The sequence below is a fragment of the Akanthomyces muscarius genome, chromosome 6 (assembly GCF_028009165.1).
Source record: "Akanthomyces muscarius strain Ve6 chromosome 6, whole genome shotgun sequence".
Taxonomy (NCBI): Eukaryota; Fungi; Ascomycota; class Sordariomycetes; order Hypocreales; family Cordycipitaceae; genus Akanthomyces; species Akanthomyces muscarius.
In genome coordinates, this window is record NC_079246.1 from 2,558,211 (window position 1) to 3,576,848 (window position 1,018,638).

Sequence of the window (1,018,638 nt, forward strand, 5' to 3'; positions counted from 1 at the left end):
ACGGTGATGCCGACAGGCAAATCGTGCTCTCCGACAACGTCAGAGACTGTCTCCGCCGGTCCATCTTTCGGTCCCGTCGCTTGCGCATCCGCGGCACGTTGCGCACCACCTGCGAGCACTGCATCGCCGCTTCCGACGACCGCTTGAACGACAGGCTCGACCGCTCGTGCCGCCCGTGAGAAGACGCCAGGGCCAGCATCTGTTCCAGCTCCCGGTCGCTTGTGAGCCACGACAGGTCCTCCTTGCCGCCGTCGTCGCCGCACTGCTCGTCCACTTCCAGGATCGGGCATTCGTATATCGTCACCGTTTGCGAGCTGTTGCTCGCGCTGCGCTTCAGTCCCCCGCCGCCATTTGCGCTGCTGCTCGATGCAGCCAATTCCTCTCGCGTCTCGAGCGGCAGGCTGCTGGACATTGCGGTGCTGCTCGCTGCATTGTTACTCCGGGCAGTGGTCGGCGCCGGCGGAGGCGGCATGCTGGCTTCGAGCATTTCCACATCCACATTTTGCCGTCGTCGCGGTATTGCTATTGGTCGTGTTGTCGTCAGAGGGGTGTCTTGTGTGTCTTGTAGAGGGGTTCGAGTTGGCGACGTTGGGGATGGAACCAAGCTTTCCGCACTGGCTGCCGCTTCCAGCATTTGGTACATTCTCTCTCGAGTCGCCGCGGCTGCGGCTCCAGGCCGGTACACTTCCGACGAGCTGCCGTGGGTTCGCCGCGCTGCCGCCAGCTGGGGTCGCGCCGTTGGTCTCTGTACGCCCGTCCCACGTGAGGGTGATTCGCTGCCGCTTCCCGAGTAAAAGGTCTGGCTACGCCGACGATGCAGCTCGCCGAGTCTGAGCCGTGGCGCCTGTGCGTGGCCGCTGGATGTTCGTGCCATCGTGCTGGGTATCGGCCGCGGCTCTGCGGCCACGGATCGACTAGATGCTCGAACTGTGCCCATCTCATCCCGGTCGTCATGTGTGCGTGCGGCGCCGTGCTGCAGGCCAGCAGACTGAGTAGCGACGTCGCCGCCGTCGCCGCCCGGCTCGGATTCCATGCTAATCCTCGCCCAAAGCTGGGGGCGCGGTCTGGTATTATCGGCAGCGGACAGGACGATACATCAAGTCTGAGGCTGTGTAACCCATGGGTGAGGAAAACCAAGCGGGCCCAGGATGTAGTACGGAGGTGAGGTGCCGGGCAGGAGGTCCAAGACTGATGCGATATGTTCAAGTGTGGGCGCGTGCTGTGACGAAGAGTTGCAAGTGCGATGGTGACGATGCAGGTCGCGTTTCCTCTGCTACAGAAAAAAAAGGAACAAGATGAAAAAACGTGGGAGGCGAGATTTCTGGCCTTGCAACCCGGGAGAGCGGTTCAGTGGTCGCTGGGCGGCGGCGCAGACAGGGAACAGGTCAGGGAGGCGTGGGAGGGCACCCACACCAGTCCACCACCACCACCAACGAGGGCTGCAACTGGTAGGGGTGCGCGGTCCGTCCTGGAGCCAGGATCAGGATCAACAGCCGGAGAAATACCCAGTAAAGAGGACCACAAGACCCAGTGTTGCCGGTAGTGTGGTTTGGGTTTTCTTTTTGTCCTTTCAGGCTGTGGGCGGTCTTTGTCTCGATGAATCGCGCGTCGAGAATGGGGATCGTCGCGTGGCGTGGCGCAAAGCCATGTGTTGGCCAAGGCTGCAGATGACAATGAAGGGGAAGGAGGTAGAGAGGGAGAGAGAGGACAAGACCAACGGGTTCTACCGCTCTTCCTTTCCTTTTCTACTTGCTCAGCGCGGCGGCAGATAATGATGATGCCCGTTGGAATTTCTCTATGAATTTCTTGTGGCAGGTGACAGACAAGGGGAAAAAAAGAGGAGAAAACAAAGTCAGGCTACGGAGTACGGGAGTCGAATGGGGAGTACCAGTAGTGACCTACCGTGCCTAGGTACGTAGTAGTTACTCAGTACTGCTATTAGTATCCTACTGGTAGACGCGAGGCGGGAGAGACATGGCGGACAAGGACATGGGAGGACGGGAGCGGCTGAAGCAGCCCATGACAGAAGGAGGGGGCCAAGGTGTTCCTTGCAAAAGAGACCCGTATCGTCTATTGCATTGTAGCATTCGATGACCGCAATGGCGCAGCTGATGCGAGATGGGCTAATAGTTAGCCGGTGACTAGCCAAAGAGGGGAGGTCGAGCTTGGTCAGCTAGGCGGAACAAGTTGGCGAGACGGGCAAGTGACAAGTTGCCAGGAGTTTGGGAGAGGGCATTCTGAGATGGAGGTGTGGGCGGACGGGGCCATTTTCACTCCCAGGCAAAGCAAGCCGCGGCGCCAGCATTGAGCAGCAACCAAATTAGCGGTACCAGGTGTGCCAGGTGCCGTGCCCAGCGGCGGGTTCTCTTCCCTCATCACTTTCCCTCCGCCAAAACGCCTGCTTGGCTTGACTTGGTTGGCCTGCAATATCGGCAGTTTCAGTGGTTTGCCTGCGCTGCGGGGGCAAGCCGCCACCCAAGCACGGCTCCAGCATGTTTCAGTGGCTTGCAGGGGTTCGGTCCCCAAGGACCCCCCTCCCATGGCCGCCGCCTGTACCAGTAGTTACCCAATACTTGGTTGTGGGTGGCCCAGGCGTTCAAGTGCGTGCAGTAGTTGGCTGGTGGATTGGGAACTGAATCCCAGGTACCCGGGAGAGAGATTCAGTAGGCGAGGCCCCCTGATGAATTATAATGAGGCCATGCTCCATCGCTTCTGTTTCGTTTGTTTGCCACCGGAAGGCTGCATTTTGCATATGCGATTTCTAATTTTTTTTTTCTTCTTCATTTTTTTTTCTTCATTTTTTTTTCTTCTCGCCATCTCTCTCGTGCAGCCGGCTGTCACCTTGGTCACACTCTGTTTGGTCGCCGCCGAACGGGTACTCGCAGCCAGAAGATCGAAGCACCTGGTTGTTTGCTCCCCAGTCAACCCAGTCCAGCCAGGCAGGCCCTTGCTACCAGTACCTGTCGAACTAGTAGAGTGTCCAGGGGCTCGTCCACAGGAAAAGCCCCCAATTTCTCGGCAGGGCCATGCCTGGCACCTGGTCTTCATTTATTATGCACTAACTACTTATCCGTATCAATTGCACAACGGGCTCATCTATTATAATGAACATGTGCATGGTTATCAAAATGCAATCCGACCGATCAACATGGCCCAGTAGCCTCGCCTCGATGGTCAGCCAACCAACCAACTCAACTGCCGTGCAACACCACCGCTACCACCACCACCACCACCACCATCCATCGATATGCACCCGTCTCCGGATACATCTCGCCTCTTTCTTCCAGACGTGTCGAGGCTCAAATCATCACCGCTGTGATGGGGCACCACCCCAGACCCTCAAGGCCACCCACTCCACTGCCAGACTCTGTCACAGGCGCCTATGCACAAAGCTACCGAGGTGTCGGCCAACCACGGCCGTGTCGCAGGCAAGATAGCAGCTCATCAGCTGTCCCGATACCATGATGCAAAGAGAGGGGGCGGCCTCCAGGAATATAATTCTTGGTCTTCATCCACATTGGTGGGTGTGTGGCTGTAACGTCTATTGCTCAGCCTCTGAATGGGTGGCGTCTTTAGCCCAGCCGGACAATGGTCGCCGACCACTGCAAACCCTCTTTGCCTCTCCTCTCTGCATGGATGCGTCAGGCTGCAGATGAACCGGCCCCAATCTTGTTTCCCTTGGCTTCGATCGACACCTCTCAAACTTTGTAACAAGGTTTCATTTTTGACGGGTATCCAGCGTGGGCCGATCTTGGCGATGGCCTCTGAACGGGCACGGACGGGGTAACTACACTGTCCCTGGTTACAGCTTGTGCATGCGTATCGTTCTGGACCCTTCAACTACCCGCCTGCTCTACCAACACGCGAGACAGCAGACTACGCGACAAGTTGTATGCTGTCGTCCATGTTCGTATTTCACTCGTTGTACAATGGCTCCGTACATGTCCTTCAGCGACGGCTTGTACACCACTATAGAACACCACTTTCACGGTTGACTGCCATTCTGCATCCTACGTCATGATGGTTATGAATCATGCTCCTCAATCTTCACCCCAGGCCTCCCATTCAACCGTTAACGCTGCACAAACCACTTGACCACTCCCATCTCTCCTGTAAGCGCCCGACCTTGACCCTTCTCCACGCCGGCGCCAACTTGCCTCCCAGACCATTGGCCAACCTGACCCCTGCAAGCCAAGTCCGCGATGCTCATTGGCTGAAGCTCCAGCGGTGCACTCTTGGCGGGGAGCTTCTCCAAATTGCTGCGAGGCTGGCCCTGTATGCTCGTAGCTGTTCCCCAACTTCTGCCTTTTTTTTTTCTTATACTGCGTTTTCTCGTTTCTATCCTTTTTCTTCTCAACATTCTGACCTCCAAGCTTTAACCACCTACTCATTTGTTTGCATTGCTGCCCGAAAGTTCTGTGATATTCTATCCCTGGCATATTCAGCCCTGTACGACGCAGCACGGAAGCGGGGAATATCCGGCGACAAGACGCTCGACAGCTGATATTCTCACTCTACATTCTGTTCTGTACATTATCCTTGAAACATTGATTTTTGCGGCCTGCGCATATTCTCAACATGTCTGCACAACCTCAAAACTTCTACCCTCGTGAGCCCCTTCCACTGCCCTCATCTGCTACCCTCTGCTAACCGTGTCGCAGCCCCTCCAGGTGCCGCTCGTGCGTTTGCCCTGCCCCCAGCCTCGACTCTCTTCCGTCATCATCCCTCTCTAACATTATATGTCGTGTAGCCTCGCAGCAGACACCTGAGAGCCAGCGTATTTACTCGCCGCCGCCCACCACATCACCCCCAGCGACGCAGTACGCGCCGCCGCCCACCTCATCACCATCCACCCAGCGCCAGTACGCACCGCCCCCGACCTCTTCGCCGCCCATCCAGCAATACGCGCCTCCTCCAACGTCTTCACCACCCATCAAGCAGTATCCCGCTCCCCCGTCTGGTGGCCAAGCGCAATCTTATCCCCCGCCGCCCTCATCGACCGGCCCAAGCAAGCAGTATGCCCCTCCGCCGCAGCAGACGCCCTCCCCTCACTACGCGGCGCCGCCATCCAGTCCTCCCCAGCAACAGCAGCAGCAGCAACAGCAGCAGCAGCAGCAGCCGCCTCAGTATGCCAACCTCACCATGAGAGCTGGCACCGGTCAGGCTCACCAATCGCCTCACAACTCGCAGCAGTACGCCGAGCCCCCGCCTGCGTTTTCCAGCTTTAACCCCGCCTATCCGCCTGAAAAGGCCGATGCCCATCAGCTGCGCCAGCCTCAGCCGCAGCAGCCACAGTTTGCTGCTCCTCCCACGTACCCAAATCAGGACGCCGGATATCCTGCTGAAAAGACAACGGCAGCAGCGCAGCATTCTCAACAGCACCAGCGGCAGCATTCTCAGCAGCAGCAGCATTCCCAGCAGCACCAGCAGCAGGTCGTCAACCGGCCGCTGAGCCAGCTCTCGGCCCAGACCGGCGCCTCGGCCCCAGGGTCCGCTGCCGGTGCTGCCGGGTTTGTCGGCGCCGTGGCCACCAACGACGATGTTGGCACCTTCAATGGCGGCAGCTACCGCATCAGCCACCGCGACTGCAATACCATCCTGACCATCCAGCTCGCCATGGGCTGCCCGCTCGGCGCCAAGCCCGGCGCCATGATTGCAATGTCCCCCACCATGACCCTGCGCGGTGAGCTCAAGTTTAGCGTCAAGAAGATGATTGCCGGCGCCGAGCTCGGCCAATCCCACTACGTCGGTCCCGGCGAGCTGCTGCTTGCGCCGCCCATGCTCGGCGACATCACCACCATCCGCCTCGACGGCACCGCCCAATGGACCTGCGGCCACGACGCCTACCTGGCCTCCACCCAAGGCGTCCACAAGGACCACAAGCGCCAGGGTCTCGGCAAGGCCATGTTCAGCGGCGAGGGTCTCTTTGTCTACAAGATGAGCGGTACCGGTATCGTTTGGGTGTCCAGCTTTGGTGCCATTATCCGAAAGGATGTAAGTGCTTGCGATCGCTCACCTTCTCGTTCCACAGTACTGACAATTCCAATCAGCTCGCGGACGGAGAAAAGTACATCATCGACAATGGTCATCTGGTCGCCTGGAACACAAAGTATATCTTGGAGCGTGTTGCTTCTGGTGGCATCATTTCCAATCTCGCCTCTGCAGAAGGTCTTGTGTGTAAATTTACCGGCCCAGGTACCGTCTACATGCAGACGCGAAATGGAGTAAGTCTTCTTGATATTTCGGTCATCTACATAGTGCTAACTCTGTCAGCGCGCCTTTGCTGCTTTCATGGGCGGTCAGGCTTATTCAGGCATCTAGCCGACAAGCGGTTCGCAGGTTGGCTTTTGTACAGGCATCTATCTTATTTCTCAGGGTTAGCATATCAACCGATTTCGAGCGTTTCATTGAATACAAGCTGTTTATTTTTTCTCGCTTTAGAGTGCCTCGCCACTACGTCTTGCGGGCAGATCTCGTGCCTTCCCTCACTCACTTCAGCGGCGTCGCGCCTTCAAACTCTGTTGCTGAGCTGCAACGTCCCATAAACGAGCCAAAACAATATTTTACTGGGAAATATCCCCTGTGCGCAGCTCTCTTTCCCTTTATCATCATACAACCTCTTCTCACAGCCTGTCTCAATTTCTGCCGCTCAGCGATTTCTAGAACCAAGCTCGATATCATTTCCTGGATTCTTTTGGGCGCCGTTGGCAGTCTTCCACCTGACTCTACCTCTTCAAGCAAAGGCAAAACCAGTGTCGTCCATCAGCGAAAACAAAAACCGAGGGCTTTATACTCTCAAAGCACTCACGTCTAAACCAAGAGCGTCAGCAGTCCTGCCAAGATCCAAAGCATACCATCACCTGACGATTCGACGTAGAGAATAACATGTTCCATGCCAATACTGCAAAGCCAAACACAATGCGCGCTGCAAAGACAAAGACCAGCTGCACAAAGCCAGCCGGCGGGATAAAGCGCAGCTGTCAGGAACGCGCAGGACCCGATGTCGCTACGCCCAAGGCAATGAAAGACCCCAACTGGAGAACTCGCCACGACGCGAGCTCTTCGACAGACATTGAGAATTTGATGCCCTCAATGGATCAGCTCAACAGCAAAGTCCACCCACAGGCCACTTCATCCTACAGCAATCACAGCTCCCACCAGGACCGAGGCAGCTCCGACTTTTCGATTGTTGACAGATGTTCTTCTGAGGCCTCGTCGGCTTCCGAGAGCTTTGTCAAGATTCTCAAAAAGATCGATTTGGAGCAAGTCGATGGCCGGCAAATGAGTATTTTCGAGCTCGACCTACGCCCAGAGACTCCTACCCCCGCCATTGCAAGCAATGACCGACGATTTGCCAAAGTCTCTCGAAATGCGGCAAGTCATCAACAAGACTCTAGCTCAGCCACTCGAGTGACTGCGTCCTTGCAGGGCACGGATAACACACAAACTCCTGACGTGTTCCAACTTTTGACTGTTGACAGACTCTGTCGTCAGTCGTCCTCAGTCACTTCGTCTCACTCTCCGTTGAACGAATCGCGTGGGATCTACGACAGAGATAAAGACACCGGCGTTCTGTTTGGCCAGTCTGTTCCAGGCGCTCGCGATCGGACACCAGTGGATGGGTCACGCCAGTCCCCTCAAACAGCCATTCGCAACAGTCGTGATCAAGCCTTTCGAAGATTGATTCGGAGACTCAACGGCGATAGTCACTCCAGCACAAGTCAGGCATCGCAGCCACCAATGACAAACCAGGCCACACATAAGCCACCCGCGCCCGAGCTTGCAAACAGGCCACTTGTCAATCTCCGAAGGCCCTTGGGAGGTGGAGGCCGACGCAATCAAACCATATCCGACTTCAAGGTGGACTATTGGGAACATAGTCAATCAAGTAAGACAAGTCATGAAGGCTCTGAAGCTACCGTGCAGAAATCCAGCAGCCGAAATACTTGGAATCCGAAGGCGAGAGAATTTCTCTCCATAGGTCATCAACAAAACTCTCGACGTCCACCTTTGTCCAACACTGGCGTCTCGGGTTCGCAAGAGGCAGCATCGAGCAACTTCAGCGCATTGCCAGCACACTTTATGGCGGCATGGACGAAACCTAATGCGCAACCCTTTGCTCCATATCAGTCTACCAGTGATCAAGACTCTGTTCCTAACGGTACCTTCAATCCACCAGTGCCAACAGCTGCCCCAGCCTGTAACATGGGACTTGGTCCGGAAACTTTTAGCCTTACTCACTTCCTACCTGGAGGCTCAGCTCTACAGCCACACTTCTTTACTGCACAGCATGTGCCTAGTATCCAAGCCCCGATCATGCCTTTTGGGAGCTTCTCAGCGCAGCAAGCTGCGGCACAGCAACTCGCTGCGCAGCAGATTGCGGCTCTCCCATACCTTGCCTCCCTTGCATCTCTCGGCCCGCCTCCGTCGCTCTTGACCGGACTGGAAAAGCCCAACTTGACAGCCAATATCCGCCGGCCAGCGGTCCCGAAGCCCACGCTGCCTAATGCTGGTGCCCAGCTGGCATATGAGGAGTGGATTGAGTGGCGAAAGGCCAACGAACCAGGATATGCCGTTGAATGCAAGGCCCGACAGCAGCGGAGATCTCAAAGAGTCAAGGGCCCCAAAGAAGGCGGCGGAGATAAGCCCGCGGAATCCTGCCTGGCACCAGTCACAGCCGTAGCTGCTTCATGATTGCTCTGGTACCTGAAGGCGCCCGCTTGCGTGTGCCTCTTGACCACTGCGTCATTACCCTCTCACAGGTGCATTCGAGCGAATGCGTTCCGTTTAGTCTAGAGGGAATAGTTGTTATTTTACGGCTTGATTCTCTTGTCAATCATTTTCATAGGTCTCCTGGTTGATTTTGTTGGGACAAGGAGGACGAGGGGTGAGTGTATCTGGTATTGCAGGACTACCAATTGGATTATCAATGTTGTGCCGAATATTATATAGTGTTCTAACAGTCTCTGCCTCTTCTCTATGCAGACAATTAAAAATGATTTACTAATATCGCATCTCCATGTCTTAAGTCAGCCTACAGGTGGCGAGATGTCCCTGTTTTTCATTAGCCCGAGTGCGAAAGGATGCCGTTGATGTGTAAGTAAGAGCCCATTGATGGAATCCTTGATCCGTCCGGCCCCCTTCAGCCCCAGCCTCCATCCCCCCCAAGACGAGGCTCTGAATCCTCGGAGTCGCTCGGTATACCGGAAACCGCCTCACCCGGTCCTGATACGTCACAAGAAACGCCTTGGCTGATTGATGGTGGGCTGCTGGTGGTGCTGCTGGTGGTGGTGGTCGGGGTGGTCGGTCGCGTCCCCAAACTGGCCAGGCGTCCCTCTTCTCCTTTCCTGATGGTGAAGCGTTCCATTTCATACAGCTCTACATGTAGTCCCGTCACAATCTAGAGAGTAAAACATAAAAAGGAAGAGTACTGTTTAATTAAAAAAAAAACAGGTTTCAATTCGTACGCTGTCGTACCATTCATCCAAATGTGTTGTGAAACGTCCAACTAGTATAAAAGTAAAGATAATGAGCAAAACAACAAAAGCCGACCCTGAGTAAATCTCTGTATATATATAAGAAGACCGATGATATAATAAAAAAGGTGTATCCCAAGTGTTTGAAGGAAATTGAAGAGGAAAAAGGTATAAATGACGAAGTATTCTCGGAACAAGACATACAAAAACGTCACCATTCTTTGCCCAAAGAGTAAAAATGCAACCTGAAAAAAAAGGACAAAAACCCGCTTCGCTAAAAGAAAAGATGTCATGACAGTGTAGACCCAAGTTTATATAGCCTCCATTCCTTTTTCTTGTTCTTTTTCTTTTTCATCATGACCGACTCCAAGCGTTGCATTCCTCGCCCTCGGCATCCTCGTCGTCGGCACCGTGACGAGCCATCGAGGCTCGCCGGGCAGCGCCCGAGGTAACGCTGGTGCGCGAGCCGCCGGAACGACCACCGCGGGAGCTGCCGCCCTCACCGCGCAACGGGTTGCACAGCTTCCAGTCGCCGTGCGAGGTCTGACGCGTCACGTTGACGCCATCGCTAGCCGCCCAGTCGGTGAGTGTCCAGTCGCCAGGACCGCCAAAGGCCACGGGGGGTTCCTCGCCGCTGGCGGCTCGCTCGAGATGCAGGGCAACGTGCTCCATACGGTCGTCCCAGGCGTTGGGACCGTGGAACTCAGAGGGACAGCCCGATGCAGGGCACAGCATGTATGTGGGCAGCTGGCAGCGCGTGCGGGCGGCGCTGGCTTGGAGCTCGCGCATGCGGTCCTCAATCTCACTAGGGACGGGCTTCCTTGAGCCAGACCCCATGACGGGGCTGCCTTCGGGAGCCAAGTGCATGCGGCGGATGTGCTGGGTGTAGAGATCTTTGCGGTTAAAGATGGAGCCAAAAGCAGGGAGCGAGGCGGCGCGAGCGCGCGTCGAAGGCCCACGAGTCTGGCCGCAGGTTCCCTCGGTGCAGATCCAGTAGCGGAGAGCTAGGTGCTGCGAGGCAACATGGCGCTTCCACTCGTTCTTGGACGCGAATCGCGAGGTGCATCCAGCGTAGTGGAAGACGCAGAGGAGCGGTCTTGTGTGCTCAGACTTGATATGCTTCTGGAGAGTAGGGATGTCGCGGAAGGTCAGGTTGCAGGCTGTGCACTCGGGAATGGTGCTTTCTGTCAGGGTTCTCATGGAAGGCAGAGTGGTAGTGGTAGTAGCAGAAGAGGGAGTCGGGTATGGTAGAAGAGTTTGGGAAGCGCGGCCGACGCTGACGGGTGACGGGCGACGCTGCTGCTTCTTCATGTCACGGCTGTGTTTCTTGCGGGGAATTGAGACGGAAGAAGCGCGTGTGTTGGTAGTGGCATCATCGCCGGTGCTAAAGGAAGATGGGCTCGAGTGTCTAGCATCGCTATCGATCGAGGGAACAAGCAGGCCGGAAAAGGCGTCGCTGTGTTGGCTGAAGCCGCGAGGCACCGCAGAGCTGGCAGCGCCGTGGCTCAGGTGGTCGCGGCCGTATGGCAGAGGGGCCATGGAAACAAAGGCTGGGTATGCGCTGCTGCTGGAAGTGGTGAGCAAATCCTCAGAAGAGTGCATGTCCGGCTGATTCTCGAAACCAGCACCGAGGTGAGCTATCTGTGAGGCCTGGATGCTGGAGCAAGACATGTCCTGCGCGGCGTAGCTGTCGTAGTAAGGCGCGACGCCACTGTTCCACGACTGTTGGTAGGTCTTGTCGGCGTTGGTCAGCATCGTGGACCACTCCTCGGGAGTGCTGGGACCGTGTGAGCCGTCCATGGGAAAATCGCTTTCAATGGAATGGCTGAGGAGGCTCTGAGTTGGTGAAGACAATGGCAGAGTGTAGGCGGCACTGCGTTGCAGCGTCGCGCTCTTGCTGTCGTAGGAGACGGGGCCAAACGGCGAGGCAGTCTCTGTGGCGCTATAGGCAAAGGAGTGCTGCATACCAGAATGGCAGCTGGAAGCGTCGCCGGCAAAATGGGCAGACTCTTCGAGAGCAGCAGGGGAGATGGATCTCAGGTCGTCAAATGTCAGCGGCTGGTTGACAGCAGGCAGAGTGACTTGGAAGTTGTTGGGGGAGCTTGAGGCCTGCATTCTGTCCCGGGCAGAGGAGAAGGAGGAAACGGGCAGAATATATGCGGGCCAACGACAGGTAGAAGGGTGGTGGGTGGGAGGGGACGAGGGGGCCAAAAAAAGTGAATGCAGGATTCGTTGGTGGCAGAATGAGTCGACCGGCGGCAGCGTTTCTATTTGGGCAACAGATGGCGGCTAGCGCAGAACAATGCTTGCAGCGGCACGTATTGCTATCCTGGGACGGGCTGCTGCGCTGTGGTGGGTGAGGAGCAGGGTGGTTGGTTGGCACCAGGTTTCATGTGTGCGCGTGTTGTGTTGGTAGATGGCTATCTTGGAGAGTTGAGAGTTGCGAGGCTTGGGAAGGTCTGCGAGCTGATTGATGGTCGAAGGGGATGCGAGACGAGATCAGAGGGAAGCGGACCAGAGATAGATATATATTCTGCACAAGAAGCAGATGCAACGATGCCAAGGGTCCACCACCTTCGTCAAGAAGCTCTGAGCTGCGGTCGGGGGGGACGGGGCGTGTGAAGTCTTCCTCGTTGGCTGAGGCGTGCAACGACGCCGTTCTTTTTTAGATCGATGGCGGTATTATTTATTTTTATTCCTGTATATCCTGCGAGTCAAGGTACTTGGCCAGTAACTTAGTTGCAAGCACCATTACGAGATCGGCCGCCAACTAGCAGCCCAGCGCCTTCGCCTCGCCTGACCTGCTGCCGACGACCGAGAGGGGGGGTGGGAGGCTCACCCTCGTTCATGATGCTTCGTTTATCCTGCGACACGCCCCTCCCTCACGCCCAGGTACAGGGTGTCTGGGCTGGTGGCAGGGACCTTTGGCCTTTCATGTCGCCTCCGCTGAACCTCCGCAGCCCTAGCCAATAGCCACTAGCCTCCCCGTGCCTCCGTAGGCTCAATTAGGAAACCGCCGTGGTCCACTGTCCTAGGGCCAACCTTGATGCAGTGTTCGAAAAGGTCCAGTGCTAACTCCGGTGAGTGTGAGTCTGGCTAGCACTGAGCAGTCAAACGGAAGAGGCGTTGTGCTGGTACGAGGAGGCGTTTCGAGGCATGTTCGCAGTAACCAATTTTAGACCGCCCTGGTGACGACATTTGCCATGGCTGTCAAAAGGACCTTGAGCTATCACCGGCATGTCGGTCGCGGCTGTCATGCAACGAGATACCCTTCTCGGCAGCATCATCAGCAGTGCGTTTGTGTCTTGCCGGATTGGCGAGTTACTCGATATTACTGGGCCCCGCAATAGACGATGGTTGCTGTCGTACTCAGTACGTACTCCAGCACGTTATCCAGAAGGCAGGGCGCAAGGCGGAGGCGCCCAACGGTTAGGATGGTGGGCACACTCAAGTCTGTCGATGCCGCCAGTATTCCGTGCTGTACCAGGCAAAGGCTCCCCCACTGAGTCAAAATGACGCTAATTGCGGCGGTTTGGCTGGCCATGTCACCTGCACGTCGTTTACTGTACGTGTGAGTGTTGCGCGGCGGTTGATTGCTGCGCTGGAGCAGGCATCGTGCCCTGGAAATAGCAGCCGCAGGCGTACATTTGGCCCCCAGAACCAAGCCGCTTCAGGCATGAGTTATGGTTGCGAGGACATCTAGTCTGTCGCCCGCTGTCGTATCGTGTCCAGGGCTAGCGAGAGTTTAGTGGCTCAGCGACTCGAGATCTCGGCCTGACAATTGGCCGGGAAACATGACGGCGACGACTCTTGCGCCTTCTGTACTCTGAAGCAACAGCTGAATCCGATTTTGACCCAAAACAGGCCAACTATTGTGAGATTGTACGAAGCTGCCATCGCTGAATCGGCCGGCCATGTCCCGTCTGGGGACTAAAATAGCGCCTGTCCACTGTAACGAGTGTCAACAAGTAGTGGATTGGGCCGGTCTGTTCTGTAGCGTCGGGCTCGTCTAACTGCTTCCCACTGGTACCCGCAGTACTGGTAGTGCGGTGCCGTGGCTTGCTAGCAGGGCTTGTCGGTGAGTATTCCGCCTTCCGGCCGCCCCCTCTGCGCCGCGTAGACAGGTGAACACCGGTGCTAATATCCACTAGGTTCATCAGTGACGCGACGCATGTTGCGTAATGCTGGGCGGCACATGGTGGCACACAACAGTGCTGGTGTCTGCTGGCAGTACTGTGACGTGATGTGCATAGGACTCGGAGCCCTGTGCAGAAGCTCACAGTGGGAGCGAGCAGAGCGACGGTCAGTCCGGGTGGTGCAAGCCCTCACGGAGTCTCCAATGTGCAGCTGGTTACTTTTGGGCGATCTGTGACCACAGGAAGAGGCCACGGCCAAGGCACACAGCAACGAGCAATCAAACTTCTAAACTGGCCGGCCACTGGGAGCTTGAGAGTCACCGATTGGGTCGTAGCTGAAAAAGGACGCCAAAAGTCAGGCAGCGCCTTAGCTGGAAAGGCGACAGGGACGCAGGTCAAAGTGCCCTTTGGTGCCCTTTTACAGGGCTGAGAGCCACATGGGGGCGTGCGTGCGATAAACTGTGCGGCACAGTAAAAGCAGGCTGGCACACTCGTTCAAGATCGCCCCAACTCGGGCATAGCTGGGTTAGGATTCGAGGCGAATCATGCCGAGGAGCCAAAGCTAACCATATTTACACAACGAATTGGAAGGCTCTTTTCTGTTTCTGAGAAGCCGATATTGGTGATGAAGACTGTTGCCGAGCCGACTTTGATTTGAGATGTTTTTCTAGCAACTTGGCAGGGGCCGGCGAGGCAGGGCCATGTCGAGATGCTGGCATCGAGAAGCTCCGGGCCGATTCCGCCCAATGTGGAATCTGGTGTGGCGACGATGGCTGAGCCGAAATTGGCGGTGGTTTCCACTTGAATCAAGGTGAGGCTTGGAATCTTGCTCAGCGTGACGCTCCTGGCTGCCTTCACAAAAGAAATGGCAATTTGTCTCTATCATTGGATTTGGGTACTTGAGATCTGCGCGTGGCCTGGCCGGTGCGGGCCAATGTCTAAGTTGATGCCTACCTCCTGCATCGCGGGATCCTTCTAAATCTTCTTTTTTTAGTGCGGCCTTCATGTATGTCGCAGCAGGCTGAGCCAGTCAGTCAGCGCACTGAATGCCTAACAGAAGCATCAACATGGATTCCAGAAGCGAGCTAAACGAGGCGATTGTAAAGCTCAACTGGGGACTTCGTGGCTCATCTTGTTTCCACTCTGCGTTGCATTGTGCAATTAGCCGTTTGCATTGGTTGCGTCACGTTGATTGACGAGCAGTCTCTGTTTTCCTCATATGACCCCCGTCCGCTGAAGTTTGTTTGCGTTCCCTATCCCGTGCTATTGACCATCGTTTAATGCAACTGGCGGGTATTTGTTCGGCCGCAATAGCATAAACGACCTTGTGAAGGCGCCACTGGGGAACAGCTCGGTGGTGGGTGGGACAATGGTGAATGGGAATTTTGCGTAGTTTCCCATGGGTAGCCCACCACGCTAAACCAGCGGCGGGGAGAGAGAGGGGGCGCTCGTTGGTGATGATGAAGCTGGGCAAAGGCTAAGGTAGAAGAGTCATTCTTGATAGCAAATCGTGGATACTTGGGGTGATGTAAGGGAGGAGGGGGGGTGTGGCTGTTTGTTGGCTGCTGGTCAAGACTGAGAGAGCCAGTAAAACGCGCAGGAAACGCGCCCACTCAACGGGCTGGTGCTCGCAGAGGACAGGGGTAGAGCTGCAGACGAGGTGCCCCGCCGTTAGCGTGCTTTGTCAACGATGAGATGGGGGACGGGTGGCTGTATGGCCAATGAGGAGAAGGTTGTAACGAGAATTTATGGGGGTCCGCCAACGGCTGGCAGGGCAGGGCAACAGCGAAATCAGCCTGCGCTGGTCTGATGTGCTAGCGTGCTGGTGCTAGGTAGGAGGTAGCCTCTGATACAGTGGCAAAGTGGGCAGCGACCCGACAGCGACTGGAGCACCCGCAGGCGGCCAATGCCCTGTATTTTGATGGTGTTCCAGGGCACCAGCCTGCTACCAGTAGTGACAGACCACCCCAAAGGTCCTGCGTCGTCCGCCACTGCCCCTCCATCGTCAGTGGGCTGAACCCGTGGAACTTCTGCCCGGAATACAGTGGATGGACTTCGTCAATACTCACCATGCAAGCTTGCAAGGCAGAGCGATGTATCCGTACTGGATTAAGGTTCTTCTCTCTATTTAGCGTACCGGTAGCTCAGGGAGACGGGCCGGGTCTTACAGGATGCCCCTGCAGAGTGCCCCAACTGCTCATGCCGCCAAGTCAAACTGGCAGGATGAAGCGCTCTGCACCACACAAGAGGCGCGAGCTTATCATCTACTAGTAGAACCGGTCCTTTGTCGCGGCTCGAGAATATACTGGTGCTTACTCTCCAACTGGAGCTGAATGGCATTTATACGAGATGCAACCCTTTCTTCGTCTATAATGGAACCCGTCACATCACACATCACCCATCACACATCACCCATCACACCCATCACCCATCACACACATCATACATCCCGGTGATCCTGTCTGTGTAAAGATTGATTTGCAGATTCTCAAGACAAAAGTAAATCGCACTGCCCCAAAACTCATCGCCCAGGAAATAGATGACGTCCGACGGCCCCGCGTGGAGAGGGGGCCAAGGGACGATGTTTCCTGGGGCGGTAGTCTGGGGGCGCATGGGCTCTCAGTAACACGATGAGCTTGGCCTTTTTTTTTCATGCCCCTGTTTGGCAATACCCGCGCGGTATGACCTCCATGGTTCGCCTTGGGACCACGTTTTGGCTTCTGCCCATCCTGACTGCAGGTTGGAGTCGTTCAATGACCCGTCGGCTCGAACCCGCTCGAATCCTTCCGGGTATCGCTCGGTAAAGTCGCGGGCATGCTCTGTCTCTCTCTCTTTCTCCGCAGCTCATACGGACATCGTCTAAAATCTCCCACTTTGGCTTACGGCCAAACGGGGTGCATGCAGGCAAAGGGCGCTCTCTGCCTTGGGAATGTGATGTAGCTTCATCTCGTACTGTTTTGGACAGGTGCAAGCAAGTCGCCCAGCCTCGCTGTTGATGACGTGCTGACTCGACAGCGTCGAGTGATGGTACGCCCTCGGAGAAAAGTAACCAGGAAATGGTTTACAGATCAATGATTCCAGTGCTGACTTCCCACTTTCCGTGGGGACTAGGAACGCAGTCAAGCTACTGGTATTGTTGGCCGACCGGCAACCATCCTGTTAGAGGAAATTCTATGGAGTCATTTACGGATGCCGTTTCCAAGTAGACCCAAGCTGCTTCGAATCAAGTCCATTTTCCTATGCTGAGCCCCGATATGTGTGTGATCTTGCTAGTCCACGCTAGATACGTAACTAAGAATTGGGGGCGGAATTGCCTGCCGCCACTGTACGAAGCTCCAGTCGGAGCTACGGACGCCCGGCGTTGCGGCGTACCATAAACGAGAGATACACCGTGAAGGCGAAGAGAGCAAGTTTGTCTGGTCGTGTAGGGTATTGCGTGTTGATACACAGTCTGTACCAACTTGAGCCTCATCTTCCCTGTTCTCACTCATGCGCGAGAATAAAAGGGAAGAGAATGAACTGCCACAGCATGTCTCCCTCGGCGCTGTTGACCCTGACTTTGACATTTGATCCAGGCACCAGTCTAAGGGGGCTACAGGCTGTTATGATGTTCTGGAGCGACGCCGAAGGAGGCAGGGGCAGGGGGGCTATCTCGTCATCACATTCTCCGTAATAGCCGCGGAGTTTGGCCCGGCGCTCGCAATTCGGAGTTTTCTTATTTGAACAGCCAAGCCAAGCCACACGGATTGCAGAAAAAAATAAAACAAAAGTTTGAACGAGTGCGATTATGGATACCCTGGCTCTCCTCGCTACTGACATTAGCTCCGTACTTCCGTACCGGAGACAATTGATGAAGGACTCGCCCGAGGCGCCAAAAGCTCCCCAAAGGAAGGTCTACAGCCCAGCTTTTACGGCCCCCATGCAGCTACCGTGTATATTCATCTCTGGTTGGTCGCCTCGATGGCAATCTCAGCTTCGCAGCCTGATATTTGGTAAAATCGTTCCTCCGGATCGTTCTCCTCGAGGAAAACAGGGCGCGCAAGGCGCAATCCTAGGGATACATAGTTGCTGGTACTGGTAAGCACGAATCTACCACAAACTATCGGTCGGCCGAGCACGAATGAAAGAATACATCTACACACCCCTTTCTCCAGCAGGGCAACCACGCGGGCACATTCTGGACCCGCTATGAACGACGAGTGTCACATTCCCGAGTCTACGCACCCCCTCCCTCTCACTCCCTGGGCGCTGTCAATGAGATGTCGAAATGGTGGTGGCACCCACGAACGCCATCTAGCGCGATGCCAACCCACACCTGCTGCTACTTTCTGTTGGTGGCTTCGCGTTACAAGGCGAGAGAGATGGCCCCCATGCCGTCGTTTCTCATGAGTCACCATATTGACTTGGGCAATGTATGTAATTAGGAAAGAGGAGTAAGATGTCACCAGACTACTGCCAAAATAAAGTGCCCAAGGCACCTCTTCTCTGTGTCTCATTTCGGCATCATGGGGCGACAAGGGGCTAGTGACAAAAAGACCCTGGAGAGAGAGGGGGGGGGGGGAAGGCGTAAAAGGCGTGCACCGAGTCCCAGACCCAGGCAAAACGGCCCGTGGAGGCGGGTTCCCCCGATTCGTCCAGCACCGAGACAAGACAGCCAACGCCATCGACACGATCGGCAAGGCAGACCAGAGCTTTTCCACTCGACGCAGAAAGATCATATGGGCTCACAGGGGAATCTACTGGGATGACTTTGTGCAGGATGCTTTGCTCCTCGTGGGAAATGGGACGTGATGTGCAAGGTGCGCCCTGTAACCGCCCAGACCGGCTGTGCATGTGCCTCATGCAACACCCCGGGCGCCGGCGGGCGTTGGCGGACACGTTGGCCGATGCTCTTGCGTCACATATGACTGGGTATTTTCATACTGAAACTCTGATATAAGGACAGGGAGCATAAACTAAGACGAGAAAGAGAATCCACATTAGAAAGCCACCAACAAGATTTTAAAAAAACCTGGTTTCTAATCTACACCAAATCGACAGCCTTCTATGCCTTGTGGGGGGAGTGTGCAACGCAATTTCGTTTTGCCGTAGGCCAGACTGGGCAATCCGTCGGGGGCAACACACACGCGTCGCGCACGTTTTCTTCTTTCGCTACGGCGGGGGGGGGGGGGCTTTTATCAGATTTGACGCTGAGCCGATGGTCGGGTATTTATTACCTAGGTAGGCCGAAGGGGGAAGGGGGGACTAGGAACTTTGGCGTAGCGATACATTCGGGCACAACCCGAGTGCCAAAAAGAAAAGAAAGAAAAAAAATACAGGGGGCTCCTTGTTGGTGTTTGCAGTGATTGGCATCTTTGCTTACTTTATTCCACTTGCCGGTTGTCAAAAATGCTGATCGAGGCGAGAGAGCTGACTGAGTGACCCCCCCCTTTGCTCATAGAACCAGATGCAACACTGTGGGCAAGTTTGAGTGGGTGGTCAGCGAACCCAGCAAAAGCAAAATAATAATAACAATTGGGCTATAAACTCTCATTTCTTTCCATTTTTCTTCTTTCTCGGCCGGTGCGGGTGGAATGGCAGGGAACCCGGGGGCCGAGATGAGCTTTTTCTCAGTCTTTGTCCGTACCACTTTCATCATCAATGCCCCTCCACCTCTCTCTCCTCCCTGCACCGAGATTGGACAACGTGTGAGGTGCTCCGCAATAGACGAGGACCCGATGTCCGGTTCCGCCATGGACCATCTGGGCCATGATCCAACAGCTTTTTGGGGGTTGGGAGACCTTGCCCATCTCACACTGCATCGTACGCGCGTGGGCTCTCTGTCCGCACTGAATACCCAATTCGGCCGTTTTGTGTGGATACGTCCGCCTCAAGTCTCCGATTTCATCATCATAAAAAATTACACGGCTCGGGTCAGAGATGGGGGGGCATTGGGGGCACCCAGATCAAAGATCTAGGCCACAGATAACCACGCAGCCGAATCACGAGAAGAAGGGAAAAATAAATAAAATAAAAGACGTGGCTAAAACACGGCGCCGAATCTTGGGGGCGTTGAGCTTCTGCCCTATGGTATTGCCCTACCAGTACAGGTGCCATTAGATGCCATCACACTTACTGCCTACCATGCCTTTTTGTGTGTCTGTTACTTCTTCAGCCTCCCCAAGTGTTTCAATTCTGCCAGCCCATGGCACCCCTCCATCTTGCGACCAGTATGCATGTCTCTTGTATTTCTGGCTTGCACATGGGTCTACGTACGCAAGCTCTTTTTCTGCCCTACCAGCACAAAAAGCTGCCAACTGCCAACAAGCCCCCGCCCCAGTCTCTCCATCTTTTCTACATTGTGGCCAATGGGAAATAGTTTTTGACGAGGTGGGGAACCAATGCTCTGTCTCCACTCACATCTTTCCCCCCAGCTCTCGCCCTGCACTAAAAAAGCCAGCGTCACCACGACACACACGCCCCCCCCCCTCCCTCTTCACCACCCGCCTGTCTAGAACCGCAGCTATCTCCGGACCGCGGGCGGCGCACTTTTTCCTCAGAGACATTCTATTTTGAGCCACGCCGAAGCAAGTTGTATCTTTATACTCTCACCTCCTTCGACCTCGTCCACGGAATAGTTTACAGCAATATCAATCCCGCACGGTCGCCATCTTGGCATAATCAAAGAAATACAAGCAGAACCAACACGGACAATTTAAAAAAAAACCGCCATTCGGTTCGCTGTGGAGTAAGAACATGTCACCGATGCAGCAAAGTCCCTGCACCTTCTCTGTCGGCCGCTGGGCTGGCCTTACGCCCGGTCAATAGTCTGCGTCCGTGTCCGACGTCCAGCCCTGCGCCCACCATGGCTCCCCTTCCCCTCTCTCATCTTCATTCCGCAATCTGCTTGGTCCTTCTCCAGAGGCTTGTACCCTTTTTTCTTAACCGCTTTGAGGAACATGAGCCGCTGCGACGAATGGCGTCTGTCCAAAGCCCACCAAAAAAAAAAAAACCGTTCAGAGAGCCAATACGCTACTACCACACCCCTGGCCCCCCCCGCTTCCCTCCGTTCAACGCGCCAAATTCAGTTTAGCGTCTCGCTCGCCCGCCTTTTCAACTTTTTCTGGTCCGCGAATCCGCGAATCCGCGAAGAGAGGAGCGTTTAGATGCCGCCATTCTCGCGCTTCCCATTGGCCGCGACCCTCGTCTGCTCTCTGTCCCATTACGCAGACTAAAAAAAGAACCTACTGAAACCTCGTCTGCGTTTTTTTCTTCCTTTTTTTTCTTTGCCCCCATGCAAACGCGTGGCCTAGCCCTGGCCGCCTTGCGCCAGAGAGAGTCACCTCGGTTGCCCAGGCCCCCCCCTTCTTCTCTCCCCCCAAATATCTCGTCGGAGCAACGAACCGACTACGGAAAGGCTCTACTCCGGAACGCCTTGCGGTGGTATTTTGTACGACAAACCCCCAAATTCTAAGTTGTGTGTCTGCGCGCCACATCGACACCCCCCCCTCCCCATTCTCCAGCCTCCGCCATGCTGTATCTGTAGGGCCGCGGCGCACCGGGGGCGGTTGGTACGCCCCAAGAACCATCCGCCTCCTGCATATGGCGCTCGAGGAACTTTTGCCAAATGTGTACCGTACGTAACTGGGAGAGCTTTTGCCCTTCTTTGTCATCTGCTTCGTCATGGCACACGCCCTACACCCTCCCTCCCCCATCGCTCTCCTCGCTTCCCCCCTCGTCGTGGCAGCGATTGCCAGATTCGTCTCGCCGGCGGTGCTATGAAAGAAAAAAACCTCCTCATTCACTTTCCGAGAGGGCACTTTTCGTAGACAAGTCGGATAGATAAGCCCTCTCCGACTAGACAAGCCATCAAATCAAGACCATACTTACCGTGTGTCTCATAACTCGGCTAGTAAACCATCAAATCAGGACCGTATTTACGGTACGTCTCAAGCTGTACACTGCAAGTCGTACCGCCACAACATGTTCTTTACACACGCCACCGCCCATCTCATCACCATCGCCCTTCTTGGCGGCGGGGAGTGAGGGCGTGTCACCATCGCCCCTTTCTGTCCGCCCCAATCGCTTCAGCTCCGAGAGTGTACTGGCAGTAGACAGGGCTGTACAAGAACGTAAACACGCCCATGACCGCGCAATCTGCGTGCACCGTTACATCTCCGGTCCGTTTTAGTATAGAAACACCGCCCGTATAGATGAACCACTCGCTTCATCCTTGGGCTTGGAATGCTCCGCTCGTTTATATGCATCTCCGCGAGCTTCTCACCTCTAGCGTTCAATGCCTCGTGTTTTCTTCTTTGTAAATGGGCCACGTGAAGATTTACTAATGCCTGTGGCTGTGCCCAGTTCAGACGTCGCCGACCCCGTGGCCCCGGGGATGCCCCGAAACTGTCGTCGTGATACTCGTTTTGCTCATCCTTTTGCGAAAGGGCCCCTCGCCGTTGCACAGAATCGGCTGCTGGATCGTTGGATCATCGAATTTTCCGTCCCTCTATTGACGATTAAGCTGGAATCCGTCCGCCCCATCGTCCTCTTGATGTTGACATCTTGATGTTCCCGTTGGCGATCTGGCAGAGCCGGCGCCAACGGACTCCATCTGGATGGCATCATCGAGGCAAACTCAGGGCACCGGCCCCTTCTCTGTAGGCTACCAAACGAGTGTCATTAGCGCCAACAAGCCGAGCAACTACCGCACGCTTGTCAAAAAGTCCCTTCAAGCCATGGCACTGTCGCCTCGGCGCAAGTTGCAGCTAGGGCTATGACTACACCGGTCCTCGTTGGCAAGCCCTTCGCTTCTAGTACTTCCAGGCTCGCATGGCGTGTGCTCCTTCTTTTCCTAGTCAAAGGATAGTATTCTGATTTGTTTCACTTCTCCTCTCGCTTCTCCATATCCGGCAGCCTGTCAGAATTTAACGCCAAGGGGCCCATACCCCTGCGGCCTCATCTGGGGCCCGTCAGGCTCTGCCGTGCATGCCCATTCTGCATTCGCCAGATCCTCTGCCATCCTTCTGGCCTCTTGCGATGCCCGTCGCCAGCCTGATGCTGTTTCCATGTAATAACAGCCCCCAACTGTATAGTGCATCCTTCCGCCCACATCTCTCAGCTAGGCTCCAGCGGAAGCCCTGTTTAAAATGCCATGATTTGTAAAGTGTTATAGTATTCTGCTTAATGCGATCCGCTAGTGTACTTGTCCGTTGTAGCGACCAGAGTGTATACCAAGAAAAGCCAAACAAGCCAACGCCTCCCAATGTAAACTCCAGGTTCAGCCGTGATTCATAATACATTACCCATCATTCAGCATTGTCCAGCTGGCTCCGACTTCATGCGTATTTGTAGCTTACTAATCTTGCCATGTTATACATGTGGCCTTTGCGAAATTCTGACGGCCAAAAATCACTTCAATGGTCCGCCGCATGTGTGGACTCAACGACTTCCTGCGGCCCATTGTCCGTCAGCCCGTTTTCGAGGGCGAGAATCGACATGCTCTGAGCCTTTGCGTTTGGGCGGCGCACCATTGCTCGTAGCTGTGCTTCGTACGCTGGCAGTGGCGCTCATCCGGCTCATTCGTCGCTCAGTATTACCCTTTGCCTCGTCTTCCAGACATCGCCACTGGCTCTTGCTCATCTCCTCCAAGCCGCACTTGCCAAACAAGTGGTTGTCAATGTGATCGAAACGGCGATTCCAGTGACTGCTGCTGCTGCTGCTGCTGTCCCCCCGATTCATCACATCATCAACTTCGATAACCCGCCGGCAGAAACCGCACCAGAATCTGGCATCGCTTTTCGTTCCGATCCGACAGTTCTGTGCCCGCGACTCCAGGTCTTCACTGTGGACCATGTCGTGTGCTTCCTTGAGATGGTGCATAAATGTGAAGCGATCCTCACATATGGCAATGCAGCCGTCTTCATCACACGCCCAGGCCTCCACGCCTGGATGCTGCGTCACTTCGTGTCGCTTCCAGTCGTTTTTGCTCCCGAAGCTCTTATCGCAATCCTTTGCCGTGCAGCCGTAAGGACGGTCATGCCTCTTCATGTGCTTCCTGATTGTCTGATTAGCAATTGTCGCAGCATAGCGCGAGATGCGCCAACATGTGGTCTGGCTCACTTAAGCTCACAAGCTCGATTGCAGACCTTTTCGCACTGGCTGCACGGATAGCGGGATTTGAAACCGGCAATTTCTTCTGGCTCGTTGGAATTGCAAGAACTGTGTTTTTTTGATTCGAGGGCCTGCTCTAGAAGCTCTGCCGGAAACGTCCCGAGATGAGCTACAAGCTGGAAATGGGTCCAGCCATCTTTGACCAGATTGTCATGACAAACTGAATCACCAGGGGCCTGGGAACTTGCGACGGTGAAGCTCCCTCGAGGGACGCTAAACACGCTGCTGTTGTCCACGGCACTCGCGGCCTGGCTTGGTGGCCTCTGTTGTGTCGCAGTCTGGAAGCCAGGATTGTTGACCATTGATGGACCAAAAATGTCCTCATCAGTAGCCGGCACCGGCTGTGTCGTGAACGACTGGCAGGCAAAACCTGGTGTATGGTGTCCTTGCAGCGAGGGTGCGCTCTCCGCGCTAAAGCTCATGTCAGCTTGCCTGCCGAGGTTTTGAAACGAGGGGTATTGCGAATCTGTATGAGAATTTGCGTCGAACGGGTCGAAATATGGCGGGTGCGATATGATTGTACTCGGCTCTTGCTGACTTTGGTACTGCGACGTATCTACGTCCATCAGCGTTGTCGACTCAGCGACGTGGTTGGATGCGCCAGCCGGTGGTACATCCATGCTTGGAGAGGTGAGGTCCTCGGGAGGTGCTGCATCCTCCGAGGGGTCGATACTTTCGGCACGGGGATCTAGTCTACGCGGAGTATTAGAAAGCACGCCGAACGACGGTACTGATGACTGCACTTACTCGACACGATACTCGAGGTCTGCAACCTCAGGCGTGATATGCAGTTTGTGTACCTTGAGCATATGGGTTCGAAAATTGTCTTTTCGGGGCCATGGCTTTGGCGCTGAGACACCGGCGCAATCCGGATGTGTGCACCTGTAGAAAACCTTTGCAGCTCCGTGGACACAAGCTACGTGTCTTTGCAAATCATTGGGTGTGCTGAATCCATCCTTTTTTTTACAGCCAATTATGTTGCAGAGATGTGGGCGTGAATGTGTCATCTTGTGCTTTCTGGAGTCAATGTCAGAAACTTTGAACGGGCTTTCGACCTCGTCTACCGGCACCTACTTGAGACTGGATTGGCTTTTGCATATTCTGTCGCACTGGTTGCATTTAAACGGGCCGCGAAAACCGGTCCCGGCCGTGTTCGTTGAAAAGGTACTGGCAGCATCTGTTGCATTATCGCGCATAGACGGCATATGTGGTCCTGGGTTGCCAATCTGAATACCGCCGAGCATCTGCTGTACCTGGGTGGCACCCACAGCTTCGTGCGCGGCGCCGGTGAGGGAAACCATGTCGTGGTCATAGTGGAAGTGAGGGTCTCCCGGTGTTGACTCGGGAATCGTACCATCCTCTGAGAGAATGTTGTTGGGCTCCCGGTAGTTCATGAGAAGATTCCATGGGGTCTGGGCGCTGGTGCGCGGCTGTCGCTGCCCAGCAAACGTACTCCATGGCTCTTGATGCGGTCCTTGGATTATTTCGTTGATGGTAGGATCGTTCCACCAGGTAGAGTTTTGCATTGACTGCATATCCATGGCGTCGGCCGCGGGAGACCACGCCGGGTTATTCGCTCCATTTTGCTGACTGTTCATACTCGCATGCACCTGCTCAAGTGTGAACGGCGCGGCTGTGCGGCTATGCGAGGCACGCGCAAGGCTCAGGATCGGGGTCTAGTAGATGCTGGGTGGCGCTAGAGCAAGCGAGCATGGGATCGCGCTGCAAAAGTGTCTCTGCGGTGACGTGGGCAGGTGGCGAGGCCCAATATCAGCGTCGTTTGAGGGGCGCAGATGGGACGCCAGGCAGCAACGGGATTGGGCGGTGATGTGATGGCGGGTCTTGGTGTTGCGTCCAGCACAACAGGATTGGACACAGACGCAGGTTGCTCAAACAGAAGTCGTTGATGGAATCGTCAAATGGCGTCCAGGATGAGGATGATATATGATGAGGTCGTCTAACAAAGGCACGATGCCGATGGGGGAGCAAAAAAGGGCCTGAGATGATGTGCAGCAGCCCAACTATTAAAGGAAACCAGGCGGCGGACCAGCAGCGACACGTTTTGGCGCTGGCAGCTGGCAAAGTTGCTCGCCGCTTTTGTGACGACTGGCCTGTGGAGCAGCACATCATATCCTGCCTGCATGGCTCTGTAGCTAGCGGCGGCTTGGGATGAGCCTGACCAGGCTAACTAGAGGTCGGACCAGAACTTCAGACACATGCATCGTGAGCCGGGCGCAGCCGGCGAGAGCGGCAGCACTGCCACCATGCAGACCATAATGCGGGCGTTGATGTCGAGATGCAGTTGGCGAGAGTTGTGGTTCTGCTGCATTCCGAAGCGATCTGTTTGAAACTACCCAAGGTAGGTAGACAGTGCTGCTGGTACCAGGCCCCGCTGGGTGCTTACAGCAGGGAAGGAAACCTGTGACCATGTGAGCGAGTTGCGCGTCGCGAAGAAATTTAATTTAGAACTATCCAAAATTGACGCAAAACAGTGAGCTCCGATTTGAATGGGATCCAGACAAAATAGGGATATACGGCAGCAGAGCGGTTTGCTGGCTCTGGAGACGCAACAGTGAGCCATGGCTACCTATCAGCACATGCAATCAAGGCCAAAGCCACATTTTCGATGCGTTGAGTTCCGCACACAACTTTGTTCCGTCGCCCTTCCTCTGCAACTGGTCGACCTGGAGTTTGTCCTGCTGACGGGGCCCGTGTAAATTAGTCTGTTGTCCGCGACCCGGCACTGTGGACTAGGAGTTGACTTCGTTACCCCCACGATAGCTTCCGCGGCCGTGTCTCCGGGGGGGGGCAGTGTGTGTTCCTAAAAGCGGCGCCACTTTTGCTTCTGTGCGACAACCAAAAAGCCTCTTTCTGCATACATGGCGATAGCATTTTGCGATGATGGCTTTTGCTAGTGTGACCATGGCTGAGTACTTTGGCAACCCTCGCTGTCAATCCCAATAGTGTCAGATTGTTCTCGCGAGTGTTAATGCGCTGGCCAATTTACGCTGTCGCGCAACCTGGCCCGCCTTTACTCATGACATGTGCAGAAGAGCCAGCATAGGTGGCTTGCCGATATTGTGACCGAATCAAACAATCCTTCTGGAACAAAAGTAGCAAACATTCAAATCTTTTCCTGGGTTCTTTCAAGCCCCCAAACCTGTCTCGAGTTCGCTGGTCGCGTCTCTCTATGCTGCTGGGCAGAAATGCGAACCGCAAGGCAAACCCACAAGGCAACCGACTAGCGGGCCTGGCCGCAGAACGGGCCGCCTGCAACCACAAGGCCGGGCTCAGCCTGCCTGTGCCCGACGCTGTGACGAGAGCATCACAGGAATTCGACTGGTCTTGACTTGAAACGACGCAAGGGAATACTCACTTGCGCAACTATAACGTATTCAGAGTGCATGTAGACTTGTTGATAGAGGGCATGTCCGTGATCGTTGATGGCGCAGTCTGCACAGCCCGCGAGGAATTCGACCAGGCAATGACATACTTGTCTTTTGCACTGATGACGTGAATATAGTTTTCCCCCTTGCGCCTTGTGACGACATCGACGTACAAGCAGATACCGAGTCTGATAGGACAATCAGGAGAAGCGCTGCTGGTCCTACTTCCTGTCGTGGTATCCAAAGCTTTGTTTACTAGCTTCGCGTCAATCAAGAAACTGCTCCGCCGCGGCTATGTTAGTATCGGAATGGAGGCACCTCATCAGAAACAGTTAACACGGTCAAATTTTGTTCCAATACAGTGCACCGGGCTAATGAATTCGATTCAGAAGTCATCGCGAGGTTTTCCCTTCTAGGCATACTCCGAAAGCTTTCTCAGCCTAAGCCGAGCGAGAAGAGCAGCAATACAGATTATGCTCTTCAATGCTCAACATCGGGCCACCAAAACTCACTGGTAATGAGGTGTGCAAGACTCAGGCCTGCATCCACCAGGGTTTCATGCCCGCTTGCCGAATGTAGACTCGACACGCTCGCGCGGGTGGCTGAGCTAGCGGCCCAGTTCCGATGGGAGGTGCAGAAAAGCAAATGCCCGTCAGGCCTCACGAGCAGCTGTATCGGCATGGTGTGTGCGAAATCTCGGCGCTGCATACCACAGAAGCAACCAGTGACCTATTTGTATCTCTTTCCCTCTACACGACGTCTCCCCTTTCCTCTTTTCTCTTCTGTCGTTGCACTGAGCGCACCCCCTCGGGACAAAACAAATTCGTAATTGTATCCGTGCTAGTGAGCTTGCCGACAAGCCTTCTGTACTTTCTTGATTTTTCGGTACTCGATAGCTGCATATGAATGTGAAGGAGGGAACGAGGGGACTAACAAAAGACTGCTACTCTGTCTCGCCAACGTCTGGCAGGGGTGCAACACGACTGCTACCACCACTCCATCACAGTTTATCGTGGTCACACTACCGCAGCCGATGGCTGAGCCAGAGGGCCAGCCACAAGCATCATTGTGCACATGTCTGTAATTTTCGTACCAGAAACGGCACCCTTGCCCGCTTGCAGATCATCTATGACCCGAGGGAAGCAAGCGCCGTACCCCGGAAATTGAAATCTTTACTCGTGGGGGAGAATGTTACATGTCGTTTCCCGTCCCCGGACAGATCAGTCTCTGCATTTCATGAGCCTTGACGCTATTCATTTATTTCCGATTTTTCGTTGCTCCGCTAGAGCCAACGCCTCGCCAACTCCCTGCATAGGGATTATGTCTGAAGCTTTGCGCGCATTCCACAACCCTTCCTGAACATCGTCGCAGACGTTGCATGCAGTCACGAAACCATGCATAGATTTACTATAACATTCGGTAGTTTTTGCTGACATTGCAGGAAACAGAACGCAAGCGAGCTGAGGGTGCCGCTGAAAGTATCCCACCACTTATGCGGCGACGAATCAGAGCGAGTACTTTCTCCGGCACTGCTCTTTGATATAACCAGATCTGCCCGCAATGAGTCTGGTCTACTCTGCCGGGCTCGATCGAGACTGTGAGCCCCCTGCAATTTGTCTAACGGAGACCGATGAGGTCTGCATCCGGGGCAGGTTGGCACCACAGCTATGCGTCGTAGATCATGGGCCGGGCCACCGTGGCGCACTCCATATCCTATTGTTCCTCCTATTTTAGCCTATTGATGCACGTTGTCGTCGCAGTCACAGACATATCGACATGAATCGCGTACTCGGCGCCCCGTTCTACAGTGCCCAAGTGACCAACAAGGTGTGTGTTGCGGCGGCTGAGAATTGCGACAGCACGTTGAAGCAGAGTCAGTATCTGTCAACGCTGCATGGAAAAAAAAATTATGTGTTGCGCCCAACGTTTGAAATTCTCCGAAGGGTATCACAGCATGATGGTACTGGATCTGACGATTCAATGCCCTGCATAGTGGATGCTTGCTGCGAAAAAACATTCGAACATGGCTTGGAGAGGAGTCGTGGAGGAGCACGGATACTTTGACTAGTGCCTGCAGCTCCAGGGTCTCGCTCCTGATCCTTAGCTTTCCTTAACATTATTTTTGGGTCGATGATTTGTTTCCTGAATTTCTAAGATCTTGTCCTCTCCACAACGGCGATTCCCCTCCACAAACCCACTCTGTTTGGTCCGACGCAGCGTTGTCGAGGGCTGCATCAAACGCACTCAGTTCGGTCATTGATATTGTCTTTGGCGCCGATGGATGATCGCGTACCAATAGGAGGCGAGTGCCAAGTTATCCGGGCCGCACTAGAAAGGAAGCCTGGCGCCTTGCTCTGCCTTCTGCTCTCTGATGATGGTGGCTACATTATGCGGGGATGCTTCGATTACTGCACGGATTGAAACAATTTACTGATTAAATTCAATCTAAATTCTGTTGAGGGGTGTCCTCAACCGGCGATTCATACCTGTATGGTGTCAGTGCTGGCTCATCCCTTCTCAAGACACGTTGGGGAAAATGCCGTTCGCCACAAGATTGAGTCCATAGAGGCCACAATTTCAGGTATAAAAGGTTTGAGGCCACCCTCTCTTGCACTGTGAGATTCTCATCCTCTTTTCTCAGTTCTGATTTCCAACTCATATTCAGAAGTGCCTACTTCCTTGCCTTCACAGTCTACTCCTGCCACTGCTCGCGCATTTCGGCACCCAGCCCTACATTGTCCAAACATACTCAACATACCACATACTTCGTATATTGCAACAAGAGTCTTTTCTCTGTTAAATCTCTATTATAATGTGTGATTTTGAAGAATATATCTTCACCTGTGGGCACAACGCCCTCAATCTGCAAGCATACTGCCATCAGTCGCGCAACCATCCCCAACACGAGTGCAACAATGTCAAGCGCCTGCGCAACAGCTGGTACCAAGAGCGCCTATGCAACGCATGCGCCGATGCCATGAGCGGTACCGGCCCTGCAAAAGGCAACTCGGGCCCCAGCAGCCACCGCAAGGACGCTCGTGGCCCGTTTGTGCGCAACGCTGGAGAGCACCACTGGCAATGAAGAAATTCGGAGCCTTGGATCCATTTCAGGAGCGGAATGAAACCCCTAGTCTGTGGCATGTAAGAGTGGTACCGCGAGACACAGACCATAACAGCCTTCGCTTGGTATCGAGGTGGGGGAGCCTTTACTTTTGGCAGATGGAATTAACATGGGCACTGTAATTAGGAGATAGATCAAGTTCATACTAATAACGATATTCTATCTTGAGCCCGCTAAGTCCCAGTAACTATTTTAAGCGTGTTAACTTAGACATTATATAGTCTGTACCTACGGAGGTGCCTAAGTACCTTAACCCCGAACTAAGCTATAGTGAATGTACTTGCAGCTATTTTTCGATAACATCATCATTAAATTAACTACAGGATGAATTTTATAGCTCAAGCTGCTTGCTAATGGGGACCTCCTTTTATAGTTTATTCGCTTTGTGCATTATCATCTATACCATAATGATTCGCAGTCGCTGCTATTGCTTTATATGCTGGCTCGACTAGACTACAGTTACCGTTCATTATACTACCTAGCGAGCGCTACGAAAAACTGAAGAATTAGCACGGAAATCTACTAGAAACAGATAACACATGATTCGCTTCTGTGGAAATTGGAGCATTTCATTGATCTTCGGTCATAGCATCTTTATAAAGCTCTATAGGCTGGTTCACGCTCGCTCACCTCGGCAGCCTAGCTTGCTTTTTCCTTGACACTCGTGACCCTGCCGTAGTGTAGAGCCTATTTGTCGCCTATCGGATGCTTCACAATAGCCGAGCTAATCTGCCAACACATTAGTATTTAATAGTGATGATTGGGATGAAAATTTAGGAGCCATGCTAACCACGAAACTCATCTCGGCCGCGGTAATACCGGTGATCTCGGCTTGGTCCAGGGCCGGGAGAACCTCGACGACATCTGCGGCTACAACATTGAGGCCGGGGAGAGCCTCGATGATAAGCTGGATGATTTCACGAGGCGTCCAGCCGCCAGAGGCAGGACCGGCAGTGCCCGGCGCAAAGGCCGGGTCGAGAACCTCCACGTCGAGGGCAGATACACTGGCTTGTCGTGCGGCACAGCCTTTTTAATGCCGTCAATGAAGCCCTGGATGCCATTTTACTTCAGCATTTACGCGCCGGGAACGATGGTGAAGCCCATCTTTGCATCGAGCTCGATGTCGGCTTCTGAGTCGAGTGTGCTGCGGATACAGGCGTGGACGGACGAGTCCGCAAGGAGATCCTCCATACTGGGCAGTGCATTGGGAAAGACCTGGCCATGGGCTAGCTGCTGTCCGGGAAAATATCGCTTGCGATTATGGCGTGGCGGATTGTGGTTCAGCGAGGTCAACTACATTGACGATCTTCTTGGGTTTTCCACTGTCATCATCCCAATCTTTGACCAAATTCACCAGATCAGTGCTGAAGCGGCGAACAGCGTCGACAATGTCCCATGTACCATGAAAATTCCTCAGGACTTGACTAGATAACTCAGAGAGAGCCTTGTTAGCCAACCGCCAACCGCGCTTTCGAACCGAGCCGGCCGCCTCGCTATCACCAAAAGCCACGGCAGACTTTTGGCTACTATACGAGGCATACCACCACATGGCGCTGCTGCGGCTAAGTCGTTTATACATTCCCTTTTGGCACAAGCGTCAAAAACAGCCTCATCGAATGATGTTGGCCTTGGGTGACAGTCCTTACGGAGGTAAAAGCACTTTCTAATTACTGATATCATCTCCCATACGGTATTCATTTTACAGCAATAGCTTTGATAAGAGGAATATATAGAGTAACTATGGAACGACTATAAACTCTCTGAGCGTGGTAGCTTTTCTAGCGAATCTCGCTGAACATTGAATTGCCAATTTCGAAAGTGTCGCTTGCCACTGCTTACTCAAACATGGAGTCCAGACGCTATAATAACCGGAGGACAACCCTTCTTGTCGAAACGAGTGTCCCAAACCCGGTGTCTTCGCCCCCTGAGCCAATGCCGATTCCTGCCGAAGTTCTGCGTCTCGGCAAGGCTACTATACCTATCTCCGGCTCTTTTCTTTTGCAAAACATGGTCCGAGCCTTCCTAATCTCTGCGGCCGCTTTGACTCTCAAAGCCTCGATACTGTGTCCTACAGCTACATGTTCGCGAGGTGTATGGGTGGTATGGTTGCCATGGGCGGCGCCACGGCTCTCGACACGCTTTGTGGCCAGGCCACCACCTCTTCAAGGTACGCAGCCAGCCGTCAATCCTGGGCCAACACCTGCAACAGACGCTGTTTGCCCTCAGCACCTCTACGCACTCGTCATTACGCCTATATGGATCTTCTTGGAGCGCATCTTCGTGGCCATGGGTCAGGAGCGTGACCTTGCCGCCGAGGCGAGCTGATTTTTGGTGTTTATGCCACCGGCAAGATACATACAGCTGGTCGCCGAGTGCCTCAAAAATACGCGCAAATTCCAGGGACTCACAATTCTGCTGCTGTGTGTAATCGTTGCCGAGAGGGCGGGGGAGAGGAAGACGCCCCGACTAGCGACCGTGGGGGAGCTCCGCAGCGGATTGATGACGAACGTGTGTTTCACGGGTCTTTTGACTACAGCTACAAAAAGGTAGAGGTAAAGAAAATTGCAAACTAGAGAATTAGTGGTAACTGACGATGATCTTTGTAACTTTGAGATTATTGCGATGATGGCAGCCAACGTAACGCCCAAGAAATCAGCGCTTAGAGTGTGAGTCCCTGTTCCGTGCTCAACACTGAATAATATGAAGCTTCTGACTGACGAATCAGGTAATCCTGACGGCTGATCTTGTCTTCACAACCATATTCCTAGGTATAGGCGTAGGGTCAAGCCAACATATCGGCTACATCCTAGGCGTCAACGACTTCGCCAACGCCAGTCGCGCTGTACAGTCGCCGTACTTGCTGTCGATTTCATTTGGCGCATTCGAGTGCAAGTAATCATGGCTTTGCGATCTTGGATTGGCTCTCTGGTTACCTCGGACCCGGACGTTGTCGCGGCCACGGCTACGGTCCTCCCTGTCATCGCCGTCTTCCAGGTGCTCGTCCCGTCAAATGCCAGGGCACTGGGCATCCTCAGAGGTGCGGGAAGGAGCCATATCTCTGGGACTTGTAATACACTTGCATGCTGTGGGGTGGGGATATCGCTTGGCTGGGTGCTGGAATCCCAGCTTGGCTGGGGCCTGGTCGGGTTGTGGATTGGAATCATATGTGGCAGTGGCGTGCTGCTCATTCTACTAACTGCGTTTAAACTAACACTGCCGTGGAAAATCATTGCTCTAGCAGCTTCTGGCAAATGGAATGAAATGTCAGATATCCGACTCGCGGGATTCCTGCGCAGCAGCATCTTTTGCCGAACGGGAGGCTAGGATGGAGGCTGCAATAGTATGTGTAGCGGACAGACCCTAAGCAAAGATGAACACATTGTACCAATGGCGCCATCTATATGTAGGGCTACTACTTTGGCATATGTCAAAAATAATCGTGTTCTAAATCCAAGAGATATATTGTTTATCTATTTATTCAATCTACATGTTGCGTTCACACTGGTAATGGGATTCTAGTTTCCCGATACCTGGGTCGTTCTTATGTGACCTCCACATGTTGCTGTCTCCCGAAGTGCCTAACTCCACGGACAGGGGCACGTACCGACCCGAGACAGGGAGCGGAAGTTGCAACTATTGCTGCCATGCATGACAGCAGAGTGATACCTTCAGCCACGGGCCAGGCTACATGGCGTGCTGTCTCAGACTTCAACCTTTGCGCCTGTCCTCTCTTCTCTTCACGTTTGAAAATTTGTCAAGTCCAGTTAAATACACTATGTGGCACGGATAGAAGAGATGTGAAGGAATGTTGCATCATCGTAGATGTTTCACTATGTACGCCTCATCCTGCCGACTAATGCGGGCGTGTCCAAGAGTGGGAGCCAGCTGGCAACAGGGTCATGTTTCCCTTCACCACCCGGTCTTACACTCCATTTGTGCATCATGAAAAGTGTATTATTCCTCACAGCCTGCTCCCGAGTTCCTAGTCCATATTCGTAGCACCGGCGACAACGCCGACGATATTGTAGCGCTTGGAGAAGAAGGTAACCCAGTCGTCGAGAACGCCCTTTTCCTTTTCGCTCAGAGTCGACCAGTCGGCAACAACGTCCTCGGGCTTGGTAGAGGTCATGCCGAGGGCGCGGGACGCATCCTTGCCAGTGAACACTGCAAGGGTGAGAGGTTGCGTCAGCGAAAGGTACGAATCACGCAAGGCCAGTCCTTTACCGATTTTGCACTCAAGAGGGGCTTTGCACCTCATAATCGCCTATGAGGATAGCAGAAAGGCTTTTGCTGAAGGAGAGCGACTTTCAAGGATCTGCAGCTGGCAGAAGTGGCAAGCGAGGGTTACGTACCGTGGTAGGCCTTGCCAGGCATGTACGATTGGTTGCCAGTCACATCATAGACCTTGCCCTGTATGCAACGTGTCAGAATACGATACCAACATTTCGGAAATAAAATTAACTAAGAATTAACACACCTTGATGGCGACATAGACCTTGTCGCTGTCAACGCCTACAAGGACACCATCTGTTAGCAATTGCCGCTCCATTGCAGCCGCCTGGGAAGTGGTCCAGCCTCGTCCAGCTCAGGATAGCTTGGGAAAAATCAAAGAAATTTTTGAGAGACTCGGCTACCCTGACACTGCAATCTACAATCCAGAAACAAATCGTTTTTGGCGTTCTCACGTGTAAATTCGGCTGTCCTCGCGGGGCTTTTCTCATGACGTACCATTGCACTTGGATAGCTCCTCCACCGTGATAGGGTCGTCCTTGGGAGGGTTGAGCTGGACAGGCGCCTTGGGTTCGAATTTTCCAGCCATTTTTTGAGATCTGAGCGGTCAAGGGTGTCGCGAAAGGTGTTTTGTATAATTTGAGCTCGTGATGATGGCCGAGGGAGCTTCCCCCACCATCCAAGGTAGTCCTCGGCCCGCAATTCTTGTACGTCTGCGCACGGACCAGTCGGAACCTGGAGCGTCATTCTTTTTCTTGGTGCAAAAAGGACTATGCATTGCGATCAAGCTCATTGGACGGAGAGGCGTGCACGCAACTACGACACAACAGCAGGTGCGCCAACTCAGCATGTCTGTATTTGCAGTCGCGTCGCTACGGGCAATCCCGGGGCGATGTCTGCAGCAACCAACGACTGGGCTGCTGTCTGTCCACATCGGATCACGAAGCTCTGGTGCTCATATTCGCGCCATTGTTTCGCTGCCACCCTCATGGCAGAGGTACCAATCGACAGGCGCAGGGGATGCGGCGCAGAAACCCACCAGTCAGAGTAAGCCGCAGAAGGTGACGTTTCGTCAGTTCGCTGGTCGCGCTCTGGGTGCTGGACTGAGAAACCTTGCGTTTGCTCTGAGCCCCAGGGGTATCAAGCAGGCATACAAAGACTCACCTGGGTCGACGTCTTTTGCTGTCGTCTTGTGAGTTGCCATTTAGGAATTCCGAAATAAATCGAAACAATGGATTAGGCTAATGCCTCGTCACAGGCTTCTCATCACTCTTGGTATCAGCGCTGTAGCGCTGAGAAGCTTCTACGCCCGCTTCTACAACAATAACTTTAGCAAATATCCCGAGCCCGTTGCCAACACCCTTCGACGAGCTATATATTACAGCAATTACGCGCCCGATCCCGAGCTCGCGCTCAAATACTACAAGAAGGCAATGCAACAGTGCGCTGAGATAGGGCTGGACCCATTCTCGACCGAAGTGCTCGGCATTCGTATCCAGGTTTCTGCCTGGCTCCAACAGCTCGAAAACTACACATCTAGCGGCGAGGTCCTGGAATCAATATTGGCCGACTGCCAGAAATGGGTCCGCGTGATGGAAAAGTCTGTGGAAGAAGGCCAGGTGGACAAGCACGGCCATTACATCGACTCTTCCAATTTGACCGATGCGAAGGAGCTGAGTGGCAAGATCGCTCAACCAACTACCAGCAATGAGCCTATTGTCAAGCACGAAGAGGCAGAGGCTCCACGCGAGACGCTTTGGCGCAAACGCGAGCGGTTGCTAGCCACAGCGGTGAGAACTGCGGTTGCTCTGGGAGAGCTGTACGCAGATGAGCACGTCCTGAAGCCAGATAAGGCAACCGAGCACTTTGTGTGGGCTGTCGAAACGACACTCCAGGAGTTCAAGCGCCGCCGAACTGAAGGAAGACGGCCTGGTGAGGAGACATGGCTTACGCCAACCGAAGTTGGTGGCGCGATGGAGTCTCTCGGACGAGACTACGAGCGCAAGTCGCAATTCCACCTCGCTATCCCGCTATTCTTTCAAGCGCTCCGCTTGTGTGATGTTCCGTGCCACCGCGCGGTGGTCATGAACAACCTGGCAGCGTCGTTTGCTCAAATTCCTGTCTCATTTCTGTCAGGTGCCTTATCCGAGGGTCTTAAAGATCTTGAAAGCGCCGAAATACCCAAGACTCGACCAGAGTGCCTCGAGGCCGCGGAAAACTGGGCAAAGAACGCCTACATGCACGGCAATGACGTAAAGGGTGACGACCGTACGCCAGAGTGTGACGAGGCGTGCGCCGCCGCCCTATGCAACTGGGGCGACGTGGCCGCTATGCTGGGCAAAAGTGCCATAGCCAGGAAAAAGTACGAACAGTGCATCGAAATGAGCAACAAGCTCGGGTTCACAGATGGGGCGAAGCAGGCGACAGAAGGCCTGAAAAAGCTCAACAAGTCCAACTAGAAAAGCGCTTGCACCAAACGAGATACCACGCATCCTGCAGTGCTTTGGCACCAAGTTGGATGGAACGTGTGTTTATCGGACATTTCAAGGCTACGGCCACTTGCATACGGAAAATTTATGGTGGTGCGAGGCATTATCAGCAACTCGCCACCTGGAGGATATAAAGTATTCATTTGGCTCATTTGCGAATTTACAAGCATGGGCATAATATTTGCGATACTCTACTCTCTTGATGTATTATAACTTAGTATTATGTATACTAGAAGCCTCATTGGAGGGCTGCCAATCTAGAGGATGCGACTAGCAAAGCAACGCTAAAACAAGGGCCAGCCAGCGTGGTAATAAGAGTCCGTCCGTCTCCTTGTCACCTTCCTCTTCCGATCAATGCCGAGCTGGAGACAGCAAGGCGAAGGATGAGGGCTTCAGCAAGTCGTGTACTGGCCGCATTTCGCGCTGGGGGGTGGATAGAGAAGGGGGTGAGATAGTTGGCCCGAAACTGGGGTGCCATGTGTTGTGGCCACGCCGAACAATCCCGACAGCATACAAGGCTCGCCAAGTTAGAAAAGACAGGGAATAGAATGCTATTACCATCCGACACACCAAGAAAACCAAGAACATTGCGTCAAGTGCGTCTATGTCCCACAAGACATTCTACATAGGGATGCAGATGATAGCTGTGCTGTCGTGCGATTTGCAAGATACCTTGCTGCCTGCTGCGCCTTGCTTGGCTCTCCTCCCACCAGAGAAATAACATGGGGGGGGCAAGTACAAGGCGCAGCGCAACTTGCCGATCGGGCGAGTCCCTCTAGCTCGTGGGCCTACTACATAAACCACTGCGAAAAGGAGATGACTTGCTGATTAAAAGGAGCGGGCTTGTCGGTTGGGTGCGTCTACCCATCTCATAGAATCGCCTTTTCGGGGTCGGCGTTTTCTTGCCTAGCTGTCTTGGGGGCAATCTCCTCCGTTCAGACGACGTCGGCGAAACGGCAGAAGGGTTTGTTGTTCTTCTATGCCAGTTAGTTGAGTGGACTCCTGCAGACACAAGCGAACAGGGTTTTCCGACCAAGGTTGACGAAGAGGCGATCAAAAGTGCCACCGAGAGCTGGTATCGGAGACTTCTGTAGGGCTGAATGAACGAACGAAAATGCAGTCGGGATGTTTCTATCAGCGTTTGGTTGGTGTGGTGTGGTGTCCGACCGAGAGCGGGTGTGGCATAGAATCAGGTGAAATGAAGGCCTCAAAAGCAACTCAGACAGCTGTCTTACATGAGTGTCGACCAGTTTCGAAGTTGATTGGCTAGAGGGACAGCTCTCCATCTCGGTCTGGCAAGTGCCATTGCAAGATGCTGCCGAATTCGTGCAAAGCCACGCGCCTCGCTGCTTGTCAGCCCCTGTACATGCAGCGCAGGGCACTTGGTGGCAGACACATTCATTTCTACACAATGTATACAAGACGCTAGATTGAGACGCCGAGTGGAGGACTGTAGACTGAGCAACTGCGCAGTTGGGCGGCGCGCAACTAGTGCAAGGCAGACGTGCGGAGGCATGAAAACCGTACGAGTGGCAGTCAATCAAGCCTGGCTGCCGAACGGCTTTCGGAGAGCTGCGAGCGCGGGCTTGTCCACGCTTCCTGTGCGTGGCGTCTGAGCGTGTATCGAAGTCCCGACAGACTTCTATTGTATGGGCAGAAGCTACCGCCTTGTAAATGCAAGTGCATGACACCTTTTCTTTAAAAGGGGGTGATGTATGTAGGGTGGGGTGAGAGTCACCCACACTGGTAAAAAGCGCGAGCGTTAAAGAATCGGACGGCCGACACCATGTTGCTCAAACGACCAGGATCGCCCTCAACTAGGCTTGCTTGGCCCCAAAGGAAGGCGCGGAGCCTCGTTGCTAAAAGAATGTCCCAGGAGGGGGCGTGAGCTTCGAAAAGAGATGTGGCAAGCAGGTAGACAAGTGGCATGGCACGCATGGCTAGCCAACCAGTCCCTTCCGAATTTTGTGGCTTATTAACTAGTCTTGGATCTGTAGTCGGTGTTCACGGGTCTGGCGTTGTTGTTGCCGGTACCATCAATTCACTAGGCTCGACAAGGCTCCGTGTAAGTGTAAGCCCAAGTATAGCAAACAGAGACAGTTGGCGCCTCACACCGCCTTCATTTTCAAGATGGAATTGGCAAATCTCGTGACTTGGAGCCTACTGTGTTAGTTTTGTTTTTGTCTATTTGGAACTTAGCATACTGTCCCATCTTGCTTCTCCTTCGCTTCGCTCTTCAGCCATAGAATGGAGCGGACAGGGCCCGTGGCCAGGGTGCGGTGTGAGGCGAAAGGTCTAGGGGGCTAGCTAATGTAAATGGGGCTAGAATTAAACTTTTCTAGTGACGATATTGGGACGCAGAAATGAATGTGGCCTAGCCTGCTGGGTGAGCTGCTGACCTCGAGTCCCTGCCCGACCAGGCTGCGAGTGTGATCCCTGGCGCGAGTACCAGTAGAGCCTTGTGTAAACGCCGCCGTCGCACGTGAGCAAGCGAAACATTTGCTTGATATTCAGGAAGGAACCTGATTACCGGCTTTGCCCAAAGTGAAGTTATATATATGATGACAGGAGAGCTGCTCAACCACCATGTGTACGCCCGGGATGTAAGCAACAATCCCAACAAGTTGAAGAGATTTAAAATGCATCGCACTCGCTTGGAAAGCACGAGATCGAGCCCATGAGCTGTTTGGGCGTGCAGAAAGAAGCGGTGCTTTCGCTCTATCCTGCGCAGATACATCAAATGCCGTCTTGATTCAAGCTTCCATCTCTGCGGCGGGGTTTTGCGGGAGCGGCTTTCGCCCTTGCTCGACGAGTGTCGCGAAGCCCTTGCGTAAATCCATGCACTAAAAGATGTCAGCCAAAAGAAAGTGAAGGAAAAACACAAAACAGATATATTGATATATGTTTGACGGCAAATTCCATAAGCCGACCCAGCGACAAGTTATGTTATTTAGACAACCCGCGGAAATGCCGACTCAACGAGCGTCGCGCCCTGGTCGGCTGGCGGTTTATTAGCCCTACGATGAGCACTTAGGCTAGGAACTAATAAGATACCAAAAGTACATCGCAACATGGAGCTCTTGTGAGCTTCACCTAATTAGCTAGGTAACTTAGGCTACTTGATCGCCTACGGGCTAAAAGTCGCCCGCCGGGCTAATGAGTTCTGCCGGGTGAGCAAGGACAGCGGCCTCGCCTTGCCGATGAGCGGCGGCATCGGGTGCCGCCCAATCCCTCCGCTGTGCAATGTAAACGAGCTCTTTCGGGCCAAAGGTGTCCAGCCCACCATCCCGGCTCTTTCAATCACGCCGAAAGATGCAGGCCAACCTTTTCGACCGCCTTGCTGCCGCCGCCATGTGGCTTTCTGCTTATGAGGTCTCAGTCTCTTGCTTGATCATATCACCGTTATTTCGTGGCTGTATTTCGCAAAAGGTAAGGCGGGCGAGAATGATTGCCCTTTTCTTTCTTTTGTTTAATGTGTTGCGCCCTGCTGTAGTAGATCTCGGGCGGTCTAACAGCATCTTGAATCAAGACCACAACTGAACCGCGATAAAAATAGAGAAAAGTTCCTGCAACAGCGAAGAACACAAAAGAACCCCAAAGGACCAAGGATGCTTTGCCACGGCGATGATCTCGCCATCTCAGTCATCATCATCACACCCCAAGATACCTCGCAAGCCCTCAAACTAGCACCCATCTAGTCCGCCTTGCATCTCCCTCAGCTTGCTACCGCCCGACACGACCAGTAGCACCCAGAAGCCGCCAATCAAATTCCTCTGCTTCCAACGTCGCCCACAGTCTCTCGTCTGTAGGATGGCCCCTGTCTGCTGGCGTGTGGAGTCTAGTGACATTCTACCCCGGGCGAGGCAATCTGGCGAGGAGCTGGGACTGGGCCCGAGCTAATGCAAGTAGACGACGGCACCATCCCCGACTTGGCTGTGGCCGATGGCTGCGGAGGCGAGGGAATTCACCAGACAAAGTTCATCGACAAGTGAGTGAACTGGGCGGGCGCTCTCGTGGGTCGAGTGAGTGCCTAGGCGACCAAGCAAGCACAATCTAAGCGCTTTAGGGGCGATAAGAGCACTTTTCAGGAAGCTCGGCTGCAGTCTACCCAGTCACGGAATCGTGACTGCCTATCAATTGTATTGGCGAGTCACTGTGCCCATTGCCCGGTGCCCACACATGCCAGCCCTCTCTGCCCCCCCCTTCTCATGCATGTTGAGCTGGACGTCATTTCATTGGCTTTCCCACTCACGTAGTTGCACAGTACCTTTGCCCCGGTTAGTAAAAAAGCAAGCCCCGGAAACATATCAATAGGGACATCTAGGCACTTATATCCCGAGGCAAGGCTGTCGCATCCGAAACGACGGGAGGGGCGTGTACGTTTACCACACCCGTTCCCACTGCCCAGTTGATTTTCTTTCTCGCTACTTATTTACTACATCTCAGAATCCCGCGGAAGTCCTCGTAGCCTACTTATTTGTCATTTTGCGCTTTCTTCTTCTTCGTCTCTGAACTCTCCCATCTCCCGCCATTTTTCAACTAGCAACAGAGTCGTCTATCGAAACGATGCATGTACACACTATTCCGGTAGGCTCATTTTCCATCGCGTCCACATATACACGCCCCTGTCAACGGGTCGCCACTTGGGCACTTACACATACAATCTACATAAACACACACGCGCGCGCACTCAACTTCCCAAGCACCATTTAAAAACACACCTTAGAAGCACAGATTGCCAGTCCGCTGGCCCCCCTACCACCCCAAATCAAGCGCAGATGTCTGGATCCTTTCGCCCTTCCGCCCCAGCTGTGTGGCTGCCTCTGGTCTGCGAGGCGATGTTTGGGGTCCCAATTGGCTGCAGAGCCCCCGGGTCCGTTGGTCTAGCAGTGCGGACGACGACGACAGTAGGGCTAGCTTTCTACATCTTATGAGAAGCAACGCCCTTATCGGACGGGTTCCAAAGCCATGCAAGGTAACATCCAAGCTCCCGCAGCCAGGCGCACTCCACTGGCGTCCAAACACTTGGTCATCCGACCGCATCTCCAAATTTCTTCTATTTCTGTCAGACGGCCTTCCGTCGTTCTGTGACCTTTCATCTCAATATCGCTGCCTCAAGTTCTTCACTGGGAAGCTTGCTCTTCCCTTCAATTCCTACCAAACCCAGATGCCATCTACCATTACAGAACACCCTCACAATACCCGCTCCACAACAATTATGTCGATACTCGCAGCGTCTCGCAGGAATAGCCCCGCGTCCGCAACGCAACAAGACCCATCGCCGCTGCCCATTGACTATTTACTCCAGCTCTCTTCCGCTGGCTGGGTGGCTGGCCTGAGCCTCACTTCTCCCTACACAAGCTTGGCATCGCTGTCTCTCGCCCCATCATCGCAGTCGGCATTGCAGCTCACATCGCTTACACCTCATTCACAGTCTTCACAACATCACATGCTTCCCGACATGTCTGTTCCCACATTTGAACACGGTCACTACATGACCATGGTGAGTGTGCAGCTATTCCAGAACCGCAGGAGAACTCATGCTAACACACGTGGCAGAATTCACAACTCCCTTGGTCATCTGAGTCTCTCGTAGTACCGTCCCTGCACCAAGACGTGTCGAGTCAGGGCAGCAGCGCGGAAGAAAGGTTTCTGTCCGAGTCACCCTCGTTCAATGATGCAGAAGGCGAAGCCGACACCCCATCGGCAGCAGCCGCAGAAGAGCCCAAGAAGCCAAAACGCAGCCGTCCCAATCGCTACAAAAACGCGCCGCCCGCTGTCATTCAAGTACGTTGATCTACACCGATTTGCCAATTCGTTTCCCAATTCTGTCTTTTAAGGATTTCTCATCGCTGACACATTGATACTGCAGCGCCGCAGAGCTGCCAACAGAAAGTCCCAGCGCGCCTACCGCAAACGCAAAGACGACCGCATCGCTGAGCTCGAGGAGCTCCTCGACGAGGCCACCAAGCGCGAGCAGCAAGTCAGCCACGCGTACATGACGCTCCGAGCCGAGTTCGAGCAGCTGCTCATGATTGGCAGCCCCGAGTCCACCAGCCACCACGGCCGCTCCCCCAGCGTCGCCAGCACATGCGCCGCCGCCTCAGCACCACCACCAACAACGACGGGCACAACGACGGGCACAACGACAGGACTGGAGGTGGAGGAAGTAGCGGCGTCTACATTTTTGGCCCTGGCCGTCTTTTCGCAACAAAACAGCGGCGCAATCTCGCCGCAACTGGCGCACATGCAGCAACAGCAAACGGCGTCATCACCACACCTCCTCTCTGTCTACCCACCACCGCCAATGTGACTTTGCCTGCCTCTTGCGCTTGCTGTTCTTTACTTGGTCAAATGGTCCTTGTCGCATGTGAATGGTGGCGTTGTACTGATGCTTATACTGCTTGCGCTCTTGCTTTCTCTGTAATGAAGCCATCTTGATGAAAGAGGGAACCGGCAATCCTCTGCTACAAACATTCTGTTACGCATGCACTACGTTTGGCTTTTTTCTTTTGATCTTTTCTCGTCTTTTCTGCTCTTTGTTGTTTTTGTTCATAGATATCATGTCATGGCAAGCACATGCTTCGACACGACAAAACAGAGCTCTGCCAGAGCCGGGGACAGTTCTCGCTTTCACCGCGCTCAGTAGGTTAGGTAGTTGGACATGCGCACATCAGATGTCCGTACTTTTTTTTCGGACAGGCTCAGCCCATTGCAGACTCGAATTTACCCAGCACAGGTCGAATACTGTTGGATGTTCACGCGAGAAAGCATAATATTCGCTATATAGTGCACGTAATTGCACAGCAAAGTAATCTGCAATATGAAAAGATATAAAGCCCAACGCCGCCGCCACAAACTCCAAGCCGTCCATCATGAAACAACCAGAGGATACTTTTCTCAAATAGCTTCCTTGTACAGAAAAATATTGATGAAAACAGAATTATGCCATTTTCTGCCGTTTCGTGTCGATACCATCGGCAGAAGCCCCCACCGGTCCATTGGGAGGAATTTCACTCAACGGCACCCGCGGCGCGTTGCCCTCGCCTTGTCCCAGCGGCCGTTTCATCGTCGGTGGCTTGTACGAGTTCCTATTCGCCAGTGGACTTGCAGGGCCACCTGGCGCTCCAATCCTGCGCGCGTGGTCCAGGCCCGGGTTGACGGCCTGTCCCTTCGAGGCCCGTCCGCCAGCGCCAGCGGCGGCGGAAGTTCCCAAAGCACCGCCCTGTGGTCCTCCCGCTGCCGACGGCCGACTAGGAGTGGCAGCGGACGGTTCTGCTGTTTGGCTCGGTGGTGGGACATGCTGACCGGAGCGTGTCAGGGGTTTCGATGACGAATGATCAATGCCTGGCGTCTTTCGAATCGAGGGGCTTTCTGCCTTTGGGTTGAAGAGCGCCTGCTTATTTTGCGGAATGGTCGGGCCCTGGTTCGTGTCCGTCGCAACGGCACGTGCCGAAAAGAATGCAGCTACCGGTTCCCCGCCCTCTGGTGGCCCAGCTGCAGGAGCTGAAGGAGCTGCAGGAGCACCGCTACCTGTCATCTGTATTTGATGTTGGGGTTTGGGGGTTTGGGGTGGTTGTGGGCGTTGATTGGATGGATGCGCTGCCTTGTTGGCGGACTGCTGATGTTGCTGCTGTCTTGTCTGCGGGCCTGCAGGAGCAGCTGGAACTGGCACTACAACTTCATCGGGATGGCCCTCTTCCGACACGTTGAAATCTGCCTCGTCAAAATCTAGCAGTTGTGCTCAGTCAGCGCCGTTGTCCTCGTATTTGTCATGCATCAACTCCTTGCTTCTACCACTTCAGATCCCTGTTGCATGGAATTTTGGTTGAAAGAACTTACCGCCGAGAAAGTCCTCAAATGACTCTGAGGCTTCTGCTTTAGCTGCCGCGGCCGCTGACGCAAATGACGGGCCAGAGTTGTTACTTGACCCGGACGCGGCCGTCGCAGCTTCCGGCACAGCATATGTGACCGGCGCATCTTTCTTGACAAAGTCCGGATGCCGATGTAGATTAACCTGGTCAAACTTTCTGGCCGGCTGTGCTTTGAGCTTAGTCACCTGCTTGACGTAGTCCTGGTCGTAAATGCAGTTGCCCAGGACGTTGCCAAAGCTGCGCAGCGTGCGCTTCAGCGCATCCGTGGTGCCTTCCTTCTTGGCCTTTTCAAAGGCCATGGCCTTGCCGCGCGCATTCTCGATGGAACCGTAGCCGATATCTTCATGGTACGTGCCGTCCCGCAGCGTGATGCGCACAATGACGCTCAGTCCGATGCTGACACGCTGCGTTTGGGGATTTTCGTCGGCAAAGTCGACCTGTATGTTTTGAATGGACGAAGACCATCCGTTGAAGCCAAAGACCTCGTTGGCCAGGCCGATGCATTTCTCGGCGGTTAAGTAGTGCACGCGGGAGCCGCCAGGGCCGGCACGCGAGGAGATGTATTCGGGGCCGAGCTGCTTATCGAGGCGCACCGATATCGTGGCAATGTCTTTGGCAGTCCATTCTGAGATTCGGGGCTTCGTCTCTTCGTATGGGTTGGCATACGCCTTGTGCTGATCGCCTGGCCTGCAGAAGGTAAATAAGGTCAGCTTGCGGACAGACAGTGGACAGCTGTAATGCTAAGCGTTTGCTGCGGACTGTAATCGCGACGTACGCAGGCATTTTATAAGATAGATGAATGTTCCACCATCAAGTATTGCTATTATAGCGTATTCCAGAATTTCATTGAGCAACCAGGCTGTGCAAAAGGTATTTAGGCCGACGTCGTGTCGCTGGTCGCTAATCGCGGTCGTTGTAAGGTGGTCGCGTTCACGCTGTCGCGCCTCAACAGGTAAACACGTGAGTGGTGGCGGGCGGTACGTACCGCTGGCCGCCACCACAAGTGACAAGCCAGTCAACGTCAACGATAGAGCAAAATTGACAATTGCAAAATACAAATCTGTTACATATATGGTATTGCGATTTAAATTCACTCTTTGGACAGGAATGTAGTAAATTTATGCCGCCTGCTGAAAACGCTGCTATATTGGTGCATCTCGTAAAAGAGAGGTCTACTGTGTTTCTTCGTGTTATTTACACCATCTCGACTGAGAAAGGAAGAAAAACGCCAACTTCGCAAACCGAAAACAAATAGCGGGCGGTTTCTCAAAAGATCTAGGCATTTTGCCAGGAGTATATGAGAGTCAAACCATCTGAAAAACAAACGCCGGTACCATTCCGTATTGTGCAGAAAAGGAAGTCCAAAAGTCTATGCTAGTGTCCATGATGCAAGATGAAAATCTCATAAAAAACGTGTCGTGTCATGCATGCCGCGGGTACCGTATCAACTATGCCCTGGTCCCATTGGTATCTTTATGTGTCGGCCATTATGTGCTATAAATTCGTCGCTTCCAAATTGTTATTTACCAGGGTCCGACCCGAACAGGTGAGCCATAAGAGCCAGACATGAGCTGGTTGAGGATGGAATTTTGATCGTTGGAGTTTTGGTCGGGGCTGGCACCCATCCACCCGACGCTACTGGTCATGGCAGAGATGGCTCCGGCCAAACGGCCACCAGACTGCTCATTGTGTCTGCTGAGGGCCTGATCCCAGCCGTCAGAGTGGAGGTTGAACCCGCCGGCTCGCTTGCCAGCTTCGTTGATGACAAGAGCCCACGCTTTGGAGATGTCGTCGTAGGCGCACTCTTTGTGGTGGCGGTATGCTTGAGGCTCCCAGTCGGGCAGTTCATGAATCAGCTTGGTGGCTCGGTCAAGGAAATCCAAGGATTTGGTAGGCTGCGTTTCGGTCGGAGGCAAGAACTGTGGCGTGAAGTCGGCAATAGCATCGATGAGGGCTACCAAGGGTTCCTTGACACGATAATAGGTATATTCGGCGCTGCTGTTTCCGTAAGGGATGGAGCCGTTGAGCTTGTCTTGGTATCGACGCAAGACTTCAAGAGCAGCATCAACGGAGGGCCGAGGGGCCTGTGTGACGACTTCGTGGCCGATCTGAGGGTGCGACTCGCAAATTCTCTCGAGGACAGTGCGAAGCTGGGCGGTGTCGAGAGTTTCGAGGAGTCGAGGCAAGTGGAGAGGTCGACCGGTTATATCGTTTGATCGGACTTTCTTCGAGGGTCTGGCAATGCTGCGTGGCTGCACCGCCGGAGAGTTCAGGGGCGACATGTTCTCATCCCCATCGCCGTCCTCATCGGCTTTTCGTTTGCGGTTGGCCATGTTGTAGAATGGTGATTCTGTTTGTTTGTTTGTTTGCTATTAGCTTTAGACTTGGGGCCCCATTGCAGCCAGGTGCACGGGCGGGGGCAAAGACATGGCTGGCAAAACGAGAAGAGAGAGTACTCACGAGATCGCTGAGGAGACTGGCGCGGGCTTTCGTGATGGTGAGGAAAGACGGACGGCTGCGATGATAGGAGAAGGTTCATGGTGTGGTGATGACGACGACGAATGGGTAGACGCTTAGGCTCTAGGCTGAGGTTGCGTTGGCGATGTTTTCGGGGTGTGAGGAGCGGCGAGGCAGTGGCAGGGCGTGAGCGTCTCGCCTCAGCTCCTCGGTGTCGTAAATGAGTGAAAATTGGTACTGTGGTGATGAAATGGCAGTGGCCGCTCGTGAGTTTGTCGAAAGAGCCAGACGAAAGGGCGGAGAGGGAGAGAAAAAGGGCTGAAAGTGTCGGCGACGGCAGGGCGATAGGATGGGATTATGAGAGGCTTTTGTTGTGGAGCACCAAGGTTTGCCGCGGCGACGAGTGGCCTGCGAGGAGCCAGTTTGGGTGAGCCTCTGGGCCTCTGGGCAGCCCAAGCGCTAAACCCAAGCCACACGTGACGGCCTAAAGCAGGGTGGGTGGTGCACTGGCAGCCGTCGAGGGACCAGCCAGGTGCTCCGAGGGCACACAGCCGGCGCCCGCCAAAGTTTGGGTGCTTTCCTCGACTGTTTCGGGGTTAGCGGGCGGTGATTGGCACTAACAGGGCCTAGAAATGCAAGCCATTCAGCCCAGACATTGTGGCAGAAGTGGTGTGGCGGCCGTGCTTTTGCTTGCCCACGGCGTCGGCAGTTGCTGTGTGTCAGACTGCCAGCCAGTTCAACGTCGCAGCCACTGTGGCTCGCTGTGGCATTCACTGTGGCTCCCCGACTTCCCCCTCCGGCTCGTCCTCCCCGCCGTCGTCTCACCCGGGCTTGTCACTGGCAATCACATTCGAGTCACTTTGGCTGCGCGGCCTTCAGTAACTTATCTTGTGCCGCTTGCTCCTCGGGCCTCCTATTACCGGCAGCTACTCCGTATCAAAGCAGCCACCGCGGACATCTCCGCCCCGCTCATCGTAGCCAGTGCTCATTCCGTGCTCACGGCCAGTCGGCAACATTGTTCGCAGCCTCGCATCCGACAAAATGAAGCAAGAGTCGCCGTCGCTGATCAAATGCCTCTGCTCTAGTCTGCATTGCGAAGTCATAGAGTGATACTCACATTCATGCTAATGCAGCTGCCAACTTGACCCGCTCACCATGTAACCTTTGGCTCCAATGTCAGCAATGCCGTGGCTTATTTATTGCGTTGCTATTCCTCCATAACTGTAGTGTCTGGAAAATTATTCGCAGCAAAGGTATCAACTGCCTTCATTTCTGTCGTGCTCGGTCTGGTACGTCGGACATTGGTACGCTCTACGGCGATACAGAAACTTACCGTCTGTAGCACCTGGCTCCAGCCATGGCTGAGCTTCCTCCCGACCCAATGCTGCAGCTGAGCGCTGACCCCAGCTTTCACTTTGAAATTCTCCGGACCATGGCCATGACCGCGTACGAGGGCGCCGATCTGGGGGAGGTTCTCGTCGCCGCTCCCCAGATAGTGCCGAGCGACTTTGAGAGCTTCTATGCTGCATTCAACGCCCTTGCGTCGCGAGTCGACAAAGTTGCGCAGTCAATCGACTCTAAGAGACACCCGTCATCCGCTCGTAGCATGTACTTCAAGGCTGCGACTTACTATGCCTCAGCCGATTTCTACCTCCACGGCAACTGGTCCGACGATCGTATCTACTCTCTCTGGGACAAGCATCTGTCAGCCTTTGATGCCGCCATGGCGCTGATGTCACTGCCAGGGACGAGGATTACCTTGCCGTCGAAAGATTCGGAATTTTCCATCCCAGCGATATTTTTCTCCGCTGGTCTACCTGGACGTCGCCCTACGCTTATCATCGGCAATGGTTTTGATGGCTCTCAAGAGGAAATGTACCATGTCATTGGCAAGGCCATCCTGGAGAGGGGAATGAATGTTATTACATACGAAGGTCCTGGTCAGCCAACAGTTCGTCGTAAACAGAATTGCGGCTTCATCGCTGATTGGGAAAGAGTCGTGTCCCCCGTCGTTGATTGGGCGCTCAAACAACCAGAGATTGACCCCAAAGCAATCGGCTTGCTAGGATACTCGCTCGGCGGCTACTTGGCACCGCGTGCCGCGGCATTCGACAAGCGCATCATGGCTGTTCTCGCCATCGACGGTGTGACCGATTACGGTCGCAGAGCTCTAACCAGCTACCCTTCCGATGTTCAAGCGCTCTACCATGAAGGTCAACAACGGGAATTTGACGTGGCTGCTGCTAAGTTCTTCCAGCAAGATAACATTCCCACGGCCAAAAGATGGGCATATGAGCATGGCAAATTTTCATTCAACACCGAGTCGCCCTTTGAGCTGGTGACGAAGAGAATGGCCATGAACTTGGAAGGTCACTACGACCAGATCCAAGTGCCAGTCTTTGTGGCTGACGCTGACAGAGAAACATCTTTTCCGGGCCAAGCAAGGGAGCTTGCTGATGCACTTGGTGACCGAGCAACATATAGACTCTTCACGTCGGAGGAGGGTGCCGGCGCTCACTGCTCTCTGGGTGGCGCTGTGCTGTTGAACCAGGTAGCATTAGACTGGTTTGAGGATGTGCTGGAAGAGAAGAACAGTCGGCATCCTTGCGAAGATCTTTAACTAACAAGTCGCCGCATGGGGCTGCTTGAAGATAAGCTTATAAATAGCAGTCAGCTTTGACAGCGGCGGAATTTCCCGGAGTCGACGGTCGCATCTTGAAGCCCTGTAAAATTATTACTCAGGGTACTCTAAAAATAACGGCCGAGAGCCGCAGGTTTATCTTGCATCAACTATCTGATGGTAATTGGCCGCTTTGCAGCGCGACGATCTCACCGCTAAGCGGATTATTTCCAGTTTCCGTGTCGGTGCGTGCCTGTCTATGCTACCTTCCACACTTTCCCTATTAGCCCTTGCAAAAAGGCGGCCAGACACAAATCAAAGACGAGAAGGTTGCAATCGGATTGCTTGCTACACTTGCGTAGGACGCGTATTGAATTCGTCAGCTCCAACTACTGGCACAAATGTACAGCTCTCACCGGTGTAACAGGGCTTGGCGCGCCGGCGCTGATCGCCAAGCTTACACGTCGTGGACTGCGGTTGGGTCAGACTGCTAAATTTGGAGCAGTCCACGCAGGTGTCTAAATACAGAATGCTACTCTACCTATTTACCAGTCGTCACCCCAAGCACTGATGCCTCCCTGATACTGAACCCAGTTGGCTGCCTCCCACTACCAGTCCTGCCCAACTGCTCGTGTGCTGCCTTTCTCTGTAGTGTAGCGCAGAGACACGCAGTGCTGACGGTCAATATTTCTCATTCTCCGGCAAATATGGTGTGGAACAACAACAACAAGGCTAAAAGGTCCCGCAAAACGGCTGCTGCTGCCCAAGCCCAGCAAACATGTTTGGCTATGTCTTGGAAGCCGTCAAAACTGCCTCGCGCGGGATCGGCTTTCGCGGTTTGGTCGATTTCATCGCCAACCAGAAGCCTTGCGAGGCAAGCCAGGGATATTCCCACATTGTGGCTGCGCACCCCGTCGAGCGGGGTTCCCCCAGTGTCACCGACCACTGGTCAATAGTCTCAAGAACAAACTTGGTCGGAACTCAGCCTTCACACCATCTTTGGTGTGAGCCGGCCCCACTGCCCTTGTCGCAGTTAGGTAATGATGCACGCGTTATTTCCATTCGTCTTCATTCGGGTGCTTTGATCAACAGGCGATGGTCCGGAACCCAACCGCAAGTCGCAAAGCTAATCCGACGACACACGTAATGTTTTCTATTCTCGGGCTTCCGCGCATCAGATCGTGGCTAAGCAGCGTCAATGCTACCATTCGGCTGCGGTAAAGGCAGAGAAACACTGAGATTAGCTGTTGACTCTAAATTCTCCGGTGAAACAGGGATTAGGCCGCGGGAAGGTGCAATTACCTTGTAACTAGTTACCCCAGGCACCCACCTTCACAGCATCCTTCCCCAGCTGCATTTCGTCCATGACGTGTTGGCGGATAGACTAGTAGGTACGTACTGTTTCTGAAGTTGTGAATAACACTTATTTAATGCTTCCACTTCCCCCTTGAGTCTCATCAGCTTTCCATCTCGAACCAGCTTCATCTCTTCCATTTCATCCGCAACACAAGTTCAGATAACCCCTTGCCTCCCATTCAACATCGCCAATATGCGTCACACTACCTCCATCGCTCTGGCCATTGCCCAGTTTGTCCTCGCTGCCAATGCGCAGGTCGAATTGGACATGGACGATGTGCCCACGCCCTGCAAGACCATCTGCAAGCCCATCGGCACGCTCTCAGACCGTTGCGATGTCGACCTGCGCAGCGACAATGATCGCGACGAACACCACCTCCAGAACCAGTGCATCTGCACCAACAAGAGCTTCGACGTCGGCAAGATTGCCGCGCTCTGTGCCGACTGCATGCACCAGTCCAAGAAGAACAAGCGTGACGACGACGATGATCACGCTGACAACGATGACCTTAAGCGTATGTGGCGGAGCGCATTTCTTTAATGGCAATCAATCGCTAATGTGACCTCTGCCTCTAGACATTGACGAGATTCTCTCCGTGTGTGGCTTCTCTAGCACCACGTACAACTCGGCAGCCACCAGCGAGGCTGCCAGCGTCAACGTTGATGTCACTCGTCCTACCGACGTCAGCCAGCTCACCACCACCATTGACCGCACCCACCCTGCCGGAGGTGCTGGAGGTGGCAGCAGTGCCACGGCCACTTCGTCGGGCCAGTCTACTTCAGGCGCCTCGACCGCGACCAGCCCGACCACGTCGTCTACTACAACCGCGTCGCAGACCTCTGGCAGCACTGGCTCCAGCTCGTCGAGCTCCGCTGCCTCGAGCTCCAGCGCGGCTGCTTCATCGACCCCCAACGCCGCTCCGGCTGCGACGGCTCAGGCAGTCTACGCAGTCGGTGGCATGGTAGCCGCAGCTTACCTGATGGTTTAATGGCTGACCAGTCGTGCAACGATTTCATAAGTTAATTCGACTGGCGCAATTCTCACAAAAGATTGTTATTGCTCTGCATAATTCTATTGATTTCTTTTACGTCAATTTTCATGGGTCCATGAAATAATTTCGCTAGTTCTCTGCTCTAAATTAGTCTAGTTTACTTGACGAATGCTAATAAACTGTTCGAAAGAGAAGTAGTACGCGTAAATGTGGTTCCAGTTCAAAACTGCCATGTCTTGCTAACCACTTTTGTGGTCCAAAACTCCAACTCGAGGAAGCTTGAAAGTTCGCTCGGGACGTTCGGCAGCTGCCATGACTGTGTGGCTTGCAATTCAAGAACTTGCAACCCTAGCTGGTCCACCCTTTTTTTCGCGAACTATTTGCGTGTATCTTCTACGGGGCAATCTCACCTCTTTACCAAATACAGTTTTCGTGCCAGCGGGCACGGTGATGAGCGGACGCTCCCGTGTAGAGCCGCCGCCCATGTGCCACTTACCACCACCACTCCAGCCACGAAAATCACATCACCCAACTCGCTCGAAAGCCAGCTCTTCGACACTTTATAAGTCAAAACTAATCACAAGCCGTCACCCTCGAGTTGGTGTAATGGTAGCATAGCTATAGAGGACGAGCGGCGAGGAGGCTTGCCGCTGGCCGGCACACATAGCCCAGCCGTGTCTGTCTTCACGTGCAGCAGATCTTTGGTTCGATTCCGAGGCTCGAGGCCTTTCTTTTTCTTTTTGGCTTGTGAAAAATCTCTCGAGAAAGCTCTTTTTGTGTGATTAAACCCGTCCGGTTCAGCAGAACGGAAGCCAGGGAGATGTAATGGTAGCGTGTCTGGGTCATGAACGAGGCCGCCTCCAGCTTGTAGCGTCGACGGACACCTTGGCGAGGTCGACTCGGATAGGGATCCAGAAGGGCTGTGTTCGAATCCTAGACTTGACGAACATTCCTTCTTTTCTTTTATAGCTTTCTTTTACTCGATGTGGGTGATACTTTTTGTGTGGTTGCGTGCTCGGTCGAAGCAAGTCTGCAGCTGGCGGCCGCCGTGGCGCATTCCGACGACATCATTGAAGAGGCGCTCCTAGGTTTGCACAGCAGCCACAAGTCTTTCGCATGCTTAGGGCTAGACAGAAGTGCGCTTGAGTCACCAAGGTGATTTGTCGAAAAGCCGCCGCTCCATCGCATCAGCCCTGGAAATCAGTGGAAGATTCTCCTGGGAGGGGTGAAACACGGGCAATTTGGGCACATCAAATTCAAGATAACTAGGTACTGTCGCAAGTGCAAGATACTTCTCCATCATTCCAGCCCCGGAGCAGCACTAGCTAGATTCTGTTACATGACCGCCGGCTAGTCTCAAACTTCGGCACGCGCCATGTTCCAGTGTACTCGTCCTTACACTTGAATTCTTTGGAGTTGAAGAAGAATCTACATGGCCAGCTTGACCTGGACTCGTCGCCGAAATCTTCATTGCTCGGATCCAGGCAGGTTAGGCAAGTCTTGACAATGTTTGTACACATAGATCCCATGCGCTGCGGTAGAAACTTCTCTGCAATCTCTATCAGATCGGCCTTCAGTATCAGAGGATCGCGACCACATACTCCCTTAGCATGCTGCTGGAACCAAGATGACGGCTGTGTCTTTGCAGGGCTTGATCCAGCCTCTTCGGTATGTACAAACGACTTCCACACTCCAATCTCGAGCAAACACACTCCGAGGCTATAGACGGCGCCGAATGCTACTTAACCTCATCAGAATTAAGTCATGGTAGACCTGAGCCCAGAGACCATACCTTTTGATTGGGCGAGAGAGCCGCTCTATACCCAACCGCTTTGATAGTAAGGCGTCAGCAAATTCATTCATCTTTACTCGAAAGCTTCTCTCCTGCATGTTCGTTTTTGCTAGCGTATTGTTTCATCTATCCTATCCTTCTTTGATGTGCGACTTGACTTTGATCAATCCTATGGTCTCAGCCACAATACAGAGTCGGCGTTGATCTCATAGAATTGCGCGTACACTTACTCAAGACTCATTTGCTATAGAGCTGCGTCTTGGAAGCCATGCCATAGAGACTCAACGTCCTGCAACCTAAAAGTAACATGTGCCTCCAAAATGACTTCAGCTACAGCCAAACTTTAACTGCAGGGTATATTGCGGAGTGTTGGTTCGATTCTGAATGCATTTCTTGAGAGTCTACCGACTTATCCCTCTTCTGCCAGGGAGAATGAGTCAGGAGCTCGCCACCGAGCCTCAATCCAACTCGCTCCTCTTCCGCAATGAGCAGTGGGTGACTACCCACAAAGTCGGGCTGCACCCGCGCCGTTGGACAGGCCTTCAATGATCCTCGCCTCACCACGGAACAGGCTCATCAAAGCAATCCTCCCATCCCCTATTGCCCGATCGCCAAAAGCGACGCATCTTTTCCAGGCCCAGCAAAGGAGCAATATCTACCAAGGGGTCTCGCCACAGCTCATCCAGGCAGCGCGCGACAAATTCCTGATCCACCGCCGGACCGTCCGCCAAGGCAACGCCCGCCACCAGCAGCGGCCACGACATGTTGGTTTTGTCGCGTATAGACGGCCAGGTGTCCCTGAGTCGTTCCAGAAGCTTGGTGCGCTGCGAGATGCGCACGCTGTCGCATACATTGCCCAGGCCGCTGGCGATGGCCACGCTGGGGAGCAGGGACACGAGCGGCGGTGGAATGATCGATACAGGCAGCGCCACGATGGCATGGAGCCGGGTTGAAATCTGAAATATCTGACCGATCGCGGATGTGACGTCTCCGCTGAAAAACTCGACTTCTTCTGCCCAAGAAACGGGGTCAAAGGCGTTGATCTCTTGGAATAGATGCTGCGTGCGATGCTGCAGTGCAGAGATGCTTTTTGTCTGGGAAGTAGCTTGTACCCGCACTTCTGTAATGTGTCTGACAATCACGACCAGATCTACGGGGAAGGGACGCGTACTATCCTCATCGTCAAGCACAACTCTGATGTCATCGTCACTGTAGCCGAGGTGACCAGTAATCAGTTGGTCTGTGGGAGTGAGGGTATTGCTCAGAATCGCGTGGCTACAGGAATTGGTCAGCGTCACTCCATGGGATCGGCCATGCAAATTTGCATGGCAAATAAAAAGCGCACTTACAGAACCAGCTGCCTGAAGAATATCGTCGGCCCTGGTAGACTCAGAGCCACCTTCGGACCACCAAGGAGCTGCGCATAGGCGAGGGCACCCCTGACATGTGCCTGCCACAGCGACTCGTTTAGTGCAAGGTCAAAGGAGAGCAGGTTCCAGAGGTAGTGAAACGCCTTTGACGTACCCCTCGACTTTCCGCCCTCGATGCACTGGTTAACAATGGCGAGAAAGTCGACAAAGTAGCGAGAGTAGTTTTTCCGCATTGAGTCGAACTGCGGTTCCGCCCAGAAAGAGACTAGCTTGCCGCGCTTCTTCGACACAGCCACTGCCTGATGACCGATAATTTGGCAGATGAATCGTGCAGACATGGCGTCTCCTGTGTGGAATGGAGGATCCTGTATGTCGTGAGTGCCTGCCCCGGCCACCCGTATCGGCCTGACGAATGAGCAGTCTTGGCATGATGAGCTGCCGATTAGCTTGAGCTCCTGCACCAAATGTGTAGGGAGTTTGCTGAGCAGCTGACGTACAATACCGTATTGCCTCCATGAAGAGCCAGCTCGGGGGATCAGCCTGCACGAGCGGCGCTTGCGCTTGTTTGGACTGCAGCGGCCTCTCCTCGGCGACCGGCCGCCAGCGCAGCGTGTATTGGCAAGAGAGGCCTCTTCGGATGCATTTCTTGCAGCGAGGCTGCGTCTCGTCGCATTTGATACGGCGAGCCCTGTTGCGAGCGGTACGGACAGGCGGCAATGTCAGCGGACCGAGAAGCGCGGCGAAAGGTGCGGGGTTGCTGGCACCTACCGGCAGGTTTGGCACCCTGTGCGAACCTTGGGTGCCCATCGCTTTTGCCGCGACTCATCGGCTTCTTGATGGCGGGTCGTCATGATGCTTGATGGCCAGGGGAATTGGACAGTACATCTGATGCGGGGCGACGTCGTTGTCTAGGTCAAGAAGGCGTCCTCGTCAGCTGAAGATCACCACAGCCCTACAGTTGCATGTTAGCTCCATCGGCTTTGGATGTGGCTTTCAGTAGCGCGGTCAACCGTTGCGATTGGATATTTGAGTTGGGATCTTGGCTCTGCTCAATTTAGTATGGCCACGCAATAACTAAGAATAACGGTCGTGAACTAAGTCTCTGATTCTGGTCTAGTTGAGTCCCTTCTCTAACAAGAGTCTGACAACCTTTCTGCCGGCTTTCTACAGCAGCCCGGAGAATTCTGGTCTCGCGCTGGATGTGGCCCCAGCATAGTAATACGAATCAAGGTCGTCTATTTTAAAAGCTTAGAGGCCTCAAACTGTCAATGCGCACAGTATTGAATAGCAGAATCTGTCGTCGCCATCATTTGTCACTTGAGATATTGTCTCTATAAGTCAAATCAGCTCTGAGACTGATACATACGACCACAGGCAGTAGAATACACCGCGTCCCGTTTGCTCCGCTGAAGTTAAGCTATTGACCGGCAGATTAGTAGTTGGGTCGGTGACGACCAGCGAACACCGGCTGTTGTATGTTGTTTTTTCTTTTATTTTTGCCAATTTATTTGAACTTCGACTACCTTTTTTCATAGCCGTTTGTTGAGTTTGCGAAGAGCCTGTGTGGTGGTACTGCAGCCGCACAAAGTGGCGTTTCTTAGATCCAAATGGTGGTGTGGCCGACTAATACGGCCGCCGTCCACGTCTCTACCCCCCATCCTTCATACTGGGCCGCTGCTTTGCAGCCGACCTGGCGGGCCTGCAGCTGTTCATCATTCACTGGACGAAACGCCGCATCTGCCACACTCAGCGGCGTAACGACCTGGCGCCGCATGCTCCCTGGAAGCGACTTTCCAATGGCGCGCTCGATGGCCATGTAGCAATGTGAAACTGGTCTGTCGAAAGCCGTCTTTGCTGACAGCCTCGCAACTTTTATGCACGGATTTCTCAGAAGACATCGCCGGGATGCAATGTCCATCTTGGACAACGATGCTTCTTCGGACGACGAGACTGCATTCGCCCGACAGGGCTGTCACCTGGTATTCCAACGCACAGCTGCCCTCGCGGTAAACACATGTGCAGGTGCGAAGAGAGCAGAGACGGCAGCGACGGTGGGAAACCAGCAGCCTGTTAGGCCTGCTATCCCGGCTATTAGGTACTCTTAGAGCTGCGCAGCCATCTACTTTGTCCCACTCTACGCAATTGTGAAATCACAGACTCACTTGCTTTAAAGATGCAATTAACACTGTATTTGCCCGTGGACATCTAACCTAAAAAGACACAGTGCTTCTACCGTCCCATAATGAAAAATCCTGCGTATATACAAGGCAAGGGTAGAGGCGACTGTTTGCGCCGCGAAACAAATCCCAACGCCGGTTTTGGAACCCAAAAAAAGGACAAATTGGCGGCTCGCCTCAGGATGAATCAAGTATGGCTAAGCTTGAGGCCAATGCAGCCAAGTTCCAAAGGCAACTGATGCAATCGAACACATGACAAGGAAACTCGTGTCAAAGGAGTCGCTCAGTGGTCGTATCCAGCTCCACGCTGCCAGGGACTGTGATTTGTTAGCATACAAAGTCGGTACAAGAAATGTGTAATAATTACCTGGACGAGTTTTGCTGTCTATAGTTGCCCTGGCCAGGGGGCGGAGGAAGCTGCTGTGGAGGAGGCCCCCGGCTCTGCATCTGGGGAGAAGGTCCGCGGTTCTGCATTTGCGGAGACGGCCCGCGGTTCATCTGTGGCGACGGTGCGCGGCCCTGTTGAGGAGATGGCCCACGGTTGGGAATGGGTCCTCTTTGTGGCACAGGTCCCAGGGACGCCTGGCTACCGTAGGGATTGGGTTGGGACGGGTTTGGCGACTGGGAACGGAATGGGCTCTCAGATCGGGAACCAGGGAACAGGGGCATCGAGGGGTTGACGGGCGATCTGGGACCCTGGCCAGCCTGGTGGAACGAGGTCGTTGACGCGTTGTGAGACGCGAAAGGATCCCTTCGGCCGGCGTCGAGAAGAGAATCGTGGTCGTCGTCCAGGTCCAGCGGAGCCTTGTAGCCTCCCATCTTATCACCACGCGCGGTGGCACCGAGAGCATCGAGCTCGGTGTTGCCGTTGAGTTGGGTTTGCGACTTCATGAATGAAGCACGGTCATCGGCCATGTACTGGTAGCGGGCGTCGGGGTTCTTGCGGATAAAGCTGATGGTAGTGGATATAATGACCATGAGAAGCAGGATGAGAGAGAAGGCGGCGTTGAGAACAAAGAGAACGACGCCAATGACACCAATCATGAGCGGGGGAGCGCCGAAGATGTCCGAAAAGATGAGGAGGAAAACGGCGTTGAGGAAGTTGATGACGCAGATGGCAATGTTGAATGAGTTAGTGGGCTTATCCATCCAGGGTCTCATTACAGAGGCGGCGATGAGGGCGCCAACTTCGACAACAAGCAGGCAGATAGCCTGGGCGACGGCGTTGCGCTGGCCAAAAGCAACGACCATGGACTTGGCGAGAGCGTACACGAGAACAGGTACGATAAAGTAGTAAGCGGACGCGCGGAATTGCATGTAAAGGAAACCCCAGCGATTAAGAGCCTGGGGGTCCGAGAAGAGGATGTAGGCCGGGTTCTTGTGCATGGCGATGGAGCGGCGGGCAATGCGAATCACTTTGCTGGCACCCCAGCCGAGGGTGACGATGAGACCGATGAGGAAAACGACGGCCAAAACAACCTCGGCGGGCGAATCAATCTGGGTAAATTCCCACAGGCAGAGAAGAGTGACACCGGGAAATCCAAGCAGCGCGACACGGTAGAGGATGCCCTTGAGAACAGTGAGCCAGCCGTTGCGGAAGTCGAGGAAACGATCGTTCTTCATGACCTGATTCTTGGCGAGAAGCTCACAAATACCCTTGAAAGCAGCGACGCCGAGAACGGTGAAGATGGCAAAAAAGACAAAGAAGATGAGGCCAGTCATGAAGAGATTAGTTGTCTCAATCTTGGCGCGGAAAGCAACACGCTGAATTCCATAGACAATGTAGGTGCCTTGGCTAGTCTCGATATTGGCTCGCTTCGCAAAGGTTTGAACAACCTTGGGAGCCATGGCGACGGCGCGATTAAACATGTCGACGCCGGTGTTGACGGTATCCTCAGCGATTGCGAGACCTCTCTTTTGGACTTGAACGGAGCGGGTGAGCAAGGTGTCGAAAATGGTGGAGGGGGTGCCGCCAGTAGCGCGCTGATACCAAGTGGTGAGGTCCTGGAGAAAGCCGACACGAATAATACCAAGAGACCACACAAAATCCTGCGTCCAGGCCATGACGATAGGGGGCATCTTGACGCTGGTGAGACCGACAATGGCCTGAGACTGAAAGTAACCAAAGAGCGAAAGCGAATTGGCGGCAACGTGGGCAGCAGTGTTGTATTGACCGAGACCGTTGACAATGGCAGAGGAGATGAGGGCGAGGCCAGCAATAACGGCCGTGGCCCATTTGACTCCAGCCAAGTCGACCGTCTTTCCGTTGGAAATGTTGGCCTCGACACAGGCGATAGCACCGGAGCCGTCGGTGGAGTTGATAACTACGCGGACCTTGGCGTCGAGATCGGGGATGGCGTAGGCGATTCCGGGAATCTGAGTGGCGACGCCGTCGCCGAGGGCGAGGTTAAGGTCGAGGGGAATCTTGCCAGCAACCATGGGGCAGAGGCCGGAGAGGGATGTCTTGCAGGGATCGACGGTCTGTTTGATAATCTGATAGCCGTAGGCGGTGACAGTCACGTCAAAGTTGACATAGCCATGGATGGACGAGGTCGCGACGATGGAGACAAAGGCGGTGTTGTTGTTGGGAGTGAAGACGACTTTGAAGCGGGAGGCAGAGAAGCCCGAGTTGTCCTGGCAGGTGCTCAGAGCGAGCGACTCGAGCCTCTTCTGGGCATGGGCGGGTGCCAAGAGGGTGGTAACGGCTGCGAGCAGCAGCAGCGGCGCCTTGAAAAAGGACCGCATGGTGTCGGTCGGGGCGGAGAGACGAGGATCGGATTCGCGGGCGACTAGAGCGAGCAGAGTGTAGATGGGGACGGCGACTGGGTGTCTACTTGTCAGAACTCCGGGCTCTTTCGACGAGGAGTTCGAAGCGAGTATTCCAAGCGGTGCTGACGAGAATCGTTGCGCGACGGTGCTAAAAGAGAGAAATGTTTTTCTACCAGAGAAAGACAAATGCAGGCTGTGTATCAAATTGTCGACTCAAGAATGAAGAAACAAATAAAAACGAAAGGAGAAGATTGTGGATAGCGAGTGTCGACAAAGGGTCGAAGCAGGAGGGCTGCAAAGAATGTGCCGCTCGCTGCCGGGTCCCTTGATTGTGAAGGAAATAGTCAAAGGGTTGCAAAAGAGAAGAAAAAAATTGAGGTTCGATCACGAAATGACCGTTGATGAGGGAAGACGGAAGAGGCGGCTCCGACGATGGCCAGGGAAGTTAGGGGGGTGGTGGTCCTGGGGGTTTGGCTCTGGCTGCGCCGCCTGGCAGAGGAACGACGCGGCCCCCTTCTGGAACCTGGCGCTGGCACTGGCACTGGCGGCGGACAATGAAAGCTGCGCCAACCTTGGCAGATGGGCTCAGATGGATGCGCCCAGAGTGGGACAGGATTGGCCAGGAGGGGGAGACCAGACTGGAGCAGGGGTTCGGCACTGGGCCAGGCACTGGCTCAGGCACAGCGACCCCACGGCCACTGAGATGTGCTGTACAGAGGGCCATTAGTGGGCAAGTGGGCTTTGCTGCAGCGTGCGAGACCGCTAAAATCAAGCTTTGGCTGCGGGCGCCAAAGCAGGGCGCGGCGGCGAATCACAGCACGCAGCGGCGGGGTTGGGGGCGATAGTGCATCGACCCGGCGTGCCAGACGAGTGGAACCCAGATGGGCTGTGCAGTACGCGAGATTAGAGTGGCATGTGGTGAAGGATGGCTGTACCTGTGCCACGGGCTGTCTGGCAGCTGAGATGGCGGCACTAACAGAGCGATGATCTGGCAGTCTCTGCTGTTTTTGGTCGTGGCACTGAAGTTTCTGGAGCCTACTCCGTATTGACCTTGATGCAGCTTGTAGATTGCAATGATGGAAACGAAAGAAGCAAGAAAGACGAAGGAGTATCAGCTTTAATTGGCGGCAAACAGTGCAGCTACATCTGACTTTGTCCTCTGTAGCACAGCGCCAACAACCCATCACGAACGTGGCCGAGACAAAATTGGCGATGATGTCTACGAATTTACACATCTCAATTATTCGACTCTCTGCCAAATCTGCAAGTCTGGCGCTCTCAACAGGAGCCACTCAACTGTGGTGCTGCAAAGAGGAAAATGCCACTGGTATTTGCCCAGCGCGTCCTCCCACCAACCGCTCCACTGATGTACAGCACTTGCGCCAGCGAACAGTGGCACAGTGACGGCCCCCCGCAAGCTTGCAGCAGAAAAATATACGGAGCCCGTTGAATCGCGTCAAAAGCAAGATTCACGGAAGGCGGGGGAATGTGAATGACGCCGCACATTCACACGGACAATAGAGATGCCGGGGCTTTTCGATAAAAGTGTGATGAACAATCGTCAGCAGGGCGCACACAAGCCATTCAGAAGCCCCCCCCGTCCGCTGACTTCGCCCATTGTCTGCCACCCGCCGCCATTGGGCTCGGGCCACCCCGAGGCCAGGTGCACACCATTGATTCCCGTCTCCGCCACGGGCAGCAGTCTTGCCGCAGCGCCCGACATTCTTGATTCCCACTGTTTTAACGTGAGGGAATACTGGGTAGCATCCAGCATCCCACGCTACTGCCAGGGGTAATTAACTGGGGGCCCAGGGGGGATAATCAAAAACTCGACCAGATTACGCTTATGCAAACGTGTGCTGACACTCGGGGAAGGAGAATTAACAGGAGACCAGAAAAGGTACAGAATGATTCTGCAGCAGGGTAAACAACAACCAACATGGCACCCTCGTGCTTCACGCCTCATTTGCCTCCTGCGCTGCACCGCCTCCCTGCCAAGCCAAGCCAACGTAAAAAAGCGACAGCACCACCGCAAATGCCCAGCCTGCACTATTTAACTAGTCAGTCCAGCCCTTGCCGTCAGCGCCTCTCGATGAAATTTCCTCGGCCCTTTCGGGACGAATATTTACTATTCTCACTAATTTTATTTTATTTTTTTCTTCTTCCTTTTTAGTGCTTGTCGTCTTCTTGGCCTGGCGTCCTTGGCAATACACCACAGGCTGTTGTGGTGATTCTCCCTCCGCAATCACGAGCCTTCAGCCGCCCAGCCCGCCATCCAAGCCCTTGGGTGCTCATTGGCAAAAACTCAAAAAAAAAAAAAAAAAAAAAGTATTGGCCGCCATAAATAGTCACTAGGCCTGTAGATGCAGTCACGCCGCCGACAGAGGCTATGCTGTCCGCGCTTCAAACGTCCCCCAGTACCTGACTGTGAGCAGCTCGGCTCTCATGATACCACCACTACGCACTCTTCCACTCGGTATTGTCAAGTAATCCTGCTGCGATGTATCGCCTCATTTCCACATTTCGCATTTCCGTTCTCGCCTCCCCGCAAAAACCAGTCTCAGTCTACCGGCTCCGCGCCGGATCCTCTTGTTCCCGGTGCCCCGTCTACTACAGGGTACCAACACAGCCAGGCAATGGAAACGAGGATAATGCGCGTAAATGCGTTTCAACCAGAAAAAAAGGAATTCAGCAGGCTGTGCAGTATGATTTGCATTGGCATCGTGTACTCCATCTGTACTATTTATTTTCGTCCTCATTAATCGTACCTGCTGCTGACCTGAAACGCCGGTGCCTGTCGCAGTCCCATCTTAAGATTTGATGCAAGATCGGACAAGCACACTACAGCATGTGGCCGCCGCTGCCCCCGTTTCATCCTAGCTTCACATGTCCTAGACTGTGAAATTGGATCACTGGCTACGAAACTTGTCACAAAATATCGTCCTGAGAGAGAAAACCAAACTTAAAGAGAGTGATTGACTCGCGTGTCCGTTATATCCAGGCTTTAGTATGGCATCTTCTAGTGCATGTATGCATCGCAACCTGTATCTCTCGTAGAGTCATTATTTCAAGTCTATAAATATGAGTTTGCATGTACAAATCACAGCTCGTCCCACCGCGTAATCCAAGGCTTGTTTCCCATGGAAAAGTCCACGCCGTGCTTGTACGTGCTCATGAGCTCCTCCTGGTCCACGCCGCAGTGCGTCTGCCCATCGCGGCCCTCGAACCAGCCCAGCCCGTACGTCGCGCTCGCGCCCGCGCCCGCGCGCAGCCTCCTCGCCATCTCAGCACTATTCAGCTTGGCCGTGCCCACGAAGCTGTACAGCATCTTGCTCTGGTGGATAAAAGCCAGCACCGAGGCAATGGTGTTTGGCTGCCGCGGCAGGAACGGGTGCCGGCGGCGCGCAAAGACGACCGTCGCCACGACCGTCATGTACAGCAGCACAAACATGGCGAAGCCGAAGCTGACGGAAAAGGACACGAGCGTGTCCTGCCCCGCGTAGATGCTCTTGACGTCGTCCGAGTTCCACCCGTAGGCCTTGACGAACCCCTGCCCGTCCGACGTGGTGAGCCCCGTCACGAAGACGGTCAGGAACTCGGCGAGGATGCTGCCGAAGCCCACAAAGAACATGATGAGGTGCCCGTTGGCCAGCGCCTGCAGCGGGAGGTAGCCAAACGGCAGCGCCGTGTAGTCGAGCGTGAGGATCTTGGACGGCGCGTGCCGCTTGGAGAGGATGTAGTAGGGCTCCATCATGCGCACCGCCGTCTCCATGCCGTGCCACGAGAGCTTCAGGCACACGGCCCACGCCGTCGCGAACCACGGCGCCTTGTCCGTCACGACGCCCGCGTCGGTAAACACAAAGGCGGGCACGAACCCCATAAACGCCACCATCGCAATGATGAACGAGATGCATCCGGCCGGGCGCAGCATCAGCGGGTGTGGATTGTCCGACATGTGATCGAGGGCGTCGTCGTCATACTTTTCGCGGTCCTTGCTCGACGCGGGGTTCTCGTCGTCGGGCGCCAGCGACGAGTTCTTGAGCATGTAGCGGTGGTACTTGAGCTTGTGGTGGATGTCGTGGTGTTTCGCCGTGTCCATGTCTTTAAAGTCCATGAGGATGTGGCTCACAACCGCCATGGACGCGAGGCCCGCGATGCCACGCACGTCCGAGTTGAGCCCGGAGCGACGCTTCTGTAACAGTATGAATAAAACGCTGGAAAGCACGGCGCAAATGGCCAGCGTCGAAGTGAGGAGCCGCGACCAAGTCGGCGAAAAGGTGAGCGTCTTTTCGGCGTCGGGGTGCGCCTTGCGCTCATGTAGACTCGGCGTCAGAATAACCGTCGCCGCGGCAAATGTAGGCCCCAAGGACCCCGCAAGCAGCGTGCCGAGCGACGAGACGGCGACCGTGTAGTGGCCCAGCTTGAGCGCGCGAAAGGGGCGGAAGAGGTTGAAGCTCGTTACGTAGTCGACGTTGATGGACTCGGCGGCCAGCGCGCCGCCGTCCTTGGACAGCTGGTAAAAGGCCTCGAGGCGGCGCACCTCAAAGTCGGTAAACTGCCACAGCACGCCGTAGACGACGGCCGCGAGCGTCGGCAGGAACTTGACGGCAAAGTAGATGAGCGGCTTGATCTCGCGCGGCGAGTGAAACGTCAGGATGGGCGTGTTGTGGAAACGCCGAAAGAGCACCTCCTGCATGACAGCGAGCCCGACCGAGACGAGCACCAGCAGTGTGAGATGCGGCCAGCGCATCGACCACGGCTTCCAGTTGGGCTTGGGGAAGAAGATTTGCCGTGTCGGCGTCGGCCCGGCGATGCTGGGAAACGTCGAGCGCCGCAGCTCGTCGGGCTCGTTGTTGTTGTGGATGGACATGTGGCTGCCCTCGATACTGCTGAGGTCCGCGCTGGGCTCTTGAATAATGACCTCGATGACGCGGCCCAGACGGTCCGCCTCGTCCTGGCCGCGGGTCTTGATGGTCTCGGCGCGCGTCGGCGGCTGCCGCGCCACCGTCCGGCGAAATGTAAAGGAACGGGATATGCTCCGGCCGCGGTGCGGCGAGGCGAGCAGCTCGGCGTCGCGCAGCGTGGAATCTGCGCGGAAGCCCTGGCCCAAGCCGCCGGACAGCATGCCCTGCGCCTCCTGCTGCTGCCACTGGGAAATGTACTCGTTTTCGTGCGCCGAGAGGGGACCGAGTGCGGACCCAACGTCAAAGCCCACGGGCGACATGGGCGTCGTCATATCGTCCGAAACATGGCGCGTAGACTGCGGGAGAGGCGCCATGCCCATGGCCGCCGGGTGAGCGAGTAGCGTCATGGCGTACGACTCGTCCTCGCCGTTCTCTGGGATGGTGCTGGCGAGGGTCGACGCGTAGCTGCTCCGCGAGCGAATGCTCGTCGCCGAGGTTCGTCGGCCGGGTGCTGGTCGCGCGGCATCGCCGCCGCCCGCGAGCGGCGCATAACGTCGAGAGCCAGTGTACGAGAGCGTCCCGCGCCACGAAGACCGTCGAGCCTGCTGCGACGGCTGCTGCTGTTGCGCCTCGTCTCCGAATGGCGAGCTAATACTGCCGCCACTGCTGTACAGGGACGTGGGCGAGGGGACGGCGTGGACCGGGCTCGTCAGGACCGATTCGCTGACGGCGGACGCTTCGTAGGGGCTGATGCCAATGTCTGTGACGTCGGAGATGCTCGAGCTCCTGTGGGAGAGCTCGTGCTCGGGAAAGGGCCGGGGAGGAGGAGAAGCGGCGGCGGCGGCGTGGCTCTGGCGCAGAGGCTCCTTGCCTCGTTCGCTACGATAATCCATGCTCCAAGAGCCGAACCATGGTCGGGCGTGTTAGGATGCGAGTAATTGCGATGCAAATTTGTGGTAGGCGAGGCTTGTCGAAGTACGGAGTAGTCGCCCGGGTTCCTGGCGCTAACGCTTATTTATACTGGAACGTTGATGAGCCGGTTATACGGCGGGCCTGAGTTGTTGATGTGCGGAGAATTGGCGATCAAATTGCGGCCAAAATTGAGCAAGAGAAAGACGTTATGTGTAGAAGACTGATAAAAGGTGAAGAAAGGGAGTAGATTGGGACGACAATATGTGGACAAGAGGACGTTCGGTCGGCTGGCCATCAGCTGGCGCCGGCCGCTGGAGCTGAAGTCGGGCAAGTGGGCAGGCGACCAGCCACCATTGGCTGCGCGGGGGCGAGTTCTATTCTCGGGGCCTAGGCAGCGGTCCCAAGTACATAATTATCCCACTTTATCATCTACCCATTCATTAATAACTACCAAGTACTTACCAGTCCTCTGCCAAAGTAAAATAAAAATAGGGCTGGCTAGCGTTGGTGTCTTGCAACCAAACAGGGGTTTCGTTTATTCTGAGCGGGGAGGAATGCTTTGTCCAGACTGTTACGGATAGCCACCTCAGCGCGCGGCCAGCCTGCAGCGACCAAACAAAGGAATTCTCGTGGCAGTTTGGTCCTTACAAATCGAGACCTTAGCCGCTGGCAGATGGATGGCCAGGTGTCTGGACCTGCAGGCTGTCAGCCACCAAGTCTGCTAGTGGCAGGCCAATGCTAGCGGCCTCCCACCGCTATTGATGAGGCTGACAAGCCGCATTGCCATTCTCGTATTCCTAACTCGGGTGTGCTGGTGTTTCATTGGGCGAAGTCCCCGATTAGCAACTGGTGGTTGACCTGCAGTCATGGCGATCATCATGCATCGAGCAAACGCAAATGCTAAATGTAGACGTTCTAATTGCGACAAGTGAGCATAGAGTAGAGCGTTCATGAGAAATAGTGATTATGTCTATATTCGAGAGAAAAATAAGTTTTGATGATAATCTATCCCAGTATACCAAAAAGCCCATAAAACGCCATGCTGATGCAGGCACATAGATGCCAGAAACAAAGCGCAGCTGTATAAACAAACTGCCTGAAGAGAAAACAAAAGCCTCCATCCGATAATAAGAACGAAGGAGTCTAAAAGTTCAAAAATACAGTCATCGCCAACACCGCAACACCGACCCAGTAGACAGGGCTGGTTAGGGCCGGCCCGGCAGAGACCTTGCCGCAGCAAGTGCGGTTGTAGGTGACGTTGTTGAGACGCGCCGCCGCGAGGAACACAGAGCCATTGACCGTGTCGGAGCCGTAGTTGTAGTAGTCGACGTTTAAAAAGTTGGGCGCGCGGCCCCAGTCGGAGCGGCAGTTGTTGGCAGCCATGCCCAGGCTGCCGTTGCCCTCGGCGGCGTTGGTCTGGTTGAGGACCGAGACGGCAGGTACCAGGAGCTGAATGTCAAAGACGTTGAACTCGGCATTGAGGTTGTGGTTCATGAGATACATGCGGTCCTTGGCATCTTCGGGCTTCAGGTCGGGCGGGCGCTGGACGGTGCAGGGAAAGCTCGGGTCCGTCGGGTCAAAGGGCGTCTCCCAGACCTGGGAGAACTCGTCGAGCAGCCAGGGAACGGCGGTGTGGTTGGCGTTGTAGTCGAGGAACATGATGACGCGCTTGCCGAGGAGGATGAGTTCCTCGAGCGTGGGCCAGTCGTTGAGCTTCATGGGCAGCAGGGGCGGGGTGTAGGCGTACTTTTGGATACCGCTCTTCTCAATATAAGGCTTGTAGAGCGAGGCGTCCGAGTAGTTGCCGTTGCCGAGCAGGATGGTGACGACGTCGTAAGGATGGTCGTCGACCCATTCGCGCACATCTGTGAGCCAGTCGTAGATGGGCCCGGCGTCGAGGAGATCGCAGGAGGTATGGCAGAAATGCGGCTCAGTGCCATTGGTCGGCCACTGCATCTGCCCCTGCACGAGGCGGATGCCGTCGCTGAGCTGGACCTTGACGGGCAAGGCTTGGTTGGAGCCCGAGTTGCCGGGACGGACAAAGGGCGAGTTGTGGGCGGCGACAAAGCTGATGTTGCTGTACTTGCGCGTGCAGAACTCGACGTAGTTGTTGCATGGTTGCGTGTTGGTGGGCGTGGCGGACGTTGTGCCGTTGGTGGTGGTGGTGGCCGTCGTCGTCGTGCTGGTCGAGGTGGCAGTGGTGGTGTCGTTGCTGCCCGTCAGGGTGATTTGGGTGCCGTAGGTCGAGTAGACGAGGGTCGGCGAGCCAGAGGAGCTGGGCGCGTTGGTACGGGTACCGGTGAAGAATGTCAGGCCGGAAGAGTCGCTGTAGGAGACGACCTGTGCGAGGCCGGCCGGCGCGAGGACTGCGCCGACAGCCGCAAGCGACAGTCTCATGGCGATGGAGGGCAGTGATGGAGGTGTGTTTGCGCCGACGAAGATGGAGTTGCAGAGCTATACAACGACCAGCTTGTTGGGACTGTAGCCCGAGGAATATGCTCGATATGCGGATACAGAAACAAACAAGTGCCACTCTGGTGTGGTTGTTGAAAGAGGGTATCAAATCCAGTCCTGAAATATCGAAGTGCGACGAGCAGGCACGACTCGGAGCGCTGTCTGCAAGGCGCTAGTGACGTCGACTGTTGGCACAGTGGGTGGTGCGGATAGGGTGGGCAGTGGGCAGCTCCTTTGTGGCACGCACCAATGGCGAGCGTCAATGCCCAGTGCCGGGATGAAACTATTTGCTTGTGTGCCCGCAAAGGTCTGGACTCTATCTTGTCTCAGGAAATGCAATTGGCCGGACGCCTGGGAAAGATGCGCCAATGCTGGGCAACTGCGAATAGAGAAATATGGCAGATGTCAGCGGTGGGACACCGGGGCCCGGAAGCAGCGGCAGTTTACTGGTATTGGAGATGCCCCTTGATGTGCCGATTCCCTTGTGGTTGCGAAGGCAGCAGCAGTCTTTCGATGATTCGAAGCGAAGCAATAGAGTTATTGCTGACGAGTATTTGCAAAGCCAAGGCGGCAGAGATTGCCAGAGATTTGTAGAGGCTTGCGCAGACATTGGCGGAAGCGCTGGGAATAACCAGTGAATGAGGGCTGCAGACTCCTCCTCCAGTGGCTGAGCCTCACCGTAGCGGACCCTTGTTAGCGGATGGCTCCGCAGCCTTCAGCGCCCAACGCCCTGGCCAAGTTGGCCGCTAAGCTGTTTCAGTGCAGTCATGACCTCATGTTTTTATTTTATACTCTGCTGGTGATAACCGACCAGTACTCTCGGCGTTTGGAACCCGAATAAGGCGGCACCGGAGCCAGAGAAGGAAAAAAGAGAGAAGAAATGCTGTTGTACATCGTCATTTTGTGGTCGTGCACATCAATGGGGATTTTTCTCTTTTGCAACGATCGCCGTGGCGCAAAAGCTGCCAATCTTACTATCCCTGGTAGACCCAGGCCCGGGTCAATCCATCGGGCGCCCGATCGCAACGATACCACGACGAGCCCTGCCATCCGGGACGCGTAATCACCTCTAGGCTTTAGCGCGGGCTTGGTTGTTGAATTTCTGCGCCGGAGGGCTTACATGCCGATGCATGACCCCGAAACGGTTCAGCGATGCGGTTGGCCGGCACAGCAATTGATCAATTATAGCATCTCGTTTCTGCCGCCAAGGCCGACGCTGTTTGCATTGTACGAAGAAATGGCAGGTGGCTGCCGGCTATTGGCCATGATACTGGTAGGAAGCTGCTCTCTTACAAGATGCTGCCCCTTTTGCTAGCGCACCACTGACACTGACCACTGACCACTGACCACTGACCAGTACCAGCTTGCCAAGCGTCCCCTGTCATGCAACGGGATATCAACATGAGCCTATTGAAGAGCTTCCTTGATTTGTGCCCTGTAAAAAGTCAACAGTCTCCATTGTGTAGAGGATCCCCGGCAGCCAATGTCTCATTGTCTAATCAGTTGGTTGATGCAAGCCTGGGGTTTCTTACCTAGGTACGCTCAAAGGTAAAGATTTCACTAGCGCCCGTCGCCAGCGCGGACCCTCCTGTATTCCAATTAATTTTTCAGCGTCGAGCGCTAAGCTTTTTGCTCCTTCTCCACTGGAACCACTGGAACCACTGGAACCACTGGAAACCCACTGGCAAATGGCTGCTGCTCATCCCACCCACCCACCGCGCGTTGTCGAGCTCCTTCAAGCCCAAAGCTGCCGCCGAAGCTTCGCCTCGCCTTCCTCGCGATGACGGCACGGCCACTTTTTTTTCTCTCGACTTCTTCCACGCCATCCCATCATCTACACTCGTTTTTTCTCGCCTTCTTTGTCAAGCTGTATCTGCTAATTGTGCATTGCCATTTAATCTAACTCGGAGACGGATCGACATGCATCGATACTGAGCACGCAGCACCTCCCGACGACGCCTCAACCATAGGCCGCCCACGTCCGCACATACCGGCGCACACCAACTTCATCAACAACGCCAACAACCATGGCTCCCCCCAAGGCGCGCCGCAATACCACCTTTGTGGCCGCCCTGTGCTACCTCATCACCATTCCTTTTCTAGTCCTCGTCCTCATCGGCAACATCCACATCAACGGCGTTCTCAACGACATTTTCTTCTTCAAGCTCGACGTGTCCCACATCATCCCCATTGCCGTCGACAACTCGCAGCTGCTCAACTCGGTCGCGCGCAGTCTAGGTCTGCACGACTTTTACTCTGTTGGTCTGTGGAACTTTTGTGAAGGCTATCTCGATGAGTATGTTCCCCGATGAAACGCCCGTCTGGCGCAACATGCCCAATACTAACCTATTTCCAGAGGCGTCACGTATTGCTCGCGGCCAAAGCAGTTCTACTGGTTCAATCCGGTCGAGGTCCTCGTCAGTGAACTGCTCGCCGGTGCCAAAATTGCCCTCCCCGCGCAGGTCATTACCATCCTCAAGCTCTTGCGCATCGGCTCCCAGGTCATGTACGGCTGCTTCATGGCTGGCACCGTTCTCAACGCCATCCTCCTTCTCCTCACCCCCCTCGCCACCCGTCGTCGCTTGTTTTCCCTCTTCATCTCCATCATTGGACTACTGTCCGTGATTGTGCTCGTCGTTGCCTCCGTAATCGCCACCGTCATTAGCGTCGCTGCCAGGATTGCCCTCACGGCCCAAGATCAGCTCAACATTAACGCCGAAATTGGCATCAAGATGTTTGTCTTTATGTGGATCGGTAGCCTTGTCACGCTGCTCGCATTTCTGCTGCACTCGGCCATGGGCTGCTTCTGCCGGCCACAGCGGCTCAAGCGAGGCCGATCCTCGTCGTCGAAGCGCTCCAATACCAGCATGGCGGAGACAAGTAGCAGCAACAACAACCATTTCGGTGCGCTTCCTCGCTTTGTGCGACGAAACAAGGCGAGCGGCTCGACGGTGTAATTGACGGAGTATCGAGACCAGACTCTGGTATATATGGGACTGGGTTTTTGCATTCACAGCTCGGCGTTTGGAGGTTAGATGGATCACTACATTGGACACAGCGAATTTATTTCCGTATTTTAGCACTAAGACTAGACAGTCTTGTAAATGAAACACTCATACACGCAATGTTCAAAGTGTGATATCTAAGATGGAGTGGTGTGATGGTGAGCTTGACCATATACTATTCTGACAATGACAACGCATACAGAAGGAGCGTGAGCGATGCTGGTACTTTGAGCATGGCAAGATGAAGAACAGATTCACCAACGTGTTTATGGAACCAGTCCTTTTTTTTGTGAAGTTTTTATTTATTTACATTTTTATTAGTCTTTTTGTTGGGTTTTGTTTTGTTTGTATGGTAATCACTCGCGCAAAATCCGAGTTTTATTCTTTGATATGCCTCGAAACCAAACTGTCCTTCAACTCACAAACACGATGGTGGACCCCCAAACTCCAAATTCCGAAGATTCCATTGTAAAGCGCGAGAAGAGAAACGAAATATACAGGAAAGAAAAGAGATAATGCCCGGCCGCCGGAGGAGACCACTAAAAAGTGCCCATCTCTTCACCGTGTAGGCGGCCATCATCTTTCGTCCTTTCGGTTAGTTGTTGACCACGGTAGCCGAAGCGGTGCCATTGCCAACCTTTTGCAGCGTCGGCAGCATCTTGTTGCCGGAGACCTGCTCGGCGGCGGCGCCGGGGACGCGGCCGCCAAAGGTACCGCAGCGCTTGGCGACGAAGCACTGGTTGACGGCCATGGCGACGCCCCTGAGGCTGCTACCGCGGATGGCGTCCATGGCGACCCAGTTGGGGTAGCGGACGCCCTTGAAGGCTGTCCAGAAGCGCTGCACGAGCATGACCCACGCAGGCGCGTTGAGCGCGGTGATGGCCGTGCCGCCGAACAGGTCCTTGTCCTTCAGCGTGAGCAGCAGGTCGGCCTCGTACAGCTCCTGGGCGCGGCCGTCCTTGCGGTGCTGCTGTAGGGCCGCGACCTGGTCGTACAGCATGTGGTACTCGTCGTCCTTGTTGGACCACTGCCGGAAGACGGGCAGCTCCGCAGGCGTGACGAAGCCCTTCCTGGCGCCGGGCCAGTCGTACCCGTCCGGCAGGCCGGGGATGCGGTCCTCGGGCATGCGGATGACGACCGCGGACTTGCCGCTGCCGATAATGTCGGCGATCGGCATCTGAGTCACGTCCTTGCCAGGGACGAGCACGGCGCGGTGCTTGAGGCGCTTGAAGCTGTCAATGACCTTGCTGACACCCTCACCCTGGAGCGGCTTGAAGTCTTTGCCGTTGCGCAGCTCCTTGCCGTTGACGTCGAGGATGATGAGCTCGCCGGGGAAGTCGTCGTTGAACTTGTTGATCTGCGCAACCAGCGAGTCGTGCGAGACGCCGGTGGTACCCCTGAACCCGCTCGCAATCATGGGGCTGCGACTCTTCGGGGTGCTGCCGTAGCTCTCCCAGATGCTGCCGTCCTTGTCGAGCAGCGGGCTGAGGTCGAGGACACGCACGCCGCCAACCTTGAGCTGGTAGTAGACGCTAAAGTCCTGTGTAAAGGTGTTGATGCGGTTGCCGACGCCGTAGCGCTTGTGGGTCGTGTACATGCCGGCGCGGTGCGATCGGGGCAGCATGACGTCGCGCAGCGTGTACTCGCCAATGTCGTCCATCATCGAGTGCATCCAATTGGGCGGCGCGTCGTTGGCGTAGAAGCGGCCCTCGACGCCGGTGAGGTAAAAGGTGGCGCACTCGACGCCGCGGTCGACTCCGAGATCGACGACGCTGCCGCACTGGCCACTGTCGCTGAGGCCGACCGTCTCGAGCGCGCCGCCGTACTGGACCGTCACTTTGTGAGGGAACCCAGGGTGGATCGTGAGGGTGAGCCACATCTCTTCCTTGGTGCCGATGAGGTTGTAGCGGACCTCGGCGTGGGCATCGTCGTCGCTCATTTCGGCCTTCCAGGTAATCGATCGACCGGGCTGGAGGACAGATGGAAGCTGAATGCTGAAGCTGGCACTGACATCCTCGCCTTCCACGGTCATGAGTTCCCAACGGTAGGGTGTGCCGTTGAGGAGGCCGAGCCAGAATCCGGTCTGACTCTGGGAGTAGGCCAGCTGTTTGATGGTCTCCCGCTCATCTTTGGTAATCTCGAGGGCGCGGGAGCGGACGCTCTTCTCTTCGCCTTCGACTTCTGTGGGAATTTTCACGTGCAGAGTGCTATTGAGGAATGCAATGCCGGTTTGACTGAAGGCGGTGTCTTTGGCTGGACCGGCAAGCTCCTGGTCTGGGGCGTCGGGCTGGAACGTTTTCATCTGCTCGGCTGCAATACCAAAGCGGCTGAGATCATCCTCGGACACGGCCTCATGGTTGTCCTCGGAGGTAAGCCATTTGGCAGTGCTAAGAGGCGTGAAGGAAGCAGTCTTCGCCTTGTCTGCGTTGGCGAGGCTAGGGGTAGAGGTCAAAGTAAAACTGGCGCTTTCAGTGGCGGACGCAGTGGTGCCGACGCTGTCAGCCGCCGGAAATGGAGCGCATCGGGCAAGAGACAAGAGCCCGGCTGTGGCAACCGCGAGCGTCTTGATACGGCGAGATTTGGTGTAAACCATTGTTGCTTGCACCTGGCCTGTTGTGGTTGAGTGCACGTGGTCGAGCAAATCAAAGTTGGCCGCTGGGCCAGGAGAAAGATACTAGATGTAAGGGGCAGCAAGCAGAGTGAGTGACTGGGTACGAGAAACGAGGGAAATAGTGAATGATGATGAGGGAAATAGTAGGATAGTCTGGGACGTTGGCGACTTTTATGTTAAACCTAGATACTTGGCAAACCAACAGCTGGCGCAGAACTGCGCCATTTCCATTACAAGGTTTTGCGGCGGACAGTCGTAGTCTCTGGGGCGAAATTGGTCTTCAAAGGCGTAGTGTGGCGTTGAAGCAAGGCTGTCCATCAAATTGCATTGGCCGTCGAGAAAGTTGTGCTGACGCCTCAAAATATACTTCACAAGAGGAAACGCCAAGCCACGGAATTTGTAGGAAGGTGTACCAATGTTCACAGAGTCATTGACAGATGCAAACTAGAATATCATCATCGTTCATCATTATGCAACTAGAATGTACCCACCAACTGTGCAGAGCATATGCAAATCTAACCATGCGCCATAATACCAGTCATGAGGTCTTCGTCCTCAATCTGGCTGTCGAATCCAACACCGGCATCAGGGCCTTCCTTATCAGCTCTTCTTTGTTCAACGACCATGTACTTAACATACTCTTTCTTTTCGCTCAAGCGGTCATTCACATCCTTGTATTGTGTGTTGAGAGCTGTTATGCGAGCGTGGCTGGTAGCAATTTCGCGTGCAAAGTTTTCTTCCGTTAGCACCGACGCAGCGCCTCCAAACTTTAGAAAGCTTCCCGCGGTACCATCAATCTCCAGGGTTCCATTCAGCATACCAGAAGCCAGCATGCTTTGAATCAGAGAAATCACGTCTTCGTCCGTCTCTAATTGCTCTCCTGTCTGGGCGCTGCAAGTCAGTCGTCTGACTTGGCCGATGGAGACCTCGGTAAAGATCTTTCGCAGATTGATGATCTGCCATTTTTGGTATGCAGACAAGACTTCAGCAATTAGACTCGCAGTGACGTCTTCTTGCCAGATTTCTTCATTCTGCTCCGCCAACTCCTTCAGCTGTTTGGCCTGTGGAGAGACGAACAAGGTTGCAAGTGTTTTGTATTCGGCGCTGAGTGAGTTGTAGGTTGCTATAGGTTGTGCCGAAGTGTAGGAAGGAAGAACCGGATTTTTGCCAGATTTCAGAAGTCCAACCAAAACCCATCTCTTGTGGCAATCTGCCATCACTTTGCTTACACCACGGTCCTTGATAGGGTGTGTAACGACCTGCTCCAGGGCGGCAAAGGCCTTGCCCCATTCTCGTCGGCTTAAATACGCGAGGGATCTGAAATAATTGTACTCCAACACATGACCGCTCTTGAAACTGGATGTAAGGCCTGTAGCTGTGGAAACGTAGCCGGCGGGTGTGAGGCTAGGGTCACACAGCGGTCGTGAATCTCGTGCGTCACGCGCTTCCCGAGTGGACGCCATGATCGGATAGCAGGTAATTTCTTTGTCCAGAACTTCTAGCGCTGGCTCCAAAACATTCGACTCAACGGCCAGTCTCGCTAGGTTAAGATGTGTAGATGTAAATATGGTTCCGGTCGGGTCGATGCGTAGAATCGCGATCGATAGCAGCTCGATGGCAACTGCCGGCTACATTCATGTCAGAATAGACCCTGGGTGACTCAGAACCCTACTTACCGAAAACCATGTCCCGGAAGAAATGGTGTCTAATAACTGCCGGAACGGACCGCCAGCGTAGCGGATCTGGACCGGGTCGAAGTGCGTCAAGAAGACCACAATTTTATCCATAACAGCTCGCTTGCCGAAATTGCTCGGCAATGACCCAGTGGTCATCATCATGTCGATGACGTACAAATATCCGATTGAGTTCGTGGAGGGATCGATAACCTGGAGTGCAAGGGTCACGGTTAGCTAGGCGAGCTGTTGGGCAAACATAGCGGCGACGCAGCCTACCTCGAACGCTCGTCGCGGATCATCTCGCAGTGCCGCCTTGGACGCCTGCGGCATATCGCCGGTGCCTGATATATAGCCTCTGATCTCAGCATCACGCCTCTTGACGGTCTCGCTGGCGCCTGGGTCAGCGAGGCTGTTGAGAATCGCAAGAGCGTGATCCATCTTGGCGGTGGTCTGGTGTTTGAAAGAGGGCGGGCTGCCCGCCGATCAATGTGGCCTCGCGGCAGTAGTTATTGCTGATTCGAAGCTGACAAAAAAAACAATATTTAATCAAGCAAACTATTTCTCCAATGAATCGCCCCGCAGGATGATGAGCAGTCGACGTCGATGTGTTTCGTGGGGTTGCGAGATCTGGAAGCTGGCCAAAGTTAGACCGGAGCTTCAGGCAACAGCTACCCCGCCAGCCCTGTTCACAGTGTCAACGCGCAGTATTCACACCTCCTACGTGCACTGGTGGAGGATGCCTTAGCGCTAACAAGTGCTACACCAGAGCACATCACAAATCATTTACCAAAATATAAAAATATGTATTCAAAGCGCCATATTCCACCATTACTATACATTCCGTCTAATATGCACCGTTATGCCCGAAGAGCCCTTGATAATTATGCCACCAACCACCAACCTCCAACAACAGCCAACAAAGTACCATGTCCCAGCAAATGCTCTTTAATAGTCAAATCCCATCCAAATGCGCAAATGAAAAACCCAGTCGCTGTCTTTTCCTAATAAGCACGTCTAGGCCCTCGAACGAACGGCACGATGCCGTTTTGCATCCACTGTGAGCCCGAAGGCTTCCAGCTGCTAGGCCCCGAGGCGAAGCTGGTTTGTCCGTACGAATGGTCTCTTGGTGGCAGGCCGTGTTGCTGTTCAAAAGCAACCGCGTGATGGCTGCGGCCTCGAGATGCCTCACTGCTGCCTAGCTGTGGCGTTGCACACCCCATACGCGATGGCGAGGTCGACTGCGAGCCAGTGCCCAGGCCTCGACGTGACGAGTTTTGCTCCTCGGTACGCTTCTTCCACCACGCCGGAAATCCATGGAAGAGGCCGAGCGATCGTTGCGTAGCCTCGTCCTGGGGCATCTCGTGCTTGAACTTGCAGCCCTGCTGTGTGAAGGCGCAAACGCCCTCGTGAATCCACTTGTCGCAGTATATCTTGATCTTTCTGCTCGATTTGGGGCTTGTGGCAACAATGCAGTCGATTTGATTCTGGTACTCATAAAATTAGTACATAATTCTATGGTCAAGATACAAGGCATGGTTACCTGGAGATTGTCTGGCAGAGGCGTGGGCTGCTACCAACATCAATCACTGATACTCAGTCGTTGCAGGGTTGGCCGCTTACCTTTGGGGTAGAGACTCGATGATGTTCCTTTGCATTCTGGAGACGCAGCTTTTCGAGCGGTTGAAGTATCACCATGCCGTCGTGCTCCTCCTCTCGTCCCGGAACTCCTTTCATCGGAGGTAGCATGTCCGCGGGTATCAACCGTGTGAATTGCCCGTTACCACGATCAAGATAGTAGCAGTAAGAAGTCGATGTATTTCCGTCAAACGCGTAACTCAAAAGCCCGGCGCCTGCTGGCAGCGACTCAAAGTTTGAGCCCACGCTTGCTCGCGACGAGGACGACGTGTGCTGGCTGGCAGTGGTCGAGCTACCAACACCGTCCTGCTGGGTGCTCCCTCGCGAACTCAGGGAGGCACTGTCACACGGCGAGCTCTGAGAAGAGTGCTGGACGTTCCAAATTCTATTCATGTTGTAGCCAAAGTGCTGTTCTCTCGGCTGTGGTGGTGTCGTGAATGGCGCTGGATCGGGCAGCGAAGCAGTCGTGGTGCTGGAGAATGCCATGTCGTAAACGTTTTCGTGGCGGGGATGATGCAGGAACAATAAAAGTGCGTTTGATGCAGTTTTAAGTACAATGCAAACCACTGGCTGTTTCGTCGAAGGCCTTTGAGCTGGTCTTTGCGCTGGCACTTCCGTTCGCTGGTCCGAGAGCTGGCAAGCGTGACACAAGCCACAGAGCGCCCGCTGTATGATGTTATATGATAATGCAGAAAAACGTTTGTGTAGCAGTACAGGAAATGAGTCCCAAACATAAAACAGAGGAAATTATCAAATACAAGTCACATTAAAGGAGTCACCGCACGACAGGACATGCATGTCACTGGGCACTTGACACGGCTCGCCACACGCATGGCTGCCTGGGCTGGCTGGCTGCAGGCGGACCACTAGTTATGAGGCAAACGTCAGGCCGGACAATGTTAATGCTCAAACCGCAAAGGGAAAGTGGTAATATCTTTTCATGGGTAATAATAAAGTAAAGTCGATGAAACAATAGCCAGCCAGATAAGCAAATTCCATCTCATCATTCATCCTGAGCTCGTCACCGATTCGCGCCACATCCAGCTGTTTATATAGCAAGACATTGTTTTTTCGCAAGCAATCATCTATAAGCAAGGTTTCTGTCTGCAGACACCTGGCGCAGCTTTTCATGCAAGGCATAAAGCCGTATTTGCTTTACTGCTCGTTGCTCCTTGTTACGGGCCACTTCGTCAATGGCCATCCGGATTTCCACTTCAGATGCTAGTCGAGACACGTAGTGCCAAAACTCATTTGGAACGAGTGAAGTCTGTGCAGGCGCAGGCAGAGCTACAGTAACGTGCTTCTTCACGCTGTGGGGGTGGCCAGCCCGCTCGTGTTGCTGGCCTGCCTGGCTGCCGGCGGCGTTTGTGCCTTGTTGTAATTTTCCGCCTGGTTGGGCCCCGACGGCGCCGTGCGGGACTCGGGCGAATTTTTCTTTGATGGGACCCTTGTTTCTGGAGGGGATCGATGTGATTTGGATGCGCTCGACTTGGGCGGGGCGCTGGGTCGTTTTTGTTTGCTCTGCGAGCTCGCGGTGGCCGGCTTCTTGCTCTTCTGTATGGGCGTACGATTAACTTCTCTTCCCTTGGTCGTCTTTTTCTTGGTAGGGGTCGGTGAGGGGGTGGGTAGCTGTGCTGTTGGATTTCTGCGGCGGCTTTTACCTTTTGTAAGCGCGGGCTCTTCGCCGGATTCGCTGGAGCTGTCGCCTCCGGAGAATTCGTCACTATCACTAGATACTCCCCTTTCCGCGTCTTCCTTTTGGACGTTTGCCTTTGATGTGTAGTCGATTTTCTAGCTTTGAGTTAGTTGCTGCTCTCCCTGAGGGCCTAAGAGTAACATACCGTGCGGCGTCGGCCACCTCTACCAAGAACTTCGCGGTTGGCTTCTGCCTTGCGGCGAGCCTCCTCTTCTCTCTGTGCGATGATTTTGTCCCATACACCAGCATTGAGGGGCACGGGAGCCTCGGCTTCGGCCGTGGGTAGGCTCTCAAATCCAACCTTGTCAGAGTTCCAAACGCGGGCGTAGGCAAAGGGGGCCTCTCCGGTGGGGTTTTCTTCTTCCACCTTGGCCTGCTCCATTTGTGATCTGTCGAGCAAACGGTCCACCATCGCAGATGTGTACTCGATCTTTGTTTTTTGGTAATTGTCATTAAACAATGCAGAGGCACCGTGCTTGAGGATAGACTCGAGGTCTGCACCTTCTAGCTCGTCGTCATCCATGCTTTCGATGAGAGCATGATCCAAGGCCATTTTGCTCCTACCGACTTGCACGATTCTTTCTTCGACTGAATCTTTCGTCATGAACTGGAAACAAAGAACCTTGTTCTTTTGTCCAATTCGATGCGCTCGAGAAAGAGCCTGCAAGTCTTGGTGCGGGTTGAAGTCAGGATCCATTATGATGACGGTATCGGCAGTAGCTAGGTTGATACCGACACCACCAGCGCGCGTGGAGAGTAGGAAAGCAAATAGAGGCGAGTCTGGCTCGTTGAAGGCGTCGATTCGCTTTTGTTTTTCGAGACTCGACATGCCACCGTCAAGCCTTTTATATTCACAGCTAATGCCGATCAGGAAATCTTCTATGATATCGAGCTGCTGCAGAAATTGGCTGAAGATGAGCACTCGGTGGCCGCGCTCTTTGAGCTTCGGGAGCATGATCTCAAGAAGCAGCAACTTAGCAGAAGCCTCGACGAGATTGCGAAACATGACAACATGATCATGGTGTCTCTCTTCGATATTTTCCGAGTACATGAAAGGGTGGCAGAGACACTTGCGTAGCTGCATAAGAATGTTGTTGAGGCTGCCTCGATCGGTCCGTTTAAGCTTGCTGTCTGCAAAGATCGCCTTGATGAGTTCGGGATTCTTGGACATGATGCTCTTTGCCAACTTTTCCTGGACAACTGTCATGGTAACCGGCACGATAATTTGGGCCATTGGCGGAAGAAATTTCAGCACGCCAGCCTTTGTGCGCCGAAGGAAGTACGGCCTGATTTTGTCGTGCAGTCGCGGCAAAGTCTCCTTGTCTAAAATCTCAAACTCCTCATCAAGCTTCGCAGCATCCTGCGAGGTATCAATAAACTGGATTAGATTGAACAGCTCACGTTTGTTGTTTTGCAGCGGCGTGCCCGTGAGCAAAAGACGGAAAGGTATCCTCATGCCACGCAAGGCTTGATAAAGAAGATTCTGGTCATTCTTGAGGCGCTGCCCCTCGTCTACAACCAGTCCAGCCCACTTGACTGGCTTGAAAAGTCCTGCAGTTCTAGGATCTTGGGCCGAATCATACGACATGATGACAGCGTGAGCTCGCATGGCGCCTCTGTGCTCAGGGAAGAGCTCATAGCGGTATGTGAGTTCTTGGGACTCCTTGCCTCCGTGATATGCAACGACTCTAAGATCTGGTGCCCATTGTCTAAACTCGCGTCGCCAGTTGGGACATGTCGCGTTCGGAACGACAATGAGGAATGGCCAGCACTCGGAAATGTTAGCATGTAACGTCCTCGGCGCAAGGAAGAGCTTACCTTGGGATTGTCCTGCACCAGACTCGTCACCAGGCTCACAACCTGTACCGTCTTTCCGAGGCCCATTTCGTCGGCTAGAACGACACTGCGACTATGATGGTAGTTTCCAAGAAGCCAGTTTAGGCCTTCCAGTTGGTATCCCATCAATTTGCCGCGGCGGATTCCTTTGGGTTGGGCGTTCAGCTCTGTAAACGCTTCATGCTTGAACTCTTCGACACGGTGTCGGATAGTTGTTGGCGTCTCCTGCTCAAAATACTTTCCATTGACGTATTCGCCATAAGCCTCGACGTATGCGGGGTAAAGAGCAGTCATTTCTGGCGTCGGAGGTGTGTCCCAGACAACGTCTTCATAGCCAAGACCCTGAAATTTGACAAAAATACGGCGGACATATGAGATGTTGCCTAGCATCTCTTCTTTGGAGCGATGAGCGGGTGCTGCAGAGTCCATCTTGGCAACAAGAATAATGTCCGGCGCTAAAAATTCCTCCGGAATCGCGTCTTTCTCGGTCATGTGCAGTAGACTTTGTTCTACATCACGTTTCCCAAAGGCTTTTCGAGAAAGTGCCGCGACAATGCCGAAGACCCAAGCACCGGGAAGCCAAGTACAATGGGCGTATGATTTGGTCTCCCATTTGACGAGATATTCCTTTTCGTCATCTGGAGTATCTTGCCAGTAAGGGGCTCGCTGTCCCTTGACAGGCACATAGGGTTTAGTTGGACGCCAGGCGACAAGGCGATGAATCTTGTGTGTCATGCCAAGACACTCTGAGCAGCGCCATTTCTTAGAATAGCTGGCGACATCTGACTGGACACCCTCTTGTGGTGGCAGATGATTCTGATGCCAGCCTCTATGACATGCTTGACAGCGGAAAAGAACATTTTCAGTGTTGTTGATCAGCTCACGCGCCACGGGCGCCACGGGGTCAATTCCATTGTTCTCCTCGCGCATCTTTTCTTCTTGGCGGGCCGTGCGTTTCGGCGAGAATGCTGAGCAAGAGAGACCTGGGGATCTGCATTGCTGGCACATGTCGTATTTTGGCGCCGTCTCATCTCTAGAAGTGTAGACACCAATGCAGAATTTGCACTGCAAAACAAAGGAATCCTCGTCAACTTTGGTGACCATGTGCTCTCGAGAGCTGCGAAGGCCAATGCAAGATTTGTGGAAAGTAAGACTGCACCCTTGGCAGTAAATGAGTTGTCCTCGTTGTCTGGAGCCAGCACAGACATGACATTTCTGCATATGAGCGACAGCAAACGGAGATTCAGGCTCGATAGGCTGAAATGTTTCCCTGACCGAGACAACCTTGGGCGCGCCACGCTCTTTCATCACGGCCATCGACTCGAAATCGTCGTCTGAATCAAACTCGTCATTCATTCCTTGTACATTCTTGTTTGCCCGCGAGGATCTCCTGAGCGGCTCAAATTCAATGTCAGAGCCTGCCCCTGATTGTCTTTTCCTGATAGGTATAGACTTCCCACGTCCTCGAGTAGGACGCCTGCCCCTCTTTGGCGGTGCCAAGTCAGATATAACAGGCATGAAATCGTCGTCGTCGCTGCCCTTATCTCGAGTTCCGGGAGCTTCGCGCTCAGGTTCTGGGCCGTAGTAGGATGGCTTACTAGCACGGGGCCGCAACGATCTAGACGGACGAGACGGTTGATCAGCTTCGTCATCGGAGTGCCCAGGCTCTTCACGTCGTGTGATGACAATTCTTGGTTTCTGCGATGCTCGCCGCGTAGAACGCCGAGTGATCTGTTTCACGGATTCGTCGCTCTCGTCTTCATCCAACTCCATGGCATCAGATTGGAGTTCCACCGGTTCTGACTCGAAGTCGGAGTCCCACTCGTTGGCCCCATGTTTGCGCTTTCTGGGGTTCTTCGACATGTTGAAAGGATCCAAAAATTCGTCCAGAGCAGATTGGCCGTTTCTTAACTGGAGAAGATGGTCGTGCGTTATCTTGGTTCTGTTAGATGACTGTTGTGAGGACAAAAAGGGGGGATTTAAAACAAATTCAGCTCTTGCAGCGAAGGATTGGTTGCATAGAACGGCAGGGGATGTGCGAGAAGATGAAGTCTGTGATGTGCGGGTGTGCATGATGAAGAAGGAGAGCGAAATCGTTATTCTGGTGGAGAAACAGAAAGGTGAAGGGGTATTGAAGTAAACGCACGGTGGTTATGAGTGGCATTGTGATATCGGTGTGCTGCTAGTGTGCATCGAAGATGATTGAACTAAACTCACAGTTTCAACTCGTCCATCAGTAAACTCCACGTGGTAAGAGTCCGCAAACGCAACTTCACCGCAGATGTGATCCACTACTTCGGATAGAACGACAGAGTAGTCCTCGACCAAAGACTCGGGCAGAGCTGGTAGTTCAACTTCCAATCGAAGTGCATATGCAGGAAACTGGGCACTGATGTCAGCGTTGTCTTGCGACCCAGCTCGCTGACCATTAGCTAGTATTGTCTCGCCTTCCGCGCGCCGGTTTTCTCCTTGCGACAAATCTCTTTTGACTGTGAAATCCTCAATGACTTCATTTGCGGCATTCGCGGCGGAATTATCGTCAGAACCATTGCCATGTCCCTCTTGTTCGACATATTCCATGGCAGCGCCTTCCGTGGCGTCGGAATCGGCTGCAACATCCTCAGTTCGAGCATTCCACGGCTCGAGTTCAGGTTGCTCTTCGACAATAGGCTCCTGATCACTATTGTCTGGGACAGCGCCTTCTTCGGCGTCATCGGCATCTGCTTGGACGCCCTGGCTTTGAGCATTTGAGGGCTCGACTTGGCATATTTCATGGCCAACAGGCTCTTGCGCAACATCATCTGCAACAATTGCATTCTGATAGTCGCCGTGAAGATTATCATCCATGCCGATATCCTCCGAGGCCACTTCGGCCGTGGCCTCGTGGAAGGCGGCATCACGCGTCACCCAGTCAAACGCATCGAAGGCACCATCCAGACCTTCTAGGCCGTCGAGATCGTTCATTGCTGCATGGTAAAATTACAAGATTGTATATAAGATATCGTTGAGCCAGAGCCGTCAGCAAAAAGGTGAAGCAAGTGAGTTGCAATGGTGAATACCTAGATCTGAGGCCAGGTTGAATGGCTTCACGTCGCGGTTCCACTTAAAGCTACAGCAGCAAGGCACTACCAGGAATCTGTACAGTATTGCTCTACTCCAGCTGTTAGTTATGCAGCACTCGCGAAACCCGCCCCACGCCCGGCCTCAAACTGCCAGGCAGAGGCTCCACTCCATCCAGTGTGCAGCGCCAAAGGGAGTATTTTATCGCTGACCGCCTGGCGATGCCCCTGTAATGGATGCGGCAGAAATAGGCCTGTCGCAAAAGTTTCAGGAAGCTGTTTTGCGAGGCTAGAAATTACGCTTTGTGATAGTTACTACTCATATCATACACGAAAACACCAAAAAAAAAAGCAGGTCGCGCTATGCAATGAATCGCCTTCTCTGCAGCGGTTATGCCGTGCCCATCCAATTGGCCTTGCGGCGCACTCCTCAGTTTCCGACAACTACTCCCTTGGTAGCTGTCCGATATGCCAGTCTGTCGGCCATCCACCGCGGATTGCGCCGGTCTGACAGGATACAGTACGGCTCCGTCCGGCCGCGGGACGACTCATCTCTCGAGCAGAGCATGAAATCAAGCAGGCGAGATGACAGCAGTCGAAGCGAAAGGACGGCGCGCGCGATGGCTGGTGCCGCCTCACCTCGCCAGCAGGCCAAACTGCGCAAGAAGCTGACTCACAAGGAGCACAAGCGGCTGAAAGAAAGAGAAGGGGAGGAGGAAGGGCCACAGTCGCGCCGAAAAAGATTTATCAATCCCGACAAGGAATTTGGAAAGACAAGCCTCGTCTACCAACTCAAGCACGGCGTTCTCAAGGACGAAGTGCCCGTTGATAGCCTTCAGCAGCCTGTACGACCACGACCGCGAGACGGCTTTCGCGCCGAGCGACCAGCCCGCCGGAATGACTCCCGTGATACAGATAAGCAAGCATCAAGGCCATGGGAAAGCTCTCGCACCGAGCGACCCGCCCGTCGAAACGATTCCCGAGACACCGACAGGCAACCGCCACGACAGGCAAGGGATAGACAACCGTCCGGTGGAGATCGGGGGCGAGGGAGTGATGCTCCAGCGCCACAACAAGGACGGGATAGACAATCGTTTGGTCGAGATCGACCCGGAGACAGTCGGCCGCAGCAACGACCAGACAGACAATCACGCGACAGGCGCCCTGATGACGACAGAGATTCTCCAGAATACTCCAGCGCCGCTCGCAAGATGATGCCCATGGCCATCAAATACACAACAGCGGCCTCGCAGTTCCTCTACGGCCGATCCGTGGTCAAGGCCGCTCTCGAGCAGTCCCGGCGAAGACTATACAACCTCTACGTCTACGGTGGCGAGAACCGCGTGGACTCGTACTACAACCAATCTATGATTCGCCTGGCCGAGAGCCAGAGCATCCCTGTCACCATTGTGCCCAACGACCAGCAGCGGCTCATGGACAAGATGAGCGTGGGCCGGCCGCACAATGGCTTCGTGCTGGAGACGTCGCCGCTGCCGCAGATTCCTGTGACGGCGCTCGGCCAGCTGGAGGTAACCTCGGACCGCTCCGGCTTCCACATTACACGCGGCCACCAGACGCGCGAGGAAGAGGCCGTCAACGGCACCAGCAGCTTCATCTCGCGCCCGAGCGGCCGCACCCCGCAGCCGCTGGTGCTGCTCCTCCACGAGATCCTCGACCCGGGCAACCTCGGCGCGCTCCTCCGGACGGCCAGCTACCTCGGCGTCGACGCCGTCGGCATCACGCAGCGCAGCTCGTCGACGCTGACGCCCGTGGTGCTCAAGTCGGCCGCGGGCGCCGTGGAGGAAATAACGCTCTTCTCCGTCGACGCGCCCGCCGACTTTCTAGAAAAGTCCAAGAGCGCGGGGTGGACCGCGTACGCGGCCGTCGCGCCGCCCGAGGGCAAGCTCGCGCGCATGCACGGGGACAAGTTTGTCTCGACGGACGACATTGAGGAGCGCAGCCCGCTGCTCGACAAGCCCTGCATCCTCGTCCTCGGCAACGAGGGCCACGGCCTGCCCCGCCACATCAAGGTCGCGGCCGACTATGAGCTGTCGATCCCGCGCGTCGTGCCGGACAGCTGCATCGACAGCTTGAACGTGAGCGTCGCCGGCGCGCTGCTGGCGCATGCCTTTATCAAAGGCGCCAAGGTGAAGAAAGCGGAGAGCCCGTTTGACGGCATGGCCGCGTCGCGGAGAGAGGGCAAGGAGGATAAATCAGAGGCGCTGTTTTGAGCGCCTTGTATATCAATGTACTATTAAGCATGTAACGGCATTATTGTATGATTACACCCTGTACTATCAAAAAGTAGCATCACACAATTACACATCTCGAATACATGGACGATTTTCGGCGCTTCCAAGTCCTCTACGCCATGTCGCAGATCTGGATCTCCACCGTCGACACAGCTGCAGCTGTCTAAAAATGGCAACATTCCAGCGGGAGCTCCAGAACAGCGACTGCACGGCACACCATTTAAACCCTCCAATCTCTTGGTAAAATCTCCAGTCACATTCAATTACTCACCGATTCGAAGTTACTCGTGATTCTCCGCAATATGAAAGTAACTGCTACCGTCATTAGCCATCTATTCCAGGCTTCGTGGTGGGGGACGCTAAATCACCCCAGCCACCAGCATTGTGGACTTGATGCCCAAAAGTTATACGAACCTCTCTCTCTTTGTCGCAGCCGCTTTTTTTTTTCTATACCCTAAGCAACCGTTTTTCCTTTAATTGTATAGCCTTGATTTGTTCCTAACGACTTATCCTTACCGACTTATTTCTAACGGTACCACGAATTCATTGGACTTGCAGTACGTGCTGGGGGAACTAAGCTCGAGCTTCAGCAACCAACGTCCGCTTTCTCACCGGCTACCCAGTCGCAAACGATCCAAGACGAAGTGTCCAGTATGACACGGCTGAACGCAATGCTTCTTCTACCGGCCTCCTTGCTAGCCGCCGTTCTCCAAGCGTCTTCCTCCGCCGCCGTCGCGGAACGCTCCCCGACCGCCCTCCGCAAGCTCGCCCCCGACGCCAACGAGAAGATCTTCCCACAGCACCTCGCCTTTGCCTCGCTCAGCTTTGGCGACGCCGCCCTCGCCGCGCACCAGTTCCTCGACGCCCAAGATGCCGGCCTCTTCCGCACACAACCACAACAGCAGCCACGGCCATACCGTCCAGCCTTTGCGCGCCACCATACCGAGACCGAGGGCAACGCTCTGCGCCGCGCCGCCGAGGTCCTCGCGCTGCTACAGCGCCGCAGCGCCCCCTGCCCGAGCGGCATGAGCGGGTGTTCTGCCATTGGCCAGCCCAACAAGTGCTGCCAGGACGGCACCGTGTGCACCAAGGTCGACGACGCCTCAGTCGGCGGCATCGCGTGCTGCCCGCAGGGCTCGTCGTGCGGCGGCCGCGTGGGCGCCTGTCCATCCGACGCCACGAGCTGCGCGGCGGACTTGGGTGGCGGGTGCTGCATCCCGGGATACGTGTGCCAGGGCATGGGCTGCGTGCCGAGCGCGTCGGCCACCGCCACGACGACTGTCGTGGCAACGAGCACCCACGCCCCGTCGGCCACGACAATTACCAGCACGCAGACGACGTGGGTCGATGGTGCGCCCTCGACTGTCATTGTCACGCAGACCATTACGCTGACGTCGTCACGCACGGCCACGACCAAGACGACGACCAAGACCGTCACCGAAAGCGAGAGCGGAAGCAGCAGCACCACCGTCACGGGTGGTGCGCCGTGGCGACCGACAGGCACAGCAACGTCCGAGTCAAGCACGGCAATAACAACGACAGGGGAGGAGACGTCGACGCAAGAGGGCTGCCCAACGGGCTTTTACGGGTGTCTGGCCACCCACGGCGGCGGATGCTGCCAGACGGACCGGGACTGCCAGACGCACTCGTGTCCGCCGCAGGCCTCGACGACGGTCGTGTCTAACGGCAAGACGGTTGTGGTTCCCGCTTCGGATGTGCCCTCAATGGCAACGTCGACGTGCGCCGCGGGCTGGTTCCTGTGCGGCACTGACGCGGGCGCTCGTGCGGGTTGCTGCCCCAGCGGCTACGACTGCGGCACCGCGAGCTGCTTTAGCGTGTCGGCCTCGCAGACAGGGTCGGTGCAAAAAGAGCAGCCCAAGAAAGATGCGGCCCTGGTCAATGCTGCCAGCATGCTCATGATGCTGTGTGTTGCCGCGGTGGCGGCTGCCAGTAATGTTATGGTGCAATGATGGGAGAAAGCGTCATGTGCAACGATGGGCGCGCCTGTAATGATATAACACGACAATCTACGACTGTGAATAGACTTAATCTAAAATGGAAATCCAGGTGATCTTGTCCCACCTGTCGATACTACATTGGGTAAGCAGTTACAGATCATCACAGTCAAGTAGATGCACGTGAGGCGGAGATGAAACGCAATTGTATTTTAACCCAGTACTTGACTAACAATAGTCCGTTGCTCATTACTCATTGACCATGATCCCGTAATCCGTCCTTGCCGTCAATGTCCAATTATTCCTCCATACCTTTCTTGATTGCATGGGTCATCTGCATCTAAATGAAGAAGCAGAGACCAGCGACAACAGTTGCAATGAGAAGACCTTGGCCATCGATGTGGTTGGCAAGACTCTGGACGGGACCGTAGGTAGACATCGGGATGCCAGTGGTGCCGGTATTGAAGGTCTTGAACGTGCTGCTCGCGATCTTGTAGGCGTTCGTGGAGCCAGTCGTGGAGGTTGTCTTGATGGTCATGACAGTGGGCTGATGGGGGTGGCTCGAGGTAGTGTAGCTAGGGCCCTCGGCAATTTTGACAGTTTCGTGGACTGAGGTGGTGGTGTACTCATGGGGCCAGTGACCTCCCAAGCTGGGCGAACGGGTGCTGGTCGAGGCCGTATAGTCAGGGGGGCCATAGGCAGGGCTTGTGAAAGCAACAGAAGGAGTGCAGTCCAAGGGGGTGCTGTACGACTTGGCGGCGGCGGCGGCGAAGCCGGAAGTGAGGAGGCTGACGAGAAGTGCGTTGGTCTGCATGGCGGAGGTTTGGATGTTGAATGATGGAATGGAACAGTGGTGGAATGGAGATAAAGGCTGTGAAAAAGCTAAGACGATGGCAAAAAGATGCGAATAATGAAGCACGAGAATGGATGTTGTAGAATGGAAGAAGAGAAAATGAGATCAGGACGAGGGCGAGCTGTTTATAAACCCGTTTCCCGCTGTGCTGAGTTCCTTCTTCCAGACCGTGAGGACTTGCCCGTTGTTGGCTCGAAGAGGCGCCTTCCTTTGGTGGTCTCCACGGCAAACGGAGGTCGTCGGCTAAGTTACCGAGGCAGCAAACGGCCAAATCACACCGCTGCCAACTGCTGCCTTCTCTGTTCATGGGTTTCCAGCATGTTCTCTCATTTCGCGTACGGAATTTAGTCATCATTGCTTCATACTAGTCGTTAATCAGAGCTCGTAGCGCGTAACATGAAAGGCTTTGCTTGCCATGGTCCGTCTATAAACGTGTGCTGTGAATTCCACCCAAGAGGAAAATGCACGCAGGGGGAAAATCAAGATGCCTCGCCAAATGATGGCTTGTAGAACCACAAAAGAAAGAAATGCAACACGTAAACAAATATTGTAAAGAAAAAAAGCCGCCCCTTATAAATCACCGCTCGCCTCTTTTTAGAATCGTTTGCAGCCGTCACCGTCCTCGAGCTTCCTCAGCACACTGACCGCATCAGAAATTAGAATACTGCGGCCACCAAAGTGCTCGCGCTCTAGAGCCTCGCGTGCGAGTCCCACCACGGCTTGCGCGTTGCGTCGACCGGCAAGACGCTGAACCTGCGCCGGATGCATTTTGGCGGCGCTCTGCAGCCATTGGAGAGCGGCCGGCCGAGAGCTTCCATCATTCCACGCGCCGCTTCCATCCCGACCAACATGTCCGAAAGCCCAGCAGATGAGGGCACAAACATAAATTCCCCAGAAATCAGAAATATCGTTGCAAGGAGAAGTGGACGCCGTCCCATTCCCGTTATCATTAGGTCCGAGACCAAGGAACGCAACAAGAGCTCGAGCAGCAAACGCGGCAGCGACAGCCGAGCTTCCAGAGTCGCGCCATCGGGAAAGTTGGCTCTGGTGCTGTGTGAAGGCCGCCAGACGAAGAACCTTCTTGTTGAACACCCAGCTGTCGCCCGATACAGAAAGGGCGACATGCAAGGGGGTAAAATGGAGAGCCAAGTAAGTGTTGGCGACAGCCGAGTGCGCAAACAAGTTTAAGACATTCATCTGGCTAATGTCGACTCCGGAGAGGTCTTGAATCAAGTCGAGGCGGGTTGGGTTTTGTCGTGCGGGAAACTGCAAAGAATACGCCGCAAGAAGGACCGACGCATCAAATGGTGAAGACTCTTGGATGTCCAGCGGTTTGTATCCTTGCGCAATTGCCATTCCAACGCTGACTCGTGGACACTGAGGATTCAGCTTGGACCATGACTCCAGACTGGAGGCTTCCCAAAGCTTGGTGGTGTTAGCACTAAGAGGGATAGCCAAAGTACTAGGCGATGAATAGTCCAGTCCTAAAACAGCCACGGGTGCACGTTCAAAGTAGCGCATGCAGTGGATGTCGAGTAAGAAGCAAGAAGCGAGGAGCCGTCGGTGGGCTTCGTCTTCGACCCATGCTTCCCACGTATCTGGTCGGCCAAAGACTGCATTTTCCGAGAGTAGCGAAACTTGATGATTAGCCTGTTTTATTGATTAGTCTAGCCATAAGGAATATACGGGCCTATAGCGTACCTTTTGGTAGAGAAGTGTGAATAGGTCGGAGGTTTGGAAAGCATCTTTGTCGCGTCCCCGGAAGCGCAGATAATACTCTGAGAGAAGCACAGCTTGCATTGTTTGGATTGGCCAATGATCGGTACCGGATTCCTAGTGCACGTAAGCATTGCCAAACTATAACTCAAGGACTTTAATGCTTACTGTTTTAAGTTTGCATGCCGCATGGAAGTGAAGCTGGCTGCCGTTGATTCGATGGTCTTCATGTCCAAGGAACTGTGTTGCTACAGCCGCCATAGCGCATTGTAGAATATATGTTGCATCGGACATGTTTTCGAGCGCCTTCTCGAAAGATAATCGATGGATGATCGGATACATGGGATGCACCTTGTTCCAGTACACCTCGAGGTAGACCGGCACAGCCTCACGAACAGTTTGACTCAACGGCAAAATCGGCATGCCCTGCGGCGCGAAATGGTCAATGAATCTTACACCAGGGGGGGTGACTGAAAGTTGTGGTGATACCGTCCGTTCCTGGAAGATTGCTGGCGGTGCGGCCATGAGAACACCAGCAGATCTGCCGGCAGCAAATGGCACAGGCAGTGCTCGAATGGTCGTGTTTGCGAGGAGAGGTTTTCCGGGTATAATGGACTCCTCCTCATAGCCAGAAATAGGAAATGAGTCTCGCATGCTTTGCCTCGTCATAGAAAAGCCAATAGAAGATGCATTGAGGCCGAAATCATAGCTGGTCGGGCCACCTATTCCCGCGTGGAATTGTACATTTGGCGATGCCGCAGACTGGGCCGTCGAAGAATTTCGATCGGTACTGGAGGATCTCGCGCGCTTGGATCGGTCGTTTGAACTGTCAGATGGCGTGGAGTATGAGCTCCCCGTCGCAGATGAATGTTTGCCCGGGCTATTGGATTGGTCGCCATCGGACATGTAGAAGTCGTGGCCGGGTTCTGGTGTCTTCTGATTGGCACTATTCACGACACTGACCGCATGCTGTGTAATATTACTCGGGAGGGGAGCTTCTAGCGATTGGGGCGTCGAGTCAGCAGAATAGCGGCTTTGAGGGCTCTGCGCATAGTATTGCTGCGGGCTGGCGGAAATCCTCGGCGGGGGCAATGTGTGGCCAAAAGGTCGGCTGGCAGAGCTCCAGGGGCTGTGCCCAGATGCATCGTGTCTTGGTGTGCTCGAGATGGGGCTGTGGGAGGAATTTGGCGCGCCGTAGGAGCCCAGTTGCATTGACCTGGATGGCGAAGAGCCATCAAAGCTCTGGCCTTGTCTTCGGTGGGAAGAACCGTGAAGTCGTGGGTCCTCTGATGCCAGCCGTTCGTCCTGCTCATGTCGCTGCTGATGCCTCTCTAACAAGTCTTTACGATGGAAGACTTTATTGCACCCGGGGACACTGCAAGCCAAGTCGGGCGGTTGGTGGCTGAGCTGATGTCGTCGCAAATGCTCGGCGCGCGTGAATGTTTTTGGCGGACGGCACATTTCGCATGTATGCACCGGGACGCCCTTCTTCGCTCGACTCACCCTTCCAGTAATTGGGGTCAGCTTGACGCCAGGCTCACCCATGCTGCTGCCTGGCATCATCGGGCGCATGTCGTGGCCGGCGCCATACGGCTGTCCGTGCGAATACGAATACCCCATGGACTCGTTGCTACCGCTTTCCCGGTGAACACCAGGGGCAGGGAGGTGTTGCTGAAGATGGCGAGGCGCAGAGGACTCGGAGGTAGGTGAGTAGGTGCTGTGTGGAGAAGCACCTCGAGAGTAGTCGGATGGTGATGGGTTGTTCTGCATGGACAATTCAGACGAGGTGGGATAGCTAGAACCCGGCAGCGGCGAGGAATGCGGAACTGTTCTTGATGACGAGCTGCGAGGCTGAGAGTCGTCATCGACGCTATTCATGATGTTCCTGAGGCTGGCCATGCTGAGCGAGTCAACAGAGTCCAGTATCGAGGCGATGAGATGCCAACGGCGAGAGCGCCCCGAGGACAGCTACCAACGGGAACTTTTTTGCCAGCCAAAGCGAAAGACGGTAGCAGATGTTCGTCTGGATATTTGATAGCAGTGATCGCAAGCCAACCTGCTTTTACTGGTAAGAAGAAAATGTTGCGTTGGTTGGTCCTGTTGGGTTGGCGGCCAAAATAAGGCGGCTCGCAGGTTGGCTCGTGCCAAAACAGCGTTGGTTACACAGAAGTTGGGTCAGCCGCGTGTTAGTAGCAGGAGTAGTGACAGAGCAGAACCGCTGTCGTACACAAATGCCATCTGAGGGGAGGGGCTGGGTGAGATACAAAGCAGAGGAGCGCGACGAGTTTAAAGATTACAAGAAATGGGTGAAGTAGAAGTTATTCCAGGCTGAGTACGCAGGGAGGGAGGAAGAGTTGCGGTGTTAGCTAGAATTCCCAGCGAAGGCGTATGGAACCGCCGTGACCCACGTCCATTTGGACATGTTAGCGAGAGCTGAGGCATGGTCTCCATGTACAGGATACATTGGCGGCGGCGCCAGGCAAACCCCAGAATCCTTGGGTGTGGCAGTGACTTGACGTATGAAGAGCGTCAGCGCGGGCAGCCACAATGGGCGCCAGCGGGCAGCGGGGTGCGCGCAGACCGCGGCGCGATGGGAGCGACTGGAGCGAGCCAGCCAGCCAACGAACATGGCTGTGTACCAGTGACAAAGGCCGAGGAAACGGACAGGGATAGCTTTGGCAAAGTTGAGTGGGGAGAAGCACCGTGGACACGAAACACCCCCAAAAGCCAGGGTGAGAGGGTGAGAGGAAGTTGGTGTGGTGTGGCAGGTGTGGACATGGCACGCCAAAGCTGGAAGCCTCGTCTGAGAAGAGCCCACCACGTGTTGACTAGCCCTACCAACAAGGTCATCTAGGCGAACCGTTGCGAGCACGGGAGACGTTGGGATGGAGCGTGGTCTTGCCGGCGACGGAGAGGAGCTGGAGCGAGCCGCTTGGAGAAGCGAACGGTGTAATAGATGGCACTTGGTCGGGCGGTGTTGAGGGGTGTGATGCCTCCCGTGTCGAGAGCATCCGTAGCCCGGCAAGATTAGTTGATAATTGACTAGTTGGGAAGGGGAGCTTGACGCGCGCGCTGGGCGCACACCCACGCTGGGCTTGGTTGGTGGGCACAACCCGCAATCGCGCTGCGAGTTTGTCGTGGTGTGGCAGCTTGGCTGACGACTGGTTTGCTGGTTGGCTGAGTCGGCCAGCCTTGACGGCCAGCAACACCAGCCGGACTGTGTCCGGGCAAGCTGATTACTTCATGCCAGTAGTTCTGACAGCGGGAAGACTGATTGTCGTAGCAGCCTGAAAGAGATTGCGCTGGTGGCTCAGACTGATCATGGGTGACGAGCGGCGCTGGCCACGGATAGAGTACCAGGCGTTCGTTCGCCAGGTCGAAGTCTGGCTGACAGGGGCGTAGCAGGGTGGGATGTGCTGGTGGGATGGCGTCCGCAGCACCTCGTACATATGACCTGGAGGATGTGAGTGTGACGGATTTCTGCTGCACGCTATTCCGGGTCCTGGACGAGTCAGGCTGGTGCAGAACAAGCGTTATGGAGCTACTGAGCAGCGCCATGCAAGCCGCACAGGCAATCTGCATGGGCTGGCTGGAAGATGTTGGTCGGTCGTCGGCAAATCTGCGAACCGGATGGACAGTGTGGACTCTCTGCATATTAAATGCATCATCCCTGCAGCGAGGACTGCGAGATGAGATAACAAGTGGCGGGGGGTTGCAGCTCCCCCCAAGAAGAAATGCAGCGTGCGAGTATTGTTAAAATGTAGTATTCTCATCGCCTCGCTGGCTCTCGGTCTGATGTATCCGTAGCGCCCTGGCCAATGTTGGCGGATCTTGCTATGCACGCACGGTTGCGATGATCTAAGGACGCGGATCATATAGGGATTGTCGCTGATGATCCCCGTGATAACGGGAGGCTGCGTTAGAGACGTGGCACTAGGGCTGGAGTTGCAGGGCAGTTTCGACATGGCGCGGTGAGGATGAGAAGCTTTCATCTGCCAGGTGTAAACGTTCGATAGGCACAAACGCACGCAAACGAGGGTATTTGGAGCAGCCAGTCTTCAGGTGCCAACAGCTGTTAGGTACAGATGACCCCAGGCACTGAACGCCCGGTCACGTCACAGAGCAAGCTTGTTACGAGGTAGCTACCTCAGATAAGTTAGGCAGCTGGCGGCGCGGCAGGCAATTCAGTCTTTGGCCAGCCGAATCCAGTTATTTCGCCCGCTGTGTCCAGCGCCGAGTCTAGAAGCCAGCCAGCCAGCCAGCCTGGTTCGGGGTGGCTCCCGCTCCCGGCGCCGCATGGTCTTTCAGCATCATAGGCAAACCCGCGCACCTGATGGCGGAGCTGGACGTGGAAAATAAAACCCACCAACCAGCACGGCAAGCTGGGTAATAAGCGAGGGGCCTGAGGTGATTTCGAGGCAGTTAATAGGTAGTCATATCGCATCGACTGTGCAGCGCTACGAGTATCAGAGAACAAAGTGATGAGTGACATGGCTGGCCACTTCTCTCTCACCCGGTGCAAAGATGATGGCCTTTTATGAAGCAATCCCACGGCAAATCTCAGCATTTAAATACACACTGTGCCTCTGAAGGACATAATAAAAATCACAGGACGTAGTTCTTTGTGGTAACACCGTAACAGTATCATCAGCCTAGGTAGGTACCTATTCAGCCAGGTGCCTACCTACCTACCTTAGGTGCCTACCTAGGCAAACTGTCAAGAACCACTGGGGCAGGCAATGAGGCGGCACACCTGGGGCTTGGCGCTCAGCACCTCGAGCTCAAACCCTGCACTTGGCAAGAACAAAGCCAAACCCCCCCCCCTCGGCGACAATGGCTCCCTGTGGAGGCGGGCAGACGAGGCTGCTGGAGTCGTGTCCATCGCGCCCACTCCAGACGACAGCCTGGCACCCCTTGGTTGCATTCTCAACACCACGCCGGCGAGTTGGTTTGCGTAGCGTTGCGTCGCCGCTTTTTAGCGTCGAAACGGCCTGCAGTGTGCTGCAGTCTTTTGCTCAGGTCTCACTGCTGTGGCTGGCCCGGGCTGACCCTGGAGCATGCCGGATTGGGCAAAAAAAAGCGTCGCAGCGCTGCTAGCTCGGCGCCGCTCTCCACTGGGGGCCCTATGGCTAACGGCCTGCCTAACCCGACCAGGTGCGCGCCGCTGAGCGGCCATCCCTGTTGCCTGCCTGTACCAGATGTTTTAGTTGAGGTATCTTCCTACTGCTCGTTGCCGCTTGCCAAGCAGCGACGGGCTGCATCCATTCTCTCAAAGGCAGTAACGTACTGAGTACATCCATCACACCGCTAACTAACCCCAGACCCAACCAACCTGCTCGCGCACCACAGTTAGCCGAACTGTCATGTCCAGGAAGAGCATCACTGCTACAAGTACATGACTTGTTCAATGGCGTGCTGACCTAGCTGCTTGTTAGTTAGTCCTAGTCGCCTCCACGGAGCAGCAAACATTGTACCGGGCCCTATCAAGCCTGTGCCAACTTGACGCCTCGTCCAGCCTTTTTTGCCCTCGGACAAATGCAAGTCAGAGATCGGCAGCCGAATCAAGATGAAGCACGCACGCAGCGACCAGCACGCATAAGCCCGTCGCCCCCAAAGCTCTGCTCTGTCCGCCCCCGTTCGCGCCTCGTGACGCAGCCATGTCCTGCTAGTCGAGGCAGCCCTCCTCCGACTTGCCCATGTAGACGAGTCACATATCCCGCCAGCTCCAGAGCCCGGTCTGTTGCTCTTTTTGGTGTGGGGATGAGCATCACTCTGAGCCACGAGGCTCTGCAGCATGCGCCCTTGACCCCCGGGAGGAGCCACAGCATCTGCCAAACCGACTCACTCGCTCCCTTTCAACCTCGTTAATACCTGACGCCCGCACCGCTCGCTCCATCTGAGTCGCCAAACTGCCCGGATGGGTTGCCTGTCACACACTGCGGTGCGACGGCGCTGACCGCCACTCTTTTTGCTCCAAGGGCCAGGTCCGCCCTCATGGAGCTCATTTGCCTGTCTCCTCGCTGCAGCATACTGGCGTCAAATTTTGCTGGTTACACAAGAATACGTCAGTTACTCATGTAGAGCTCGAGCACGAAGGAACTCGCACCTGCAATGCAAGACGCAGGCCTCGGCCGGGGGTCATCATCGGACATTAGGGAACCTGCTTGGAGACCCTCTTATTTGGGCCATCATCTAGCCGGGCTGCATCGAGGAAAGTGTCCGTCGATGTGAACAAGAATGGCCTCGCTTCTACATGCTAGTATTTGTCCTTGCACCAGCAAATTGGCAGCCACACCCTCATTCACGAAGGATTTCTCAGCCAGACAAGCTGATGTGTCGTGGTCGGCTAGCTGGTTCGGGCTCCAGCACCGGACTGTCGGGATCCGCACAACAGCAAACCAAGCCGCAGCTTGGTCTCCGCCTGTAAGTAAACGAGTTTTCTGAGCTGTAACAAAAGCTGCGCTGACGCCACGCCTGGAGTGGACAAACGCAATCGCATCGCTAACGGCGTATGGTGACTGCAAAGGGCAGGAAATTACTATCCGTCGCGAGCGCCCATCTCAGCCTATGCAGCCAGCTTGCAGCAGCTAGTAACAGCTAGCAGCAAACTTGCAGAAAACTTGGAGAAAACTTGCAGAAGACAACGACCACCGCGTCGCAGCACGCCATGACACTGCGCATACAGCCCCGCATTGCCTGCGCTGCCTCACTCCAGTTGGCCATTAACTTGCCTGCATATTCGTCACTTATTACGGGCAAATAACTCCCTGCAGCCTCTTGACGGCTAGGAGCAATCAATATTTGCGAAGTATTAGGCAGCTGCAGTCTCCAAAATGTCTTGCCGACACAATATGCCATCAACGCTGTATCCGCCAACCACTCCGGCCACGAGCCGATGACATACTTGTCATCGGCCAAGCAGCCTAGGCCATGCGGCTGGATGGCCATAACTTGGCTGCATGAGTAACAACATCCCATGCCGCCTAGCGGTCTTGTCCATGGCAGACGGACTTCCTGGTTTGCCAACTCTGCCACGCAATGGCACTATGATGGTTTCATGCCCAAAAACTTATGCGTCCCCATCAAAGATGTCATCAAGGCTCTCCAGACAGTTTTTTCCTTGCTCGTTTATTTCAGCCATGATAACTCTGCCCCGCTTCTGCTTGCTAAAGGCGGGCGCGTATGTCGGTCTCGGCGGGTATTGGCATGTTTGTGGAGATGAAGACCCGCGTGCCAATGTTGCTCCTCATTGCTGCATGGCCTGCGGCGGGCGGCGGTCAGGATTCAAGTGACCTCGAGTCCGGCCGTGATAAACGCCCGCAATTGTCAATGGCGCTACATGTGCTCATTTCTGGTGACTGGAACTCGGCGTCGCTTAAGGACCCGACCAGTCTGCATGGTGGCGGAGGCGTTGGCAGCACTTTATACGTCAGTGGGCGTCAGTGCGATGCATGACTGGAAAAATTTTACTTAACTGCGGCTCATATCGTACAAAATGCAATCAAACGGCGCAGATTGATTCACATCGGTAATACGGGCCGCCGTGTCTACCCCGGGTACACCAGAAACGTTAACAACAGCTCCCATTGAAGTACTTCTTGGCTTTCAGCTGGGCGTATTAAGCCACCACCTCGGCGTATTCGGCTGCGCTCAACTTTTTTTCGGTGGCCATGTCATATCAGGCTCGGAGAACCTACCAAGCGCCTCTTTTCTGCTTTCCCACACCCTGCAGGATGTGCCATGTTGCTCCCCGATTACCCTGTCAGTTTGGAGACTCAACTAAGCAGCGGGATGTAACCCCCCAATCTGGCGATGCGAGAAAGTAGAAGGCCCCCAATCCATGACCAACGGTCGCAAAGGAAGCGCTTTTGTTGCTTACACGGTTCGATGAGCAATGGGCTGATATATGGCGGCCGTGCCCGTGTAAATGGGCTGCGATGGCTTGCCAACCCCCCCGCTTTCCAGGGCTTTCCACAAGCCGCTGCCCCTCCTTGGGAACGGTGTATCATTTGCACAAAGTACGACCGAGGGAGGGTTCACTAGTCGGCTCCGTATATTTCTTCTTTTTGCCCTACCAGAAGCTCTTGATTTATCCCTCTGGCTGGCGTCCGAGAGGCTGAACGAACCAAAAGCAGAAAGTCTCCGAACAGCCGCAAACGGGACCCAGAGGCGCCCACCTGGGACGGAGTCTGGTTGGCGAGGCTCATCCCAAGTACACTGTACAAGACTGTCACAGAACGGTTCGAGGGCCACCAAATAAAGGCCTCAAGTGGAGAGAATGGGCCGTTTGTCGCGCTCTGTTGCTTGCTTCAGCCATTGTTCCATGCTACAAGTGAAATGGCGCTTATTCACAGCTGAAGTCACCAAGCACTCACACCCCCCCTCCACCACCTGTGATGGAGGGCTGGGTCTAACCACTGGCTCAGTGTGTCTACCATCGTGTGTCACACCATCTACCCGAGCCGGTTTTTTTTGTCTTGTGTGCCGTTTTACTGCGAGATTTGACGAATGATGCCCTTTTCAGAAGAAAGGTGTAAATTACATTAGCAAAAAAGAACGAGTGTGACGCGGGGAAGGGGAGGGACGGGCAGTCACATGAGTGATGGTGCAAGCAAGGCTGAACTGTCCGCCAGCCCAGCAGCGGAGGCGCGCCAGCCTTGTGCACTATGAGCTTCGGACTATATATGTTTATTTAATCTACATTTCTCGAAAGAAGGCAATGATAACCGGCTCGTTTATCCCAGGTTGTTTCATGACACACGCCCAGGTGGACTAACTGATGCGGCTGAAGGAAAATCAAAGGGCTATTTCTTGGCTTCGTTTTAGACCAAGCCTCTTGGACAAGGTGGGGAGGAAGGGGGGCCGACGCCATGCGGAGAAGAATTGCGTAGGGTATTTCGGCTGCTTAATATTGGGAACGAAGCTTATATTACTTTATTGCCAGCTACTTGTTCTAAGCCCCGAATCGCGGGGCTGAGCCTGGGAAAGGTGAATTTGTTGATGTCGGGTGAGACGGAAGCCATTTGCCGATGCGCCGCCGACGACAGTGTCGGCTATAGTCCTTGGCCCGTAGCCATTTTGTTCTGGCTATCTCTTGCTTCATGCTTCTGTTGAGAGTCCTACTTAGCGGTGCCATTGAGAGAAAAAAAGGCAATTAGTGGCGTGGGGGACAACGGCATCTGGCAAGGTTCGGTGATGTCGCCAATTGCACCATCTGCCGGTTCTTCCGGCGAGTCCAAAGTGCCAGACCGGCATTGCCTCTTTCACCTTGGGGTTTCTTAAAGATATAGAAAAAGACGTTGTGAGAATGACTCCTGGTCCAAGACCCTGGCATTCATTATGGTTTTCGGGGAGCAAACGTCGTTGCGAGTCGCTAGACTTGGCGACCTGATCTGGTTGTCCGTTGGTATACTAGTCAAGCACTCTCCAACGACGACTCCGTCGTGATTAGAAATCGAGCAAAGACGAGTATATACGTGAGTCGAGTACCTCTATTGAACATGGCAGTGCCGTTCAAGACATCTTGGTGCCTGTTTATATGTTGACGAGTCACAATGGAGACGGTAGAGTAGAGCAGATCCTGAACCGTGTATTTTTGCATGTGAAACGAAGCGTACAATGATCAAAACAAGACTTCAAATTCATTCGGTAAACCAAAACTAAAACCTGTTAAACCAATTTCCTCCAAAAACACAAAAAAAACTTAAATAAGTTTTGGCGCCTCAAACTCCGCAGACAATAAAAAAAATCCCCTTCATAGGTTAAAAGAGCGTCTTTTTGAGTGAGCTTTCCCATATGAGATTAAAAAGGAATAAAAGCGGCACATGTGCCTCATCCCATCCCTCTGCGTTACAAGAAACCCGGCAAGCCTGCACAAGGTTCCATGTATGAATGGCAGGCCCGCAGTACCTTAAACCCAATACACTAATGGCATTAGAGCTACCGGGTAGGCAATGGCAATGTGAGAATTCCAGTTCTGGCGATTCCATGCCAGTACATAGGAGGTATGCAATAATCATTGCTTAAGTGATAAAAAACAAGGAGCTGAACGAGCAAAAACAAGAAGCTGAACGAGCTGTCGACAAATCCGTGGTCGCCTCATCCAGACGGTGTTGTATCGGGCATATGCCCTTTGTGTCGTTCAATGAGTTAAGCCTTGGTGGCAGCAGGCTTGGTTGGCGTGGGAGAGATAATATGGCTCTGAGAAGCCTTGCGGCTGCCATTAGCAGCCTGCTCGTCGCTCTCCTCCGAGTCGTCGTCGCTAGGTGGACGGGCATCACGCACGGTGCGGCGGTTCTTGGTCATCCAGGAGCGGACACCGCCAACGAGGCCGAGAGCGTATCCGGTGACAAACTCTTTCGAGTTGGAGCCGCCGGGGGTCGTGGGGGATCGGGCCAGGTCGCTGGTACTCTGGGAGAAGCGGGCAGGGCTCTGAGGACGGCTGGTGGGCCAGAACTGGCGCAGTTCGCGGCTGAGCTCCTGTCCAGTGCTGGACCAGTTGTTCGTGATGTTATCGCGAAGCTCCTGGACGTGGCGCTTGATATCAAGCTCGTTCTTCTTGAGCCAGCTGACGTTGAGCTCCTGGCGAGAGGTGCCACGCTTGAACTGACGGCTGATGTACTTCTCGTAGTCGCGAACGATTCTGGTGATGAGGCCAGTGGTGCTGACGCCCTCGGTGCGCTGAGTGACGAGGAACTTGCCAGCCTCCTTTATAGGCTGGTAGATGTCATCGCCCTCGTCGGCGCCGTAGGGGAGGTCGTCGTGGGCAACGTAGTCGAGACGGTGCTCCTCGAGGAACTCACGGGTGACGATCCACGGGCAGTCCTCAATCACCTCGTCAACCCACTTGCAATGGCGGAGCGACTCGGCACGCTCCTTGGCAGACATGACGGTGAGGCCCTTGCGGTTGTGTGTCTCGACGTCGCCGGTGACACCGCAAACGAGGGTCGTGTTGGGGAAAGCATTCTTGGCCTGCTCGAGCTGGCGCATATGACTGTGCTGGGAATTAGCATGCTGCTATTGGGGTTGCACAGAGTGAGCAAAAATCGTACCCAAGATGGAAGAGATCAAAGACACCGTCGGCGTAGACACGGACGGGCCGGCCAACGGGAGGAGAGTTGGTTCGGTAACCACCGGCGGGGTGGATGATTTCGCCGATTGGGGGAGATGTAAGCTCAATCTCTTCGTTATCTGCGATGCCAAGCTTGTTAGACACTCGTTCTCGAATCTTCCCATCCTTATTCACTCGATCGGGTCATTTGTTACTAACCAGAGTCGGCAATGTCCTCGTCGGACTGGGATTCGACAGCTCGTCCCGAGTTGGCCCGCTGCCGCTTAGGTTGAGGGCCACCGTTCTGAATCTTGGGGGTTTCTTCGGCAGCAGCAGCCTGTGCAGCGCTCTCGGGAGAGGCGACACCAGCTCTCTTGCGCTTGCTGGCGGCGGAGGCAGCAGAAGCCATTGTGACGGATTGTCGTGTGATGTGTAGAAGTGACGAGAAAAATCCGATTGCCGAGGGGCAGTATCTCTGTTACGGAACAAGACGGTTTGCAGATGCGATAGAGTTCGATTCGGGGGGGGAGCAAATCGACACTTTCTGAGCCACACAGCAGGAAGGAGAAGAAGATAAAAAGATGATGTAGGAGTGTCGCGTGACCGGGACAGGGCAGGTATTAAGAAATCGATAATCAGGAGAGGGAACAAGACCAATCTTGGTAGGCGGAAGACGGTGCTGAGCCTGTGGAACTAGCAAGGGCCGCGAGCCAGAAAAAAAAGTGGTGCTATTTGAGGTTAAAGGGGGCGCGTCATTTGCAGTGGGGGAGGCGCGCGAAGGACAGCAGGTACCTGGAAGCGAACCGTATTCTGGTGGATATGCAGGTACTGCCCGGCCAGAGCTAGTGGCAAGCTTCTCGTCGTGGATGGATTCTTGCGCTGCTGCTCGTTGTCTCGCTAGTGGAGTCCACTGTGTCAAACGCGAATGCTGTAGACTGCAAAAAGGGCAATTCCAATGCCAATATCGGCTGATGCAGGGGCCTTGAATCGCTAGCAACCTGGAATACAAGACACGAATGAAGAGAAGAAAAAGGATGATGCGTCCTCTGATTCCCATTGATGAGGTGTGACTTGATTTCATGGCTTGTCCTTATCCGCCACAGCTACAGATTAGGTAGAAACCTGATTTTCCCTTCTCCCTATCATTGGCCAACCTGGAACCACGCTTTGGCAAGAAGCTCCTTTCGAGGTCTTTGCTTCTGCTCTACCAGGACCTGGCCAAGCTTTGTTTGTCTAAAACAAGTACCTAGCTGCTAGATTCGTCCTCGATATTCGTCTGACATACCTGGCAGAGCTTGACGGCGGCACAATGAGCCAGGCTAGCTATTGGCTAGTTCGTCGAGAAAAGTCTGAATTGCTTTTGCCGATCGGTGCCCATCTGCAATAAGCCAGTGCTCGTATTGCCAGTGGGCATTCCCCCTCCGCTCTCAGTAACAATCTTCGACAAGAGGCGCTACTCGGGAGCCAACATGCAGGAAAAGGAAGCCATAACTCCTTTTTCCAGGTCCATCTTTTGCCCATCATCCCCCATCACTCGGTTCACACCACTGCGAGTCAATCCGCTAAAAGTGTCTCGCTCCGGCTAGCATACCTGCAAGCTGTTCCCGGTACCGCGCTAGTGGGATGCCGCGAAGATTGAGCACGCGAGCAACTTGCAAGTATAACAAGTCCATCAGCGGGATTGCTGCCACCCCAAATACTCTCCTTTGAACATGCCAGAGATGCCGATCGTCCTGCAGCCCATCTTCGGCGCCAGCGCATAGACGGAATGATAGTGCCATACATCGCCCTATCGGTACCCTCGGACGACGGTTGGACGGGTACGGGCATGAGTGGTGGGACCGGGGTGGGAAAGGATGTTCAAGCCTTCCCGTGTCCGTTTACTGGTACGTGTTATGATCTCCAACACGAAGATGGATCGTTAGTGACAGACGTCGTCGTTGTATCCTTGTACATGTTTTGCTCTCGCCTCTACAGAGCAGGCTGGCAACTGGTGCCGTCAATGTGCGTTTGTGGTGCTAGTAATTACAGCTGAAGCTCGATGAATGCACATACACACCAAACACAAAACTGGAAACTAAAGACCTCACAACGCCCAAGAAGGCCATGACATTATCACAGTTATCCAACTATCACCTCTTCCATTTGTAATTGTAGGTCACCAAGTGATATGTGTAACTTCTGTTAAGCCATTGAAGGTATTACCCCCCCAAACAAGAATCTGATGCTCGTCATTTGACCGCGCAATTGGCTTTTCCGAAGTACCCTATACCGATCATTAGGTGTACAACAGTGCATTCACCAAAGCCAGCAATCTGGGGTACAAGCCCCAACCCCTGGATTCAATGGAGTTCAGACACATTCAATGCCGATTTCACGACCTGTCTGTTCCAACCACTGTCACCTTGCAGCTGGCCCCGGGAATTGCTACAATCAACCAACCCATGTTCGAGGTCAGCTAGCCCCAGGTCTCGAATGGGTTCATTTCCCGGGGTACTTGACTGCAACGCCACATGCTATTTAGATGGTCTGGACCTGCGGCTAGGGACGCACCGCTTGCCTGCTCCCAGCCTGATTGAGCCTAGTTGCTGTCGTGCATGGACTACTGTGCAAGATGAAGATGGATCAAGCTGGAGCTGTCATCGTCTTCAGGTTTCGCTGTCGCGTGCTGATTTGCCTATTTGACAGAAGGGTTAGGAGGGGGAACGCGGGCTCGCAGCGTGGAGAAGAGGAGGCACAAGGCCATGCAATTTGAAGACGGCTCAATATGCAGCTGCCCACATAAAAAAAAAGCCAGCCACAATAAAAAATCAATAAGTCATTAATTCAGCCGCTCACCTGCAGGCGACTCAACAATTTCGGTCTGGCACATTGAAGCTGGTCAATCACAAGCAAAGGGGAAGACTGTTGTGGTGCACTGTCGACGTTACTTACCAGTACGTAACTTGCCCGCTCTGTTTACCTAGGTACCTTACCTATTCACTGACGCGTCGGGACGCGCAGTCTGCCCGAACCTGCCAGTCCCCTGTCTAAACAATTTTGCAGGTATGGAGCCACTACGGCGACCATGCTGTGCAGCTGGCCGCTTCAGCCCTGCGTCGTCGATAAGAAACAGAAAAAAGCAACAGAAAACGCCATCGCCAGCTGTTAGCCTCGAGCTACTGCTGATCGCGTCACTTATTGCGTTCGCATCGAGTTACCTGCCTAAGTAGAGGCTAGAGCCTCGCCGAGCAACCCCTCACTCAATCTGCGTTCGTTGGGCAGATTGGCAGACTCGGCAGCCACGCGGCCAGCGGCCGCCAAAGCTGTTTCTCTCTCTCGCACTGTGATGCCGAACAACCCGGCGATGAATGTGTTGCAATCTTGGCGTGCATCCAATCCAACGCAAGAGGTGCCTGGAGGTGCGCGATAAAATCTGATTGCTGCATCGCGCTGCGGGCGAAGGAATGGACATGCCTCTTTGGCGAGACAATGAGGCTTGTGCGCCAGCTGTCACTGTGGGCATCTGCAGTGGTACGGCGTTGTATCAGTAATGCGCTGCGCTGCAACGCAGATCCAACGTGCAACTGAGCATTTTGCCACAGCCCATTTGCCCTGCCTCGCAGCGCCTTGGCAGTGCCTCTTGGCTGTGCCTCGTTGCCAACGGTCTTTACAGCTGCCTTGTTGATCCCACTCTGACGGGTCTTGCGCCTATTTATTTATTCACTGCCTCCAAAGATCCAGTGACTGCGCCTTGAAGCTGTAGAACGTCATCTCGTACTCTCCGTAAATCTCCGCCATCTCCGTTTTCAACTTGCAATGCCGCTCTGTCCGACGTCCTGTGCAGACTGGGCTTCGATGGTGAGGGGTCCTTTCGGTATTCGTACTGTGCAGCCATCTGAACCAGTGGAGACAGGGCACTACATCACCTCTGCCCAGCGCCGCATTACCACTGGAGAAACCCCGCCACGCCCGTTGTTGCCTGTGATAGGGTGGTAGATCCTGCTATGCACAGTGCGAGTTGTCTTCTCGACACTGTACGGCATAGTGGCATGTGTCGTCACCGACTCCCGTCCGTAGCTGAACGAGCTCTAATATCGCACTTGATCCTCGCAAATCACTCAACGCCTCTTTGCTGTCATTTTCTACGTACTCCGGCCATGCGCCTCCAGGCATCCTGATCACATCTTCAAGTTCCCTTATATTACCGCCGTGCATGACATAGCTGCTCCTACAAAGCCACTATCCCACCGTTCACCAGCAAGCTCTGCTTGAGCTCCCCGCAGCCATGGGCCGTTTCAAGAGCGACAATGGCAGCTCGGCCAGCGAGGCTACCACCGGACTGGCCCTCAACATCGTCATCATGAAGGTTAGATCGTAGCGGGCATACTGGCGCCTGACGCACCTTTCCTGCCTATCCAATTCCGCGCTACGCTGACCCGTTTCTTCCAGGCTAGAAATCTGGCCGCCAAGGATCGCAATGGCACATCAGACCCGGTGAGTTTGAGGCTGCCAGTGACTAAACAAATATCTCTAGAAGCTTTTGGTAAAACTCCCCTTTCCATGATGCGTCGCTAATACCTGGGCTATTGTTACAGTATCTCGTCCTCAGACTAGGCGATGCCCGCGCCGTCACGCACGCGGTCCCCAAAACGTTGAACCCAGAGTGGAACATTATCGAGCAGCTGCCAATCAACGGCATAAACAGTCTCGTCCTCGATGTCATTTGCTGGGATAAAGATCGATTCGGAAAAGATTACCTCGGCGAATTTGACCTTGCTCTCGAAGAAATATTCCAAAACGAAAAGAATGCCCAGGAGCCTAAATGGTACCCTCTCCGCAGCAAGCGACCCGGCAAGAAGACCAGCATTGTGTCTGGTGAGGTCATGCTGCAGTTCAATCTTTTGGACATCGCCAACCCCGCTTCGCCGCACCAGCAGACCATGGATAGACTCCAGGCCCTCCTGCGCTCTGTTCCAGATGCTTCCGGCAGTGCGGGTGTGACGCCTGCCGCATCGACTACCCCGCAGGCCGATCCTCTGGCTGAATTTGTAGAGGATGATGATGAGGAAGTTTCTGATTTTGAAGAAGACAGCAACGACGAGGGTGAGGGCGAGGGCGAGGGTGGAGGTGAGGGTGAGGATGCTTCCAAGCCCGAAACTGCCGAGAAACGCCGCCGCCGACTCCGAATTCGAGGACTCAAGCGCAAGAATCGACGCGGCGCATACGCCTTCACCAACGGCGACAGCGATGTTGTCGGCATCATTTACCTAGAAATTTGCAAAATCACGGATCTGCCCCCCGAGCACAACCTCACTCGTACCAGCTTCGACATGGATCCCTTCGTGGTCGCCTCACTGGGCCGAAAGACGTACAGAACCCGCCGCGTTCGCCATAATCTCAACCCAGTATTCAACGAGAAAATGCTTTTCCAGCTACTTGGCCACGAAAAGTCGTACAGCTTCTCGTTTACGGTCATTGACCACGACAAGTACTCTGGCAACGACTTTATTGCGTCTTGCACGCTTCCAGTACAAGAACTGTTCAAGAAAGCACCACAAGCTGACCCTGCGACTGGATTGTACGAGGTCCGCGAGCCTCATGAACACCGAGGGGCTGCTCCTCTGCCACACAAGTCCCGTCTCCAGAGAATGGGACTCTCCCGCACGTCTTCGTCTCAAAGCCTCAACAAAAAGTCAAACAAGACAGCCTCCGTCACCAGCGCCACATCTCAGGCACCGTCGCTGGAGGCCAGCCAGGCCACGAGCAACCCGAGTCTACTAGCCACCCCGGATCTGCAATCTACATCGCTCACGGAGTCCGAGGGGAATGTAGACGACGACGACCCTGAGTTCCACGAATTTTCCGTGCCGCTGAACTTGAAGAATATCGAAAAATGGGAGTCCAAGCACAACCCAGTCATATACCTCAGGGCGAAGTATGTACCATATCCTGCTCTTCGCCAGCAGTTCTGGCGTGCTATGCTTCGACAGTACGACACAGACGAGAGCGGCCGTATTAGCCGCATCGAACTTACCACGATGCTTGATACACTGGGTTCGACACTGAAAGACTCCACCATCGACAGCTTCTTCCAGCGCTTCCCTCACAAAGCTGCCGATGATGAAGACAGCTGGGATCTTACCTTCGACGAAGCTGTCATTTGCCTTGAGGATCAATTGGAGGCCAAGTCCAAACACAGCGGCGTGGCTGACAAAATCAAGAGCGTCACCTCTGACGTGAAGAACCTCGCTGTCGGCAGCAACGCCGAACAGAGTAGCCCTGCCTCGGGCTCCTCAACACCCAGCGAGGAGGGTGGTCCTGAGTTCATCGAAAGGGAGGACTCTGGCGACGAGCACGTTGTAGAGATCCGGGAATGTCCCATCTGTCACCAGCCCCGCCTCAACAAGCGCAAGGACACCGACATTATCACTCATATTGCAACCTGCGCAAGCCAGGACTGGCGACAGGTGAAGACTGTTCTCATGGGTGGGTTTGTGACAGCCAGCCAAGCACAGCGCAAGTGGTACTCCAAGGTCATTACCAAGCTCTCCTATGGAGGGTACAAACTTGGCGCCAACTCGGCCAACATTCTTGTCCAGGACCGTATGACTGGTCAGATCAATGAGGAGAAGATGAGCGTCTACGTTCGACTGGGAATTCGAATGCTTTACAAAGGACTGAAGTCGCGCGAGATGGAGCACAAGCAGAGTAAGTGGCTCGGCTACGATAAAGCGACTCTAACTGACAGCAAGCAGTTCGAAAAATGTTGAAGAACTTGAGCAACAAGCAGGGCAAGAAGTTTGATGACCCGGCGTCCAAGGATGAAATTGAAAAATTCATTCATTTCCATCGTCTGAACATAGACGAGGTTCTCTTGCCACTTGACCAGTTCCAAAACTTTAACGAATTCTTCTACCGTGCCCTCAAGCCTGGTGCGCGTCCCTGCTCGGCACCCAACAATCCAGCCATTATTGTTTCGCCAGCAGATTGCCGCAGCGTGGTATTCAACCAGATTACGCAAGCTACTAAGGTCTGGGTCAAGGGTCGCGAGTTCAGCATGAAGAGGCTACTGGGGGATGCATACCCAGATGACGTCGCCCGATTCGAAAATGGTGCATTGGGTATCTTCCGTCTCGCTCCACAGGACTACCACCGTTTCCATATTCCTGTTGACGGTATCATGGGTGAACCCAAGACGATCGCTGGTGAATACTACACGGTCAATCCTATGGCCATTCGTTCAGCGCTCGATGTCTATGGTGAGAACGTCCGTGTGGTGGTTCCCATTGACAGTGAGGTGCATGGTCGCGTCATGGTCATCTGTGTTGGTGCCATGATGGTCGGCAGCACGATCATTACACGCAAAGCTGGTGAAAAGGTTCATCGTGCCGAGGAGCTGGGCTACTTCAAGTTTGGCGGCAGTACTATCCTACTACTGTTTGAGCCTGGCAAGATGCGTTTCGACTCCGATTTGACGGAGAATTCCAGCGGTGCATTGGAGACTTTGGTAAGACTGTTGATACATGTGGTGGAACGAAGTTAACAAGTGACAGATTCGCGTGGGTATGTCCGTTGGCCATTCGCCCGAGGAACCTCAGTGGGCGCCCGACATGCCTCTTAGCGACGAGAACATCACCGAAGAGCAGAAGAAGGACGCCAAGCGACGCATCCAGGGAAGCTTGGCCCAAGATTCGCCCAGCGACAGCAACGACGACGACCGAATGCACTCTCTGCCACCATCCATGGGCACGATTGCAGCCTCTTCGCTTTAAGAGACTGGTTTTGATTTTATTTTATTTAACATGGCATCTGCATTTGACATAAAGCAATTCGAATTTCAACATGAGAAATACATACAGAAAAGGGAAGCATAAAGATGACGAAATTTTCAACGAATTGAAGCGGCATGTGGAGCGAGAGAGCGAGTCCGGGAACATGATGGCAATATACGCATAGAGTTCAGGACGACAAGGAGCTGCTTGTGCACAGCTAGTTTATTTTTCCTTGGCAAAGATGAATTAAGCAAAGGTGAATCTTATAAGCATTGAACAATGATTCCTGCAGCCAAAACTGCAGACGTGCAAGGAATTGCAAGAGAAGAAGTCAACAAAAAAAGAAAGCGAACGCTATTGGTGTATTCCTCCCCGCATAAGAATCTCAAGTAGAAACAGTCGTGGACAAGGCTGAGTAGCCAGTGCGGCAACGGCGCCCGCTGACTTGGGCCAGCTACCGATCGCTGGATGATGACGATGACGAGGGCCGATTCCAGCCTGATGACTCGCTGCTGATGGAGCTGAAGCTTGAGCGCGGCGACGTGAGCGACGGGGCGGCCGAATTACTCTTGACGGTCGTGAGGGCCACCAGCTCAGGTGCGGTGCCGGTGGTACTGCTGCCAGTGCCGCGATGAGTTTCGCGCCAGGACGAGTATACTTGTCTGCAGAAGTGCGCAGACATTGTGTATGTCGGCGACATTTTGTGTGTGCGTGTATATTGTGGTATGTATATTCGTGGTTTGATTCACAAGAGAAGAAGTGTAATCGGCGAGTCGCGGTTTTCTGCGCTGTCGCGTGTATTCAGGAGGGAAACAAGTCAGAGGCTGTAAGTAAGACTCGGCTCGTGTGGCGTGATGCTGGCTGGCTGGCTTATATTGGCAGGGATACTCGGAGAGTCGATGTTTGTCTTGTCGATCTAGTAAGATCTGGTAGATGCATGTAAGACAGAAAAGTAAGAAGGAACGTGACAAAACTAAAGGCAACAAAAGGAAAATCAGGGAAACCGTCGTTTTTCATAGATGATTCGAGCACCTGCCGATCTTGCTGCCGTCATCCCAACGAATCCTACGAATGGTACCTTGTGCAGCCCAGGACGGAGAGGGTCTGACGCAGATACATATGACCCTCCGCCCATGGTCGAGCGAGGTGGCGTGAGATGCGGGGGGGAGGCGGCACAAAGTGGTGCGCTCGCGAGGCGGACGCAAGCCACGCGTGGAGGGAGGGCCTGAATGGATGGCCTGACTTTTGCGGTTGTTCACCTGGGCTCGGCACGGGTCGGGAGCTCCTTTTTTTTTTCCCTTTCAGATCAGGTCGAAGACGCGTGTTTTTGCTCTCGCTCCGTCAGGATTTGGGCTTTTTTTGTACGCCTTTTCCAATCTATTCTGCTGGCGTGTTGTTTCTACTTGGCGGAACGAGCTGGAAAAGCCCATGCGAGGATGCGAATACGAACTGGAATAGTGGAAGAAAGCTGCAAATTATGTTGTATTTGTTTAGTTTGATACCTAGAAAAAACAAAACAGGCTTGGGTAGAGTTGTTCTCATTTGTGTGCCATCGGGACTTGAGACAGAGAATGCGCAGCATAAACGTGTAGCCTCCCGCGTCCCAAAACCCTGTGAGTATCTTCTCCCGTTCATGGCGCCGGGCAGAAACTGTGTAAAGGAATGGTCGTAAGAATGATATAGATAGTACGTTTGTGCTTGCTGGCTCGAAAAAGAAAAAGAAAAAGAGAAACGGTGGAAATAACGGTGCAATACAATAGTGTTTCAGTACAATGGACCACCCACCGCGAGAGAGCAGAAACCAGTCCGCCATACTCAGTCGGCGATCGCGTTCTCATCACCAACCCGCGCCGCTTCGCGAAGTGTCTTCTCCTGCTCAGTGGGCACGGTGCGGTTGGCGAGGGCCTTCTTCTGCGACTCGACGAAGCGCTCCCACTGCGCACCGTCCGGGTCGCTCGCCTTCATCGTCGTCAGGAGCGTCTCGCGGTTGTCCTTGTAGGCCTGAATCACGCCCTTGGCCTGGACTTCTTGCCAAAAGTCACCGCCCACGTCCTCGGCCAGCTCCGTCAGCATGCGCACGTGGCGCGGGTCGGCGCCAATGTCGTCAATAGAGGCTACCAGGCCCCGCATCTGCATCTGCGACACCATGCCCACGCGGAAGCGGTGACCGGCGCGGTGCACGCGTCCTTCCTCCTCGGCCAAGACCTTGGATAGCGTCGAGTTGCTGCGAGACAGGCGTGGCGCGTGGAGTTCGCCTTCGTCTTCGCCGTCAGAGACTGCTGGCTCTTCTGCTGTGGCGACGCCGTTGGCAGACTCGGCGGAGGCGCTTCTGCCGCGCTTCAGGTCAGTTTGGCTGAGCTCTGCCGATTCTCTTGTATCGGGGTATTCATCCTCAAATCGGTTGATGATGCCTTGCAGTGTTTCGTCGAGGAAAGTGAGCTTCCTCAGCGTCATCTCGTCGCCTGGGTTGCTCCTGGCCTTGATAAGGGCAGGCTGTAAGCGCAGTCGAATTTTGCGCGCGCCGGCAAGTAGATGCTTCGACATGTCCTTTGCCTTGCCACCTGTCGGTAGCTTGCGGCTGGTAAGAGACGCGTCGGGCTCTGCTTCACGGGTAAATTCGCCAGACTGCCGTTGCGACTCGTCCCCGCGATTTTCAAGGCAGCACTTGAGCGCTTTGACGACACCAGTGCCTCCAATAACGTAGTCTTCATCAGGGGCCGAGCTATTGTCTTCCTCGTCGCTTTCTTGCATCACGTCGTGGCCTACGAGATGCATGATGACGTCAGAGTAAGCAGCGGGCTTCGACTCATCGGTTCCATTAGTCTCCGACAAACTGGCCGCCATGGCAGCGCCAATGCCCGTATCAGGCATCTGCTCCATGTTGCGCAGACAGTACGCAACAACCTGTCTCGCCATAGCCTTGACGATTTCGCCCGCTTCGTCATGGGGAACATCGATGTCAATGGCGATGATACTCTTGGAAACTCGGGCCGCCGCCATGAGTGAGGCATAAAGAGCGCAGGCTTCCTCTTGCGCTTCTTCACTCTTTGCATGGGCCAGTTTGACAAGCTCTTCGTTTTCCAGTAGGTTGATGTGTGCCAACTGTTGAATCTCCGGAAGCACCTCTACCAAAGCGATAGCTTGCTCCGAATTCATGCTTACATCAGACAAGTGAATGCGTTTCAAACCGGTGCATTTAGGCAGGTATCTATAAAAAATCAGTATGGTGTAGCGGGTGATGACTTGAAAATCTTACCTTCTCAAAGGACCAACGGCACTCGGCCGCGATTGAAATAATTCCTTATTGTGTGAAAGATCGACAAATCGGATGTCTGGCATGTTTGCGAGAACTGGTAGAATCTTGGAGAGAGACGAGGGTCCAAGTTCGCAGCCCGCTAGACTGAGCGCCCAGAGACTGCCATTCGCTTCCAACGCCGATGCAATCTTTTCTTCATGGCCGCGGAGGTCGTTGCCGGCCAGATCAAGGCCTTCACAAATACCCGAAGAAATGTATTTAGTGACATGGTTGACGCCCTGCTCGTCCAGATAGTTATGCGCCAACCCAAGACGCTTCACTTTGCATTTCAGCATGCCGTCAAGAATTACACCGAGTTGTTCCATGCTCGGTTCCGTTTCGCCAATGTTGATCATCTCCAAAGTCGGACCGCTAAGTCTATCACCGAGCGATGTGGCGAATATATCGGCGATGCTGCGGGGGATTTGCTGGCCATTAGGCAGTGTGGCGCTGACTTGGGAAATGGCTTGGCGAGGGAAGGGTATGTGGGCGAGGTCAAGACTCTTGATCGATTTACACAGAAAGATGAATAACGACAAGTGCTTCCATCCATCTGGGCCGAGTTTGTTGTTCTTCAACACTAGACGCTCGACTACGCCGCCTTGGGGCTCTTGTTCGTGCTTTGGCTTTTTGCGACTCAAAAGAGGCGGCTTGGCGGCCAAAAGCCCGGCCAACACAACACGGAGACCTTCATCTGTCAGGCCAATGTTCTCGAGTAAAACTTCCCGCACAGGCACAACCGCAAGGTAGTCGCCGAGCGTAACCAAGTCAGCCAGCTGCAGCCAGTAGCCTGTTAAATCTAGCTTACTGACCACTCCGAAGGAAAAGTTGGTCGAGTCAGTCAGCTGCTCTGTGATCTTTTTCAAGATGGGCGTCTCTCGAAGCTGGCAACATCTTCTGTAGATTCTGGCTGGATTGGTTGTAGGCAGAGAGCTCGTCTGGAGTGTACCAGAACATGTAGAATCGGACGAATCGCCACTATCGTAGTGAATCTCGACTGGAATTGTGCCATTGTCTTCGGCCAGCTTTCTGCGCTTTTCTTTCCGCGCTTTGCGCTCTTCTTCACTGCGCTTCTTCTTTTCCTTCTTCTTCGACATTTCCTTCTCTGCCACTGGAGCATCCGCTTCTGCACTGTCGTTTTCATCAGTCGTATTGCTCGGTAGTTTGTCAAGCGTCTCGACAGCGCCATTCGCATGACCGTTGGTCTGGACTCCGGTCGCAGGCACTGCCTTGTCATTATCAAGGTTTTCCTCTTTCATGACGGCACTATCGCTCTTCAAAGCCTCGCCTTCGCCCTTTTCGGTGAGCTTCTTCTTTGCTGTCTTGTCGATTGGTTGTGTGGCAATTTCACCATCTGCGTACTTAGGCATCGGCGCGATTTCCACATCAACACAGAATGCGACGCGGCGTAGCTTGGCTGCCTTGAGCTCACCAATAGGACACCGTTCTCGGTTCTTGTCCTTGTTGAGAACCGTGCGCTCGACGAGACCGTGCGCTAAACGATTGTGGTTTGCGCCATTGACAGACGAGGATGATGACAGGCGACGGAACACACTTAGTATTCCAGCTTGGCCTGACTTGGGTGGTGCAGGTGTGTAAGGGCCGCTACCTTCTGGTTTGGCGCCATGTTGCAGAACAGCGTTTCTTGAGGGTGAGATCTTTGGGATAGGAGGCTCCGACGCTTGTGGCGATGGAGGTTCTTGGTCCTCGTGCGACGTACTGCGTTGTAGAGGACTCAAGTGATGGTGAGGAGGAATCGTTTCCGTTGGTGACTGTGGTCCGTTCGCGGCAGGCGAGGAACCCGAGAATTTGGCCGAGATGTTGGAAAACCAGGTGCTGCGACGTCCAGGTGGTGTGCCGTTAGGACCGGGCTGTTTGTCGACAGAGCCAGATCGCGATAGTCGTTTTGTAAGGCTGGCACCGCCATTGTTGGATGCGCTGAGCTGGCCATTAGCCTCAGTCCCAGACTTGGAATCCTTTCTTTGATGCGACGGTGCGCCGTTCGACGAGGTTGGTATTTGGCGCGGCTGGGCGGCATTCGCCTTCGGCGGAGAGGAGGATTTATTGAGTTTGTCTAGAGGTAAGATGTCAGCAGTCAACGTTATTGGGCTAAGTCGCGGTCACGAATTCTCGCAAATGTCGCACGGGTAGCGAGTCTAAGCGGAGGGCAGAGGAAGTTGTTGACTTGCCTTTGGAGGACCCTGGAGTCATCCAGCTGACGTCAACGCCATGAACCTGCTCCATGGTGCCCGGGCGGCGCAAAGCAGGGCTCGTCCGTGAGTTGCACAACGACGACAACCAGCGCTTTCAAGCTGTCGTAATGTCGCCTCGAGTTGTTATTGTCCCATGAACAAGCAGGATAAAAAGCGACTGGGCGGGCGATGACGATGACGAAAGAGGGGGTTTGGCTCAAGAATGCGAGTCGAGCGATCGTAGACGTCTTGAGACCGCGGGCGATCCAATAGTACCAAAGGAGCAAGACGCAGGTTTGTAAGGTAGCACAACGCGCTCGATTTCAGCACCAAGGCATTGACAGTGAGTTGTTTTCTGCCTCGTACGAGCAGGCAGTTTGCAAGATTGGCACAGGTGGCCGAGCCAGTAGGTGGTGTGGTGCGCCGCGGCGAAAAGCCAATCGTGGGGAGCAAGGTTTACCAGTGGCAAAGCTGGGGGATGTGCGCTGTAGAGCCTGCCTGTGCAGCCAACTTTTGGCGGGCTTGGGGGGGCATGGGTGGTAATGAGCGCCTGGCTATTGGGTCTGCTAGGCCACTTCAGGAAGCCCACGTCCGGCGTTCCCAGCGTTTGCCACTGGCCAGGTTACAGTGGGTTAAAGGTAATTCCGAGCGAACTGCCACCAAACCGCCATACATTAGCGCTCGGAATTACCTGGAGGCACTGTAATAAAATGGTAATACCTAATAGGTAAATGAACCAAACTGGTAGTTACATGTGAGGCCGGCGACTTGCCCGCTGCAGCGCGAGTACTTCTGCAGATGCTCAGCAAGTGCCCACTGACCCCGAGTGAGTCCATTTGCGTCGCTACTACCAGTACATATGCAATACTTTGTCTTCGCCCATTTTTGGTATCGAATACACATTTTTACTCGTCGTTTTCAATGCGGCTGCCCTCCTGCAAGGTGCTGTTCCCGTCAGCGGCGCGTGAGACTTATTCTAGGCATGCCTCGACTCGGAATTTCTAATCAAATCACCACTGCGCTCTTCCCTTCGTTAGTTTAATAATACAATTTGATGGCCCAGGTGATGCTATCCTTGTGTAGGCTAATAAAAACCACGCAACGCAGCCACCAAGTTCTAGACCTGCCGTAGCCTTCAACCCCAGCAACTCAGGCAGACTGCGAGGCGGCCAGTGGCCACACACCCAACGAGTCGGCCCGCTGAAGAAGGCCAATCTAGGGGATCCCAGCAAGCCTCATCAATGTTGGACCCCTCATTCCTACACTCGCCCGCGGGTTGATTGACACACTCCAGCATTAAATGTTGCCTTTTGATTCCCCGCTCGCCTTGGATTTCGGGGGTCAAGATGCGGAGGCGGCAAAATACCTTTTACAGTGGGTTGCAGGCATTCTGCTACAGTCAAGCGACCACCAGCAACTACTTGGCCGTTTCACCGCAATAGGTAAGCTCGACGACTTCCGTGGCATCCGCGCCAACGGTTGAAGCGATCTGACTCCGTGTCTGAAGGCGCCAGTGCGAAACCAGTCATACAAAACGATTGCATCACATCAGACCGATACGTCAGAACATTGAAAGGTAATTCTTTTTGAAAATCATGGAAAAGCCTCGTGGTATTTTTTATTCATCACTGCCCTCCTGAAAACTCCAAAACCAACCATTACCAGAAAGTCATATCTATGGCAACTTTTTACTCCTGTTCCTGAAGGAGCTGAGCAATCTTCTTTTGCACGTTGGCCTCCTTCTCGGCCTTGGTCAGGCGCTTGTTCTTGTACTTGAGAGAAATGGCCTTCCACTCCTCCTTGGACTTCTTGGGACCAGCACCCTCAACCTTCTTGAAGGGGTCCTCACGGATAGCCTTATGGGCATCCTGGTACATCTCCTCAAGGGACTCAGCCTCAACATCGTCCTCAATGTACTTGACGAACTGGCCGCGGTAGCGCTCCTCATCGTCATCGGCGAGGGTCTCCATGTACTCGGCGACGTGGCCACCGTAGATGTAGTTGCGGAGGGTGTCGGCGTCGAGCTCCTTGGTCTCCATGTCGTAACCGGGGAAACGCTTCTCGGAGTGGGGGACGAGGATACCACCGTCGGAGGCACCCTTGAGGGCACCGAAGACACGGGCACCAGTGGAGGTGCGGGCAAGACCAACATCGAGGAAGGCCTTGAAGGGGCGGCGCTCACCATCGTCGGTCTCGGCGGCCTCGGTGAGGGTGAACTCACCGTCAGCCTCCTCGACACCGACGAAGTCCTCGTCGAGGCCGAGCTTCTTGAGGGCACGGCGGGCAATCAGGAGACCGGTGGCGTAAGCAGCGGCCCAGTTGGTAAGGCCGTGCTCGATGCCGTAGGCCTTGAGCTCGTGGGCGTAGGCGGCGCAGAAGACCTTGTCGCCAGAGATCTCAGAGGTCACCAGCTGCATGATGATGTCCTTGTTGGTGAAGCGGACGACCAGACGGTACTTGGGAGCATTGTACTTGTTCTTGGCCTGGGTGATGAGGCGCTTACGGGCGTAGTAGTCGGTCTTGCCTTGACGACGGCGCTTGAACTTGGTTTGGTAGCGGCTGTGAAAACGTTAGCAACATCATCACACAATCTGCGCTGCGATTGAAGAACTAACCTGTAGTAAGCGTTGCTCTTGATCATTTTGTAGACCTAATATCCATGACCCCCGAGTCAGCAATTTGCGCTTCAGATATGCTCGTCCTCCTTCCGAAGCAACTTGCGGTGACTCTTCATCTCGAGCAAACACATGGCCAATGGCGTTTCTGCCGGGCGGCCATGATAGATACAATAGATTGAAACCGTAGGTTCACAACACAAGGTTGAGAACCCAGGAGATAGGCCTTAACTTACCATCTTGACGGTATTGGTGGCCAACAATGGACTGAAACTGGTACTTGTTGATGGGAGTTCGTGATAGGAAATGCGACCAGCAAAATTTTGGTGGGGGATAAATTCAAGCCCTAAGCGAATGCTCAATTGTGCGGCCCACCACCCGAAACCATGGTGGGTGACGAGCAGCACCTCCCTGCCCAAAGTTTCCAGCGCGGATCACGTGGGCTGTGATTATGTAAATTTCGATGTGGATCTCCGGAGTTCCGTGTGGCCGCAAGGCCGGACCGATGAACTCGGCAGGTATGGGGCTGCCGAGGCAAGAAGCGTTCTGGGGCAGGTCTGACATAGTCTTGTCAGTTCAAGTCGGTTCAATACAACTACACCTTGAGAAAAGGACTTGGTTCAAGTACAGCGCGCTTCGACGAAAATTCTCGTCACAATGGATGGATTTGGCGACGAACCACCTGCAGACCTTATTATTGAGGCAATCGACGGCGAGCTGTATGGTCCAAAGCAGCCGAAGGTCATTCTGTTTGACATTGGCGGCGTTTGTGTGAGCCACTTTCCAACTCAATTATTCAACACTCGCAGTGCGGCCTCTAATGGTTTGCTCTAGGTTGTTTCGCCTTTTCAAGCAATCTTGGACCATGAATTGAGCCTCAACATTCCTCCGGGATGGATCAATTACTCAATCTCCAAATCAGCCCCCAATGGGTTCTGGCACCGTCTCGAACGGGGTGACATTGCCATGGATGCGGACTTTTTCCAAGGGTTTAATCGCGATTTGCACATACAGTCATTGTGGGAAGACTTCTACAAGCGGGAAAAGGCAAAGAACCCTAAACTTGAGGATGTCATTCCCCCGCTGCCTAAGCTCGATGGCGAATGGCTCTTTAACGAAATGATGTCTTCGTCAACGAAACATGATCCCTGGATGTTTCCCGCCCTGCAAGCACTCAAGGCGAAAAACAAGTACATAATCGCTGCTCTCAGCAACACCGTCATCTTTCCGCCAGGCCACAAGCTCCACCAGGCCGACTACTTCTCCGGTCCTCTGAAAGGGCTCTTTGATGTTTTCGTCTCGTCTGCGCACGTTGGGTATCGCAAGCCGGAGCCCAAGATGTACCAACTCGCTACGCGGAAGCTCGACGAATTCGCCAAAGCTAAAGCTAATTCGCCACGAAATCGCAACTTAGGATGGGAATCTGGCGTTCAGGCGACGGAGATCCTCTTTCTGGATGACATCGGCGAGAATCTGAAGGCTGCCAAGAAAGAAGGTTTTCAAACCCTCAAGGTGAATCTTGGTAGGGCCTTTGAAGCCGTAGATGAATTGGAAAAGATAACAGGTTTGGATCTAGAGGGAGACCATCCCAAGATTCCAGTCAAACCCAGATTTGCGCGCGCAAAGACGTCAAAGATTTAGGTATCTGAATGGTGCCGCTTGAATAGTTATAAACATGTCTCTATCCATCATAGCATTTATTTCTTGCATCATGCCCTTTTCTCAGCAATGTACACGTATAGACTTTCGCACACTTTGACTCTGCCGTCCACCGCTAACCTGTTCCATTCTTCAATGAAGAGCGGTTTAGCATTCTCATAAAAATCAGCTCCAACTATATTGCTCATGGCTGCTGCCTGCACGACTTTTTCGAACTGGTTCTCGAGCTGCGTTTTCTCAAGGTATTTGATGTCTTGGCCGGGGCGCTTTTCGATTATGGTTGCAAATTCGACGTCTAAGCCCTGCGATCTCAGAACCGCACGGAAAGAAGTTATCGAGCATATCCATGAGCGATCGGATGCATATTGAACGCCTAATTGCTTGCAGACTTTTTCCATAATGGTCCCCTCTGGGATACTTTGTTCGCTTGGTATGTCGATCACCATCCTTCCATTGGGCTTGAGGTAATCTGCCATTTGGCAACTATCTCTTCCCCTTTATCCAGCAGAACGAAAGCATTGGAGCATAAAATCAGATCAAAGGACTGTTTTCCCAGTGCTGAGCAAGTCTCCAAATCCGACATGTCGTGCTGTAAGAGTTGAACGTGCGGCTTCAAAGCTGGGTCCTCATCCAACTTGCGCCGCGCAACATCGAGCATAGCTTTGCTGGCATCAATGCCAATGATTGTACCATTGCGTGCCAGTTTAGGGGCCGCGTAGAAAACCTCAAGCCCGGTGCCGCATCCCAGCGATAAAATTCTGTCGTCTGGACACACGCCGACAAGGTCCATCAGTCTCTGAGTGTAATCTGGGTGCCAAGAGTCATCGTGATCGATAGCACGGGGTTCATACAAAGCGCTTGCCATTTCATACTGACTTTTGTTCTTGCGATCGCCAGTCTTTGCAAAGTACGCATAGGTGCACATCCTGCTTGCGGAGTCGCGAATGGGCCTACCCTAGATTTTCCCAACGGTGCGACGGTTGTCTGTCACAGGAGGGCAGACAACGAATAAAGAGCGATGAAAAATGCTAATTGCCCGGCGGAACTTTCAAGTCTTGTGCACCTGGGGGGACCGCACCAAAGTGAGTTAGTGATCATGTGTTGTCAGCTTCATAACATGCGGGGTAACATCCGCTCGATCGGACCACGGTGCGATATCACCGGCTTCACTGACTATGCGTATCCAACACGGGCGTCAACTCATGAGAAAAATAAACGTTTCGTCTCACCACAGAAACAGCAAAATATGCTCAATAACATCTCTACCACCCGTCTGCTGCTGAGATCAGTCAGGACGAACGAAGAGGGCTCTATTGACCTGGAGAGATTTCACACACTCTGGAGCAGTGAGCAAGCTACAAGATGGAGGTTTGTCTGCTGGACTTTTGTCTTATGTGACTCGACATTTCCTAACTAATTCTCAGCCAACGTGGACCATGCAGGACTCTGGAGGAGAGCAAGGCCTGGATGGCGGGCATCGTTCCCATACCGGTGCGGACTAACAAAACCCGAGTTTCATACTGTGTGCTGTACGCCAGGGGTAACGAAGGATTAGTCAATCCTACAGAGATCGCCGAGAAACACTGGAAAATGGCAGGAGTCGTTACGCTATTGCCTACCAATTTCAAGCTCGAAGACGAGGTCGATGACTGCGTGCGCGGACCCAATGACCCATACAAGGCCGTCGAGCTTGGCTATCTGTTTTTGCCGGAGGTTTGGGGGAAGGGTTTCGCAACTGAAAGCGTTCGGGCCGTGCTCGATGCATACCGGCACAATGTGACTACTGACTCGCTATACCCTACAGAAATCCAGGCCAACGCACATGCCCAAAATGTAGCAAGTCGGCGTGTGCTCGAAAAGAGTGGCTTCAAGGAAGTTGGCCGGTTTGACGGTGAAGCCTGCCTGCCGCTAGTGGATGGCGCGAAGAAATACACCGTGGTACACTTCCGCGCGTAGGATTAATGCGCGTTGTAGGGTAGCGTTGCTCACTGCCTGTACTGAAAAATAAATAAATAAAAATAAAATTAGAAATGCGAGGTTCGTGTCGCGTCCGCAGTGTAGATCCAGTTAGCACATCTTTCCGCGTACATGTGATTCGTAGTAGGTACGTTGATATACTTACACGATGACCTGTCCCTCCACCCGGCTGGATATAGACTGGTTAGTAGTAGAAAAACTAGGAAGCTTGATTCATGGAATGTGCTATAAAAAATTCTTCAAGTATTATTGCTAGAATTTGCTGTGCCAGATTTCAACGGCAAGTGAGTGCCGTCGAGACCTCCGTCAAGTGGTAGGACCCAATCCCCTGCACTCCAAGCCGCAAGTAAGGGATGTTGCATGATCACAACAAGTACTTGAGTTATTTCAGGCTGAAACCCTTCGATTACATGATGCTCACTACCGGCCGCACAAATGCGTCCACCTCGCCAATGGCCGCGATACTATCCATTAGATCTGGAGCCAGTGGCTCCGTGAATAGTGCGTCTCTCGCAGCGACGATACCAGCCCACGTAGTCGCCGACTTGGCATCCCAGAGCCCCGCGCGCATGGTGAACGCGATCCTGCCTGAGCACTGGACGGAGTCACCCCGAAGGGCGCGATAAACGGACAGTGTGTACACGGCGACAATCCACGTACGGCGTACGCTCTCCGCGAGGATCCAGTCGTGCCACTGCCGAGCGACCGCAGAGTGGGAGACAGCCGTCGCGGAAGGAGTATACGACGGCCCGTCAGAGGCAAACGTCAATCGCGGCAAGAAGAGGTTAGCCTGTATCGTGAGCCTCTTGAGCCAAGAGAGCAGCGTCTCCATGTGAGTCTCCGCGAGCGAGCGCTGGCGAATGTCGCCGTCGAAAAGACGAATGTACAGTACCAAGAAACCAGCTTGGATCCTGGGCAGCCACTCGCACAGCGGTTGCGCTACGTCAGCGCACGTCGGCGGGAGGAATATACTGTTTGCGGTGCGCTCGAAAAGCTGCCACGTAATCTCCTCGGTGGCATCCTTCTTGACCGCATACGCAGCCAAGCACGCGAAGGCGTCCTGGAGGCAAGAAGGGAAGCCCGTGTCAGCGTACAATTCCTTGTGTATGAAGGGGCACTGCCCGTCGCGCGCCCAGCCGTGCACCCAGCGGCCGATGGTCTTGACGAAATCTCTGTGCGCAGAGGCGCGAACGGGGCGGTCTTGGCTAGGGTCAGGCAAGCGACTGGGTGCTGGAGGACTGTATGCAGCGTATGCATCGAAGTCATCTGTGGACACTTGCGCGAGCCAGAACTGCGGCGGGAGTGGCAGAGCTTCACAGGAGGCGGGCCCGGTCGCATCTACGATGGAGGAGCTTGCATCTCTATCGCTACTTCCAAGAAAACCATTGAAAGTACTGTCATCATATATGGGTGGTATACTTTGGATCTGCGCCCGAGCCTTGCTTGCGCAAGCATCAACGGCCATGCTCTCGCCCAAGGCGCAGGCCGCTACTTCATCGGGTTGCACCACGGCGACAGGACCACCAGGTTCAATACTCCTGCCACTCTGCGCAGATGTGTCGACGGAAGCGGTATGCTCAGAAGCTTTGGGGCGGCGGGTGTAGGGGCGGACGGATGGGTAACAGCAGTCGACGGCGCGGTCTACGCACCGGCGACAGGCGGGTAAGCTCTTGTCGCAGCGGCGTTTTGCGCGGGTGCAGGGGAAGCAAGCCTTTCCGTTGAACTTTTGGAGATTTCGAGGCTCCCTTTGGTGCATGCTGTTCTTTTTTCTTTCGTCCCCCAAAAAGGATCTTCCGTCTCTTATCGCCGCACCTTGCAGAAGCCGAGTTTCAGAGACTTCGATGGTCTACGACTGCCTGGTGGCGCAGAGACCTGACGAAGGACTGCAAATTGGATGAGTGCTCGTGGGAGATCAAGTCGATTGATCAGCAGACTCCGTGTTCTCTCTGCGGCAATTTTGCTGGGGAGTGCTTGATATGGCCGCGAGCAGCGGAAGAATGATTCAGGCTCCGGCTTGCCCGTATCTGCTCGGCGATTTCTGTTCTTGGGGGTGCTATGGTCTGCTGGGGCGCGGGACTTCAGGTTGCTCCAGCTAGCTGGCAATGGACAGTGGTGATGCCGAGATTGCATTAGCATAAAGGATTAAGAAGACTGAGCACTGTGTTTGATCACGCTGACCACATTCACGGTGAGCAATGTCGTGGGTGCTATTTGCTTACAAACAAGGCTGGTCAGCGACGGAAACTTGGGTGACTGGGTGGTGGAACATTGCGCAACTTTTGCCCCACCAGGCGGAAGCTGGCCAACACTGACTAATTCAGCCATCACTGCAATTACGAAGTAGGAAAATAATTCTGCGTCAACTTAGAAAATATAGTACTTCGATGCGGAACTTTGGTGACTGGCTGTGCTGATATTGCCTACCTTCGGCCTTCGCAGAGCGGAAACTGGCTGACAACTCCCGCTGTAGTTAAGGAGTGCGTGAATCAATCAGCACAGATGGTGAAAAATTGTTAATTGAAGGCAGAACATTGGGAATCACTATAATTGATCTATGATTGATCATGGCGATGAGCGTGTCAAGACTGGTATATAAAGGACATGCATACCAGATAGCTTAGATCCCAAACCACCAACACGATCCCGGCCAATTTCACATCAAACACTTTTTGCCACACATTTACTTGCATACAAACTGTTTTCGTCACAAATTAAATCTTCAGAAATGGCAGTCGATACTACTTTCCCGGTCAAGACCACCCACAAAGCCTCTTACGAGTCCATCTCGCCCTCGCTCAAAGAGCTCTCTCAAGCAGGCCGCACTATTCTCGTTACTGGCAGCTCAGGCGGCATCGGTCTTGCCATCGTGCGCGGCTTCGCAGAAGCCCATGCGTCTACCGTCATTCTGACAGGCCGCACCGTCGAGACCCTGTCCGCTGTGGCGTCGAAGCTCGCAGCCGACTTTCCCAAGACCAAGTTTGTGTCTAAAGCGCTTGACGTTGCCAACATCGATGCCATCGACGCCTTTTGGGACGAGCTGGAGGCGCAGAACACGACGGTCGATGTGCTTGTGCTGAGCGCTGCGCGAGTCTCCACGCCGATGCCCATCGTCAAGCTCGGCCACCGCGAGACTCGTGCCGACTTCCAAGTCAATGTCGGCTCCAACGCCGCTTTCGCTGATCGCTTCTACAGCCAGTCCAAGCGCGATGCGGGGAAAAAGCTGGTGAGTGTGAATTCGATGCGCCAATGTCATTTCGTCAGGTTTTGTGCGTGTGACTAATTGGTGGCATATCAACAGTTCCTTGTCAACATCTCAACCCTCATTGTCCACGACATGAACTACGCAGCGCACTTTCCAAACTATAGCGCGTCCAAGGCCGCGGGCACCATGTTGCTGCAGAATATGAGCTATGGGGTGCCGGCGTCGGATATGCAAATCGTCTCGTTCCATCCAGGCTCCATCTTTACACCTGGCGCGCGGAAAGCGGGCTTCACTGAGGATTCTCTTCCTTATGATGATGGTGAGTTAAGCTGATTGTCAGGCGCAACCAAAACAGAATTGACTAATCGCATGGATATAGAATCGCTACCTGGGCACTTCGCCGTTTGGGCGGCTTCTGATCAGGCATCTTTCCTCCATGGACGATTTGTCTGGGCATCGTGGGACGTGAATGAGCTGCAGTCAGGTGAGGCGCGCAAGCGTATCGACGATGACGCCGCCTATCTACGTCTCGGTGTTCATGGCCTGTAATATCTGAGAGGCGCAGAGAACAGGGAATGCTGAGAGCCTCAACAGATATTTACTGAGCTGCCGGGGAGAGAGTCTGAGATACTGCTTGGGTAATAGCAACGGCAGAAGTTTCTGAAGGAGCAGCCTAGTTGGGTGCTATAGTTTTAGCTGTGTCTACACTCAAATAGTAAATGTCTGTGTGATGAATTTCGACAGACTTTTGTCTATTTCTGGACCGAATTCAATAGCTAAAAGTGCTACTGTTGCTGGGTATGAACGGAATTATGTCTACGTTTGAAATGAGCAATCAGACCACCTCAGCCAATTTACAAAATGACGAGAACGAATGCAAAATGCTGACCCAGGGACATGATCAGGTCATGCATACCCAAGAGCAAACTCGTCTATTACTTAAGGGAAGCAAGGTTAGCAGGAATATTTAGGATGCTGCCACAGAAAGGCGTGTTGGTAATTGGTTACATTTAATACACCCCATAATCTATCATAGCTCTTGCCTCATTTGACTCCATCATTGGCTTGTGTTGTTCATCTGCACATCGTCAAAATTCCACGCTGAGCCCTCCAAAAGTCCCACGAACCAGCGTGGCCCGGCACTGCCCGCAAGGCGGTGCCATGGACGACCCAGAAGCGCTTCGTCCATGTACATCGGCTCCGAGTATGACGGCGCCGCCCGGGTCCCTGCCGCCAGCGCCTCGTCAATCTGTCGCAGGCGGTTCTCGTACCACGCCTTGATAAAGGATGTCTTTTGCGACGTGCCCGCGTAGCGGCCCGGCTCGTCCATCTCCTCCTGCGTGACGCCGACCACGCGCGTCTCGCGCACAAAGTGCTCCACGTTGACCCTCCGGCGCTGCTCGGCCACCTGCAGGCGACCGACGATCTTGGTCAGGAAGCCCGAGAAGTCGAGCATGCGCCGCGCCGCCGCGGTGTCCCAGTCGGGCGCGTCCACTACCAACAGCCGCGAGCAAATCACCATGACGAAGCCCGTCTGGCCGGGCGCGGCGAGGGCCTGGAAGCGGGCGCTGGTGGCCGGCACGTTGGTCACTGTCTCGAAGAAGGCGTTGGCGGCCATGAGGCAGTTGCGCAGGGCGGTGGCCCGGTAGTGGCGCTGCCCCGCGGGGTCTGCGGCGCCCGTCTCGGGCAGGTCGCCGAGGTAGGTCGCGGGCTCGTACAGCCGGACGAGGAGGTACTGCCGCGTGAGGTCAAAGTAGCGCGCAAAGTGGTCGATCTGGTCGGGGGAGCAGTGCGGGAGGCGCTTGGTCAGCTCTGCGTAGGTGAGGGACTCGAGGATGGTGTCGAGGTCGGCACGCAGCGTCGTGACGTTCTCGTCGACGAGGAAGAGATAGGGGCGCCCTCGCGCGGTGTCGTTGGCTGAGCCGAAGAACTCGGAGATGCGATCTTCGATCTGCATCAGGCGCACGACTTGCTGGAGGAGAAAGTCGGAAGGGTACTCGCCGGCCTGGGCGAGGGCGTCAGCGCAAAAGTCGACGTATTGGCAGCGCATAGTCGTGTTGCGGCCGAATTGACCCGAATTTCTGGTTTGTTAGCTTGAAGAATGAAGTGTTGCGATTGTACGTACATGGATAGTAGGTAATAGACACCAAGAAACGCTCGCATTTCATCCGACGATGGCGCCTTTGGAACGTTGATGTCTTTTGTCGCTCTCACATCGTCTGGGGCATTATCCATCCCGATCTGCTTGAGAAGTTCGCGTGGAATTTTGGTGATCCCAAGATTATGTGCGTAGCCTGTTGCCAGATATGTGAGGTTCGTAATCTGCTGGTCGTATAAACTCTGCAAATCCGCCCTTCTTCTTGTTAGTTTTGACGGAATTACTCGAAGGGGCGCGCGTACCAAGCAATGACAATTAGCAATCCTTGCAGGACATCAAGACTTCGCTCCTCTTCGACAAGCATATGCTGGCTAATGTATGCAATCACGTTGCGCTTCATCTTTTTTAATCTCGCCACTGGTAATGGGGCCGAGGAGAGCATGACTGCCCGAAATAGACACGGCTTGGACTCGCACAACTCCTGGGCCGTCAAGTCCCCCGGAATCCACACAAAGGGAAAATTATAGAGACAAGTGTCGCGGTAAATAGCCAAGATCCTCTCTGCCTGCGGCCAGGTGAGGCCCAGCGGCGGTGGGGGCTGCGTGGATGGCCAGCTAGTCGAGCTCTGACGCGGAGGTGCCGGCGATGCTTTTGATGTTGTTGTAGAGCTCGCAGGTGATGATATTGAAGGAAGCACAGGGCTCTGTATATGCGCTTGGCTGCTGGGCGTTTGCGCGGGACTGGACGAGCCGCTCATAGCCAAGCTGCGCGAGGTAAGGGAATTCTGCGCCTCAATGGCTGTTGTCAAAGCATCCAGGCGGTCTTCTAGAGATGCGACCCGGCTGCAGATGAGTTAGCCTCATCCCGACAACGGTGGCAGGGGAAGCTTACTTGTTGAGCGGTTTTACGAGTCGCGGCTTTCGCAAGCTTTTAGTGGTTTTTGCTGTACACCTTATTCCGATTCTCTCACATCTGCGAACCGCTCGTCAGCTTCGTAGCCCGACCGAGATGTGAGCCTGGATGACGACGCACCTTTCACAGTTGACATCGTCAGCGCCGCCGTTGATGTCGGTGAAATTACAGCGCGCCTTGGCATTGGTGCATGGGATGCAAGCCCTGCGCCTACGCGGCGGACTCGTCGACCGTTCGGGCGGCGTGAGACCCTGCATGACCGGTTGTCTTTCTCCAGGCTATGTATAATGGGAAGTTCCCGATGAATTGCGATAGATCGAGGCTTCAGCGGGTTAGATTGCCTCGCGCTCCTAAGCCGGTTTTGCGGGGAGGAAATGATGTGAGGGGAGAGGGCGCTCGCGCGGATAGACATGGATTTCATGGATACAATAAGCAGAGAAGGCCGCGCAACACGGATTTGGACACTCTTTACCTGGGCGTCAGCGACTGTAGTCGGCGAGCGGACTGTTAGATGCGGCGACCCCAGCGGGTTAGCACTAGTACGGATGATTATATTGCGGGATAAAGAGTACTTATATATTGGCGGAGCTACAGCTAGCAACCCAGTTGACACTAACAATTGGCCTGACCTGAAGCAACCCTGTTACTGCGCAAAAATATTAAACTTTGGCGGGCCTGGCGTAACATTGTATTACATGGTGGCCCCAGTGGTATGTTTCTTGCATGATATTTTTCAAAGGGTAAAATAGTGCCATGACATTCTCTTTATAAGTTTCAATCGTCTAAAATCTCAATGACCTCTACGTCTCTTGATAGTTGATGCGGCTGGTTTGGCAGCCCTCTTGGCTGTGATGAGTTTTCCCGTTTCTGGTGAGAAGATGCTTCGACTTGCGATTCCCACTCCCCATTGTCACTCAGCGCAATGGTCCTCGTCTCTAAGTGGCCGGATTCGCGCAGTTGCTTCACAATGTTGGAAAAATAATCGCAGATACGCAATTGGTTCGGTCTCGCATCGCCACCACAAATAGGGCAGGCCCAGCAGTCGACCAGGCATGGCTCGGTTGGTGGTGACCCGAGCTTTTTTGTGCGGGACTGCAGCCAGTTTTCGAGATCAAAACACTGCAAATGTTTACAGTTGACGCCACGGACAGGGGTGTCACACATTCTTGAGCTGATAGGGTCGCAGACTGAGACGTTCGAGGTACTACCAAGCAGAGCAATCTCGTTGGTGCCACTCAGCCCATAATAGTGTTTGATCGTATCCTTTGTTGTCTCTGCCGAAGCATGGGGGCTGCTATTGATGCCTGCCCACACTGATGCATGATTCTGAGTAGTAATTTGCTCGACTGCGATGAAATAGTCGTGGCCACGCTCGTTTGCAGACAGTGACGGCAGGCTAACATGAAGCTCGTTATAGCCGGCTTTCAAATCAGCGGACATCTCGGCCGGTAAATCTGTATGAAAGTGTTGCTTGCGGCTCAAGAAACACGGCATCGAATTTATCGTGATATGCATATGCGCTGGCCAGAACGTGCTGGCTCCTGCCCACCTCGACTCGCTTATCTCGGTTTCGTCCGATGCAAATCGACAGACGCGCACCCTGAAACGAAGAGTGTTGTTCTCAAACCTCACAACGGGTAGTGTGCAAATGTCAAATACGGCTTGCCGCACAGGGAGTTTCTGAAGTTGGTCATCGGATAGCGAGAATTTGATCTGTGTTAGGTGCGTGCTCACGTTCAGCTTTGTCGGCTGAACAATGAAGCTCTCGACATACTGGTAGTATTTTGTGGCCTCAATGTTTTTGGGTATGCGGTAAGGACTACGCTGCCGTGCCAAATGTAACCCGACTTTGAGTGATGACAAGCTGTAGGCGCTCTTCGGATACTCTGACTCGGGTATTGATCTGAAAACCTTGCCAGGTGCCGGATTCAAGAGCGCAGCCGGATTCTGAATCGGCGGAATCGCATTTTGAGCCAAAGCCGGCTGCGTGGGCTGAGCCATGGATGCCAATACGTTCTGAGGGTGGACTGGAGGTGGACCGGCAGCGGGCGAATGGTTTCTCGATGTGCCAGCATATTGAGCTATCTTTCGGATAGCATCTGCTGAGCCATAATTGGACGGAACCGGCTGAATTATTGATGGGATTGTCGAAGGCATGTTTCTGTTGTTCGCTTTCGGTGTCCAAGAATGCTGACTCTGGATGGGCTGCTCCGTGCCAGGCAAGAGTGAAGCGGGCTCGTTGATCATTGGGTCTTGACTGGTCGAGCCCGGGCCTTGATTGCTGACCTGCGCAGCTGGTGTTCTAGCCGGGAGAACCTGGAGAGATGGCGAAGCAACGGCTATCGGGGCTACGTGAGGTTAGCGAAAGTCAAAACAATACGAATAAGTAGTGACACATACTATGAGCTTGAGAACGAAATTGCGCAATGAGGCTAAGATATCTGCCCACCAATGCGTTCCTAGTTTGCTGAATATGGCCTGGTTGAAAATGACTCGATCGAATGGACGACTCGAAGTGACGGTCACTGGAAAAGAGTTCGGAGAAGGCATTCGAAAAGGGACCCTCCGGGCACCCTAGAAGTCGGCGACTGAGGGTAAATATAAGATCCTGTATGATGGAAGACGAGCATCGGAGCGTCTGTGTAATTTCCCAGATGAGAACGGGAAAGTCGCGGGCTATGATACGTGCTTGGAAGTCGTGCCACTGCCCCGCAAAGTTCGAAAGAAATTCAAAGATCTCTTCGGTGATGGACGTTAAAATTGGCCCAGGAATATAGGAATCAAAAGTCGGGGCGGGAAAATTGGAAAACCACTCAACCTGCGTGGTGGGAAGAACGTCATTGCTTTTGAGAAGGACCGAGAGGGCGGCGAATGCTCTGTCGATGGCATCAGGCGCATACGGCCGCATAAGCTGGTAGGCAGCTTCTCTGTTGCGTGACCAAGTGCAGTATCTGTGGTGCACGACAATGTAGACAATGTCGTGTCGCTTGCAGGCTGTCGACAATAAGAAGCAACGGGGATTATGGACACCATTAATATCTGCGGCAGTGGAGCTGGCACTGATATACTGGTCTATTCTGGTTGTCCATGCTGAGAACACCCAGCTGGCGTCATTGGAGTAGACTCCATCTCCACGGAATATAAAGCTTGGACGCGGCAATGGGGATGGAATTTCCATGACAGTTCGCCGCGGTTGGGAGACTGGTGATGTAGCAGGCACAGCGCCGGGGAAGGGTTGCTCAGAGGAGTACGCTGAAGATCCTACCGTGGCCGAAAAAGTCTGCAGCGCGTCGGGATTCATTTCGGATATATGTTCACAGGGAAGTGAAAAGAAAGTGACGGCAGATTTGTTTTTTGTTGGCCGCGAGCGAAGGCTTGGGGTGACAGCCTAACCAGGTCACGGCCAGCAGACAAACGGCTTCGCCGGCCGGTCGCTTCAGGGTTTGAGAGCAGACAAACAAACAAACAGCAGCACTACTTGGTGGTTGATGCCGTTTGCGAGCTCATCATCAAGAGTCGTGAAGGGGCTGGCTGGCCGTTGACAGGCGCATGTTGCATCGATTTGATTAACGGTGTTTGCTTTGGCGCCGAGGCTGGCCGGGGTGGTGCGCCTAGTGTCCGCTGTCAGCCAGCCAGCCTCGATGGGCGTGTTATGTGCATTGGTGTGCTGTGAGTTTTGCTGCTATGCATCAAGCCAGCGAAATTTGAGCTGCACTATTCAATAGAGGTATAGTTGTTCCCTGGTCGTGTGAGTCTAGATGAACCAAATGCTCATGTCTATGCCTTACGGGATTAGTCGACGTTTATAACGTTTGGGCGAGGTTTCGACGGCGCAATGCCGTGCAGCACTACTGGAGAACATGTGACTTGAAGATAGCGAATAAAATAAATATTTGGTGATTTTGACTGGGTATTTGGCATCCGAAATGTACAAAGTACCGAGGTAGGCCTCCAGCAAAAGACAGCGTAGCACAGCAGGGTACGGCACGACACGACACCACACTGCAGCCAGATGAGGGGACGCGTGGATCGAAGCCGTTGGCACAGACGATCGCGGCCGCGTCCACATAAGCTACCTAGCCATCAGTGGTAACAGAGTGTACCTACATAGTACCTGGGTAGGCTGATAGGTGGACAGATGCCGCATAGTCTGAATTCAAAATCAAAGCTCCGACCCGCCTTTTAGGAGGGCATAATCCACGGTAATCCAGCGGGAAAGCATAGGTACCTAGGTACTGGTACTGGCAATGGTGAGGGCAGCCCCCCGCCATCCAGCTGTTGCAGAGAGGTAGGTAGGTACCTTACCTCTTGTCCATCCTGTCCAGCTGCACGCCTGCTATGGTAAAATATTTGGGGAGGATGCCGTACCTCGCGGTGCCGCTCCCACCCACCAGGACCCCTGTACTCGGCCCCCAGGAGCCCCCGACCACACTCGTGCTGCACGACTAGAGGTACTTAGTACCACCCGCCTATTCACCTAACTAGAATTATTGCCTCGCTGCATGGCATCTAGTTAGAGCACTACATCCAGGACAGCAAAACATGGTAAACTACCACCTCCGCCCAGCACTCGTCCTGTCTCGGTCCACCAAAAGCCGCCTCTCCTCAACACGGTACACTTGCTGGTAGCTCGCCCTTCTTTCATCCCGTAACGTATCCCAAGACAGAATCTCTTGACACATTCCATCGCCCACTCCTTTCTCGCCAACCGTCACTGTGCTTCCGCTATCCGACCCTCGTGCTATTTTCGAATCTCCTGCGAGCGCCTCCGCACCCTGCTCCCGACTGGCGCATGGCGCCCGCTTGCTGTGCCGCCCTCTAGCCCTACCCGCCACCTCGACCCTGCATGCCACCATTGTCACCCCGATATCAACATAATCAATCGCTGCCTGGCCGCGGCACACAGGCAGTGCTGAATCTGATTAGGACTCCAGCTTGCCAACGTCGACCATGTCCGTCGCATTGCCGCCCAGAGGCCCCAGCGACGGCCCTCGCCCAGAAATTGGCGACACCCTGGTTGTTATCCGTACGTCCACGCCGCGACGGCCCAAGAAGGCCCAGATTACTCGCAGACGCTCACAAACTGCATAGATGACTTTCATGCTCGTAGCTCGGATGAGCTCAGTCTCGGTAAAGGCGACAGAGTTGAGCTGATTGAGCGCGATGACGAATTCGGCGACGGGTGGTTCCTCGGACGTCACCTGCTCAATGGCAACACAGGACTGTTCCCCGAAGGTTTGTCGCCAGTCACAGCATTTTTGGGCCATATTGACCATATTCAGTGTACACTCGACCGGCTCCAAGGAATGTCCCCGGATCTTTGCCTGCTGCGCCCAGCGAAACACCAACCCTGCCCACTGTCGCTGCCAGTGTCCCGACGACGACTCCGCCAACGACGAGTAGTGCCAACGATACCCCTGCGCCCTCAAGCACCAGAGAAACCGACGCCGCGTCCATCTCACTCTCGATTCCTACCTTGTCCGAAGCTTCTCTCGTCGAAAGTGCACCAAGTCAGAGAGGCGATGCTTCACCTGCCGTGCCTCCACCCACTTTACCTCTTCCTCAGCAAGCATCTGCCCACGACAGCCGCGTACTCAGCGAGACTCTCAATGTCATTGACGAACATATCACACGTCTGAGGTCCCCTCTCAGTACTGGCAGCAACCTGCGAAACCACGGGAATGACTCCGGCTCCGAGTACAGTGTCCCGCTAGATCATCGCATGTCCTACATTCGTGGTGAGGAAACTGATGAGGAAGAGGATTTTTCCCACACGAGACAAGAAGTACAAGGTTGGTCTGCCGACCAGGTAGCTGAGTACCTCTTTGAATCCGGGGTCGAGAAACAGCACTGCGAGGTGTTTCGCGACCAAGAGATTAGTGGCGAAGTTTTATTGGGCATGGACCAGAGCTCCCTTTTTATCAAGGCCTTTGATCTCGGCTCTGTTGGTCGTAGACTTAAGACCTGGCACAAAATCAAGGCTCTTCAAGACGAAGTGGCCAACAACGACACTGCCGTCAAGCGCGGCACCCACTATGGCAGCGAGGCCGGCTCCGAAGGCACTGGAAGGCGCAGAAGCCGCACCAACACAGTCACGACAAGCGGTTCCAATAGACCGTCGTCCCTCTCGACTCGTCACCTCTCCCAGGCTCCCAAGGCCTCTCCCACCACCCAGTTGACGCCTGCATCACCGCAAAAGATGGCTGATAGCCGACCAGGCCATGCAAAGCGTCCGTCAGCCGCTTCAATCCGAGAAATGCACCACTCTAGACGGCACTCCTCCACTGACTTTCGCATTGGATCCCCCGGCCTACCCTCGCCGTCTCTGCAGCCTCTGTCTCCTGTGGAGGGCCACAGAAAACAGCCCTCATTCGATCGGAACTGGACACTTGGCAATGCTTTCGGCCAGCCTGGAACTCGCCCTCTCTCATCTGCCGGTCTGCAAGATCTAATACCATCTGAGAAAGCTCAAGACTCTGCTGTAGACCTCGACAGAGGGTACTTTTCCGGCACTGACGCTGAGGGCAGACGGCGAAACGTGCTTAAGAAGCGCGAGAGCATCGCCCACTCGCGTCAGTCCAGCTACGCAGAAGAGCAGAGAGTTCGCAGCGCTACTGCGCTTTCTAGACACTCGCGCTTTGGTAGCGTCGACTCGTATCGCGATGGACCATCTACTGCTGCTCAAAAGTACTACGGCATTCAACCTGCTGCCCACGGCAGAAGTGCGTCGACAAACACCACCGAATCGATACGTCCTCTGCCCCCTCTGAAAGATAATGTTCCTCCGCCTGTTACCAAACTGGACTCGAATCGCGCGCAGCCCTCGCCGAAGCAGCATGGATTCAATTCGGATTGGTTGTCGAACGTTGTGAACCGTCCAAGCCAGAAGTCAAGTCGCAGTGGCATGCGCGCCATTTCCGAGAAGCTCACCTCGGAGCGCCGTGCATCGCCGTCCGATTCCTCTCCCAAGGACAGCGCATCATTTTCGCCTGCGACTGGACAGAGCACGCCTTCTGCAGCGCAGAGCATGGAGCTGGACTCACCCGAAGTTACAAGTCCGAACAGCGCAGCTACTGCCCCGATCAAGGGGAAAAAGAAGGGCAAGAAGGGAACCAGTGCATATACGCGCGGATTATTAAAGATTGGTCCAGCAGAGGCCAAAGTCGGCGCAGAGTATTTCGGGTGGATGAAGAAGAAGAGCTCGCATCTGATGACCACCTGGAAACCACGATTTTTCGTCCTTAAGGGTCGTCGCCTGTCATACTACTACTCCGAAGACGATACGGAAGAAAAGGGCCTCATCGACATTTCATTCCATCGCGTGCTACCGGCCGACAATGACCGACTCACGGGCCTTCACGCCACCATTACCAACGCCGTCGGCGGACCGTCTATGCCGAACACCTCCATGTCTCCCGACGTGGAAAAGTCAAACGAGCCGGTCTTCATCTTCAAGCTGATGCCACCCCGTGCCGGCCTGTCGCGCGCCGTCAACTTTACCAAGCCCATGGTGCACTACTTTGCCGTGCCCAACGTGGAGCAGGGCCGGCTCTGGATGGCGGCCATGATGAAGGCGACGATTGACCGCGACGACACGGCGCCCATCACCACGACGTACCAGCAAAAGACGATTTCGCTCAACAAGGCCAAGCAGATGCGCCACCGCCCGCCCGCGCTCATGAACCTCGACGAGATGGCCGACGAGGAGAAAAAGGCCGAGGGCCATACTGGGCAGAACGGGCACAATAGCCTCGGCATCTTTGCAGAGACGGACAGCGGCGTGTCGGGCTTGGATAAGGTCAAGTCCAACGGCGTGCCGGCCGAGAAGGACACTGCTGGTGCTAGTGCCGGCGCAGGCGCTGTTGTTCCGCAGAGCGCCTAGGCTGCGCTGTGCTGTCGCGGCCAAACCTTGCGACGTGGCAAGAAAGCTATGATGATGGTATGAATGTATACAAACACACACACGCATACAAAAGGGCGTAAAAAAAGATGATTATGTTTTTGACTGCTGGGATGAACAAGATAAGAAATGAATGATGGGTTGCTTGTTGCAGTTTCTGGGACTTTCTTTATATTACATGGTGTCTTGATTTTTTCTGCTCTTTTTCCCCAATCTTGTCTCTATATCCTTTGCCAATTCTTCTTCACTAGCTTTACAACTTTCTTTTAAACTACATGTTTCTTTTTTTGGTATATATATATATCTTAGCAAAAGAGATGATGCAGGAGAGTGGAAGCATGCTCAAAGAAGACATTCTTATCCTGATTTATTTTTATTACAACTTCTCCGATACTTTCCTACGCTTATTGTATCAATGCTGTCAGACATGGAAATGTGTCTTCTACAAACACTAGACACCACAAGAAAAGAGACGGATAGAGTAATTAATTTATGGGAGGTATATTCGTAGCTACGTTTAAAAGAGCCCGCAACTCCCCTGTACCGTGTAAATCGACCAGGTGTGCCTGGCAGACATCCCAATAAACTTGTTCACCACCTTGTCATTAACGCCCGTCTTGTCTCGTGAACAACATTTCAAGGCTGAATGGGGATAAAACGCAAAGCACGCTAACTGAGAAAATTCAAAATCCATAAACGCCGAGGAACGGTGCCCATTTCGAGCAGCTACAGTACATCAAGTAGCCTGGCCCAGCTTCTGATTCATACCGTGCAGCAGCTGTCTGATGGACTTCATCAGATGCTGCTCGACTCCCTCAAAGTTGCCACTCGTCTCGCCTTCGCCACTCGGGGGAATGATGCTGGCCTCGACAAAGCCGAGCACTCGATCAATAGCGGACAGCGTCACGGCTTCGGCCTTTGCTTCTCCCAGGCGACCCTTCAGCGCTTTGATGGAAACTTCCTTGAAGCCATTGAGTGATCCGAGAACCTTGGCGTCGAAAATTGGAGGGGGATCATTTGGTGACGTGCCGCCTGGCGTAGGGCTCTTGTTCTTCGTGAAACCGTCAATGACCTGACGGATGCCCTTGATACAGATAGCTTCCATCTTGTCATTTTCGGTGGCGTCCTTCTTTAGGCCAACGCATCGGTTCAATGCCGACATGACAATGGCCTCGGCCTTGGGGTTGCGAGCCTTTTTGAGGTTGTCAACGAGGCCGTTCTTGAGACCGACCACCGCTTGTAGTAGTCGCGGCTCGATGACGGGCCGGAAAGCAGTAGGGCTTGTAGACGAAGCCGGCGCCTTGTCTGCTGCAGCTGGTTGCGACTGGGGTGTGCCGGCGGGGACCGGCGAAGGCTTCGCGGGAGCTGGAGGGCCAGGAGCAATCGGCTGTCCTGGTGCCTCGGTCTTGATAGGGCTGGCGGGCGGAGGAGGCCGGGCAGCATATGGTGAGCTGTAGGAGCCAGGCTGAGATACTCCCATCTGCGGTCTTGCCAGCGCCGGGGGAGGCGCGTATGTTCCAATCTGCGTGGGTGCTGGTGGCTGTGCCGCAATCGGGGCAGGGGTTTGCTGCGGCTGCTGCGGCTGCGGCGGTGGCTGCTGCTGGATCTGCTGCTGAATCTGCTGCGGGACCTGCTGCTGGGCTTGCTGTGGCTGTTGTTGGGGCTGTGCCTGTTGTTGTACGGGAGGTGCGTATTGGAGTGGGCGCTGCTGAGCTGGTTGACCAGCATATGCTTGCACTTGATAACCAGGGACTTGCCCTTGTCCATAGCCAGGTGGTCCTGCCATATGCTGCTGGTGCGCGTTGTATGGATAGGAATAGGGGCCATATCCTTGCGCAGCCATTGCTCTGTCTGGTGACGAAGCTTTGCGCTTCTTTCCGGCGTCCAGTTCTACCCCAGGAACGCGCGACCACAGGTTGGTCGTCTCGTCTTTTTTGAACGCCTCGTTCCCAATAAGATTATGACGGACACTACTTTCCCAGCCCTTCGTTTCGGTATGGAAATAAAACCATGGGTATCTTTGGCAGATTCTCTTGTAAATCTGCTTCAACGTAAGGCCGTCGGGGCCGGCGGCTGTCAGCGTCTCGTCAATTAATACGCCGTAATTCTTGTTGGGCTTTTGAAGTTGCTCCTCGGTGTAGTCTTCAATCTTGAGCTCCAAAGGCGGCGATTTTGGACGAGCCTTCTTTTCCTTCTTTTCTCGAGCCCGTCTCTCGGCATCGGAACCCTCGGCACCGTCTTCCCGCGGTTTGCGAGGCTTGTACTTGCGCTTCTCGGGCTGGTCTCCAGCATTGTCGGGTAGGGGATGCTTGCGTGGTCGGCCAACCTTGCGCTTGATAGGTGGTTCTAGGGGAGGCGGTTGTGGCAACGTCTTCTTCGCCATCTCTTGCTGCTGCTTTTTGAGAAGGCGCTGCTCCCGTTTCGACATGATGCCATTCTTCGGGGGTCTCCCAGGGCCTCGCTTCCTGGGTATCTCTGGCATAAGGAGATTCGGCTGGCCTGGGAACGCTTCACTCTTGATTGCTTCGTCACCTTCCATCATTTCCTCATCACCCATCTCTTCGTCGCCGTCAGCATCATCACCAAGATCTGACAATTCAGGTAATGAGCCCTCAACATCTGATAACTCATCGCTGGTTTCTTGAATCTCGCCGTTGCCGTGGGTCTGTTCAAACTCGAAGCTCATCTCCTTGCCACCGTGCGTTTGTCGCTTCTTGGCGGGCTTCTTCTCATCCTCGAGGTATTCTTCGGCTCCGGTCCTACCCTTTTCGACGCCATTGATAACGAAGCGGAAATCAATGTCCTTGATCTGCAGACGATCGCCACACTTGAGTACCACTTTGTCGCTCTTGTAGTGAACATCCTCGCAAAAAAAGCCGTTCTTGTGCAACGGAATTGCTTCGAAAACACCCTCTTCTTGGTTGTACGAAATCTTGAGATGCTCGCGGGAAATAGCCTTGGTCTTGCTGGCAATGTTAGGCCCCGGAGAGTGAATGCCAATAAAGGGGACGTGCCAAGGCGACGGCCGCAATGATGTAAGGTCAACGGCGGCGGCGCCAGGAGTATGTGACACGTATTGACGATTAGAGATGATGTTGTCGGGGTTCTCTTCGTTTTCCTGCTGAGATGATCCGGCAGTGCTCGTTTTGCGACGCTTCGTTGGTCGACCGCTCTCTTCGCTATCAGATTCGGGACCAAGCATACCACCTTCTTCGGACACATATGACTTGCTAAACTTGCTACGGTCGTGCATCATAGGCGAAGGTGGGGGGAGACCCCTGCTGGCATTCTCCTCCACGCGGCGTTTGTGAACGTCTGCGCGCTTTTCATCGCGACGGGCCTGTTCCATGGCACGCTGGTCACGGCCGACGATGACAGCATAGGTTGTCATCTGGAAGACGGAATCGGCGAATTCTATGCGCGCAAAGGATTCAAGGCCCTTCTCAGCGCCAGGCTGACGGATGGTATTACCAGGAGCCAGGCTATTCATGCCAACACCCATGGAGTTGGGCAGCGTCACCTGCGACGGAGTGACGGTGGGCGGGGGCGACATTGCCGAGGGCGCGTTAGACATGGAAGCGAGGGCCATCATCATGTAGGCATGATGATCAATGTTTGACGTGGCGACGGGCGTAAATGGGGTCGAAGGGGCATAGTGCTCCGTGTTGGCCATGGCGGCGTCTTGCGTGTGCTGGCTCGCGTCGAGTTGGCCGCCGTTAGCCGTCGGGGTCGCGGCGTGGTTTGCGCTGGGCTGCGCGGTGACCGGGGTCTGAACTGCTGCTAATCCATCATGCGCACCTGGCTGTGCGTTGCCTATGCCGCCATCTTTCGTATTTGGGGTGCTTGGTCGATTTGTTGTCGTCGAAAGCCCGTTGGCAGAATCGTTCAGAGGTGCCGCAGGAGCGGTCGGCGCGGTTGTAGCCTCGGCCGCATCAACCACCGCATCGGAGACAATGGGCCCTATCGAATCCGCAGTGGTAGGTGCCGTCGCAAGGGGAGGCGGCTGCTGGGAAGGAGCAGTGGCAGCGGCATCGTCGTCGGGAAGGCCCTGATGGCCTGCGCTCGACGAAGTCATCGCTGCTACCTGCGAACAGCTCCTTCGCCCTCCGTGCCGGGGAGTCGGTAGGTTATCTTCACTCGCGCGTGGCGACGACTGAAAAGAAGGAGAAAAAAGATATGGATGCAGAATATTCGTCGAGAGGCGATGCAACCCGCGCGCTGGGTGATTGTCCGTCGACGGAAGTCGTCGGTTTGTTGACTGAACGGCCCTGGGCAAAAGAATTTGGCGGCGCGGGCGATGCGTCGGGATCTGTTCCAGGTACTCAGTACCGGCGCAGGCTCCAGCTACAGCGGGAGCGTGGCATCAGTAGAGGCAACGACGCGTTGTGATTGGCCGGATGGAGAGACTCCTCACGGTTGGGGGGCAGTCTAGCACGCTGTGCCCACTGCGCCGAACCATGGCAGCACAGCAGCGTGGCCTACAGGCGGCAATACTGGTACAGCCTGCCGCATCCCCTCACTAAACCCGCAACGACAGGCCCAAATATTTCTCAGTGGGCCGGGCGGGCGCGGGCTCGGGCGCAGCGGGGGAAACACGATCGGCTGCGGCCGCATGGCATTCTGAGAGCGACGGGCACTTTGCCATGCTGTTGATTTAACACAGGTCGCTTTCCACGAATATGTTGATAAGTTAAATCTCACGAGAATGCATTATTTGCCTAGTCACTACATGTATGCGCCCACGATCTCGGAGAATAACATACACTGAGTCGATGTCGGTTCGGTTGAAGCATCTCTCAAGGTCACTCTGCTTGGCCAGCGACGGATAGCAGAAATGCAAACAGTTATGAAATGATACCCAACTCCTCCAATCGATGAAAAACGGGAATCTTAACGACATGGGTAATGAAGTGGCTTGGCGCTGCATCGGAAATAGCACAGCTGAATGACAGCAGCCATGCCAGCGCTGAGCTAACGCCGCCGCGACGCAGACGAATAAACAACAGTAATTCGACTTGTCCATTATTTCAAACTTGAAGGATCCTCTTTCGTAAGCTCAATCCCACTGCCCCTGTGCCGGGTGCAGTTTGCCGGCCAGACTCGCTCCACGATTCCGGGCGCTTAATGCGACACGACATCGTGCCTCCTCATCCACTCGTTTTTACCAGCGCTTCGAGATAAAACAATACCATGTTTTTATCCCCGCTCTATGGAAAAGTGCAATTAGCCAAATTTAGAACACAATCATGGCTTGACTAGCTAACGATGAATAGAGTAGATCCCCGTTTCTGTATCATAAAGCCCTGTAGCCCGCTCACTCCCCGCTCCCTTTTCCTCTTCATTGTCCTACCCAACACAACCGCTTGTTTTCCTTTGTCGTTTCATTTCCTTCTAGTTTTGCTTACACATCTTACTTTCTTTATTCATCTGTTGTGATTTGTACATTGCCTTTCTGTCTACCTCTTGGTGTTTGAGCCAATCGCTGTTTCCCTACGCATCTCATCTTTACACAACCGCTTCATCATGAGTCGTCTTCTCGACCGCTTCCGGCCTTCGCGTCCTTCGAACCAGAAATGGAATTTTGCCCCGGATCACCACGGCTTTCCAGACTCGTTTCGCCCCAAGCCGCTCGGCCGCGTCGACACCTTCCACTCGCGCTATGTGCAGATGCTGCTCGACCAGGATAACGTTGCTAAGACGCACAACATCCTCGCCGCCTTCTTCGTGTGGCTGCTGCTGGCCAGTTTCATTGTGTTTCCGGGCACGTTTACCACCATACAAAAGTCCATCGAGGACAATGAAAATGGGAAATTTCCCAGCAAAGCCGCTGAATCCATCTTCAAGAGCGTCAAAAACGTCGGGCTCCTGGCGCTGGCCGCCATCATGTGCTCAATTTCTGTCATTGGCATGACTAGCCTTGCCTTCCGCCACATGAACAACTACGTCTGGATCTTGAACAAGCTCTTCCTGCCTGGCGTTGCCAATTGCACGGCTGGCCTCATTTCTACTTTGATTGGTGTCTATACACAGCAAAAAGGTGTCTGGAGCATTACGGCCAAGGTCACTGCGATTGTCGAGGGCTGCGGCCTGGCAATCTGCGGCACTGTTTGGTACGTGGTCGACCACTACTTTCTCTGCAAGGTCAAGGAGACACATGGTACGCATTATGACGAATGGCCCAAGCATCGCAGCGACGAGTATGAGCTGCCACCGAAATATCACGGTCAAATGATTTAAAATAGACATGGGACAATAATTACGGCTTGGGTATACTGGCAACAGCGCAGGTAGCTTTCGTTTCATAGACTCGTACTTCAATACACTATCGCAGCAGCGGCTCGCGTTCACTAGCTCCAGCAGCTTGGTTCACCTTACGAATGAACCTGTCAGATAAGCGGAATGCGCAGTGACACAGTAGCCCCGCGACAAACCCAACAGCATCGTTTTTGAATGCCAGGATACCAGCGGTGGTCATGAGCATCACAGTCCAACGCTCCATCCGTTCCTCTTCGGACGGATTGCGTAGCCTACGCGTGATGACATTTGAACCTTCACGCTGGTCGGAAGACTCTTGCCAGAGATCGCGGGCTCCTTGGTTGAGCGAATGGCCAACCTTGGCAAGCTCCAGGCCGGCAGCAAGAACCATGATGCCTAGCAGGCTCTTGGGATACTGACCCAAAAGACCGATGAGAGTGCTGCCGAAAAATAGACCAAGAAGAATCTTTACAATTCCTAGGATTATAACACTGGCTCCGCTGCGAGCACCAAATCGATATTGCGCTGCCAGACCGCCCGATCCATGGCATACAGGCATAGCACCGAACCAGGTACAAGTCAAGTTCATCATGGCCACACTGAGACCAATGGATGTTACGGACGGGGTGGGGACGTCAGGCAGTAGGTCGGCGGCTAAAGCCGTCACCGCAATAATCGAGTTGAGAGTTGTGAGCGGCAGCTGGCCGATGGCCATGTAGATGGGAGACGCAGAACCGTCACCAATCATGGTCGGTCGAATAATCTCGGGCTGCCAGAAGCTGAACCAAGGAAGCTTCTGGTGTGTTTGGATTACCTGGATGAGAGCAAATAACAGGCCCAGGAGGAAGAATGCCAGGGCGTACGGGAAGCGTTGCAGCCGCTGGGTGGAGATGAGAACGAGAAAGGCAAAGATGGCCCAGAGTCGGTTATCGAGGATCGGCTGTAGCCATCCTAAGGGCTGAAGCTGCGATGAGCCAGCACCGATGATGAGCGAGAGGCCGGCGCCGAGCTGAATGCCCTTGACAACGGGAATGGGAACGACCTTGACTGCCCAGCGTAGCAGGCCGGTGATGCACATGACAAAGATGGCCGCGCCGACCCAGAGGCCAGCGCCTGCCACGCCCTGTATGGAAGAGTCGCCTCGATGTGCGATGGCTGCCGATGCAATCGCCTATAATCGTTAGCGGGCTAGAGATACTTGGTGCGGACCGAGTCGCCAATGTACCTTCATGGGCTGCACGGGCAACGGGATGCCAAAGACGACGCCCGAGAGGATGTTGAAAGCACCGGAGAAAACCAAAGTCGCATCTAGATGAATGGAGCCTTGAATCGCGAGCGCGATCATGAGCGGCAGCAGTGTGCCCAAGTCGCCGAGCGAGCCCGATATCTCCGCCAGAGGGGCATTTCGAAAGGTCTTGATGTTGTGGCGGTTACGCTTCTTGAGATGGGTCAGGATGGAATTCATTCTCAAAAAGAGCCGCGCTGTCACTCTGAGCATGGGAGGAAATAAACAAGAAGCTGTGACCCCCTCGTTATTGGGCGAGTGAAGAGATGCGTCTTTGGGATGCACGAGCATAGATAAAGTTAAAGATGCAGCTCGACGTAGGTAGTCGACAAGCCTTGGGAGCTGCAGCCTGCCCCACGTGAGCTGCGGTCAAGCGACGTCACCTTGGAGGGCGGCGATGACCGCCTCGGCCGACGATGCAACGCGGGGCGACGACAGATGCATTCTTTACAATTTATGGAAATCGGCAAGCCGATGAAGGCCTAAAGAGTGAAAAGGAGGTATCGTGAAGAAAACCACAAGACTAGGGAGTAGATGACTTCCGTGACCGCTTGGCGATAACTAACTGGCCCGCTAACAACCCCGTCTGCTCCGTGCAATCAGGCACAAGACACCGAGTGTGGAACTTGGCAATTGTTTTCGTGTTTGAGACAGCATTTAACGGAGTAGCGCCGCATTCTGAACCGTTGCGCCGCGCCGGAATGGACAGCGCCCGTGCCGAGTGCACTAGTTGTGGCCGGGAGGTCTGTGTCGGGGATGCAAGGAAAGCACCGAATAAAAAGATTGAGGCAGCAACGCCTGAGCCAGCTAGGTCACATCGGCCACGACGAAGCGACAGTTGACTGCCAGTGAGTAGTGGTGTGATGGACCACCGCGAACTAGGAAACGGCTTGTCCGAGCATACTCCAGATGACGGGCTACCAGTACGAGTTAGGCCGTGGGTATGGAAACATCGGAAGAGGGAATGAGCCGCCGCCGGAGCCGATAACATGGCGATCAGCGCAGAGTGTCCAGGAACAGCAGCTGTGTCTGCCACTGTGTAAGAGGAGACGGCTCGGTCGCCCATTGTTCGCTAGTAGTGGGCGGCCAGCATTATATAAAACTGGATCAAGCCATGTCGTGCGATTTTTCTTCGCGGCGCGAGCTCTGTGATTGTTTTGCAGGCCATTTTACAGGCTGCAGGGGTCTTGTCCGGCCTTCTCCACCCGATTTCTTTTTTCATAATACCAAAAGTCGGCGAGTTTGCTGGACGCGAGCCGCTTTGGATGTTCTTGTGGAGAATGCTATGGAAAGCCAGAAGACGCCAATTCTGTTTTCGCCGGGGCGTTCGGGCCATTGTCCATGGAATATTGACAAAGACCAAGCAGCAATCTATCGGCGGTCGCAAGGCTGTCGCTTGACCGGGCTGGTTGAGAGACACCACCACTCGCAACCAATATATGATTTGGAACTACTGCCCGCCAGTGACAACTAGTTACCCAGCCATCTCGCTGACTTAGCGCCTGCCTGCCTGCCCGAGAGGCCAAGCCGCGATGTTGAACCTAGGTCGTAAATGCATGTGCAATGCCAATGCGGCCCATTTGCTTTGTCGCGAGGATAACTGCTGCAGTCAGTCCTTTGGGGGCCGCCTAGACCCTGATTCATTCAGTTCTCTACTAAGAAGCTGGGCGCGACCTCGTAAGCTATAATGGGGGTCATGGGTCGGCGACGAAAATGTTTCCACTGGAGAGAACAACCCCAAGTCCGCGGGGAAGAAACACTGGGATAGCAGGGGGCCTGTTTCCGGAGGCGCTCTGTTAATCACGCATTGCTACGATTCATGTCGGAGCCTCCGTGTATGATGGTGGGACGGGTTTTACGCCCAAATCGCAAAGGATTCGGCTTCTTGTCGTGCTCATGGACAAGAAGGCTGCTAGTTATATTACGCAGCGCCCGATAGCTGTGACAGCTCCATGCTGCAATAACACGAAAAAGCTTGTTTCGTGGTTATCGCTTGCAGTGTGGCTGCAGTTTGGCACCCTGTCTCGGTGTGTGTGCTGAAATTCGCGCAGCCTATCGTAGTCCCCAGTGGCTGCAAAGTCCCCTGTCGCAGCGTCGATTCATCAGCACGCTATCCGCGAATGCAATGACACTTGGGCGTGCCCCAATGTACCAGTAGTCGGCTCCTCGAGTGCTGCTTGTCTCAATTGACCGTGTGACTTGTATTGTCTCTGCCAAGCTTATTCCCTTGGATGGCATTTAGCTCTCGCTGGCAAGACTATCATACATACGTCTACGATTTGAGTGGTAATTTTTTGAAGCCAAGCCTTGTATAGAAAAGAGAGCAAAGAGCAAAGAAAGAAAGAAAAAGCAGCTAGCCTGCAGCCATCGCATGCTGCATGCCGTAGTAACATCGATGCCGCAGTTCCGAACGGGTGTCCCACCGGCAGAAGAAGGAAAAAATGCTACAGGGCAGGCATGGCGGGAATTTAGTGGGCGGTGCGCCCCAGAAGAGTGCTGGAGAGAAAAAAAAGCCTCTTACGCCACTGTAATGACGGACCGCTAATTACTCTTTTGGTTCCGCAAGACCTCGCCGGCTTTGGTCGAGACGCCTCTTTTGGTCCCTCGCTGCCGCTCTGTCCGATACTGCCGTACTAATGGGCCGGGAAAAAAAAATCTGTTCTTGCTTCTCACTCGCCTCCATCATGGGGCGTAGGCGAACCCTGCCAGGTCAATCGGGCGACGCAAAGGACTTGGCCTTTTGACTGAGGCACTTTCAGTGTCATGTTGTGTTTAGCTGGGTACCCTGCTCCCTTATCGAGGCGCAAACAGGGGGACAGAGGTCATAACTCATATCGTAAGCCATCGTCACAGGTACCAGTTCGGGAAGATGATTACTGGGACGAGCGGTACAGACCGCTACCTGTAGTTAGGTAGTTGGCTCTCGGTAAGGTACGGCTGCCTGGCTCCCGGCACAGCCAGTAGGTAGACCATGACAATCCTTTGTTAGTCCCGGCCATGGCATCATGGCGTCCGGCAGGCGATGGAGAATAGTCAGGGCAAAGACGGAGAATTCAGTACGATTGCTGGGATACTGGTAGGAAGGACCTGCTAGCTTCAATCAAAACATGAAATACCTCGCGCCCACAGCGACCCCATGCTACGGTCAAAGTACCCAGAACGAACAAGCCCAGGTCCGGAGACGCCAAACCACGATCGGTGGTCCGTGACGTGAGGCCCCGCTTTTCACTTATGTTGGAGTGCGCTTTGCGCTGGATCAACAAAATCATCCTCCAGTCCGCTTACGCGCTTCCGCCCAATTTGTTGCTTCTCCATCCTCCTTCTTACCCAGCCAGAAATCTTGTCCCCCAGGTAAGAAAAGAAAAAGAACAAAAAAGAACCCTCAATTGCTGCTTCGTACCCGGCTTTTCCAAAACTTTAATCGCAAAATTTCAATTCGCATCCGTCTGCCGCAATCGCTGTCCCCCTGGTCTCCCCGTCGCTGCCGGCCTCGCGCAGTGGGTGGTGGAGCGAAAACGAGAGCAAATTTCGTCCACTGCGAAAACACATCCACCACCGCTGGGAAGCCGACCGCAGAAGCCAACATTCCTTGGGCTCAGCAATCACCATCACGGCGACGCGCGCGATACAATTGGACCAACTTTGCGGTCAGTTTTGAAGTCGATTGCCGGTGCAGCTCAATCTGCTGCATTTTTTATTCGCATCTTGCCCGTGCAAGCTCAATTGAGGTCTTTTTTTTTCTTCGTGCCCAACGACGAATGCTGACAGCTTGTGCTTCTAGAGCGATTCATTTCCTCCCTTCTCCCCTCTCGCATACACATCCCTCACAATGGCCGCCATCGCCCACAACTCTCACCCCGGCCTCGTCATGCACGAGATTGCCAAGCGCGCAAAGAGCTGGCCTGCCAAGAACGCCGGTGTCATGGTCGTCTTCTGCATTGTATTTGTTGGTACGTCAACTCTGCTCCAATCTCGGCAGCCCCGTCACCACGGGCGCGGGGGATATGGCGTCCTTTTGTTCGCTAACCACCTGTTGCAGTCGCTGTCGCTCTTCTCGGCCTCTTCATTAGCAAGTGGCTGAAGCGCCGCAAGGAGTCCAAGCCCGAGCTGTAAATCAATCACCATGATACAAGACGGAAGGCTGCTGGGAGGAACCTGGGGAGGTACAATTTTTTGTTTGGGGATGAGGACGGAATGAGACAGTTCTGGGAACACATGGCAAACGTCCTCTCCGCAAATCACGGAGAGGGTGGGCACGAACACTAAGACGGTCTGTTTAAATATCCCTTTGTTACCCCCGTCGCCGTCGGCATCGCCTACTTCGGACTTTTCTGCATCAAACGAATCCAAAAAAAAAAGGACAAGACAACCCGCCTGCATTTTCGCGCATCGAATTCCGACCTCTTGTGTTCGTCGCCGTCCCCCGTTCTTTCACGGTACAGTGAGCCTGCCATGGCTGCGCAGTGGATGTGGGAGTACCGAGCTGGTGCATATTTACACACAGGGAGCCTTGTTTGATTTGGAGTACTATGTTGGGTTGGTCTTGTTTAATTTGCTTGTGCGCTGGGAGGCTGTTGGACAGCGGTGCGGTGTTGTGCCCGTGCGACGCTTTGTTAAATTTATCAGGCTGCTGTATTCTATATTTCTAATACTACTGATACCTCTTTTGCAATACCTTTTCTATATCCATTTGCCGCGTGGCATCATGCCCTCCATCTGTATTCCCAATGCTACTGATGAGTCTTTTGTTTGTAATCCACTCGTCGCCGAGTGTCACGCCTTCAATCTATATAGACATAACCCCAACCTATAGCAATCAACACCAGGACGCCTATATCCCTGCATCGCCCAATACGCGTTCTACAATTCCTCCTTCGCGAGCATGTCGGCAATGTCCATATAAAACGCCACCGCGTTAAACGTCCTCTTCATACCCATCATGGCCCGCAGCGCCCAGCGCATGCGGTTCGACCAGTTGATCAGGTCCAGGTGGCTCACGCCGACCAACGTGCCCCGGTAATCGCCCCAGCGACTGCTCGCCACGCTCACCAGCCCGTCGTTCGCACCCTCCTTGTCCTGTATCACGCGCCAGGGCGGGCGAAAGACGCCCAGCAGCGGCGGCGGCGCGCCCATGTCGGCGCCGTACGAAAAGTACCGTACGCCGTCCACGTCCGGCGTCGCGGGGTTGAACGTCTCCGCCATGTACCGCGTCGTGAGCTGCTCAAACGCCTCGGTGCCGAAGCCGGCGCGGGAGAGCACGTTGTAGAGGCTGGGGAGGTGGATGGGCGACTGCGAGTCGGCGTTGACGAGGTAGTCGGCCACTGGGCTGCCGCGGTGCGGCGTCGCAATCGTCGTGAGCGACGCAACGCGCACGTTGGCGTGCGGGAGGAGCTGCGAGATCATGTAGCGCGCGTCGAGCCCGCCCATGCTGTGCGCGATGATGTTGACGGGCGGTGGCGGTGAGGACGGGGACGCGGCGCCGGCAGCGGCCTGCTGCGCGGCGGTGATGCCCTCGGCGAGCGTGGCGGCGCGCACGGCAATGGAGCTCGACGGCGGCACCGACGTCGCAAAGACGGTCGCGCCGCTGGCGCGCAGGGCGTCTTGGATGCCATGCCAGTACTGCACGGCCGGGAGGCGCGGGACGAGACGCAGCTCCGAGAAGCCAAAGAGGCCGTGGGCGAGGACGATGGGGTACCGGGGCGTAGCTGCGAACGGGTAAGTTGTTGTCTGTTGCGAAGAGAGGCTGGGGTGAAGGGGCTGCCATTTCAGTAAAACGTACCATAGTGCTCGCGCAGCTGCGCATAGTCGTCGATGATCTCTTTTCCTAGGTCGGGTATGCGCGGGTCTTTGCCGACGTGCGCAGAGGCGCAGAATGCTCGGCCATGGATGCGGTGCAGCTGCGGCGGCGGCGACGGCAGTGAGAGTGGGCGCTGGAGAATGACACGCCGACTCATTGCCTACTGCCCGCGGGCAATTCGCTGGTTTTGATTGTTGCAAGCAATCTTGGCTGCGACTGTGCGAGTTTGCTGGTTTGACAGAGGGTGAAGAATGGCACACCGAGCTTCGGCGTCGAAGTGGTTTGCATGTGCCTGACGTCACCCCGCGAGTAAAGGAGCGCCAAGCTACAGCGAGGACCCTCCCACTGTCGCGGCCTCACAAGCCAGAGTTCTTTTAGACTGCAAGGCATATAGTCTACGTATATAATTGCTTTGGATGGGTATCGTTTAATATTGATCAAAATCTATGCAAGTATCTATAATATTTTTCCCTGCCCAACTCCGTTAATCCCACATCCAGCGACTTCGCACTTCAGAACCACCTCAGTTCTTCGCTGGCGGCAGTTGGCTCGGCGCATTCTCCGCCGTCACTCCACTAAACGCCGGACGAGGATTATTTTGATCAAATGGCATTGACGCACTGTCTGCCATTGCTTCACTGTAGCTAGGCGGCGCATCTTCGTATTCCTCCGACTGTGCAGCCTGTGGTGGCTGTACCGGACCACTGGGCCGTCGCAAAGGCAGTGGCGGTGCCTGCTGCGCTGCCGCGCTGCTTGGACCAGAGACAGAGTGTCGGGGCGGTAGGTGAGGCCGCAACTCGCTTTGTGTGAATCCTCCACTTGTGGCTGCTTCCACAAGTTCTTTGGGTGGCTTGATACCAGAATATACTTCCACGTTTGCAAAATGAAGTGGAAGTGTTATTGTTTCAGCAACAGTCTTGCTGTTCTTTCCCAACCGTAGTGTCGCAAGAATTTGAACTTCGTAGCGCCGACTTATATTGCACGCAGTAAATGATGGTGCCACCGTGTTAGGGAGGGGCTTCTGGCTCCAGTATTCGTCTGGCACGACGATTTCACTGCCGACCTCACCAGTAGGTGCAATAAGCGGGATTTCAAGCTGAGGATTCGATGCTATGATCCAGCGGTTACTCTTCTGCAATATCTGCCCGTGTGCGGACAAAGTTGTTGTCCCAATAAGATCCATCTGGAGAGACGTAAGGTAGACTTGCTGCTGATTATTGACGAGCTTCTTTGCGATTAATCGCAGTGGCACAGGGCGGTTGCACGTCAAGACCAAGGGGTGAGGTAGACGAGCAGACAGCTCTACTGACTGAGGCGGGGCTGACGGGCCTCCCGGTGAATCGATTTCACTCTTCTCTTTCGAGCTCTTTTTCATGCCGAATAAGGAACCTTTTTGCTTGCCCTGTGGCGATGGCGGGCGCGAGGTGAAGCTAAACGGTCTGCGGGCAAACGATTCCTGGCCACGAGCAGCTAACCTCGGGGGTTCTATAGGCATGAACTTGAATCCTAGCTGAAAGCGCCAGTTCTCCTTCAGAATACTCGGTCGCTGCACCGTGACCTTGATGTAGTAACGGACTTCGGCATCGTTGTATACACCTGATAACGACGGCGGTAACGTTTTCGTGACATGCCTCAGATAGAGCTGTTTCGTGCCGTCCATGAGCCGAATGCCTCGTGTGCCAAACATTCCGGCACCAGAGAGACTCTGGTTCGCCAGAGACGCCATGGCGTGGGAGTCGCTGCAGGCATTGTTTATCGGCATCTTGAATTTGAAAGGGAACTGATGCTGCCCGGGCGGCAACGGGAAAGACCCAAAAGGATTGTTTGCGCTACTGTGGTAGTCATCAGGGAACACCTGCTGCACCTTGTATAGGATCTTGTGGCTTTCGGAATTCATCGCGGCGTTCGACGTCGAGTAGCCTTCGCGGGGATCCCGGCCATTGTCAAATGGCGACGGCGGCTGTAAGCTCGTATTGGACTCGCCCTCGAGTTTGACGACGATGCCGCCTACTTGCTCGGGGCGATTGAGGTGCAGAACCACCTGCCCGCTGATAATGTCCAGATTCGTGAAGAATTCGGGCTGGTTGTCGAGGGTGATGCGCATCGACATGGTGGCGGTTCGGGCGCCGAACGGTGGCGCACGTAGTTATCGGGAGTTTGCGCCAGATCGAAGCGGACGTTTCGGTAGTTGGATAGCGCTAATGATGTCAGGTAAGAATTCCTTGTTTGGCTTTGTAGCGGCAAAGCGCATGCTGCAGGATGGCGAAGACGATGAATGCGGTGGAAAGCAACTCAATGGAGAATCGCGGGGAATGCGATTTATTGTCATGTCGGTTATGCCCTCTTGGCACGTAATTGGGTGGGCGGTATGCCCTGCCAGTGCCACTTGCGGCGGCGCATCATCGCCAGGAGAGCCACTGGCCACGCACTTCGGTGGCTAATTAGTGGGCTGGTGGACTTTACCAACACCAACGAGACGAGGCGCAGTTTTCAGAGATATTAATAAACGGCTGCCTAGTGTGAGCCCCGAGCTACAGAGATTTTTTTTTTTTTTAAATTAGGCGTATTGCGTATTGATTGCACTGTTTTGCACCCCGTAACGTTAGAGACGAACAGTGAGTAGATCGCGGGGCCAGCCTCGCGGCGCTGATCGCGGCGATATTCCCGTGGATATACAAGGGGTATAAAAAATGCACGAGACATGAAGCTTGGCCCGATGCCGTCTTTGGGGTATTTCTTCCCCTTCGCGAAAATAACCTCTGTGAAGCGAATGAGACTGGCCTCGGCCAGTAACAGGGCAACGGCTGGTCAAGCAACGAGGGCAAATGACCATGATGCTCGGGTGGCACAGCCTGCTTGCAAACATGCATCTGATTGACATTTCCGATCAGCATGTTACTAGGTTTTTGCACTTTTGTGTAGCCACTCCGCATTCAACGGTGGCTCAGGTTCATGAGGTCTGGCGAAAGACACAACACACGCAAGAGACGTCGAAGCTTTATTGCATTTATCATGCGAGAGCGTGTCAATTATGGGCTGGTTGCACTGTCACAACGCGTTGATGTCTGTGATGGTTTGGTCGCACCAGCAGGGCTGGCTTTGACAGGAGTGGCAACGGTGGCTCTATGCAGCCTGGGCTTTCAACGACATCCGCTCCTGTACATGGCATGATAGGATGATGGGCAAGTCACAAGTCACATGCATGTCTCGTCCATGCAGCCTCCCGCACACTTGGCACGACCCCTCCGCCTTGGGCCTGCAAGACAAGGCGTCCGCTGAGCGGTTACCTCGAAGCTTTGATTTGCTGCTCTTAAAGACTGCACAAAATCGTAGCATTCTTTACCACAGGGGTTGCTAAATTGGCCACAGAAGCTACGCTACTTTCAGCTACAAGAAAGAACTGTCGTGGGCACATCGGCTTGCTTCACAGGCAAGTCCAGGCTGTCAACGACAGCTGTGTTCATCTTTGCGGGGAATCCCCCGCAATTTCATTAAATCACGTTTGGCCGGAAAGACTAGACAGTAGCCGGCCGCCACCGTATCGATGTACGCATCCAACAGCTTTGCCACCTCAGCGGAGTCGCGGAACACAAGCTGCATGTCGCACTCCAGACGCGGTCAAGGTGCTGCAATTTCACTCATCTGCTATATTCATGTCTCTACCAAGAAACGCAGCCCTCCTACGTAGTCTTTTGAAAATTCAAGGTCCAAAAGCCCAACGTCAGGTTGGGTCAGTTCGCTCTATGTTTACACCACTTGTCTGGTAGCTTGTAGCTTTACATCAAAGTTGCCACTCGTGCTCGTAAATCGTCACTTGGCCGCCCCGCCGAGAATGTATCGCTAAATAAAAGACTCGAGTTATATGTCTTAATATTCCAGTCCGAATTGCACGGCAAGGATTGCATGCACGCCGCTGTGTTGACCCGCCACTTCCCCGTGAACGCTTGTATCCCCTCGGGAAGTCCCGCCGCTATTTCCTTTTAGGCACATTTCTCAGGCGTAAGTCGCACAATCACACATCTCTCATGCTCCTGGTAAAGTTTTGATTCATAGATTGCACGATTCTGGCTGGGTTCTGCGAGTTGCCCGAGTGCATGTGTCGGATGCCGCCCCTCCTTCCCTGCCTACTTCCCCTCCGCTCCAGCAATATATATATCCCCCTCCAAGCAATGCCACTGTCTGTATACCCCATGCTTACACTCCCGCAACACGACGAACTTATTCGTTGTTGTTATTGTTTTTTTCTCGAAATGGCTGGCAACTGTGGTTCGACATGTCCTGTCCCTGGAGGATTCTACTGGTATCGACCTAGCATTGGCGGAAATACCACTTTCATCGCTATTTTCGCGTTGTTAATTCTGGCAACCATTTTCTTGGGGTGGCGATTCGAAAAACCAGGCTACTCTGTCTTATTGGGCATATCGCATCTGCTTCAGCTGCTCACATTCGTTGGCAGAGTATTGCTGCATCGCGCCAGAGACTCACGGCCGTACTTTTTGATATTCCTGCTGGGTACTCTTTTGGCGCCGCTGTCCGCCGCAAGCACCATACTCTCGGCTTTGCCTTCAATACTCTCTGTCAGCGCAAGACAATCGTCCCGTCCCTGCATGCTGGCAATGATTTCGCGGTTAGGGATGCTAGGCTTGGTCGTCTTGGCACTCGGTCTCGAGGTGACGGGCGCTGTCCTTTTATGCTATGGCCAGAGGATACTACAGGTAAGTTTCGCGTCACAACATCTTGTGTATGGCTGCTAATCTAAAAGCAAACCAAATCTACTGTCACGATCATCGCTGGACTTGGCGTACAGACGTTTAGTCTCGTACTAATGTTTGGCATGTGTGTCGTGACATCCTTCGGTGACAGCAGATGTTCCCACGGTCATCGTGCTCTGGCTCATGATGATGATTCGCTGTTAGGAAAGAATCGCCGAGGTGAGCCAGCTGATTATTTATGCGCCACGTGAAGCTTACTATCAATAGGATTGCAAGCTGCTAGTGTCGTCCTGTTGATCCATTTAGTGTATCGAATCGTTGAGATGTCCTCGGGTGTGTCCGGGACCGTATTCCAGAGCGAGACAGCCTTCATGATCGCAAATGGAGCATTGCCACTCGTCTATTGCATGATTTTGAGCATATTTCATCCAAGGAACGGCGGGCAACCTAGGTCGGCCGTGACTTCACCACCCGGGTATGAAGGGCGCAAGGGACGGCCGCCGCCACTTGCTCACGGAGACGACCACCCAGCGCATCACGGTTACTCACCGAACCTCGCGCTACAAATCTCGCCCACTTCACAAAAAAGCCACTCGTCAAATCACCCAGAGATGCCTTTAGGGTCTCCAGGGCTGCCAGCCAATCCGCGACCGACACAGAAATCCATTCCTTCACCCACACCAGCACAAGTACACAATAGTAACCCGACACCGTCACCCAATATCGGCAAGCAAGATAGGGCAGGGAAAGGAGGGAGAGCACCACAAGGCCTGGTGAAGACTGATAGCTTGTGGTAGCAGTGCCGGAAAACTTGGCGACGATAATGAGCTCGGCTCGGCAAGGGGCCATTGCCAATCCTCTGTATATAACTACTCTACACTATTAATAATTGGCACACTTATGAATTGGAAAGAAATTATCTGAGCTAGGCTGAGTGGCATGATGGTCATGCGTCCGTCCTCTGTTGACAGCAGTGCCTCTCCGAGGATGCCATAGCAGTCATGCACAAAGCCATCGAAGCATGCCCGAGAAGACTACCCGAGAAAAGATCTGGCTCTTGCTCCGACTCGCCATAAGTCTTGGCTTGTTTAATACGTCACAGAGGCGTGTGCATTAGCCATATCACTAAGAGAATAACAACAATGCACAAGCGGCTTTCCCTTGCGATACGCTGTGGAACAATTCGCATTTTCAAGCATGCAGCAATACCGGACGCTTTCACTTTGGCGACGGAATGGGGTGGAGGATGAAAGTAGCCGATCAAATCTCTTATCCGTTGGCCAGCTTCCCCTTCCCACTCCCTTTCGTCGCTGTCTATCAGTTGGGAGCAAAACTACAAGATCAGCCTTTCCAGAGAATGAGCTCGGAGCTCTCATTCTCGGCTTCCATCCACAAGAAGGAAATAATCAGCCGCAACGCTGGCTCCTAGCTGGCACCATCGGGACCATCGTATTAATATGCCCAGGCATTGTTCAATCTTTCGACAACAGTTATTCCTTCGAGGCACAGGATGCGGCCGAGAGCATTAGAATGTAACGTGATTGTGAGGCGGGTCGTGTTCATCAATATTAATTGAGCACTCTTACTGGTGGCGGCTCCCGCTAGGCCAGCGTTGACGCTAGGGATCAGCCGTCAGTTTCAACGTAGCATGGGGATGGCCGCTGTGTTCTTATCTATTCAGACTCACTATGGCTGGTTGTCTCGAACGCTTACTAGAAGAATAGGTCAAATAGCAGGCAACAGAAGGTGGCCGAGACCGGAAGCTACCAGTAGATCGAACGTCTATGATCCCTTGATAATGTTGAATAAGACACCAGTGACGCGTGTAGTGTGACGAAGCTTCAGACTAAAAAACAAGCATTATTAAGGTTTTGCCAATGCTTGTTAATGCTTCAACGTGCTAAGAAATGAATAGCGACACTGCCACGGCCGAGGCCCCATACAAGCACTCGCTGTCGCAACCAGATGATGACAGGGCGGGCCGCGAGATCGAATTCTGCGCGGCCCTATTCGTCACACCATGCAGCGCAACACTACCGGGGGCGAATTCGGAACGCCATCTCATTGGTTTTGGGCGAGACTGGGCGAAAAGGCTAGGCACGGGCGGTGCAGCATGGCACAATAACCCACCCGAATGCCAGGCCTGTGCTATTGCATCGCGCGCGCGATAGCAAGGTCATGGTCTCACGCACGCAACTACCCCATCAAGGATGCGTCGAGAAGGCAATGAGAACCTTAATAACACGTTGCGTGGCGAGGCGGCACCTGTGCGTGGCACATCCCCCACGTTATTAATCAATTTAAGCGGCATCAGGCGTGACTCGTTCAGGCCTGATGCAACGCGGAGAAGCAGCTTTTCGTCAGACTGCATGCTCACTTCATTAATCTATTCAACTATACTTCCTTCCAAATTAGGACCAAGCGCCCCTGGCCTTGGGTGCCTTGTCATGTTAGCCTGCATATTGGATCATATGACGCGGTCGACATCAACAGCGTGGTTACGGGCAGAGAAACTTTTGGAAAAACACAGGCTAGAAAAATTGAATTTTCTTTTTTAGTATGGCTGTCATTTATCTTGTGTCGAAGGTGGGTGATGTTATGAAGACTGCCCCGACGGGACCCCAACAGCGTTGCATTGGCGTGGGATGGCCATGATGTTCGGGCTGGTCGGTCCACTTTCGCGTGTCGACTTGAGCCTCTTGCTTGGTCATGGTGCCGTGCCTTCGAGTTGTTTCAATGCAGCACTTGAAAATCATGTTTGATGACGATCCTTGCATGCCGGTTGCGTCTGCTGGTAGAGAGGCCGCCATGTATAGTATGCCCCTGCCATTTTCTATTATTGTAACGTCGCCCAGGGTGTGATGTCTACCGCCTGCACCTGCCGACAGGATGAAACCCGTGGTGCAGAATCGCAATTAATCAGAGGCCAGATTTTATTAAGCACCAGAGTTTATGCAGCAAAGGTGCGTGCTTGGTCCAATGCTTGTTAGCAGGCCGAGCGCCACCGGAGAACATAGCTCAGCTTGAGATGGGACATCGAACTGCTACAACACAGACGCTCCACCACACTAACACCAAACAAAGTTTTTACCCAGCCTTCTAGATTGGGAATATCATCCGCTCGGCCATTTACGCGAGGTGGCATGAGCAAGTATCGGGTACTCAGGGGCCCTTATCTGATGGGTTGGCACAATGGCACAAGCAACCCAGGCCACCTAAGCTATGTGGCTAGGTGCAACATCATGCTACGCAATGCGGCTCTGCTCTTGGCTCCGGGCAGGCACATATTTAGTAACGCTGCAGCCGCAGTTTTTCGACACGGTTCTAATTGCCTTTTGGATTCAATCAAACTAGTCTCGATGTACCTTTACTATCTGGTTCTGAATCTGGTAAACATCGTGGCGCCCGATACCTCACCCATCTGATCTGACCGCGAGCTGCTTATTACTCTTCATCCAACGAGAGTGCTGATTCCCACCCATTGAAGGATTTCATTGCAATACTTCGGCACCAATTCAACTTTTCTGGCTCTGTGGCAGCCACTGGGTTCGTTCCTGCCTTCCACGTCCTGCAACCGAGGAGTTGCCGCGCCATCCACGACATCACAATTCGGTCACTGCCGGTCTTTGGCTGAGTCTGCAACTCAAAGCACAATCCATTCGTATCCCCGGCTCTATTCACCTATCGAGTCTTTCATTTCACCAAGCACGATTCTTTTCCTCCAAAGCAAACCACCACAATGTCAGGAATTTCCCCGGCGCTCGCCAAGAAGTTTGCGATACGGCACAAGGACAATGTCAAGGCTATTGAGGGATTTGCGTTTGCCACGCTTGCTATTGCAGGCATTTTCATTCTTCTTCATCTTTCAAGAAACGCGTATCATAGCATCCGGCGTCGGCAAAAGAGCAGCGCTGCCATGACCGTGCTGTCGGCACCCATGAGGTACGTGGCCAGATCAACTGCAATAACATGAAGCTGACAAGCCAGAATCTTTCGAAAACTATCGAACTATTCGTTTCCCTTCTTTCCGTCGACAGGCCATGCTTTCGCCATTGCCACTTACGTTACACTCAACGTTGTCTTTCTCTTCACCTTTATGAACAATAAGAATTTCGGCATCCAAACCAACCTTGCATCCAGAACAGGATGGTAAGTACAAGTTAGATTCCGTTCAAGAAACATTCCAATGACTAATTTTTACAGGCTCTCCATGACCAACATGCTCTTTTCTGTCTTTCTTGCCCTGAAAAATACCCCCTTGGCATGGCTCACAGCGTGGTCCTACGAACGTCTCAACATATTGCACCGATACTCTGGCTTGTTTGCAGTCTTGCACATGATTATCCATGCTTGCTGCTATTCCGCCTACTTTGTTGGCGAAGGGGAGCCTAGTATGTTGACTATGCAGACCAGCATTTACGGCATTCTCGCTGGCTCGTCATTCTTTATCCTTGGCCTGAGTGGCATTGTTCTTCGCCCCTGGTGGTATGAGCTGTTTTACTACACCCATATCATTTTTTTCACCCTCGCTATTGTGATGGTTGGCCTCCATCAACCCTCCATCGTTGACGGCTTCCTCGTCATCACTATTCTCACCGGAGTTATGTGGGCTCTTGACAGACTCATTCGCGTCTTCAGACTTGTCTTTTACAGCGCCAACAACAAGGTCATCCTTACACCTCTTCCTAGTGGCGGTACCCGTGTCACGCTGGCCAAGGCACCTCTTGGTGCACTCTCGGGAAAGCATTGCTTCTTGTGGATCCCTGCCATTCGCTCCTTCGAGACGCATCCATTCACTATAACCGCCATGGACCCTCTCGAATTTGTTGTGACAGCGCATGACGGATTCACGAAGGAATTGCATGACCGTGCTGTTGCGCAGCCTGGCGTCGAGCTTAAAGTATCTGTTGAGGGCAGCTACGGTACATTCCCGAAGCCCTCAGATTTTGACAATGTTGTCCTGATTGCCGGTGGCACTGGTGCCAGTTTTACTTTCGGAGCTGCCTTCAATGCTCTGAAGCAGCTGCAGGAAAAGAACACTTCCAAAATCATGTTTATCTGGACTGTTCGTCATCGATGTAAGTATTGATTCTGCTGTCCGCGCCGCTTCAGTGCTAACAGCAGCAGCTATCCTAAGCTGGTACGCAAGCCACCTCCAGACTCTGAGCAGAGATAGCCGAGTCTCTGTCCACATTTTTGTCACCAAGGGCAGGGACCCTCTGGCAAGCAGCGGAAACTCGATGACAGAGTCCGAGGACGGGCGCTTGGACACTATTCAGACACCGAGTGATGAGATCTCGCCTACCAACGCTTCCTCTGCCTCGAGCATGTCCGGGGATGCCGAAAAGGGTGTTGTCACTATTTTGGAATCGGACATGGACAGCTATGCTGGGATTCCTATTACGTGGAAGCGTCCTGACGTGCCGGCTATGATCCGCGGCGTCGTCGCAGAGGCCGCCAGACACCAGAGCGTTTTGGTCATGGGCTGCGGACCAAGCGCTCTGATGACACAAATTCGCAACACCACGGCCGAGTGCATTCGGGTAGACGGTCCCACTGTAGAGCTGCACTGCGAGCAATTTGGGTGGTAAAACCATGTTTTTGAGTTTGTCTAGTCAACGAATATGCCGCGCGATGCACTGTCCGGACTTTATGAAATATCTTTTTTAGAATTCTTTGGATAAATAATATACCTAGTTCAATCAGATAAAATACGGCAGATAATCTGCAGGCTCTTAGACACGCTGCGTTCTGGAACGGCGTGCCAGCGACCAATCATGTCTGTCCGGCAAAAGCATGACAGACGGTTGCTGTTTCATCTCAGCCCCATCCACCGCTACCTGCCCCTGGTCCCAAGTCATGGTAATCAATCGCTGATCTGTCCAGCCTTGGCAGGCGAGAGTACCTGAGAAAACGTGCGCACGCGCGCTGCAGAGCCTATGCACGGGCTGCGCTGCGGTCCAGATGCCCCGAAGGGTCCGTGGACAGGGCTTGGGCCTCCGGCCGGCACCGCGCCGCAGGATCTGCGATGGGAAGAAAAATATAATCATCTCGCTTTCGGTGCGGAGTACAATTATCGAACCTGAAAATAAATTGAACTCGATTGCTCGGTCGCAGCTGTAAGAAAAAAAAAAGCGACATATTGATGTATTTATGTCCAAGCACCGCAAAACGCCGAAACCCTTGCAAAGATGGGCCAAAATTCAAAGGGTATATGGTATAGCAATGCTCCTCCAGCCAGTGCGCCTATTTTATCAATCAAAGAACCTGAAACTAATATTTCGAGGCCGAAACGGTGGGAATCGCCGTGAATTTCGGAGTCGCATAGAAACGCATGAGCCCCGTATATACATCTTTCTGGCATGCAGGCTGCGTTATTAAAATTCGTTTTGTTTTATCTGTCTGTTGGCAAGGGGTCGGAGTTGTTTTCGTGTGCCCCATCCGTTGGTTTTTCTTCATCGGCTCTTGCATTCTGCAAGGGACCCTGCGGATCGATGAGCAGCTTGGCATCCTTGGAGATGTCCAGGTAGCCAGAGTACACAATCATCGCGACTTGCAGAGCAACAATGACAATGAATGCTCTGTGAATCGTGCCGCCCTCATGGATGATGCCATACATGATGAACGGGAAGAATGCTGGACCGGAGCCTCCCATGGTGATGAAGGCAGCCGCGCGCTTCGTCCTCCGTCCCTGGCCGCGCAGACCCATGGCAAAAATGAGCGGCCAGATGGGCCCTTCGCCAAAGAAGAAGCACATGGCCGGGATAATGATCAGGTTTGGATTTGACGGCCGCAAAGTGACCAGCAAGATTGACGATATGAAGCAGATGATGACGCAAATTGTCAAGAGAGTGCGTGGCTTGGGGACGAAGCGTACTCTGACGGAAAAGTAGCAGATTACAGACGCAAGAATGCGAGAAAATGCAAAAACTGCTTGCCCACAGAGAAGATAGTCGGCAGGGGACAGGCGAAGGCCCTGCACTTGCTGTGGATGGGCTGTTGATCCCGAGGCAGCAGTAGACCTTTCCGTGCGGGAATGAGTAGCAGCCGCAGCATCCGCGGCTACAAGGTTGCCGAACCAGATAATGTTGCTTTCTTGCGTGGCGACGTATAGATATTGCGCCAGCACGGCGAGACTCAGAGTAACTGTCCGCAGTTGCAGGCCAAACCACGACTTTTTCTGGGGGTTGATGGGTATGCGCTTCGTCGATTCTTCGAGCTCCTGATCGCTGACCTCGGGAAGGGGCATGTAGAAAAAGAAAAGACCCAAGGCTGCGCACAGCAACGTAATGCCGAGATATGTCCACTGAACATTGACCAAGGTAACATCGTCGTGGTGTATATGCTGTAACCCCGAGAAGAATACGCGCTGGGCGAGGAGTGCGCTCACGACGCTTCCGATGGCTTGCACAGCTTGCGCCAACATCAGGCGCATCTCGCCATAGGCGTGCGGGCCGCAGAGAACCATGAAGGAATTGGCCGCAACTTCGAGAACTGACAACCCGAATCCTACGACAAAGCTACTGAGCATGTAGCCGCCGTACGAGTTTGTCACTGCAGATGGCCAGAAAATGATGGTTCCGATGCCGTAGATCGACAGACCGAGGATGAACGTCACTTTGTAGCCACCAATGTTCTCGGCATCATTCTTAGAGTGTCTCTTGGATCGATTGTGCTCATCGCGTCGAAGAATCCATTCTCCGACCAGAATAGGTCCAAAAAAGTATCCACCTCCGAAATAAGCGCTGGTCAGCCCGAGTGTTTCGGCTGTAGACATGCCATTGACCTCTGCGATGGCACTGTTGAGCGTGTTCAGCAGCCCATACGAGAAGCCCCAAAGCAGGAACAGTATGGCGACCAATGTGCCGTATTTGAACGACTCTCTGAGGTTTGTCTTGAGCATACTTTTTGGTCTTCTCATGTTGACAAACCCAAAATAGACACCGTTTTCGGAAGCGCTGCCAGCAGAACTTGTGACGTTTGTTGGTACCCTAGCGGGATTCAGAAAATCACGGTTTATCTGGTCAATGCCCATCCCTGGCGTCGTAATGAAGTCGAGAGCGGTAACGGGAGTGTCCTCGATGTCCGGTGCATCACTGGTTGAAGGCATTGCGGCTGGCTGTGGGATAGCAGGGCTATTCTGCGCAGTCGCCGCGCCTTGACTGTCGGATTCGCGGTCACTGGGGCCGCTCTTGGAACCTGGCGTGGTTCTCGTGCGGTTCGGGTCGTAGAGCATAGCAGGGAGCAGTCGTATGACGAGTGGCTTGAGAGTTGGAATACATGCGCAGGCGATTCCAACATTGACTTCGACAACGCTCCACATAAGCGACAAGGAGGCATTGTACGCGAAATCGGCATGCGCACCAAAGCGAGAATCCTCGCTGCTGGCACTGTAGTTAGAGCTGAAGCCGATGGCTTGTTGCAAGTAATAGATGCGAATGACATCGACAATAGTAACGAAGATACCAATGGTAAATGTCATAATAAGGATCGTTTTCTGTCGCGGAGGCAGTCGCATGCCCGTCAGAACTGGAATAGGTAGGGCGAGGATGGCGAGATCGGTAACAATATTGACGGGTGAGGCGCAAATAAATTCTGTCAGAAGCGGGATGCATTTAGCAGGGCCGCTGTAAAAAGCCATCCATGCGGCATGAACAGGAGAGCATTGAAAGATGTTCATGAAGGTGAGAACAATCCCAGCAAGGTTAACGACGATGAGGGTAAACCAGGAGGCATATCGCAACACGACTTGCGTGTTCTTTGCGAGTCGCAAGTAGAAGATTAATATGCTGGTTTTGGCGGCCATCAGTGCCGGGTTCTACTATTGTTAGCAGCGCTCACATTGTCATGTCGCGTGTTGGATGTGCATACGTATAAGATGGAAAAGACGTATTCACAGCGGCGAAGTCTTGGCAAGTAGCGAGGGTCGATGTCGGCGTCATATTTGCCGAGTCCATTGAATGTGCCGAGAGCAACAGTGAATGATAGAAAAAAGGCAATGAGCCAGGCGAGCATCATGATTCTGTCGCCCCAGGTCACTTTCTTGACAATGAACCATCGGCAGGCCATGCGCGCAAAGACAAAGACGGAGGCGATGACTAGGGTGATGACGGTGACGGCAAATACAGCCGGGCCACGGTTGGGCACATGCCTGGCGGCAGCGCTGGTGTCGTCCATGGCGATGCGTGCCACATGCGGGCGGCGCGCGCAAGGATCTTCAATGTCGGTGTTTACCCGGCTTGAGGGTCGGCGCCGGGGCGGCGGAAGCTGGTCGCGGTGATGTTTTTTTGGTGGGCGGCGAGTTCGCTAACAGACAAGAGTGCGGAGGAGGGCCATGGCCACGAATTGCGTCTCGATTGACGGTTTTTTCTTTTCTTTTCAATACGGGATCAACACTTGCACAGGGTACGGAGAGGCGGTTGCGAGATGAAGAAGGTGCAAAATTCGGCTTCGCGAGGACAGGACTGGTTATGTGTGCGCGCGACGGCCGGGGCGGTCGGTGATGGAGGTGGCGTTGAGTCGTGGGGACGCCAACGGCAGCCTGAAGGCTCAGCTTTTGGAGTTAGCGCGCGCTGCTCGCTTTGGAAACGATGCGCCAGGGCGAGTCGTGAACGGCCGCACAGATGCAACCTTCGGGAATCTTGCACCGGTAGTAGGTAAGGGGCACAGATGAAGAAAGTGTCATGTAACTGTTTGCTGGTAACAGCTCTGTTTGACAGGAGAGCAAGCGAGGCGGCGCGGGGGGGAGGTGACTGGCGGAGCCTTCGGGGCAAACGGCTCAAGTGGTAACTACCTTGCCTACCTACCTAGCTAATAAGAGGTCGTCTTTGACCAACAGGCGCTGCTGCAAGAGTGCATGACAAGTCATTCGGCCGCGGCACATAATTTGCTGCACACGACCTCGTGTAGATCGCTCCACCGACGCAAAGGCCTGTGCCCATTGGCCTGCAGTGCTAATTGAGAGTCACAGAGACCGCTACCAGGCCGAACCATTGCTGGCTTGGAAAGGATGCACACAGAGGCTGGCCTTACAACCTAACAGACCGCTACATGTCGTCACTGCAGAGAACTAGCCCGTTGGGCAGAAGGCGCTAATTCTCGACGCATTCAAAGGAAGGTTTTAGGCATTGTCTGAGCCAACCGATTGGAACACAAGGCACGCAGGCAGCATGTTTTGCCATTCCTGCGTCGGGAATAATTGAGAACGGCAGCATAGGGGTCTCAAAAGTCTGTAGTCGCACAGCACTTGATTGCTCTTCCTCTTTGTATCTTATTACCGCATTGCACGCCTTGACTCAGCCACGCGCGCCTTGCTGCCATTGTATTGAGCCTACCACTCCTACGTACGTACGGGGGTAGGCAGCACCGCAAAGCGCCCACCAGCGCCATAGTGTCCGCTAAAATTCAGCGACGCCCCGTCTACAACTTTTGTCACTCCACTGTACCTAAGCATGGCTCCAGTGGACCGAGGAGGGAAATTGCAACGACAATTAAATATCTGCTCGTCTCTACCTATCCGTCCAATCCACTGGAAAACGCACTGGAAAGACTTTTTTTTGTCAGCAAATGCAATCCTGTTTCATGCACAGGGAAAACCGTAGGCACGCTTTCGTTTTGCATCAGCTGTCCTGCCCATGATTTCGTACATGACTAGTTACACACAGTCGCGTCGATGAGACCCCGGTGATGCACCGTCGCCCGACTTTGCCCTGTCAACTGTGCATGAGACGTTGTCAAACTGTCTAGACCCAAGTCAACTCCTGTTATTGCCCAGCCTTGCCGGGGAGGGGCTGGTTGGAAATAAGAAAAATCTTCACCGGCACATACGGCAGTTCGAGTAGCCTTTACCAGAACTTTTGCGGATGGCTTGCGCGAGGGGTTATGATTGGTGACGGCAAGCATTTCGGTACTCCAGAGCGCGCCGAGGAGACCGCGCCATTTCTCAAGGCTCCATAATGGATAACGTTGCCCGTCTTCTGAAAGAAGCCGCACTAAAGTGCCGGACAGAGCTCCATCCATACTGTCAGTCTGCCAACCGTCTGTTCTCGACCGGTACTATTTACCGCTCAACTATGCGAACAAGTAGCTTGGCCAGTTAGTTTGTGTGCCTTCAACACTCGCACCCGCCCGCCCGCCCTGCATAATCTCCGATAACTGCCTAACTTGGGTCAGTGTGCGACCCTGCCGAGAGTCGCAAAGAGCACGAGCCTTTGCACGATGCGAGACAGAGCGTGTAACCCGTTTAAGTCCAGTCCAGGATTTACCCTTCTTAGCCCAGAGCAGGCACAGATCTGAGTTTAAGCCTGGTCCCTAAAAGAGCGTAATTGCATCCGGCTGTCATGGCAGCCCGGTGGCACACATCTCTCCCAACAAAGGCTGCCCTTCCGAGCAGCTTAGCAAAAAGTACTGGTTGCAGCCCTTTTGTTTCGCGAGAATAGAAACGTAGACAACACTCCATAGATACTCTGCTTTCGAAACAGTTTCTGCACCTTTTGAAGCGGCAGGCCACGCCTATGACTTGGATCGCATCCGCGGCACATGAGCGTCACGGCCTACGTTCACTGCCAATGGACAGGAGCTGGGTTTGTGTTAAGATGCGTGCAGTATCATTACAGATTTGTATTCCACCAAGCATTTGGCAGGCTGGAGCCTCGTTGGTTGCGCGTTGTCTGCTGTTGTCAGAGTGTGTTCATAGTATCTATCCTGTCAAGCTACCAACGCCGATGAAAGCCACAGATCAAGAACAGATGCGAAGTATGCTTTTACCGGGTGAAAAAATTATCTGTTACCGGAACGCGGCAAAAGTCTGCTTTGCAGGAAAAGCAAAAGCAGCAAAAAGGAAGGTGGCCGAGGCCAACTGGTAATGCCCAGTATGCGAATCGAACGCATGATCTTCTCATTTCACTGTATAAATACTAGTGAGACGCTATACCACTTAGCCAACCGGGCATTTGGTGCTTATTAATTCCGACTGCGCTATTTATCTATATCAACTTTTTGTCTCACAGACCCACTATCATCCAGTTCTCTGCTCTTCCTTCTGTTCCCAGCTCTTGTATAGCAACTGCGTCGCACTGTATCATAGTTGAGGATCACATTCAGCCGAACAGGGGTAAATATACAGGGCTCACATCGGTCGATGAATAGCCGATTAATTGGAGAGGCTGCTACTTGTCATCATGTACTCGGTGTAAATACAATGCAAGCTCTGCGTCGGAGTTACCTGTTGTCTCAGATTTTGCCCCATCAACTTGAGCACTCTCCGGCTAATTACAGCTTTTTTTGTAGAGAATATTCGAAATTCTTCTTACTCTCTTTTCCCCTTCCCTTCCTTCAATTTGTGTTCTTGTATATCCCCTACAGCTCCAGGGCAACAGCTCCGGTTGGAGACCCCACTTTCGACATCCGATTTCCAGCCTCCAATCTGACAGCTTACTGTTCACAGGTTCAATTATCTGCGTTCATACAGCGCAATCGTAGCCGAATATGCGCAGATCTGGGGATACAGAAGATAGTCAGGCAGTGGAGCGCTCTGCGCTCTTGGGAGATGTGCAGCGGAGTTCGGGCGACGGCGCTGCCAGACCCGATGACGATGTGCCGAATGTCCCCGTCACGGTCTGGCGAGGAATTGCCATTGGCCTCAGTCTTGGCATCTTGATATTCCTCCAAGGTGAGATGACATTTATGTTTCCATTTCCCTTCCTTCCCAAAGCTAACTGGGCCTCCAGCGACAAACATGTCCGGCATGACCATGATCCAGGGCCAGGTCGCTGACGACATTGACGCGCACGCGGCTGCGTCGTGGTTCACCGCCGCCTACCTCATCCCGCTGTCGTCATTTGCGTCCGTTGCCGGGCGGCTGGCCACCATTTTCTCGCCACGTAGCCTGGTACTGCCCCTGGGTGTACTGTTCGCGCTAGGATCGCTCGTCACAGCGCGCGCGACATCCTTCACGGGCCTCGTGCTGGGGCGCGCCGTCGCAGGCACCGGCGGCGCGGGCGTGCTGGGCTTGTGTGTCATTTTCGTGCTGGAGTTGACGACGAAGCGCCGCCGGGGACTGTTTATCGCAATGGTAAACGCTGGCTTCACCGCGGGCGTGGCATTTGGTGCGGTCGTGTACGGTGCTCTCTTGCCAACGATCGGATGGGTAAGTCTCCTTCCTATCTGAAAAGTCGGAGTTTTCTAACGTATATTTCTCGTTAAAGCGTCCTATATTTATTTGGCAGGTTCCTGTATCTCTCATAGGAGGCGTTGCGTCCTATATAAGTCTCCCCAGCAGTATGAAGCCTGGTGGCGGCGATATCCTTTATACACCTGGAACCACAAAGCAAAAGCTGGCACGGATCGACTACCTTGGAGCATTCTTACTAGCATGCACCCCTTTCTCTCACCACTTATAGCTCTTTTATCTAATCAGCGAACAGTGCTCCACAATCGTCGTATTTCTCTACAGCCTCGCCGCCGACATCCACCCTCTTGCGCTCGGCCTGTCTCTTCTCTCCCTCGCCGCCTTTCTCTTCGTCGAGTACCGCGTCGCTGCTGACCCCATCATCCCACTCCAGGTGCTCTCATCGCGTGGTGTGCTTCTTTCGTGCCTCGCACAGCTCGGGCTTATGACGGCGCGCTGGACTCTGCTCTTCTACACGCCCATCCTCATGCTCGCCGTGCGCGGCGCCGCGCCCACCAGTGCTGGCTCCGTCCTCGTTCCCACCAACGCGGGCTTTGGCATCGGCGGCCTGCTCGTCGGCATCTTGCACATTCGCCGTGCGGGCTCCTTCTGGCTCCCAACGGTTCTTGTCACGGCCGTCTTTGGCCTCAGCCTGTTTCTCATGGGCCTAGTCGCGGCGCCGACCGCGTCGCTGGCGCTGCTCGTGGCCGTCGTATTCCTAAACGGCCTCGCGACTGGCGCGGCGCTGAATTACAGTCTGGCGCACGTGCTGCACCTGTCGCACAGGGACACAGAGTATGTTAGCACGAGCTTGCTTGGCACGTTTCGCGGATTCGGCGGCAGCTTCGGCACTTCCATTGGCGGCGGTATCTTCTTTCGCTTCCTGAAGCAGACGCTCACGGCAGGTTTTGCGGATCTGGAGGGCCACCACCGGCGCGAGGAGGGCTTGACGCAGGAGCACGCGCGCCTCGTCACCCGCCTGCTCGGTGCACCGGGGCTCGTCTTCTCGGGCGAGCTGAGCGCGGAGGAGCAGCAGATTGCTATCAGAGGATACAGTGGTGCCATCGGGGGAGTATGGCACGCTGCGGCGTTACTTGCCGTCGTCGTCATTGCTGTGCAGGCGGCTGCAGGCTGGACAGCGCCCGAAGAGCGCAGCAGCAAGTACAACGCAGAAGACGAGGACCAGGCCTACGCCGCACTCTTAGAAAATGAAGGCGTGGGAGAAGCTTGATGAGCAGCAGAATACATAACAATTGCTCACGTCAGCATTTCGATCCTGTTAATTATTGATTGATTTATTGACGTCTTGAGTACACGACACTATCATAGCATCAAATTCGTTATACAAGAACCTTACTCGGTTTCCGAAGATCGCTGCCTCAAAAGGTCCAGCTCCATTCCTAATAAAGCAATACACGGTATTACTTGGTATACATGTCAACACCCAAAGCGTCGCTTATCTCGTCTCGACGCCGGCTCCTGCGAGAAAGAAATCAAGCTCTCCTGTTCCATTGTTGAAACGCTGCTCGTTCTCGGCTAGCTGCTCCAGGAGCGTCATGAACGGGTCTTTCTCGTCTCCTTGGGTTCCGGTGCTGCCTGTGTTGCTCTTTGTGCTCGGACTTGGAACAGTGGCGCCAGCCTGGTTTCTATGTTGGCCGTTTACATCGACCCCATGCCACGCAGCTGGGCTGCCATATGCGTTTGTCGGTATGGTACCAAACATAGGATCGTACGAGGGTGTCCCTGGTCCAATTATTGCTTGGCTGCCAGATATTCCCATTGGGGCATTGTAGCTGTATGCCGGGCTGTATGATAGCGCAGCCATGCCCGACGACGCTGTCATTGTCGCCGGCGAGAAGGAATATGCGCTCATTCCTGCTGTGCTGGTCCCAGCAGGGTTCATTGAATACCCTTCCATTGTGCTACGTATTGTATTGGTGTGATGTCCTTGACCATCATGTCCATGCATTTGCGCAACGCCCTGCGCACTTGCATCAGATGTGTGTCCAGAGTGGCCAGACAGATCTCGATTGTGGTAGAATGTAGCACCGTCAGAAGTAGGCGATTGATGTATCATTTCTGTTCGGCCTTGGCTCGATGTGCCAGTATTCTTGCGCTTTAGGGCTGACTGCTGCAGGATGCCCGACACAACTTGGGAGGCATATGGATCGGCCATGAATGATGTAGAGATATTTTTCAAATGGAAGCTCGTGCCGTCTATCCGGCGGCCGTTTCCGTCAGATCCTCCAACGTTCGAATACCTGTCGAAATGATCTTCAAGCTGGAATCCAGGAGTATATCTAATAGAATTGGAGGCCAGCGCATTAACGAGTCTCCCGTGCATGACACAGATCTCTTCTAGGTTTTCCCGATGTTGTTCAACGGCAGCCCAGATATATCGCAAACCGGAAAGCATTTCTCTTGCTTTCGCCAAGAGCTCCGAAGAAGGCAAAAAAACGGCCATGTCACCATTACTGGGCGACTTGTTGTAGTGAATCCCGTGTACATGGACGGTTGCGGCGGTAAAGATGCAGTAGCCAGTCATGCCTGGCATCTGAATGCGTCCAGTTTGCCTTGCAAGATCTGCAAGTTCCGTGATGGCATTTGCATGCAAAAAGCACATGGTAGTGGCCTCGATTTGCCAAGACTGGTGCTGGCCATTTCCAGATAGCTCGGCAAGGTCGATAGGCAGGAATGGGCGGTAAATCAAGCAGTGGATAAGGTGATATAGCATCTTGCTCATGAACAGAGCAGTGGCATCAGACTGGCCAAATAAAGACTCGATGGTAGCAAAGGCGTTGTTGGTTCCAGAGGCCCATGTGTCGAGGTCTTGTCGAATCTTGGACAGATTTGAAAGCGAATGCCACGGAAAATGGGAATCGCCCTTGACACCACCAGCCGCGAGATATTTGCTTGTAATGCCGAGGATGCGGCAAATGTCAATAAGCATGCCGCTGCTGCCCTGGGATTTCTTTCCACTGCCCTGCAAATACTGCAAATTTGAGCCGCAGTGGAAGAATTCTCCCTCGGTGGGTGCTGAAGAGGGCTTAGACGACCATGAGGGAAGTCGAAGGACAATGGCATCGTCGCTTATGAGACCAGGCCGTTTTGAGCCACATACTAGTAGTCTATCAAGCTGATAGCAAGTCCAAAATAGCCTGCGTCGCGTTTCGCGCTCTGCCTGCGTAACTTGGGCTTGGGTATCCATTTCTCTGTGCAGCTCGAGACCAAGTGCCATGGAAATAGCATTATTTAATGCCATGTAAGCTTTGGCTCCCTTGCCTACCATGATGAAAGTCAGACAGATCAAAAGGAGTGCCTGTATTGCTTCCATTGATATTTCGTCCAGGTCGATGGCTTGCCGTGCGCGAAGGGCCAAGTCCAGGCTTGCTTGTACAGCTGCCAAGTGTCCCTTTGGATGAGCAGAGAGTCTGTTCATGTTAGTGAAAGATTCAAACAGAGGGATTGGGTCTAACAGACTTGGATACCGAGGCACACATGGCATCGACTAGATATTGCGGTAGCTGCTTGAGCTGCATACGCTGATGTATCGTAGACTCGTCAACAATAAAATAAGGTTTCCCATGGATTGTCGTGAAATATGCGTTGATAAGAGCTTCCGTTGGTACAGTGGCATCGAGAGTGGCGGGCCAGTCGCTACATGTTCAGTTAGCCGATTACAGTTTGAAGAACGAGAGTTCGCTTACGCAGAAGCTGTCTCCGAACTGGCAAATCTAGGCTCAGCAACTCCGGAGGGAGACTTCTCTAATGCGATCGCAAAGCGCTTCGGAGGTGGCTCATTAGCTTCGGATCGGCCTGTTTCTTCGGGTTCCGCGCTTGGAGCCTCTGACGACTCTGCGCCTGTATCTGTGCCGTCTTCCGCATTCTTTTCTTTGAGCTTGGCCTCGAGGCCGTCAACCCGCTTAAGAAGTGCCTCTAAAACATCGGTCTTTGGTCCTCGCTTCTTCGGTACGGCATCTGCGCAGCGAACAGGTTAGGGCATTGCAACGGATTGCTCAAGTATATGACGTAGTTACATACCGTATACACAAGGGCACTGGAAGAGCTGGCATGCCTCACAGGATGGTCGCAGTCTGTTGCATTTGATCTAGAGGTGTAAGGTTAGTGATTGTTGCGCATGGTGGCGCATCTCATGGACATCGGCACGCGCTCACCTTTCTCTTGCGACACGACTTGCAGTTCATAGACTCTCGCGGCTCATTCGTCTGGCGGCGAGGAGCTAGTCTCTCGATCCCGACCTGTGGTCGTGGAATGGCGACCCTATTGGGCCCAGTGAACTGCGAGTCGGCCATGGGATCGACGACGTTGAGCATCCGAATCCACTGGTGTCAGAGTCCAGCGGATAGGCACAGCCGGACAATGGGCGAGTTGAAACGCCAGCTAAGTTGCTGAATGGTGCCAAATACGGTATCAAAAGCCGATTCGGCAAACGTAGATGAGTATCGAATGGCAGAAGACGACGTCGGCCTACCACAATTGGAAGCCGCGGGTCTTTTCTCGTGGATGGTGGGTGATGTCCGCCCCTTGTCCCTCTATAGCATGGCCGCGAAAGCAGGGTCCTGAGTGGCACGGTCTCCGGAAGGTGAATGCCGCGATCAGCTCGCGTTGGGATCGAGTCGGACGTCGCGCGACGATGTTTGCGAAGTATGTTGGAGAGATGAGCAGAGGACAGAATTGGACAAAACTCGGGTTGCTGGCGGTAAAGAGGCGGCAGTGTGGTAAATGTGCAAGAAGGCAGAAGCAGGACAAGGTCAAATTGAGAAAGCATTCGAGCCGCCATAGCAGCCAGGGAGCCCACGGCAGCCACGCCCACGGGCCATGGCGCTGCCTCAGCCAGGGCTTTGGGGGAGGGGTGGGCGTGGAGTCGCAGCAGCGAGCACTGACATTGTGACAGCAGTGCAACCTCTCAAGCTCTCTTGCCTCTGTACTTAGTTACACTGTACCTACCTACCCAGGCTTTCTAGGGAGCTGAGCGGGGGCACAGAGACAGATGCCGCTGGGCTTGCGGTTCACAGATGTCCCTATGACTAGCTCGTTACTAGCGGCCCCCGTTTCCTGTGGAAGAACTACCAGTAGTTAGACGAATAACTAGGTTGGTCTACCAGTACCAGTAGTTACTTATTAATCGACGGGGCTGGGAGTTACGGGGCTGCAGAAAAGGTTCGGTTTGGCCGTGTGTTGTCAACTGGTCACTGACGGCTGTCACTCGTTGTGCTGTGAATCAGAACTTGAGCTTCATGTTAGGTACTTACCTAGATGTAGCACTTGTCGACCGTCACAGCCATCCGCCACACGGAACTGCAATGTACTGTGATCAGTCATTCTCGATCTCACGCACTCCAAAGCCCGCGGTCATGACTGTTCTACTGGTACAGCCCACTCCTGCACGGCACAGGGCAACCCCTGTTTGGAAGGCCTGGCATCCGCCACTCTGGTTCGTATAAGTTACAAACCATCTTCAGACTTCCAGGGCATCGGGCGACATCCGCACAGAGGTCTCTGCCTGTCGTCGTGGGATTAGTCCATCTACCCAAGTACTTTACTGTCCAGGCTTGATCAAGCTCTCAGAGCACACTAACAAGAAGTTTCAATAAAGAATATCCATGGGAAATAGATAGATTGCGCCTTCTGGCCCGCACAGTGGAGAGAAAGAGGGGCGCGGAGGTGGCTAAAAGGGAGCTACTTGGTAGTGGGCGCTGAAGCAGCATGCTGGGACGATGTACATACTTACCACTACTACCTGGGCATCTGTGCCTCTCCTGTATTTGCTCCTTTCAGCAGGTCGCTGTTTCTCAAAGTGGCGCGTCCCGGGGACAGTCGCTCGCTCTCCAAATCGAGCGTACGATCTAGCGTATGAGGTGCCGCTGATTTAATTAAGTATACTGGTACGTATCAGTACGCTGTGGCTGCTAAACTACCTAAAAGACTGCCCAGGCCCATCTCTACAGAGACATTGGGCAGCAAGAGGCTACAGTGCCTCCAGGTAATTCCGAGCGCTAATTTATGGCGATTTGGTGGCAGTTCGCTCGGAATTACCATCAACCTAGTAGAATCCTAGTCTTGGCCTCGTATTTAGTTGGCTTTTGCGTCGGAGACGTGCGTGTCTTGGATCTATTTCTATTTGCGAAAAGAAATAATATGGTCCCTACTGGCGGAATTTGCCAGAATTCACACTTAGGTTAGCTGTTGGCGATGTAGCAATCGGCAGCTGCATGCCGCTGGAGAGAGGCGTGTCTCAGTGGTAGGTTCTTGTTGTGTACTGTCTTGCCGTCTTATTCGCTTGCGCGCGTGCTCTGTCTGTTTCTGCGTCATTCTCGCTGTCTCCGCTGTGCATATTAGTATTAGCAAATGCTACTCGGGCTACACGTCTTTCCTCAGAAACACTGGTCAAGACAACGTCATGCACCAAGGCCAAGCCGTACCTATTGGTAGCCTCGCGAGGAGGGTAGACGGAACGGAAACACCATAAGCAGAAATAAGGTGTGCGGAATCGAACTAGTTGAAAAAGTGATGACAGATCCGGAACGCAAAAAGGAACAATGAGCAAAGACTGGCCAGCCTCGTGAACCGATTCTTGAATCTGACCACTTGCATCAGCCTTGGGCAGAGCCCACACCGTCAGCAGCCATCCACGACACACGACTCCACGGGGCTGCTTAGGAGCACACCGCCGTGGCGTCCCGGCAAAAGCATTGGCTTCGGTCTGAACCCCAGCAATCTTCTTCTGGCTTCAATTCTCGGCGGCCATCCACAGGAGCATTCGCGACGCAGCCACTTGTTGCTTGCACTATCCGAGGAGGCCTTCAAGAGACATGCATGCGCTTGGTAATGGGATTGTAAGCACCGTGCCGTAGCAACGTGGGTAAGTTGCGGACGCTCATAGAAATCGCAGAGCTAGTAAGGGCCCCAGATCTATAATCTAATGATGGATGCGGATGCCAGTAGACGAAAACCTACCATGCGACAAGCAATATTGCCCATCGGAGCGGATCAATGGGCCCGACAAGTCCACTCCCCCGGCCAAAGCTTCTAGATTTTCCTTCTCGAGGCTGTCTTTAGGATGAGCTTTATGAGACACGAACAGATGAGTTCAGCCAGACAACAGTGTACTGGTAACTATGACTAGAGTAATCGCGGGACTCGCGGCAGAGCCGGCAAAATCATTCGGGTGAGCCGGGGGGAATGATACTCTCTTTTGGAATCACGAAAAGAACCTGGCACACACCCCCAGCACGAGCCTTCACGAGGAGCAGGTCCGCCTATTCGGTGAGTCGAGTTGCGCCGTGCCGGGCAGCTAGGGATTTCTTCCTTGTAAGAGGCCAGCCCTGCCTGCACCTCGGGATTTATTTCAAGTTCCAGAATAATAAGATGCTTGTCTTCGGCTGTCGTCGGTGTGGAGGGTCATTTTTTCCTTATATTGTCGTTCCATAGTGTCTAGAATAACACATTAATATCTCTTGGTAATCTATCATCCCCATTACACTACCAGTACGACGCTTCCAGCATCTTCGTAATCATTCCCTATAAAAACCCTATAATACCACACCTCTATTTGGCAGTGTCACACTTGCTAGAGATGGGTGTCCCCGACACTGTACTGCTCATCAACTCGCCAATTGCCAACCATGTCAACCTACCTAGTTGACTGGCTCCCAGGTTGCCCAAGCTACCTCATGGTACCAGTGGTAATGGGCCAGCTAGTTCGCTTGTCGCTGAGGGTCACCACTGGAGCTAGCACCACCACTCGTGATGCGACACTACCGTTTTTTTTTTTATTGTTTCCTTTGTCGTTTTCGCCTTTCATGCCCTGTTGTCCCTCTTTCTTCATTATGTAGCCTTGTCGTGTCAGGTGTTTTATTTCTCCCTCCCAACGCCTATGCAGGGCCTCGCTGCAAGCCGTAATAATCTGCGGTATGTCACGTATGCATTGTGCGTGCATCGCCACCGCTCCGTGAGCGAGGCAGTTGTCCGTCAGCTAAACAAGACGCCAAGAACGAAGAGCGCTCCTCGGCCTCGCCGCGGGAGATATCTCCCACGTCCAGCGGCCTCACCCTGTAAATGGGGAATGCGTCGGCCACGTTTCGGCCAGTTACGCAGGCAAATGTGAGCGTGCATCGACAATCGCCGCACATGGCTGCCCATTAACGCTAGCGGGCACGCTAGCACTGGAATATGTGGGAGGTTCCGTACACGGTTGACGGCATGATGGTGCACTCGACACCCTGCTTTCTCAACTCTGCCCCGTCTTCTGCTTCTGCGTGCCTTGCCAACTGCCTTTACATGTATTACCCAGCGGCTGTCTTTATCTCGTTTATCCGTTCTGGTAATTTGAGGAGTCTACTGATTGTTTCAATCCTGCCCATAGCACCTTGGCCATAAGCATCCGCGGCGGGTCGTTCGTCGAAATGACGCCTGTGGTCGACAGTAGTGGTGAGGCCCCGAATCACACAGAAGGGGGATAGGTAAACAGAAAGGGCAGCGTGGTTGGCTCATACGTGGGTTTATCCGCAGACGTAGCAGTGGTCTTGCTCGCCACCTTGATAGAAATTTGTAATCTAGCAAGTAGTGAGCGATACCGAGGTTCGAAGTATCGCAGACATTCCTTGTCGTCCTCGTATTGGCCGCCCATCTGCATCTCCCCAGACCACGACAAATTCCGGGCGAGTGCGCCCGTCATGCAGTGCCCTGAATAGAGTCGGTACGCAGGGCTTAGCTCTAAGACCGAGGAAATTGGTGCCGATACCCCTGCGGAATGTGCCCCGTACTGTCCCAAACTTCAACCACCTTCTTGTCTTGGTCTCACTGCCGCCTGCTAACTAGACACCCAAACACCTGTCCAATCTGTAGCGTGCCTCATCGGTCAACGCCGTCAGCACTACTTTGGGCGGCGGGACGAACTGCCGCCACAGCTTGCCGCCATTGCCCTGCCAGATCGACAACACTGTACAGAGATAGGTCCCTTCTATTTCGACTTTGAAGCTTAAAACATATGTTATTATCGTAGATTACTAGGTCTGCACTTTCCTGATTTGCTTGAGTGAAGGAGCATGCAGTCAACTGGCAACAGCCTGTCAGAATGCTCGTGCAACTATCCAGGTCAAAGGTGAGAACATCCTCTCCGGCCATTCATTCCGCACATGGCCGTGCTCCGCTCTGTCATGTGTCCCTTTTAACAACAGCTCCTTGTAAATCCACCCCTCGTAAAATCGATTCATATTTACACATGTGCGCGCCGCAAAGGGCTACCAGTGATCAAAAGCACCATGTTGGAAAAATGTAGCCTGAACGCCGAATGAGACACAAAAATGTTCATGATCCTAGTAATGTATGTCGTTGCCAAGTGCTCATACGTCCAACGCCACCACCACATCTTCTTCCTTCTTCGATTGGTCAGTTCCGAGGTGATTTGCAAAAATCTCCCGAAATCGCAATAATATGGTCAGCTAGTTGCCACTAGCCAGCCTCACGAAGCTGTAGGGTACATTCTGTCCCACGAGCAAGCGCATACTCTCAACCGTCGTGAAGGCCGCACTGTCGGCAGCCCCGTACGGCGCGAATCCGCTCTTATCAGCTATCTCAGCCGTTTCAATTGCTTGTCGATCTGCAGCATGTGCCAAGTCTAAAAAGACTCTCTTGTTGCTCGTCGATCCATCATTCTGGCCGTTTCTCGCAAAGGCACGTAGAAGCAATCTCACGATGCTACTTTTGGCTGGCCCCAAAGTCGATACCATGACAAAGGGTGCGGCGCTTTCATTTGCGCCAGATCGCGCGCGTTGCAAGCTTTCCAGACTGTTGAACTGTTCGATCGGCGGCGCGTTACGTGCGAGTGTCGACGACGTCTTGAACCCCAGAGTATAAATCTTGGAAATTTTCAGTGCTTTCATTGCGAAAATGACGGGTGCCGCATCTTCTGAGGAAGATGCTAATACCATTGACGTGCGACCTGTGTATGCTGAGGGAGTGAGGTCTCTTGTCAGCGCGCTGAGGATTCCTTTCCAACTCGCATTGTCGAATATCAAGGTGGCGGTCTGGTTCTGTTTTGCCTGGTTGGGGTCCGGTGCACCATCCTTTTGTTGTCTGGGGCTGGCAGGTATCGAGGATGGCGTGGAATTTGAGTGCGACGATGAGCCTACTCTCACCATGATTGTGTCGACGGTTCCAATAACCCGTGCAGCCTCGCTCACTATTGGCCCTTCTCCATTGTTGGCTGTCGTGAGCATCGGATTATGTTTCATGAGGCTGTTATATGAAAGGCCCGGGTCGAGGTACGCGCCGCCAAAAGATGTCTGACGACATAGCATTTCCAGGCCAGCTGGACTGTTAGGCTGACGCTCGATAACAGCAAATTGATGTGGCAGACCAAGCTCGTTAAAACACTTCTCGTAAAATGGCGCCCGATGTCCTTTAACACGAGATTCGACGCTGGTAATGCCATAAAATGCCTTTTTCGGCAGGTTGCCCATATGGGCAAGCGCGCAGTTGATCTCTGCCGCGCTCAGCTGACCCGGTGCAGCAATTATCGGCAACAGTGGGTGTGTAATAGGTGTGAAAACTTTGTTGAGCGACCGAGAAATCTGCCCAACTTGGCCCATGTTGACAGCAGAAAATGGCGGCGCGTGCGGATACTCGGTTTTCACCTTTGAGCGGAAGTACTCCAGCTCAAAGTTCTCCGTGTGCTCATTGATGATGGCAATCATCTTTATAATATCGGCATAGTGAACAGAGCGTTCGAATACCTCTTGGGCATGGGCTGATGGCCATTTAAAGGTTCCCGAAAAGTCGTGGAAAGCCGACATTATGCGTGAGTTGCCCTTCCTGTGCCAGAGATCTCGTCGGATTTCTTCCGGCAGCCAAAGTTCGACATCGATATATTCTACTCCCCACTGAATGGCTCTGAACAGGTATTCGTGGTACAGTTCTGGTTTGTCCATGGGAAATTTGCCATTTTCGTTTGTACAGCGCGTTGTAAATATTATAGGTAGTTCTGTCCGCTGGCGTAGCAGCATGACTTGTTCTCCAACATACTTCAAGCTCGGGACATCTGCAAATTTGCCGCCGCCTAGCGGTTCTCGTAGCAGATCAACACGAAGTTCAACGGCGTCGGATCCCACTGTCAGAATGTCGAGGTTGGGCAGAGCCGCTCTAACATCCGGAAAGGTCGTGGAGATAAACAACGTTCTCGGCTTGGCCATAAGTTCGCTGTGGTGGTTGATTTGGCCGAGAATAAAAGCGGTAAATCGGCAAAGATCTCGACGCAGGTCGAAGCTGTCAGAGTAGAGAAACTCATAATCGCAATGTTTTGAGAGATGCAGATTCGGGGGCATGCCGAGTTCAACATGATGTGCATTGATTGTAACCACCAGCGATTGGTCTCTTGTTCCAATTTGAGTGTGCGCAGCATCCGCAGCAATACCAACGACGGAGTCGTGGTCTGCTGTTGTAACGTCGCTGAAGCTGGATTTTAGCCTGGATGGTTTGCCGAGAACCTCAGCAAACACAGACACGATAGATTCCTGCCCTTGTCCATAAATAATAAGGACGATTCGAGCGTCTCCCACTCGTAGAGAATCCCCAAAGAAGCCGCTGTCGATTAGCAGAGGGCTTTGGCTTGCGCGCTCTGCATTGCTTCCGTTGTCAACGTCCATTCTGGAGGTCGCAGAGTCATCTGCGAAGGCAGTGGTCGGACCAGGACTTGGCGAGGGGCTCGCTAAGAGTTGGTGCACAGCAGCCATAATGATGTGTAGGGTGGCTCGGCAGAGACCGACTTCGGCAGGTCTCGTCAGTGTGTATCTTTAGACTGCGCGCGCAAAGCTATCTTCCAAAGGGTTTCGTTTTCCAGTCCTCTTCACTCATAAGCGTATCATCCGAGGACTCGAGCGGCCGCGGTTCGAGGACAGATGAATTCCGAGAAGAGGGAACAACACAAATGAAGCTCGCTGGGGGAAGTGAGTGAGATTGCGACGAGAGCCCGTCTCACCACAAAATCCGAGTCAATAGAGACGAGTCCAAGGCAAACTTGGCAACTTGCCGTAGTTCGACTTCCGTTATATGTGGTTCCCGAGAATCAGATCTGGTGAAGGTCTGCACCGACCAAGGGCAGAGAAGAGGTCGATGAGCCCGTGCGACGGTCGATTGCCCCTCGCTGACGGCTATCGCACTTTGGCACGAGGAAAGACAATAGGCACGAGAGGGGGGTGCGGCAAGGAAGTCACCCGGGTAATATACTCTACAGACAAGAAGGCACGAGAAATTATTCCGGACAACAAAAGCGATGGCGAGGGGAAGGTAGAGGAAGTCGGATCAGGTAGGCAGGCGGCGTGAGAAGGAAGTCATTGGCATTGGTGGATTGCGTCGCTTCTGGGGCAAGTATCCGTAGTGGGGTTGGGGTTGGCCGGCCTTCGCAAGGTTGAAGGAGGACAGGACAGGTACGTAGGTAGGTAGGTCGGTAGGTAGGTAGGGTAGGTACTGTGTAGGAATTACCTAGGTACGCAGAGGGGAAGCGCTGGAAACAGCGGCCGACGACTGTTCCAGCGCCTGTGCCGGCGCTCTGGAATAGAGGTACTTAGAGAGCCTAGCGAGCTTCAGGGCCTCAATTGCCCTGTTGCCAGCCACTTGCCAGCCTGCCTGTCGTTGACCAGTCGGGTCCCCTAAAGGAGGCCCCATTACTAGCCCGCCCCAGCGACCATCACCACCAAGCCTCGTGGCTGGACTGCCGCATTTTGATTATCCGCCAATGACGGGCCGTGTTAAGCCGGCTTCTGAACCTTCCAGTTGGCTGGCTGGTTTCTACCTCTTTTAGCACCCGAGATGTCTTCTCAAGCTGCCCATCATGGGCTTTGTCTCTTTTTCGTTTGTCAGTACTTCTAACAGGTACCTGAGATAGGTCAAGGCGGCGGCTTCTGCACGTAGGTACTGGTAGTCCGTCGTGCCACATGTTCATCGTGCTAGTACACCTCGTCTTTTCTGTCAGACCACGAAACCACGACATCATAGCCAAGATTGCGTACGAGACTTGTATTCTCGCCTTGCCTCGTCCATTTCTGTTCACTGCAGCGCTCTGTCTTTTATCCACCGCACTGCGTCCCAACCTTTCCCATGTCCGTGTCCCCTAAATGCATGCCGTGGGACGGCAGCATGCGTAACTATCCAGCAACCTGTCTCCCTTTCGTCATAGTAGCGTTTCTTGTCCCCGCCAAAGGAGATACTTCTTTTCGTTCTGAATCACATTGTCTGCTTGTGATCAGAATCGTCGACATCGGCATATCAGCACGCTCTCCGGCAACAACCATCCCGGAATACCGAGCTAGATAGAGCCCCACGAGCACTAGCAACGTAGCCTTGACCATCTTACCCTCTTCAAATTGGATTTTCCGAACGCTTCTCCCAATCGGTATAATAAATGCGCAGCTACGCAGCTGGCCAGTGGCTCTATGTGGTGGTTTTTGGACTGTTATGGCCTCGACTGTCTTGTCTTCACCTCCTCGACGGGAGAACTATATCGAATCCCGCGGCGTAAGTCGCTTCATTTATTTACTACAAGCTCGATTTTTAGAGGTGCTTTAGCGCACGCGGGTAGGCAAGTGAATACAAATTGGTGGAGAAATAGCAGTCTGCTTGCCATGCCTCAGTGCTGCAACGTGGCAACCTGACGCATTGGTGCTTCTCTGCTGTCAATCCTAGAGCGCCGATAGTTACCACTGACGTGGCAGAGATGGTGACTTTGGCATGTTTCCACCTCCTAGACAAGCCATGTATCATTATTCAATTCATCAACCATCGCACCCCACATCCCATTGTTCGTTCAGCGATCTGGTACAACAGCGCTTCGTTTTCCACGAATCACCTCGTGCTCTCTGCAAGACTAGAGATAGCTGCCGCCGTCCTATCATCAACCGACGCAGATTTATATTTTGTTGGTTCCAAGCGACACCTGGTTATTGCCATTGTTTTTGACGAGTCATGATTGTTGAGTGTAATTTTGCCGGCGATGTAATCGATCGACTTTCCAGCCATTGCTCATAGAAATGCTTCGTAACTCTACCACGTCAATGCACTACACATTTGGTGGTGGAATCTTTTAGACATCTAAAATACAATTAGGAGTCAGCAATACATACATAATTGAAGCTAGAGTAACTTGATGAATATATTGCACGATCGCAGCCGCGTGTCAGCCTGTGGAGCGGCCCGTGAGCTAGTCGGTCGAACTGGTCTGACGTCCGAGTAATAGTGACTCGGATCTCTGTGATCCCGAAGTTTTGATGACAAGTTCATGATATCGGCCGTTACTTGGTTGAGCGCTAATTTCGGACCCGCGCCGACGCTTTTCAGTCACTGATGTAAGCCAACTCGTAGGCAAAGCCATCCCAAACTAATTGCATCTGCCTGTCCCATGTTTGCCTGATTGCAGGCCCGAACGTCAACGCAGCAAACGAAAACATACCTTTCTCGTTTTTTTTTTTTTTAATGAATGCGTCAGTCGCTTCAATATACTATCTCTGGGACAGCGCCGCTTTGGCTCTGCCTGTCTTGAAACCCATCTCAGTAAGCTTAGATTGCATCATGATTTCTGCCCCGTGGTTCCGATTGCGTCCGATTACACTACTGAGCGAGATCCACATATGAATTACATAGAAGCCTCAAGCCTATGATTGTCGCATTACGGTAGCGTTGTTCTCGATATGGGCATAAATTGTTGGGAATCTAGAGAAGTTTTGTCTTTGTATGTATGAATGGTGTTCCTCCATAGCTTTGTCAAGAATTGACGAGTCGGCGGCTTCCAGACACCGGCTTCCAGACACGTGCAGCTCTACATTGCTAGCACTAAACGTTGCACTTGACCACTGCGCGCAGTTGTAGCGAAATCGAATGAAAACAAAAACAGAGCATCAATGCCAGTTTTCTCAAGTTGCTTCTTATTCTTCCACCGTAGTTGACCATCTACATGGTTATCTCATGCGCAATATTGCCGGACATGGCTTCAGCCCTTACCCTGTACATGTCAATTCAAGGCAGCTATTGCTGAGGTATCGTGTGCATGGCGGCCTCGTTGATACTTGTCAGTTGCCTTGATATCGCTTCATGTTTCTATATGCATCCATTTCCATGAAAATGTCTGGCCGGATCTGTGGAGTTCTTTTGCCTGGCTACCTAATCTGTATTGTGTACCGAACCACGACAATATTACCACTTACCAAAGACGGTTGAGGTTAGCGGCTCCCATTATAAAAAACTGGCCCACTTATACCAAAGTAACCAATAAGACGCGCGGATCTTGACCCTGCACCGCGAACGCCAAAAGTCGTGTTCGCCCATCTAAACCGGCCCACGCAGCTCTCTCGCGACTGACGCCACTTGAAGCTAGGACCTGTCTCGTGCAGAACAAGGGCAGGGCGTTTTAAATCCAATTGCGCATACACTGTGCTGCATTATTGCGACTGCATACTCATCACCAATCCAACCATATACATCGAAAACACCATGTCCGACATCCCAGAACAGACACGGCCGGCCGAGGAGCCTTCTGCGCCTGCTGAAGGAGTAGTTGTGACTGAATCTGCTGTGCTCGAAGTTCCCGCTGCCGATGCGCCTGCGGCAGACGCGCCCACGAATGAACAGGCTGAGGCCGTCGAGGAGGATGACAAGTCCAAAAAAGTCACCCTGGCCGATCTATCTGCGAAAGGCAGCGCGCTGTACGCACACAAGAACTACGAAGAGGCCGCCGAGGTTTTCTCGCGCGCAAGCAACCTGCAGGCCGAGCTGAATGGTGAGCTTGCTCCCGAGAATGCCGAAATTCTCTTCCACTACGGACGCAGCCTGTTTAGGGTTGGCCAAAGCAAGAGCGATGTCCTAGGTGGACAAGCGGCTGGGGAGTCCAAAAAGACGAAGGCGAACGGCGGCGCGGCGCCCAAGGCCTCTTCGTCGAAGCTTCCCACTCTCGACGAGTCCGCAACGGATACGCCCGCATCAGCCTCGGAGAAAAAGGATGGTGACGCCAAGAAGCCGCTGTTTCAATTTACCGGCGACGAGAACCTTGTCGACTCCGATGACTCTGACGAAGAGGTAAGCTTATCATGAGTTCTACAAAATAGAAACATCTGGCTAATCTGTATGTTTATAGGGCGGCGAAGAAGCCGAGGAGGAGGAAGATGACCTCGCCACAGCATTCGAAATTCTTGACCTCGCGCGTGTGTGCTACATGAAACAGCTCTCGCAGCTCAACTCAGCTGCCGAGGGCGAAAAGGGCAAGGATACCTCTGGAGAAATGTCTTCCGCCGAGCGGCACGTTAAGGAACGCCTTGCCGATACCCATGATACGCTCGCCGAGATCTCACTGGAGAATGAACGGTATGTAACAACCCACACAGTACTGCGACAACATGCTAACTGCTACAGCTACCCCAATGCTATCGAGGACGGCCGTGTGTCTCTCACTTACAAGCTCGAACTCTACCCTGAGGAGTCCGAAGTCATTGCGGAAGCTCACTACAAGCTCTCTCTTGCACTCGAATTCGCGTCCATCACCAGCTCTGGTGACGAAGGTGGCAACGCCAAGCGCGAGGAGATTGATCAGGATCTTCGCGACGAAGCCGTCAAAGAGATGGATTTGGCCATCAAGAGCTTCAGACTCAAGCTACAAGCCAAGGAGGTTGAGATTGCTACATCAGCTTCCCCCTCCGACAATGAGCTCCTCCGCAAAGACGTCGTCGAGATGAAGGAGGTTATTGCTGACATGGAGCAAAGAGTAAGATCGCCCGATTTATTGATCTAGAAATTCTTGCAGATGCTAACTCTGGAACAGCTGGTCGACCTCCGCAAGAATCCTATCGACCCCCAGGAACTATTGGGGGCCCCCGAGGCCAATGTTCTCGGCGGTCTCTTTGGCGCTGTGCTCGGCGAGACACCTGAGCAGACGCAAGCTCGCGTCGCCGAAGCCACCAAGGGCGCCGTCGATCTGACGAGCATGGTGCGCAAGAAGACCAAGCCCGAAACTGACTCCGCTGGTGCCGCCGCCGCCGCCGCTCCCGGCGAGTCCTCTACCAATGGCAAGCGCAAAGCTGAGGATGAGCTCGTCGAGACTGGCGGCGAGTCCCCTAAGAAGGCCCGCGTCGAAGAGTAGACGCAAGGTCGCGGAGACATTGTATGAATACCCGATCGCGTCGGCAAGGAAAAGGTGGATGGTGTACCGGCGAGGCGGGAATCGCCTCTAGGGTTTTATTTGATATGTGGTTCAATGGACCACACTAGCCCGGCAATCAATTTCGGAGTTTGCGGCGTCTGGACGGCGGAATGAGATTGCTTGATGGGTATCCGACTGATGTCCTCTTCCTTCTCTGATTTACAACCACCAGCTTAGTTGTACGTTATCGTACGTGTGTGCTTCATAGGATCCGGTTTTGCTGTATTTTACGCTCAGGTTGACAGTTCATAACCTTTTCTGAAACTACTGCATGTGTGTATCGTGATGATATTCATACGTAAAAAGCTGACGTGTACGCCTAAAACACCAGTTGAGATATAAAAGACTCCAACTTCAAAGAAAGATCTCCCGCGTAGAACAGAAGCGAATAACCCACGCCTTTCCCCTTTTTTGCATGTGTATGAAATGGCAGCCACTGCCCAGCACATGGCGTGATCAAAGAGTGACTTCCACGCGTCGCTTGGTGTTGTGCTAGAACAAGCACCTCTCGCCCACCTCTCGTCATAAGACCCCTCATCCTTACAGCTTGAAGCTGCCGCTGGAAATGGCCTTGGTCGCCTTGATCTTGTTGCCGTCGACGTCGGTGATCTCGCCCTTGCGGTTGATGACTTTGACGCCGCCCTTTTTGAGGTCGGCAATGGTCTGGGCTTTTTTGCTCGTGGCTGCGCGCGAGCTGCCGGCGCCGCCGTTGCCGGCCTTGCGCACGCGCTCCTTGTGCTGGCGACGGCGGCGCGCCTTGTCCTCGCGCGACATTTCCTGCCGAGCCACTGGTAGGCCGCTCTTGGACACCACCTCGCCCTTGGCCGCCGTGTTGGCGCCGGCTTTGTAGACCTCCTGCGGCGCCATACGGCTGCTCTCGCCGGCCACGGCCTGCGCCGTCGCTGGTTGCGCATCCTCCATGGCGATGGTGGCCACGTCGGCCACAACGGAGAGTGAGGCCGCCGTCGGTTTTGGCTTGTAGTGCCAGCTGCTGAGGGCGTCGAGCTTGGCGGAGACCTCCTTCCACAGGTTTTCCACCTCCTTTTCTTCGCGCTGCAGCTTCTCGTCGGATTGGCTTACGTAGCTGTCGGGGTCCGCATTTTTGACGTGCTCTTCTTCGTAGATTTGAGCGAGGCTCTTGTCCGACTTGCTGTCCTTGACGTCGAAAAGACCGCGGCGCGTCCCTGCGGGCAGAGCCTCGGTTTCAGGGCGGCGCTTGAGGACTTCATCGAATTCTTGTGAGAGGATGCGGCGCTTAATGAGCTCGTCTATGCTCTCGCTGACCTCGGGTGTGATGACGGGCACCGGCTTGCCGATGTATTCAAAATCGAGGTCTTGCTCCAGGAGAGAGTTGGTTGGGCGCTCCACAGCGTTAGCTTCGCCAGACAAAGTCCATTCGCGCTTGGCCACGGAGGCGGCTTCGAGCTTACGAATCTCTTCGGCTAGCTTGGCTTGTCGGCGTTCGTGCGCTGACCGTCGAGACTTGGGGTCGCCGGCGGAGGCATCCGAGAGGGCATCCTCAGAATCCTCCATTTCGGATTCGTCGTCAAACAGGTCTCGGCGAACATCGGCCATGGCTCGTTCCATGTCTTGTTTCGTGGGCTCTTGAGCCCTGGGAGCCGACTTTCTCGGTTTATTCGTATCTCTTTTGCGCGGTGGCGGCGCGAAGAAGTCCTTGTAGAAAACGTCGTTGGCATTGTTCTCGACGTCTTCGAAGCCATCTTCAAACGCCGCGGCTTCGTCGTCGCTCTCGCCCTCTGGGGCATCTAAAGCCATGTCACCAAATGTAGGGCCATCGTCATCGTCCTCGTCGTCATCTTCGTCACCTTCGTCAGCCATGTCGTCGTCGTTTACACCCTTCTTCGACCGTTTGCTTTGTGAGGCCTTGGACTTTTGGGCCGGTGCATTGGGGTCCGCGGTCCAGTCTATCTCTTCATCGTCGCTGGCCATGTCTGTGTTCGGATCGCCGCGGGTATCTTGCTCTTCGAACCATTGCGTCTGCTTGTTGAAGTCGTCGAGCGTGAAGAAGCCGTCGTTGAGACCGTCAGGGTCTTCTTCGAAGGACTTGTAACCCTCCTCCTCATCTGCTTCACCTTCTCCAGCATCCTCCAACTCTTCCTCCGCCAAATCTTCGCCGAGCTCCTCCTCGTTCATATCAGAGACCTGGCCGATAATTTCGGCATCCTCTGGGTCTTCAATCTCTTCATCCTCTTCATCAGAGCCGAAATCCTCAGCCTCTTCGTTCTCTTCGGCTGGCTCGATGTCCAGATTGCTCACATCCTCCTCGTCTTCATCTGATGCCGAGGCTTCTCCAGTGATATCACCATCGATAAGAGCGATCTCGTTTTTCTCCTCCATTTCGTCCAAAAGCGTCTCGGAAAATTGCAAGACGCCGCCAATCAACTTCTTGGCCTGCTGCCAGACCTGGTTCGTCTGGAAGCCGTCGACATAAATTTTTCGTAACTTCAAAACATCTTCCTTCTCACCGCCACGCTTTCGTTTTCTCGATTCTTTTAGCCGGCGCTGCTGCTCATCGCCGACCTGCGCGGCGAAGGCTTCTAATGTCTCTCGCACTAGGTTGAGCGATTCGGTGGGCAGTTCCGTCGTTGGCTGCAAGAAGACATGGCGGTTTTCTGGCTGCAAACTTTGCAACAGAGCCATGGCGGCTCCATTGACAGAGGTCGCATCCGCTGACATATTTGATCCGGCCGTTAATGTGTGCGACGTCGAGGTCAGTGAAGACAAACTGTCGGCTGCCATACTCTGTAAAAATTGCGGATTGCAGATTGGACTTCCCAAGACAAAAAAATTTGGAGGTCGAGGGACCTCCCCACTATTAGTCGGCGCTACAAACACCGATGGCCCACCGAGTAACAAAGACCGGCGCAGCGCCAATGATCTCATGGATAAAAATAATTCAAAGTTTCAACATCCGCGTTTTTTGAAATTATGGCGATAGCACTAAAATGGCAAATGTGAAGTCAGTCGGGGCATGGTTATGCACTGCATGAGAGTTTACATGTTGACTTTGCGCTATGCGCCGCTGTATAATTTTTCTAGAGATGGTCCCAGAAGCAACGCCACCCATGCCAAATCCCGACTCCTTAAATCCCAAAAAAAAAAAACAATGTTACACGTCTCTAGAAGCCTCTACGGCCACCGGTGCTCATTAGAGTGATCTTCTGTTTCTTCTTCTTCTTACCACCTCCGGTAGATCCTGTGGAGTTGCCGATTTCAGGCTTACTCCTGTCCTCTTGTTCCGCAATATGGATAGCATCCAGCTGCATAGAAAGATCAGCGTTGGACAAAAGCTCGGCTTCATTGAGCCATCCATCGTCTCTACTTTCAATTTGTGTAGCGCCAATCTCTGGAGATGCGGGAATTGCCACCGTGCCCCAAATCGTTCTTTCGCCACTCGGACTTGTGGACATGGATGCTAGTGTGTTGAAGCCAATGCGATCCTCAGGCGGCGTAGTGCTTGATGCGCCATTCAGCGGCTGGAATTCCGACATATCCATGGGCGGTGGCCTGTCTTCTTCTAGACCTACATGTGGTATGGGAATGCCGGCAGAACTATGCAAAGCAGCCGCCTCCATACGTTCTGCGTCAATCCGCTCGCGTTCTTCTTGCGCAGCCTTATCCTTATTGCGTTTGCGACGCTTGGCAATATCTGACGCAAATGTTGAAAGAGTTTCCTCTGGAACAATATCTGTCCAATCGCACTCCAGGAAACTGATGACGCATCCGTGAGGGAGATGACCCAAGTACTTGGCTCGCTTTCGCAGATTATCGTCGACCAAATGGCCAGTCGAAATATGCTCCACGGTTGGAAGTAGCGTGGATGGAAACGAGGAAAAGGATCCGTACTTGGTCTTGAGGATGCGGATATCCAATGGAGAAAGATAGAGATGCGGTGGAGTGCTGTAAAAGTAAAAATCCGAGTCCGACATTGGCTTTCCTGAAGCCCTCTTCATTGCCGAGGTGGCAGCAGCAACGTCAGCAAGGTCGGCATTGCGTTCCTGCATGGATTTGACGGCTTTGACAGCACGCTGTGTCCACTCTCCATCCTGACCGAACATGTTTTTGTCTTCCTTTTCCTGCTGCAAGAGTGCAGCAATTTCCTCCTCATATTGTTCGGTCATATATTCCTTTGTTCCTTTCATGATCCGAGCATAGTCAAGAACATTGGCAGCGAAATGCCAAGGCACCTCGTCGCTTGAATTTATGACTTCAGCACCCCCTTCCCTGGGAAGTGCCAGGGTGGAGTTTGCTTTACGTGCCATGAGCCGAAGCACAACGTCGTCTCCAGGTCGGGGAAGGGAGCTCTCTTGCCCGGAATAGAATCGCACAGCCCGCACCTCCTGCATATAGACGCTGTCTTCGCAAATAGGACATTTCTTCCACTTCGCGGCCTTGCCAGACTTGGCTTCCTCCACATTGGCAGTCGTATTCATAAACCGAATTAGGCAAGATAGGCAAAAGATATGGCCGCAACGAGCCATTCGGGGAGCCACTGGCTCCGAAAGACAGATAGGGCATGAAGCATTTTGTGATTCCGATGAGGCGATCACTTGCAAAACATTTGCCCAGTCAATGTACAAATCAGCATCCGCCGCCTGGCCGTTATACGATACCTCTGGCCGGACGACGAAGCGGTAGTTGGCGTGAACATATCGCGACTTATCCAAGGCATGATGACCTGAGCCAAGACCCCAGATAGGGGGACGACGATGGGGGCGCGGATGGAAGCTATGATCTTGGACAGGGCGCGGGGCCGTATAGGTAAGCAGATGCGTAATCGAAGTCTGCCCTCGGCGACTTGAAGGATTGCGAACAGCACTCATTTCGGCGAGCGCGTCCTCTCTGTCCAACTGGGAGTGCGACATGCGATCTCCCATACCCGGGCGCCGCTGGTTTCTATGCTGTTTGCGGGATCCTTGGCCTTTTCGTGGCGTGGTCTGCGCGGTGGCGGTAGCAGAAGCAGACGGGCCTGGACGACGCGAGAAGTCGGGAGCCGGAGCGGGGCGATCGGAAGCAGCTTGAGCAGGATAGTTCGAGGCCGATGCGAGGGACTTGCCCGAGTTGGAGTTCGAATTGTTCATGGTAGTACAGGTCGAGGGCTCAAGACGAAATGGCGCACTCGAGCTGGAGGGGTAACCAGCATCCGATCTCTCGTAGCTGGTCGTTAAGTCGCGGGGATTCGCTGGGATTCGCTAGGCTATCAAACGTTTCGCTGGGGGACGCGATTGCTACTCCCTTGGAATGCAGCGGCAAATGGTAGCGGCAATTTTCGGAATGAGGACGATATTTCAAGGATGAGAAGTTTCATAACCATGATTATGATCAAAAGCGATGGAGATCCGATGGGATCACGCTGGGACGACGCCCGTATCGTTGTAGCTACCGGCCAGGTTCTTAGTTGCTGCTTGACTCACTTGGCGGGGCAGGCCAGAGTTCGTCACGTGCATTACATCACCTTTCGCGTTAACACAATTATGCCGGAATTGCAAGATTGAGATTTCTTCGGGTTCAATACACTTGTAATGTCAATTACTTGACTCTCATTGTCCGCAAATACATTCCCGGTTTCTTCTTCCCGTCGAACGGTCGGGGGCCTGGTATGGGTGGCAAACTAAAATCGCTGCCTTTGTGAACGATTTGGCAGCAGTTCATTTTATGGGGCGAGTAAGGATTCATTTGGTGTGAGAAAACATTGTACTAAGCATTGCCAACATATCATGTATTACTTAGATATACCATACAGATTGTATACTGCCGCAGCTATGGGGAATCACTTGACGTAGAAATAATAAAGTAATCAACAATCCCGAAACACAAATAAGACGACCTCGCGCACGATCCCAGCATGACGTAGGCTATTGTATGCCGACACGCCTCTAGTTCTTGTCCGACAGCTTGCCCTTGATCTTGCTGATGAAGGTGCTCAGACGACCCTTCTTTTTCTCGGCGGCTGTCTGAGCCTTATCCGCGGTAGCAGCAGGAGCATGCTTGGAGCCAGAGCCATTGGCGGCAGACTGAGTAGCGGCCGCAGGCTTCTCAGAGGGCTTAGTCTCGACAGGCTTGGAAACGGCGGGTGTCGTCTCGGTAGGCTTGGGGACCTCTGCAACCTTGGGGGCAGAGACATCTGCCGCCTTGGTCTCGACAGGCTTGGAAACGGCAGGTGTCGTCTCCACAGGTTTAGGGACCTCTGCTACCGTGGGAGCAGAAGCATCTGACGTCTTGCTCTCGGTAGCCTGGGAGACAGGGGCATCGGCAGGCTTGGTCTCAACAGCCTGGGGGGCAGGCGTAAGAGTCACAGGCTTAGAAACAGTGACCTTGGTCTCGGTAGGCTTGGCGGCGGAAGTTTCGCTTGCAGCCTTTGCAGCGCCATTTTCAGCAGGCTTTACTTGGTGGACTGTGCCAGGAGCCACGACGGGTACAGCAGCGAGAGCAGGAGCCTTGATGGTCTCGGCAGGCTTCTCTGCGGGCTTCTTGGTACCGTTGTCGACAGCCGTCACGACTGGCGTCTCCTTAGCCTTGGAAACATCGGCCGCGGGAGCGGGCTTGACCTCTTTGAGAAGCTCAGACTCGACAGCCTTCTTCTCCTCAACAGCAGTAGCGTTGGCAGCAGCTTCGGGGCCCCTCCCAGCCTCCTGGATGGACTCCTTGACCTCGGCAGGTACGTCCTTGGCAGGCTCCTGCTGGCTAAGCACCTCCTTGGCTTGGGGCGCAGCGGCGGCGGGAGCGGGCTTGACCTCTCTGAGAAGCTCAGACTCGACAGTTTTCTTTTCCTCGACGGCAGTCGCGTTTGCAGCAGCCTCGGGGCTCTTACCTGCCGCCTGAATGGACTCCTTAACCTCGACGGGGACATCTTCGGCGGTGTGGCCAAGCAACTGCTTGGCCTGATCAGGGAGCTTCTCCTTGGCGGCATCAGGCAGATTGTTGTTGATGGCCTCGGCGGCAGCAGATTTGGCGGCGTCAAAAGTGGGAGCAGCCTGCTCGCCGACCTTACCAGCGGCGACGGTAGCACCGGCGGCGACGGCGGCGGCGACGGCGGCAACACTTCCACCGACAGTAGCAGCAGTGGCAGCAGCGCTGTGATCGCCCTTTTGCGCAGCCGCATCGCTTTGATCGTCTTCATTGTCGTCGTCGTCGGCGTTAGCATTGCCGTTGCCGTTGGCGGCGGCAGCAGCCTTCTTCTGCTTCTTCTTCTCGTTTTTCTTCTTGTTCTTCTTCTTCTTCTTGTCGTCGGACCCAGAGGTGGGCTCAGCAGCCTTGGACTCTAGAGGAACCTGGCCAGCTAGAGCAGCAGTGGTAGCGCCAGGGGCAACAGTGTTGATAGTTGCGTTCTGGGACATTGGCAAGCCTGATTCGGGAATAGCGTTGGGGCCTGCTGCAGCGACATCGACAGGGTTGGGAATTCCGACGAGAGAATCACTTTTCTCGTATGACTCTTTGTCCAGTTTGACATGCTTGTGGATGTCGCCAGCAGTAAGCTCCTGCGGGACCTTTTCGCCGGGTTTCAGGCTGATGGGGTTTACTCCGGTCTCCGAGGCAGGTAGAGGGTTGATTCCTACAAGCTTGTCCTTCTCGAGGGGTTGTTGACTGGCCATTGCAGCGGTGGTGGATCCTGGGCCGACGGTGTTGATGGCGGCGGTTGAAAGCGTCGAAGCAGCAATGAGCTCGGAAGTAAGGAAGTTGTTGACGTTGCCCTCCTTGTCCGCCTCTTTCGGAGACGACTCGTTGGTGGTCCAGTTGTTGTCGACGACAAACTGTGCAAGGCAGAAGCGTCAGCAAAGGGTATTCAAAGCGATGCGCAATGATCCAATGCGCAATTGGCTACGCTCGAGGCCTGTGACCGCATTGGCCTCGGGTGTCCCGTCTCGTCTATGTGCGCGTACGAGCTATTTGGTCACGCCCTTGGCGCTAGACCTCAAGAAATGTAACACATTTATTCAAGGCAGTGCAAGCTTGGTTCATGCACAGCCTTTTTTGCAACATTGCAACGCAAATGACGCAAGGCTAGAGCTGCATGACGGCTGGACGCGCGGGGTGCTGGCCGCTTCGAGGGTACCGCGTAGAAATGAATCGAGTCGCAGGAGGCTCGCACCGCAGCATTGGATCGTCGATGTTGTCGGTAAGTCGACTTACCTTATAGTAGATCTTGTCGGATGGGATTTCGAGGCTGACAGTCTTTTCGAAGATGCCGCCTTGCTTCTCGAGCTTAACACTCTTGGTCCAGTTGTCGAAAGTACCGGTAACGTAAACTTCTTCCGCGGGGTGTTCCCTGGTGAGAAGTTGCGATGATTAGAGAAAAGAAGCGATAAATGGAATGATGAAATGATCGAGGATAAGATTGAGCTACTCCAGAGCGCAGGGAAGGATATTTCTGGTGTTGAATGCTGCAAACGGAATGCCAAAAGAGCGGTTGCCTGGGAGGAATTTGGGTGTCGCGGGTTGACCGGGAGTGGGCGGGAAGGGCACGCGCACGAGCACAGGGCGTGGCACAAGTGTACAATAAAGGCGACGCGAAAGGAACTTACCACTTGAACGTATAGCTGCCCATGGTGGATTACAGAAATTAATGGGGACTCGATTTTTCTTCCAAGGACTGGCTTTGTGGAGGGATATGGAAGGGGAAGGAAAAGGGCAGAGGTGTGAAGAGGGTTTGGAAAAGGGCTTTGCGCCTAGAATTGAGTGGTGCAGGTGGTGGTGCTAGTTCGAAGTGCTAGCAGCTCTGGGGCCAGCTCAAGACATAGTGGCACTGGGAGAGGAGACACTTTTGGGGTTAGCTGCGTGACTGGTCAGCGGGTTAGGTAGGCTCCTACGAGGGCTGGCGGGGATGCGCTTCGGTGTGCAAGCGGGAGTGAAATTACGTGGCTGACGTCTTCGGATGTGATGGAGCCATGAGTACATACTGGTAGCCATGGTGCTGCCAGCTCGTGTTACTTGCTGTTCACCTGAGTTATGGAGGAGCTGGGATGGAGCTGGAGTGCGGCTGTGTCATCGATTGAATGCCTGTTACGATGCAGGGGGGCACTCAATACCTGAGATGAATGCTGCTGCAGCACCATGCACCATGTACGTCACTTCTCTTTTCGCTGCGTCGGCAGCAAAGCATGCATGCTGGCATTGGACCTGGAGGGACGCAGCGGCAATGGGTGTGTCGAGCATAGCGAGGTACGTCGGAGCTATTTATTAACGTAGTGCTCCTTACAGCGGCCGGCATTTTTGGGAGCGATTGAGGCGGACACAGAGTAATTAAGCCCTTCAAGACAGCCAGGGGTGGTGATTCGGAGCAAGTTGTAGAATGGACCTTTGTGCAATGAATCTTCTCCCTGGCCGCCTATGCGCTTCAGGGCGAAGCTTTTACCGTTTTCTAATAAGCGCGACCAATTTGCTATCAGTGCCAGCGCTGGAAGCTTGCCGAGCCGTGGTGCAAGACTCACAGATGACGCAAAAAAGTTCTGGTCAAGTGGTGAATGGGGCTAGCTACCTAGTTAGCACCTCCATCCAAGAGGGGCCCAAGGGCCAAACGCAGCAGCAAAGGTGTAACTAGCAGGATGCACCCAAGCACCTTGCCACAAAGTAGGTACGCAAAGTACGGAGTCCAGATACACAGTGCACAATACCTTACATATACGCGGCATGTCGGAGTTGAGATGCGGGCTGCGTTTGACAGTGATATGTAGACGCTGCGAGAGCAATTAGCCACGTCAAATTCAAAGTGGTGAAACATGCGAGCTGATCATGAGCCTTGCGCCTGGCCGCAAACAGCACAGAGGGGCGAAGGCGTCCAGGCTTTCCGCTTTCGGGTAGCCAATCTCCACTAGGTAGGTACTGGTACAACGAGCCAGTCAGAGGCGCTGTAGGAGGAGATTTTGGCCTGTGGCCAGCTCCAGTTGGCCTGGCGCGGGTTGCCTTTGGAACCCCCCCCCATATGCCTTTGTCCAACAATTTTAACAACTCTGGCAACTGGCTGGGCTGTGGCTCCATAGAGCCCGTACCCGCGCCCGCCACAGCCATAAAGCCACTAGTTAGTAAAGGCGCACGAGGCAGTTAGTACATACCAAGTACCTAAGTACCTTTGAGAAACGGTGGAGCAGCCACACGAGGCAAACACAACGTAGCCGGAAACCTTCGCCAACCGTTTACAACAGTACACTGTAAGCCTTGATAATCCTCCGAGTCAATTCTAGCAGCCGCCTTCGCCTCGAGTCTGCAAACATACCCCATGGCTATCAGACTAAACTAACAACATGGAAAGATAAACAGCACCAGTGCGCAACACTAGACGATCTAGCTCATTCCGCAAAGCAAGTATCACAGAGAACCACATACATTTATTCAAATACAATGTGACCTCGATGCTTCTTCTTTCTTACTTTTCTTTTGACTTTTTATCTTGTTTCGCAAAAAATGTCTACATCTGCAGTCCTCCTCGCTATCACGTCCTTCATAACATAGTTCTGCTCCTGGCATACACGGGCTTCGCCTCTGGCGGATGCAACATCTGCGTCCAGTATTCCGAACACGGCCTTGCAGAAAGGAGCAATTGAATAATTTAGAGAAATACAGTTGGCCAACGCTTGGTGAGCTTCTTGATGACAGTTTGAATATCTCCCCTCGTCTCGCAAGTCTCCTGGCGATATCCGCGATACTGCCAAGACACCTCGAAGTCGCGAATCCTGTTTTGCACAGCTGCCTCATCTAGGTCAGCCTTTTGCTTCTTGGCATCGACCAAAGCGTCGACAAATATCTGCCATCGCTTGCCGTAGTACGACTTGACGAGACCTGACCACGCCTTCGCAGCGTAGTCGTCCAGTTCGGACTGAATGCCCCAGACTGTCACTTGGCTGCGCGCGTTGAAGGCCATCGCATCGAGAGCCCCAGTGGTCTCGCCCCAAGCTTTTGCGTCGTTGAGCCACTTTTCAAACGTGAAATTTTCATCCGTATTGAGTACTGCGTCCAGACCTTTCAGAAACGAGAGCATATTGCTTCCCCGCTCTTGAACCAATGTGGCGTTCTCACTCGTTTTGAATGTGTGGATAAGATCGTGGTACAAATCTATATAGGCATTCCCCATGAGCTGGCGAGTAACATCCACGAAGTCGAGATGGAAAGACGGCATGGCCAATAGTCGTGATGCTTTCAGCGTGGCGTTGTAGAAGAGCCGCCAAACTTCCTTCATTATCATGGGATCGTATGGAAGTGCTGTAGGCGAAGGGTAGTGGCCCGTACGGTTTGTGAGACCGTTAAGAGAAGGCATGATCTGATAGATGGAGACTCCAACTGCGGGGATGGCGGCATCCTTGACATCGTAGGCATTATCACGTAGGAGCTCCCAAGCTCTGAATACTTCTTCCGGGATGGACTCTTCAGCGCCGTACCGCAGGCTCGTCCACTTGTGAAAGTACTTTTTTGTGTCTATGGGGAGTTCCTCCCATGCCTGATCAAGCATCAAGTCGTATACGACCTCGTTGCCTTCATAGCCCTCGGGTGTGAGCCCATAGCCGACAAGAGTGTCAGATTCCGCTAACGCAGCAACCGAATTTTCAGTAACATTCGAAATGGCACCGTAAAAAGCCTGATTTCCGCCGAAATCGTGCAACTCGCACCAGATCCATGGTCGTCCGGCGTAGCTATTCGTCCGCTGCCACTGAGGCTGGCTCTCGGAGTAGAGGTCGAGAAGAAGCATGTCGTCTTTGTGCGGGGGGCCACCCAAGTACGCCTCAACTCGCTCCCGAGTCCAGAAAGAATTGCCACTATAAAACAGCCAACCTTGCATGAGCCAAATCGCTGCTGGGTTGGCGGCGGTGATTCCATTGTAGGTCTGGGATGAGATGTTTGCTAGTGCCTTTATGCTATCAGACCCAGGGTCAATTTCATTGAATTGGTCAACAGTGTAGATGTTGGTGACGTTCCCGAATTCTTTGATTTGGACTTCGATGAATGACTTTTGCAGCTCCGCGTAGAGAACATCAGTCGGGTTTAGGAATGCTGTGCGTGTGTTGTTGTCCGGAAAGCCTGACCAGGCCGGCGCCTGGACAATGTCGGCTTTCGGCCGCAGGTGCCGTAGCGCATCTGGTACAAAACCAGGAAACCCGGGAAGTACAGGCGTGATGCCGAGCTCAACCATGCGAGCTACGATCTTTTTTTGGAGCGCAAACTGCTGGTCTATCCACTCGCGTGAGAGCAGACCCTCGCCGCCCCATGTGCCGTGGACATTACCGAACCGGTTCCACGGTTGGAAAGCGGCGCCACTGAAGAATTTTAGTATGTCATCCTCCTTCAGCCCTAGTTTTAAGAAGCTATCCAGATATATCTTCTCATAGCCAACCCATGCGAGCTGAATGTTGACGCCACGCAAGGCAGCCCAATCCAGGAGTTTCTCCCAGTCCGACCAGGAGTACCAGACAAAGGTATATCCAAATGTTACTTAAAATTGTAAGAAGCATGCTCAGTTCTGTAGGACGAAGATATCTTTTACCTGTGTTGAGGTTGTATCGCCATGGGACAGTACTGGCACCTGAAAGGGCAGCTTTCGGCTTCGGCAGCCTCTCGGGTACCTTTACCGTACTGTTGATAAACCAGTATTCGTCAAGTCTGAGGGCCTCGTTGGCGTAATGTCGTAAGCTATGTTGTGTCAGTGTTCCACGTTGGTGTGTAAGTTCCCAGCGGCGAGCATGCGGAAACGAACCCTCTGGCCAGCGCACTGAGTGTGGTCCCCTCAACACGAATCTTGCCACCACTCGACGTCACGGTGTAGTTGTCATTGGCTGGGACGTTGTACCTGGACCATTTTTCATGTTTCTCGGCCAGATGGAACTCGAATTGGTCATCACGGTTGCCCAGTAGGCGGCTGGCCAGAGCGTGGATGCCAGCGACTGTAGCGGCCGGCGCTGTCGAATTTACCGCCACACCCAAGGCTGCGGCGGATATGAAAACTTGTAGCAGTCTCATGATATTACGGTACTTGTTGTTTACTTAATTTCTTGACCCAAGGAATGTCTTTCCTTTTATTTTGAATGCATAATGGTATTCAAGGATACCTCTCTCTCTTAGCGATGTTACGTTACTGCCCCAGTTGCATGATCTGCGTGGCGGCCCTCCGCGCGCCACAGACCCTGCATCAACTGGGGAAACTACCCGTCAACGTTATTGGTGGGGTTGGAAATACGAGGAAACTACGGATATGATACAGGCAAACTTAGTCGATGGTATGAACGTAGCATTATGGTGAGTGATAACAAAAGCCGATAGGAGAAGATACGCCGAGAAACAATAAACGGTGGATTAAGTAGCAGGTTTCAATATTACTGCTCGATTCTTAGCCTGGACGGATTCAACGCGTCATTCATGACTGTCCATTTGGCAATTAGACCGGCCGTTACCCAGCTCCGTGAATTATGATAGAAAGTGTCCGTCCCAGCTTGCATTTAGGCTTAAGCGTTGCTAGGCTGAGCACTGTGCAACGCAGTGGGGAGAATTTGCAGAATCTCTAATCTACATTGGCAAATCACCTCACGTTACGAGAGACCTGAGAAGTCGGGACTAACTTAGTGCTTCACGAAAACACCGCACAAGACGCGAATGTTGCAAACAGTGGTACTATTGGCAGAGGTAAAAAGCAAAAGCTCTAGTTCATTTCTGTATTCGCGCTAGACAGTAAGACAATAACAGGTATGTCTTTCTAGTCAAGCTAGAGCTAGTTGTCGCACAAGCTAGAACTGCTCTTGCATGTCTGCCTTGCACAGTGGGCTGAAGGTAATTCCGAGCGAACTGCCACCAAATCGCCATACATTAGCGCTCGGATTTACCTGAAGACACTGTAGCTCAAAAGTAGTTATATATGGGTGCTGCGGCGTTGGCTGCCACTGCTGAATCCGCTTATAAGCTGGGCCAGCTGACTGGCAGGTTGACAAGGTACTGACTGGGAATAGAACTGGCTGGGAATGGGACTGGCTACTTGGTCAGGCATCTTTAAAACTGTAATAGAAAATATACAGTCATATGTTACACTGTTCAACATACATGATGGAGGCCAGCCTAAGCCACGAGCCTGGCATGATTCACATCATTTCGAGCCACTGTCCACAGAGATGTGTGTGGTGAAACCCATACGTGACCTATATCCACGGGAGGCTGCTGCCCCCACCCCACGCAGACAGGTAGGTACCTTTGCAGGTATTGGGCCGAAGCGGGATGAACATGTTCATACAGAAACTTGGTCAATTATTCCTTATTCGCTTTGCTTGACAGCAGATCAGTAGGTAATTCAGTCTCCCGGTAGCGGCACTGTACAGTGCTTTAGTCCCAAGTGTTGCACTGTAGATAATCGGCAGACTTTAGGAGCCTCGTTGTAATACACTAGGTGTTCATATTAAGATCCTACTCGGCTCGCGTGTCCTTGCTCCCTGCCACGTTTTCGCTGGGGACATTGCAAAATCTAGGCGGGCTGTTACCATTCGGACAGTCCGGTGTTCCACTTTGGACCAGGTAAACACCCAGCTTGATGGGCAGTCGTTTCCATGCGTGCGCCGGGTTTCTTTAAAGGCCTTTTCTCCTTGCGTCTAATATACATAGTTTCCTGGTAAAAAGCATATTTTACGCAGACTGTTAATATGCAAGCTTGTGCCACGGCGACGGCTTGTCAGCACTATGTAGTGCGATAAGAGGCAGGCAAGAGTTGAGAGCGGGAAACTAGTCGGCGGTTTTCGAGTCCAATAAGCCAGGGCTGCGCCCACCCAAGCGTTTCAGTACAGCCCCGAATCTTACACTGCCGGCACTAAAATATCACAGCCTGCCAGCTTGGGGGGAAGCCCGCGCTAGCAATGTCTTCTTATTCTGGACTCTATCAACAATCCAGTTTCACAATTCAATGCGCTCGCCATGTGCCTTTCTCTATCGTGCTACGTTCAACAGTCTTCGCTCATCGGCTTTCTGCGTCGCTACCAGGCGGGCTGGCTGCCATACTGTTCGTTTAGCCAGCCTCGTCATTCTCACACTTGCTCCAGATAGCAGTTCAGGTGGATGGAAGTTCGCTTTAAAAGCGACATCCACGAGCCTCATCGGGCTGCGGCCGAAAACTAGCATAGTTCCTTCGCAACCCGCCTCAATGCAACCTATCAGTGCGACACGCGGGCTCCATCCAAGTAAGCAATAAATACCAAGCACCCCACCACCTTGGTTTCCGAAGTCTGCCCAAAGATTTGTCTAATTCAATCGCAACTTCTGGCAAGATGAGTGCCCGAAACAGCCACGCTGAAGACAGCGACGTTGCCAAGGAGAAGCAGCCTCTAGCTCCTAGCAAACAGCCCGTGGCAGTATGGAAGAAAATTGCCATTGCAGGTATCTCTCTGGCTGTCATTATCGGACTGTCTGTTGGCCTTGGCGTCGGTCTGACAAGATCCAAGCGCGGCAGTAATGACAGCCGTAGCAACAGCAACAAGACGAATATAGAGCTGCGCAATGTGTCTGGCAGAGCATCGAAGTGGACGCCCAAGGTTGGCGATTCATGGCAAATTGTTCTCAAGAACACTATCCGGAATGATGTCGATTTTACACCGGATGTTTCCATCTGGGACTTCGACGTCTTTGAAAATGACAAGGAAACCATTAACGAGCTGCATAACCGCGGCAAAAGGGTCATTTGCTATTTTAGCGCGGGGACGTGGGAAAAGGGCCGTCCGGACGCAGATGAGTTCCCCGAAGAGGATCTCGGAGGGACCCTGCCAGAATGGCAGGACGAGCGCTGGGCTCGCATCAGTAGCCCCAAGGTTCGAGACATCATGAAGCAGCGTATTGCGCTGGCAGCTAGCAAGGGTTGTGATGCAATTGACCCAGACAACGTCGATGGCTTTGTAAGTTGTCCCTCTTCGGCAATGCATCTGTTCGGCGCTAATTCAGAATGCTAGCAAAACGATGAGAACAACTTGGGCCTTACGACTCAGGACTCGGTGGACTACCTGAACTTTCTACATGACGAGGCCAACAAATACAACATGTCCGTCGGTCTCAAGAATGCCGCCGATATTATTGACGACGTCATGCATGTGGTCGACTTCTCCGTCAATGAGCAATGTGCCGCCGACCATGAGAATCCCGAATGCGAAACCTTTCATAAATTCATCGATGCGGGCAAACCCGTGTTTCACATCGAGTACCCTCCCAACGATGATGCTCAGACGTACCCCGATGATCTTCGCAAAGAAATTTGTGCTCGCAAAGGTGCTGGCATAGGTTCTGATAGGTTCAGCACCGTGTTCAAGAGAATGAACCTTGATGGATGGGTGCAGTTCTGTAATGGCGATGTTCATGAGACTGCGCTGGTCCTTTAAGGACAGGAAATGGCGAATTTTGCATAGATATAGTCTTTCCTGTTATTTATAGAGTAGCTGCGGATATCGCTCTAGATCTGGCTATGTCGTGTCTATTACTGAACAGTCAAGATTTTGAGCTTCCATCAAATCAAGCTAATCATTGTGTCAAGAACTTTCCACCCTCCTGCTTGAACCAGTCGCTGTTCACATCCATCATAAAGTTTGTAATGTTAAAATCAGTCGGGATGCCAGATTGCGCGTTGGCATTGCCAGTGGCGTGCAGCTCCGCCTGCGTCATAGCCTCGGTTGGTATGGACAAGCAGTCTCCAGAAAGAGGCAGACGCGGAACGTTGAAAAAGTCGAATACGTCGAGGTACTCCAGCTCATTGGGCGCTGGAGTTCTAGCCGGTGTGACGCTTGGTAGGCGGTTAGTCGTGTGAGTTCCATGTCGTGGCTGGCGAGAGATGAGAAAATCCAAGTCGAATGCGGTGCGCCTCATGTCTGCCAAAATCTTCACGGAGCTTGGCGTTATTCCGTTCCCGTTTTGTTCGCTGTCTCTGTGCTCGTCTAGGACCCTTTGTAATAAGTCGCAGTATCTTTGAGCTACCGGCCAAAAAGCTCCTAGGGCTCTCAGTGTGTCAACAAAGAAGGCAATTCGCGGCGAGAGTTTGTGTTCGACTGTTGATCCATGCACTAGCAGCAGGCGCGCAGACACCCAGACTGTAAATGCAAATGGCGGCCCCAATCTAGATATGTATCCATTCGTTGAGGCGAACTCAGCCAAAGCAGCAATATTTTCGACTGCACCGAGGCATCGTTGCGATGCGCTGTATGACGGGGTAAAGATGGGCGATCTCGTTGTTGGATACGCCGCCGACGAGTGAAGTCTGATAACCGCCGTATGGTAAGTCGCGTGGAGCATTACCCAGGTGCAGCTCAAGTTGCGGCTACCCGGTTGAAATATTTTGGCCATGTTGCTAAACTCTCCTGGAAGTCCATATTTCCAGGATGTCAGCATGTTATCCAACTCTTTATATCGAAGCTGCCATCTTTCAACATGGTCAGCCACTCCAATATCCACGGGTTGCTTCAAAAACTTGTGGATCTTTGACAGAATTCCAAGAACCTCAATGTAATATGAAAAAGCGCCCAAGTGCTCCGTGGCAGTGGCACTATTTTGAGGCGTTGATTCCGGGAAGTTGAACGTCCTGAACCACTTAGTTTCGACCTTGCGATTTGCCATCCAAAGATCGTCTCGACAAGGCAGGCTCCTATCGATTTCCCTGTCATCCAGTGCGAACTCGAAAGCGGTGGCAATAGTGGCATATCTATCCAAAAGGTATATCATCCAAAAAAGACGCCGCCGAGATTCTTCTTCAATGAAATCATTTGGCTCAGGGAGAACCATGGCTCGCAATGTGTATATAGATATAAAGCTTGGCGAGACCATGGAGGATGTGCTCTCAACAGCAAGTCCAAGCTGAACCACGGAGCGCGTGATGAGTGCCATGATGTTCCAACCAGGAGGACCATTGCTGCTTCCACACAGGTCCAAAGCCAGAATGACAAGAGCCTGTAGTGATTTGACAGATGAATTTTCCATGCCGTAGAGGAGAACTTTATCTTTGGATATCTTGTGGTAGTTTCTTCGCCTCTCATCAGTAAGTCGGACGTCGGTAGAATATCGCATGGTGGTTGCGACGATGGCGTGAAGCAGTATACGGTCGGCTTCCTGCAGCGTAGATGGTCCAAAAAGAACATCCAGGGTAGTTTTTCGGTGTAAAATTGGACACCAAGTGTTGACATTTTTGAAGTACAAGTCCACTAGTGAGTATACGAGGTCGTATGGAGGTAGATCTTGTTCTGCCCCTTGGGGCCCTGTATGGTGAGGAATATTGGTCTGGGAATGCTGGTAGTATTCTTCTGCGGCGACGCCTGGGTGGGATGCAGTCGACATGACGGACACTGGCCCATGGTGAGAGCCGTCGTGCACCATAGAAGCCTGGCTGACTGCGAACTCGGCATTCTGAGAGCTGGGAGTAAATGACGATTGTTTCGCCATGAACAAGTTTCCTTCGCCTTTTGGTGTCCATGTCTGATCCTGTGACCGGGACAGATGCACAGATTCGCCAGGAGTATCTTGCTCACTAGTCAGGCTTTGATTGATGTTTTGAGCCCCAACGACTCCCTCGTCAGGCGTCACGTGGCCAAAATTCTGTAGGATTTTGGAATGAGAGACCAAGATTTCCTCCAGTTTGTCAAGTCTCTGTTCCAGCTCTTTTCCGTATCCCGCTCTTAGACCAGGCTTTTTGCGCTCCTTGTATTCGCAGGTCGCTCCATTGCGACTGCACCAGCCACATGAAGGCTGACCGCGGTCACATTTTACCTGAGGTTAGATTAGCAGCTGCGAATTTGGGTTCATATCAAGACATACTTTTCTTTGCTTGCAAAGCTCGCATCTAGGTTTGAGAAAATCAGTGCTTGGGTCGATGGCCAGCTTTTTGGGGGTCCCCGCTGAGGGACTCGGCGATGAGGATGATGCCGACATGTGCTGCCGCTATCCCAGCAAAGTCTGCGTGCTGTGGGGATGGAAAGGCGGAATTTACTTACGAAACAGATAACGGTCGCTTTCTCTTTGTGCCACGCCCGGCATCTTCATCGCCATCGCTCTGGGAGTCGCTGTCCTGATCCAGACCCATGTGGTCAGCGGCCGAAGGCGAAGGCTCCGTAAGCTCCGTGCTGTTGCGCATCGCGGCTCGGGTCACCCAATACCGGGCAGTCTAAGACAATGAAAACGCAATGGCTGCTTGTATGCGGTCCTCCAATGGCAAACTGCCAATACAGGCAGGCAGCAGATTGGGTGGATGCCAGTATGGGGATGGCCAAGGGGAATTCGGGACAATAAAGAGCGGCAGGCGGAGGTTTCTCATAGCTAGCCGTTTCCACAGAAAGTTGCCTGTTTTTAGCTGTCGAACAGGCTAGTCGCAAACGGCATAGGCCCTTGCTAGCCGTGCCAGCCAATGTCCAACCCTTGCCACGGACACAGCGCCGATGCAAGTTACGCCAGGTGTGCTGACGCCTGAAAGCCAGAATGATAGTCGAATTATTTACTGCGCCGATGCTATAGCGGGCCTCGGTATCTATTGAGCGAAGCCGTCGTGACGACTAGCAGTTGAGTATCTGCAGAAAACAACTCCCTGATTGGTAGAGCAATGATGCGGGGAAGTTTTGCTCTGGCTCGACTCCTCGACGTTGATGGGACAAAAAGCCGATGCCTATATTCGATCCGATTTTTATCAAGGTGAAATTGTTCGGCCGCTATGCTCTACAGCGGCGCTGCTTACTTGCTGTCCGTTCAAGCCGAGTTAGACACTAGCCATGGCCACATGCGCTCTCACGCTCCTAGCACAATGGCGTGTCTCGTTCGCTCTGCGAAATTAAGTAATGCCTTGATGAAGAGTATCATCGATATGTCTCGAGTCTGGTATCCTTAATACAGCGCTCACTATGCAATTCCATCAAACAAAGCAGGGGCATACCGACTGCTCTTTCGTACCCTTTCCGTTCCAAGGCTCTCAGTGAAGCCAACCATGCTCAACCAACTACATGCTGGTACAAACTCGGACACAGTTGCACCAATCGTGCGCAGTGAATATCCCGAAATAGAAACGAACAGCGACAGGGGGACAGCCATCTTGCATCAGCGTCAACTCACGGTTCGTCGGGGCATCTACTGCCGATTCAGTACGGCGACGTGGTGCAATCCCCACTACGGATAGCAAGGCGACGGCGCGGGCGTCGACCCATTCCGTATGGGGACTACTCTGACGGTTTTCAACGCGAACCTGCATCATAAATATCTTCTATGCTCTTCCGAATTACCACCCAGCACAGTTTGTATACCGACCAGTGCATTGTCACCACCAGACCGACAACATGAATTCTACTGTTCGACAGTTTCCGACCATCAAAGCAGTCAGGTCGTTTATCATTGGCGGCGTCGGATCCGGTAGGTTTCGCATGGGAATAAAACTGCACCATTTCTGATTAAAGCCATAGGCGGTGACTATCATAATGTCAAAGGCGGTCATTGGTATGTACATAGTCGGGGCAGATTGTGAATTGTTTGACTTACACACCGGAGGTAGGCTCATCGATTCCGATATCTCAACACCATGTTCGATATGGCCACAATACCGCAAATCGCGAACCAGCTGGGGCATAAATGTTTTAGGCTCATTTATCGTCGAAATTGAGGTTACTGATGGTACAGTCGGCTTCGCCACAGGATTCGGAGGTATGTGATGCCCCAGGGCCCTCACAGCCTGCACAGCCTTGCTAAAACTGGTGCAACATAGGTCCGCCTGCTTGTTGGCTGGTTCACCAGCATTTCGAGCGCTTTCTCATTGGCGCCGATCCTCGAAACACAAATTTATTGTTTGAGCAAATGTATCGCGCCTCGATGTTTTACGGCAGAAAGGGTCTGCCAACGGCCATCATTTCAGTCATTGACCTGGCCTTGTGGGATCTTCTCGGAAAATTACGAAACGAGCCTGTTTACAAACTCATCGGCGGCGCCATGAAGGAGCGCATAAACTTTTACTGCACTGGCCCAGAACCAACAGCAGCCCAAAGAATGGGCTTTTGGGGTGCCAAGGTTCCTCTGCCGTATTGCCCGGAGGAAGGACACGCCGGGTTGCGGAAAAATGTCGAGTTCCTGCGAAAGCATAGAGAGGCAGTCGGTCCCGATTTTCCCATCATGGTCGACTGCTACATGAGTCTCAACGTCTCATACACAATCGATTTGGTCAAGGCTTGCCAGGATCTCAACATCAATTGGTGGGAAGAGTGCCTGTCTCCAGACGACACGGATGGCTTCAAACAGATCAAGCGAGCGCATCCGACAGTCAAGTTCACAACCGGTGAGCATGAATTTTCAAGATACGGCTTTCGCAAGCTTATTGAGAGCCGCAACCTCGATATCATTCAGCCCGACGTCATGTGGTTAGGCGGCATGACTGAGTTACTCAAGGTTGCCGCCATGGCTGCCGCATATGACATACCTGTCGTACCACATGCTAGTGGACCATACAGCTATCACTTTGTCATCTCACAACCCAACACACCTTTCCAAGAATATCTAGCCAACTCGCCGGATGGCAAGAGCGTTCTACCTGTCTTTGGTGATTTGTTCATTGATGAGCCTATCCCCAACAAGGGCTACTTGACCAGCACAGATTTGGATAAACCGGGATTCGGCCTGACTCTCAATCCTACAGCTCGCGCAAAATTGATTTCTTCAGACTATTTGTTGAATCCGCCTCCAGCTCCTGCGCTGAAGCTAGCCGATGATGGACTAAAAGAGTCAGAAATCCACACCAACGGGCATCTAAATGGACAGCCCTAGCGAAGGGTTCGGTTACGAATGACGTTGTTTTCATTTCAGAATAAACTATAAGCCAGTGCAGCTGGTACTATCTGTCGGGCAGTGCCAAGCAGCTTATTTTTGTGGAGAGTCATTATCATGCCCTTGTCAACGGAAAACGGCTCGGACATTCAGCAATCTGACTTGATCCGATTCAGCGCTCGGCTTCCTATGTAGCAAGTCACAAACAACCAGCAATGCCACATTCTTAAATCACCATATTTTGCTTGAATGACAAGCTGCGGGTCGTCCGCCGTGCTAACACTGACTTGCCTGGTCGTTGACACACTCAAAAAAAAACGTGTGAGATAAAAATACAGCGCCTGCAGCAACCAATCAAGCTTGTGGGGTACAGTTGCACCTTTGACTTCTTCTACGCGAAAAAAAAAAAATTTGCTTCATCTTTCTCATTATTCTACCTATTATGTCTGCTCTGCGATGCCATGTGTTTCAAAATAACTAATCGCAGCCAATCTCGTTCTCTGCCATTCGCCTAGCATCTTGAGAGAAGTGTGGGTTGAACGGTGGGCTTCGCCACCCACAAGTGTGCTACCGTTTTACCATTGGAAAACGGTAGGCTTGAATGGTTGCCCAATACGCCATTCGGGCGGTGTATGTGAACTGTATGAGTATTTTTATCCGCCTGGTCAAATTACGATACTCGCGGCATACTCTGGCATGACGTTTGCCGTTGTAAGCTTGTAACGTTGTGGTAATCCACCTGAGTTTCTCGCTACAATTGCGCCCGAGCTGGTGCTGCGACACCTTCAGAGCCACAGTGCGCTAAATTAGGAACATGGACCCTGCTGCATCAGAGGAATTGGGCAAGGTTGATCCACAGACTTCATTCGATCTGATTCATCCTGAAACTTCTATTCTTCTTTATCGATCCCCTCCTCAGACTCTTCTCCAACGCTGAAGAGCCATCATGCCTATCAAAGGACTACTGAAGGGCAAAACCGCACTGATTACAGGGGGCACAACTGGCATTGGTCGAGCGATTTGCTTGCAATATCTGAAGCAAGGGGCGGATGTGCTCGTCAACCACCTCGGTTTAGAAAAGGATCAGGTCTTTTTGGACTCGCTGATAGCGGAGGCCAATAGATTACGACAAGGGGACTCTGAATCGGGTCTACTTGCGCACGAGATCGGTGACGTGCGGCATCAAGAGACGGCGACCAAATTAGTTGCCGCTACTGTACAGCACTCTCGCGACGGCCGTCTGGATATTTGCGTTAGCAATGCAGGGGTCTGCACATTTGCTGATTTCCTAACACTCTCGCCGGATCTTTTTGAAATGACAGCCAGGACGAATCTGGATGGGGCATTCTACATTACTCAAGCGGCAGCTCGACAGATGGCTCTTCATCAGGAACCATCGGGTGGCAGCATCATTGGAATGTCCTCCATCTCCGCTTTGGTTGGAGGAAGCCTTCAAACTCACTACACTCCCACAAAAGCCGGTGTCACTAGCCTCATGCAGAGCACGGCGGTGGCTTTGGGTAAATATGGTATCCGGTGCAATGCGCTTCTGCCAGGAACTATCCGCACCCAGCTAAATGAAGATGATCTTGCCGATGATGGCAAGAGAACATACATGGAAGGGCGCATTCCCCTTGGTCGCACTGGAATCCCAGATGACATGGCAGGCCCTGCCGTCTTCCTCGCTTGCGACGAGTTGAGTGCCTACGTGACGGGCGCTCAATTGCTTGTCGACGGTGGTCTCTACGTGAATCTACAATGAACCAGCTGCGCTTGAAGAGACAGAGCAGAGTAGGCCCGGTCGCCACTTGAAGCACAAATCCTCTCTGTTCAGAATAAGAAGGGCTGTGTTATTGAATTTGTCCTGTTAAAAACATCATGAGTACGACATGGTTCACAAGTATAGTAGCAATCGATCAATGATATGAGGGCTACTTGGTGGCTTCGGTTCCGGGCCGGGCAAAAAGTGAATAACGACAAGTCGACAAACGTGTGGAGCGGGTCACAGTGGACCACAGTTAGAGTATACATTAATTATGTTACAACACAGTGAAATTTCAGTATGTTCTGATGTTTTCCTGCGAATGTTGCGAAGCCCATGAATAGATCCGATTCGCGGTACAATGTGAGACATTGCATAATGTCTCAGCATCTCAGACATGCTAGATCCTCATACTACGAGCACATTGGAATAGGCTTTAATTGCTTTAGTAAATGGCAGATAGTCATGAAAGGCACGCCGCTGCTCGCAGTCTGCTGGCTCTCAAGCTCTCTGCCGCCAACTGGGTTTGATGGGGTAGTTGGACCTCCGGAGCCGACCTCCGGGATGACATACAGACGACCACGAAGGCCACGCGAATTTTACTCCCAAACGATACGCATTCACTAGCGTTTCCCCTGGCATTCCGGCAGCATTGGCCTTGAGAATGAAGGGCCGGATAAGCCATTGGGCGGTGGACCTCTTCAATTGTTGTGGAGAGGATCTGACGTCATGGTGCATCGGTTGTCTCAACGTGACGGCCTGTTCTCTTGTAAACTACTACTTCGGCATACTCGAGGCCAAGCCACGGTTGCAATGATGGCGGTGGGCTGTATGCACACAATGGACATTCAGAAGTGGTTTGAATTGAGATGATCGAGAAGCCGTAGCATCGAAGCGGTCGTTAGAGTCGACCAAAACCAGCGTCGCTGGAGTGCATGTGGAACTACTCAGCGACGAGTCCTAGAATCTGGTGATTGAAATAGCCAAATACTTTAAAGAGGGGCGAAAGAGGGGATTAAATTGTAAAAGCCGATCAACAGCGTGGCGACAAGAGACGACCGCAAAATAACGGCTGTCGTATCTGGTTTGTCTAGGTCCAAGAGCTGAGACTCCTTCATCGTTGAGGTACCGGAGACTCAGGGGGCGCCATCGGGTGTGACACACCGCTTGAGAGAGATGTGTCGTTCATTTTCCTAGACAAGGAAGCCGAAGCTTGAGCGAGCATGCAAGGCTTGAGACGTGGCAAACTATTGGCTGTGATTGTCAGGCATATCCTACCACTTTGTGCTCACCTCTAGGAGCTTGAGGATAAGTCGCCGCTTGGCAGTGGCAGAACTAACAGAACGTGGCGTTGCTTGAAGGGGACTGAGAACTTTTCTTTTACTGGTAGCGCCGCCAGGGCCGAAGTCATGGCTGTGACTGCGTCATCGCTGATGATGGAAGCCGTTAGTACGGAGCACCAGGCTGCGCTTGAAGGAAGTACCGTTTGGCTGGCTTGCTTGCCAAAAGCTACGTAGCTATCGTTTTTCGCCCCATGCCATACCCACCTAATCCTATATTGGACAATCACATCGCAGAGTTTTCCGAGTATGTGGAACTGTGGTGGATCAAAACCTTTTTATCATGGGTATCTCGCTCCGGTTGCCGTAAAACGAACCAGTGAAAATGAAGGGGTCGCCCTACGGCCATGCTGCACACCTGTTGCACACGAATAAGCCGCGGGGTGATGAAGTCACCACCAAAGCGCAGCCCGGTATATAAATACACTACATACTCCCACCGTTCAAGACGGTAGAGCTTTAGATCTATATCATTCTCAATTCTCCACACAATCAGGCCCGCACAAATCCTGCTCCAGAGATATTAGCACAGATCCTAAAGTGGTTCCCATTTCAACTGTATCGACATTCGAAACTCGATCAAACGTATCACACAATGGCTACACCGAAGCAGGAGGCCGCTTTCTTCGAGCAAGTAGCCCACGTTAAGCGCAAGATGAGTGTCTCTACAGGAACACCAGTCGACTCTGCGCCAGGTTCACCCGACTTAATCTCGGGTAGCTCTAGAGGTAGCATGACAAGCATTGCAACCCCTGGCTCTGTCAATTCTCCTAGCAATGTCGCCGACTCATTCGTCTTTGCCTTTGACATTGATGGTGTTCTTGTTCGTGGCGGCAAACCTATTCCAGAAGCCATCAAGGCGATGCAAGTTCTCAACGGCGACAACGAATACGGTCTACGCATGTAAGCTGTTCCAATGCGTCGGCAGTTACACTTTATCTAACATATTCCAGCCCTCACATCTTCCTCACCAATGGAGGTGGCAAGACGGAAGAGCAGCGCTGCAAAGACCTGTCCGGTCAGCTCAAGCAAGACGTCAAACCCGGTCAATTTATCTGTGGACACACTCCTATGAGGGAGATGGCCGAGAAGTACAAGACAGTCCTGGTCATTGGCGGTGAAGGTGAGACCTGCCGCAATGTTGCTGAGGGCTACGGCTTCAAGGATGTCGTGACCCCTGGCGACATTATCAAGCACGACGCCGCAACGACACCTTTCCGCAAGCTCACGGACGAGGAGCACGCAAATTCGCGCACTCGCGACTTTTCCGACGTCGTCATTGACGCTGTCTTTGTCTTTGCCGACTCTCGTGACTGGGCAGGCGATATTCAGATTATGCTTGATGTGGCCATGTCAAAGGGTGGTGTTCTTAGCGAGCGCAGCGAGACCTTCGACGAAGGCCCACCATTTTATTTCTCCCACAACGACGTCGTCTGGTCAGCCGCACACGAGCACGTCCGTCTTGGTATGGGCGCCTTGCGCCGCATGTTCGAAATTACATTCAAAGATATAACTGGCGGCAAGGGCGAGCTGCACACGCATGCCTTTGGCAAGCCCCAAGTTCCCACGTTCGAGTTTGCCTATCGTCTCATGGGCCAGTGGCGTCAGACAGAGCATGGCCTCGTCAAGCCTCCTCAGACTGTCTACTTTGTCGGGGACACCCCCGAGAGTGATATTCGTGGCACCAACGCCGTCAATGAGAAGGCCGAGAACGAGTGGTACAGCATCCTCGTCAAGACGGGCGTCTATGAAGAGGGTACTGAACCCGCCTACAAGCCACGCGTGACTGTCGGCACGGTTCTCGATGCTGTCAATCATGGCATACAGCGAGAGATGCGCAAGCGTGTCGCAAAGACACTCCAAAAGGACGTGATCACGCCTAGCGACACACTGGCCGTTGTGGAACCTGATGAGCTGCAAGTCTAGTGTCTCATTTGGTCATCGCACTTTCATTACTGATCTACAATTATCTCCTCTTTCACGATTCATGGTTCTTGCTCTCATTATAGCAATGTTTTATTCATATTTGGCATGGAGTCACTTTTTTTTTTTGTATTTTATAAAGACTATATTGCCGCTAGGTCACCTAGCAGATTCAGTGTCACCCAAGAGCTGGAACGGCGCAACTTGAAATTAATCAATCATTTTCCTACCTAGCTAAATAAAATGTTGCAATTGCCAACCACATCTCATTTCTGGCGACTTGGGCGGATTTGTAGAGAGAGTGTGACAGGCGCACGACTAAGGAAGATTGATAGCACGCAAGGTCGTCGTTTCGTATCAGATTCGACTGTCATGGAAGACGAATCCTCCCCATGCGGATGATACTTGCCACCCGGCAGCATCGACCGTTCTTTGGCGCTCCTCTCGCCGCCGCAGCGCCACCTCAATACTGGTGTTTGGTGGGAAGGGCCGGACTTCCTCTCGGTCGACACGGAGCCAGCCTTTCCATCCGGCTGTGATATCACCGCCTCCCACTCCACCAAGCACCATCGTTCCCCAGAGCTCTCGGACGGCGCTGTGCCTTGCTAGGTGATTAAATAGTATGTAGTTTTCGGTGTTGATGATGATGTCTCTTGCCTGATCGCGCGTGTTTTCAGCCGGTCGCATCACGTATATGTGCTCGAGATCGGATTTATTACACGTCAACCTAGAAGCTTGAAACCGGCCTTCATAGTCGACGATGATGATGGCTTTGTTGTTGGGGGCTGAGGCAAGAGTAGATGCGACTTTGTATATGAGTGGAAGATAACGGCCCGTGACGGACAGTCCTCCGATTTTAGTGCTTCGAAAGTGTTGGGCAACAATTTCGTCTAATTCATCCATCCCTGTGGTCTTGATTTTATAATTTGTTGCTGAACCCCCCTCGTGTGCCGTGCCTTGGTTGTAAGCGTTCCGGATGCTGTCGAGGATCTACATCAGTCAGCGACGCAACCGTTGTGCGAGCTTGAATAAGAAAAGAAGCCAGATATCGGGGACTCTGTTTTTAAAACCGAGAATCCATGCATACTTGCTCTGTTTCTATATTTTGGGGGGTTGGGGGGTTTGGGGGGGGGTCGTTTTGTGATTGCTTTGGTGCTGGTGGTGTCATTGTCTGAGGCAATTTTGTACGCACCTCTTCTAGACTTTCACCACGCACCTCATTAAGGATACGGCTACCCAGGGCCGCGTCCATCACCGCATTTGAAGATGTCGCCGCCGTGTCCCAGTTTTGATGCCTCGGAGCTGCCCACCCGTATCCAGCAAGTCGCTGATGGCCGCCGGCGCAAGCTGGAGGGGGGGGGCCGCCGGATAGAGCTTTCAGCTTGCGAGCTGTTCAAGATGAATCAATGGGAATGTGAGCTGAAGGATGAGTCGATGCAGCACAGTCCAATCAGTTGCTGGCCTGTCACACGTTTCTTTCGAGTGTGAGTATATTATCTCACTCACCCTTATATATTCCGTCAGGTAATAGTAGGGCTGACACTGGTTGGGCAGGTGCAAAGACAAAAAGGTCACTTTTTCGGTAGAGACCACGGCTTGGGAAGGGAAGACTAGCGGCACGTTGCCGCCTCCCAGCAGTACTCACAATCAGAGCACGACATTCCAATGGACGAATAATTGGTCAGAGTCGTGATGCGAATAAAAGCCCGAAAACTTTTTTCGTGCCGTTGGAAATTTCATCAGCGAGTCGGGTGGCTTGCAATTCTGCTTGCATAATCAGCAGTAACAATGATCGTTTATTCGACCACAGTATCCAGCCGTCTCTTTTGTCCCCAAAGAAAATGTCATCAGCGGAATTGGCATCTCTTTCAGCGTTTGATGCAAAGTCAATGGCACAGTGTGGCAACCCAACCGGCTGCTCACCTTGGCCCATGACTGGCAGGATCGGGATTAACTGGTCAACAGACCAAGCTTAAACTAGCCGTTAAATCACCTCGCTATTATTGTACAATATCAAAATCGGTGGCATCGCCCGCCATTTATCGATTGATTATTAATGAACCAACTCCAGAACCGGGCAAGTTTGTTTTCAATCTACGTGCATGAGACAGTTGTACAGTATAGGGAAAGCGCCATGGTCACAAAAGAAATTGATTGATAAATCCAGCTCAGGTCTATTCGGATTGCCTTTGCCTAATGTACACATTATCCGGTGACCAACCAGTCCATTACAGACCTGGCAGCGCTCATATTCCACCGTCTATTTGCCAATTCCAACTGCATCGGGGTTGCGGTCGGCTAAAAAATTTGGCCCTGCTCTTTTGACAACACGTCGGATTTAATCGTAATTTACTGCTTGTCGGCAGCGCGCTTCTCTTCCAGCTTGGAGTAGTAGTTGTCGCGGGCAGTCGTTCGAGGAATGTGGTAGCCGTACCTGTTCTCATATTTAGTAATTGACACGGTCAAAACGTATTTGTAGAGTGTAGTAGCAGTAAAGCTCACCAGAAAGCATTGGCCATGACGAAACCAGCACCTAAAGCACCGCATGTTAGCAAGCACGTATTTAGAGACGGATCTTCATTCTCTGCACAAATCAGTCGAGTGGCCGCCGTGACAACGAGCACAGTCGAACGATTAATTTCAGTGGATATGGAGAGACGTACCAAGACCAATTCCAAGGTCAAGGATGAGGCGGCGGCGGAGCATCTGGGCAAAGGTTAGCCATGTTGAAAAGGACAAGCTCGGGTCAATGGAGCTGTGCCACCACGGCCCAAAGCCATTGAGGTCGCGCAAACGTACGCCAGTAATCGGAGCGACGGCCATTTTGATTTAGACGTAAGATTCCGGCTATTTGAGGGAGTTGGACGTGTCGATTTGTCTTTTACGGCGCTGGGTTGGGATGAGGTGATCTTCTTCAGAAGCCAGCCGAGGACTGGGCCGTCAAACGATAATCGCGCTAGCAGTGTCACGTGATGCTAGCTGCAGTCCGGTAAAACCGCGGCCCCTAGGTAAAAAGACGACTGCGGCGACAATGACCTGGGGAGCTTTTGACCGCAAATAATTCGCACCGCAAAGGGGTAGACGAAGCAATTCCACCACTGCGATGAGTCTTCGCCTCGCCTCCCGGCGGCTGATGCCGTCAGGTAAGCTCAATTTCGATATTGTTGCTTCAATTGGCTGATTTTCCAATCAGGGTCGCAATTTTCTGCGTCTACCGCGACGCTCACGAGCTCGTTGCCTGTAACTTTAGGAACGGTCGCGCAGAAGCGAAACAAATGGAACTTGTTCAAAGGCTGGGGTAAAAAGACTGAAAAAGAGGATGCACTCTCTGGGCTCGACCTCGACGACCCCAAAAAACGACAGCAGTTCCTCGACCGCAACATGAATGGCAAGATCGAAAACAACATCTTCCAAGACGAAATCGAGACCGCAGCCAACAAGGACGCCGAGGATAGCGTGCGCAAGGGACCCGAGAATGTTGAACAGAAGACACGGGAGAACATGGCCATGGTCATCAATCCAGATCCCCGTGGCCGCATGCGATGGCAACGGAGAAAGGTTATTCAGATGGTGCGCAAGAACGGCAGGATTACCAAGGAGCAAAAGATCAAGATGACAGAGCGTCAGCTCACTCACAAGAGCCCGTTTATGGCGACCAGCGTCAAGAAGCTGATGATGCTGTCGCGCCAAATTTCGGGCAAGTCAGTGGATGATGCCATTACACAGATGACATGGTCCAAGAAGAAGATGGCTGCCGAAATTCGATACTACTTGGAAGAGGCTCGCGATCTCGCCATTGCGCAGCGGGGAATGGGCTTGGGCAAAGTCAACGGCGAGTTCTACGACAGCCCCAGAAAGATTCAGACAGGTGAGGGCAAATGGGTCGAGGTTGTTGATCCATCCCGCATGTACATTGCACAGGCCTGGGTTGGCCGAGGAAAGTGGCGCGGAAAGAGCATAGACGCTAAAGGCCGTGGAAGAATGGGCCTCATTCAGCATCCCGCTACATGTACGTGACCCGACGACACTGACTTTCAGGCGTTCTCTGAGCTAATTGCATACTCATCTAGCCCTGACTATCATGCTTAAGGAAGAGAGAACAAGGGTGCGTGAGCACGAGGAGCGCGAAGCAAAGAAGGCTGCAAAGGGCCCTTGGATCCATCTACCTAACCGTACCGTTCACGGCCAACGACCATACTACAGCTGGTAACACCAGCCTTGGAAATGTGCCAACACGAAGCATTCATCGATACAGTTTCAAATCGAGCTACTTCGAGAATTGTAACAACATATGTACATAGAAAGAGAGCTGTAAGAATCGAATAAAAAAGAAATAGAATTTCCTCCCTGCCTGCAGTGGCTTGGCACAACCTACGATCGACATTGCCTTGACATAACGTGGCTATATCCGTAAGACAAAGCAAGATAAAATGAAGAAAAGAGACAGAAAGGAAGTCGAATATGCACATGAATCTCCCCTTGCTTCAAGATTTTAACACCCACTGCTTTCATTGCGAACACAAATCGATACAAGTCAAGTCAAGATCCCGTTTTATGACCGCCAGCACACTGTTTTGTGCTAATTTCCATTACACCATCGTTCGTGGCTGCTGGCTTGGGATCATATCCTCGTAGCGATTCGACGTCATTTCAATATCATTGCCGTACTTGTCGTACGAATCGCTGTCTCGTCCACGATCATCGCGCGCGGGGTATGTGCGTCCTGAGCCCGGGAGCGGCTTAGAAATATCCATTGAGTGTCGAGGCGCAGCCTGCTTCTTTCTGCTCCTGAGCAAGCAGAAAGCTATGACAGCAACTGCCGCGACAACAATCGCAACACCGATACCGATTCCGGCAGCTGCCCCAGAGGAAATACCAGAGGCAGGGACAGGCGAAGATGCCGGAGAAGTCTCACCAGACGCGGCTGTCGAAGTACTTGAGTGGCTGGATGTAGCAACACCAGACTATTGTCATTCAGTAAGTAATAACTTCTCTTGTATACAACATCATACTAACAGATAATGTGTTGCTTGTGATTGTGGTGCTCGGGGTGGTTGGAGTGGCCAATGTGCTGGAAGTGGACGCAGGTGTCGATGTCGATGTCGGGGTGGGCGATGTTGAAGCTGGCGATGGCGATGAAGTCGAAGGCGGTGCAGTCGATGATGAAGTCGATGATGTTGAAGGAGCTGGCGAGCTTGCTGCGGGTGAGCTCGTTGATGCCGGCGGAGACGATGTGCCGGCAGAGGCACGAGCAGCGGGCACTTCAGCAGCTTGGGCTACGTCTTGTTAGTATTTGCGAAGTGTTTATACCTATGGGCGCAACATACGAAGACAGAATCGAGGCGGGTTGTCTCCAACCAGCCCTTGTCGGATTTCATCTACAGTGGCGCCGCATTTCTGTGAGCACTCGGCGACGAGATCGACGAAGGCTTGCTTTACGCATAGACAGCCGTTTTGATTGGCAGCTGCGCAACCGATCTCTTGAAAGTTTTTGTTTTGAACATCGTTGACACATGTTGGCTAGAAGCACTTTGTGTCAGATAGTAGGTTCAGTTCACGAAAAGCGCGATGATGCTAACCACACAACTTCCGTCAGCCATGACAGTGACGATATTCAAGCCTAGTAGGGCCACGGCGGCCCAAACCTGGAATCGAGTCATCATTTTCGATCGGTTGTTGTCGGGGAAGGCGATAACACGGAAGCGGAGTCCAACGTATTCGAGCGCTTGTTGGAAGCCCGTTGAGGCTCAAACCAACTGGCAGTACAAGATAGTAAAGAACGTGTTGAGAACGAGCCACGTCGCGGCGAGGTGGCTGTCGAGTTGTTGAAGAATTCTTTGCGAATTGGCACCGAGAAGTAAGACAGTTGTCGTGTTTGCGCGTCACTCGAGGAGGGGAAAAGGCTGCCAGGGGCGGGAACCGGTCGCGCGCACAGTGGAAGTCAGGTACAATAAAAGAATAAAGAATGAGCGAGGGAACGCAGCTAGACGCGAATAGGGAAGGACAGAGGGCGACAGAGGAATGGGACGGAAGGTCGTAACGATTGGAATGCGGCGCGGAACCAGGCAGCCTCCGATGTTAGAGCAAAGTAAGCGGGAGGGCACCTGGTCGTGGTTGAATCGTTCTTGATACAGTGTACCTCAAGGTGGGCAGGACGGGCTGGTTACCTATCTGCCATTTTGAGCGTCAGAAATAAAAGGAGCCAGTGCGCGCCAAGGTAATCTGCACCTTAGTTGCATATAGACCCCAGCAACCCAGCTGGCCTGCGGGGGGCTGTGAAGCCAGTACCTACGTACGGAGCAGCACAACACGAGATGCCCAAATAAGTATGAGGTACTCTGTACGCGGTCCAATTTTGGAATTCATTACCTACTGGGTAGGTAGGTAGTGCAAGTATTTGCTCCGTCGAAACACCACAGGCATGAGGCGTTTGGGCTGCTTCTTTTTTTTTTTCGCAATACGAGTCGGCTTGTCCTAAGTGGCTTCGGGAGGTTATGTAGCGATATGCGACTGTTGCAAAGCCTGCGTGCACGAACTTAACTCATAAATGCCAGTGCACGTGCACTGGCATTTATGAGTTATGAACCATCTGCGTACGTTGATTTCCGTCGTTCGGCATGGTGGACGCTGCGTAGGTAGCCCTGTACCTACCCGTTCAACGCCTTGGCTGGCGGGGGTGCGAGTAACTACCTACGCGCCATGCACCCGTGTCGATTGTGGCCAGTTTACAGCTACGGCTCAATACATGCTCGCTGGTTCAGTTTAATGAGCGAGCTGTGTCTTGCTAGACCAGTATGGTTTGAGCAGCGCAATCCGGAGTACGAAGTACCATTTGCCATTCTACCACTCATGTAGGGACGGACGGTAAGCCACATCAGTGGCGCCCCAGTCCATCTCATGTCAGGGGGCACACACCTCTCAGGCTCTCACTGACCCGGTACCACACTTACAATGTATAGGTACTCTGCTTAATAGGTAGCCACATAGTTGGCTCTGCACCGATTTTCTAATTATCACCCGCTATTGTTTGAATCTTCAAACATATATCTCTCGCTGTTGATTGCGGCTTCGGCATGGGGTCAATTGTGTGTCTAGCACCCAAACACATACAATCCATTCTCATGCGCTGCGTGGAAATAGCGTAGTGAGGAGCGATATGATCAAAGATCCGGCGCCGCCATTTCTCAGGCACAAGTGGCCCCGAGTTCCTGGAAAATAACTGGATGCCTCGGCGCACTAATCAGCCAATGTTGAGTTACAGGAAGACGCTAGCAAGTTAGCCAGCGGTCAGTGTGGCACCGGCCCCGAAGTTGGTCAGGACTCAGGGGTCAGCCACTTGGGCTCTAAGGCCTGTACTAGCCATGTACTGGCATGGTGTAAAGAGCAGCTTGCTGGAAATGAGGCCCGGGGCGCGTTGGCGACTCGCAGTGTTACCAGTTAATAGTTCACCATTTTTGCCTAGCACGACTAATGACGGCCCGCTGTACTGTTACAGAGCTGGTTCATAGACACAGTCGTCACCTTCTTCTCGCGCCGCGCATCCGTATGCTTCACAATTGTACTCCAAATAGTGAAAACCAGACAAGCAATATTGTTCCTTACAGACATCCTTTTAGGCCTACAGTATCGACTGCATCACACCGATTTACCCAGTAATAACCGTGTAGGAGCTCAGCCAATTTGTTGCCTTTTTTTTTTTTTTTTTTTTTACATAAATAGCCCATTTTGCGGTCAACACACATTCTGCGACTTCTCTCCACCACTCTGCACACACATACCCTGTAGTACACGCCCTGTTGAGCAATCGGGCCTCGTATATGCCACCACCCTGTACAGCCGACATTCGGCCTCTTCTCCTGGCCTTGCGTTCTAGCGTGAACAGTGCCTGTTCAACTTTCCTGTTGTTCAGGTGCTAGTGTTGACAGATGTTGAAATCTGTCGTCCTCATGTCTACCATGGCCGACAGTGCGTGCATGCGCGTCACGCATAGCAGCGAATATGACATTTTCACAATAACGCCCGGATTTGTCACGGGGGGAAGCACTTCCACCGTGCTCTACCAGTACGCACAGCGGGGATAGTATAGACAGATAAATATAATTATAGAAGGGCAGGAGAGTGTCACGGTAATGAATATTCGCGTACGGCAACCTCTGCCAGGGCCCCACAGTAACTGGCAGATAAGGCTTATCGGCGAAATTCAGAGCTCAGCCTGCCAGGCAGCTGTCGCATCAGTACCTTATTAACAACACCAGTGCAAAACAAAACAGAGTTGCGACTGCACAAACCGAGTACTAACGTTACCAAAAAATCACCACGCAGTATCTCGTGCAGCTCATTCGATAGATTCGAACAAACATCATTGGACAGCAATCAGCAACATCGGCATATCCGGATGACCGACAATAAACGTCAGCTCGACCGCGATAATGGCCAATCCAGTAGGAGAGGACAACTGGCTCTCCTACATAGAGGAGGCTGCACGCCACGCCACAGACCTGGAACAAAGCGTCAATCTCGTCGAAATATACAAAAAGGCAGTGGGCGCAGAGCCTGGTAGCCTGAAAATATGGTTGGCGTACTGCCAGTACTTCTCGTCCCTCCGCGACGCCAGCGCCAGCGCCGAGACTAGCTGGTCTGACGAGGAAAAAGACATAGGACAAGAAATCTTCTCCCTCGAAGCGGAGCTCCAGCTGTGGCAGCTGGGATACGACGCCGTCAAACTCCGCCTCGGCGATAGTCATTTGCTCTGGGACAAAAGAATTGCTGTCGAGAAAGACGTACTTGCTACCACCAAACAGTCTCAAATCGTTCAAAAAATCGCGAACGAATACAAACTCCGGCTCACAACTCCGCACCTCACATGGGATAAAACATCACAGGCATTCTCTAGCTTTCTCTCCGAGCACGACCAGAGCGCATGGGAGAGCTCGATGAAAGAAGTCACTTCAAGTGCTCAAAAGGCCAAGGCCATCATCACGGCCCGAGATCCATTTGAAACGCGACTGAATCAATCAATCAGGCAAGGCGAGCTGGATTCGCAACAAACGATCATGCTGGAATACCTCGAATGGGAGACGGCGCAAAGCTGGAAAGACCAGGACGACCCGCAGCTCGCAGCGGACATTTGCTCTGCTCTCCACGATAGAGCTCTCACAGGGACGTTCGCATTCGACGAAGGAGTATGGTATGGCTATATATCGTTCCTGTCAGCACGGCCCCAGCTTCATCCCCCTGGAAAGCTGTTCGATGCTGCACGCCGCGCTGTCCAGCATTGTCCGTCCTCAGGCCGTCTCTGGGCCAGGTTTATTCTTTGTGCCGAAGAGTCCAACTTCCCATTTGAAGACATTGAATCGATAAAAAAATCAGCTACGGAGCAAAAAGAACTACGCTCCAATGGCATGGATAACATGATTGAGATGTATCAGTCGTGGTGTGGATATGTCAAACGAACCGCCATGAGTGCGACTGAAGGTGATAAAATCGTGGAAATGGCCGATGCTGCCATTAAAACATGCATCGAAGATATCAGAGCAACAGGAAAAAAGTTGTACGGCAAAGACTTCCAAGGCGACCCCAAATTGAGGTTGGAGAGGATATATGTGCAGTTTCTGACCGAAGTCAAGGATGCCGTTCCTCAAGCCCGAGCCCTGTGGAAGAAGCTGGCCAACGTGAAGCTATATGCAGACACGTATGATTTTTGGACGCGATATCACACATGGGAGATGTCCGTATTCTGGTATGAACTCCAACAAAACCAAGGCCCCTCGTCAATACCGTCGGACCGCATTCCATCGCTTGCCACTGAAGTGTTGCACAAGGCATCGCTACGTCGTACCATCGACTGGCCTGAAAAGGTTCTTGAGCTGTATATGGAACACTGTAATGACTACGAGTCACCCGAAGCGCTACGCAAATGCCTGGACAGTGTGTACAGGGGCGAAAAGGGAGTCAAGAAGCGTCGAGAGCGTGAGGAGAAAGAGTACGCCGCATACTATTCTTCGGCAGCACCAGAGGCCCAGGCGGCGGCCGCCGCCGATGACACGCAAAGCTTGAACAAGAGAAAACATGACTCACTGGTGAACGACGAGGAGTCTTCGCAAGTGTCCACGAAGCGCCAGAAGAGTAAGCAGGACGATGTTGATACACAGTCAACCAGCTCTCAGCCTGCAAAGCGCGACCGCGAGAACACTACCATAATCATTGTCAATTTGCCTCCCGACACGACGCAAAGTAAAGTCCGACAATACTTCAAGGACTATGGTCACGTCAAAAATTTCACTGCGTTTGTAAAAGAGGAAGACGGCAAGTCCATTACCGCCTTGGTCGAATTCACATCATCATCTGAAGCTGAGTCTGCACTGCTTCGCGATAAAAAGTACTTCGGAGAGCATCAGCTACAAATTGGACCTGGACATGATTTGACGGTTTATGTCGCCAATTACCCCCCGGCCGCGGATGAGAAGTACATACGTGCGCTCTTCCAGGACTGTGGAAAGATCCTGAGCATTAGGTGGCCTAGCTTGAAAGTGAACGCACACCGACGGTTTTGCTATGTCTCTTTCCGTGACCAAGTTGCGGCAGCCAAGGCGGTCGAGAAAGAAGGAAAGCTTCTCGAAGACAAATACAGGCTATTGTCTAAATTTTCAGATCCTGGACATAAGAAGGACCGCGAAGGTGCTGTCGCAGAAGGCCGTGAGGTGCACGTGGCAAACTTGGACAGCGATGTCGTGGAAACAGACATACGGGATGTCTTTTCCAAGTACGGAACCGTTACCAGAGTCAACATACCTCGAGGATTCTCAGGCAAATCACGGGGGTTCTGCTTCCTTGACTTCCAGACAAAAGAACAAGCCGAGAAAGCTGTGGCTGAGCTGAACAATACCAAATTCCGCCACCAGATACTGCAAGTTTCCCTGTCCAAAGTGTCCAAAGTCAAGACAACTGCAAAGACTACCACCGCCTCAACCGTGGACAGCGAGGGCGATTCTTCCATGGAGACTAGCGCCGCAAGCAAAAATAACAATGCTGCTACTGTTGGAGATATAGGTGCTCGCACTATTGCTTTACTCGGCCTGCCTGATACGGTCAATGATGCTAGAGTTCAGAAGCTCGTCGAGCCCTTCGGCTCTCTCGTCCGATTAGTAATGCAGCCGATGCACGGCGGTGCCATTATCGAATTCACAGATGCAGCTAGTGCCGGCAGGGCAGCTCTTCAGCTCAATAGTATGGATTATGAGGGCTACAAGCTACGCACAGGTTCTCCAGACGAGCTTCGACACGCCAAGGCGGAGCGCGGCGACGGCCAATCTACAGCAAAGCCAAAAAATAAGCAAGCAGCACGAGGTGGCAATGAGAACGGAAACTCCGCGAGTAGTAGTGGTCTTATGCTGGCGCCCAGTGGAATATGCCGCCCCACGACGTCTCGACCAGGTCCCAAGCGTGGCTTGGGGTTCACACCGCGGAAGGCAGCTGCGGGCAGCACTGAGGTAGCTTCAAAGGGCCTATTGACAGCTGGATCAAAGAAGAGCAATGCGGATTTTAAGGCCATGTTCCTTGCCAGCAGCAGCGAGAAGAGCGAAGAGAGTAGGAAATAAATCACAGCGCACGAGTAGAACTTGGCGAACATTTATGCAGATCTGAAGTGTGCAGGGACAGAGATGTTGTAATACACCAGTAATATCAATGACAAAGATGTATTTCGATGCATCAGTTGATGCCGTGGACGTCTTAATATTTAACATGACCAAGATGAAGGTTTGTGAGGCTATCAGAATATCGGCATGGCAAAGCTGCTACAACATGTATATCGCCGATACGCTCTGATAAGCGTTCCATTTAGATCTCTATGCTTTTGACAGTACTCCAATAGACTTTTCCTGGTTAAAGTCTTGTGTAAACAACCGTTGCCAAACGTCAAGCCATTTCTCGTGTTGAGCAGTGGGGAGTTTGCCCGGCTGCTTGAAGGACCGCGTGAGAAGCTCTCGCAATCTCGTGCGGATGACTTTGATAGCGAGCATTGTCTTCCAATCTGGGACTGCAAAGCGTCCTCTGTTCCCGTCCAGTACAATGACGCCAGCGAACATCTTCAAACATACTATTAGCTTCTGACCACACAAACGATACCCGGTTTTGAGGCGTAGCTTACATCGATTCGAACATCTCCGCAGAGGAGAGCAATAGCAAAGGGATCTGCTGCCGTGGTCTCGTGAGCTCGATAGACTCTAGGGCAAAGGTTAGCTCGAGTAAGAAGAACAGCGGATGTAACAAGAAGTACGATTTGGATTGCATGATGTGGTAGTATGAGAGCCACTTGATGTCAAAATGCCCGCGGTTTACCGACGAGGGATGTATGCTGATTGACTGATTATTGCCAATGTTTCGCATACCCTTCATACCAGGTGTGTCTCGCACCAAGAGCTTGGGGTAAAAGCTCCAAGCGACTACTGAAGCGGAAACCACGTCATTGTCGCTGTGCATATTCACTCGACCAGGGATCTCGAAAAAATGCTGCTGCCGGCGGCCACGCCCCCCAGGGAAGCGCTGCCGTGAAAGGGCTTTGCGCTCCTCTTCGGTGAGGGGAAGAAATCCAGAGTCTGCGAGGGACACCAAGAGTTGGCCTTTCAAATCTTCAATATTTGAAAGAGTCTGCTGGCTCAGGAAATTCTTGCGGCAGAACTGCATCTCCTTTCCAATACCGCTATTTGACTGGCATGTCTTTTTCCATCCCAAGTAAGCATTGTAGACCGTGAGAAGGTCCGAGTCAGCTCTTCGGAATGCTGCACGTGCATTGTCTGCTTGCGCGCGCTGTCCGAATGGTGCAGAAAATGGGGATTTGGATGAGAGGATGGCAGCCACCGTGAGGGCCACGTCTAGGCATTTGAAAACTGTACCGAAAAGGATCAATTTTCCGAGGAAGACATCCAGCGGGAGACGTGCGAGTTGATGCCCCAGCGGTGTCAAATCTTCGCCCGGAGTTAGCGCTCGCACGTCTATCAAAGCGTCGATTGCACGGCGGATGTTTTTCGCGGAAGGAGGATCCAGTGCATCTCCTAGTGTATCCTCAATTCCACCGATCTTGCAAATTTTGACTCGAATTGCCAGGTCCTGAAGCGACAGACGAAGCATTTCTGGAGTTTGCTGATCGCTCATGAGACTATTATGCCTGAATTGAGTATACATGTGAAAGCATATGCCTTTTTGAACACGGCCGGCTCGACCGCGCCGTTGCTTTGCATTGGCTTTTGAGATGAATGTGTCAATCAACCTCGAAAGCTGCCTCCGCTCATCGAATCTCATCTCCCGGTGCTTACCGGTATCAATCACACATGTGACATCTGGAATTGTGATACCGGTTTCAGCGATATTCGTTGCCAGCACGATCTTTCGCATGCCAGGAGGAGGTATCAAGAATGCAGACTCTTGGTCATCTGTTGCAATGGTAGAGTGCAAAGGATACACAAGCCATTCTTTGGCAAATCTTGGATCGCCGAGAAGCATATCATTCAAAGTTCGAATTTCAGCGATGCCAGGGAGGAAAACAAGAATGGCGTTGCTGTAGACTTGCAAGTTTTCGTCCGTAGCGACACGAGCGATCAGCCGCACAATGAGATCAAACTCAATTTGGTACTCGTCCAGCTGGGAAAGGGTGCTGCGCGTCTTGGGGGAATATGCTGTGAGGGATTGAGATATCTCACTCTTCGGGGCATCTGAATCGGCCTCGCCAACATCGTCATCCAAATCTACCATCTTGTCGCCAGCCGAGTTCGGAGGTGTGTAGCCAGTAAGCTCAATGGCATCCTCGAGATAGCGGACTTCGACAGGAAACGTTCGGCCAGGGACATTAAGGATGGGAGCGCCGCCTAAGTATGCAGAAAAGCGATCTGCATCTACAGTGGCAGACATAAGAACCACCTTGAGGTCCTTTCTTTTGACCATCAGGCGCTTTAGAACAATCAAAAGAAAGTCGCTGTCAATCGAGCGTTCATGGACTTCGTCCAGAACCAGGTGTGTCACCTCTTTCAAGTCATTTGAGCCTTCCAGCATGCGCATGACAATACCAATAGTTGCGTATACCAGTCTGGTTTCTTTTGAAACATTGGCCTCGAGTCGTATCGAATAGCCAATCAACGAGCGATTCGTCCCTATGTCGTTGCGATTCTCACCCAGCTCTTCACTAACACGTCGTGCAAGTGAGATAGCGGAAATACGACGTGGTTCCGTGCAATAAATTTTGCAATGCCTTCCGTTGGATAGTTCACTCTCGAGGACGAATGACGGGACTTGTGTACTCTTGCCGCTGCGAGATTGTTAGTCAAGTCCCATTTCTGCAGCGAAAAGACTTACCATCCAGTTTCGCCGCATACAATGACAACTTGGTTAGTTGCGACAGCCTGTAGAACCTGGGATTTGAAATTCCACATAGGGAGTTGCATACGAGACGCCTTGGGGTGAATCATTAGTAGATGGCCAGTAACTAAGAAATCAAGAAACTTACCAACATGGATTGGTATTTGGACGTGCCAGATTTATCAGCCCAGATCTTTCGCAACAGCTCAGCATTGCCATTGGCATGTTTGGTACGATGGCCGTTTCCTTCGGTCGCTTCAGACTGCTGCTTGGCATTTCCACGTCCTCGGAAAGCACCTTGTATGATGACGCCGTCTTCCAACTCCTGGTCTAGTCTTTCTCGTACCAAGCTTCGTAATTCTTTCACCACGGTTCGATCTGCAGCATCTGCATGATCTTTCTTGGCTTCCGCGAGCTCCGACCAGAGATCTTTCCAAGTTGGCGGTAGTCGTAGATTGACCTTTTCTTCTCTCGCATTGGCGCTGAATATGTGAAATAAAGCCACAGTAGCAATGTATGCCTCGGATTGCTTGGCATCAGGAGTAGCGACTCCTGTCATTGTAAAAGAGAACTGGGTTGATGACAGGTCTATCGATACATCTGTTGTGAGCACATGTTGGGGCAGTTCTTGCGCTTTATTCCACCAGATGTCTAATGCTTGCTGGCTTGCGAATGAAGCTTCAGATACGAACTTGTACTGTATCTTGACGGTAGCGTCTCTGTCGCGAATTAGCATGATGCAGTGCTAGGGAGTTGCCGGTGGTCAATATACCTGGATCTACAGGCTTCCTCCAAGATGCGACGAGGTCCTATTCCTGTCCACTTGCCAAAATCCTTGAGTATTAATCTTGAACCATTGGCGGCGTTAATGACGGTCTGCGACTTTCCTGTGGTGGGGTCTACCTCATTCTGTGGCAGAGAGTCGAACAAACCTCCAAGGTCGTCTAGTTCCTCATTTTGCGCAAGGATTTCGGCAGCAATACGATCAGCCTCATCGTATACGTCATCTTTTCTGGGAACATCTAAGTTCAAGGATTCCATAGGCACTATAGCTTCATTGTCCGCTTCCATTTGTTTTCTTGTAGCCGCCAACTGCTGTTCCATAACAATTTTCTTTGCCCGCCATTGTATTTCAGCGGTGGGCCTATCAAACAGTACGTCGTTTTCGATCATGTGAATTTTGCCCTCATGTTTCGCAACCATAATCGCGTTGTCGTCGGAGTCAGCTGTTGGATTTCTGGAGAGAGCTAACAGTTTTGCTTTGGTGGCAACGTATTCGGGTATCAACTCATCAGGTTCGATATCACTATCGCACGTGGCAACAGTTTTTTTAATGGGCGATTGCATCTTCCGGTCTCGTCCATCAGTGCCCTTACCAGCGGTTCGACGATTCGGTTTTGGCGTTGCGGATCTTGAAGGGACTGGGCTGTCGCTGGGTGTCTCCCCTACTCGAACAATAAGCCATAATGCCCTTTTAGAGTATGGCGGGTTTCATTTACCTTTGGAAGTCGGCTTCGGCTTGTTTTCATAAGCCGGCAATTCACCCACGTCGCATTCGCGCGCTAGCCAGTCAAGGGACTCTTCCAGTCCCCAGATTAAATCTTTGCCAGGGGCAGATATACTTGGTGTTATATCGAGAATATGTTTTATAGCCGAACGGACTCGGTTTTCTTGGAAACCGGCAGATTGCAACGTGAGCTGCAGCGTCCACAGGCGGGTAACCATGTCCTCTTCCGAGGGCATCTTGCCAGCACCATGGCTTTCTGTTGACAAGCTAGAAACAGAGAATCGAGTTTCGCCGGAAATGAGATCCTGAACATGGTCCATGATCTCGGTATTAAACCATTTTATGCTGTTGACAGACTCTGCTTGACCTCGAAGCAGCCTCCGATCCGTTTCCAGTCGGTTGCGCTGCCGAGCTGCATCGCGTTTGCATTTTTGGGCTAGTCTTTCCACCAAGAGCTGTAGCTCGGATTCCTCAAGCTGCTTCTCGAACTCTTCGGCACTCAGTGGATTTTCCGTTGTGTCGTCGCCGTCCGCATTGACTGCTTCAACGGTCGATGGAGGGGCATCTTTTTTATCGGGCGGGGCGCCAGCTGGCGCTGCTGGTTCCGGCTCGGTCGCTTCAGGTCGTGGTTTCGCTGCAATTGAAGTGGTCGCGAAGCCTCGTGCGGGGTTAGCAGCTGGCTTCTTCTTTTTCTTATTGCCAGCCATGATCGCTAATGATCAAAGAAATGCAATGATGCTGGGTGGAATAATGTACGACGTGGGGCAACAGATTGCCTTTGCGTACGGAGTAATGAATGGGGAAAAGCAGTGGCCCGCAGTGCACCAAACAACCGCTCAACTACGTCAGGCGCTGAAGTTATTACAAGGAAATCGTCGCTATATGAATGGCTAGAATTTCATATTGTATAGTAGGAGAGTCCATAGGCTACAGTAGGGAAGCCTTTCCCTAATCCGAAGCCATAATGAGAATGTATTGTCACTTTTTAATTTTGGTTCTCGAAACTGCTAGTTACAACCAACTCGAACGTTGGGCAAGAGTGGCCCCGCAGAAAAAAAAAATGTGTATGTCAAAGTTGCGCACGGCGCTTCATGGACAGATGATATAAGTGGTCGCTAGTAATATCGTAATACAAACTGTGATCAGTGATCAGTGCTGAGTGGAAGTATTGAATGTAGTTCGTTTTCCTATACACGGGGTTGTTTGGAAAGTTGAGTCATACCGAGACCGAGCTGGCCTCGCCAAATAGCCAATGAGTAATCCTAGCCAGAAGCCCTAATTAGGAAAACTCGAGCATGTGGAGAGAGACTTAAAGAATCAAGGACTGAGAAATTGATAGTTAGATTTTGACCTCTGCTCGAATTGCATGCACTAGCTATGCTTTTCAATGATCTTTCTCATTTCGTAAAAACAAACCCGCACAAAAAGACGCCTGTCGACTTGAGCGACAGTGGGCGGTGAAAATCATCAACGTGGGGTCCTGGATCCTCGCTTTCTGCCCAAAACACCACACCACCACCAAGTATCCAAGCTATTGCCACAGGAGCGAACCGGCTGTACGACGCGAAAACCTGGATTTCGGCTCTGCCGGTAGCTTTAATTGCCCCAGATGGTCTCTTAAAACCATCCAATACACGATTGCGCCGACATGTCTGAACCACTTTCCAACAACGGAGGCGCTCCATCTGGGTTCGATCTTGCCGACACGGTCAGAACTCTGGCCTCGTCTTCAACTTCGGCCCGTGTGGCGCGGCTCCTGTCTCTTGACGAGACGATTGCACATTACAGTATGCTAAAGAAGCATCTGGACTGGTCAAGAATGCTAACCAATTCCAGAGCTCGATCAAGACGACACACAAACTGTCCTTCAGTCCCTCCTCGCTACCGTTCCGATTTACCAAGACCGCGAATCGAGATTAGCCGTGCAGCGATGCCTGATATCCCTCGCTACTGCGAAGGCAGAAGCCAATAGTCTTGGCTCCATTGTCCAAGCTGTCCATGAAGAGAGCCAGAAGCAAGCAATTGCTACATCGACCGCGTTTGTCTGGGTTGAATGGTGCAGCGTTCTCATGCAGCATCTCGCCGGGACTCACGAATGGGAGACTTTCGGAGAAGGCATTCTCCTTTCAGACGCCGGAGTATTGGAGAAATGCCTTCAACATCCGTTAAAGCATGGTATTGCTCGATCGGCTCTAGTTGTAACCCGACGTGCATTTCGAAAGCTCTTTGGCATGCCTAACACTGGCAAAAAAGCTCTGGAAGCTGCCATCAAAGTCTTGACTTCAAAGCAAACACAGCCTACAGCCAAGCATTCCTTGATACTGGGCGTCATTGCTGGAGTGTGCGCTCGCTCTCCTCTGCTGAAAACAATGTTTGCTCCATTGAAGTCGAGTTACTACGAGTTTTATACTAGAGAGGTGATCGGTTCGCGCGTAACCATACCCATCCACATTGCTGATGGCCTAGGCGACTTCTTCGCCGCGTTTGCGACTCGAGAAGAGCTCAACGCAGAAATTATGCCAAACATTGAGAAGGGACTGCTGCGGTCCCCAGAAATCATACTGACGGGCGTCTTGAAACCGCTCATCAGCTCACTTCCGAAAGAGCTCGATATGACGGAAACTCTAGAAAAGAGTCTTCTCAAGCCAATTACCTCAAACCTCAAATCGACGAATGCATCAATTCGAGACGCTTCCGTCAGCGTCTTTTGCGTTGCAATTACGCATTGTCAAGACCAGAAAGGCATCGACCGCATAATACAAGAAATTTCCAGCCCCTTGAAAGCGGGCAAGGTTGCTTCTGCCGACCACCGCATCCTCTACGCCTCTATGCTTGAGAGTATTCCGCTGTCCGCCACTGCCTCGGAAGCTGTTTCTACGGCCCTTGCAGCTGTCGCGTCAAAAGAGGGCAACGAGGCAGCGCTCTCTGCTGAGCTTCGAGCTCTAGGCAGAGCAGTTGCTTTCATATTGAAAAGTGATAGCACTGTTCCTACAGCTATCCAGGAGGCATTAGCAAAGGGTCTTGCAGACAAAAAGGCGCCCGTCAGAAAGCTGTGGATCTTGACTGCAGGGCAGGTCTTGTGGAGCAACATTGATGCTCCATCAGTAAACAACTCCATTTCATGCGTTGAAGCCATTATACCGAAGCTAGTAACTACTCTTGAAGAGGTTGCGTTGAATCCTGCAACGGCTGCGCAGAGTGGATTGATAGTCGGTGCTTACGTTCTCATGGCTCTGCATGATAGGCTCAAACGTCAATATCAGGATTCCAATGTGGCACAACTCTTGGCCAAAGCAGACATAACCGACAGAGCTCTCAATGTCACAGACAAGCATCCGATTTTATTAAGCGCGAGAGTTTATAACAAGTCCACTACCGAGGAAGATCTAACATGGCTCCTCCGCGCTCTCTCTGCATCATCGGAACACCTCACGGCCGAAACAAGTGAAGCTACCCCACTTGCATGGGCCGAAGCCATTGCATACCTCATTTCTGGTCCTTCTGTTGGACCCGTCGTGCAGAGGAGCGCTGCGCAGGCTCTGTCAAAACTGTACGCAGAAAGACCCGGCGTTATTTCTGACTTTATTGTCGATGGGTTGTGGAATGTCCTTGGCCAGCTACATAATAGCGAGAAAGAGGTGAAGCAGGAAAGCCCAAATTTTGGCAAAGTGCTTCGATCGATATCCTTGGATCCCATAGATATGCCAAAGAAGGATGATCCGGAAATCAAAGACCAATTGGAAGAGCAAGCATGCTCAATGATTGTTTTGGCGCGACCAGAACTTGTTCCAAACTCCAATTGGATCGATACCGTTATTCGAATGGGAATTGATCCTGGCGAATTGGCGCGCAGACATCGTGATACTCTGATAGGAGAGATCGGAGCCAGAACTGCACCGGAGCAGGTAAGTCCTACTAATTTGGTATCCTCAATTAGATGAAGCTAATAATTCGGCATCAGCCTGCAACTGTTAAGCAAGCGGCATACAATGCCGCGGCCGAGCTCGCATTTGTCGCCCCGCATGTAGTTGTTCCTCGACTGCTGGAGCTGATTGGGCGAGATTTGAACTCTGACAGCCTTCGCTCTATTGGCCCGCTCGAGATGGCCATTTCGCGAACACCCGAAGGGACATACTTTGTGGATATCCTAGGGAAGAAGGCGAAGAGCGCTGCACCAAGCAAGAAAAGCGCAGCGGGTGATATAGCTGACTGGGAGCAAGACGCGCGAAGGCAAATTGAGCAAAGAAAGACCCAGAGCAAGAAACTCTCGGCAGAAGAGGCGTCGAAAGTAAATGCTCAGTTGAAGAAAGAAACTGGCGTCCGGGAATCGGTTCGAGAGCTGCAAGCCAGGATCAACCGCGGCATTGGTATTATCGAAGCACTGGCTACTGGGCCCCCAACAGATGCTACTTTGTGGCTTGGCCAGTCTGTCAAGCTTTTGCTTGGTGCTATTGAGGAAGGCGCTTCTTTCGTCGTTGGAGAGGTCGTCGCAACAGCCTTCTTGAAGTGCTCTGAGAAAATCTCCGTAAGACTCGGAGCCATGCGGCCTTTCATTGGTGCTGCTACGCTGCGACTCCACGAGGTGGCCTTGCCAGAAAGCTATTGTGAAGAGTCCCTCGAGGATCTCGTAACAAGAACCCTTTACCGACTCAGATTTGCCGGTGAGCAACGGCCCTTCGACGTTGCTACACTCACCTACGTGTTGCCTCTTCTCTTGAATATTTTACGCACTGGTGGCGTTGGCGTAACAGATGATGATCGCGACGCTCAAGTTGTCCTGGCTGTGGAAGTCATTTCTTTCCACACTGATGTTTGCGTGGATGAATCTCTGCCGCGTGCCGAGGTTATTACGACTTTGGTGAATGCAATGCAACGGTACACGCAACACTACAAGATCATCAAAGACTGTTTTGCAGATATCTGCCGCTGCATTGCTCCCAACATCAGCCAGGATGAGATGCGTGTGCTGGCCAAGGGATCGACTGTTCCCTCCGGTACAGTCCGTACAACTATCTTGCAGTCAATCAGTGCAGATGTTGACATGACTGAATTGCAATATTCCGCTGAGATATGGCTAGCATGCCACGATGACCTGGAAGAAAACAGAGAGCTTGGCCGCGAGATTTGGGAAGAAAGCGATTTCGCGATTAAGGAATTTGCTATTGCTACTTTGGTGCCCTACTTGGAGAGCAAAGATGCACAGTTGCGCAGAGCAGCCGCCCGATCGCTTGCTGAAGCAGCCGCCTTACAGAAGAGCTCTATTGAACCTCTACTGTCGCAGCTGAAGACATCGTACATCGATCTTGCCAGGCCACGAGCGCAGAAGCTTGATGAATATGGCATTCCTATCAAGATGGATCTGTCTGATCCCTGGGAAGCCAGACAGGGCATTGCCACTACATTTAAAGAGCTATCTTCTGTGCTCAGCAATACGCAGCTGGAAGCGCTCTTTGTTTATCTCATAGAGTCTGGCCCCTTTGCCGATGTTAACAGCAATGTGCGTGGCGAAATGTTGGACGCTGCTCTACGGGCTATTGATACCCACGGCAAGGCCATGGTTGAGAATCTGATGAAGCGATTCGAGGCGACTCTCGAGAATGGAGACAAGAGCAGTGACGCCGCGGATCGATTGAGCGAAGCCGTCATTATTTGTTACGGTGCGCTTGCAAGCCATCTTCGACCCGGAGATGCCAAGATTCCGATTGTCATCCAGCGCCTCTTGGCCACACTTAGCACACCGTCCGAGACCGTGCAATTTGCAATTGCGGAATGCCTCCCTCCACTCATCAAAGCATGCCCTGAGAGGACATCCAAATACATCGAGCAAATTATGGACGAGCTTCTCAACTCAAAGCAATACGCGGTGCAGAGAGGAGCAGCGTATGGCTTGGCCGGTGCTGTTCAAGGCCGAGGAATCGGATCGCTCCGTGAGTATCGCATCATATCTAATCTCAACGCAGCGATGGACAACAAAAAGGACGCACAGCAAAGAGAAGCGGCACTTATTGCATTCGAGCTTCTTTCAACCATTCTTGGAAAATTATTCGAGCCATATGTCATCCAAATTGTCCCCCAGCTTCTAGGCGGATTTGGTGACAGCAATGGAGATGTTCGCGATGCCTGCTTGGCGGCTGCGAAAGCTTGCTTTGGCAAACTTAGCTCTTATGGTGTCAAGAAGATCATGCCGACGCTTCTCAACGGCCTTGACGATCAGCAATGGAGAAGTAAGCGCGGCGCTTGCGATTTGCTTGGCGCAATGGCCTATCTTGATCCGAACCAGCTCGCTACTAGCTTGCCGGACATTATCCCCCCTCTTACTGGTGTGTTAAACGACAGCCACAAGGAAGTACGTGCAGCGGCAAACCGGAGTTTGAAGCGATTTGGTGAGGTGATCAACAACCCCGAAATCAAGAGCTTGGTTGATATTCTCCTGAAAGCTTTGAGCGACCCTACCAAATACACTGACGAAGCTCTTGATTCCCTCATCAAAGTACAGTTCGTGCATTATCTAGATGCACCTTCTCTCGCTCTGGTAACAAGGATACTCCAGAGAGGCCTTGGCGACCGCTCCAACACCAAGCGCAAAGCTGCCCAGGTTATCGGCAGTCTGGCTCATTTGACCGAGAAGAAAGATATCATTGTACACCTTCCCATTCTGGTTGCCGGCCTGAAAGTTGCTGCAGTTGACCCCGTCCCCACAACAAGAGCGACGGCTTCCAGAGCATTGGGCTCACTCGTTGAGAAGCTCGGAGAGGATGCTCTTCCTGATCTTATTCCTGGCTTGATGCAGACACTGAAGTCTGATACTGGTGCTGGCGACCGCCTTGGCTCTGCTCAAGCTCTAAGTGAAGTTCTGGCTGGGCTTGGAACAACAAGACTGGAGGAGACACTGCCTACAATCTTGCAAAATGTCGACTCTTCTAAGGCGGCTGTCAGAGAAGGGTTCATGTCTCTCTTCATATTCCTTCCTGTTTGCTTTGGCAATAGTTTTGCCAACTACCTGGGCCGTATCGTTCCACCCATTCTTGCTGGCCTCGCTGACGATGTCGAGTCAATTCGAGATACCGCTCTGCGCGCTGGCCGCCTTTTGGTCAAAAATTTTGCGGTCCGCGCTGTCGACCTTCTCTTGCCAGAGCTGGAACGTGGCTTGGCGGATGATAGCTACAGAATTCGATTGAGCTCGGTCGAGCTTGTTGGAGATCTACTATTCAACCTCACTGGTATCAAGGCCAATACTGAATTCGATGAAGCTGATGACGAAGCTATCAAGGAAGCGGGAGCATCGCTCAAGGAGGCTTTAGGAGAAGAAAAGCGCAACAAGATTCTCTCCGCGCTTTATGTTTGCCGCTGCGATACTTCTGGTGCTGTGCGGTCTGCTGCCATCTCTGTCTGGAAGGCGTTGGTACACAGCCCTAAAACTCTGAAAGAACTGGTGCCGACTTTGATCCACCTAATTATTCGACGCCTGGGCAGTTCCAACATGGAACACAAAGTTATTGCCAGCAATGCCCTGGGCGAGTTGATTCGAAAGGCTGGAGATGGCGTTCTTGCAAGCTTGCTGCCAACGTTGGACGAGAGCCTCCAGACGTCTACTGACTCGGATGCCAAGCAAGGCATTTGTCTGGCACTCAGGGAACTCATCTCTTCCGCTACACCTGAGGCACTAGAAGAGCATGACAAGACGCTTATTGCCGTTGTGCGAACCGCGCTCATCGATTCTGATGACGAAGTGCGAGAAGCCGCCGCCGAGGCATTTGACTCTCTACAGAATATTTTCGGCAAGCGTGCTGTTGACCAAGTTCTGCCATACCTGCTCAACCTGCTTCGCTCAGAGAGCGAAGCAGACAACGCTCTCTCTGCGTTGTTGACACTCTTGACGGACACGACCAGATCAAATATCATCCTGCCAAACCTCATCCCAACGCTGACAAGTCCACCAATTTCAGCATTCGACGCAAAGGCCTTGGCATCGCTCTCGCGTGTCGCTGGTACAGCTATGAACCGCAGACTGCCCAATATCATAACATCTTTGCTTGAAAATGAGATCAACTGCAGAGACGACGATTTGCGTTGTGACTTAGAGAAGTCGTTCGATACTGTCGTGCAGTCTATTGACGAATATGATGGACTGAACACTGTTATGAACGTTCTTCTGGGTCTTCTCAAGCACGATGATCACCAGTGGCGTGCTGCAACAGCCCGCCACATGACAAGCTTCTTCGCTGCATCTACGGTTGAGTACTCGAGATATAACCAAGACATCATTCGTTCGTTGCTCAATTCCTTCGACGATAGCGATGCTACAGTCGTAAAGGCCTCGTGGGCCGCCCTGAGCGAATTTACCAAGAAGCTGAAGAAGGAAGAAATGGAATCTCTTGTTCCCTCGACTCGGCAGACCCTGCAGCGTGTCGGAGTTGCTGGAGCAAACCTGCGAGGATTCGAACTCCCCAAGGGCATCAACGCTATCCTGCCGATTTTCCTACAAGGCTTAATGAACGGTACCGCGGATCAGCGAGTGCATGCTGCTCTGGGTATTTCGGATATCGTTGACCGTACCAGCGAAGCTAGCTTGAAGCCATTTGTCACACAAATCACTGGTCCGCTTATTCGTGTCGTTTCTGAACGGTCGACCGACGTTAAGTCTGCTATTTTGTTGACGCTCAACAATCTGCTGGAGAAGATGCCCACTGCTTTGAAACCATTCTTACCTCAACTGCAAAGAACATTTGCCAAGTCCTTGGCTGACGGGTCAAGCGAGGTTCTGCGCACAAGAGCCGCCAAGGCACTCGGAACTTTGATCAAGTATACTCCGCGAATCGACCCTCTCATCGCGGAACTAGTTACTGGGTCCAAGACTACAGATTCCGGCGTCAAGAAGGCAATGCTCAAAGCATTGTACGAGGTTATCAGCAGAGCAGGCGCGAACATGGGTCAAGCTTCGCGCACCGCTATCCTGTCATTGATTGATGGTGATGTTGACGAAGCCGATGCTTCCATGACAATTACCAACGCACAACTTCTTGGCGCTTTAATCAAGAATGTACCCGAGGAAGCTGCAACAGGCTTACTACGCAACCGTGTGGTCACGTCAAACTTCAATCTGTCCTCGGCACTTGCGTTGAATGCCGTCTTGGTCGAGTCTCCGAAAGTATTAGCTCAGAGTGCCATGGCGGAGGAACTCCCTGACCTCCTATGCAAAGGCATGACTGCCAAGCCAGTAAGTTATGTACTTTCTACTTGGTTACTATTTTTCTAACAAATGTGACCAGACCTTTGTTGGAGACAATTACATCTTGGCGGCTGGTAAATTGCTACTCTCCTCGCCTCCCAAGAACTTTGACGCGACAAAGAGTATCTTTGAGAGACTTTCAGATATTATCCAGCCGGGCTCCCCTGCAGATTCTCGGAGACTGGCCTTGGTCATCATTCGCACGGTGAGCCGAACAAACATGGAGCTCGTTCGTCCTCATGTGCCACTGCTGGCTCCACCGGTATTTTCCAGCGTGCGAGACCTTGTAATTCCCGTCAAGCTGGCTGCTGAGGCGGCCTTTGTGGAGCTCTTCAGCGTTGTCGAGGAGGAGAGCAGGATTTTTGACAAGTATATGGCTGGACCCGGAGCAGACCTGCCAGCAAATGCGAAGAGAAGCATGTCTGACTACTTCAAGCGAGTTGCAACGCGCCTGGGCAGTCAAGCTCGTGAAAGAAGAGAGGCTGAAGGCGGACAAGGCGGTCTAGGCCTTTCCAATGACGAGCAAGACGACGAGCGTGAAATCTGGAGTGTTGGACAGGTAGAAATTCAAGGGGAGAGTTTTACATAGTAGCAGGATTTGAGCCTGGCAAAATACAAATAGAATCGATTTATGATGATACAATTTTGGGGGAGACTGAGAATGCATTTTTTGTCATTGTAGCATACGAGGCACGGTATGCATTTGCGTTACAGCGGCGATGATGGTGAAGTAACCACTGGATCGTTTGGGCTTCTTAATACAGGCTGGTTGGCAGCTCCTTCCGAAAGACACTAGCAGGTGCGTGGCAAGAAACAAGGGCCGGTCAAATAAGATGAGGATCTTGCTTAGTAGAAGATCTTGGTCGATTCCTACACTCCGTTGTATATCATCATTTGTCTATTTTCTCATTCTCCCCTAAATGTCTTGCTCTTCAAAGGATCTTATGACTACTTACCTACCAACGTCCTTTTTTGCTACACCCAGTGCACCCAGTTAGGTCCCTGAAGTCGCAGTTGAGTCACGTGACTCATATAGTCGATACTCGGTCTTACCTCATCACAGCCCTCGCTTAGTGTGGAATTTTGGGCTTAGTGCACGTGAACCCACAAACTCTGCAGTGAATGTGCGTGCCCCAAGAAATTTTGGCTTCCCGAAACCCCTCCCAAATCTTTAACCTCCCTCACAAATATCGAGGACCGACCATCGCCGCCCACCGATATTCAAGATGTAAGTAGATGATCAATGGAGGACAATGCGACATGGAACCCAAATTTGGAGGATTATCAGCATCGCATTTGATGGAGCCGAGCCGAGCGAGGAATTATAGATGGAATAAAGCCGTTCGAAATGCTAACGAACGATTCCGTACAGGGTCAACCTGCGAACTCAGAAGCGCCTCGCCGCGTCGGTCGTCGGCTGCGGCAAGCGCAAGATCTGGCTCGACCCCAATGAGCAGAGCGAAATCTCGAACGCCAACTCCCGTCAGACTATCCGCAAGCTGGTCGCTGATGGCCTCATCATCCGAAAGCCCGTGACGATGCACTCGCGCTCCCGCGCCCGTGAGCTCAACCTTGCCCGCAGAGTTGGCCGCCACCGTGGTTACGGTAAGCGCAAGGGTACTGCCGACGCCCGTATGCCTTCTCAGGTTCTGTGGATGCGCCGCCTCCGAGTCCTCCGCCGCCTTCTCGTCAAGTACCGCGCCAGCGGTAAGATCGACAAGCACCTGTACCACGAGCTCTACCACCTGAGCAAGGGTAACACCTTCAAGCACAAGCGCGCCCTTGTTGAGCACGTACGTATTCGACTTGGAACTGTTGAGATCTCACCTAGGATTGGCATGACGACTGACTTGATATTGGACAGATTCACCGTGCCAAGGCCGAGAAGCAGCGTGAGAAGGCTCTCAAGGACGAAATGGATGCCAAGCGTGCGAAGACCAAGGCTGCCAGAGAGCGCAAGCAGGAGAGAGCCGCCGCCAAGCGTACCGCTATGCTCGCCGACGACGAGTAGACAACATAAAAGTCACCGATGTCTGGAGGAGGGGCTGCATTCGGAGTCTACGGGTTGGGTCTTGTTTTACGCCCTTCTGGTTATTCAGTCGTACCAGCGGGGATTATGGCATGTAGCATTGAAAAATGGATTCCATATACTCAAAGTTAGAACGCTACTGGGTGGTGCGCTGCATGTAATATGGCTACATCCTGGACCAGTGCAGTATGTAACGCGCATGATGAAAAAAAGAACAAAAGTGCACCATTTCCCAAAGAAAATCTTATTTTGATGTTCGATTTCGCGTTCAAGTCGATGTGACAACTGGCAGGGGCCATTAAACTCAGATGGGTGGAGTAATGGTTTTTGACTGGGGCATCCATCCTTCACTCCTACCTAGGGCTACAGCCACTTCATTTGGTGCAGGTAGTGGTACTAAGGTAAGCTGGCTTGTAGCGCATGTGCTGCAAGTTTGTACGCGTCACAAACAGGTCTTGAACCCGTCCGCACCGGGTCAATGCGTGAGGCATCAATTTGCGGTCGAGTCCGCGGGCTAACTACCTGTCTAAGGAGATGCCTCCTTCAAGTACCAGAGACAACGAATGATGAGCCTGACAAGGTTACGGGGCCCTACAAATTGTGCAACAGTATCAAGAAATCGAGAAAGGTGGAGTTGGGTACGATTTGGCAAGTCGACGATGTAAAGATTGTACCAGAATAATCAACCAGATTGGATCAGATTCCTTCAAATTGTCCCAAAAGGTGGTGAGGTGTGCCGGGGCATATCAGCATGCTCCCACATGATGCGGAAGTACGATATGATGCACTTGGCAGTCTCTTCACGCCCAATGTAGTTGATATGGAAGAAAGGAGAGCAAGTTAGTGTGGGGGAGCTTGGAGCGTTTTAAAACTTTCTGGCTAGGTAGGTTACTAAGCACGAAATGGTGCGAGCGAGAACACAGGAAAAATTAAGTGCGGCTTGCGCTCGTGTGACGGCCAGTAGGTGTCGCGTTGTTCGAATCGAAGAGACCATGAGAATCGATTTTTTATTGCTTAAAACAGAATCCACTAGAACTAATAATGGCATGGCGCTCTCGAGGCGCAAATTGCTGCAGTCATTATGAGCCACACTGGCTGGCTATACATAGGTTGAGCCAGGCCTACCAGCCAAATTCAGCCAGGCCGTCCCCCGCTTCGTTTTCTTTCAGCTACGCAATTCACACCTTGAGCATTTCTTTTAGCCGCGCCAGGGGTCGAGTGAGAGTCGCCGTGTCCTAGATCGGAGTGGTGCGATGGGCCAGCTTAGTTTCTATTGTCGAGCCTGTTATGTACTTGTTACCTAAAGATATGGGCGAAGACCTGGTCAGAGGACTGGGAGTAATATGGAGCCGATGGGCCTGGGCGCCGCTGTGGTGCAAATTGTAGGGTAATCGGAGGCATGGCGGCAGCACTGTGGCTCTGGCCGTGACCAACCAACAGTTTGGATGCGGGGGTCTGCGCAGCTTGCGGGTACCGCCGGTCGGAGGCCATCGGCTCTACCATTTCTACCTTGTTTCTTAAAACGGTACCACTGCCAAACACGCCGCCTGAGACGCAAGACTTTTCAGCAGCCTGTCTCTGCCCTCATCTTCACCCCTTCACCTACCTGCCGACTCTGCCGCCTCTGAATTGTGCGCCTGTCGCGTTCAATTGCTGCTGTGCGCTGCTCCATTGCTGCCGACGACAGCCAGCACAGTCTCCCCACCCAGTCTCGCGTCCGACGACTTCTCTTGCCACTGTCGAAACTACTCCAATCGCACTCGTCAAAATGTCGATTCCTAGCATTCGTGGCACTTCCTTCGCCCTTCGCGGCGCCTCGCGTCCCATGGCAGCCTCCGCTGCTATGCGCAGCATTGCTCGTCGCGGCAACTCTTCCATTGCGCTCGAAGGCCAGCAGCAGGTACAGAGCTATTGCCCATCTCGTTTCTGCGCCAACTGATGTGCATGATACTAATGAACCGTGCCACAGCTCCTCTCCGCCCACCTCTCCAAGGCTGATCCTGCAGTCTTCGACATCATCGAAAAGGTTGGTCTGTCTATACAGTTGTGTCTCATGCTGTCAGCCGATGTGTTCTCATCCAAGCTCACACGTTTACAGGAGAAAAACCGCCAGAAGCACTTCATCAACCTCATCCCTTCTGAGAACTTCACCTCTCAGGCTGTTCTCGATGCTCTCGGCAGTGTTATGCAAAGTAGGCATTCACAATGGCCAATTTCCATTTGCATGCTAATCAACGACGACTAGACAAGTACTCTGAGGGCTACCCTGGTGCCCGCTACTACGGAGGCAACGAATTCATTGACCAGTCTGAGCGACTTTGCCAGCAGCGCGCCATTGAGGCCTTCAGCCTGGATGCTAACAATTGGGGCGTGAACGTTCAGCGTAAGTTGCCGTCAGTCGACCCTGTAATTTGCACGTGCTAATCTACTATGTAGCTCTTTCCGGTGCCCCTGCCAACCTCTACGTTTATTCGGCTCTCATGGACACTCACGACCGTCTCATGGGTCTTGACCTGCCCCATGGTGGACACTTGTCCCACGGCTACCAGACACCTACCAAGAAGATCTCATCCGTCTCCAAGTACTTCGAGACTGTCCCTTACCGTTTGGACGAGAAGACTGGCTTCATTGACTACGAGAAACTTGAGGAGCTTGCTCTCCTTTATCGCCCCAAGATTATCGTTGCAGGCGCCAGTGCCTACAGCCGTCTAATTGACTATAAGCGCATTCGTGAGATTTGTGACAAGATCAACGCCTACATGCTCGCAGATATGGCTCATATTTCGGGTCTTGTCGCGGCCAAGGTACTTCCTGGCCCCTTCCAGCACGCCGACATTGTCACGACGACGAGCCACAAGAGTCTGCGGGGTCCTCGTGGTGCTCTCATCTTCTTCCGCAAGGGCGTCAGACGCCAGAACCCAAAGACAAAGGTCGATGAGATGTATAACCTTGAGGGCCCAATCAACAACTCCGTCTTCCCTGGCCACCAGGGTGGTCCCCACAACCATACCATCACTGCTCTTTCCGTCGCCCTGAAGCAAGCCCAAACTCCCGACTTCCACGCCTACCAAACACAAGTCCTCGCCAACGCAAAAGCGTTTGCTCAGCGTCTTGGTGATGACAAGAGCAAGGGTGGCCTTGGTTACAGCATTGTCAGCGGTGGTACCGACAACCACTTGGTACTTGCTGACCTTAAGCCTAACGGCGTTGACGGCGGTCGTGTTGAGCGTATCCTCGAACTTGTCGGTATTGCTGCCAACAAGAACACTGTCCCTGGCGACCGTTCTGCTCTTGTTCCTGGCGGTCTCCGCATGGGCACGCCTGCTATGACCAGCCGTGGCTTCACCGAGAACGACTTCGTCCGCGTCGCCGACATTGTTGATCGTGCCGTCGCCATTGCCGTGCGACTAGACAAGGTCGTTAGGGCTTCTGCCAAGGAGAGGGCTGAGAAGAGCCCAGGAAAGCTCAAGTTCTTCCTTGACCACGTTGGCAATGGCGACAGCGACACTGAGATTGTTCAGCTCCGCAGCGAAGTCTCCGATTGGGTCGGCACATACCCCCTCCCTTGGGACTCTGCCCAGTAAACTATCGCCGTACTATGTTTGAATATATCTTTTTTTTGTCTTGTCCATTAATACGAAGCAGCACTTCAGCCATGAAAATAGATGCCCACGAGGACAGGCTTGCGTGGAAAAGCATGCAATCAACTTGCGCATGGTTAGCCATGTCTAACTTTTATGGCGAATCTTTTCTGGATGAATTCTGGCAGCTACATTGAAAATATATGGGCGGTCGTTGCCTTTTCTAAATGCGACATTTGTGGCTTTCAATGCCACGGTATTCCTGGCGGGAATTTGTATACTAAGGAGTTACGGTGTTGACATCATATCTAGCGCAAACTTCAGCAATTGCATGGTCTTTTTTTCTTTCTAATTCACACTCAAGAGGGCATAGAACATAAAAGTCGAAAACAATGGCGTAGGTAAACAATCGAGCTATCCCCTTATTGCAGCATCCAAGCTCACCGAGTTTGCTGCAGCCTATTCAAAATCTTGACGATGCTACGCCTCGACTTCATTAAGTCGTAATAGTTGCGAAGAACTTTCAATTCGCTCAGCGCGTCAGTCTCAGGTCTCTCAACCATTGAATGCAAGACAGGCCATAGCGCAAAATCTGCGATGCCTGGTCGATCGCCGCCAATATAGTCTGTACCTGATGTACAAGATTCCCATGACAGCAATTCGACTTTCAGAGCGGCAGTCAACGATTCGCCGCTGTCATAAAGTCTGAGCATCTCGTGCCATCTCCCGTGCAAAGAGAGAGCTTTTTGAAATAGAGTGAACTGTTTGGCCAGCTGTCCTGGCGTCAAAACGCTCTTCTTCTTCTGATGCCTGGCGTGCAGGTACAGCATAATGGCGAGATCACCGCTCACTTCCGTCTTGTCGTCGTCATTGTCGACATATTTGATAAGAATATCATCTGATAATGTTTGCATGTCGCCGAGAGATTGCATGGTACATTTCTTGGACTGGGTAATGCTACCGCTAGCATACCCGATTTCGTACTCCGCGAGCATGATACTGATCCGCATATTTATAACGGGATCTGTGGATGAGAAGAGTCTCGGGGCACTGCGCAAATGCAAAACATCGAAGCCTTCGCCGTAGTAAGCGTCCCAGTCGAAATTCGAGTTATGATTCTCCGTGCCAAAGGCGCGAAGCATCTTAATGCTTTCCTCCGTTTGGCCATTGATGATAATTTTGGCATCATCGAACGTTTTTGCTGTGGCTCCTTGACCCCAGATTTTTGTTTCGTCTTTGTCTAGGAACGTCCCGATCTGTCTGAACGTCAATGAAATGCGGCTCCCTTCGTAAGCCAGCTCCACTGGAGACTTCTCTCGGTCGGCCCTCTTATCTTGACGAATGGAGTGAAGCCATTTCATGTTCGTCTTCAACCCCATGCGACAAAGAGAATTATGTGGCAGTGGTGCTCTCTGCACCCTTCGACCGGCGCTAGACGAAGGCTGCTCGTCACTAGAGGGGTCCTTATCCGCTCTCTTCGTTCGAAGCACCATTGTCCTTTGGGCGCCAAGGCTCACGTTTGCGATATACGAACCACGCACGATATCCAGAGTTTTGTCGCTATGCTCAGATATGTAGTCCTTTCCATCTCGATAAAATTGTATGAGAACGTGGTTCAATGGATGGCCTAGTTGCTTCTCTGTGACCGCTTTAATCGCCAAAACTGCTGGAGAAAATGGGAGTAGCGGTGGCGACTCATCAGATGGGTGACGGTAAATTGGAATATTCCCATCTCTGCCAACCTCACCCTGCACAGCGACCAGGCGAGGCACCTCACCACCTTGGTGGGACATCCGCTGCCATTGTATCTCTTTGCTCAGCCTCTGGAAAATGCCATTTTCCAGTTCTGGCGGCAGAAGATCTTCAATCACATCGGTATCTCCTTCACAAAGACCGCGGGACTTTTGATCCTCCTTTTGGGTGCTAGCCTCGCCGGACTCTGATTGCTTGGTGGTGTCCATGGCTGCTGGTTGACTGAGAGTCTTATTGCTTGAGATGACTTCAGGCGGAAAACCTGCAGGTGTGCTGTCTACCTCGTATTTATCATTATCCACTGCTTCTCCCAGTTCATCTGGATCTGTCAGGTCAGTTCGGCTTATTCCAGCAGCTTCCATTTCCTTCTCTCGGGCATTTCCGTCACGTACCTTGCATGGCGCGAGCTTCAGCCGCGCGTGGCGTAGTGGCATTTAGCGTCAGGGTGCTCATGGGCTGCACAATACCGTCGTCATTGCTTGCATGAACTTGCGTTGTAGCGGGGATGTCAACACCTAGTTCGATCAAGCTTTGATTGCCATCCTGCATGACCTCAGTCGATGTCAAGAGGCCGCAGCCGGTTAAGATTTGTAGTGTCTTCATGGCCTTGATCTGTTTTGCCTCGCTGGAGTAACCACAACAATCATTGACAAGCGTGATATTCAACCCGTGCCCGGCTGCATCCACAGTGGTAGCGTACACGCCTGCATTGATCAGAGATCCGCAAATGTAAACCTCCATAGTCATTCTTGCCCGGAGAAGGCGGAGCAAGCCCGTGCCCTCAAAGGCAGAATAGTGAGACTTCAATAAGAAAACATCGTTCTTCTCGGCATCATCTTTGACATATTGCGGTACTTCAGCTCCAATTTTTGAAGAAAGTATGCATTTTGCCTTCTCGGAGCTTAAAAAGGCGTCGAGATTGGTTGACGGGCCTTCCGGGTCTGAGTGCCCCAGAGTCGGGTCCTGCATGTGGTCATCATATGGAGTCCTTACCTCCTCAAATCTGGAATTTACCCAGACGACATCGCCAGTTCGACGAAATGCCTTTGCCAGACGTGCTGTCTTGTCGGCATACCCTGCAGGTAGGGTTATGGGTATTGCTGCGTTTGCACCGACGAAATCTTGTTGGAAATCAACAATGATCAGAGCCTTTCGCAACAGTAGCTGCGGCAGGGCTACCTGATCAAACTTGAACATCTCTACTGACAGACGGCGAGCCTTCCTGTTACATTCTAAGAGAGTGGTATGTTTTCGCCAGGTTCATGGCCGTTTATCTGGGCGGGGCTAGCGGTGGTAAAGGTATTTATTTCCCCGTGCGACCGACCGTTAATGAGACTCCAGCCTCCCAAGCCCCTCCAAGCCCAACTCCCTACTGGTACCTACGCGCGACGGGGCTGTTTTCTAGAAGGGGTCAAATATAGTGTTAGAATTAATATATATTCCTCCCATCCTGTTAGGGTATTAGAACACTTAACACGTTTTAGAAAAAATATATAAAATTTCTGATATAACTGGGTGCCCTAATATCCTAACACGATAGGAGGAAGACGTAGCAAACAGAGGACCCCCGGGTAGGTACCTACTAACGTTACCTTGAGTAGGTAATAAAGTTGGATTCCTCACCTCTGCACCTGCCTCTGACAGCTACCAGAGTTTGGGTAAGTAGCGGCCGCCCTGACTTCGCTTTTCGAGTTGATCCCGGACAAGCGAGGATGACACAGAAGTAGATACTTGCCACGACGACCAATTCTGTGCATGTTACTCGGAAATGGTTATGTATATATTCACCCGTCTTTACCAAAAATGAACGATCGCACGATCAACATACGTTTCACAGTGCTGTCTAGCTTTTCGAATTCAAGGCGTTCAATCGACGCCATCGATATTCTGGCCGTGCATTGTGCAGCCCCACTATTTAGCGTGGGCGCCGCTCATCACATCCTGCGCATATCATCCTCTTGCCCAGCGCATACACAGCCCGCCAACCAGTTTGTATCGCGCTTTCGGCTGCGCATATGCCGGGCTCTTCCATCGCATCTTGCACGAATGTCCATGTTTCTTTACACGAAGTTGCGTATCAACGAAGATGCCTGAAAAACGCGACTCGCCCCCAGCGGCCGAGGAAACTGTCGCGAAGAGGCAGCGCGTTGACTGTGACGACTCTGTGATGGAAGATGTTCTCTCGCCAGCTACGATGGATGATGCGACGGGCTCCTGTCCCTGCGAGGTTAAATACCCATCCACGCAGCATTTCAATGCGCGATGCGGCATCCAGCGTTCTATAGCCCTCGCCGCGGCGCACATTGGTTTCGAGTCCACATCCCCTCAAGTGATGGAGAGCTTCACGGGGCTGATAGAAGCATGTACGTCTTTGGGTTTGTATCTGATCGAAATTATGGAACAGTGTTGACCTTTTATTTTGGCAGATTTGGAGTCGATTATCGAGGAGACAAAGAGGCTCGCAATCGCATCTCGGCGCGAGCACCCGATACCTTCCGATTTTGAGAACATGCTCAAGCGCTATAATTTACCGATATCATCTTTATTGCCACATTTGAGGAATCCCATGTCAATCGACCCTACGCCAAACTTTGTGCAGACCCATGATGGCCATAAATCGTCCGAGTTCAAACCGCTTCCGTTGCTTGGCTCTGAACTAAGTGGCCAGGCGGATAAAGACGCGAAACCATACATTCCGTCGTCATTTCCTGATTTCCCAAGCAAACATACATACAAATTTACGCCACAGGAAGATACCAGGTCTCGTGATTCCAAAAAAATCCGCGAGGAAGCCGCACTAAATGCTCAGCAAGGTGAGGATGCCCTCAGGCGGCTGGTCCGCGCATCAAAGATGCGCAAGCAGAAAGAAGCCAAGACCCTCGTGGAGAGGGATAATCAAGGTAAGGAGCGGTTCAGATTATGGGAGTCAACCATGAAACGGTTCATGGGTGGAAACTCAAAAGACGTCGCGACGGGGCAGGTCGAGATTGCAGATCACAGCATGATTGTGAATGGAGATGTAGCATTCTCCCGCAAAGATGTTTCGCGCACAGTTCAACGGTCAGCCACTGTTCCTGGAAAGGGACCTTGACGCTTGGAGTCAACCTGCACAGTGTCGCCTATTCCGCACGAGCGCGGGCTTGCGAAATGCTCCACCTACGATACCCCTGTATACTAGAGACATCCTAGCATGGCGTTTTTATATCATTTCAAGTCAATTGAGCGATTTGAATGGCTCATTTCAATGAACACAATGGAGATGTGGGAATCCGAGAACGATTGGACCTGCCCTTGCGTGGTGTTATCACTGATGCCACCGTGAGCGGGAGCTGTTTTTTTGATAGTGCAACAACCTTTAGCTGTCCAAGATATCTCTGCCAGTCGTGACATTTTTAATGTAGACGAATTCGAGCTTATCACTGGCTGACTTGCAACAACGGCAGCGATATTGGAACAAAGATAATAACATCGGTTGTAGTATGCACTGCAATCCATTAAAGTCAAGATATAAGTACCACGTATTACAAAACGCGATATCATGTCACCACGTCAAGCTCCACAAGGGCTGAAGTGGTATCAATAAATAAGTATTCCAGTTTACTCAACAGCGATGCTGAGGATAATCTTTAAAGCAGCGAGGCGCTATACCAGCTTAAGAAGCGGCTCGCTGGCTCGCGGGTCACCACCGAGCCACCAACAAACTCGCCAAAGTGGGGTGCAGTCTTGCGGCCCTAATTTCGAACCCGCACAAAAAAAATCCCAATTTTAGCCGGGGTGCATTCAGGCAGACTTGACCGGCCCATAGGTTTTCACTGAACAGAGCCGTCTTCGACCTGATTTCTTTCCAACCTCACACGTCGAACCTTCTCCATCGACCCTAGGACCGCTCCAATGGCTGAACAACTGATCCTCAAGGGAACCCTCAAGGGCCACGTATGTTTGTTCTTGTTCTCATATCCGCGCATGCCCTCCGAACCCGCCAGGGTGCTGCGGATTCAATGCTTTCTCGTCACGAGTTTTGCTAACGTTTCTACAGAATGGCTGGGTCACCAGCTTGGCCACTTCCATGGAGAAGTACGAACCTTCGACCTCATGCGATCACGAATAAACACATCGCTTTGAATGCCATATACTGACAAACCTCTAGCCCCAACATGCTCCTGTCCGGATCTCGAGACAAGACTCTGATCATCTGGAACCTCACTCGTGACGAGACCGAGTACGGCTACCCCAAGCGATCGCTCCACGGTCACTCTCACATCGTCTCAGACTGCGTATGTTGTTGCCATGACTTGTTGAGCTGCGTGCTGAACACGGTTGGCTAATGCTTGGATCAGGTTATCTCCTCTGATGGCGCCTACGCTCTGTCTGCCTCTTGGGACAAAACCCTGCGTCTGTGGGAGCTCGCCACCGGCACCACCACTCGCCGCTTCGTTGGTCACACCAACGACGTCCTCTCTGTCTCCTTCTCTGCCGACAACCGCCAGATCGTCTCCGGCTCTCGCGACCGCACCATCAAGCTCTGGAACACCCTCGGCGACTGCAAGTACACCATCTCTGAGAAGGGCCACACTGAGTGGGTTTCTTGTGTCCGCTTCAGCCCCAACCCCCAGAACCCCGTCATTGTTTCCAGCGGCTGGGACAAGCTCGTCAAGGTCAGTTGTGCAACGCTTTGCCCTTATCCCGGTATCCCCTCTACATGATGCTTTGCAATCCAAGTATTTGCTACTTCAGAGCCCGAGCGGCCATGAGACTATTTTTAACACCTTTGCCCTGATTTTGAACGTATCTGCGTTCTTGACTGTCATGACTCGTTTTGCATTTCCTATGAGGCAATGAAACTAACCTGAATTCAGGTTTGGGAGCTCTCTTCCTGCAAGCTGCAGACTGACCACATCGGCCACACCGGATACATCAACACCGTCACCATCTCCCCCGATGGTTCCCTCTGCGCTTCTGGTGGCAAGGACGGCACCACCATGCTGTGGGACCTCAACGAGTCCAAGCACCTGTACTCCCTTAGCGCCAACAACGAGATCCACGCTCTCGTCTTCTCCCCCAACCGCTACTGGCTCTGCGCTGCCACCTCTACTAGCATCATCATCTTCGACCTCGAGAAGAAGAGCAAGGTTGACGAGCTCAAGCCCGACTTCACCGAGACCGAGACCGGCAAGAAGAGCAACGACCCCGAGTGTGTCAGCCTCGCCTGGTCCGCTGACGGCCAGACTCTGTTCGCTGGTTACACCGACAACGTCATCCGTGCCTGGGGCGTCATGTCCCGGGCATAAATGGTTTCCGGTGATGTTTTAACGACGAGTATGTGAGGTGAAGTGGCAAATCGGTAGATCATGGTGGGCGTCAAATGGTTGTGTTCCTCGTTTTTGTCTTTATTTAAGCACCTAAAATGGTGGGCGAGGAAAACAATGTGGCGAGGCACAACACCTTGTCCGCTGTTAGCAGTCTGTAAAGAGGGCATTGCACATTACGCTTCCTTCTTGAAATAAAAAAAATCGACATTCAAAATTGTTCATTTTCCTTTTTCTCGTACACACTATTGCTGAATCACATACTAAGCTATTGAGTGATATGGGGGGGGGGGGGGGGGGCGCATCGACAGTGAAGCAGTTACTTTTGATCTAGTGAACTTGGTCTATAAAATACAAGTTGTTCTCATCTATGTTGCGTGCTGGTTGTTCCAGCGTCCAGCTAATTCGCGACGGGTGTTCACTTTTGGCAGGGTCCACAGGCCAGACAAACAGATGCAAAAAGCAGACCCGGACTGCGGTGCCTACCCTGATAAAAAAGAACACTTGATGTTAGACATCCCGCTGACTGGTCGCCCATTACACCTTCAAGCATGTGCTGTTACAGGTATTTACATGAAGGGGGGAAGAGAGAACGGGTAGCCCGCGTTCTTGAAGCGGAAGACGCTCAGTAGAAAGCTATACATGAGGAACAATACTGCGCCCCAGATAAAGACTGTAACTTGCTGAGTCTTGGCATCAGTCATGCGCGGCACTTTGACAGCCAGAGTGATGGTGCAAAAGGAGAGCAAACCGTCTGTGCCATGTATTAGCGCACGTTTAAAACAGCATTATATCTGTACTCACAAATGGCGGCAATAATTTGTGTTTCAAGGCCGAATTGATTCTGGAAACCTCCGGCGAAGTAAGAAATTCCACCGTGACCATCGCCAGCGATGTAGGGAACCTTGCGAATGTGGTTGAACATGTGGCCGCTTGTGAAGAGTAGAACAGACACCAGGCTGATGGACGCCCATATGTTGCGGTTCTGGATGATCGGTAGAATGTAAGGCGAAGCAGTAGCCAATGCAGTTCCGACTCCGAGCAGAATCGTAATTCCGGTTGCCCAGCGCATGTAGTTGATGGGTCGCTTTACGGGAGGAGTCGGTCGGCCGGCCATGTGTCGCGAAAGCCAGGCATGAATGTTCTCAGCTCCAGCAGCGCTATGACTTGTTAGAACGTAACTGCGCAACGCTAGAGATGACTTACCCCGTTGTGAAGTCGTATCGAATGGGCTCGGCGGAGGAAGCCGCGTGAGGGCCTTCGGTAGGAGGGAACAGCATTACGACGGGGGCGGTCTGAAGACCGAGCTTCAACATTGTTAGGAACTTAGAAAACCGAGCATTGAATTTCACAACTCACCGATGCAAAAACATCTTTGCCTTTCTCGAAATCCAAGGTACCAAACAAAAGTCTTGACTCTCCGACCTTGTCACCCTTGAGCCAGCTTTTGGCCAACAAGTCCCATTCCGGTTGAAATTCGCGGCAAAGCTGGCATCCAAATCGCGCGTCGAGGGCTGTGAGGAGCACAGCCACGCTGTAGTCGCGAGGCGACGAAGTCAATGACTTGTACGAGGTCTCCTTCAGCTGGAGAGAAGGGGAGCTTTTCAACAGCTGGTGGAATTCATTGAATCGTTGCTCAGAGGACTTCTTCTCGGCAGTGGACAGTCCTAGGAAAAGGCATGCGCCTAGCAAGGACGATAGGAGACGCATGATTGCTGGTGTTGGGCGAACAAATTGATTCTTCCGCAACTCTGAGTTGTCGAAGCTCTCGGGAGTGGTGAGGTGGCCTTGCTTGACTGCTTACCTAACGAAGCTGCAAACATGGCTTTCTGGGACACGGTGCATGTTTACACTAGTCCGAATGGAGCACCATGTTTATCTCGATACGGGATATGCAGGCAGAACGCGCAATATGCTTCATCCCAACTCTCTTGATTTGATAAAAACATCCATCCTCAAAGGTTTTTTTCTAAATTCAATCATCTTACGATTACATCCCCAAACAGAAGTGGTGAGTTACCCGACTTGTTGCCAAAGCATCCACAACCCAGACGCGTAAGTCTCTGTGGAAAAAAAAGGAGCGAACATGGCCACGGCCACAAGTGAGGTAAAGCAGCCGCAGATTGACTGAAATGCATAACTCTGACATACCTTTTTAAGCGCGCGATGCGCAATCATCAGCTGGATCGTTACTATCAAGAAGGACTGCATCGGATTGAGTTGGTCAACCGCGACGAAACAGAGCGGAGACTCTCACTGAAAACACTCGCTTTGCGTGATGCCAACGCTGCCCTGCAAGACTTGGCGTCTGAAAAGGAGCTTCATATATCGTCTCTTGGAGAAAGTATAGAAACTCTGAAAATTGAGTTGTTGGAGGCCCAGCAGCGATCGTCTGAACAACATTCTGGTTTAGAAAAGCAGCGGAATGAAATTCGCTCTCTCAAGGTGTGTCTGCTCCGCAAATTGTCGGGATTGCTGAAAGGAGTCCTAACGTGCTATAGGCGGACATTGAAAGTCTGGTCAGCTCCGCCGAAGCATCGAATGATGCGGTTCAAGAGAAGGCAACTCTTACACGTCAGCTCAATAACCTTCGCCCGGAGCTGGAGCAGCTCAAATCACAGCTTCTCTCACATCAGGCTGTTGTTGCCTCAAATGGAGACCTACGGCACCAGGTTAACACGCTGGAGGTTGAACTAGAAAATGAAAGACGCTCTAAGCTCCGCGCTCAGCAAGCGGACGAGAACGGTGTCATTTCAGATCTGCGTTCTAGGCTGGAGCAACATGAAAACAGGCTCCAGACAGAAAAGACAGAAAAAGAAGGGCTGGAAAGAGAGCTTGCAGAATCCCGCGGCGAGACAAAAGAGCAAAAAGAGCTCTGCAACGCTCTGAAATTCAAACTCAAGGAAACACAAGACGCCTTGAAAGCTGCGCAAGTGAGCCTGCAGAAGAGTCAGCGCGAACTCTCCAAGCGCAGGGAAATCTCTACCAGCATCATCGACAAGCATCAGGAAAATGCACCCAAGGCTAGGCAAGCACGGGCAGCCAACCTGCAGAAAAGTCAACGCGAACTCCCCAAGCCAAGCCAAACCTCTACCAACACTGTCGACGAGCATCAGGAAACTTTACCCGAGTCGAAGCAAGCCCGGGTACTCGTTGAAGCTTGTGTAACTGAAACATCCATGGATGACGTGAATATACAGACGCCTGTGGATGAGAATATATTGGAGATTCGGCGGCTCCGGCGACGCGGAACAGAGCATGCCCTGCTGGGTGAAAAGTCGAACTTTTCCATAACACCTTTCTTAAACAAGTCCAAAGATGCCACAGATTATCCCGACCTTAATTCGGAAAAATCCACTTCTGGGGTAGATTTGCAAGTCAGCCCAGAGCAACCGCGCCCAACAAAAAAGAAGAGATCTCGAGCAACGTCTCCAATTAAAGCTCGGCGACTCGCAGCAAGCCGTGAGAAACGTTCAGCATCTTTAGTAAAAGACGCCGCTGAAACTGAAGCCATCTTGAGTAACACATTGCTGAACGAGTTCGATACACCGGTGAAACCCGGTACAAGGGGACGACCGCGCTCAGGGAAGGCTACAGATGCGAGACGAGTCAACGACAGTAAGGAGGATTCAGATTCAGACACTGCATCGCGGAAGCCGGAATCGAAATCCAAGGTATCTACTACTGAGAGCAATGCACCAAAAGACCATGAGGCAGAGGGTCGGAGAAGAAAGCGCAAGCTACTAGGTGGGAGAGGCAAAACCATGTTCGACGATGATGAAATGGAGGTCCATGACAAGCCAGGCAATCCATTGCGGCTTGTGCCAGCTAAGAGGGCCCGGTCGCAAGGTGGAGGCGTTACAAATGCTTTCGCTGGCCCTGGCAGCACGTTTTCTCCCCTCAAGAAAGAAAGGAGGGGTGTCAATGCGAGTTTCATCGGGTGATACCCTCAGGCGCAGACGGGCTTGTTTGCACATTCATGGTGGCGTAGGCAACGGCGTACATGTACATTTAGCGCGGTGTTTTGTGTGTGATTTCCTGCAATAGATTGTCCGAGGTTCTTGTTCGTTATGTTCCATCTATGGGTCTATTGCTACAAGACATATTGAACTGCCTTTTGAAAATTTAGTCGCCGGGTCCCGTTGCGGCTGTATAATGTCCTAGGTCAGGATCAAGGACTTTTTACGGGTGCTCCATCGTGGGTTGCTAGTGGGACCTAAGGGGGTGTAGCCTACCTACCTAAGCGTAGGTAGGCCCAGGTTGTTCGCTTCGAACCTCGCAGTCACAACATGAGCCGGCCTTCCGAGCTAATGTTACTTACGCCGCGATGAATCCTCCACATTGCTTGACTTTATATACTACCGGGCTGAGACGGCCCTCATTATGGAAGCGATGCACAGTCACTTCTCTTCGCTTCTCGTCATCCAACTCGAGGTGGAAGCAACGGCAAGGAAAGGATGCCTACGCGCGCGAGGCGAAGGTTCAGGGTCTCAAAAGCCGCGCCGCATTCAAGCTTCTTGAGGTTGGTTCCTGCCATAGTCATATCAAAAGGATAGCTCTAACGCCAGTTGATCAGATGGACGCAAAATATCACTTATTCAAACCCGGCGGTGTCGTGGTAGACTTGGTAGGTTATCCCCGGAGATTCTGGAGCAATTGACTCTAATATTTTAACAGGGTTACGCTCCAGGGAGCTGGTCACAGGTAGGTTGTGCAAACAAGATGATATGGTCAGCTACCAACCGCAAAGGTTGCTTTGGATCGAACTCGCCCTCGTGGCAAAATTATCGGTATCGACCTCATCCCAGCTGAACCTCCAAAGGGTGTTGCGACCTTTCAAGGAGATTTCCTTTCGCCAGATGTTCAGAAAATGGTAAAAGATTTCATATCCCAAAGTAGTCAAACTCCCCCCAAACGACAAGGGGTCAAAACAACGACAGAAAGCAGCTCCACCATGGAGTTGGGCCAATCCAGCTACATTGATGTCGGACCGCCTGTAGCTGGGGCACAGTACAACGAAGCGCAAGTGGTGGATGTAAGTCTAACGACCAAAATTAACTCATAACATAGTAAACTAACGGCGCTGCAGATTGTATTAAGTGACATGTCAGCACCCTGGGAGCAAACATCCGGTTTCAATGTGAACAGCTTGAGTAATCCGTACCACAGGCTGATGAACACGAGCGGCGTGGTATTTCGTGACCATGCCGGGAGTATGGTGAGTGCAGTCTTCATGCCGCTCCCACGCTACGTTTCATGTTAACAAAGCGGCTGCTTAGGATCTCTGCGACGCAGCATTACATTTCGCGGAAGAAACGCTCAAGACTGGCGGGCATTTCGTATGCAAGTTTTATCAGGGCTCGGAAGACAAGCTGCTGGAGCAAAGGCTCAAGAGAATGTTCTCCAAAGTCCACCGTGAAAAACCTGAATCGTCACGCAATGCAGGTGCTCAACCCCAACGTGAAACAACACGAAGAAACTAACCTCGTGACCAGGAAAGCAAGGAGGCATTCTTTGTCGCATTGCGACGGAGAGCTATAGCCAGAGATTGACGAGCTTGTCACCGCGACAGCACCCTACGTGTATAATATTAGCCATGGCAGCGCGTGTACAATCACAATGAAACGAAACAGCATCTGTCGTGTAATGTGTTCATAATTTTTTTTTCTGATACCGAGGCACGCCAATTCCATGCAAAATACATCGGCAGGGCGAGATTTTCAGCATTAATCGCCCATCTAGCGCCACACACCAAATTCCGGCATTCTTCTCGTTCCCTCCCTGGTCTGAGCTTAGACCTTGAAACCGCGAGAGCGTCTGCGACCACGGGCGCGCTCGAACTTGCGACCCTTGGAGACAACATGGGGCTTCTATAGAAGTTGTTAGCGTCTATCAAAGTGGTGGACTGTGCATGGTAGTGTAAACGCACCTTGCCCTTGTGGGGGCCGAAGCCGAAGTGCTTGACAGCCTCGCGGCTGTTCTTGGGGCCACGAAGGATCAGGGTGTTGCTACCAGTAGGGGCACGGAGAGCAAGCTGGTCCAGAGTGATGGCCTCGCCACCGGCCGCGACAATGCGGGCACGGGCGGTCGCGGTGAAGCGGAGAGCAGCAACGGTCACCTTGGGGAAGGTGAGTAGGCGGTTGTCATCAGTGATGGTGCCGACAACAACAACCGTGCGCTTCTCGCCCTCCTTGCTGATGTTGGCAACGATGCGGGACAGAGAGACGGGAGGGCGGTTGATCTTGGACATAAAGAGACGGCGCAGAACAACCTTGTTGAAGGAAGAGTCGGTACGACCTAGGTTTTGTCAGTATTCGAGATTGGATCGTCATGGTTCGCAGGGCTTGCGTACGGGCAAGGAAGCGGTAAAGCTTTACCAAGAGTTTGAGGTAGACATTGTCGCTCTTGGGCGCCTTGCGGTGCGTCGACTTGACGTGGTGGCGGTCGAGATCGATACCTATAGGATGAAGCAATCGTCAGCCTAAAATCTTGTGTATGCTCATGCGGGTTCTCAATCTTCCGAGGAAGAGGAACTCCTTGACCGCAGAAAGAACTCCCTAGGGAAGTCTTTCCACTCGCACACGGAGGCTGTTGTTTGATGCTTCACGTACCCATTTTGTCGGTTGGTTTGCTGAGAGTTAATAAAGAATTCCCCCAGGTGTGATGGTTGGCGACAGCGAATTTCGAGAAGCCCAGTCTCTGACTTTTCTGGGTGGGCCCTGGATCTTCCGCGTGGGAGAGTTTGTGGGCGGTGGGCTTCGGCAGTTAGGGCATTTTGCTGAAGCCCATCCAGTTTTAGCCAGTGGCATCGCGCTGCTTTTCTTCCTGTTTTATTGGGTCAAGCTTCGTGACCTACCCCACTAAGGAGCCTAAACGGCCAGAAAGAGCCAGGGCGTGAGCCTTGACCAGGATAGTGCAGAGGTAAGGTAATGAGTGGAAGAAGGCTCAATGCGTGTATGGATTCAAAATACGTCTGTGATTTTAGTCCCCTACCTAGGTATGTGCTTTGAATCGAAATTTTCGTATTTGTGCCAAACGATCACCATCTGTACATGGTGGCACAAACATCTGTTATTGGTGATGGCTGTTAACTCACTAGGCAGTTAAAGAGATTCGTTGATTCGGAAACTGAAGCATTTCAACGCAGCATTACCAGTGGCTCAGCGTTACGCTAATCCACAGCAGTACCTATGTAAGTACCTATGCATTCCCGTTTCCCACCAGTGACCATACAGCATGCGCGGGAGATATCTAAACTACACTATTAATGTGTAGCTATTATGCTCATTCATGGTGATGTCTATATATTATTGCACAACTGGTGTTTTGCCTATTCAAGTGCCCATGCGACCCATCATCACTACTACTATCTATATATATATGCGCAATCTCCGACATCTTTTCTAGTACATTACAAAAGAACGCTGTGGCTCAAGCAGATGATGGACAAAGGGAATAATGCCTCTAGGAACTCTCACCGCCTTGTTTTTTATACACGCGCTATTGGGACATCTCGTCAGCTTCTGGCTTGAGGCTTGCGATGAAATCGCGGGTGACTTCGAAGCTAAGCCAACTGGACGCCATGCTCGGCGCAACCTTCAACAAGTTCGGCACAATACCCTTGTAGAGGCCCTTGACTCCTTCTTGGGCCACAATCACTCTCACTGCGTCAGCGAGCGATTTGTACCTGTAGCCCATTCCGGACATAGTATTGATCTGGAATCGCCGACGCAAAACGTCGCTGATGGACGACGTTAGCATTATCACAACAAAAGGAAATCCAAGCATGGCTTACAATGGGTACGTGCAGGTCTGAGCCACGGCTCCGGAGACGGCACCAGCAAGCAGCTTGCGGGGTGCGCTGGGGTTCTTATCGCCTTCTGGTGTTAAATACTTCCTGACAGATTCGTAAACCATGAAGTTGAGTCCGACCTAAACTACGTTAATTTCATCGTCGAACTGCATTGTCAAGGTTTACGCACATATGGTGCCACGCCAGCCACTGTTGGTATAATTCCACGATACAGTGCCGCTGTACCGCCTTCGTTTCTATACATTGTAGCCATTGTTGACCACATGCCAGGCAGCTGCTGTGGACGGTTGCCCAGCTCGGTAAAGCTCGCTGATTGAATCGACAAACGAGTTCTGACAATGTCAAGGGGATATGTAAGAAACACGGACGTAATGCCAGCGATTCCACCACAAATTAAGCGTGTAAGGGCACTTAAGTCAGCCCCGGGCGTCGTCTCGAATAGGTGCTAGGGCGCCAAGTTAGTGAGAATGCTCAAAATAGAATGTCCTTGCCCGGCATACCCGCTTGTAAAAGTTGTAGCTGCTGAATTGTACTGCAGAGTAGGGCACGATACGGATGCAGTTTGTTCCGTTTCCTCTCATGAACCCTCTCCATCCCTCTTCCCTCCACATCTTAGCCAGTGCTTGGCCAACCGACATTTTATAGGCATCTCGCCCAACGCTCTGCACCTGCATAAGAATCTTTAGGCGCTCGAGAGGGGAGACAACGGTTCTTGAGACTGCACCAGCAACGCCACCTCCGCAAAACGCAGCAACAACCGGTTGGGAGAGCCACTCGCGAATACCTCGAAATTGGACATCGGCCGGCCCTTGAGGCTTCGTCGCATCAGAGATGGGCTGATTGATGTCAGCGAATGGTGCCTGCTTGAAAGGAGGAACCCCCTTGTCAATTGGGTACATACCGTCGACATTCTGACAGAGTATTGCTTCAGCGCAAATTTTGTGTCTCCTTGATGAATGCTATGCGCATCTAGGCGCTATTCTTTAAAATGCGCCGGCGTTTCCAGTCTACCAATGTGCTGCCTTTCACCTCGTCTATCCGGCACGCCTTCGCTTTCGACCAGTATTCGCCTTTCAAAGCCTTATCCCAGGCCGTAGTTGACCTCCTTTAGTCGTCCGTACTGGTGAACTGTCGCGCAGGGCCACCGGTTGTCGTTTTGGCCAGGACCCTGGGTCAGCGCGAACGTGGCGCTAGGTCGATTTCCCCTGGCCAGTCAGACGAGCAGTCGTGCACGAGGCAGTAACAGGACGTCGGTAAATGTCGTCAGCGAGCGGACGGATGCAGATGCAGTCGAACTTTGGTCGGTTCTCAAAAAAGATAGGCTTAAGGAATTGTTCGGGTCAGGCCGGTAGGAAACGCGCCTATTTTTCTGGTTGGCGAGTCCCTCGGGTTATTATCGGCCATGGCACTGCAAAATAACTGGGCGCTGAAAAGCTGGGGCCGCCCTCCACACTGTAAGTCAGAGCAGCCATACAAATACAGCCATTTTCTATCCCCGATTTTCGCGGCACTGCGCAAGTTTGGGGGCCATATAGATGGTTTAAAGCACCCGGCTACAAATGGAACAAATTCTTACATTCAACCTATATAACAAGGTTCCACGGAGCCAATTAAAAGCATGGAAAGCAAGGTGGCTATGGCAATTGGCAGGACTGAAGTCCCTCAACAGCCAGGTTTCTACGTAATACATGGTTTATCCCCTCGAACAGAAACGCGCCGTTGCGTACGTCACCGGGCAGCTTGCCAGTAGAATACACAACAGATGGGAAATACTTGACCAGGCGTCTCCAGGGGTTTTTCGCTGGCGACCGAGCCGATAGCAATTACTCGGCGACATCAAGATCCTCAGGAGCTGGGGGAGGACTCTCAACAGCTGCATCACGTCAGCTTCGACTCTTAACTATCGATCGATTTGGCACTCACGCTTTCTTTCATCGCCATTGGCGCCATTTTCTCTTCTGTCGCGGTCATCGCGATCGTCACGGTCGTCACGATCATCGCGGTCGTCCTTAGCATCACGGTCACGGTCCCTGCATCTGATGTTAAGTCATTTTCAAGCGCTCTTTAAATTCTTGCAGCACTGACCGATTATCGGGGCTGCGCGATCTGTCGCGGTCTCTGCGGCTGTCGCGGTCGTAGTCACGATCCCGGTCACGGCGGTCTTCCTTGCGAGGGGAGTAGTCTCGCGTGCTCCGTCTAGGAGAAGGAGATCTGCCACGTCGAGGGGAACGGGCCGGGCGGCGATCGCGATCGCGACCAGACTCGAAGCGCCAGGACGCCGAAGGGGGAGTTCTTGCCCACTAAAAAGGTTAGCCAAGTGAAACAAGCAGCCATGTCTAAGTTCGGCGGTACCTCAATCTTCAGAGTGTCATCGCGGCCGATGCGCTTGTTGTGCATCTCATGATAGGCGTCATCAGCATCACGACGATCCTCGTACTCGACGAAAGCAAAGCTTTGAATAATTAGAATGTAGACGGCAAAATATGTAACTTTTATATCAAACTCACAGTCTGCTTGAAGTAGATCGCGGCGCAGGGATATCGCAGCGTACCAGGCGACCGTAGCTGTTCAGAGATGCAGTTAGTAAATGCTTCTTGAGCTTCGGAGAGGATTTCCCGAGAAGCCCGTTCAACTCAATGAGCTCAAGTACTAGCGTACTCCATTACACATGGATTACGAATGGAGACCTTCCAGCATATTGGAGGCCGATGAACCGACGGCGCACAGTGACGCATGGCAAATGGGTAATCGGGATCTGGACGATCGCGAGGGCACGAGATGCGCGAGGGCGGCGGCGACGCGGGCAGAGGAGTTCCTCATGCAGAGCGATCGGTGACTCGAGGATAGATGTCGTATCCGACGGGGAGAGGAGCGCGTGTATGGGTGCGGACGAGGGCGGCGAGGGCGAGGGCGAGGGCGAGGGCGAGGGCGTGGGCGAGGGCGAGGACGTGAGCGTGGTTGACATACCGTTCGAACTCGTAGGCGAGGTCGCGAGCGCGGGTGCCGTGGCTAAAACCGGTCACGTATAGGGTTTGGCTGCCGCGAGACATGGTTCAGAAGTTTAATGCAGCTTCTCTCGAAAGAGTTGACAGCAGGTGATGTAGGCGGATGAACGAGAAGAATTCAGAAAGTTGTTTGTCTTGAACATGCGACAATGTCGACTGGAAGGATTTAGAATGCGTCCAAAATGCACATGTGGGGCGATTAGATAATCATATTTTTTTTTCAATCGCAACGTCATAGCTACATCCAATTGCGGAGCACCCAGACTGAGCTGCAGACCAGCCATCGACCTGGGACAAGCATCGATGCCCAGTCACTTAGAGTCCGTATTCATTGCTGACGTTTCAACCCGTATTTTTCATACTTTTTATAGTCCTTGACCAGATTCTCGCTCAGACGAACTCCATTAAGCCGAAGACGCTGCGGTACTGCTGAGCGCGCGCACTTAGATCAGGCACTTTACGCCCCCAACAGCACCGTCATTATTCGTTACAACCAAGCTACTCGCTTTATATATCTGTGACAGTTTTAGCTTCACAGGTTTTAACAAGGTTCGGTAGGGTGTGTCTCGCGACGGGGTTGCTAAAGCAATCTGCATTCTTCAAGGGAGTCAATCTTGAATTATCGGTCTGCCTTGACACTGGGTAGCTGTAAAAAACGACAGTGTGGAAAAAACAATGTTGAATTACACGACGAAAAAGCATCCGGAAAATCCTCAGACAGGAAATCCGGATGTGCATTTCAGTGAGGGGGAGGGAAGTCATGTGGAAGTGACGTCTCCGACACAATCATCTTATCCAACACTAAATCGCATCAATGATCCAAGTATGCCATCAGAGATGCAGAGCGTGGAAGACTATGATGATAATCTTCGCCCCAAAATGCTTTCTGCGCTTGATTCTCAAGTACAAAGCAAGCACGAACAAAAAGAAGGTCTGAGTGGTCGACGAAGTACTTCAGCGTCACAGTCCAACAGTCAGGGTGGCAATGGCATCAAGCATGATTCCGGACTTCAATTGGGGGGTTCTGCCAGCACTTCAGACCACGTCCGGCCGGAACGGGCTAGAAAATTCAAAGATTTGGTCTTTTTGCGCCAAGTGTCAACATTTGACGCCCAAAGTGAAGCTGCCGCCAACAGCCCATTCCACGGTTTCTATAATCTTTTCTGGCTTTCAGTGGCACTGATGATTTGCAAAATATCTGCAAGCAATTGGCGAACCTACGGGAATCTTCTGGGGCCTAGCGACATTTTAAAGTCTATGTTTCATAGAGACGGTGCGTGCATACCTGACGAGACTGACAATTACGTACTAATCTGCTCCAGTTGTTGTCTTACTACTTTCTGACGGCATTATGTGTGGCTTGACAGCAGTCACCTGGTTTCTGCAGAAGCTTGTGTTGGTTAACATCGTGAACTGGGACCGACAGGGCTGGGTATTGCAACATGTAAGACAGACAAACCACCACCAGAAGTTGACTAACTGGCTACAAGATATGGCAAGCATTATTTATTGCTGGAGCTGTAAAATGGACTATACATCGAGATTGGTCGTGGACACATACGGTATTCTTTGTCTTGCACGCTCTCGTTATGCTCATGAAGCAGCATTCATACGCATTTTACAACGGTCATTTATCAACCATGTATCACAGACGACAAATGCTTCTCGACAAGCTCAAGAAGCTCGGGTTTCTCGACTGCACAAAAGATCCCTCGACTGATTCGCTAATCTTCGAATTGTCGATTTCGCCCTTGAGCACTTCTTTATCCAGTGGACACCACTCTGATTGCAGTTCGCCAGGCGGTAAATCCGCTCGCTTCGACGCAGATAATATTTTAAAGACCATTGATACTGCCAAAACTCTTGGTCATGAGCAATTGTCTTTGATTAAAAGGGCTATCAAGGACGAAGTTGATTGTCTTGGCGACGAGCTCAAGGGCACAGCGAGCAACTCATCGAATGTATACCCGCACAATCTTACTTTCTTGGGTCACTACGAATGGATTCCGCTACCTACTGTGGTTTATGAACTCGAATACCCTCGACTCGAGAAGATTAACTGGGGTTATCTTGCTGAAAAGGTCGCCGCAATGATTGGTATTATTTTTGTGATGATCCAGGTTTCTCAGTACTACATATGTATGATTACCCCAAATACAATCAGCACTCCAGTCGCTGACTCATAGGTTGGAGATCCGGTTGTTCTGGTAACCATCGAGATGAGAGAAAGCAATATGCCTCTAGCCGCAAGGTTTAAAGAATTTCCATGGTTACTGGGTGACTTGATATTTCCTTTCATGATGGAGTATTTGGTATGAGTACCACTCTTCTTTGCAGATTCCAATCTAACAGACAATCTAGCTTACGTGGTACCTGATATGGGAAACAGTCCTCAACATTTTAGCAGAGTTGACCTGCTTTGCGGATCGACACTTTTATGACGCTTGGTGGAACAGCGGTAATCAAAGCTCTCTCTCATGTCTGGCCGTTTTCAAGCTATGGCTAATTTCATGTCACAGTGTCTTGGGACCAGTTTGCGCGAGACTGGAATCGCCCAGTCCATATCTTCCTTCTTCGCCATGTTTACCACAGCTCTATATCGTCATTGAAAGTCAACAAGCATACAGCGACCATCATCACATTTTTTCTTTCCGCTTGCGTTCATGAATTCATCATGTGGTGCATCTTCAAAAAGCTTCGTGGGTATTTGCTTGTCTTGCAAATGTGTCAATTGCCGGTACGTCAAGAGTTTGAGTGTCGTTTCACGAGCGTAGGGAAAACTACTAATCATAAACAGCTTGTTCGTTTGAGTCAGACAAGCTGGTTGAGGGACCGGAAAACATTAGGTAATCTGATTTTTTGGCTCGGTATATATACAGGACCGAGCGTTTTGTGCAGTTTATATCTTATTCTGTGAAGCGAAGGTTGCTCCAGCTCCTCGATCATAATCTACAATACCTGAGATTGGCATGTGGACTCTTCCCGGCGCATTTTTATTGATGATTTCAAATTCAATTCGAGTTCACGGCATAATGACAATGTCGCTCTTCTTGGGCTAAACTATTTTTTAAGCACAAGGCACTTTGGCCTACTCTCGCTTTTACATTCTTTCGTGCGTAGCCATGAGAGATCCTGAGTTTATTGTTAGTTATTGAATCTCAAGTGTGCGGTAAGCTTGAACATACCAATAAAAGTTGTCACGAGACGGCTTCTGACTTGGCAGATATCTTCTGGCACCAGCCAGATAGTAGCGCCCAACTTTCTAGCGATGCTGATGCTGAGTTTCGCGTTCATGTATGCGTCCTCATCCGTCTGTCCAGCGGTCACCAGGTCGTAGTCAACGTAGCTGCTCTTGATTCCGTTCAGCACATCGAGCAAGAAAACGCCAGTGGCGATAGCGGGGTCCTTGAAAGATCTGATGGCAGAGTTACGACCACCCTTCTTGGAAATGTCATTTGCCCAGCGGACCATCTCGGCATCGGTAATTTCTCGCTTGCCGAGCTTCTGCGCAAGAGAGGAAAGAGTCACCGTAATGTTTCTTCTCATAAGCTGCCAGACCAGGCCGAGAGTCAGAGTCCTTTGCCCGTCAGTGATATCAGCGCCTTGGATGCCGACCAAGGAAAATCCGATTTGTTTGCCGAGCTCAATGGCATAGTTGGTATTCTCTACGGCCTTAAATCGGATGATTTCACCGCCATGGGCCGGGGGTTTGTTGACATGACGCCAGTTGACGGAGCCTTGAATAACCTTGTCATACGCTTGCAGGAGAATGTTGCCGTCGCGTAGATCATCGAAGAATGACACAACTGCCGGCTGAACATCCAAGCTGTTGAGCCAGAGTGTGAATACTCTGGCTTCTCTCTCGCCTTCGGCGTCAAAATCCTCTACTTCAAGCTTCTCTTCCTCCGTGATGGGGTCCAGAGCAGGGTGGTTGTTGAACAAATTGGCAACGAACGCAAGGTTCAGCTTCGGGTTACCAGCAACCAGCGAGGTAGGGGTCAGGAACTTTCGGCATTGGAGCTTTTCGGCCTCCTGGAGAACTTCTTCCGCTCTTTTCAGAAGATCTCTTGTCTGGATGGGCGCTCTGGTGCAGCCGTACTCGCCTCCAATTTGGGCAAGCAGAACGGCGTAGTTCTCGCCATCCTTGACGTCGGTGGAGAAGTTGGAGACTCTGTAGAATCATGTTAGCTTTTGAGAACTTCGCGGTTTTAGTGCTACGAACCTTCGCGACCAATTGGCTGCCTTGAGATGGTAGTTGAACCATCGCAGAAGAATCTGCTCAGGAGGGAGGCGGAGGAACTGTTCCAGGGTCTCATCCTCTTCCAGCAAGCGATACAGCTCAGGGTGCAACTTTATATCGATCTTTCCGAGAAGACCACGACGAATAATTTGCCAGATAAGACCCAGGATGAGATGCTCACGCACTTCGATAATATCACCCGCGCCAATATTGACGACGGAACAGCCAATACCCTTGCAAGACTCAATCACGATGTTGTTGTTCTCGCTCATTTGAAACGCGTTAAGGTTCTTGGTCTTCTTTCCAGGCATATTCAAGACACGCTCATCAATGGTGTCCGGAACACTGTCATTGATGAGCTTGGCGAGGACCAGTCCATCCTTACAATCGTCAAACATTTCGAAGGTATCGGTGGGGAAAGGCAGGCGGCTGCCAATGTCTGCATCGCCTGCCAGGACTGCATTGATGTGTCGAGTGAACTCTGTACGTTCGTCTTCGTTAATCGTGTGCGTGATATTTGCGCTGGAGCCTTGCACTTGAATCTTGCCGCTGACGCTGCCCTTCGAGGCATGGCCGCCGGTTCGTTGGGTTACGACACCGCCAGAAGGAGCGGCTGGCCCGACAGACATGCGTTTTTGGGCGGGGGAAGAGTCGCGAAGCTTTGCGACGAGCTAGCCATGCAGTGTTAGATATTTGCCGTATCCCAATAAACTGGACGCACTCACCCCAACGTAATCTTCAAGCTCAACGCGTCTCGAGGAATCAAGCTCAACTTCCTTCAGCGCCTGACGTACGACGTCGTATGGCAGATTTTCGCTTTGCTGGGTAGCCTTGATTGCTGTTGCTTCGTCCAGGTATCCTCGGTCGTCTACATCGAGTCGCTGAAAGGCATCTGACAGCGAGAAGATCTCGTTCTGCGGGAACTGGGGAAATTTCCTGCCGGGGCACACGTAAGTTTTAATGTTAAGCCTTATGTTGGCGTAATATACTTTTGAAGCTTGAGAACATTCATTGTGACTTATTGTTCGATGTTCGGTGCTGAATATTGGTTTCGTGGTCTTGTGCTCTTGGGCGCAATTGCTCCGTCGGAAACCCTGGTCTGCGGAGCTTACGGAACGTACGTGCTAGCAAGGATAGTTCGGTTAGAGATTCTCCCGGGAGCTATTGCTTTACTGACATACTTTTTAAATCTGTTTTAGAGGGCGATACTCACACTGCAGCTGCTGCTTGTAGATCAACGTCGTGCAATGAGAGAGTTTGCGACAGGAGGGGGGTGCTGTGGCGGGGCAGAAAGTGATGTAATGGCTGGTGGGGCAGCAGCTGGCCACGCCGACGCCGCGCAATGCATTTCGATGTTGCCTGGAAAGCCACCAAGTTCTGAGAAGACCATTGATAACTGGCCTATGTGAATGCGGTTGTCGTCAGCGCCGTCGGGTTGAATACGGTCATTGACAAGTTCATAGAACGAATGTAATTTCTCACATGCCGGACGGCCCCGTTGTTCATCAAACGCTTGCTACTAAGTTCGATTCGCCATTTTTATGTTGTGCTCTACGACTTCTGTCACGCTGTACATCAAGTATATTGGGCAACTTTTGTGCAACCCGATATGCATTGCTTGAGAGCCAGGGTGTAGGTAGGTGGTTACCACAGCGCAGCGCTGGCGGGTCTGATAGTTTCTGACTGGGAAATTTTTCTGGCCTCCACAGCAACCTTCAGCACAGCCAAACCCAAGAAAAAAAACCATGGCATCTTGCAGGACATGCAATGAGCCTCTTGTGCTCCATGTGGCTGACAGTGACGACGAAGGAGAAGATGTCGGTACCGTCGATGTTCCAGATGATATCGAGCTCTCCTGCCGTTGCCATTATCACTGGTAGGGAACGCCAATGTACTGGGGAGAGTTGATGGTGGCAGTAATGTACTTGGTGGCTAATTTTTTTATAGGCAATGCTTGATGGACAACGCTTCTTCAATCATCTCGAATCCTCGTTGTCCTTTTTGTGGCCAGGACATATCCAGCGCAGCCGCGTCTGCAGCTAGCTCTCATTCGTCCGAAACTCCTGCTATCCTCGTTCGATATACGAATGAGGGTGGTACGCAGGATGGACTAGACATTTTATCATCTATGACTGAGGAAGCATATCTCGAATCGCATCCCGAGGCTGCTCCTGCGCGAGCTTTTCATGTGATGTGCGCAGAAGGCGATATTGATGGTCTTGTTGAGCTGGTGTACCACTCTGGCGATCAGGTCCCTGATGTTGGTGGGATGATTCGGTACCAAGATCCCCTCTCTGGAATGAAAAGTGGTCTCCATTTGGCAGTCGAGAACCGACAGGAGCGTGTTGCTTGGCTGCTGTTGTGGCTTTCTTCCTCGCTGCCGTCTGACGTTTTCCCTCTCGAGGCAAGGCAAAGTGTCGAGTCTATGGGTCTGGGGCGATTTGATGTCGATACTACGACGGATGTTAGGAGCTTGTTGGACAGCGAGGGGCGCACCCCCTCTGCACTGGCAGCGCAGCTGGGGAGCCCGCAACTGCGGCTTGTTGATTCTGGACTATTAGCATTGTAAAGTAATAAAGGGCGAATGGCGACAGCGCACGTTGAGGCTGGCATATCAATAGACAATCAAAGGCCCGACACACAAAAAAGAATCAAGAAAACCAGCAGACACACGATGACTGAAAATCGCACTCAATGAGCATCCCGCATACTACAGTAACTCGGTCATGGCAAATAACAGGTGCAGGGTAGGCCCGCTTGGGAGCAAGCTGCCAGTCATAGGCCGCACCTTGCAACCGCTCTCATTGACCCGTGCCGTATCCTCCCGTCACCAAACACATGACAACGCCGCCGAGCGTCAATGACCGAGTAAATTCAGCCCAGTGGTCGTCGTTCTGCTACAAGCGTGTATTCGGATTAATAACGCGAGGCTTTCCTGTCGACCCCGCAACCGATGAAATTGCCTCACCCGAGCAAGTTACATCTCCCTTTAGCAGGCCAACCGTTGCGTCTGTAGCTACAAAAAAAGCGGCATAGATACATGAACCAGACGTCCGACTATCGAGCCGAGGCTCGGATAAAAGACAACAGTGGCACTGTATTGCGGCAAGTCAGGGCTTCGCCCGGGACTTCTCAGCAGACAGCTCATATCACATGGTGCACCCAGCTCACCACAGCGGCGAATCATGAGTACAAAGAACGAAGGTGCGGCCGATGGCAAGCCAAGAAGCGAGGAAGTCCACGAAACACCATACTGGACTTCAGCTCTGAGTTCATTCGGAATATGGAACGGCGGCAAACCATCTGGGACGCAGTCTGGGAAAGAGGCTGTGGAAGAGGCGAATGCGCTGAAATCCAATTCCTCAGCGGACCACCTCACCACACCATTCCACGGGCAAAGCTTCCGACGTTACCCACAAGGCTGCCCACGCCCTAAAGTCCAATGGTTTCATGCTGTTGATGTACGAATTTTATATGAGCCCAGTCTGTTCAATGCTGACACTGCCATAGGTGCCAAAGAGGACCACGTTGCCACTCTTCGAAGCAAAAGGCCCCAGCGAACCCAAACCACTAGTGAAGCCAAAGAAATTTTCTGCATTTTCTGCAGAGGACTCTCGGAGGATCGAAGCTCAGTACCAAAGCCTCATGGAAGCCGACGAGGAGCGACGCAGTAAGAACAAGGGTGCGGAAGCTAAATCGCAGCGCAGTGCCTCTGAACCCACGAACGAGGACACGCGGGTGCCGGTAAATGAAGACTTCCTGTTTGATGTCGGTATCGAGCGGCGGGAGCTCTGCCCAGTGTACTGGCTCGGTCCCGTCTACGAAGGTGAGTACCACTTACCTGCTACAAGACCCGACGTTGCTGATCTTGCCAATGCTAGTTCGTCGTGGAACTTGGTTTTTCCAAGATGGCTCAAACTTGAGACCGTGCGAAGAAAATCTTGCTGCACAAGTAGAAGAAGTAAGTAAATGACGAAGGCCGGCGTAATGTTCTACTGACACGGCGAAGGGATATCTAAAAATGAAAGCATGGACCGAACCAGGTGAGCCCCAACGGCAACGAGTTGTCAAGCTAAAGCTAATAATCCACATGCAGAGAAGCAGAATCACCCAAAGCAAGATATTGCCAGCGCAACAGCTACAGCAAAGGAGAAGCCTTCTGCGGCTGCGGACAATAGCCCAGCGGACACAGAATCGAAACCAGCCAAGCTGAAATCGCATCGCCTATTCGGAATCTACATGAACAACACTGTCACGTATGAGGATGCCAGCATTGCTTGGCTGGTATCAGATGGCGTCCTGTCGTGGGTAGCGACGTCCGTATACGAGCGCTTTGGAGGAGGAGGGCACATGAGTGGCGTCAAGTTGATCAGAGGCTATTCTAACCAAAACAAGGCCAAGGAAAAGGGAACCAACGACAAGAAACCCGCAGCCGACAACGAGGACGAAACAGCATCTAAAAACACGCCATCCAACGCAGATGCGGCCTCGAGCGGCAAAACGTCCAGTGTGGCAGAGGCGGCGCTGACCGGGAAGGCGATACTGCAAAGGCGACTCTCAACTATCATAGAGAGTGAAGATCGGCGCACAGCAACGAGCGACAATGACGTACAAAAGCTGAACGAGGAGGAGATGCGCCACGATTATCTCACCCAAAGCGGCGAATCGCAGAATCGAGATATCGAGCACCTAGTGCTAGTCACGCATGGAATTGGGCAGCGACTTGGCCTACGGTATGCGGACGAGGTTGTGCAAGTATAAAACCAAGCTGACGAATGGTGTAGAACGCAAAGTGTCAACTTTATCCATGATGTCAATGTTTTACGCAAAACTCTCAAGGGCGTGTACGCAAACTCACCAGAGCTTCGATCAATGAATATCGATGAAGGCGATGGCCCAGGCAATTGTCGCATGCAGGTTTTGCCAGTATGCTGGCGCCACAAAGTTGACTTTCCAAGAGGAAGAAAGAGGAAAATGCAAGCCGACGAGACAGATGTTGCCGAAGCCTACGAAGAGGAAGAAACGTGTAAGACCCTTCCACACAGCCGTCACGACCACTACCTAAATCATACATACACAGATCCGACATTAGAGGATATTACAATAGACGGCGTTGCGTTTGCCCGATCGCTCATCTCTGACCTGGCCCTGGACGTTCTTCTTTACCAAAGCTCGTACAGAGCTGAGATTGCGCAGACAGTGATTGAGGAGTCCAACCTCATAGTTGACTTATTCCGGCAACGAAACCCGAATTTCAAGGGCAAGATTCACCTGGTTGGCCACTCGCTAGGTTCTGCCATCTTGTTTGACATCCTCTGCCACGAGAATAGGCGGCGTCGCCATGATTCGAAGCCGAACCCACTGCGTTTCTTGCCCCATCGTGGCCCAGCGCGAACTGAGACCAATGATACCTTGGACTTTGACGTGGAAGACTTTTACTGTTTAGGATCACCCATTGGCTTGTTTCAAATGCTCACGGGCAGGTATGTACGAACATGCTATGCACAGAGCACGTCTAATATCATGCGCAGAACCATCGCCGCGCGTCAGGTTGAGCGCAACATTTCCAAGGTAGGCTTAGCGAGGGCCATAGACTCGGAAAGTCAGGATGATAGCTTTATGGCCGATTCAAGTTCCGAAAATGGAGTTTCGCGACCAGATACGCAGCAGCTGTTCAACATATTCTACCCGTCTGACCCAATCAGCTACCGTCTAGAGCCTCTGATTGCGCCTTCCATGGCTTCGATGAAGCCACATAATCTTCCTTATACCAAAAAGGGCATATTCGGAGTGGTTGGGTCACAAGGACTGACCGGTATCGGAACGAAAGTCGGCCAAAGTGTCAGTGGTCTCCTTGCTAGCTTAAGCACTGGAATATCGACCAATTTACTACCCGCTTCGCTTCGTATCACCAATGAAGAGGCTCAAATGATGATGAATGAGAAAGAACTCCCAGATATTTCTGCTGAAGCGACACCGAAGGAGACGAACGAGAAACGAAGCGGAATGGGCAGCGAGAGCCAAGGCACAGAAGACGAGGAAGCACTCCTAGCCAACCACAGCAGCCAAATTGCCACGCTATACTCTCGCTTCCAGATGGGCGACGAGCGCAGCGAAGAAGCCCGAAAAGATCCCGATTCCGAAAACAAAGATCGCAAGACGCAAAAGCAACGGACAGCCCAGAGGAAGGTCTGGGCACTCAATCGCAACGGACGCGTTGATTTTAGCATTCAGGAGTACGTGATGCCCAAGAATTCTTTATCGGCACAACTGACCATTGTAGGGGAGCCCTGGATTTTAATCCCATCAGTACCATTGCTTCGCACATTGGTTACTGGGGAGAGGAGGACGTGAGCCACTTCATGCTTTCTCAGGCTCTTTCGCGAGCGAAAGAGAAGCCTAGTGAAAATTCTGAATGAAACGACAAGTGTAAATAGTATATAGATAAAAGAATTCGCTTGCGAATTGCCCATTTGGCATATTGTTGGTTCACAATCGTACCATCTCACACTGCCCTCGTGGCCTCGTGGCCCATGTAGTTGCAACGCCGTTTTTAGTGGTAAATATTTGAGCATCCATATGTGGCACTCAAAAGACTCTCATATTATAATAGACTGCCAATGCCTCGTTGGCTTTGTTTCTCGTCAACTGACACTGACCGCGGACTGAGTCACGTGTGGCGAATCGCTCATTCACAGCTGGGTTGCTCACCAAAATTGACCTTACACATCAGCTGTTTAAAGTTCGCAGACCTCGACTGGCATTGTGGCGAGGATTGTCTTCTGAAATGTGCGGAAGATATGCGTTGGCGCTGGTGAGTACGAGACAGCTGTGAGCGTTGTGCATCTCTACAACATGCCGCGCCGCACTGAGCGTTACTAATGACAGCAGCGGCCCTCTGATGTCCGCCAAATAATAGAAGATGCAGGCATGCCGGTGGCCGAAGCACCGGAGGATGACGGAAACGATGCGCCAAGGCAGTCATACAACTTTGCGCCTGGTTACTACGGAGCCGTGTACCGGGCCGATACGCCTGATCACGGTGCCGGCCCAGCTCCGAACGCAGCGGCCGGTGAATCCCAGCATAACGAGAATGACCAAGAGACGACGAGCTACAAGTTGCAATCCATGAAATGGGGCCTGATTCCTTTCTGGACGAAACGTAACCCAGACTATGCTTCCATGCTCAAGACCATCAATTGCCGCTCTGATTCTCTCAGCACCCCGGGTGGCATGTGGGCAACCATGAAGGCACGGAAGCGATGCATCGTCATTGCACAAGGATTCTATGAGTGGCTCAAGACCGGACCCAGAGACAAGCTCCCTCACTATGTCAAAAGAGCAGACGGCCAGCTGATGTGTTTCGCCGGGCTGTGGGATTGCGTGCAGTACGAAGGTGCGTGGATAGTAAGGCTGGATCGAGTGACCTGCCGGTACTAACATGACCAGACTCGGATGAAAAACAATACACCTTTACAATCATCACCACGGATTCAAACAAGCAGCTGAAATTTCTACACGACCGGATGCCTGTTGTTCTGGAACCCGGGTCTGATGCCATGCGGCAGTGGCTGGACCCTAAGGCGCACGAGTGGTCAAAAGACCTGCAGTCATTGTTGCAGCCTTTTGCTGGTGAAGTTGAAGTGTACCCCGTGAGCAAGGACGTGGGCAAAGTAGGAAACAACTCGCCGACATTTATCAGACCGCTGTACAGCAAGGGAAACAAGTCAAATATTGCCAACTTTTTCTCCAGCCCTAGAATTGAGAACGCTGTAGGGTCGCCTACGAAGTTGCAGGATGCAGAGGGTGGTGTGACTACAGAGAAGACAGAGAAACGGAAACAGTCGGAGGAGGTCGAGTCACCTCGCAAGAAGCAGACGACCCTGAAAGCCATCAGCGCAACAAATAACATGCGCAAAAAAACGTCAATTGCGGCTAAAGGTACGCAAAAGATTACCACTTTTTTCAGTAAATAGCTATATAGGTGACTCGTGATATAACCATGGCTTTTTTTTTGCGTCCCTGTGAAGTCACTGAATAAATTGTCACGCTGATGCATTTTCCCTCTTGCTGATGGTGATAAAGGCGCAGCTGCGATGTAAAAAAACAAAAGCTCTCGAAATCGCGCAGAGATAAAATATTGGTGCAGAATGAAACGAGAAAAACGTTTTGCGACACACAATTTCTCAACTAATTCTACTAAAAGCAGTATTGACGGTGTAGGCCATGCACATCGCTTTTTTCTTTCTTTCTGCTCTACGTTAATTGGCAAGCGCGTTGGTGAAAGAAAAAAAAAAAAACCAACGCCCCGCCGGAGAAGATGCTAGCAATCATGTCGACAGATGTAGTAGGAAAGCAGAAACAAGCGAATTTAATCAATAGCGTTTCGAATAAAACACGAACAGGAAAATATATTGTAGATTGTTCAAGAGCATCCAACACTCAAGACAAAAAGCATCTAAATTTAAACATCGGTACTTCATTTATGCCGGCAATCAGCGCATAAACGGCCACGCGCGAAAGATTCCAACAGGCGGACCGTCACCATGTCATACGAACATCAAACACGCACTTGACAATATCCATCATGTGATGACATATCCATACTACTACTCTTATGCGTCCCATCTGCAGCCCACCTAACAACCATTGTTGCTGCTGCGCAATGCGCTCAGTCCGGTAGCACAACGGCAGACTTCAAGCTGATTGTAGTTCATGCAGGTGGTACAGTCTGCCAAGGCTATCCAACCTTGCTGAGACAGACGACTACGTGTGTGCTGTTACGCTGAAACGAACACGTCCTCACAAGGACTTGTACATAATTTCAATATCTTATCTGCTTGACATGTGCAGCGCAGAATTGCAGGCTGAAAATATCAACCTGTCGGTAGATACAACACTAGATCTCGACGATCTCACAGCATGTTGATCTCGATGGGCCCGGAGCTTTTCGCCCTAGAAATAACATTGGGCGGGCGGAGCGCGCGTTGTCACCGTTGTCTGTGGCGTGAACTGTGGCGGCAGCTTCAATACGCAATGCCAGCGATGGAGCACCAGCCAAAGCGCACTCGTCTTCAATCGTCTTTGTTGGGCATTGTCTTGCGCTCGCCTTTGGAAGGTCCCGATCTATCAATATGTAGCGGTGAGCCTGTTCAACAGTAGTTGTAGGAAAATCGCTTGAGAACGTGTTGCTTGCAGGTTTGTTGCTGCCTGCTGAAATGAGCATGGGTGCGCTTGCTGGGTGGTGCAAATCTGACGTCATTGATTTCGACGTTGGCGCTTGCGCAACGGCTCACCTTGTGTGGTTGGTTCTTGCCAAGTACCCTTTGCGTGGAATGCACAGTAAAATAAGCTCTGGAAGCTGATGGATACCTTGCCGATACCCCTTCTGAGACGCTTTCCCTGGCACCGCTTTCCCTGGCACGCCACCCCCCGGGATGGTTGGCTGGCCAGGTCTAGAATGTGAATCAGGCGAGAGCAAGTGAAAAGTATGACGTGATGGGCCGGTAATGCAGCTGCCTTGCAAGAGGGGAGCTATATGTACTTCTCATCAGCCCCTTAGCTTTTGATGAACAGCCCTCTTACACCTACAACACCATCCAACTCCCATTTACATCAAACGCAATGCGCAATCTTAGCCTTTTCCTAACCGCGGGCGTTCTGGCGGTGCAAGTCGCCGGCAGCAGCTGGCTCCCGGGTCAGCGCGCAGGTATGCAGTGTTTGCACAGGAGACTGACCATAGCTAATGCCATCAGTGTATAACAAGTGGCACGAGACCGAGCTTGAGAGGTGGCTTTCTGACCACGGCATTCCGCACCCCAAGCCGGCGGACCGAAAAGACATTGAGGATCTCGTCGAGAAGAACTGGAACGACTACGTTGTCGAGCCCTACCGCAAATGGAGCCCTTCGGAGCTCAGCGCTTTCCTTGTCGCTCGAGGCAAGGATGCCAAGGCAGGTGCTGATGAGACTGTCGATAGTCTGATCGAGAGCGTCAAGGCCAACTGGTACGCATCGGGAGAAGCTACTGGCAAGGCCGCCACTGAGACTAAGGACTGGATCCTCGATACTTGGTCCGACAGCCAGCTCAAGGCGCTTTGTGATAAGCAGGGCATTCCTGGTAAGCACGTTTCCGACATTATCGTCAGCGCGGTACTAACAGCGACAGTTCCTGCCACCAGCAACCGCGATGCCCTCCTCGCCAAGGCCCGCCGCGGCTTTGAGGTCGGCTCCAAGGCGGCAGGCGAGACTCTCTCCTACCCCGGCGACTGGCTCTACGAATCTTGGTCGGACTCTGATTTCAAAAAGTGGCTTGACACCAATGGCATTCCCGCTCCCCAGCGCTCCAACCGTAATGCCCTGGTTGCTGCCGTTCGCCGCAACTCTCACCTTGCCTACCTCAAGGCCCAGGAACAAGAGTCCAAAGCTCGCGCCCAGGCCAAGTCTGCCTATGCCAAGGTCACCGATCAAGTGATTGATGCTTGGAGCGAGTCCGACTTGAAGAAATTTGCGGATGAGAACGGCATCTCGGTTCCCCAGGGCACCAGACTCAACGAGTTCCGCGCCGCCGTTCGCCAGCACCGTGCCGAGATTATGGGCACTGACGTGCACGGCAAGGCCTCCAAGGCTTTCGGCGCTGCCACCACCCGCGCCAGCAACGAGTATGCCAAGGCTAGCGAGGACGCCACCCTGATCGCCCAGAAGGCCTTTGAAGATGCTTCCAACACTTGGTCCGAAAGTCGCCTCAAGTCCTACTTGGATGCTCGCGGCATTCCTGTACCCCAAAACTCGAACCTTGACAGCCTCCGCGCCCTGGCGCGCAAGCACTCGCACAAGGCTGCCTCCGGCTGGACGGCCTGGACCTTTGATGACTTTGACAAGGCGACCCTACAGAAGTACCTGCAGAAGCACGGCGACAAGGCTGCCAAGGCTGCCGCGAAGAAGACCGATGCCACTCGCGACGAGCTTGTCAAGACTGCCCAGTCTGCCTACGCTAAGGCCGAGAAGAAGGGTGGTGAGGAGTACGAGGCGGCCAAGAAGTACGGTACAGAGCTCAGTAACGAGGCCAAGGACAAGATCTTCGAGGCATGGTCCGAGTCGGATATGAAGGCGTACCTCGATAGCTACGGTGTCCCTGTTCCTCAGGGCTCCAAGCTGGATGAGCTGAAGGCGCTCGCCCGCAAGCAGTGGACCTACTTCAAGTACGGCACGACGACACCCCAGGGCACCCTTCTCGCCCAGGTTGAGGACGTCCTCGCCAACGGCCTGAGCTGGCTCCAGAAGCAGATCCGTGTCGGCTCCGAGGCTGCTAAGGAGAAGGCTGGCGAAGCTGATGCTGCTGCTCGCAAGAAGGCCGCGAAGGTGCAGGAGGAACTGTAGACAGCCTGGCGATGGAAGTGTGAATTATGAAAGAGTGGAAGTCAGAAAAAAGTGGACGCGAAAAGAGTCGCGATTGTTATGCTGCTGGAGATGGCGAGGTTTACGAGATTACGTAGCAGCAAGTCTGTTTGCTAACACGGGTGCAAGTTGCGCTTTGTACTTTAATCAATTTAGTTGCTTTTCGTTCAATTCTAATGCTTATGTACAATCCACGTGCGCCAACAAAAACTATCCCTCTGCCAGTCCATGCTCGCCTGAGCATTGCCACAAGTAGCCATCCATCCTTACGCCCATAGTCTACAGGTACCGTCGGCGCCGGCGCTGATGCACCAAGGGTGCTTGGGATGCCAGTCGACGTCCATGACACCGAGCTTGCTGACGACGCGGTGGCCCTTGAGCATCTTGACTGGAACAATCGTGGCGTTCTCCATGAGGTCGCTCACCACTTTGCCGTGGAAGATTTGCAGAGAGCCGTCGTCGCTGGCATCAGCAAAGAGAGGCAGCGAGCGGTGATACTTGACGGCACGGATGGCCTCGGCGTGGAATCGCATCGTCTTGTACGGCCTACTAGAGAGGTCCATATCATGCCACAGCAGACGGCGGTCGTAAGAACCAACAATCAAGTTGTCGCCGCCCGGGTGGATATCGAAAGACGAGATCCAGCGCGCCCCAGGTTGCACCACCTTGACGAGCTCCTGTCTCTGCAGGTCGTAGCAGCGAATCATGCGCTGCGTGGCCACGAAAAACAGAGGGCGCGAAGGATGGAAATGGGCCGTCTGCGCCAGGCCGGGCAGGCGACGGAAAGGGATTTGGCTGAGGTGCTTGGATAGGGTGTGGATGGCGACGGAGCTGCGCTGCCCGGTCGGGGAGACGGTGCACAGGAAATCGCCGCGTCTGTGCCAGTCGATGGTCTTGATCACGGAGCGCACTGTGGCCTTGAGCAGAACACCGACACTCTCCAGCTTCGATCCGGGTCGCGCCCACTTGGCCGGTCCCTCCTTCTTGACGGCGGCAGAGTTTTGGTGGGAGCCGCCAGCGGCGTAGCCAAAACCAGCGTCCAGCACATCTCGGCTGGCCTTTTCGACAGCATCGCTGGCCAGCGGCGGGCAGGCAAGGAACAGGTCCTCGCCCGCAGCTGCGGCGAGGATAAAGGTGTCCTTGACCGGGCGCCATCGGACGACCTGGACGGGCTCTTCGGAGCTCAGCTTGGCAGACCATTCCTGGTGGCCGTTTAGGGCCCAGACGCGGACTGTACCGTCATCGCCACCAGAGGCAATCCAATCGCCGTCGGGGCTGAAAGCCACAGTACGCACGCGGCCGTCGTGGCCTCGGAAGATGGTCTGGCACAGCGAAGGGAAAGGCTTGAGCTCCTCGGGGCGAGGCAGCTTGGGCAGCAGGGAGCTGGGGTCGATGTTGAGTCTGTTCTTGCGGACGCGGGGCGCCAGGTAGAGATCCAGGCAGCGTTCGAATCGCTCCTTGACAAACTCGCCGTATCCAGGTACACGTCGGAGGGCGTCGTACTTTTGGGGCAGGTATTCCTTTTCTCTCTCCTCCGGGTCCTGATCCTCCCAGGCGCGCTTCTCGTCGCTGTTCGGCAGGTACTCGGGCGGCGGGTTGTAGCTGAGGTCGTATCCGGGCGGTGCCAGCTTGGGCGCCGGAATGTGCATGACGCCTCTGTCCTGGGGCTCCTCGTTGGCCCAGATGTCGTAGTAGGTCTCCGCCTCCTCCTCGGCGCTGTCCTTTTCCTCCGGGGGCCTGTAGGGCAGAATCTTGCCCTCCTTGATGGCACGCACCAGCTGGGCGACACGCTTGGCCTCGTGCTTGGATGGGACGAATCGTCTCTTAGGTTCTGGTGCCGCGCTCAACGGCATCTTTTCCTCGATGCTGGTAAAGTAAGGCACCATGTCCTGCAGACGTTAGCGAGGTTCTCAAGTACAGCCGCGCGTTCATGCTTACCGGATAAGGATCGTATCCTTCCTCTGGCACCTCGTTCATCTGCAGCTTCCGGAGGAGCTCGAGCTCGTCCTGGCTCAGGTTCAGAGGCTTGCCAGTTTCCGGGTCCGTCAGGCCAGTCCAGCCCTTGGGCAGCTCGATGCTGTCGAGAAGGGCATCCAGTGCCTCGCCGGTCGCAGGGCGCTGGATTTTCTTGCCATTGATGTCATATCCGATATGAGGGTAGGAGTCGTAAAAAGACAGCGGAATATTGCCAATCGTGTTGACAGGGCCTTGTGCATCACTGTCGTCGCTATCATAGACGGGGTCAATCTCTTCGTACTCGTAGCGCACGCCGCCGTTTGCATCTGTCACAACTCTGCACGGCCGCTCATTGTTATCCTCGCCATTCTCCTTGGGGTCTTCGTCGTCATCATCCTCCTCGTCGGGGTCCTCGGGCAGATCGTCGCTCGATCCATCGTCGAGTTCTGGTTCACCATCCGACTCGAAGTCGCCGTCTTCGTCTTCGCTCTGGGACAAGACGCCCTCGAGATGGCCGTCAAATTCGTCATCAGACACCTCAACATCTGATGGATTCTTTCTTTTCGGCGCCGAGCGAGCCATTGTATTCAAATGAGTACTGCACGAAGCGCTGCCGAGGGTTGTGTTGGTGGTCGACGCCGCCCAAGAACTTTTTTTTTTATAAGGCTTATCGGGGAAGGCCAGGCCGATAAGAAATGTGGCGCAGGTCGTTTTTCTCAGATGCTCCAAGTACCTGGAGTGGATGGCAAGTACCTACCTGGTGGGGTCAGCCACTCCCAAGCAATGTACCACAGTTGCCTCGAATGCCTAGGAGGGACCATATACAGAGTGTCGGACGAGCAGTGCAGTTAGTGCAAAACACGCACGCTGGTCACTGGGCGAGATGCCAATGCGCCGACGGACATTTTCGCTCTTGGAGAGCACAACCTCCCACCAACACCACGAGGTTATGCGCTTTCAACGCAAAATCCGCACTTTTTGTATCAGCTTTTTTGAATTACACAACACGTCTTTCTAAGCGACGGAGTTAAGCGAGGATGGCTTGGAGTTGGTCGCTTCGGCGAATTTTATTCAGATTACCACACTTACACCCACTCCCCCCAGATAATACAAATTTGGCTTTTCAACCGTAGTGTCAAGGGCACATTATTTTACTATGCCCCGATACACATGGGGGATGTGCAAACAAGGCAATCAAAGGATATCAACACAAACATTCCACGCAATTCCGTTTCATATTATCTCGTATGCATTAAGACAGCTAGAAACTCATCGGCGAGATATTCGAGTTAGCAAGGGGCCGCCACTTCCCAGTTGGGTCCGCTGCTTGTACTTTCTACCTCTTCTACTACGTCTTCTCCGATGGCTTTTGCTAGATCTATCTAGTCTTGATTGGGATTTTGAGATACGATTCTCGGGTAATTAATTCCCTCTATCTACAGGCGCGAAGTTGTTAGTAATGACCAGCTTGTCTTCCATCTTGTCTTCTGCACATCCTTGCTGGCAGAGCACAAGAACTTTGCGGTCTCAAGATAACGAGGCTACTCGGAAGCAGCTATGAGGAAGCGCACCTGTCTTTATTCCTGGGGCCGCGATGTCTGCCGTGCAGCCATGCGAATATCGACGTGTTAGGGCCCACGGCTAGAGCAGGAGCCGACACCAAAGAGCCCATAGCCGTGCCCAAATTAGCTCAGCAACCTTCGAAAGCGACTGTATGCTGTGTATTGCGCAAAGGCGTAGCCGATCTCGCCAGAGTACCCAACAGCCAATTCAGCCTATACCACTTCCAGCGCTCTACATTGCATTCCCTCACACGCATGGGTAGTTAAGTATTGCACTGTATCAGTGGTATATTCTCTAGTAATAGTCTTACACGGAGCGCACTCCGCACGCGCACCACCAACCACGCCCAGCAGCACCAAAGAACACATGTCGTGAAACGCCTTTGTTCCGGAGCAAGGCATCTATGCATAGAAATTGACCGTCTAGGCTCGGGTGTTAGCAAGCAGCTCTCTACAGCAGCCAGAACACAAAAACTTACATCCTTCTTCTTCGCCTGCACTTCAGATATGGCGTCCACGTAGTGCTCGTGGCCAATCTTGTTCTTGCCAGAGCGCAGCGCAATCATGCCTGCCTCTACGCAAACAGCCTTAAGCATAGCACCACCAAACTCGTCTGTGCTTCTCGCCAACTCGCCCCAGTTCACCCCCGGGTCGACAGTCATCTTGCGGGAATGAATCTTGAGGATCTGGGCACGCGCCTCCTCGTTGGGCAGCGGAAATTCAATCTTTCTGTCCAGACGTCCGGATCGCAGCAGGGCGGGATCCAGGACATCAATTCGGTTCGTGGCGGCCAAGACTTTGATTCTGTCGTCCGAGGCGAAACCGTCCAGTTGGTTGAGAAGCTCCAACATGGTACGCTGCACTTCACGATCACCGCTCTTCTCGCTATCAAACCGCTTTGTGCCAACCGCGTCGAGTTCGTCGATGAAGATAATAGCAGGAGCCTTTTCCTTGGCCAGGGCGAAGCAGTCTCGTACCAGCTTAGCGCCGTCGCCAATGAACATTTGCACCAGCTGCGGGCCAGCAAGCTTGAGGAACGTGGCCTCCGTCTGCGCCGCGCAGGCTCGGGCCAGCAGCGTCTTGCCAGTTCCGGGAGGACCGTACATGAGAGCGCCTGGAGAGGAATATCAGTAACAATAGAAGCGGAAGTATAGGCGGCTGGAAATGTGGTCGCACCTTTGGGAGCCTTGATGCCAATTTTCTTGAATCGTTCTGCCTCCTTCATGGGCCACACGATGGCCTCGACAAGTTCCTCAATCTGTTTGTCTAGACCACCAACATCGGTGTACTGCTCGGTAGGCTTCTCGTCGACCTCCATCGCCTTGACGCGGCTGTCGTATTCTGCAGGCAGTGTGTCAAGAATCAGGTACGAATCTTTGTTGACACCGATGAGGTCGGCGGGCTTGAGCGCCTCCGAGTCAACGAGGCCGATGAGCGGCAGGAATATCGTTTGTCTCGTGGACGTCTTGATGACAGCAGATTTGCCTACTCGTGTAGCGTCGAGGTCGATGTTGGCACCCTCCTCGGAGGACTCGGCGGTAGGGTCCAGATCTAGGAGCTCGACAACATTTCCGACCAGGTAAGGTAGTTGTCTGTTGGCAAGGTCAGCGCGAGGCATCAGCAGTGTCACCAGCTGGCCACATACCGGTTGTTAGCAATCTTGTCCACGTTTTCCTTGATTTTTTCGCCCATGGCCGCCTTTTCGTGAGAGAGTCGCGACAGTTCGCTCTTCATGATGCGAGAGTCGTTCTCTAGAAGCCGTTTTCGTGTCAGGATGTCCTGCGTGCTGAGTCCAAGAATCTCCTCGTCCAGGATATCGTCTTCTTCGTCAGCCTCCTTCATATCCTCATCTCCCTCTGCATTCTTGTCGCCCTTGCCATCGCGGTCCTCTCTCTTCTTGTCATCCTTTTCCCGGCGATCGAGATCCTCGAGCTCCTCAAGTGTCGACATGGTGGCGGATGAGGGTGGCGGCTATGTAGTAGTCGAAGGCGGCACTATTCCTACTAGGGCAGCAACTGCACCTGCAAACAATTTGCAAAAGAGGCTGAAGATATAGTGTCAAGCCGATTGTTCTCAGCGAAATGCGATCTCTTGCCCAGGGAGCTGTTTTGGTTTGATGAATTGCTTGCGCGAAGGGAAGTGAAGCAGTGAGACGCCAAGCTGGGTGGGCTAAGCTTTGCTAAGCACCGCACGCGCCATCACTCTGGCAGCCTAGCAGTGGCCAGCTTGGCCCACACCAGCCAGTTGTCAGGTCTCACAGCACTTAGTCCCAGCGGGCTTCGGAGCGGCAGATGGTTCTCCCGGCAATCGCCAAAAATGTACGGCTTAGCATCAGGGCATGTTGAAACTCGATTTTTGCGAAAGTTGTCACTATTCCGGTGTACTTTGTCACCGCCAGCACCAGGAAACCCGTCAGTCTATTCATAATGGTGCAGCGGGTTTCGAGGTCCTCCGGGCGTATTCTCCTTGGCCTTTGCAGCAGGCCAATTGCAACCCGCGCCCCCTTACTCGGCCGCGAACCTGTCGGCCGACAATATGCTGTTGCCAGCACCACGCATGCTGGTGCAACGGCAGCACCAACTCAGTACTCGCCTGCGACAAAACCCCCGAGCGCGCGACCGGCCGAGACCAGAAAAAGCCAAATGATCCGAACCTACACATCTCTACTACGCACGACGCCCTTGATCCTCTTCTTTCAGCACAGCAACCTGACAGCTGTCGAATGGGCTGCTGTGCGAAGAGAGCTTAAAAAGGCCGTATCAGCGGTTCCCTCTACGATCGCCGGGCCAGATGGACAACCGATGGATATCAGCGGCCGCGTGCAGCTGCAGGTGTTGAGGACAAATATGTTTGACGTCGCCCTCAAGATTGTCGAATTCTACAACCCGGAGGCTGCCGCGGCTATGGGCACCACTGCGCGCACTGCGAGAGGTCCGATTGTTCACGATCTATCCGAGGCGGCATACCAGGCCATCCACAGGGCCGAGGCGGCTCCCGAATCAGCCTACAGCCAAATAGAGCCGCTAATGGTAGGCCCCGTTGCGGCACTCGTCATGCCAGCAGTGTCGCCCGCGCACCTTGCTGCTGCACTCAGCATCCTATCACCAGTCCCTGGCAGTTTCCCAGCACCGACGAGAAAGAAGAACCCCGGCTACCATGACCCTATTTGCCAGAACGGCCTCGCCAAGTTGAACCTGGTTGGCGGCCGCATCGAGGGCAAGGTCTTTGATCAGGCCGGCGTCAACTGGGTTGGCGGTATTCCAGGCGGCCTGGACGGCCTGCGTGCTCAGTTGGTTCATGTCTTGCAGAGCGCTGGTCTTGGTATCACTGCCACGCTGGAGGGAGGTAGCAAAAACTTATGGCTGGCTTTGGAAGGCAGAAAGGAGCAGCTCAAAGAGGAATAGGTGGTGTGTACGAGGCAACATGCAGACGCATTGTATGATACAAAATTAGTTGATATACTGTACAATATACAATCCGTCGCTCTGGCGGTGTTAATTACCATCCGCCCATTTGGTCAGAAACGTCTTATTCAAAAGCATTGATCAATAAACAAAGTGCAGAACGGATCTCGACTACCGAATTCTGTTGGTTGGTAATTACGAAGTTGCGCATGCCCACGGCTGCTAATTGGATGGTGAGCACGAATATAGGTACCAAGAGGCGAGTGTGTGCGTACGTGGATTTAGGCTGGCGCAAGATGGATGCGGCCTGACATGCAACCCCACAGGAGCTTCAAGCTGCCACGGCTCATGTGACGTTCTACGCAATCATCTTCGACTTGTCATCGCAAGACTACAAAATCTGCAATTGTTCATTTGAGCCCCTCGAGCTTCTGCTCTCGACCGAAACCCGGCCAGCACATAACATTTCGGTTTCGAGACCGCCGACTCCTATTTGTTGCGACGCAGCACCGCTCCGACGCGCTTCTTATAGCTGACCGACATGGATTTCGCGCCGTACCAGTCCTCGCCGCCCGAGCATGGCCGAGTAGCCTCTCCCGAGTATGGCGCATCCCCGCGCGCCTCTACAGATGCAAGCAAGAGACCGTTCTCGCCCATCAATGCCGCGCGCAGTCCGCCTCCGCTACAACACCCTCAGCCCCAGAGAGCTTGGGGTGGATTCGATGGCCAGACGAGCGGTTGGGCTGGGGGGAGCGCTGCACCCGCAGGGAACTCTCTACCTGGTGCATACCCTGCGGCGGAAGTGAGCGAGTTCGATACCAGCCTCGGGCTCAGGCTCGACTGCGAAGCCTGTCTGGCGTATTTGGCGTTTCCGCCAATTGGCGCCATTGTGCTTCTTATACTGGAGAGAAATAGCGACTATGTGAGGTATGGTTAATTTCGGATGCTCATACCTTCTCGGATAAACTAACGACTTAGATTCCACGCCTGGCAATCTGCGTTACTGTTCACAACTGTCATGATATTCCACCTCCTCTTTTCATGGTCGAAATTCTTCAGTTGGCTGTTCTTTCTAGGAGATCTCGCCCTGATTGCCTTTCTCTCCCTCAAGGCATACCGTGATGCTGAATCGTTAGATAGGTATGTGGGATGCCGCATAATCGGCGCACCGGGAGGCTAACGTATTCCCAGATTCGAATTTCCGTTTTTCGGAAAGATAGCAACGAGGATACTAGACGATGAGTAACTCAGATGTCGACATGTGGTTTTATACCTCTTAGCGAACCCTTGCTTTTAATTGGCAGCTCAATGATCTGGAATCGATGAGCGCGTTCGCGCATAGACACCCTTCCGGATACGGATACAAATATACTAATGCTTCATTTGATTTCATCTGCGTAACAAGTGATGATATCTGCTGAAGATGGTATCAGGCCCTTTCATTCCTGGCATCACATTTTATCCCTATCCTAGCGCGACAGAACCGAATGGACCTCGCACGGCACAGTGACTTTGTCCGCAAACACCACCTCCCGAATGACACCGTCCGGACCTTGGTCAAGCCACTTTGCCAACAAGTCATTGCTCTCCTTGGGCTTGACGGTGCTGTCTCTGGTGCCAACGGTAATATGCGCTACGTGGTTCGCACATTCCCATGTGTCGGACTTGTCGTCAATTCGGACTACAATCGCCATGATTCGCTGATCGAAAACGACCTAACATGATTAGCTTCTATTTTGCGGCTTCCAGTGGGAAATGCTTACTCTCTCCATGACCACATCGCACTCGCCGAGCTTTCCCGTTCCTCCACCTGCAGTGTCGTGCAGAGTAAGGTAGCGCTGCCAGAGCCCAGGAAAGTGCTTCGCATTGGCTCTATGTAGAAGCGTTACATGAAAAGCCGTCTGTATCCTGCGAGTTTGCTTGAGCTGCATGTAGCAACGCGAGATTTCTTTGTCGCACGAAGCAAAGGCCTTCTCAAGCGTGTTATTGACAATATTTCCGGGGACAGCAATGGACATATATTCCAGCTCTTTAGGCTTCCCTTTCTCCTTCTTTTGTTGCTGTTTGGCTGGTTGCTTGCTGCTCCGATCCGGAATATCATGCCTAAAGTCTGGTTTGAAGCCGAGCGCCGACTCGATTGCCCTGTCCAGCTGCTCAGATGTTGGCACTTCCTTGACCACATTGGGGAGGATTTCATGAAGCTTTGTCACCAAAGTTTCTAGGTTTTTTCGGCTTCCTGCAACAGGATTCAGGTCAATAAAAGCATCAAATCCGTCATCTGGCCTGACAAAGGCGGAGCAAGGCTCAAAGCGACCAATGAACCCATCCATGATACCAAGGAATTTTTCCTGGTCGCTCGCAGCATGAATTGTCTGGTGGTTGTCGCCACGCTGAATGACTCTATCGCGCGTCACCTGTCGAATCTCTTCGAGAGATTCTTGGTCGTGGCGAAAGTTGAGGCACACCATCGTGACCGACTCAAGCTGCGTCTTGGTGTCGAAGATGATCTGTTTTCTCTCGTGCTTTTGTGCATTGTTGCGATCGGCAAACACAACCGGATGGTCTTCCAGTTGCGCAAGCACTGCCTTTGTGAATCGAGGCGGTCGGCCCTTGCCAGAAATGTTATCATTCTGAATGTGTCCCCAGTCGAAAAGCTCTGTCAATGCCAGGCCAAGCGTCGTCTTGCCACACCCAATGGTTGCAATGGGTACCAGCACAACATCCTTAGTAACCTCCGACATGACAACCGCATCAGCTTGATCCATGTTGGCTGCATCGCTCCCCTTGATATTCTTGTAGTCGAGGAACTCGTTGCGCAGCGCGATGATTCCATGGTTTTGATTATAGAGCTTGGCCAGGCCAGGGTTTGCGGCCAGGCGTTTCTTGGCGTACAGGAGGTATTCTTCGGTAATGGCAACGTGCTTCTTGAATCTTGGCGGCTTGTTCATGATCAATGCCTTTGTGCATTCTCTCCATTGTCGGTACATTAGATATGGCTCCTCAAATTTGAACTTGAAGAACCAATCTCGGAATGGGAGATTTTCGGGACTACCTGACATCCTGCAGCGAATGACGAAGCCTTCGACATCACGGCCGTCGTATGCACCGGTAGCTGCAGCCTCCTCGAGAAACTCTTTGACCTTGTTGACATCCTCGTACACGATATACTTCGTCTTGCGGAACCCCCAGTCCTCGGCAAACTGCTGGACAGCTGTGCTGGGGTATGTAGTAAATTCGGGTACGTTGAGATTGACTCCATGCAAGTAGAGTCCAGCCTCTTCCGGTCCATACGCTAAAATGTGCTCCTCGAAGGCGTCATCGCAGAGTTCAGCCACAGCCGTCACATTTCGCTGTCTGAGTTCTCGGGCGAGATCATACTTCGTCTTGCCAATGGCTTGAAGCTGTTTCTCTATCCAATCTTCTCCGGCCTTTGAATGCGTCAGTTCCCCGCCACGATCCCCTGTGGAATGCTTGCTGCAAACGATGAGAGTTTCGTCCTCGAGACCAGCAATGAAGATGATGCATCCGTTTTCCTTGAGAGTAAGCTCGTATGGCCCTTGGGTCTTTGTCAGGATATTCTCCCACTTGGTTTCGTTGACTTCGTTGACATTGAAGAACTTGTCGTAGCCTCGCACAGCAATTTCGTGGCCATTTTTTCGTGTCTTGGTGGTGAACAACCCACGGGCGTATACTGGCAGATCTCGACGCTTGTAGTCCCATTCCTGGAATCGCCACGAGTCGACTGTGATGTTGTTTGGTGATTCTTTGACTTGGAACGGAGTTTTCTTCACTGACGCCTTGCCGCGGCGTTGTTCCTTTCTGTATTGCTCCAGGGACTGCATAAGCTTCGACATCTGGTCCCGGTCCTGCTCAATGTGCGGAACCACAGCCATTTTGGAAAATTTGAACGAGTTTGCGATAATATCTTTGCTGTTTGTCGTAAGAGAATTTAGGCGGGCAGATTTCAAACAGTTTCTCGCGCCAGTAATCATTAGCTCTTTGTATCCTCTTTGTATCCTCTTTGTCGTTTGAAGCGATTCTCCTCGTCAAGGCCACTCAGTCGCAAGGTATGAACTTCTGTCCTCCAGGTCACGCAGTGCGAATCTCCGAATAAAGACTTTAATGATCGAGATCTTGGAAGGGAGAACTCGCGCTTTTATAAATTTCCCCGCCGTGTGCGCAGCGCTCATGTGAACGGGACTTCAGCAAACGGCAAAAGTTGGCTCCAGGAACGAGGCATTCTTTGCCCCACCCTACCCTAGGTAGCTGCGTGTTGTGACTCAGTCAGGCAAGCTGCGAGGCGCAAACTGCCTAACGGTCATACGGCCTCATTTTCGTCTCACAAACAAGCTCTGGCCTAGAAGTATGAGTCCTCGCCGAGTATCAATAGCACACTCGCTTGTGTTTCTTCTGTCAGTGACAGATCCTGCTACACTTTCGTGGGTATTGGTGGCATAGCAGTAGGGAATCGGAGTGCGAGCGGCACATTATGCAAGCATTAAAAAATGTAAAATGAAATTTTGTACCGCGAGTGTGCTTTCCTAGTTGCCATCCAAACACGACAAATTTCATCTGCAGCCCTCCCTCTACTTGTTGTGCATGCATCGCCACTGCAAGCATATTTGACAGCTCTGCATAGATAGGTCTCCGTACGGTGGCATACTAAACCTAGCTTACCCACTTCGCGGGCGTCAATTTTTTCCCCTACACTGCAAACAGCGCCAACATAAGCAAAATGTCGTCGAATCCATTTTTGCTGGCTGCAGACAACAATCCATCTCTTATTCCTCTTCTGACAGGGAATCCAGAGATTGCAAAGTCACAAGACGAGCACGGATACTCTTTGGTCCACGCCGCTGCGAGCTACAATCATCTCGATCTTCTTCGGGTACTAGTCAATGAGCTAAATGTCGACGTCAACATCAAGGACGAGGACAACGAAACTGCTCTCTTCGTGGTAGAGACCGTTGAAGCGGCTAAGGCCTTGGTTGAACTGGGGATTGATGTGCAGCACAAGGGCCTCGAAGGGCTCACAGCCGCAGAGAAGATTGAGGGCGAGGCTGACTTCCCAGAAGTGGCGACTTACCTGAACTCTCTCAGCCCTGGACAGGCTGCCCAGCAAAGCAGCTCAGGCGCCTCTGCACTCCCGCCCGGAATCGTGCCGCCTCCGGAAGGCATGCAAGTTACGTTTGGAACAATGAACGAGGCCGAGGTCCCAACCGAGGTGGACGAGGAGTTTCAGCGCCGTATCGAGGAGCTCGCCCAGCGGGATGATTTCAACACACCAGAAGGTCAAGCAGATCTAAGAAAACTCGTCGAGGATGCTATTACGGATCAGGGTCTCGGCGAAGAGAGAAGTACTAGGCCGAAGCGAGTATAAAATTTAGCTATGTTTGATATCCCACATCAGATATCTCGAGCTCTGGCCCGGAGGTTTCAACACAGTAATTTCGCTTCTGCCTCCCAGTCCACTCGCCGCCATATCAGTTGCGCTTATTGCGAACCAAGACTCTTCCGGGCATGCCGTCATTAATGCAGAGGTCAGATTCGACACCCATGAAGAACTCAAGAGCCCATTCCAACTGATCTGGCCAACGCTCATTTCTCCGACCGGGTAGCTTGGTACGGTGTACCGCGATAGATACGGATCGATGTCGTCATTGAAAAGCACTCTGGGGCTTCTAAGTCTCACTAATGAAATCCATTCATACAGCTCTACTGCTGTGTCTGAACCTTCTGGTCCGTTGTCTCGGAAGCTTGGCATCGAGGGCGTTATGACTTGATGTGTTTTGACATGGTGGGCAATATCTAGTCTCGACAGCACCTTTTCGTAGGATAAGTTGCCGATTGTTATTGGCGTATCGGCTAAAATCATTGTCAGTACAGGCAGAGGATGCGGGTAACAAGGCTTACATGGATTCTCCAGGGTGCATATCCAGTTCACCGGTGTGTCTGATATGTTCTTGCAGCCGTAGACCAGTCGGTCAAAGCCTCGCTTGCCATGTTGCATAGATGGACTTTGCAAGTCGTATGTGACAACTATTCAGTGTCAGACTATGAGCCCTCGGCCAAGCTTTAATACTTACACCACTTTGACCGCAACTCTCTAGTGCCAGTCCGTTCGTCGAGCTTGCCGGTTAGACCCGAACTCTCATATGCTTCTCTATCGAGATGCAGCTTAAGCTTTCCTTTGTTGTATGTTAGATTCGGGTGAAGTGTGTTCATCGCAGCTTCTTGTACCTCTGTGGAGTGAGAAGGTATTGCCTGTGGTGGGATTCCCTTCCGACAGCATGGAGATGTTTCCTGCGGAATGTTAGCACCTTCCTCTTGCGATTTATGCCTCCTCTTGCCTGTTTTGACATGTTCTAGAAAAAATGCCTTTTCGAATATTTGACCTAGTGTGGCATTGACCCTGTAAAACTGTGCAGGTGTGCGCTGCGCCAGTTGCTCCAAAGCAGCACTCCAGCTGTCGGGCGATATTATATCAACCTGTCTGTTGTTATTAACTGCTCGATTGAATATAACTATGGCTGGAGTTACCCTGTGTATGAATTCTTTACTGCGAAAGCTGGCCACCGGACGTCGTTTCGCCTGTGATAGCCCTGTTTCGATGATTCCCACTGTGAATATGCATCGCGTTTTCTGGTACACCGATGGCACTGCGTGTATATTCATTTTTCTGCAGGGTTTCCTTCTTTTCCTCTGATTTACTGTCCGGCGTAGTTTGGGTGCTTTGAGATGCTGGCTTATGGAAGCCAAGTTGACCAGCCGCGTTTTCGAGCCAGTGCCACAAAATTTCTCGACAGTCCCACTTACCCTGCACTTGGACGACAACCTGCGATTCACCAGCTTTTGAGCTCTACTACGCATTGCTGTTGCTCGAAAAGTTACTTTTGCTACGCTGTGGTTGCGGCGTCTGTGGTTCTAAGGACCTGCCTGTCTGTGGTAGCAACCGCAGCCATGATGGACTTCATCATCAAGTTTGCGCAGGCTCACGAAACCTTTCGCATTCCCGAAATCGAAGCACTCGCCACGATCGAAAATATACCACTGAAAATCATCCAATCAGATGAAGCGGTAAGATGCCCGGCATATAATAACCACAATATACTGACAGCTGGCAGTCCCCCATATGCATTGTGCAACTGCCCTCTGCAGACGCAGCAAAGAAACTCATTCGTCGATCCATCATGGCACAGTCAATTCATGAACTATGGGGCTCTGGCAAAAACATGGAAGAGCTCAACGAATCCGTCAGAGCGACAAGTAGCACAGAGTGGCCAAGATACAAGAACTCATCCTTCAAGTTTGTGTTTGATTCGTATCAAGGGTCGCGTTCCAAGTCCAGCCAGCTGTCTGTGATCAACAACTTCCAGTATCTGCCGTTTGAAGGACCTATTATCATGAAGAACCCAGATGAGATCTTCACCATATTAGAGCTCTGGCCGTGGAATAGCGTTCCGATGGGAGTCGAGCACCCAGACTACTATCACCTGGGACGCTTTATTGCCAATTCAGCTCGCGACGTTGTGCTCAAATTTGACCTGAAGAAACGACAGTACATATCGACAACGAGCATGGACTCCGAGCTTGCCCTGATAACTGCGAACATCGCACTGGCTGCCCCTGGAAAAATATTCTACGACCCCTTCGTTGGAACAGGGTCATTTCCTATTGCATGTGCTCACTTTGGTGCAGTCAGCTGGGGCAGTGATATAGATGGACGAAGCATCCGAGGCGAGGGCAACGAAAAAAGCCTCAAGGGGAACTTCGGACAATACGATATCCAGTCATTCCTGGGCGATGTCTTCGCAGCCGATGTCACAAATAGCCCAATCTGCAGACGGAGAGTCTGGGACGGCATAGTCTGTGATCCGCCATACGGGGTAAGAGAAGGACTGCGAGTACTAGGAATAAAAGATCCAGAGAAAACGCCGTGGCTGGTCGAACGTGGCCTTAAGCATGGGATGTGAGTTACCGCTACCGTAAAGAAGCTGAACAGCTGCTGACGTGCACAGGGAATTTGATTACGTGCCACCAAAGAAACCGTATAGTTTCCTGGCAATCCTCGACGACATCCTCGTACTTGCAGTGGAAACACTGGTTGACAACGGAAGACTTTCGTTCTGGATGCCCACAGCCAACGAAGAAGACCAACAAATTTCTGCCCCAGCACACCCTAGTCTCGAGATCGTGGCAAACTGCGTCCAGGTATTCAACAAATGTAAGCTTGTCGCGCCGAGATGCTGACCCGCACTAACATCAACAGGGTCCCGAAGACTGATTACGTACCGGCGCAGACCGGATTCAGAGGTGTCCAAGGAAGCACTCGAGCTGTATGCCGACAGGGAGATCATCAGTGAAGTTGGAACCACGGCCAACGAACTGAACCCGTTTCGTCGCGGGTATTTTAGAAAATTCCAAAGTGATAGCTAAAAGCTAGATGCAGGACTTGTCAACCAAACTGGCTCCCATAATATCCGAAATCAACAGCTCCAGTTCCAGCTCAAAAGCAAAACCCCATCGATCAGTTTCAATATAGTTCAAGTCGATTAACAAACCCAATACCATGCATGTTGCAAACCCCATGAGATAAAACAAGTCGTAATGATATCTGCGCACTGCTAGATGTGCTAGTCGGCCTCGGTAGCAAACCAGCAGCTCACCGATGCGTCGTCCCCGGGCATAAAAGTCATCGAAACTCCATGGCCATAAAGCACCCTCGATCAGGGACGTGCTTCAGCTCCAGCTGTTGAAATCTGCGAAACGTAAGCGTTGTATCACAATAGACGCGGAACCAACATACTTTTCGCTCTTTGAGTGGAAGTAGATGCCGTTGACTTCTCCCCTGACCTGGTTGAAGCATATATAGTAGAAACCCTCGAAGCTGGCTCCATGAATCGTGCGAACGCGATGATCTGGAACCAGAAAGTGCTCCTTCCATCGCATAAATATATGCTCTTTTTGGGCAACATCGGGTATAACGACAGACCCCTTTTTTGCCTGCTTCTGGTACGGTCGAAATGCGTCAAACTTGGACCAATGGCTCAAGTCCACCTTGGAATTGGCACCCCAGTCGTCGTGCTGTGTGAAGAAGCTGTACCTTGCTCCGATGATTTCGCCTTCAAAGTATGTGGTGAGAGTTGGATGATCTTCGGTGAGACCTAGTACAGATATCAGTTTGACCATTTACTAACAGCGCAGGAAAGCCTGGCGACGGAAGTAGACGCACCTTGAATGCGCAGATAGCCGCATAAGAATGACTCGCGCATGTCGACATACTTGATTTCGACTTGAACCTCGTATACCTGCCGTTCAGACTGTTGTGTGCCGTGGAATTTGGTGCCCGGTCGCAGATACGAACATGGACTAAACGGAATGGACTGGGATTCGTTAGTTTTTGTCTCATGCCAGCGCGAAGATGGAGCGTACTCTTTTATTGGAATAGTCAAGGCCAGTATAGCATGAACTCTGTGTGTCGTCACAACATGTGTCGAACTCGCTGTCGGCAGCTTCTTCTAGGCCGACCTTATTGGCCGGGGAAGGGCTGCCCGCAGTAGCCCTTTGATCAATGCTAGGCCGGCGCTCAAGCTCTCGCTGCTTGCCGTTGCCGAGGTCGGGAGGGGGCGAAGTTGCGCCGGTCGCGCTGGATTGAGGGCGTGGGGACACTGTAGTCGCCCTCGATGACGGTTCGGCGGAGATGCGATCGTCTGTTACCAAAGAGTCCTCTCTTATCATGGCTCGTGTTTGCTCTGAGCCGATAGACGGAGCCTCGCCAGGCGACTGGCTCCGCCTGTCCGAAGCCGACTCCAGCCCAGGAGTCATTTCTTCACGGGCTGTCTGGCTGCTGTGAGATGAATGCTGTAGTTCGTCGGGACAAGTCGAAAAGTTGTAAGAGGGCGGCGACGAGGGATCGAGCGGCGGTTCCGAGGATGGTGTCGGCATTATTGCGACCTAGCGGACGGTGACAATCAACGATGACGGCGGAAAATCGTCAGCGCAGAAGACGTCGTTAACCAAACTGGCTGCAAAGACACCCAATTCAACTGCAGTACTGAACCGGCGATTGCGCTTTCCAAGTTGCGCTGTTAAGTTGCCCAAAGGGTGCGGCGACGATATCACCAGGCGTGACAGATTGACTGAGAGCGGATCATTGAACTGGACCTGAGCCGTCGTCTGGGGATCGCATGCCCAGATCGCCTTGACCGCAGAATCGGATCGCGCTCCGACACAAGCAGAGGAGCGATGGTGGATAGTAGCTTGGTCGATTAGATAAAGGCTGTAGGGTCCAAGGCAGAGAGCGAAAAATGAAGAATGACTGGGAGGCGAATTCGGGTTGACATGTGTGTGGAGAAACTGGACACTGATAAAGTGACGGGTGCCCTGCGGCGCAGCTCCAGCCAGGAGCAGTTGGGCGGGATTGAGGCGACGAGCGTCAAGTTGTCACTTTTAGGTACTGCTTGGCGCCAGTGCCCGCAGGATGTACCCGCCTCTACATGGTGTGTGGGTGATCTTGAAGCCCAGCGGTGCCCCCGACTGAACCAGTTTCCCAACTGGGTCTAGAACTAGTCGAATCCCACGTCGCATCTTTGCGCCGTAGAGAGGGTTCTACACATTGACAGATAAATAGACGATGCAAAGATCGGCGAAGTTGGCACGGGTTCATGTCGAGTGTAGTGTACTATGTAGCTGTCTTGGGCCTGTCTTCACGGCGAACGCTACGGGAAGCTGCAGCGGCAACCGGCGTGCATCTCTGTGCAACGGCACTGGCTTTTCGCTTTGTGTGACTGGTACCTATAATTTTGTCCGCTCTGAGACAGTCATGGAACAAACACACTGAGAGCCAAGCCTGCAGTGCCGATGCAATGATGGGGTAGCGAAGAGCGCCAATATTCCGCATCGCATTCGCACAATTGTCCAATGGCCAAAGCAGACATTCGGACAGTACAAAATACCAAATATAAGAGCATCTTCCCCGTTCACCTATAGTATATTTATGCGCATCATGCAATTGTGCACCAGCGATGCCATTCCTGGCCCAAACACCGTAACTCCATTTTGGGTATCAATCAAATAGGCTTAATCTTGAAATGCAATGCGATGAGGCTGAAAACAAGGGCCTTTAAATCTTGGACAAGGTAATAAAAAACTCGGAGGCCTTCGGGGTCGGCGGACTCGGTGACGTCAACTAAAGATCCTATTTTGGCGGTCTTTGGCTGTTAGCAATTTGCCGATTTTCCAACATTTATGTACGAACCTCGAATGAGATGTGGTCATTGCCGAGTCGAATTTCGAGCTGCTGACGACCGTCCTTATTTTTCTGCGGCCATTTGGAATCGTCTTCCCTATGAATGGTTAGAACGAGCAGAGGTCACCGTGCGCGAGGGTTTCCTTACTTGACAATTTCGCTGGATTTGATGATGCGCTTAATTTCGTCGATAATGGTAGCGCTCACGCACACTATGCAATCTTGTTAGCAGTTGTATGAGCACATCGTCGAGTTGGTGAGCGCGAACTCTCTTTGCGAATCAAGCTATCATTTCGGTAATTCGAGTTATTGGCGTATCGTGCAACCGCGCTGCGACCATCTCCTAGAACCCTAATATCGAATTCTGTCAAACATTAGCCATTGTCCATTCAAGCATGTGAAGCACAACCAACCAAGGAACTCGTGTCCGAAGCGACCCGAGTGGCCAGAACTAAGACAATGATAAGCACATCAATCCAGAAGATAGGTAAGTCGACTCACTAGTATCGCAGGTAGAACGGCTCATTGGAGGAACTCATGGCTGCGACTTGCTCGTCACAGAAATTTGGCCAAGCTGTAATTGCACCTCTCTCTGGAGCTTCCAGTCGCCATGGTGGGGCAAGGTGGGCGATGGAATCACGTGCATCCACACTCCACGTTCCCCCTCGCTTATTAGTGCCACCTGTCCAGCGGTGCTGGTAAGGAGCAGCCAGATCACCACGAAGCTGAAGGTGCCAATTTCAGAGCTTGCCCATACTACTGCTGGCGACTCTGGCGGCTTCAGCATTGGCATTGTTATTGAGATCTGCCTGCTCATGGCCAAGACTTGCAATTGAAAATCAAGCGCCTGTTCATCACTACGACTGCGGACGAACTACGAACCCCTGATCTATTACGCCTACCATCTTCAGAAGCCTGGCAAGAAGCAATCATGTCCGGATTTCTGGAAAACGCGTATAGTCTCGTCCACCAGGACAATGCGGCAGACGTGCCCTCTGTCTCTGATCTGCGCATGCAGCTGGAAAAGGGCACAGACGAGAGCAAGGTCGACACAATGAAGCGCATCCTGACAATCATGCTCAACGGCGACTCCATGCCGACACTCCTTATGCACATTATTCGATTCGTCATGCCGTCCAAGTACAAGCCCCTCAAGAAGCTTCTGTACTTTTACTACGAAATTTGTCCCAAGCTAGACTCTTCCGGCAAGCTCAAGCAAGAAATGATTCTTGTCTGGTACTACTCGACGCGCACCCCTCATCGCATGATCTTCACTGACTGAACTGTGTAGCAACGGTATTCGCAATGACTTGCAGCATGCCAACGAGTACATTCGAGGCAACACTTTGCGATTCCTCTGCAAGCTGCGCGAGCCCGAACTTATCGAGCCCCTGCTCTCGTCTGCACGATCCTGCCTCGAGCACCGCCATGCATATGTTCGCAAAAACGCCGTCTTTGCCGTCTCGTCGATATACCTGCACTCGCCCTCCCTCATTCCCGATGCCGCAGACCTGATCTCTGCTTTCCTCAGCGGCGAGACGGACGCTACCTGCAAGCGCAACGCATTTGCTGCACTATCCAGCATTGATCACGACGCTGCGCTTGTGTACCTCAGCTCCGTCTTTGACGGTATTCCGAACGCTGACGATCTGCTGCAGCTTGTTGAGCTGGAGTTCATTCGCAAGGATGCTGTTCAGAACTCACAGAACAAGGTAGGTCGAACTAAAGTTATCCTTGGGTTCTACTGACTTGAGATAGGCGCGCTACCTCCGACTCATTTTCGACCTTCTCGAAGCAAACGCGTCTACTGTCGTCTACGAAGCGGCATCGTCACTGACCGCACTTACAAACAACCCCGTCGCTGTCAAGGCTGCTGCCGGCAAATTTATCGAACTCAGTATCAAGGAGTCCGACAACAATGTCAAGCTCATCGTACTCGACCGCGTTGACCAGCTGCGCAAGAAGAATGAAGGGATTCTGGACGACCTTGTCATGGAGATTCTCCGAGTTCTCTCCAGTACCGATATTGATGTGCGCAAAAAGGCCCTAGAGATTGCCCTCGAGATGGTCTCCAGCAAGAACGTCGAGGAGGTCGTCCTGCTTCTCAAGAAGGAACTTTCCAAGACGGTCGACCAAGAGTACGAAAAGAACGCCGAGTACCGGTCGCTCCTCATCCACTCGATTCACCAGTGCGCCATCAAATTCTCCGAAGTGGCCGCCAGCGTTGTCGAGCTGCTCATGGACTTCATTAGCGACTTTAACAACGCGTCCGCTGTCGATGTCATCAACTTTGTGAAGGAGGTAGTCGAGAAGTTTCCCGCTTTGCGCACCATTATTGTCGAGAGACTTGTCTCGACATTGAGCGAGGTCCGTGCCGGCAAGGTCTACAGAGGTATCCTGTGGATAATTGGCGAATATTCGCTGGAAGAAAAGGATATTCGCGATGCCTGGCGCCGTATCCGTGCTAGTCTTGGCGAGATCCCCATCCTAGCCTCTGAGCAGCGCCTGCTGGAGGAGCAGGATGGCGACGAAAAGGAATCGCAGCAGCCAAATGGAGAATCGAAGGCTGCGGCACCCACCGGATCCCGCAAGGTCCTCGCCGACGGAACCTATGCTACCGAAACTGCTCTCACCAGCCAGTCCTCCGCCGCGGCGAAGCTAGAAGCAGTCAAGGCCGCCCAGAAGCCGCCTCTGCGCCAACTCATTCTGGATGGCGACTATTACTTGGCTACAGTGCTCTCTTCCACCCTGGTCAAGCTTGTCATGCGCCACTCGGAGACGTCCTCTGAGAAGTCCCGCACGAACGCCCTGCGTGCCGAGGCCATGCTCATTATGATTTCCATCCTTCGTGTGGGCCAGTCACAATTTGTCAAAGCACCCATTGACGAAGACTCTGTTGATCGTATCATGTCCTGCGTGAGATCGCTGGCCGAATTCTCCGAAAAGAAAGACCTGGAAGCCGTCTGGCTTGACGACACCAAGAAGGCGTTCAAGGCCATGGTCCAAGTTGAGGAGAAGAAGCGCGCCGCCAAGGAAGCGCATGAAAAGGCAAAGTCTGCCGTCCAAGTCGACGACGTTATTCAGATTCGCCAGCTGGCCAAGAAGAATGCCACTGATGGCCTTGATGAGATCGAGGTTGATCTGGAGCGTGCCACAGGTGGCGATGCCACAGCAGAGGATCTGTCGTCGAAACTCAGCCGTGTCGTCCAGCTCACTGGCTTTTCGGATCCTGTCTACGCCGAAGCGTACGTCAAGGTGCACCAATTTGACATTGTCCTCGATGTTCTCCTGGTGAACCAGACCACCGAGACTCTGCAGAACCTCTCTGTTGAGTTTGCCACTCTGGGTGACCTCAAGGTTGTTGAGCGACCAACCACGCAGAATCTGGGACCCCATGATTTCCACAACGTCCAATGTACCATCAAGGTATCGTCTACGGACACTGGTGTCATCTTCGGCAACGTCGTCTACGACGGCGCCCACTCCACAGATACCAATGTGGTCATCTTGAATGACCTGCACGTCGACATCATGGACTACATTCAACCCGCCACCTGCACAGAGACGCAGTTCCGCACAATGTGGACAGAGTTTGAGTGGGAGAACAAGGTCAACATCAACTCCAAGGCAAAAACGCTGCGCGAATTCCTGGATCAGCTGATGGCTTGCACCAACATGAACTGCCTCACACCCGAGGCAAGCTTGAAGGGTGACTGCCAGTTTTTGAGTGCGAATTTATATGCTCGCAGTGTATTTGGTAAGATTATGACCCGTTATTATCGCTACAATACCCGTACTAACCTACCCGCAGGAGAGGATGCGTTGGCCAACTTGAGCATCGAAAAGGAGGGAGATGATGGCCCCATCACTGGATTCGTGCGTATAAGAAGCAGGTCGCAGGGCCTGGCGCTCAGCCTGGGCTCCCTGAAGGGTCTAAACAAAATTGGCTCGTCTTAGATGTTGAAATTAAATAAAATAAGCGCTGATTTAGACTTGGGAATTCTGGGATGGGTAACTCCGGCATCGCATACGGATTACGAGGCAGAGAGGCGAATGAATGATAATAAAAACCTGTTTTTGTTCATGAAAAGCTATAGTCCAGAATGACTCGGAGTCATTTTGCAGACTATGGTAGAGGTAAATAAACATGCTAACGAGATAATTCATCATACATCATATATCCAAAATGTAACCCGTCCCAATGATTCCGAACCTCGTTGCGGTGAACCTGGTGATGAGTAACGATAACAAACTGAATATGTGCTAGGGTATATGCAAAAACAAAAGTCAGACATCAGACAGCAAGCGTCAAGCTCTGTCGCGTTGTAAGCGGGCAGGTAAGTCGAGAAAAGAGATAAGAGCAATATCAACGATCAAAGACAAGGGCATTCACAATATGGCCATCTTGCCAACCTTGCGACTCGAGGGTTGCATTCTCTTTGAGCATCTTGCCCATGTAGGCGAGTCGTATCTTTTTCGATGACGAAAGCTGAATGGCTTTAGCGTTATTCTGTTATGGAAAGGCGAATCAGACGTACCTCGGCTTCGGTGGTCATCTTTTTGATGACGCTTCTCACTATGTCCGTCTTCGGTATAGAGATGGTGATGTCGTTGCCAGTTTCGCTGAGACGGGCGCGGACTTGAATCTGCTTGCTCTCATCGACGACGTCCTTGCCCTTTTCCTCTTTGCTCATCTCTCCATCCTCGCCACCACCCTGCGTCTCGTCGTCACCGCTGCCCGAGCCATCTTTACTGTGTACATGCTCGACAATGTTCTGCGGATCCGAGACGACCCATTCGGGCAGCGCGTAATAGTTGCCAAAAGAGTCGTACGCTCCGTTCACCATGTTTCCCGTCGGCAGCGAAATCTCCGCTGCCGTGAGCATGGTTTGCGCTGTCTGCAGCGCCGTTTGACCATCATCATTTGTTTCCTGCGTCGGGGGCTCCCATAGGACCTGTAGCGCGTTGTGCAGCGTTTGCCAGATCTCGGGCAGCGCAGTGACTCGCGTATCAAAGTATTCTGCTCTTTCTGTATCTAACTCGTTCCTCGCCCATTGACGGTCGACGGAGGCCCATACATGGCGCCGTAAGGGCTTATTGATATGCTCGTCGAGGGGTCCTCGATCGTGGCGGCGTCGGCGGCGAGGAGAAGCTTGGTTTGCAGCGCTGGGTGCTGTGGCGCTCTCGCCGAGACTCAGCGGCGGAGGATTTATGTGTCGCGCGGATGCATTTGGGATCCCGCCAGGATAAGGGGAGTTCGGGCCAGCCGATCGGGAGAGGCAGCAACCCTGACGTCGGGTTAGTTGGTGTCAAATGCAGTGATGCGACCGGTCCGCCGCGTACCATGTTGCGAGGCTTTGTCGCTAGCTTGTGCGACGCACGCTGTGAGTATGAAGGTAGATTAATGATAAAAAAATGTGACTATGGTCAGAGCCATGTCAACCTGGTTATTGAGTGCCCTTGTCCTGGCTAGTTGCTGGTAGCCAAGGGGGCGAAGGAGATGAAAGTAAAAATAGAAAGACGTAGAGTTCTGACTGAAACGAAAAGTAGCTATTGCACAAGGCCGGGGTGGTTAGCTGGCAAGCTGGGCGGCCTTGGAAGTTTGAACCACGACAGCGGGGCAGTTTAATACCGTATGGATAGATTTCAAGCGGGTCGCGAATTATACGGTCGGCGACAGTGGTGAGAGCGCTCACCAACAGATTTATTAGAGTCTAGAAAATGGGTGGGTTGCTGAGGAAGAGGTTCTAGATCCGGAAACGTAATGAGGACCGCCCAGACAAATGACAGCCACTGTGGCCTGTAGTATTGGCAAAAAGAAAGGAAAAGACTGCACAAAGGCGGCACGAAAATAGATGGCACAGCTAGTTACCTAGCTCAAGACACAACTAGGTAGGGGTGCTGACTATTTTAGGTGGGCGAACCACAGACAAAGGTGGCCGCCACATGTGCATGCCGTGGTGGGATTCTGAAGCCAGAGGTTAGCGATCGAAGGGTTTTGTATTCTTGCGTCAGCATTGGAGAGCGCACGAAATCCACGTTGAAAAGCAGTAGAAAAGCAGAATAAAAGAAGCTGGATTGAAGAAGTGCACAAGCAGAAGGCGTATTTAGTCAGCCGCCCATGCAGTCTCAGATCATCTCGTTGTGCCTGAGAGTCGCCTTTTCCTCTTGTATAAAAGTTGCTGGAGGCTCCAGACTGCGACCACTGGTGGGTACTCAGCTTCACACACCACACACAGCAGGATCTTCACACAGCGCAAGCTGCCAACCCATCAGCCCCCCGACTGCAGCGTAGACTCAAGCCGTGGATATTCTGCCCCTGGTGTAAAGACATATCTTCTTCTAGACATACTCAAAATGGAGCAGGCTACCAGAGAGCACTTTTACAACCACGGCAAAGTGAGTATCACCAGACTAAACAAACGCGGTCAAGAATGCCAATTCCAGACCAGGTTAATGCTATAATCATTACAAGCAGCTGACAAATATCTACAGAAACCAGCTAGCCCAAGCGAAAACTGTCATTGGTGTCAGCTGCGCTCGCTGCCAATTCAAGAAACCATCCCCATCACCATTGTCAACGATGTAGACAGCCAAGTCCTCCCCAAAGACTTCCGGTTCATCAGCAGCATGGTTCTGGGTAAAGGAGTCGAGGCCGCAGAGGATAGTTTCCGCAGTGGCTGCTCCTGCGCCGAAGATGGCAGTTGCCAATACACAGGCTGTCTCTGCCTCGCCGACCTGGAGGACGAAGACATGGACATGAATGGCGGCGCCCAAAAAGCATACGCATATCATACACACGGTGCAAAGTCGGGACTATTGCGATCTCGGTTGCAAAACTCGACTGTACCCTTGTACGAATGCCACAAAGGCTGCGCTTGCTCCAGCAACTGTCCAAACAGGGTCGTCGAGCGTGGCCGCACCGTGCCTCTACAAATCTTCAAAACAGAAAATCGCGGATGGGGTACGTACCACTACCTAGAATTGAATTAAATGCCAACCAGATTTCTAGGAGTTCGCTCGCAAGCACCGATAAAAAAAGGCCAGTTCGTGGATCGCTATCTTGGCGAAATCATCACTGCACGGGAGGCCGACCGTCGCCGCGCAAACTCGGCGGTCTCCCAGCAGAAAGACGTCTATCTTTTTGCTCTCGACAAATTTACCGACCCAGAATCTCTGGATCCACGATTGAATGGCCCTCCGCTAGAAGTTGACGGCGAGTTCATGTCGGGGCCGACCCGTTTCATCAACCACTCTTGTGATCCCAACCTTCGTATTTTTGCCCGCGTCGGCGACCACGCAGACAAACACATTCATGACCTTGCATTGTTTGCCATCAGGGATATTCAACGTGGAGAGGAGCTCACCTTTGACTATGTTGATGGCGTCATCGAAGAGCAAGATGAGTTGGACGGCAACGTGGAGGGCATGACACAATGCCTCTGTGGAACTGCAAACTGCAGGAAGTTTCTTTGGTAAAGTATTTACCAAAGAAATGGTTTTGAAACAGATCGGTCATCAAAGAAATGTGACACGCAAAGAGACCATTGTCATGCCGCTATGGGCACCTTGGTTTCATAAAGCTCTTTGTGCAGGAAATTATGGCCTTTACCTATAAACGGCGATAAATCCCTGGACGGCCAAAAAGATTTATACCTGAACCCTACAGACAACAGAAGGAGCAATGAGCGGCTTTCGATGGCCCCGACAGAAGCGACAAGCAGACGCACAAGCTGAACAGCTCAAAACATGGTTCATCAGCAACAGCCGCTGGGCAACTGTCCTCGAAGACGACGAATTCACTGGGAATAGGATTTTGATTTCTGATATCTACAGAGACTATATCACCGCTGCAACAGAGTCGATCATAGCCTGTGGCGCACCTCCTGCTCCTGGAATGCACCACGCTGTTCAGACATTTTTCGAGTCGCCCGTGGTACGGGCGGCATTTGGCGAGTTTAAAGCACAATGCAATTGTCAAGAAAATACTCCAGTCGTCGAGAGTGAACTGATTCAGGCATTGGCATCTTTAGCAGCAAGTTTTGGCCGTCTTCGCCTGGATCCCATGAATACTCGTGTGTCATGGCAAGAAGCAAGGTTGGACATTGGTGACGACAAACTGACGCAAATGGTGATGGAGTATCTTGTACGCATCGAGATTTGGAGACTGAGAGGAATTGCAAATGGAAGACCCTGGACCTTTGGAACGCAGCGCGCCCGATACCAGTTCCTAGCGTCCACTCTTGTGCAGTTTTGGTACATGGACAAAGAAACTTGCTTTCGTTTCCGCGAAGCACGAACCTCCAGCCGGGATTGGAGCATCCTCTGGGAGAGCTGGGCTGATAGATGTGTCAAGTCGGATGCTGCCCTGTCCATAGCTAAAGTAGAGGCGGCACGAGCTGGCAGTCCGCGATTGCCATCCACTGATGGCGAAGCAGATGAAGACGTCTGTTTTGGAGTTGGATGGCGGCCAAAGGGTTGGCTGGAAAAGGCCTGAACCCGCATGTGAATTTTTTTAATAGCAAGACAAGAATACATAATGACCTTACGTGCAAAGCGTATAGAGACGAAACTCGTGACACTCACATACCGATTACTTGACGACATTCCCTGTTGTACGCTTGCTCGTAATATGTGCCTAGTCCCGTGTTGCTGGATAAATCTCATTCCACTCTAGACATGGAGAAGAAACGCCCAATAATTCACCTGCAACTGCCGGAAGCTAACCTGTTTATCCCCTGCCACGGCGCCCGTGAGGTTCCGACGCGCCCTGCCTTTTTACGCCGGGTCCAACCGAGGTGCGCAGAAAGTCACCCCACAATGCCGCACAATGCTGCCGACTTGCTTTCACATGGACATGGGGACTCCGCACGCTAGCTGGGCAAGCGCTGGGGGTAGCCCGACTTATATGCTCATCATTACATAGTCGTATGAGACACCGCAAGCCGGGCCACCCATGAAGAGGGGGGCGGGCTGGGAGGTGGGAGCGTAACTTAACGTTAGCAGTTCGTTTTAGACAGCTGCCATTGAGCGGGCCGTAGACGGCGCGCGCAGGGATTTAATTAACCATTGCTCCCATGCATCGTTCTTCCCTTCCTTACCTCGATGCATCCCAGAGTACCTTGAACTAGAATTTGCTGCCGTCTCCTTACTACACGCAGCACTCTGACAGCCCCGTCTCGTGCAATACCCCGGATTTGATGAGCCGAGGTGCAGATCTACCTGCTGTTCTGCCACATCCGCCTGGCGCAGCGGCCATTCGAATAAAGGTGCCGACCGTACCGAGCAAGACTTCTCGTCTCATCTCCTGGGCAAGAAGCCATACACCAACACACAAGTGCTGAACCACCCTGCGCGACTTGCTCCACGCTGCCAATGTCTGCTGTTCCTCGTCGATTTTCCACATCCGCGAGGGTTCACCCCAACGTTCTGCCGCACCTGCGCACCACGTCTCGGCGCTCTCCGATGAGATGGTAAGTATATACTCGGGAAAGAGTGACCGCCCCGTTGGCAAACGCCATCTGCACGCCAGCCGATTGGATGCAGGCATGCGCGTGACCAGACGCCAGCCAAAACGTCGGAGAAATAGCAACTGACTGTTCACGCCGCGCAGGGCTCCGACCATCGTCGGCCTCTCTATTGTAGGCTACGGCGCGAAAGTATACCTTGATAGTGTTCGCGAGAAGCGTGAGCGCATGCTCGAAGCCCGATACCAGGAAGATCGCGAGAGACAACGACGCAACGACATGCTCCTAGATGTATACGGTGATCGCGAGAGCCTCGAGGGCCTAGAAAAGGCCATTGAATTCTACGAAAACGGAAAGAAGTAGTTTTGCACTATGAACGGATATATTGGATTTGATCCTGTGATATGTTTTTTTTGGCGTCGTGGCGTTTTGACGATTCAATTTGAGTCGAGAGGACTGGAGGGATACAATGCATAAATGGGCGTTACACTTGCTTTTCTTTGGTAGCTGCTTGGGTGGGAAGGGGATGGCAAAGAAGGTGGCCAGTATCTATTAGCTCTATGGACATGAAGAAAATAGCATGTCAAGAACAAGAGGAACGAAAGCAGACGCAAACAAGAGAACAATAAGGGTAGAAAAGCAAAAGAATATCAAACATCAGAAGACGAAGCAAAACGTCATTCACTAACTAGCTTTGATTATGATCAGGTAGCGAATACCTAAGTCTCTCGACCTGTAACTCGTTTACTGGATGCGGCGTTTGGCATCGGCATTCCGCCGCTGTATGTCAAACGGCAGAACTTCAGGCACCTAATTCAATTGTATTGTCGCCAAACGTCAGTGCATCCACAGAAGTCGCTCAATAATTAACAACGGCAGGCAGCTTCGTGCCTTGACCCAGCCAGGGGCAGCTGCCGGCTGCCAGCTGCCAGCCGCAACTTCACCCGTTGCCATTATCGCCGCGCAGGTCTTTGCTTCTGCACCGAACCAAACGCAATGCCTCCACCGAAGAAAAAGACGAAAACCTCGCATCAGAACGATAAGGCACCATCTGTGCTTCTATCCGACTTTCGCACAGCGTGGCCCCTTCAGTACGTTCGCCGGCGCTGCTCTCGGGCCCCCAGGTTGTTTACACTCTGACCCACGAGCACAGGACTGGTGAAGAGACAATTTTAGTCAAGGTCAAGGACGAGGAATTTAACGTCCACAAGGCAGTACTTATTCAACACTCGCACTACTTTAAGGCATCGACAAAACCGTGTTATGACGAATCTGGAGGCGAAATCGCGTTTGATAACATCGACCCTAAGTATTTTGCCCTGTTCCTCGGAGTGGCATATAGTTATTCATCCATTGTCCCTCATGGGACGCCGATTCCTGCAGCGAATCCAGAAGCGCAGTCACAAAGAACGCCGATGCGTGATTACGTCGAAGTCTACAAGTTGTGCGATCGCTTCGTCTGCCCAATTATTGCCCCTTACATCCTACAATGCATTCTTGCATTGATTGGCGACCGTCATAGGGCATTATATCGCTCAGCACTCGATAAGGTGCAGCAGTTGTGGTGCACAGACGACTTTGCCGATGCTTTCGAGGCTCTCGAGCAAAATCATGGGGAACAAAAGAAGCTTGGCGAGTTGATGATTGAGTATTTCTGCGAAGGCGTGAATTTCAGATCATGGGAAGTGTCAGAGGCAGAAATGGAAAGCAGACCTGCCTTTGTGTTGCGAGTTTCGCAGTATTTTGCCTCGAAGCTTGCACTCCTATTAGAGCAGCGGACCAAGCTGAAGCGGAAGGAGCTCAAGATACCTACGGTCGAAGATTGAAAGGAACCGGCAGCTTGCGCGAACTTGCTTTGGGTGCGTTTTGGGTTTGGGGATGTCATTGGTGACTACGAGTCCTACACTAGCTTTGAAATTTTTGCGTGGGCATGGATATTACGCTGATGCCGCGACCTATCAGACAGAGAAATATTCCGGGATAGCTTTATGGTATTATGAATGAGACAATGCTACGCAGAGTTTCGAGCATATGAGCAACACGGATAGAAACGCTGTTCTCCGAGGCTTCATAGCCCCAGTGTTGTTAAAATGATGCAACAGAAACAGTATATACAGAATTCCACAACAGTGTTTCCAATACCGATTACACTTGATAATATCGCGTGCTCCTTGCAAAAGTGCTACCGCGCCTTGATTTTTCGAATAACCACTTTTGCACCGTCCAGCTCCCAGCCAACGCCGTCTTTTTGCTTCAAATCGTTCCAGTCTGAGCTAGTTGCCGTCTCTAGATACTTCAAGTCGACGCCCAAGTACGCGCGTCCGAAGCATTTGAGTGTGTGAAGGCGTAAATCCGGTTCCGCCCACTCCATGACCCTGGCCCGATGTCCGTCAACTGCTTTGCGCACTCGGTGAAATAAGATGAAGTTGTCGTGAGCCAGGGCAGCAAGCGCATCATTGACCTTTTTGTCACTAAGGGCGTATCTTTGTCGCAACGAATAGGCTTCCGAAAGCTCTCTCCGGCGGCATGCCGTGTCCAGTATCAAATAAGCGACAACCTCTTGGAACTCTATCAGCGTAAGGTTGTGCTCGGGGTGAATGTTTCGGAGCAAATGCAGAATGGCAGCATGATACGACTCTGGCTGCTTTACAAGGACGGCGAGGCGAATGCAGAATAAGTAGGCTTGAATGGCAAAGTCGTCGGTACGTTTGGAAGCCACAATGCCTTCGCGTAGTTTTCGAAGAGCCGACATGATGGTCGACAGGGTTTTTGTGTTGGACGGCTGTTGTAGCGACTCGATACTCGCGGTATCGGGAATTACGATGCTATATGTGTTGTCTTCTTTTGTCTTGGGCTCCAGGCCGAGGGACGAGAATCGCCGGAGAAGCTCATCGCGCTCTCCTGCGTCAGAGCAAAAGCTCAAATAGCGCTCGGCGATAAGTTTATAGTAGTCTTCTTGCGCTTTGGCACTTTTCAACCTACCAAGGGGCATGTTAGAGCGACATCGTGGTTGCACGGCTTTTGTAGCTACCTCGTTTCGCCCTTGGATGGCAGCCCCATCTCCTCCAAAGGGTCCATTTGCACGGGTTTTAAACGGCCCCATTGCTTCGTCGGTCCTCTGAGCTCTTTACTTCTCCAAGATGCCATGCTAAAAAGCTTCAAGGATGCCTGTGGCCCGTCTGTCGCGTGTGGCTTTTAGTCGCAATGTATGCAGTCGGAGGTAGGGTGGGGTCGAGTGGCAACCATGTTTGCTGGGAACGTACCTAGGTAGGCATTCCCAGCATGCCTGTCTAGGCTGGTAACGTTGGCTTGTAACTAGCCACGCAGATCTCAGACCGTCACCAGGCTGCATCAGCACCCAGTTATAAAACACAGAATAACATTTGCCTCAAGTATGAGATGTAAGCACCCCCGGCACAGTCTTTTACTTTTACGTTGCCTCGCAGCGCTCAATTGTCATCCTGGCGCGTCGCTGTCAATGGCCGCCGGGCCTGCAACAAAGCATGAGCCATCCTTATTACACGACTTATCTACGTGCAATTGTCCTTGTTTGACCGCCTACGATGGAAATCTGTGCTTTTTCCAGATATCACAGTTATATCAATACCACTTTTTTTTTCCCCAAGTTCTCGGCCCGGCCAAGGCCAGGGTGGAGTGCAAGCCAGCCTTGATGGGGCGTCTCTTATCAGCTCGACTTTGGAGGGATAACAAAGTCAGCTATTAGTAGGAAGGCGCGGAAGGCACCTATTTTCACGGCACTCCGTAAAGCGAGCTACCTAACCTCATGTACCAACAAGAGCTTGGCTGTTCTCAACAATTTGCATAACCCGTGTCAGCTTTTCATCCCTTATGCGGGCGCACGAGATGGTGTCCGATCTTGTCGGGCCGTTTCTTGACGCTACACAAATATAGGATCCATCCCCAAAGATTGGCTTCTTGCTAACTACGGGGTGTTATTGGCCGTACGATTCAGATTGTGTTTGGCCACCATTGTCGATGCTGCGCATTCAGATAGCTGGCTGCCAGGCTTACTCGCATTGCCTTCGCTCCTAGAAAATATTCTGTTTGTCACGATGGTTTCATACACCCGTAAGGTAGTCAGCCATTGGTGGCACTAGCATTGGCATGATCGGGCATTAGCTAAAGTTTTCGTGCCTTGTTCCGCATGTTTCCGTTGAGCGCCCCGATGTGTCGGCTACCCCAGGGCCACAACAAGCCTCTGCGGCGCCCGTGATCCCGTCAAGTCAGTTAATTTTGCCTTTTCCCGCAGCAACGAACCCCGCAACGTCTTTTTCATCTTCTTCCTTCCATCTACACCAAGCTGTTTTCCTCTATACACCTTTTTATTTATTGACATTACCGTAAGTTTTCGCCCGTTTCGCATTTTGCATCACCCCACTTGCATTGGACAACACCAAAGGAGCTACCTATGCCGTTATGCCACCGAGCCCCCGCTGTCAACGCACCTACGCAACGAGCAGCCGTCTACCTCGACGGCAAGCCTCTGCGCCCAGCACGTCTTCCTCCAGACCGACTCGAACATTACGAAATATGCAGTCATGGAGAAATTGTGGACAGCATAGATGGCCATAGCTCCCAGGCAGACGGTGAAAAAGCCTCACGTCTCCTGGCTGTTGCGTCAGGATACCCCGCCAACCCCCCTACCAGAACATGGTGGTGGCATGTTGGTATCGATAAGCCCGCTACAAAAAACCCCGCGTCATGGTGCTGCGAGCCAATTTAACTGGCTACTCTACTTTTCTTATCGCAATTGAATTCTTGACAAAGCACCTTGTTGTCTGACTTCATTTCTACTCTAGTTGTTTAAAACCAGCTCGTCGGCCTCGAAATCAAGTCTACCACGACCGCTACAACCGCAATCATGGGTGCCACTGAAGTTCTGTCCCGCAAGTCCGGTGTCATTGTCGGCGATGACGTTCTCCGTCTCTTCGAGTACGCTCGTGAGAAGCAGTTTGCCATTCCTGCCATTGTGAGTTTTGGAAGTCCGAGCTCCAAACTTTGCACAACTAACCTCTCAGAACGTCACCTCTTCCTCCACCGTGGTCGCTTCTCTCGAGGCTGCCCGCGATGCAAAGTCTCCAATCATCCTTCAGATGTCTCAGGGTGGCGCTGCCTACTTTGCTGGCAAGGTACTGTCAATCCCCAAGCTGCCGATTCTCCTACTGGCTATTCTGACCGTTTCTAGGGCGTTGCCAACGGTGACCAGTCTGCTTCCATTGCCGGCTCCGTTGCTGGTGCTCACTACATCCGATCCATTGCCCCCGCCTACGGTGTCCCTGTCGTCCTCCACACTGACCACTGTGCCAAGAAGCTTCTTCCCTGGCTCGATGGCATGCTTGATGCCGACGAGGCTCACTTCAAGGCCACGGGTGAGCCTCTCTTCAGCTCTCACATGATTGATCTTTCCGAGGAGCCTGTCGACTGGAACATTCAGACCACCGCCGCTTACCTCAAGCGCGCTGCGCCCATGAAGCAGTGGCTCGAGATGGAGATTGGCATCACTGGTGGTGAGGAGGACGGCGTCAACAACGAGGACGTTGACAATGCCTCTCTCTACACTCAGCCCGAGGACATTCTCAACATTTACAACACTCTCTCCCCCATTTCTCCCTACTTCTCCATCGCTGCCGGTTTCGGCAACGTCCACGGTGTCTACAAGCCCGGCAACGTCAAGCTGCACCCCGAGCTCCTTGGCAAGCACCAGGCTCACGTCAAGGCCGCCATTGGCTCCAGCAACGACAAGCCTGTCTTCTTTGTCTTCCACGGCGGCTCCGGCTCTGGAAAGCAGGAGTACCTCGATGCCATCAGCCACGGTGTCGTCAAGGTCAACATGGACACCGACATGCAGTTTGCCTACATGGCTGGCATCCGTGACTATATGCTGAACAAGAAGGACTACCTACTCACTGCTGTCGGCAATCCCGACGGGGACGACAAGCCCAACAAGAAGTACTTTGACGTAAGTATTGGTCATTTTCCTCCAGTGTGTGCCAGCTAACTCGTATAGCCCCGTGTCTGGGTCCGTGAGGGTGAAAAGACCATGGCCAAGCGCGTTACCGTCGCGCTCGAGGATTTCAACAACGCCAACCAGCTGTAATTGCTCTTCGTTCACAAAGCGATACGTTATAAAATCAAAAGCCTAAAGTTGGCATAGTTGGGGAGTCTTGGAGATTGCATTTCGGGGTTGACGCCTAGTATCCAATAGTAATAAAAGGAATTACGCCAACAAACGCTGTGCGGGATATCAATGTGAACATCAGACCAGAAAATCACCAGCGTTCAATAACTTATGGATAATAATACAATCTAGCTGGGATCGGACCACCTTGGCACCTATTCATGATTGGTTATTAGGGTCCGCATAATTTAGGCCGGCTATTGGCCCAACACTTCCTTTTCCAGCGTCGCAATCTGCTCTTCAGTCAGCTTTTCGGCATCAGCAGCCTCGGCCTTCTTAACATCAAATCTCCAGAGACCGCCAGTCTTGTCGCGCTCGCCGTCGAGGGCCACGCCTCCAACAGCACCGATCTGTTCCAGAACAGGGTCGGTTGTGCCAACAGGTACAGCGGTGAAGTAGCGGCGCTTCCACGCGGTTTCTTCAGAGATCTCCTTGTGTCGCATAAGACGCTGCGCATTCTCGATCTTGCCCTTTTCGGCCGAAACAGCGTCCATGTCGCCACTCTGGATACCAGCCGCAACCTTGGCCCAGGCGCGGCGCGACTCGAGCGGATGCTGCTTTTCCACAGGCGCCAGCTTGAGCTCCGTCTGCGCAGCCTTGGAAGCGTCATACTGGTCGACAAGAGTAGACTTGGAGTTTTTCTTGGCAGGTCCAGAGTAAAACTCGAGCTTCTCATTCCATTGCCCCGTCGAGTTATACAACACATCCTTTTCCTTGCCGGTTGGGGTGACGGTTCCAATGACGGTATTCTTCTTTCCAGAAAGCCACCCCTTGCCGCTATACTCGATCTTGGTGCTAAAGCCGCTAGAGCTGGTGATGTGGCTGGTACCATCGAGCTCGACAAACGGGGCACCGAAGATAAGGCCCTCGATATGAAGAGAGGGCAGCGTAATCAGGTGGTGCTCAGGCTGCTTCTTGTCACCAACGGGAATAGTCAACACGGCATGGCCAATCTGCTTGACGATGATTGTGCTGTGGAAAGTGGCCTTCTGCGCATTGTAGCCCTCGAGCTGGACGCCAGTTTTATCGTTGCGAATGCAGTAGGCGGTAGCAGGCGGGTGGTGGCTGACTTGTTCGGACACGAGGGTCGTCTTGCCAGCCTCATCATTCCAGGATCCCAGGAAGAGCTCGCCCAAAAACGGGTTCAGCGGCTTTTTTTCGTTGCCGAATTGCTCGCTACGGCTGGCGTACTGGTGCTTGAGCGTGGAAAGGAACCACTTGAGCACCAGCATGGAGCGCTTCGCGGCATCGGTCTCCGAGGCCGCGGCGACGAGGAGATTCGGGTGTGTAGACCAGTACGAGGAGAATTCGGTCAACGATTGCGACGACAGGATAAAGGGCGGGGCAGTTAAGGACGAGAGATCGCCGTTGAAGGAGGCAATAGACTGGTAGGATAAGTCAGTGAGTGCACACGGCGCATATATCTTACACCATACCTTTAGGAAAGCAGACCAGCTGCCGCTGCCGGCCTGGGCCTGAGCTGTGGCGGAGGACATGTTAATGCGGGGTGTTGCGATGGCGGGGTGAAGCTAGAGAGTATGGTAAAGCGACAACGGATATTAGGTATGTAGGAGGTGAGTTTTCCAGAGCGCTGTGATGGGTGGCGAGGCGGAGCTGTATATTCCCTAATGATGCACGGGGCGGTGCAAATAGTTGAAGTTGGACGGTCAAACAGTTTGATGGGCTAGACCGCATGTTGCCCACGCGACTCTCCCCACTTTCATTCTTGCCATGCGCAACGCACCTACGGATGGCGATCATCATCGGTGACGCAAATGAAGATGCGCCACCGGAATTCCTGCATTTTTGCTACCGCAATTCATGATGGGTTACCGGCGACTAACACATAGATAATACTTACACCAGCTCGTTTTTCTCTGTTTTCAGCGGATGAGCTTGTGCGCTGGCGTGTTGTGCTATTAAAGGCAGCTCAAATTCTTTGTCTCAAGTAGTTTCTAACGCTTTGATAACTTTATTAACATTTTTATCGGTGACTGTGTCGTTCTTTTGGTGATATCATAGATGCAGCGGTTCATACCCATGTATGCGCAACCAGACATGATGTCAGTGGGGCCGCCATCTCGCAGCTCATCAGCTAAGTTAGCACTGATCTGCCTCCTCCACATCACATCACTATCAAATTGCCAGGCCTTCCAGCTACTCTCCGCGCCGACAAAAGGACCTCCGCCACAGGCATCACTCTGGCTGGTATTTTCTGGAATCGGGCGGCTTCGGAGCCACCCAGGGTTGCCGCGCAGCGCCAGCCTGTAACCATGGTTCCATCCCCTACGACGCCGCAGCTGTCGCCACAGTTCTGCTTCTCGACAAGTACATTGCGAGGTTTGTCGCGAGCCTACCGTTCCAAGCCCAAACTAACAAGTACAGGATTCTTACGATTCTCGCGCTCAACCGTCGACGACACAATTAGCCAAAATCTGAACGCTCTGGTGACACCCGCTCGCGCCGGCTTTGTTCCTCAATCGACCTGGCAAAGGACATCAAGATCACCGGGGAGAGATGTAAAGACCGAACGATGCACAGAGTTTCTCGACAAGGTTCTGTTTCCCGCATGGAGCTCTCGCACCCAGGTTTTCGAATACTGCGCCGCCGTCGCTTCGAGTCCTGACCCTGACGACCCAGAAGCAGCCTTGCGAGAGCTTCAAAAGGCAAAAGATAGCGAGCGAGTGATAGACGAGCGTCTAGATCCATACTCAGGACGGTTTTATCCTCGAGAGAGCCGAGCAGAGGCTTTGGCGTCGACACTTCGCCAGGAGCGCATCATTGAGGATATAGTTCGCCACCGGACTTGGGAGGTAATTCGAGACCGTTGCGAGGCGCCGCCGAAAGACTGGCAAGCTGCCCTTGAGGCGCGGAAAAAGGAATAGGCCAATTGTTCCTAGCAGCCAAGTGAATCTCAACTAGTATTTATGTACATTATTTATTTGTTTCTACTAGATTAGAATTATAACGCATGACATATCGCGGACCTCACGCTCGCCAGGAAGGCTCACACTAGCCTGCGCGATTTCGAAGGAGCATTGGATCGGTAGGCTTTCAATTTGAAACTCCAATCTAAGATCCCAACTTCTGAAATATTTCAATGTACCAAATCATTGTGCACTTGCACTCAACGCCAGTGAGCCGCCGCCGCCCCACCACGGACCACACACCTTCTCCGAGGATCCTCCGGGCACCAAAGCTATCGCACACCAGTCCACGGTTGCGCTCTACGTCTGTCCCTACCTCGACACTCAATTCTTAACAGTCCGCAATCACCTGGGTGGTGAGATTCTTCTCTGAGCGTTTACACGGGGGTTTTTTTCTCCTCCTTTTCTCTGTGTTGTACGTGCTACAAAATTGATTGTGCACGTCGGCTTTTGCAACTCGATTCACAAACCCCAATCGCCCGCTCCGATAGCCGCGGACACTCGAGCACCGCGTTCCTTCGATTCGCGATACTCCCGACACAATGCCGCAGCAGCTCGCGGCCAAGGAGGCTGCCCAATTTCGGCAAGTCCTCCGCAGCTATGAGGAAAAGCAGTACAAGCGCGGCATCAAAACGGCGGATCTCATCTTGAAAAAAGTGCCCAAGCATGGAGAGACCATGGCCATGAAAGCCCTGATCCTCAATGGCCAAGGGAAGACGGAGGAAGCGTTTGCCCTAGGTAAAGAAGCCCTCCACGCCGACATGAAGTCTCACATTTGCTGGCACGTGTACGGTATCCTCTACCGGGCAAAGAAGAACTTTGAGGAGGCGGCCAAGGCCTACAAGTTTGCGCTCAGGCTGGAACCGACTTCGGCACAAATACAGCGTGATCTAGCTGCCCTCCAGATCCAAATGAGAGACTACCAGGGCTTCGTCCAGACCCGAAATGCCATGCTGCAGGCCCGCCCGCAGATGCGACAGAGCTGGACGGCCCTCGCCCTTGCCCACCACCTGGCCGGCAATCTGACCGAGGCAGAAAATGTCATCACGACCTTCGAGGACACACTCAAGACGAAACCCTCCCGCTACGATATGGAGCACTCCGAGGCCGTCATGTACAAAAACTCCATCATTGCGGAGCAAGGCGACTACAAGCGTGCGCTCGAGCATCTCGAGGCTGATGCCAACCAAAATCTCGACCGACTCGCCTTTCTCGAGAACCGCGCCGAATACCTGCTGAAGCTTGATCGCAAAGAGGAAGCCGTCAAGGCCTACCGAGCTCTTATTGATCGCAACTGCGAGCACGCGACATACTATACGAAGCTCGCCGAAGCGTTGAACATCGCAGAAAATGATTGGAAAGCCAGAAAGGCGGTTTATGACGAATATGCCGCCAAGTATCCGCGCTCTGATGCTGGTCGCCGAATTCCCCTAGACTTTCTCAGCGGTGATGAGTTCCGCCAGGCCGCCAGCGACTATGTTACTCTGATGCTGAACAAGGGTGTGCCCTCGACCTTTGCCAACCTGAAGCACCTCTACTCGGACAAGTCGAAAAAGGATACCCTCTTGAAGCTTGTCGAACAGTACCTTGTCTCCCAGGAATCCGACTCGGCTAGCAAGGACAAGGGCGAGGCTGCCGCTCTATTTTACCTGGCCCAGCACCACAACTATCACATGAGCCGCGATCTGGCCAAGGCCATGGAGTACATTGAAAAGGCCATCGAAAAGGACAGCAAGAGCGTAGACTACCATATGACCAAGGCCAGAATTCTGAAACACAGCGGCAACCTACAGAAGGCCTCGGAGATGATGGACTATGCCAGAAGTCTAGACTTGAAGGATCGCTACATCAACAGCAAAGCCGCCAAGTACCAGCTTCGCAACAATCAGAACGAAAAGGCTCTCAAGACTGTCGGTCTGTTTACGCGCGCTGACACTGTCGGTGGGCCTCTCGCCGACTTGCTAGACATGCAATGCATGTGGTTCCTGACGGAGGACGGCCGCGCCTATGCAAGACAGGGCAACACTGGACTCGCACTCAAGCGTTTCCATCAGATTGCCAACATTTTTGACGTTTGGCAAGAGGACCAGTTTGACTTTCACGGCTTCTCTCTGCGCAAGGGTCTGATTCGTGCGTATATTGACATGGTGCGCTGGGAGGATCATGTCTTTGACCATCCCTTTTACACCCGTGCCGCCCTCGATGCCATTGGCATCTACCTAAACATGGCTGACAGGGCTGCCGCTGTTGCTGCCAATGGGAACGGCGAGGCTGACTCTGAGGAGCTGCTAGCCCAGAAAAAGGCGCTCAAGAAAGCCAAAAAGGAACAGCAGCGCATGGAGCGCGAGGCGGCCGAGAAGCAGGCCAAGCAAGACCCAAACAAGGCTGTTGGCCCCGAAGGTGAAGCTAAGAAGACGGATGAGGACCCTCTGGGCCTGACGCTGGCAGCCACCGCTGACCCTCTTGGTGCGGCCATGAAGCTTCTCTCCCCGATGCTGGAGGCGAGCCCCAAGAGCATCGAAGTGCAGCTGGCTGGTTTTGAAGTGTTTATTCGCAGAGGTATGTTTATTAGGGACATTCACAGAGTGTTGCTTGCTAACAAGTCTAGAAAAATACGCACTGGCCCTTCGCTGCCTGAATGCTGCCATTGCCCTTGACGGTAGTAACCCCAAGCTGCACGCCCAGATTGTCACCTTTGCCAAGACGCTCAAGACGGCTTCGGGTCTGCCACCCAAGGTTGTTGAGGTCCTCAAGGCCGAATTCAAGGCCGTGGATCTCGCCACGGACCTGGCCAAGTACACTGCCGACTATGAGGCGAAGCATAAGGACAGCATCCGCCACATCCTGTCATCCGTGGCCGCGCAACGCGCCTTAGACGGCAACAAGGGCACCAGCGATAAGCAGCTCACGGCTGCCCTGAACCTGCCCAGTACCACCTTCACCGACGCGATCGAGGTGCTGGGCTCTTTGAGGAGCTGGAAGAGTGCCGAGGCGGAGGCCTTTCAGAAGGCGGCCCACGCCAAGTTTCCAGAGGCTACCAGGCTCGCCTGAAGCAAGCTGCGCGCGGCGCACAAGTGTAAGCGCTATCGGTGTCTAATAATGTAGGATGATCGAGGGCGAATGTCTCAAAACGGCGGCTGCTGTGCGCTTGAAGCTCGATGGCGTACGCGCGATCCTGCAGTTTTGGCTATAGCTCGAATAATTGTATACGCGAGACGACTCGAGTTTCGGTTACGATATATGTCGGCGCGATACTTGTCGAAAAAGGTAGTATAGGGGGTTCTGGAGTACATAGCATACTGGGTATTGGAAGAAAAAATAAATCGCGTTTGTTTCATCGAGATTGGTATTTGCGGCGTGGGATGCAAGGATGATGGGTGCAAAGGGCAGTTGAGTTATAGTAGGGCCTTTGAATCCAAGTCCTATCGGGATTGCCTTCTCGAAAGGATTCGTATTCTTGTTGCACAGAATCCGCCGCCACAGTGGACAAGGAAGGACGCCATCCGCACCAGGTGGAAATAACAACCTCGGCTGTGGAGGGTGCAGGCGCTGTGCTGACAGTTGTTTATCACGCCGCACACCTGAGTAAAGATATGACTACCGGAGAAAGCAATGAAATGCCACTGTGGTCGGCCTTGTGTCCGTCGACGGTTGTGGCACGACCATACGAGCATCGCGGACCGCTGGCAGCCTTTTACGTTGCCTACCTACAGCAGTCTGGAGGTTCGTTTGCGCAGCATAGGTAGGTAACTGGCGTGGGCTGTCAGCTCTAGCGCTGCCGGTGTCCCAGCTGCCAGCCCGCCGTCCCACCCGGACCCCGGCAGGCCGAAGGCCCAGAAGCTTGGAAACGGAGCTTTGAACAAGTCCGCCGCTTCTTGATTCTACAATGCGTTATCAACCTCTCCGGCCTTGTCGCCAACCTACACTCGCTATTTCCACAGCTTGTTGCTGCTTTTTGTTCTTTCTGCTTTCTGTATCACTCCAAGCCGCGTTGCTTCCATCCTTTGCGCGCCACGCTAGTTAGCCCATTGCCCGTGTGACCCGATCGCCCAGCTTCAACCTGGAGCTCACCTCGGCCATTGCTTTTGACGCATTCTTTCTTGCGGGCCTGCAGGGACATTTCCCGACTTCTATCACTCAGCGGACACCTCTACACATCTCTGCACCATTCGAATCTCCACCCAGCTTGTCGCCGCCATGAGCACCAACGGCGCTGTCGAAGCTCCTCAGCTAACACTGCAGCTAGCAAGCGGCAGGACGCTGACGGTTGAGGACTCTGACCTCGTACTTCGAGGTAGTGCGCTTTTACCTGCAACTGGATATTTGTGTACTGACAACTTTCTCAGATGCCAATAATATCAACGAGAAAGGCTCGAAAAGGGGTGAGTACAAAACGCAAGCTGGTGGTGTAAAGCTAATGTGCTGTACAGATCGCAACGGACGTCAGACAATACCACTCTACAACGTCTTGTGGGCCGAAGTCGTCGAAGCCAACTTAACGATAGAATATGCCCTGCTATCCGACAAGTCCAAGTTCCAGGTTGAAAAATGGACGCTGCCGATCAACTCGGCCGACGAGCAGGCCCAAACCTCGTCCGAAACATTTGCAACCGCGCTACGATCTCGTGCCTATGGCAAGGCACAACAAAAGAGGCGCGCCTACGTTCTTGTTAATCCCAACGCCGGCCCAGGCAACGGCGTCAAGAGGTGGGAAAACGAAGTTAAGCCCCTGTTTGACGCAGCCAGGATGGAAATGGACGTTGTCTTTCTAAAAAGAGGCGGCGAGGCGCTGGAGTTGGTGGAGAAAATGGCCATTGACAAGTACGACACCGTCATTCCGTGCTCGGGAGACGGCACGCCGCACGAGGTCTTCAACGGACTGGCCAAGCGACCCGACGCCAAGCTAGCCCTGTCCAAAATTGCTGTCGGACACATTCCCTGCGGCTCGGGCAACGCCATGTCCTGCAACTTGTACGGCTCCCACAAGCCAAGCTATGCAGCTCTTGCTATCGTCAAAGGCGTCGTGACACCACTCGATCTGGTGTCTATTACGCAGGGCGACACGCGTATCATCTCATTCCTCTCACAGTCGCTTGGCATCGTTGCGGAGGGCGATCTCGGCACTGAGCACCTGAGGTGGATGGGCAGCGCACGCTTCGACTATGGTGTCATTTCGCGCGTGTTTCGCAAAAAGGTCTACCCATGCGACATTGCCGTGCAGCTCGAGGTGGAGAAGCCCAATGTCAAGGAGCATTACAAGCAACATGCGAGTATACCGAGCCTCAGGCAGGCAGCCACCGAGCAATCAGATGCAGACGAGGCCAGCGGCTTGCCGAAACTCAAGTACGGAACGGTAAAGGACGACCTGCCCGCGGGGTGGAAACTAGTGCCATACGACAAGGTCGGCACTGTGTATTGTGGAAATGTAAGTCACCCTGGGTACTACCTGCAGTAATTCACAGCTTACAATCGTAGATGGCTTACATGGCGCCGGACGTGCACTTTTTCCCCGCCGCCGTGGCTGCAGATGGGTGCATGGACCTGATTACCATGAATGGCGACATTCCCGCGCTCAAAGCCCTCCAGGCATTCCTTTCCGTCGGCTCGAACAAGTTTTTCGACAGCCCATACGTTCACTACCAAAAGATCTCGGCGTATCGCATCATCCCACGAAACCAAAAGGACGGCTACATTAGCATCGATGGCGAGAAGGTGCCATTCGAGCCATTCCAGGCGGAGGTGCACCAGGGCCTCGGAAGGGTCATTTCCAAGAGGGGCATGTTTGAGGCCGAAGGCCCCGCCAACTGGGACAAGGTTACGCTTTCGGAGAGGCTACACGCGTGAGTGGCGTCGGCCTGATTTTCTTTGGGGTACAGCATTGGATAGCCGGTAGCATGTGAGTACAGGTGGATAGATACCCAGGTTTGTAAATACAGGCGATGATGATGTCACCGTGTTCATGTCTATTCGATACTACATTTGAGGAGTGTTGTGATGTGGACGCGCAGGTGACGGACCAACTACAGAGTAGTGGCCGCGGATTGGGTCGCGATATGTTGTCCAGCGAATCTCGTCTGTTATCTTGGCCAACGGCTGTGTGCAGCGAAAGTATGCTTCGCCTTTATGTACGCATGACTCCCTTTGTTAGGTTCATTCAGACATGAAAAAAGTGTCGACACTAGACTGAGTGGCTAGATTGCGCCGGCGCTACGCGGCGCAAGCCTCCCAACAAGCTTTATTCATGGCGTTTAGGCCCGTAGAATATCCTGCTTAGTTCCAGCCAGCCTATTCCCATGAATGGTTTCCTTATATAATCGTATGCTGCTCTCTTTTGTGCGCTGCTTCTGGTTTAACCCCCGCTCATTCATGCTCTACTCGTTTTGCACCACAGACCACTCATCCGTCAACATGAAGGTCCTCACTCTCACCATTATGGCCATCGCTGCCACTGCCCAAGCCAGCGCAGTCTTTGATGATTCCGCTCGTGGTTCCGACTCTGAATTATCTCTTCGTCGTCTGCCTGCCCTTGTCCGCCTCCCTCCCCGCCGTGTCGATCTTGTCCAGAGGAAGAAGAAGAAGGAGCACAAGAAGCCCGAGGAGGTTATCCCAAAATGCGCTCTTCCCTGCATCGAAGCCTATATTCTGAAGCACACCATGTGTGAGTTGGACAACTGGAAGTGCATCTGCAAACACCATGAGGTCAAGGACGCCGATGCCAGCGCCTGCTTGGTCAACAATTGCGGCATGACCAACACCAAGAGTATGTTTCCGCCACGCATTCATGATCTCGAATCTCAGATTCGCTAACTTGGCAACGCCATGCAGACAAGATCAAACCTACCATAAAGGAGTATTGCAAAGAGTGGTAGTATCATTGAGACAGATGAAAGCTGCTGCCCTTGGCACGGCGTGAATTGTTGCATGGCACAGGAATAATTGGTCTGGCTGGTGAACAATTATCGACTCTGGGATCAACATTCACTATATTTCGTTGCTTGATTTGGTGACTCGTTCGTGGAATTTTGCAAGCTGGTGCATTTTCGCTTGCGTAGAAAACAAAGTTTGCACCGCGCCGCCACAGCCGTGGGCTATGTATACCTGTTTTATTAGCAGGACCTCCTGGATAAGCCAGAACTGGTGGGCGTTCTTACTTGCGAATTCGCTCTCGACTACTCCGTATAACCAATTTGAACAAGTAATAAATAGTTAAAAATTAAAAATAAAAATAGAGACTGACCAAGCTTGATAGGTAGGTAAAACGGACAAATTCAAACAAAAAAAACCCCCAAAAAAAAACAACGCGCTCGGGCAGTGGAGTCAGATGCTCCCAGCAGGGATTGAACCTGCGACCTTCGCATCACCAAAGACGGAATGTTGTCCATATTAGTACGACGCTCTAACCAACTGAGCTATGGAAGCCGCGGCGTATTGCTTGTTGAGGAGGATTGAGTTGTTTTGGGATATATTGGCTTTGAAATGTCGGTGACAGTGATGATGGCTGAGAACCGATTGAGTTACTCCATGGGGGTAGTGCGGGGAAGCGTGGTGAGTACCATGTGGAAGGTACGTAGACCCATGATTTGGGGAAGGAGCATCGTTCTTGCCTTGCCTTGCGGATGAAGTTATGTTAGTGTGTGTGTCGTGAATGGGTGTCTAGGCTCAGGTGCGTGACGTGGAGAGGCAGCCAGATAGGCACACAAGGAAGGTGACGGGCTCGCGGATGCGAATCAGCGCAGGGTATGGCCGTGGCAGCCAACCTAAAGGGTTAATCGTACAACAACTAAAACGACTAAACGAGATAAAAAAACCAACACACGCTATACTGGGATCGTGAGAGCGGGTTAAAGATTCATGTATCGGTACCGGGTAGCGACTAGCAACGGCGGGTTACTGAGCTTCTCCCGCCGTTGCCCGCAGCATGCTCTTTTGCGCCTTTGCCATGTGAGATTATACAACTAGACGAGATATCATAAACAAATCGCCCAACAGAAAAAGTATGAACCACATTGTGTATTGTAGATACTGTAGCGCTGTTCATTCATCGGTTGCAGAGCAGTATTATGTCAGCATCCTCATATCCACCGACAGCAGACTTCTCGCAAGCATCAAACAGTGGCATAGTAGTCGACATGTCTGGTGACGTATCACCAGTGTCGATATTCAGCCTGAATGCGCTGTTCGACAATCCGCTCTTTGCGGGTGGCATCGGCCTGGCGTCGCTCGGCGCCGCGGCTGCGTTTGCCAGAAAAGGCGTCCTAGTCGCGGGCGGAGCGGCACGTCGACGGCTGCTCGTCAATGTCGAAATCAGCAAGCAGGATCCCGCCTATCCCTGGATCCTCGCATGGCTCTCCACGCCTCGCCCGACCCCAGGCTTCATCGCGTCCCGCCTGACGCGAATCCACAACCTCTCCGTCACGACGGCGACGGCGTCCAAGGGGTCGGCCATCGGCGGGCCGCCCAGCGCGCACTTTTTTCTGCAACCGGGCTACGGCAGGCACATTGTCAAGTTTCGCAATGCGTTCATTGCGGTCAACCGAGAAAAGCACAACACGGCCAACATGAACACGGGCGAACCACACGAGATTGTGCAGCTGACGACGCTGTGGGCGCATCGACACATATTCGAACAAGTGTTTAGCGAGGCGCATGCGCTTGCGGCAAAGGCCAACGAGGGAAAGACTGTCGTCTACTCGGCACGAGGTATGGAATGGGCGCCTCTCGGAGAACCGCGAAAGAAGCGGCCGCTCGAATCGGTGATACTAGACAAGGGCGTCAAGGACAACATCGTCAGCGATGTAAAGGACTTTTTGTCGCGGCAGCAGTGGTATGTTGACCGAGGCATCCCATACAGACGAGGGTACCTGTTGTTTGGACCGCCGGGCAGTGGCAAGAGTTCATTCATCCAGTCGCTCGCTGGCGAGCTGGACTTTGGCGTGGCCATGATTAACCTGAGCGAAATGGGCATGACGGACGACAAGCTGGCGTACCTGTTGACCAAGCTGCCCAAGCGCACCCTACTCCTACTAGAAGATGCCGATGCTGCATTTACCAACCGACGCCAACGCGATGCCGATGGCTACAGCGGGGCCAGCGTGACGTTTTCCGGCCTGCTGAATGCGCTGGACGGCATCGCTGCTGGTGAAGAGCGGCTTGCATTCCTGACGACCAACCACATTGACAGGCTTGATCCCGCCCTGATCCGCCCCGGCCGCGTCGATATGATGACCAGGATCGGCGAGGCGACTCGATACCAGGCAAGCCAGATGTGGGACCGATTCTACGGCGATGTGGACAAGGACCATGCGAGCAGGGAACGTTTCTTGGAGCGGCTGGACGAGCTGGGGCTATTTGGAAAGAACGCAAATGGCGAGCCGTCACACAGACATACGAGCACGGCTGCGATCCAGGGTCTTTTCCTTTTCAACAAGAACGACATGCACGGAGCGATCAACATGGCCGAGGGTCTCGTGCCGCGCAAGTTTGAGGCGTCGGACGATGTGCCAGAGGGGGCCATCAAGACGTCTGCATGAGCAGACATGTATTATATGTATATTACCTTGCGAGGATACCCACTGTATATCATGACATGTGCATTGTTCAACTATGTGCCAGCAGCGGTGTGTCCGTGTCTCCCGTGTCTAGCGCGTCTATTTTACATGTGGCGCGTGTGTACTGCCGTATGCACCGCTCGAACCCATTCACCGCGACTATCAATAGGGCTCAGCACATGGCAGGATTGGCATCCGGCCTGCCGTCTGAAGGGTTACAGTGACTGAATCATGCACCTCGGCAGGCCGCGAGGCGCTAGGCAGTGGGCCGATGGCACCATAATGAGGCTTGCGTGAGAATGCGGCTGAAGAGATGCGATTGAAACTGTTTTGGACAGGGCCATAAATCGGGGCTCTAACGTTACTGGTAGAGTCACATTGATCTTGGATCAAAGCCATGACCTGCAGCCTGCGTTGAAGTGGCAGGTACCGCTAAATGCAGGGCTTGCATCCGTTGGCGTCCTGACAACTGGATTGGTATGTAGAGTGCTAGGCTAGTTGGTTGGTTAGATAGCCACTTTTAGCGTGGCGGTATCGTCCCACACGGCTGTCTGCAACCAGCCCCAAATCTGGAAAAGTTCTGTTCTGGGTTGCGACTGAACACATGCCAGCCAGCGCAGCCAGGCCAGCAGACGAGCCGTTTTCGATACTCCTTCTACCGCGCATTGTGGCAACTTTTTTCGTCGTGTCTCTCACCGTAAGTCCCATTGTTTTGGGGTCCTCGAGTAAGGGACCTCTGCAGAAATGGAGCATCATCTCCTACCAACTGGGTTTTCTCGATACATGGCCAAATAGCCTGCAGTCTCTATGTGGATCTCATCCGTGACGTGATTGAAGACGGTTCCTTTTGCTCGTCTCCGCCAATCCGCCAAGCCTAAACTCCTAAATCCAGACTGCCAGATCCACGCCGAATTGCCATCCGCAGTTTAGCGTCTTGCCTCTCAAGTGCCATGATAACTGGCGTGCTGCGACCGTGTGCGCTGCATTTTGCGCAGCCGCAGTCGCTGGAGTGTCGCTCGCGCAAACCCTGTGTCCTGGTCCCTGCATCCTCTTATTCTTCCCCTCCCCTCCCCTCTCCTGCCTCTTCTCTTTTCCTTCCCCTCACGCGGTAGTTCACCTTCGTCTTAGCCCGTACTACATCTCTGCCTACGCTGTCGCATACCCGTCGCGGCACTAGGCCACGGAGTCGCACACCATGCACAACCAACCGTCGTCCTCGCCCGAGGGTGTGAAAAATGACGACCCCGTAGCCCGTCAAGGCTACAGCTCCAACGAGATCGATTACGAGTCTGTTCCCGCATGGAATGGCACCGACGCCAGCAGCACCGAGGGCGCAATCGACCCCGACTCGGGCGTAAAGCGCGGACTCAAGAATCGCCATCTCTCCATGATGGCCCTCGCCGGTATCATCGGCCCTGGTCTCCTGGTCGGCGCTGGTGGAGCGCTCAATAGTGGTGGTCCTGCATCGCTCATTATTGGATTTGGCGTAATCGGTGAGTCCTGTTTGGCTGGCCAAGACGATTCATGAGCTAACAGCTGCACCCCAGGTTTCATTGCATTCGCCATTATGCAGTCCCTCGGCGAGCTTACTACCCTCTACCCTGGCGGTGGCTCCTTTGTCTCGCTCGCCGAGCGCCTTGTTGACAAGTCATTTTCCACTGCCGTGGGCTGGAACTACTTCATCATCTGGGCCGCGGTCCTCGCAAACGAATACAACGTCATCTGCAGCATCCTGGTGTACTGGGCGCCCAAGGTCCCGCTCTGGGGCTTTTTCCTGATTTTCTGGACTGTTTTCCTCGGTTTCCAGCTCTTGGGCATTGAAGCTTTTGGTGAGGCTGAGTTTTGGCTGGCGCTCTTCAAGCTACTTGGCCTAACTGCCTACTTCATCTTTTCCATCGTCTATGCTTCTGGCGGGCTCATCGGCCAAGATTCCGCATTGGGGTTCCACTACTGGCACGATCCAGGCGCATTCAATGGTAATGGCTTCCGCGGTGTCGCCAAGGTCTTCATCTTTTGCTCTACCTTTTACGCGGGTGTGGAGTCTGTGGCTGTCGCTGCTACCGAAACGAGAAACCCTGGCACTGCGGTGCCCCAGGCCATCAGACAGGTATTTTGGCGCATCATTTTCGTATACATGGGATCTGCCTTCTTCTTTGGCATTACCTGCCCTGCCAATGCACCTGGACTGGTTGGTGGTGGCGCCAAGGCGCTGCAAAGTCCGATGACCATTGCCATTCAAACCGCTGGATGGCAAGGCGGCGTGCATCTAATCAATGCCTTCATCCTTATCACCTGCATCTCTGCAATCAACTCGTCCATCTACATCGGCTCCCGAACCATTCTCTACATGGCACAGTCCGGCAAGGCCCCGCGATTCCTCGGCAAAGTCAACAAGATGGGCGTTCCCGTTTACGCAATTGTTCTCACAAACGCAGTCGGCGCCATTTCCATGATGAATGTATCCACTGGCGCCGCCAAGGCCTATTCTTATATTGTCAATCTCTCCGGCGTCAGCACATTTCTGGTGTGGGGCAGCATAAGTTTTATGCACATTCGTTTCCGCCGTGCCTGGACCGCGCAAAACAGAGACTTGGGGGAGCTTACATTTAAGAGCATGGGCTACCCATTTGTCGCCTACTTTGGTCTTGCGGCCAACATCTTCCTCGCCCTAGTCCAGGGCTGGACGACATTTTCGCCATTCTCCGCCGGCGACTTTGTCGATGCATACATTCTTCTGCCGTTATTTGGCGTCATTTACGTTGTAGGCAGGCTTGTCTGGAGAGACGACAAGTTTAAGAGAAGCTGGGAAATTGACCTCGACAGCGGCCGCAGAGTCGACATGGACACGAAGGATGCGACCAAGCACCACGAGGGCCCGAAGCCGTCTTTTTGGCGGAGAGTCTGGAATTGGTTCTAGCCCTATTTCCGACGAGTCTTTGGTTATCAAGGTATTGAATTTGGGAACGACTTGTTTAAACCGTTAAGTTTTTTTTGTATGGAAATCGTGCGTGGACATATCACGGGGATGCTGTAAAGTGGTGCATAGAAAGCCTTGCGAAGTGGTCGGAGGTTATGATATTTTACATAGCATTTATCATTGACACGGGCACGTCCCAACTGCTCAAATTAGATTGTTCCGCATATCTAATTCAGTCTGTATCATCGTGATTCAACTGCGCGACAGTGATCCACGTGTGCGAATACGAATACGCACACACACAGATTTCCAAGACAGGCTTCATAAACACTCAGGCATTATAAATAGGATATCCGAATACGTACTTGACAATCTTTATATAAAGGGAGAGATTCAGTATGGAGACCGCTCTTTGATCTATCTAATGACAAGTGTTCCAATAGCACACTCAAAGACGCAATGGAGATAATGCATAGCCTGGGCTGGCTACTCGCCATCTCTACTTTGGCTGTGCTGGGAAATATTATTCTTCAGTTGCTTCCCCGAAGAAAGTCTGAACCACCTCGCGTCATTCATTGGATCCCATTAGTCGGAAATGCAATCCAGTACGGCACCAATCCAATCAAGTTCTTCGCAGAGTGTCGAGCCAAGGTTTGTTCTTTTTGCTAGTACGTCTTCTTGGCTAACCTGACTAGTATGGCGACATATTTACTTTTACCCTGTTTGGAAAGAAAATCACCTGCTTCCTCTCCGTCGACGGCAACGACTTTGTCCTCAATGGCAAACACGCCGACCTCAACGCCGAAGACATTTACAAACCCCTAACGAAGCCAGTTTTTGGCTCCGATGTTGTATACGATTGCTCCAATGCCAAGTTTATGCAGCAGAAAAAGTTTATCAAGTTCGGCTTGACTCGCCAGGCTTTTGAGTCCTACGTGCCCATGATTGAGGAAGAAGTCTTGGGCTACCTTGAGACGGAGCCCAGCTTGCAGGGTGTCGCCGGAACCATGGACGTCCCAAAATCCATGGGTGGTATCACTATCCTTACAGCGGCGCGAACTCTCCAAGGCGAGGAAGTGCGCAGCAAGCTCTCTGCTGGATTCGCTGAGCTGTACCACGACTTGGATCTTGGTTTTCGGCCCGTCAACCTTCTGATGCCCTGGGCACCTCTCCCAGAGAACCGCAAGCGCGACGCCGCCCATGCCAAGATGAGGGAAGTGTACAGCACCATTGTTGATGAGCGGCGTCACTCAGAGAAGGAGTGTGATTCCGACATGATATGGAACCTCATGAACTGCGTATACAAGGACGGCTCCACCATCCCAAACCACGAAATCGCACACTTGATGATTACCTTGCTCATGGCAGGGCAGCACACTTCCTCGTCTGCAAGCTCATGGGTTATTTTACACCTTGCATCCCGTCCCGAAGTCACAGAGGAGCTGTTCCAAGAACAGGTCCAAATGCTCGGCCATGGGAAACCCAACCTCCCTCCCCTGCAGTATACCGACCTTGAGAAGCTTCCGTTGCTTCAGCAGGTCATCAAGGAGACCCTGCGTGTGCATTCGTCTATCCACTCCGTCATGCGTAAAGCCACGCGACCTATCCAAGTGCCTGGCACCGACTACGTTGTGCCGCCCGGCAGGATTCTCCTTGCATCGCCCCAGGCAACGGCTCGCGACGAGCAATACTTTACCAACGCGGACGAGTGGCAGCCTTCTCGCTGGTCTAGCGACCTCGCAGGTAGCATCTTCGATGCTGAAGAAACGTCTAGCATTTCCCGCGGGGCCAAAAGCGCCTATCTGCCGTTTGGGGCGGGCAGACATCGGTGTATCGGAGAACAGTTTGCCTATCTCAATCTTGGCGCCATCATTGCCACGCTTGTCCGAGAATTTCGGTTCTACAGTCTGAAGGAGAGCGGCGATGTGCCAAAGACAGACTATGCATCCATGTTTTCGCGACCCGTGCAGCCTGCCTTGATCCGGTGGCAGCGTAGGACCAAACGCAGCTAGGCAGGTGTGGACTCTGACACTGTAGCAGTTTAGTATAGATTAGATGGAAAAAGTAAATATAATATACAGCGGTTAGCGGATTGTATTTTTGACGGCCTTTAGGATGCAGTAAGAAGCCGTCAATGGTAAATAAAATCCAGGTAATCCAGGCTCTAGGACCCCATGTCGTAAGGTAGGCACCATTCCTAGATACCTACCTAGGTACCTGGCTACCTACCTAGATAATCTGGGCCCCTGCGCCGCCCAAGTTCCCGCAACGCTAAACTGGTGGCTGCATCGTTGCTGCCAGCGGCCCATAAGTCAGATCCCCAGCTTCGTCACCCTCAAACATAGCTCCATCTTTCACAAGCCTGCGACCAAAACGACACAGCCATCGAGATACACACAATCGAGCACCGAAAAATACCTCGAATCGCTCGCATCAAACGAATGCCGCTAGAACAGCCACCGAATGCACCGAGACATATAACCGCCGTCCTCATCCAACGGACTGCGCCCCCTGCGCAACGCAGCGAGCTAGGCAGCGTCGAATGAATGCAACCTCTAAACCCCTTTCTTGCCGCCTTCTTCAAGAGCTCCGTCGCCTCGCAGTGCACCCCAGTTCATCACTACATACTCCTGGTCCCGCAGACGGATGTGCTACTCACCCATCGCGAGACGGAGAGTGGCGCCTCCACGAGCGACATCGTAGCCTCGGAGGAGTTTTTAGCTAGCCATGTCCTGCGCATACCTCCGCCTGGCGGTAAGGAGACCAGCCCGAATTTGCGAGAGGTCCGAGGCAAGGCAAAACAGTTTTCAACGTTAAACGGGAGGAGCGTCATTGTCAAGGATGCATCTATTTACAGTAACAAAGGTAGGCTAGAAGCCGGAACTATCATTCATTTCCGCTAACAGCGCATAGGATTTAAGACGGTCACACAAGCGCAAACGCAGAGCGACGCAGCCTGGTACCCCGACGTGTTCGAAGCCAGACAATGGCTACTATACTACATATCGAAACCCTTGGTTGGGAACTGGCGAGAGATCAACATTCCTCCTGCAATATTGCCCACTCCAAGCCGGACCATGGAGACGAAGCAGCCCTCGAATAGTGATTCTGCGGAATACTCTACACCTAAGAAGAAGGACATCAAAACATTCCACGAGCTGCTCAACAATTTCCCTATGATTGCTCGACAAATGCAGTCGGGACTGGAAGAGATATTTACAGAGTTTACAATAGTGTTTCAAAAACCACTGCCGGCGCCCCCATCAGCAAACGAGATTCCAGACCCTGCACCCGACGGCCCGATTGCCACGGCCATGAGACGAGCAAGATCAAGTAGCTTCAATGTCCGCTCGCAGCCTGCGTCTAGCGCAAGCAGCTTACCCGTCACCGAGGACTTTTACGCCGAAGACGAGGAGGATGTTATGCGTGCTTCACTAGAGACTGCAGTCACCACGGCAATTGATTTGTTCCAAGGCGTGGATAAGCAGCAGTTGTCTCTGCTCGGCGCAACCACAGACCTTACTGGGCCGCTTGTAGAGAAGCTCATCGAGCGATACATTACCGAAAATGTGCATCACCTTCTCTTCTCTAGACTGACTTCCCTCAAGAGGCCGGAAGATCTGGAGCTGGAAGCAAAGATACGGCAGATGGAGTACATTGACATTTCGCAACTGGGAATCGCCATTGACGGCGGGCCTAAAGCAAAGCACGACTTGATTATCCACCTCGGGCCGGCAATTGAAGAGTTTCGCAAAATATCTAACGCTATGAGCCCACAAGAAATGCTGGAACTCTTGCTGTCTACCATGAAGACCGTGTCTCAACTCACAGGCGAGGCGCACGAGGAGGGGGAAAATTCATCGGCAGAAAAAGCAATCATGACGGTAAATGCCGACACGTTGGTTTCCCTGCTGCTTTACGTCGTGATACGGGCGAGCGTGCGCAACTTGCAAGCTCGTCTTGGCTATATCCGGAACTTCATCTTTGTTGACGACGTGGATAGCGGCGAGCTGGGGTACGCGCTCAGCACATTCGAAGCCGTTTTGGCCTATCTTTCCACGGACTCAGCTGGATTGCGCCGTGCAAGTAGGAAGAACAAGGCGCTGTGGGAAGCTACTAAAAAGGGATCAATGCCAGAGCTGAAAAAAATCATGGAGCCTAACACGTCTGCTATTGAAGACGACGACGAAGATGAGTCACCGTCGCAAAAGCCCAGCCGGCGACAGTCGCTTAGTTGGAGCTTGACGAATGGCTCTTCGCGACGCTCATCAGACCTCGCCACACCAGAGCGATTGTCTAAAGGCTCTGGCTTAAGTCACGTCTTTCCCTTCCAAACTGACGGCGAATGCGACGACGATGATGATCGCCACTCCGGCACTTTTAGAGTCGCCAGAGTAAAGAAGGTATCAATGGATACGCGAAGCTTCTCCAGCGATTCCGAATTTTCGTTTCACTCGCGGTCCACGGGCGCTGGCACCATTGGCAGCGCTTTGGAAGGTGATATTTCTGTTGAACGACTGGCGCAAACAAGCGATTCGTTTGGCGAGTCTGTCTTGATGATGGCTGTTCAAAATGGCCAGCTCAACATTCTCAAATACCTCCTGTCACTGCGCGGCTACTATCCCTTGGAATCTGTCTTGGAGGACATGAACAACGAAGACACGTCGCTTTTGAGCGCCGCGGTGCAGCACGGCAACGCAGAAATCATTGATACTCTTTTGGACTGCATCAGCTCTGGTGTCTCGCACGAGCAGCTTGTTCAATATGTTCAAGAGCAGGACATCTGGGGACGAAGCCTAGGTCATTATCTGTTCAACTCGCCAGCCCTCATCACAAGAATCGGCTATCTCATTCCCTGGAAGCAGCGCGACAAGAATGGACAGACGCCCTTGTTTGCCCTTTGCCGATCATATGACCATGCTGACTACTGCAACATGGTGGAGGCTGGTCTCAAAGCCGCCAAGGTGGCTCAAGGAGATGGACAACCCCTGCATGTCGACGAACACGTCGACGGAAAAGGAAACACGCTGCTACATATCATCAATAACCCTAGACTGGCCTTGAGAATTTTGCATTACTGTGACGTCGATGTAAATGCAATCAACGAGAAGCGTTTTACACCGCTTATGGTTGCTAGCAAGTACGGACGTTATGACATGGTCAGGTCGCTGTTTGCCGATCCCCGGGTAGACCTAGGGGCCAGGGAAGCCAGAGGTCTGACAGCCGTGGAGCTGGCCAAGGACGAAGACGTCAGAAACAAGATTGATGATTTGGGGCTTTTCAGCATGCCGCCTGGCCAGGATGGGCGCATTACTGGTGTGGTGCGGGCCTTTTTCGTTGAGGACGGAACAGTTCGGCTGGTGCTCAAGTCAGCAGCGCCGACAGATCACGACAGTTATACCGTAACGACGAGCCGGCGTTCGCTGTCCGATTTTGAGCAGCTGGGCCGCCTCTTGGCAGAGGAGAACCCGGCGTCCTGGGTTCCGACAGTCACCGACACCCGGTCGCCGTTCCAACTACCCTCGAAACCGTCTCGCGCATTGCTGCGCGACATTCAGGCAAAAATGGACTGGTTTCTGAGAACCATGCTGAATCACCCTACTCTCTCAAAACACGAGATGCTTTGGGAGTTCTTCTTGGTACCTGAGCTGCAGCTGGGCACAATGGAAGACAGGACCAGACTCAAAATCGAAGCCCGAATTGAACGAATCAGAGAGGAATACGAACCGGTGCAAGATCTTAGAGAAGTCGAGCAGTTTGTCAACCATGCACGCGAAATCGTACGCAGCGTCAACTATGCGACAAAGAGTGCTACGAGGCGTGTCAACAGCGTTGGTGTAGTTGGCGCCGATATGTACGATTCGCTGGTACTGCTGCACCGCAGTGCGTCCGGGCTGGTCTTTTTACCACAAGGCCACCACATTGTTGCGCTGGAAATGTATGCCAGGGCGATGCAGCCCACACAGTCAAGTCCACACATGACGCTGCACACGACTTTGATTGCTGTTCAGTCTACGGTCCAAGCCTTGCTCTCTGCGCTTGGACGACCGACGACCATCGTTGCGCAGATCACCAATGCCAAAAGAGAAGCAGACCGAAGCCAAGGCTCCATAGGTAGATCCTCGCGATGGCCTCTGGGCTTGCTGGATGACACTCGCCAGCGTCTGCAGGAGGAAAAGGAGAAAAAGGCCCAGAAATGGCGCGAGGAAGCTTCGTACATGGCGCGCGAACTGCGCTACACCCAGCAGACGGTGGCAGCAGAGATGGCCGGCTGGCAGAACATGCACGACACAATGGTGAGACGGGCGCTGCGAGAATATGGACGCGGCATGGTGCTACAGGAAAGGATGAGATTGGAGGGGATGAAGAGAGCACTCAGAGCGATACGAGCAAACGCACCGGCCCCAGCTTCTAATGGAACATGGGGGACAGATACAGGATAAATGGTGCATGTCCGGTGTATCAACTTTGTGTAGAACACAGTGAGCGACATCACAACGCAATATCGGAGCAAAGGTATTGTATAGCGAGTCATAGCGATACCATTTCAGAGCATTTCATCTGGCGCACGGATCAAGAGCAGGCGCTTTGATTGGATTACTTTTTATAGATACAATACTCGTCTGCTGAGCAGTGGGATTATTTGACAAATGCGTGCAAATGAAGCAATGGTGACTCGACCTTTTGTATCTTGCTGGCCTTTTTGCAACGGAGCTAGTGCCTGCCTACTGGAATACCGGCGATATAGGCACAGACACAATATTTTGTCTACTGCAGGTATTGGTATTGCTGCTTTGGTGATTGTATTTGCTGTTGCTCTCCGAGAAGCGCGTTTAAACGACGAGCAGTTTCGTGCCGAAAGCAGTGGTCCATAATCCGAGCTATGAGGATGGATTCAAGCTGGTAATGGAGATGTATGATGGAGGGAAATATTCTGGGAGTTTTTGGGTGACGTCCAATTTGTTGCAAAGCCGGCGATATTTGGTGCTGCGGTGTTGTCCACAACATCAGAGGGAACTCTCTTTCTGTATGCAAACGGTTAGTGCTCATGCGAATTCTGAAATCATCCCTACCATCGGGTGCTCGTCTCGGTGATGTTTCGAAACAAAGACGCCATCGGCTTTCAACGGTCACGGCTGACTGGTGTGGAGGAGTAGAAACAACTGGGCACTGTGGGCCAATAGCTTTTGGAAACGGCAGCTGGACGAAACATTCGGCAGGCCAAGGCCAGTCCAATCCGACGCAGGCATCCGGGCGAGCACCCGAACAAAGCAGACCGACTAAGAGTCATCCAAATCATCGTCAACGTTGCACTCATGATGCGATGCAGACTCTCCATGTGGCGCGGCGCGTGGCGAGTGCACGTCGCGCTGCGCCGCGGTGGCAGTGGCTGTCTGTAGCAACGCGACGGCGTGGCTGGAGACGTGGGCGCGTGGTGACGAGCGAATCAGCGTGCAGAGAAGCTACGCGCCCGCGTTTTCAACAATGCTGAGCTGAGAGGAGGCGGAGCAAAGGAATACGCAGGGAAGGAGGAAGCAAAGGAGAAATGAAGGAAGAAAAGACCAATTGCCAAACAGGAGCATTGACGATGATTTAGAGTTTGGCAGCGCCCAGTTCGTCCCTGAAATTTGGACCCCTTGACTTGACGACTTCTAAGCGCCTGCGAGGGCATTACTGGTACACACGAATCTGCGACAGGCCAGTTGCAGCGCACAGCAGATTGGTCCCCGAACCACTCGCACAGTCCCCAACCCTCGGATTTATTATTAGGTTGCCCTAGTAGACAAACAGTATAGTTTTTCTACATCCGTCCATGTCATGCTCAGCAGAACCACTACGGCGCCTAAATAGGGCGGGGGCCAGGCACAGTCAGGCACAAGCAGACAGGTACCGGCAGACAGCGGAGAAGCCATCGTCTGAATGCAGGAATAGAACTGTAATTACCGGATAAACGGGCGGTTACTAAGATTTGAGGCTCTGCACAGCCTCCGCCCATCTGCTTTGCATGAGGCGAGGTGGTGTGGCCGGTCGAGATGGCCTCTTCGCAGAGCGTTGGGTTCGATTCGTAGTCGCACAACAGGGCGGATGTAGTCCGAGGCGAACTGATGTAGGCAATCGGAGACGACAACGTGAAAGAGACAATACCTGTCAAATCGGAGAAGCCGATGATTAATCCGGTGTTTTGCTGTCATTGCATTGCTTGCTGTCGCGTGCACGCAATTGATGCGTCGCGAGGAAAGGGACGCCACCGCGCTGACTACTCGCGCACCGCGAAGCACCACGTAATAAACCCGCCATTGTCACGACTCACGACTCAACCACGCTCCCCAGCATCGTCCGCCCGCCTGCATCGCCCACCACGCTACCATGACGCTAAAGATTTTCTCCATCGGCATTTACGCACCAAAGGCCAGCCTTCACTGTCCCGACCGCCCATGGCCTCCTAGGGCGTTACATCCGGCCACACACCAGACCGTCTTGCTGGCCGCTGACTGGCTGCACGTCACCGCGACCCCCTGTCGATGCATCTAAAAATTGAGTCTTTGTTGCCGCTGGGCCAGTCATTTTCTTTGGGCGAATCAGCGGTCAGCATGGCCCTCGCCGGAACCCCGTTCAGCCCAATGTTGCACTCGATGAGGGCCGTTGCCTGGTGCAAGGCGGTACAACACCACAACCTAAAATAACCCGGCAGCGTTTACTTGCCACTGCTGGTATCTTTTGCCTGGGTCTACGCCAAAGCGATACTTGGGCGCTGAGATTCGGCGCCGCTCCACCGTTCCCTGCTTGCTTGCCTCTTTCAGCGCGCCCCAGCCGTGCTATTCCGCAACTACACGATACACGGCCCACGCTTACACGCTCTCGCCTCGCGGCCTTGTCTGTCCACCCAAGATGGCAAAAGTTCGCGTTTCAGGTTCCAGGCCTCGCTGGCTGGCTTCTCGCAGCCAGCACTGCATATGCCAGAGGAACCCTTGATCCACACGCCCGAGGATCACTCCCGACCTACCGATGCCATTGAGGATAAGAAGACGGCTTCATCCTCGTTTCGTTTCCCATCTTCCAACCATCTTTACGGCCTCGTCTCCCCCTTTCACGCTCCCCCTTCTGTCCTTCTCCTGCATTAATATCTGCCTCTCATCTTTCGCCTCTGTTGATATCCTTTCCCTCTGCATTATTCCAACATATAGACTGTCCGCTGGCGGCTCGACTCGACCTCATACACCCGTTGTTTGTTTGCACGACTCTTGCATCGTCTTTACATCACCAAGAGCTGGTCTCACCACAAAATATTACATTAATTCATCATGTCGGGGTACGTTTCTATTTCGTCTTGGAGTGGCCTATTTTCTGGCCGCAACGTCATTGTCGGGTGCTGACCGGCGCTTAGTCTGGTATCTGACGTCGCTTTCGACTTTACCTTGGCCGACTCTCCTGCGTCGCTGGGCCGACCTCTTACTCCTCCCCAAGACTTTCCTATCCACCAAAATTACTATTTTGATTCTTCTCTTCTCGAGATTCCCCACCACTCTCGCCATGCTCGCTCTTCGTCCAAGGCCTCTTCCATCTACTCGGCCGTCTCTGCTGCCGAGTCTGCTGCCGACTCTGTTTGCACCAGAATGACCACACCTCCTCGAGCCAGCCCACCAATTCGTCAACATGGCCCTCTCCTACTTCCCAAGATCCGTCCCCAGGACCAGCAAATCAGCAACCCTGTTACCCCTGCTCATCGCATGCAAACTATGACGCCTCCCCAGCGCAAGATCTCCAAGAAGAAGCGTGCCTCACACACTCGCAGCCAGACCAATCCCGAGGCCATCTCCAGTATGGCCATGTCACATCTGGCCTTTTCGCATCCCGTACAACAACAAGCCGTCATGTGCTCGCCCATGTCTCTCCCGCGAGACTTGGATTCACGCCGCTCTTCTACCTGCTCTGCTGTGGATGCAACCGTCATCGACGACTACAGCTTCTCTTCCTACCACATGGGGTTCATGCCCGGAGAGTATTCCATGCCTCACGACTATGGCTACCAGTTTGCGCCGCGAGCCACCTCCCCCCTGAGTATGGCTTCCACTCCCGAGCCGACTGCTTCGCTGTCGCTTCTGAGCTTTCTCACGTCGCCTAGCCCGGCTGCCTCCCTTGTTCGCACTGTCTCGTACCCTCTCCGCGACCCCAACACGAAGCACTTTTGGTGGGATGCTCGCAACGTCCGCCAATGGTCCTCCTTCAACATGGCTGCCATCATGACCCTGCCTGGTGCATCGGGTCTTTTAAGCACGCCTGTTCCTGCTCCTCTTCTGCCCGAGCCTTCCTTTTCCGCTCGTCATCCTGAGACGGAGGCTTCTCTCCACGCCATCTATGCCTCATACTATCTGCCCAAGCTCAACTCTGCACTGGCCATCTCTTCGAACCGGCCACTGCAGCTATCCGTTCCCAACCGCATTCCCGCCAACATGAATGAGCAGCTGTTTGTCGGCAACGTGGCTGGCGACTCTTCCACGGCCGCTGCCATGTTTGGTGGCAAGCCCACCGCCCGCGTTGTCGGCATTGTGCGCAGCTTTGACCGTTTCAACACTGCCATGCGTGTCGAGGGCAACATCAAGCGAGTCGAGTACCTCCGCGGCCTCGCTGCCATCCACCACGCCATGCGCGAGCACAGCTGCCGCTACGGTTTCATTCTGACTGAGATTGAGCTCGTCATTGTTCGCAATGGCAAGGAGACGGTTCCAAACTTTGGCGAGCTTGACGTCACCTCCATCCCCCTCAACGCCGCAGCCCCCGACTGCGATCTGTCCCAGGTTCAGCCCGAGTCACTTCCTCTGACCGCCTGTCTCGCCCTCTGGGGCCTGTGCCAGATCGCTAGCGACAGTAGCTGTGGTTGGGCCCCCTACAAGACGGAAATTGGTGCTCCGGTAGAGGGTACCCGCCGCAAGGCTCTCAAGCGCGACGACTGGATTCCTCAGCCCCAGCTGGCTGAAAAGCGCGAAGCCAAGAGAGCCCGTGGTTGGACCTGGCCAGAGGATGCCATTGGACGCCGAGAGCTTGGCAAGCGTGGTGTCAAATACGCTGCCATGTGATGAGCATGCAGCGCTCAAAGCATAAACGAGACATGAAGCATCTAGTGCACGGAAACATGAATGACGAGACACGAAGCATGCCTTCATCGGAGTATGGTGTTGATAGTAATTTAATTGGATTTATATAATTGAATACACGACTGATTCACATCAATGACGCACATTATCACATTGAAAAGCTATATTGGCATCGCAAAAGACTTTTCTAACTTTTAATGGCCAACTAGCCCTTGGCGGCACCGGCCTTGATGAGGAGGATATCGCCGTCCTCGACAACGTAATCCTTGCCCTTGGTCATCATCTTGCCCTTGGCCTTGACCTCGGACTCGTCACCGAGTTCCTTGAGGACGCTAAAGTTATATACGATGGCCTGGATGAAGGTCTTTTCAAAGTCGGTGTGAATGACACCCGCCGCTTGGGGGGCTTTGGTGCCGTTACGAATGGTCCATTGACGGACCTCGTCGGCGCCAGAGGTGAAGAAGCTGCCGAGCTGCAACGTCTTACGCATCTGGATGACGAGCTTGGGCAGCACCGAAGGGACGCCGACATTCTTTTGCTCCTCGAGCGACTCGGCCTCGGTCTCGTAGCGTGTCAGACGCTCCTCGTATGACACGGAGATCGGGATGATAGGGTCGCCCGCGGCATGCTCCTTGATCCACTCGGCAATCTTGGGCAAATGCTTGTTCTTCTTGCGGACAAAGTCCTTTTCAGACAGGTTGACGAGGTAGACGACGGGCTTGGCTGTGAGAAGGAACAGAGGATTGATGACCTCGATCTGTTTTTGTCAGCATTGTTTAAACTGATGTACAGACAAAATAGGGGTGAAAAATGCTCCAAGGCTGCAAATGCTTTCAGAACAAAGTTTATCTCAGTACACCTCTTGCGTTGTATGTGAGGGTTCGAAGAGCTGGGTTAAGTTCGGGCCAAAGGCCCTTTGTCATCATGTAGCAGGCAGCGGGAGAGGAAAGGGGAAAAAAAGAGAAAAAAAAAAGTGCAGCTTCTTACCTCCTTGGGGCTCCAGTTACCCTTGCGGACATCCTTGCCCTCTTGCAGCCAAGCTAGAATCTTTTCGATAATATCCTGCTCAATCTTGGCCTTCTTTTGCTCCAGACTCTGGCCACCCATACGGGTCTTCTTCTTCTGGTTCTCGAGCGCCTTTTCGGTAAACTCGATATCCTTTAGCCGCAGCTCCTCACTGATAATGTCGAGATCTCTTGTGGGGTTGACATCGCCCTCAATGTGAATAATCTCGGCATCGTCAAAGCTGCGCACGACCTGGAAGATGGCATCGACGGCACGGATATGCGACAGGAACGCGTTTCCAAGACCGGCACCGGTCGAGGAGCCTCGCGTCAGACCAGCGATATCATAGACAGTCAAATTGGCCGGGACGACAGACTTGGGCTTGTACTTTTCGCAAAGCCAGTCGAAGCGCTCATCGGGAACAATGACGCGGGCTTCCTCAGGGTCAATAGTAGCATATGGAAAGTTCTGTTTTGGAAGAAAATTTTTGTCAGCCCGCTGTGGATTAAATAGGGTGGCCCGTTGCCGGGGTGCGGGCCTGGCGTTAGCATACAGCAGGGTTACCCAGGTTGCACTTGGTAATGGCCTGGAACAGAGTGGATTTGCCGACGTTGGCGAGGCCGACCTATTATTGTTAGCCACAGTAAACAAGCAGACGCAAGCACTTTCGGGCTTGCAGCCAGGAGCACCTACAATACCACTCTTCAGACTGTTGCCCGGCCTGCCGAGGGGGATCTTTTCTTCCTGAACGGGCTTCTTGGGAGGCATCTTTCTTGATTTCGCGTAGAATCGGACCGAAGCGTAAAAGGTGTGCTTTCGTGTGTGCGGACAGAGTCCAATTGCTGCAGACCGAGCTGCGCGGGGGGCAAACGTGGGAAGAGAAGAGAAGAAAGGAGAGGTCGTGAGGAGAGACGTGGTGGGCTATTGAGGTGGCGCGACGCCAGACAACTGCAATAGACCCGGTGATGACAGGAAGTGAATCCGTCTACGTATTAAGCAATCTGTGATGGCCAAGAGGGGTTGAGGAGCTAGAATGGCTGCGAATTTTGTTCACCCCACCATGGTGCGCGATGGCGGGCTTTGGTTTTTCCGGGCGATGATGAGTGACTACGCCAAAGATGACCGCGGAAATCTGCGGATTTGGTCATCATTCTCATAAACGTGTCAATGGTTATCTGTATTGGATTGTGTGCTAACTATCATGTGGTACTGATGATTGTGCATATATGGTGCCTGCATCGACTCTGCGCATTCCAATTACGCGGCAGACGGGAAGAAACAGGAACAGAAGATGAATCGAAATATGAAAGACCAAGAAACCAGAACCCGAGTCGCCTGTATGCGTCTCGCTTGCAGACTCCCCAACCCGAAATCTGGTCGCTTGAACGGTCGCAAAAACACTCTAGAAGCTGCCAAAAAGCTAAATCCTAGCACATAAATTCCTGGCACCCGCAAGACTCTGCCCAATTACGAATGGCGATACGCAAGCTCAAGTCTACGGGCAAATGCACATTGCAATATATTCTCAGGCCATCTTCTGGCCTCAGTCTAAACAAGTCTTTTTTTTTTTTTTTTTTTTTTTTTTTTTCTTCATAAGAGGTAATGTATATAAACATCGTTGCCTCTATCACTACATCCAGACTAAGCACGACCCTCAGGCCAGTAGCTTCCAAATCTGGCATTGTTGGATGAGATGACGGGACCACCGTGGTCATCATCAACATAGACGTACTGCGCGCCAACCCTTTCCATGACCCAATCGCGGGGAATCGTGTTGACAACGGCATTCACACCCTCGGTCGCCTTAATCACCCACTGGCCGTCATTCTTCTTGTCGTAGGCACCAGTCGGGGCGCCATCCAGAATCCACTGCGTGAAACCCTTCCACTTGTCGATGCCGTCCAGCGACCACGTCAGAGCAGCGCCATCGCAGCCGCGGATCAGCGAGACATCGGCCCATCCTACATTGTACTTGTCCCAGCTGATCTCGAGCCACGAGCCGAGAGGCTGAGCCTGACCGTTGAGCATGTACTGATCAACACCGCGCTGAATGCGACCCTCGAAGCGCTCAGGAAACGACACGAACTGCGTCTTGCCCTTCTCGATCCAGATGTACTTCCAAGGGACCTGGTCGCAGCTGTTGTGGTAGATGTAGAAGCCACGCCAGTCGTCGCCGGCGTTGGTAATGGTGACACCACGGCCACCGTCGTCATGGTCTCCCCATGTCAGGATGGGACTCTTGCTGCACTCCCACTTGGGTGCATCGTCGCGGGCAACGTTGGAGTGCAAGGTAGCATTTTCTCTTTTCAGGCCACCGACCTTGAAGCTCTCGAAGCTATCTTGAGGGACAGACATGATGCGCGCGATGTCAGGCATGGGCTTTGACTCAGGAACCGACGGCACAGAGCCGGGGAGGGCCATGGCCGAGCCGATAAAAAGAGCAGAGTAGAATCTCATGATGTAGTGATTGACTGAAGTGTAGTTGAACTGATTGAGATTTAAAGTCTGCTTGTTGCAGGCACCGTATTTATACTTCTTTGGCTCTACAGCTCGTTCAACTCCTTATAAAGCAGTCTTCAATTTCATTTGTAATGCCACAATCCTATGAACCCATATTCAAGCTCGTGGGAATAGTTCGGTGGCACTCTCGGCCGCTAGTCCATCAGCTTACTGGCAGATTAGGGCTGTGTGCCTGAGCTATCGTGGTCCTGCAGCTATCGCGTGGCTATCGCGTAGCTTCCGCCTTGCAGCTGTGGCGCTGAAGTTACATTGTAGACTACTCATCCCCTTGCCTGTGGAGGGTCTACACCCAGGTCACTATACCCGCTATCTAGGAATGCTAGAAGAGACAGATTCCCACTGAAAATAATCCCCGAAGCGCGGTAGTGCACTGTACTCGCGGTACTTTAGTTTTGGGTGTCGATCGCTACGTAAGCTAGGTACCATACGTTTTTAGATCCTCTCGTTTGCTTCCATTCTTGCAAAGTACCCAAGTGTAAACCTTCCAGACAAAGGGATGTTTCGCGCAAATTCCTGCTCGATCGGGTAATATTCCTTCGGCGAATTTTGTTGTGCCTGGCTAACTCGGCGGCTGCCGTATTAAGCTGGCGCGATGAGAGCTGAGTAAGATGGACTAGCAACCCGCTTGTGAGAATTCAGCGTCTTGGTATAGAATTTCTTCGTTCAATAAAGTCATGACGTACCGAAGCCAAGAACATTGATAAAATAAGAAAGTCTAGAACTGAGGTGGCGGCGGGTGCATCCAGTTGCTTAATTCCTGCCGAGCCTATCAGGGAGCTAGGTTCACATGTCGGATACTGTCGGCGCGACTCTGTTTTGCAATGGGTTTCATCTGTAAACCAACTATTCGAAATTTCAGAGCGTGAGTATCTAGAATAGTTAAATCAGCCCATGCCTAATCTAACATGGTTATGTACTGATGCGGTGCGGTACGACTTACAGCCACGAGTGGCGCCAGCCGCATTCGGCAGTGTCACCTGTGGCGCGGCTCGCTGCGTCACTGCCGGCCTCGCCTTCAGCCCAACCCCGGATGCCATCTCGTCTATGATTTTATCCATCAACACTGCATCAACCATCAGAATTCAAGCGTTCAGCTGTATTCCACATCCGAATCCGCCTGCGTAACCCACCCCACGGCTCACTGCCAACCGTTGCTATTCTTGCGCCCTGCATTCCGACTCAGACACAATGTCTGGCACGCCTAGGCAGTCGGTCGGTCGCCACAGGTCGACATTGTCTCTGCAAAAAACCGAAATAGTCATAAACGTATACGACTTGCTGCCTGTAAGTCTAGTCTGCATCTTTTGATGCCCGCGCTAACAGCATAGGCCGGTCGAGTCTCGTCGATACTGTGGGCGTTTGGCACGTCGTTTCTGCACACGGGCGTCGTCATCAACGGCCGCGAGTACGCATATGGAGGTCACAATAAACGCGGTGTATCCGGCGTCTTTTGGTCGAAGCCTAGGACGCCGCCGCCGGGCGGCTCCTTTCGGTGCGAGTTGCTTCACGGCTTCACGCTCGCCACCGAGGAAGAAATCAACGCGACGGTGCACGCGGCATGCGAACAATTTCTCGGCACCGACCACAACCTATTAAACAAAAACTGCAACCATTTTACCGCCTATATCTGCAAAGCGCTGACCGGCGATCCCGGACCAGGCTGGCTCAATAGAGCGTCCACTATCGGCAAAGCCCTGCCATGTCTCGTGCCTAGGGACTGGCTTGAAGCACCGGACCACATGGCGGTTGACGGTGAACTCCTCGACTCAGACGACGAAGCAGACGAAGCGACCGAGCGATCTACAATGTTGCAGAAAAGAGGGAGGTTAAATAACCCGGGTAGCCGTTCGTAGCAAGTTGCTGATATGTCGCGGAGGATTGGCTACGATGTATTCGTACTCACGGTAAGCCTGCTGGATATGCGATTCAAACGCATGGCAGCTCGTGCTGGTCATGTATTTATGATCTATTCATATAAAATTACGTAAAGTACAAATGTATAGTACATATATGCTGCACAGCCTTGGACCCTGTCTTTCCGTCGTCCTTTGCCGTCTTTCCGTCTTTCCGTCTCTCTGTCTCTCTGTCTCTCTGGCCTCTCCTCCCTCACTTCCGCACTCTGCTGCCACCTATAGACGCCTCTTGGTAGGGCTACGGGTACCGGCATACTTGACGCGCGTTGCGTCCGTTACACGCACAATTTTGTCGCGCAAAAAGGCACCCTCCGGACTCATCAGCGCCTTGATTGTGGCATCACGGCCCTGGCCAAACCCGCGGAGAGACAGCTCGACTCGGTTGATCTTGGTCGTGTACCCCATGTAAACCAATCGCTCCAGGGCGTACTTGGCCAGCGAGTAGGCCGCGTCAAAGGTGCCACGGCGGCACTTCTTGAAGCCCACATTGCCGCATGATAGCGACAGAACTGCATTCTTGTTGGGTAGCGTAAAGGTGACGTGTGTGTTGTGCTTGTGTGCAAAAATATGCAGGTGATAAGGCTCGAAGCTGTCCTCCTTGACGGGTTGCGGTTTGCCCATCAATACACCCGTGTCGACCGATCGCTTGTTGAATGAATCAAACACCATGCTTTTGGACAGGTTGCCAAGAGCGTCTTGTGTTTGTGCAGCGGGAGCGCCGCCGCCGTAGATGCTCTGTAACATCGATTCCGTGCTGGATCGTCCTTCTCGTCTCGCGGTCGTCTGCGAAAGCCATCGCGCGTTGAAGGACGATGTGCCTGAGCTGGCAAGCGGCCGCAAGGCGACAAGCCGCGTCAATGGCCGCATTTTGTTAGTGGAATGTGTCTGAAGTCGGATGAGAGTTTGTCGCAAGTGATTTTGGTCCCAGTTGGCACTGCCGCAGGGGCTGCCGTGGTTTACCCGATTTTTCCCTACCGGCTTTCCAGCAAATTTGGCCCGGCATCGCTAGCGTCTTCCATGACTTTCTCCTGTCAAATATTTCATCCTCACCAACTCAGGATGAATGCCCTGATTCGAAGCGCCGGCAAGGCTGAGAGGGCCTTGCCCAGACGCCTGGCAGCTCCTGCATACCGGGGACTTGCACAGAGCCGCATCGCGCAGACGCTTCCTGCGCAGACTCTTGCCGGGGCGCAGACGCTTCTCGGCGCAATTCAGACGCCCCTACGGTCGCAATTTCTACCCAGCGAGATTTCGGTCCTCGGGAGCAGGCTACTTCACACCAGCCAAAGACTACAAGAAAAGTCAACCAACGAAGCCGAGGCAAAGACCAAAGAGGCCAAGGCCACGGAGGCAAAGGCACCCAATGAGGAGGTAAAGGAGGAAGCGAAGGAGGAGGCGAAAGAGGAGGCCAAGGAGGATGGCCAAGGAAAAGAAGAGGGCAAGGATGGCGAGAAAGATAAGAGCAAAGAAGGCGACGCCAATGCCCCTCCTCCACCCCATGGCGACAAGACTCCCTGGCAAGTATTCATGGAAACCATGAACACTGAATTTCAGGCTTCGAAAGAATGGAACGAGTCGACCAAGCAAATTGGCGCCGCCGCTCACCAGTTCAACGAGAGCGAAGCCGTCCGCCGAGCCCGCGAAGCCTACGAAAAGTCAACCGGCGCCGTATCGTCGACCGCCGCCAGCGCAATCAAATCGACCGCTGGTGCAATTGGTAAGGGCGCCTCGTGGACCTGGGAAACCCCCGTCATGAAGGGTGTCCGCAAAGCTGCCAACGTCACCGGTGACGCCATGGACAAGGCGACCAAGCCTATCCGCGACACCGAAGCCTACAAGAATGTCAAGGATGTCATTGACGATGGCAGCTCCTCCCGCTACGGCGGATGGGTCGAAAAGGAAGAGCGTCGCCGCCGCAGGGAACTCCGCGCCAAGTCGCAACCCCAACAAGTCCTCCAAGAAGACCCCGAGGCCGGCACCAACGTCACCCTGCACAAGGACGCCGCTTGGAAAGAGGCATGGAGAGATTTCCGCGACCAAAACAAGGTCGTCCAGGGCATCTTTAGCATGAAGGGCAAATACGAGGAGTCCGAGAATCCTCTGGTTTCGACCGCCCGCAGCATCACTGACCGCATCGGTGGGTGGTTTGCTGAAAACGAGACGGCCATGGTAGTCAAGAAATTCCGCGAAATGGACCCCAGCTTCCAAAACGAGGCTTTCCTCCAGGAGCTGCGCGAATATATTCTGCCCGAGGTCCTCGACGCTTACGTCAAGGGCGATACCGAGACATTGAAGCTGTGGCTGTCGGCGGCGCAGTACTCGGTCTACGAGGCGCTGACGAAGCAGTATCTGCAGGCTGGCATGAAGTCGGACGGTCGCATTCTCGACATTCGCAATGTCGATATTCTGCGCGCTCGCATGCTCGACCCTGGCGAGGTGCCCGTCTTTATTATCACCTGCCGAACCCAAGAGGTTCATGTATACCGCAACGCCAAGACCAACGAGCTGGCTGCGGGCATGGAGGACAAGGTGCAACTGGTCACCTATGCCATTGGTGTCACGCGTGTGCCCGAAGATGTCAACAACCCCGAAACGAGAGGCTGGCGTCTGATTGAGATGCAAAAGAGCGGACGAGACTGGTACTAGCCGAAGCGGAAAACGGGGACTCTTGAAACGGGTGAGAATTTGAGACTGTCGAAGAAAAAGTTGGAGAAGCCGGCCATGTTATAATACTGTACAATATAAGCGAGCTCTGCATTGAGCATGGGTCATGTAATACCAGAACACCGCTCTGCGCTGCATCATGAGGTTGGGATAGAATATATAATCACTGCCTGTTGGCATTGTCTTGTACGGTTTCCATCCGCTTTAAGCAATTGCGTTGTGGCCTTGACACTAGTTTCGTTTGTACAGTTTTATTGTCTTGCTGCCCCGGCTTCCAAGCAGCATTGATACCGCCCGAGAACCGCCCAGCATCACGGCTGCGCTTGCAGTACCTCCCTCACCTCCATCAACACCTTGCCCAGCAGATTCAGGCCCCATTCCTCTCGCTTGGCTGGTGCATCCTCGGGGCTATAGCCGACTCCCCAGACGCGATCGCGCGGGCTCGCCTCGACCAGCTCCTTGGTCCCGGTCGCCAGCAGCATCTGCTTGAGCGAGCCCTCTATCGGAGCGCAATCCTTTGTAGTGCCCTTGCGGAAACCTTCCTCCGTCACGGCGTTTGTAAACTTTAGGATGGTCCCCTTGTGCACAATCTTTTCTCTGTTGTACAGCCATTTCTTCTCGGTGAAGCCTTTGACCTTGCGGCCGAGTGCCTTGACCCTTCGGGGATGGCCCGCAGCGAGAATTTCATCGCCGACCTCGGTGTCGCCAAACAGAATCGCTTTTTGATACATCATGTAACTATTTGGTCAGCTGGGTTTAGCGGGAAGAAGTACGACGCACTGTTCTGCAGTCGGGTAGATTCTGTCGGGCTCCTCGTCGTCACGAAACGGACAGTAGTACCACTGCGATAGCCAACCCAGCTCGGGGTCCGACTCGCGCCAAAAATACACTCCTTCCATGATGTGTGATGATTGATGTCTTTCTTTCCCATATACAGTGGGAAAGGCGTCCTTTATAACATGGCGGAGTGCCTGTGGCTGAATGCCGTGTGGAGCGATGATTCACACCGTAAACGATCGTGGCGCGAGGCACTCTCGACGTGACTCGCCTTGCAGTCATCAAGGGCTGCGAAAACTAGTGACGGCCTGCCAGTCCAGGAAGTGCCAATCGAGATGCGGGGTCGTTTTATTACAGAGCTTTCAGCTTGGATGGAGTGCTACGTATCATGCGCTGAAACCACAATAATTCCATTTCGACGCTGGCTCTTACTGGCTTACCAGTACTAAAGGAACCCGTACCTACCTATGTATAGAATTGAACATCAGCTTCTGGCCGGCCCTGGCGGGTTTAAGTCTTACTTCTAGCGATGGCAGTGTTGGGTGTTGTGGGCTTTCGAAAGTGAGCGACAAGCAAACGGGCGAGTGCCAGACCAAGTCACACTTCTCGTTGGCAAACTCTTTTTTCCCCAAAATCACACAACGCATGACTGCCATACAGTAATCCAAAGGTATTTCACGCACGGACAGAAGAGATGCCTAACCAATCAGAAGCTGCCCAAAGCGAAGGCGCCCGAATCCTGACGATAACATCGAATCGGTGGCCCAAGCAGGATCGTCCTGTCTAGGTGCGAGCCCACCAGTAGATTCAGGGTATTCGCAGTGGCATGCTATGAAGTGTGCTTGTGAAGAGGCTGGAGTTTTCAGATTCCAGTATCTGTGTGCCTGCGAGCCACCCCGGATTGACGACCCGGTCGATGTGTCGCCCACACGACATACTTCTTGGAGCTTAGGGCTCCAATTGAAGCGCCTCGAAGGGCCAGAAATTGGCAGCTCTGGCCGACAACTGCCACTCACATCCAGCCGGGAAGATCTGCAGCCCGCCATGCTATTCGTGTCAGGATTCCCGCCGCCAACGCAACCCCCGCCACCAGTACTGGTTCCTCGGCGAGCAGGAAATCTACTGCTGGCCCTACCAGCCGCCGCTGCCGCCGTTACTGCTTCCTTGAAGAGCATTCAATGTGTTGCTGGTACCACTGCTACCACTGGGACCATGTGTGCCGCCGAGGCTTCCTCAGAGAGCAATTGGCCACACAATGGCCTTGCTGTTCTCTTAAGCTCTTTCTGGCCCGCAGAAAGAGCCTTGAACACCAAAGAAAGCAAGGCTTCCGACCGCGCGCGCCCAAAGCTGCCGCCAAAAAAGAACAGGAGATTGATGTAGAGGAATGGACAGCACAAATTGCTGCATCAGGACTGGCATTGTAGCTGGCCTAATAAATTATGTTTATTCACACTCAGCGTCCGATGCCCGATGCCTAAAACATGATCCCAAAAAAGGAAGCCAGTAATTTTGCTTACTGAGTGCGAACTGATGGCGCCGCTTCTAGATACGCCAATGCTGACTGTTGCTCTCGCTTGAAGAGTTTGTAGCGCTGCGCGCCGACGACTGTTCAGAGACTATTTGCTGTTGAATGCGTTTGGCCCTTTAGCCGTGAGATCTGCGCCCAAACTTGTGATTCACAACACATTGCCAAACTCGCAAAGGTCTATGCCAAGGCTGAATATCCATCGAAGCCTGACGAAGTAGCATTAATCCCCACCACACATCACGCCTCATGTGGCATGATTAACACGGCGATCGGCACTTGCCCGATGAGAGGAGTAGTACGCTGATCTTAGTAGGCACCGATTTTTGTCTTAGGCACTAGCCGAACAAATTGATTCACTGAGCATTTATGAATAGTCGAATATATGGCTTGGCGTGAGATCTTGTAATACCATGGGCGGATAGTGACTAGCCAGCTTGACGCAAGCTCTCCGCATTATCACAACTCTGGTCATGTCAAAATACATAAATACCACTAAATAGCGACTGAGAAATGATTCAGTCATGTGTAAGCCAAGCACCATGGATTAAAAGTCAGTCAGAACCACAGTTGGTGTGTCGCCAAGTTCTCTCCCCGCCAGGCTACAGCCTTATTTTTCCCGGCGAAATCGGCCAGATACTAGTCTGGGGCACGACCTTCGCGTCATTGCTGCCCATCATACTTTAAAAAGGGTTTATCGGCATCGTACAAATCACTGGCAAGCAAAAGTTCCAAGCAAATGGGCCTCATTTGGATAATGCCGTCTGGTGGACAGTTTCCAGCTCCAATTAGGACGCAATGCCAAGCAGATGATCAGGGAAGTGGGCTTTATTTGGACTATGCTGCTTGCCGAAAAGGTCTCAGCTCTAATATTAAGGCTACGGCTGAGCTTGTGAATGCAGTTGTTGAGCGACTCAGGATTGATCTGTCTTGGAAAATGGTCCCACGCAGACAAGCCTACAACCATGAAGAGAAGTCTCAACGCCCCTGGTCTAGTACCAACTTCTTAGCATTGCAAGAAAAGAAAGGCTCTTCTACCTACAAAAGCCAAAGCGTTCCTCTCCACTATGAAGTTCTTAGCACAATTCCTTCTCTCTCTGCCCGCCTACGTTCAAGCTGCCGTTGCGGCTCCCCGGGCAGGCGGCGTCTACTGCACCTTCTTCTCGGAGAAAGACTGCAAAGGCGACAACAGTGTCGCATTTTACGTAAACAATGACGGCTGCTTCAGCGCCAGGCAAGTCAGTTGACTGTCAGAGTTTCAAAATCAGCGCCCTGAACCCGCGGCTCATTCAGTCGCCCGTCTCCAACGATCAAAACTGCTACCGCCAGAGCCACTGCTCGCACCTCAACTTGCGGCTCAAGACATGCTGGAACTTGGAAGATGAAGGATTCAACATGGACTACAATACGTACAGCTTCATCAACGATGGTGGTGGCTGTGACAGTGATAACTGCTAAGCCCCTCCAGCTGGTCCTATCAACAATGAGTGTATGCCCCGATTATCTGCTTGTTGAAATTGACTTGTTCTCAACCGGCGGGAAACACTTGCACGGCTTTACGCTTGTGATGAGTTTCAAGGTATGCTGAATAGCGTATTTTCATGCTGTCAATAAGATATATATACATACTATGCCAGAAATCAATTCACATGCTAACTAGTTTAAACGCCACCTTCCCTTGCCGTTGTCCTGCTAGCGCCTTTTCCAAAGCAACCTGGCGTAGACCTCGGCCCTACAACAAAGCCATGCAGGATTCAACACATGTTGCTAGCGTTGGTGGCTTACTGCATACGGTAGTGTCCGGACGCTACTGTGCAATTTAGGGCTTACATGTATGTCGCTGACTGCCGTTGCCCAGCGAAAAGTGTCGGACTCAAGAATGTATTTATAAATGCGGTTTCCGCACTTTTGATTTTTTTATTAGTAGTAAATTGTATAATTCTTTCAACATGGCTCTCTCCGCTGTAAAGTTGGCTCTCTTTGCCTCACTGCCGCTCGCTTCGGCTTGGATCCCGACTGTCAAGTCCGTTTACGAATTTGGCAATGTCGCCGATCCGGCTCTGAACCGCGATTCTTGCGGCTCTGTGCGGGTCGACGACCGCATGCTCTGGACATGCCGCGATACCCAAGGCTTCGGAAGTGACGGCAAGCCCTCGCTGCCCATCTGGTCCAGCAGCGCGTCTTGGTCCAACTTCAACGGACTGGCACTGCCGGATACGCGCATGTACTCGACGAGCAGCCGCAACCCTTACTTTGCGCAGCTCTCGAGCGAATGCCCCGGCAACACTGCAGGAGGTTGCAGCGATGGCACGCGCTATGCCATCTGGCCCGACCAACCGCCTGTAATCACGTCCAAGAACGGCAACCTCTGGACTGGGTACACGTGGATCGCTCGGCAGCACATTCGCAACGACTTTAGCAGCGTGGTCAAGGACCCCAAAGTCTCGCTGTACAAGTTTGTCTACGACGTCAAGAGCCAGGACCGCAACGCCGTGCCTCGCATGACGATTGTCAAGGAAGCCATTTTCCCGCAAGGCAGCTTCCCCTTCGGCACGCACGGCAGCGCTGTCAAGGATGGCCTCGTCTTCCTTTGGGGCAAGGCGTCCAACGGGCGCATCGCAATGGCGCGCGTGCCGACTGGAGCGGTCGAGGACGCGAGCAGGTACGAGTACTATGTCAATGGCAAATGGACCTCGCAGCGGCCCAGCATCGACAACAAGGGTGTCGAGGTGGCCAACTCGAGCGCCGGCGGCCAAGGCACGTACTTTTACTCGCCGTTCTGGAAGAAGTGGGTGTGGATTGGCCAAGGGTTCTTCAGCGTCGCGGCGGACTTCTACATTACGACTGCTGATATTCCCGAAGGACCTTGGGACACGCCGCAGAACTTTTACAAGGGAAAGAACGGCAACCAGCCGTTGTCGGCCTACACGCTGCAGGCACACCCCGGCATGGACTTGGCTGGATATCACAACAGAAATGACATTTTCATCTCATACACCAAGACTGACGAGGTATACAGCACGCCGCTTATCCGTGTGTTTTTCAACTAGGCGCAAATCCGCACTGAGAAAGTACTCACATAATGTCATTCACGGGATTGTCTGGTGCAGTATTAACTGATAGTTTGCAAAATTAGTGAGGCTTAGATGATAGTATATTTAAAATTCTTTTGAATACTCAACATGGTTTCACCGTGCAAGTTTAAAATTCGCGGGGGTTTTGAGACTGATTGCTATCGCTGGAGGCTCTTGGGGTTCAAAGCAGACCGCATTGGAGGAACCAACACAGTAGTAGCTTTACAAGCTGTAGCTCACGGGACTCATTTAAGTGTTGCGATATGTTATACTTTCTAGCTATATACAGTATGCACTGTGGCTAAACTCGATGAAAATAATTGGGCTGGCTCAACAAGTAATGGCGGATACCGTGCACCCTTGCTTACTTGCGGGGATAGTTCTCCCACTCGCTGCAAAAGTTGCCAATGCAGCAAGTAGCGCCCTGAAAGCCTCTGCAGCGGCCGCCGTTGAGGGTGTTGGCATCGTTGTCGTCGGGGTATGTGTAGGCACCTCCGTAACGATGGCAAAGAGCAAAGAACTTGGTCGGAGTGCGTTGTTTTCGTCGTGGCGTCTGGGGTCTCTGCACGAACCCTGGCCATTGTTGTCCTACAAGCTCATATTTGTCAGTAGCAGACCAAATATTGCTGAAAGCCGTGTTGAGCTGAGCAGTCATCCTCACCTACCGGGCACGAGTGGTGAGACCAGAGATCTTTAGAGCATCCGGAAGAGTGAGCCGCACTGCCTTCGCCAATGCAAGAGCAGGAAATGGAAACAGAGAAACCATTCCTAGCAAACTAGCTGCTGCTTCGCTGACTAGTATTGCATCTAAAGCTAAAAGTGCACGTGCACGTAGCTGACGTCGATGTCGGGGGTGTAGATGCCATTCTGGTTTATGAAGCTGAGCTCCATAGGAGAATTGTTACTAGTATTAGCGTAGCTACGTGAAAGTTGGTTAACTGGCAAAAATATGACGCTTCTTTATATACACACACGCCAGCCTTATTAAAGGCAATATTGCTATGGTAGTCACAAGGCGCTATAAACGTTATCAGGTGTGAGGTGCTGTCGGCGAAGAGCTTCAGTCACTAGATGATCCTTAGGTTTTAGAATGATGATGGAATTATCGCTGCCTCCTCGCTACTCTCTCGTCGGCAGCCCACCGCTATGTAGTAGCTTCTTCGCACGTGATCCCTCTAGCTGCCTATAACCTCCTACCAACCAGCGTGCCCTGCGAGTCCTCTGACATCAGGGTAAGGTTGCCCATAGTGCCAGGGTCAATACAGCCTCCGACAGGTACAGGCGAACTACTTCCCTCGACGTGAATCGAAGTGACGGCGGCCGTGTGGCCGACAATTAGGCTCACAGTGAACTGGTCAGGGCTGAGCACATCAGCAAGCTTAGCCGGCGCAGTAGGCACCGGAAGGTCAAGGGCACCGCCGCGGGCTGATCCCAGGTCGGCGTTGAGACGGTTGACAGCCTCGGCAGGCAGAGGCTTGGAGTCGATGACGACGCTGGCAAGAGCGGCACAGAGATTGAGGAGTGCAATGGGGCAATCGTGTTGAGCGGTGACTTTCTTGGAGTAATGCTGTAGAGGTAGTGGATGGTGGATAGTGGATGTAAAATGTCTCGCAAGTCGGCATCAACGCTGCTTTATATAGTTTCTGTATTAGTAGACTTGAGATCTTCTAAGTAGTGCTATAGCTCAGCTTGAGTCTGGATCGAGCATGTCCTCGAAGTCAGTATCGTCGGCATCACCAGTTCGGTCCGATCCTGATGTATCGCTTGTGTCAAGCGCAGTCCGATATAACTGACAATCCTACTGATCCGTCTGAATCCCGTTGTAAATGCGAAAACATCCTATAGCCTCAAATTCAGTCTCAACCTCAACCTCACAAGTACATGACTTTACGAGCCGTCAAGTCGCAAGGCGATGGAACCGGAGCTTGTATAAGCGCTGGCGCACTAGATTTTGAGCCGACTCTGCGTTTGTTCAGGCTTTGGTCCGAATCGTTGTTGTATTTATTGCAGGGTAAGCTGCAGTAGCTGGCTGGCAATTATTGGATGAAGGATCTAGCTTGCGCCATGCGGAACATACATAGCGCAGATGGGCTGTCGCTGCGGTCAATCGCGGAAATGTGCAGAACATGGCTGGTGCGCGGACAATGGAGCACAGAAGCGTCAATTGGTGATCGCTCCGATACTTTGGCTCTCAACTAGTTTGTTAAATGTGCATTTTAAAATCTCTACACCATGAGGAGACAATAAAGAGGCAATGCAGATAATGTGAAAATATGCTCTAACCCCCTCAGCAGCCAGGTTCCACGAGGTTAATTATACGTTCCCATCCACGTCACGTCCAGTGACCGTATAATGCCCCACAAATTGCAGCCGTCGATATAATTTTTCCTTCAGCGCATCTACGGCATCATGCAGGTGCTTATGTCCACATTCAGAAATTAAATTGAGGCGTCCAACTTGCACTCCAACAGACTCGGCGGCACACACACTTCCCCGGCCGTCCTGCCCTCGCATGCGCAGAACCCGCTATGCTTCCAGTCGGCAGGCTCTTGGCGAGCTCACCGTGCTGGCCATTTCACAAGCACTTTCGTCGCACCATCTTCATCGTCGTCGTCGCACTCTTCTTCGTCGCCATACTTCAGATCCGCTACCACGACATCCCGCTGCGCACGAAACCGCCCGAGCCGAAGCCCTACCATGTCAACATAATCGAGGACAATAATGCGACGCGGACCATGGTCACGTCTAGCGCCTTTCACCCTATGGCGTTTCCGCCGGGCCACAACAAGACGCTCGAGGAGCTGTGCGCCAGTTTCCCCCGCCACCTGCTGGCGCGCATCCAGCCGGTCCTCAAGACGGGCTTCACAGACGAACCCGGTCGCATGCTGTCGCAGATGGAGAGCTGCAGCGCCTGCTTCGAGCCCGGCGACCTGCTCATCTTTTCCGACCTTGACGATACATACCAAGGCCACGAGATTATCGACATACTCGCGACGCTGTCCAAGTCATACCACGACTACGAGCAGTTCAAGCCGTACTTTGAGCAAAAGCGCCTGCGCGACAGCGGAGACGCTGCCAGCAACTTGGAAGCGCTGAAGGCCATTGACGGCTGGAAGCTGGACAAGTTCAAGTTTCTGCCCCAGGTGGAAAAGGCGTGGGAGATGAAGCCCAACCGAGACTTCTATGTGTTTTACGAGACAGACACGTGAGTACACATGCCAGGCAAGGTATGAACCGCAGCTAATTTTTCTCCAGTTACATCTTTTGGGATCCTTTATTACGCTTTCTCGACACTCTCGACCCCGATACACCGCTATATCTGGGCTCTGCTTCCCCAGGCCGAGGGGACGAATTCGGACGAGGCACACGATTTGCCAACGGCGGTCCGGGCTACGTGCTCAGCCGCGCGGCTATCAAACAGCTGCTATATAGGAGAACCAGCCCGACAGGCTTCTACCTTGACCCTCCATTCGCTGAGAAACATCGAGGCCTCATGCATGACGCGGAGTGCTGCGGCGACAGCGCCCTGGGATATGCAATTTGGCAGAGTGGGATCCAGATGCAGGCGCTGTATCCCATGTTTGCTCAGCACCCGATGCAGCATTTGCCATTCGATGCCATGCGCTGGTGCACACCACTCTTTACGCTGCACAAGGCAAGCTTTGATGATATGCGAGCCATGTTTCAGTGGGAGTTTACAACCCGATCAAACGATGTAAGCAATTTTTTTTCATGTGGGTGCGCAAATCAGATTTGGAGCTTTCCTAATATCTATCCAGTATGCCATGCGGCACCGCGACCTGTGGGATTTTAACAAGCCCGGTAGTGAATCGCGGCGCGACAACTGGCGCAACGACGATCGGTTCGGCCGTAAGGTGGAAGAGGACGTCGAGATTGCCACCCAAGAAGACTGCGAAGCGCATTGCAGGTCGCTTACCGAGTGTTTTATGTGGACGTGGCGCGGAGACGACCTGAAAGAGTGTCTCGTGAGCGAGAGCGCCATACTCCAAGGACAGGAGGCCATGCCGGAGGAAGTGGACGGCATGCAGGTCAAGTACACGTCCGGCTGGATCGTGGACAAGGTGGAGGCATGGAAAGCCGACCACGAGTGCAACGACACGCTCTGGATGTCGCACAGCTTCGAACGGATGTTTCAACCGCCTCGGAGCAAGTCGACGAATGACACAACGCCGGAACCAGACCACATATAAGTACATGTACCCTGCATTATACAACAGAAAGCCATTTAGTTTAATAGATTTCAGGCATTTGATAGCGCTGAACAAACTCTCAAGATTGCGATGGTCCTGCCACTGATCTTTTTTTTTTTTGCCTTCTCCTGAGGCTCCTTTTCCGTGCTCGTCATAGGATACATCAAACATAGAAAACGACAGACGCTTCGGGGGATGCAGGGACCAGTCCTGGTCATGGAGCGCCGACGTTGGCGGCCACTGCATCCTTTGCAGCTGCGCGTTAGGCAGTCTCTGACCGCCCTCGGGACCGACAGTCTCGCTAGTCACCTCGAGACAAATTCTGCTTGTCGCTAAACGCAGGAATCGCTACAAGGACGAAGCCCTGTTTACAGTGAAAGGCGGCTCCGTGGTCTAGCTTCACGGCGCCTCGGCCGCTTGGCGTTTGTGCCTCGTCCTTTACAGGCGAATCTTTCAGCACGGCCAAGTATTCTTGCCGTGTAAGCTCTTGCCAGCACCCTTGCATCTTCTTCATCACAACGGGGAGCTGGTGCTGGTACACCAGCCTTAGCCTCTGCAATTTCCAGTTTCTAGTTGTGGTGTGAGACGGCCTGGGCTTGTTCGTGGGTTTGTCGTAGTTCCGTAATCTTCGAATTGGCGAGATGAGCAGCTCGACCGCGGCCGCATGGAGCAGCGCGGCTACGCCATCAATCTCGAAGAAGCCTTGAGTGCGGTGGGAAGAGCGGCCATACCGGGTATCCTACTCCCGCTGCTGTCGATGGTGAAGAGCTGGCCAGACAAAGTCAATCGTCAATACCGTGCGATCTGGTTGGTCGACGAGACTGCTTGTGTGGCAGGTTCGGGGACTAGTAAGATGGAACGCGTAGGTGGGAATCGTGCAACAGGAGCGCGTTGGTTGCTGTTCCCGGCACCCTGGCTGGCTGTAGGGTCCTCTCGCCTCATGTTCAGCTGGTGGCTGCGTCTCCGCTCCCCTCGACTGCGGGCTTCTGGCCGGCAATGCCCCAGTGGCGGTCGCAGCCGCGCGATTGTGGCTGCTGGCGAGTGACTTGCGGGCCATCAGCTCATTGTCATCTTATCTTTGGATGACGGTCCTCCATAGTCATCTCCATCTCCCATAGCCTTGACTTGATATCAATAACAATTGTAAGCTATGAGCAAGCTTACAACGGCCGAATTGAGGGTCGCTTCGGTCATTGCAGATTTGGTCGTTCGTACGGTCCTACCTAGGGCCGGCTCGTTACAGGGGCACAGGGGCAAGGGCCGTCGCTGGGCATCAGCACAGGCTGCAGAGCACCAATGCAAGGGGCGGGGCAGGATTGCCACGAGAGCTGCCAAATTTGTAGTTACTCGCCAGTGCAGAGCAGCTCTTCTAGCACCGGCGTTATTCGCCGCCAGCACCGAAGCACCGTTACATGATGACTACCAGTACAAGTGAGCTAAACCCCTGGTTCAGGGCCGGCGTACTTTTAGCTCTGATGGAATACCGAGCCAGACTGGTTCGGCCTGGCCATATCCGACCAGTGGCAGCCCAACAGCCTGTGCATCGCGAGCGCACCAACTCGTCCCTGCAGACAAGGACTTGTCCCTCTAAACAAGGTCGTCTCCGCCCAGGCTAGCTAGCAAGTACCGGCAGAAGATTTTATTAACAAGGCTGCAGCGCGCGCTATAGGTCGCTTGGCACCCAGTCAGCCAGTTGCCAGCCTGCGAAGTACAACTGGCTTTCCCCTAAACTTTGATTGCATGACTAGGCGGACGGGGTGGGGGCCGTGTGAAATAGACTAAAATACGGCTCCACGGATGGACATGGTCAGTGGCTTTGAAGATTTCTTCGATGCTACGGAGTCAGAGTCTGGGAGTACTTGGAAAAGAGTCCCAAGTGGTCCGGTGGAGCAGCAATGCCGACACTCAGCGATCCTTTCGTGTTTTGTCAACGCTCCCACTGGCCCTAACGGTACCTAGGCCAAACCGGACGAATCAAGCAGGGCCTATCCTGGTCCTGAGTAGTAAGGGTGCGGCGGTCGACTCAATAGCCGTGGCATGCTCCGCACGCTCCGTATTCTTCACACCTTCTCCAGCTCCAAGGCGAGAAGCTTATCTTCTCCACCCGCCCAGGGCAAATGGATTTCGACCTTTTCCACTCATCTGTCGATTGTGTTTTGGATCTCGCGGCGGAGCAACATAATCGGTCGAACGCCGTCGACCACCAACTTGCGATAGTTCATCGTCCTCCTCACGATCACGGTCCTACCAGAAAATCGCCATCATGATACAGCCACGCGAGTTGGAGACGCCGTTTAACAAGTCGCCGCTGGTGCGGGCTGTGACGGCGTTCCTCATGGTCTTTAGCATCCTCGCCGTCATAACCCGCATCGCCACGCGACTGCTCACGGCGGGCAGCCTCAAGGCCGACGACCACACAGTGATTGCTGCGACAGTAGGTTGCGCCACAGCGAGGACCTGTGAATTGGAGGCTAAAACTCAATGATTTAGGCGCTGGCCGTTGTGCAGTCGATAGTCGTCATCCTGCAAGCCGCCAACGGCTTTGGGCAGCATGACGACACCCACCCTGGCCAGATTTCATTCATTCTCAAGGTAAATTGCCAGACTAACGTACTCGCTCCGTCTACGCATGCTGACTTGCCAACTACAGTGCATGTATGCGGCCAATGTTTTGTACATTGCTACGCTTGCAGTCACAAAAATTTCCGCTTCCATGACGGTGATGAACGTGGCGCCGCTCGATCGCAGGCGTGGCATATTTTCGGTCATGGCTGTCATTGTCCTGTGGGCAGTCTCGGCAGCCATCGCTGTCCTTTTCCAATGCCAAGTCTCGGCGCCATGGAACTTTACGACTGGACAATGCATTAATTTGGTACGTCAGCGGGCATTTTTTTTCTGGGCGTAACTGACGTGCGATAGCCTGCGTTCTGGTCGTATTTTGAGGTGCTCAACATTGCCACTGATCTGGCCACCATCGTTGCCATTGGCGAGCTGGTTTGGAACATCCAAGCCCAAAAATCGATGAAAAGCTTGGTTATTTTTATATTCGGCAGTCGATTAATGTGCGTCGCTCACTGGCGTCTTTTGCCGCGTCTGAACCAGCTAACAAGCTTACCAGTATCATTCCGGCTGCTGTGTGCCACATCGTATACGTCAACAAGGCCGCACAGGCATACAAGTCGACGAGTGACACGTTCGAATTTTGGCCACCGGTTATCATCAGACAGGTTGTGCAGTGCCTCAGCATTGCCACCGCCTGCATACCATACCTCAAGCCATTCCTGGACAATTTGGAGTCTGGACAGATGAGGGCCGGCGATGCCCTCTTGTACATCAAGTCAGGGTCTGGCAACAGCGGGAATAAGAGCTCCCGCACTCGAGAGCGGAAGAAGACGGGGGCTGATTCGCACACCGCCCAGAGTGCGCAAAAGTCGAATCCTGGGTCCTCGGCGACGAGGCCGTTTGAGCTGTCTGACATTGCCAATAACCACAAAGGCGCAAAAATGACGACGACGATTATGCACGATGATGCGCAGCCGTCGTGGGACGGACAGAGCCAATCCAGCCAAACAGTGCTGGTACAGCAGTCGTGGCGCGTCGACGTCGAGGCCAGGCCCAACTCGCAGGTGTAGTTCCAGAAGAAGCCAAAAGTAGAGCAAAGCTTAATCGCAAACTTGGGGCTCAAACAACCATATAATTTAGATGATTTAGATGATCCAATTACCGTTCCACAACCGAGACGCATAAACGTCTTTGCTTGGCAGCTCGTCTATGCAGAGCTCGAGCAAGAATACAGAGACGATGTAAATGATGCCATTTTCGTTGCACAGCCGTGACGCATGAGCGTTTCTGCTTGACATTTTGTTTCGTGCAGTAAGCGGGCGCGGGAATCGCAGTTTCGGCGAGTCAGTCTAGTGCGGCCTTGTGCGAATAAGGATTGTGGTGGCGCCGAGCGCCACGATTCGCTGCAGCGTCGGCAGTTGCCAGACGAGTTGTCTCGGGATTTGGAAGCCACGAAGCCTGCAGGGAAGCCTGCCTGCTCCCTTCTAGAATTACGCCACGCGCCATCCGTGTACCCTGTTGCCCGCCAAACTGCGTGAACTGCCACGGTCCACCCAGCACCCAGTCACTGACCACCCATACCATGTACGCAATCCAAGCTTCCACACGCAGGGAGAAGGAAGATGGGACGAGAATTCTGCCATTAGCCGACCGATGATTTTCCCTCGGTGTCCACACGAAAAAGGGGAGGAAGGACTGGCTTCGAAAATCTGGTGAACACTGGAAAAAGCAGAGGGGCCGGACGCTAAGATGCTCTGCAACGGAGCGGGGCCTCCTAGAGGATTCTATGGGGGCGAAACTGGGCTTTGAGAAATTATGAGGCCGTTGAACAGCCCAGCAGTACGGATCGGTACCTACTACCTAGGTAGGTTTGTCTCAATCCTGGTGCCTGCGACTGGTTAACGTTACCAGTTTCCCCCACCTGTTTTTTATTCATTTCGTTCGGCGGCCTCGTTCCCTCGCGTCGGGTTATTTCTAGCTGATTGACTCTCTAGCGCCTGTTTGAAGTGACTCGGAGAGCGCTGGCGTCGGGTCTAAATGTCGATCGACCGCTGGAAGCCAAGCCCATATTTATTGCTAGTGGTTCGCAAAGGACTTGGCTTTCTGCCCCCCCCCCCCCCCCCCCCCCCCCCCGGTCTTGCCTGGAGTACCCAATAGATGAGTTGACGAGCGTCGCCTGCTAGTTATGCCGTTGCGGCGGAGCGCGCTGTGTAGGTGGACTTCCCAATTGCCATCCCGACGTAGCACTGAAGGGCCCCGCATTGGGGTCCGTCAACGAGAACACCAAACACATACTAAGTAGAAGCGCCTCGCAAGCCTCGCAGTTCTTACCATGCAACACCAACCGCACGCCTAGTCTGCGCTGCCATCTCAGCCCAATTGCCTTCTTCCGCCGTCTTCTTTCTGTAGAGCTGGCGTCAGACTGCCCACGATGAGTCGCCCGACAGAGAACCACGAGCTCACCCATGTGTCGCCGACCACAAAGGACACCAAGGGTCCGCGAGCGCAGCTCGACGACCTGTCCCAGCGCGAATATGACGACCGCGTGCAGCTGATGCGTCTCGGCAAAAAGTCTGTTCTCAAGGTGCGTTGTCAATTGAGCAAATGATGTAAAAAAACCTTACCAACACTTATGCACAGCGCAACTTTAGTTTCCTGACCATTCTCGGCTTCAGCTGCGCCGTCCTCGTCACCTGGGAGGGCACGCTGATGAGCTTCGCGCCAGGCCTCGCCAACGGCGGCCCGGCCGGCCTCGTCTACGGCTTCCTCTTCGTCTGGGTCGGCAACCTGACCGTCTTCTCGACCCTCTGCGAGCTGGTCTCGATGGCGCCCACCTCCGGCGGGCAGTACCACTGGGTGTCGATGATGGCGCCGCGCTCGTGCGCCAAGTTTCTCAGCTACATCACCGGCTGGCTGACCGTCGCCGGCTGGCAGGGCACCGCGGCGTCGGGCGCCTACCTGGCCGGGAGCATGCTGCAGGGGCTCATCAGCTTCACGATGCCCCAGTACCACGGCCAGACCTGGCAGGGCACCCTGATTGTCTGGGCCGTCGTGCTGGTCGCTGTCCTGATCAACACCGTAGTCAGCTCCCTGCTGCCCAAGATTGAGGGCATGATTCTGGTGCTGCACATCGTTGGATTCTTTGGTGTTTTGATTACCCTGGTGACTTTTGGCGCCCACGGGGATGCATCGGAAGTATTTGCCACCTTTCGCAACGAAGGCGCCTGGCCTACGCAAGGCCTTTCATTTTTCGTTGGTCTATTGGGACTCATCTTTTCTTTTGCCGGTATGTCTATTAGTCACTGCGTCGTCTATACAATCACTAATAAATCTGTCCAGGTGTCGACTGCTCTTTTCACGTAAGGCTCCCGCCACGACCGTTCAGCCACATCTGGTTGATAACGTTTTGTCGGCGCTGACATCAACTAACATTTGTATAGATGTGCGAAGAGGTTCAAAATCCCTCCGTCGCGGTGCCTCGGTCTATCATGGGAAGCTTGGTGATCAACGGTCTTATGGGCTTGGCCATGGTCATTGCCATGCTCTTTGCTGCCACCGACATTGACAAAGCGCTCAAGTCCAGCAGTGGCTATCCGTTCATCGAAATCTTCTTCCAAGCAACAGGCTCCAAGGGCGGTACCGCTGTCATGGCCTCGCTCATTATTTTCATGACCATCTCGGCTGTCGTTGGCGTGATTGCCACGACTTCCAGAATGTTCTGGGCCTTTGCCCGTGATCGTGCGATGCCCGCTTGGCGCACACTGTCCAAGGTGCGTTGAATGCTGCCGATGTCGGATTTAACAGTCGAAACCAACATGAATACTGATCAAACTAGGTCGACCCTACTACCCACGTCCCCATCTGGGCTATCGGTGTCACGAGTCTGATCTCGTGCCTTTTGGCCCTCATCAATATTGGGTCCACGGTCGTATACAATGCACTCGTCTCTCTGTCCATTTCTGGACTCTACTCATCCTACCTAATCGCCGCCTCTCTTCTTCTGTACCGACGTTGCACCAATGGCTTCACGCTACCCGATGCGAGCGCCGAGCCTGCTCTCGCCGATGCCGACAACGCAGAGGGACTCATCTGGGGACCGTGGCATGTACCGGGCATCTTTGGCATCGTCAACAACAGTGTTGCTTGTGCCTATCTGCTCACAATGTGGTTCTTCAGCTTCTGGCCGCCGGCCCCCGTGTCGGATGCGAAGGACATGAACTTTAGTGTCCTGATGACGGGAGCGGTCGTCATTTTCAGCGTTGTATATTATCTTGTGTGGGCGAGAAAGGACTACAAGGGACCGATCCGCGAGATCTGATTGCGCACTGCTCTGTCCTTCTCGTGGTGCGGATTGAAGGTGAAAAGTACCGGCTCACGAGCAGTTGCCGTGAAACAATTGTCGTGACTACTTTTGTGTAAAACAATGTTCATTTTGCATAGTCATAGCTCTGATATTCCATCTTTTTGATACCTTCACGTCGATGCGGCAACTGTCTCAGGAACCACGTCTCCGTCAGGATAGTGTCGATAAATACCATTACCATACTTTTGACGCTTGTCGCTTGCCAAGTACTTGGCAATTCTGGGCCATGCTTTGACTTGCTCCCAGTGGCCAAAGACGCGACGATACTTGCAGGATTCATCCAGGTGGGCCATGGCTTTGGGGAACGCATACTTGACCCCATCAACACACTACAAGGCTGCTATAAGAGTTTGGGCTACAGTTGCCAAGTACTTAGGCAGAATAGAGGACTATGAAACTCACCTGTGATAAGAACAATGTCGGCATAGGTAAATGTGCTTCCCATCAACCAGGGACCACCTTTGCTTGCAAGCACACTTTCCCAGCATGCAAGAAACTTTGCGGACCCTGATCCATTGTTTAGAAGCCCGGGTGCTTTCGTCTTCTTAATCTTCGTAGTAGAGAGTCCCGCTTATCGGGTGATGCTTGGCGTGGGCTTCATCACTGAGACTATCAAGAGCCGTACATGCAAGTGCATTAACCCGAAACGCATCCTCAGCAGTAGACCCCGCGAGGTCAAACTTACCCCCCAAGAACATGAGGATATTACTGGCCTGGGAGATGATCAGATCCCCGTGCCTGAAGAGTGGTGGCGCAAAATACGGCGGATTTCCGTCTTGGCCTTTGAGCACCTCTTGGATCACTGCAAAGGCCGCGTCCCAGACAAGCGACGTGATGTCCGTATACGTGTGACTCCAGCTTCCTCAAGAAGCAGGCGAATGTGCTCCCCTCGACCAGGCGCAAAAGGGGCATAGATTAGCTCATACGGAGGGGTCGGCATGATGCTGCTGTTGGGTCGTGGCAGCAGGAATCTATTTTGCGCGGAACAAGTCGGTCGAGGTTACGGCTGGCTTCGGGGGAAAATATTGCCACGAATTTATAAGGACATCAGGAGCGAAGAGAGCAGGCTGAGATGGAACTGGCGGTTGGCACAACATGGATTGGTGTATTCGCACAGTGACGTCAGCACTGGTGGCAGACCGTCTATATAGTGACGGAATTGGCTGCAGCGGATGAAATAACTAAACAAGGCTGTATGGGTAGGTCGACGATAGATGCTGCGGGGAGGGCGCCGGCGTTGTATAATGAGACCTACAGGCTGCGCAGGCTTAGGTTCGTAGCTCGTTTTCCACCAATGGGTAACGGTTTTTTCTAGCAGTATTTTTTTTATTTTAAAAATAGCGGGCAGTCATGGCGGATCTCATAAAGGCAACGAAACAAACACCATCCTGGGAATGCTCCCAATATAGAAAAACCAGATGACGGGAAAAGTACTCGAGACCAGGTATCTCGCTTGTATCAAAGCAAACATGCCACATGACGGAATATTTGGCTTGTAGCAAGGTGCTCTGGTGCCGTCACAGTGAAGCTTAAGTCACGAGTTGGCAAGGTTTTGTTTTTTGCTTTGAAAACCTTGGCCAATCACATATTCTACTTACGCATTCGACTTTGCTCAAGTAGCACAGCTGCCTTATCTAAGTCAACGCAGAAGATACTGCAGCTGCGGGAATACATCCGACCACGGTGTACCAATGTCCCAGTTCCGCAAATCCGACGCAAAAGACTCGAATTCAGGATTGAGCTCCACACCACCGCGCTCGGCCTTGAGCATCAAGCTTGTGCCGGGGGGTAGAGTAAGCTTCAGCGAACGCATATACAAGTCCGCCGTGTGCCCGGTATTGTCCTGGTTGTGACAAAGGTAGTTGCGTAGCGCGGGAAAAGGCAAAAGATCAAGGTATTGAGGGTGTTTGATCGTAATTTGCGCATTCGTCGGGCGTATTATGGCCGGCACGTCGACAGCGGATCCAGCTGAGTGATAGAAGCGTGACTATTTACTCAGTCAGCCTTGGAGCCTCGTCGTTTTTCATGCAAGTGTGCAACACATGTAGAACTATAAGGGTTTGTGCGGAAGACAGACTCACCCTCAGCAATCTATAAGCCAAAAAGAATATGCCGCATAGTGTATCTATATGCGCCACATCATACTGCCGCATAATAGACGACAAAATACATGCAATAGGGCTCGAAATTGCTGTATTGTGCAGCAGTATGTCTGACAGACTAGGGTCGCGTGGAGCCAGTGTGTCTGGTGGGTTGGAACGACAGAACACATCCGTGAGCAGTGACACCATGGCGGCCGTAACGTGCTCGATGCACTCTGCCTCTGAGTGGTGCAACCTTCCACAATGGCAATGAACAGTCTCCCGTTCGACAGTCTCGGCTGACGGCGCATTCATGTCCATCTGCGTTCCCGAGAGCTCCTGCGGGAAGGCTCGATGTGCATGATCGTGGTGCAACCTGTGCTTGGTTGGGCTGAGCGAGGAAGCCGCGAGCGACGGCACGCTTGGCGCCGCTGTCAACCGTGTGAGTGACTCGAGTGGACGCCGCGCTCCCGCAACCAGCAACGGCCGGGGTGGAAGATACGGCTGTGCCGCTGAGTGTGAAGGGGGTTTATATTGCGATGTTGCGAGAGTTTCCGTCAGCTGCTGTGATAAGTTGAAGATGGCCGAAGTGCTGTTGTGGTTGAGCTGCCGCAGCTGGGGAAGCAACTCTCTCATGGTGTTGCACAAGGAGGACAAGTCATGTTCAATTTTCAGCAGACGCGTCCTATGTTCTACTCGATTCTCGTGGTGCTTGGACTTGTCAATAGCTCGTTTCTTCGAGTGCTGCTCTCCGGTAAGCGTCCCTGCCTTGATGAGTGGTGTCTCATCCATGACGACGTGGGTTGTGGCGGATGACACTCCCATGGACATGAGCATGAAATAAGAACAAAGTAATGATTCCTCGCTATTTTCGGCACCTTCCCTGCTTGGGGTTCGAGGTTCGCTCTCCCAGGGGACAATGCTCTTGCACAACCAATCTCAAACTGCGGTGGTGCGTTGACTGCCACATATTGCCAGCGGGGCAGACAGTCTGGTTTTACGGGATGCGACTCTCGGCTCGAGGGCTCAAGAACAACATGGGGTGCAACTGCGAACGAGGGGATGTCCTCGGTTTCCTGCACGCTACTTTGCGGACACAGCGGCAACCCGAATAGGTATCGGCAGACAGCGTAACTGGATACGGCACGCCGAGGATAACCCCTGTGGCTTATGTACAAGCCATCTCCAAACACCCCAATTTTCATTAGCGGAGCAGCGATCAGCGGCAGTCACGGCGCGAGGGTTGCGCAAGGGGCCGCGTAGAATCCGTAATTCAGTGTTTGTAATGCTCAACTATTCGCCGTATTTGGTTATCGCGTAGCGGGGACGCACCGGCATAATTGCGGAGTTTGCGGATTCACAACTACTTTCCAGTTCAGTGAAGCGGCGCGGGGCTCACGGGATCCACGGAGCATACCCGGTGCGGACCGCACTCCGTTTGGTAATGGCTCTTTGCAACAAATTGTCCAAGTCAACCAGTAGTAAGAGCTTGCTCAGCGTTGTATACCGAGAGGATGTTTTTTGTATGTACCTCGCGAACAATGCCGCGTATTTGACAGCTGAACGATGACAGGATGTTTCCCTTCGACAGCTATAATCACGGATAAAGCGGTTAGCCCTTACCACAGTCATCATCGCTTCAAATGTCTTGTTTATAACGGCCCATGCCATCTTGAATTCTGTGCCTAGATGCGTCGAGACTCTAGCATAGCGAGCATGAGGGGGTCTTATCCGCCAGGACAATGCTGCACGCGCGGCCAGCTTCAATCGTAAGTGCGCCACTAGATATGAGAACATCGATGCCCGGCCCAGAGAAATGCCCAAAGACTTTCCTGAATTGTACTTGACTGCTAACTTGATAGCAGTGGCCCATTGACTGGTAGCATGACGAAAATCGAAAACGATTTTGATGCCTATATTAGCTTGCCTGGGAACATGATCGCTAGCAACGGACACGGGTTGCTTCTACTGTCTGATGCAATGGGCTTGTACCAGAACACCAAACTTCTAGCAGACAGTTTCGCACATCAAGGTTATATATGCCTTGCGCCTGACATCTTCCGTGGCGATCCAGTGCCCTTGAATATACCTGAAATCTTTGATTTCCAAGCCTGGCTATCAGGAGGATCTACTGGCGATAATGGCCACACAGCGGAACATATAGATCCGATTATCCTTATGGCATGCAAAGCGTTGCGGGATTTAGGGTGCAACAGAATTGGAGCAGCAGGTTACTGCTTTGGTGCCAAGGTAAGTGCTTTTGCCTAGGTTTTCATATGACAACACTCCAGAAAATTTGGTTCATTGTTGCTAATGCGTGACCAACTACCAGTATGTCGTGCGCCATTGCTCTACCACTATCGACTGCGGTTTTATTGCACACCCATCCTTTGTTGAAGAAGAAGAGCTTAATGCTTTAAGCGGGCCATTGTCGGTGGCAGCAGCAGAGGTTGATGATATCTTCCCTGTCAGCATGCGCAATATATCAGAGGCTACATTGCAAGGTCTTCAATTGCCCTATCAAATTGTGCTTTATGGAGGAACCAGCCACGGCTTCGCTACTCGTGCGGATATGGACGTTCAGCTTGAAAGATTTGGTAAAGAACAAGCATTCAAGCAAGCAATCGCGTGGTTTGAAGAATTTTTGTAGTGAAGGAGCAAAAGCTGGCAGGCCGACAGCGGGCCGTGGTTTGCCTATGTTCCTTACTTTTGATTCTTGGCTTAAGCAGTCGGTTCAAATCACATTTCATCACTCCAAAGCCTGACATTAGTCAAAAGCCGCAGCCGCACTAGCTTATAATCGAACACCCTTTGCACAAGATTCGCGCCATGAACAGCGGCCTTGGGAGAACAATTTGGGATGCTTCGCTGACGCCGAGGGAATGTCGCTACGGAAGGCTAAGACGAACATGTTTATCTGGCGGGAGCTATTATTCGTAAACCAAGCTGAACAATGCACAGTAGTCGAATCGACCAGGGGCGGAGTTAATGTGGCCGTCGCAGCCGAGTATCATGTCGAATTAAGTCGCTGAACAAGTCAATCGCGCCACTTGTATGCTTGCACTGTGAGCATTCATTCCGACGGTTCCGTTGCGTTGCGAAGCTCGGCTGCGCAGTTGTTTATGTGAAGGCCGTGCCACGCACGGGAAGCCCGCGGTCGAGTCACCCTAAGCTTTCACCCGGACGAGACGAGCTTATTGGTTTATCGGCTTGGTCCGGCTCACGTCTCATAATTGGGGTTCTTGTCCCGTTTTGGACAATGTAGTCAAGTCTGACGTTCATCGGGCGCCATGCATACGCCATTGGTCTGGTCAAGCCCACAACAGCGTCTTGACTCGCCGCGTATCCAGACAATCCAAGGAAAGAACTAGATTCCAGTCATAAAAAAACCTTGACAGCGCCTGCAGATTGCGGGAAATGGTGGAAATCGGATCTTGCGGACCCCCCAGCATTTTGCGGAGTGGGCATTATAACTAACGTTATGCGGAGCGGTTCGGTTGCCGCGCAAACTGACTCAACTGACTTTACTGCGAAAACTCCGGGGTCTAACAGAGCCAGATCCATAGCTATGCCCACACAACCACTCCATACAACATCGAATGCAACGGGCTTGTAGGGTTACTCTCTCGTTGCGGAGGTCACCAGATTTTGTGGACTGTGCGTTTGCCTTTACAAAGCCCATTAGTTTTAGATTCTGCGGCGTGGGCCCCGTTTCGCTCTGATTCTCGTTCCGACTAATACAAGTTTGACGTTAGTACACGAAATGCCACTGACGTTTTCGGCGACAGGCGTTATAACCAGAGTATATATTGCAGCGTGTTTCTTGTTCTTCCAACGTCCTATCTGACATACAGCGAGACAACTATCATACATCTTTAGTGCAGCTACGAGCCAACATGCCATTCTCTCAATATATCCAGCTTAACGACGGTAACAAGATCCCACTGGTATGTGATTGGAATCGAACAACAAACACCTCTGCTGCTCTTCTACTAAGAAAATATAAAAACAAGATTGCATTTGGCGTGGGCTCAGCCGTCTCGAAAAGATGGGGAAACGCCAAGGCTCTTCCCGAGCTTGTTAAAACTGCTCTCCAAGCTGGCTATCGACACCTTGACACAGCTGAAGGTAAGTCAAAGCACAGCAGAGCTAGCACGACTGGACCCTGATAACATGTTACTCTTCATAGAGTATGAGAACGAGGAAGAAGTAGCAGAGGGTATCAGGATGTCTGGCGTCCCTCGCGAAGACATCTTCATTACTGCTAAAGATTTGAGCACAGAGAGTGTGACGACTGAACAAGCCCTGAGAAAAACGTTGAACAATCTGGGCGTCGAATACGTCGACCTCTATCTCATTCACAACGCCATGTTTGCTAAGAATGACCAAGATTGGCAGCGAAAATGGACTGAAATGGAAGCCGTCCGAGAAAAGGGCCTGGCAAGGTCCATCGGTGTTAGCAACGTTGAGCGGCAGAAGATTGAAGCCATTCTAAAGATAGCCAAGGTCCCCCCCGCCATCAACCAGATTGAGCTGCACCCCTATTTTCAGCGCACAGAGCTCGCCTCGTGGCTCAAGCAGCAGAATATTGCCCTTGCCTGTTACAGTCCTCTCGCTCCCTTGCGGAGCACTAGGCCCGGCCCAGTCGACGACATTTTCCAAAGCTTGGCGGAGAAGTACAACGTCGACGAATCGGAAATTGGATTGAGGTGGGCGATCGATCAAGATCGCGTCGTCATAACTACAAGCTCCAAAGTGGAGCGGGTGCGAGGATATGCAAAGAGCCTGCCCAGCTTTAAGCTGACTAGCGACGAAATTTCTGATATTGCGGAGCTGGGAAAAAAGAAGGAATTCTCGGGTTTCTGGCAGTTTTTTGCCCCGTCGGGAGGGGACAAATAAGTTCCTCCCAAGTGTCTTTGTTGGCGGCACATGTGTGGGAGGACACCTGGCGTGTTGATTAAGGAAACCAGCTTCTGTGTTCTAACTATCCAGAGGCAAAGGAATCTATATAGTGACAGCGCCTTGTGTCTTCCCAATACGCCGGCGCCTGCGAATAGCCACAACAGCTCCTACCAGACCGTAACAATCCACCATTTATCAAACGATTTCAACTCTATAGAATGTCGGTGAGATGCTTTCAGCCTAGTGGCCCAACGATGATTGATCATATCTCGAAAAGACGCAGATCAGAGACAACGTGATAACGGTCGTGCCTAACCTCCAGCAGTACCTGCGGTTTGCGTTACTCTTACCAACCAGTCAGTTGCCAATGCTTTACTACACATATAACTTGAGGAATGTTGACCAGTAATGAAGAGTGATGGGGAATAGTGAAGATGAGGAGTAATGAGGAATATCTAGAGCATAGTAACACATCAGCGGGATCAACATGTGCTTAGAGAAATTTAGGCAAATCACGCCACATTCATATAGTATTCTGAAATCTATAAAAAAAAAAGGAGGAAACGCAAAAATAGCTGTATAAATGTGGATACGTTGACTTCTATATATATGTATATATATATTACGTTGGGAGGTGCTGAAGGTAGGGAAACTTGGCTGCACTGTGGACTCGCCTGGCGTGAGAGGGCTTCGCTGCTGGTGGTGAAGCCCTCAGAGTTGTTAAACGTGTTCCGCCCCCAGCGACCACAATTTGATGAGAATTGTAGTTCGTTATCCGCTTCTTTTGGCTATTGTTTTCTCATTGTCTATAGGTTATAGATTACTTTCCCCTTTGATGCCTTGCCCGTTTTTCGGTATTACAATGTCTTGTGGGTCAATCAACCTCTACGCAGCACCCAACGCAAGACGGAACTCTGCTCGTTGCTTTCTTACTGTTTTAAATCTCACCAGGCATGCTACTTCCACTACAAACTTGCTACTAACATCAGTCATACGTGCCTCGCTGCTGCAATGTTAGGCTACGCCGGTACAGGCTCTCCTACGATGCAGGCACACACAGTACCCGTGCCAAGCCCTATCAGATGGCACTGCTAGTCTTTGCAGATCTACAGGCGAAGGGCGATGTCTGTGCCTGGAGGTGCATGCATAGGAAGTCGGGTGCACCAGTGGTCTGCATCACGGTGCGACACGTCACCGATCTGGCATTGCCCGTCAAATTAGTGCATAGTGAGACCTATAGGCTGCGCAGGCCTAGGTTCGTAGCCTCGAATGACGTGGCTCGTTTCCCACCAATGGGCAACGGTTCTGTTTGAATGAGTCAACCAGCGAAACCGTTTTCCGGTACTGGAAGATGGAATTTGCCGTGACGCATGATGGGCTAACCAGACCACAGTTTCCGGCGCGACTTCACGAGCGCACCATGGATGCAGGTCCTCGGGCGTTCTCCCACTAATATGCAGACTAGTATAGAGCAAACATTAGTTGGTCACGCAACTCCTGCACGCCGCAACCCCCCGCGTCGCTTCGCCTTTTCATCAGTCCCGTCTCAAAAACAGAGCAAGTACTGTGGATGTCATCAACGGCCAATATACAGCACGTCTCTTCATCTCATCATTCCTTGAACCCGGCCTCGTCACGCTCGCTGCTTGCCGCTTGGAGGAGCTAGGTGCACGCCGTCGAGCGCTCATCCGCCAGCCGAGCATGCCCGTTCAGGCTCCCATCGACGACCTTGACATTGCATCGCAGCGACAGAAACGCTGGACGCCGAGGGTCCGTACAGGTTGCTACACATGCCGGTTCGTGGAATCCAGCGCACCCAATTCACTGCGACTCATGCCACCCATCGTTTTCTGACCCTTCGCCGCAGCACTCGCCGCATCAAATGCGACGAGGCCCAGCCAACCTGCAAACGATGCCGTATTCGAGGACTGAAGTGTGACTACCCGCTGCGGCCGCAGCACCGGCCGCAGGAAAAGCTGTCTCTCAGCGTCCCCCAACCTCCCGAATGGGCCTTTGCCGAGGCCCTGCGGTATTGTTCGTCCACCCAGGCCAGGTTCGATGCGCAATGACGACTGATCCGACCGCGCGTAGATTTGACAGTCATTCTGCAGCCCAGGACGGGCGAGACCCCCAAAGTGCCCACACCCGAGGAGCACATGAAGAACTACCGACCAGACATGCATATATCTCGACAGGAATCGATACCGTCGTTTGTGATGCTCGTCATTAACACCCACATCACCCACATAAGCCAAGCTAATAGCGTTCGGAAAGTACCAGGCTCTTGGCCCGCCATCAATCACCTCTGGCGCTTGTTTTTTAACTACATGGCGAAAGCTATTCAACATCTCAACCGATGCATTGCTACGGATTTTCCACCGCGCTATAATCTCTTCAGAATCGTTGATCTCCTTAGTATTGAAGTAAGTTGGAGGTCGTTTCCAAAAATCAACATGAAAGCTAAATAGTGGCAGTTGGACATGATCGACTCAACATTCTGGCAGGCGCACTGTAGGGGATTTCTCGCCCTCGTTGAGGTATATGGGGGCGTCGATGCTGTCATCAAATCTGCCAATAATCCTTCCCCCGTGTTGGCCCTGCAATTTGTGTTCATGTAAGTCAAAATTGCGTTGCCATTATAGAACATATTGCTGACAGCCGATCTACCGCTAGGCATGGGTTGATAAACAACACGGCTAGTCCAGTTAACGATCAAATAAGCGAATTCGACAATTTCAAAGAAGCAGACATACTACGCATATATTGCGACATGTACTTTCGAGTCTTTCCATGTCCCAGCTTCCTCTTTCTGGCTATTGTACGAATCACTCGTCTGCGCGTCTTGGCGGCAACACTAGGGTCAGAATCGCTCGAGCTGCTGTCGGTCGCGAAACATATATCGGACGAAGTGTACGAATTTATGCCTGATCGCTGGACAGAGACTTACAAGCTGCCATTTGACCCCAAAATCTACACCTTTGCACGGGTATTCAAAGCCACGACGATTTTGTACGCGCTGCTCTCTCTTCCACAAAACCAAGCGCAGCCGTTTTGCCGTGCAGAATTTGCCAACGGCCGTGACCCGCGGCTGCACTACCGTGATGTTCTTGCGACGGCCATTACGAAGGCAAGCACCGTTCAGTTTGGCATGGCTGGCATGTGTTGGCCGCTGGCTGTGCTAGGTGTGTCTTTGTACGATGGTCCTCCGGAGGAGCAGGCTGGTGTTATAGGCTGGCTGAAGGATATGGAAAAGCTTCCGACAGTCGCCTCTGGGCCGGTCACGCTGCAGCAGATGCTGCCGGAATTCTGGGCTTCTGGGAAACGTGGCTGGGAAGATTGTTTCTATAAGCTTTCTCAAGTCGCAGCGTAGCGAGTGCAAGTTGAGAACAGTCGAATATATAGATACCTACAAGCCCCAAAATGGCTGGCGCAATACTAATTATAACCAGCAACACCGAGATCATCGTTCTTTGAGGGAATTGGAAACCCGATTTCGGACAAGACGCTGGAAAACAACTCTGCCGAGGCCAGCTCTGGCAGTTCTTTTCTCTGCCGCGATTTGTCGCCTCTTTCCGCCAATGCTTGAAACAAAGGCAAAGGTTCTAATATAACCGTCGCGACTGCCAGGGAAATGTTCAGCAGAATGAACTGCGTGGCATTGCCACGCACGCTATGCGCTATACCGCTACCGCGTGGTTCATCCCCAACCATGCTTGCAGTGATCTCATGCGACTGTCGCTGTGAGGCGGACGCCAACTGCCTCCCGAGACAGGTACGCAGGAGATTAGTTAGAAGATTAGTTAGGAGTATGTAGCACTCGGAGGTACATCAGTTGTGTATCTGCCGGCCGGGCATGTCTTCCTCACCCGGGTCAGTTTTCTTCAGGGCTTTCCCGTCCGGCCGCATAGGGAAAAGCGTATATTGCCCTGACTGGCGTCTCCAATGTACCAGCTCGCTTCTGTGCCTGTCCACGCGCCTGAGCAGTCTACTTCTGCGGCTTGGACTGTTTTTATCGTTGACGATGAACGCAGCGCAGTCCGCGAACAGTCCAGACGACGAGGCAATGATTCTGGTCAAGGATGTAAAGGACTCGTGAAGGGTTTTCTGCAGCGGGTCGTCGGTTATGCAGGATTCAAGAACATCCTGCCACTCGCCGCCCTCCAGAAACATGTGAGAGCCCGTCCTGAATGCCTGGACGAGCTACATATCCAGGGAGGATGGCGGTATTTTGCTGCAATACGGAAAAGATTTAAAGCGAGCCGAGCATGCGCCACTAAAAGCGACTCTTCAAATGCTGTGGTGAAGTTGCGCTATCCACGATGCTGAATGATGCGCGGCATCCCAAGGGTATGCGAAGCGGTTCCGTCTGGCCGATGGCGCGCGACGGCCTATCTCGATAGTTAGCACATCACTATCCATCGCCGTAGTCGCTGCAAGGGATCGTGCACAGCCACCTGCAATCTTGTAAAGCATCGCCGTACGGAGACAACATTCGCGTCTCAGACGCAGATCCTCGAAGGACGGCTGATTCCGTGTCCTTCCAGCAGAACGAAGCGGCGACGCATTCCACCACGCTGTCGAGGGCTGCATGGTGACCAGCCCGACGCGGGAGCTCGTGAAGGAATAGGCCATGCGCTGCTTGCACCCGAGCGTCAAGTCTAGCCAATCCCTTCGCCGGGGGTCCGCTCCGCCGAGGGAACCATGTTGGGGCTCGACAACACTGATAAGATGCAGTAAATCAAGAATATCGGCGCTGCCACACAGCTTCGGCGTCGGAGTAGGGGCTCTAGCGATGCGATGCACCGGCGCCGCATTGACCCAGAGTCCCAGGCTGGCGCGCAATTCAGGGCATACTCGCAGTACCTGTAGTTTGCAGCGTAACGTTGGCAACGTGTCTTGGATTCGTCGCATTTGACTCATCGCCGTCTGCGTTTGCGGGTGAGTCGAAGCCGCTTGGGGGAGGGGACTGGGCGGATGCCTGTAAGTCACGCATTCTGTGTGCGTTCTATGCACGAATTGCCTTTTGCGGGAACCTGGCGGCCGTCGATTGGTGCAATCATATCTGCAGCGAACATGTATCCAAGACACACTCGACCAGGGTGGCACGGTGAGTGCCAAGTTGAAATGTCACAGCCTGATTGCGCATCTGCCACGCGATCATGACGCAGTGGATTTCGAGGCCGCGATGTTTTACTTCTGGGGAAACTGCTTCAAAACCTGTTATTACGCTGTTGCTTTATCGCTAGATGGGCACTGTAGGCGAGTGCGCGAATGGTTGCAACGTCGACTGTCGACCAATGCATGCGTGTCTTGGCGGCGAGCCCACCCAACAGGCTTCCGATCAATGGAGGGGGCATGGCTGCGTCTCTCGGAGGCGAGCGAGAGAGAGAAATACGCAAATATTATATAAAAAGTGAAATACATACATAGACCGGCATGCGGCAACTTCATTTTGAGATTTGTCCTTGTGATTGTAAGTGCGTCGCACCGCCCAGCGCAGATTGGGTATATTGCTGGGTCGGCACCCGCTGTATTGTCCTGAAACCCAACATCATAACCAGCAGCACTCAACTCTTGAAAAGATTGTCGAATGCTGCTGACCTCCGCACCTCGTCCTGGCCCCTCTTCAACGCATCTACTATCCCTTCTCGCAAAATGGCGTCAATCTCAGCCATGCGCGCCCTCGCCTTGACACCCGCCTGGGGGTCCAGAATCTCCCGCAACACCTCTGTCGCTTCCATCAGATCCCGCTTCTCCTGCCAGAGCCTGTTGTAGCGGGCCGCCGCCTCGGCCCTCTCGAAGCAGATGCCGTACATGCTGCAGTACGCCTCGGCCTCACTAGGACAGTCGACTGCCTTGCCGCGGAAGAGCCAAGGAAACATGTGCTCCCACGTGCGGCCGGCAATGTAATCCGACCATCCCGTCTCGACGAGCCAGTCGCGGCTGCGCTGGTACTGGCTGCGCGGGTGCCGCCGTACGGCCTCCTTGGTGACGACAAACTGCGAGCAGCACGGCCCGGCCAGGATGCGAGGCACCTCGAGGGGCGGCCCAAAGTTGGCCTCAAACGCCTCGCGCATGTACGGCTCCTCCTGTTTCTCAGAGTCCTCGGGCGTCTTTGTCGTGTCGAGCCAGGCCGGGCACGCATTCTCCCAGCTGACGCGCAGGTTCGCGTAGCCGCGCTGGCGAGCCCGCTCGAGGTCCAGCTGCGACAGGGCGAACGCCATGGACTGCTGCAGCACGCCCTCCGTGTGCCAGGGTCTCTCTTCGGCGTGGATCATGATGGACAAGTCGGGCAGGTCGTCGTAAAAGTCGTAAAAGTAGGTGTGGTAGATGAGGGCCTCGCGGCCCTTGCGCGGCACCGGCGGGCGGTACTGCGCGGCCGGGTCGTCGCTGACATAGCGGATGACTCTGAGGTTGGGGATGTCGAGCTTGGACGTCCACGAAATGTCATCGGCCTTGAGCGTCGCGAGGACGAGGTGGACGCTGAGGTTGGTGTTCGCCAAGCCGGCGGTGGTGTGGCGCCAGCTAGGCAGTTGTTGCGCCGCTGCGGCGCGCCAGTGGACGAGCGCCGCAAAGTAAAAAAACGTGGCCGCGAATAGCGTGAGGAAGAGGAGCGAATCTCTTCGGGGCATTTTGCACCGCAAAACTGTGTACTTATGCCACCATGACTTTTTCTCACGACGAAAATTGCAGCGTTTGTCGATTGGGAAAACGCGCAGAGGGGCTGCAACATCTGGCTGGCTACGGACGTCTACGTCAGCCGTTACGAGACAGGGGGTGTCAGTCACGGGGAAGCGAGTTTTCTCGATAGACAGGGCTGGCTATCGGTCGTATCTATTGCTTGGATTCGCGGGCCAATTTCCCGTTGTAGCACGCTACAGGTCAGGCTGGAGCTGCAAAGCGAGCGTTGTGGTGCGTGGCTTGGTGTCGTTGATTTCCTGGTGGGCCAGGCACGCCATTTCAAGACCAGACGGGCCTTGTAGGGCTCGTTTTAGTGCTTTCAACCCGCCAAGCCCAGCAAAACTCACCCGCAGTCGGCTCACGGCCCCCGCTAGACCTTCCCGGCTTGGCGCTGCGCATTGTCCTGAGTAGCGGGGCTTCCACTGAAACACCTGCCGATCCTGTGGAACGGGATGGCCGTCAATTCCTGGTTGTCGGTCTTTTCTTCTGGCGGTTCACTTGTATTCTGTTTGTGTCGCTTTTTAACTCGGAAGAAATTTGTAAAAGAGCGTACAGCCGGGCATGATCCGTTTGGTTTTATTTAGGGTAATCGCTCAAAACAAATTCGCTGCCGTCTCGCTCTGTTGCCTGGCCCGTGCTGTGCTTACATGCTTGCGTGGCCCTCGCTAGGAGCCGCTAGCCACCTACATCATCAGTTCCACCACAACAATCATGACGGCGCTGCAGCGATTCAACTGGTTAAAGTCGAGCCGTACTCCGTATGTTTCTCAGCAGAGGACCGATAGCTATCGCTAACGCCGCAACGCCGCAACGCCGCAATCTCCGTGCCATCCTGTCACTGTCACTGGAAAAGGATCCGCTCAGGGAGTCGACAGCGTCTCAGCCGGCTTATGTGGAGATGTAACTTTACAGCTAGCAGCTTCAACAGAGTCTCCAGACAGTCAACTGTATATAACGCATCATCTCGCCAACGACAAGTCTATCGGCACCGCCCTCATCCTACTCCCACTTCGTCAACATGCGACCTCTCATCACCCTCGAAGAGCACTTTGCCTCCCAGACCGTCATCACTTCCAGTGACGAGGCCAAAGCCCACTATGCCCACTTTCCGTCTCACATCCTCGACAAGCTCACCGACCTGGACCAAACGCGCGTCGCCGACTTGGACAAAGGCCATGTGTCGCTGCAAATCGTCTCGCACGGCCCCGGCAATGTCGGCACCGGCGTCTGCACCAAGGTGAACGATGACCTCGCCGCCGCCATCCAGCGCAATCCCACCCGTCTCGCGGGCTTTGCGATGTTGCCCATGCGTGAGCCCGATGCCGCGGCGGCCGAACTGGAGCGCTGCGTCAAGACGCACGGCTTCGTCGGCGCCCTAATTGAGAACCACCTCGACGGCGTCTTTTACGACGCAGAATCCTTTTGGCCCGTCTTCGCCCGCGCACAGGACCTGGACGTGCCGCTCTACATACACCCGACTTTTGCTTCCGACTCCATGGTCGAGCACTACAAGGGCAACTACCCGGACAGCGTCGCCTTGGCGCTCAGTGCCTTTGGCTGGGGCTGGCACGCTGAGACGGGCCACCACATCCTGCGGCTCTTTGCGGCGGGCGTCTTTGACCGCTTTCCAAAACTGAAAATCATCATTGGCCACATGGGCGAGATGCTGCCGTTTCAGCTCGATCGCTGCATCGGAGTTTCGGAGCGATGGGGCGCCAAGCAGCGCGGACTGCGCGAGGTCTGGCGCGAGAACATCTGGGTGACGACGAGCGGCATGTTCAGCCTCACGCCGCTCAAGTGCCTGCTTCAAACGATGCCCATTGACCACGTTTTGTACAGCGTCGACTACCCATTTTCTCCCAACGAAAAAGGGCTTGATTTCCTGAACGAGATTGAGAAGAGCGGTCTCATCGCGGGTGATGACCTAGACTTGTTCGCTTACAAGAATGCCGAGAATCTACTGCGAGTTACAGCGACACCCAATTGAGACATGACCAAATGAAGAACGATGTAATATAAAACGAAGCTCTCAACTTGATTACACTGCCCGATCTCTACACACCCATGTACATATACAAATATAACGCGTTGCGATACGCTTACTTCTGAAACTCACCGCCTACCCATCTGCTCACAAGGTCGAGGATCGGCTTCGGTTGGTCCATCGGCACCAAGTGGCCCGCCTTGAATATGCGCGCAAAAGCCAACCCCTTGGCATGCTTCAGCGTTCCGTATGCCTGAGTCGAATTCGACGAGTCGATCGTCAAGTTCCTCGTTTGCGCCCAGTTGAAAGCCTCGTGCACAGACCACTGAAGCGCATTGGTCCAGGCCCGCTGACCGAGCCAGTTGAGAATGTAGTCAACATCGCCCGCGTAAATCAGCACCGGTACGCCTTTTTCCAAGACCGTCTCGACATGGCGATATACGGGCTGGATGTCGTCGCCCGCCGCGTGAAAGGCCTTGTCCATGCTGTCGCTGCACGACGTCCAGCTCTTGACCTCGACACCGAGCGCCGCCATCACCTCTGGCTTGTTCAAGAACTGCGTCACGTACTCGACACCCTGGTAGCACATGTTGGTGAGGTCCCCAACGCACTGCTTGCGCATATCATAAGGGTTGCGCTCACATGGCCCACCAACAGCGGTACAGTCCTGCGACGTCTTGATGCACCGAGAGGTGTTGTGGTGATTGTAACACTGTTGAATCATTTGCTGACACTTGGGCACAGCGTGTCTCATGGTTTCACATGTAGTCTCCTTGAAAATGGCTGGCAGTCCTCCCCTGCCGCACGCCATGTTGGGATACTGCGGCACCTGATGATATGGGTCCACGTATCCGTTGCCGATCATGATGCTCTTCAGATTGATGCTGCTGTCTGCGTGCGATAAAATTTCGGCGGCATCAGTGGGGATGTAGTGGCCGGCGTACGACTCTCCCGTAATGTGAAAGTCGAGCTTCGCGTATTGTGGGAACTGCTGGAAGAACAGGGAGAGCAGGGCGTAGATGTCCTTGCTGGCGGCTAGGGTGGTGTTGACGGCGTCGCCATGGGAGAAGCCGGTATTGACAGGCGGGTCGATGTATAAAACGTTGGCCTTGTTATTCCATGAGTCGGGGTTGCGAACAATTGTTAAATTCTCGCCGATTTTGGCAGGACCATTCTCGAAGAAGAGACCAGACATGCCGGAGCAGCCAGGACCGCCCTGGAGCCACAGGATCAACGGATCCTTCGAGGGATCGTTCCGCGACTCGAAGAACCCTGGAAGAGGCTTGTCAGTAGATTGCTTCCAGAAGTAGTCGTCGAAATGCTAGACGTACAGTAAAACAGATGCTTGTTCCTTTCGTTGTCATCTAAATAGCCTGCACACTGCTTGACAGTGTCGACGCCTAGTGCGGACGAATCAAGAGTCCTACCACGCAGCGCATAATTCGAAACGGCCGATTTGGTTGGTTCAGCGGCGCGCTCGATTTTGTTGTGTGTGGCGATAAAGTCCCATGCAGCGTTCGAGTGGTATGGGCTTGTCGGCTTGGCCAGACCGGGAGAGAGCAAGCTCAATACAACAAAATATGTCCACCGCATGATTACAAGGGCACTAGATAGAAGTCAAACAATTGCAGATCATCAGTCGAGTGGGGTCTGCGGGGGGGACAGAAATAGCGTAGGCATTTTATACTCGTATGCGTGTGTCCATGTCAGTGAGTGTCGTCTGCGAAGTTGTGCAGCATCCGTAATAGGAAAAGTATTTGGCTTATCCGCTGTCTGATTCGCCACGCATGCTCTCGTAGATGATTACTGACTGGAGACTCTGGGTATAAATCCTACACTCGCCCACTTTCGTTTAGGATCATCTAAAAACTAAAGCTCATTACCTGTAATCTTTTTATACGAGACTAATATTTGTTCTGTCTACACGCAATCACGCTCACGTCATGCCCAGATCTCAAAAGTCTATGGGTGGGTTCCGGTTCGCTGCATTTCCACGACCGCTCTCCACTCCATGATGCGGAATAATTGTGCCCAAAAAAACACCTACCAACTCGATGTCTACCGGAGCATCATTGTTTAAAATATTACAGATTTAGCAAGATGCTATTTTCTTGTTATATCATATATTTGCCCTGTAGGGTACCTGCTGACCGCCTGCCGGTGCGGAGGCCCGTTCTTCCGGGCCGGCTTGGCCTCGTCAACGAGGCTCGCTAGCTTCGCCTGACCCCTAAATCATTTCCAGGTGCGCAAGTCTGATTCTTTACTTTCTTCATACTTGTCGAATCGCAGTAATGAAGACTACAACGATGTTCTGGACCGTTGCCGGGCTCATCGGCGCCGCAGCCGCCGTCCCGGCACAAGCTAGCTCCGAGACACCCTCGCCCACCACCAGCGGCCCGGCCCCAACCTGCACGGCGGCCCTCGTCACCAAGCTCTGCGACTACCCTCAACCAGGACCGGATTTTGCCATCGCCTACGACAAAGAATCGTGCTGGCAGTACTGCAACGCCCACGGCCCCTGCAACTTTGTCATCTTCGCTGCCGGCAACCCAAACACGGGCAGCGGCACCTGCTGGCTGTACCCCGGCGAGACGTTTGACGCGAGCAAGGGCAGGGGATCGGGCTGCGCCAATCCCTACCTGTCCGTATACGACAAGCCTACATGCACCGGCGGTGCATCCACAGGGCCCGGCGATGGTGTGCCGAGCCAGTGCTCCGCGGCCGTGGCCACGCCGTCCTCGCTGGCCGAGATCTGCGGGTACCCCACGCCGCCCGACGGCTGCTTCGCCGGCTGCGCAGCGAGCCGCAGCGCGTCCGAGTGCCTGGCCCAGTGCGCAAAGGCGGACGCGTGCAGCTACGTCGTCTTCAACCCGGGCAACCCCTCCAAGTCGCCGTACTCGTCGGGCAACTGCTGGATGTACCCCGAGGGCACGTACGACAGCAGCAAGGGCGAGACGTGCAGCGGCAAGCCGGATCAATACGTGTACAACAACACCTGCCCGCGACCGTCGCCTACGACATCCAAGGCGTCCTCTTCGACAGGAGGCATGGGACACGCTGACGGGGCAATGGCCAACAAGGCCGGTGGTGCATCGACGACGACGAGTGATAATGCAGCACCCACTGGGGTTGTGCTGAGCCACGGCTTGGTAGTGGGCGCAGCAGCGTTGGCATGGAATGCGCTGTAGCTGGGCTTTCAAGTACTTGTATGCGGGCCTGGATGCGGCATTGTATATATATGTCTGCGGACGTGCATCTGTCTCACGCATCCTCGACTGGTGTGGTCTGTCCCTGTGGCTGCCACACACCCTGCATCTACATCATCAGTTCCCCGACAATGCTGTTGTCGCTGCCGAGCGAGATGGGGCGATCTGTCAGTTGGTATATACAATGTGGGATTGTTTATAATCTGGACTGGCACGCAATCATAATATTTAATAAAGCATTATCCAAAGGAGGTAAAGTTTGATCGCACAACATGCTCATGGATGCTGCACACGTCTACGTCGCATCATTGGCGTACATGACGAGGCTTTGTGGCTTCGTGGCTGGCAATACTATTGCCATTGCTGCGGGCAGCCCTGCAAGCTGACGAAACGGAGTGTACGCGGGTCGGCCAGTTTTCGGCAGAAGAGTAGTGACAGATATACCGGTCCGTCCGAGCTTCTCTCTTCGAAATATTACCCAGAACCATATTGCCCCAAATATAGCCCCTATTAAGGATGGGACAGTCGCAGCCGACGCTAAACAGCCATCTAGATCGGTGATTTCGTCTCGGACGCCGCCATGGAGCTGGGCGATCATGGCTTGTATACGTTTCCACCCTGACAATGGCGAGGAACCTATGGCACCGGGCAGCGGAAAGGGCGCTTCTTGGGTTTATTGCTGAGCCCATAGGGTGTGAATGCACTGAGCTTAGTGCTCGTGAAGTCATGCGGCATGCAGGCGCAATTCCTGCAGGATCTTGCCATCAGTTATTCGCATACATGTCCAGAATGAGTGAACTTGGCATAAGCCAATTTCTGGATCGAGACCGTCATAAATACTGTACAATCTTTGTAATACGAGCCACCGGCTGTGGCGTCCAATACGCCATGCTATGCCCCTGACGCCACGGATGGAACGACGGTTTTTAGTACCCCATGCCTCTGTCATGAGGGGTCATTGGCTACATTTGGTGTTACGTTGCTGATCTTTCGGTACCCAACCTCACAAAGTTGTCGCAGCTCGACAATCACGGCGGCCCAGTGCTGCATCTCAGTACTTTCGCAATCGATTGGATGTCGCAATCGATGAAAGGATGCAAGTGAATACCCAACAATGAGTTAGTTGGCAACCGTCGTCACAAGACTGAATTGCAGCTACAGCTGTGCATGTGGCAGCATCTCGGAGATACCTTGGGCTCCAGACGCCAGCCTTGGCCTCACAAGACCGGTCACACATCAGCTTAAAGTTGTAAATAACTGACTAGTTGACCGGTGAGCTTCACGCCGTTATGCTAAAGTATTCGTACCCCACTACCCGCTGCGGGTGGCACTTCATCGTCGGCCACTAGCTACGGCCCAGCGAGGCATTGGACCCAGTCTGGGGCGAGCCAAAAGGCTTTCCTGCGCGTCTCGGATCCCAGCACGTCCCGGATCCTAGCATGCAGCCCCCAGCTGCTGGCGTTGCGCCGTGGTGCGTCCAGCTCTGCTACGCGCATTTTTGCTCTCGGCATCCTCGGGGTTCCCTCCCACGATGATTCAGGACAAGTAGGATGCCTCCTGACTCCAGCGGTGGCGGCGTGGATCGTCGTCGACAGCAGAATAGAGATGCGCAGAGAAGAAGACGTGAGTAAAACCAACTTTCGTGACTCGTCTTTAGTACCAACTGAAGGACTTGGCCAGCTTACGACTTTGCGGCGCATGCGTATCACAGGAACCGCACTGAGGATGCAGATTGAAGAGCTCCAGGCTAAAAACGAGGAGCTCCAGACGAAGAACTTTGAGCTGCAGACATTCAAAACTACGACGCTCTGCACCAAAGAGTCTGGTTTTCCGCTGTCCACTGCCAAAAGCCCAATTCCATCAAGCTTCTTTGAAGTCAACTCTGCTCGAGAAGCATTGCCAAGCCGTCCGATGCCACACCAATTCTCGTGGAATGTCGCGGGCATAGCTTCTGAGAGCTCCCCAGCTTCAGTGTCATCTGCAGCGAACTCAACGTATCACAGTCGGCGCCAATCGCTCCATGAAAGAATCACGGGTCGCCCGGTTCCAGAGCCGGCGGGACAATTCCGCAACACAGTGCCATCGTCTCTTAGACAGTCCGAGTCCTCTGACAGAATGCGTCCTCCGGCACTGTCACTCGCAGGGTCCTCTAGCGACGAGTCTACAAGTCCTCTTGACCCAGGAAGCTACCTTGAAGCTGCTTCCGAAACCCTCCGCTCCATGGACATTGCTCGGCCGCATTCGCAATCCCCATTGTCCACTTATTTCAAAACCAATGTACTCATGGATGCTTCAATGGCAGAATCATGGACACCCACAAGAATCCGGCCAGACTCTTTGTCGACCCGCGAGTGCTTGCCCTGGCCCGACTCCTACGGAATGCCGAAGCCTACCGGCCAGGGCCAGCACGCCAAGCAGAAGGCCCTGAGGATTGCCGTCGTCAATCGGCAGATTTCGAGTGTAGAGCTGTTGATCAAATATGGCGCGGATCTGAACTTTATTGACGATAACGGACGGACGGTGCTGCACGATGCTGCCGAGTCCAATGACGGGGAAATGGTGCAGATGCTGCTTGGACGCGGTGCTAACGCTGATTTAATGGACAGAGCAGGAATGACAGCTTTGGAAGTTGCCTCATCACTTGGGAATCTAGAAGTGGCAGAGGTCTTGCTAAAATCAAGCTCGGGGTGAAGCGCATTATCTCCAACACGATAGTAGTCATCAGTGATAATTCACAGCATAGCATTCAGCGGCGCAGGCTTGAATTCCTCGGTTCAGTGGTTTGGCAACCTTCAGAGTTTCATAGCTCCTGCAGAGCACTGCGTCTGCACGACGCGTGAATGACTGTCAATACAGGAACGCTGCAGGGGAGAGGAGTTCATCACGGGCTGCAGCTGCATGGCCATGTCGTCCACGTAGTCAAGCCGAAATTCCATTTGCTGACTTGTGTAGTCAGCGCAGTAAGCTCCAACGTATCCATTCGGAAAATAGTGTCTTGAAAAGGCTAGTTCTGGCAGATCTGCCGTTGTTCAGCTTGTCACCACGCATGTGGCTTGCAGCTGGTGTATACAGGGGAAGAACCTCCGCCCCAGCAAAACGCAACAACAATGCATGTTCGTCAATAAAATGCCAACGTCATCACGGGCTTTATAAACGTGATGAGCAAAAAGACGCCATTAATGCGTAGGATCGCCGGAAAAGAAGCCAAACCTACGGCGCACCACACCATGTGCCGAATCGAAGGGGTTGTGCCGAGAAATGCCCCAAACCCTTCCCTGTCATGGCGCCAAGATGCAGTATAACTTCACAGAAAACAGGCAAACTCCAGTCGGAGCCGGTCTGGTAACTTCACTGCATTTTGCGACTCTGCGATGTAGTGGCCCACATTCTATCCTGCAGCAATAATATGCAACTGTGAAAATCTATTGGTGCGCCGGCAGTTTATAACAAACGAATTTATTTTATTACTATCCACAGTTTTCTACAATGAGGCTTTACCCAACACAATACTGCTGAGCTGCTTCAAGCGCCCAAGCAGCACCCAGTTTACAGTCGAGGCTGGGGACCCTGACGTCGGGCACTGCGATCTTCGTAGCGTTCCCCGCTGGACAGGGAGCTTGCCGCTGCCAAAAAAGACTTTACATATTTGGCCACAATGGCGCTGTCGGTATCGGTAGACCAGACCGGCAGCTTGATGGCCTGATCATAGAAGAGCTTGGCCTTGGGAAACTCGGACGTTGGCTGCGCTTCGTACCAGGGCGAGTCGCCGTATCGCGGAATCGCTTCGTGCGGGCTCGTAAAAAGCGGCAAGTCGTGCAGAAGACCGGTAGACATGGGAATGTCCACTTCCTTCAGGCCGTGCTCGTCTTTCAGAACGCGGACAAACTTGTCACGGCTCAAGCCGTGGGGCGCCTTGGAAGGCTCAAACTGCATCACAAACGCGTACCAGGCGTGCTTGTCCTGGGACGAATTCTTGACGGTGGGCATCTTGAGAAACGGGATGGCGCTCAGCTCGTTGGCCATGTAGGATGCGTATGCTTGCCGCGTGGAATCGTGGCGCTCAAATAGGTTCAGCTGCTGGTTGGCTAGTGTGATGGCAAGAGGATGCGCCCGCAGGTTGAGACCGATTCCCGTCACTGTATTATTTCGTAGTCAGAATTTGTTGCTGTTCTCCGAAGAGTGATGGCCACTTACACCAGAATTTGCGTAGGGGGTGATCGGCAGGGACTTCTTGCTTTGCTCGCCTGTTAAAGTGGCCATGGAGGATGGCGCGAGAGTAATAGTCAGTAGAATTGGTGCCCATAACACCCGCCTGTCCGCCCATGACATTCTTCTTTGCCTGCATAGACCAGGCCGCCATATCACCCCATGACCCGACAATCTTGCCGTCCACCATGGCACCATGGGCATGCGAGCAGTCTTCAAGAACTTTGATTCCGACCTTGTGCGCATTTTCCACGATTTCCTTCATCCTACAAGGCAGACCCCACATGTGCGTGACGATGATGGCTTTCGTTTTGGGTGTCGCTCGGGTGAGGATCTCGGCTGGGTCCAGATTTCCATCCTCCAGTGCATCACAGAACACTGGGACTGCTCCGTACTGCAGCAGTGGCGATGCCGTCGCGAAAAAAGTGTACACCGGGCAGAGAATCTCTTCGCCTGGGCACAGGCCAAGGGCGTCAAACATGTGTAAAATGGCAATAGTGCCCGAGCTGCAGACAAGTGCGTGCTTGAGATTGTGCATCTGCCGCCACCTGTCTTCAAATACCTGGTAGATATCCGAGCGGTCGTAGATAGACAGTGTCCTGTGCATCTGGTCCACAACTGCCGTCTCAGACTCTGCGGAGAGCAAGGGCCACACATGATGCGCGCCGTCTAGGGATGCTTCGGACGCCTGATGACGAGACTTCTGAGACGACGCAACACTTTCGTTGGCGTTGGCGTGGCTGTACGAATTCCTGATGGCTTCCATGACGCTGACTGTATCTCCGAGTCTTGCCAGCGAGGCGGGAAAGTCCGGCGCGCTGTCAGACACCCAGGCCGAAAACTTTTGGAGCATCGACTTGACTCGCGACGTCTTGCTTGATGAGTCAGTGAAGTTGAATATTTCGTTTCCAACGCCATCCTTGAGCTTAACGGCCTTGCCTTCTAGAGTAAAGGTACCGTTGGTGCCGGTGATGACCAAAGATTCTTCGTCTCTGTGGGCGACACGCGAAAGATGGACATGTCCGATCGTGCGTTGGGCCGCCTCGCCAAAATTCATGATGATATTGGCAACGTCGTCTCCACTGTAGGACTGTTCGATGCGTACTCCTGCTGCACTGCGCGCGATGACAGACGTTGGGCGACCGAAGAGCGACACCATCATGTCTAACATGTGACAGCCGAGGTCCTCCTGTCGCGGGCGGAGAATCAGCATCTGGTGATTCGCAGGAATTTCATCATTCTTAAGGGTGTGTGTCGCTACTTACAGTTACGCCGACGCCACTACCTGCTCTCCAGGTAGCGTCCAGGTCCGCGATGCTAGCTGTCAGTGTACCCGTGACAGAGGCAACTTGGCCAACATGATGTAAGAGATCGGCTACAGCAAGGTATCGTGGCTCGAATCGTTTCTGGAAAGTGACTCCAATTTTGACAGGAAGCTTGCGGAGATGATCATACTCTTCCAGCGACTCTGCCACGGGCTTTTCCTTAAGAATCGCTATGCCAGCCGCTGCGAGAGCTGTGCAGCAAGGAAGATGGAAGCGATGCGGAACACACACCACAGCAAAGTGTAAATGATGCTTATGCTTCTTGATCAACTCCCCTAGGTCACTGTAGGCGCTAATGTCGGGGTGCTTGCTTGCGAATCGCTTTCGCGCTGCATCGTCGGCGTCACAGACGGCAACCACATTCCAAGACCGAGGGTGTGCGAAGAGGGTGGTGAAATGCGTCTTGTACCCACGGTGGCCGACACCGATAATGGCGACGTTGAGCGGTGTTTTTTCCATTGTTATCTCCGTTCTGTGATGCGAAAGTTATGGAATGCACTGATAAGGATGCGATTGGTCTCACGTCTTGTTAAACATAAGATGGGAGAGCGGAGGTACCTTTCATAACAGAGTTATGGGTCTTCTGGGAACTGCTTCTCAGCATATAATTGCTGTAGGCTGAATGAACAAGCCGAGATATGTCATCTGCAATGTTTCTTCTTAGCTTAATCACGATCAATGTCTTTCCTCAGCTTGAGCGCGATCTCCGTGGATCACATCCGACTCCTCATTCGACAGAAGACCCTGTAATTACGAAATACTGGTACGTCCACCTCCGGAGCTACTCGGATGTAACAGTATGCATAGCTGTACTCAGCAATGAGCAGCCCCGTCTGCTGACACGCGCAATATTGACTGCAGCTGCTAAATGTATTATGCTATCCATTTTTGGAGTGATCCTTCGCTGGTGACTATACACAGATCTCGATCAAAACTCATGCGGGTGTGACAGTGACTACACCCGCTGCACTCAGAACATGTGGCGCGAATAGAAAATGCTGACTCACTCTGTTGATTGTGCCAGGGGTACGAATTGGTATGGGTATTTGATCATTTATGCGTAAAGCATAAATCAAGGGCGAACAACTCGAACTTCATGCAACTCCATGGCTGGTGCCACAAATTTCGAGTGGAATACACGCACTGCCGAGTAGCTACAAGTTGCGAAGCTACCATGTTTTCGCAGGACACACGTAAATGTGTAGAGACAAATGTGAATTATTGATGCATATGCCGCATTCTGAGGGATACGCCACGCAGCAATTCTACTCTTGGGGCCGCTTCTTCAAACGCAGCAGGAGATGGACTTGCGACTTCATATCTGCATGCTGTAGGACGTCTTCCATGCTTACTGGGAGCCCATGACGCTGAAAGTGCTTTACAAGCGCGTACGAGGCAATGAGATTGCCCCAAACGTCGTAAAATGGAACATTCTTTGCCCATGCATTCTCAAGAGCTGAGTGAGCACAGCCCAGTTCAGCGACCCACGCTGTCTGCACCAGGCTGCGTATCTCGTCGTGTTGCAGCTCTAAGTCTCCAGTCTCGTTGTTGCTTGCTGCATCTTCTTTATGTGACGACTCGAGTGGCACGTCTATAGGTATCTTTGGAAGTCCCAGTTCGCCTGCTTCTGCCAGCGACACCTTTGCGTTGACATCTTCGTGGAAGAGTGTGGCATGTCCGACCATTCGGTCAAGTATTCTCTGTGCTGTCGCTTTCGAGAGCATAGATTTTGAAAAGTCCAGAGCAATGAAAGTTTCCTTTTCACCCAACGGCATACTGAATATTGTAGTATCGTGTCGATCGGCGGGAGGTCGAATCTCGTTAGCTGCGTAGGTATTGCCACCACCGATATGGAAGAATTCCTCGTCTTCTCCCAGATTCTCGTACTCAACGAGCGTGCCCAGTCGTTCCCAAGGCCGCCATTCGGTGCATTCCTCAACAATACGTTTTAGTCGAAAATTCTCGAAACGAATTGCCTGAAAGTACTGTGTCTGAACTGCTTTCAGGAGCTCCAGCCGAGTCATATCAGTTTCAAGGCGAACGCGCACTGGGATATTATCGATGCATGCTCCGGCGACATGCTCTACATCCGGGAACGGGGCATTGCGGCCGCCTATCACAGACCCAAAAACCACATCGCGGCTGCCTGCCATCTCTGCTAATACAAGCGACCAGGCGGTTTTGATTGCGGTACCGATTGTGATTTCTGCGTGTGGTTGAAGAAACTTTGTCTCGATGGTTCTCGTAACCTCTCCATCCAACACATGCTCATATGGAATGCCGTGGTGTTGAAAAACATTTGTCATGGAAGAACCAGAGAGCAGTTTGCGCCAGAAAGCTTTCGCCGCAGGAGCGTCATGATTGGCAGCGAAACTAATGTAATTGAAATAGGACGGCGTGGGTGCAAGTGACGAATCGTTAAAAAGCAGCCCAAACTCTTTCCACCAACGGCCAATTGTGACTCCATCGTACTGCAGGTGTGAAGCTCGGAATATAAGACGCTTCACTCTGTTTTCCGAACCATAGAGCAGCCAAAACTTTATCAGGGCTTTAGTAATATCCAGAGACTGCTTAGACTCTGTTTGCATTAGACTTGTAGTTGCAATGGCAGGATTATCGACGCCGAAGCAGTGAACAATTTCAAAGGGCAATTGCTTCAATGAGGCTTGGTAAACACGTCGGCGATAGACAAAATAAACTGTCCGTAGTATGGCATGATATGAAACAAGAGCCCTGATAGCCTTTTGGAGCTGCTCGCTGTCCACAGCAGAGGCAAAGTCGAAAGTGTGGTAGTTTGTTCCGCCGCGAGTCTGAAGAGATGACCATGCCAGGTTTTCGATTTGGTAGTCCGTCGCCAAAGCTAAGTCTTCAATCTGCGATGCAGGTACACCTAGCATCGGAGCTGCGACTCTTTCTAGAAAGTCAGTGGCAAAAACACTAGACAACGACGATAGTGGCTTGTAGTCTGGTTTTTTTGCTGCCTGTGGCTGGGTTTGATGTTTTTGTGAAATCACCGAGACGAGCTGGTCGAGACCGGGGTTATTGAGTATCTGCGCAACCGTCACCTCCAGTCCACGTCTGCGGGCGGCAATAGCCAGCTTCATAGCAAGAATCGAGTTTCCACCCAGCCAAAAGAAGTTGGACTCCGGAGTAACATCGTGCGCAGTCAACCCCAAAATTTCGGCCCATAGATCAACCATGGCATTTCTGTCTCGACTCTTCACGTTCGAGGATTCTTCGCTTTTGGGTGCCGCAGTCAGCAGATAACTTTGGAGTTGCGATTCCGAGAGAGCTTCGGCCATTGCCCTGAGGAGCTTCCGGTCTGCCTTGCCTGACGCAACAGCTGGGATGCAGCTGACAGGCAGAAAGGCAGACGGGATAAAATGTTCCGGTAGATATTTTGATAGCGCCTTCACAATTTCGACATGCCTAGCCTTGGTTATCTCATCAATTGGCTTCAATGGCGATGTGGCAGAGATGTTTCTTGATGTGTCGCTTATAAATGCCACAAGATGCTCATGCGTCGGGCGATAGCGTGGGCAAATTACCTCCACGACCGAAACGGTTTCCCCTGAAGCATCACTGCGATTGATGCGGTACTCAATTTCCCCCAATTCAACCCGGTTTCCCCTGATTTTGACCTGGGTGTCGCGCCGTCCACAGAATTGCAGCTCTCCATTGTCTCTGTAGCGCACGAGATCGCCGGTATAGTAGGCGCGCTGTTTTTGAGTGCTAGCAGGTAACCAAGGAAGCGTGTTCACAAATGACGCCGCTGTGCGAGCCTCATCATTCAGATACCCTCGGGCGACTGTTGGTCCCTGAAGAACTAATTCGCCAATGGCACCGATGGGCGCAAGAAGTGCGCGGTTGTCAGTCCGAACGATCCAAGCTATTGTCTCTGGTATAGCCCTGCCCAGATTGGTCGGATCCCTGATACCATTTGACCACGAATACACTGTCGTCGACCCAGAAGTCTCCGACGGGCCGTAGATGTTGCGTAAATCCACCGCATCAGCCCATTCCGTAATGATATCGGTTGTCGCCGTTTCGCCCCAGGTACAGAGTGTCTTGACGCTAGGCACATCTTCTGGTTTGATGATTCGTGCAAGTGTTGGAGTGATACCCACCCATGTCACCTTCATATCCGTAATACAACTGGCGAGATCGTTGAAGCGGTTCTCTTCGGATGGTATACAGATGCATGCGCCGGCTACTAGCGATGAGTATACTTCGTCGAGGATGGCGTCAAAGGTGTAGCTGGCAAATTGTAGAACGCGAGACTCCTTGGTAATGCCAAAAACTTCATGGCAACGAACTGCGAGATATGACGCATGCTCAATGACGATGCCCTTCGGCTGGCCGGTACTCCCAGAAGTAAATTGGATATGTGCCGCATCAGTAGATCGTACTGAAGTCGAAGTAAAGAGAGTCGAATGTTCTGTGTCTGGGCCTTTTGGCACGCTGGGGAAGTTCTTTTCGTCCACAACCAACTTGACGAAATTTCTGTCCTCCACGTCCAGTTTGCGCTCCAAATCAAATCCAACAAGGAGGACTGCGGCTCCGGTAAACTCGAGAATGGCTTGCATTCTTGCGTGCGGATAGTCTTTGCTCAGAGCCACCGCTGCCGCGCCAGATTTCAGAATTGCCAGCATTGACACCACTGCCCACTTGGACTTGCTGAAGAAGAATGCCACATTTGCACCTGTTTCAACACCTTGCTCGTGTAGCTTGGACGCGACCCGGGAGGAAATTGAGTCGAGCTCGCGGTATGTAAAGTCGCCATCCCAACTGCATACAGCGGGTCTGTCGGGATGCTTCAGCGCTGTTTGATGAATCACTTGATGAATACAGGTGTCGTAGTTCGCGAATACCTTGTCGTTCCATAGTTGTATTTGCTCGAAATCGGCGGTTGGCAGTATATCTAGGTCGCAGAGGCGATCGTCGGTGCGAGCCGCCAGTTTCTCAATGCATCTAGCGAATAGCAATCCGACCCGTCGTGCCCATTGTTCGCTGACAATGTCTGCCGGATAGAAAATCGAAATAGTTCTTTCGGTCGCATCGACTTGCGCCTCGAGTAATTCTCTCTTTCGACGTGCAATGGTGCCACAGGTTGCAGATGGCTCCGTTCGTATGATAGACAACGCACTATCGAATAATTCAGTCGGTTGTTGCACGTCGCCTTTGACGGTATCCGGGTCGCTGTTTGACAAGGAAGCTTCTTCCAAAGACGAGAGTATGTTCGCAGCGCTCCTTTTCGGATCCAATCGGCATCGCAACAGCTTTTCAGAGTTCTTCATGTAGACGGCAGTGCAAACATCCTCTGTGCCGGCGTATGCTCCCACAACCATGCACCAGGCGAGCTTGAGTAAGGCAGCTGGAGAGGTGTCCTCTTCTTCAAAGGCGGCTTGCAGGGCCCTTTCATCCACTGCATTTTCAAGGACAATGATTTTCAGAGAACCATTGTTCGGAAGGTTTTCTTTATGCGTTTCGGCCCTAAGAAGGCGGCATGCGTCCCAACCCTGCCACTGCGCCGTTTGATCTGCGTGATGGGAGTCCATTTCGCGCGTTTGCGTGTTGGGAACGAGAGCAGGTGCTTAAAGCCGAGAGTATCTGCCCGGGAGCTAGTATATCTTGCGAAAAGGTAAGCAGCACAAAACAGGCTCACAAAATGAATGCATTTCCGTACTGTAGAATGCCGCTGCATCCATGATGACGAGAATGCACTTCGGTGTATGGTGCCAACTCAGCAGTGACGGTTTCTGGGGACAACGTTGTCACCGATCCCCCTCGCTACACCAGCTGCAACACCTGCACACTCAGCACATATGCGTGTTACAATGCATGTATACTCATCCTGGCACAAAACCATGGTGCGCCGTAGATATGATTTAATTTTCCTTCTAGTCTAACTCCAACCTGTATTCTATAGATTCGCCTCATGCATAATTTTAATCCGGCTTTCTACCACGGGACTAACGATGGGGAGGGCGTCCTCGGTGTGGTACCCAGAAACAATAGCTGCCCTTGCCCTCTGTATCCCTTCTGCATGGTGATCTGCCACACCAGACTCATTCGCATCATTTTTGCTCAATTTGAATATTTCGAGCAGCATATTTGTATCTGTGATGGCGCCTTCCGTATCAACCAACGTCTCGCAATCTCGGAAGCAAGTGTATCCATCAAACCCGGAACCGATAAAATCTACCATAGTCACCGTGTACATGCGATCCATTTCCAAAGGCTGAGATTTACCATTTGATGGATGGAACAAAATCTCGCTGACTCGAGAAGTTTCTGGTCGCCTCCAATCTAGCCTCATGCTGAGTCCGCAGAGCTGCAGAAATCTCCCATCAGTGTGCGCATCTGAGACGGAATTCTCGAGCGCCTGCGCAAGAACTCTACCACCGACTCGCTTTACAACAAAGGCGTTGTCAAAAGGGCTAATCTCAATTACGTCGCGGATGCAAAGAGGCGCGCCATTGCCGCACTCTATAATTCGATCGCAACGTACAGCGCCACTATTGACGAAGCCAATGTCTGTGTCGTAGAATGCTCTGACGGCATCAGCCAACATGTTCCCTAGGTTTGTTTCTTGGCTCCGGATAATATGTGATCGTCCGTCGAGTGGCGATGCAGTGCGGAACAAAGGCTGTGTGACGACCTCTTCAATCTTGCCGTGAGCTGCTTGCAAAATGTCCAATGTTGCCTGCGAGACAGGAATTTGGCTATAGTTGGAAATTTTCTTTAAGTCTGCAATTTGTCGCACTATATCAAGATCAGTAAAACGCCCAGAGATCACGAAGTGACCAGACTTGAACGTACAGGACATGCCGAGTATCGTTGACTCGCCTTTCTCCTTACTTCCAAGTCGCAAACGTATAATGGAAAGCCCTCTCCAGTCGGTACCGCTCTTGATGATTCGGAAGTCACCCTCGCACTCGGTAACTGCAGCTCCGTCGAGATCGAATCCTGATTGCAGAACCTCGGGATTTGGATCGGTGTCAGACACATCTCGGCGAACAACGTAGTGATCATGACCGCCCAGTATCAAATCTATTTTCTCTGCGCCAGACATCGTATTGTTGAGAGTTTCGAGATCTTCCACCAAGCGCATATGAGTTACCGCTACTACCAGGTCGCACTTTTCAACCAGCCGTAGATGTGTGACTACTCGTTTCGCAACCGTCGCGGGGTCCAGTATTGTGCATTCCGGCAAATGCTGGCAATTGGAAGGCCAGTCGCTTTATTGTATGTTAGCAAAGATCATAGAAGCCAATAATATTCCTGATCAGTGAATCTTCTTACCTGCCAGCTAGACCGAAGAATCCCAGCTTGTATTCGGCTACTTCTTTGATCACATATTCCTGGGCACCAGCAAGAAGGCGGCCGTGTCCCTCGGCGTCGTGTCCTGGTGCAACTGCGTTGGCAAGGGTCCAAGGGAAGCGGATCTGGCTGGTAAGCTCGACAAGTCGATCCTGGCCAAAATCAAAATCGTGATTTCCATAACAGCCCACGTCGATATCAAGACTGTCTAACAGCGGCGCCATGTGGTCGCCGCGCAAAACGGCGGCTTCTAACGAGGGCGAGAAAGCATCTCCGCTGAAGACGCGCAAAATGGGGCCGCTCGGTTTATCATCGCCAGTAGCACAACTCGGGTCTGCGAGGACGGAAGCAAATTTGGCGACTAGCTCGGAGTCCGATATGTGATACTGCAAACAGTTGTGGCCCTTCTGTCAGCGCAGGTTCTCCGTCGGTCGCGTTCGTGAAGAGCGCCACTCACCACATCGTTGAAGTGCAGTATGGTGAGGTCCATCGCTGGGTGAGCGGCCCGGTCGAGCGAGACTCTTCAAGGGTGCTTTAAACCCCAAGCCTAGTTACGACCTCGGTTCTTGTCGGTCGCAGGTTTTTCTACCTGCCGTGATGATGCTGCACAGCCAGGCACCCACAGCGGGCGCCACAGAGCCGTTATGGCGCCGCCACCCCGCTGCGGAAAGTCGACGAGCAGCAGCCACGGATTGCAATTCAGCATAAGACAATCACAGCGGCCAGTAGCGGGAAATCAGGCTACGGCACAGTCTTGCACATCAAATTTCCACGACGATGCTAACTAATTGCCGTTCAGATCAAGCTCGCTGCGATGAGCAAAATACAAGATACGCTGCAGCTACTGTACGCTGCCCGTGAGAATCCGAGACCCAGGCATCGAGGATCAGACTGTCTTGAACATCATCGATTTGCACATTTATTGTGCAAAAACTAGCATGTGGGACTACCGTGTCTCACTTCTCATCTCCGAATTTCTGCCCATGACACCATTTGCGTCCAGATCCTGCAGCGATGCCCGTTTGCGTGCATTCGTGCCCGTGTCTGCGATGACTGTGCAGTGTCAGCAACATGCATCTATCACAAAACAGCACAAGCAATGTACTGCAGGTCTAAAGCCTCAAGGACTTTGTGTAGCTAGTACCCTGGCATGCTGACTACACAGCCAACTCATCCGATGCAGCTCGTCTCTGGAGCTGCGACCTACACACCATTTCAGCCGCAATTCCTGTTCAGCATTGCTTCGGGCGGCGCAAAGGGCCAACTGGTCAACTATTCATGTAACACAAGCCCAATCCTTCGTGCGGGGTAAACTAATCCCTGCCATGTTCCTTTTATTGAATTTTGAGGTGGCGCAATAACCCGCACTTTGTCTGCCTCCGTCACAGTCCCGCCACCGATTCCAGTCCCGCGCATCCTCCGTATGAGGCTGTCCTATCAACCCAGTCGCAACTCAATCCCAATTGTTCACAGAGTTGTCTTCAGGTTGATTTCAATGCGACTAGAGAAATATGAGCAATAACAAGAATCAGGATCCGTCCGCGTCACCTCAGGACGGGCGAAATGTTGCTGGTGGCCCTGCTCAGCAGGGCCTCTCGATAGCGGCCGCGGCCACGCCAGCGTTTGAAGCCCATGTTGCCGTCGAGCACGCTACCTTGGAGCGGCAACTCCATTTCGACGAAAACAATGTTTCATTCCTTGGAATATACCGCTTCGCCGACACCATTGACATGATAATTGCCGCCATTAGCACTCTGTGCGCAGTGATTGCAGGCTCGTTGATCCCAGTGACCCCGGTACATTCTCCCTATGCAAGGCTTGCCTGGTGCTAGAACGATCAATTGCTGACAAAAACGTCGACGCATTCTAGATCATCAGTTCACGAATCATAGAAGCATTTTCGAAAGCCGAGGGGCATGATCAGGATGCTGAAAGTCTCTTGAATCGCTACACGGTGTACTACGCCTACATTGTCCTGGTCGCATTGGTGACCTGGTTCATCGCAACAGCCGGCTTCAACTATACCGGTGCGCGGATCGCACGCCGGATCAAGATTCGCTTCTTTGCCGCCACTTTGAAACAAAACATGGCAGTTTTCGATGACAATGGCATCGGCGGCATTCTCTCGCAGCTGACAGACGATGCCAACGCCGTCCAGAATGCCATTTCGTCGAAGCTGTCTCAGACAATTGCTGCACTGGGAACGCTAATCGCCACTGTGGTCGTTTGCTTTGCTGTCGATGCCATTTTGATGCTGGAGCTGATTTGGTCGCTGTTTGTCGGCTACATAGTGCTATATCTGGGTGGTGTCCTCACTGTCCGTTATAGCACCCGCAGCATAGAGGCTTCTTCCTCTGGGTCGGAAGTGGTCGAGGAAGCCTTTAGTTCCATCAAAACCACCACCTCTCTTGGAATTCAGAAATACGTGCACAACACATACATGGGCTTCTTGAAGCAATCGGCCAAATACGGGTTTTTGATCACCTCCCTTAACGGAATCTTGATTGCAATTTGCGTCGCCACTGGCTATCTCAATGTGGCATTGGCCTTTTGGCAAGGCGCGCGTCGCATTACAGAAGGGAGCTCCAGTTTCACTGCTGTAGTGACCATTGCCATGGTTTCCAAGGCCGCCGCTTTTTGTGTTCTTGGAGTTGGTGCAAATGTGGAAGCATTTTCTTTGGCGGTGGCCGGTGCACGTCGTCTCAACCGCATGATTCTGCGTATATCGCCCATTGATTCTTCCTCTAGTGAAGGTCTCGCTCCAGGTCGATTCAATCCCACTATAGAGCTACGTAACATACGACACATCTACCCTTGTCGGCCAGCCACTACGGTGCTAGACGACGTGAGCATCCAGTTTCCGGCAGGAAAGACAACAGCCTTGGTGGGGCACTCTGGCTCCGGCAAGAGTTCTATTGCGCATCTTCTTCTACGGTTTTACGACCCAATTGCCGGCGAGATTTTGCTAGATGGTAGGAAGTTGGCTGACTACCAGATTAGTTGGTTGAGGCAGCAAATGGCCGTGGTTAAGCAAGAACCTTTCATGTTCAACAAGTCAGTATTTGAAAATATCGAGCTGGGGTTTACCGGTGACCGTGGAACTCGAATGTCACCCCCTGAAAGGCGCAAAGCCGTCGAGCAAGCCGCAAAAGTTGCGCAGGCCAGTGACTTCATCAGCAAGCTGCCCCAAGGCTTCAATACCATTGTTGGGACTCGTGGGTCCAGGCTGTCGGGCGGCCAGCTCCAACGCATTGCCATTGCCCGAGCTCTAGTAAATAATCCGAAAATTCTAATATTGGATGAAGCAACGTCAGCCCTCGATAGTGAGACGGAAGCGCGACTGCTCGCTACCATGGCGGAGAGTGAAAGGCAGCAAACCAATATTGTCATTGCTCATCGTCTTTCCACGATTCGAAGTGCCGACAACATTGTCGTTATTGACGCCGGAAAAGTCGTGGAAAGCGGCAAGCACGATGACCTCATGGCGGCAGAGTCTCACTACTACCACCTTGTCAAAGCACAAGACCAGGATCATGATAAACAAGATCCCTTTGACGATGCTTATGAGTATCGACCTTCAACGGATAGCATAGCTGCGCACGACAGCGAACCAGCCTTGGAAGACCTCGCCGCTCAAACAGAACGTTCTATACAGTCTACTTCAATCTGGTCAATGATTTTGTTCATGATTAAGCTCAGCAAACGCGAGAGCCATTGGATGATCATCGGTCTTATTGGCAGCATCATCGCAGGAGGAGAAGAGGCCGTCTCCGCTGTGCTCTTTGGAAAAGTCATTACTGCTATTGCCCGTCCTCTTGATGAGTCACACAGCATTCGCTCTGACGCTGGCTTTTATGCGCGGATGTTTCTCCTACTAGCCGTCGTCATGCTTCTCAGCAGTGTGGCCGAAGGAGTCGCCTTTGCGATTGTAGCAGAACACCTCTCCAATCGCGTTCGTGACTTGACACTGGACCATTACCTCAAGATGGATGTGTCATTCTTTGACAGGGACGAAAACTCTTTTGGCGCCATTTCTGGGTTCTTGTCTGGATCGGCGAGCGACATTACCGGCCTCAGCGGAAGCGCCCTAGGCATCATTTTGATCTGCTTCTCTACTGTGGTTTCTGGTATCGTGATTTCATTCGCTCTGGGATGGAAGTTGGCTCTCGTCTGCTTTGCAGTTATGCCGCTAATGGTTGGCGGCGGATACTTTGGCGTTTTGCTTGTGGCCGACTTTGAGGAGATGAACGAGGAGTTTGCCCACCAAGCCGCCGAGTTTGCTGGGGAGACTCTGGCAGGCATCCAGACCATTGCCGCCCTCACCCGCGAGGATCAAAGCCTGCAGACATTCCAACAAAAGATCAGACAAAATGAGTCAAAAGCTCTCGTCTCCAATGTTAAGGTGTCTTTTCTCTACGCACTCACGCAGACTGCATACTATGCTAGTATGGCAATTAGCTTCTGGTACGGCGGGAGGCTTATCTTGCGCGGCGAGTATACCCTATTTCAGGCCATCACAATTCAGTCGGCCATGCTTCTGAGCGCGTTCTCAGCGGGTCTTGTTTTCGCGTGGACGCCAAACATTGGCAAGGCCAAACAAGCAGCCGCATCACTGCAGCGTTTGTTGGCGCAAAAGTCGGAGATTGATCCTTCGTCAGCCGAGGGTGCAGACCCCGGTGCCGTTGAGGGCCAGCTTCAATTTAACTCCGTCAGTTTTGCTTATCCCTCGCGGCCTGACAATCTGGCGCTCGATAATGTGAGCTTCACCATTCCGGCCGGCGCGAACATTGCTTTTGTTGGCACGACCGGGTCTGGTAAAAGCACTATTGTCTCTCTGATTGAGCGTTTCTATGATCCGCTAAAAGGCGCTATTTTTCTAGATTCAAAGCCCATCACTTCACTTCAACTGTCGAAATACCGCAGCTGTATCGGGCTTGTTAGCCAAGTGCCGAATCTGTATCGCGGAACTATCCGAGACAACCTAACACTCGGCATGGATAAAGAGGCCACGGTAACGGAAGACGAGGTCAAGCAGGCCTGCGAGGAAGCTTTCATCTACGATTTTATTAGCAGTCTACCGTAAGTACCGATATACAGGTTATTCCAGCCCGTCGCATGCCAATCACTCACCGGTCACAGGGACGGCTTCAATACAGAGGTGGGCAGCAAGGGCGTTCAGCTCAGCATCGGGCAAAAGCAGCGAGTTGTACTGGCCCGAACATTGCTGCGTAAGCCCAAGATTCTTCTCTTGGACGAAGCGACATCTGCGCTGGACTCACAGTCCGAGGCCATCATTCAGGAAGCCCTCGAGAAGATGAAGAGAGCCAGGACCACCGTCACCATTGCACATCGGCTCAGCACGATTGTAAAGGCGGACAAAATTTATGTATTGAGCGACGGCCGCATTGTCGAGTCTGGCACCCATGCGCAGCTCATGGCTCGCAAGGCCGATTATTACAGACTCTACACCGCGAGCAAGAGTGGACAGACTCTGTAGCCCACGTTACAGCCAGGCGATAGTTGCATGCGGAACAGAAGCTCAAAAATGATATGTAAGGTTATTTATCAGTTCAGAATATAGACATATGAAAGTATAGAATATATATACACAAAGATTCGTCTCAGACGATACAAAGCGCTCAGAATTCGGCAGCGCTTAGAATCCAGCAGCACTGCAGACCTGCTTGGCGAGGGGAATACGCTTCGCGTAAAGGTTACCTGCCTGGGCCCTCTGGACGGCCTGGTCCAGGGCAGAGATCTCCATCGTCTGCCAGCCCTTGATGCCCTTCATGACGGACAGGAACTGGCGAGTGCTGCCGGCAGCAGACATGTCGGTGGCAATGTTGGGGTAGAATTGAGCGCGCTGCTGGAACATGCCTTTAACTTTGTTAGTACTTCCACTGTCTTGGACGGCGTGGGGCAGATATCACATACCGACACTGTCCTGGTCGCCGCCGACCTTGTCGTGGGGGTAGTTCATCGAAGCAGGGACTCTGGGGTTGGCGTAGATCTGCAGCTCAGACTCCTGGAGAGCAGTGCTAATGACAGCCAGGCAAGCCTGTCTGTTCAGGCCCTCGGCGCGGACCTCGCCAATGGCAGCCTTGGCGTTGCGGCTCTGGACATTATTCAGGCCCGGGTAGCCGCGAGCCTCGACGGGCACAGTCGCGGCGAAAGCGCCGGTGGACATGAGGCCCGCGACGAAAGCAAGTGTGAGCTGCATGTTGAAGTAGATTTGGGAATGTAAGAGTGCTTGGAGAGGATATCAGTGTAGAGAAAGCTTGTTTGCTACGGAATGGTTTCTTGGATATAGATGCGAGACGACATCAGTTTATATACTTTATGAGATCGCTCCGGACACAGCATCGGCCAGCCAGCATGGAAAGTCCCCGACGCTCTCGACGGCGATACTGTCTCCATCAAGCTTGGCATGAGCTCATGATCATGATGATATACGTCTCACCACACTTCGGAACGTCCACCGCGACGTATCCGTTAGGGTTTCTTTCCTGAACGAGCATACATGCACTGCATGTGAGAACATACTGCAGTAGTCGGGAGCGCATGTGGATCAAGGTCGCGTCGCCCATGCCGGATCAGCAACGCGTAAAGTGTCCGTTCGATGTGCATTTAGTGATCGGAAAAATAGCGTCCTTCCTGTCACGAAACCTATTCCAGCGTTGACGTAGAGGGAAGAGTCCGGAAGAGGAAACTGCCCGACGAGAAGAGGTGAAAGATCGGCGGCGAACCGCACGGTGTGGAGAGAATGAGACGTTACTCGTTCCTTCTAGGCTACCACCATGCCGGTTCTGCTGACAAGTCTGGGGCAGATTGTGCCTGTCTATCACTCGCAGACGTTCGTCGGCGGCATCCGGGATGGTTTCAGGCACAGTACGGCTAGAAGTTACTGAGGCTTGCTCCTACATAGCCTGACAGCCTTGAGGCTCTGTCTCTATGACGAGGCCACGCCAGTCACGGTTGGGACAGTCAAAGATTCTCCGAGTTGACTTCGAGTCGGTGGTTGAAGTTGAATGAAAACAGCCTGGAGAAAATACATGTACAAAGAAGCTGCTGACGCTTGTAAGTGGTGGGTAATAAGTAGGCTTGGCAGACCATGGAAGGCGGGCCTCGTTCACTTACAGAACTTGTGCGCAAACGTGCGCGGAGGCCTGGGCATGCGTTTCAAAGGCTTGTAAAAGGGAAGGGGGGCAGTGTTTAGACTTACAATGTAACAACAAATTACGCGCAATTAATAATGCCACCAAGGTAAGTAATTGCCCGCCTGTCTCATGCCATGCCGAACTGGACATCATAACTGTCCCAGCCTTGAACTGAAGTCAACTATTCCCGTCTTTCCAGACAAGTCGGGAATACTCCCATTACCCTGTAGCTCAGAAAGTCGTCGGTCTGTCTACTACTTGCACCGGATCTTTCGGAGTAAAACAATAGCGTTATACCTTGATTAGTATGGAAAAGGTCGAAGTAAAGAACTAATTCTCCAGCAATCAGCCCCGGTTTGCACACACAGGTGACCGACAGTGGAGCGATGCTCGTCTGCTCGATGTCAGCGTCAGCGGAGTCGGGAGACTTGCTCGGCGAGGCTCGTGGATCCTAACTACAATTGCCGAAGGATCCATCAATGTGTGCACTAATAAATAGCAAGGACGGAAAGTATTAGGGCTGTCGTCTCGTCCAAGCTGGCTAGTTAGTTGGGGCAGGAGGTTCGGACTGGCCAGAGAGCCTACCAATAAGCTGTAAGCTCGCTTGTACCAGTAAGTACCGGCAGTATTCGGTCCGTCAAGTCGACGGATCTGGGCCCGCGCAGGGCCTCGACCGCTCCCAGCGCGCAACCTTGAAAGCGTTACTCCGTAGCTATTTCCCAGATCGCATCAGACCGCCAGCTGTTCCTACTGTGCCCTCCAACAGCTCACTAGCCATCGTCGCCCGTGTATCCTTTCCCCTCTTGCGTCGCATGGTCCTCTCGGTCTTGGCGACACGCGGCGGCCATGTGGACTTGCGGAAGAACCAAGGCTGCGCCAATGTCTCGTTTCTATTGGGACTTGATGTCCAGATTCTGCCGTTACGAAAATCGGAGACATCATGCCCCATTTACGTGTACCGCCATGCCTTGTGCTCCTGCAGGAATCTATGCTCCATCGTGGTGGCGTAGGCCATCTTACCCCTTTAGGCAAACCGCCGTTGCTCTGCCTGTGACCCGGCCAGCCACCTTTCTTAGTCGGCGGGCAAAGGATTTTCTTTCGGCTGCACCTTGGCTGTTTCAAGTAACAAAATACAATGAGCAGGACAGAGTGGTTGCTGTCGCAAAACTCCAGCCTTGTTCAATTCCTTCATTCCTTTGCAGGATCGTGACTTTTCGTTTGTCCGGTGGTTTTGCATGTAGGAGGGTCTATATTCTTACGGGCTCGTGCAGCCGCCTCGAACTGGTCCATGTTTTCTCTAATTAGTTACAGCTGACTTTATCAGGCTGACAAAGGCTGCAGCGGGGGCGCGGGAGATGGTCGCAACCAGACGAACTGAGTGCGACATAGTGTTGCATTTGGAGAATGATCTTCACCGATTCAGGCACAGGTTTAAACAAAGGCCTCCCAAATTACAAGTAAAAAGAAAATTAGCTAGCACTTTGAAGTCAGTAATGCGTTGTCAATTAAATTGACGGCTCCAATCAAATTCTACTGCCTCGTTGTACTTGCGGACCTGATCTTTCCAGACAGGCGTGAACCATGTGTATAATTCAAGAAGCGTTCGTAGGTAGGGCAAGGCGCTGACTTAACGACTGGTCCCACTACATTCTCAAACCCTTTGAGTTAGGTTATTCTGCAGCCTGATACTGCTGCTTAAACGACCCCTTCTTGCTCAAGTCGAGGCTGTACTAGCCTGTAAGCCGTAGTTGGTAGCTCAGGATTGAATGGGGATCTAGACATCAAGGCACAAACAAAATGTCTATATAAACCGAGAATTCCTGTTTCAGATTGTACATTTGCTCATCATCAATAAAGCAACCAGTTTCAAGCACAAAGGTCACCAACTCCTCGACCTTCAAGTCAAGCACCTTTAAGCCGCAACAATGCAGTTCCAGGTCCTCGCCGCCCTCGCCGCCACCCTGGTCTCCTCGGTCATCGCCGCTCCTGCCGAGAACCCCAACGGTCCCAGAATCGTCACTATTGACGAGAACTTCCCGCACGGTATCGGCGGTGCTCTCGACAAATACGACCACCCTGACAGCAACTCCAAGCAAACCAACTCGGACCGTGTCCGCATCACCTTCCAGAACCGCGACAACACGTCCATCATCATCGGTCACTCTGTGGACCCCAGATCGCCCAACGCCGGCTCCTACGGCGACTTCCACCTCGGTGTTGGCAGAGACCACACCATGGAGTACTTTAACGGTTTCCGTGGTATGGCCCACATCAACCTGGACAGCCCCGGCTAGTGAGTTCTCAATCTTTCGCGCCTGATAGCTTCAGCTAGAAAATAGAAAACGAGTTCCAAGTACTGACATGGCAACAGCCGCCTGACCAAGGCTGACGAGTCCGGTGTCGAGGTCTCCTACGTCAGCTCTCCTGGTATTGGTCTGGCTGGTGATGTCGATGTCAGCTACGTGTAAGTCTTGCAATGCAACTTCAATCAATTTTTCTAAAGTACTAACATATACTTCTTAGCGACGGCTTCTCTCGTTCTATTAGCTGCAAGTGCGTTGACAACAACCGCACTGTTGGTTGCTCCAAAGAGCTCTGGGCTCTCCACCACTGCCCTGTACGTTCAAAGCTGCCGTCTTATCAGTGCCAAAGCCGTTGAGCGGCCATTTGCTAACCCCTAACAGAACGACAACGGTGTTGGGTCCTGCAGAAACCCTAAGCGCACCGACGACCTCGCCACTTCGCCCACCGAATTCTTCGCTCCCTGCACCTACCACGGTGGTGCTTTCACCTACCCCCGCGCTGACGCCAACACTCTCTACAACGGCTGCCCCTCTGAGCGCTACATCTGCTGCATTGGTCATGGCGACGAGTGCATGCGCTACAACGGCAACCCTCGCAAGTAAATTCGATCGGTTATGCCCAGGGCGCGATCCTTTGAAACGACTTGAAAACGCGCTATGGTGCTGGAAATAGTGTTTTGTCCATAGTCTCTTAGATTATCTTCTCGTCTATACTTTTTGGCTCTGGTTTACTTTGATGAGCTCCGTAAATACACGAAGTTTATGTCTATAAATACATCATGCTCCGGTGGCAAATATGAATTTGTAGAGCCTCTCCAAATACTTGATTCCTCTAAAGAAATGAGGGGGGAAATGTACCACTTGGTCTTCTTCCTCGTCACCACTGCGAGTCAAAGCTTGACACAGTCTGTATAGTCTGTAATGCGCAAGCCCATCAGCTGTAACTCAGTTCGTTTCTAACCAACCCTCGCTGTATGTCCTTCAGTTATCAAGCAATTGTGGCCTCCACCCGGGCCCCCGGCTCATTTTGATGCCTCGATCGAACGCTAGCAGAATCAAAGTACAAGTTGTTTAGCCAAGTTTTATTTTACGACGATCCCACATCCCAAAAGGGATATTTGTCCCGGGAAAGTGGTAACAGCCTTGGCCCTGGCGCGCAACATTCACGCGCGACATTCACACGCGCCATTTGTACTAGACTGGCGCACTTATCTTCGCTACCTCGTTTCAATACAAACTGTTCATTTAAGTTTTAGATTCTTTTATCAAATAGCTGTATTGGCGACCACAACTCCCAAAATTTTGACTCATTTCATGGGCAAATGCCCCATCTATAAAGAACCCCAAAAGCTGGTACTCAAATGTCCATCCAGAATAAAGAAAATTCGTCTTTGCAAAGAGGGGTGTCTATTTAGTGGTAATGGCGCCCACAGATACGTGGTGGACACATGCCTTGTCCTGGCCAGGAACGTGAAGAGTAGTGGTTGAGCCGCCCAGTCGGCCGTACTTCTGCATCGCGCGAAGCTGGTTCTGCATCTTCCACCAGTTGGGATCAACAGCCTGGATTCCACCAGGCACGTTCTCGTCAAACACCGACACGACCGTAACCTGGGCAAGGTTCTCAATCATGTTGCTCTTGGCATAGTTGTCTGGCACACCCTGGTCCTGCTGGTAGCCGTCCCAGAGACTTTGGAAGTTGTCACCGGGGAAGCCGCCCATGTTGGTGGAGTGGGCGGTCTCATGGACCAGAACACTAATCATGCGACCGTTTGCATTGTTGATGTAGATAGTACCCCCAGCGTTGTAAGCCGACGTGCTGCCCGCCGGGACGTCAATCAGGAGTCGTACCCACTGACGCATGCCAATAGGCACTTTGCTGAATTGGCGAGCGATGGTGTCGGGGCTCACAGGAGCGTTTCGGTTGTGGCACAGAAGCCAAGGCTCAGCGCACTGTTTTAAACCGTATAAGCATTAAATTCGCGAGACAGGATGCGTTGTCTGAACCTACATCGTCGTAATGCATCTCGTAGATGTCAAAGTCATTTGCATTACCCACGCGAGTTTTGCATCTTAACGCGGGATGGTGTTAGCACATCGTCAATAAAATTATTCATCGCTTGCTGTCCAACGTACTCTTGAGGAATGCGGTTGTCGTTCCACTTGTTCAGAGTAAAGGAGATTTCTGGCAGATAGCGCTGGAGACCATCTTCAATGAAGTCGAGGTTGGGGTGGATCGCAGGTTTGCTGAGAGGAGCACTCCAGTCACCTTGGGCAAGTGCTACAGAGAAGAAAAGCGAAGCAGCAGTAGCAAATTGCATTTTAACGGATGATACTTTCTTATGCGGCAGAACTCAATTGACAACGTTGCACAGGCGAATAGAGAACAGGGGAGATGTAGACAGAGGACAGCAGCAACTTTGAACGTTTATATCTTTGTCTGCGAGCTTCTGCCGCTTAACTAGTTCCTGCAGCTAAAAATGAGGCTCTGGCTGTTAAAGAGCTCAATCAATTCGGAGGACCGAGTGCGGTTTCTCAACGGCCAATTCCCGTCACATGTGCAAGCCTCCATGTCTGTTTTCGGGTCTGGCCGAACCGGACACCAGGATCCTGGTAGTATTTTTAAGCCTATGACTGGAGAATTCAATTCTACGATTCCACTTGACCGCATTTCAAGCTAGTCAATATTTTCCCAGGCATCTCCGTGGCATCGTGTACTTCGCTGCCCTGTGCAAGTCTTACACTAGCCGACTGCTCAACAATATCCGTTCGTTACTATTTTTTTTTTTCGCAACGGGGGAAACAAATATTACAGTATGCTATCGATAGAATCTTGCTATACTATCGCGACTGACGGTCAGCACGTGAAGTGGCGCCTCCGCAAGATGTACGCCACCAAAGGACGTTTCCAGACCGTTCCGGACACATTTTCCACGTAGCCGGCTTCGCTTGACTGCAATACCTCAGCTGGGCACGTCTTTATTCTCGTCTATTCCTCGCCAAGAACCGGGACAGCTTTGCGGCTTTTCTTGAGCATCTAGAACCCGAATACTCCTCGCATAAACTAGACGAAAAGTCTCGGAGGATGGTTGCAGGCTATTGAGAGCCTCTAATCTACTCCGGCTGATCCTTCGACATCAATCATGTAGTTTTCTTAATTCCTTCGAAATTTACCCAGCGCTCGGAGAGAAAGGCATCATGCAGCCAGCGCAGCATCACGCAATCAGTGCAACCGACTACAGCGTTGTTCTTTCGGGATCCGACTGGACACGATCTTGCCAAGCACTAGACTGCACTCGCTTTTGACCATCCTGCAGCAAGGCAATGGCATGCCACGGACTGCAATCTGATTCGTGGGCTGACTAGCTGAGCACTACTGCCACTCCGGCGCTTTTCGACCATTTTGGAGTTCCCTGCATCCAGAGCCCGCCAACTCATTGCAATCTCCATCTTTTTACAGCGAAAGCACCGCACTGCGGTCAGTTTTAAAGTGAAAACTAGAAACCAGGACAGCGTCTCCTTTCTCTTCTATTAATACATGTCTTAATTTCCGTATATTTTTGCCAGGGCTGAATGTTCGATTGGTCTGCGGAAAGAACGCCTAATTGTGGAACTCTGGGGTAAATAGGACTCGAGCTAACGAATGCCGGGCCTTCAATCTCCCTGCTTTACCTGGTCGCTGACGGAGCACTAGTTAACAAGTTACCAGGACAGTGTCAGCACGAGTGGCGCAAGGATCCAATCCTTCGAGTGTTTGGGCCACTTTGGAGTCGCAGTAGGCGAAACAACTGCTCATAGGCACCTACCTGTTTTGTAAAGTTCCGAAGGGCAGGGGTGGTTAGGCGTTCAGCTGATTGTCAGGTACACCGCGAGTGCGATATAAAGGATCGGCACGTATGCTGAATTTTCTTATTGTTTATTCGCTCGAAAACTCTCCAAGTTAGGCAATCACATTCACAATGCGCTGGACAACAAACACCTTTGCTACCGCTCTGGCTTTTGCTACCCTCGGTAGCTGCGTCCACTACACGGACAGCTGCTCCGACACCAGCCTGTCTGGCACCACGCTGTCTGGCCACTGCGGCGACAACAAGGGCAACAGCCCCTACAGCAGCGTTGACCTGGCCCAGAAAGTTGGCAACAACGGCGGTATTTTGACTTGGGGCGGGTAAGTTTCTCTCGCCAGGCGCGGTAATGCTTGCAGTCGAGATTGTGACGATGCTAATTGATGACGCGCGTGAACAGTGTCAACTTCCAGCAAAGTTGCTCCGAGATTGTGTACAACTCCTGGAACGGTGTCTTGTCTGCCAAGTGCGGCAATGGCGGCGGCCGTGATATCCGCACTGTCCTGAACCTGAGTATGTGCTATTTTCCCGCTGGTTGACGAACTCAACTTTTTAACATTCGACTACAGATGACTACATTTCCAACAACTTTGGCAAACTGGCATTTGACTCCTAAATCTATACAGGGTTTCCAAACTCATTTGATGCGCAAGGTGACTATTACCGGGGAAACATGTCATCATAGGTCATACAGTCAAGCAGTAGCCGAGCAGGCCATGAACGGCGTGACACACGGGCGCGGATTCAGCCCGGCGCGGGCTTAAAATATACTCGCGATTGTTTTGTCAAAATTCACATAGGCTACTCCAGCAATCAGCCACTCTGCCCACACTAGGACCGGCTTGGCATCCCCTAAACTAGCTAACTTGCCAAATATACGTAATTCGAATATATCAAGCCGTATGGAGTATCTAGCTACAGTGGGTGTAATATCTTCCCTAGTGACAGCCTAAATGGGTCTGGGAGCAACTTTAGCAGCTAACGCGGCCTCCCAGCGGCAGCGCTACTTCTACTAACGTTAGTCCTGCACGCCACTATATACATACAGCACCGGTGCTCTTATTTCCGCTTCCGCCGTCGTTCAGGACGTCAAACTTCCAGAAAACTATTTAAGAGAAACATGAACTGTATTGTCAGAGTACTCATTAAATTTTTTTGAATATTTACATGGTGTTCATAGGATAGACATTGTTGATGCAGCAGCCGGCGGGCCTGCCTTGGCTTTGCAGGCTTCCACGGCGCCGACCACAGTTTTGATCCGTGATGCCTAGCTGTGGCCGACCAGGTTGTCCTTGCTGATCCTTAACTACCTCTTTTGCCAGTGCCTGGAGTTCTCCAGCTCGTGGTATTCTCTGGAGAGCCAGGATGACAGCGTTGTCGTAGCGTCTACGGGCGTCTGCAGCACTGACGCATGGGGGGAAAAGTTCGTCGAGAATTATTTCTTGTCACTCTCGCTCGAGTTCAAGAAGCTCTTCGGGACGAGCTTGCACTTGTTCCATCTATCAAGAGAGTCTAAGAGATCGCTAAGGCGAATATGTCTTTCAGTTTCGGCGTGAACTCCGATTCTATAAGAAACGCCATTGAGCTCGAACACTTTCCAAGTCGTGCTGCATGATGTTGAGATGCTCCATCGATGCGAAATTGAAAAAGAAGGCTGTTGAAGAGGAGGTAATGAGCAGCTCATGATTTTCTTCTGCATTATGCTGCTGCCCAACGACGTACCACTGTCTAATACATGTGGTCGTTCAGTGTAACGTACATGTGCGTTAGGCTCCAATGCCGATGAGTAACTTCGCCACCCAGCCGACAGCTTCGCAGCCGTGATTCGGTGTGCCAGTGTGCCGCCTCGACGCCAACACATGACGTACACAGTATTTAAACACGCGGCAAACACAGTCGGTACCCCGCAGCGACTTTGCAAAGACAACTTCGCCACGATCTTGTCCGAGCGACTCTCGAGAAATACAATATCTAGTACTTGATTTAAGCCAAACGAGTTAGTGAATCCCGGTATTTCGGCCACTCGCAGCTACTACTTATAATCACACTTTGCCTGTTTTTCCCTTCTGTTGCACTGCTTAATGACGGTCATTGTGACGTCCTAACACAATGGCGAAGGACTCAGAAAGCTCAGGTAAGCTGAAGTATTCTTTGGCTTAGCTTGGCCCTGCAGGCTGCTAACTCGTTTCTCGAAAATGATCCAGCGGCACCAGCTGCAGTTGAAGAGAATTCGCCTACTGCGCAGTTAAATGAAACCGATATTATCACCCCTGACTGGGAAATTGTGGAAAGTGTGCCTGGCCAAGAGAAAGTGTCCAACAGCGAAGCCACAACGCAAGGAGCACAACAAGGGGGCACTTCTGCGGCCAACCACTACCACTCGTGGTCAAGGAGAAGTCAGTTCAAATGGGATGTCACTTGGCGAGGTCAGAAATATACCGTCTTCAGTTGGGATGTCACGGTTAAGTTTTAGTACGCTTTTGTAGATTATGCAGCCTAGTGAGCAAGCGGTTGACCGCCCCTGCTAACAGGCACTATACCGGCTTTCTAGCGACAATGTGAGTAACAAAGTTATATGCCGCTTTCAGTGTCGCATTTCAAAATAAAATTCGAGAAAACAAAGCCGCTATAAATACGGGTCTTGAGGACCTGACAGGTAGAAGATGCAATGAAGTGCCAGCTCAACAAGCCTCCGCGGTCAAATTTGGCTGCGAGAAAATAGGCCATGCTAGCGCTATGGGTTGAGCACTGCTCATACATCAATTATAGTTGCAGAAGAAGCCAAATCCTGCGCATTATACACCCTGATTAGCTTCTTGATGGCTTACTTCCTGTATCTTCCAAGTGATTACGTGTAGCTCCCTGAAGAGCAGTAGCTTTGCGCTGGCTCTTATTGCCTAGTTGATACCAAACCATCAAGCCTAACATAGTGTGGAGTACCAGCAAATAGCCTCCGAGTAGAAGCAGCGATGCTGTCAGATCTGCGGCATATCATGTAACCAAAATCGTCGACCTCATAGAAAGCGCGTTTCGAAACAAAGAATGAGCACCCATCTCGCAGCCGTGTCCGTAGCCCAGGGCCAGCCTCTCGAGGTTCAAAGCCGGGCCACGCCGAAGCCTGGCCCCGGCGAACTGCTGCTCGCCGTAAAGTCCGTCGCGCTCAACCCCGCAGACACGCTCATGCGCGGCGCCGGCGTCTTCATCCAAAACTACCCTACCGTCATTGGCTTCGATGTCGCCGGCGTCGTCCTCGCGGTCGGCGAGGGCGTTCCCCTGCAGTCCTCGGACAATGAGCACGGCGTCTTCTTCAAGCCGGGCGTCACCAAAGTGGCCGCCTACAGCGCCGCCGTGTGGCAGGGCTGCGATCCTAACTATGGCATCTTCCAGGAGTGCTGTCTCGTTCCCTGGCAGCACGCTGCGCCTCTCCCGGAGAGCTTCCCGTCGTGGCACCTGGCCGCGACGCTGCCTGTTTCCGTGCAAGTGCCGCTGTGTGCGTGGGACGCACTGGGGATCACCTCTTCAGAGTCTGGCGCCGGGGAATCACAGCAGGAAGCTCTTTTGATATGGGGAGCTTCTTCAAGCGTGGGGACAATGGGCGTGCAGCTCGCGCGGTTGCTTAGAAGCAACGGCGCTGCCATCGGCGCCGTCTACGCCACGGCCGGCACGGCGAACCACGCATACGTCAAGTCGCTCGGCGCAGACCGCGTCTTTGACTATAAAAGCCCAGACGTGGTAAACTCCATCGTATCTGCGGCAGGAGAGGACGGTTTGGCGATTCGTCTTTGCTTTCTCGGGACGGGAGATGTTGCGCTCTGTCAGGCCGTGCTGTCGGCCTTTGCCAAGACAGGCGGTAGTGCCGTCCGACGAGGTGCGAAGATTGCTTCGGCTCCGATTGTTCCTCCGGATATCAAGGAAGTAGAAGGCGTCGAAGTCATCTTTCTCGTGCCCTCTTCTGACAAGACAGAGAGACTTGCTCAGTTCCAGAAGTGGATGGCGCAGCTGAGCAAAAATGTTGCCGCGGGCACCATCAAGCCTAGTCCCGAGCCAAAGGTTGTAGGCACGGGTTTGGATACGATCAATGCAGGCCTGGATAGATTGTCTGAGGGAGTCAGCTGTTCCAAGCTGGTTATCCAGGTTTCAGAGTAAATAATCATTACACCGCGCAATGGCCAACGTAGTAGTGTGAAACCAACTAGAAGCACACTTGCACTCAGTCTACGCCATAGATATATAAAGTCTTTCATCAAAACTTTCATATTGCCAGTAATTTACTTCTAGGCGTCTTGATCCTGGTTCATATCACGCTTCCACTGGTCCTTCATTTTCTGCAACAGCCCCGGCACCGTATAAATGTCCATCGCCGTACCAGCCATGGCTTTCGCCACCCTCATCGCGCGATCGAATGCCCCTCGTGTCTTTGAAGCCTGTTCAAAATCCGGACTATGCGGCTGTCCACGCTCAGGCCCCGGCGGAATAGCAAAGCTGACATTCATGCTGGGCAGGGCATAGCTCAGATTTCCCTGATCCGTGCTCGACTTGACATATGTGTACTGCCCGGGTGGTGGCAGCGGCGGATCTGGGGCATTGGGCATTTCATGCCAGTACTTTGCAAAAGACGATGCCAGGACGCGATTGGGCATGTGATCGAGGTATCCCGGCCGGACTTGAATCTCGGCGGTCGCTCCTGTGGCTTCGGCCCCGGCGCGGAAACAGCCTTCCACCTTGCGCTGCAGCTCATGCAGATGAGGCGCGGTGGACGCGCGGAGAACCGCAGCTCCAGCCGCATATTCATGAATATAATTCGGTCTATCGCCACCATGTATAATTTGCACACCGATGAAATCATCTGACCTGGTTTGCTGACGCATCGCGGAGATACCATTGTAGGCAATGACCATGGCATCGAGCGCATTGACGCCTTGCCACGGGTTTTTGGCCGAATGTGCTGCTTTGCCGTGGTATTCCACATCGAGTCTGGTAAAGGCGGTAGTTCTGACCATTGGGCTGTTGTTGAGGATCCCAGGGTGCGAAATCAGGGACACATCCGTGTTTTTATATGCACCCGCTTCCAGCAGCTTGACCTTGCCGCCGCCGCCTTCTTCTGCTGGCGTGCCGACTATGATGACCTTGCCGGGAAGACCTTCTTGGTCAACTATTTCTGCAGTTGCGAGGCCAGCAGCCACAGACACCATTGCAATGAGGTTGTGTCCACATGCGTGGCCTAGATTCGGCAGTGCATCTAGATTAATGTGTCAGTGCTCAGCATTGCGACGAGATGGGCTCAGTCTTACCCATTTCTGCGTTGAATGAAACCACAGGCCCCGCCCGGCCAGTATCGAAGATGGCTTCCCACGCCGTTGCCATTCCGTACGCTGAGCGCGTTACGGTCCATCCTGAGTGACTTTTCATAAAATTGGTCAATGCATCGTGCGTCTTGAACTCTTTGTAGCCGAGCTCTGGGTTGTCGTGTATAAAGCAGTTCAACGGCCACAGGGCAGGCTCGAGCTTATCAATAAAGCAGTCGATTTCAGCAAGGTGTCGCGTCTTGAGTTGAGAGTCTGATGGCGCCTCATCCGGCCTCGACACAAATACATAGTCCTCATCCATACCAAGGACAAAGCTGCTTCGCCTCTACTACGACAGAGGAGGACAGGATGATAGATCTGAATTACAAGCCTGTCGGGGCACGCGCTAATAATCCCACAGCCCCAGCCTCTAAAGCTTTTGAGCAAACTAACGTCAGCCACCCACTTTCGGGTCACCCCTAGAAACGGGTCGCGTCACGCCTGCCAAAACACTAGCAGACTAAGAAGTCTTCTTTAATGATATATATAATACTAACCTGTATAAAATCTTTAATTTATTACCTATAAGCCTTTTTATATAAACTAAAATAGTTAATATCTAAAGGCTAAAATATATAAGAAAAATATATAACTGTCAGGGACCTCGAAGCTATATAGTGGATGCTAGGGATACTCGGCTACGGTCTGGTATTGCTTGATCTTTTTGATCTCTGTGGCTGTCAGGGCACTCGCAGGGCACGCTGGTTGGTAGGAGGTTATAGGCAACCAGAGGGATCACGTGCGAAGAAGCTACTATATAGTTGCGGGCTGCCGACGAGAGAGTAGCGAGGAGACAGCGATAATTCCACCATCATCCTAAAACCTAAGGATCATCTAGTGACTGAAGCTCTTCGCCGACAGCACCTCACAGTGGCCGAGTGGTTACCTAGCGCCCCGGTTCCTCACAATAACTAAGTATAGTTATAGAAAGAAATTATCTTTATATTTTATTAAAAAGCTTAAATAAATTTAAATAATTAAAAGTTAAAGAATAAAGAAGGTATATTACTTATTTATTAACTACATTATATAACTAACGTGGTTAATAAACAAGTAGCGCAGATAAGCGAGTAGCGCACCTCTACTAACCCCTTAACCTTTAATTATAAATAATTTAACTATAATATTAATAAACATCTAAAACTAATTAGAATCCTCTTCCTTACTAATTTCTATATTTATAGTATAAGTGTATATATTATATCTAGTCTAACTATATACACTATATTACTAACTATATATTTTAACCCTTACTTTATAATAACTATAAGCCTATATTTTATCCTTTACTTAACTATTTATATCTATTTACTCTTTTAAATCTCTTATATCTTATATAGAAAGAGATCTTTTAATTTATAGCCTTATTTTTTTAGTCTATTAGTACTTACTAATTAGCTTATTTATAGCTTTAAGGCCTTATACCTAAGTATATAAAAATATAACCTTATATATAATAGCTATTATATCTTTCTTAAAACTATTAAGTATATTAAGACTTTTAGTTAGAGAGCTATTTAAGTAATTAGTAATTTATTTTTTTAAAATTAAAGACTATAAAACTACTTTATTTACTATACTTAGTGTCTAAGAGACTTAAAACCTAGCTAATCTTAAATATAAGTTTAAAAGACTTAGTATTATAAACTTAAGTTTTAAGGTAAAAATAACCTTTTTAAGATTAAAAGGGGTAATTCTAGCGCCTTAAAAACTACCTTAGATATTTTTTTTTATAATAAACTTATTAAAAGTATAAAAAAATATAAAAAAGAAGTCTTTTTTAGTAATATATTATTAGGGACTTCGAAGCTATATAGTGGATATTGTGAAGGATTCGGGCTTTGCCCGCTCCCTAGGGACTTAATACGAGAGCTTAGTAAGCTCTTATATTAGGCGTAGATCGTACTTACTTTATAGTGTAGATTATAAGCTAGATTAGGGGAGAGGGAGAGGGAGAGAGCCTCCCCCTTCCTTCTTCTTTCTTCTCTCCTTAAAAGAATTAATAACTATTATAACACTTACTTATAGTAGCTATAAGGCTAGTTTATAATAATTAATTCTCTTTATAAAATAGAGAATTACGACCCTTATAGTACTATACTAAAGACATTCTTAGGTATATAAGAATAGTATAACGCCCTTATAGAATAGAATAGGAGATAAGCTGAAAAGATACGGCTCCTCTATAAGTAAATACTACTCCTATAGAATTAGGCTATACCGCCCTTAGGAGTAACTACTACGCCTTCTTCTACTAAATTGACTAATACTAGTAATAATCTAATAACTTATAAAAGGAAACCGCTCTTATAAGGGGATAAATTTAATAGTAACTAAAAAGCCTTTATAGGCTAGAAATAGGCGATTACCTATAAGCTTAAGATTAACACGGAATTTATTAGGCCCTTAAAAGTATAATTTATATATATTTAGTTAAATCTAAGCTTAATAGCTTAACTTAAAGTTACTATATACTTTAAGGTAGGTAGGTATAATAGGGAGTCTAACTTTTACGCTTTCCTAAGCTACCTAGAGATAGTATTTAGCGACCCTTACTAATAGGAACTTATAATAATAAAGCTAAACTACCTTAAGTAAGGAGAGAGAGAACCCTTCTTATAGTTTTATATATAATTTAAATAAGAGCTAGCCCTAGCTAGTAGCTTACTTTAAAATAATAAGGTTAAACTTACTAAACTCTACCTAGTACTCTTAGATATAATATAGGGGCTTATAGTTAGCTAATAAGTATTATAGATAAGCTATAAGTCTATAATATAGGAGCTATAAAAGCTCTCTATTAACTTAGAATTATATTAGATTAAAGAAAACTACTAATATAATATTTAATAAAGGAACCTACCTCTAAGAAAGGACTTAGAAGGGGACACTTTAATAATAGGTATATAAGGCCTATACGTCCTACCCTCCTCTAACCTAAGGCCCTAGGGATAAAACTTTTTATATTAATAAGCAACCTAGGTAACTAAAAAGGTTCTCTAAGAATAAAAGGATATAGGCGCCTGCCTTTATTACAGAAAAGACAGGCACTATATTAGTAAATACCACCTCTTACTAGCACGCTAGCTAATAACTAGGATAAATAAGATTAACACCTATATAAAGGAGGACACTATATTAAACGACTTAGAAAATAAGGACGCCTAGGGAAAAGACTCCCCCTAGGCTAATAAAATATAAATATATTACTAAAAGACTAACTAAAAAACACATACTAGACAGAAAAAGTATAGAAGGATATAGTAGGTAGAATAAATATAAAACTATTTCTTATACTAGCTATCTTTAAGACTTATATCCTAGTAGATATCCTTATAGATTTAAGGTATAAGTATTATAGAGCTATATAGGAGGACACTATAGACTCCCTATAATTAGAGTGTATACTACTCTCTTTATAGTAGTAAATTAAACTTACTATTAGGAACTCCTTAAGATTCCTAGTATCCTATATAGTTAGGGTATAAGTGGATATTAATAGTTAGGTATTCTTAGTACTTCTTTATATTATACCTTCTCTCTTTTAGTTATTAATCCTAGGATTACCTTAACTAACTTATTATAGATTATTAATAGATATAAAGTAGTGTTATATCTACCTATAGGTGGTAGTAGGATAGAAGATATACTTCCTAGACTAATACTAAATTATATAAGGCTCTAACTTACTAAGTAGTAACTAGTTTTACTAATAATTAAAATAAGATTAAACTATATATAGTATAAAGATAAAAGTCTTAGTTATAAGTATCTATAAAATTAATAGTATTATATAATATACCCTAAAAAGCTTAAAGAGCCTACTAAAATAGTACTAGGTCTTTTAAAGCCTATTTATAGAGAAGGACATAGCTACCCTCCTACTATACCGCCCTAGTTTTAATTATAAAATTAAAATCTATATAAAACTAGATAAAAGCCCTAAATAACTTCTATATAGTAAGCTATATTATATACTATAAGACTAACTACTTAAACTACACTACTAACTAACCGCCTTCCTTAATAAAGGCTAGATCTAAGCTAGCTCCTCTCTAGCTATAATACCTATACTCCTAATTAAAAAGGCAAATAGGAGTTAGCGTTTTTATATTAATTACTAAGGTCTTAACGCTATATTAGAAGATAACTACTACCTATTACTACTTATTAAGGAGACTATCTATTCCTTATTAACTATAAAGTGGCTTACTAAGTTAGACATCTACTTTACCTTCTATAAGCTATAAATAAAGCTTAGTTCTAAGAAGTATACTATATTCTATATAAGATTTAGATTATTTAAGTAGCTTATCTACCCCTTTAGCCTCTTAGGTATACCTACTATATTCTAATAATATATAAATTAGGTTCTAAACGATACTCTAGACGACTATACTATAGCCTATCTTAATAATATTCTTATCTATAATAATAGTAACCTTACTAACTATAAGTAGAAGGTTACTATAATACTATTATAGCTTAATAAGGCTAGACTCTATTTTAATCTTAATAAGTGTAAATTCTCTATTAAGATAGTAAAATACCTTAGGTTTATTATAAAGGTAGGCATATCACTTATACCTAACCTAAAGAAGGTCTAGGCTATCTATAAATAGGAGCCCTTATAGACTATAAAAGGGGTTAGGAGCTTTTTTAGTTTCTTTAACTTCTATTAGGAGTTTATCCTAAAATTCGCTACCTTATTAAAGCTACTTACTTAACTTACTTAAAAGTATATCTAGTTCTATTAAGGGGGTAAGGAGGATACTGCCTTTAAAAAACTAAAGTTACTATTTCTCTCTAAGCTTTACCTTACACTTTAGGATCCCACTAAGGAGACTATAGTTAAAACTAACTACTTTAGTGTAGGGCTAAGAGGTTACTTATTATAACTTAATAATAAGAATATTTTACGCCTAATTATATACTACTCCTAGAAGCTAATAATAGTAGAGTGGAACTATACTATCTATAATAAGGAACTCCTTATTATAATTAAGTATATCTAAGTATAAAAAGTAGAACTTTAAGGGTAAGAGTACCCTTTTACTATACTTACTAACTATAAAAACTTAGAGTACTTTATAAAACTATATGTTATTTTAGAATAATAGGCCTACTAGGCTAAATTCCTCTCTATATTTTAATACCGCCTTTACTACTAGCCTAGCCCTCTTATATAATAGCTAGACACACTTAGCTATTAGGAGGTATATAAAGATAGACTAGACCGCCTACTAACAGGGATCCTAAGGCTAATTAATATCGCTATAATAGAGGATAGTCCTTATATTAGGGTACTAACACCCCTATTTATAGATAATAACCTTAATATACTATAAGAATTAGCGGTTTAAATAGACCTAAGCTATATAATAAAGATTATAATAGTCTAAGATAGCGCTTATATATTTCCACCTAAAGCTAACTTAAAAGATTAAGTAGCAGACTATACTATCTCTACCTATTACTACCTATAGTTCTAAGGCCGTCTCTAGGTACCTAATTAGGAGCCCCTTATTACTACTCTAATTAAGAAAGTACATACTAACCCCTCCTTAGCGTATCTAGGGAAGAATAACACCTTCCTCCTCTTTATACGGTTATACTACTAGTCTAGTATATTATAGGATGTTATATAGTATGTCTAAAACTATACTTATTTTAGAGCCTATAAGTCTAGGAAACTATAATAGGGCCTCCTCTAACTAATACTAGTAGCTAACCGCTATTAGTAATAAATATCTATTAACTTTATAACTAATTTACTAGTACAGGATAGTAACACGTTATAGTTCTTTATAGTAATTATAGACTAGCTATCTAAATTTATTTAACTAGAAGTGATAACTATAATAATAGCTAAGGCTTATACTAAATGTTTTCTCTTATATTAGTGGCGTTTTTATAGCTTTTTTAGGTAAATTATTAGTAATTAAGGCTCTAACTAGGTTAGGGAATTTTAGCGTATATTATACCGCCTAATAGACACTAAGTAACTCCTCTTTACTATATATTACCCCTAGACAGATAGTAGTATAAAGAGGGCGAACTAAAAAGTGTAAGTAGTACTATATATACTTATCTTATACTTATAGTATAACTAGATATAGTAACTATTAACTATATAATAGGCGTTAAATAATAGAGACTCTTTTATTACTAGCTATAGCCTAAACTTCTTACTTTATAGCTATAATAAGGAATTAATTTAGACACTATAAGAGGTAATAATAGTACTAAAATCTCTAATAGGACATATTTAGATATTTTTTAAATAAATTTAGGATAGAGTTAAGCTTATATAGTCTACTATTATATATATATAATAGTAATAGAAGGACTTTATAGATTAGATATGTTAATTAGCTAAATAATTCTATATTAGTAATAAAGTATAGCTTTCTTTTTAGAATATTACTATATTATAGTTAAATAAGAAACTTAACTAGGTCTATATGAAATATATAGTAACTAATATACTATTACTATTAATAGTTATATTAGACGTCCCTAGTAATATCTATAAAACCTTCTATATTAACCTTATTAAAAAAGCCGTAACTAATCCCTTACCGTCCTAAGCTCGCGATAACTAGGCCCTAGCACCTATACTAGTAGAAGATAAACTAGGTTCTAACCTAGCTAAAGAATATTTTATTAAGAAAATCCTATATATTTAGAATACTTATAGGCGTATAAAGAAAAGAGAAGTACTAGTAAAATAGACTAGCTATCTTACTCTAATATAGGAGCCCTTAGTAGTACTAATAAATAGTGTAGCCTTATAGGAATTTAAAGTAGAATAGGGAGACGCCTAGACTAATAACAGCCTATATATAGCTTATTACTATATAGCGGGAGCTACCTAATATTACAGAAAAGATATAGGCCTAAATTATAACTCTTAGAAAATTTTAATTAATAAATAGTATATTACTATAAGAGCCCCCTTAAGAGCTTATAGCTTCTTTAGCACTACGCCTAGCCTCTTAGCATATATAACCTAGACCTATATAGGTATTAAGAAAATAAAGAAATAGTAAAGCTATAAGTGTATACTAATATAATATAAAAGACTAGGTATAAAAGGCTAAGAGTAAAAGGAAAAATAGGTGGGAGTATAGTAGCGCTATATTAGGTATATAATAGAGATATCTTACTCTTTATTAGTAGACTATTTATAATTAGGGCAGGGGGAATATAAGTAATAATAAGCGTATAGTAAAGATAACTTAGGGGAGTAAGAGCGATAATAGTGCCTAGAGTGATAATAACTAGAACTATAATAATATAAAGAGTATAAAGAGTAACACTTATCCTACTTATTATTAAGATAGGTAAGAGTATAGTATTAGGGAGTAGTAAGTATAGTAATTAATATAAAGGCGGCGATTATTTACTACTATACTATAATGTTATAGTTATTACGTTTTATAGTAGTAGTAGTAGTAGTATAGTTCTCTATCTATATAGATAATTAATAGTGTACTAATAGAGGAGGAGTGGAGGGTATACCTAGATAGCTTAAAGGCTAGTAGTTAGTCCTTAGAAGGCTTATATAGCTTATACTATCTCTTATAAGAAGTTATAGCCCTAACTAAAGGTAGGGGTGAAGACTATCTATAATAATATAGGAGAGGGCGGTATAGATAAGGCCTTAGTTAGGGGGGGAGTAACGGCGAATATATCCTAAGTGATATAAGGCTATAAGTATATAGACTTTAAAGCGCTATTATACTAATAAAGAGCCTTTCTAAAGGTAGGTGTAGTGATAAGAAACTTATACCCCTTCTAGTAAGACATACTAGTAGCCGCCTTTATAACAGCTCTCTTCTTATTAATAAGAGACTATAGACATTTAGTAGTATAGTAAAGGCGTGTGTTACTAGTAAAAAGTGCCTAGTTATAAACGTAAAGCTTCTTTTTATACTAGTAAACTAAATAGGAGCTAGTACTTATCTAAATATAGATAAGTATTAGATTTTTAGTGGCAGTATAGAGGTATATAAGGTAAAGGTATTCCTCCTTATTCTCTAATATAAAAGCCTTATTATCTAAATTACTAATAATAAGAATACTATTAATAGAGTAGTGGGGGGCTTTATGCCCTAAAGGACTAGTATTACTACTACCTTATAGTAGAAAAGGGGGAGGAGGAGCTACTATAATAGATATAGTATGGAGGTGTTAGGGAATAGTGAGGGAGTTATTAAGATTTGATAATTAGGAAGTTAATAGTGTGTAGGTAGAGATAGAAGGCAGAATATAGTTATAGAAGTTTATAGAAGGTTTAGTAGGATAGAGAAGGGAGATAAGATAGGGGCGAAAAGAAATTTAAGAGAAATAATAATAATAGTTATAGCTATAAGACTCTTTTTATAGGATATTTACTTTAAAGAGGAGTGGCGTTATAAAAGGGCCTTAAAGGCCACACCTAGCCTTAATTATAGCGTAAAAGTAAAGTGTATTATAAAAGTATTATATATAACTAGTTAGGGTAAGTAAATAAAGTAGGGCGTAGCCTTTATAGCCTACACTTAGCCCCCTATTTATATATAAAGTATTAGTGTATAAGTTTCTCTGTGTTATAGTATATATAGCGGAGGTATAGCGTATAGTGTGCCCGTACAGTATAAGCATATAAGAATAGTTAATCCGCGCTAGGACGTACCTATGCTAGCATAGTAATAAAAAACTTTTTTCTGGCGGCTAATATACACATAGTGTTAACACTACTATCCTATATCTATTTCAGCCCGGCCTAGGAGGAGAGGGGTATATAAAGGATTTAGGCTTTGCCCACTCCCTAGGGACTTAATGTGAGAGCTTAGTAAGCTCTCGTATTAGGCGTAGATTATACTTACTTTATAGTGTAGATTATAAGCTAGATTAGGGGAGAGGGAGAGGGAGAGAGCCTCCCCCTTCCTTCTTCTTTCTTCTCTCCTTAAGAGAATTAATAACTATTATAACGCTTACCTGTAGTAGCCGTGAGGCCAGTCTATAACAGATGCTAGGGATACTCGGCTACGGTCTGGTATTGCTTGATCTTTTTGATCTCTGTGGCCGAGTGGTTTACCTAGCGCCCCGGTTCCTCACATTAGGTGACTTTTTAATAGCAGATAAGGTAAGAATTATATTACCTTTTATAGAAGTATTATCTATAAGTTATTATTAAGTAATTATAATATAAAGATAAAAGTTAGTATTTTATAGTAAAGGTACGCTGCTTACTTATTTACGCCGCTTATTTATTAACTATATTATAGTTAGTTAAGAGTTTTAATATATAAAAATATTTTAATATAACTAATATATTTAATTATATTTTTTTTATAAGTTAATTTTTTTATATAGTTTTTAATTATATCTAATATATATAGTTACTATGTAAGTAATAGAGGTCTTTTATAGGAATTACCTATTACTAAAAAGCTAAGCCTGTTAGATCATTTCTAGGGGTGAAGCTGGCTAAGTGGCGGGCGGTTCCGTTTTCAGCTCCAGCCCGCAATCCCGACGAGAAATCAGCGCTATGCAAATATGGGGAGAAGTGGCTTTCGATGATTTACTAAGCATCCCCTCTCCAGGCATGCTTCTACTTTTCTCAAACAGGTACACCCACACATGCATTACTGAGTATGTGCATCAATAGGTTTTTCCAGGGATTGAGGATCTGACCAAGGAATTATCCATGCTACAGAATGCCTCGACGACGCGCTTCACGCGCAGGTTGTGGGGCGCGATGCCGCCCACGGTGATGCGCGTGTTCCAGCACAGACGAGTGACGAGGCTCCTGCTCTTTGTGGCATGCGCCGTATTCGCCCTGATGCTGCTTCTGCCCTCGATGGAAAGCCGCAAGCCCCGCGCCGCCGAGCTGCCGCTGCAAAAATATGTCGAAGAGGCGGACAGGCGCCAGCCGGCCACGCAGGCCAGCGAGTTCAGCCCTGTGCGTACGACTGTTGCCGAGGACACGACAATCGCGGAGCTGTGTCAATCGTTCCCCAAACATTTGCTCAGGCGGATCCAACCAGTTCTCAAGGTGGGACACGGCGACGCGGACGACAAGCTCAAGGCTCAGATGGGCAGCGTCAGTGCCTGCTTCGAACCGGGGGAACTGCTCGTGGTCTCCGACTTTGACGAGAACATCGTCGGTGGACACCACGCCATTGACGTGCTGGCGCGGCTGCCCAAGTCGCATTACAACTCAACCGCATTTAAAAAGTGGGCGAGCTATGAGAACATGCAGGCCCTCGGGGGGGACAAGACAAAGTTCGACGGCAAAGTGGACGGCTGGGCCATCGACAAGTACAAATTCATGCCTGCCGTCGATGTCGCGTGGGAGAAGATGCCGGAGAAGGAGTTTTACGTCTTTTACGAAACCGATACGTGTGTGCTCCCTCTCAGCAGCTACATCATACTAGCAACTGACCTTGTCTCCTTCAGATATATATTCTGGGACAGCATGTTCCGCCTCCTGGCCACGCTCGACCCGGACGATAAAATCTACATGGGCTCCCCGACGCCTGGTCACCCCGATGCCAAGCGCCTTGACCAGACAACGTTCTTCGCTAACGGCGGCCCCGGATACGTTATCAGCCGAGGTGCGATGCGCGCCATGATGAACGAGGAGGCGACGGTGAAGGCTGGCAGCTTTGCCGTGCGCTGGAGCGATGGTATCCACGACGGCGAGTGCTGCGGCGACCAAGTTCTCGGCTCGGCGCTCTGGAGCCTAGGCGTGCAGGTCCACGGGCGCTGGCCAATGTTCCAGCCCTTTCACACCGACGAACTTATCTACGACGACGAGTCTTGGTGCATGCCCATCGTCTCGATGCACAAGGTCCCGCCCAACGAGATGTTGGACATGTTTAGGCTCGAGTTTGCCAAGCGTGAAGTCGACGTAAGTGTACACTCTACATACGCAAATACAATCACACTAGCCGCGGTCCTAAATCTAACAAACGTCTCTAGAGGCCCTTGGTGTATGGTGACGTGTGGAGCTTCTTTAAGCCTGGTTCCATCGCCATCCGTCACGATTGGAACAGCGCCACGCACAACACGCGCGACGAATATGACCCCCCCAAGCCACCCCGGCGCGGCTCGCCGCTCATTACCAACTTTGAGGAGTGCGGCAACGCCTGCGCGCGCGACTCCAGGTGTTTGCAGTGGAAATGGCTAGGCGGTGATGCAGAGGGCGCCAACCGCTGCATCCTCGCCAGCAGCTTGCAGGCTGGCAAGGCCGCTCAGCCCATCCGCGAGATTAAGGAGGGCAATGAGACGGGCAAGATCACGACGTATACCTCGGGCTGGCTGGTGGAGCGTAGTAGAGAGTGGCGTGAAAAGAGAACGTGTAAGGACGTACGTTGGCTAGGGTCAAGTGTTAGTAGGAGATTATAAACACTTCCGCTGATATTGCCCTCAAGTAGCAACCGCGGGCCGAATCGTTTTTCTAGTCCTGGGGCACTTGTAGCTTTTTCGTATTTCGCACAGGCAATGTATAATCGATCGCTAATACGTATAACTAGATGATACTAGAAAACGCGCTCGTTATAGCGTCGGCCACCCCTAAGCCGTTACCCCCTAACTGTCAGCCTTAACGCGCCCACTTTATCACTATAATCACCTTTTTACAACCACGTTCTCTCGCAGAATAATAACTATACTATATTAATTTTTGATATTATATAATTACCAACTATACGTATCTATATCTAGTTGTGTGGGCTGGATTATTGACGAAGTCGGTGGATTCGCTTGACCCCTCCCTGCCTGTAAGCAGGAGGTGGCGCGTGGTTGCTGTTAATTACACTCGCTAGCCCGGTGCCTTAAATAGCCTTTGATGCCCTGCCTGAAAATTCAGGAGGCATGCTTTTTATTCTCTCTTTATTTGATTAATCAATTAATTCCTTTTGTGCGCATATTGAGTTCTACGTAACTTCCGTTCTAATTGGCTGCCAGCCCGCAGTGGCAGGCGACGAAGTTGCGTAGAAATTAAAAGGCGGGGTAAGTCATGTTAATACCAGTAGCACTACTCGTAACTAATAGCTACTCTCCGTAATAGAACATGAGGCGGCCCGCAGCAAGCTAGAAACTGTTCTGGAATTACAGGCCTGCTGACTCATTTGCAGGCTGTAACTGGTGGCGTTCAAGAGGCGCAAATGGAAACTTGATGGAAACAATAGCTGGCAACGAGGCTTTCAGCTCGATCTAAGCCATCGATTTTTACCAATTTAAGCTATCCCTCTGGAACTTACACTTCTAGGGCCATTTCAGCCTCCTACTCAACTTGGGAGTTTCTCGGAAGAAACACACCATGGCCGGCCAAGTCGCTGTCAAGCACAATGTAGTAACTACATTAAACTACTGGGACGACCCGGGCGACGGATCAAAGCCCACGCCCATCTTCATCGGCAAGGGCAGAATCAGCAACAAGCGCCCGCACAAGGCGTGGGATTTCGTCGTCGCCGACGTCCACGGCGACGAGGCGCAGTACACGCTCGACAGCCACGGCTTCCAGTACATCCAGAGCCCCAGCAGCGAGTCGCAATTCACCGACGAGCAACAGATCAGGCGAGGCTACTACGCCGAGTGCGAGACGCTCGTCAAGCAGGCGACGGGCGCGCGCGCCGTCCACATCTTCAACCACAAGGTGCGCCGGGGCCCGACGCAGTGGCACCATCTCGGCCTGCACAACCTCGCCAACCGGGGGCCCGTCACCCGCACGCACGTGGACCAGTCCTACGAGGGCGCCGAGCGGCGCCTGCGCTGGGAGCTGTCGCCGGCCGAGGCCGACGACGCCGTGCGGCGGCGGTACCAAATCATCAACGTGTGGCGGCCGATCCAGCCGATCCTCAAGGACCCCATTGCCGTCGCCGACTCGCGCTCCGTGCCGGACGACGACCTTGTCGGCGCCGAGATGACAGAGGACGACTTTGTGGGCGAGTCGTGGGTCGTCAGGCACAACCCGGCCCATCAGTGGTTCTACAAGCACGGCATGACGCCACGCGACGTGCTCCTCATCAAGTGCTTCGACTCGGACGAGACGGTGGCGCGGCGCGCGCTGCACTCGGCCTTTGAGGATGCCCGGTACCGCGACTGCGAGTCTCGCCAGAGCATCGAGGTTCGCTGCCTCGTATTGCACTAGCCAACTAGGTGAGTTTACTGTCGGGCAAGGAGGGGTAAACGATGCCAGAGAACAACCCCGCTCTGCCAACTCGACTAGCTTCAGAGTCTAAGAGTGTGTGTGTCCGGTATGCATGCCGCATGGTGCTTGGGAGCGGGGTTTTCTGGCCTCTCTTGCGGGCCTGGCCTATCTCACGCTTCTCATTAGTTGGCTAGCATGACATGCAATACATCAATACGACACGCAGACACTGCCGGGTGCTTTGATTAGTTTTGCGTTTCACTGTAGCAACCGACTGGGGACCGTCTATATAAACCCAGTTCTCCTCTTTTTGCCCATTACCACTGTTGAATCCCACACTTTTCACATCCCGAGTTCCTTTCTTCTTCAGTAAATATATACAACAATGGCTCCCACGCTTGATGCCCCGCAGACCGTCGACTGGATGGGCAAAAAGGTGCCCGTCTGGTCCATGCCCACCATCAACTACGGGCTCCTGCTCTCCCAGGATCCCAGCGAGGTCGACAAGGTCGTCAATGCCTGCAAGGAAGAGGGCTACTTCTACCTCGACCTCCAGGGCATCGACGGCCGTCGCATGCTGTCTGACCAGCAGGAGACGCTGAAGCTGATGAAGCGCTTCTTTGATGCTCCCATCGAGGCCAAGAACGAGTTTGGTCTCATCTCTTCTCATCTCGGGTACCAGACTCGCACTTCATCTCTATCCCTCGCCTTCACCCGCTAATTTATTTTTTTCCCCTCCAACGCAGATACGAACCTGTTGGCAGCCGCACCGGTGTTGCTGCCGGCTCCAAGGACGGCTACGAGATGCTCAAGGTCTCCCGCGACGAGATCCAGCGCGACAGCCCCAAGATCCCCGCGCCCGTCAAGAACAGCGGCGATCTCCAGATCCTCGAAAACTCCATCGGCAGCTGCAACACCATCACCAAGGTCCTCCTGTCGGCGCTCTCTACCGGCATGGGCCTCACGGGCGCCAACCGCTTCGAGCACTCGCACCGCAACGAGAAGCCCTCGACCACGACTGTTCGTCCCCCCTCCCCTCTCCCCTTCAATCACACCCGACTTACACCCTCACCTCCCACACACACAGCTTTCCATGATGCACTACCTCCCGACCGAGCTCGCCGGCGAGAACCGCATCGGCCACCAGAAGCACACCGACATCAGCACGCTCACGCTGCTCTTCAGCGAGCAGTGGGGTCTGCAGGTGCGCCCGCCCGGCACCTGCGGCGCGCGCGAGATGGGCTTCGTCGCGCCCAAGCCCGGCTGCGCGTTCGTGCACGTCGGCGACTCGCTGCGCTTCGCCAGCGGCATGCAGTTCCAGAGCTGCATCCACCGCGTCGTGCCCTTTGACCCGGCCGAGCACCGCTACTCGATTGCCTACTTCCTCCGCGCCGAGGACGACACCATGTTCATCGACTCCGAGGGCCGCGCCATCACCGCCGGCCAGTGGCACGACGAAAAGTTCAAGGCCTTTACCGACCCCGAGGTCTGGCAGGCCATGGCCCCCAAGTCCATGATCCTCGGCGGCATGAAGGAGGATGGCGAGGACGCGCCCCTCACCGGCCTGGCCAAGGCCGACCCTGCGCAGACCGCCGTGCCCGTCAAGGCTTAAATATATAAGCACGCATGTGTAAACTAGCTCTGTTCAACTTCATCAATGGGCGTATTCGGCCCCGGATAATTCAAGTTCTCAAGTATTATGTCTTGGTCTGCACAGATTAGTGACATTCGTACTGGTACAACAGAGGCCCCTCTTGGCCAAGCCTGCCAAGGTCTCACTGCCACACTGCCCACGCAGGCCCCAGAACAATTTCAAGCAAATAATGTCAGATCCAGAGTCTGCTTCTCGCCGAGCCAAATGGCACGCTCCGTATGATCGCGCCGCTCAGAAGACACCAGAGTCTCTCCCTCCTCCGGCACCGTGTTCGGGTGCACCAGCACCGAGAGCGGTCCGCGCCAGACGGCAAGCCAAGGAATGAATGCGCCAAACTGCGCTGGTGTAAAGACGCTCACCTCAAACATGGCAGTGGGATGGGGGCCGATTGGTCGATCCCAGAGCTTGTAAATCCGCAGTTCAGAGACTTTGCATCGTCAGCATCTAACCTCGACATTTTCGCTGGTATTTCGCCCCATCCACGTCAAGCTGCACTTACACTCGCGGCGAATACGCTCATAAAGCTCCGTAGCGTACTGTGTCTGATCCTGGCTCGTCTGGTCGTAGTACACGTGGACGTCACTTGCGCGCGCTGTTAGCTCCCCCTAACAAGTCGTCACCCTTGCCAATCACTAGACTACGGGACTACGTACAATGCTCCACGCTTCTCCGTGTCATAGGCCTTGATAAACTGCTGGTAGGATTCGCTGGGCGTGCCCGCGGGCGGGTTGACCAGGCTCTTGCCGTCGGCGGCTTTGGCTGTCGGCAGCGGAGTGTCTCGGCTAACCCCGGCGAGAGGGGACGGGAATTTTTGTCCCGTCATGCCTTCATTTATTTTTCTTTCGCAGCTGCTGGATCCGGAGCGAAATGGCAAGGGGGGCTGGGTTGATCAAGAGTTAATCTCTATATTTAGTCTGGCGCTGGTCGCAGTTTTGGGGGCGCCGATCGTGGCATGAGATTACCAACCAAGTGCGGGGGACGATTGCGAATTGGCGGGGCGCTGTGAGCCTTGCAGAGTTGTCATCGGCCATCCCAGTGTATCCCACGAGCAAAATGGTGTGTGTAGACTGATGTGTGTGCTTTACAAGTGCACATAATGGCCTTTTCGGAAGTAGCTATAGAATCCAGCTTTCCTCTTATAAAGCCCTCTTTTCGAGGCATTACTCGGACGTATAAGTGAGGCCAAGCTAGGTCTATTTTCTGGCATTGCGTCCCGCGTTACATTGCAGGGGGTTGTTTAATTGCCAACGACTCAAAGCTTCGATGCTGACCCCGCGCAACGCTCATCCTCAATCACAAACCGCCAAGCTATGCCCCAAGACACGCAGAAACAGGCTTTTCCTTGCCCTCTTCGCTTCCGATCAGCGCGTGACAAGCAGTATTCGGCAGGCCGCTCACCCGTCTTCTTTCCGGGAAGGTGGTACCATCCCCAACGCCACCCGGCATTTCACGCGCACCGTCCATCATCTAGGCTTTCGATAGAGCTTTTGCTTGGCACCTTGTCTCTCCTCTCTTCCCGTGCTCGAGCTAACCGGTATTCGCAGGTCCCTAAAGATAAAGCCCCCCGCGCGCGCGCTAAGCTTTGTTGCTTGCTGTACATGCGACGCAAACCTCCCCTCCCATCGGGTGTTGAATAGGGGATTGTGTGCTCGCCACAGCCAATCAACCACCAGAATCTAGCGACCATGCTCCCCGCGTTTTTTATTAAGCCAAGACCTTTTATAACCTAGATTAAAGCAACACCTCGAGGTGCTACTTCATGTTGCCTCTGACTGGCCTGGGCTAGTTATCTGTTGATTTAGCGTGCTTTATTTTTAGCGTCACTGCGACGCTGAGTGTTCATTTCTTTTACCCGAATAAGAAGGTATCAAGATGGATGCGCTGACAGCTGGAACAAACCAGAAGTTTAGAGCTCTTCGCTTGCCCGTCCAGAAGCGAAATCTTGTGACAGCCGTGCATCGTAGCCCAACGCAGTTGCTAACCGCAAATCCAAGTATAAAACCAAGCTGGCCACTCTTGCTGTGTTAAAATCTGACCTGGCCGGACCGTCCTCTTTTCTCACCAGAATTCTTTCACTCATTGTGTAGTGCCTGTATACAACAGCAATCATGAAGTTCCTGGCCCTTCTCCCCCTCGCCGCCGCCGTGGCCACGGTGCCGCAGTCCGTCTCCTATGACGGCCACAAGGTGTTTCGTGTGCCCGTCACCGACGACGGCAGCTTCCTGCGCTCCCTCATCGCCAAGCTCGACGTGTCGACCTGGCAGCCTCCCTCCAAAAAGGGCGCCTTTGCCGACATCCACGTGCCGCCGCACGCCCTGAAGCCGTTTGAGCAGGCGCTCCAGGGCCACGAGGTCGTCACTATGCACGAGGACCTCGGCGAGTCGATCCGCAACGAGGGTGCGTACCAAGTATACGCCGGTACGTTTGACTGTCCAAGTTTCCACTTCCATGTTTCAGTTCTGACAATGTTCGCAGCCGGTGCTCCCAACAGCACCTGGTTCAACTCGTACCACGCCTACGCCGACCACCTACAGTACCTCAACGACCTGGCGTCGCAGTACTCCAAGAACGCCAAGGTCGTCACGTCCGGCAACTCGCTGCAGGGCAACCCCATCACCGGCCTCCACATCTTTGGCAGCTCCGGCGGCGGCAAGAAGCCCGCCGTCGTACTCCATGGCACCGTTCACGCCCGCGAATGGATCGCTAGCATGGTAAGGCGTCTCTTTCCTCACTCCAACTTCATCCGCTTACACAGGCGCGCCTCTAGGTCATCGAGTATTTTATCAACGAGCTCGTCAGCAAGTATGGCTCTGACCAGAAGATTACTTCCTTTGTTGACAAGTACGACTTTTACCTGTTCCCCATTGTCAACGTAGATGGTAAGTCCCTCCCCCCCCCCCCCTTGCACACACAGCATCACAGCATCACCATCTGACACCACCACCACAGGCTTCAAGTACACGCAGACGTCCAACCGCATGTGGCGCAAGAACCGTCAGACCACTTCGGGCAGCAACTGCCTCGGCCACGACATCAACCGCAACTGGCCGTACAAGTGGGACGTTCCCGGCGGTGCCTCGACCAACCCCTGCGCCGAGGACTTCCGCGGCGTCAGCGCCGGCGACGCCCCTGAGACCAAGGCCCTCTCGGCCTTTTTGCAAAAGACCAAGAACGCGCAAGGTCTGAAGCTGTACATTGACTACCACTCCTACTCGCAGCTCTTCATGACGCGTAAGTCATTCCCTTTTCTCTCCCTCACCGTCTGTTTTCTCTCAAGTACTGAAACCACAATGCTGCAGCGTACGGATACTCGTGCAACGCTCATCCCGCCAACAACAACGAGCTGCAGTCCCTCGCCAAGGGCGCCGTCGACGCCATCTACGCCGTGCACGGCACCCAGTTCGACTACGGCCCCATCTGCACAACCATCTACCCCGCCACCGGCAGCAGCGTCGACTACGTCGCCGACGTGGTCAAGGGCGACTACACTTTTACCTCGGAGCTCCGCGACACGGGCCGCTACGGCTTCGTGCTGCCCCCAGACCAGATCCGCCCCAGCGGCGAGGAAGCCTTTGCTGGACTTGCCTCCCTGCTCACCAACATGAGATAAACTGGCCTACTTGTAAATAAAGTCCTTGTATATAAAAAAAAATGCAGTCTTATTTATCAAAATGCGCTTATTCGCAGTAAATTCATAGCAGCGTGAAATATAAATACAATAAAAATTAAAACGAATCATCGCCCTGCTTTTATGGGGAGCAGTCCATGGCGTCTTGCTCACCAGTCGCGCTCTGGACCACGTCAAAAGTGCCGTCGGGGTTGGTGAGTACCTGAGTCAGGGCCTTGTTAAAGGTGACGAGCAGACCCTGGACCCATTCCGGCGTCATAAACTCGTAGCCGGGCCACACCTGGCTGTACGAGCATCGGATGCTCAGCTTGTCCTCGGTCTTGTTCACGCCCGGCCACATCTCAATCAGAATGGGCGTGTCCGATGAGGTCTCCTTCCAGGGCGTGACCTTGTCGTTGGCACGGTTAAAGGCGGGGAAGCCATCCATGTCGACGTTGATGTCGGGGGCAGGGAAGGTCTGGAGGATAACGGAGCTGTCGAAGCGGCGCGTGGTGCGGGCGAACTGGATGCTGGGGCAGGGCATCTCGGTGAAGCCAAGAGTGTCGGTGTATTGCTTGAACATCTGAGAGCAAATTTCGCGATGGGTCAGGTTCTTGTTGTTCTCAAAGGAGATGCGCGTAGGAAGACCATCGAGCATCAGAGCAAATGCATCCAGGGAGTCGGCCGTGTGGCGGCCGTGGAAGACACTGCCAAACTGCACGTCGTACTTGGGAGCAGACTCGTCTCCGACAAGCGTTTGGGCCAGGGTCATGGACCAGGCCGCTTGAATCACGGCCATGGGCGTGAACAGTCCCTCCGACTTGGCCTTGGCGAAGAGCTCGCCAGTGCTAAAGTTGCACACGAGGCTCTCGCTAGCAATGCCGACATTGGTGTTGACGGTGGTAAACTCGGCTCCCTCCGTCTTGAACGCTCTGCTACCGGCCTTGAACGCGGCAACGCCGGCCATGCGCTGAGCCCAGAACATGCTGGTGCCGAGCCAGTCGGACTTGAGATGCTCCTCGACAGGCACGCGCACGCCCGGCTTTCCGGCGCTGGAGATGGGAAGACCGTGGTAAGCCTCGGCAATGTCGCGACGCAGCGCCTGGAGACTCATGCCGTCGTAGATGGCGTGGAACACTGAAAACACCACGACGCAGTGCTTCTTGTCTGCCGAGCGGACAAAGGACGTCACGGAGCCGAGGCTGCGGAGACCAAAAATCTCTTCTGCAGACCTCTGGACATTGTCGACGGTCCTGTGCCACAGGCTGCCCGGCTTCTCGTCGTAGGTGGAGCACTCTATGCGAAGAACGGGGAGTTTGGCGTGAGGCGAGCTAGGAGACAGCACACACTGGGCATAGGGGGCGAGGGGGTGCTCGACCTGGACCCAAACGGTTCGGAAAGCGTCGCGGCCCTCGAGCGCCTTGATGACGGCAGCTTCGAGGCGATCAGAGTCGATGTGGTCAGGGACGAGGTAAGGGTAGTGCTCAACCCAGGGCTTGCTGACTTTGAGGATATCTCTCGACTCCTCGATGCTGGAGAGCACGCGGGTCTGAAGACCAGTGGCGGGCAGGACCTCGGCAATGTCCTCGCTGGGGATGTTGAGCGCCTCAGCACACTTTGATCGACAAGTGTGGTCAAAGTGCTTCAGCTTGGCACCAAGTGGAAGGAACAGAATCTCTTCTTCGTCCTCAATCTCAATCAGTTCATCGTTGTTGGCAGCGGCAGCCTCTTCAGCCTCCTTGAGCTGGGCCAGGTGCACCTCGAGGATCGACTTGACGACGTCGGCAAAGTGCTGGCCGACTAGGACGTCCTTGATTGCGAGACCCTCCACACCCTGGCGTCTGAGCTCCTGCAGAAGCTTCATCGATCGCAGGCTGTCAAGGCCGTAAGTCGTAAGAGCGAGTGAGGATTCGGCGATATCAACGGCGCCCTCGCCGAGAATAGCAATGAGAACGTGCTTCAGCATGGCCGAGACACTCTCCTTGTCCTTGAGATCGACGGTACCCTCGTATGTCAGGTCGTCATTGATGGCTTGCTTCTGTGTGATAGAGCTACCAAAATCTTCGATGGCCACCTTTTGAAGCGTCTTCCGGTCAATCTTGCCGCTCGAAGTGCGAGGCACCTTGGGTACGACGATATACTCAACGGGTCGCATCCATCCAGGAAGACCCTCATCTGCAACCTCTCGGCACTGCGAAACAAGGGCCTCGCTTGTGACGTCGCTAAAGTTGTCGCGCACAGCAACGTAGGCAGCCAGGAAGCTGCCGTTGAGCACAACAGTAGCAACCTCGCGGACAGCCTCGACCTTGGCAATGGTGGATTCAATTTCTCCGAGTTCGACACGGCGGGTGTTGAGCTTGACCTGCTCCATGTTCAAGCGACCGAGAATCTCAAGCTTGGGCTCGCCCGTGGGGCTAAAGACAATGCGGCCCTTGTCACCAGTGCGGTATACAGGACCCAGGCCCAGACCAGAAGTAAAGGCCTCGGCAGTCTCTTTAGGACGGTTCATGTAGCCATAGCCGACCATGGGGCCACCAAAAACAATTTCACCAGTGAGACCCATGGGGACTTGGATAAGATCATCGGAGGAGTTGGCATCAACCAGAACCACAGAGGCGCAGGAGAAGAGAGTACCGGCGATGGAGCCACGGGTACCAAGGGCAGCGTTCTCAAAGGTAGCGCACATGGTAGCCTCGGTAGGGCCGTAAATGTTAATGACCCGCTTGGGCTCGGTATTGGGTTCGCGAGGAGCATCGTAAGCAAAGTTGTCGATAGCGTACTTGGTAAGAGCCTCGCCACCAGAGATGATTGTGGTCAGGGTCGGCAGCGCCTTGGGTCTGAGCAGAGTGGCCATGCTGGCGACGGTAAAGAGCGACGTGGCCTTGAAGAAGTTGACGGTCTTTTCAATATCGGAGAGCATGAGGGAGCGCTCGGCCGAGCAGACAGTTCCGCCGTATCCAAGCGTGACATAGAGCTCCATCAAGGAGAGATCAAAGGTAGGCATGGCAAACTGCAGCCAGCGCAGTTCGGGTCCAGCAGGCAGAGGCTCAAAGGCCTCGGCGTGGCCATGTACACCACAGGTGGCCATGGAGTGTGAGATGAGAACACCCTTGGGCTTTCCTGTCGAGCCGCTAGTGTAGAGAATGTATGCCAGGTCCTCCTCTGTAGGTGGGTGCTGGGACAGGGGCATCTGAAGATCAACAGTGAAGCCAGAGCGCCAGTTGGTAAAGTCGGTTACGTCAACCCAAGTCAGCTTCTTGAGGGCTTCGGCAGCTTCAGAGCCATCGTCCAGGTTGACGCCGGGGAATGGTACACTCCCGATGCCAATGACGACAGACGACTTGGTGTCTTGTACGATATCCAGGAGACGCTGGGGAGGCGCATCCGTAGGCAGCGAGCAGACTGCTAGACCAGTCTTGAGCATGGCCGTGACGGTAATGTAAAACTCGGGGCCAGCTGGCAGAAACAAAGGAATGGCACGCTGGTTCTTGTAGGCGGGTGTCCAGTTAATGGTGCGCTCCATGAGGAGAAGCTCTTCCGCGAGGCCCTCGGCGTCAGCGTTGAGCTGGACATACGTCCACTTTCGGACTGTGAAGGAATCATCGGCGACGGCTTCGATGGCGATGCGATTGGGATATTCGAGGACACGTCGTTCGAAAGCACCGTGCATCAAAGCGGGATAGTTTTGCTCAAGGTGTAGATCGGTCTTGAGAACGGGTGCCTTCCACAGCTTGGGAGGGTAGTTTAAGTTGGACATTTTCGTCTCAGGGCCTAGGGTCGCTGAATCGGCCAGATACTTGGCGACAAGCTCCAGCATGTGCGTGACCAGCACAGAGTGTCCATGCTTGGCGTTTATCGAGAGCGTCAAGTCTGCGACACTTCCGTCCTCAGAGGGCTGTACTGTCAAGTGGAAAGCCTGGTGCGTCGTTGTTAGTGGCGTAGTCGGACTTGGCGCAGTATCCACTCGACTTACACGAGAAGCCGCTGGAGTTACTGGTGTGATGTTAGGAATGATTTCGATTTCAAAGTCGAGATCGGTTTCATTCAAATCTTCTGCGGGGAACGTGGCGAATTCGATGTGGTCTGATGTAAAGATGCGTGGTTTTGAGGTCGCAGGGATGGAGGCTGTGGCGAGCAGGCGCTCGGGAACGGCGCCGTGGGTATCGGCATAAGTGGCGATGAATGCAACGTCCTCGAGATCAGTGACGCCGGCAACAAATGCCGTGAATGCCTTTATAATAGAAGTATGAGATTTAACAACGGGTGACGCCTTGAGAGTCGAGACGTGGTACTGCTGAGTGGCCTGCTTGGCGTCGGCTTCGTTGTGAGTAGCCAGGTCATAGTATGGCAGCTTGGTGCGAGGAACCTCGGCCGGTCGGACTTGAGTGATGGCCATTTTGGAGGCTATCGAAAAGACACAATCTGGGTATATCGAAGAGAAGAGTGCCCTAAGCCTGGAGTCTCGGGCAGGGTGCGGACAGCCTCGTGTCTAATAAAGGGTCGTTGGACGGATTGACGCTGACATGTTGTAATCCCGCCGTGGTATGAATGCCGCTAGGGCCGTCAGACATCTTGAAGGCTCCCAGGAACGGTGGTCAGATCCGTGCCGCATGGCTTCCAGAATAGGGAGATTGCTGACGGCGCCGGGGTTAGAATGCCGTGCCATGCGACAGAAGCGTGATGGAAGATCGGTTCAGGCACAGGACGGACCGAGACCCACTGATGCCACGACTGGATGTAGGGCTGCTTCCGCGCCGGTTCGTCGATTTATCAATGCTCAATTAAATTGCAGAGTGAATCACAGGCTGTTGCGTCGACTGTTTAAAGTCTGCGCGCGGCATTGGTGATTCTGTACGAATCCCTCCCTACGCCATGCCGCTATTCAGCCTCTGGAAACATTGGGCGTATCCGCTCAGCGAGCGCTGGAGATGGCGGCACTGGTTACCTAGAGAGGCAAGTCAGCGGCGACGGTGTTTGCGACCGGATTAGGTCATCTTTACGACGACTCAGCGAGTAATCTGGGGGCCGTCGTTTCGCAGAGCAGAGCTGTTTTGGCGGCAATCTGACATCAGCAATGGGATGCTTGCTCTGTCTGGCTAGGCTCCACGTTTGTGCCGTCCAGCTGGAAGATGCAAGGCGTGGCTGGCCCTGATTATCGATCGGAAAACGTGGTCCTGTTGGGAAGTGTTACAAGTAGCTAGGCGTCTGCAGCGGACAATCATGAATGGCCCCTGGATTGCACTTTGGGACAGAAGTGCAAGAGGGCGAAATCCAAGAAGCGCCAAGGAGTTGCTCAGCCAAGTGCTGCAATGAGGAAACGGCGTGGCGTTTGCTACTCGGTGCAGTGACATTGTCACGGTCGCGTTTGTGGTTGGTGAGGTGAAAGTTTATTAGAATAGGCTAATCGTGACTCTTGTCGTATATGTAGTCCAGTTCTCCCGCGAGTATCTTGTCAGCCTGTTGTGACGATGGCATGTTGGCTGAGCGCATTCGTGTTAATCATGTTGATGCGGATGCTTTGGCTGCGTCTATCGAGTTGGCGTTCTGGTGCTGCCAGATTAGTGGGTCTCGCCTAACGTTAGTTTTGTAGTTATAGTGGCTGTCGCGGAGACGGAGCATTGTTTGGCCTGTTTTGCCCGTTTGCACCAACACCCAAGCTGAGCAGCCTACCCTATGACACGTTGGTGATGACAAAGTCGCTGGATCAATCTCATGTAGGTCGAAAAATTATCATTTGGCAATTTGAATGTCACGAGATGCAAGACTTTGGGGTTTGTGTTTTTCCTAGCGATTATATTCGCAGCGTTCACGTTCTGGATGCAACAGCTGCTTATGTATCTGCTTGAAGAGTGCACTGATCCGACTAGGCCAGCTGCCAAAGGCGACCCACGGTCGCGGGCATACAGTCGTCGACCAAAGTATGCTGGGACGAACACCATCACAAAATGAAAGAGAGACGAAAAAGACAAATCGTGCCAATCACACAGTCTGACTGCATATTCATTGCCTTGCGGCTCTTTCATGCAGCCTGTTACCCCAGAATCCCAGCTCGTCTTCCCCGCGCTTTCCACTCGGCTCCCCACACGAATGACAGCCAAGAAAGCAAGAGCAGAAAAAACTGATAAAAAGCAGCCACTTGTATCCATTCTTTTCAGGTGGCAGCTGAGAAAAAGATTTGCACGAGCCTGAACACTCGAGTCCAGCCAACCAGCCTAGGCCCAAAGAGATGAGGGAGCGGGGAAAGACGAACAGCCCATGACAGCCTGTGGAGCCTGTGAGCCTCAATACTACGCACGACACGACAGACCGAGCCAGCCGCAAAACAAAACACTAGGTTCGATTGTGTGCACGATGGCTCGCTACTGTAACGGGCGCATTCAACGATTCATTGGCTGGGATATGAGCATTGTTTCGAAACGAAGCGATCGTTGTCTTGCCCAGCACCAGCAGCGCAACGCAACGCAACCTAACCTTTGGTGCATCCTTGGCTTTACGAAAAACCGTGGCGCGACTGTTGCTCGAAATAACGTCCGTTCGCCGCCCCGGTTCGCCATGGAACTAGTAGCTATTTAAACGGAGCCATGACAGAGCCAGCCATTGCCAGGCCAGGCAGGCTTGTAGATCTCCTCTCGCTCTCTCGCAACTCGGCAGCAGGCCGTCGCCCCCTCCCCCAGCCTGGGGCCCAGTCAGAGTTCACTAGCCGAGGCATGGTGTGGGCGACGTCTTGTTGCTTCTGAGCGCCCCAGCTAGCCCAGCCAGTCATTTTAGAGTTTTTCATTCACTCCGCATCAAGAGCCTCCATCTATCGGTCGATTGCCCCAGACCACCACATATATTCTCTTTTCCTTTTCCACCTCTTCTCCTCTCTCGCCCTCCTTCGCCCACCCCCGCGACGACAAACCGTCATCCCAGACCGCACCACCAAACGTTTTCCCCGGAGAAAGCAAGCGCATCTTGCTCGCAACTCATCCATCATGGGCAACCGTCGCGGCATTTCGCGCATGACGCTCGTGGGCGAGGCTCTGAGCCGAACCATTGTCGCGGCCATGGTCATTGTCTCCATCGTCGTCGCAGCCACCAGCGTCTACCCCAAGGGATTCACCGTCATGTTTGCCACGGTATGCCAAACTGCTGACAATTTTGTTCTTTCTGCGATTGTGTTTTTTTTCTGACTGGTTCACAGGCTGGCATTGCCGTCGTGGTCGAGGGTGCTCTTCTCCTGCGTGCCCTGTTCTACCTCATGAAGCCGTCCGCCTACAACCTCACCAACCTCCGCGGTGGAATCCTCATTGCCGTGCAGTGCGTCCTGCTCGCCCTCTTCATCATCGCCGCCGTCTTTGCCTTTAGAGACTACTCCAAGGAGGCCGGATACGCGAGCCGAGCCCAGGCCGCCGTCTACGACCGACGCATTGCCTGCGGAGTTCTCATCATGGCGTCCATGTAAGAGTTTTTTTTTTTGGTTCTGCTCCCTTGTTGAAAACACACTGACATGACCAATCTTAGCCTGTTCCAAATTGTGCCCACCATCATCACCATTGCTAGACTGTCTCAGGGCAGCGATGAGAGCCTGAGGGCCAAGAGCAAGGAGAGCGAGGAAAAGGCCGCTGCCGCTGAGCACTAAGCTCGCCCCGCGCGGCAGTGTTTGGAGAAACGGTACATAGAACGCCTCAACATTTGACGGTAATGAATCGTGACGATTTCTCGTGATGAAACTATGAATTTAATTGATATAATATTGCTTGACCGATGCCGCCTCGCCTGTGACGTGACGTGCTTGATTGGGCGCGGGAGCTCTCGGGAGCAATGCCTGTCGACCCACCAACGGCGATGCCGTCACGCTGCAGCAGCCACCGCCATCAGCCCAGGGCCTCAACTCGCATGTGCAAATGCGGCTCCAGAGAATCGGCTCGAATAAAATTGTGCTCGTTGCTGCTGTAATTCTTCGCTCGAGTGTCACACATGGATAAGCTGCGGCGATTGTCTGCGCCTCTGCGACAGCATAAATCGAGACCTGACGCGGGGGAGCCGTGATTGGGGGCGGCTTCCCACTGAAACGTTCGCTATAGCTGCCAGACAGCTGTGATGCACTACGTTTTAGTGGACGCACTGCTAAAGCGCCACTTGTTCAGCGTTTGCAGGCGCTAAGAATGAGGCTCTGCTCTGTGCGATGCCATCTGCCTTGTGCGACGACAGAGGACAATGTACCGCAGATTCGCCATTGATCATCTCAAATTTGTAGAGCAGGAAAACAAATCAAAAGCAGAAGCGAATACCTTGACAGATGACCATCTACATCGCATAGTCTTGGAACAACAGAGAGTTTGGCTCGTGCAAGACCCATCGACGCTGTATCGTACAATCCGCCACTGACTCTGTCTAATTATATCATAGAAACAAGTAGTAATAATAATAGAACTGAGGCCCTTGGTATATTATCGTCTCAATCGCATAGGCTTGGGGGCGCTGGTGGTTTGGCCCGTACAAAGCCGAATGACAACAAGACAATCGCCAATTCGCCATTAATTCTCTTCGAGTTCTTGGAAATAAAACAAATGGACGCGAGATACTCTACAGATCATCGTCTATATTGCCACAGGTCTAGCACGAAATCACATCTACCTGCCAAATTCTTACAAACTGCACGACTTTGCTCTCCTCCCAGAAATGCAGATGCAACTACATCGTTAGACCAGCGGCTTAATCCCCTGGCGCGATGAACCTGGGGTCAGGTTAGTCGCGGACCTCAAATCGCTATCTGGCGACTTGGAGGATTTGTATTCATCACAAATATACCCCGTAGTCAAAACCACCAACATCTACCAGTGCTATAGTTTCCACATTTTTGTAGAATAAGCTATTCACGATGAAGCTTGTAGTGTTTGCGACCGTGTGCCTAGATGCATTTAGCCTATCGGCGGCTGAAAGACTGCTGTTGCCTTCGCCTTTTCAGTCGTCAAATAGCGATTCGTTATCATGCACCCAGACCTGGAGCATTAACACACCTGGCAAAAGATCTGAGGCTCGGTATGCTGAAAGAGCACCTGTCCCCAAGACGACCATTGCTCGGCATGGGCACCCGCACCTTTGTAGCCATGCTCATTATTAGCACGAATCGTTGGCGCATGCCCATCGTCGCCAAATTTGCCCATGGCCCAAATGTGGCTTAACCTTGGGGCCATCAGCCTCAACAGCTAACGCGCGGATCTCTTCGTACGGCCACTTCTTGTTCTGGCACCTGGCTCGAAAATCTCTCCGAGACTCGTGTTGAGACGGCCGCGTTGGTGCTTTCTACGCACCAGAGAGCTGCGACGCACTTTGCTGATTGTCCTCTATATCCGGTCAAACCCTTGATGCATTGCCAGTTCGAGCAATTTAGAAACACTCGTATACCATTTTCGCTGATTGGATCGTCATTCGGACCAATCATGAAAACGAGGCTGCCGAAGCGGCGCCGGGGCAAGCCACTTTGTTGTACAGACCCAGGATCATCATCTTCAGAGACTTCTTCGTGGGTCAAAAGTGACATTTGCCACAATTGTCTTCATCAGAAAGCGAAGTAAAGGAAATTGCAGTCTACTTTGACTAATCTACTTTCATTCCATATCTTCAACTCCCATGCACGCAACTTATTTACTAGTCTCTTGGCTTGCTGCGTATAGCGCACATAGCATGGACGCCACGTCGTCTGCTAGCCAAGAACTCTTCAGTCCAGGCAGAAGTGCTTGAAACGGCAGCTAGCAGCCTTATGTGACGTCGATCACAAATGCCAAGCAGGGAACCTGTCCAATGTTTGCGACTGTGCCTCTCAAACAGGACAAATGGAGCGCTGGACAGTAAACCACTTGGCTAGATCACAACGTCGGATACGATTCGACGTGACTAATATTGTCGACATACGCACACAAGCTTAAACAAGTGCATACTCCATAACTAGTACTTTTTGGCTACGCTAAGAAGCAGGCTGCTCGCCCGGGGAAATTACCAGTAGCTGCCCCACGACACGATATGCATGTTACGACTGAACGGGAAGAACAGAACCGTCTTTTATAGAACATCAATACTATGACCAAAGACCTGAGCGCAGTCGAAGCCTGAAGCGAAGACTGTTAAAAAAAACTCTTTGCACGGAGCGAGCTTCAACTTGAATTCAGACAGCAGCGCTAGCTAGGTCCATTCTGTCGTCGCGTGACGCATCACTCAAACCAGCCGTGGCGCAAAAATGGCAGCCCGCAGCGCCAAGCAGCCGGTGCAGCCCAATGCAACAGACACGAACAGCCCGAACCAGTAGCATTCATTGCAAAACAGCCTTGCGGCGTCAAAAGCTGCAAAAAGGTGGTACATATGGGGGTAGTGAGACGGAAATAGTGGACGGCGGCCTTGGCATTCATCCAGCTGGGCGGGCCGGAAATAATCCTACACGTTTTCTTTTTTCCAATGACGCACAGAGTCCGGCCTCGTTTACTGGTACGCACCCCTTGGCAAGTATTCTGAAGCTGGTCCAAGATTTGAAGAGAGGTCTTCGAGGCGTCTGGCTTCTCTGCGGTGCGTCGTGTTTCCTATTATAGAAACAGAGCTACGCTGACGTTGGCCAGCTGCTCGACGCCATCTCGTCCCAAAAGGAGACTCCCCCGACGCTCCCGATTGTCAAAATCAGGTACGGAGTACCTGTTGAACAAGCTAGTAGTTAGTGGCACTTATAATTAGCGTGTGTGCCACTGTGTACAACAAATTGCGTCGACTATTTCCTAGCGCCGCCAGCTTGTACGCCACTTCCCGCCCAATCATGGGCGTAACTAATTCGTTTTGCAAAGAGGCGGCGGCCACGTCGGCCCGCCACGTACTCTTGGCACGTACTGGCAGCCCAAGACGAGGGCTCTCAAAGGAAAAGATCGGTGGGACAAAAGTCTCCGGCCTCGAACTGATAAGTATGCCGTTCCCCCTGCGGAGCGCACCCGCAGATGCTGGATGCCTTTGTGCGTTGTCCCGTTTCATACTGTCTCTACCAAGTCTTTTTGTAAACTATGCTGGGCCAGCTTCGAGGCCCATGCCTCCGGATACTGACAATCATCGGCATTGTGGCGTCGCGGTTCTTCAACACTCGCTTCGTCTACTCCATTGCCGCCGTGTCCACGCTCGCCGCAAAGGCAATCCACATCCGCGCCCACCAGTCCGCGTTCAGGACAGCCGATCTCTTCCTCTGGGGACCGACTTTCTTTTTCCAGGATGCCATACTGCTGCTTGGACTTCGCTGGATCTGCGACTTGAAGCTCGCTAGGTGGCGTCTGTACGAGGTCTGCCAGCTGCTCGCCGCCGGCGTCAGTCTGGGCCTGCTCGTGCTGGCCACGGTCAACATTTCGTTCTACTCCATTGCGGGCACCGAGCTGCACTGGCGCAATGTTGGCTTTGTCGGCGGCGAGTCCTCTCGCAAGGTTGTGCTCTCGGGCGCCTTTCGGGCTCTCGTCGTCGGCGCAGTCTTGGTTGCGACAAGTTTCTTTCTCCAAGACTTTTGCTCTGCTCTCGCACGCATCGTACTTCGAATCATCGGAACCGCTGCAACTTTTGCCCTGCAAAAATCAGGACTTTCCAAAATTCTTCGAATGTACAATAAAGATATCTACACAAAGCTCGAACAGGACGACTTGAACGACTCGGACGGATTCGGCCACCAGACAAGCTACGGTCAAAGTAGTTTCGAGGATAGACTGTACAGGTCGCCCGGGTGGAAGTATGTCTTTGCTTTCTTTGCCAGTCTCATTGTCTACCAAATTATACTTGTTCTTCTGCGGCCGCCGGAGCCGTCCTTCATCTTCATGTCCTGGGCCGTGCCGGCATTGCCCATCATCGACGTCACCCACGCCTCTTCCGCGCTTGGCGTTTTACTCCCCGTCTTTGGCACCGGTATGCACTTTGAATGGGACGATGGTACCACAGCTTTGACAGCAGCAACTCCATTCTCATGGCTACCCAACGGCACATCACAACAGGGATTCGAGGATTGGTATGAGGGCGAGGAGCACTATAGCCCCGACAACGATCCTCTTCATATTTCTAACATGGATGACGACCTATTACCCGAGCTCCAGGGCGCTCTAGATGACGTCAACATCAGGCATATCCTGTTGGTCAAACTCGAAAGTACTCGGAAAGACGTATTCCCGTTCAAAAAAGACGGCTTCATCTGGGAACAGCTGGCGAAAACGTTTCCTGAAGGAAAGCTCCCTGAGCACATCCTCGAACGACTGGGCACATTGACCCCAACAGCGAATCGCATGACGGGCGACTATGACGATGGATTTCAACATTCGCAGAACTCACCCAGAGGTGGACTCAGCTTCGATAATGCGTTTACGACTGCCTCGTACACACGAAAGAGCTTTACCGGTACATTATGCGGCGTCACGCCTCTTGTCGCAGACTTCAACGTCGAATTCGAAAACCACATTTACCAGCCTTGCCTGCCCCAGATCCTGAATGTCTTCAATAAAATCACGGAAAAGAACGACACCGACTACACTACGTACCCCTGGAAAACGTACATGATGCAGTCCATTACCGACAGCTTCGACAAGGCACACGAGCAGCTTCCCGAAATGGGCTACGCCGAAGAAAACATTATAACCAAGGAGTACCTGAAAGGGGACTCGCCCAAGTTCGGCTACGTGGATCTTCCAGACATCAACTACTACGGCATGGCAGAGGTCGCAATCGAGGATTATATCCGCGACGCATTCTCCAACGCAAAGCGCGACAATGAGCGAGTGTTGCTTACACACATCACAAGCACGACTCACCACCCATTCGAGATACCGGAAGAGGAAAAATACGTCGCCCTGTCCGAAGACTCAAACTTGAACGATTTATCGCACTATTTGAATGCCGTCGGTTATGTTGATCGGTGGATGGGCAAGATCCTGGGCATCCTCGACGAGCAAGGGGTTGCTAACGAGACTCTGGTCGTGGCAGTCGGCGACCACGGACTTTCCATTGCCGAGAACCACGGAGTGACGGCCTACCTGAACCCCAACGTAGCAAACTTCCATGTTCCTCTGGTGCTGTCTCATCCTCAACTGCCAGCGCTGCGCAGCGACGCGGCTGTGCAGTCTCTTCAGATTCTGCCCACGATTCTGGATCTTTTGCGCGAGACCAACTCGCTATCGGACGAGACGTCCCAGGCAGCGGAGGACCTCTTGGGCATCTACGAGGGCCAGTCCCTGATCCGACCTGTCCATGCCGAGTCCGAGGAAAGTGGCTACGCGGACTGGCAATTCACCGTCATGAACCCCGGCAAGGCGACGCTCAGTGTGCGAAGTGCTCGCGACCCTGCGTGGCGTATAGTCGTGCCTATTGTCGAGGATGTGGAGTGGCGCTTCACCAACCTCGAGGAGTCTCCCAACGAAACGGAGGAAATTGTGATTTTCGGTTTTGTTTCGTTCCTCAATGCCGTCAAAGATAGACATGGAAAGGACGCGGCCGAGTGGGCGGAAGAAGCCGCCTTCATGGCGCGTTGGTGGGTGGACGAGAACAGAAGACGATACCGCTACAGCGAGTAGCTCATTACACGGAGTTTATCTTTTCTGCATTTGACCACAGTAAATTAAATCATGTATATACGAACTTATTTGTATTATTAACAAAATACCTTGATGACATTACAACTCTCCACCAGCCTTCCATTCACCGTGCGAAGGCTCCTCCAATAACTTATTCACACTGACCGCCTTTGGGTGCGGCGTAATGACCGTGTAGTTACAAGTCGGGCAATACGTCATGTCGTCCTTTGTCGGCGGGTACCTGTCCTGGTTGAATGTCGAGTTGAGCACGACTGAGCCCACAGTTGCGCCATTCTCCAGACGAATCCACGTCTCCGCCGTCAAGTTCTTCTTCCTCAGCTCGGCGCGGTTGACACGGATCTGCCGCGCACCCCGGATCCAGTTGCCGTATCCGCCGTAGCCCGAGTGCTGGCCGAAGCACAGATTGACGCCGTTTCCAGCCACCGTCGTGTCGGGCACCAGGCGATCCCACTTGTAGCACCACGTGTCGCCGTGGTCGTGGCCCGAGAAGAGGCCAATCATGCCAGACGTGGACGCAATCGCCTGCATAAAGGGCACGTCCTGCCCGCCGTACGCGCACGAGCCGTCGTTTGTGCCGTCCGGGCACCACCCTTGCGCCTGCGGCGCCAGGAGGTAGTCGTCGTTGATGCCCGGGTTGGTGTTTGGGTCGATGCTGCCCCTGCCGTGCTCCTTCTGGATGGCCTGGGAGACGTATGGGGGAATGTGCACAAAGCCGAGCGACGGGATCACGCGGCCGTGCTGCGCCGTCAGCTCGGCATTCGTCTTTTGGAACCAGTCGACGACGCTCTGGTCGACCCAGCCGGGCTGCCCGACGCGGCTGCCGTCGGGGTGCGTCTCCTGGAAGTAGAAGCCGCCGCGGCTGTCAAAGAACCACAGCAGCAGCTCCGGCGCGCACTCGGGCTTGCAGCACTTGCGCGGGTACACGGGCAGGTAGTAGTTGCTCACGCCGGCGTTGCGTCCCGGGACCATGCGCCCGGTGCGGCAGTTGGGGTACGTCTTCTCGCGCGCCCAGGTCGAGGCCGACGAGAGGTTAAAGTCGCTGTCGTGGTTTCCGTAGGTGGACGCCCAGAGCAAGCCGCGGTCCACGATCGGCTTCACAATCTGGTCGACGTACGCGGAGCCGTTGTGGACAAAGGCGTTTTCGCCGGTGATGAGATCGCCATTCAGAACGACAAGCTGCGGCGTTTCCTTGTCAAGCACATTGTTCAAGACCTTGACAGAGTTGATGTCCTGCTGAGGACCCCAGGAATCCCATGCATCTGGTGTCAATATTAGCGATCTGTTTCTATATACATATATTCATGGAGAGGGGAGCATACTCTCGCCAAAGTGAAGGTCTTCAAATACACTAATCTGAAAGTTTCCGTCCTTGCCAAAAGTTAGAGGGCGCGACGCCACGGACGGCGCCTCCAGGGGTGCACCGGTCGCTAGTGCCAGCAGCACAGACAGAGGCGCGAAATGCATCGCTGCCATGTCTCACTCGCGATAAAGTTTTTAATGCTTCATCCGCAGCATTTTCTTGACGGGAACGACGGCAAGCGATTCTTATATTTATAAACACGCGTTTTGCCCACGTTGGTACCCCTGATCGCATCAGACGACGCACACTGGACTTTGCAGCCAGTAGCACGCCATCTGATAGAACGTGGTCCACGGAATGGATAGTCGCCGACATATTGTTGTGTGGTATGGGCAGATATTCGGCCCTTTGCCAGACTGAGCCCTCCACCACTTGAGTGCGCGTCATTTTAAAAATTCCAACATTCATTTGCACATTGGCATTCGCATTTGACTCGCAAGAATCCAAGGCCAAAGCGCGGAAAGCCCTTCCGCAGATCCGGGTCATAGCGATAGTTACGAGTCTGCCAAAGTCAAAATCTGGCAGCATTAGCATGTTTGAGACTTCTGAATCTTTGTCAGCACACGGAGCCTAATATCAGAAAGAATCAATGTATAAGTGCTTCAAAGTCCCTTGACAGGGTGAAATAGTGAACGAAACCCGAACGATTGGATTGCAGTTTTGCGACGAGGTCATGAGTTCTGCTTGTATGTTGAACATGGTGCTAGGCCGAACGGCCACGGGCTACAACGTGCATGCTCATGCGCTCAATCATCGGTGCAACCACATGGCTCCCGGCCTCTTCCCCGTCACGCAGCACGGCCGGGATCGAGCATTTTTGTCTCCAGAGACTACCCACTAATCGGTAACAGTGCATGCTTTGCATTTGGACAAAACTGTGTTCTTTAAATCGGCAACATGCTATGCTGCACGGTCGCCTCCATGTACAGCAGCTTGTAATCACCACAGCAGCAGCAGGCATAGTCCCATATGTACACTCGGTGCTTTAGTGCTTAGTCCTGCGTTCGCCTGCCTATCTCGGTCGCGTGAGCGTCATTCGGGCCCCGATATCTTGGCACTCCCGGAGCCGTGCCTTGATGCCGCCGCTAGAGTCCAGAGGACAATGGATGCGGCCTTCGCAAGGCTCTCTCTTTGGCGCATTTGCTCCATCTTGAGCTAAAACTCCCCCGCATTGCATCACAAAGACCGAGCGGCAGATGCTGGTGCTGACATGGCGCCGACTTGGCACAGGCTAGCGAGTTGTAGGATTTCGTGGCGAGCGATGTTACATCACTGCAGGATGTTAGGAGTATATAATGCCAAGAGGCCGAACAGTTTGGATATGGATTATAGATGTTGGGCCTTGTCTATTTTGATATAAATACATATGTACATAAGCGCGATAATGAACAGCCTTATCCATCTTCTCCTTGCCGCTGGGGCCGTTGCGGCGCCTCGGCCGTCCACGGCCCGACCTGCGCTGTCGCTCGGAAACCTCACCCGAATACCGATGGAGATTCAGAGCAGAGACCTGTCCGGACCACAGATGGGCGGCGTCAACTTTCCCGACCCGACGTTGATTTTTGGCGACGGATCGTAAGCAGTATTGCAAGGACTACAGCTTCACGGCGTGTAAGCTAACAGAACTGAACAGTTGGAAGGCAATGAGCACCTCCTCGGATGGAAAAGGAGTACCGATTGCTACTTCAGACGATGCTTTTACCTGGAACCTGACCCCCAACGATGCGCTGCCTGACAAAGGTTCCTGGGTCGACCCAAACGACCAGTCTGTGTGGGCACCGGATCTGAACAAGAATGCAAGTTGACTCTTACACTATTTCTTGAGACATACTGACCAGCTGAAAGGATGCCGGAGTTTACATTATGTACTACACTGCGCGCAAGAATGGCGGAAACCACTGCATCGGCGTCGCGACTTCAAACACCGCCATGGGGCCTTACAAGCCCCACGACCAGCCGTTGGTATGCGACGACGGCAACGGCGGAGTTATTGACCCTTCTGGATATGACGATGGCAAGGACCGATGGCTGGTTTGGAAGGTGGACGGTAACAGCAAGGGCGGCGCGACAACCTGTCAATCCGGTCGTCCAAGCGGCGACTACATCCCGACGCCCATCAAGATCCAGAGGATGGCGCGTGACGGGCTCACCCTGCTCGATGCGCCCAAGGTCATCCTGGACAACGAGGGCCGCAGCAACGATGGCGTTGTCGAAGCAGCCAATTTGTACAAGGTCCCCAACGGCGACTTTGTCGTCTTTTACAGCGCGCACTGCTTCTCGAGCGACGACTACGACATTGAGTATGCTTGGTCCAGCACGATTGATGGAAAATACGAGGACCGCGGAATCTTATTCCGCAGCGCGGATCACATCGGAATCTATGGACCCGGCCACTGTGATATCGACCCCAATGGAGTCAACATGGTCTTCCATGGCCGAGAGAACCCAAATGATGGGAAAGCGGCTCGTGTTCTGTACAGCGCAACTCTGCATATAGATGGACGCAACATCCAGCACTAGTACGACAGAGGCTCGCACATTATTGCCCACGTATGCTGAACACTAGGTATATTTTGTGGGAGCATACAAATCTGACTTTCTCAGTGTACCGGAAATGGCAGGGGAATATGGCATCAATCTTGTATTTAACTGTATTGCGCTCGGTAGATATAAACACACAGTAAACCAACACTAAGCAGTCGTGTACTTCTCATCTGCTTCAGCAACCAGGTCATAGCTCTTAAACTTGCGTGCAGGTATGCGTCTGTGGAACAAAATGTCCAGCTCTTCGTACGTCCTGCCCTGCGACTCGGGCAAGCGGAAAAAGCACCACACGAAGCAGAGGAAGCTGATGCCGCCAAAGAGGAAGCCAGTCTTGCCACCCCAATTGGCTTTCTCGCTGTTGAGAAGGATAGGCATGACGACCATGGTGACAACATTGGCCGCAGACTGAACCGCTGTCGAAATGGCAATTGTCTTTTCGCGCAGTCGGGTTGCCGATATCTCCGAGATGATGACGAAGCAGATCGGGCCAACGCTGCTCTGGTATACAAAAGTCCAGATATCCATGAGCGTTGAAAGCGCCCAGACAGCACCGGTGTTGCCCTTGGGGATTGCCAGGAACCCGATGATGAAGAGCAAGAGGGTCATGATTCCCAAGCCGCCGGTATAGATTGTCCTTCTTCCGAGAAGGAAATAGTTCATCAACGGCCAGGAGAGTATGGTGCCCACAAAGCCAAGGGCAGTGTTGCCAACTCCCATGTCAAAAGCCTTGGCACTCGGCAGTCCGGCTTGCTCAAAAAAGTAATTGGCGTAGCCAATAAGAGGGTTGCCGCCAATGACTTGGATCAGGTAGACCATGACAGAAATCTCAGTTCGGAGAAGGTTGGAGCCCTTGAAGCAGTCCCGGTACGAGGTAGAGTCTTCGTATTCCCGCTCCAGCCGATCGGTTTGTTCGATTCCGAGCAAAATCTTGTCAACGTCCGGGCTGTGCTTGGCGGAAGTCAGCTTCAGCAGCGACTTGCGAGCATCTTCCTTGCGTCCGCAGCGGACCAACCAGTACGGGCTCTCGGGCGCAAAGCCAAGACCAGCGAGCAGCACCACGGGCCAGACCCATTGGACAGCCTGTTCAGGGATATCAGCACACATTCCACCAAACTAGACAACAAGATACTTACAAAGGGCGCCTTGTATGCCCACTGGTCCAGACGGCTCTCGACGCCCGCGGCGCATCCCTGGGCGATAAACTGGCCAATGACAAAGGCCAAGTTGACCGACGCAGTCAGGAAACCTCTCAGCACAACCGGGCACACCTCCGAGGCGTACGTCGGCGCAATCACGACATAGAAGCCGTACGCAAGACCGCCGACCACCTCGCCCGCGCACAGCATCGCCGTGGACGTGGCAAAAAACTGCATAAAGATGAAGCCAATGGACCAGACGCAGCACATGGCCAGCGTCAGGCGGCGGCCGAACCACTGCAGCGGGTAGCTGCACGCCAGGGCGCCAATGACCTGGCCGATCGGGTTGCCCATGCCGAGGCCCGTCTGCCAGGCGGCGGCGACCTCGTACTTGACGGTGCCGTCGGCCTTTTCGATGCGGTCGCCGTACTTGAGCTGGAAGGCGGGCAGCGCGTAGAAGGAGGTGATGATCTGGCCGTCGAAGCCGGCCATGACGACGGCGATGCAGAAGAACATGGCCCAAAAGGTGGCCTTGGGGTACATGCGCACCGCGGCCCAGAAGCCGAGCTCGTGCTCGGCGACGGTCAGGTCGCGCGTGGCATCAATCTCGGGCGCGACGACGTCGGCGTGGGCATCGCTGCCGCGGCGTGCGACCTCGATTTTTTCATTGTCTGATTTCTCCATGGCGGCTAGACGGCAGCTAGACGGCAGCTAGATGGTGGCAGCGTCGAGATGAATGCTCGCTCCAAGGCGCGCCCGCCGTCGATTTATTAAAGCACCGTTATCGACTTCTTGTCCGTTGGCCTCCTTCCCCAGGTCCGTTCTTTGCCGGGCCGGAGCTCAAGGGGAAGTTGGGGAACCCCGCCGGCTGATGCTACGTAGTACGATTGTTAGTGCCGTGTAGCCCGAACTTCACCGGGGGCTGCACCTGTGACGGAACTAAAGACAAGGCTCAACCCGAAAGAGGGTATGATCGGCTTTGTCCGCTGATGATTATCGTTGAAGTATGTAAAGACTTTATCGTCTCTAATCGAGAGTTCTTTCATTATCCGTTTCTTAACTGATGAATTACATCCAGCTGTGGCCACAGTTGACTGACGCTAAAATCTCACTCGACTACGGATACGTACTGATAGAATCATCTTGGAAACAGCCGCCACACCAAGGTTGCTGTGTGGGGGTTATGTATTAATCAATCCCATGGGGGTCATATCTGTACTAGCCATCCCTAGTTAATCATGTGGCACGTGAACCTCGTGGCTCTTTCACTAGAAGCAATGCTCGTTGTTTCAGATTGTGACCCTGATTATCAGACCTCAAGCGCCGCCGACTGTATCCTGATGGAGGTGGAAATAGCTTACAGCTGGTCTTAATCAGCGAGCCTCTGTTCGGACAGGGTCGCTGCCAACATGAAGTCTACGTACAAGTACCTCATTGAGGTTGTATGAACATGGAGTATCGAACAGATTGTAGATTATTGCGAGAGAGCAGGAATTATCAGAGCTATCCGTAGGCGTCAAGTTGCGCGGGCGCATCGCTAGAATTGGTGGCGGAGGCTTGATATCTGACCAACAGAGTAGCCTGCACTTCTACCCACGTTGATTCGCTCTAATCACACACAAAAGTCAAAACAAAATACTTTAAAATAACTATGACGTTTTTTACATAGGAAGAGAACTTTGAAGTGTTTTTTCTTACTATTCTGTCCTGTTTGTAGCTCATGCTTTGGAAGAAAGGCAAGTTGAGCGACGCTCTTGGGGTTATCCACTTGCGAGCCAAGTAAATCAATATCCAGAAAGACGCTAGTTTAGGTGTAATAATGTTGATAAATCAGTGCTCAGGTGTCTCGTATTAATTATTTCCATGGATTTTATGGCAAGTATACATGGTCCCTGGGACGGCTGGCAAGACGACTGGGCGGTGCGGATCATGTGTTCATGGTGACACCCATCTTGGTGCCAAACGAGCAATTCACATTGAACTTTCTATCGAGACTGGACCACTGACGGATCAATAGCTGCGCTTAATCTTAATATATTACTTCATCGATGAGCAGGTTGCCGTGCACGTGATCAACGCACTGCCCATGTTACGTGATTCGGCCGCATGCTGTTTTAGTGCCCGCACAATTAGAGTTGTCACAAATGGCCGCTGTAGGAAGGCAATCAGCAGAAAGCAACGAATCACCTGAAGAAAGCGTCAAAGAATACTATGCATCGATTTAAAATACATTGGAAATCGAAATCCTCGAAATCTAGCGTCTAGCGACGGAAGCTGCGTACCTGGATGGCCTGGTACGACCAAACCCCCTCCGCTCAGAAAGTTGATTGGCCGATTTGCTTTTCGCGGCATGTATGCACAGTCATGCCAATATATTCATGCCGTCATGACCACCTGAAGCTGGACCTGTGTCTATTTTGCGGTGGCTAGCTGAAGGTAGACCCTGCATATTTCCTGACAAATCGGGCATCTCCCCCAGCGCCATCGGCTGCTCGGAGAGCCTGGAGCAACCGTGCCACCCCGCAAACTCTATCGGCCGCTCGGAATTCGGTACTAAATGCAGGATCTGAGACAGCCGGCGTGGGTAGTAGGCAGGCGGCAGGTTCCCCGTCATCTGACCTTTGCGGTCGGAAGGGGGCTGAGCACATGTTGACGGTTGCGATAGTTTTTGGGACGCGGCAGCCTGCTGTCTTCGTGACAGACCACGAATATAGACATCTTTCTATAAATCCTTGATATTTGTGGAGGTTTCGGGGTGCTTCAAGGTTCTAGCAAGAGACGCTCGCAAGCTTTTGAAGATCTCACAGGGCCAAGTCACACAATGCTACCGCACAGATACGCCCCTCGCACACAATGTGGAGGGGCGCTGGCCGTTGTGGAATTCTTTCTTCTGAGAGACTATGGCAATGGGCTCATATAAAAAGGTCTAGAGGCAATATAATGCGCAAGTAAGCCCCATTACAGCCCGACAGTGACACTACCTGAGACGGGCACCCTAATATGTCTCGTTTGGTCTTGGCTCTTCCACAGCAGCTCGATGTAATGCATAGAGCTGTCTGATTCGACATTGCCTCGGATGACGGGCGCTAGAGCTTCTCGGCTTCGATGAAGCTGCCGACGATATTTTCTCCGCTGGCGGACCAGCTGGCTGGGTAAGAGAACATGCCAAGATAATACTGAGGTTCTTGACTTTAAAACCTGACGCCCGTTTTTATGCGCGCAATCCCCCCTATATCACAACGCATATGCAGCGCATCTGCAGAGAACACTCATTGGAGCGTTTTCCCGACCGCAGCTGAGCTTCTACGGACATTGTCTCGTTCTTGGCAGTACGTTTTGCATCCTTCGCGATGCAATTCTCTCAGCGCACATGCGGCCGGTGTGGGATTTGATGGTAGTATGTTGTGTTGTGTATCATGACTTAGGCCTAGACCATTATACACTTTCATGCTGCGTGAGCTGGAGGTGCTGGAGAAGGAGAAGGTCCAAGTATAAATACGTCACGTCATCGCTACCTGGATACTCAGTAACAAGCACAGACAAGTCGTCTTCTACTGAACAAAAAAACCAGAACGCTCCTCAAGCTCTCCGTGGTTTCTACCAAAATGCAATACCTTACTCTCATCCCCCTTCTTCTCGCTCCCCTGGCGTCAGCGGCCCCTGCCGCGGCTGGCGACGTTCGCATCTACGATTCCCGAGACTATCGCGGGCAGCAACGCCAGATCCCTGTCAGCGGCGTCTGCGTCAACTTGTCCCCTCCATTGTAAGTACCATTACTATGGCTCTGCCGTCTACCTTCTACCATGCTAATGGTATGCAGCTCCACCTCGGGCCGAGGCATTCAATCTATTCGATTCGCGACGCTGGAAGGCGAAAATTGCGAGATTCACCAGTACGTGTCTTGAATGTGCCATTGTTGCTACAGCATGGCTAACAATGAAATAGCGCATACAACTGCAAAAACGAGCCCTCTGTCGTGGTTTTCGAGAGCCAGCCGCGCACTCGCATCATCGCCGGCTCCATCCGATGCTCGAAGAACACCGTCGATGGTTAGCCAGTCGACTTGAGCCGCATCAGAATGGACGATTGTATTCTTCGTAATCCAGCGAGACCGTGACTCGGAGAGAAGTTACAGGTTCTGGTAAAAGCCATAGCTTGATCATGTCTATTTTGAGGAAGCCTTGGTGCAGGTTTTTGCCCCATGTGGGTTTTCCCTACACTATAATGTCAATACAGAGGCTTCAATAAAGTCATCTACCAGTTTCAGTGTTAAGCTCCCCCGAAGTACTTGAGTAGTCCTACTCTTACGCGAGAAGTAGTTTGATTGCATACTATCGTGAAGTGTCCAACAGTCGAGTAAAAATATAGATTACAGGCTCGATCGGGCTGTCAATGAATAAACAAATAAATATTATAGCTATATACAGTCTATTTACTCTAATATAAAATAACAGCCAACTATCTAATGAAATTAGCAGTTGTCTTCCGCAGGCTGAACCGTCTTGTCCATGGTGCTCTCGCGAAAATGGCCCTCGCCGCGATGGCGCAGCTCCTTGTCCAGGGGCCCGCTGCGAACGAGACCAAGAAGGTACGAGCCCTTGAGGATCTCGTGGTCGCCATTCTTCAAAATCCAGACATTGCCCAGGCACAGCGCCAGAATCACGCACACCCACATAAAGGGAATCATGGAGATGAAAGCCCAAGTGATGCCCTCCTTGGCGTCGAGGTGGTTGACACCGCTCTTGTTGTTGAAGACGGTCGTCATGATGGTCAAGCCGACGAGGCCACCAAAAGGCGTGGCAAAGGCAGACAGGCAAGTAATCTGCGAGGTGCGCTCGGGAAAGTAGCCGAGACAGTGCAGCGAGCCAGGGTTCAGGCGGAGCATGACGCCGTGACCGATGAGGGCGAGCATGCCGTAGATGAGGCTGGTGTTCTTCTCGTGGACGGCGTAGGCGAGGACGGTAATGCCGACGGCGGTAGTGAGCGCGCCAAAGGCCAGCGGCGGGAGGGTCTGGCGCGGCCAGAACTTGGACGCAAAGATGGCCATGTAGACACCCACGGCGAGACCGGGCATGTAAAAGAGCAGGCCGATGCCGGCGTCGCTGGGGCTCTTGCCCTCGACAAAGGTAAAGTAGAGATCCATAAAGTACATGGCGGCAAACATGGCCATGCCGCCGATAAAGGTGATGAGGAAGACGATGAGGGTGTCGCGCTGCGAGAGAAGATCCCAGGGCATCATGGCGCGCTGGCGCGAAAAGACGCGGGCCATGGCGCGGCCGCCGGCCATGGAGCGCTCAAACAGCAGCCACGCCACGGTGAGCACAGCGCCAACGACAAGCGGCGCAATGACGGCCGGCGAGCTCCAGGCGTACGTGCTGCCGCCCCAGGTAAAGGCCAGCAGAAGCAGCCCCATGCCGAGGATGAAGAGCAGCTGGCCGGTGAGGTCCACCGTCGAGATCCTGGCCACGAACCGCCCGCGCAAGGAGCTCTCCGTGTCCGAGCCCGCCAGCTCGGGCAGCGGCTGCGGGCCGATGAGCTCCTTGCGCAGCAGCAGCGCCACGAGCACGACCGACACGGCGCCGACGGGCAGGTTGATGGCGAAGCACCAGCGCCACGAGGCCTGGGTGAGGTAGCCGCCGATGAGCGGGCCGAGGCCGAAGCTGACGCCGTTGATGAGGACGAAGATGGTCCAGTTGGTGGCAAACTCGGAGAGCGAGACGCGGTCGGCGAGGATGGTGCGCACCGACATGTTGACGCCCGCGCAGCCGACGCCCTGGACGGCGCGGCCGACGAGCAGCGCGGCAAAGGACGAGGTCGGCGCGGCGGTGCAGATGGCGGAGCCGACGAGCATGATGACGAGCGCGGCCTGGACGGTGGCGTGGCGGCCGAAAATGTCGGTCATTTGCGCCCAGAAGAAGAGAAAGGCGGCCGAGGTGAGGTTGAAGGAGGAGATGATCCAGTTGAGCTGCTTGACCTGGTCTGGAGGGTGTTAGTGAGTTGTTCGGGGTGGCATGGGGAGAAGGGGGGGACATGTACGGAATTCTGTCGCAATGTCGGAGAGAGCAGAGGCAATGATGGTGGTGTCGAGGGCTTGCAGCGCAAAGGGACCGCAGAGGCCGGCGATGAGCTTCCAGCGGTAGGCGGCGCGACGCTTCTTGTCGGCGATTTCCTCTGGAGAGCGTTCTTTCTTGACCTTGACGTTTTTCGGGGCATCATCGGCCACGGGCTTTTGCAGCGCATCGGAACCAGTCTGCCCCAGGGTCGAGTCGCCTTGCGGTGGTGGTGTCGGCTGAGCGAGGGCCTTTTGCTGGCGATGCTCCTTGATTTTCTTGTAAGCGTAAAGCATGTCGACGGCGGCGCTCCCAAGACTGTGCGCGTTCAAAGGATGCTTGGAGATGGGGATGACAAAAATTCAAGGCCAGAGAGGTGAAGAGGTGGAAGCTATATAGAATCGCAACCTCGAATCAGACACCCAAAGCGGTTACGGCGACGACGACCGCGGTGGATCGGGCGACCGATGTACGCGGCCGATGGACGCAAGGTCAGGCTGTGAGGCCCTGGAAAAAATAAGAACCCTCGGGGAAAGACGCCCAAAGCGGAAAAGCGAATTTGAGAATTTTCTGCTTTTTCGCAGTAGGGCTGAGTGGAGGATTGCGTCGCTGTAATGTCTCGACTAATGACGGCGATGCAGTGCGCAGTCTAGTTGCGCGTCACAACGGGCTGCGCCTCTCTTTTTGTCAGAACCGACTGACAGAGTGGCTTCTCTAGCTCCGATTCAAGTTCCTTTTTCTCTGATATATACACATTTCTGCCCGCCCAACCCATGAACTTTCCACCTCACCTCGCATTCTGCGTATTCCAGCTCCGTATACTCGGCCGGAAGTAAAATGCCGGATCCACTTTTCAGCCTGACGACGCTAAGCCGAAAAGAGACAGTTTGTGCGAGATTCTCGCGGCCTTCAGAGGGGCTCTACCCGTTACAGTGGGTTGAAGGTGATTCCAAGCGAACTGCCACCAAAATCGCGCGCTCGGAATTACCTGGAGGCACTGTAGTAGTGGGTCTTGCAGGGCGCCCCTCTGCCCATTTTAGTGGATTCGGCCGCTGGGCTGAGCGAGTGGGCTGTGGCTGCCTGAGGCCACTCAGTACGAGCAGCTACCCTGAAAAGGGAAGCAGAACTGGTGATGGCCTCAGCATCGACTCACGTAAACTGACAAGAAAAAAATTGCATAGACGGCCCGAGTGGCTGTGACATACAGAGCTCGTTGGTTCATTCTACAATGCAGCCTTTCTGCCATTATGGCAATTGACTGAACCCAAGACCAATCTCGCAGCCACGGCAAGGGCCGAGTGAAACATGTACAAGCACAGTGGCTTTGGCGTATCTCTGCATCGTTCCATAATACCCCCATAAACGTGTGTACATTACTCAAACTCACAATACCGTAGATCTGGTCTCTGTATCTTCCCTGATCCAATTCCAAGGTACCACTGGGCTCTAAAACACTTGCAGCCGTGATCCACTAGACCTTTACATCGACGCTACAAAATGGCAATATATTCTCCTGCAGGCTTCAGACTTCAAGACTGACTAAAAAGATAGAATAAAACCAGACATTATTCCCGTAAAGATCTATTGTTGACGGTGTCCTGTCAGACAGACGACGGTCAACGCTTGGACTGTAGCCTACCCTGCAGATCTAACATTTCAGTGCCGCTTGAAGATTCCATCGTCTTCTGCGCTTCCGCAATTTGAAACCCCATCGTACGCGTATCAAGTCACGTTAAGTTGTTTTTATGTCTTCTCCAAGTTAGAGTGTTTCTACCCCCTCCACCTGCCGGCGTAATGGCAAACCCGTGTCCCTCAATCTCGACGCCCTCGGCCCTACAGTCCAACCGGGTTGCTGGTAGGAACCTTGCACTAAATATTTCCTAATGCGGCTTGCCGACGCGCCAACGCCCTACCTAGTGGAGCGTGTCACTAAGCTCTCCGATCGGTCTCTTCATGCAAGTCATGGGTAAGAATTATTCACACTCGTCAAGACTTGTCCTTGTACAATGTAAAAGTCATGACAAGCACGGCCGCTCAATCAAGTTGAATCAAAAGCTTTCTATCAGTGCTCTGTCAAATAACTATAATGTGTGCCGTATGTTTGTATAGCATGTGCCACCCCATCGGCCGCACCTCTGTTGACACGTCAAATCACCAGCCATTTCTCACGGTACACTGGCCCACTCCAGTATCCGGGCCCAGACGTGTTCTCCATCGTGTGCATGGTCGATGCCTCTCATGGTGATTGCGGGGTTTGGGGAAGCAGTTTCCGTGTAAAACCCCGTGTCAGCATCCAACAGGTGCTGTGAAATTTCCGCCGACATCTCAGGATGTGACTGGAAAGTCAGAATCTGTCTCGACTTGGACATTAAAATCTCATAGTCGGCCGCAAGGGGAACAAATCCATCAGACAAGGAAGCAATTTTGCGCTTGTGAAATTTGTGGAGTAGCTAGATGTCGAAGACGTTAGCACGTACTGCACCAACTTTTGAGGCAATGGTTGGTACAGCGAATGCTGCCATCATTTTTCGCCAGCCTTGGTGTGGTACATACCAGAACGTCTCGACCAAAAAAGTCTGTTCCCTGCGGCTTAAGCAGCGGTATATCCTGAACACCGACCTAAGAAACAATGCTACTTAGCGAAACTTGCTTTAGTCAACACAAATCGCCGTAGTCTCTGATGCTCACCCGCGGGCCCTCCGAGAGCGCACCCAGCCGACCCCCGAGTGCGAGCTGCACAACTTGCTGACCCCAGCATATTCCCAGTAGCTTTGTGCCTCCCGGTCGACCATTCTCCAGCGTGCGGACCAGTTCGAGTATGCTCTGTACCCAAGGCGTCGGCTCTGTCGTGAGAAGGTCAAACGCCCCTCCCGTCACGATCAACAGGTCGTACTGGGCAGGGTCGGGCAACTCTTCGCCGCTGGTTGGTCTGCACACTTGCACGCTGGCTTCAGGCCTTGAGGCATGTATATGCTTCACGTATGAGCCGAGAATCTCGGTTTCGAGAGACCCTTGAGCAGCAAATGCTTTGATGATGAGAATCTTCATGTTGTTGGTGCACGAGGAGATGGAGAAGCAAGAGTGAGAGGCGAGTGGTACAGGGAGCGGAAAAGAAAGACAGGGAAGAGCCGAGTGCACAGTATTTGGTCGGCAAATTTTAATGAACCAGCTGGGGCGCATTCTCGCCTTTGAATTCCCGCGCCCTCTTATACATATTTGCGACACGCTTGGCCGTCTGCCGTAGTGCGGCTGGTGGATTTACGTAGCGTATAAGTACTACGTTAGTTACCCCACAAACTCGTAATGATCGCTCAACCCACAATGGTTAATCCATTCTGGGGTAACTATGAGCCGGGCGCGGTCCGCAGGGGGGAGGAAGCCTGCTTTGCGTGAGCTCGGGACCGGCGACAAGAGTACCTGGCGCGCGGACCTGGGCCAGGACTAACATTTGCGGCAATGAAGTCGCCATGTGGGCTGCAAGTTGTGCCGCCAGTCCAGTGTTGCAAGAGTGTTCGCCAGTGTCCGTGTTGAACAGCTTACAAGATTAGAAAAGAAAAGTGAGGAAGTAATGGTTCTGCTTGGTTTACAATGAGCAATATCAGTTTCGAATGTTTCAGTAAGCCCCATTGTGATTGGCTGCAGCTTGAAAGAACATCGCTTAGTACGAGCAGTGTCTATCAAGTTACAACCTCTGTCGTGGTGCAAGCAAGGAGAGTCACCACAGCATAGCGCGGTGGCGCTCACGTCCCCGTACTTTGTCTTTAAATAAAGCCCAATTGCACGCCATGCCAGAGGACACTACGCTATTGCTATTTGGTTAAATGCAGCGACTTCAGCAGTCTTTGCCACTTTTAAAAATACACTACCATCTCCTTGTCAACACCAACTTGCTCCTTTCTTACGAGACTCTTCTCATAACTTGTCATATCTTTCAATAAATTGCCAGACCCATGACACAAGACATGAATAAAGCCAAGAGTGGTAACTCGGAACGCGTGGGCACTCATGAGCCTGTCGTCCTGGGCAAACCTGATGATGCTGCTGCTGCCGCCGCGGAGCACACAGACATAGCTCATGGCTTATATTTGCAGTCTTTGCTAATGGACCCCGACGAGAGAGACATGCTGGCAACGCGAGTTCGACGAAAAATTGACTTGACCTTGCTTCCTTTTGTTAGTTTCCCCCTTGCCGTCCGGCATTTGTGCTGGTCACTACCTGCGTCTTACTAACCATTCACCGTGCGACCAGATGGCCCTCGTTTCTCTGCTGTCGTACATGGACAAGGGCACGCTCAACCAGGGCAGTGCCTACGGTCTACGCGCCGATCTCCACATGAGCCTCCCCCAGTACTCGCTCGTCGCCTCCGCGGCGAGCATCGGCTACCTCCTCGGCTGCTACCCGTGCAACCTGCTCCTGCAGAAGCTCCCCATCGGCAAGACCGTGGCCGTCTTCATCCTCATCTGGGGCATCCTACTCGTGGCCGCCACCGGCGTCCGTGGCTTTGGCGGCCTCATGGCCCTGCGCCTCCTCCTCGGCTTCTTCGAGTCCTGCGTGGGGCCGGCCTGGATGCTCACCACGAGCATGTTCTGGACGCGAGACGAGCAGGCGCTGCGCATGTGCATCTGGCTCGGCTGCAACGGCCTGGGCTCCATCATCGGCGCCGGTCTATCCTGGGGCCTGGGCCATACGCACAATCCCCACCTGAGCCCCTGGCAGTTGATCTTCCTGGTGAGAAAGCTGCCCCCGGAAAGAGACAGAGGAAAAGAATGCTAATTACTAAGAAAAGACAATGGGAGTAATTTCCATCTTCAACGGCCTAGTGGCTTTCTGGTTCCTGCCGTCGAGCCCTCTCGACTTTGTTCTCTTTTCCGAAAAGGAAAAGATAGCCTCTGTATGGCGAGTGAGGCACAATAAAACGGGCGTCAAGCATGCCAAGATCATCCCTCGTCAGATCAAAGAGGCGATTATGGAGCCCCGCGTCTGGTTGATTGCAGGCCAGCAAATGTGTGTCGGCCTCATCAACGGCGGGTTTGGCAACTTCCTGAGTGCTCTACTTTCTGGCTTCGGCTACGCGCCTCTATCAGTGACACTATATCAGATTCCTAACGGCGCATTTCAGTTTGTGAGCACCGTGGCAGCCGGAATCTTCGTCTCCAGGGTGCCCAACACCAAGATCATCACGTCCCTCGTCGTATACATTCCTCCCGTGGCCGGTGTCATTGGCATCGCCACAATATCACTCCAGCACCGCATGGCGCTGACAGCCTGCTGTTGGCTCCTCGACGTTGGCGGCGCTGCCCTCATACTGAACTGGTCGATTGTGGCTGCCAACTTTGCGGGCCACACCAAGCGCACCACGGTCAATACCATCAATTTTGTTTTTTACGCCACAGGCAGCATCGTCGGACCCTTCATGTATCGTCCCTCCGAGGCGCCTCGATACATGACGGCCATCAGGTCTCTGATTGGCGTGTACGCAGCTCTTGTCTCCTTTACCGCCTGCATTGGGCTCATCATGTGGCGATCAAACAAAAAAAGAGACGCCGAAGCACCATCTGACAATGATTTTGAGGACACAGGTGATGAGTCGGGCTTCTTGGATCTCACAGACCACGAAAACCGTGCATTTAGATATACGCTGTAGCTCAATTGATTAGACCTGGCGCCATGGTATTTCATAGCATATTTTATTTAGGTAGAAAGACTACTCAATTGCGCAAGCGCATTTCCCCTGGCCGGCTAATGACAGGCACTTTGCTGGGTGCGTGCGAGCGTTGCGTGGATGCTCCGTCTGAGGGGACAGAAACGATCAGTCAGTATCTCGGTACAGGTAAAAGAATGTCAATGGATTTTTCGAATCAGAACCTCTTCATGGTGGCTTTCTCTTCCTTCCGCCATCGTCTGTTACTGGAATCGATGCCATGCTGTGCTGGCGGTAGTTACTGGAATTCATTCACATTGCTAACGTTTTACGGGTAGATCAGAGACCCACGAGAAAGCCACAGTTCCGCATCGGGCTTGCCGACAAGCTAAAATCGATGCCAAGGTGGGAGGCTGTGTGAACTCAGTCGCAGAGCGCGTTCAGCCTTTGGCGGGGAAGAAACGCAGGCACCAGGTTTGCGCATCGTGCGCATGCCTTCTTTCAATGGATGTACCACTTCTACTTCTACCTTCAGTGAGACACTGTCAGGAATGGTGGAGTCAAGTGGCGAAGCCTGCGGTAGCCAGTTCTTTAAATTGAATTTGCCAGTCTCTGATTATTATCCGTTACCACGTTCTACAGCGTGCTCTACCAGAAGCCACTGCTAGACTCCACTGGAATGCTGCTAGTTAAGACGTTGAAACGGTCGGATAAGCGGCCATTTTTGGGGGCTATATTCTATTTTGTTTTTTCAACGGTTGCGGCTCTCCTCTTTCTAGGCGTTGCTTTTGAGTGATCAATACTCCGAAGCTAGCCCTCCAAATCTGGCACCAGGAAACCGTAGATTATGCTGCATCGCAGCAAGAATGCGAAGCAGGGAAAAAATCAAAGAGGTGCACACTGGTCAGCTCAGTCCCATATTGAAACTGTGCTGTGGACTCGATCAGTCTTTTCTTTTTCCGCTTAGCCTCCTCAGTCAGGCGGTGGATCGGCAGATGTTCGATGAGGGAGTCTTAGACCTGCATGGCAGCCAAGAGCACCTATCGCTGTGCTGCATTCCTACCGTGGTCCTAAGCACAAGCGACAGCTTGTCGCCTGTATTAGGTATTGACTTCGACTGTCAAAGTTGCATGGCAAATTTTTTTCAGAATTTGCTTCTCCATGTAACATCACCACGCCATGGTTGAAGTGAGTGTCATCATTGCCGCGCTGCAGTGCTACGCGCACTCACCCCCGGCTTATTGTTGAAGGACGTGCAAAACCGTACGGTCCGCGCACCCCTGACGATGGCAAATGGCCCCAAAACAAATCTCCATATATGATCTACATACCGTCTTCGCATCAATTGACACGCCCAGCTCGCGAACCTTTGTCTGCCTACCCAGGCCGGCTGTAGTAATAATGGCAACCGGTTGCCGCCATCAATCTGTCATCTCCGCCATCTCCGCTACCTGCGTACAATCCTCGTCTATCGCCTACACCTCGTGCGCATGACCGTTGCGATACTAGCTGCTGCTAGTCTAGCACCCGCCGAGTCCCGACTGCGTCTCCCATCGGACGTCCATCAGTCTTGCGAGGCCGCTCAGCCGTAGCCCCTCCCACACGGCTTGGTCCCTTTCCTTCGCCGTCAATGTTTGCCGGGTTCGAGCTTTGGTCCGGTGGCTTGATACAGCACGTACCGAAGCCGCGCCGCTTTCGATCGAGTCGAGGCTGTCTTGCTTGTAGGTGCCTGCTCTTCCGTCAAGTGTGTGTGCAGCTTTGCTAAGAGAAGCTTTTCCCAAATCTCTCAGGCCGCCGCATCAAGAAGAAATGCGACGAGCAGAAACCCGTATGCGGGAGCTGCCAGCGCCGGGGGCGGCAGACGTGCGAATGGCCAGAGTCGTTTGCAGAACCGCCATCGTCACAAACCACACCACCATCAGGAGCCGCAGCGCAGTGCCATGCCCGCATCTCGACGGGCGTCGTGGCTGCGTCCTGCGATGTCAATCATGATGTTCAACCAGAGAGCGCAGTAGTAGGAGAATACGGCGCACCAAGCGCCTCCCTCGGTCCCTCTCTTCTCACATCGATGCGGCCTAGCGTTTGTGCTGTATTGCCGCAGTCCGACTCGATGAAATGGCTGTCCGAGAGCCACAGATGGGAGATGCTGCAGCGCGCGAACCGGGCTATACACGGCGCATACATTGACGACCATTACTCCATTTTGGTCCCTGCGTTCCCCACGCTGGTCGAGTCTTCGTCGTACACCAACGCCTGGCTCGCCCTCGGAGCGGTGCTCCTGGCGAAGCATCTTCCACCAGACAGCCAGCTAGCTCAGGTGGCGATACATTGCCACACGAAAGCGATACATGGGCTGCTTGAGCACCTGCGCGTATGCAAAGTGCCTGCTCAATGGGCCGTGTCAACTTTGGTGCTGCTGCACATATTCGAGCGATACGGAGACACATGCCAGGCGCCGTCGGATGCCCACGCCAAGTCGATTCGCACAGTCTTCCTTCAACGCTACAACGAACATCCTCCATCGACTACTGCTCAGCTGCTGCAACTCTCGAGTTTGATTTATCGTGTTGCCGTCATCAACATGTTTCGCCCACTCTCCAACGACGACCCAGCCGATTACCACTGCTTGGACGAGCATGTCGCCATCTGGTCTTCATCACGAGCATCCACGGGATTATGGCAGCACAGTTTATGGATCGGTCTAACACCCGAGGTGTTCAACTTGATGTTTAAATTATCGACACTAGTTCGCCTGGCGCCCTTGACCGAGTCGTGGCTTTCGAAGCTTGATCAGCTTGAAGGCGAGATATCCGACCGTGACGTTGATCCAGCATTGTCGTCCCTGGCAGAGAGGAAAGACGACGGCAGTAAAGAAAGCAGCATATTGTCGTTGGCAGAGCAATCTGACATTGCACATGGATTATATTACTGCGCGTTTCGTATTCTTGTTATAAGAATACGTGCTTTTACCTCGGGCCGTCCAGACGAAGGTGCTCAGCAGCTCACATACCATGGCATCCAGGCGCTGCATAAGCTCATCCAAGCCAACTTTGCATCCATGACTCTCCTATGGCCAGCAATAATTATTAGCCTCGACGCGAGAAAGGCCGAGGAACAATCTATATCGACATCGTTTCTCTCGCGCCTCGAAAGTCCCGGCGGAGCACGATCCATCGCATCTGTGCGGCGACTGCTTGGAGTCGCCTGGGAGCTCCACGACGGCAACATGCTTGGGAGTGATGTGCTGTTTCAACACGAGTTGACGGCTAATGTCTTTTTATGAGCGATACCATGCGAGCTTTTCCATTATCAATGCACCGATCGTATACTATGATATTGACAATGATGAAACACTTTTACACCACAGGTCTGTCACGCTTGAGAAGACTATTTTAGTACGACGACTCGAAGACCGTTTTCACAATGTATCAACCGCCTTTCACTATTTCTGTTGCCTCTATGAGCCAGTAATCTCAAGACTCAATCTTTGAAATTATCGTGAAAGGCTAGCCACTTTTCAAAAAGAGGTGCTTTATGTGAACTTCTTCCCGGGCTGCCGCCCTACTGGCAGGTAATGGGGCTTAGCGACTGTTACAGGACGGCCCTCTATATATTGGTGGATTTGGCTACTGGGCTGAGCGAGTGAAAAAGGTACTGATAAAAGGAAGCTTTGATGGCTTTGGGTTTTTCCTAAGCGATTAAAAAAAAAATCACGTAAAATGTGAACCGACCAACATCATGCACAGAACGCTGTAGAATTTCCTCCCGTAATTTTGTTGCATTGAATTCCGGCGCCGTAGGTTGTGCCAGCGCAGCCCATCGGACGTCTACGCTCCAGCGCAAAGATGCACACATCGCCATTCGCAAAGACTGCGCCATGGATTACGCAACTTTGAGTTAAACCAAACCGATCGCAAAGCTCGGACGAATCAATCACACCAAATCATCAACCAAACCGTCAGCCCTGCGATACGCCTAAACCCCAGTGGAGTCGGTGATGCCGCCCGCTGACGTCGCCACTCAGCCTCGTCATCGAACCGCCCGCCCTACCGCCTCGCGCAATCTTTCCTGTTTCGACTATGCATCCAGCTAAAAGCACAACGATGCCCACCGTGCCACGGCAGCCCATCCCACATGCCCCTCTAATACCAGTGCTTGGCAGCAGTCAGCCCCTACCTCGCACACTCCCATCATGGTCGGCGTCCCTGGTCGCTCCAAGGCCTGCAACACCTGTCTCAAGCGCAAGATCAAGGTACAACATCAACCCTAACCCTCCCTGCCCAAGACGCCCCCAAACTGACTTCCCATCGCAGTGCGACCTCGCCAAGCCATTCTGCGGCAACTGCGCCAAGTCCAAACGCATCTGCGGAGGATACGCCCGCAAGACCGTCTACGTATTCTCCGACAATGTCGTCCTGCCCGACAGCAGCGGCGCCGCCAAGGACGACGGCACGCTGACATACCAGGGCCGATGGAAAGGCACTTCTCTCAACAAGCCATCATCACCGGCATCATCTCCCTACGGATCAGACTCGTCCCGCGTCGACACGCGCCCAACCCGGGCCAACAATGATTCCTCCTCCGCCTCCCCCGCCTCCTCCGCCTCCGACATGAGCCTCCTCCCGGCCGACCTCGACGCCCTCGACGTCCAGCGCATCCCCCTGATGCCGTCGCTCTGGCAGCAGCTGCACCACGTCTTCCTGCACGCCTACATGCCGCAGCAGGCCATGAACCCCGCCGACAACGGCAGCCACCTCACCGGCAACTGGCTGCTGCAGCTGCAGGGCCGGCCCTCGACGCTGCCGGCCCTCCAAACCTCCATCGCCGCCTTCGCCTCGGCCCAGATCGGCCGCGACCACAACGACGCGCGCCTCGTCGCGCAGAGCATGCAGCTCTACCTCAAGAGCCTCGAGCACCTGCGCAACGCCCTCGCCAGCCCCGCGACCCGCCTCAGCGACGACACCCTCGCCGCGTGCCTTGCCCTCGGCATCTACGAGCTCACCGAGAAGCCAATGGCGCCGTCGTACCACCCGCGCTCCGAGACGCAGCGCCAGGAGCAGCCCAACGGCGGCACCGCCTACAGCAAGCACATGGCGGGCGCCATGATGCTGCTCAAGCTGCGCGGGCCCGACGCCAACAACACGCCGCTGGCGCACAGTCTGTTCCTGGGCCTGCGGCGCCAAATCATCATCACCACGTTGATCAAGCACTCCGACACGTTCCTCTCCGACGACGTCTGGCGCGAGCGCCCATGGAGCGTGTACCCGAAAAACCTGCTCGACAAGTGCCTCGACTGCGTGCTCGGCCTGCCGCGGCTGCAGCGTCTCGCCGACGACATGCTCCGCGACACGGCCGACACGACGCACGTCGCCGCGCAGTGCGACATGCTGATTGAAAACTGCACCGCCGTGCTCGCCAGCCTCGACGCCTGGTACGCGTCCTTTGAGGCGTACGTCGTCGGCCCGCCGTACTGGTCCACGTTCTGCACGCTCTCCAGCGCGCAGGACGACGCCGCCGGCCTCGGCAAGCCCTTCCCCATCTCGTACATGTTCCCGACGTTCAGCACCGCGTACCTGCTCATGACGTACTGGACGGGCGTCATGCTCAGCCACTGGCTGCTGTTTGTCGCCTACCGCACCCTCGCCGAGCAGTCGCCGTCGTCGCCCGAGCCGCTGCGCGCGCGGAGACGGACGCACAAGGACGTATGGGTCGCCATGACGCGCAACATGTGCCAGATGACAGAGTACTTTCTCGGCGGCGGCATGGGCAAGGTGGGCATCACGGTCGCGCTGGCGGTGCTCGAGGGCGCCATGGCCATGTTCCGCGACGGGACGGAGGACTGGGCGCGCGAAAAGGCCTGGGTGGCCGAGATGATTGCGCTGACGGCGACGAAGCTAAATGAGGCGAGCATGGTTGTGGTGTAGGTACCGCGGGCGGTGCACGTATCCAAGGTGGCATAATTCATGCATAGCAAGTCATCATTGTAATTCATAGCAAGTGTACTGGTACGCTTGGTGCTGGTCTATTATAATTCAAAGCAAGTGTACGTTGAGCGCTGATCTGTTCTGGGTATCTGTCCTTTTGCATGCAATGGCGGCTTTCTATGCTTCCGTCTGCGTCTGCTCCTATCCCTGCTGCTACTTTTCCGCCTTTTCCAGTTTCGCCTTGCTCTTCTTCTCCAGACTCTCCATAAACGCCGCATGCTGCCTCACCATGGCCGCTTCCCGCACCTCATCCTTGTGCCGCTCAATAAACCGCCTCACCTCATCCAGCTTATAAAACCCATCCTCACCTACCATGTCCTCGTCAAACTCAACCCCATAGCTCGCATCCCGCTCCAGGATAATCCGCTTGAGGCCCTTGACCAGACACGCCCGGGCCGTAATGGCCTGCTGGTCCGTCTCGCCAGGTTCCAGACCTGGAACCTCCGTCTTGATGATGCCGTTCCAGATATAATCGCGCTGCTTTTCCAGCAGAAACTCGCGTCGCCGGCGCTCAAACTCTTCTCCCACGCCAAACTGCTCCAGCGCCTCGTCGGTGATCCTGCCTCTGCTGGTGCCCTGGACTGTAAAGCGCCCCTCGCGGCGGCACCTGGGCACAAACTCCTCGATCCAGCGCCTGAAGCCAGGCCGCTGGCGCATGCGCTGCCGGTCGTTGTGCTTTAGGTTCTGCACGTCTTTCAGCAGGTTGTGGCCCTCGTCGTGGTTGGCCTGGTCGGGCGGCCCCGTGGCGGACGGCGTTATGTACATCATGCGGCAGTGGGTGACGTACTCGAACATGGCGTCGAGGTCGACAAAGGGCTCGTCGACCCAGATCCGCGCGTAGTCGCCCGTGCGAGGCAGCCCGAGAAAGTCGAGCACGCGGTCCGGGTCCGAGGTGAGATGGACCTTGGCGCGCGCCTTGTAGACGGCCTCGACCTCGGGGATGCGGATGAACATGCCCGTGTCGTCAATGGTGAGCCCGTACGGCCGCACCAGCGAGCCGACGAGGTTCCAGATGTCGCCGTGGGCGTGCTTGAAGAGCATCCATCTGTGCGACTCCAGGCTGGGCGATATGCGGACGTCGACCTGAATGTACCTTGGCTGTTCAGTGTCCGTCTCGGATACTTGGTCGGCGGGCCACGGGATGGCAAGGTTCGAGGCTGCGCCGGTGGTGACAATGGTGCGCTCTGAGCCGAGCAGCGTCGCCACCTCGTGGATCAGCTCCGACGCGGGCTTGGTGTTTTCGAGGTGCGGCGGCGCGACTGGGGCATCTTCTCGCCGCTGAAACACGAGAAAGTCAACATCGCCAAAGTCGGTCTTGCCGGGCCCGTCAATGGGAGAGTCGACGTGCACGTAGAGCTGTCGCAGCAGTGCCTCGCAACGTTGCTTCTGCGCGTGGTAGATGCGAGGCGGCATACGCGGTGTGCATAGCGGAGAAGCGCCAACGGAAAAGGCAGAGCCGCCCATTGTGAGATTTGCGTGATGATGGCTGAAATGAGGAGGGGAGAGATGAGCGGTGATTTGGTGATATAAGTTTGTTTGCGGCAGTGGTGAGTCGAGTCGCACGGTGTGTGAGTCAGGCGATGTGGCTGGTTACACCCGGGCTCCGAACGGAGATGACGGAAGATGAAAGTGGTGCTGCAGAAGTTATCTCGTTGTAGGCAGAATTTAGAAGGAATTTTTTTTCAATCGAGTTGTCTGGTGAATCGATGAAGCAGCTCCGTTTGTGCGGCTCACAGCTCAGTGTGTGAAATGCAGTGCTTCCATTTTAGCGCCTATTCACTGCTAGGTGAAGCTGCACGGCACCAGTCGCATCGCACAGCCGTGATTCTGTTGCTTTGCGTGTTTGCCTTTGTATATTCGCTGCTTGCTTTGATTATCTTCCATCTTTTTATCCAATTTTTTTTCGATCATCATTCAGCATGGCAAACGCTGGCTGTTCATACATCGCTGCCATGTGGCACCTCTATCGCAGTCGTAAACAGCTCACCAATCATTACAGTCCATGCTCTTTACAATTAATTTAATGAAGAGTAAATATGGTGAATTTGATGCACAAGATTGGAGTCGACAAGACCAAGCCCACCAATCGACACCCCAGCGCCGCCCTGCGAAACCCGTGCTCGAGTAAATTACGCCGCCGATTCCCGCTACTGGCGCGCCATTTCTCGCCCTCCTCGGCCTGCGTCCGTTTCTGTCCTGCACCAACTGGCTCAGCGCTGGCTCGCTTAATCAACGATTGCCAGGGCCAACGTCTGGACAACTTGCGCCATCGTTCGAAATCCATCCACCTCTAGATCTCGCACCCGATAGCTGTTCTTGGCATCGTGCAGGCGCCATGGCCCTGCCGCCGCCACCCCCCGCCTGGTCTGGCGACGACACGTTTGGCCCCCGCTTGCCCGGCCATCGCGACCTCACGCTCCTCTTTGAGAATGTCGTCTTTGCCATTGTTCCCGCGGCCGTCGTCCTGCTCTTCACGCCACTTTATTTGCGACGGGCGCTCCGTGAACGTGGGCCCGCCAGGATTGCCTGGACGCTCTACCTAGAGATTGCCCTCGCCGGTGGCGTCTTTCTCACCGATCTCATCGGCGCGAATCTATGGAGCAAATCGCCGTACGCGCCGCCGTACGCCATGGCAGCGGCAACAATCATGTTCCTGGCCGCCATCGCCATGGGCTTTGTGCTTTTCATTGGTCGCGTCCGTGGCCGCTGGCCTGTCCTGCCGACCGTGTATGCGGCAACCACGGCGCTGTTTGACGTCGTCAGGATGCGCTCCTACGTTTTGCGAGACATGCGTGACATGGCGGCCGTGTGCATCATGACTGCGCTGATCAAAATTCTTTTCCTTATTTCGGGGCAGATATCCTTGCGCCTGCGGGACCGCCGAGCGCTGCTCCGAGGCCAGTCCATCGTCGACTGGGCCATCTCGACTCTTTCGCTAGGGTTCAGAAATAACATTCATCTGGAGCATCTACCAGAGTTGGACCCCGCTTCAGAGTCGGTGGCACTCTTCCATCGATTCCAGCCGCACTGGGCAAACGGTGAGCACGAACACTGCATACCATCTCGGCGTCACTAACACGGCCAGTCAACAAAAAGTCTCGCTGGCCGTTGCTCAAAGCTTGTGTCAAGACTCTTCAATGGGAATTGACCAGCGCACTGCCACCTCGTCTGGCGTTCTTTGCCTTCATATTCTCTCAGCCTTTTCTAATCCAGCACGTAACTTTACTAGTCAAACATGGGCGCCCTCCACCCGATGTCATTGCTAGGGTTACGGCGTTCACGGCATTTGTGTTTCTCGGCATTGGCGTAAGCACTGCGAAATCCCTGAAAGCGCACGCTGACCATTTTAGATATGCAAAGGCTACCATCGGCAGGTCTGCCATCGCGTGTCGACTTGCTTGCGAGGAATGCTACTTTCGGCCATCTTTGAAAAGATCATGCATCTAGAATGCGAGGTGCTTCAAAAGAAAGAAGCGTTCGAGCTGATGGAAACTGATCTGGCCATTGTCGAAGAAATGCCGACACGATTTTGTGACCTCGTCGTCAGCTTTCTCGAGGTTGGATTCGGCACATATCTGCTCCACAACTATGTTGGCCTGTGGTGCTGCCTAGTGTTCATCCCATGTTCTCGTAAGTGGTGCCCTGGCGATACGAAGACTCACACTAATCAGTTAGTTGTCGCTTTTATGACGGCTGGCATGAAATATTCCAAAACTGCGGCCAAAGACGCATGGAATGACAAAATGAAGCATCGCGAAGCTGTCACTACAAATGCAATGGCTCAGCTCCAAAGTATTAAAGCAATAGGCCTTGCACCGATCGTATCGACAAACATACAAGAGCTATATGCTGCAGAATTGCAGTCATCCTCATACGACAGAAAGATGCGCCTTGCCACGCACATCATGGGTGAGTGCCCTACTTTGAAGAGTGACATCCACTCGGATTGCTGAGATGTGTAGACATTTTTGCCGAGAGCATAACCCCGATGCTGGTTCTCATTGGCTCCGTGTCTTGGATCGCGTTTCCAAACTCGCACTCAGCCTGCGAAGTGTTTACAATCATGTCGCTTGTGTCCCTAGTCTCGGCTGGCATGGCCACAGTTCTCCTACAAGTACCTCGCTTGGCTGCTATCACTGCTTCTCTCAGCCGGGTCGAACGATTTCTACTGCGTGAGCCCGTTAAGGGCTTGTCTACGGAATTACACGAAAAAGGTAATGCAGTGACAGAAATCGGCCGGATGTACTCCACATGGCGCTCGTGTACCCCGGAACTAAGAAACGCCACTCTTTCCTATCAAACAAGCTCAGCCCCGATCCTGCGCAATGTTTCTATTCGATTTTCCCCTGGAGGTGTTAGCGTGATTCATGGCCCAGCGGGTTCTGGCAAGTCGTCTCTGGTGAGGGTTCTCCTGGGCGAGAAGCTTTTGGATGAAGGCATTGTTACCATGCCACCGGGACCAGCAGGCTACTGCGATGCCACACCGTGGCTTGTCGAAAAAGACCCCCGAAGCAATGTTATCGGAAACCACGAGTATGTCGAGGAATGGTACAAGAAGATAGCTTGGGCATGCCTCATAAGTGGGGCAGAAGATGTATCTGATGACAAGGGAATGACAGGGGGAAATGACAGCAACTTGGCTCTCGAGCAAAAGCAGCGAATTCAACTGGCACGCGCAGCCTATGGCAGGCCAAATCTACTTGTACTGGACGAACCCTGTCGTGGCCTTGACGACGAGACCTCCATGGCCATCCTGGACCGCCTCTTTGGTCCTGGTGGTGTCATGCGTCTGCTAGGAATCACTACCATCATTACTACTGCCAACGCTTCGCAGCTTGCAGTGGCTGACGTCGCATATTCACTAGACGGCGAGGGACACGTGGAAGCGCTCGAGAAGCCCAGCCAAAGCTTTTCGGCAACTGTATCTGAACAAGTTCACCGTTCGCCTACCCGTGAGATCTACAAAACTGCAGCTGGGCATCTGGATAAAACGAAAACGGACAATACCACAAAAGACGAAAATGACGACTGGCTGGTTTGGTTCCTTGCAGATTCGGCAGGGTGGGAGCCAATTTTGTTCGGTGTCATGTTACTCACCTGCGCCGCCGTTTCGGAACGTTTTCCGCCCGTTTATATCCGCATCTGGCTGTCAACCGAGCCTGAGAATAAATACTGCTTTGTTGGCTACGCAATAGTCACAATGTTTCCGGCCATTCTGACAGCCATATCAGTTGGTCTGTTTTACCTGCAGTGCGCTCCTGCCATGGCTCGCAGCTTCCATCAAAACATGGTCACGAGTGTATTCAACCCAAGCGTTGCGCGGCTGTCCAAGCTGGACTCTACTCAACTGACCGGCTTCTTCTTTAAAGACCTGTCGGTACTGACACAAGAGCTGCCAAGGTCAATTGTCGAGGTGATGTACTTGGCAACTCTGGTAACATGTGACGTTTTGATCGTCTTGACATGCAATAGATACGTTATCAACGTTCTACCTGTGATTCCGGCTACTGTATTTGCCCTGCAGAATCATTATCTGAGCATCCATAGCCAGGTACAGTCTCTTGCACGAGAGGCTACCGCACCCCTGCTTGCCCACTTTCGATTCGCGACTCAGGGCATCATCCATATCCGAGCTATGAGATGGGAGTCTGTCTTTCTAAAAGACTGTCAGAAGCTCATTGACCATTCGCTGCGGCCACACTATGGCGTGTCCTGCATGCAGCGCTGGCTTCATCTCGTCATCGACGCGATCGTTGCCACTCTAGCCATCGTCTGCGTCGGTACGTCTCTGTGTCTGGCTGATACAATTTCAGAAACGGCCATTGGCCTTGCGATGCTGAACCTGGTCTCGTTTGGCTCCGTCGTGTGTCGTCTTTTTGATGGATGGGTCAACTTACAAGGGCCCTGGGCTGCGCTGAACCGACTCAAGCTCCTGACCGAGGCGGCAAAGCCAAAGCAGAAGATCCAGTACAAGCGAGAATTCGACAACTGGAAGACAACAACCGGGAGATTCGACATGTATGCTGTCACGGCAGGCTTTGACGGGTGCTACACGGACAATGACGCTCTGCGAAATGTTTCTGTCCAGATGCCCAGCGCATCCAAGCTTGCCATCATTGGCCCTCCAGGAAGCGGAAAGTCTTCACTGCTACTATCTATCTTGACCCTATTGGACTTTGCCGGCACCATTTACATTGATGGCTCGAACGTGCAGAATATTCCACCCGATGTGCTGCGCGAAAGCGTCGTCACGCTTCCGCAAGGTGGCGTCCAGCTGCCTGGGACGATTCGTCGAAACTTGGATCCATGGGCGACACCGGAACACTCTTTCAGTGACGCCGAGATTTTCGCCGTTCTGGACCGTGTCGGCCTTGCCGCGCTCGTTCAAGCGCGCGGTGGCTTAAGCACCAACTTTGACTCGGCGCGTTTGTCCTCCTGCGAGAAGCAGCTGCTCTTCCTTGCCAGGGCTATTCTCCGCAAGGGACACCTGGAAGCACGTCTTGTTTTGGTCGACGACATTACAAGCGACGTTGACGAAGAGACAGCCGACCGCATACAAGATATCATCGAGACTACCTTTGCAGACTGCACTGTGGTTACGGTGACGAGTCGGATGGAGATGCTCAGGAACATGGAGAAAATCATCGAGATGCACGAGGGAAGAGTTGTCAACATGATTGACCGCCCGAGACATGCGCCGAAAGATAATGACGATTATGAATCGGACGAAATGGACTTTGGGATATATTAAATAGTGATGTAAATATACAACAACACCACTTTGTGCATCTACTTTTGTCGCACATAGAGGAGAATAAAAAGCGTACACAGCTGCAGCAGCCCAGCCGCCAAGAAGGGCAGCCCGTACCACGACTGGCCCCAACGCAAGCCGACCCGAAACGCGCTCGCCATAACCGGACCCGCCAGCATGGACCCCATGGCGCTCATTGTCGAGATGCACGCGTACACGGTCGAGTGCTGCGCGATGCCCGCGCGCTCCGCGACCGACACGATGACGCTGACGACGGCGGGCGTGTAGCCCCTGTTGCACTCGTACAGCGCAATTGCGGCGACGAACGCGGGCCCAGTCGGCGCCAGCGCCGTCAGGAAGCTGCCGAGGACCTGGACGCACCCGCTGGCGCGCGCGAGCCAGAGGTCCTTGCGCAGTGCCGTGAAGCGGTACCGCAGCAGCAGCAGGTGGCTGGCGCCCGGCAGGACGAGTACGAGCACGGCGAGGTTGGCGGCCGCGGCGACGGACGACAGCAGGCCGGCCTCGGCCCACGTCCACCCGAAGCGCTTCGTCGCGTACTGCAGACGGAACGTAATCTCGTACGCGCCGAGCTGCGTGAAGACGACGCCGCCGAGGAGCAGCGTCAGCGGCAGGTTGTGCCCGAAGACGAGGCGCAGCGTCGCGGCGGCGCTGCGGAAGACGTCGGCCACGCGGGCCATGACGGAGGATTGCTGGGCAGAGGAAGGTGCGTCGGCGACGAGAGGGGTGTTGCGGAGCTTGCGCGGCATGGCGAAGCCCGGGATGGTCATGAGCCCGATGAGCACCACGCCGGTGACCTGTGCCCCGACGGGGCCGGCGCGGCTCATGATGAAATACACGGCAGGGCCGGTGAAGAAGGCAATGGAGACGCTGAAGGCTTGGAGGTAAAAGAACAGTGTGGTTCTGCCTTGTTAGTACGAAGAACATGGTTCGCGGCTGAGGTTTCGTGTATGTACCTGTTTTTCTCGCTGACGAGACTGGCCGTGACGAGGAACCGCATGGCCGCCCACGTCGCGCCACCGCCGCCGATCAGCGTCATGCACGAAGATGCATAGATCCAGCGCACGTTGAATATCTGCGGATTCAAACCTGCACAGTCAGCAAAGCTCCTCTACCAAGACAATCCGAGGAATACGCACAAACGAGGAGATGGCCGCCTTCGGACAGAAACTGGCCGACCCAGATGAGACCCAGCACAATGTTCGGCCCGTACTTGTCCGCGACGATGCCGTACGGAATCGACATGAGCAGCCCCGGAATGACGGAGATTGTATTCTCCATGCCAATGATCCACACCAGGTCCGCCTGCACGTCCTCGTGCTTGCAGCGCGGATCGCCGTACGGCTCCGTCACCTCTGGGAACGCGGTCCGGCAGAGCGAGCCCTCGACCAGGGCGGCCACGCCGGCTGCGCACAGCGCGGCGGCGAACTCGACGGCGATGAGGATGATGGAGAAGGGAATGGCGGTGCGCAGCCGCGGGGCGAGACGTTCGACCTCTGTGTTGGTGCTGCCATTTTCAGTGGTGGTGTTGTCGTCGCGGAGCAGCGGCGTCGCTTCGCTGGTGGGCGATGCACGCTCAGAGTCTGCCATTGTGTGTGAGCTTGATGTAGCACAGCATGGAACGCCGCAGTTTGGCCTGTGTGCTTGACGAGAATGATTGGCGCGTGGTGGATGGTGAGAAATGGAAATGAAAGTCCGGCCAGGTCTCGGACCACGGAGTGGGTGGAGCAGACGGATAGCGCAGCCGAAACGCAGTGGTATCGGGGCGGCGACTTGCGGCCTAGTTCAAAAGTTCCATGGCATTATGATTACTCGTCAAACAATCAACACATTGATTCGTTTTGTGATAAAGCTGAGCACAAGTATCCTTCTGAGTTGGAAATTGGCGCCCCACGCGACACGGCTGCAGCGTCTTACTAGCGCGATGATGATCGCCAATACATTATCTACTTCGAAAAGAAAACGTAATTATAAACGCCATACTACATCCATATGCATCAACGCAGCCAGTCAAAGGTATCCATCAGCTCAAAGCTAAAATCCGGCTGATCAAAGACACCCCAATCCACCATATCCGGCCCTACCCCGTTTGACGCGCCGCCGTTGAGCGTGTAGTCGAGCACGCGCTGGATAATGACGCTGCAGTTGCAGCACAGCTGCGCGTTGGGCGCCGTGTCGCGCACCCAGTCAAAGAAGCCGACGAGCATGCTCAGCTGCTGGATGATGCTCGACCGGCTGACCTTGGGGTCCAGCGGGTGGCTGCCGCGAAAGGTCGGGTAGAGGAGTTCCTGGCAGAGCACGCCGGCGCCGGGTGCACCGTACGAGAGGACCTGGACATTATTAGCAAAGTGCGTTGGTGAGGGTGAATTGGATGCCCTACAATCCACTCGAAATTACGTCGCATCGTAGGTGTCGAGAATCGGTCCTGGTTCATCCAAAAGTGCAGAGTGAGCGAGACCATGGTCACGCTGCCAATGAGCAGCTCTCCATTGCCTGCGTGGTTGTATCTCTGTAGAAGCCGCTCGGCAAAAAATAGATTCTGCAAGTGCTCCAGATGCGTAAACGTCTTCATGTACGCCACATTGGGCGGTACATCCGGAGACGCAAGGTCGCTAGCGCAGAATCGCAGCCCTTCTGGGAATTGCTCCGGCAAGGAGCATTGTCTGCTTCGCAGGTCCCTTGCACCAGAGTTAGCTTCACTCACTCATGCGTGTTGGACGTAACTTACAGGAGATAATCAATATTGACATGGCTAGCTTTGCTCAGGGTCGCTTCGACAAGTTCATCACGAATCATGGAAATCATGAATCGCGCGCGAATCGCCGTGCTCGAATGCAGCTTGCCGTCCGTGTTCCAGCCCTTGTCATCGACGGACCGCGCCGCGCGCTCAAGACTCGCAGCGTCGAGGAGCTCCTGGTCAGCAATATCCAGCGGCATGGGCGTGGAAAAGTAGCGATGGCTGATGAGCGGCGGCCGGCCCGTAAACGCTACGCCCAGCTTGTCTCTGGTGAAGATGTGAATCGCTGTCCGACGCTTATACTCTGAGTAAGACGTTGGCACGTAGGACGAGGTTTGCTCTTCTGCCTGCGTGCCGAGAAAAGTCATGCACGCGATGCTGGCTGCACCACTCTCCCACGTCGATATTGCTTTACCAGGGTCAGTACGGAATTACAGAGAACTAGGCAAAAACATACCCAATTCACCGTCAGCAAGCGAGTCGAGTGTTGAGAGGCGACGGGTCAGGTCAAATAAAAGTACGCTGGCGCCATTAAAGCGCCGCGCAAGCTTGATACAGTATCCTAGATTGACGCGGCCTGCTTCGACAGAAGTGTTGTTCTTGGACCGGACCAGGAGCGTCTGGTTGAGGGCGTCAAACATATCGGAAGCACGTTCCATGTGCGCCCACAGCAGGCCGATCGATTCCCATCGCAGGTTACTGCCGCAGAACGAGTCCAGCCAGGATTTGCAATCTGGGTAGTCGCTTTGGAAGGACTTTGACGTGTTGTTGCAGAGCGTCTGAGCAATGGCCTCTAGCGCCTTGTCCTCGCCCAGGTGCTGCGACGCCGCAAACATTCTTCGAAGATTGCGAATTATGCGGTCCACTGCAATATACGTCCACCCCTTCGGGTCCACCTTGCCGTCGAGGTAAGTCATCTGCTCGTCCTTTTGTCCAGGAAGCGCGCGCAACACGGTGAGGCACGTCTCGCGGATCATGTACGGCAGCTCCTGAAACAGCACGGCTGGTTGGCATGGCGCGGCGCAACTACACTCGTCGTCAGGCGTGCTCGCGCCGCCTAGTAGCAAAAGACTGCTCTGAGTCTCTTCCAGGACCGAAGTGTGGCCGAGTCGCGCACTGGGCCAAGGCGTTGGCAGCACTGGTGAGCCTGCCGAGTGACTGGTTGGCTCTAGCGCCAGCGGTAACGGTGGTGGTGGCGGCGGCGGCGGCGGATCCGTAAACGATGAAATCGGGTCTGAGAGCTGTGAAGAAGTCTCTCGGCCTTTTCTAGGACACGGTCCTGAGTAGAAGCACTGGGCGCCCTGGTCCTTCTTGAGGCAGCGGGTGCATGCCGGTCGGCGGTGGTCGCAAGACACTTTGCGCGCCCGGCAGGGGTTGCACGCTGCCAAGCGACCGTTGGGGCGACGATGCGACGTTTCCATGGCGAATTTAACGGAGATCAATCAATAGATGGCGCATATTTTGTGGCGGCTATGCCCTCTGCAGGCTATTATGTTTGCACATGATATTGCCAGATCGAAGACGAAATCCTGTCCGGCCTCGGCCGCCACACAACCGTTAGCGGCCGCTTAACGCGGGGCCTCCATCTGATGCGAAACTGTTTAAAGAAACGAGCGTTGTCCTAAGCCCTGCGCTGTGGAGTTTATATTCGTTTGCCGAAATGCGGAAATGAGATATCAGCTCATATCAAGTTTTCAATTTTTTCCTTATTCTAAAACTCTATGTCAATGTCTAAGCCTGTAGGAGGTCGATCTAGCTGACTGAAACTCCGATATAGTTCACGTGCGACAGCCTTCAATACTAAGAAGATGATCGCATAAGTGACGCGCATGGCCAATACATGTAGATCAGTAGGCCGACTGATGAGACAGCATTTCTTGTGAGTTTTAATGTATTTCAATGGCGGCTCTCTGGTTGCGTTATAAATATACTTTCCTAGCAGCAGGTCTCACTACTAGTGTGCGAGAAACTGCATCAATGCTTCGCAGCCCTTACACGACGGTGAGCCGCCGTTTTACAGCAATGCAAAGTTGATGTGCACAGGCAAGAGCCTTCATTCAGAGCTGAAGCACCTAATGTCTCTCTACATTGCATATTGTTGAAATCGGACAGAAAATATAAACTTCAAAAGGTATGACCGGACTAGCTAATATTTTTAACCACCAACGAATACCTAATTAGTGTCCAGCAGCCAGCCCAACGCCTGGAATATCGACTACAAAATGACAAAATAGAGACCAGCTTCTATGCAAATATTAACACAGCAGTCCAAGCAAGCTTCACCCCGAAAAACAGCAGCCTGCCCGCCTAAGTGAGCACAAAAGTAGAACCGGAGAGCATCATTTCCATCGACTGCAACAATCTGGGTTTTCGCGACGTCCTCCTCACGGATCTGATACCCCGGAACCAGATAGCTGCAGCGCTCGGCCAGTGCTCCACCGATGCAATTGTCTTTGTCATGGGGACATGTCTCCACGACCACAGACTCGGAAAGTGAAGACAAAATTCCTCCCACTCCTACGTCCACCGGATAAGTGTCCGTCGTGTCCTTAGTGAGGGTTAACCAAAGTCCGTTCCGTCTTCCGCCGTGCTTTACCATCCACCTCAAAGATACGCCTTTTAAAGGGTTTGAAGGTCTATCGACTGGCACTATCTTCCCGTCGGGGAGAATAGGCCTGCTATTGGGGTATCCGAAGTCTCCGCCGCTCTGCACAATGTTGTGTTTGTCTGCACCATACCATATCATACCCGGCAACCAGGACAGAGACATGTAACCCCTCTTGACCACTGTATTAGTCTCCAGAATGTTAAAGTAGACAGCTTGGCCACTAAAAGAAGACATGACAACGGGGCTGTCGGCTATGTCGCGGCCCTTGTTATGGCCAAGAAGTACCATTGCGCTGCCGAGAAGTGATTCCACATCGCAGAAAGCTTCCGTTCCATTCTGCAGAACTGTCTCAATTTCATGCACGAGACGTCGTGAGATTCGAGAAGCCGAGGGCGTAGTGGTAAATACCCTCAGCGACTCAGGTTGTTGAAATAAAGATAACGCAAGAACGCTCACGACGATGTTGGCCAGAGCCCTCAAGAACGCACGCTCCTTGACGGTGACGTTGAAATCCGGACCCAAGTCCGCTGCTCCTGGTTGCACTTGAGGGGATCTGCAATGTTCCCGAACTGCTGGGATCTGTAGTATCGACAAATATTCGCTTGTGCTATCCGAGCTGTCGTATTCTTCAAACATGAGACTTAGCACGTGGCCAGTCTCCCGAAAAGGACGCAACATCAAATTCGATTTGTGGCGTGTTTTTAGTCCCAGCTCACGGTCCCATCCCAATGGGTTCCATTTCACGGAGCTTTCACTTCCAGAAACAAACGTAATATTGCTGACAGCCCGTTTCACAGCTTCAGCGATGGCGCTTCGCACCGCTGCCAAAGCGCCCCCCCTGCCGACGTTGAAGTCTTGCAGAACCCACTGGCAATATCTCCGCAAGCCGACCATTCCAAACAGAACGCACCCATTCTCTCGGAGAGTAAGCTCTCTCGGGCTGTCGATAGAATAGTCGAGAGTGATTTCAAGTCCCTTCAAAGGATGGATGTAAACGCGGACTTTGCTGTTAGCTGTCTCTATGAGCGGTGTTCCGTCTTCCATATAAGTGGACGGTGGACAACCGAGGCACCATTTTGTAAATGCGATCAACCATGTCGTGAGATATGAAGCTTTGAACGTCACCCTAACGGCGCCACTATCCCCAATCCGAGATAGTTCCCTGAAGGCGTCGACAATTTCCTTCAGTACCTCAGCAGTAGGCGCAAGCGAAAGATTAAATCCTTCTCCAGTGCCCAGGTGATCTATGAGGAGGTTTAACAGCAACCTGTGCCACCCAACTACCTCGTCGGTAAAGCCCGAAAGTCGGCATCTGGGTTCCAAGCTTTCCATGAGGTCTTCCACCTGCAACAATGTAGGCACCAAGGCTTTATCGGATGCAGAGTCCATCAGCAAATGATGAATGCGTTTTGCGCTCTCTAGCGTATCCATCGTATTTATGAGAGCTGTAGCAAAGCTGAGAAACTGGAGGCCTGCCTGGGATGTGCCGAAGTAGGTGGCACAGTCATTTGGCGAGTACCCAACGGTGACTCGGAGGAATTTGAGAACGGCCTGTGGAGGCGTTGGCAAGATCGTTTTCTCAACTTTGCGACATGTCTCGGGGCACATCGCGAGTGTGTTGCCAAAGCGTTCGCAGGCCAAGATGGCCAGAGGCTGGACATTGTCGCTTGTCGCGGCTTGCAATAGGCCGCGGGAGATGGAAATTGCAGAGTCGGCAGTCTTCTCTAGACCCCACTGCGCCTGGAGAGTCATTTTCGATGATTAACTCTGGTGTCCCGGAATCTTGAAAGAGAAAGGTCATACAGCGTGAAGTGGGAGGGCGCAGGGTACCAAGATGAGGCGGGGTATCATGCAGCTCAGCCGCGCTACCATCATGTGAGCGCAGCTGTCACTATGAGAGATTTCATCTGGCAGATTTCCAGTGGCATTTGGGCTGTGAGTTGTGGCAGTTGGAAGGCTGCACATGTCTGCCTAAATCCGCTGCATATCCTCCGATACAGAGCGCGATCGGCAAGAGATTCTGAAGATGCATGACAGCTAGGAAATATAGAATAATGGAACCGCGCCAGGATCTTGGTGCACAATTGTGGTGTTGCAGTCTGTATTTATCTTTGCAAAAGTTGAATATAATATCCCAAATCATGCATCGTTATTCTGAAGCTGTTCGATATATCGGGCTACCGATGCGACGGGGCACGCTGCTAGTTGCCAGCAATCTCCGCCGGAACCTCACACTGAATAGACTTGAAATGCAGTTCCTCTATGTCGAACGAGCCTGCCGGGAACTCCAGAATTTTGTCGGCGCAGTTGAGCTCACTTGTTTCATTAGCAGTGTGCGAATATACTTCGGAAGCCTAAACTCACCTATAAAGCTCGCAGACGTAGGAGTATCCGACTTCAATCTCGGAGAATATAGGCCTGCATCACATCAGTCCTCGCATGTAAAGTGGGAGACTACGTATGGAAACGTACTGGGTTTTCTTCAAGTTGACACAGCGGTCCCGAAGAACATCAAATTCGTAGTCATCGGGTCCGTACAGGATGGCCTACAGCGACAGTCAGTGAGGCGTCGAAGTGTTCTGGCTGTCAAGCCTACAGCAATGAAGTCATCGTCGACCTGAGCCAGCGCCAGGCTACAAAAGGCGAGCGGGATGAGGTTGAGGCAGCGCATTGTGGGTAGTTGCTTGATGAGCGAGGAGAAATTGGAAGAAAGGTTCACAGGCCTCTTATTTATACTCTTCGCACGATGGGCCCCTCACCGATTGCATGTTCGCAGCTGCATGTCCGAGACAATATGCTTCATCATGTACGACGTGGCATTGGCGATGATACGCCCAAAGCAATGCAATGACAAGCTGAAGACACCTGAATGATAATTAAACAGGCCCTCGGGTTCTGCCATATGCGAGTCCGCACAACACTACCCGATGTCTCGGAACACAAGAGCTGAACACAGACATACAGCAGAATCTGCATACATATACTCCGCTCTGTGAGGCAGCCCCTTGTACACAACACCGTTTCCCTCATTTCTCCCATTGCTAAGCCGCTCTTAATGGTCGGCCGCCCACGAAAATGAAAACCTGATGCTACCTTGCGAGCAGCGCTGCATGGCATTGACCATACGGCCGAAGATTATGAGTCGGTCTTTGCTAGCAGAAAAATCTACCGCGCCAATGTAACAGCCTTCCCACTCGGTTGAGCATGTCTAGGAAAATGTCTCAATATCTCGGGAGATAGGGCATAAAGGTCGTACGGTCTGACTCTATCCAACCTGAGGTATCCCAAGTCGCTACCAGCACGTAACTGGCGCCAATGGAGCCAAAGAAGCCAGGATCCTGCAGAATGGATGATGTGCAGCCTAGACGAGCCTCAAGGTAGCGGTTGGTAATCTCTATAAAATTTGTATCCTGACCAGTTATGCAATAGTGCTTTCGTTCGTCCACAATGGCCTTACGAGGCGCTGCTATGACTGGGGCACCGTCGTGTCATTTCCCCTGATCCACTGGTTTGGTTTTACGGTGCGGCAACATCCGCATCATAAACGGTGCTCCAATTATTTAGACAACCGCTGAAAGGAAACACGGTACATGTGAATCTCGTGCCGCATTTCTGGACCTCCAATGTAAGGCTGATACTGGTACATTCCGAAGCTGTGCGGGAGCAAGAAACTATAGCGCGGGTACAGGCCTTTATAGCGGGCGCTCGCGGGGTGCAGTGGCTCCAGCTGCAATGATTAGTGGATCAAGGCCTCTGCCAGCTGCTGCTCTCTTCCGTTTGCTCTGCTTCCAACTCTCCAAGTCACCTCGCAGAATCTTCATTCCATCATCAACGCCATCTTCGAAATCAGCAGTTTCTCGTCAAGCGTCTTTCCGTCCTATGCACAGCACTAAATCGCCAGGATGCATATTGCCAAACACTGACCGCGTCGGTCATGCCGAGCACCACCAACACCGTACCCAGGAACCACTTCCCCAGACACGGGGCTAGAAAGACCTCCATGCCACTACTATTGGGCTGCGTTTTACAGTTTAATTCGGCCTGCAGTCCACCGCAAAGCTAGTGCAATAGTACCTACCGCCAAGCACGCGTGGCAAACCAACGACATTACGACGCCTGCAGCTCGGGACACACGGCTCCGCGTGGCTTGCACCTCGGCCGTTCATGCGCATAGCCTGGATTACTGATGGGGCTGCGTCGCGCTGTTTGTCGCATGGCTCGAACGACGCATTAGCCACGGAAAGACATATCATAACTGCATGAGTTTGTCCCATCACTCTTATATCACCACATCCTCGACACAAAGCAACCAAAGCTCAAAGACATATCCTGCGCGCCGGTTGGCGCCGTCGTAGCCGGCTGCGACTCGCGCACCGCCCGGCCTACTGCATTGGGAGCCTGGACCGCGCTAACAATGCGTTGGCTCGTCGCCCGTCGAGGAAAGCTGCGCCGTCCGCCCCACCAATAGCAGCCTCATGCCAGTCTAGGTGGCTTGGGGATGTTTTTGATGGACCAGGGGGGGCAGCTGCTGACGGGGCCCCGGACGCCAGACAATCCATTTTCTCATAAGAAGGCCGTGGTGGAACCTGGGGTGCGATTCACATTTTGTCTCGTCTCGCGTCTGCTCAATCTGGTCCCCGTCTTCCCGTCGTCGTCTGTCCTCCAATCGTCGAAATGCGCACCGCTACTCTGTCTGCTGCCGCCGTTCTGGCGGGCTCCGCCATGGCCGCCGAGTGCGCCAAGGGCCTGCACATCATCGTCGGTCGCGGCACCTTTGAGCCCACGGGTCTCGGCGAGACGGGCGCCCTGGCGAAAAACATTAGCAATGTCATTCCTGATTCCAGCATTGTCGCCGTCAACTACCCTGCCACCTTGTCGAACCCCAACTACGACGTGTCGGAAAAGAATGGCACCCAGGATGTTTACGACAAGGTCACCAAGTACCACCAGGATTGCCCCGGCCACAAGATGGCGTACCTCGGCTGGTCTCAAGGCGCCCAGATTGCCGTCAACGCGTTTTGCGGCGGCCAAGGCGGCATCTTTGGCGACAATGCGCCCATTCCTGCTGACGCCGTCAAGGACGGTGAGTGCCAGCTGCGCAACCCTACGAACCGAAGCTAACGCAATTAGTTGTCGCCATTGCCATTTTTGGCGACCCCAGCTTCAACCACACTGCTCCCTATACCAAGGGCACCAGCACTGCCGATGGCGTACGTTTTGATTATTCTATGCGAGAAATTGCGCACCTGCTAATTGTTGCCTCAGCTCTTTGTCCGCAATGGCATCGGTGCCTGCGCCAACTTTACCGACAAGATTGTCTCGTACTGCGACACTGGCGACGTGTACTGCAACAGCGGAAACAACTCCAAGGTTCACGGCCTGTACCTGGTCAAATACCCCGAGCAGATGGAGAAGTTTGTCCTCGACGGATATGACAAGGCCACCGGCAACAGCACCGGCGGTAGCAACACGACGACGACGACGACGACGACTGCTGGTCCCACGACGACTGCCGGTGCAACAAGCAGCGGCAGCGGTAGCGCTACTTCGGGCGCCTCGGCCACGCCCACAACAGCTGGTAACAAGAACGCCGCTGCTGGCATGTCGACTGGCCTGAAGTATGCTGTGCCTGCTGCCCTAGTTGCTGCTGCGCAGATGCTTCTGTAAGAGGTGCACTGGCTGCTGTCCAGACGCGCCCATAGGGCAAGACGCAAGAGCAGGGAAGGGATATAGAAGATGTATAGCAGAGGCTATGGCATGTATATATGCGAAATGTTAATGTCAGTTTGATGGAATTGGAAAACGCAACTAATATTACCAATGCGCTGTCAGAATCTTGTGAACTGCGCATTTTGTTGGTGAAAATGAACAGACCAATGCCGCGATTTGAGTGCCGGGCGTGATGTGAAAATGAGGCTATGCGTGCCGGGGGCGCCGCAAGATTATACTCAGCCGAGGCAGCGTGTTTGGTCAAGGCTCGCGCATCTCGCTGGGTGGCCCGATCTGGAAGGGCATGTCGATCGCCACTTGGCAGGGGAGCACTGCCGACGATTGCGGCGTGTCAAGCATGTATCCGATCCGATCCGTTTTGGCTGGTTTTACAACTACGCAAGCTCATTCTATGCGGTTCTCGCTCTTCTCGCTCTTCTCGCAAGCTCTTCCTCCGACTCGGCCGGTTCACCATGCTCGCTGTCCGCGGCCTCATGGCGCCATCTCGTCCTCGTCAGTCACCGTTCACTCTCGGCTGGCCGGCACATCGAGAGGCACGAGCAAGTTTTGCATCAGAAACTTGGATGAGGTGCCGAGATCCGTAAACGCTTTTATACTCTGCCCTCGGCCGTCAAACCTGCTGCCAGTGTTGCGTGGAACCCCACGTGCGACAGCGCTCGGACAGGGACGACGTGCCGGTAGCCGATGTAGAGATGCATCTGCGTAACCTCAGATCCAGTCCGGGGGCTCATTGACAGCCAATGACCAGTGTCATAGAAGAGTTGCAGTGTCGCAGAGAACAACTCCGTGACGCATTTTGGCAGCGCAGAGACTATGGTCCGGCATTGCAAGCCTACGGGGCGCGCGGACGCCGGGTCCGGTGAAGCGGTCGAGACACCACGAGGCCGATATTCACAACATGACGACTTGCTTACGGAGAAACATTTCGAAAGAATAAAGAATGACGACCCTGGATTTCCAATATCCGCTTATAATACCCTGATTATAAAGACATGTTCGAAATAGGGCAATGGTTTGCATTTCCAGAAGTCGTGGTCATCATTGTTCGCATTCGTTCTCTCACCGCTAAACCAAATCAGGCAGCCAAGGCGCAACTTTCGGCCCCACAAAAACCATCCGGCCGGTTTCGTGAAATTCTGTTTGTGATTTCCATCATGGATCTTGACTCGATTCGGCAACTTTTCGAGATCTTGGCAGCGAGAATATGAGAATTTTTTTCAAATCGGTTTCTGTGGGAATACTGTGGCGGCTGTTCGGCAAACACTCAGATGCCACCCCAATGGGGCAGCTGGCGCTCATGCCTCGCAGATGAGACCCCCGTAAACCGGAGATGCTGCGCTGGACACGGGAAAAAAAGCTTTTTTTCTGGATCGCGTCAACGGTTGGTTACACAGGGAACAATGAGTCCGTCGTTTTTTGAGTGGGGGCACGTCTGCCCGAGAACCTTTATAAAGCTTTGATGCCGCATGCCTCCTCCATGTTGGTTGCTTGCACACCAGACCGCTCCATCTCGAAACTCTCTTGTCAACACTTAAGAGACACTCGTCAAACACAACAACAACAACAACAACAACAACAACAACAACTCTGATGCCTTGATTTGGGATCATCACTTCCCCGTCAACATCGACATCATGGCCTGCCAACAGCCCGCCATGGCGCCGGACAGCACCAACGCCGACGGCAGCCACAACCTCGTCAAGTTCCTCTCCAACCGCCACCACAACGACGACAATGCCGAAAAGGCCCTCTCCGCCTCCAAAAACACCAGCACCAACAAGGACGTTCTCACCGAGGCTGAGATTGAACGTCTTGGCCGCGTCCGCCCCGCCTACTTCAAGACATGGTGGTCCGAGCTTGCATTCGTCGTCACAGTCGTCTCCTCGATGATGATGAGCGAGTACTGGATCTCCGGCTTCAACATCATCCTCCCTCCTGTATCCAAGGACCTCGGCATGGCCGACTCGGAGCGCACCTGGCCAGCCTCGGCCATCAACCTGACCACCGCCGCACTTCTCCTCATCTTTGCCCGCCTCGCCGACATGTACGGCGGGCGCAGCGTCTTCCTCGCCGGCCACGCCTGGATGTGCGTGTGGTGCCTCGTCGGCGGCTTCTCACGCAACGGAACCATGCTCATCGTGTGCCGCGCCATGCAGGGCATCGGCGCCGCGGCCTTTGTCCCCGCGGGGCTCGCCATCCTCGGGCAGACGTACCGCCCGGGCCCGCGCAAGAACCTCGTCTTTGCCGTCTGGGGTGCGCTCGCCTGCGTCGGCTTCTACATTGGCATCTTCATGGGCGCCGTCACCGCCCAGTTCCTCACCTGGCGCTGGTTCTTCTGGATCGGCGCCATCTTCGTCGCCTGCATCGTCGGCGCCGGCTTCCTGACCATCCCGCGCGACCTGCACGCCCTCGACCCCACCATTAAGATGGACTGGCTCGGCGCCGTCACCATCGTCCCCGGCCTGACGCTCGTCGTCTTTGCGCTGACCGACGGCGGCCAGGCCCCGCAGGGGTGGAAGACGCCGTACATTTACGTGTTGCTCGTCATCGGCCTGCTCTTCCTCGGCGCGGCCGTCTACGTCCAGGGCTGGGTGGCCACGCAGCCGCTGCTGCCGCCGGACCTGTTCCGGCCAAAGTACATGAAGCGCCTGTGCGCGGTGCTGTTTTGCGCGTACGGCACGTTTGGCCTGTTTCTGTTTTACATTTCCTTCTACATCGAGACGGTGCTGCACACGACGCCCATCCTGACGGCCGCGTGGTTCACGCCGCTGGCCGTCGGCGGCATGGTCCTGGCCGTCACCGGCGGCTTCATCATGCACCTGCTGCCGAACCGCATCCTGCTCATCATCTCGACGGTCGGCTTCCTCATCTGCGTGCTGCTGCCGCCGCTGATCCCCGACCAGACGACCCCCGGCGGGCAAATGTCCACGTCCAAGCTCTACTGGGCGTACATCTTCCCCGCCATGCTGTGCGGCACCATTGGCGTCGACATCATGTTCAACGTCACCAACGTCTTCATCACCACCGCCATGCCGCACCGCCACCAAAACGCCGCCTCGGGCCTGATCAACAGCCTGCTGTACCTCGGCCAGGCGTTTTGGCTCGGCATCGCCGAGCTCGCCGTCTCGGCGTCGATCCAGACGCAGGGCGCGGACAAGCTCGGTCTGCGCGCCCAGTACCAGATTGGTTTCTGGCTGGGCGTTGGTCTGTCGGCGCTGGCGCTGGTCCTGACGGTCACGGTCAAGATTGGGTCGGCGTCGTCGGCGCTGACGGCGGATGAAAAGGCGGCGCTCAGCGAGGCGGAGACGCAGGAGAGGCAGTAAAGATGCAGTGGAAAGCAGGACGACGGTATAAATTTATGACTACCATTTGCATGGCGTTGCATTTTGGCGTTGGTTCGCATTTCGCATAGATATATAGATATCATAACGATGCATTTAATTCAACAGAATATTTCAAAAGCCATCTGCGTCCGTCATTTGTCATCATGATTGGTTGTAAACTCCACGTCGATTCTGTGTCTCCCACTCAGCACAATGACTAATTATAGCCTCCACATCAATACTGCATCTCTAAACTCATCTTCCTGTCCGCATTTCTTCGCCCATCCCATCGGCCTCAGCCGCTCGTTGTAGTCTCTGAGTCTGCGGGACGGTTTCGCGCCAGCCGCCATCAGCCGTCTCACCGTTTCCCGCATGACCTCTTGATCCGTATTGCACGCCGCGTACGAAAGCGCCGTCCGCCCCCTTGCGTCCTGCGCATTGACATTCTGCACATGCAGAAGCAGTCTGCGCAGAACCGCCGGCTCGGATCCCGCCGCCGCCACGGCAAGCAACGACCGCCCGTCGCCTGCAGGCGTGCTGGCATCCGCGCCCGCCCGCAGAAACCGTTTGCACAGGTACTTGTCGCCAGACGACACGGCCCAGTACAGGGCCGTGTTTCCTGCGTCGTCCTTTCGCGCCATGGCCTCTCGACGACATCTTTCCCATGGGTAGGCAAAGCCATAGCTGCATACCGCCCGGCCAGCACGGTTCTGGGCAGCAATCATGAGAAGTCTCAAAAATAGCCAGAGTGCCCGAACGTGCTGCCTCGAACATCAGCGGTCTACCGTAGCCCCTCGGGTGATTGATCACGTCTATGCCACTCGGCAAATACCTGAGGAAAAGATCCAACAGCTTGGCGCACGATCTGAATGCTATCGCAGGTCGAAGGAGCGTCTGAACAAACTCATTCCGCACAGCTCGAAACTGCAGTGCTTTCCTCGCCAGCTCGCAGTCGCCGCGTGACAGCACCCACAGCAGAGCTCCCGCATGGCTGCATTCAAGCGGCGAGATGTGAGTTTTGTACTATACAGCTATACTCTACGCGAAGCCATTGCTCAGCGTGGCTGCTTCCGGGTGCCGGACGCCAGAGGATCTGCTCCAGGAATTGGTGAAGCCCACGACAGGTGCGCATCAGTGCCCAGCGATCCTGCACACCGAGGTGTTTGCTGATGTCGAGGATAAACTCCACTGGCAAGGCCTCGTTCAGGAAATCGGGACGCATTTTGCGCTTCTATTGGAAGTTTTCGGTATTATCCATCATGTAATATTTGGTCAGTGATGCTGCAAGTTGTTGCAAGCGGGCTACCTTGCATAACCTGTCACAACAAGACGGCCATTTTTACTGTGTGACTCAACCAACCACGGCCGCCTCCACCCAGGCTTGTACCCTGTGACAAGAGTCAAAATATACATTATTTTGCATGCCACCCAAGTACTTGATTGTAACTTAGATCGATATCGAGATACGATCTCGTCACTTCCGTGCCCGCAATACCCTCTTCTACCCGGGGCCCCACACGCCTCTCTTGTTGGCATACGAGCGACACCAGATACAACATGTCACTCGACCTACATCTATCCATCAAACACGCATATACTTGACTTTCCTTTCCTTTTTTTTCCTCAACAGCGTAATGACCAGTCCCGATCGCTCCGAACTCACCACCAGCGGCGTGGCAGAGGACATATGGACCTTCGTCGGCCTCCCCTCGTCCGCGCTCACGTCGCTGCATCTTCCGTCAGCCGACACCATCGTCCTCCCATCATCCTATAAAATCGGCGTCCTCGCGCAAGCCACCATCGGTGCCTCTGCCCTCGCCGCAGCACAGTACTACGCCCTCCGCAACAACTTACACAAGGTCCCCGACGTCACCGTGCCGCTGGACCACGCCCGGCTCGAGTTCCATTCGCAGCAGTACCAGTCGCTGGACACCTGGGCCCAGAATCCGCCCGACGTCGGCATCAACAAGGTCGGCGGGCTGCACAGGACGTCCGATGGATACGTGCGCATCCACGATTTGTTCCCAAACCACGTCGCGGGCACAATGGAGATTCTCGGCTTGCCGCGGGACGCCACCAAACAGCAGGTCGCGGACAAGACTATCCACTGGGACGCTGTTGATCTAGAGACAAAGGGCACCGAGGAGGGAAAAGTCGCCATTTACGCGCAGCGGACATGTGCTGAGTGGGATGCGCTCCCGCAGTCGACCGCCGTTGCCACCGCGCCGATCCTCCTCCGGCAGCTGCACCCAGGACCTACAAAGGTGCTTCCCCCCACCGGCACGCAAAACAAAGCTCTCTCCGGCCTCAAGGTCGTCGAGCTCACCCGCGTCATCGCCGGCCCCGTCGCGGGCCGCACGCTGGCCGCCCACGGCGCCGACGTCCTGTGGGTGACGTCGCCCAGCCTCCCCGCCGTGCCCTTTCTCGACAGCGACATGAGCCGCGGCAAGCGGACCATCCAGCTGGACATTCGCAGCGCCGCCGACAAGGCGACCCTGCTGGACCTGCTCCGCACCGCCGACGTCTTTCTCCAGGGCTACCGTCCCGAGAGCCTCGCGGCACACGGCCTGTCCCCCGCGGATCTCACCGACATCAACCCCAGCCTCGTCGTCGCCAATCTCTCCGCCTTTGGCCCCGGCAGTCCGTGGTCGCGGCGCCGCGGCTTCGACTCCCTCGTGCAGACGGCCAGCGGCATGACCGTGTCCGAGGCCGAACACGCAGACGAGGGCGAATCCGCGCGCGTGACGCCCGTGCAGGCGCTCGACCACGGCAGCGGGTATCTCCTCGCGACGGGCATCATGGCCGCGCTGCACAGGCGCGCGACAGAGGGCGGCTCCTGGCGGGTCGACGTCTCCCTCGCCGGGACGATGAAGTACCTGCGCAGTCTCGGTCAGTATCCCGGCCGACAAGGGTTCGATGGCGTGGAGCCGCTGCCGGCGAGCATTAAGGAGGTGCCAGGGGGATTTGTCGACGTCAAGCAGAGCGCTGTCTTTGGAAAGGCCATGGCGCTCAAGCACAGCGCTAGAATTAACGGTGTCGAGGTCGGCTACGACGATGCCCCCAAGCCGCTCGGCAGCGACGAGCCAAAGTGGAAAGACGCTTAACTTCAAGAGTAGCTGGATTACAGCATGATGCCATCTCAGCTGGTGTACAATTCACCACGTTCATTAAACGACAGGAACTTGTAATTTGATCACATCAAAGTGTGGCCGACGAATGCATTCGCCAGCAGCATGTTCATTGAATATATTACAACTAAAAAGGTAGACTTGTGTCCCCAAAAAAACGCCTTACAAGCCCACAGCTTGATTTTGATAAAAAAAAAAGACAAAGAAAAAAAGCAGAATCACTTTTTATGCATCTCCTCGGCGGCCTTACTGGTGCAGACCACATGTCCGTTGCTTCATCAGCTCACGGCGGGCCTTGTCCTTGTCTGCAAGTTTGTTAGCGCATGTCTCGATATAATGGGTTTCAAAAAATGCTCACCTCCGTCAAAGACGAGGAATTCGTGCAGGGCCGAGCCAGCGGGAACCATGGGCAGGACAGGAACCTTTTTATCCGTCATGACTTCGAGAAGAGCAGGGCCATCCGACTCGATGAGCCACTTGAGACTGTTGACGACGTCGGCGGGGTCCGAGACGCGACGGCACTGAACGTGCATGGCCTCGGCGAGCTTGATAAAGTCGGGGTTGGCCTGGTGAGTGTGGGCGTAGCGGTCCTCGTAGAAGAGGTTCTGCCACTGCGTGACCATGCCCTGCTCCTCGTTGTTGAGGACGATGACCTTGACGCCAATGTTGAACTGGGCCGCGGTGGAGAGCTCCGTCAGGGTCATGTTGAAGGAGGCGTCGCCGTCAATGTCGACGACGAGGGCGTCGGGCTGGGCGACCTTGGCGCCGATGGCGGCCGGCAGACCGTAGCCCATGGTGCCGAGACCGCCAGAGGTGATCATGGAGCGGGGGTGGCGCCAGCGGAAGTGCTGCGCCGTCCACATCTGATGCTGGCCGACACCGGTGGAGATGTACGTCTCGCTCTTGCGGTCGGCGGTCAGGTTGCTGAGCTCCTCGATGACGGTCTGGGGCTTGATGAGACCGCCGCGCTCGGTGCGCGCGTAGTGCGACAGCGGCCACTTGGCCTTCCACTCGTTGATCTTGCCGAACCACTCCTTGCGGTCCTCCATCGACTTGGGCTTGACGGAGTCGAGCATGTAGCGCAGGTTGGCGCCGACGTCGCCCTCGATGGCCTCGGTGGCCTGGACGACCTTGTTGATGTTCTTGGGCATGATTTCAAAGTGGACGATGCCGCCGCGCTTCTCGGCGGCGGCGGCCTTGGCGCCGGGGGCAAACTTGCTGATGTTGCCGGTGACGCGGTCGTCGAAGCGCGCGCCGAGGGCGATGATGAGGTCGGCCTCCTGCATGGCCATGTTGGCGTAGGCGGAGCCGTGCATGCCGAGCATGTGCAGGGACTTTTCGTCGAGCTCGTCAAAGGCGCCGAGGCCCTGGAGGGTGGTGGTGACGGGGATGGAGGCCTTGTCGGCTAGCTGCTTGAGGATCTCGGGCCCGCCGGCGGACTGGATGATGCCCTGGCCGGCGTAGATGACGGGCTTCTTGGCCGTGTTGACCAGCTCGGCAACGCGCTGGATGGAGGCCTGCAGGAGGCGGTCGCCGACCTCGATGGCGGCCAGGGAGGCGGCCGAAGGCAGAGAGGGCAGAGCCGTGTTGGTGGGGATGGCTCTTCTCAGGATGCCCGCCGTGACATCCTTGGGCAGATCGACTAGGACGGGACCGGGGCGGCCGCTGGTGGCAATCTCGAACGCCTCGTTGATGCGGCGCGGCAGCTCGGCAACGCTCTTGACCATGACGTTCCACTTGGTGCAGGCGCGCGAGATGCCAATGACATCGGCTTCTTGGAAGGCATCGCTGCCAATGGCCGTGGTGGGGACCTGGCCGCAGAAGACGACCATGGGGGTGCCGTCAGACAGAGCATCCTGCATCGGGGTGATGACATTGGTGGCACCGGGCCCCGAGGTGACGAGGACGACGCCGCACTTGCCAGAGGCGCGGGCGTAGCCCTCGGCCATGTGGCCGGCGCCCTGCTCGTGGCGGGGGAGGATAAAGTCAAAGTGGCTCGAGTTGTAGATGGCGTCAAAGACGGGGAGGATGGCGCCGCCGGGGTAGCCAAAGATGTGCTTGACGCCCTGCCGCAGCATCATCTCGTGGAAGATTTCGCCGCCCGACTTGCCGATGAAGGACTCGTCCATTTCGCTTTTCCGGGCGTTGACGAGGGGCTGGACATGGCCTTGGGCGGTGGCATTGAAGGCGGGACTGGGGACGGCACGGACGGTTCTGGATCTATTAGCACGACTGGATTGAGGACGTTTTGGCAGCGCGTTGAGGGCTTGCTGGCGGCCATCCCATGAAGCACGAGACGTCGACCGTCGTCGCCACCGATGCCGGCTGCGGCTGGGCGGAGACCCCATATGTACAGGAGCCAAGCAAAAACACAACAACTGGCGGCAAGAAGAGCAATTCCAAACTTACGAGGCATTCGATGTGGCGGTCGCAGCCGTTGCTTTATTTCTTTGCGACAGAGGCAGCTTTTTTTGCGCTCTCGAGGTGACGGGGGCGGTTGTGGAGGTGAATGAGCGAGTCTGGCCCAAAGCCTTGACGGCCTTTGTGGCCTGGCGACTTCGGAGCATGGTGGTGGTGACGGGCTCTCAGCAATCGTCGACAGGATTCGAAGTATGGGTTGGTTCGATGGGAGTCGACGTTTTGCAAGACAAAAAATATTGTCGTGGGGTAAAAGAGAATGGTTGTGTGAAGGTAAAAAAGGGAAGAAGGGGAAAAAAAGGTTGAGAAAAAACGGGTGGCGAGAGGTTAGTACAAGTAGGCGCCTACTGTAGTTACCCAGCGTGCGCTGCGATACTGGAGATTCGGGGCGCTCCAGTGGGCTGATGGCGCTAAATACTTTACAGTGCACCGGCACCACCGTGCAGTGCAGCTGCCGATTTATTAGTGGGGAGATGCGCTGCGAGTTTGTTCGAGTCGGCCAATCAGCCCGCGCGAGTTCCTCTAGGAGTCATTCCTGGCCGCGCGACCGGAGGAGCCCCTTCAGGACCCTCCAGCCGCGAGGGCCAATCTGAGTTGATTCGGCTGCCAGATTTGAAGTGCAGATGGCCGCCAGACGTGTGGAAGCGGCATCTATAATGCAAAAAGAGAGATGATTATTTGTTTGCCTGCCAATGCCCTATGCAAAATCGATGACCAGCTATATTCACGACCTGACACTTCTACTGCTTCCTTTCCCCCCGTCGTCTTCACATGCTGCCGTGTCCCTGCGGCGTCGGAGCTAACCCAGCATCCCGCAGCCCTGGGGCCAGGCTACGCACTAACGCAGCTGCGGGGGCATCTAGACCACCACCAGCCATGCCTAGGCAGTGGCCACGCAGTAGAGGATCAACACAGTCAATGGATGGCCAAGCGACAGGTCAGAGTCCATTCGGGCCCCCATTCTCTCCAACTGCCCACACGCTGCCAACAATGCGGGCATTTCGACGTCGCCAGCCCATGTCTGCAACGACGAGGTGTGGCGGGTGACTGCGCAGGGCTTCTCCAGGCCAGGTCCTTGCATCACCACGATGGCTTCTTTTGTCCAACGTCGGCTGACTCACCGCACGCTGCCCCCCGCAGACGACGACCAATTTCCCCCAACGCACAAAATAAATATTTACTTTTACAATGACTGACGTCTCGTCTTATTCCCCAATCATTTTCCCTCCCAGTATGACCAACTCCAAAACCACCCCCAATTTCCATTCCCCGCAAACACACCCACCCACCCCGCTATCGGACGCCGGCGCCGGTGGCGCGCTCTGAGCTGCGCGTCCGACACCGGCACCGGGCACATTGCTCCAGTTGACGCGCTAACAAGTAGAACTAGGGTCGTGATCTTTATACTCTATAACTCTATAAATTAAAGTCCTTTATAATAGATGAATATAATATCACTACAACTATATATATTAGAGATGAAAAAGAGAGCGAACATGAGTATTGCGAGCATCGACGCGAGGCCAAGGTATGGAATTGCCGCGACAACTATCCGAGCCATACTTGCAGCATAGATGTAGAATTGGGCGACAAAGAGCAGCACCAGGCCTCTTGTCTCGGCAGCAGTGTCAGCACCAGACACGGAGAAAAAGAGGCACACCCATGCGCCCGCACACCTAGGAGAAGCTACCAGGGCAGCTCGACAAGTATCTGCGTAAAAGCGAAAGCCTCTCAAGAGTACACCCGCGCAGGACGCTCGCCGACCTCGTACGGCGATCGCTGTATGGCAAACTTGGACATGACCTGGTTGACCAGCACCGGGAATATGGAGAACAGTAGGAGAATGCTTAAAGCCCTGCTGAGAATTGTTGACCCCCAAAAGAAGAATCCGATAGGCAGGCTTGACGCGATACCAAGGGCAAATTTGGCGATTGGGTACTCTGGTTGGCGGTAATACTGCTGAAGAGCACAAATCGCCACATGTTAAGCCTTGCTGAGGCTGTGTGGCGAGATCACAGACACATACACAGACACTTCAACCGCAATGATAGTGGTCTCGCTGACAGCCATCCTCTACGGCGACGGCAAAGCTAGAATACATATACATGGGCTATGACCTGTGGCTTGCGGTGAACCCACGCCGCTTTAATAAGTCGGGTCAAACGAAAGCTCAATTGCAACCGCACCTTCAGTGTAGCGCAGACAATCGAGCAGGTGAACGGGGCGCGTTCCAAGAGGCATAGTTACGGGTCGATGGCGTCGATGGCATTTTGAAACGGGCCTCGTTACAAGCATGCTGGACAGGTCAGGTAAGACGGGGCGTAATCGGTGCCAAAGTAGAAAAGGTTCTACGCGCAACTAGGTAGGTAGGAGAGAGAGGGGCTATTCACAGGCAGCCTTCCCAGAGGAGCGAGAAGATAAAATGCTTGCAGTCTTAGGTCTTATCCGAAGTAAAGATTAGCTTAGCTTGTTCTTAGTCTGTGTATGACGAACAACTGGCGCAGCTACTACAATGGGCCAAGTATGCTAGAAGCTGCTAGTCATATGTAACATAAAGTGTGAACGAGTTCAATCCGTTACGAAGATACCTTGCTAGCGCGCACTCAGTTGTTAGCCGACCCCAACCATGCTTTCGGCCCCAACGGCGCCCCGAGGATGCCTGCCACAATATTATACACCTTGAAACCTAGTATCGGAATATTAGCCGGCTCCAGACCCGAGCTGACAACAACCTAGCTGTGGCACCCGACCGGCGCAGCCTTGCCATCCACTCTGTCGATCAAGTAGCCCAGCGCACCGGCCGCGCCAGTTAAAGCAACTATGATGTGCTCCCCAAAGACCTCTTCGGAAAATTGAATATTGGCGCCGGCAGAACAGTATTTTTCGTATAGGTCTTGAATATTCTGAAAAGGAAGAAGCTCGTCGTTGATAGCGTGGTACATGTAGGTCGGTACCTTTGATGTCCCAAGGTTGCCCATTTTATTTTGGGCAAAGATCTTCTGCAAGTATGGATCGTCTAGAAGCTCATCTCCTGAGTCGATGTAATCCCAAAAGTTCTTGTAGCCAAACTCGACGATAGTTGGTATGGTGCATTGCCTTGTAACATCGTAGATGGCCGAAGCGTTGGGCCGGAAATGATCCTTGAGTTCACCACCGATCGCCGCCGCGGTAATTTTCAGCTCCGGCGCATATTGCTGCTTTATCTCAAGCGCCCATTCCGCGGCCAATGCGCCGCCAGAGTAGCCCCAGAGTGCAATTTTGGCGTCTGAAAGAAGCCTGGTAATAGTTTTAGATTGTAAGGCTACACGGATGCTGTCGAGGGTTCCCTGGCCAGCAAGTATTCCGGCACCAAAAGCAGCGTTTGGGCCCTCATGGTCTGGGACCGACACAACCCAACCTTTCTCCAAGGCGCTCATAACCCAGAGCAAGCCATATTGAGAGGTGACTGAGGCGATATTTGCCAAGTCTCGCTGTAGCGTAATGCTAGGAAATAGCCGTTCCATGGGGAGTCAATTTGGACTTGGTAGGAGAGGAGCTTGCCTTAGTCTGCACCATGGGGGACGATGATCGTCGTGACAGAGGCCAATGGCTCACCGTCCATACCATTGGTTCGATACAACACTTGCCAAGCTCCTTGAACATCGATCTTTGGGGCCAGGCGGAGGCCGGGATCTGATAATGGTTCCTAGAGCATATTTGGAGATGTTGGGAGGAGCAGCGTAGAAGGTGTCAGCATCCGGGAGCAGACCTTTGCCACGAATACTCAGCTCGTCGTGTTCCAATGGATGGGCGGCCGTGAGCCAAGCGGCGCATAAGACCGAAACGAGTCCCTTGAGTGGCAACATGGGAAAAAGTATGTTCAGAGTGAGGTGAACTGGCCACGAAGAATGATGGGGTAGGTGCTTCGTTTGGTCTTATATACTTTTGTCCAGCTGCCTATTGAATCGGCATTTGGTGAGCAGCGCGAGGCGCACACGGTGGCTGCGTAGTAGTGCTACATCCGCTCACTTTCACAAGCGGACTACTAGCTGGAAGCCGAAGACAGATGTTTTGCAAAGTGATGTAGTATTGCCGAGGTCTCTCCCCAAATCGGGCAGCGGACAAGTGCTCAGACCATCCAAATGAAGCTTGATGTCACTTGCTGTTGATTTACCATTTTACCATGTAAAGCGTGATAGCTCAAGCCTTCCAGCCCAGGTGCTGCCAAGAATCTCAGGGTGCTAAAAAAGCCAATCGCTATGACCACATGCAAAGTACAGAACTTGTGCAAACGAGGAACCGGAGCAATCGGAGGCTAAACCTAGAAACATTAGTATTGACTAATTTCATAGCGAGTATCCACTCAGTGTTAAGGAACCCCTACCTCCGCACTTTCCCCGCATACCAGTAGAAGCTAAAATGCAACCTAGTCATAATGACAGGACGCATACCCCGGTCTCGTAAGGCTATTATAATGAATTATGAGCGCCTATTGGTAGAGACTTGTGTATAATGTAGCACTCATGTGAGCATGTGAACGGATGAACCGGAGGCTAAACCTTACATAGGCATTAAAAGTAAATCATTTCTGCATTGCGAGTGTCCACTCGTGCCTATTGAGGAACGTGCGGCTACGGTGTGAGCGACGTCAGGGAGACGCAGATCGCCATAAGCACATGTTTGCTCAATTTTCAGTGGTTGTTCTGAATGGACAAGAGTACGAAGTGCAAGTGATGGCTCCCAGACCAAACGTCCTGCTTTGGTCTATCAGTTGCTGTATAAATCTAGCTCTGGTATAGCCACGTCTTTGACAGGTCATCACCCTACTCAACTCATTTCCCTTGCCTTTCGTCTTATCACTACTATCTTCAAACCGAAAAGCGATATTTTTGGCGATCACTTCCCTTTCATCAGCTTTCCAATTGAAAATTGAGTGTGAGGGCTCGCTCACTGTTCGTTTTTGCCTTTGCATTTGTACGTAGCCATGACCCTCTTGCTTGTTTTTCTCTCTAGTCTTCTGCATAATTAGAATGCTTAAACTGTCTGTTGGCCAGACTCGGCTATTGCAAAGCCTTTTGGTCAGAGCTTAAAGACTTCTTACACGGCTGTGCTAGGAGTCTGTCAATCCCTGCAGCAACAAGTCCATGCAGACGTTTTACAAATTGGTTCGTCGGCTCGTCATTTAGAAACTCGCACCAGTCACTAGATATGTTCAAAAACTGACGGCCGAGTCAAGACGCAATCCTCTCCCAAGCAAAGGCTTCGGTGGTAAACGTCAATGACACGGCGTCTTTTGACGCAGTCACGCTCGTCTTCCAGCACATGAGTGCCAGCATCGCCAATGCAACTGATTTTGGCAAGCTTCAAGTTACACGAGCAAGGCCTACCGTTGTCGAGAGTCGGGATGCTATCTCTGATATTGTGTTTGGGATCGTTGGCGCGCTGCAGGCTATTGTTGCAGACCTGAGCACTGCCATTGAAGAATCTTTAGATTTTTTCAACACTTGTGAGTCACCCTGCGTTCAACAGCGAATTTGTTTTTTTTTTTTGACTAGTAAGCGTTGTCTTTTCTAACCGTAAGAGATAGCTGAAATTGTAAAGGGTCTTGCCGCGCTTTTGGTTGAAGGTCTCTTAGCACTGATCGACGGCGTTCTAAAGCCGCTGCTGGGGCTGCCGTTTGGTGAACAGCTACGCTCGCTTATTAACAGCATCATCAAACTGATTTCGCTCTGAGTTCATGTATGTGCAGGTCTGCGCGATCAATACTAGCTACCAGCACTCTGCGTAAGAGTGCGACGGGTTGAAGTAGTAATAATGGGACTAGTAGTAACGTCGGCCACCCGTGAGCCGTCACCCCCCCTGACCGTCAGCCTCAACGCACCCACTCTATCACCACAACCACCTTTTAGTAACCGCGTTTTCTTGTGTAATAATATTTATTCTCTATTAATTTTGGTGTTATTTAATTACTATAAGTAATTATACCCAGGAAAGCCTAAATAATGCCCTATAAGACGTTTATAATAGTATTAGTATCTCTATAAGCGTAAAGCGATAAGGAATTCCTTAGATAACACTATCTAGTCGTATTAACAGCTATACCGACTAAAAGGAGGCCTTTAAGCCTTATTAACGCCTTTCGAAGGCTTAGGAAAGGCATCTCTACTACTAGGTCCTTATATAAGACGCCCTAAGCAACCCTCTAATATATATATAAGTTAGAGAGATAGTAGGTAAGATTACTTAATCTAAAGGCAATAAAGAACTAATTAGTAGGAACTAGTTATAAGGCTTTTTATACTATAACTTAGAGGTTAAGACTTTAAAAGGTAAGAGAATAAATCTAAAAAGAGTTAATAGAGCTTTAACTAATACTATTAAGAAATTCTTTTACCTTCTTACTATTCCTACTATTAAAGATATCTAACTAGTATAATAATATAATATAGATAAGATAGGCCTTATAATAAGCTAAGGAGATAATAGCTTTATACTAGGATTAGCTATAAAGAAGATAGCTAAGCTATATTATTAGAGTATAATCTTTAAGTGTATCTTAGTGTTACGAACTAGAATACACGTAAGGCAGACTGGGGAAGCGGCCTAAGGAGCGACTAGGCGGGCGCCTATAGGTCGCCTAATTAGGATACTAGATTATATAACTAGATCACCGTAGATTACAGTAAGCTAGCAGTAATCTAAGGTAGTATCTCTATAGGATAGATCACTTAGGATTACTAGTAATCTAAGTAATCTAAGGAATATAATAGAGAGATAGATAAGTACTTAAAGAGGAGGTTTTCTAGTAGCTAGGTACTTTAGATCTCTATTAATTAATCTAAGTAATAGTTTTACTATTAAGAGTTCTACTCTTAATAAACGCCTATAATACTACTTAATATACTACCTTATAGCTTTAAGCCTAACTTACTCTTTAAGAAATAGACCTATTATAATTTAGTAAATAAGCTATTATTATATTTTAATTAATCCTATTTAGTAAGTTACCTTTAAAACTTTAAGTAGTTAACCTTTATAATATCTACTATAAGTGGAAATACTACTAACCCTACCTAATATATAGTGTAGATAAGGTAGTAGATTAAAGCCCTTACTGCCTAGATCTAGTCTATATAGGCGAATAACTTAGTAACCTTTATACTCTCTAAGTTCCCTAAGCTTAAACTATTTAATAGTACTAGAGGAGATATATATACATTCCTAACTTAAGCTAAGGCCTACCTTTAAGTTAATACTACTATCTTTAACCCTACTACTTAGATACTTTATATTAGAAACCTTCTTACTAGTAAAGTAATAGAATAGTAGGAGCTAACTTTTAGGGACTACCTTAATAATAAAACCCTTAAAGATAAAACCGCTTAAATTTTTACTTACTATATAAACTTTAAAGAAGCCCTAACTATTATATTTAGAGACCCTAATAAAATCTAAACTACTATATATAAACTTAAGACCCTAAGGTAGACTAGTTCTACTTAGTACTTTATATATAAGTTCTAATAAATTACTACTAAACTTAAATAAGATAATAAAAGTTAGATAGAACTCTTCTATAATAGACTCTAAGAAGATATAAAAGACGACCTATATAGAATAGATTAACTAGATTCTTTTAATATATTTATAAAAATAGTAATTAAAATTAATAACTAAAACTATACTAGACGTCTTAAGAAAGAAGGATAGGTGTAGGGAAACTCTAAATTATAAACCTAATAATACTAACTAAATATAGGATAATAATAAGGCGGATCTATAGCTTATAGTGTTCACTTAAGCCTAATAGAACTAGATACTATAAATAAAGAAAAGGGTAAAACTTATTATAATTATAGTAAGACTAGACACTTTTCTAATAAGTGCCGCGCCCTAAAGAAATAATAGAAGCCTATAGGAGAAGGATAAAAGCTTTATATAACTAACTGTTAAGACTTACCTACTTAAAACCTTAGTATAGTAAATAGTGAAGAATATATCTCTAAACCTAAACGCTACTACTATTTAGTAGATAACACTAACTTAGACAAAGACTAGGAATTTAGGACCTAGCTAGTATCTAATAAGGATAATAACCTTATACTTACTACTCTAGATGTAAAGGAAGTATTTAATTATATCCCTATAACTGTAAAGGTACTGGGCTTTGGCCCACCATTGTGACTAAGATGGCACGGGTTAAGCGTCAGCCGGCCGAGCTCAGGGTCGACTTCGCTAAGACCCCGGCTAAACTCCGCACTAACTCCGCACAGAACCTAGACCACTACGAAACGGAAAGGGCTCACTGTCTTCCCGTTTCTTCTCCTTCTTCTCCTTAAGAGAGTTAATAACAATTATAACGCCTATTCGTAGACGCCCTAGGGCCAGTCCATAACAATAACACCTCTAAAGCTAATTAAATAAAACACTATTAAAGGACGATCCTACTACTAAAATAGACAACTTAAACTAGTTCTTATTTAAGGAACTAACGTCTTAGACCCTACTATACTTATAGTTATCCTAATAGATACTAAGATAGGAGAATCACTTATCCTAAGAGTTAACCCTAAGACACCTAAGGTAAGTATAATATACCGCGACTATATAATAATCTTATAGGCTTCTTACCTATTTAATAACTATAAACGCTACCTCTAGAAGAAAATCGAATATTAATAGTTCCCTAATAGTAATATATATAACGGACCTTTTACTAAAGAAGAACTTTAATATTAGATAATTAAGGAATAAAGAGAGTTATTAATCTCTCTTAAAATTAACACTTAAATATACTATATTAAGGATAAAAACGCTTATACTATTTGTGTTATAACCTTACACTATAAAGATAGAGGAAATAGTATAAGGACGAGAAGTGTGTTTAACCTATACTTAATTAATATAGAAGGCAGATAACCTAACTATTACTAAAGCTCTAATAAAAGAAGATTAACTATCTTTAAAACATTCTAAAAGATAGACTAATAAGAGGAAGATACTAAACAGAAATTAGGAAAAGATAGCTATTACTAAACTTCTAACTAATTTCTTAATAGAGATCTAATAGGTCTCTATATACTATAAATATTAGTAGTACTATATACCTTATAATTACTATAACTATTATAGGAAGAAAGATCTAGGTAATAATTAATAATAGAGTATAAGGAAACTTTATTTTACTAAATCTTATTAATAAATTATAATTACCTTAGACTATAAAAGATAAGCTTTACTAACTTATAACTATAAAAGGACGTATAGTAAAGTTTAGCTAAGGAATAGTTAATATAAAAGTAGTATAACTTTTAATTAATATATAAGGTATAAAATACTATATTACCTTAGATATTATAGTGATCTTAAAATATAATATTATACTAGGGATACCTTAATTATAAGTAAGTAATCCCTAAGTTAACTAGAGAATAAGCTAACTCTAATAGGATCTATTAAGATATAATTATAATAATAAGAGTGGCTTATAAGGAGTACCTTAATTAAATTAAGATAGGCTTTTAGGAATATATATAATTATTAGAGAGCCTAAAGCTAGTATAATAGAGATTCCTAAGAAATACTTAAAGTATAATAAGCTATTTAGCAGAGAGCTAGAAATAGGACTACTAGAGTATTCACACTAGGACTATAAGATTAAGCTCTAGCCTAGTACTAAACTAATATTTAATAAAATATATCCTTAGAACCCTATATAAGATAAAGCTCTTAAGGAGTATCTAGATAAGATGTTATAGAAGGGATATATATAACTATTAGAGTCCCTAGTAGGATACCTAATCTTATAGGTACTAAAGAAAAATAGGAAACTATAACTATATATTAACTATTAGTAACTTAATAAGATTATAATTAAGAACTAATACCTATTACTACTTATTATAGAGATATAAGATAAACTTAAATAAGCTAAGTAGTTTACTACCCTTAACTTAAAAGGAGCTTATAATCTAATTTATATAGCTAAAAGTTATAAGTGGAAAACCGCCTTTTAAACTATAAGAGGACACTTTAAGTATTTTATAATACTATTTAGCCTTACTAATATACTTATAATATTCTAAACTATAATTAATAATATTTTATAGAAATAACTTAATAAATTTATTATTATCTATCTTAATAATATCCTTATATTCTCTAACACACTTAAGGAATATAAGAAATATATATATAAAGTATTATAAACACTTTAAGATAATAAGCTTCTTATTAAAAAAGAAAAGAGTAAATTCTATTAATATAAAGTTAAATTTTTAAGATATAAAATTATATTAGGATAAATTAGGATAAGTCTATCTAAGATTAAAGATGTTTAGAACTAGCCTATACTAACTAATATTAGAGAAGTGAGAGGATTTCTTAGATTTATAAACTTCTATTAACGCTTTATTTGTAGATTTAGAGAAATTATAATTTCTCTTACTAACCTTATAAAAAAGGATAATAAATTCTAATAGATAAATAAGGAAGCTAACGCCTTTTAGAAACTGAAAGAGAAAATCCTAGATAAGCTAGTTCTACTTATAACTAACCCTAATAAACTATTTAAAGTTAAAACTAACGCTTCTAACTATACGCTTAGTGGATAACTTAGATAATAAGATAATAAAAATTAACTCTACCTAGTTATATTCTTCTTAAAGAAACTCTATAGACTAGAATTAAACTATAATATATATAATAAAGAACTTATAGCTATTATTAAAGCCTTTAAGGAATAAAAGTATTATCTAAAAGGAGTAAACTATAAGGTTAAGGTCTATACTAACTATAAGAACCTAACCTCCTTTATAACTATAAAAGATCTAAATAAATAATAGATTAGATAGTATAAGACCCTAATAGATTAGAATTTTAAAATTATATATTATAAAGGATCTAAAAACAGAAAGGTAGACACACTTAGCTAAAAAGAGGATTTAAAAATAGAATAGTAAGTAGATAATATACCTTTATTATACTAAACTAAAGATAGGAACCTTATACTAGGCACCTAGGAAATTAATATAACTTAGTAAGTATAACTAGATAATATCTAGCTATAAAGAATTAAGTTAAGAATCTAAGGAGATTATCTAACTAACACTTAGAGATTAACCCTATTTCTTATATAGAAAGAAAACGACTATTTTTATAATAATTAACTATATATCTTAACTATATTATAAAAACAGCTTATAGAAGAGATATATATATACCCTTTATATAGATATTAAGGTGTTATAAAGACAATTAGTTAATTATAAAGATTATATAACTTCCCTAAGAGTAAGAAGATCGTATAAGAAATTATTAAGAAATATAACATTTATAATAAAGTAAAGTTAGTATAATATACACCTTATAGCGAATTATAACTAATATTACTACCTAAAAGAGTATAGTAAACTATTATTATAGACTTTATTATTAAACTACTAAAGTCTAAAGAACTAATAATAGGAGTATACTATAATAGTATCCTAGTTATTATTAATAAACTTATAAAATATACCTACTATATTCCTTATATAGAATCTAATAATACTAAAGATCTCATATATATATTCTTTAAAATAGTTATTATAATATAGTTTATAAGCGAGTAGGCCACCTAAGCGAGTAGGCCACCTTCTAGGACCTTATAATAAAAAATATACTTTAATAAACTAAAATAAAATCTAGTTAATAAAAATTAATTATAATTATCTAAAAAAGTAATTTCTATCACCTTTTTATATATCCTAGAATTATAGCTAATTTCACTATAATTACTATAACACTAATAGTATAGCTTAGGCTATATTAATAGACCTAGACTTTTAGACTTATCGTGTCTTCTTTTACCCTTCCCTTATAACTAAGTAGCTAAATTTTTACTAGCCTCTAAAATAAGAGATCCTCTAGTCTATAAGCGTTTTTATTTTATATATTAGTACTAAGAAAGTTATATATTTACTATCTCTAGCTTATTAATTTATTCTTATATTAGTACTATTTATTATATTACTTTTATTATACACTTTAATAACTAAGAGATATTTATAATAATTTCACTTAAAGAGCTACTCTAATAGATCCTTATCCTTTTTTTAATATATTCTTTTTAAGATAGAGTCTCTATTAGGTTATTAGGGGTTTTTAGAAGTTAGGGAAGTTCTTAACTATTAGTAGTACTAGGAGGTAATAAAGTCTATAACTTTATATTAAGCTATAAAATAATATATTCTAGATTAAAAGGATAAATCCTAATACCTTAAAAACCACTAAGGATATTTAATTTAGTTATAAAAGCTTTATATATTAAGTAAATTATAAGGAAAAATTCTTTCTTAGTAATATAGGTAATTTTAGTATATATTAGATTATTAATTATATTACTATATATATGTTTTAATAGCTAAAAATAGGTAATATCTAATAGTTAGAGTATATATAATAAATAAGTAGGTATATATAATATAATTATATTATTTACCTTATAATATAGCTTAAAATCTATAAAGTAATAGCTTTTATACTTATTAAGGATTAATAGCCTATATTTACTAATTCTTTTAGTCTTTATATATAAACTAAAATGTTTAAGCTAGTCTAAACACTTCTTATTTATAGTCTATTTATTTTTAGTAATAGAAATAGTCTAGTTATAAGGTAAGGGGCTATTTTTATACTAAAAGGAGAGGTAAGTTTTACTTATAATAATAATAAATAGAGGAATAATAATACTAGCTATACTAATATATTTTATTATTATCACCTAAATATAATTTCCTTATTATATTTTCTAACCTTTTTAATATCTTTTTATACCTATAATAACTATTTTAAATAATATTTAGCTTATTATAAAGCCTATCTTATTAAAGTTATAAATCTCCCCCTTTTATATACTATATTTTATAATAGTGTTTTCTATAAGCTAAAACTAGTCTTAATATTACTTTAAATCTTTATATAGACTCTTTAATAGTTAATTTAATATAATAAATATATAATAAATTTTAAGTATTACCTAATAAAGTTTATAGACTAGTACCTCCTAACTAGAATATTATATTTAAACTTTAGTAGGTAGTTAGTTATAATTTCTATATTATATAGGTAAGGCGGCTAAGATTATATATCTAGATTAAGAATATACTAAATAAAGAGATCTTCTTTTTTATTTATTAATTTTTAAAAGTGTATTATTATATTAGCTTAGCTTAGTTATTCTTATTAATAATATATTAGTATTATTTATAGTATATTATAAATATAAGCTATATTTTAAAATAATAGTATAAGGTCTTTTTTTAAAGCCTTAAAGGTATTAATAATATCTTTTTTATTTAGAGTTAAAACTATTTTATCTTATTAAGTTAATAGAGTTTAAATATAGTTAATTAAAAAATAATATAAAGTGGCCTACTTACTTAAGTAGCCTACTTACTTATAAACTATATTATATAAAATAGTTTAACCTAAATTAACTTAATTCTTAAAGATTATAATTAATTACTTAAAGGCGCCTTTTATTATACTAATATTTAATATATAACCCTTATAAAAGTAATACCTTAATATTAGAGTATGTAGAATATTTCTATAAGTTAGCGTATAGTTTTACTTAGTGTTTGTGTTCTTAGAATTATAGTATAAGAGTTTTAATATTTCTAGCTTATATATTCTAAATTTAAGTAGTAAGAGCTTTAATCTACTATCTTATCTATACTATATATTAGGTAAGATTAGTAGTATTTTTACTTATAGTAAATATTATAAAAGGTTAATTACTTAAAGTTTTAAAGGTAAATTACTAAATAATATTAATTAGAATATAATAATAGCTTATTTACTAAGTTATAATAAGTCTATTTTTTAAAGAGTAAATTAGGCTTAAAACTATAAGATAGTATATTTAAGTAGTATTATAGGTGTTTATTAAGAGTAGAACTCTTAATAGTGAAATTATTACTTAAATTAATTAATAAAGATCTAAACTATTTAAACTAATTATAGTCTTTTTTTCTCTTTTATAATAGTTTACCTTTTTATTATATTCCTTAAATTAGTTCTTTTATAACTAATCTTATAATTAGTATTCCCCACTAATTATCCACTTTACTTAGTCTATTAAGTGCTAGCTTAGTAGGATCCACTAATCTAGGTAGTTATATAACTATATATCCTAATTAGGCAGAGTGTAGACGCCTTTTATCTAGGCTATTAGCCTAGCCGCCCTAGGCCGCCTTTATATTACTTTTTATCGTTTATAAAAGGGAATTAATATATATAGTAATATTAATATTACTTTTAAGAGGTAAATTAGTTATCTTTAATAATAGATAGATAACTTAAAGCCTTATAGGAAAAAAAGAGTTTAACTAAATCCTAATAAATCCTTTATTATAGTTATAAAGGTAGATTTAGTATATTATTAGCTTAATATATAATTATTAGGTATAAAAGAGGCGGAAATAATTATTTTATTAGATATAGAGATCTATAATAGTAAGGCTATCACCTTATAATTATTTAATACTTAATTAATATTATTTATAGTTATAATAAGGCATTTTATTAGTAGGTGTAAAATTAATAATAGTGGTTCCTAGTGGGTTGGCTCCTAAGTGGGTGGCTGACGTTACCTTAAAGAAACGAATAATTAAACCCTGTTTTCTGTCCTTAATTTACTTCGCACAAACAGTCACAAGTATCTATCTTCAACATAGAGCAGCAAGTTGAAATTAATAATATAGACGCGTTTAAAAAGTTCAACTAGTTTATAAATATGGGACACTAAAGTTTGGTATTAAGGGGAAGACTATAGTTAAGCGTAAAGGTCTAAGCGAAAATTATAATGTTGTCTTCTCTAAGGTCTTTGATATTAAGGGTTATAATCAATTTAAGGCCACAAAGGTCACTAACCCCCCATCTGCGCTTTCTAGCGATAGTGGCACTAATCCTGACTCTCACAACTTTCATGCCAGAACTGAGCTTCTAACCTTTCATAGCTCTCTATTAATATTAGCAATGCCAGTTTGATAACCAATTTCTTGGAGAGAACCTTGACAAGGTGTACATTAATGACCTCTTCCTAGTGCCTAGCACCAACACCTTAGATGTGACTGGGAATCTTGACCCAGACCGCATCATTGATTTTGTCTCCGGCGCTAAACCATACGGCGAAACTGGCGTCGCTCCCTTCAACCTCATTGGCAATAACGCTATTCGCAACGGCGTCGGATTCCCTTCTTCGTATGCACTGGTCCACGCTAACTAGACTGTCGAGTTCAACATTACGAACACTCTCTACCGCTCTGGTATACCCCGCGTCTGTTAAGCGCGTCTACAACGCCGTCAAATGATTGTCCAATATCCGAAAATGATGCTATTCATTGCTGGAGGTGGCATGGTACCCCTTTGAATCATTAGATCACCAGGTTTACCACTGACTCCCGAGATTCTTAGGGCAGGTCTTTTTGAAGCATTTAGTCTGAATGATAAGAAATAGAAAAGAGTACATGTTGAGATTAGAACTTAGAACTTAATCTTGTTCTACAGTTCTAATATCAAGAAGAAAGACTCATAGTAGATTTTACTGTCTCATAACTCTTGTATTTTACAAAACCAGTATAACAGTATAACACTAAATATATAAAAAGTTAAAACATTATACATATCAAGAGATACATTTTATTTCAAGATAGCTTTTTTTGTCCGATGAGTCCGTTCTTTGACTCGAGCATGAGACGATATGACCAGTGAGGCCCCAAATCACCATCGCTTCTGATTATGCAGCTGACTGACAGCCTCAATTATAGCCGAAGCCGATTTGAAACAAGTTAGATACAAGCCTATGGCCGAGCATTCTCACTCTACTGTTTGGTATGTAGTGAGGCGACCTGCGACGCCGTTCGGAAACATGGCCTCGAGCCTCTGTATGCACTCCATGAGCTGCTGGCACTCACTCACCATGGTGCGGTTGGCCTGCTCCAACTGTAAAATGTACTCAGTGGCCGTGCTAAGCACTGCGCTTTTACCAACCTTATGCACAGTACGGGTCGTCGTACCGCCGTACTCGTTGTCTTGTTCTGCCCCCAGCGTCGGCAATACTGCTCTCAGTCTGCCAATACAGTCTTTGAGGTTTTCTCGATACTTGCGTTCCACGTTCCTCCGGGTTGTGAGGGTGTCCTTAATGACCCGATCCGGTTCTGTGGCAGCTGTAATGGCGCTTTGCTGCGTCAGGCCTCTTTTGGCTCGATGAGACACGGAAAAGGCCCTCATTTTGTGCTTGACCTTCTTGTCCGGGGCAGTATTGGCAGCTCCTTCAATGCCGCTTCTGCGCATGCTCATTGTGTTTATATTATTACTTGGGTCGTGCGAAGCTGATTGTTGCCAACCAGAGGCCGTAATGAAGTCATGGTGTGGTGCCATTGGTACTGAGCTGCCGCCAGGCGGCACGTCTGTATGGGAATACCAGATGTGTTGCGCCGGGCTGTTCAATCCAGGGTAGCCGCTATGCATATCCGGGCCGCTGTTCGCGGTCGAGGACGTCTCGCTTGACGATGTTATGCTGACATCCGCGCGTACCTGTGGGCGGAATTGCCGCGACTGCTGGTAGCACGAGATATCATGGTACCAGAAGCCGTCAGCCCCCAAATATGGTAGCATCGGGTGCTCTGATATGCTCCGAACCTTCCAATTCACATCGCTTTCACATATTCGGCAGTCGGGGCCACTTGATGTTTGCTTTCGAGCTCCATAACTGTTGTTATCGCCACCATTTCCTGAGGTAGACTCCTCCATGATCTTTGCATTGATAGAGGGCTCGCTCCAATAAGTCCTTCCCCTAGCAGGGTATGTGTCGGTTGGTGTTGAGGAGAGACTGGTGATATTTGTTAGCTGCGCGAGCCATCATGATTCACTGAGTATCGACTTCAGAACCGCGCATACAAGATCACATGTGAGGGTAGTATCGCGTACCTTGATTGAAGAGCCGTTCCAGAAATCTCCTGCAGCCCATCTGCACCTGGATATTCCACCGAGCCGCTTGAATCAGTCGAAGATGCGACAGCCGTCAGTGAGTGGCGACCAGGATTTTGTTGTCGCTCGGTTGGCGCGCTATATGAGATCTCCTGCATTGAGAAGATTGCTGAGATTAGAAATGGGTCGAAGATGGGGTCGTGATGATCGAGAATGCTAGAACTCTGGTTGAAAGCCTGGCAGTAGGTTTGTTGTCTGCAGTACTGTGAAGCGCCACACCCAGCTCAAAACGCAATGACACAGTTCTAATAGCACCCTTCCCAAGAATGTATGTAGCATGAGATCATTGTGTCTACATTAGTGAGGAGACAAGGTACATATATCTTCAAGTGCTACAGCGGCTAAGGGTTTTACTCAAACGGAACAGAAGGATGCGCTTCGCTCTCACTACCACTAATCTAGCCGGTAAGCAACCAAAGAACATCTCAGGGGTGGCGGCTCTAATGTGAACCACGCCCAGTTTTATTGCAATCTCATTTCACAGAACGATGGATGAGCCTCTGCTCCAATGAACGAGGTGTGCCGACTGGCAAGCTAATAGTAGGCAAACGCCGTTTTTCCTCGGGTCCGGCAAGACCGACCGTGCGGAGTCCAATCGGCTTCTTAATGGAGTCCGAGAAAAAAGTTCGGCGCCACACAAATGTCCGTGGTAAAGACTACCTAGTTAAAACACACTAGGTAATGTGCTATGTGTCTTCGCGAATGGTAGTTTTCTTACTATTTATGCTGAATGGAGAACCCTCATACTAGTCTGTGGTATTAACAACTAGATTTCGGCTAGAAGATGCTTCTACTAACATAACTAGGCTATAAAATATTCGGAGTTAGGGCTGACAATATTCCCCGCTCCATAATCACATGCAGCAAGTGAGAGGGTTGGCTAAATCGAGCTCGGTGCACTGCCCTAGAATTACACACTGAAGGACGTTGCAGTTACCGGTCGGCGAAGAGGCAATTGATAGACGCTTTTTTGCTCTAAGACACAATCAAATTGCCTCGAGTAGATTCTCATTCAATATTGGAGCTTAATCATAGCCGCTTTTGTGCCGAAAATCCAGTGGGAAACGTTGAAGCAAATCAAGTCAGTTTGTCGACAATTCAACTCCAATCTAGCTGATAGGTAATGACTATTTCAAGGGCTTTACTTAACATGAACGATCTTGACAAGCATATGCATGCTACTCTCAGGCTTGGTAGCTATACTTGAACTTACCGTAATATTCCTCTCAGCTAGCCAGGCTTCGTCTCAACCCTGAGAACTCAAAATCAAGCTACACATATTGCGAATAGACAACTTTTTTTTTTTGATTTTAGAGAATTACTCCCGCTAAAACTGTGTGGGTCGAACGAATGCCATAAAGGCGTCCTTACTGGGTTGAAGCACGATCTATGGAATATTTGTGCAAGACAGAACGTCTTCTACCTCACCATTTTCGCCAGGAGTGGCCCCCTGCTTTGTTCAAAACAAGCCATGACGAGACGCAATTTTCCAAGGTCGACATATTTACCTGTACATAGACTTGTTTCATATATTATCCGTTGACTTTGAACATGAGTTTCGTTTGTAATGTAGCCCTTGGAGACGAGTATATATCAGGGAAAGATAGTAGCAGCACCCAGGAGGGTTTAATTTTAAAGCCAGATCATTCAATGTCTATGCTTTGTTCTTATCTTACGTCCAAGCTTGACAAGCGCCCTCATTTGGAATAACCCAAGAGCTGGGCCGATCCATTCTGCAACACATGGCACAAAAAGGACCTGAATGAGAAACTACCCGGAGTCCAGGCGGTAGCATTCCAAGCGAAAAGCGATATAATGAGAGAGTTCAAGGAACCAGAATGCCCAGCATCAGCATTACGGCCTGCGATACTGGCAGCTCTCTTCGTCTGGCCACGCTAGTGGCTGGTTTGGAGTCGGCTACAAAGTCGCACTTCGAGAAGACCTCAGGATTTACAAGTTTTCGAACGTCCTAGGATCCAAAATACACAATAATGAAGGTATAGCGTGGCCGCAAACCCTTTTCTGGAGGGAGCACATCGCAGCCGTGCTGGCCCGTCGTCTGCGCCTTCAGGGGCAGAGACATCGTACCCCAGTACTTGGCATAAGAATAAAGCTTGTGGTTCGTCAACAGTACTATCATCATGGCTGAGCCGAAATCAACGGCTCAATAGAACATGGGTTTCACTGGCAAAGATTTTACGTGGTTCTGTTCCTTCCGTGATTGTTTCATCCAGGGCGTGTATAAAACTAAGTACATATGAGAACTGTAAATATCTGATGATAGCGACACGGCCAAATCTTTTTGGTGGGCACTCCACTTGATGCAAAGCTGCCGTTTGCAAGCGTAGCCCAAACCGGCTGTGTCTGCTCGATTGGCCTGATGCACTTTCCGCGTGTCATCACCATCCAAACTCGGTACATTCGTTTGCCACGAGGGTGCCAAACATCTCCTGAGAGACGCCACCAGTGATGGCTCGCACTATAGCCTTCGCGCCTTCCGCAACCGTTTTGCTGCCTTGTCCTCCGCTAAGAGCTGTTTGTGTGTAGCCTGGAGCAGCAGAAACTACAAGTATGTTTTCGTCTGCCAATTCCATTGCCTTCACGGCCGTGAGCATGTTGAGAGCTGCTTTGCTGATGCGATAACCGAGAACCGGCATATTTCGAGCGTTCCATTCGTGCTCAACTTTGAAAGCGAGACCAATTTGACCGAGCGCAGACGAAACATTCACAATACGCCTGTCTTGGAAAGTTGATTTTCTCACCAATGGCAGAAACGCCTCAGTAACCACGCTGGGTCCAACGCAGTTGACATCGAGGACCTCGTGGAGACTGTCCCGTAATTGTGACAACTCAGGGCGCTGTATACCACCAGGTGTTCCAGCGTTATTCACAAGTATATCAAGATATCCAAATCGTTGGTTGACAAAATTTGCCGCCGCAATTATGGAATCATCGCTAGAAACATCAATCGCCACTGGTGTAATATCTTCAGAAGAGACGGTGTTACCCAGGTCCGACATTAGCTGACGTATGGCGCGATCGGCGTTCTCGCGAGACCGACTGCCTAAAAGAATCTGGAAGTTCCCTGTGCTTAGCAGCTGCCGAGCTATAGCAAGTCCCAGGCCCTGATTGGCTCCTGTGATTAAGGCAAGAATTTTGGTCATTGTGCTGTGAGTTGAAACAAACTGGCCACAAAATGATGTGTTGAGAGGTTATAATAAAGTAGAAGTCAATGTTGAGTGAGTCTGAGTATTTCTAAGTCAAAGTGTGAATAAAGGAAAGGAGTCTACTTATAAAGGCAATAATTAGCGCTACATTGATATGAACATGGTTATGGAATTTCTGTTCAAAATCATGCGGACTCTACAGAGCCACTACGTTTACTGATTTTGGCTTAAGTCCGATGAAGACGACATATTTCTTCCTGCATTAGTACTTTTACTCGTTCATCTTTGCAACATCCAGTGGTATTAGAAGTCTCGGGTCACATAGTCCGATTTGGTCGGATGCGCGGGAGTGTGATTAACTTATGAGGGAGGGTCTGTGTAGCAAATACTTGAACCCGTATTGACAATTCCATTACTTTTTCTCAGCATCACCCTGCGCGAATAAGTTTATTCTCAGCCATAACGCCCATGCACCGCCCAGGGCTCATCGAGGTGACCGAGTCAAACATTTTGAGCCTCTAATCGCCGCGCCGTCCTCGCTCGGGGTAAACGCCGTAGAACTTGCGTGATCTTTACTGAACACGGTCAAGCCGACGAAAAAGTTAACTTCCATGCACACTTAAAGCCGCAAAATCCGAGTAACCTTTTCTTTTTTTTTTTTTGCGCAATACGAAATTCATTCATTCCCCGCTGTTAGGGGCCGGGCAAATCTAGTAGTCGCCACCATTCATCGTGGGGGCATCCGCATGCGTCCGTCCCCGTTTTTCAGGGAGCTGCCGCTCTTTCATGATGGCGGTTCAAATTCCTCTCGAAGCGATCATTTCCACCAAAATAGGATGTGAATTGGGCGCGCCTCGCCCGCGACATACATGAAGAGAAGCAGCATTCTGCAAGAATACCCCTGGATCCCTGCCCTTACAGCATGGCATCAAATACTCTTCAGAAAAACAGTTTTGCTTTCATGATGCTTGCCTACAGTCAGGCGAGTGAGTACATGGCGAAGCATGCGTGGGTCGTCCTCTCGCGGTAATGCCTCAACTACGATGACGCGCTATCGACAATCGCTTAAGATTTGATAAGATTAATACTGATAATTATTGACAGGTCACTGCAGCGTTACTTTAATTGTCAACAATCTTGGCGGCCACGCGATCAGTGTTGCGAAAGTAGACCCCAGTACTGTTGACGTGCTCCGTTCACAATACTGGCTATTTCCTTTCGCACATGGCGTAGAAAAATTGACGCAATGCTGCCTATTATTCGCACTGAGTGATGAATTCTTCAGGCTCGCTGGTATAGATAGAATCGCAATGGCTTTTTTCTTTCTTGACATTTCGCTTGTTGGGTTCATGCCTCACAGGTGCTGTACTCGCAAGCGGCTTACACTATGCGACGCATAACTTTTTCTAACATAACTGTAAATGTATGCAAAGCTTTCAATTGCACGACTTAAAGGGACAAAGCTTAAACTGAAATTATCTAGTTCTTTACATTATCAACGAGCATATTACGATACCAGCTTCGGGCTGACTAGTCTCGTAAGCAGCGTTCATATTCCTATCGCCTAAGACATCGTCCTTTATCACGTCCACTGTGCTAGTCAAACTTAGGAACTCTTTACGGAGATTTTCAACCGTCTTAATATTATTTTAGAGAGATGCCTCCAATAAACTAATTTCCTAGAAGAATGTGATAGACACGCAAGATCTAGTCGACGATGGTACCTAGCTCCATGAAAACAAAATCCTACTTAGCACCCATAATGAATATAACAGTTTTTCTAGCCATGTTTCCTAGGCTACTAGTCATTTCACAATTTCAAAGCAGCAAGTCTGCCACGGAGCAACTTTCGAACGTCAGACATGACGGTTTGACGCGGCCTGTTCGGAAAGTGGTTGCTCGTGACGCAAACCTGGCCAAATTTGCCCCAAACCAATGACGTTCGCTATTGCAGCCGCAGCGTGCTACATTTTTCTCTCACATTGAGCTCGATACGAAACGATCAGCAATGTCCGAAGAGCTCGGCCTTTGTTCATTATCGCCGCGCTGTTCATCGCTAGCCGGCGAGCTCAGCATTTTTAAGCTTTACCAACTTTACCAACTTTTACTTAGGGCGGCGTTAAGTCATTATTTCCGGATGACGCATTTTGCTACACCGGTCGCCTCTATCTGCAAGATATATAAATCATGGTTGCTACTGCAGCAATCTGGCATAGAACAAAAATCAGTCAATGTGCAGATCCAGGAGCCTACTTTTGAATCATAGGCAACTTGGCATTTACGCGAATTCATTACTTTGTTGCTAAAAAAACGCCGAAAATGACTAAATCAGGCTGGATCGATGTTCATGGTCATTTTCTCCCCCCTGAGAGCGACGATGCGTCTCAGAAAGCATGGCAAGACATGAGAGACAATTGCTTCATGGCCACGCATCCCTACACGTGGAACGAAAACGATATTCTCGACTACCTCGACCGAGCGGGCATCTCTATGCAGATGCTGAGTCGCGTTCCTAAAAGCGTCGATGCTCTAAAACAATCTAACAATTTTGGCGCTTCTGTGGTACGCCGTCACCCATCTCGATTTGGGCTTCTCGCAGCGCTGCCAACAAATAACCTGGATGCCTGCTTGGAAGAAATTCGGCGTGCACAAACGGAACTTCATGCTGATGGCTTCGCCGTCACCTGCTGCTACGAAGGTGTGTATCTCAGCGATGTTTCCCTAAAGCCTGCTTGGGACGAACTTGACCGGATTGGAGCGGTCGTGTTCCTACACCCTGATGCCTACGCCCCTGCTGTGCAGGGACGACCTGTGCCTGTCAGCGAGGTATTCTTCGAAACGACTCGAACTGTGGTGGACATGCTTTACGCTGGTATCTTCAGAGAATACAAAAACATCAAGTTCATTGTGGCCCATTGCGGAGCAGCTGTCCCGGTCCTAGCTGACCGGCTAGAGTTGCTGGGTACTGCATCGTGGGTCCCTAACCCTCACAACATCAAAAAAGAAGAAGTCAAGCAACATCTCTCTACGCTATATCTAGACACTGCAGCTTCTGGTTGTGCCCCGTTAGCCACTGCTGTTAGATTGGTTGGCGCTGATCATATTGTCTATGGAGCTGATTGCGGTGTGCCATGTTCGTCGGAGCACTCAATGGAACAGAATCGGAAAGCTATACTAGCCTACGATGGGATGACCTCGGAAGAAAAAGAAAGTATTGGACACAATGCGGAGGTTTTGTTTCCCCAGGCCGCTCGGAGAATGAGGAATATGAGTGAGGCTTAACTAGTGTTGGCTTTCTTTACTGCGAACTTTAGTTTTTAGGTCGTTGAGTTCTTTACGTCTGCATTTTTCTCTCGATGCAGCTGAGAGCAAAAAAGGCTATAGCTAGAAACAGTAGACAAACCTTTGAAGAATATACATTCTGGCCCGATGCTAGAGCGGCTTCAAGCTCCCGGACTGCCGCGGCGTCTACCTTATGTGCAGTTGTGATTAAACCAATCTTTTCAGTCTGAATCGAAACAAAATTCTGACTTGTTCGTTTCAATTTTCAATACGATCTTAAGTCGCCTATATTGCGGCCTGGCACAACTACTTTAGGACCATTTATTCAACTCTCGATCACAACAAGCGGGGTTTTGAACCTCCCCAATTCGGAAACTGTACTCCTCGATATAGATATTGTGTTGTCCCCATGAAAGATGCATATGTTGATTTAGGTTTCACATCCAATGGTTTCGGATGTCTAACAGTGTGGGATGTCTGGAAGCACCCTTTCAAGTCCGGCCCAAGTTCTAGACTAATTCCGAGAAACATTAAGACCCTGTTCAAAAACCTTCGTTCTCAAGCCAATTGTGTACACGATTGAAAGCAGCTGGAGCAGAATAGTGGAAGTTGACGCAGTGGCCGGTGTCTGGGATTGCATAATAGTCGTACGTGCTGGCGGCTGGAAAAAGCTGACGAGTCTCGTCAAGGATACTATGGTCGCCAGATCCACAGTTTCCATCTTGAGAAATGTCCGAGTTATTTCCACAGAATATCTTATCCTCGTTGCCGGTGAGGACATAGATTTTGCCACGAAATTTAGGCGCCTGCACAACGTTCGCCCCCGCAAGCTCACCAATTCCAACGGTGTCCATAGTAGCGAAATCGATGCTGGCAAGATTGGGTTCGGAATGGTGACCAGGTGCGTGATAAAAGAAATCACTCCGATTGCGCTCCGTGGCTGTGACAACATAGCCTGGAGGTAGCGTGCCAAACCGCTGATGATCGAAACTGGTGGCAGGCGAAAGGCTCGAGGCAAGAGCTGCAGCAGAAGATCCCGAGAGCTCGTGACTGGAAAATCCTGTAAGTATGGCAGCTTCGACGTCATCAGGGTACATCTTGAGCAGATTGCTTGCCAACGAAGAGCCATACGAGTGACCGACATACACGATCTGGTCGAAGGAACGTGGAAGCGCGTTCGTTGCGCCGGCGCGGATCTTTTCAATTAGAGAGTGAATTGATTGGACCTCGTACGGCATTTGCAGTGCCGTGATGGGATCCGGGTGAGTTGACAAGCCGTTGCCAATTCGGTCGATCGCCAGAACTGGGAAACCCCTCTTTAGCGCGTGCTCGACCCATGAATACTTCTCCGGCTTGTATTTCTCGGGCGATGCCATCCAATAATCACGAGTATAAGTAATGCCGTGAACCAGCAACTCCATGGTTCGATTTCGACTCAAATGTGACAATACTGGCTCGCAGTAGGTTCCACTGATCGTGCCAGCCCCGCTGATAGCGATGTTTGGGAACGGTTTGGTCGACGTAAAAAGTTGTCCCGGTTCGCAGAATATGTTTGGTATCACAGAGAGGTCAAGATTATTCGCTCCGAACTCAACAGGAATGGCGACATCTTGGCAAAAGCTCGCATGGATTGATGCTGAGCCGACGGGTAGGCCAAGCAAAAAGGTCTGCAAACTGCGTATAAAAGATATTCCCATTGTGAGGAAAGACACGGCTAATAAGACCAGTACACGACAGAAAGGGTAGCTGATAGATAATTCTAAGCTGGTTCGAAGCCTCGTCGAGATGATAGTCGTTCCGTTATACAGAACCTTAAATGCTCAATAAGTTGCCCATATCTTATAATGCTACTGAGGCGCAATGCTAAAATGTCGTGATCCCGTCTAGCGTTTGCACTTAGTTCAAATCCTTGAAACCTTAATGGTCTCCGAGTCCTTAATACGCACGGAAACCTGCAAGTTCCACTGATCAGACAATTGTTCGGACACACCGGGCATAAGTACAGCTAACACCGACGATGCTCAATGCTTAAGTGCGTATGACTCGTTTTACTCGTAACGTGAATCCCCGGCGATAAGCGTTGATTAGCACCTGAGCAAGAATCTGTAGCTTAAAACGGTGATTAACGACTATTGGTTCGTATGACGCCATGGTCTCGATTTCGCTAAGAGAGTTCTGGCTTGTCATGCGAAGTATCGTGACATACTTTGCTAATATTTTTCGGCGTTTACAATCGGCGTTGACATGCGCGCGTGAGGTTGCCCAAAGTGCGTCTGTGAGAGCCCTTAACGCCACCCAACCTCGGCACGCCGACGCCCGCTGGTTACTCCGCGCACCTTCTGGATGATCAGCACGACCACGTCGCCGTGCATCAAGGTCAGACTAGTCCGCGTTGGGTGCATCGTTCTTTAAGATGTCATTAATTGTGAGAGTCATTCCGTGACAAATGACTATCCATCACATTACAAAGGAAACCGTCTTGTTCTATCAAGGACATAGCGGACTTTACGGTCCAGAGACCTTGCATCAAGTCGCTACCACTGGAATGCTATATAATGTAACGAGCCATGCGTAAGAAACACATCTTGACTTTTACTGTGTGAACACAAGCGTCTCTTTCAACCGCTATCATGTTATTAAACTTTCGCAAACTTTTGAACAAGCATGTTCTCGTGATCGGTGGAACATCTGGCATCGGTCGTGGAGTAGCAGAGGGCATACTCTCGGCCGGCGGCCGCGTCAGCATCGCCTCGCTTTCGCAAGCCAAAATAAACGCAACTTTACAAGAGCTCAGAAATCTATTCCCAGAAGCACATATATCTGGTTACCGTGTCGACTTGGCCTCTGATGGCACGGAGAAGCGGCTCTCTGAGCTGTTGAGTGCGGTCGCCAAGGATCACGGCCGGCTTCAACACGTGGTTTTCACTGCCGGCGACGCACTTTCCGGACCCACTGCACCAGAGGCATTCACGCCTGAGCTTCTCGCACGACTGACTCATCTGCGCGCCATTGTCCCTTTCACCCTTGTGAAAGTAATCGTCGCGGAGGGACATCTTGATCGCGATCGCAGCTCCAGTATTCTACTCACAAGTGGAAACGTTGCAGTGCGTCCTGTACCTGGCTGGTCTGTTGGAAATTTTGTTGCTTCTGGACTTGAAGGTGCTGTACGCGGCTTGGCTCTTGATCTCGCTCCCCTGCGTGTAAACGTTGTTGCTCCTGGTAGCGTTGATACGGGTCTCTGGGGAGATGATGCAGCGCGACAGCAAGTTATCTCGAGAATGGATGCAAGGCTACCAACTGGCTCCATCGGACATATTGAAGATGTGGCGGAAGCGTATCTCTGGCTTTTACGAGACAGAAACGTGACTGGCATGGTGGCAAGGACTGAGGGAGGCCTCAATCTTGTTTGAACGTCGGATCTGGCACCCAAGGTTATGGAGAATTGCAGAAGGCCACACGGGGCAGCTAAGATTTGGAAATGTTTGTTATTGTCATTGTTGTAGAAAGCTTAGTTGAATAAGTGCCTCATCACTCGGACTACTAATCTTTTACACTTATAATGGCGTTAAGGACATTGATTTTCCGTGCAATTACTACGTACACTTTTTATTAAATGAACAAGGAAAATAGAGTTTTCTATAAATTTATGGAACGACCGTAGATCGCTTCCTAATAGAGTACAGCTGAACCTAGATTTTATCCCTACCAGTACACATTAGAGCGCTCTAACTAGTGCGCCTTTGACTGGCTTATTTTTTGCTTTCTTTGGCTGGGCTAAGCCCGTGCCCCCTCGAGCCCAGCCCACCAAAAATGTCGGGGAAGGAGTTGCGAGGTTGGGGTCGAGTTACGGGGGACGTTACTGTCGGACTCGACCGAAGAACCCGATCGGACAGTCCTGCAAAGCTCTCGGACTTGACCGGGTCCGGAGGCGTGTGTGTAGCAACAACCACCACGTAAGATTACATCACCAGTCGAGCGCCGAGGGAGATTGGATGGAAAGCAGCATGCTAGCCACCTGGAGGCCCGAAATCACATTAGGCCGTGCGCCGAGGCACAGCGCACAGAGCGTTGCTGTCACCCTTTCTAACACAGCAACGTGCGCTTGCTCGCTCGTCTCATCTACGCATCACCCACCCACAAGAGCCCGCAGTCTTGCTACTTGCAATTGCATGATATCTTCATTCGCAGTCTTGGCCGGCTGCCACTCTCAACACGCCCGCAGACCATCCAAATTTTGACGCAATTTCGCGAAGCCATCATCCCACAAAGCATTGTTGCCAACCTCGCATGAAACTAGGGCTGCTGCCCACTCCCACCTCCATGTCGTCAACGTCCTCGTCAAGCTCGTCCCCCGCAGCATGGCCGGTGCAGCCCACGCCGCATGCACTGCCCCCATCGGTGCGCAATCAAGCTCGTACTCTTGCATGCGAGATGTGCTGGCGACGCAAGCTCAAGTGCGATCGCGATCCGCCCTGCTCAAACTGCATAAAGGTATGCTTCTTCGAAATGTATATTGCTGCGGTCAACAATTAAGTATTTGTACTCCCGACGGATTGCCTATTGCTGATTATCACCTTTTTTCAGACTGGCTTGTCTTGCACCCCTAGGACTACCATCTCTGAACCAAAGTGTCGACGTCGAAATGAGGTTGAAAGTGAAGACCTCCGAAAACGTCTCGCACGATGCGAGGAGCTCCTGCAGGAGTACACAAACAGACACTGCGTCGACGGCCTTGGTTCATCTGACCTCTCATCTACAAATGCTGCTGAACATGGGGATCAAGAATATAGTGCCGACCATAGTAATCTTAAGACCAACTTCATGGTCTCTCCCGCCGTCAAGTTTGTCCAGGACAATGGTGTGTCTCGCTTCATGGACAGCCGTCTCTTTGGGACTTTAATAGAAGAGGTGCCTAGTGTGCCCCTGTGCCAGCCAACGTCCCTCACGCTAACCAGTTGTCGTGTATTAGTTACAAGCGGTGCGAGCTCTCATTGAAACGACGCATCTGAAGAACGTCAACGTCTTCGCCCAGGGCGAGTTCATTTCAAACGACTTGATCGACCCTCTGCAGATGTCATCTTTCTTTCACTCAAGTGTTGACAAGCTTCTTCCGGAGCCAATCCAAATCTTTACTCTCTGGCAAACCTATCTCGATAGGGTTAATCCATTGACCAAGATCATCCATGTCCCTACTGTTCAGCCTTTGATTATGCAGGCCATGGCTGATTGGGCTGCCCTTTCTTTGCCTCATCAGGCGTTATTATTTAGTATTCTTGCCATGGCTGTGGTCAGTCTCGATGAGACTGAGACCGTCCAGTTGTTGGGCGTCGCGCGGGAAAAAGCCATACAAGACTTTAACGCTGGCACGAAGGTTGCCCTAAATCGGTCGAACTTCATTCAGAACTACGACATGGTAACCATACAAGCGCTTCTTATCCATCTGGTGTGTGCAACCTCTCACATGAACGCTGCCGATTTCCATCATTGCCCAGAAACCTACAACTAACATCATACAATTGCTATAGATGTCTTTGGACGGTCGTGCAGATCGCCATTATATTTGGATATCAAACGGCGTTCTTGTGCGCATAGCTCAAAAGCTAGGATATCATCGGGATGGCGAACAACTGAACCTGACCTCGTTTGAGACTGAGATGCGCCGCCGGATATTCTGGCAAATGCTCATGCATGACAGCAAATCGGCCGCTCTTTCCGGTGTCAGCTCTCAGTTTAGTGCCATTAAATGGGACACTGAAAAGCCCAGTAATTTGAACGACGCTGACCTCTTTCCGGACTCAAAGGCGCCAGTCAAGGCAAGGCCAGGACCGACCGAAATGATCTTTGTCACGGTCACATGCCACATATACTGGCTGCACAAGTTTGCTCACGAAGATAACGCTGTAGATTTCGAGGCGGCGATTATGGGCGAAGATATTGAGGGCGAGAACGATTCTTCCATACGTCATCGAGCCGTATTGGCAAAGATGCGCTCTCGCGTTATCGATCTAATTGGCAAACTGGGTGAGATTAAGGAAAAATGCTACAATCCCTTGGCCGGTAAAGTTCATGCAGCAGCCATGGCCGTGCAGTCCATGATTACCACAGATCTTTGTGAGGCACTTGTGCCCATGAGAGAGCAACCCGAGTGGAACACCGAAATAACGAAGCCTGAAGACAATTTCTTCAAGTTCATCACGATAACAAGCGAGCATCGCTCAACTGTCGACGAGAAATTATCGAAATCCGGCTTTCTATGGTATATGAAGGCCAACTTTCAATTCGAGCTTTTAGCGTACCTGATAAGACATTTGATAGTTCGAACGCGAGGCACACTTGCAGATCGTGGGTGGAATTGTGTCCGCAGGACCTATGAACTTCATCCAGAATTATTTGATGTATCACAAGACATGTACTTGACTCAGGGACAGCTCACCCTGGTCGCTTGGAGAGCACGAGAAGCTTCACATGCTCGTGACGGTTGGTCATTGGACACACCTGCATATATTGTGCAGTTGCGTGGCATTATACCTTTCGAAGACGGCAATCCTGACACCAACAGCTACCCTGATACCAACACCTCTATCGCCGCTGGCTACCAAATATCTCGGTCGGATGCTTTGCTGCAGCAGCTTCAACTCCCACTGCAGACGGACATGCAGGTCGGGCCTCATGTGACTTCGAACACGAGTGTCTCGTCATTTGACTCAGACGTTTTTGGGTCTGTATTGCCAAGCTATTACGCATAGCTCATAGCAGATAACGAAAATATAGATTTAATGTAATAGAAACTGTCCATCTTCAACACCTTTTGCCAAGTGCCTCATCCGTTTTCGCTCCCAGTGCTACGTCACCTAACAGCCAGCTGAACGCCTCCGCAAAGTGCGATACGCGAGCTGCGGTTGCGTAATGCAGGCAGTACCTTTTGCGACTTTCTCCATTCAAAAGTACATTGGCAGGCAGCAGACCATCTTGTCAGAGAGGAGTTAGCTTGTGCTGTCCAAGACTCGGGAGCGTCCTCCGCAGTATAACTCCACTGAATTGAGCATGTCTCGGTGCTGAATTTAAAATGCCATAGCATCTTCAGATAAGACGTGATAAAACGGGTCGTGTGGCACACCCGACGAGCAGCCACAATAGCTTTTTTGGCGTTTCGAGAGGCCGGGTCACAACAAGACTTTACTCACATTACTACGTTGAATGATCCTGTCCAACTCAATTCAAAGCAATCCGATAATCACCTAGAGTGGCCAAGCGTTCAGTGAGAAGGTCGCTCATGTTGGCGTTGATTCTGCTGTAGTAAGACCTAGCCTGTCAATAGCGCGGCCGTCAATCGTCTGAACACAGATTCATAGGGTGCTTTCGTGTTGTCCGTGAGCTGATGTGCGTAATCTTCGAGTTGTTTTGCGATAGAATCGCTGTTGCGTGCTCGCAAGTGCCCCAAAATAGCCGTTCGAAAAACGATAAAAGTACTAAAGCATGTTAATATAGAATCAAAACCCGATACATACGCACTACTGCCTTAAATCACGAAGACCTACAGAGTGGTTCCTTACCACCGGGTAGTAACACGTCGCGAGCCTGTCGAGTTTTGGTCTGCTAGGGACTTGAAATGCGACCACGGCACAACGCACGCATTGCGATCAAACCGTTACACATCTCACTTCCAAGCGAGCACTCATATGCAGAAGCAACGTATCATCATCACAGCTGTCTATTATCATGTTCTCTATTCAAACGGGCCAGCCAGCAAGCCAACAAGCTAGCTATATACAGCACACATCCCTTTCACCAAACACCCAACTCTTGCGCAAGCCGTCTTCCGACAGAAAAAATAAACACTACTTGTAAAATGGTATCTCGGAGGATGTGTTTATAAAATCAAAACAAAACTCAAGTATAAAAAGGGTGGTATAAAAACAAAACAACAATGCGGATATCCAAAGCAACAACAAAACAACCGCCCTTTTGTCCCAGTATTAAATGTACATTATCGTCCCAGTTGGTGGGCACATGGATGGAACCCCTGCTGAAAAAAAAAGCACAGAGCAAAACAAGTATAGGAAATAAAGGAGTGTGTTCCGCTGAGGAGGCCAGTGTAGGGGAATAATGCGAGTCCGAAACCAAAGAGGTGTAAAATAGTATATGAGAATGGTGTCGAAGGAGAGAGGTGTACGTGGCGTCAAGTTAAAGACAAATATGGTAATGAATGCGGAAAAGAAAGGTCAAGGCGTTCTTCGGCGTTGGTATCGGACATGTCAATGAAACGCTCAAATGCCCATCGACGTCGGCATCATGCTCATGTCCTGCTGCGACATCTTCTTGCTCGGCCGCAGGCTCTCCATGCTCATCACCCGACTCCAGGAGCCGGGCCGCTTGTGAGGCGTCGGTGTGCCGGGGCGCATTATCGTTGATGCCTGGCTGGCGTTCATGGCATAGTTGTACAGCCCGGCGTTGCTGCCCAGCTGCGGATGCGGGTTGGGATGTTGCGCGTGCGGGTGCTGTGCGTGCGTGTGGTAGTTCATTTGCATGCCATCCATCTGGTGGTGGTGCATGGCGTCCATGCTGTGTGTCATTGTCGTGTCCATGCCGTTCCAGGCGGCGTACGCCTGGTCCTGGCCTTGCAGAGGATAAATCATGGGGCTCTCCACCGGGTGCTCCATTGGTTTGTGCATCGTCGGCGGCTCAGGCGCAAACCTGGGCGCGTCCACGGGCCAGACAGTCTCGTTGGGAATGCTGAATGGTGTACCAGGGTGCGGGCCAGCCGCACCACCATCCTCTGCCATGACCGTATCCGTGACCATCTCCGTCACAGGCGTAGGCGTCGGGGGTCGAGACGCTCTCTTCGAGTTGCGGCCAGACAGTCGAAAGACGGTCTGGGTGCTGGATCGGTACTTGGAAAAGCTAAACGTGGACGAGCTGTCCGCCTCATCCTTGACGGCAGACGGAGAAGCAGCTTGCGCGGGGGTATCGATGGGGCATTGGTTTCGGTAGGGGAGCTGGAAGTACGACTCAAGCTCGCCGGGAGGAGCCGCGCCAGAGGCAGAAAATGGTGCATTGCCCAGGATGAATGCGAGGCGGACAATTTGCGACACGTCGGCGCCGAGGTGACGGGCCTCCAGCATACGCTTGAGCTCTCCGGACGATCGGGCGCGCCATTGCAGCTGCTGGCGCTTCTCCTTGGGCCAGATGCAAGTCTTCCAAACCTGCTTTACTTGCTCTTGTCGCAGCAGATTCTGAACCTGCACCTTGTACTCCCAGGTGCTCACGTCGAAATCGTCCTCAAAGTGCTTGGCAATGTGCTCAAAGTGCTTGTCGCGCATGGCCGAGGCATCTTCGGGCGTGGAAGCTTCAAACACACGATCGCGGCAGGACCCAAAGCCACACGAAAACACAACCTGGGGGCACAAATCGGTTCGCGCGGTGCTGTTAGGCAGAGCCTTCATGCGATGAGCCTCCTTGGCGTGGGTGCTGTAGGCGCGCTCGGTGGAAAAGGACAGATGGCAGCCCTTGGTGTGGCAGATCCAGACGACATCCGATCCGTGAAAGTTGTGCAGATGCTTCTTGAAGTCGCTCTTGCGCCCAAAGCCAACAGGGCTGCTGTCGAGATAGCACATGGGACACTGGTACTTTTTGCCAGTCGGGGCAATCAGTCGGGGAGAAGGGTGCGCGGGTCCCTCGGCAGTCATGGGCGACGGCACGGGGGCAGGCGAATCGAGCCACGAGCGCTCGGCGAGTTTGCCGGTGTCTGCGTCGTGCATGGGGGGCATGTCGGCGACGACCTCGGGCCATGTGTATTGCGTGTGAACGGAGGCTCCGTCGGATCTGCATTGAGATGCCTCAGAACTTGTCCACGCCAGAGAGGGCGCGCTCATGCTGGCAGCGGCACTGCTCAATAATGTGTTGGCAGAGAAGATGGAGGCGCGCGCTGATAGGTTAGCTTGGCTCCCGACGACACTGAGGGTTTACTTACATGACTCTCCGTAGCCTGTCAAGGCATACACGATGCTGGAGTGTCCATACTTTTGCACAAGCGAGTTCAAAAGCTGGTGATCTTCGTCGGTCAGAGGCTGAGGACCACTTTCCTCATGGCCGTTGAATGGAAACATGGCGACTGCAAATGTGGAAAAGTGCGGCGCCGCCGTGAGAAGAGGAATTAAATTATCGATTCGTGATGTGACGGAGCTGTGTGTCACTTTAGAGTCGTCGCAGGTGAAGATTTGAGCGAAAATGGGTATCACGGACGAGCGAGAGACGCGGCACCGCCGACGCAGAACGCGCAAAAAAAGACTGTTGTCGTGAGAATCACACCGTCGGGTCGAGCCGAAGCGAGTCGACGACGGGTGATTCAAGAGAGACGCTGTCCTGGCCGTTGAAGATGGTGCTGACGGATCTAGAGTAGAATCGGGAATCTGGGCAAGAGTCGCTTATACTAAGGCGCTGCCTTGAGCTGGAAAATGTCGAGGAATGTTGAAAGAGCGACGTCGAGAAGGCTGCCGACGGCGTGGTATAGTACACGGGCCAGGGGGATGAGGAGTAATAAGAGGGACCGGGTCGGGGAGTCATGAGAGAGTAGAAACCGGGGCGAAGCGAAGAGCTTCTAGAATATCTAAAAGAAGGGCTCACTCAGAGCAGACGAAACCCGGTGCAGAACTGGCAGGGTATGATCGGTAGGGAGAAGCAAATGCGCTCAGCCGGGCAGCCAAGGCAGAGGCAGAGAGGCGAGAGAGAGGCAGGCCAGCAAGACAAGCAGACAAGGTTTCGTCGTAAGAGGTGGGCATCCGGCCCCTCTCGCCTGGGGCTGGACAATTGCTGGTGTCGAGATGGTGTCGAATTGGTGTCACCCATCCGCGCCATCCCCTGCCTCCCAAGGCTCAAATGCCCCGTTTCAGGAACCAAGTCATTTCTCACCGCAGCCCAAGGCCATCCTGAAACATAGCGTCCGCAGGCCACCCATGCTGATGGGCCCGCTGACGGAGTCTGTGCGTCCAGAGTGGGTGTGCTGTGTGCAGCGACGGACGAATTGGCGTTGCATGGCCTTTTTTTAGTTTGGATTGTCGTGAGCCAACCAGAATTCGTCCCGCGAGGCCTGACGAGAGGTAGTCAGTCCTATGGTGTCGTCTTTTGTGTGTTGGCAATTTCGTCCGCGGGTCCTGGCAGCGCCGGTGGGCCCGAGTCTGTACTGGTAAATAGTTATCTCCAGAATCCCGTAGCGAAGATCCTTGTCGCGTCAAGGAAAACAGCACCAGGATGTTTACAGCCTGAACGAGTACGGGTACCGAACGGGCGGTCACAGTTGTCTGGCCATGCTTTTTAAACCGTTGGACTGTACTCAGAGCGGCCCGTCCGTTGTCTGGTTTGCACAGACACAGAAGCGATGTTTGGCCGGCCTCGAGTCGGCAGTGGCATCAACCGTGGGGACGGAACCCGATAGCCCGGATATTTGAAATTGGCTTTGTTAACTACAGAGTCTTTGTAAACCATGTGGCCGTCAGACATGTACCAGTACTGACGTTTTCCCGGGCAGAGTTGCACCGCAAATGAGCGCTGCTTGGTCGCTCGCCTCTGGTACGGAAGGCATACCGAGGGGGACAAAACCGACGCAACGACGCACTAACAATACGCGGTGGTGTGGATCATGAACGCTTCGAGTTCCGCGGGGCCGGCAGATCGAAATGCTCTCTGGGCGTGGTCAATTCTTTTTCAAGCTGTGCGTCGTGTACTCGCGCAGATTGCTCGGTCATAGCTTCATAAGTTGCTGCCCGCTCTCCATCGGCATTCCAGCTGCTGCAACGTCTTTGACGATTCGGTTGCAGAAGTACGCACGCTACTGCACCATAGAGTTGCGACGTACTAAAAGAAATGATGGGAGGCTGTAGAGTCGCAGCATGCAATGGCAAGACGCCTAAATTTTAGCTGCATTCGCCCCTGCAACCTGAAGACAAGCAGCAGCTTGGACCACAAGGGCACAAGTCTGTTGAAAATAGCACAGTGGCGTTGGTAGTGCCGACCTGGTCTGGGGCCATCTCTTTTCTCTCTCGTTGGCGCACCATTACACTGGGTGCTTGGTGCCTACGGACACTGGTATTAGCATTCGCCAGGCTCTGGCTCGTGAGGGGGCTTGTCGATCACTGATCAGTAGCCTGGCCGTCCCCCCAAGCGGCTACGACCCGAAGCCACCGCGGGCATTGTCCGTGGTCCTATCCGTGGATTCAGCAGTATCAGTATCCGTACCCAAAGGCGAAAGGGCGCATGCAAGCTGACGGCTAACTGCCACGCTTCTATGCGGTGCGATACGGAAAAAGACGACGCCAGTTAGCGTGGTGGTCGTGGTGCATGTAATCTAACTTACATGGCCAGAGCGGCAGAGCCTAACGAATCCATCCCCAGCTGTGCTACTCAGTGTGTGGTGGAGAGACCCTTGCCTGGTGCCTCGTCCTCGATCGCGTTCGCTCCACCGCTCACCGCTCGATCCTGCGTCGACGATGAATTGTGATGGCAAGATTTCCTCTGAAACGGTAGCTCGGGTAACTCCAAAAGTCAATCGTGCTGTCGAGTATTACCGAGGGATGCAGCATCCGGTGATGCAACACGAACTTTGGCGTTTGGCATCATGCATTGTGCGTGGCACGTTTCGGACATTTCGCAAGCCTTGCAGTTTTAGGCCCTCGGGCAGATTCCTACAGCCACCACGGTCGGACAAGCTGTGGCATGGATATGACACGGCATGACGGTCGTACTGGTAATTGACAGCATCGAGTCCTGTGGTCGACATTGGCTGGCAGGGGGCATCGATAGATCCTCGAGCCTACTGGTGGTACACCGACGACGCTACCGTGTTGCTAATAATGGTAGAGTCGCAGCGCCATGCCAAGCTGGGCACGCCACCTTTTGCTGCGCAAGTCGAATGGGGAACTGATGTCCGTGGTGTGCAAGGCTGAGAGGTTGGGATGGGACCCGGCTGGCTGGCGTTGTCCGAGTCTGACGGGCAGAGTCTGTTCTCAGCGGGCACGGCAGATGCGGCAACGAGACTATTTTACTGACCAGAGCCAACGTCAATATCGAGGCGGACAAAGGAAGCACCGAAGCCATTAAATTTTGCAATGCACGAGCGTTGAAGACTATCTCGCTTGCTGACGGACATGACAGTCGATGAGCCCAGCATGCAGCGGCGTTTGTTTGTGCAAAATTAAATCCCCGACGTGGTACCGGCACCGACAACAGCCAGAGGTGAGAACGGCCCGTTGCACTCTGCCGGCAGTCACTTGACGTGCGCTGTACTGCGTGTCACGGCGGGCCGGTATCTGATGTCGACCTGTGTCCCTGTCCCTGCCGCCTGTTAATTGTGTACCACAACGTGGACAGCTGGTACATGGAACTCACTCAACGTCAGGTTGCAGGCCTCAGGCTTCACGACGACAACAGCGGGCACATTGGCCGGGTCGTCCTTGTTCCGCTCTCCACCGATCCCACATCCCCTCTCCTCCCTCTCCTCTCGCCTCTCATTGTCAACACCACATCATGGATTCATGGGCCAGCCACCATCGCAACCCCTGCGCCGTCGTCAACTGGCCACTCACGCTGCTATCCACGCCAGTGGCTTTTACTAGCCCTGGTGCCTTTTGGGCGAATGAGAGCGGCCGTGCGTCCACTGAGAGGAGCCCGCTAGCCCAGCGTCTCATCACCATCACCCCAGACTGCCACGGGAAAAGGAACTTCGGGCCTTTGCATACTCCGCCCTATGCGCCGCTGTTTTTTTTTTTTCCCCTAGTTGTTGATATCTTTTTTAGTGGCCCAGGATGACGGTACCATCGGATCACCGCCAACGGCCTCCAGTCTATGGATACAGAGGAGCATTGCCATCTGCAGCGGCGTCGCCTCGCGGAGCTATGACGAACTGTTTGCTTCTCGACCAGCGGCTCTCGCCCTTGGCTAATATCCTGCACAAACCAAAATTGCTACCGAATGGACGGCGTCCGTAGAGTATCGGGTGCCTGTGAATGCCGCCCCTTGCACGTTCGTTGCTGGCCAAGCCAAGCCCGTCATATGATGCAGCACAGCCTTGTCGTATGATTTATGATTTCGCTGCCACAGAGGCTCAAACACGGCGTATGTAAGCCCGGCGCCAGTCATCTCAGCCTCGCTGCATATGTACACATTGCAATACACCAGTCAACCGTTACCCGCAGAGCTCTCGCATCCCCCGATCCCTGATGCTGATAGCGTGCGTCGGTCGCCAGTCCACCACTGTCTGACGCACACCACGCGCGGAAGACCATCCTGCGCGTGCCCATTCGCTAGCCACTTTATGCGACGGCCTCGCCGATGCAGCAGCGTGTCTCAAGCAAACAGGGCCCCAATTGAACGGCTATGGCACATCCTTCTTTTTTCTCTGTCTTCTGGAAGGGCTGGCTGGCTTTCGGGCATGGCAGCAGAACCCCCTGCATGACAACAACGTGTGGGCTCCAGAATAAATTGGTTCCAGCAAGCTTCTTTTCGGTCTTCCGGGAATCAATCCAATGTCTACGACACGGTGCAACGTGGGCCAGGGCGGACGGGAAAAGAGACATGCAGCCTGTCTTACCCAGCACAGCACGCACCACGACTCGTGCTCTCGCGGGGAGCAGCCCCTCCAGAGAGAGACAAACCCAGCCTCTCGACGGTTTTCTGTCGCTGCTGCTTGATCGCCCAGACCTTTTGTGATCTTGTTCCCCGGCATCTGATGGCGCAAACAAATCCCTTGCTCAATTCTCCCTGCAAAAACGCGCATTACCCACCAGGATCTGCAGCGGAGCCATTGCGCACAACTGATACATACTTTGTCGACTTGCGCAAACCAGCCTCTCCGGTGAGGCTCGCTGCAGCAGGCGAGCAGACCTCTGATGTTTGTGCAAGCTTTGTGCAAGCGGCATGATTGCCTCGAGAGAGAAAAATGGGCTGCGGGGGGATTCTGTGAAGTAAAGTTTTAAAGGGCATCCTTGCAATATGTCCGACACATTCTCTTTGTTCGGCGTGCCGAAAATAGATGGGCTGCATTACCCCCCGTGTTTCGCCTCAACGGTGGGTGGGCACGACCCAGCTTCGATTTCGTGATACACGTACACGCGGGATGAGCAATTTTTTTTTTTTTCATCTTTCAATGCGTGCTAAGCTTCGTCGCAGATTTTCGACGGCTTCCGGGTCTGATGCATCCGCATTGAACCATCTGGTCGGAAGCCATGCATAATGATGATCGCGTTCGTGCCCAATGTAAATCTTCAGCGTGCAAGCCATGCCTGTGCTTAATGCACATGCATCACTGCGCAGATTTACTTTGCATGTAGAAATGATGGCATTCGTGTTCCAGTCTAATACTGATTATAACCATTCCAGGTCAAAGGAAATTTTGTAGCCGTTCAAACCAAACAAAGTTGTAGCTACTTGGTCCACACATAATTGTAGACGCTTGCTCAAACCGCGCAGAATCTCAAGTACTCGTCCAAACCAAGCGAATACCGTCTCCGCCACTCCAACAAACAAGGACGCAAAAATCATTTTAAGCCCGCCGTGCAGCATTGCTGCCATTTTGCTTCTTCTATATAGTTGTCGTTATTCGAGCCGATTCGTCATTCAAACCACACCATTCGAGCCCGTTGTCGTTTCCCATCTATAGGTGTAACAAAGGAAAAGCGCGAGGGGGGGGACCAGAGGACCGACCAAGGGGCAATCAGGAAGAGAGCCAAGAGCAAACAGAACAGAACAAATCGGGACAATTCAAAAGGATCCAGCAAACGGGACAACAGAGGCCACCCAAAGAAAACAAAACGAAATGGGGAATCGAGCAAAAAAGGAAATTGACCACCCAAACATAGGAAATTACCCCAACAAAGAAACTCCGACAGCAGAGGGGTTGTGCAGCTGGATTGCTCCAGCGACTACTCCGTCTGCTCCGACAGGTATCGCAATGATACTTGAGACTGGCTCAAAGATTGTGCAAAGCTGAGGGGAGCATCCAGTTTTGGCCGGGAGGGTTTGAGCCGACCGAGATCATGTACTCTGACAGGTTGTTGAATCTGACACAGATTGTCAAGGCCAACTGGCAAGCACGTAAAAATATTAGAACCTAGAATTGTTGAGTCCTGACTGCGCAAACATGGTCTCAGCATCCAGACCAACAAATGCGCCCAGGCCATAGGACGGCAACTCGCGCTGAGCAACAAATCCGGTCTGCGAAGTTACGCCGGGATACAGCCGCGGGTCGACCTGAGTGGCTTCAGCTCCCATGAAGACTTCCGGTGAGCCTCTTGCATAGACTTGAGGCATCGTGTCCATCAACGGAGTCGTTGGAGTCGTGTGCGTGCTGCCTTGGTACGCCCCGGGTGACGGCGATGGATCTGCGCTCCCAGTCATGGTCACGCCGGGAGATGCGAGAGGCTCCTGGACATTGGAGGAGGAGCCGTAGCCGTATCTCTGAGATACACTCGTCTTTCGCATGGGCTGTCGTCTTCTGCCTATGTTCTTGCGCCGTTGTGGCAAGGATCCAGACATGGCCATCATTGGGCTTCCCTGGCCTGATCCGGCGGCAATGGCATGGCTAAAGTGTCGTCGCTCCATGCCGTAGTTTCGCTGCTGACCTAGTCCCATTGATATGGCCTCCTTCAAGGTTCGTTCCGGATCCAGAAACTGGCCGGTCAACAAGTCCAGGCGCAGCGTTGTCGTCCATTCCCAGCCGAACTCCAGGGTATCGAGGCACACGCTACCAAACTGCTGCCATACTCCTTGAAAGCGGCTTTGACGCAGAAGATTTTGAACTCGTGTGGAATACGACCAACGAGGAAGTTCTTCTTCGTCATAGTGTTTCATCACATGTTCAACGTATTCACCAAATGTAGTGGTGCTGTGGCTCCCAGGCGGAGTCTCGAACAGTGACGAGCAGCCAGCAAATCCACAAGCAAACATGACTGGCCGGCAGACAATATGCCTATGGTCGCCAATTTCGTGGTTTGTCACCACCTGCCTGTGCAGTCCGTCAATCTTGATGTGCTTGGAGAATTGCTTCTTGAGTTCACACGTGAACAGGCAGTCCTGCACCGGGCAGCGATATTCCGTGACGATTTGATGGAAATCACCAAAGTGACGCTTCAAATCATTCTTCCTGACGCAGGACAGTTCATGATTCATCTCTTTGCATAAGCCGCACGGGTGGCTTTCCTTGTCTGGCGCCAGCTCTGCGTCTGACGTAGAGAGAGGCGAGCCAGCATCGCCCGCGGCGTCGCTCGCAGCGCACTTGGAGTTGGAAGAACGACGTTTGGCAGTCCTGGCACGTGCCTTTTTTCCGGCAACACTCCCGCGTTCAGAGCTTGGTTCTTTGCTTTGTTAGCCTGGTCGCGACTATTAGTGTGATTGATTGACTGACCTCTGACCCCGCAACGCGCGAGCTGACTCTGCAGTAGTGACACACGTTCGCCCTCTGGCATCCTCTGCAGCAGTTGGTCTATCACCACCTTGACATCCTCTACGCACATTGGGTCTTGGTTGACCACCATGGCCGGATTTTGGAATGCGCAGACAGATCTGGGTGTCGTGACTGCTGCTGAAAAACCGCCAACTTCCGAATAAAAGCTAGAAGGCAGGTAATTTGGTGTAGGGAGTCTCATGGCTGTAGTTGTGTAGCGGAGGTTAGACTGTGCAGCGAGGTCTCGCAAGCATTGGTGTTGGCAGCCAGTTGGTGATGATGCTTTGTGTACAAACTATAGCAAGGAAGAGACGGCGAGGCTCCGTGTCCTGGTAGCTATATATCGACTGGCCCCTCCTTATTGATGTGGCGGTAGGGCTGTCAAGGCGTGCCTGGTTACCCTCGGGGGATGGCGATGGGCGTGCTAGTGGATATCTCTGATGTTTCGAGGTGGCCCACCAACAGACTGGAGATTGTCGTGCTGGTCTGTTTGTTGGGTTGGTGAGGCGTAACAGAACGCCAGCTGTGCAACGCAACAGGCGCGGGATGTGAATATTATATTAACTTGGCCGTTCAGAGCCTGATCAAACTGCCGGCTTGCGCTTGCTCTCTCCTGCAGATACGTCGCGAAGCCCGCCTGTCCAACGATGTACCTGGGAGTACCTGGACGTGACGGATGGCTGAAGCTAGTGTGCGAGACTACCAACACGCCACGAAAAGTACAAAGACTTTCCTGCTGTGGAGCCAGGAAAACGCCCACGGCGTAAGACAGAAAGCTTGCTTGAGCTATTCTGAAAGTAGACGTAGTCAAGTCGCACAAGTCGTCGCCAGGGCTTGTTTGGCAAATTGCTGGTGGGTGGTTGGCCCTGCGGGAGGATACTTGAGAAATGGCAGCCAGGGTGCCCCTCGATTTGCATGGGAAAAAAAGACAACCAGGCTTTGGAAATGGTGCTATGACCCTGGCAGGGCAAAGTGGCGGGGTCGGTCAGAGATCTGGCCAACACGACCAGAGTGATTAGAGTGTCTGGGCTGGGCAGGTCGAGACGGATGCGTGGCGGCACGGTGGGGCGAGGCACACCTTGTGACCGGATGAATACGGCCAGTTGTGCTCAGTAGCTATATCGGTAGTTGGATATGCGTCAGTTTGACGTTTGCGAGCGAATGCTGGCGTCGGGGCTTGCGTCGGAACTGCGTCGCGTTGGGCTGGCTGCCTTTGGGAAACATTCTAGAAAGGCGTTCGTGCGCAAGGGTTGATGCGTCCGCGAAACGCACACTAATGCAAGTAAAGAAGCTGAATAGCAGTGGAGATGATGACAGAAAAGGGCATTAGGTCACAACCATGCTAGCGAAGAATGGATTGTGAATGTCGATGCAACGATGGAGGTGGGTGTGATGGGTGATGGGGAGAGATGTGGCCGATGTGGGAGATGGGATGTGATGGTGGTGGATGTTGGACCAACCAAGGTGGATGACGATGGAGGGGCAGAGTAAATTTGGTGAGTTGTTTCTGCCAGCTGGCAAACCAAATTGGGACACTCCGCGTTATTCCGATTTTCCAATTTATTGCAAACGCGCGTTTTCAAACCATTGTCATTGTCCTTGTCATCACGGCAGTGGCAAGCAGCATCAGCAAGCAAGCAGCAGCTTCAATCATCGTCATCAGCAACGCCCAGCCCATCTATTTTTGCACATCTATCGCAAACAACTGCACGACGCACTGTCCAGCTTGTTCCTGCAGAGCCCAGTTCAGACCCAGTCTGGGGTCGACCACTTCCTCCAAGCTGGATCTCCAGCCTGCGGCGGCGGCTGTGCCGATTGATTGTGTTGTATTCAAAAAGCACAAACCCCCACAAATGCCTGGGAATAAAACTTGCGCTAACGTTGACTTATTTAGTGTTGGATGGTTGGTTTGGCCAGCTGCCAGCCTGCGCTAAGCTTGGTTCCCTGGCCCTTTTTGAGTTCGGCGAGCTGAACGGCGAAGTGGCGCACTTTGTCTCGCCGCTGTTGCGACGCCTCCATTCCGGGGTATTTTCATTTCGCATCGTTGGGCGATGCGCGGGCTCGATCAAGAGGATACGATCCATCGAGCAACGCGCTGCTGTCAACTGTCAACTGTCAACTGCTGTAACACCTACCTGTCAGCATCTGTCCAACTCTGTCCTGCGCAGGACAAGGCTTAACGTTGGGTAGCGGATCAGCACCCGGGCTCCACTGCTCGTGCGCAGAACAATAGCAAGCGAGTCCTATTCAATACCCTTTTGGGATCCACACGCTGCCATTGACGGTGTCCCCGACAGCCCACGACAGCCCTCGACAGCCCTCGACGACCCCTCGACACCCCTCTGCACCCTTCGAGGCCTATCACCCGTCGTCCGTCAATGGCACACAGAGACCCAAAGGTTCCAAAAGTACTAAACGATGCCCATCTCGACTGCGACATGGCGCCCGGGAGCCCTGTGTAGGCGTCCACAGCCGTCGGTGGCGTCTTGTCCAGGGCCCTTCGGGATCTCGGCGTCGTCACGCTTAAACGTTGACCGCCGTTGGCCGCCATGTCCTTGCCTCATTACAGCTAGTGCTTGGATTTCGGGCAACGGGTTTCTCATCACGCCCGAAGATCTCAGAAAGCTAAGCGACGGAGCATTGATTGTTTCCGTTCATCTCGCATGTCGCTGAGACGAGAACCGGCCGCCTTGACTGCCGACCGACAACGCCTCGCCAGTCTGGGACACCGCGCGGCGCACACTGTTGGCTCTAGCCTACTCCGTACTGACAATGACAACGTACCGGAAATGAAAAGGTAGATTTCAATTTGGTAATTTAAAAGACTCGTCCAACAGACGCATCATTTCCGCAGCCGTTGGGCTGGACTCTGGCGCTAGCAGAGGCGCTGCGGAATTTCAGCCGCTGTCCTGCATCGGCGCCAGTCCCTCAATGGCAAGGAATGGCACGATGTTGGATGATTCATCGTAGTTTTCAGGCTTAGCGGGGAAAATAGCGCATCTGGCTTCGCATGCGCTGCTCGCAGACCCTGCGCGGACAAGCAGCTCCGCGGGTCAGTCGTCCAGCGCGCGTCATGATTGGCAGCAACCCGTCACATTAAATTGCCGCTAGCCTGCTGTCGTGTCAATAACGTTGAGGGCACACGAAAACTCGCAACGGTGGACCGTTGTGCCACGCAACTTGGGCGGTAGCCGACTTGCCGACCCTGGACCAACCACGGTACAGCATGATTCCGTTCGTCTAGCAACAAGTACACACATGTACTACAAGCACCCCTGCGCGTGGAACCGAGCTCGTTAATTAACTATCTACAATGTAAACGGCCCCGCGTGTCCCACCAGGGTACCGCTGCCTCTGGCCGGGCGACTAACGACAACTGCTTGGGACTTTTGTTCGTCGGTGAGGGCCCTTGTCGCATAGTATTCCCTTTCCAGCGCTGCCTTGACGCCGTCCATCTTGTCCACCGGCACGAGGTGCACCGTGCAGCCTCCCCAACCGGCTCCCGTCAAACGGCTTCCGTAAGCTCCCGCACCGCGCGCAATGCGGCAGATATCGTCAATCTCCGGGCTGCTGCACTCGTAAAGGTCCCGGCACGAATCTTGCGTCGCGTTCATCAGGTCGCCGAGTTTTTGGTTGACGTCGGCGCTGGCCGGGTCGGCGCTCTCGAGCAGCTTGAGGAACCTTATAACGCGGAGCGCCTCGCTGAAGACGTGCAAGGCACGCTGGCGGATCTTGAAGCGATCAGCGTGAACGGTAAACTTGGACATGTATCGGCTCTCGAGATTCGCCACGGTGTCAGCCTCGTTGATGCCAGCCGCAGCAGACGTGTCTCCCTCGGCCGCCATCTTTGTCAGGTCCGCCACCACAGATTCTTTGAGGACCTCAGCGAGCTCCTCGCGGGTGTAGCCCTCCTCCTGGGTTAGCGTCTTTTCTGTGAGGCTTATGAGGCGCTGGAGCTGCTCCTCCGGGTCGAGGCCGGCCAGATTGTTGGCGGCGTAGACGTCGTGGAACCCTCTGAGGCTGGTCCGCAGCGGGCCAGCGTCGAGGGGGAGAGTGGTGCCCGGTGGGTTCAGCACGGCGTTGAGGTAGCCAGCGGCGAGACTGCACTCGACGACGCGCAGGTTGTAGCGGGTCGGGGCGGTGTCGTGCTTTGTCGAAGTGACAAAGGACTGGGCGATCACGAAACCGAGTTCCGGACTGGTGTGAGGGAATTTGATCGGCTTCGCATCAAGCTGCGGGCTAAACGAGACGAAAAGGGCAGAGCCAAGCTCTGATAGGACCGAAGCGGCCTGATCCATGCTGAGTATGTTAGCGAATTTGTCTGAAACGCTCAAGGCTTGTCTGACGCCGATGGTGGCATGCAAACAGCTTGTACAGGATACAAGAGAGTGGGAAAACACTTACCCACCAGAGTAGACACCGACGGATCTCTCGCTGACGATGGCGAGCTCGGTCAGCTCCTTTTTGTCGACGGGTGCCTGGCCGTTGGCCGTCATGACAGCCAACGCGCTCGCGCTGACAAAGGCAGCGCTTGAGCTGAGGCCGCCACCCACAGGGACAGTGCCGTCCATGGTGACGTCCATGTCGCACGGGCGAAACTCGACACCAGCCGCCTTTGCCTTTTGGCGCAGCAGCGCGAGGGCGCCCTTGAGGCCGCTCTTGAAGTAGTTTGTCCACTCGGAGGCCTTGGCGTCAATGTCAATGTCGGCGTCGAGGTCGAGGTCGAACTCGCGCGACGCAAACTTGGCCTCGTCGACGTTGCCGATGCGGATCTTGTACGTGCTGCCGCTGCTGGGCCGCGCCGAGACGGCAATGATGGCGTCGGCGGTGATGGCCATGGGCAGCACCGAGTAAAGCGAGTAGTCAATGTGCTCGCCGATGATGTTGACTCGGCCGGGGGAGCGGGCGACAAAGGCCGGGGCGGCGCCGCCGTAGGCCGCCCGGAAGCGGGCGTAGAGGGCGTCCCATCGCGACGACTGCTGGGCGAGGGCGTCTTGCGGGTAGATGTCGGCCAGGGACTTGACGAGCGGGACCGAAGCCATCGCGGCGGCGGCGGCGGCGGGCGGGCGTATGGTGATTGCGCAAGTGGTGTTGAGAGATCAGTTGTCAGCCCGGGTAAGCCAATCCGCAGCAGGCTGTGTCACAAGATATTCGGACTCGAAAATGGAGGCAACAAGCAATGAAAGAGGCCAGGTTGCACGGCGAGTCGCACAGCAGTGATGGGTTCGTCCGGTCACGATGGCCTGGAAGCTGTAAGCTGTCTGGAGCTACAGCGTAGTTACCCCGCTGTTTTGCAGCTCGTGGGTGGTGCGCTTGCGGGCAATTACTCGGGGCGTCACTGTGAAATTTGCAGATGGCGCCGGAGAGTCAAGTGGGTAAGAAAACAGATGGCAGGGCGGGATACAACCAATGAAACGGCACCTCACACATTGTATAATAATTGCAAAATATTCGCCAGCGTTGATCTGGACATTACGGTATCTACCAATATTTCAATGTATTTATCCCCATTTTTGTAGAGCGAATAGAGCGAATAGCGCGAATGACGGCGGAATTAATCTGCTGCCCATCGAAACAACTGAAAAGACGCCTCGCCTCTGTGGGGTCTTCGTTACCCCTCCACGGGTGGCGGGGTCCTTTGCGTCATGGCCCGCGCGAGTAGCGAAATGATCTGCCCTTGTCTCGATGATGCTGCAAAGATGGTGATTTTGCGCTCAACATGAGATGTCAGGTGCGTGTATCAAGTAGTTGTCTGCGTAAAATCCGATGCTTCACATAGCTGGCTGACAGGTTCACAGGTGAGCTGTGCGACTGTCACACTCCTTGCCGTTGGAACAAGACATGAGACGGTGCTCACGTGGGGACATGGCGGACAGCGCCACCAGCATAACCCGGTAATGCACGAATAATCAGGATTGAGTTCTCGGCATAGGCAGACATACTCTTTATCAATACTTAATACCCGGTTTTGTTTCTTCAAAGAGACCGAGGCGCACTGGTTGAAGATTCAATCCTCACAAACCTTCTCCAGGGTATGATCCTTTACAGGCTTACCCCGCTGTAAACGCTTGTAGGAGCTCCATCCGAGAGTGAGGTATGCAGCCTAGAGGAAAGACTACATCAAGGCCATCTAGGCTGCTTGGAGCGCACACTCTCGCGCTTTTTCTGCTGCCTCTGACGAACCTACTTTCTCCCAGACGACTAGCCAAAGGCGTAAAAGCTAAACAGTGCCCGAGAGTATGCGGGGTCCAGACACAAAACACTGCCGACGACAGGGCGCACCTTGACACGTAGCAAATGAGGAGGAAATGGACGAAAATTATGACATTAACCTGCTCAAAACACGACAAACAAATGTTGCCATCTCGCCCCGAGACAACAGGCAATGTGGAGTGCCGCAGCAGCCCATCAGGCGCTGACCTGGGACGGCGTGGCAAAGCCCAACGTACCTTGCCGTAGTTGACCACGCCGCGGCGGCCAACCGTCGAGAGCAGCAGCGTGTCCGTCTAGTGCGTCACCGTGTCTCTAGCATCATATCTGCAGGGACTATCCCAGAAGCATCACCCCGAATCTGGGTCGGCGCCGGCTGCTCTCAGCCTCTTCTTCGCAGTCCTGGCAGAAGAGATGCACGCCGCTGCCCGCCCGCAGCTCGCCCCTCCCCCTCTTCTCGTCCACGCCTACAAATAGTTAGCCCACCTTTCTAGAGCCTGTGCCCTTTTCCTCCTCGTCAACACTTCCTTCACATCAACAGCAACAGCAAAACTACAATAATCAACCTCCATCAACCACATATACTTCATCATGGGTGACTGCGGCTGTGCTACCTCTGGCTCCTGCAACTGCGGCTCTAGCTGCACCTGCGCCAACTGCCCCGTACGTCTTCGTGACGACGTCCCGCCGGTAGATGTGGTCCTGGCTAACATACTCGATAGCACAAATAAATTGTCGGTCAGCTGAGCTAGCTTTATAATACAAACTTGTTAAAATAACACATTCATAACTCAAGCCAAGTGCATGTATAAAGAACATCCTGTAAAATCATGCCAAACAAAAACAGTCATGTAAATTGGGGGGCTACAGGGTCGCCTCGCTCGCTCTGCAATGGATCCCCTCTTCTGGCGCCCGAATCGGTCACGCCCAAAGATGGCTGCAGATTGAGCGCATTTTCCCAGCCAGCCTCGCATCATGCAGCAATGTCATGTAACCAGCCTTCCAGCCTCCCCCCTCCTGTCCATTGAGCTGGCGGGCGCCTTCAGTAGCCGTCGTCGGGAAAGAATGCCAGCACAGGACTGTAGGCCTGCGGCGCATGCACGACCGCGACCCCGCGGCCCTTTTCCCGGTCCTCTTCCTCCCACTCATCCTGTTGTATCGATCGGTACTCGGTCGTCGTTGGCGCCCCGCTGTGCGCAAAGATGGCAAACAGCTCCCACAGCATACGGCCGCCGTAAAACAAGGCGGCGGCCGTGGACACAGCGACCCCGCGCAGGCGCCAGCAGTCGACCACGACGCTGTCGCCGTCCGTGTCGACGAGGCCGCCGCCGTTGCTGAGGTTGCGCGCCGTCCCCGCCGCGCCGCTCGCGAGCACCAGGTGCGCCAGCCCGAGGATCCAGAGCACCGCCATGAGCAAGTCGTAGAGCAGGCCGACGAACCGGGGAAAGTACCGCAGCTGCAGCAGGGCGAGGCGTGCGAGCAGGACAACGTCGGAAAGGATGGCCAGTGCCAGGCCGGAGCTTAGCAAACTATCGTTTCTGTCAGTAGGGAGGGCTATGATACCAAGTCGTGAAAACGCAGACGAGCTGCTGGCATTGCATACCTCACAACCTCTTCGCCTTGCGGCGGCTCCGTGGCGCAGTCGCCGTGCACGGCACACTGCAGCGACTGCAGACGACCGGCGGTAATCGTCGCATGGGCCGAATGAATCGTTGCCAAGAGGACAATGCACACCTCAACCCCGAGCAGGACGCGGCGGACCAGCTCGGCGTGCGGCGGCAGCGACGGCGGCATCATGGCAGACGGCGCGTAGCAGAGGAGATGCGGGGCTTTGAGTCAGAAAATCGCCAGCGCAGTCAGGGGGCATGCAAGCCATCTGTCGTCGCGCATGGCGCTTCGACGCTTTGGGCCTCTCTCAGACGATGCATGGCTCGGGGTATTTATACAGATGACAGCCTGGCAAGGGGGTGTTTGTGACTGAGGAGGTTTGCGGTGCTTTATAACGAGAGTGTGTGGTCGTCACTCGGGGGGCCGGCGTGTGGGCTGTGCCATCCGGGTGGTAACTTGCTCATACTAACGCAGGGCCGCGACACGGGACGGAAGCAACCGCTGTCCAACCTTGTCTCTGGCGAGGAGCTACATTCCATTGGCGTCTTTAGGCTGTGGTATCGCGACATTCCGTGATTGATACGCGGTGCTTGGTTCTGAGGGTGTATTGGCTGTGGCTGGTTGAGCAAGTTTATGCCTCGTGATGCCTCGCGCCCTGGCAACCATGCCGACGCCACAGGGCGACTGTATGCCCAAGTTAATCTTAAAATCGAGTCGGCCAGGCTGAAGGATGACTCTCATTTCCGACGGATTCGATTCGCCTCATGGCTGCGATGAACACTGGGCCAGGGTGTGTGGTGTGACGGCCGTGAGGTGGTGTGCTGCCATGTCTGCCATGTTGTCGGCAAGCCTTTATACTCCATGACAGTTTCCTAACCAAATGACGATAGTAATGATATCACTTGCCAGTGCTTGAATTTTCCATCCTAGTCCTTTCATCAATAAATCCCATTTCGACTCACCATCAAATGCGATCGATCAGTGGGCTGCTCTCATTGGCCGGCTCCGCCAACCGGCAGCCGCAGGTGGTGACATCAACGCTCTACCGATACGCTCAACGCCGTTTGCCTCGGCCACTAAACTACGCGCATTCAACAACTTCATCGCCGTCGGCCTGATTCACGCCGGCCCGGCACACTTGCTTTGTTCACCTCATCTTTTCATAGCTGCACACACGCATTTTCCCGCCGTCGTTTCTTTCCCGCCTTTTAGCTGCCCGAACGCCGCGTGCATCTGCCACCGTTATCGCCCGACCGAACATGCAATAGCTGCCTCGCAAGCCCCCCCCCAACAAAACCATCAACCAAGCATCGATGGACCAAGGCAACGTAGATGCGCCGCCCGCCCAGGCGAGCCCGACTCTCCCACCCGCCGCCATGGACGCCATCACCGGCCCGCGCGCCCCAGACGCGCCGCGACGCTGCTTCATCTGCCTGACCGACGAGGATCCCTCGGATCCGCCCAGCAGCTGGGTCGACCCCTGCCCGTGCACGCTCGAGGCGCACCAAGACTGCATGCTATCGTGGGTCACGGATTGTGAGCGCTCTAATCGCCCACTTAAATGCCCTGTGTGCAAGTCGACGATCGAGATGGAAGGGCCCTGGGACCCTATCGTCAAGCTGTCTGATGTGGTCGCCAAGCGCTTCACCAAGACGAGCCCCCTTATGCTCTTTACGGCCTTGTCTATGGGCGCCCAGTTTAGCTTGCAAATGTACGGTGCTATGGCCCTATGGACGTTTTCTGGCAAGGACGCCATGATGCGCTTCGTTATGGGCCCGGAGATGATGATTGACGGCCGGCGCACGGCGTTGGGCACGGCGCCGCTGGCTTTTGCCCGCGAACGCATCACTAACGCACTCGTTTTGATGAATGTTGCCCCGGCCCTACTTGTGGGACACATCTTTCCTGGCTGGAGTAACAAGATTTTCCTACCTACAGCGTCTTTTGTAAGTACTCGTCACGACCTTTTGCTACTTGCTCTAACGACTGCAGTATGGTATTTACCACGTCATGCACGATGAGCAGTTCTTTACCTGGCCGCCGTCGCCGCAGCTCGCCATGGCAGTTTTCCCCTACATCCGCTCCGTCTACTATAACCTCTATAAGGAGCTTGTTTTGCCCTACGAGACCAGGTTAAACCGTCAGCTACTCGGACTGCCGCCCGTGCAGCCCCGGCCAGAGCCCGCCAACGACGGCAATGGCAACCAGAACCAAGGCGCTGGTAGAAATGGAGCGCGCAATGCGGCCCAGGCTCAGGGTGGCATCGTCGGCATCCTGCAGACGCTGATTGACGCGCTCGAGCAGGAAGACGGAGACGACCATGCGCAAATCGAGGAGTTTCAGATCGACCTGCGCGCGGAGGAGCGAGAAGGCGAGGGCGAGGGCGAAGACGGTGTTATGCTTGAAGTCATTGTGGAAGAGGTGGAGATGGACGAGGCTGCGCTTGACGCTCTTGACGCGGGAGATGCTCCAGATGCAGAAGCAGCTGCCGAAGCTCCCGCTGTTGAGGCTGGCGATGGTGAGGCTGATGGAGCCGGGGAAGTCGCTGTCGTCGCTGAAGCTGGTGACATTCCGGCCGATAACATGCCTGCCCTGGTGGATGAGAATCGTGCCGTGGCTGATGATGCAGCCCCGGCTCCGGTTGTGCCTCCAGCCGCACCCGCCAACCACGAAGCGCCCCCCGCGCCGGCTCGACGCATGGGTCTCGGCGCCATCCTCTCCGGCGTGTCCAACGCCATCGTGACCGCCCTCATCCTGCCCGGCGTCTCATTTGCCGCCGGCGAGGCCCTTCGTCTCGTCCTGCCCAAGGAATGGACCGCCGCGCCGCTCCGCAACCCATGGACACGCTTCAACTCTGGCGGCGGCGCTGGTGGCCGTCCTGGTCTCTTCCAGCAGCAATGGGGCCGCAGCTTGGTCGGCGGCTGCCTCTTCATCGTGCTGCGAGATATTCTTCGCGTCTACACCAAGACGCGCAAAGTGGCGGCGCTGTCGAACCGCCGGGTCAAGAACGTGGATCGACCCAGACGCCTGAGGAAGTAAGGGAATCAACCTAGAAGACTACAGAAGGAAGGGGGTTTATCATTTTTACTGTACAAAAATGCATAGTTTTGGAGTCTTTCGGTGTTTTTAGCTGCCAGAAATCACCTAATTTTCCAATTAATTCTTGTTCAATCGTGTGAACATGTGTCCTTGACTTAATTACAAGGACGGTGACGGCCGTATCGCCACCCAGGCACACCACGTACCTTACGTAGCGCACAGCTAGCTAGACCCTTTTCACCGCGGGGTGTCGGCAGAAAACCAGCCCAGCCCGCGCCCACCTTTTTCCCTCGGGCGACCTGTTCCCGCACCCCATCACCGCCGCTCAACGGCATCTCGCTCTCGTCTTTTTCCTCTTCTTCGTCCTTTTACCCTTTCCTCCTCCTCGTCTCCCCGTAGTTCCAACTACAAGCCTCCAAAATGGTAATACCCCCCCTTTCTACGAATTCACCCGACAGTCCCTGCTCCGTCGAAAGCTACCCCGCCATTCGAAAAATTACGACACCGCCTCGACCCCCGAAGCCGGGGGGGTTCACCTCGCGAGAATGATCATCTGCGCATGCTGACACACCGTTTCCCAGGCCACTCCCACGTCCAAGCAAAAGCTCGCGCTCGCCATCTGCGAGTTCCTCTCCACCTCGGCCGCCGACGGCACCCTGACCGCCGACGACAAGGACTCCATCGACGTGGCCGTCAACTGCATCGCCGAGTCCTTCAAGGTCGACCCCACGGACAAGGCGGCCGTCGCCTCGGCCATTGGCGCGCAGAACCTGCTGCAGATCTACTCCGTCTACGAGGTCGCCAAGTCGCGCAACAACCCTGCCGGCGCCGCTGCCGCTGCCACGGCCACCGCGGGTGCTGCCGCCGCCACCACGGCCGCCGCCGCCGCCGAGCCCGTGTCTGAGGACAAGAAGCGCGAGGCCGACGGCCTCAAGAGCCAGGGCAACGCCGCCATGGCCCAAAAGGACTACGCCACCGCCATCGACCTCTACACGCAGGCCCTCGCCCTGCACCCCGGCAACGCCGTCTTCCTCAGCAACCGCGCCGCCGCGCACTCGGCCGCCAAGGACCACGCGAGCGCCAAGGTCGACGCCGAGGCCGCCGTCGCCATCGACCCCGCATACACAAAGGCCTGGTCGCGCCTCGGCCTCGCGCGCTTCGCCCTCGGCGACGCCAAGGGCGCCATGGAGGCCTACGGCAAGGGCATCGAGTACGAGGGCAACGGCGGCTCCGACGCCATGAAAAAGGGCTACGAGACGGCCAAGCGCCGCGTCGAGGAGTCTGGTGGCGACGCCAACGAGGATGACGTCGCGGCTCGCGGTGCGCCCGGTGCCGGCGCCGGTGGCATGCCCGACTTTGCCAGCCTGGCCAGCATGTTTGGCGGCGGCGGCGGCGCGGGCGGTGCTGGTGGTGCCGGTGGTGCGGGCGGCGGCATGCCCGATCTCAGCTCCATCATGAGCAACCCCATGTTTGCCAGCATGGCCCAGAACATCATGAGCAACCCCGACATGATGAGCAACCTCATGAGCAACCCGCGCATCCGCGACATGGCCAACCAGTTTGGCGCCGGTGGTGGCGGCGGCATGCCCGACCTCAACAGCCTCATGAGCGATCCCAACATTGCCGAAATGTAAGCACTCTACTCCCATCATCATATCTTACAATACTAACATGAGCAGGGCCCGCAACATGATGGGCGGCGGTGGTGCTCCTCCTCCTGGTGGCGCTGGCGGTGCTGGCTCTGGACCTTGATAGAACTAGAATGATTCAATGATAAACTTAGTTGCATTCGTACATCTCTAAATTCTGAAGCGAATGATGCATTATTACTATACATGTCTTCCAGTGATGCATCCACTCGCATCGGCAACTCATCTACCATGCTTTACAAGTAAATAATACAATATTATACCACCATTACCGCCGTGATACAAATGCATATTGAAATCTCAATGAATGCTCAAACTAACATTCCCGATGCATATCATGCTGTAAATGCTAAAAGTGCCACTCCATGCCAATGAATGCGTTTAAATAATACAATGGAGCAGCTCGATGCTATATGTGTACGCGAGCAAATGTTCAATTTGTTCCGTTGGTAGACGATGGTGTTCGTAGACTGCCAGATGGCCATCGACCGCGACGTCCACGGAGCCATCCGCGTCCGCGACGAGTGCCACGGCTCCTGGAGAGCGTTCCCGTGGCCTTGCCGTCTCCGATATGTGCTGGCGGCTCGTTTTCGTCATTTTTATGTTCTGCTTGCTCGTCCTCTGTCTTTGACTCTGTGTCTTCCTTTACTTTGGGCAAAGCACTAGACGGGGCTCGGCTGGGAGTTTCCACATTGGGGGCTGTCTTTGGCTTGGGAATGGATGTGCGGTTTGCATGAGGGGCAGACACCCTGCGCCGCTAGTCAAGTTAGTTTTGCGATTTTGAAAAGTTGGACCGTAATTAACATACATTGGATACTGTGGGTTCGAACGGGATAGACTTGGACAGCTCAAGATCCCCGTACGGTGGATCACTCTTTGACTGGATGCGTCGCGAATAGCGAGGGTGCTTGTACTGCACGTCGGGCATCTTCCCAACCGAGTCTGTTGGTTGCTCTGGCAGCTTCTAAGCGCTAGAGTTCTTTGACTCGTCTCCAGCCTCGGCGCTGGGCGTAGGCATTACAAGCTCTGACTGCCCGTCATCCACTCTGGCGGCGGCGGCAACTTCGTCAGCCCAGAGTCGTGCCCTCTCGGCCGACGAGCTCAGCTTGTCGTGGTCGCTCGTCTTGGCAATAACCCTGGGGGTGACAGTGCGCGGCGTGAACTCAGGAGCGACAGGATTAAGCTTCGAAGCCTTGCTCACAGCATCGCTGTCGATAGAGGCTCTCGTGAGACGGTCACGCGCAACTCTTGGGGTGGCTTGGACGGCGTCGCTGGAGTCTTGCTCAGACAAGGGCGTCTCGTCGCCAGTGTCACTACCAGTGCGAGAGACTTGGGTGCTTTCGTGCTCGGAGAACGTCCCCCTCAAGCCTTTTTGCTCATCCAGTGCCTTGGTAATGTTGACAGGCGCACCCTTGGGCTGTACAAACACCTGCTTCGACCACAGGTCGGCATATCGTCCGCCGGTGCCAATCAGCTCGTCATGGCTACCACTCTCAATCACTTCACCGTGCTCAATGACAACAATGCGGTCGGCGTTCATGATGGTCGAAAGACGGTGGGCAACAATAAAGGTGGTGCGGCCTTGACAGAGACGCTTAAAGGAAAGCTGAATTTGCTGCTCCGTGTCGGTATCAACCGCACTGGTTGCCTCGTCTAGCAGCACAATATCAGGCTTACGTAGAATGGCACGAGCAATGGCCACGCGCTGAAGCTCTCCTCCAGACAACTTGACACCACGCTCTCCAACACGGGTCTGGTATCCATTGGTAAAACCCACAATCTTATCGTGAATGCAAGCAGCTCTGCAAGCGTCGTAAACCTCTTCATCAGTGGCAGTGATTCTGCCATATCGAACATTGTTAATGATGGTGTCGTCAAACAGAATTGGGTTCTGGGGAACAATGCCGATGCGGTCGCGGAGACTATACAAGTCAACATCGCGAATGTCTTGTCCGTCGATGCGAATCGCGCCGCCAGTTACGTCGTAGAAACGGTCAAGTAAGCGGAGCAAAGTCGATTTGCCAGCTCCAGTGGCACCAACAAACGCCACAGTCTGGCCACCGGGAATGTCCAAGCTGACATCCTTGATGACGCCTTTCTGCTCGTCATAGCTGAAGCAAACCTTGTCAAACTCGACTCTACCGGATACAAACTTGAGGGGGCGGGCATTTCTCTTGTTCTCAACGCTGGGGTTAGTCTTCATAATGTCGAGAAGACGCTCAGCATCAATAAAGTCGTCGCTCATGCTCTTGCCCAGCTTGGCAAAGAACTGCAGTGGTGAGGTCAACTGAGCCCAGTACATGAGTAACATGGCAAATTGACCAGAGGTGGCTTGACCATTCTGGATGCGGTAGACGGCGAGAAAGGCAGAGGCCAAGAGTCCAGAGGAGAGCACAATGGTCTGAAAGGCGGTTGAGATGTGCCAGCTCAACACGTACTGCTGCTCCCTAAGCCAGCGGTTTGCCACGGCATTAGCGTGCCGATTATCCTCGTAGCCGATTTGATTGAATGCAGAAACGGTTTGCCAGCCCAAGAGTCCAGAGTGGCGGACGTAGTGCTCCTGGTACAGGGCATTGACTCTGTTTCGGTTGACAGTCTTGGACCTGGCGACAAGACGGCTGGCGCAATGGAGGAAAATGGTGGCTGTGGCCATGGTGATGAGCCCTTCATAGGGTCCAAACGTGACGGAGAGGTAGACGACAGCCACCATCATATCGACCAACATGGGGGTAGCCTGGAGAAAGATGCTCTCGACAGCATTGGACACGGCGCTGCCACCATGGATGGCCATGAGCATGTCTGAAGAGCTCTTGGAATCATGAAAGTCGGCAGACAGATGCATCATATGCGAATAGGCGGCACGAGTAAGCGCGTCGTGAGAAAAGTACTTGACGGGAATCCAAAGCCACTGCCGAAGGAGCTCAATACCGCATTCGGATGAGGCCAAACGCAGCACAGCATATGTCAAGACGGCGATCCAAGGGCTAACAGTGTTGGTGCCGCTGAGACTGTCCATGATAATGCCGGTTTGACGGGGGATGAGCAGATGAAGTGCGTTGGACGCAAAGAGGCAGAGGACAACGGCAAAAGCTCGCATCTGTAGTGCCTTGTGTCCGACCGGCCACACGTACGGGAATAAAATCTAACAAGTTAGCATGTGCAAAATGTAATAAACAGCAGAGCATCTCACCATGAATCCTTTTACGTATTGAAACCAGTTGCCGTTCTGCTTAAGGCGCTTCTCCATGACCTCGCGAGCCTCACGGCGTCTTCTTTCCCAGTTGTACTCGGCCTCATTTTCGTTTTGCGTTCCGTAGCCATTAGGCTGATTGTCTTTGGGCAAAAGAGACTCGGTCTCGGGGCTTGGGTCTGGAGCAGTCCACCAGCCCAGAAGAGCGGCGGAACCCAACCCAGCGAGCACCGTGCAACGCAAGACGCTCAAGATAAAGTCAGACAGCAGAAAGGCTCCAGAAAGCTTGGTAGTACCCGAAACCGTTGACCAAACGGTAATGACGACTTCAAAGACAAACGACAAGGCAACGGAGCCCCAAAGCGGGATAGGCGAGGGATGCTCAGAGTCAACAATGCGACTCAGCTGGATGCCAAACACGAGAAAGCACGACATACGACCAATGATGACATGTTCGTCAACTGTCCAAGCATGGATCAGGATGGCATGGGTGCAGAGCAGGGCCAGCTGAGCGGCATAGGTAGCTAGAAACAGAGCGTATGAGACGACGATGAAGGCTTTGCTGGGTCTTAGAGGCCTGCTATCCTCATTCAAGTCCTGCAGGGTGCAGGTGACGACGACGGAGGCAACGGCGGAAAAGACGAAGACGGTGGTCGGATAGAGGTAGCAGAGGGTGGCAAGAGAGGAGACGGCCGCAATGGAAACGTCCATGACGGCTGTTGGTTGAGGTTAGAGATGCGTTGAGTTTTGCGAATCAGATTATGACGACGGAAGCAGTTCAACTTGAGCTATCGACAGAACAGACCAGTGTCGAAGACGTCAAGCATCGATGAAGATGGGCGGTTAGACCCTGCCGTCGATTGAGCGGTTGGTGTCGAGCAGAGAGTGAGTCAAGCGAGCGACGGATTTGCTGGCGGGTAGCGACAGGCATCCAAGCAGGCAAGAGCAATCAAAGCGTGCCGTGAGAGACGGCCCCTGCCAGCTGCAGCACCGGGCCAATGTTGGTCGCGGCCGAGCGGTGATGGGCAGGCAATGTGTCTCGTAGCGGGCGTGCTTGTGTAGTGGAATGCGACGTGTGACAATGCAGAGATCTGATGCTTGCCACGGCACGGCGGGCGTCTGTTTGTGGTGTGATGAGGTGAGGCAGTCCAGTCGTTTGTCGGGAGACTTTGCCACTGGTCGTTAGTGCCCCGGGATATCAAGGTGCATGAGGTACGCTGCAGCAGCATGTACGCTGAGAAGCCGCGGTGAGGAACGTGCAAGGACGGAGGGGATGTCAGACGGCCAGAGTGAGGGACCCGAGGGTGTACAAGCGTCAATGCAGAGACATGGTGACGAGGATGCGAGATTGCAGATGGAATTGGAGGGATGGAGGCGATGGGAGAGGTTGCGAGTCGTGACCATGCGGCCTGGGATCTGGCGCACTAGCAGGCTCTGACCGCCTGTTATTAGTTGGCAGTGGAAAGTTGCAGCTCCCGGCTACCTGGCTGTTGGACCGTGAGAAATGGCACAGAAGTGTGGTTTTTTTTCTTCTTTTCCTTCTTCTTTTCCTTGGGGTTTTTTCTTTTTCCTGTATTGCAGTTATTCTTTCATCGTCATTGAAGTGGTTGATCTTACTGCCTGTATTCTCCGTCAGCAGTAGCTGTTTGTTCTGCCCAATACGCCCCATGCTACTCTGCGCGCCCAACAACTCCAGACAGGCACCGCCATTGGCTTCATCTCTATTTGTAAATACTACCTATTGGCGGTGACTCCATACCCGGCTCCCCGGACCGCGGTGGGCTGCACTCCAGGAGCATCTAGATGCCGAGGACCCTCCCGACAGTCACCCGACCTGCAGGCCTGCTACATGTTAAGTGGCGAGTGGGTGCAATTAGCTCGTGGCTGCATCGCGGGCAATAATTGACTGTAGGCTGCGTAGCTGTAGAAACCCATCATGTTCATGTTTGCTCTCTCGAGACCTGGCCAGCTGCGTAGTTGCTGTGCAGTGCTCTTCTGCGACAGATCGGCGGAAGCGATTACGGAGGAACCCAGTGGCATTGCTAAAAGTGTACTGGTCTTGAAGTCGAATAATTTCCTGGTAAAGATACCCTCGTCATTGAATTGATTTTGCTTGATTTTATCTATTCGTTTCAGTATTCCACAGTCTTGCTGCGTGAATTGTCGCTCTGCAGTCAATACAGCCGTCTCAGCCAGCTTGCATAAGCGATCTGACATCACCGGCCGGCCCGGCTTCAAATTCCAGCATCTTCCACCTCGACGCAACACCTCTGCGACAACGCAGCACGCGCTCTATCCTTCCGCTCCATCAAAGGCAAAACAAAGCCGCAACACCGCATCGACAATAGCATATACGCAATGGACTACGTCGAGCAACGCATGACCGAGGAGGCGGCCAAGGCGCCAGCCAGGTACGCACCGTCCAGCGCCCCCTCGCTTCTACCCGCATCTAACTTCTCTAGCGACTCCCTCTTCACCCCCCTCAACGTCATCCTCGTCTCCGCCGTCGTCTACGTCGTCTACACGCTCTTCCGCGCACCCGCCAAGCACGAAATCCCCAAGCCCCCGTCGCCCGTTGTCTTCCGCACCTACACCCCGCGCACCCTGTTGCCATTTAACGGCGAGAACGGCAGCCCCGTCTTCATGGCCGTCCGCGGCCGTGTCTTTGACGTCTCGACCGGCCGCAACTTCTACGGCCCCGGCGGCCCCTATGCTAACTTTGCCGGTCGCGACGCCAGCCGTGGCCTTGCCAGCCACAGCTTCGACGAGGACATGCTGACCAAGGACCTCGACGGCCCGCTCGACCCGCTCGAGGACCTCGACGCCGAGCAGATTGAGGCTGTCGAGGGCTGGGAGGCGCGCTTTACCGAAAAGTACGAGGTCGTCGGCCGTCTTGTGTCTGTGGCAGACTTTGAGACGCAGAAGTGAGACATAAATACAACATGATAGCATAATAAAGAGTTCTATGAATACACAACACCCGCCCAGTGGGCCCGATGGGAGCATTACTGTTCACCATCGAGCTGCATGCGCATCAGTATCCCAGCCCAGATGCTGCCGTCTTTCTTCTTGAATTCCAGCGACGCAATCGACTTGAAGCCCACATTGTGATAGTACCTGTAAAGTTAGCGTCTGTAGGCCAGGATGTACCCAGAGTTACACTTACTGTACCAGCTTTCCGTCGCCGCCGGACCAGCAGTCGACATACACGTCTCGCGCCCCAATCTCCCTCGTATGCTGCTTGACGTGCTCGATGAGGGCCGCACCGGCTCCTCTGCGTTGATCCTGCGGCACACGCTGGTCTGCTATCAGCACGTCAATGTAGGAAAAACCGCCCGGCAAGCTTTCTGCCTCGTCCACAGATGCCTTTAGCGCGCCGAGAGATGAGATATGCTGTGAAAAATGCCCCTCCCGGATGGTGATGAATGCGACGCGAGCCCGAGACCCATGGGCCTCTGCAACAAAGGTACGCATGCGCTCGCCTTGGCCCGTCGTGCGAAAGTGCTCCGACTGCGCCAGGTCATCGCGGGTCGAGTCCGGGAAGCCGTCCTTGTCGGAGAAGAGCTCGGTGCCCCATTGTCCGGCGTTGCCAGCTTCGATGAGCACCGGGATCACGGAGTCAAAGGCGCCAATGATGAAATCGGCGTCTTTCACCGTCGCCGGACGAATACGAAAAGCCATGATGTTGTGGAAGCGATCTACGTGGCCGTTGAGGCTGCGCCACCGTTCGCGGCTTACCTAGCGGTGACCACGCAACAACCGCTTGTTGGGCGTGCGTCTTTAGTAATTTATAATGCATTTATTTAGATACGGCTGCTTCCTGTCTGAGAATTGTGACCCGCTCAATGTCGGTAGATGGGATGGCTTGGCCCGTGTTTTTTTGCTCTACCACGATCCTTGGATTGTAGTCGACAGCACTTGAGGCCCGTCTTCGTTGCCCTTTTGCATCAAATGAGCGATAAGCCCCAATTGATACGTCTAAAACTGGATCTGCGCAATCATTGTTGTTTGAGACGGAGAAGCGACGTAATGGCACCAGCAAACGTGAGTATGCAAGGGCGCATCGAAATAGTGCAGAGGAGACAAACGGCCGCAAATAAACCAGGCAATAATGAGGTCTCACAAACATCTCTAAAATCACTGGGAATAAAATCGTTGAAATAAATACCTTGCGTCGCAATTAAGCTGTTGTAGATAATACCTGGTACACGTGATTGCCTGCGCGTCACCGTCCCACCTACTGCGGTGGAGGCTCCAAACGGGCCAGCCAGCTTCGCAACATCGTCATCCCGCATCTTGACCTCTGCATTGTCTCAACACGGCAACACTTTCCACTGGCTACTGCAATCCGGTGATTACAACGGGACCGCCATGACGACACCCGCGCCGCCCGAGGACCAGGCCCGCCTCCTGGAGGACGCCCTGGTCGCCGTTCGACAGCAGACGTCGCTCATGCGGAAATGTCTCGACACGCCTGGCAAGCTGATGGATGCGCTGAAGTGCTGGTAAGTCTCACTGTTTCGCCATCGGCAGTTTCCCGCTAATCCGCCAGCTCGACTCTCGTATCGGAATTGCGAACCAGCAGCCTCGGCCCTAAGCAGTACTACGAGCTCTACATGGCCGTCTTTGACGCCTTGCGCTACCTGTCCGTCCACCTCCGCGAAAACCACCCCGTCAACCACCTCGCCGATCTCTACGAGCTCGTCCAGTACGCTGGAAACATAATCCCCCGCCTCTACCTCATGGTCACCGTCGGCACTGCCTACATGGGTATCGCGGATGCGCCGGTCAAGGAGCTCATGAAGGACATGATGGACATGAGCCGCGGCGTCCAGCACCCCATCCGCGGCCTCTTCCTTCGTTACTATCTGTCAGGGCAGGCTAGGGACTACCTTCCCACCACCGATAGCGATGGCCCAGAAGGCAACCTCGGCGACTCTATAAACTTTATCCTCACCAACTTTGTCGAGATGAACAAGCTTTGGGTCCGTCTGCAGCATCAGGGACATTCGAGAGAAAGGGACCAGCGCATTCGCGAGCGAAAAGAGCTGCAGCTTCTCGTGGGCAGCAACATTGTGCGCCTGAGTCAACTGGTAGATCTCGAGGCCTACAAGTCTACCATTCTCGGGCCGCTCCTGGAGCAGGTTGTTCAATGTCGTGATGTGCTGGCGCAGGAATACCTCTTGGAGGTCATCACCCAAGTGTTTCCCGACGAATACCACCTGCACACGCTCGACAAGTTTCTCGGTGCCGTCTCGCGCCTAAACCCACATGTCAATGTCAAGTCGATTGTCATTGGCCTCATGGACCGGCTGTCCGAGTTTGCCGAGCGCGAGACCTCGGCCGAAAAGTCGCCGGAGCAGGAAGGCCGCGAGACTGAGGCTCTCGCCAAGCTGCTGGAGAAAGCCAAGCTCAAGGACGCCACGGACACCACGGCCACCACGGACACCAAGGACACCGAGGACACCGGCGAGGCGGAAGATGGCGAGACTGAAGGCGAAAGCGAGGAACCAGAGGACAAAGATGCAAACGGCGCAACCGACTCCGACGCGCCCAAGTCCGACGCGGCCGAAGCAACCACCACCGAGACGGAAACGAAGGTCGGCGATGGCAACGTACAGCTCTACGAGGTATTCTTCTCCCAAGTCAAGAACCTAGTCGAGGCGCAACACCTGCCCATCCAAGATACCATTGCCCTGCTTGTTTCGCTGCAAAACCTGGCACTCAACAACTATCCCGATCGCCTCGACTTTGTCGACCAGATTCTCGCCTACGCCGCCACCAAGACCAAGGAAAATATGAACAATGCCGACCTCCACTCCACACCTGCGCAGCAAAGCCTGTTGGCCCTCTTGCAGGCGCCGTTGGACCGCTACGTCTCGATATTCACTGCCCTGTCGCTGCCCACATACGTTCCCCTGTTCCAGGCCCAATCCTACCCTACTCGCCGGGCCGTCGCCGGAAACATTATTCGCTCCCTCCTCAAGACTCAGACCAAGGTTGTCAAGGCGGAACAGCTGGAAAATGTCTTGGAAATCATGTCGGTCCTCATCAAGGAAGGGAACCAAGCTGCGCAAGGCTACTCTGCCACTCAGCGCCGCCCCGTGGAGACTGACGAGACGATGCAGGAGCAGGGCTGGTTGGCGAGAATGATTCACCTGCTGCAGGCCGAAGATAACGATACACAATTCAAGCTACTCCAGATGACGAGAAAAGCCTTGGCCGATGGCGGTGACCGCATTCGCACAACGACACCGCCGCTCATCACTGCCAGCCTGCGACTCACGCGCAAGCTAAAGGCAAGGGAGGGTCTGGATGACAACTGGGAGACGCAAAGCAACGCTCTGTTCAAATTCATGCATTCTGCACTCAGCACTCTGTACACACGGGTCAATGGATCTGGGGCATCCGAGATGGCGCTGCGGCTATTTTGCGCTGCGGGCCAGGCGGCCGACATGACGGGCTTTGAGGAGGCTGCGTATGAATTTTTTGCGCAGGCGTTTACAGTGTACGAGGAAGCTGTGTCCGACTCTAAGGCGCAGTTCCAGGCTGTGTGCGTTATTGCGTCGTCGCTACACCAGACGCGCAACTTTGGCAAGGAGAACTACGACACCCTCATTACCAAGTGTGCCCAGCACGGAAGCAAGCTGCTGCGCAAGCCGGACCAATGCCGGGCCGTGTATCTGGCCAGCCACTTGTGGTGGGCCAATGTCATTCCCGGCAACAGAGAAACGGAAGATTCTGATGTAAGTTTGCCTCCGCGACTTTACGTAGACTGTGCTGACCAAGTAGCTTTACCGGGACGGCAAGCGAGTACTCGAGTGCCTGCAGCGGGCTCTCCGCGTGGCAGACTCGTGCATGGAAACGGCGACGTCGATTGAGCTGTTTGTCGAGATTCTGGACCGCTACGTCTACTACTTTGACCAGCAAAACGAGTCGGTAAGTCGGGCTCATCTATATACTGATTTACCTCGGATGTACTGACAAGCTAGGTCACGACGAAATATCTCAACGGACTTATTGAGCTCATCCACTCAAATCTGGCCGGAAACCAGCAAGAGTCTGCGTCCATTGAGACGAGTAAAAAGCATTTCCACCAGACGCTGGAGAATATCCGAAGCAGGCAATACGAGGGAGTGGTGTTGTATCCGAGTTAGATGTACGATTGATTATGTGCAGATGTAGATTCGTCTCGGATGCTGCATTGTAATTATCTCAGATATCCCGCCCTGTAAATTCATCAAGCACTGTCACTGTCAAGTCACTGTCAAGTCATTGTCCATAAATGCCGAGTGTCCAATGAGCGCACGAGGGAGCATCTTGGCGACAGCGCCATCCACGCGGCTCAGGGGCCACTAAATTTGGGGCGGAGCAGCGTCACCATCAAACCATCGAGCGTAGTGGTAATCAACGGCCATCCTGCAACGTCGGCCCATCCTTTCCCTTTCGGCCATCAATTTCTATCTATCCCTTTAATTTTTGTATCTTGTCTTGACCTTTCTTTGCACACGTTTCCTTGCTTATTCTGCTTCCGACTGCTCCTCGCTCGTTCCCTTGCACGCCTGTTTCAAAGCGCTCGGCACTGTCACACATTCGCCCCCCAGACACGATAGATGGCCTTGCGCACCGAACATGCCTTCTGAAAAGGTCCCCTTCTACGACCCGACGCCGCCGACCTACGATGAGGCCCTCGCCGGTGGCAGCCGCTGGGTGCCGCCCGCGCGCGACGCCGCCGACCAACGCGGCGCTACACAGACGGAGCAGCAGTCGCTGCTGAGGCAGCCCGGCAATGGCGAGTCCTCCCGCCGCACCGGCTATCACCCGCCCACGGTCGAGACCGACGACGAATCCGACGACGATGGCCTGCTCAGCGATGGCGACTCCGAGGAGGAGCAGGTCCGCCGCGAGATTGAGGAGATGGACATGGAGGAGCCCGATCGCTCCCTGAGCTCGACGTGGCGCAAGCGACTGCGGATTCCCTCGTGGAAGTGGTCCTGGCGACCGAGATTACCACGTCTGCGCATCCAGCTTCCCTCCCGGCCGGCCGAGACTGAGACCCAAACCGAAGAGCCCTCAGCAGGCTCCAGTAATAGATTCATCTTTGAAAACTTTCAAATACCACAGGTCAACACCATGTTCCTGGTCCTCACATTTGCGCGCATCCTCGCGCTTTTCATTATCCTTGGCTTCTTTTGGTTCCTGTTTACCAGCGGCCTCTTTTCCGGCCTCAACTCGCCCCTCACCAGCGGCATGCGCTTCAACGCCGAGGATCTGCGCAACTTTTTGCAGCAGCGCGTCGAGCCCATGCGCATGCGGGCGTCTGTCCAGCACTACTCCAACTACGCCCACCTCGCCGGCACCGAGGGCGACTACGCCGCCGCCCGCGACATCCACGCCATGTTCAGCAAGGCCGGCCTCGACCGCGTGGTCATGGACGAATATTTTGTATATATAAACTACCCCCGCCAAGACGGTCGAAACGTGCAGCTCTTGGACGACAGCGGCAAGGCCACCTGGACGGCCAAGCTCGACGAGGACGAGCGCCACCACGAGACGGCCGGCCGCCAGACGTTTGCGTTTCACGCGCATTCGAAATCGGGCGACGTAAAGGGGCCGCTCATCTACGTCAACTACGGCTCAAAGGCGGATCACGAGAAACTGAAGGCGAATGAAGTAAAGACGGAGGGTGCGATTGCGCTGGTGCGGAATGGTGGCACCGAAAAGAGTACCGCTCTGAAAGTGAAGCTGGCAGAGATGCATGGCTTTGTCGGTGTTCTCGTATACAACGACCCCAAAGAGGACGGCTTTTCCCTGGGAGACGTCGCTCCTCAGGGCAGATTCATGCCTGCCGATGGTGTGCATGGCGGTTCCGTCAGCCTAATGAACTGGATCATAGGAGACGTTCTCACTCCTCAGTGGGAGAGCGAAGAACAGTCCCCCCGCGTCAAAGTTAGCGACGCTGTTGGGCTGGTTCAGATTCCCAGCCTGCCTCTGGCCTGGCGAGATGCGCAGCCGCTACTGCAGAGCCTCAAAGGCCACGGCCATGCGCTGCCTCCCGAGTGGACCGGCGCGGTGCCCGACGTGGAGTGGTGGTCGGGTGACTCGAACTCTCCCACTGTGCGCTTGCAAAATGAGCAGGACGAGGTGGAGAAGCAAAAGATTTGGAACGTGTACGGGCGAATCGAAGGCATGGAGACGGCGTCCAAGTCGATCATCATCGGTAACCACCGCGACTCGATGGGCTTTGGCGCCACCAACCCGCACACGGGCACCGCCGTCATGATTGAGCTGGCGCGCATCTTTGGCGATCTCGTCGACCGGGGGTGGAAGCCGCTGCGGTCGATTGAGTTCATGTCGTGGGATGCGGCCGAGTACAACCTGATTGGATCGACGGAATTCGTGGAAAAGAACCTCGACCGGCTGAAAAAGGACGCCTACGCCTACATTGACCTCAACGATGCCGTGACGGGCACGTCGTTTTCGGCCGCCGGGTCGCCGCTCCTCGAAAAGGCGCTGATGCGCGCGCTGAGCCGCGTCGCCGACCCCGCGGCCAACGAGACGCTCAAGACGCTCTGGGACCGCGAGAACACGCAGCTCCTGGACTTGAGCACCGGGGCGGACCCGAGCGACTACATTCCGTTCCAGGACATTGCGGGCACCAGCTCCATCCACGTCGGCTTCGCGGGGGAGTCGTACCCGCGGCGCTCGAGCTACGACACGTTTGACCTGGTGGACCAGGTCATCGACCCGGGCTTCGTGTACCACGGGCTGATGGGCCAGGTCGTGGGCCTGCTGCTGCTGGACCTGTCGGACCGCGCCGTGCTGCCGTTTGACATGAAGCGCTACGGCGACAAGCTGCAGACGTGGCTGGGCAACCTCGAGACGTGGACCAACAACCGGCCGGCGCGCGGCGAGCTCTCGTTTGAGGAGCTCAAGGACGCGGCGGGCATGATTCAGCACAACGCGGAGCGTTTTGGTCAGTGGGAGATGGAGTGGGACTCGGCGGTGCTGGCGAGCAACGGGTGGGAGTCGAACGAGTACGGCGCGGCGCGGACCGTGTACAATGACAAGATGGCGCAGTTTGAGACGGCGCTTCTAGATCCCGAGTTTGGCGGTGGCGTGAGTTTTTTCCAGACTATTTCCACACTTTTTCATGGTTGCCGTTGTTCATTATGCTAACTGGCGTAGATTCCCAACCGCACACAATTCAAACACGTCGTCTTTGGCCCGCCACTGCTATCGACCAACGACGAGGCGCTGTTCCCCGCGATCCGTGACCTGATCGAGGCTGAGGACTGGACGGGCGCCAAGGCCGTCATGGCCAAGACGGCGGTTCTGCTGCGGCAGGCAGGCGCGCTGCTGTCCATGTCGGAGCCTTGAGGAACTGGGCGGAGGGTCAAAATGTATTCTACGCTGGCATTCACGGAGTTTTCTGGGCAACTTTGTTTTACATTAATTGATTGAACTTGTCATGCTATCCCAACGCCCTAAATGCCGTATCGGCCAAATGCAGTCTAACTCGTAAATGTCAATTCGTAAAGGCATGTAGCCACGAGAACCCCCACGCATCGAGCAGTTTCGCCCTCTAAACTCGCGGAACCCGCTTCATCCATCCGTGCAGCTACCACCTGAGCACCTTTTGCGGGAAAAACTCGTCAATCAGCTCCGTGTAGTACGGCCTGAGCTCCTCGACGCTCGGCACGTCATCGCTCTTGCTGTACAGGTCGTACGGGTTGAACGCCTGCACGGCCTTCATCATGTCCCAGTCCTTGTCGCACATGAGCGCGCGGTACGCGCCCTCGCGGTGCCACGGGTAGAAGGAGTGGTATCTGATCATGGCGAGCGCCTCGTCGGGCAGCGTCGACTGGTCGCGCACCACGTGGTACAGGTACTCGTCGTGGCCCCAGCTCAGCATGACGTTGTCCAGGCCGCAGCCCGCGGCGTAGATGCCCAGCGGCGTCGAGTAGACGGGGTCGCGGCTGTCGGGGTTGGCGGGGAAGGTGGACTCGGCGAGGACGATGCGCTCGTCAAAGGCGCAGCCGACGGGAAAGGTGTCGCCGACGACGTCCCACTGGCCCTGGGTGCCGAGCTCGTCAAAGAAGAGCATCAGCTTGCCGAGGTCGTGGATCAGGCCGGTGACCTGCATCCAGCGGGGCTTGCCGTCGCGGCGGATGGCCTCGGCGGACTGCAGCAGGTGCTCGATCTGGGAGAGGGACGTGTCCGGATCCGACTCGTCGATGAGCGTGTTGAGCTTCTCCATGGCCTCCCAGATGGTGAGCTCCGGGCGGACGCGCGAGGCCGAGTGGAAGCGGTTGCGCGCGGCGAGGTTGTAGGCCACGGTCTGCTTGGCGTGCTGCTCGCGGTAAAAGTTCTTGACGCGGTCGCAGGCCGACTCGTACTGGCGGAACGTGGTCTTGTCCTTGGTGGTGTCGAACTGCGAGGCCGAGTCGTACTTGATGGTGTTGACGTCGTCGATGGCGTCGGACATGTCCTCGAGGGCCTGGCCGGCGGCCTTGGTGACGGCCGGCGGAGGAGATTCTCGCAGCGCAGAAGGTGCCATTTTTGTGAAGTTGAGGATTTAACTTTGGAAAGGTAAAGGTTGTGATGTTGAAAGATGGATGCGTTGGGCTGGTGAAGCAGGTCAAGTGAAGAAACTTATATATTGCAAACGCATCAGCCTCTGCAAACGCAAACCACCCAAAACGGGAATTCTACGTCACTTGGTGCATCAAGGATGATTAACTTACACACGGGGCGGCGGGGATCGTCTCCATCGTGTTGTGAGCCTAGATGCCGGGTGTCATGTAAATTCTCGGCGAGCATTTCCGAAACAGGAGATTCTCACGAAGAGCTAGCGCCGACAGTTTCCTGGAGCTAACGATGGCGCCGCTCAACGCCGGCGCCTGCTGCCGAAATGGGGAACTTCTGTTTTTCTGGAGAAAGATGGGTGGAATTTTTCTAGATCGTTGCTCGCTTGGCGAAATATTAATAAACCCCCACGTCTGCCGTCCGCCCACGTCTGCCGCCTAGGGTCATCATCATCAGCTGTTTTGGAACGGTCGCGGTCGGCGCCGCGCCCGTCACGGCTTTACTTGTGCGCGGTTTCGTCAATCTGAGATGGAGACGCGGGGAGTCCTGCCGCGAAGGGAAGCGGGAGTGTCGCGGGGAGATATCATGCGCGGAAATGAGCGTATCTGCGTGTACCTGACTTGCTTGCCATCTGTGTCGTGGTCGCCGAACGTTGCCAGGCCCGTGGACTCATTGTCTCTAGATGCGGAACGGCAGTCTTTCCGTCCGGAATGTGCTCGTCCAATCACCCTGCATCAATCTCGGAATGGCAATCGTCGTGCGGGCGCATGCAACACCGCACACAAGCGGCACTGCGGTACTTGTACGAATACACGACGTGGCAATCTTGTGTAACTCCGGAAGCAAAGCCGTCATACTATTGGTTTCGATAATGCGCACTACTTCGATTCAAACTGCCCCGTGTATCTTTATGTGAAGAATCTTAGCTGTCACAAAGACAACATTTTCAATATCGCGTCCGTATCATTCCACTCTCGGACTTGGACGGCAGTGGTTTCAATTTTTATTCATTTACTTCAACTAAATACCTGATCATGGCGCAAACTACCCCAGCGTCAGGTGCCTGTGCTCCTCACGGTGGCTAGCTGTGCAGTTGACAGCACAGCCAGTCTCGCAGCAGGCTGCTTCCCATGTATAGACTGTTCGGAATGTGCAGGCTGTTTCTGCGACCCTCCTCGCGTGGCAGCCTTTTGAGCTCCAGACGGTAGAACGCGTTTCACTAAGTAAAGGATAGCAAAATGCGAGGCCAGCCTGCTGTTGGACTTGTGTATGGCCCGCTGGCTAGTGTCTTACCATCAAGTCCTAGTCCACTCTCATGACCAGTTCGAGTGGAACTGACGGCAAGACGACGTGGTATATCTGTTTTGGGGTCGTCAAAACGGAGGTTGCAAGATTCGTGACAAGGTTTCGCAAACATGCAGTCGAATCTCTTGACGAGACTCCGCGCCAGCCTCGTCCTGAGAAGCATACGGGCCGAGAAGCTTCCAGGGCACAATGCAGTGGTACCCATTATCATTTGTATTCTGCGCCATTTCGATAAAGATAGACTTGATGCCTGCAAACGATTGTAATTTGTCGATTCTGCGAATGTTGCCGCAGATGTCTGGTTGCTGCGCAAAGTCCAAAATGCGCGCCGCCACGGCGCCCGCAATCACCGCCGAGAACGATGTTCCGGAGAGAGCTTCCTGCCCGGGAATCATTATGTTCTCTCCTAGAATGGCAAAGCTGTATTTGGCCCTCTCCGACGGGCTCGGATTGAACCTGTGGCTAATGCGAATGGCGGGGTTTGTCGCAAACATACACATGACTTTTTCATGTATGTACAGACGGGCGGGAAAGGCAATGCCGCTCAGATTGCCGTAGTTGGAGGCTGCTGCAAAAACTACAATGTTTTTCGAATTAGCCTGCTCAATTGCCCGCTCCATCTCCTCGTGGGTCTGCTGAAATCCGGACGGGAGGATAATGAGGTCGACTTCCCATTCGCTTACGGCGTGGTTAATGGCCTATAATGTCAGTAAACGTCAATCGTCGAAGAAGAAACAAGCGCGTGTCATACTTTGGCCATGTAATCAGCGGTGCGCTCGCCAGCGGTCGGTCTCTCAAAGACGCGGCCAACGTAGATGGCCGCGCAGTCGCAAACTTGCTGGAACAAGCGCAAAGCTGCCGTCAAGTGTGCAGTATAGCCAGGTGACGCACCCAGATCACTCCCGGTAAAGTCTTCATAGGCAGCTAGAGAGGACCGAAGGTCTTGGTCCACGCCGGTGTCGAGAATGGCCACTCGCACCCGGGAGCCGCTATCAAGTCTCACGCCGCCTTTGTGTCTGAGCACGAAGTTGAGCTTATCAAATTGGGCAAACCAAATAACAGAAGTCAAGCTTGCAGTATTTTCCCGTGCAACAGAAAGTCGAGTCGATGTTTCTGAAAGGCGAAGAGACGAAATCTCTGGCAAACCTGGGTTGGCGTAATTTACTATGTGGACAGAGTTACTGTGGGTAGCCGACCGGCTTTCAGTGTTTGGAAAGTTAATATCGACAGGGCGCATCGAATCTTCGTCCCAAGACTCATACTGCACTTGCAAGGGGGTGACAATGTTTCTGTATATTGCGGTACGCAGAGCATTGATGTCATTTGTCTGCGGCATGAAGCTGTCCGCTTCCAGGCAGGCCTTTATGGCCTGCTTGACTCGTTTGTAGCTATCGAAGCGATGCGATTTCCAAGACACCTCGTTGTTGAAAATGTACCGAGCGGCAAGATGGTCCGTGTTCGCATGCGGTTGTCCATCAATGCTAAAGTGATCACGCTGTCGGAAGACCTCTATGGGCGTGCGAAGCTCAATTTCTATCAACATGATGCCGAGGGCAAGAAGCTCAGGGTAGGGGTGAGTCTGAAACGAGCGTCGGGGTTCGGCAGTCGAGAGAGTTAGATCTGTGGACAGAAAAGGCTCGTCCACGTAAATCCCCCGGGGCATATCTGACCGCCTCTCGAGCATGAAGTGGACAGTATTCTTTGTCCAGCTTCTTCGCATCCACTCCGTCCGAAAAAATTGACAAGAGGCTTTGGCGAGCATGTACGAAAGAACAGCCCTCATCCTCCTTCGGAGCTTCGCCTCAGTCAACACTTGAGCTAGTGATAGACTCGCCTCAGTGATGCAAAAATCCTCAGATAAAGAGCAAAATCCAGTGGAGTATATGGTATTGTTCGCTATTATGAGTCCTAACTGCGAGCATTGACGATTGCTCACTAGCTCGCAAAAGCTTTGGGGCGAGATTGGAGTTCCATTTGGAACTCCAGTGTCAGCGTCGTTGTCCTCGAATGACACGTTACTAGCCATGAATTAGCCCAAAAAAATAGTCTTGCATGTATTGTGGTCGTCTCTCACTTTTTCCGCAAAATGCATATATGCGCATCTTGCCATTGACTCAGTCGGGAGCTGCAACCCTGGTGAGGATGATCTAGGATGAATGCTCTAAATGACACGCTCGATGAGACTGAGTCCGGCTCGCAGCTTTTCTTGAAACGTAAGTTGATAGTCATGGGCGTGGGATCATCCCCTTTTCGGCATAAGCAGTAAGCTGACAGTGTGCGATAGAGGTCTTGAAATTGGCTTTGCCCTCCGCAATGCGCATCGCTAATCCACTCCTGCGATGGCCGCTCCGTGACCATCTCGCTTGGCGTAGTAGCTTTAAGGCTCTTGTCAAATGATTTTAGAATTCTGAGCAGGCGCTCACGTTGGGACTTCCTGAGACTGCTCGTTCCAAAGGTTCTCAATCTCCTCTGCACAGCATCATTTCCCTCCAACAATTGATTCAGGCCTGGATATAGAACAGGGGAGAAGTTCCGTGGCATCCGCGTGTGCGTTTCCGGATAGTTAGCGCTCTATTTTTCTCTCGAATATTAGCTACGGGCGGATTTGCTTGGTGCATTCTCTTCTTCCTGAAACTGCAGTTGCTGGCTCACGGACTTGTTGGCACAACCGCTCTAAGGCGGCTAAAACTTTGAATAGCTGGGAGTTGGTAGTAAGACTTTCTGTCTGGCGTTGGCCAAGATCCCCCAATCTATTAGAAATTGCAGTCAGCTCGGACCCGAGCTGGCCGCAGAATATCTTGATAGCACCCGGCTCTGAGCTGAGCTTGTGGGCGACATGGCGGAGCCGCTGGCAGACCTGGTTGGCGAAGGTCACCACAGCAAGAGCGTTCTGGTCAGATTCATCTGCAGACATCGTACAGAACAGTCACTTCATACGGAAGAAGGGACCAGAGTCAAACCCGGAATTGTGCCATTATTTCACATCTCCGCACCAGAACGCAGTCTATCACGTGCTTGGAGTTGCATTAGTGCGAGGCGTTTCAGGGATTATAGGCTTCCTTAGCAGTTATGGCCGCCGTGAGCCTCTATAAATGTGAAACTCACTGTGGAAAGAAGAGTCATGAACAGTGCCGTTACAGTGTACAGCGATGCAGAATGACTTATCCAGTGTCGGGTTGCACAAGTGGTATGACCCGGATGTTGTGGCACGGCGAGCAGCGTTGTGCGACGCTCCATTCTCAGTGCTCCTGAAAACACTTCTGAGTATTTAGCTGATTAGGGTGGTGAAAAGAGAAGAAACGTGTGGGTTATTTTAATCGTTCTAAACCCCTTTGCTACATCAGAGCGTTTTCTTTGGCGCCCACATAATTACTGAAGCGGCTGGTGACGATCGTCTAGTGGTAGCCATTGCGCTGTGGCTGTGGTGCTTTTCAGTGCTTCATCCTTCATTAAGCTCACCAGAAGCTAGATCAATAACGACATATAGCTAATTAGGGATCCTGACCAATCACAAATAGGGCACCCCCGCCATGATAAATCTGAGGCGTACCACTATTCGCTGGGCGCCAATTTCATCCACTGATCAAGAAACATCTGTACGTGGCTTGGGTCATGACCGTAGCAGGGTACGTTAGTTATTCCGTTGCTAGTTATGCGCGCCGTGGCTTGCCGAGCAAGCCCCTCATGCCGCAGAAAACCCCGCAACTCTCACCTTGAAAGTAAAACGGGAGTTTTCTTCGTTATACACACTCCCCGATGGCGTCAAAATGCTGGTTCGTCCTGCGGCAAACACATTACCCGCCCCCAGAATTTGAGCCGCGGGGATTCGGCGTTGTTAGCGGGCCAATATGCCCTGGACATCTTATTCCTGACTTGCGACATATCGACAACGTTATCAATAGAGGAAAACCTTTACATATCCCACCCAGCATGCCGCTGCATCGGACTGAGGGATGGAATTTGAAGTGGGATCTTGGAACAAAGGCTGGCTCTGGGATCTCGAGCAAATTTACCGTCCCTGTCACTGCAGCTTCTGCTGGACTGACTGTTGGCACAGAGGCCCAGTTGGCATTTCAACAATCAATTCAAAACTACTGGGACTTCGATTCGCTCGAGTGCCGCATCATTCAGCCTACCAGAGGCTACATCGACGACGTTATGGAGAGTGACGATCTTGCTATATATTTCAAGAGGAAAGGGCTCTTAAAATCGTCGTCTCTATTTATGATAACAGGTGTCATCATTGCCCGCGGCGCCAATAATGTGACAGCAATTGAGTCACGAGACAGAAGCATGAATGCATCTCTCGGCGTGTAAGTGAAAAAAAGATTAGAATCGCAATTATTAGCGCAACGCTGATGCCACTTCTAGAGAACTCCCCACCATTGTCAGTTCCACATTGCGCACTGACATCAACCACTCCCAGCATCGCGAATCGTCCGCGCAAAAGTTTACAGACTTTGTTTGGGCGGTTCGGCTGGCCAAGATATCGCGAGGAATGTTTGATCGACAATGGTCACACGAGACTGTTGCGTCTGGTGCCACGTTTAATGTTGATAATGGAATGACGACAGACAGCGAAATTGTAAAGGTGTTGAGGGACAACGGGTTGGAGATACCAATCACAAGTCAATTCAGAACTGGCGGCGACATGTTTGTCATTAGTCAAATCCGAGAGCACTGAACTAACGTTAGTTACTCTATTGAGAGGCTCACTGTTCAAGAAAGCGTAGGCTCCATTTTTATTATTGAAATGGTCGCAAGCCTGATAAGAGGTGGCAAGGGCTGGCACAAAGAGACACTAACGTAGTTATAACGTTAGTGGCTATTGTTGCTATAAAGAAAAAAGAAATGACAATAAGAATGCACCGTCACTGAAGCAACTGTTCGCCGCTTCCACCTAGAATCAGACATTTATATTTACATCTTGTATAGGTAATTTCTTAAGATTCTCACAGACTTCTGAAAGAACCTTCATTAAACCATTTAATAGCTAAATATCTATATTTTCTCCTTAAAGTCACTGAAAGACTTATTTTGTGCCGCTGTGAAAGAAAACTATATCTTTTAGTTACAGTGGTGAGTAGGCCTGTACGCACGAAAAAAGAAGCGGCGAACAGTTGTTTCAGTGACATGTGCACGTGAACGATGCACTATGCTATGCTTAAAAAAAAGACGAAAGGAAACAAATTGTTATTCAGTTATATTTTAGTCTTGATAAAAGTACACACGTTACCTGCGTAAGTGGAAACCATTCAGCAAGTTCAGCCGTCACGTGGTGGCAGGATGTGTTGTGGTAGAGAGGGGGGCAGGGGTTATAGTAGTGAAGTGCTAATAACACACGGTGGTCACACCTCAAACTCATTTGAATATTGCAAACAACGCAAGTGTTGGTCAGCTCCCTACTTCTGACGCTACTGTGCCTGGCGTTTGAAGACATTGAGTGCCATGTCGAGTTCGACAATATACGAGTGCTCCCAAAAATGTCGACATCTATTACGACAGTGCATTGTATTAGCAGCTGCGACCGAGAGCAGAGACTGGTTCGAATGTAGGCAGGCCGACTTTAATGTGTGGGCTTCGAGCGTTCAAGCCTTCACGACTGGCAGATCGTCGTTCGATTATAGACTTCGGGAAAGACAAGATGTGCGCGGCACTGTATGCGATCTCCTCGGAGGCCTCGCTCAGACTCTCGAGCTTCATTTAGCAGCGAAAGGTGACACGCAACGTCAACCTGAAATCCAAGACAATCGTCAAAACCTGTTAGAGACCTATGAGGATGATATTGACATTAGTTTCTCGGACTTTTCCGAGGAGAGTTCCACATCCTATGCGTCTTCTGACGCGTCAAATGAGGCAATTTCTCAGTATGCCTCTAGTATTATCGCGATGCTTGAGCAGCTTGTACGACTATCCAATTCCATACGTCGGTCTGCCATCAAACTTCGACAAGAACGGGCCGACTCACTACTCAAAATTGACGAGTACAGAGAGTTTCAAAGTGTTCTGAAGCTTATTATCTTGAAAGACAGATTGATGCATGGCACTTCAATGACGTCAGCGGAACGGATGGAGCAGTTCAATCAGCAAGATCTCACTCCTGTACAACACAGGCTAATTCACGCAAATGTTCTGAGGGAAAATCGAATTCGGATTACGATGAAGTCGAAACCTTCATTCACGTGGTCGCCGCAGGAAACTTTGGCTCGTGAATTGCCGGGGATTGTCCCAATCCCGGAGATCAAACCTCAACCTACAGCATCAGAAGTGCTACTCGGAACTAATGTCAAAACTGAAAAGATGATACGAGAGGCCACAAGCACCCGATCTCTCTCTATGGTACGAACAGCAACCGAAATCGGAAGCCAGTTCAATCTGGAGGTCGCCATGGCAAAGCAGAGGACCCCCTCAATTGTGACGCGGGCAACGCGCATCGCGACCAGTCAATACTATCCCAGTTGTCCCATTGGTCGCAACGGCGAATCAATTCGATGCCCATATTGTGCGGAACCTCTGCCTAAAGAACTCACCACAGATGTAACAAGGTGGAGGTATATTTTGGTTTGGTCGGAGTCTTTGTGACGTTGAAAGCTGACCAACCTGCAGGGGCCACGTGGCGAGCGACTTGATACCATATACCTGTGTATATGACGATTGCACTGTTCCTTACAGAATGTATGCAACGTCCGACGAACTTTTAGCCCATATGAATGACCAGCACCCTTGCGATTATTGGGTCTGCAGTATATGCTACATGGAGCATCTACCATCGTATAGTTTCAAAACCGCAGAGGGATGGGGTCATCACATGGAGGCACTTCACAAACAAGAACTGCCATCGAATCAACTTCCGTTGCTGAGTGAAACCAGCAAAAGGACGGGGCTGCAAGATGTGCTTTGCCCTCTATGTTTCGAGACAGACGATAACCACGAGCCCAACTTTGAGCACATTGCAGCACATGTGCACTCATTCTCCATTTTCGCTCTTACATGGAACGTAGATGAAGAGGCCACGGATATCTCATCTGCTTACAAGGCGCAACAAGATACCCAGGACTGGGATTCAGGCAGCTCTAGAAGTTCTGACGATGACATGGCCCAACAGCAAGGGTCGACTGAACTGCACCCTAAGCAATCTGCCGGTCTGGCACCTTTGGATAAGCACTCACCAATACGGCTCATTGTTGGCATTGATTTTGGAACTACTCATTCTGGGGTAGCGTATTACTTTCCTGACTCGCGAGATAAAAAGCTCAAAGTGATCAACGAGTGGCCCGGTACGTCGCATAATTCCTCTCTTGGACGTGAACTGACTGTCTGCCAGGCACCCTGCTTGAAGTGCCCAAGATCCCGACAACTGTCAGGTACGACAAAGATGACGCAGAGAAGTTCGAATGGGGAGCTTCAATAAAAGCCTCCGATGGAACTTTCAGTGGAGTAAAGCTGCTCCTAAACCCGAGTCAAAAGCTTCCCTGGCATGTTGCGCGCACTGATGTCAAGGCAGCCTTGAGGTTGCTGCCGCTTTCCAAGACTCCCAAGGACGTTGCGGCGGACTTTTTGCGCGCAATGGTATTGCACGCCGTGTCGCAAATTGAAAGAAGGGTAACTCAAGCTGTTTTCGATTTGTTGCGGCCTGAATACATTCTTTCAGGTACTAATAACACTCTTCCTACTATGAAACATACGCTAATGAACAGATCAGTACCTGCGGTGTGGTCCGATGCCGCGAAAGATTCGACCCTGGAGGTGCAGTGCAACTCCTGCCCTTGGCAACATGATACTGCTAGTCAAAAATACGGCTTGAAAGTACCCTGCTGATCATAAATTCAGGTCGCAAAAGCAGCCGGCATCACTCCGCTCACCTTGATCAAAGAGCCCGAAGCAGCGGCTTTGTACTTAATCAGACGCCTGGACGTCTTTCTCGATCCACGCGATGCCATTGTAATCTGTGATACCGGCGGAGGCACGGTGAATTTGACTTCCTATGAGATCGAACAGATCGAGCCTAGGCTTGAATTGAAAGAGGTCGTTCCTGGCTTAGGTACTTCCCAATGCGTCCGCACCAAAGAGTCTACTGACGCAGTCTCGTAGGAGTCATGATCGGATCTATGGATTTGAATCGACGATTTAAAGTGGCCGTGGAAGAATTACTCCCCGATGATAAGTGGCAAGCACTAAAGAATAGCAGGGGCATGATTAAGGCCAGCCAGCAGTTCGAGAACCATATCAAACGCGTATTTACAGGAGATATGGACGAGGAACATTACGTATGCTTCCCCGGTGCTACCTTTGAAGATAATGAAGACAAAGGCTTGGTGGGAAATGAATGGAAAATGACAGGGTAAGAACTGAGCTCTTTTCCGCTGCATACATCCGCCTAATCGCAACGCAGGGAGGACGTCAAAGCTATCTTTGACCCTTTCATAGGTAGCATACTGGATCTGATCAAGGCTCAAGTGCATGGCGTTCAACTCAAGGGAAAAATCGTGAAAGTGCGTACGAAGACTCCGTGCTCAGAATCGTTTTACAGCTAATAATTAAGGCCATCTTTTTGGTCGGCGGCTTCGGAGAAAACGAATATTTCCGAAGGGAAGTTGTGAGGGCTCATGCAGATATCAGAATCGTGCAGCCGGACGACGCTTGGATGGCTGTGGCCAAGTATGTACTCCTTTAGGCCTTTGGCCTGGCATGAGGATATTGGGTCGCGTGAATATGCTAACACTGTGGTGCAGAGGCGCAGTATTATCAAGAATGCCAGATGATGCAGTCATCACCAGTTTCTTAGCGAGGCGCCATTATGGAGTGGAATTCGGCTCAACCTTTGGCTCGGGGGTCGACCTGGAGGAAGCTACTTCTCACGACGATTCCACAGACGAGATGATGGCTAGTCGAGTAAGTCAAGCCCGTAGCTACGAATCTTCGTGCTTCAGCGTTTAATTCTTGTAGATGTCATGGCATATCAACATCGGCGACAGCATCAAAAGTGGCCAAAAAGTACGAATTCCACTATCCAGAGCCCTTCCTCAGGACTATGGACCTTCCGATACAATATTTCAAGAGATTCTTTATGAATGCCAGGACGAGTAAGTGGCAATCTTTCTCTCAGTACTTGTTGACTTGCTAAAGCAGCAGCAGGGTTGCGCCGACACACAGATCAAAGAGCTCGACGATCCAGCCGTGCTGCATGCTAGTCTTCGACATTGGCAACGTACCCACCTCAGAATTTATCAGAAAACCTGCAATGCCAAGCCAGACTCACTTCTCGAGCCAAGCTGGCCTACCCATCGAAACAGTCTCTCACGCGGGCAGTGGCAAGCCATAGTAAGTGCAGAGGGGACCACACAGACTTGACTGCAGCTAATAAAGGAACACTTAGCTGGCTGGTGTTATATGACTTGGTAATATCATTTGAAACTGGATTCATGGCCTTTTCAATGGAGATGGAAGGCCAGATGTTCGGGTCCGTCGAGGCGCATTTTAATGACCAGTTATAGCGACCTAAGATTCGATTCAGTTCGACATTGCATGTCCAGTCGACTTTGTGTTTTTTAAATCATGAGTTCAAAATTAATCCTCAAACTCTGACAATTCCACCTTCTCCTTAAGTATGCTATGGAAAAACTAAAATAACAATAGTAGTAATAATTTAATAATTAAAACTCAATAATATACCTGATCAGTATAGCTTAGAGTTTGAGTTACCATCATATCCCTCCCTAGAAACTAACCTACTATACGCACAAGATAGACTAGCTAAGCTGTACACCTGAAGCTTTCTATGTTAGTAGTTGTTCCACTTATTTCACTTCAGTTGGGCAACAAGATGTTGAGCGCCTTCTTTTTGAACACTAGAGGTGCGTCCATATTGCGTATGAGCCCTACCCAGTCCCGGTCCCGCATTAGTACAGACATGATCACCCTCGGCACAAATGTTCAGCGCCTTTCCACTGCTGACCCAATGCTGAGATAGCCCGATGGACGGATTGAGATAAAGCAAATCCCCGTGGTCCCCTCGAGTTGAGTCACCTCCCGTTGCATTCACAGTCGTCGACTGGTTCGCTACCTGGTACGGGTTGCCAGTAAGAAGCAAAGCCTCTATAGCATTCTCAGCAGGAGTACCTGTCAAATCTTTGACCGCTGTCAGGATAACACCAGCGCCTTGAGAATATCCCAAGACGGCGTATTTCTGATCAGGGCATGCTTCAAGGCCATTGTGAATGTAGTTCTTGACGTCTTGAACACCGATCGAAGTGGAGTTGTCCGCGGTTGAGGCCGGATAAACAACATCATACTCAATACCGCCTTTGACATTCTTCAGTGTGGTAGCGATCATGCCTTTGAAGGCAATGGATGGCCCCTGCGTCTCGGTAGTGCCTCTTGCCGAGACAATGACATATTTGTGACAGTCGTCCCTAGCTGCAATCACCGCTGCTGTAGAGGTACTGACAATGAGAGCAGCGAAAAGAAGCGTTTCGAAGAACATTGTGGACTCGTGTTGAGGTAAGAACTGAGGAAATTATTGGTCAGGCAAAGAAAAATGGTTGATTTAGGTTATAGAGATTATAGAGCGGACATCGGCCAATATTTATATTCAAACGGACATTCGTTCCGCCTGTAACGATACTACTGTGTGCTTGGGCTAAACTGATCATTCTTGACATAACACTCGATTTCTAAGGGCAGTTGCCATTCGACATGGTAGAAGACTACTGCAGAAGCGACACGTTTTCCGACGGCTGGTCTAGGCCATACACCGTGATGAGCTTTGCATTACCACTCCAGCCGTTTATTGTATTGTACTACCGAGCTCAACTGCCGCTATGCCACGCGTAGGCTAAAGTGGGTTGATTCAACCGAGTACTCCGACTACACTAGGTACAAAACAATGCCCATTCTCTTTCTTACTCTTAGTAGACTCATTCGGCTTCGGAAAACAAAGGATGGGAGGGGCAGGGAAGGGTGGCCGTGTACGTTGTATGTCACGGGACACTTTGACTTGACGGTGAATCGATATCAAAGTTGCAATACAGACATCGTCATGCTCCTTTTGAGAGGTAAAGAAAAGTATATTGCCTACTATACAGTCAGTTCAATATGTGCTGTGGGCAAAGTGTCGTATTACTTTGTTTACTTGGCATTGCCCTTTCTAAGCGAGGTCATGTGTAAGGAACTATCGTATGATTGAGCACAAAGAATAACAAGACAAAGGACTTACTACTTCAGTGGCCATCTAAGTGCCGTGCCGTGGTTAAAAATTGGAGTTTGGTCAGTAATATGGTGGCAAAGCAAAGGGTCTCAGTGGAGTCTTCTTTTAGTTCCGACTAGTAATCAGTTGCCACATGGTTTCTATTTCATATAGTAGCGTCTGCCTGCTCGGTCTATTCCTACCTTCCGCAATAGGTATCTGCGATGGCTTCTAAGCACCATCTGCTGACTATTTCCATCTCTTGCGTTGATCCGCCGGATATTGCGTATAGCGCTAAAACACATGCAAGCACGATGGTACAGGCCAATCTGTGCGTAAAGTCTAAAGTATATGGACGAGCTAGCAAATGCGTGCGCTTCTCGACTTGTTAGTATTGACGCCTTGCCTAATGGAGAGAAAGTTATCGCCAGGCCTATTTTCGGCGAATTAAAAGGCCTATTTTCGGCAAATTAAATAAAGAATCGAGAGTAATAGTAAGGACGTTAGAGCTACTAAAACTCTCGAGATTCTTTCTCCGACCGATCCCAGCGAAAGTAGGCACATGCTAGCTCGACCCATGCGCCCTCGAGGTTGCCGGACTACCGTGCCGTATTTTGGCTGCGGACTTCGCAAAGACGCGACGCGGGGTTCCCCGCGGAAAATTGATACTTTGCCAAGAAACTATTACCCCGGCCGGATAATCGCCCGTCTTTGAAAGGGGCCCGTAAATTGACCCGAGTTTTCGGTGCTTTGTGGCCAGTCTGGACTTAACGCAAGTTAACGAGCATCACCCTGTCACAGTGCCAAAGGCAAAGCGAGTTGAATCGGTAATTTGCAGCCATGTTTCACAGACATTTGAGATGCCACGACGGAATTTGCCGCCCTTTGAATGCAAGATTAGTATCACGTTCTGCTGCAATAAAAAATGTCTCAGCTGAACGGATCGGCAATAGGGGGTTCGACAACTTACAAGGAGGCTTGCGGTAGCATACCACTACTAGCCTTTTTTCGGAGGTCTCGGTCATGAACTCAAAGAAGAAAGCTACCCCGAATATAAATAAGACACTGTGCAACCCTGCCCCCCTCCATTCTCCGTCCCTGTCACCTCAATTCAGTGTTCACTAGTTCAAGTCCATCTTCCTCACTTTTCACCGCGATGTTGAACCCGATTATTCTCTGCTGTCTTGCTACTCTAGCAGCTGCGGCACCACTGACTGGCAGTTGCAACGACTACGCCCTTCTCGACGCTCGTGGTACTTTTGAACCTCAGGGCCCCTCTGCTGGATTCAATATCATGGTCGCCAGCACTCTTTCTGCTCTTCCCGGTGGAGTTGAGTATGATGTGGTGTACCCGGCTTCCCCCGATATTTCGCAGAACAGTACCTTCATCGGCTCCGAGGATATCCAAAACTACATCAACAACGGCTACGCGGCCTGTCCTGACCAGAAGTACGCGCTCTTGGGATACTCACAAGGCGCCACTGTTGTTCTCGAGGCATTGCAGGCCTTGTCTGGTTCGAAGCCCGGCCAGCAGATAAAGGCAGTTCTGTTGATCGGAAATCCCTACCAGGTCAGTGGCCAAGCCACGACAGTGGATGAAAACAATGGCAACATTACCCGTGGTTTTGATGGTGCCCTGCTGCCACTGGCTGGCAGTCTCAGCTTAGACCCTAAGCTACCCCAAGATGGCACGGCTTTGAACATCTGCTATATTGGAGATCCTGTCTGCACAGGTCTTGCGTTTGCCGTTACAAGTGGTTTGCATCTTGCTTATCCTCTCGACGCGGCCGTGCAGCAGCTAGGAGCGAAACACCTCCTTGCAAGGCTTAGTTAGTTTGAGTATTTTACAGTTTCTATAATAATGAGCTTTCAAGATCTAAACAGCTTTTGCGTAATGGCCGGGCTCCATTCTATGCTCTTCAGTACAAGTGTTTGCATTATATTGCATGTTGACGCTTTGATCAGACGCGGCGAAAGAAAAACAAAACACAAGTGATACACATCTATAGGGTAGGGTGCATCAATTTATTGAAGGTATAAGCGAGCATTTAATGACGAGAAAGCTATCGGCGGTCTAATAACGGCGACGGATATGGTGCTGCCAGGGGTCTACAGCAACCGTAGTAATGAAGAAAAAATGGGAGCAGGAGGCGACGATAGAAACGTGGACAAGCCGAGGGTTGAAGGCCGGCGTTGTTTCGTAGCCATTGAGGGAAACTGGGTAACCGCAAAGAAAAAGCCAAGAACTCCAAGGGATATGTCCAGCGGCTTGCGATTGCTTCATAGTCAGGATATGCTAAACCGGCGAGAGCTGTTTAAGCCATATCGAGGACACGCTTCCCATGCAGACGGATCGCAGGATGGTCTCCTTGGAAGCGAGAGTGGCCCCAGATCCGCGGGTCTGTACATCACGCAGAGCTACTTACTGGATTTGGAGAGGTCGGCAAGATATCCGGGATACTTGAATTTGTATCGTGGCATGGGTGGCTGGGTAATGTCACTTTGATGGCCAAATATCCACCGAACAGCTCTCGGCAAGTACATGCTACTTGTAACACGGTAAAGTTTATTATTACGGGCTCGGCAATTCCTGAGCAGGTTCCAAAGTCCAGTAATCTGCTTGCAAAGCAGCACTACTCGCGAAATCGATCGATAGCATGTAGTTGACTCCGTTGAGGTTTCTTGCCGTGTCGACCGTTATGCAGCACCTGGTATGCGCACATTATGCTCCGGCAAGACTCTATGAGACGACCCAGATGACCCAAGAATCAGTTCGTTAATCAATCACTACGATACTGGGGAGCATATCACGCCATATTGACTACTCGCTCTTGTGGAATCTCGCCTAAAATTTTCTAGTGCTTTCCGAAACCAAGGCCGGAGGATGAAGACATAGAACCCGACCAAAAGTTTGTCATTAAATCGACTTCGAACTCAAGCATTCTAGCCATGTTCGGCATTCGCCGCGGTCTAATATTTCTGGGTTTTTTCGTACAGTATCGATCTGCGTCTCTTATGAGCTGATATTGGTTCAAGTGTTGCGGATGTCGTGATTCCAACAACTTGCGTATTCCGACTCATCTTTACAACAAGGAGGGTTCAATTAGCCGAATCTTCTTTCCAAAGTTACGCCGCACCGACCCCTTGAATATAAACGACTGTCCTGCAACAAGTCTTCCGGGCTTCTGCTATCGGAGTTAAGCACAGCGGTTTGTCGGGACTCGGTCCGCCAGTACTCCATGACTTTGCTTAACAAATCACCCAATAGCGCCGATACTTTTTACTAGAAGAGGCAAAGATTATCGCCACTCACGACAGCCCCCGCCATAATGGTAAGGCTTGCGCGCTAAGGAATACGTGACTTCGGTAAGACCACAAAGTATTAGGAACACTCGCTGCTATAGAAAGGCATTCAGTGACGGTAGAATGTAGTAAAATATAAACAAAACTTGAGGCTATCAACAGTGCTGGCATCGGGCCGATGAGGACTCTAGGTCAGGGGGCCTGTGCACTTCGTTGCCCACAACATCTGTTGGAGGTACACAGCGCTGCCTGTGAATCAAACGAGTATATCTATTTTACTACGCGTATTCAAACAACTTGACGCAGTGAGAAAGATATATTCTACACCCCAAGCGCCGTTCACTAGCTACAGAGCCTCAGCACTCAACAAGTCGTCTTCAGCGCTAGTGTCCCGTACCGTTGGGCGAACCGTATGATCTAGGCTCTGACCAGCCATCAGCGAAAGAACTACCCCATGTCGAGCTAACATCATAGGTCCGTGCTGCTTCCGCATTCTATACCCACTTGGCTTGCATACTTCCACTAGCCTGTTCGGATATGTGCGGCTAAAGCGCCAGCAATGTGATTCAGGGAAGATGCCCATACTTTCTCCCTTGCAATTACGGCACTTCTACATGAACCGGGTCTCGGGGAATTTGAAACTCTACTAACTCTACGGAGACAAGTGAGATTTGGCCTAATGAAAATGCGACCTATATAAGGTCTTGTTGCGCGCTTTTTTGGGTAAGCCTCTGCAGAAATTGCTCCGCCAACCACAATAATCTCCATCATGAGGCTCACCTACTTGGATCTGGCGGCTGCCTTGCTGATGGTTTTACCCCAAGCCGCCGCCCATGTGGCTCTGCTGCGGCCTCGCGTCATTATGCCAGCCGTGCCAGCCGAGGACTTCTTCTATCAGCCGCCGTCTGGCTTTGAGTCGCAGATCCCAGGTACGGTCCTGCGCCAAAGAGCGGTCGTGGTGGCTTTCTTCGGCAAAGTCCCAAATTCTGTACAGGCCTACCAGCTTCTTTATCGGACATCGTCCCTCAACGGCTCAGCCATTGCCACCGTCACGACCATCTTCAGGCCGCTCGCTGCCAAGTCGGATGGTTTCGTTTCGTTTCAGACCGCCTACGATAGCGCAACCAACAGATGCGACCCGAGTTACACCTACCAGCTTGGTGCCAAGCAGGAGAGCATGTATACCGCCGCCGAGACGGTTCTCTTAGAGGACTACCTCTTAGCGGGCTATATCGTTGCGTCCCCAGACTACGCGGGTCCTGACGCCGCCTTCACCGCTGGTCGGGTTTCTGGGATGGGAGTTCTGGACGGCATTCGTGCTGTGCAGAACTTCCACAAAGCCCTTGCCCTCACAGCAAGCCCCATGGTTATAGGCGTCGGGTACTCGGGCGGTGCCCTCGCCACCGGCTGGGCGGCAGGGTTGCAACCAAAGTACGCGCCGGAGCTGGCTATAAAGGGATGGGCCGCTGGTGGCACGCCAGCTAATCTGACGGGGACTCTGGTCCAAATTGACAATACCAGCTCCAGCGGGCTTATCCCAGTCGCTCTCGCAGGCCTTGCCAAGCCCAGCGCTTATCAGACTGCACTTCAGGGACTCTATGACAAAATCTTTACGGACAAAGGCCGCGAAGCTCTCGACTTCGCAAATGAAAATTGTGGACCCGCCGTCGTCAAAAAATATGGAAACATCTCTGTTCTGAGCGCCGACTTTCAGACCCTAGGTCGTGGTCTCATTTCCGAAGCAGAGTTTGCAGGGGTTGTTGACGACAACTTAATGGGCCTCAAAAAGGTTGAAACGCCTATAGCCCCAGTGTACCTGTATCACTCTATCGCGGACGAAATCGTTCCATACGCCGACGCTTCGACACTGAGCAACACGTGGTGCGCCAATGGCGCAACTGTCAAGTTCACAACTTATGCTTCTGGTGGCCATGAGGCGACAGAGCAGAATGGCTCCCAAGGTGCGTTGCAGTTTGTTGAGCAAGCATTCAATGGAACAGTGGTATCTGGCTGCGAATCTATTACGGTCACGCCCAGCTCTTAGCGACCTCACAGCCAGAATCAGTCAACGCTACCTGCGCTACCTACCACTTTGTGATAATTGGGCTATGTCATGGTGGAAATTGTAGGCATATATATGGAATCAGCTCAGAGGCTTCAAAATCGCGAATATCACGTACCACGTAACGTTTACCCTAATCTGTGCAGAGGTAACATTGAAGCAGTACATACAGCCGTACTTGGGCCCCCGTGCTGTAACTCTGTTCTCTAGCAACGCTCCGGCGCAGCTCTTGGCGCAGGCAGAACTTCGACGTCGGGACAGACTGGTCCATAATTGCCGATCGGGAAATTTGGTAAGAGTTCCAAAAACACATCTTCGGACAGGGAGAGCCCGGGACATGGCAGCAGGTCCATGTCGCTGGACTGCGCAGTTCCAGTTAGAAAAGAGCCCGTTGCAGCTAGCAGAGCCATTGGTGCGATGGCCTGTTAGCTTTCGTCGATTCGTTGTCAGGTGGCTTGTTCTAGTTCCACGAGAGTTACTGGTACAGACCGCGCCAAGCCGGCTTCATAGGAATGTTCAGCCCCGGCGTCAGCCAACAGTGTTTGCGCGCGCTTGAACCTTGAATAGTAGTACATGGCCTCAGCGATATAGTAGTTAGACCATATGTTGGAATAGATGAGCAAGTAGAGCTGCAGCTTGTTCCGGCCTAGACAACGGATCAAGCTATTCTCAGACTTACAGTGTGCTAGATGCATCTGCTTTACCAGCACTATTATAGTGATCCGAAGAACAATTTAATAAACGAGCCGTATACGTTGACAGGTTAGTTGAAGCGTACTAGCTTTAGATGTTTAATTACGTCTAACTCAACGAGCTATTGTAAGAGGTTGTTTGTGCTGGATATACTCGCAAATGATACTGGATAATGATCTACTCATTTTCCCTGTGAGCAGCCAGTATTACAAGAAGACGATTTCAAAGCGCAATCAAGGCCCATATCAAGAATAGCGAGATCCCAGCGAGGTCCTAACGCTCCAAATCCACTGCATGTTGGAGCCAGCGATTGATCTGTGTGACGAGATGTACAGGTAAATGGCCATTAACTTGGCAATATTTTTGAGAAGTCTGTCTGTTGTAGCGAAGCGATTGTGGTGACAAGGCCGTGGCAGTGACAAGAATAAACTAAAGATCATGTCAAGTACGTTCGAGGACGAAAAGACTTTCAGCGACATAGCAGAGGCGTTGATAAGACGCTTCATCGAGAGCACCAGAGACTCACGAGACAAAATCCGTGAGGCAATCGTAAAACACAAAGTTTCTATGGGAATGAAAGCTGCGACGCATAGCGCAAAAGCAAAGATGCCGTACTTAATTCCCCGCTCAAGTTCGGGGCATATCTTCTAAACAGAGCATCTCAGCTGGGACGGGGAGTTGATTCGAGGAACAAGGAGATTGGCGAATTGGCGAACGAGCTGGGACTCACAGCACCACGGAACTCATACCTGTATGGCCGGACGGCATTGCAGAATATAATTGATTAGGAGGCATTCAGTTTGCTAGCTGATGAGAGAGATAATCTGGGGGTGTCTGCTTTTGTTAATCAGTCTAGAGTAAAGTTTGTTACCCGACAAATATACTCTGGACCTCTCAGCGAACGTCAACAAGGGTACGCCCCAACGATACTCCTTCAAAAAGTCGAGCCGCATTTTCAGTTTTATTCAACAAAAAGAGCACGCCGAAAAATGTTCGACATAGCTCCACGTGCTGTTTCTTTGTGACGTTTGTAATACTTGGCAGTGGTCACCTTCTCTAGCTCGATCGACTGTGCCCTTCCCGCTTAGAGCGGCATCCAATCAAGTCTCCTGACAAACAAACCATATGGCTTGTTCTGCTTTTCAGCTCGGAACAATATCGGCGGGGTAGTGTCACTGCATCTCTTGCGCCTTTTGTGACTCACACTAGGCAGCGGGGTCCAAGACAGTCGGTCTTCCCACGCGGAAGCAGCTTGTCTTGCAAGCGAGTGTTTCTCGATTGAGGTCATTCGGATGCAAAAAAACCCCGAAATGCTTGTCACCCTGTAGCATTGCAATGAAAATTACCGAAGCGCCCTGGATATCAGCAGCTGTCGAGGCCGCCAATCGGCAGCTCATACAACTGCCACTCCCCGTCATGGACGCCCTCGCCGAGAACGACTTGGATTCTGCTAGGGCACTATCCAACAACCCCAATATGCCCCCATACATGGCCACGGAGGAGTGCAGCGTGGTATGGAAGCGCCGCGCCGCCCAGATCCGCGCCAGTGCCGACGACGCTACCTGGGTCACTCGCATCGTTGTGGACGCGCAGACGGGCGCCATCGTCGGACGCGCTGGATTTCACGGGCCGCCAGACAAAAACGGGATGGTCGAGGTTGGGTACTCGATTGATCCGCTGTGTCGTCGTCGGGGTCATGCACAGGCGGCGTTGAGGATTATGCTGGATGTCGCGGCTGCAGACCCCCGAGTCAAGGTGGTGCGAGCATCGGTTTCACCACGCAACATTGTGTCGATGGGAGTGGTGGCAAAGTACGGCTTTAAAGAAGTGGGCGAGCAGTGGGATGATGAAGATGGCTTGGAGAAGATTTGGGAAGTTGCCGTGTAGGGTAAGGGTTGACTTGTTGGGCATTTCTCGACACGAGAGCGACAAACGACGATAATATCAGCAAACACATAGAAACATGTCAAATTATGTGCCATTTCCAAGAAATGATTCATGAGTACTTAATGAGCGGAAATACTTACAGTTTTGGCAGAAATTCTATTCAAATTGTCTTGAAAATAATACTTGCCGTGCAAACATCTGCCGAATCTGAGCTAAACGCATTGCATTTTAGCCACACCAGCTTGATGCCACGGCAAAACAACCATAAATTACAAAGGGAGATCTGAGTCTCCGTCTTTCAAATCGTCAATTGCCGAGTTCAGCTCAATGCCGAATTTGTCGTGCCTGGTTGTAACAACGGTTGCCTGGCCACGATCAGGCAGCTGAATAAAGCATCTCCACCAGCACTTATAAACCTCGATCAGCCTTCTACCACAAGACCTTCTCGTCACCACAACCCCATTATACTTTACGCAGCTCCCAAAATGAACGTCTTTGTCCGTTGGCGCCCGCTCGTCGGCGCAGAGACCACCACTGGCAGCGTCGAGCACAGCGCAAACACCAGCCCCTCCTCTACGCTTCTCGCCGTCACCGTCCACCGGTGCCAGACACAATCCGACAAGCCGTGGAGGAGCGCCGCCGCATTTACTGCCGTACTAGACAGTACTGCCTCCAACACTGCTGCGTACGCCACCGTCGTGCAACCCACGGTCCCGCGGGTCCTGGCCGGCGGATGCTGCAGCTTCTTCGCCTATGGCCATTCCGGCAGCGGCAAGACGCACACCGTGGTAGGCTACGAGCAGGACAAGTCCGGCTTCGGTATATGTCTCGCAGCAGCAGAGCAGCTCTTTGAACAGATTTTCAAGTTCAACGCAGAAGAGAACAATCAGCCGCTGGCGGTTGGGCTCAGCGTGTTTGAGCTCCGCCAAAAGGCGGCGTTTGATCTCCTCAACGACGGCACGAAATGTCACATCCGCGAAGGCCCCGACGGCAAGATCCATATACGTGGGGAGACGGAGACGCTGTCCGAAGGAAAAGTGCGCGTGCAGCCGATTGTCAAGCGTTCGTGCTGGACCTTTGCCGAGCTGCGCGACCAACTGCGCAACGCCCTCGCCCGTCGTGCCGTTGGCACTTCATCTGTCCATGACCAAAGCTCTCGCACGCATGCGGTTCTTGAGCTAGAAATTATCAACGCACCCCTCATCGCCGCCCGCACCGAAGTCATCGATCGACAGTCGGAGCTCGTCCCCATCGGCAAACGCGCGCTCGACGTGATCATTGACGAGCAGACGAAGAGCGTGATCAAGGACGACAACAACATTTACCAACCGAACCCAGACTACGTGGTCAATCAAGCCCTCATCGACAAAGTGACGGCCGAAAAGGACAAGTTCGAAGCGCGCGTTGCCGACGCCGAGGCCAAGGTCGATGCCATCTATGCCCAACACAACAGCGCCGAATCTACAATCCGCCTCGGTGGTAAAATGGTGTTTGTCGACTTGGCCGGCGCAGAGTACCAACAGGACAGCAAGATATCAGCGACGACACAAACACCCGCAGAGAGACAGGAGGCGCGGCAGATCAACACCGACCTGCTCGCGCTCAAGGAAGTGATGCGCGCATGGTCGACACGGCAGAAGCGTGTTCCATACCGCTCGTCACCGCTTACCATGGTGCTGAGGGAGACGTTTGCGGATGCGCGGAACTGCGGCGCGGGGATGGTGGTGACGGTATCGCCGGCGACGATGCACCATGCTGCGACGCTCAATTCTCTCAAGTACGGCAGCTTAATGGGGACGGCGCGGTAAGCCATAACCTGCTCTCCCAAATCAAGGTCTGAGGGGGATGTGAAAGTGAGCTATGGGGCAGAGTAGCTCTATTGTTGAGAAAGCCACTGCAGGTTTGTACTTTACTCTTACAATCCCCCGCCACCGGGCTTGCAATTGACAATGTCGGATTTGCAACTCACTTTTATATATCGTTCAATGGGGCAGTGGACAATACCAACAATGCGACGCATCTATCTGAATACAATAGGCATGCGTCAATCATTTAATCCAACTCTTGCTTCAATACTCTTCCTCCCCATGGCATGATATAAAATACTCTTGTTTCTCGCTTCTTATTTCTCGCTTTTCGCTTTATTTTACCTTTTCCGAGGCATCGTTGCGAACTTTTAACATCCTTCAATCGCTTCAATCTTCCTTTTTTGAGCCAGCGTTGCGAACTTTGCAAAAACGAAGACCTGATCACTTCTCTTCGTCACCATGCCCTATCTCAACAGGCGCACCGTCCGGAGCTTGCTCGCTCGCTCACGTCCCTCGCCATCTCCTGCGCCGACCCGTCCAACAGAGACCTTGACCGACCCTGTCAAGCCAGAACCGACAACCCCTCTTCCATCGTCCGCTTCTGCACCTGTTGGTCTTGTCGAGACATCGCCGTCCGTTCAGAGCAGCACTCGTGCCGTGACCGCCAACGAAAGCACTTCACCTGCTTCTGCACGTTCCCTGCCCGCCAGCACGGCAAAAAACCGCCCTTCTACTTCCACACCTCGAGAATCGCATTCTAGTAGCCAAACGCAGCCGCTGCCAGACACTACGCAGCGCGAGATTGCCGCATATCTAGAAGCAGGCATCCCCATTCCAAGCACCGTTGCTGCGGCACCACCCGTCTTTGCACCGTACGCCGCCGGCCACGTCCCCGCGTCCGACTCGCCTCCGTACGAGTTCAACGGGCTCTTTGCCGTTCCCGCAGCTTCTACAAGCCCGCCTGCGACTCCCGGTGCGCCGCCGCTGTACCAGCCGCACGCGTCTGACGCCGAGGTGTTTCCGCAGCTCCCGTTTACACCGTTCCACCGCAACGCCATTGCTGCGCGCAGCGGCGGCGAGCGAGTCGAACATGAACTTCCCGGCGATGTAAGCCCCATCATTCCGCCATCTGTAAGATTCCGTTACTGACACATCCAGGACCGCTTCCCTCGCTATCCTGGCTCCCGCGTCGTCAACGGCTCCTGGCTCGGCGGGTACGTCCCCTCCCCCTCCATCCATTCTTACACATTCACTAACATTGTCCAGCCGCTTCGAGCGCTTCACCGTCGGCGGCCGCACATTCTTCTGCCCCGTGCACCTCATGCTCCGCTACCCGCACTGGCGTCTTCTCCTGAACCTCGAGCGCCCTCCGCACGGCTGGGTGCTGTCGCCGTCCATCGACGCCACCATCTTCGCGCTCGTCATCGAGGCGCTCGTCTCCGCCTCCGGCTTTGACGGCACCGAGCCCGGCCTCAACCTCGTCAAGCTCATGCTCGCCGCGCGGCAGGCGCACGACTGGGGCATGGAGCGCGAGGTCGCCAAGCTCGTCGCCAGCTTCCGGCGGTACGTGGCCCGCCGCGTCTTCTACCGCAACCCGCACGCGCCGGACACGCACGGCGTCATGGACCACAACTACTTTGTGCACCGCTCCGAGGAGATCTACCGGGCGTGGCGCGCCGCGAGCCAGGCCCCGCGCGCGCTGCAGCGCTGCCTCCCGCCCGCGGAGCTCGTCTGCCTGTACACGCTGGCGGTGCCGCGCGACCTGTGGCCCGCGCTGACGGCCGAGTTCCCCGACGAGTTTGCGGCGCTGATTGACTTTTCGGCGCGGATCCGCGTGGTGCCCGAGGAGGTCGACTACCACGACTGGTGGCTGCGCTTCTTTCGCCTCGCGGGGTGTCTCGACTTTGACTGGATGGCGGACGTGCCCGACGCGCTCAACATGTTTTTCCGGGGACACGAGGAGGCGAGCAGGGAGCTTGAGCGGCAAAGGCAGCAGGCGATGCAGGCTGCGGACGGTGATGGGAATGCGGTGGACGGCCTTCTGGCTGCGGCGCGTGCTTCAACGGATGCTGATGCGACTGATGGTGCAGATGATCAGTAAAACCTTGCTTGGGGGTGAGTGATGAGGACACAAATGTTTGCATGATATATGAAGGATACGATTGATGACTTGCTTGGATTTTGCTGGAATTGGCTTCAACGCAGCTGGTCTGCTCTTAATTGCTGCATGGCTTTGGAGAATGGTCTGTTTGAAGAATTGCTTACGCTCGAAATGTACATTAGATAAACCATAATTGCTACTTGTCGACTGCTGCAGCCTTGGCTTGCATTCACTGCAACAAAATCAAGCGTCATTTATAAATCGTCATTCATTTTGTCACCCCATGCATGTGGTATCGCCCAACTCACCGTCTCATGCCACGTAAAATGTATATACAATGCTGTTTCCTTGTACGCCAACTGCTCCAAGAACATACCCACTCCCTCTCTAATCCAAGTTTAGATTCCACAGCCCATCGCCCAGGTAATGCGCCTCCTCCACCACGGGCCCTTTGCCCTTGGCCTTGACCTCCGCCGTGCCCTCCACCAAGACACCCACCGCACACGCCTCCTCCTTGCCCTCGGCCATGATGACCACCGGCTCGCCCTTGACCAGCTCCCTGCTCCACCGCCCCTCGGCGTCGACCTTTTGCTCCATCTCCTTGCCCTCCTGCAGGCCCTTGGGGCTGCCCTCGGCGGGCAGACGACCGCCGGCCGACGTCAGGCCGGGGGCCATGAGGGTGGCGCCCGAGAGCACGAAGCGGATGGCGCCGCGGTCGATGCGGACCGAGGGGAAGCTCTGCGGGAAGCGGTGCACGAGGCGCAGGTGCGGCAGGATGTCGCCCGAGTCCTGCTGGTAGAAGACCGGCGTGGTGGCGTCGACGACGTAGAGCGTGTTGCGGTCGGGCAGCTTGATCGAGGACAGCGAGGCCTTTTTGGGGAGCACCTCGTCAATGTACGGGTTCAGGAGCGGGTAGGTGGTCAGCAGCGCCTGACGCAGCGAGCGCTGGACGGACGACTTCAGCTTTTGCTTGGGCGCGGCTTGGAGGCTGGAGCGGGGTTAGCAGATGGTTGACGGGGAGGGGGAAAGAGGGAGATTGTGGCTTTGGGGAAAAAGACATTAGGGAAGTACGGTACGAGGGATAGGACATACTCTTTTTTAAACATGCTGGCGGTTGAGGTGATGTTGTATGGAGAGAAGCTGGATGGCGGGGTGCTCGAATCGAGGGGCGAGGGAAAAGTTCAAGTGCCCCGCGGCGGGGTCACGGCAGAATCACGGTGGCAGCAACAATGCGATATCAATATGAATAAAATCAAGAAAATGCATGCGAGTATATTATATCATACTAGAGTTTAAGAATATATATTTAGCCAGTTTCTGGATGCGGTGGTGACGCAGCACCCCCACGCCGCTCGCTGTTTACACGTCGTCCACCAGGCGCCACCCCGACCTTAGCTTCAGCTAGCCGTGGTAGACGTGCGTGACGACACCGTCCTTTTCGACGTGGACATTGAGGCGGTTCTCTCTAAAGTCCTTTGTGACCATGGTTCCGGGCTCGATGATGCGCGTCTCCTGGGGCAGCTCACGCTTGCAAAAGTTCTGTCTCTCATCAGTCACACTTTACCCTCAGCTGACAGCCAGCCAAAAAACGTACCGTCTCGTTTGTCGCCGTCTCGTTGAGCGTCTTGCCGACGAGCTTTCCCTGCCACTCGTCCGTCTTGGAGGAGGCGCTGGCGTTGGGGTCTTGGTTGGGAGTGACAAGAGGCATTGTTGGTGGTGGTGGTGGTGGTAGTTTTGATGTTTTGGAAATGGGGGTTAATAATGTTGAAAAGGGGAAGAGTGAATGGGGAAATACAAAGATGGACGATGGATGGATGCAAGTAGTATATAGCTCTGGATAGAGTTGGCAGCCGATGACGTTGGACGCTGGCGACACAAACAGCCACGAACCGGTTACAAGTTCAGGCCTTGCTGGATACGGTAGCCGGGACACGCATGGGTGACGTGGGCGTAGGGCTGATGATCAGATAAGTGATTGATCAGTCAGTTTACAGTGGTTTGGGGATGGAATGGTTTTTTGTTTTGATTCCCATGATCGAGGATAAATATACTGTCGCTGATTCCCCGTTAACAGCAGTGCTTGGTACGTACCTCTTTAGTGCTGGGGTACTTGTCGCCCTCAACAGCAGCACTGGACCACTTCTTCTTTTTCTTTTTTTCCTCGCTTCGCTCGACGTGGGCCGATAAATCATCATCCTCTACTTTGCTTGCATCGTTCGAGATGGAGGTCCGATTGTCTTGCTATTTGGCTCGTCATTCGGTGTCGGGTCTTGCATTCCAGCGCATCAGCCACAGTGGCGGAGACGCGTTTGCTTGCCTGTAGCCCTGACGGTAGAGACCCCGGATTCCCAGCAGCAGTATACAAGCGATGGCTGCATGTTGAGAATCTTGTAAAATTGATTTCAAAGGCTCAAATTAGCAGCATTTCTCAATATTCTCATGAGCCTCATGCTGTCTTAGCCACCCCCGTCCGGCTCCTAAAAATAGTGCCTGCTAGCGCGGCCACAGACAGCGAGCCTGTCCTCAGCCACAGCCCCCTGTAGTCGCCTGACAGCTGGCAAGAAAGGTACATGGGCGGCCGACAGACCGTTGACAGCTTCACCTGTCCTCTGTCCGCACACTACTCCGCGCTCTGCATCGCATACACCTCCCTCTCCATCCACCTGTGATTTTTTCTCGACATAAAATCAGCACTGTAAAAAACCATCTCCCTCCTGCCTTGCCGTAGAGCCCGTTTCCACCCCCATTGCATTTTTCCCGTTGCCGTTTAGCGTGCCTCGTACAGCCACAATGGCCCCCGTCGCCGCCAAGGCAGTTCTGTTGCGGGCCTGTCCTCTGTCCTCCATCCTTGTACCTTTTTCGCTCGCCCTCTCCACAGCCTTGCCTTCCCTGTCACTGCAAGGCTCTCAGCCCGAAACGACCCCTGGGTGCCTCGCCTTTTCTCACCGTCAGCTTTCCATCTCCTTTGCCCAATTCTCTTCTAACCCGTCCGTCCTCTTCATCACACCCTTAATGGTCGGCCGTATCGCATAGCATTTCTTTTTCGTTTCCTTTTATTTTGCATTACCTTGCCATCGCTATCGCCGCTCTCCGTCGACCAGCACGTCCCCCCTTTTGCTCCCAGTCTCGACAACGGCTCGCCCCGAATTTCTGGGCTGCAGATCATCGACGTTTGCCTGCTGATCTCCCCCATTCCTCCTCTTCAGCGAGCAAACAATCCCGCATCTCTTCCAACTCGACAAACAACAACCCCATCATGCGCTTCTCGGCCCTTGCCTTCGCCCTCGGCGCCGCCGCCTCCGCCATCCCCTCCTCCGACCTCTGCTTCCGCGACCACCACGACGACATTGCCGACTTTGCCGACTGCGGCTCGCGCGACGCCCTCTCGCAGTGCTTCGCTCAGCTCCCCAGCGGCGCCGACCTTGCCGCCCTCGAAGGTTGCTACGCGGCCGCCGGGTGCTCCGCCGACGATGCGGCCAAGGAGGCCGGCTACGCGCTCGACCGCTGCACCGACCTCCAGCGCGAAGGCGAGCTCCGCCGCCGCATGGCCGCCGCCATGATCACGCCCGCGCCCGTTCTCGCCATTCGCGAAAACGCCCAGGGCGACGACTGCTTCAGCACCGAGGTCAGCAGCGAGAAGATCTGCCCGGGCTTCGTCTCGGGCACGTCGCTGCCCTGCACCACAGGCCCCGTCACCGCAAAGTCGTGCCGCAGCGGCTGGATCTGCACCGAGGACCCCAACGGCAAGGATATTTGCATGAGCAAGGTTGACAAGCTCGACATTGGCGGCATCGTCCTCGCCATTGTCTTCTCCGTCATCATCCTCGCCGGCATCAGCTTCCTCATCTTCATGTCGTGCGCCGAGAGCCGCGCCCAGAAGAAGATGAATGCGCGCGCCGAGGCCACGGCGCTCGCTCGCGCCGCCACCAAGAAGAAGCGCAACGAGGAGGTGCGCGCGCCGCTCATGGCCCAGCAGCAGCAGCAGCCCGAGTACCAGGCCCAGGCAGGCGGCGTCAACCCCTTTGGCGACGGCCAGCCTCACTAAGCGGCGAATTTGCCATCTAATGGAGTTCAAGGACGCGATTATAGAATGCGGGAAAGTGTCAAACGTGTGCGTCAGAATTAAGCGTTACAGTGGATGAGCTTGCTATTTTATATTATCTGGTGTTTAAAGCTTTGGTTTCATTTATTGGGCTCGATACAACACGGACAGCGACTCTGGATACCATACCTAGTTTTATCGTGCATGAGATAATACATCATGTTCAATGCAAGTGAGGGCCACATGTGTTCAACACAAGTGATGGTCATCTGACCAAACACCACGTAGCACAAATCGTCACAAAATCACCCTGTTTGTGTCGCGTGCATCACAGTAGTGCAACACCAGCATTGCCATCTTCATATCGTGGGTTTGTATTTGCTACTCCTTCACTCGCGACGTCACGAGCCGTAAACAAGGAGAGTAACATTAAAAAAACAGGGACGCACAGGAGAGTTTGGGTAAGTTGTGTGATATAAAAAGAGGACAGGACGAAAAGGCGGCGCATCAACTACCTAGAATGCCCTGTGTGTACCAACAAGAAAAGACAAGAGACAAGAAAACACGTCGTTGTCAGGGATGAACCAGCAGCGGGAGCAAAACACAACGTCCAACCTTCAGAATCAACCACTCCAAATACGAGCCTGCAGGTCAAGAGATTTCCCACATTTCGAGAGTCCCCTCAATTCTCCTCGTCTTCCACGATGCCCAGTCGCTGTAGGAGATTCGGCCGCCGCGACGGGCTCGGACTCATGTCGCTGGCGTCGCTGCTGCTGTCGCCGCCGACGCTGTCGTTGTGTCTAACCCGGGGCGTACGCTAGAGACCCCGCATCGACGCGGCCGAGAAGCCCATGAGGGGACTGCCAATCTCGCCGGGCGCTCCGACGGCCTGACGGAACGGACCGCCTCCCGCGACACCGTTACTGCCACTCATCAGAGCGTCCATGGCGTCGGGCACCCAGCGGATGGCGTGCGTGGCATTGTCGCGCTTGACCACGTCAAACGTGCCGCCGCCGTTGGAGGCGTTGCCTTCCGTGTCGCACAGGTTCAGCAGGTCCTGGGCGGAAATGGTCGGGTCGTTGGACTGCTGCTCGACGTGGTTCTGGAGGGCCGCGACATCGACAAACGCGCTGCCGTCGCCGCTGCTGCCCGCGAGCGTCTTGCACGCGGCGCAGAGCATCTGGCGCACGGCAATGTGCCGCGACGCCTGCGACACGCTGCGCATCCCCGGGAAACCGCTGCCGCCGGGCGAGCCTACGGTGAAGCCGCCGGGCGACATACCGGGCGGAGGAGCGCCCCAGCCAGGATTGCCGAAGCCGGGAGGGGGAAAGTGCTGGCCGTTGGCGGACGTCGGCGTCGGTGCCCACAGGTTGTGGCCGCCGCGGGGGAAGCCGCTGTCCATGAACGGGCTTGTGGCAAAGGCGGATGGGCGAGGCCCCGGCGGTTGTGTGCGAAGGCTGCCTGAGAGGTTCAGATCCGGTCCGAGGGGTTCGTCGTCTTCGACAAGCACACTGCTGCCGAGGTGCTTCGTATCGTCGTCGCCGTCGTTGAGACGTCCGCGGGACGTGCTTCCGGGTCGTCCTATCGGGGCTGGTCGTCCAATGGGCATGGCGGCGCTGCCGATGGCGTCGTATGCCCCAGAGCCCTGGCGGCCGTGCGTTTGCGGAGGAATGTCCTTGGGCATGCTGTTGTATCCCGGGCCGACGGGGAACTGGTCGCCGATGGGCTGGATGAATCCTGGGGGCCCAATCGGTCCGCTCGGAGACATGACGCGAGCAGCTGGTCCGTTGATGCCGGGCGGTGTCATCATCATACCGCTAGGACTGGAGCGAAACCCTGGGAACACGGGGTCGTTGGGCAGACGAGAGGGGAAACCTGGCGGTGCATGGTGAGGTAGTCCCGGCGGTGGTTGCATGCCAATTGGATTGCCGTGGAAAGCGGCAGACAGCATCGACGAGCTTGGCGGCATGCCTGGTGGCGAGACAGAGTACGGCATGCCCGAACTGGCGCCGAAGCTCGACTTGCGTTCCTGGCCAATGCTTCCTGGGCTCATGTGGGCGGCTGTACTGGATCGGGGAGACAGGCTAGGGGATGCCGTCGAAAAGGCAGCATCGTGCTGCTGGGACGGGGCTCGTTGTCGTGCAGGTGTCGGGGCCACAGATTTGGGCAGCACTGGCGTCGCAACGGGCACCTTTGGTGACGCAAAGCTGGCCGGGTTCGGCGGGTGGTGAGGCAAGACGGCTGTCGCCGGTACGGGCACGGGCTGCTGCTGTGGCTGTCCGCGCTTGGCCAGCTGGATCTGCGGAGGCACCAGTCCAGCCGCGACGGAGGCAGCCTTTGCTCTCGCCTTGGCTTCGTTTGCCTCTTGAACCTCTTTGTGTGCCTTGGCTGCCCTGGCTTCCTTGTCCTTCTTGTCGCGTTCCTGCTTCTCCTTGCGCTCCTGGGCTTCGCGTTCCTTTTGCTCCCGGGCCTCCTTGTCCTTTATGCGCTGCTCTTCCTTGGCCTTTTTCTCACGCTCCTTGGCCTCGCGGGCTTTGCGTTCCTGCTCGGCTTGCTTCTCTTTTTGCTCGTGGATCCTTCGCAGTCGCTCTGCTTCTTTCCTGAGACGTGCTTCTTCTTCTGCCTTTCGTTGGGCTTCCTTGAGGCGGCGTTTCTCGTCGGCCTTTTGCTTTTGCTGGGCAACACGCCTCTGCTCTGCTTCTATGCGAGCAGCGTCCTCGGCAGCCTTCTCCGCCTCCTTACGCGCCTTTTCCTCAGCCAGAGCTTGTTTTCGTTGAGCTGCTTTGTCCTTTTTCTTCTGCGCGTTCTTGGCTCGCTTTGCCTTTTGCTCGTGTTCTTGGCGAGTTTCCTCTTCAAGTTCCTCGAGCAGCTTCTGTTGACGTTCCTTGGCAACCTTTTCCTTGTACGCAGACAGGACGCGCTGCTCAAACATGCGAGCGGCAAATATTTGAAACATGCGACGTCCTTCTTCCATTCGCTGCGCCTCGGTCATTTGGTCCTGGAGGCTGTGCTCAGTATGGTACGTAGATGGCATGGCAGAAGAACTGGAATATACCTCTTCGTCCTCATACTCCTCGTCCTGGCTGTCCTCGTAATCATCTTCCTCTTCCTCCTCGTCCTCGTACTCTTCCTCTTCGGGAGGCGGATGATTGTGGGGAGCAGGGTATGTGCCGTTGGGATGACCAAAACCGCGAGTAAAATGCTCTCGAGCATCCTCCTCGCGCGCCATGCGACGTTCGGCAAGCTGCTCCATCATCTCGATGAAGCGCTTGCCGTCGTTTTTCAGTAGGTCATCCGCCACAGTGAGGATGCCGCCTAGTTCCAGGTTACCATATGTGCGCAAGAGAGTATCTAGAAGCTGCGTACCCTTGACTTGAAGACTGTTGCCGAATGTGAGGAAGTCGGCGACGTCGCGATCTGCAACGTGCGTACTGTGAAAGGCTTCGGGAGGTTCGTCGTCACTATATTCGTCGTCATCCACTTCGTCTTCACTGTACACTTCTTCAATCTCCTCTTCCTCTTCCTCCTCGTCGCCAACGGGTTCCACTATTCGCCCTCGCGACGGTGGATGCGCGGCGTAGCTCGCGGGCAGCCCGCGTGTTGGCCGTATGGGGAAGTCGCGCGGTGACGGCAGCATGGGAGGACCCTCGCCTTGGTTGGCAAACTGCTCGAGCTCGAGATAATACGCGTCGTATAGACCCTCTAGCTCCTCTTCGATGGCGTTGCGTTTGCGGCCGCACACGGTGCAGCTGCAGGTATGCTTCTGTTGCTCCTTCATCTTGCGCAGCACGGCATCCTTTTCCACCTTGACGAGAGATTTGCGCTCCTCCTCACCGAGGCCAAGCCAAAATTCCTTGATTCGTTCGCGCTCCTCGTGGTTGCTGGTGCTCCATATCTTGTCTCTGGACATGCCAGGCCCGCGCAGTGCTTCGGTGGGCGGCGGCGGCGCTGGAGATAGGTCGTCGTCAGCTCCTGAGGCGACACTCTTCCCTTTCTTCTTGCGACTCTTCTTGGACCTGGAAGAGTTGGACGGTCCGCCGTTATGCTCATGGTGGCCCGCCGGAGCGTAGGACTCGTCGTCTTCGTCGTCGTCGGTCGAAATAGACTCTGCGTCTTGCGGAGGTGGCGGAGGGATGGAGGCGCCGTGTCGATGAGCATGAGCATGCTCGTGAGCGTGGATGTGGCCGTGCAGCGGCGCAGACGCAGGGGTGGCGTGGCCGTTGAGGCCCTTTTCGGCGGCCTTTGCAGCGGCCTTTTGCCTTCGCTTCTGCTTTTTGCGATTAACGGACGGTGCAGTGGCCGAGGCATCGTCGTCGTCGTAGTCGGGGGCGGCGGAATTATCAGGTTGCATTTGCGCGGCAAAGTGATGTTCGTTTGTCGCAGACAGCGTTGGCGTGGCGGGTTGGGAAGACGAGTCGGCGAAGCCCTTGGGGACGGTGATGAACTTGGAGCCATCTTTGTTTGTGTACTTGGAAGTGTTTCTAGGCGATGCCGGCGAGGGAGCAGCCGGTTTCTGGGTGTTGGCCGGCATCGTAGGGCGGTCTACCAGTCGAGCAACGGCGTCGAGCTCATCAAGAGCGTGGTGTGCCGCGAGGAGGGACGGGCGGAGTCGAGGCAGGGAGACGCAGACGGCAGAATGGTGAGAGATGGAGGTCGGAGAAATAGATTTGTCGGGTTACGACGCGCGCGCACGTCTCGAGGGGCGCTTGGAGTCCGTGGGCTGTGTTTTTCGGCCGGCAGCAAGCGGACGGCTGGGTTGGTGGGTGATGGTTGTGTGGATGGAGGTGGCCTTGGGATGTGGTGGTGGATGATGGTGGAGGCTTGCTTGCCCAGGTCGCGGGTCCCCTCCCGAAACTGAGGCACTGACTACTGAGCCAACGCCAGGGTTATTAGGTCAGCGATGACGCCAATGGCTGAGAGGACGGACGAGAGGCAGCGGAGGACGAGTGAGTTTTCAGGGAAATTAATTACATCAAGTTGGCAGCACGCGAGCATTTACACGAGTCTGGTTGGGATGGGCAGTGTGCAGGCGCAAGATGGGATTGCAGAGTAAAGTCACGACTTGGTGGTGATGCAGCGAAAAGGTACATGCGAGGCGGCGGCGCTAGAAGGCTGGAGATACAGCGGCCTTTGGTCCTGGAGCGCCTGTATTTGGACTTGTTTAGCGCTCTTTACGCACTTGAGTCTGCAGCGTGGTATTTATTGTTAGTGCCTGAGCCCGGCTGCGGTGGGGCGTCAAAGAGTCGGGATCGCCACGTGACCTTTCACTACTGAACCTGTATAGACCTCAAGGTGCTTGTTTCTGCCTTAGGTTGACAAGTCTGGCAGCTTGTATCGTAGTTGGGCTAATTAGCATCGACATCTGGTACTTGGCAGTTACACCTGCAAGATAGCTGAAGCTTCAGAAATCACCAAACCATCTTGTCATACAATCTCCAAACTCGAAGCTGTCGTGCTTGAAACAAAAGTGCCGCCGAGTCTGCTTTACCCAATCTGGCATCCATTCCCGCCTCCTACAGTTTGCCGTCAGTCAAACAGCAGCCGTGACACCGTTTACACGCAAACAGAGGAACACAAATTAACCAAGAGGCACACTGCACATTTCAGTGTCACTGACCGATAACACTTGTTCGGTAATGGATTCTTTTTAGCTAGTCGGTCACTGCAGTACTCCGCCACCTACATACACAGCCATGAACTCGACATGTCGCCGCAAACTGCCCGATGATACAACACAGCTGTGCTAGCTACTTTTTTCCTACACCTCCAATTCTGCCACACCGCGCCACCTGGCTACCTTTCGGCTCTCATTCAATCCAAGCTCATCATCTAACCGCCGTGGCTGATTTATACGGCATGGCTGATATCGAAACCATACACAGTCAAGGGCATCTGGCCGCTAGCCCCGTCAGCTAGGCGGCGGCCTCGTGTTTGGTGCCTCTCTAGATCGACAGCTTGACCAAGGCACGGCTGACCTGAAGCCAACGACGCCTTGTTTTATTTTCGGTTACCGAGTTGGCCGGTGGCTGTAGCCCTGCGTGTATGCAGGTTGTAGCCTGCCTCTGCCAACGAGCTTGGTGCTTTTTATAGATGCTCACACGGGCAGCTTATTCTCGCATCAGTCTTTCACCTGCGGCATGCTCCAACGTCTCCGACGAGGCTGCGATCTGTGTTGCATTGGGATCGACGTATCCACCAAGGCTATGCGATGGCATTGTCTGTTCATTAGAGGCATCCTCGTCGTCCGTCTCGCTGCATCTCATGTTGGCCCTGTTGGGATTGGACTCTCAAGACAGGCCGTGGGACGAGTTGCCATGCTGCACTGCATGCCTGGCCAAAGTCTAATCCCCACAGCATGAAGATCAGGACAGGCACAGCCATGCCAAGTTGCGCCAAGTAGCACCAGCAGAGACAGGGAGTTTGCATCACAGACTATGGCGTACTCCGTCCACTGTAACTGCGGGCTTTGAATAAAGGAGTGCCAGCGCCAGTTGCAGGTTTCTCGTCGACAATCCGTATCAAAGTACCGACTCTCGGCATCTCGACGTGCGACGGAACGCGCGCCTGCAGGCGCGGGCGCTAGGGACCAATGCAGACACATTTTTCTCACGATATTGCCGGTATTCAATCCCCTGTCGCAAGAGGGGATCGCGTCGACTAACAGGCATGACTATTCGCTTTCCCCGTCGGTGGCCGCTCGTATCGTGTTGAGCAAGTGGGAACCGGCCCTGATTTGTGGTGGAGGATGTCTGGCCCAAGGTCGTCTGCCAGAACGCGGCGCAGCGGCGGCCCACTGTAAATTTAGATGCGCGACGGGGCCAGTGGCTACAGCGCATTTAGTGCTGCGACTCTGGCGACGCAGTGCCTGTACATGCCCTGATACAGGTGTCAAGCCGCCAAAGAGGCCGCTATTTCGGGGATGGGCCCCCCGGAGCACCCCTGTGACCGCCACAGAAGCAGCCAAGCAGCCCAGCAACACTCCTCGTCGTCATTCTTTCAGCGGCCATTCTAGGGCATTGTGCGCCCAGCCTCACCAATCACCCACTGAAAAATACCGTAAACCCGCTGTTCGCCTGGCTGCCAGAATGCTCTGCCATGCCTTGCCCATTGCCCATCCCATTGCCTGACCATCAATTGCCATTCCCATCCCATCGCCTGCGACGCCAAAACCTCGTATTCCTCTTCTTCACTCTTCATCGGCCAACATTCAGCGCCTCTGCATCCGCCCCGGCTCTATCGCTAATCCCGTTCCGCTACTTATTGCTCTCGGCGCCCGCCCTTTTTCTCCTCGCTCCCTCAGGTACTCGGTCCATCCGCCGAGACACGAGGAATCCTCCGGCTCCCAGCCCATCCATCCTCCGACGCCCAAACGGTCGCAAACGGCACCAACGACGGCCACCGTCTTTTTCGCTGTCCCACGACTCGCCGGCTAGCTACTCACAGCTCTTGTACTCTGTACCTGCTGCTACTGTACCTTTAGCCAGATATCCTTCAACTGGGCTCCATCGCGCATCTCACCGCAGCCTTGTGACGCAGCCTTATTCAGCGCTCTCGGCCGCTGTCTCGCGCCCTTTTTCTTGTTATTCTTTTTGTGCTCTTTTCCATCCTACTCTTCAGCACCGAAAAGGACGCCAATCCACGCCGACCGGCCGCGCCTCAACTCTTCTACGACGAACACCCTCGCCCGCTCTCCCCGACGCGGCCGACAAAGGCGATTTACCGTCTGCTAGGTAGCTCGCATCAGCCTGTCTCTGCAATTGCGAGGCTCCTTTGACTCTGCCGACAACAGCTGATTGCTGGCCTGTTTCCTCCTTCGTCCCCGCCGACGCAATACCCTCACATACCGCCGCCATGGCCGCCGCGAACCCCCAAAATGTCATAAGAAGGCAAGCATTCTCGAGCTTCTTCCAATTCCTATCTGTTGTAGTTGGAGGCCATCTTTCTGCGCTTCATGCTAACAACCGCGCTACAGAAAGCTCGTCATTGTCGGTGACGGTGCCTGCGGCAAGACTAGTCTGCTAAGCGTCTTTACGCTGGGCTTCTTCCCAACTGTGAGTGCCCCAACCCGCCATTGCCAATCTCTGAGATGATGCTAATCCATGTAGAACTATGTGAGCTTGCCAGTGCTCGTTCTCCGACCGCATTACTAACCCGACCAAGATCCCGACCGTCTTTGAAAATTACGTCACCGACTGCCGCGTAGACGGCAAGTCTGTCCAGCTCGCCCTCTGGGATACCGCCGGCCAAGAAGACTACGAGCGACTGCGCCCTCTAGCCTACGCCAAGGCCCATGTTATCCTCATTGGCTTTTCCGTCGATACCCCCGATTCGCTCGACAATGTCAAGAACAAAGTACGTACCACGACCCCGCGGCTCCCGAGTCGCCCGTCCCCTTACCCAGCGTCGTCAGCCAACTTTTACTAACAAGGCCGCACCACGCAGTGGATCACAGAAGTCATGGATATCTGCCCGGGCGTCCCTATAATCCTCGTCGGTCTCAAGAAGGATCTGCGCGAAGACCCCGTCGCCATTGAGGAGATGCGCAAAAAGTCGCTGCGCTTCGTCACCACACACGACGGCGAGTCCGTCGCCCGCGAGGTCGGCGCCAAGCGTTATCTCGAGTGCTCCAGCCTGAGCGGTGAAGGTGTCGACGATGTGTTTGAGGCCGCCACACGCGCCGCCCTGTTGACGTTTGAGAATGGCGAGGGCAGCGGCTGCTGCGTTGTCTTGTAATGCTTGCCCACCGCCCTCCCAAGATTTCTGCGCACCGAGGACCATGCGCCAGACTGTACCACTTTACGAATCAGTATACACTCGGATAATAACTCTGAAAGGCCAATCAGAGCCGGGGTTGACAGCGTCGCGCACAAACCTGCGCAGCTTGGATACGCGAATCTAAGCAGACGCCACTTACCCAAACACGCGACTACAGGATGAAAAAGCTACAACTCACCGTGTCCGGTTCCCCTTTGTTATATAGCAAATCTGTCTCTGGCTCTCCATCTCTCTCTAAAACTAATTAGCATATCTGGTCTTTACGCAGAAAAAGAATGTTCCATTTGCCATCCTTTGATCTTGTGTTTAGCTGCTGTTTTACAACTAACAGGCCGCGGTAGGTGAAACCGGCGCCGCCGGATATAGGCAAACAGTGGTTTCCGTCGTGTTCTCTTTCCCTCGTCGTCTGCTGTTTTTATCCATCATTTGACATGTTTTCTTGGCTTTGCTGTGAACATGTTCCCATAACCACCGGCCTGTCTTTGGGTTAGGGTGGCACATTTTCCTGCTCGACAGTTGCGTCGACTAGCAATTTACAACATCACCCAGCCTAAAAAAGAACCGCCTAAAAGTGCAAAGCCTGGAAACACCGAGCCTGGAAATTGGCACTTTCTCCGGACGCATTAGCAATCGGGTAGCCATGGTGTCAATCATGTCCCCAATGTCAAGATATTCAGCGATAGTACTCAGCCGTGCTCAGCCCCAGCATAATACGGTCACGACAGCTGTCACATTTTCGTCAATGCTCCTGGTCTACAAATTTTACTAAACAGGACAGAAATTGATATAGCAAACTGAGTATTAATGATACACGTAATCTTGTCAGTAGGCGTAGATGGGACTTCCCACCATACCTAATCGCAGCTAAAACACTACTTTGTAGTATACAATCCAACAAAGCTCCTCCTCCATTTCCAATCTGTTGAGCCCTCCAATTACCGCTTCCACTCGTGGTTCCACGCCTCGGCCGCTGGCGTCTCCGTCTGCATACGCGCATACTCAATCGGAATCGCGTCGCCGTTCCACACGCCCTTCTTCTCCATGGCCACGCGGTACAGGTACCCCTCGCCGCGCTCGCCCGGGCCCGTGGCCGTCCGCAGCGCCTCGCACGCGTTCCACATGCCCGCCTGCATGCGGCTGCGCTCCTTGTGCTGCGCCTCGTGCTGCTGGCGGCGAAACAGCTGCCACGCGCGGTGGATGGTCCAGTGGCGCAGGTGTCGCTGGCGGGCCATGCGCAGCGGGGGCGGCGCGGGTGAAAACATGTTTTGCTTGAGCGTGCGCACCTTTTTCGCGCTCTCCGTCAGGCCCGTCGACCGGCCCTTGGCCTTGCGCTTCGGCGTCGAGGGCTTGAACTTGCCCGCCGCGCCGCCCTTTTTCATCATTTGCGGTGTCGCCTTGCGGGCGAGCGAGGCGGGCGTCGTGGCGAAAGATCGAGCTGTGTTTGAGAGCATGGTGGTCGTTGTGCGCGGAGTCGATGTCGGCAGCAGCGAAAGGCCGCCAAAGAGTCGCGTGATGGAGTGTGTCGAAGTCATGGTGGAGCAATTGTCTAAGGAACAAGAACCTCACTGTGTTGAAGTATCGCTATCTTCGGCCTCAAGCTTTTCCCTGGCCTTATTTTCCCGTGCTATGGTTTTATCGTTCTTTCTCCCCGGCGGTCTTCCACGTGGACGCTTAGGCTTAGCGCAGTCGTTTTGCGATAGTAGCGGATCGAAGCGCAGCACTTTGGGGTCGATGGTCTCCGGATACTCAGCGTCTGGGTCACTCTCAAAAAGTCCGTTGGCGCAGACCAACGATTTAAAAGTTCGGTTGCGAGGCTGTGTTACTTGAGCAGCGACTTGGGCGCAGGCCAACGATGCAAAAAGTCGGTTGCGAGGCCGTGTTTCTAGAGTAGCGTCTCGGGCGCGGCTCAGCGATGCAAAGGGCCAGCTGCAAGGCTGTGTTTCTGGAGCAGCGTCTTGAGTGCAGGCCGACGGTTTAAAAAGCCGTGTGCGAGGCTGTGTTTCTTGAGCAACGTCTTGGTCGCGGTCCAACGGTCGCTTGCGAGACTGCGCTTGTCGAACAGCGTTTTCGACGAGGGACGAGTGTTGGAGGTCTTTTTCCCAATCCTGATTGATAGAACGTAAAACAGCGCAGTCCTTTTGTACTTTTTCGGCAAGATCAGGATCGGCAGTCGTATTGTACTGCCGCCGTGGATGGTTCGGGTCGATGGTGAAGCTCTCCTGGGCAAAGTGGTGGTGCAGCTCCTGCGAAATTGAGTTAGTCAGATGCCGGAAAAAAATGTGGCCGCCCACCGAGCGCCGGCTCACCACTCGACCACTTACCAAGATGTTATCAGCACGAATTCTCGCATCCTGGAAAACAAAAAATCTATCCTCTTTGAAGTCGCTCAGCAGGAGATTGAGCCCGGTCTCGGCCTGTCGCATCGCCTCCAAGACCACCATCTCCTCCATTGTCATGTCTGTGGCTTGGAGAACCATCGCGAACAGCTGGACCAGACCTGGTGCTATCTGGAAAGGCATCATGGCCATCAGATCCGCAAACTCGGTCATGACTAGGCTCTCGCGGAACACGTTGCGAAGATCTTCTGGAAACGGCTGATTCTTGGGGAAATGAAGATCCCAGTACCAACTAATGAGGCGGAGATCTGATGGAGTAATCTCGTTCATGCGAGGACCTATGTTGGCTACCGAGTCCGGGTTGCCAGCGCTGGCAGGCCATTCGACAAAGGTCAACGTGGCAACGATGATGTGAAGCACGCGTCGGTGTATTTCCTTGAGGCGGGCCATGTGCTCCTTCAGGTGGCGTGGGACAAAGCCGCAGTATGTAAAGTTCTTTCGATCTCGTTCCGGCCTATGCTCAAGCACCCTGGTCTCGAGATCGTGACGTCTCTTGTCGCCAAAGCGAACAAAGTTCCACTGTCCGCTCCGGGCGTCCGAAAGTAGCCGAGAGTATTCTTGCTTTTCTATCTTCAGCTCAGCGTCATTCCACTCATTCCACTCCCTCCACTGTTCTTTCTGAACGTCCAAAAGTTGCTGAAAGTATTGCTGCTGTCGCGGCCCCAAGCTCCCGGATTCTTGCTGCACCAGGTCTGAGATTTCGAATGTGTTTTCGGATTGCCGCGGGTTTTCGAAACGAAAAATGTACGACCCCGGGCTGTATCCGCAGTAGTAACTCATGGCGGAGATCCGTGTCTTGACTTTGACCAAGACCGGTGCCATTGAGAGACCCTCACGTATGTCTATATTCCAACTGGGGTTCCATACGTATTCCTTGAAGCCTTTTGCAAAACAGCCCAGCTCCTCAATTCTTTTACAAGCTGCTTCGTCTTGATCTGCGTCCCGCCTGTTTCTGACTTTGCGATCCGTTTTGACGAGGCGATTGAGAGCCCTTGAGTATTTTTTGCAAAGGTCCATGGCGTCAGGTAGCGCCCGTACCGCTTGCAAGTGCTTCTCTCTCTCACGGAAGACTTTCATCATGTAAGTAAAGTCGCGTTCTCGGTGCAAGGTTTCGTTTTCCTTTGTCGTTAGGTCTTCGACAATGGCGCTGTATCGATCGTCCTGGGTGGTCTGATTGACGAAAAACACTTTTTCAAGATTGTGTAACTTAATCCAATCTCTAAATGAGGCAGGCTGTGGGTAAAAACTGCAAAAGTGGTCAAGAGCTTGTTTCATGAAGGTGCTGACGGCGTGCTTTAGATTTTCTGGAACCATATGCCGTGCATCGTGCCATGCACGGATCAAACCCTCTTGGTCAAGTATCATGCGGCCATCTTGTTTCTTTTCGAACATGGCACGTTGAAAGATCTGAATTACTGGTTGACTCCAATCATCCAGATTTACCGGTCGAGTCCAAGGGAGCAGCTCAGCCATTTTGACCGAAAAACTTGAACCTAATTGCCAAGACGTGATCAGGAGATTTAAAAAATAAGGTGTGCAAATGCCTGCGTAGTGTTGTTAGTCAAAAGGGAAAACCAAAAATTGGTTTCTTAACTTGATACCGCCGGAGGCTGTGTTGTCGATGCAAAGCAGCGTCGACGTTTCCGGCAGGCTTTTTTCTGGGTTGGCACATTTATAGCCATCCGACGACACCATGAACGATGCGCGGGATGTCAAATTAAGCTTATGTGGCGGCTTTTAAACAAGTCAGCCACCAAATGCCAGAAAGTAACTTTCGAATGGATGCGTCACTCAGACGAAGCGAGGAAGCGATAGAAGCAAAGGGATATACATAATACTGCTTCGATGCCGTGATTAAAACTGGATGAAATCCGAAGCATTACCAAAACAAACTTTTAAGCACTTCTCAAACCCACAACCACGCAATGACTCTCGCGACTTCCCCATCTGTTAACACGGACAGCCCCCCATCACATAAGGCGGCAGGACCTTGGACACACTGGCCAATGCGTCAGAAACTCCAGGCTTTGATTGATGAACGCAAGAAAAAGCAGGGCTCGTCGACTCCTAGGAAGCACTTTCGTTTCAAGACTGCTCCGGCCATGGACTGGCAGGAAGAGTCTCCGATGGCCATCGTGACCTCGGCAGCGGAAGGAGCACACGACTCCGCCGCCACCAACGAGACAAACACTGACTCAGAGATGACGGACAGTTCGACTGAAACTGCGCTCTCTTGCAGCAAAGATACCGGTGACCTCGAGGGTATGGACTGGGAGCCTTCCTCCTGCATTGACCAATCCAGCGACACACTTGTTCACAGCACAGACGAAGATTCAGACATGTCTGGCTGATCCATGGATACAAACAACGACATGGCAGGACAGCTCTAGTATCTGCAAAAGTATGTATACCCAACAGAAGGACTACACAACAGCGGCCTAACTGGATGAAGAGATGGTTCGTTCAATCTGCATGTGTACTCTAGAAATAGCGGACAATTCTTTAACCTGCATGTTTTTCTCATTTTCCTCGTTCTGCATCCCTGATAAAGAATGGTAAATGGTTCTTTCAATTTCGACTTTTTTCTGCTTTCACATTCTCATTATCTCGGTTATTATGTTCATTCACACTGGTCAGTCAATGCGCACATTGGCTGCAACAGTCGACCTTGGATGAGGGACAAGAATTCTTGCCACAACACATTCGTAGTTTCGGCGCATTAGTCACCGCTCTCAATAGTGCCCCTTGATTGGATTTAGATCCCTAAATTCACCGCGCAGCGACTCGATGCCATCCCTCCTTACATCCTCCACTAGCTTGACCACCTCTGGCGCAATGATATTCTCGTCGAATCCAAAATACTTGTACGCATCTTCCCCCGGCAGACTCTTGCCAAACGACGCCATGGAAAACCCTGCATCCGCATATCGCTCCCACCCGTTCACGGCGTAGGCTTCGATAATCACACGAGGGGCGTGGCCACGATACTTTAGCACCTGGCGTTTATACTCGAGTGGCTGGGCATCAAAGAGGCGTTGGCAGGGAAACGACACCACGCGGGCGCGGATACCGAATTTTTCTCGCAGCACTGTGCGAGTTCGGACGGCAAAGCACATTTCTGCCCCCACGCCGAGAAGCGTCACGTCGGCGCCGGGCTCCTCGATGAACACGTAGGCACCCTTTTGCACGCCCTCCCGGTCAGAGTGCTCCGGATACTGGGGCAGTTTCTGGCGGGAGAGCGAGAGGAGAGTGGGTGTGTTTGTGGCCGCGAGTGCCGCAGTAAAGGCACCGGCCGTCTCTTCGGTATCGCAGGGGCGGATGTAGAGGATGTTGGGCATGGCGCGGTACAGCTGGGCCAGCTCAATAGGCTGGTGCGTTGGGCCATCTTCGCCAGTGCCGATGGAGTCGTGCGTTGCAATGTGGATGGCCTGCAAGCCTTGGAGGGCTCCCATGCGCACGGCGGGGGCGGCATACTATCAATTATTAGCCAAAGTAAAGAACGCAGTGTGAAGTGGCAACACACGATGTAAAACATGAAGAAGCTAGATGTCACAGGGAGAAATGTGCCTTTGTTAAAGGCGGCGATACCATTCGCGATCGCGGCCATGGCATGCTCGCGGACACCGTAATGGATGTAGCGACCCGAGTAATTGCCATTTATACCGCACTCGGTCTTCAATTCAGGCTATTGCTGTCAGTGTTTGATGGTTGATCGGGACTGGATGCTCTCACATGCTGAAAATCAACCTTGTCTTTCCAAATCATGGCCACAGACGGCGACAAGTCGGCAGTGCCCACCATGAAATTGTTTAGGTTCGCTGCGAGTGGATTGCAGATCAAGCCAGCCGACTGCCGGGAGGCAGCCGGGTCTGAAGAAAAAACTTCTCTGCCGGGAATCATTCTTTTCCAGTCGTTTGGGAATGTTCCGTCCATGCGCAGCTTCAGCTCGGTGTACAGTTGTGGGTGCTGGTTGCGGTAGGTTTCGAGAAGAGAACTCCAAGCCTCCACCAAAGCGTCGCCACGAAATCTTATATCCGTAAAATAGGAATAGACCTCGTCATGGACGACAAAGTGCTCATCTGGACTCATGCCAAAGGCCTGCTTGATGCTGCGCACATCGTCGCTGCCGTAAGCAGCACCGTGTGCTTTGGCGTCGCCCGCAACCTTGCTGCCAAGACCAATGACGGTACGAATGTTGATGAAAGTCGGCCTATCAGGTGACTCTTTGGCTTTGAGCAGCGCTTCCACGATACCCTCGACATCGTAGCAGCCGTCTGCAACCTCCAGGACATCCCAGCCGCAGGCGCGCATTTTGGCATTGACGTCTTCGGTGTTGCACAGATCGACGCTGCCATCGCATGTGATTTGGTTATTGTCATAGATGACGATAAGATTATTGAGTTTCCAGTGTCCAGCTGCCTGGAACGCCTCGAGAGCGACACCCTCCTGCAGACAGGCATCACCAATCATGCACCACGTGGTGTTGTTGACGAGCTCGTAGCCGGGGCGGTTATACGTAGCTGCGAGGTTCTTGGTGGCCATGGCCAGACCGACGGCGTTGGCAACACCTTGACCAAGAGGACCAGTCGTGACTTCGATGCCCTCGATTTCAATCTCCGGATGGCCAGGACAAAGGGAGTCGGAGCGCGCCGAGTGATACGACTTGAGTTGTTCAAAGGTCATGTCCTTGTAGCCAGCCAGATGCAGAAACGTGTACTGAAACAGGCAGGTGTGTCCGTTTGAGAGCACAAATCGATCGCGGTTAAAATAGTTCGGGTTATTCGGCGAGTATTTCATGACATATTTCCACAGAGCGATGCCAATCGCGGCCATGCCCATGGCGCTTCTGTCTAGGGTATTAGTTGGCGATGCTGGGCCGGACAGCGGCGGCAACTCACCCTGGATGTCCGCCATTGAACTGCTGGCAGAGGTCTGCAATCAAGCACCTGAACTGATTCAAGACGAGGCTGGCTTTTCGGCGGTCGTCCTTTTTAAAGGTGACGACAACGTCTGTGCCCTGTGGTTGCTTGCCAACGGCGCCGGGCGACATGGCTTTGTAAATTGTGAAATTTTGTAAATTGATAACAAGACAGACGAGATGAGCCTCAGTATCGTGTAGAGAATTCTATGGCCCGACACAGAAAACAGGATAAGAGCTGCTTTTCTACGGCCAGGAGCTGGAGCCGGTGGTCCTCGGGCGCATAGAGATGCCCTGGTGCCGAAACGGGAAATTCTGGCTAGAGCCGCGACCGGTCGCCGCCACGCACTAACTAACAGACCCAGGACGGGCGGAATGCCGAAGATGGCGAGTAAATCAGGTACATTATATCCACCTGGTATACCAACGGGAATAAGGGCAGTTTTTGTATGTTAGACCCTTCGCTTGTGAGGCAGGCGTCTAAGTCGACTGCTTGGCAGATCCAAGGCTCAATCAGAACGCAAGCCCTGAACACTATGGACGAGGCTGGCAACACTTGGGTACATGTTCCCGCCACTTACGGTCATGCAACTATCGTCAAGCTTGTTTTAGAGCAAAATCACTTCCACATAGATCAGCAAAGACTGGATGGTTTGACGCCTCTTATGCGCTACTAAGGGATACCACAGAGTCGCTATTAATGCGCTGCTGGCAGCTGGCGCTAATGTCAATATTACTACTTCGCACGGCTGGTCGACTCTTTGCACGTTGATGAAGCATGGAGCAGAAGCCACAGCTGTTACCTCGGATGGCTCCACGCCACTACACTGTGCATGCCAGAGAAGATTCAGCACTGATCAGGCCGTTACTGTTCAAGTACTACTAAACAGTAGCGCCGGCATTGGTGCGACGATGCATAATGTCCAGACTCCATCACACGTGGCTTGCAAAAACATGTCGTAGGGATTAGTGCAACTGCTGCTGGCCACCGGAGAGGCAAATGTGAATCTGAGGGATAACGCTGGGAAGACAGCGTTGAGCGAGGCCGCCGATGCATCAGAGTCACTGCGCGTTGTGCTACAGGACTGAGGCGCAGTAGAGTAGCCATGCATTCTAAGAGAATACATTATCCGGAGATTGCTGATGCCCAAGTTGCATATCGAGCTCGGGGTCTATCAAGCGACGAGACGGGACCTGGAGTGTCTTGTAACGATAACTTATCTACTAAATCACATTAGGTCTGCTTCTTGGAGAGTAATTCAGGTCGAAGTTACAGGGTAGTACATTGAGCAGTATCATAAGCAGTCGGTAAGAGTTGAACTTGACTACGCGGCTAACAATGCATCTTCGCTCTGTTGTTATTGCTTGCCCACAAAGTACTGAACAGCCTCGTCGATAAACTCGCCCACCTCCTTCGGCCGGCTCAGCATGGGCGAGTGGCTCGTCGGCATGCCGCGATCCGTCACATCCGCGCCGGCGTCGCGCGCCATTTGGACTGTCCACCCCTGCAGCTGCACCGGCAGGGCGTGGTCGTCGAGCGTCCTGAGATACCACGTCGGCACCTCCTGCCAGCCAGCGTACGCGTATTCACCACCGTCTGTGAGCGCAAGCTGTGACTGCTTAGTGAGCTTGGCAACCCACGCCGCGCCCTCCTCCTCGGGCAGGTCGTGGTAGAGCATGTCGCGCGGCTCTGCGACAATGTCGGCAAATCCCGTCTCGTGGTTGAGCTTCCACGACGGCGGCGGGTCGCCGCCCATGGCCTCGAGAAAGGCGACGCCGGTGGCGGTGAAGCCGGTGGCTATCATGACCAGGCCAATAACGTTGGCCCTGATGTCGGCGCGGCCCTCGGATTGGCGCGAAAAGCCCTTGACGGCGCTGTTGCCGACCAAGCCGCCGTAGGAGTGGATGACGAGTACAACGTCGTTGCCGAGCTCAGTCTCCTGACGGATAACCTGCTGGACAGCCTTGACGTCGTCACCGAAGGTGGCAGCAGGGTTGCCCAGCGTGGAAGGCAATGTGATGGCGATGCTCTTGTAGCCCTTGGGGTTGACTTCTGCAATGACCCTGTCCCAGGTCACTGTGCTGTGCCACGCGCCAGGTACAAAGACGAGAGTTGGTTTGGCAGCCATGGAAACAAATTGAGCTTTGACAGTTGATGAATTTGAGGTATGAAATGTATAGCTGATGTAGTTGAACGGCGTGTGCTCGATTCACGCGTCTCGACTCATCTTTATACTTGTTCCAAGACGCATTGGCCCTGATCACGCAGCAAATTTCTCACGACAGTATCCATAATGCCCTTCTTTCAGCAAATCAATCACGCCTGTATCCGATTTCTTTTCGTGAAAGTCGTTGATGAAGCTCATCTTGTGAGGCTGTAGGCGTTTCCGGTGGGTTTAATCCGACGGCCGGAAGTGGGATTTCTCCGGGCCGCGATCTGGTGCTTTTATGGAACCTCCTAAAATGGGTACTGCGCCTGGAGCTGCCTAATCAGGTCGCCACTCCCCGTCCTCGTGTGAAGCGTAAAAAGATGCCTTTTCCACCAGCACGGCATCTCTGAGCGATAAGGGCCCATCGGGCATCTCAAAGCGCATCTGCGAGGGAAAGGGACGACGCCTCCAATCCTCGACGGCATAGAAGAGATCCCTGTCGTTTTGTCTCTTGTTTCTTTCGCGCATCTGCAGACGGGGATCTCCCCTGTCTTCCCCCCGCCCGCCACGTACGGGGACCAACCCCGCGTTGGGCTTGCAGCTGCCCTTCTCACGCATTCATCCTAGACTAACCATCACGCGGCGTACTTATCAGGCCACCGCCAAAAGGCAAGGGGCCTGCGCCTCCGCTTACCGTCCTGCGGCCGCTTCTGGAACTTTGCACACCGATGGCTGCGGGCAGCGATGCTTCTGCTGCTGCTGCCGGCCCCAGAGGCGGCGGCGGCGGCAAGCAGCCCCCCGGCCAGACCGCCCAGCCCAAGCGCACCCGGACCCGGACGGGCTGCCTCAACTGTCGGCGCAAGAAGCGCAAGTGCGACGAGGGCCGGCCGTCGTGTGGGTCGTGCGTCCGGCGCGGCCAGCCGTGTGAATGGGGTCTCAAGGTGACGTTTCGCGCCGAGAATGCCCAACACCTGGACGAGTCGCACCCTTCGATGCGTCGATCGGCGCGCCGCTTCCCGCGCGAGTTTGAGATTCTCGACATCACTGCGGAAATCATCCGCGACTACGACACCACGTCGCCGATGTGGGCGCTCTACTCGACGAGGTGCGAGGGCAATGATCGGACCGCCGTCACGACGCAGAGCGACAGCAGCTACACGCATGGGACGCCGGTTATGGCTGCCAACTTTAACAGGGATGCGTCAAATGCCATGCAAAGTCCGGCTCTTTCGCTGGGCCGAACTATTTCGACAAACATGGACATGCCCACTCCGCAAGCACATGCCGTCTACCATGCCTCGCACGGCCAATCTTCGCCAGCATCGGTGCAGCACTCTGATAGCGCCGTCGCCAGCCTACTGTATCTCAGTCAAGGCGGACGACCATACACGTCACAGGCAGATTCGGCAACTGGCATCCCGATCCCCCGTGTGACTATTGACGGCCCTGGCGTACACTACCTAGACGACGGAGCACTTCCGCCGCCGACCCCTGACGCCATGGCTGTAGATGACGGGGTGTTTCTACCGGGCTCTGCCTACCATGAGCTGCACTCGACGTTGCGTAGCCGTTTGATTCAAGAGGTCATGTCGACTGCGCCGAGTCGACAAGACACCCCTGCTGGAGACCTCGGCGACAACGAATCAGATGCGCTGGACCTGTCCAAGTCGTTCCAGGCGTCTGATTCGTTGTCTCCTGGCCAGAACCAATCGCCAATAATGTCCAAAGAAGTCGAATGTAAGCTGTGGCGCAACTGGTTCGACGAGATTGCGCCGTGGCTGGACAAGTTTGACAACAAGCGACACTTTCAGCACATTATCCCCACCATGGCGCCGACAAATGAGCACCTTCGGTACTCCATTCTAGCGTTGTCCGCTCGTCAAATTGAGCTCATGTACAATAAACCAACAGACCAAAGCCTGGCTCTCTACCAGGAAGCCATCCACTCGCTGCTCCCGCATCTGCCGACGCGCAGCACCGAGGTCATTGCGTCGTGCGTCATTCTCTGCGTGCTCGAAATGCTGAGCTGCTCGCCCAAGGCCTGGCAGCGGCACCTGGACGGGTGCGCCAGCTTGATGGAGGCTGTCGGCATCGACGGCTGCTCTGGCGGTGTGGAGCAGGCCCTGTTTTGGACATTTGCGCGCATGGCCGTCTGTGGCGGTCTCATCTCGTCTGTCAAGACGCTCATCCCTGTCTCGCGCTGGGTAACAAAGGGCAACTTGGACGAGGCCGTCAAGCTCTTCCAGAACCAGCCGGACTTTTGCTCCTGGGCCAACTACTCCGTCTACCTCACCGCGCAAGTCATCAACCTCCTCATGCCCCAGTCCTCCCAGCATGGAGAGCCATCGCTCACGCTGGCCGACGACAAGGACAAGGGACACACGCGATGGCTCAAGCTGTGGGAGTATATCTGCGGCTGGCACGACGGCCGCCCTGAGCCGCTCCACCCCATCATGACGATTCCGTCCTCTGATCCATCTCCATTTCCGACCATAATATTTTCCAATCCGGCCGCCATCTCCGGAAACCAACTATATCATACAGCGTCTATCTTGATGCTGCAGAATCAGCCACACGGCCTCCGGCTGCAGCCCAAACCGCGCAGCGTTCTCTGGCACGCGCGACGCGTATGCGCCATTAGCATCTCAAACGACCACCACGGCGCGTGGACTAATAGTGTACAGCCTCTGTGGATTGCAGGTCGCTGCATGAGTAATCCAATGGAGCACAAAGCCATCTTGACATTGCTGGAGAAGATTGAACGAGAATCCGGCTGGGGCACCCGATGGCGAGCCGACGATCTAAAAGCATACTGGGGCGATTTGGGCGAGTAGTCGATTCATAATAATACATACATGATACCAATGCGCAAGGCATGATGTTGCATCTATAAATACATTTGCCCATGTTTATGCCATGACCTGAGCCATGCTAGCCCTATCTATGTATGTCGTAAATACCGAATCTTGCTGTTCAGCAGTATGCATCTTGTAAAACAGTCTAGTCTATGCCGTATTCTCCGAAACCGTAGTCGTCTAACCCATGCCCAAAAGTTGCCATATCCATTCTGAAATCATCATATCCATTCTGAAGTTGTCACATTCATTGCAAAGTTGTCATATCCATCCCTAAAGCCCAATACCTCGAATGCGCAGCACCGCAATAGCGTGTGACGACCAATTCTCGCCCACCTCGCACGGGTCCTCGCCAAACTCTGCCTTTTCGAACCCGACGGGCCGATCCTTTTCCAGCGAGATCTTGCCCATCTGCGACTGGCAGCGGTAGCTCCCGAAGCGAAACTCGACGACGGCGCGGCCGCCGCCGCGGAGGAGCTCCCGCACCTCGTCGACCTGGAAGACGAAGCGCTGGCCAAAGTACTCGGTCAGCGTCGCCTCGTTGACGAAGCTCGCCTGGCCGGTGACGATGAGCACGCGCGAGTCGTCGCCGGCCTTGGGGATCGTCTCGCCCGTCTTGATGCGGTTCTGCGTCACCTTGGCGCGGAAGCCGCGCACCTGGAGGCCGTGCTCGACGGCGTTTTGGAGGAGCCGCTGCGCGGCGGCCGGCAGGAAGAAGACGACCTTGGCGGCGGCCGTGGTGTGCTTGAGCCCGTCGGGCCCGTTGATGAAGCAGCACCAGATGCGCCCGACGCCGCGGATCTGCGCGAGCAGCTCGCGGTGCGTAATGTCGGGCGGCAGGTTGGTGATCCACAGGCTGGCGTTTTGCTCGGCGGAGAGGTGCTCGGCGCTGGCGTTGGTCTCGGTGTGCATCCCGTGGTAGCGGTCCGAGAAGCGCGTCGAGGGCACCGCGGGGTGGCTGGTCGGAGCGGTGATGCCAAAGTTAAAGGACGATGATGGGTGGGCCGCGATGGTGCTGGCGGGCTCGCGGCTGGCTCGGACGGCGTGCATCGGGAGAAAGCCCTGGTTCCGAGGCTGCAGGTAAAAGGGCTCCGGCTGGTACGAGTCGGGGCCGCTCGCGGTTCTATTGTGAGCAAGGTTGGCATTGAACGACTGTCCCATCCTCATGGGGACGGGATGGCTCAGCTGCGGAGCAAAAGACGGCTGGGCTTGAGTCAGGCTTCCTGAGCCATTGAAATTCCGCTGAGCTGGAGGCAAGCTTCCTGAGCCGTTGAAGCTGGTCTCAGAGCTGGCACGAGATCGAAAGTTTGGCGCCGGGTCAGCTCTTGCAGGTCGTGGTGCAGAATGCGACGAGTATGGGTGTGGCATGGATGCAATGCCGCCATTTCGTAAGCCATTGTCGGGACTTGTTTGGGCGCCATAGGTAGACCAGATGGAGATGTTTCTTGGCTGAGCAGCGGGTTCAGCAGCGAGCCGGGCAGCGGGCTGGGCAGCAGATGTTGCCTCAAGATTTGCAACATAAGAAGCTGCATTAAAGCGGGCATGATAGGGATAAGAGCTTCCTTGCAGTCTATTGGGTATATCTGAAGATGTCTGAGTCTGCTGAGCGACTGACTCTGTCAGCCGCAGCCTCTCCAACCCGATTGCCCATTCGTTTGCATCCACTTGGGCAGTGTCGACACGAGCAGGCGCAGGCATAGCCCCCACGCCTCGCTGCGTGCTCGTGGTATCGTAGTCGAAGCTATTAGGGGATTCAGGGAACACGACGTGCGCTCTGTTGGCCGCGTGCGCCTGACGATTTGCATCTTCCCAGATGTGGCGGAGGTCTTGTCGTGTAGCGCCCCCGTCATTATGAGCGGCAACGATGGAGCGAGGTCGCGAGTAGTGAGGACTTGGAGTCAGACGGCCGTTTCGGGGAAAGAATTCATTGGTTGGAGTCCTAGGCGTCGGAGTTGCATCGCCACTCGAATCAGAGCCTCCGGTTTGGGGGCCGCCGTCAACCCCCTTGTCAAGAAACGACATGACTTGACAGTATTTTTCTCTTTTTAAACTTGGAGGCCAACTCTGCAGAGTGTTTCCAAAGAATGCACTATTTCAAGATGGATGGCAAAGTTGGTAGCAGCATGTCAATAGAATTGAGCGAGAGCAAGGTGATTTGTAGTTGGGAAGCAAGAAAAGAAGCAGACGAAGAGCAAATGCATGGAAGCTGCTGCCTGCACCGGCCGGCCAGAGTAACAATTTCCAACTTCATGTGAATCAATAGGCGCGGACAGACTGACGACAACTGTGTGCTCTGTCAGAGTAAATTGCGTTTCCAGGCTGTGAAGAACAGGCGACTCGGAGAGCGAGCCGCGCAAAGAGAAAACAACACTGACCCTAGCAAAGGCCGCTCCTTTTTTGCACGGGGGTTGTGAAAGAAGGTCTGTTTCGCCAACGCAACCTCAACCAGACAACCGCAACACGGCTGTTTTGCTGTGTTTTCGTTTGCAAACAGCTTCTCACTTGTTTCTTATGTTGTTGACATTTTTTAACTCTCGTCCCTAGTTTGTCACTGGGACATTCACCGTCCTCCTTAAGGTGGCCGCGCGCCCGCAGGCCTCAGAAGCGGTAACACGGGCACCTGCATGGGAGCAGACCGACTTGTGACTCTGCTAGAGTTGGCAGCTATTGGCAGACGTCGCAATTACGCAAAACGAACACAGGCAGAAGAAACCATGCGGTGCATCGTGCAAGGCGGCCAAAAGCTTGTGGGTGTAACTAGATGATCCTTCTCGGCCGACGCTAGCATCGTCGCCCGCTGTCTAGGACGGAACGCCTCCGCTCACAAAATCGGAGTCGCTGGGTGGGAATGGAGTCTGCGCCCTGGAGGCTGAAGACGACACACTCTCGCTTCCCGCGCGCACGTAACTGGACACGGCAGCCCTATCACGCACCGCGCGGCCGATGCGCCGGCGTCGGTCCTGGGGCTGAACTGCAGGCAGTGAGACCGCCCGCCGCCACGCCCCAAAGCATGTGCCAATTCACTACTAGAGGCGCCAGCAGGGTTGCGTCGAAGGATTTACAGCCACCATGGAAGCTTCTTTAAGAGGATGGAAGGAAAAAGTGACTAGTGGCCTGCATCAGCGTCCTGTGAAGCTGTCCTGCAGCATGACGACCGCGGCTCGATGCGTACTTTTCTTGAGAATGACCATGTCCGGCTCGAGCGGAGCGCCACGACATTTTAGCATAGTAATAGGCATCACGCGCTAGAAAGAGGGCGGAACGACTGGGCTTGCGGGGAGAGGGGCCTCGGACGCCGCGTACGTAGCAATTGATCAAGGGACCATTCTGGGACGAGTCGGTCGGCGAAGAACAAGCTTGAGAAGGGGGAAACGCTTGGCCGTGCGAACCCCGTAACTCCGTTCGAGGCACATCGCTGGGCTGTCTCGGCGTGCCACATCCCCCTCCTCGTCCGGCAGCAACGGCCGTCCAGTTGATTGAAGCATGCCGTCCATGCAGTGGGCGCGAATGCGACTCTGCGTGATTGCCGGCCGGCAAAAGGATCCTTGCCTCCCCGATGCGACGCAACCCCAGATGCGATGGAGCTGGAAAGCGGACAATAGGAAAAACTATCAGGACATGGCCTAGGCGCCCCCAGAGTGACACTGATCAAAGACCACCCCATTAAATCGCCAGGTTCAGCCAGTTCAGCCTCACGCACGCAAAGTGGGCTGGGGTTGTTCTTAAAGTGGCGCTTTCTCGCCCTTTTGTGTGCTTTTCTCTTCTTTTTTGTCTCACCTGTTCCCGTATCTGTATGTCATCGATCGTGTTTCATCTTGTGTCTTGAAGTCTCTCCTTTGCCGCTTTGCGCGGATACGCTTTCTGCCTCTCAACACAACAACACTACAATCACCTCCGTATAGTAGCGCTGGCCGCTCCCGCCATGAACAGCAAGCCGGCCGCCGACGGCTCGCGGCGTGGGAGCCGGGCCAAGCCAAAATCCCCAAACCAGCAGTTCACCATGGTGGGCGGCCCCAACGCCATGGCGGCCGTCACGAAGAAGCGATATTCAAAAACAAAGCTGGGGTGTAAGACGTGCAAGTCAGTGTGACCTTTGTTGCCCAGAAAAAAAAGACGTAGAGAAACCAATACGACGGCTGCTCTGCTGTGATAAGAAAAAAAAGAAAACAACCCACTAACACTTGTGCGGCCATGACAGAGTTCGCAAGATTCGCTGTGACGAGACGTCGCCCGTCTGCAACAACTGCACCAAGTCGGGCCGGCGCTGCGATGGCGTCGCCGAGCCCGTCAACAAGGACGGCGGCCTGACGTTTACCGCGCCGCTGACGCTGACACACTTTCGGCCGACGCAGACGGGCTGGCTCACGCCGCAGGAGATTGCACATCTCGACCTCTTCCGCCACGAGCTCGTCTACAGCATCGTCGGCCACGTCGGCACGCCGTCGTGGAAGCGCCTGATCCTGCAGGCCGTGCACGAGGAGGTGGCGCTGTGCCACGCCGTCGTGGCCTTTACCGCACTGAGCACGTCGGCCGGCGTCCACGGGGACATGGCCTGCAGCGACGGCGGCCAGCAGGGCACAGTGTTGTCCGTGGCATCGTCGTCCGTCGCTCAGTCGCCGCAGTCGAATCAGACGTCGCGCGAAAACGAGTTTGCGCTGCGACACTACGGAAAAGCGCTCGAGGCGATGCGGCACGTCTTTCACCACAACGACAAGCGGTCCATCAACACGGCGCTTCTCTGCACGCTGCTGTGTATATGTTTCGAGTTGCGAATAAAAGAACCGGCAACGGCGCTAACACATCTCAATCATGGGCTGCAAGTCGTGAATTCAAATCTCCATACCGGTAGGTGTGCTGTAGACTGCAAGCTGGAAAAGTAAAGCTAATGCGATCCAGTCGACGAGGCTATAACGACTGCCTTTGCACGTCTCGATCTACAAGCCGCCGTGTTCCTAGGGGTACGAGCACCGGCATTAGATCCATCATTGGTGGCGTCCCGCATCTTCGTCTTTGACTCAGTATACCAAGAGGCCGACCACGCCCTCGCCGCCCTGATCAACCGTCTATGGGCCTTTAAACGAACCGTGGCCGACGAGTATCGATATGGAGAAGGAGGCCCTGTTCCCGAGTCCGTCAAGGCCCAAGCGCAGGGCATCGAAAAGAACCTCGAAAGATTCAACAAGCAGTACATGACGCCAAATAGCAAGCTCGAAAAGATGCTGCCGGAGCAGATCAGCCTGCTACGCATCAAATACCTGACGTCGGTCGTTGTTATGAGCGGATGCTTGTCACCAGAGGAGACTGTGTGGGATGCGCACGCCAGCGACTTTGTCGAGATGGTGGATCTCGCCGCGGATATACGAATGCGCCAGCAACAGCTGATTCCAAATTACTCGGGCAGCGGTGGCTTCCAGCTCGACATGGCCGTCATCCACCCGCTGTACCTGACGGCGACCAAGTGCAGGTGTCCCGTCACGCGCCGGCGAGCGATCCAGGCGCTGCACACGGGGCCCGACTTTGAGGGCGCCTGGGAGGGCGTCGTGAATGCGCGCATCGGCGAGCGCGTGATGCAGATGGAGGAGGAGGGCGTCGTGTTTGACCTGGAGAGGCTGCGGGACGGAGAGCTGGTGGATGTGCCCGAGAGCGCGCGCATACACTCGGTTGATATCGAGACCGAACCGGCGCAGGGGAGGGCTAAACTATTTTTCAGTCGGCGGCCAAACGGGCCAGGCACTGAATGGGATGACTGGGAAGAGGAAATGACGTGGTGACGGGGGCTGGGGACTTGTAGTGTATTCATGGTCCTCGTCAGACAAACGTATATATCGTATATATCATGTGCATAGAATTGGCGCAATAGACCTTGGCTTGCCCATTATTCCACACGAAACTGTGTATTAAATCGCAGGGATCGTCGAGTACTCAGACACAGTCAAGTTGACATGGGTATTCTGATGAGCGCAGCACCAGACGCGGGTTTTGTCTGCGCTTCAGCAAAGCCTTTGAGTCCAGGTTCAATCAACCCAGCCTTGTCTAGGCAGCAAACAAAATTAAAAAGCGTAATATGTATTTGATTCAAACTTGGCTCAATATAGAACAAAAATGCCACCTCTCCTTGCTCAATCTTGCTATGGTCTGTCCTTTTGCCAGAGGCCAATCATTCCAGGCTCCGATATCTTCAAGTCATCAAACTCCCCAAGAAATTGATATCCCAACCGCTGCGGAATAGCCCGACTCTTTCCATTCTTTGCTTGGTGCCAGATTTGCACAAGCTCCGCGCCGCAGTCAAACGCCGCCTGGGTGAGTAGTGCGGCGGCCCGGCTCGCCAGTCCGCGGCCCGTCACGGCCGTCGCGAGCCAGTATCCCATGCCCATGCCGGCACTACCCTGCGCAGGGTTCATGAGACCGAAAGAGCCGACGATGCGCCCGTCCACAATCACGGCATAGTTGTAAGCTTCGCCCTTGGTCCAGCCGTCGGCGGCGATGCGGAGAAAGGCGTCGGCGTCGGCGAGCGTGTAGCCGTTGGCAGCCCAGGGCATCCATACCCTGAGCTCGGGCAGGGAGGGCTCAGCGGCCTCGAATAGACTTTGCGCTTCTGAGAGCTGCCAACGGCGAAGCGTCACCTCGCCGTCGCTGAGCATTTCGGCTGGGACTTTGTAGCGGTCGCCCAACACAGGCTTTTGTAGCGGTGGGGTAGAATCGGCCATGGCGTCGTGATGATGATGCTGTATATGAGATTGTCCCCGCACCTGGGGTGATTATGGTTCGTGTTATTTTCTTTAAAACTCTGGATTTCGTAGGGCAGCGGGTGACTCATGTGAGATGCTGGAGCGAAGCCGGCGGCAGCTGGGCTCTGACTGATTGAGGCTGACGGCGACGGCGCTTCAAATGGCGGGCACAGTCACGCCACACACTTGGCTGCTCATGAGAAGTTGATTTGGTCAAAAAAAAACTAAATATTGATCTCAGTGGAAATTTGAAGAGAATTCTACAAAATACTGAGAGCCATTGAACTTTGCCGTCAGCTATTGTACCTGGGCAGATCGCCCCTACACAGAGTCGGGCCTAGCCGCCTAGTCCACGGGCTCTAGCATCCTCTCATAGACCATTAGAATCATATTGAAAAATCGAGGCAAAATACAGCTCAACAATAAGGACGAAGCACAGTTACTCACATATAATACCATGCTTAGTCAGTTGTTCGGATCCGTGACGGCCCGGTGCCGTCCGCCCACCAAAGTAACTGCCAGTGCCAGGCAGCAAACACCATCAACAGTGAGCATCAAACCAACCTCCTCTTGGGGCCAGCAATGATGATCGGCCAGCCGCCTCCAATGAATTTATCCATTTGGCGCCGTTTGCTCCGCCCTTGTCAAGATGCGCGCCGCCGCAGGGTTCCACCGAATCTAGGCAGCCAAGGCGTCTTCAGCTGAGTCACTAACGTACGGCCGACTTGCAGCGCCCGCCTGCAGGTCAAAGAGGTGGTGGCAGCCGGCGTGACTGGTTACGGCAGTGGAAAAGCATGCATCTCGCTCAGGCAGAAGCCAGCCACACAGATGCGCTGTTCGCAAAAATGGGAAGCAAGGCGCGCTGTGGGATGGCGTTTGGTGCTGCCTGGCTGAGCTGGCCTATATCTTGCGCCTCTCCTCCGCATCTGCGCTGCATTCATCCCACCATCGCTCCTGTTTTCTGTTCTGCAGACGACAGCTTCTTCGTTACTTTCCAATCTCGCCGCCAGTAGCTGCAGCAAGATGGCTCGCACCAGGCATCCAGCTCGCAGGAGGGCGTCGAGCAACGCATCCAACGGCTCCAACGCCGCCGACAGCCGTCTCGCCAAGTTTAGGAATGCCTTTGGAAAGGATGGCGCCATCTCCGAGTTTGTCTGGAAGTGGCGCTGCAAGCTGTTTGGCAACTCTGATGCCAGCAGCAAAGAGGACTCTGCGGACGAGGAAGAGGTCGGCGGCGATCCGGTCAGCAAAACCATGTACGAGGGCCCCGACTCTTCAACGTGGAACTACAACTGGGTAGACTACCCCCCCAAGCAAATCTCCAAGGCCACTGCGCGTGAGCACGGTCGTGTCGCCATCAAGGTCTTCAAGGTCAAGGACCACGAGAAGCAGTGTATCTCGGGTCGTCTGCCCCTCAAGTACCACAGCATTCAGGTGCAGAATCTGGCCGTCGTATCTGCGCTCGCCCCGATTTTCAAAAAGCAAGACCACCACATTAGCGAAACCGAGTCGGCAACATTCAAGGCCCCGTTTCACATCCTGTTCTTCTGCCAGGACGAGATTAAGCAGCTCTACAATGGTCTCGCCAAAGATGACATCCTGGCCCCATACCTCAAGCTCTTTGTCGACTCGATGGATTCCGTCCTCAAAGACATGCACACCAAGCTGGAAAATCTCGGCGGCTCTGGTCTCATTTCCTTTGCTACCATCTGGACCCTCTTCCCTCGCGGGACCACCGTCTACAGCACCGACCTAGAGTCTGAATTCCTCTGCAAAGTCACCAAGGCAGACTATGTCACCACGTCCTGCGGCGACTCGTTTCTCCAAATTGGCGTCAAGGTTCTCCGCTTCAACGGCGAATCGTTTGTCTGGGCGACCAAGATGCTGCGTCTCAACAGCTTTTCCGGCAACAAGCCCATCAAGCAGCTCCGCCACTACCCCATCGGTTATCACTCCGACATTGCCACTGTATACGACCGCCTCCAAAACCGCGGCAAAATGATGCTCGATCTTCAAGGCCTGCAGTACCGCTGCTACAACAACGTCGCCCTGTACTGGCAAGATAGCAAGTCGGTCAACAAGCACAACGTCGAGGGCCGCATCCTCATTGACGTCTCTGGCTACCAGAAATACCAAGACGATGACCTGCACCGCAACAGCAGGCGCAAGTCCTCCAAGCGCCGCAACGAGGACGAAGACGATCTCGACGACTGGGGCATCGGCGCGTGGGACGACTCTGACAATGACTCCGACGCCGAGTCCATCAATCCGTTTTCAGACACAAGCTCCGTCACCTCCTACGACAGCGACGCCCTCGACTCGGACCATGACCAGCCCGAGAAGCGAGCGCTCCGAAAGCAAATTACCGAGTCGCAGTGCCAGCGCAACAAAGACATGATGCTGCGTCGCAAGGACGATCTGCCGTTCCTTTACGGCCTCGTCGGCGGCTACGCCCTCAAGACGAAGCTCTGGGTCGAGTTCTACATTGAAGACATTGAGCCGCTCGTCTGGAACGACACGGCCTACTCGCACCTCGTCTACGACGAACAGCAAAAGGACCTCATCCTCTCCTTTGTCCAGCACCACAGCTTCACCAACGTCACAGCCGCCGCCACGCCCACTCTCCCAGACACCACCCCCAGCGACTCTTCCTCGACAGCCAACGAAGACATCAACCCCAACATTCCAAAACGCACGCTCGCCCCCATCGAGGACGTCATTGTCGGCAAGGGCCAAGGCCTCGTCATTCTGCTCTCCGGCCCGCCCGGCACCGGCAAGACGCTCATGGCCGAGGCCGTCGCGGACCGCACCCACCGGCCGCTCGTGTACCTGCAGGCCGAGGACCTGGGCACGCACGCCGGCGAGCTCGGCACGCGTCTCAAGCGCTGCCTCACCATGGCCGCCGAGTGGAACGCCGTCGTGCTCCTCGACGAGGCCGACGTCTTCATGGCCGAGCGCGACCCCAACAACATCCACCGCAACGAGCTCGTCAGCATCTTCCTCCGCGAGCTCGAGTACTTTCGCGGCATCCTCTTCCTCACCACCAACCTCTACCAGACCATCGACCCGGCCTTCCGCAGCCGCGTCAGCCTGCACCTGCTCTTTGCGAGCCTCCCGCGCGACGCCCGCCGCAAGGTCTGGCACAACTTTCTCTCGCGTCTCGCGCCGCAGTCTCTGGCTGCTGCTGCGCCCGTTTCTGGCAAGGGCAAAGCGATTGCGTCGGCGGCGGCGGAAGATGCAGAGGTGCATGAAGGCGAGGTCCCGACGCTGAGCGAGGCGGACATGGACGAGATTAGCCTGTGGCAGCTCAATGGGCGTGAGATCAAGAATGCGGTCAAAATGGTCCGCACCTGGTGCGACCACAAGGGCTATGCCATGACGCTGGACAGGCTGGAGAGCGGCATCCGCGTGACGAACCCCTGCGCGACAAAGAGTGCCGAGGTGGACCATGATCTGTACAAGTGAGACCTTGTAGTTGCTTCAATTCACGAGAACTAGTCGATACGCAGGCTACACGACGGCGTTGGAAACTTTGGCGTTGCATCTGATACACTTGCTTGGTTCAATGAAAATTGCTTCCGTTTGATATATTGCTTTACATGGTCTGCTCGTCATAAATCGTAGGCTTGTTTCTATGTACAGGCATTTACGCCCGCATTACCTTCGGCCCTCCTCATCTTCCTCCTCGAGACGCACTTCATGGCCACTGCCCTCGTACATGGCCAGCGCCGTGAGACATCCCACCGCGGACACGACGCCAACGCTCCACCAACCCCAGGCCACCATGCCAATATCCAAGCCGTAGCCGTACCACCACCCGCCAACCACCGGCCCGACGGTGCGGAAGCCCGCCGACACGCTCTGGCCGAGCCCATGGATCGTGCCGAGGACGCTCGGGTGGGGGCTGCAGTTGTTGAGCAGGATGATGCTCGCGGGCAGAGTAAACGTGCGCGCCGTGACGGCGAGAAACAAGACAAACAGGATGCCCAGCCAGACAGCCGGTCCTGAGGCCGCCTCTGGTGCGGCGCTCGACGACGGCAGGATGGCGAGGTACGGCACGACAAAGTAGCAAACGGGGAAGAGGAAGAGGAACCAGCGGAACGAGCGCGTGGTGCCGAGGCGTGCCTGCACGGGCGGGTACAGAGTCAGCTGCAGGCCCATGCCAATCATGCCCAGAAACGAGGTAGCGATGCCGACGGTCGAAGCGGGCATGCCCAGGCCGCCAGTGAAGAGAAGCGGGAGGCTGCGTCTAGCTGAGGAGGGCGTGGACGGGTCAGTGATGTAGCGTGGCGTGGAGAGGAAGAGCGACCAAATGTTTCCAAAGGCGCCGAGGTGGAAGTCGTAAAATGCGGTCGTGATGAGGGTAAAGATGACGTTTCTGGTCCATATGCGAGAGAACGGGAGACGACGCGTCGTGCGATGGCGCGGTGCCGGCTGCGACGCGGGAGTCGACGTGCCGGAAATGTTGCTGAGCTCAGAGGATTCGCTGGTCGAGAGGCGCGCGTAGCCAGAATTTGGCTTGCTGCCAAAGAGAGCTTTCTTGATGCGCTGGCCAGCAGCAAGGCTCGGATCGTAGATATCTCGACGAGAAGGGGACGTTTCTTCGAGAAACAGCATCACAACGGCGGTGGCGAATGAAAGCGCAAACACGTTCATCAGACTCGGCAGCGCAAACGGATATTTTTGGATCCAGCTGAATCCGAAGATGGCCCCAGGCGCAAAAATGCTCGGCAGTGTTGTACCGGCCGAGGCGAGCATGCCGCCAAAGACTGAATCAATTGTTAATGCAAGAGTATGGAAATAGACCGTTGCGTACTTACATGGACCCAGGATGCCGGCGACATTAAAGCTCATCGGGAGGATGAGGAAAGCTCGCGATTGGTACTTTTTTTCCTTGATTATTTCAGAAATCATGGTACGACTACAGTGTCTGTTAGTATATCGACCGGCGTGCAAAGCAAGCAAGCATCTTACATGACGCCGACAGTGCCGTTTACGGCGCCGCCAAAGGCTCTCCAGAACGCTGCCCAGAAGAAAGTCGTCGCGAATCCGTAGCCCAGACAGCTGACTGCCGTGCCGGCCAAACCAACCGCAACAACCCATTTGCGGCCGCACCAGTGCGCGTCGGCGGCCTTGCCCCAGAGCATCGCCGTCATGACCTGGGTGCCGGTGAAGCATGCTTGCAACAGGCCTGCCTGCTTGGATATGCTGGCGTCGGACAGCGAGTCATCCATGTATTTGAGCTGATAAAATACATAGGCCTGCATCGAGGCGACTTGCAGGAAGTCGACGAGCCGGCAGAGGAATAGGATCAAGAGCTGGTCCTTGCGTGGCAGCGAAAGCCAGGACACCGGGCTGGGCTTCGACTGTGGCGACTTCTCGACATCTTCAGTGGCTATGCTCCGAGACATGATGCGAAATGCCACAATGCTTCAGCGACAATTCCGGAAACCACCGTCAAAGTGACGGTGCCGGTACAGTTTGATGTCTCCAGTTGTTAGTGTGGCGCTGTGCCGTGCCCAGCAGGCGTTGATCACAGATCGGTTCAGTTCATGCAATGGCAAACAGATCAAGAAGCAAACAAATGTCAGAGCAAGAAGAAAATAATCGGACCCGATGGGGTTTCCGAGCAAGTTATCCAAAGGGCCGCATGTGGGTTGCGGATCGTAGTGATGCAACGGCAGGACGTCACCGTCGAGCTCCAGTTTGAACGAGGTGAGTGCGTCTTTGCTGACGAGAGACGATTCGACTCGGAACGGCGGACAGGAAATAAGAATTGCCTGTACCAGTATTACTAGTAAGAATTCTAGCGCACTGCCCTGTGGGGTCTCATCCCGCAGACATTGTCGTTCTCAGCAGAGTTTCCCGATAAACCTTGGGCGGCCGCTTTTGGCCAGCCAAGACGCTGGGCCAGATTCGTCGACACACATGGACACTCAACGCAGTGGCACGCCGTGGCACGCTATCCATACACCTGCTGCAGGCGACAAAACAAGCTCCGACCAGTGGTCCCATGCAAATGCCAGCGGGGATCAGCCACCCACCCTTGCGCGCTATACCGAGCCACCCTCCAGGCTACCTTGCGTCTCCATACAACTTGGCGTACCAAGGCGCTGGGTTGCTCCAGGCGCACCCATTGCCGGCCAGGTGAAGAGGAGAAGGTGACCAAAATTGAGGAGTGGCGGTCGTCGCTCCGGTTCTCGCAAATGAGAGACGCACATATGACGCAGCCGCGGAGATGCGAGAAAATAAACAAGAAAAATATGTGGTGGTAGCAACGGGCGCAATTAACGGCATGTGTTTTTGATAGTAACCCTTTTGGTCGTCGGCAGGTAAAACGGGCAGATTAGAGCTTCCAAATGGAGAGCTTACATCGCTGGCGGGTTACGTTGGAAATGGACGCAGCGTGGGAAGCGATGGACCAGAAGGCGCCAGATCGCACGGCCCTTGTTCTCAGCTTGCTCGGTTGCCAATAACCCTGGTTGCGAGTCAAGAACGAGCAGTGCGAGGGCTGCGCCGCCCAACTTGTGCGTCTCGATTTGGCAGCCAGACGTTGGCGAACTCCGGTGTGGCTTGTTCTCCAAATTCGCTCAAAACATGTCTCGTGTAGGCTTTCCCCCCCCCCCCCCCCCCCAATAGTGTCCGCTCGTACTGTACGCTTTTGCCCATCAGAGGCGCGAGGAACCTGTAAATTCAGTGTTTGATACCATGCACGGAGAAAGCGACAAGAGCTTGGGTGAGACAAGAGCCACGCCTGCCCACATGGGCAGGTAGCATTTACTGTAACAATGGGCGGCGCAGACTTTCTTCTTCAGGGAATGCAGCGTCCATCGCAAGTGGACATGCCAGCGCAGACAGTAGGACACCAGCGGTTTGAGGTGCTGTAGACGCGGTGGACCGGCAAAGGAAACAGCCAAGCCAATGACCAAAAAGAACCACAAAACTGCAATCACGGCTGTAATTCCGGACTGGAGCATGTTAGCGAGACCATCACAGTCAGCGGAGAAGAAAACCGGAGACCAGACACGAGTTTCACAGAATGCGCTGATCAGAGCGGATGGTTTGACTCTGGTTGGCAGGTGTCCGAATTCGTGCCATGTCGGTCAACAAATGTGTTGAAACCCGCCGAAATGCAAGACAATGCTTGCTTCTAAGAAAAAATCCAAACAATGTGGCGTGTGGTCCGTTCGGTGGCTTCGTTGGTCCTGCTGAGCCGTGTATTACTACATGTGCATGAACCAGAATGAGTGGCGCGCTCTAGTATCAAAGTTGTAATCTCTGCCAGCTGGTCGGCGGGCGTCTAGCCAGCGTCTCGGTCAGCACTGTCGCTGACATACTGGACCGGCGTTGTCGGCCAACTTGCCTTCCTGGGTATAAAGTTTGGGCTCATTGAATGCTGCTATCTTGTCTTTTATTTCAAGACCCTGCGATTTAGCACCTCAATCGGAGCCTTGCGTCGGTCTGGGATAAAAACCCACTCAAGAGTCCCCTAGTCCGATGTGGCGTCCAGTTCAGTGATGCGCCGCAGATATATCCGCCACATGGAGATGTTGGTGTCATCTGCCAGGTTGGAGGTGCCGGCAAGTTCCAGGCTCAGTAGAGAACTTCTGTTTGACTGAGAAGAAAGTCCCGTATCTGAGAGCAATTCTCATCGTGATGTATTGTCTCGGGTTTCTTCAAAGTGGGGTGTGGCTTCCGTCACTAACACCAAATGGCTTCGCACCCGAGATATGGTGCGGCTGAGAGTTGTGCGCCAAGTTGATGTTGTAGTCTTTTACAAGAAATTTCGCAAAGCCATGCCGTCAATGGCGCGAGCTGAACCAGTCACCGGCAACATCCGTAGCATATCTCTGGTGCACAGCTGGCTGAGCGGTCGTCGCAAAAGTAATCGCGCATCAAAATTGCTCCGATAGACGTCACTGTGCGTCTTTGCTCGAATCTTTGTGCGACGGCGGTACTAATGTGTCGTTCATGTGCTATCGTACAATTGTACAGGGCCAAAAGTTCCTGCAGAGTTAGTTTGCACAAGCGCATCCTACATTACAAACACTGGCTCTGATCGTCAGCAACGACTATGCGTGCGATTGCATTTCCGTCTCCTGCCCGCGGCGTGCCCGCAGAGGATTGCCCCGTATGCAAGTGACCGTGCGGATCTGCAGTTGGTTTGAGAAATAGTCTCACAATGTCTGATCGCTTGCTTCTTGCTGCATCAGTAGTCTGGGGTAGTCAGACTGTAATGCAACGTCGGCGGCTACAAGGCTGTGGCCCGCGGGCGTGCTGTCAGTTGTTTGTGCCGCATTGCAGAGCACACAAGTCTGGGAATCAAGTGCCTGCAGAAACACGTGAAGAAGGGCAGCCACAGCTCTAGCACTGCACCTCCTCGTCATCGTACATGGTGGCTAAGTTGGAGGCTTGTGCCATCGTGGTGCGTGGCAGCGTGGCGTGGGTACTGCGAGACGATGCAGGTCGGATCAAGCGGCACGAAACATTGTCGTGAGCAAGGATGTTGGGTCGTTGGGGACTGCACCAGTACTGCTCGTCATAGGGCGTGCAAGAATTCGCGTGGTTCCTGGCATGTAAGCACCTTGACGCACCCCAGCCAACGGCGATGCTGTAGGGCAGGGCACTCACCGGGCCGGGCTGATGTAATACAGCACTGGGCGTGGTGAGACTGCAGGACCCCGCCAACTGCTCCAAGATGCAGAGTCAGACCTTAATTATGGACCCTTTTCAATGTGAGGCATTCTGAATCTCGTCTGGACGTGCGCATAAAAGGGGCAACGTTATTGTAACCTTGATTGGCAGCATATCCGGCCCGATGGCTTCTTGCGTGGGGGTTCAAGCCAGTGCGTGTGCCAACACGTAATTACCAAGCAGGGAGTTCAATATTGGCTGCATGGCTGCAGCGGGATTCAGGATTTCGGTGCCTAGAAGAGAAAATTTTGGCTGGGTAAGCCGGCAATGTAGCGGTTTCCAGAGGCTTTGTTGTCGACTCGGTCTACTTCGTAGCAGGGCTAGCTCTCGGCCAACTGGGGCCCATCAAAATACAGTCGGCCAAAGTCGAGGAGTTGTGCGTTGGAAGCGAGGTTCGCGTATGCATGTCAATATGGAAATAGACAGCTCCAAACAGGCTCCGTGCACTGCACCCTCCACGCGGGTCAAAATTTAGAGTTTGCCATTCCTCAACGGTGAGGGCAGCAGTGTTGCAGTGCATATTTGTGGAATCTCGGCGCACTGTGCAAGAGCCACAGTCCCGTTTGAATTGACGATGGACTAGAGATGAAGAGGTTGTGCGGGCGTTGATGCGCACGGGCATCAGCTATCGCAAAAACGGATGACAGGTGACTGCGCTATCGTATTATTGCACGCAAAATCTAGCTCGGGACAATACTAGACTGTAAATGGGCCGAGGCATGCGTCGACGTGGAGATGTTGGATAGAGTTTGCGATGGTCGTTCTTGGACAGGCCCATCCGGAGAAATCCGTACATTGGGTTTTCCAAGGGTGCGGGAAGTTGGCCGGCTGTCAAATTTTTCTCGTCTACGGATATCAGTCGTCAATTTGTTGTCTGGGCCGGCGTGGGAAGGACGGAATTGGGACTTTTGATAGCGGATGCCTACTGGATGATATCAATAAAATTCTGCACAGCGGTAACAGGGGCGCTTCGGCAATTGAGCCGGACAAGGTGGTGTGAAGAGCAGTAATACCTGGCAGGGATTGCTACAATGGTGCAGGATTTGGTGAAGCGGTCGGAGCCGACAGGTGATGCATCACGGATCAGCGCTGGATGGAAGGATGGTCGGTGAGCAGCTTGGTGAAGATGATGGCGATGGAACAAGTGAAGCCGTTGGTGGCGTGCCAGCAGTGTAAGACGGGTTGCAATGCTGCGGTGGACGTCGAAAGAGGCTGTACAGCGCTCATTGTCAGGACATTTTCCGCCCTTGCCCGCTCTAAACCACTGCATGCTCACTATAACTCCGTATAACTCGCTGCAGGTTCACTATAAACTGACTATAAGGTATAGATAAGATCCAGCTGCCAGCTGTAACAAACGGCTTCATGCAAACGCCCGCTGCCAATTTCTTACCATATCATCTTCAGCCATGTAAGACCATATCCACCGCTCTCCAGCTTCATCTTCGTCTTCAAACAATCTACGCAGCCTCGAATTACCCATCCGCACGCCAGGTTCCACTGAATTATGGTCTTCGGTGCTTGGCTTCACCTGCAGCGATCCACGCCGCTAGCTGCTGTTTGCACCCCTTCGTCCCCAGCCCACATGGTCCGTCGTTGCAACCCGAGTGCAGCATGCCACGCTAACCAACCTGCTGGTTCCAGGACAATCGGACAACAAGAATGATTGCTTGCATTCCGCGGCCTCGACAGAGAAAACGCAACGCTCATCGGGTGCTCATCGATGAATCCTTCGCGCCGCCGGCCCTGGGTTCGGATGCTTGGTCCCGGCCGAAACAGCTTCTGCAGCAGCTAATGCACGCCTCGTGGTAATAATAATTCTTACTAGATGAGCATCAGAGCTGTTGCTGAATGTCTCCGGTTTTCGTTGGCCAGGGAGAGAGAGCCAGGGCCTGCGACGCCCATGACGCAGCACACGATGCCAGTCCTCCCAGCACACAGACTGACGGCCTTGCCGCATGCCACCCGCCTCGGCCGCCATGTCTTGCACAGCCAATAATAGCCTTGGATGCGACGTCCGATGCGGGCGTACTGTCTTTTGTGCAACGTGGCAATGACCAAGACAGGCGACGAGAAAACTGTATGCGTACGTGCGGAATTGTGCGCGCCCAAGGCACCATCTATCGTTTTCTCGAGCGCCCGTTTCTCGCCTTTGCTCCCCTGGCTGACGCTCACCGTGGACGACACTTGGCGCCGTATCGGTTCAAGCTCACTCAGATCCACCACACCATCACCAAAAGCACTCCACGCTCGCACGCCAAATCCAAATAAAACGCCATGGCTCCGGTGGGTCAGCTGTGGTTCTCGGATTAGCATCAAGTACCGAATGACTCCATAGTTTTTGGCACTGTAGCTGCTCTCCCTCCAGTGCCCACGCTCTGGTCGTGGTCGTGGTCCCTGGCGCTTCCGAGCCATCTCCCGGGGCATGAAGCGACGGCCAGAGCAGCAAAACCTTTGGTCATGGATCCTGGGATCGTCCTCTGCCCAGCAGACCGTTGCCCACGGTTCCTTGACCATCAGCCACGCTCCAAGCTCCAAGCTTTAATATCCACGCTCCCCCCTTCCTCCTTACCACCTTGACTCGTACCTCGACATTGTTTTTTTCTCATCTGCGTCTCAGCTGCTGGCTTTTTCCGTCATTCCCATCTCTTCCTCTAGCCAATTAGTCCTGCATTGCTTGGAATTTGCTGCCATTGTTCAGACCCGTCCCATCCTGCATACGCACGCTGCACACACACAGTCCACTTCAGCTGAGAGTCAACCCTGCAGGCGACGATAAGCTTTTTCTCTGCATATTCACTACCATTGTGACGCTGGGGTTGATATAATTTCTGCACCGCTCAATTCGACCATTTTCTTCCGTCTGCCACATACAACACTCAGATCCGTTACACTCGGCACGCTGCGCCGTCTACATCCGTCACAATGTCTTTCTCGGCCCAGTTCAAGCCTAGGCCGTCAACCGACGTCTTTACCAATGATACCGACATCAACCGCCGCAATTGCCGGCGCGTTGTCCCAATGAGAGTCCTCATCCTCGGACTGGGCAGAACCGGCACAGCCTGTACGTCATTGACCTTGGTTGTTGAACCCGGGCATAACTGACAATCATAGCTATGCGCGCCGCCATGAAGCGACTCGGCTACGTTGACACGTACCACATGATGAACTGCTCCATCGAGAATCCCTCTGACGCCCTGATGTGGATGGATGCCTTGGCGGCCAAGTACGACGGCAAGGGCCCCAAGTTCACACGCGCCGAGTGGGATCAGCTGCTTGGCCACGCCCAGGCCGTGTGCGATTGGCCCAGCATCGCCTTTGCCAAGGAGCTCATCGAAGCCTACCCCGAAGCCAAGGTTGTCCTCACAAACCGCGATGTGCACTCGTGGCACGCCTCGACGATGAAGACGGTCTACTGGCGCGTCACCGACCGCCACCTGCGCTGGCTCTCGTACTTTGACTGGGCGGCCGGCCAGTACTACCCGATGCTCAAGAAGTTCTTTGACACTTTTTTCGAGGGCGACTTTCCCAACCGCGGCAAGGAGATTTTCGAGCGCCACTACGCCGAGGTGCGCAGCCTCGTGCCCAAGGAGAACCTGCTCGAGTACCGCGTCACCGACGGCTGGGAGCCGCTGTGCAACTTTCTCGACGTCCCCGTGCCCAAGGAGCAGCCGTTCCCCAACGTCAACGACAATGTCAACTTTGTGGCTCGCTCCAAGGCCCGCAACTGGGCGCAGACGTACAATGTCATGGTGCGTCTGCTGATCTGGCTCGTTCTGAGTATCGTCACTTTCTTCGCCGTCTTTCGTCTTCTCATGGCGTAAACGATTTGCATGAGACAAGATTTGTTTTCGGTTTCTATTCTACGTTTCGAGCTTGAAGCTTTACATCATCCTACGGTCGGAAACAACCGGGGCATGTTTCTGGAGGTTGGCATATAGACCATTCTGCACGGCGTTAATCGTTTGGATCGCCATTTTGTGATATAGATCCGCCAAGAAAAGTACATATTTGGTGCCTGGTTATATATTGGCCCGCACCGGCCTAGACGTTTTTCAATACACATTACACATTTATGCATCTACACTGGCCATATGTACGTATTAGACATGTTCCCCAGATCTCCACTACATGTAAGTGGCGGACAGCCCCCGGAGCCTTGTTTTTAGGCTGTTTCCTAATTGAGTAGTCTTTTACAACAGGCGCGTCACATTAACAGTGCATTATATATCAGTACGCCATACAGAGCTACTTCGAACCCTTCGATGCATATTCATTTTGTAATTTACGGCCCGTGACGGGCTCAATGGCAAGCTGCGCGCGAAGAGCTGAAATGGGCAAAGAGGTGAGAATCTGAGGTGAGATGAGATTGTTTAGATAAGTGGACCCCTATCATTGAATCTCGAACGTGGCAAAAAAGCGCCCTTTGTTTTTGTGGCTTGATCAGAAGGATTGAGGGTCCCCGATAATCTTGGAGGGTCTACCGGGGTTTTCTAGCTCGTCATCATGTGGTAATGGGGATTAGAAGAGCGGGTGAGGGTCGCGAGGCTTGTGTAGGGCTGCTGATGTTGGTCACAAAATCACAAAATCGCTCAGGGCGTGCTATCGGAGAAGAGGAAGCGTACTAGCTCATTTCACGGCCCGTTTGGAGCTTCATGGACGCTTGTCGAACGTGTTCTGGACGACGCCTCTTTGCGGCCGCGCCTAACCTCTACCAGAGCCTGCGCCGACTAGAACAACTGCGTTTCCGCGACCCGTCTTGTTGGATACATTGAAAGGTCCAATTGACCGGCTACAAGTACGTGATTGGTAGTCTCGATCGGGATCTAGTTCGCGTCTCGTTTTCTCCAACCTAACACTATGCAATCTAGTTGTCCGACTCGTCAAGGCCATAGACGGCGCCACTAGTTGGTAGGGGCACCAGCTCGACGAGACGCGGCAATGGTTGAAGTAATTATCAACGACTCAGTATCCCGTTGTCATTTCAACTCGCATGAATCCAAGACATCCGTCATCCGAATTGCATCAATACCTCCTTTGTAGATGACGAGCGTCGTAGAAAGAAGAGGAGCAACACAACTACCACTTATGATCCGTCTCGCCTCTTTCCATCGGGCAGCCCTCAGATCCAACTTGCAATTAAAACTACTTTATCAACGACGCATCGTAACCACCATTGTCACATCCGCCATCTCTCTGACCCGTGCCCAAGTTCACACGGTCCTGGCGCCCTGCCTCGCCGGCGATTTTGCCTTCTGAGTGCGCCAACACTGCACCCCCGACTTTGTCTACGGGCTCGTTCCGGGCGACATCACCGCCAAGCTCTCCCTGGCTGGTGCCTCCCAGAAGCACGAGTTCTCCAGTGTTTTAAGAGGCCACGATATCGCGATCAAGATAATCCTCGAGGGCCTTAGGCCGCGAGGTCAGAGACCTGAAAATTGGCGCGCGGGTGCTGCGCGTCGTGGTAGATTTCGAGGAGAGGAGCGCGGCGGTAGCTGGAGCTGCTGGGGAACGCCAAGAGGACGGACAAACCGTTTGTGCTGGCAAATCTGCTGTTTCTAGATTTTGACGAGGGGGGGGCGGGGGGTCACGTACTGGTCGGACCACCTGGATACGTTACGCTGGCCAATTGAGTACACGTGAATGGACGGCAAAGATGAAGCAAGTTGCTAATTGACGTTATAGTCTGTCTGGTGTGGGAGAACTGGAGCCAGGGTTGCCTCGATCGGAAATCTTATACTCTTAATTATGAGCAATACCTTGATAATGATTTACACATTAATTTGCACCAGATCTAACGCTTCACATAAATGTAAACCCGACTTGAATCTTGGCAACGTGAAGTAGAAGATTTTTATGCGATCCTATCAACTCTGTAAGAATTTGTTTGCTATAAACTTGGTTACGTACGTAGTCAGTTGGCTCCCAGACTATGCTGCTGGAAGCGGCGCTTGCATCACTTTCAATGACATAGTTACGATGACACAAAGCTTCACGGCAGTTGGGTCGCCGCACCGGCGACGAGCACCCGCAGTCATCATGACACAGGGCTGGCCCTCTTGAATGGGCACTACCTTCAGAACTGGGCAGAGCGCGTCCAAGACGCAGGCTTCAACGTCTTGACCTATGACCACCGCAACTTTGACCACTCGAGGGTTTACCACGCAACGAGGCCAATCTCACAGCCCAGGTCGACGTCTACTAGGACGATGTTAACTTTGTACAAAGGCTGTCGGACGTGAATCCAAAGAAGGTATTTCTCTGGGGCATTGGCCACTCTGGAGAGGCTTCAGAAGCGTAAGTAACTTCGTCCCTGCCAGAATTACCATGCAAGATACTAAAAACACGGCAGCGCTGCTGTCTTTGACCGCCGCATCGCCGGTGTCATCCTCGTCATGCCCTTGCAGACGGGCAAATACGGCTACGATAACTGGCCTGCCGGCGGCCGCTCTGCCTCGGAAACCAAGGCCGATTTCTGGCGTTCTGGCCCGCCTGGACGCGGACCGCGCCGGCGCCAGCGAGTCGATGCTCACCGACGATGTTTCCTACTCGTGGTCCAAGGGCCGTTTTATCTCGCCGAGGAGGGCGGCAGTGTGTTTGACAACAAGGTGGCCGTGACCTCGCTGCACCCCATCTAACGCGCGCGTCCGGGTGCGTACTTTGCGGAGATAAAGCCCAACACCGGTGCTGTTTCTGACGGCGACTGATGATCCGGTGGCGGCCGACTACAGCGCACAGGTCAAGACGTTTGAGGGAATGGGCGAGCCAAAGGAGTTTGTGACGCTGGAGGGTGGGCATCTGGCGAATTACTTTGGAAGGCAGTTTGAGGTTGGTACAGAGGCCATGATTGCCTGGCTGAGAACGTACAGCCAGTGATGCATGCTTGCATAAATTTCGGTTCTTTATTTTCTGCGCTTTTATTAGTTATTATTGACTCTCCTGTTCTAAAGAGCGATCCATTGTGTGTTGCCAAGTATTCCAAGTACATATTCGCCAACCTCCGGGCCATGCGCTCCCAATCTGAGTGGCTCTTGATATGAGAGTGAAGATGTCAGCTACCTTATTTTGACTTGTAAAATACATACAAAATACTCATATAATTTCTGAGGATTTTTCACACACCCAATTGGTCACCCAATAGGTTTGTTGCGCAACGTTGGCGCCTCCGCGGGATTTCCCAGCCTACCGCTCCGTGCCTCGGCAAAGTCGCCGCCCGCGTCCCACTACGTAGATGCCGACTCGCGGGCGGCCATCACCGGACGAGTCGCCGTTTCACTCCACAACAACCTCTCTCCTTCTTACAAGTCCTCGCATCGCCCTGCATCCAATGCACAGTCAGTCTTGGCAATTTCCCTGATGAAAATCGTGCATTTGCTACGCAACAGACATGTCGTTTCCGGATAACCTCAAGCCCAAGGAGCCAAGCGGCCCGTCGCTCCTCGAAAGAGAACGCCGTCAGTCCCCCGTGGCCGTTGATGCGCTCGGCAAGCACATATTTTCAGGCACCGGCTTCCTCGAGCGTCAGGCGCGCGTGCTCGCCGCCATGGAAAAGGAGCCGCTGTTCGACAAGTCGCAGCAGCAGCAGCTATCCCGCATGGAGCGCGTCAAGTTGGGCCTCGCGCGCGGCAAGCTGATGCGCAGGCTGCAGGAGAAGCACGGCTGGGACATGGATGACTACCACATGGCCGCGTACCTGCTGGGTGAGCAGAGCCCGTATCGCCTCCACGTGGGCATGTTCCGGACGACGATTGAGGAGCAGTCGAGCGACGCGCAGATGGCGTACTGGATGCCCCGCGTCGACGGCTGGCAGATCAGCGGCACCTACTCGCAGACGGAGCTCGGCCACGGCAGCAACGTGCGCGGCGTCGAGCTCGAGGCGCGCTGGGACCCGTCGGCCAAGGAGTTTGTCGTGCACAGCCCGACGCTGACGGCGGCCAAGTGGTGGAACGGCTCGCTGGGGAGGACGGCGAACCACGCCATCTTGATGGCGCAGCTGATGGTGCCGGATCCCAAGCGGCAAGGCCAGTACATCTCGCACGGGCCGCAGGCGTTTATTGCCCAGATTCGAGACACCAAGACACACCTGCCCCTCAAAGGTATCGTCATCGGCGACATTGGCGTCAAGATTGGCTTTACGTCGATGGATAATGGCTACATGCTGTTCAATCAGTTCAGGTAGGGGATACCGAAGGATGAAACGTCAGCGACTAACGTGGCGGTAGGATCCCGCACTCGGCACTGCTCTCGCGATATGTCCAGCTGGACCCAGAGACGAGTGTCTTTACCAAGTCTCCAAACGCGGCTCTGGCTTACGGAACGATGACTTCCATCAGAACTGTCCTCGTCGAAGAGGCCGGTACGCATCTTGCGCGCGCCGTCACCATTGCCATACGATATGCTGCGATTCGCCAGCAATTCCGAGACAAGGACTCCCAGGACCCGCGCAGTGCAGAGCTGCAAGTACTCGACTATCCCACCGTTCAGGTCCGTCTGTTCCCGCTACTGGCTGCTGCTTTTGCTCTCCAATACACCGGCAAGGTCATGCGCCAGGACTACGCCAAGACGCGCGGCGAGGTCGAAAAGGGCAATCTCGAGGGCCTCGCCGTCATGCACAGCAACTCGTCCGGCCTCAAGAGCCTGAGCACCGAGATTACGAACGCGGGCATCGAGACGTGCCGGAGGGCCATGGGCGGGCACGGCTACGGCAGCGGCAGCGGGCTCGTCGAGATGCAAAAGGACTACCAGGCGAAGCCGATCCTCGAAGGCGACAACTGGATGATTACGCAGCAGACGTCGTCGTTTCTGATCAAGAGGATGACTGCTGCGGTCAAGACGCAGAGAGAGCCGCCCAAGGATCAGACAGATGCACAGCTCAAGGGTTTTCTTGACCGAAAAGACCAGGGCAGGGCATTTGACATTTTAAACAACGATGCCGATATCCAGGAAAGCTTCAAGTGGCGAGCGGCTTCTATGGTAAGATGTCTGAGCACCATTCGGCATTATTGTACTGATTCAAGTAGACGTACGATGCTTACCAGGCACGCGTGGTTAACAAGAAACGCCACAATGACCTGTTGATCCAGTTTCACAAGCTTAGCCACGGTACGAGCCTACTGCCTCAACACATCTTTCGACAGCACTAACATGAACAGCGCACTCGCAATCGATCATGGTCTCGTCCTTTTTCAGCACTCTCACCTCATCCAACGACCTCCCTCGCGAGACAAAGAACGTTGTCTTTGATCTTTACAGGCTGTTTGCATACACCACCATCCAAGTCGAGAGCTACGAATGTGAGTACCAGGTGTTGAGCGATGGAGCCCCGGCTAACCAGACCAGTCCTTCGATGCGGCGCTGCGTCCGCCAAGGATCTCGATGTCCTTCCTGACAGAATACAAGACTTGCTTTCGCGCATCCGTCCTCACGCCGTCAATCTCGTCGACGCTTGGCAGTTTCCCGATTATCTCCTGGACAGGTAAGTACTTTCTGAAAATTTGAGCCGATATGTGCTAATGGTACAAGTGCGCTTGGTCGGTATGATGGCAACGTGTACGAGGATCTCTTTAACCGCGCTCATCGACTGAATCCGCTCAATGAAGTTGTGTTTAATCCGGATTACAAGGATGATGAGATTGTAAAAGGAAGCGGCGAGCGGAAACCGCTGTCATCCAAGCTATAAATGATTACAGCAGAGATGTACAGCGATGTGTATTATAGTCCATTAAAATCGGAAATTCATATCCATTCTTGCTGGCATAAAACGTCCATCATATGTCCTTGCTACCCAAATTGGCATACCATGCGTGACACTGGCTTTTCCATATCACTCTTCCTGGCACAACACGTCCATCACCTGCTTACCCAGCCAGTTCGGCATGCCAAACGTTCAGTACTGACTTACAGGCCAGCTCTAGGGCGGCACCACTTCTGCCAGCGACAGTTGCCGCGGACATAGTAGCAAGATGGGCAGCGTCGGTCGCGCGTGCAGTCGCGCACAGTTCCGCAAAACTGATTGCAGCCCGACGCCCGCTTGAAGAGGTCGTCGATCGGCTGACGCTTGCAAACCTGCGGCGCGACGCGCTCCTCCGGGCTCATGAGGGATTTGTGCTGGCCGCTGAGCTCGGAGTAGTCCTTTTCGGCCTTGTCGTCGCCAATCAGCGCCACGGTGTACAGGGCGGCGTTGAAGTCCTCGGCGTCGGCGCCCGCGGCAAAAGCCTGCACGACAATCACATTGACGGCGGGCTTGTCGACGGCGGTAAAGGTGAGGGCGTCGTCAAAGTTCTCGCGCGCCTTGTCAAGGGCCTCGCGGCCGACGGCGATCTGAGGGTGCTGGGCAAGGAAGTCTTGAGTGCTCATGAGCGACACGTCCTGGCCAGCGGCATGGGTAATGCCAGAAGCAACAAGGACAACAAGGGCGCAAAAGCTAAAGTGAAGCATTTTGAACAGTGTTATAAAAATGTGGGCAAGTATGGTTTGATTCACGATAAGAGAATGGGCGCATTTGTTCACTTTATGGAGCTTGTCTGCGCGAGTCTTGCCCCGTAGCCATCGACTTGTATACACCACTCTGCTCGAATTGATGATAACTTTGATTATGCATACCTTGCAGTTCGTTTATTCCAACTCAAAGATGATTGAGGCGTCGATGCGAGCGAGTCGAGGCTTCCGATTGGATTACGCGGTCGTGCAACGCAACGATGCTACAAGACTTGCTCTAGACCTTTGATGAAGCTGCACTGCTTTCATAGCAACTCTTGCGCGCCAACTATAGCTGGTTAATATTCGCAAGACATTATGCAGCAGTCTGACCATCGGAGGCGCAACGCATGTCAGCCTGAAGGAGCACACATGCCTCTGCCCAATCGCAGCTGACCATCTTCACGATCCAGAACGGTCTCCTGTGCACAAATACTGCATAGCCACGATAATCATCTATAAATCTCACCTGCGTCGTGGAACATTACTAAGCCCATTCTCGCGTTTGTGGGACGTCAACTGCCGTCAACAGCTTGGCGACGCCACCAACTTGCAAACAAACTGATTCCAGGCTTTGATATCACACGGCATCTCGACGGCCACAACTTGCGCCAAGCCATCAGCGCTTCGTCCGTATCCATCTCCAAGAGTTTTCATTTCACCTCGCAAATTATGGCCGATTTCGACGACAGAGTCAAGGCGTTCCTAGAGCAGCACCCGCAGGTCCGCGTCGGCAGCGAGGCATGGAATGCGGCCAACAAGGACATTGACCTCGGCGATACCTTTACCGCCATCAGCAAGCCGCTTCCCAACATGGTGGTTCTCCAGACAGTCGACGCTGCGACTGACAAGGCCCTCGTCGTGGCCGCGTTTGTTAATGACGAAAAGGCAGAGGCGCACTTCCGCGAAGTGGTAGGAGGGTTGCCCGGGCAGTCGAGCAAGTGCACTTGCCCCGAAGGCAACTGTGATGCCTGGCGGCTGAGGTGTTATGTATGCGCGTTTGCCAACGAAACGGCCTGTTCTTGGGATCGGAAAAGCTGTGAGGAAGGCGAGTAATTTGTCGAGAGGGCTCATGCTCAGCGGTTTCACGGAATGCGCTGACTGCCTTTGACGCTACGCCTGCTCATTATTGATCAAATGCTCCTTTTAATAGCTTCTAAACATGTTTATAGTGTACTTTCTTTCATAAATTCTCAATAGATTCATCGTGCATAATTTGCGCTATAGGCGGTGATGGACTTCACGGTACCCCGCACATGCAAACGAAGCCGAAGCCTTGCGCCAACAGCAGCCTTGAATCATTATCATCTCCTTGCCTTCTATCCATTTCCATCAAATATCAAGCGTGCTCAGTGTCGTACGCGCTCACAGACGTCATGGCAACGGCAATCCACGCCAACCCCGCGCAGCTCCCCCTTGGCCAGCAGCTCGCGCAGCTCCGCGCCATCCTCTGCACAAACAAGACGCTCGTCACGGTTCTCGAGCGCGTCGCCACCCTCGGCATGCCAAACTGGTATCTCGCTGCCGGCGCCGTCTCGCAGACGGTCTGGAACCACATGTCGGGCCTGGCACCGGACACGGGCATCTCCGACTACGACGTCGTCTACCACGACGACCGCGACCTCTCGTGGGACGCGGAAGACGCGTACATCCAAAAGGCCAAGGCGCTCTTTTCGGACATGCCGCACGTCGAGGTTGAGATTCGCAACCAGGCGCGCGTGCATCTGTGGTTCGAGAGCAAGTACGGAGGCAAGTGCGCGCCGCACGCGAGCGTCGAGGCGGGCATCGACTCGTGGATCTCGACTAGTGCCATGATTGGGATACGTCTGGACGGAGATGAGCATGCGTGGTCGGTATATGCTCCAAGAGGCTTGTCAGACTACTTCAACATGGTTGCGAGACCGAATGCTGCGCTTGGGTCAAAGGAACATTACGACAAAAAGGCAGCGAGATGGAAGGGTATATGGGACAAGCTCACAGTTGAGCCCTGGCCAACAGACTGAGAATATGGGGAACTTGATGTAATGATTCGAATTATACATGTAGCGTACTTGGCTGTCGGGTTGCTCGCCGGCTGCATTTCTTGTCCACAGATGGCAGATCTGCTGGGTCCATCCAGGATTATGTAGCTATTAAGACAGAGTATCGCGTGCCTCATTCTCGTGAAAGGGTAGTCCAACTAGATGAATCAAACCAGTGCCATCACTTTCTGTATTCGAGCCGCCTCTGTACTCTTTCGAAAGACTTGAGTAAGAGCTATTGCCCACTCAGCGATAGTGCATAGAAGTACAACACCTCCATAATTCCGCAATTTTTGTGTATCTTGTATTCCGGATATCGAAAACGAATCTTTCATAGTACATCCATTCTCGGGCCCAGAACCGTGGCTCCATGTTCATCGTGCCGCCGAAACAACGGGATCTCGAGCATGACGTGGACGGAGCTCCGGCTGGCTTACGGACTCACATGCTTTTGCTCCGAATTCCAGTCGTCAAGAAGGCGTCATAGGACGAGCGTTGCGTTTGCAACATTGTTCCTTACAATTCTTTCCTCCATGCGGTGTTGGGACAGTTGTGGCAAGGCCAAGTCCTGGAAGCGTGCCCCAAGACATGTTCGGCCGCTAAGCAAGCCAACCCAACTACCGTTCATCAGACTCTGCTGTGGGCATCACCAGGCATGCAAGATCGCCATCAGTAACATGGCAGGTCTTGTTCCGATATTTTTCCTTCCATAACCCAAAGCATATCTTCTGCATTTGCAAGGACGGCCGAGAACAGCTCGTCAACAGTTGGCTCTGCGGTAGCCTGAGCGTGTTGGACTCTGTGCCTCGCAATGGATGCTGGCGAAGAAAGACTTTCGCTTGACTACCTGGCAAGAGCTGAATTCCATCTTACTCGCCAGTCCAACAGCTCGTCCACATGTCAGAGTTCAACCAAGGCGGCAAATGGTCACACAATTATTCGATCTGCCGTTCCGTTGCGGTTCGGGACACTAGGTTCATGAGCAGCGCAGACTCGTGACGTTGAACCAACATCCACCACGGCAGCCGTCTTGAGAATTTCTCAGCCCTTTACTTGCCAACTTACTTTCTTCCTTTGCCTAGATATGCGGCACAGTTCGTACAAAGTTTACCGAAACTCTATTGCTGCTTCCGGCGATGCGATATAGTGTGGGGCCGATCGAACGCCGCCGGAAATACGGGACCGCCGGACGACTTTATTCGGGGCCGGAGTCTGGACGATGCTTCATTTGGATTTGTCGTCCATAGGGTTAGAGTTTTACAAGTTTGGCACTGAATAGGGTTAGACACGGGTAGGCTAGGTGTATGGCGGCACACGGCAAGATCTCGCCTACCCCGTCCAACGTAGCAGCATTCCAGCTACTTGAGACTACGGTAGACTACAATGCAAAGAGTTCAAGGTTTTCAAAAGCTGGCGACGATTTCCATCGCTCTTTACGAGGCTTTGTTGGAAACTCAGATAGGCCGTATCCAGACTAATACCGTTGAACTCGCCAACAGCGCGCAGTCACGGCTCGCAGGCCGACTAACAAACTATTGTGGCATTCACCATTCCATGTCGTCGTACCCTATACCTCAAAATCGTCACAAAGACTTGAGATCATCGACTCGTGACGCCATGAGCTCATCACTGCGAACCCTCAGCAGCCCTGACGCACAACTGAGGTCGAGATTGCCGATGCACAGACAACGGCCGACCCACGTCCCAGCTGACTATCCAAAATAACAATAGAGAGTTTCCAAGCATTCTAGTCATTCTCATCGTACGACGGAAAATGCGCGGTGATTGCACAGACATGTACAGAGATGCCTTACGATAGAGTTTGCTAGAGAGGTGGATCCCATGCCGCCGTGGGGAAACGTAGAGCCTTGTGCGACAGTTTACGGAATTATTTAAAAAAAAATTCAACAAAAATGCAACGTGTCTAGCCCAGAGGATTGAGTCTCGCGGCTGAGCAATGAAGCAAGACGGCACGGCGACGAATATCGGGGGCGCTAGCAACATCAAGGCTGAATCCTTTATGCGCCTTGATTGCTTGAGCGCAGCAACGTTCTGGAATTGCCGTCTGGCTCACGAGACCGCAGAGCCGTGTAAGTCATGGCAGTGGCCCCCATGTTTGCCAGCACTGGCCCTACCACGGATGAGACACTACGATCCTTTACATTAGTGAGGAAGCCAATACGCAGAAAGATACCGAGTCCGGCAATTGTAGCGCTCTGGCAAGCTTGCCATCACATCGTCCTTGGCGACTCGGCGTCGCCCATTAGTAAATCGATGGAAAAAGACATTGAGACACAGTGACCCTAGTTGCATGAATAGATCCAGAGTTGGGCCCAGATAATCCCGGCCATGGTAGCATCACGACAGGCTCCGCGCAAGATGGCGGACTCGCTGCTGTTACCTGCACAGTTACACTGCGAATGTCTCCATGTCGCCCGGGCCTGACGCTGTCCCACTGGCAGCGCGACGCAAATGCCCAGTTGGGCCCGGATCTGGCACCCAACGCAGACTCCGAGTCCTCAGGCGCAGGACATGTCTGTAAGCCGGGCAGCGTCGTGCTACTTGGCATGACCTGATGTGGCAGCGGGCAGCGGCATCGAATCCAACGCCGCGCACCCTGTGGCACAGGCCCTTCCCCGCCTCGTCCCCCGCCACCCAGCATACAAGGACACGCTCGTGCCGTTTGCCTGTCGACGTGGCAATCACACGGCCAGCGGAAATGGACCGGGCAGGGGAGGATCTTGCATTGCCGCTCTGGTGGCGAGATGGCAGGAGCTTGAGAGGTCAGGTGTGCCGTGGGACGTGTGTGCCGGCTCAGCGCCTGGTTTGTACGAGGCGTAGTCTATTGTCATGTCTAGAACTTTTTGATTAAGTACGAAGAAGATACGACTCGTTGCAGCACCAGACTACCGGCAGTACGATTCCAGAAGTATGATGGCGCAGGGCTAGGGGAGCAGAGGCTTTGATGGATGTGCGCTGTTGCCACTCACGCCACTCAACGCCAGGACAAAACTCATAGTAGCAGCATATTATCATCTTGTCATCTCGTCTCCAAAAGCAAGGCGACATCACGCGCATAAGGGCTGCAGTTTGCAGCAAACAAGATGCCGTCGTTGCTTTCTTCTTATTAATGCGGCTACTGGCGGTGAATGGGAATCGATAGAGGTAACCTCACCGCCAGATAACGTGCATATATCACAAAAGGAATATATGGCTCGCTGCAGCAGTGCAGGCTGGGGAGGGCACAGAAGAAAGAGTATCCCGACGGTGCGGCCAGGGCGTAATCCAGAAAAGAAATGCTTCTACGGATAGCATACCCTCAGAGAAAGACATGCCAAAGAAGCAACGCAGAAGGCGAAAGTGCATATTCAATAAAGGACGATCCCATCACAGGTGATGTTGCTTATTTCTTCATGCATGCTAGAGTACTCGCATACGCCATTGGCAGTATTACACCGTGTTTGCTTTTCCAGACAACACCGACGCCACATTCAACGGCGAGCGCTTTTGTGCTACACTTGTTTTTGCTTTTGGTAATTGCTAATTGCCGGCGCACCTCCCTGCCTGCCATGTGCGTCGAGCATGCCAGAGGCACAGCCCAAAAGAAAATATGATGTGGAGTGCTGCCAGAGGATGGGGCTGCACTGACGAAGAAGCACACGGCAATCCTACGGTGACTTGCATCTGTCCACAATTGTTACTCAAAGCGGTCTTTCTCGGCTGGCATCCCAGCATCGTCGGGCAAGACACGGCTCCATTCATGTCTCTACCTGGACCACACAGACCCTGAAGTTGCCTTTTTATCTCGGAGATCTGGCGGTGAGTACAAGACACTGCTTGGGACTCGACGGTCCGTGTAAGTCAACAACGGTGCGAGTGATGGATGCATCTGCAGCCTTGAAGGTCCCATCAACGACTGAGACATCCATCTTAGAAACTGGGCAATCCTGGCATCAATACCTGTAAGCGGCCGCGACATTTACGCCGCATGTCCCGCGACTGCGCGTGACTTACAGTCTGACGTAGATGTGTGATGCAAATGTGATGAGGGCCCGTTTGCTGATACCGCATTCACTGGATCGGGCAAAGGCCGCGCTGGCATCCGGTTGCCGAAGCTTACGGCGTCTCGGCTCCTCGAAATCGAGCTTGTTCGGGCCCAAGGAGGGTTGCGACGTGTCACCCTTGGGGGGGTCACGCTGCCACTTTGCTTCAGCTCGGGGAAGAGGGCAGGCGAGTCGCAGCCAGTGTGACGGCGTAGAGTTTTCTCGCTTCGCTCCAGCCGTGAGCCTGGCCATTTCCAACCCACGCACCACGCAACCACGGCACGCGCAACTTGGCCGTGCTTGGGGTGTCAGCTCCTACACACCAAGGTCCCGGATATTCCAGTAGCACAAACTCAAAAGACTGCCACCCTTTGTCAGTGGCAGCCAGCGAAAAGCCACGGAAAGCCTCGCCTGGAGAAGGCGCAAAAGCCACGGCAAGAATCCGCCGCATGCCACCCCACGTTATTCCATTTTCATGTATTCCCCTGTGCCGCTAGCGTCACGTTGGACGCCTTCTCTTGTCTCGTCGCTCGCGAGGCTGGATATCCCAACCACCAACCATGCAAGCCAGGATCAGCAGCGCCAATCAACGCCCAGCGTCCTCACACCCACCTGTCATGGAGTGGCACGAGTAGGTAATCCAAATCGGACAGATGCCCAGCTCATCTCGAGGTCTAGCCATGGTCTGGGCTCATGGCGTCCCCTCTCGCCTCACTCTCTGCATGGCAAGGCTGGGCAAAGATGCGTCGGCTGGGGAAAGTTGCTATCACTGCCTATCAGAAGCATGAGCTGCCCAATCCCAGTGAGACGCAGACAAGCCTGCAGTAGTTGCATTTACACTGCAGGACACTAGACACGAAACGGTGATAGCTCCACATCAAGTTGAAGTCACAGGCGAGGGAGCGAGCTTCTCCACCAACCCTGCCGTCGTTGAGCCAGTTTCCAGTCGTCATCTATTTGCTTTCAGCCGTCTGGCTTATTATGCAGCCACAGAAGCGGCTGCAATGTCAAAGGGAAGGATGTAGAAGCAAGCATGAGGTAATCCAGGCGGTATGCCAAGTCGCCAGCGCTCAGGACGCTCAAGGGTCTGCCTGTCCACGCAGCACGTTACCAATTTATTAATTAAAAAGGCACGAGGCCTGCAGGCTGGCATGGCAAGGAGCGGCGTAATGTGTACGGAGTAGATCGCCATACGCTTACGGAGGCACGGACGGGCCGGTGAGAGTGCAAAGAGAGAGCGGCGGTGCACGTCCCCCAAGGAATCTCGGCACTACGGCTATTGGAAGCTGCTGATGGGCGATTATGGGGCAGCAGGTCGAGGAACAACAGCGATGGGCACTATGCGCAAATAGTCACAGCCTCCCGCAGCCAATGGTCCGGCGGTCACAAACCAATCATCTCTGGCGGCAACGCCGGCGGCGCAGGACCAGCGGCGTATCGTATGGCCTGTGCGTAGCTGACCCTGGACCGTCCACTCAGACAATGAGTTGACTTGAATGACTTGTGGTCTGTGTGCAGAGAACTATGACGCCTCACTGTAACAGTAGATTTGGAGATGGGCGGGCTGGCTGCAAAGTCTAGCGCCGCCGAGGGCGTCCAACAGACAGGAATGCTCCCTTTGATATGCTTCGATTGAGGACCAAACGAGGTTGAGTGCAGACGGCTGCCTACAGTGACACGATGTTACCGAGCACTAGGCAGCTACAATAAGCGACCATAGCAAAGTACAGTCGACAATGATAACAGGCTACAGCTGACAGTGTATTCACAAGTGGCATTCTTGCAATAGTCAATATATTGGCAGCACGCGGGCCTCGGGATCGCGCCCCCTTCAGACTATCCGTACATATCATGATCGCGATGGTGGTGAGGACACATTATCCAGACGCAAAGAGCTAGTGCCAAAGACCCGTCGAATCAGCAATGGTATTTTACTAGCTCACGGCAAGGACAAGGGAAACCGAGTAGCCAAGATCTTCGAGGCCCACAGCGATGCCGAAAAAAAACCTCGTCTGGACCCTCTCGGCTGCCTCGGGGGCGCTGTTGACTCTGCAAGGTGACTGAACTGATAAGGAAAAGAAGCATACGAGAAGCATGTACCTTTGCTAGTGTTTTCCACCGCTTGGTACATGGCACCCGCCTAGAAAGACAGTGTGGTGATCCACCAGAAGAAGCAGGCCACGTCCATTCTTTCATTTCCCATCCGCATCGTGAACGGGGTGGGGGGAACGGGGCAAGAAGGCCAAGGCAAATTTCTACTGGTCTACGCCATTGCTGACTTGCCGTCGAAGGAGAGGATGAGCGCCACCGGGGCGAGAAGATGGGCTGCGTGACTTGCCGCTAGCAATGGCCCAAGCTTCCATCACAAGAACAAAAAGTCTGCAAGGACAGGGGGCGAGAGAGGAAGAAGAGCAGAAGGAAGGGCGAGCTCCACTCGCATCTTTCGGCCTGGATAAGTCCCATCAAGAAATTATCGTCCACGCTAGACTGCGAACGGCTAACGTTGAGGAAAAGACGCCGCAACGCTACTCGCTGTCGCTGTCGCTTCTTGGACATGCCACCCACCACCCCTGGCAAGTCGACAAGGTGGTGTGGTGGGCTGAGAACGAAAACGCAGCCAAGCCAAGCAACTTTGAGCCTAGCGGGCTGCCGGCTGCGCCTTGTTCTAGGTCGGGGATTTTCTCTCGACGTGGTGTGGTGGTGGTTTCTGCTCAACTTCGGTAGCTCATTAGAATCCGACACTCGTCATTTTAGCTCCGGCGCCATGTGATGCTAGCAGCTCGGGATGCTGGCGAAGGGGGCCCCATCCTTTTCTATTTGCGACTTGGAGTTGTGGTCGGCTCGCTAGTTTCTGTTAGTCTTTTGGTTCTCGTACCGTGGCAGCGGTTGAGTGGCAGAGTGGCTTCCGGCGCAAACAACAGCCATGGACGGCGATCCTGCCGGATTAGTCTGGCTAGTCTTGTCAGCTACATTCGTCGTTGTCTGTCACATCCGTCTAGTGAAGCTGTAAGTCAAAGCCAGAAAGCAAGGGCAGACGGCAGACAACAAGTAGTCACTAGTGCATGAGATTGGTGTAGCTTGTCAAGTGTTTCCATTGCTAGCTAAAATTGTACCCTTTTCGGGTTCTTTCTGAAAGGCAGCCGTGCCGCCGTCAGCCCATCATGGGCGACCAAACTTCTATATCCCAAGGGTCCGAATACCATCGGCCAGAATACATAGAAAGGTGAAGAAAAAACTAAGCCATTTCCCAGAATGAACGCGTAATTTTGATTCGGGTGGGCAATGCCGTGTCCTCGAATTCGCGGATTAAAAATATTTTTGTTTTCGTGATAGTGTCCCTAACCGACTTTGCTTTCGTCGGTTGCAAAATCAAACTCCGTGCTATTCCGTAGCAATTCCCCTGCGCCATAAGCATGCGAAGCGGTCATCAACCGCTCAAATCCGTCCCAGTAAAAAAGTTGAGTTGTATCATCAAGAAAACTCCACGCTAGTAAAACGAAAAAGAAAATAGTTGAAAGTGGTGATAGTCGAGTATAGTGAAAGATTGTTGCCTTCAGCAGAACGTTAAGAAATAGTTCGAGGTTTGTTGGGTCCATCTGACCAGCAGTAACTCAAACAGCTGAAGAGAAGAAAAGGGTTTGGTCGACCCGTGAGAGTCTAAAAGGTCTTTGTACAACAAGGTTTAGTAGCCTTGGAATGAAGGAAGAAAGGACACCTGTTGGTGGAATGGAGAAGGGTGCTGCATGACGGGCGCCTGCTGCACAAGCTTGACCACCTCCCAGAGAGGGAAGAAGGATTTGGGCTGGCAAGGGGGTTGCGAGGGCATTGGGGCGGGCGCCTGCATAGCCATCTGCTGCTGCATGAGAGCTTGCTGCGAGGGGAGGATGGGGACTTGAATGGGTGTCTGCACAGGGACGGGGCCCTTGTACTGCTGGGGCATGTACTCGTGCGTCTGGTAGACGGCCTGCGACATGATGGCGTCGTCGGCATCGTATGTCTGCGGCATCATGTCGCCCATGTTCTCCTGCTCCTGCATAAAGTCCTCGTCGAGGTCGTCGACGGTGGACACGCTCGAGGCCAGGGATCCATCCTCGGAGTAGTCAGAGGCAGGTGAGAGCGCCTCCTCGTAGTCGTAGTCGTCAATCATGACATCCTCGGGCATGAGCTCTTCCATGGGAGCAGCGGGCTCGGGGCTGGCCGGGGGCACGGTGAAGCTGGAGCACGACATGATGCGGCTGCGAAGCTCGGCCATGGTGATGCGCATCTCGGGGCTGGGGTGGAAGATGCGTCCGAGGATGTCGTTGAGCTCGTCGGTCAGGGGCAGGATGGTCTTGAGGAAGCCCGGAGAGCGGACATGTGCGCGGTAGGTAGAGTCCTGGACAGAGGCCTGCTTCCACGGGTTGCGTCCGCAGGTCAGGTTGACCAGGATGACGCCGAGGCTCCAGACATCGTTGGGAGCGCACATGTAGTAGGGCTTCCGCGTGGTTGGCTCGAGGCACTCGGGGCTCATGTAAAAGGTGGAACCGCAGCCGTAGTCCTCGGAACGGTCCTCTGCTGTGGCCAGGCCAAAGTCGGCCAGCTTGACAGTCTCGCCCTGGTCCGTCACCAGGATGTTCTCAGGCTTGAGATCACGGTGGTAGATGCCGAGCTTGTGGCAGTGCTCGACAGCGTCGAGAATCTGAAGAAAGGCCTGCTTGGCCAGCAGGTCGTTGCCGACGTAGTGCCCGCGCTCGGTAATGTTGAGGAACAGGTCGCCCTCGGGGCAGTACTCGAGAACGACGTAGATGCAGTCGACGTCGTTCATGATTTTGTGAATGGACACGACGTTGGAATGCGCCGACGCCTTGTAGTGCAGGTTGATCTCGCGTTGTTGATAGGCCACTTGGCGGCGCTCCAGAGGCGTGCCGTCGGCGTTGTACTTGCTCAGACACTTGACGGCATAGCGGATGCCCGTCTTGATGTCAATGGCCGAGTAGACTACACCGTAGGCGCCAGTGCCGAGGATGTCAGTAAGCTGCAGCTTGCCTTCCAGCAGACGTCCTAGTCTCTGCTCCGGGGCCAGAGGCACGCATCGCACAGGTTGAAAGTGGCGAGCGTATTGTGGCTGCTGTTGCGGTTGGAACTGGTACTTGTCGTATGTTGGCGAAGCAGGTGGTGTTGGGTATCCAAAGGGAACATGGCTCTGCATAGTAGACTGAGATGGTGGCTCCGGGCCGTTGCGAAGAGCGAGTTCGGTATAAGTTGAGGTGGTGCGGTTAGGTTGGCGTTGTAATTAAAAGAAGATATCCATTCAAGTTTCTGTCCGTTGAACAAGGAAGAGTAGGTTGAAAAAGTGCGACTGGTGTAGCACAAAGTGTCGTTGATGGGCTCCTGGGTGCGTATAAGTTGAAATGTCGAGGGCCGAACAAACGGGTCGAACAATAGGTCCTGAGGGCAGACGTTTTAAACGGTCAAACCACACCGGGAGAAGAAGCAGAAATGTAGTATTAAAAGAGACTACAGGTCAACGAAGCGTAGATCTTGGTTGAGGTGAGGAGTTTTTTTGGACTGAAGGAATGTCGTGAAGAAGGGTTTCGAATGTATGTACAACGGAGTTTGATATCGAGGCTGGCTCTTCGGCCGAAGCGGGCATGTCGAGGTAGATATTCAAAAAGTCCAAGGCCAACTAACCAGCCAGACAGACCCAGGCCAAAGACAGACAGGACCCATGGCCACCCAAGGACCACAACGACAATCCACACCCTCCAACGCCGCCCCCCGACTAGCACCAGTCCGGGCCCGCTCAAGGACAAGACAAGACAAGACGAGGCGGGTCAGTGTACGTACCAGCCTGGTCCCACTCGAGAAACCCTCTCGCCAACCTTTTAGCGTCTTTGCCGTGTCTGGGACGGACGGGCTTGCGTGGAACACCGCACTAACATGCCGGCCCACCCAACCTCATCAGACCCTGGCCGCGGTGGGAAGATTAATGCATGGAGAGTGGGCTGGGGAGGGGGGGGAGGCTTGTCTTGACCGGACAAGTGGCGCTAATGCAACAACTATTCTTAAAACTGTGTGCCACCAACTCCATAAGGTTTGACTGTCCACTGCCCACTGCCACACTGCCCAGAGGCCCGCCGCCTCTCTGTCACACACACTTGACAAGTCTCTCTTGAGTCTGTGATGGGTGGTGGGTCACAGAACGAAAAAAAAGTCGAAGCCCAGTCGACCCAGGTCTTCGAGGTTTTGGCGCTGGGCGTTCTTGGAGGGTGGTCCTGATGGTGGTGCCCTTGCTAGCGGCCAGCAGCCAGGGATCGTGGCGCAATCAACAAATACTGGTATACGAAAGAACCAGGCGGTTGCGTGGGCTGGTGGTCTGACGCATCATTGCCAGAAAAGGTGGTTCTGCATCTGTGTCATGATCAGCGTCCGCCTGCTGCTGTTGTTGCTTGCCTTCATGCCTTTCTCCCTTGGGGCCCAGAGAAGCCTTGCCCCCCCCCCCCTTGCTGTGTGATGGTCGCCCATCCTCTTCAGCCCATTGGCCCAGCGTGTCCCAATATGCAGCAGGCCGTGCCGCTGGCTTTTTGCTGCCCAAGCCTGCCCTTCCCCCCTGCCATCATGCCAGCCGCAAAGAGAAGAAGCTGCTAGTGTCAAGGCGGCGGTCCCAGTAATGACCAGTTGGCAACGCCTCTGGTTGATTTTTAGTGGGATTGGCAGTGCAGTGCTGCCCAGCTGTCCCTCCCACATCCCTCCCGGCGTCTGGAACTCCGTCTCTGATTTCCTTGCTGCTGATGACGCCCGCTTTTACGTAGGCAGCTAAGAAACCGGACTTGTTTGGGGCTGGCGGCGGCAACACACAGTGGCTCACAGTCACGAGGAGCAGCAAACTCCTGTCTCGACCTAGTCCAGGGGGTGGGCAGCCTCGCGGAACGCCGTGGAAGCAAGATGCGCAGAGATGTGGCGAGTTGCTGCTGCGAACTGCTCCCACGACAGCTCACGGTACTTTCCCGAGTGGGTTTGACGAATGCCTAAAGTCCAACGACGTCGTGAAACGGCCAGGCAGCGGTTCGTCCACAGCTATGAGTAACAGAGGCAACCTATGCGTCATACGCAGGGTTTGCCTAGATGGGTTTTGTTTTTGTGTTTTTGGATTTTTTTGGATTTTTTCTTCATTCTTTGCTTTGTTGTATGGCGCGACAAGGTGTGCCGTACCGCCATCACCGTCTTGCCGCGTGTTGTGACTCTGAATGCGTACGCTGGTATTTCCACCAAACCCAATTCATTGGAGCATCACTCGAACGGAAGGGTCGGGCAAGCAGACATCATCAGATACTATGCGCTGTTTAATCTGTCAATCACGGCAATTCAAAGTTTCTTTTGTCTTTTCATCAGAACAAACAAATAACTGCCCAACTTTTAGCTACCGGGTACCATTTCTCGACGACCTTCATTCCTTCTGCCTGGAATGCTAATCCTCAAGAGGCTGCCTAGGGAACTTCCGATTGTTTAGTCCATCCCTTGCCGGCCACGAATCCCAGGCCCAACGTAAAACAGACTCTCAGAGGGTCTGATTACACGTAATTCACAAGCCGGCTCTTTTGCATCGCCAGAATGGACACAATTCGCTTGCAGCGAACCTGCAGATCTGTGACGGAATGCATTCAATTAGAAACATGTACCTGATACCAGGCATGCCTGCGAAAATACAATAACAGTCCACTGCGGCCCCGAGTACAAGGTACTGGCCGCTGTAATTCGCCCGGTGGATCGTCCCTCGAGATGCAGATCTGGTGCTGCTCCGGTGGTACTTGAGTCCCTGTAGTAAGTTGGTGGTGTTTACAACGCCTGTGCCTTGGTTGGACAGCGCTCCAGACCCCTACCTGGGCTGCATCACCAAAACAAAGTCCAGCTGCCGAGATTATGCTACTGGGGAACGCCACCAATCATGACCAGTAAACCGCTGGTCCTGGCGCAGGATCATCGCCACTTGACGCGGTCTGAGTGGCTGAAGACGCACTACGGAACCGCTGACCGGCAGCAGTCATTCGTACAGAAAGCTTCTGCACCGGTTGCTGTCAAAGCTAGGCAAGTGCTCTGGCGCCAGATGTGCAGCGCCGGCCACCTGCGATGACGCCTGCACAAGCTTGCATTACGCTGCCTCACCAGAGCTTCAAAAATCGGCCGGTATATACAACTCCTTCTTATGCGCTAGACGAGCATAATATGTAGATCAAACTGGACCCCAAGAGATTAGGAGACGTGGCCAAACAAGCTCGGAAACTGTCCCGCAGCGAAACAAGACAGCGCGCCGCCCTCCTTGCCCGACAGGACCCCTAGCAGCCGCCTGTAGCAGGCTTATTACCAGTAAATTACTGGGAAATGAGCCGTCACAGCGTTAAACAGGCCCCGGAAGGTGGTCAGACACGGGCGCTTTCAGGGCGGGCTATTTCGATGCGCAAATGAGCTCGCTGGACGAGCATCGTAGTGAGTGGTTGGGAAGCTAGCATTTCCGCAGCTGGTGCTATTTTCAGCACAACCCCGGCTACTGCAATGTAATCCCTCGCCTTCCGCCTGCTGTCGAAGCCCCCTGGTCTGATGATGTGACGGCCGACGGGCTCCAAAAACAGAAACCTGCAGGCTCAGCTTCGTCTCCTGATTGGCGTCGGGTGGTTGGCTGGCGCTGGGTCAGTCAGCCATTCTATTATTACCAGTATTTGGAACTCTGAGAGCCTCACCGCAGCCGGGTGCTGTATCAAGGCTAGTGTCAATATGCTGGGCCGCGTACTCATTAATCCAGTTCACCGTGGCAGCCCCGGCGCACCCTCCCGACGCCTCCGTGGCCGACGACGCCGCCGCCTCCGGGACAGCTGCCCTGCCCGCTGTGCCAGATGAGTGTAATCATAGCGCACCACACCACTGTAGCGTTGTGAGGCTGCGCTATACGTATCCCCTTGGTGTGGTCCCATGGGCATGTCTGGATCAATAATAAGCCCGGGTGATGCATTGCATCCGATGCGTTGTTTGGGACCCTGCAGGCGAAATACTTGGGCCCGCTACGGATGCGCTGTTTCGTCGACTATTGTTCCGTAGCTTCTTGCTAATAATAATGGTTTTACATGTGGGATTTGCATTTGAGCTTGTTTGAAGATTGATGGCCATACACGAGATGAAAGCCTCGTGTCTAGCCATCATCTCATCGTGGACTGCCCCAACTCAGAAGCATATCCTCAAAGGTCGATATCCGTTTCAGATCCCAGACGTCAACACCTTCAAGGCGAAAAGTGGAATAATGGCAAAACTCTCATCTGCTCATGAAAAGCCTCAACTCCTGAGCGCCGCCAATCTGACATTGATGCGCATCTCCGAGGCCTGCAGACCTCCACCAAACCGCGGGCGCATAATCATGTCGCAGAATAGCGGTCTGGGCCTTTTGACTGCCAATAGAGCAAGCTGGCACGTCACGGGATATTGCGTCTAACGGGTTTTGGCATGGACCTCGTCGGGAAGCGTAGGAGTAGCGCCCTTTTCATGCGGGCTGCCACACAAAGTCCACTGTAATAGTTGTATCAGGGCCTATGCTATTAGCCTCAATATGCCATCAGTACTCCGTATGCAGTATCCATGCTGCGGAACCAGGACCAGGCAGACCGACCAAAGGCTCTGGTCTTAATAATCTCCATCTGTCAACTGTCTTGCATTGTTAACCATGGTACCAAAGGAAAGGTCGTCCAGGAGTCCATAACGTAAACAGAGTCGCATTGCTGTTGATTTGGCTCAGCAGCAGGGATGGACACCCCTGCTAGCTCTAGAATCGCAGCGTCGTGAAGGTGCTACAGAACTGCTGGGTGGTATTCCTGGTATTATTATTTACGGAGACATACCTGAGCGGGTTTGATGAACGGCCGAGCATGACCACTCAACCCCTGGAGGGAAAAAAGAAAAAAAGAAACGCCTGAGCCAATGCCCCATGTCTGCGATCCGCAATGGCGATCCGAGGTGGTATTCTGAGCAGCACTAAATCCCATCGCTGGCTAGTCTGGCCGCAAGCACGGGCTCTCGGTTCGCCCGACTCAAGGCTCAGGGCTTTTCCTTCGGTGATTTATTATTACCTGCAGCGGCGCTCTATCCGCTTACGGAAGAGGAAGCTGGCATCAAAGGAAATGATATTATTGTGTCAACAATAACAAAGACAGGGTGGCGCAGAGTTGACAACTTGGCCTCTTTTGCTTACCATTGAAACGAAACAGACCGCAATGTCAAGCCTTGTTCTGTGGGCTCTGTGGCTCCGTGGCTCCGTATTTGGTCGCAATGTCCTCTTGCATGCAGCGTATTCCAGGGGATCGACAGGCCAGCCAGCCCACGGCGAGACTATCAACGCCCTGGCCCATTTCCTCCCGCAGATGGCTTGCATGTAATATAGGTTTACGGCTGCATAGGCTCGGTTCGCAAATTCGTCGACACCACCCAACCACATCCGCTTGGCTAACAGTAATCTGTATCCTGCGTGACCCCTCTACAGAATGCACTCCTGCGCTACAGTTGCCCCAACCCCAGCGGGCGCTACGCCGCAACCCACCTGTAATCGTTCGAGCCAGGATGTCTGGCCATGTCTCGCCATCCACGGGCCATGTGGTGGTGGTAGTGGTGGTGGTGGTGGTCCGCGGTTGGGGCTTGCATGCCCATTTGCCATTTCACAGGCCGACCGTTCAGAGCCTCGTGTGTCGGCGTTGATCACAGCCCTTCCTTCGCGCCGGCGACGAGATACGAGCGTAGGATTGCCAGACAGGATCGCTCAGAGTTGGCCGGTGTCAGAGACAAATATCAGCAGATGAAACAAATGCCGAGCGGCTCAACTGTGAAATGACCGGTTGTGCCCTGCCAGTAATAATGCGCTGAGGATCGCAAATTACCAGCCCGGCCCTTTTGATACGGGAAGATATTCAGAGCTTCTTTGTCGGGTAATGCCCATGATTATCTAGCCTCGGCGGTTCTCATAATGCAGTCATGATTACTCCTTGAGCCGCCGTGGTACGAGATCGCCCCTGTAGCTTGATATCACACAGGCCATCGCTACCAGCCGTGGAAGGTGCCTCAACTAGCACGTTTGGTCCCCTTTGATCCCCCGCAGATCCCAAAGGGTGCCAAACGTCGTGCTCGCTGCGTCAGATGCCTGCTCTGACATTGCGCCGTGGTCGCTGTCGAAGAACCGGCAGATGGCATGCTGGCAGGCGTGTGCGGGTGGCTTTTAGGCGGCTGTAGCCATGTGCTTTTCCAGAAACCAGTTCTGCACTACTGGCAGGCTGGCTCCGTGACCAGCAGAGACTTTTCTTTTTACCACGTCCTCGCTGGACATATGACTTGCAGATAATTACACCGCCAGTTGGCATTTTATGATTATCTTGCTGCTCGGTTGATTAACCATCATGAGGCTAGAAAGGTCAGCATTTCTCAGCCTCCCACAATGTATCAGAGCCTTATAGTGCACATTATTAAAGTGCAAGTGCAAGCGAGCAGTGACTACGCATCTGAATCATTCTAGGCCGGCACTTGATTGTCCAGACAGAATCCTCGCTTGCGGGCTAAACTGAGACGGCGCTCTCGTCGCCGGACGGCGCCATCCTCTGGATCTCGATCATCCAGTTAGTGCCGCTTCGCCGTCGCTCCGGAGCCGGGCCCCACTCCGGCGCCGTCAGATAAGCCGCCGGCATTTCAAAAGCGGCTTCAACATGCTTCCAGTAGCCGTGTTGGCTCTTAACGATGATGTTGTTTGTACGTAGTATTCTCGCAGAAGATGCTGTAATACTGTTGCAGTGAAGCCTGTTATCAGACCTTCCTCTGGCCCAGCAACCAATCGCCAGCGTAGTCCCATGTTTCAGGCGCTACGCTCTTTCATACCAAGCCATAGACACGTTGGCAAGGCAGATAAAAACACCATCTGACCGTCGCGATACGAAGCAATCCTGCCTGTGATTCAGCATCAAAGGGAGAATGCAATTGCAAGAAAGGATGGTAGCATCAAGCCAGCTAGGCAAGACAAACAAAACAAAATCGCTGGCCACTGCGTACAAGTGGCATGTCTGAAAACACGAAGGGTCTTGAGCGAAAGGACCAAGTATGCCACAAGCGCAGAGCCACAAGCTAGCCGGCTCGTCATGTGTCTTGTGCATTTCTCGCATCAGCAACGCAGAGGGCCTCCCTTGCATTTTCAGGGTCGAGATCCTCAGCAACCTGTGCTCATCGGCCACGGGACCGCATCGTCTACACGTAGCCAGCCCGAGGACGGCCCGCGAACAGTGCAAGCCATCGGTCCCGCCATGGCGAGTCGGTGTGGTGGCAGCGGTGCTTGCAGTGGTAGTGCCAGTGGTGCACTGGCAGTAGTGGTGGCTAGAGTTGATGTTGTGCGCTGGCAATCCAGGTCATCCCTTGTGATGCCAGAAGGGGGGTGCCACCCGTCGGTACACAATCCAGCCGCCCGCCCTGGCAGCCTTGTCCTTTCTTGTTCGCGGCGGCGGCGGCGGCCGGCGGCGGGAGAGGCTGGACGGTGCCCAAGGGGACCTGCTCATGTGTGCTCGAAATCAAGACAATATGGAATGCTTCATGCAGGTGGGAGTGGGGATGACAGTGGCGAGCGGCTCCAAGAGCCATCACGAATGTCTCACGAAGCACGAAGCATCCGCTGGCTGTGTCGCAGCGCATGGGCCGAGGGCGGGGGGACAGTCACTCACGATAGCCGCCGTGCTTTTCCCAAGAAGAAATGCACGGCACAGCGTGATGCTCCACTGCCAACTCAGGGTCTGGTCAAGTCGCGTGAGATTTCTCGTGTGGAGAAGCAAGACTGAGCAAACCCCAACCATCCACAGTTGAGTGGTCGTCAAGACATGCACATGGTCCAATGTCAAGCAAGTCTAGTGTTTTGCTTTTTTACGCGACAAAAGGGAGAGAGAGCGGATACAATACCAGCCCCGGGCGGGCGGGCGCAACTGGGGGTCACCAAGACCAACTGCAAGGCGACAGACGGAAGCTTCCCTGGAGCTTCTATTGTTAGCACAGGCCTTCTTTTGCCCTTGCGTTGGCCATCATCAGGGTCTTGCTCCAACAGTCCACTCTTTCCTTCTAACCCTTTCAACTTTTTGTTTAAACATGACGCCACGAGTCGTACAACACGAGTCGCATCCCTTGAAGCGGTGTTGGCAAGCCGAAACGTGTTGTTGTTTACTTTTGCTTTTTTTTGTGCGACAATCAAAGCCCGACGCGCCCAAAAGGACCCCTCGAATAATAATGGATGCCGAATGCCTCACTTGCAGAACAAACAAGAACGGGCGGGCGGGCGCAAAGCAAGGGCGACTTACTCCGTACGGAAGACAAGATCCCAACACATCACTCTGCCAAGGCATGCCTGCTGCTGTGACGTTTTGCACCGAGACATGCCCAATAGGACCCTTATTGCCGCCCTTTATGACGTTTGATCGCCTCCAAGATCTCGACAATTGTCAAACAAGTCGACTCGCCCATCGGGCACATGATGGCAAAAACAGTCCCTCAATGGGGCATTACGCACCCAAGGGCCAAAATGCCCGACGCAAGACGTCACGGCTGTTTCGGCTTCGTCTGTTGTCCATCCATGCAGCCATGCAAGCAATGCTTCTTAGCTCTGCGTTTACTCTTGCATGGCTCGCAAACTGTTGATGGCGTCTGCAGGCGGTCACGGTCCCCCCTCTAGCATAAAGGCCGATCGCATTGTGAATACCAGTATTTGCTTTTATCTATGAACCTCGCCGACCGCATAATCGTGCCACGGGGACAGGCGACGCGGTCCAGCCACTATCCACTGCGAAATCTCCTTCGGCAGAGGCATCGTAAAGCTACTCTGCGCACAGGCATCCGTCTGTGTCGAATAAACCAACGCCCTTTTTTTCTTTTTCGTCCATGCATCTCATACTCTTGCGGTGTGCATCAATAGCTTCCATCGCGATGGCGCCACCCAGCCTCCAACCATTTGCTTTTCCTGGTTCCAGCCATTCCATCCCAACGTGCTAGTCGCCAGTCGCCAATCACACAGTTCCCCAACCACAAAAAGAAAACTGGCTTTCTATTCCCAGATCATGTACGGATTGGGTGCTTCACCACGTCTCGCCACATGTAGTCCCGACGCCCGGCGAGCCACCACGGAGCAGCTAGGCCGCCCGCCCAGCGCACGGAGCTGAACGAAGCTCGAGGCGGGCCGCACATGGTCTGCTTTTCGCTAGTTTTCTGCGACCGCTACTGAGAACAATGGGAGGAGACTTTCCCCTCGGCCAATCACAGCCCGCAAGCCACGAGTTTCACCCAGACTAGGTCCATGACATCAATGCGAACATGCCCGCCCACCCTTGCAGCTTATGCGCATCGAAACCCAGAAGCGCCCTGTTTGAAAAAAGGAGAAGCGATTCCTGGGGAATGGCAGAAATGGGCAGGCTAGTGAGTGGATTAGCGTTTCAATAGTGCCGGCTATTCTCACACTTTGTTGACACTAGATAAAACTGCCAGGCAAAGGTGTTTATGCTGACGCCATGTTGGCGATCTCGCATGACGCCTCCAACCATGTTGGCTATTCGCATGTTGCTTTTTCTCTCTCGCATCTTGGCTCTTGTTCCAGAATTCTTTTTTTACTTTGTTCTTTATTAAATCTTGCTTAGTCTTGACTCTGTTGTTTATGAAACCTTGCTTAGTCTTGACTCTTATGCAAATTGCCACGCGATACAAGCAAGCCACAGTCTAACAAGCCGCATTACTTGCTTCTTGGTTTTGGCCATGGCTTCGTGCCATCCATGATGGAAAGCATGATGAAGCTGAATAACACATGGCAAGCTGCATCTATCGCCCTTGCATGGCAGCCACGATGAGCTTGCTCAAAAGCAAAGTCTATTCAGACTCGGCATGGCATCGACAATGTAAAAGCAACTCTCGGCGGCCAAGTTACCGAGAGGTCTGTTCACGGTCGGCCGCAGGGCTATGCATGTCATTGGACCGGGAGCAACCCCAAGATTCCTTGCGGGAACGACCCTGTAATCTCGTACAATATCAACCTGTGAAATGGAGCTCACCGACTCGCCTTTGCCAGTCGAGTGCAGCCTTTGCATTGAATGCACGGCCTCGATGTCTCCGCGTGCCCGGTAAAAAGGCGCCCAGCATGCTGTGCAACATCGGGTACCGTGCTGATTTCGTAGGGCTTGCGCTCTGCCACAGCAGTCCGCCGGATTCTGCTGTCCTTGGCTTGTACCACTGCGTCGCACCACCTCGGGCGTACGCAGCGTTGATGAATTGTCACAGTGATGATGCTTTGACACTTTGCTCATTTGCCACATTGTCAAGGCGTAGTTGCAGCACGACATCCGTCCCGAGAGGCTAATTCCACACTAGCCATATGGTCGGTACCGGTGCGTGCGGTGCTACAGGGGTTGGCAGTTTGAAAAATTGAAGTGGCTCTATTTGCAACATCACTTGTCATATTGCTGCAGTGATACTTTCATCAGCGAAGCCGCGTCAGAGAGTAAGACGTCCTGTGCAACCAATACTGCAGGCTTCCCGTCACGAGAATGTGAATTATTCTTGGCTTGGGTTTAGTAGATGTAGGTGACGTGTCGTGTGCTCCCTACCTGAAGGCTATTTATCCTGTAAAGAGTTGTATGATTCATTATTAGTTGTAACTCGGCCGAGCGACTGTGCCACCAGTATTGGATGTTGTACGCCTCATTATCTCGCAAACCAATCTAATTAAGCCGTAACAAGTTTCAAAGAAGTCTATCTCGCCTCGAACACGGCATCAGCATTTTCCACTCATTCTTTCGTGCGCTCCTTTTGAAACGGCCACAGATCACGGCCGACACGATATCGTGACAGGTCCAGGGTAGCCCACAACACAATTACACAAACACGGCAGGCAGCCACAGTATCACCACAACAACAATCGTAAGACCTGTCAAAAATGCCCGGTCAAACTGAGACCCTGTATCCCCTAGATCCCTGAGCACAAGTGCTTCACAGCAGGCTGCCCTGATCACATGATGTCCTGTACTCCAGTACCCTCTCACAAGGCTCGATGGACAGCCCCTCTCACGACAGTAGCTTTCGCGTGTAGCAGTCGTACAGAAGCTGCACCTTACCGACCGGCCGGTCAAGTCGGTATGTGACCGCAAAAGGCAATCGTGGCTACTTGGCAGTCACACCGATGCCTTGCACGGCAGATGGGACGAGATATCGTGAGCACGGCGTTCATTCACGCCACTATATTCGCCACTACTAACCAAAATATACAACGTCGTGGCATATGCCCTACTCAAAGATGTCCACTAGACGCATGTCCACTCAATGCATGACTACTCACGGCATGTCTGGCCGCTCCCAGACTACTCATCGCCTCGCAGTCGCCCTCGACGTAAAGAACGGATGCTTCAGGGCTTCGGTGGGCTTGATCCGCTTGTCCGGGTTCAGCGCCAGACACTGCTCCAGCAAGTCGACAAAATGATTGAGGTCCTTTGTCTCCGCATCATTCATCCCCGTCGAAGCAGCCGTCAGGCGCGTGCGGAGGTCTCGCGTAGGCTTGACCACCGGCAGGGTTCGCACCGCAGTCTAGAGCAAAGTCCCATGTTAGCCAGATAACTCGTCATATTTCGCATGCAGCAAGGCAGATCCGTTTCGCAGCATGTCACTGCAGCATCAGCTTGAAGTCGCAAACAGCCTCACCTCACACCGGTGAGGAGGCGATCCACTGTTTCGCATCCTTGCCGCTGTGCCGGCCTCTTATGCACACATCAGGCCAAGCCAACGATGCGACCACCTGCGACCGTAGCCGCCGCGATGCGATTTCACATTCGCCTCAATCGACTGGCTGAGGACAGCCTTGCGAGGTGGAGTGCGGCGTTGATGCAGGGGCGTCACGTCGGCGCTTAGAGTAAAGGCCACCAAGCTAATGCAGGTGATGGCCGTAAATAGCAACCAAGCATGCTCAGGAACAGACGGTGTACGCAAAGAAAAGGCAGAAAATCAAAAATAGAGCACACGTACCTTGTTGAGAATCTTGTCGTGCTCCACGCTGACAAATTGGCCCAGGTCGTCAAAGTGGCCAGCCGAGAGCTGGCCACGCTTGTACAGCTTGGGCGTGAAGCGGCCGCGAATCTCCATAATCGTCTTGAGCATCTGGTTGTTGCTGTCGCCGGTAAACAGAATCTTGCCCGTGTAGAGCTCGTACAGGGTACAGCCAATGGACCACATGTCTACGCCGTAATCGTACGGCATGCCCAGGATGATTTCCGGCGCTCGGTAAAATCGGCTGACGAGATATGGTGTGATTTCGGTATTGGCGGTCGCCGCGTCTGACCGATCAATGGCTGTTCCCAAGTCGCAGATTTTGAGCATGCTACGATTTTCATTCACCTGTCTCAGTTAGCGATGATTCGTCCCCCGCATTTCAAAACATACCAGAATATTGTCGGGTTTCAAATCAGCATGAATGATGCTGCATTTGCGCATGTGAGCCAATGCGACAAAGATTTGGTGCGCATATGTCCGTGTGGCGCCAAGGTTGATGCCAACGTTGTTGCCAAACTTTCGCAACACCTCGCGCAAGTTCATGCTCAGGCTTTCAAACACCATGCACAAGTGTCCGCGGTAGTCAAACGAGACTTCAAACTTTACAATGTGCTTGCGGTTCTCCGGGTCGGCGTCGTTGAGCTTTTCTAGGATGGCAATCTCGGTGTAGCCACCTTTACGCAAAGCATCGTTATTTCGCATGATTTTGATGGCCACTGGCTTCTTGGTCGTCGTGTCGAGAGCGCGCACAACGCCAGAAAACATGCCTCGCCCGAGAGTTGACTGGATCTGGTAGCGACCGTTGATGACTTCGCCGACTCGCATCTTGTAGTAGCCGTCCTTGTCATCGCCTTCGAGAATGCCGCCTTTGCCAGTGTCGCCAGCTGCTTCGTCGCCCTGGGTCGGCTTGGTTGCGTATTTGTCCTCGTCGAAATCGTCGGCAAACATGTCGAAATCATCGTCCTCGTTCGCGTCCTCGTTGGCGCCCTCGTCTTTTGGCTCTTCGTTTTCTTTCGACTCTTCGGCCTCTGCATGCATACCGTTTACTGCATGGCCTTGGCGAAGCTCATCGCGTTGCTCGTCCACTCTCCTATCATCCGTTGGGTCGTAATCAGCCGCGGACGGGCCATCGTCTTCGTCGTCCTTCGGAGCGTGGCGGTTCATCAGAGCCCGGTCGTCAGTGAGGTCGAGTCCGCCGGGCGACATGGCATCGAGTGACCCTGGAGATCGAGGTGACATATCTAGCCATTGTTAGATGCGGCCTGATGACGTGAGTTACAACTTACTTGACAATGGCGTTTGTGGCGTCTCTGACTCGAGAGTACCGTCTGAGACTGCTGGTGAGGCTGCGCGAACCTTGTCTGTAGCCCCGACAGCTTGGAGAAGCAAAGGCGTAGCAGAGCTAGATTTTGCAAGAAGGGCCTCGCGGCGCTTGCGACGACGTTCAATCTCGGCCTCTTCGTCGAATTGCTCCTGATTGTCGTAGTCGTAGTCTACATCAGGTTCACTGGAGCTGGTCAGCACCCCGCCGCTGTCATACTCTGCGAAATGCACTGACTTGTGCGCAGGCTCGCCGCGAGCGGTATCAGTGTGCAAACTGTTTTTGTGTGATTTAGCATCTCCATTGGCCGCGGGCCCGGACGCGCCGGTGCTCTGTCTTGACGCAGAACTTGCCATGGTAGAGTCGCGGTAATCGTAGTCGAGACTGTCGCGGGAGCCGCGGCGGCCGCTTCGACCGTTTCGTCCACTGCCGCCTTTCTCGTCATGGCGGGATCGATGGGCCGGCGAGCGGCTGCGATGACGACGGTCGCGTTCATTATCATTATAACGGTCTCGGCTCCGATTGCGGCGGTGGTCTACGTCTCGTCCAGAAGATCGGTCCAAGTCGTCGTATGACACCCTCGAGCGCTTGTAGTCGTCCCGGCTGGCGCGTTCAGAGCGGCCGGCATCGCGTCGCCGACTGCGTGCATCGTAGTCATCGCGGCCGCGCTTGTAGCCCCTGGGTGAGCGGCTTCCCCGATTATCTCGGTCGGGCGAGTCCCGGGTATATGTTCTGTCTCGACGGTCAACACTGCTTCCTTCTGTGCGCGGCAGTGAAGATGCCTTCAAATCGGCCCTCTTGGCCTCGACAATTTCGCCCTCGTCGGAACTCGACATGATTAGATTCGCGCTGCGACCCTTGCGGATCTTGAAATGAGGAGCACGAGCAAGTGTCAGCACTGGGCAATTTCAAGCAAATAACAGGTTATGGTCGAACCGGTTCAGCGTCGTCAGCCTCAGGTCATTGGGATGCTGTGGGAGACGCGATCGCTCTAGAGGGTAGCTGTGATGATTGAAGGGATCAAGATACGAGCTTATCTGTATCGCGTTGCTGTTGATGTGCTGTTGCAAGATGTTTGCGCTGGAGGCTGATGCCTGACGCTATTCTGAACAGCGACGCCGCTTTAAGAGGTGTGGAGATGACGCTCAAATTAGTCAGAGCTGTTAAAGCAGCGCTAGCTTTAGACGTTCCGGGAAACCCTAATCCGGTCGTTGCGCGATAGCCCCAGACGTAGCGTAGTGGCGAGTCGTAATGGCGAAGAATTCTAGAGAGGCTTTTTCCTCGTGTGCGATACTCGGTTCTGCGATTTTTTTACGCATTCTGACGATATTCCATCGACTTTCACATCACCGCGAGTTGCCGAATCCTCGACGTCACACGAAGATTACATAAGACTTTTCACGTTACACAAAGCACAAAGAAAATGGGTGGCCAATCCAGAGAAGGCATGTGATTCGTTACCCAGTCTCTCGGGACAGGTTGCGGGCGCTGGTTGGCCATGTCCCGCCTGTACTGGCCAGGATTTATATTACGCGGGCTAACGCTGGAGACGAACGGACAGGCGGCAAGAAAGCGCCTCTGAAGGCCAAGAAGAAGGTTGCTACCGAGCTCGACTCGGACGACGAGCGCCGCATCGAGAAGCAGCGTGAGGGTGCGCGACCACGACTTGTACTATGAAGAGAGCAAACACTGACACGCTGCGAACAGACGCGAGAAAGCTCAAGGAGGCACAGGGACAGGCGACCGGCAAGGGCCCCCTAAAGCTCAGCAGCCATGGTCTCAAGAAAAGTGCCAAGAAATGAATGGAGTTTTTAACACGGCATCGATTCCTTACCTAGAAGACCGACTTGAAGAAAAGAATTATGGATCATGACCCTTGGATTCTCTATGGTTGTGTCAAGGCGCTGCTGATGCGGGTGGCCACGTCTCGCCGCGGACGCTTCGGCTGGCCATGCATGCCTCGCAAGTCTCAAACGGATGGTCGGCGTCGTCCGCATTTTCCTCATCATGCTCCTCCAGCTCCTTGACCCATTGCTTGTAGTCATCCACGGCAACTGCGGCCATTTCGGGGTCTAAGCCCTGAACGCGCTCATATATCTCTATGCACTCCTTTTGTAGAGCCATGGACTTGACCCATTTGCCGTTGCCGTCCCAGATGCGGGCAAGCAATGCCATGGCCACAAGGGTATCAGGGTCATCAGGCGCAATCCTCTTCCGTATTAAAAACGCCTCTTCCAAGCGTTGTTCTGCTTCACTGTGCATGCCCATCTTGTCCATCGCCAGGCCCATCTGGAGTAGACCTGTTGACCTCCCCAACTCATCATCAGGATATGCGACCTTGTACAAACAATCGTGTTCTTCGAACAGTCTGGCGGCTTCTTCTCGGCGACTCTCTTCTAGTACTGCCTGCGCTGCGATGATGCTGGCAAAGATCGAGAGCGACAACAACGTCACCCCATGTCCTCGACCGTATTTTGCTTCTTTGCGTCGCAGCACCTCCGCTGCATTGCTTTCCGCTTCAGCCAAATCGCCTTGTAGAAGAGCAATTTGTGCAAGCTCTGCCATGGACTCCTGAGTCTGATTACTATCCATGCCTAGCCTTGCTTTGCGAATGCCGGTGATGTGATCCTGCAGCTCCCTTGCTTCTGCCAGGCGACCTTGCTCCTTGCGAACGATAGCCAAATTGCTCATATGGCCAAGAGTGCAAGAATGAGCTTTGCCATGTTTTGCTTCATAATGATTTAGGACACGCAGACGAAGGGCTGCCGCATCGTCCCACAGGCTCAAGGATTCCTTGACCTTGGCCAAATGTGTGCACAAAAATATGGTACTGACATGATCCGGGCCGCGTTGGACTTCTCTTGCGGCTACAACGTCTGTCAACAGTGTCTCCAGCTCCTGGCATTTGTCTTCATCATCCCAAACTGCATTTGCCAATTCACCCCAGCAGTCCATTTCGGTGAGCTGCTTTACATCGTGCTCGCTTCGACAGGTTGACAAAACCTGGCAATACAGTGGCCGAGATTTCTCGACCTTTCCTTGCCTTCGGTAAAACAATGCCAGATCCAATTGTTTGCTGAGCGTGCTGACATGAGCTGGCCCCGACTTGGCCATTTCGAGAGCGAGGCTCTCTAAAATCAGCTTCTCAGCCTCCTCTGGACGGCCTTGTGCCTGATATAGAGCAGACAGCTTACATTTGAGCTGATACGTACTGTAATGAGCCTCGCCAAGACAAGTCTTGGTTTTCTCCAACACATCCAGCAACAGAATTTCCGCCTTTACGTAGCTGCGTTGGTGCTTGTAGTCTTGAGCCAAACGAGCCATAGCTTGCCGTGTTTCGAAATGATATGGCCCTAGCTTGGACGACAGAATCTGTACCAGCTGGGTGTTGAGTTCCAACGACTCATCAAACAGAGCCATCTTGTAGTAGTTGCCTGCCAGCTGAGCTTTGAGCCGAAGACAAATTTGATCTTGGACCTGATCAGAAGGCGACTGTATCTGCAATGCTTGCAACGCCAGCTCCACTGACTCCTGGTTTCTTAGTTGCAGAATAAACGTCTCGGACAAGTCGGCGGTCCGACTCAAGGTATCGTGATGACGCTCTCCAAATGTCTTTTTGCTGAGCGTCAAGACCTCTAGCTCAAGTTTCTCGGCCTCATCCAAACGAGATTGTGCATGATAGGTTGAGGCTAGAGATGACATGTAGTAGAGCGTGAGCCCATCCTCCAGTCCAGCTGTAGCTCTGTGCTTCTCGACGACATGAAGTTGTAGTTTCTCCGCCTCCTCTAACCTGTCTTGTCGCGCGTAGATACTTGCCAGCCACATCATCGTCGAGAGTATATCACGCGAATCCGGAGGGAGATTTCTTTTCTCAATTTCCAAAACCTGCAGAACAAGAGCCTCGCCTTCAGGCGCAAGAGTTTCGTCTAATTCAACCATCAAGCCGGCAAGTAGCTTTTTGCCCGTCAAGCAGTTTTCGTGTTCTGGCCCCTTTCTTGCTTCCCAAAGCCCGAGCGATTTCTCCATGATAGCCTTAGCCTCGGCTTGCCGTCCAACGTAGCCCAGGTACCAGGCGGTTCGATAGCACATGAAATACCAAGAGCGCAAATTGGTTTTATTTGGACAGTAGCCAATTGCAATTTGGAGCTGGGAAAATAGATCTCTAAATTTCAGCTCCTCTGATTCTTCGGGCATTGGTGTTGCCACTGAAATTCGGTGAATAAATAGTTGCTTGAATTCTTCTTGTCTCTTTGAAATGGCAAGCCATTTTTTAGTTGCCAACTGTACCAAGCGATGCATCTCGAATTGTGCGCCGGATTCGCGTAGAGAAATGAGACAGTAGTCCCGCAGCAAAGCAATGTCTTCCTCAAACCCACATTCGCCTTCACTCTCCCAGCCATCTCCATCATCGACATCGCCTTCTTCGTGGCGTTGTTTTACTTTCAGAAGATATCTCATCGAAGCATGGTTCGCAAGCTCTTCAGAGGCCCAGTTGGACTCCAGGTCGGATTCACAATCCGAATCGTAGTCGTCCTCGGGATTGAGAGCCGATTCAGGAATTGACTGGCTATCAAAGAAGCTCATAAGAGCTAACAAGTCAGCCGCAGAAGGCTGTTTTGTGCGGATATGATCAAAGGAAATCTGCCACGTCTTCATAATGGCGTTGGAGGAGGATCCATCGCGCCGTAGTTCGGCGGCATCGTGTGCTAGCAGCTTCGCGCTCTTCCCTTCACTTTGTCGAAATTCTGCCAGATATTTCTTGATGCTGCTTCGTGGCGCCCGTGCTTGGATGTAGCTCGCCGCCTGGTTGATGGCCAGTGGGATGCAGTCCAAGGCGCTAACCAGCTCAGCGCCCAACTCAGGCTCAGAGAGCGTGCCCAATTTCTTCTCCAGAAACGAGAGTGCCTGTTCTGGGTTCATAGGACCAACCTTGATGATACTTTTGTAGCTTCCCGTGAGCCGAATTGCAAAGGCCTGGTCACGCGTAGTCACGAGGATGGAGCCGTTGGGGCTCTGAGGCAGATACGAGGCAAGTGGCTGGCTGCCCCTCTCCCCTCCGTAGAAAACGTCCTGATCATCGGCGCTATCGAGTATCATGAACCATTTTCCGTTTCTCTCGTTGGAAAGCCAGGCGTGCAGGAGCTGTGGAATGTCGGCCTTGGGTTTGTGCCGATCTGGGAGCTTGACGGCGTCCGCTATGGCACGGAAGCCCTCCTCGACTCTGGCTCTGGTGCCGGCGTGCACCCAGAACAACCAGGCATCCTTATTCTTCTCCGATGTTTGGTGAGAATACTCGATAGCCAGCTGGGATTTGCCGACGCCCCCTAGGCCAACGAGCGCTGCTCTGCCCCCTGCTTGCCCGCAGTGCGCCGCAATTTGGTCGAGGATGTCGCCACGACCAACAAAGTCCGGATCCCGTGAGAAAGGGATCAAAGAGAATGGATCAGGTGGCAGCTCAAGACGCTCTTCTCGAATTAGCACAGCTCAGCCTGACAACGGCAAACAGCAATATACCTTGCGGCTCCGCATAATTATGCACATGCGTGATGGAGCTGTTGCCCACATGAATCCTGGCGTTGCCATCCGCCTTGACGTCGCGCACACTGATGGGATCCATCGGCAAAAGTCTTGCGACAATCTCCAAAGACGACGAGGTTGCACAATAATTTTTCCGACCGCAAATCCGACCGCAGAAGATGGTGAGGAAAGGGGCAAGACTACCACATCGCGAGGCCGCCTCGATGACCGGGCGGCTAGCGGGCCAATAAGACGTGCAGCTCATCGGCCGCAGGATCAGCTTCGAAATGCGCTGGCACAGCCATCATGTCGAATCAGGCAGAAGGCGCCTTTCTCCATTTCCCGGACGCCTTCATCATCACTTCAGCATGGCGGAGGTGTTTGGCACCGTGTCCGCAGCCCTGAGTGTGGCGGCGCTCTTCAACAACGCCGTTGAGTGCTTCGGCTACGTCCAGCTCGGACGACACTACGGGCGCGACTATGAGCGCTGCCAGCTGAAGCTCGACATTCTCCAAGCCCGACTGACCAAATGGGGCGACACCGTGGGCATCCACGACGACGCCCGCTTCGCCACGACATCCCCGACCGACGAAGCGACGCAGCGAGTCAGGATTGTGCTCGAGGAGATTGGCCTGATGTTCCAGACGGCCAAAAAGACATCCTCGCGCTATGACATCACAAAGAAGATATCAGACGCTGCGTGGCCGTCGCTGGACGTTTTCCAGGGCGTGCTGCGGAAAAAGGGCAAGGAGCGGCAGCGCGCGAGCTCGTTTAAGCAAAAGATGAAGTGGGCGCTCTACGATGCCAAGGAGTTTCAGCGGCTGCTGACCAACATGAATGGCTTCGTCGACGATTTGGAAAAGCTGCATCCGGCTGAGCAACAGCGTCCAGCAGCAACGCCCAATACCCACGATGCCCTGTCTGAGACGACGACGGCTATTGACGAGGAGAGCCGCCGGGGCTCGGCCAAGAGCGACGACACGATGGTCATGGCGGTGGCCGAGAATGTCTTTATCGATGAAAAGGCTAAAGTCAGAGTTGGAAATGAGTATTCGGCAAACATCAAGGCTGAGACGCTGGCGACGAGGCCGGGCATGGCCAAAGCTCACAAGATTGAAGCCAAGGGCACGTCGAGGGTGCAAGTTGGCAACAGCTATGGATTTGGCAGCATTTTCGATGACTGACGTTGATTCTGACGACGACTGTTTCCGGGAATGTATTGTTGGAGCAAAGTTTTCGAATGTGAGGGGGAAGCCGTCTATGCCCATTGCGTCGCACAATTCGTCTCGTCTGACCCTTGATTGTTGCATATACTCGTGCTACAGTGGCGTCACGGAACGGAGTAGGCGCTGCAATTGCCGCAATGGAGCACAGGGCATCGGACGGACTTGTCTCGTCTCATGACCCAATTTGAGTTGGGTGTTGGTACATGCCAGGTGCCTATACGCTACCCTGGAAGCATGGTGATGTTGTCAAGAGAAGACATGGACGAGTAGATTTATTGCGGGGGTTTGTTAGAAGAGTCCACGTCGCTGATGAGACATACAAGAACGCTGAAATTCTTTGAAATTAACAGGAGCAAAAATGAAATTATTGTAAAAAACTGGTGACTATATGAAAGCACATGTGCGTCTCTTAAACCACAGCGTGTTGCAGAGTGTCTGACGCCGTGGATTGAGCCAGACACAGTCAAGAATGATCAGATTTACACTCGACAGAACAAAGTCATCATTACATTGCCACAATCATGCCGAATCAATTAATTCATACGCATACGCAGCATGCACCTCGAATCGTCGCAATCTCCGCGTCGCAACACCATCACTGAGCCTCGGAGCGCCGACTCGGAATTCCCATGTGAGCCCCAACAAAACCCGCCTAGACCCATACCAACAAAGAAGCGTCCGCCCATCAATATATCCAGCTACGATCCCGAAAATGGCATGACAACATCAATCCCACCATCATACAACGCACCACCTCGCCGCTGTCAAAGATGGCGACTTCTCGAGACACCGCGGGCTCGTCCACCGTCCGCCAGCGCAAGCCCTCCTTTGGCTCCTCGGCCCTCCACGCCGCGCAGTCCCTCGAGCACGCCGTCTCGGACACGCTGCTGCAGCTCTGGGACGACCTCCCCGCGTGGCGCCGCGACAACGCCTACATCCACAGCGGCTACCGCCAGATCCGGGGGTCCTACGGCCACGCGGCGCGCTCGCTGCTCTACCTGCACAACGAGTCGGTCAACATCTGGTCGCATCTGCTCGGCGCCGTCGCGGCCGTCGCGAGCGCCCTCTACGTCTTCCACGCCGTTCGTCCGCGGTACGAGGACGCGCACGCGGGGGACGTGGCCGTCTTTGCGTGCTTCTTTGGCGGCGCCGTCATCTGCCTCGGCATGAGCGCCACGTTCCACGCCGTGCTGGACCACAGCCAGCCCGTTGCGAAATGGGGCAACAAGCTCGACTACACGGGCATCGTGGCCCTCATTGTCGGCAGCTACGTGCCCGCGCTGTACTATGGCTTCTTCTGCCAGCCGCTGCTCTTCGAGGCCTACCTCTACGTGGTACGCGCTTCCCGTAGTCCCCGTCCGCTTACCCGTGCATGCCACTGCTAACAAAGGACTCGGCGTAGATGTGCGCTCTGGGCGCCGGCTGCGCAACCGTCTCGTGGGTCGAGCGCTTCCGCACGTCGGCCTGGCGTCCCTACCGCGCCGCCATGTTCATCGGCCTGGGCGTGTCGGGCGTCGTGCCCATCCTCCACGGCATCCGCAGCCACGGCTACCAGTACTTTGAGGACCGCATGGGCCTCAGCTGGGTCATTCTCCAAGGCGCGCTGTACATCTTTGGCGCCGTCCTCTACGCCGCAAGTGCCCTGTGCCTCCCGCCGAGGCAAAGACTGCTAACACTTCCCAGGCACGCTGGCCGGAGAGGAGCTTCCCGGGCAAGTTTGACATTTGGGGCAGCTCGCACCAAATCTTTCACGTCTGTGTGCTGCTCGCTGCCGCTACGCACTTTTACGGCATGGCCAAGGCCTTTGACTACCACCACACGGGCAATGGCTCACAGTGTCCGTAAATACATGAGATAGTCATTCGGCGTTCATTAATTAATCAATCTGGTCATTCATTCGTCATCATCCTTGATTTCAATCCCCAGGTCCATGACGCGCACAAGGCCCGAGCCTAGGGCCGCCGCCGCCCAGCACCCATAGCCTTGGTTGGGATTCCACTCCATCGTTGTTACTCTTGTCAGAGGCTCGTGCAGCGCCGCACGGGAGGCGTCGCTTGATTTCAGCACCTCGTCTTCATCATCCTCGTATTGCACCGCGCTCTTCTTCTTGACCGCCTTGCCCTTCTTCGTCGCCGGCTGCGTCTCGTTCTTGGGGTTCCGATTTCGCTCCACCTCGAACCCCTGGGCCACACGCGACGCGCCTCGCATCCCCGCCGGGGAGTCCCTTGCGAACAGGCGATGAGGCCGGTGCTCGTGCTGGAACAGACGAAGGCGGTAGGTCGCGTCGGTGCGGCTGTTGAAGTGCTCGACTTGCGGGTTGAGACACCAGACCGAGCCGTCCATCAGCCCAATCAGCAGAAACGGGTGTGTTTTGCCGGTGGCGATGCACGAGGGGAAACTGTCGCCCGTAAACGTCGTGCGGAACAGCGGAAAGTTGGCGTGGTGCATGAAACCGATGACGGTGTTGTTGACGCGCGCAGAGGGATAGATGGAAAAGAATCCCAGCATGTGGTCGCTCCAGGCCAATAAGCCAGGCTGTGTGACTACGTTGATGGCCTGGACCTCTGTAAACTCGTAGCTGGGCGCCGCGAGGTCCAGAATCCGCATTGTGCCGCCCAGCGGTGTCGCCGCCACGACGTACGGCATGCTTGGGTAGCCTGTAGCGAGCTCCACGACGTGGCTGTGATGAACAGCGTGGCGAGAAAGGAGATGACAGGGGAAGATGGACCAGAGTGCTACAGAGCCGTCGGAGTAGCCTACCACGAGCCTGTTCATATTGGCCCAGCTCATGGCCGTCGCGTCGATGCCGCCCTCGTCCTGTAGAAACAAGACGGCGACGGGGCTGAGAAGCTCCTCTGCTGAGGTTAGCGATGGTTAATCAACTAATTCGCTTAATGGTTGCTTCTTACCGAAATCTTCAGTCTTTTGAGCTCCTTGAGTGCCTGGGTCGGCTTCGAAAACATACACTGCGCCGTCTGCACACAGCACAGCGAGATGGCCACCCACCGGATTCCACTGTACCCGCCTCGCCCTACCATGTGGGAGACACAACGTCGTCAATAGTCTGGGAGGCAATGATGTCGCCGTCGCCGAACCTGAATCAGCTGCTTCTCCTTGCACCTCCCACAGCTGCACCGTACCGTACGACTGAAACTGCATCTTGGCCGCCTCGTCCGCAAACTCGTGCACCTCTTGATCCGCGTGCGGCATGACGGCGACGGCGAGAAGCTGTGTCGTTGGCTCGCGCTGTCGTGGTGCCCAGTCCATGCTCGTGACGATGCCCCCCGTGTCAAACATCCATCCGCTAGGCTCCTTGTTATCGCTCTCATCATGGTCGAACGGTATACCTGCCTGGCTGATTGCGTAACCACCGCCTGGGACAAACAGAAACTCCTCTCGCGCCTCATTTCCAACGAGGACAGGCATGCTGTGCATTGGAAACCTGTACGGCGCAGCCTCTGCTGGTGACAGGCCTCGTAACGGGTGGCGTCCCCCCATTGCCTCCTCTACCCTAGCCCGCCAGCCTGCAGCGAGCGCGCCCTCCCTGCCCACGTAGTCGTCCAACCAGGCGCCCTTGGAGGGAACATTTGATTCGTCCAGAGGCTTTCTTGGCGGGAGTACCGGCCACTGAAACCAGCGGTCGAGCAGGGCTTGCATTGTTTGCATGCGCTGCTCGTCGGGACCGTACCACGCCGAGACAAGGTGATGACGGCGCACAGCGCGGTCGTTGGGGCCAATGTACGTCTTTGGTTGGTGGCTGCCGTCTTGCGCTGGCAGTGGAATTTCCAGGTAGCCTCCAGAGAGCTTGGCCGTCTTGCCGGCAGGCTTCGGCGTTGGCTGAGGCCTTTTTTCCGACGCCGACTTTGCTGCGCGACGTCGTGCGGGCATCGTGTCAACATCGACACTCCCTGCATCGCTTACCCCGCTGTCGCCGTCGCCGTCGCCCTCTGCTGCGTCGTCGTCTTCCTCTTCCTCTGGGGCGGCCTCATCGAAATTGGTGTCTTGCTCTTCGGTCTTGTGGTGGAGCGGGGCGCTGCCATCCTCCTCTGCGGAGCTGTCTCCAAAGTGATATTCCTCTACAGCATAGCTTTTGGTGCGATTCGATCTCCTGGTCCTCATTGTGGCTCGGCAGCGATGCGTTTCAGATGATGATCTGGATCAATTGGTGGGGTTTCGTTTGCTGGTCAAAGTCTGTAAGTGACTGTGGGGCCGCGCGACTAACAGAATCATGTCAAGAACAGCACTTTTCCGTAAAAATTGTTTGGAATTGCAATTAAACTCGACAAATTTATTAAAGCTGTCTGGTTGTCTGATGACGTTTTGCTGCTTGTTTAGAGCTCGGACGCTGCGTGGCTCTCCAGTGACTAGCACCGCCCGGCCACAACCTATGCACGTTCGCCGTTGCTCGCAAGTGAAAGAGGACAGGGAAAACGTGCACACCGTAAAGTTGTGTCCATCAGTCTTTTCAGATCATACGAGCTTCCTATGCGACGCAGATCGGGAGATGCTGTCGGCCGTGTCACTACTTTTGTTGTCGTGGCTGTCTTTCGGCGCAAATCACGCCCAGAGACTGCTTAGACACCAACCAAATCATACGAGACGAGAGATCATGTCGTGTTGCAACAGTAGGGCGCGGGAAGCTTTTGTGCTGTGTTCCTCCAACCACCGACAGCGATTCACCGGTGACCTTGGACGACGTCTATCCAACGGTTTGATCTTACAGAGCATCATTTTCAATGCCGTGACTAGATGTAACTTGTTTATTGCATCGCACTGTTTTGAGTGCATCGGAGTTTTGAGAGTCAGCAGCGTAACGATTGGCGGACGAGCGTTGGGGGTTGCCGAGCATCGCAGGCCCTGCCACTCGCCCGCCGCACACAGCATAATATTGATTGCCTCTGTGATGGAATGAATGAGCAAGTTTATCCTTCATCACGCCATGTACTTTCAAAATCTATCGCCTCACTCTTTTGATTGGTTTTTGTTGATTCTTGGCAGATCGTGAGACGACTCAAGACGTTCACGACATGAATTGGGCGACTGCGCAAGGCAAACTTCGTATTCTCGCCCGCCTCCCAAGTTGACTTGATCATCTTTCTGCTCATCTCTGATTCACGTTCCTCTAGACCCCAAGAGACTATATAAGGACTGGAATCTCCTGGGAAATGAAGACTTTTTTTCTCTCCTTACGCACTCTCATTACTCGACACCAAGCCTTAGACATGAGTCTGGCCTCTGGCACCGGCCTTGAGCCACACCGAGAGTCGAGCTTCTGGCACCGATCCTGAGCTACACCAAGAGCCAGGTCCAGGTCCTGACCCCATCGGAAAGGGACCTGGGATTGGCGGCGGGCTTACTGACACCTAGCGAAGGCGGAGGAGTGGAGGAAACATGGCCCGCCGCCGGTCCGCTAGTTGATATGTCTCTGCAGGCCGGTTTCTTCTGCTTTCTTTCTAGGTTTGTCTCCCGACTGTCTACATAACCTCGAAGTTGCCTTTGCTAACTCTTAAGAGCAATGACCCCCGTATTCGTCCCCGAACGATGCCCCGGCCGACCGACGACTCGACTGACGACTCGACCGACGACTCGACAGACGACTCGACTGACGACTCGACCGGCGACGGAATGCTACCTTGGGCGGGCGGGCGGGTGGGTAAGGCCCAAGGTAGGTGTGGAGGATGAAGCTGGCACTAACAGTTTTTAAGGTGAGTATCTACACAACCCCAGCAGACCAACACATGCTAACTTCACTCTTAGGGGGAGCATCCAGAGGCCAAAGGTAAGCGTGGCGGATGTAGTTGGCACTAACATTAATAGGTCGGCCGATGACTGCCTTGGGTGGGCGGGCGGGTGGTAAGGCCCAAGGTGAGCGTGGAGGATGGTGGCTGCGACTAACATATTTTTAGGCGAGTCTCTACACACCCCAGCTGACCAACACATGCTAACCTCACTCTTAGGTAGCGACTTGGAGGGCATCGACGACGGGAAGAGAGACCGTTTGGCGACGACACCTCGCCCACCGAAAAGCGCTCTCTCTTCCCCCCGGGGGCGGAGGGGGGTAAGCCACACCTACTGCCTCATCTTGACCAACAAAGGACTGACTGCCCTACAATCGAGATGCACGCCGACCACCGCGACCGATCCGATCTCCGCAAAGACCCCAGGCTCTTCCAAAGGCCTGGCCGCTGAACAGCCACCTGATCCAAAGCCTGGTTTCTCCCTGCCACGAGCTCCCGCCTGGATCCTCCGAACGACTAAAAGTCTGGCCTCCCATCAGTCGCCTCACTCGAGGCCTAGCCCTCCGATTCACAACCTCCTCTCGGGCTTCTCACAGTGGCCTGGCCCTACGAACTACCGGCCCATTCAACGCCCTGACCCCCTTCCAATGGTCTGGCTTCTCCCAATCTCGAGCTCTCACAACAGTTGGCTTCTCCCAATCTCGAGCTCCCACAACAGGTTGGCTTCTTCGAACAGCCAACAACCGAGCGAGCCCCCAGGCCCAATCATTCAAAGAGTCGCCTCATCAAAGGCCTGGCCCTCCAAAGCGTCTCCGAACGAGTCATGAACTCTAGCCAGAGTCCAAACAACCTACAAAGCCATGCACTTCCCAAAGTGTCAAGTTCATTGGCCGGAGATCCACTGAGCCTTCGGCGCAGGGCTCACAACCGATACCACCTAGCGGGATGCGCTCGCTCGCTTTCACAGTTGCTAGGCTATGATTCGATGCCTTTCTGCGGCTTCGATAGCACAGCACTGAGCCAAGTGCAGGTTCTCTGAGACTTTCGACAACATCAGAGGGCATGAAACTCGACAACCACAGCATGCAATTGGTGCTGCTGTCGATACTGAGGCATGCAGGCTCTCTGAGACTTTCGATACCATCAGAAAGCCTGAAACTCGACAACCACGGCATGCAATTGGTGCTGCTGCCGACGGAATACCGACAAGAATGGTGCCGGTGGAGTCCGATTTCAAAGCCGAGTCGCCGTGTTCGGGACCCCTATTGCCATGATTCGATGCCTCGCGATTCCTCAGGCTTCGATAGCAACGCTATACGGCAGGCATGCGCTCCTCCGTGGCTTGGCGGGACGAGACTGCCTGCCGCCAGAATAGACGGCTTTCCTGGCGACACCACTCCCCTCCTCGACCATGCCGTGGATCTGTGACGGCAACAATTGGATTTGCTGCCCTGCTCCCAAGCACCTGGACATGTCACCGCACGAAAAGATGCAACTCGGCTGCATCATCCCGACCCGAGCAAGGCGTGCAAGCCCTGGCGGCACCGCCTCTCCGACCGCCAGGATACCTCTTCCGCTCCCTGGCGCGCTTCGCTTCAAGCGCCTCGCCCGTTCCCACCCCTTACGGTGCCGCCAAGCTCAAGGCCTCGAACGAAGCGCCATCTCCATCATCGGCGCAGGAGACGGCGCGGGGTCCTCCAAGCTGCTGCTCCAGCGGCATGCGACAACACAGCTGCCCTTGGCGTTCGCCGAGAGGGCTTTGTTTGGTGGGAAAGCTGTTGGCCTCCAGGGACGCATGAGCGCCTTTGGTAGTGCATGGCGGGAACCACCCAGGGCCAGAAAGAGAGAAGAGAAGGTCAAGTGCCAGGAGGTCATGGATTTGACCACCACTTCAATCCCGAGTGGCCTTGCTTACTCCTTTGGCTCTCATGTACTCCTCATTCTCGGACTTGGGAGACGGCAGCCAACCGCCGGTTTCCCGGCTGCGTGTAGCTACCGCAAAGGCCGGAGCAGCGCTGCTGGCACCTGTCTCTGCAGCACAACAGAGTGGCTGGTCCAACTCCCCCAGCTAGTCTGGCTGTGCGAGGCCAGTGAGCCTTGGCCGCCGCCGCTCCAACAGCGACAGCTACCACTGACGACAGTGGGAGGTAATGGAGCCCTCGTGCTGGATTTGTTGCTGCCCTGTCGCCGTGCACGAGTTCGGCCACATCTCCGAATCGGTGCTGCTCTGTTGCCGTGCAAGAGCTCGGCCACTTCACCGAAGCCGGGAAAAAGGGGGCAGAGAGGGCGTCAAGAGCGCGCTCTTCGACGCTTTGTGGAGCCTTCCTTCTTCGCCCGGCCTAGTTTCGGGCCTCTGAGCAAGCTGGGCGAGGACATCCTCATCAGGGCCAGCCACGGCCCAACGGGGCAGAGTGCGCTTGGCCAATGTGCCCACAACCATGGACAAGTCGCCACATGAAGCTTGCGCGCTTCATTAGTCACATGCTGCATCTCCTCTCGCTTCGGACATGCCTGGTGCGTCCCGCGAGACGCCCAAGACCGGCCAGACTGCTTGGCTGGCGTGGCGAGCCCAGGCCCGGATACTGGAGCTGGCGCGGGTCAGCCTTCGGCTGCGGTGATGAGCCCGGTTGACTGCGGCCACCGACCCAGCCTCGATTGAGGCTGCGGATTGCTCCTGTGGTGCCGCGACCTCGGGCTGCCGCTGCCGACACTCAGGTCGGGGCGAATCTCTTGTGGCACTGGTAGGGCCCCGTGGTCCTCCCAGAGAGCCTTACGGCGGCGGCTGTTGGTGATGTGGTGGGCTTGTCTGCGCCCTTGGGAGCCCTGGAGTCGGCCGCGCATCCTCCTCAGATGGATGTGTCAACTTCGGTGGAAGCGTGGGGTTTTCTTTGCCGCCTCGAAACTCGCCTCGCCGATGATGGCTGTCTTCTGGCGGGGCGACGCAACCCAATTCCAGCCCCCAAGCCGCTTGCGGGTGCTGCTCCATCGCCAATGGCAAGGCGATTTGTTCGGAGGGAGGATGCTCGGTTGGGAGGTAGCGGGTGAGGAGGAAGGGATGTGGTGGGTGGGATGTGATGGATGGATGTGGCGGATGCGAGGGATAGGGCGGAGGGTTGGGGGGTAAGGCGGAAGGTTGGATGGACAAGCCAGGGCTCACAGAATCTCTGAACGCCGGTGGATGGAGATGCTTTTGGGCAGGGGAGTTGCTAACATATACAGCGAGGGCATGCTTGGGTGCGTCGGCGTCAGCGGTGGAGGTTGCTGGTGTTGCTGTTGGTATTGAGTTTGCTGAGGCTGCTGAGGCTGCTGAGGCTGCTGAGACTGCTGAGGTTGCTGTTGGTATTGAGTTTTCTGAGGCTGCTGTTGGTATTGTGTTTGCTGAGGGTGCTGTTAATATTGTGCTTGCTGAGGCTGCTGTTGGTATTGAGATTGCTGAAGGTGCTGATTGTATTGAGGTTGGCGAGGTTGGTGACAAGGTGGATGGACTGGTTGAATATACGCTTGCTTCATTAAAATTTGGCCCTTGTCCGTCATGACGCATCTTGTGATGTGGTGTAGATTGTTGCAAATGGCCATTGCGGCGATGAGATTTGTAGCTGATGCATGGTAACGATGGGATGCTGATGTGAGGATGGTCGTTACTGATGCGCCGGCGATGGGTGCTAATCTGATGATGGTGATGCTGATGTAGATGCCGGGGTTGACGCTGTGGTGACTCTTGTGCGCAATGCGTTTTCTCTATGAGACGCTTGTTGACCGATTACTTCGATGCTCTCGACTGCGGCGAACAGTCCGTCTGGTACGTTGTCGGCGATGTGACGTTGGCGATGTGACTTTGGCGATGTGACTTTGGCGATGTTGGTCATGTCGATGCTAACAGGACATAAATCTACAGTGACGTTACCGCCTCTCGCCCCAGTGGTTACAGTGGATTATAGTGGCCGTTGGGCCAGCGCTGTTACCCGCCTATTACCCGCCACCCTGGAGCTACAGCTTCGAGCTTCAAGCTTCAAGCTACAACTCGCTGCTTCCATCCCACTTGACTTCATTCACAGTCATCCACGCACAAAATCACAATGAGCCAGCCGACGAAACCGGCAGCCAAAGGGCATACCAAAAACAAGTCCTCAGCGTCACGGAGTAAGCGTCGTTCCTGTGCCTCATGTGCCTAGCTAACATCAGCAGCGTCCAGGCCACGGGCATCTACCAAGGGACCGCTGGACGTCGACGAGTGAGTATGCCATCGATTTGACATGTCCTGATACTAACTTCCTCAGTGACCCTTTATCAACACCTGGAACGCCATCTGCAGTACACGGGTCGCCAAACCCCAGTCTGCGCAAGGGTCCAGCATCTCCGCGCGACCAAACGGCCTCATCGCCCGTCTCGCAAATCGGCGAGCCACACCGCAAGGATTTTTCCTTTCTTCTGCGGCCTGAAATCTACCACCCGCTCACCCCGCTCAACGTACCTCTGGCGTTTCGCAGCTCGCCCAAGCAGCCCGATCCCTGTGGCCCGCCCGAGGAGCTGCTCGCGCGGGGCCACTTTCGCGCCGCCGCCATTGCCGCCGTGCAAGAGCTCACCGGCAGCGGCGCGGGGCCCGGCGTCGATGCGCACGACACGCGGCGCATTTTTGACCTGCTCTACACCAGACTTGCGTGTCTGACGCTCATTGACGCCACACCACTCGCCGCACAAGAGGTCAAGGCCCTCGAGGATCTGAATAGCGTTCGGACCTATGTGGACGAGACCACCGGCGAGCACCTTGTGCCGTGGGAGCTGCGCGTGCTCAATGTACGTCTGCAGGCACTCGGTTTCGGCGACCCGCGCCGCGCCGTCATGAGCTATCACGATCTGGCGCGCGAGGCCCGCGAGCGCATCACAAAAGCTGCCACGCGCCACGACAACTCGGAGAGCGAGCTATGGAAGGCGCGGCTGCAGGAGCTCGGCATCAAGGTCGCCGGCGCGCTCATTGACATGGATGACCTGCCTGGTGCGGCACATCAACTACGAAACCTGCGTAGTCGCGGCGACGCGCGGCTGGAGCTGTCTCGAGCGCTGCTCTGGCTGCAGCTGGGGGATGCCGACAGTGCGCGAGAATGTGCACAACACTGTGCGGACAATGCGGAGACTACAGAAAAGATTATCATGGCACTGTGCGACATGGCCGAGTCGGAGTACGAGGCTGCACTGACAAAGTGGCAGGCGCTGCGGGCGGAGCTCGACGATGAAATGGTCAGTGTCAATGCAGCGATTTGTCTACTGTATCTGGGACGAATCGTCGAGGGACGCGATATTCTGGAGGGCTTGGTGGACAATGGCTACTCGTCGCACACGTTGCTATTCAACCTGTCGACCATGTACGAATTATGCACAGAAAGGAACAAGACGCTCAAGGTGAAGCTGACGGAGCGCGTGGCGGCAATGGAAGAGTCGCCTGCAGGGTGGGAGAGGACGAATGCTGATTTCAAGCTATAGCGATGCTTAACGATCTATGATGATTCCATGCTTACCTGACATCTGCCCAACTTGGTGGTTCCGTCACGAGCTCATGACTTTTTAGCTCGGCTCTGCTCATCATGCCACTGCGCATAGACAATCGCCGGCGTAAATCGTCGCTGAACCGGCGCAACCCCGAGAATTCGACCAGCGCAGGCCGCCAACCACAGTATGACGTGCGTACAAAGCCAATCTACCCCGTGCAAAGCCTGTGAAACCATGCCCGACTCCCCAAGCCAAGGTAGAGACTGCCGAACCAAACGGGGCGCATCCACAAAGACGGGAAAGTTGTCCAGGCAATGAAAAATGACAAAAAGGCTCAACGTAATCCAAGAGTCAATCAGTATTCCCCGCAACCACGACGGCAGACCTCCCAGCTTGGCGTTTAGCGCCGGCGCGTTCAGCACCACGCCGTTTAAATTCCAGAAAAACACTGCTTTCTGTAAATCCACCGGCTCCGTTCTCTCGACGACCATGACCTCTTCGCCATCAGCCTCTGCGCGCTGCCAGCTGTGCCATGCGTACCGCGGGACCTTGACCTCGGGCTGCCCCGCGTCGATGACGAGCTCCTCATTGCCGAGGACGACGCGGATGCGGCCCTGCACGACGCGCAGGTACTCGTCGTGGTCCTGGTGCCAGTGCAGGCCGCTGGACCAGGTGGAGTGCGGCGGGAGTGTGATGGTGACGCGGTCGCGCGCGGTGAGGTCGTACGTGACTGCGTTGGGGAGGGGACGGGCGATGATAGATGGAACGTCTGAACTCATTTTGATGAAATACAATGAGATACGATGCGAAGAAAATTGATTTGAGCGTGTGTGAAGGATATTTGGTTTGGTTCAGCTCGCGATCAGCTTATAAGCGCAGCCACGGGAAACCTGAGGTTGCCCGCATTATAAATCATGGCGCGACTAGGCCGCCACGTAACAAAACTCCGAGAGTGCAGATGAGCTAATTAGAAATGCTACAATTATGGCTTGAATTTAATGCTCTATTCGCTGGTTTACATGTCCAGCGATAGCTGCCACAGGCACTCGACTCTTATTAATGCCGTTTGGCGTAGATTCTCATTGAATAGAAACATGATCCGGTATAACGCCGTACACATTCCTGTATCCAACTTTGTGCCTTGTCAAACTCGCTGCAGCTCTCAGCCCACGCTCATGGATTGTGCGAGTGTCCCGGATTCGGCGCCGGCGCGGGATCGTGCATCGGCGGATGGTCATACGTCGGCGGACAAGGATGATGAATGTGATGCCCGCCATCATACGGCGGCGGCGGCTCTGCGGCGCTGTGCAGCGGCGTTGTCTCCGTCGGCCCTGACACATACGTAGGGTCGGAGCGGCTGCGTGACGGCGCGCCGTCTGTGTCTTGTCTCCGAAGAGCGAGGTCGATGCAATATAGAAGCATAATGACCCCGACGAAAGCCAACATGAAGTAGAGGAAGATTGGGGGGTCGGGATTTTGAAACGGGGGCGGCAACGACGGAGGGTAGCTAGGCGGACCGCTGTACGGCGGTGAGTTTGTTGGATATGGCATTGTATGCATTTTGTCTGATGATGAAAGGACAACATCGGAAGCTGGGAAAGTGAAGAGCAGAATGAGCACATGTCGAATCCTTCAAGGCTGCAGCCAATGGTGTCGGGTAGTGAGCGCCACTGACACGCGACAGGCTGGAGCTGAACAACAATGCTGAAGAATGTCAAAAAAATGAGAACAATTGGATGACGAATATAGAGAGCCATTTGAGGCTCTTGGTAGAAATTAAAGCTCGACTTTCTGAAAAAGGCGTGATTTTTGGTTTTACGATGCTGTCTATGAGACGCAGAACGAGGCAGCTCACTCGCTTTATTTCAAAATCGCGACTATGTGGAGCAATGAGCTGAGTCCCGATGGGGGAATACATGCACCTACATTCTGGGAGATTTTAGTAGCTGGCAAAATTTATTAGCTGGTGCGCAGACTCAAAGTTGAGGCTGTGTCTGGCCGGTTGTATCTTTTGCACAGCAGAACCATCACAATCGGCGAGGTTTAACGGCGGCTGAAAGTAATCTAAAATAAATTGTTATTAATATCAACATACTATCATGAGCATGAACCAATCATGTCCTCTTATCCGGGGTAGCTTGCCGTGAGATTCCGGCGCCGTTGTCTCAACCGACTTGATCACGACGCCATCGCCAACATTTACCGGCGCCGTTGCATCCGGCAGTCGCATCATGCCATAGTAGACATTATAGACGGGCCTACAATCCTCACAACCAATCCGCACATCCAAAGCGGCCACCGTGATGCAGCGCCAACTCCGCGGGATTCGTCCCACTAGAACCTCGGCAACAATCCACTAGCTCCAGCACCTCGGCGGCCGGCCTCTCGATCCTCCCCACTTCCCCAGGCGAGCAGCTTTATATCATCCAAGCTCCCCTCCTCTTCCACGGCGCTGGAAGCCCTGCAGCCATCATCCGAACCAAGACACCACCGCCAGCATGTCGGACCGCGTGGCGCAAATCACCAACCACCTCAACTACCCCAAGGGCCTCCTCGCCGGGCAGGTCGCCATCGTCACCGGCAGCGGCCAGGGCATCGGCGCCGAAACTGCGCGTCTCTTTGCCAATGAAGGCGCCAAGGTCGTCGTGACCGACATTGACGCCAGTACGTCCTCACACCCTTCTTCCTGCCAAAGCTGCACTGACACCTTCTAGAAAAGAGCGCCGCCGTGGCTGACGACATCAAAAAGGCCGGCGGCCAGGCCATCAGCGTCCCCGGCGACGTCCTCGACAAGACCTACATCCAGCTGCTCGTCGACAAGGCCGCCGAGTTTGGCGGCGGCAAGATCCACATCATCGTCAACAACGCCGGCTACACCTGGGACGGCGTCATCCACAAGATGACGGACCAGCAGTGGGAGACGATCCTCGCGCTGCACGCCACCGCGCCCTTCAACCTCGTCCGCGCCGCCGCGCCCTACTTTCGCGTCAAGGACGGCGAGCCCCGCTGCATCGTCAACATCTCCTCCACGTCGGGCGTGCACGGCAACGCCGGCCAGATCAACTACGCCCTCGCCAAGGCCGGCGTCACGGGCTTCACCAAGACGATTGCCAAGGAATGGGGCCCGCAGTTTGGCGTGCGCGCCAACGCCGTCGCCTTTGGCCACATTGCGACGCGGCTGACGGCCGCCAAGGAGGAGGGCGCCTTTGTCGAGGGCCCCGACGGCAAGAAGATTGCGCTGGGCATCCCGCAGGCGCAAAAGGGCACCGGGTCGGGCGCTGCGCCGGCCAAGAGCGACATCCCCCTCGGCAGGCCGGGGACGGCGACCGAGGCGGCGGCCAGCATCCTGGCAGTGGCGAGCCCGTTGTTTTCCTACGTGACTGGCCAGACCATCATGGTGACGGGCGGCCGCAACATGTAGTCCTACAGTCCAAGATGAATGTAATTATACGAATGCTACGAGCGTCAACACGCCAAAGTTGGATATTTCATGTATTAGTTGTACCACGTCTGCTTCCTGCCATTTTATGTTACACGAGCCATGTTCCAGACGTTGTTTCGTTACCCTTGAGCCAGGTTCAGCCATGTTCCCTTGTCAGCCGCCACTTCCTTAAACCTTGAGCCACAGGTTCAGCACACCCTTGGCGTACTCGACAATCTCATCGCCACCCAGTTTGGACTCGCCGTACAGACGATCCACAAACGTAATCGGCACCTCGGCCACCGTGCAGCCCATGGCCTTGGCGCGCACCATCATCTCCATCTGGAACGTGTAGCCCTTGCTCTCGGTGCTCGAGATGACCTTTTCCAGGACGCTCTTCTTGTAGAGGCGGAACGAGCCCGTGAGGTCGCTCACGCCGGGGCGCAGCACCGTGTCGGCAAACAGGTTGGCGCCGCGGCTGACAAACTTGCGCTTGAGGTCCCAGCCAAAGACGCCGCCGTTGCCTGCGTAGCGCGTGCCCGTCACAATGTCGTAGTTGGCCGTCTTTTGCAGCGCAATCATCTGCGGGATGAACTTGGGGTGGTGCGAAAAGTCGGCGTCCATGATGATGACAAAGTTGCCCGTCGTGAACTGCAGGCCGTGCACGTAGGCCGTGCCGAGACCGAGCTTGCCCGCGCGCGGCTTGAGCACGACGTGCGGTGCGTAGGCCTTGACGAGCTGGTTGGCGACCTCTTGCGTGCCGTCGGGGGAGCCGTCGTCGACAATGATGAGCTCCCAGTCGAGCTTGCTAGAGGGGGTTAGTCTTTTTGTGCTTGTTTGGGAGAGCGTCTGTCGAGGCTTACGCATCGCTAAAGGTGCGGTTCAGCAGCCAGGTGATGATTGGCAGGTTGCGGCGCTCATTGTAGGTCGGGAGGATGACCGAGTACTTGTTGCCGGTAGCTTTGGGAGCCATTGTGAGGTTGTGCGGTCGCGTCGCGATGTCGTTTGGTGTGTTGGAGTTTGAATCGATTCCGTCGAGGGAAATGAAGGTGGGGGAATAAGCTTCGGGAGAAGAGGCACGAGAGAATAGAAAAGTAGGCCAAAAGGAATGTGGACAAGTTGGTTGCTCGAATTGTCTGCGGAAAGAAGCTGTCGCGACACAGGAGGCAGATCGCTTTAGGACAGCTTGTTCACGGTGGGTGACTAAGCTGGTGCGAACCCCTGAGAAATATGGGCTGCGCACAGCCTAACGGTGCAAACTAAATATAGAAATACGAACTGGATTGATATACGGATATTCGAGAGGGAATCTCATCAATTGTTCCTCATTTATTTTCTGGTGACGATTCGGTTGCGCTGACGATTGCTGCGTCTTACCAGAGCGGTGTTGTTGCGACTCACGATAGCTTCGCGATGCTGGCGGCGCAAGTGCATGCAACACAGGTTGAAGAACTCGATTATTTACATGGTCATATACATAGCTGCCGCTGTCGTGACGTACCGCCGGTCGTGATGGCTTCACTCGGCAACGCCTCGTAGCACAGGAACCAAGTCATTCCACAACGCCACTCCAACGTGTTAATCGCTGCGCCGGACATTTGACGTTTAATAATAGCACTCTTCAGCATAACTCAGCAGCATATTGTCTGCAGCCTTTCAAAATATTAGTGCTGCGCAGAGCCGGAACTTTGCCAGAGGCTGAATCAATGTCGACAGGCCTGATCGTGCCACGCCATCACCAAGCGGGAATGAGACTTTATTCAGCTCTGCTGTACGGATAATGCAATTTATTTCACATAAATCCTTCGCGCGACTGATTCCTCTTTAGTCTTTAGCTGCATCGCTGCCCACGCGGCCTTTTAGGTAGTGGGCCTTCCCCGCCGCAGCCTTATAAGATCTGTTTCCCGGACTTGAACTTACTTCCCTCTTACACACCATTCAGAATGGCGCTCATTAGTTCAATCAAAGCTGTGCTTCTAGCTGGCTTGTTACGCTCCGTCGATGCCGGCAGCCAGCAACAGCTGTACGCTCATGCCGGCTCCCAAAACCCCTTCAATGACGAGCTGGCCGACTTTGTAGGCAATGTCATGGACCGCTGGAAGATTGCCGGCATGTCCGTCGCCGTTGTGAATGGCGACGATGTGTACTCGGAGGTAATTGTGACCGCCTTGCCATGATTCCTTCTAACTCGCCCAGGGATACGGGTACGCCACCCTGCCGGACATTCAGGCCACGCCAGACACCCTTTACTTTGCCGGCTCGACATCCAAGGCCTTTACGGCCGCGGCCGTTGCCCAAATGATTGACAGCAAGAATTTCTCTGTTCTTGATGATGGATGGAGGACCAGCATTTCTTCCATCATCCGTGAGGACTTTGTCATGTATGAGGACTGGTCGACGGAGCACCTCACACTCGAAGATGCGGCCAGCCATCGCACCGGCATGCCCCGCCACGACACAGCGTTGTTCACCCACCACGACGACGGCAGCCCCGTGACAACCGCCCAGCAGGTGCAGAACTTGCGACACTTGAAGCACAGCGCCCCGCCGCGAACCACCTGGCAGTACTGCAACTACATGTACACCGTCCTCGGCTATGTCGCCGAAGTTCTCACCGGCAAATGGCTGGGCGATGTGCTGCGCGAGACAATCTGGGAGCCGCTTGGAATGACGGCCACGTTTGGCGACACGAAAGACGCCGTGGCCGCGCCGGAGCATCTGGCCGCTGGCTACTACTGGGATGCCGAAGCCAAGAAATTCGTAGAAGCGCGTCTGGATAGCACTAGAGAATCAGGCGGTGCCGGACTCGTCATATCTACCGTCTCTGATTACACAAAGTGGGCGCGCTGCCTGCTCGACCAAACACCGCCGTTTTCCAAGGCTGCACACACCGACATTCGAAAGCCGCGGATGCTCACGGACGACCTCGAGGGCGGGAAGATGGGGGACGGCGACTTGACGTACGGATTGGGGTGGATGAAGAAGACATACCACGGCGAAGTGGTGTGGAAGCATGGCGGCACGGAGTTGCTGTACAGCACCCAGCTTTACCTGATTCCACGTCTTCGCTATGCGGTTACAGCCATGGCCAACTCGGGTCTCGCCAACTCTGCCGAGGATGAGGTCGTCTGGCGGCTGATTGAGGACAAGTTGGGCGTGCCGCAGGAGCACCGCTACAACCTCACTCACAGGTAAGTTGATCAGATTGCGGATGAACCGAGCTGACGTGGGTAGCCTTGACGAATACGAGGAGGCGCAGAAGAAGGGGCTGGCAGAGGTAGAGTCGGTCTTTTACCCGAACCTCCCAGACAAGAGACTTCCGTCTTCCCTCACCAACGAGCAGATTGTCGGTCACTACTACGACCCAGGATATGGGACGCTGCGCATTGTCGAGGCAGATATTGATGGCAAGACACAACTGGTGGCGAACCGTACTGAACCCATTTTCGCGCACGAGCTGCGCTTCAAGCACGTGTCTGGTAACTATTGGCTGGCAGATGCGTACGTCACAGACACACATAGCATCGTTGGCTCCTATGCTGCCGAGTTTGAGGTTGGTGTGGACGGCGAGGCTTCGGGTTTGGCGGTGCAAATGACGCCCAAGGGTCAGATTGGCGAGCCCAATGTGTCGTTCAAGCGGGTGTAGAACTTTCCACAATGCATTGAATTCGAGACGGACTTTTACTTTGTGTCGTGTTGCCAGCCCATGTTTGCCTGTCTTGCCTTCCAGATGGCGCAGCTTGCCAGCCGTACCAGCTCCATGATGAAGCCACTCAGCGTCTGCATTTGCTGTGTTTCAACATGGAAAAGGGAACTGGCCGGGATATTTTGAAAGACGCCAGCCGACTGCTTCATTGTGTCCAAGTCTGCCTGCGCGCTGTCGCCGAGCGGGTGCACGAGAATGTCGACGAACAGAGCCATGGCGGCCACCGGTGAATACCACTGAATGTGCCTTTTCCAGTTAGCTCGTGAACGCCATAATGTCAAGCCACATACCGGAAAGCTTGTTCTCCGAGTGAGCTGAGAGTAGATTTGAGAAACATCAACGTCGACCGACCTGCTTCCAAGGAGAGGTCGACGCTCGAATGCACGACGCTGTGTAAATCCTCTGGCAGCTCTTTGTTGCTTGCACCGCATCTCCGAACCATGGTGTGGATAGATATGAGAGTGCAGTGGTAGTCTAGCTGTAACTGAATGAGCTGTCGGTCCATGCCCCCCGCCGAGTCGGGCGTGCTCAGCCTGGGACGTATCGACATGGGAACAGACAGCCTCCATTGCTCGAGTTCGTCATCCAGCTGCCGGATATACTGCAGAATCTCGCCGTCCGAGAGTTTTGCCGCCTTCTGTGAGTAGAGAAGACGACACGTTCTCTCTTTGACGAGACTCAACCGCAGCTCGGGGTAGTCGGACTCTGTGATGAAAGCTAAGTCGCAATAATCTTCGGTCAATCGAGGTGGTTGGCCGGATCGCAGGGCAATATCTTTATCCAGGGTATAGCAGAGGCCGAAAATGACCTCGAGATGTCGGCGCTTGCGGACCATGCCTAGGTCCTTGGAATCTGGCGAAAGGGTATTTCTCAAATCACAGGCCATCTGACAGGCAGCCGCATGCAGTAATCCATCTTGCATGTTGAAATAAAGGCGACGATATACCTGGTTCTGTTAGAGCTGCTTTGTAAATGGGCCGTCAGCTTACCAGCAAGAGTATTGCTTGAAGTGCTTCCAAACTGGGTTCCCAGCCCATTCTCTCAAGCAGCGATCGGCATTGAACAACAGCTTCAGCTTCGTATGTCTGGGCTTTTGTAGAAGGCGAATCGCTCCAGGTATGAAGAGCCCAGACACATGCCTGAGCGGGCAAAGACTTTGGGAGACTGTACGCCTCTTCGACGGTTGCGTATATGAGCGTGTGGTCCAACACTGGATGAACACTGTGCTTGAAAAATGCATCGATTATTGCATTTGTTGCTTGTTTGTCGGGCAGTGTCCTGGCGGGACCACGATTTTCTTGCGAGCTGGCGGTATGCACTTTGACCCCGTCAAACGCCACATACTCTTTCAAAGGCGCTGTTTGCCCAGTTTTCGATTCAATCCATTGCTGACCCTTTTTCGACAATAATTGCATGCCCCTAAAGTACCAGCTTCGCCCAAGTTGCAGCGAGCTGGGCACGCCACTCTCGCTTTCAGAGACCTCTTGCGCAGAAAAATCCGTCTGCGATGCAACAGACTCTTCTGTTCGAGTTGCGTCACTTTCCGGCGATGCTAATTGACCCTCGGCATTCCTGCGAGCCAGCTCCGCCTCGAGCTGCTCGACCCGGCGACTCAAGACACAAACTGCATCAGGCGTGGTTCTACGCATGTCAGCTGCGTCGGCACAACACGGAAAGTCCTCTTACGCATGTTTTCTCTTCTGCGGCGGTCTGGTAAATGTGCACGGGATTTCCTGATTGCTGCACCAGTCACACGGGACGCCAGGGCTGGGGATCGAACATTGGATCTTGCTCATGTCAGCCGCCACGCGACAAGTTAGCCCGATCACGAAATGAAGCTCACCTTTCGCTTAAAACATATATCGCACGCCTTCCTGGGAGGCATCGCGAGCAATCATGCGCGTGCATGCAAGCGTGTGAATGATGAGGACCTTGAGGGTGGAGGCAACGGAGTACGGCGTTCCGATTAGCTAAGCAGATCTGGCCAAGTCAAGGCCGTGAGTCGCAACGATCACAATTGCATTGCCTGTCAAGTTACATAATCGGGATGAATTGAACATGATAATCCCGTATTTGTCTTTCAATGGACGTAGCACTCCACAATTGAAATGGGTATAATATAGGTGCAGCCCAGCCTTGTAAATGGTCGTACTCTGCTCAGTACCATTCTTCACAATCTCAATCGCAGTCTTTATATTCTCAAAAGTAAAATAAAAAAACTTCACCCTTGAAATGCTCGACGCAAAGTGGTCTCGTCTAATTGCCACCCAGCGCCTCTATCGGTCTTCGCAGACCGTTACCGTCGTCGGGCAGCAGGCTTACATCTTTGGAGGCGAACTGGTGCCGCGACAGCCCATCGACAATAAGCTTGATGTGGTCGAAATTTCCAATGAGTCTGGTAAGAGCCCAAGTTCCAAAGAAAATGATGAGAGCCATCGAGGAAGCTACTAAACCTCACATGCCACAGCTTCTGCGCAGACGATTGCTCCGACCGAAGCTCCCGTCCCCCGAGTCGGCAGCGCCAGCACCGCCCTTCTGGGCAAGATATGGATGTTTTCTGGACGCGGCGGTCTCGACATGGCGCCTCTAGAGGAACATGGATCGTTTTGGTGCTATGATCCCAAGGTGTCGAACTGGACGCTCATCAAGCCCGCTGCGGCGCCCTACCCAGCTGGAAGAAGTTATCACTGTTTGACGTCAGATGGCGCCAATACGATATTCATGCATGCTGGATGCCCAGAGTCCGGCCGTTTGTCCGACTTTTGGTCTTTTGACGTCAAGACCAAGTCCTGGTCTGAGCTGCCCTCTGCGCCCGGCCCAGCCAGAGGCGGTGCGTCCATTGCCTACACTCAGGGCAAGGTGTATCGCATCAACGGATTTGACGGCAAGATGGAATTGGGCGGAGTTATTGACGTTTTCGACACCGTCTCGCAGTCGTGGACCACAGTTGCGTACGCGGCAGATGGTGTCCAGGGGCCGGAGGCACGGAGCGTCGCCACCTTGCAGCCGCTTACCGTCCGCGGCAAGGCGTACTTGATCACCATGTTTGGCGAGCGAGATCCCAGCGCTCTTGGACACGCTGGCGCGGGCAAAATGTTGTCTGATGCCTGGGCTTGGGATGTTGAGCAGTCAAAGTGGCACAAGCTGCAAACGGATGGCGCTCCTGAGCCCCGCGGGTGGTTTGACGCCGATGTCGCCAATGACGAAGTCGGCGGCACTATTATTTTGCACGGCGGCATTAACGAAGAAAATAAGAGATTGGGAGATGTATGGAGATTAAGCTTCTAAGCCTTGCTATAGATCAGTCACTAATCCTTAGCCAATTTATTCCTAATCTATAGTTGACGCTAGAGTACAGTTACGAAATTGGCTCGTTCACGCTGCGCAAAGAGTACAGTCACGAAATCGGCTCGTTCATGCTGCATGCAATATTGAATTGAAGAATCGATTCATTTGCTTCTCAATAGTTTCTAGCTGCTATTATGGCCGCTAATACTGCCGCAATAGTTTGCTAGAAAATTGGGTCGTTTATGCCGCTCACGCACACAGCTGTCTCGTTCATGCTGCATCAAGTTTTACACCTGCTGCGCCTTTTTCACTAGAGATGGGGTCTGTAGAAGCGAAACCAGGCAGATGCGGATGCGGTGTTCGAATGACTGGCGGTGACTGTGACAATGCTACCCACGGTGTTGAGAACATTCTGGGAGGCGGTCTCGTCTATCCCATCGGCTCCGTCTTCGCCAAAAGCAGCAGCGTGGTCAATTTCCTCTGCAATCATAGCCGTGGGGAGCTGTACACTAATGCTGGTGACGCCCGCGGTGCCTGGAGTCAGACTACGGACCACTTCGGCGTCTACATTGCCGGCACCTGGCAGATTGACGATGATCTTACTGGCGGATACATGCGCAGCGGCCAGGGCTTTTGCGCTCACGACCGTGACGCCGCTGCTGCTAGCTGCTGAACCAAGGTCAACAATAGTTATTTATACTCTACTTACCCGTACAGCAACAGCAGAGGTGGTTTAGGTGGCGTCATATGGCTATTTCGTGCCTCGCCGTCGATAAAGCGGGCTATCTTCAAACACGGTATATCTAGTCAGCCTTCAAGTACTAGCTTTTCATTTTAATTTTAAATGAAACGATCACTGGTGAGGTATTTTTGCGTTCAGCTTCCTTATATGGCAGCGTGCAGAGTTGTAATGAAGTTGAGCCTTGACTCCTGTGGGAAAATGTGCAGCTGCAGGCAAGCATCGGTACGACGACAAACCCGGGTTTGAAAGACTACGATTTCGCAACGTCCTTGTTAAGCTTCCAACGTTGCTGCGGATTAGATTAATCTCAAGTCAATCCGTAGTTATCTGGTCAATCTGTAGTTAATCTCGTCAATTTGTAGTTAATCTGGGCCATCTGCAGTCAATCTGCAAGGCAATCTGCGAGCGGACGGAACTTGGAAAAAACTTGCGAATGCGAATTCACATTCTCATAATGGCCATTCACTTTAGGCCATTTGAACCATCGTCGGCTGTGCTCCTGCATAAATTGAATCTGTAACTAGTGCTGAGACTGTGGGGCAGCATGCCGATTTTGCCTCCAACACCACGACACGGTGAACATGGCCATCGCGCATCGGATTGAAGCCGCCGGAAGCAATGATCATGGAAAAGTTTTTTTTACGCCGTCGACGAGCTGGAGGTGCAAGCCCGCCTTGCGACCCCTGCCGTTCCTGGCGAGTTCAGCCCTCGTGCACCGATTTGACCTACACTAACCGGCACGACAGTCTGCATTGTGAAGCTGCAGCAGTTGATGGAAGTCACGACGGCGTCGATACTGGGAAATATGTGGCCGCAGCAGGCAGACCATACCCTCAAGGCTCTCTGTCGGTTCGCGTTTGCTCCCGGCAAACCCAATGACCTTCACTTGCTGTCTCTGAACTGCCTGGAGAAGATGGCGAAGCTCTCTTCTGTGATTCGAATATCCTTTTCGGAGCATGGCCATGCTGAGAACTTGATTAGCTTACTGGCGGCAGGATTGACACGCCCCTTACTTCCACCGCTGACCATTCTAGAGGGCCGACGTCCGAACAAACGAGCTGCACATACATGCCGCAGTCGAGATATTGACACACTTGTCGACAGACTACATGGCCGATCTACGGTTATCCTTTTGCAGCGGTGAATTGGTAGAGGTGGTCGACATGTACGCGCGCACATCCAACAACTGGCCACGACTAATGCCGATAGATGCTATATCAATGCATGCTCGAGCCAAGCCTTCCCGATGGTCCGGGCGAAGCGGCATTTGGTCTACGTCTGGCTATTACGGACCGCTTCATGAACGAGGCTGGACGGTACAAGGACTCTTTTTACGCCACTTTTGTCCTGTTTCTGAAGAAGCGCAGCGGCCGCGGTGATTTGAAGGGGCCCCGAGGCCTGCTGGTGTAGTGCATGCTGCGGTGGCTGCTGCACACGTACCATCACACCGACAACGAGTTGGATATTTGGCCGCTGGTGGATCTTGAGGGGCTTCACGCCGCGCTGAAGACGGTGGTGTCGCCGCACGCCTCGCAGCAAGCGCAGCGCACATATCTAGTGCCGCTGACCGAGGTGTTTGTGCTGGCGCGGCAGGGACCGGTGCCGTTGAAGAATCAGCTGCGTTCGATGCTGTTTTGGAACGGGGGCGAGTCGAGCGACTCGGGCGCAGGCGCGGAATCTGTGCCGCAGGCGTTGCGGCGGCTTTCGAGGGGAGCGTCGGCGGAGTTGCCGCGACCGCTACGTGACTTGGACGCAGTTTTGGCCTAAGCTGTGACTGTGCTGGTAATCTTGCTCAATGGTATTTGGCAAAGGAACTAGCATCAGTTTAGAAGTGTAAGATTTAGTCGAAGCAGGCCTTTCCATTCATACGGGTTGGAACCGACGTCACGACCCAACATGTTGCACAGCTTCACAAGATATAACAATCTGGCGAGGACATCAGCTGAATCGGCCGAACTCCCGTTACGACGCCTTTTCTTGTCAAGTTTCTCCGACCCTTTTGCTGTTGACTTTCTTCTCGGGAGCCCGCGACCAGGCCGAGGTACATCTACCCTGTACCAAAGTTGATGCGATTGCAGATGGAGGTACAAGGGCGGAGACATCTTTCGTGCCGTGTATGCTGGTTATGCTTTCAAGGTTGCATGACTGGATTGAGTCAACAGGAAACCACTGATCGAGGGTGAAGCTGCTCGAGCAACATGGTTGACGCTTTCCCCCAGCAAGGAGCAGTCGTTGACAAGATGCTCAGCCAGTCGACCACATCAACCACACAGACCTCACCGAATCAAGAACAAGGCAAACACCCTGCTCATCACATCCACCCCGGTACAAATCCCGCAGAGTCCGACAGCTCACCTGCTCCTCACGACGCATCTCATCGCAGTGTCTCGCAGCTAGCGTCGCATTGCCCCGCCTATTCTCGATTCCCCGCAACCGGCCAGCCGTCCGTCCAGCCTGTCCAGTCGCAGGTACAAGGTACCGCCATACAAATCTGGTGCAGCGCCAGGTACTCGCACCGTCCCGATCTGCATTTCCCGCACCGTCCATCGCCCCCGCGCCGCCCCCCAGCGCACAGTCTGTACTCCAATGTTCCCCGCCTGTTTGAGGTCCGTACACTGTGCGCCGTGACTTGTCCAGACGTTGGTTTACCAGTAACTGCCAGCCACGGTCGTGTTAACGTTTTTCAGGAACTGCCGCATACCGGTAAATGTACGGCGCATCCAACGTTTACGGTTGACCTCGGCGGTACTTGCTCCCGGCCTGCCTCGTTTCCTGGTCCCAGCAGCTCCAAGGTTTCCTTGCTGTTTTCGTCGCCTCATTAATACCTCTCTCATCCTTCATCACTCGATCGACCACTGCCACCTGCATCATCGCTGCCGTCGCCTCGACATCCTCGACGCTGCCAGAACATCGACATTGTCTACAGCGTGGCTATCCGCTGCGCGATCCCACATTCCCGCCTTCTTACGTCATCATCAACACTCACCTCGAACAGGTACGTCCAACTTGCGCTGAGTGGCATCTTGTCGCGCGGGTTGACCCGTCAATTGGCTGCTTGAGCTATTGTTGCACGCGGCTGGTCCACTGTACACAAGTCACGGCACTAACACCAACACAGCACACCCGCAATGTCCTCGACGCTTGATCATGTCGCCTTTATGGCGCCACGTCCTGCGGTCGAGCGGCCCAATCCGCCGCCGACCACACACTCATCGGCGGGTGCGGCTCAAGCTCCCATGACGACTCTCCCACCGCTTGGCTCTGCTCTCAGCAAGCCGCCGGCTGAGCCGCCCCTTTACTCTGCTCCTCGCGCCGAGCCTCCCGCTCCGGAGCCGGCCAATAGAGAGCTACCCAAGCCAGTCATTTCCGAGCACAAGCCAGTCATCTCTGAGCCCATGCCGGCCATCTCTGAGCCCACGCCGGCCATCTCTGAGCCCAAGCCAGCCGGTCTCGTCGGCGCATCGCTGCCACCCATTTCCAATCTGGATGCGCCGCCTCAGCCGCCCAAGGAGCCAGCCGCAGCCCCTATCGTGAATGCGCCGGGCCTCGGTAAGCCTGTAGAGGCAGTTGAGCCAGCGGCAGAAGCGACTTCAGCACCAGGCCTGTCTGCGCCGGCTTTCCCGAAACCCGTCGAGATCAAGTCTGTGCCCCAGACGCCCATCAATGATCGCACGCCTGCTGGTGGTACGCCTCGACCTGAGCTCGACATTTCGCAGGAGCCAGTCCAAACGCCAGAGTCCAAGCCCACGGCTTCTGTGCCCGACGCCAAACCTGCGGCTTCTGCGACTTCTGCACCCGAGTCCAAGCCAGAGTCGTCTTTGAACGGGGCAAAGGAGCCGGCGCCCACTCCTGCTCCCGCGCCAGCTCTCGGCCAAAAGCGCAAGTTTGAGGACGAGGCAGAGTCCAAGCTGGAGCAGGCTGAGAAAAAGCCCAAGGTTGAAGAGCCGAAGCCGGCCTCGAACGGTGCTACTGAAGTGCCTACGGCTGCACCTGCGGCCACCGAGGCTGCGGCCGATGCGCCAGCTCCCGCGGCCCCGGCACCCAAGAAGGCCGGCCGACCTAAGAAGAAGAAGACGCTGGCGCCTGTTGGCCAAACGAAGCGCAAGACGCGCAGCCAGGGGCCTGTCGAGGGCGCACTTTAGCGTAGACGGAAATGGGGTGGACTTGGTAGGCTGGCTTGTATGCAGCTATGAATTGAATGACTGGTGGACTGGACGGCGAACGGATTACTTGACTTAGGGTGCGACGGAACATGTTTATACGATACTGGATTTGAACAGAATTCTGAAACTGAATTGACAGATTAATTACAGAAGAATTACAGATTAAGTGTGAATGATTGACATGTAATTGACAGATAATTGACAGATGATTGACATACAATTGACAGATGATTGACATACAATTGACAGATGATTGACATACAATTGACAGATAATTGACAGAGTTGGTTGACTGAATCATAGACTGAGTCTGCTTGCCATGGCCAAATCGGGTCGGCGTTGCCTCTAAAGCATAGCCTCAACCACAAACGCGACAACTACAACGCTCTCGCCTTCAACCCGGCTATCTGGACATGTTCAACTATTTCCATGTTTTCAGAGCCCGAGCAGGACACTGGAGGGAGGGAAAAAGTGGAACAGGCCCATCAAGGCGCTAGCGAGAAGGGCAAGAATCGGCGCGCCAGGATTTGGACGGGAGGGCCTGATGACGTTGATGAGTCTAGACCGGTCTCGTGCTGAAAGGAAAGTTGGCAGCTGGCGATTACGCGTTGGCAGGATTAAGAGTCTGCGATGATGCCGGCAGACTCTCCCACGAGGAGACACTGGACGCGACAACTCTACACTTGATTTTATCGAAAATACTGCGAAAATGTGAAATGCCTAGCCAACGGCTGCGCACGCGGACAGTGACAGCACTGCTACTAGCTCCGATGGCTTGCAGATGCGGCCAAGCCGGAGGATTGGTCTAGGTGCCACTAGCTGCAACTGTGAGAGCAGTTTTTCTCTCACAAGGTCGCCAGGCCAAGGCGAACCATGCAGTGGCAAAGTGATGCCGGGAGCTGCAAAGCAAGGCTCGCTTGCATCACGCTTGCATGGTTATGGCTTAATGGCTTGCATGGCTGTCTTGTCCCTGCTTTGTTCCCTGCGCGTATCCACAGACAATCGAGAATGTTCCGTGGCGGGTGGCAGAAAAGGTGCAAACAAAGTCGCGGTCACCAGCTAGCACATGTTGAGCGAAGTTGTGGATTGCAAGCTAGAGTTGACGTTGAAGAGATTTTGCACGCGTCGAGTGTTGTCTGTCTTGGTGATCGGATCGTTGTCGAAGCAGTTGAGACGGTGGTGTCTCAGGTCCACCAGGGTAGCGGGCATGGCTCCACTGCGTCGTAAGCCAGGTTGAGAGGAATGAAGCTGCATCAACAGGAACATGTACGGAGTACTGAGAATATTGATAAATGTGCGACTGAATGGCCGTGCCCGTGATGAATGTCTCGGCAGGCCATTGACAGCAGGAGATGCCAGCGAGTGCAGGCGCTGAAGACTCGTGTTGCAGCGGTGGAGCGCTAAAGACCGCTGAAGGCTGCGACCCACTGGTGTGAAGCTGGTGGGTGGACGTTCTGCCGACATTGGCGGGAACAAGCTGTTTTCCAGCTGTTTATTCCAAGGGAAAAAAAAAAAAAAAGAACAAGGACTTTGAAATGGAGACTATAAATAAAGCGCCCCATCGCAACTGTTGATATGCTGCGCAACCGTTGATATGCGCAAACCTGTGCTATCCGGTCCGGCGGGTCGTGACAAAAATAGAACTGGCCCGCTAGTGCCGGACGCAGGCCAATCAGCAGCCGTGCCTGCCTCGAGCGTCTCAACGTCGAGGCCTCAGCCACCATTTCCAGGCACCATGCGATAGGCCAGGTGAGCGACTGCAGCCACCGAATCTGGAGGGTGTGAAGAATAAAAGAAGAAAAGAAAATAAGATGAATGCAAGGGAATAGAAGATGGATCCACGAGCTGGCAGCAAAATCTGGCAAAACTTCAACGCACTTGGCATGCCATTCCTCGCTGATCGATGTGGCCCACTGGCTTCCCTGCACCTCGTACCGCCCAACGCTAGTCAAGCTCGCGCTGATACGCTGGCGCTGGCAGAAAAAAGTCCCTGACGGCAAACCACCAAGCCGTCTCCTCTTCTTTGTCCTTTCCGCCTCCGTCTCTTTGTGTATCCGTGGCCTTTTGTCCTTGTCATTCTTCATCCTCTTTGTACATTTTTATTCTCCCTGTGCCGGATTTCTTCTTCTCTTCCTAGTCCCGGCCAGGACACCGCTCGCTTGCACCATTTCGACAGTCGCTTCGACGGCCGCTCCGACAGTCGCTTTCGACAAATCTGTCTCTCGCTTTCGACTTTTGGACATTTTTCTCCTCGACCGCCGCCATTGACGATTAAGCGGAATCACTGTATTAATAACCAGCATACCTAATCAAGCGCTGCGGCCACTGTTTGACACACGCCCAGCCACTCACCGAGGGGTACACCGACTGTCATACTCTGCTCTTACCACACCTTTAATACATCTGCATCATCTGCATACATCTGCATATAGAACCGCCACCATGGCTTTTGCCTCGAGGGCTCTCGCCTCCATGGCTTTCACGGCCTTTATACCCTTGGTTTCTGCCTCCGCTTCACCCTCGGCCAGAGACGCGAAACCAAACTCAAACTCCGACAACCCTCTCCTCGACCTCTTCAAAGACCCCTTTGCCTCTACCGTCGCCACCTCCTCTCTCTACTCGGCCATTGGCATCTCCATCGGCTTCACCGTCTTTCTCGCCGTCTGCTTCTCCCTCCTCCGCCCTCACAACCAGGCCGTCTACGCCCCCAAGGTCAAGCACGCCGACGAAAAGCACGCCCCCCCGGCCATAGGAAAGTCGCTCTTTGCCTGGGTGCCGCCCGTCCTGCACACCAATGAAGACATTCTCATGCAGACCGTCGGCATGGACGCCACCATCTTTATCCGCTTCATGCGCATGTGCCGCAACATGTTTCTCGTCTTGAGTGTGGTTGGTGTCGGCATCTTGATACCTGTTCACATCACAAACGCTGCCGTGCAGGACAAGACCAAGCTCGGCTGGCTCGTCAACATTTCGCCCCTCAACGTCTTTGGACGCGCCCAGTGGGTGCAGGTCGTCGCCGCCTATCTTTTCGACGTCATTGTCGCCGGCTTCCTCTGGTGGAACTACCGCAAGATTCACCAGCTCCGCCGCAGGTACTTTGAGACGGACGAGTTCCAGTCGGCGTTGGCTTCGAGGACGCTGATGCTGTACGACTTGCCCCGCGCATGCGCCTCCGACGAAGGCATCGCCCGCATTATCGATGAGGTCGCGCCCAGCTCGTCCTTTGCCAGGACTGCCATTGCCCGCAACGTCAAGGAGCTGCCCGAGCTCATCGAGCAGCACGACCACAACGTTCGCAAGCTCGAAGAGGTTCTCGCCAAGTACCTCAAAAACCCCGCCCAGCTCCCGCCGAACCGCCCGACCTGCAAGCCCTCCAAAAAAGACCACGCCTACAGCTCCTACCCCAGAGGCCAGAAGCTGGACGCCATCGACTACTACACCAAGCGCATCCGCGATCTCGAAACCGAAATCAAGCAGGTCCGCGCCGCCGTCGACAGGCGCAGCACCATGCCCTACGGATTCGCCAGCTACAGCGACATTGCCGAAGCGCACAGCATTGCTTATTCGTTCCGCAAGAAGAAGCCCCAGGGCACCACCGTCACTCTCGCTCCACGCCCCAACGACGTCATCTGGCGCAACATGCCGCTTTCCGCTGCTGTCCGCAGCCGTAGACGGTGGATGAACAGCTTCTGGATCGCGGTCCTCACAATTCTCTGGATCGGACCCAACGCCATGATTGCCATGCTCTTTGTCAACCTGAGCAACCTCGGTCGTCTGTGGCCCGCCTTCAAAACCTCGCTCGAGGCCAACCCCAAGTTCTGGGGTCTCGTCCAAGGTATCCTGGCGCCCACCCTGACCTCGCTCGTCTACCTCGTCCTGCCCATGATCTTTCGCCGTCTCTCCACCAAGGGTGGCGACCAGACCAAGACTGGCCGAGAGCGACACGTCATTGGCAAAATGTATGCCTTTTTTGTCATCAACAACCTCGTCGTCTTTTCCTTTTTCTCGACCGTGTTTACCTTTGTCTTCAACATTATCCACGAGGCCAGTTCTGGCCAATCCGGCTGGGATGCCATCAAGGAAGCAAACAAGGACAATGGCAGCAGTATCGTCGACGGCCTCTTTCAAGCCCTGTGCTCCAACGGCGTTTTCTGGGTCACCTACATGCTCCAGCGTCAGCTCGGCGCCGCCACGGACCTCGCGCAGCTCTGGTCCCTGACGAGGGCTTTTTTCCTAAAAAAGTTTTCCAGCCCGACGCCCAGAGAACTCATCGAGCTCACCGCGCCGCCGCCTTTTGAATACGCCAGCTACTACACCTACTTTTTGTTTTACGCCACCACCAGCCTCTGCTTTGCCGGCATCATGCCGCTCGTCCTGCCCGCCGCCGCCATGTACTTTACCATCGACCACTACCTGAAGAAATATCTTATCCTCTACCGCTTCATCACCAAGACCGAGTCTGGCGGCCTGTACTGGCGTGTCGTCTTTAACCGCTTCATCTTTGCCACCATGCTGGCCAACCTCGTCGTTCTGCTCACGACATGGGTCCGCGGCGAAGGCAACCACATTCAGTTCTTCGCCGTCATTCCTCTCCCGTTTTTGATGTTTGGATTTAAAATTTGGTGCGCCAACACGTACGACAACAAGATTCGCTTTTACAGTCTGCTCAACATTCGCAAAAACCCCGAGGCCGCGCGCGCCCAGGCCGACCGTCTACGAAGCGAAAAGCTGGCCAGCCGATTCGGCCATCCTGCTCTGTACAAGAAGCTCATCACGCCCATGGTGCATCAAAAGGCCCAGAATCTGCTGCCGTCTGTCTACTCGGGCAGACTGACCGACGGCAGAGACGCCGAGACGGCCGATCTCATGAGTGTTAGCGGCTACTCTGACATGTATGCCCTCGACAGCATGAAGGCGGGCAAGGCGGGCAAGACTGCCGGTGTGCCGGGCTTTGAGTTTGTGTCGGAGAACCACATGGACTTTGAATACTTTAAAAACAGGGCCGAGTTTTTGGACGAGCACGGCGGTGCCGACTTTTACGGTGTCGAGAGTGATAGGGCCACGACGCGAGCCGGCACGCCGGTATCTTTTGACCGTCCTGGAAGCGCTACTGGCTTCAACACCCCTCGACGCGTTGGCACCGGCATGTCGGACATGAGCTACAACTCGTACCGCCCGCAGATGGACGGCGCCCACTCTCGCCAAGCCTCGGGCAATGAACTGGACCGCATGCGCAGTCCGCTGGGCGATCTGGACAACTCGAGCTCGACGGGTCTGGTGCAGGCCCAGCCCATGGGTGGCTACTCGGAGGTACCTGACGGCAGAGGCAGCCCTGTGCCGTTTTACGACTCGGGCCGAGCCAGTCCTGCGCCAGGCCGGACAATCACCGGCCACCGCGGTTACCAGCCGCTGGACGGCAGATCAAGCCCGGCGCCCGGCTTTGATGGCCGCATGAGTCCGGCGCCGCGGTCCCGGTCACAGTCGCCCGGTCCAGCCGCCGGGCCTATGGGTGCAGCGCTTCGAGGGGGACAAATGGCACAGATGAATCCGCCTCGACAGATGACACAGAGCCCGATGAACACGGCTCGACAAATGAGTCCTGCTCCTCGACAGATGAGCCCAGCACCTCACCAACCTGCTCGACAGATGAGCCCGGCACCCCACCAACCTGCCCGAAATATGAGCCCAGCGCCCCTTCAATTGCCTGTCCGACAGATGAGTCCCGCCCCTGGACGGCAGTCTCCCGGCCCTGCCGCCGGTCTAGCCACGCGCAAGCCCGTCGGTCAGCCCGAGTACGCGCAGCCACACGGCCCGACCTACCAGCAACCGCACAGCTACGGACAGGACCACGACGACTTTCAAGGACTGCCAGGACAGCCGGGCTTCTACGGAGCGTCGCAAGGACAGGATCATAGAGGAAACCCGTCCAACCGCCCGAACCAGGGGTGGTGAGCACGTATATAGACCGCTGTATAGCGATAATTGATGAGTTATGTGACATACGTGTACCATGGATTGACAGTCGTGCTAAATCGGCTATTGTTTTACTAGTCATACATTACACATCATAGTTCACGTTACTGGGACATAGGTAGACATTGTAAATTTCTCTAACAAAGAGTTTGCCTAAAACCTGTACACACACAGGTAGACCTAGCCACCCACGGCTTTGCTGTCACTGGCGCCTCGTCGAAAGGCGATATATTCAATTATAAGGCACCGACCGTTATGCAAGTTACTATCCGGTATGGTGTAGTGGCTAACATCGCTCGCTCTCAACAAAGAACCGAGCAGCCCAGGGTTCGATTCCCTGTACCGGAGTTTCTTTTTTACTCTCAGTCTATTTTTGCTATTTCTTTTTTGTCTATGTTGTGTTTGTTTTAACTATCCCTGTTGTTTCAGCTATTTCTCATGTTTCTCTTTATTCCTCATATCTTGTATCGATCATGATCGTTCCACCAACGGTGTTGAGACTGGACATCTTTGCAATCCACGAGTTGCAAACAGCACAACTCGAGACCGAGCCACCACCGACCACAAGCAACCTGGCCATCGGCCTTTTGAAGGGATTCTGAGATCTCGGTATGATGCATCGCATTCAGCTTTTGAGAATTATTCTGCAGTTCTGCTGTCTTTATCGCCAGCTCAACGGCCAAGTAACTAGCGCCCGCTCCACCGGAAACATCTTCAGCGCGGCCTGCAACCTCTCAATTACGCAATCCTCCAGAAAAACGAATAAGTTCTTGCCATTCGAGAGAAACTCGATTTATTCACATCAAGAGCCGCATATATTATCCCGACCTGGCCGGTGGGCTGTCCAATCCTCACCGCAATCAGGAAACCCCATACAGACATTTCCGCGCGCCCTAGCCCGCGACGCCACATCAGACCAACATGGCACCCACACTATCACAACCTCAATCAAACGACATTAAAGACGCAAACTTCGCAACTACAGAGTCACTTGACCCTTCGTAGCCTGGGCTCCTCAAACACCGCCATGTCTTCCGACGAACCTCCAACGCTCCGCCGGCTCGGCCCCATGTAATCACTCTCCTTCACTTACCACCAACCTCATCTGACTGCTTCCCAGGGAACTATACTCCTCTTCACGCCACAACCTCGGCATCTACCTCGCCGTCACCGTTTCTGCGCGGTACTCACCCCTCCCCTCCTCACGGCTTCTCCCCGCGCTCGCCTCCGTCGTCCGCGCGCATCCCATGTTGCGCGTCGGCATCACCGGCGAGGCCACCAATTCCGCGCACTTCACGCACCTCCGCCGCATCAACCTCCACGACCACGTCGTCAACCTCTCGGTACAGTGCGCGTCAGAAGCGGCTCTGAACCACGAGGTCGCGAGGATTCAGGCCCAGGAACATAATGTTCGCTGGGAGGACACTGCTACGAAAGGCCCGTGGAGGGTGACAGTAATACGCGACGACGGGAGGGATTGCGCAGATGTGATTTTTGCATTTCATCATTCGCTGCTGGATGGGACGAGTGGGCGCAAGTTCCATGAGTATCTGCTTGCGGCGCTGGAGACGGCGACTGACGACGGGAAGTACATCCTCGAGTTCCCAGATCCGCCACCGCTGCCACCGCCGCAGGAGGAAGCAGTGCCGTTTACCCTCGGGCCGCTGTACATTGCCTCGACCCTCTGGAGTGAATTCGCACCCGCGCTCCTCAAGCCGGCGCCTCAGGCTGTATGGGCTGGCCAGCAGGTCTCCTTTGCAATGCCGTACATCACGCGCATCCGGCCCGTCGACATCCCCCCTGAACAAACCAAATCCCTCCTCGCCGCGTGTCGGCAGCACAAGACCACGCTCACAGGTCTCCTCCATGCGCTCGCCTTTGCCTACTTCACCTCGATCCTACCAGACGACATCCCCGGCTTCAACTGCGCCACACCGATAGGTCTGCGCAACCACGCCCGCGACGACATTGATACCCTGCGCGTGCTCATCTGCTCCATGAACCACGCCTTCTCCGGCGCCTCCATCACCGCCATGCGCGCGGCGCTCACCTCCGATACGTTGACAGCCACCATCTGGACCACCGCGCGGCGCATCCGCGAAGAAATCGCCGCCCGCAGCGCCAACATCACGCACAACAACATCATGGCCCTGATGCGGCACGTCAGCGACTGGACGCGCTTCCACACGAGTCGCGACAAGCAGCCGCGGTCCAACTCGTGGGAGTGCAGCAACGTCGGTGCGCTGGCGGCGCAGGACACATCTGTAAAAGTGAGCAGGGTGCTGTTCTCGAATGGTGCCATGGTGACCGGCGCGGCGGTCGGCATGAATGTGGCGTCGGCGCCGGACGGACACCTGACGATTGGGCTGTCGTGGCAGGAGGGCATCGTGGAGGATGGCATGGTGGAGGGTCTGGGGAGGGCGTTGGAGGGAATGATTGGGGGGTTTTGCAAGACCAACACGTGGACTATAGAGGCACACTGTCAAACTGACGCTTAATATAACGTCACAATGGAGACAACAGCCGTATTAGACGCCGAGCTCGACGTCTACTTCAGCGGGTACAAATTCGTCAATGGCAGCCGCAACGTTGACTGGAGAGCGGGCTACCGCAGTACAGGCAAGGGGGAGGGGCTCGCAGCTTTCATGGTTTGCAAATCTATTCCATCATTGAAACTCCGAATGCTTTTCATCGGCGCTGTCATGTCCACGGGAGCCATCGGCGACGAAGTGGTAGACGCCGCCCGACCTGGAGGAGACCAACGACAGGCGCCGCGCCCGTGGCTAGTACGAAGCACCAAAGAGTGCACGTTCAACTACAGATGGCACGTTCGGTGCAGCCTTTATCGCAAGAAATACACAGACAGATGGTGCGTTGAATGAAGCTAGTTTGACTATATTTATGTCTTTGGAAGACGTTTGCAAATGCTCATGTTGTGTCCCGCCCAGTGAAGAGACTGTCGCGCTTCTGCAGAAGCTTGGTTTTCCAGGTCTAGTATTCCATTGCCGTTCCTGATCACACGCCGCCGGTCACGGTTCAGCTGCTCCAAGGCCAAATATGAGCCGGAATATTAAACTCATAATAGTTTGCAAGTTCCACAAGTGCCTCTTCCGCCGAAGGTCGCACCCCCGGCTCCGGCTCAAGCATCCTCTTCACGGTCGAACTGATCCGGCTGTGTTCGCGCAGATACTGAATCCTCGCGTAGCAAAAGTGCGACTCTCTTGGAAAGGCAAAGTCTTGGTACCTGCCTCTGTAGTCGCTGGCCCGCATCCTGGCGCGCCACTTTCTCTCGCCGACGTAGTAGCAGTCGCGACACACGACGCCGAGAAACTCCAGGATGGCGATGCCAAAGCCGTACATGTCGGACGCCGAGGTGGCCTTGCCCTTGCGATCGGCGAGCTCCGGCGGCGTGTAAATTCGGTCGCCGTAGTGGCCCTCGGCGTCATCGTCTAGTGTAGCCACCCCGAAATCGGATAGGGCAAATTCCAGCCCTGCCGGTGTCCTCGCGAACAGGATATTCGCAAGCTTTACATCCCTATGAACGAGGTCCTTTCTGTGGAGGTGGTCAAGGGCACCGAGGCAGTCGATCAAGAATCTGGGGAAATGCCTAGAATTCTCCGTGGATACCCTTTTGTCGCAGCGATGTTTCCTGACTAGACTGGTCGCGTTCCCGTGGTAAAGCGTCATGAAGACTTCGACGGGGCGCTCATTCGACCATCCTTGCGAATGGATTACTTTGATAATGTTTGGCTGGCTTGATTAGCGAGAACATATTTGATGACTGCAGCACTTACATGGTGTAGTACGGCAAGACTCTCCACTTCCAACTTGAACTGCACCGCGGCAGCGACAAGCTTGTTCCATTCCTCATTGACCTTGACCATGTTGATGGACTTGACTGCGTACTCTCTGCCGTCGCGAATGTCCACTGCATGATGGACAAAGCTTGACCAGCCCTCGCCGATGAGTCTGTACTTGTGCGTCTCCTTGACGACCAGTTTGGAGATTGGCTCGTCGTCAATCACTGGCGTGAGTTGCGTCTTTGGCTCGACTATCCCGCGGCCACTGATGGGAAAAGACGGCCCCTGAGCGTCCAAACTTGCCGCACGCCAAGCGTACTGCCTGGAGAGCGCCTCCCGGGTGGTTCTCACGTTGTCCCAGTGCAGGCCTACTTCCCAGCGAAACTTGAACAGCTCCCCACTGCTGAAGGAGATCATAAACGTCAAGTCGGCGCACATGGGCAAGACGCAGTTGTCACCCGGCCACCGGATGACGTACTGCGACACCACTTGGTCGGCATCATTGCAGGCTGACAAAATCGTGGGGGGCGTGTCAGGAATATCACACAGCATAAGGTCTCCGACCGGCGTCATGACAAAATAACACTGAGTTCTACCATGGTTAGCTCGGGTCAGCTCGGCCTCGGCGTTCATCTCCAAAACATACCCTAGCACCCCGTATGGCCTCAGCAAAACATCGTCGCTGCTAGGTACATTACCCAGAGCTGCGATGGCACGGGGAAAGTTTGGCGAGACTTGGTCGGTGCGGAACGTCAGCTTCCTGGCTCGACCGCGACACAAACGACGGACGGTATCACCCGCAGGTCGGTTCGCGGGCTTCAGCGAAAACAAGCAAAAGCTATCGGCGTTGTCTGAATCCATCTTCCGTCGACTGTTAGATTTGGGATGCAATTAAACGCTGGGGAACTTACCGCTCTTTATATCCAGTCCTGTCATCGTGCGACGTTGGACTGGAATCAGCGTTGAAGTGTTGTGATTGTAAGTCTTGTCTGCCCTCACTGCTGGTCAGGCGAGCCGCCCGTGCACTACACGACGCACCCATGATATGCTAACGTTATTTACAATACAACGCGTGAATCAGATACATCGTAGTACACCTGGAACACAATTTGATCGTCATGCAGCCGCTCGTGTCACGAGCCAACCGGGCATAGTCGCGGCCAAGACAACCTCTGCTGCACGTCGGACTATCCAATGACAATGCAAGAGTTTAGTCCTACTTGGAAATCTTTGTGCCAAAATACGATTTAATTGCCTACGCGCGTGACTAGCAACGACGGAGAGTCGGCGAAGCGACAGCGCCTCCGCGCGCCGCGCAATGCCGAGTATGGAAGCCAATCGGCAGCGGTAACGCAAACGGCAGCGGCGGTACAATCCAATCAGTCTCGTCCCCGTATCCCTGCGGCAGAAGCGCCGTCCATTGAGACTGAACCGCGGCCTCTGCAACGAATGCGGCGACGCCCGATTAGCTCAACCCTCCTAGCACGGCTGAGCCTCGAGCAGCAAACGACGTAACGGTTGACCTCACCTCCTACGACTTGGACGATGGGGCAATGGCGCCTGGGTCTAGAAATCGTGCCGTAGATTTCTTGAACAGCTGGGCCACCAAGTCCATTCAACCGGCGCGGGAGCTCCAGAAACGCCTTGTCGACGAGCAAAAGGACCAGTCTCATCCAGCCCTACAATACACACGCGGTCTCGAGTGGTCAGAGGACGATGAGGCGCAGGCTGAAGCTCTGTGGCAAGCCGAAGCAGAGCAGTGGAAGATGGGCGACTTGCAAGCCTACCTGAAGCTGTGGAAGGTCTGCATACAATTCGCAGACTGCACTCCCTGGGACATTGTCGGCGAGAGGGCACGGCTGCGCTTCGTCTCTAGCAGCAGCCTTCGTGTCGAAACTTACCGCATGTGGTCCAAGGACTTTTGCCTCGCGCTGCTTGAGATTATCACACACATAATCTGGCCGAGGCAAACGATGGCGCACACGGAATGAGCATTGTCGCCGCGATCCAGTACGCTGTGATTCTGGGCACCAACGACCGGCGGCCGTGGGATCCGGCCCCAAACAGTAGCGATATACTTTATAAGATGATGCGCAGGTGCACGGAAGACACCCCCATGCGGCAGAGGCACGAGATGATCCGAAAGCACTGCGCAGAAAGACAAATTCATCTTTCTGTCATGTCGTCTATTTTCTCAGCACAAGAAGCAGAGATAACAACTCCTCAAAGCAGGTTCAAAGCTTCCCCGTATGGACTCTATGTTGTATCGACAAGGGACTTGCTGGCTCTTTCCAATGCGTTAAACAAAGATGCATGCGCCCCGCATTGGAACTCTTGGGTACCTCTCGACTGATGTACAGCTTGCTGCAGCTATAGAGGCCCGTCCTGGCCGAACCTTTCCCACGGCCAGCAATCTCCTGGGCCCGCGCGAGGCAGCCATGCGGGAAGAGATGCGGCGCAGCATTGAACGCCACCGTCAGCTGCCTGGGCCCCGACATGCCAGCAGCGAGAGCGAAGATGACGATCGTGACGAAAGCTACGAAGGCCTTGAAACTCTCGGGACTGGCGACAGCGAATTCGATCGCGTCTTCAACCAAATCGAACGTGGCCAGAGGCGGCTCCGGCAGCTTTTTCAGCTCAAGGAGAATGTACGTCAGCCAAGTAGGCCACGTCGCGACGTCACTTTGACTCCAGGTCTCGAGACACCCCTCGGAGCTGATGATCACGACGGCTTTGGTGACTTTGACGGCTCTGGTGACTTTGACGGCTCTGGTGACTTTGACGGCTCTGGTGACTTTGACGGCTCTGGTGGTTACTGCGGTCCGTCCGATGACGGAGAATCTCCCGGTCGGCTGCCATCGTACGAGCCTGCCGCTTCTGTATCCGACACGGCCGGATCAGTGACTGGCAGACCCGGGGTCGAAGAGCCCACGGTCAGCATTCCCGCGGTCGACAGCCCCGGGATCGAAGAGCCCGCGGTCAAAATTCCAGCGGTCAGCATTCCCGTGGTCGACAGCCCCGTCGTGGAACAGTCCGCGGTCGGCGTTCCCGTGGTCGAAAACCCCGTGGTCGAACAGCCTGCGGTGAGCAATCCCGTGGCCGATGAGTCCGTGGTGCGCGGCCATGTAGTATCATCGGCACCAGCCAGCTCGGCATCTGGCTTGTAAGGTCATATCAAATGCCTCAGTGGGATGTTCCTCGGACTCAAACACGTTCCCATTGGGCACCTGGAGGTTGGCTGTTGCAACGTTGTCATGCCAAAACGGGGGGAGTTTGGGTCCGGCACAACTACATAGAATAATTAATAACCAATGACAAGAACAAGACATTTGCTCCATCAATCTTCAACATCTCAGTCCAATCACACGAACCTAAAAGACTAGTTGCATAATATCCAAACCAGCCGACGCAATGCAACTTGGTACAAAGTTTTGACTGTGATTTTCTTCATTTCCGCCGTCGTGATGTTCTCGGCCGTAGTCGTGTCCCCTGAACAATCCCTCGCGAGAAAATAACGCATGTCAGAGGCGTCCGTTCGAGTAGCAAAGTCGTGAGTCTTGTGCTTGGTAGTCACGGCAAGCACAGCAGAGAACGCCCCGGTCGGGCTTCTCAGTCACTGCCACGTTGTAAAGGAAGACAATCAACAGCCTATCTTGCAATTACTCGTTCCTGCCCTGGTTGTTGGGTCAGTCTGGTTGGGAAAGCTACATCATTGTGGCTCGGGACCGACTTACTACCCGGGCTGACTGGGAGGTGTTCTGCCGTTGTTGACTGCACAAATAAACTAAGAAGCTCGCCGCAGAGAGGTAGACACGACCGCGGCTACATGCGATCATACTCGTACGATTAACCACATAAAGTTAACCACATAAAGTTAACCACATAAAATTAACCTCATAAAATTAACCACATAAAATTGACGAAATAAAATTAACCACATAAAGTTAACCACATAAAAGTAACCACATAAAAACAACCACATAAAATAATATATAGATATCTAAATATAGAGAATGAGAGATATTGAAGAGCATTATAGAGCGATACTACAGTCCGCTTGATATAGCGCTGCACTTGACGCCGTGGTTTCATAGCTGGTAGAAATGGTAGAATCAGCGGCTCTGTGGGTTTGATCGCATCGTTGGGCAGTGTCTCCAAATTGCTCTGCTCCCAGATCTCAGTCATTATCTCAGCATTTTGACAAGCACATTTTGCGTAACCAGGCCGGAATTCGGCATGTCAAGTAACCACATGAAAGTAACCACATGAAAATAGCCGCATGAAAAGCCACACAGAGTACCGCATGGAAATAGCCACACGGTGGGCTACGGGATCCAAGTCATACCGACAGCCCGACTCTAACAATAGCACTTGCTTCATTCAGTGAGCTTCAGATCCGCCATTGCTCAACAGCGTTTTGTGTCTCCAGTGCAGATTGTCTCACCTACAAGCCCGCTTATAAATTTGACAAGGCGTCGGGTTGAACTGTAGGGCCGAGCACCGTGCGCCAGCTAGTAGATGGTCGCAAGAGAAGCCAGCTGAGCTTGTTGTCGACTGGCTGCTGAGTCAGCGGGAATAACTACGAAGAGAATTAAAGAAATGGCTAATGCAGGGCTGTGTTTTTGTGCAATTCCGCAAATGAGGCATTTCTAGCGAATTCCAGACTGGGCAATCAACTTGTTCGTAGACCTACTGAGTGGTAGGTAAAGATGTTGCTTCTTGCGTTACTAAGCGGGCTGGATGATGGCGGTCGCTTGCCATTATAAACGCGAAACACTCAAGATCGTCGGTGAGGCCATTTGGAGCCATAGCTGGTCCATCGAGTTCCGCCGGGCTTCGCATGAATGCAGATTCCCGGCGGCGACGTCAGCTTGAGTGAAGCTGCCTATAAATCCCACAGTCTGCACCTTGTTTGCTCTAGAGTCTTGAATTAGCAAGACAATTTCAGCATTCATACAAACACGATATTAGCCCCGGTTGCCAAGCCTTTTGCCATTTTCAAAGATGAATTCCAACTCATCGACTTTCGAGAGTAAAACCGATGTGTAAGTATTTCACTCGGTCAAAGAGAAGCAAACTAAAACACCACGCTAGACTCATCATTGGTGCCGGGCCTGCAGGGCTTATGGCTGCTTGGTGGATGGCCCGTTGTGGCATTGCCGCACGCATTGTCGACAAGCGTGGCGTTAAAGTGATCAACGGACACGCTGACGGCCTGAGGCCAAGAACCGAAGAACTCTTTGACAGTATGGGCAGCGGCCTTATGGAAAAAGTAAACGAAGAAGGCTACATCTTTGAAAACTTAAAGACATGGGTGGGTACTGAACTTGTTTCCTGGTGCCTTGCGAGCAACTGGCACTGACACGACACTACAGATTCAAGACCAGGACAAGAAAATCAGCAGAGCTTCTGTGGAAAAGCTGATGGACGACCATGTCGGTGATTTGCCTTCTCCGTTTTTGAACATTACCATTTCCCAAGGACGCATCGAGCGTTTTCTACTCGACGCCATTCATGAGCTTTCCGAGGGGAGGCTGCATGTCGAGCGCGGAGTCGTCGCCGAGTCTCTGGCTTATGATCCTTTGCTCGAACCGGACCACGGTGCCTATCCAATTACGATAAACCTGCGCACTCTCCCGGACAGCGAAGCCAATCCGAAGCCGGCAGATGGCGCATTTGGCGGACGTGATGTTTTGGCAACAGCCAACTTGCCACCTGACGAATCGCAAAACGGACAGGCATTTAATCGCACGCCAGACGTAGTCGAGACCGTCAAGGCCCGCTACCTGATCGGCAGTGATGGTGCTCATAGCTGGCTCAGGGAACAACTCGGTTACAGAACCGAGGGCTCTCAGACTGATTCAATTTGGTTCGTCAATAATGCCCCGGGACTTGATGAACAGGATACTAACCCGACTAGGGGGGTCATGGACATTGTCCCAATGACCAACTTTCCCGACATCTATTATCCTTGCCTCGTCAAAGGCGAGCTAGGCACACTGATGGTGGTTCCGCGCGAGCGCAACCTGACACGAATCTACGTTCCTTTTCCTAATGACCACGCGAGCGAGCGATTCGACCGCTCATCAATCACTCTGCAGCGAATTTCAGACAAGGCAAAAAAGTTCTTTGAGCCTTACGAGTTTGACTTCACAGTGTGCGAGTGGTGGAGCGTGTACCAGGTCAGCCAGCGAGTCGCGGAGCGCTGCGGCCATCCGGGCAACCGCATGTTTCTCGCCGGTGATGCCGTGCACATGCATTCCCCCAAGGTCGGACTAGGTATGAACACGAGCATGCAGGACGGCTTCAATCTCGGCTGGAAAATTGCACTTGCAGCGTCCGGGGCTGTCCGCGCCGAAAGCGCGCTCCTTGATACGTACCAAGCCGAGCGCCTCCCCGTCGGGCAGAAGCTGGTCCGGTTTGACCATTCGCTATTCAGCAGCAGCGGCGGTCTGGATCCCGCCGAGTTTCGAAGGCGCCACACCGAGTTCAAGGAATTTGCGCAGGGCCGCAGACTGGAGTACCCGCAAAGCATCCTGATTGACAAGCATGCGAGCACGCAGAGTGTTGCAGCAGGCCTGCCGGTGGGCGAGTCTTTCAAGCATGCAAAGATTTTGGGCCACGCAAATTCGCAGCTGGCGTGGACGACAAAGGTGTTCAAGAGCGACGGACGGTTCAGGATTGTGCTCATGGCTGGGGATGTGAGTGTCCCAGGTCAAATGCAGAGAGTCGAGCAGTTTTGCGCACGTCTCGAGGCTGAAAAGCTGGGCGACAACGGAAAGGCCACTTCGTTGCTCCACACGCGCTACCAGTATCCTTTCAAGACGTCTTCGAATGCTGCAGAGCTCAGTCGGAGCACGGCGCAGCACCCGCACATCACCTATCGGCACGAGCGAGCGCCAATGTCTTGTGTCTCTCTTGTGGCCATTCATACTGCGATTGATGCTCACGACACCCTGCCGCTGCTCGCCTTTCCCAGCGCCTTGCGAGGGCCATTCGATCCCAACTACCACGGCTGGGACGCCTCGCGCCTGTTCGTCGATGCGCCCATCCATTACGACCGCTACTGCGACGGATTGGCGTACAGTAGATGGGGTGTTGACCGTTTGAGAGGAGCGGTGGTCGTGGTCAGGCCTGACATGCACGTGGGATGGGTTGGTGAGTTGGAAGATGACGGACTTGAGAGATATTTCGCCAACTTGTTCAAATAAGAGTTCGTTCATCTATAGAATGCATCTGTCTACCCTTGTCGGTAGAATCATTACCGTCAAGTGTGTCAGCTACGACTGTTCGAGTCTAGAGTGTAGATAAGCTGCTGTTCGTGATAGACAGAGTCTGATTCGTTATTAAATTTGAGCGGCAATTTAATTGCTAGGCATTGGAATTCTTGTCATAATTTATTCTGCTTAATATTTATTAATAACATCTTATACTCTGAACCTCTATTGTATTTCAAGTACCTGCATTTTTGCTCTCTATTTCTGTGTTCCACGGCTAGAAATAGCTTCATCGCCACTCCACCAAGCCCCGCACGCAGAATTTACATCCAAAATTCTCGAATCAGCAATAACATGGCCGACTCAGAGCCCAGTGGCTACATTGCCGACTGTGTCAGGGAGATGGAGTCGCTTGGATTGGACGAATACGGCTTCAACCTGACGCGCACATACTACGAAGACGAGGCGCTGTGGCAGTCCTTTCGCTGCGACTTTGACGCCGCGATGGAAAAGGGCACGCAAGCAGAATACGCCGACGCGATGGAGCCGCTTGACATTGTTACACGCTTCCACGACGATGTGGACTTTGCCGGGCTGGGACCAGAAGGCGTCTCGAATGCGTTTCAAATTTTCTGCCTCGACGAGGACTCGGAGGATGAAGAGGATGAAGAGGATGAAGACGAGGCAGAAGGCGATGGACCGTGGTCGCACGAGATGGGACCGGGCGTCATCCGAAGCATGTGTCTTATGGCGGATGAGGCGAGCATGCGCTCTTTTAAATCGACGCCGTACGTGATTGCCGTCGATGCGCTGCTGCACACTGGCGCGGATCTCGGCTACCCGGGCTACTTTAAAGTCGCGATTGACTGCCTGATGCCCAAGTTTTACGCCGCCATTGGTCACTTTGACTTGGAAAAGGTGGCAGCTGCGGTGGACGAGGACGGGATCTGGAGGGGAATGAAGTGACGCGACGGAGGCATTCATGCTTCGGACAGTGAACGGGCAGTTGATTCGGGCAGTTGATTCGGGCAGTTGATTCGGGCAGTTGATTCGGGCAGTTGATTCGGAAAGTTAAAGGGCAGTTGATTCGGACAGTTGATTCGGACAGTTGATTCGGACAGTTAACGGGCAGTTGATTCGGGCAGTTGATTCGGACAGTTGATTCAGACATTTAATTCGGACAGTTGATTCAGACAGTTGATTCGGACAGTTATTCGGACAGTTATTCGGGCAGTTGTTCGGACATTTAATTCGGACAGTTGTTCGGACATTTAATTCGGACAGTTGATTCGACAGTTGATTCGACAGTTGATTCGACAGTTATTCGGAAACTCAAGTCGGAACAATAATGTACATTGTCATATTATAGCAGGCTAATACCCTGGCACTACCCTCGCAACTACGTGCAGCCCATCCATCGGCTTAATCGTCACACCACTCTTCACCTTGAGCTTGTCTGGGTCCATCAGCGTCTTGTCCACCAGCTCAAACTCGAAGCGCCCGATCCACGCCGCCAGCAGGCACGCAAACTCGCCCTTGGCAAACGCCGTGCCGATGCACGAGCGCGGGCCGTGCAGAAACGTTGCCAGCGCATAGTTGCTACTCGCGCCGCCAGTGTTGTTGAGCGTGGTGGCGCCGTCGCGGCTGTCGAGCCAGCGCTCCGGGTTAAACTCCTCAGCGTCCTCGCCCCAGAGCTTCTTGTCGACGTTGATGGCCCACTGCGGGATGGTGACGGGGGTGCCGCGCGCGACCGGCACGCCCAGCACCGTCGTGTCCTGGATGGCGACGCGGCCCGTCACGGGCACCGCCGGGTACCGCCGCAGCGTCTCGTTGACGACGGCGTTGAGGTACGGCAGGCGGTCAAAGTCGACGCTCGTCAGCGCCGCCGAGGCGTCGTCGACGGACGGCAGGTGCGCGCGCACCTCGTCGCGCAGCCGCGTCTGCATCGCAGGGTTCAGGCACAGCGCGTAGATGGCCCAGGTCAGCGACACCGACGTCGTCTCGTGGCCGGCCGCGAAAAAGGTCATGAGCTGGTTCTGCAGGCCCTCGTCGGTAAACTGCCCGCTCTCGAGCGCAATCGACAGAATGTCCACGTCGGGCTGCTTCGTCTTGTCCGCCTTTTGCGCCTGCAGCTTGGCGCGCTTCTCCTCAATCAGCTCCTGGCACACTCTGCGAATCGTCCGCGACGCATCCCGGAACTCGCGAATCTTTTTGAGTGGAATCTCTTCAATCAGCCACTGCGGCAGCACCAGCCCGAGCACGAGAAACACGCGCAGAATGGACTGTCCCTCGAAGACGCTAGTGTACTGCGCGACGAGCGCGTTTTCCGGGTCGCGAATGGCTGAAAAGTCGCGCCCCATGGCCGCCATGCCGATAATGTCGAGCGTGGCGAGCGACGCCCAGTGCGAGACGTACAGCTTGTCGCTGCCGCCGTTGACCGACTTGGTCATGGACTGGACGACCTCGCGCGACTTGTCCCAGAAGACGGGGTACAGGTCCTTGATGTGGCGGAAGTTAAAGGCGGGCAGCATGTGGCGACGCTGCCGACGATGCTCGTCGCCCTCGGACGTGACGAGGCCGACGCCGGTGATGGTGCTGAGCGCAGAGCGGATGGAGCCAGGCTTTTCCCAGGCGTAGGCGTTGGCGACGGTAATGTCGGCGACGGCCTTGGGCGAGATGGCGAGGAGGCGCTCCTGGTTGAAGAACATGAAGAAGCGGAGGAGTCCGTCATGCGGAACCGTTTTGTTCCTGGGCTGTTAGCTGATGTGCAGTTTGTGACGACCATATTGATGGCGTTGAAACTTACCATGTTCTGGAACACTCGCCGGGGGCTGCACCGAACAGTTCAGGGATGTGGCCCATGAGCCAATGCCGCCCGCCCGCCGTGGGAAGGTGTCGCGTAGGCGAGACGTAAAAGGGGTAGATGAATGTAAAGTACAGGCCGTAGACGAAAAGTGTGCCGACCCAGAACAGTCCAAAGGACAGGGCGAGCGATGAGAGCCTCAGTCCATTGTTCGCCTCGTTCTTCGCCTGCTGGCTGTACAGTCGCAGCGCAAAAGTTTCTAGCGCCGCCACGACTGTTACCAATCGCCACGACAGATGCTTCGGTAAGAGTGACATGCTGCGATACTATTGACGAGTCGATTGTGCAGCGGTGCACACTTACAATTGCGTCTTGCGTCAAGTATAAATAAGTCTAAATTATCCAGCCTCTCGGGGCCTCGGTAGAACACATGCGTCAGCGACCGGGGCTGTGGAGACGGACTCGGGGGACGGTCGGGCGTAGACCGTTTCGCTTGTTGGCAGTGATTACACTAACTTTTGTAGTTTTCAAGTGCTGTCGCTAGATGCAACTATTCCTAGTGTGGGCGCAGCCACTAGATCGGTTGATCAACCTGAGCGGAGCGCCCGGCGTGGCGCGCGAGGAATTGACTTTAAAACTCTGTCTGCTAGGTTGGTGATGGCGCGGCGGCCTTGGCAGTACGGTGTAGTGGACTATCCCGTCCCCGTAGAGAGAGCGGCTCCGGGGTAATGACAGCAGGCATCAGCTTGCGACGTCAATGCGACCAGCCTGATGCCGTCAACTAGTCGACGAGTTTCATGACGCGCGGCTTCCTTGTCTACAGCAGTGCGCTCACAATATCTATGACAGCGTCCAGAACTAGGCCTATAACCCGTACGGATAAAGTGATGGGTGTTTACGGGTTAGATCTGTTCCCTGCCTTGGATGGGCAAGGCAGGCGTCCTAGTGCGGTACTACCCTGCGCTGGGAAAGGTGACTTGGTCAACGTTAGACGTTGCTTGTTGTAACGTACACGAGTCTAATTTATTATCGGGCGGTCGCTGGCCGTGATTATACCAACTAACTAGTTAGTTATAGCGCCTAGCGCCAAGTATCACTTGCCGCAGGTACTTGTTATGTCTGGCTTTTTTGAGTCTGCCTTGACAATATCGCCAAACTTTTTTAGCGGCTCGTCAGCCATGCCCCGGCGTACATTTCTCATCTTATCAAACGATTCGCACCTCCGCGGCAGCGACCCCGCGCCGAGCAGCATGCCGAGAATCATGAGGGCTTCCTTGGGATCGAGAGCGCGTCATTAACAACCCAGCTGTAGATGACATCCTTGAGCGGTACCTGAGAAATGGGGTTGCTGGAACAACCATAGTTCAAAAGGGGAACGAGTTGGTAATGTGAGGAGGTTTCTGGCAAGACATGCAGCAGCTTTTGAGGCGAGAGACCCCATCGGCCATCTAGCAATCATCCGAGGACAGACGCAGAACGTGTCGCAGGTGAGGACTGCTAGAGTGTCACGCAAAATCGTGGCCGACCACTTGTTGTGGACGACCTATACCCTCTTACCTGCGCGCCATAGAGCGTGTCCCGCTGCCGTTGCCGATGATGGGTGGAGTATTGTCCCTCTACGGCGAAGATGGTCTCAAATTTCGCATGCAGTTGATGCACTGAAATCGAGCCTCGATCCCAAGATCACACGGGCGGGGAAAGATATCAGCGGTCCACCAAACATTGTCTTACAGAAATTTATCTACACTAGACGTATTTTTTTACATGGTCCAATTGGAAAGCCGAGCTCCATCTGATCAAAGACAGTCACACGGCAACTGCCCTTCCCGTCGTGACTGTGGTAGCGCTATAGCTAGATTCGCTGGAGCTGTGCCTTTGTCTCACCAAAAATACAACAGGCCGGGCGCGCCTCTACGCCTCTGCCCCTCGGGAGTCGACTCCGAGTCCTTACCTCCAGCTGTCTTGGTGCTAGCTTGCCGCATTGGTTCAGGCAGCGTTACTACAGTGCATGACACCAATTAAAGGACCATGGTACGATTTACTCTCTTTTCTAAGCTCCCACCTGAGATTCGCGACGGGATATGGCAATTCTATCTACCGCGCCGCGTTTTGGAGGTTGATCACCCATTCTCGAGACATGCTGGTGGGAGGATGCGACTTGGCAAAACGGTAGGCCACCTGTGCTGACCCAGGTCTGCCGCGAGGCCCGGCGTGTTGCCCAGCTGCATGGAAAGCTCAATCGTCTGACGTTGAACCCAGCTCCAGATTCGCAGGTCTGGGAACGATTCTGGCATCAGTTGTACCTAGATTCGCTGCATCTGCATCTTATCAGCCCCTTGAATGAGCCGAGGAGGATTCGAGATGGGAAGACGACTTTTACTCGCGCCATGACTGGCGCCTGGAACATGGCAACACCGCCCTCCTTCTCCGAACAGCTATTCCGTCTTTATAGCCAGCCACAGTATCTGCCGCAACGGCCCCAGGCAAAGGAACACTACGTGATTGCGGCACAGACCGGAGAGACGTTTCGCGTGGTCTTCATGATTATTACGATCCACCTCACCCCAGCCCAGGTGGCCAGCTCTGGATTGTTTTGCCATCTGGGCGGTGAGATTGTCAAGTTGGTTGACTTCGATGACGTTTTGCGAATCTCAGAGGCAGCCGGAGAATGAGCACTTCAAATTTGATCGGCTGTTATCACCATCTGTCTGGCGAGAGACGCTCCAAGAATGGCCAAAAAGCGCACAGACTTTGTTACTCGCGGCGTCGTGGGTCAATTTGGACTCACAGGGTCCAAACAGCGGTTTGGACACTTTTTAGGACTATCCGCGCGATGAAATTGTCACCGCCGACTATCTTTACCCAGAAAACATAATGGAGCTTTCCTGATACGAAAGATTCATTGTCACCAACTACGAGAATGAGCTGGTGAAGCGTCTGATTCCAAAGTTGCGAAACTTGTACCCAGTGTCATGTTTCGGGCCTGTGCAAATGATCAGTGTGAGGCGCAGCTTGCCATATATGGACGCTTGGGATAGGGAGACTCAGAAGTTGCATAATAAAAAGGACGTGGTACAATATGAGCATTCACGCAACTACCATAATACCTACGTCAATGCGCTCTTCTGCAGCAATGGGGTGTTGGGTGGGTTTTCAGTCAACTAAACTAGCAAGTGGACCAATTTATTGAATAACACGGCACGCACGGCTCATTTAAAACCAACTCCAATGCCGTGTAGCTAGCGCAATGCTGCTGAAGGCGCGGCGGAGTCAAGTCTGTTGGTCGATGCTGCCCTGGTGGTGCCGCAGCTCCCGGACAGGGCGTACAAGGGTCACTTGTTCGCAAGACAGTCATCCGGAAGACGCAAGACATCCTCCTCCTGTAGCGCCAACAGCAGTGACAAACTAGGTAATTGGCGTGCCCTGCCCGGTTCGGCTCGGTCCGCCGGGTACACTGTACATGTCCGTGGCCTCGACCTTGGCCTGACCGCTGGCCATTACCTGCAAAAAGAAAACGCGGGGCAATAAACCGTCTCAAACCACTCGCTTTCTAGTACATTTGGGGCTTGTCGGGAACTGAGAGGATGCTGGACCGAAATAATAGCGCCCTTTCAAAACAAGGATGTCAAAGACAGAAAGCCATGCAGTCATGCAGCCAGATCCTCAGAGGCTGGACCATCTGGCCATCGAGACCACCGTACGACATGAAATATCATATCCGTGCTGTACCAGTTTTCCCGGGCGTGCTAGCGACACTAGAGGGGTGAAAATAGGCAAAGTTATCATTATCCCGAGGTCTTTGACCTGGAGTGGTTCGGGCAGATTCGAGTGTCGATTTATAAACGTCTTGATTCGCTGCAGGGCCATCTTTTGATATTCCAAATAATAGAAGAAACAAACGAAGCGTAGCAATACGCGTGCACTCACATTCTTCTCATTCATCGGGACAGTTGCTGCTCGCGTGTCCCCGTTGCATCTTGACCGCCGCGATCCGAATCCAAAAGGACCCGTCGACCCTGGGGTAAGCAAGTACTTTACTTACTATGACGAGGCTTTTGACAGCAGTTATACCTGTGACGACCTGCTGTCAGCTTGGGCCTCAGCAAGCAGAATTTCGAAGCTTGGGTTTGTCTTGCGCATCACTTATCAATGCGGGATCAGCACCATCTAACATGTACCTCTAGAATCCCGCCGTCGGTCCCGACTGCAAGCTTGTCACTGGGCATTCGTACTGTGTCGAGGTGAATCACGGAAACCCGATTCTACAATTTGAGCCGACTCCAACGGCGAGCTCATAATACACAAAGTTTGTTATTTACATTTATATATAAGAAAACTATTTATAATGATACTTTTGAAAACTTCTTTATAATAATATTTTTTTAAAAGCAAGTGTAATTATTATACTGTTGTTATTAGTTAGTAACAGAATCCAACTCTACTACTTTTTAAATAGAAAGAAGGGCTAAAGTTCTGGTAACATAGTCCAATCAAAATCCAGATCTTCCTAGCGTCAATATAGTATTAGTTTATTTCTTAACTCACACGGCCAAATATACTTACTAAAGTAATACCAAGCAGGTCACTCATCTCCATGTTTGGCATATCATCTAAAAATTCACTATGCAACGGAGCATTGGCTGAGAGTAGACCGTCAAAGACAGGCTGGTCATATGGGTTTATTAGTACTTGAACTTTTAAATCATACGACATGTTGAGTGGGATGATAAGTGACTCACATTTAAGGACTCTGTGTCGAAATCTCCATCTTGATCCGTGCTCCGATGGCCATGTTTGGGGCCCTTTAATAACTCTAAGCAGCGACGGGACGCCATTGGGCAGGCCTCGTCTATAGTCAAAGGCTGATGTGTTGATGATTCGCTTCCATCGGTTGTCGGTGTAGACCCTGTGACGGATTGGCTCTCTAAAGTCATGTGCAGTATGCATAGAGAGGTGAAGAATTTGCATGCGCGAGCCTCCCATCGGACCATGTTCTCAAAGTGCTCCAAAGCATGTTCAATACTTTGGAACAACGCTTTGCGATGATATTGGGCACTTTGACTGACGAGATTTGAGATTGTGCCCGTGACAAGCGGCGATTTGCTCTCTGTGAGCTCGAGACGGAGCTCTAAGCAGATAGTAATCGCAGCATGAAAGATGTCATCCTGAATAAGCCCACCCTTCAGGTGCAGTACATGTGGCAGAGCAATATCAGCCGGGTGAGGTGACACATTGGCAGGGATTTGCGAAACAAATTCCAATTGCGCCAACAAGGCCACGCTGGCCTGGACACAGTACATTCGTGAGACAGAGTAAACTTCGTTTCCCACATCGACCTGTTTTAGAAAGACGAGCCGATGAAGAGCTAGCATGGAGCGCCATATGAGGAAAAGATGAAACGATCTTTGGAATGCGTTGTTTTTCGCGTCTCCCGAACCGAAATCGTCGCGTAGCTGCGCTGGGGCTTCGTTCAAGCTGCTCATCAGAGAATCACTGAGACTCATGATTGTATTTGGGTCCACGTTCAGCCGGGCACGGTTGATCAATTTGGTAATTTCCATTCTTACTCGAAGACTCCGGGCTAAGACAATCTGAAAAGTGGTCTTTGTCGGAGTGAAAATGTCTCGTTCTGGAGCCATGGAGGTAGAATTGAGTGAAAAGTCATCATCTTCGATATTGATAGGCGGCGGACAGTCAAAGTCTTCCCACGAGAGCGCCAAAGGAATGCCTGACTGAAGCGACACCTGAAGCTCAATCTCAATAACAGTCAACCATAGTCGTTTGCGAATCTCAGCCCAAAACAGCGTCATGTTTGGGAAGAGTGTTGGGTCGCGGTGGAGTCCCATCATTACTGCCTCCCGTATCAGTGAGCCCGCCATGACACCGACGAGAACGCCGTCACTTGCAGTGGCTTGGCAAGCTGTCACCAACAAACATTTGACTTGCAATATGTGGATATCAAGACGAGCATGATCGGGAATCGAATCCAACCACGATACTACCGCCCGTAGCCACTCCTGGGAGATTTGCGAGATTAATGCTCGATTTGAGCCCGCGGCTATAAGAGAAGTGTCATCGGCGAGGCAATTAGCGCAGGCCATCATTAACAAGGCTTTCGCGAGGAGAATATTATTCGAGCAAGACCTAGCCGAATCTTCTGGCCTGGACTTCCAGAAGCCTGCCCAGTCTTGAAGAAAAGAGGGCTCATGCACCACCCTATACGTGGTCTCAAAGGTTGAGAGATAGAGGTTTACAAGATAAGTTGCAGTTTGCATACTAGGCAATAAATTGTCAAAGCTGGCCTGCTGTTGACCCGGGAAGTCTTGCACGCGATGTTCTGTTCCAGGCCGACGCTCGCGCTTCTGGCGTTTGACTGACAGATATTCTTGAAATCGGGAAGTTGACGAGGGTTTTTCCTTCACCTTCTTGTAGTCTCTTATATGGTCGACAAAGTCGGGAAACTGAGAAGAAGAAGAGATGAGTCTGATGTATGGGAATGACCAACTTTGGCTGACTTACCATTTGGAAAGTAGCATTCCAATGACTGCGTCCAAAGAATCTCGTTTGATTATGCTTTCCACGAAATGAGTATACATTTTTTTGCTGCGGGTTGGCCAAAGGAAATCCGGAAGGATATCCTTGGCCTAACTTACTCACGCCCCAGGTTGCCAGGGACTGATAACCTGAGGCGTGTGGTAAGCTGCCATGGTCCCCGGGCAGCGATGAATTGATCCGGTCGAGGGTAGGCCAGCCTCGCGGTCGCGGCAGGCGCAAATTTGCATCTGGTCCCGCAGAAGCAGAACAATGAGTCGGCGTGCGTGATGATGAGGAAATATATGATGGTGGAGTAGGCTGACGAGTAGTTGAAGGAGGTGGGAGGGGCAGGGTCGGAGTACTCGGTTCATAGTCGCATGCCTCTACTGTCCTTGCGCGGACGCATTGATTGCATGGTTTGGCGCGGTCGCATTTGATCTTGCGCGTCCGGCACGGGGTGCAAGACAGAGGCTTTCGATGTCGTCGACAGCCGTCAGGCCGGCGCTGCCGATTGACCTTCATGATGCTATGTTTCGAACGGCGCAGCTCTTGCGCGTAAGGGCTCATTTTAGTGAGTCGGGGATGCGAGCACTATATTGCCGGAGTTAGCAGTCCGCTAGCCCGTCAATTGCCAGCCTGCAAGATTCGTGCAAAGTGCCCGGTCATGTGGTGTGTTGATGGGAAACTCGTAAATTGCCGCCGGTAGCCGGGAATAAGTAGTGGAGACTAGCAGCGCAACCGTGAAGGGCAACACCATGTGCGGCGCTGCTGTGCCGTTTTAGGAAACTAGGATCTCCGAGTAGCCGGAGATCCGACACGGCGAAGACGACTGCCCCATTGGGATCTGCAGGCAAATGTGAATAAATTGTGACTTTTGTCTTCTCCTTCAGTATATCAAGACAATGGAGCGTCTTAAATCACATTTATTATCCTGATTGCTAAAAGATCATCCTGCTCCTAAGAAACAACACAATGAAGCCCTCAGTTGCTAGTCTCCCAGAATCTGATAAAGATGAGAAGAAAGAATTCGGGTAAGCATGATCCTCCCGTGAGAGACAGAAAGTCATGTGGCTCATTACCTGGTGAACCCTAGCTTGCATGGCACTTTGACCTTGGTGGGCGCCTTCGCAGGCTTCTTCTGCACAGTGGGCTTTTTCAATTCATTCGGTCTCTTCGAATCATACTATCAATCACATCAGCTGGCAGATGAGTCACAATCAACCATCTCATGGCTTGCAGCTGTCAGCACTTTTCTTCTGTATTCAGGCTCAATTGTGTGCGGTTCTCTCCTGGATGCATTTGGCCCCATGGTATGAATCTTGGCCTTCGCAAAAGCGTACTTGACCTACTTGTTTTGATCACAACTAATTTCACACAATCTACATTAGGTCATGATATATTTAGGTGCCTTTGGAACAGTTCTCTGTCCGATGATGCTCTCTCTGTGTGGGAGGTTTTGGGAATTTATGCTAGCACAAGGCGTTTTGTTTGGCATCTCCATGGCTCTGACTTATACCCCAGTGCTGGGGGTAATTGGGCAACATATCAAACGTAGTCGAGCTGCCGCCATGGGAGTGGTCATTGCCGGCTCCTCCTTGGGGGGTGTTATCTGGCCTATAATGCTCCAAAAGCTCATTTATAATCCTCATGTTGGCTTCGCATGGGCATTGCGAATAGTGGGCTTTATGATGCTGCCTCTACTCGGTCTTACCTGTGTCTTGGTAAGACCGCCGAAAAAATCGCCAGCATGCGACTATGACATAGCTGCGGGCAACCATCAGTCAGGAGAGGCTCGGGAAAGGCCTTTTCTTGCAGCAAGTCTGACCGACTTGCGGAAGCCCGAAGCTCTGCTGACCTGCTTGGCGTTCTTCGTGATCTACTTTGGTATGTTCACTCCGCTCTTCTTTACCGCATCATTTGCGAGTACAAAGGGCTTCTCGGAAGATCTCTCTTTTTATACAATCTCCATCATGAACGCCGCCTCATTGTTCGGCCGAGTTGCCCCAGGGTTTCTCGCAGACTCGTACGGACGGTTCAATATCTGCATCGTCATGACAATTTCTTCAGGGGTCGCTGCTTATTGCTGGAACACGGTCACTTCCGTGGCAGGTCTCGTGATATTCTCATTGGCCTATGGATTTTTCTCGGGAGTAAGACTATTCTCCGATAGCGCTGGTCAAGAGTCTCAGGAGGAGAAAGGCAAGACTAACATGATTTCCTAGGCGATTCTATCCCTCCAACAAGCTTGTGCGGCACAAATTTCAACACCCCTGACAATGGGCCGCATGATGGGTGTTGTTATGGCCTCTGCATCGTTGTCGTACGTCTTCGGGAAAAATCATCTACTTTACCCACAAACTAAATCACATTTTAGCGGTCTAGCTGGTATTCCAGTCGGCGGCCAACTATCCGAGAAATACGGGTATCAAGCTTTGTCCATGTACGCCGGCACAAGCCTGATCCTTGGCGGCGTCCTTCTCGCCGCAGCACGATTCAAACAACAACGCAGTCTCTGGTCTGTTATTTAGTATACTAGCCCACGTTTCCTACGAAAGGCTTTTGTACAAAGTTGGTATCATGTTAAGGGTTGTATAGTTTAAACTTGCTAGGTTTAAGGTGTCAGGGGCCGTCGGCTGCAGGTAGGATGGGGAGCGCACAGGTGGATTAAATCGGGTCTATTGCTATGGACAGGCATTCTTCACAAGGAATAGGCTGCCGCGGCACTGCGATGCCGCGCTACTTGCCAGAACAGCGGCCATAGTGTCGTGGCATCCTGTGCTGGGAAATAAAGACGTCGTGAGCTGGGCTGTACGAAAAATGAAAATAAAATAAAAGGCAAGGAAGAAGAATGGAGAAATGGAGAAAGAGATAAGAAGAGTGTGAGAAGCAGAAGAGGAGACTTGAAATCTTAACAAAATGAAGATGTATGTAATAAGCCGCTGTTTCTTTTTTTTGGCACCCTTCGCTCGGTAGCAAGCCACACACTTGCCCGACAATTCCTACACTGGCATTTAGATAGTTAAACACTGAGGAACCAAACCAGGCTTGAATTTCAGTTGCGAGGTGTGAAAATACCTTCAGCAACAAATCGCCCGCGGTCAATGCACTGAACCAACGCCCACGCAGCACAACAGTCGGCGCACTGTCCTGGCACCGCTGTACGCTAAATGAAGAACAGCCTCTGCCCAATTCGACGCCGCCCATACACCACGGGCACCGCAGCACCGCCAGCGCCGCACACAGTGGCCCCACCCCACGTAAAAATGAAGAGATTGAGCAACTCGCTCCAAACAGAAACAAATACAAACAAAAGCTGCAAATGGCAAAAAGAAGTGTCCGCAGGGAGGATCGAACTCCCGATTTCCGGATAGCCCAATCTGAGATTGAATCATACTCGTATGAGACCGGCGCCCTACTAGAATCGGAGTTAGAGTTGAACAGAGAAGTGTGGCGGGTTGTGGACCCGGCGGAATGACTTACACCAACTAGACCATGCAGACGATTTCGTTGGGGCCGACGTTTCTTATTTTTGGTTATGAGAGTGTGTTAGCTTGGAATTAAGCTCGACGCGGTGCAGTGGCGTTGTCTGGACTCAAGCACGCCGCGATTGAGCCAAACCTTGACAGGGAACTGACGAGCAAACCGCGGAATACATTGGCGATCGCTTTAGCCCGAATGATAGAGTGTTACAGCTTTGCTGGCTTGTTGAACGAGTAGCCCGGCTCAGAGTGGTAATAAATGGTTGCCACCGTAAAAGCGACAAATAGTTGACAAGTCATGATGCCAGTTTTCGGAAAGGCTCAGCATGGCAGCCATTCGATAACAGCTCCAAGTGCAGTTTAATCAATTTGAAATGTGCGAGCTTGTTTCTCTGTCTGAATTGCTGTGATAGCGCACTTGATTGGCGATCGTGCCGCGAAAGGTCGCCTTGAGATCTAGACCGTTGTTACTACCCTAAACTCTAGGACTGACACCGAGAAGACTGAATACAACTTTTCTCAGCCATTCGCATGATTTATGAGAACGAGTTGTTGCGAATGAGAAGCGGCAGTCCATTTAGCCTCGTTAGTGATAAAATCAGTTTGACATCTGGCAGTCTTCAACAAGAAGCCGAAGCGTGATCCGGGAAGCAGGCAATACAGAGTGCACCAAACTCGACCTCATGCACAACAGCCATGCGAGCATTTAAACACAAATTGTCTAAAGGATAATCTAACCGAACTAAAGTAGAAAGCCGCGAAAGTGGAAGCCAAACATAAAACAAGACAAGTCAACTCGACCGAATGACTCGACAGCGTGCTGTTGTGACGCCGTAGACGGTAGACCACTCGGCCGGTCTAGTGGCCCGCTAACTTCCCAACGTCACCACCTGCAGTGCAACGCGACGTGCGCCTGGCAACAACACGATACATTCCCTAATCAACAGCACAGCCTGCGTCAACTTGCTCCGTCAGCCGACACCGACTCGACGCACCTCACCGCCGCCTCACCTGCGACGCGCCGGTTCACAACAGCTCCACCATGCTGGCTTCGCGCCGGCGGTGCTCACAGAACACACGCAACGCGCAAGACGCAAGAATACAAAGCAAGAGAGAGGCATCATGAGCGACAAAAAGCCCGGGCCAGCAAAGCCCGGCCTCGTCGTGCGCCAAGACAACCGCAAGCCGCTCTTCAACACGCGACAAATGGCGCAGGAAACGCGAATACCCGCCCTTTCACGGTCGAAATCGAGCCCCGGCGCGCAGGACCGACCGCTCGAATCCCCCGCGACACCAGGAGGCTCCCGCATACCGCGATTCGGCAGCGGCGGCTTCGGCAGCCGACAGCCCCTGTCGCTGACCGAGGCGTTCAAGCTCGCGGGCGAGGAGGACCGGCCGCGCTCCGTCGACGGCTCCCCTAGCCCGGCACCGCGATCGTGGCGCAGACCAGACCTGCGCCAGGCTGAGGGTACAAAGGCCGTGTCACCCAACAAGGAGCGCATCGCCATGCGGAACCGCGTCGACGACGGCATCGGCAAGTCGAGAACCAGTCGATGGGTGCTGGAGGAGGGCATGCGCGACGACGCGCTGCCATCGACGGAAAATGCGGGCGAGTCGCCGGAGAAAAGCTACGCCTGGCAGGTAGACGAGGACTTTACCGCGGGTGACCTGCTGGTTTCCGACAGCCCGCGGATACGCGTCAACAAGCCGCCGTTTGCAAAGTCGCCCGTCAGAGGCACGCCCAATACTAAGCTCGACGAGATACGGACACGCGAGCTGGGGCTGACGCCGAACGTGGGCGGAATAAAAACTACAAAGCTGGATGACATTCGATTACGAGAAAAACAGGCCGATCTTCCGCTGCTGGAGCGTGGGTTCCCGCGCATAGGAGGCGGACACACCAAGCTGGACGAGATCAAGCAGCGAGAGATGCAAGGGCTGTCGAAGCGGGCCATTGCGCAGGCCAAGCTGGAGGATATTAAAGAACGCAACGCCATGACGAGATCCGTCTCGCCAGAGTCGCCACGAAGAAACCGTGGCGGCCACGTCCCGCGCTCCAAGTCGGCGTTTGAGCCAGCAGGACGACAGGTGCCCGACACGCCAGTTACTATATATAAATCAGAAGCGGAAAGGGCTGCCGACGTGCGACGAGCAGCCGCCAAAAAGGCAGAGGAGAAGAAGGAAGAAGAAACACACGCCAACCGTGCAAACGGATTGTCGCCGCAGAAGCGCGACCAGTCCCGCGACTTGCTGCGTAAGCTGGCCCGAGCCACGAGCGCCAGCCCAGGCGAACGCACCAGCGGTAGCACAGTCAATGAACCAGAAGCTCGCACCAGTCTAGCCGAACGCATTGGCGGTAGCACAATCAACAAAGCAGGGGCTCGGGCCAGTCTAACTGGACGCATCGGCGGTAGCGCAATCAATAAACCAGAGCCCCGCGCCAGCTCTCTCAAGCCATCCGCCCTCGTCGACCGCAGCCGCCGACGCACATCCAACACGTCCGAGTCCAAGAGCGCCTCTTCGTCGGACCGGCCCACGGTGGGCTTTGCCGGGCTCGCGCGCGCTCGATCCAGCGACTCGCACAAGAGCAAGGGCTCCAGCATGCACTCGGAACAGGACCCGACGGATAGGATCGAGGCCGAGGAGAGGCTGTTTGCGCCGCTCGACAACTACTCGGAGCGCGGTTCTGTGCGCGCGCCCTCGCCGTGGGTGGAAGAGGACAACAACGCAACGCCAAAACCGCCGAGCAAGGATTTCCTATCGATGCCTACGCCACGCGCGCCTGGAGCTTTTGTCGACACCCCGGTTACCCTCAAAAAGGAGGACTGCGCGCCCAGACGCAGAATGAGCTTGGAAGAGTCGCCCGACGTCAAGCCGGCTACGGTGTTTCGGGATAAGAAGACGGACCTCGCCTGGCGCAGCAAAGACGTCGACACGGCGTCCGACCCTGGTGCGGCCGAGGAAAAGCCAACCCGGCCGAAGCGCTCACGGAGCTTGCCTAGAAGACGGCCCCTGACAAACTCGGCCAAGCTGCCGTCGGTGCGCGACGACCTGCGGGAGCTGCAGCGCATCCACGACATTGACGACGGCACGCTGGACAACCTGGAGGACATTCTGCTGGGCAAGAAGACGACGGATGAGAAGCTGGACGAACTCCTCAAAGAGATTCCGGCAGCGGCCGATGCGGTCGCAGAACTGAAAGACGAAGAACGAGCGGGCACGGGCCTGGACGAGCGAGCTGCGTATGAGGCGCTGAGCGCGTCCGTCGAGCGTGACCTCGGGGTGCACAAAGGCGGGAATACAAAGGTGGAGGAGCCGCCGCGCAAAAACAAACACGAAACCGAGAAGAAGCATACCACGGACAAGCAGGCAAAAATGGATGCGCTGATGAAAACCGAGGCACTGAAAACAGAGGCGCTGAAAAGCGAGCCTGGCGTCGAAAACGAAATGGGCATCCACGAGACGCCCGCAAGCAATGTCGGCATAAAGAATAAGACGCACACCAACGAAACAGGCATCAAGCTCGAGACGCCCGCGACGGAGAAACACCGGCACGCGGACAAAGACGACTGCCCGCTCTGCGTCGCCAAGCCCGCGCACGTCGCGTACCTCCACCTACCTCTCCCACGGCTCTTCCACGCCCGGCCCAACATCCGCCTCACGCTGCTCGGCGTGCTCCTGTGCGCGCTGTCGCTCTGGTACGCGGCCGAGACGACCATGTGCCGGCTGCACTGCCGGCCGACGACGTGCGCGGGCGAGACGCCCTGCGTGTGGTCCTTTGACGACCCCGTGGCGTTTGGCACCGCGCTGCCCATCAAGCTCGACCAGTGGGCGACGGGGGGCCGCGGGCGCGCGGCGTGGGACGAGGCGCGCGACTGGGCGGCCGACGTGCTCCTGCTGGAGCGCTGGAGGGACGTCGAGGCGCTGACGACGGAGCAGCGGCGGAGGGTGCGGAGGCGCGCGGTGAAGAGGAGGGGACTGACGGAGGAGCAGAGGCTGCTAGTGGATGCGTGGAGGAGGCAGCGCGAGAGGGAGGATGGCGTGCGGAGGGGTGTCGTAAGCGAGGAGAGCGTGGGCGGGGATGAGCGGCTGTGGGAGTAGCTGCGATTTGATGGACTGTCGGAATCGTCCGAGTACTGCATATTGGTGCTGATTTGTCATTTGAGGGCTGGCTTTGTTTCGACTGGCGTCGGATTGTTAGAGTACTGCATACGGCTGTTGCTGTCGTGCGTTTGAGAGTTGGCTTTTTGTTTTCTTTTGCGCCTCACAGCTTTATTTGAGGCCGGCTTTTGATTTTACATGCTAGATTAGCAGGGGCGTTTTCGGCTTGGGCAAGGCAAAAGGCTACCTTGCGGACACGGATTACTACACTTGTTTATTCTCGCAAAGAACCTGCCAAAGTATCGTGACCGACAGTTGTGACCGACAGTTGTGCTGTTTATTTGTGTATCCCATTTTAACCACCAACGCCATGAATGCAATCCCTCGACCCGTCTAATCATCAATTCCCCCCCATCCATCCTCCTCATCGTCCTCGTCCTCGTCCTCGTCCATGCTCTCCGGCTTTGTCCCCCACGGCAGCCTCTCGTCCTCGTAGCTCTCCTTGGCGCGCTCCCTAACCACCCGGGTCCCGTTCCTCGTCAGCGCCTCCACCATGTCCCCCATGGCCTTGACCAGCGCCTGCTGCTTCTCGTCGGCCAGCGCGCCCGCCTTGTCCAGCTCGTCGACCCACAGATCCAGCACATGCAGCCTCAGCCCCAGCGGCAGCACGCCGAGCCCGGAGCTCCCGCCCTCGCCGTCAAACACGTGCTCCCTGCAGACATCCAGCACCACGGCCGCGCCCTCGCTGCCCTGGTCGACGGCGTACCGCACCATGGCGGCAAAGACGCGGCGCACGAGCAGCAGGAACTTGTCGAGGCGCAGCGCCTCGATCGACGTCCACTGCGCGGCGAGGACGTGCCAGAAGCCGCTCAGCCAGGGGCCGGCGCAGCGCGAGCGCAGCGAGAAGAGCAGAGAGGCGAGGTCGGCGGCGAGCGCCTGCTGGGGCTTCGGACGGTCAGTCATCCACAGCGCGTAGTACAGGCCCGTCCAGAGCTTGCGCGCGTCGGCATCGGGGAGCGAGCGGCGGGCGGAGAGGAATGCGGTGAGGGCCTCGAGGGAGGATGTGCGCAGCTTGCGGTCTGCGTTGCCGCGTTATTATGGGTGCAGGTTGGGGGGGGTGAGGGAGACGGACCGCTGGAGGCGAGGTTCTTGATAAAGGGCATCTGAGCCGCTTCTTGCCCTACGCGCGCGGCCATGGCTGCGGTTTCGAGGGTGGAATGGGTTGTTGAAAGTGGTGTTGGGTTGTAGGCTGTAGACTGGTGATGGCCGTCAACTTTTTTTTTGGCGTTGAAAAATTAAGGTGAGTCGGTCGGGGACCCACTTTCTCGGTGTGGCGGCCGGTCAAGATGTCACCGTTCAAGACTGTCTCATGTGCTTTTGTTCTGCATCTGTATTTTGTGTCGTCCATTTATTTTCTGTATCTGCTCTAAATCATTCGGGTTGAATGGATCGCGTTGAGCTTGTCTCGTTCCGTGGCTGTGACCAGAGTCGGCGAGGCTGTCGCGTGCCTGGACGGCGATCAGCACGTGTTTGGATATCTGTCAATTGGCGATTTCGGCGCGAGATTTACCATTTAAAATCGCGTGAAAATCATATGGATTTCTTTACGGATCTTGTGAGGTACCAGTCTTGGCAACACTGGCCCCACGACTGTGGCTTCGCGCGACGGCTTCAATTGGCGCTTATAAAATATTTCAAATATTTCAAAACGACCAGTACACCCATCTTTATTTATCCGTATTTTATTCGATTTAAATTAAACACGAGGTGTCTCGTTGGCTGGGGCTGCTGCCTCGCCACATTCACGCCCTGGCAACACCACCCTCCCACCATCTCCCTCCACTAAAATATTTCCAACATCAATCAACATCAATCAACATCAATCGCACATCCTTAATTATTCACCAAGCTCCAGCTCTCACATCTCGACATCCCACTTCACCCGCGTTAGGCCCAGCGCCCTAGTCTACCCCGCCACCCCACCAATCGTTTATCCCAGCTCCGGCGCGGCGTCATACCCTCCGCCATCACCATCACGCCCATCATGTCTTCCACGCGTCGCATCACCAAGGTACATCTTCCCCTCCTGCCTTTTCTCGCTTGCATTTAATGACACCTCCAGGAATACGGCGAGCTCACGCAGAGTCCCCCCGAGGGGTACACCATCGCCCTCGGCCCCAACGACTCGCTGCACACCTGGCACGTCACCGTCGCCGCGCCGGCGGGCTGCATCTACCACCCGGGCCGGTACGGCGTCGTCGTCACGCTCCCCACCGAGTACCCCTTCAAGGCCCCCGTGGTCAAGTTCGCCACGCGCATTTACCACCCCAACGTCACCAACGACTCGCTCGGGAATGTGTGTCTGGGCCTGCTCAAGACGGAGAACTGGAAGCCCAGCACCAAGATTGTCGCCGTCCTCGACGCCCTGCGCAACCTGCTCGTCGAGCCGCTGCCGGAGGACCCGCTGGAGGAGAGCATCGCGGAGCAGTACAGAAACGACCGCGAGGGGTTCGACAAGGCGGCCAAGGGGTTCGTCGAGAGGTACGCCATGGGGGATCCTACGTTTCCCGCGGGGCCATAGTCGGGACGTGAGATTACTGCAATAAACATAACAGCATGTTATTTTAGACTGAATCGAATAATGACCTTGCAATAAGCCACTGCATATCAAGCACTAGGCGAATATTTACAACGTGCAATGGATCACGTATACTAATAATGTACCTTGGACTGAACATGAATCGCTTCATCGTCAGTAGCAATGAATCGTAATCTATTATGGGTATCGCCTCATCCCTATTCAAACAAGATAACACCGCCGGCCTCTATACGGGCTGCCAAACAAATAAAAGTATATAGTCGTCATCGTACAGATGTACTCGGTACACCGGATAATAATATGTACCAGAAATCCAGGAACTGTCCACGCCTGGTCGCTTGTTGAGTCACCACTGTCCGTCTGTGAACGCCATGTCCACTCAAACGTCCTTGGCTCGCTTCTTCTTCCCAAACAGCGTCGCCCGCCTCACCACAGACACCGTCTCCGTCTCCGTCACGTTGCCGTGCATCGTCTGCTCACGGTCCTTTTTCGCCTTGTCGCGCCGCTCCCGGCGTTTGTCGTCAATTGCATCCTGGTTCAGGTGGTTGAACCCGTTGCGCTTCTTGAAAGACTGCTCCATCAGTAGGTTGGCGTCCAACATCTTCCGCGGTAGCGCCTGCACTACGCCAAACATCTCCATCGGATCGGAAATCGACTTGATTTCGCCCTCGCCGTGCTTGAAAATGGCCAGTGCGACGCGAAACAGCGTTTTGGAGCCTTCGTAGAAAAAAACGTCCCACACGCGCAACGTCGTTTCAATGGGCAGCGTGCCGATAAAGCAGCTCATGAACCAGGCCGTCATGCACAGTGTGATTGGCGGTAGACGCTCAGTCGAAAGACTGGGATGGCCGCGGTGGCGCGACTTGCCGAGCGGACGTCGCAGTGAGCGTGTTTGCGTCGGCTTAAAGTTGGTCTGCTCCTCCAATTCACCACCAATTCGATCCCACACCTCGGGCATGGTGTCGCGGATTTCAGCCATGAGCACGCCCAGGTCCACCTTGGAGCCTTCCAAGCTCATCTCGTGCGTGCCGGGAAGATAGATGTGTGTAATGACGTTGAGCAGCCAAAAGCACTGCTCTTCCGTCTCGACAAACAAAAGCAAAAGACCTGCCAAGAAGTTCAAACTCTGGCAGTATCCGATGCGGGGGTTGTAAATAGAAAATGCGTGCAAAACGCGTCGTAGAGAAGTGATGATGGGCGGCTCGCCAGGCACAGCCCGGGCGCTGCACTCGCTCGAATTGTCGTTGCTCGTCAGCGTGGACTGGCTCTGTCGCTCGCTGCTGGAAGTCGAGCCGTCGTATCCGGTCGGCGAGGGCTTGAACTGAATGTTGTCAGGAAACGTGCGGTGCAGGTCTCGCTCAATAGCGTCGACGTCAATCTGCTTTGCGTGGGCGGTAAGCAGCTTCTCATAAAGCCCAGAATGCTTGGACAGGATGGCGGGACCGCCGGCATAGTAAAACCACGCGGCGCCACGCCAATCTGGAGGAATGCCCTTGCGGACAAATCGCTTCGTCTTTGCGTTGGGCGGCGGGAAACGCAGCGGCCGGTCGGTCAGCAGAGCATTGTCCTTGAGATAGCCAACCCATTTGCGGCGGCGACGGGCCAGATATTGTGAATAGTTCTTGTTCCACTCGTCGTATTGCTCGCGCGTGACAGACTGGCTCTGCTTCTTGAAGCCATAGCGGTCGCGGGAGCCAGGCTCTTCAATGTCGGCATACGACGGCGCGGGCGGCGTGGGAGATGGGCTTGGTTGCGAGGACGGGCTGGCTTGCGAGGGCGGCGGGCTCGGTTGCGAGTCCGTATCAGTGACAGGAGAGACGGGTAGATTTTCTGCCGCCACAGACGGATCGGAGCCAATCGACATTTCTCTCAAGTCGGCTGTGGCTGGACGCGATGCCACCGACGGATCAGAGCCAATCGACTTGGCCGAGTCTCTTTTGTGGAAAATTTCTTCCTTCATCGTCGTGTTGTCGCCGGCAATGGCAGGGAGCATCGATGTAAATGCTGGGCTTGTAAAAAGCATCTTGGACTGGCGAATCTCCGCGTCCAGAGCGGTTGGGGCAGTGCGTGCCACAGGGCGGGGAGGGCGAAGATTATCACCTTCAAAACGTGCAACGGCCGGGCCCGTTTCCGACAGGGTTGTGAGCTGTCGGGAGATGTGTGGCATGCCGTCCGAGTCGGTGGCGTCTTCGTCGTCAGTGTCATCCCTGAAACCCTTCTCGTACATGACCATGACATCCTCGATGCTGGGCTCGTCGGGTTCAGCGTCTGCGTTGGCGTACAGGGAGCTGACGGAGCTATCCTTTGTCATGACACTGCTGCGCTCGGTCGCAGCCGTGCCGGGGGTTGTGGAGGTGGTTAGCTGGGACCTGAAACTGGACCGCAGCTCGTCTCCACCCGCCCAAGGAGCGCCGCCAACAGGAGCAGAAACGGACGAATCTACACGATTATAAGTAGCAAAAGGCGGCCTGTTTGGCGCTGCCTGACCGGTGGAATGAGGAGCGGTACGGAGACGAGGAGACGAAGGGGCAGACAGATCAAAGGCGTTGACAGGCGAGGCAAAGGTGTATGTCGACGTCACAGAAGCGTTTGACTGTGTGCGGGAGCGCGTCGGCCACGGCGAGACAATGTCCTGATTGAGTAGTGGCGATGGTTCTTTTGGTGCGACAGGTTTGATCTGTAGAGGCTGCTTGATGCTCGGTTTTCGTGGTCTGGAAAAGTTGCCGACAGAACCAGACGACTGGCGCATGTCGGCGTTGGACGACTTGGCCGAGACCATCGGGTTCGGCGAGGAGAGCTCGTCAAAGGGTATGCGAGGGAATTCTTCTTGAAAGGTGGGTGAGATGGGCGACTTGGGCTGTTCATGAGCGTCATAGAAGACGTCCTTCGGGAAAGAGTCTGCAGTAGGGCTGGCGGCCATTAGGTGAGGGCCATTTTGGAGAGAGTCCCAGCGAGGCAGTACGGGCACAGCCTGGGGGAGCGGCGGAGGTTCGAGCTCGTCGTCGATTGGTTTGATTCGGTTTGCGTAGAGGGAGAATTGCCTGTTTTTGGCAGGTTTGGCGTCCTGGCCATTGTCGACGGGGACGGCCATTCCGGTCATGCTGGGAGCCCAGCTCCTTTGGGATACCGGGCTCAGTTATAACAAGGCGAAGAGCCTGAGGTCGTGCTGGTGACGTTTGCTATAGTGGCATTGTAGTCGGCGTCGGTAGTGAGCGTCGGGTGGTGAATGCGAGTTGGACAGTTTGTGTGCGACGTTGAGAGTGGCGGGTGAGGCGAGTTTGAATGCGAGGTAGCACGGGCGATCAGCTAAAGACAATGCAGACAATGCAGACGGATATGCAGTGCAGGTGCAGGTGCAACAAGGAAACGTTGGCAGAAATGTAGCGTGGTGGATTGTTGTTGCTGGAATTCGACGGGAATGCAGCGTGAAGGTCCACAGGATGGACGACTGGAAAACGGTGGGCGGACGAGCTGCAGATATGTTGCGGGAGAGGAATTTGATTAGACAAACGTCATGGAGATGCAAGGAGATGCAAGGAGATGCAAAGGAGAAGTAGCCGGGGTGCCAGAGCCAGGTCAGAGTCGGGATGACAGGACAGGCGGCAGCAGGCAAACAATGTGAGGACGAGCAAGAAGAAAAGTGTGGAGAGAAGGTTATCGAGATGGGAGTGTCTTGTGGCGGCAGCACTTATTTCTGCGTCGATGAGTGTGCCTGTCTGCTGTCTGCTGTCTGCTGCTGTCTGCCTACCTGGTGAGAATGGATTGGGCGGGGAGGCCATGAGAGAATGAGGTTTAGGCTGGCGTTGGGCAGCGGGCGGGCCAGTGCATGTCTCGGTGTGTAGTGGGCTCGCAGTGGTATTTTTAGCGGGTGCAGCGGGTGTCTGGAGGTGTTTAGTGGATGTTTAGTGGGTGCTTTAGTGTGCAGAGCGCTGTATTTTTTTCGAGTCTAGCGACTGAGCCCGCTGTAACTTCATCTCAGCGCATCGCCGCGCACGCGACCTTGACACGACTCACTCTGCCACCGCGCACTTGTAAAACTCGACAACAAACAAAGGGAGCCTGAGTCAAGATGAAGATGTTTGCCCAGGCCTACGTTGTGTATTCTTCAAATCCAGGAAATGACGACTCAAGTGAGTTGCGTGCTGGCCGCGCAGGACAGCACCCCGTCGGGCACCCCCAACCGCTGAAGACCATCACATCTCCTCTGTAATAAATAAATAGTAATAAAAGCTAATGTCAATATTACCTGCAGTTGTAATCTGTACTAGTGGCCGCCTCGTCGTGCCATGCCAAAAGTCCAAGTCAGGCCCCTCAGCCTACCAGCCGGCCGCGGTGGTTACATGTGCTTTCTTTTCAACTTGATGGACGATGAGGGAAAAGAAATTCAATCGTCCTCCATTGCCAATTGGTCGCGACACAAAACCCCAAAAGCAATGCCGGTGGCTGGCCAAGCGAGTTGCATCTGGTCTCTTGTCTCTGATCAGCCACACAGTCTACAGACATCAGCTTCCCGTCCGTCCACACCACCCCTGACCATATCCCCTGTCCTTTTGTCATTGCCTGCAGGGATCTCCTCCCTGGCAAAAGTCCAAGGTCGGCCCAGCAGCCTGGAGTTGGGCCGCGGAACCGGGTAAGCAGGCGGTTCAGCCTAGCAAGCCTCAACTCTAGTCGCTGCTAGCAGGCTGCGAGCACAAGACAAGATACAACCAAGCCTGGCAACCTGGTCAAGAGCGTCGACTCGGCTTTCTCACGCTTGTGCTGAGAAGTGATACTGAACAGGGCATCGCATGGACGCAGGCACAGCGCTAGCCATGCGCCGTGCCTGAACGCTCCCCGCAAGGCACCACCCAACATCCACAGGAATGACTTGCACCGACTAGCGAATCCGCCGTGTGACGGCCTCGTAGCCTGCAGCATGTGCCTGCGGCCTCTGACCGGTGCCTGCGCAAGCCCTGCGGGGGACACTTATGCACGATCCGATGCACGGCGCAGCCCCTTGCTCGGTCCTGGTGCCAATGCGACGCTCACGTCAAGTCAACACTTGCGACTAAAGGCATGTCTCTCCTCAGCCGTCGTTGCTCGTACGATTGGCTGGTCTCGCTTGCCAGCCAAAAGAAAATCTCGAGAAAACCTGCGCTGAGATTCCGCCCCATTGCCCCATTAGGCAGTTGGTTGTGGGAAAGCCGACGGCGTCCGACTAACGTGCTAGCTCGTCGCTCGCCTTGCAGCTGTGGCTGGGCTAACGCTGGTTGTTACTGGTAATAACTACTGGTACCCAGGTGCCAGGCTGCTTGGCTACTAATAAATAGCTGACTCTCACAGCAGATCAATGTAGCCGGCCGTGAATGCACTCGTCATGATCGACTTCATTTCCGAGCTGACAGTGTATCTGCATTGTCCCAACTAAACCGTAGAGTGTCGAAATACAGTTTACCTCGAAACAGAGGCTTTGTCGTCATTTCTCAACGCCCGTGTGCTGTCATTGTGACAACTCGCTTAGCAGTAAAGTTATTGCCCGTCCAGCATTCCAGCCAGCCCACGTCCCAACAACTCCTTGATATGATACCATCAGAAGAAATAACATCGTGCGCCTGCTCTTCAGAGGCTGGCGCCAAGTGTCGTTTCCGCTCCCAAGTCTCGTTTCTTCTTCCCCCAAAAAGCAATGTGCAAGCCACGGCCCCTGGTCCGTTTCTGTGGTGCAAGGGATCGGCCCGTGCCAACGTTGTGCGGTGGTAATTTCTTTTCCTGCGTCCGGAGCCTGGTCGCCAACAACTGGTCAAACCGCCCAGTGCCTCTCAAACTCTCAAACACGGCTCTTTACTGGTACGATTGGTAAACGCTGCTGTGCGCAACATCTGTGCGCTTCCCGTCATCGCCGCGACACCACAACCACCGCGACGCACAGTCGTATTTGCTTCTGCCATTGTTACAAACAGAGACCCCGGGTTTGCTTTTGATTGGCCCCCGCCAGTCGCGTCCAAGCACGCGTCAAATCTCGAGTCATCGGGGGCTGCTCATCATGACATCTCATCATGACGGCTCAATGGCCTCGCAAAGAAACGCAATTGTTGAAAATTCTTTACGTCGCAATTTCCCTGCACATGCCAATGCCGCGCCCGTCAACCCCGGCCTCTGACATGCCGGATGGGAGCCGCCCGCTTCCCCCAAATTAAACATAATTCTGTTACAACGCCGACGGGAGGCCAGCCCGAGCCAGCGCCCCCCTGCTAGTCTCGGTGGTCCTCGCGTGGCAGCCCTGGCGAATGGGACGCATCTAAATTACCCAGACGCGTTCTGCAAAGTCTGCTCTGCATATTTGTGCTGCTATACACCGGCTCCAGCAGTAATTTGCAACTTGTGCAGGTCCGGAAATGCACAGGCCCAAAGCAATCCACACGCGTAATTTCTGCTGCTTTCTTGTTTATCCCATGTTTCCGTTAGTTAGCGCATATCCTTATTACTGAAGAACGGTCGCTGCGTCTTCAGCCTCGGCGTTTCCGGCTGTTTGGTTTGGCGTCGCGCAGCTATGGACCGGGGCACTGTACGATGGACAAGGGCCATTTGTTCTAGCTTGCTTCGAAAGAAAACAAACGATTGTCAGCGAGTAATGACATCCGGGGCATCCCAGTATTGGGGACGGCTGTTGCGTCAGGTCTTGCTGACGTTGGCATTGCACGAATACGTCTATTTGAAGCCGAGGCATTCGGCGATGCAGGATGAGGCGTCGCGGAAGCTGGTCAGCCTTATCTAGGACGCCTGTCAGGACGCGGTGTCAGCTGCTTGCACATGGATGATGGATGAGGCTCTTTCAAGCAAAGCATTGGCAACTCCAGAACAAGTCTGTTATTATATGCAGACCGATATGAAGTGGCGCTGAATGTCTCCGACCGCACACAGACCAAGGCGCATACTGGAAATTGTCCGAGCCAATCTCGAGCAGATGTGGCCACATTTATGCAGTCCGATTCCTACAGTAATGCAGGTCAAGATAAATAACTCAGGCATTATATGTAAACATAAGATCATGCAGCTATCGAGTTCACCCGCTGAACTCGGTATCTTTCAAAACACATGCTCATGCTTACGAGTGATTTACCCTGCCCCAAAGCAAAATCAAAATTGCGAAATATTGTAAAGACAGTCTGAAATGAAGCAGCCACCTGTCTGCTTATTCAATACGACAAATCCTGTCATCTGGTTCACTCAGGCGAGCGGCGTCGCGAGCAACTACCCTGCACTAAGTCCCGCTCTGCTGCGGTTCCCTGCTCGCGTCCAGGGACCGATGTTTATTTAAAGATATAACTGTCTAGATGCTAGCAATTCAAATGACTACGTCCTGGCGCATTGCGTTGTTGCGAGAGAGCGTGGTGCCTTGCTTCTTGTGCAAACCAGAATGAACCAAGTGTCGTGACATGTAAATAACAAAATCCCCCACACTACTCGCAATACACGGGGAAAGAAGTCTCGGTACTGCTAAGACAGCCCATCTATCTCATCCAATATAGCTTTTGGACCCCAATCTCACATCCCGCATGTCGTTGCGCCAACCACCGGCCCCCAGATGCATGTCTCGCGGCGCAATGTCCACCAGTCGTACAAGACACGGCTGCAAATGAATTATTTTGTGCATGCGTGGATACAGGTTTGTTTTTGACTTGATTGGCAACGTTGTCTGCATGTCTCTAAAGTGGCAGGGACCCTATGCACGAGACAAAGGAAAGAAACTGCATGGCTGCCAGGTTTTTCTTTGTCGACAACGTACAGCACGATTTTCAGTTAGGAAGCCCTTTGGCTTGCATTCTGGATTAAATAAAAATAAACTGAGACTTGCGTAAAAAAGACCGCCTATGCCATGTGCCGAGACGAGATGCTTGTCACAACGCGCACCGCAGCAGCCACAAGTACATTTCCAACGCCCAAAACTGCGTATCACTCGCATGCAAAAAGAATTCCTGCAAATGGCAAAAAACATACAGCAGCCGGTGTTCGCTGGTCGTCACCGACCCAACTACTAATCTGCCGGTCAGTAGCTTGACTTCAGCGGAGCAAACGGGACGCGGTATTCTCTACTGCCTATGGCCGTATGTATCAGTGCAGGCGCAAATTCAAAATATATTTCAGGAAATCGTTTGTTAACAGTAAGACTTGAGCTTCAAAGTGAATGGATAAACGAATGATTCAACGGCACAGGGCCGCAGTTAGCACGGGCTCCCTGGAACCAATACAAGCCATCTTATAAGCCTAGATCATTATTTCGCCCACCTGCCCTTGTTTTCGCTTATCCAAGATTGAAAGTCCTGCATCTCGGGATAAATCTTGCGGCATTCTTCAACATCACCACCATACCCCTCCTTCTCAAACCAACGAAACATGTCACCCACTGTGTCCTGCAGGAAATACTTGACGGCGGATGCAATGGGGCAAGGGGCCAGCGGCATCGGCTTACCGACGGCCTTGTTGAAGATGGCTTCCGCTTCCGTGTGCGAGAGCTCGTCGCCAACCAGGGTCAGGGCCGCGTTCTTGTACTTGGCAGGGTCCATGAATGCCTGCGCCGCAAACCACCCGATGTCCTTGGTCGATACCAGCTGGAGCTTCTTGGTCCCCATTTGCTCCCACATGCGCCCAAAGCCACGGCCGTGCATGTCGTTGGTCAAATTGTCATAGAAAGTGACGGGCCGCAGAATGGTGTACGTCATTTTCTGAGGAGACGCTGCCGCCGCCGCCTCGAGGTGTTTCTCAATCTGATACTTGGCGGCAAAGTTCTTCACAGTGGTTGGGTTGGTCGGCGACTTGACTGGCCCGCCGCGGTCGCTGGACGAATACACGAAATGCTCAACTCCGTGGGCAGCTGCCGCGTTGACAAGTGCCTTGCCCTGTGCCTCCTCGTCTTCCGAGTTGACCTGCACGCTGTACACACCCCATACGGGCATCGCAGCGGACAAGATCTTGTTGAATAAAACATCGGGCTTGCCGGCGTCAATGGAGGCCACAGAAATGTTGAACTTGGAGGCCAGCTTCTGTGCCCTGCTGCTCGTCGCATCGCGGGTCACGGCAACAATGTTGAAGCCTGCGGCGTCGGGCTCTTTGAGAAGTGCATCAATTAGGGCGCCGCCCTGCTTGCCCGTCGCGCCTGTGACGACGATTGTTCTTCGGGACGACATTGAAACGGGTTGCGTCGTTTTTTAGGTTGCGAGTTAAAATGACTGGTTTACTTTAGTAAAACTTGGCACGCGCTGGGTACGGCATGCGAACTTATCAAGTTTCCGCGACCTCGGTCTTCGGGCTGATGTTGGCAATGAGGGGGATACTCAGCTCGGTGCGGCGTAGCGCTGTCCGCGCAGTGTTTTGTCATCTTTTACTCGCTTACGCTGTCTACGCCACCAACTTTCTGACACTCGGCTGCTTCCTCTTACGGCACGGCCGGCTGGAGCCGTAGGGCGGCGAATCAAAAGAGACTTTATGCTAGATGTCCTGCTATTCTAGATTAGTCCATCAGCACTAAAGCGACTGGCCTCGCAAACCATTTGTCACCGCAGGGCTTCACGTGCGCTTGCAGGATAGAAGAAGACGGACTGGAGACGGACTCTGTGCTAGATCGAAATATCTTCATTAGCGGCTCACTCGCCAGGATTGACTCGACTGGCGCGCCAAGAGACTCGGGATGTGCCAGTAGGTGACAATGCCAATTATCACTGCCGGCGCATCGGTTCATCCGCCTGAGCCGTGAGTTTCGTCATCTCGGCAGAAAGGTAGCGAGGCGTAGGCAACGGAAATGACATCTCCGCTCAATTGTATATAACCCGCGATCGGCTCTCTTGACAGGTTGTGTAATGCCAACTAGCACTACGCAATCGCACAATGCGGAATCAAGGTCATCTGAGTCTGCGAGGCGTCGCCTTGCAGGTGCTCTTCGCGGCCAATGCCGTTGCCCAAACCCAAGCCGCTGTTCAGGCGATGCCGCAGCCGACCCTGGCCATTCCCATGCCCTCGACCGTCATAGATGGAGTCGACTACAGCATCCTCAGTAAACTGGCCGCTCAGCTGCCAGCCGTGCGCACCCCAGAGGACTCGCATAACGCCAATAACATCGCAGCTCGTCGCCTGGACGCCAGTAGCTCCGGTGGCGTGGAATCGCGCGATGGCACCCTCAAGGTCCTCATTGTCGGAGACTCCATGTCGCAGGGCAAGGAAGGAGACTATACCTGGCGATACCGCATCTCGCAGTGGTTCCAGAGCCAAAACGTTGGAGTCGATTTCGTCGGCCCATACAAGGGCACCCGCCCGCCGCCTGAAACTAAACCCCCATCTGCGCCAGCGCTGAAAGGTGTCAAGGCTGCCGATGCCGGTGTCCTGGCTTCTGGCGGCTATGCTGCTGGCATATCCTTTGATAGCGACCACTTCTCCATCTGGGGACAGGCGTGCGCCGAGGATGTCGGCCTCATCCGCGACGTGGTCCAAAACGGCCAACCGGACGTCATGCTCGTCATGCTGGGCTTCAACGATCTCGGCTGGTTTTACAGCGACGACAAGGGCCTCCTGCACAATATGCAAACCTTCATCTCCAACGCCCGAGCGGCCAAGCCCAACATCAAGATTGCCCTTGCCAATGTGCCCCAGCGCACGTCGCTCGGCCGCGAGGACTTGCCTCAGAAGACGACCGCCTATAACAAGGCTTTGGTTGACGCAATCCCCAAGTGGTCTACTGATGAGTCTCCAATTTACCTGGTCAAGCTGCAGGAAAACTACGACTGTAACCTCGGCGGCTGTCCCGTGGGCTACGACGGCTTGCATCCCAACGCCAAGGGAGAGTACCAAATTGCTCGCGCCTTTAGCTTGACCCTGGCCAACGACATGAAGATTGGAAGCTCACCCCTCGAGGTCCCTGGCAACATCCCAGGCCGGCCCGTCGCTGTGCCCTCCAACTTTCAGGTCACCAGTTCGCCGCAAGGCGTCACTGCGACTTGGGACAAGGTCTACGGTACCTACGGCTACAATGTGCGCTCGCGCATCAGTGGATACACTGACTGGTCCGTTGGCAATGTTGCTATCAACCGCTTCGACACACACTGGCCGCTCGATGGATACACGTATGATATTCAGGTCCAGAGCGCCTGCGGCGACGGCTGTGCGGGTGACTGGACGTCCGTGGGATCAGCCGTGGCCAAGCCTCAACTAGCCTCGGGACCCAAGAACGTCGAGGTCAGCGACGGCGGCTCTGGGACACTGCACGTTACATGGGACTCTTCAACGGGCGATTATGCCGACTCTGTCAGCGAGTACTTTGTGCTAACCTGGGACCAGACCCAGCCCTGTGCCTGGATTGGTGGCTACGCCTACCAAGGTAACTCGGCCGTGGTTGATGGACTTGTTGATGGCCACGAGTACTTTTTGGCCATCACCGCGTGGAACAAGAACGGCGAGGGCTTTCCCAACGTGCTCCCCAATCGTGTGATTGGCGGTGGCACTCCGGGAACTCCTCCCGTGCCCAGCATCCAGGCCATCGACGCTGCCACCGCGCACTTGACGTGGAATGAGGTCCCTGGCGCTGCCGGCTACTACTTGTGGACGCGCAACGTGAATAAAGCCGGCGACGTGTCGGTCAGGCAGAATATTACGCGCAAGGGCAGCTGTGCCGATGTCGGCCTTTTGTTCCCCGGCGTCTGGAACTACGAATTCTGCCTGCAAGCCTTCAACGGTGACGACACGTCTCCCAAGGGGCCCTGCTCCACGGCGCCATCCCCCGTCAAGGGAGCCGCCATCCCCAGCTGTACCGCTGACGGAGCGAAGCAGTCGACCGGTTGTGCCTTTAACAACATTCCCACCTTTACCGACCCCGGTCCTGGCAGCTCCATGCCGACAACGACCAAGGGCCCCAGCAGCCAACCCACTCACTTGGGGCCTCATCCTACTGGTACAGAGTCAGTATTGACTCCGACAGATTCCATCCGGCCTTGGCAGACGGTGGACTGCGGAAACAATGCAGTTACCAACCTTGACCGTGAAAGCGGCAAGACGTTGTGGGACGCACTCGACACCACCAAGGCCTGGTCCGACGTGACATCTTTCTTCATTGGCGACACTGAGCGTCCGGAAACTACAGAGTTCACCGAGGACGTGGCCAGATTCTTCAACATCACCACAACCAACTGGGGGTGCCGCAAGCTCGAATACCACGGTGATCAGGCCTGCAAGATCCCCATCGGCTGCCCCGACCCCAACGCACCTGCAGGCTGGGTGATTCTCAACAGCATCGCCGGTATTGAGAGGACCATTTCCAACCTCGCTGGGGCCATCAGTGACTCTGAGGCCTCTGTTTCGGACCAGGTGGGTGGGATTGTCGATACGTTTGGCAATCTCCCTGACGGCAAGGTGGATGCTATTCTCGGCATGGTCAGCTTGGGTCTAGGCTTTTTAGCCGTACCGGGCTTTGGCGACTTGCTTAAAGAGCTGAACACTCTGAGACCCAAGGCTGGTGATGCGGCAGCTGGGCTGAGGGACGCAGTGACCAACCTTGCAGGCCAGTCTACCTCGATCGTCAAACAGACCGAGGCTGGCGACCCTACTGCCATTAGCGAAGGCAACTCGCTCAAGGAAAACGTGCAGGGAATCATTCGTCTCTGGGAAGACACGCTCAAGGCATACAACGACCAGCTGTTCAACGGATCGCCCGAGTCCATCACCTCGATTCTCCACATCATCATTGATGGAGCCACCTTTGCGTCCGAGAGACCGGCCACGATTGATCTGCAGAAGCAGGTCGAGCGCGCCATATTTCCGCAGCTCATCTACCAAGCATGGACGCTCGGCAAGGCACCCCCATTCATCCTGGACAGTGGCGACGACTGCAAGGCCGGAGACCCTCCTCCCAAGAAGACCCCTGCCAGCAAGGAGGGCTACGCTTGTGTCAATGGCAAGGCGTATTACCTGACCAGCGCTCCTGGCACGTACTATACCAACCCCAACTGCTACCAGCATCCCGTGACGCAGTGCACTCCGACGGGATACAAGACTCTTCCTGGTCAAAAGTCTATCGACGGCAAGAGCTACGGCAACATTACTATTCAGGACTTTGTCGAGGGGTGAGTTGTTATTATCAAAGTACATAGCCGTAGGCTAACCTATTAGGTCTGTCAATACGTGGAACTCTCGTGGACAACAGAACGGCGGAAGCAATGCCGATGACTTTGCCTCGAGTATTGTTGGTCAAATTTACGACAACCCTGGCGCCGAGTTTAAGATCCCTGGTGTCTTTGCTATTCCCGTCTGCAAAGACTCTGAGGCTCAATGTAAGTGGAATTGGTCTCATGGTCGAGCAGCTACTAATTTGTCTAGTTAACTGGAAAGAGGGTCGACGCTCGGCCAACTTTCCATGCAACCCTTCAAAGTAAGACTTCTAGGTAGGATTATACAGTTGATGTAACAATCTTTGCTTTATAGTTTTATGAAATGAGTAGTTTAATCACTGCTGTTACTCTATTTTGATAACTTTTGTGCAAGCCGCTACGTGTAAACGCCCGTGACATTCCTCAAAATGTAGCCACTAATCATGACCGTGAAAGTGGTAAGATGATATAAGATGCGCTCAACGTCGCTAAAGCCTAATCTTATTGACTTGTTGATTTCATAAACGAAAAATGAGATACCTATCTCTCAAGTGGTGCAGTAAGGATGCAGCGTTGCGAAGGGAAAGTAACGGAGGTGGTTGGGGAGCGACCTAAATTTGAGACTAGGCGGATGCTGCGCGTCGCCCAAGAAGGGCAAAGAACATCGCATAACTGCGCGAGATCAAAGGAGTGTTACCCAACAGCTTGCTATTTTCAGGCTGCTTAATATACTGCACGCAAGCTTTGCTTGTGGGCGCTAGGAAGCCAGCAACTCTGCTGACTTCCGTCTGGGCCGCTTGTCCAGCCGCTTATCACCACTACCAGTTAGCTGTGGCTCGGATGGCGCTCAGTAAGCAGTAACAACGAAATTGATAATTTATGAGCATCGAGGTATTCAACAATCAGTTGATTCTGATCCCAATATGGTGAGTCGGCATACTACTATTGGATGCATTATAGCCCACGTTCGGTGCGGGCGGCCATCTGCCTGACTGGACTGAGGGGTATGCTCGGAGTCTAGAGACGGATACTTTACCCAGAACTTGAAATGCCTAGCTTTATATGATCCCAAGTTCTTGAAGAAGATCACTTTCTTGTTTCAACATGGTTCAATTGACGATAATTAGCTGTAGCATGCATACGTCATAGTGAGTCGCATATTACGAGCTTGTCGCAGATTCGGCTGCCGGTAGTTGAGCGTAAGCCCGTCACGATGATGCTGTGATATGAAGGATTGTGTATAGGAAATGGATGAAGAAAATGTTCGTCGTTGATATTTCTCTGCATTAGCCAAAGGTCGGTCTCAACTGTTCTTCCTTACACCAATTGTAAACAATACACTTTGGTCAAATTCTACGAGCGCCATTTCGATTTCAATATTTTTCGACAGTCTACGATCTGCGACCGCAGACAGAGATACAGGCATTGCCATAGAGCTTACTTTTGCATTCTAACAGGAATATGCCGCGCAAAATTTGTGTCACGTCGGTCGACGGCCACACTGGCTTCGCCATCGCAGAGCTCATCTTGCAGCACAGAGACTTTTCGCGAAAAGTCGAAGCCGTTGTGGGCCTTGCGCTGAATGCCGATTCGGAAAGGGCACAGGAGCTGCAATCTTTAGGTGCGCAGATTGTGCAGCACAAGCCTGGCCGCGTCCGCGAAATGGTCAAGGCCCTGCAGGGCACTGGCTGTGATACCATTTGCCTCGTGCCGCCAGCACATCAGGACAAGTACGATATTTGCCGCGAACTGGTCGAGGCGGCCAAAAAGGCAGAGATTACCAACGTGTTGCTCCTCAGCAGCGCCGGTTGTGACTACGCGACAGCCGAAAAGCAGCCACGGCTTCGGGAGTTCATCGATCTGGAGACGCTTGTGCTGCAGTGCAAGGGCGATGCTAGCACGCCGACGGGCGGCTCACCATGTGTCATTCGGTATGCATGCACACTTCAACTGCACACAGTAATCTATAGAGATCGAGTTATTAACAATCTTGATACAGCGCCGGGTTTTATGCGGAAAATTTACTGCTTTATGAAAAAATGGCCAAGGAAGAGTCTACGCTTGCCTTACCCATTGGCGAAAATCACAAATTTGCTCCGGTTGCTCTCGGTGTATGTAATACCAATCCTTGATTTCTCATTTTGTTGTCTCATGTAGCATGCTCATCACACCAATTACTTAGGATGTCGCAAACGTTGCCGCCCATGTTCTGACGGGAAGCGGCAAGCACGGTTTTGATGATCGGCATCGCGGACAGATGATGGTCGTTACAGGTAAAGCCGGCCCCTATGCGCTACTACCTCGCAAACCATTCTAACTAATGACAGGCCCGTTGCTATGTGCAGGCGAGGAGCTCGCGACTGCAGCCAGCCAGGCGCTCGGAGCCGATATGAAATTTGAAAACATTTCAGAGTATGTACATGGCGCTCATCTGTGTGTGGTCCGTTACTCACATAATTAAAGGGCTGAAGCAAAGCGTATCCTCAAGTCTGAAAGTGACATTGATGCCTCGGAGCAGCAATACCTTCTCGAGTACTACAGCCTGGTCCGGGAGGGTAAGACAAATTACATCGCAACCACCGCCTTCCATGATGTGACTGGGGAGCACCCGACGGAGCCGACTGACTTTTTCACCATGTACAAGAGTGAAATGAGACCTAAAAAGGTAGCCAAGCGGAGCCACAAGTAGGTGATGCATTGAGAAAGACTCGTTGTTTTTCGGTGCCAAGTCGAGTTTGCTGAACGCCTGAATATAGGCCGTCAGGCCTCGTTTGATGGATGAACTGTTTTTTACTTGGTGTAGTTGACTTTGACACATCAATATATAACACACATTAACGGCTAATCTTCTTCAAATTGATACTCTGACGAGTTGAAATGTCCTCCACCCGATCCCGCGCCCATCCTCAATGTCGCAAACTATGCTTTCAATACCACTTACGGTGTTTCAAACATGTGATCTGCTATTGGTGGTTATGAATGGCGCCATGATCTAACCGTCTACAATACTGTAGCTATGTAAATAAATCGTTGGAGTAACATAGTGTGATGCTTTCGCGAGTACCATCGTTTTCTAGAGACATCGACGCCTACCACCTTGACTAGAGGAGAGGCCCGCCAAAGTCGATAATGGCACACAACTAGCAGGAACTTGACGAGGTACAGGAACCCTTCGGACAAGGGAACATATTGCACAAATAAAAGTAGCGGAATCCAAACCTCAACGTGAGTTTATTTGCCTTGTCGTTGAGTAGTGCTCCTGGAATTGTGGGCTCTGGATGGGGCTGGCTCGTCAAGGATGCAGCTGCGAGACCAAGGAGCAAGACCCCATGGTCGACGACGAGATTCCCATTTTTGGGGTGAACATGTGTGAGCATGCGTACTGCCTGCAGACTAGTCCTTATCTTTACAGTCATGATATTTCGTCAATGCTGATATGTGCTGATCTAGAGTACCTGAACGGCAAGGCGCCCTATATTGAAAACATCTGGAAGGTTATCAACTGGAAGGACGCTGAGCGCCGCTACGTCGGCGGCCGCGAAGATGTCTTCAAGGCTTTCAGATCGTCAATTTAATAAATATCGCCGCTCTGTTGACTACTTCAATAAATATTAGGATCCCGATATCCAAACAACAATATTGTAGGCTCCTCATCAATTCAAGTTCCCGTCCGCCACCAACTCACCTGTATCTGTCCGTCTCTCGTGTATACCACCCCGGCAATATCCCTCTCTCATTCACTCTCAGCCAACATTTGCCATTTACCCCACTGCGGCAAAGCATGAAATATGTCAATTAATGGCCACACGTGTCAATCTTCAATCAACAGACACATGTGCCCAAGAACAGTACCTTCAATCAATCTGTGCATGTGTCACAAGAAAGGACCTTCGACCAACGGGTACATGTGTCACAAAGACAGAATCTTTAATCTGTATAAGATTGGCGTGACCCCGGTATCAGAAAGCTACATTTTAAGACAATTTGTATCGAAATGTTGTCGATCGAAACGCCGATCGAAAAGGTGCCGATCGAACGCCACTTTCGGCGCCACGTTGGCACTTTTCAGTGCACGAAGCGAGGCTAACCCTATTCAAGGTGTATGGATGCCTTGCACATCACAGCATCTCAATATGATACTGAGTAAAAGTGTTACGGCTAAGTAGCGAGAGGTGTCACAAGCGGCGAGACCACGCTCCTTTGTATATGTGCATTTCGTCAGAGACGGAATGCAGATCTATGACTGGACTGCGTATATATAGACATAAAGATATCCAGAACTCCGTGAATTAATTGCTATCATCCTCATCAACGAGCTCGTCTTGCTACCCCATTCCCTTCTTTGCTCTCACAATGAAGCTCACCTCCACTCTCGCCGTACTTGGCGCTGGGTACGTTTTCTCTACTCAACGACTCACTCACTCTCTCCTTCTCGACTTACACCACGACAGCTACTGACACATCTACACAGCATCTCTGCCGTCTTTGCCAATAACGTGACCACCTCCGTGTACCACGCTATCTCCAGCACGCTCCCTACCGGCACGCCTTTCTCATCCCTGATTCCGCACAACGCTACCGCCCCTGCCGAGAAGAGCAGCTGCGCGCACCGGTACCCGAGGGGACCGTCGTCGGCACACCCTGGCTACCCGGTGAGCAACTCGACGAGCATCGCCAGTGATTATCTCACCGGTTCAGGCTCCGTGGCGAGCCACATCAGCAGCAGTAGCAGCGGCAGCAGCAGCGGCGGCGGCACGGCCCCCATCTCGACCATGGTCCGTTCCTCCTTCTCGGCATCCAGCGCCATACCCACCGGAACGTCTTCATCCTCCAGCTTTACTGGGGGACACTCGCAGCCGACGACCTTCATCACCAGCAGTCGCAAGCCCACCTCTGTCTCCTCGTCCCAGAGCTACCTGACCCCGACGCCCCTCATTTAGGGTGAAGAGTCGCCGTCCTACGACTAAACACTGCTGAGGTTCCAGCGAAATCTCCTCAAAAGAACACAAATGTGAAAGCAGACGAAAGATAGTACAAAAGGCAGCTTAGTAACAATCACAGATTATTTTCTAAAAGTATGTGTCTAGATGCCCATGAGCAGCAGAGTTTTGTAGATGTTAATCGTCCAGTACATATCCCTCAGTCCCCTCATCAGACCTCGCAACAGTGATTGAGCTTAGGTCCAGACCCTCGATTGTTCTCACATTAACTGGTTGAAGCGCCATGTTCTTGTGATATACTTCCAGCACAACAGCTCGTCTTTCCGGCGCAAGCTGTCAAAGACGCTCGGGTCCGGGCCGTAGATACTCCCGAATACAGACACCCCACAGTCCTTGCAATGAGGAGCGCCGCCATACCTTCTGCCGTGAATGTACTCAAAGGTGTGCTCGCGGCCGATCATGCGCACTTGATCTCGTGTGGGATAAACGCCTATATAAGCAGTCTGCCGAATGTGAGCGAGAATAAATGCACCGTATGCGGGATACGTACCCTGACACAAGAACTGCAGTTGTCTTCCTTCATTTCCTGCTCAGAGAGTGGAAAGAGGAGCTCAGCTCTATCCTTGCCGCAGTAACATGAGGCGGTTTCGTGCCCTTGGGGTTCGGACATGTATAATTTGGCTATGATCTCAAAATCTCTTTTCGGCTCGTTGGTGGGTTTCATGACCAGATTTGACCTAAGAGTGTCAGCCTCACGTTGCTGCAATTGGCACAGACTTACTCGAGCTCAAAAGGGTTTACGTCTTGGATGGCTCGGATGTTGACAGCGAACTGCCCAGCCATCGAACCACTCGTGTGCTGGCCAACAACCCCACTGGCGCAGTAATTACAAAACTAGTATCGCGCTTAGCGAGGCACCTCCCATAACGCTCCTCAGATTATTCATACCTTGTCTCGCAGCGACGTGGATTGAAACTCGGTTAGGCGGCTGTCGTCTCGTATCACGCAGAAAGCACCTTTCTCGGGGACTATCCAGAGGTATCCCTTCTTGGCGCACATGGCACAGTCGCAGGTGATGGCACCGGTGATTTCCGGACTGTCAATCTCACATCGGTAGCGACCACAGTGGCAATTGCCCTTGTATGTGAGAATATTTTCCGTCGCCATTCCGAGATTATGCAATATCTAATTATCGTGATCGATATTCTAAGAGGGGCAATGACAGTCTGAAGCCATTACCGCATTGTGAGCCTTATCCCGCATGCCCGCCGAGTTGTGGTACAGCGAGGCAGCCACGTTATCGCGTGGGCGGAAGGATCTGCTCCTTGCCGGGGAAAGGACGACAAGAGAGTCGGAGAAAGTCATCAAGGCCCACACGGGTATTAATCGACTTGCTTATATGCCGACAAAGCAGCCGATGGGCGGCAACCTCTACCAACCGCTCACCAAAGTAGTAGAGAGTTCTTTGACTGAATCAAGGGGAAAGAAATGGAAGGAAATTTAGGAAAATTGTTTGCGAATTGCATATCTTTCGTAATTTATCCGACTTTTCTACGTCGCCGTCTGGCATGATAATAGTCCGGTGATTGACCATTGATCGCGGGCAGCTGGCATCTTTCTTCTCTAGGTAGTCTACTCTCTGCAGAAGGAATTCCGTAAATTCAGTAGGGAATCGCTTTTTTTTAATCTACGCACTGGCAACATTTCCGGTTCCGAGACATGAGGAGGATCATAGTGGTGCGGGGTTTATACGGCTTTAGCAATTGATTCGCTAACATCTAAAAAAATAATAATACTTAACATGAGAACGTGAGTATGCGTTTCACTCTCGTACCGATAAACCGTCAAGATTGCTCTGCCACTCATGTGAGAATCTACGCTTGGCAATCCATCGGAAAACCTCGTCAATATACTCTCTCTCCATACCCCCTTCCGGTAAACAGTCATACGCAAGCCTGAAAGGGAACGCTACCCGAGATGCTAGGCCGCTAGGAACTGTTCGAGCAAAATAACCCATTATCCGGCAAATAGAACATGCGAGGCTGTATGTGTCAGGGAGCTCTGCAACTCTCGGCCGTGTATCGGCTGAAAAAACTAGGATAAGAGCAGCGTAATAATGACACATTGCCTGCGCAAGGACGGGGTCTGGGTAGACAAACGTAGTAGCATAAACAACCTCTCCGGTTATGCGATCCTGGCATCGAAAAATTGAGAGAGTATCCTCTATCTGGACTGGAAGTACTCTAGGCTGGCCACCAGGATACCGATCAGCCTTTTCTTGCTTCCAATGGTACAGGTCTTGTTCGATATTGGCCGCTAAAGTCCACGATTCTTGCTGCAGCCGACCGATTTCGACAGCTGATTTGGCACCTGAGCAACTATTGATCTGGTCAACATATGATAAAAGCGCAGGTAGCTCGACCATATGGTCCAAGAGATCCTGTAAGAGATCTTTGGGCGTCGACCTGGCAGACCAAGGTGCATTTTTCCAGTCTGGTTGAGCAAGGAAAGTAGGAGAACGTGTGGTTATAGCCGCAAACACCTGGTAAACCTGTTAGCAGACCTGGGTGAGCTCGATTTATGATGTATTATCGTACAAAATAACATCGCAACTCAACAAATAGACCATGAGCGATACCTGAGATATGGCGTTTAGCTCCACGAAACTCTAGAAGTTTCAAAATACCTAATAGGTGAGTGAGAAATCCATTTGCCCTTGTACGGCTGACACCCTAACGGCGATGAATTAGCCATGCGAACATTCTAATTTCGGATGTACTCACCTCATATACTGCACACAGTATCGCCGCCCACAACACATCATCTGACCTGCTTCGCTCCGGGAGAGATATGGCGACCTGTAGGGACCTTAGGACGGACAAGTAGATCGTGTCTGCGGCGGAGAGAAGTCTCCTATCACCAATGGAACGACCGAATTGTGCGACCGAGACGGCAGCAAAGGAGTTACGAAGCAGAGCAGAGGAATATCTCGCTTTGGCCCCAACCCGCCAAATCTGATATGGCTGTCCAGCATGTATCCAGTGCAGAGGTTGCCAAGCTGACGGCATCTCTGGGCCGTAGGAATCGAGAAATCGTTCCAAAAAAACTTCCAAAACTGGTTTCGAGGACATAGGGATCGGGGAACCAGACCGATGATGATCACGGTGATCTGGTAAAGTTGGAGATTCTAATAGTCAGCCATAGCATTTTCCCTGAGCAAACTTTAAAATAGACATACCATGTTCCCGGTCGACCTTAGCAACGCTTGTATGACTATCTTGGATTGACAATAAGGTCATATTTGCTGACTCAAGACGTGAAGTAACTTCAACGCGAACTTTTGAGAGTGCTTTGTCACGACACTCCAGTGGGGATGTTGGCTCGTCTGAAGTCGGCTCAGCGTTGATACTAACCGGAGTCGGAGGTCCGTCGATGGAATCCATGGGGGTATTCGTTTCTCACTTACTTTGTGAAGCGGCGGTCCCATGCACTGGTACCACAATTGGCTGTCGGCGGGTTTGAGCAAACTTGGTTGCCAGCTGTGGGCTCTGATCGAATTTGACAGTAATGGCGCGGCCGCGGATAACTTGCATCTCATCCTGCGAGATGGGAAGGCGTCTAATAAGCTTGGAGATGATTTTGTAGGACAATGACAACCTGCCAGCAGCATTCTGTATATGCTTTAGCATTTCCAAAACGTCGCCGATGCCCGCGAAAACTTGCTCGCGTTTCGGAAGATTCTGATGTTCGTCATGAATGACAGCGAAGCACAAAATCACACCCAAATCGACAAGAGAAAATTGTGCGAGGTGGTACTTTGCACAGACGGGGTAGGTGCTATGAAAGAGAAGGATGTGGGCATCACGCAGCTTCAAGCAGTAGTCTACTCCGGAAGCTCGCGTTCTTTGATCCTCCTGCGGCTCTGTCTGGTCAAAAGTTTTAAGTATATAGCTTTTTAGAGGCACGAGGATCATGGTATAGGCCATGACGTGTAGGTATTGACGCTGCACGGTAATCCACGGGTAGCCCTCATCTATACTTGTGTCAGGATTGATGATCTGCAACATCGGTGGAAAGGATTTCGTCCATCTGTTGATGATGTCCTGGAACTCCCTCGCATCTGCAGCATTCATCGGCTTATTGATGTTACCGAACTTGCGATATACTGCCTGGATGACTTCAAACTGCAACTTCGTCTGGTATATGGGAGATGGAGCAGCTTCCAGACAGACGTTTGGCGAGATAATGTCACAGTCATGTCGGTTGATGAGCTGCGGACGAGAGAATAGAGTAGAAATCTGCCTATAAAAGGGTCAAAAATTGCAGGGGTCACATGGAGACGACAAGAGTACCAATCCCAAATGTCTAGAATGCACCAGATCCTCCTTCGCATGTCTCGATCGAGCTCGCTGAATCCATTTGACTTTGATTCTTTATTCAAGCCTATGAATGTGGCGGCGATGGTTAGCATGCCAACAAGGACTTGTAGGCAAATACCTGACGGAATGAAACAAACCTATTTCTTGAGCCTCACGAATCGCCGCGCCAAGCGCGTGCCAGCAACCAAAGAAATTTCCTTCGGCGCTATGCCAATATGACGTGAGGAGGAGCTGCTGAACCTGCAATAGTCCCGCTTCACCGATGGGAATTCTGCCACTAAGCTCAACGGCAGCCTGATGACATCGGTTGGCAAGGCTCTGGACTGGCATTTTGAGGTCGGCCTCGATCTTCCATTGGACGTCTGAGCGGAGGTATGGTACGACGCATGCACAAATACGCAACATGAGACAAACAACAGCAGGATCCAGCGGCCTGTCCCAGCGTACATCTTCTTGCCAGATTGAGAAGCCCTTCATCAGTCTAGCTGGATCAACGATGTAATAGCAGTGGTTCAGCGTCTCGGTGAAGCTCAAGAGGAGAGTCTCTGCAAGTTCTGGTCAGTATGAAGCTGTAGAATCACGGATGGGGAGACGTGCCTAAGTGAGGCGGCGGGGGAAGCATTTCCATTAAGCGGACAACGTCTGCCCGAGTGGCGACACGACCGGCGGGAGGATCAAGCTTGCGATGTGAAGACAAGTATTAGCTACCAACGGCTAGAAATCATCCGTTTTGGGGACTTAAACGGCATACCTTGACTACCTTGGAGAGATTGATAAAGCTTGAGGGTCTGTAGCTAATGGTATTGAGGGTGGACTCTTCGTCAGTGATGTCTTCCAATGAGACTACGTGCTTGTCGAGGTCATCATCTTCAGCCCTCAACTTCCGCTTCCCGCGCGAGTAATTGGGGTCAGAAAAGTACAGATCCCGGTCATCATTGCTGGGCAAGCTGGGTTCATCAAAGCGACACCTCTCGGGAACCTTACGACGACAACAGTTTTCGCAAGGCCAGTCCCTATCGCACTAAAGAAGGGAACCAGCATTAGCCCATTAGCCCAGTGCCAGGAGTAGAGTAAGTACGCAGCAAATCCCCACTGCCCGGTTCTAGGTGCAAGGAGGTAGAATTTGTCAGTTGGCGAAGCTACATACCTTTTGTTTCCTCAGCTGACATTCCATACAAGCTGAACGATGGCACGAACCCCCCCAGGGGGCGAACGGGGCCGTCATGTTTTGTCCATGAATGGAGGAAGGATGCGATAGGTGGAGGTGATGTCACAGTGCACTACCGGCTGATCCTGGTTCATGGCACAAGATTCAGCCTCGGGAAGTACGTGATGATTGACCCGAAAGGTGGCCTGGGAGGCACCTTAGCACCTACGCGTGCCTATTATGGGGGATAACCCGACCATAGGTGACTTAATAACCCAACCATTAGTGCATTTAGCCGAAGTTCAACCGACACACTAAAATTGGTACTTTTGCGAGGGTTAGGGTTAGTGGTAAGGGATAGTATTAGGGTCTAGTGGCTAGTGGTCAGGGGACTTGTACGGTGATTTTGACGCTTCAAATGCGGGAATCGGTTCAAGCGATATGCCGCCACAGTGGTTGGGTGATGTCCTGGATGCAGGTGGTGGCCGGGTCGGCCCCGGCCATGAGGCGGATGATGAAGGCTTGGACATTCCTTGCTCGCCTTCCTGTACTTTGCTGAGGATTCTGGTCATAATTCCATCCCAAGTATCGAGGCTATGTTGATCGAGAGACCTTCCCTCGGCAGGCGTAACTGGAGGACTTTCACAACCTGCAAGCATATCGTTCGTAAAACCCGCAAGGCACGTGAAGGTGAGTTTGGCGCCTTAGAAGTGAACTGTAAGTGCTCTCGAAGTGGCGCGGCGCAAAGAGGAGAAATTACCAGACCACTCCATGCATCTGCACTTTGACGGCACGACACACACAGCGCCAGTATGCACAGGTGGTGCACCGGAAATGTATCTGCATGGCCATTACTCGCAGAAAAGATGGGCTTGCGGAGATGACGCAGCGTCCAGGCTGGGCAATGAGATGACGTCGCCGATGGCCTGCATGAAGCTGTGTCACGACTCACGCCGCGTCGCAGGAGGAAGCTGCTAAAGAGTGCGGGGTGCAGCAAGAACCTATACGTTAGATCTTCCCTTTTAGCGAGCAACAGAGTCGTACAATTGCATTCTGCGCTACTCTTCTACAAACTGTTGCGGAGCGCAGTGCTCATTTCAAGACTCGGTATCTTGCTTGCCAAGTGCGACAAGTCAAATGGCAAAGACTGCAGCGGTACAAGGCAGTTGAAACTACATATAGGAAAGATATGCATGCAAGACTCATTGATGCACCTTGTACGGATGTAGTGCTACCGAGCGAGAGTGTGGACGGATACCTGGGGCTTGCGAGAACCCCGCATCAGAGCAGTGCCGCAGTAGTGAAAGCTGGGAGCATAAGTGGTCTTGTAATGTGCACAAAAGAACCAAAGCAGTCGGCCAGCGGAAGATGTCCATGAGGCACTCCGACTGGTGCATGATGCAGCACCGGAAGCGGGTTTCATGGAGCCTGGCTACAACTAGATTTGTGGCTGGCCTGGTATTTCCTGTCGGCTAGTATAGACTGTACTGCCGGTAACCAGTAATTTTAATCTGTAGTCCAAATTGGGATGAGTTGATCTCGATAATTAGTCTTGATCTATCAAATCGCCTCGATGACAAGTGGAGCAGCTTATCCTGCGCATCGCACGTAGATACTGCATTGTGAGAGATTACCAGAGCTTAGCTCCCTCATAAGACCACAAGAGCTACAAACGAGTCAAAATCAAATATATGCTCAAACATTCAAGGATTGACCTGTGCTACAGCCCCCCCGAGATGCAGTAACCTACAGCACCATCCAACCCAATTTCCTCTGAGGCCTGCAGTTCGATACGAATCAAGCTTAGCAATGACACCACAAGTCCGCGCGATTTCGTTTAGTAATACAAATATGTAGGTGATGCATCCGAGACACAACAGGCTACAGCGGCTACAGTACGCTCTGCAGCATGCACCTCGTATCAGGAAGCCATCGAGAGCAATGTTAGGAGCCCGTACAAGCCCCAAGGAAAGCTCAGTAGATCTCTGAAAACATCAATCGGCGAAGACTTGTATATATAAGTGCGTCTCGCCGTATTGCCTCCGAGATCTGCCACCTTCAGACACAGCAGAGAGCTTCCCAATCAGCCAACCGACTCTTGAAACAATTTATACATCTTTAAAACAAGATGGCGGGCACCTAATCCGATACAATCTCCACCACGACGGTGTATTCCTTTGACTTTGTTTGGAGTGACAAGGGCAGCAAGGCCAAAAGGCACGTCAGCTTCTGGCACCCGCAGCCGAACGATAACAGGCGCCCGCTAGGTAGCTTCTGCATCGACAACTACGACCCAATTGACGGCAGGTATACCGCGCTGCTGATTGGAGCGGTTGATACTTCGCCGGGAAACAACTCGGTCGTTGCCAGTCCGACGGGCTACGCCCAAGTCTGGGTCGACAAGGGCAGCAGCGCGGAGCAGAAAGGATCCCTCTGGCGGCCTGTACCGCCAAGCGGCTATGTGGTGCTAGGCCACGTCACCGCTGCCGGCTACGACGCGCCCAGTACCGACAAGATTTGGTGTCTGCGAGAGGATCTCGTGGTGGGTGGCCGCTTCGAGTCGCGGTCCATCTGACCAGACCAAGGTTCCAGGGCCACGAAAGACGTCTCTGTGCGCGAGGTCTTTTTCGAGAAACCCCGCGACGGTTTCCCCGTACTAGGATACTTTCAGAGTACCCTGGGCTACTCCCAACCCGATCCAAGCCTCGCTGTCCCCAGGTTCTAGATTCAGCAGCACCTTGCCGCGCTGAAGACGAGACAGCATGAGCTCGGCTACACTGTGGTAGGTCCAGGAAACCTGGAAACAATAAAAAACGCCAATTCTTACTTTACTTTACAGCTCACAATTCAGTGCAGCCGCGGTGTTAAGTCGTCAAAGCGACCTGAAGTTTACAGTCGTTGTATGAAGTTCTTCAATGGAGTTTAAGCACGGCCGACTGTAGACGGTTAATAGCTTGATATAGTGCTTGCGTATGAAATTATATCATTTATTCTATTTCATGTATGCCCTATTCTTTTAAGCCCTGTTGTAGAGTGTCTTTTGTAGCTCGTGGCGTCTTGGCGCTTGCCGCAAAGTGCGTGAGAAATGGTCAGTTTCTCTTCAGAGAAGCAAGTCAAGAGATCTCTCTACCTGCGGCTAGACTTTAGTCAGTGTCCCAGCCCTAATCATTTAAATACAATAAATTAGTTTTAAGATTAATTAGTTCTTATATAAGAGCAATTATATATTCTATAAAGGCATAATAGTATTAGTAGTAGATAGGACTATCTCGTATAGCTTTGGATTAAGATTGTCCGAGACGAGGTAGGAGTAAACTCATGCTCTAAACTAAGAACCAAACGACCCCTCTTTAAATAATTGCTTTTCTAACTCGATTCTTACATACCTTCTTGCTGTCGACATGGGTCTTGACACTCTCCCCGCAGAGATTCTCCAGCAAGTTCTAGGGCTTGTCTTCCCCCGCAATTGGCTGGAATCTCCCCATATACGCACCAAGCTCACCCTCAAGCTTGTTTGCAGTAAGTTAGCGTAATAGTCTGCACCCTAGAAACCTAAATGCTGCAAGCCGATAATTGACTCGACTTCTTCAGAATATGTTGATCAGAACATCCGTCGCGATGTCTTTGGTAAACTTGATATTGATCTCATTGCCACAGTGTTGGCCAGCGACATGAACGACGAAATGGTCACTCGGCTACTCGTCGAAATTGTCAAGGTTGCTGGCAAAAACGAGAATGCTCTGGTATCTTTTATTCGCGATGCTGTCCAGTGCACTCTTCGCTTGACCGGAGATGGCTCGCATGATGGCAACAAGCTTGGCGACTAATACCGGCACATCTTCTGCTGCATCACTGTGTTGAATTTGGGAAGACACGAAGCCATGGACCGGTTGACGCACGATAACGACCCTAGAAGTAGCTCCGAGTGTGAGGATTGCGCTAGCGCCTTAGTCGCCGCCGCCTGTGACAACGACTTGCCACTTATGAGTCAACTTCCACACGGCAGCCTCGACATTAAATTCAGTACTTTTTACTTCGCAACCGCGCTACACTGGGCTACATATGGGTGTCAAATTGAACCGACGAGCCTGTTGCTTGAAAATGGAGCAGATACTATGGCCAGAGACTGGTGGAACCGTACATCTTTGCCCTCGCCGCCTCGCAAGGCCACAGCATCGTTTTGAGACGACTCCTCGATACAGATGCCAACGATGACACTTGTGACTATGGGATTTGCTCACTTTTCTCTGCGTCGGAAGATAGCCATACCGCGGCAGAATCGTTGCCAGAGCCAGCTGAACCTATTGAAGCATACGCCATTAATGCGGACGCCAAAGACTGGTTTCATCGAACACCACTTTCATTGGCGGCGGGGAGAGGCCATGAAAAAGTGGTAAAACTGCTTGCAAGGCGGGATGATGTCGATCCAGGCTCTAAAACAGGAGACGGATCGACACCGCTGCTATGGGCAGTAAAAGCAGGACACGTCGAAGTGTTGAAGCTGTTGCTAGCCTCCCCAAGGGTAATACCTCAGGCCCCGGATGCCATGGGGGAAACGCCACTGCTGAGGGAAGCCAAAGAAGGGCACTATGCAGTATTCAAGCTCTTGTTGGAGCAAAAAAAGGTAAAGGCAGATGCCAAGTGTAAACTTGGTCGAACCCCGTTATCTTGGGCTGTTGCGGTGGGAGCTGAGGACATTGTCAAAGATCTATTGTCGCGAGGTAGCGTTGATGTCGACTCAAGGGATAGTGACGGCCGAACACCGCTTTTTCATTGAGCACGTTTCGAATTGACCAGACTTCAAACTAGATTGCGCAAGAGAGCAGATTGGATTGGGATATTTAACTGCAAGCTCCACCGCTAGGGACCACGCCTCAGCTTCTAGAAGCTGCTGTTGTTGGGCGCCCGTCTTTGACTCGGCAACTGCCACTCAACCCCCGTATAGCCATTACTCTGGATGGCACAGGTTACCACCGAGGACACAGTGGTCCAAGCTGACGCCATGATAATCTGCCAAGCCTCTCACACAGTCGTTGAACATTCTGTGGCAGGTTTTCATATCCTCGCCATTTTCGTTTCGGCACTGAACCGACCACTGATTAGCGTGTATCCAAAGATTGTCGTCAAGGCCTTGCGGGGTGGCTCACCGATTTGCAATCACCGCAATCCGAAGCGACATCTAGCATGCAAGAACTGCTATCGCCGAACTCGGCAGCAGCAGCCATGCCAGACAACGTCAATGCAAGGATTGTTGAGAACTTCATGTTTGCGGTAAGGGGAACAAAAGTAGTAATAAGCAGTGCTTGAGAGTGGTTTGCAGGTGACAAAAAAGTTCTTGTGTTCTGACAAGCCAGTCCCTTTATACTTGAGCATTTGACGTGAACGGGCGCATATACTTGATGCAGAATGCTAACCGCTGCGATTGAATGCCATCAATACTTCATTCAACGTTATAGACTAGAATTATCGAATTGTACCCCAGGCTGACGCGAAATCTGCCCACTACTCGTGTCATGCCCGCAGCAGTGCTGACGAACCCTTGTCGGCTTGCGCGCCGCCCCTCTCCCCACTGCAAATTTAAGCTTAGATCCGCCTCTAAATGCGCGATAATCTCAACGGTTTACTCAAATATCAGAGCGATATTTTCTTGGTCTACTTATAGTTTTTTACGGGCCGCGGCTCTCGGGCGCCGGTGCCGTGGGGCCCAATGTAGAGCTGGGAGCAATGGGTTTCGATAAACCCGGGCATTCTACTGCGCAAAACTGAATCGGAAAGTGTGGATTGCCATCCGGCAGTGCGAGCTTTCGTCTGATGTATATAGTAAGCATACATGCAGCGTATGGGGCCGCAAGCCGCAACGCTTGGCCGGGCGAAGCCCGGACGCCCCCCTTTTACGAATTCAGCGATGCAAAGGCGTTCGGCGTTTCAGTTCAAATGTTGAGGCAGAAAGGGCCTTGTATTGCTACTCTATGCTGCTGTAAATTACTGGTGCTTCGTCGGCTTCTGTCCCGGGAGGCGAGAACCGAACCTCGAGAGCAGTGGGCTTCCCATCGACGCCAATCTTAAACTCGCCAGCCCAGTAAGCTTCCGTTGAGTTGGTGGAGTCCACGACATGTATATTCCAGAAATTACCGGATACATGATGAAGACGAAGCCCGTGTTGCTCCACCATTTCACCACGATCTGCAGAGAGAATGGTTTGGTTTCCTTGCTGTTGTTCAGTAAGATAAATAGTTCCGTACCCGGCGTGGTGGTAGAAGCCTGCCAAGTCGCTCGTATTTACCGGAGATGGTAGGGGGACCTTCGGGCGGTCTGGAAACAATTCGTCATCCGGGTCTTCGGGATCGCTGCCGCTTCCATCGTCGGGCTTCGGCTTTAGCCTGGAGAACCGCGTTAGCTGCAAACCGTTTCTGGCGGGCCTATAGGCGGGGCTATAGTGAACGAACCTGTCATTAATGTTGTAGCGGTCGGCCGATGGAACTTGAAGTTTGTTCTCAATAAGCTCCCAGATGAGAACCTGGGCGGCCGAGTTGGCGGTATCGGCGGCGTTGGCAAAGGCGACGACTCCGAATTTGATGTCTGGGAGCCAAAAGACTTGGCTGCCATACGCCGTTTCCGTGCCAGAATGGTTAATTACCACCTGGCCATGAGCGACAGTGCGGTCCCAGGCAAGTCCATAGAGAGAAATATCCCCCACAGTATTTGGGTCTTCAGAATCGATAATTCTGGGGGTCCGGATATCCTCGTGCGTAGCCTTGGAGAATGGCGCCTCCTCTTGTAGCAGACATTTCACCCATTTGGCGTAGTCGCGCGCATTTGAGATGACGAATCCAGCACCGCTAAAAGGACGCGTCTCTTCAAAAGCAGCTTCGATAAATTTATGGCCGTCTTCATCCCATCTATAGCCCGAAGCCAAGTGCTGGGATGCCTTCTTTGCTTCCTCGAGGCTGGAAAAGGTGGCATCCATTTGCAACGGACCCCATATCACGTCTCGCATGGCATCTTGGAGCGGTTTCTCCGTCAAAAACTCAATGACGTACGATAGTGTGACGTACATCAGGTTACAGTACTGAAAACGCGTCCGAGGCTCCGCGTTTTGCGGCAGGTTCCTGAAATTTCTGACAACATCCCGTGGTGTCGCCGAGCGGCCTTGCACCTGCTTGGCCCACGAGTAGTCATGCCTTGGCATGCCAGTGCGGTGAACAGCGGCATCTTCCAGAGTGATGTGCGCTGTTGACCACGCATCTTGCAGAACAAAGTCATCGTGAATGATGGAGGAGATGGGAGTCGACCACCTCTTAGACAGAGCTGTATAATTGTTCGAATCAATTAGATGAGCCAACGTCGCAGCCGTAAATGCCTTTGTCGTTGACCCAGCGTAAAAAAGTGTGTCTGGAGTAACTGCAGTGTCGGGGAGAGTTGCGAAGCCGTAGCCCTGGCGCGCGTTAAGACTTTCGTCCGAAATGTGAGATACGGCAGCAGAACTTACCTGAGAATATATTTGCCCCCCCTCAACCACAGCAAGCGAAATACCAGGCACATTCCACTGTTTCAGGACATCGTTGGCAAATCTGGCAAAAGCGGGATTGAAGGGGTTATTTGACGTAGAGCTGTTAGAGGGGGTTGCGCCCAACGCTGGTGTTGTCACCAGCGACATGATTATTGCCGCCGCAATTGGGAACCACAATCGAGCCATTTAAAGCGTCACACAATCTTTTCTGTGAATCGTGTTAGATGGAGAAAATTATTGTAATCGTGACTTGAGCCGGTCAGTTAGCTGACTATTTAAACTCTGAAAGCTTGACTGGTGTTGGAGGCGGGACTGCCTGAATCGAATCCTGTCGATATTTCATCCCTGCTTCCGGCTGTGCAATATTGTGTAATGTGACCAGAGCTTTGAAAACTCAATGCTACTGTTACTGTGATTTAATTACCAGCACGTAGGTGGTTGCAGCTTGTGTAGCTAGCGCATGGACCGTTCTACACTGCCTTGAGTATGTCGCAGAGCAATTGGGCACAAGTCCATTGGATGACAGCAGCACCAACGCTACGCCTTGATCGGATAATTAACCGAGTGCGAACCCTGACATCACTGGCTGCCCATTTGTCCCCAGCTGCACCTAGCTGCGCCTCTTAGCTGACGTTAGCGAGGCCGTCGATGCATCGGAGGCGTCCAAATACAGACAAGTGTTCTATAGAGCACTGATTGCATTAACGATAAAATTAAACTAGTGGCTACCCTTGCCGTGCTGCCTATATTCCCGGACGTACCGTAGTGACCGTGCCCGAACTCCGTCGCCACTGTCCATCACCAACTACTACTACTGGCGACGGCGCACGCCGCCGATCCACAAATAAGGCTGGCTTTTCCGCAGCAAAATATCAAAGAATAGCGAATTGATGCGATGCGATTAAGAGGCGAGGTCGGCCAATCCGGGGACATGATTTACCGGCGCCAAAGCTTGGCCGACGAAGACTACTACCCAATCCACGACAACTGTAGTAGAGTTGGAATGCAACCCCAGAGAGTCGGGAATACACTATTGGGGTAGTCCGCGAAATTGGCAGGCCCACTGCCAGCGGCGCAGTCAATAGAAGCATGCGGATGGAGTTTCGACATATAACGCAAAGGCGCTGGACGCGTGTCGTCTCAACTGCGCTTCGGCCGCCGCCGGCGCTTTTCGAGTCTAAGTCCGCTTCGGCCGCAAAACCTGATGAGCATTACCATAAGAAGTTAGCGTTGCGACGAATGGTAGTTGCCTGATGGAAAAAACTCGGCGAATGAATTGTCATGTATGCTGAGAGTAGAGGATATTAAGGGGATATGGTGCTGGTACGCAGATCTTGTAAAAAGCTGTGCGCCCTCCTATGCTGCACACGAAGGTGCCAAGAATTAAAATAATTATACATGGCTTTCCGGTGCAAGTTAGACTTTTTTGTAGTTCTACCAAGTCACTACAGAGTGGAAAGGCGGCTCGGATCGCAGTATTGGTGAGCCGAACATGCTTCACTCTTATCGCGGGTCCTGGTCTGCCGCCGTCGCTGTTTACTTCCTGCCGAGAATTCTGAAAGTAGACTAATACTATTACTGTCAAAAAGATATCAACAGAAATACATATCCAGTTAGCTACTTAAGTGAGTGTGGCTTCACGTCAGGATGATGAACTGGGCAGCGGGCTTGGCATGCCTCACGTCCTCACAGGGGTACGGATACTTGCTTATGTCCACAATAGGCAGACATCACTAGCATCACACGAAAATTTGTCGTGGAGAGATTATACTGTACAAACATGGTTTGGCAGGCGCCATTACCGGGCGATGCTCCATCAGGTATGCTGCACGAGCAAAGACCAGCGCGCGCACCATCGGGCAATTCTTCTTCTAGAATGACACCGTGTCATGGAATCTACATGGAGCTAATAAGTGCTGATTATACAGAAGACGAAGAATAGCCCGAACACCAAAGACCGAGTTCCTGCCTTCCATGTCGTATCCACCATCTTTCGAGGCTTTGTGCGCAACGCCCAGGTCCACAAGCATGCCTGGATTTTGAAATAGGGACTTCATAGAGCAATGGGCTTCAAAAGTACTATATAGAGACTGATGATCGTCGGACAGCTATACACAATTGTTGTCCGCTGTAGCTTTCGCAAAATGTGCGATTCGCCCCTCCTAGTGTCCGTGAGAAGTTGAAAGCAATAGTCGTCATAGCACACGAGAACACTGCCAAGAGGCTACGAATCAAGATGCTTCTAAACTCAAAAAGGCCTTAGCAAGTGGAATTGGGAAAAGCGATCGTCAGTCTGGTGGATCAACAAGTTGCCAGGGCGCAGTTACTACGAGAAACAGAATACTTGGTGATCTACTTCAACTCACCAGAAACGTCATGACGAGAACTGATCAGCATATTCTTTCAGTATCTTACAATTAGCTTGTCCAGTCCGTAATGTATAAAAGGCTCGACCCTACCCTCTAATACTTTGTACTCCCAGCCATCAACCGTTCCATGAACTTCCCCAGCACAAGTCTCTCACTTTACACACAAAAGTCATTTTCTGCCCTCTACTTTTCATCCTTTTTTTACAACTTGAACAAAGTCTATCCCACTGTAAAATGAAGCTCTCCGCTGTTCTCCTTTCTTCCGTCGCCGCAGTCACCTCTGCCGCCCCCTCGCAGCTGACAGAGCGTGCTGGCGGAAGCGGCTGCGTCAAGCCTGGTGACGGCAAATGCGCACTCGTCGTTTTTGGCAGTCTGCCCGTCGGCGGTACCGGCTTTCAGCACGGCGCCAGTGTCTACGATAAGAACTGCAACGAGCTCGGCAAGTCGGGCTCCCACCCCGGCGCGTCCAACTTTCTCGTCAAGTCGAGCCTCAAGTACGACGTCAACGTCTATGTCCAGGGCGGTTTCGAGTCGACGGGTACGTTCTGGTACGCCGGAACAAAGTACAACATCAACCACGACCACTGCGGGGACTGCGGATCCAGTCTCAGCGCAAACAAGTGCTGCTCCATGAGCTTCAAGTGCTGAGTCTGGCTTGGGTGAAAAGGCCGACCACACGGGATTGCGCTAATAGGCAAACGGCATCGGGGGTTTTGTACCCGGAAATAAGGCCAATGCTAGATAGGAGGTAGGTATTTCATTTTATGGATATATCGATGGAAGGTTTTAGAGGCTATTATGTAGACAAACAGATGTTATTGAAAAGGACGAATATTTTATGAAGTGCATCTATGCTAGTCTATTGTCGGCAGACAAAAGCTCAAACAAGGGACCAGACAGACTCTTGTCCACAGCCATGCTCTGCAAGTGCGCTAGCTTCGAGATGTTGCTCTGCTTGGATGTAACAACCTTCCAAACAGCATCTTTAACAGAAAACTCGACTTGTGCGTCTTGAATAAGCGCTTCAATCTCGTCCCGAGGCGACACAACGCTGAGCTGAGGTTCAGGTCCCAGCTCGACCCTGATCTCATCATCATATGATGTCTCCGCAATCTCAACCAGTAGACCACTTTTGAACAATCCATCTGAAGCTGAGCCAGAAGCGCCCTCCACTCGGACAGAGGCACTCTTGTAGGGCGCGTTGTTGACAAAGACGTGAACATCTTCCGATCGAATATCACACACACCAGGGAAGCGAAAGGCCCACCTCTTGCCCCAGCCCTTGGTGGTGACTCTCCCAGCGGCTTGCTCGTACTGAACATGCATTTTACGATGTCCAAGAGCAAGGCTATCAGAGTCATCCACGTTTGTGATACCGGCGACACCATCTCGGGGATCCTCCCAGATATCAAACTTTCCATCAGCACCCACCACAACGACGACTTCGAGGCTCTCTGGGTTCTTGCAGCCATTTTTGGGTACCCGAGCGTGGTCGAACGGGACGACAGCGCCTTCTTTAGCTAGAACAGGGTAAGCGGAAAGAGGTCGGTACAGGTCGACAACGCGCCCAGAGCTGTAAACCCTGCCGGAGAAGATGTCGACGACACGGGCGCTGCTGTCGGGCAGCCAAGCTGTGACCTTGGCGAGATTCGTTTTGGGGTCAACTGGATCGACAATCGGACAAACAATCAGCTCAGAGCCAAACTTGTACTGGTTCGAATACTGGTAGGCCTCATCGTCCTTGGGGTAGTCCCAGTACATGGGCTGAATGAGCGGCTGCGGGCTGAGGAGCGAATCGGCCACATTATGAGAGTAAATGTAGGGGATTAGCTTATGTCGCAGTTGCATCGCCGAGCGCATAGCCTCACGAGCTTCTCGGCGATACTTCCAGGGCTCCTTGCCCGACCACCTACTGTCGGAAGAGTGGAGGCGGAGCAACGGAGACCAGGCGCCCAACTGAACCCATCTCGCGGACAGCTCGTCATCGCGGTGGCCAAACATGTGACCGCCGATATCGTGGCTCCACCATCCATATCCGATGTTGGAGGCTGTTGCGGTAAATTCGGGCTGGAAGCGGAGCGAGTCCCAGGTGATGATGGTGTCGCCGGAGAAGCCCACGGGGTATCTGTGGCTGCCCGGGCCAGCGTATCGTGAGAAGATCAGAGGCTGGGTTTCCTTCGTGGTCTCTTCGTTATCGACATAGCCAAAGTGATTGAGCAGCCACAGAGGGTCGAGGCCGGGAACCTTGGAGTGCGGACCTTGCTGCCAATCAATCCACCAGAAATCGCAACCCTGATCCTCCAGATTGCGGTGGAGAACTTGGTTGAAGGCGCGCATGAATTCAGGATCCGTCGGGTCGAAAAGGATGGGGGCCTTCTCAGAGGTATCGTGGCCCAATGCAGCGGCCATCTTATCGTAGGCTTCCTCATGGTGGTAGATGCCTTCGTGGGGATGATCATTGAGGGTCATGCGCAGGCCGCGTTTGTGCAGCGCGGCAGCGAAGCCGGCAGGGTCTGGAAATAGCTTCTTATTCCACGTGTAGCCGGTCCAACCGGCATGAGGGACCTCGTCGCCGTGGACCAGGTGCCAGTCCATGTCGAGCACTGCGACTGACAGCGGAATCTCCTCTTGCTGGAACCGGTCCATGAGGCCAATGTATTCCGATGCGGTATACGTATAGTAGCGACTGAACCAGCAGCCGAGGGAGTAGCGGGGCACGAGCGGCTGAGTACCGGAAACGGCGTAAAAAGCAGCCATCGCACCACGATAGTCGGGGCCGTAGCAGAACAGGTACCCGTCGATGCGATCGCCCTCACGACGAGGGCTCACAAAGCCATTGTCATCAAACAGCATGGAGTCGCTGTCATCAATGGTCGAGTAGCCTTGACGCGACAAGATGCCATCGCCCATGTCGCAACGTCCGTCGACACCGTCCAAGGTTCTAGCCGTGCCGCCGAGATTGTCCTGCTGCCCTTGTCCATAGCGCCAGTACGAACCCCACAGCGTCACCTTGCCGGCAATGCTGGCGCTGAGCCCATTTGTGCTGAATCGCTTCTTGTCATAGGAGAGATGAAACGTGGGGGAAATGATGTCAAGTTTATTGTCGGACTCGACGACACGGAACTTGGGGGTGGGCAATTTGCGATTGACGGCAAAGGTCGAGGCACGATCTTCGAAAACGCCGTCTTCTGCCCACTCGTAGCGCAAGACACTGTCGCCGAGGACGGTGAATCGCCATTGCGGCCCTTGGACAATCGCCTCCGGGGGCGCGACCGGGTTGTAGTTTGCGCGAGTCGCTCTCATGATGAAGTTTATTTTACACTGCGAGGTTCCCGACTTTCGCGAGAGTTTAGGAGGAGGAATTGCAGGCATCAATTGTGGCACGCACCGGAGCGGATGCTCTAATATACTTGGCCACCATGGCTGAACACATCTCGTCGGTCCGAGTAGCGCGACAACCCCGCTCTACGCTGGCAGAATGTACCCCGTACAGAGTCATAGATCAGCGCTCTGTGGTGGTGTCCAGGCAAGGGTAGCCGGTGATTGCTGGCCACTGTACAAGGAAAGAAGAAGAGGGAAAATAAAGGAAAAGAAAGTAAATAAGGGGAAGTGAGAGAAAATGGAAAGAATACGAGAAATAAGAAGATAAGGAAAGAAAAATAGGTAAAATAAACAACAAGCTAATACTTTTATTGCCTTGAGTAGCGTCTTTTTATGTCACCCGTGGTGATAATGGTAGCGTTGTGGAAGATGTGGTTGGATTAGAGGTACCAGATAGCTCTCCACCTGGCAGGAATCTGTCACAGCTCGTCAATTATACCTGTCGCGGAGTGACTGCTTTGTTTTGGAGAACAAAAAACGACAAGAGGCTGGTCTGACTGGACCATGCTTTGCGGAGCTTCACCCGCGACAAGATTCATTAGCCCAGCTGGATCGTCTACGTAACGGTGGCGGTGGCGCCGGCGAAAGCTTCATTAGCTCATTGTCGGATCGAAGATTTAAGAGCGCCGTGTCTCGAGCAACTTACATCTACCCCTCACGACAACATCTATATTTCCTACCACCCATCGGCATGTTTAAATTGCGCTATAGCCCCGTGAGGCTTTGATAGCTCGTCGATTTCTCTTTTCGGTCTGTTCCAGCGACAGCCCCAACTTCAACCCCGAACAAATCCCCCGCATTAGCGCTATGCACCCCTAAATCTCGAGACGAGAACCTGGGCTTGCGATGCTTGCTTGCTGAGCTCTAGCGTTTGTCACAGACTCTCCTAACAATCTGTCTAAAAGGAAGGAGCTTAAAGAATATTACACAAAGCCTAATTGCACAATAAAAGAATAAAAGAGAAGTCGAGGGCCGTTCAACTCGAAAATGGAATCACATTGGTTAACATGAGCTGCTGCGAGTGCCTTGACGCTAGGCCAGCTCTCAGCCTCTAGTTCTCCCGCTTTTGTTGTGACCAGTCTATATTCTCGTTGCTGCTCAAATTTCCGGTTCCATAAGATACTCTAATGGTAACCCGTCGTCCAATCTAGAAATGGGGAAGTATCCCCCGCCCCAAGCATACCCATCAAAGTATCTATCCATGACAGAACAGGCTTCGGATAGTGTCAGGATTTTGATTCGCGGCGAGAAAACCCGTCTGCCCAGGCGGGGCTGAGCCTTCTCTTCTTCTCCTCTTCAAGCCGAAACACCTTGCGCTGATAGTCATTAAAATGTTCTGCTTGCCATGAGGAGTAGCCAGCTTTATTTTCTTCGATTGCCCGGGCGGGCCTGGGCAATTCCTTGTCGTTGCTTCCAAGTTGCTTCCACCTAGCATGGTAGTTTTCAAGCGGCGTCAAGCTGGCTTGGTAGTCAGTTGCACGTAGTACTTGCTGTGGGAGCACCGGGTCCGCACTGTCAGCTGTAGCTTCTTCGTCTGCCAAGGCGCGCCTGAGAGTTCCATCTTGCTCTGCCCGGGCGAGCATGCGCCGTTTCAGGTTCTCCTGTTTGAGCAGCATTAACTGGATTTCATACTCATCAAGATTGACTCTTTCCAGTGGGAACTCTGGCTCCGCAGTGTCTGGCGCATCTGTAAACCGACTGCCATCGAACTCTTGATTTCGCGGTATTTTCGTTCGCGGTATTTTCGATTCACCATCCAAAGACAATATGCCCTCTCTAACGTCAGTAAGTTCCGCTCCATTTTGAGCAAAGTTATCCGGTCGGGGAAAAAGTGGATAGCGGCCGTTGTTCCAACCACCGACATTGGACGCATTTAAGGGTATGTTTGCATTTGACATTTGGTCCTCTTGATTGCTTGGTAAGTGAGCGAGATTCTTCTCGCTGAGATTGTGGTGATCGTGAGGGGTAGCAGGAGCAACCTGCTGTTGCTGTTGTTGGAGAGCCATGTCGGTCGGGGAATTGATGACACGCTGGTGAGGCGGGATCCGCGGCGGCACCTGTTGCCTGCTGGAGGAGGCCATTTCGATTGGGTTGGGCTGTATGCCACTCTGAAGCTTGAGCAAGGTTCTTTCCTTTGCGAAGGGCGCTGATGCACTTAGAGCAATGCTATTGACACGTCGCAGCTTTCTTTTCTCTGCATGCTGCTGGTGGTGTTTCTTTCTATGCTTCTCCAGCAGGTAGAAAGAGCTGAATGATGGAAACTGGCACCCTTCTGCCTGGCAGTGGTAGTGTCTGCTATGTTCGAGCTCGTGAGCGGAGATATCGGCTTCAGTCTCAAAGCCAATCGAAGATCTGGGGCAGGAGGGCAAGCGACATGTGTATAGTAATGTTTGTGCTTGCGTCTTGAATAGCTCAAAGTCTTCTTTTGATACACCGAGAAAGTAGCCTTGGGTAAGCACCCAAAGAACAGCCTCCTGATATTGCTTGAGGATGACGGCCACTCCGTCGTCATTCGAATTGACTTGGCATGGGCTGCTTGTCGCAATGTTACTGCTCGGATCAAGTACCTCGGTCTGCGATACTAGTGCAGCCTGCATGGCAGGGAGAATGGCAGGATGGCACTGCAAGTACTCTGCTCTTGCATCGGATACATGTAATCCTTTGTGCATTAGTTCGTTTTGAAATCCACTTTCCACTTGGACTTCACGAAGCTCGTGCGCCAGGCTATTGATGACATTTTCGAATTCTGCGTCCTGCTTGCCATTCTTGTAGCAGTCTTCAGCGTAGGAAAACACATATTCAATCCAATGCTTCGACGAATAGTTCAAGAATGCAAAGACTCCGCGCACAGTGAGTAGGCGCGCTGATTGAGCATTGCTGTGTGGACCAAACACCTTTGCCGCCGCCGACAAGCAGGTCAATGTCCCCAATGTGAGCTGTCGCTTGATTGAGTCTCTGTTGAGGGATAGTGGGCTCTCTGTATCTAGCAGAAAACTTCATATAACTGATTAATAAGGTTGCGGGCAAAGGTAGGATTGTCTAGCTTACTCTTTGACAGTAGCATGCAAATATGCGATGGTCTTGTCAGGTTTTTCTTCCAGCAAGGCGAAGCAGTCATGGAGAAAAAAGAAGGGCACAAGCCGATCGGCGTTTTCATCTCCGAGAGTAAAAGTGACGGCGGAAAGTAATTCCACCTTCTTCAGCGGAACAGCCGAGAAGCCAACCCACTGCAAAACGCATCTGACGCTTTCGATCGATGCAGGGCTGAGATGTGATAGAATGTTTGATACGATTTTGTGATAACTATGGGTAAAAATGTGAGAAGAGGGAAATGAAGGGTTGGGGTGCCCACTTACAAGCCTTTCAATTCAGGCGGCAACTCGTGCAGAGCGTCTTTCAACTCTTCGCTTGTTCGGAAGAGCTGCTTCGTCAAATAATCGATGATGAGTCGCGCATACAAAAACATGCCTGGAATATTAGTGAGCCCTATCAATCAAATAGTCTTCGAAATCTCACCATCTGATTTGCCCGAGATTTCGCTTGCCAGCTGCGCCACTGCTTCCGAATCCAGCCCCAGTTGGCTGAGTCTTTCAGCGATCGGGGACAGCTGCAGACGTCGGCCGGTATAATGGCGGATAGATTCCTTGACACTGTTTGCTTCTTCTCCCAAAGTTACCAGAGACCTGTGCCGTGCGTTCTTCTTGGGAGGCTCGCGACGGCTCGTGAACAAAACTTTGCATGAGCCTGCCCCAACCGTCTTGTCTCGTGTGGTGATTGAGTCCAGCCAACCCACACAGCGGGTCAAGTCGGCCAGCTCACAGATATCTATTCCGTCAATAATAATCCAAACACCTTTTACGTCCTTCTGCGACCCGGAAATGAGAGTAATTAGCTGCCCTGCAACACGTTCCAAAGCCGAGGCAGTCAGAGGCTTTCGATCAGTCCTTAGCACGTCGTGCATGTACGCTATAGCATCGTCGCTTTGCTCGGCTAGCTGCCGAATGACAGATTTCAAGATCTGATCATACTTCATCGAAGAATCGTAGAGGTCGTTGCAGAAATGTCGAACCACAATGTCGTTGTTGGCCGAGCGAAAGCGAGCTAGATGCGCTGCTATGACGCTCTTCCCCGTCCCAGCCGTGCCTTGGATCCATAGCGAGTAAGTTGTGCCAGTGATACTGAGCCAAGAGCTAATCTTTGCGTGCCGCAAAACCCAGTCGCAGGTAGACTCTCCGCCCGGAATAGCCCCAACTAGAGTCTCCCATATGGAGACTTGATCAGCTTCGTTGACTTGGAGCCGTGCGACGATGTCTTGGTAATATTGCGCAATCTGCGCGTTCTCTTCGGAGCGGGCTTTTTCCAGACGGCTTTTGCTCTCTGTTTCCAGTTGCTTCAGCAGCCTTTGGGTATCTGCAATGTTTCTTGCGTTCGCTTCCTTGTCGATGAGCTCGGCATGTCGATCGAGGCTTTCCAAGATCGCATGGAACTGTCTTTCGAAACGACCCCAGATTGTTCGGAAAAAGGTTTTCCATCCTATATGAGTTAGTTAGTTGTGAAACGCTAATCCCAGGTGGAAGCTTCTACGGGTAGTGGAAGCTTGCTGGGCCACTTACCATTTGCAGTGACAAACTTGTATGCGCACCCGTGAAATTTGACGATGTCGCGATAGAATACAGCGACAATGTCCTGGAATGCTGCATCATTGTCAAAAGTTCGTCGCAGACTCTCAAATCTTGTGAGCGACTGCCCAATCTTTGCGTAGGCTTTGATGAGTGTCTCGAAAGCATTAATGCAGTCCGACCCGATCTGGCGGCGGTTAGCAAGAATGGAGGTGTACGTATCACAGCCACAGCCACAGCTACAATGATCTTGTGGGAGAAAGCAAAGGTGTATATACTGCGGGAGAAAGGTGCAGAAGAAAGGCACAAGATAAGACAATACATGGTGAAGAGGAAGATATTGCAAGACAGGGCGTGCATTGGAGCGCTCACCTTGAGGATGGTGACTATCGGTGCCCAGATCCAAGGCAAAAATGGTGTACCTTGACAAAGCGTATCAACGACCTTGCCGTAACACTCCAGCCCCTTTAGAAGCGGCTCTAGTCGACCCATGTTTCGGAGGAGTCCTCGGGCTCCCAGTTCATTCTCGAGAATTTGGCAGGTCTTCTGCACATCCTCAATGGTCGTTTCACGGAAGCGGCTAGCATCAGGCACTGAGACAGCGCTCTCCAGCTCCTTGTATGCCCGCTGAATGGTCTCTCGCGCCTGCACTGATGTTCTGCTTGAGAGTGGCATTCTGCTTTTCAAGATCAATGAGAGACTAAGAAGGTTCAGCAAAGTGCAGGATTGAGACCCAACGCCAGTGCTAGATAATAAAGAGCGGAGGCCTCAGCGAGCCAGGGCAAGGCAGACCTGGTTCGCCTGCATCATCTGGTAGGCGGTTAAACGCGCAGATTGCACAGCCTTGCGAAAATACTGTCACCGCCACTTACAGGGGTAAGTGGCCGCCAAAGGCGGCCAGAGGTCGGAACGTCACTCAGCCGCTCAAGAAAAATAAAAATGCACACGCAACAGCCCGCTGCCCTTTTCCTTCAGATGTCACGCTTCACAACGAGGCCCCGTACTACAAAGTCAAGACATCGAGAAGAATATATTCAGTGCGATTTTCTGAGCGAGTATGCTGCCATATCACCTTGGCGATTCTGATCAAAGGAAGCGTAAGAGAGCGCCTATCGAGATCACCGATACTGCGCTGCAAAGCCACGCAGCAAGCGATTTTACAGACCAGTCTTCGGGTGCAAATCAAATACTTGGATTCAATGGCTCCGATGTTTCTGGCATTGTTTCTGGCATATGGGCAGAAAACTTACCATCGAATGTTGGGGGCAACTTGTGGGACGCGCCTGCGCCCATGGCACCTTTCCAACCATTTGCCCAAAATCAGCCTGCAGCAGTCCTTATGAGTCCATGCATGAGCCTCGAGAACATGCTGAATTGTAACATGTTACTAGCGCAAACAATGCAGCCTCCTTCTCACAGCATCCCGTCTCAGCACTTCGCTGCCTGGATGCTCACTCATCCGACGGCTGCTTTAGAATCGGCTCAGACATGCGCTGCGACGCCGCTGACTCACCAATACTCATATCCAGTATTTGAAAGCTCCTTGGGCTGTGATCAAGCTACTTCTCCGGAGCTCCAGCTTCCAATTGCCCCGAATCATATGGCTATCGATCCGGAGGAGACGGTTTGCTTTGGCGTTGTAAATCCTTTCCAATTGTTGACCAAGAGCCAGTGCAGCCAAGTTCAAGTTTTATGAGCAGTTTTCAGATAGGGTGCGTGCGTACAGGGCTAACGGCACAGTAGATAGGAGGAATCAAGGGAAGATGCGAGCGACCACCGTCTGCCAATCCACTCGCAATGGTCGAGGTCGCGATTCTTTCTCCGGAAGGCTTCTCGATCTCTGACAATGAAGTACACGGGCATATCTCACCTGAGCACTCGTTTCTTCTTTCTGACATACTTGGTTCCGGCATCACGCTGCGATCAAGCTGCCACTTTGTGTCTAACAGTTGCCGCAGACAAGAGGCCCCTGAAAAGCGCAGGCTCTTGCACTGCAGGCTCGACGTTGCCATCTATGCTCCGCATTCCATGTTGCAAGAGATCAAGGAGTGGTCTGAGCATAACGAGGTGTATCTACAGGACCCCGCGTTCTGCTTCCAAGATGCGAGATACTGCAACCCGCAGCGACTCTCGCTACACTATGGCACGCCACGCATGGTGTCTCAAGTGCTGACACAGTTTTCTGAGCACAAGATGCGCCTGCGAGACATTACAGACGACGACAACTTTTTGGATAAATACTTGGCCTCCAAAACTGCGCTGCCGGAGACTGAGCAGCCGTCGGCAGTTAAAACAGCCTTGAAAAGGTATGCAAGCAAGAATACGACGGATAGAGACACAGATAAAACTTTCAGTTCTTTTATAGCATGTATACTGACCCAGATTAAAGTCACCAAAAGCAAGCTCTCACGTTTATGCTTCGGCGAGAAATGGGATGGGCTTTTCACGGCCCCGAGATCGATATCTGGGCCATTCGCGACAATGCTAATGGTCGCTTGTGAGTGTGTTCAATTCAACTCTATTCTATATTGGCTAACACTATTCATGCAGTTACATTAACGCAGTGTCGGAAAGCGGAAGCAAGGAGCAGCCACCCGCGTTCCATGGCGGCGTCATCGCCGATCCTATGGGGCTTGGAAAGACTCTTACAATGATTGCGCTAGCTGCGACAGACCTGACGAAATCGATTGACAACAGAGAAATGACAGGTGTACACTCTAGCTACTCAAGATCTGTTTCGGCGACGCTCATTGTTGTGCCACCCCCGCGTAAGTCCTGCGTCCCCAGGCCGCACTCCGCTAACCGGACTAGTTCTAGGAGTGTGGGAGACCCAAATGTCAGAGTATGCGACTCGTAATCTTGGCCGTTGGAAGTTTGCTCATATTTTACAGACACGTTTTCGACGGGGCATTGAGATTTACGCGACATCATGCCAAATCCAGGGTCACCTCCATGAGCGCCTTGAACGACGTTGACGTGGTGCTGACAACGTACCACACGGTGTCGGCAGAGTGGTCCGAGACAGGCAAATCTTCTTCCGCTTTATTTTCTGTAAAATGGAAGCGGATCGTGCTGGATGAAGGTGAGCCGGAGCTAGCTATCTGTGCAACTTCTGTTCTAACATGGACAGCCCATGTCATCCGCAACGAGTCATCACGCATGTCCAGAGCGATGTGCGCTTTGGAAGCCGAATGCAGATGGGCCGTGACTGGAACCCCCATTCAAAATCATCTCAACGACTTGGCTGCTTTGCTGAAGTTTATTCGCGCCTACCCCTACGCGTCGAGAAGGCAGTTTGAAGCCGACATCTCCGATTACTGGAAAGAGGGCAAGGCCCAAGAGGCGGCTGGCAGGCTCCAGCGTCTGTCGTCATGCTTGTTCTTGCGGCGGCCCAAATCTACCATTCAACTTCCCCCAAGATACAACAAGGAATTTCCGATCGACTTTACGCCGCAGGAGCGGGAAGAATACGATTTGATCAAAAATCGGGCGACATCTGCCATTGATGACGCACTGCAGCAGGGCCATGCATCCCAGCGGTCCGGGGCGTACGCGAATATCTTGCAGCAGATTGACGCACTGCGACTTTTCTGTGGGCTCGGACTGCATTATCATACAAGGCACGACGAGCGGTCGATTGCATCCCAGCACACGGTCTCGTGGAATTCTGTCGCACAGAAGATGTTCAAGTTGCATCTGGAAATGGGTTCTCTGCAGTGCTCGCAATGCCATGCGACGATTGATCTGACGCAGACCATGTTTGACGACTCCAACGCGGGAAGATCACTGTTCTCGCGATGTCTTCGGTTTGTATGCGCCGAATGTGCGGCCAAGCTTTCCAAGGGAGGCATCGCCATGCCGTGTGGACACACGCCGTCGTGCCCTGCTGCGCAAGTTTCGACGAGCATTGACGCCATGGACCAGGCTGCGGACGAGGTTCAGATGGCGACGCTTCCATCGCAGATGCCTTCCAAAATTGTTGCTTTGATATCAGACCTCAAGTCACAGCCAGCAGGTGTAAAATCGTGAGTATACACCCTGCCCAGACGATTGCGCTAACACAAACTAGGGTGGTATTCTCTAGCTGGCGACTTACACTGAATGTTGTCGCGGCCGGGCTGCAACAGACTGGCATTCAATTTCTGCGCTACGACGGCAGTATCGCGCAAAAGACTCGACACGAAACTCTTGAGCTCTTCAAGACAGATCCGTTGACGCGCGTTTTGCTGCTGACGTTTTCTTGCGGCGCCGTTGGGCTCACGCTAACAGAGGCGTCGCGGGCCTATCTTCTAGAACCGCACTGGTGTGTAGCGCAGATTTCTCGCGATCCAAAAATAACAATGATAATAACAATGATCCAGGAACCCCACAATTGAAGAACAAGCGCTGGGCAGAATATACAGAATCGGCCAGGAGAAAGAAGTGACGACGGTCCGGCTCTTTGTTCGAGACTCTTTTGAGACGGTAATTCATCTGCACTAATGTCATGACGCACGCTAATAGGCACAGCACGTTATGAACGTTCAGCAGTCGAAAAAAGATCTCGCACAGGTGATTCTCGCGCCGCATGACGGAGGGCTAGCGGACACGAGCCTCGAAAGATTGCAGGCAAGTACTTTCGATTGCTCCGACAGCCAGTTGCTAACTTGATCCAGAAATTACGCTCCTTGCTATGAAGCGCGTTTCGCATTAAAATTGATTGTTCAATTGAGACCACATCGCGCCCTCGCAAATAATGGTGCATGCCTTGGTTTCCAGCTCATTGACAGGCGTGGGAGAGTCACTGTCCAGACAGTGCTTAGCGTAAAACTGTGAGAGCATAGCTGTAAGAGCTTATCAGCGATTTAGTCATGAAATTTTTTAGCAATGTAGTAATACTTTCCCATCAATTTATCATTTACACATACAGGATTGAAAGCGCAGGCTATCAGTAAAGCCCGTCAGTGGGTTAGGGACCCGATAGAGTCTCAGTCCATGGCGCACCACTAGCAGACGATTTCTTCCGAATCCCTCACATGCCTACTTTTCTTTGGTCATATTTCCAATTTGTTCAACCGTTTTACTCACATCTCAAATCTGAAATGTACGGCGCAGGAATGCGAACCATGGGTGGCGGAATGCAAATCATGCACTATATCGGCGATGGGCGGCTGCCACGTGTGTACTGGATGCAATTTAGTCGGACGCGTTCCGTACAGCGAACAGCAAACACAATGGAAGAAGGGGCAACATTCTCCGTCGAGACAGTAGCACGACACGGTCGCCTCGGCCCAATGCCATTACTTTTTGCCATGCTGATCCACGCACAGAGTGCTGGCAATATAAAAGCCTAAATACGATACAGACCACCAATTTGCCTAATTTTCAAGCTCCAAACCTATGTGACAGGATATTCCTACGTGCAGCTACAAAGTCTCCTGGAGGCTGCTCTATCCCTGCCAAAATACATCATGCGATACGCGCCGTGGAAATTAGCGACATGCGTCGTTGCCTTGTCTTTTGGCAACCCGGCACCATTTTCCGACAATGTTGGAAACCCCAGACGCGGCATTCCACCGCCGAGCGAGGATTCATTCTACACGGTGCCGAGCAATATCGGCGACAGCAGTCCAGGCACGATTTTAAACCACCGCAGTCCACCTTCTGCAATTTCTGCGTTTGGGCACACAGCTGAGAAGTTTGTGGAAAAGAGCTTCCAGATTCTATACCGGACGTCCGACATGTCGGGGAATGCCACTGCATCAGTCGTCACTGTTCTCATCCCGCCCCATGCCGACTTTGGCAAGGTCGTGTCGCTTCAGGCTGCTGAGGACGCTGCATCCATAGACTGCGCTCCTTCATTTGGATTCCAGGCAGCAGCTGCGCAATATCCGAAGATTAATTCACCGACCATGCAAGCCCAGGAGCTCCTCGCTGATGCGGCTTTGCACCGGGGGTGGCCGGTCATTATTCCGGATGCAGAAGGGCCTCGGGGCATATACCCCTCGAGCAAGACCAATGCGTATATTACGCTTGACGGCATCCGCGCTGCCATGAGCTCCGGGCCAATCACTGGCATACAAAAGAATGCCACAATTGTTTTATGGGGGTATTCTGGTGGAGGCAGTGATACCCTCCAAGCCGTTCAAGTACAACCGCAGTATGCACCAGAGCTACAGTTTGCAGGCGCTGCTTTGGGGGGTGTTGCTGGTGCTGGTCAATCCATCATCAAGTCGATTAGCTTTCTCAACAAAAGTCCACTGGCGGGATTTATTCCGATTTCTCTAATCGGTTTTGCGGCCCAATCCCCGTCGATCCAAACTATGCTTGATGAGCACCTCAAGCCGGAGTACCGTGATATGTTCTATTTGCCCAAGCAGCAGTGTCTCGAGGCAAATGGGGAGACGTTCGCCAACCAAGACATCTTGGCCATGTTCAATGATTCGTCATTCTTGGACAATCTCTCAGACCAAGTTGATCAGTTTCGTGTGGAGAATACCGCACCAACCGTCCCTCTATTCTGGTACCAAACCGCAAAGGATACGCTCGTCCCGGCCTCGAGCACGATCAGCGGTATTGATGCCTATTGCTCCTCAGGCTCTGATATTTCATATCTTCTGGAGGAAGGCAATTCTACCCACACCTCGTACGGGATGATTGGGGCCCCTGCGGCGCTTAAGTGGCTTGGAGGCATTTTGAGTGGTCAAGAGCCAACTCCAGGCTGCACAAGCGAGACCGCACATACCAGCGCTATTGACCAAAACTTTTTAAGCATTTACCCTGCGGATATCCAAACGATGATTCGGAAGTTTACAGACGGAACTCAATGATCAGCCGCAAGTCAGACCTTTCTCTCGATTAAGCATGACAGGGTCAAAACCGTTAGCTACGAAGATTCCCAGCACATGTCTCTGAGTTGTATACTTGTAGATGGGTCTAGGAGCGCGGAAACACAAGCCCTCAGGTCTGGCTAGCTGCCAGGCTCAAAAGCACAACTGAATAAGCTTATGCGTCGGCGGCCAATTTTAGCGCACCATCAGTTAAGCTGATGCCCTGTTTTGAGATGGCAGATTGCAATATGGCGACGGCCCGACGGATCCGGATCATGCGCGTGTCGACGTCGCGCTGGTGCACAGCCCTGCGGCCTCTTGATGGTGAGTCCGGCAATGACGTCTCCGCCCGCAATTTGAGCGGAATGCCGAGCCTTTGTGGCGACGAGGACCTCGTATTTGGACCCCATTTCATGAGAGTGTGGGGATAATTTTTCCGTCCATCGACGGCAGGCGGGAGGCCCCAGCAAAGGCGATGATCGCTCAAGACAATGCGGGCCGTTCGTATCGCGTTGCAAGTTGACGGCTATTTAAAATTACGCTACCTCGTAACTCAGCTGCCAACCCTGCCATGATCCTTGGATGCCAAACCTCTGGTATTTGTAGGGAGCCGCTAGCGGTCGATCGCGCGCCGGCCGCTCGCGATGTTGGACCCCTTGTCGGTCTTGGCGCTACGACTATGGCCTGCAATGCTTCTCGTATGTGATGTCATTTCACCGCTGACCTTGATATTGTCTACATGGGCAACGGGAACCCTGTCTATTCTGAGCGGAGGATGAGGATAAATAGGAAGAGCTTCGCCATGTAGTCATCTAGTCTGTTCAACAAGCAACACAATTCAAGACTCAATCAACTCACAACTCAACACACACAATGAAATACTCCATCCTCGCCTCCATCGTCTCTGGCGCTGGCCTTGTCGCAGCCGCTGCCGTTGCCGCTCCCTCCTCTGCCACCTGTGTCCCCTATGATGGTTCGTACTCAACCTGATCTCTTTGCATTCCAACGATGCTGACCTTTGCAGGCGTTTGCTTCCTAGGAGGCAAAGACTACGGCCCTTGCTGCGACGACGGCATTTGCGCCGGTTCGCGCTGCCGTGACCCCAAGACCTTGACCTCGGCTCAGCCTACTCCCACCTCCCAGCCTACATGTGTTCCCTACAACGGTATGCATCTCAAAGAACAAAACTCGACTTTGCGTGTTCTAATCGTTACGTTAGGTGTTTGCTTCCTCGGCGGCAAGGACTACGGCCCTTGCTGTGACGACGGCATTTGCGCCGGCTCTCGCTGTCGCGACCCAAAGACCCTGACGCCGACTGAGCCTACTCCCACCGCGGAGCCCAGCTGTGTCCCCTACAACGGTATGTAGACCAAGAGGAACCAAATTGAATTAGTTCTAATCGGTGGATAGGCGTCTGCTTCCTGGGAGGTAAGGACTACGGCCCCTGCTGCGGCGATGGCATTTGTGCTGGCAGCCGCTGCCGTGACCCCAAGACTATCGGCGCTGAACCGACAGCGTAAGCAATACTTGAGTCGTTGGTGAGAGGGATAGATAGAGCCTGTAAATTATAATCAATACAAAGCTGTAGTTATTATCATTGCCGCGTTCACTCAATGCGAGTCCGTCGAGAGACACAAGAGGGCGCCATCGCCAGTCATTCGCGTGATACCCCTCTGCACCGCGCCGAAGCGGGTGATGCCGCACGTCTCGCTCTCCAGGTGATTGATGATGCCCGCCAGCGCTTCAAAGTTGCGGCAGTCCTGATTGGGGCAGCGGTACAGCGGCTGCTGGTCTATTTGGTGTAAGTCAAAAGCCAAATAAGGATTCGAGCGGTACTCACGAGCTCCGAGTTCAAGTGCTGGTTCAGGGCATGGAGACTGCTAAAGTCGCGGTGGCAGAGGTAGCACTCGTACCCGTCGCCGTTCCAGGTGCGCGCCGAGGCCTCATACCTGCTAGTGCCCTGCCATTCGAGAAGCTTCTTGTAGATGATGCCATTGGGGTCCTTGCCGCGCACGTAGCGGTAAACAGAGTCGCGGTCCGTGGTGGCGTTGGGGCAGGCATATATCTCGTGATGCGCGAGACCGGTTGCGGTGGTCAGGCTCTTTTTGCAAAAGGGCAGGTGATGTTGTCGCCTCTGTGGCGACTCGAATTGAGGCGCTGGCGTCGTACTTGTCAGAGATTTGAATTATCTTCATCCGAGTATAGTCCTATATATATCCCATTTGTACCCTTCGTGAGCTCCTGTTTCACTGTGATTCGAGTATGCGGCGAACCAGACACTCACTATACGTAGGTTGTTGTAATTTTGGAAATCGCGGTCGCAGTCGGCACAATATTTGTGACAGTTGTACTCATGCTCCTGAAAGTCTTCCTTGTCAGCAGAGCGATCGTAGCATCGGCCGCACTCGACCGGCCAGTGCTCCTTGGTGTCCTTGTGCTGCACCATGGCGCGCTCGCTGCCAAATTCCCTCTTCCAGGCGTCGCATTTTATAACAGCCGTACATGTTGACAGTTTGACGGGAGAGACGTCGGCTTTTTTGCCAGTTTGCGGGTAAAGCTTTCGGATTGGGAAAGATGGTTGGATGCCCTATGAGCCTCCCTCCCAACGCGACCATGCGACATTTGACAAACCTAAAGAGACCAATCCGCAGTTTCAGCGACGTTTTGCCAACGGCTCTCCCAAAGGACGATGCAGATACCACCAAAATGCGAATGCTGAGCCATGCCAGAACTCTAGAATGGGTCAAAGAATGTCGCTCTGGAGACGACAAACTTAATTCCGAACAAAAGGCGACAATTCAGACCTCGGCCGGGACGACTACCAGGCTATGGATAATGAAGACAGCGCGGACCCTATCTAAGGCGATTACTTCGACCGCGTCGGAATCGACTATTTTAATGATGCCAGCAGTGGTGGGGCTGTCTCTGGAGGCCAGTCCTCGGCTAGCACACGGCAGCTATCTATAGCTTCGGGTAGCGGGTATCGAGCGAAAGCTAGGCGAATCCCGTTTCATCTACTCAGGACACGGTGGGAGCTCAGCCACGCAGTCCGGACGATATGAAATCATCCCACGCTGAAGGCACTAGTCTCGACGATGAGGATAGCGACTCTATCCAAGAGGGGACGGGGGCGTTTTACATTCGAGCGCTCAAATTCAAGGAGGAGGCACTTGGATAGATGCATCTAGACACGCTGACCAGTCTGGCAGATCTAGCGTTTGTATATTCAAAGCGAAGGCGGAGATGCATACCAGGCCAACGGCCAGGTCAAAGAAGCGATCAAGGTGCTCCATGATGTGGAGGCCTTTTAGACTAAAACACTTGAAAACGGTAACCCAGAATTCAACATAGGCACTAGCGGTTGCATATCAGGTCGGCGGTCAAGTCAGGGAAGCGATCTGGCTACTAGAGCACATTCTGACGGTACGAGGGACAAGAGTACGAGACTCCAGCCCTCGTAAGTTGGCAACGCGGCAAGCACTCGCGGAGGCATATCTAGCCGATGGGCGGTGAGAGGATTTTGCTACTCTATTTGGTTTGTGAGCGCGGCACAGGGTAACGCAAGACAAGTGACATTCTCGTTTTCACATGGTATTGTGTACACTCGCTGGCATACACTCAGGTTTGTCCATGATGTCCCACCATGTCAGGATCTCTGATATTTTAGTATTACGTGAAGAGAAGATGGTCTGCGCTACATAAGAATAATTAGTCGTTCCTATCTATGCATTATGTTTGACGCTGACAGAACTGAACTTTTGAGGCCTCCTCTTTCAGCCTTCTTGAGCTGTTGGTTACTAGAAGTCGCTACCCTGTAGTACGATCATCAAGACTGAAACGAGCCAACCTGAACAAAAGGGACGAAATAGATATCCCTCAGCGGCATAGTGCAGCTAGCAGTTGTCATGTCAACTATGAATCAACAGGATTGAATAATGTTTGTGACGAGTTGCTCTATTAGTCCTCGGACTTGACGTGACTAGTTGACTATTACGCCCGTTCTACTGCAGCAGACTGAATAAAACCTCACAGGGCGGCTTGTTAGTTGCACTCACAATTAACCCGTTAACGCACTGCAATAACGCGAGATAAGTCTACTTCTGAATCTACTTCTACGCAACTGTTTTCATTATTGGCTATGTAGTCTGTCTGCTTGTTGTGTCCGTTGCCGTGACTGCTCTGGGTCGGAAACGCGTATTCCTGCGGGGACACAGTGCATCTGGCAGAGCGCACGCTTTCGGCTTGCTTTGTAGCCGGATTAGACTTTGAGCAACTGAGTTGCGTGGACAGCCACACGCAGCCCGTGTTTAGGAGTGACGAAAGAGTGACGGGATCCATCCAGCGTGGGAGCTTGTACCCGCTTATCTGCCCAAAAGCAAAAGAGGCAGCGTCGGCGTCAGCAAAAAGCAGGGCGATGGAGCAGATCGGCCTCGAGTGGGAAAGGGCCCAGGGCGCTGAGGCGGAGGATCGAGAGCCGGCAGCGGGGCGTGTTGCAGTGGGAGGGAGGCGGCAAAGGCGACGAGACGGGCAGCGCTGGTCGCACAAAATGTCGGTTAAAATGATGTGAAGGCACGGAGTGGATGCTGTCTATGAGGCTGTCTGTGATGTGATGAGATGCAGTCTGATGCAAGGAGATGGAAGTGATGAGGAGGTGATGAGAAGAGGGAGAGCATCAGGGACAACGTGGGTGTGGCTGGGGTGTGGCTGAGCACTGTTGCGCACTGTGTGCTTGCCGGGCCGTCAGCCAGGTGGTGGGCAGCTGGCAGCTCGCAGCTGGCAGTAAACGATGATGGAGGCACGTGGGCTGGGAAAATCAAGGGGACTGGAAATTCTCATCGCCAAAAAGAATGAAAACAAAGAAAAATGAGACAAAGAATAGGTGCAGCTCTTATTTTGCTTTGTGAAAGCGTCGCAGGGTCAAAGGAGCGCCTTTGGAGAGGGACATGCCTCCAGCCAAGTTCCAGGCGCTGGCCTGCTGAGGGGTTGCCTCGCCAGCTGCCTCGGGGCGTTTGCGCACCCCCCAGCACCTCAAACACCGGGCACACCCCAAGCAAACGGGGGAGTTCAGCCACCGGCTTCGCTAACAGAATTACGCCAAATATCCCATAGAAACCTGTTAGGTCGCCCACTTTGCCTCTCCACGCCCCCAGCTTTTGCGTGCTGGGCTGGCCAAGCTGCCCGCCTCCCCGACTCTCGTTCTGTGCCTGGTCCCTCGCCCTCCCTCCCTCTCATCCGCCGTCCCTCTTCTCGTTCTTTTTCCCTTTCTTCTCCCACACATCATCGCATTTCCATCACTGCCATTGCATTATATAGCTTCGTTTGCTGTCTACTGCGTGGCGATTCCCTCACTTTCTCGCTCCCGCTGTTGGCCAGGAGCTTCCCTTCGCTTTATCTCTCACCCGCTTATACGCACGCACACACGCACACACCATGTCTAGCCGCAAGAGAAAGCAAGAAGACGAGGAGGACGAGCTCGTCTCTCTCCCCGAAGACTCTGATGGCGAAGAAGAACCCGAGTATGTTTTTTCTCTGGCTGATTTTGATGATGGGCCGTCGCAATGGCTGCGCGGCGTCGCTGGCTAGCCCTGCGTCAGCAAGCGCAAGCTGTTTGCGCCCGCGCCAAGTGGTCGGCCAATTGGCGCATAGCCATCCCCAGAATCGCGATCCATCAAAAATTTACACCAGGCTTTGCGCTGACGGATAGCAGATACATTTCCTCCGAGGACGGTGAGGACTACGACGACGAAGAGGAGGAGGAAGATGCCGAGGCCGAAGGCGACGAGGACGCCGAAGAGGATGCCGACGGTCAGGATGGTAAGTCACTCCGTCGAGTATGCGCGCGTATCCGTTAACCCCTGCTAACAGCCACAGACGATGCGCCGCCTGTAAAGAAGCGCAAGACGGCACCTGCCGGCGATGAGGAGGAGGAAGAGCCCGAGGCCGAGGCTGAAGAGGAAGAGGACGAGGACGAGGATGCCGACGATGCCAAGCCTACCAAGGCCACCAACGGCAATGCCGACAAGGCCGCCGTCAAGGACGTCGATGCGCCCGCCGCCGAGGACAAGACGGCCGCCGTCGCTGCTGATGGCGACGACGACGACGAAGAGTAACGAGGTAGATTCCCGTCTTGGATAATAATTAAAAATTTGAATGTACTCGCTTGCCCAAACACATGCTCGTTCTATCGTAAAGAAGAAGTCGTCGCGACTGTCAACGACCCGCCACAGCCAGCAGCTTCCAAATATACCCAAACTCGCGCAACCCGAGCTTGCGCGCCACCGCCTGCGACGCCGCATTGTCCTTTGCCGTGCTGTAGAACAGCGTCGTGTCGGGCGCATGCGTCGTCGCCCACGCCGCGACCGTCCGCGGCGCCAAACCTCGCCCTCTCCAGTCGTCGCGCGTCCACACACCCGCCTCCACGACCTGCGCATTGCGCGCCGGCGTGTGGCATATGCAAACCACCTCGCCGTCATCCGCCAACACCGCCATGGCCCACGGCGCATTCGTCTCCGTGGCGGCGAGCAGTTGCGCCCACTCCTCCGCCTCCCAGTTCCCTGGCCGCGACAGCCCCTTCGCCCACTCCCGATCTTCTTCTCCCAGCGACGTGACGATGCGCACACCCGCCGGCAGGCCTTCTATCGAGTATGGCGCTGTCCGCAAGGTATCTGGCACGATCCACGTCGGTCCGCCCGCGATCGCATGGCTCGGCAGCCCGAGCGCATCCTGCAGGTGCACTAGATACGCCGGCGCCATGGCGAGCGTGCTGCTTGCCTGCAGCCGAAAGCGCGCGAGCGCCGCAATCGACGCCGCGGCCTGCGAGACGACGCTGTCGGGATCGACGGCGAGCTGTGTGGTGAGCGCGCGGCTGAGAGCCGTGACGACGCCGCGCGAGGACCAGATCAGGAGGGCGTGCAGCGCGGGGTCGCGCATGATGCGGTGCGACGGCGGCTGCGGCGAGGACGACGGCGGCTCGAGGCCGAATATGGCGTCGGCTTCGAGCGTGAGCAGTCGTACATGGTCTGGATCTTGCATTTTTTTCGGGGGCTATAGCGTCGATGTTGATCTTGGGGATGTACGAGGTGGGTTATATCCGGGCTACCCCGCGGGGAGACGGCGCAATGCCCTGATTAAATATCCAAGACATTACAGCAGGAACTTGAAAAAACTTTATCCATCTTTGTCTTGTTTTTGTCATAACATCTTGTCATGCCGGGTGGGTTTCATGACAATTTTTTCCTGGGCAGCAGCCAGTCGGAACTAGCTCAGCCAGTAGTCGGGCGGCAAGCACATCGCGATGACGCCTCGTCGCTTTGCCTCGGGCCATGGTTCCGACGTGATCTGCGTCTTGCATCACACATTGACACAACAAATCCCCGTCGCATCACCAGAAGCGTAGATTAATTGACAAATCTTTTTAAATGACCCAACTCGAGCGAAGCGAGGACCAAAAATGACTGCGACCGTCAAATCCCTCGACCACCTCGTCCTCACCTGCGCCGACGTGCACGCCACCGTCGCCTTTTACACCACGCACCTCGGCATGCGCGCTTCGGAGTTTGTCTCCCCCAAGGACACGGACGGCACAGTCCGGCGCGCGCTGCATTTCGGCGCGCAAAAGATGAATCTGCACCAGCGCGGCGCCGAGTTTGAGCCCAAGGCCAGGACGGCACTGCCGGGCACCGCAGACCTCTGCTTTGAGCTGGATGATGGAGTCGAGTTGGAGGAGGTGCAGAGGAGGTTGAAAGCGGCGGGCGACGTGACGTTTGATGAAAAGGGCGAGATTGTGTACAGGACGGGCGCAAAGGGACGGATGAGGAGCTTGTACATCCGCGATCCGGACGGCAACTTGATAGAGTAAGCTTTGGGCCTTTTTGGGCCTTTTTAGGCCTCGCTTCGCTCGAGTTGGGGGCTAACAATCACAGGCTTTCGAAATACGACGCAGAGTAAACTTCAATACATTTGTATATTCTCCCAAGACTACTGGTTTCGACAAATCCACCATGACAAGCCTAGTTGTCGCGCAGCTCACGAACAGCCACCTCGCCCCTTCCAAACGGAATCTTCTTGGCCCAGCCCAGCGCCTCCTCGGCACTTGCAGCACTAATGATCCAGAAGCCCGAGACGTGCGCCTCGCTCTCCACGTTGAACGGGCCCTGTGCGGACGTGGCCTCGTCGCCGTTGAAGCTGATCTTGTAGCCCTCGGCGGTGGACTTGAAGCCGCCGGCGTCGACAAAGGCGCCGGCCGCGGTGAGCTCGGCGTTGTACTTGGCCATGCGCTCGTAAATGTCGGCGGGCGGCGCGTTGCCGGGGAGGCCTTCGGTCATGGGCGTGGCCTTGACGAGGAAGATGAAGCGAGGCATTGTAGAGTTGGGTGTGAGTGTGGTAATGGTCAAAGTGTAAGTTTTCTTGTGGAATTGTCAGTTGATGGACTTTGTCGACGAGATGGAGTAGAAAACTCCAGTCGAAATGGGTTCATTAAATAGCTGAAAGATTCACGCTGATCTTGTCCGTGTGGCGTCGTTGCCTGCCATTCACGCCCTCACTAGCTTCCAGCCGCATCCATGCTGCTGACGATGCCATCAAGGTGAACGCTGTCAGATTCACCGACGCCAGTAAGCGCAGATGCTCACGAAAATGCAAAATTAATGCCTGTTCATCCATTTCGGGAAATATTCGTCACCCTACTACCGTCTTGAGCGCACAATGCCGCCCGCGTCGACTTATACGAGTCCATCACCGCCACAGCCACGCCAACCAGTAATATCTGCAATATCCGTTATTGTAAATTACCACGCAAAGATACGATGTTATTCTATGTCCCAGGCTACAGCCCCCCCGTTACCAAATCCCGCGCCGTCGCCCGGAGCAGCTCCACGTCATCCGCATGCTCCCACAGCACCGTCTGCAACTCCTTCGTCGCATTCGTCCACTTGACCTTCTCTTCCAGCTCCGCCCACGTCTCGCCCGGCATGCCCGCCACCTTGTTCTCCATCACACGTACCGCCTGCGTCGCCGCCTGCACCGTCTCCCAGTACAGCGTCGCATTCGCCGCAAGACCCGTGTCCTCCGGGCTCGCCTCCCACTCGCCGGGGTGCCTGCCCACAATATCCAGCCAGTCGGCCATGTGCTGCCATCGGTCTGCCTCCTTGAGACCGGCAAAGTGCACGAGGAGGTCGCCCTTGTTGCCCTCGTACCCGCGGCTCCACTCGAACGCGTTGATCCACGCGCGCGGGATGTACACGGCGTTGGGCCGGTAGCCCTGGTTGTTCCAGCCGGCGTCGGGGCGGCGGAGCGCACGGCGGAGCGCCTCCTGGTCGGCGAGGAGGCCGATGTAGGCGCCCGGGTTGTACAGGTGGTAGGCGGCCGCTTCAGTGAGGAGCTGCACGCTCCAAGGGTGGACGCGCAGGAACATGAGGCCCGTGTTGAGGCCGGCTGGGTCCTGCGTCGCGACGAGGTGGATGTCGGGGAGCTCGCGCGGCGGGAGGAAGATTTCGGGTGGGATGGCGGGGTTGAGGATGATGCTGTCGGCGTCCAGCCACCTGTTTTGCTGATGAGACGCTGAATTAATCTCGTGTGCAGTGGTGACTTACATGATCCATTCGGCACGCTCCTCGCGGGGCTTTGCCAGCTCTTGAACGATGGTCGACAGCAGATAACTCGGCCTGTTCCAGGCTCCCATTGAGATGTCCTCTCTCAGGACTTTCAACTCGTGACCCCAGCGCTCACTGTGCTTCTGTTGCGTCTCCAGCGCCCGTTTATAGTACTCATTCTCCTCGCCGTACAGCATCGACAGTCGAAGCAGCTTCGGCGCCCCGGCCTTGTCCGTGTGCTGCAATGTCGCCTGTTGGACGGTATCTCGCCAGGAGGTAATGCGTGCACGGTACGAGCTCGACGTCGCCCATAGGAACAGAGCAAGACAGACGAAGAATCCGGCAAGCGCGCGGCGGCGCATCTTGGAAGGCTGTTGCCGGCCCATGCTGTGCGTGCTGGAGAGGCTCGCGCGGCGCCAGGGTGAGGTTGACGAGGTGAGGGTTGTGGGCGAAACATCCCCGTGCGATGAAAAGGACATGACGAGTGGGAGCTATTTTGGACGACTGCCGAGTTGCAATTTTATTCTACAGTGTGGAGGCGGACACCGCAGGCGTTGTGACGCTCACCGGTAGCAAGACACGATGCGGTTTTTGGAAGGAGAAAAACCAAAAGCAGAGCAAAAGAGACAGAATGAGATGGAGCGCGCGCAAGGTGCAGTGTCTACATTTAATACATCTGCGATCAATGATGGCGATAAGGATGGCCGACGCGCAAAGCTGGAATGCGGGCTATCGAAAACGGGTTAAAATCACCCAATAGATTCAACTCGCCGCTGCCAGTCAAGAAGTAAACTAGTGCCATGAAACTTGAACCCTTTAGACTGTCCATAATCCATGACGGGCGATGTGCGCCACAGCCTGGATGGGTCTAGCTGCGAGACATCTCTTCACCAAGGGCGAATGCATCCCTTCTCGTTGAGCTCAGTGAGATCCGAATCAATATTGCAAGCCACCTATTAACTTACCCCCTTTGCGACCATCCATAATGAGAAAATAAATCCGCAATGGTAAGCTCTCGGAAGTGGTAAAGTAACGGTCACATTAAACTGCCGGAATTACAAAGCACGACGCGCAGCTACACTGAAGCCAAAGTCTAGCGGACACACAATCTCCTACTTCTCCATGAAATCGCTTGAAAGTATAGGGAACAGTCAAGATTGGTCTGTGTACTATACGTGGTTGAAACGGCTTGAAACGGCGCGTGAATAAAGCCATGCCTGGAAAGGAAATTGATCGCGTTCTTCCGGGTTTCGCAGCGTGGCCGGAGCTGCGCTCGTGTTTAGACTCTGGAGTCGCCACGGAGCTACGATCGCCGCCGGCACCGCATCCGGACAGAGGGCTGCCGGGACTAGCGCAGACAGAGTCATGGTTCCCAAGTCAGGAAAGCATACCATCCATAAAAGGTTACGCGTAGTGGTAAGGAAAGCGACTCGAAAATAGCCAGGGAATCGGGAACAGAAGCAATACCATGCAGCGACGCAGCATCACGACTCATTAGAGGCCATCAATTCTTAAGGGCATAGTGTACATGCTGTTTACTTCATCTGTAGAGTTGCATTGTGGAAGCTACTGAGACTATTTACTGCCGAAAAAAATAAACAAGTAGCTTTCGAATGCCATCATGCCGTGGCCGTCTGCCTCTTCTTCAGAATAATGTTCAAGTCTCCCTTTTCCCAAAGCACATACGAGCGCTGCGACGCCATCCAGTCGTCCTGGCCCGGCGCGAGCTCGTAGTCGAAGCGGTGGAGCAGACGGCTCGCAATCAGACGCAGCTCATTCATGGCCAGGTTCTTGCCGATGCAGTCGCGCGTGCCAAAGCTAAAAGGCTTAAAGACGTCCTTGTTGTCGTTTTTGTACCGTGCGTCGTACAGCGGGTGCGTGGCGGGCAGCCATCGCTGCGGGCGGAACTCATCGGGGTCGGAAAAGTGCTCCGGGTTGCGATATGTTGCCCACTGGTAGATGGAAAGTTTGGTCTATGTATAGCTCGTTAGCGCTTCAGTTCTCACAAATGCTGCTTGCTCATTTTGTGCCGTGGGGGTACTTGCACCACTGGGAATGTATTCGCCGTTGATCTGCGCGCCGGGCGAGCGGCGTGGTGGCGTCTCTGGCACCGGCGGGTAGATTCGGAGAGTCTCGTGAATACAGGCTTGGAGATATTGCAGGTTGGCGGCGCTCTTCATGCTGATTTCACGCTCGCTGGAGAACGTGCCGCGAATCTCGTCCAGCAATAGCTGGTGTGCCTCGGGGTTGTGCTTGAGATTAAAGACGAGCCCCGAAAGCGTGGTGGCTGTCGTCTCACTGCCCGCAATGATGAGAGTCGGCGTAGTGCTGACAATCTCAACGTCGCTCATGCCTCTATTGCCGTCTCTGGTGTCACGGAGCATGTAGCTCATAAAGTCCCTATGACTCTGGTCTGGGCCAGGCTTTTCGCTTCCGTTGAGCCGATCCACCGCCTTCTCGCTCGCGAAGCTGCGGATTTTCGTAAATGCCCCAATTGGAGAGATGGACACAGGAAGAGACTGCACAATGTGGAACAGCAAACGGTAGTTGTAGAGAAAGGTGCGGAGAGCGCTACTCTTGACCAGAGTGAAGATGGAAAGGACCCACGGGTGGTAGCCGTTACTCTCGAGACTGTGGAATGATTCCGAGTACGCGAGCTCGCCGATTATGTCAAACGAGGTAAAGTTGAACCACTTGACAATATTGATGCTTTCCCCGCAGCGCTCAGTGAGACGATCAATGAAGAGGTCGACATACTGCAGGACGACGGTTTCCTGCTCGGCGAGCGCGCTGTCGCTAAAGGCGTGCGCGAGTTGTCGGCGGATGCGCCGGTGCGTGTCTTTGGGTGCGTTGATGAGATTAAACTCGGAGTCGCGAGTGGGAGTGAAGAATTTGTTAAACTCTTGCTTGCCCGTCTTGTGGCCGTAAATCTCGCGCCATCCGATGGCGCCGTCGACGGCGAGATGGTTCGGCCCGATGCGGACAATGGGGCCGTACTTGCGGTGCAAGCGCGTGGCCCGGAAGTGTCCATTGCCAACAATGTAGTTGTTGTAGAGGTGAGGGAGGTACCAGGCGGCCTGCAGCTTGGGTCCAGGATACTTGGCCAGCGGGTGAAACCAGATGCGGTAGATGGCCTGGAGGGCGAAATACACGAGCGCCTACGACACCGAATGTGAGTTGAGCACAGGCTGGAAAATTCAGTCTTGAACAAGAGCGCAACCTACAGTACTGGCCGCGATGGCGACTTTATCACGCAGGGTGAGTTGGTGAGCCCAGCTCGCGAGGTGCTGCGTCGAGAGCATTGCGAGCGGAATTGGTGTCGTTCTGAGGTGCTTAGTCTCTGGCTCAAAGAATATGGTAAGCTGGCGTTGCATTCGTATTTATAAGAGCGACGACGATCGCCACACTACTTCAGACCGCCTACTACTGTACCGGCACTTTTGTTTTGTCACGAGCGAGATGAGTTAGAGAGCACTGGAGGGGCCGCGGAGACAAGTTGGGGTAAATTAATGCAACACGACACAAGCCGCAGTTACTCGTATTAAAGCCCGAAGACCCGGCCTGGATGTAGATATGGTCGTCCGATTTATGCAAATCACCGGGCGAAGGCCAGCTGTGTCTACCGTATGCGAGTCCGTCATACTAACGTTAGGAGCCCTCGACAAGACGAGCGAATGGTATTCCGCGGATATGCAGGTTCCAACCCCATCACGCGTATGCTGCTGTAAGAAATTAAAGGGATCCGCGGACTCTCCGCACGTTTGGGCGAACGGCAGAGCAGCAATAATGATTGCGTGTCGCTGTTCAATGTAGGGTTACATTATATGCTGGCTTGGCCGCAGCGATGCAGAACTAGGCCCTCATTTTCTTGTTTTTCCCACTCCGCTGCTCATGCTGGCTCGGTGCCGGTCTCTTGTTAGCGTCCGCACTCGGCCGGGGTTAGCCCTTTCGCTCCGATGCAACCTGCAGTGAAAATTGCCAGCAAACATGTGTAGCATGACTGGTGGGCTTGATGAGATGACTCTGTCCTCGCCATGCGTCAACGGTTTTGCGGATTGCGACGTAGAGTCCAATCTCCACAGCGGCCTACGGAGACGGCAAAAAGCATCTCAGGAAAGCATGTCATGGCCGAGATCCCAATTGCGGCCCGTCCGGCGGCAACACGACTGCCGATATGCCGGCGTCGACACGATCCACTCCACCCCGCATGATCCGTTGAATGAGTCGGTGGCGCTGTGGTTCGATGATTCATCCAAGGTGTGCATGCGACCGTTGCTCAAATGCGATGGTGAATGTCTCCTGCTAACAACTGGACTCTGTTGTGATGCGTTGACGGATTCCTCCCGGAATGGGGCGCGACAGAGTTTGAACTTACAGCAAGTAAAGACCGTCTGCTATTATGCTGTGGCGTCCATTATGAACAGTCTGGGCAAGACTGGTGGCGAGAGCCGCGAATCTTCGGGCAACAAGGGCATCCCTTGGTTAGCCGCTCTTTGTTCCCTTTCTTATTTACTGTAATTTTAGTCTCATCTTTTATAGTAACGCGACAGCTGAAATGGAAAAGACAATTTAATCGCCGTCCAATTGCCTGCCGTCACGCAGCTGCTCGCCCCCGAATGCCGCTCTCGCCGCCACCCACCAGGGCCTCCTAGCTAGTGTGGCGGCCAGTATTCCTTGCAGTCTCAACGCTCTCTTGTTACTTATACAGTGAACTTTACGTCGCAGCGCTAGCTTCATTTCTTTTTACATCTAGTATACAGTTAAAGAGCAACAATACTATTACCTTAAATTTTCGCGTTTACACTACTATAGCGGCGATAAACCGCGCTCGCCGATCCTACTAGCTCGTGTAATTCACAAAGCCGAGAGCGTTATCATTAGAAACGAAGTTGTACTTATTTAGCTGTTTTTTCTTGCCTTTTTATCAATCCACTTGCGGCCGTAACACTCAGCTATGGATTTATTGATAGGGTTGTGTCAGGCTAATGTGTACAGTGGGTCCAGGTAATTCCGCTCGCAAAACACCAAAATTATGTACTAACGTCGGCCACCCCCTACGGAGCACCCCCACTTGGGAGCACCCTTTTCACACCAAAAAAGGGCTTTTAACAGGGACTATATATCTATAACTAAAGTACTAATAGGACTATAAAAATATAATTAAATCAGAAATATTATTTTATATCTAATTATTTACTTTCTAGATAGTAGCTAATTCTATTAAATTTAAATATTTAGTTAAAAAGAGAGAAAAGAAATTTACTAGTAAATACTAGTAAACTAAAAGAGTTTTTAATTAAATAAAAAAAATAGTTATAACAGTATATTAATATAATTAAAACTTAAAAAAATCTAAGCTATATTATATATACTAGTATTATATTATATTATTATTAGAATACCTACTTTTATTAAGTATATCTAAAAAAGAGCTTACTTTCTAAAAGTCTTTATTAATAATATTAAGATAGACTAATCTATATTATATAAGATATATATAGAGGCTAGTAGTTATTATCTAATTTTTAAAAATTAATAGCTATTTTAGTTCTAAACTTATTAAAGATTTTCTAGTGTTAAGAAAATACTAGTAATTATATACTAATCTTTAACATTTTTCTACCCTTAACTTTAATAATTTCTAAAATTAGAGGATAATTATTTATTAATAAAAGCTAAGTAGAAACTTTTTTATTAAGTATTTATATAAATACTAATATTTTATATATAATATTAAAGCTAAGTGGGATTGTTTTATTAGCTACTAAAAAGGTAGTGTTTTGGTGTAAAAAGGGTGCTCCTAAGTGGGGGTGCTCCGCAGGGGGTGGCCGACGTTAGTACCAAAACGCGTCCCGTAGAAAATCAACACTCGACTTTATAACCATAATTATCCCCCGCCACGATGCCTAGATACACTTAAAATCCTAATTATAGTCCTTATAAGAGGGGAAAGGTATAGCGCCTCTAGTCTATTAGTTATTCTTATAAAGACGTGGCGCGTATAGAGTGTGTACTAAAAGGGAGCGTCTCTAGTATCACAACACACTATAAACGCCAAATTAAGGGTTAGGATAGACCCCGCCCTAGGCAGCTAAAGAAGATATCTAAACGCGATAAAAGACATATTATATAAATTATTAATAAAGAGCCTTTTATCTAAAACAGAATTCTTATTAAACAGGCAAATATTCGTTATTCTATAATAACTCTAATTAGCTACTTAAAAAGCTAGGGTATCCTCTATAAGCGTATAATTTAACGGCCTAGATTGATAACTAGATATATAGTAATTTATTAGAGATTTATATAAGAGTATCTTAGGAAGCTAATCTCTTTCTAGGTATACTGTTTTTTTTCTAATAAGGTCTCTATAGCATATAGTAATAATATAAAGACAAAGTGGTATTTTACTTAAAAGGTGTATTTTAGTAACCCTCTAGAGAATTAGCTATAACTTAATAACTAATAGGGTATAGGATAAGAGATTTAATAAGGATAGAGTCTAGCTAAAGGCGCCCTAGGGCTGTAATTCTTTAATGTTTTAAGGCGTAGTTAGCACGTATAGGAGATCGTCTTTAATTGTAATATAAGGCGATCCTCTCTCCTGCTAAGGTAGTGTCTTTTTATAATTAGTACTTAACGTCCTACAGTCAGAATTACCTATAATTCTAAAACCAGGAAATATATTTATATAGGATAACACTCCTATATATATAGCTTATAGAGTCTGAAATTAGTTATATAAGTTCACTCTAGGTACTAGCGTTAATATTATAGACTAACTGCCTTATTCGCCTAATCTTAACCTTATTAAGAACATCTAGGTATTACTTAAAGAAAAAATTATTAACTACTATCTTAAGCTTAATAATATACTAAATACGCCTAAATTATTTAATTTATTAGAAAGGGCTGCTATAAAGTGCTAAGAGGATTTTAGTGATAACCTTCTTTACTAGCTTATCTTAACGATACTATACTGTATTTAGGCTCTCTATAGTAATAGAGGATAGTACATAAAGTATTAATTATATTAATTAACATAGAATTCGATACTTTCTTTATTCCTAATATAATTTGTTTTTTATTACACTATTAGTGGCGCTATAGGCGTTTAAAATATCTAGTAGAAGGTACTGGTACCCCTCTCGAAATTATCGCGAGCGGAATTACCTGGGACCCACTATAGATGTGAGTCACGCTGCAGCGTCATCAGCGCCCGTCAACAAAGGACCTCACTATAATCGTCCGCAGAGAAAGAGCTTCAAAACATGCTTGTCCATCAAGGAGCTCCCAGAAAAAGTTTCATGCTCCTGACGCCGAGAAACCTTAGTATCTGAGATCGCCCGTGATCAGCCGTTGAAGCCATTTTGCAGATAACGAAGTACCCGCAGTTGAACTGCGGTCGCTGGAAACCGATGCCACTCAAGACACTGGCGCTTCTGATGAGGCAGAAGAGTTCATATCTAGTCACCGAAAAATACTCCCAACGCACGAAATAGAGACTCAAATATTCGATGAGCTATCTGAAAAGCTGCTGGCAGACACTGACCTCAATTCACGACTGTATGCTTCTCTACGCCATGAGACTAGTCGGGACTTGGCATCGTGCGTCGCGGCTGCTGTGAAAGTGTTGAAGTACCTAACACCTATTTCCACGCCAGCAGGTGTGGATTCACATTTTGCTGTACGCGACAAAAGAGCACCTTTCACATTTACAGGTAGGCATGTTGCCAGGCATAGAAACCCCGAATAGCTGTACGATGACATCGTTATCTATTGAGAGAAGAGCAGCAGCGAGGCGCGAATGGCTGGGGCTGATGCGTGCCGTATTCTCGATCATACAAGTTCCCACGTTGTGCACTGTTTCATCTCCTCAGTCGCTGTTTGGTGCATCTGTCCACGCGACTGACACACAAGACTTCTCGACGCCGTGTTTGCAGCCGCGTCGATTGAGGGCCAAAACGAAAAGGTTTACACGTGTTATTACGCTCTCGACTTAACGAGCTTATTGAAAGATCTGAAGGGGGCGCTAGATCTCTGGTTCCTCTCCAGGACCAGCTGGACAGTGGTGAAACAAGGTTGAGAGTTGAACATGCCAATAAGTATAGTTGATGGCTTGAGCTTGGGTGTAGGAAGAAACTTTTTTTTGCGGCTTGATAAAGGGTCCAGCCGAGGCCCGATGATGCACTAGCGTTGGGCGATTGCGGGATGTCCGATTCGTACGCGGCAGGCAATTGAGACACTTGCCTACGCGGGAAGGCTCATGCAAGGTGGAGAGAATGAAAGCGCGAGCCAGTATTTTTCGGCAGATTAGGCGGATGTGTGGCAGGGAAGAGAGTTTTGGACGCTGATAAGCTGTTGGTCTACAGTGCTGCTGGTTTGGAGCCTGTTGGAGGGTTCGGCTCCTGCGATGTTCCTGCATTAGTACAACTGGCAGCAGATGGAAATGTAACCGCAGTTAACAATGACCAAGTTTATCTTTGACTGTAGCAAGTGCTGCGAAATACAGCGCTTTGATTGTCCCAATTTGGACCGGCTTTCCTCCGCGGACTGAAGAGCAGAATTGATAAACTCTAAATTGGACTACCAAGTTGCCGTTGAGCTATGCCGTGGTGGAGTAGAATATATCAGTAGTCGATTTCGGCTGAATGAAACCAGATTTGATGGATCACTAAGCGGAATTTAGTCATTAATTCAATTGCAACCGACAGCAGTTAGCCGCCTCGGGCCTTGAGCCGCTACATCACGAGCTGCACTTAGCTTGGCTGCTAGCGGCCGAGGTCTTTTGTTCAAAGTTTGAGACAATATCCTTGGAAATTCTCTTCATTAGTCATGTGTATTCTAAGAGGCGATCGGCACAAGAACCGGCACTCGAATAGGGTTCAACTCCGCGGACTCAGCGACGTACACAAGCGGCAATGTATCGCAGCCTATCTCCAGGCTTGCATTCCATCGATGCTAACGTATAAGTATCACTAAAGATCCTTGATTCAATGGTTGAAAATTCAGTCTTTATTATACCACCAAAACACTTCTTTCTCTCTAATTTCCTTTCCTCCACTGCGTCATTGCATCCTGCATCATGGCACCGAAAACTGCGCTTCCCCATTTCCACTCCAACACTGCTCTCCATCCCTCTTTTGACCAAGACATTCGCGATCTTCACCTCATCTACGACTATGACGCCCAAGACGACAACGGCAAACCGGAGAAGTGGCGCTACGAGATGTGGTTTTTTTCCGACTCGCGCATCGTCTATGCCATTCACGGCGGGCCCATGGCCGGACGCATCAACTACCAAACGGCCACGTACCAGTGCATCCGGCCCGGCGAGCTCTGGCAGTGCAACTGGCTCGAGGAGACGGGCACGATTTGCTCTTTAGTCTATGATATCAAGCAGAAGAGGATTACCACGCTGCTGGGCTTCTCGCAGGGACACTGGGAGAATGCGGAGGCGGCGCATGGAGATAAGAGGAATCCGGCGGATTTGGAGCGTTGGAGAGGCTTGGCCAAGATTGGAACGCAGATTGACCGGTTCATGTTGTCGGAACAGGCGAATATTCTCGAGACATTCAAAGGGCCTGGTGATCTACAGCCGATAGGGGCAGATGCCCCAACATTTTAATTGAACTGGGCCATTTTGGACATTGAAGAGTGACTTGGACCGGAACAGACTACTTATGTACGATTACCAAATCTTGTTTTTTATTCTGCCATCACCCTACACAGCACGTGGACGTAGCCAAGCCAAAAGATCTCCGCAAAACCTGCGACGCCAAAATGCTACAGTGCCGGAGCTAGTTAGTGTACGTTGGGCAGATGAACCAGTTCAAGGTTTAAATGCTCGGGGAACAAACGCACGCCCCGTCGCGGTTGGTTGGAGAAGAAAAGCAACGGCGAAAACTAGATGACTAGAATAAGAGCACAAGCAAACGACATCATGTGGTGAGACAGTCTTTTAGCAACAAAGAAAGGATCAAGAAAGTAAATAATGGGCTGCCAAGTTTGGGCGCATCGAGCACTAATCCCCGTATTGTAACCATTAGCATCAACTAGTTAGTCGTGACCTGCTGTATCGGCGGGTGGTCGAAACATGGCAAGGGTCGAAAGGAAGAGAAAAAATATATCGCACGGCTTATGGTCTGTATCTAGCGTCTAGTAAAGTCAAAGAAGGTATCGAAACGATGCATTGGGGACTCAATCGTCGACTGCACTGCGTTTTTGCTCTCCCACACTGTCAGAGTCAGTCGCGGTGCCCGATCCTCGCAGTCGCAGTTCCCCAGACTCGGTGTGGTCCGCATCCCACTGTGAGACGTCTGCCAGGGGCACTTTCACGAGCCTGTGCGTCGATGTCTTCTCGTCTTCGGTCGTCACAATCTCGGCACAGATCCGGTACCCCAGCCACTTGGGGAGGACATACATCCATGCCACATAGTACAGTCCGCATAGAACCATGCTGGGTACGTTAGTGTCTGAACTCGTCGGGTGGACTGGAAACACTTACATGCCGATGCCGACGACACAATACGTGGCGTACCAGAAGCTCACATCGCCGGCGTACGGACCGCCCTTCGGAGGCCACCACGGCATCACCAGGATAAATACCTGGATCAGCGTGAAGAAAATGAGCAGAATATCCCATACTTGAAACTGCGACTTGGGAATATTGCTCTTCTTGCGGCGGCGTCGAAGAATAAAGACACCAATCGCCATCGCAAAGACAAACATGCTGTTTCTACTCTAGTTAGCACAGCAGCGCCAAGATCACGAGAATCAACTCACGGGTAGGTCTGCAAATCGACAACAAATGTAAACGCATCGCCAGCCGGCGGCGCCACAATCATGAGAAAGGTCATTGCCCATTTCAGCGCGTACGGTCCAATCGGCGTTCCGAACGGCTTTGTCGACACCCAGAAATTGGTGCCCGGCAGCACGCCCTGTCGCCCAATCTCACGAATCATGCGCGACTGGCCAATCAGAACTGCGAGTAGATTGCCATAGGCGCTGAGAAGCACCAAAACATTCAGAACAGTCTCCGCGGCGCCAGATCCAAACACCTGCGTGAAGAAGACGGCGGCGGCAATCTCCTTGGACTGGCCAAAGGCATCCTTGTCCACGGCGGAAAAGTATGCCACGTTGCAGAGCATGTACAGGACAGAGACTATCGCGACGGAAATAAGACCGTGCTTTTTAATCGTGCGCACCGGGTCCTTGATCTCGTTGACAACGTTGAACGCATTCTGGTAGCCGCTGTACGAAAACGCAATGCTGACGAGGGCCGTGGACAGGTCGTTGCCATTTTTGGTGGTACCTTGGAAGGCGTCCTTGAAGTTGATGCCGGGATGGGGAACACGGGGCACGTTGCCGCCGAGGACGACGAATCCGGTGATGCTGATGAAGACGAGCGTGGCAACCTTGAACGCGCCGAGAATGTTGACTGCCCAGAGGGAATAGCGGTTGTGCACGACGACGCCTATATGGTCAGCAGTTGGGCAGGGTAGGAAGACTGGGGACGTACAGATGGTGGCGGCCGTGTAGGCTGCGATTGCGACGCCCTTCATCTCCCAATCGGTGGGCGTCTTGTCGGCGATGCGCCAGACGTAGCGCGACAGCACGACGGCGTTGCTGCTGCTGAATGACAGAATCACAGACTGCACCGCGAAAGCAATGGGCAAGAAATACTTGGGTCGCGGGTATGCCTGCTCGAGATAGACGACCTCGGAGCCGCTGCGGTTGGGAAAGTAGCTCGAGAGCTCGAGATACGTGCCGAAGCCAGCGACAGCCATGGCCGCGCCGATGGCCCAGTATATAAGCGCGAGCCCGACCGAGCCCGTAGCCTTGAGAATGCTTCCCGCTGTGCAAGGATTAGGCAAGTGTCGGCATTTGTATTTTGGGGGATACTCACGGGTAGAAAAGATGCCAGTTCCGATCATCTGGTTAATGTTGAGAAAGATGATGGTCGCCCAGCCGACGTTGTATCCCAGCGGCGAGCTGCTCTCGACCGGTGCGCCTGCTGCTTCCTGGTAGGCCGCGCCAGAGCCATTGCCGCCCTTGACACGCTCGTACGTCAGCTCACCGTCGTATATGATGCTGGGCTGGTCGACCGAGGATGCATTGGCGCTGCTCTGCGTGTACACGGTGGTCACGGCAGGTTCTTTGGTCGGCCGTAGCCGCTCTGTCCAACCCATGGCTGCGTTGCTGTGCAATTCTGAGACCAACTAAACACAAAAGCTTTATAGAATATATAAAGAATTTATCCTAGATTGATGCGCTGTTCTGTGGTGCTGTGGCCGGCTGCCAAGTCGGTGCCGCTATGACGGCACAGGCTTGCCCAATCACGCAACCGACTTGGGATGATGCCGCCGAGGCGCCAGTGAGGAAACTATCCCTCCGTAGAAATATCGGGGCGTTCTTGTGCCATGCAGTAATACCACTTACCACGAATCAGACGGAGTCTATTGTCTTTATCGATCCATGCAGATGCGATTGGCGCATAGCTGGACATGGCGACGTCGATCCACCAAGTCTCGTCATCAGAGAAAGCATAGTAGACTGCCGAGCGGCTGACGATCATGCGACTTTAAGGCAGGCTTGGCATATTCAAGAACTCTTGCTTTGTATTACTTGCCGGGTAAGCAGGCGGCAATCATTTACCCCCGCGCAGTGCGCAAGACGATGCTTGCGTTGTCGCTCCATCTAGCCATGTGGTTTTACCCTCAGAACCATGAAAAGATTCCGTGACGGTTCTAGATTCTCGTGAGGCTTCTACATGTCTCACAGATGTGACTGCGAGTTACGCGAAGCCTAGTTCGAGAGTCGTGCCGGTCGCGGATATCGCGCTCTCCCAGCCAGCATTTCCTCCTCCGCGCGGTTTTCAACGGCCCCTGCGTCGCGATGCTACCCTATACATCTGCTTATCGAGCTACAGGCTTTGGTCATGCTTTTGCCTGCAGTATATATTATTACCTATCAACGGGGAGAATCAGTGCGCGTAATCTTTCCGTTGCGATGATAGTGTAAAGTGGCGCGCTTTCTATGCCGTGATGAGAACTAGGGTTGAAACTCGCGATGAGCCGCTCGCAGATAGTATGCATTGATCGCTGCCATTCCTTTTGCCACTCAATACAGTGCTTAAAAATGGTAACCACAGGCGTTATAGCTTATGTTATCTAAAGCAAGAAGAATTATATCTTGGACGAGAAATAAACAATTACTCTCTTCTGACTTTAGTGCAGGCGATATTTCGGAAACAGGATCCGACCTGGTAAACAACAGCTATCTAGTTGGCTTGTACATAAATACAGCAATAGACGCCAGGGACATTACTTGCAACTTTAAAATATAGTAGGTACCCTTTCCAGGCACCTTTGATTTAGAGAACTACAAGTAAAGTTTAATTGTCATTAGGGTGGCTTCCGTGATTCTCCCACTTACTGCTTAGAGCGTGCCTCTTCGACAAGGCTTACATGCCTGCGAAGTACATCATAACATAACATCTAGGGCACTTCCAAACGCTCGTGAATTATGCTTAGCGCGTGTCGACCATTAGGGTCACCAGGATAATTAAGAGAGAACCAACTCCCGGTTCAAACCGGAAATCCCGTATGGGCACTTCGTAGAGGCACTAGCAGGCGGTCTCGACGGTAAGGTGGAGTTCATTTCTCTGAATAGTCAACATATCTGCACCGCGTAGACCACGAATTGCACAGCCTCGGATAAATATTGCACAGCCTTACTGATATCGGCACAGCCTCAGGCATGGCGTGTGCACAGTACAGCCTTGCGAATGGCACTGCATGAGCTGCATAGGTCGGCCAGGAAAGCTGTACTCAATTTGGATTCATGAAAGCCTTTGGGCCTACTATAATGGACTACTACTACTAGCGTAACTAAAAAAATAAAGAGGGAGGTTGAATGGAAGGTGGAGAAGCTGTGGAAAGAGCTTTTGGATGAGAGATTTAAGAGTCCGAGATTGGTGCGTGTGAAAGCACGGTTTCTGTACATGGAACAGAAAATCAGCTGAACTACGACAAGGCAGTTTCGGAACTGTGCTGCATAGCAATATTAGTTTTCTTTGAAGCACCTGTTCCGTTGCGAAAATGCGCAAAAGTGCCGAGGGTATTATTCCGTCTGAGGCAGGCAGCCTTGTAGTAAACTATTCGCCCCTCGACAGGCTGCGCTCACGACCGCCTCCTTTGTCACCTATGCCTGCGAAAAGCTCCATCACTAGCTTTCGTGTAGTCACTGGCAGAAAGTATGCGTAAGCCTATGTGCCATTGGGATGCCTCGAAGATATCTGGCCCTGTGGGACGGAAACGTGCAGGCGGTTTGCGATGAAGTGATGTGCCGACTGGTACTCGTGTCGCGTGGATGTTCGCCCCGAATTCCGTAGACCCGCCAAGAAAACTCCGCATTCGCTGGACTCGGCACTCGGCAGCAATTTGCACAAGGCTGTTCGCAGCCAACTAGACTAGCCAGCGGGTAATACCCGACGGCTGTCTAGACCATACGAGGGAAGGAAGTAACCCGAATGTAACATCGGCGGTAGAGCTTTTGTATAACTCCAGTTAGTCTGCAAGTCGTAGGCCTTTCAAAGTACATTCTTCTTATGAATGAAATACTGCTGCTGATTGAGCGCGCGTTCCCTGAAACGGCAATCGAAAACGAAGCCTCATATGCCTGGCTATTGCCTATTGTTGTTGCCACTACTCGAGTAGCTGGTGTCGATTTCCACCCATGTGACGAACTGGAAGCCCGTAACGACCTCAATATCAAACTTATTGAGTGGAAAAACGACATCTCGGCGATTCTGCACGAGTCAGGACGGGAATGCTGAGAATCTGTCCGCGTAAGCCGCGGATAGCTATTAAATGAGTAGCCTGATAGCACACCACTGAGAATGCTATCGTGGCAAATGCTTCTCGATACAGAAGGAAATAGCTCAATGAAAGCCAAGCCTTGAGGCAATTAGGCTGAGTAACCTACAATCTGGAGCCAGGCTCTTGGTACTCCCATGGCCCCCGTTCCCGGTACTCAGGAATGGGAATCTGGGTCGTTGTTGAACCTCACCTCGAAGCAGTACCCCATATCGTGCCTCGAATTTAGACTTCAATAGATTATCCCGAAGTAGTTTTAGTGATAGCTGTACTAAAATATAAGCGAGCTCCTTCTAGATAGAGACTAAACGTATCAGCCATCTAGCATTCTTGAGCCGTCCACTCCGTCCTCGTCTTGAATTTTGACATTGGCAACTTCCTAAAAAATAACAAACCCGTTTCTTCTGCGGTCAAAAGTCTAAATCATGTAAACAAGTCGGCCAAGACGGTTCAGACACGACGCGAGCCAGAGAAAAGTATAAATTGCTGTTACTGTCCAGCTCTGGCAATATGTCGAAGTAGCAACAACCAGCACATTCATTCGTTCCGCATCCATTGTCCAGCGCCTACGTAGACGCATTCGTTCGTTTCACCCCCAAAAGAAAACAAGAAGAGCCAGTCCCAATTCGCAATCTGACAGTCTTTTCAAGATGCTCTACAGAAACATCATCAGCGGTGCTGTCACGGCCGTACCTGTCCTGGCCGGTCTTGTCCGTGGAGCACCACACGTGGCCAATTACCCTGCTGCGCGTGCCGAGACGACTTCCACGCTTGCCTTGGATAGCTGCAGCGGTGGAAAAGGCGAAACAATCAACATCATCGTCCAGTACCCCGGCACCATTGGCGTGACAAAGTCTGGCCAGCCAGGCTCTGACGACGGTTCCGGAATTGGCTCTGGCCCAGGCACCCCCGCCGGCCAAATTACCGTGCCGGGAAGTGACTCAACCAATAACGGAATCGGCAGCGCCGGAAATGTTGGTGGCCTCATTGCTTCCAACAACGGTGGCAGCGCGCGCGGCGACGTCAACACCAACACCGGTGGAACTGGAAAGATTGGCGACATCGATGTCAAAGGCGGCAACAACTTTGCCAACGGTGGTAGCAGCAACGCTAATGGTGGAAGCAACAGTAACAACAACAATGCCAATGCGAGCGGTGGAAGCAACGTCAACAACAACAACAACAACAACAACTACAACACTGTGAACAACACTATTCAACTACCACCTGGCTACATAGGTTCGCCCAAAGTCCTTACTTCCATCTATATCGTCACCAGTGGTTCTGTGACTGCCACGCGCACCTCCACGCAAACCGTCGTGCCCCAGACCTCCGCCGCAACGACAAGCGTCCCGCTCAAGTCGGCTACCAGCACCACATCGTCCAGCGCTGTTTCGATGAGCTCGTCTACGAGCTCTGCCGCCTGCCCCCGGTCTACGTGCGCAGCGGGAGCAATTGGTGCCTCGGCGCTCTCCGTCGTCAAGACGCTCAACGGAATCGAGGGCCTCATCAAGGCTGTCATCAGCATCTCTGACCCGGCCGCAGGCAGTCCAAAGGGTCAAGCCGCTGGCAAGCAGATCGGAGACAGCATCGCCGACATTATCACAGCCATCTGGAACGCCATCACCATGCTCAAGGACGTTAAGCCATTCGATCTCGAGTGCGATGCCACTGCCGTCTACTACGCCGCCGAAACAGCACTCGAGAGCTTCGAGGCACTCGCTGGCATCGCAATTGGCAAAGAAGGCGTCGGCGCGGCGGTGCCCATCCTCGGCCCAATCATCACGTTTGGCTTGCGCGCCATCGCTGCCCCTCTGGAAGCAATTATCGGTGCCGTGCTTGAGCTCATTCCACATTACAAGCTGTGTACCTCGGACAAGCTAGGCGACTACAAGGGCACTATTGGCAAGGCAATTGGCAACCCTGGTAAAGACTTTTGCTACAGGCCTAACGACTGTGCACTTGGAAAAATCAGCGAGAGCGCCCAGAGCGTAGTTGACATCCTTGACGACCTTGCCCGGGTCGGAAACGACATTCTGGATATCAGCGTCACGGGGACCGTTGTTGATACAGTGGTATGTCTTAATCTACACGGCCAACCCCGGATGTACTTACTAATGATGTTTCTGGGAAGGCACTCGGTACGAAAGTTTTGGCCTTCCTCGGTCAAGTTGTCACCAATATCGGTACACTGACAAGCATCAAGCCCTTCGATGTGGCCTGCGATGCATACGCCATCTCCACAGCATTGACCAAGGTACGTGATTTCTTTGACTTTCGGCCATTCTATAGAAAAGCGAGTAAAGGCATTTTTAACCAAGTTCCCTGTTGCAGCTCACGGATATTATTGGAAAAGTGGTGGACATCATTCAAAAGTTTGACCTCTACTGGATCACTGGTTCTATTGGTAACGGCATCGTCGACACCATCAAAAATGTCGTTACTGTAAGTTTCACAAAGCCGCTTGCTGAGATACCAGGTTCTAATGCTTTGTTGCCAACAACACTTAGGGTCTTGTCAAATCTGGCATCAACATCATTCCGGCTCACGCTTGTACCGTACCCGCGAAGATTGGGAGCGCCGCAGCGGCAGCTGCCAACGCCGCCATTGCTCCCAGCCCTGCCGCTTGATGAAAAAGCATGTCAAACCAGCAGTCTGCGCGCGTTGGTCAATCGTTCAAGTGAAACCAATATTACATTTACCCTTCTTCAATTATATTTACTATCATATTTATAGTTACAAGTTTTGTAAATTCTTTGCGTCAGCAGAAATTTGGTGAGCCAGTATTTGCGTTCAACAAAATAACGAGAATTCACGTGCTTTAACCACAATGGTTCGCCAGTGCGACCGTGGCCGATCGCTGAGAACACTACAACTCAGCGATTCGGCGACCCATGAACAAGTAATAAGAGAATTAGATAATCAGTGTAATCAGTGTAGCAAATATGATAAGATATTTATGCTAATATTATTATATTTATCCCGAGGGATCAGGAGTTGATACGACTAAATAATCAACTAGAACAAGGTCTCGTCATTTAGATTGTTTTACCAAGTGCTCAACAAGCCACATTACTAGTTCGACGACGTCTTCAATTCGCCGGATCAGGGACACGCGTCTTCAACTATGCATCCACTGCACAGTTTTTGCGGGACGTCCCTTCTGAACTTCATAAAATCGGCTTTTTATGCATAGCTCCGATTTCACAGTTCCGCAATTAGTTTTAAGATTGATACTGTAGGAACGTGGAGCAGAGACTAACGTTAGTGTAGGTACACGATAGGCTACACAGGCGCCAGAAAAGGTTCAAGCCACGATTAGACTAGCAGCGGAGAAACATGAGACATTTCCGATCTTGGCGTGATGCCGGACGTCCCGCGGGGGCAGATATAAGTCCCTAACGCCGACGAGCTTATTCCTGATCGTGGCGGCCTCCTTAATGGCCTTTGATCGCAATAATTCGTCACAAGGAATTGCGATGATAGTTATGCTGGGTACAAAGTGTTTATCCTGAATCACGATTATAGCGTATTTTCCTAGAATCTGTTCAGGCTGGCGTAGAGCAGCCAAGTGGTGCAGACCACGCGACGCACTTTCTCAACTTTTCTCCCATCCTATTCGTAATAATTAATTTATCCAAGCAAATTCGCAATTGACTTTGCTCGTGCCTTGTAGCGCAATTCGCAGCATCTATCACCGATATTGACAGAGCAATTTTGTCACATCCTTCGATCTCGACCTCGCACAGACCTTTGAGCCAGTTTCTTTCGTCCTTGCATCATCAAATATTACAAATAGACGTGATTTCCTATCCCCGAAAATAGACCGTTACGTATGTCCTCGATTTTGTATGTGGATACGCGAGACATGAAGCGCGGGGATTGTGGTCGGATATACTCTTAATAGGAGCACTCTCAGAGCTATATAACCAGGCGGGCCTCCGCTACGAAACATTGATAGTCAGGCGACATCAAGTGTCTTTTCACTACATCTGCCGGAATTTACTCAATCCTGAATCGCCATGAAGATCTCTACCATTAGTGCTCTCCTAGTTGCTGCTGCCGCTGGGGTGGCAGCTGAAAATCCTGACGAGTACGACTATGTTGTCATCGGATCCGGACCAGGCGGTGGCTCCCTTGCGTAAGCTATGCCTCATGATGGCACAAGAGAAGAAACTGACAGAGTGCAGTGCAAATCTTGCTCGGAGCGGGCACTCTGTGTTCTTGATTGAAGCAGGCGAAGATGCTGGCGACAACCGAATCGAGCAGATTCCAGCTTGGTGAGTAAAATCAGTCAACACGGGACATTATAACTGACGGCCAAAAGGTTTAATATAGCAGGCGAAACACCTGGAATCGCGTGGCATTTCTTTGTCAACCACTTCCAAAACGAAACTCAGGCCAAGAGGGACGACAAGTACACCTACCGGCTCAACAACGGTTCATACTATGTTGGCCTGGACCCCCCAGCAGATGCAGAGCCGTAAGCCACTTCAATGCCTGTCTCAAAAAAATTCATTGTTAACGCTTGTGCAGACTCGGAATTTATTATCCCCGTGGCGGCACAGTGGGAGGCTCGTCCGAGGTCAATGCCATGTATTTTGTCGCGCCTCCTGACAACGACTGGAAATACATAGCCGAGCTCACTGGAGACGACTCCTGGACAGCAGAGAACATGCGAAACTATTTTGTCGAGGTTGAAAGAAATGGCTATCTTCCACCAGATGTTCCAGGCCATGGCTACGAGGGATATGTATCGGTACGGGAATCAGTCGTCAACAGAAGCAGAACGCATCAGCTAACTCGATCTAGAGCCACCAGGTCAACGATACATACGTTACCACTCGACCTGGAATTACCAAGCTTGTCGAAGAGGCTATACAGGAACTTGAGGGCATCGACGTCGAGAGTGAGCAGCAGCTCGTCGAGTTGCTGAGGCGAGACTTGAACCGCATCGATGCCAACAGGTACGAGAAATCTAGTGCCCTCAACGTTGTTTTGCACATCAACAACCGAAGACGCCGAAATGGAGCCCGAGAGCATGTCGTGGACACGCTCAATGCTCGTGATGACGGTGGCTTGCCCAAGTTCCCTCTTACTCTGAGTACCCGCAGCCTAGCCACTCGCATTTTATTTCACAACACCACCGACTCCCAGAAACCCCGGGCCCGTGGTGTTGAGTATCTTGCTGGTGAGGCGCTTTATTCGGGTGATGACCGATATAATGCCAGTCAATCTGGAGAACTCAAGACAGTCACGGCTTCTCGCGAGGTCATTGTGGCCGGAGGAGCATTTAACACGCCACAAATCCTCAAGCTGAGCGGCATCGGTCCGCGAGAAGAGCTTGAAGACTTGGAGATACGCGTTGTAGTGGATCTACCGGCCGTTGTATGTACTATCCAGCACTGAGACACCATATCTTGGAACAATTCTAACGTTGGTAGGGAGCTTACCTGCAAGACAACTACGAAGGAGGCGTCCGTGTCCGTGCCAGTACTGCCTGGGAGAACAATCCGTTCGAGAACTGCAGAATGGACCCGACACTTTCGCCATCCGAGGACCCCTGTCTGCAGCTTTGGGAGACCCAGGGGCTAGGTCCATACGGCGAGGGCGGTGCCCCTCTGTTCATGTTGTTCAAATCCAGCGTCAGCGAAAACGAAGACTGCGACATTGGGCTCTTTGGCAGTCCCAATGCCGACTTCCGTGGCTTTTTCCCCGGCTTCAGCCGAGTGACAGCGCCAGACAACGCATTCTTCTGGTCGGTCGTCAAGATGCAGCCGCTGAATGAGGCCGGCACTGTGACTCTGCGCTCCACCAACCCTCGCGACACGCCGCTGATCAATTTTAACTGGTTCGAGCAGAACGAGGAGCGAGAGCTGCAGGCCATGGTGGAGGGTACCGAAATGGCCATGCGTGTGTTTAATGCGACCGGGGCGCCATATGCTCCTTTTGAGGTTCTTGAGCCAAACCCCGGGGTTGATGTCAGGCAGTCCATCAAGGACAATGCCTTTAGTCACCATGCCACGTCGACCTGTCGCATGGGCCCCAAGGACCACCCAGACTATTGCGTCGACTCCAACTTCAAGGTCAACGGCGTCGAAGGACTGCGCGTGGTGGACGCGTCCATCTTTCCTCGCACTCCGGGTGCATTCCCAGTTGCGCCTACGTTCATGGTCAGCCGGAAGGCATTTCACGCGATCCTGGCGGATGCCGCGGAACATGATCGCACCCTCAGAAATGATACCGGCACTGGCACTGGCACTGGCACTGGCCCTGGCACTGGCGGCAGTGTTGTCACGGGCGCTGCACCTGCCTCCCACCAGCCGATTGGAATGCACTGTGCGTCAATGGTGGTGGCTATTGCGGTCCTCTTCAGTACTTTCTGATCCTAAATAGTTTACTCTAGATTCATGTCGTTGACTCTTAGTTTGCGATACACCTTTTTCTGCACATGTTGGAAGCTCTGTCGGTGATAGGCGACTGCTAGCGTCTGTCGCCGCAGCTCTCACTAGTCCAGCAATAAGTCGTCATCATTTCAAGCGGGATTGTTACCGACTATTTGCATCTAAATATACTGTAACTAGTAAAATAAATACGTATAAGTAGTAACCTCTGCCCCTGTGCCGCCGCGATTGGAATACCAGAGCAGTGCATGCAGTAGGATCTTGTCACCTGCCAAAATTGGTTCAATCACTCGAGATGGAGCCCTTCTCGACCTGGTGCATCTCAGCTTCCTTCTTCTTCTTTTCCGCAGCGGAGCGACGCCACTTGAAAATACCAAAGATCACAGCCGCAGCAATCACAAGAAAGCCAACAACGGAGCCAACGGCGATGCCGGCCTTCTGACCGCCAGTGAGACCGCCGCTACCCGACGTAAGAGCAAGAGATTCCATGTCGTCAGTACGGCCGTAGGCGTTTGGCGAGATACCAGTCGAGTTGAATCCGTTTACCCACGCCGGCATGGCACACGAGGTAATGTTCAGCGTCTCAATCTCCTTGCCCTTGATCGCGCAGGTGTTTGAGTATCGTCGGAGAGCAATCTGATCATCGGGCTTAGAGGCCGGGCGCATGAACTGGGTTGTGTAGTCGGGATTCAATTTGGGCGAAACAATGGAGATGACATCGCGGATGGCGAGATCCGGACGGGCGCTGCCGCGGTCATTGAAGTCTGCAGAATGATGGTTAGCAAACTCCGACAAAAGTGTGTGCTGCTACTCACTATGGCGCAAGTTGCGGTTCTCGGCCTTGTCCACAAGGTAGACGTTCTTGTTTGCGACGGCGTAGATGTTCTTCGATGCGCCGGATCGAGCAGCATAGGTGTCGGCCGTGACGCGCTCAGCATGGGGAGACTGTTTCGGGGCCTGCTTGCCGGGAAGCTGGTCGTACTGGGTAGTATCGATAATCGCCCAGCTGTTCTTGGCAAACACATTGCTCTCGCTGTTGGCGCTGACGGAAACCAGTCCAGGCTTGGTGGGGTTGCCCTGGCCGGCGACCTCTCCATCGGCAGAGACATTGACGAGACGCGATCCGGCATCGGAAAGAATGGTGTTCCACCAAGCACTCTGGAAAACGGTAAACTTGTCGCCGTCTTTTTGAATGGGGGAGATGAATGCGCCCTTGGGATAAGAGCCAGCGATAATCGCTTGCTGGACGTTGGCCGCAGCACAACGGTAGCTGGCGGCAATCTCGTCATACAGCTTGGTGCCGAGCTCCTCAAGACCGTAAAACATGGAGATGAACTTGATGTAGGCCAGCTGAGTCAGGGGGGCGTGATTGCCGACATTGTAGATGAGCACCTTCTTGTCGTCGGACTGGGTAGTGTCGCCGTAGAATGTGACGTCGACCTCCTCGGCACTGCCCCAGTTTTCGTCATCATATGTTATCTTGTCCATCATATTGCCTCGGACGCAGGAGCTGGTCACGTCGGCGTATGTACCAGTGCGCTTGATTGTCGTGGACAAGCCGAGCATCTTGATGGTGTCAGCATAGTTGGTAGTTAAAAGTATTATCATGCTCACCTCAATCATATTCTGAGAGAAACCATCCAGAGCTGCAACGTTCTTCACGGGAACCTGTACGATCAGAGCATTCTCTCCAACGATGGACCTTGGGGGAGCCTCCTTGGTGCAGTGAAGCACGACATATCTGCGCTGGCGATTCCTGATGGTGACATATGTCTTGTTGTACTCGGGGGAGAAGGGCAGGTTCTTGTCACCATCGAACTTTTGAAGGAAATAATCTGTCTCCGAGTCCCAGGCTGCATCAGCGCATCCCTCCTTGAAGGCAGCGCTGCAGAGCGAGGCAGCAGCTGCCAAAAGACCAAACTTGAAGAAACCCTGCATTTTGAGATGAAGCTTGAATGGTTGGTCAAGTCTTTGCGAGATGTGCAGTTTGGAAGCCCTAAGTTTTGTCGACATTTGCTCCCATTATATAAGTGCCTCACCAAAAGCCCGAACTCGCCGAACCATCGGAGCATTCCGAACCTCACTCCGGAGAAGCGCTGTTTCCGCTGCATTTTTCAGTGGCAACCATGTAGGGCGCGGACGAGCTGATTGGAGAGAGATGATCTGATAAGATCATCCAAGTTTAACGCTGTCGGGCCAAGCCTTAAAACCCCACCTCGAGAGGAGCGCCAAGGCCAGCGTGCCCAATATGCAGTTCAGCGACGTGGGGAAAACAGCCGATTCTGTCGGTAGCCGAGTCATAAGCGTGCCAAGTTTAAATATTGAGTGGCCAAGAGTCCACCCCATTACACGTGGAAACTCAGGATTTAGAGGCGGCGGTTGGTTCCGACCACAAGCTCACGGGTTTGGCTCGGTCGAAGCGTCGGGCCAAGCGACTATCCACCCAAGAGGCTCGCCAAGGCGGCGTACCGGCGTACCAAGCCGGTAACTCGTGTAAGCAAGTGCATCAAATTGGTTTTTGGGGCACATGCGGGCTTTGCTTTTGCAGAGCGGACTTCTTGTCCCGGCCCTCCAAGGTGCCAACACCGGCCATCACGCTCCGTTGTCGCTTGGTGGCATATTCAATTCGGCGAAGGTGTGGGCAAATGAAAGTCATCCCGTTTACCAAGACGGACATCCCGCTGTTGCCCTGCAACTGGGCCATAAGAACTGGGGCAGCGACACAACTTTCACAAGAGCCTTTGTCGAGGGCCGGTGGCGAGAAACTTTGATCAGCTTGCTCATCTCTGGTGTCATTCTTATCGACCTCGGGCTCATGTTCAAAGTATACTTGAGCCATTAGCTAGACCTCTTACAACTTGTGGCTTGGTTCACAGCGTATCGATTTCCATGCTTTCCAAAGGTTGGCGGAACAAGACGAAACAAAATGAAACGGCCTATTTCGTTTCCTCAAGTTTGGTGGCTTGCTGCCTATACCAAACCAGAGTAAGTATATAACGGCAAGAACGGGTGCCGCGGAAGCCTCGCCCCCTCTTCTGTCATTGCTCAGCTCCGGCTTCGTTGAGCCGGCACAGTACTTCTATCTTGTACGCTCTGTCTGATTTCGCAGACTCTTGCGCCACGAAACTAGAGGGTCACGCGCTCCGATACATGCCGACAAGGAAGTCTGCTCGCACCCTTGACTCTTCACATGTTAGATCTCTTACCATTGACTTGACCTGCGGCAGCTTTGCAAACCGTAAAGATTATCGGCTATTGACAGTAGCGCAGTGCAGGTAAGCCATGTAAGCGACATCGACCGGGGGCAGCCATTAGCTAGGTATAAATGAAGAATAGAGAATAAAGGGAAAACAAAGAGACAACAAAAGATCACTCAAGATAAAAGAAATAAACAAAGACACATAATCAAAGAGAACTGTTAATAATCCATTGAGTTTTTAAACTTAATTCAGCATGCTACCCTAAGCATTGCTTTAGTAAGGGACTTCAAGTTCTTTGCTTTAGTTAAGGACTTTAACTTGCTTATGGTAGGTACCGTCACGATTCTAAAAAAAATAGTACTTTTTTAGCACACTTACTCTGTTCCTCTACCGCCGGAGAATGACGTGTTAGGTTTGTCTTAGGCTAGCGTGATGCTAACTCAGACATCATCCGCCATTGGAGGAAGCTACGCAGGTAAGCCGGCCTTAGTAGCGAAACGTTGAAATTACATTTATATCGACAGGGCGCGCCGAGGCGCAGTGTGAAGCCATGCTTTTTAGTCTTGACGAATATTACTAACTAAATTTGCTGGTATCAAAAGCCTGCACCTTTCCTTCGCTTGTAGCCACATAGAGCACGTTTGTATCAGTAGCGCTTCGTCCGAACTGGCAAGATGTATCACCTGGGATAGTGGTCGAGTTCGCGCCGCCCGCCACCACCCGCATTTCACCCGCCAAACTCGCTGCCACGATTGAGCCATCCGTGTTTGTTGCCAACCAAGCCGTGTCCTCCTCGCCAGGACCAAAGGCAAAGTCGTCCAACGTCTCTGACGCAATTGTCGCCACAATTTCTACTTGGCTGCCGTCGGCAGTAGTGCCGTCGCTATTTGCCTTGACCCTGTAGAATGTATGCGTAGAAAGGTTCGTGAAGTAGAGGTAGCCTTTGTGCATATGCAACCCATTTAGGCCGATGCCAAAGGGATTTCCTGCCGTTGCCTTCATTTCGTCAAAGCTTTGGCTTATTTTGGTGTCGCCGCTTGTCACATTTACATGGTAGACAACGCCATTTGTGGAATCAGCAATGAGAGCCAAGTCCTTATACCCGGGCACAGACGAAAGGCCGTTGAGAAATCGGGCACCAGTTAATGGGATAGCTTCCTTAAGCTGCGGCTGGCAACTGTGGGTAAAGTCGACTGTCCACACACCCCACGAGCCCTCGATGCCGTCCAAGCCCTCCAGGCTCCCCCCAGCAATGGCATAGTTATCCTCACCAATCTCAGAGATGCCCGAAAATGATGTGATCGAGGCGACCGTGAAAATGGGATTAATAGAGGGGCTATTGCTGTCCAAGTGTGACACCTCATAAAGAGTCGCATTGGGCAAAACTGTAGTGAGTAAGAGGTTGCCGTTTGGGCGAACAGCAATACTCTCGAACCATGTGTCTTGAAGTTGGACTATCAGGCGGCTTGGAAGTTCGGCGCTACTGTTGTCGCGACGGTCTAGCGTAGCAAAGCCCGCCGTTGAGGGCATCGCTGAAAGCAACAGTAATGGCGCAACAGCCACGGTATGTATAAGAAAACGCATTATGAATGAATCTTGACTGTCTGTAAGAGTGATAGAAAGTAGTACTGCGAAGATGAGAATGATGTAGCAGCCCAGTGCCAGCCGGCACCCTTTTATATGTAGTGAAGTACTCTACCGGCTCGCCGTCAAGCCCCCGAGAAACAGACTCTACCCAAAAAATTAACCGCGAATGATCCCAAGTCCTCTGCGCGGAAACCTGTGCTGCGTAATCCACGAGGCCACGCGGCACGGCCATCTACAATTTAACTTTATGCAGGACTCTTGGCTATGTCCTATGTCCGAAGCCGCCATTTACAATCTATAGCGCCTAGTGTGCAAAATAGCTGTCTGTGCGAGGCTGGGGCTGAGTCGCGGGACTGGACCCCTACAATGTAGGTGATAGCTTAGCGGGCAGGGGCACTATTTTTAAAGGTTGTCAAGCCTATTCTGAGTGTATACAGCTTTCCTTCCATGCACTGAATTGAACGAGAATAGACACTACAAAATGCGCTGATTAAGTGGCTGGCGCGCGGTGAGTTGCTTTAACATTTTCTCGCCAGACAATAACTGTATCAGCTCAATTCAAAGTCTAATGGCGTTTGATGGTGGTCAGTCACTACGTTGCTTCCAGCGCCGCGTAGATGTGTGGCGGCAGTCTTGAAGCTTTGGTCTACAGGCAAATTTAATCTGTGAGACACGCCTCCCCCCCAACAAGCCTCTGTTATCATTGAAGCTACCTCTTGCAAATTTCCAACTTGAGACTAGACTAGCCCTGTCGTACGGAGTAAAATGTTTTTACGAATGTTGCATGGGAGCTCTTTCGCTGTCACTTGGCAATCGAACCTTTGGGCTCCCACGGCAGTGGCATCAGGGTAGGAAATATTACACGAATAGGATGACACCAAGATGCTTACGTCGCTGGTTGCTGAATGTAATAATACTGTGATAGCTATCTAATTAATTGCGTACAGTCGAGGTTTTCGTACCTGTCGCCTCAGCTCTCGGAGGACTCGCCTTTCCCTGTCGGCCGGTCATCAAGCTTAATATCCAGCCTCTGACCAACTGCCACACAAATTTCAAGTAGAACTGCGACTGGCCTTCACCATAGAATTGTCCGCGATCGCCAACCTCTGTCATCATCAATCCCATCTCCACAACCGGCTTTTGCCACCGTTGTTTGGCTCGGGCGTAAGCGGCAACAAGTTCGTTACCGTTGGTGATACCACCTAAAAGAGTAGCCTCATCGTTAGCACGGTGAATTGCCCATGCGTGAGCGATGCGTTAACATCATGCAACAAAATAGTGCATTTTTGGGCTTACCACTCGACCAAAAGTTTCCATCTTGCACCCACCGATAGCTGTCTCCAACCAGTTTCATGCTGGGAAACTTTTTGCTCAGGATATCCTGCATCCCCCGAGGCCCGCTCGCCCTCTTGCCATCGACAATGCCTGCAGAGGCGCATATCAAGATCCCTGTACAAATGCACAAGATGTCGACGCCGGGAGTCCCAGCTTGCTGTCTCAGCCAATGTAGTGCGTCGTCGGTGAACTCGCTGGACGGATCCGGCCCAGGCACCGCGACAATGTCCAGCTTCCCAGGTGACACTTCTTCGTCAGTATACACGTGCGTAGCCTTGAGGACGGCACCGGACGTCATTGGAATGTCGTTGCCCTGCTCCGGTGTGGTGATGTAGTACACAGAGACGTCGGGGGCCAGATCGAGGAGATGGGTGGGAAGGAGTGGTTGGGCACGGAAAATAGCACCGAAATATTCTTTTGACATGACGCCAAGTACGTCTATGCAGGCCACGTCGAGAAATTGAGCGCCGCAAGGTACAAACACACCGATCCTTATGTGCTGAGACATTGTGGATTGCAGAGGTGGGCTGACTGAAGAGCTTCGATGAAAGAGAATAAATTAGAAAATGGTCTACTAGGTCAAAATAAATGAGATTCTTGACGCGACGCCGTGAGCATTCCATGAAAGTCTTGTCATTTATAGCAGCAGCAAATAGTCTCGTGCGCACGCCTGTAGAACATGTCCCATATGCTGCCTAGTTGCGACTCTGGCGAGCCGGGCTCAGGATCCGGACCCGCTCGGAGCTTCTTCTCTGTTCAGCGCTCTGATTCCTGCTATACAAATACACTGTGACATGACCAGGTAGGGCCGGGGAGTGCTCCATGGCGACAGCCAGATTAGGCTCCTAACGTTAGTAACAGTAAGATCCGGATCTGCTCGGAGTTTTCTTCCTTATTAGGTACTTTGATTCCTGCTATACAAATACACTGCAGCATGACCAGCTAGGACCGGGCAGTGCCCCGCGACCACAGCCGGATCAGGCTACTGGTAAGTAGCAGTAACATCCGGACCCGCTCGGAAGGTTAAGTTATTTAGTAAGTGCTGGGACCCCTACTAAAAGCATTGACCCCGTCATATGAATGATGGGAGTCAAGCAATATCGCTAGTTTCCCTCGGCTCTCCGCGCACAAATGTACTATACAGACTACTGTTTGGCATGTAGATATACCTAGTCGGCCAGTACATGCTTCGACTGGGGCCCATGGAAGGTACCCTCCTTCAACACGCGACTCACCAGCTCACAGCAATTTAGTCAAGCACCTTTCCGGTCTCGTGCTGGCAAAGGACGAGGCCACCTTTTCGCGTGAGATACCTTTGCCACAGGCTGAGGAGTTGTCCGTGCATCGATACGGCAAAGTTCTCAGTCACCTACGTTATAGCCGCCCCTTCTCGGATACATGCTGGTCATGAACAACGATGCTGATTGGCACCGCCGAAATCCGAATGTCATGCGGAATAGGTGCCAAACTTTAAGTGAGCGAGCACAACGCTGGTTCACTATAGTGGCTACTGCAAATTAGAGAACAACCTCTACATTAGACTTATACCTAGGTTATGAGATCAATTCACTTTAATCTTGCTTTAGACTATTATAGCCACCTTCTTGAGCTCGTGCATAAGCTTCTCCGTCTCTAGCGTCTGCTCTATGGTCGAGTAGGCACCTACATCGCCCTTGGCAACGGCCTCGTAGAAGCGCATCGTGTTACCGCCCATAGGCCCCATGTTGGCGTAGTAGTTCCCCTCCTTCTGGTTGAATTCAATCTCCTCAGAGTCGGCCACGCCCTTCTTGAGGGTGATTTTGGCGCTGGTGGGGTTCATCTGGAAGACGCCAGGGCCGGCCGTGAAGGCGGCCTCGCCCTCGGTGCCGGTGATGAGCCAGCGGAAACCGACGCCGTCCGCGGGCAGAGGGCATGTGCGGATGGAAAGGGCGGCGGTGGCACCACTGTTCATGATGCCTTGGACGGTGAGGATGTCTGGGGCAGTGATCTTGTAGTTGGGCTTTGTGACCTTGCCGGCGTTGCCGACGAGGTTGGTCGTCCTGACCTGGGTTTTGAATATGGACTGGACGGACTTGAAGCCCCCAAGGACACTAACTAAGGCATCGAGTGCTACACGAGACAGATCAGTACAGTATCGTTGTAGTCTAGGTGAGAGACGCACGGTGACCGAGCAGGATGTTTACACGACTGATACCAGCGCTGATATCGAAAAAGCCTTCCGTAGACTCGGGCCACATGGGAGGCGTCCCCATGGCGTTCTGCGCTGTAAACTGGGTATGGACAATTTCACCGAGGACCTTGCTCGCAAGGATCTCCTTGAGCTTGAGGACTGCCGGGTCGGCGCGGGCCTGGGCGGCCACGAAAACCTTGACGTCGTTGGCATTGGCCAGCTCGATGAGCTCCTCAGTCTGCTCAACGGTAGGCATGAAGGGAAATTCGACGATGACGTTCTTCTTGGCGACGAGAGCGGGCTTGACGAGCTCGTAGTGACGGTTGATATTCACGGCCACTGAAATCAGGTCGACGTTGGGGTCGGCGGCAATGTCCTGAGGCGAGCCGTAAGCCTTGACGGTGGCTGGCAGCTTGTGGGCGTCGATGGAACGTTGGGCCGAGGCGACAGATGAGTTGGCGACGGCGACGAGTTCAAAGTGCGGCGAGTTGTTGATGGCATCCATGTGCTGGATGCCCCATTCGCCAGGCCTGTAGCCTTCGCTGCGGACGGGGCCGAGACCAATGAGACCAACGCGGATGAGACCCATCCTGTTTGTGATACTTGGATATAGTATGGAGTTGTTGTTATGGGCTGGTGGTTGCCAATGCTATCAAGTGTCATGAGTGTAAGAGCGTAGTTGATTGCGATGCTGTCTCAAATGAGACATGATGGTGGCTGAGCGGGCCATTTATACTGTTTGACCAATGTTGATGGCTATCGACTGATGAACAAGTCAAGTGAGGCGACCCGCTGTATCGGCTTGCGATGTTTCGCCTGCCTCTCGGTGCTACCATCCAGCCGAGACGGTAGGCGCTCAAACTTGACCTAGCATTTTACTGACTAAACTCCGAGTTGAAGACTTGGATTGGTCATCACTCGGAGAAGGCTGGATTCCGTGATTCGTAGTCTTCTGGGCTGAATCAATGTAAGACACTGCGATTTATGCTGCCGAGCACTCTGACGTTAGAGCTCAAGAGAGTCCGAGACAGGGATCGGGAGGGATCCACCCCAAGTCCGACTGGCGCCAACTGCAACTACTTACTAGAGAACGTTAGTGTACAGGTTTTACACACAAAATGAGTGCTGATGGGGCCTCACTCTGTGTCTGTCTACTCCGGCGGCCCACCTGAACTCCGACCGCAATCGTCTTCCACCATCTTCCCATTCTGCGCTCAGAATCTAGGGAATCAGCTTCTTTTTGCCCTTGCCAAGCGTCTCAGCCCCGAAACTCTCGGAGGAGAGAGGCGCGATCCTTGTCCCCCGACCACCCCGTCTGTACCCCGGCGGCTTCGCCGCTTCTCGGCGGCTTTGACAGGCAGCCAGCTCACCAAGGACTGGCCATGCCAATCTCGAGGAAGAAGTCGTGCGCTCACTGTCGCCAATCCAAGCTGCGCTGCAACCTTGACACGCCGTCGTGCTCGCAGTGCACGCGGCGCTGCTTCAAGTGTGTTTACGACGGTAGGGACTTGGATCGCGTGGCTCCCTACTCCTTCCAAGCCTCGTCCACGTCGGCGGCCTCCATTTCGGATCTATCGTCTGCGGTGGACACGTCGGCCGCCATCAACGCCTTCGAGCATTCTGACGTCATCTCTGGGACAGCCACTGGCCTCGCCGCGACAGCAGCAGAAGACGATGCGCTGCTCGACTTCAGTGGTGGAGGTTTATCCATTGACTGGCTCGCCCAAGGCCACCCTGCGTACTCTGTCCTGGAGTCGCCCAATTCTTTCGACATCGACACCATCGAGCTGCCAACCGTCGCTTCACGAGATTTCTTCTACGGCACCCACAAACAGCAAAACTTTACCACTCTCAATACTGAAGTCCAGCACTTCCCGCATCGCAGCACCGTCAACCCGGAGCTGTCGCAGAGAGACACTCGAGGAGCACTCAGCCCAGCCCACGATGTCCACCTCGTCTCCATCACTGCGCCCTCGGACCAGAAGATCCTGCGAAGGCGCATATTCCTCAAGGACTGCGTACTGACATCCGTAGTTCTTGGCCAGCTGACAGGCTACCCCAAGATGATGGTCGAGGGCGACCTGCTGCCGCCATTCATCCAGCCGCCCTGCCACTATGACGAGGAACAGGCTCCCAGGTGCCGCGTCGCTGGTAGTCACAAATGCCTGCCCGAAATCCTCGCCATCTGTGCCAGCTTAGTGGAGATGTTCTACTCGCGGACGCAGGCCAACGAACGATTTGTGTGGACGACTATCTACGCTGAGCGGGCCAGGCTGCGTAAGAAGGTGTGTTCTGAAAATAGTTCATCGTCTTCATTGTAATGTGCTGATGTACTCTCTAGTTTGCTACATTTGATCGTCATGATCAACTCGCTGCCGTCCAGTCCGTCACTGTATTCATGCTCTTACAGGCTGACGATCCGAGTACCATCGATAGAAACGACTCGGGAGCCCTTCTCGGCACAGCTATGGTGGGTAGGGGATGGACTTCACTTCTTGTATTTTTCTAACATCGACATAGGAGTTCATCGTCATCTTGTCGAGCAATCACACGCGGCAGCCTGAACCGCTGAGGATGCGGCCGGTCCGACGCGAATGGGCTTTTCATGAGTCTCTCAGACGGTACGTTCTTCGCTGATTTACAAGACTCGACCTTGTGCTGTCACTTCTGACGAGCAAGTACAGTATAGCGTCCATCTTTTGCATCGTAGACCTCCTCCTCGAAGGCATGCACCCTCCCGAGGGCCATACCTGCGAGGAGGGCGTTGCCTTTGCCCGGAACCTTCTGCCTTGCAGCCGGGACCTCTGGGAGGCGCGCTCGACTAGCCGCTGGATCATGCACTATGACAGTTATCTATTGCGCAGCGAGACGGACGAGGAACTGAGGGGCCATCGCTTGCTCGAGTCGAAACTGTCGAGCGGCCACAGTGGCATCCACAGCAGCTGCATGGGATCGCCAGAAAGCAGGAGCCCGGATGCAGATGTGCTGCGGTGGTGCGAGGGGCTGGACATGCTGGGCACGCTGATTTGGATGGTGGTACCTCTATATCGCTATCGAATCGAGCAAAGCCGGGAGCGAATGGCTGGGTAATATATGAGGAGATCTTTCTACTATGAACCAGCGGCAACTCAAGTGCTTACCCCGACCCTAACCCTAGGTAAAACTAAGGTCTCATGATCAGACTTGCACCTTTTGCCAAGTGCCACTGTATGACGTTGCCATGCCCTCCCTATTTGCAAACAGCCCCTCTGCTTGGAGCCATGCGGCGCCTGTATTCCATTTGTTTTTGACTTATTTCAAGTTCATTTGCTTCTCTGGCGTGCTGGGCCCTCCCGCGATTAGATCGAAAGCCCAGGAACGCCCCGGGCCAAGCTGGCCACCTCGTCTCACCCGCAGCTGGTTAGCCAACCGATGGCCCTACCCGCCATCTGCGACATTGAAAATCGAATGGCCCGGACATCGTGCTTTCACGGGTTTTACGTCGCAGTACCTGGAATCGGAGCTCCATAATATAACGCCTCGAGAGTAAGAATTACGCATGGCCATATTTGTTGTGAAGCGAATTGATGCAGCCACGCATAATTCGCCTGAGTACCGCCGACTTCGTCATAGCAGCTAGGCGGCGTGGTGGGCAATCACCGCCGAGTGTGCCAGAGTCTAGTCTCTAGGTAATTTTGAGTCGTGTTCTCTGTTCACTTCAATCCCGGAAACCTTTGTACGGCCCTTATTTTCTTGATTCAAACTCTCTAATGCAGAAAATGCAGATGCCAAGAGCAAACCCGAGCGTCTTGGACGGGGCTCTTCAGCATGCCACATCTACGGCGCCTGCGCCCAAGCCACTTTGTGGTTCTCAAAAATAGGAAGAGTACACGTCACGGCGCACACAGAGATTCCAGTTCAACGCTTGTTCCAAATACTTCACTCGATGCCGAAAGAAGCCCCCATCAGCGACATGAGTTTTAGTCGCCTATTTGATGAGGTGGCTCCCTACGGCTCAGTGGTTGTAACAACGCTCGACGAGTTCTTTGGCAGCAATTTTCTGGCACTCCTCCAGAACTTGTAGCTGCTGAGCTACTTCACCCAATCTGCCAATGACCTCTTGATTTCCTCTTGTAAAGGAAAATTTAATGTATGGGATGCCCACTTTGTCGCAAAACTCTTTGACCAAAGGTTGAGCCTGACGCAGATTATGCCTCGGGAGTCGCGGAAACAGGTGATGTACGACCTGAAAGTTGAGCCCACCATGGATAAAGTCAAGCCAGTCCGGACATTCGACATCCATTGTTGTCCGTACCATTTTTTGCGCAAAGGATTCTTGCACGCCAACATCTGCACTTGACATGGCAAAGTGGCTGAGTGTAAGTTGTACATGAAGTGGCGCGGTGACCGCGTGCGAAACAAAGAGGAACGACAGGCGCGCTGACCACGTTGGCACCGAGAGATACAGCGTGCGATAGCCAAACCAGTACCAGAAGATGAGTTGCCCGCTCATCTCCAAGTATCTGTGCCACCATGCGGGACCTTTGCGCGGCGACTGCCTGGGATCTAGCAGGTATAACCAGGCAAGTCGATACAAGTTAAAACGACCGAGGAGAAGTATGGGGTAGTAGAGGCAATGCTGCCACTTGATGAAAAAACGAGCCGCAGAGTCGAGCTTCATGTCCCGATCGTAATATGTGGAGTGGAGCGAGCTGAAGAACCTTGACGATATCGCAAAGAAAGGCATATGCTGGATGTCCGGGTCGTGCTCGGGCGAGTTTGTGGCTATGTGGTGAACATTATGGTTGCGCTTCCACCAACCTACGGAGAGGCCGCCCAGAAAGTTCGCGATGAAGATGCCAATGCAAGTATCGGTGTGAAAGTCGTGGGTGATGCTAAGATGGCCGGCGTCATGTACAGAAAAAGCCAGCAGGTGCCACAAGAAGCCGAGACAGATACTCGACAAGGTAAAGTGTGAGTAGTGAAGGAATGAGCGGAAAAGGACAAAGAGAAGGAAATATCGCAGAAACTCGACGGCATAATTTCTGTATGCACACTGATATAGTCCCTTGGCTCGGAGCGTCTCATCAAGCTCGCGATATTTTGTCGCAACCTCGTGCTGCGACATTTGATCTAGCCCGGGGTAGAGGGAGAGATCAGACGAAATAGCATGCGCTATCGAAGCTTCGGCAGATTCAAAAGTACTGGCCGAGACAGGAGCGGGACTTGGTGGGCCTGAAGACATGGACGAAGTTTGCGATGCAGACTCACTGCTGCCAGCAGAGAACCTGAGTCGAGCCCGGTGCCCACCACCTTTGGCATCAAGCATTGGCGACCGTGGCTTCGGTTCTCTCACCAAGCCTAAACACGCGTCCCCAGATTCGGTTGATTGCGCCGAAGCCGCGTTCTGTTCGTCAGTACCCTTCGATGGAAGCGGCCTGAAGACCCCTCCTTGAATCGGAGGCAAGAAGTTCTGCCATTGCCCTTGAATCCTGCCAATGACGAATCTCTGCATCTGTGTCTGGGCACCGTCAGAGTGCAGAGCTGTAACTTCGTCAATTCCGTTGCGTCCGACCAGGTGCAGAATCGACTTGTCACCGCCGGGGTGATACGGAATCCAAGCGCCGACGCTCAACACTTGGTCTCGCAAGATGATGATCTTCCGTCCATCGGCTATCAAGCCTTCAATTTCTCTGCGGGACCATACGCGATCTTTGGCAGGCGCCATGGCTTACCTCGCTATTCGTCGTTGCAGCTTCGCCGCGAATGAGAACTTCGATCGCTCCAGTGGAAAGGGTGGCACGGTAATACCGATGCCAGCAACAGAAGAGTGTCGCGCGTCCCGGAATTCTTTAGTATACACGGACACAGACAGACTATGTGCGCTACGGACAGTGCAAAATGCGTCTGCCTGAAAAAGATTTCTTTTTCTGCCGGTCTTCGGGCAACTTAGAAATGCCGAACGAGGCTGGCGCAGCACCCTGCTCACCCCACCCGCATGTCGCAGCTACCGGCTTCTCAATTTATTGCGCCCGACTTAAAACGTTATCATCTTGCTCGCTTAACCGAGATCCTCATACCAGGCAAAAAAGAAGTTTTCAATCACGTTTTTACAATGCCATTGTCCCTCTCAGCCTTCCATGCCGCCCAGGTGATTGGTATCGGTGCCACGACGTGGCTATCTGGTGAGTTTGACGTGTCCCGGAGAACTTTGGCCAGAAGTTTCTCGGTCGCTGCGTAACAAAGAACTAACCGTTGTGATTTTCCCTTTTGCGAAGGCAACATCGCATCGATATCCCTTTTCTCCGCCACAGCGCTCCAGCGTAGCGTCGATCATGACTCGATGCCTACTGTTCTTGCCGCCAGGCAGTGGAAATACACTCTCGAGCAGGGGAAGCCAAATCCGCCCACGGCAGTCTTCACCGCCGCTCTGTTCGCTTTCTGCGCCTGGGCCAAGATGCAGCAAGAGTCATCTAACAACGGTGGCTGGCTCTATGCCGCGGCATCGGCCTGCACCTTTGGAATGATTCCATACACAATTATCTGGATATTTCCCATCAACTATCGATTGATTGAGATAGCGGGACAATCGCTGAGCGAGGACGAAAACGCTTCTGCGAGTAGGGCAGAGGTCAGTCAGCTGCTCGGTCGTTGGAGAACTCTTAATTGGATACGAAGCGCTTTCCCTCTTGCCGCAAGTTGTCTAGCGTTAGCAGCGACCATATAGTTAAGGAAAATAAATTACATTTGCTGAATGATGCCAGGAGGGCTCCTAGCTTGCTTTTTATTCTCAAAGTTTAAAAATATTTAAGCGAAATAGGAAAATTTAGAAGAATAGGGAGAAGAAGAAGAATAGAGAAGATTAGAAGAATAGGGAAAAAGATTATAGGGAAAATAAAAAGTACAGGGAAAATAAAAGCATTAGGAAGCAGCTTCATCACTTTACTTTTACCTTTAAAGACAGAGCGAAGTATAGGCTAAGTGTATAATTAGCGCTTTATAATGAACGTTATTAAATGAGAGGGATAATATAAAAGGCAGATTCACTACGCTCACTTACTAGATAGAGTAAATACCTTATAGTGACACACGAACACACTATGCCACTTGTTATACTTAGATAGTAAAAGCTTGGAAGTGAAAATTAATTAATGTTATAAACTACTATTTTAATGAACACCTAACAAGGGCGTAGAAGACTTCTACGAAGAAAGAAAATATCCATAACACCACGGCATAACATACACTCATGGAAGCAGCTGCAACTCTGCAATCATTATATGACAGTGCCAATGTAAAATGGCAAACTAGAGGAGCAGCGCCGCACCAACGAGGAAAAGACCGACAGGGCGGGCAATGTCTGCGGCACCAGCAGTCACAGGGACAGTGGGCACAGTCGGGACACCAGTGCCGGTGCCAGTGGCTTGCTGTGAGCAGGCAGAAGGAGAGTAGTCAGCCTTGCCGCCGCCGATGGCCTGATAGCCCAGGCAGCTGTTGTAGTTAGAGACGCAGGTAGACTGGTTGGCACCCGGCTGAGCCTTGCAGTCGCCCAGAGCAGCAACACACTTCTTGGCACACTCGCTCTGACCCTGACCCTGACCCTGGCCAGGAACCTGGGCAGTAGAAGTAGGCGTGCTACCGCCAGACTTGGAGCAAGCAGAGGGAGAGTAATCAGCCTTGCCGTTGCCGATGGCCTGGTAGCCGAGGCAGCTGTTATAGCTGGAGACACAGGTAGACTGGTTGGCACCCGGCTGAGCCTTGCAGTCGCCCAGAGCAGCAACGCACTTCTTAGCGCATTCATCCTGGCCTTGACCCTGGCCAGGAACCTGGGCAGTAGAAGTAGGCGTGCTACCGCCAGACTTGGAGCAAGCAGAGGGAGAGTAATCAGCCTTGCCGTTGCCGATGGCCTGATAGCCGAGGCAGCTGTTATAGTTGGAAACACAGGTAGACTGGTTGGCGCCAGGCTGAGCCTTGCAATCACCAAGAGCAGCAACGCACTTCTTAGCACATTCATCCTGGCCCTGACCAGGGATTTGACCAGTGGGGGTCGGCTTGCTGCCTTCCTTGGAGCAGCAAGAGGGGGAGTAATCAGCCTTGCCACCACCGATGGCCTCGTATCCAAGACAGCTGTTGTAGTTGGAAACGCAAGTGGACTGGTTGGCATCAGGCTTTCCCTTGCAAGCGGACAGATCAGCTACGCACTTCTTGGCGCACTCGTCCTGACCCTGACCGGGGACTTGACCAGTGGGAGTCGGCTTGCTGTCCTCCTTGGAGCACGCAGAGGGAGAGTAGTCGGCCTTGCCGCCGCCGATGGCCTGGAATCCGAGGCAGTTGTTATAAGTCGACACGCAGAAAGACTGGTTGGCGTCCGGCTTGGCCTTGCACGCGTACAGGGCAGCAACGCACTGCTTGGCGCACTCATCCTGGGCCGGGCCAGTGGGAACCGGCTTGTGGATGGTGCATGGGCAGTCGGTAATGGTCAAGGTAGTCGCAGAGGTGATTGTGTAGGTCTTTGAGTTGTAAGTGAGCGTGGTGGCGGCCGGGCAGTAGGTCGTCAGGGCCGTGACAACTTCCGTGGTGTACACGACGTGGGGCGAAGCCGTTACAGTGGCATTGGAGGGAAGGGCATAAGCCGACAGGCCTACCACGGAGGCGGCGAGAAAGAGTGACTGCATGTTCGGAATCGGTGCAAGGGCAAAGATGTAAGGAAGGAAGAAAGGGTAACGACTGTGTGAAAGTATCTGAGAAGGGTAGAGACTATGTGGATGAGGGGAGTTATAGACGGGATTTTATAATATGCCCACGACTTCAAAAGCCCCTTAAAAGAATGCATTACATTCTGTGGCATGCACCGGAGTGTCTTCCCCGCTGCAAGAAAACGTGGATCAGCATCTCGTATTCCGTCAGTGCAACGGGTCTCCGGCGCCTAGTTAGGAACGTGGATAACCATCTCGTATTCAGAGGGTGCCTGGTACCTGCATTGGTCTGGCAAGCTAAACCTTAGGCTGAACCGTGCGATGCTCGTGCAGAGTCCTATGAAGACTGTCATTGCTTTTTTTCTTGGCCCAGAGTGAAAGAAGACAGTGCTTATCGAGATCTGTGTACTTAGCAGTCGCATTTGCAAGCATGATTTGGTACCATTTTTTCGACTCATGCTCAACTCGGCAACGCAGACTTCTTTTCGGTGGATATCAACGTTGTGGAAATGCAACGAAAGCCTGTCCGCGTATTTTATTCACGTGTCTTATGGGCCGGCTTTCTATCCGTCGTTTCCCCGTACCGAGCGGTCCGAGAAGGGCAATAAGCTTTCATGCTAGCTAGCGGACTAGCGAATCAGAGCGGATCAAGCGGCTGAAAAAACACGAGGTGCAAGTATACCCCAATGACTAAAAAGATCGCGACGGCGGTGCCTGCCAAGCATCGCAGGCCAATCAAACGATCGTTGGGGGGTCGCCCTGCATCGGGTTTCCAAGCTGAGACCACGAATGACGTCTGTAGCCTCACTCACATCTTACCGGACCTGGATACAAGCTTCCTTTAGGGGCAAGAGGCGTTAGAGTTTGGACAGTTCAATTTCCGACGTACCGTAAGGCTGCACAGGCAGGGGGTTGCCAAATGGGTTGCCATCGACTGCTTCCTCGTCTCACTCTACTGCCCCACGCGACATCCACTGTCATGCTGTGAAGAATATCTTGGCAAGCATTTGTCTGCCGTTGCACTATTATATGACCTAATTTTTAAGAAGGCCGACTCGCCGAGCTACGGACTCACGGGCATCCCGCATTGCAGGCTCCTTTGCACGGCCGTTTTCGTTCGAGGGTACAAATGGAACATCCAAGGCTTGCTGCGCTACATCCAGTAGATTTTGACTACCTATATGAAGGTTTACGTTAGCTTAGCGCTTGTAATGTTGAATTACCGATGAAGGGCATGGCTTCCGTTTCTCTAGCATGCTACGTTTCGTTGATCCAACACTATTGGTGTCCTAATTCTCCTTGTACTAAGGCTACACGAGGACCGTATTGCCGCTTTTCGTTTTTCCAAGCCCTTCCGTTTCAATCTCCAACAGTAACATCTTATTTAGCTATTCCAGTACTCGTAGTTTGCTATTCCGAGTCTTTCTTTCCGTAGATGGAGCTATCGGTCCGTAAGATTAGCGATCTGTCACGTTCCCTTCTCCGTCACAAAACTGCAGACCTATATGAGAACAGTGCGTAGCAAACGTGCCATATGTTTCTTGTTTCTTCCCGCCAATGTACTGTTTCTGACCACAGGACATAGCCAGAAAGTCTCACGCTCCATTACCATTGCACGGTTTACGAACAGAAGCCGATAGCATACGCAGCTGCGCCCGTCAACCTCAGGCAATAGGTCCGTGTTGCTTTGCTAGGGCAGTTTCAAATTTACTTGGGGTATAGAATATGGGGACACCTGTGATTGGTCTCTTTACACAGGTCAACTAGCCCGTCTTTGGAATGAGCGTAAGCTGCGATTTACTTGTGCCGTCGGTATCCCAAGCCTGTTCACGTCAACAGCCCGCGCGAAGCGAGGTTGCTAGGCTCGTATTCCCCGTCCAGGTACTTAGGTCGCCAAATGGATGGCTGTTAGTCTTGTATCCGTTGCGCGTCGGCTTTTAAATGGCAGACTTCTGATGGAGATCCCGCGGTGGGTCATCTTGAGCAGCCACAAGTCAGTCTGGAAGGTAGGAGCGTGGCTCCGACATGATTGCTGCTCTGACGAGCGCAAAATAGCGCAAAATGAAAGATGCGGTGCTCGAGTAAAAGCACTTTGGAAGGAGAGGGGGTCTGCGGTTGCGGAGTCATCTCTATCGCCCACATGCCAGGTACAAGGCAGCCACAATTGTCGGCTACATTTGCAGTATCCTAGTTGTCATTAACACATGGGAAGCAAAGACATTGCGGCCCAGTATTACTACCAATAAACTCATGTTGTAGGGGTGAAGGACAACGCAGCTACCGTAGCTTGTAGTAAAGAGCGCTGTGTCGGGACGGTGCCTGCGGGACCTATGCCTTCTTGCTTCCGGGCATGCTGATAGCGAGCGGCAGTAACATTTTTGCTGTATTTTGCGGTGATGACTGGTTTGGAAGTCTTCGTCCTTGTCCTGCCACTGATATACGAGTTGGTGGTAGCGGATATCAGGTTCAGCCTCCTCTTTCTCCTTGTAATTTGGCCGCATAGGAGTCGAGACGCCATAATGGAGCTTGAAGAACGAAGTTGGATAGTCCGGAAGAAATACCCGCAATTGTAGCACCGACAGCAGATACGAATAGAGAGCGGTGCGTAGTGTGGCGAGGAATGTAGCTAGCGGGTAGAGGTGGTATAGTAGAAGCAATACCAGCAACAGTAGCAACACCAGCAATAGTAGCAACAGTAGCAACAGTAGCAACAAGCAACATCAAAGGTAGCATCAAGGAACCAGTAGCAACAACTGCAGCATTTTGGGCTGCCGCCACTGCCGTCACAGCGAGGCAGGGAAGCCGAGAAGCAGGACCAAGCCGAGGACAAGACTGGCCAGGGGGAGGGGCTCGTATGACCCGCGCCATGTCTATATAGCCTTTACCAATAGCGATCATCAGCTGATTTCTATTCGGCATAATGGGGCGTCATATTATCAAGGCTGAGCATGGAGACAATTTGTCAGTTTCGAAGCACTCTGGCCAATGCATGCAGTGCGTTGTGCTAGAAGAGTCGGGAAGGTCACAACATGCGACTTCAATCATATGCTTTTGTCTGCTCTCGCTCAAGGAGAAACGCGATCAAGAAGGAATGCGCTACCTTTCGCATTCACATAGCCCCTGTCGCGCAGATAGCCCCAGTTCCGTCCCCGACTGGGTGCCAAGTTGTCAGTTTTGGCCTCGAACGCGGATTTCACCCCTGTGCTTTCAGCTCCCTGCATCGGCTATTCGATTTTTCAGCAGTCGGGAATGTTTGTCAAGGGGCACATTACAACCTTTCCGTCGCATAACCTGATTTTGGAGCATACCAGGAGGACGTCGTGTGTCGCCCTTGGTATCGTATGCATGGATCCCAATGTCGCCACAGCCGTATGCCGTATTGCCACACGAGGTTGATGGCCGTGTAGATCATGGCGCGCGTGCTAGAAGAACCCGCCGCCACGATACAACTTACCCACAGCGCGTCGGTACAAATACTCTGGTATCCCCCTTTTACAGAGATCGCGCCGCAGCACCTATGCCGGCCGCTGCTACTGCCATCCAGCTGACCACACAACCTGCACAATCCTCCCAACTCCCCTCTTGCCATCTCTGGCACTGACCGACCGCCGATTCAGATGAAAACACGTTGATAGTACTGACTGCCGTCAGCCAGACGAACTCGTTTGCAGCGTTGTTTGTGTGAACCGTAGTTGGCTCATGAGGGGGTCCAGCAAAAGCGGCAACCTGTCTCAGACATCGAACTTTCGAGAGACATCAGCCGCTTCGCACGCAATAACTGCACCAGCAGTGCCATTACGAGTGTAGCAGTCACCTCCTCTGTATTATAAGAAGTTGCTGTGATGGTGTGAGTTTTGAGTTGCCACTGTGTTGTGCTCATTCGACGCCAATATGTTTCATCCTGCCATTGCAGTCGTTAGTAGGGTCTTTTCTAGGCTGGCGCTCACAGCCTTTGGCGGACATTTGGTGACGGAACACCTGGCCAGCTGGAGCAGAGAATGCAAAGTAAATAAATATTAACTATCGAAAGATGGGAAGAAGCTAGCATGTTTCAAAAGTGCACCTAAATCTGAGGGACATGGAACGGGTGGTAAAGGTAGCGTCGCTCGATCTATACAATCACGCAGCTGCAGCGCATCGCCCACTGCCTATTCAACGACGGATGTAAACATGCGCTGATGAGAAATGGGAGCCTCAAGGTGAACCCAATCATTTATAGTCGAGGTAGGACCAGCGTAGGGGTAGGCGAACCAGTACGTCTCGTCCCCCGTACCGTTCAGCGCACCGGACGGTCCGACTACATGAATTCGATTAGCCATCGCTCAACAACTTGCCCTTTCGCGACTTACAGAGATAGGCATTGACAGTGGTGCAGCCCGGCGTATCGTAGCAGAGCGACTTGGCGTACTTGGCCCACTCCTCCTCCGTGTACCAGTCACCGGGCGCGCGCGCAATGTGCTTGCTAATTTCCTGGCCCGCAAAGATCTCGTTGGCGACGTAGTTGTGCGGCTGCGGCAGGTTGAGCTCGAGAAAGTCGTGGGGGTCGCGGGCGGTAGGGTGAGCGGCGGCCAGCATGGGGAGGGCAGCGGCGATAGCGGTGGTGAACTTCATTCTGTAGATGTTGTGGAGCTGTTTTGGAGACGCTTGAAGGGTATAATGATGATTGTTTGATGAATCGTCTTGATAATTAGTATGACAGGTCCACAAGACAGGATGGTTCCTTTATACGTTGAGGCTTAAGAACAGCCTAAAAAGAATCAACGTTGAACCAGCCTGGTCTGTGTAGAGGGGACTAGATAATCCCAAAGGGCCCCCGAAGAGACATGCAGATGCAAGCGGCCAGACGAGGCCGAATCTAGAACCGCATCGTATTCCTCCTGGCTGCAGGGATACCGCCGCGGCGGCCTACAGCGCTGTCTTCGGCTGTGTCTCGCGGGCGGAGGGTCGCACAGCCCTGCGTCACTGACGCCCAGTGCCGGCAACAAGCAGCCGAGTGAGTGTTACAATATTCGATTCCTTCTGCACCAGGGACTCGATTGAGTCATGGGCGTCAACAATGACCGCGGCCAAGCCTCCAGAGTTGCATCGCCACTGGCATCGTTCCAGTGGGCTGCTAGCTTCCGCCAGAGTGATGTCAGTGCCCTCAGGTCAAGCTAGTGGTAAAACAACGTAGTGGCGCCTGCAACAAATCATGTTTGTGTAGGGCTACAAGGCTACAGGGGCGAGCCCAATCGGAGCCTTTCACTGCTGGGCCGATCTGCTCGGTAACTTAGGATGCGGATTCGGGCGCTGGCATCGTATTCAAAAATACATTACAGATCACGGGCGGCAGTGCCGGGATGAAGCGTCTGCTAATACGAGCTGGGCTGATGCGGCAGGGATCCTTGATTCTGTCACATTTTGTGTTAACTAAGGCCGTATGCCAAGCCATGAAAGGCCTAACCCCAGAAATAAGTGTTTGCTCAATCAAGCTGTTTTACACATCACGATGTTTCCATCACTCATTTGCCCCAACACGCTAAACAGCGCGGTGTCGACCCAGGAAATTGACGCAGCCACTTGACTAGTGACTTTGTACTAGTGTCAGCAGTCCTTATTAGCAGCATGTCCATCCCTTCGCGAGAACATCAGATTGACATTTTCCTATCGCAGAAGCAATGTAATTTCTTTGTCTCGTGCAACAAATCGACCTCGGAACTAAGCTACTAGCTTAGTACGTTTGTTCGTCGTCAACTCTTCCCAGGCTTACTCGGCACACTACAACAACTTTTCTCCAATCAGTCCGGCGCGCCGACATGCCCCTGTCATCCTGTAAAGGAGCCATCGTCTGAAGAACCATCCCAAATCGAGTTTGGGTCTATAAATGCCTGCGGGAATATTCCCCACTCACCGCGACTGCTCTCGCCGCACCAGCACCAGTGATCCGGATGTTCCCCTGGGATATACTGTTAGCTTTATCAATGTCTGTCGTCTCCATCTAACGAGGACAATATCAAAAATCAACAGACAAAACAGGAGAGGGAAAGAAGCAGCTGCTCTCTGCCAAAACTCACAGCTGATATTTCTTATTGTATCCCCCTTGTTAAACTTGAGCCACCTCTTCTTGTCGTGCTGCGGCGAAAACTTCCACTTGGCTGTCGCCCGCACCGGAGTCTTGCTGACGCTGCGCGCGAGCGACTGCCCGCCGGGCGGCACTGTGAGCTGCACCAGCTCGGACGCCACCGACGCAAAGTTGCCGTTGTGCCAGGCAAACACCTTGCGCCCGTTGTACTGCGGCGGCCACTTGATGCCCGTGAGCTTTGCGCCCGCCGCCACCTGCAGCTCCTCGGTGCGGTGGCGGCCCACGATCATGTCGCTGCCCGCCCCGCGCGGCGTCTCGTCCGGCCGGACCTCCTTGACCACGACTCCGGTCGGCTGGTTGCTGATGGTCTCGGCGTCGACCAGCCCCGCGCCGTCTGTGGTGCTGGACTTGCGCTCTGCTCTGATTGCCGTCGCTGGGCGGTTGCCCGAGTCGTTCGCGGCTGCCGCCTCCCGAAAGTGCAGGTCGTAGTTGTGCGCAAGTCGCGACGGTACGTCGGCACCGTACACCACTGTGATGCCCGTAATTACAGGCAGCGGCCGGTCGTGGCGCGAAATGTGCGTGATGAGGTCCACAGCCGAGAAGAAGACGGTCGCGTCGTTCTCCTCCAAGGTGTAGCCAGTTTTGACGCAGAACATGCAGGCGTACAATCGGTCGTCACGTCGCTTCACGGCAAGATGGCTTTTCTGTAGAAATCGAAGACGGTAATGAATGCCGCATGTCGTCATGCTGCCGCTTTCTGAAAAGACAAAAAGAAAAACGTTAGCATGAGTTTCAGAAAGAAGATCGGGGTAGTCTTCATTACCAGTACTTGCCTCGACTAGCCCGGTCATTTACGATGTGCTCGTTGTCCAGCTCAGATGAGCAACCAGTACATTTTGCGACCACACGAGACAAGGTCCTATGCACAGGCCTCTGCTTCTGCTTCACGCCACTTTCCCCTTTGATGATGGCTTTGGCACCCGAGCAAAATCCCTTGTATCGGTTGAAAGAGCTAAACTCGTCAATCTTGCACTTCTCGGATGGCGGTCGCATTGATGGCGTAGGCGGAAGAGCTCTCGCTGGCGGCGGAGGGAGCTGAGTGCCCGTGACGCCGAGCGCCAACGCATCCTGTGCGCTTCGCTTATCCGACACGGGCTGCCAGCTTTGCGAGCTACGGCTGCCCTCCGACAGCTCCCCAGAGAATGGCCGCGTGGGAAGCGGCCACGAAAGGATGTCCCGGCCCCCGCCGCCGCCCGCGCTGTGAGACGCGACACCCGTCTTTGCGTTGGGATCTACGGATATGCGGTACCCGGTAGGGACGACACCGGCGATCATGGCCTGGTCGAATGCCATGCGACCTCCGGGGGACATGGACAGGGTCCCATCGGCCTCGATTTCTACCGCAAAGGTGGGGGACACGGGTGTCGCGGGATCAAAGTGAGCCGTGGTCGGCGACTCGGGCAGCGTGTGGGGTGATGAGCTGGAATCAGAAAGTTTCGAGAGAAGCTCAAGGTGTGTCCGGACAATTTCGTTGTGAATCTTTGGAGCGGCGCTGCGGCATGCAAGCAGCAATTCCGTGTATCTCTGCTCATCAAACGTGTCGACGGTAAGGTAGTCGTCAAAATCCCAGAGAAGGTCTGTAAGCTCCATCAAATGCGCATTGATAGAGTCTGCGTCAATACATTAGCCTGTCTGGCGCTATGGGTTGTTTCGTTTAGAAACATGTAGGGGGAAAGAAGGACGCAAATAGAGGGAGGAAATAGAAGGAAGCAGACCAATATCATGCCGTTTTACATCTTACCATTTGACTTGATGGAGCTGGTGAAAGTCGTGCCATGCTGCCTATATACCTTCTCGCACAGCGGCTCCAGACGATTGAGCGCCCGCCGGCCCTCCCGCGACAAGGCCTCTGCTGTCGTGCGAATTTTCCCGTCATCGTTGTCGGCGCTGTCAAATGCCTCGAGCGCCTTGCTCGTAATTTCCTTGAAAGGCGAAAGAAGAAACTCAATCACCTCGTCAACGTCGTTTTGCAAGGCCATTTCAGCACAAGCAAAATCGCCCCAAAATGGGTTGGCGTGAGATAGTCGGGCGGGGGTGAGTTCTCAAGCTGACGCGCGCTACGATGAGGGAGAGGGTGGAGAGGAATAGTTTCTGAAATTGTAGAACTTGATGTGTTTTCCTGCTCGCGTACTAATCAAGGGACGTACTCCGTAGCGACGAGCGTAATGATGGTAGCCTGCCTCGGCTCTTCCCCCAACCTCCGAATGGACGCATATCAAGGATGTTTCCTTTATCATTAGCCAATGTGATAGGTAATATACGTTTTTTGGCTGCTGGTAGGACGATAAGAAAGGAGCCAGGGGCGCCCGTTACGCTAGAAAGAGAACGTACTCACCAGGACTTGTACACTATATCTTATCTGCTTGACAGCGCCCGATTTCTGTCGTTACCATGTGGCTATCGTCCAATGAGAGCAATCTCCCCCGCCCTCTTGTTATCACTTGACCAGACGTCAACCACCCTCTTGACCGCGGAGGACGGGCCAGCGAACAGGGTTTGAGATCAGCAAGGCTCTTGGTACGGATTACCAGACAAAGATCGGTATTTCCTCCTGTGCAGGCCGCCCCAGCAGGGTACAATCGCACCTGCTTGCTGGTGGCGCCGTTGGCACTTCAGCATTGCAGCCAAGCACATAAACAGCACCACACCCATTCTGGAAAACGGAAGTTGCCAAACACTTGATTGCGACCCTTTAAACTCCCTGCCAGCCTAGCCTCCTTCTTTTTTTTTCTTTTTTTTTTCTTTTTTTTTTTTGAATTGAGGCCATTCTGGAGCGTCTTTTCCAGGAGGTTTTTGAGGGACTGCAACTCGACTTGCGCTTGAATCGCAATAACATATTACTTCTCAAACAAAGGTAGGGTCGTAAATCAAGCCTGAAGGGGCCAATTCCGGAAATAAGGGTTTGATCATTTGGGCTGTTTTACAGATACTCGCCCGATATATTCCAGTTACTAGTGCGCTCGATATACTCCTAGTTTGATCGAGCGGCTTGTCCACTCAGCTAGCAACCTAGGTGGGTAAATGTAACCACGTCTTCGGCAAAAGTTGCATCTCGGCCAGGATTTCAAGGCGGGGACTGAGACCGCAGAGATAACGGGAAGTTTCCTAGTCTTGGCTAAGAAGCAACCCAACAATTAAACCAACGCTGGCGGATAAAGATGAACCGCCACAGCATCATGGTAGCAGATGAGCTACCCTGTATCACCACAGAAAAACAATTCAGCGACGTAATCAAGAGATGCTGTAGACCCTCATGTACATTAATTCATTTACGCTCCTTTCTTCTTCATTATTCCTAGATTGCTGTATTGAATCTACCCTGGTGGCTTCCACTGGTGTCAACGGGCCCTAATCGCAACTGCCGTTAATTGCCATCTATGCCTAGTCAGTAGCATCGTTGCCAGTGTCATCGCGTTGTTTGTCGGTCAATTCAGGGTCCGCGCTCTACGACAGAAGAGCGAGGATACAAGCGGCCCAATAATGGCCGCTGGTGCAAGCGCCCCGTCGCGGAACGTCGAGCCGCATCACCGTGATGTTTGATTCGCGGAAACGGGCGTCTTGGGTACGGTACACAGCTGGCTCTTCAAATGTGGCATAGTCCCTTGCGCTGGCGTGCTTGACGGGGCACGACTTACACCATCGGACGGGCGTAGAATGCGCGAAGAAGGGGGTAGAAGAGGGGCAATTATAAACCTGTCCATCACATTGGAGGGGTAACTAGCTGTTAGTGCTGTGGACGGTGTGGGGGAGCTTTCAAGGTGCAAGGTCCGTCTGTGCGACTAACAAGCTTGGTTGGCGACCAATGATTTCATCCACGTCATAAGAGTTGTTCAAGTTCTACTTCTACTTGTTCTCTCTCTTCTCCCCCAACCTACTTTCTTTACCTCATTCACACACTTTGAATCAAATCTCTTACAATGGCTGCCGTCAAGAACACTGCGTACGTCCTATCCCGCAGAGCCATGCTTGCTCACCCCTCATCACCATGCCTCTCATCACCACTGCACCACCAACAACGGCCTGCTGTGTCGCCATCGTTCTCCCGCCCATTCTCTTCCCGTCCTAACTGGCCTAGTCACACCTTTACCCTCAACACGGGCGACAAGATCCCCGCCATCGGCCTCGGCACCTGGCAGTCCAAGCCGCACGAGGTGCAGACGGCTGTCGAGGCCGCGCTCAAGGCCGGCTACCGCCACATCGACACGGCCTCGGCCTACGGCAACGAGGCCGAGGTTGGCGCCGGCATCAAGGCGTCGGGCGTGCCGCGTGACCAAATCTGGCTCACCACCAAGCTCTTCAACAACGACCACAAGCGCGTCGCCGCGGCGCTCGACGACTCTCTCTCCAAGCTGGGCGTCGACTATGTCGACCTCTACCTGATCCACTGGCCCGCGTCGGTGATTCCAGGCGAAAAGGCCGTCTTTGACGACTGGAACTTTGTCGACACCTGGCGCGAGATGCAGAAGCTCGTCGGCACCGGCAAGGTCAAGAACATTGGCGTCTCCAACTTTGCCGTCAAGAACCTCGAGATTCTGCTCAACGACCCCAGCTGCAAGGTAGGGCTCGTCAAGAATTCTTGAGATGATCGCTTCTCTAACGTGAATAGGTTGTCCCCGCCGTCAACCAGGTCGAGCTGCACCCGTGCAACCCCTCGCCCAAGCTCGTCGCCTACGCCAAGTCCAAGGGCATCCACAGCACCGGCTACTCGTGCCTGGGCTCGACCAACTCGCCGCTTTACACCAACGACACGCTCAAGGCGCTGGCCGACGCCAAGGGCAAGACGGTCCAGCAGGTGCTCCTCGTCTGGGGCATCCAGAAGGGCTGGAGCGTCATCCCCAAGAGCGTTACCCCTAAGCGCATCGAGGCCAACTACGACATTGACGGCTGGAGCCTGACTGACGACGAGGTCAAGACGATTGATGGCGTAACGGAGCGCTTCAAGGTCTGCAACGACAACTGGCTGCCCATCAAGGTCTTCTTTGGCGATGACGAGTGAAAATGCCCAGAAACGGGTGAAGAGTAAAATAATAAAAATAGATGACGAGAAGAATAAAAAATAGACGACGAAAAGAATAAAAGTCTATAGAAATGTACAAATTATGCTGCAACACCTGTAGGCTCCAGTCTTCTCTATGAATTCACCCAACGCCCAATGCAATGATACAATCAAGCCAGAAAGACCATCATTTCTTGTTACAGTTTAGCCTTGACCTTTGTCTTTCCATCCTCCTTCATGACCTCGGCCACACGCTTCCGTATCTCCGCCGCGAGCGTCTCGCCCTCGTCGTCATCGAGCTCCTCGCGCTGTCCCCTGCCAAACATGGTGAAGCTGCTCGACAGCCGCCCGGACGCGCGTATCTCGGGCCTCGGTATGATGTGGTAGTGTAGGTGCGGGACGACCTGCGCGGCCGCGGCGCCGTTGTTCTGCACGACGTTCCAGTCGTCGACGCCCGTCGCGCGCGCGACCGCCGCCGACAGCACGCGGACCTGCTCGCCCAGCGCCCGCGCCTCGTCGGGCGTCGCGTCGGTGAGCTTGGGCCGGTGGCGCCGCGGGCAGACGAGCACGTGGCCCGCGCTCAGGGGCATGATGTCGAGAAAGGCAATGACGGCCGGCGTGGAGAGGACGACAAAGGAGGCTGGCGCGGGGGCGGCGGCGCGCTGCGGGCCAGCCGCGACGGTGGCGGGCGGCGCGAGGGGGTCGTACGGCGGGAAGCTGCTGGTGATTTCGCAAAAGGGACAGCCGTCCTCGGGCGGCGGCGAGGGATCAAACATGGTGGGAGCGAGGCCGGTGGTTCGGCTCTCGAGGCGCAGTCGGTAGAGGGACGAATTTCTAAGCTGGAACTCGTGAGGACGATATTTGTAGGGACTGAGTTATTGAAGCGTTATTGGAGCGACATGCTGAGGAAGTAAGCGATGCGCTATAGAAGGACAAAAGAAAGCTGCAGATGATGTCTAAGGAAGTGATTTGATGGAGTAGACAGCTTCAGACAGACTGATTCCCCAGACCGAGGTATGGCGCCGGCCCCACTCGTGACCGGATATGCGAGAGCTGATCGAGATACGGCGACTTGATGTTACAGCTTAATAAATATAGAAATACAAACAACAAGTTAAAAACTGCGTATTGTTAGTCTATTTGAATATATTTTCATTTGATTTTATTGGAGGATGCAGTTCGTTGCGATGTACCATGTGAACACCCGTCAGCCGCATCGGCGACTCGGGTTCATACAGAGGCGACATCGATACTATTCGCGCGTGGTTTATTATGTCGGTAATTGCTCCATGTATGCTGTCTATGTCGTAGTAGAGATTATCTGAATCGAATTTTAAAATGTTTGCGACTGCTCCCGCCTCTCTTGCGGCGCATCAAGTACACACCTTGTCGCGACCAACTCCACTCACCGCCAAATTCTGCCGGACATAATTCTTCACGCCTTTCGTCACACCACCGCCCTTTTTACCAATCCATCAGCCTTTGCCCAGCAGCACCACCGCAAATCAAACTATACACACAACATGCCTCGCGAGGAGTACCAAGTCCCTACCGCCTCCGCCGGCGCAGTTGCCTCCCGCGGCGCCACCCACGACGTCGGCCGCCACGAGCAGCGCTCCATCATGACCTACCTCTGCGGCGACTGCGGCGGCCACGTCTCCCTCGGCAAGGACGCCGTCGTCGCGTGCCCGCACTGCGCGGGCCGCGTGCTCTACAAGGAGCGCACCAAGCGGTTCGTGGTCCTCGCTTCGCTTGTGCGTGGGCTAGAGCAGCACAGTTTTGGCTAACAAGTTACACAGCATGGTCCAGTTCGAGGCGCGATAGATTTCGATGGGGTTATTTGGATATGCATCGGAAAGTTGTAAAAGGCGACTTACTTGACGATATGAGACGCTCGGGGGTGTGGAATAGAAAACACAGTTACGGTGCCTGGAGTTTGGGATTATAAGCAGATTTTTGTTGAAATCATCATTGCATTGAATAAACTATCAAAGACATTTCTTTTGGCCAAAAGTATAGATTCATGTCGTAAACACCAAACGCCTCGTGATCAATGTCGTGCAATGCCGGACTTCGGCTACCTCTTCTTGTGCAGATACTGGGCGAAACTGGCGTCGGCCAGCACACTGTCCTCGTTGTCGCCCATGGCCGCCTGGTAGCGCTCCTGCAGGCTGTTCTTGGCCGCCTCGTCACCCGAGTCCTCATCGTCACCGCTGCTCTCCTCCTCCTTGTTGTCCTCGCCCTGCCCCACCGCCATGTCCTGCATCATCTTGTCGAGCTCCTTGTCGCGCGACTTCTTCTTCTGGTCGTCGCGCTCGGCTCGGCGGCGCTCCAGCTCCGGCTGGTAGTCCCTCAGAAACTCGAGCCGCTTCTCCTCGACCGCGGCGAAAAAGTCGTCGACGCCGGTGCCCATGCGCGAGCTCACGGCCACCATGCTCAGGTGCGAGTAAAACTCCTCGAGCATCAGGCTCATCGAGTTGAGCAGGCTGCCCATGTAGCCGCTGCCGCCGTGGCCGCCGCCCTCGACGCCGCCGAGCGCGTCCGACTCCTCGTCCTTGCGGAGCGCTTCCTGGAAGGCCTCAAAGTCCGTCATCCACTCCTTGGCAAACGCGGCGTCCTTGACGTCCGTCTTGTTGAAGACGAGAATCATGGGCAGCTTGGTCTTGTAGAGGATCGAGCACGCGTACAGCATGTTGCTCATAAAGGTCGACGTTGACGACGTGCGCGGCGTGTCGATGATGTAGGCAATCACGGTCGGAAACGACGAGGCGAGTGACTCGAGCAGGATGGTGCCCGAGGCCGACCACACAAACACTTCAATCTGGCCGGGCGTGTCGACAAGGATGTTGTGCACGGGCGGCCGCTGCGGGTTCTCGGGGTCCGGCTTGGTGCGCTTCTCGAGCAGGTTGACGACCTGGTCGACCTTGGTGGCGAAGAGGTTGAGCGACGTCAGGATGCCGCCGTTGGGGCCTAGGTTGTACTGCTTCATGACCTCTTCGTAGTTGACCGAGTCGCGAATGTCAATGTTGGACTCGAACGGCACTGACATGACGGCCGGGTCTAGGTTCATGACGTAAGGCGGGTCTTCCTTTTCGTGGAGGTGCGCGTTGATGCGCTGCATAAACGTCGTCTTGCCGGAGCCTGCACATGGTTAGCTCTCCTCCAGGATCGAGCCGTGACTGTCGACGAACCTGCCATGCCGACGCAGACAATGGCGACGGGCGATGCGCTCGCCGCGCTGCTGGATTCGGAAGCCATGACTGTTGATGTGTAGCTACGACCTGATCCGTTGTACTGGCGGTCGAGCGTGCTGCTGTCGCGATGTTGTAGATGTCAAAAAGTTCTTGGTGGCACTGGGCGATAAGTTCTTGATAAGCCCCACCACACCTCTGTGAGGGGCAGATGGCGATGCCTACCTTTCATTATAGATGCTTGCAGCATTTCGAGGGGCCATCTATTTGTTCAAGATTCTTCATTCTGTTGAGACTGTTTTGCTATTTTATCGAATTGGCAGTGATTTCCTGGCTCCTCTTCCGTTTCCAGTACTTCCGTACAAACTTCACTGTGGATAAACGGGACTTCAGTTTACACAATTAATTGCTAGCTGTCTTAACTACAGCTGCATAAATAATTTTCTATTTTCCTCGTATCGGTGCGCCTGTTTTATTAACTACAGTCCCAATCACTTGCCGAGGCACTCCAGCCATCTGTCGCCAAACTAGCCCTCGGTGCCGCTGCTGCGAAAGTTGGCGCACAGAGCAGCATAGTGGTGGGTAAGATCCAGCACATTCTGCGGCAGGCTCGTGGCCTGTATTATGCTTCGCACCTTGACGGCGCCTTCATCCTCGATCAGCGTTCGGATAGTGTGGAGCAGCTCCGGGCTAAACTCGCTATACCATCGATACTGCCAGGTAACCAGTCGAATGACGGATGCGACAGTTTCGCGCGTGCTCTTGGAGCGCTCATACACGCGAAGGACACCAGCAAGAGACTTGGGGCTGAATCGCAGCGACAGGCATGCTCGGTACGCCTCGACAGCCTCATCAAAGTGCTGCAGACGCTCAGCTAGGGTGCCCAGAATCTCCCATTCCTCGGCAGACTTCTTGTACTGCATCTGCTGTGCACGATACTGTGCCATCTGCGTGCGCCAGATAGTATACACACGCAAGTCTTCATACAAGACCATAAACAGGCTGTCCAACCATCGCTCACACAACCGCTTCGTGTTGAGCTTGGACGACTCGTCGTCGTTGCTCTGCTGAGTCGTTAGTCGGATTCACAAAGTCTAGCTGACACACTTACGGTCTCCTGGTCGCCTTTTAGGCTCTTGGGGTCAATGGTGTTGGAAGGACGCTCAACGCCGTTCTCGTCGCCATTCGTATTTTCAACCTCCTTGGCCTTGGCCTTGCCCTCCTCTTCGTCTCCATCTTCGCCTTCGTCTTCCTCTTTGTCCTCACCGTTGGCGGTGGGGTCGGGAGTGCCGCGAAGACCATCGGTGCTGGGGGTTCGCTTATGAGTGCCCTGAGTCGCCTCGTGCTTCTCAGTACGATACTCATCCTCCATCACAAAAACAGTGCTGCGAATCTTGAGCAGTTGGTCCCAGCCAATCTTTGACGTCATCTCTGTCAAGATGCTGTAGGCCTGCTTAAAGGTGCCGCGATAGGCGGCCGCCCGCAGCCCAAGGATGCTGGGGTCGACCTGCTCGGAAAACCTCGACTCAGGCTCGCTATCAATCTCGTCCAGACGGGTTTCGGGGAGAATGGGAAGATGGACTTCCTTCGGCTCTGGCATCATAGGCGCATCCTTGTCTTGATAGGTAAACATCGGGCACGAGTTGAGTGTGGTAAGAGCATTCTCCCAGTCTTCCATGGCGACATAGACCTGAGCCAGCCTTGCCCAGGTTCCAAATTCGCTCGGGGCGGCAACCGTACTGCGGTCTGCGCATCCCATCGCCATTGTTAGTCGGTCGGTTCGTTGCTCCGGCGTGTCGGCCTTTCGCGCCTTCTTCATCAAAAACTCGGCTTGGGTGTCGAGCATGACATAGTCCATGGGTGTTTGCTGAAGAGATTCGTACAGAACCTTGACACCGGCGACTTCTTCGCTGCCCATGAACTGGACCTTGGCGAGAAGGGAGGAGACTTCGATACTCTGAGTGCGAAGCTTTTCAAACAAGTTGATGCCTGAAGCGTAGCGGCCGGTGGTCTCAAGATATTTCAAGAGTCCTGTGGTCAGGTGGTTCGAAACATTAGTCGGAACTTGAACAACCGAGTCGGAGCCGAGTTGCCAGCCTGGAATAGTTAGCACGCAAGTCGCATCGAATTGGGCGCTTAAGCCTACCGCGGAAGAAAAGCTGTTCAGCAGCAAACAGGAAGCGATGCTCAGCTTCGGTGTTGGTGACCGGATTGAAACGGCGCACGCCCATAATCTTGCGAATCGTGTCGCCGCTTCCATCATCGGCATACGAGTATGAGCGCAACACACTGCAGAGATATGTTTCTAGCCAGAGATCTTCGGACGCCTTGCGCTTTTCGCCTCGTTCGTCAACGCAGTAGCTCTCGACCGTACCGGGTATCGAAACGTGGACTCGCATGTCAAGCCTAGAGAATGCATTGTAGCAACTAACATCGTCAGCAGGCGCACCAAGATTAGCCGAACTCGTGCTCTTACCAAAAGACGCCCTCTACGATCTTCGAGGTTGCGCTCGGTCCGTGCTCTTTGTACGTGAGGGTGTTGATATATGCAGCAAGACTGGCAGAGGACGAGGCATCAACACCGGTGACATGGTGGTAAACACCGGACTGGGAGGTCAGTATATGCCAAATATTTGTGGCTGTGTGCACCTACCTGCTTCAGTGGGTTGCGTATGCTCTGCCTCAGGAGGTGGACGAGGTCAGGCGGGCCGAGCTCGCGCAGTGACAGAAGCGACTCGGTACGGGCATCAATCGACTCGTGGAGGTTTTCTTCCGTGATCCTTGTTTTGGTCAGCCAAGACATCTTCTGTCGGTGCCGGCCGTGCGACGTACTCTGGCACAGCTGGGGCCAACATTGCGACAGCTAGCTCCGGGGAGCGAGTCGTTGCAGTTGATTGTAAAGCCGCTCAGCCTATCTAATCGGCCTGCCAATATTGCGATTATATGCGCTCGACGATTCGGCTCGGAGTGCACTAAAAGAAGGACAAAAGACGGACAAAAGACGCTGTTGATGAAGAAGGAAGCTGTTCTTGTCCAGTCCACAAGCTGCCAGATTAATGGTGATGGCAGGGGATGTGGCACAGCACACTGGACCCGCCACACGTGGCGCTTTGACAGCCATACCAGACGGATTGCAGTGGTTACTTTAGGATGGCCAATTGGTTGGAAATGCGTTCGGAATTGGGCAGAGACTTGTTTTTGATTCATCATTTGTAGATTCGTTTTTTGTAGGAATGCTTGTGAGAATGGAGGATGGGCTGACCACGCACAGCAGCTTCTTGCGTTTATTTCTGGAGGCTGCATTGAGAATTTCATCATCAGTCTCTAAGTATTGATACTGAAAGGGCTTTCCAAACTACTAAATTATCATATTTCGAGTATATGGCATTCTGGCTGGCGAATAGTCCTGAACTGAACAGCTCCGTGTACACTCAAGTACTGCCCCTGCCCTGCGCCACACTTAAAGGTGTGGCTAGTGCCCTGCTAAACTGACGCGACAGTCGCTACAGCGAACGCGCCTCAAGCTACAACTTGAGCGCAAACGAGGACCAAGCATAGCCATCGCCATTCAAGACTTCGGATGCTCAGCCTGGGGTCCTTTAATCTCCGGCAGCGAAAATGGTGCGATACTTGTCCCCGAAGCCGCATATTGAAGCTAACCGAGTGATGCAGCCTGCCTTCCAGGCCATCAACCTCGAGCCGGAGGAGAATATTGACGAGCAGATTGACACCACGAAAGAGCTCCACGTACGACTTTTCGATGTCCATGCCACAGAACTACTTACCTGACAGATTTACAGGTAGATGAAGCGCTGAAGCTCTTCCAAAAGGCCCTTCGACTTCATGCGCAAGGGCCAGCGCATCGCACCGAAGCGGCGGAGGCCTATGAGGAACTATTCAAGTGCGAGATATTCAAATACCGCGAAGCGAGAACCGACTACGAGCGAGCTGAACGACAAATCGACGGAAAGCCTGATACTGTGGCACTCGAAGCCTTCTCCGCTGGCCTGGATGTTGATGCTGGTGGCGCCGACGGCGTCGCCGCAAGCCTAGCACAAGCGCTGTACATTTCGTACAAAAACTATGGCCAATTCTTCCTAGATAAGCTGAAAGACTCCTTTGATCCGTCAAAGGGTGTGAAGAAGCTACCGTACGACGATGCCGCATACAAAATCCTCGATAACTGGGTCAAAGCTCTCGACCAGGACCCTTCAGACCCAGAGCTTTGGCGCAAAACGTCACGATTTGCGGCGTCTATCAATAGCAGCCGTCTCAAGAGATTCTGCTTAGAGGCAGCCATCGAGCTCGATGATGACCCGACGATAGAAGAAGTTGAGCCGCCATCCTTGGCAGAGGGCTGGGCCGGCGAGCAGCTGAAAAATCACTTGAACGTGCTCAACGATGAAATGGCCTTGACACATCCGAGCATGACGCCATGGGTTGATCGTGAAATGCCAGATATACTGAAAGCCCGTCTCGATCCAATCACATTTTTGCCTGACCCTACAGCACAGCTTACTCCTCCACCGTCAAGCCCACCACAAGAAGCCGAGGTGGCTGAGGATGTGTCCATGGCTGATGGAGAAGATCAAGAGCCCATATCTTCATGGACCCAACTTGCCGAGTCACTCATAAAAAGCCTGGATAATGTCAATGCCGCAGTTATAACCTGCCGACATATTGTGTCGACACCAGACGGAGAAGTGAATGATGCACCAAATGAAATTGCACCATCGACTGAGCAAGAGGTCGTCGAAGAGCCGGAAAAGGTCGACGAGATATCAGCAGAGAAAGAGGCTGACGAGAAAACAAAGGGCAGCGCTGATAGGTCAGAGAGTCCGACAAAGCCAACTGAGCCCTCGCAGAAAGAGCGCAGCGCGTCAATACCGAACCGAAAAAGATCACAGTCTATGGCAGGTCTAGCAGAAGGTACTGAAGAGGAGATTGGCACCTCGACGCGAAGTAAGCGAGTTCGTCGTCGAACTGACATGACAAGTATCGAGGAGCCCGCAAATCCCACAGTCACAGTCGCCGCGCAGCTGCGGGCTTATCAGGAGTCGGACCAAAACCTCTTTCAAGTGACCAAGAACATACTCGAAAGCATCGGAGTCGAGGACAAGACAACTTTTGATGTCCTCAGCCAGATTCAGGAAATCTCCTGCAGCGACATTCGACCAGCCAAATTCTCAAATGTTGCAGCCCAAGACTTGCACGTCACGTTCGAAAAGTTTAGCGACACCACGGCGAATGTCTTGCTTAACAAGAAGACCCAACCCTCGCTCAGCCTATCGTCATTCCTCGAGAATGCCAAGTCTAGCCAGCAGGACCAGACTCCAGCAGCAATGTTTGACGAAAAGAAAGGATTACAACAATTCGCCGACTTTGTTTCTGCGCGCCAGGATTGGATTACCACAGCAGATGTTGTCTATCAGTGGCTTCTTGAGCTTAGCAAAAGCTACGCCGAGCAGCAGTGGCCAGCAACGCTCAAGACAGCGGTGCTCGACATGCTGGACACAGCCGATTTTATCATTTACGAGCGTGTCACCTCAGACTTGCAGCTTGCTATTCAAACAAAGGACAAAAAGGCGTTGTTGGCATTATCAAATGTCATTCCCATGCTTTACGAGCTGCATATCGATGTCTACGAGCGCTACACCAGCCCTACGAGCGTAGTGGACCCCATCACTCGGGTGAAAACGAAAGACAGACTCGGCCGCTGGCTGAACGTTGCATCGTACTATGCTCGCTCCTTGGGCCGTCCAGCTAGCGATCCGCTCTGCGTCCGCTTTCTTTGGGCTTCGGTAATGGCGTCGGCATTAGCAGACGACCCTGTTCGCGAGCATATCCTTGCCATGTGGACGTCCCTGCGAGAATTTCTCGCCCAAGAAAAGGTTGAGCCCATGATTCTCCCAAACAACGCTGCCATGTCGAGTATTTCAGCGGCTGCCGCTGATCGAGAAATCTCAAAGCTCAACACAATGGACTTCTTCCTCAACCTATTCCAGGAGAACATGACGGACCCATTGCCAGTCATTGATATTCTTGAGCCTGTACTGAATCCGTCGTCTGTTCATACTGCTCCTGAAAAAGGGCCCGAGCTAGCTCAGGACGAAGAGGAGACTGAGAAAGCTGATGACGCGACGAAGCCGATATCCGAATGCGCTACGCAAGGAATGCAAGACTTGTGGAAGTTTCTGGAGAATAGCAGCATTGAGTTGCGACTTTTCCTGTGGTCCCGCCTTGGCGATGCATATGAAGCCATTAGCTATACGACCAAGAGATTCTCGTGCTTGTTAAAGAGCATCGAGATGATTGTCGATGACTTTAGCAGCGACGGGTACATCAACATGCAGGAAGATTCCCGACGGATGCTTCTGATGAAAACGATGAAGTCCCTGGACGAACTCCTTGTCGATGCCTTGGTCATGGCCCTCAGCGACAAAAGCGCTTTCGACATTATTGACGACGGCCACATTAAGCAGAGCGCCGCTGCACTGGCTCGTCTCAGCACGGTTCTGCATTCAATATCATTATTTGAGGACGAGGTTAGGGTGGGTCTTATCAATGCTAAATCAAGCAACTTGTTCCAGTCGCTTTTGAGCAAGCTTCGCGAGATGCAGGTTCGTAACTGGTGTTTGCTGTACACCTTGATCAAGCAAGACATCTTTTCGAACAAGGAAATCCTGAAACCAGAAAACGAACTGGCAACATTACTTGCTGCAGTCCATCTCTCTATTGGTCATCGCAAATTCTGCAAGGTGTCAAACAAGGTGTTCCTGAATCTCATGCGAGTGGAGCTCCTCAGCTTGAAGGATGTCGAGAATTGGGAGGACCACCTTGGCCAAGTCTTGTACGACATTTACGGCCTCAAGATTGGCGTTGGTATCTGGGAGCTGCAGGATCACGGTTGTCCCTATGAGAAGCTGGAGAAGCGACAGACGATGCAGCTTGCAGACAAAATCATGACCCTGGCCAGTCGGTTCTCGCTCAAGGACTTACTCAAGTCTGACCTAAAGACAACCATCGACCACATGCAGTCCACTATCGGCCAAACCAAATCGACGCCGCAAATGATTCATAACCTACGAAATTTCACAGAAGTGCTGAAGAAACCCATTCACCCGTTGCGCCTGTATCGTGCATTGGCGGGCAGCGTCGCTATGGACTCGGTGACCGTCAATATCCCGGAAGCAGCATTGGCAAATGGCGGGTGGTTCTTCCTGCTAGGCATGATTGCTCTGACAAAGTTCAAGGGTGTGGAGCTCAATCGTCGGCAGACACCCGGAGCCACCGACGACCTCCGAATTGGCGCAACTTTCCTGCGCTTGCAGCTCCAGTTCACGGCCGATAAATGGGATGCATGGTTTCGCCTCGCAGAATGCTTCGACTATGAACTGGACGAATCGGTTCTATGGACAGCAGATAAGATCAACAAGGACAGAGCTGATCTGGTCAAACTCCAACGGAATGCAATCCACTGCTACACCCTGGCACTGTCGCATTCCCACAATCGCGAGGCGGATACCAAAGACGGCGATGCACTTCACGACTTGTACTATAAATTTGCGACACGAATGTATTCTTCAAGCAGAGAACCCTTTGCCATGGAGCCATTTCAGCACGCAGAACAGGAGCGATTCTTTATCGAAGACATGGGCGCCGGTACATTCAAGAAGATTGTGCACGACCAGATGACCAAGCACCAGGTGTGGAAGTTTGCAGCAAAACTTTACAAGATGGCCATTGAGCGGAAGCCCGGCAATTGGAAGAACCACTACATGCTGGCGAAATGCTACTGGAAGCTGTTCCGGAATCCCGAGGAATTCATCGAGGGTCAGGCATCCAAGACCAAAATCACAACCGACATGATTATCGATGCACTCAAGCATTCCACTGCAGCTGCCTTTAAGCCGCGCAAGTCAAAGAGCAGCGATCCCATCTTGGAGCCTCACTATAAAATTGTCTCTATCCTACACAAGATGGTAATGGCCAAAGACATCACGGCTGCCAAGGCGGCCGAGATTCTCTCCGCACAGCCATTTGGCGTCGCAGTCAATCCCAACGACCACTTTGCTGGCTTTTCGGAGCCCGAAGACTGGGAAGAATACATTATTCGCAACTTGACAAAGCTTCGAGACAAGGACAAGTCCAACTGGCACCACAGGATCGTCATGCGCCATGCCAAGATTCTGTTCAACGAGACCACTCCCAAGGACAGCCCCGATGCACTCGTGGAGGCCAAGGCAGCTTTCAGTATTCTAAGAGACAATATGTTTACCAAGACCATGGTGATGAATGTCTGGAAGTGCGATGCCGAACGCCCGGGCCGCCACCATGTGTTTACAGAACAGTACACTCGATTCATGGTCAGGCTACTGGTCATTATGGGCAACCGCGTCGATCTCGAGCTGTTGCTTCGCCGTCTCCGAAAGAAGAGTGCCGATTTTTACCACTTCAACGATCTATGGTACTCATGCTCTGTGGCATATGTCTCTCTCATTCGCGAGGCTCACAGCATCCCCATTGTCAGTGAAGACGTTTTCAAGGCACTCTCGATGGAAGAGTTTGAAATTTTTAGTGAACGCATCACTGCGTGGGCTGGAGGCGAGGGTCCCCATATCCCAGCCTTTGAGTGTATGAAGGAAGCGGTTGAACTCAAGAAGCTTAACGGAAATCTCATGAAAGCCGCCCCTATGGACGATATCATCAACGACTGCTACTCTAAAATTTATACCGATGTCGCAACCAGCCTGCCTGGTCCTGAGCCAAGCAAGGTCATCGAGGAGCGTAATCAAGCCAAGGAAATTACCGACCGCTTGGAAGCAGCCAAGGAAGCGGAAAAGCCCTCCGCAGTTGATGGCAACAAGGAAGACGCTGTTGGAGCAAAGACCAATGGCGAGAACCCGACAGACGAAAGAACAACCACAGAGAAGCCCTTGGGTCTTCTCGGCAGTCTACTGAACCCCGCCATGGAAATTGACAGTCGTGCTGGAACGGCCACGCCGATGGATGCAGAAAAGTCGGAAGCTGCGCCTCGCAGAAAGACTGGTGTTAGACGACCGGACATCCTTCGCAAGGCTGAGCAGGCCGTGGTCCGCGCTCTGGAGCCGCCCAAGTCTACCGCGAAGAGTCGCAAGAGCAGTGTCTCTAGCGCCAAGAGAGGAAGCCATACACCGAACGTTGCTATGAGCGACGACGATAGTGAGGACGACAGCCCCGAAGCACAGATGCGCCGCGAGGCTCGCGAGATGCACGAGACTGGACCTACGGTTGACATGCTAGGCCTTCTGGACTCGGGCGATGATAGTGATCTGAGCGATGCGCCTGAAGGATACGATGAGGAGGTATCCGAGGGTCTGCTGAATCTTGGCCGTCACGGTGGCACTAGTGGCGACGACGCCGACAGCGAAGATGAAGGCGAGGGTTATCCTACAATGGCTATTGCCCCTGTTGGGCATGACGCGGAAATTGTCGACGTTCCGCGAGAGCACGAATTTGAGGATGACCACTTTGATGACGAACCCCTTGAAGACGAAACCATTGAGGATGAGATTCATGCTGCCGGAGTCGTGGAGGATGGCGAGGAGGCTGATCTTGAGGATGAAGAGGGAGAAGAAGAATTAGAGGGCGAGGAAGGTGAGGAACTAGAAGGGGAAGAACAGCAAGAAGAAGAAGGCGAGGAAGGAGAAGAAATTGAAGGTGAGGAAGAGGAGGGCGACGAGGAAGAGGGTGAAGATGAAGAGGAGGTCGAAGAAGAGGAGGGCGAAGGCGAAGAGGGAGAAGGAGAGGAAGGTGAAGAAGAGGAAGGCGAAGATGAAGAGGGTGAAGATGAAGAGGGCGACGAGGGCGACGAGGGCGACGAGGGCGAAGAAGGAGAAGAAGGAGAAGATGGAGAAGAAGAAGAGGAAGAAGAGGGCGAGGAAGGTGAAGAGGGTGAGGAAGAAGAAGATGGCGAGGAAGAAGAAGATGGGGAGGAAGATGAAGAAGAAGGCGAAGAAGGCGAAGAAGAAGAGGACCAGGACGAAGACGAAGAAATGGAAGATGCAGAGGAGGACGACCCAGACCGATGATTACGCTTGGGCATTAATCTTGTGTTTGTTTGTATAGCTATGGGATATGATATTTGCTTCTGCACGGCGTCAACTGGAGTATTACTGGGAACGGAAACTGAGCTGTAAAAAGATCCTGTCACCAAATAGATGGTCATTCTAAATTGATTAAAAAATAAGCCATAACTCCATACTTTTTTGTGTACCCCAAACTCGGGGCTATCAACCGGGTATTCCTCATCAATTGTGTCTAAAGTGATGCCCCTTTTCCGTGAAGCAATTTGTTCTTGAAAGTATCTTTACCGCTCCTCTCTGTCCATGTCCTCTCGCCTCCGCTTGTTGCCGCGGTCGCCTCGGCCCTTCCTTGACGTGGCGCCCTTGTTGCGCGACTCCATGATGTTGTTCATCTCGAGGCGCGCATGGCGCTGCGCCTCCTCGACGCGCCTCTTGAAAGCCATGACCTCTTCCTTTTCCGTCGGGTACTCGCCGAGCTTCTTGCCCAGCGCGGCCTCGATGCGCATGAAGAGCTCGAGGTCGTACTGCGTGACCAGGCTGATGGCGACGCCAGACTTGCCCGCACGCGCGGTACGGCCGACTCTGTGGATGTACGTCTTGGAGTCGGAGGGGATGTCGTAGTTTAGGACGACGTCGACGCTCGGAATATCCAGACCACGGGCGGCGACGTCGGTGGCGACGAGAATCTCGCGCATGCCGCCGCGGAACTTGTTGAGGGCGCCGAGACGCGCCGACTGGGAAAGCTGGCCGTGCAGGGGAATAGCGCCGAAGCCGAGGGTGCGGAGGAGGATTGCGCAGCGCTGCGTCTCGTAAACGGTGCGGGTGAAGACGATGCACGACTTGCCGGCAAACTCGTTGATGATGTGAATGAGGTAGGTATCTTTGTCGGCGTGGGGGAGGAAGACGTAGTGCTGGAGCAGCGTGGAAACGGTCTGGTACTTGTTGGAGGAGACGCTGACGCGGACGGGGTCGCGGAGTGAGGCGCGCTGCAGCGACTCGACGCGGGAGCTCATGGTGGCGGAGAAGAGGTAGGTGCGGCGCTCGCGGGGGATGAACTTGAGCAGCTTGTCGATGCTGGGGCCAAAGTCCATGTCGAGCAGGCGGTCGGCCTCGTCCATGACGAGGTACTTGAGCGTGCGCAGCGAGAAGCCCTTTGTCTTTTCGAGGTGGTCGACGAGGCGGCCGGGGGTTGCCACGATGACGTGCGGCTTCTTGCCGAGCGCGATGGACTGCGGCACCATGTCGAGACCGCCGACGATGACGGCGCAGCGCAGCGAGATGAGCGCGCCGAGCGCCTCGAACGTCTGGCCAATCTGCGCCGCCAGCTCGCGCGTCGGCGCGAGGACGAGGCCGAACAGCGGCTGCGGCTTGTCGAGCAGCGCCTGCAGCATGGGCAGCGCAAAGGCGGCCGTTTTGCCGGAGCCAGTCTCGGCGAGGCCGATTACGTCGCGGCCCTCGAGGGCGACGGGGATCGACTTGGCTTGGATGCCGGTCGGGGTCTTGTAGCCGAGGGCTTCGCAGGATTCGCAGAGGGCCTCGACGATACCCTGAGGAGGTTAGCATACACGGCCGTGTGGTGGAGTTTTCAACCGCTAGGGCTACAGGGAGCGCACAAGTTCTTTAAAGGTTTTCGCCTGCACTTCTTCCTCGCCATCGGGCTGGGCATCGACCGTCTCCGACTCGTCTTCGGATTCGCTGTTGGAGACGGCTTCTTCAGATTCACTGCTGGAGACGGCTTCTTCGGGCTCGGGGCGTTTCGAGGGCACGCTGCGCGAGACTTTGCGTCGCTTGAGGTCGGCCATGATGACTTTGTTCAAATTGAAGAGACAAAATCAGTAAAAAAGACAACAAATGTAGAATAAATAGCCTGTCGTCGAAAAGTCTACTGTCGACTAATAAGTCTGGATGACCGCCGCCAGAAAATTTTAGCGGGGAAGATTTTAGCGCACGTGTGATAAGAGGCTTATCGCGGTCCCTCCAAAACTTTTTTTTTGGCTGGTCGATGCTGCCGGCGATGCCATTTTTTTTTAGGCCAAGTCATTGACATTGCCGTTTTCTTCACTTTCAAGCCAATTGAAACCATAAAATACCTTCACAATGGCCCGCCGCAGAGTAAAGAAGAGAACCCACATGGGCTTCAACAACCCCGAGTCCAATATCCAGGGCCATGCGACCGCCAAAGACCCCAAGAGCATGGTCATTCGCATTGGTGCTGGCGAGGTCGGTACCAGCGTCAGCCAGCTCGCTACCGATGTGCGCAAAGTCATGGAGCCTGGAACGGCGAGCCGACTGAAGGAGCGCAGGGCCAACAAGCTCAAGGACTACCTCGCCATGTGCGGTCCGCTGGGCGTGACGCATCTAATGCTCTTTTCCCGATCCGAGAGCGGCAACACAAATCTGCGCGTGGCACTGACACCGCGCGGCCCGACAATGAACTTTCGCGTGGATCAATACTCGCTCTGCAGAGATGTGCAGAAGATTCAGAAGCATCCCAAGGGCATGGGCAAGGAGTTTCTCACAGCGCCTCTGGTATGTCGAAGACGAACGACCGGCCAGAAGAAATGCTAACAGACGCAGCTTGTCATGAATAATATGAGTCGTCCCGACGCCGACAACAACTCCAAAGTACCAAAGCATCTCGAGTCTCTGGCTACGACCGTCTTCCGATCCATGTTTCCTCCCATCAACCCCCAGGCGACACCGCTCAAGTCGATTCGCCGAGTCGTCCTCATCAACCGTGAGCAGTCCGAAGAAGACGACGGCACTTTTGTCCTCAACTTCCGCCACTATGCCATCACAACGAGACACACCGGCGTCTCCAAACAGCTGCGCCGCATCAACGCCGCCGAGAAGCTCGTGACAACCAAGAACTCGCGCCAAGCACACATGCCCAACCTCAGCAAGCTGCAGGACATTGCCGACTACATGGTTGGCCAGGACGGCGAGGGTGGCTACATGACGGATGCCACCAGCGGCAGCGAAGCGGATACCGATGCCGAAGTCGAGGTCCTCGACGCGGCGCCGCGCAAGGTGCTATCGACAAAGGCGAGATTGGCGGCCGAGCACAATGGCGAGGCAGAGCAGACCGAGGAGGGCACCGTGGAGCGCCGCGCCGTCAAGCTCGTCGAGCTAGGCCCACGCATGCGCCTACGTCTGACCAAGGTTGAGGACGGGCTGTGCGGCGGCAAGATCATGTGGCACGAGTACATCAACAAGAGCAAGGACGAGGTCAAGGCGCTGGAGAAGCGATGGCAGAAGCGCCGCCAAGAAAAGGAGGCGCGCAAGAGTGAGCAGAAAGCCAACGTCGACCGCAAAAAGGCCGAGAAGGAGGCGCGCAAGGGCAACAAGGGCGGCGACGACGACGCGGACGAGGACATGGAGGACTATAGCGACTTTGACTACGAGGCTGGTGATGCCCAGGGCGGCGCGGGAGAGTGGGAGGACGAGGATGACGAGTAGGCGAAAACATGGTTGTTCTACATTTGGTTTGGCGTTTGGCGACTATCTGGAATCAGGACATGTAAATTTGCATAAGAAATATCATTCACGTCTCATTTGAACTGTTGAACTGAGTAGATGGTGATGGCTACCCTACGTTTTAAATGATGCCTGCATTTCGTGACGCAAAGGTTCAAAATAGCAAAGGATGTTCAAAAGAAATAGAGCATATTGATGATACCCTATTATAGAAGTAGCTATACTAGTGGTAGCAATAGTGGTAGTAGCAGCAATAGCAGCAACAGCAGCAACAGTAGCAATAGCAGCAACAGCAGCAGTAAGATCAGCGGCAGCGCGGAGAGCTTTTATACAGACAAACGCACTCCAGCGATGACTGCTATGAATCTAGTGTATACCAAATCTCACTATAACTAGTCAAAAGTAGGACTCATTCTGGTGTGGAAAATAAGGCTCTGATATCGGGCTTGGCGGGACGGGTCTCTTCATCGTGGGCCATGTTGGTTCGCCTTTCGGCACCAACTTTGTTGATTGGCCGCATTAAGTCGCGGGGCAAGCAGTCAGCACATGAGTAGATCGGACCAGGGCAGGTTGACAGTAAATGTTTTCGATTTTTAGGAGTTTGTCTGGTTGATATAAAGCAGAAACAATCAAGGCCCCGAGATGAAGACTCGGCCAGCAATAAACAAATCCACAACCCACAGGTAACAAGTAGCAAGCGTTCCGACACGATGGAAAAAGGCCCCCTCCTAGGGCAGAAACAAATGCTGGCGCACGGCCAGCCGGGGTAGAAAGAGATGAAGAGGCTGTCCGCCAAGCAACCGGGGTCCTACTTGCGATAGGGGTCCTTGAAGAACATGACCTGAATGGTAATGTCGTCGCGCACGTTCCGGTTGAGCGGCGTCGTCGTCGTCGCCAGGCCCTGCACGATACTTCTCCGCGTGCCGCCCAGCGCATTCTTCAGCAGGCACACCGCAGCATTGTCCATGTCTTCCATGGCAAAGTACTCGGGCGTCGCCTTGTAGCTCGCCCAGCCGTCCTCGTCGTAGCTCCAGTTGGCCTTGGCAGTGACGTTTTGCTTGCCGCCGGCAGCTCTTTTCTTTTCCTTGAGCCACTGCGATACGCACGCGACGGCGTCGTCATTGGAAATGACGTCCCACAGGCCATCTGAAGCCAAGATGACAAAGTCTTCGCCCTGGACTTGGCGCGTCGTGACCTCGGGGCTGGCCGTGAGGTACGGCGGCGTCACGTTGGGCTTGCGCGGGCCGAAGCCGGCGAAGCGGTGCTCGATGAGCTTGACCAGCTCCTGCGGGTACTTCCAGCGGTGGTCGCCAAAGGCGCGCGTCACGGCCAGGCCCATGAGACGGCCGGACTTGGGGTCGAGGATTTCGTCCTTTTCGCCGGGGTGTGCTTCATCAAGGCGTTTTACTTCGTCCTCGTTGAAGCCGGTTTGGTCCTTGCTGAGCGCCTCGGCGGAGTAGGCCTTTTTCGACGCAGACCAGGTTCCAATGACGGCACGAGAGTCACCGGTGACGGCGGTGCGAAGAGTGGACGTCTGCGTGTCGTAAATGGTCATGAGCGCGCATGAGCCGGCAATGGCGGGGGCGAGGGCGGACATGGCCTCCGCGGTGATGGGAGCAGTGTCATCAGTGACGGAGTTTCTGCCAGCAGTCATGATTTGGTCATCGAGACGAACAAAAGCCTTCTTAATGGCCGCATCAACGGCATCTCCCGCCACATTGGACGCGAGAGGGGCCAGCATGGCTGAGACGTAGGGGATGAGCTTCTGGCGGAGAACCTCGGAGCAAGCCCAGCCGCTGCAATGGTCAGTGCATCATTCTCGTGAAATATACAAAGATCGAACTCACGCATGGCCGTCATAAACACCGGCAAAGACAGTTTTGGCTCCTCCGACGCCTGCTCCGACGCCAACAGCCCACTGGTCCTCGGTGGGGGAGTTGCTCTCAAACCGCACCGCATCAATGCGTCCCTGCGATCCGTTGTGGCCCTCAAACTTGAACGACGTGGCTTGCTTGCGAATCATGCTCGATATTTCCGCCCAGTCCGCCACCTTGACGGGCGACTCAACGGGGCCATCTACATCAGCGCCGGAGATCTCGGGCAGCTCATTGTCGCGGCGGGTACGATCTCGGTGACGCTCAGCCACGGTGACCCGTCGCTTTCTCGAGGTATACCAGACTAGGGCCCCTCCAGCGACGGCAAGGGCAATATATCGCGTGCTGCGGGTAAATCCAGGCCCGTCGTCACCGGTGTTGGTTGAGTAGAGCTGGTCTCTCCCCAGACTGGGCTTGCGGGGGGCAACACGCGGACGGGGGGCAGCGAGGAGCCGCCGACTGGCAGGACTGCAGCGAAACATGGCGATGGCGTCTCGATGATGCCCAGAGTCCAAAGAACAACGTCAATTGCCGCGCGACGCAATAAGTAGATGAGGCTGTCACTCGGCAGCGTGCATGTCAGATGAAGCCTCGTCGCTCACGCGACAGCACTTCCCCACAGTAGCGCGGCCGGGCCGCCGCCTCGCCTTCCAGATGCAGCTAGGGAAGGCTTGCACAGCCCGGCTGCCCACGGAACCTAGCCGGGGATGGGACAAAAATGCCTCTATGCTCATTTAAAATCCAGAGATTTGATGTGTTTCTATTCGCGAATGGAGGGGCCGATTGATGTCCGTGGAGATGATGTGCTGCACGACGGGGACGGCTGACAAGATCCGGGGCAGCATTGGGAACAGGGTTTTACTGCTGCGCCACTGTGACTCATGATTGTGCAAATACTTGATGACTTACGGATACTCTGATAATTTTTCATCACAGCAGTTTTGTGAGAATTTAATGTGATCCGTTTTGATCTCGACTCAAATGCTACCCTACATGGTACTTGGTGGCGCAAAACATCACAGCAGTTTTGTGAGAATTTAATGTGATCCGTTTTGATCTCGACTCAAATGCTACCCTACATGGTACTTGGTGGCGCAAAACAGAGTAAAACTATGCTTATAGGGCAACGATGGCGCCGGCGGAAAACATTCAGCTTTGGTGGCCTGTCGGACGTGAGTCCAGAAGCCTTGGCAATGCGTTTGTGCAGACCGCCGTCGTAGATAAAGGCTGCATCTTGCCTGGGAAGTATGCGTGAGGGTAGACTCAATGGTTCAGCCACTAGACGGGATAGATATTGGCATCGACGGCGTATTTTGCAATTCCATAGAGTGTATAGTTTGAACATTAGCGATTTTCTTCCGGTATTACTATCCGCATAGCAACTTTTTGCTAAACGTATAGTTTTATGTGATTTACTAGCGTGCTGTTATTATGGTGCGTACTAAAAGATGCATTTTCTAGCTAAACCTATGAATAGTTAATTTCCACGCCAACAGGCACACCAAAAACCTGGCGGTTCTCAACATCGCCGCAGTCCGCTGTAGATGTAGAAGCATCTTCGTTCTCATTGACACACTTTCCGCTCGTCTTGTGCACAATGTTGCCAGATACGGGAAAATTCCAGGTGCTGGATGCGCAGCCGTCCCTGCTAGTCGAGACAGTTCCGTTGCTCACCAGGCAGCTACCAGGATTAAGCAGACTGCTCACACGACCAGACTTGTCGACGGTCCACGACTGACTATCAGAGGCATCACAAGTAGCCCAGGTTGCCTCCCCCGAAGCAGAATCGGTGAGGCAGTGCAGGGACCAAGTGTTGAAGATTATGCCGGTCGGCACGGTCTTCAGCTTGTCGCCCGAGATGCGGAAAACAGCCGTCCCGTGCTTGGGAACCTTCTTGGCGGTGATTCCGCCACTGCTCGCCCTGACGTTGGACGTTTTACCGGCCCAAAGATCTCGCACATGGAGTGTCGCGCTGCTCTCCGGGCGCACGCCAATGCGAGCCCACGGCACAGTCAAGTCGGCGGCAGCGTTGCCCTTGTTGAGAACGGTCAAAAGTCTGTCTCCGTTGGCCAGGCTCTTGGTGAGGACATCCCAGGTCGCATCCTGGCTGACGAGCGAAGCCTGCTGCACAAGACGATCCTGGTTCACGGCAATAAGATCCCTGTTGTTCAAAAAGGCAAGCTCCTCTTTGGTGAGGTGAGGAATATCGGCGCTGATGATGAGCGGCGCCGAGAAGCTAGTCCACAAGGCAAATTGGCTCCTCTTCTCCTCCAGCGTCAGGCCCGGGTGGTCGGCAATCAGGAAGTCTGGGTCGTTGAAATAACCCGGTTGCTGGAAGCGCGTGGTGCGCACCTGGAAGCCGTAGTTTCCCATGACACTGTTCCACGCCGGCTTCGAGCTGTACGTCGCGATATCATACGAGTGGCGCGCGAGCTGGCCGCCGGCTGCCGCCTGCATCATGATGCCGTACCAGCCCTGCAGGTCCTTGGGATCCGCATAGTATGCGGGCGACGAGTTGGAAAAGACCATGCGCTTGCCACTAGCTTTTCCCTTGTTGAACTTGGCCAGCAGGTCGAGCCAGAGACCGTACACGGTGGGGTAGTCATCGACGTAGCAGCCGTCCAGCTTGAGGTACTCGAAGCCCCAGGCGTAAAAGTCGTGCAGGTCCTGGCTCTCGTGGCCGAGGGTACCCGGGTAGTTGGCGGCGCACGAGAGCGTGCCCGCGTCGCTGTAGATACCGGGGACGAAGCCCTTGGACTTGAGGTGCTGCGTCAGCCACGGCAGGCCCTGCGGGAACTTGGTCGTGTCCCAGACCATGGACCCCGTCGAGTTGCGCTTCGTCGTGGACCACGCGTCGTCGAGGTTGATGCGGTTGTAGCCCGCAGCCAGCAGGCCGTTGGTGGACATGGCGGCGGCGGCGTCCACAAAGATGGACTCATTGATCGCCGTCATGAAGCGCGACCAGTTGTTGAAGCCCATGGGTGGCAGCGGGAGTGTTTTTGGATCCGGCTTGCCGGCCGCAGCCGTGCCAAGGAGGCCGGACACGAAGATGATGGTTTCAGATCTCATGCTGATGAATGTGACAAGGCTTATTCCTTTAACTGGTAGAGGGTTGGCGCTGATTTCAACTGCAGTCCAAACTGCGCGTGAATGACTTTATATATTTGCACAAGCTCAGTCTATCTCGGCCATGCCGGACAATCGCCAAGCCTTTCAATTGACCCCTTCACCCGCCGACCCGCGGGGTACAGATGAGATGCGTTCGGATCGCCCTGCATGTCGATAACAGATGCCGACTGCAACGTTGCAGCTTCTACCTGCGCAGATGCGGACGTCTGCAGCCGCTCGATGGCCACGTAAAATATGGTCGGCAGTTGGCGTCCGTGTACTATCAGCGTTCTCCTTCCAGATCGAGAAGGTCAACTTTGCCGATTATCCAGGCATCGCTAGTTTGTGGATCTCGGCTGCCAAAGCGACGCTAGAGTTCAGGGTATTGGTGTACATATGGACATTATGACCAATAAATATGTATCCCATTCAATCTTCTACCCCACACTCCCCTGCCACTCTTCTGCCACGCCACAACTCCATGTCAACGTGTCATTGATGCGACATTGAGTGCCAAAAGCGAAGCTATTCTTCCTTTTCTTGTATTTTTGATTCGCGTTATAGTAATGTGACAAGATCATATCTAAACTGCGAAACCTCGTGTCCTTTTTGGCAACGAGGGAAGCTTCAATTACTCAACTCTGGCATGGGTGCTAGCATCTGTAAACATGTGTACAGTTTGCGTCTTTTCCACGTGCCCCCTACATTGATGATGTTTCCGGAAACAATTAAAAGTCTGAATACAACAAACCTGTCGGGAACCGTGTAGTGGCGGCGTATCGGTCTAAAGGACAGGCGAGGCTGACTCGTGGAGCGTGCTACGGCAGAGCACTGGCACTTTATGAAGTCATGCGTCCAGCTGGCGCTTTTGGGCCAATGATAATGGTGTTGAATATCTAGACAAATAAACAAGCTAGCAAGTTGTGTTGGCCATGGCGTTGGCCACTGTTGGTACACTGGGGGCTAAAAGTGATGGTCCCAAATCTCAGCACGTACAGGGCGTCAAACATAATTTTTTTTATACTAAAGCACCTTACCGAGACAAACTAAACCAGGTTTTGACACGAGTCCAGGATAGTGTTTGGCGTCGCTGTGGCGACCAACAAGCTTTTAGGGAGGCTTGGCGCGTCGTGGCTGCCGCGGCGTAATTGCTGACCATCACTTGACCACTTAACCAGGTTCTCATTCGTACATGCATGAACGCTTCCCTCGACAGTAACCCAGTACAGAAGCATAATCGTCTTCCTTGCACAGATCCCTTTTTTGCTAACTTATCATCAATCGAGGCATGTTGCTGCCACCTCTGGCCTTTCCATGGACGACAGCCCTTGAAAATCTTTTCCTATACATCTATCTTACAGCTTAGAGTTTCAGACGGACTATTTTCAATGGAAGAGAGGGAAACCTAAAAGTGCCGTGGCTTATATAGCCCTCTTCTCGCCACTGCGTGTGCCCGCATGTTATTCGATGCAAAGTTAAACCCAGACACCTCACATATAAGCACCACCCTATCCTAAAATGCGACAGTTATTATTTTTTGGACAGTTTCCTATTCTTTTACTGCTTAGACTCCTACATTTTCGGTGATCATGCCCACAATGGACTCTGACGTGCCACCGCCGTCATATGAATCGGTAGGTCTTGAAATAATTACTCGACCCGGTTCTCCTATTCTGCTAATATTCTCTAGTGTGTGTCAACGATCAAGGATACCGATATCCTAGTTCAGAATGCGTACAAAAACCAAATCTCGAGCCCGCTTCTACGACTCCCGGACAAGGTCCTCATCGTCTTGATGAAAAGGCTCGATCTAGACAGCATACTCCGACTTCGCCATACATCTCGAATATTCATGTGGCTTTTTAGTACTGAACCGGGTTTTGAAAGATATCGTCTGACACCGCAGCAAGATGAGGAAAGATACAACGACACGACTCGGGTTTGGACACCACCCTCTTCATCCTTCAAAGCCCAAGCCGCAAGCCAATTTGGCCGGATGTGCTCAGGCTGTTCGTCAAAGCGCAAGGGTGACATCTTTGGGAAAGCACTCTTGGACGGTATGCCATTGCTTTCTTGTTCGCGGTGTCAGACAAAGCACACCACAATCCATTTCTCCAGGGAACAACGCCAGCTACCGGAGACGAGTGAAAGAGTGTGTATCGGTCACGAAGGCTTTTTTTACGTATGCAGTCATGTTTTCCCAATAACTTGGCATCAGCTCGTATCAATGGAGCATGAACCCGAAAGGGTATACCGGAACGCAGGCTGTTTCTACGGAAAGCACTTCCACGGGGAGCCGCTTTGCGATGTTTTGGATTGCTCGCGACATCAGCCTCCAAGTCTATTCGTCGGCCGAGACAAAAATGAAAAGCTGTTTGTGGGTATTGGGACTCAGCAGCACATTTCAATCAAACGACTGTCGTCCGGTAAGATATGCGCCAATAGCCTTCGGAAGGCGCTTGAGCAGGAGCATTCTGGCATGGGAATGGCATCCTGGATGCCTAGATCTTGGCCCGTTGCGGGGAATCCCCTGAGAGCTTTCGACCCCAATATATGCGACTGCGTCGAGTGGCATGGCGAAAGCCAAGATGCTAAGCATGTGCGGTGGCCAATTTGTCCGGACCCGGAGAGGCCTCAGAGGCCCTTGGTACATAGCGACTCCGTTGCAAGCACGGAACCACGTTGCAGTTCATATGATCACAAAATCTCTGCTCTGTATACTGGCGCAGAGGCTATAATTGGATTCGAACGCTGCAAAGGCCGGGACGACGTGCTCGTACTATTCCAGGAGGCCAGATACTTCATCGGTAACGCGTGTGGATCTGGCTGGGAAGACATTGTGTGCGGCCCGTCGTACAACGACACAGGCGATGAGGATATGCAGGGGGTTACGTGGTGTCCATATCCAACCTGTGCAGTCTCAACCCTAGTACAAAGGAACAGGCACATTAGAAACATAGAAACAAGACAGCTAAGAGGCTCTAAATGGCCGCGCGAGTTTCTCTTCTAAATGATACTAGCAACACCTCTGCTATATTGCTGCTGTAGCTGCTGTTGCTTCTGTTGCTGCTGTTGCTTCTATTGCTTCTGTTGCTGGTTATTTTGCAGCTGCTCCGCCCTCAGTATTGTCACAACGGGCTGCAGGTCTGCATTTCGACGCGAGAGTAGCCGCTCTTGGAGAGGACATACTATGAGATATAACCATGTGCAGAGTCATTATTCGATGCAAATTCTAACCAATGAACTATATACGAGTCGTTTCTACGATGCATATCCCATAGCGAACTAGTATGCCTTGGAAGCGACGCGGACCTTGACCTCGGTCCAGTAGCTCTCGCGCTTTGCCGCTCTCAGCCTCTTTCCCCACCAAATCATGGGCAGAAATGTGCTGCAAATGGCGAGCGCGACAAAGGCGACACTGATAAAACAATTCTGCAGGCCGAGGCCGTCGAGCCAAGGCGTGATGCCATAGCCAATGGCAAAGCTCATAGTGTTGCGGATGAGGATGACGCTGACGAGGGCGTCGCCCGAAATCTCGCGAAACGAATCGACCAGGTACGCAACGGCAATGGTCAAGCCGGCGCTGCTGCAAAAAGCCAGGAACGCCATGGCGACGAGCAGCCCGAACCAGTGCACGCCATGCGCGGCCTGTATATTTGTTAGCAAGGTGAAAATGTTGAAAGGTCGAAGTGGGGAGAACGCACGCCGACACCCCAGAGAACAAGACCGGCCGGGGCGAGGATGGCCGTTGCGGCAAAGAGCCATAGGCGGTGCTCGGGCTCGTAGATGCCGCCGTTGCGTCGGGCCATGCGCAGCACGAACCAGTCGGACGCGACCCCCGAGTACGCAGCTCCGATTACAGTGCCAATGACACACGCCAGATATGACAGGCCGACGATACTGGGGCGGAAGTGGTACGGCGCGCCGCCGAGGATGATGGACGACGTGGCGTTGAGGATGTTGAACCAGATGAGATATGTGCCGTATGCGAAGCCTGCGTAGAACACCGTCGGCCACGTCAGAAACCGCAAGCTCTGCCATGCGCGCAAATGCATGCGAAACGGCTGCTTCTCTCCGGTGTTGAAGAGCGCGAGCTTCTGCACAAACGTCTTCTCGGGGGGATAGTCAAGCTCGCCGTCGCGATCTGCTGCCTCATCAACCGGCATTTTGTCCACCTCCGGCGGCGACGACTTGCTTGGCTCATAGACTACGCCGACACTCGCGCGCGCATAGTTGGTCTCCTCCATGAAGAGGAAGAGGAATACGAAGCTGGCGGCGCAGAACAGGCCCATGATGTAAAACGGCCAGCGCGGGCCGAGGCCGTCGTTGATGAAGCCGCAGAGGACGGGCGCGAGGTAGTTGGAGCCGGCAAGCATGAGCGCGTACCAGCCCATGTAGGTGCCACGCTCGTGGGCAAAGTAGATGTCAGTGATGGACGTCTCGGGCAGGGACTCGATGGGGGACGCAACGAAGCCGGTGACAATGTTGCGCGCGATCCACTGGCCGCCGCCTTGGGCATGGGGGCTCCAGAACGAAACGGCCTGAGACGATGTTAGAACGAGGAGAGACAGTCGTGAATAAGGATGGTATTGAGGCTTACGACCATGCCCAGCATCGAGGCGAGATAGGTGAAGCGCTTGCCGTACTGCAGCGCAAAGGGTTGCCAAAACAGCAGCGACCAGCCCAGCAGCAGGAACATGTAGCCCGTGCCGGCATTCAGATCGCCCACTGTTTTTGTCAGTTAAGTGAGTCAAGCAAGTGCAGGCGACGGCAGGGAATATGAATCAAGAGAGACAGGCAGGGACATCCAGACAAGGTTTTCGGGAATAAACTTACGGGTAACGCCCAGGGCACTCGACAGGGGCACCAAGACGGAATACACAACCGATAGGGCCATGCCGTTGAACCCGACATAGCTGCAACATAAATAAGCTTTTCGGGCCCTACGGACTGTTTGGATATTATAAGAAACTTACACCATGAGACAGATGAGATGCAGCCGCTTCCGACCGGCCGACCAGTTGAGCGGGTCGTTGGGATCCCGCGACGGCGTCGGGATGAGGATAATGTCGCGGCTGGAGCCCGCGTGCCGTGTTGCCTTTGTGTGCTCCAGGTCGACCAGATGCACGGTGCCAGGAATCTGCGATTCGTCAATTTCCATCGCGGAGGTGGCTGGCGGCGTCGCGCCCGCAGCGCCTTCTACCGCAGCTGCGTCAACGCCCATGGCAGGGTGTGCGCGTGTCTGCCGGCCTGGCTTCCCTATCCGTACTTGGGCCTGACCTGGTAAGGCAAGGCTTAAAGGTTCCTGAACAGTATGTGCGATGTGACGGTGACCGGGAAAGCTGAACAAAAATGTGCGACAAGCTAGATTGCTAGGGTTGCAGCACGGCGGCCTCGCTCTTCCCCTCCTGCTTGGGTTTGTTAGCGAGCGGACAGGGAAATTCTCCGATAATGCAAGAGAATGTCTCTAGTTGCCTATCGGGCGCAGGGGTCTGCGTCCAGTTTCGCTGGGAGGGGGGGCAAAGACAGCGGTGCACAAGGCTGTGTGGCCTTGCGCTTTGGCAGTAGGTAATGGGACGGAGTAGTTGCGGTTCTCGGAGTAAAAAACAGAGACAGAATAGGTAGAGTTGGTGGGCAGCTGCTCCTTTCGAATGAGACAAGAGGAGCAGCGAGTGGGAGGATTTAAAAGATCGCCGCCGCCGCCGCCGCGCAACGGTGCTTGCAGCCCCGAACCTAATACTAGACGTTGTTAATTACCCTTCTTCGCTAAAATTATGGAAATGCGCGGAACTGCTTTTGCTTTACGACAGCCAGCAACTTCCCGGCGGCCAAGAGGATATTTGCTGATGATAGCCCGGCCGGCCGGGGCCCTGGCAACCTGGGCAATGCTCCATCACAATCGGCCCCTCCCCTTGAAACAAGGAAAAGGGATGGTTTTATCTGGGGGTGGAGATGCTAAGATGGACGCTCTGCGCAAATCAAAAGCACTGTTTTATCCATCACTGGCACTCTGTCGTCGACTCAGTAATCTGTACAAAAACGACAGTTGGCAAGCCACAAAACGCCACGACGTCGGCATTTGTCCTTGGCAGCTCGGAAAAGCAGCTACTCAAACTTCCGCTCGACTGGCTCGCCGTGTGCCGCGCGTCGGAAACCACATGGCTAGCGATCTTCTCTACAGTTGTTGTGCTAGATAACGGCGCTGTGCAACCGCTTCAGGGGTATACTTCAGTAATCTAAACGCCCCTGGCTGGACTTTGTGTTCTCTTTATCTACCAGGCTTGATCTGACATGATTGGACAACGACTGCGAACGCCGCCATGGCGAAGCCCGAGGTTCTCAAATTCTCTGGGCTGGCCCGGTTAGCCCCAGTAATAGCGGGTGGCGTCCGGAGATGGGCTGCTCCACGTAAATGGCAGGGGTTTATTACAGACGAGACACTGGAGGGAGAGGTCTGGTCAAGAAAGAAACGAGGATTGGCTGTTTAACTAGTTGTCTATTTCGAACGCTGGTGCTTGGCGCTGCCTGCCTGTCTGCGCTCCGTCACGCCATCATTCCTCTTGACCTCGTCGTCAGTCAGGCTCCAGCCGTCAATGTCGTAGTTGGCCTTGAGCAGGCAATGGCCCCTCAGTTTCCCGTCCGTCTCCATGCCCCCTCCGTCCCCTTCGATACCGCTTTCTGCCTACTACTAACTGTAGACCTGGTGGCCTTGCGCTCCTCTTTCTCGGGGCCGGTCTGGGTCGCGGCGTCGGCGACGGCGACGGCGGCCCTGGGAGGGGCGGCGGCCCTGGGAGCGGCGGCGGCCAGCAAGTCGAGGGCCCGGATGTGGGCGCTGGCTGCGGCGGCCTCCTCACGTTCCGCCTTCCTGTCGGCCGCCCGTTCAGCGGCGGCTTCCTCGGCGGCTTTGAGCACGAGAGCCCGGTTGAGGGCCGCCTCGGCAGCAACCTCAGCGCGAACGGCGGCAGCATCGGCCTCCCACTTCGCGGGCTGGTAATCCTATAACCGTTGCCCTCCGGAGCGAATCAGCGTTGCGACGCCGACAATGCTTCCCACCAACGCGATACCCGATTCCCAACCCATTCTGTTGCTGCTGGTGTTGGTGATGGTGGAGATGGTGGTGTTGTTATAGTTCTTGTTACTGTTATCGCGTCTCGGACTTTTGAGGTCGTGATGGTGTAAAACCCTTACTTTGAGGCCCTGAGTCTACGTCATGTCGGCCAGTATCGAAAACGCGGAAGGGGCATCTAACGGGCGCTCCTTCCTAACATGTTTGTGATGGACATGTTTATAATTGCCCATCTTCTACCCTCTTATCCCGATATTGATATAGCGGCCCCTGTCAAGACCCCGCGAGCATTAAAAGATTCGGCCGGGCAATTTCTAGATCCTGGATCCTCGGGAACTGAGTCGACGCCAATAGCTAGCCAAATCTACAACACCATCTCTTCATGACGGACAAGACAACGCAGCCGACTCAGGCTGGGGGTGGCCTATTATGTCTGCGCCACCAAAACTATCTGCACATGGCACAGTGCATGAACGAGTGCGCCATTTGGCCCTGCCAGCCCTGTCTTGTGCTTGGGGCGATCGGTGACTGAAACCGGCGCGCGTCGTACGGTCCCTGCCAGCCAGTTGCTGCTGTGCTGGTCTTGCCAGTAACCTTTTCCGAGCATCAAACAGACTCTAGCATCGGCGTTACCTAAAAGTAATCTCAAGAGGCAAAAGCGCCGTCGCATAACTAAACCATTTTAGTTGCTAGCTCGCCCCAGTCCAGCGGCGTTCCCAGAGGACCGCTGACCGGCACCACTAACTACGAGTAAAGTTAGAATGCAGGGCGCTGGAATTCGCCGTCTGTGCTTCGTCTTGGGTCCTCATCCATGCAAGGTGACATCGCTCCCTCAGCTTGCGACACCAAGGGCGGAGACTACCAGGATAGGAGGGTCGCATTCGAGCACTGCAACAGCAGAGAAAAGTCTGCACTTGCTGCTGCTGAACCCCTGTAGAATTACTGTGTACTCGTAATACACAGCAGCCGTCAAATGTACTGGCAGCCCCGCGGTCGCCGCCCTGCCCAAGCCATCCGGCCCGCCCGCCGCCCGCCCCCAAGTGTCAGATCCCCAAGCCTTCATCAGTCCACAATCCGCCGCCGCCCGTTTTAACCTCTGCCCCCTCTCTTCATCTTGAATTCTGCACCCTTCTTCGCGATTCAACATTTTGCCGTCAGCCCTCGACATTCATGGCGGAGTGAAGCCAAAAATCACCGACTCACACCTGGGCTGGTGCCATATCCTAATTTGGACAACTGCCCACGCGCCCGCGGCCGGCGAGGAACCTCAAAGTACAATGGCGTCCGAGTCGCTGCAGGCTGGGGTGTACGCCTGTGTTGTCATCACATTCGTCGCCTCGTCGATAACGCTCGCGTTGCGCTTCTACGCCCGCAAAATCAAGAATGTGCAATTGTGGTGGGATGATTGGTTCGCTGTCTTGTCATTTGTACGCCTCCTCTTCCCCCGATAGTCCGGTGGCTTTGGGACCCTGCAAGCCGACTTTCTCGCTCACCACCTTTTCGAACCACGGGGCACGTCGAGCAAAGCCATCGGACGAGGCGCAAGTCAAGGAGACTGGCGCACTTGACTAACGTTATCTTTCCTCTAGGCTGGCTGCATCGTCTACGATATTTCAGTCTTTTTCCGTCCGTGCCTGTCCCGAACCCGTTGCTTCCGCCAATCTAGTTGCTAACGTCGATATGCCTCAGTCATCACAAAGGGTCTAGGACTGCATCTCGATGATCTGCCCGTGCCGATAGAAGAAGCCCGGTATTATCAACGCATGGTGCAGGAAATTGAAGAGCATGCGTATACGATTGCGATAGGCGCGGCCCAGCTGTCGCTGTTGGCGCTCTACTGGCGTCTCTTTCAGGCCATTACACCGGCACGGCTGGCTGTGCTGCTGCTCACGGCGCTGGCGTCGACGTGGTTCATTGTGCGCGTAAGTCTGAACCAAAAAGGGTGAAAGAACAACGGCGGTGGTGATGGCTCTGAAGTGCATGATTAAGGCCTGCTAACTCGTATCGCAGCTGTTGGTGGCCGTCTTCCAATGCTACCCACCCCGATTCTTCTGGGACAAGAGCATACAAGGAAGATGCACTGTAAACCCAGCGCAATTTTTCCTTTGGTCGGTTTCGACACATTTGGTCATCGACCTGACGTTGATCGTCCTGCCTGCAAGTAAGCTTTACTCTCGTCCAGGCATTTCCATGGCCCGTCATCCCCGCGACCGCGCCAAAGCTAACTCCCCACAGCCCAGATCAGCCGTCTGTCACTGCCATTAATGCAAAAAGCCGCCATTTTGTGCATGTTCATGTTTGGATTCATGTAAGCCACGCAATCTCCCAGGCTCTGTCGACAGGCTGCTAACTTACCCTCTACAGGGTCATGATTGCATCAATCATGATGCTGGTCGTCTCTTCACACTACGACTCCTATGCCGACGATACAATGTGGAACTGCGCACCGATTGTCATATGGTCAGCGGCAGAAGTCCACCTCAGCGTCATGACTTGTAAGCGGGATGATGCCCAAAGCCCTAGTGGTGTGATATTAACGGTGCAATAGGTTGTCTTCCCATCCTTCGACCCATTGTCGTCGCTTTTGGCGGCTGGTGGAGCCACAACTTTCGATCGCGAGGCAGCCAGACGTCGCGCTGCACCAAGAGTAGCAGCGTGAAGCTGTCCAAGCTGTCGGGCAGCAGCGGTCGCAAGAAGAACAAGCTGGGCTCGGGGGAGTCGACCTGCGAGCTGGCCACGACCGACACGGCCAACGAGGCGACGTACATCTATGGCCAGGGATCCGGCCCCGACACGGTGGTCGAGGGCAAGCGCGGATCCGTCGACGACCACGAGCTCGAGTCTGGGTCGTCGGCTGAGCAGGGCATCAAGGTGAAATACGAAGTCACGCTGGACTTTACCGAACCAGCGGATACGACGCATACGCGGCATAATACGGATTAAACAGAACACATTAACACCCTACCTATATACCATGAAATTAGCGACTGTATTTTAGCCATGAATTAATCATCTGCTCAAATGTTTCTGCTTTCGCTACATCCCATGTGCTCTGCTACTGCTTTACGTCCAAGTACTTCTTTAGCTGCTCCAACGCACCAAACAACTCATTGTCATGGCGTCGCGGCGCAACAATCTGAATCCCGATCGGCGCACCTTCAAAGTCCCCCTCGTCCCAGAGCCGGCGCGCATGCTCACACTCCTTGCTCAGCGGCGCATCCTCAGCGTACTGCTCTGTGCTCTTGGTGCCCGCGACAACCGGCGTCGGCAGCACAACGCCCGGCATGTCCAGATAGTTGAAGATGATGGTGTAGTTCCAGTAAAACGCCGTGTCGTGGCTCGCCGCCGGGCCGTAGAACGCAGGGCAAATGACAATGTCCACGTCCTGCTTGGCCCAGTGCGCCGCCCAGTCGTACCAAAACTGCTCCTTCTTCTTGCTCAGCTCAAACAGGCCCTGCGAGGTCGGCGTCGGCGCCGCCTCTGCATCTCGGACCGACCATTCAGAAAGCGGCAAAAACGGCTCGCCCGACTCCTCCAAGCCGCGACGAATCGCATCCAACCCGTAGGGAAAGTAGGCGGTGTGCGCATTCTTGGCAGCCTCTTGGGTGCGGTACGGCTCAAAGGGCTTCACGTCAATGTCCGCAGCACCTTGTAGCTGCGCGCGCGCCCACTCCATGGCTTTGACAACAGGCGGCTGGGGCTGAATCACGCCATCCGTCATCATGAAGCCAACCTTGAGCGGGCTCTCTGTAGACTTGGGCGTCGCGAGACCGGTCCACGGCCTGTTGCTGAGACGCGGATCGGCACGCCACGGCTGCGCCGCCGAGAAGACGGCCATGAAGAGGTCCATGTCCCGCAGCGACTGCGACATGGGGCCCCAGGACGCAGGCACGGTGAGCTCTGCCGCGGAGCCCCCGACGAGGCCGTCCCTGCGCGGCAGCAGGCTAGCCGTCGGCTTGAAGCCGTAGACGCCGCAAAACGCGGCCGGCCCGCGGATGCTCCCGCCAATGTCGCTGCCGATGCCAAAAACGGACCCCCGCATGGCGAGCAGCGCCGCCTCGCCGCCGCTCGACCCGCCCGACGACAGCGCCGTGTTGCGCGGGTTGAGCGTGCGGCCGTGGAACGAGCCGCACTCGATGTGCATGATGAGCTGCGGCTGGTTCGTCTTACAGTAGAAGACGGCGCCGGCGTCGCGCACAATGCCAATCGCCTGGCTGTCAAAGTCGACGACGGCCTCGGACGCCAGCGTGCCCAGGTCCATGCGATGGCCCTTGAGAGGCATGTGCGCCTTGATGCTGGTCGGGACGCCGTGCAGGGGCCCAACGGTGCGGCCCGTCGCCGCGAGGTGCTCGTCGAGCTGCCTGGCGCGCGCCAGGGCCTCGTCCATGAAAAATTCCGTGAGGCAGCACGTTAGCTGGTGCGCAATGACGGCTCGCTTGCAAAAGGCCGCGGCGACCTCGACGGCGGTATACGTCTTGTTGGCGAGGGCCGCGGCCAGGGCCACCGCATCGTAGTTTTCGGTAATTTCCAGCTCCCGCGCCGTTAAAAGACCGCACTGACGAGGAATTTGGGTGACGTTCTTGGGCGCCGAGTCGACAACGTGCTGTGGCAGGCGAAGCTCGACAGGGATGCTGTCGGCGAGGCGCTGCTGGTTCGCAGCCCGCTTCTTCTCGTACTCATCTGAGCCCCGCGGCATCGCGGGGTCGACCGCCACCATCGGCAGAGCGGGAGTCGCCATTCCTGTTGTGAAGAGTGTTGAGCTGGTGAGGAGCAACTAGTGTTGGGCAAAGTGTGACAAGAGCTAGCTGCAAAAGCCGTCCATAACTCTCTGCTCGATGAAAAAGAGGACCGCTCTGAACAGCAATGCAACGCTCGTCCCCTGGGGTTTTATGTTCGTCACACTATCCCGCCCCTCATCCCGGCGCCGAGATTCCACATGATGGGTTCCAGCCCCATGGGGCCAGGAAGCCGTGCTCCACGAGGGCGCGGTGCCTGTGAGCTGAGTCGAGGAATTGCTTTTCCGCCTGTGCATTGTTCCTTTCGCCCGAATACTCACTTTTGCAGCCACTATTTACGGTACAGGGAGATCTTGTTCTGCGACGCTGCCGTTCTTCCAGTTGGCGCGGAAACAATTTCCGATCGGCCATTTCCCGCTTACATATGGTGGGGTTTAAGGGTCAATATTTCTTTGCCCGCGAATGAGCTTATCGGCGACACCCGCTGATATTGGTCGCTATTTGCTGCTCTTTAATTCGCCGTCCGCGCCGTCGTATCACTAGTGGAATAGGGCCCTACTGGCTACGCAAGGCTAGTACATTAGAAGCAGTGATAATGCACGAGGTACACTACTGTGGTTATGTATTCTTAGTCTGCCTAATCGGGCGATCTGTATGCGCCCGTCTGGTCGCTTTCCTTAGGCCGCCGCTGCGCGCGCCTGTTACTTTTCTTCGTTCGTAATATATTACCGTTATTTACTGAGTTAGGTGTATGTTAGCAGCTACTTCCGCTTCCTTGAAAGCAGTTAGTGGCGGCTACTACTGACACGAGAATAAAGGCATAGTGGAGGAGGCGCATAATAACAGCTCCGCTAGGTAGAAGCGGGAATAGTGTCACTAATTCGCAATGGAGGGGTTCAGGCATTGGCCAGCTATAGAAGCATTATACGCCGCACCGTCTTGTTAGGCCTTGGCCCTTAATTAACAACGATGATTCTTAGAGCTACCCATCGGATTCGCTAAAAGTTACCACATGTTATCTTATAGGTAGCCAGAGTCTTTCAATGTCGGATGCCAAGTAGACAGCTACAATTTGAAGCCTTCCGCTCGAACACGCTTAGACCTCCTCAATTCAGTATGTCCCGTTTCACTATCATTATTGGACGACGCGAAGCTGTCGCCTTGCTTGATGCTCGTGGCAAAATCGCCATTCGGGAACCGCCGTGTCCTCTCGTTGCGGTGTGTGGTGTCGCTCGGTGCAGATTCGCTTCGACGAGAGCGTTGCGACTTGGAATCACCATTAAGCAAATGGCCTCATACTGGCCTTGACGGGAATTGCCAAGAAAAATGCGAGAGACCGTACCTGGAAACTGCCTGTAAATGCCAAACTGTCACTGGTAAAAGAGTGGGTATAGGATTCGCCAACGTCCTCGTACGCTCGCTTGCGAGATCCGCTTCGGCCGGGTCGCTGGCGTTGTTTTTTCTCACTTTCTGGAGTCGCTGGGACCCGAGGATGTAGGCATTCATGTTGTTGCAGGTTTTCAGACTTCAGCACGTTGTACGTCCAGTTTGGCTCAGACTCGTACGCAGCCAGCACATGGAGGAACCACACGGCCAAGTTGAAAGTAAGAGGTTGCTCGTTTTTCTTGTGTTTGCCTTTATTCACGATCGTACCTCCATCCTGGGACCAAGGAATAGATGCATACTCCATCAATCCACATTTCCGAAGCGTATTTTTCAACGTGTTCGTCTTGTCTGTCGGGTCAACTAAAAAAAGGGAGGGAAAGAGTAGAAAGTTAAATTTTAGCTCCTCTCCAGCTGCAGATCAAAAAAGGAAAAATAGGAAATGATGCTATACCTGGCCGAATTCGAAAAACAAAGGCCTCCTCCGTCGTCAGTATACACCCGTAGCGGCAGTTAAACTCGACGCAGTAGGTGTATGCTTGTCGAAAAGGAAACGCGCAATCTTTAGTAGTCTCCTTCAGTATCAAATTTCCGCTCTTGTCTTCTAGCAGTCGTTTCAGTGCTTCCCAGCTTCTCCATTTCGTGGGAGTCTTGTAGTCTTTCGGCAGTCGCTCAATCCAGCTTGCTGGGCAAGAGTTGCCGTGGGTGTGACAGAAGGTGGTCGCGCCAGCGTCTGGACGCATTCCTGTCCCCCTTCTTTGGGAAGCATAACTTACTGCAGCATGCAAAGCCGCTGCATGAGCCGGAATGGTGCTCTCGCTCGCTGGTGTGCTCGCGTAGCTTGTCGACGCTGTGGTGAGAATGCTCGATCCTCGTTTCGACTTTGCCAGAATGCCAGATTGCCATGTGCAGGTCGGAAGCTGATCGTTGACAGCATCTAGGCACTTCTGCACAATTTCATGATTCCATTTGGTCATGATGAATTTGATGCTGTCTTCTTCGAAGCAGAATGCAGGGCCCAACTCAGGCGGCGCACTGAGCAAGGACGGCGTTGTCTGGATTATGCGGAGGAGTTTCCCTTCAGCAATACTGGCTACGGTGTCCATGTTGAATTCCGTCCACGGTATGATTTTCTTCGGCGTATGATACTTTCTGTTTTTAGTATTAGAGCCGCCGTCAGCATCATGTTCAACCTCGGGATTCAGCCATCTCAAGGAATCGAGCACCGTTGTCGTGCTGCTCATTTTCGTTCTCCTTTGGGTTGTTGATACGGGCTATAAATGGCACGTAGCAGCGAATGTGGCGACGAGGAGGCATAGTTTTCGTGGGAGGAGCTCGGCGGCTTTTACACGGCTACAGTGCTTGCCATGGGCATGCTCCGTTGTACGCCTCCATTCTCGATGAGAGCTGGGCAGCCATCAAGCAACTCTCAGACAGGATCACATGCGCTGTAGAAAGGCAGCCAATCCCAGGACGCCGCGTGTATTCATCATGTCTGCCACTGCTGGTCTGAAACAAACGGCGCGTGCTGGTTGGCCGTGGCCCGCTAATCTGCATCCCTCGTCGGGTAGTGCTGCATCGCAAGATAAGCTAGAGGGCGGGTGCTCCCGTCAGCCACGGCCGAGAATAGCGCCGGCCGGTCATCTTCATCATACGCATGAGCTATTAAAAAGAATTTGCGACCCATAGCTGGCTGCATCCAGGCGGCCTGCTAACCTTTTGTATCTGCTCAGCCCAGCGCTCGCGCTCAGAATAGAATATGCTGAGTGGTCGGAGGCAGCGGCCGCGGCCAACCGCACACCCGAAGGAGCTACCTCCTTGCCGAGGTCCAAAGCTGCGAGCCTTTCGCCACCACGATTCGCCTATCGAGTGGCTAGGGAGACTCGATGCAGGCTCCGGCTTCCCTCTGGAGGATTCTGATTCGGGGCGTCAGGGATACGTATTCAAGGTTAGGATCGAGTCGGAGCTCTATGCTTTGAAAGTGGTAGGTGGCTAAATTTTAAGCCGATGACCGCATTTATACTAAACAGTAATGACATTCTACATTCAGTTCAAATTTTATAACGCAGAGGACTCGAGATGGTCTTGGGAAGCTTATGTGTCAGGGGATGATCCCAAACGTCTCGCCGAGCTTCATTTAGACCCCTTCTACGCCGAATGCCGCGCATATGGTCGAATACATATGGCCAAAAGTCAAGGCAAGATCAAACGCGATATAGGCGTACCATGTTACGGCTTCATCTATCTTGATGATCGCTACCGCAAACAGCTAGACGAATACGGAGTTGATTTAGACGAGAGCTGTCTCGACAGCGATGCTTCTGCCAACTCGTCCCCAACGCCAGGGGCGAGGAGGGCAACTACAAGCCGGCCGATACGAAGCATCGTTAAAAAACTAGCCTCGTCAGATCCAGGCATAACATATAAGACTATCGAGAATATCAGAAAGGACATTCAAGAGCTAAATCGACTCGAGGTGTACAACACTGACATTCGGAGGGATAACTTTTGTGACGGCAAGTTAGTCGACTTTGGCTCGTCAATAACAGAACCACACTGTTTAATCACACCAGAGAATGGCTACTTGTCTAAACAATCGCAGTGTGGGGATATGGCTATGTTGGAGGATATAGTGGACAAGGCAGGTATTCTGGTACGGTGGAGGACGTCAGAGAATGTGGAATATAAGAAAAAACTGCGTAGTACTAGCGTCAGGAGTAGGTGAGCTGAGGGGGCCGTTCTCAATAATGTGTCACGAAATAATGTCGCTATCCAGCACCGAAGCCAAGTAAGATGCAATATTGAAATGAATGTTATTGCCTATATTTATGCATTCAACGTACTTCTTTTTACTGATAGGGTACGTCCTGTCCAAGGCTATGTACAAGGAAACGCCAGTTCCAGCCCGTAAGTAAAAGGGTATTATAAATTAGTCCATGTCAAAGACCATTAGTCGTCGTTCAACCATATTCCCATGCGAGTCAATTAGTCGTCATGTAGGCCGTACTCTTCATCCAAATCAGGATTATCATCGTCCTCGGCAAATCCTTCATAGTCTTCTTGATGGGCCCCCTCTGCATCCTCATCTTGCGCCTCGTCGTCGCCCGCGTCACTATCTTCAGGCGCCTCGTCGTCGTCGCCACCGAGTGTGCTACCTGCGAGACTCGTCTTGCGACTCGTAGCCGCAGAGCCCAGGCCGCCAACATCAGGCACATCAAAGATGCTTCGGATAGCATCATAGTTGATGCGCTTCGACCACGCGCGGTCCTTGGCCACGCTGACGGCGGCCTCTGCCGCTGAGCTAGCCGGACTGGTCTGGCCCTCGCCGATGCGCGCGCGCTTCCTGCGTCGACGCGTTTGCTTGGGCCGCTCCGCCTCCATTTTGCGGCGAAAGACCTTTTCTTGGTGCTGGCGCAGCCATTCCTTGTTCTGGTTGACCCAAATCATCTCCTTGATCTGTGCTTCCTCGGGTGAGAGCAGGCAGTTGCGTACTTCCGGATCATTGGCAAACTCATCTTCATCAATCTCGACAGACATGGAGACTTCCTTCTGGGGACGTTGTTGCAGAGCCCATGACGAGTGGATTCGTGCGCGCTGTTCGGCGTTGGAGTAGGCGAGAGCGTGTTCGTAGGTCAGCGGATCGTTGAAGATTTCTTCGATTTGACCTTCGAGATCTTGCTCGTCTTGCTCCCATTCCTCGTTGATGGGGAGCTGGGCCTTTTTCTTCTTCTCCTTGCCAGATGCAGCGCCCTCTTCTTGCTCCATTTCTTCGTCGAGAGCGTCGCCGAATTCAGTGGCTAATTTTTGCAAGTCGTCGTCTCCCTCAGTCGCCTCGGGCGCTTCTTCCTGAACGGGGACTGGAGGCATATCTTTGGGAATCTGCGAAGGATGGAGCGGGATAATGAAGCCGTCGGCATCGCGACGAAACTTCAACTGAGGCGCGCTGGAAAGGTCCGCACCAGCATCTGTGCCTCGCCGCGTCCTAACAACGGGTCCAGGCGGTGGTGCAGCGGGCTCATCCTGGTCATCGCCTGAGGCTTCGTTTCGCTTTCGCTTGTTGGCTTTCCCTTCTTGCTGTGCTCTGTATTCGTCGGTTTTTCTGTAGAATGATGGTGGATCGTGTGAACTTTCCAGAAAATCCTGCTTCAAAAAGTCTTCCACCGACATTTGACTCGACTCTGTAAAATTGAATTCCTGCAGTCGGTTCTGGATCGTGTGGTTGGTGACTTTGACAATGTAGACGACCTCGCGGACGGTGCGGCGAAAGTTGTGCATACGCGCGGCCATGAGCAGGCAGGCACCGCAGATGCCCGAGGGTCGTCGTCCCATGACCATCCAGTCTCGGCTCATGCGCTTGACGAGGCGCACAGCATCTTCGGCGACCTTGGCAGTCTCCTGGCGAAACTCCATCTTGGTCGCAAATCTCCAGATCAGATCCTCGGGATATACGGGAATCAGGCCATCGTTGCCGATCGGTACGACTTCATTGAGCTTCTTGAAGATTCTACCGAGCTTGAAGACGTTGAGCTGTACCAAATCAGCCAGATCGATGAGCATGACCTTGCATGGCGGCTCGGCTCGGCAGGCAGCGTATAGACAGACGGCAGCAACACTGGCGAGCGTGCGGCCCTGAATAAAGTTGGCACCTGATGCGAGCTTGAAGACTTGCGTGCCAGCGGCCACCAGACTATCGGAAACGTTGAGCTGCTGAGCATAACCCTGCATCAAGCCACGGGCTTCCCTGATGCTCTTTTCCCTGTCTTCGGAGCCACCGACTCGTCGAAAGGCAGGGCCCATGCTACGGACACCAGCCTGGTCGGCACCAATATAGGAACCCTGGACCATGGCGGCACCCGAGGACGTTTCGCCAAACTGGACTTCGGCGACAATGTTGCTGTCATCGGCAACACGACCACAGGTCTGGCAGGTACCGTCGACGACATTGGGCTTGGGACAGGCCTTGTTGGGACACTGCTGGCGGGCAGGGGGGGCGACGGCACCCTGCTTGTTGGCCGCGGACGCAGACTGGCCCTTCTGGGCGGCGGCGGCAGCAGCTTGGCGACGCTCTTCGCGCTCGCGCATGGCTCTGACGGGATTGGGTCGCGCAAACCTTGGTTTTGCTGGTTCGGCGCGACCGGCTTTTCGCGACATGAGGGACGACATGGTGAAAGTGCGGGGGGTGTCCGAGGTCGTCGCCCAGACGTCTTAGATATGATATAGCGTGTATGAGCTGCTGGTTTCCATAAAGTGAATAATATGTCGATGCTACAAACGCAGACGGCGTGACAGATGTCACCGTGGCCACGTCGACGATGAATAACACGGTTGTCTGGTGAAGAAAATTGTTTCGCCCTGCCCACCAAAAAGGCTGCGGGCGTGGATCAAGGCGGCGCGTGGTCGAGTGGGTACCGAAGCCAGCTGCTGACTCATTCAACACGAAGCGCACCGTTCGAACCGGTCGAGTATGTTTTTTTTTTAACCATTACCACGTACTTTTGATAAGCTGTGAGTGATTTGGCACGACTCGCCTGCATCATATTCTTGTTTGAGTCTTTTCTGTTCGCAAGCACCGTTTGTGGAGACTCGGTCAGCTGTGGGTGTGTCCCTGTACTGTGGCCGGCGCCGAGGCCTACCCTGTACACAACTACCCGCGGCTTCAGAGTGATGGAGGACGCTGTTGGTATTGTTGCTTGGCCAGATTGCTGCTTTTATTAATAAATGGTGCTATTACAGATAATACATACTTGTCGGCTGTTTACCAGGGGTTCCCGGCATGTAACTATGCGGGTTGCGGATGCAATCGCGATGATTATGCACTGGTAGGACAAAGCCTTTCGATACAGACTTTCTTTTCCATTCCCTAGTAAAGAAGCGTTTTGATCGTCTACAACCATCCTTCTAAGTCTCGTCGGCTGTTCGCAAAGCCAGGTCGATGGCCTCGTGCCCGGGTCAAAATCTAATAAGCCCCACTGCCCACTGATGCCGACCACGAAAAACTCACTTCAACTCTCCAGGTTGCCAGCATCAGCGGCATTAGCAATGCTGGACCTGCCCAGCACTTACATCGACTTGGAAAAATACACAGACGACCTCTGCAGCTTCATAAATACCCCGCTTGTCCGTCAGATTACCGGCGGCATCCACGTCAACGATGCGCTGATCCACAACGCCTGGGACGGATTGCCCGCGGAGTGGACTGGCTGGTGGTCGCGCTGGCCAGATCACCGACTGGCGCAGCAAGATCTGATTGACAGCATTGACGAAGATGAAAGTGTCCATGACGACGGGCGCGGAACTACAGACGACGAGGTTCTACGTACCCGCCCCGAGTCGCTACGCAACTGGCTCTCACAGCTAAAAGCCCTCGCTATAACCCGCACACAGACACCAGGGCCGACAGAGGCCCTCCCAGAGGTCTTGCAAACGCGCATGAAGACAAAAAAAATCGCCGAAGTGGCTCGCGCAACCAATTTGATTCATGAGATTTGCGAGTCAAGAGGAATCAGGCGCGTCGTCGACATGGGCTCCGGACAGGGCTATATGTCCATCAGCCTGGCACATCTCTTCCCAGAGCTACAAGTCCTCGCCATTGACGGCAGCGAATCACAAATCACTGGCTCCCAGACATTCGCCGACAGCCTGGATATCCCGCACAGCCGGCTGACGCATATGGTGCACTGGATCGACGGCTCATCCACGCTGGCAGACAAGGTCCGCGACTGGGCGGCCGGAGACAGGTGCATCTTGGTGGGCTTGCACGCGTGCGGCAATCTGTCTGAGCACATGATTCGCTACTTTGCGACGATGTCCTGCATGGACGCCTTGGCAGCCGTGGGGTGCTGCTACAACCACATTGTGCCGCGGTCCGACACCAACCCAGACGGCTTTCCCATTTCCGCCGCGCTTCGCGACAGAAATGTCACGCTGAGCCCGACGGCGCTGATGACGGGGTGCCAGGCGCCCAACAACTGGCCGCGGCCTGACCCTCACGCGTCGTCCGTGTTTGGTCGTCGTCGTCTCTACCGCGCCATGCTCGAAAAAGCCTTCCACGACCACGGCATCCGTCCTGCCAGTGACGGCGGAAGCGAGCGCCCGGCTTGGGGCATTCGTAAGGGCGACATGGCAAGTTTTACGGCCTTTGCCCACCGCGCCATGGACTGCCTTGGCGTGGACGCCGCGCAGCGCCCAACTGACGAGCAGCTGCGTGCCTATGAGGACGAGTACAAGGGCTGGGAAGGCCGCATCGCGATCCTGTGGACGCTGAGCGTGCTCTGCTGCAAGGTGGTGGAGAGCGTCATTGTCGTGGATCGGTACCGGTACTTGGCGGAGCGGCAAGACGTTCAGGACGTGGACGTTGTGCCTGTCTTTGACGTCAAGGTCTCGCCGCGGAATCTCATGATTGTAGCGACAAGGGGGCGAGGCGGAAATGCAACAGGCAGTGGGACTGTTTGATGAGCTGAAATTCGAACGCCGCAATGCGAGATACGATGACGCGCTAGCCGGGATCCAACAACGGCGACGATGGGCGAAGTGCGGGCTACCAATTCAGTCAATTGCAGTTCCCAGTGACTTTTAAACGCATATCAGAACTCGAAATATTCCATTTTCAGGCTATGTCCGTTGTTGGAATTGCTGATGAGTCGCTCGTCCATCCAGACACCCGACCAAAGGTGGCACGAGTGGAGCTTAGATCAATACAAAAATGAGGCTTTACGCAAAATTAGACTTATTTAGCCTGCTAGGGCTGAAAAGGACCCCTAGCTGAAGTCTTACTTTAGCCGACGCCCTTGGTCCTGTGTCGCGTGTGAAATGTCTGGTATGCTGTGCCATTGCGCTCTCGAAAATGGGTGAGCTTTGCGAAATAAGCTCTTCAAAGCTTATATGAGAGACGCCCACCCGGAATTCATGATATAGGCCGTCACCAGCAATACGATCACTTTGACTTGCATTGAGCAAAAGTTACAATCCACCTCACAAGTACAACCAGCCTCAGTCTCGGAAATGCGCACCGCAGCCGCCATTGCTCTCGTCGGCATCGTCGCTGCCAACCCAGCCCCGGCACCCGCGCCTACGGCCGCGGCCTCGCTCAACTCGCGCACCGCCTGCGAAGTCGACTACGACCTCGGCCGGCCCCTTCAACCACCCCCAAACCTTAAAACATGGCTCCGCTCGGCCCAACCCCCCGACGCCTGCACCGACGTGATGCCCGCGCGGCTGACGTCTGCCTGGATGGCGTACCTGGGCCAGCTGTCGAGCTTTGTCGCGCACGCGGCGGACAAGACGGCGTCGCTGACGGACCTCTGCGGCTCCGCGACGTACACGGTGTCGATTGAGTTTTGCGCCACGCAGGGCAAAATTGTGGTGACGGACGAGGAGAGCGGCGACGCGGTCACGACGGTGGCGAATGGCGTGCGGGATCCGGGCGTGGTGGTGCTGACGTCCAAGGATGGCAAGATTGGGGTTGCGAGCGCCGAGGCGACGGCGACGACGACGAGTGATGATGGAGAGCCGGTGGCTACAAGTATAGACGGCAGTAGGAGTAACAGCGGTGTGGTAAGGACGAGCAGCAAGGGAAGTGCGTCGATGACGACGGGTGCAGCGACTACAGGTGCGGTGACGACGTCGGGTGACGCGAGCACGACGAGCGCGTCGGCCAGCAGCACCGGAACCCCCAAGCCCAAGGAAAACGCGGCCGGCAAGATTGGCGCTGGTGCCGCGGCTGCGGCTGCTGGCATTGCCGTCTTGGCTCTCTAAGCGGCGCGTGGAAGCTCTAGTATATATCTCATCACATGTAATATCATGCACTTGGTTCTCAATACGCTTTGTGCCGCAGCGCCATTGTAACCAGATCGTCAGGAGAAACAACACGTGTCAATCACTTCACTCGTGCAAAGTACCCATTGAGCCAGATTAATTCTCCAACTCATTAATAATACTCGAACGCATCAGCTCCTCGAACTCCATCGCCATCTACACCGGGCTGGCCCAAAACGGTCCCTCCGCACGAGCGACCCACCCGGAGTCGAGGCCCGTCTTGCCGACAGCATAGTTGTTTCGGCAGACGTTCCGTCTCTCACAACTAAAGCACGGCCCTTTCCGACTGAAGAAGACTCTAAAATTAAACCTAATTAATATTGGAACATCTCAAACCTGGAACATTCCAACAATTGCGCAGTCCCGGCCCGACAGCTGCGCATCTTGTTCGCCTTGTTTAGCGGGGCGTCACTGCCCCGCGCCGTCATCTATATAAGCCAGGCAACGTCTTCAGCACTTTCACCATTTACCAAAGACATCATCAACCCAGCCTCTACATCATCCTACATTCACTCCTATACCGCATCAACAATGGCAAAGTCTTTCAGTATCTGCGCCGGTCCAGACACCGACATCTGGAAGAAGCCCCCCACCACGGACGTGTTCAACGGTACGCCGTCCCACGCCCATCACCGGAATGAAGCACACTGACGTACCCGCGCAGCCCCTTTCAAGACGCACTCGTCCAACCCCGTGTCCAAGTTCCGCGCCGCCCAGGTCACATTCACCGCGACGTACGCGCAGCGCTACGACCAGGCCGGCCTGCTCTTCCGCCTCACGCACCCGTCGCGGCCGCGCAAATGGGTCAAGACGGGCATCGAGCTGTACGAGGGCCTGCCGCGGCTGTCGACCGTGAGTTGCGACGCCTGGGCCGACTGGAGCGTCGGCGCCGTGGCGCGCGCCGACGAGGTCGCCACGGGGGACAGGAGCGTGACGGTGCAGGTGCGCAGCGAGGGCGACGAGAACGGCCGCAGCTGGTGGGTGTACCACGTCGACGGGGAGACGAGGACGCCGCTGCGCGAGATTTGCTGGGTCGCGGATGGGCAGTACGCAGACTGGAATTTGGAAGTTGCGGCGCTGGTGGCGAGGCCAGCCAAGGATGGCAAGGACCAGCTCGAGGCCAAGTTTGACGACTTTACGGTGGACTGGGCTTGAATGTGGCTACGGTTGTATGTTCATAGTAACAGTCACGGTTGAGGGTGAGAACAGATGAGGTCGGACTTTTCTATTACCTCAAAAAAGACCCTGACGGAATAGCTTTCCTCAAGGAGGACTGCACAGCAGCCCCTTGTTGTGAAGACAAAAGAAACTAGCTCTCGGAGCCAATTCCCTTCTATCCACGTTTTGCAATTTTTTGTCTGTGAACCATGCAGCATGCTTATCCTCCCAAACAAAGGAAAAAGAAACATGGTCTTGTGCGGACAGTGTTTAAAAGCAGAGTGTGCTTCAAAAAAAGATGGCGCCGACTTCTCAAAGCTGTAAGAGACATTCTGTAGCTTTTTGGGTATCCCAGTAATAAAACAGGCAAATACAAGTTTCAAAATGTAGCAAAAACAAACGGTGAAAATAAGAAAAGGTAGCGATGGCTTTTTTTTGGGGGGTGGGTTGCTGTCCAGCGCAAGATTTTCTGAGATGTATTGGTGGATTGGCAATGGGGACGACGGAGCCAATCTTGGTCCCCGGGGGGTGAGTTGGGTAGCAGAAACAAGCATATTGATACAACTCCGTCGCTGCAAGCAACGTCGGAGTTCTCCATCATCAGGAGCCATAGATTCAAGATCATAAGAGTAGAGTGACGCAAGAAGTCACTTCGCAAAAATCAGCTGATCAAAGCAAAAGGAGCAGAGGAAGCTTTACCTGTGGACAGACGGGTCGTTCTTATATCCTCGGCCCTCAGTTGAAGCAAAACCCAAAGCGAGAAAATCCCGAGGGATCAAAAAGCGACAGAAAGACACGAACTGAATCAGCCTCCCTGCGGTGAATGAGACAATCTGACGAGGGAACCAAGAATACGCCAACGCCCGCTGTGAATTCCACAAATCATAACTTCGTGAACTTATTTTTTTTCGGTTGATTCTTTTTGGTATGCGACGGCTTCAAGGACATTCAATCTTTACTCGTAAGCTTGAGCCGTGTGAAATGGGATCATATGAGACGGAAAACCTAGTAAAGACGCACATGCACAGTCTCAGACGGTCCTTGGAGAGCGAACGTGGTTCACGTCAATGACGTCGTCGAGATGGTTGCACATGGCGACGAACAGGTCGAAAAACAGCTTGGTGCCACCCGCCTCCATCTCAGCCTGCATGGTGCCGCTGCGCTTAAACGTCTTGCGGCAGCGGATGATGAGGGCGAGGTAGTGCGCGCGAAGGCGGCTGTCCGAGTCGGGCGTGTGGGCGTAGGCGTACTGGGCGGAGCGCAGGATGGTGGCAACGTCGATGCCGGCCTGCAGCCCCTGCTTGCGGAGGGCCAGACGCTTCAGCTCCTCGAGGCCGTAGCGCTCAGCGGCACAGTAGACTACAGTGTCGCGCAGCACATCGGCCCCCACGCTGTCGAGGTAGACGGCGGCGTCGGTCGCCGCGGCGGCGCACCTACCATCGAGGTTGGGGGATGCCGCAGGTGTTCGCAGCCCGGTGCTCGGGGCTCGGTCCTCGAGCTCCCACGAGTTGCGGTGGCGGTTGTGCACCAGCCGCGGGTAGTAGTCGCCCTTGTAGAGGTACTCGAGCACGGCGGAAAACACCTCGGGCTCTTCTTCGGGGAGGGAAATCCTCCGGCTCTGCGCATCGGGAAAGGCGGAGCGGCAGGCGGCGTCAAAAAACGGCGACTGGCGCAGCACATCCTCGTGCGCCGCAAAGAGCCGGCCCTCGCGGCCCACCGTCAGCGTGACGATGGGTGACGGCGCGGGCGGCTGCTGCTGCTGTTGTTGCGGTTGCGGATACAGTAGAGCGTCGTTTTCGGTGAGCGACCTTTGCAGTTTCGAAAGCTTCGTTGGGTCCCGGACGGAGCCCGACTTTTTGACCCGCGCAGACCTGTCCATGCGCATGGCGTCGTTGTTGCGAAACGAGCGCTTGAACATGGCTGCGGCTTTTTGATCTTGGGGGTCGGTTGTCGGGTGGGAGAAAGAATGGACTCGGTCGGGGATGGTCAAGAAAGGAGAGCGAGCGAGAAGAGTTCACGCACGCTGCACGCTTCCTTGCTGTTTGTCTAGAGAGCGACGAAAAGAGCGAGAGAGGGGTTGGGGCGGTAAAGAGTGAATGACGCACAAAGGGGATTGACTGGGGGGTCCGGGCGAGAAGAACACCTTCTTAGTGAAAAGATGGCAGACTCCGCGAGATTATTTGCGACCCGTACGTTGGTTTGTGAGTGAAGAAGAAGAAGAGGGAAACATCTAGACGCGGGCGGCCATCGTGCACCTTTATTATGCCACACAGGCCACCAACAAAGGCAGCCACACCTCAGCCACGCCAATTACGATGACAGTTGGGCAGAGCGGGGTCGATGTGCCTGGCTCAGCGGATTTTAGTGGCTGGGCCGGGCCGCCAGGGCCGTTGTTAGGGGGGTTAGTCGGAGGTTTAGGCCACAACAGCGCTGAAAGTGGCGTCGCCTGGGGTAAACTCCACTGTATTAGGTGCCGAATTGGGTTGCAGGTTCTCGGTTGCCTTGCATTCCAGGGACCGAGGCGGGATGGCTTCACTTAAGAAAGGGAAAAATCACTAAAAGAAGTACTGTATTAGGACAATTCTTTTACATAAAATCTAATAAAAAATACGCTTCTTGCTTCTTTTGCAGTGCAGACACTATCAAATCAGTGCTTTCCTGTCTGCCCAACGATCCTTCAGCCAACACGTGATGCACCGTCTAGCCTCAGTGGTATATGCAAACGCCAACAGTCCTTGAATCTTCTCTTCCAATTAATAGCCCGACGACTCTTGACACGCCCAGCTTACCAGGCATGCCTATTTTCCTGTTTTATGCTAACAGTCCTTGAAGTTGATGCTCCAATTAACGACCCGACAACACCCAGCACGCCCAGCTTACCAGACATGTCCCTTGGCCTGCTTGATGCCCTTGACGTTAATGTTACGCCACATCAGCACCGCAACAAGCCCAAGTGCCCAGACACCGGTGGCAGTAGCCAGCATACGCAGAAAGGCATCGCTGTACGCGTGCTGAATTGCCATTCGAGTAGGCGACCCGATTGGGTACGACAGCTGCGTGTTAAGGTCGGCATAAATCATGACGAGATTGGGCAGATCTTCTTCGGGTAGATACTCGAGCAACTTGTTGGGCAGCGTGTTTGTCCAAATAGCAGACGCCACCGTGAAACCAATGGCGCCGCCAATATTGCTAAACATGCCCAGCACCGCAAGACAGACGGCGACGTATTGATGAGCACCCGCTGCCAGCATGGCAATCTCGTCACACACAATAATCGTGCCCGCGGCAATACCGATGAAGATGAGGCACATGACAATGTACCCAATGTTGCCGTCTGCGCCGCGGAAATGGATCATCAGCCCGAGACCAAAGGCACTCAGCGGCACGCCGACAAACAGCGTCGCAGGCTTGAACTGGCCCGTCTTGTGGATAATGGCACCCGCGACCACGCCAAAGATGACAGACACGACCGAGTATGTCTGCACCACGTACGTCGAATTGTCGATGCTCAGCCCCTTGACCACCTGCAGGTACGACGAGAAATAGGCGTTCCAGGTCGAGTAGCTGAGGAACAAGACCAAGGACAAGATGCACGCGCCAGACACGGTGCGGTCAAGGAGCAGCGAGTACGGGATGAGTGTCACCGAAGCAAAGAAGCGTTCCCAGACAACGAAGGCGACAATGAGCAAGAAGCCAATAATCAGCATGCTCAGGACAAGCGGCGAGGTCCAGCCCCGTGCCTGCATCGTGTAGAGGTTAAAAGGCAGCAGAAACAAGGCGACGCCGGCCGAGAGAAGAACCAAACCAACCGCGTCGAATTCACGGCAATAGTGCAGGAATGACTGCAGCGGCGATCGGCCACTTTCGGATTTGGCGACGAGGCCCAGGCGCTTGGCCTTGAGGAAGTTGGAGACCAGGATGCCGTACAGCGGCAGCGTGATGCACGGTACCATAATGGTAAACATGCCAAACGCCCACCTCCAGCCCGGCCCCTTGACGAATCCCGACGCAATAGGTCCGGCCAGGAAGCCTGTAAACAGGTTGGGCGTGCTGACAATGGCCTGCATGAAGCCTCGGTTCTGCAGCGTCGACGTGTCCGCCACAAACACCGACAGGCTGTACTGGATGCCGTTGTTGCCGACCGTCTGGAAGACTTGCGCCGCGGCGTAGGCCTCGACATTGTTGCATGCCGCCATCATGATTAAGCCGACCGTCCCCAGTACGATACAGAAGAGGTAGCCCTGTGGACGGCCAAACACGTCGAGAATCTTGGCAAGCGTGAGGTTGGTCACGCCGCCAATGACACTACTCAAGATGCCGACTGTTGGCGTAAGTGAATGCTGCGCAAAGGCCGACGTGACGTAGGGTGTAAGAGCGGCGGTGGTATTCCCCAGCATGCCCTCGACGCAGTATGTTAGCCAGATGAGGACGTAGGCAATGATCAAAATGTTCTTGCTCCACGCGACGGTCGTGGCTTCGATATTCTTGACACCTGCTTGCGTACTGCTGCCGGCCGCGACGCTCGCCGCATCATCAGCACTCTCGGCGGTTGCGTCGACGCGCATCTTGGCGTCGTCTGCGTGGATGGACATGGTCGTCAATGGTTACGCAAAGCTAGTGGAATACAAGAAAAAAAAAATTGATAAAGGGCAAACAGGAAAAGGGAAGCGCCCGAGAGACAACTCAGCCGGGGGTGGCGTCGTTTATGAACCCCAAGGTCCCCGAAAATGAGAAGGTTCTCTTTCAACACACGGGCCTAACCGCTTACCAGGGGGGCGTGCAGATGCACCAACGGGTGGAGCGAATGTATGGCCCAATCTCGGAAACTTGCTCAATTTTCTGCAAGCCTCGTTTTTAGGAGCTGTTGTCATCGAAACTTGCTCACTTTTTGTGTGCCGCGCTAGCCTTGTCCCCATCAGCTCGTCTGGGCCCTGCAGGTCGTACAATAGATAACGGCCCCGTGGTCTATTGTACGACCTGTGTTTCTCAGCCCCGGGGACCCTTGCGGGCGTTTCACGCGGACTGGAGACTGTGTGCTTTTCCAACACTACTGTAGGTTCGAGAGGATATAAATTCTCAATCTAGCGCCTGAGGCTGTTACAGGCTGCGCTATGTGACTTACACGAGAGCCCATGACACGGCTTCCTCGTCGTTCTATGTACGCTATGAAAATGCTAATGCTCCATTACCAAGGCGAAACATCTACGACCTTGGCATATTGGCTGAATTCTTCGTCTTGCTTGAAAAAGTCAAGTTCCTCCGGGAACGTGCCCAGGACAAGTTCTACAGCGCCGTCCTTTTTCATGGGCGAAATGATCAAGAAACGGAATCGGCCGTGGGCGCGCACCAGCTGCGGCCGCATAGTCTCGGGCGACCCATTGTTCCCAAACAGCTTATTGCCGAAATTAATCTCGCTCATCTGGAACAGGATAAGGTTCGATATCATGGCGTGCATATGATTGAGACCCATGTTGGCCGTCGAGAAACGGGTGTGATCGGGCAGCGACTGCAAGATGGTAAAGGCATCGTGCACCAAGGATGGTGTGATGCGGGCTGCCGTGTCGCGTAGCACCTGCGAGATACGGCCGAGGCTTGTTTTTGGCGCACACAATTCCTCTGCCGACAGTACGGAGCGACTCATGATGAGCATGCTGCCCATATAAGTCTCGGGCAGCAGCGAAGAAAAGTGCGCGCGACCATCTGTCGGCGATTCCAAGATGGACACGTCTTGCTCGTCGGACGTGTCATTTCCAGTAGCCTTTGCCACATGACGCCGGGCGCGAATGGCTGATCGCCAGAAAAAGGCCTGGACAATGTCGCTGACTGAAGCAGAGGACCCTTTGGTTGCGGGATCGGCCAGCACTTGCTTCTTGAGCTTCCGGATATTTTCTGCCGAGATTTCTACGACAGTCGTATTCATGCACCGCTCGGCGCGGGGGAGCGGCCAGATGGAATGCAGTTTGTACTTGGGCGGCGGAGGCAGATCACCCGCTGTCGGGATATACTTGCTGGGGGGCGCATCCTCGGCCGGCTGAAAGGGGAGGAAGCCCCAAGTGCCAGGGTCGACTTCATCAGCAGACTTGGTCCAGCCTTCTTGGTGGTGAATGATCTCTGGCAGGCTGTGATTGAAGCTGTCGGCATCGAGCCACGAGCACGTAGCGGTCGCGTCGCCTTGCAGGTAGCGGCAGTTTTCCGCCCACGCCTTGAGAGCAATCATGACACCCATGCCATCCAAGCAGCAGTGATTCATGTCCACAGCCAGAATACAGCCGCCCTTGACAAAGTTTGCCTGCGCAATGACAATGTCGGTGGGTAAGTTAGGAAAGGTGTCCTGCTGGAGTATGATTTCGTCGCGGAACAAGGACGGAACAAAGTCTTTTTCGCGCAGCTCGGCAAATGTGGGCAACGTGTCGGAACAATCTTTGTAGATGAGCCGGTTGTGCACCGAAGACGCCATGTGAAGAGGCGGAATCGTCACGCACAGGTCTCCCCTCGTGTAGCCAATCTCGTGCTCAGAGCAGGGCACCATCTTGCCGCCCAGCGCGGGAATCAAGTCCATGCTGCGATCTAAGCCCTTGGACAGGTTGTCAAACACTTGCTGGAAGTCGACACCGTCGGCCAGAGGAAAGTAGAAGACGAGGCCCATGTAGTGATTTGGGTTGACGTAGTCCATGGCGTTGAGCTTGAACGACTGTCGCGCTTGGTGCTTTGCCATAAGGCGCTGCAGCTCGCTCATCTGGCCGTTTCCAGCTTGCTCTTTGATTTCCTTGGACAGCTCGAGCAGGACCGACGAGAAGCCGCCCAACGTAGGATTCGCATAAAGCTGTCGCGCGCTCAGACGATCAGCCAGGCCAGTGACGATGCGAAGCGTCTTGATCGCAGCAAAGACGGCCAACGAGTCAAACCCGAGCTCAAACAGGTTTGCGTCGAGAGGCACTTCTCGCACTTCGGCCAGGTATGATGCAAATAGCTCGCGAACATCATGCTGAATCGACTCTACAGAGCTCAAATCCACGTCAAACACGGGAATATCGCTGTTGCGGGAGCTATAGAAGCGCTCAATATAGTCCTCGTACACTTTCAGCGTCGCAGGCCGCTTGACGGTGCCCTTGTCCGCTCTGACGAATGGTTTGTCCGCCTCGGCAAAGGCGATAAAGTCACGCAGCAGCTGGTTCTTGTGGCGCATCTGCGCGTTGGCCTCTTGCACCGTGTCCCAGATGCTGTCGAGGATCTCCTCCGTCTTGCCGTTGGGGTCCTTGAGCTCGATGAGCAGCGCGGCCTGCGGCTTGCCGGTGCCGATGACCAGACAGCCGTTGATGGCCGGGTGCGTGGCAATGAAGGCCTCGGTCTGCAGCGGCGAGATCTTGTAGCCGTTGGACAGCACCACCAGGTCGTCGTTGCGGCCCTTGAACGCCCAGAGATACGACTTCGTAGGGTGCTGCATGTACAGGTCCTTGAAGTTGATGGACTGCTGCTCGGGGAATGTATGGTAGATGCCCTGGAACAGCGACGCATGCTGCTCGTCACGGTGGATCCAGTGCTCGTAGGTGTCCTCGTCGAGCTGCTTGAACTCGAAGCCGGAGTACGGGTGGAAGGCGAACCAGAACCAGTCCTCGCGCGGCGGCACCAGGTTGCCGATGAAGAGCCCCTCGGTGGTGCCCGTCAGGTTGAGCACGCGAATCACCTTGTTGGCCTTGCCGGCGCTGACGGGACTCACGGGCCCGCCGGACGCGCAGATGAACTTGGACGGCGCCAGCTTGGCGAGCACGTCGGGCGTCTCGCCGACCTCGTCCGTCAGCGAGGGCACCATGCTCCAGATGTCTATGCGGGCCTGCTCGGCGAGGGCCTCGACGAGGGTGATGTTGGGCAGGATGTTTACGGGGCCCATGATGCAGTGCAGATTGAAGAGCGCGGGGAGCAGAATGTTCATGATGATGCCGGCGCCGTGGCTCATGGGGAAGGACGAGTAGATGCGGTCGTGCGCGCACCAGTCAGTTGTCCACGGAAGAAGGTCATGATCGCCGTCGACGCGCGGCAGCAGACGGATGGCGTCCATGGTACCAATGAGCCCGTTGGACCAGGGGATCGGCTTAGGGATGCCGGTGCTGCCAGAAGTGTGCAGGAAGCAGAAGGGGTCTGCGGAGGCCTCGGCAAAGGTCTTGCTGTATGGGTAGGCGGGGGTATTGGCGGAGTCGAGGAGCGTGTCGAGAGAGGGTAGATCAAGAATGGTCATGGGACGCTCTTTGAGAACGTCCTGTACGAGGGGAACCAGCGGCGCGTCGCCAGCTTTGGCCCATATGTGGCAGTTGAGAGTTTCGAGGACCGCGAGGGCACCTTGCGTGCTGTTCTTTGGTGAAAGAAAGAGGGCCTAAAGGTGTCAGCTTGTAGATTGTATAGTGGGTGAGCATTTGACTTACAGCGTAGCCTACTTTAACACAAGCATACGTCAAAAGAATATGGCGAAGATCATCTACTCATGTCAGTATGCGGTTGACAATGTGACCAAAGCTGGAACGTACGGGGTCCAATATATCCGATCGGCTGGATGGCAGCTGGCTTCCCAACCTTTTCTTGCAGCCACCATGCCGTCTTGTCGACCGCGTTGGCAAACTGTCTCGCCGATACATCCCGGAACTCGAGCACATTCTTGACCATGGACGACAGCGAGAACAAGCTCTGCTCTGGATGCGAAGCGGCCAGCTCGTCGATAATCTGCGGTAGCAGTCGTCTTCCATAATCAGGACTGCGGCCATCCTTTGCGGCCGAGAGCTCATTCTCCGACGTGTAGCTGCCCGCCGGCGTCGTGCAGCCACTGATGCCCAGTCCAAGGACACGCGGCGACGCGCCCGGCGTAACTTGGCCCTCCCTTGACGATAGCAGGCTCGTCGTTGGCGACGACGACCCCGCTGACGAGGGGCTAAACTTCTTGGCCGCGGGCATAAACGCCGCCCACGTCTCGCTGATGCTGGGCGGCGAGTCGGCGCCGCGGGGCTTCTCCTTGAAGTGGCTCGGGCGGCCATTCTCGTGCACGAGCTCGAGGCGGTCGTCCTTTTGAAACTCGCCCATGGGCGCGCTGATCCACTCCCCGTCGGCGAGCTGCGCGACGCTGCAGTGCCAGGGTGTAGTGAAGCCCGTCTGGGTGTTGAGCAGGCTGATGGAGACTTTGTGCTCGCCGAGGGACTCGTGGATGGAGAGGCGGAGATGGGTTGGGAATGCTTTCTTGACCGCACCGGCAAAGGCCTGTTCTGATTAGCATGGATATAAAAGGGACTGTGTGCAATGAACACTCACGTAGCCGCGTCGGAGCATCTGCTTGGCCAAGTACTTTACATCGCGCTTGTACGCGCGGTTCGTCCGGTCTTTGTCGGGCGGGAAGATGTGCTTGAGGTCCGACTCCAGAAAGCGGCAGTAGCCGAGGTAGGTGAGCTTGGTATCCGGGTTGTCGACGATTTCCTGGTCAATGTCGAGGTCGTCACGGCCGTGCTCGTTGAGCAGGATACGGCGCATGTTGGTGCAGTTGGCGACGTAGGTGATTTCGCGCAGTTTCTCGGGCAGCTCGCAGTCGACGAGGTCGCGGATGCGCGCAAAGGAAATGTGGCTGAAGCCCTTGGCTTGGGCCATTCTGCGCAACGCCTCGCCATACTGCCACGTCTCGCTATCAGAGATGGATAGCAGGTCTTGTGGTGCCTTCCGTTAGCAAACCCCTTCGAGCTATGCGTGTAGGTGGGATGTCGACAACGCACCGTTGTAGGTCATGCCGTCGGAGATGATGGTCACTCGGGCGCCTGGAGAATACACCTCGCGGATACGCCTGCACATGTTATTCAGTCGGGCCAGCGCCAGCTCCTCGGCCTTGTCGGGGAGAGACCCAAGGACCTTGTACTGCTTGTTGGCCGACTTGAAGGGGAACGAGGGCAGACATGTCTGGACCTCTTGCTGCGCCGCGACGAACGCGTCAATGACTGCTAGAAAGGACGGTGTGCCGGCGACGATGCGCTGCGCCGAGTCGTCAAACTTGTTCAGGGAAAATTCCGTGATGATGTCGAGAATGGACTGCGATACGCTCTTTTGCGCTGCCATGGTCAGAGACGCCGCGTAACGCAGACGATGAGAAGCTGTAGCACGCTATATCTAAAGAAGAGGGGGAGGAACTAGAGGAGTAAATCGAAAGGTACTCCAGCTAGCTCAGAGGCTTGGATCTCCTGGTATGAAAAGCAAAATTTGGGGCGCGGGGGAGACGTCGAGGGCTGGCTCGAATTTTAAAGTCTTGGGCATGGCTGGGGCGCTAATCAAAGCCTTCGTTGCTGCCAACTAACGCAGGCACATGGAAATAATGGACTAGAATGAAAAGATGCGAGAGAAGAATAACACAATTTCAGGCAAGGGAAAAAAAACCTGCGCGCGGCAAGCCGACAGACAAAATCTGGGACGAGCCTGGCATCATTTGTGTCGGCAACTATACAAATGGGGTCGCAAGAAGAGTAGTCTCGTCTGGGCTTCTGGAATTCACCACTATTTTCTTACACGTCCCTATTTTTCCTGCTGGACAAGCCTCGCGGCGGAGCACATGGCAGACAAGGGGGGAGGGGGTGTGTGCAGAGCGAGAAGCAAGGGATAATTCCATTTCATTGTTGGTGGCCGGCGGGCCGACTGAGCACGTTTGAGCCAGAAAGCGACACGCCCTCGGCGCGGCCCTAGTTTCTTTCCTGGCCTTTTTGGCTGAAGTCTTGTTCTGTTCGGCATTGATGTTCGGCCGCGGACCTGCATCACGGGCACCAGACCAAACATGGAAAGTGTCAAAAACAGACGCAAGGCCCGAAGAAGAGTATGACAGGCTAACGATTGAGAGCCTGTTTCGCAAGAGTGGTCGAGCCTGGCAGAGAGGATCACGACGTCGTGACCGTGACCATCCTGTCTCTGTTGCCCAAAGTAACACGACCACGTCGACGATTCGCCACTGTGTGAGGCGGCAGCGAAGTGCTCTCTCGGAGGAATTATCAGAAGAATCCCGGCGTCGCATTCTGGACCGTTTCTTCGACCGGGCAGCTGAAGAGCCGTGGAGAATGAGGCTGCAGGAAGTGGTGGGGTGCAGGTCCGCTGCCCGTTGGGCTTGGGCTCCTCGGCGGACGTTCTCATTGGGTAATAACATGGGAAGATTGCCTATTCCCATATTACAGGTATATTATATGTTTGGTGATTTTCGCTGCTAGCGGGCTGTGGCCGCCAGGAGCTTGTCCGGTAGGTTCGGAATAACGTGTGCGGTCCTGGTAAGCACGTATTACCCGCCCCGTGTAAGCCACGCCAAGATCATCTAACGGGTTCAAGACACTTTTCTGGCCTGTCGCGCGCACTCCATACCGCTCTTCGATGGTTCAATAATAGCCAAAGCCGGGGTCTTCGGGTGGACTTCTGTCTCTGTCTTTGTGCGGCTGAGTGTTTTGCGGGCTGGCTATTATTATCCATTTTAAGTTCTGATGGCGTTGGCGGCAGGAGTTCCCAGCAAGTTCACTTTACCCCAGAGAGCACATATCGGGCCACGAAAGAGCAGATGTTTCTTATCGCCATTTTCTTCTCAATCACTCTCAAACTGTACTCCGGTGAGTCAAAGGAGCAAGACAAGAAGACGTTTCCAGTTCTTATACTTTGCTGGGATATTTTGGGACCGCGATTATGAATCTGCTCGGCCGGTTGCTTTTCGTGGGTTTGAATCTGTCTCAAACCTGCTCACGCTAGGCGGAACCAGGTATGGCTAGCGCAAGCCTCGTCAGATCCCTGGCCGGGACCCAATTCGCCCCCGGTCCAGCCCAACTTGAGATGAAGCCATAACGTGGACGAAACTTGCTCTGAGGCCCTTTGAGAGGGGCGCAGGTACCGAGGTGAGGCGGCGCCGTCGGCGAGAGGCTGAAAGCGTCCGTCTGTGCAGAACAGTGCGACACACCAATGACCGATGACCACATCTGTGAGGCACAGCTGGCGGTTTGTCTTGGTCATACGCTTGGCCAACAAGAGTGCAGGAATTAGTCATGGTAGCTGAGACTGTAGAGTACAACCCGGATGGGCAGGCTCCAGGGCGAGGCACAGGCTGCTTTTGACTATTTGAATCGAGCAGGGTGTGCAATTTTCGCAAATATCATAAGCGCTAGCCCTGCGCCCTGCGCAACCGAAATAAAATGACTACCAGGATCAGACTCGTCTATCAAATAGGCTACTGCTGTCGCGCATGGTTGCAGTGCAGGTCTGTATCGCCCACGGCAGCAGCCTACCGGTGTTCACTTAATCTATCGTGAGAAAGGAACTTGATTAAATACTGCTTTATTTTTACTACAGCCCTACCATTATTAGCCATCTCGATAGTAGACTATACCTGTTAGTTGAATCGAGGCGCTCGTGCGAAAACGTGCTGGCGACTTCCGTATCAGGATCATGCCGAAGCCGGTGTGCTGATGATATTTCTGGACTGTCGTAACCGCAACGTAGCCTCACCGAACCAGCACCATTGCGAAATAACGAACAAAAATATCCCGAGACAGAGATTCGTTTGTAGGAGAATCCGCCAAAGTCTACAGGAAGAATTAATAGAGCGCCGCTGCCACATTCGCCGCTTTGTTGAGAACCGCCAGCCACCTGCACCGACGCGCCTCACGTATGTCCAATGCCAGATCATCATGAGCCGGAGCAGATGAAGCGCCCGTCGGTATCGTCGCGAGACTCTAGCTCATCCGACGCGTCAAATGGCGACGATGCAGCTAGTATGCACCTCGCTGCTTTGCGCGGCCAAGAGCTGTCAGACGCAGCCTTGCTGCGGTCAAAGCAGGGCCGCCAAGCCGTCATCCACGGCATCCGTCACCACCTCTCCTTCGCACAGCTGCCCGCCGTCGTTGCCCTCTGTCAGCAACCTGAATACACAGCCTTGGCGCGCGCACGCCATGCGCGCCTCATCATGAGCAACATTGTGCCTGAAATGGGCGACGACGCCGTCCTGCCATACTGCATCTGGCACCCCGAGACCGCCACAGAGGAGACGTACCGCAATGTCGCGAAGATGTACCCGCATCTCAAATATAGTGTGGCGAGGGCTTGCGCCGTGGCTGGCTACACCAAGCTGTATCGGGAGCTTGACGTGCTTCCCGAGGTGGCGGTCGCCGAGGAGGCGCAGGCATCGGAGCGAGGCGGCGAGATTTTCAAGCTCATAATGGCGCAGCCCGTGCGGTACGCCGTCATGAATGACTATGAGAATAAGATTCAGCAGACGCCCCGGCCTGGTGCCTTTCTAAACGGTGACACGGCGGTGGCCTCTGTCCTCCGCCTTCGGTCCGAAGACCCCGGCAGTGTGCTCGACGCCTGGCCGTCGTACTGGGACATTGAGGAGGATGGATACATTGGTGAGGAAGACGTCGGACACTTGGGCGAAGAATACTTTGGTACTGTGACGGCGTGTGAGATTGAGCTACTTGAAAAGCCCCTACCAGCTGATCTGCCCACTGTGAACAAAGACGTGCTGATCCTCATGGCTGCCTACGAGGGACACATGGATCGCTATGCGCGCCTGGCGCGACCAGATTTTATCCGTGGCGAAGCGGCCTGTATTGCACGGGGCATCTATCACAACACTTGCTTTGCGAAATGGTGGGGGACTCGAAATCTGTTTCCGGCGGCGGTCAACGCCCGACGCACCATGGTCAACGACCTGTCTTATCTGACGCCCGGCATTGCCGAAGAGGATCTGCCGTACCTTATCTGGCATCCTCTCCGTCCACACTTTAATACCCTCTTTGAGATTGTGCGGCGCGAGCCGAGAATGTGGGTGACTGTTGCCCACGCCTGCATCGCATGCAACTACACGCGGCTCTTTGACCTGCTTCTCCCACGCATCACGCCGACCCGCGAGCTCCTGTGGGAGGCGGAGCAGGCGTATAACCCGCACTTCAAGGAGCTGCTCGCGCCGCTCAAGGAGCAGGGCAAGCTTGTGGGCGGCCGTGGCGAGGCCGCGTCGGAGGAGGACAAGGAGCCGACCGAGTCGCTCGTGAGCGGCCGGCTGTTGCTGGACAGTCTGTGGGAGAAATACCATCCCAAGCTGTGGGCTGGGCTCCGGGCCAATGCGGCGTCGCTGGAGCTGTATCTGATGGTGCCGGAGAAGATTCGTCAAGAGGCGGCCGCGTCCGAGGTGGGCAACTATGCGCTCTACCAGTTTGATGATGGCATTGACCGGGAGTGGGATGAGAGCATATTTGAGAAGCTTACTGTCAAGGACTAGCAGCTGTGCCAGAGAATCAACTTCAGAAAGAACTAGGTAGTGGGCAGATGATATGCCACGATCATAATGCGAATTTGGCTATTTGCTGGTACATACGACCATAGGCAGTAGAGAATACCGCGTCCCGTCAAGCTCTCTATCATGGTCATTGGGTGCGGAAAAAGTGCAGCCTTGATGGCGATTTTAACGGCGACTACCTCCATTTCTGGAGGTCGAACAACCGGAGCCCCGCCTAGCCACGTCACAGGATCAACCTTGGTGGACGGGCACTTGTCTGCCGCCCGATGATTTTCAAAAATCAACATATCGGTCTGCATAGCCATCTACGAACATGAATCGCTGCGCAATAACGCTTTTGTCCTGGCCGTGAGCGAGTTAGATTCTGGTGTACGACAATTCCAAGTCGAACTCTACAACAAAGGAACAGTGCATCTTTTCTCCGCCGTCGTGATGCCTTTGCAATCGATTGAACCACTTAAGCACGGAGTTGTGCGGCGTCATGAATACGATACACTACCAACAAGGCGCTCTGCACGATATCTGGTTCTGCAGCCGGCTAACGAGAGCGGTGATCAACTGGTCTGCACATTGCATACGGCCGAGATAGATGATTTCCCGTCGTACGAGACCATCTCTTATGTCTGGGGGACAACAATTAAGCCTGAGACTATTTTCTGCAACGGCCACATAATTCCTATCACGATCAATCTCTTCCAAGCCCTAATGCAAGTCCGGCATAGAGATAAGGCCCGGGCGCTTTGGGTGGACTCGGTTTGCATTAACCAGGAAGACCCCAAGGAGCAAGGCGCCCAAGTGCACATTATGGGTACTATTTATGCAGGATCGAGGTCTACCCTCATTTGCCTCGGAGACTCTAATCCACTTCATGCTCATCATGCGGCGAAGCTGGTCACAGAGGTCAGCCATATGATTGAGCGAACCCTCGAAGAAAGGAATCATGACTGGGAACCAAACAGCTTTCCATTTCCTGCAGAGGGAGAATTGTTGGGCTCCAATAGACAGTGGCAATCACTTGGCGTCCTACTTGGTCAACCTTGGTTCAGGCGAGGCTGGGTAGTCCAAGAAGCAGCGCTGAGCCAAAACGCCGTTTTACTATGGGCAAAGATCGATATTAGCTGGACCAAGCTATTGCGAACCTACGTCTGGGGCCGATGGAGAGCTTTGATTATCTCTAACGAACTACGCTTATCCTATTTACACTTGCAAGGCTTTTGTTCTCTACGGCCCCTCGAAGTAGGTCTTTACGGGCCGGCTGTTAAGCCTATGCAATTTCTAGAAATTTTGGATTGCGCTAGATGGCTACGTCTTACCGATCCCAAGGATCGGATTTACGCCTTCTTGAGTCTGAAACCGGCGGAGTTGTCGTTTTCTACGCTGAGTCCTGATTATGAGAAGCCATGTCTACTTCTTTATCGAGATTTTGCCATCGAATACCTGAAAACAAGGAAAGACCTGGACATATTGCACTTTGTTCACCACGATAACAACTCACTCGACAGCGATTTAGCGTCTTGGGTACCGCGTTGGGATATACGTCTCTACTCGGATTATAACGGTGGCCTGAACAACTACGATTCATCATCTAAACGGTTCAGCGCTGAGAATTCATCTTCAGAGCCAGTACTATTGCCTGATCAGATGTCTCTAAAAGTGCATGTTATGATCCTTGGCACTGTTACTTTTACAGGACCCCGTTTCGACAAAGACTGCACAACTGTCGTTGAAGTCGCCTCACTCTGGGACGCCGTCTCAGAAAAATTGGAGATATCTGTTTACTCTTCGCCTTCTCTGCGAACCTTTGTGACAGTGTTTCGATGCGGCGTATATCGAGGACGACTCGAAGAGTGGCAGAGGCTGGAGGCGGCCTACATGCGCTTTCTGCAGGGTAAGCCGCTACAAGGAGAAGCACAACATGAACATACCGAGGCTTTCCATAAAATGAGAATGCAAGATGTGCACAATAAAAGCATCATCTTTTTGGATCGAGGATACTATGGCTTGGCGCCTGGTATCGTTAGACCAGGGGATGTTTGCTGCATTATTTTTGGAACAAGGTCTCTCTTCCTCCTTCGCAGGACAAATCAAGATACGCGTTTCAAGATTGTGGGTTCGGTAGTAGTCCTCAGCAAATACCTTGACCACAATGGACGACCAAAAGTTCTAGGACACTGCGATAGCGAATGGAAAGACTGGGGCCTGAAAGAGGAGCAAGTATTATTGTGCTAGTAGCTGCGTCAGGGCTCGACTGAGCTTATTTATAGTAGGTTATACCATCACTATCGGTGTACGAATATTACATACAAGCAATAACTAAGTAGCGTCAAAATCTAGACGCGGAAGGATCTCATCTGATGCTTAACTGAACAAATATCCCGTGGAGAATGTTTCCTTGGACCCCGTGGCATACACTACATGTAACAGAACTGTTTCAGTGCTGTCACATACGACCACAGGCAGTAGAATATACCGCGTCCCGTTTGCTCCGCAGCTGTCAAGCTACTGACCGGCAGATTAGTAGTTGGGTCGGTGACGACCAGCGAACACCGGCTGTTGTATGTTATTTTTTATTTTTTTTTGCTGATTTTTGCTATTGCTTGTATGGCTGCCTGATGATTGTGTTTGCTTTCCCTTCTGTATCGTCTTGTATTTGTTGAATGTTTTGCTGCAATAAACGATAACTCCTTCAAGTTCCCTGTGCCATGGCGTGCAAGCATGATCATGAGTGCAACACGCCGGGACTATGTCGCAGCGCACGAGCACCTGCCAAGTGGGAGTGTATATAGTAGCAGGTGTAAGAGGACGGCAGGTTCTGAGGGGAAAATGAGAAAAGAAAAGGAAAACATTTGCCACTGGCACCCTTCAGTCAGAGGCGTCGCAATGGGCGTGGATCTTTTTGCCCACGATACAGCGGAGCCGTCAAACAAGTATTTCGCGAATAAACTCTGCTTAGAATCTTGTCTACAATATGTGATGAGAGACAAGACAGCCAACCAGACGATGCAATAATAATGCGCTGATCGCACGGTTTCCAAGGTAAGGAGGCACAGTAATGATCATGACGCAGAACGAGAATAATAAATTAGCTACTACAACAGCAATACACAAAAGGAATTGTTGAATGACTAAACAAAGAATATCTACAGCGCATAAACCCTTACATTGTCCGTCATCAAAGGAGTCTTGACCGTCCGCACGCCATTCTTGCCACTCTTGTAAGTGCTGTCCTTGACAGTCAGCCTCGCCTTGGTCATATCCCCAACAAACACAGAAATCGAATCGCCCTTGGCCTCGACCCGCATACGGTACGGCTGTCTCGCCTTGATATCCGCCGCGACCGCCCTCTTAAGCTCCTTCCAGTTGTTGTTCGCGACACCAAGCAGGACGGAGCCGTTTTCGATGCCGGCATAGTAACCCTGGTACGCATCGTCGCCGGCGCCGGCGGTGCCCACGCGGAAGATCAACCCGCCGTTGCCGCTGGGCACGTTGAACGTCACATCAGCTTCGTAGGCAAAATCAGAAAACGTGCCCTTGTTGATGAGAGCCTTGGCGCCAGGGGCAAAGGCCACGAGCTGGCCGGAGCCAGCGGCGACTTTGCCGTCCACAACGGTCCAGCTATCGCTGTTGTCACTGTCAAACTCGTCGTGGAAGAGCAGCGGCGAGAGGCGGATATTGTCAAACGCAGACGCGGCGAGGTTGACCTGCACGCCGTCCATGCCCGTGTAGTACGCGCTGTCCTTGGCGGTGATCTTGGGCGTGGCCAGGTCATCGACGAACACGGCCAGGTCGCTGCCAATGGCCTGCACACGGACGTGGTGCGCGACATCGGGCTTGATGTCGGCCTTGACGCGGCCGAGTTCCTTGTAGTCGAGACCGCCCTGGCCGTCGCCGCTGCGGCCGAGGACGACGTACCCGCTGGCGCTGATGCCCGCGTAGTACCCCTCGTAGCCGTGCTCGCGCTGGATGTTCTTGACGCGGAAGAGCAAGCCCGAGTCGTGCGTGCTGCCATTGAGGGTAGGCGTGATGTCGGCGTCATATAGAAAGTCGGCATAGTTGCTGCGGATAAAAGCGCGTCCGCCGTCGGCGCCAAAGCCGACCATGGCATTGGTCTCGGCGACAAAGGTGCCCGAGTCAATGAACCACCTGTCCATCTTGCCGCTGGAAAAGTCATCGGAGAAGGCAACGTCGGTAGGCAAGGGAGTGGCCGTTGGCAGCTGCGTTGAGGTGGACGTGCTGGTCGGCGTCGACGAGCTGCTGGTTGTGCTGGTTGTGCTGGTCGGAGGGGGGACGTAGGCGTCGCCGGGGGAGACGCAGCCAAAGGAAACTTCAGGCGTCTTTTGGTTCTTTGCACCCCGGCTGTAACCCCATACTGTGGCGACCATGTATGTCCTGTTGGCTGCCATTTGATATGAAAGGGCGTTGCCGGGGCCGTGGAATCCTGTGCCCATTCGCCAGCTGTATAGCTCCTGAGCCTTGCTAGTTTGGAGCAACTCCAGGTCCGGGTCAGCCAGAGTTGTGCTATCGAAAGCTGCAAATTTAGGATTAGCAAATTGCGCCTCTGAGATGGGGAATCAAAACATACCCATCACATCTTGGCGGGACTTTCCAAACGAGTCAAAGCAGCTCTCCGGAATCATGTCAAAGATGAACGCAGAGCACATGCTGTCCTGGTCTGCCGTGCCCCAGCTGTCGGTAAGGCTCGCCTTGAGATCCTTGGCGCAATCAGCGGACAAGAAAGAGCATTGGCTATCGCCACCGTCGACGGCCGTTTTGACCGCGGGCGTGGTCGAGATGAAGACGTGGCGACAGAGCGACCACGACTTGTCCATGGCCTTAGGATGGCCGCCAGACATGAGGCTGTCCGGCGCACCAAATGTGAGCGAAGTTAGCACCGTCGTGCCATCCTCGACGATGTTTTCCGACAGCGGCATCTCCTTGCCAACATTGAGGTAGACGCCGTAGCCATCTTTTTTGGTGCCCGGGAACGGCTGCGTCCAGTCGTAGCCCGTAATGGCGGCCGACTTTGACGAGACGGGCGCTGCAAAGCTCTTGCTCACATCGCCATACGGCACCGCGATGATGTTGCTTGCGTTTGGGAAAAAGTCGAAGTAGTCCACGTAGATGGGACTGCTTCCAGTAACTGACATTGTTGCGGTCCTGCTGTACTGAAGACTATTTCTGAGGAGAATGGGGAAGAGAGACAGGGAAAGCCGGGTAAAAGACAGTGTCCATCACAGTCGTAGTAGCAGCTCGACGTCCACGAGGTTCTTTACTGCCCGAGGACCTATACAAATGCTCGACTCGGCATTGCATTGCATATTTCGCGGAATTATTCATGTACGCCCCTGCAAAATCCTTCCCTGCAGCCCTGTGGACACCAGACTAGGTGCAGGAACTAGTTTGGGGATTTCCTCATCAGGCAATCGCCTGGATCCTTGTGCTTATGGCGGCTGACAAGCCTTGTGAGGCTGGATTAGCTGCAAGGGTTCATTGTGGAAAAAAAGGGCAGGTGAAACTTTTGCACGGTCGCACTATTAATCTCGCTCCTAGTGACAATCATGCAAATGACTACTCGGGGACTTTTTTGTGCACCACCCAGTCGTCTTTCGATCCCGTCAACTTCGGCAACTAAATGCTCTGCTCGTTTATGCCGGGCCCGCTAACTTAGCAGCAGCGGGTGGTGCCTAGTCTGGAACAGACCGCGCTCTTGGACGACTTTTTCCCTGCGGTACAGAGGAGCAATCTGCTTTTATGGTTCCAATGCTTCCCAATACCCGTGTGGGCGGCACGTCTGAGCTGGCACAAGGGCAGAGAGAGTCGATACAGACTACTGACAAGTGAACGCGGCGTTGGCCTCCAGAGAGCCAAGTGCGTTACATTACAAGTTCGAATTTTAGCTCGTTCATAACACATGCAGAGTCACAGTTACCTCCCAGGTTTCATCACAGCACAAAACAAAACGTTGGTATTTCTCCAATCAAGCAGAAAATAAGATGAGATAAGAAATAGATACAAGCAAAAATATCTAGGGAAGCCCATCCTTCCAGCAGCAGGGAATTCACGGCTCGGGCGTCTCATGCTAGACACTTGCTGAACCGAACCTGTATCCTTTCCCACATGGACAGAGTCTGGAAATGTGTAACAGCGACATCTGTAAACTTGAGGGTTGCATCTTTAGGGCCCCAATTGACGTCGCCGTACTTGTTCGCGTATTTCCTAAAGTCGGAACGTTTGTTCTTGTCGTAGTCCGGGTTCTTCCTCATCTTCTTCACTGTCTCGTCAACGTTGACCTTGTCGTAGGTTTTGCCGTCAAACTCATTTTTCGGAGCCGGGTCAAACATGATGACTTCCGAGTCTTTCAAGCCAAAGCCGGGATTCGGTATTTCCTTTCCTTTAGCGTCCGTCTTTGTGGCATCCGTGGCTCTCGTCAGGTCGGCTTTGAGCCAGCTGCCAAAGTCGGACTTTCGAATAGAGACAATCATCTCGGGAATCTTCTTCATGCGTTCAATTCGCTCCGTGACGCCTGTCTTCTTCAAAAAATCCTCATCCTTAGACATGTCCTCCACCATGGAGGCGACCATCTCATGCAGGACAAAATAGTAGCTCTTGCCTTCTTTGACAGCCTTGGACTCTAGTCCACGATTAAAACCCTTGCCGTTGATGTCCTTGTTGAAGCCCGCTGCGTCGAGTTCTTTGGCGACAGTCATGGTATCCCGACCCTCGCCGGGCGGCTGTACGGTGCACGGTTTGCTGTCCATGTTCAGCATGAATTCCTGAAACGTGAGTCTGCCTGAAGGGTCTGCAGCCGGATATCTAAGAATTTTGCCAATCTTCTTATGCTCCTGGAAGTTGGGGAAGAGGTATGTCTGATCCTTTCCCTTCCAATCCCATGCGAGGTCGTACGCCTCCCAGAGATGTACTCGCTCAAGACCACCAGGCAGGCCGCCTGCTAGAACCTCGAGGCAGAACAGGGACAAGAGTGCGAGCCACAACCTAGCTCGTGGAAACATGTTGGCGTCGGCCAGGTATTGCTGGTACAATGCCTGATTGCCCAAGAAAAAGACGAACGTAGTGAAGGCAAAAAGAAAAAAAAAAGAACAGAGAGCGACAGAATGAAAATGGAACAGAATGCTTTCAGTCTTGGGGAAAGCGAAGGGAAACGAGGCTTCAAAACAAGACAGTGCCATTTCCCCCAGCATCGCAGCGTAGACTCGGCCTATGCCCAGTTCGACATGGCCCGAACCCAGCTTCGCTAGTCGTTTCCGTGCAGCCACAACGTCTGGAGGTTACACAGGCATGGATATTGTCAGGATTCTCTAGACCATTGGGCTGACCGCAATTTTAGCCAATGGTATCCTCTTGATAGATTGTTCTGAGCTGGAGTCGCAGGATCCCCGGAGACTAACTTGGTGTAAGTAGGCGGATGCCCCCTGTGCTGGCTTAGCCTGGCTCCGCCAATCCACACCCTCAATACCGCAGCTGGAGGGTATTATGGCCGCATGCTTTTTTGTAACCCTGAAAGGGAAAATTACTAGTCGTTGACCGAGCTTAGACGAATGCAGGCAGGCCCTTGTCGACCGGCACTTGATGTACAGAAAAGGAGAACGAGCAGCCTTTCTGGAATCGCTCTATCGTGTGGTGGTATCGTTTCTCGGCTGCATAGAAGGAGAAGAAAAGAGAGAAAGGAGAGAGAAAATGCAAAGTAAAACCGCTTCTCCCCAAAGCTAGGACATTGAAATGCAGGAACTTCTTTCAGGGCGCATGATTTCGGCAATACCAATGAGCCTATCCCAATTTGTAAGCGCCGATATTACTGGCAGCGAAGCGTTGGGGGTCGGCGCCGTTTCGGCTCAGTATTCGGACTTTTACGCCTTAATTCGTGCATGGATTCTCCAAGCTCCCTGGTTAAACGTCCCGCATTGGGTGCGAACATATCTCACAGCATTTTTACGCGAGACCCTCGCGTACCTGCCAAGACGAGCTCGGGGACTTATGGAGACTTGTGCCGGTGTCGTATCGGCGAACGCCAAGACGGGCAGGGCCCGATCAGTCTAAATCGGCGGTCCTGCTAGAGCCTAGGGGATATAACGATATCCTGTACAATTTGCCTGTCGACCTGACGAGGGTGAAAGGATAATGCCTGCCGCTCGCCACAAGGCAGGTATATGGTAAATGGCTGCACTTCTTTGTATGTGATTCTACTTCTGCTCCCATTGTCCGCTCCGACACACCAGCATATGGCAACTCTTTCTGCCGCACAAGCAGCAATCTTGAACATTTTCTTCATCACTTTTATTTTGGCTCTCTAAAGGGCCATCGAAGAACAGACTATGCGGCCTGTCAATGGCTCGGCCGTCTTGGCAGCATTGGCTTTTGCCTCTCTGTCTACAGCTTTGACAGAGAGCTATTCCGGAGACTACCCTGACAATTGTCCTGGGCTGTGCGAAAGGCTAGGCCCCGACCCTAGCAAATGGACACAATTGCATCGCCTGGACGAGCTGTCCAGCTGCAACCAGAGCGTCATCTTTGACCTCAACGTTCACAACTCGGTGGACGACCCCAACACTGTTCTCACTATTCGCGCCTGTGTGTCCACTGGCAATGAGAGCTACGATGCTCACTCCAAGGTTCTTGCGAGGGATGATTCTACGTCACAAGACTCCTCAGTTCAAGAGTCTCTCGTAATCTCGCAAGGATGTGGAGCCAAGACAGTCACCTCGTCTCTCGCTCCATCGGTCGGAGGCAAGCTCACCATGAACTCAGGAAAGACTCCCAAGGCAGGTGATATTTCAGATGCCACGCAACAACTGACGAGCTTTATGAAAAAGGGTTCTCAGTGTGGAAGGACAATATTGTTCGCCAAGTCTGGTTCTGCCATCGTCGGTATGCACTCGGGAGCAGACGTTGCCAAAAGCTCGGCGCCCGGATTGCTGGACGCATTCAGCAAGCAAATTGAGCAAGGCGGCTCGTCACTGCAGATTTGCTCGTCAAAAGCCGCCCCGTCGACCTTTGGTGTCATTGCGACTCATTTTGAAGATCTTGCGGCAGCTCAAGCCGCTGTCAAGAGCTGGAACGATGGCGACTGTCTCGACGGCGCCAGTGCGGCCTCCACGATGAGTGTCGACATGCTTGTCTCTCTTGCAAGTGGAAACGCCACCGCCGAATCAAACACCACGATGAGCTCCAACAGCACCATTGTTCGAAGAACCCTTGACGTGCTGCCAAGGGCGGAATGCAAGACTGAGCAGTGCCGAGGTGTCGGCGATGGCTGCCCCGCCATTGCTGGCCGTTGTGGCATTTCCGTCAAAGATCTCCAGAAATACAACGGCGGCGCTGATGACTTCTGCAATAAGCTCATGCCCAAACAGCATGTGTGCTGCGGCCCAGGCACTCTCCCCGATTTCAAGCCCAAACCACAGCCGGACGGAACATGCTTCACTTACAAGATCAACCCTGGTGACACCTGCTACGCCATTGCAGACGGCAACTATCTCAAGCAAGACGATATCGACGGTTTCAACAAGAAAACCTGGGGCTGGGTTGGCTGCGGCAATCTTCAGCTCGGTCAGCTTATTTGCCTAAGCAGTGGCGACCCGCCCATGCCTGCGCCCGTCGAAGGCAATGCATGCGGTCCCCAGGTGCCCGGAACCAAGAAGCCACCAAAGGGCACCGACTTGTCCGACTTGAATCCATGCCCGCTAAACGCGTGCTGCGATGTATGGGGCTTCTGCGGCACTACTGATGACTTCTGCACGAAGACTCCAGCTGATACCGGCGCCCCTGGCACCGCGAAGCCCAACACCAATGGCTGCATATCCAACTGCGGTAGAAAACTCGTCAACAACGACAAGGCCCCTGCTTCTTACATGAAAGTTGGTTATTACGAGGCCTTTGGTATGAAACGCGACTGCATGAACATGGAGGTTACCAGTATCGACGGAGACGAATACTCACACATCCACTTTGCCTTTGCGACCGTCACGACGTCCTGGGGTGTCGACATCTCTGACTCCAAGGAGCAATTCGACAAGTTTGTCAAAATAGATGGCAAGTTCAAAAAGATTCTGTCGTTTGGCGGATGGGACTTTTCGACGAAACCCGAGACTTATCAACGCTTCCGAGATGCCACGAAGCCTGAGAACCGAGGCCCATTTATTGACAACCTGATCAGCTTTTTGGGCAAGAATGCTATTGATGGTCTTGACTTTGACTGGGAGTATCCTGGAGCCCCAGACATCCCCGACGTGCCGCCTGGTGGAAGTGACGAGGGCAAAAACTACCTAGAGTTTCTGAAAGCCCTCAAGGCCAAGATGCCGAGCGGCAAGTCTGTTTCCATTGCACTGCCGGCGTCTTACTGGTACTTGAAGCAATACCCTGTCGACAAGATGGGAGACGTTGTCGACTACTTCATCTACATGACGTATGATTTGCACGGACAGTGGGACGTCGGCAACAAGCACGCTATTCCCGGCTGCGAGGGTGGGAATTGTCTTCGGTCGCACATCAACAAAACCGAAACAATGGATTCGCTCATAATGATCACCAAGGCTGGTGTAGAAGCGCGCAAAGTGGTCGTGGGAGTAAGCAGCTATGGCAGAAGTTTCCGCATGCAGGATCCCTCGTGCTCAGGCCCCATGTGCAAGTACACGGGGACGCGGAACCAATCGGAGGCATACAAGGGAGAATGCACACAAACATCGGGCTACATTTCCAACGCAGAAATGAACGAGATCATCGAGTATGGTGGATATTCTACCGTCAAGTCCTCTTACGACAAAGCCTCCGACTCCAACATTCTGATGTACGGAGACGGCAAAGCGGTTGACTGGGTGGCGTACATGGACGACGACGTCAAAAAGTCGCGCCAGGACTGGCTCAAAGGTCTCAATTTTGCCGGCACCTCGGACTGGGCGGTCGATCTCAATGAGTACACCATCGACGTTGGCAGCGATTCGGGCTTCAAAGACTTTGCTCTCAGTGATCTGGACGACATTGAATGCAGCGGGGACTTGAACCCGGGCAACATGGGAGATCTTGTGGACAAGGCCGACAAGCTTCCTGCGCGCTGCACCGCCATGTTTGCACTCGATATTCTGTACGGCACGTTGGAAGATGCCCTCCAGCTGTTCGACGTCAACTCGAATGGCTATGACGACAAGTTTGGCTATTACGAGGAGTGGGTCAAGGAAGGCATCAACAGCAAGCTGGATACATTCATGGACTTTCGAAAGGACATCAAAGACGCCAAGGGAGTCAAGTATTGCGACTGCAAGTACGAGTACGGCAATCAGAAGGGCCAGTCATCGTGTGCCGGCATGCCACACTTCTGGGACGCCAACTACTACTCGTACACGGTCGAGTACATCATCAAAGACGAAAAGGGCTTCTACGACGCCCTGTCAACCGAGACGGGCATCGACAAGGACTGGATCAGCTGGGAAACAACGACAGATCGGTCTTTCTGTGCGGATCCTGGCGACGTGCCGCTTCGACCCGGTGGCGGCGGCGTCAGCCCGCCCTGCCGACACCTCACCCACACGCTCGTCAACTACCCGCGCAAGGGCCCCGACTCCAAGATCAAGGTCGGCAACCCCAAGAAGATGATTGAGGCATCGATGCCCAACATCACGGCGCTGCAGGACTCGCTGCTGTCCAGCTACGCGTCCCTGTCGTTTGGCGTCTACGGCGACGACGCGGCCAACGCGTCCGACACGGACCCGGTCGTCGCGTACGCCATGCCCGTGTTCCAGCTGCAGACAGCCATTGAGAGCATGAAGGACATCAAGGACATTGGCGAAAAGGCGCGCGAGGAGAAGAAGAAGAAGCTCATCATGACCATTCTCACGTTTGTCTTCATGGCCATTCCCTTTGTCGGCGAGGCGCTGGGGCCCATCATCGGCAGCGCGGCGGCGATTGCGCGCATCGCACTCATCATTTCGGAGGTGGGCAACGCGGCCCTCACCGTGGCGGACATTGTAGAAGATCCGGCCTCGGCGCCCTTTGCCATCCTGGGGCTGATTGCTGGCGTGGGCGGCGGCACGAGCAAGGTGACCAAGGAGGAGGCGCTGGAAAAGGCGTCGTCGGCAAGGGGACTGATGAAGGCGGATGACCTGGCCAAGTTTCCGGCCAGGTTTAAGGAGCTGGATGGGTTTGTGCAGAAGATTGTGCAAAAGGCAAAGTCGCCGTCGTGCAGTATTAAATAGGGTTAGGGTCTTGGATCCAATTGTCGCGAACTAGACAAGCCCGTCGACAGCATACATTGTTTCTCTATACAGAGTAGTTGCTATCATACAGATTTTGGAGTTTTAAATTATTGTTGTTTCTGCATGTATATTAATAGCCGGTCGGGCATGTCATACACATGATCAAGTACAAGTGCTGAAGGCGTACAACTTTGGTGGTCGACGATGCACTTTGGCGAGTTCCAATCTCCACACCAGACACAACGAGGTTGTCTGCAGATATTTAGCGTAGGGCACGACATCACAAATAGTATCATTCCAAGCATATTCTGCCTTTTGGCGCTTTTGCACGATGATGTCCTGTCTGGAGCAAAGCTTCCGAGGCATCGGCAAACGGCCTTCTCCGCTCCATATATGTCATGATGAGACACCGATGACGATGCCACGTTACTGTAACTTAAATACACGACGACTCCCGTCGGCCCATGCAACGGCGCCAACCATACCAATGATCTTACAATTTAAAAGCCTTCGCCTTATTCGAAGTACATTTGCGACAAGACAATTTCAATATTCTCAACAGCGGAGCATAACAAAAAGTCCCACGATGGCATCTAACAAAGGTATGCTCGCCTTTGGTGGCAACGGCGGCACCGAACGCATTTGTGGCGCGCAAGTCAATGGTTCCCGTGACAATTTTGATTCTGCGATCCCTTGTCAAGAAAATGTTTCAATTTCATTTCTTCATTCACTGACGCAATGCGTAATAGAGGACATGGAGCAAGTGCGAAACGCATCTGCCGAGAATGAGCACAAAAAGAAGGAGAACACAGGAAGCATCACTACTTCCACCAACCACACCGACGACAGCGGTTTCACGCACCCTCAGCATGACAACAGCGCAGGCAAAAAGCCCGAGGCCGACTCCGCCAGTGGTGTTACTACGGCCGCCAACCGCACGACCGATAGTGGCTTCACCTCGCCTGGGGATGACATGAGAAAGACTCGCAGCAGCATTAAACAAGACTCTAAAAACTCGAATATATAAGTTATCTTTCCTCTCTCTTACAGCGATACGCAGGTAATGCTGCTGTCATGTGTTGGCCAGCAACAGATTCGGTGAAGTGCACCAGGTAGCGTGCGCTGGGCGATGCACAGGAGCCATGTGCGCAATTTTCCAGGCTATACCTCTCGAACGCATGCAATGCAATATGCGACAGTAGAAAATAAACTCGCAGGCTTCGGATCAACTTGTGCACAAATTACTGTCAAGCCATTTCGTGGTGATTGATTGTGGTTGTTTTTACTACCGTTGCGTAGCGCTCTCGGCGAAGCGCTGTCTGCAGCTGGACAGTACTGTCGCAAGCTAGAATTGGATTGAGGAGAAATGCTCTTGCTCTTCTTCTGGTGCCCGGGGAATAAATACGGAGCAATTCGCCACGGCCTTTTGCAGTGAAGCATGTCATGCTGCCAGGGCAAGTGCTCCTCACGACTTGCTGTGATGGAAATGTCCGGCAATGTAGCCAGGCAATGCCAACCACACAACACAATAACCGCAACTCGAAAATCTATGGATACATTACAACATTATTAAAAGATATCATCTTCCATATTCAAATCATTTCTCCTCAACGGCGCTCCGAAATGCCTCCGGGCTGTCAAGCGATACGCCCCGCGCCACCGAGCCGGACCCTACCCACGTCCTTGACACGATGGGAAAGCTCATTTCCTCTCGACCGCCGATGGTATCGCGCGATTCTAGAAGCGCACGTCTCCGGCTGCTCCTCCAACATGCTCGACATTGCCGTCCTGTGCAGCGCGAGGAGATCCATCCTCGCCGGCCCTCTCGACATCAGAGCTCGCAACTGCGCCATTGCCAGCTACGGGTATGCGGTCGCTGACTCGGACCACGTTTTACTGATACATCTGCTGCGAATGTACACCCTCGTGCGAGACAGCTTCCTGCGGGAGGGGAAGCTTGAGGAGCTGGGGGCATGGTGTCGCCGTTGCGGTCTAGACCGGGCCGCGTCGGAAGTGGCAGCGCAGGAAGTGACGAGACTCACGTCGTGGCTGGTCAAGCATCCTGGCATGGCGCTGCAGTATACCCCGCAGAATAGCTCAAAGCCGATTCTCCTTGCGCTCGTTAAAGTCTTTTACACACATCTGGCCATCGGATGTCCGCAAGCCTACTATGGCCGCGACTCCAGATGGGAAACGGTGCCCAACCGCGAGATTGCGCGCATTACACCAGCCAGCGCGGTCTACAGACTCGCGCCGCAGTGGGTACTCTACAATTCCATAAAGCACTGTCTCGGCTGGAGCGAAATGCATATTGTGTCTACCGTGTATCCGGAGTGGCTCCTTGTATGTGGTTTTTGCCGCGTGGACAGGAGAGGCTGTCGAGCTGACTGTGTTCCCAAAACTTTTAGGATCTGCCGTTCTTTCGCGGCCTCAATGTCCTGGGAACAACACCTAACATGTCAAGAGGAGGTTTTGCACAGCGCCATGTTCGGGATTCTCTGGCCGCGGCGGCGCATAGACAGTGGCTCGCGGCGGAGAGACAGCGACTGATGGAGGAGGAACGGCGGCGAGATCGACGCCGACTCGCAGAGCAAGAGAGAGCGACTGAAAGCTACCAAGCGCGATTGATGGCGATTGATCGGTATTGGGCTCGCTTTCGGCTCTCGTTTTAATTTTTCCATCTACCGTATTTTTGGTAACAGCGTATAGAATAGTGTCTTAGAGTACAGAGCAGCGAACTTCTAGCGAAACTTAAAACATCTACTTGGGCACTACCAGTTGCTCTGTTGAATTTTTGTTGTTTTACTATTATTTTGCCATCTTTTGATTTTCTGTTATTTCTGCAGTTTCTTTTTTTGTTCATTTTTCATTAATTCTTTAATTCCCCACCATCTCTCTCATGTTCTATTATCTCCTTCAGGCGCGAGACCCGCGTTTGCAGCCAACATCTCACCTTCCTCACGCATCACCATCGGCAAACGCGCAACGCCGACACCATGGCTCGCCATCTAGCAACAAACAACCACGGCACGCAAACTCGGAGTAAGATCCTCGGCAAACTCGTAGCGATGCCCGCCCTCCCGGCCGTACCCAACATGGACGATTTCGAGGCCGAGTACGACAGTTACCGGGCGCAGGTCTCCGTCTGGCGTAAAAAGAAGTGCCTGCTGGTTCTGGCCGGCATGGGTTCCAAGACAGAGCCAGTCGCGTTTGAGAAAGCCTGTCGTGCCCAGTTCTCGCACCCGTATGCTGCCAAGTTTCTGTGGATGCTGAACAAGAAGGCGAAGCGAAAACACCAAGGAAAGGTCGCTGTCGGCTTTGATGATCCATCCCAGCGCGAAGCGGCGGTACCAGACTTGTTGCGCTGGACTTGGAAAAACCATCAGATCCAGATCGAAGGCATGAGCTACAAAAAGGTGAGAGCATTGCCGACAGTCGAGCCGTCAGCTAAATCACGTTGGTAGTACCTGAATGGTCTCCCCGCCGGGCAAGCTGCTCCGAAGAAGTCGACTCAAAATCGACCGTTGCCGTCTACCCAACAGAACACTTTCCAGCCTCTCAAAGAGCCCCAGGCTCATCGAATCGTGCCTCAAAATACTGCTGCCACTGTTGCCACTGCTGCGCCCTTCTCGGCTAGTGTTGCTCCTCCGAAGCAAGCAGGAGATCCCTCTCCCACTACCAACATCCAACCCAAAACTCGTGCTCTACAAATAATGGCAGTCCCCAAATCGCCCTTCGTCATTGACCTGACTGGCGACTCATATCTAGAACCCACCTGCTCTGTCCCGAATTGCGTCGTGACGGCTGTCAATGTCCCTTGCGCAGCTGCGGCCGCTGTCCACGAGGCAGCGGGCATTACCGCCGTGACTGCGGCCGCCGCGCAAACTGCCGTGGATGAGGCCCAGGCGGCTACGTTTCGAGCATTCAATGCTGAAACAAGGGGCGACCTGGTAGCTGCCGCGGCCGCCAGGGAGGATGCTGCCGCGGCGGACGAGAGAGCCCGGACCGCATATGGGGCGGCGGCAACTGCTGCTCGTCTTGCTGCTGCGTACTCGGGCAGCATTAGCCTCCGAGGCATTCGCCATCAATATTGATCAGTGTTGATTTACAGAAATCAATGAGCATGCAAATCTAGCAATGCTCTGTGCCTCGCCTCTGGTGGACAGGGTTCACCAGCTTCGCGGGTAGTTATAGGAGATGAATTTCGTTATCAACGATAGCTTTACACAGTCTTGCTTTCTGAGAGCAATGCATTTTCTCCGGCTAATCTACAATAAAGGAGCGGTCGCAAGGACAGGACTGGTGGGGATGACCTCTTTTACACCATACTTTTGTGCTGGCACCCTATTCCTAGTATTCAGATTTGACTTTCTAATTCTAAAGTACTTTTCAAATTCTGCATTTTGTCTCTGCTCCGCAAAATGCCTTCTATCTCAGCTGAACAATAAACAGCGTCCTGCCACACCAGCCTCAGGCAACCTAAGATAGGGCACAGGTACCTCGCTAATGCAGCTGCACCCCGCTTCTCACCCACGGCTCACTTGATTGGCTTCCTACGCAGAATCCATCCATAATCCGCATTTTCCTGTCCATCCACGCCCCGTCCTGCATCGTCCTGTTAGCACAGTACTTCCTGTTCTAACAGGCACTCCCGTATCAACATCACGTATGCCCCGGCACCATCAACATGTCAACACCACAACGCCCTCATGTACGTTTACTGCTACGCCTCTTTGTGCTTGTACTCATCATCCTATTAGATTCCGTTTTCTTCCGGCCTTTACCATGTCGCTGAAGGCTTTGCGCCCCCAGACTTTCGCGTCGCTGCCGCAAACACCGTTGCGCATCTGCACAAGACCTCGTTCCAGGGTCACATTCTGGTTTACGCTCCCGGCGCCGGGGAGATTGATACAATCTGCACAATGGTCAGGAAGGCGACGAAAGGAAAACTCGACGTATTCCCCTTGTACTCTGCCATGCCGTCGGAGAGCCAGGAGGAAGCGCTGCGTGTCACTAAAGAGCCCAAGTGCATTATCGCCACCAGCCTCGCCATGGCCACGCCCGTGCGGAATTTCATCTGCTATGTGGTGGATACCGGCCTCTGCAAATAACATGTTTACAATCCGCGCCTGAACATGCACACGTTGGAGACCCGCCTCATCTCGCGCCGACTGGCCAGCCGTCGCGAGGGCCTGGCCACAGAGCAGTACACATGTATTCGACTCTACTCGGAATCGGCACTTCTCGCAATGCCCATTTCAAAAGACTCGGATAAGACCTCGCAGTCAGCCCATGTACGTGTTTTCGACCGGCTGGCGCTGGGGGAGACAGATCTCACTCGGGCCGGGTGGAGTCCGAGACTTCACCCTGATGATTTGGCCCGTGTTGCGCAGGACCTCGTGGTATGGTACGAGGAATACTGCTACAACTGCAATACCGCTACCAACTTAAATAACTAACAATTTGAACAGGGGTCTCGTGGACGAGCATGGCACTCTGACTGAGCGCGGCAAATGCGTGAGTAGGATTACAATGAAGATGGGCGACCACCCACTTGAGCCAATCTGGGCCAATGCCATCTACGAAGCGTCAAAACTTGGCTGCATGGACGAGGTCATCACGATTTCAGCCTTGTGCAGCATCCAGAAGAATGTTTTCCAGGACGTGGCCGGTATGGAAAGAATCGCCAGCATCTCGCGCGCCAAGTTTGCCCACGGACCGTCGGATCACCTCGCACTGCTCAACGCATTCATGCAGTACCAGCAGCTCGTCGACCGAGACGAGTCGCACGAACTGTGCAAAGTGTGGTGTCGCTTGCATTTTCTAAATTTCGGTGCGCTACAAGATGCATCTCAGCTGCGCACCACCATCAAGACGGCCGCCTCTGGGCTTCGACCGGAGGACAATACCAGGACGCAGAGCTCTACACCAGAGACAAACGAGAGCCGCACCGAAGCGAGCAGTGGAACTATGAAAAGTGAAAGAGGCTTCTGCAGCGAGGATGATTGTTACAGCGCACCCGAAGATCACGTCAATGATGATGATGATCTGGGCGCACACGAACAAGAGCCTGACGAGGAGATGATCTCCGCGAAAATGAAGGCCGATCCCGGGAAACACGCCAACATTCTCAAGGCCATCACCCGCGCATTCTCTACGCAAATCGCCATCTCGCTAGGCTCCGGAGACAAGTACTGCACCGTGGACACCAATGTCACCGCAATGCTGCATGCCAGCTGTGCGCTCGTTGATCTTCAGCCACAGTGGGTGGTGTACACGCAGCTCAGCAGGCGATCACGCTTTCAATTCCTAGATATTGTGTCTGTTGTTGATGTGGACTGGTTGCTGGTGCGCATCACACACTGTTTTTCTTCTAGGCAGAGCTGACTGAAACTCCAGGACCTGCCGAATTTCCAGCCTGATGCGCTGACGCGCGACAACGGCAAGATTAGACAGGCCGCTGTCAAGGATGCCCTCGACGCTGCGCGGGTAAAGGCTACGGCCGCACAACTTTCCAGGGCCCTGTGAATAATGTTGAGGACTCTTTGTTGCTTTTTACGGCTACTGCTAGGCTATCGGCTTTTTTTTTTCTTTGTAGTATTTTTTCTGTCGCAGAGGACCACCCTGTTAGAGGTGTCGAGACAAGAACTGGCGGTGCTTTGGTGTGCAAGGATGACCAGGCTTGAACAAGAACTTTCAAATTTTTCTATACACTTGTCTCGAAAACAGCTTGAATGTCTAGTAAAATAGGTCACCGCAATTTTTTCATTTTTTTCCATATCTTCTTTTCATCATGCGTGTTAACTTTTGCCGCACTCTCGCACTGGTGTCGGCGCCCTCCTCAGCCCTGCTCAGATGCACCTCACCTTTTCACGCGCATAATTTCAATTTGGAAAACAAAATCTGGACTGTGTGTGAGTCTATCACGTGCTATCCAGCAGAATTTTACATCCGTTCTGCAGAACTTCAGCCTACACTGGGACTCTTGCACCCACGCCCACACCTGTTTGCTCTCCTCCAGCACGCGTTGAGGAGCAAAGCACCACGCGTCCCCTTTTCATCACCCTCAAGAAATCCATTCGAGAATCTTTCCTATGTCCGAGTCTCCTGAGAATCTCTCGCCTCAGCTGGCCCCGGCCACCGACCCATCTGATCCTCTGGCCGAGCTGGACGCTCTCCGGGCTACCTGGGCACGTCCACCGCGCCCCCGGGAACATGAGAACAGGATCAATCTCCACTTTGGCGGCAATGTTCCAAAGTATCTGAAAGACTGGCAGCAGATCCAGGTGTACTTTGGGGAGAAAGGCCTGCCTTGCCACAGTTTCGCAGGCGCAGAAACCGACAGATGCATCACCACCCATGCGTACGTCGACGCCGACGAAGATGACGGCCCAGTTCCTCACCCCAAGGTCGTTTCCATGATGGGTGTCGTTGATCCACAGACCATTCTGCCCGATTCTGTCCACTTTGACGGCAAGAGAGCCCAGGCTGACTCTTCCTTCGGGGACGTTGTTTGGATCTCGGTCCCTGAAGACGCCGTGGAGAAGCACCACGCGGCGGGCTGGGCTGTCTAGCATCCACCCATGTTCACGCGCACGGCGACTGACCACGGATACTGGCGTGATCACCGCGATCCTGCCAAGAACGTACAGGACACCGACTCCTTTGGCGACAACCCGCTCTCGAGGGGCCCGTACCACCTCGCCAAGGGGTATGAGCTCCTGTCTCGCTGGAGCGGCGGGGCTTGGAAGCACGGCGACCTGCTGGGCATAGGCGGCGCGGACGATGCTGCCAAGAAGAAAACGGCAACGTATGCGGCGCCCAGAGACTGGCACAAGATACAAGACCCCCGCGTGGCCACATCGACTGGTCACATCATGAAGAGGGGCCGGCCCCGAGCTGTTGCGCCCGGCTGGGGCGGCTACGACGAGTTTACGGCCTGGCAGGCGAGCGGTCGCCACGTGCAACCCTGGATGCCAGAGAGGCCGGTGCGGGTCGTGACGGACGTCGCCGTGAGCATTCCGTTTGTGGATGACGAGGGACAGGATGGTCCCAGGGTGGGCAACGTTGTCCCGCCGGCATATCTACCGCAGCAGAAGAACCCGCCGATGTCTTTGTATGCGGTGATGCACCAGCGGAGACAGGTCAATCAGCGGAAATGGTTACATTCGAGGGAGCAGAGCTGGCTGTGAAATCGAAGAGACTGACTGCGGTGTGCTTGTCGACAGCGACCGGCAAGTTTGGAAAGTACAAGACTCATTCATCACTGCGAGCTGGGAATCGAAATGGAAACTATGGCTCGAGCTACGATGGATGGTTACTGATTGGCATGCGCTGGTAGAAGCGGATAAATTGCTGTTGGCTAGGGTAGTGTGGAATGACCTGAACAAAGGTTCTGTTTAGATAGTTTATGCCATCTCTCAGACAATCAAACTCTTCTTCGCCTTTTGAAGTGCTCCTTTTCCTGTCACCAATGTGGGAATGCTTCGGTCATCACGGTACACAGACTCGCACCGCAAATCTCTGGCTGCAGCTTAGCCGCAGGTCATGTTTCGCACGCGGTTCAAGCACCAATATCAGAGTCTCACAACCGCTAAATTTTTTCTACTTGTGCTACCATGTACGGGACGTGCTTGTACACGAGCTGACGCTACCTCTCACGGGCGGCTACACCCAGTGTTGGCGCAACATAAATTCCCGCGCTTCTGCTCTCTTTGCGCAAAATCTAAATGCCCCTTCTTCTCTTTGCTGAATATCTCTTATTTTACACATTCTTTATTATATTCTGTATTTTGTCGTTTCTCTTATTTCCAAATTCTCCTTATCCTTTTTTATTGTCAAGGCCTCAAAGAAAAATCCTCAGATACAACATCGTCATCATCGAACTCTAGCAGCCGATTGGCATCGATTCTCCAGAGCACTACATATCGTCAGCAGTCCGTCGGTGAGTCAAACCATATCCAAGAAATGATGGAAATGCTTGGCAGTGAAGAGATGTGCACTTACTTTTTAGAACATCCCTGTCAATCAAGGGGATATCCGGAAACGTCGACAGCAGCGCATCCGCCGACTCGTCTTTGATTGACAGCACGTTCTCGAATCCATTCTCTGCCAGCACCCACTGCGGCACCGTCCACACGGTCCTCCTGGACTCCTCTGTCTGGAGCGGAGGACTAGCACTCGTATCCAGCACCGGCACCACCTCGTTCTCAATCACACCGCACGTCACCCTCGTCAGGTCCGTAATGTCAAACACCACGGCCTTGTATCGCGAGTCCAGCATGCCAAACCGCGTGCGCAGCTCCAGCGGCGTCCAGTACTCTTCTTCGTTCCCCTCGCCGTTGGCCAGACAGTTCAGCAGCGCGTTTGCCGCATGTCGATGTGGCGCATTGTCCAGCCATATGGCACGGTCCTCGGCCGTCGCCACGCCCGGCGGCTCACCGGGCGCGAGCTGCCGCGCCCGACCACTGCTCTCGTTACGATAGAGAAGCGCCGCGCGCTGGACCTCCGTCTCTAAGAACGCGTGGCGGGTCGGGTTCGAGAGGTGCTCGTGGATGCGCTGCACGGCTCCCGCGACAAAGGCCTTGGTGACGGGCGGCCAGCGGTCGGCAGAGGGGGGCACCTGCGAGACGATGGCGAGCGGGTGGAAGAGGCCGTCGGCGAAGCGTGCGGTGATGTAGAAGAGCACGTCTTGGATGCCGGGGGGTGGGGGCATGCGGCATCGGAGGAAGCCGCGGAGGTCGAGCTCGGTAGGGTTATAGACGTTGGGGTTAGGGAAAAACGCGAGGTTGGCCTGCCAGGGTCGTGATGGAGGGCCCGGTTGGGGATTCGTGGTCTCTGGTTGTTGCATGGTGGCTTTGGTGGGAATGTTAACGCTGAGTAGGGATATGGTAGCAATGAGTAGGGAGATGGGGGTTGGGGGGGTATCTATACTCGCCGTGTGAAGAATGAAACAGTTGAGCTTTGTTGTTACGCGACTCTGTACGCGCTGGCAGCGATGAGATGTAGCACAGTTGTGAGCGGTTCAGTATCAAAAAGCAGTTTCACGATTTCCCATTGCCTTGTTTACTCTCCTCTTTCCGGGTTCGCTTTTCGTTGTTCAGCCTTACGCTTGCACCACGTTCGTTCGTCGACATGTGGCTTGGTGCAGCGCGTCACGGTATGGCAACTGTAAGCTGTGGCACGACCGTTTTTGCGAGAACTCGTGATCAATACTGCTACCGGCTCTGCTGCAGAAATAGAGCAAACTTTAGATTCCTCGTCTATTGATTCAGTCCAGAGTATTCTCAAAAGGTGTAACACATCTCTTCATTATGCCCGAATGGGTTGCATCGCCGGCGCCTCCATCTGCGGATCGGCGCCGAACTAAAACAATCAAAGTACAATTGTCTTACATGTAGACTTGGTTTTGATGAAGATTGCTTCTTGGCAAAACAATATGTTATGCTCTACAAATGCCGCGTGCTGCGCAACAGCTCTTCCTGTCCTACGCGCCCAGCCAGGTAGTGGGCTGCGACGGAAAGCCCCAGGCTATACTTTGTGCAAGTACCACCATCGCACTAGTTGGAAAAGTCCTCGCGAGCTAATTTGTATTTGTTTATAGTCTTTGTTTCAAATTTAGGACACAATAGGATGAGCATGTGGTAGCCCAACAATGGACACGGGTTGGTAATTAGACGACACGAGTGAGGCACGGGCAGACGCAATAGGACAAAAGAACAATGTCATCACCGTAATTCTTACCCGGTCGGTTGTAGTACTTGCAAACGGGACGCCGACGTGGAGAAGACTGCCACAAATGGTTTTGCGGTAAACTTGTTGCCACAGCCGGCCGGGGTTCTATGTCGCCATCGTTTCACAGGTGGAAGCATTGATGTGGGCCGCGGGCAATGTCTGGCACGGGGTACATTTGCGTACCTTTCTCCAAAATAGAAGACAGGGAGTATAAAGAAATCTGCATAATCAACATATCTTGTTGCCTATAGGCCGAGAGCTTCCGTGGCAACCGCAGCTTGTTGAAACAAAATGATTGAGTACAGGGTAGGCAAGCTTATAAATTCATCAGTCGTGGGCAGGAAGAAGTCTTTTTCTTAGGCAAATATAGCCAGACATGGGCATTTTCTTCTACAGGATAAGAAAGTCAAAAGAAGCGCCCACTCTTCGGAATGACCATCGTGGGCGGCGACAGTGATGGCCAACAGGGTCCAGGAACCATAGGCCCACGCACGCTACTTGGCCATCCCTGCACATATAAACAAGGAAGTCGATACGAGTTGCAAAGAAGCCAGTCTTCATTTTTGCAAGCGGGGTGACGACCAGCGCCAAGAGAAGAAGTGCGCTGCCATACTTGACACTTGGGTGCAAAAAACGCGGCACAAGGCGAAGACGGCACAAGTGTGTCCGTCTCCAATGGCCATGATACTAGCAGATGCGCTGTTTAATGACATCAAAGCTGTTGGTCTATGCAGCCGCGCGTTTGATGTGGCGTAACAAACAGGGCCACATGAGAGGGGAACGCAACGCCACGCGTTGGTGTCTCGGGAGTCTCTGCTCAGATCGGCAAGGCCAACTGGGGCGAGCACTCGTGGCCAGGTCTTGGCAGTGAGTCACTTGAATGGTCCTATTGTAACGTCTAGGCCAAGTAACAGACGGTCAGTTCTGTTTCTTGCAAGTCATTACACCATCATATCGTCGCCATATGGAGGGACAAGATGATACGTGTTGGTGCGCCACGGCAGTCGGAGGCAAGCCAAGCCGCAGTGGCTTGTGAGATGGTGGGGCTGAGCTAGAAATCCAGGGACTGCGAGTGGAGCCCAGGTCAATGGGCTTTTTTTTTTTTTTTTTTTTTTTTTTCCCTGCCAGCCATGAAAGAGTCATACATTGCCGCTAACTACCTATGACTACCTAGACATGAACGAATTAGAATGCAGAGATGAAAACGAGGCTTGTCCTCAGCTGTGAGTAATAAATCACAAGCGAGGTACTGGTGCAATGTAGGGCATGGGATTAGGGCACAGCCAGCTGCATGTCTCTGTTTCATACCTACCTAGGTACTGTACCTACCGAGAGAGCGGTGTTGGGGGTTGCTTCAAGCGGCAGGCCCCGCACCGGGGAGATGCAGGGCATGCAGGCTCATCAGGCTCATCAGGCTTCCTTCAGTGGAAGCCCCGCTGGAGATGCAGCCATGATCCGCTGCAACTGCACCCCCCTGTTGCCTGTGACGCAGCGGTGACTCCTCTGTAAGCCTGCCAAAACCCCCCCAAGATGCCCCCAAAGAGCGGTGACGATGATGCTGAATCCACTGTCCAGGACCAGAGGTACGCAGCCGCCCGAGATCCCTCTGCCAAACAGGCCTAGCGTGAGCACTCGCGTCCAATCACCAGCCACCATCGGCGCCGTCGCCCCCCATCTGTCCACTAACAGCCCACACTCACAGCCTGGAGCCCGCTGGAGCGACCGCTGAACCAATGGACCGCTGGCGTCTGCTTCTGCTTCTGCTGCTGTGGCTGCCACTGTTTCTTCTTTTCTGCCAATGGGCAATGGTCCAATGCAACCCCACCAGAAAAAAAGTTTGGGATGCCAGACCACCCTCACGCCCACCCAGTCGGTGCCTCTCTTTTCTCTCCTTGTCCTCCCCTCCCTCTGGCTGCTTTTCCGCTCAACACCAAACCCATCCATCCAGACAACGAAGTCGTCCTATCCAGCATACGCATTGCTCACATTTCCAAAGAAAACATTTTGCCGAGTCACCATGCCTAGGGCCGTCGCTGAGCTGTAAATCGCCCACTGCGAGCCGTTGCTGTCGTACTGGCCGCGGCTCGCAGTCCAGCAGCTTACCGAGATATTCAACCATTCCACTCGACAAATCGTTTTCCCACAGCCCTTCCGCCTGCTGAGCGCTGCTCGGCCATTCAAAGTGCTGTTTCAACAAGATTCGCAATACCAACCGCTGCCCGTCACGCCTGGGGCATACTGTATATCAAAATTTTCACATCTTCAACGACCGTCACCGCAAGTCCAACAGCATCAACACTATACGACATAGAAAAGGACATTTTCCCTTTACTCGAAATCACCTCCCACCTCAATTGGCCTCGGCCGGATAGAAAAAAGTTTTTCAAAACACCACCTCCACATAGACTACATCATGTCTCGCAACGTTCGCAAAAAAGTCACTACGCCCAAGCGTCCCAAGCGCCGAGACTCCGACACCACCTCGGCTTCCTCCTTTGATCTTTCAGACGACGACGGCTACTCTGCCGTCGAAGACATTACCGACTCGGAAGACGATGACGAGGACGATGTCGACGCGGTCGAGGAGGAGAATATCCGTACAGAAGCCACCGATGAGCCTCTGACCTCTCCTCGACCGCCCACCGACGACGGCAACGAAGAAGACGATGATGAAGCCTCGGACCAGGACGTCGAAATTGAAATCGAGTTGTCTGTCGATGGCAACCTCGACCTCGATGACGCCGACGAACAGACCAGCTGGGCCGGCATCGTCTCAGATGCCGATGACAATCAACTCTCCGACTTTTACAACGACGCCAGCGCCTTTGCCTCGGACACGGCTGTCGAGCGTCATGTTCACTTTGATGTCCCCTCCAGCGACTCGGACTCTACCGACACCGAAGATGACGACCATGGTGATCTCTTTCCCGACATTTTCGTTTCTCAAAATTCTCTGGACCCCGCTTTTCGCAGAGAAATTGAAAACGACCCTGACGACGGCTCCTCCGACTCTGGTACCTTTTGGGACTACTCTGCCCAGCATCACGACAACAACGACAACGACGACTCCGACGCCGAGGAAATCGTCCGCCAGTTTTCAGACGATGAGACCCCCACCGCCACTCCCCACAAGCACATCAAGTCCGAGGACATGACACCCACCTTTCCTGGCGTGCAGGACCTCGACGGCTATGAAAGTGAGTCCTGCCTCAAGCGGGACACGTACTTTGTAACCTTGCTAACACATGCCCAGCGGATGGTGACACCACGGAAGACGACACGCCAGAGCCCCCTGTACGCAGAAAGACGAGGCGTCCCTCTGTTGCCATCAGTGAAATGACCGACTCTGAGTCGGAGCCCGTAAAGAACCAGCGCGGCCAACCTCGCCTCGGCCGCTTCAAGCTGGACCGTTCCGACAAGAAGCCCATTGCCGTCCTAAATCCCCTCACTCGCAAAATGATGATCTTCACCCCGCATCGCCGTCACCAGCTCGACCTGTCACCTGAGCAGTTCAATTTTCCCTGGCCCATGGAAGATCCCAACACTCCTCTTATGAGCAACTCTGCCAACATGATGCTGAGTGCCATGTTCTCCTCCAACACCTTTGGTGACTTTGTCAACCCGCAGACCATGGGACCCGCTGAAGCCTTTTTCCCCTTTCCCACCGAGGCTGCTGCCGAGGGAAGTTCCTCTAGCATAGAAGGGGATGACGACGATGCTGAGAAGAACTTGGATATCAGTGACTTCATCACCTGGGACGAAGGCGGCTCCTCGGGCGAGGAAGACGAGAATGGCAACTGGCAGCCCTCGTCGACTCCCCTCCGCCCCACGACGGCCTCGAGCGAAATCGAGGTTCTCTCCCACCTCAACTCGGAGACGGTCGGCGCCTTTCGCCGCAACCAGATTAACCAGCAGTTGATTCTGAGCAACCAGGCTACGCAAGACTCGCTAGCCTTTAGCGGACCCTACAACTACACAGCCATCAAGGGTCTCAAGTCGGACCGCTTTGACACGGCCGGCATTCCGCTCACGCCGATCCGCCGCCACAAGAAGCACATGAGCGACCGCAGCCCGCTGGAGAATGCGTCGGCCAAGCGCAAAGCCTCGGGTGATCACGCCACCAATGGCCACAAGCGACACCGCAGCATCTCGGATGTCAACATGCTACGAATCTAGCGCACGATACACAATGACGTATGACGCACTTTACGCAGAATGCTGGTTTTTATACAAAACGACCGAGGACGGCGTGGCTTTGATAAGCTACCCCTGGCCTCGCTGGACGTCACCCAGAGCGACCTTTTTTTTTCTGACATTTTCTTTATTTTCTTGTGTTGTATCTGTGCCATGCAAGGCCAGTGGCCTATTACGTCGGCGCTTCTTTCTCGACTGTGCATTCTTTTGCAGATTTCTTGAAAATAGATTTGCAGAGTTTTGCCGGCGGCTGCATCACGTTTCGAAAAGATGGCGGCGATGTGTGTTTCCGCATCCCCGGAGGGTGCATATAAAGAGATTGATAATTTCTGATATATGTTACATCTTTGTGCCTTTTTACCTCTTGCGCATTTACGTTTTCTCACATGTTTCGATTTATTTACTTGAATGATAAATGGAATCTGGACATTTTCGTTTACAATGGCGACCAAAAAGTACCACTTTGCTTCTTTTTCTCGGTAGCGCTGGATATATATCGTCTTCGTGTATATATTCGTTTGTATTAGTCCTAGCCCTCTGTACGAATCAAAACTGACTTGACCGAAACATTTGTCTCTATGCCACCGTGATTTAGTACGGTAGTAAAAATCCCCGCAGATAATTACAGGGATGAGCGTGTTGTAGTTTTGCCGCCTTGTGCTAGACACCTGGCATGGATGTGTGACCAACACGGCGACAAGTTGCTAATTGGGATGCAGCACATACTTGAAGCGTGGGAACCAGGACACGGCCTTGCGTTTTTTGTCTGCCTCGGACTGGCTGATGCTGACAGGAACTGGACGGCCGACGAAGGAGAGTAGGCAACAGGCCGATGACGCACGGGTCGTCATCCTGCAAGACGCGATTGACTTTTGGTGGCCTCGTCTCCGGAAGAGAAGATTCGGTCACCGGTGAAATGTACATCTCCTCGCATAAAGACAAGCCGTCGAGACTCCTGCCGCCCAAGGCAGACTGCGGACACAGGTTGTTCGTGTACGACGGCGGTATTTCTCTTCTTGCTTTTCCTTTCTTTTGTTTTTTTCTTTATTCTTCTTATCCCTTCCATTGATCTATTTTCCTTGTATTCTGTGCATACTTACTCATTAACCTCAAATGTAGTGGCTGTAGCGGGGTTTGTCACGGAACTCATAGATATAGTGGACGTTGGGGATGTTTGGCTTCGTTGGCTACCGTTGCTGCATCCTTTTGATCCCCGTGGCCCAGCGACCTGTCAATGCCAGTCGTCACAGAGTTGTGAATGTTAGGCCTCGGTAGCTGGCTTTGCTTGATCGTTCTGGTCTTGATTGGGGGTTACCTTGAGTTTGCTGCTCATCACAGATCATGCACCATGACACGGTTTTTATTCTTCTTTCCTTTCTCTTTCCATTCAATTCTTACTCTTCGTCTTCTTTCTTGTCTCATGTTGAAATAGGTTGTTGATTTGGTGACGGTCGCTGGTGGAGCGGCCTGGTATTTGTTTTACGATGCGTCTCCGTTGGAAGCTGTGGCTGCATGATAGCCACGCCAGTATCTGCTACGAGAACAAAGCTCTTGACTTGGTCAGGTTTTGTTACATGGGTGTGCAGTGTTCTTGCTTCCCGTCGGCCGTTCTGTGACTCTGCAAACCGACACAATGCTGGCGCTGCTGCTTGATTGTGACAGGATGGGTTCATGGGTTCCTGTTCAGTGATACATCTTCTTACCCGTATTTCCGACTTTGTTTGCTCTTTGGTAAACAACTCATTCTGCTCCCGCCGTGTGCTACTTGCCACGTTACGACGGTGCTGGGTCCCATGCCTTTACTTTCTCCAACTCCTGAGCAACTTGCGCTGGAAGAAGAGCGAGACTAGCACGTTCACGACTGTAACTCTTTCATCTCTACAGGATCCGGCTAGGTGGCTCACGACTCTCACCGGTGGCTACTGTGTGACAACCGTACCATGTCTGAGACTGGTCGCCATGAAGCACGAACTGCAGTGCACCGTGATAGCGGCCGTCTGCCTCGGTCAGTGAATCAGTATGCGCTTCCCTTGATCAGGGTACTCATCAACCCATGTATTTCTCTTTTCTGCGTTCTTTGTTAGTGATTGTCTGTCGGTAGCTATAATTTTTGTGCACCTTTGTTGACAGCTGATCGTCAAAAAATCTGTGCTTGGTCGCCTGCCCGGCCGCGATGCGGAAAAAGAAAACAGAGCAGTGATGAGCGCAGGAAACCCTTCTTTATCTCGACTCAGTGACTCCCAACTAACTTCTATAAATACCGTCCATAGGTCTCTTCGCTCTCAGACTTTTCCTCTAGATAGCAACTGCTCACTTCTACACCTAACCCCCAAAACTAACACATCACCTCATCCACCATCACCAACATAACACTCCAAAACAATCAGCCATACCAACGACACACAGCAATCATGAGCCTGCACAGTTTTTGGGCGGCCGAATGCGTAACCATAACCCCTTTGATGCACTTCTTCCTCGTGGCCAAGATTGGCCGCGAGTACTGTCCTCTCGTCGTCGTGGCCCAGTCGCCGCCCGATGACGGACAATGGATGGCCCTAAGGAAGGAGTTTGTTCTTGATAGAATAAAAGGCGTATACGAATGGCTCACCTCCACACAACGCCACTGCGGCCTGGTGGCCGAACTCGAGGCCGCCACAGACGTCTACGGCGGCGGCCGCGACAATGTCCCGGGCGCTGGTGGCAATGTGCGGGCGTCCCCCCTGCTGACGATCGAGCAAAAAAAGGCCCTGAAGAGGGATCCGCATCCCGCACGGTTCCCGTACCTTGCGCATTCGTTCCTGCAGATTATCAAGGACCGGCCCGTTCGTTCCTTGAATCTCCAACGGGAAGCAACCATGCATTGGGGATTGGCCCAGCTTGGCACCACCTTTAAATACGAGGATATGAGGAACCAGGCAGTCATATTCGACATTACAGATCTTGACAACATCTCAATGGGCGTTCTTCGAGGCGAGCGCGCGGGAGGGCGAGAAATGTGCTTCGTGGAAGACTGGGCTGGAAAGGACCGTGTAGCACAGTTCGACGATAACTTTCCTCAACTCCCACTAATGGATCAAAGCGTCCAAAAAAGTAAGTTTCTGAGTCTCTCATGTCCCCCTTCCTTTGCTTCTACCCCCTCGAACTGCGCCAAGCTCTTCGTTTGATTATTTGCTAACAAACCTACAGTGTTTTGGCCAATTGCCATGCAGGTACCGGAGGCGCCTCCCAAGCTTGCCGTTACGGATTGCGAGACACTCATCAATTTGATCCTGGGCGATGTATCCAATGACGGCTACATAGGTCTCGTGGATGTGTGGCACCTCACAGCCGGCGTGGTCGCCGCCGCGCTCGCCGACGGGTCTGTCCGAGAGGCGGTGGTCAAACTGGCCTTTTGCAGCGCCATCTTCTCGGGACCCAACGACCGTGCGGGCTTCGAGGCAATGACCTCTGCGATTCGCCACCTGCCGCGTCTGCGCAGCCTGTACATTGCCGAGCCGCCGCATCCGGGGCTCACGGTGCAGACCAGAGCCCGGGAGCTGGAGATTCAGCAGGCATTTAGGCGGGTGTTTCAAGCCTATTGCCCGCCGAACATCACGTTGGGAATGACTATCTACAGCTCTGAGTGTGCCAATTGGCTACAATTGTAGGTGCTCGCTTGCAGAGCCGCAGCCGGGCTGGATGGAGATGCGGTGTGAGCGGGCATGAGGAGAAAGGGAAATTGGAGAAGAACACGTTAAATTGAAAAGGAGAAGAAAAAAGGCCCTGTACCTCAGTAGTCAGGAGACAGTTTGATAGTTGTCAAGATCATGTTATAAAACTATAGTGCTCACTGTTGGTTGTGACGCCAAGCATCTGTCGTGCGGCGTAGGTTTTTTGTGTACTTGTTTTTCATCATCTTGCGATACATAAGAGCTAGCAAGTCCACGAAATCACAATGGAGCTTTACATCTTAGCAAGCGCTGGATGCTCTGATTGAGATCTTGTAGAAGTGCCTTCCCCGTACGGCCAACACTAGCTTGACGACACCACTCCTACGTCGTCCCCGCCGTTGCACCCCAGAAACAGCGCAGTGACGAGCATACGCGTCAATATCGTCGATAATTCTCTTTCTAATCCAGGGTCATTCATCTCAGCCTGGTCCTCAACACGTCTGCTTCCATTAGCGGCTCACACACACACACACCACCTAAGTCATAGCCATCTGCAGTGATGATGAAGATTATCGCGACTCATCACTCAGCCATGGACACGCTTTCCACCACATAGTCCAAGTCTGGTTCAAAGTGGGGTTTCATGTAACAGCAAGCTCACGTTGTGTACAGATGCCTCGTCTCTGCTGGCACTGCCAGCTACCCGGCCATCTGGCGGCTTGTCCCGCGCGGCGTGGCATAGACACACTCACCTTCATGATCTTTTCGATGCTTTTAGCGTCACTGACAAAGTAGATATTTTCGTGAGAGGACATGCTGCTCACACGGTCCTAACCGCCTTAGGGTAATTACCAGAGTAGGGCAGTATGTAGTTTCCAATTCGGACTAACGCTCAACTTCAAGTTATTTAGATCTGGCCGCGACGCATCGCCTTCCAATTAAGCATAACAGAGCTGGGCACGGCTTGAAAAAAATGAGAGACTTTAAGTGATTCCACACATTTATTATTTTGTTGCTGTTTTTCTTCACGTTCTTTCTCGCCGCTCACATCGAATGATACTCGCCAGGTTCTCCGCTACCCTGTACTGTCAGCGAGCGTTGCCAGGTCAACCACGACACTACCGCTTTGGGCCACTCCGCGCCGCAATAAACAGCACAATCTCATTCACGGTCCTTTCCAACCACTTTTCCGTGCAAGGTTTAGCAGCGATGAAATAAAATTACAGCGGGCTCTTGACATTGCAAATCTAGCATTATTTGATTATCCATTTTCACTTCTTCTGCATCTTCTGCCGAAAACACCACTTGCCCGCTCACAACCATCCGACTACCTTGCCAGTTGGGCGCTGCTACGCAAACAATGGACGCTCCCGCCCCCAAGACATCGCAAAACCTCTTTGAGGTCTATCTGCGCCTGCGCCCGCCCCCTAGTGCTGCTGCCGCTGCACAGACCGAACGAGTCCTCACCGTCGAGACGCCCGAGCAGGACGGCGTCAAGCCCAGCCACATCACACTCAACCCGCCGTCGGATCGTCGTCGCGCGATTGAGCGCTTCGGCTTCACGCAGGTCTTTGAGGAGACGGCATCGCAGCTCGATGTATTCTCTAGCACCGAGATTGTCGGCATGGTGGAAGGCGTGCTGGCGCCCAAGGGCGGCGAGGGGACGGACGCTGTCGTCGCGACTCTTGGCGTGACTGGCTCCGGAAAGGTATGACGATGCAGTTGTGATGATGCTACGGGTAGGAAGCTTGCTAACAATGACAGACACACACTATCCTCGGTTCGAAAACGCAGCGTGGCCTCACGCAGCTCGCCGTCGACGTCGTCTTTCGCTCCATCGGCCCCAGCATGCTCGACGCCGCCTCCTTGCCCGCCATCATCGAGTCGCTGCAAGCCTGCGATCCTTCGGAATCACCGCTCGTGGCGGCACCGCAGTACCTCGAGACAGTGTTTGCCGACCACTCGCAGTTTTCGCGCGCCAACTCGCGCGCCGCCACGCCCATGATTGTACGAACCCTGCCTTGCGCGTTTCCCGAATCACCATCATCACCACCAGCACCACCACTGCCAAGACTGTCGAGACTGCCGAAGCCGTAGTGCCGCTCCGCGCAGCCGACTACTTCTACGTGTCTGCTCAAGAGCCTCTCCAAGCGACCAGACCCGGTCTACATGGCCCTCACCGCCACCGCCCGCAGCAAATCCAGCACCCGTGCCCAAGCTAACAGCATCCAGGGCGACTTTAGCTCGAGCGTCATGTCCCCCGCGCCGCCGCGTCGCAACCTGCCCCCGATGCCGAATGCGCTCCCGAAGCAGCCCGATGTGAGCGGCGTCCTCGTGCCGTGCGACACATCGGCCGAGTATGTAGTGGTTGTGTCCATGTACGAGGTCCACAACGACCGCATCTACGATCTACTCACGCCGGCGACCAAGAACGCTGCTACAAAGGAGTTTCGTCGCCGGCCACTCCTGTTCAAGTCGACGGAGCTGTCGCCGGACCGTAAGGTTGTGGCTGGTCTGCGCAAGGTGGTCTGCACCACGGCCAGGGAGGCCCTGCTGGTCCTCGAGGCTGGTCTTCAGGAGCGTCGTGTCACGGGCACCGGCAGCAACAGTGTGTCGAGCCGCAGCCATGGTTTCTTCTGCTTTGAAGTCAAGAAGCGTCATGGTGGTCGACGGCCTGGCCCGTGGGGCGGCAGCAAGCTTACTGTTGTTGACTTGGCGGGCAGCGAGCGCGCCCGAGAAGCCAAGACCGCCGGCGCCACGCTTGTCGAAGCTGGCAAGATCAACGAGAGTCTCATGTATCTAGGACAGTGCCTGCAGACGCAGAGCGAGCTTGGAACCTCGACCAAGGTATGATGATTGTACCATTTTTGTGAAGAAGAAACTGACTTGTGTAGCCCAACGTTGTCCCATACAGACAGTGCAAGCTGACGGAGCTTCTCTTTTCCAACTCTTTCCCTTCACATACCAGCCCGCACATGCCGCGCCGTAATCCGCAGAGAGGTGTCATGATTGTGACAGCCGACCCGACGGGCGACTTCAACGCGACGTCTCAGATTCTCCGCTACAGCGCCCTGGCTCGCGAGGTCACCGTTCCGCGAATCCCGTCCATCACTGCCACGATACTCGCCAACGGATCCGCAACGGCAGGGAACGGTGCACGCTCCATAAGCCCTATTCAATATCACAACCAACGACCGTTTGTCCCTGCTGGTGGCTACGGCAGCTACCGCAACCACACGCCCGTCGACGACCGCGCCACCATGGAGATTGCTGCGCTCGAGATTGCCCGACTCAGCGATGAGATTGACCAGATGCGCGCCGAGACGGACGCCCATATGGAGGCACGCTTCACCGCCGAGGCCCATCTCCTCAGCATGGAGGACCGCCTGATTGACCTTGAGGCGGCCATCCGCGACGAGTGCGCCGCCGAGTTTGAGCAGACGTTGATGCTGGAGCTGGCCCGCTTCAAGACCAGTCTTGCGCTGGAGCAGGAGCGCAGCGAGGAGCACTGGGACCGCAAGGTCGACCTGCTTGAGCGCGGCCTGGACAATGCCGACAGCGGTGACGAGTACAACAAGGAGAATGTCCTGGTTGAAGACCTGTCTCAGGAGGTGGAGCGTCTGCGCCGAGAGAATGCAGTGCTGAAGCGCGAACTGGCCGGTCGCAGCCCGACGAAGCGCAAGCCGCTCGAGGAGAGGGATGATTTCTCGCCGGCGCCAGAAGCGGTGATGAATAACACCGGAAGCGTGTCGAACTTGGGCAAGAAGCTGGAGCGCATGCGTGTGAACGGGGATAGCGGCTCGCGGTCGGCTAGTGGTGCGAGCAATGGCAGCCCGAAAAAAGTGCGCCGGACGGCCAAGGCGACGTAACTGTAGTGCTCGTGGAATGTGTACAAACTTGCGTGATTGGATAAGCGGCGCTTGGCGTTTTGTCTGGTTCGGCAAAGGGGGTTTATACCTGCATGGATGTTGGAGAAATGGTTTAGATGTGCGTCTTTTCTTCTTGATGATTGAGTTTAATGGTCTTTTTGAGTAAACAATACCCGCTGTATTTTAGTTTACTGCATTTTTACGTTTATTCACTTATGCCTGTTTGACCAATTCGTGATGGTTGATTCTTTATATTTTACAGTTTATTTTCTATCACTTTTGGCTAATGGTCGTGATCATGCCCCGCGTGGTCTTGCTGAAAGTCCTCCTCGCTCGCGGCCGCCACAAACTCTCTCGTCACATTATTCAGCTCAAAGAAGAGATCCGGCATGCGCACCTCCTGGAAGCCCACCGGCCTTGTCACATTCCGACCCCACGCCACGGGCACAGCATGCTTCTCCTGCCAGTCCGCAATGTCCTCGAAGCTGCGACACTTGTGGTTGACGTCGAAGTCTGGCCACGGGTGGTGCTGCGACTCGAGCCATTGATACGTCACGATGTCGAGACTGCCCGCGCACATGATGTTTTTGAGCAGAATGTCGGTGCAGTGCGAGACGTGGATCCAGTGCAGCGGGCGGTACGGCTCGCTGTGGACGGTGGCGTTGTGGTCGTACGCCTTCCACGCCTGCTGCCGCAGGAGATTGAGGCAGTGCACCTGGTGGAACATGTCAATCTGCGCCATGTAGGCGTCATCGCCGAGGCCGTAGGATGGCGGAAACTTGACGCTCACGGCTGGTTCCTTGCCGAGACGGAGGAGCTCGGCCTCGGTGATGGGGAAGACGCGAATGTCCTCGAGGGCTTGCCAGTGGTCTTCGACGGTGGCGGAGGGCGTCATGAAGCTCCGGAAGGGGTCGCTGGCGTTGTGTGTCCAGAGGGCGCCGCTAACGACGGAGTCGTGGGAGCGGAGCTTGATGCTGTCCCATACGGGGGCTAAAAGAAGTGTCAGTAAAGGTTGGGGGCAACGAAAAGGATATTCATGAGCTCATGTCGACGGAGCACGAGCTCATCGTATGGATGCGTACAGTAGAAGGATGTGCGCTTCATCATCTCGAGATTAGAAGGGTGGCTTTGGAGGTAGCCAAGTGTGAAGAAGCCGAGGGAGGCGCAAAAGAGTGCGACGTTGAGAGTCGGCCATAGTCGTGATCGTATTGTCGGTCGTGGGTAGTGGTGCTCGTGAGCTTCGGAGAGGAGGTTCTCTGTTGAGCTCGCGTCGGTATCGGAGCTGACTTTTTCGTAGCGCATCTTGTCGCTGAGCGACTTGAACATGATGCGAGGCGGGAAGTAGATGCAACTGGGCCAGGAACAAAAGAGGACGTAGAATCAAAGAAAATGGCCTTGGGAAAGGCGAGAATACCAAAAGATTTACTCGTTGAATAGATTGCAAAGGCGACTCATGGATGCACGTAAATACGAAACCCAGCTTCGGCGAACAAAAGACCCCGCGCAACTCGGCCTCGAGCTGAACAAACTACAAGGCGTACACTAGTTAGCCCGAACCATTGCCCCCACGATGTTTTGTCTCGTATTGCTGAGTGCCGCTCGATGCGGAAAGCCCAATGCCCGACAGCGGGATCCTACCCAAAAGTTCCTTTGGCTCTATCCGTCAGTTTCACGGAGTATTCAAAAACAGCCAATGAGACGGATGATAACACAAAAAGCATCAGCATGGCTAATTATATGCCGGCCCCATCTGGGAGCTGACAGCACCAAGCCTCATCCCACTTACACCAGAGAACCTGCCTGATAGGGCTTGGCGCTTGAGATGAAAGCGGCAAGCTCCGAGGCGAGGCGCCTAGCCACACAGAGGGGCGTGGTATCGCCCTGTCAGACGATGGATGAAATCAGCAGCTTTCCTGCAGGGTGAATTTATTTCGTGGGGTAGTCGTCGGTTGTCAGAGACTGAAGGCAAGTCTTAGGCGAGGCGAGCTTTTTCGACAGCGGTTGGCTTTTCAATTGCCCAAGCTGTCGTGATTTTTGGAGAAATATGTATCAATATATGCCCAAGGGGAAGACTGTGGCGGCCAAGTGATGTTTCTCCGATGTGGCACGATGGAACACGCCTCGTTGCGGCCAACCCCACAAGGTGAAGATTGTCAACGAAGCGCGCACAGCGGCCTTTCATGATTGCGGAAATCATGGATGACATGCCGGAATTCTACGTTGTTCTCTGGGAGACGCGCGTAGCCGAAAACGACTGCAATCTCGTCGTCTGAACTGACAACGAGCGTGCATTTTTCTGCAAAATCTCGCCGTCGCAGTTCCTCCGCTCCCCTCTGGTTAACAAGGTTACGGTACCGTGTTTTTATAAATGTTTTGATACATTGCTCGGCCCCGCGCACGCAAAAAGGAAAGGCGAAGCCCAACAGAAGCTGGCGCATGCTCGCACATCACCCCCTCCGGCGGCACTCTTCTGTCAGCTGCATGGTGTTGTTCGCGAAAGAGACAGACTAGCGGGTATGTTGTTTACCTGAATCGACAGTAAAGGCGTCTTGTCAGGAGCGAGGGCGGAGCAGAACCCCGCGGAGCTAAGGAGGCGGTGGGTGACGCAGACCAGCGACACGGTTAGGCGCTACGTAAGGGGGCTATTGTTTGCGGTGATGCAAAAGCTGGGACTGACTTGATTGACGAGGATGGTGATGCGTGGCTTGTGGAGTTTCGTGGAAGTTGTACGGCGGGTTGGGTGGATGAGGATAAGGCTGGGACGGTGGAGGGTGGCTTGCAGGGGCTGGCGAAGATTACGAGCATTCTTTCGTAATGCTTCAAGAGCTCATTGTTTTGAAGAGACGCGGTGGATGTTTGGGCAAGTTTCGCTGCGATGTAGTTGTGAGCATGTCCTGTTCCGCGCGTTGCTCGTCATCCGACACCTGGTTCAACTGACTCGTCATGCTTGTCGGTTTCACAGCATCTTCTCGGCTCAACAATTGGACTAGGCACAGCTGTGTTCGAATGCATGTTACAAGTATCGATTACCAATAGTATCTTCAATTTTCCTTTTCGTTATGAAATGGAGGGTCGGATTGCGGCTGCCGGGGTTTGCGCGGGGTTGCCCAGCACCACACAGCATTGCAGCGTCGGGCTAGTTATTCTGGGGTAGTCAGGGCAGTTTCCTTGGCTGAATAAATGAATAGATAAAAGCACTATTCTTGGTACCTGCCAATTTAGTCTAGGCGGCGCATCAACGAGGCGTTTTTAGTGCATGCAGAATCCCAAGGAGGAGCGGAAAGGCGAACGGGGCACGAGTAAGCACAAGCTGAAGCCTGGCTCGCGAGGGGCGCGATGCCGAACTATCCACGCCACTGATGCGTCTTCTAGGGCTGCTATGGGACGCTTCTGCGTCTGGAACCTTGCTTGTGTGTATCACAATATTTAATTTGTGCTAGGAGGACGGTGTCACGGAGACAACGCCTGGCATCTGAACTAGCACAGAGTCAGCCAAACTTGCAGTAGAGTACACTAGCCAAAATCAACGTCTGTATGCAAGATGCCTATTTGATTGTGCCCACTGCTGTATTTGTGATTTTCAAACAGATAGACCACTGATAACTGCTTCTATTGCTCTCGACGGTAGCAGAGTGGAACATTCACAGGGCTGCCCACCACCTGAAGGCGGCTGAGACCCAGACTTACACTGCCCCGAAGGATCCTGTATGCGTCGATGTTTGATAACAATACAACGATAAAACTGGTTGGCAAGACGATCCCTGGCCCTGGTGTGGACTTGTAAAACGAGGCCAATCTTCAGCCAGCTTGCCTTGCATAGCGTCCGCCCCGCGGCCTCGTCATAGTCGTGCGTTTCTCCATAGTAAGACGATTCCTATCACGTCCCGGCCGTCGTTAAGATTGTCTATCGGCGCCGCTCATACGTGGAATCGACTTGGCGCCCGCCCCGTGAGACGTGCCGTGTGGGGGTTCTTGTTTAGGCAAGCCACTGCGCCGGGCGTGCGGAGGAGCGGGCGTCTAGACCCTGTCTAGCCCAAGAGAATGAGGCTGACAAAGGGGCGTGATTCTGCAAGCCTTGAAATCTATAGGAAACGCAGTAATTCTTGCCGCAAACTGGAGGGGGCCGGCGACGCGTCTGCAGCAAGCCACCGCCCCCCTTGGCTGTTCGAGAGCGACTTGCACCGACGCTACGCGGCGACCGGAATTGTGAAAGGGAGTTCGGAAACTATCGAGGGGGACTTTTGTGGTGGCGTAAATCCGGCCTGCTCTAGGAACGGAAGGCGCTTTCTTTTTAGCTGTCAAGCGTGTCGTCTGAGAATAGAAAGCCTTGCGCGCTCGACGGGACCGTGTATATAAGCACTGCTTCCCGGGACGGTGAGTCGTGCTCGTATCACACAACCAAGTACCACTCAATTTACATCCATTTTTTTCCCTCAAAAGAAACTCGCAAAAATGCAGTTCACCAAGATTGCCAGCTTCGTCGCCCTTGTCGGCGCCGCCTTTGCCGCCCCTACCCCCGAGCCTGTCCAGCGTAAGTCGTCCACGCATTGTCCATTGGCTTGCCACCCACAAACTAACAAGTTCTCAGCCTGGGAGGGTTACGGCCGCGCTCACACACTCAAGATGGCTCAGGACTAAGCCAATGAATTCTCATAAACTATAAATGCACAATAGACATCAAGTTGCGAGAAAGAAACAAGTCACCATTAATCTCGTGACAAAGCTGCGCTGAAGTGACACGGTGTTGTCTGTAACAGGTTTGTCGCATGTGACATATTCAAGCTCATCATGACTTCACCCACTGCCGTTCTTGACTGTTGTTGATTACTGGGTACGTCGTCTGTCTTGCAATCACTCACTAGTTTCAGCGGTAGCAAATAGACTACGTTCAGGTGACGAGCGCCTATACATTCACCACATGGTGTCAACCGCCCATATTGAAAACTAACCCAATAAATCCAGTCAACGCCTTTCCATCCTAGCCAGCTAGACCTAAATACTAGACTAAATTACCCAAGAGAGCGCAAACTTATTACCTTTTCGTGGTCTTCTGGCTTTTGGCATCCCATTCTTTCGCCGCATGCGCCCCAAATAGCGCCTTCCCCGCAAGACTCTTTTCGTAGTACACGTTGGCTTCAAAAAGATCAACAATCAACGGCCAGTGCTGAAAGCGCTCGATAATCCCGTCGAGGATGGTCAAGGCGACGTCACACTTTCCAGCCTTTCTCAGGGTTTGGGCCTCTGCTAGCTTGTTCTCGGTCCATTTGAATTGTTCCAAAGTGTCGTAGCCGTCGAGACCGGCGGCTGCCTTTTCGGCAGCTGCGAGAGCCGCTTTTCTTTCTCTCCTGGAGCTGATTGTTAGCCGGTTACTGTACAAAAGTGATAAAGTGTCTTGGGCTGTATGCTAAGGTGTGCTAGTCGTGTAAAGGGAGCTGTTGTGAGTTGGCAGCAACGCTCTGAATAGCGCAAGCTAATCATAATCAAGAGAATTCAAAGGAAACTTACTCTTCCGCTTCGGCCTTGCCTGCAGGGGTCGCCAGTAACTTCCTGTTGTAAATCTCTTTAGCTTTTTCCGCACCAGGATGTCCCATTGCTCTCAATGCTTTGGTCTTCGTCCTCAGTATGCCCACCTCCAAAAAATGGAACTCAGGCCAGACCTGTATGCGCGTCAACATCTCTTCTGCAAGTTTCACCACAGCGGGCCAGTTCGGGTTCGGGTTCTCGTCTGCAGAGCCGGCGACGAGGTCGTCGTCGTTCGTCTTGATCCACTCCCACCGTTCATCTGTCGGGACTGCTTTGAGCTCCTCCAACCTCTCTCTGACTTCAAAATCGTCGTTAGCCATTTTTGGTTGGTGTGTTGCGAACTGTTATTAGTGATAAGTGAGTTTGTATGTGAACAGTTGTTGGAGATGTGAGGGAAGCGAAAAGTTGTCGATGCTGTTATGATATTTGTCTGGAAATTTGGCGACTCCCTCAACTTTAAATACTCAAGAGGTGTACTGTAGCGCTACAGTTGAAACAACCTGAGATGATTCAGTCATCTTCATGGCGCCTTGTGTATCATTGTTCCCGTGGCCTTTGGTGATGCTGTCAAATCACCTTTGCCGCGCGCACAAGAATAAAAACCTTTTGACAACTCTTTTATTCTCGCTACTCACTTTTCAAGGCTATTTCATTGTTTGTGCCATTTGTTTAAAAGAGCCACGCGTGGCGGGCGAGTGGCGGGCGAGTGGCGGGCGACGTTGGTCTTTGTGCTGCGCTCGGAGCCGAAGCCGCATCTGTTGCGGGCGCTGGGTTGTCGGGGGTCGCCAAAGACCAAGTTACATTCATTGTTCTGCGTCCGCTTTTACACTGCTTTCATTCTATTGATATTTACAAGCAACGCCAAGTCTATCGGCCATCTTTGTACTCGGTTTCGAAACAGAGTTGCTCATTGTTCAGCGGGGAAACTGCGATTACAACCCGGTAAAGAAGCTATAGGGCCATGACGCGCACCCGGCAGCCGCTAGATGCAGGTACCGATTTAGCATGCGCTCGCCGGCACCGACCAATTCCTCGGCCGGGATAGCTTTTCGCCCGCAACACCGCAAATCCTCGCAAAGAAGAATCACAAGTAGATCATCAAATCGCAGTAATACTACTCTTGTCAGACAACTCTTCACAGAAAAGTTGCAAGGCAAATTGCGCTTTGAATTGCTCCACGCCGGCGGGGGAGACCAGGCGCAATTGGACCGAGGCTCCCCTCCCGGCCGGAAGTGGGGGATCCGGCTCGGCCCTGTCTGTACATGTGCGACTAGCCGAGTCGCGGCGATGAAAACACCAGCAACGGAATCTCTTTTTCCAGCTCTCCATTCCAAACCAATTTCAACCTCGACCTAATCAATTCTCCGCCAACACCTTCCGCCACCATGTCCTTTCTCACGCCCTACCTCAACGGCGACGCCAGCCTGGCCATTGGCTCGCTGCCGCTGACGCTGCTCATCGCCGCGCTGCCGCACTGGTACACGATTGCGCGCGCCGAGGTCAACAAGGTGCAGGGCGGCTGGGCCAACGAGAACCCGCGGTCGTTTGTGGCGCGCCTCAATGCAAAGGCGGCCGCGGGCAAGAAGCTGACGGACCTCGAGGGCACGATCCTGCGCGGCCAGGCGGCGCAGCAGAACGGCTTTGAGTGGTGGGCAGTTTGGGCCGCGGCGGTGGTGAGTACTTTTCTTCCCGCTCCTGCGCGGGAGGGTTGATGAGGCAGAAGACTAACCAGGGGTCAGATTCTGGGAACGTTTGCCAAGGTGCCGCAGGCGGACATGACGCGGTACACAGTCATTCACGTCGCGTGCCGCCTGGTGTACAACTACCTCTACGTCACCACGGCGAAGCGCTCGCTCAGCTACCTCCGCACGATTGTCTTCCAGGTCAGCATCTACCCGGCGATTGCCATCTTTCTCAAGGCGGCGACCCTTCTGAACTAGGGGGATTTACGTGTGGGCTTGGGTCAGACCGGTCAGATGTCATTATTCTTGCAAGTTTTCAGTATAGTGCAGTCATATAGAGGACTGGTCCGGACACTTGATTCTCAAAAAAACGAAGAGGATCTTGATCAAAAAATGAAACGAGTCACCTATCTTAGCAAATCTACTGCAAGCACTGCGTTCCAGTATGCTCAAATACCGTGCTGCTTTGTGACGCCACTCGTGACTTGTTCCACAGGTGTTGATCTAACACTATCTTCACAAAATGCGGTTGTTGCCATGAATCACAGGGATAGTGTTTTGATCACGACTTTTGATCTTTATGAGACTAAGCTGGATCGATGGTGTCCGACTGTACTTCCCTGGGAATAATCTCATGTTAATGGCTACAGGCATGCCTGCTACCCTGAAGAGAAATAAGATGAGCGATGACAATCGAAAGATGCCTGTAAGTGCCAGTCTACCACGCGGGACCACGTGGGTAGAGGGGTTTGACGGTGTGCGGCGAGCTTCTGTATTGGCCGGACGTACACCAAGCAATAGCTCTTTTACTGGCCGCATCAAGTCACAAACAGTCTGCGCCAACACTGCCGTGCCAGCCACGCCTGCCACGTGGCCATTGCGCAACACGAAACCTCGCTGTAAATCCGATTAAATTTTGATATCGCCAAATATGCTATGAATCATGCAACGCTCATTCTCTTTGCAAAACGACCAAGAGACCCATGATGCCCAGCATCGCCGTCTTCATCCAAGGGTGCTCCGATAGCATAATGGTCACGTAGCCGACAAACGGGACGTAGCCAATGACGCTGCCGATAATATCCTGTCGCTCGAGGTAGTCCTGCCCGCGGGCGTAGAGTTCGGTATCGTCGCCGGCATTATTGTCGCCCTTGGTGAGGAGCTGCGCCTTTTCCCTGCGAGCTGTTAGCGCTGTCGACGTGACCACAGCAGCGGATACGTACCCGGATCCAAACTTGCGCACGACGCGGTGCACAATGGGAATGTCCTTGCCCTTGACGTTGTAGACGACGACCTCGCCGACGGCCGTCTCGGTCACCAGGTTGCGGTTCCAGAGGAGCAGCAGGTCGCCGCGCTGGAACGCGGGCTCCATGCTGCCGGAGAGGACGACGACGATTGGTGACGGCGAGTCGCTGAGAACCGAGAGACCTTTCCACATCTGTAGCGTGCTGTGTCAGTATTTATCCGTCGTTGCCGCAGAGCTGCAACAGCTCGTCGGATGGTCGCATACCATAAACGCCGACGACAGAATCAGGGCAAAGTTGAGGACCTGCGCGGCCGCTTGGCGCGGGTTCCCGAGGCTGGAAAGCATGATTTGTATAGACGCAGGTGCTTTCTAGGTACTCAAGATCGTATCGGTTCGATTCGGGCAGAGACAAGGAATTGGCGAGCTTGCGACACGTAGGGAGCTTGGTGTCTTGTCGCTGGCGACTTCAGGACAAGGTGTGCTCAACGAGGCGCACGGACCAAGTATAGCTGTCCTCGATGGCCCCGCTAGTGGGAGGAAGCGGGTGAGATGACGGAGATGGGATACTTTACGCAAACTGGCAACGATGCAATAAAAAGAAAAGAAATGGCCTAATAATATGAAGAAAAGAAGCAGAGTCAGGCTCGCGATTTTTTCACTTATGCACTTAGTACTCTGCTGATATGGCGTTGTCGTACAACCAGCTGGCGGCTGCGCTCCTGTCACTTGCAAGTACGGCACCTGCCAGCTGCCGTGCCTGCCACTACAAACATCACCAACGCAAACAGGTTTTCTCCTTTTCTTTTCTTCCTCCTTAGCCATCCTTCATTGGAAATCATCACACTCTTCTCGCGGCCGCGGGAACTGGCTCTCACATTTCATCGCCGTCGTCTCCAGCTCGTGCTACTCCTCATTCACCACAAGTCTTACACGACCCGCCCAGCATGGCCAGAGACACGACGCCCCTCCTCGCCGGCCACATTGGCCATCTCCCCGGACCCAATATTGTCCACGATCATGTAAGTAATTCTGATTCTATCTTGACTTCCAGCTAACTGTGTAGCCTCCGCATCTTCGAGCCAGCCATTCGCCATGGGGTTAGATCCCCCAGCGTTTCCTCGTCAAGCTCCGCGGCCTCGTCCTGGCTTACCTGACCAGCACTGGCATCATGACATACTACTACAAGTATATAGAGTTTCGAGATCATCCAATCTGGTTTCTGCTCTTCCACTTTGGAACGTTGAGTTTTATTCTCACCCATTTGTGGACCGTCATTACACTTGTACGTACCTATTGACGCCATGTTTACTCCCGCTAACATCCCAGGCCTGGACGTTTACCCATCTCTACTATCCCGAAATCAAGAGAGGTATTCGCGATGTCAGAGATGTAGAGCGCGACGTTGGCAATATCGAGCACTGGATCGTCCAAAAACTGTCTCTGCCTTCGAACCTGGGCAGTCCCCGGAAGCAATTCGCGTTTCACATGTTTTACTCGACGACGACGGTGTTTGCCTTTATGAATCTTGTTACGTGGATTATCACACGCCAGCACAATCCCCATGCAACAAGTGCTGAAGGGCCCTGTACGTTTTTTCGTGCTTTGATATGCCTCTCTAACATGCTGCAGTCACGCATTTGTTCGGAGTCGGCTGGTTCAAGAGTTTTGCTCTATTCAATCTCTACTTCACGCCCGCCATTGTCATGATTATCGAGACACTGTTCCTCAACAGCATAAAACGACCCCAGGTATGTTTGACGTCTGGAAAGTAATTCACAAACCTAATATTGTAGTCCATGGGCTCGCATCTCCTCGGACTGTCGTCTCTGTCGGGTTTGTACCTTGGTTGGGCTGCTCTTGGTGGCTACCTGACGGGCTGCTACCCATTCTACTGGCTCAACCCCGACTTTGTCGGATCCAAGGAGGCTGTCGCTGCCAACTGCATGGGATTTGTTGCACTGGCTCCTCTGAGTAAGCTGCCCATCTCTGGACAACTTCGTTGCTAACAAAAATAGTGTTTGTCTTGAAACAAGGCTTTATCGGTCTGCGTGAGGGCTTGACCAACGCCCCGGCAAGAATGAGAGAGGTGGCAAGTGGCTAGGAAGAAGCGGGTGATGGCTGAGTCGGCCACGGTCGGCGACGTTGACGAAGGAACATTGGAGCCCTATGAAATCACAAGCCCTACACTGCATCGTAGAATGCCGCTCTTTAACCTAGACAGCTTTACGAAATAGCATTATAAACCATTTTATTCCTAGACCCATGTGTCTGGTGAGTATGATGAGTGCTTCGCTGCGACGCATTGTTACGAAGGTAGAGTGTAGTGACTGGCACTTGGCAGAGCAGGCGCCTATCGTGACAATGACAATGGCTACCAATTCCCAACGGTCAGCCAGATACGATGGCGTGGTTTGAGTCGTATCGACAAAAGCAGCTGAGAGGTCCAAATATAGCACGCTGTCTCTGCTGCGCCCCGTGAGAGAAAAATCTTGCAGGCGGCGCGGCCCTACGAGACCCTGGGAGGCGGTGGCGCTGGGCGGGGAGAGCAGCTATTGGTGGTTAAATGCACGTGCTAACCCGATTTCGACCAGTCCAGCCGCTAGCGCCGTAGGGCCTGAAATCTGGTGCAAGCTCCCTGCAAGCTGCCTGCAAAGCCTTGACTCATCTGCTCGTGCCTGCCTGGAAGCCCGCTGGAACCCATGCAAGACAGGCGGTCGCTCGCTGTTGTACGGCATTGTTCCAGGCAACGTTGGCGCTAACAAGCCTCGTTTCATGGCGCCTTGCCCCTTTGGGACGACGGGCCGTGAGCTCATTTTATGCTCAGCCTGATCTCGCCTTTCGCTTCGCTGCCTTTGAGGGGCAGGCGAACCAGAAAAAACTTGACACTACCATTGTCGTCGCCGTCTTTCGTTAAAAGGCCATTCTGGGCCAGTCACTCTTTTTTTTCTCCCTGCTCGTTTTCCTTGCGGCTTGTTGTGCGGGATTGCTTGGTCGATACACTCGTTTACACGACCCCCTTTACACCTACGCCAACACCACATCCACGAGGACGCCAACGGCCAACACACACGGGGTCACTCTGGTTCCCAGCGGTCAATTGCCTTTGCACGACCATGGCCTCGCCGACTCCAGAAGCGACCGGCCATCTGCCCACTGTTCATGAATATGGCCAACGCGCACTAGGCGACCACCCAGCGGCTGGACCTTCAGCTGCGGCCGCGTCGCAGCCCTCGCCCGTCTCGCCGCAGACGACAGAGGCAACGCCCGTCGCTCGTCACGCTGAGCCCGTCAGCCCCGAGCAGCAGCCCGGACAAGCTGTGCAGCCAGAATCGCATCGCGATGCGGCCGTCGCCGCCGACCCGCAGCAGCAGCAGCCAAACCACGTCCACGCCGAGGAAAAGACCAGCCACCTCTGGGCGTGGAAGCGCCGCCACATGCTTCTCGTCCTCGTCGCCTTTATCCTCTCCATCATCGGCCTGGGCTTCTCTGCGCACGCCGCCGCCTCGGGCTCCTTTGACCTGTCGAGCGAGGCGTCGATCCTGGCCATTCCCATCCCCATCTACATTCTGACCATAGTCTTTGCGATTGCCGAGACGGCGGTCCGCGCGTCGCTCAAGTTCAAAAAGGGCCTCCATCCGTCGGTGCACGTGGGCGTCTGGCTCATCTGCTGGCTCATCTACGCGGGGCTCGTCGCGGCCTTTGCGATTGTCGTCAACTGGGTGCTCTCCGACTACGCGTACCTGGACGACGAGGACGGCGAGCGGTCGTTTTACCACGGGCAGTTTGTCGCGCAGTTTGTCTTCATCTGCCTACTGTTCCTGGTTACGTTTATTCTGTTTATCATCGCGTGCATCGATACCCAGGCGTACAATGTCGCCAAGGCCACGATGCCCGCCGCCGACGCCACGGGCAAGTTCGACCCGAACCACCACGAGGACCGCTCGTGGCGCGTCACCAAGCTCGTCTTCAACGTGCTGGTCATTCTCTTTGGCATCATCGGCTTCGCGATTGGCCTGTCGATGGTGCGCTTCCACGACGCGTACTCGCTGAGCGGCGTCGTCTTTCCCGCGTGCGCGTGCGCGATGCTGATTGCCGTCGTCTGGGCGATTGCGGACCTGTGCTTCTCGCTGACGGGCCCCCGACGCAGCCTGCTACAAGGTATTAACCCGGGCGCGCACGTTGGCATGTGGCTCGTCACGTGGATCATCCTGGCGATTGTGGGCGGCATCCTGACGACGTATGCGGTTCTCAATGTGGCACAGTGCCGGGACTGGAGGGACCGCAACGAGCGGAGGTCTACCGTGGCGGTGGACGCGTATGCGCTCGGGCTCGATGTGCCTGTTGTGAACGCGGCCATCGTCCCGAACCATGTTCGTCAGGTGAATGGTGTCACGTCGCTCACTGTGCTGGCGACGCCGACGATGAACTCACCAAGTGGTCTCCCCACGCTGCGGCCGACGACCACGAGCATCCGCGGCAGCCTCCCCACCACGACGTCGTCTCCCTTTGGCAGCGACCCGTACGATCCGTACGACCCGTACGGCGACGACCCCGACGAGGAGGATCCGTACTACACCTATCCGTACCGCACCTCTTCCTCCTACTCCTTCACCTACACCCGCAGCAGCAGCTCCTACGGCAGCCGGCCCACCGACAGCCTCAACGACCCCTACGACGACGACCCCTACAGCAACCGCCCCCACACCAGCAGCTACTACGACGATCCCTACGACGAGGACGACGACCTGGACGGGTTCTGCTCGCGGACGGGTGCAACCGGGCCCATGGTGGCCACGTGCGTCTTCATGTGGATCGTCTTTGTCTTTGCCTTTGTGCTGTTTGTCGCGGCGTGTGCGGACACGTATCTGCGGAACCACCTGCGGAACCCGTGGGCGGTTGTGTATGTGCCGGTCCCGGCAATGGGGCAGCAGCAGCAGCAGTATCAGTATCCGCAGCAGCCGATTTACTCGAACGGGCCAATGATGCAGCAGGGCGCGGGGCAGCCGATGATACAGCATCAGGGACAGACTGTGCAGCAGCAGCAGCAGCAGCCGGTGCAGCCTGCGCAAGGGAATGTGGTTGAGTACTATGGTACCGCCCAGTAATGGAGATATCGCGCGGTACAGATTAATGGAAGTCTGCATGGCGGGTTTCAATGTTGATTCACGTCCAGTGAATTCTAATTTTCGGAGCAAGGCGGCATATTTTGATGATTTTTGCATTTGTCATTTCTTGATACCATTAGACTAGACCGGTCCAAGGCCATTTAATACAACGTTTAATATCCGAATCCAATTTCCATCACAATATAGCAAATTCAGCCGTTCTGAAATATGCGTCCTGTACATTCAAATCCTTTCGTAAAAATCTTTTCCATCCCTTGGCGGTTCGAGCCTGGTTCCGTCATCTTCACGTTGCAGGGTGCATTTGTAGCCATATGTGGAGGTCGTGTTGAAGCAAACGGACGTGTTCTGGGACATTCGACTCTTTATTCATATTTAGCTGGGTGATTCGCTAACTGCATGCTGTCTTCTGTTTCGTTCTGGTTGACCTGTCCTTTCGCCCTGGCGGTCTTGGTATCGTCGTCTTCCGTCGCGGGGTTCGTGCTCAGCGATACATCTAGCAGCGGGCGAAAATGCTAACGTAGACTGTTAGAAGCGAAGTCCACGATGATGAGCTAAAAGAAAACAGCTTGAGTGTCAGTATCTACTTGCCTCAATTGATAGCACCAGCGATACGTCCAGGCTGTGGCCGGCCAGGGGCGAGTACGGCAGTCGACCGCAGAGGTAGCGGCAAGATCGCGCGCGGCAGTTCACCAGCAACAGCAGGTCCGGGCTCCAATCTGCCATCGGGACATGTAAAGGCAGCTGCTGGACACAACACAAGCGTCTTGCTGTAGTGGAGTTCCGTCAAGCCAAGAAAAAGGAGCAAGATCGTAATAATAAGGGTTGTAATAGGACTAGGTATGTAAGCACGACACCATGGCGATCGTCTCTCCTGTGGCTGCCGAGTCGCTTCGCCAGAACAACGAGAGCATAGCTTGGGCATCGGTGTTGCATATTAAAATGAGAGGTCTCGGCTTAGATGTGATATCCCCCCCCCCCTTTTTTTTTTCTTTCGGACTCTTGTCGGCGGCGAATCAGTGTGTTGTGTATGTGCGCGGAAAATCGACACATGGGTCGTGTAAGTCGGGATGTGTGGATAAAGCAGCCTCCCAACACGACAGTCGTTCATGGCAAGAAAATCCGCCAAGAGTATCATTAAAAAAAAGAGAGAAAGCCCAGCAAGCCCTGCTTTCAGGTACATGGAAGCAATTCAAAAGAAAAAAGAAAACCAAAAAAAACAACTACCTGCCCTTGACAATTCAGGCCAAAAAGAACGACCCCGCCAGGACTCGAACCTGGAATCTCCGGTAGTCTCCGCAGCCGGAAACCGATGCCTTAGCCATTAGGCCACGAGGCCGAACGCTAGATTAGTCATCTATTGTAACAGAAGAGGTCTATTGTCGCATATAACTGGCAATTGACTATATTTGCTTCTTTCGTTGCACAAAACTATTTAATTGTGCATTTCCCTGTTTGATCAATATCCTCATGCTGGTCATGAGTGGTAGCTGATAGGTTGCACGCGATGGGCGGGAGAGAGGCATCTTTTCGCTCTCACCACCACTTTACCTGCGTTTTCTCGATACAATGTCGACACAATCGTTGTGGCAGTATGACACGGATTGAAAATCGCATCGCTGATTTTTATAGAATGCTACGCTAGCTAGCAAATGCATAAAGTCGTGCTGCTCATCAAAGCAGTATAAATACAATGTATTCCTCAGAAGCTGAACAATCCGCTGCGCTGCTTTCCATACGGATACACAACGACGGCTGAAATAAACAACCCTACCGACACACCAATCGCCACCTCAATCATGCCGTAACCCAAGCCCGTGAGCGAATTGTTGGAATTGACGACTGTGGCGTCATTAATCGTGCCGTCTTGGATCTGCTTCGAGTACTGCAGACCAGAAATGATGGCGCCGCTCGCAGCGAGACCCGACGACACAATGGTAAAGATGCCGGGGATAATAGCCGACGCGGCATGGCCATGCCAGAGACGACTATACAAATTCCCCGCTGTCCCGAGCGCAAACGCGCCGACCGTGTTGGCAAGCCCCGTAGAGGACCCCAGGCGGTCGCTCAGGAAATAGTTGGGCAGGTAACCGATGAGGCCAAAGACGGCCATGATGGGCGTCTGCCGGAAGCGCGCCTGGTTGACGAGCCCGGCGAGGATGCAGTACACGGCGACAAATGGAAAGTGCTGGACGTACTTGTTGCCGTAGGGCTCCTGGGGCTCGCCGACGCAGGAGCCCTCGCCGGTGGCGCCCTTGTCGATGAGGCCGTAGGCCGTGGTGCCAATGGTGACGCCGTACCCGAGGAACAGCGAGTAGAGGATGGTGTAGACGAGGCGCACGGAGCCGGCGATGATTTGGTGCGACTGCAGCTCGAGGCTGCTGCAGAGAACGGAGAAGCCGGGCAGGATCATGCAGATGGACGACTGCGCAATGGCGGAGAAGCAAAAGACGTATTTTCGCCCGGTGAGGTCCGCAAACGGCCCGGTCGCGTGGATGGACCCGATGCCACGCGCGATGAACGAGGTGATGATGGCCATGGCGACTTCAAAGACGTTGGCAAAGAGAATCGAGTGCGGCGCGACGACGTGCTGCATGAAGCCGACAAAGGCGCCGAGGAAGAAGATGATGGGCAGATCGATCGGCCGCGCGCCAAACGCCCAGGGGCCGATGCACGCCGACGACAGGCCGTAGAGCAGTATGATGAAGGGCTTGTTGTAGCGGGGACTGCGCTTCATAATCTTGTCGAGCTCCTCGGCGGCCTCGTCGGCGCCCGTCTTGTCGTGGATGACGCTCTTGTAGATGTTGTGCACTTCCGTCAGGCGGCTGAGGTCCATGCCCTGGACGGCGCGCACGAGCTTGACCTGGGCGGTGTGCGTCTCGCGGTCGTCGAAGCTCATGACCATGCAGCCGGGCATGTAGAGGAACTGGGCGCTGACGTCGAGGATGCCGGCCGTCATGACCATGTACTGCTCGAGGCGGTGGGTGGGCGCGCCGTAGGCCATGAAGGCGCGGCACAGCTGCATGATGTAGCGCTGGCGGGCTAGGATCGAGGCGACGTGCACGGTGAGCTTCTTGGCCTTTTTCCGCTGACGCTTGAGACGGCGCTGCTCGACGGCGGCCGGGGTGAAGGAGAGCTTGGGGAGGGACGAGCTGGATTTCTTCATGTTGGGGTCCTCGTACCACTTGGTGCGGCGGTCGCGGGCGGCGTCCTCGTCGAGATATTCTTTGTTGAGGAAGACTTCCTTGTTGATGAGGTTCTTGCTCGTCTTTTCGAGCTGTGAGAGACGGAGGAGCGTCGAGAGGAGGCCGGCGTTGACGGGTGCTGAAGCGGGCTCGCCGCCGAGGCCGTCGGGGGTGGTGGCCGCCGTGCTGCTGCCCTCGGGCGTCGTGGCGCCTGTTGACAGACCGTCGACATGCTTGCTGTGTAGGCCAAAGGTGCGGATAATGTCGGCGGCTTCTTGGTCCTGCACGTCGCGGAGCGTTGAGGCGTTTGCCTTTTCCTCGTCGTGGTCGTGGCCGTCGTCGCTGGTGCGGTCGCCGGTGGCAGCGGCTTGGTGCAGGTCGTCGGTGGCGCCGACGTCGTTGGGGTGGAAGCCGGGATCGAGGCCGTCTTCGCCGTATTCGGGACGCCGCATGCTGTCGGCGATGGATTGAAACTTGACGGCGGCGAGGGCCTGTTTCCAGCGGTCCATGGTGACGACGTGTTCTATCGGCTGGGGAGGGTGATGGTGGGCAGTCGACGACGACGACGACGACAACGACTGTCGAAACAGCGGGTATGGCACACTTTTACGTGGCTAGCAGAGGTGGCCATTGTTCGTTGCACAAAGTTACACGGGATGGTCTCTACAAGCAACACCCTTGTGTCGGCGCGCAAACGTCATTGTCAGGAAGCGGAAGGCTCGGCACTAGTCGAGATGAAATGATGTAACAGGGTCCATCGACAGGTACCTACCGGGCCGGTGATGGATCTCGGTGGGGTACTCTTGTTTGCGAAGATGAAGGTTAACTGTCAAGACATAAATTGCAGAGATGCGTAGATGAGAAATAAATTTGGCAAGAAGCTCTGCTTACAAGATGCTGTGATGGCGTCCGAGTTCCGTTTGCAAGCCTTGCCAGCTCAAGACATTCAATCATTGACAACGGCGCTTGTACATGGCACTAGCCTTAGCGGCCCTCGGAACCAACCAGAAAGATGGGGTAAAGGAAAAAAGAAATACGAGGCCAGAGTGTGAGTGGTCCTTGATTTTTGTTACGGTTATTACCATGGCGAAACCCGGTGGTGCGCCGTGGGAGCCCATTCGTTCATTCGTTGGGGCGACGCGCCACCTCGTCCATGTGCATGAGGATGCATCTCGATCAAGCTACCGTCAGGACTAGCTCGCAGCCATCCAGAGCACGCAGGTTTAAAAGGAGAGCGTGGCCGTGAACAATTTTCTCTGTAGACATGGAACTGTATTGAAAGCGAACTGCCAGATGCGATCCTCGCATCTCCAACTTTACAAAAAGACAGCGCGCGGCCATGTTCGTGTCCGGAGGCAACCGCCCGGCGACAGTGACGTCAGTCTTGTGCCTGCAAGTGCCCGCACCAGTACTACATCCGCGGGGTTTACATTGGCCGTGAAGTACTCCATGGAGATTGCTCTTGCAAGATACAATGAAACGGGCAATTGTATTGGCCTGTTTATTGCCCATAATTGTCTCCTCGTGGACGTACTGACTTTCCCCGGTGGTGGCATCTCTTTGCAAGTTCCCACAAGGCACTCGCCTGATATTTCATCAAGACCTAAAAAGCAAAGAGACCAGTAATTATTATCTTTAAATGCAGCATACCCGCAGCACGTACCACGACACATTATCTTGTCTCGCCTTGGCCATCGCACGCAAAGCAAGTCCCACCGATGTGTTGTGTGCTTCCTCGTGGGTCAAAGGACGACCCTTGCAATTACACAAGGTGAAGCGAGCAAATTCGAAAGAGAAGAAAATGCTAGATAAATGTCAAAATAACGGCCAAAAGAAGCAAGGGAAGAAGGGGAGAGCAGAAAAAGAGCCACCTACGCGGAAAGAGGGTGTTTTTAGACAGGGCACCTGAGAGGTCCGCTGTTTGCTACGTTTTCCTCTTATTATGTTAGGATATTAGGGCACCCAGTTATATCAGAAATTTAACATCTTTTTTCCAAGACGTGTTAAGTGGTAGCAAGCCCTACATACTAGACACACCTTAGTTTGAAGAGCTACGATCAGTATTCCAAAGCTCACAGCTAGACCGCGTACGCACGAGTCTATCTGCGCAAGGTGGTTTCTTGACTGGACCAGCTGTGACACTACGGGGCGCCATTCTTCCGAACCGGGGGGCAAACATACTTTAGTCGCACTGCCCGAGAGCCTGGCAGCGCCTTGTGGCTTCTTCCCTCATCCAAGAGTGTTGCGATAGTATTCTGCGGCCAAACGTTGCAAGATATTGGAAACGGCCCCCTCGATACGTGTCAAGCTTTCTTCTTTCTCAAGAAGGCGTCACTTGATATAGGATACATGACTTCTGAGACTGTCATTGCGCCGCCGGGCGGCGGCTACACTAAATCGGCTAGCCCTCCCCACCCCCGCGATGTCGACAAGATCCAGCCTGGCAGGACCGGCCTGGCAGGATCCAGCGGCATCGACTCGGTCGTGGCGCCAAGGGCGCTGGCTGATTTGTTTGATGTACCGGAAGTGAATCCAGCCGAGCCTTCTACAGTCTTTGACGTGATGGAGCCCTTTTTGTCTACCGGTGTAAGTGAGGGCGCGAGGGCCATCATCATCACTCTGCTAGTTACCGCAAACCTAGTTCAGGTGAGTGTACTCTCACATAAAAGGAAATTCCTTCCATGCCGTACCACGACTGCTGATGCATTAAAACTGTCTTAGTTTATTTCCAACTTTCTCACTCTGAGCGGTGGCATCACACTTACCCATGCCCTGGGCCAAGAAACTGGACCTGGCAAGGCCAACTGGATGGCAGCCTCGTATTCGTGGGTTCCCTTTCCCTTTACTGTACCGGAGAATAAAAAATGGCGATTATTGCATTTAATTTCCTTGACTAACCCATCACCTGTTACTCCTTTACAGCATTACGCAGAGCACATTTGTTTTAGTTTCTGGCCGGCTTGGCGCCATCTACGGACACCAGCGCCTTGCGCTCGTCGGCTTGGCATGTTTGGCGTGTTTTCCATTGCGAATGGATTCTGCCGCGGCTACGCGCCGTTTGTTGCTGTTCGAGCCCTGAGCGGAATTGGCGGTGGGATTTACATGCCTAATGCCATCACTGCGCTTGGACTGATGGTGCCGCCCGGCCCGACGAGAACTTTGATATACGGCATCTTTGCCGCCGCACCGCCGCTTGGTGGCCTTGTGGGAGCTTTATTCGCCGGCCTCTGTGCGGAATGGGAGGGCATGTGGAGCTGGACCGTTCTCTTTGGCGCATTGTAAGTGCTCTAGTTCGCACGAGACTAAGCAGGAGACGACAATATACTGACAGCGAAACAAGAGGTCTCATTCCCGTGGCGAGCGCTATCGTCCTGACTTTTATTCTGCGCGAAGAGCGCCCGATTGACCCAAAAGGCAAGCTCGACATGTTTGGAGCTTGTTTGGGTCTGTCAAGCTTGCTGCTCTTCAACATTGCTTGGAGGTAAGTTTCGGCTTCGCAGTCTCCCTCAACTTCGGCTTATGCTTCCCTGGTCGCTAATTTTGACCAGTCAAGCACCTGCTGTCGGGTGGTCGATGCCTTCTGAAATTGCAATTCTCACCGTGTCTGTTGTTGTCTTTGTCGCGTTCCTATTGTGGGAGCAATATGTTGCCTCTGAGCCCATCATGCCACTCAACATCTTTCGTGTGCCAACATTTCTCTCCATGATCTTTGTCGTCCTCTTCAGCTACATGTCTTTTGGCATTGCCCTCTGGTACTCCATTTCATGGCAACAGATTCTGCGACAACTCTCTGTTCTGCAGATTGCCGTAAACCTGATCCCGTTTGGGCTCGGTTCCACCGCCGCCGTCGGCCTCGCCGCCTACCTCCTACCCCGAGTCGAGGCCAAGCTGGTCATGGCGGTTGGCGTCGTTGCCGTCATCGGAGCCAGTCTTCTTCTTGCCACCATGCCGATGCAGCAGACTTACTGGGCGCAAGTGTTCCCCGCGATGCTGCTCTGCGGCTGCTGCCCCGACTTTGTCTACTTGGCTGCCCAGGTGGTTGCCAGCAACAGTGTCACGCGCAAGCACCAGGGCATCGCGAGCAGCCTCGTCGGCACGCTCAATCTGTACGGCATCAGCCTGGGGCTGGGATTCGCCGGCACGATCGAAGTCGAGGTGGGCAAGAAGTTCCCACGGCCGGGCGCCGCCGCGACGATGGAGTCCATCATGTCTGGCTTCAAGGCTGCGCTGTACTTTAGTGCCGCGTTGGCTACAGTAGGAATGATTCTGGACTTTGCGTTCGTTAGAGTCCCCAAGGTGGACCGCCATGGCTGGGGCGATGAATCTATTGAGGATGTACCTTTGGGAGCCAACGAGGTTGCGGTGATGCTTACGGGCTTGCAGGCAAATACTGCGAGGCTAGGCTAATAGGCGATGAAGATGAGACCATCCCCTGCCTTCATAAACCCAAGTCACTATAAGATGGACTAATTTTGTCACATCTAGATTGTTGTATTGATTTAAACTAACAAATTATTCAACTTTTAATTTTGCGCCTCGTTGGTCGACGCCTCTCTATCCCACCAAAGATGGAAGTATTGTGTGATTCGCTATCGCGCGATATAATTCGAAATCGCCAACGCCTTGGCGCCCCCGTCAAGCTGTACCAACTGCAGAGATAATCTTGAGCGTATCAACGGTTCTGCGGCCGTGGGCCGTCTGTAGAATGACACTGGGATCCATACCCAGCTCTTTGCCGATGCTGTAGCGATTCAGAGTCAGTATCTTTCTCTTTGGCTACGGAGCTACGTTCTCATACCGCTGCCAGTGTTGAACGACCGCGTCGGTAGAGTCGATCAGTGTGCCGTCCATATCGGACAGCAGCGCCCGGAAGGCACTACCACCGAAAGCCGTGGTACAGTCATAGCTGAAGTCAAGACTGTAGTGTTGTAGTCAGCTCGAAACGTTTCCAATAGAATTGAATCCTGAATCATTTCGCGAGGTGAAACAAACGTGCGAGGCTGTACATTTTCTATGAGGCGTGGCGACGCTAATGCTGCAGGGCATGTAGTATTGCATCCGTACTTGGTGTTGCAGAATTGTTGGCTTTGGTACTTCACGTTCTACTTCCCGTTTGACTACGACGCCGATCCTTTGATCCACTCACGGCCCGAAAGTGAGAATTTCACAAGCCCCATGTATGGGACCCATGATCTATGTTTTGAATAACCGCACGCCATTCGCTCTCTACGTGTGCTCATTGTGGTATAGATCACCAATACCGACATAGCTTATGAGGCGCACGATGGATGTAATTCGCCTATCCATCTATCTAAAGTCTTGAAGGTTCAAGCCCCTTTTGCAATCGCTGCATGTGCTTTAGCTCATGCGCTATCTTCCTCGAGCCGACAATAGCAAAACAGGGCTGCCGTCAGCGTAGGGTTCGTGGCATTCTGCGTGGGAATCACACCGCAGCCACCGACAAACAGATTTTGGGTTCACCAAGCTTTAGAGTACTTGTCCACGACGGATTTTCCATCGCCAACGAGGCCGGCCCGGGTCGTACCGCAGATGTGGAGCGCGGCACCGGGGGGTATGAACCGCGGCTCATGGCCCGGTATGGACCCGCCAATTCTCGCGGCGATGCGCACCATGCTATAACGGGCTATGAGCTGCGAGAATAACCTGATAGACAGATGATTATACGTAGTCAGTCATCATATCGCGGGAGCGCTGCACGTCTTGCTCGCCAGGCTGAAAGTGAAATGTTGGCTACGTGGGCGTGAGTTTTGCATCCCTGCTGGAAGTTGGTTTATCATACCTGAGGCATGCCAAAAATATCTCCAGTTTTGTCTGAAAATTTAACACAGTTTTCACGGATTTTCACGGATGATTTCGACATAGGTGAAGAACCGTAGGTCAAGAACCAGCCGCCGGTCAATGTCGCGAGGTAAAGAGCCGTAACCGAAATCGTCTCGGTGAATTTGAGTATGCCATAGATGATTGAGGGCGATTGGGGTTGTTATCTGGAGCGAGTCAATTTCGTGATTCCTTTTCAAAATATTTCCTTTTTTTTATTAATTTATCAGCGCTACTCTATAAGACCTACATATCTAAAAGCTTAACACTATTTTTCTAAAAGATAGCTATAATATAAATAGCCTACTATATATAAAATTAACTTATAAGTTTAATTATACCTAAGCCTAGGGGTTTTTTTAAGCAGCTATAAGGTGTTAGTAAAAGCAGCGAGTCTAAGCTATTAGTAGTCACCTTAAAAAGTAATATATATTGTACGATATAAGAGCGTCTATAAACTATTAGATATTATAAGACAGCCTTCTCTCAGTCTATGTAAGCTATGCAACGGCACGAACGTATAGTGTATCTGTGGTAGCGCTACGGATAACTATGGTTCCACCCCCCTGGCCCCCGACTGTAACCCACGTCTGGAGAAAGATCATACGAAACAATGTGCTAGTAGCCGCTCGATTCCCGACCTAGCCATACCTCAAATAGTTAGATTGGTTAGGTACTAGTAGGCTCTCAGCGAGGGGTTGCGCGGAGACTACTTTAGTTGCTGCGATTGAAACCCCACGTGGACAGCGAACTTGCTCCATTGGCAGTGCTGCCGTGGCGCACCCGGTGACCAGAAATTTCTTTTGTTTTTCGTGATTGACAAGCCTCTATTTCGCGTTCGAAGAACTCCCAAATTCCAGAACCAATCATTGTTGTTAGGCCTCGCCAAGAGGCTTCGCCGTGTGCCAGTGGAACCAGCGCTAGAACAAGACTACAAATCAGATGCGGTGTAAGCGTGGCGATTGCGACCGACAATGAGCGTGTTTTCCAACTTGTTCTCGCCCATGTAGCCAGCCACAAGGATACGGCTGGGCTGGACATCGAATGTCATCTTTTTTCCAAGCAGCCGCCGATGATAAGCTGCTGATCGTACAACGAAGCAGTAGCCGCCTGCTGAAACCTGGTCATCTCTGACTAGCTTGTCTGTAGTTATAGCGCTACTATTGTGGTGCTACAACAGGGCATCGGGTTCCCTGTGGGCTAGCACCTGAAGGCTGGAGTGGCCGTGGTGGGAAGGTAACTTGCACAGGCTTCTTCCGGGAGGAATGCTATCGACGGCGAGCTGAGTTGGCAATTCGTATTCAAATAAAACTAAATTTTCTCTGTGAAAATAATAATGTACACGAGACTTGCAACGTGGCGGCAGAACATTGTGGTGGACCAGTGTTCCCTTCAACAGAGATATACGGCGAGGCTATGCGACCGAAGGCTCATATTCGTGGAAGGAGCACATCGCGCTCTCAGAATTTAACAGGGTCTCATTAATTCCGGAATTCATATTCACTTGACCTTTAAATTTTTTTTTTCTCTCTCTTATTTGGGATTTGAAGTATTAACATCAAAACGCATTGTTAAATTACTGCAGTTATGCTTCATCGCCAGGCCGAAATGTCCTTGGACAGACGGCGGTGCAAACATCAAGTACGTACAAGAATTTTTAGAGGTGCATTGATCTGCTCCACACGCTTGAGATCTGGGAGTAGTATGCTAGTTCTAGTATTCCCCTTTGGCACACATGTTCATCGTGCAAGCTCTCGCAACCAATAAGCGTTCCGGAGGAATGAAACCTTCCGGCTTGCCAGTCCAGGCCCTTGTTGCAGAAAAAAGCTCAGCAAGGCGGTACTAAGCTAAGAATAAAGCATGGCTATCAGATAGATGCAATCCCCTGTGGTCTAGAATACCTGCAAGTTTCTTCTTTGATATAATCACTGTAAGCCATAAATTGCCTGAAAATGGAAAAATGTTGAACACGATTAGTCGCGAGATTTACTCCGGCCCCAATTCCAACTCCGGGCAGGAATTTCCTGATCGAGCCTAGCAAGGTGCGCGACGGACATGCTTAAGTTGGCCAGCTCCTCTCTGCATATATAAACCGACAGTTGGAAGTGTTCAAAGGCGGATTCCCAACTTTGGATACACATCTTTCAAGAGGGCAAGATTGTCTGCAAGAAATCATGTCGACTGGCACTACACAGATCACAGCTGGCAAAGACGACGCAGACACCAGTCTTCGTCAAACTATCGACCACATCCGTTCCAATGTAAGATGAACCTTGGAATGCCCGAATAAACCCGTTAGCTTACATCCAGAGAAGCCTGCTTTATATTCGACTCCCACCTCTCCTCCTGAGCTACGCAAAGAACCTTCTCCCTCCAAGCCGCAACGTCGATCACAAGCCGCAATCAATACTGATGTCTATGCGACACTATGCGTTTCGAAATGAAAGAAAACCATAATGTTTGAGTTATGTAGCATAGGGAAGTTAGCTTTCGACAATGTGAGAAGTTTCGGCGTAGTGTAGTTTGTTAGACAATGAATATACCGTATGCACTCATCATGTTATGCTCTGTTAATTATCCAAGCAAGAAAATATAAAATTTATTAATCTCCTATAAAAACAGGTTTTGTATACAAAAACGATAATTATGCTCAGTATAAAAGGCGACAGAGAACCCATCTAGCCAGCCACAGGTCGACGCACTACCCCGCTTACGACAGTCGCCTCTAACCGGACAGCTTCCCACCGTATACCTCCCAGGCAGCACGGCGACACTGTGATAAAAGTGAAACAAATGCCTCTCGAGGATGTGACTCGTCGAAATGGGACGATGGCGTCCTGTGAGCCCTGTCGGAAGCGCAAAGCTCGATGCGACCATGGGCAGCCCGTGTGCGGCGACTGCGCCCGACGAGGGTTTCATTTCCGATGTGTCTACCACCCGGCGCCGATGAGCAAACCTCGTCGCGTGGCGAAACGGCGCGTTGCCACAACGACATCCTCCAGCCAGACAGATGAAGCGCCATTCCCTACACCGACTCAAAGCCTGCCGCTGCCCAGCTCATCCACAGATGATGCAGCAGCCGCAACTGGTCAAGAAGTATTTCTCGCCGATGCGAATCTGGTCCGTTGCATAGCTCACACGCATGACTTTTCCCAAAGGAGCTTCGAGGCGAGTCATGAAGAGCGAGCAGCTACCTTGGGGAGCGTGCTTGAGCAGCTTTTTGATCCAGAACGGACAAAGAAGCTTGCAGATCTGGTCGCGAAATACTATGGTCACGGGAAATCGTCGCTGACGCCTGGATGCCTCATAGCACCACCAGTGCTGTGTTGTCTGGAAAAGGCTGTGGGAATGTTCAAGTCTGGCACTCGCGAGGAGCGTGCGCGCTGTCTGGGCGAGATGATACTTTCCGAAACAGCCAATCCTGTTGTGATAGACGCAAACACGACGCCCGAGAGTTTCATGGGCATTTTTAAAGACCATGCAATTCGGCTAGAGTATCTGGGAATTATATTTGCAATCGCGGCTTGGGCGGGTCAAATTGAGCCAGACGACAGCGAACGGCGAAAGAGTTTTGTGAGCAGTATGCTCTACTGCAGTGGGACCTGTTTGCGAATTACACGCGAGATTGCGACGGTCAACGACATGTCGCTGTGGCTCGGCCACCATTATTATATCCTCGTCGCGACCGACAAGGGGCATTCCAGTAAGTCTGGTGCGCTGGTGTACTACGAAGCTAGTTCTGACGACAGCAAAGGCGAGCAAACGTGGAAGTGCATGGGCGATCTAATATCCGACGCTGTTGCGTTTGGTATATTTCAAGACTCGTTCAACAAGAAAGATGCACCATTCTTCCTGACCCAGTGGCGGCAGAAATTCTTCTACGACCTCTACTCCAAGGACAAGTTTTTGGCCAATCTCTTTGCGCGGCCACCTCGACTACTAAAAATATACTCCGACGTTCAAAAACCATGGGAGCTGCCAGACGAATTTTTGCTTGGCGCCACAGAAGCAGATGCCGCTACCAGACTTACACCAGATGGCTGGGATAGGCACAGAGTTCTCAGCCCAGCCAGCTGGATCCGCCTGCGAAGCATCACAGGCGAGATTGCGGAAACAGTACTTAAATTCCGGTTCCAATCCGCGACAGAAGATACTGTAACTGAGCTCAAGTAGGTTTTGGTAGTAGAGTGTGACGGCGTTGGCACGCTAACAAAGGAAGGAATACGTCGAGGCGCAATTGGATGCTGTGGGCGACGATACCGCAACATCTGCGGTACAGCCCGAGAAGTTGGACGGAATGCCCAGACTCGGACGCGTGTTTCATGCTCACGAGCGTCTTCTTGACATTTCTTCATTGCGACTTTTCAATTTGGAGGATACTGGAAAAGCAAGACGCCGAGTCCAAGCGGCAGCTAATTAAAATTGCAGGCGAGATTCTAGCGCTCATTCAGGAACTTGGTTCATTTCGCAGACGGCAAGCGTCATTCCACGTACGGTTTGCCTACATAGTACGTCAAACTATTTCCAATGTGTTTGTTTTTCAGATGCATCTTGCTGATTTTGTCAGATGCTCTGGGACGGCCTATCTCCTGCCATTGTCCTCGCAAGGCAACTACTAGACATGGCCCGAAACGGCCCGGATGTTGCTGTGGCTTCTTCACCGCCCGACATGGACCGTGCACGCATCGTCCGCATCCTGTCCGTCTTTGTTTCCCAGCTGGAGAGTGTCGCTGCGCCGGGCGAGCCAAACTACGACCTCTGCAAGCAGGCAGGCATGGCTATCTCATACGCGCTGGACGAGTCACTACGCGGGCCGCAAGCGCGTACCACCAGCGACGAGGCTTCCGCTTCGGTGAACGTGAGCGACGCAGATACTCTAGATGAGTTTGACCTTTCGGAGTGGACGGGTATGATTGATTGGGCGGGCGGGCATGGCCAGGGAGACTGGCCGATAGCTTAGGACGCTTCGAGGTCCCTAACACGCAAGCTCGATCGTGGGCTGTAGACGGCTCTATATTCTATACAGTACGTTATTAGTATATATATAGTATATATAGAAATATAATTAATTTGTTAATATATGTGAAAGAGCGACAAAAGAGGCGCGCCTGCGAAATTATTAGTAGCGTATCACAAGCTGTACATGGTATAGAGCTAGCTAGTACAATAATAATCGACTATAGGCAGGAACCAGGTGAGCTTATCGATCGCGGGCACAATCCAGCCCATCACAGCAGAAAGAGTGCATTAAACAAAATTGTCTTAGAACTTAGTTGTAAGCTATTACTAACACTGTTCTTTTAGCCACGAGTCTTGGCGTGGTCCTAGGATTTCTGCCTGATATGTGCCCTCAGATCTCAGTCAAGCAGAACCTGATTCGAACCGTTCCTTAAGGGCTGATTCCAAGGTAGTTGGTGCATGAATGTGGTCCAACACCGTAGGATCGTTCATCTCCCAGTCGACGGTAGCATTGACAAGAGCAGAGGCAAGTGGCAAATACTCAAAGTATCGTTCTCTGCCTTTCTCGGCTCGCTCCCGGGCCAATCTAGTCCTCAAGTCCTCGAGGTTGCCCTGCCGGACGATCTGAACTTCCGTGCCTGTGACTTCTTGATAGGCGCGGGCGAGTTCTCGAATGGTATGTCGACCAGACCGGAAACTGAAGAAACCACCATTACCATCTCTGATGCCATCGCCATTGATCAGAATCTCAATCGTCCAAGCGACAGCATCGTCCATATGAGTCCAGGGGTGCTTGGTCTCGTCTCCATCTCCCCAATAATGTAGCTTCGGCCCACTGTCTGCTGTGTCGAGTCCTCCTGGGCCATAGGGCGTGAACAACAAGCTGTGGAATACACCAGTGAACAGATAGACAGGGTTGATGCTGCTCGTCATGGCAGCCTGCTGCTCGAATGCGATATGGTTGTCGTAAGGCTCCAAGTCTCCAAATTTAATTTTAGTCCAGTCGCAATTCCACGACGAGGCGACAAAGATCTTGACTCCCGCTCGCTCAGCTGAGCGAAGAAGGAGAAGGTGGCCATCCAAATCGAGGATAGGACTGGGACTGTAGGCACAGATGACAGCGTCTACGCCTTTAACAGCCTTATCAAGCGCGGGAACATCGTAATAGTTTGAGCTGGTGACAAAAGACTCGAGCTTTTCCAGAAAGCTTCTCTCAAGTTTTGCCCGGTCCCGGCCGAGTCCTCGGACGGAGAGGTCTCGCCCAAGTGCAGTGAGGGCTAAGCGGTGCCCCAGTTGGCCAGTGATTCCAGCGATAAGTACCAACATGTCGTAGGATATATGGGATACAGGAGTCCGCGATATCGATGCTTGGGCAGACAGCGTGGTTATAATTTATGTATATTTTAAATAGTGGCAAAATGAAATATTATGCAGCCATATAATCCACTAGTACTTCCGCAACTACCAGTGCGGAACCTTTTTTTAGTGGCGGAGTTTCCTATGTTGAGATCTTCCTCTCCATTTGATGCGGAGCAAGCAGGTGCTTCGCAGGCTGCAAAAAGGCCAGGTACTTTGCAGTTTTAGGAAAAATTCACTTTGGAGAAGTACCGCAGCGAAGACCACTACGAGTGTCTACTTCTTGTAGCACTAATCTGGCATTCTGATTAGACCTTTCAGGTAACTAGCTCTTAGTTCTTAGTGGGTTTCATGACCCGCTCCTCCTCCGCAGTTAAAGGGATAAGGTTTCACTTTAGTATTGTTCAAATTTCGCTGCGTCGCTTCATTCGTCGTCATTAATTTTGTATTTGTAAGCTAAAGCATCAGTGGTTACCCGTGTATTATAAACGCAAGGCAGCCGAGTCGGCGGAAGAGCGGCCAGCAAGGACAGTTGTAAGTGGTAAGCAGCCTGAAAGAAGGGTCATAATACAACTACTCACTGTGATTAGCATGACTAGTACCATCAGGTAGACTGCGTACTATCTAAGGCGAGTAGAGGTGTACAATAAAAAGTATTTCTTTTAAGCTAGCTCGGCGCATAGAATCGCTAGCTTTAAAAAGAGCCCGTTTACGAGAGCAGCCTCACACCTGCTCTTTCAGGGACAGACATGAAAGACAATAAAAACTGCCATGGAGCGAGGACTGAACTCGACATAATGCTTTGGCAGATCAAGAGGCGAGCTACCCTACAGGTCTTCCCGCTTCGAAACCGCTTCATCATTTGCCATTGCCGCGTCTCTCGTCGGCTCCTTACTGTGCGCTGCTGCGACCGTGTTGTTCCTATCCGCCACCAGCCGCGTCGTGACGGGCCAGAGCCTCTGCGCATTATCGCATTCGTCTTGACTGTGTTGAACATCCTCCTAGAAAATCTCTGTAGTTACTGCCATGCTGTAACCTCATGTGAAGCTTGGCGGGGTTGGGGTCAAGCAGCTGTGGTGACAACCAGACAGTCACAATGTCATCAGGCGTAATTCTCGTTGCGACGGTCGAGAACGGGAAACAACAGCTGCGTATGCGCTTTATTTTCAAGCAGCATCGGAGGCAAGCGCAACGTCGTACAGTAGGCAAGCCCTGCTGGTACACCCATGTTTAGTCGATGGCTAGTGGATCCTCGGAGCTTGTCGGTTTTAGTTGGTTGTTGTCGCGCTGAAAGAATACACCCTTGTATGTTATCCCTTACGTGTGACAACTGGTGCTGGCAGTGTCACGACTTTCCATCACAGCATCCCTTTTTGGCTTCTCGACGTCTTTCATCCAGCAATCCGCCACTATGGGGTCTCGCTCAGCAACCCGGTCGTCGCTGGCGTGTGTGCAATGTCGCAATCAACACCTCAAGTGCGACTCCGTCCGCCCAATCTGCGCTCGTTGCCTGACCCTTTCCAAACCTTGCTCGTACCCTGATTCGCGTCGAGGCGGACGGCTGGGCACTGCGGCAGAACGAGCACAGACGCGGCGAGTCGCGCTGCCCAACTCTCCAGGCACAGCTATGCCGTCTAGCGCCGACTCCTCCCCGAGTGGTGCGTCTGGCGGTACAGCACTGCGACACGTACCTTTGAGTGACACGGCATCGATACCCTCGGACACTATGCCACGGGAGACCGACATTGACAGCCGTCTACTGGATCTTTACTACCAATATTTTCATCCAAGCCACCCATTTGTGCTCCCCCAAAGAGCGCTCCGAGCAAGGTTACAAAGCTGCGAATCCTCTAGTCTTCGACAGCTTGCCAACGTCATGCGATACATCGGCTCGTTCTACGCAGAGTCCCTCCCCGAGAGCACAGAGTACGAAGAACATGTCGACTACACCACAATGGACGGTTTCACAGTACAAGCCACCTTGTTGTTAGCGCTGGCCAAGAGCATGTGCGACGACAGCGCCGGGGCCACCGGGCTGCTAGCTCTCGCCATTGCGCAGGCGACAGGTATAGGAATGAATACAATTGACTTTGCGAATGCAGTGGTCGGACTAGATCCCGTGCTCGCGGAGAGCTGGCGGCGCACCTGGTGGATGATTTACGTCGTCGATACCCAGTTTGCCATTATTCGCTGGGACTTTCACCAGTTGCTTGCCGACCACACCCCAGAGGTCGACTTGCCCTGTGATGAAGCCAGGTACAATCGCTTGGTATGCCCAGCTCAAGTTTGAGCCGAGTACCTGCTAACCGTTCATTTAGGATATACCCATGACATCGCCCTCGTTCAAGGAGTATCAGAACCGAGAATATGCCTTGCTTGAGCAGACGTACTCCTCTTTTGCCTACTACATAGAGGCCAGCTCCATATACGCGTCGTCCTTGCAAGCATCTACGCAGTATAAAAGCATACCCCATGCGGAGACAGTCTGCAGTGACTGGGAAGCCACTATTGTCAGCTGGTTTTTGATGCTCCCACCCCATCTACGTGAGCTTCCTGTAAAGTCAACTGTGTCCGATCAACTTATGTTCCAGGCACACATGATGATGCACACGTAAGTTGGGCGTGGACCATGCGCCGGTGCCTGGCTATCTTTATTGGATCTTTTAACACGATCGCAGATCTCTGGCTTTTATTCACAGGCCGCTATCTAGTTTACAGTATGACTCCGCGGAAGAGCGCTCTAGCTGTCGCCCGCCGCCTCCGCCGTTAAACACAAGCATCAATCCCATCGATGCGTCCAAGCACGAGGAGCACTCAACGAAGCTGTTCCAGGCAATTCGAAAACAAAACCAATGTCTCGTATTGCTTCCAATACGGGCCGTACAGCTATCACCGTTCGTCATCTGTATGATCGCCTGCTGCACCATCGCCCACCTTGTAGGCTGCAAAGTGGCCTTTGACGCTGAGGAGACTAGGGCAGCGCGGTCCCGAATTCGAGTCACACTTGGGACACTGAAGCATTACGAGGATATCTGGCCGCGGGCAAAACGAATGATACGAGAACTGAAGCTCATTGCCAATGATATATTGCAGGCAGAGGCTCTATGCGCAGCACCACCCGTGGCAAAGGTCTCATTCCCCGCTTCAGAGGAAAGCCTTTTCGTCAGCATGCTGGGAGAACAATGGATGAATCCCTTTGAGACAGCGTGAGACGACAGGCGACCGCACATTAATATACACATTCGTCGTGTCCCGCTCTATCTTGGCTGTTCCACTGGCTACATCCTCCAGGCTGCCTACATGGTAGCCCAATTGCTTGAGCACCCGTGCCTCGAGGTTAGTACAGTCACGCCAATCTCGAGTCTAGGTGTATTTAAGCGACAGACGCTTAAATTTGAGTCAATCGCACGTTGGTATCCAAAAAACTGCCAATCCACATGCCATGCTTCAGAAAAGATGATTGATGATTATTATTGATGAGGGGAGACTCTACAATCGCAGCATAATCGCATTCTTAGGTTTTGTTTCTGTTCGATATCTAATGCACGGTAAATTTGCTACGCTTTCGGAGCTTGTCGCCGTGCAAATAAAGATACCAGAAGCCCGCAACGCCGATAGCACTGATGGCTGCTAGAAGACTACATCCCTTTCCGATGCCTAGATTCAGGTACAGCGGCCGACCAAACAAGATGGCCGCTGTGGCGAAAGAACTTCGAAGCGCGTCATTCGCCGCGAATAGACTGGCAGCATATTGCGGGTAGCTGAGCGGGAGGTGGATGAAGATACCGAGCCCAACGACGAATGAGCATCCACAAACAATGACAATGCCCAGAGTAGGCACAGGCCATGGCACCGATGCACGTGCCGCCCAGCCAAAGAGGAAGAGGCCAATGGGGAAGCCAAAGACACCAATCAAACCAGGTTTGAGGAACGTTTCTTGCACATCGAAAGTGCCGAGCTGCCTGAAGCGTGGCTCGGTGGTAAGTCGATACCAGAGGCAATACCATACTGCACCCAGGATGCATGCGATGAGTACACAAAGAAAGACTGCACCCGTGTCGCCTGTACCCATGCCGTAGATCTTAGGGTACACGAGTGGGAAGACTTCAAAGAATGAGTAGTAGATGCCGTAGGTGAATGATGTCTGTGAGTATGGATTAGTCCACTGCGGGTGCTGGGATCGGGGTAATTGGTAGGCCCATTTTACGTATAGGTTTGCGAAGGCAATGGCGGGATCCTTGATGGTAATCTCAAACGGCTTAATGAGGGCCATCCTGGCCATGTCCCCTCGAGACAGGATTCGCGCGCCTTTCGCTTTGTAGCCAGAATTGCCCGTTTCCTGACGAAGGCGCTTGGCCTTGTAATGGAGCAAAGTAGGTGTTGCGGTTTCGGGCAAGAATGCAAATAACAGAACAAACACCAGTCCGGACAGCCAGACAATTTCCCACATTGACCAACGCCAGCTAAATAATGTGGTCAGCCCAGTCCCCAATAAGATGAGCAGAACCTACCCTCTATCCACAACGGCGTAGCCGGAAAGCAACGGTCCCAGCGCAGGCCCTGCGTACATGGCTCCTGACCAGGCCGACATGGCATACGGGATTTTTATAACAGATAGCTATACATTGTCAGCACCCAAAACAGGTTTATAGTACTTGACGCGTGACCAACTAACCATGTCGCTCAAGGAGGCCGCCCCAGTCGCCAGGCATGGACTGCCAAAGAAGCCTTGAAGAAATCGCACGACAATAAACCCAGCAAAATTGCGGCACGTCGATGCGACGACTGAGAGAATCAAGTAAATGGCAAAAGTGATTATATATATAGGATTGCGGCCGATTTGCTGAATTTCACTCAACGGCGAGAAGAGCAAGGGCCCAAGGCCATCTATCCGCACAAAGGTTAGCATAGGCAAAGTTGTGAGGTGGAAACCCGCGCATGACTTACACCCAAGAACATACATGGCGAGACCAAGAGATGCGAGGGTCTCTGAAACGCCAAATTCCTCTCTCAGCTGCCTAGATTGCTGTTTTAGTGGTGTGACTTTTTTTTACCTAGTAATAGCTGGGGCGCAAGTCTCATACGCGGTGCTTGGGACATAGATGGAGGATCCGCAGTACACGGTGAAAGTGTACAGACTAAATGGTGAGTTAGCAGGCGGCGCGAGTTTGAAAACTTTGCCAATCTGACCATATCAATGCGGACACAAACAACTTTCTTCCTGTCGACCAGTTCTGGGGGTTCTCACGGTCGTTTTCGGAAGACCTGGTCAATAGCCAGTTAGCGGACAGGTTCAGAGCGAACACAGGTGAAGAGCGCTGTGCGAGGCGTGCTTGCCAGTCAACCAGTATCATGTCATGGCCATGCTTGTGGTCTGAGTTTGAAGACGCCGAGATTACAGAGGACAGCGGTGCATGACTAGGGTGCATGAGCCATCTATATCTCGAGACAAATCGTATTGTGCCGCCGAGAGCTGTATTTCTCAAGTATTCGGAGACGAGCATGTTGGCGGATCAGAGCGGCGTACGAAGAGCTCAATGGGTGCCAATAAACGTGAAAGGTTCCACGGGGCACCCTCGGCCTTTTAAAGCTCACTCGGTCGGAGTCCATGGGGAAGAAAGGAAAAGAAAACTGCAAACTTTCGCTTTTGCTCTTCAGGTATCGCCTATTCGGGTGTATCTTTGGTTAGAGAGCCGATGGACAGCCACTCCGGAGATGGGCTTCCATTCGGCCCCACACGGACTGCACCGGCTATTCGGACGTCCTTTGCACATAACTTGAGTAGTTACCCAACCGTGGAACATAATCTCGGATCTTTGTTCGCGATCTGGCCCAATTTGGGGAAAAAATCAGCTGAGCTAGAGCATTATGGAGTTCTGAACCATGGCAACGTTCCAATGTCCATTATCGTTGTTCAGAACTGTGATGCAGCAAAAGCACTTGCAACGATTATTAGTGCACTTCACGTTCTGCTCAGGCCCTGGGCCAAGGTTTATGCTTGCGTTTTGGGGCAAACAAGGAACGTTTGGCTTAACGGTCCGACTTTCTTGGAGCTCGGTTCAGTGCTGCACTCTCACATTCGCTTGCAACTGGTTGGACAGGCGGCCCAAGACGCAAATCACATCATGGGAACAAGCTACACTAGCGTCTCCATAGCTGCAAGCGCTGCGGCGGAAATGATGCTCAAATACTGGTACTATGGGATTATGTACTTTATCGGTATCATTATCCTGGCCCATCACTAACAAGGGCTGCCTTTACCGGTGTACAAAACCCCCCAAAACGTGCGTCAACTAGATCACAGCTCGCACTGCGGATCTGCCAGGCAGGCACACTTGGCCGCCTTGTTTAGCAATCAACATGCATAGAGGCAGCGATTGCATCAGGGTCATTCAAGCAATGGTAGGGTGTCCAGTAGCCCATGTTGCCGCCGTCGCAGCGTGGACGAGATGTCACCATCATCCCCTCGGCGTCAACAATTGCATAGCTTCTCATGCGCGGGTTGTACGGTATGATGACACATCCATTGCATGTCTGCCCTTCCTGCCAAACGATAGGTCCGGAGCAATTCGACGACGCATACCCCAGGACGTTTGCCACGGTTCCGCCGATCGCATGGCAAACAACAATCGACGATACTGACGCAAGGTGGTACTTCATGATGGACAGTTATCTCCGTAGCAGAGCAGAAGTGACGATGCTTAAAATGGCAAGAAAGAGAGGATGTAGTGTATTCAATGGGTGTAGTGAATGAATTGATGAGATGGCTGGGATCGGGCTATGCAGGAGGGAGTAGGATGACCTTTATACAAGGCATACCGTTGTTCAGCTGTCAGACTTGTGGTCGCATTCATCCGCTTCGCATATCGTATTCATCGTGTTCGAGCGTGTCGTCGTCAACAGGGTAAGCGAACGAAGGCATGCTGTGCGACGAGAAGTCATTGGCTAGGCTGGCACCGGCCGCAGTAGCGGAGCGGGTTGTTTTGGAAATTGCGACTCAGCCGCGACCAATCCCGCAAAAAAGGTGGTAGAATGAGAAGTGATTGTCGCTCCTGTCTGGCTACGCTGGAAACTGGCGTGCTAGCGGCTCGTCGCCACTCGATCGCAAGGCTCGAGAACAATACTTTCTCAGAAGCTAACATGTTGGAGGGCAGGCCTGGTATTTTCTGCCTTGGAACTTAAATCTGCATTGTCGTACTGTCCCAATCGCGGTTATGTGCCTTTGAGAAAGGAAAAAAATGAACAACACCGTGAAAATTAATATTGATGCGCGCGTCAAGTTTTGTCCAACTCAAAGACTGTCCGACGTTTCATCATTTCTCTTCTTCTGTTCTCCTCCCGAAATACAGAGCACTGCAACAGCACTAGTCGAATGTGTTCCTTAGCTCCCGCCGCTGAATGTTCCGTCAGGGTAGCCGTGTTCGTACAGGCAATCACCGCACTACCCAGTTGGAAACATGTCCACGGGCATACTTATACTTTAATGATATGCCGTAGGCGACATGCTTCATCTTGCCTACATACGTGTTTTCTTTTCCTCGTCGTTTCGCTATGATGGTCATGAAAAGAGGAACCATGAGCGTAGCATTTACACTTGTTGCAGCTAGTATAGCATAAAGCAAAAACAGCCTCGCCAAGTTGTGTGCAGTTTAATTGATACCAGGTCTCCCCCGTATGTCATTATCAGCTGGGTGCGAAAATGGTCGCCTGCCGCCAATCGGGGTTGTCGCGTCGAGGAAACGCGAGCAATACGGCAAAGCTTAGACACAACAGGGCGACGCATCATGCGTACTGTGAGGCACATAATATAACTAGACTATAATTTGGGACTCGTGTTGTGTGACGGGCAGGCAGAACGTAGTTCGGGCCGTCGCAGGGTAATGTGGTAGAGTAGAGACACTCACGACGTTTTCAAGATTAAACTAAAGAAAACAACCGTAGAATAGGCACAAACTCCATCCCAGAAATTATCTATGAATGCCAGCGCTGCGCTTCGCAGACCGCGCAAGCAGCACATGCAGCGACAGGTAGGCCAGCACGCCCGTCAAGCACAGGCCGCTGATGACACCAAAGCCAGTCAGGTACTTTGGGCTGTCTTTAGATGGAAACAGATAAGCACCATATATCTGCGCCAAGTTTCCCATGGCATTCACGAGTGCGAGCGACACCGCCTTTGTCTCGTTTGGCATGGACGAAAACGTCACCGAAGCGTACGAAAGTGCCAGGCCATTCGACGCCCACAGACCCGAAGCCATGATGACAAGAAGAGCGTATCGTGCCTTGACATTGTAAATGGCGCATATGATAATGGAGCAGAGCATTGCGACACTCATCATGGCACCAAGAATTACACCCCGCCATTTGGAATTCTTGTCGGCGACGTAGCCGATGATGGCGGTCGTGACAAATGCTACACCGAAGATGGGAACGGTCATGTACTGCGCGTCTTTTCCCTTGAAGCCAAGTCCTTGAACCAATGTTGGGTAGAAATAAGATAGAGTGGATGATCCGACAATGGCCTGTGAAACAGTTAGCGATCGACTCTAGATCTGGAAGTACAAAAAGTCCAGGCATGCACTCACCATGTAACCGATAATCAGCAGCCAGGTCCTCCAATTAATCACACTCAGCTTCAGAGCCTGCAAGTGGCTCAAATGCGGCTCTTCTTCCGTCGGTCGACTTTTCGCATCGATTTCCAGTCTCCGAATCGCCAAGCTCCTCTCCGCCGCGTTGAGCTTGCGCGCCGACGTGTTGCTCGGAAAGTCGGGCAGGATAAAGGCGGCGGCAATGGCAACGACCATGGTGCCCGCGCCCTCGACGATGAACAGCCAGCGCCAGCCGACGAGCCCATGCGCCTCGTGGAGACCACTCGTGATGGAGCCGGCGAGAAGGCCGCCAAAGGCGCCGGACAGGATGGCGGCGGAGATGTACACGGCGAAGCGCTTGCTCTGCTCCTCCTTGCGGTACCAGGACGACAGAATCATGAGGATGCCGGGCGCGAAGCCGGACTCGAGCAGGCCCATGACGAAGCGAAAGGCGACAAAGGCGCCGTAGCTGGGCGTAAAGGCCATGCCGACGGTGACGGCGCCCCACAGGAACATGATGGTGGCGAGGTACCGGCTTGGTCGGGTGCGGGTGAGAATCATGTTGGAAGGGACTTCAAAGACGACGTAGCTGACGAAAAAGACGGTCAGGGCGATGGAGTATCTATTCGAGTCTAGGTTGAGGTCTTTGTCCATTCCGGCAATCTTGGCATTTCCGATGCTGCAATCTCTGGTTAGTAAGTGAACGAGAAGGATCATCAGAGACGTGAGACTTGCTTGGTTCTGTCCATGTACGATAGCAAGTACATGAACCACATGCATGGCAGAATGTACCAGTCAATCTTGCGCACGAGCTTCTTCTCTCGCTCCAGTTCTTCTGGGGTTAGGGCATCAACCATGACGGGCGCGTCATCATACTTTTCCAAGACATCGTGGTGTTCACAGCTCGGATGTTTCTCCATGGTGATATGTGATGGTCGTTTTGTTTTTGCGAGTCAGATCATTCAGTGACCGAGGCAGCCTAGTCGGAGCACAAGCTTTCTTGAACTTGAACGAACGAGTTGCTCTCTTTATGTTTTCTCAAATATTCAGCCGCCGCCAGCGGCTGGATGACTGCCGAAGGGAAAAGTACAAGGGAATGGTTTGACATGGCTGAGTGACGAGTCTCGTTGCCGACTGACGGTTGAGTACATCGTGGGGACCCCACACCGTTATTGCAACTAGTTTTCTGGGGTAGTTGTGGGGGAGCTGGGGTGGTCTGATTTAGACCGCGTCTCGCGCACCAGATGCCGTAGGTTATTCGGCATTTGATGGGAAGCCTACAAATGGCCTCGTGTCGCGGACAGCCTCGCGCTGAATGCCGCCACCGCCACCACTACAAACCGTTTACCGCGCGACTCGTGTAAGTCAGGAGCCGACCGTGTGCTTGGCGGCTGCGTTGGCTGGACAGAGCCATATAGACACACTTCTACGCACTATATCTAGTCCTGAAGGTGGAATTAGCAAGATACTATTATTTTTCTCCCTTCCAACTCCTTTCTTCTTCATCCCCAACTCGACAGAAATTACCCTTGCCTGGACACAATGGTCGCCGCAGCCAATGGCACAGTCGCGCCCGATGGCGGCGCCGCGCCCCAGCCCACAGCTTTGAGCACGCTCCCTGGGCCGAACCACGACTGGAGTGTGTCTCTCAAAAACAAAGTTATTGCCAGTGCGCAGCAATTTAATACTGAACGAAAGTTATTGCATACTGACATTAAATAGTCACAGGCGCTAATCAGGGCATTGGCCTGGCCCTTGCCGAGGTGTGTATGGCCAACGACGCCGCCTGCGTTTTTAGCCTCGACATTTCCGAGCCGGCCGAGGATTTCGCGGCGTTGTCGAAGCGCTTCCCTGGCCGTCTCGAGTTTCAGCACTGTGACGTGACAAAGGAGGAGAGCGTGCAGGCCGCGCTCGATACCATTGTCGCCAAGAAGCACCGCTTCGACGGCATGGTGGCCAATGCCGGCGCCACGAAGCACCAGCCCGCACTAGACTTTACGATGGACCAGGTCAAGAGGCTGTTTGAGTTGAATGTGTATGGCTCGTGGAACTGTGCCACGGCCGCGGCGAGGACTTTTATCAAGCTCGGATGCAAGGGCAGCATTGTCTTTACGGCGAGTATGACTTCATACCGACCGAATCGTGTAAGTAAAGAAATTGAGCGCTGTGCTTATGTGTGCTAACCGAAGCAAATTAGGCGGCTCCATCGGCGCCGTACGGCGCGACAAAGGGAGCGGTGCGGAACATGACGCACACTCTGGCCATGGAGTGGGCAAAATATGGAATTCGCGTCAACAGCATCTCGCCGGGATTTGTCAAGACGGCATTGACATATTATGTTGAAGAGGACCCGGAATGGGGCACCAAGATGAAGAATTATGGTGGAATGCCGCGGTTGGCTTTGCCGCAGGAGCTTGGCGGGGCGTACGTGTATTTGCTGAGCGAGACGTCGACGTATACCACGGGCATCGATATTCCGATAGCTGGCATTGTCGGAGCGTGGTAAAAATGATGTGAGAATAGGAGTATATATTTTGCTGAGATGAATACAATGTCGATTTACCTAGCTGTTGCTGATGTAAGTGCTCACCCCCGGCGGGACAACACAAGCGTGCCTTGCAATGGTTACAATTGTGCAGAATTAAAAAGGAATAGAAACAATTCCCATCGCATATGTATATTTAGTTCAACGTTTGAATGTTTTTCGACGCAATTTAGGACAGTTTTAGGTTGTCAAGTGTCGGACCATCTCCATCAACCAACTACAGCCCGCTCTTTCGACGCCTTCAAATCATAGTCATCAATAATCTTGACCTTTTCCGCCGATGTCGAGCTCTACAAGAATCGCAGTCAATAAGCATTTATATTTACTAGCAGATAAATAAAGCCAGCTTACCGAATCAAAAGTATACCCCAACCACTCCCCCACCAGCCTTCTCGCAAGCTCGACGCCAATCACTCTCTGGCCCAGACACAGCACTTGGGCATTGTTGCTCAGCACCGACCTCTCGACAGAGAAGCTGTCGTGGGCCGTCACGGCGCGCACACCAGCCACTTTGTTCGCGGCAATGGCTACGCCTAGACCTGTGCCGCATATTAAAATGGCCCGGTCGACTGTACCCTTGGACACGGCTTCAGCGGCGGCGAGGGCGAAAGTTGAGTATGGCGTCTTGTCGGATTCGGAGGATGGACCGACGGGAATGACTTGGGCGACGCGCGGGTCGGACTCTAGGTCGCGCGAGATGATGGACTGGTATGTGAAGCCAGCGTCGTCGCCTCCAATAGCAATGCGAAGCTTGGGGGCCATTGTGGCAATGGTTGGGCTGGTATGTGACGGCTGTGGCGGTTGTGATTATGAAGTTAATTGTGAATGGCATGAGCCATTGCGCGGAAGAATGATCAAACTGAAATATATCCAGCGGCTAATGAACCCAGCTACTGCTCGGTAATCATGTAATTCCCTGGGCTGGAAAAGTGGCGTTATTGGCGGCGTTGTGCCCCGAGACGCGGTCGCTTCGTCCGCGGGCCGACGCCGAACTGACTGCAGAGTTGACGATATCGGCTACAGCTGAATAGAATATTAAATCATGTCCATTTATGCTGCTAAGTCATTTATGCAGTTTCAAGGATAGTATTCTTGCTCAATTCACAGATTACCCGACCAGAGCGAGACGGTGGCAGCCACAACTTCCTTGCAGTCGCTCATCCTCCAACGTACGACAACATGACCGCCTGGGATCCCACCGCAAACAAAACATACCAGATCCTCAAAGACGCCGAGGAGAAAGGCTACGGCGTCCTGGCCCCTATTGCCTACAACATCGAGCACATCATCGCCTTCATCCAAGCCGCCGAAGCGAAGCGCAGCCCTCTCATCATCCAGCTATTTCCATGGGCCATCTCCTTTTCGTCCGGCCTCCTGGTGGTTGCCGCCGCGCACGCTGCACAGCGCGCGTCTGTTCCCGTCGCCATCCATCTCGACCATGCGCAGGACGAAGCGCTCATACGCCAGGCGGCAGATACGCTACCGTTCGACAGCATCATGGTGGACATGAGCCACTACGAGATGGATGAGAATCTGGCCAAGACCGCAGAGCTCGTGCGGTACTGCCATGAGCGCGGGATAGCCACCGAGGCGGAGCCAGGCAGGATAGAGGGCGGTGAAGATGGCATCGCGAGCACGGAGGACCTCGAAGGGGCGCTGACGACCGCGGAGCAAGTCGAGGATTTTATTGCGACGGGAATTGACTTTCTGGCGCCGGCGTTTGGCAATGTTCATGGGGAATATGGACCGCGCGGGCCAAAATTACAGTTTGACAGGTACAGCAGTCTTTCTTTTTTTCTTTTTTCTTCTTTTTCTCGCGCGCGCGCGCATTTGAATCCTCGTGACTGACACAATATTCCCCAATCTAGGCTGAAAATGATCCTGGACAAGGTAGATCGGAGAGTGCGCGTCGTCCTTCACGGAACCAACGACTTTCCAGAAACCATTATGCAAAAATGCATCGAGGTCGGCGTGTCCAAGGTCAATGTCAACAAACTTGTGCTGGACGATTATCTGGTTCACCTGCAGACGAATGCACCAACAGCGAACCTGACTACGTTGATGGAGCAAGGCGTTGCGGCCGCGCGAGGCCTGATGGAGTGGCAGATAGACGTCTGTCGGTCTAATGAAAAGGCCAAATAGAAGATAAGAATTTGAAAACCAAAAAAAAAATAAAAAAAATCAAGTGGGTATAGACACAAGAGTCATATGTGAAATGTCAGTCATTGCCAGCGTTGCCGAAATCATCCACATCGGCTCTCTCCCAGTCCCTCTGTAGGTCTTCTCTCCATGTGGCCATCGGGGCCCAAGAGACGCGACTTTCGCACTCTTCCATCAAGGATATGATTTTTGCCCTCTTCCCGGAATCAGTAACACAGAGTCCGGCACCATACAGGCATTGCGCGGATAGAATCTGGCAGCTCTTCTCTCTGAGCTCCATCGCAATACCGCATATCGTGTTAACCGCCTCGGATAGAACTCTTTGCATCTTCAGGTATCCATGAAATCCAGCTAATATTGGGCTTGTGCTGTGCAGCGTGAGCAGAATCTGCGCAAAGCCATGTGCCTGCAGTGCAACGCCGAAGCGAGGCGGATGAATCCAAAGTGGCGTGAAGACCTCACCAACGGCAGCTTTTGCGGTCGGCAAAACTTTGTATTCGTCACCAAGACAGGACTTCCACTGTTCCATCATAGAGGCCAGGCCCTCCCTTTGTTTCTTCAGCTTTGCTTCGTCCACACGATCCGGCGTCGTGGCGGCAGCGGCGGCTTGGACGTTGGCCCGGTAGTTGATGGCCTGGGATAGGATATAGATGGATCTATCGACCAGCTCATTCGGGTCCAGATCTTGGACGGGTTTGCGAGGCACCCAGAAGCTAAGGCAAGCTCGCGACTCGCGAAAAGCCGCCCACATGTCTTGGCGAAGCCACGCCCACCAGACTGACTGTCGCAGACCACCACAACCACCATCCACATCTTGCGATCGTTGAATCCAGAAAATCCCCTTTAGATGCCGTTGCCAGTTGCCAGAGCCGTCCGATTCGTCGAGCATTTCGTACACAGAAATGGTCAGAGCAGTGGCGAGTAGCTCTTCGGAATGAGAATAGCTGGGATACTTGAGAGTCTCGCGTACGTACTGAAGAGTCTCATAATAGTACCGGATCCATTCTCCCTCTTCGTAGTCGCCGTCCGTATCTCTGTGTAATTGACGGGCAGCAGCGTCCTTGCCACTGAATTGATGCTTGGAAGACAAGGCCAGCATCGCCTTCATCAACCCTGTGTTTCGAATCGCTAGGCGAGTTGCATAGTTGGAAAACAATTTCTGAGGGTCAAACACATCTAGCCACGAGGCGCATCGGTCGGCAAAGTGGCGAAACAGCTTGGCCTCGTGTGCGGAAAGGATCACGTCTCCCACGGATTGCCAGGCGGTTCGCTCGACCTCTGGGTCCAGATTCTCTGGCAGTTGCGCTTGTCCATTGAGTAGTGCAGGCGAAACATGCACAAAAATGGAAGCTGTTTGTGATGGCCTTGCACCTTGCGTCGGTCCATCAGGAAGCACTAGCCCCGTGGCCAGGGATGAGTTGTAATCTGCCTGCACTGCATCATTTGCCAGCAGGTCCAGCCAGCGAATCGAAGCAAAGTTTGCTGACCAAGAGTCGGAGTACGTTGACTGGGGGGAACAGATGAAGCCGCTGCCGTCCTGCACTGTGAGCTGCTCGTCACTGGGCGGCAAAACTTGGACAATGTGAGCGCTGTAGCTGTTGGAAGTACCAGTTTGCTGTGTCTCGGACGGACTGGGTGACGCAGTTTCCTGGTGCTCTTGTCCCGATTCGTCATCCTGCTGGCTGCCATTGACGACCCTGGATGTTCTTCTCGGCGCACACTGGGCCGGCGTGTCTGATGTCTCGGACGCTATAGCGTCCAAAGCCTGGGGAAATGCGCATTGGCGGCTCGAAATGGAGCAGGGGCCACAAATGGGTCGCCGTTCATCGCATTTCTTGTGGCGCTTCCGGCATGTAAAGCTATGTCAAATTTAGCACGAAGACGGCACGGCAATGGAGTCAACTTGTCAAGTCGGCTAGTGACGCCGGCAATGAGGGTCAGAAGGTTACCTACCAGCCAGTAGTGGTTCGGAGCCCCGTGCCGCGCGACTTTCGCGCACGTTTTCGCGGTCGCTTATCTTGGTCCATGGCCATGGCATAAGTCTGCAATCTGTACGCGTGTCGTGTAAGTGTCGAATTGTGAAGGACGAGTAATGGTTTGGTTGCGTCTCGCGGACAAGAAGTGAGGAGGGTGGAGATGGTTTCCAGCTTCCGAATGGCTAGTCAAAGTGGCTGATCGTGGCGCGACCGCGTCTCGCGGCACACTTGGGAGGAGGTTGAGACTCACAGTGTGGACTTTGGCATCGGTGCCACCACTAACCTTCTGTGGCTTGAGTGCGCTCCGTCGGTGTTGTATTGGATGCGATGTATTGGATGCGATGCGTTGATTGTAAGAGAATACTTGTTGTGATATAAGAGGCTACAGCGCACACGAAAGTATCCGAGGTTAGTTTCGCGTGTGAAGACTCTCAATAATACTCCAGTTGTGAAATCGTCAATCCTTTCTTGACCAAATTTCGCTTGTTTTACAATGCCGACAAGACATTACTTCCCCTCCACCGCTGCAAATACATTAGTGCCCCGGGCTCTTCGTGCCCTTACGGCAGCAAACCCTCACCTTACCCTAGAGGAAGCGCAACGCGTCGTTTCCCACAAGCACCATGACGAGTCTCGGGTAAGCATCATCGGCGGTGGAGGGTCTGGCCACGAGCCAGCATGGAGCGGTTTCGTTGGCGATGGACTTCTTTCGGCCGCTGCTTGTGGTGACATTTTTGCTTCGCCGAGCGCTAGCCAAGTTCTTGCGGCAATGGAGACTGCTCCCTCAGCTAAAGGCATTCTGCTCCTAATTACAAACTACACTGGTGACCGATTGCATTTTGGGCTTGCTGCAGAAAAAGCGAGAGCCAAGGCTGCCTTATCCAATGCGGCCGGCAGCGGAAGAATTGCCATCGTTGCGGCCACGGACGATGTCTCTATCGGGAGGAGTCAATGCGCTCGAGTTGGCAGGCGAGGACTGCCAGGCCACATATTCAGTGAGTCAATGGCTGCATCTACACTAAACTCGCCACGCTACTAGGGGACTGAAGCAATGCTAATACTGCCTAACCCAGCTATGAAGATTCTTGGCTCTGCGGCCGCGGAGGGTTGGTCTTTTGAGGAATGTGTGCGCCTTGCTGAAGCTGTCAACGCCCAGACAGTGTCAATTGGCTCAGCCTTGGACCACTGCTCCGTTCCTGGCCGCCAACATCAATCAGTCGCGGAAGATACTTGCATCATTGGTGCAGGAATACACAACGAACCGGGCCGGCGCATGCTGACGCCGTTTCCGTCTGTTGATGAGATTATCAAGGAATGTCTGGGCCTGTTGTGTGACCAAAATGACCCCGAAAGAGCATTTGTCAAATTAGACAGCGGCGATGAGGTTCTCATGCTCATTAACAACTATGGAGGCCTGTCAGCTCTCGAGCTTGGCGCGTTGACAGACGAGGTCCAAAGCCAGCTTGCGAAACGATATGGTGTGAAACCTTGTCGCACTATGGCGGGCGCATTTGAGACGTCACTCAATGCCCCCGGATTCTCCATCTCTCTGGCGAATCTCTCCGCGGCCGCTAGACAATGCGCCACTACTGTGCCGAAACTCCTGGAGCTCTTCGATCGGCCCACGACGGCTGTCTCATGGCCCAACATTGTTGCTCCGAGCAGGACCACAAAAGCATCCACCGCCCAGAACACGAATGGGGTGAACGGAAGACATGCCCATCAAATACAAGAGCCCGAGAAAAGGCCGACTGCCGACATCTTTGGGGCTGAAGGGGGGTTTCCCGTTGATGCGACGCTGCTGGAAAGCGCGGTTCGGTCAGCCTGTAAGGCCGCCATTTCGTCAGAGCCGCATCTCACAAAATGGGACATGATTATGGGCGACGGAGACTGCGGCGAGGCAGTCAAGGACCTCTGTGAGGCGGTGCTCCGCTCACTCGACAATGGCGCCGCGTCGGAAGGGTCGTTGCTGAGTTTTCTTGGAATCCTTGGACAGACGGTCGATGAAATGGGCGGCACCCTGGGAGCTATCTTTGGCATTTTCATCTCTGCATTCTACGCGGCCCTGGCGCGACATGCGAACCAAGAATCCCCGTCACTCAAGTCAAGCGAGAATGCAGTAGAGCACTTGTATCTATCGGTGGCTTCGGCGGTTCAGAGCCTCCAAGGACACACGCCGGCGAGGGAGGGCGACCGGACTGTCATGGATGTCTTGATACCTTTCGCTGACATGTACGCTACGACGCAAGACTTTGCAGCGGCGGTGAAGCTGGCTGGGAACAAGGCACTAGCGACGCGCTGGATTAAACCCAGTCTTGGGAGAGCGAGCTACGTGGGCGATGCGGCGACGAGAGAAGTCCCCGATCCCGGAGCGTGGGCTCTCTATGAGATACTTTGGGGTCTCGGTCAGGGGATTGGTATGGACGTGCCGCGCGTAAATAGAGACGACGTTTAGATTGTAGCAGAATTGAGTTTCATCTACAAGTGCGAAGACTTCCACTTGGCAATGTGTAGTAGGTGCGTAATTCGTGTACGGATGGACCGCGTCGATGGAGGAAGCTTCCACAATCCGTGGATCGATATCCTTGTTCAGGACGGAAGGGGCTCTTCTTTCGTTAAAAAAAAAAAGCAAAAAAAAAACTGCCGTTACTGTGCAGGCACCCCCGTGCTTGGTGGTTCCGCGTGGCTCGTCGGGATTCTGCAATAAAGTAGCTGACTGGATCGTCAAGTCCAGCAAAACCAATTCTGATGCACTCTACTCAACACTCTGCTTCTCGGTCGCGATGCGCAGCGTACCGTCTCTCCCCAAAGACAGGGCACGCGGCTACTTGCATTTTGGACAGGTGGACAAGGTTGTGGAAGAAATGGCTGCGGATGTCTTCAGGCTTGTGTGCGAGAGTACGAATGTGAGTCCCAAGACTGCGTATAAGCACCACTCCGGGGCTGTCAAAGTGCCAATTTACGAGTTCCGCACGCACATGGAGTCGGTTTGCGGAGGCCAGTTTGACAGTGTTGATCTGTCGGAATGGATTGCGCGCGCAGTTGATGCTGGCATGGACCGATTGATTAGTGCCTATCTGGAAACATTTTTAGAAGGCTACGCGCCGATGGGTTTCCCTTACATGGGGGAGCAACCGGTTTGATACATTTCCCATGTTACTGATTTGGGCAATTCTTTTAATTTTGACGTAATTTCTTACAAGAGAATATAATCCGTAGTACACCGTCGAGTCTACCTAGGACCCATCCCGCCGACCCAAAACGGCCCGTCCAGCGTTCCCTCATCCGTAATCATCCAGTTCATCAAGTCCATTGCTTCATTAGAGGACTGAAACATCACGTCGTACATCTAAAGCTCAAATTATAAGCATGGAACCAAAAGAGTAGCAACGATGAGATCTTACCTGCGCGTCGTAGCTTTTCATCATCTCAACTGGAGTTGCCAGTGCTGTTGCGTACGTGCTATCAACGCTGTAATTTGGCACCTTCCGGTTGGGCCCAATCTTTCGCATCTGCTCGAGCTTATGCAAACAGACATCCAAGGCATCTTCCACGGCTTTGAGTATGGCATGTCGAACTTCCTCTTGGTCCAGACCATGTTGTAGGCTATGGATCTGTGCGGTGATCAAGCAAATAAACAGATAGCCCTTCACATTTGTCTCGCCTGCGTCCACACACTTCAAGGCAAAGTATTTGGCGTCTTCCAAAACGGAGAGGAGGTCCGGTCTCAACATGGCCGGGCCAAGGCTCTCTTGCTCTCGCAACTGCATCTTGAGCTCCAGTGCCACAGTCAAATTTGCATGAAAAGCGGCGGACCGAAAGAACGCAGCTGCGGAACCGCACCGTGTGAAGCGGCAGAACTTGTCCACCGTGGACGGACATGCAAAGCTATTCACGGGCCCTGCGCCCATGGAAGGCGGGCCTCTTTGCCAGGATGAGCTGGTCGCGCGCCAGATCCTCAGGGCCCCATCGACAGTAGCCTGCCTAGAGAATGCGTAGGTCGTGTCATGTTGTACTTTGTCAAGAAACGGAACATGCAGGGACGAGATATAGCGGTGTACAATGACGTCTAGGGCATTGGTATCGAATCGCGGTGCCGCCACCGGAGACAACAATTTGGCGCGCGTGAGCCTTCGAAACACGTCTTTGTACATGTCCCGTAGCCCTTGATCGAGGTTTTGGGTCTCCTCGTAGGTCGCTTGAGCATTGGTATCGTTGAGCATCTTGGCCACTGCCAAACGAAGGGGAAACATTTTTCTTAGCGCAATGGGAATGGTGGTCTGTGTGAATTGCTCGTCGGGCTTTGGGAGGGGGCCCTTCAATTCAGGCATTAATTGATCGTCGTCAAAGTTCCCAGGACAGGGTGCGTCAAAATCATCGAGCGACACTAGCGGAGGCTTCCCAGCAACAAAGCTGGATTGCAGAGCCAGCTCCAACACAGTGCCCCAAAGTCGCAGGCACATTTCATGCACGAGTCTTGGGCGTGATGCGGCATACTGGTCCGCTGTATCCCTATGCAGGCCCATGTGCATCGCAGTTCTCACCAGAGTACCGGCTGCGATCCAAAGCGCATGGCCCTCAATTCCCACTGCCTCTTGCGCTATCAAGAGCAGAATACTAATCTGCAGAGACTGCAGGTCCAAGCGGGACTTGGTGCCGGGTTCTGATAGGTAGGTTTGGGCTTCGTACACCCAGGTCATCGCCGACGAACGCAACGAGAATGTGTCGTCATACGTGGTAGCGCCAATGGCCAGTACTAATTTGAGCTGTACCAGAAAGGCCCTGTCAGGTACTGTCTCCGGCCCAAGTAGCCAGAGAGAGTCATAGTCTCTTCGAAAAGAAGGAATGTGTAAGACTCGATACAAGGTCTCGGTAGTGTCGAGGTAGGAATCAACCAACTCGTCGGACAAGTTTTTCGCAGGCAGGACGGCCGTGAGCGGCGCAGGCCAGACTTGTACCCGCTGGGTTTTGATCTCTCTTGCCAGCGCCTTGCATCTGCGCATCGTCGTGAGCGCCTTGGAGTTTTCGACTGATAGGTCTGTCGCAACGGTCTGGGCTAGATCTCGAAACTGGGGAAATTGTTAGCTGACTTATAGGGTGGCAAAAAGAGGCGTCGATGGCTATTAGCCCCTTCAGAATAAAGTTAAGAGATAATAAGAATAGTAAGAATAGTAAGATAAATAGGGGAGAATAAATAAAATGAAAAGATTAAAAGAGAATAAAAAAAAATACGAAAATGACAGAAAGATAAAGGCAGAGAAAACATACTAGCATAATAGTGGTGAGCCAGTGGCTCGAGCCGAAGAACCTGGACTTGTGTGTCACGCCGCGGCCGGCGGCCATGGTGTCGCCGAAGAAGGCGCTTTCGACGGACTGTTGTGCTGAAGCCTCACTGGCTAGCGATTTGGGCCCTCGTACCGAATGGGGAGCAGAAGTCGACGCGCATGATTGAGAGGCGTCTGAAATGGTAACAGGCGGATGCGACGCAACCTTGCTATGCACTCTGCTCCGAGCAATTATCAATGCCTCTGCATCGTCGGACGAGACCTGCCCCGAGGCTGGTGAAATGATGCCAGGAGTGGATGAGGGTGTCAGTCGTCGTTGGGTCACGGATGGCCGACGCCGTCGCGGTCGGGCGAGATGGAGAGGCGGCGCGTCCTCGTAGATGCAATCTCGCTCTGGGGTTTTCGATCGCGATTTCAGGCAGTTCCGGCAGGGGTGCTGACGGTTGCATTTAAGCTTGCGCTTTCTGCATACGGTGCAAGACCTGTTTGCGCATTGATGTGAGCCAGTTTTGTGATGAAGCGAATAGCGGATGGAACTTACACTGACGGCCGCCCAGGGCCAGCCTTTACTGGTTCCATGGCGTGTACAGCTCGCTTCGGGAGTATCCGGACGCGAATGCCGCAAGCGACCAAACCTTCAATCTGTCTGCAAACAAACGGAATCCGATCTCTTCGAATGCTGATGTGTCTGGCTTGTTGGTGTAGGAGACAGATGCGCCGTTTGCAGGGCGCACAGCATGTATCTTGGTGGCGCTGTCAGGTGGTCGCGCAGCTCGTGTTTTTCGTGCGTATTTCATCCAGGGCGAGTCTCAGCGGCAAATAATGGATCTCGCACGCGCACAAAGAGACGGCAGGACATCAATGACTGTTGAAGCAGATGTCGTTGCTGGCGTCCAAGGCTGATAAGTCGAAGTCGGGCCAATCTTCTCGGCAAACGGCGGGCGCCACGAACCAAATGCGCAGCGTGTAGATCACGTAGTCATTGACTGCTGCAGAGGTCGGCTGCATCCACATGGGCTCTTGCTTTGTCAATAATTAAAATTTCACAATTACGAAGCGGAAAGCGAAATTAAGAGGAGGAGTAATCGCATGCAATTCTCGCCCGTTTACCGCGGCATTTTACTGGGAATGGGCTGGCGTCGCTCTTTGCTTCCACCAACAACAACCTTCCCCCTGCAGCTTTGATCGATCAAACTTGGGTGCATTTCACTCCCAATTTGTACACCTGAAAACGCCGACAGATTTGAGATTTTGAGCCTAGATTTTATTCAGCCGAGTTTAATTTATGTTTTCTGCCTTTGCTACTCGTAATTAAAATGACAGGTTCAAAATGTCGCTCTTCCCGTCTCTACGTAGCCGCTGGTCTCTTATCAGATCCTGCCGAAGCCGATTTAGTAGACTAAGCTCGGACAAGGATTTCCCGACTTTCACAACCTACGTATAAGACCAAAAGTCGACTATGCTGTATACAAATACGAGTCTCAAGCTTTTTGCACTGCGTTCGCGACTGTTTGCACCAAATCTACCAAGAAGAAATAATTTTTCACAACAATGGCGACCAACGACTCCCAAGTACAACCGGTGAGCCTACCCGCTGAAAAGCAGGTCGAGGCCTACGACAGCGGCGAGCTCGGCAAACGGGAGGACCTCGCCAACACAAACAACGACACCAACGAAGACGGCTTCTCGAAAGCGCCCGATGGCGGCCTCGAAGCGTGGCTCGTCGCGGGCGGCAGCTTCTGCATTTTTTTCTGCTGCCTCGGCTTCTCCAACTCGTTTGGCGTTCTGGCCGACTACTACATCCAACACCAGCTCCGCGGCGAGTCCGCTTCCAAAATTGCCTGGATCGGGTCCCTGTCTGCCTTTTTGCAATTCTTCTCTGGCATGGTCGGTGGTCCTCTGTTTGACCGCTACGGCGCAAAGGTAAGTCAACTCCGCCTTGGCCTTCCCTGCGCAGAATTTTGTTCCAACGTTGCATGCGATAGGTCATCCGCCCGGCCGCCGTCCTGTACGTCCTTTCCATGATGCTGCTCAGTCTTTGCAAGTCGTACTGGCAGTTTATGCTCTGCCAAGCCGTCTTGCAGGGCATTCTCATGGGCCTCTTGCAGTTCCCCTCCATGGCTGCCGTCTCGCAATATTTTGACGTGAACCGTGCGGCCGCTATTGGCGTCGCCGTCTCTGGGTCTTCCATCGGCGGCATCGTCATCCCCATGGCCCTGTCCAAGATGCTCAACGGCACCAATGTCGGTTTCGGGTGGAGCATCCGTGTCATTGGCTTCCTTATCCTGCCGTTCCTGGCCTTTGCCCTCTTCACCGTCAAGGCTAGACTCCCACCGCGGGTCAGGTCCTTCTGGATTGCAGCAGCCTTTACAGACCCTAAGCTCGTCGTCTTGACCATTTCCATGTTCTTTGTATTTATGGGTATGTTTCTGCCCCTTTTCTTCATCCCGACATATGCCACAATCAGAGGCATGGAAGCTACCCTGGCTGGCTACTTGTCTGCGATTCTCAACGCCTCGTCGACCTTTGGCCGTGTCATCCCAGGCATCATGGCGGACAGGCTTGGCAAGCTCAACGTGTACGCAACCGGTGCACTAGCTACCGGCATCGTCATCTTCTGCATGAACGAGGCCACATCGAACGCAGCGTTGATTGTATATTCCATCGTCTTTGGCTTCACTTCCGGCACCATCATATCTGGGGCTTCGGTTGCCTTTACTGTGTGCTGCCCAGACGTCAGAGATGTGGGCACTTATGCCGGCATGGGCATGGCCTTTGGTGCCCTCGGGGGGCTCATCGGCCCGCCTTTGGACGGTGTCATGATTGACCATTACCACAGCTTTTTCCCGGTAGCCATGTTCAGTGGCACCGTGTGCATATTCGGTGGTATTATTGCATTTGGGAACAAGTTTTTCTCTCCGCAGGGTCTGTGGGGGAAAGCGTAAGGAGTTTGCCCAAGCATTTTGACTCCGTGCTGCAGTTCTGTTGGGCTTACGAGCAAGGGCGCGTTTGTAAACTATGAACGGGTGGCTTTTAACTCTTCTTACCGTTGCTTTCAAAGAGATTAATCTAGAAAGCGCTACATAGACCTGCCTAGAAAATAGTTGTGCGGCTCAAACAGCATTACTCAATGGAAATCTTTTTGGCCGTCATCTGAATAACTTTAGGCGTCCACATCAAACTTAATGAGCCACCCGGACTTGCTACGCAGCCGCGCTACGCAGGAAATTTCGCTTGCTTTAAATAAAATATTCAGTATTGAGAACAAACCCCGTGCCAAGGTACGAGTCTTATGTAGACTGCTTGCATCCACGAGCACACCTATAGGGTACGTCGGTATTAGTGACAACTGTAGCCGTATTGTAGGTGGAAAAGTAAACGAGGACATCAGGTTATGCATTAAGCTGAAAGAAAGGTAAAGAAACTAGTTGAACGAATCCTCAAGTTCAAGACAATGAGTAGTAGTGATTATACATTTCCAGACGCGCACTCAAGAAGCCGCTTTCTTCATTTTCAGTCCCACTCTCTTCCCAACAAACTCGCTTTGCAATCCCGTCTCAAAGTCGGCAGCAATAAAGTCTAAAGGATCCTCCAAAGTAGTGGCGTAACCATGCGCCAGACCAAAGACGTTCAAATACGGTCCGACCAGCGGCACCCACTTGAGAGTGTCTCGCCATTCGGGGGGTGAGTCGGCCCTTGCGATCACATTGGCCGCCGAGCAGTCGTCTGGTGCGGGAATCCGAATACCCTTGTGCTTGGGGCTCAATTGGTTAGCGCAAAACAACGACCATGCAATGCTCCTCTCGTCTTGCTTCTGGATGAGGGCCAGATTCTCCCTGTGCTCGGGAAACATGGGCATGTAGTCGCCGATGAGGCGAGTCGGGATGGCGCTGTCCAGCATGGGGAACCCAGACATGAGCCAGGCGCGGATGGCGGGCTCGCGGCACTCCTCCCGGGCTTCCACGATGGCCGCGACGATGGCGGAAAATATTTTGGTGTATTCGCCAGTCTTGGAGCGGCCCATCATCTGCGCGACGCCGGCGGCGTGAAAGACGGCATCGCAGTTGTGGGTGAGGATGGCGTCCTTCAACGCTGACTTGTCCGTGGCTGATCCAGTGACCACGGCGGCCAGCACAGCTCGTGCTGCGGGCGTGAGTTTGTCGGGCGAGCGAACAAAAGCCACGACGGTGTGGCCGTGCTTGATCAAGGCAGGCAGCGCGCGGCCACCGACGTTGCCAGTGGCACCAAGCAAGAGCACTTTCATGATTGTTTTATTCGACTGTCGTTTGAAGAAATGGACAGTACCGGATTGTAATATTGCAGTCAGAAGCCAGCTTGCAGATGGCTGAGGGAATGATTTATACCCCCATTCAAACAAGGATATACAGGGCACGTATCATGGCGGAGTACTTGATCCGCCAAATTCTCCGGAATTTACGGAAAATAGCCTGCCACAGCCTATGCACATCCCTGAAAAAGATCCGCCGAGGGAACCGCGATGACGAAACTCCGGGTAGAATAATACTGCATTTCTGCCTATTTTCAGTGAGCGAGTAATAAGCACTAAAGTTGGTAGCTTGGCCACTGTAGAACGGCCTAGAATGGGCCATCTCATATCCAGCACATCCGATTTTACTCATTTTTATCTACGACGCTTGAGAGATCTCAACTTCAGGCTGATATAAACTCTATTGGTCCGCTCACACATCACAGATTGACTAGCATGCCTGCATTCCGATCGACGGACTCGAAGAGAGCTCAAGTGTGAATGTCTCGGAACATCTCATCAAACATGGCACTTTCCCACTCCATGCCGTTCCAGCCATGGTCTGATGTTAGCCACTCGAAATCGTCGACGCTCTGCCCTGTCCACACATCTATGGCTTGTCTCTCATCGCCAACGCTATCATGAGCATCGGTCGGTGGGCCCATCCCCTTGTCTGCCGCCATGGCGACTATGTCACGCCATTTCTCGACCCTAGCCTTCTTCATCTTCAAATGCTCTGCAGCAAGGTCCCAGGTATCATTCTCCCAGTCCAACCCCTGCGCCGCGGCCATTTCTTTCTTTGCGGCTTCGAAACGAGCGGCCATGGTATCAAGGATGCCGGCGATGTCAACCTGAAGACTGGGTTGCGCTGCGACCTCGGCCCTGAGCAAGTTGAGTATCTGGGCCGACACGACATGGATAGACTCTGAGCCTGGATCTCTTGGCAGGCTCAGATCTGGACATGGAGGCACGCCGCTCAGAGCAGGTGTTGGGCGCGAAAGCAGCGTGGAATCTTTCTGTGACACAGCCGTGCCGGCACTGGAAAGCTTGGCGGCGCCAAGCCCGGCTATCCTCAACCATCGAGAGAGCATCATGGCGCCGTGGACTAGCTGGACGTAGGCGGGTAGGGGAATGTAAAAGTAGGAACAGACTGGTATAGCAAGCCAATCCTCGAGCCAGCCCTTCAGCGCGGTGGTGAAATGCGAGAAGACATCAGATATCGACACGCCTGAAAACGACAGCGAAGCGAGGGATTGAACCTCGGCGTCCGGTAGATGTGAACCTGCCAGAAGAGGCTCAAATATCCAGAGATAAGCAGTGTGGTAGTAGCAAGAGAGAAGGTCTGAATTCCTGGGTCAGCGAAGTACCAGCTGGCGACATTTTTACGCCTTTGAGGAATCTTACAATCGCATTTAAGACTCTTGGGCAGTGCGTCCCGGAGACTGTCTAATTCGACTCGGAATGTTTTAAGGCGCGCCATCGTTGGAGTTTCAGGTTGCTCGTCTACCTGTGAATCGGTACTGTGGAAGTGAAAGATTTTCTCCGTAAGTCGCTGGATGCGGACCAATTCTACGGCAAGTTCGTCTGTCTTGTATTCTCTGGCATCCTCAAGATCCTTGAGGCATTGGTCTAGGTATTTGGAATATTTCATGAGTGTCAACTGCTTCACAACAAAGCAAGCACTGCTATTGTGTCAGTTCTTTCCTTTGTGAAGCTCGACTTGGGCGTGGCAAAACTCACTTCGAGCTCATATACCAGACGCCAAGTAGCGCGCGCTTCTCTTCGTTGCTTCTAGACACGGGCTTCTCAGTACGTGCCAAAGGTAGCTGACTCCTCCGCTGTTGAGCCTTGGGGCATGTACTCCAATTCATGTCTTCCACTAAGCTGACAGCCAGACGGATCAGGATGTTGAACTGCGCATGCGCCATACAAAGGTAGTGATAGGCTCCCAGGAAAACCAGAATGCCTTGGACGAGGTCCAACGAGCGCTCGGATTGCATGAGCATGGCGTTGGAGATGTGTTCCATGACGGCGCGGCTTTGTCCTCTGACCAATCGAAGATGACGGACGGAAGCCACCATTCGTATCACCTTCATGAGAAATGGACGAGTCGCCTGCAGTTGACTCGGCGTTGTGCCAGGCGGAATGATGACAAAGGGCAGCCGAGGTGACAGTTGATTCCTGTAGATGGACAGCAAAGTTTCGTCAGACTCCACGGGGACAAGATCTTCCATGGCCACTGCTGCCATGCAGCTGCATGTGGGAGGCGAGGGTGCGCTAGAGGATAAGTCATGCGCCGGAGTGTTCAGAGCAGATTCGTCCTGGCTTGAAGTGACTTGAGGTTGGGTTTCGATGTTCACCGATGATGCCGAATGGCTGCTTGCGACATAATCCAGGCTAACATTGGATGAGATTCCACGTACAGCTGAGCCTCCCCTTCTCGGCGTCTTTGGCGGGGAAATGATATTATCGAGTCCCTCCACCGGTAGAGCTCTTGTCGCGTCCAAATTGGCACTGGTGAGGCAAAGTCAATAGTGGGTCCGAAATGGACAAGTTTAAGTCAATTCAGCGATTGAGCTTTTGCTGAGCCCCGGCGATGATAATCAGGTGGTCGCAAGGGCGGTGGTACGGGCAATGAACTCCGTAGGGCAGAGCGTCTGGTCACCACACACCATCTCACGGAGGCAATGTAACAGAGCACGAAACTGGACTTACGAGGACTTGGCCTGTCTTTTTTTTCTTGGGCCAGGAGTTTGACTGACGCATTCTTTCTCCAAGCTCCGGCATCGATCACACTGTCGCTGCCCCGAAGACTGCGTGCGAATGCAGCGCGTCTTTGCGGCCGCACATGGAGCGCAGGCGGCGCCCCATCTGGCGCTGCGACCTTTTTTTGGTCTGTCCATTTTGATTAGGCCTTGCAAACTTTAGGCCGGGAAATTGTGGCGGTTGCTGGGAGAATGCCGTCTTCGTAGGATGTGCACGCCGCGGAAAGTAAAGAGGATGTTGCCTTGGGGACCCCGTGAGTTGGCGGCAATTTTACCGGAATTTATTAGCGGAATTCCTCTCGAATCTTTCCAGAGCACGGAACAGAATCCCAGTCATACCTAGAATACGCTTACTTACCCATAGTTACAGAATGCGGACCGCTAAGCTGACGCCACATCCCAAAGTCCGCAAGAATACTACAAGCGGGCATGTAAGCCCCGAAAATTCCGCGGCAACTTAGGCTGTGCACGCCTGGCCTGTATTTCCATCCTTGACTTACACGACCCGCCGCTCATCAGCTATTTAAATAGATGGACTGAGACAGAAAACTGAGCCTGGGTACAATCAACAAAATACTTCAACTCTTTTCTCACACATAACCCGCGAAAATGTCCCCAACATACCCGCAAACTCTGCCCTCTCTCAGCCAGCGCGATGCAATCACCGACGCCCTCTATCGAGCTGCCATTGGCAGTGATCATCATGATGCCGCACTATTCAACTCGGCATGGGCCGGAGAAGACGTCTCCATGGAACTTCACGATGACAAGATAAGAGTCCTCGAGGGCCTCGCCATGATTCGCACACATGTTTTGGATAAAGTTGGTCCTATGGATACCACGCATAATATCAGCATGGTCCGCGTCAATCACCAAGATGGAGCCAATACCGCGATTCTTAGTGCCACTTCCATGGCGCAGCATGCGCCTGCCGGCACGGGAAGGGATCCAAATGGAACCAAATATACTGTGGGCGGAGAGTATTCTGTTGACTTGATCAGGGACGACGGAGATGGTCTGTGGAAGATGAAGAAGTTGGTGCTGAATGTTGTCTGGTCCACGGGCGACCCTTCATTGATGGGAGGCCCCCCTAAGAAATAGACACGACTTGTATATAGTAAGTAGAGAGCGAGTTTAGCAAGTAAGAATAGTATTTTTATCTACTTTTTAGGCTATTAATAGTATATCTCTTTTACCAAGGTGTCCTCTGCCCATGTGTGCGTGCTCTGTCAGGCTTCGGCTCGGTACATTGGTGGAGGCGGGCTAAGCCGGAATCCTTCTTCGCACACGTAACCTATTTGTATCTCTGCTATACTGCCGGCGGTCATCACGGAGGGCGTTTTTTTGCTAAACACAGCACTTGCGCGGTACTTTTTACCTGCACTTTCCATTTCAAAAAACTCCGAGTGTCTGTGTTCTTGAGGCGGCGCTGGTCTGCCTTGCAAGACTCTCGTGACTGTACAAGACAAATCTGCATAGGAGCGCTTCAGCAGTGGCCAGGAGGGCGGAATTGAAGCGCACACCAGAGCAGATACTAGCTCAATGCCGGTCCAGATAACCACATCGACGTTGTCCCCTATCGCGTCACGATTAGCTCTGCTGTTTTGTACTGCTAGCGTAGAGTGGATCACTTGCAGGTCAAGTCTTTGGTCCTTCCAAACGTCTGTAGGGCCTTAAGTCGAATAAGGCTTGTAATGGTAGCACTCCAAAGCGAGTTAGAACGAAGTGGTTTGGGGGCTCCTGGGTTTGAGCAAGTGCTTACATTGAGCCGAAGCCAAACAAGACTGCAAGCAGAATGCGTTGTGTCTTGGGTAGTCGAAGCCGCCATAAAGTAGGGATCGGTGCGATCATCAGCACGAAATCTTGGATAATGCTGCAAGCCGCCCCAGCGAAGCCAATGGCCGATACATTCAGGCAAACTCCGTCCACTTCGGGGTCCCAGATTGCCCTGAGTGGCTTGCACTGGATTATTAGGGGAAACATAAAGGCCACCGTCCTTGCAGCAATGAAGAGCAACGAATATCTGACAAATGTCTGCCAGCCAGTTGTTTCAAATGTCCGTCCATACAGTAGCATGATGGAGGCTTTGATAAGGTTGATGTTAAAGAGATAGCCAACCTCCATGGCCCAAAAGACCTAGCATCAACTGTTAGCTCCAGTCTAGTCTGAATCGCCTGCACCTTCATACCTGATGTATTGTTCGAGACAACCGGATGTCAGAGTCCCAGTAGTGCACACCAAATCCCCATTTGGTGGCTGGCGTAACAAATATCCAAGTTAGCAATTTGTCTATAGACCCGAGACGACTGGTTTGAGATACTCCTTACCGACCATTCCTACACTACCCATCACTAACAAGAGGATCTATCAACTTCTCAGCATTTTGCAAGCACAATGAAACGCGCGGTTTGCCAGTATTGTATAGAGGGTTAGCTTTGTTCCGTCTACTTACCAACGCAGCCAATGCAGTCCAATCATCCCAGCCAAGTCTCCGTACTGTGACAAGTCGTGACCAGCAGCGAAGGGCTCCCATGACGGTTGCCAATGTCATACCAGCCGCGGCGAGGACAATCAACTCAGCCTTTCGCGAGGGCTTGTCGTAGCCATCGCATATGGTGGCCAAGGTATCGACATGGACTGGATTTATTAGTCAGATGAGTCTTCCCGAATACACTTTCGGGTCTGGTGAACAAACCAAGTTGGTCAGAAAAGGAGCACGATTTTTGGACGCAGGTGGACAAGACAGATAGCAATGGGATGTTTGTGCAGATGCAGTCTCGTATCGGCGTCGGTGCGCCCGAATAACAGTTGCCGGAAGCCGTAGCCACGAACCAGCATGATTCCTGATGAGAAATCCAGTGAGATTAGCAGATATTCCGCAATGATGGCTAGTAAAGCGAGGCATGATGTATCTTGCAATTGACGGCAGAAAACTTACAGTACATGACGGCTGGCTAGTCGGGAGAGCAGCGGGCAAAGTATCACCGCTCGACAACATGTTAATGATCGAATGCTTCACTTTAGCAGAGCACTGGCTATAGAGATAAGATTATCCCAGCTGGGAAGGACTTCCATAATGGGACGGGTTTTGGTGGATATTGCTTCCGTTTTATGACTTCAAAGAGGTGCGCAGGCATCATAGGCTACTGAGGGTTGCATCGCGAGGTCAAAGCGCAGCGAAAGAGGTGGCTGCCTGTTCATAATTCTTAGGGTAGCAGTTTGAGACATGCAGGAGTAGCCTAAGACAGTATTTGGGCTAACGACTAATCAGTCCTACTGAGGCCGTGAGACTCAGGCCGCAGGATCGCATCAGACAGTCGTGCCCAGCTAATGTGTGGGTGGTGTCTGTGTGTCCGCCTTACCATCGCCCACCATTTTTGGAGGATAGACTTTCATGGTAGCTTCGCCGGAAGCCACGCTACCCGGCATTCTTGCAAATGACGCAGCATTTGACAAGCTGTCCAAGTAGCCGCAGTCGAGATCATCTTCATCTCTGTAGAAGGCCGGCACAGGCGGCGAGACTCGTACCGTTTCGTCCTGCAAGTCTGTACATGGCTATTCTTGCGGGGGTAGTAACGGTTACAAATTAGGGTCTCATAAGATTTGCTAGCTGGACATATCGTGCGGGGTTTAGCATGCTAGCCGCTTCGAGGTGTGTCGTGTGTCCACTAGTAGTAGCCCCCGGCGTGGCGTCTGGTGATCTTGGGCTGTTTTGAGGTTGCCATGCCACCTTGCACACCAAATACGGAGTCTAAGCCGAAATAATACTCGGTGTAGCCCCCCACCGACCGCCGCCCGGTTGTCTAGATATGTTGAGGATCCGGCAGAGGCCTCGGCACTGGGGCCATGCCCTGTATCGTATTGATTCGAATGGTGTATAGACTACTCCGTACTTTCTGTTCAGATTCTGGTGATTGACACATGGGTGGGTAGTACTGCGACCGGCGTATTGCCTTTGGGAGGGGTGATTGGTATGGAATAAATAAAATGGACAGTCTTCAAGGTTCAAACGCCACGAAATACCAACGGTGTCGCTGTCCAATGATGTGGCGGGTTTTCTCGAGCACGCAATGGAATTAATATACCTTCCGTTGCTGCTCTACTTCCACTAAGCATGCAATCCAGTCATCGGAGAAGCGGTATCCCGTGTGCGCAAGGCAGAGGCTTGATCTTTTCTGCATTGTATCAGTACCAAGTGTATAGCACAGCATCATTCCTGCATTATGTCACATTGCCGAGGGGACGCACAGGTTGCTCTGATGTTTCTTTTTTCTACCATCGCCAAAGACGAAGCATTTTTCTCAGTTCGCTACTGTATTTGCGAATATTCTCGGGATTGCATCAAGTCATGCTTGGGCGGCCGTTCAAAGCCCACTGTCGTTATGAAATAGAAATAGTGAAAAGGTCGTGTGAAGGGCGCCCGTTTCGCAAACTAGTCTTTAATACGCTGTTGTAAAACCACCACGTGTCGAATGGTTGTGAACGGTACACCGCATGCGCAGAATCGCTCTCGCAGCTCAACGTTGACGAGCGGAGATAGCCGCTAAACGAAAATGGCGAAGCAATTCTAACATCTTTTAAAAAGACGTAATAGCTAATTACCACTTCACTAATAATGTTCCAAGATAGCGACAAGCTAGAAGCCAGAGACGCCAGTAACTCGGACACTAATCCAACGGTGCCAATCCTTCGGTGAACTTGCTTTGTTGAGGCTTGTGTGTGGCACTTCACCACGTATTAGATGTGGCCTGTCATAGATATATTATCTTAGCTATTAATATCTTAGATTAGACGCGGGTTTTATTAAATGATAAACGATAATACGCCTGAGTATATATCTCCACAGAGCTAGTTTTGATAAAGTATTTACTATAATACTTATATATTAGCGGATTATACACCTTATATATACCTAAACTATATAGGTTTAGCTTTGCCTCTATTTTAAACCTCTTACTATATATACTCTATAATATATTATAATAAAATAAACTAAAGTAAGCCTCTAAATTAGTCTATAATAAGAAGGGCTTAAACTATATATTATATATTAAGACCTAATTCCCTAATACTTTTTTAATTTTATATATAGATTATATTTTAAGATAGGTCTATTTATAATATAGTATTAGTATAAGTTAGTTTCTTATAGGCGATTAGAGTATAGCTAGTATTAATAGTAATAAGTTAGAACTATAAGCTTATTAATAATATAATAAAAGAGCTTTAATACTTTTAAAATAGCATTTATTTTTAGACTTATATAATAATAACTATATATATTTAAAAAAGACTTATCTTTAAGTTAATATATAGAAAATAATAGTAATATATTAAGTATAAATATTAATTAATATAATAATATAGTTAATATAATGTGGTTAATAAGCGAGCAGCGTAGACAAGCGAGCAGCGCGTTTTGCCCCACTTATTCTCTATTTCTAGAATAACTAGATAAGTATAAGAGTAAATTAGCTATATTTATAAATAGAGCTTACTAAGCTATTAAATTACTTATATATAGAGATAAAGTATTTAATATAATTATCTAAATTTATAATAACTAATTTAATAGTTAGTAGATTTAATTCTTTTATAAATTCTTTAAAGAATTAATAATTATTTTAGTTTATTAGCTAAAAGACTAAATTATAGTTTATAGTATATTTATAATACCTAATTAACTATAAAACTTCTAAAATAAATATAGTTAATCTTTTTAATAAGTTAAATAAAAAAGACTAAAAATTAGCTTTAAATTTTAAATTTCTTTAATAACTTATTAAAACTTTTAATTATATTTTATTTTTAATTATATATAAGTAAAAAGTTATTAATAAAAGCCTATTATAATAAATTTAAAGTTTTAATTATTTTAAATTAAAGAATATAATTTTTAAAAAGAATTATAAAAAGAATTAAACTTAATTATTATTAATTATTATATAAGTAGAACTTATTTTATTTATAATTAATACTATTTTTCTATAAGGAGTCTAATACCTTATTATACTTTAGTAAAAAGATTAGCTATTTTAACCTTATCTTTATAGAGTTATTTTACTTTTAGAGAATAAGTGGGGCAAAATGCGCCGCTCACTTATCTACGCCGCTCGCTTATTAACCACATTATAAGTAGTATAAATAAATAGATAGTATACCTTTACTATAGAATACTAACTTTTATCTTTATATAGTAATTACTTAATAATAATTTATAAAAAAACACTTTTATAAATAGTAATATAATTCTTACCTTATTTACTATTAAAAGATTACTTAAATTAAGTATCTATAAAGTAATAAAGATTTATAGTATCTTAATAATAACTATTTAATACTAATATAATAGCTAAAACTTATAATATAATTATATTACTAACTTAAAAAGTTAACTAACTTAAACAAGTTAACTAATTTAAAAATAAAAACTATAATATAATATATTCTCTAATTAGATTTATAAAGCCTTCTCTTTTAGTATATAAATATAGAAAATATAATAAACTAATTATTAACTAAATATAATAGTAATTATATTAAAGTATATTAAATAAAAAACTATATATAATATAGTTAATAAGTGAGTCGCCTAGACAAGTAAGTCGCCCAGTTTTCCCCACTTATTTCCTAAATCTAGAATAACTCTATTATAGTGGGGCTAAAATAGCTAGTCTTTTTTAATATTAGATATAAAACTATTAAATTACCTATATATTTAAGAATAATACTTTATATTAATTATTTAAATTTAAATAACTAATTTAATAATAATTAGATTTAATTCTTTCTTAAACTCTTTTTAAAATTAATAATATCTTAGTCTTTTTAAAAATAGAATATCTTTTTAATATATAGTATATTATAATAATGAGAATAGATATAAAGGCTTAAAAAAAATATAGTTAATCTTTTTAATAAGTTAAATAAGAAAAGTAAAAAAATAAAAGAAAGTTTCTTATTTTTAATATAACTTATTAAAAAGATTAATTATATTTATTTATTAAGTCTTACTAGCTATATATACTATTATTTAAGCTCTCTATTAAGTTTTATAGGTATATATATAAAGACTATAAAGTTATTAAATTTAAAAAGAATTTAGAAAAGAATTAAATCTAATATATATTATTTAATTTAATATATAATTACTATCTATCTATAATTATTACTATTTTACTATAAATAGTTTAATAACTTAATATACTATATCTAAAAGGCTAGCTATTTTAGCTTTACTCTTATAGAGTTATTTTAACTTTAATAAATAAGTGGGGCAAAATGGGCAACTCGCTTATTTAGGTGACTTACTTATTAACTATATTAATAATAACTAGAGTTTATTATATATTTTTAATAAAGATATAATTATTAAAGGGCTAAATATAAAGATCTTATTATTATTTATAGTTAGTTTATACTTTTAGAGAATATAATTATAAAATATAGTATTATAAAGTCTAATATTTATAACTTTTATAAAACTGGGTTTTTATTAAGCTTTATTATAATAAAAATAATTATTATAAGTTTTAATTAGGTTAAAAAAGTAAAAGTAATATAGTTTAATAATAAGAAATAAATTATTATAATTTAAATAGTAAATTTTTAAAACTTAATAGTACTACTTTATATTATAATAAAAAGCTAAAAATACCTTATATTTTAATATAAAAATAAATACCTACTTTTAGATTAGTATATTAATATAAACTTAAGTAGTTAGATAATAAATTAAATTAGTATAAATTAAATTAGGTAGTTTAATAAATATATAAAAGATAAAAAAAAAGGTAGTTATTACTTTTTAATTTTAAATAGTTATAAAAGTTATTATTTAACTACTTTTAAACTTTTTTAGAAAAAAGAAAAATATTATTACTTTTTATATATTTATATATTTTTCTTATATATTTACCTTCTAGATATTAATTATTTTAGTTTATTTAATAAAGCTTATTAATAATAAATTAAAGTTCTTATAAAAGTTAATATTATATATACTACTAAAAAAGACTTTTTTTTTATATTTTTTAATATTTCTAATAAGTTTATTATAAAATAGAATCTCTAAAATAGTTTTTAAAATACTAAAATTACCCTTTTTAATCTTTAAAGAGTTATTTTTATTTTAAAAATTATAATATTAAGTCTTTTAAACTTATATTTAAAATTAATTAGATTTTAAGTCTTTTAAATACTAAATATAATAAATAAAGTAATTTTATAGTCTCTAATTTTAAAAAATTAAATTATTAATTATTTAAATAGTTTTTTAACTAAAAGTCTTAATATACTTAATAGTTTTAAAAAAGATATAGTAGTTATTATATATAAAGTTATATTTCTATATATTTAAGTATAAGACTTTAAAGTTATAAATAAGCTAATTAATAAGTATTAATAGGCTAAATAAATAAAGTTATAAATTAAAATATCTTTTTTTATATAAAATATAAGAGATTTAAAAAAGTAGATAAATATAAATAGTTAAGTAAAAGATAAAATATAAACTTATAATTATTATAAAGTAAAGCTTAAAATATATAATTACTAATATAATATATATAGTTAGACTATATATAATATATATATTTATATTATAAATATAGAAAATAATAAAGAAAAGGATTTTAATTAGTTTTTTCTTAATATTATAATTAAATTATTTATAATTAAAGGTTAGAAGGTTAATAAAAGTACTATAATACTAGATAATACACTTAATATATATATATTATACTACCTTTATATTATAACTATAAAAGCCTAATACCTTATAGTAGGTAGTTATTATAGACTAGCCCTAGGGTGTCTATAAATAGGCGTTATAATTATTATTAACTCTCTTAAGGAGAGGAAGAAGAAGAAATGGGAAAGGAGGAGCCTCTTCTATTTTATAGTAGTCTAGGTTTTATATAGAGTTAGTGTGGAGTTTAATTAGGGTCTTAGTAAAGTCGTCCTAAAGCTCAGCCAGCTAACACCTAACCTATACTATCTTAGTTATAATAGTGGGCTAAAGCCTAGTACCTTTATATACCCCCCTATCCGCCCCCTACTAACTGGTAAAAGGTTTTTTTTTTTTTTATGTTATTCCTGGGTTTCCTAGGCGCGGTGTGGAAAAACGCGGCCCTAGCTGGGCTGTGTGTCGTGGTAGGCGCGGCGCGGAGAAATATGACTCTAGCGAGGCTGTGTGTCACTATTAGCGGGGGGTTGGTAGGCAGTGGTTGGCGACTATACGGCTATAACTAGGCCCTACTAGCTCCTTTAAGCGCCTAATTAGGTCTTTATCATAAACTATTATATAATATATAGTACTATCTAGGTGCGTTAAGTATAAATAAAGTAAAGTAATTATAAAAAGGTAAATTATATAGTAAAAGGACTATATCCTCTTAAAAGAAATATTTATAATAATAAGGTCTTTATTATAGCGCTTAATAGTGTTTTTCTTCCTTCCCTCTATTAACTATTTTATTTCCTTATAGTATTACACTTATATTACTTTATTCCCCTTCTACCTTAATAATATTCCTATTATACACTACTACGTTTTTACCCTAGACCTAATAATATATTTGCCGCTAATACGCCTCCCCCTCCCCCTCCTTCTAGTAGGAATAATTATAACCTAAACTCTAAGTATTACCGCCTTTAATATTCCCTAGCTAGCTTTATTATAGAGGGTAATTTAGATAGTAATAAATTTATTTTAGATAATAAACTTAATATACCCTACCTTACCTACCTAAAGGGCACTATTAATAATAGTGTGCTTAACTATTAGCTAGGACCTAAAAACGCCTATATATTTTATAATAATAGGTATTATACCTATAAATAGGCCCCTACTATCTTTACTATAAACCTTACCTTATACTATATTATCTATAATATATAATTTATATATAATAAAAATAAGGCTATAAAGACTCTTATTATACGTAAGTTAGGAGAGAAGGGCTCTAAAAAGGCTATTCTATTCCCCACTATAGCGTGTTTTATATAATAATATTATAGCACTCTAAATACTACTATACTCTAACCTATCCTCATCTAGGATATATATACTCCCTATTATCCTAGCCCTATTACTAGTAAGGGCCCTACTACTACCTCCTTATAGGTAGCTCTCCCTATTAGTTCCTTAGGTAGAAACTATACTAGCTAATCTAATATTATTAGTACTATTAATATCTTTAATTAATTTAATTAAAATATTTAAGCTCTTATAGTATATATTCTATCCCCTCTTAGTCTATCTTAATATAAAACTATATCTAATCTAATTATACTCTTAGGAATCCCTTTACTTTTATACTTATATATAGGATAAATATAATATATAATATAATAAGGAGAATATATATATAAATACACTATTAGTAGCTACTCTTAGTCACCTAATTACTCCTATACTCCCCTTAATACCCTCCTATTAACTTCTAAGCTATTATAAATATAATTTATATAGCTCTTATTTTTTATACTACTACTATAAGTCTTACTCCTACTTACCTTCTAAAAGGCACTCTAATTACCACTATTCTAATTATTACTATTAGTCCTCTTATTATTTATCTAGCTACTTATATAGTTATTATTATTCTAACTATCCTTATAATAATAAAGAGGTAGATCTTAGTAAGTACTTTAGGGATATAGGTAAGGTCCTATCTAATAAGGAGATAGAGTAGTAGTTCCTAGTTAGGTACTTATAGAGTGATTAATTTTTTAGGTTATTATAGATATACTTACTAAATAACTAGTTTAAAGTTTAGGAAATTATTTATAATTTCTTTTTATATTAGTTCTTACTATTATAGGTTTAGATTAGATAGCTAAGGGGCTAAAATATAGTACTAATAAAGCTATAAGTTTATAGAGTGGCCCCCCCTAAAATATTATAATATTAATTATTTTCCACTACCTATACCTATATATCCCCTAATTATTCTATTTTATCTACCTATTATAGCCTACTATAATACACTTATTATATACTATTATATCTATTAGCTTTACCCTAGTAGGTCTTAAATATAATTAGTACTAAAATATTCTATAAGGCACTAAGTAGCTTCTATATTAGGTCCTAAAAGCCTACCTATTTTACTAAGACTTCCCTTTTTCCGCCCTAGTCTCTAGTATTATAGGTATAAAGTATCTCCTTAATAACCTATTCTAGATATTAATTATCCCCTAGTTTATTATTAACTAAGATTAGCTTAGGCGCTTAATTATTCTACGCCTAAAATAGTAAGGGGTTTATTACTACCTATTTAACTAGATTAATATAGAATATCTTATAAAGGCTTTTAAGTAGGTCTAATATTATTATTAATAGACTTAAGGTAGTTATAATATAGTATTTAGAGTAGACCTAGTTAAGCTTTTTATTAGGATAGTTAGTTATAATATTATATAAAGATAGCTAATATAGTTTATAAGTGAGTAGGCTATCTAAGTAAGTAGGCCACTTTATATTATTTTTTAATTAACTATATTTAAACTCTATTAACTTAATAGGATAAAATGGTTTTAACTTTAAATAAAAAAGATATTATTAATACCCTTAAGACTTTAAAAAAAGACCCTATATTATCACTTTAAAGTATAACTTATATTTATAATATACTATAAATAATATTAATATATTATTAATAAGAATAACTAAGTTAAGCTAATATAATAATATACTTTTAAAAATTAATAAATAAAGAAGAAAATCTCTTTATTTAGTATATCCTTAATCTAGATATATAATCTTAATTACTATATCTATATAATATAAAAGTTATAACTAACTACTTACTAGAGTTTAAATATAATATTCTAGTTAGGAGGTACTAGTCTATAAACTTTATTAGGTAATACCTAGAACTTATTATATATTTATTATATTAAATTAACTATTAAAGAGTCTAATATAAAGATCTAAAGTAATATTAAGACTAGTTTTAGCTTATAGAAAATACTATTATAAAATATAGTATATAAAGGGGGGAGATTTATAACTTTAATAAGATAGGCTTTATAATAGGCTAAATATTATCTAAAATAGTTATTATAGGTTATAAAAAGATATTAAAAAGGTTAGAAAATATAATAAGGAAATTATATTTAAGTGATAATAATAGAGTATATTAGTATAACTAGTATTATTATTCCTCTATTTATTATTATTATAAGTAAAACCTACCTCTTCTTTTAGTATAAAAACAGCTCCTTACCCTATAATTAAGCTATTTTTATTACTAAAAATAGATAAACTATAAATAAGAAGTGTTTAGAATAGTTTAAGTATTTTAATTTATATATAAAGACTAAAAGAATTAGTAAATATAGACTATTAATCTTTAATAAGTATAAAAGCTATTACTTTATAGATTTTAAACTATATTATAAGGTAAATAATATAATTATATTATATATACCTACTTATTTATTATCTATATTTTAATTATTAGATATTATTTATTTTTAGTTATTAAAATATATATATAATAATAAAATTAATAATCTAATATATATTAAGATTATTTATATTACTAAGGAAGAATTTTTCTTTATAATTTACTTAATATATAAAGCTTTTATAACTAAATTAAATATCCTTAGTGGTTTTTAAGGCACTAAGATTTATCCTTTTAATCTAGAATATATTATTTTATAGCTTAATATAAAGTTATAGACTTTATTACCTTTTAGTACTACTAATAGTTAAGAACTTCCTTAACTTCTAAAAACCCCTAATAACCTAATAGAGGCTATATCTTAAATAGAATATATTAAAAAAAGGATAAGGATTTATTAGAGTAGCTCTTTAAGTAAAATTATTATAAATATCTTTTAGTTATTAAAATATATAATAAAAGTAATATAATAGATAGTACTAATATAAGAATAAATTAATAAGCTAGAGGTAGTAAATATATAACTTTCTTAGTGCTAATATATAAAAAAAAAACACTTATAGACTAGAAGATCTTTTACTCTAAAAGTTAGAAGAAATTTAGTTATTTAGTTATAGGGGAAGGGTAAAAGAAGATATAATAAGTCTAAAAGTCTAGGTCTATTAATATAGTCTAAGCTATACTATTAGCGCTATAATAATTATAGCGAAATTAGCTATAATTCTAGGATATATAAAAAGGTAATAGAAATCACTTTTTTAGATAATTATAATTAATTTTTATTAACTAGATTTTATTTTAGTTTATTAAAGTATATTTTTTATTATAAGGTCCTAAAAGGTAGCCCACTTATTTAGGTGGCCTACTTACTTATAAACTATATTATACCTAATTACTAATCTAGAATTTTTCTACTAGATATTAGCTTTAATTAGATATTTCTTTCTATTATTATTATATATAGGTAATAATAGACTATATTAGGTTATTACTATCCTTAATATATTATAAGAACTATTAAGTATAGCCTATTAGTATCTTATTTAATAAGTATAGGTTATTTAGGTATAGTTAGACTGCCCTAATATTATATCTATATAAGAGGAAGTTTAGGCTAAAACCTATAACACTTAAATCCCTATTATTAAGGGCGTATTATATTATAGGAAGTTATTATAACTAATTATATTATAAGTAGGAGATAAGTACTCTTAAGACTACCTATACTTTTTAATTAGTGTATTTTATACTACTATCTATTTAGGGATAATAGATAGTAAATAAGAGTTATAATATACCTAATAGATAGTATAATATTTTTTAGAACTAACTAACCTAATTTAATCTATAATTACTAATAAGTTAGTCTAAGAAACTATAAAAACGCTATTATATATAGAGGAATTATTCTATATACACTTTAGTGCTTATTAATATTATAGTTTCTAATTAAATATATTTTAATAAGTGATTTATAAAAACTATAAGGAAATATAATTATTTTAGTACTTTATTTAGTAGATCTATTATAAAATTAATTAAAATTTACTTTTAATATTAATCTATAATTAGGATAGATTATAGGAGACTTTAGTATAATTACTATAACTTATATATATTATAATAAGGGTAATTCTTAATATAATATACTATATCTTATAATAATCCTAACTAATAATAGTTATAAATTAGTATCTAGAATATACTATTCTACCCTAAATATACTATTATATTAGATATATAAGTATATTTAATAAGTATAGTTATTAAAGGCTCCTAATTAGATATCTATATATAGTTATAAAATTAGAGTATCTTATATACTAAGATAATATAGTCTACTATTTACTCCCTATAATTTACTTTAAATAAAAAAGAGTAAGCTCTTTTTTAAATAGCTTTTACCTTTTCTATATAAAATATATTTACTTTTAAACTAATCTTTTATAAGGTTATTAAACTTTTATCTAAAAAGGGGGATAAGAGATAGCTAGATTTAATTACTATAATATTAATAGGCTTTAAGATCTTAGTTAGGGGTTAGTTAAAACTATTTTTAAACTATTTAAGATAACTAAGAGTATTAGGGCAGACTATAAGAGGGCCTAATTAATAGTATAATTAGTACTAAAATAAAGATAAGAATTCTAATTATTATATCTACTATTTAAAAATAAGTTATAATTTAATAAAGTATTTAAGGTTTTTATAGTTAATAAGGATTATAAATATATTTTCTTATTTTTATAACTTAGTCTCTTATAAGGTAAAATAAGGATTAGATAGGAATAAAGACTTAAGTTACTTAAAAGTATTATCCTCCTATCTTCCTTATATAAATAAGACACCCTTATAAGTAAAATATATTAGGGGTTTAATAAGTAAAGAGAAGTTAAGAATAAAGTCCTTATAAAAGTTTATAAAGCTAAGAGAGCTATATACTCTATATACCTTAATAGGGGCCTCTTACTACTATATAGCTTTAATCTTCTTTAGGTCTAGTTTAAATAATTTCCCTATCTTTATTATAAACCCTAAATACTTAAATTTTATAACTAAGAATTTATACTTATTAATATCTAAAAATAGCCTAGTTTTTATTAACTTATTTAGTACTATCTTAACTTTTTCCTTATATTTTTTAAGTATATTTAAGTTATAGATTATTATATTATCTAAGTATATAGATATAAAGTTATTAAGTATCTTACTTAAAGTCTAGTTAATATAGTATTAGAAACTAATAGGAGTACTTATAAGCCTAAATAGATATATAAACTACTTAAAAAGTCTAAAGTAAATATAAAATATTATATACTTTTTAAATTTAAGGACTATATATAACTAATAGAAAGCTATTTAGATATCTAACTTAATAAATTATTTTATTATTAAGAGTAAATATAGGGTCTTTTTAATAAGTAAGAGAGGATATTAGTCTTCCTCTATAATTATATTAAGGGCCCTATAGTCTATATAAAATCTCTATTTACTATTAGGTTTTTTAATAAGTAAAATAAGTACTATAATTAATAAGGAACTTATATAAATCTAGCCCTTATTAAGTAAGGATATAAGTTATTAATATAGCTCTAATAATTATTTATATAATATTTAGTATAAGCGCTTATATAGGAGTTATTTAGGCGTCTTATTAGCTTTTTTTTTTAATATTAATTATATAATTAAAGCCTAACTAATTTAGTAGGAGGCTTAATATAGTGTTTTTTAAAAATAGATTAATATATTCTTTATATTAGATTAGAAGCTATTTCTTAGGGGATAAGGACTTTTATAATAAGGAGTTAATTTTAAAGATATTTATTATAAGTACTAGAACTTCCCTACTAGTTTCTATATATTTATATTTTAATACCTTATAGAGCTAGTATTTATTAAGTAAAGAGTATTTTTATAGTTTTAATCTTTTATCTAATATATATATTTACTAATTTAGGGTTAATTAGGGGTATATATAGCTTATATTTATATTTAGGATTAGGTTATAATACTTTAATTATAGAAGGCCTAAAATAATAGTATAAGCTAGTAAGAGGATAATATAGAATAGTACTAGAAAAGACTAGTTATTAATATTAACACTTACCTACACTATATAAAAGACTATAAACTTAAAGCCTTTCCTTATTACTAGTTAAATATTTTATTTAGTAGGTAAGGATATAAGTTAAAGGCCTAGTTATTTAGCTATACCCTCCTAAATAGCTCTATAATAATTATAGTCTAAGTCTATAAGAATATTAAATAGAGTAAAAGTCTCTAATATAGCTAGTATTAGGAAGGGTTAAGTATTTATTCTTTTTTTTACCTACTTCTAAGCTATCTTATTTTATAACTTAATATTTAGTATATTATCTAAGACTAACTATTTTAGTTACTCTAAGGGGAGACTTTTCTTTAGGGTTTATTATTTTTTAAGCTTATAGTGGATTTATTAGGTTTTAAGTTAGTATTTATTTAATTAATACCTATTAAGGGGAGGGCTTATATAAACTTATATTCCTTAATATAGTATTTATCTTACCTATATTAAAGATAAGTGCTAGATTCTTATTATACTTTTATAACTTCTTATAAAACCTATAAGACTTATTTTTACTTTAAATTCCCCTAGGTATTTTAAATTATAACTAAAAGTAGTATTAAGAGTATATTAATTCCTTCTATAATAGAGTCCCCTTTATAATTAATATAATATTAGCTTCTCTTATTTAAAGGTAATTTTAATATTATATTAATTTAGTAGGATTTTAAGTTAATTATAAGGGATTATAACTATTATATAGTAGTATTATAATAGCTTTTAAAAAACCCCTAGCTAATAGTAAGATATCTTATAGTATCTAAAAGTATAGAATAAAGTTTATCTAACTTAATCTTATCTACTTATAATAGACCTCCTATTAGGGCTAGTTATTACTTAAAGTAAATATAGAACTTAAAAAAAGACTCCTATTCCCCTTATTATAATTAACTACTTTTACTTAAAGTAAGTTCCTATTAATATAAGTTATTAAATACTTTATTTAGATAGTAGAGGAAATTATATAGGTTAGTATTATTATATTAGCTACCCTCTTTAAGATATATAGTGACTTTTTATTAGGCTACTAGATTAAAACTATTTTAAATATATATAAATTAGGACTTTAAAGGGCTAATAAAGTCTATATTAATTTCTAGTTTATACTTAATTACCTTTTTTTAACCTTATAATAAATCTAATTTACTATTATACTTCTTTTTAAGTAGGAGAGCTTTCCTTTTAGATATATAGGTGTTATTTCCTAGTTAGATTAGGGGGGCCTAAGTGGTATAATAAGGTAGATTCTTTATACCTTATAAGGCTTAGAGTTATTCCTATACTACCTTTATCTAGGCTTATATAAGTGTATTCTACTCTTATAGTACTTTATTTTATTCTTAGAGAGAATAGTATTTATTTAAAGGCTCCTTATAGGTTAAATAGTCTTCTATTTTATATTCTTTTAATAAAAAGAGTTAATTATTATAGACTAGTCTTAAGGTGTCTATAAATAGACATTATAATTATTATTAACTCTCTTAAGGAGAGGAAGAAGAAGAAATAAGAAAGGAGGAGCCTCTTCTATTTTATAGTGGTCTAGGTTTTATATAGAGTTAGTGTGGAGTTTAACTAGGGTCTTAGTAAAGTTATCCTGAAGTTTAGCTAGTTAATACCTAACCTATACTATCTTAGTTATAATGGTGGGCTAAAGTCTAGTACCTTTATAGTAGTAGAATTTTAACCTTTTTTCCCCTTATATAATATAATTTTAAAATACTATAATTAATTAATTATAAAGCCCTATATTTATAGATAGGAATTACTCTCCTAGGTATTCTCTTTTAACCTATAATAATAACTTATTATAAAGGCCCCTACTATAATATATAAGATATAAATTTAATTTATATAAAGTAATTTAACCTAAATTAATTTAATTTTTAAAGATTATAATTAATTACTTAAAAGCGCCTTTTTATTATACTAATATTTAAAATATAACCCTTATAAGAGTAATATCTTAATATTAGAGTATATAGAATATTTCTATAAGTTAGTATATAATATAGTTTATAAGTAAGTAGGCCACCTAAGTAAGTAAGCCACTTTATATTATTTTTTAATTAACTATATTTAAACTTTATTAACTTAATAAGATAAAATAATTTTAACTCTAAATAAAAAAGATATTATTAATACTTTTAAGGCTTTAAAAAAAGACTTTATACTATTACTTTAAAATATAACTTATATCTATAATATACTATAAATAATACAAATATATTATTAATAAAAATAACTAAACTAAGCTAATATAATAATATACTCTTAAAAATTAATAAATAAAAAAGAAGATCTTTTTATTTAGTATATTCTTAATTTAAATATATAATCTTAACTACCTTACTTATATAATATAGAAGTTATAACTAACTACCTATTAGAGTTTAAATATAATATTCTAGTTAGAAAATACTAGTTTATAAACTTTATTAGGTAATATTTAGAACTTATTATATATTTATTATATTAAATTAATTATTAAAGAGTTTAATATAAAAATTTAAAGTAATATTAAAATTAGTTTTAGTTTATAAAAAATACTATTATAAAATATAGTATGTAAAAGGGGGAGATTTATAACTTTAATAAGATAGGCTTTATAATAGGCTAAATATTATCTAAAATAGTTATTATAGGTTATAAAAAGATATTAAAAAGATTAGAAAATATAATAAAGAAATTATATTTAGGTAATAATAATAGAGTATATTAGTATAACTAGTATTATTATTCCTCTATTTATTATTATTATAAGTAAAACCTACCTCTTCTTTTAATATAAAAATAGCCTTTTACTTTATAATTAGGCTATTTTTATTACTAAAAATAGATAAATTATAAATAAGAAGTACTTAAAATAGCTTAAATATTTTAATCTATATATAAAGACTAAAAGAATTAGTAAATATAAGTTATTAATCTTTAATAGATATAAAGGTTATTACTTTATAAATTTTAAGCTATATTATAAGGTAAATAATAAAATTATATTATATATACCTACTTATTTATTATATATACTCTAACTATTAGATATTATTTATTTTTAATTATTAAAATATATATATAATAATATAATTAATAATCTAATATATACTAAGATTACTTATATTATTAAAAAAGAATTTTTCTTTATAGTTTATTTAATATATAAAACTTTTATAATTAAATTAAATATTCTTAGTAGTTTTTAAGGCGCTAAGATTTATCCTTTTAATCTAAAATATATTATTTTATAGTTTAATATAAAGTTATAGACTTTATTACCTCTTAGTACTACTAATAGTTAAGAACTTCCCTAACTTCTAAAAACCCCTAATAACCTAATAAAGGCTTTATTTTAAATAGAATATATTAAAAAAGGATAAGGATCTATTAGAGTAACTCTTAAAGTAAAATTATTATAAATATCTTTTAGTTATTAAAGTATATAATAAAAGTAATATAATAAATAGTACTAATATAAGAATAAATTAATAAGTTAAAAGTAGTAAATATATAACTTTCTTAGTATTAATATATATATAAAAAACACTTATAAACTAGAGGATCTCTTATTTTAGAGGCTAGTAAAAATTTAGCTACTTAATTATAAAAGAAGGGTAAAAGAAGATATAATAAGTCTAAAAGTCTAGGTCTATTAATATAGTTTAAGCTATACTATTAGTATTATAGTAATTATAGTAAAATTAGCTATAATTCTAGGATATATAAAAAGGTAATAGAAATCACTTTTTTAGATAATTATAATTAATTTTTATTAATTAGATTTTATTTTAGTTTATTAAAGTATATTTTTTATTATAAGGTCCTAGAAAGTAGCCTACTTACTTAAGTGGCCTACTTACTTATAAACTATATTAGCTTTATTTAGTATTTATATTCCTAGAATTATAATATACTACTTATTTATCTATACTATTTACTTATTAACTATATTAAGATAATTTTATATTTTATTAATAATAATAGGAGTCTTAATATTAAGTTATTATTATAAGTTAAAAAAGAATACTTAGGAGGGTAATTCTTATATATAGATATAGGGCTTTATAATTAATTAATTATAATATTTTAAAAGTATATTATATTAAAAGAAAACATATTAGAATTTTACTTCCTACTATAAAGTATTAGACTTTTATAGTTATAATATAAGAGTATTATAGTATATATATATTAAATATATTATTTAGTAATATTATACCTTTATTTAAATTATTAAAAATAATATTAAATAACTCTTTAAAGTTTATATAATAAGTTATAAAGGTACTAGACTTTGGCCCACCATTGTGACTAAGATGGCACGGGTTAGGCGTCAGCCGGCCGAGCTCAGGGTCGACTTCGCTAAGACCCCGGCTAAACTCCGCACCAACTCCGCACGAAACCTAGACCACTATGAAACGGAAAGGGCTCGCTGTCTTCCCGTTTCTTCTCCTTCTTCTCCTTAAGAGAGTTAATAACAATTATAACGCCTATTCACAGACGCCCTAGGGCTAGTCTATAATATAAATAAAGATTTAAACTATTTTATCTTTAAGGTTTTATTATTAAGATAGTCTTTAAAAGTTAACTCCTACTATTTTATTACTTTATTAGTAAGAAAGTTTCTAATAATAAATATTTAAATAATAAGGTTAATAATAATAATATTAACTTAAAAGTAAACTTTAGTTTAAATAAAAAAAAGTATATATATCTTTTTTAGTTCTATTAAATAAAGTAACTTTAAAGAACTTAGAAAGTATAAAGGTTTTAAAATTTCTAACTTATATATTTTAAATCTAAATAGTAAAGCTTTTAATATACTATCTTATTTACATTTTATATTAAGTAAAGTTAGTAGTACTTTTATTTATAATAAATATTATAAAAGGTTAACTATTTAAAATTCTAAAGTAACTAACTAAATAGGACTAATTTAAATATAATAGTTTATTTATTAACTTATAATAAGTTTATTTTTTAAAAGGTAAATTAAACTTAAAATTATAAGGTAGTATATTTAAGTAATATTATAAGTATTTATTAAGTATAGAAAATTTAATAGTAAAACTATTATTTAAATTAATTAATAGAGATTTATACTATTTAAATTAATTATAGTCTTCCTTCTTTTTATATAATAGTTTAAGTTTTTATTATATTCTCTAAATTAGTTCCTTTATAGCTAATTCTTTAATTAGTATTCCTTACTAATTATTTACTATACTAAGCCTACTAAACTAATACTTATTAGACTCTACTAATTTAGGTAATTATATTACTATATATCCTAATTAGGTAAAGTAAGCGCCTTTTATCTAGGCTATTAGTCTAACTACTCTAAGCCTCCTTTAAATTACTTTCTATTATCTATAATTTCAAAATATAAGCTTATAGTTATATACTATAAAATATAATATTATTCTAAATAATATAAAATAATATAGTATAGATTACTTAAATAATAACTAGCTATATAGCTGCGATTAGTACATGTAATAGCCTTATTATACTTTCTATAACAATAAAAACGTGCACAGCTAACATTAACTTCACAGCCAACCAACTAAGTTCACTACCAAGCTCACAACCATTCTTCCAAGGCCACGTTTGCGGGACTTATATACTCCCTCCATATTATTGTTGTGGATGTTATGAATCTCGGCGTAGTGATTCAGCACCGTTGAATCGGAAACATGATGTTTAAACATAATAATATATGCATATGGGATCATATCTGCATTGGCCGGAGCGCGAAGTTCATCTTTGACACCACCCGTGGCAGAAGCGCTGACCCCTGCAATGAAAAGGGTAAGCATACAACACTTCATGTTGTGTGGAATAAGTGGCTGCGGCGCTTGAGTAGGCGACGGTAGATCTATAAGGAAGTTGCTGAGAACGTTACGGATAGCACGCAATCCTTATGTACAATGCTACCAAAATGAATGAAAAAAAGCAAGTCGCGCTTCTTTCTCAGTAACAGGTAAAGTATCGAATAATTCGGCATTTTGGCCATGTCTAAGCCGGATGCGCAACCCCGGCATACCTAGTGAACGGAAACGGCTGGAAACAGGTGATGCTTCACATGATATGTCTTCATATCGCGACTGGCAATGATCTCCAATATATGGCGTTAATTCATCAGCTGAACAGGAGATGAGTGTTATTTGTACAGTCTAAGACCCTTACCTTCCTTAATGTCCATTGAGACGCGGTTCAACACTGATGAAAACAGAGGAAGAGGCATCCATCGCTCAGCAGCCGCCCATTTGGAGCAGCAAAACCGTCGCCTGGACCGCGTGCTTGCCTGCTGCGCAGCCAGTCGCGAGAAATTCCGCTGCTCAGGTGAGGATCTTGTGGTCCCGGGATGATAGCTGGGCTTCAATACGAGACAGCGCAAGCCGAGACATCACCTGACTGAGTCCGTTACTTGTACAAAGAAGATGAACGGTTACCACATAGCCGTTCCGTCTGGGCCTTGAGTCACTGGATCCCCTTTTCCCTACGGTGTTCAGTCCGTCAAATCCCATTCGGCCTGTGTGCCGCGTCTCATTGGCTCTTTCCAGGGCAACTCCAACTCAAGGAGCCATCACCGAAAACCTGACGTTTGTGCCAATGCTCTGGACCGAGCGGGATGGGCTTGCTAGTATTGCTAACACTTATCACTCATATGTGGATAGATCAAGCGGCTACATTTCTATGGTCCTAGGAAGAAAAAGAGAGAGAAAAGAGTGTACATTTGGATGGCAGTACTGGATTTGGAAATTATGCTGTGAAATGGGAAAAGGATAAGGGTGTGAGCCTTGATGGCTTGACCAATTTGGGTGATACGGGCAGGGTCTAGTAGTAGTACATACACATCCGACCACAATAATTTCAAGTAAGACATGGTTCGGTAAACAGGATCTAGATAAGATACGGCAAATAAAACAAGAGATGCTGAATGGGCCGCCCTAAGCGGACACTAGGTGTGTTTGTGTGTGGATGCATGGATGCTGATGCGGGTAAACTTCCCGTACTGATCCTCCTTCGATAACCGCACAAGTACTACCGACTGGGCAGACGGGTTACTCGCCAAATACCAATCACAGGGGGGTTCTGATAGCTCTAGACCCTGCGTGTCTTACATGGTGGCTTTACAGATTATCACTCATAGGAGTCCTGGTAGCTCTAGATCTTGCGTGTCTCACATGGGTTGCTGTACTGAATCACGCATAGAGGTTCTAATAGCTCTAGACTCTATTGCATAAGATTATCGAATTGGATGTGAATAGCGAGAATATTCTAATGCGATTACACTGGCCGTGTAAAGTTGGGAGGTAACTATTGTACAAGATGGGGCTGTGTTTCTCGCATCTCAGCTTGATCTCAGCGATGTTGCACAAAAGTTTCTTGAGAGTCGGTCCCTGGGCTACGTCTTCTATATGTACCACTGACTCACACACAATTGTTCCAGCGTGGCAAAAGTACTCTATAGCACAAGCGTTAGCATCTGAGTGGCCTATGTATGAGTGCTGTATAACAGTACTGTACATAAGCACGCATAAAACTTAATACATATACTGACGAATCAATTCTCGACCCATTAAGATACCTGAATTAGCATCTATATACAATATGATCTATATTGAAGTTTTGATAAATAAATGGAGCTAAGCTAGAGAAAAAAGAAAAAAAAAGAAAAACAAAGTCTGTTACGGCAATGCTTTGAGAGTAGCTGAGCTGAAACATGCATCTAGTAAGACACAACCTTTGATAGGGGGGGTGGAAACACATCAATGTAGCTAGGCTGAAACATACATATAGGAAGACAAATGCCGTAGGAAGAGTAAATAAATTAATGTAGTAAACTAAAACACAACTATGATCAGTCAAATAAACTAGGAACATAGGTCCCACTAAACAACTTTGACTAAGGGAAAACCTGTATATATGGAATTTTTCTAAGTATATAATAGATGAAAGCCCTAACTAATGAACATGCAACTCTTGCACCTACAAAAAATTCATACTCTCAGATTTCTTACACTTTAAATACCTGATTTCGTCTTAGCCTCAGTATGAAAGCTGTTATCCTCCTCCCTGTCTTCATTGCTATTGGACTCGCTAGTCCTTTAGTACAGGAGCATGCCATACGACAAGCTGGTTGTGGAGGGATAGGCGATCCATGCCAGTCAGCTGGTGCCGGCCCTTGTTGCAAGAGCCTTTACTGTGTGGCAACAGTCGTTTATGGTAACAGGTGTCTGGCTTGTAAGTTTATACCTACTGATAGGAGACCATAATACATGGATACTGATATACGTTATTAAGAGGATCATTGGTTATACTACTATGCGTATTAACCAAGGAAATTGTTTCAATTAATAGGATTATTGTTGCGAGACTTGTGCCCAAGTACCTGGCAAGGGGACATGCTTGTTTGGTTTCTCCTGTTCAGCAGATAAACCGCATACCAAATTAAACCTATACCATAAACCATGTCTCTTCCATGGCTCACTGTTTACTTAATCTGCTGTTTTTCTTCCTAAGCTCGCCGCCGTCAAACGCGTATCGCAGACTGCGGAAGCCGCCTTCGGCTTCAAGATGATGCAGACCAAATGCACGCTTTTAAGATGTGTTTGGCATTTGTCATGGCTGTTGCAAGAAGGTGTGCTGTGTGGAGAGATTACGTGGGCCACCGGACGCGTCGCGCGGCATAACTAACCTTTTGTATGGGGCTATACGCTTTTTCATATGCTCTATACATAACCTAAGAAACTCGCGTAAAACTTCCGGCTTTCGTGCTCCACCGTTGTAGCATATTCTACCAACATATGTATCAAGCGCTCTAGTATAAGCTTGTACTTCCTTAGAGACTAAGAGGCCAAGTAAAAGACGTATACTTTATCCGCCCCCGTAACGGAAAATGCATTAAACGTATCTTCGCCTTTTTCTCTATCGTAGATAAAGGCAAGATTGTACATATACTCTCTACGCATCTCCTACTAGGAGAAGGGGGATTATAGATCTTCTGTGTAGCTATCTATTACGAACGACGAAAAGTAATATAAAGGCGGCCTAGAGCGGCCAAGCTAACAGCCTAGATAGAGGCGCCTACACTCTACCTAATTAGGACATATAGTTATATAACTACCTAAATATAATAATAGCTTATTTACTAAGTTATAGTAGGTCTATTTCTTAGAGAGTAAGTTAGGCTAAAAGTTATAAGGTAGTATATTAAGTAGTATTATAAATAGTTATTAAGAGTAGAACTCTTAATAGTAAAACTATTACTTAGATTAATTAATACAGATCTAGACTACCTAGTTATTAAAATACCTCCCCTTTAAGTACTTATCTATCTCTTTATTATATTCCTTAACTTACTATACTTACTAGTAATTATAATATACACTACTTACCACACTTATCTATAGGTGAGGTGATTAGTTATATAACTATCTATCCTAATCGGGCAATCTATACGCGCCCACAGGGCCGCTGCCTTAGGCCGCTCCTACACCCGCTTCTATTCTTTCTTTATTTGTAATACTAAATTAGTATAGTCTACTAAGTGCTAGCTTAGTAGATAAAGTAAAGTAAATAATTAGTAAGGAATACTAATTAAAGAATTAGTTATAAAGGAACTAGTTTAGAGAATATAATTAAGAGGTAAACTACTATATAAAAAGAAGGAAGATTATAGTTAGTCTAAATAGTTTAGATCTCTATTAGTTAATCTAAGTAATAGTTTCACTATTAAGAGTTCTACTCTTAATAAACACTTATAATACTATTTAAATATACTACCTTATAGCTTTAAGCTATATAATAACTATTATACCTTTCTTAAAACTATTAAGTATATTAAGACTTTTAATTAGAGAGTTATTTAAGTAATTAGTATTTTTTTTTTTTTAGAATTAAAGACTATAAAACTACTTTATTTACTATACTTAATATCTAAGAGACTTAAAATTTAGCTAATTTTAAATATAAGTTTAAAAAACTTAATATTGTAAACTTAAGTTTTAAAATATAAATAACCTTTATAAGATTAAAAGGGGTAATTATAGTATCTTAAAAACCACTTTAGATATTTTCTTTTATAATAGACTTATTAAAAGTATTAAAAATATAAAAAAGAAGTCTTTTTTAATAAAATATATAATATTAGCTTTTATAAAACCTTAGATTTATTACTAATAAGTCTTTTTTAGTAAATTAAAATAACTAATATCTAAAAGTTAGAGTATATAAGAAAAATAAGTAGGTATATAAAGGGTAATAATATTCTTTTTTTTATAAAAAAAGCTTAAAAGTAATTAAATAATAACTTTTATAACTATTTAGAATTAAAAGATAATATTTACTCTCTTTTTAATTTTTTATATATTTATTAAAATAATTAATCTAATTTATACTAATTATATTTATTATTTAGTTCTTTAAAATTATATTAATATATTAATTTAAAAGTAAATATATATTTTTATATTAAAATATAAAGTATTTTTAGTCTTTTATTATAATATATAATAATACTATTAAGCTTTAAGAATTTATTATTTAAATTATAATAATTTATTCTTTATTATTAAATTATATTACTTTTACTTTTCTAATCTAATTAGAGCTTATAATAACTATTTTTATTATAATAAAGTCTATTAGAAACCTAGTCTTATTAAAGTTATAAATATTAGACTTTATAATACTATATTTTATAATTATATTTTTTAAAAGTATAAACTAACTATAAATAATAATTAGATTTTTATATTTAACTCTTTAATAATTATATTTATAAAGGATTCGGGCTTTACCCGCTCTCTAGGGACTTAATATAAGAGCTTACTAAGCTCTTATATTAGGCGTAGATTATACTTACTTTATAGTGTAGATTATAAGCTAGATTAGGGGAGAGGGAGAGGGAGAGAGCCTCCCCCTTCTTTCTTCTTTCTTCTCTCTTTAAGAGAATTAATAACTATTATAACACTCACCTATAATAGCTATAAGGCTAGTCTATAATAATTAATTCTCTTTATAAAATAGAGAATTATAACCCTTATAGTACTATACTAGAGATATTCTTAGGCGTATAAGAATAGTATAACGCCCTTATAGAATAGAATAGGAGATAAGCTAAAAAGATGCGGCTCCTCTATAAATAAATACTACTCTTATAGAATTAAGCTATACCGCCCCTAAAAGTAACCACTATACCTTTTTCTACTAAATTAACTAATATTAATAATAATCTAATAACCTATAAAAAGAAACCACTCCTATAAGAGGATAAATTTAATAGTAACTAAAAAGCCTTTATAGACTAGAAATAGATAATTACCTATAAGCTTAAAATTAATATAGAATTTATTAGGCCCCTAAAGGTATAATTTATATATATTTAGTTAAATCTAAGTTTAGTAGCTTAATTTAAAGTTACTATATACTTTAAGGTAGGCGGATATAATAGGGAGTCTAACCCTTATACTTTCCTAAGCTATTTAGAGATAGTATTTAGTAACCCCTACTAATAGGAACTTATAATAATAAAGCTAAACTACTTTAAGTAAGGGGAGAAAGAACCCTTCTTATAGTTCTATATATAATTTAAATAAGAGCTAGCTCTAATTAGTAACTTATTTTAGAATAATAAGGTTAAACTTACTAAACTCTACTTAGTACTTTTAGATATAATATAGGGGCTTATAGTTAGCTAATAAGTATTATAAATAAACTATAAGTCTATAATATAGGAACTATAAGAGCTCTCTATTAACTTAGAATTATATTAGATTAAAGAAAACCACTAATATAATATTTAGTAGAGGAACCCGCCTCTAAAAAAGGACTTAAAAGGGAACACTTTAATAATAGGTATATAAGGCCTACACATCCCACCCTCCTCTAGCTTAAAGCCCTAAGGATAAAACTCTTTATATTAATAAGCTACCTAGGTAATTAAAGAGGTTCTCTAAGAATAAAAAAATATAAGTGCCTACCTCTATTATAGAAAAGATAGGCACTATATTAGTAAATACCACCTCCTACTAGTATACTAGCTAATAATTAGGATAAATAAGATTAATACCTATATAGAGGAGGACACTATATTAAATAACTTAAAAAATAAGAATACCTAAAAAAAAGACTCCCCCTAGGCTAATAAAATATAAATATATTACTAAAAGACTAACTAAAAAATATATACTAGATAGAAAAAGTATAGAAGAATATAGTAGGTAGAATAAATATAAAACCATTTTTTATACTAACTATCCTTAAAACCTATACCCTAGTAGATATCCTTATAGATTTAAGGTATAAGTATTATAAAGCTATATAGGAGGACACTATAGACTCCCTATAATTAGAGTGTATATTACTCCCTTTATAGTGGCAAATTAAACTTACTACTAAGAACTCCCCGCGGTTCTTAGTGTTTTATATAGCTAGGGTATAAGTAGATATTAATAGTTAGGTATTCCTAGTACTCCTTTATATTATACCTTCTCTCTCCTAGTTATTAATCCTAAGATTACCTTAACTAGCTTATTATAGATTATTAATAGATATAGAGTGGTGTTATATCTACCTATAGGTAGTAGTAAGATAGAAGATATACTCTTTAAACTAGCACTAAATTATATAAGGCTTTAACCTACTAGGTAGTAACTAGTTTTACTAATAATTAAAATAAGATTAAACTATATATAGTATAGAGATAAGGGTCTTAGTTATAAGTATCTATAAAATTAATAGTATTATATAATATACCCTAAAGAGCTTAAAAAGCCTACTAAAATAGTACTAAGCCTTCTAGAGCCTATTTATAGAAAAAGATATAGCTACCCTCCTACTTATCAGGGCACCCACAGGGCACGCTAGTTGGTAGGAGGTTATAGGCAACTAGAGGTATTATATACGAAGAAGCTACTATATAGCTACGGGCTACTAACAAGGGAGTAGCGAGAAGGCAGCGATAATTCCACCATCATTCTAAAAACCTAAAGATCATCTAGTAACTAAAGCTCTTCACTAATAGCACCTTATAGGATTATCACTACTACCTAGTATATAGGACGCCGAACTACTTATAGCACTATAACTAAATAAATTATTACCTTACTATAAGTAAGCAGAGAGACCACTATAAGCGTATAATAAATAATATCGCTAATTTAGTCTAACCTACTAGGTAATATAATAAGTATAACTATTAGCTTAATAATAGTAGAGGAGATATAAGTTAGTATTTAGAAAGTAGTAGAGGAATAAAAGTGAGTATAGTTAGTAATATACTATAAGTAGCTAGTAAAAGGGTATCTAATTATAATAACTCTAAAATTAGAAAACCTCTTAAAAGAACTAATTTATAAAAAACATATAGTAATAATAAAGCTCCTTAGTGTAGTATTTACTAGATAATTATTCTAAGAGTATATAAGCTTTATAGTCACCTTATAGACACACTTCTAGGCGTATATAGAAGACTATATAGACAACCTTAATAGGGTAATATATATAGTATAGTGCCTTTAAGGAGATATATAGATATAATAGGCCCACTACTTTATTATAACTTTATAGGGAACTTATAGAGGAGTCACCTAGAAAGACTTTAACCTATAATATAAGGAAGAACTAGAGGATAAGAACATTAAGGCGCAGTAAGTAACCTATAACCTCCTAAGGTATAAGTATAATACTAATAAGCTAGTAAGGAAATATCTATATTATATAGAAAACACTATAATAGAGCTACTAGATCCTCTACCTCTTAGCTTCTAAATTATAATAGCCTTAGAGGGACTTAACTATTAGCTCTAAGTGGCAATAAGTAGTAGTAGTAATCTTATAATATAAAAGGAGCTAAAGTCCTATATAGAGAACACTAAAAAAATAGTAGGTATAACCCTATAAGCTAAGATAATCCTAAAACCTTAACCTACTATATTAAATAAAAATAAGCTATAAAGTAACTAAAATACTATAAATATACTATATATTAATAGGGACTTCTCTATAAGATATTTTAAATATAGGGGTAACTACTTATAAAGAAACTACTTTATAGATAATTATACTATCTATAAAGGAGGAAATTATACTACTAATAAGTATAGGGATTAGCTAAAAATTACTAGAGTAAAGTGAGTAGCTTAGAGTAAGGATATAGTAATATACCTAAATAATAGCCTAATTAAGAACCACTATATAAAGGAGATATAATAGGATAAGGTCTACTATTAAATCTACCCTTAATATAAGGTTATAATAAAGGTATAAATAAGATATAACTAGGAAGAAGTAATAGTAATAATTAATATAAGGAGTAATCTAAATATTATTAATAAGTATATAGTTAAAGGATTAAAAGTCTATAGCTTCTTTAAACTAACTATACTAATATATCCTTTAACTAAAAAAGGAGTTTAGATAAATAGAGAAGTTATAAAAACACTATAAGTTATAAATAACCTTAAGTATAAAAAGGAGATATAAGTTCCCTTCTTAGTTATAATATTCTTAGAGGACTTTATCCTTAGTTAGTAATAAATTAAAGAATAAAATATTTTAATCTATAATAGCCTAGATTACTAGAATTATAGTATTAATATAAAAGATATTAAGATAGTATTAAACTTAAAAGGAGCTTAAAGGGCTATAAAGAACACTAAATTTAAGATAATACTAGTAGGAGGCCAGCTAGACCTACCCACTATAACTATAAAAGGAATATATATAAGGTTACTATAAGAATACTAGGAATTCGTAGAGCTCTTCTTACCTAAAAAAGCTATAAAGTTACCACTATTATATAAGCCTATATATACTATTAAACTAGAAGATAGTAAGACACTACTATAAAGACCTATTTACCCCCTTATAATAAAAGAGCTATATAAGCTATATAACTTTATTAATAAAGGGCTAAAATAAGGATAGATTAGAAGATCTACTAGCTTAGTAGGAGCTCCTATCTTATTTATACTAAAAAAGGGGGGAAAACTCTACTTATATATTAATTATTATAGCCTTAACTAAATTACTAAGAAAAACAGGGCGCTACTACCCCTAATTATAGAAATAATTAATTAATTATAGGGCACTAAGTTCTATACTAAGCTAGATATAAAAGACGCGTATAGGCGGCTAAGAATCTATAAAGGCAATAAGTAAAAAATAGTATTTCACTATTAATTTAGACACTTTAAGTACTTAGTATTACTATTTAGGCTAACTAGAGCGCCTATATTATTTTAAGAATATATTAATACTACCCTATATAAGGATATTAATTATATCTATATTATATACCTAGATAATATTTTAGTCTTTAGTAAGGACCTTATAGACTATTTATAGTATATTTACTAGGTCCTTATAAAGTTATATAAGGCTAGACTATTTTTAAACTTAGAAAAGAGTAAGTTTAATATAAATATAATTAAATTCCTTAGCTTTATTATTAAACTAGGCAAAATTAAAATAAATCTAGAACACGTTAAAAGAGTGGCGAACTAGCTATAACCTACTACTATTAAAGAAATCTAGGCATTTATAGGGTTCGTAAATTTCTATAGGCGATTTATTAAGAATTTTAGTAAGATTATAGTACCTCTAATAGAAAAAATAAAGGGAGGTATACTAGTAAAATTCA

The 1,018,638-nt window shown here is 52.3% G+C and overlaps 381 protein-coding genes across 403 annotated transcripts in view; 199 read left to right on the forward strand and 182 right to left on the reverse strand.

Annotated features, from left to right (window-relative positions):
- The window catches only part of LMH87_000902 (uncharacterized protein), a gene marked incomplete at both ends in the record, with an annotated part of 1,059 nt that extends 26 nt beyond the window's left edge, over positions 1-1,033 (reverse strand). Inside the window, one exon of the mRNA XM_056198887.1 lies at positions 1-1,033. This exon is cut by the window's left edge and continues 26 nt beyond it. Coding sequence (XP_056055790.1) covers positions 1-1,033 — 1,033 coding nt within the window.
- Positions 1,034-4,578: 3,545 nt separating this feature from the next.
- LMH87_000903 (uncharacterized protein) lies at positions 4,579-6,545 on the forward strand (the record flags this gene model as incomplete). Its single annotated transcript, XM_056198888.1, has 7 exons — positions 4,579-4,609; positions 4,662-4,679; positions 4,751-5,994; positions 6,051-6,224; positions 6,274-6,298; positions 6,356-6,376; positions 6,442-6,545. The coding sequence occupies 7 exons, from the start codon at positions 4,579-4,581 to the stop codon at positions 6,543-6,545; spliced, it is 1,617 nt and encodes a 538-aa protein (XP_056055791.1).
- A 1,771-nt stretch (positions 6,546-8,316) lies between these two features.
- Positions 8,317-8,694, forward strand: LMH87_000904 (uncharacterized protein; the record flags this gene model as incomplete). The annotated part of the gene is made up of 1 exon (XM_056198889.1): positions 8,317-8,694. One exon carries the CDS (start codon positions 8,317-8,319, stop codon positions 8,692-8,694), a length of 378 nt encoding a protein of 125 aa, XP_056055792.1.
- Positions 8,695-9,830: 1,136 nt separating this feature from the next.
- Positions 9,831-11,591, reverse strand: LMH87_000905 (uncharacterized protein; the record flags this gene model as incomplete). The annotated part of the gene is made up of 1 exon (XM_056198890.1): positions 9,831-11,591. One exon carries the CDS (start codon positions 11,589-11,591, stop codon positions 9,831-9,833), a length of 1,761 nt encoding a protein of 586 aa, XP_056055793.1.
- Positions 11,592-23,007: 11,416 nt separating this feature from the next.
- On the reverse strand, positions 23,008-25,305 carry LMH87_000906 (uncharacterized protein; the record flags this gene model as incomplete). Its single annotated transcript, XM_056198891.1, has 6 exons — positions 23,008-23,094; positions 23,147-23,648; positions 23,714-24,457; positions 24,512-24,530; positions 24,732-24,781; positions 24,839-25,305. The coding sequence occupies 6 exons, from the start codon at positions 25,303-25,305 to the stop codon at positions 23,008-23,010; spliced, it is 1,869 nt and encodes a 622-aa protein (XP_056055794.1).
- A 5,653-nt stretch (positions 25,306-30,958) lies between these two features.
- LMH87_000907 (uncharacterized protein) lies at positions 30,959-31,462 on the reverse strand (the record flags this gene model as incomplete). Its single annotated transcript, XM_056198893.1, has 3 exons — positions 30,959-31,000; positions 31,062-31,275; positions 31,350-31,462. 3 exons carry the CDS (start codon positions 31,460-31,462, stop codon positions 30,959-30,961), a joined length of 369 nt encoding a protein of 122 aa, XP_056055795.1.
- A 1,707-nt stretch (positions 31,463-33,169) lies between these two features.
- Positions 33,170-33,595, forward strand: LMH87_000908 (uncharacterized protein; the record flags this gene model as incomplete). The annotated part of the gene is made up of 1 exon (XM_056198894.1): positions 33,170-33,595. The coding sequence occupies one exon, from the start codon at positions 33,170-33,172 to the stop codon at positions 33,593-33,595; it is 426 nt and encodes a 141-aa protein (XP_056055796.1).
- A 658-nt stretch (positions 33,596-34,253) lies between these two features.
- On the reverse strand, positions 34,254-35,090 carry LMH87_000909 (uncharacterized protein; the record flags this gene model as incomplete). Its single annotated transcript, XM_056198895.1, has 4 exons — positions 34,254-34,435; positions 34,624-34,681; positions 34,749-34,783; positions 35,000-35,090. 4 exons carry the CDS (start codon positions 35,088-35,090, stop codon positions 34,254-34,256), a joined length of 366 nt encoding a protein of 121 aa, XP_056055797.1.
- A 259-nt stretch (positions 35,091-35,349) lies between these two features.
- On the forward strand, positions 35,350-36,960 carry LMH87_000910 (uncharacterized protein; the record flags this gene model as incomplete). Its single annotated transcript, XM_056198896.1, has 2 exons — positions 35,350-35,693; positions 35,760-36,960. 2 exons carry the CDS (start codon positions 35,350-35,352, stop codon positions 36,958-36,960), a joined length of 1,545 nt encoding a protein of 514 aa, XP_056055798.1.
- Positions 36,961-41,920: 4,960 nt separating this feature from the next.
- On the forward strand, positions 41,921-43,303 carry LMH87_000911 (uncharacterized protein; the record flags this gene model as incomplete). Its single annotated transcript, XM_056198897.1, has 4 exons — positions 41,921-41,965; positions 42,425-42,493; positions 42,550-42,777; positions 42,863-43,303. The coding sequence occupies 4 exons, from the start codon at positions 41,921-41,923 to the stop codon at positions 43,301-43,303; spliced, it is 783 nt and encodes a 260-aa protein (XP_056055799.1).
- A 630-nt stretch (positions 43,304-43,933) lies between these two features.
- LMH87_000912 (uncharacterized protein) lies at positions 43,934-45,647 on the reverse strand (the record flags this gene model as incomplete). Its single annotated transcript, XM_056198898.1, has 3 exons — positions 43,934-44,721; positions 44,833-45,551; positions 45,640-45,647. 3 exons carry the CDS (start codon positions 45,645-45,647, stop codon positions 43,934-43,936), a joined length of 1,515 nt encoding a protein of 504 aa, XP_056055800.1.
- A 740-nt stretch (positions 45,648-46,387) lies between these two features.
- Positions 46,388-47,403, reverse strand: LMH87_000913 (uncharacterized protein; the record flags this gene model as incomplete). Its single annotated transcript, XM_056198899.1, has 2 exons — positions 46,388-47,214; positions 47,325-47,403. The coding sequence occupies 2 exons, from the start codon at positions 47,401-47,403 to the stop codon at positions 46,388-46,390; spliced, it is 906 nt and encodes a 301-aa protein (XP_056055801.1).
- Positions 47,404-48,678: 1,275 nt separating this feature from the next.
- On the forward strand, positions 48,679-49,941 carry LMH87_000914 (uncharacterized protein; the record flags this gene model as incomplete). Its single annotated transcript, XM_056198900.1, has 1 exon — positions 48,679-49,941. The coding sequence occupies one exon, from the start codon at positions 48,679-48,681 to the stop codon at positions 49,939-49,941; it is 1,263 nt and encodes a 420-aa protein (XP_056055802.1).
- A 1,549-nt stretch (positions 49,942-51,490) lies between these two features.
- On the forward strand, positions 51,491-52,286 carry LMH87_000915 (uncharacterized protein; the record flags this gene model as incomplete). The annotated part of the gene is made up of 2 exons (XM_056198901.1): positions 51,491-51,812; positions 51,874-52,286. 2 exons carry the CDS (start codon positions 51,491-51,493, stop codon positions 52,284-52,286), a joined length of 735 nt encoding a protein of 244 aa, XP_056055803.1.
- Positions 52,287-53,778: 1,492 nt separating this feature from the next.
- LMH87_000916 (uncharacterized protein) lies at positions 53,779-54,322 on the reverse strand (the record flags this gene model as incomplete). Of its 2 annotated transcripts, none has more annotated exons than XM_056198902.1 (5): positions 53,779-53,838; positions 53,891-54,027; positions 54,082-54,106; positions 54,235-54,238; positions 54,312-54,322. In XM_056198902.1, the coding sequence occupies 5 exons, from the start codon at positions 54,320-54,322 to the stop codon at positions 53,779-53,781; spliced, it is 237 nt and encodes a 78-aa protein (XP_056055804.1). The 2 variants fall into 2 exon arrangements, with proteins under 2 accessions (XP_056055804.1, XP_056055805.1); XM_056198903.1 differs by having other exon boundaries at positions 53,891-54,030.
- A 316-nt stretch (positions 54,323-54,638) lies between these two features.
- On the reverse strand, positions 54,639-56,302 carry LMH87_000917 (uncharacterized protein; the record flags this gene model as incomplete). Its single annotated transcript, XM_056198906.1, has 6 exons — positions 54,639-54,736; positions 55,052-55,356; positions 55,431-55,461; positions 55,606-55,872; positions 55,949-56,139; positions 56,220-56,302. The coding sequence occupies 6 exons, from the start codon at positions 56,300-56,302 to the stop codon at positions 54,639-54,641; spliced, it is 975 nt and encodes a 324-aa protein (XP_056055806.1).
- A 1,609-nt stretch (positions 56,303-57,911) lies between these two features.
- Positions 57,912-60,373, reverse strand: LMH87_000918 (uncharacterized protein; the record flags this gene model as incomplete). The annotated part of the gene is made up of 2 exons (XM_056198907.1): positions 57,912-57,945; positions 57,996-60,373. 2 exons carry the CDS (start codon positions 60,371-60,373, stop codon positions 57,912-57,914), a joined length of 2,412 nt encoding a protein of 803 aa, XP_056055807.1.
- Positions 60,374-63,497: 3,124 nt separating this feature from the next.
- Positions 63,498-66,194, reverse strand: LMH87_000919 (uncharacterized protein; the record flags this gene model as incomplete). 2 transcript variants are annotated; one of them, XM_056198909.1, is made up of 1 exon in its annotated part: positions 63,498-66,194. In XM_056198909.1, the coding sequence occupies one exon, from the start codon at positions 66,192-66,194 to the stop codon at positions 63,498-63,500; it is 2,697 nt and encodes an 898-aa protein (XP_056055809.1). The 2 variants fall into 2 exon arrangements, with proteins under 2 accessions (XP_056055809.1, XP_056055808.1); XM_056198908.1 differs by having other exon boundaries at positions 63,498-64,352.
- Positions 66,195-67,356: 1,162 nt separating this feature from the next.
- Positions 67,357-68,610, reverse strand: LMH87_000920 (uncharacterized protein; the record flags this gene model as incomplete). Its single annotated transcript, XM_056198910.1, has 1 exon — positions 67,357-68,610. One exon carries the CDS (start codon positions 68,608-68,610, stop codon positions 67,357-67,359), a length of 1,254 nt encoding a protein of 417 aa, XP_056055810.1.
- A 2,084-nt stretch (positions 68,611-70,694) lies between these two features.
- LMH87_000921 (uncharacterized protein) lies at positions 70,695-71,624 on the forward strand (the record flags this gene model as incomplete). Its single annotated transcript, XM_056198911.1, has 2 exons — positions 70,695-70,963; positions 71,024-71,624. 2 exons carry the CDS (start codon positions 70,695-70,697, stop codon positions 71,622-71,624), a joined length of 870 nt encoding a protein of 289 aa, XP_056055811.1.
- A 643-nt stretch (positions 71,625-72,267) lies between these two features.
- Positions 72,268-74,265, reverse strand: LMH87_000922 (uncharacterized protein; the record flags this gene model as incomplete). The annotated part of the gene is made up of 1 exon (XM_056198912.1): positions 72,268-74,265. One exon carries the CDS (start codon positions 74,263-74,265, stop codon positions 72,268-72,270), a length of 1,998 nt encoding a protein of 665 aa, XP_056055812.1.
- Positions 74,266-74,798: 533 nt separating this feature from the next.
- On the reverse strand, positions 74,799-76,397 carry LMH87_000923 (uncharacterized protein; the record flags this gene model as incomplete). Its single annotated transcript, XM_056198913.1, has 3 exons — positions 74,799-75,911; positions 75,960-76,169; positions 76,236-76,397. 3 exons carry the CDS (start codon positions 76,395-76,397, stop codon positions 74,799-74,801), a joined length of 1,485 nt encoding a protein of 494 aa, XP_056055813.1.
- Positions 76,398-76,960: 563 nt separating this feature from the next.
- On the reverse strand, positions 76,961-78,080 carry LMH87_000924 (uncharacterized protein; the record flags this gene model as incomplete). Its single annotated transcript, XM_056198914.1, has 3 exons — positions 76,961-77,443; positions 77,500-77,526; positions 77,580-78,080. 3 exons carry the CDS (start codon positions 78,078-78,080, stop codon positions 76,961-76,963), a joined length of 1,011 nt encoding a protein of 336 aa, XP_056055814.1.
- Positions 78,081-78,675: 595 nt separating this feature from the next.
- LMH87_000925 (uncharacterized protein) lies at positions 78,676-84,090 on the reverse strand (the record flags this gene model as incomplete). Its single annotated transcript, XM_056198915.1, has 5 exons — positions 78,676-79,148; positions 79,256-79,385; positions 79,436-81,061; positions 81,109-83,061; positions 83,344-84,090. The coding sequence occupies 5 exons, from the start codon at positions 84,088-84,090 to the stop codon at positions 78,676-78,678; spliced, it is 4,929 nt and encodes a 1,642-aa protein (XP_056055815.1).
- A 463-nt stretch (positions 84,091-84,553) lies between these two features.
- On the forward strand, positions 84,554-86,416 carry LMH87_000926 (uncharacterized protein; the record flags this gene model as incomplete). The annotated part of the gene is made up of 1 exon (XM_056198916.1): positions 84,554-86,416. One exon carries the CDS (start codon positions 84,554-84,556, stop codon positions 86,414-86,416), a length of 1,863 nt encoding a protein of 620 aa, XP_056055816.1.
- Positions 86,417-86,606: 190 nt separating this feature from the next.
- LMH87_000927 (uncharacterized protein) lies at positions 86,607-88,407 on the forward strand (the record flags this gene model as incomplete). The annotated part of the gene is made up of 4 exons (XM_056198918.1): positions 86,607-86,677; positions 86,923-86,994; positions 87,061-87,088; positions 87,202-88,407. 4 exons carry the CDS (start codon positions 86,607-86,609, stop codon positions 88,405-88,407), a joined length of 1,377 nt encoding a protein of 458 aa, XP_056055817.1.
- A 325-nt stretch (positions 88,408-88,732) lies between these two features.
- Positions 88,733-89,206, reverse strand: LMH87_000928 (uncharacterized protein; the record flags this gene model as incomplete). Its single annotated transcript, XM_056198919.1, has 1 exon — positions 88,733-89,206. One exon carries the CDS (start codon positions 89,204-89,206, stop codon positions 88,733-88,735), a length of 474 nt encoding a protein of 157 aa, XP_056055818.1.
- A 383-nt stretch (positions 89,207-89,589) lies between these two features.
- LMH87_000929 (uncharacterized protein) lies at positions 89,590-92,860 on the reverse strand (the record flags this gene model as incomplete). Its single annotated transcript, XM_056198920.1, has 7 exons — positions 89,590-89,602; positions 89,660-89,682; positions 89,891-90,895; positions 90,947-91,078; positions 91,130-91,387; positions 91,451-91,930; positions 92,465-92,860. The coding sequence occupies 7 exons, from the start codon at positions 92,858-92,860 to the stop codon at positions 89,590-89,592; spliced, it is 2,307 nt and encodes a 768-aa protein (XP_056055819.1).
- Positions 92,861-95,983: 3,123 nt separating this feature from the next.
- LMH87_000930 (uncharacterized protein) lies at positions 95,984-97,106 on the reverse strand (the record flags this gene model as incomplete). Its single annotated transcript, XM_056198921.1, has 6 exons — positions 95,984-96,150; positions 96,249-96,293; positions 96,357-96,381; positions 96,436-96,441; positions 96,993-97,007; positions 97,068-97,106. The coding sequence occupies 6 exons, from the start codon at positions 97,104-97,106 to the stop codon at positions 95,984-95,986; spliced, it is 297 nt and encodes a 98-aa protein (XP_056055820.1).
- A 1,190-nt stretch (positions 97,107-98,296) lies between these two features.
- On the reverse strand, positions 98,297-99,414 carry LMH87_000931 (uncharacterized protein; the record flags this gene model as incomplete). Its single annotated transcript, XM_056198922.1, has 7 exons — positions 98,297-98,381; positions 98,432-98,435; positions 98,497-98,508; positions 98,659-98,687; positions 99,185-99,258; positions 99,314-99,352; positions 99,412-99,414. The coding sequence occupies 7 exons, from the start codon at positions 99,412-99,414 to the stop codon at positions 98,297-98,299; spliced, it is 246 nt and encodes an 81-aa protein (XP_056055821.1).
- A 1,696-nt stretch (positions 99,415-101,110) lies between these two features.
- On the reverse strand, positions 101,111-102,420 carry LMH87_000932 (uncharacterized protein; the record flags this gene model as incomplete). Its single annotated transcript, XM_056198923.1, has 3 exons — positions 101,111-101,954; positions 102,013-102,151; positions 102,231-102,420. 3 exons carry the CDS (start codon positions 102,418-102,420, stop codon positions 101,111-101,113), a joined length of 1,173 nt encoding a protein of 390 aa, XP_056055822.1.
- Positions 102,421-106,278: 3,858 nt separating this feature from the next.
- On the forward strand, positions 106,279-109,765 carry LMH87_000933 (uncharacterized protein; the record flags this gene model as incomplete). Its single annotated transcript, XM_056198924.1, has 5 exons — positions 106,279-106,359; positions 106,443-106,487; positions 106,589-108,701; positions 108,749-109,500; positions 109,547-109,765. The coding sequence occupies 5 exons, from the start codon at positions 106,279-106,281 to the stop codon at positions 109,763-109,765; spliced, it is 3,210 nt and encodes a 1,069-aa protein (XP_056055823.1).
- Positions 109,766-111,580: 1,815 nt separating this feature from the next.
- On the reverse strand, positions 111,581-115,304 carry LMH87_000934 (uncharacterized protein; the record flags this gene model as incomplete). The annotated part of the gene is made up of 3 exons (XM_056198925.1): positions 111,581-112,973; positions 113,022-115,134; positions 115,250-115,304. The coding sequence occupies 3 exons, from the start codon at positions 115,302-115,304 to the stop codon at positions 111,581-111,583; spliced, it is 3,561 nt and encodes a 1,186-aa protein (XP_056055824.1).
- A 1,248-nt stretch (positions 115,305-116,552) lies between these two features.
- LMH87_000935 (uncharacterized protein) lies at positions 116,553-116,842 on the forward strand (the record flags this gene model as incomplete). The annotated part of the gene is made up of 2 exons (XM_056198926.1): positions 116,553-116,694; positions 116,760-116,842. The coding sequence occupies 2 exons, from the start codon at positions 116,553-116,555 to the stop codon at positions 116,840-116,842; spliced, it is 225 nt and encodes a 74-aa protein (XP_056055825.1).
- Positions 116,843-116,940: 98 nt separating this feature from the next.
- On the reverse strand, positions 116,941-118,106 carry LMH87_000936 (uncharacterized protein; the record flags this gene model as incomplete). The annotated part of the gene is made up of 3 exons (XM_056198927.1): positions 116,941-117,811; positions 117,868-117,902; positions 118,104-118,106. 3 exons carry the CDS (start codon positions 118,104-118,106, stop codon positions 116,941-116,943), a joined length of 909 nt encoding a protein of 302 aa, XP_056055826.1.
- Positions 118,107-118,524: 418 nt separating this feature from the next.
- On the forward strand, positions 118,525-119,508 carry LMH87_000937 (uncharacterized protein; the record flags this gene model as incomplete). Its single annotated transcript, XM_056198929.1, has 2 exons — positions 118,525-118,638; positions 118,702-119,508. The coding sequence occupies 2 exons, from the start codon at positions 118,525-118,527 to the stop codon at positions 119,506-119,508; spliced, it is 921 nt and encodes a 306-aa protein (XP_056055827.1).
- Positions 119,509-119,965: 457 nt separating this feature from the next.
- Positions 119,966-120,396, reverse strand: LMH87_000938 (uncharacterized protein; the record flags this gene model as incomplete). Its single annotated transcript, XM_056198930.1, has 2 exons — positions 119,966-120,291; positions 120,378-120,396. The coding sequence occupies 2 exons, from the start codon at positions 120,394-120,396 to the stop codon at positions 119,966-119,968; spliced, it is 345 nt and encodes a 114-aa protein (XP_056055828.1).
- A 148-nt stretch (positions 120,397-120,544) lies between these two features.
- Positions 120,545-121,482, forward strand: LMH87_000939 (uncharacterized protein; the record flags this gene model as incomplete). The annotated part of the gene is made up of 4 exons (XM_056198931.1): positions 120,545-120,612; positions 120,882-120,894; positions 120,951-121,017; positions 121,082-121,482. The coding sequence occupies 4 exons, from the start codon at positions 120,545-120,547 to the stop codon at positions 121,480-121,482; spliced, it is 549 nt and encodes a 182-aa protein (XP_056055829.1).
- Positions 121,483-121,909: 427 nt separating this feature from the next.
- LMH87_000940 (uncharacterized protein) lies at positions 121,910-123,259 on the reverse strand (the record flags this gene model as incomplete). Its single annotated transcript, XM_056198932.1, has 1 exon — positions 121,910-123,259. The coding sequence occupies one exon, from the start codon at positions 123,257-123,259 to the stop codon at positions 121,910-121,912; it is 1,350 nt and encodes a 449-aa protein (XP_056055830.1).
- Positions 123,260-124,228: 969 nt separating this feature from the next.
- On the forward strand, positions 124,229-125,254 carry LMH87_000941 (uncharacterized protein; the record flags this gene model as incomplete). The annotated part of the gene is made up of 3 exons (XM_056198933.1): positions 124,229-124,726; positions 124,802-125,024; positions 125,085-125,254. 3 exons carry the CDS (start codon positions 124,229-124,231, stop codon positions 125,252-125,254), a joined length of 891 nt encoding a protein of 296 aa, XP_056055831.1.
- A 508-nt stretch (positions 125,255-125,762) lies between these two features.
- Positions 125,763-127,972, reverse strand: LMH87_000942 (uncharacterized protein; the record flags this gene model as incomplete). Its single annotated transcript, XM_056198934.1, has 5 exons — positions 125,763-126,786; positions 126,831-127,058; positions 127,106-127,645; positions 127,695-127,775; positions 127,836-127,972. 5 exons carry the CDS (start codon positions 127,970-127,972, stop codon positions 125,763-125,765), a joined length of 2,010 nt encoding a protein of 669 aa, XP_056055832.1.
- A 1,371-nt stretch (positions 127,973-129,343) lies between these two features.
- LMH87_000943 (uncharacterized protein) lies at positions 129,344-130,623 on the reverse strand (the record flags this gene model as incomplete). Its single annotated transcript, XM_056198935.1, has 3 exons — positions 129,344-129,428; positions 129,490-130,063; positions 130,116-130,623. The coding sequence occupies 3 exons, from the start codon at positions 130,621-130,623 to the stop codon at positions 129,344-129,346; spliced, it is 1,167 nt and encodes a 388-aa protein (XP_056055833.1).
- A 2,042-nt stretch (positions 130,624-132,665) lies between these two features.
- Positions 132,666-135,597, forward strand: LMH87_000944 (uncharacterized protein; the record flags this gene model as incomplete). The annotated part of the gene is made up of 3 exons (XM_056198936.1): positions 132,666-132,741; positions 132,807-132,950; positions 132,998-135,597. 3 exons carry the CDS (start codon positions 132,666-132,668, stop codon positions 135,595-135,597), a joined length of 2,820 nt encoding a protein of 939 aa, XP_056055834.1.
- A 754-nt stretch (positions 135,598-136,351) lies between these two features.
- On the reverse strand, positions 136,352-139,690 carry LMH87_000945 (uncharacterized protein; the record flags this gene model as incomplete). Its single annotated transcript, XM_056198937.1, has 1 exon — positions 136,352-139,690. The coding sequence occupies one exon, from the start codon at positions 139,688-139,690 to the stop codon at positions 136,352-136,354; it is 3,339 nt and encodes a 1,112-aa protein (XP_056055835.1).
- A 1,448-nt stretch (positions 139,691-141,138) lies between these two features.
- LMH87_000946 (uncharacterized protein) lies at positions 141,139-141,852 on the forward strand (the record flags this gene model as incomplete). The annotated part of the gene is made up of 1 exon (XM_056198938.1): positions 141,139-141,852. The coding sequence occupies one exon, from the start codon at positions 141,139-141,141 to the stop codon at positions 141,850-141,852; it is 714 nt and encodes a 237-aa protein (XP_056055836.1).
- An 85-nt stretch (positions 141,853-141,937) lies between these two features.
- Positions 141,938-143,335, reverse strand: LMH87_000947 (uncharacterized protein; the record flags this gene model as incomplete). Its single annotated transcript, XM_056198940.1, has 2 exons — positions 141,938-143,041; positions 143,096-143,335. The coding sequence occupies 2 exons, from the start codon at positions 143,333-143,335 to the stop codon at positions 141,938-141,940; spliced, it is 1,344 nt and encodes a 447-aa protein (XP_056055837.1).
- Positions 143,336-146,386: 3,051 nt separating this feature from the next.
- On the forward strand, positions 146,387-147,268 carry LMH87_000948 (uncharacterized protein; the record flags this gene model as incomplete). The annotated part of the gene is made up of 4 exons (XM_056198941.1): positions 146,387-146,394; positions 146,874-146,883; positions 146,937-147,105; positions 147,195-147,268. 4 exons carry the CDS (start codon positions 146,387-146,389, stop codon positions 147,266-147,268), a joined length of 261 nt encoding a protein of 86 aa, XP_056055838.1.
- A 747-nt stretch (positions 147,269-148,015) lies between these two features.
- On the reverse strand, positions 148,016-149,109 carry LMH87_000949 (uncharacterized protein; the record flags this gene model as incomplete). The annotated part of the gene is made up of 2 exons (XM_056198942.1): positions 148,016-148,860; positions 148,935-149,109. The coding sequence occupies 2 exons, from the start codon at positions 149,107-149,109 to the stop codon at positions 148,016-148,018; spliced, it is 1,020 nt and encodes a 339-aa protein (XP_056055839.1).
- A 934-nt stretch (positions 149,110-150,043) lies between these two features.
- Positions 150,044-151,062, reverse strand: LMH87_000950 (uncharacterized protein; the record flags this gene model as incomplete). Its single annotated transcript, XM_056198943.1, has 2 exons — positions 150,044-150,062; positions 150,161-151,062. 2 exons carry the CDS (start codon positions 151,060-151,062, stop codon positions 150,044-150,046), a joined length of 921 nt encoding a protein of 306 aa, XP_056055840.1.
- Positions 151,063-153,559: 2,497 nt separating this feature from the next.
- On the forward strand, positions 153,560-153,947 carry LMH87_000951 (uncharacterized protein; the record flags this gene model as incomplete). Its single annotated transcript, XM_056198944.1, has 4 exons — positions 153,560-153,667; positions 153,715-153,788; positions 153,869-153,883; positions 153,932-153,947. The coding sequence occupies 4 exons, from the start codon at positions 153,560-153,562 to the stop codon at positions 153,945-153,947; spliced, it is 213 nt and encodes a 70-aa protein (XP_056055841.1).
- Positions 153,948-157,403: 3,456 nt separating this feature from the next.
- On the forward strand, positions 157,404-159,255 carry LMH87_000952 (uncharacterized protein; the record flags this gene model as incomplete). The annotated part of the gene is made up of 4 exons (XM_056198945.1): positions 157,404-157,606; positions 157,652-157,813; positions 157,868-158,742; positions 158,792-159,255. 4 exons carry the CDS (start codon positions 157,404-157,406, stop codon positions 159,253-159,255), a joined length of 1,704 nt encoding a protein of 567 aa, XP_056055842.1.
- An 803-nt stretch (positions 159,256-160,058) lies between these two features.
- LMH87_000953 (uncharacterized protein) lies at positions 160,059-162,841 on the reverse strand (the record flags this gene model as incomplete). The annotated part of the gene is made up of 3 exons (XM_056198946.1): positions 160,059-161,547; positions 161,596-162,482; positions 162,536-162,841. The coding sequence occupies 3 exons, from the start codon at positions 162,839-162,841 to the stop codon at positions 160,059-160,061; spliced, it is 2,682 nt and encodes an 893-aa protein (XP_056055843.1).
- Positions 162,842-166,150: 3,309 nt separating this feature from the next.
- On the forward strand, positions 166,151-168,063 carry LMH87_000954 (uncharacterized protein; the record flags this gene model as incomplete). Its single annotated transcript, XM_056198947.1, has 4 exons — positions 166,151-166,334; positions 166,393-166,811; positions 166,870-167,034; positions 167,089-168,063. The coding sequence occupies 4 exons, from the start codon at positions 166,151-166,153 to the stop codon at positions 168,061-168,063; spliced, it is 1,743 nt and encodes a 580-aa protein (XP_056055844.1).
- A 225-nt stretch (positions 168,064-168,288) lies between these two features.
- On the reverse strand, positions 168,289-171,166 carry LMH87_000955 (uncharacterized protein; the record flags this gene model as incomplete). Its single annotated transcript, XM_056198948.1, has 5 exons — positions 168,289-170,263; positions 170,313-170,489; positions 170,540-170,810; positions 170,874-170,940; positions 171,008-171,166. The coding sequence occupies 5 exons, from the start codon at positions 171,164-171,166 to the stop codon at positions 168,289-168,291; spliced, it is 2,649 nt and encodes an 882-aa protein (XP_056055845.1).
- A 1,922-nt stretch (positions 171,167-173,088) lies between these two features.
- On the reverse strand, positions 173,089-173,834 carry LMH87_000956 (uncharacterized protein; the record flags this gene model as incomplete). The annotated part of the gene is made up of 3 exons (XM_056198949.1): positions 173,089-173,179; positions 173,276-173,556; positions 173,811-173,834. 3 exons carry the CDS (start codon positions 173,832-173,834, stop codon positions 173,089-173,091), a joined length of 396 nt encoding a protein of 131 aa, XP_056055846.1.
- Positions 173,835-176,296: 2,462 nt separating this feature from the next.
- On the reverse strand, positions 176,297-178,585 carry LMH87_000957 (uncharacterized protein; the record flags this gene model as incomplete). 4 transcript variants are annotated; one of them, XM_056198951.1, is made up of 1 exon in its annotated part: positions 176,297-178,585. In XM_056198951.1, the coding sequence occupies one exon, from the start codon at positions 178,583-178,585 to the stop codon at positions 176,297-176,299; it is 2,289 nt and encodes a 762-aa protein (XP_056055850.1). The 4 variants fall into 4 exon arrangements, with proteins under 4 accessions (XP_056055850.1, XP_056055849.1, XP_056055848.1 ...); XM_056198953.1 differs by having other exon boundaries at positions 176,297-178,498; XM_056198954.1 differs by having other exon boundaries at positions 176,297-177,784.
- A 3,748-nt stretch (positions 178,586-182,333) lies between these two features.
- Positions 182,334-183,972, forward strand: LMH87_000958 (uncharacterized protein; the record flags this gene model as incomplete). The annotated part of the gene is made up of 4 exons (XM_056198955.1): positions 182,334-182,915; positions 182,974-183,200; positions 183,249-183,597; positions 183,655-183,972. 4 exons carry the CDS (start codon positions 182,334-182,336, stop codon positions 183,970-183,972), a joined length of 1,476 nt encoding a protein of 491 aa, XP_056055851.1.
- Positions 183,973-184,572: 600 nt separating this feature from the next.
- On the reverse strand, positions 184,573-186,729 carry LMH87_000959 (uncharacterized protein; the record flags this gene model as incomplete). Its single annotated transcript, XM_056198956.1, has 1 exon — positions 184,573-186,729. The coding sequence occupies one exon, from the start codon at positions 186,727-186,729 to the stop codon at positions 184,573-184,575; it is 2,157 nt and encodes a 718-aa protein (XP_056055852.1).
- Positions 186,730-187,172: 443 nt separating this feature from the next.
- Positions 187,173-187,463, reverse strand: LMH87_000960 (uncharacterized protein; the record flags this gene model as incomplete). Its single annotated transcript, XM_056198957.1, has 1 exon — positions 187,173-187,463. One exon carries the CDS (start codon positions 187,461-187,463, stop codon positions 187,173-187,175), a length of 291 nt encoding a protein of 96 aa, XP_056055853.1.
- A 31-nt stretch (positions 187,464-187,494) lies between these two features.
- Positions 187,495-189,134, reverse strand: LMH87_000961 (uncharacterized protein; the record flags this gene model as incomplete). Its single annotated transcript, XM_056198958.1, has 2 exons — positions 187,495-187,509; positions 187,581-189,134. The coding sequence occupies 2 exons, from the start codon at positions 189,132-189,134 to the stop codon at positions 187,495-187,497; spliced, it is 1,569 nt and encodes a 522-aa protein (XP_056055854.1).
- Positions 189,135-189,929: 795 nt separating this feature from the next.
- Positions 189,930-192,598, reverse strand: LMH87_000962 (uncharacterized protein; the record flags this gene model as incomplete). Its single annotated transcript, XM_056198959.1, has 3 exons — positions 189,930-191,804; positions 192,184-192,319; positions 192,576-192,598. 3 exons carry the CDS (start codon positions 192,596-192,598, stop codon positions 189,930-189,932), a joined length of 2,034 nt encoding a protein of 677 aa, XP_056055855.1.
- Positions 192,599-194,596: 1,998 nt separating this feature from the next.
- LMH87_000963 (uncharacterized protein) lies at positions 194,597-196,995 on the reverse strand (the record flags this gene model as incomplete). Its single annotated transcript, XM_056198960.1, has 3 exons — positions 194,597-196,470; positions 196,523-196,668; positions 196,733-196,995. The coding sequence occupies 3 exons, from the start codon at positions 196,993-196,995 to the stop codon at positions 194,597-194,599; spliced, it is 2,283 nt and encodes a 760-aa protein (XP_056055856.1).
- A 2,279-nt stretch (positions 196,996-199,274) lies between these two features.
- On the forward strand, positions 199,275-200,372 carry LMH87_000964 (uncharacterized protein; the record flags this gene model as incomplete). The annotated part of the gene is made up of 4 exons (XM_056198961.1): positions 199,275-199,383; positions 199,449-199,455; positions 199,517-199,895; positions 199,950-200,372. The coding sequence occupies 4 exons, from the start codon at positions 199,275-199,277 to the stop codon at positions 200,370-200,372; spliced, it is 918 nt and encodes a 305-aa protein (XP_056055857.1).
- A 139-nt stretch (positions 200,373-200,511) lies between these two features.
- LMH87_000965 (uncharacterized protein) lies at positions 200,512-203,104 on the reverse strand (the record flags this gene model as incomplete). Its single annotated transcript, XM_056198962.1, has 3 exons — positions 200,512-202,740; positions 202,789-202,813; positions 202,965-203,104. The coding sequence occupies 3 exons, from the start codon at positions 203,102-203,104 to the stop codon at positions 200,512-200,514; spliced, it is 2,394 nt and encodes a 797-aa protein (XP_056055858.1).
- Positions 203,105-204,290: 1,186 nt separating this feature from the next.
- LMH87_000966 (uncharacterized protein) lies at positions 204,291-205,761 on the forward strand (the record flags this gene model as incomplete). Its single annotated transcript, XM_056198963.1, has 4 exons — positions 204,291-204,363; positions 204,414-204,447; positions 204,503-204,651; positions 204,713-205,761. 4 exons carry the CDS (start codon positions 204,291-204,293, stop codon positions 205,759-205,761), a joined length of 1,305 nt encoding a protein of 434 aa, XP_056055859.1.
- A 946-nt stretch (positions 205,762-206,707) lies between these two features.
- Positions 206,708-207,523, forward strand: LMH87_000967 (uncharacterized protein; the record flags this gene model as incomplete). The annotated part of the gene is made up of 1 exon (XM_056198965.1): positions 206,708-207,523. The coding sequence occupies one exon, from the start codon at positions 206,708-206,710 to the stop codon at positions 207,521-207,523; it is 816 nt and encodes a 271-aa protein (XP_056055860.1).
- A 1,935-nt stretch (positions 207,524-209,458) lies between these two features.
- LMH87_000968 (uncharacterized protein) lies at positions 209,459-210,789 on the forward strand (the record flags this gene model as incomplete). Its single annotated transcript, XM_056198966.1, has 2 exons — positions 209,459-209,766; positions 209,817-210,789. 2 exons carry the CDS (start codon positions 209,459-209,461, stop codon positions 210,787-210,789), a joined length of 1,281 nt encoding a protein of 426 aa, XP_056055861.1.
- Positions 210,790-211,143: 354 nt separating this feature from the next.
- LMH87_000969 (uncharacterized protein) lies at positions 211,144-212,038 on the reverse strand (the record flags this gene model as incomplete). Its single annotated transcript, XM_056198967.1, has 2 exons — positions 211,144-211,776; positions 211,979-212,038. 2 exons carry the CDS (start codon positions 212,036-212,038, stop codon positions 211,144-211,146), a joined length of 693 nt encoding a protein of 230 aa, XP_056055862.1.
- Positions 212,039-212,184: 146 nt separating this feature from the next.
- On the forward strand, positions 212,185-212,479 carry LMH87_000970 (uncharacterized protein; the record flags this gene model as incomplete). The annotated part of the gene is made up of 2 exons (XM_056198968.1): positions 212,185-212,270; positions 212,341-212,479. The coding sequence occupies 2 exons, from the start codon at positions 212,185-212,187 to the stop codon at positions 212,477-212,479; spliced, it is 225 nt and encodes a 74-aa protein (XP_056055863.1).
- Positions 212,480-213,889: 1,410 nt separating this feature from the next.
- LMH87_000971 (uncharacterized protein) lies at positions 213,890-214,996 on the forward strand (the record flags this gene model as incomplete). The annotated part of the gene is made up of 3 exons (XM_056198969.1): positions 213,890-213,929; positions 213,980-214,795; positions 214,857-214,996. The coding sequence occupies 3 exons, from the start codon at positions 213,890-213,892 to the stop codon at positions 214,994-214,996; spliced, it is 996 nt and encodes a 331-aa protein (XP_056055864.1).
- A 379-nt stretch (positions 214,997-215,375) lies between these two features.
- LMH87_000972 (uncharacterized protein) lies at positions 215,376-216,449 on the reverse strand (the record flags this gene model as incomplete). Its single annotated transcript, XM_056198970.1, has 7 exons — positions 215,376-215,574; positions 215,702-215,750; positions 215,803-215,984; positions 216,049-216,062; positions 216,114-216,164; positions 216,226-216,306; positions 216,366-216,449. The coding sequence occupies 7 exons, from the start codon at positions 216,447-216,449 to the stop codon at positions 215,376-215,378; spliced, it is 660 nt and encodes a 219-aa protein (XP_056055865.1).
- A 2,766-nt stretch (positions 216,450-219,215) lies between these two features.
- On the forward strand, positions 219,216-220,461 carry LMH87_000973 (uncharacterized protein; the record flags this gene model as incomplete). Its single annotated transcript, XM_056198971.1, has 2 exons — positions 219,216-220,336; positions 220,413-220,461. The coding sequence occupies 2 exons, from the start codon at positions 219,216-219,218 to the stop codon at positions 220,459-220,461; spliced, it is 1,170 nt and encodes a 389-aa protein (XP_056055866.1).
- Positions 220,462-220,504: 43 nt separating this feature from the next.
- Positions 220,505-222,383, forward strand: LMH87_000974 (uncharacterized protein; the record flags this gene model as incomplete). Its single annotated transcript, XM_056198972.1, has 2 exons — positions 220,505-220,525; positions 220,608-222,383. 2 exons carry the CDS (start codon positions 220,505-220,507, stop codon positions 222,381-222,383), a joined length of 1,797 nt encoding a protein of 598 aa, XP_056055867.1.
- A 249-nt stretch (positions 222,384-222,632) lies between these two features.
- On the reverse strand, positions 222,633-227,349 carry LMH87_000975 (uncharacterized protein; the record flags this gene model as incomplete). The annotated part of the gene is made up of 8 exons (XM_056198973.1): positions 222,633-222,872; positions 222,935-223,010; positions 223,064-224,027; positions 224,100-225,085; positions 225,133-225,230; positions 225,284-225,854; positions 225,908-226,580; positions 226,635-227,349. 8 exons carry the CDS (start codon positions 227,347-227,349, stop codon positions 222,633-222,635), a joined length of 4,323 nt encoding a protein of 1,440 aa, XP_056055868.1.
- Positions 227,350-228,290: 941 nt separating this feature from the next.
- Positions 228,291-236,460, forward strand: LMH87_000976 (uncharacterized protein; the record flags this gene model as incomplete). The annotated part of the gene is made up of 4 exons (XM_056198974.1): positions 228,291-228,429; positions 228,479-230,547; positions 230,604-235,859; positions 235,912-236,460. 4 exons carry the CDS (start codon positions 228,291-228,293, stop codon positions 236,458-236,460), a joined length of 8,013 nt encoding a protein of 2,670 aa, XP_056055869.1.
- Positions 236,461-236,590: 130 nt separating this feature from the next.
- LMH87_000977 (uncharacterized protein) lies at positions 236,591-237,882 on the forward strand (the record flags this gene model as incomplete). The annotated part of the gene is made up of 4 exons (XM_056198977.1): positions 236,591-236,601; positions 237,067-237,099; positions 237,244-237,664; positions 237,736-237,882. The coding sequence occupies 4 exons, from the start codon at positions 236,591-236,593 to the stop codon at positions 237,880-237,882; spliced, it is 612 nt and encodes a 203-aa protein (XP_056055870.1).
- Positions 237,883-239,668: 1,786 nt separating this feature from the next.
- LMH87_000978 (uncharacterized protein) lies at positions 239,669-241,484 on the forward strand (the record flags this gene model as incomplete). The annotated part of the gene is made up of 5 exons (XM_056198978.1): positions 239,669-239,800; positions 239,870-239,926; positions 239,999-240,092; positions 240,146-240,283; positions 240,337-241,484. 5 exons carry the CDS (start codon positions 239,669-239,671, stop codon positions 241,482-241,484), a joined length of 1,569 nt encoding a protein of 522 aa, XP_056055871.1.
- A 437-nt stretch (positions 241,485-241,921) lies between these two features.
- Positions 241,922-244,430, reverse strand: LMH87_000979 (uncharacterized protein; the record flags this gene model as incomplete). Its single annotated transcript, XM_056198979.1, has 2 exons — positions 241,922-243,552; positions 243,626-244,430. 2 exons carry the CDS (start codon positions 244,428-244,430, stop codon positions 241,922-241,924), a joined length of 2,436 nt encoding a protein of 811 aa, XP_056055872.1.
- Positions 244,431-245,319: 889 nt separating this feature from the next.
- LMH87_000980 (uncharacterized protein) lies at positions 245,320-246,324 on the forward strand (the record flags this gene model as incomplete). Its single annotated transcript, XM_056198980.1, has 2 exons — positions 245,320-245,596; positions 245,660-246,324. The coding sequence occupies 2 exons, from the start codon at positions 245,320-245,322 to the stop codon at positions 246,322-246,324; spliced, it is 942 nt and encodes a 313-aa protein (XP_056055873.1).
- An 800-nt stretch (positions 246,325-247,124) lies between these two features.
- On the forward strand, positions 247,125-248,521 carry LMH87_000981 (uncharacterized protein; the record flags this gene model as incomplete). The annotated part of the gene is made up of 5 exons (XM_056198981.1): positions 247,125-247,166; positions 247,270-247,307; positions 247,381-247,507; positions 247,571-247,888; positions 248,090-248,521. 5 exons carry the CDS (start codon positions 247,125-247,127, stop codon positions 248,519-248,521), a joined length of 957 nt encoding a protein of 318 aa, XP_056055874.1.
- A 587-nt stretch (positions 248,522-249,108) lies between these two features.
- LMH87_000982 (uncharacterized protein) lies at positions 249,109-250,249 on the reverse strand (the record flags this gene model as incomplete). The annotated part of the gene is made up of 4 exons (XM_056198982.1): positions 249,109-249,293; positions 249,344-249,699; positions 249,746-249,846; positions 249,899-250,249. The coding sequence occupies 4 exons, from the start codon at positions 250,247-250,249 to the stop codon at positions 249,109-249,111; spliced, it is 993 nt and encodes a 330-aa protein (XP_056055875.1).
- A 376-nt stretch (positions 250,250-250,625) lies between these two features.
- LMH87_000983 (uncharacterized protein) lies at positions 250,626-252,483 on the forward strand (the record flags this gene model as incomplete). Its single annotated transcript, XM_056198983.1, has 3 exons — positions 250,626-250,646; positions 250,700-250,984; positions 251,041-252,483. The coding sequence occupies 3 exons, from the start codon at positions 250,626-250,628 to the stop codon at positions 252,481-252,483; spliced, it is 1,749 nt and encodes a 582-aa protein (XP_056055876.1).
- Positions 252,484-252,866: 383 nt separating this feature from the next.
- Positions 252,867-254,091, forward strand: LMH87_000984 (uncharacterized protein; the record flags this gene model as incomplete). The annotated part of the gene is made up of 8 exons (XM_056198984.1): positions 252,867-253,061; positions 253,116-253,166; positions 253,217-253,243; positions 253,290-253,574; positions 253,629-253,645; positions 253,709-253,757; positions 253,819-253,980; positions 254,035-254,091. 8 exons carry the CDS (start codon positions 252,867-252,869, stop codon positions 254,089-254,091), a joined length of 843 nt encoding a protein of 280 aa, XP_056055877.1.
- A 240-nt stretch (positions 254,092-254,331) lies between these two features.
- Positions 254,332-255,154, reverse strand: LMH87_000985 (uncharacterized protein; the record flags this gene model as incomplete). Its single annotated transcript, XM_056198985.1, has 4 exons — positions 254,332-254,409; positions 254,469-254,836; positions 254,892-254,996; positions 255,151-255,154. 4 exons carry the CDS (start codon positions 255,152-255,154, stop codon positions 254,332-254,334), a joined length of 555 nt encoding a protein of 184 aa, XP_056055878.1.
- Positions 255,155-256,039: 885 nt separating this feature from the next.
- LMH87_000986 (uncharacterized protein) lies at positions 256,040-257,262 on the reverse strand (the record flags this gene model as incomplete). The annotated part of the gene is made up of 5 exons (XM_056198986.1): positions 256,040-256,280; positions 256,335-256,471; positions 256,522-256,797; positions 256,853-257,188; positions 257,254-257,262. 5 exons carry the CDS (start codon positions 257,260-257,262, stop codon positions 256,040-256,042), a joined length of 999 nt encoding a protein of 332 aa, XP_056055879.1.
- Positions 257,263-258,175: 913 nt separating this feature from the next.
- LMH87_000987 (uncharacterized protein) lies at positions 258,176-259,402 on the reverse strand (the record flags this gene model as incomplete). The annotated part of the gene is made up of 6 exons (XM_056198988.1): positions 258,176-258,225; positions 258,276-258,382; positions 258,438-258,652; positions 258,705-258,804; positions 258,860-258,916; positions 259,320-259,402. The coding sequence occupies 6 exons, from the start codon at positions 259,400-259,402 to the stop codon at positions 258,176-258,178; spliced, it is 612 nt and encodes a 203-aa protein (XP_056055880.1).
- Positions 259,403-260,032: 630 nt separating this feature from the next.
- Positions 260,033-262,305, forward strand: LMH87_000988 (uncharacterized protein; the record flags this gene model as incomplete). 2 transcript variants are annotated; one of them, XM_056198990.1, is made up of 8 exons in its annotated part: positions 260,033-260,630; positions 260,680-260,801; positions 260,848-261,496; positions 261,551-261,669; positions 261,719-261,815; positions 261,877-262,094; positions 262,155-262,203; positions 262,277-262,305. In XM_056198990.1, 8 exons carry the CDS (start codon positions 260,033-260,035, stop codon positions 262,303-262,305), a joined length of 1,881 nt encoding a protein of 626 aa, XP_056055882.1. The 2 variants fall into 2 exon arrangements, with proteins under 2 accessions (XP_056055882.1, XP_056055881.1); XM_056198989.1 differs by having other exon boundaries at positions 260,680-260,789.
- A 152-nt stretch (positions 262,306-262,457) lies between these two features.
- LMH87_000989 (uncharacterized protein) lies at positions 262,458-264,609 on the reverse strand (the record flags this gene model as incomplete). Its single annotated transcript, XM_056198991.1, has 5 exons — positions 262,458-262,489; positions 262,543-263,528; positions 263,580-264,268; positions 264,323-264,533; positions 264,587-264,609. The coding sequence occupies 5 exons, from the start codon at positions 264,607-264,609 to the stop codon at positions 262,458-262,460; spliced, it is 1,941 nt and encodes a 646-aa protein (XP_056055883.1).
- Positions 264,610-265,342: 733 nt separating this feature from the next.
- LMH87_000990 (uncharacterized protein) lies at positions 265,343-266,166 on the forward strand (the record flags this gene model as incomplete). The annotated part of the gene is made up of 2 exons (XM_056198992.1): positions 265,343-265,473; positions 265,545-266,166. The coding sequence occupies 2 exons, from the start codon at positions 265,343-265,345 to the stop codon at positions 266,164-266,166; spliced, it is 753 nt and encodes a 250-aa protein (XP_056055884.1).
- Positions 266,167-266,782: 616 nt separating this feature from the next.
- Positions 266,783-270,016, forward strand: LMH87_000991 (uncharacterized protein; the record flags this gene model as incomplete). Its single annotated transcript, XM_056198993.1, has 9 exons — positions 266,783-267,058; positions 267,108-267,423; positions 267,479-267,558; positions 267,607-267,640; positions 267,694-268,330; positions 268,382-268,623; positions 268,678-269,080; positions 269,129-269,833; positions 269,881-270,016. 9 exons carry the CDS (start codon positions 266,783-266,785, stop codon positions 270,014-270,016), a joined length of 2,829 nt encoding a protein of 942 aa, XP_056055885.1.
- A 368-nt stretch (positions 270,017-270,384) lies between these two features.
- On the forward strand, positions 270,385-271,356 carry LMH87_000992 (uncharacterized protein; the record flags this gene model as incomplete). Its single annotated transcript, XM_056198994.1, has 4 exons — positions 270,385-270,411; positions 270,489-270,993; positions 271,047-271,249; positions 271,300-271,356. The coding sequence occupies 4 exons, from the start codon at positions 270,385-270,387 to the stop codon at positions 271,354-271,356; spliced, it is 792 nt and encodes a 263-aa protein (XP_056055886.1).
- Positions 271,357-273,221: 1,865 nt separating this feature from the next.
- LMH87_000993 (uncharacterized protein) lies at positions 273,222-274,974 on the forward strand (the record flags this gene model as incomplete). Its single annotated transcript, XM_056198995.1, has 4 exons — positions 273,222-273,306; positions 273,353-273,602; positions 273,678-273,715; positions 273,764-274,974. 4 exons carry the CDS (start codon positions 273,222-273,224, stop codon positions 274,972-274,974), a joined length of 1,584 nt encoding a protein of 527 aa, XP_056055887.1.
- A 284-nt stretch (positions 274,975-275,258) lies between these two features.
- On the reverse strand, positions 275,259-277,530 carry LMH87_000994 (uncharacterized protein; the record flags this gene model as incomplete). Its single annotated transcript, XM_056198996.1, has 2 exons — positions 275,259-276,881; positions 276,931-277,530. 2 exons carry the CDS (start codon positions 277,528-277,530, stop codon positions 275,259-275,261), a joined length of 2,223 nt encoding a protein of 740 aa, XP_056055888.1.
- A 1,382-nt stretch (positions 277,531-278,912) lies between these two features.
- On the reverse strand, positions 278,913-280,460 carry LMH87_000995 (uncharacterized protein; the record flags this gene model as incomplete). The annotated part of the gene is made up of 4 exons (XM_056198997.1): positions 278,913-278,933; positions 278,990-279,624; positions 279,687-280,102; positions 280,156-280,460. The coding sequence occupies 4 exons, from the start codon at positions 280,458-280,460 to the stop codon at positions 278,913-278,915; spliced, it is 1,377 nt and encodes a 458-aa protein (XP_056055889.1).
- A 476-nt stretch (positions 280,461-280,936) lies between these two features.
- LMH87_000996 (uncharacterized protein) lies at positions 280,937-281,914 on the forward strand (the record flags this gene model as incomplete). 2 transcript variants are annotated; one of them, XM_056198998.1, is made up of 2 exons in its annotated part: positions 280,937-281,441; positions 281,491-281,528. In XM_056198998.1, 2 exons carry the CDS (start codon positions 280,937-280,939, stop codon positions 281,526-281,528), a joined length of 543 nt encoding a protein of 180 aa, XP_056055890.1. The 2 variants fall into 2 exon arrangements, with proteins under 2 accessions (XP_056055890.1, XP_056055891.1); XM_056198999.1 differs by having other exon boundaries at positions 280,937-281,914.
- Positions 281,915-282,455: 541 nt separating this feature from the next.
- On the forward strand, positions 282,456-283,160 carry LMH87_000997 (uncharacterized protein; the record flags this gene model as incomplete). The annotated part of the gene is made up of 3 exons (XM_056199001.1): positions 282,456-282,841; positions 282,893-283,054; positions 283,106-283,160. The coding sequence occupies 3 exons, from the start codon at positions 282,456-282,458 to the stop codon at positions 283,158-283,160; spliced, it is 603 nt and encodes a 200-aa protein (XP_056055892.1).
- A 223-nt stretch (positions 283,161-283,383) lies between these two features.
- On the reverse strand, positions 283,384-285,906 carry LMH87_000998 (uncharacterized protein; the record flags this gene model as incomplete). The annotated part of the gene is made up of 2 exons (XM_056199002.1): positions 283,384-283,629; positions 283,678-285,906. The coding sequence occupies 2 exons, from the start codon at positions 285,904-285,906 to the stop codon at positions 283,384-283,386; spliced, it is 2,475 nt and encodes an 824-aa protein (XP_056055893.1).
- Positions 285,907-286,649: 743 nt separating this feature from the next.
- LMH87_000999 (uncharacterized protein) lies at positions 286,650-287,294 on the forward strand (the record flags this gene model as incomplete). The annotated part of the gene is made up of 1 exon (XM_056199003.1): positions 286,650-287,294. One exon carries the CDS (start codon positions 286,650-286,652, stop codon positions 287,292-287,294), a length of 645 nt encoding a protein of 214 aa, XP_056055894.1.
- Positions 287,295-287,297: 3 nt separating this feature from the next.
- On the reverse strand, positions 287,298-288,589 carry LMH87_001000 (uncharacterized protein; the record flags this gene model as incomplete). Its single annotated transcript, XM_056199004.1, has 6 exons — positions 287,298-287,779; positions 287,828-287,953; positions 288,001-288,102; positions 288,155-288,217; positions 288,265-288,403; positions 288,455-288,589. 6 exons carry the CDS (start codon positions 288,587-288,589, stop codon positions 287,298-287,300), a joined length of 1,047 nt encoding a protein of 348 aa, XP_056055895.1.
- A 285-nt stretch (positions 288,590-288,874) lies between these two features.
- On the forward strand, positions 288,875-290,350 carry LMH87_001001 (uncharacterized protein; the record flags this gene model as incomplete). Its single annotated transcript, XM_056199005.1, has 4 exons — positions 288,875-288,991; positions 289,039-289,883; positions 289,933-290,138; positions 290,184-290,350. The coding sequence occupies 4 exons, from the start codon at positions 288,875-288,877 to the stop codon at positions 290,348-290,350; spliced, it is 1,335 nt and encodes a 444-aa protein (XP_056055896.1).
- A 256-nt stretch (positions 290,351-290,606) lies between these two features.
- On the reverse strand, positions 290,607-291,859 carry LMH87_001002 (uncharacterized protein; the record flags this gene model as incomplete). Its single annotated transcript, XM_056199006.1, has 4 exons — positions 290,607-290,673; positions 290,721-291,078; positions 291,147-291,297; positions 291,347-291,859. The coding sequence occupies 4 exons, from the start codon at positions 291,857-291,859 to the stop codon at positions 290,607-290,609; spliced, it is 1,089 nt and encodes a 362-aa protein (XP_056055897.1).
- A 1,124-nt stretch (positions 291,860-292,983) lies between these two features.
- LMH87_001003 (uncharacterized protein) lies at positions 292,984-293,701 on the reverse strand (the record flags this gene model as incomplete). Its single annotated transcript, XM_056199007.1, has 6 exons — positions 292,984-293,124; positions 293,172-293,259; positions 293,311-293,374; positions 293,431-293,526; positions 293,576-293,613; positions 293,664-293,701. The coding sequence occupies 6 exons, from the start codon at positions 293,699-293,701 to the stop codon at positions 292,984-292,986; spliced, it is 465 nt and encodes a 154-aa protein (XP_056055898.1).
- A 392-nt stretch (positions 293,702-294,093) lies between these two features.
- On the forward strand, positions 294,094-297,119 carry LMH87_001004 (uncharacterized protein; the record flags this gene model as incomplete). Its single annotated transcript, XM_056199008.1, has 4 exons — positions 294,094-294,398; positions 294,454-294,874; positions 294,921-296,919; positions 296,974-297,119. 4 exons carry the CDS (start codon positions 294,094-294,096, stop codon positions 297,117-297,119), a joined length of 2,871 nt encoding a protein of 956 aa, XP_056055899.1.
- Positions 297,120-297,528: 409 nt separating this feature from the next.
- On the reverse strand, positions 297,529-298,508 carry LMH87_001005 (uncharacterized protein; the record flags this gene model as incomplete). The annotated part of the gene is made up of 3 exons (XM_056199009.1): positions 297,529-297,651; positions 297,701-298,450; positions 298,506-298,508. 3 exons carry the CDS (start codon positions 298,506-298,508, stop codon positions 297,529-297,531), a joined length of 876 nt encoding a protein of 291 aa, XP_056055900.1.
- Positions 298,509-299,519: 1,011 nt separating this feature from the next.
- On the forward strand, positions 299,520-300,641 carry LMH87_001006 (uncharacterized protein; the record flags this gene model as incomplete). The annotated part of the gene is made up of 3 exons (XM_056199010.1): positions 299,520-299,561; positions 299,658-300,126; positions 300,175-300,641. 3 exons carry the CDS (start codon positions 299,520-299,522, stop codon positions 300,639-300,641), a joined length of 978 nt encoding a protein of 325 aa, XP_056055901.1.
- A 751-nt stretch (positions 300,642-301,392) lies between these two features.
- Positions 301,393-301,769, reverse strand: LMH87_001007 (uncharacterized protein; the record flags this gene model as incomplete). Its single annotated transcript, XM_056199012.1, has 2 exons — positions 301,393-301,655; positions 301,712-301,769. The coding sequence occupies 2 exons, from the start codon at positions 301,767-301,769 to the stop codon at positions 301,393-301,395; spliced, it is 321 nt and encodes a 106-aa protein (XP_056055902.1).
- Positions 301,770-302,537: 768 nt separating this feature from the next.
- Positions 302,538-302,992, forward strand: LMH87_001008 (uncharacterized protein; the record flags this gene model as incomplete). Its single annotated transcript, XM_056199013.1, has 2 exons — positions 302,538-302,635; positions 302,776-302,992. 2 exons carry the CDS (start codon positions 302,538-302,540, stop codon positions 302,990-302,992), a joined length of 315 nt encoding a protein of 104 aa, XP_056055903.1.
- Positions 302,993-303,625: 633 nt separating this feature from the next.
- On the forward strand, positions 303,626-304,455 carry LMH87_001009 (uncharacterized protein; the record flags this gene model as incomplete). Its single annotated transcript, XM_056199014.1, has 2 exons — positions 303,626-303,720; positions 303,783-304,455. The coding sequence occupies 2 exons, from the start codon at positions 303,626-303,628 to the stop codon at positions 304,453-304,455; spliced, it is 768 nt and encodes a 255-aa protein (XP_056055904.1).
- Positions 304,456-304,811: 356 nt separating this feature from the next.
- On the reverse strand, positions 304,812-305,707 carry LMH87_001010 (uncharacterized protein; the record flags this gene model as incomplete). Its single annotated transcript, XM_056199015.1, has 2 exons — positions 304,812-305,607; positions 305,661-305,707. The coding sequence occupies 2 exons, from the start codon at positions 305,705-305,707 to the stop codon at positions 304,812-304,814; spliced, it is 843 nt and encodes a 280-aa protein (XP_056055905.1).
- Positions 305,708-306,702: 995 nt separating this feature from the next.
- On the forward strand, positions 306,703-308,747 carry LMH87_001011 (uncharacterized protein; the record flags this gene model as incomplete). Its single annotated transcript, XM_056199016.1, has 7 exons — positions 306,703-306,718; positions 306,878-306,990; positions 307,450-307,483; positions 307,528-307,619; positions 307,669-307,779; positions 307,836-308,609; positions 308,658-308,747. 7 exons carry the CDS (start codon positions 306,703-306,705, stop codon positions 308,745-308,747), a joined length of 1,230 nt encoding a protein of 409 aa, XP_056055906.1.
- Positions 308,748-309,025: 278 nt separating this feature from the next.
- LMH87_001012 (uncharacterized protein) lies at positions 309,026-310,324 on the reverse strand (the record flags this gene model as incomplete). The annotated part of the gene is made up of 2 exons (XM_056199017.1): positions 309,026-310,213; positions 310,265-310,324. The coding sequence occupies 2 exons, from the start codon at positions 310,322-310,324 to the stop codon at positions 309,026-309,028; spliced, it is 1,248 nt and encodes a 415-aa protein (XP_056055907.1).
- Positions 310,325-311,101: 777 nt separating this feature from the next.
- LMH87_001013 (uncharacterized protein) lies at positions 311,102-311,516 on the forward strand (the record flags this gene model as incomplete). The annotated part of the gene is made up of 3 exons (XM_056199018.1): positions 311,102-311,168; positions 311,214-311,383; positions 311,475-311,516. The coding sequence occupies 3 exons, from the start codon at positions 311,102-311,104 to the stop codon at positions 311,514-311,516; spliced, it is 279 nt and encodes a 92-aa protein (XP_056055908.1).
- Positions 311,517-312,297: 781 nt separating this feature from the next.
- Positions 312,298-314,806, forward strand: LMH87_001014 (uncharacterized protein; the record flags this gene model as incomplete). Its single annotated transcript, XM_056199019.1, has 2 exons — positions 312,298-314,314; positions 314,364-314,806. The coding sequence occupies 2 exons, from the start codon at positions 312,298-312,300 to the stop codon at positions 314,804-314,806; spliced, it is 2,460 nt and encodes an 819-aa protein (XP_056055909.1).
- Positions 314,807-315,952: 1,146 nt separating this feature from the next.
- LMH87_001015 (uncharacterized protein) lies at positions 315,953-317,599 on the forward strand (the record flags this gene model as incomplete). The annotated part of the gene is made up of 4 exons (XM_056199020.1): positions 315,953-316,049; positions 316,102-316,137; positions 316,186-317,180; positions 317,231-317,599. 4 exons carry the CDS (start codon positions 315,953-315,955, stop codon positions 317,597-317,599), a joined length of 1,497 nt encoding a protein of 498 aa, XP_056055910.1.
- A 453-nt stretch (positions 317,600-318,052) lies between these two features.
- Positions 318,053-318,624, forward strand: LMH87_001016 (uncharacterized protein; the record flags this gene model as incomplete). The annotated part of the gene is made up of 2 exons (XM_056199021.1): positions 318,053-318,515; positions 318,581-318,624. 2 exons carry the CDS (start codon positions 318,053-318,055, stop codon positions 318,622-318,624), a joined length of 507 nt encoding a protein of 168 aa, XP_056055911.1.
- Positions 318,625-319,884: 1,260 nt separating this feature from the next.
- On the forward strand, positions 319,885-321,285 carry LMH87_001017 (uncharacterized protein; the record flags this gene model as incomplete). The annotated part of the gene is made up of 1 exon (XM_056199025.1): positions 319,885-321,285. The coding sequence occupies one exon, from the start codon at positions 319,885-319,887 to the stop codon at positions 321,283-321,285; it is 1,401 nt and encodes a 466-aa protein (XP_056055912.1).
- Positions 321,286-322,498: 1,213 nt separating this feature from the next.
- LMH87_001018 (uncharacterized protein) lies at positions 322,499-324,220 on the forward strand (the record flags this gene model as incomplete). The annotated part of the gene is made up of 2 exons (XM_056199026.1): positions 322,499-322,796; positions 322,851-324,220. The coding sequence occupies 2 exons, from the start codon at positions 322,499-322,501 to the stop codon at positions 324,218-324,220; spliced, it is 1,668 nt and encodes a 555-aa protein (XP_056055913.1).
- Positions 324,221-324,679: 459 nt separating this feature from the next.
- Positions 324,680-326,232, forward strand: LMH87_001019 (uncharacterized protein; the record flags this gene model as incomplete). Its single annotated transcript, XM_056199027.1, has 2 exons — positions 324,680-324,871; positions 324,916-326,232. 2 exons carry the CDS (start codon positions 324,680-324,682, stop codon positions 326,230-326,232), a joined length of 1,509 nt encoding a protein of 502 aa, XP_056055914.1.
- Positions 326,233-326,766: 534 nt separating this feature from the next.
- Positions 326,767-330,635, forward strand: LMH87_001020 (uncharacterized protein; the record flags this gene model as incomplete). Its single annotated transcript, XM_056199028.1, has 3 exons — positions 326,767-327,085; positions 327,134-330,516; positions 330,567-330,635. 3 exons carry the CDS (start codon positions 326,767-326,769, stop codon positions 330,633-330,635), a joined length of 3,771 nt encoding a protein of 1,256 aa, XP_056055915.1.
- A 2,887-nt stretch (positions 330,636-333,522) lies between these two features.
- Positions 333,523-335,295, forward strand: LMH87_001021 (uncharacterized protein; the record flags this gene model as incomplete). Its single annotated transcript, XM_056199029.1, has 2 exons — positions 333,523-333,530; positions 333,606-335,295. 2 exons carry the CDS (start codon positions 333,523-333,525, stop codon positions 335,293-335,295), a joined length of 1,698 nt encoding a protein of 565 aa, XP_056055916.1.
- Positions 335,296-335,518: 223 nt separating this feature from the next.
- Positions 335,519-337,086, reverse strand: LMH87_001022 (uncharacterized protein; the record flags this gene model as incomplete). Its single annotated transcript, XM_056199030.1, has 4 exons — positions 335,519-336,070; positions 336,301-336,786; positions 336,872-336,943; positions 337,012-337,086. The coding sequence occupies 4 exons, from the start codon at positions 337,084-337,086 to the stop codon at positions 335,519-335,521; spliced, it is 1,185 nt and encodes a 394-aa protein (XP_056055917.1).
- Positions 337,087-337,959: 873 nt separating this feature from the next.
- Positions 337,960-338,775, reverse strand: LMH87_001023 (uncharacterized protein; the record flags this gene model as incomplete). The annotated part of the gene is made up of 1 exon (XM_056199031.1): positions 337,960-338,775. The coding sequence occupies one exon, from the start codon at positions 338,773-338,775 to the stop codon at positions 337,960-337,962; it is 816 nt and encodes a 271-aa protein (XP_056055918.1).
- Positions 338,776-340,026: 1,251 nt separating this feature from the next.
- Positions 340,027-340,691, forward strand: LMH87_001024 (uncharacterized protein; the record flags this gene model as incomplete). Its single annotated transcript, XM_056199032.1, has 2 exons — positions 340,027-340,122; positions 340,167-340,691. 2 exons carry the CDS (start codon positions 340,027-340,029, stop codon positions 340,689-340,691), a joined length of 621 nt encoding a protein of 206 aa, XP_056055919.1.
- Positions 340,692-340,967: 276 nt separating this feature from the next.
- Positions 340,968-341,618, reverse strand: LMH87_001025 (uncharacterized protein; the record flags this gene model as incomplete). The annotated part of the gene is made up of 1 exon (XM_056199033.1): positions 340,968-341,618. The coding sequence occupies one exon, from the start codon at positions 341,616-341,618 to the stop codon at positions 340,968-340,970; it is 651 nt and encodes a 216-aa protein (XP_056055920.1).
- Positions 341,619-341,810: 192 nt separating this feature from the next.
- LMH87_001026 (uncharacterized protein) lies at positions 341,811-343,397 on the forward strand (the record flags this gene model as incomplete). The annotated part of the gene is made up of 1 exon (XM_056199034.1): positions 341,811-343,397. The coding sequence occupies one exon, from the start codon at positions 341,811-341,813 to the stop codon at positions 343,395-343,397; it is 1,587 nt and encodes a 528-aa protein (XP_056055921.1).
- Positions 343,398-343,726: 329 nt separating this feature from the next.
- On the reverse strand, positions 343,727-344,314 carry LMH87_001027 (uncharacterized protein; the record flags this gene model as incomplete). Its single annotated transcript, XM_056199036.1, has 2 exons — positions 343,727-344,153; positions 344,196-344,314. The coding sequence occupies 2 exons, from the start codon at positions 344,312-344,314 to the stop codon at positions 343,727-343,729; spliced, it is 546 nt and encodes a 181-aa protein (XP_056055922.1).
- Positions 344,315-346,929: 2,615 nt separating this feature from the next.
- On the forward strand, positions 346,930-347,175 carry LMH87_001028 (uncharacterized protein; the record flags this gene model as incomplete). Its single annotated transcript, XM_056199037.1, has 1 exon — positions 346,930-347,175. One exon carries the CDS (start codon positions 346,930-346,932, stop codon positions 347,173-347,175), a length of 246 nt encoding a protein of 81 aa, XP_056055923.1.
- A 491-nt stretch (positions 347,176-347,666) lies between these two features.
- LMH87_001029 (uncharacterized protein) lies at positions 347,667-348,767 on the forward strand (the record flags this gene model as incomplete). The annotated part of the gene is made up of 1 exon (XM_056199038.1): positions 347,667-348,767. The coding sequence occupies one exon, from the start codon at positions 347,667-347,669 to the stop codon at positions 348,765-348,767; it is 1,101 nt and encodes a 366-aa protein (XP_056055924.1).
- Positions 348,768-349,155: 388 nt separating this feature from the next.
- Positions 349,156-349,557, reverse strand: LMH87_001030 (uncharacterized protein; the record flags this gene model as incomplete). Its single annotated transcript, XM_056199039.1, has 3 exons — positions 349,156-349,311; positions 349,364-349,379; positions 349,457-349,557. The coding sequence occupies 3 exons, from the start codon at positions 349,555-349,557 to the stop codon at positions 349,156-349,158; spliced, it is 273 nt and encodes a 90-aa protein (XP_056055925.1).
- A 47-nt stretch (positions 349,558-349,604) lies between these two features.
- On the reverse strand, positions 349,605-351,025 carry LMH87_001031 (uncharacterized protein; the record flags this gene model as incomplete). Its single annotated transcript, XM_056199040.1, has 7 exons — positions 349,605-349,710; positions 349,764-349,809; positions 349,989-350,358; positions 350,586-350,630; positions 350,687-350,820; positions 350,869-350,921; positions 351,021-351,025. 7 exons carry the CDS (start codon positions 351,023-351,025, stop codon positions 349,605-349,607), a joined length of 759 nt encoding a protein of 252 aa, XP_056055926.1.
- A 294-nt stretch (positions 351,026-351,319) lies between these two features.
- On the forward strand, positions 351,320-353,002 carry LMH87_001032 (uncharacterized protein; the record flags this gene model as incomplete). Its single annotated transcript, XM_056199041.1, has 3 exons — positions 351,320-351,996; positions 352,047-352,506; positions 352,571-353,002. 3 exons carry the CDS (start codon positions 351,320-351,322, stop codon positions 353,000-353,002), a joined length of 1,569 nt encoding a protein of 522 aa, XP_056055927.1.
- Positions 353,003-355,265: 2,263 nt separating this feature from the next.
- LMH87_001033 (uncharacterized protein) lies at positions 355,266-356,634 on the forward strand (the record flags this gene model as incomplete). Its single annotated transcript, XM_056199042.1, has 5 exons — positions 355,266-355,436; positions 355,493-355,594; positions 355,653-355,874; positions 355,922-356,064; positions 356,121-356,634. The coding sequence occupies 5 exons, from the start codon at positions 355,266-355,268 to the stop codon at positions 356,632-356,634; spliced, it is 1,152 nt and encodes a 383-aa protein (XP_056055928.1).
- Positions 356,635-357,995: 1,361 nt separating this feature from the next.
- LMH87_001034 (uncharacterized protein) lies at positions 357,996-359,882 on the forward strand (the record flags this gene model as incomplete). Its single annotated transcript, XM_056199043.1, has 5 exons — positions 357,996-358,148; positions 358,205-358,850; positions 358,904-358,923; positions 359,005-359,334; positions 359,400-359,882. The coding sequence occupies 5 exons, from the start codon at positions 357,996-357,998 to the stop codon at positions 359,880-359,882; spliced, it is 1,632 nt and encodes a 543-aa protein (XP_056055929.1).
- Positions 359,883-360,037: 155 nt separating this feature from the next.
- Positions 360,038-360,353, reverse strand: LMH87_001035 (uncharacterized protein; the record flags this gene model as incomplete). The annotated part of the gene is made up of 2 exons (XM_056199044.1): positions 360,038-360,256; positions 360,330-360,353. 2 exons carry the CDS (start codon positions 360,351-360,353, stop codon positions 360,038-360,040), a joined length of 243 nt encoding a protein of 80 aa, XP_056055930.1.
- Positions 360,354-361,566: 1,213 nt separating this feature from the next.
- LMH87_001036 (uncharacterized protein) lies at positions 361,567-362,800 on the reverse strand (the record flags this gene model as incomplete). The annotated part of the gene is made up of 2 exons (XM_056199045.1): positions 361,567-361,914; positions 362,009-362,800. 2 exons carry the CDS (start codon positions 362,798-362,800, stop codon positions 361,567-361,569), a joined length of 1,140 nt encoding a protein of 379 aa, XP_056055931.1.
- An 897-nt stretch (positions 362,801-363,697) lies between these two features.
- On the forward strand, positions 363,698-364,658 carry LMH87_001037 (uncharacterized protein; the record flags this gene model as incomplete). Its single annotated transcript, XM_056199047.1, has 3 exons — positions 363,698-363,777; positions 363,874-364,258; positions 364,341-364,658. The coding sequence occupies 3 exons, from the start codon at positions 363,698-363,700 to the stop codon at positions 364,656-364,658; spliced, it is 783 nt and encodes a 260-aa protein (XP_056055932.1).
- A 1,246-nt stretch (positions 364,659-365,904) lies between these two features.
- Positions 365,905-366,907, forward strand: LMH87_001038 (uncharacterized protein; the record flags this gene model as incomplete). Its single annotated transcript, XM_056199048.1, has 3 exons — positions 365,905-365,955; positions 366,022-366,136; positions 366,198-366,907. 3 exons carry the CDS (start codon positions 365,905-365,907, stop codon positions 366,905-366,907), a joined length of 876 nt encoding a protein of 291 aa, XP_056055933.1.
- Positions 366,908-368,052: 1,145 nt separating this feature from the next.
- Positions 368,053-370,280, forward strand: LMH87_001039 (uncharacterized protein; the record flags this gene model as incomplete). The annotated part of the gene is made up of 8 exons (XM_056199049.1): positions 368,053-368,165; positions 368,237-368,251; positions 368,304-368,391; positions 368,450-368,706; positions 368,778-368,944; positions 369,002-369,333; positions 369,385-369,524; positions 369,584-370,280. The coding sequence occupies 8 exons, from the start codon at positions 368,053-368,055 to the stop codon at positions 370,278-370,280; spliced, it is 1,809 nt and encodes a 602-aa protein (XP_056055934.1).
- Positions 370,281-372,477: 2,197 nt separating this feature from the next.
- Positions 372,478-373,542, reverse strand: LMH87_001040 (uncharacterized protein; the record flags this gene model as incomplete). The annotated part of the gene is made up of 1 exon (XM_056199050.1): positions 372,478-373,542. One exon carries the CDS (start codon positions 373,540-373,542, stop codon positions 372,478-372,480), a length of 1,065 nt encoding a protein of 354 aa, XP_056055935.1.
- A 1,067-nt stretch (positions 373,543-374,609) lies between these two features.
- LMH87_001041 (uncharacterized protein) lies at positions 374,610-375,578 on the forward strand (the record flags this gene model as incomplete). 2 transcript variants are annotated; one of them, XM_056199051.1, is made up of 2 exons in its annotated part: positions 374,610-375,262; positions 375,315-375,354. In XM_056199051.1, 2 exons carry the CDS (start codon positions 374,610-374,612, stop codon positions 375,352-375,354), a joined length of 693 nt encoding a protein of 230 aa, XP_056055936.1. The 2 variants fall into 2 exon arrangements, with proteins under 2 accessions (XP_056055936.1, XP_056055937.1); XM_056199052.1 differs by having other exon boundaries at positions 374,610-375,578.
- Positions 375,579-375,690: 112 nt separating this feature from the next.
- Positions 375,691-377,168, reverse strand: LMH87_001042 (uncharacterized protein; the record flags this gene model as incomplete). The annotated part of the gene is made up of 2 exons (XM_056199053.1): positions 375,691-376,847; positions 376,907-377,168. The coding sequence occupies 2 exons, from the start codon at positions 377,166-377,168 to the stop codon at positions 375,691-375,693; spliced, it is 1,419 nt and encodes a 472-aa protein (XP_056055938.1).
- Positions 377,169-377,866: 698 nt separating this feature from the next.
- LMH87_001043 (uncharacterized protein) lies at positions 377,867-378,763 on the forward strand (the record flags this gene model as incomplete). The annotated part of the gene is made up of 1 exon (XM_056199054.1): positions 377,867-378,763. The coding sequence occupies one exon, from the start codon at positions 377,867-377,869 to the stop codon at positions 378,761-378,763; it is 897 nt and encodes a 298-aa protein (XP_056055939.1).
- Positions 378,764-380,331: 1,568 nt separating this feature from the next.
- On the forward strand, positions 380,332-381,472 carry LMH87_001044 (uncharacterized protein; the record flags this gene model as incomplete). 2 transcript variants are annotated; one of them, XM_056199055.1, is made up of 2 exons in its annotated part: positions 380,332-380,404; positions 380,493-381,472. In XM_056199055.1, the coding sequence occupies 2 exons, from the start codon at positions 380,332-380,334 to the stop codon at positions 381,470-381,472; spliced, it is 1,053 nt and encodes a 350-aa protein (XP_056055940.1). The 2 variants fall into 2 exon arrangements, with proteins under 2 accessions (XP_056055940.1, XP_056055941.1); XM_056199056.1 differs by having other exon boundaries at positions 380,387-380,404; positions 380,462-381,472.
- Positions 381,473-382,327: 855 nt separating this feature from the next.
- LMH87_001045 (uncharacterized protein) lies at positions 382,328-384,771 on the reverse strand (the record flags this gene model as incomplete). Its single annotated transcript, XM_056199057.1, has 3 exons — positions 382,328-382,917; positions 382,976-384,176; positions 384,253-384,771. The coding sequence occupies 3 exons, from the start codon at positions 384,769-384,771 to the stop codon at positions 382,328-382,330; spliced, it is 2,310 nt and encodes a 769-aa protein (XP_056055942.1).
- Positions 384,772-385,577: 806 nt separating this feature from the next.
- Positions 385,578-389,870, reverse strand: LMH87_001046 (uncharacterized protein; the record flags this gene model as incomplete). The annotated part of the gene is made up of 1 exon (XM_056199058.1): positions 385,578-389,870. One exon carries the CDS (start codon positions 389,868-389,870, stop codon positions 385,578-385,580), a length of 4,293 nt encoding a protein of 1,430 aa, XP_056055943.1.
- A 365-nt stretch (positions 389,871-390,235) lies between these two features.
- LMH87_001047 (uncharacterized protein) lies at positions 390,236-392,125 on the reverse strand (the record flags this gene model as incomplete). The annotated part of the gene is made up of 4 exons (XM_056199060.1): positions 390,236-391,077; positions 391,135-391,553; positions 391,618-392,021; positions 392,093-392,125. The coding sequence occupies 4 exons, from the start codon at positions 392,123-392,125 to the stop codon at positions 390,236-390,238; spliced, it is 1,698 nt and encodes a 565-aa protein (XP_056055944.1).
- Positions 392,126-393,146: 1,021 nt separating this feature from the next.
- Positions 393,147-397,132, forward strand: LMH87_001048 (uncharacterized protein; the record flags this gene model as incomplete). The annotated part of the gene is made up of 3 exons (XM_056199061.1): positions 393,147-393,431; positions 393,506-396,714; positions 396,775-397,132. 3 exons carry the CDS (start codon positions 393,147-393,149, stop codon positions 397,130-397,132), a joined length of 3,852 nt encoding a protein of 1,283 aa, XP_056055945.1.
- A 159-nt stretch (positions 397,133-397,291) lies between these two features.
- Positions 397,292-397,855, reverse strand: LMH87_001049 (uncharacterized protein; the record flags this gene model as incomplete). Its single annotated transcript, XM_056199062.1, has 2 exons — positions 397,292-397,512; positions 397,570-397,855. 2 exons carry the CDS (start codon positions 397,853-397,855, stop codon positions 397,292-397,294), a joined length of 507 nt encoding a protein of 168 aa, XP_056055946.1.
- A 2,862-nt stretch (positions 397,856-400,717) lies between these two features.
- On the forward strand, positions 400,718-401,698 carry LMH87_001050 (uncharacterized protein; the record flags this gene model as incomplete). Its single annotated transcript, XM_056199063.1, has 4 exons — positions 400,718-401,085; positions 401,164-401,256; positions 401,316-401,409; positions 401,477-401,698. 4 exons carry the CDS (start codon positions 400,718-400,720, stop codon positions 401,696-401,698), a joined length of 777 nt encoding a protein of 258 aa, XP_056055947.1.
- An 804-nt stretch (positions 401,699-402,502) lies between these two features.
- On the reverse strand, positions 402,503-403,413 carry LMH87_001051 (uncharacterized protein; the record flags this gene model as incomplete). The annotated part of the gene is made up of 3 exons (XM_056199064.1): positions 402,503-403,045; positions 403,104-403,164; positions 403,229-403,413. 3 exons carry the CDS (start codon positions 403,411-403,413, stop codon positions 402,503-402,505), a joined length of 789 nt encoding a protein of 262 aa, XP_056055948.1.
- Positions 403,414-405,051: 1,638 nt separating this feature from the next.
- On the forward strand, positions 405,052-405,553 carry LMH87_001052 (uncharacterized protein; the record flags this gene model as incomplete). Its single annotated transcript, XM_056199065.1, has 3 exons — positions 405,052-405,260; positions 405,338-405,450; positions 405,507-405,553. 3 exons carry the CDS (start codon positions 405,052-405,054, stop codon positions 405,551-405,553), a joined length of 369 nt encoding a protein of 122 aa, XP_056055949.1.
- Positions 405,554-406,548: 995 nt separating this feature from the next.
- On the forward strand, positions 406,549-407,437 carry LMH87_001053 (uncharacterized protein; the record flags this gene model as incomplete). The annotated part of the gene is made up of 6 exons (XM_056199066.1): positions 406,549-406,605; positions 406,687-406,702; positions 406,926-406,933; positions 407,056-407,071; positions 407,142-407,363; positions 407,424-407,437. The coding sequence occupies 6 exons, from the start codon at positions 406,549-406,551 to the stop codon at positions 407,435-407,437; spliced, it is 333 nt and encodes a 110-aa protein (XP_056055950.1).
- Positions 407,438-407,979: 542 nt separating this feature from the next.
- On the forward strand, positions 407,980-409,083 carry LMH87_001054 (uncharacterized protein; the record flags this gene model as incomplete). The annotated part of the gene is made up of 1 exon (XM_056199067.1): positions 407,980-409,083. One exon carries the CDS (start codon positions 407,980-407,982, stop codon positions 409,081-409,083), a length of 1,104 nt encoding a protein of 367 aa, XP_056055951.1.
- Positions 409,084-409,211: 128 nt separating this feature from the next.
- LMH87_001055 (uncharacterized protein) lies at positions 409,212-410,544 on the reverse strand (the record flags this gene model as incomplete). Its single annotated transcript, XM_056199068.1, has 2 exons — positions 409,212-410,176; positions 410,229-410,544. The coding sequence occupies 2 exons, from the start codon at positions 410,542-410,544 to the stop codon at positions 409,212-409,214; spliced, it is 1,281 nt and encodes a 426-aa protein (XP_056055952.1).
- Positions 410,545-420,132: 9,588 nt separating this feature from the next.
- Positions 420,133-421,682, forward strand: LMH87_001056 (uncharacterized protein; the record flags this gene model as incomplete). The annotated part of the gene is made up of 3 exons (XM_056199069.1): positions 420,133-420,674; positions 420,732-421,185; positions 421,257-421,682. The coding sequence occupies 3 exons, from the start codon at positions 420,133-420,135 to the stop codon at positions 421,680-421,682; spliced, it is 1,422 nt and encodes a 473-aa protein (XP_056055953.1).
- Positions 421,683-422,598: 916 nt separating this feature from the next.
- On the forward strand, positions 422,599-423,429 carry LMH87_001057 (uncharacterized protein; the record flags this gene model as incomplete). Of its 2 annotated transcripts, none has more annotated exons than XM_056199071.1 (1): positions 422,599-423,429. In XM_056199071.1, the coding sequence occupies one exon, from the start codon at positions 422,599-422,601 to the stop codon at positions 423,427-423,429; it is 831 nt and encodes a 276-aa protein (XP_056055954.1). The 2 variants fall into 2 exon arrangements, with proteins under 2 accessions (XP_056055954.1, XP_056055955.1); XM_056199072.1 differs by having other exon boundaries at positions 423,202-423,429.
- A 385-nt stretch (positions 423,430-423,814) lies between these two features.
- Positions 423,815-425,041, forward strand: LMH87_001058 (uncharacterized protein; the record flags this gene model as incomplete). Its single annotated transcript, XM_056199073.1, has 3 exons — positions 423,815-424,104; positions 424,176-424,449; positions 424,517-425,041. 3 exons carry the CDS (start codon positions 423,815-423,817, stop codon positions 425,039-425,041), a joined length of 1,089 nt encoding a protein of 362 aa, XP_056055956.1.
- Positions 425,042-425,126: 85 nt separating this feature from the next.
- Positions 425,127-425,906, reverse strand: LMH87_001059 (uncharacterized protein; the record flags this gene model as incomplete). Its single annotated transcript, XM_056199074.1, has 4 exons — positions 425,127-425,138; positions 425,443-425,510; positions 425,583-425,665; positions 425,737-425,906. 4 exons carry the CDS (start codon positions 425,904-425,906, stop codon positions 425,127-425,129), a joined length of 333 nt encoding a protein of 110 aa, XP_056055957.1.
- Positions 425,907-427,191: 1,285 nt separating this feature from the next.
- LMH87_001060 (uncharacterized protein) lies at positions 427,192-428,693 on the forward strand (the record flags this gene model as incomplete). The annotated part of the gene is made up of 5 exons (XM_056199075.1): positions 427,192-427,501; positions 427,559-427,794; positions 427,851-427,962; positions 428,033-428,314; positions 428,383-428,693. 5 exons carry the CDS (start codon positions 427,192-427,194, stop codon positions 428,691-428,693), a joined length of 1,251 nt encoding a protein of 416 aa, XP_056055958.1.
- Positions 428,694-428,832: 139 nt separating this feature from the next.
- Positions 428,833-433,086, reverse strand: LMH87_001061 (uncharacterized protein; the record flags this gene model as incomplete). The annotated part of the gene is made up of 2 exons (XM_056199076.1): positions 428,833-432,606; positions 432,664-433,086. The coding sequence occupies 2 exons, from the start codon at positions 433,084-433,086 to the stop codon at positions 428,833-428,835; spliced, it is 4,197 nt and encodes a 1,398-aa protein (XP_056055959.1).
- A 2,578-nt stretch (positions 433,087-435,664) lies between these two features.
- Positions 435,665-436,311, forward strand: LMH87_001062 (uncharacterized protein; the record flags this gene model as incomplete). Its single annotated transcript, XM_056199077.1, has 3 exons — positions 435,665-435,808; positions 435,874-436,130; positions 436,194-436,311. 3 exons carry the CDS (start codon positions 435,665-435,667, stop codon positions 436,309-436,311), a joined length of 519 nt encoding a protein of 172 aa, XP_056055960.1.
- Positions 436,312-439,124: 2,813 nt separating this feature from the next.
- LMH87_001063 (uncharacterized protein) lies at positions 439,125-439,612 on the forward strand (the record flags this gene model as incomplete). The annotated part of the gene is made up of 6 exons (XM_056199078.1): positions 439,125-439,154; positions 439,206-439,232; positions 439,283-439,344; positions 439,395-439,451; positions 439,502-439,514; positions 439,595-439,612. The coding sequence occupies 6 exons, from the start codon at positions 439,125-439,127 to the stop codon at positions 439,610-439,612; spliced, it is 207 nt and encodes a 68-aa protein (XP_056055961.1).
- A 99-nt stretch (positions 439,613-439,711) lies between these two features.
- Positions 439,712-442,240, forward strand: LMH87_001064 (uncharacterized protein; the record flags this gene model as incomplete). Its single annotated transcript, XM_056199079.1, has 1 exon — positions 439,712-442,240. One exon carries the CDS (start codon positions 439,712-439,714, stop codon positions 442,238-442,240), a length of 2,529 nt encoding a protein of 842 aa, XP_056055962.1.
- Positions 442,241-442,339: 99 nt separating this feature from the next.
- Positions 442,340-443,734, reverse strand: LMH87_001065 (uncharacterized protein; the record flags this gene model as incomplete). The annotated part of the gene is made up of 2 exons (XM_056199080.1): positions 442,340-443,520; positions 443,581-443,734. 2 exons carry the CDS (start codon positions 443,732-443,734, stop codon positions 442,340-442,342), a joined length of 1,335 nt encoding a protein of 444 aa, XP_056055963.1.
- Positions 443,735-445,110: 1,376 nt separating this feature from the next.
- Positions 445,111-446,141, forward strand: LMH87_001066 (uncharacterized protein; the record flags this gene model as incomplete). The annotated part of the gene is made up of 3 exons (XM_056199081.1): positions 445,111-445,196; positions 445,255-445,417; positions 445,467-446,141. The coding sequence occupies 3 exons, from the start codon at positions 445,111-445,113 to the stop codon at positions 446,139-446,141; spliced, it is 924 nt and encodes a 307-aa protein (XP_056055964.1).
- A 171-nt stretch (positions 446,142-446,312) lies between these two features.
- Positions 446,313-447,985, reverse strand: LMH87_001067 (uncharacterized protein; the record flags this gene model as incomplete). Its single annotated transcript, XM_056199083.1, has 2 exons — positions 446,313-447,245; positions 447,299-447,985. 2 exons carry the CDS (start codon positions 447,983-447,985, stop codon positions 446,313-446,315), a joined length of 1,620 nt encoding a protein of 539 aa, XP_056055965.1.
- Positions 447,986-450,906: 2,921 nt separating this feature from the next.
- LMH87_001068 (uncharacterized protein) lies at positions 450,907-451,355 on the forward strand (the record flags this gene model as incomplete). The annotated part of the gene is made up of 3 exons (XM_056199084.1): positions 450,907-451,064; positions 451,122-451,193; positions 451,247-451,355. 3 exons carry the CDS (start codon positions 450,907-450,909, stop codon positions 451,353-451,355), a joined length of 339 nt encoding a protein of 112 aa, XP_056055966.1.
- A 417-nt stretch (positions 451,356-451,772) lies between these two features.
- On the reverse strand, positions 451,773-453,647 carry LMH87_001069 (uncharacterized protein; the record flags this gene model as incomplete). The annotated part of the gene is made up of 2 exons (XM_056199085.1): positions 451,773-453,280; positions 453,338-453,647. 2 exons carry the CDS (start codon positions 453,645-453,647, stop codon positions 451,773-451,775), a joined length of 1,818 nt encoding a protein of 605 aa, XP_056055967.1.
- A 1,869-nt stretch (positions 453,648-455,516) lies between these two features.
- LMH87_001070 (uncharacterized protein) lies at positions 455,517-456,399 on the reverse strand (the record flags this gene model as incomplete). The annotated part of the gene is made up of 3 exons (XM_056199086.1): positions 455,517-455,801; positions 455,905-455,970; positions 456,040-456,399. The coding sequence occupies 3 exons, from the start codon at positions 456,397-456,399 to the stop codon at positions 455,517-455,519; spliced, it is 711 nt and encodes a 236-aa protein (XP_056055968.1).
- Positions 456,400-457,301: 902 nt separating this feature from the next.
- LMH87_001071 (uncharacterized protein) lies at positions 457,302-458,995 on the forward strand (the record flags this gene model as incomplete). The annotated part of the gene is made up of 3 exons (XM_056199087.1): positions 457,302-457,523; positions 457,600-458,079; positions 458,138-458,995. The coding sequence occupies 3 exons, from the start codon at positions 457,302-457,304 to the stop codon at positions 458,993-458,995; spliced, it is 1,560 nt and encodes a 519-aa protein (XP_056055969.1).
- A 1,627-nt stretch (positions 458,996-460,622) lies between these two features.
- Positions 460,623-462,275, forward strand: LMH87_001072 (uncharacterized protein; the record flags this gene model as incomplete). The annotated part of the gene is made up of 2 exons (XM_056199088.1): positions 460,623-460,713; positions 460,783-462,275. 2 exons carry the CDS (start codon positions 460,623-460,625, stop codon positions 462,273-462,275), a joined length of 1,584 nt encoding a protein of 527 aa, XP_056055970.1.
- A 909-nt stretch (positions 462,276-463,184) lies between these two features.
- LMH87_001073 (uncharacterized protein) lies at positions 463,185-464,916 on the forward strand (the record flags this gene model as incomplete). The annotated part of the gene is made up of 2 exons (XM_056199089.1): positions 463,185-463,244; positions 463,306-464,916. The coding sequence occupies 2 exons, from the start codon at positions 463,185-463,187 to the stop codon at positions 464,914-464,916; spliced, it is 1,671 nt and encodes a 556-aa protein (XP_056055971.1).
- Positions 464,917-465,129: 213 nt separating this feature from the next.
- Positions 465,130-466,440, reverse strand: LMH87_001074 (uncharacterized protein; the record flags this gene model as incomplete). Its single annotated transcript, XM_056199090.1, has 1 exon — positions 465,130-466,440. One exon carries the CDS (start codon positions 466,438-466,440, stop codon positions 465,130-465,132), a length of 1,311 nt encoding a protein of 436 aa, XP_056055972.1.
- Positions 466,441-467,311: 871 nt separating this feature from the next.
- LMH87_001075 (uncharacterized protein) lies at positions 467,312-471,727 on the forward strand (the record flags this gene model as incomplete). Its single annotated transcript, XM_056199091.1, has 5 exons — positions 467,312-468,014; positions 468,062-468,282; positions 468,327-468,606; positions 468,652-468,885; positions 468,939-471,727. 5 exons carry the CDS (start codon positions 467,312-467,314, stop codon positions 471,725-471,727), a joined length of 4,227 nt encoding a protein of 1,408 aa, XP_056055973.1.
- A 38-nt stretch (positions 471,728-471,765) lies between these two features.
- On the reverse strand, positions 471,766-473,335 carry LMH87_001076 (uncharacterized protein; the record flags this gene model as incomplete). The annotated part of the gene is made up of 3 exons (XM_056199092.1): positions 471,766-472,648; positions 472,702-472,834; positions 472,885-473,335. The coding sequence occupies 3 exons, from the start codon at positions 473,333-473,335 to the stop codon at positions 471,766-471,768; spliced, it is 1,467 nt and encodes a 488-aa protein (XP_056055974.1).
- Positions 473,336-473,742: 407 nt separating this feature from the next.
- On the reverse strand, positions 473,743-475,903 carry LMH87_001077 (uncharacterized protein; the record flags this gene model as incomplete). Its single annotated transcript, XM_056199094.1, has 4 exons — positions 473,743-474,075; positions 474,126-474,423; positions 474,474-474,891; positions 474,940-475,903. 4 exons carry the CDS (start codon positions 475,901-475,903, stop codon positions 473,743-473,745), a joined length of 2,013 nt encoding a protein of 670 aa, XP_056055975.1.
- Positions 475,904-479,291: 3,388 nt separating this feature from the next.
- Positions 479,292-479,761, reverse strand: LMH87_001078 (uncharacterized protein; the record flags this gene model as incomplete). Its single annotated transcript, XM_056199095.1, has 4 exons — positions 479,292-479,406; positions 479,455-479,508; positions 479,563-479,636; positions 479,687-479,761. 4 exons carry the CDS (start codon positions 479,759-479,761, stop codon positions 479,292-479,294), a joined length of 318 nt encoding a protein of 105 aa, XP_056055976.1.
- A 2,003-nt stretch (positions 479,762-481,764) lies between these two features.
- LMH87_001079 (uncharacterized protein) lies at positions 481,765-482,757 on the forward strand (the record flags this gene model as incomplete). The annotated part of the gene is made up of 3 exons (XM_056199096.1): positions 481,765-482,173; positions 482,221-482,300; positions 482,356-482,757. 3 exons carry the CDS (start codon positions 481,765-481,767, stop codon positions 482,755-482,757), a joined length of 891 nt encoding a protein of 296 aa, XP_056055977.1.
- A 1,697-nt stretch (positions 482,758-484,454) lies between these two features.
- Positions 484,455-486,143, forward strand: LMH87_001080 (uncharacterized protein; the record flags this gene model as incomplete). 2 transcript variants are annotated; one of them, XM_056199097.1, is made up of 2 exons in its annotated part: positions 484,455-485,491; positions 485,541-485,568. In XM_056199097.1, 2 exons carry the CDS (start codon positions 484,455-484,457, stop codon positions 485,566-485,568), a joined length of 1,065 nt encoding a protein of 354 aa, XP_056055978.1. The 2 variants fall into 2 exon arrangements, with proteins under 2 accessions (XP_056055978.1, XP_056055979.1); XM_056199098.1 differs by having other exon boundaries at positions 484,455-486,143.
- Positions 486,144-487,777: 1,634 nt separating this feature from the next.
- On the forward strand, positions 487,778-489,247 carry LMH87_001081 (uncharacterized protein; the record flags this gene model as incomplete). Its single annotated transcript, XM_056199099.1, has 1 exon — positions 487,778-489,247. The coding sequence occupies one exon, from the start codon at positions 487,778-487,780 to the stop codon at positions 489,245-489,247; it is 1,470 nt and encodes a 489-aa protein (XP_056055980.1).
- Positions 489,248-489,517: 270 nt separating this feature from the next.
- Positions 489,518-491,838, reverse strand: LMH87_001082 (uncharacterized protein; the record flags this gene model as incomplete). The annotated part of the gene is made up of 3 exons (XM_056199100.1): positions 489,518-489,576; positions 489,630-491,485; positions 491,681-491,838. 3 exons carry the CDS (start codon positions 491,836-491,838, stop codon positions 489,518-489,520), a joined length of 2,073 nt encoding a protein of 690 aa, XP_056055981.1.
- A 2,583-nt stretch (positions 491,839-494,421) lies between these two features.
- Positions 494,422-495,192, reverse strand: LMH87_001083 (uncharacterized protein; the record flags this gene model as incomplete). Its single annotated transcript, XM_056199101.1, has 1 exon — positions 494,422-495,192. One exon carries the CDS (start codon positions 495,190-495,192, stop codon positions 494,422-494,424), a length of 771 nt encoding a protein of 256 aa, XP_056055982.1.
- Positions 495,193-496,375: 1,183 nt separating this feature from the next.
- On the forward strand, positions 496,376-497,401 carry LMH87_001084 (uncharacterized protein; the record flags this gene model as incomplete). The annotated part of the gene is made up of 5 exons (XM_056199102.1): positions 496,376-496,385; positions 496,583-496,642; positions 496,723-496,833; positions 496,905-497,174; positions 497,256-497,401. The coding sequence occupies 5 exons, from the start codon at positions 496,376-496,378 to the stop codon at positions 497,399-497,401; spliced, it is 597 nt and encodes a 198-aa protein (XP_056055983.1).
- Positions 497,402-507,529: 10,128 nt separating this feature from the next.
- On the reverse strand, positions 507,530-508,800 carry LMH87_001085 (uncharacterized protein; the record flags this gene model as incomplete). Its single annotated transcript, XM_056199103.1, has 2 exons — positions 507,530-508,544; positions 508,643-508,800. 2 exons carry the CDS (start codon positions 508,798-508,800, stop codon positions 507,530-507,532), a joined length of 1,173 nt encoding a protein of 390 aa, XP_056055984.1.
- A 2,301-nt stretch (positions 508,801-511,101) lies between these two features.
- On the reverse strand, positions 511,102-511,866 carry LMH87_001086 (uncharacterized protein; the record flags this gene model as incomplete). The annotated part of the gene is made up of 1 exon (XM_056199104.1): positions 511,102-511,866. One exon carries the CDS (start codon positions 511,864-511,866, stop codon positions 511,102-511,104), a length of 765 nt encoding a protein of 254 aa, XP_056055985.1.
- Positions 511,867-514,188: 2,322 nt separating this feature from the next.
- On the forward strand, positions 514,189-515,151 carry LMH87_001087 (uncharacterized protein; the record flags this gene model as incomplete). Its single annotated transcript, XM_056199107.1, has 1 exon — positions 514,189-515,151. The coding sequence occupies one exon, from the start codon at positions 514,189-514,191 to the stop codon at positions 515,149-515,151; it is 963 nt and encodes a 320-aa protein (XP_056055986.1).
- A 542-nt stretch (positions 515,152-515,693) lies between these two features.
- Positions 515,694-516,572, reverse strand: LMH87_001088 (uncharacterized protein; the record flags this gene model as incomplete). Its single annotated transcript, XM_056199108.1, has 1 exon — positions 515,694-516,572. The coding sequence occupies one exon, from the start codon at positions 516,570-516,572 to the stop codon at positions 515,694-515,696; it is 879 nt and encodes a 292-aa protein (XP_056055987.1).
- Positions 516,573-517,781: 1,209 nt separating this feature from the next.
- Positions 517,782-518,561, forward strand: LMH87_001089 (uncharacterized protein; the record flags this gene model as incomplete). The annotated part of the gene is made up of 1 exon (XM_056199109.1): positions 517,782-518,561. The coding sequence occupies one exon, from the start codon at positions 517,782-517,784 to the stop codon at positions 518,559-518,561; it is 780 nt and encodes a 259-aa protein (XP_056055988.1).
- A 910-nt stretch (positions 518,562-519,471) lies between these two features.
- Positions 519,472-521,897, forward strand: LMH87_001090 (uncharacterized protein; the record flags this gene model as incomplete). Its single annotated transcript, XM_056199110.1, has 6 exons — positions 519,472-519,642; positions 519,736-520,059; positions 520,121-520,594; positions 520,677-521,172; positions 521,241-521,262; positions 521,516-521,897. 6 exons carry the CDS (start codon positions 519,472-519,474, stop codon positions 521,895-521,897), a joined length of 1,869 nt encoding a protein of 622 aa, XP_056055989.1.
- A 1,521-nt stretch (positions 521,898-523,418) lies between these two features.
- On the reverse strand, positions 523,419-525,257 carry LMH87_001091 (uncharacterized protein; the record flags this gene model as incomplete). The annotated part of the gene is made up of 2 exons (XM_056199111.1): positions 523,419-525,076; positions 525,122-525,257. 2 exons carry the CDS (start codon positions 525,255-525,257, stop codon positions 523,419-523,421), a joined length of 1,794 nt encoding a protein of 597 aa, XP_056055990.1.
- A 52-nt stretch (positions 525,258-525,309) lies between these two features.
- LMH87_001092 (uncharacterized protein) lies at positions 525,310-528,313 on the reverse strand (the record flags this gene model as incomplete). 2 transcript variants are annotated; one of them, XM_056199112.1, is made up of 9 exons in its annotated part: positions 525,310-525,333; positions 525,394-525,438; positions 526,576-526,610; positions 526,662-526,761; positions 527,199-527,220; positions 527,281-527,348; positions 527,501-527,543; positions 527,961-528,129; positions 528,193-528,313. In XM_056199112.1, 9 exons carry the CDS (start codon positions 528,311-528,313, stop codon positions 525,310-525,312), a joined length of 627 nt encoding a protein of 208 aa, XP_056055992.1. The 2 variants fall into 2 exon arrangements, with proteins under 2 accessions (XP_056055992.1, XP_056055991.1); XM_056199113.1 differs by lacking the exons at positions 527,961-528,129; positions 528,193-528,313 and adding an exon at positions 527,383-527,429 and having other exon boundaries at positions 527,281-527,311; positions 527,501-527,532.
- A 2,930-nt stretch (positions 528,314-531,243) lies between these two features.
- LMH87_001093 (uncharacterized protein) lies at positions 531,244-532,784 on the reverse strand (the record flags this gene model as incomplete). Its single annotated transcript, XM_056199114.1, has 2 exons — positions 531,244-532,493; positions 532,544-532,784. The coding sequence occupies 2 exons, from the start codon at positions 532,782-532,784 to the stop codon at positions 531,244-531,246; spliced, it is 1,491 nt and encodes a 496-aa protein (XP_056055993.1).
- Positions 532,785-535,890: 3,106 nt separating this feature from the next.
- Positions 535,891-537,624, reverse strand: LMH87_001094 (uncharacterized protein; the record flags this gene model as incomplete). Its single annotated transcript, XM_056199115.1, has 2 exons — positions 535,891-536,881; positions 536,987-537,624. 2 exons carry the CDS (start codon positions 537,622-537,624, stop codon positions 535,891-535,893), a joined length of 1,629 nt encoding a protein of 542 aa, XP_056055994.1.
- A 2,210-nt stretch (positions 537,625-539,834) lies between these two features.
- On the reverse strand, positions 539,835-540,586 carry LMH87_001095 (uncharacterized protein; the record flags this gene model as incomplete). The annotated part of the gene is made up of 2 exons (XM_056199116.1): positions 539,835-540,321; positions 540,396-540,586. 2 exons carry the CDS (start codon positions 540,584-540,586, stop codon positions 539,835-539,837), a joined length of 678 nt encoding a protein of 225 aa, XP_056055995.1.
- A 1,127-nt stretch (positions 540,587-541,713) lies between these two features.
- Positions 541,714-543,439, forward strand: LMH87_001096 (uncharacterized protein; the record flags this gene model as incomplete). The annotated part of the gene is made up of 2 exons (XM_056199117.1): positions 541,714-542,346; positions 542,393-543,439. 2 exons carry the CDS (start codon positions 541,714-541,716, stop codon positions 543,437-543,439), a joined length of 1,680 nt encoding a protein of 559 aa, XP_056055996.1.
- A 420-nt stretch (positions 543,440-543,859) lies between these two features.
- Positions 543,860-545,191, forward strand: LMH87_001097 (uncharacterized protein; the record flags this gene model as incomplete). Its single annotated transcript, XM_056199119.1, has 3 exons — positions 543,860-543,862; positions 544,021-545,069; positions 545,119-545,191. 3 exons carry the CDS (start codon positions 543,860-543,862, stop codon positions 545,189-545,191), a joined length of 1,125 nt encoding a protein of 374 aa, XP_056055997.1.
- A 330-nt stretch (positions 545,192-545,521) lies between these two features.
- Positions 545,522-548,989, reverse strand: LMH87_001098 (uncharacterized protein; the record flags this gene model as incomplete). Its single annotated transcript, XM_056199120.1, has 4 exons — positions 545,522-545,845; positions 545,897-546,052; positions 546,110-548,230; positions 548,279-548,989. The coding sequence occupies 4 exons, from the start codon at positions 548,987-548,989 to the stop codon at positions 545,522-545,524; spliced, it is 3,312 nt and encodes a 1,103-aa protein (XP_056055998.1).
- Positions 548,990-550,220: 1,231 nt separating this feature from the next.
- LMH87_001099 (uncharacterized protein) lies at positions 550,221-550,483 on the forward strand (the record flags this gene model as incomplete). Its single annotated transcript, XM_056199121.1, has 2 exons — positions 550,221-550,358; positions 550,415-550,483. 2 exons carry the CDS (start codon positions 550,221-550,223, stop codon positions 550,481-550,483), a joined length of 207 nt encoding a protein of 68 aa, XP_056055999.1.
- Positions 550,484-550,636: 153 nt separating this feature from the next.
- LMH87_001100 (uncharacterized protein) lies at positions 550,637-551,206 on the forward strand (the record flags this gene model as incomplete). The annotated part of the gene is made up of 2 exons (XM_056199122.1): positions 550,637-550,689; positions 550,741-551,206. The coding sequence occupies 2 exons, from the start codon at positions 550,637-550,639 to the stop codon at positions 551,204-551,206; spliced, it is 519 nt and encodes a 172-aa protein (XP_056056000.1).
- Positions 551,207-551,283: 77 nt separating this feature from the next.
- On the reverse strand, positions 551,284-551,959 carry LMH87_001101 (uncharacterized protein; the record flags this gene model as incomplete). Its single annotated transcript, XM_056199123.1, has 2 exons — positions 551,284-551,395; positions 551,445-551,959. The coding sequence occupies 2 exons, from the start codon at positions 551,957-551,959 to the stop codon at positions 551,284-551,286; spliced, it is 627 nt and encodes a 208-aa protein (XP_056056001.1).
- Positions 551,960-552,649: 690 nt separating this feature from the next.
- On the forward strand, positions 552,650-555,435 carry LMH87_001102 (uncharacterized protein; the record flags this gene model as incomplete). The annotated part of the gene is made up of 4 exons (XM_056199124.1): positions 552,650-552,783; positions 552,831-555,024; positions 555,071-555,217; positions 555,271-555,435. 4 exons carry the CDS (start codon positions 552,650-552,652, stop codon positions 555,433-555,435), a joined length of 2,640 nt encoding a protein of 879 aa, XP_056056002.1.
- A 475-nt stretch (positions 555,436-555,910) lies between these two features.
- LMH87_001103 (uncharacterized protein) lies at positions 555,911-558,658 on the forward strand (the record flags this gene model as incomplete). Its single annotated transcript, XM_056199125.1, has 2 exons — positions 555,911-558,397; positions 558,467-558,658. The coding sequence occupies 2 exons, from the start codon at positions 555,911-555,913 to the stop codon at positions 558,656-558,658; spliced, it is 2,679 nt and encodes an 892-aa protein (XP_056056003.1).
- A 241-nt stretch (positions 558,659-558,899) lies between these two features.
- On the reverse strand, positions 558,900-559,838 carry LMH87_001104 (uncharacterized protein; the record flags this gene model as incomplete). The annotated part of the gene is made up of 1 exon (XM_056199126.1): positions 558,900-559,838. One exon carries the CDS (start codon positions 559,836-559,838, stop codon positions 558,900-558,902), a length of 939 nt encoding a protein of 312 aa, XP_056056004.1.
- A 1,331-nt stretch (positions 559,839-561,169) lies between these two features.
- Positions 561,170-564,409, reverse strand: LMH87_001105 (uncharacterized protein; the record flags this gene model as incomplete). The annotated part of the gene is made up of 9 exons (XM_056199127.1): positions 561,170-561,226; positions 561,283-561,870; positions 561,924-562,751; positions 563,109-563,190; positions 563,247-563,372; positions 563,445-563,743; positions 563,829-564,029; positions 564,166-564,186; positions 564,278-564,409. 9 exons carry the CDS (start codon positions 564,407-564,409, stop codon positions 561,170-561,172), a joined length of 2,334 nt encoding a protein of 777 aa, XP_056056005.1.
- Positions 564,410-565,102: 693 nt separating this feature from the next.
- On the forward strand, positions 565,103-566,169 carry LMH87_001106 (uncharacterized protein; the record flags this gene model as incomplete). Its single annotated transcript, XM_056199128.1, has 4 exons — positions 565,103-565,485; positions 565,544-565,836; positions 566,077-566,107; positions 566,166-566,169. The coding sequence occupies 4 exons, from the start codon at positions 565,103-565,105 to the stop codon at positions 566,167-566,169; spliced, it is 711 nt and encodes a 236-aa protein (XP_056056006.1).
- Positions 566,170-566,620: 451 nt separating this feature from the next.
- On the forward strand, positions 566,621-570,666 carry LMH87_001107 (uncharacterized protein; the record flags this gene model as incomplete). Its single annotated transcript, XM_056199130.1, has 13 exons — positions 566,621-567,723; positions 567,779-567,847; positions 568,043-568,449; positions 568,497-568,823; positions 568,875-568,918; positions 569,003-569,213; positions 569,264-569,513; positions 569,565-569,664; positions 569,715-569,830; positions 569,905-570,064; positions 570,119-570,255; positions 570,308-570,493; positions 570,549-570,666. The coding sequence occupies 13 exons, from the start codon at positions 566,621-566,623 to the stop codon at positions 570,664-570,666; spliced, it is 3,228 nt and encodes a 1,075-aa protein (XP_056056007.1).
- Positions 570,667-570,974: 308 nt separating this feature from the next.
- On the reverse strand, positions 570,975-571,655 carry LMH87_001108 (uncharacterized protein; the record flags this gene model as incomplete). The annotated part of the gene is made up of 1 exon (XM_056199131.1): positions 570,975-571,655. One exon carries the CDS (start codon positions 571,653-571,655, stop codon positions 570,975-570,977), a length of 681 nt encoding a protein of 226 aa, XP_056056008.1.
- Positions 571,656-573,513: 1,858 nt separating this feature from the next.
- Positions 573,514-574,191, forward strand: LMH87_001109 (uncharacterized protein; the record flags this gene model as incomplete). The annotated part of the gene is made up of 1 exon (XM_056199132.1): positions 573,514-574,191. The coding sequence occupies one exon, from the start codon at positions 573,514-573,516 to the stop codon at positions 574,189-574,191; it is 678 nt and encodes a 225-aa protein (XP_056056009.1).
- Positions 574,192-576,429: 2,238 nt separating this feature from the next.
- LMH87_001110 (uncharacterized protein) lies at positions 576,430-577,704 on the forward strand (the record flags this gene model as incomplete). The annotated part of the gene is made up of 1 exon (XM_056199133.1): positions 576,430-577,704. One exon carries the CDS (start codon positions 576,430-576,432, stop codon positions 577,702-577,704), a length of 1,275 nt encoding a protein of 424 aa, XP_056056010.1.
- A 2,046-nt stretch (positions 577,705-579,750) lies between these two features.
- Positions 579,751-580,302, forward strand: LMH87_001111 (uncharacterized protein; the record flags this gene model as incomplete). Its single annotated transcript, XM_056199134.1, has 1 exon — positions 579,751-580,302. The coding sequence occupies one exon, from the start codon at positions 579,751-579,753 to the stop codon at positions 580,300-580,302; it is 552 nt and encodes a 183-aa protein (XP_056056011.1).
- A 485-nt stretch (positions 580,303-580,787) lies between these two features.
- Positions 580,788-582,110, forward strand: LMH87_001112 (uncharacterized protein; the record flags this gene model as incomplete). Of its 2 annotated transcripts, XM_056199135.1 has the most annotated exons (2): positions 581,267-581,339; positions 581,485-582,110. In XM_056199135.1, 2 exons carry the CDS (start codon positions 581,267-581,269, stop codon positions 582,108-582,110), a joined length of 699 nt encoding a protein of 232 aa, XP_056056013.1. The 2 variants fall into 2 exon arrangements, with proteins under 2 accessions (XP_056056012.1, XP_056056013.1); XM_056199136.1 differs by having other exon boundaries at positions 580,788-582,110.
- A 459-nt stretch (positions 582,111-582,569) lies between these two features.
- Positions 582,570-584,211, forward strand: LMH87_001113 (uncharacterized protein; the record flags this gene model as incomplete). Its single annotated transcript, XM_056199137.1, has 3 exons — positions 582,570-583,217; positions 583,269-583,324; positions 583,377-584,211. 3 exons carry the CDS (start codon positions 582,570-582,572, stop codon positions 584,209-584,211), a joined length of 1,539 nt encoding a protein of 512 aa, XP_056056014.1.
- Positions 584,212-584,598: 387 nt separating this feature from the next.
- Positions 584,599-585,317, reverse strand: LMH87_001114 (uncharacterized protein; the record flags this gene model as incomplete). The annotated part of the gene is made up of 2 exons (XM_056199138.1): positions 584,599-585,199; positions 585,304-585,317. 2 exons carry the CDS (start codon positions 585,315-585,317, stop codon positions 584,599-584,601), a joined length of 615 nt encoding a protein of 204 aa, XP_056056015.1.
- Positions 585,318-585,612: 295 nt separating this feature from the next.
- Positions 585,613-585,919, reverse strand: LMH87_001115 (uncharacterized protein; the record flags this gene model as incomplete). Its single annotated transcript, XM_056199139.1, has 2 exons — positions 585,613-585,750; positions 585,806-585,919. 2 exons carry the CDS (start codon positions 585,917-585,919, stop codon positions 585,613-585,615), a joined length of 252 nt encoding a protein of 83 aa, XP_056056016.1.
- A 185-nt stretch (positions 585,920-586,104) lies between these two features.
- On the reverse strand, positions 586,105-586,589 carry LMH87_001116 (uncharacterized protein; the record flags this gene model as incomplete). The annotated part of the gene is made up of 3 exons (XM_056199140.1): positions 586,105-586,167; positions 586,303-586,452; positions 586,575-586,589. 3 exons carry the CDS (start codon positions 586,587-586,589, stop codon positions 586,105-586,107), a joined length of 228 nt encoding a protein of 75 aa, XP_056056017.1.
- Positions 586,590-587,467: 878 nt separating this feature from the next.
- On the forward strand, positions 587,468-588,256 carry LMH87_001117 (uncharacterized protein; the record flags this gene model as incomplete). The annotated part of the gene is made up of 1 exon (XM_056199143.1): positions 587,468-588,256. One exon carries the CDS (start codon positions 587,468-587,470, stop codon positions 588,254-588,256), a length of 789 nt encoding a protein of 262 aa, XP_056056018.1.
- An 814-nt stretch (positions 588,257-589,070) lies between these two features.
- On the reverse strand, positions 589,071-592,784 carry LMH87_001118 (uncharacterized protein; the record flags this gene model as incomplete). Its single annotated transcript, XM_056199144.1, has 3 exons — positions 589,071-591,251; positions 591,309-591,568; positions 591,620-592,784. 3 exons carry the CDS (start codon positions 592,782-592,784, stop codon positions 589,071-589,073), a joined length of 3,606 nt encoding a protein of 1,201 aa, XP_056056019.1.
- A 3,320-nt stretch (positions 592,785-596,104) lies between these two features.
- On the forward strand, positions 596,105-596,986 carry LMH87_001119 (uncharacterized protein; the record flags this gene model as incomplete). The annotated part of the gene is made up of 5 exons (XM_056199145.1): positions 596,105-596,139; positions 596,226-596,304; positions 596,359-596,364; positions 596,414-596,605; positions 596,696-596,986. 5 exons carry the CDS (start codon positions 596,105-596,107, stop codon positions 596,984-596,986), a joined length of 603 nt encoding a protein of 200 aa, XP_056056020.1.
- Positions 596,987-597,963: 977 nt separating this feature from the next.
- On the reverse strand, positions 597,964-598,560 carry LMH87_001120 (uncharacterized protein; the record flags this gene model as incomplete). Its single annotated transcript, XM_056199146.1, has 1 exon — positions 597,964-598,560. The coding sequence occupies one exon, from the start codon at positions 598,558-598,560 to the stop codon at positions 597,964-597,966; it is 597 nt and encodes a 198-aa protein (XP_056056021.1).
- A 30-nt stretch (positions 598,561-598,590) lies between these two features.
- LMH87_001121 (uncharacterized protein) lies at positions 598,591-600,204 on the reverse strand (the record flags this gene model as incomplete). Its single annotated transcript, XM_056199147.1, has 2 exons — positions 598,591-599,271; positions 599,350-600,204. 2 exons carry the CDS (start codon positions 600,202-600,204, stop codon positions 598,591-598,593), a joined length of 1,536 nt encoding a protein of 511 aa, XP_056056022.1.
- Positions 600,205-600,647: 443 nt separating this feature from the next.
- On the forward strand, positions 600,648-600,915 carry LMH87_001122 (uncharacterized protein; the record flags this gene model as incomplete). Its single annotated transcript, XM_056199148.1, has 2 exons — positions 600,648-600,659; positions 600,724-600,915. 2 exons carry the CDS (start codon positions 600,648-600,650, stop codon positions 600,913-600,915), a joined length of 204 nt encoding a protein of 67 aa, XP_056056023.1.
- A 515-nt stretch (positions 600,916-601,430) lies between these two features.
- LMH87_001123 (uncharacterized protein) lies at positions 601,431-601,983 on the forward strand (the record flags this gene model as incomplete). Its single annotated transcript, XM_056199149.1, has 3 exons — positions 601,431-601,686; positions 601,745-601,825; positions 601,877-601,983. The coding sequence occupies 3 exons, from the start codon at positions 601,431-601,433 to the stop codon at positions 601,981-601,983; spliced, it is 444 nt and encodes a 147-aa protein (XP_056056024.1).
- A 173-nt stretch (positions 601,984-602,156) lies between these two features.
- Positions 602,157-604,474, reverse strand: LMH87_001124 (uncharacterized protein; the record flags this gene model as incomplete). Its single annotated transcript, XM_056199150.1, has 4 exons — positions 602,157-602,897; positions 602,948-603,109; positions 603,157-604,270; positions 604,323-604,474. 4 exons carry the CDS (start codon positions 604,472-604,474, stop codon positions 602,157-602,159), a joined length of 2,169 nt encoding a protein of 722 aa, XP_056056025.1.
- Positions 604,475-605,700: 1,226 nt separating this feature from the next.
- LMH87_001125 (uncharacterized protein) lies at positions 605,701-606,471 on the reverse strand (the record flags this gene model as incomplete). The annotated part of the gene is made up of 1 exon (XM_056199151.1): positions 605,701-606,471. One exon carries the CDS (start codon positions 606,469-606,471, stop codon positions 605,701-605,703), a length of 771 nt encoding a protein of 256 aa, XP_056056026.1.
- Positions 606,472-607,220: 749 nt separating this feature from the next.
- On the forward strand, positions 607,221-609,326 carry LMH87_001126 (uncharacterized protein; the record flags this gene model as incomplete). The annotated part of the gene is made up of 2 exons (XM_056199152.1): positions 607,221-609,119; positions 609,177-609,326. 2 exons carry the CDS (start codon positions 607,221-607,223, stop codon positions 609,324-609,326), a joined length of 2,049 nt encoding a protein of 682 aa, XP_056056027.1.
- A 294-nt stretch (positions 609,327-609,620) lies between these two features.
- On the reverse strand, positions 609,621-611,369 carry LMH87_001127 (uncharacterized protein; the record flags this gene model as incomplete). The annotated part of the gene is made up of 1 exon (XM_056199154.1): positions 609,621-611,369. One exon carries the CDS (start codon positions 611,367-611,369, stop codon positions 609,621-609,623), a length of 1,749 nt encoding a protein of 582 aa, XP_056056028.1.
- Positions 611,370-613,347: 1,978 nt separating this feature from the next.
- Positions 613,348-615,118, forward strand: LMH87_001128 (uncharacterized protein; the record flags this gene model as incomplete). Its single annotated transcript, XM_056199155.1, has 3 exons — positions 613,348-613,427; positions 613,546-614,192; positions 614,244-615,118. 3 exons carry the CDS (start codon positions 613,348-613,350, stop codon positions 615,116-615,118), a joined length of 1,602 nt encoding a protein of 533 aa, XP_056056029.1.
- A 357-nt stretch (positions 615,119-615,475) lies between these two features.
- LMH87_001129 (uncharacterized protein) lies at positions 615,476-616,054 on the reverse strand (the record flags this gene model as incomplete). The annotated part of the gene is made up of 1 exon (XM_056199156.1): positions 615,476-616,054. The coding sequence occupies one exon, from the start codon at positions 616,052-616,054 to the stop codon at positions 615,476-615,478; it is 579 nt and encodes a 192-aa protein (XP_056056030.1).
- Positions 616,055-617,098: 1,044 nt separating this feature from the next.
- On the forward strand, positions 617,099-619,540 carry LMH87_001130 (uncharacterized protein; the record flags this gene model as incomplete). Its single annotated transcript, XM_056199157.1, has 1 exon — positions 617,099-619,540. One exon carries the CDS (start codon positions 617,099-617,101, stop codon positions 619,538-619,540), a length of 2,442 nt encoding a protein of 813 aa, XP_056056031.1.
- A 192-nt stretch (positions 619,541-619,732) lies between these two features.
- On the reverse strand, positions 619,733-621,486 carry LMH87_001131 (uncharacterized protein; the record flags this gene model as incomplete). Its single annotated transcript, XM_056199158.1, has 3 exons — positions 619,733-620,844; positions 620,896-620,996; positions 621,050-621,486. The coding sequence occupies 3 exons, from the start codon at positions 621,484-621,486 to the stop codon at positions 619,733-619,735; spliced, it is 1,650 nt and encodes a 549-aa protein (XP_056056032.1).
- A 1,812-nt stretch (positions 621,487-623,298) lies between these two features.
- Positions 623,299-623,635, reverse strand: LMH87_001132 (uncharacterized protein; the record flags this gene model as incomplete). The annotated part of the gene is made up of 3 exons (XM_056199159.1): positions 623,299-623,375; positions 623,439-623,483; positions 623,554-623,635. 3 exons carry the CDS (start codon positions 623,633-623,635, stop codon positions 623,299-623,301), a joined length of 204 nt encoding a protein of 67 aa, XP_056056033.1.
- Positions 623,636-627,694: 4,059 nt separating this feature from the next.
- Positions 627,695-628,593, forward strand: LMH87_001133 (uncharacterized protein; the record flags this gene model as incomplete). Its single annotated transcript, XM_056199160.1, has 2 exons — positions 627,695-627,833; positions 627,884-628,593. 2 exons carry the CDS (start codon positions 627,695-627,697, stop codon positions 628,591-628,593), a joined length of 849 nt encoding a protein of 282 aa, XP_056056034.1.
- Positions 628,594-630,895: 2,302 nt separating this feature from the next.
- LMH87_001134 (uncharacterized protein) lies at positions 630,896-631,407 on the forward strand (the record flags this gene model as incomplete). Its single annotated transcript, XM_056199161.1, has 3 exons — positions 630,896-630,924; positions 630,998-631,066; positions 631,122-631,407. The coding sequence occupies 3 exons, from the start codon at positions 630,896-630,898 to the stop codon at positions 631,405-631,407; spliced, it is 384 nt and encodes a 127-aa protein (XP_056056035.1).
- Positions 631,408-632,156: 749 nt separating this feature from the next.
- LMH87_001135 (uncharacterized protein) lies at positions 632,157-634,448 on the forward strand (the record flags this gene model as incomplete). The annotated part of the gene is made up of 6 exons (XM_056199162.1): positions 632,157-632,944; positions 632,992-633,742; positions 633,790-633,871; positions 633,922-634,062; positions 634,109-634,244; positions 634,292-634,448. 6 exons carry the CDS (start codon positions 632,157-632,159, stop codon positions 634,446-634,448), a joined length of 2,055 nt encoding a protein of 684 aa, XP_056056036.1.
- Positions 634,449-634,666: 218 nt separating this feature from the next.
- Positions 634,667-635,206, reverse strand: LMH87_001136 (uncharacterized protein; the record flags this gene model as incomplete). Its single annotated transcript, XM_056199163.1, has 1 exon — positions 634,667-635,206. One exon carries the CDS (start codon positions 635,204-635,206, stop codon positions 634,667-634,669), a length of 540 nt encoding a protein of 179 aa, XP_056056037.1.
- A 711-nt stretch (positions 635,207-635,917) lies between these two features.
- On the forward strand, positions 635,918-636,301 carry LMH87_001137 (uncharacterized protein; the record flags this gene model as incomplete). The annotated part of the gene is made up of 1 exon (XM_056199165.1): positions 635,918-636,301. One exon carries the CDS (start codon positions 635,918-635,920, stop codon positions 636,299-636,301), a length of 384 nt encoding a protein of 127 aa, XP_056056038.1.
- Positions 636,302-636,501: 200 nt separating this feature from the next.
- Positions 636,502-637,248, forward strand: LMH87_001138 (uncharacterized protein; the record flags this gene model as incomplete). The annotated part of the gene is made up of 1 exon (XM_056199166.1): positions 636,502-637,248. One exon carries the CDS (start codon positions 636,502-636,504, stop codon positions 637,246-637,248), a length of 747 nt encoding a protein of 248 aa, XP_056056039.1.
- A 3,784-nt stretch (positions 637,249-641,032) lies between these two features.
- On the reverse strand, positions 641,033-641,561 carry LMH87_001139 (uncharacterized protein; the record flags this gene model as incomplete). The annotated part of the gene is made up of 2 exons (XM_056199167.1): positions 641,033-641,213; positions 641,281-641,561. The coding sequence occupies 2 exons, from the start codon at positions 641,559-641,561 to the stop codon at positions 641,033-641,035; spliced, it is 462 nt and encodes a 153-aa protein (XP_056056040.1).
- A 3,430-nt stretch (positions 641,562-644,991) lies between these two features.
- Positions 644,992-646,497, reverse strand: LMH87_001140 (uncharacterized protein; the record flags this gene model as incomplete). Of its 2 annotated transcripts, XM_056199168.1 has the most annotated exons (2): positions 645,816-645,863; positions 645,916-646,497. In XM_056199168.1, the coding sequence occupies 2 exons, from the start codon at positions 646,495-646,497 to the stop codon at positions 645,816-645,818; spliced, it is 630 nt and encodes a 209-aa protein (XP_056056042.1). The 2 variants fall into 2 exon arrangements, with proteins under 2 accessions (XP_056056041.1, XP_056056042.1); XM_056199169.1 differs by having other exon boundaries at positions 644,992-646,497.
- Positions 646,498-650,439: 3,942 nt separating this feature from the next.
- Positions 650,440-650,766, forward strand: LMH87_001141 (uncharacterized protein; the record flags this gene model as incomplete). The annotated part of the gene is made up of 1 exon (XM_056199170.1): positions 650,440-650,766. The coding sequence occupies one exon, from the start codon at positions 650,440-650,442 to the stop codon at positions 650,764-650,766; it is 327 nt and encodes a 108-aa protein (XP_056056043.1).
- Positions 650,767-655,733: 4,967 nt separating this feature from the next.
- Positions 655,734-656,359, forward strand: LMH87_001142 (uncharacterized protein; the record flags this gene model as incomplete). The annotated part of the gene is made up of 3 exons (XM_056199171.1): positions 655,734-655,745; positions 655,802-655,870; positions 656,198-656,359. The coding sequence occupies 3 exons, from the start codon at positions 655,734-655,736 to the stop codon at positions 656,357-656,359; spliced, it is 243 nt and encodes an 80-aa protein (XP_056056044.1).
- A 1,318-nt stretch (positions 656,360-657,677) lies between these two features.
- Positions 657,678-660,178, reverse strand: LMH87_001143 (uncharacterized protein; the record flags this gene model as incomplete). Its single annotated transcript, XM_056199172.1, has 6 exons — positions 657,678-657,896; positions 658,332-658,700; positions 658,746-659,596; positions 659,642-659,862; positions 659,914-659,952; positions 660,030-660,178. The coding sequence occupies 6 exons, from the start codon at positions 660,176-660,178 to the stop codon at positions 657,678-657,680; spliced, it is 1,848 nt and encodes a 615-aa protein (XP_056056045.1).
- Positions 660,179-661,099: 921 nt separating this feature from the next.
- Positions 661,100-661,478, forward strand: LMH87_001144 (uncharacterized protein; the record flags this gene model as incomplete). The annotated part of the gene is made up of 3 exons (XM_056199173.1): positions 661,100-661,121; positions 661,238-661,327; positions 661,384-661,478. 3 exons carry the CDS (start codon positions 661,100-661,102, stop codon positions 661,476-661,478), a joined length of 207 nt encoding a protein of 68 aa, XP_056056046.1.
- Positions 661,479-661,572: 94 nt separating this feature from the next.
- LMH87_001145 (uncharacterized protein) lies at positions 661,573-665,293 on the reverse strand (the record flags this gene model as incomplete). The annotated part of the gene is made up of 2 exons (XM_056199174.1): positions 661,573-665,141; positions 665,191-665,293. The coding sequence occupies 2 exons, from the start codon at positions 665,291-665,293 to the stop codon at positions 661,573-661,575; spliced, it is 3,672 nt and encodes a 1,223-aa protein (XP_056056047.1).
- A 187-nt stretch (positions 665,294-665,480) lies between these two features.
- LMH87_001146 (uncharacterized protein) lies at positions 665,481-666,377 on the forward strand (the record flags this gene model as incomplete). Its single annotated transcript, XM_056199175.1, has 1 exon — positions 665,481-666,377. One exon carries the CDS (start codon positions 665,481-665,483, stop codon positions 666,375-666,377), a length of 897 nt encoding a protein of 298 aa, XP_056056048.1.
- Positions 666,378-667,189: 812 nt separating this feature from the next.
- Positions 667,190-668,264, forward strand: LMH87_001147 (uncharacterized protein; the record flags this gene model as incomplete). The annotated part of the gene is made up of 3 exons (XM_056199177.1): positions 667,190-667,753; positions 667,822-668,052; positions 668,103-668,264. The coding sequence occupies 3 exons, from the start codon at positions 667,190-667,192 to the stop codon at positions 668,262-668,264; spliced, it is 957 nt and encodes a 318-aa protein (XP_056056049.1).
- A 48-nt stretch (positions 668,265-668,312) lies between these two features.
- Positions 668,313-670,538, reverse strand: LMH87_001148 (uncharacterized protein; the record flags this gene model as incomplete). The annotated part of the gene is made up of 2 exons (XM_056199178.1): positions 668,313-669,274; positions 669,329-670,538. The coding sequence occupies 2 exons, from the start codon at positions 670,536-670,538 to the stop codon at positions 668,313-668,315; spliced, it is 2,172 nt and encodes a 723-aa protein (XP_056056050.1).
- A 1,759-nt stretch (positions 670,539-672,297) lies between these two features.
- Positions 672,298-672,984, forward strand: LMH87_001149 (uncharacterized protein; the record flags this gene model as incomplete). Its single annotated transcript, XM_056199179.1, has 1 exon — positions 672,298-672,984. One exon carries the CDS (start codon positions 672,298-672,300, stop codon positions 672,982-672,984), a length of 687 nt encoding a protein of 228 aa, XP_056056051.1.
- Positions 672,985-673,568: 584 nt separating this feature from the next.
- Positions 673,569-674,615, forward strand: LMH87_001150 (uncharacterized protein; the record flags this gene model as incomplete). The annotated part of the gene is made up of 1 exon (XM_056199180.1): positions 673,569-674,615. The coding sequence occupies one exon, from the start codon at positions 673,569-673,571 to the stop codon at positions 674,613-674,615; it is 1,047 nt and encodes a 348-aa protein (XP_056056052.1).
- A 1,618-nt stretch (positions 674,616-676,233) lies between these two features.
- On the forward strand, positions 676,234-677,635 carry LMH87_001151 (uncharacterized protein; the record flags this gene model as incomplete). Its single annotated transcript, XM_056199181.1, has 3 exons — positions 676,234-676,297; positions 676,343-676,388; positions 676,435-677,635. 3 exons carry the CDS (start codon positions 676,234-676,236, stop codon positions 677,633-677,635), a joined length of 1,311 nt encoding a protein of 436 aa, XP_056056053.1.
- Positions 677,636-677,706: 71 nt separating this feature from the next.
- On the reverse strand, positions 677,707-678,420 carry LMH87_001152 (uncharacterized protein; the record flags this gene model as incomplete). Of its 2 annotated transcripts, XM_056199182.1 has the most annotated exons (2): positions 678,072-678,096; positions 678,182-678,420. In XM_056199182.1, the coding sequence occupies 2 exons, from the start codon at positions 678,418-678,420 to the stop codon at positions 678,072-678,074; spliced, it is 264 nt and encodes an 87-aa protein (XP_056056055.1). The 2 variants fall into 2 exon arrangements, with proteins under 2 accessions (XP_056056054.1, XP_056056055.1); XM_056199183.1 differs by having other exon boundaries at positions 677,707-678,420.
- A 1,719-nt stretch (positions 678,421-680,139) lies between these two features.
- On the forward strand, positions 680,140-681,062 carry LMH87_001153 (uncharacterized protein; the record flags this gene model as incomplete). The annotated part of the gene is made up of 2 exons (XM_056199184.1): positions 680,140-680,305; positions 680,356-681,062. 2 exons carry the CDS (start codon positions 680,140-680,142, stop codon positions 681,060-681,062), a joined length of 873 nt encoding a protein of 290 aa, XP_056056056.1.
- A 189-nt stretch (positions 681,063-681,251) lies between these two features.
- LMH87_001154 (uncharacterized protein) lies at positions 681,252-682,035 on the reverse strand (the record flags this gene model as incomplete). The annotated part of the gene is made up of 2 exons (XM_056199185.1): positions 681,252-681,870; positions 681,926-682,035. The coding sequence occupies 2 exons, from the start codon at positions 682,033-682,035 to the stop codon at positions 681,252-681,254; spliced, it is 729 nt and encodes a 242-aa protein (XP_056056057.1).
- A 1,028-nt stretch (positions 682,036-683,063) lies between these two features.
- LMH87_001155 (uncharacterized protein) lies at positions 683,064-684,708 on the forward strand (the record flags this gene model as incomplete). The annotated part of the gene is made up of 4 exons (XM_056199186.1): positions 683,064-683,085; positions 683,142-683,215; positions 683,259-684,253; positions 684,297-684,708. 4 exons carry the CDS (start codon positions 683,064-683,066, stop codon positions 684,706-684,708), a joined length of 1,503 nt encoding a protein of 500 aa, XP_056056058.1.
- Positions 684,709-684,743: 35 nt separating this feature from the next.
- Positions 684,744-686,653, reverse strand: LMH87_001156 (uncharacterized protein; the record flags this gene model as incomplete). Its single annotated transcript, XM_056199187.1, has 5 exons — positions 684,744-685,014; positions 685,059-685,714; positions 685,758-686,409; positions 686,455-686,555; positions 686,612-686,653. 5 exons carry the CDS (start codon positions 686,651-686,653, stop codon positions 684,744-684,746), a joined length of 1,722 nt encoding a protein of 573 aa, XP_056056059.1.
- Positions 686,654-686,876: 223 nt separating this feature from the next.
- LMH87_001157 (uncharacterized protein) lies at positions 686,877-688,056 on the forward strand (the record flags this gene model as incomplete). The annotated part of the gene is made up of 4 exons (XM_056199189.1): positions 686,877-686,880; positions 686,957-686,973; positions 687,040-687,166; positions 687,236-688,056. 4 exons carry the CDS (start codon positions 686,877-686,879, stop codon positions 688,054-688,056), a joined length of 969 nt encoding a protein of 322 aa, XP_056056060.1.
- A 310-nt stretch (positions 688,057-688,366) lies between these two features.
- LMH87_001158 (uncharacterized protein) lies at positions 688,367-688,803 on the reverse strand (the record flags this gene model as incomplete). Its single annotated transcript, XM_056199190.1, has 2 exons — positions 688,367-688,718; positions 688,766-688,803. 2 exons carry the CDS (start codon positions 688,801-688,803, stop codon positions 688,367-688,369), a joined length of 390 nt encoding a protein of 129 aa, XP_056056061.1.
- Positions 688,804-689,252: 449 nt separating this feature from the next.
- Positions 689,253-690,101, forward strand: LMH87_001159 (uncharacterized protein; the record flags this gene model as incomplete). The annotated part of the gene is made up of 5 exons (XM_056199191.1): positions 689,253-689,314; positions 689,432-689,493; positions 689,545-689,729; positions 689,833-689,963; positions 690,008-690,101. The coding sequence occupies 5 exons, from the start codon at positions 689,253-689,255 to the stop codon at positions 690,099-690,101; spliced, it is 534 nt and encodes a 177-aa protein (XP_056056062.1).
- A 110-nt stretch (positions 690,102-690,211) lies between these two features.
- Positions 690,212-690,565, forward strand: LMH87_001160 (uncharacterized protein; the record flags this gene model as incomplete). The annotated part of the gene is made up of 1 exon (XM_056199192.1): positions 690,212-690,565. The coding sequence occupies one exon, from the start codon at positions 690,212-690,214 to the stop codon at positions 690,563-690,565; it is 354 nt and encodes a 117-aa protein (XP_056056063.1).
- A 473-nt stretch (positions 690,566-691,038) lies between these two features.
- LMH87_001161 (uncharacterized protein) lies at positions 691,039-691,620 on the forward strand (the record flags this gene model as incomplete). The annotated part of the gene is made up of 2 exons (XM_056199193.1): positions 691,039-691,404; positions 691,486-691,620. The coding sequence occupies 2 exons, from the start codon at positions 691,039-691,041 to the stop codon at positions 691,618-691,620; spliced, it is 501 nt and encodes a 166-aa protein (XP_056056064.1).
- Positions 691,621-691,926: 306 nt separating this feature from the next.
- Positions 691,927-692,940, forward strand: LMH87_001162 (uncharacterized protein; the record flags this gene model as incomplete). The annotated part of the gene is made up of 1 exon (XM_056199194.1): positions 691,927-692,940. The coding sequence occupies one exon, from the start codon at positions 691,927-691,929 to the stop codon at positions 692,938-692,940; it is 1,014 nt and encodes a 337-aa protein (XP_056056065.1).
- A 2,463-nt stretch (positions 692,941-695,403) lies between these two features.
- LMH87_001163 (uncharacterized protein) lies at positions 695,404-698,916 on the forward strand (the record flags this gene model as incomplete). 2 transcript variants are annotated; one of them, XM_056199195.1, is made up of 2 exons in its annotated part: positions 695,404-696,056; positions 696,146-696,167. In XM_056199195.1, 2 exons carry the CDS (start codon positions 695,404-695,406, stop codon positions 696,165-696,167), a joined length of 675 nt encoding a protein of 224 aa, XP_056056066.1. The 2 variants fall into 2 exon arrangements, with proteins under 2 accessions (XP_056056066.1, XP_056056067.1); XM_056199196.1 differs by having other exon boundaries at positions 695,404-698,916.
- A 1,048-nt stretch (positions 698,917-699,964) lies between these two features.
- On the forward strand, positions 699,965-701,952 carry LMH87_001164 (uncharacterized protein; the record flags this gene model as incomplete). The annotated part of the gene is made up of 4 exons (XM_056199197.1): positions 699,965-700,008; positions 700,058-701,346; positions 701,461-701,806; positions 701,886-701,952. 4 exons carry the CDS (start codon positions 699,965-699,967, stop codon positions 701,950-701,952), a joined length of 1,746 nt encoding a protein of 581 aa, XP_056056068.1.
- A 21-nt stretch (positions 701,953-701,973) lies between these two features.
- LMH87_001165 (uncharacterized protein) lies at positions 701,974-703,598 on the reverse strand (the record flags this gene model as incomplete). The annotated part of the gene is made up of 3 exons (XM_056199198.1): positions 701,974-702,687; positions 702,732-703,329; positions 703,384-703,598. 3 exons carry the CDS (start codon positions 703,596-703,598, stop codon positions 701,974-701,976), a joined length of 1,527 nt encoding a protein of 508 aa, XP_056056069.1.
- A 692-nt stretch (positions 703,599-704,290) lies between these two features.
- On the forward strand, positions 704,291-704,728 carry LMH87_001166 (uncharacterized protein; the record flags this gene model as incomplete). The annotated part of the gene is made up of 1 exon (XM_056199199.1): positions 704,291-704,728. One exon carries the CDS (start codon positions 704,291-704,293, stop codon positions 704,726-704,728), a length of 438 nt encoding a protein of 145 aa, XP_056056070.1.
- Positions 704,729-705,046: 318 nt separating this feature from the next.
- LMH87_001167 (uncharacterized protein) lies at positions 705,047-705,904 on the forward strand (the record flags this gene model as incomplete). Its single annotated transcript, XM_056199201.1, has 1 exon — positions 705,047-705,904. One exon carries the CDS (start codon positions 705,047-705,049, stop codon positions 705,902-705,904), a length of 858 nt encoding a protein of 285 aa, XP_056056071.1.
- A 1,837-nt stretch (positions 705,905-707,741) lies between these two features.
- Positions 707,742-709,948, forward strand: LMH87_001168 (uncharacterized protein; the record flags this gene model as incomplete). The annotated part of the gene is made up of 4 exons (XM_056199202.1): positions 707,742-707,782; positions 707,832-708,051; positions 708,113-708,606; positions 708,658-709,948. The coding sequence occupies 4 exons, from the start codon at positions 707,742-707,744 to the stop codon at positions 709,946-709,948; spliced, it is 2,046 nt and encodes a 681-aa protein (XP_056056072.1).
- Positions 709,949-710,308: 360 nt separating this feature from the next.
- LMH87_001169 (uncharacterized protein) lies at positions 710,309-710,920 on the forward strand (the record flags this gene model as incomplete). The annotated part of the gene is made up of 1 exon (XM_056199203.1): positions 710,309-710,920. One exon carries the CDS (start codon positions 710,309-710,311, stop codon positions 710,918-710,920), a length of 612 nt encoding a protein of 203 aa, XP_056056073.1.
- A 407-nt stretch (positions 710,921-711,327) lies between these two features.
- On the reverse strand, positions 711,328-714,739 carry LMH87_001170 (uncharacterized protein; the record flags this gene model as incomplete). Its single annotated transcript, XM_056199204.1, has 7 exons — positions 711,328-712,702; positions 712,761-713,031; positions 713,121-713,174; positions 713,274-713,307; positions 713,950-714,030; positions 714,090-714,157; positions 714,709-714,739. 7 exons carry the CDS (start codon positions 714,737-714,739, stop codon positions 711,328-711,330), a joined length of 1,914 nt encoding a protein of 637 aa, XP_056056074.1.
- Positions 714,740-714,785: 46 nt separating this feature from the next.
- Positions 714,786-715,429, forward strand: LMH87_001171 (uncharacterized protein; the record flags this gene model as incomplete). The annotated part of the gene is made up of 3 exons (XM_056199205.1): positions 714,786-714,926; positions 715,017-715,030; positions 715,210-715,429. 3 exons carry the CDS (start codon positions 714,786-714,788, stop codon positions 715,427-715,429), a joined length of 375 nt encoding a protein of 124 aa, XP_056056075.1.
- A 977-nt stretch (positions 715,430-716,406) lies between these two features.
- LMH87_001172 (uncharacterized protein) lies at positions 716,407-717,055 on the forward strand (the record flags this gene model as incomplete). The annotated part of the gene is made up of 4 exons (XM_056199206.1): positions 716,407-716,454; positions 716,708-716,778; positions 716,849-716,882; positions 716,942-717,055. The coding sequence occupies 4 exons, from the start codon at positions 716,407-716,409 to the stop codon at positions 717,053-717,055; spliced, it is 267 nt and encodes an 88-aa protein (XP_056056076.1).
- A 167-nt stretch (positions 717,056-717,222) lies between these two features.
- LMH87_001173 (uncharacterized protein) lies at positions 717,223-718,694 on the reverse strand (the record flags this gene model as incomplete). The annotated part of the gene is made up of 4 exons (XM_056199207.1): positions 717,223-717,264; positions 717,321-717,422; positions 717,497-718,608; positions 718,664-718,694. The coding sequence occupies 4 exons, from the start codon at positions 718,692-718,694 to the stop codon at positions 717,223-717,225; spliced, it is 1,287 nt and encodes a 428-aa protein (XP_056056077.1).
- Positions 718,695-718,860: 166 nt separating this feature from the next.
- Positions 718,861-719,279, reverse strand: LMH87_001174 (uncharacterized protein; the record flags this gene model as incomplete). The annotated part of the gene is made up of 3 exons (XM_056199208.1): positions 718,861-718,973; positions 719,035-719,218; positions 719,277-719,279. 3 exons carry the CDS (start codon positions 719,277-719,279, stop codon positions 718,861-718,863), a joined length of 300 nt encoding a protein of 99 aa, XP_056056078.1.
- A 984-nt stretch (positions 719,280-720,263) lies between these two features.
- Positions 720,264-721,819, forward strand: LMH87_001175 (uncharacterized protein; the record flags this gene model as incomplete). The annotated part of the gene is made up of 6 exons (XM_056199209.1): positions 720,264-720,322; positions 720,385-720,601; positions 720,680-721,012; positions 721,130-721,441; positions 721,514-721,611; positions 721,666-721,819. 6 exons carry the CDS (start codon positions 720,264-720,266, stop codon positions 721,817-721,819), a joined length of 1,173 nt encoding a protein of 390 aa, XP_056056079.1.
- Positions 721,820-723,892: 2,073 nt separating this feature from the next.
- Positions 723,893-726,871, forward strand: LMH87_001176 (uncharacterized protein; the record flags this gene model as incomplete). The annotated part of the gene is made up of 1 exon (XM_056199210.1): positions 723,893-726,871. The coding sequence occupies one exon, from the start codon at positions 723,893-723,895 to the stop codon at positions 726,869-726,871; it is 2,979 nt and encodes a 992-aa protein (XP_056056080.1).
- Positions 726,872-727,264: 393 nt separating this feature from the next.
- On the reverse strand, positions 727,265-728,067 carry LMH87_001177 (uncharacterized protein; the record flags this gene model as incomplete). The annotated part of the gene is made up of 2 exons (XM_056199212.1): positions 727,265-727,950; positions 728,004-728,067. 2 exons carry the CDS (start codon positions 728,065-728,067, stop codon positions 727,265-727,267), a joined length of 750 nt encoding a protein of 249 aa, XP_056056081.1.
- Positions 728,068-728,915: 848 nt separating this feature from the next.
- Positions 728,916-729,527, forward strand: LMH87_001178 (uncharacterized protein; the record flags this gene model as incomplete). The annotated part of the gene is made up of 3 exons (XM_056199213.1): positions 728,916-728,942; positions 728,994-729,412; positions 729,500-729,527. 3 exons carry the CDS (start codon positions 728,916-728,918, stop codon positions 729,525-729,527), a joined length of 474 nt encoding a protein of 157 aa, XP_056056082.1.
- Positions 729,528-729,849: 322 nt separating this feature from the next.
- LMH87_001179 (uncharacterized protein) lies at positions 729,850-732,570 on the reverse strand (the record flags this gene model as incomplete). The annotated part of the gene is made up of 1 exon (XM_056199214.1): positions 729,850-732,570. The coding sequence occupies one exon, from the start codon at positions 732,568-732,570 to the stop codon at positions 729,850-729,852; it is 2,721 nt and encodes a 906-aa protein (XP_056056083.1).
- Positions 732,571-737,719: 5,149 nt separating this feature from the next.
- LMH87_001180 (uncharacterized protein) lies at positions 737,720-738,631 on the reverse strand (the record flags this gene model as incomplete). The annotated part of the gene is made up of 1 exon (XM_056199215.1): positions 737,720-738,631. The coding sequence occupies one exon, from the start codon at positions 738,629-738,631 to the stop codon at positions 737,720-737,722; it is 912 nt and encodes a 303-aa protein (XP_056056084.1).
- Positions 738,632-739,328: 697 nt separating this feature from the next.
- On the forward strand, positions 739,329-742,858 carry LMH87_001181 (uncharacterized protein; the record flags this gene model as incomplete). Its single annotated transcript, XM_056199216.1, has 3 exons — positions 739,329-742,549; positions 742,596-742,756; positions 742,803-742,858. 3 exons carry the CDS (start codon positions 739,329-739,331, stop codon positions 742,856-742,858), a joined length of 3,438 nt encoding a protein of 1,145 aa, XP_056056085.1.
- A 1,176-nt stretch (positions 742,859-744,034) lies between these two features.
- Positions 744,035-746,148, forward strand: LMH87_001182 (uncharacterized protein; the record flags this gene model as incomplete). The annotated part of the gene is made up of 6 exons (XM_056199217.1): positions 744,035-744,504; positions 744,573-744,684; positions 744,756-744,846; positions 744,901-744,985; positions 745,037-745,258; positions 745,878-746,148. The coding sequence occupies 6 exons, from the start codon at positions 744,035-744,037 to the stop codon at positions 746,146-746,148; spliced, it is 1,251 nt and encodes a 416-aa protein (XP_056056086.1).
- A 778-nt stretch (positions 746,149-746,926) lies between these two features.
- On the forward strand, positions 746,927-747,513 carry LMH87_001183 (uncharacterized protein; the record flags this gene model as incomplete). Its single annotated transcript, XM_056199218.1, has 2 exons — positions 746,927-746,964; positions 747,045-747,513. 2 exons carry the CDS (start codon positions 746,927-746,929, stop codon positions 747,511-747,513), a joined length of 507 nt encoding a protein of 168 aa, XP_056056087.1.
- A 260-nt stretch (positions 747,514-747,773) lies between these two features.
- LMH87_001184 (uncharacterized protein) lies at positions 747,774-748,776 on the reverse strand (the record flags this gene model as incomplete). The annotated part of the gene is made up of 5 exons (XM_056199219.1): positions 747,774-748,016; positions 748,064-748,250; positions 748,295-748,407; positions 748,462-748,698; positions 748,753-748,776. 5 exons carry the CDS (start codon positions 748,774-748,776, stop codon positions 747,774-747,776), a joined length of 804 nt encoding a protein of 267 aa, XP_056056088.1.
- Positions 748,777-749,284: 508 nt separating this feature from the next.
- LMH87_001185 (uncharacterized protein) lies at positions 749,285-753,117 on the reverse strand (the record flags this gene model as incomplete). 2 transcript variants are annotated; one of them, XM_056199220.1, is made up of 13 exons in its annotated part: positions 749,285-749,291; positions 749,348-749,368; positions 749,673-750,055; positions 750,111-750,151; positions 750,200-750,245; positions 750,297-750,682; positions 750,752-750,898; positions 750,980-751,815; positions 751,866-751,956; positions 752,030-752,437; positions 752,490-752,571; positions 752,644-752,913; positions 753,040-753,117. In XM_056199220.1, 13 exons carry the CDS (start codon positions 753,115-753,117, stop codon positions 749,285-749,287), a joined length of 2,796 nt encoding a protein of 931 aa, XP_056056089.1. The 2 variants fall into 2 exon arrangements, with proteins under 2 accessions (XP_056056089.1, XP_056056090.1); XM_056199221.1 differs by having other exon boundaries at positions 750,297-750,700.
- Positions 753,118-754,848: 1,731 nt separating this feature from the next.
- LMH87_001186 (uncharacterized protein) lies at positions 754,849-755,965 on the forward strand (the record flags this gene model as incomplete). The annotated part of the gene is made up of 4 exons (XM_056199222.1): positions 754,849-754,892; positions 755,233-755,581; positions 755,765-755,821; positions 755,879-755,965. 4 exons carry the CDS (start codon positions 754,849-754,851, stop codon positions 755,963-755,965), a joined length of 537 nt encoding a protein of 178 aa, XP_056056091.1.
- Positions 755,966-756,440: 475 nt separating this feature from the next.
- Positions 756,441-756,866, forward strand: LMH87_001187 (uncharacterized protein; the record flags this gene model as incomplete). Its single annotated transcript, XM_056199224.1, has 2 exons — positions 756,441-756,558; positions 756,631-756,866. 2 exons carry the CDS (start codon positions 756,441-756,443, stop codon positions 756,864-756,866), a joined length of 354 nt encoding a protein of 117 aa, XP_056056092.1.
- Positions 756,867-757,987: 1,121 nt separating this feature from the next.
- Positions 757,988-758,303, reverse strand: LMH87_001188 (uncharacterized protein; the record flags this gene model as incomplete). Its single annotated transcript, XM_056199225.1, has 2 exons — positions 757,988-758,122; positions 758,187-758,303. The coding sequence occupies 2 exons, from the start codon at positions 758,301-758,303 to the stop codon at positions 757,988-757,990; spliced, it is 252 nt and encodes an 83-aa protein (XP_056056093.1).
- A 698-nt stretch (positions 758,304-759,001) lies between these two features.
- LMH87_001189 (uncharacterized protein) lies at positions 759,002-760,696 on the reverse strand (the record flags this gene model as incomplete). 2 transcript variants are annotated; one of them, XM_056199227.1, is made up of 5 exons in its annotated part: positions 759,002-759,100; positions 759,172-759,246; positions 759,323-759,419; positions 759,486-760,474; positions 760,529-760,696. In XM_056199227.1, the coding sequence occupies 5 exons, from the start codon at positions 760,694-760,696 to the stop codon at positions 759,002-759,004; spliced, it is 1,428 nt and encodes a 475-aa protein (XP_056056095.1). The 2 variants fall into 2 exon arrangements, with proteins under 2 accessions (XP_056056095.1, XP_056056094.1); XM_056199226.1 differs by having other exon boundaries at positions 759,002-759,250.
- A 2,456-nt stretch (positions 760,697-763,152) lies between these two features.
- On the forward strand, positions 763,153-763,566 carry LMH87_001190 (uncharacterized protein; the record flags this gene model as incomplete). The annotated part of the gene is made up of 1 exon (XM_056199228.1): positions 763,153-763,566. The coding sequence occupies one exon, from the start codon at positions 763,153-763,155 to the stop codon at positions 763,564-763,566; it is 414 nt and encodes a 137-aa protein (XP_056056096.1).
- A 201-nt stretch (positions 763,567-763,767) lies between these two features.
- Positions 763,768-766,221, reverse strand: LMH87_001191 (uncharacterized protein; the record flags this gene model as incomplete). 2 transcript variants are annotated; one of them, XM_056199230.1, is made up of 1 exon in its annotated part: positions 763,768-766,221. In XM_056199230.1, one exon carries the CDS (start codon positions 766,219-766,221, stop codon positions 763,768-763,770), a length of 2,454 nt encoding a protein of 817 aa, XP_056056098.1. The 2 variants fall into 2 exon arrangements, with proteins under 2 accessions (XP_056056098.1, XP_056056097.1); XM_056199229.1 differs by having other exon boundaries at positions 763,768-765,564.
- Positions 766,222-767,752: 1,531 nt separating this feature from the next.
- On the reverse strand, positions 767,753-771,593 carry LMH87_001192 (uncharacterized protein; the record flags this gene model as incomplete). Its single annotated transcript, XM_056199231.1, has 7 exons — positions 767,753-767,757; positions 767,813-769,293; positions 769,348-769,602; positions 769,656-769,767; positions 769,816-770,832; positions 770,913-771,105; positions 771,291-771,593. 7 exons carry the CDS (start codon positions 771,591-771,593, stop codon positions 767,753-767,755), a joined length of 3,366 nt encoding a protein of 1,121 aa, XP_056056099.1.
- Positions 771,594-772,715: 1,122 nt separating this feature from the next.
- On the forward strand, positions 772,716-775,594 carry LMH87_001193 (uncharacterized protein; the record flags this gene model as incomplete). The annotated part of the gene is made up of 10 exons (XM_056199232.1): positions 772,716-773,224; positions 773,308-773,415; positions 773,469-773,686; positions 773,730-773,760; positions 773,810-774,000; positions 774,049-774,943; positions 774,988-775,221; positions 775,280-775,382; positions 775,428-775,526; positions 775,574-775,594. The coding sequence occupies 10 exons, from the start codon at positions 772,716-772,718 to the stop codon at positions 775,592-775,594; spliced, it is 2,409 nt and encodes an 802-aa protein (XP_056056100.1).
- A 13-nt stretch (positions 775,595-775,607) lies between these two features.
- On the reverse strand, positions 775,608-776,025 carry LMH87_001194 (uncharacterized protein; the record flags this gene model as incomplete). Its single annotated transcript, XM_056199233.1, has 3 exons — positions 775,608-775,750; positions 775,826-775,903; positions 775,986-776,025. The coding sequence occupies 3 exons, from the start codon at positions 776,023-776,025 to the stop codon at positions 775,608-775,610; spliced, it is 261 nt and encodes an 86-aa protein (XP_056056101.1).
- Positions 776,026-776,368: 343 nt separating this feature from the next.
- On the forward strand, positions 776,369-777,727 carry LMH87_001195 (uncharacterized protein; the record flags this gene model as incomplete). The annotated part of the gene is made up of 1 exon (XM_056199234.1): positions 776,369-777,727. The coding sequence occupies one exon, from the start codon at positions 776,369-776,371 to the stop codon at positions 777,725-777,727; it is 1,359 nt and encodes a 452-aa protein (XP_056056102.1).
- An 873-nt stretch (positions 777,728-778,600) lies between these two features.
- LMH87_001196 (uncharacterized protein) lies at positions 778,601-779,247 on the forward strand (the record flags this gene model as incomplete). Its single annotated transcript, XM_056199235.1, has 4 exons — positions 778,601-778,700; positions 778,752-778,892; positions 778,947-779,087; positions 779,138-779,247. 4 exons carry the CDS (start codon positions 778,601-778,603, stop codon positions 779,245-779,247), a joined length of 492 nt encoding a protein of 163 aa, XP_056056103.1.
- Positions 779,248-779,337: 90 nt separating this feature from the next.
- On the reverse strand, positions 779,338-780,173 carry LMH87_001197 (uncharacterized protein; the record flags this gene model as incomplete). The annotated part of the gene is made up of 4 exons (XM_056199237.1): positions 779,338-779,519; positions 779,568-779,585; positions 779,742-779,934; positions 780,012-780,173. 4 exons carry the CDS (start codon positions 780,171-780,173, stop codon positions 779,338-779,340), a joined length of 555 nt encoding a protein of 184 aa, XP_056056104.1.
- Positions 780,174-783,157: 2,984 nt separating this feature from the next.
- Positions 783,158-783,837, forward strand: LMH87_001198 (uncharacterized protein; the record flags this gene model as incomplete). Its single annotated transcript, XM_056199238.1, has 3 exons — positions 783,158-783,243; positions 783,435-783,541; positions 783,599-783,837. 3 exons carry the CDS (start codon positions 783,158-783,160, stop codon positions 783,835-783,837), a joined length of 432 nt encoding a protein of 143 aa, XP_056056105.1.
- A 100-nt stretch (positions 783,838-783,937) lies between these two features.
- On the reverse strand, positions 783,938-784,759 carry LMH87_001199 (uncharacterized protein; the record flags this gene model as incomplete). Its single annotated transcript, XM_056199239.1, has 1 exon — positions 783,938-784,759. One exon carries the CDS (start codon positions 784,757-784,759, stop codon positions 783,938-783,940), a length of 822 nt encoding a protein of 273 aa, XP_056056106.1.
- A 418-nt stretch (positions 784,760-785,177) lies between these two features.
- LMH87_001200 (uncharacterized protein) lies at positions 785,178-785,674 on the forward strand (the record flags this gene model as incomplete). Its single annotated transcript, XM_056199240.1, has 2 exons — positions 785,178-785,581; positions 785,650-785,674. The coding sequence occupies 2 exons, from the start codon at positions 785,178-785,180 to the stop codon at positions 785,672-785,674; spliced, it is 429 nt and encodes a 142-aa protein (XP_056056107.1).
- Positions 785,675-785,736: 62 nt separating this feature from the next.
- Positions 785,737-786,087, reverse strand: LMH87_001201 (uncharacterized protein; the record flags this gene model as incomplete). Its single annotated transcript, XM_056199241.1, has 1 exon — positions 785,737-786,087. One exon carries the CDS (start codon positions 786,085-786,087, stop codon positions 785,737-785,739), a length of 351 nt encoding a protein of 116 aa, XP_056056108.1.
- A 464-nt stretch (positions 786,088-786,551) lies between these two features.
- Positions 786,552-787,796, reverse strand: LMH87_001202 (uncharacterized protein; the record flags this gene model as incomplete). Its single annotated transcript, XM_056199242.1, has 2 exons — positions 786,552-787,266; positions 787,318-787,796. The coding sequence occupies 2 exons, from the start codon at positions 787,794-787,796 to the stop codon at positions 786,552-786,554; spliced, it is 1,194 nt and encodes a 397-aa protein (XP_056056109.1).
- Positions 787,797-788,936: 1,140 nt separating this feature from the next.
- Positions 788,937-790,619, reverse strand: LMH87_001203 (uncharacterized protein; the record flags this gene model as incomplete). Its single annotated transcript, XM_056199243.1, has 3 exons — positions 788,937-789,290; positions 789,363-790,475; positions 790,542-790,619. The coding sequence occupies 3 exons, from the start codon at positions 790,617-790,619 to the stop codon at positions 788,937-788,939; spliced, it is 1,545 nt and encodes a 514-aa protein (XP_056056110.1).
- A 4,266-nt stretch (positions 790,620-794,885) lies between these two features.
- LMH87_001204 (uncharacterized protein) lies at positions 794,886-795,403 on the forward strand (the record flags this gene model as incomplete). The annotated part of the gene is made up of 3 exons (XM_056199244.1): positions 794,886-794,925; positions 794,985-795,038; positions 795,261-795,403. The coding sequence occupies 3 exons, from the start codon at positions 794,886-794,888 to the stop codon at positions 795,401-795,403; spliced, it is 237 nt and encodes a 78-aa protein (XP_056056111.1).
- Positions 795,404-796,402: 999 nt separating this feature from the next.
- Positions 796,403-796,945, forward strand: LMH87_001205 (uncharacterized protein; the record flags this gene model as incomplete). Its single annotated transcript, XM_056199245.1, has 1 exon — positions 796,403-796,945. The coding sequence occupies one exon, from the start codon at positions 796,403-796,405 to the stop codon at positions 796,943-796,945; it is 543 nt and encodes a 180-aa protein (XP_056056112.1).
- A 572-nt stretch (positions 796,946-797,517) lies between these two features.
- LMH87_001206 (uncharacterized protein) lies at positions 797,518-799,508 on the reverse strand (the record flags this gene model as incomplete). Its single annotated transcript, XM_056199246.1, has 5 exons — positions 797,518-797,776; positions 797,825-798,055; positions 798,103-798,793; positions 798,839-799,174; positions 799,226-799,508. 5 exons carry the CDS (start codon positions 799,506-799,508, stop codon positions 797,518-797,520), a joined length of 1,800 nt encoding a protein of 599 aa, XP_056056113.1.
- A 3,338-nt stretch (positions 799,509-802,846) lies between these two features.
- LMH87_001207 (uncharacterized protein) lies at positions 802,847-804,826 on the forward strand (the record flags this gene model as incomplete). Its single annotated transcript, XM_056199248.1, has 4 exons — positions 802,847-804,271; positions 804,331-804,453; positions 804,531-804,641; positions 804,707-804,826. The coding sequence occupies 4 exons, from the start codon at positions 802,847-802,849 to the stop codon at positions 804,824-804,826; spliced, it is 1,779 nt and encodes a 592-aa protein (XP_056056114.1).
- Positions 804,827-806,218: 1,392 nt separating this feature from the next.
- On the forward strand, positions 806,219-808,582 carry LMH87_001208 (uncharacterized protein; the record flags this gene model as incomplete). Its single annotated transcript, XM_056199249.1, has 6 exons — positions 806,219-806,337; positions 806,387-806,476; positions 806,524-806,679; positions 806,733-806,955; positions 807,009-807,584; positions 807,641-808,582. 6 exons carry the CDS (start codon positions 806,219-806,221, stop codon positions 808,580-808,582), a joined length of 2,106 nt encoding a protein of 701 aa, XP_056056115.1.
- Positions 808,583-808,882: 300 nt separating this feature from the next.
- Positions 808,883-810,538, reverse strand: LMH87_001209 (uncharacterized protein; the record flags this gene model as incomplete). Its single annotated transcript, XM_056199250.1, has 3 exons — positions 808,883-809,364; positions 809,416-810,166; positions 810,215-810,538. The coding sequence occupies 3 exons, from the start codon at positions 810,536-810,538 to the stop codon at positions 808,883-808,885; spliced, it is 1,557 nt and encodes a 518-aa protein (XP_056056116.1).
- Positions 810,539-812,376: 1,838 nt separating this feature from the next.
- On the reverse strand, positions 812,377-813,330 carry LMH87_001210 (uncharacterized protein; the record flags this gene model as incomplete). The annotated part of the gene is made up of 1 exon (XM_056199251.1): positions 812,377-813,330. The coding sequence occupies one exon, from the start codon at positions 813,328-813,330 to the stop codon at positions 812,377-812,379; it is 954 nt and encodes a 317-aa protein (XP_056056117.1).
- Positions 813,331-814,320: 990 nt separating this feature from the next.
- On the reverse strand, positions 814,321-815,230 carry LMH87_001211 (uncharacterized protein; the record flags this gene model as incomplete). Its single annotated transcript, XM_056199252.1, has 2 exons — positions 814,321-814,589; positions 814,684-815,230. 2 exons carry the CDS (start codon positions 815,228-815,230, stop codon positions 814,321-814,323), a joined length of 816 nt encoding a protein of 271 aa, XP_056056118.1.
- A 1,074-nt stretch (positions 815,231-816,304) lies between these two features.
- LMH87_001212 (uncharacterized protein) lies at positions 816,305-817,481 on the reverse strand (the record flags this gene model as incomplete). Its single annotated transcript, XM_056199253.1, has 2 exons — positions 816,305-816,831; positions 816,884-817,481. The coding sequence occupies 2 exons, from the start codon at positions 817,479-817,481 to the stop codon at positions 816,305-816,307; spliced, it is 1,125 nt and encodes a 374-aa protein (XP_056056119.1).
- Positions 817,482-818,274: 793 nt separating this feature from the next.
- LMH87_001213 (uncharacterized protein) lies at positions 818,275-819,982 on the forward strand (the record flags this gene model as incomplete). The annotated part of the gene is made up of 4 exons (XM_056199254.1): positions 818,275-819,177; positions 819,234-819,362; positions 819,413-819,513; positions 819,577-819,982. The coding sequence occupies 4 exons, from the start codon at positions 818,275-818,277 to the stop codon at positions 819,980-819,982; spliced, it is 1,539 nt and encodes a 512-aa protein (XP_056056120.1).
- Positions 819,983-820,886: 904 nt separating this feature from the next.
- On the reverse strand, positions 820,887-822,871 carry LMH87_001214 (uncharacterized protein; the record flags this gene model as incomplete). The annotated part of the gene is made up of 4 exons (XM_056199255.1): positions 820,887-822,544; positions 822,607-822,610; positions 822,749-822,809; positions 822,861-822,871. The coding sequence occupies 4 exons, from the start codon at positions 822,869-822,871 to the stop codon at positions 820,887-820,889; spliced, it is 1,734 nt and encodes a 577-aa protein (XP_056056121.1).
- Positions 822,872-822,986: 115 nt separating this feature from the next.
- Positions 822,987-823,598, forward strand: LMH87_001215 (uncharacterized protein; the record flags this gene model as incomplete). Its single annotated transcript, XM_056199256.1, has 2 exons — positions 822,987-823,056; positions 823,150-823,598. The coding sequence occupies 2 exons, from the start codon at positions 822,987-822,989 to the stop codon at positions 823,596-823,598; spliced, it is 519 nt and encodes a 172-aa protein (XP_056056122.1).
- A 580-nt stretch (positions 823,599-824,178) lies between these two features.
- Positions 824,179-825,546, reverse strand: LMH87_001216 (uncharacterized protein; the record flags this gene model as incomplete). The annotated part of the gene is made up of 2 exons (XM_056199257.1): positions 824,179-824,998; positions 825,074-825,546. 2 exons carry the CDS (start codon positions 825,544-825,546, stop codon positions 824,179-824,181), a joined length of 1,293 nt encoding a protein of 430 aa, XP_056056123.1.
- Positions 825,547-829,715: 4,169 nt separating this feature from the next.
- LMH87_001217 (uncharacterized protein) lies at positions 829,716-830,178 on the reverse strand (the record flags this gene model as incomplete). Its single annotated transcript, XM_056199260.1, has 2 exons — positions 829,716-829,864; positions 829,917-830,178. 2 exons carry the CDS (start codon positions 830,176-830,178, stop codon positions 829,716-829,718), a joined length of 411 nt encoding a protein of 136 aa, XP_056056124.1.
- A 1,275-nt stretch (positions 830,179-831,453) lies between these two features.
- LMH87_001218 (uncharacterized protein) lies at positions 831,454-833,667 on the reverse strand (the record flags this gene model as incomplete). 2 transcript variants are annotated; one of them, XM_056199261.1, is made up of 6 exons in its annotated part: positions 831,454-831,502; positions 831,621-831,631; positions 831,715-832,385; positions 832,452-832,466; positions 832,522-833,298; positions 833,430-833,667. In XM_056199261.1, the coding sequence occupies 6 exons, from the start codon at positions 833,665-833,667 to the stop codon at positions 831,454-831,456; spliced, it is 1,761 nt and encodes a 586-aa protein (XP_056056125.1). The 2 variants fall into 2 exon arrangements, with proteins under 2 accessions (XP_056056125.1, XP_056056126.1); XM_056199262.1 differs by having other exon boundaries at positions 832,462-833,298.
- A 1,938-nt stretch (positions 833,668-835,605) lies between these two features.
- Positions 835,606-836,684, forward strand: LMH87_001219 (uncharacterized protein; the record flags this gene model as incomplete). The annotated part of the gene is made up of 3 exons (XM_056199263.1): positions 835,606-835,628; positions 835,764-836,244; positions 836,295-836,684. The coding sequence occupies 3 exons, from the start codon at positions 835,606-835,608 to the stop codon at positions 836,682-836,684; spliced, it is 894 nt and encodes a 297-aa protein (XP_056056127.1).
- Positions 836,685-836,881: 197 nt separating this feature from the next.
- LMH87_001220 (uncharacterized protein) lies at positions 836,882-837,460 on the reverse strand (the record flags this gene model as incomplete). Its single annotated transcript, XM_056199264.1, has 1 exon — positions 836,882-837,460. The coding sequence occupies one exon, from the start codon at positions 837,458-837,460 to the stop codon at positions 836,882-836,884; it is 579 nt and encodes a 192-aa protein (XP_056056128.1).
- Positions 837,461-838,207: 747 nt separating this feature from the next.
- LMH87_001221 (uncharacterized protein) lies at positions 838,208-838,508 on the forward strand (the record flags this gene model as incomplete). Its single annotated transcript, XM_056199265.1, has 2 exons — positions 838,208-838,416; positions 838,484-838,508. The coding sequence occupies 2 exons, from the start codon at positions 838,208-838,210 to the stop codon at positions 838,506-838,508; spliced, it is 234 nt and encodes a 77-aa protein (XP_056056129.1).
- Positions 838,509-838,761: 253 nt separating this feature from the next.
- On the reverse strand, positions 838,762-839,942 carry LMH87_001222 (uncharacterized protein; the record flags this gene model as incomplete). Its single annotated transcript, XM_056199266.1, has 2 exons — positions 838,762-839,825; positions 839,876-839,942. The coding sequence occupies 2 exons, from the start codon at positions 839,940-839,942 to the stop codon at positions 838,762-838,764; spliced, it is 1,131 nt and encodes a 376-aa protein (XP_056056130.1).
- Positions 839,943-840,402: 460 nt separating this feature from the next.
- LMH87_001223 (uncharacterized protein) lies at positions 840,403-842,730 on the reverse strand (the record flags this gene model as incomplete). The annotated part of the gene is made up of 6 exons (XM_056199267.1): positions 840,403-840,939; positions 840,987-841,972; positions 842,022-842,302; positions 842,352-842,482; positions 842,529-842,655; positions 842,708-842,730. 6 exons carry the CDS (start codon positions 842,728-842,730, stop codon positions 840,403-840,405), a joined length of 2,085 nt encoding a protein of 694 aa, XP_056056131.1.
- A 763-nt stretch (positions 842,731-843,493) lies between these two features.
- Positions 843,494-849,945, forward strand: LMH87_001224 (uncharacterized protein; the record flags this gene model as incomplete). Its single annotated transcript, XM_056199268.1, has 3 exons — positions 843,494-843,496; positions 843,548-843,622; positions 843,676-849,945. 3 exons carry the CDS (start codon positions 843,494-843,496, stop codon positions 849,943-849,945), a joined length of 6,348 nt encoding a protein of 2,115 aa, XP_056056132.1.
- Positions 849,946-850,223: 278 nt separating this feature from the next.
- Positions 850,224-851,741, reverse strand: LMH87_001225 (uncharacterized protein; the record flags this gene model as incomplete). The annotated part of the gene is made up of 2 exons (XM_056199269.1): positions 850,224-851,486; positions 851,553-851,741. The coding sequence occupies 2 exons, from the start codon at positions 851,739-851,741 to the stop codon at positions 850,224-850,226; spliced, it is 1,452 nt and encodes a 483-aa protein (XP_056056133.1).
- A 295-nt stretch (positions 851,742-852,036) lies between these two features.
- LMH87_001226 (uncharacterized protein) lies at positions 852,037-853,398 on the forward strand (the record flags this gene model as incomplete). The annotated part of the gene is made up of 2 exons (XM_056199270.1): positions 852,037-852,468; positions 852,517-853,398. 2 exons carry the CDS (start codon positions 852,037-852,039, stop codon positions 853,396-853,398), a joined length of 1,314 nt encoding a protein of 437 aa, XP_056056134.1.
- Positions 853,399-854,224: 826 nt separating this feature from the next.
- Positions 854,225-855,772, reverse strand: LMH87_001227 (uncharacterized protein; the record flags this gene model as incomplete). Its single annotated transcript, XM_056199272.1, has 2 exons — positions 854,225-855,212; positions 855,264-855,772. 2 exons carry the CDS (start codon positions 855,770-855,772, stop codon positions 854,225-854,227), a joined length of 1,497 nt encoding a protein of 498 aa, XP_056056135.1.
- Positions 855,773-856,757: 985 nt separating this feature from the next.
- On the reverse strand, positions 856,758-858,359 carry LMH87_001228 (uncharacterized protein; the record flags this gene model as incomplete). The annotated part of the gene is made up of 1 exon (XM_056199273.1): positions 856,758-858,359. The coding sequence occupies one exon, from the start codon at positions 858,357-858,359 to the stop codon at positions 856,758-856,760; it is 1,602 nt and encodes a 533-aa protein (XP_056056136.1).
- Positions 858,360-861,683: 3,324 nt separating this feature from the next.
- LMH87_001229 (uncharacterized protein) lies at positions 861,684-863,622 on the reverse strand (the record flags this gene model as incomplete). Its single annotated transcript, XM_056199274.1, has 5 exons — positions 861,684-862,046; positions 862,103-862,939; positions 862,999-863,126; positions 863,235-863,314; positions 863,375-863,622. 5 exons carry the CDS (start codon positions 863,620-863,622, stop codon positions 861,684-861,686), a joined length of 1,656 nt encoding a protein of 551 aa, XP_056056137.1.
- A 3,119-nt stretch (positions 863,623-866,741) lies between these two features.
- On the forward strand, positions 866,742-868,407 carry LMH87_001230 (uncharacterized protein; the record flags this gene model as incomplete). The annotated part of the gene is made up of 7 exons (XM_056199275.1): positions 866,742-866,891; positions 867,054-867,090; positions 867,154-867,386; positions 867,475-867,625; positions 867,700-867,772; positions 867,829-867,959; positions 868,013-868,407. The coding sequence occupies 7 exons, from the start codon at positions 866,742-866,744 to the stop codon at positions 868,405-868,407; spliced, it is 1,170 nt and encodes a 389-aa protein (XP_056056138.1).
- Positions 868,408-868,519: 112 nt separating this feature from the next.
- LMH87_001231 (uncharacterized protein) lies at positions 868,520-870,202 on the reverse strand (the record flags this gene model as incomplete). Of its 2 annotated transcripts, XM_056199276.1 has the most annotated exons (2): positions 868,903-868,918; positions 868,962-870,202. In XM_056199276.1, the coding sequence occupies 2 exons, from the start codon at positions 870,200-870,202 to the stop codon at positions 868,903-868,905; spliced, it is 1,257 nt and encodes a 418-aa protein (XP_056056140.1). The 2 variants fall into 2 exon arrangements, with proteins under 2 accessions (XP_056056139.1, XP_056056140.1); XM_056199277.1 differs by having other exon boundaries at positions 868,520-870,202.
- A 1,063-nt stretch (positions 870,203-871,265) lies between these two features.
- LMH87_001232 (uncharacterized protein) lies at positions 871,266-872,489 on the reverse strand (the record flags this gene model as incomplete). Of its 2 annotated transcripts, none has more annotated exons than XM_056199279.1 (4): positions 871,266-871,466; positions 871,543-871,946; positions 872,038-872,145; positions 872,360-872,489. In XM_056199279.1, the coding sequence occupies 4 exons, from the start codon at positions 872,487-872,489 to the stop codon at positions 871,266-871,268; spliced, it is 843 nt and encodes a 280-aa protein (XP_056056142.1). The 2 variants fall into 2 exon arrangements, with proteins under 2 accessions (XP_056056142.1, XP_056056141.1); XM_056199278.1 differs by having other exon boundaries at positions 872,038-872,187.
- An 853-nt stretch (positions 872,490-873,342) lies between these two features.
- On the forward strand, positions 873,343-874,175 carry LMH87_001233 (uncharacterized protein; the record flags this gene model as incomplete). Its single annotated transcript, XM_056199280.1, has 3 exons — positions 873,343-873,567; positions 873,634-874,103; positions 874,157-874,175. The coding sequence occupies 3 exons, from the start codon at positions 873,343-873,345 to the stop codon at positions 874,173-874,175; spliced, it is 714 nt and encodes a 237-aa protein (XP_056056143.1).
- A 393-nt stretch (positions 874,176-874,568) lies between these two features.
- LMH87_001234 (uncharacterized protein) lies at positions 874,569-876,746 on the reverse strand (the record flags this gene model as incomplete). Its single annotated transcript, XM_056199281.1, has 1 exon — positions 874,569-876,746. One exon carries the CDS (start codon positions 876,744-876,746, stop codon positions 874,569-874,571), a length of 2,178 nt encoding a protein of 725 aa, XP_056056144.1.
- An 876-nt stretch (positions 876,747-877,622) lies between these two features.
- LMH87_001235 (uncharacterized protein) lies at positions 877,623-879,035 on the forward strand (the record flags this gene model as incomplete). The annotated part of the gene is made up of 1 exon (XM_056199282.1): positions 877,623-879,035. One exon carries the CDS (start codon positions 877,623-877,625, stop codon positions 879,033-879,035), a length of 1,413 nt encoding a protein of 470 aa, XP_056056145.1.
- Positions 879,036-879,584: 549 nt separating this feature from the next.
- LMH87_001236 (uncharacterized protein) lies at positions 879,585-880,337 on the forward strand (the record flags this gene model as incomplete). The annotated part of the gene is made up of 1 exon (XM_056199283.1): positions 879,585-880,337. One exon carries the CDS (start codon positions 879,585-879,587, stop codon positions 880,335-880,337), a length of 753 nt encoding a protein of 250 aa, XP_056056146.1.
- A 591-nt stretch (positions 880,338-880,928) lies between these two features.
- Positions 880,929-881,552, forward strand: LMH87_001237 (uncharacterized protein; the record flags this gene model as incomplete). The annotated part of the gene is made up of 2 exons (XM_056199285.1): positions 880,929-881,007; positions 881,062-881,552. 2 exons carry the CDS (start codon positions 880,929-880,931, stop codon positions 881,550-881,552), a joined length of 570 nt encoding a protein of 189 aa, XP_056056147.1.
- A 901-nt stretch (positions 881,553-882,453) lies between these two features.
- LMH87_001238 (uncharacterized protein) lies at positions 882,454-883,473 on the reverse strand (the record flags this gene model as incomplete). Its single annotated transcript, XM_056199286.1, has 3 exons — positions 882,454-882,508; positions 882,576-882,584; positions 882,659-883,473. 3 exons carry the CDS (start codon positions 883,471-883,473, stop codon positions 882,454-882,456), a joined length of 879 nt encoding a protein of 292 aa, XP_056056148.1.
- Positions 883,474-884,431: 958 nt separating this feature from the next.
- LMH87_001239 (uncharacterized protein) lies at positions 884,432-886,147 on the reverse strand (the record flags this gene model as incomplete). The annotated part of the gene is made up of 1 exon (XM_056199287.1): positions 884,432-886,147. One exon carries the CDS (start codon positions 886,145-886,147, stop codon positions 884,432-884,434), a length of 1,716 nt encoding a protein of 571 aa, XP_056056149.1.
- A 593-nt stretch (positions 886,148-886,740) lies between these two features.
- On the reverse strand, positions 886,741-891,635 carry LMH87_001240 (uncharacterized protein; the record flags this gene model as incomplete). Its single annotated transcript, XM_056199288.1, has 5 exons — positions 886,741-889,923; positions 889,973-890,025; positions 890,075-890,795; positions 890,847-891,232; positions 891,299-891,635. The coding sequence occupies 5 exons, from the start codon at positions 891,633-891,635 to the stop codon at positions 886,741-886,743; spliced, it is 4,680 nt and encodes a 1,559-aa protein (XP_056056150.1).
- Positions 891,636-894,234: 2,599 nt separating this feature from the next.
- On the forward strand, positions 894,235-895,809 carry LMH87_001241 (uncharacterized protein; the record flags this gene model as incomplete). The annotated part of the gene is made up of 1 exon (XM_056199289.1): positions 894,235-895,809. The coding sequence occupies one exon, from the start codon at positions 894,235-894,237 to the stop codon at positions 895,807-895,809; it is 1,575 nt and encodes a 524-aa protein (XP_056056151.1).
- Positions 895,810-898,967: 3,158 nt separating this feature from the next.
- On the reverse strand, positions 898,968-900,974 carry LMH87_001242 (uncharacterized protein; the record flags this gene model as incomplete). Its single annotated transcript, XM_056199290.1, has 2 exons — positions 898,968-900,355; positions 900,410-900,974. The coding sequence occupies 2 exons, from the start codon at positions 900,972-900,974 to the stop codon at positions 898,968-898,970; spliced, it is 1,953 nt and encodes a 650-aa protein (XP_056056152.1).
- Positions 900,975-901,901: 927 nt separating this feature from the next.
- Positions 901,902-902,837, reverse strand: LMH87_001243 (uncharacterized protein; the record flags this gene model as incomplete). Its single annotated transcript, XM_056199291.1, has 1 exon — positions 901,902-902,837. The coding sequence occupies one exon, from the start codon at positions 902,835-902,837 to the stop codon at positions 901,902-901,904; it is 936 nt and encodes a 311-aa protein (XP_056056153.1).
- A 1,320-nt stretch (positions 902,838-904,157) lies between these two features.
- LMH87_001244 (uncharacterized protein) lies at positions 904,158-908,030 on the forward strand (the record flags this gene model as incomplete). The annotated part of the gene is made up of 1 exon (XM_056199292.1): positions 904,158-908,030. The coding sequence occupies one exon, from the start codon at positions 904,158-904,160 to the stop codon at positions 908,028-908,030; it is 3,873 nt and encodes a 1,290-aa protein (XP_056056154.1).
- A 586-nt stretch (positions 908,031-908,616) lies between these two features.
- On the forward strand, positions 908,617-909,057 carry LMH87_001245 (uncharacterized protein; the record flags this gene model as incomplete). Its single annotated transcript, XM_056199293.1, has 2 exons — positions 908,617-908,632; positions 908,780-909,057. 2 exons carry the CDS (start codon positions 908,617-908,619, stop codon positions 909,055-909,057), a joined length of 294 nt encoding a protein of 97 aa, XP_056056155.1.
- Positions 909,058-909,800: 743 nt separating this feature from the next.
- On the forward strand, positions 909,801-910,702 carry LMH87_001246 (uncharacterized protein; the record flags this gene model as incomplete). The annotated part of the gene is made up of 2 exons (XM_056199294.1): positions 909,801-910,373; positions 910,439-910,702. 2 exons carry the CDS (start codon positions 909,801-909,803, stop codon positions 910,700-910,702), a joined length of 837 nt encoding a protein of 278 aa, XP_056056156.1.
- A 324-nt stretch (positions 910,703-911,026) lies between these two features.
- On the forward strand, positions 911,027-912,124 carry LMH87_001247 (uncharacterized protein; the record flags this gene model as incomplete). Its single annotated transcript, XM_056199297.1, has 2 exons — positions 911,027-911,446; positions 911,495-912,124. 2 exons carry the CDS (start codon positions 911,027-911,029, stop codon positions 912,122-912,124), a joined length of 1,050 nt encoding a protein of 349 aa, XP_056056157.1.
- A 593-nt stretch (positions 912,125-912,717) lies between these two features.
- LMH87_001248 (uncharacterized protein) lies at positions 912,718-913,141 on the forward strand (the record flags this gene model as incomplete). Its single annotated transcript, XM_056199298.1, has 2 exons — positions 912,718-912,741; positions 912,791-913,141. The coding sequence occupies 2 exons, from the start codon at positions 912,718-912,720 to the stop codon at positions 913,139-913,141; spliced, it is 375 nt and encodes a 124-aa protein (XP_056056158.1).
- Positions 913,142-913,165: 24 nt separating this feature from the next.
- On the forward strand, positions 913,166-914,558 carry LMH87_001249 (uncharacterized protein; the record flags this gene model as incomplete). The annotated part of the gene is made up of 3 exons (XM_056199299.1): positions 913,166-913,437; positions 913,502-914,378; positions 914,430-914,558. The coding sequence occupies 3 exons, from the start codon at positions 913,166-913,168 to the stop codon at positions 914,556-914,558; spliced, it is 1,278 nt and encodes a 425-aa protein (XP_056056159.1).
- Positions 914,559-915,613: 1,055 nt separating this feature from the next.
- Positions 915,614-916,222, forward strand: LMH87_001250 (uncharacterized protein; the record flags this gene model as incomplete). The annotated part of the gene is made up of 1 exon (XM_056199300.1): positions 915,614-916,222. One exon carries the CDS (start codon positions 915,614-915,616, stop codon positions 916,220-916,222), a length of 609 nt encoding a protein of 202 aa, XP_056056160.1.
- Positions 916,223-916,867: 645 nt separating this feature from the next.
- LMH87_001251 (uncharacterized protein) lies at positions 916,868-917,880 on the reverse strand (the record flags this gene model as incomplete). The annotated part of the gene is made up of 2 exons (XM_056199301.1): positions 916,868-916,950; positions 917,037-917,880. The coding sequence occupies 2 exons, from the start codon at positions 917,878-917,880 to the stop codon at positions 916,868-916,870; spliced, it is 927 nt and encodes a 308-aa protein (XP_056056161.1).
- Positions 917,881-921,177: 3,297 nt separating this feature from the next.
- Positions 921,178-922,940, forward strand: LMH87_001252 (uncharacterized protein; the record flags this gene model as incomplete). The annotated part of the gene is made up of 2 exons (XM_056199302.1): positions 921,178-921,961; positions 922,018-922,940. The coding sequence occupies 2 exons, from the start codon at positions 921,178-921,180 to the stop codon at positions 922,938-922,940; spliced, it is 1,707 nt and encodes a 568-aa protein (XP_056056162.1).
- Positions 922,941-925,369: 2,429 nt separating this feature from the next.
- LMH87_001253 (uncharacterized protein) lies at positions 925,370-926,605 on the forward strand (the record flags this gene model as incomplete). The annotated part of the gene is made up of 2 exons (XM_056199303.1): positions 925,370-926,048; positions 926,145-926,605. 2 exons carry the CDS (start codon positions 925,370-925,372, stop codon positions 926,603-926,605), a joined length of 1,140 nt encoding a protein of 379 aa, XP_056056163.1.
- Positions 926,606-927,968: 1,363 nt separating this feature from the next.
- On the forward strand, positions 927,969-930,477 carry LMH87_001254 (uncharacterized protein; the record flags this gene model as incomplete). Its single annotated transcript, XM_056199304.1, has 4 exons — positions 927,969-928,316; positions 928,373-928,615; positions 928,841-929,455; positions 929,503-930,477. The coding sequence occupies 4 exons, from the start codon at positions 927,969-927,971 to the stop codon at positions 930,475-930,477; spliced, it is 2,181 nt and encodes a 726-aa protein (XP_056056164.1).
- A 283-nt stretch (positions 930,478-930,760) lies between these two features.
- Positions 930,761-931,803, reverse strand: LMH87_001255 (uncharacterized protein; the record flags this gene model as incomplete). Its single annotated transcript, XM_056199305.1, has 2 exons — positions 930,761-931,467; positions 931,560-931,803. 2 exons carry the CDS (start codon positions 931,801-931,803, stop codon positions 930,761-930,763), a joined length of 951 nt encoding a protein of 316 aa, XP_056056165.1.
- Positions 931,804-935,509: 3,706 nt separating this feature from the next.
- On the reverse strand, positions 935,510-936,320 carry LMH87_001256 (uncharacterized protein; the record flags this gene model as incomplete). Its single annotated transcript, XM_056199306.1, has 2 exons — positions 935,510-935,822; positions 935,983-936,320. The coding sequence occupies 2 exons, from the start codon at positions 936,318-936,320 to the stop codon at positions 935,510-935,512; spliced, it is 651 nt and encodes a 216-aa protein (XP_056056166.1).
- A 1,065-nt stretch (positions 936,321-937,385) lies between these two features.
- On the forward strand, positions 937,386-937,940 carry LMH87_001257 (uncharacterized protein; the record flags this gene model as incomplete). Its single annotated transcript, XM_056199308.1, has 2 exons — positions 937,386-937,673; positions 937,740-937,940. 2 exons carry the CDS (start codon positions 937,386-937,388, stop codon positions 937,938-937,940), a joined length of 489 nt encoding a protein of 162 aa, XP_056056167.1.
- A 694-nt stretch (positions 937,941-938,634) lies between these two features.
- Positions 938,635-939,273, reverse strand: LMH87_001258 (uncharacterized protein; the record flags this gene model as incomplete). The annotated part of the gene is made up of 3 exons (XM_056199309.1): positions 938,635-938,857; positions 938,906-939,120; positions 939,193-939,273. 3 exons carry the CDS (start codon positions 939,271-939,273, stop codon positions 938,635-938,637), a joined length of 519 nt encoding a protein of 172 aa, XP_056056168.1.
- Positions 939,274-939,872: 599 nt separating this feature from the next.
- On the forward strand, positions 939,873-941,029 carry LMH87_001259 (uncharacterized protein; the record flags this gene model as incomplete). Its single annotated transcript, XM_056199310.1, has 7 exons — positions 939,873-939,947; positions 939,992-940,025; positions 940,122-940,210; positions 940,255-940,513; positions 940,558-940,676; positions 940,722-940,899; positions 940,944-941,029. The coding sequence occupies 7 exons, from the start codon at positions 939,873-939,875 to the stop codon at positions 941,027-941,029; spliced, it is 840 nt and encodes a 279-aa protein (XP_056056169.1).
- Positions 941,030-942,041: 1,012 nt separating this feature from the next.
- LMH87_001260 (uncharacterized protein) lies at positions 942,042-944,033 on the forward strand (the record flags this gene model as incomplete). Its single annotated transcript, XM_056199311.1, has 1 exon — positions 942,042-944,033. The coding sequence occupies one exon, from the start codon at positions 942,042-942,044 to the stop codon at positions 944,031-944,033; it is 1,992 nt and encodes a 663-aa protein (XP_056056170.1).
- A 383-nt stretch (positions 944,034-944,416) lies between these two features.
- LMH87_001261 (uncharacterized protein) lies at positions 944,417-944,777 on the reverse strand (the record flags this gene model as incomplete). The annotated part of the gene is made up of 2 exons (XM_056199312.1): positions 944,417-944,566; positions 944,643-944,777. The coding sequence occupies 2 exons, from the start codon at positions 944,775-944,777 to the stop codon at positions 944,417-944,419; spliced, it is 285 nt and encodes a 94-aa protein (XP_056056171.1).
- Positions 944,778-945,753: 976 nt separating this feature from the next.
- On the reverse strand, positions 945,754-947,745 carry LMH87_001262 (uncharacterized protein; the record flags this gene model as incomplete). Its single annotated transcript, XM_056199313.1, has 1 exon — positions 945,754-947,745. One exon carries the CDS (start codon positions 947,743-947,745, stop codon positions 945,754-945,756), a length of 1,992 nt encoding a protein of 663 aa, XP_056056172.1.
- Positions 947,746-949,585: 1,840 nt separating this feature from the next.
- On the forward strand, positions 949,586-950,315 carry LMH87_001263 (uncharacterized protein; the record flags this gene model as incomplete). The annotated part of the gene is made up of 3 exons (XM_056199314.1): positions 949,586-949,882; positions 949,958-950,061; positions 950,159-950,315. 3 exons carry the CDS (start codon positions 949,586-949,588, stop codon positions 950,313-950,315), a joined length of 558 nt encoding a protein of 185 aa, XP_056056173.1.
- Positions 950,316-950,368: 53 nt separating this feature from the next.
- Positions 950,369-951,643, forward strand: LMH87_001264 (uncharacterized protein; the record flags this gene model as incomplete). The annotated part of the gene is made up of 3 exons (XM_056199315.1): positions 950,369-950,514; positions 950,577-950,717; positions 950,785-951,643. 3 exons carry the CDS (start codon positions 950,369-950,371, stop codon positions 951,641-951,643), a joined length of 1,146 nt encoding a protein of 381 aa, XP_056056174.1.
- Positions 951,644-951,871: 228 nt separating this feature from the next.
- On the reverse strand, positions 951,872-952,826 carry LMH87_001265 (uncharacterized protein; the record flags this gene model as incomplete). Its single annotated transcript, XM_056199316.1, has 4 exons — positions 951,872-951,977; positions 952,035-952,154; positions 952,243-952,247; positions 952,782-952,826. The coding sequence occupies 4 exons, from the start codon at positions 952,824-952,826 to the stop codon at positions 951,872-951,874; spliced, it is 276 nt and encodes a 91-aa protein (XP_056056175.1).
- Positions 952,827-955,248: 2,422 nt separating this feature from the next.
- Positions 955,249-955,518, forward strand: LMH87_001266 (uncharacterized protein; the record flags this gene model as incomplete). The annotated part of the gene is made up of 2 exons (XM_056199317.1): positions 955,249-955,335; positions 955,390-955,518. The coding sequence occupies 2 exons, from the start codon at positions 955,249-955,251 to the stop codon at positions 955,516-955,518; spliced, it is 216 nt and encodes a 71-aa protein (XP_056056176.1).
- A 502-nt stretch (positions 955,519-956,020) lies between these two features.
- On the forward strand, positions 956,021-958,034 carry LMH87_001267 (uncharacterized protein; the record flags this gene model as incomplete). Its single annotated transcript, XM_056199319.1, has 4 exons — positions 956,021-956,777; positions 956,829-957,243; positions 957,294-957,582; positions 957,642-958,034. The coding sequence occupies 4 exons, from the start codon at positions 956,021-956,023 to the stop codon at positions 958,032-958,034; spliced, it is 1,854 nt and encodes a 617-aa protein (XP_056056177.1).
- Positions 958,035-958,435: 401 nt separating this feature from the next.
- LMH87_001268 (uncharacterized protein) lies at positions 958,436-959,359 on the reverse strand (the record flags this gene model as incomplete). The annotated part of the gene is made up of 1 exon (XM_056199320.1): positions 958,436-959,359. One exon carries the CDS (start codon positions 959,357-959,359, stop codon positions 958,436-958,438), a length of 924 nt encoding a protein of 307 aa, XP_056056178.1.
- A 1,441-nt stretch (positions 959,360-960,800) lies between these two features.
- LMH87_001269 (uncharacterized protein) lies at positions 960,801-962,599 on the forward strand (the record flags this gene model as incomplete). Its single annotated transcript, XM_056199321.1, has 3 exons — positions 960,801-961,658; positions 961,708-962,000; positions 962,068-962,599. 3 exons carry the CDS (start codon positions 960,801-960,803, stop codon positions 962,597-962,599), a joined length of 1,683 nt encoding a protein of 560 aa, XP_056056179.1.
- Positions 962,600-962,927: 328 nt separating this feature from the next.
- Positions 962,928-964,893, reverse strand: LMH87_001270 (uncharacterized protein; the record flags this gene model as incomplete). Its single annotated transcript, XM_056199322.1, has 8 exons — positions 962,928-963,533; positions 963,597-963,852; positions 963,901-964,007; positions 964,065-964,276; positions 964,337-964,407; positions 964,474-964,527; positions 964,580-964,654; positions 964,727-964,893. The coding sequence occupies 8 exons, from the start codon at positions 964,891-964,893 to the stop codon at positions 962,928-962,930; spliced, it is 1,548 nt and encodes a 515-aa protein (XP_056056180.1).
- Positions 964,894-967,356: 2,463 nt separating this feature from the next.
- LMH87_001271 (uncharacterized protein) lies at positions 967,357-968,894 on the reverse strand (the record flags this gene model as incomplete). The annotated part of the gene is made up of 3 exons (XM_056199323.1): positions 967,357-967,908; positions 967,972-968,653; positions 968,710-968,894. 3 exons carry the CDS (start codon positions 968,892-968,894, stop codon positions 967,357-967,359), a joined length of 1,419 nt encoding a protein of 472 aa, XP_056056181.1.
- Positions 968,895-969,516: 622 nt separating this feature from the next.
- LMH87_001272 (uncharacterized protein) lies at positions 969,517-970,480 on the forward strand (the record flags this gene model as incomplete). Its single annotated transcript, XM_056199324.1, has 3 exons — positions 969,517-969,643; positions 969,697-970,118; positions 970,172-970,480. The coding sequence occupies 3 exons, from the start codon at positions 969,517-969,519 to the stop codon at positions 970,478-970,480; spliced, it is 858 nt and encodes a 285-aa protein (XP_056056182.1).
- A 248-nt stretch (positions 970,481-970,728) lies between these two features.
- LMH87_001273 (uncharacterized protein) lies at positions 970,729-971,281 on the reverse strand (the record flags this gene model as incomplete). The annotated part of the gene is made up of 2 exons (XM_056199325.1): positions 970,729-970,809; positions 970,871-971,281. The coding sequence occupies 2 exons, from the start codon at positions 971,279-971,281 to the stop codon at positions 970,729-970,731; spliced, it is 492 nt and encodes a 163-aa protein (XP_056056183.1).
- A 417-nt stretch (positions 971,282-971,698) lies between these two features.
- LMH87_001274 (uncharacterized protein) lies at positions 971,699-972,661 on the forward strand (the record flags this gene model as incomplete). The annotated part of the gene is made up of 2 exons (XM_056199326.1): positions 971,699-972,294; positions 972,388-972,661. The coding sequence occupies 2 exons, from the start codon at positions 971,699-971,701 to the stop codon at positions 972,659-972,661; spliced, it is 870 nt and encodes a 289-aa protein (XP_056056184.1).
- A 76-nt stretch (positions 972,662-972,737) lies between these two features.
- LMH87_001275 (uncharacterized protein) lies at positions 972,738-974,712 on the reverse strand (the record flags this gene model as incomplete). Its single annotated transcript, XM_056199327.1, has 2 exons — positions 972,738-974,538; positions 974,633-974,712. The coding sequence occupies 2 exons, from the start codon at positions 974,710-974,712 to the stop codon at positions 972,738-972,740; spliced, it is 1,881 nt and encodes a 626-aa protein (XP_056056185.1).
- Positions 974,713-975,148: 436 nt separating this feature from the next.
- On the forward strand, positions 975,149-977,110 carry LMH87_001276 (uncharacterized protein; the record flags this gene model as incomplete). The annotated part of the gene is made up of 2 exons (XM_056199328.1): positions 975,149-975,650; positions 975,729-977,110. The coding sequence occupies 2 exons, from the start codon at positions 975,149-975,151 to the stop codon at positions 977,108-977,110; spliced, it is 1,884 nt and encodes a 627-aa protein (XP_056056186.1).
- Positions 977,111-977,887: 777 nt separating this feature from the next.
- LMH87_001277 (uncharacterized protein) lies at positions 977,888-980,519 on the reverse strand (the record flags this gene model as incomplete). Its single annotated transcript, XM_056199330.1, has 4 exons — positions 977,888-978,004; positions 978,060-979,724; positions 979,924-980,422; positions 980,482-980,519. The coding sequence occupies 4 exons, from the start codon at positions 980,517-980,519 to the stop codon at positions 977,888-977,890; spliced, it is 2,319 nt and encodes a 772-aa protein (XP_056056187.1).
- Positions 980,520-981,491: 972 nt separating this feature from the next.
- Positions 981,492-982,885, forward strand: LMH87_001278 (uncharacterized protein; the record flags this gene model as incomplete). The annotated part of the gene is made up of 2 exons (XM_056199331.1): positions 981,492-981,863; positions 981,926-982,885. 2 exons carry the CDS (start codon positions 981,492-981,494, stop codon positions 982,883-982,885), a joined length of 1,332 nt encoding a protein of 443 aa, XP_056056188.1.
- A 545-nt stretch (positions 982,886-983,430) lies between these two features.
- Positions 983,431-984,204, reverse strand: LMH87_001279 (uncharacterized protein; the record flags this gene model as incomplete). Its single annotated transcript, XM_056199332.1, has 1 exon — positions 983,431-984,204. The coding sequence occupies one exon, from the start codon at positions 984,202-984,204 to the stop codon at positions 983,431-983,433; it is 774 nt and encodes a 257-aa protein (XP_056056189.1).
- Positions 984,205-984,698: 494 nt separating this feature from the next.
- LMH87_001280 (uncharacterized protein) lies at positions 984,699-987,110 on the reverse strand (the record flags this gene model as incomplete). Its single annotated transcript, XM_056199333.1, has 4 exons — positions 984,699-985,549; positions 985,612-985,889; positions 985,948-986,604; positions 986,923-987,110. 4 exons carry the CDS (start codon positions 987,108-987,110, stop codon positions 984,699-984,701), a joined length of 1,974 nt encoding a protein of 657 aa, XP_056056190.1.
- A 471-nt stretch (positions 987,111-987,581) lies between these two features.
- LMH87_001281 (uncharacterized protein) lies at positions 987,582-988,073 on the forward strand (the record flags this gene model as incomplete). Its single annotated transcript, XM_056199334.1, has 1 exon — positions 987,582-988,073. The coding sequence occupies one exon, from the start codon at positions 987,582-987,584 to the stop codon at positions 988,071-988,073; it is 492 nt and encodes a 163-aa protein (XP_056056191.1).
- Positions 988,074-988,201: 128 nt separating this feature from the next.
- LMH87_001282 (uncharacterized protein) lies at positions 988,202-989,970 on the reverse strand (the record flags this gene model as incomplete). The annotated part of the gene is made up of 10 exons (XM_056199335.1): positions 988,202-988,251; positions 988,374-988,443; positions 988,496-988,548; positions 988,608-988,675; positions 988,735-989,108; positions 989,161-989,228; positions 989,300-989,336; positions 989,425-989,609; positions 989,668-989,815; positions 989,911-989,970. 10 exons carry the CDS (start codon positions 989,968-989,970, stop codon positions 988,202-988,204), a joined length of 1,113 nt encoding a protein of 370 aa, XP_056056192.1.
- Between the last annotated feature and the right edge of the window lie 28,668 nt (positions 989,971-1,018,638).